The 1,063,530-nt window shown below is 41.7% G+C and overlaps 10 protein-coding genes and 3 long non-coding RNA genes across 85 annotated transcripts; 5 read left to right on the top strand and 8 right to left on the bottom strand.

The window, feature by feature from the left end:
* Positions 1-8,294: 8,294 nt before the first annotated feature.
* On the top strand, positions 8,295-19,397 carry LOC120374417. Of its 2 annotated transcripts, XR_005586079.1 has the most exons (6): positions 8,298-8,420; positions 10,392-10,446; positions 11,566-11,665; positions 12,873-13,016; positions 18,875-19,052; positions 19,170-19,397. It is a non-coding gene; the product is annotated as an uncharacterized LOC120374417 (long non-coding RNA). The 2 variants fall into 2 exon arrangements; XR_005586078.1 differs by lacking the exon at positions 10,392-10,446 and having other exon boundaries at positions 8,295-8,420.
* An 18,281-nt stretch (positions 19,398-37,678) lies between these two features.
* LOC120374418 lies at positions 37,679-49,400 on the bottom strand. Of its 2 annotated transcripts, none has more exons than XR_005586080.1 (3): positions 49,298-49,400; positions 39,034-39,197; positions 37,679-38,597 (listed from the first exon to the last, which is right to left on the bottom strand). It is a non-coding gene; the product is annotated as an uncharacterized LOC120374418 (long non-coding RNA). The 2 variants fall into 2 exon arrangements; XR_005586081.1 differs by lacking the exon at positions 49,298-49,400 and adding an exon at positions 49,142-49,285.
* A 1,205-nt stretch (positions 49,401-50,605) lies between these two features.
* Positions 50,606-65,455, top strand: DAPL1 (death associated protein like 1). Its single transcript, XM_039494074.1, has 4 exons — positions 50,606-50,733; positions 56,865-56,952; positions 63,321-63,384; positions 65,168-65,455. Exons 1-4 carry the CDS (start codon positions 50,676-50,678, stop codon positions 65,285-65,287), a joined length of 330 nt encoding a protein of 109 aa, XP_039350008.1. The 5' UTR covers positions 50,606-50,675; the 3' UTR covers positions 65,288-65,455.
* Positions 65,456-93,786: 28,331 nt separating this feature from the next.
* Positions 93,787-292,234, top strand: TANC1 (tetratricopeptide repeat, ankyrin repeat and coiled-coil containing 1). Of its 10 annotated transcripts, none has more exons than XM_039494552.1 (27): positions 93,787-93,992; positions 149,795-149,868; positions 170,377-170,580; positions 186,803-186,907; positions 195,084-195,214; positions 196,077-196,266; positions 215,894-216,154; positions 222,680-222,805; positions 224,439-224,720; positions 225,688-225,839; positions 230,462-230,693; positions 233,203-233,369; positions 234,510-234,680; positions 234,753-235,117; positions 236,614-236,722; positions 236,951-237,073; positions 241,071-241,307; positions 245,685-245,870; positions 251,817-251,895; positions 269,829-269,962; positions 270,473-270,596; positions 270,900-271,075; positions 280,485-280,617; positions 283,834-283,925; positions 286,105-286,251; positions 287,075-287,175; positions 289,420-292,234. In XM_039494552.1, exons 1-27 carry the CDS (start codon positions 93,877-93,879, stop codon positions 290,852-290,854), a joined length of 5,652 nt encoding a protein of 1,883 aa, XP_039350486.1. In that variant the 5' UTR covers positions 93,787-93,876; the 3' UTR covers positions 290,855-292,234. The 10 variants fall into 10 exon arrangements, with proteins under 10 accessions (XP_039350486.1, XP_039350483.1, XP_039350482.1 ...); XM_039494551.1 differs by adding an exon at positions 101,058-101,104 and having other exon boundaries at positions 93,891-93,992; positions 234,510-235,117; XM_039494556.1 differs by adding an exon at positions 138,662-139,194 and having other exon boundaries at positions 93,911-93,992; positions 170,380-170,580; positions 234,510-235,117.
* Positions 292,235-303,625: 11,391 nt separating this feature from the next.
* WDSUB1 (WD repeat, sterile alpha motif and U-box domain containing 1) lies at positions 303,626-364,246 on the bottom strand. Of its 7 annotated transcripts, none has more exons than XM_039495374.1 (12): positions 364,070-364,246; positions 359,740-360,161; positions 351,319-351,503; positions 351,117-351,185; positions 337,090-337,182; positions 335,798-335,891; positions 334,123-334,156; positions 332,007-332,047; positions 331,812-331,918; positions 331,036-331,215; positions 311,007-311,147; positions 303,626-304,292 (listed from the first exon to the last, which is right to left on the bottom strand). In XM_039495374.1, the coding sequence occupies exons 2-12, from the start codon at positions 360,135-360,137 to the stop codon at positions 304,120-304,122; spliced, it is 1,515 nt and encodes a 504-aa protein (XP_039351308.1). In that variant the 5' UTR covers positions 360,138-360,161; positions 364,070-364,246; the 3' UTR covers positions 303,626-304,119. The 7 variants fall into 7 exon arrangements, with proteins under 7 accessions (XP_039351308.1, XP_039351311.1, XP_039351307.1 ...); XM_039495377.1 differs by having other exon boundaries at positions 363,975-364,244; XM_039495373.1 differs by having other exon boundaries at positions 363,971-364,080.
* Positions 364,247-374,586: 10,340 nt separating this feature from the next.
* Positions 374,587-718,076, bottom strand: BAZ2B (bromodomain adjacent to zinc finger domain 2B). Of its 34 annotated transcripts, none has more exons than XM_039493566.1 (43): positions 717,903-718,076; positions 686,324-686,535; positions 648,815-649,151; positions 592,891-592,933; positions 588,924-589,018; positions 580,634-580,721; positions 579,244-579,385; positions 533,387-533,542; positions 515,867-516,055; positions 504,124-504,288; positions 500,703-500,896; positions 484,082-484,291; positions 476,571-476,969; positions 472,999-473,617; positions 472,401-472,694; positions 470,692-470,752; positions 470,048-470,156; positions 469,674-469,775; positions 460,366-460,576; positions 457,350-457,442; positions 457,168-457,229; positions 448,926-448,991; positions 447,698-447,763; positions 446,973-447,017; positions 446,696-446,722; positions 445,298-445,363; positions 425,923-426,063; positions 424,740-424,994; positions 423,711-423,925; positions 422,670-422,744; positions 417,571-417,814; positions 414,770-414,832; positions 411,535-411,679; positions 406,844-407,511; positions 405,988-406,264; positions 405,665-405,820; positions 403,873-404,033; positions 401,654-401,964; positions 401,135-401,270; positions 396,100-396,246; positions 384,980-385,242; positions 384,029-384,172; positions 374,587-376,061 (listed from the first exon to the last, which is right to left on the bottom strand). In XM_039493566.1, exons 8-43 carry the CDS (start codon positions 533,538-533,540, stop codon positions 375,908-375,910), a joined length of 6,687 nt encoding a protein of 2,228 aa, XP_039349500.1. In that variant the 5' UTR covers positions 533,541-533,542; positions 579,244-579,385; positions 580,634-580,721; positions 588,924-589,018; positions 592,891-592,933; positions 648,815-649,151; positions 686,324-686,535; positions 717,903-718,076; the 3' UTR covers positions 374,587-375,907. The 34 variants fall into 34 exon arrangements, with proteins under 34 accessions (XP_039349500.1, XP_039349494.1, XP_039349492.1 ...); XM_039493560.1 differs by lacking the exons at positions 648,815-649,151; positions 686,324-686,535; positions 717,903-718,076 and adding exons at positions 624,269-624,379; positions 628,650-628,692; positions 632,200-632,323; XM_039493558.1 differs by lacking the exons at positions 588,924-589,018; positions 648,815-649,151; positions 686,324-686,535; positions 717,903-718,076 and adding exons at positions 624,269-624,379; positions 628,650-628,692; positions 632,200-632,323.
* On the top strand, positions 558,355-572,459 carry LOC120374254. Its single transcript, XR_005585960.1, has 3 exons — positions 558,355-558,431; positions 571,073-571,152; positions 572,335-572,459. It is a non-coding gene; the product is annotated as an uncharacterized LOC120374254 (long non-coding RNA).
* Positions 614,301-614,612, bottom strand: LOC120374253 (histone H4-like). The gene has a single exon (XM_039493610.1). It carries the CDS (start codon positions 614,610-614,612, stop codon positions 614,301-614,303), a length of 312 nt encoding a protein of 103 aa, XP_039349544.1.
* Positions 718,077-718,083: 7 nt separating the features above from the next.
* MARCHF7 (membrane associated ring-CH-type finger 7) lies at positions 718,084-755,162 on the top strand. 15 transcript variants are annotated; one of them, XM_039493591.1, is made up of 12 exons: positions 718,918-719,065; positions 727,069-727,237; positions 736,020-736,172; positions 738,784-738,955; positions 741,270-741,437; positions 744,205-745,315; positions 745,590-745,759; positions 747,562-747,671; positions 749,474-749,587; positions 751,494-751,542; positions 752,580-752,640; positions 754,262-754,402. In XM_039493591.1, the coding sequence occupies exons 1-12, from the start codon at positions 719,025-719,027 to the stop codon at positions 754,272-754,274; spliced, it is 2,331 nt and encodes a 776-aa protein (XP_039349525.1). In that variant the 5' UTR covers positions 718,918-719,024; the 3' UTR covers positions 754,275-754,402. The 15 variants fall into 15 exon arrangements, with proteins under 15 accessions (XP_039349538.1, XP_039349525.1, XP_039349524.1 ...); XM_039493590.1 differs by having other exon boundaries at positions 754,220-754,402; XM_039493592.1 differs by lacking the exon at positions 752,580-752,640 and having other exon boundaries at positions 754,262-754,668.
* Positions 755,163-755,885: 723 nt separating this feature from the next.
* On the bottom strand, positions 755,886-793,437 carry CD302 (CD302 molecule). 4 transcript variants are annotated; one of them, XM_039493606.1, is made up of 7 exons: positions 792,961-793,183; positions 774,433-774,546; positions 771,898-772,020; positions 769,096-769,269; positions 763,418-763,444; positions 759,819-760,015; positions 755,888-756,346 (listed from the first exon to the last, which is right to left on the bottom strand). In XM_039493606.1, exons 1-6 carry the CDS (start codon positions 793,025-793,027, stop codon positions 759,822-759,824), a joined length of 699 nt encoding a protein of 232 aa, XP_039349540.1. In that variant the 5' UTR covers positions 793,028-793,183; the 3' UTR covers positions 755,888-756,346; positions 759,819-759,821. The 4 variants fall into 4 exon arrangements, with proteins under 4 accessions (XP_039349539.1, XP_039349542.1, XP_039349540.1 ...); XM_039493605.1 differs by having other exon boundaries at positions 755,886-760,015; positions 792,961-793,179; XM_039493607.1 differs by lacking the exons at positions 755,888-756,346; positions 759,819-760,015 and adding an exon at positions 762,663-762,853 and having other exon boundaries at positions 792,961-793,437.
* Positions 793,438-794,903: 1,466 nt separating this feature from the next.
* On the bottom strand, positions 794,904-868,399 carry LY75 (lymphocyte antigen 75). Its single transcript, XM_039493587.1, has 35 exons — positions 868,131-868,399; positions 863,875-864,246; positions 859,852-860,025; positions 859,387-859,551; positions 858,565-858,675; positions 854,855-854,998; positions 852,726-852,914; positions 851,825-851,982; positions 850,230-850,337; positions 848,766-848,854; positions 847,882-848,054; positions 847,527-847,723; positions 845,891-846,033; positions 839,485-839,566; positions 837,134-837,205; positions 835,800-835,923; positions 833,696-833,731; positions 833,250-833,425; positions 830,285-830,349; positions 828,503-828,579; positions 827,944-828,080; positions 826,961-827,066; positions 824,556-824,716; positions 823,763-823,892; positions 820,852-821,078; positions 818,569-818,737; positions 816,206-816,370; positions 815,315-815,437; positions 813,568-813,762; positions 812,946-813,166; positions 811,827-812,001; positions 810,346-810,513; positions 808,886-809,008; positions 807,389-807,556; positions 794,904-798,485 (listed from the first exon to the last, which is right to left on the bottom strand). The coding sequence occupies exons 1-35, from the start codon at positions 868,330-868,332 to the stop codon at positions 798,301-798,303; spliced, it is 5,310 nt and encodes a 1,769-aa protein (XP_039349521.1). The 5' UTR covers positions 868,333-868,399; the 3' UTR covers positions 794,904-798,300.
* Positions 868,400-896,230: 27,831 nt separating this feature from the next.
* PLA2R1 (phospholipase A2 receptor 1) lies at positions 896,231-967,774 on the bottom strand. Of its 3 annotated transcripts, none has more exons than XM_039494467.1 (30): positions 967,360-967,774; positions 961,755-962,138; positions 958,430-958,597; positions 956,326-956,490; positions 942,890-943,003; positions 942,198-942,341; positions 941,741-941,929; positions 939,211-939,368; positions 937,614-937,721; positions 927,915-928,027; positions 924,306-924,475; positions 923,361-923,563; positions 922,852-922,997; positions 921,759-921,843; positions 920,877-921,009; positions 920,179-920,214; positions 919,167-919,324; positions 913,738-913,802; positions 913,103-913,206; positions 909,900-910,042; positions 908,693-908,810; positions 907,547-907,677; positions 906,793-906,937; positions 904,401-904,639; positions 903,296-903,464; positions 901,158-901,298; positions 899,653-899,766; positions 898,753-898,929; positions 896,632-896,661; positions 896,231-896,500 (listed from the first exon to the last, which is right to left on the bottom strand). In XM_039494467.1, the coding sequence occupies exons 1-30, from the start codon at positions 967,466-967,468 to the stop codon at positions 896,283-896,285; spliced, it is 4,377 nt and encodes a 1,458-aa protein (XP_039350401.1). In that variant the 5' UTR covers positions 967,469-967,774; the 3' UTR covers positions 896,231-896,282. The 3 variants fall into 3 exon arrangements, with proteins under 3 accessions (XP_039350401.1, XP_039350403.1, XP_039350402.1); XM_039494469.1 differs by having other exon boundaries at positions 907,583-907,677; XM_039494468.1 differs by lacking the exon at positions 896,632-896,661.
* A 15,892-nt stretch (positions 967,775-983,666) lies between these two features.
* ITGB6 (integrin subunit beta 6) lies at positions 983,667-1,031,580 on the bottom strand. Of its 4 annotated transcripts, XM_039495858.1 has the most exons (17): positions 1,031,456-1,031,580; positions 1,026,916-1,026,980; positions 1,026,341-1,026,417; positions 1,025,540-1,025,619; positions 1,022,729-1,022,933; positions 1,021,156-1,021,402; positions 1,019,976-1,020,141; positions 1,019,156-1,019,317; positions 1,018,182-1,018,277; positions 1,009,228-1,009,317; positions 1,004,624-1,004,758; positions 1,003,971-1,004,388; positions 1,002,655-1,002,877; positions 999,969-1,000,066; positions 994,312-994,431; positions 989,460-989,626; positions 983,667-985,361 (listed from the first exon to the last, which is right to left on the bottom strand). In XM_039495858.1, the coding sequence occupies exons 3-17, from the start codon at positions 1,026,399-1,026,401 to the stop codon at positions 985,260-985,262; spliced, it is 2,370 nt and encodes a 789-aa protein (XP_039351792.1). In that variant the 5' UTR covers positions 1,026,402-1,026,417; positions 1,026,916-1,026,980; positions 1,031,456-1,031,580; the 3' UTR covers positions 983,667-985,259. The 4 variants fall into 4 exon arrangements, with proteins under 4 accessions (XP_039351792.1, XP_039351793.1, XP_039351795.1 ...); XM_039495859.1 differs by lacking the exons at positions 1,026,916-1,026,980; positions 1,031,456-1,031,580 and adding an exon at positions 1,026,529-1,026,583; XM_039495860.1 differs by lacking the exons at positions 983,667-985,361; positions 989,460-989,626; positions 994,312-994,431 and adding an exon at positions 999,047-999,176.
* Between the last annotated feature and the right edge of the window lie 31,950 nt (positions 1,031,581-1,063,530).

Raw genomic sequence — 1,063,530 nt, 5'->3', positions numbered from 1 at the left:
ACTTCCAAAGGACGTTTTAAAACTAAGGACATGTTTCAGTAATTAATAATAAATCTTTCATTGACTTTGCATTTCTGTTTCTTGGTTGAAACATGGAAGCATTCTGTGCTGGGTAAGGTGTGCACTGATGTACAGACCGCTTGTCCAAAAGAGGACGGACAGCCTCCTGCTCCTACATAGGTCTGTGGGGTGGGGGACGGTTTATGGTGGTTGTGCATGTCGGGGGAGGGTTGCAGGAATGGGTGGGTTTGCAGGAAGGGGCGAGGGGTGCCGTCTTTGGATAGGGGTTTACATGACGGCTGTGGGTTTGGGCGTTGGAAGGGGTGAGGGGTGTGGGGGAAGGGTGAGTATCTGCCCCTGGATGAGGGCTCTTTTTGGGGCTCAGGGCACCGGGGAGGATCGTGGCTACGGTCGAAGTGCATGTGAAGGGAAGCCTGCCTTTACATTCGGGGATGGCAGGCACCAGGACCCTGGACAAGCATACACATCAAGGAAAGACCCGGGGCAGCATACACCACACAGACTGTCCCTGGTGCCTGGTGACTGCAGTCTGTGTGTGCCCTGCAGTTGACCCTGCACCCAAGTCTGTACCATGGCACTGTGGGCTATGCACTGCAATTACAATTCCCCCCCCACACACACACCCACAGAAAGTCTTCTGACACGAGAACCGTGACGGAAACAGTGAGTAACACCAAACCGCTTTTAATAATGTAGTACACAGTGGGGGGTTTAAACTTGGAGTTGGGACTGGTTGATGCTGTAAGGAAACAACTTGTACAAATTTACAGCGCGAGAGTTGTCTCGAACATTATCGGTCTGCTGCGGTGCAGGGACAGTTCTCACGGCCCCTACCGCCCCTCCTTCTTGTAACTTTGGGTGAGGGGGGGACAGGACTTCTTGGCGTTGGAGGGCGGTTGCAGATGCACTGCAGGGGGGCTCTCTCCTCCTGCCTGCGGTCTTGCAGAACATCTACAAGGCGCCTGAGCGTGTCCGTTTGCTCCCTCATTAGACCAAGCAGCGTTTGAGTCGCCTGCTGGTCTTCCTGCCGCCACCTATCCTCCCGTTCCAGGTGTGTGCGATGCTGCTGACACAGGGTCTCCCTCCACTGTCTCTGCTCTGCCGCCTCCACTCTGGAGCAGGCCATCAGTTCCTGGAACATGTCGTCCCTAGTCTTTTCTTTCGCGCCTAATCTGAGCCAGCCTCTGCGTGGGATGCCGGGGCAGTCCGGGAAAGAGCCGAAGCTGTGTGATGAGAAAAAGTAGGTGATTTCCTTGAACACATACATGTTTGCCAACAGTAAACACAGTCTAGTCAGTTTCAGTTAACAAGACCAAAGAGGGAACCAAGTCTCAGGAGATCTCAGAACTAGTCCAAGATTTCGGAATACGCTCTCATTGGCGGCGCCATTGCACTGGAGAGCGCACAAGCGAGGAAAGACAGCTGCATCCCTCTTGCACAAAGTCCTGGTAAGCCTTACAGTACATACTGCTTATCAGTTAGTGGTTAGCTGTGCTCTCCTGCTAAAGGCAATGTGCAAAGCAGAAAGGATGAGCCTTTTGCAGCCCCTCCCGCCAGTGCACGGGAAAGATCACTGTATGCTTTTCCTCTGTGGCCTCCAACACGTGGCTGTTAAGCGAGGGTCATTCTTATGCAAAGTAAAAATCTACCATTCACAATAGTAACAGTACACTAATTGCCCTACTTAGATGCAGTATTTGCAGAACGAGATCACCCTGAGGCGGGTCACTCGTGCCCAGAAAGACCGCATGTTACGGGACGCACTGCACAGACCAGGACCATATGCAGCAATGCTAGTCGAGGCAATGGTTCCACTCTATATTCGGATGTCCTGGCGTGGAAGAGTCTGCTTCCACGGAGCGCCCAACAAGGCACCTCTTCCGACGAACCTCATGCGGAGGCTTTGCGAGGAACTGAATGACACCTTCGTAGAAATGTCGCGAGAGGACTATTTTTCTATCCTCATTTGTGTGGACCTTCTGTTCATATAGTTTAATATATATTATAGTTTAATATTTAGAATGTTTTAAATTGTAAATATTTAGAATTTTTTAAAGTCCATTTGTGTGGACCTTCTCTTCATATAGTTTAATATATATTATAGTTTAATATTTAGAATTTTGTAAATACTGTTTCTATTTTTTCTATAACAATGTTATAAAAAATAAATGTTTATACGTGTGTTGCACTTACCGCCTGATCCTTCCCCTGATTCCGAGTCCGGGTTAACGGGCGGGGATGGTTGGTAGGGGATCTCTGTGAGGGTGATGAAGAGATCCTGGCTGTCAGGGAAAGCGGGAGTGGGTTCGCTGTCGCCTGCGCCGTCCTCAAAAGACCCTTCCTCATCTTTCCCATCGGCGAACATCGAGGAGGAACTGTCCCGGTACACTATTCCGTCCTCGGAGTCCACCGTCACTGGTGGGGCAGTTGTGGCAGACCCACCTAGAATGGCATGCAGTGGCTCGTAGAAGCGGCATGTCTGGGGCTGGGCTCCGGAGCGTCCGTTTGCCGCTTTGACTTTTTGATACCCTTGTCTTAGGTCCTTCACTTTCACGCGGCACTGCATCGCATCCCGGCTGTATCCTTTCTCTTTCATGGCTTTCGAGACCTTCTCGAAGGTCTTCGCGTTCCGCTTGCTGGAGCGCAGCTCCGAGAGCACAGACTCCTTGCCCCACACAGCGATCAGATCCATGACTTCCCTGTCAGTCCATGCTGGGGACCTCTTTCTATTCTGGGATTGCCCGGACTCCTCTGCTGGAGAGCTCTGCATCGTTGCAGGTGCTGCGGAGCTCGCCCCGATGTGCAACCAGAACGTCAGATTCAAACCGCCCAGACAGGAAAATTTTCCCGGGTCATTTCCTGTGTGGCTGGCCAGAGAATCCAAGCTCGGACTGCTGTCCAGAGCGTCAACAGAGTGGTGCAATGTGGGATAGCTCCCGGAGCTACTAAGTTCGATTAGCATCCACACCAAGCCTAATTCGAGCTAGCCATGTCGAATTTAGCGTTAGTCCACCTGCCGGGGTGGAGTACCAAATTCGAACTAAAGAGCCCTCTAGTTCGAATTAAATGGCTTCCTGGTGTGGACGGTTGAGCGGTTAGTTTGAATTAACGCTGATAAATTCGAATTAAAGTCCTAGTGTAGACCAGGCCTTAGCCAGTCAGGTAAGCGCTATGTTTTCTACACCAGGTTGCGCAGTGTGTGTGTTTAAAACAAACAATGAAGCATCCATTGGAGGGATGTTGTGTTTGTTTTTTTGTTTGTAACAAGTGAGGTTGTATTATTATTAAGCATAATTGCACAAAGCTAAGCTTTGGGGCTAGAGTTCACAAAAAAGAATTGCATTCCTATGTGATATTAACTGTTCTTAATTTGAACCTTTAAAAGCAACAAAGAATCCTGTGGCACCTTATAGACTAACAGACGTTTTGCAGCATGAGCTTTCGTGGGTGAATACCCACTTCTTCAGATGCAAGTGGTGGAAATTTCCAGGGGCAGGTTTATATATGCAAGCAGAAGCAAGCTAGAGATAACGAGGTTAGTTCAATCAGGAGGATGAGGCCCTGTTCTAGCAGTTGAGGTGTGAAAAAGGGAGGAGAAACTGGTTCTGTAATTGGCAAGCCATTCACAGTCTTTGTTTAATCCTGAGCTGATGGTGTCAAATTTGCAGATGAACTGGAGCTCAGCAGTTTCTCTTTGAAGTCTGGTCCTGAAGTTTTTTTGCTGCAGGATGGCCACCTTAAGATCTGCTATTGTGTGGCCAGGGAGGTTGAAGTGTTCTCCTACAGGTTTTTGTATATTGCCATTCCTAATATCTGATTTGTGTCCATTTATCCTTTTCCTTAGAGGCTGTCCAGTTTGGCGATGTACATAGCAGAGGGCATTGCTGGCATATGATGGCATATATTAAATTGGTGGGCGTGCAGGTGAATGAACCGGTGATGGTGTGGCTGATCTGGTTAGGTCCTGTGATGGTGTTGCTGGTGTAGATATGTGGGCAGAGTTGGCATCGAGGTTTGTTGCATGGGTTGGTTCCTGAGCTAGAGTTACTATGGTGCGGTGTGCAGTTACTGGTGAGAATATGCTTCAGGTTGGCAAGGTGTCTGTGGGCGAGGACTGGCCTGCCACCCAAGGCCTGTGAAAGTGTGGGATCATTTTCCAGGATGGGTTGTAGATCATCATCGCATCATCAGGGATCTACAACCCATCCTGGAAAATGATCCCACACTTTCACAGGCCTTGGGTGGCAGGCCAGTCCTCGCCCACAGACAAACTGCCAACCTGAAGCATATTCTCACCAGTAACTGCACACCGCACCATAGTAACTCTAGCTCAGGAACCAACCCATGCAACAAACCTCGATGCCAACTCTGCCCACATATCTACACCAGCAACACCATCACAGGACCTAACCAGATCAGCCACACCATCACCGGTTCATTCACCTGCACGTCCACCAATGTAATATATGCCATCATATGCCAGCAATGCCCCTCTGCTATGTACATCGGCCAAACTGGACAGTCTCTAAGGAAAAGGATAAATGGACACAAATCAGATATTAGGAATGGCAATATACAAAAACCTGTAGGAGAACACTTCAACCTCCCTGGCCACACAATAGCAGATCTTAAGGTGGCCATCCTGCAGCAAAAAAACTTCAGGACCAGACTTCAAAGAGAAACTGCTGAGCTCCAGTTCATCTGCAAATTTGACACCATCAGCTCAGGATTAAACAAAGACTGTGAATGGCTTGCCAATTACAGAACCAGTTTCTCCTCCCTTGGTTTTCACACCTCAACTGCTAGAACAGGGCCTCATCCTCCTTGATTGAACTAACCTCGTTATCTCTAGCTTGCTTCTTGCTTGCATATATAAACCTGCCCCTGGAAATTTCCACCACTTGCATCTGAAGAAGTGGGTATTCACCCACGAAAGCTCATGCTGCAAAACGTCTGTTAGTCTATAAGGTGCCACAGAATTCTTTGTTGCTTTTACAGATCCAGACTAACACGGCTACCCCTCTGATAATTTGAACCTTGCCATTCTCAGCTGGGGTGATCATGGAAATGTTTTATTCTAAATTATTTCCATCTCCCACCAGTCCCTGAAGTGATTTGTTAATGGATCTCACATGAATTGTACATCTAAAACAATGGTCTGCTTTTCACTAAAACCTGAATTTTAGAAGTTTATTACGGAACAAATTTGCTTCCAGTCTAAGTACAGTTCTTTGGTTAATTTTTTTTCTTACATTCAGGTTGTTATTTAAAGCTTTTACTCAACACTGGGTAATCATTTATGCTTCAAGAAAACAGTGGGGCTTAAAGGTGGTGCAGAGAAAATGATAGCTGTGTGTCCTTCTGTTGTGTAGGGCACTCAGGTTTAAAAGCAACCATAAGATTCCCACTCCCCAAGCTCCTGAACAATATTCCAAAAGTGAAATGCACGTCTAGAATGCTGATTCCAACTGCATCACTGTAGGAGCACCCTAGCTGCTGGATCTACATTAATAATATCTTACACTGACACGGAAACTTTCATCCCAAAGGATCCCAAAGCACTTTGCAAAGAATGGGACAAATTCTGAATAACATTAATTTCCAGCATCCCTCATTGACTCCAATAGTAGTTGCTGGTGGGCAGAAGCTCTATAGATTTGGTCATATGTCTATCAACACACGGAAATGTATCTCTATGAATCACTTAATTACTTTATGCCACCACCTCTGGGATGATGGGAAGCAGCCATTAAACAACATTCTGCACAAGTGTGTGTTGAGGAATTCTGCTTAAGGGAACAGAGTGCCCTTTTTAAGAACAGTGTAGTGAAACTGTTAATGTGTAGGCTGAGCAGAGAGTCCCTCCATTTTTAAGACTTGTGCTAGCACCATCCTCCAAAAGACAGATTCCAAACCTAATCCAGACTGATAAACGATCCTATGCTGCAAACAACAGCCTGAGAGAAGCTGCTGCCTCCACCTAACAGGTTTGAGGACAGTGCCCTAAGCCTATCAGCTATCAGGTGACCAGCGCAAGGAAGAATACTAGTAGTCTCCAGAATGAGAAGAGGAGACATGCTGCTGAAAAAGGGACAATTAAAGGAAAGCAGCAGAAAGTCAGGCCAATCTGGGAGACTTAACCTGTTTTCTACAAGGACATTAGTGTCTTAGGTTACTTGTTGCAAACTAGACCAGAATTAAACTCCAACCATTAAAAAGCTGCATTCTCAAAGGCATAATAAAGTGGAAATATGTGAACCAGGGAATAAATCAAGTTGACTCCTCTCCCAGCAACCAAAAAAGGCAGATGAGAGGAGATTTATTGAGAACTTCAGGCTCTTGACAGGGCTATAATTATGGATTCTATAGCTATTAATCAGGTATTTGCAGAGTACTTTGGATATATCTTCACTTCTAACAATCCTCATTCGCTAATGGATATAAACAACTATTTAATTCAAACATATCTGAGCAGGTTGTTAGAAGCAAGGTCTAGATAAAGGTGTCTCCACCAAATATGTCAAAAAAGGATTTTGATTAATTTTTCTATGTAATTTCTTTTGATGGTGTCATTTTTCAGTAATTTCAAGGACTTCATTAAGTCCCAGGCAGAGTTTCTAGGATATGGACAACTTGTCAGCTCTGATAATGATCACAATGTTCATAAAAGGGCTTTTTTTAATGTTCCTTTGCTCATATGCAGGAATGGTTTGCCTTGACCAGTAAGCAATTCAGTGAGCAATTGCAGTTTTCAGGCATTCAAGTAGTTAATTATATGCTACCAAGCAGGTACTGTAATATATCTTGTTATCAGGGCCGGCTCCAGGCACCAGCGAACGAAGCAGGTGCTTGTGGTGACCAGTGGGAAGGGGCGGCAGGTCCAGGTCTTCGGGTCCCTCAGTCCCTCTTGGACCGAAGGACTCGCCGCCGAATTGCCGCCAAGGAATGAAGCGGCACGGTTGAAGTGCCGCCGATTGCGGCTTTTTTCTTTTTTCTTTTTCTCCTTCACCACTTAGGGTGGCAAAAAAGCCTGAGCCGGCCCTGCTTGTTCTAAAGCCATAGTCCAATAAAAAATTTAAAAAGTTGATGCAGGTCGGTACAGTGACAGCTACATACGACAGGGCTATTGAACAGGTGCATTCTGACTGGGTTTCATCAGGCTTGTTTGCTGCTTCAGCCAGCAAGAGGCAGAATGGCCTGCTGGATTAACAGGAGGTGAAGGGGAAGCTCTTGAGTGTCAATCCTGATTCTGCTATTGATTCTCTTTCTTTCTCCATAAGTAAAATGATCATTGTAATACTGACTTTTTTACCTCATTGGAGTGCTCTGAGGACTAATCAATTTATGCCTGTGCAGGGCCTTTAAGATGTAAAGTGTTTTGTTATCAGACACTAGTTTATACTTTTAAGTGTATGTTTTGAGTGCACATATGAATAATTTGATTTTTTTTTGTTTTAACTTTTATCAACCAGTAGTGCTGAAGCATTAGGAAATTTTAATTAGCTCTCACCAAATAAACATCCTATGTTTAAAAATACTTAGCCCTTTAAAACTTTCAGGGCCACTCTTGACTCAACGAGTTTTATCGTTGATTGCAATGGCAATATTCAACATAAGTAAAGGCAGCAGAATTCAGCCCTAACTGATTAATCCTCACATTTTCACTGATGTAGATAAGTGTGTCGCAATTATTATTAACCTCATTTTGCAGTTCGGTAAACTGAGAGCAGAAAGGCTACATGACTTGCCAGGGTCAGAGAGGAAGTTGTTGTCAGAGCCAAGACCAGAACTGACTTGTTTCAGGTTCTTAGTCTTGTTTTCAGAACATTAGACTGCACCAAGCTCAGGCAAAGACATATCTTTGAACTGGAACATAGGTGTCCCAGTCTAAAAGCAGAAAATATGGTCTCTTATTAATTTTCTTTCATCTGCTGGTATTTCACTGGATTTATATGAATATGAGCTATCTCTGAGATAACATATAGAACCATCACTGTGACAGGATTACTAATGCCTATGAAACCAGAAGTCAAAAAGAACCCAAAAGTGACATTACTTTTAAACTTTGATTTTTAAGTTAAGCTCATGATTTTCGAATGCCTGAGGTTGGCAATACTGTGACTCCCTAGCATCCTCTGTTCTAGTCAATTATATACTCTATGAGGAAGGTATAATCCTCTCTCAATGGATGAGGGTATATTATACCAGTGTGCTGCAACTTGCACGGGCCCTTTCTAAGATCCATTTCTAAAGATCTGTTTCTGATTTACAGAGCTCTGAATGGGATACGCCCATGTTATCACAGAGGTACCCTCTGGAACCCACTAGAGCAGCTGTGCTTGTCTGCAAGAAAAGAACAAAAAAAGCCAAGATATAAATTTGAGCGTCCAGGAAGTAAGGTATTTTCTACAGCCATATTCAGCATATGGACCATCTTCCCAAAAGAAATCAGGAATAATCTGACCATTGGACCTTCAGTACTTCCTATACAACCTATCTTTTCACCACACATTTCACAGAGAACTAAATTAGAAGAAAATATGGTGGAGTACTCAGACAGCATGACTAAATCCAAAGCAGATATGATAGCCGTTTTCTCTTCTTTATATGCAAGAGTCTAAGACACAATGTCAAATTCTGCCCTTTAATAATACTTAGCATTTATATAGCACTTTGCAGCCATAGATCCTAACATTTTACAGATGGGAAAAGTGGGACACAGAAGTTAAGTGACTTTGAAGTGGCCCCCCAGTTGATTTTTCTTTTCTATTCAGTGTCAGACCAATAAACCACCTAAAAAAAGGCATCATGTCCATATGTGACTGATTCAGAAGACCTAGGTTAGCTCTGCCATTGGCTTATTGTATGTGACCGTGGGATTTAGAAGACAATCTGCTGCTTTTTCCAATAGATGCTGCTGCCTCCAGCATGTATCTATTGAAATCAGTGGGAGCTCCAGCCATGCCTGTAAGGACAGAATTGCACCCAACGTTTCTAAAGTGACTGACAGCAGGTCATGTTGAACCAGATACTGTATCTTGGGACTAGCAAAGCAGATTGAGGTTCCTAGTGATCTGTTTTAGTGGTTAGCATGAAACAACTACCAATAATGGGATGGGTTGCTTTTTTCTGAATGATTTATTGGTCTGTATGAACTAATCCATTGTTTAGCTAGAATCACTAGATGTATTCTTTCTTGTGCTACTCCTAGTCACACTAAGAACAACAAAGGGAAACCAGAATCAAAATCCTAGTTGGACCAGACTATAACACCAAAGCCTGGGACCAGCTTATCTATCTTTATCAAACAAAACGCTAGAGATCCCCATTTCATTTAAAAAAAAAAAGAAGAAAAATCCAGTGGGAAGCCGCTTTTTGTGTTTCCAACATAAGCTTGTAAAAATTGAAAAAACTAACAACCCTGTTTCTGTGGTCAGCCAATAGGAAACAGCAAACATTTTAATTTCCTGATATTTGATGGGGTTTGGAGGTTGTTTTTCAGCTCAGGGCTAGCTTATCAAGGTCACCCTAAGCAGCAGAACTTGACTTGAGCTCTGACTGTTTGAGAAGGGTTGTCCTGGGTCTGGTCTGGTTAAGGCTCACATCGAGATTTTCTGTGCCTGACACACCAGCACCTCACAGTTTGTGTAACCATTTACACACAGGCTAAGCGACCATAAAATGCCACAGTTCTAATCTTGGGAGTGTTTTACACCCACTGAGCAGGGATGTAAATGACTGCACAAGACACAAGACAATGGTGAATGAGGCATTCTTTGGTTAGCTATAAAGGGTAACATGGAACACACAGGTCTGTTTACTTTTGAAGGACAAGGCTAATAGATGATCTCATAGTATTTGTCTAAGGATGGCATAGCTGAAAATAGTGTGTGAGTAGTGTAATACACTGACTTAGTGCATGTGAGCAAGTTGAGCTTTTAGTGACTAAGACAGCCTCAAAGACTTTCTTTTTATCCCAAGTGCTAGAGGCCTGAGAGCTAGGTGATGACAAGCCCAGGTTCTGTGTCCTCTGAGACTGTGGCAAGGTGCCTATAAATGTGTGTAGCCACGGCTCGTTTAAAATAAAGGCACCCCAGATGGGATTTGGACTCCTTTGGACCACAGATGCTTGGGAAGGGCTTGTCTAACACTGGCTTAGTATATATGATCACATGTCCCTCTAATATGTATTTTGTCTGGGTTGTTACACTAAGATTTCAGCTACACTGCTTTGATCATGTAATTTGTCTGTCTATATCACTGCATGTGCTAATATGCTGTGTAGGAAAGTAAATCATTAAACTAGGTCTAGGTTGTTTTAAAGCTAGTAACTGAAATCCTCTTTTTGTGGTTCTCTCGCTCATCAATAGCTTTTCACATCTTTTCACTAACCTTCAGAAGGGAAGAAGATGATAAAGACAAACAGTATGTTTCTCGGTGTTTATATTAATGATATAAAGTGGAAATGTTGGGTGACTAGAGAGCAGGGAAATTTGAAAATCAAGGAAAGAATAAAACAAATCTGTGAGATCTTTATTAAGATTTAATTTTTTATATAAAACACTTTGAGTTTAGAGAATCATTAAGCAGAGTGAAGATAATTATTGAAATTCCCACAGTGGGAAGGGCATTATGATTAAGTGTGTGGAACTTTAATGTAAATCTCTTTCTCATATTCTTGTATTATTTTGATCATTATTGTTCACAAGACTATTTGCTTATGAGAAAGCATCCAGCACAACAGTCAGCTTTATTATCATTATGAAAGAGCTGGCACATAAATACTTCCAATATATCTCTTTGGAGAGAGATTTGCTTAGCTTTTGAGCTGGGTATGTGTTACGTGTTTTGGGGGTGTGGTTATGTTGTGTTTCGCGAAGTTTTTCATTTGCTTTAGCCATAGGGACAAATAATAGGTTTGTGAATGTTTTCCCCCTACTTTCTAAAAGCCTGAGGATTAGTATTTCTGCAACGTTCAGATGCCTTCTAACTCAAAGGAACAGTTTACGAGACAAGTATATTAAATGTGCTATGAACTTCCTGACATAAACCTTCAGAAATGGTCTCCTGAGGAACAAAATAATAATAATGGGGAACTAATTGAGTTGGAAGTATCTATTGTTTTTGTCATGATGAATTCTCTACTGTGAATAGAGAAAAGACCATTAAACTTGTATTTCATTAAAGATTTCAGAGCTGATTTTTAAACCAAAATAGATTGCTTATTTTGAATGCCTATACAAATAAACTCTCTTATTTAACAAAGACCTGTTCTTAAGCAGACACAAGAATATCCAACAGTGATTATTTGTTTTAAGGTAAGCTAAAACTTGGCCATGTCTTTCCCCGTGGGAATTGCAATATTATGTAAAGGGATATGGTTAGCACAGCATGATTAGATAAATACATATGTTCATTGGCTCGATGTGCCAGTTTAAATCTGAGGAGGAGGGAAGGGAGATGTCTGCTCCACAGTTTGAGCTGAATAGAATGTGTATTCTTTAGAGCTGTGTGAAGAACATGCCTGTTTTCATCTTTCTGCAGATGGAAAAAGCATTAAGTACTTGCTGGTCTTAATAGCACCCGTGAATGGAGTTGCAGTGGAGATGCCTGCTTCGTATGGAGTGACTATTTCTTGAAAGGGGTGAGTTCTTAACAGTACATGGGATATGACAAATGTCTTATTTTCTTATTTTGAACCCTTAGAGTGTTGACAATAGTCCATACTGCCAGCCAAATTAGTGTTTGAGGTTATCCTATATGTTTGAGAGATACTTGCTTCTAGAAAGCCCTTTTTCCAATGAAAATATTCTGTTCAGATGATCAACTGAGATTTACTGACTAACTACGGTAGCCTTCAAACAACAGAGCTGATCATCTGAACCAAGTATTTCCATTAAAAAGGCCTTTTCCTAGAGCCAGATAGAGAACAGAAGAATATGCAAATACACTACAGATCATTTTCTTTCCCCATTTTTGTTCTCCACAAGAGACAGATTCACCTCCTGCCAGTGCAGAACTCACCTTTTTTTGGCATCAGTGCCTTGGCCTGAGAGACTGGGAGCTGGGGCCATATGTTCCTTATAGTCTCTCGTATGTTCTCTCTGTTCCTCCACTCCCTATGCTTATGAATCCAGGATATCTCCCATCTTCTCTATTTTTCTTTTAAATATTTTATTAAATATTCACTGCATAAAATGATACCAATCCTGTATGTTCAGTCATATGATATATCCAGGATTTCAATTTGTTAACATACTCAGAAACTGGGCAGGGGGGAGTGGAGGGCTTGGGAGGAAACCAAAACATTGTCACTTTCGCTGCATATACCTGCTGTTAATGATGTCTGGCTGATACTCAAACTATTGCTAGTTTACTGTTTTCGGTGCACACACATTTTCTTGCTAACACTCCTCCCTTTTATCTGTTGCACCATTCCAAAAACCAGGCATAGTGTACAGTACCCTTTTTAATGTCCACAAGTACACGGTGACCCGGGAAAGTGAGGGCAATACAGTGTCATTTTAGGACGCTTCTCAAAATTGCTCTGCATGTCCCAAACCAGTGAACCGGGTTACCTGGCTTGAAATGCTTCTCAGCTTGTGGGGAAGTAAAGACTGGCAGATATTAAATGTATCTTATTTAGAGTATAAAATAATAATCCGTGAACTAAATAGGATTATAGGCCACAGGTTCTGCATGGTATGTTTCAGCAGAGCCCCTGAATTGGCATCTGAAAACTTACATCCCAAGTCTAGCTTCATTTCACTTTAGCTGAGCTAGCCAATATATTTATTTCTAGGGTGCAAAATCCAGCTATGGTTTATCTTTCTTCTTCCCATCTTTCCTAGGGAGGCAGCCCATTCCATTTGCTAGAGTAGAGAATTAAGAGTTAGAAGACCTGGGTTCTCTTCCTGCTCTGCCAATGACTTATTGTGGAATACCTGAGCAAATGGCTTAAACTCTGTACCCCAACTTCCTCATTTTAAAAAAAGGTAATAACAATACTCACTTGCCTTTGTAAAAGGACATGAGATCCTCCAGTGAAAAAATATAAGCACATTATTATAACCTAGGGGTAATTGGGTCATAGTGTTGGGAGGGTGTGTAACAAAGGAGCAAAATTACCACAGCACAACAACTTTCTAAGAAGAGGCCCCTAAAACCATGGTCCCTGCACTTGTGCATGTCCTAATACAACAGGCAAGTTAGGCTGGCTCCCATGAGAGGGGAGAACAATATTTTGGAGACATCTGCCTTATGTGATTCAAACTGCATCTCCCAGGGAAGCTTCCTTAATTAGTATCATTATTATTCATTCCGTACGGTAAGTATTCCTGGCTCGGTACTGACATATCAGTATGTGTTTCTTCCCTGCCCAGAAAAGCTTATAATCATCTTAAACTTTGCACCACATTATATTTCTATAAGAGAAATCTTCAAACTAACCTGATAGGGAGCAAATTCCAGTTCTTCATCATGTGACCTAACCCAAAAAGGCTACCTCAACAAACTCATGAGTTTTGCCACCCTGTGGCAAAGACAAATTAAGAACATCCATATTTACACAGTCTTTGCTGGCCATTCCTGTTCATCCTATTGCAAAGTTATCTATCTAAGTTTGTCATTGGCATAGTGATAATTTTTAGAATTGGCTGCAAATTGATGTATCAAACAACTTGCAACCAAAGCCCAATACCTGCAAAAATAAGAACTCACTTCTCCATGACAACTGGCACCTGCACTCCCACTTCGCATACTATGGCTCTCAGTACGGAACTACAAACTTCCTGCTCTCTGATTGGTTGTCAGTAGGTGAGCCAGCCAAGAGACAACCAGTACGTGATAATTACTGTAGCTGGAAACTGATGCAGTCTGCCATCTGCAAGGGAATGTGTGAGCATGGCAGCTGCCTGCCTGTTGTTTGCAGAAAGAAGGACTCACTAGAACTGGCAGCTTTTCATCAATCTAGAGCAAGAATGAAAGGTTTGATGCTTTTTAAAATACTTTTTCACAGGGATCTGATGCAGAGTCTTACTTAGGCAGATGCCTCAGAGTCTGTTGTGGAAAATGAGGGCTTGGCATCTGTCATATGAACGTCTTATCTAACAGGTGGTACTGCAGCATTTGCCAAAGCCAAAACACAGGCATACTCTTCCCTTCATAACAAACTGAGTACAGTGTATATACAGAACGCTGATGCTTGTACTGTTGGACTTGCATTAAAATTAGCCCAAATTCACTGGAGTTCCATATCTGCACAAAAACATGTCAGTTTTTTATTAGATGGTCAGTGACAGACATGGGCTGGAAGCAAGACCTCTACAAATTTCAGGGAAATTCTAATCTGAATTCCATTGCTGGCCACTCTGGGATCTGAACATTGGGGGAGTCTGAATCCAGAGCTAAAGTTTGCAGCCCCGTCCCATTTCTGATCAGTAAGATTCATTTGAAATAGTGGCCAGTCACTGAAAGTAGCAAATACAATGTGAGGAAAACACCACGAATGATATGAAGCTGAATCTCCACCCCCCCATCTTCCAGTATCCAGAAGTCCAGTTTCTCTCCTACGCACTAAGTCCTGGAGTGTGCAGGCTGAAAAAAATCTTCATCAGTTCATCTGTTCATGAAAGGCACTGGATTGGCAGCTTTATTATTATTATTATTAATTATTGGCAGCTCTCTCCCACTCACATAGAGCAGCTACACAGGAAACCTTACAGCAGCGCAGCTGCAGCAGTACAGCTATGCCCCTGTAAGGCCTGTAGTGTAGACATTGTTCTAACTTCTGTTTAACATATTTCTTCAGTATATTCTTAACTGTGCCAAGGAGCTTCTGCTTCTATTTAAGGCAATCAGAACTGGAAGGGGATGCTGCTAAATTGGGTCGCTTGTTCTTGGGTAGAAGGAGCTTGAACTGTGACCTCAGCGTAGCCTAAATCAGGAGTGAGGTAATTGTCTAAGCACAGAGTCGAAGATGAAGAAGTTGCATTTCCCCTTGCGCTTGACAATACAAGAAAAGGATGTCAGAAGCAGGGCTGGCTCCATGTTTTCTGCCACTCCAAGTAGCGAAAAAAAACCCCAAAAAAACAGCAGCACGGCGGCAGGAGCTCAATCATGCCACTCCATTCTTTGGCGGCAGTTCAACGGCGTGTCCTTCAGTCTCTCCCTTCCTCTTCGGCAGCACTTCGGCAGCAGCTCAAAGAGGAAGAGAGGGACTGAGGGACCCGTCGCCAAATTCCCTCCAAAGACCCAGACGTGCCACCCCAATAGCGGACCGAGTGCCGCCCCTTTGTATTGGCCACTCCAAGCACCTGCTTCCTTAGCTGGTGCCTGGGCAGAAGAATCCAGTGTAGGCTCAGGGGGAGGCAAATGAACAGCAGGGTGATTGGTATGATCATAATATCACAATGACACTTTATCAGTCATCTTATCCAGCAGGCAGGGGCGGCTCTAGAAATCAGGCCGCCCCAGGCAGCGCAGAGCGCTGCGCTGCCCTTCCTCTCCCTCCCGCGGCCCGGCGGCCGTCCTCAGGTCCGGGGGGGTCAGCGGAGTGGACCTGCGCGAGCATGGCATGACAGCATGACACCGGAGCGCGGGAGCAGCCAGCGGGAACACGGCGGGCTCCCGCGGCGGTTCGCGGCGGGCGGCCGGGCCGCTGCGGCGCCGCAGTCATGCGCCTCAGTCTCCGTCGCGCGGCGCAGGCGGTCCCGGGCAGGCATGACTGCGGCAGGTCCACCACAGGTCCGCCCGCCCAGCCTGCCGCCCCCCCCCCCGCCTGCCGCCTCCGCCAGTGCCCTGCTGCCAGCAGGTGATACTATATTACGTGAGATTCTGTAAGCCCATGTTTAAAAGTTAAGCATACTAAAGGGCTTTGGGATAAACCTTGCTAAAACATCTGACTGGGTTTTGTGAGTGAGGTGCAGGAGAGCCAAAAATCATACTATTTGATGTGATGTTATAACCAACTCCAAAGCAGTGCAAAAAGTAAACAAACAGCATTTAGAAAGAGTAAAAAGTAAATTTGACTATTGATATTGCTTGGAGTTTTGATTGTGCAAGGTGTTACTGATTAACACAGATAAGGATGGTTGTTTTTTTAAAGCATCTGAATTTTATATGGATGAGTGTCCCTGCCAGCATTTTGTAGAAAGCATCTGACTCTTAACACTACTTTTCATTTTTGTGTTTAATATTACACACTAGCATAGTGACTAATAGACTTGCTCAGTTAGGAAACATGACATTCCACTCTCTGCCCCCCACCCCCCAACTCCACCACAGCATCTAAAACTATGTTGCTATACAGTGTGTAAGTAAAACAGAATTAACCCATGGGGTTAGAGATGGTACTTCTTGCTCAATTAGCTGCCATAGCAATTTGCTTTGTTACAGTTCATTCTTTGCCTCACTGTAGGATTTCATTTGTATCAATATTAACTGTTTGCCTTGGTAAAGGTTGCACAACAGCATCTGCAATTTATTATTCCACTGGCCCTACCACAGTAATAAAATCCTAAATACCATCTTCTTCTCACTTCAGGGACATGGTGAGAAGTACAACAGAGATGCTTAACTGAGATTAATTCACTGGAGCTTCCATTTGCTGAGATGGTGATTTCAATTACTGCAGTGTTTTACAAAAAATACACAAAACTAAAAAAAAAAAAAAAGAACACACACACACCCATCTTAGTTCTGCCTCTTAGATTATTACCATTTGTAAATAAATACGCATAAAGACTTTTGCTATCAGCCAGTTTGGCAGCTCAGGTGTATGTGCTACAGTGAAGCAAAGGCCAATGTAATTTGCTGATGAAAGCGCCTCAATGCATGCCTCTTCCATCTGTCTTTATTATGGCCCGTATGCCACCTAGAGGCAAATGACTGGAAAACAGAAATCAGGTTCCAGTTATACTTCTTAAAAGGAGAACTTGCTCATTTCTAAGAACAGACAAATGGCTGGAAAAAAATGAGCATCAATTTTGATGTCCTGGCGTTTAGAGCAGGAAGTATACTGGTAATCATGGCAAGTCATTTCACTTAAGCATCAGCATGTGAACTACTTAGGCACTGATATTAAGTCTGTATATATTACAGTTAGGCACAAAAGGCTTTGGCTGTTAGTAGTGGCGGATGGACTTACATGCAGTGGAACTGCATGTTAACTGACAGCACTATAGCAGGGCTTAAACAATAGATGCACTTAGACCTTTCAGTTACACTAAGAGAAAATAGTGGCATAGTTCTTGCTAGTCTAGGGAGGATTCACATGTCTCTGTTGTTATTGGGATTTATTTTGAGACTAAACCTGAGATGGTTGGAGTAAAAACCCTGAGTAATATATTACAGGATGCTATGGTTATGCAGAATATTCCAAAGGCATGGATGCTAGGATAGATCTCATCTTACTTAGGCCATGTCTACACTACCAATTTGTGTTGACAAAAGTGATTTTGACACCCAAAGGTCGACATAATAAAAATCACAATTTCATATTCACACTTGCTCTGTCTGTTGGCACATTGCGACCATTACATTAATGGTAAATTCTCAGAATGGAGAGGGGTAACTAGTGGTGTTCCCAAGGGTCAGTCCTAGGACCAATCCTATTCAATTTATTCATAAATGATCTGGAGAAAGGGGTAAACAGTGAGGTGGCAAAGTTTGCAGATGATACTAAACTACTCAAGATAGTTAAGACCAAAGCAGATTGTGAAGAACTTCAAAAAGATCTCACAAAACTAAGTGATTGGGCAACAAAATGGCAAATGAAATTTAATGTGGATAAATGTAAAGTAATGCACATTGGAAAAAATAACCCCAACTATACATACAACATGATGGGGGCTAATTTAGCTACAACGAGTCAGGAAAAAGATCTTGGAGTCATCGTGGATAGTTCTCTGAAGATGTCCATGCAGTGTGCAGAGGCGGTCAAAAAAGCAAACAGGATGTTAGGAATCATTAAAAAGGGGATAGAGAATAAGACTGAGAATATATTATTGCCCTTATATAAATCCATGGTACGCCCACATCTCGAATACTGTGTACAGATGTGGTCTCCTCACCTCAAAAAAGATATTCTAGCACTAGAAAAGGTTCAGAAAAGAGCAACTAAAATGATTAGGGGTTTAGAGAGGGTCCCATATGAGGAAAGATTAAAGAGGCTAGGACTCTTCAGTTTGGAAAAGAGAAGACTAAGGGGGGACATGATAGAGGTATATAAAATCATGAGTGATGTTGAGAAAGTGGATAAGGAAAAGTTATTTACTTATTCCCATAATACAAGAACTAGGGGTCACCAAATGAAATTAATAGGCAGCAGGTTTAAAACAAATAAAAGGAAGTTCTTCTTCACACAGCGCACAGTCAACTTGTGGAACTCCTTACCTGAGGAGGTTGTGAAGGCTAGGACTATAACAATGTTTAAAAGGGGACTGGATAAATTCATGGTGGTTAAGTCCATAAATGGCTATTAGCCAGGATGGGTAAGAATGGTGTCCCTAGCCTCTGTTCGTCAGAGGATGGAGATGGATGGCAGGAGAGAGATCACTTGATCATTGCCTGTTAGGTTCACTCCCTCAGGGGCACCTGGCATTGGCCACTGTCGGTAGACAGATACTGGGCTAGATGGACCTTTGGTCTGACCCGGTACGGCCTTTCTTATGTTCTTATGTTCTTATGTCCTCAGTGGGGGCTCCATCATCAACAGTGTGAACAATGCACTGTGGGTACCTATCACATAGTCCTTCTGTCACTAGGTGTTGTGGGACGATGGAGTGGATCACGGCACATCTTGGGACAGTGCTAAATGTCCCGTGACGCATTGCTTTCTGTCCCACCACTCCAGGGGCTTCCAGCTTTCTTTCATGGCATTTTTTCAATGGCCCTTCTTTGCTATGCACCGTGGCATCTTTGTGAGAAGGATGGATCCCGCACTGCTCTCCTACGCTCTGTTAACTGTCATGAAGACATCGCGGATGGCAGTGCGGCTACTCATGACGTTCCTAACTGAAGAAGACTCACAGGTGATATGGATAGGAGCAATTTTAGATTGCTTTTGGCATTCACAGAGCAGATGCATAGGGTAGACCTTTTCAGCTCATGAAACAAGCACTGAATGGTGGGATCATATTGTCATGCAGGTGTGGGATGACAAGCAGTGGCTACAGAACTTTCAGATGCAGAAAGCCACTTTCCTGGAACTGTGCGCAGAGCTCGCCCCAGACCTGCGGTGTAAGGACACTAGAATGAGAGCTGCCCTCTCAGTAGAGAAGCATGTGGCAATTGCTGTGTGGCAGCTGGCAACTCCAGACTGCTACTGGTCGGTCATGAATCAATTTGGAGTGATACAAAGTCGACTGTTGGGACTGTGTTAATGCAAGTGAGCAGGGCAATAAATTGCATCCTGATATGAACGACTATGACTCTCAGAAATGTACATGAAATAGTGGATGGCTTTGCAGAAACGGGTTTCCTTAGCTGTGGAGGGGTGATAGATGGCACACACATTCCAATTTTGGCACCAGACCACCTTGCAACAGAGTACATCAATAGGAAGGGGTACCTCTTCATGGTGTTGCAGGCGCTTATGGATCACCGTGGGCGTTTCACTGACATCAATGCAGGGTGGTCTGGGAAGGTACATGACACGCTCATCTTCAGGAACACCAGCCTGTACATATAGCTGCAAGCAGGGACCTATGCATCCGATGAAGTGGGTTGCATCCAATGAAGTGGGGTTTAGCCCACGAAAGCTTATGCTCAGATAAATTTGTTAGTCTCTAAGGTGCCACAAGTACTCCTGTTCTTTTTGCAGATACAGACTAACATGGCTGCTACTCTGAAACCTGTCATCTATTTACAAGCACCCTATGCTATAGCAAATCTCTGCTTCACAGATTGCTCCACATGCTGATGGTGCCACTCATTTCATATGTCCTCTGCACACCCTCTCCCCTGGTGAGGCACTGTGGAATGGTGGCTTAGATTGCCCTAATACAAACACAGTTAGGCCGCATACTACGCATGGATGCCCAAACTCAACCACCTGATACGTGACTGTGTTGTGAAAAAAATATGTGGTGGGCAGAACTTAACTGTATTTGTTATAACTGGGCCAGATGAGTGTGTCCCGAACTGGTCACAAAAACACTGTTGTACTTATAGTGCTATTTAGGTTCTTATATGGCATCTGAGTGTCTTCCAGAGTTAAAAAAATATCAGAAGACTAACAGCTGCCAAATGGGTTTCCTCCCCGGTTCCTTTCATGGGGGCAGAGTGGATGGCATGTGTAGGTATTTGTTGTTGTTTTGTATATGTTAAAGTGCATGAGGAAGGCAAATCTGCAGAAATTTGCCTTGCTTTTGAGCTGGAGCATAGTGAGATTTGTGGGAGGTTTCAGACCTTAGGAGAGAGAGCTCTAGCCACTAAGAAAGCCCTTTCTCTTGCTTCACCTTTGTGGTTGGACACCAATTCCATTTTCCCTGAGCAGTGCAGGTGTCAAGGATAACTGAGATCCCTGAGGATGAGCCAGTGTTTTAGGCCTCTGGCATGGACCCTGACCATTAGCACTTTGAACATAAGAACCAAGACCTTAAAATGACTGTTGTGCTGTACAGGGAGCCAGAGCAGAGCACTGGGAAGACATGCTCTTGATAATGTGAACAGGTGGCTGCAGCATTCAGCTCCAGTTGCAGTTTTCTCAGTTTATGCTCACAAACCCAAATAAATTGCTTTGCCATAATCCAAGTGATAGGAAGCAAACACAAGTATTATCATGGCCAGGTCTGTTGCAGATGGGACAGTCTTTTAGTTGTGCCCTCTGTCTCCTTACACACATGACCCCATTCTTTTTTTCATGCTACCCCCTACCCCTGGAACAGCCTCTCTCTTTCTCCCTTCACAGCCCTTTTCAGATCTTGTTTCTTTTGGCTTGGTTCCCTCTGGTTACTGATCTCAGCTCCACTCTGTCTCCTCTCTCATGCCTGATAAGATTGAACATAGAAATAAAACCAATAACCTGAATTCTCTGTAAATACTATCCAGGAAAGAAAGCAAGAATCAGAGGGCCTCAGTGTGTGGGAGTTGGACTGAGGGTAGAAATAAAACACTGTTCTTGTGAGTGTGACTCAAGCAATTGCTTCTGTGATGTAGACTTCAGAAGCCTGTGGTATTTGCATTCTGCTTTGCTTCACTGTCACGCACCCTTGCCCACTGCATTAGTGTGTGTGTTGAGAAGCAAACTGGCTTGTTTCTAGAAGATAAACACCTCTGTCAATGGAGAACTGCAAAAATGAGGAATTTGGGAATCATATTGAAATGAATGTACCACATACCCAGGAATATGTACCATGAGAGTAGAAAGAGCATATTGGACAAGGTTCAGAGTGGTTCTGTTCCAATCTGTTCTTATCCCTTTTGATTTCATTTACATAGTATTATTTAGTGGGTGGTACTTTCCACTCAAGTAAGAAAATAACTCGTCTGTCCAGAAAAGCGTATAGTTTAAAATAGACAAGTATCGTAACAAACTATGACAACAGACTACAGTGAACATAGCTCTTATAGTGAAGGAATGAGGACGAATCATAGAAACAGTGGAAAGAGAGACCAGCTCCTTAGGGTGCATGTCGGTTTGGGAGAGCCCACTTCACCTCTCTTATTCCAGTATCCTGTCTGAGGGTATTCTCCATTTTTCCATTAACAATACAGTCACAGGGAAAGATTTTCAAAAATGCCTACAGCTGTTAGGAGCACAAATCCTATTAAAAGACAATGGAACTTGTGCTCCTAACTGCTTAGGCACTTTTAAAAATCCCACCTGCAGATCTTTCAGGAAGGACCTTAATTCTTTCAGTCTAACCTGCATCTCAAATGTAATCTTACAAAACCATGTAAGGATGTTATAAATCAGAGTGTTCCTGGTATGGACTATAAAATGCAAAAGTTTATCCAGATTTACACTAAAATGAAACCTGCACCTGCCTGTGAAACACTTTGAGACAGAGTGATCATTTTGCAGTTGTTTCTGAAGATAAGCAGGGATCTAGCTAGTAAGCACTGTGAAATCTATATGCACACTGGCTGATCCACAGAGTATCATAAACTCCTGTGGTAGACCTTTACTATTACACCCAATCTGATTGCTAACATTGTGTGTGTGGTCAGACATAGAGATCTAACAGTGTGTTAATAAAAGGCCTTATGAAGCACAATGTAAACCTGCTAGTCACAAGTAGAATTGTTGCCTCAGGAAATTAAACAGCAGACACTCATAGTTCTGTCAATGAAGAGAGGAGAAAACAAAACATTTGTTCTTCCACTAGGAAGTTCTGTAACTGTAAATATTTTTAAATTGGTTCTTTACCCATAGCAAAGAGATTTAATCATTGTAAGAATGATGATCATCATAATCCATCCTCAGAAACATTCCCAAGGAGAATACTAAGAATATGGGCAACACTTTACCTTGAAAGACTTGTTGGCTCATGCAACCCAAGCCAATATGAAAACAACTCCTGCTGTCTGTGGGATCCAGTGAGCTTAACAAAACGGTGTAGAATTGAGCTGAGGGAGTGGGCAGGGGAATTTTTCACCTCTATAGGGAAGCTCCAGCAATAGCCAGTAGTGGATGTGATGATGTGAAAAATTATCAAACGGGGGTAGCACTTCATAAAGGTGCCACAAGCGAAGAAATAAATAGCTCATTTAAAGATACTGCTGTGCTGAAATACCAGTTGTCTTCTAGACATTATTTATAGGCGTGAGGAGTGACGCAACAGAGTAGACGGGGAGACAAATTAATGTGGGTGGATACAAAATTTCAGTTGCTGGCTACGCCCTTTCTGAACACAGGCCAGTCCAAGGAATCAGGCCACATATCTGCAAAGGGCCTCCCATAACCATCACATGACTAACCCTCAGCTCTACTCCCCAGTACCCAGAACAATACCATACCCTCCCCATGAGCACCATAGCTCTGACTCCAAGATGCCAAAATCTGAAGCCTGATCAAGCTAATATTAAAGAATGGTTAACCAATAGGCTATCATTTATGATATGACCCTCTCTTCCACTGCTCCCTTCAGAATTGGGGCCTTGCATTTGTTTGAGATCTGGGCCCATTTAAAACTTACCCTGAGCCTGAACTGAATACTGGAGGCAGCTGCATCTAGCCCTTCCCTGCTGGAGACATGGTGGAAAACTTGCAGGACTTTTGAGGGTGTCAGAGTGCAAATTAGAGTTCCTGGTGAGAGCAGTCCCCAGTGTAGGCCAATCCTTAGGCATCACAGCATCCTGTCTGCTATAACTATTCCTTTGTACATCCCTAGTATTGGGAATCATCCTTACGTGTAAGTTTCTCTGTTGGTAATAAGCATTTTTTTTATTTATTTATTTTGCTACTTGTTCTTCACTGTATTGCTTTACAAAGTGAATCATTACACAGGTTTTCTGACATTTTAATTGGTTAATTTCTTTTTCCAAGTTATTTGCTCAAGGTAGGTGTGGGTTCATTTTTCTCAACTTTGAAGAGTGTGAAATGAACTGTCCCCTTACATATTCCCATACAGCAATCCCACACCACCAGAGGGGTTTGATCTCCATTAGAGTTAAGTGCAAAAGACATCTGGCTCATTATAAAAAGCTTATAATCAGGTTGCTGGAGTGTAGCACAATTCATTGATCATCTACTGAAATGATTCAGATTGTCAAGTAACACTAGAATCAGCCAGCTCGTCCCCTGTGTGGTCAGAGAGATGGATAGGACTGAAATCACTATCTACCATGAAAGGCTAAATTACTTTTGACACCAGGAAAAAAAAAAAGACTCATGAGTGGTTGACATGGGAACAAAATGTATAGTCCTTTTTATTTGACTGTAAATCCCCCCTCACATTCCTATTGATCCAGATCCTATTTAAAGCTGTCAGTCACTCTCAGAGATGTTAATGTGTTGATTTAGCGGAAGAGGATTCATCTAATTCCAAATTTTGCACACACTTATAATCCATTATAATGAAATAAGGATCAGGCCATTCAGCAACTGTCAAAAATGCAGTTAGACTGATTTGGGGATTTCAGAAACTCAGTCAGAGGTTAGGGGTCTATTTCAGGAGTGAGTGGGTGAGTTCCTATGGCCTGCAATGTGCAGGAGGTCAGACTAGATGATCACGATGGTCCTTTCTAACCTTAAAGGCTTGTCTATTTTGTCGGTATCATTAGGCCCATAGACATTGGAAGTAGTGCATGAGCATTTATTAACAGCTACAGACATGTTAATTGTAGTGGGCTCTGGTCATGCTGGCAATACTAAAGGTTGCAAAGCAAGTTCCATTATATTCCCCATGCCCACTTTTCATACCCCCATAACATTCTGCAACACTCCCCCTTTGGGATGAAGTGTTCTACTCTGATTCTTTGTCTGAAGGTGAGTTTTCTATAAAAGATTGAGGAAAATTATCTGAGCCATTTTTTGAGTTTGGGACAGTGGAGGGGAAAGGTAAATAAATTCTAACCACACTTGGTTGAACTGGGCTAAAAATGGCTGAAGTTTGAAACTTAAAATTGACTACATGGATAACAGCCCTCGCTGAACCCTAATGACTTGACTAGATTTGATAGAGGAAAAAGTTATTCACAATTGAAACATCACATTTGAGCACGCTCATTGGGCATCTGCTAATATTTTAGTGGGTGTAGCGGGGTGGTCACTCCGCTTCTGCCCTGCAGGGCTTAAAAAAGCCCTGGGAGAGGGCTGAGACAGCGAGAGGGCTGCTGCTACAAAAGCAGCAAGCCTCGGCGGATTGGGGAAAGAGCCACAGCTGCGGCCACACCCCAGTCAGGCCACAGCTGGCCTGTATAAAAAGGCAGGTGGGCCAGAAGCGCAGAGTCTCTCCCTCTGCCTTTAGAGGGAGAAGGGCCAGGCTGCTGGGGAGTGGGTAGTTAAGGTGGAGCAGGGCTGGGGGAAGGCCAGAGGAGCTGGGGAGCTCCATCCTGGAAACCCACCCCCAGGCTGCAGGCCTAGTGGAAGGACAACTGGGTACTGGGGTTGCAGGGGGAAGCCCACGGGTAGACAGAGGCAACAGGTCCAAACCCCCCTTGCCTGTGATGAGTGGCTTATACTGCTGTCTGCCCCAGGGAGTGGGGGCTAGTTGGTGACTGGCAGTAGCCTACGACTGAGATAAGGTGGGGATGGCGGGTGGGGATTCCCCAGGTTGGGGAGACCCTGAGAGTGAGGGTTACTGCCAGGGGGCAGCACCCCAGATAACAAGACACCAGAGTCCAGGGAGGGATGCGGGGGCCCAGTGGCAGTGGGACATTGGCCTGCAGGAGGGGTGTACGGAGGCTGTACGAGCTAATTCCCAAGATGACCAGCAGGGGGCGACGCACCAGTGAGTCTCACACACACCTTTACAGTGGGGCTCACTGGTGCCTTGGAATTCACTGTACTTTTTCCTAACTCCTGGAACAACCTCCATGAGGGAGATTTTAACTGTCCCCCGATACACACATGGGGCTAGATTGTGCAGTTTGCATTCAGACCTGTGTGTTAAGAGCTGATATAAAGAGTTGCACAAAGAAAGCCAGTTAGAGTGCACTACACATTTTATAGTTCTAGAAAACCATGAGCAATGCTATGTATTCTTGAGCACCCCACCCTACTGGCCCCTTATCTATTAACTATTTGTCCATGTATATATATATATATATGGACAAATATATATATATATATATGTCTATATATATATATATATATATATAGACACAGAGCACTCTCAGAACACTACGTGGAGGCAGTTTTGGGGCACCGTCTGGAGTAACCAGTCCTCAGGAGACATAATATCTCCCAAGGCTGCTGGCTGTACATGCTGTATCACATATTGGGATAGTGAAGATGGCTTCTCCCAGTGTGCTGACCCTGCTCTGTGCACAGTGTGGAAGCTGGTAGTGGGGTTCCTATTTCCCTGTCTCCTTTCCACCTTTTTCCAGGTGATAAGTTCCTCAAAGATATAAGGACTGAGCAATCCCCATTCACGAGGGCTGCTTTCATGGTTTGCCTTTGTACAAGCTGCATAAAGGGGAGGTTTCTTGCTCACTTCCCCCACCCTGACCCACACACTTGAAAAAGGATAGATTGTGATCTAGCCCACAGAAAAAAATTCTCCCAGAATCTGCCATAATGTCAGGAATAGGAGTACGGCAGGACAAAATTCCTAATTAATCAATTTTAGGATCTTTCCACAGTTGGAATAGAATTCTGAACACTGCCAATTCTAACCTTTACTTTTTAAAAGATTATTTTTCTCTCTTCTTTCATTGTGTCACAATATAACTCCATGCCACTGCACTGCTAGCCGAGCCTCATTCAAAACTCTGTCCAGCCAAACATGAGCAGCAGTAATTCAACTTTTTCCCTCTCAATTCACATCAATGAGGTAGAATTTCAAAGTCTAACTTAGACAATGTAAGTAGTAACATTATTAAACACGAGTCATTTTTGTTTTGTTAAACCTGGGAAATGAACTGCAAACAACATTAAGTTTGCACAATTACAATAAAAATGTCTAGAAACACACAAATTAATGTTCTGGAAGCTGTACTAATTCCTCTGTGTTGTGTGTGTGTGTGTATATATATATATATATATATATAATTTCTGTCTTTCTTGTTACATGTGTTGTTAAAATATAATAGTTTATGTCATAAAATTCACAAAATGTCCAGTGTGGCCAAGTTAACATTGTTAGAACCTTAATATTTTTTTCAGAGTAGCCACCGTGTTAGTCTGTATCCGCAAAAAGAACAGGAGTACTTGTGGCACCTTAAAGACTAACAAATTTATTTTAGCATGAGCTTTCGTGAGCTACAGCTCACTTCTTCGGATACATAGACTTTTCCTGTTGTCATGCATACTTCCACCTTTTCATGTTCTCTGTATGTATAAATATAAATATCTCCTGTCTGTATGTTCCATTCTATGCATCCGAAGAAGTGAGCTGTAGCTCACGAAAGCTCATGCTTAAATAAATTTGTTAGTCTTTAAGGTGCCACAAGTACTCCTGTTCTTAATATTTTTTGTGATTTATAACTGTGTAGCTCTAATGCTCATTAACTGTTTGTAGCAATGGAGGTGGGACTATCTGTGCCGGGGAGAGGACATCTGATGAGTCACAGAGGATGGAAGCAAAGTGGAAGTAATGTCTTATCTTCCTCCACTGCATACAATTCAATAGTTATAGTGAAAAGTGCCAATAACTTTTCAGCATTTGGTTTATTTACAAATTATACCATTGTCCCTTCCATGTTGTTATGTGTAGGGAGAACACTGGGTTAAATATAAAGTTTTCAAGTTTTAATGTTATATTATATAGTCACAAAAAAGTTATACATTTCCTACAAATATCACAAAGAAATGATTTTCAGTCTTTTAGATTCCTACAAAGGATGTTCCACAGGCAGTTACAAGTTAATAGAAAATTCAGGTTCATCATCCAAGTTGAAATAATTTGTATTTGACAGTCATTCTATACATTTTCTACTTTTATTAAGGACTCCACATATCACTATAAGTGTAAAGCAAAATACAACTTTAACTATGAAACCCCTAAGGCAACTCCATAATGCCTTATGTAATGGTACATACATACAGAACACTGACTTACAGATGTATAACTTACACCACCTCTTAATTGGATCTTGTGCATGCATATATGGAAAACAAAGTGCTACTGGCTCATAAAACTATTAATTGTTTTGAATAGTCTATTCACTGCTTACAATATCTATGACCTAATAATATTGACACCTTAGATAGACCAAGTTCAAATGTATTTCTGACCCTCACTGAATGGTGTAATCCTTATAATATATATAAACACGTACTTGCTCTTAAAGCATTAATTTATCTGACAGTTTGGGCAATGCCAGTAATATAAGGGTCCAATCCTGCTAACAGATACTTGACTAACTCTAGGGATAAAGTTACTAAAGTGTGTAAATGTTTGCAGGATCAGCTCTTTAGCATTAATGGTCCAAGAAATACCTGTATCGTGTGCTGTTGCCTGAGAATTTGAGTCTACTTATATATTGCCCACCATGAAGGATATCAATCATGTGTGAGTTCTTTTTATACAAGACCCATTAGGAAATCAAGGTAAGCAATTCTAGAACATTATCATTGAATTATTGAATGTCACATGCCCTCTAGTGGCAAACAATACTTATGAAAATTTACTCTTTTGTGATATTTCTTAAGAGAAAATAGAAGAGAGATGAAGGGGAAAGATATGCAGCATTGCCAACCCCAAATATTCAAAAATCATAAGATGGGCATAAAAAATCACAAGATTTAAAAAAACACATGTTGGGTGCTTTTTATTTGCCTTTTGGTAGTATAGGCTTTACGGTTTCTCAAGCTTTTTTTTCTATAGTCATGAAGGCTGGAAACTCTGAGATTCTCACATAATCAAATGAATCCAAAAGCTGGGACTTTCAGAAATGCACCAAATATTGGGAGAACTGACAGTTGTGGTTTTGATAATCCAGCAGCAACTATGGAACCCGTGCAGCAGTTTGCATAGAGCTAAGAGCGTCTGTCACAGATGGGCCATTTAGATTTGGTTCTCTTACTCTCCCCAATATGTTGATGTTACACAGGCTACTCAGGTTAGATCAAACAAGTTGAGCCCCGTATGACATAAAGAGGTCTCTGTCTGGTCATTCTGTGATAGCAGCCACAATCCATGGTCAAAACTAATAAAAGTAGATCCTCTGTTTACACAAAGAACAGAGTTTGCTCTGACCAAGGCAACAGCATAGTCAGGGCCGGCTCCAGGCACCAGCACAGCAAGCAGGTGCTTGGGGCGGCCAATGGAAAGAGGCGGCACGTCTGGCTTTTCGGTGGCAATTCAGGGGCGGGTCCTTCAGTCCCTTTGGAGCTTTCCCCACCACCACCACCACTTGGCAAAAACGCTGGAGCCGGCCCTGAGCATAGTGCCTAGGCTTGTCACAAAATTTGGATCCAGATCTAAATCTGGTTCTGAACTTCTCACAGTTCAGGAGCGGTAGTTGAGCCCCTTGCAGAGATATGGGTTACCTAAAAAAGTATAGATATGCAGCCAACACACATAGATATTTGTGGAATGTGAAATAGGATATATACATGAGTTGTTTGCAGTGTTGTTGTAGCTGTATTGGTCCCAGGATACTACAGAGACAAGGGGAGAGGTGAGGTAATGTCTCTTATTGGACCAATTTCTGTTGGTGAAAAAAACAAGCTTTTGAACTACACAGAGCTCTCCTTCAAGTCTGGGAAAGGAATTTGGAGTGTCATGGCTAAATACAAGGTGGAACAGATATGGTAAGAGATCATTGAAGATGAAGTGGCCAGTTAACACCTCTACAATCATAGGACAAAAAGTAGAGGTTAGTGGGTTACAGATTGTTCTAATGATCCATAAGTCCAGTGTCTTTATTAAGACCATGATTTTTAGTCTCTAGCTAAGTTATGAATTTAAATTCATCTTTAGAAGGCATTGTGTGGGTTTCCTTTGAGAACAAGGACTGAGAGGTCAGATATGGAGTGACTGTTTTGTGAAAAGTGTTCACTTACAGGTGATATGGTGTTTTTGTCTTTTATCATTTTTTGTGTGAGTTCATTGGAGAGCAGAGTGATTGTCTGGTTTTACCCCCAGGATTGTTATTATTATTATGCATTTAGTGCAGGGGTAGGCAACCTATGGCACGAGTGCCGAAGGTGGCACACGAGATGATTTTCAGCGGCACTCACACTGCCTGGGTCCTGGCCACTTGTCTGGGGGGCTCTGCATTTTAATTTAATTTTAAATGAAGCTTCTTAAACATTTTAAAAACCTTATTTACTTTACATACAACCATAGTTTAGTTATATATTATAGAATTATAGAAAGAGCCCTTCTACAAACATTAAAATGTATTGCTGGCACGCAAAACCTTAAATTAGAGTGAATAAATGAAGACTCGGCACACCACTTCTGAAAGGGCGGCAGGTGCATTTCTGCAGCGGCGGCAATTCGGCGGCAGCTTCTGTTTAGCTGAAGCCACCCCGGACAGCTAAACATAGAAGCTGCTGCTACCGAATTGCCGCCGCTGCAGAAATGCGCGTGCCACCCTAAGGGCACACGGACTGCCCCCGCCACCCGCGGTGGCAATTCGGCGCGCTGCTTGGGGGCAAAACAACAGGGACTGCCGCCCCTTGCAGAATGCCGCCCCAAGCACCAGCTTGGAATGCTGGTGCCTGGAGCCGGCCCTAGTTTGAAGGCCAGAAGAGGGGGACTTGGGGAAGACTTTTTTCAGGATGTGGTCCCCATCAAGTATGGCTTGTCATTTTTTAATGATATCCTGTATGGGTTCCAGTGTAGGGTGGTAAATGAAAAGTAAGGGTGTGTGGTCAGAGGGTTTTTTTCCATATTGAAGTATATTTTCTGGGTATTTGCGTGGCTCATTCCATAATAAGATCTATTTTTCTGGTTGAATGTCCTTGTTTGGTGAAAGCAGTTTTAAGTGTAGTAAGTTATGTATCCCAAGCTTTCTCCTTGGAGCATGTTCTGTGGTATCTGAGTACCTGGCTGTAGATAATAGATTTCTTGGTGTCTTTGGGGTAGTTACTGGATCTGTGAAATAAGCGTGGCGATCCATGAGTTTCTTGTACATAGTTGTCTGTAGGGTTCCATTGTTGAAGTTGATGCTGGTGTGGGAGTGCTCTAGAGAGAGTTTGATGTATGGGTGGTGGTGGCTGACGTTGTCTTGGAAATCTAAGAGGAAGTTTAGATCCTCTGTCCAGAGGATGTAAATATCATCAATGTATCTCAGATATATCGCTGGTTTCATAGTGCATTTGTCCAGAAATTCTCCCTCAAGGCAATCCATGAAGAGGTTACCATATTGGGGAGCCATCCTAGTACTCATGGCTGTTCCCATGGTTTGGACAAAATGTTTGCTGTTGAATGTAACATAGTTATGGGTGAGGATGAAATTGATGAGTTTGACAATGTGTCAGCAATGCCATCATTATAAGGAATGTTGGCATACAGGAAAGTGACATAAATTGTGGCCAGATGTTCTTCTGTGGGAGATTGTTAATGTTGTGGAGTTTCTGGAGGAAGTTAGTTGTGTCCTGGAGGAAGCTGGCCCTTTGTGGTGAGTGGTTTGAGGATGGTTCTATGCGTTCTGATTTTCCTTTATTAATAGTGCCATGGCCAGATATGATGAGTCAGCATCATAGGAGGTCACTTGAGTGGGTTTGTGAGAGATGAGGTTGTCGAGTTTCTCTTGGAATAGTTTGGGGAAATATCTAATTAGGTCCTTAAATTCCTGGTTGAATTGTGCTGTGGGTTCTCTTTGAGTTCTTTATAGTAGGTAGTGTCAGAAAGTTGTTGGTTGGCCTAATTAACATAGTCCTCATGGTCGAGAATTACTATGGCACCCCCTATGTCTGCTGGTTTGTTCACTAGCTGGTAATCGGATTTCAGGGACTGTGTAACTGTCCTCTTGGTAGTGGAGAGATTGTGGTGGATGTGATGTTTGTTATGGATTTCATAGTCAATTTTTTTTCCTAAAGCAAACAATGTAATGATCAAGTGGGCTGTCCACTGTGGGGTGTGCAGGCAAATGATTCTTTTTTCTTATGACTGTCTGTAGGGACATGATAGTTGTGGGTGATGTCATCATTGTGAAATAATTCTTTCAGGCAGAGTCGGTGAAAAAATTCTTCTAGTTCACATTAGTATGGTATCAGGTTCCTTGATGGGGCAGACGTTCAGTCTCTTGGAGACTGCAGATACTTCAGCTCTGGTTAGGGATAGTTTTGATAAATTGATGATGTTGGGGTGTCGTGTAATGTCCACGTGGTGGGTCCTAGTGCCATGGTTTCTCCCAGAGATGGTATTCTGTGGGTTGTGGAGTTGTTGTAGTCAGGGGCGGCTCCAGGCACCAGCACGCCAAGCGCGTGCTTGGGGCGGCAAGCCACTGGGGGCGCTCTGCCGGTCGCTGCGAGGGCGGCAGGCAGGCTGCCTTCGGTGGCTTGCCTGCGGAGGGTCCGCTGGTCCCGCGGCTTCGGCGGACCTCCCGCAGGCGTGCCTGCGGAGGGTCTGCTGGTCCCGCGGCAGGCAAGCCGCCGAAGGCAGCCTGCCTGCCGTGCTTGGGGCGGCAAAATGTCTAGAGCCACCCCTGGTTGTAGTCGTTCCACTGTTTGATTTTCTATTGGATGACTGTCATGAGGGGGTTTTTAAAGTTGGTTTGGGTTTTTTGCATTATCTCCAGGTAGGTTTACTGATTTTTTCCTTCCAGTGTGTGGCAGGAATGTTCTCAAATGAACTCACACGGAAAAATTATAAAAGACAAAAACACCATATCACTCGTAGGCGAACATTTTTCACAGAATAATCACTCCATATATAACCTCCCAGTCCTTATCCTCAAAGGAAATCTGCACCACACCTTCTAAAAATTACCCTGGGAGCTTAAATTCATAGCTTTGTTAGACACTACAAAATCATGATCTTAATAAAAACACTGGATTTATGGTTTATTATGACAATCTGTAACCCACTTTTTTGTCCTATGACTGCAGAGATGTTAACTGGCCACTTCATCTTGAATATCTGTTAACTATTTATGCTAAACAATCTGTTCCACCTTGTATCTTTCCCAAACCTGAAGAAGAGCTCTGTATAGCTCAGAAATTTGTCTCTTTCACCAACAGAAATTTGACCAATAAAAGATATTTGCTCTCTAGCTTGTCTCTCTAACATATATATGTGAACATTTATCTAAGTATTTATATGAGCTATGAGTCTTCTGAAAATGTATCCACCCTCCTTTACTTGTTTTTTTCCATGCTTTTAAGTTTCTTAACTGTAATGTTGCTTAGAATGCATATGGTTCAACTTTATTATTAACTACAATGATGACAGGCACCTAAAAACCTAAGACATGGAGCAACTTTAACTTAAAGGTAACAAACTTTGTTTATCTATTAATCAAAAATGAGTCATGTTAGTGCAGCATAATGCTTTTTAGTCTCCATTGTGCTCCTGCCACATAGATAAATGGCTGAACAGACTCCATTAAGAGATACATTGCCTGTCACTGCCAGAGCTTAAGGAAAAAACTAATAAGATTTCACATTTCCGATGTCACACACAGGCATGAGCAGGCTCAATTTACCAGAGAGAGGCCAAAGATTAGTAATTCTGGAGTCTGAAAAGCCATGATCCCAAAGAAAATGTAGATGAGAGAAACTGCTGTAATGTCATGCAGGAAGGATGTGAGCAAATGATATTTTTTAAATGAGAGCACTGAATTCTGAAATTAATCAGTGTGTAGAAAGATCTGGCATAGTTTTAAAAAGATAACCATGTTTATGATAAACATGCTAAACTACATGTTTGAAACCCAGGAATCTACTTGGTATGATTGTTCTGGATAGCTTTTAGCCAAGTTAGATTATATTTCCAACAGACTGAATGACAGGCTGACTCTTGATTTTGCCAAGTGATTTTTTTAAATCTTTTGCAGTCAGGAAAGAACTTCCCTGTAATATTCTATGCTATATTATGCTATACTATACCAACTAAACATGGTTCTTATACCATGCTCATCACTGTAGTGTCTGAGCACCTTCCAGTAATATATTAAGCAACATGTTTATATAGCTGTCATGTGTTGTTTATTCTCTCAACATTTCGCTAAGGGGAGAATTGTGTGCAATGGAGTATTTTGTTTTGGGTATGGTGTATGTGACAGGGTCAGGCCAGAAGGCTACAAGAGACTGATAGAAGGTAGATACATTAGCCCCAGATTAAGTAGGTCCCTTTTCCCTGAGTAAGATAATAGGCTGTTCCAGAACAATCAGGAAGTCGCTGGAACCAATTATGGCAGGCAGGCTAATTAGGACACCTGGAGCCAATTAAGAAGCTACTAGAATCAATTAGGACAGGCAGGCTAATCAGGGCTCCAGGTTTAAAAAGGACCTCACTTCAGTTAGTGAGGTGCATGCGAGAAGCTGGGAGCAAGAGGCGCGCAAGGAGCTGAGAGTGAGAAGGCGTACTGCTGGAGGACTGAGGAGTACAAGCATCATCAGGAGGATTAAGAAGGTGTTGGGAGGAGGCCACAGGGAAGTAGCCTAGGGAGTTGTAGCTGTCATGCAACTGTTACGGAAACACTATAGACAGCTGCGATACACACAATTGACCTCATGTACCATTATTTCAGTGTCTTTTAGCCTTTAATTCTGCAGAGTGGCCCTAGGTAGGGAGGGGCATTCTTCAACTCTGTTAATATTCACATAAACCATCCATCTATTGGCAGAGAAATGAAGGAAAATCAACAACTGCACAGCATCCGCAGACTGCTCACTAAGTGCATACATTATATTTATCTGCTGATGATATGCTAGTCTGTTTTCCAGGACTGGCACTTCTATTCCCACTGTGCAACTGAAACAATTTCTGTTTGTAAGGCTAACATATTAAAGAGGCCAGAACAAAAAATTCAGTGTTCAATAAATGTAATGGACAGTAATTATATCTGAGGTACAATTCAAATGTGCATAGCTTTCACTCGCACACTTGGAAGTGGAGACTCCTATTGTGATGACTAGGACTCACTGTTTAATTTACAAGCCACCAGTCAAACATATTTGAAAGGGTCCAAATAAAAGAGCAGAGATTCCAGTGTCCATGTTACGATTGCCTGCATTTGGATAATAATAAAAACAAGTGCATTTTTCAAACTTTCACTCATTGGTCACGTGTATCACAAAGGAAAACAAGAATAAGTGGAATTATTTAATAAGAGCAGGGCAGCAGACCTTCCCTGTACTTTTGGCTATCCTCAGCACTTTACAGAAAAACCTTTGTCTGATATTCAAAACGATGAAAGACCTTTCTTGGTTCTTCAGTATTATGCATTAAGCTGATTAAAGCAGAATGGAAGGAGAAGACTGTATGATTCATATAATGAGAATAGTGAAGCTAATGTCAGGAGGATTGAGGTGAAATGTTAGCATATTGTTTCCTGCAAGTGTGGGAAAACCAGCAGGATTTCTTTGACTTAAACTAGAAGGTCTCAGTTTTGGTCTGAGGGGGTATCACATTTTCAAATCCTACCAACAATACTTACTTGTTCTTATTGACAAGTAAACTATCCAATCATTAGTAGGCTGCATGATGTGCCAGAAATACTACGGTAATGTTCAGTTTGTAAGAAAATATAAAGCCTAAGCAATTAATAGGGAAGCTAACATATAGCATATCTGGTTAAATTAGCAAAGCAACTAGATCTAAACAGCCTGACACTGAAATAGAAATAAAATCTTCAGAGCAGAGCTCGAGTAGCAAATAATGTCTGGGTGGGACATTTCTATGATAGCTGAGTGTATATAGTTATTCCAAGTTAATGTGGCATGTCTAATCTGTGTATAATGTACTTTCTAAAAAATGTCCCAGATATAGCAAGAAAAAAATTGATACTTTTTGTATACAATTGCAGTTAATCCCTAACTATACATATTTAAAGTGGAAAAAGCTTTTCACTTTATTGGGTTGATAAGGCACATTGAAGTTGCCACAGTGGATTTAACTTAAAGGAAACTGTTTTTATTATTAACAGTATAAAAATGATTCTTTAGTAAACTCCCCAGTAATCTATTCTGTTCTATTTATACTCTTATACCACGCTCATCCATCAGTAGTATCTGAGTGCTTTTCACGTTTGCATGAAGTAAGAGTAGATGGTGCTGTTGCTGCTGAGACTGAAATATTTGCATAAGCCAATATGCAGATCAGTTCCAGGAAAGGGAAATTTTGTCATCTTAATTTTTTACCTTGGCAACTTTTTTAAAATGCCTTTTTTAGAAACCAGAAATCATTCCGACAATGTAACTTAACAAAATCAGTTAATTGTGCTCTTTTATAATTAAAACCTTTGGCCTATATATTTAAACTCTTGCACCATGCTTTCACTCAGGGCCAGCTCCAGGGTTTCTGCCGCCCTAAGCGGCGGAAAAAAAAAAGCCGTGATCGCGATCGGCGGCAGCTCCACCGCGCCGCTTTCTTCTTCGGTGGCACTTCGGTGGCACTTCGGTGGCAGGACCTTCCCTCGGAGAGTGACCGAGGGACCCACCCCTTGGCCACACCAAGCACCTGCTTGCTGAGCTGGTGCCTGGAGCCAGCCCTACTTTCACTACTTTGGGTGAATTACTCTTTTTTTTTTTTTTTGGCTAGTTCAGATGCTAAGCCAGTTGTACCACCTTGTGATGGGGTTCACAAACACCACACTGGTGAGCAAGGGGTTAAAAAGTAGGTCTGGGCCCAGGCGGCCCCATCCAGTCACACCTGCAGGGCCTGTACAAACTGGAGGCAGGGCTTTAAAGAGGGGAACAGAGCAGCTCAGAGGGAGGCAGGAGTGGAAGGGAACAGACAACTGCCCTGAACCCTCAGGGGAAAATACTATCCAGGAGCGCCTTGCCTGAGGCCTCAATACACAGACCAGTGAAGAACCTACAAAAGAAAGTTAAGTGACTGAGCGAGCAAGTCAGAGATTGGAGAAAAGTTACTTACTCTGGTACAACTAAAAAGATGGGTAAAAAATGGTCCAGAGAGAGTGGAGGTTTAGCACCCCAAAGGGCCAAGTGTAGCTGCCCACCGTTGGGCCCTGGACTGGAGCTTGGTGGAGAGGGTGGACTCAGATTCCCCTACCCCTCCCACAAGACCGTGTAACACCAGGGGCCTTCACCTAGGTCAGAGGCCTGCTGGAATAGGCTTTGACTACGCCAAGCCCCAGCCCCTGCTACCTCTGTGCAGGAGGGGAGGACCGGAAAACCTTGAGGCAGGGCCATCGAAGGGCAGGACTGAATTTCTAACAGGAAGGTGACCTATCAATCCCTGCCTAACCACTAGGTGATACTATGGGTGGTGGTGCACCTTCTACACACCTATTTCAGAGTTAGTTCAGACATTTAGGCTATGTCTACTCTATGTGCTTAAGGGCATGATTCCCAGCTTGTGTAGACATACTCGTGCTAACTCTCATCTGATCTAGCATGCTAAAAACAGTAGTGCATCCATGGTAGCACAAGCAGCTGCAGCAGCGGCACATGCTAGCCACCCTATAAGGTTCAGGTAGGACTGTACTTGGTGCAGCTAGCATGACGTTGCTGCTGCCACTGCCTGTGCTCCCCAGTTACATTACTGTTTTTAACATGCTAGCTCAGATGAGACCTAGCACCAGTATGTCTACACAAGCTGGCAATCACACCCCTAGTTCATAGTGTAGACATAGCCTAAGTGTAAAGGTAGTTGACAATTATTAGAATGAAAAGGTTTTTTGTATTAATTTTGTACTCGTATTAAAACAATAAATTTCCGGACAAATCTATTGAGTTTTTTTTAATTGTATTTTTATGTGAATTTTCTATGATTTTTAAAATATTTTATCAATTTATATTATAATATTTTATCAAACTATTTTCAAAATGTCCATACGTTTTAGTAACATTTTTTATACAAAAAATTTGCTAAATTTTGAAAAAAAAATAGTCTCTTTTTAACGCTTCATATTGGAAACAACTTTGAAATTTTTAAAAGTGTAATTTTTCTGAAAGCTCCTCTTTTACAATCTCAACTATTAGATGGGCTGTACATTATTGATAGTGAAGTCACAATGCTCTACTTGTTTCTACAGGGTCCTTATAAAGGTTCCCACTCTTTCCCCATGCCTCTGCATCGTTGGATAAATGCACACCTGTTCATTCATAGGATTTAATGCTGATCAGGTTTTTTTAAGCATTATGCATGAGATTATGTGTTGTGCCTCTTAGAAGCACAGCACAAAACTCAGAGCCCAGGGGTGTGCGGGGCTAAGGTCACAGCTGCCTCCCCGAACTGCTCTATGGGCGGTGGCATTGTCCAGAATCAATACATGCTTTGTACTGTGACCTTGCCCCAAAACACCTCTCTGGCCCCTAACACCACCCCTACACAAGGGTTTCTGATAGTGTCCTGAGAGGAATTCTCTCTGGCCAGATCTGGGGCTTTTAGAACTTCTTAGGCAACTTCAGCCTTTTGCCCAGCATAAATGGATCAGAACAAGGGAAAGAATCTCACTCTATGAACCTCACTTCATGTGCCAGTATATTTATGCCTGTATTTGTAATTTTCACTCTATGCATCTGAAGGAGTGGGGGGGGGTTTACCCACAAAACTCACTCACTCACTCATGCCCGTCACCCCAATCGGGGTATGGGCCGCCAACCACAGATCTCCAGAGTCCTCTATCCTGCGCTCTAGCTGGTTCCAGGTATAGCCCATTTTTTTGCTATCAGCCTGAAGGTTGCGTCACCAGGTGTTTCTTGGACAGCCTCTTTTCCGCTTGACTTGGGGGGTTCCACCGCAGTGCCTGTCTAGTGATGTTAGTTGGTCTCGCTAATGCCTAGTAGGGTCAGGTTGTTGCTCCTCATCTCTGCTGCAGCCTGCGCCGTCTTTCCTGACTCATAAATGGTCCTCACGTTCCATGGGCCGATGGTAATCCTCCTGGTAGCAAGAAGGGTAATCGGCTTAGTGGCTTCCTTGTGGCTTTCACCACCCAGTGTCATGCGTCTTCGAGTTGAAGACCCTTCTTTTTCCAGGCTAAAAGTCCCTGTTATCTCTATTGTTGGCATTTCTGTAGCAAGTTGATTTTTTACGGGGTGGAGTTGCTAGCCCCACGCCCAACCCTCCTCCTTTACCCTGACTTGGGACAGGCAGATGGCCCCAAAGGACCTCTCTGGTGGAGTTTTACCCACAAAAGCTTATGCCCAAATAAATTTGTTAGTCTTTAAGGTGCCATCGGACTCCTCATTGTTTTTGTAGATACAGACTAACTCTGATACTCTATGTCATAGTTAATTCTGTCTCATTCCTTAGCAAAAACAAATAATTTATAAATGTTTTCAGTCTCAGTCTCTGTAGTATAAATGAATGAACTAACCTGTACTTATTCACTCTCTGTGTTAAGCTCCACTGTGGTTCAGAATCTGTTGAAGTGCTCCTTCCACTCACGCCATTCTCAAGACTTATCATAATGGAACTCAGGACATTTTCTTTTGTCCTATTCATACTGGTTCAAAATTAGTCATCTTCTGACAACATGTTCTGTAGAAATGGGGAAAAAACACAGAAAAAATATTTTCTTCTAATTCTGGACAAGATGCTTTATGAATAAGGAAAACAATATTATCCCTGAAGCTACTCCTTCTCTTTCTCTATTTCACTAACAAGATGCTACCTAGAACCTTCCCCAACCCACTTCCTCCTGTCTGGGTTCCTGCTACAGTTTTAAAGAAATAGCACAAACATCCTCCCATCATGTAGTTCAGAATTTTTATGGAAGCTTGCCCTAAAGTAATGTACCTCAGGCAAAGGCTTTTGGGACATTGAAAAATTAAAAATCATATTTTAAGACACAAATATCCTTCCTTATGAATAAAATGTTAAATTATTAAAAGTAAAATATATATTTTTTAAATTTTCATTAATGCTCATGTTTGTTTACCTTTTGCATGTCTCTTCACATGCACAATAAATATAGTCAGGTCAGTTTTACTTTGTAGCCAGTTTCTAAGGTTTTGGATGTTCTTTGAAATTCTATTGAATTTTTTTTTAATTCCTGAAGTATTTAATTTTTGTAAGTTTATTTTACAAAATCTAAATTTTGGGGCAAATTTGACTTTATAGTCTCTTTCAAAGTACCTATAGTGTCCCTTTACTGGACTGGTCTGAACTACATTAATTAGCGCAGAAAGTGTGCACCATAGGGTGATAGCTTTCAGAAGACAATATTTTACTAGCATTTTTATTTGAAACTTAGTGTAACTTAAAGTGTAAAAAAAATTATATCCAATAAATAAAACTTCAAGATTAGATTTATCTGCTTGCTGTCTTTACAGTTCATTGTAAGATTATTATGATAATCCGACATCTACCTTGGACAATTTAATTTCTGCATAGGATGAAATGGATTAACTAGTGGGACTATAGCATTATAAGGATGAAATAGGATTAACTAGTGGGACTATAGGATTATAAGAATTAAAAATGGGGTTCAGAGAGCCTTACTGCATATACTTATTTTCAGTTAATTGTAGTTATGTTAGTGTTAGGTTAGCAATCCTGCAAAAAGGTTCCATATGGGTTACGCTCGTGAACATCACTTTTGCAAAACCAGACTTTGTTATTTCCAGCAACCTACTTAATTTGAACTGTTGATGAGATATTTCAATAGCCATGGTACCTTGATGTTGAACTGAGACCATAAGTAAAACAGCCTTATTTTTCAAAAATAGGGTAGAATTTAGACATCTTCATTGACACCAATTGTGTTTCAGTTGTATGTAATATTCAGTTGTGTGATATTCTCATTAATACGTTGTACCTAGCTTGCTGGATTTATATTTAAACAGGAAAAAAAACCCTGATGAAATAAAACCAGGAGAATATTGTTTCTAAATGTCACAAATGTAGAAATTGCTTGTGCCCCTCATTGCTGGAAAATGTTGACCGAAATCCATTATTGCTGATTTTACATATTCATATGTTAAATTATGCTGGGGACAGCTAGTTGTTCTTGGCCTACTGTTGCCTTGATTTACATTTTGAGAGAAGAGATCAGAACGGAAGGCTGTGTTCAAGTTGATAGTAGATACGTGGCATGGTTTCCTATTTCTACAGGAGTTCAGCTAGGCTGCGTCCTGTCACCATCATTGTTCAATATCGGTATTGATTGGTCAGTGGATAAGCTTAAGAAGGCAGCTGTTGGCAGCATGGTGCTGAACACTATTTTGCTTTGAGACCCTCTAATACACAGAGGATGTTGCCCTGCTAGTTCAGTTTGGTGAATCACTGCAGCTGATGGCCAGTCTGGGCAGGTAAAAAGCAGTATGCATTGTTTTGGTTATTAATCCAGATAAAACAAAGTCCCTTGCCATTATCATCAGGCAGCCTCCAATACTAGATTACAACTAGCTCAGTATTAACCTATCTCAATGGGATATTGAGCAGGTGGCACTGTCAAATGGTTGGGAAGTGTCATACAGTGATACAGTCAGCAAGGTCAGAGGGAATGCACAAAACAGGGCAATGTAATGAGAATTTATCTCCAGTCATCCCGTCCCATATTCTGGCCGTCAGAGGTTTAGGGACATCCAAAGCATGGGATTGTGTGCCTGACCATGTTGACTAATAGCCACTGATGGACCTATCCTCCATGAACTTATCTAATTCTCTTATGAACCAGTTATAGTTTTGGCCTTCATAGCGTCCCCTGGCAATGAATTCCACATTTTGACTGTGTGTTGTGTGAGGAAGCACTTCCTTATATTTGTTTTAAACCTGCTGCCTATTAATTTCATTGGGTGACCCCTAGTTCTTGTGGTTTTTAAAGGGGGTAAATAATACTTCCCTATTCACTTTCTCCACACCATTCATAATTTTATAGCCCTGTCATATCGCCTGGTACTCATCTCTTTTTTAAACTGAACAGTCCTAGTCTTTTTAATCTCTCCTTATATGGAAGCTGTTCCATACCCTAGGTCAACAATGAAGCAGGTCAAAGGTATAAGTTTGAAGTTCCCATCTGATAAGTTGCTTTTAAGATTCAGTTTTATCACAAAAGCAATTGTGTATGTTTGTGTAGATTGGTCCTTGCCAGTCCATTGAAAGTGCTATTCCAAATGGACAGTTTTATTTTTTCCCTATAAAACACCATTTTTCTTCTTCATTTTACAAAATGAAAAATGCACTGTATGAAGATTTGCATGTCATGTGCCTAGCATACCCATATTGTTCAGATTGTGTATACTGTCACATTTCCTGGTTGTTTGGGGATACAGAAACTCAAAAATCAATGTGTGTAACAGGTTTCAATGATTGGAAGAATATGCTAAAGTCCATGTCTGTTCATGGGAGGAGGAAGCAACATCTACAGTCACATAAGGCAGCTATACAGTTTGTGAAGTGTTGTAATAACAATGCATGTTTTGATAAACAAGCATCTGAAAATATTAGGAAATGGCAAGAAGTACTAAAAATATTGCTTTACACTATCAAAACTTTAGCTCTCCCCTTCCAGGGCCACTGCAAAGTGTTAGAGAACAACAGTTGTAATATTTACTTAAGCCTCATTAAGCTACTTGCCAGACATAATACAACTTTTGCCCAGCATAAGAGTGAAACCAAGAGAATCAAATACTTGACCAAAACAATTACTGATGAACTTATAAGTCTTTTTGCATCAGTTACCAGGAGGCTCATATTTAATAGCTAAAAAGAAGCTAAGTTTGTTCCTGTTATTGCAGATGCAATCATGGATATTAGTCATGTTGGTCAAATGGTCATTTTGCTTTGCTAATATTGATCATACTGAAGGAAAGGTACATATAAAAGAGCATTTTGTAAGTATTGTGGCAGTAAGGGAGGCAGATGTTGCATCATTGTGTGACCAGTTAACTAATGTTTTATTCTGCAAGTATGGATTAGACTCCAAACACATTTTCTGGACAGAGACATGATGGGGACAGTGTTATGGCAGAGCTCATGGAATATTTCAAGCAAAAGTGAAAGAATACCTTTCAGGCAAGGGAGACAAAATATATGCACTATACATCCTTTGCCCAGCACATCAAATTACCCTAGTTTTGGTGCATGCTGCTGAAGATAAGGCCAGTCCAGACCTGAAGATTTTCTTCACAACTTTGCAGGAAATATATAAATATTTCACAGACTCTTATTATCAATGGGAAGAACTAATGATCGAGTCAAAAAATATTCTTTATCTTCAAACTCTTGCTGAAGAGAGTACAATTTTGCAATGAGAAGGGGAAACTGATGATGCACTTCAGGCCCCTGAAGCAGTTGACAGGATTGATGCAGCAGGTGACATTGAATAGGCTTTGGAAGAATAAAGGAGACCTTTATATCTAAAGGCACTCTGCAAGACTAGATAGGCAGCTTGAATGAAAGCCACTGAGACAATGATAGTAAATTTTCAGACTATAATTGAATGTCTAGAAGATGAAACTAGCTGAACACAGGGGTAGTGAGAACATACACTGAGCAAAAAGCAACCTGTCTTTGATGGATTGGATATTCTACCTCAATCTGTCATGGTGGCATAGGAGCTTAGTTGTCATGACTCCAGCATTTGGAGTCCTTTAGTCAAAGAAAATTGATCTGTTCCAAGTCCTCTGGATATTTGAGACCATAGTGAATGAGCTTAGCAAACCCAGATCTGAAGAAAAGTATGAGGAAATTGTAAAAGAATCTCAGAACAGGTGGGAAGCAATGGGCTTTGAAAATGTAAACTATTCAAGCCATAGGAAGATACGTGTATGCCACATGGATGATGAATTTGCACATGATTCTGTCTTAGAAGCAAAAGATAACCATTGAAGGAATATTTTGACGTTTTAGACAATGTCATGACGTAACTAAGATCTCCACGTGATTGTTTTCAAGAGGTAGCCACTCTATCTGGTTTCTTCCATCTCAGGGGACTTCAGAGTATAACTTCAGAAGAATCAAAGGAAAACATTCTGAAATTCACAGCAAAATACTTATATTTTTCTTTAGACTTGATTCATGAGATTGCCTTTCAAGATGTATTATTTTACAAAAACACAGTGTTAAGTTTGTCACTTAGAGTGCAGAGCGACTTGAATTTCATAGTGTCAAGTTCTCTTGATGATGTTTTACCAGAATATGCAATGAGCATAGTAAGACATTGTTGCGTCGCATGGCGGACCTGGACAAAGCTCAACAATCAGTTTGATTGGTAACAGAGTCATTTATTTCTCTCCAGCATACATCTTTATACTCTTGAAGCAAGCAAGCAAGCAGTTGCTAATTGGTTAACAAAATACACACAAGCACTGCTATAACTTCATACATAACACATCATCCTAGAGACAGCTCTAATTTATTATATGCCTGCTAAGCTAAAGAGAGAAGTTAGCCACTTCTCCAAAAAAACAACTCACAACAATTAACCCAACCTGAAACAAAAACATCTTTCTTCACCTTCCACTAAAAACCTAAAAAAACCTAAACATCACAACTACACACACCCAAGCTAGCAAAATATTCCCAACAAGACATGCCCAAAACTACGTGTTCAACACTATCACAGACACAGCTGAGTGACCTTGAGCTCCTTCCTCTTGAGAAAGACCAGATAGCAAATTTGGAGCTGGATTGCATCACAGAACAATTTGCTAAGGAAAAGTGTCACCTTGGTGCTAGTTTCCGATAATTGGAAATACGCAAGCCTACACAATTTGGGTGAGATTTCCCCTTTGGTTTAGGCTTGTGATTTGTTTTATTTATTTATTTTTACCTTTTATGTTTAAAAAAGCTTAAAGTGACATGACCATTGGGCCCAAGGCTTCTTGTTTGGTGACCATGTTCTGACCCTTAAATGTACCACTGGTTATAGACAGTGTTGGAGGATGTTTTAAAGATATGGCTGCTTGTATAGCAGCAGCTGCCATTCTGTTCCAGGCCCTTCAGTAGCGGAAATGTTGTGACATCAAGCATACCACAAATCTGCAGATCAATAGAACTATGGTTATAACAACTCAGTTGTATGGTAGTGAATTCTGGTTGCAAAGGAAGGCTGAAGAGTGGTGGATTGACATTTTGATTCTCATTGTCTTCATCAGCTGCTTCATATTAAGGGTCAGGACAAGATCACCAGTGAGGATATTCGTACCTGAGCCCAGTAACTTCCTCGATCAGCATTGGTTCGCTTTCAGCGCTTTTCTTGGTATGGAAATAATTTGGCTGAAATTACAAAGCGTGTTATCAAGGAATGCAGCTACATAGTCAGTGATCACATGGTTGCCATAAGCTTCAGTGACACAATAAGATCACCAATGATGAACACAGACTGAACATCCATCCAGACAGCCCATTATAAGGACCTAGCCAGAGACTGATTCCAGGTGACACTCAATCTGTAAGGTGGCTACGTTCCTATGGGATTTACCTTGATGATAATATATAATTTTGTATTTGGAGTGTTTATTAATATTATCTCTCTTTTTAAAAAATACCATACTCTTTTGTGTACTTTTTTGTAAGTACCATACTCACAATAATTTCCAAAATACTGGAAAATAGATAGTGGTGAAATTCTGGCCCCATTTAGCATGAGCAGAAGAATGAATGAATTTCAACCTGCATGACAGACTAAAATTACATGGCTACATAGTCAACTTTCAGCTGAAATTTTCTTGAATAATTGAAACTTTATGACTGATGCCACAAAGAATCAGTTGGGTTTTTATAAATGTTGTGCACTATTTATTAAAATGCTAATACCATTGGAATACCTAATGTCTGGTATTTTTCACCATACTGTCACACTGTCTGGAGTGGCTCACGACCATGAGTGCCTACCTCAGGACAGACTGTCAGAAAACAAAGCAGACACCCCAAACTGGTAATATGTTCTATAATTAGATTTCACCAAGCAGGTAACAAATGTGAACTCCTAGATCACTATACCAGTCTCATGGAGTCACAGACAGACTGGAGAGTCTAAGGGAACTATCTTGCCACCCAGACAAACTAGACTTTATGATAAAAGGTCACTTAAACCAAAAATCACATCACATCAGGTTGCTCCCAATCCCAAGAGACTAGTCACTTACCCCAGATCATTTGATACTCTAGATCTTACACCAAAGACAACGGTGGTAGCCAATTCTATAGTAAACTAACTAATGATTTATTAGCCAAGAAAAGGAAGTGAGAGTTATTGAGAGGTTAAAGCAGGTAAAATGTAAGTACAGGTGAGTCACAGTCGATAATTCCAAACTCTGGCAGTGATGTAATAAACTGCCAATTTCCCAAAAGCCTCTCAGGGCTACTCAGAATAACTTTGTGGATCTCAGTCTTCTTGTTCAGTTATTCCACCCTGTTAGAATCCAAATAGTCCAGAGATGAAGGGTGTTTCCTTTAATTTAGTCTTATAGCTTCTTCTCACAGAAAACAAGCTGACAGCGTCACTACCCATGTAGGCTTTTCCTTTGGTGATGGAGAGTGAGAAATGCATTTTGAGTCTTTGACCTCCAATTATCATACACAATGACCACTTGCTTTGAAATTAGCACTTTTCTGTTAAAAGTTCTTAATTTGCTTTTCACAAGACTTCTTTCTCCTTTGATGAGTTTATATAGTTACAAGTGTAAATGTTTGCTACTCCATTATAACAGGATACAGATAAGTAAAAACAATGCATGTAAAATTCCATTAGTTTTCATGGAGTTTTAACACCAAATACACTCTTATACATTTAAAAATAATTTTGATCTATACTAATACACAAGTGAATTGACCTGGGGCTTTGGCATGCGCTAGCACCTGGTCTGCCAGCATCATGCATACATTATTGTTTCCCAAATGGGAGCTACAAATTTTAGAGTTTATCATTCAGAAAATAAAATAAATTAATTAATTTTGCTCTCTTTTATGCCCTCCCCCCTCAAAGCACAAGGGTTTTTTCCCTACAGATATGGTACAGAGCCCAATTCATCCTTCTCCATTGAAGTCACTGCCTCCCCTTACACCTGTGCTGAATTTGGCTCAATGTCTGAAATTTACATTAGGTCATGGAATGAAAACTTTGAAGCTTTACATTGTAACTCGTGACAAGTAGCAACCACTCAAGGCCAAGAATGTAACATCTGCCCAGATGGATTCAAAAGTAGATGAAGCACCCCTCTGGTGCGCTACAGATGTCTAATATGTTACAATATTTTGAAAATATTTGAGTTTCTAATGGACTCTATCTTGCACTTTAAGAATAACTTTTATATGAGTACCGCCATTCCCTTTTGTACTGTTGTTTTTATACCTGAATTTTACTATTTTTTTTCTTTAAGCACATAAGCTAATTGTAAATACTTAAGGAGGTTTAGTACCTTGAAATGCAACTGCTTCTTGCTAAATTAGCTTGTAATCTTTGCAGTTGATGGCTAAAACCCTCACTAATTTAGATCAGTATTTAGGTTTTTAAAAGCAAACAGAGATTTGTAGATTAGAATAATAAAAGTAGATGAATAAAAGGCTTATAATACTTATATTAAATTATCATTATTTATTTTTTGGCTAAAAAAAAAAGTCTTCATCCATGTACTATGTTTGCTGAACTTCACCATTAAAAGGATTTAGCAAAAAAATTGAGACAAATCTGTCAATAACCGGATATTAATTCAAAGAAATAATAAAAACCTAATTTAATATGTCTATGTCTTTTCATACATGGTGAACAACTGATAGGCTATTACTAACTTGTCTCCAGCTTAATCTTGGGATTTTAATTTTATATTAACAATATTGGATTTGTGAAATGTCTTGCTCAAACTGAGAATTTTCAGACTCACTCCCTCTAGGAGGTTTGGAAAATCTAGTCACAATCAGAAGACAATCTCTTAAAATGTTGTAGCTTCTCCCATCAACGTTGTTGCTATACTTCATTAGTACTGCTGCCCTCACTACTCCTGCTGCTTTTCTCTCTGTTTATGACAGGACAGTGGATTCAAGGTGGAAGTGATTATGTGAGAATAGTGAATAATTGGAAAACTTAAGTGGGGAATAAGCAGCAGGAACAGACACTTAAAACAAAAATCTTCCTTTAAAGTAAATATGTGTATATTACAAATTATAACATAGAGGCAGGACTGTCCTTAAATGCATTTTTCAGTTTTCAATACGTTATCTGCAGGTCTTTAATGGAAAATTGCATAGCTTTAATTCAGCAGGGTCACTTTGGCGAATGCCATGGAGAATATTTTAAGAGCAAGTCAGACAGGGGTTTACAAAGCTAGCACAAAGACATGGCCAGCATTCATAGGGAACTGCAAAGAAAAAAAGCCCACTGCTTTTGTCCTTTACTGCCTCTTTATAAAGACTGTCTCAAAGTCTGTCAGGCTGGTCAGAAAAGCAAATACACATTCTTTGTTTAAGGCAGACTGTGCTTATTCATTGCTTGTCAAACACATTTTAAGAATATAATTCTAGCATATATTTATAACCCTTGGTACACATCCCATACATACATCGTACTAGAATATTAATGATCAGTGAGTTATTAAGTTCTCCAGTCATATATTACATGCCACCTTTTGGGTATATATCATGACATTGTGTTAGGTGTAGTGAGTATGTCAGGCCTGACAAGAGTTGCTGACACAGGGTACTGAACCACCCATGAGCCTCAGTGTCACACCGCTGCTTTGACCATATCACTCCTCTTTTTGCATTCCTCCTCTGACTCCCCCTTCTCTATTGCATCAAACATAAGTTGCTCTATTCACTTTCAAGGCCCTTCGCAGTCAATCTGCACACCACTTATTTCTCATTCACTATTGAGCTGTCGGTGCTAATCTCCACCCAGCCCATGATGTCAGCTTCTGTTTGCCCACATGTTTGGGAGATGCTACCTCATTATTAAGGCACTGTGTTTTCAGTTTTTAATTTGTTTTAAATTTCCTGGGAATCCATCAATGTTTATTACAAACATTTAAAATGGATGAAAATGAGTGCAAAAAATTAACTTCACAGTTTTCTGGATAAATATCAGGGTTAATATTGGAGAATGGGAGGATAGAAAAAAGCAAGAGAGAAAAGTAAGAGTATTAAAAGTAAAAGCAGTTTATTTCATGAACTGTATATAATATGGACACATATGCATCCACATGCTTGTGTATATATCTTCCACTACCTCGCCTTACTTTAATAGACAGCCTCACATTTAGACTAATTTATTAATAACATAAAACACATCTAACCAATATAATGTATTGGATTTTCTTAACATAATCAATATTTTCATGTACTTGAGTAGTCTAAAATTCAGGTGAAAAATTAGTGAAAACTGGTAGCTATTTTAAAACCCAGAAATTATTTTACTAAAAATCAGTAAAAATTGAAAATTAAAGGTCTATTAATAATCTACTTTCAACAGGGCCAGTTCTGGGGTAGGCAAGCCAGGCAGTTGCCCATGGGCACCAACTTCCAGGGGATGCCATGCTGCTCACTTTTTTTTTCTTTTTTTTTCTCCACTGCTGATTGATTGGATAGCCATTTTTGCTCCTGTGATGAGCCAGCTGTTTGTGTGTTTGCTTGCTTGGCAGCTGAGGAAGTAGGAGTGGAGCTCTGAAAACAGCCTCCACTCTGGCCAACAAAAAGCTTACCACCACTCCTGACCTTCGGATCCCTCCTCAAAACTCTCCTTTGCCCAAAAAACTTGACAGGGGGTTGGCTGCTGGTGTGAAATGCCTATCATGTTGACCATTGTTGCCTCTTTGTCTCCGTGTACTCCGCCATTTATCTGTATCCTCTCAGACCCCCTCTGTACCCATCCAGCCCCTACACCGCACAGCCCCTTCCTCTCGTACCCCCACTGTACCCGTCCAACCCCTACGCCGCACAGCCCCTTCCTCTGCTGCCCCCCACTGTACCTATCCAGCCCCTACACCGCACAGCCCCTTCCTCTCATACCCCCACTGTACCTATCCAGCCCCTACGCCGCACAGCCCCTTCCTCTCCTACCCCCTCTGTACCCATCCAGCCCCTACACCGCACAGCCCCTTCCTCTCATACCCCCTCTGTACCCATCCAGCCCCTACACTGCACAGCCCCTTCCTCTCATACCCCCTCTGTACCCATCCAGCCCCGACACTGCCCCGCCCCTTCCTCTCCCACTGTACCTATCCAGCCCCTACACCGCACCGCCCCTTCCTCTCCTACCCCCTCTGTACCCATCCAGCCCCTACACCGCACAGCCCCTTCCTCTCGTACCCCCACTGTACCCATCCAGCCCCTACACCGCACAGCCCCTTCCTCTCCTACCCCCCACTGTCCCCATCCAGCCCCTACACCGCACAGCCCCTTCCTCTCATACCCCCTCTGTACCCGTCCAGCCCCTACACCGCACAGCCCCTTCCTCTCATACCCCCCACTGTACCTATCCAGCCCCTACACCGCACAGCCCCTTCCTCTCAGACCCCTCTGTACCCATCCAGCCCCTACACAGCCCCTACACCGCACAGCCCCTTCCTCTCAGACCCCCTCTGTACCCATCCAGCCCCTACACCGCACAGCCCCTTCCTCTCCTACCCCCCACTGTACCTATCCAGCCCCGACACCGCACAGCCCCTTCCTCTCATACCCCCCAACACAACACCCCCACCCAGGGGCGGCTCTAGAAATGACGCCCCCCCCTGCGGCGCGCGGCGCGCCCGCGCGCCCCGTCCCCTGTCCCGGGTCCGGTCCTCCGCGGCTCCCTCCGCTGCAGGTCCGCAGGCATGACTGCGCAGCGGAGCCCGGAGCGCCGACGGCAGATCTCCCGCCAGCAGGCCTCGTCAGGTCGCCCAGCCCCGGCTCCCGCCCCCCCCCCGGCGCGGCCCAGCCCCCTTCATTTTGCCTGGCCAGCAGGCACCACTGGTGCTGGTGCCCGCCCCTGCCCCCCCCCGCCCCGCCCCTGCCCGCCCCCCCCCGCCTGCTCCTAGCTGGGACTCGCCTCTGCACGCTCGCGACTGGCTGCCGCCTGTCCACTTACCCACCCCTGCCATGGCGAAGGAAGCGTCAGCTCCGCCGTCCCCCCTGAAAGGCGGGCGCCCTCCGGCAGGTAGGCGCCCCTGCTGAGCAGGGAAGCTGCTTGGTGTCCTCTGGTGGCTGCTCCGCGCGGTTGTGGTTGGGTTAGAGGGGACGGGGAGACACAAACGCGCGCGCCTGGTTGTGTAATATGCTCCGGGGGGAGGGGTCTCACACACTCTACCTACCTGCCTCACTGTGTAATGTGTTCCCGTAGTCGCCTGTGAGAGCCCCTCCCCGTCGTGCAGGGTCGGGGTCCGGGGGTGCCGCCAGGGGTGAGACTCCAGCACCCCTCCCTCCTCTTGGCCTTTGCGCAGACCTGACTGACGTTCAGACTCTGCCTGGCCGGGCAATTCTCCCTGCCCTTCGGAGCCCCTCGGGAGAATCTGGCCCCATGACCAGCTCTGAGGGGCTGGTTCCTTTGGGGCCGCTGCTGCAGCTCCCCAGAGGGAGAGGGGTGAAATCCAGCCAGTGTGAGCACCAGTCATCGCTGAAACTCTGTCGTGATCCCCACTCGCACCTGGAAAGAGCCCACGCTCCCACTTCCTCCGCACCATGTGTTCACGCGAGTGTGCTGCTATCCTGGGGTTTCTCCTGATGATGTTAACAACTAGATTCGACTTCTACAGTACTTTCTATTTAAGAATCCCAAAGTGCATTACAAGTCGGAGTGGACTTGCTCCTGTGAGGATGGAAGGAAATATTTTTGCCAGTTTTTACCAGGGAGTTCAGCAGATATTTTTGGAAGTGATTGGGTTATTTTGGGTCCCTGTTTCGAAAAGCAGGTTGTGGTGTGGGCTTCCAAAACCAGCAGCTGTTTTTAAAAACTTGGGTGTCAAGATTGCATACCAAGTATCAAGCAGAGCTGGGAATAGCCTCAGTCCTGAGTCCCTGACTCTGGTGTGTTAACAAGAGCTTTCATCCCTTTTGAGTCCTGATCTGCTGGTTTGCATTTTCCTTTAGAGAATAACTAAGCTTTTAAAAATAAAAAGGCGAAAAACAATTCACATTGATGAAGGGAGTGCGTAGAGAGGCTGAAAGGTATACCTATGTCTTAGAATTTCCAAATTTGACAATGTCCCTTCAAGGAATTACAGCCACTTTCTGGATTACTTTACAAAATTATAACCCAGATTTTACAGCGCCAGAGCTCTCACTAAAGTCCATGGGCATGTGCCTGAGCTACATCTACAGAATTGGGCCCTTAACATTTTATCAACACCCCTTTCTAGCTGTAGTAGCCTCTTCTACTGCCATTATTGCATTTTAGGCCTGGATCCTGCAGTCTAGTCTGGACAAGTGGATACCTGTACCTATGCAACACCTCAGTGATTTCAGTGGAGCCTATTGCAGGGATAAGAATCCATCTGTGACATTCAGGTTTCAGGATTGCAGTATTGGATTGCAAACTTGCTGTGACAGGCAATGCATTCCACTCCTTGTTTGAAGGGTATTATACTTTTATAGCTGCGGTATAAATTTTGAGTAATGATTGTCTGTAGATGAAAGCTGTTTCTTTTCTCATTTATCTCCTCCTGTTTATCAGGTGAAATCACATGTGAGTGTTTGTTTGGGACTTCATAATCAGTTCCATAGTCCTGAATTGAAACAAACACTGGATTGTGGCAACTCTGAGAGGAGGAGAAGGGTGATAATCTTACTCAGGAATGTGCTATAAAGGAGTAACAAAAATGTGATTGGTGCATTTAAATAACTATGAATTTAAGTCTTCTTTGTCATCATATAACAGGAAACAAGTACTCTGAGATGTTATGTTAGATGGTGCCTTTGTTCACATAACCTGAAGATCATTAATGTGGTACTATAACTGCTCCTTTCAAGCAGTTATGATTTGTCGTAATAATAGTTGGCATTTATTTGGTGCTTTAAATATTCAGAGTTGTACAAACATTAACTAATCCCTATGTACACTAGCTAATTGTGTGAAGACCTACTGTACTTCGGAAAAGTTCATTCTGATTACTATTCTATAGCTGCCCACGTGCACTAATTCGACATACTAAAAATTCTGCAGTTTTTGGTGAAATATAAAGTTATGTTCAAGAGCTTCTTTTCTAAATCCACTAAGATTTCCTTCTCCTAATTAGTCAGTTAAGGCACATTAAACACTAATAATTTACTAAACTTCATTTTTAAAATGCAAAATAATTTTAGTCTTTAAAAGCATATTCATTCTGAATGGTATCTATTTTTAGCCTTGCAACTTAAAATTGTACACAAGCAGATGTGTTTTATTATTTTTTAAATGCCCTGGTGCCTTGGGGTCCCTCCCTGTATTCCTTTAGCCTCCTCTTTCATGCAGTGGGCAGCTTTGTACGATATGTACATGCCTTACCTCTCACTATTAAAACTTCAATGAAAATTATGTATCCTACTGTCAAAATAGTTACAAATGCTTATTGTATATTTCTAGAAATGGGTGCAAGCCACATAATTTAGATCTAGGTTCAGATCTGATTTTGGACACCTCCAGTAATTTGGGTGTGTACTGAACAGGGGCAGGGCCCATTATTAAAAGGCACTAAATGTCACCTTCTAATTAAGGGTTCAGCTCACTATAGCCCTAATCTTGAAATCTGAATCTATGATTTGGAAATTCCGGTACAAAAATTCAGGGCATTTTGGTCCTAGGGTTCCAATTAAAGTCCTGATTTAGTCTAACTTAAACTTAACATCAGATGTATCCAAAAGATGTCTGCTCTCTCTGAGGACTAAGTCTGGAGCAAATTAAATTTTAACTATAAACTATATTATCAGTTAGTAGAGGGGGGGAAAAAAATTATCTGAAATCTCTTAATGCCAAAACCTCTTCTCTCGCCAAAACTGCCAAAGTTGTGAGACCCTCAGATCTCTCCCCGCAAAGTTCACCTTGTGGCTAAGAATGATCATAAGAGACTTCAGCTTAAAAGGCAACTTAAAAAAAAGTTCCAAATGCCTCCTCAGTTATAACTATAGCTGTTGTTCCTGCAATGCTATAGACAGAGCAAAAGACCTCAAGCTGCATTTTCAGTAGCTAACATTCAGTTTTCACAAAAACAAAATAGCTGTTAAGGAAACTTACAAAAAATAAATCAAATGATGAGCAACCACATACAGGAACTCCTCAGTTAGTCATCCCGGTTAATGTTTCGATGTTAAGTTGCTGATCAATTAGGGAACATGCTCATTTAAAGTTGTGAAATGCTCCCTTCTAGCATTGTTTGGCAACCGCCTGTTTTGTCCACTGCTTGCAGGAAGAGCAGCCCGTTGCAACTAGCTGGTGGGTGGTTGGAACCAGGGTGGACCAGCAGCCCCCCATCAGCTCCCCACTCCCCTAAGTTCCCTGTGCAGCAGCTGTCTCGCCTCCCATTACCATGTGCTGCTCCTGCCCTCTGCTTGCTGTACGGGGGGAGGGAGGAAGGGGGGGATATAATGTCAGGGTGTCTCCCCCTACCCGCGCTCCTGCACCCCGCTTACCCCATCTTCCATAGAGCAGGGCAGGGCCGCCCAGGGGACTCAGGGAGCCTGGGGCAAAGCAGGGGAGCGGACATAAAAAAGGTGCCACCCGCTGCAGCGCTTGTACTCACCGGGTGATGCTTTGAGTCTTCGGTGGCAGCGGGTCCTTAACTCGCTCCGCGTCTTCAGCAGCAGGCCCTTCAGTGCTGCCGAAGTGCCACCGAAGACCCAGACCACCGCCAGGTGAGTAAAAATTAAAAAGGCACCTCTAGCCAGGGAAGGGATTCTCGGCCAGGGCTCATGGGGCCTGGGGCAAATTGCCCGACTTGCCCCCACCTCAGGGTGGCCCTGGAGCAGGGGGGACACACAGTCGAGGGAGGGAGCTTCTGGGCAGTAGCTGCTGTCTCAGGTCTCAGCAACCTGATTTAATTAACAAGGCAGTGTACTTAAGCCTGGGGTCAGCTACTTAAAGGGGATATGCACTTTTTTTTTTCTCTCACACACAGGGTGTGTATCTCTGTCTGCCCTCCCTCCTTTCCTGCTGCCTTGTAGAGTGTTGTGAGAGTTAACCTTTGAGGGCTCAGTCAATTGCTAGTTCATTTAGCAGTAAGGCATTCCCTGGGAAATATCCCACCTTCTGACTCCTCCACTTCAACCAAGCTTCACAATCATCATCACTGTGTACCAGTATTAAATTGTGTGTTTAAAACTTATACGTGTGTGTGTGTGTGTGTGTGATAAATAAAAAAATATAATAGTCTTTGGTGAAAAAAATTTCCCTGGAACCTAATCCCCTCATTTACATTAATTCTTATGGGGAAATTGGATTCGCTTAACATCATTTTGCTTAAAGTTGCATTTTTCAGGAACATAACTACAATGTTAAGTGAGGAGTTCCTGTTCCTAACACAGCAGAATTCTGAGCATTCTCAACTCCAATTAATTTTAATGGGAATTAAGGGAACTCTATACCTTACAGAATCAGGCCCTTAAACTTTGGATTCTTTTTATTAGTAGCTTGTCAATAATTGATTTCTTTATAGAGAAGATTTTCAAAGCCACAAAGGGGAGTTAGGTGCCCAAAAGAATTTTGGTGGGAAGTGGGTATCCAATTGCCCTTTGTGGCTTTGAAAATCTCCTCCTCCATTTATAACATGTCTGGTAACAATCCAAAGCACATTTACAATAAAAACAAACTATTGTTGAAGTTGCAATATTAAATCAATAATTTTCCCTCCATGCTATAAAATAACTACCTATGTTTTTCCTATTTATGTTGTATACATTTGTTATCATAACATGTAATCCTATTAAGGCCAGGTGGACCAGTGATGAGCACAAGGATGACTCTTGGTGCTAGTCTGGAGGGGAAATGTATATAAACTTGTATATAGCCCCCTAAATATGCAACTTTAGTGGAAAATGGATGCATTTTGTGTCACATTCATCAGACATTCATTTCTGCAATAAACATGTAAATACATTTAGAGCTGGTCTTGATGAACATAATACTACACTTCTACCCCGATATAATACGAATTCAGATATAACACGATAAAGCAGCGCTCCGGGGGGGGTGGGGCTGCGCGCTCCGGCCGATCAAAGCAAGTTCAGTATAACACAGTTTCACCTATAATGCAGTAAGATTTTTTTGGCTCCCGTGGACAGCATTACATTGAGGTAGAAGTGTACTTATTTGGAATTCTGCAACCTGTTTGAAGTACTTTTAAAAACAATTTTCCTTTCCTGCTTGTGCCATCCCCAAAAAACACTAGATCTGACAGAAACGCTTGTCTTGGCTGTTTAAACACAGACTAGGAACCTTGCCATAAGATGAAACAACTAGATTAAATTAACCAAAAATCTGTTCAGCTTGTTCTTATTTACTTTGACAGTTATAAAATTTACAAATATTCTTGTGCACAGGAAGAAGGTATTTGCTTTGACAAGTCATCTGAAATATCTTTACATGCCCCTTTAAAAAGTTGGATTTATCTGACATTGCTCACCACTTAAATTGTCATTGTTAGGTCATCTGTAGCTTAATTAGTACTAATTAGTTTTGTGATTGGCAGGCATTTTAATAAATTATAATTAAGCTTGAAAGAACACTAGTGCATGATAAATATGCAGCTTATTCCTATCTGCATTATAACTTGTATTATGCATACAATTTTATTCTGGGGTATCTTGAGTAAATCATGTAAACAACCTTCCTGCTATTACTTGTATGCTGTGTTGATAACTGATGTAGAAGGACTCGACTTTATTTATTTATTTTTAAATCTATAAACAATTACATCTAAGGTCTCTGGGAAGGAATGCATGAGAGCAGCCAAATTTTAGAACCAGTATAGTTTCTATTCCTAAGGATACGACTTTTTAGATTGCAATAGCTTGAATTTACTCTGGTCATGCTGTAGTCCAAAAGTTTTTAAAGATAGTCTTGGGTGGTTCTCTGGGGCTCATTTTGGTTTTCAACTTCCACCCACACTGCAGAATAACCACAACAAAGATTAACTCTCAAGAGAGTTATTTTGAACTCTTCTATCTTACGAATTTTTCTTGTATTACCAGTTTTCCTGAGTATATGTTGTGCAGGGTTTTTCGGGTTGTTGTTTTTTTGTTTGTTTTTAAATCAACCTTGTGATGAACAGTTGTGTAGCTGTTTAAGCTATTCACACAGTATAAATTGTTGTCTTCTAACAGTCAAATCTGGAGGTAGGAGAGTTTCCAAAAAGCAAGAAAATGGAGCTGTTGAGAAAAATTCCAAGAACCCTGGAAAAGAGAAGACAAGGTATTTCATCTGCAGTCATGCCTTGATGTTTAAGGGTAAAATTTAACAGCAAGTTGCATCAGGTTTCCAGAAAGAATAAAGCTTTGCGGTTTTGAACAGTGCAATTAGTAAGCACTAAACTCTGCTGCAGTATACAAATGAAAGGCAGATTTGAAGGTAATCTGAAAAGAAAAATAATTGGCTTGTACTCTTTTTTTGCTTCTTTATATTTTCCTTTTAAAAAGCTTTTGTTTATTTTAAATGATTAGGGGGCTGGAGAAAATCTCTGCCTTCAAATGAGAGAGAGAGAGAGAGACCTCAATCTCTTTAGTTTAACAAAAAGAAGAGAGGTGAGTTGATTATGATGCATAAGTACCTTCACAGGGAGTTCTTGGAAGGCAGTCTTACAAATGTCCTCCACTGTGACAGCACAGGAAGAATCTACCACAGCTGGGTACCACCCCCAAGTCCAAGACCAAGCCCACACAACCCCCTGGAAAGCTAGGCCAGACTGCTGCCAGTGCAGCAACATCCACACTGCTATTTTTAGCTTGCTAGCTCAAACTGAGCTAGTGTGAGTCTGCCCACCCATACTGGGAATCACACCTTCCAGCTGCAGTGTAGAGGTGCTCTAAGTCTCCGTGTAGACAAGCCCAGAATGACTTGTCCAAGGTCACATAGGAAGTCTGTCGCTGACCTGGCAATTAAACCCAAGTTTTGGCACTAAATCTGATCTCTTTTTAAAATGCTATAATTTGCTGGAAATCCTCTACATTACAGATTTTTTTACTTATTTATTTATTTTTCTCAAAGCTGAGAAACAAATTGCTGCTAATTGTTTTGGCAGACCCACGGAAATCAGCACTGCACTTCCCTTGCTGGCTCTGAAGACCTTGAACTAAAACACTATTCCTGGAACTAGGCTCAGGTGACAGCATTGATTCTGGCACACAAAACTAGTAAACAAAGAGCTAATTATAAAATCCATTAGAAACTGGAAAGAAAGAAATATTTACTGGAGTATATTTTATGCAGGGGATAGTGAACTTTATTTTCAAGATGTAATTATGTAAAAGCTACAAATGAGGTCTCATTTTTTTAACAAAAGAATTTTTTAAAGTAATGCATGCATGTTAACTTGTTCAGGAAACTTAAGCGTCATGATAAATGGAGCAAAGACTGTCCTTCATTCACAGAAAATAATCCAGTGATTTAGGGAAACAGGACAGTGTGGCTTGGAGGGCTGATAATGTCTTGGGGAGTCTTTACCCTCTAGATCACTGATTCAAATGTGGCTCAGGTTGGTGGTAATGTAAATCACTTCCATCTGACACCTGTAAAGTGGCCTGTATGAAATGAGTTGATGTCCTGAGTCTGGACTCACAACAGGTGTCTCATCATAGTGGGCACTCTGGTTGGCAGCCTTAGCCAAGAGACTGAGGATTGAGGAGGCTTGGAGATGGGATTGTTCATGCTAGAGGTCAGGGTTTGGCACAGTTGTGGGGCAACAGCATCTGTGATATACGTGTCCTGTTAAAAGAGGATTTCAAATGTCCAACACCTTTCATGAGAAATACATTCATGCAGTTTCCCTAAATCTTACCACTTGAAATCTATCCAGAGAATGAATACTTTAAATATCTTTGGTAGGTCAAAGTTTAAAAAGTTTAATGGCAGATAACTATGGGGCCTACTAGTACAACTTTGTACTGTGATTAGTCTCCTTGGAATTTGCGGTCACTGAGGGCATGGCTACACTTGCAGATGTAGAGCGCTTTGAGTTAAACCAGCCTTTGCAGCACTTTCCTTACTGCACTCTCCAGTCTGTCAACACTGACAGCTGCAAGCGCACTGGCGTGTCCACATTTGCGGCATTGGGAGCAGTGCATTATGGGCGGCTATCCCACACAGCACCTTTTCCCAATCTGGCGCTGTAGCCTGTGGGAAGGGGGTAGGGGGTGCGGGGCATTCTGGGTCCTGTCCCAACACCCTGTGATGCATTGGTTCGCATCCCAGCAATCCCTGTGCTTCCATCCACATTTGGCACAATCTTTCAATGTTTTTTGTACTGCATGCTCTGTCTTCCCTTTTGGTCTGTGGGAATGGAGCCCGAATTGCTGAAGAATATGCTGGTGAGACTCACCAGCATGTCACATTTGGCAGTCGAGTTACTCCTTAAGCTCCAAACTGACAGTGAGGACTCCGACGATGATATCAACTCGAGTAACAAATACAACACGAGATTGCTTTTGGCATTCACGGACATGCTTGCTACCGTGGAACGCTGCTTTTGGGCTCAGGAAATAACACTGAGTGGTGGATCACATTGTCATGCAAGTCTGGGATGACGAGCAGTGGCTGCAGAACTTTCGGATGAGAAAAGCCACTTTCATGGAACTGTGATGAGCTCACCCCCACCCTGCAGCGCACAGACACAAGATTGAGAGCTGCCCTGACGGTGGAAAAGCGGGTGGCTATTGCAATCTGGAAGCTAGCAACTCCAGACAGCTACCGATCGGTCGCTAACAAGTTTGGACTGGGAAGGTCGACCGTTGGAATCGTGTTGATGCAAGTTTGCAGGGCCATTAATCGCATCCTGCTCAGAAGAACCGTGACTCTGGGTAACGTGCATGACATTGTGGCTGGCTTTGCACAAATGGGTTTCCCTAACTGCGGAGGGGTGATAGATGGGAAGCATATTCCAGTTCTGGCACGAGCCCACCTAGCCTCTGAGTACGTTAATCGGAATGGGTATTTCTTTATGGTTCTCCAGGTGCTTGTGGATCACCGTGGGCGTTTCATTGACATTAACGCAGACTGGCCCGGAAAGGTGCATGATGCATGCATCTTTCGGAACACTGGCCTGTTCAGGAAGCTGCAAGCCGGGACTCTTTTTCAAAGATCAGCAGATCACAGTAGAAGTCGAAATGTCCATTGTGATCCTTGGAGACCCTGCTTACCCTTTAATGTCGTGGCTCATGGAAACCGTACACGCAGAGCCTTGCCAGCAGCAAGGACCAGTTCAACAGGCTGAGCCAGTGCAGAATGACTGGAGTGTGCTTTTGGCTGTTTAAAGGGCCGCTGGTGCTCTCTGTATGGGAAGCTGGACCTGGCCAGTGAAAGTATCCCTGCAGTTATATCCACTTGTATAACATTTGTGAAGGGAAGGGTGAAAGCTTCACTCAGGCATGGAACTCAGAGGTTCAACACCTGGAGGCTGAATTTGAACAGCTAGAGAGAAGGGCTATTAGAGGGGCCCAGCACAGGGCTGCAAGGATTAGGGATGCCTTGAGGGAGCAATTTGAGGCTGAAAACCACCAGTAATGTTTGGTGCCCTGCCTGGGAGTGAAGTGCTGTGGTTCCAGTGTTAATAGGAATCTGTTAGACACGCTGACTTGCAATGCCTGTTGCTGTCCTGGGCTAAAGCATCTTTTACTTTATGCAATAATAAAGAATTATTTTCAAAGCCAAAAAATCCATTTATTGAAAAGAAACATAACTGCTTGGGAAACAGAAGCGGAAAGAGGGTGGGGTGGGGAACAGTACAATCACAGATTTGCGTATGTCCTGTTATCATACTCAGCCTTCCTGCCTGGAGCGCTGTGCAATGAGTGCTGTGCTTCAGGATGGCTATACTGCATGGTGATGGAGGTGGAGTGCAGTGGGTAAGGGTCGTAGTTTTCAAGGCTGGGTGGTGAAGCTACAGGTGTTGGAGGCAGCTGGTGGCGATAAGAACCTGGATGTTGGGAAACGTGGGTTGGAGGTGACATGGGGCACAAGGGAAAGGTTTGGGACAAGAGCCGCAGAGGGGCGGGGGTGGGCACGGTAGTCCTCTGCCTGCATGGCTATGAGTGCCTGGATCAAGTCCGCTTGGTGCTCCATGATGCTTATCAGACACTCTGTGCTTTGCTGCTGGAGCTCCGCGCTTTTGTGCCGGTGCTCCTCATTCTGCTAGCAGATCCTCCTTTCACTCTCCCTTCACTCCTGCACTTTTAGATTCTCGTTAAGGGACTGCTGCATGACTTCATGCAGCATATCTTCTTTGCTTCTACATGGCCTCTTCCTAATTCTTTGGAGTCTTTCGGCCGGTGATAACACGGATGGCTAAGATCTCAAGGTTGCATTTGTAAAGGCAAAATACAACACTTAACAGAGGCAGTATTGTTCACACCAAACAGAGCAATGATTGCCCCATACTTAAGGGCAAGCACAGTCTACACAATAGCATAATTTGCCCATCCCAAGTGAGCAGACATAACCCACGGGAGCCCCAAATGGCGAGTAAGCACATGGTCAAGGAGGGCTGATTGTTTCATGGCCATACTGTCTTCTAGGTTTCTGTGCCTTGGGGAGAGCCAACAGCTGCAGGGGGCCCCTATACTGAACATTGTCCCCACATCTTCCACAGGAGTTCATCCTGGAAGATATCTCGCTGCTGAGGGTGACCTGGGAAGCAAGGGAGGGTCTTCTACTACAATGTGGCTTCTGCCCTGGCCCATATGCAGCTTGCCTGTGTGCAGCAATGGTCCCTCCGCCCCTCACGGCACAGTGGTACAGACATGTTAGCCTGACTGGGACGAGGACCACAGTGGCTCTCCCAAGAAACCTGCACAAGCGCATTGCCCAAGTTCTGGATGAGACCTTTGAAGAGATCACTGAGGCAGATTTAGCTAGGATGGGTAAGAATGGTGTCCCTAGCCTCTGTTCGTCAGAGGATGGAGATGGATGGCAGGAGAGAGATCACTTGATCATTGTTAGGTTCACTCCCTCTGGGGCACCTGGCATTGGCCACTGTTGATAGACAGATACTGGGCTAGATGGACCTTTGGTCTGACCCTGTACGGCTGTTCTTATGTTCTTATACCATGATGAGAAAGCACATCAACGCCCTATTCCACATGTGGGCATGCATGTAACCCTAATCTTCCTTGCCTCAAGAGCCTGCACCAAATAACTTCCTTCCCAAAATAAGCCGCTTACCAGGCACCACCTCTGGTGTTTGTCCTTCCTCAGGCACCGGCTGCTGTGACTGGTTACCTTCCTCCTGGCTTGAACAGCTCCTAGCTGCATGCATCTAGGGATTCCGGGATGTCTTCCTCCTCCTCAGCACCCTTGCTTCTGCTTTCCTCCTCCTCCTGCCTTGTTGAACTGGGCTCTGAAGTGTCCATGGTGGTACTCTGAGTGGAGGTGGGGTCACCCCCAACCAGCACATCCAGCTCACTATAGAAACGGCAGGTTGCGAGGGCAGCACCGGAGTGGCGGTTTGCCTCACAGACTTTGCAGTAGGCATTCCACAGGTCCTTCACTTTAACCCTGCACTGCAGTGTGTCCCGGTCATGGCATCTTTCCATTATGTCCCTTGATATCTGCCCGAGGGTATCGTAATTCCTACGGCTGGAGCGCAGCTGGGACTGGACAGTTGCCTCCCCCAAACACTGAGGTCCAGCACCTCACCATTGCTCCATACTGGGGATCACCTAGCACGTGGAGACATGGTCACCTGGAAAGATTGGCTGAGAGCACTCCATGCCTGGCTGAGCAAACAGGAAGGGGATTTTCAAAATTCCCAGAGATTTTAAAGGGCGGGTCTGATGGTTGGTCGTCTCAGGGCGGGGCAGTAGAGTTCAAAGTGATGTCCAGAGTGGCTAGAACAGGCATTGTGGGACACTTCTGGAGGCCGATCAGAGTGCATTAACAGACCAAGGCGTCCACACTGGTGCCGTGGCATTTCAGTGGGGGCACATCGAACATTATTCCACTCGCTGAGGTAGATTACCAGCAGCACTCTAGCTGCGGAGTCAGAGCACTCTATGTGCCATGCCAGTGTGGACACATCATGAGAGAGAGCGCACGGGGCTGCTTTAATGTGCTCTAAATCGCAAGTGTAGCCATGCCCTTAGGGTGCTAGGGCCTGGTTCTTGGTTGGTATGTCTGTTTGTTGAAGTATTTTAAATTCACCATTGGGAAGTTCATTTGTTACTGCAGCTCAAGCCCCCCAAGCCTGAGCCAGCTGACCTGGGCCAGCCCTGGCCATGCCATGTGTCTTTTATTGCAGTGTAGACTTTGTGACTTCATGAAACATTTGCCAGCAACATACAAAGAAACTATTACTTATCAAAGAGGCCTTCTGGAGGATCAGGCACCATGGACAAGTATTATCTTGTTTCTAGTTTCCTGTTACATAGTTTTTTCTCTCCATTTGTACTTGGTATCTGGCAACTGTAGGGAGATGATCTTAAACTCTATGATTGGGGGGGGGGGGGGAAATAGAGTTTAAGTTATAGCTGAATCACAAAGGCTGTGTTGTTTATATCTACTTTTCTTCTCAAGGTTTCTTTTAAGTCATCTGTGGAGACAAAAATCCTGAAAAAAATTCTTTTGCTTTGCAGCTCAATTGTTAGTGTTACAAAAATGCAAAATATGGGTGTCTTACTAGCTGATGCACTGGAGAAAGTAAGTATATGTAGTGGAATAGGGCACACATGCCTGTTTAGTCTTATAAAGAGATGCTGATAAGGTGTTGTAACATAAAATTGATTTCCCTTAACTGCTGTAATCTGATGGATGTGAGGCTATGTACTGCTATTTAACTAACTAACTAACAACTAGCTATTTAAAAATTATTCTACAAATCAATTGCTGAGTTTTTGTTTTTCTGTGGAGGCTGTGATATTTCTAAGATGTAACTTTGAACTGTCTTCTGTACTCCACTGTGACTGTTAAAGATCGGCATGTATTTGTGTTCTGTTGGGTATAACATGGCCTTTTTAAAAACTATACAATGTCTTATTAATTTCAGATTTATTAAAAACTTGGGAAAAATAACTGAGACTGGCACTGAGTCAATGGCAGAGCTGGGAATAAAATCCAGATCTTCTGGATTCTAGTCCTGTGCCTTAACCGCAAGATTTAATTTAACTCAGATAAGTAGGCAACCCACACAAGCAAGGAGATCACCTCAATGAAGCAGCTGAGGGAAGTTCACAACAGTATAAGGACAGGTGCCCATCAGCCCTGATAAGTTTCAAACAAAGCTACAGCAAAATAGACACCAGGAAAGCAAGACAGAGTCAGCAAAACAGCCACAAGTGATCCTCTTGGGCATCACACACAGCATACATCAGAAGTAGCCCCAGCACTGTCCAGTAGCCCATGCCACCATCATGGTTGAGGACTGATGTGAGACTTTGGAGATTCCAGTGCTGTTTCCTGACCTCTGCCTTTGCAGATACTCCCATGGTACTGCAGTTCTCTGTCAGACTGCTATGAATGGGGCATCTTTCCTGTCAGTTTTGGGTGCAATCCACAGCAACATCCAGTGCATTTCATGGTGGTCCACTGTAGAACTCCACTTGCAGTTTAAATATTTGCGAGAACCTGTTTTACAAGCTGCTTCTTAACTTGCACTCCTCTTGCATATGATTTTAAAGATTCTGCCTATATTACACAAACATGATGTCATTAAAGTCCTAAGCCTTAGACAATTCTGTTCTTAGTTTTGCCTAGTGCTTACTGAAGCCTCAATTAAATACATTTTCAGCATATAAATATTGTATGTAACATTAACTCATTGGATCAAATCCCTGGTGTGTGACAAGATCAGCAAAGTCACATCAGAGATTAAATTAGCTCAGACTTTATTTCCTTCTCTTTAGAACTAGCAGTATACATGGCTCTTTCTTCTTTCTCCTCCCCTCTCCCCCCATCTCCTAACTCCTCTGTTCTAACTTAGCATTCCTTCCACTCTCTCTGACCTCCCTGATTCTTCAAACATGCCGTTTTCTCTGGGATTGGGAAGAGGTTCTCAGATATCACAGTGGGCTACTGTTGTTAAAACTGAAACTTGGAAAGACTGAGAGTGACTTTAACAGCAGCTGGAATGCTAATTGGCTCTGCTTGGCACCCCTTGTAGTAGTAGTAGTGGGGGCTGTGGGTGTGTGTGTGTGTGTGTCTCATTTATTCACATGTTAACCACGCTGAAGTAACTTTGACACAGGTATGTATGCAGTGTGTTAGTGACAACCAGGTGCGAGTCTTTCACTGCTAGTCAAACACGTGGAGCTGCTATGTCTAAGATATATACTGTTCGTTTTAGTGGCAGACACTTAAGATTGGTCTGCTAAAATATAAAAGCTTTTTAAAAAAAAAAAAAAAACTTTGTCAAGACAAAATTCAGCAGAGAAATAGCACCAAAAAAGTGTTTTTCTGTTGTGACTTTTTTCTTTTAATCTTTCAGATCAGCCACAAATTTCCTGCAGCAGCAGCACAGATGGCTCATCAAAAGCCACGACCAGCCCTGGAGAAGAGTATATGGCCCAAAAGAATTTACATTATCCAACAACCTCGGAAATGTTAAGATATAAAGCAAATAATCATGTCTGCTTGACAGTGAGCTAGTCTAACCACAATCTGCTATTAAATGCTATTTGCAAAAGGACAAAAACATAGGGAAATAGTTTGCTGGCTGAACTGTATTGTATTTTTCTTTCATTTCTGGCAATAAAACACTTCATAAGTATACTAATTTCTTGTTATGGCTTCATCCACCTGACTTTGTAGAATCTTCTATCTGTTCATAAAATCTTCAGAGAATCATATCACAGAAATCTGAGTTGGAAAAGAAATGTTGTTTTTTTTTTATCTAGTCCATCCCCCACACTGGGAAAGAATTGTTCCCTGCATTGTAGGGCTAACTCATGTGTTGATAACAAGTCCTGTGTCAAGGATAATGGGTTGTGCTGCTCCAGGAGCAGACTCCGAGGCACAGTTCCCAGCCCCTATCTGGTGCCAGGGTGGGTAGTGAAGAAGTAATTTGTCCCAGATATAGGCTTGGTTCAAATTACTTCCCCAGCACAGCTCTTCTCACTCCCAGCCAACCTGGAAGGGAGGGGAAGTAGTAGTCCTATAGAAGCTGCTTTTCTTTACGCCCAGCATTGCACCCCATAATGTGGGTAGAAAGCACAGGAGAGTGAGCACCTTGTACCTCCTTACTTCCATGCATGGGAGTGTTGGGCCACAGTATGTTCCAATGTTCTTAGATGTGTGCTTCATGTTTCTGTAAAAGTCTCCTCATAGTAGTCATATGAGGAGAGGAACTGCAGGAACATGGCTCTAACTATGTTGTTGTCATTGATTTATTAAGAAGTTGTCTTTGAAACTACACCTCTACCCTGATATAACGCTGTCCTCGGGAGCCAAAAAATCTTACCTCATTATAGGTGAAACCACGTTATATTGAACTTGCTTTGATCCGCCGGAGTGCGCAGCCCCCTCCCCCCCAGAGCGCTGCTTTACCGTGTTATATCTGAATTTGTGTTATATCGGGTCGCATTATATCGGGGTAGAGGTGTAGTTTTAATCAATGTAGTTATGCCACCTGTTGCCTAGTTTACAACTTCTGTGGGTGAGACACAAGCTTTCGAGCTTAAGTAGGTGACTTGGAAAAGAGCTCTGTGTAAGCTCAAAAGTTGATCGAATAAAAGACACTACCTCACCCACCTTGTCTGTTTAATATCCTGGGACCAAAATGGCTACAACAACATGAGTTAGCAACAAGATGTTTCCCTTAAGATTTCCCACCCTTGCAACGCTGGGGTATTTTTCTGCTTCTGGTAGCAATGATGGTAGTGTAGATTGGCCACTGGTGTCTTTACCACCATGTCATCTAGATTTGCTCTGAGCAGATGACCAGGTGGCTTAAAAAAACAGAAGGTTGCCAACTCCTTCTCTACCCTACGGTTCTCATGGTTGCTAAGATCAGTAGAACCAATGTTGGGAAGTTTTAGAGGAAAACGGTTCAGTGTAGACACTGACAGGACATAACTTTGTATTAAATAATTAGACATTTAAAAATGTGACTACCTGACCTCCCGAATATATATTATAGATGGCACAGGCAGTGAGTGACTCTACTGAGGGTTGTCCTACACTTTCTACTTTCCACTAGCCTGTTTTCAGTTGCTTATAACTTTGCTGGACTTCAGCAATTTAGGCAGAAATCTTCCATCCTGGGTGTCTGCCTTAGGCTAAATTATATATATTTTAATTTCAGCAAAAATTATTCAACCATTTTTCAGAACAAGGTTAGGAGGAAATTTGTTGTAAGAACTTTCTTATTACATGAGCAAAACAATGGTTTCATTGAAAACTTTAGTACCTCTGTGCTTTGGAGCAAGGACTTTGAAATTTGGCTAAGGGTGGAGAAGTTGTCCTGGTGTCCCTGTGAAAATCTGCCCAAATTTGACCAAGCTTGGAGCATCTGAAAATCTCTGTTCATACCATTCCTGAACAACCTTCTGATTGTTGTATTAATCCCCAAGCTGCCAAACAGCAACAGCAGTAACCAGCTTGCACTCTGCTTCCCATGACTGGCTGTGGAAACAGACCATAGGAAGTTCAGCCTCAAGGATTTGACAGACAGCAGGCTCATGGCTCCTGATTGGCTCTCTGCCTATGTAAAGTGTCTAGACAACCAGCATGGGCAAGGTGGGCTACCGCCCAGGCTGCTATGATCATGGGGAGTCTCAATGCCCATAGGACCCGTGTGTCTGGGTCTGCGTCTGCACTGAAGGCTTCTGTAGCAAAGTATGTACGGGGACCAGGGTGGGGGGTAGAGCAATGCTTAATTTGTTCCGGGGCTTGCCAGGGCTGAGTCCCAGCACCTCTAGGCTTGGCAGTTCATAGTCACAGTACCTCTGGGCTCCTGATGAGTAGCTGCCACTCAGCTCTGAAGGCAGCGCTGCTGCCAATAGCAGTGCAGAAGTAAGGGTGGCAATACCATAGCATGCCACTCTTGCATCTGTGCGGCTGCTGGTGGCAGCACTGCCTTCACAGCTGGCTGCTGCCTGGCCAGCAGCTGCCACTCTACAGCCACCCAGCAAGTGCATAAGTTGTGACAGGGCTTCTTTCATTACAAATGAAGCATGTCGGGTTGGGGTGGGGAAGGGGTTCTATGGGTAATGGAGCCACCTCGGGGCAGGGTCTGGGTCTCTTGTGTGTGGTACACCTGCAGGGAGTGGATTCGGGGTGGCTGTGGCTGGTGCAGGTGGCTCGTGTGCTCATTTCAGCCAAGCCCCAGCTGAGCTGGGAATGGGGCCCGCTCAGTCCCTTCCCTGCCCTCCTCAGCCCAGAGCTCACAGACTGCAGAGGGAGCCATAGTAGACTGATATGCCAACTGCTCTCAGCTTCCCAGAGCCCCCAGACCTGACTCTATATTTGAAAATATAGAAAACCCCAAAAATATTTAAATAAATGGTATTCCAATCTTCTTTAACAGTTGTCGAAGAAAAACTCAGTTCTCGCTTTTTGTTTGGGTGCAGCAAAATCAAATACTTTATTATTTCTCCAGTAATTACAATGGAGGGAGAGAGTGCCATAGGACACAGAGTCGCCCCAGTCCTGGACAGGTCTCTCAACTGGTAAACAATCACAGCAAGCCTTTATACCTTTGTTACAGACAATTTCTAGCAATAATACAGACAGTAAAAAGCAACAACTACATTTTGTTTATACATAGCAGAAAGGCTTATCTTATTTGTCTCAGTCCTAAGAAAAAGCAAGCCTGCATTTTGGTTAGTGATTGCAAGGTCGTAATAACTTAGTGCGAGGCGACAGGACAAGAACTGTGTACAATCTTTGCTCCTACAAGTCTCACGTCATTAGGGTTACAGTATGGCCTGACTCTTGCTAACTGACTAACATGCATTAAAATCCCCTTCAAATCCTTATTGAAGCTTTCCCTGCTTCCACACAGTGCAATTAAAACTGCAATTTTTTTTAATTGCTTGACAGCCCTAGAGAGAGAGAGTGAGTGTGTGTGTGTGTGTGTGTGTGTGTGTAATATATAGTGTCTGTCTGTATATTCACATGAAAGAATTTTTAGGCTGCAAAGTTAAGCACTCAGATGTCAGGAAATGCCAGAATTAAGGTTGTTTGTGCAACCTTAAATTGGTTCCTTTGTGCATATGTATTATGATTAGGTTTGGCAGAAATCACTTTTTATTTTTTTTAAACTTTATTGTAATCTGTTTTTGAGTATTTTTTTCAATTTTATTGATTTAAATTTTCACAGCTGTAGGATACTGGGGGTGGGGGGCCAGACAATTATTTGGTGACAGTAGATGTTGAGATTTATAAACATTAAAACAGAAATTGTGAACATCACATGTCAAAAAATACAAAGTGAATATCCTTAAGTCAAACTAAAGCAATACTTTTCTTAAGAACATAAGAACAACCATACTGGATCAGTCCAATCGTCCATCCAGCTCAGTATCCTGTCTTCTGACAGCGGCCAATGCCAGATCCTTCAGAGGGAATGAATAGAACAGAACTTTGCCTATCTGCAAACTTTAGTTTTTATTGATAGAAATATTTTTTGTCAATTTATGGTGGTACTGTGAAATTGACATTTATTGATACTTACCCATAAAAACCTAAAATCTACAAGCCTAATTATGATACAGTCTTTAATTACATTATCACAACTTCTCCCCCCTGCCCCCACACTGTCTTATTCAATACTCAGGATGGCTGATATTCTGAAAATTTAAACTGCTGGTAATGAAGCTATTTTCTGCAAGATCCTGGCCTCACAAACACAATAGGTGTCAATGAGAGCTCAGCTGTGAATATATAAAATGCTAATTCTCTGAAAAATTGGATCCTAGATTTTTCAAATGGGGCACTCAAAATTAGTGTACTCTTTAGACATAAATATCTGAGCCTCATTTCCTCAGCTGTAAAATGGGGATAACAAACTACCTTATACAGGGATGTTGTGAAGATAAATTAATTTAACAGTTGTTAAGCACTCATATGATTAGTGGAGGAAATCAGTAATTCTGAATTCAATGCAAGGTTTGACTAGCATGCAGTAAATGAGGCATAGGGCCACACCTTGAATAATGAGGGTAAAATAAAATAGTGAATAGCTGCTCAGTGAGCAGCAACCATCCTGTGCACTGAACGAGGCTGGATCGGAGGGAGGAGGGAGAAATAGTGTGAGATCATATGCACAGGCAACCTTAATTCTGACACTTTCTAAGTTTTGAGTGCTTGACCTTAACACCTTAACATTATTTTAATGTAGTCTTTATACATAATATATAGAATTTATAAGCATTTTAACAAAGGTACATTCTGTCCTCACTAGTCCAGCCCACATTTTGAAGGGCCATTTTTTCCAGTTTCCACGTAACTTTTAAAAGTAAGGTAGATCTGTCATTTTAGGAAGAGTTCTGTATTTATAATTTTATTGGCTTCTGTCTTGTCCCCCTAAGTAACATTTTTGTTTCCTTAATATGCGCCAGGTATTACTGATTATAAACAGTTGAAATGTGTTGTGTGACCTCACAGTCTCTTTTTTGGTGGGTGAGCATAAGCAGGCAGAGATCATGGAATGATGATGACAGAGGCAGGAGCTCAGTAACGGCAGAGCATGTATTTATTACTGGAAGAGGGTGCAGATACGCAGCTCTCCAACTGCTGCTGCTGACTCCAAAACAACCCTTTCATTTCACTTTACACATGCAGGAACCACCCCTTTACCTGACCTGTCATTCAGGTTACTTCCTCAGTCAAAGTCCTTCCCCTTCCCTGCCCCTGAGAAACCACACCCTTTAGGGGCTGTCTGTGGATATGCCCCACCCACAGACCCGCCAGCACAGTATCTTGGTTAGTTACACACACAACTCTGTAAGCAGCTATCCTGTCAGGTGAGTCAGAAGCTTTTAATTTACTTTATATGTACTTCAGTGTTAGTTATTGAGCTTATGGAGTAGCTACGGTACTTTGATCACATCAGGTACAGTTCTTGTGCTCTGTAGTCTGTGACTGATGAGTGGAAGTCTGTTTTACTGACAAGACCAGGGATGGGCACACTATGGCCCACAGGCCGGATCTGGCCCACCAGCCATTTTAATCTGACCCTTGAGCTCCCATTGGGGAGCGGGGTCTGGGGCTTGCCCCGTTCCAGTGCTCCAGCCAGAGAGCAGGGTCGGGGGCCGCTCCACACACCTCCCAGAGGCAGCGGCATGGCCCCACTCTGGCTTCTATGCCTAAGGGCAGCCAGGGGACTCTACTCTGCACACAGCCTCCACCCCAAGCTCCGCCACGACAGCTCCCATTAGCCAGGAACCACAGCCAATGGGAGCTGCAGGGGCAGTGTCTGTGGACAGGCAGCATGCAGAGCCGTCTGGCCATGCCTCCGCATAGGAGCTGGGAAAGGGACATGCTGCTGCTTCCAGGAGCCGCTTGAAGTAAGCACCGCCCAGAGCCTATAGCCCTGAGCCTTTCCCCGTGCCCCAGCCCTTATCCCCCTCCCACTCTCCAAACCCCTCCAACCCAGCCCAGAGCACCCTCCTACACTCCAACGCCTCATCCCAAACCCCACCCCAGAACCTTCACCCCCAACTGGAGCCTGCAACCCTTCCCGCACCACAACCTCCTGCCCCAGCCCTGATCCTCCTCCCACCCTCCAAAGCCCTCGGTCCAAACCCAGAGCACCCTCCTACATCCCAAATTCCTCATCCCTAGCCCCACTCCAGAGCCTGCCCCCCCCAGAGCCTGCCCCCCCCCTCACTCTCTGCAACCCCACTCCCCTGCCACAGCCTGCAGCCTCCTCCTGCACCCTGAACTCACCATTTCTGGCCCCACCCCAGAGCCCACACCCCCAACCAGAGCCCTCAGCCCTCTCCTACACTCCAACCCCAATTTTGTGAGCATTCACTGCCCACCATACAATTTCTATTCCCAGATGTGGCCCTTGGGCCAAAAAGTTTGCCCACCCCTGGACTAGAGCCAAGTCCAAAACAGCATACAAATTAATTAAAACGTTCTCAGACGGGTGAAATGATTCCATTAACACTGCAACAAAGCTAAAAATAGCCATAGTGGATTTGGTGTAAAGTCAATGGAAAATATGGGATATCTACTGAAATAAAATGTCAATAAGATTTTGAGGCTATTTAAAATGCTGTTTTCACCCTTCCTGATTCTGAGGGCAAATAATGGCTGAAGGGCTATTAAAGGGCCTCATGTTGAGAGGTGCTGAGCACTTGTAATTCCTACTGAAGTCAATGGGAGAAGCACCTCTAGAATCAGGCCCATAATGGGCTACTTGCATTCTGGCTCAAGGATATCCTACCACGGATGTGCGGGAGAGGAATGTCTTCTCTTGCTTTGAGTGCCCCTCTCTCTTCCACCATAGGGAACAATTTTCCTTTGGAAAGAAGAGCAAATGATGAAGCCTCTAGTTCAGGCCTATTTTCAGCAGGCCCAAGCGGGAGGCAGTCCAAGATGGCTTTTACTTCTGGGGGAATTCTGTGCCACTGTGTATATGCAGAATTAATGTACTGTGAAGAATTTTTTTTTCTCAGTAGAAAATACATTCTGCCCAGAAGTGATGCAGTTACGCCTTTCACTCACCGGGAGCTGTTGTGGTGCCAGAACAGAGAGCAGCTGCTCCTGGTCAGAAGCAGCCCCAACTGCGGATAGGGAAGAGAAGAGGCCCTGTTCCTCACATCACCCTGCCCATGGGGCCAGGTCAGGAGGCATAGGTTATGCAGAGGCAGTCACCATAGGGCATATGGGGCTGTTGGGATGGGGTCACAGATTGGGGTTCAGAAGGGCTAGTGATGGGGGACAGACTGGGGTGGGGGCTGAGTGGGGGTGCAGGGACACATGGGGATGGAGGAGGAGGGGTGCAGGTTCACATGGGGATGGAGAGGAGGGAGGAGTGCAGGGACACATGGGGTGGGGGTGGGGATGCAGGGACACAGGGTACAGGGGAAGGTGTGCCTGACTGAATGAGAGAGGCTAGGGGTCAGCCACGGTCTGTATGGGGAAGGCTCCTTAACAATTCCCCCCCCCCCCAAAAAAAAACCCCAACCCTGGTCCATACTTCTCCCACCCACACCCAACAACCCTCCAAGTTCACATCCAGGCTCCTTCCCAAAAATTACTTCTGTCTCCCTCAGTTCCCTCGTTACCCCTGATTCCCCCAAGCCTTTGCACTGCTTCTGAGGGGTGTGGAAAATATATATCTGTATTGTAATTTTATGCCTAGTAAGGAATCTATTTGTCAAAAACATTTCCTGAATCTTTTTCATTGTCTGTATTTTACAGACCTACTTGCCAACAGCTATTTTGAAATAAATTACCAAAATAATTGAAACTGGCATGATTATATTGTTTTGACAAATAAAATATGCATAATTTTTCAGAATTTTAAAATATTGTGTGCAGAATTTTTAAATGTTGGGCACCGAATTTTAATTTTTTTGGCACAGAATTCCCCTAGGATCATGCTTTACAGATTTCCTCTTCCTGGTGCCAACCTGGGAGCCAGTTCACTCCTGGCACAATTTAGAGCCTATGCTAAATTGCACCCAGTTATCAGTGGTCCCAAGGATCCTTTCCAGTATGTAAGGATCACCTAGAGGTACCTTGGTCCTCTTACTTTCCTCTGGGAATGTCTCCTGTACCAGGAACCGGGATGGCTCTGAGCTACCCCAGATATCCCTCTGTCTTGAGGGACTTTCCCAGTAATTAATCCCTCTCTGCAGCCCTCGTTCATTGCTGAAGTGGCATAAATTTCTGTTTTTAATCCCTTCGCCCCCCAGAAGCTAATGTCACGTCCAAAAGGTGCTGATTATGGACTTTCACATGCAAAAATAAAGGAGCTAGTGCTGCTTCTAATTTTTTCTATTTTTATAAGTATAATCCACACGCTTTGGTAGAGTTAATCCTGATTTAAATTATTTTAAATTCAAGAGGAGACTAAAACCCAAAACTATGTTCTGGGATTAGAGTAGTGGTGAAGAGAATGTATAAAAAAGGAGGCTATGGCTACACCACAGCTTAGGTCAATATAATTTATGTTGTTTAGGAGTGTGAATAAACTGCCACCCCCCCAAGCAACGTAAGTTACACTGACCTAAGCGCCAGTGTGGGATGGGAGAGCTTCTCCCGCAAATATATCTACTGCTGCTCTTTGGGGGTGGATTAATTAAATTTACTGGAGAGCTCCCTCCTGTCAGTTTAGAGCATCTGCACTAGCAGTGTTACAGAGGGCAGATAAAGCTGCACTGCTGTAAACTCTCTAGTGTAGCCATAGTCTCACTTTACAGAAAGCAGACACAGTCATACCTCCATTACTGTGATGTAAAACTTGTAATTCTGCTCAGTCAAGAAATTGTATCTTCAAGATTTATCTTAACTGCCATTACCTATTGTCTAGCATAGACATATTCTCTGCTGTTTAATTTGTATCTGCTTTTTGTTCTCCCTCTTTCTAATTTCCATAAATAAACTTTGATTTATTTATAAGTGGAGTTAATGGCTGTTTTGGGGAACAATCGGGGGAGCCAAAGCAACGGTCTGTGCAGGAGAGAGGGAGTGGAGGGTACCAAAGAGCTGGTAAGGCTCCCTTATTCTGAGCGCTGGCTAGCCCCAATGCAATTTTTAGTTGCTGCTAGGTTGTTCTAAGTTGCACACTGATTTAGGGTCTTGAATGGACCCTATGCCTGTAGAGGAATGATACAGTGAAGCTCTGCGCTGCTACACTCTCTCCCTGCTCCCAACATACCCCTTCCTCCCCTTGCTCTCTATATTGGAGGAGGAGGGGACCACAAGCAAAGGAGCTAGCTGCATGCAATCATACATAGCAAGGAATTCCCCTTCAGAAGGGGAATTACCTGCTGGGCATTTGTGGCCAGATTATGTTCACCATGTGCACCCCAAGAAGTACAAAGGGGCTGTAATGCAGTAGAGATCCTGACAGCCTCCAAACTAGCCCCCACCCCGCAAAGAGGGGCTGAGATGGGATAGAAGTTTCAGTCAAAGGAACTGCCTGATATTCTTTAATCATCTTGAAAGTTGGAATAACAGCAATATAGTATAGTTTAATTCTTATAGTGCTTTTTCATCTCTAAACCTCAAAACATTTACAAAAATGGGTAAGACCTCAAGCCAAGTGCCAATGAATTCTATGGAAAAACCTCCATGGGAATTCAATAGATACTGAGTAGTTTACTGAAGGTGAAATTTACCTCTGTACAGAGAGGGTCTGCTCAATTCCCTCATTACTCCTGTTTGAAGGCTTTAAGTGATGCATAAGCCTTGTGCAGGCATGAATTTTACCCTTTACAAGGCAATGTCTCAGTCTCTAAGCTCAGGGAATTCATAGTTTAGGCAGATGGAGATAGGATGGAGTATGGCAGCAACCATAAAACTGTGCTTTTAGTAGTATTGGAATAAGTCTTTGATTCATATGTAATATTGTAATTTAAGTGTATGGATTCACTGAAGACTTATCCAAGAATAGACAACAATTTGACATTCTCCCATAGATGGAACAAGAAAAAAAATGTAATTTAAGTCATGAAACTATTAATAAACAAATATAAACAGCTTTACATAAGAACCTATCCCCTTGAGTCTGTCAAGCTCATGCTTCCAACCTTGAAAAAATGAACACCAAGGTACAAAACCATTCCCAGCATATGAACCTTCCCCCAATATTAAAAATATATACAGATCAAGATATACTGTAAAGTGTGTGTTACATCATCGTCTAGTGACTGGTCCACATATAAGATAAGGGAACTGTTATAACTCCCAACTAAGCTCTCCTTTAGATGAAGTGGCAGAGGTCTGTGTTTTTGGGTCTCAATCAGGGTTCTAATTCCAGTTTCTTCTGTGTAATTTATATTGTAATTGTTTCTCTTGTTACATACTCCCATAAAAAGTTCACAAACAGGCAAATATGCTTTGAGAGCCCAATAATGCATTCTTGCAAAAATGTCTGTCCTCCCTGGTTGTCACTCCTTGGGGTCCATTGGTGCTGCTCCTTATTTTCCCTTTCTGCAGCTCCTAGACTACCCTTTCCTGTCCTTTTTGATATTTACAGGATGAGTGTTGGTCTAGCAGATTTATCACGGGCCATTTCTGCATTGCCATGATACATAGTTTTTCTGGTGTACGGTGTGTATGGTGGGATCTTTCACATGCTCTCAATGATCTATCAGTCTTCCCTCTGGTCTATCTGGCTTTCCAGGACATCAAGCTTTCTGGATAAAGAGAGAGCTGCCAAGTCAGTGTTCTATAGAAGACTTTATTATACTAGGCAGGTACTTGGTATCCATTTTCACAGTCATCTGCAGCTACTGAGACAAAGAAATTATAGTCTTCCTTTTACTCAATGGCTGGTTTCCTCTTATGCAATGGACACATGCTGAGTTCGATGGATTCAGCTCTCTGAAAGCCCTGTTTATTATTGATGGTACTGGATACACACTGTTAACTGACTCCATATCTCACTGTCATATCTTACATGATCTTGAGAGGTCTAGCTTCATATTCAGTATTTAATAAATACTCTGGTGTTCATCACTAGTTTGGGGAAATGGAAAATATATATTCTGACTATACAACAATACAATTTACTCTTCACTGGAACATAAATGTTTCATTAAACAATTTATTTTGCCTTCATATATTAGGGCAATTTCTATATCTTATTGTGTTTGTCATGGAAAATTACTCGTGGGAGGTTCAGTCTAGTGCTCCAGAAGCCTTTGTGATCAAGAGATTGGAAAATGGAAGGACAGTCTTTTTGTTCTGCGTTTGTACAGTGTCTACCACAACAGGGTCCCGGTTTGTGACTAGGGCCCTCAGGTGCTACATTAGTAAAGTGGATTGAGGGGAAGGAAGGGAAGAGGAAAGGAGACTAAGAAAGGAGGAGAGGCTAAGATTCTGAAGTTTTTGTGAACACTTCAAACTCTAGCAGAGGCTAATTTAAACTTGTTTTTCTTTGCTGAGAGTTAAGTGGACATTATTCAAAGTACATGTTAATGACTCACAGTCATGTCTAGAAAAATCTTTTGATAAAAGATTAGAGAAACAAGGCGGGTGAGGTAATATCTTTCACTGGATCAACAAAATATATGATCTCACCCACATTGTCTCTTTAATGTCCTAGAACCCACATGGCTATAACTGCACTTGAGGAAAGATTAACATTAGCTGTTAATTATACCTGCCTTTTTATGCCACAAGATGTTGCTGTTCACCTACAATTTATACAGCCTCCACACCAGTTGAGCTGTCCAGTGATGACATTATAGTATCCTCCCATCACTGAGCCATTCTTTTTAATCCACACACAAATTTTACTGCAACAATTTGAAAGAGCAAGCATTAAAAGCAAAGATGTATTTCTTTCAGTATCATGCTAGGGTTTGCACAAACCACAGAGGACTTGACCCAAAAAATGAATTATAAACCTATATAGTACATCATTTATAGGGGGGGAAGGAAAGGGGGAAATCACATTTCTTACCATTTCTAGTATCGACGCACACATACTAACTTCATATTTGAACAAGTTAACTACAAATGAAATATAATCAAAATAAATTAGTGGCAAACATATTACCGTACATTGGCACTGAATTCAGAGGAGTAGATTACAGAATCTTGCCATTTTGCAGATCCTGTGTATTATAAATTTCTAACAGAACAATCTCAACATCAAACTATCTGAATATACTACAGGTATTTTGAAGGAAAATGTAGGCAGTGAGATTTTAGGAGATTTATGAAAATGCAAAATAAAATGTTTGTATGCAGTGTTGTGGTAGCAGTGTTGGTCCCAGGATATTAGAAACAACAGGATGAGGTAATATCTTTTATTGGACCAACTTCTGTTAGTGAGATAGACAAGCTATTGAGCTGGCACAGAGCTCTTCTGTGGGTCTCTCTCACCAACATAGGTTGGTCCAATAAAAGATATTACTTCACACACTTTGTCTCTATAATAAATATGTACATTTTATAAGGCAAAATGATTTCTCAGCAGCACTTCTTCATGGTCTGCTCTAGTCACTATCAGAGTTAACATAGACTGGTGCATGTAGATCTATTGAAAGTTGGATATAGTGGTTCAAAGTGAACACTGATGTAAACAGACACAACTTCATTGACTGCACCCATTTGCACCAGGTCTGAGTTTGGCCCAGTTTCTCCTCTGCCTTTAATTTATTTCTAACTGTTGTTTCAGAAGTTCTTTTTTGTAACACCATAGTACACTTATAAAGTTTGTGGAAGATACAAAGCTGGGAGGGGTTGCAAGTGCTTTAGAGGATAGGATTAAAATTCAAAATTATCTGGACAAATTGGAGAAATGGTCTGAAATAACTAGGATTAAATTAAATAAGGATGAATGCAAAGTACTCCACTTAGAAGGGAACAATCAGTTGCACACATACAAAATGGGAAATGACTGCCTAGGAAGGAATACTGCAGAAAGTGATCTTGGGGTCATAGTGGATCACAAGCGAAATATGAGTCAACGGTGTAACACTTGCAAAAAAAAAGCAAACATCATTCTGGGATGTATTAGCGGGAGTGTTATAAGCCAGACACAAGTAGTAATTCTTCTGCTCTACTCCACGCTGATTAGGCCTCAGCTGGAGTATTGTGTCCAGTTGTGGGAGCCACATTTTAGGAAAGATGTGGACAAATTGGAGAAAGTCTGGAGAAGAGAAACAAAAATGATTAAAGGTCTAGAAAACATAACCTCTGAGGGAAGATTGAAAAAAAAGGGTTTGTTTAGTCTGGAGAAGAGAAGACTGAGTGGAGACATGATAACAGTTTTCAAGTACATAAAAGGTTGTTACAAGGAGGAGGGAGAAAAATTGTTCTCCTTAAACTCTGAGGATAGGACAAGAAGCAATGGCCTTAAATTGCAGCAAGAGCAGTTTAGGTTGACCATTAGGAAAAACTTTCAGGGTAATTAAGCACCACAATAAATTGCCTAGGGAGGTTGTAGAATCTCCATCATTGAAGATTTTTAAAAGCAGGTTAGACAAACTCCTGTCAGGAATGGTCTAGATTATACTTAGTCCTGCCATGAGTGCAGCGAACAGAACTAGATGACCTCTTGACGTCCCTTTCAGTCCTATGATTCTATGCATTTGCATGGTACATTTTCAGTCTGACTGCATTCAGGAGGTTGGGCTTGAGGATGGTTGTGTTCAAGGGAGGCCTTTAACTTCAGAAACTACATAGATCTGACATTATCAGCTGTACAGGACCGAAGATGCCCTCTGGTTAAGGGATTTAGAAGCCTCATTGGCAAAACTGGAATTTATGTTTTCTAAAGTTAATAGGTCAAAATTGGCTTGTTTACACTACACAGCTTTTAGCAACACGGCTGTGTCGTTATAGCCATGCTGCTAAAAATTGGGCAGTGTAGCTGCTGTTTGTCGGCTCTATATGGCACTTTCCTTTCCCATTTCCTGGCTGCATTTATCTTGTCTTTCTTATTTAAATTTGGTACTAAAAAAAGCACTGAAACAGAATGTGCGAGCAACCGGGCAATAACTAGACTCACAGTAACCACCCTACACCATTAATACTGGAACACAAATCAAACGAATTCTCCCGGAAAGTAGCATAGAATAATCAAATAGAAATAACTGTCAAGAATGATGGCTTGCAGCTGCACCTGCCCAGTCTCTAGGCAGCCTATGAGCACAGATGAGCCACAGCAGGGCTGTCTCATTGGCTGCTGAAGTCAGCAAACCCACTTTTAAGCCCAACAGCAACAAACAATCTCTGGCTGCTTAATGCACAGGCCTGCAGTTGTGGTCTCTTCTGTGTTTGTCTTGTTTCAGCTCTGATCCTACCTTGTTGTCAGTCTTGTTCTGGCCCTGCCCAGCCCAGCCCAGCCTTGTCCATTCCACTCCAGCCCTGATTCCCGGTTCCTGACTTTGACATTTGGTGCTGTTCCAGGCTGCTGACTCCAGCTCTGACTAGTAGGCAAGACTGCCTATGTCTTGGTTTGTGACAGTAACAACTAATCTCAGCCAGCAGACAACAGAAAGGAAAACTCAAGAAAAAACTTTCACCCCCGAATCTTACCCAGGAACATCCCCTCATCCATCTTTAAGAATGCAGTTTTTGGTCCTGTCTACTGAGATCCTGGTGGTGTCTATTGCTGTTAAACATAGTCTAGAGGACTGTGTGTGACTGCGCTGGGGGCATGCCTATGACTTTGCTTCCACTGTGACCAGTTGTGTCAAACTGTACTGGGAGGAGAGAATCCTACACATTTTCTGAAGGAGCAGCAGGGATCATTGCTGTGTGCACTTTCCTCAACTCACTGGAAGGCTTTCTTTTGCCCCACATAGAAATCATGCCTCCAGCCACCACCAAAAGGGCATTAAACTTTCTCTTCCCCATGTGGCTTATGCCCTGGGATCCTTAATTTGTGCCTAAAATAAAAAACAAATATAAAAAAAACAAAGTATTTGTAACAAATCTTTGAAAGAAAACTCCCCACCCCTCATTTATTTCCAGTATGGCTTTCTGAGGAACATAATCACTTGCAGGGAGGAAGGATCATAGTAGCAATGAATTTCTCAGCTCCACACTGATAGAAAAGACGGTTACTCACCTGTAGTAACTGTTGTTCTTCGAGATGTGTTGCTCCTATCCATTCTAGTTAGGTGTGCGCGCCGCGCGTGCACGGCATCTCGGAACTTTTTTATCCTAGCAACACCGGTGGGCCGGCTGGCGCCCCCTGGAGTGGCACCGCTATGGCGCTAGTTATATACCCCAGCCAGCCCGTCCGCTCCTCAGTTCCTTCTTGCCGGCTACTCCGACAGTGGGGAAGGAGGGCGGGTCTGGAATGGATAGGAGCAACACATCTCGAAGAACAACAGTTACTACAGGTGAGTAACCGTCTTTTCTTCTTCGAGTGATTGCTCCTATGCATTCCAGTTAGGTGATTCCCAAGCCTTACCTAGGCGGTGGGGTCGGAGTGAGACGTGGCGGAGTATAACACCGCGGAGCCGAAGGCTGCGTCGTCTTGAGACTGCTGCACCAACGCGTAATGGGAGGCGAAGGTGTGGACCGAAGACCAGGTGGCCGCTCGACAGATGTCCTGGATCGGAACGTTGGCCAGGAAGGCAACCGATGAGGCGTGCGCCCTCGTCGAGTGTGCAGTGACGCGGCCTGGTGGTACGCGAGCCAGCTCATAGCAGGTCCTGATACACGCAGTGACCCAGGAGGAAATCCATTGGGAGGATATCGGCTCTCCCTTCATGCGGTCGGCAACTGCTACAAACAGCTGGGGTGAACGCCGTAAGGGCTTTGTCTGCTCGATGTAGAAAGCGAGCGCTCTGTGGACGTCGAGGGTATGCAGCTGCTGCTCCTCTCCTCCTCGGGAAGAACACGGGGAGGAAGATCTCCTGGTTGAGATGGAAAGCTGTCACTACCTTCAGGAGGAAGGCCGGATGAGGGCGAAGCTGCACCTTGACCCCATGGAAGACCGTGTATGGCGGGTCGACCGTCAAAGCGCGAAGCTCAGAGACTCGTCTCGCTGATGTAATGGCGACGAGGAAGGCCGTCTTCCAAGAGAGGTAGAGCAGGGAGCACGTGGCTAAGGGCTCGAACGGAGGACCCATTAGTTTGGCCAAGACGAGATTCAAATCCCAGGTCGGGGCCGGGCGCTGCACCGGCGGGTACAAGCGGTCCAGGCCCTTGAGGAAGCGGGAAACCATCTGGTTCGAGAAGATGGACCGACCTTCCACAGAGGGAAGGAAGGCTGATACCGCTGCCAGATGAACTCTCAAGAAGGAGACCGCCAGACCTTGCTCCTTAAGGTGCCAGAGGTAGTCCAGGATGGTAGGGACCGGGACCAGGAATGGATTAAGACCTCGATGATCACACCAGAGTGCAAACCTCTTCCACTTCGCTAGGTAAGTGGAGCGAGTGGAAGGCTTTCTGCTCTCGAGCAGGACCTGTTGAACCGCTGCAGAACAGCCCCTTTCCGCGTGGGTCAGCCACTCAGGTACCAAGCTGTAAGATGGAGGGACTGCAGGTTCGGATGGTGGAGCCTGCCGAAATCCTGAGTGATGAGGTCCAGCCACAACGGGAGGAGGATGGGCTCCCGAACAGAGAGCTCGAGCAGCAGGGTGTACCAGTGCTGCCTCGGCCAGGCCGGCGCGATTAGAATGATGTGGGCTCTGTCCCTCTGAAGTTTCAGGAGCACTCGGTGCACGAGCGGGAATGGAGGGAAGGCGTAGAGGAGGCGATCAGTCCAGGGATACAGGAAGGCGTCCGACAGGGAGCCCGGCGAGCGACCCTGGAACGAGCAAAACAGGTGGCACTTCCTGCTCTCTTTGGAGGCGAATAGGTCTACTTGGGGAAACCCCCACCTCCAGAAGATTGTGTGGACGACGTCTGGACGGAGGGACCACTCGTGGGAGAGGAACGACCTGCTGAGATGGTCGGCCAGTGTGTTCTGCACTCCCGGAAGAAAGGATGCTTCCAGGTGAATTGAGTGGGTCACGCAGAAGTCCCACAGGAGCATCGCTTCCTTGCACAGGGGGGAGGAGCGGGCTCCGCCCTGCTTGTTCACGTAGAACATCGCGGTGGTGTTGTCCGTGAACACTGTCGCACAACGGCCTTGCAGGTGGGTGCAGAAGGTACGACAGGCCAGGCGGATGGCGCGTAGCTCGTGAACATTGATGTGCAGAGCGAGCTCCTGGGCCGACCACTGGCCCTGCGTGTGGAGATCGCCCAGGTGAGCCCCCCAACCGAGTGCTGAGGCGTCCGTGGTCAGAGTGACGGACGGGCGAGGAGGGTGGAACGGAACTCCGGCACACACGACCTCTGGGTTGAGCCACCAGTTGAGGGACTCGAGGGTCGTCCTGGTGACCGTGACCACCATGTCGATGGGGTCTCGATGTGGCCAATACACCGACGCGAGCCACGACTGGAACGGACGAAGGTGGAGCCGCGCATACTCGGTGACATACGTGCACGAAGCCATGTGGCCCAGGAGACGGAGGCAAGAGCGCACCGTCGTGGTAGGGAAGGCGGCGAGGTCCCGGATGATGGAGACCATCGTCTGGTGCCGAGCGCGAGGGAGGCAGGCTCTGGCCACTGTGGAGTCGAGAACAGCTCCGATGAACTCCACCCGCTGTGTCGGAAACAAAGTGGACTTCTCGGTGTTGATGAGAAGACCGAGCCGACGAAAGAGAGACATGATTTCTGATATCTGGTCCGTCACAAGTTGCCAGGACTGACCTCGAACCAGCCAGTCGTCGAGATACGGGTAAACGTGCATCTGACGACGTCGGAGGGCTGCGGCGACTACCGCCATGCATTTGGTAAACACCCTCGGGGCGGTGGACAGTCCGAACGGCAACACGGCGAACTGGTAGTGAGTGTCGTTGACCACAAACCGAAGGTAACGACGATGGGGAGGATAAATTGCGACATGGAAGTACGCGTCCTTCATGTCGAGGGCGGCAAACCAGTCTCCCAGATCCAGAGAGGGAATGATGGTCCCCAGTGTGACCATGCGAAACTTGGGCTTGAGCAGGTACTTGTTCAGCTCGCGAAGGTCCAGGATAGGACGCAGCCCGCCTTTCGTCTTGGGGATGAGAAAATAACGGGAGTAGAATCCCCTGCCCTGTCTGTCCTGAGGCACTGCCTCTATGGCACCCACGCTCAACAGAGTCTGGACCTCTTGTAAGAGGACTTGCTCGTGAGAGGGGTCCCTGAAGAGGGACAGGGAGGGTGGGTGGGAAGGTGGGGGCGAAACAAATTGCAGGCGGTATCCCGACTGGACTGTTCGGAGCACCCAGTTGTCTGATGTTAATTGGGACCACGCCGAAAAGAAATGGGAAAGGCGGTTGTAAAATAAAGGGGAAGGATCCGGTGGGGAGAGTGATGGGCCGTCCTCGAGCGTCCCATCAAAAGGCCTGCTTGGCCCCCTGAGGGGCCTTGGAAGCGGCCTGGCCCTGGTTCCGGCGGTATAACTATATACAAGAAGAGATGTGAACGCTAGGGTCGTGGAGAACGAAGAGCACTCCACAGTTCCAACTGGCCGTCACGGGCGGTAAGAAGGAACTGAGGAGCGGACGGGCCGGCTGGGGTATATAACTAGCGCCATAGCGGCGCCACTCCAGGGGGCGCCAGCCGGCCCGCCGGTGTTGCTAGGGTAAAAAAGTTCCGAGATGCCGTGCACACGCGGCGCGCACACCTAACTGGAATGCATAGGAGCAATCACTCGAAGAAGAACTAAATTTACATAACCATAAGAATGGATTATCATTTGTTCCATCTGAAAAACTCTAGAGGGTCCCCTTTGAGACCTTCTTTCTCTAGAGACTCTTAGAAATCTAAATGAACACATCTACCTGCCCATCTGTATGTTGGACCCATGCCACAGATGTGGCTAATTCCTGAATGGCAAAAAGTTAAATTGTAGGAATTATAAAACACCATTGTTCATAAGCATGGTTGTCCTTATTAACAGTTTTACTGACTATATTTTTATCAGTTAAATGTTTCCAGTGCTTCTAATTTTTCAAGGAGTCTCAAATATTTGTTACATCTGGGGAATTTCCTCAGGATAAGGATTAATTTTCTACTAATCAAAATCATTTTGCACTACTGAAAATAAATTTGAAGCAGAGTTTTCCACTTATTAATTGATTTCCAGACATACAACTGGTGCTTCTTCAAATTGAAAACATTTGCCTTTCTGTTACTTCTGATGTTTATCCACCATTCTTCACTATTGTTCGAGTACTTGTAAAAATGTCACATACAGTAAATTTGTGATAAGCTTTGGGTTCAAAACTTCCTCCCTTTTGGAGCATAACTTTCTTCTAAACTCTGTACCATGGATGTTCTTCTGTAATCTGCTCATCTCTTGCTTATGTGTGTTTGGTATGTCCCAAAGCAGAACCTTTGAGCTAGTACTACTGATTCTCTTCACTAAGGCCTCAGTTTAACAACGCACTTAAGCACCTGCTTAAGGTTAAGCACATTTTAAGTCTATCTCTATTCAGCAAAGCATTTAAGCACGTGCTTCAGAGTATTGCTGAATTGGGGCCAATGCTAAGTAAATGCACTGCTTTTGCTGTGTATGTACCATCCATAAGCAATGAAATTCTGCAAGTCACAGGATCTTATAAATCTCTTATTTCCTCCTTAGATATCAATCATTCCTTGTGAAATTAGATTAATAAGTGAGAGACTCCCAAGATAAAATATAGGGCAAAGCTGATCTAATAATTTCTGTCTCCTGATCAAGATTCTAGATATAATCAGTTTTTGATACTGAGAAGAGGATAAGGAATGGAAAGGAGAGGAAGGGAGCTAAGCAAAGCATTAAATCTGGATGACTCCAGTCGATTGGCTTGATAATGTTCTTGAGATCTTGTTATAGCCTTCTTTTGTAATAACTTTGCTGCCACTAATTGTGTCCTTATATTGCTTTTTCTTCTGGTAGCCCTTCCAAAGCGATGGGAACTCTAGAGTGGCAAAAGGCAATAGATTAACTACTCTAGCAGGAATAGGGAAATCCATGCAATCACTGGAGGATAAAAGGACTTTAGAATCAGCGAGCCATACCCGGTCCTCAGATAATCACCTACAGTTCTCAATGATTTCAGTGAGAGTTGCAGATGCAAATTTGAAAGCAAAATTTAACCCACTGAGTCCTTTAGGAATCTGAGCATCCAGATCAGCCCTTACTGACTGAATACTGCGAAGATGTAGCTTAAGACTCATGGATTCAGTGATTTTCACATTTTTAAATATTTATTAATGGTTTTTACCGCTTAAAGACTCTTGCATCTAGGCAAGTAGATATAACAGTATCAGGTGATCCGTTTGATGAGGCAGATGAGGGCTGTCAAGTTAAAACCTGAGCTGCATGGAAAAACTAAAAGTAAATAGGAAATCTCACAAATCTAATGATTTGTCACAGGGGCTCATGTATTCTGAGCAGGAAGCTACTGGTGGTACATTCCTCAACAGGCAGCTGCCATGAGTTACATGCAATTAAGTACATCTCAACAATTTAATTTTCCAATAAAAAGAGATTTTAATTAAAATAATGGTATCTGTGAATGTTAGTATTTTTTACAATAAATGTGTTACTTTTGTCTTTTTCCATAACAGACTAACTTATATAAATTGCCATCACAAACCACTCCCCCTACTCAGATGTTATTTTGTCCCACTGCAGAAAGTGAGCAAGAACTCCTGTAATTAACTAGCTTTTTTGCACTCCCTCTACTGGATGGAAAGTGGGAAACTAACTTGTTCAAGTGTTTACAGTGTGATACATTGATGACCACCTAGGAATTTAGGGTTGTGGTCATTATGCTGCAAACCATGGCCTCTTGGAGCTTCACCCTGGCAGCAGGAATAGAACCCACATCCCACTTGCTCTGAAAGTACAGGTCCTGCTACTTTAACTAACGTGTCAGCAGTATGTAGGACATGTGACCATTGATTCTTACTCCATCCAATAGTGGGTAGTGGAGTACAGATACAATCTAGCCAGTTCATTATATGTTCCCAGTGTGAACAGCTAAATTAGAGGACTTACTCTAGCCTATTGCAGTAGACCCCTATAATATCTGGAACCCAAGATCATGGGTTCTGTTCCTCACACTTCATGTGTGTAGTTGGCTGTTTCTTGTCCGAAATTGATTCGGGTTCGATAAGCTTTATATTGGGAGAGGAAAATCAGGCAGGACCAGAATAAGGTGCAAAGCCAAGTGGCTGCATTTATTTGGGGGAAAGTTACAACTTGGGCCAAGGGAGAGAGGCAATTTTTAGCTGGGATGTTGTTAGGCAATATAAACAACCCAAAAATCATTAACAGTACAATTCTATACTGCTCACTGCACCACACTGGATAGGCAGACACACCAATCACACAAGATGGGAATCAGGTTCGTCAGGGCGGTGCCCGGTGCAACACAGAAAAAGAGACCCACAGGCCACTGCCTCAACCGCCCTTGCTTTCACACTAAGGGATTTACCCAGAGTGTGGTGCGGCTGCGATTGGGCAGATTCCACTTACACAGACTGCGGGGACAGGAACCCCTTGGTCAGCTAATCCCCAGGTGGAGACAGCACCTAGCACCAAGCACTCCAGACAAAGACAGAGCAGTAACTCACACACTTAAAACAGTTTACAATAAACAATTTATTAAAACCTTAGAACAACTATACACCTAGGCAATTGTGCAATTATGAGCTCAATACTTTAATCCTTAACACTGTGTACACACTTGGTACTGGGTTAGGGAGGGGAAAAATAGGAGGCTAGATAAGCAAACTGCCAGAAATTAGAAAACAAATACCGCACTCCAGGCGCAGCTGACCAGCAGAGCAGACACCAGAAGCATGATGAGGTGCCAGGAACAGGTCCAAGGCGACAACGAAGACGACACAACACGAGCTAGCTATACCGGGAGGAGACCCTGGCCGAAAGGTTGATCAGGTCCTTCAGCTGACACGCGGATACTCCACACAGATTTTGGGGGGGAAACCTTGTTTTATAGAAAGGGTCTCACTCACTCGTGTCACCATCTGATTGGTCCCTGGTTCCCCCTCCCTCCAGGCTTCGAGCTGTTGCCCCCCACGCCGGCAGGATTTGCACACGGCACACTGGGGTATCTGGGCAGAATTAGGGCTCTGTATACAGTACTCTGGAGTTGCTGGGCAGAACTAGCCTGACCTCCAGACGACCGGGCCCAAAAAGAGCGGGAAAATGCATACTACAGAGTTGCTGGGCAGAATCAGGTCTTTGCACACTGCACTAGCCTGACCTTTAGACGGCCCAACAGAAAAAAAAACAGGAAAGTACACACAGCACTTTAGTGTTGCTGGGCAGGATTAGGTCTCTGCCCTTTCCTATGCAACAAGAACCTGGTCCAAGATGGAGGCTGCCTTGTCCTTTTAACAGGACAAGATGGCCGTGGACTGACAATTGGCCATACAGAGCCATAACTGTGTATCAGGTTGCGGCATTTCTGACCAGAATGTCTCTGGCTGTATGTGTTCATGGATTCTTACACTTGCATGAACTGACTTAATTTCTTTTTTCTTTTTTTTCCAGAGAAGTTTAGTACCCATTTCTTCTTTTCCCTTTCATAAGAGCAACAACAACAACAAAAACCACTGTCTCCCCCCCAGCCTACAAAAATTAAATAAAGAATTAATATTAATTTGCAATTGACTCATAAAAAAGAAAAAGAGAATCTGATGGGCCACTTAAATCTCATCCTGCAGTACAGCATCTCTGACTTTACTTTGCTTTAAGCTGCCATAGTCATTGTCAGCTTTTGTTCTGGAGCATTATATGAGATTTTCAGTTTTCTTAGTTTCTTTTCGAGCACTGACTGTTCCAGTGTGATCATTGATGTTGACCCTAGCTCAAGATGAGTTTTTAAATAGGAAAATTTAAGAACTTGGGTGTAGGCAGGCATACGCACCCACAAAATACAGGGTTTTTTTTCCCCCTAAGGGCAACAATTCCTGTGGTGTAATCTTTCTTCTGTATGCCTTGCAGAAATGAAGTGCTGGCAGACTGGCAGTAAAGCAAAATTTACTAGCACCCTGTTCTCTGAAGTGCTGTATGCCAGGCTAGGCCTTGCACAGAGGTCAAGTTTCTGGTAAATTTCACTTTGCTGCCAACCTGCACACAGAGCAAACAGAACAGAGAACTGGAGAGGGTTGGGAAAGAGTAGACATAACAGGAGTGAGGGTTAGGAGAGGCAACAAAGGTATCAGAACTGGAAAAGAGAGGAGGGAAGAAAGTGTAGGGAACAAATTATTAATTGAAAAAAATTATCAAACATCATAGAGTTTTTTTAGTTAATGTTTATTATTTTTATTATTTATACAGTGCCATAGGTTTGCATGGTATGCTAAAGCCAAAAAAGATACATTCTGCCTCAAGGAGCTTAAAATTTGCTTCCTGTTCCTGCAAACACTTACTCATATACATAATTATTTGTGTGGATTCCATATAGAGAAAGTGTTGCAGGAGATTAACTGCAATTCTGCAAATACTTGTGCATATGAATCACATGATACCTGTGATGGTACCACTAGGGTGACCAGAAAATAAGTGTAAAAAATCGGGACAGGGAGTGGGGGGTAATATAAAAAAAGCCCCAAATATCGGGACTGTCCCTATAAAATCAGGACATCTAGTCACCCTAGGTACCATTGAAGTCACTGGGACTCTGCACAGGGATCTAGTCACGCAGAAGAGTTTGCAGGATTGGAGTTAGAGTATCTACCAATCATAAAGTAGTTTAACAAAGATATTATTTGTAATTGATTTTATGTTTTATTTTCATTTTTGTGTTTTTCTCTTGTAAAGTCAATAAAATATATTCAGTAAATCAACAATCTTCTAACAAAAAGTACATAGACAAAGCAAAGAAATCAGATTTCTTAGCTCCTTGGGTCCCAACGTTGCTGGTCACTCTGCTGCAGTATTTATCATCTCAGGATGAGGCTCTCGGTGCTCAGAACAGCTCTCTAAAAACCTTGAGGGCTTGGATAATAAATGTGAGGATATAAGGGGAGCCATAACCTCTGTGAAACAAAGCTGGAAAATCTGTTGGCTGGGACAAATTATCTGAACAACTAAGTTGAAGGGGCAGACAGGGGAATAGTGCAAGTGGAAAAACAGCTGTCGACTCAACTCCTCCCATGAGGAAGCTACTGATGAAAGGAAAGATTTTTTTTTGTGATCAAATGTATTACTGTACTGAGAGACAAGTAAAGAACCTTCACAATCAAGCTACAGCTAAAAATATCTGGATCTTGAGCTTCCCTGTGGAACAGCAGGACCTAAATCCAATTGACTTTATTCTTAATCGTATCCCAAAGCTCCTTGACTTAGATACAGAGGACTAACACATTATTCAGCGATACCTTAGGATCCTGACCAGGAACACATCACAGAACACTGGACTTGTAAGTCACCTGGTTTCTTATTTCAGACACAAAGAATCATAAAGGCTGCCAGATCCAAGAAAGACATCTCCTTTGAGGGACAGAAAATCTCCTTTTTTCCAGAGATAGGCCCAATCACACACAAGCAAAAAGGAGGGAATGGAAAGGATTCTCTACAGGAAGGAAGAGAAGCTAATGTACTATATCCAGCCATACGGTGAGTTGTGCACAACAATCTGTCCTTCTTTTGGGATAAGTTTTCAGCTCCTAAGCTGTTAGAAAAAGTCAAAATGAAAACACAAGCAGCAGATCAAATTTAACTGCATCACGGTTAGGACACGAACACTCCTTGTTTCTATTTTGTTTTGTTTTTCTGTTACCACTTATGGTATTAATGTTTAAATATTCTGTTAGGATGTAACTTTTGTGTATAATCCTATGACATGTTTATCAGTTCATCCAGGGGCTCTATCCTATACCTCTTACTGGCATCTGTGTACACTGTGGCAAACTGGATGTTTTGGCACTCTAATGATTATTCAGCAGCTTCATTAAGATTCAAAACATAGGCTTTAATAAATTAAATAAGAAAATAAATAACTCAGTCTGCAAAGGAATCCCCTATTTTTTATATTAAATTACGTTTATTTTACTCTGTCCCCATATTTTCAGTGTGTTGCAAAATGTTTTATTGATAATGAATAATAGCATAATAATAGTAGAAATTGCATGGGGTGAAATTGGTATCTAGGCAGAGGATAGTTGGGGTTTGTGGTACCTGCGGAGATGTAGGAGGCAGTTTGGGATTGTAGGATTAGAACATTAGATGGATGTTTCTGCTAAACTATGAAATAGCTAATGATGACATTTAAATTGACATCACTAACATTATGTCTTCGCTGCACAAAAAGGATGTTTTACATCAAGATCTAACTCGAGATAGCTATCCTGATGTAAAATCCTAGTGCACTGTAGTGTTTATCTTGTTTAAAGTAACCCACAGATGGGCGTATGGAGTTGGCCTCTACTTGTTACATAGAGGTAAAAGCTACCTGTGCCTTGTTTACACAAGGATTTTACATCAAAATAGTTATCTCGAGTTAGATATCTCAATGTAAAAACACACCTATTTTTGCAGCAAAATGTTTGCAGCTTATGTTTCAGAGTTAAAATCCCACTAGAATGATTGTGGCAATTCATGCACTGGGCTCAGACAGTTTTAGGCTGTCCTCAGATACATCTGTGTAGCAGTATGTTCAGAATAGTACTCCCCTTGACCTCAGTTGCAGTTGGGAGGGCTCAGTACTTCTGCAAATCAGACCAGGAGTCTCAAGTTGGGCATTCAGAAAATGAGGAACACACCATTAGTGGCCATTTGTGGAATGTCTGCTTCAAGCAACTTGCTCAGCAGCACACAGGAACTTTGCGGCAGAGGCAAGGATAGAATCCAATTCTCCAGCATGGCATTAAACTTTCACACACACATTCCCAGCCCCGCTAACTCTCTACAAATCCACTCTCTGGATCATCCTTTCTCTTCCTTCAGCTCTCTGTCTTATTTGCCGAACACCTTCCAACTTCTGCAACAAATGAGGCAAGGGGTGTACAGATAACAGCCTCATAACTACATGACCCCAGTTCATTCCGTGACCACCGTCCATTCTGTGCAGTGAAAAGAAATTGTTGGGCAATCTTAGCTATACGTCAGGGGTCGGCAACCTTTCAGAAGTGGTGTGCCGAGTCTTCATTTATTCACTCTAATTTAAGGTTTTGCGTGCCAATAATACATTTAAACCTTTTTAGAAGGTCTCTTTCTATAAGTCTATAATATATAACTAAACTATAGTTGTATGCCGGGGCGGCTCGAGGCATTTTGCCGCCCCAAGCACGGCAGGCAGGCTGCCTTCGGCGGCTTGCCTGCGGAGGGTCCACTGGTCCCACGGCTTCGGTGGACCTCCCGCAGGCATGGACTAGCGGACCCTCCACAGGCACGCCTGCGGGAGGTCTGCTGAAGCCGCGGGACCAGCGGACCCTCCGCAGGCAAGCCGCTGAAGGCAACCTGCCTGCCGCCCTCGCGACGACCGGCAGAGCGCCCCCAGTGGCTCGCCACCCCAAGCACGCGCTTGGCGTGCTGCCTGGAGCCGCCCCTGGTTGTATGTAAAGTAAATAAGGTTTCAGAATGTTTAAGACGCTTCATTTAAAATTAAATTAAAATGCAGAGCCCCCTGGACTGGTGACCAGGACCCGGGCAGTGTGAGTGCCACTGAAAATCAGCTTGTGTGCTGCCTTCGGCACCTGTGCCATAGGTTGCCTACCCCTGCTATATGTCATCACTACCTCTGCGAACTATAATAGCTACATGGTCGGTCAAACCCACCTTCTTCAATGTTCAGTGTAACACAAGTTCCCAAAATGTGGGTTGTGACCCCAAATGGTGCTGCACCATCAGCAGATGATCCTTAGTGTGTAGAGAATGCCATTTCGCTCTGCACAGTGTGACCTCTCCTGTGTGGTGCATGTGAGGCCATGATCTGTGGAAGACACCATTTTCATTTACCAAATGGCATCCTCTACACAGCTTGACTTCACATGCACCTTACATATGAGGTCATGCTATGCGGAGAATGCCATTTTGCAGAGGAAAATGGTGTCCTACATGAGGTGTCACCTCACACATATAGTGCATGCAAGGTCATGCTGTGCAGCGGATGCCATGTTGTTCTTCAAAATGGTGTCCTCTCTGGTGTCTAGGGTCCCAGGAGGAAATAATTAATTAAAATGGGGTCAGGCCAACAAAAAGTTTGGGAACCTCTGCTCTAACCTTCCCACTTGCTTTCAATCAAACAAAAGTAAAAATGAGAGAAAACAGATTATAGAATAAAGTATTAAGACATTATGAAAGGTGATACAAATATATTTGAATTGAAACACAAACAAACAGCATGGGCCTGTGAAGACTCAGAGATTTGGAGATACCATCACATTTGGTTTCAGAGTAGCAGCCGTGTTAGTCTGTATCCGCAAAAAAAACAGGAGTACTTGTGGCACCTTAAAGACTAACAAATTTATTTTAGCATGAGCTTTCGTGAGCTAAAGCTCACTTCTTCGGATGCATAGAATGGAACACACAGACAGGAGATATTTATACATACAGAGAACATGAAAAGGTGGAAGTATGCATACCAACAGGCAGAGTCTAATCAATTGAGATGAGCTATCGTTAGCAGGAGGAAAAAAAACTTTTTGAAGTGATAATTAAGATGGCCCATAGAAGGTGTGATTTGGGTTGATTTTAAAGCAGTTTTTGAAGTTTCATCCTCTAATAATGAAGAATTTTTGCACTGTATTTCATTGAGACATTAAAAATCTTCCCTTTTTTTGTAATCTGCACTATCCAAATTATCTGGGTATTGTGTAGTACTTTATAGCACTGATAATGTGTGACATATGACAGCAGTGAACACCAGGGCACACACACCAGTTAGAACACACATACAACATACACCTTAACAAGCACAGGCAGTGCAGAAAAGTTAAGAACGCACAATTACAACAAGCATCATACACAAGTTCATAACTTGGAACACTTAGAGAAGATAACAACAACATGATAACTCACAAATTAACAGCAGCGGGCAACCCACAAGTCCGTATGGAAATTATTTTCCCCCCCCCGTGCGACCCCCTCGGCTTGCCTTATTAATTTTAAATTTGCATTTGGCTTCTGTTTTGCGTTGTTGATGTTAAGGGTAGGAGGACGAGCAAGAGAAACCCTGCCTGGGACCCCTCGCTACAGCAAAAGCAGCCTGGCTGAGTCCCCCTCTCCTCCCGCTAGCGCTGCTAATCGCTCCCTTACGGGGCGCCGCTTTCCAAGCGGTAGTAACTTCGGGCCGTGAGGGCAGGACTCTGCTTGCAGACGGAGCCCCGCAGAGGGCATGAGGGGCTGCTCAGGGAGCTCACGGGCCCGGCCCAGCCCCGGCCCGGACGTGGGAGGCTGCAAGGCAGAGCATCGGGCGTACTTGGCGTAAGCTGGGTGCTATTCAGGAGCTCGCTCCCCTCCCCCAGCAGGAGTCTGTCCGTTCGGGGGAGGGAGGCGGCCGTAGGGAGAATGCGTAAGGCGGCGGCTGTTGTTGCCGCCTGCTTCCAATGAGCTCATCCCGCTGGCTGCCTGCGGAGGAGCCCGGCTCGGGACGCGCCGAGGGCCAGGCAGAGGCGCCCGGAGCGGGAGAGGGGCTGAGGAGCCGGCCCCGCGGGGAAGGGCGGTAAGTGCCGGCCCCGCCGCTCGAGCGGTGCCCCTCGCCGCGGCGGGGTTTGCGGGGGCTGGGTGGGGCTGGGAAGTGTGTGTGAAAGTTTCAGGCTGGGAATGTGCACGGGCATGTCCGTGCCGCTGGGAGCCCGGCTCCGCCGCTTCCTGCGCCGCCGCCGCGGCCCCGGCCTGGGGCGGGGGAGGAGCTGCGAGGAGGAAGCCGGAGGGGGCCGCTGGGGCTTTGCCGCTGGGCGCTCGGCTAACAGGTAACTTGGGGTGGAGGTGCTGAGCTCAGGCTCTGCTGAGCTGTAATGCCGGGCGCGGGCCTGGGGCGCTGGGCTGGGGCTGGCGCTGGCATTGGGGGCGCTGGGCTGGGGCTGGCGCCTGGGCGCTGGCATTGGGGGCGCTGGGCTGGGCGCTGGCATTGGGGGCGCTGGGCTGGGGCTGGCGCCTGGGGGCTGGCATTGGGGGCGCTGGGCTGGGGCTGGCATTGGGGCGCTGGGCTGGGGCTGGCATTGGGGCGCTGGGCTGGGGCTGGCATTGGGGCGCTGGGCTGGGGCTGGCGCCTGGGCACTGGCATTGGGGGCTGGGCTGGGGCTGGCATTGGGGCTGGGCTGGGGCTGGCGCCTGGGCGCGCTGGCATTGGGGGCACTGGGCTGGGGCTGGCGCCTGGGGGCTGGGCTGGGGCTGGCGCCTGGGGGCTGGCACCTGGGGGCGCTGGGCTGGGGCTGGCGCCTGGGGCTGGGCTGGGGCTGGCGCCTGGGGCTGGCACCTGGGGGCGCTGGGCTGGGGCTGGCACCTGGGGGCGCTGGGCTGGGGCTGGCACCTGGGGGCGCTGGGCTGGGGCTGCCACCTGGGGCGCTGGGGCTGGCACCGGGGGGCGCTGGGCTGGGGCTGGCACCTGGGGGCGCTGGGCTGGGGCTGGCACCTGGGGGCGCTGGGCTGGGGCTGGCACCTGGGGGCGCTGGGCTGGGGCTGGCACCTGGGGGCGCTGGGCTGGGGCTGGCACCTGGGGGCGCTGGGCTGGGGCTGGCGCCTGGGGCTGGGCTGGGGCTGGCGCCTGGGGCTGGCGCCTGGGGCGCTGGGCTGGGGCTGGCGCCTGGGCGCTGGCATTGGGGGCGCGGGGCTGGGGCCTGGGGGCTGGGCTGGGGCTGGCGCCTGGGCACTGGCATTGAAGGGGCTGGGCTGGGGCTGGCGCCGGGGGGGGCGGGGCTGGCCCCTGGGGGCTGGCATTGGGGGCGCGGGGCTGGGGCTGGCCCCTGGGGGCGCTGGGCTGGGGCTGGCACCTGGGGGCGCTGGGCTGGGGCTGGCGCCTGGGGGCTGGCGCCTGGGGCGCTGGGCTGGGGCTGGCGCCTGGGGCGCTGGGCTGGGGCTGGCGCCTGGGGCGCTGGGCTGGGGCTGGCGCCTGGGGCGCTGGGCTGGGGCTGGCGCCTGGGCGCTGGCATTGGGGGCACTGGGCTGGGGATGGCGCCTGGGGGCTGGGCTGGGGCTGGCACCTGGGCACTGGCAATGGGGGTGCTGGGCTGGGGCTGGCGCCTGGGGGTGCTGGGCAGGGGCTGGCGCCTGGGGGCGCTGGGCTGGGGCTGGCGCCTCGGCATGGTATTGGAAGGAAGATTGTGGGCAGTGGCTGGCACCTGCACTTGGGATGGGTCATACTGCGCTGGAGTTGGCATGTGGACATGGTATCCAAGGTGGGAGGTGGGCTGGCGGGCAGGCCTGGGCTCAGACTGGTGGGTGGACATAGTATGGGGGGGAGGTGTTCAGGCTGGCACATGAACAAAGTATCACTGCAGAGGATAGGTTGGCGCAGATCCCTGGACGTAGTACTGGTGGGAAGCTGGGGCTGGTACCTTTACCGTGGTTTTTTCTTTTTTGGGGAGGAGCCTGAGTTGGGGCTGACATGGGCACAGTTTGGGGGTTGGGGAAGGTCTGAGCTCTGCCTGGCATTTTGGCATAGGTGAGATATGGGAAAGGGAAAAGGACGGCCATTGATGGAAATGGCCTTGCCTTTGCTCAGGCATTGTTGAGTGAGAAGGGAGGGCGGGGGGGCAAAAAGCAGGTGTTGGTTGTAGCTTGGATTTGCATCTGGTGCAATGGAACAGTGATGTTAGGCAGCCCTGTCTCTTTCCAGACTGAAAGCTGGAGGCTCCTATTAATGCAGATTTTATAGAATCATCGTGTCCATGGATTTTACACACAAGGACATGGCCTACCCCTGTCTTTTAGTTCAGGATTTTTCTGATGTTTCTAGGAGTGGAGGATTCCATGAGAACAAATAACATCTACTTTCTGCTTAGCCTGGGAACTACTCTGAAATCAAGAAATCTTGATCTGATAATGCTTGCGCTGTTTTTAATTGATATTTGAGGGAGGGGTAGTTAAGAAGCTTACAAAATTACTTTGCATTTGTTTCATCAAGTATATACAGCAACATAGAAGGAATGGGCATATGCCACCATGTCATGTGACATGCTGCTGTCTTGCCTTATTGTCAAAAGATAAACTGAACTACCCAAAGGAGGATATGAAGCATTTCAGGTAGCATGGGGGAGAAGGCAGGACTTTCAGTTATTCACTTTTTGTGCATTAAGAGATGGTACTATCAGAGGTGGCTTTGTTGCCTGCATTTGTAAATCCAGGTCTCATCATCTCCTCCTAACTAAAAAGAATAAAAAGACATGTTAGCTGATGAGTTACTGTGCATTTGCGGCTCTCAACATAATCTGCCGTGAACTGAACGGCATGGCATGAAACCAAAACAATAGAAATCATAGTGGATTTGTTTCTTTGACGTGTACTTCAAATAATTTTCTGTACCCTCATTGTAATGACTTAACACTTTTGATGTCAGTAACTGGCATAGAAAGAGTGAAATAATTCTCTGTGTGTGGTGGATGGAGAGAAATCTTTTTTTGTGTGAATAAGTGTACTTGGAAATAGAACACAGCTGAAAGGTATACTTCTTTGGGGAAGGGGCTAGGAAGAAGAGAGTCTGGATCATCTAATTTTTTTTATACTGATTTTGTTCCTGTCATGTGGCATCTGCCAAAGTGGCACTTCTGTAGTTTGCTTTGGAAGCTAACTATCCTGGTTGGCAAAGCAAGTGTGCTACTGCTTTACTACTGGAAAAGCTGAGATTTCTTTTTACAGAAAACTTGTATGGTTGGTAGGAGTGAAAGAATTTGCAAGTGACAGGAAGGTGCTCATTTATAGTATTTGAGTCCTTTACTCATCAAGACTATTTAAAGAGTCTTAAACTGGGTAATCACGTTGCATGTCAATTGTTTTTAAAGTTCCTATGTCAGCCAAAATTTTTAGTGGCTATTCTCTTTAAATATATCATGATGGCTTTAATTTTAAAAGTATGTGGAAGTAAGGGAAATAAATGTGGTATCTTACATCCTTCAGAATTTCCTCCCAGTGTAGATTCTGATATATGACTGCCAAAAATGAACCTATTCAGAGATTTCCTAATTGTTGTGATTTGACAATAGGTGATGGGGAAATAGTGCCATTATTACATTATGCTAGGAAAGCAAGTGAATAAATGTGAATAAGCTTTGGGTTAGCAGTGTAAACATACAGGTATGGCAATGTATATGAGGTTTGTTCATCTGCATGCTATGATGTGCGAGCTGTCCAGCTTTCTTGGTTTAGCTAACCACTGGAATGTCCGAATGATAAATTACCGGGTATGTCCACTCTAGAGCCAAAACATATTTGGTTCATAGCCAAGCTTGCTCAGCTTCCCATAACAGCCTTTATAAAGAGACATTTTGTCTCTCCAACCACAGTCTTGTAGTTGGTGCCATGGCAACTTTGTGATCTGAGGGTATTATTTTAAAGACATCTGAGCAATCTTAACTGAACTGTTCACTTTTTCTTTAATTGAATTTCATATCAGGATTAATACTTTCCTTGGCAACAAAATATTAATCAACAACTCTTCAGACTCGCATCTCTATAAGAATATGATCATGACCTGTTATTGTGACACCTATTAACACTGCTGGATGTTAAAGTTTATGCCAATGGTAGTATTCTAAACACCTAATTTTGCTCTAAAGGTTTTCTTTTGGCTAAAAGATGGTATTCAGAGCCTCTGTCTGACACTGATTTTTCTTTTATCTTCTAGAAAATGTGAGGAAAAGTCAGTTCAAATGTTAATTACGTGAGCATGCCCCTCCCAAAAAAACAAAATAGATAATGGATGGATTGGTTGTTTGGGGTGGTGGTGTTGGTTTTTTTTTGGGTATTGCTCTGAGTTCCTTTGCCTTAACATGAAGGTTGGCAAGCTATTTATCCTGCACACTATAGTAATTGGGTATACAAATACACATATATAGACTTTTACCTAACAAATGTCTAACTTTTTATATTTAAAGAAGTGTGCAGATACAGGAGGCATTGTCATGCTTCAGATTGTAGGCACTCCAAAGTAGTCATTGGGGCGTAGTATACCGCTAGTGTGTGGATGAAGAAAAGGGATGATGTGAAACAAGGACTAAACCACACCAACAGGTGGATGATTCTCAGAGACCATTTCATTTTTTATTTAACTACTCTTTTTGAAATAGCAGATTTAAAAAACTATCTGGGTACAGGAATTGTAAACTCTGATCTCGCCTCATGCCCTCTCCTAAAGAAGGGAGGTAGATAGAGGCATCAGTTTCCTAATACGCTCAAAAATCAACACATTCTGTCACACTGCCCAATTAACTTTAGGGTGCCTACTCTTTATTCTATTGCTTTTATTGCTCTTTCATTATTCTTTTTTAACGTGATTGATCAAGCTTTTTATCACTGTAAATCAGAGAAATTTTGTAAGGAGACACTCCAACACTTGTACCTGGTTATAATATAATTCATGCTTGTATAGTGCTGAAACATACATCCAAGGATCTCAAAATGCTCTGTCAACATCAATAATTTAAGTCTCGCAGCACCTCTTTTAGATATCTCTAATTTACATTGGATGAAACCAAGGGACATAGGCTAAGTGACTTGCCCAAGGTCACACAGTCTGGCAGAATCTAAAGTAGAACCCAGATTATCTTGACTCAAATTATTCATCAAAATACCATCTTTTCCCCTTGATCTCTACATCTTTGAATTTTATTGCGACACCTAAACTAACATCCTGCCTCTTGCTTTTCTGTCTAATGGCTGATCCTGAAAAATCTGCTTTTAATGTATTTCAGGTTTTTCCACTGATCAAATGATACACATATTGGGGGCTTTTTAACTTGGTTTTTAAAAATTCCTTTTCATTGGACTAACACAGTTGCCATTTCTACATCTTAAACTGGGAAATGTATCCAACTTATCTTAGTGTACATTTATACAACTTGATTTGATGGTATGCCATCAGCACTTTTTTACACTATCAGTATAAAATAAAATTCTGATATGGTTTAGCTAGCCAAATGCTGTACATTTCCACAAGGTAACTCTTTGTTTATTCAACTTTTAAAATATATGCTTGATAGTTAAAGTATTTTGGAAGTATGACACCAGTGTAGGTATATAAAATTATGAGTGATTTGGAGAAAGTGGATAAGGAAAAGTTATTTACTTATTCCCATAATACAAGAACTAGGGGTCACCAAATGAAATTAATAGGCAACAGGTTTAAAACAAATAAAAGGAAGTTCTTCTTCACACAGCGCACAGTCAACTTGTGGAACTCCTTACCTGAGGAGGTTGTGAAGGCTAGGACTATAACAGCATTTAAAAGAGAACTGGATACATTCATGGAGGTTAAGTCCATTAATGGCTATTAGCCACGATGGGTAAGGAATGCTGACCCTAGACTCTGTTTGTCAGAGGGTGGAAATGGATGGCAGGAGAGAGATCACTTGATCATTACCTGTTAGGTTCACTCCCTCTGGGGCACCTGGCTTGACCACTGTTGGTAGACAGGATACTGGGCTAGATGGACCTTTGGTCTGACCCAGTACGGCCGTTCTTATGTTCCTTAACTTCAAGTTGTGTGTGTGTGCGCGCACGTGTGCATGTGTGTTGTTATGGTTTCCTTGATTGTGCGTATGGCATTATGATAGATCTCTAAAAGTCACAATTTTGAAATGGGGGAGGAGAATGACTTATAAGGAATGTTGCCATTTACTTTAAAATAGGCTTTTATGGAAAGCAGCAGCATTAAACTAATAGTGTGGGAAAATACATCAGCATTTAAAAATTCTAAGTGAAAGTATAACAAAATCTGAAGACCTTGTAAGGAGGGTTCCCGTCTCCCCCTCCCTCCCTCCCTCCCTCCGGCTTAAGTAAGTGGATCTACTCTTGTAGTTCAGTTGGTAGAGTACTTTTGTGCATGTAGTGGTGACTCAGGTTTTGCTTGCACCTCTGACTTCCTTCTGCAAAGTTAATTCATTCATTCTTTACATGTCTAATTAAACAAAGTGAACGCTGGTACGAGCTGCACATACTGGTATATAAAATACAACATCAGACAACATTGGGTGGTGATGGGGTAATCTTGCTATTTACTGCATCTCTTCAGGGACGTAAATCTAATAAATTGCAAAGGAGAAAACAGGGTAGCCAGTAAGATGGATGTTTGTGTTGCTGTGTCTTGGTTAAATTTAGATCTTAAAGGAGAGAAGCTGGAACTTGTTAGTAACACAGGAAACGCCCTGAAAGAAAGTTTGTTTGTTTAGTGTGTGAATGTAAACTCTTCAGTTTTATGGCTGAAGGCAGACTATAGGGAGCCCTGATTACTTTAGCAAAGTTTTGAAACTTCTTGTGTTGTATTGGCTTCTAGTATTTAATATTTAATGCACTTAATTTAGTTTTAACAAACCATAGGTATTACATAAATTAAAACACTGACAGCTAATAGTTTTGAATTTGACTTAGCACTTAAACTGCAGAAGTCTTTAATTGCTGGAAAATCTGGAGACTGAGAGTTTGTCAGAATTACTTTAATTTTGCTTCATTTGGAAGAATTCTTTACAATGTGAACTAATCTAAAGACTTTGAATTGTGCCCTTACCTATTTCATTCACTTACAATAAGACAAATTTGTTTTTTATTGTAAGTGTGTTTTCTTTTTTGCTTTTAGGAGATGGGTCTGAAACAAAACTGTGAACACCTCCAAACTTCTGAGAAGTTAAGATCTGAATGATGCTTGAGCCCATCACTAGTTTCTACATATTCACAGGTGTTTGTTTTTTTTTGTTTTTTTTTTTAAGTTGCTTGGAGAAGTTGATATGTAGAGCTGGCTGAAACTTGGAATTCCCAGTTTGCAGTAGATTTTGAAATTTGGTTTTATTATGATTTGGGCTCAAGCTGGGTTCCCTCGGGCTTTCAGGTTCCTTGCTGTGGAGCTGGGACCCTGTCCCTGGGCAGTCTGCATTGCAGAGTTACCCCAGTCCCCAGCAGTCTGTCAGGTGAGCTGGCAGGAAACCAGTCAGGGTTCTGTCGGAAACCTGCTTGTGGTTCATTGGAAGTTCGTTGAATCCATTCTCTCTATCTCTGTGACAGTTTCTAGTTTGAGAAATCAATGTTTTCCAGTGAAACCCTGGTTCATCAGAAAGTTCCCAACCAGTGCTAGTGATAAATCCAATGTTTTCTGACTATTTTAAATTAAAATGGAAAAGGGATTATTGGAAACAGTTTGACACTTTGTGAAGAGTCACTCCATATGCACAGAACATTCTAAATGTGAAATTTGAAGAGGTGATGCTTTTTTTGTGGTTTGCACCAGAAATATCTATGTGATGAATCTCTCTAGTCTTGGAGCACCATTTCACACACGGGCTAAACTCACTTTGAAGTCATTGTGGGAGTTTTTTCTTAGTAAGGACTGAGTTCCTGGACTCTTCTAAAACTTTAGCCAGCAATTAACATAAAATAAATATTAAAAAGTAAACGGGGGTGAGGGGAGAAACCACAACAGTTCAAACTGTTGATAATTTCTAATCAACTTTTATTACTATAAAGTAAGAAAGGAAATTCTCAATATCTCCTTCCTGTTCTGTAAAGTCCTTGCAAACATGAAAGAATTAGCTTTAAAAGTTGTATGTAAGGAGCAGTGAAAAGAAATTGGGGAAGGGCTTTTCTTTGGGCTGTACTGTAATTGTAGTTTGCAAAAATAAAACATGGAGACCGAGTAGAATTATATACCTTTTTGCTCTAAAGCATAAATCATAACCACAAATGACAAAAATGGACTAATTTCATAACATTGGCATACATTAAGTATATAGTTTGGGAATATTGAGCTTAGGTTGTCCTTTCTTCTCTTCTCGTCTCTTCTCTTGTCCTTGTGGAGTGTAAACTACTGCCTGTGTTGCTATCACTGGACAGAACCTCTTATGTAATTTTGGCTACTTCTTCTTCTTCCTCTTATTCACTCCCAGTGGAGCATAAGGCGTCAACCATTCTCCTCCATTCATTTCGTTCTTGAGCGAGGCAGCAAATTTCATCCCACTTCATTCCCATGCCTTTCATTTCCTCTTCAGTGGTCCTTCGCCATGTCCCCAACGGTCTACCTCTCCTCCTTCTTCCTTGTGGTGTCCATTGTAGGGCAATATGAGGGTGTCTATCAGCACCCATTCTCAACACATGCCCCAACCATCTCCATCTTCGTTGTTTGGCTTCATCCACTATGTTGTTAATGCCCGTTAATCGGCTCACTTCAACATTGGTGATACGCTGCGGCCAGTGTACGTTAAGAATTCGCCTAAGACACCTTCCTTCAAAACCCCGAAGCCGACTTTCTATCTTCTTGTTGGTCCTCCATGTTTCCACCGCATAAAGCAACACAGAGCGGACGTTCGACCTGTAGATCTCTACCTTGGTTTTCATTTGCAAGATGGCCGACCTCCAAATGTTCTGAAGTCTATAGAATGCAGTTGCTGCAAGACCGATTCTGGTAGATATCTCCTTCTGAATATTACCATCAGCCGATATGTAACTACCAAGATATTTAAAATCGTTCACCTCCTCCAATTCTACGTCACATACTACTGTCGTTGTCGAGCTGGCTGTTTTTACTTTCATTGTTTTGCTCTTACCGGCGTGGATATTAAGTCCCACGCACCTTGCTGCTCTACCTACTCTATCAGTCTTCTCTTGGAGGTCTATCTGAGAGCTTGAAATCAGGGCGATGTCATCCGCAAAGTCACAATCTTCAATATGACCAGAGGGTCCCCATGCGATCCCTCTTGGCCTATCTTCGGTGGCTTTCCGCATCACCCAGTCTATAACCACAAGAAATAGGATGGGCGAAATAACACATCCTTGTCTAACTCCCATTCTCACATGGAACCACTCGCTCCGCTGTCCTTCATGGCGAACACAACACTTATTATCGGCATACATATCTTTGAGGATGTTAATAACTTTCGGAGGGAATCCATATGTTTTTAGGATATTCCAGAGAGATGGATGGTGGACGCTATCAAATGCCTTCTCGAAATCAAGGTAGTTAATGAACAGTGGCGAGTTCCATTCAAGGGATTGTTCCATTATCATACGTAATACAAATATCTGATCAACGCATCCTCTCCCACTCCTAAATTCTGTTTGTTCTTCCCTCAGGACCTCTTCTACTGCTTGTCTTATTCTCTGTAACAGGACTCTGCAGAAAACCTTCCTGAGCACTGATAACAGGTTTATACCTCTCCAATTATCACACACAGACAAATCACCCTTCTTTGGTAATTTCACAATGATACCTTTCTTCCATGCTTCAGGTACTTTCTCTTCTTCCCATGTCTTGTTGAATAGCTCCTCTAGAATCCCGGCACTCATATTCAGGTCGGCTTTTAGCATTTCTGCGGTTATTCTATCTTCACCTGGTGCCCTATTTTCTTTTGTCTGTCTAATGGCCTCTTCTGTCTCTCGCTCTGTGATAGGCCCTTGTTCTACCTCCATCTGAAAACTCGTTTCCTCTATTTCAACTACCTCTTCAGGATTTGGTCTATTTAGAGTCTCTCTAAAATGCTCTGCCCATCGATTAATTTGGTCTTTCTCTTCTATCAATATTCTCCCATCCTTTCCTCTAACCGCTGTTGACCTATTGCTGAACCCTCCTGTCAAAGTCCTCGTGATTCTATACACAGTTCTTGTGTCGCCCCGCACGGCTGCTGACTCTGCCTCTCTTGACAGACTGGATATATAGTCCCTTTTATCTTTTCGAACACTTCTCTTCACAGCCTTGTTTTTCTCCCTGTATTCTTCATTCGCAGCTTTCTGTTGTTCACCACTTCCAGTCAGCATACGTAATTTTGCTATCTTCCTCTCCTCAATGAGTTTGTATGTATGATCTGAAATCCATACTTTCCGCTCTCTTCTCTTATAGCCAAGCACTGTCTTGCTGGTCTCCACATATACCTCCACAAATAGTGTTTATATTACCAGTTCGCAAATCATTTAGAAGTTGAAACTTTTTCGAGAGCTCCAGTATTAACTGTGCCTTTACCGACGGTTCTTTCAACTTCCTTGAGTCGAAAATTTGTTGCCCATAAACTTTCTTCGTCTTTCTCAGTTTTATCTGAAGCTTACTCAATACAAGGTGATGATCGCCACCTACATCTGCACTTCTTGATACTCTAGTGTCCAACAACGACCTTCTCCACTTTCGATTGATCGCAATGTGATCAATTTGGTTCCTGGTTTTCCCATCCGGTGATATCCACGTCAACTTGTGTATTGTCTTGTGTTGGAAAATTGTTCCACCTATCACCAGTCCATTCTCAAGACATAAATCTACAAATCGTTGACCATTATCATTTCTCTCTCCAACTCCCTCCCGCCCCATACATGCTTCATACCCGTCGTTATTGGAACCGACTTTAGCGTTGAAGTCGCCCATCAAAATCAGGATGTCGTGGCATGGGGTCTTAAGTATCTCTTCCTGAAGTCTGATATAGAACAAGTCTTTTTCCTCTTCCTCGGCTTGTTCAGTAGGTGCATAACATTGGATGATGGTGGTCTTCGCATATCTGGAGAAGAATCTCGCTCTTATTATTCTGGAGGTAACAGGACTCCATCCTAACAAACTCTTTCTCGTCTGTTTGTCGACAAGGATGCCCACCCCTTCATGGTGATATCCATCTGTGCGTCCTGAATAAAAAATTGTCTCACCAGAGTCCAGAGTTAACATACCAGTGTCCGTCCACCTCATCTCACTGATCCCAAGGATGTTAATACCATATTTTCTCATTTCCTTTGTTACTAATGCTGTTCTCCCTGTTTCATACATTGTTCGAACATTCCATATCGCTATCTTTATTTGTTTTTTGGGTTTAACCAGAGACTCCATCGAAACAGGGACTTCCTTTCGGCTTTGATCCCTGTTTGTCATATTTGGCATCTCTGGCTGGCTACCCACGATTTTGTGAATTTCTGGAGATTTGATTGACGTTTCTGTGGCACTTGTTTTTTTTTTTTTTTTTTTTTACATGGTAGGTTGCCAACCCAACGCACAACCCTCCTCCTTTCACATCTTGGGCTTGGGACCAAGCAACGGCGGAGTTAATTTTGGCTACTAGTATAAGTGTTAATACCCATTAATGAGTAGCTAGAGCTCTTAAAGTGTTTTAGGTTTGGTCAGAGGAACTTGTCATATTTTGATTGTTAGAAGGAAGAAAATAAAAATTATGCACAAAGCCATGGCCGTAACTATATTGTGAGGCACACTTCAAGGCACAGATTCTGTGTTGTGCCTCCAGGAGGCACAGCACAACAGAAAGGGGGACAAAGGTGGCTTTAAAGTAAGCCACCTTTTTGTGCCAACTTGTTTCTGGGCAGTTGCAGGAACTCAGAATCTTCATAGCAGCTTGCACCATGGAAATGCTCCAACACACTCCTCCTGCTAGACTTCGCAAGAGGAGGCAGTGTAGAGATTATGGTGGCCCTGAGCTGTGCCTACACTGGGGAAATTCTTCTCTTATCCCCTTGTAGTGCCTTTTCCGTTCCGTCTACTCCTGGAGTGGCACATGGGATTGAAACAGGGGAAAGAGTCTTCTTGGGGGAGACTTTGTTTTATTAATTGGGTGCTCTTCTCTGGTTCTTCTCAGCAGTTTCATTTTCCATAACAGCTTCTGGCAGGTAGGTATATGATAAATCTAAAGACTGCATCTTTCTGTCTGGCAGAAATGACAAGGAGCTCTTTCTTCATCTTGTTGGTGGAAGTGGGAAGAGGGGATGCTTTCTCATATCTTGCCTGCTATGGCAGCTTTTTTGCGGGCAAGCCCCTGCTTCATTTAATAGCTTTACCTAGGAGCAGAATTAAATAGATGTGATTTGTGTCAGCTTCTCTGTTACCCAGAGGGTTCTGAATAGTAAGGAAACTAACCAGAATCTTGTTAATTTCACTCTGATGCTGCATCTCTTCCTTTTATAAATTACTGAATGCTCAATTTACATTGGTCACTAAAATGAGGCAGCACATTTGACACATCCTATAGGAATCTGATAGATTTCCCCCCCCCCACCCCAGCCCCCAATATACAGTTGACTAGACGTGTTCTGGGTTATTTTCCCTACCTCTAAGGATCAGGGATGGCCAGGGCTGGAGACGAGACATTGCATGGGGAAGACCCCTGCTCTGAGGCAGTAAAAAAAAAAAAATATATATATATATATATATCTCTCAGGTGTTTGGCTGGCGTGTCTTGATCCTATGCTCAGGATCAAACTGATCACCAAATTTGGTGTCAAGATGGAATTTTTCTCCCAGATCAAACTGGCAGGGATGTTGGGGGTTTTTCACCTTCCTCTTCAGCATGAGGAGTAAATTACTAGATAGGATCAAGTGGAGATATCTTGCCTTCTCAATTCCTTGCCATTGCAGGAGCCTCAGGCATTCATGGCACCTTGGTCTCTTCTCTTCTGTGCCTGTGGCACACAACTCAGGGTATGTCTATGCTAGTGCTGGAAGGTGTAAATGTATCTGAAGGAGACATATCCACACAAACTCTAAATGAGTTAGCGTGCTAAAAATAGAAGTGTAGCTACTGTGGTGTGAACAGTGGGAGGGGCTGCCACTCAAGTACAGTCCCATCGGAGTCCATAGGGTGGCTAGTTCCTCCTGCTGCTTGTGCCAACATCACCACATTTCTATTTTTAGCACACTAGCTGAATCAGAGCAGAGTCTTGAACTGGACGTCCAGGTCTAATGTAGACATACCCTCAGACGCCTGAGGGCTGAAATTCTTTAGGCCGTGTCTATACTATGCTGTTTATGTTGGCATAGCTATGCCAGCATAGCCCCCTAGTGTAGATGATGTGTATGCTGACAGAAAGCGTTCTTCTGCTGACATAGTTATACCACCTCCCTAAATGTCATTAGCTAAGATGACAAGCACTCTTCGGATGGTTCTGCCTACACAACTATGTCGCCTAAGGGGTATGAATTTTTTACATTCCTTCTTGACATAGTTATGCCAGCGCAACTTTGTAGTGTAGACCAGTCCTTAGTCTAATCCAAATTATTCTACTTAATGTACTCCAATTTAATGGCCTGTGATATACAGGAGGTCAGACTGTCATCAGGGGTGCCCAACCTATGCTCACGGGCTGTACACAGCCCACCAGAGTGTTTCATAAGGCCCGCAGCCTGCTTAGTTACAATATACTAAAGGCCAGTTCATTCGCATTTTGACACTGTATTTGCATTATTTTAGTTTATGCAAGTGTGTAAATAGGTTGTTTCTATGTACAGTACCATCTGTCTAAATACATATGAAACAAACTGAACTTAAAATATAAATCAATACAGGTGACTTTAAATCTTTTTAAAATATGTGGAATCAGTTTGGCTCACATAAGATTGTGCTTAGGTTATATGTCCTTTCTGTGTAATAAAGTTGGTCACCACTGATTTTTATCCAATGATCCCTTCTGGCTTAAACTCTATAAAATCTGGCTTGCAGACATTGATTTCAAGGGGTTGATAGTCCATCATCCACTGAAAGTTGCTGGACAAATCTAAAACTTAGATAAAAAGTGGGCTTGCCAGATATTCCATTTTCTTTTATGTACATGTTAGTTTTTCTCCTCAAGCTGTTTCTGGACATTACACTTATATTTATGTCACCAATTTCAAATATGTTATTCATGTCCTGCAGGAGAGGAAAAATAATTGAAACACATGTATAGCTTTACTAATGTGAGTAATTTCACTGACTTCACTTGCTCACTTACGGAAATAGTGTTCCATACTTAAAAGTTGCAGCTCAGAGGTTGGATTTTAAGATCTTTGGGGCTTATACTGTGTCTTTCTAAGTGTTTGTACAGTGCTTAGTATAGTATAATATGGCCTCTGAATGCTACCTCATTATAAATTATTAAATAATTACAGTGAAGAGAGCTGGAAGTCAAATGGACTAGGAAGAACAGTATATTAGAACTTTCCTTCTTAAATTACACTATTGAGGTGGATATTTAAGTCTCTCCCAAAATATAAAATCAGACTATTTTGCCCCTTCCCACCTCTTCACTATTGTAAAAGGTACTTAATAACATATAATTAGAACAATAAATCAGTAACAAATATGTATGCACTGTATCTGAAATATTATTGCTCACAAAAAACTTTGTTAAAGTAGAATTAAGCAGTACCCATTGCTTCCCATACCCTTCTAGAATGTGTAACTACAAATTCAAATATTAAAAACCCAGGAAATGCCAAGTTAAGGTCTCTGTGCATCTCCTCAAAGGATGATAATGATTAAAAAAAAAATCACATGTTTAGGAAGTGAATAACAGATGCTTTTGCAAACACTTTACAAACTTTTGAGTTCAGTGGAACTGTGCTTATTTGCTTATGTACGCTGGTGGAGGATCTAGCCCAGTGTGTTTGAGCACTTCATTGCCTCTTACTCCCTGGTTTTATGGCCAGTTGAGTTACAATTTTCCCTTTTTAGCATCTGTTGCGAATAGATCCATTTAGGCAATTGCGTTTTGTGAAGGTAATAGTTCTAGCCATGTTCCATTTCTAATGTAAATTCTGGAATTTGGTTGTATGCTTCTATATTAATCATAAGAACCTGAATGAGTGTGAGTAGTTTTGCCTTGATGACTTTTGTAGTTGATATCTTATATTCTCAATTATTGGAGGCAGGATGGGGGTGTAAATCTTATCCTAATCAGGTGTCTAAGAATATTTGAATCAGTGTGTTTGAATTACGAGAACCAGGTTATATTTTTGAAAGCCAAATTTAAAATCAACTTAAGTATTTAACAAAAAATGTATATGATGTTTTGTTTCTAGGAATTAGAAGTAGGAAGAGCTTATGCAATACACTTTTAATGGCGCTTGACAAGGGCCAATGTAATTCCATATTGGCACTTTTAGTTAGCATGCTTCTACACTGGGTTCCAGCAAGTGCAACAGCAGGCTTGCTGCTTAACGGATACAAAAGGGCTATCCTATGACTGCTTGGAAAATAGGCCAACTCCAAGATCAAGTTATGGAGTAGATTGGTGCCAGCTGAAGAATTTCTACCCATAAAACTCATTGAGCAAAGATGACTAGAATGGAAGATAGATTGGAGGCAGATAATTGTGAACAGTCATAGGAAGAAATTGAAGATAATCATGGGAACTGGGAGCCTAGATGAAGAACAGAAACTCAAATCTAGGAAAGATTGAAATGGTGCTAAATGAAAAATGTAAATGCTTTGAGATGCTTGCGGCCATCATCGTTTTAGCCTCAGTCAAGGTTATATGCTTGACAATAATTGAGATGCTGTGTAGCCTTACCAGATCCATCACTGATCCTGAAAAATCAAATAGCAATGATCACAAAAAAGCCACCTTCCATCTCCAGATTCCTTTCACATGAGGCTCTGGCCACAGTACTTCCAGAACTTTATCACCACTTATGGTGGGTTTCTGCAACTCTCAGGCTAGACTGCAGTAGCCTGTCTAAGGAGGTGAAACTGAAGGGACTATAACATGCTAGTGTTCCATAACCTGTATTTCCTTCCTCTGCAGATTCAGTTTAGAGTTGTGGTACCATTTTAAAATCCCTCAATGGGGTAGTTCTACATTATTTCAAAGATTTTTTTCTCCTTCGGGGACCCACCATGGCAACTGTGGTCATCTGGCTTGCTGTTTGTTTAGATCCAGACTCACCTATGGAGTTCCAGGACTCCCATGTCTGAAGACTCCTCCCCCAGCCTAAGGGGAGGAGTGACTGAACCCAGGGCCCATATGATTTTGGGGGACAATTAATAACAAAACAGGGACAGGAGTGAGGTCATAGAGCCATAAGCAGGGAACCAGAGGGGGACACCAAGCAGAGAACCCTGGACAATGTCCACTGCTCCTCAAAGGTATCTAAGGAGCCAGCAGACACGGCCCAGAGGAACTCTGACTGGATGTGTGATTGAAAGGAGGAACAGAAATGGTCCCACAGTCGCAGAGCACCATCCCTGTCCAGTATCCTGGTTTTATAGATGGCCAATGCCAGGAGGAGGTTGATGAGGAGGTCTCACGATTTTGTGGGGCCACAGGGTGTGCGTAGATCAGGAGGTGCTGGGGAAAGTGCAGCCAGAACGTTAGGAGAAGGTTCTGGAGGAGCCGGAATAGAGGCTGCCACCTGGCGCACTGCAGGTAAATGTGTGCCAAGGTCTCCCTGAGGCCACAGAAGGGGCAGGTATCGGGGAGAGGGATGAACTGTGCCAAATACATTACTGTGCTCATGGCTCCATGAAGGAGCCGCCAGCTGATATCCCCAGTGGGCTGTGACACCCATGTGGAATACAGACTGGCCCACTGGGGTCCCTCACCCTCAACGCATGGTAGAAGGGCCTGCTACTTGGTGTCAGGGCGGGACATGAGACTCAAGCGAGAAAATAGTAGAGTCTTCTCAACTGCATACTTCTGGAACAGACTACTGTTGTTGTCTTCAGGACATACTGTAAGACTCATCATCTTGTCATAGCATTCCTCAAAGAGTCAAAGGACAAGAAAATCTGTCATAGTGCTAAGTAACAGTTCATGAATAAAAATGGAAGCAGGACAGAAATGACTTGCTCCAGGTTAACTCCCTATGGTTACTTGTAGAGCAGGACACAACCTGCTGTGCTTTTATAGTTCTGCATAGGGGTTTGAAACTGCAGTGCTAACCACTTTAGAAATAAAGAAATGCAAGGAAGAAAAAAATACACACTTTAGAAATGGAAAATTCTATTGTATTTCCGTCTCAGAAAGGGGTGAACTGAAAAAAGAGATATTGAGTGTCCAATTCAGTCTCCGCCTTCTGTGTTGACTGAGGAGTGCCGTGGGTTGATGACTTGAGACAGATTATGCATGGTGCATACCAGCAGTCTACTAAATACAGCACAGTTTTTATTTCTGGAAAATGATTTCTTCACATGTACACTTCCCCATTCCCCCCCCTTTTTTATGCAAAGAATCAGTTTAGGTTTATTTTAAAGTCCTGTTTAGGAAGCATGAAAATCAGAATGAAGGGAACATCCATTTTTAGAGGACTAGACATTATTCTAGTAAATTGACAGAGCTACACGGAAAGGATGTGTTTGGTACGTTTGAAGTTAGTTAATGTGCTTTTCTTAGTGTTTTATTATTGCACTTTATACAAGTGAAAGCATTTCTCGTGTGTTTGTCTTATTGTTTTTCCTTTACTTGCAGTTCTTCTTGCTTATTGTTTTCTGTCATCTGTCTAAGTTAAATTGATCAGGATCAAAGAAAAATCTACTGCAATTTTTCCTTTAATCTTCTATATCTACTAATCAGGAACCCTCTTCTATCCAATGATTTGTCTTGATTTGGTATCACAAGGTTTTTCAGCGTATGAAGGAAGATTTTAGAAGAACAGCCGCTACATGTATTGCGCGGCATCTTGGAATACAGCTATGTTTCCTGTACTAGATTGGCAGAAGGACTATCAAGCTGTCAAACTGACTACAGTAGATGCACAAGGCAGTGGTTTCTATTAGGGCTCTCAAGCGATTTAAACAATTTAATTGCACTGTTAATAACAAATACCATTTATAGAAATATTTTTGATGTTTGTCACATTTTCAAATATATTGATTTCAATTATAACACAGAATACCTAATATACAGTGCTCACTTTATATTTGTTTTTTATTCTAAATAATTGCACTGTAAAAATAAAAGAAATAGTATTTTTCAATTCGCTTAATACAAGTACTGTAGTGCAGTCTCTTTATCATGAAAGTTGAACTTACAAATGCAGAATTATGTACAAAAAATAACTATTCAAAAATAAAACAATGTAAAACGCTAGAGCCTACAAGTCCACTCAGTCCTATTTCTTGTTTAGCCAGTCACGCAAACAAGTTTGTTTACATTTGTAGGAGATAATGCGGTCCGCTTCTTGTTTAAAATGTCACCTGAAAGTGAGAACAGTTGTTCACATGGCTCTGTTGTAGCCAGCATCACAAGATATTTACATGCCAGATGCACTAAAGATTTGTATGTCCCTTCATCTTTCATTCACCATTTGAGGACATGCATCCATGCTGATCATGGATTCTGCTTGATAACGATCCAAAGCAGTTCAGACCGATGAATGTTCATTTTCATTTTTTCAGTCAAATGCCGCCAGCAGAAGGTTGATTTTCTTTTTTGGTGGTTTAGGTTCTGTAGTTTCCGCATCGGAGTGTTGCTCTTTAAAGAGTTCTGACAGCATGCTCCACACTCCGTCCCTCTCAGATTTTGGAAGGCATTTCAGATTCTTAAACCTTGGGTTGAGTGCTGTAGATATCTTTAGAAATCTCACATTGGTACCTTGCATTTTGTCAAATCTGCAGTGAAAGTGTTCTTAAACAACATGTGCTGGGTCATCATCCGAGACTGCTATAACATGAAATATATGGCAGAATGTGGGTAAAACACCAAGCAGGAGACATACAATTCTCCCCACAAATTTAATTAACGTATTATTTTTTTAGTGAGTGTCATCAGCATGGAAGCATGTTCCTCTGGAATGGTGGCTGAAGCATGAAGGGGCATATGAATGTTAGCATATCTGGCACGTAATGCTGGCTACAAAAATGCCGCGTTAACATTTGTTCTGACTTTCAGGTGACATTGTAAATAAATAGTGGGCAGCATTATCTCCTGTAAATGTAATTAAACTTGTTTCTCTTAGTAATTGGTTGAACAAGAAATAGGGCTGAGTGGACTTGTAGGCTCTCAAGTTTTACATTGTTTTGTTTTTGAGTGTAGTTATGTAACAAAATAAACCTTTATTTGTAAGTTGCACTTTCGCGATAGAGATTGCACTGCGGTATTGATATGAGGTGAATTGAAAAATACTGTTTCTTTTGTTTATCATTTTTACAGTTCAAATATGTAATGTAGAGTGTAATAAAATAATATAAAGTGAGCACTGTACACTTTATGTTCTGTGTTGTAATTGAAATCAATATATTTGAAAATGTAGAAAAACATCCAAATATTTAATAAATGTCAGTAGGTATTCTATTGTTTAACAGTGTGATTAAAACTGCAATTAATTGTGATTACTTTTTTTTGAGTTAATCGCGTGAGTTAACTGCGATTAACTGACAGCCCTAATTTTTATATATATGAAAACATCCCTTTTTAATGATGCTGCAGACAGTCATGCACACTGTTTGTCTTGTCTGGAGATAAAGTAATGTCATTTTGAGATGCAGCCAAGATGTGGTGAGTTTTTAAAAAATTTTTAAATCTAGAGTCTCATAATTTCTCTTTTGCTCTGTTTATTTTTGCTTTGCTGGGCTGTTATATGTATCTTACTACATCTGTAGATGGAAAATGGATTTAACATTTCTTTAGAAGTCTCTGTGGGCCTCTGTGGTTTATCATGTACAGATGGGTTCTGTTGCACTAAACCATTTTGGAAAGTGTTAAAAATAGCGGGGGGGGGAGAAAGAGTTGAAAGCAAGACTGTCTAGAATACTCATCTGGCAGAGTTACCAAGGTGCTGTAGCAGAATTCTCAGGATGCTGTGTCACAGATTCCAAGGGCAGAAGGGACTATTGTTATAATCTAGTTGGACCTCTTGTATAACACAGACTATAGAACTCCCCCAAAATATTTCCTAGAGCATATCTTTTAAAAAAAACATCCAATCTTGATTTAAAAGCTGCCCGTGATGTACAGTCCATTGTGACACTTGATAAATTGTTTCAATGGTTACTTACAGTCAATATAAAAAATGTATGCCTTATTTCCAGTTTTAATTTGTGTAGCTTCAATTTCCAGCCATTGAGTTGTGTTATACCTTTCTCTGAAGATATTTAATCAAATATTTAATTGTTCCCCATGTAGATACTTATAAACTGTAATCAAGTCTTGCCGTAACCTCTGTACGTTAAATAGATGGAGCTCTTTGAGTCTGCCACCATAAGGCATGTTTTATAATCCTTTAATCATTCTCTCCAGTTTATCAATATCCTTCTTGAATTGTGGGCATCTGAGTTGGACACAGTATTCCAGCAGCAGTCGTACCAGAGTTAAATACAGAGGTAAAATAACCTCTCTACTCCTATTTAAGATTCCTCTCTTTATGCATCCAAGGATTGCTTATGGTGTTTTGGCCACAGCATTACACTAGGAGCTCATGTTAGGGTGATTATTCACCATGACCCCCAAATCTTTTTCAGTCATGGCTTTCCATGCTCGAGTCCTGTTATTTTGGTCAATATATAAATATAATATATTATATATATAATATAATATATTATATTGTCATCTCAGAATGTGCAGAAGCCTGCCTTTTATGTAATTATGGTATAAGTTTGGCCAGTGTGAGCTTCCATTAAGAGGAATAAAAAACTTTGCAGTTTAAAAGAAATTAACAGCCTAATTTTCAAATGTGTACCTTAATCAGGTGATCAGACTCCATATTTTGACACCTAGATGTGTAAATTATATTTTATATCTCATAAATCCTGAAAGCATTTTAAAAAAGAAATTAAGTAATTTTAGCCAGATAGATAAGGCTGCAGGCAAATAACAGGTGTTTTGTGATGTTAACTCTTCATTTAGGGTAAATAACTTTGTCTGGGCTGTTTAACACAGGGGTTCTCAACCTTTTTATTTATGAGGCCCTCCCAACATGCTATTAAAAACTCCAGGGCCCAGCCAGGGAGGGTGGCGTGGGGCTCAGGGCTTCTGGCCCGCGGGTTGCCAGGGCTCGGGGCTTCTGCTCTGCGTATGGTTACCGTGTTTCAGGTTCCCCAAAAGAGGACACTGGCAGAGGGGGAAGGGGAGCCAGGAAAGGAGGAGTTGGAGGGGGGGTTCCCGTAACCCCTCCAGCACCCCCTCCTCCCCTAACCCCTGCACTCCTTCCACCCACCCCCCAGGCGCTTGGTGCAGCCTATCTCTTACCTCCAGCAGCTGCACATAGCTCCTCCTGGGGAAACAGCTGCGCAGCCCATCTTCCTCCTCTCCGTCCCACCAGGCCTGCAGCATGGCGATCAGCTCCCCCACTGCGAAGCGCAGCCCCAAACCAGAGCCACTTCTAGCATGATGAAAAAAGAGCAAATGAACACGTGTCCCTGCAATATCAAAGCAAACTGTATACTTACCAGAGGTTCCTTCCCCTGCATCAGGCTCACCTGTGCTGGTCTGGAGGGACTGGCTTGACAGCTCTGGAGTCAAAATAGGTCCTGGCTCACTGTTCCCCATACTGTCCGCCTTTTCCTTGTCCAACAGCCTCTCCTCACAGTTTACTCCGGGGGCCTATGACTACAGCTCCCCCAAAGTATCCACAGGGCTCTTGTCGGTGGTGGTGGTGGTGTCTCTGCCCGGGATGGCATGCAGCTGTTTGTAAAAGTGGCACGTCTGCGACTCTCCACCAGACCAACTGTTAGCCTCCCTTGCCTTCTGATACACCTGCCCCAGGTTCTCTGCTTTCACACGGCACTGCTGCGGGTCCCTCTTTGAGCCCCTCTCCCCCGAGCAATCTGCTCATAGATATTTGTTTCTGTTGCTCTATCAAAGCTGTTCCTGCACAGCCTCTTCATCCCACAGATTCAGGGGATCCACAACCTCCTGTGTACTCCAGGCAGGAGTGTGTCTGCAGCATGGAGCCAGCATGGTCAGATGGGCGGTTGCAAGGTGAGCTCTCGGAGGCGAGCAAACAGAAAATGGAATTTCAAAAATTAATGGGGCTTTAAAAGGGGAAGGGCATGTACCCTGAACCTGGCTTCCAGGCAGTGGAGTTCAGAGCAATTATGGTGGGGGATTATGGGACACCTCCTGGAGGCCACTAAAGTCGACATAAGTCATGCAGTATCTATGATGACACTTATGGAGGTGGAGTTATTACAGTAACTCCTAACTTAAAGTTGTTTGTTTCATTGTTACATTGCTAATCAATTAGGGAACGTGCTCATTTAAAGTTGTGCAATGCTCTACTCTTAGATTGTTTGGCTGCCTGCTTTCTCCACAGCAGGCAGCCTCCCTATGCCCCTCCCCCAGCGCCTCCTGCCTGCCAGCAGACCCTGCAGATCAGCGCCTTCCCCCACTTCCCCCCGCCTCTTGCCTGCGGCAATCAGCTGGCTTGGGGCGTTTTGGAGGCAGGAAGGATGGGGGAGGAGTTAGGACTCAGTGCGCAGGCTCCCCCCGCCTCCCGAATGCCACATGCCAGCTGATTGCCCCAGGCAGGAGGGAGGAGCGAGGACTTGGCGCATCTCCCCCCTCCCTCCCCTGCCTCCTGAATGCGACAATCAGCTGGCTTGCGGCGTTTAGAAGGGAGGAGAGGGAGTGGGGAGGAGCTAGGACACAGTGTGCAAAGTAAAAGGGGAGGAGGGGGGGAGAAGAGGCGGGTCAAGAGTGGGGGTTTGGGGGAGGGGTGGAGTGGGCAGGCTGAGGGTTGAGCCCCCGTCCCTGGTGCTTGCAGAGTAGGGGAAGCTGCCCTGAATCTACCTCCCCTTCTATTTACATTAATTCTCATGGGGAAATTGGATTTGCTTAACATTGTTTCACTTAGTCGCATTTTTCAGGAACATAACTACAACATTAAGTGAGGAGTTACTGTAAGTCAGTATAGCGGGCAAGTTACAACATTTTAATGTGGATGCTTAGAGAGTTAGGTCGATGTAAGCTGCCTTGCATCGACTTAACGCCGTAGCAATCAGAAGCTGAGGGGATGGGGCACGCCCATGCAGCTCCAAAACTGCGATAGGCTCCATGAGCTGTAGAGAGCAGCCCAGATGTCAAGATTTGTGGGAGATGCTGCTAGTGGAAAGGAAATTATCCATAAGAATTTTTCTGTTCCTTCTCTTGTCCCCTCATTTCCCAGTCCGACCAGCTGTTAAACTCCTTTGTGTGTCCTACAGCAGGTCGTCCTCACTCCTTTTCTAAAGGGCTTTTGGTGGGAGCGTAGAGGAGAAGCAGAACAGTACTGGTGATGGTTTTAATGTGATTTTAGGTTAGAGTAGGCTGATGTGAACTTGCTGAAGATCCCAGACTGGAAAAGAGAATAGCTCCATCCATCTATGCCATGGAAAATGTTGTCAACTGATAAGCAGATTAATGACTGGAGGAGACTAATTAGCTACAGGGATGACAGGAGGAGTTAGCCTTGTCCAGAAACCTGGCTGACTGGAGTTTCTGTTGAATGAAAAATTCCCTTGCATCATTCCATAAGAGAGGATCAAAATATGAACCTACAGAAATGAGCTAGTGGCTTCATGCAACAGCATAGAACCATCATAAGTGGCCTGCAACCCCTCATCCCCACTCCGCAGTGTGAAATCAGGGTCCATAGCTGGGTCACTGTCAAGAGATCTATTTAATAATAGTATAGATGAATATTACTAGATTGGGAGTTATATTACTTGACCTTCCAGTTAGAGCATCTTAATTCCACTCATTTTTATCCTGGCACTGAGGTTCCATTAAATGGATTTCATGCTCAGCCATCTTATTCAAAATGTCTTCATACAACTTGGTATTTCAGTTCTTGCTCCCTAAACTGTGGATCCTGGAAGCATCACACCAAAGATCCAGCAGTACCTTGATGCTGCCTCTGGTCAAATGTCAGCACATTGAAATTATATCTTGTTGAAGGCTATCCAAAAAAAGCCAGAGGTGTAGTTGCTGTTATTAATGCTGTGTGCAAAAGGAGGTGGGAAATTCTGAGCAGGCCTATCTGCAGTAATTGGTGACTTCCAGTTAGGAAACAAAATAGGTAGATGGCAAGAAAAGAGCATGGGGGTCCTTGTGTTTTGTATGACTAGCAGCCCTTTTTTCTGGATGCAGGCTAGCACTACAAGTCTGCCGTATATCCCAGTTATGTGAACCAACTTGTTACTATACTGCTACCACCGCTACACGCAACTGATGGGTTTTTGTGTGTGGATAGGGGTTGAGCAGAGGATGGGACTGAGAGTGCCTGAGAAATTGTGGACATTGACGACAAGGAGATATATATCATGCTCATGGCGGCAATCCTTGTGAACGCATGCCAAAGTGGGTAGTCCACAATAGGGTAAAATAGCAGCAGAGTAGAAAACTGGGTTACTGGTAGATAAAAGAAATATATAAAATCTGGGAAACCAAATCTAAAACCAAGCTGGTAGAAAAAGTGCTGTTGCAGTGCTTTCTTCTAGCTAACATGAGACTGAGAGGCAGGTTTTTCTCAGGATTTCTCATCTTTTTCCCCTCTTCCATTGTATTTTAATACTGTATCAGGGTCTAAATCTCCTTCTCAGTAGCTGTAGAGGGATATTGGAAGCGTCTGTCTTTCTAAGTCTGAAGTCAGAAATCTGCTATTGAATTGAGGCATAGCTTTCATGTATCAGTGAAGTGCTGGGAAGGTGGCATAGCTCATCACAAGATTAATGCAGTTAGGTTGTTGAGTGAACAAAATCACAGAATGCCAGCATGGGATGTAATTTTAGTGTCTGTGTAAGTATCAGTCTTAGTATCTGTTTTTGAGAAACATCTGCAACATGTAAATATTTGACTGTACGAATGTGTTTATTTGTAGTTTCATAAGAGGTCATTTTTTCTTAGTTACTATTACCCATTTTACAGCAGTGGGTTTGTTTTGGTTTTGGCAGAATGCAGCCTGTCATTCAGTTATAGAAGTGTAGTAGATGTTTCTGATTTTTAGTGCGTGAAGCTTTTTTTCTGCGTGTCTGTAGCAGTTTTTGTTCATTAAATGAGGAATAAAGGATACAGCTCATCAGATCATGTGGTGCATTTTTTTTTAAATGAAAAACTTTTTGTGAGTAACCCATTTGTTCCTGGAAGATTGACAGCTCTAGAAACAGGTCCTCTGTTTATCTATCATATATCAAAAGATTATGGCAACTTGACGCCTAATCAATTTCAAAAAGTGAATTTCAGGTACTACAACTACCCCTGACTGCCTTGGCCAGTTATGGATTTTTATTTTTATTTTTAAAATGTTTTTCTCTTCCCTCTTGCTGTGTGAAAGACATAGCGAAGTAGGGGAAACTCACTTGAAGCTATGAAACTGACTACACATAAGGAATGAAATACTGGTCTTGTTGAAGTCAGTTGGAGTTGTCACTGACTTCAGTGAGGCTAGGATTTTGCCCAAATGCTTTGTAGTTCTATCGCTGTGCCTTAACCAGACTATCAGTATCTCTGCTTCATTATCTTATGTGACATTTTAAAACGTTACTGAAATGTGTTACAAAGCTTTGATATTTCTCATGACCGTATAGAACTTAAAGTAGTTCTGTTACTTGCTGGCTTCTGCTGGTATTTTTAGACTTGGGAAATCTCTCAAACTGTTGAAATGAAGGGAGTGAGAGTGGGAGAGTCTTCTGATGTCAAACTTTCCATTGCTTCTGTCTGAGTTCTGGCTATAGTTTTTCTGTTTAAACAAAAACAGTATAAAAATGTAGTGGGCCAGCCACATTAGTCTAGGAGACTTACAAAAGTTGTATGATCGTTTGACCATTGCTTGAAAACATATTTTTTATCTAATCCAATGCTGCTTATTTAGATATTGGGCATGGGGGAAAAATAGGGACGTCCCTTTTAAAATATAGGACAGATGGGGTGCCCCTGAACCTTCAATTCTAAAGATATTTGATTGTGTTAAGTGCTCTGTTGCCACCGGGTACGTCTACACTACGGGACTATTCCGAATTTGCATAAACCGGTTTTGTAAAACAGATTTTATAAAATCGAGTGCGCGCGGCCACACTAAACACATTAAATCGGTGGTGTGCGTCCATGGTCCGAGGATAGCGTCGATTTCTGGAGCGTTGCACTGTGGGTAGCTATGCCGTAGCTATCCCATAGTTCCCGCAGCCTCCCCCGCCCCTTAGCATTTCCGGGTTGAGATCCCAGTGCCTGATGGGGCAATAATCATTGTCGCGGGTGGTTCTGGGTAAATGTCGTCAGTCACTCCTTCCTCTGGGAAAGCAACGGCAGACAAGCATTTCGCGGCTTTTTTCCCTGGATTGCCCTGGCAGATGCCATAGCATGGCAATCATGGAGCCTGTTTTGCCTTTTGTGACTGTCACCGTACGTGTACTAGATGCCGCTGACAGAGGCGATTCAGCAGCGCTACACAGCAGCATGCTTTTGCTTTTGCATGATAGCAGAGATGGTTATCAGCCATACTGTACCATCTACCATACCATAAATTGGTAATAAGATGGGCATGGCTACCAGTCCTTTTGCACTGTTCCATTTGCTGCTGTCATAAGTGCCCCTGGCTGCTCTTAGCCAGGGGCGCAAAAGCCAAAATTGGGAATGACTCCCTGAGTCAATCCCTCCTTTTTGGTATCTAAAAATAGAATCAGTCCTGCCTAGAATATGGGCAAGTGTACTAGAGAACCACTGTATCAGAGAACCAGAGAGCACAGCTGCTCTGTGTCAGATCCTGCAGAAATTATGAGCTGTATGCTATTCACAGGGGGTGCTCCTGCAACAACCCCACCTGTTCATTTCATTCTTCCCCCAGCCTTCATGGGCTACCGTAGCATTGTCCCCCCACTTGTGTGATGAAGTAATAAAGAATGCAGGAATAAGACACAAAGAATCCTGTGGCACCTTATAGACTAACAGACGTTCTGCAGCATGAGCTTTCGTGGGTGAATACCCACTTCTTCAGATGCAAGTGGTGGAAATTTCCACCACTTGCATCTGAAGAAGTGGGTATTCACCCACGAAAGCTCATGCTGCAGAACGTCTGTTAGTCTATAAGGTGCCACAGGATTCTTTGTTGCTTTTACAGATCCAGACTAACACGGCTACCCCTCTGATACTGGAATAAGACACAGTGACTTGTTAGTGAAGGCAGCCTCCAGCTGCTATGATAGTCCAGACAGGACAGTAAGGAGTGTGTAGGAGAGGAGCCCAGCATCCCTCTGCTAGTTCAGGGGCACTTGAATCTTTTCTTTACACATGAAGGGTGGGGGCTGATGGAGCTCAGCCCCCTGTTGCTATGACAACGATGGTTATCAGCCATACTGTACCATCTACCAGGAAAAATTAGGACCAGGCGCCCTTGATCGACCTAACAGATGCTGGTCATCATGGTTGCCAGTCCTTTTGCACTGCCCCATGTGCCAATAGGCTGATGACGAGGACGGGTACCAGTCATTTTGTACCATCAACCAGCCATAGCGTGGGGGGAGCAAGGATGTTGGTGTTGAGTGCTGCAGCATCGCGTCTATCTGCAGCATTCAGTAAAGATAGGGTGACATGTAAAAGAGTCAAGAGAGGATTGTTTTCCCTTTCACTTCTAGGGGTGGAGGGGGTGCGTAAATTGCCGAGCTATGCCCTGACCCACCGCGGACACTGTTTTTGACCCTAGAAGCATTTGGAGCTCAGCCAAGAATGCAAATGCTTTTCAGAGACTGCAGGAACTGTGGGATAGCTTGAGTCCTCCAGTCCATGAGCGTCCATTTGATTCTTTGGCTTTCCGTTACGCTTGTCACGCAGCAGTGCGCTGAGTCCCTGCTATGGCATCTGTCTGGAGATATTTAAAAAATGATTTTGAATGTCGTCTTCTGTACCGGAGCGCTGATAGAACAGATTTGCCTGCCCTTACAGCGATCACGTCCGCATCATCCATGCGGGAGCTCTTTCTTTATTTTGATTTTTAACTGCATCACCACCCGTGCTGATCAGAGCTCCACGCTGGGCAAACAGGAAATATTCAAAAGTTCGCGGGGCTTTTCCTGTCTACCTGGCCACTGCATCCGAGTTCAGAATGCTGTCCAGAGCGGTCACTGGTGCACTGTGGGATACCGCCCGGAGGCCAATACCATCTATCAGCGGCCACACTAACCCTAATCCGATATGGTAATACCGATACTAGCGTTACTCCTCTCGTTAGGGAGGAGTACAGAAACCGGTTTAAGTAGCCATTAAAATCGATATAAGGTGCCTCCTAGTGTGGACGGTTGTGGCGTTAAATCGGTTTTATGCTCCTAAAACCGGTTTAAACGCGTAGTGTAGACCAGGGCTAAGAGGGATATTCAGCATATGCCTTCTTTCCAAAGTAAAATCAGTTATTTACAAATTGCTTTTAATGATTTAGGAATGGAGAGGAGTTTAAAGTAGTAGAGCTTGAAGCTAGCTAAATCCAGGAGGAAGCATAGTACTTTCGTGAAAGGGGGATTTGCTAGTCAGTGAAATAGAATATTTGTGAGAAATTGGGCATGTTGTAAAGCCATTAATTATGGAGCCACGATAGTGACTTCATAGGTGAGATTGTAGCTAGCTTTTTGTTATAAATCAATGTGATTTTATTTATTTATTTATGTTGGATTCCCATCAACAACCTCAAAAAGAAAAAGCTGCTGCTTTTCTCTTGAAATTTCTCATACATGTTCTTTAGGGTAAATCTACACTGCACCTGGGATTGTGATAGATGATCAGATGTTTGAGAATGAGCTAGTAACAGGAGTAGGATATGGACTCCTTGTCCCAATACTTATAGAATATTAAATGAAAATTGAGATACAAAGTACATATACAAATATTGCTTATATCAGAATCTTATACTTGCCTACTCGTAGAAAGATGATGAATAAGTGGTATAAGGTAATGGAAGACACACAGTTAAGTTACAGTGGCATTTGGAGTGGGGAAGGCAGGTGCAGAGAGAAAATTATTTTTCTGAAGTTGGATTACAAAAAATATATATGCTAACATCTAAAGGCCTCTAACTTTGTAAACTTTCATGGGATATCTGATTTTTAAGAATACTTAGTGAGTCTCTAAATCATAAGGGAAAATGAACATTGTGTGTGAAGGTAGTATGTGCCATTACTCCATTAGATAAAAATACTATAGGACTGAATTACTTGGATGAATACAAAGGTAATCAAAACTTTTTGATATGTGAAAATGTTTAATAATTACACAAATTTAAGAAGTGTTAACATGTTAAATATAGTAGAGTATATGGTGCAGTAATAAATCACAAAGTCTATTAATATAAAAAGAAAGTTAGACAGTGGGTTACTAAAGGAGATGAGTGGGCTGTAGTGACTGAATAATAATCTCAAGAGCTTGAATGATTGCTTCGCCTCAGTATTCACCAGGGAAGCTGCATATTGTTACATCAAAAGTGGAGAGGAGGGCCAACAAATACAATTATACAAAGGAAACTAAAACTCCAAATTTGGTTATTGCAATTCAGGCTAGCTAATTTAAACTTAGCTTGTAGAGAATGTGATTTTAAAGCTACAGTTGTAAGTGTAGCAAAGTACAGACCAATTCAGGGAGAGGAGAGAGAATTTTTTTGTGCAATGTTTATAATTTTTTCTGTTCCATATTAGTTTTTAGTGCATTTATATAGTGTGTTAAAGTAACTTATATTAAATTGGCTTGAGGGAAGGGGCGAATACAGAGATTTGGCTCATGCATTTTTTGGTAAAGGATGATATGACTAAAGTATAACATGGAAGGCATATTAAAGTAGGACAAAGTTCTGGCTGTTTAAATGTTTTAGCAATAGCCAATTCTGAAAGACTTGGATTGAAAGTGACAGAGGAGGGGAAAAGGCACATAGTGTACAAGTATTGTAGACTGAATTTTTTTAACACAGGGTTACTGAAATAATCCATTTGCTAAAGGCATCAGTGGAAGCAAGTAGCTTGATGAAGAAATGTCCAGTATAGTCTTTGTACTGAAGAATACTTATTTTGTTGGATTAAAGTGGTAACAGCTCCTGGTCTCCTGGGCTAAATGTAGTCCATGATAAATTGCATTATCTTGGGCTGTCTCTTAAATGTTCTTGTATTTGTATTTTAACACTATTGTAAACCCTATGGAAATAAAGAAATTTAGAGTGTGGAGTAGGAAGCGTTGCCTCAGGCCTGGTCTACACTGGAAACTCTTGGTAGTATAGCAGTGTCAGTTGGGGTGTGGCATTTTTGTTTTTTGTTACATTCTGTACTGATAAAAATTGTAATGTAGATGCAATTATAGTGGCATAAAAGTGCTTTTTCAGTTATAGCTTATTTCTCTAGGGGAACTAGTATAAGTTATACAAGCAAACCCTTTTTAGTGTAAGAGCTTCCTTAAAATAAGAGCAGGGGATGGAGTCAGGAGACTGAGATTATGTCTACACTGCATTTAAATACCTGTGACTGATCCATATCTACTGACTTGGGCTCAAGTTACTGGTATGTAAAATTGTAGTGTAGATGTTCAGGCTTGGGCTCGTGGGGTCCTAGAGCTTGGACTTCAGCCGGACCCTTGTGAGATTCCAGAGCTTGGATTCCAGCCGGAGCCCAAACTACTACACTACAGTTTTACAACCCTGTAGTTCGAGCACCATGAGCTTGAGTCAGCTGACATGGGCCAGCCATGTATGTTTAATTGCAGTGTAGACAGTGGTGTTGGAACAATTTTTATAGCGAGGGTGCTGAAAGTTATTGAACAAAACTGTAAATTGTGTGTATGATGGAAACCACTTCAAGCCGAGAGGTGCTGCCACACCCCTAGTTCCAGCATCTTTGAGTATACACATATCTCAAGGATCTTCCCACCTCTGTTGCTGGCTTTGTGTGAATTGGTTGGGGCTGTCACTAAACATCTCTGTTTCTATTCCCTTTCTGTAAAGTGGAAATTACACCTTCCCTACTCAGAGCTTAGATGTAAATCACAAACCAATTAATGCTATGTTTCATATATCTAGTGCTCTTCATCCTCTTTGAAATGTTGTTGCCTACCTTTGTGCGAATATTTTTGTGAGAAGAACCTGCCATGATTGAATGGTTAAGAGAACTAATCAGGAGTGGATATTAGTCTGGCATTTCAGCTTTCAGCTACAGCATATAATACAATTTTAACTATTTAACAGGGCTCGGGAGGCTATGATCAGCCACAGGGTTTTCAGAGGGAAACCCATGGCTGCTGGGTTCCCAGAAAGCAACTGGGAAAGAGAGAATAGTATCTATGTGAGGTAAGTTTTGAAGCAAGCTCAGGAAGTGTGCTGCCTTCTGATTGGCTGGCATTTTTATAGGTCTGTTAAAAACTTGGGGGCAGACCAAGCCAGCTGAGGGAAAGACTGTCCGAGAGAGAGTGATATGAGTTCCTGGACTGCAGGCCTGATTTATGTTGCCAGACTACCATTAAAGAGAAGTGGAACCTCATTGCTAAAGGTGACATTTACCAGGAAGCTGGCCAAAAGAAGCCTTGGCTCTTAAGACCCACATTTATATCTGGAAATAGTTGTTTTCTGTTTTATGTGATCTTTGTGCAACAATATATTACTTCTGCAAATAAAACAGCTTACCTGAAGGACTCTGTCAAACCAAGACTCTCAAACTTCTTTGAGTGGGGTAAGGGGAGAGAGACATTCTGAAGATTATTTTATGTGGACACTGCAAAACTTGTGGTGCAAGGAGGGTTTCATAGAGAGATGCTGAGTATCTCAACTGGGAAAACAATAGGTGTCATTCTTAGTGATTGTTTCTATAAGCGGATGCAAAATTTTAGAATTGATGTTTTACATGAAAGGAGGTGATGATGTGTGTGAGGAGACTAGAGAATATGCAAAATATAAATCTGTACATTCAGCTTGTCTGTAAACTAACTCTAGTGTTCTGTGACAACAGCGAAAGAAATTCCACCAGCTGGATTAAAGATGCTGTTTCAAACTTTGGTAGAACTAGAGCATAATTTCTAGTACTTAAAACTTAAGTTTTTAAGCTCTTTATGTAAAAAAATGATATGCAGGTTAAAACTTTATCATTCACCAAATACAACGAAACCATTTTCAATTAATGTTTGTTATGATTCATGTTTTTTGTTAGTTTTTAATGAAAGGGGGAAATTTTGAACATGTGTGACTGGTTAGAGGTGGGTGACTGTATGTTTTGGGTAACCCATTGTTAACTCCTGAATGTAAATCTTTGGATTAAGTGTTATTTCATCTTAAAATCTGTGTCCTTGTTGATTTCTCAACACTCGTGAAAATGGTTATTATTCAGTTTATATAATACTGTAACTTTGCATGGTGGTTTATAGCAGTGATTCTCAAATTTTTGTACTGGTGACCCCTTTCACACAGCCTGTCTCTGAGTGTGACCTCCCTTATAAATTAAAAACACTTTAACACCATTATAAATACTGGAGGCAAAGCAGGGTTTGGGGTGGAGGTTGACAGCTTGCGACCCCCCACATAATAACCTCACAACCCCATGAGGGATCCCAACCCCCAGTTTGAGAACCCCTGCTTTATAAGATGAAAATAGACATTGTCCTTGCCTTGAAGATCTCACATTGTAAATTAACAGTCAGAAGAAAGAAGATGGGGCAGGGAAGGTGAGGATAAATCCAGGATGAATTTGATTTAAATCAAACTGAATGCTCGCCGAAGCATGAAGGGACATACGAATCTTTAGCGCATCTGGTATGTAAATATCTTGCGACGCCGGCTACAACAGTGCCATGCAAATGCCTGTTCTTACTTTCAGGTGACATTGTAAACAAGAACTGGGCAGTATTATCTCCTGCACATGTAAACAAACTTGTTTGAGCGATTGGCTGAACAAGAAGTAGGACTGAGTGGACTTGTAGGCTCTAAAGTTTTACACTGTTTTGTTTTTTAGTTCAGTTATGTAACAAAAAAAATCTACATTTGTAAGTTGCACTTTCATGATAAAGAGATCACACTACAGTACTTGTATGAGGTGAATTGAAAAATACTATTTCTTGTTTTTACAGTGCAAATATTTGTAATAAAAATAATATAAAGCGAGCACTGTACATTTTGTACTGTTTCATAACTGAAATCAATGTATTTAAAATGCAGAAAAACATCCAAAAATATTTAATAAATTTTAATTTATATTCTACTGTTTAACAATGCAATTAAAACTGTGATTAAATCACAAGTAATTTTTTTTAGTTAATTATATGAATTTGTGATTAATCGACAACCCTAGTTAAAATAGATCTCCACACTGTTGTCCTGCGCAACTAAGTATGGGGAGGAGGTGAGCAGCCTTCAGTGGTGAAAGAATAGGTTAAGGACTATTTAGAAAAGCTGAACATGCACAAGTCCATGGGTCCAGATCTAATGCATCTGAAGGTGCTGAGGGAATTGGCTGATGTGATTGCATAGCCATTGGCCATTAACTTTGAAAACTTGTGGCAATTGGGGGAGGTCCTGGACGATTGGAAAAAGACAAATATAGTGCCCATCTTTAAAAAAGGGAAGAAGGAGAACCTGGGGAACTACAGACCTGTCAGCCTCACCTATGTCCCTGGAAAAATCATGGATCAGGTCCTCAAGGAAACCATTTTAAAGCACTTGGAGAGGAAGGCGATCAGGAACAGTTAATTTGGATTCACCAAGGGCAAGTCATGCCTGACCAACCTGATTGCCTTCTATGATGAGATAACTGGCTGTGGATATGGGGAAAGTGGTGGATGTGATATATCTTGACTTTAGCAAAGCTTTTTATAGGGTCTCCCACAGTATTCTTGTCAGCAAGTTTTAAAAAGTATGGATTGGATGAATGGACTATGAAGTGGATAGAAAGCTGGCTAAATTGTCCGTCTCAACGGGTAGTGATCAATGGCTTGATGTCTAGTTGGTAGCCGGTATCAAGCGGAGTGCCCCAGGGTTTGGTCCTGGGGCTGGTTTTGTCAACATCGTTATTAATTATCTGGATGATGGGATAGATTGCACCGTCATCAAGTTCGTGGATGGCACTAAGCTGGAGGGAGAGGTAGATACGCTGGAGGATAGGGATAGGGTCCAGAGTGACCTAGACAAAGGAAATCTGATGAGGTTCAACAAGGACAAGTGCAGAGCCTGCATTTAGGATGGAAGAATCCCATGCACTGCTACAGGCTGGGAACCAACTGACTAAGCAGCAGTTCTGCAGAAGACCTGGGGATTACAGTGGATGAGAAGCTGGATATGAGTCAGCTGTGTGCCCTTGTTGCCAAGAAGGCTAACGGCATATTGGCCTGCATTAGTAGGAACATTGCCAGCAGATCGAGGGAAGTGATTATTCCCCTCTATGTGGCACTGGTGAGGCCACATCTGGAGTACTGCATCCAGTTTTGGGCCCTCCACTACAGAAAGGATGTGTACAAATTGGAGAGAGTCCAGCGGAGGGCAACAAAAATGATCAGGGGGCTGGGGCACATGACTTACGAGGAGAGGCTGAGGAAACTGGGCTTGTTCAGTCTGCAGAAGAGAAGAGTGAGAGGGGATTTAATAGCAGTCTTCAACTACCTGAAGGGGAATTCCAAAGAGGATGGTGCTTGGCTGTTCTCAGTGGTGGCAGATGACAGAACAAGAAGCAATGGTCTCAAGTTGCAGTGGGGGAGGTCTAGGTTGGATATTAGGAAACACTATTTCACTAGGAGAAGCACTGGAATGGGTTACCTAGGGAGGTGGTGGAATCTCCATCCTTAGAGGTTTTTAAGGCCCGGCTTGACAAAGCCCTGGCTGGGATGATTTAGTTGGGAATTGGTCCTGCTTTGAGCAGGGGGTTGGATTAGATGACCTCCTGAGGTCCCTTCCAGCCCTAATCTTCTATGATTATCACTTGTCATTTTAGTGGGGACAGGAAGGGAAATGGACAGTATTGCTAAGTCTCTGTATAGTCTGAAGTTATGGATTACTGGGTACTCTATGGGTATTATCTGAATAGCATTGCCCTCGTCTTCCAACCAGGAACAGGAAGCTAGCATTTGTCCTTGTGGATCTTTTTATCGTACGGGTAGAATGGGCCTTGATTTTTTGAAATAAAGATTGGGTAAACACAGAGGTGGGAAACTCAAAACAGAATTATGCAAAGTTTTGCTGATTTAATGCCACATTGCCCCTCACCTCTATCTTCTCAAGGAAGTGGAGCATATTCTTATCTCTGTCATAGACATGTCAGATGTAAAGGTTTAGAATTTGTTTTGTATTGATAGCTCAGGATTGTATAATAACTTCAGATTCCAGCTAAGTATCGAGCTTCTGTATTCATGGAAATAGAAATTGTACACATGGCACACTCCTGAAGTAAAAAGTGAATTAAACAGAGTATGCAACTCTTTCTGTTCTTTCACAGTGTCACCAGCTTGGTTTTGTCATTCACAATATTGCTGTCAGATTTAATGAGACTATATTTTGTGGTTAGGTAATGCAGGTTTTCTACAATAGTTTTTTTCTTCCAGCCAAGTTATTTAAAACAATCCCGTGAAAACCAAAAGAGCTTCACTTTTTTGTTTTTTTTTTAACAGATTGTGAAATAGGCATTTTATTCTTGTTGCTATAGCTTATGAGGCTATCCTATAGTTTGTAAGCAAAAATGCTCTAGTTCTTTATTTCTACCTTTTTTCATTGGAATATGATACTGACTCTTAAATACTTAGCATAGTATTTGGAGTCTTAAAAAAATTAAAAATGGGGGATGGGTGGCATGTATATGTCACTAGAGTACAAATAGTTGCTGTAGTGTTTCTATTCTAGTCTGTCCCTTAAGGTATTTTCCCCTGCTTCTGCCAATGGGACACAGACATTCTCTTCTCTCCCCAAGCCCTTAGTTATTTTCTATCTTCATTAAGAATCAGACCCAAAGAGAGACTGCTTGGACACAAGAAACAATTTACATCACATTTGAACCAAAATAAGAGCCAGGCTCAGCATCAGCTATGACGATTGGTCAGTTTTTCCATGTAAAATACATTCAAAGGGCCTTTCTTTTCTTTTCAGTATGTGTGCAGCACATTGTCCCTTCTACCAGTAATGAATATGAATAGATTGGGGGAAAGGTGCCTTTTTGAATCAGAAAAATCTCTTAGATTCAAACACTCCTTCTCTTTCAAAGGATCTTCTCCACTTGTCTAGTCTTCCAAGGAGTCAACTGATAAAAGAAGGAAGACAATGACTTCTGACATTTGCAGGGTTAGAAAAGAAGTAGGAAATGCCACCCCACTCTACTTTTTGAGAGGTGAGAAAAGCGTTTAGTGCTGCTACCTATGCATTAAGCAGCAAAAAGAAGACACGCACACTTCCTCTTTCATCCATGTCATTGTTTAATTAAACATTGAGTGCAGGATATCTTTGAAATGATATCCTATTTATCACCTCTTACTGTAGTGGCTATAGGCCCTGTGATTGGGGACCTCAGTATAACTATCTGTTGGTAAGAGGCCATCCCTGCCCCCAGAAGCTTATCATCTACATAGACAAGACCTACAAAAGGCAGTTTTGTTAACTCAATTCTATTGAGGCACAGAAAGAGTAAGTGATTTGCCTAAGATCACATAAGCAGTCTGTGGCAGAGCTGGGAATTTAACCTGGATATCCTGAGTCCCAATCGAGTGCCAATGCACAATATTTTGTCTTTTGTTTTGTTTTAAAAGTTAGCACCAGAGGACTTTTTTAAAATTTGAAATTGTTCCTTTCTTTGCTGCTTTATGGTGTGTGAAGCAAGCCTGGCAGTTTGTCTGTCTGTGTGTGGGGGTTTATTCATTTGATTGTTTTTTCTCGGCTCGCTGTTTATCATAGAAATATCAGGTCTGGTTTTACTTGAAAACCTCTTGTTTGTTGTGAGTTCTAACATTTTAATTGAGGGATTGGGAGTACTGAATCTCGAACAAAGATATCCTGTATCCAAACAGTTGTTTAGTGTGAAGGTAAAACAGTTGCTAACAAAAGCAAATGAGTTTGAAACTAAAAATCCCTTCCCCTTCCAATTGTTCAACTTTCATTCTTGACTCGTGGTATGATGAAATCACTGCTTCTCTAGTCTTTATTAGGGGATGTCTCTTGTAGGGAACACTTTTTGTTATATTACTTATTCAGCCTCACTATGCTTAGTAATGTTGTGAACCTTATGTAGCTAGGATGCTCACTGTTACAAGCATTCTCTGACATAGGAGTTAAAATATCTGCAGTAGTTGGTGACCTGTCCATACAAGGTCCCAAAATTGCTGACACAGCTGGAGCAGAAAGCATTGGCAATGATGGGGAAACTTTTGAAAAATTTGTTAGTGGAAACATTCCTGAAGCGTCTTCTAAAACTGACAGTACCTGAATTTCTAATGTTTAGAAAGAAGTAGAAAAATAATCTTTTGAAAGTAGTCATTCAGGTCTACTATATAAAGAAGCAAAAAAGGACAAAAATCCAGATTTTTGTATTTGTAGATCATCTTGAAAAGACTTCTATCATGTCCCTACTGAGTCAGGATTCAGAATAGGCTCCTTCAGTCTGAACTCTGAACAAAGCCAGGAAAAGTCTAAAAGTCCACCCTGCAATTCAGAAACTAATAATTTTAAGTAGTGGGCATGACCAGATTAATGCTTTCTTTCCCCAAACTTAATCCTTTATCAGAACTACTAGCTATCAAATAGAAACTTTGTTGTTGAGTCTCTGTCCCCAGTGTAAATGCTGTCATTTCTGAACTGCTTTGGGGCTATTGGTTTGGAGAAGGGTTTGGACTGGAATTTGTGTGCTTAAATACATGTTACTTCTGTGCTGTCCATAAAAGCTGAGTTAAGCAAAGGATGTCAGCAAAATTTTCAGTGTTCTTATGAGTTCTGTTTTTATTGCTTTCTTCAGTGCCCAACTTTCTCCTCATTTATAAGCCTATTCTTAGTGGCCAGCTGTTCGGTCAAGTGTGTCTCACTAAGCTGCTGGGCTCTCTGCTTTATTGTAGGTCTTGCCAGACCATGTATCAGGGTGGAATCAAGCTTTGAGCTTTAAATTCCTACTGTTTTTCCACAATTGGGAAATTATATTTTACTTCATTATATCCTAGATATCACACCCTTCTGCCTTGAACCAAGATGCATTTCTTGAATGTTAATAGAACAATAAAGACTTGGCTACTTATATAAAATACTGGGGCCACATTTTCATAAGTGAATAATGATTTTGGATGCCCAAATCGAGATGCTTTAAAGGACCCTGATTTTTAAGAAACTGGTGAACCCCTATCTTCTGAAAATCAGGCCTTTTGAACATGCCTCCACTTAGGCACACAAAATCACTAGTCACTTCTGAAAACTTGGACTTAGGACTTCAGGAACTTGGGGCATGGCTACATTTGCAGATATCGAGTGCTTTGAGTTAAACCTGCCTTCGTAGAGCGCAGTAGGGAAAGCGCTGCAATCTGTCCACACTGACAGCTGTAAGCGCACTGGGGTGGCCACATTAGCAGCTCTTACAACAGCCACAGAGAGCAGTGCATTGTGCAAGTGGCTGCAGTGTGCTGTTCAAATGAGGGGGGTGGGGTGGAGTGTGACAGGGAGTATGGTGTCTGTATGTGGGGGGGGGGAGAGTGTGTTTTTGGGGGGCTGAGAGCATGTCAGCATGCTGTCTTGTAAGTTCAGACAGCAACAGACCACCTACCTCCTCCCCCACACCTCCCTCTCTCACACACAGCATTCCAAAGTAATGGTTGCTTTGTCTCGGAGCAAATAAGCATGCCGGATGTCAGAAACGGAGCTTTCAAAGGGCATATTGGCATGCCTGCAGTGATTCCAAAACAATGACAAGAGTGACCACTTGACTTAAGGGGATTATGAGACGTTTCTGGAGGCTGATCAGAGCGCAGTAATGCAACACCTCGTTCACACTGACGCCCGGGCATTTCGTCCAATGCGCACCAAGTGTTAATCTTCTTGGCGAGGTGGAGTTCCAGGAGTGCTCTAGCCCTGGAGTCAGAGCTCTCTACGTGCCTTGCCAGTGTGGATGGGTAGTGAGCTAGGGCACCCGGGGCTGCTTTAATGCGCTCTAACAAGTGTATCCAAGCCCTTGGAGAGATACTCAGGGCGTGTGAGATGGTTTGCTGCCTCCACCCCTCTTCCTGAATAAGGGTACAATTTTCAAAAACACTTAGCATTGGTCTAGCTCTGCATTGACTTCAGAAGGAGCCGAATTAGGCACAGCAATATCCTGGGTGCTCCCGCATAGATTTATAAATCATATGAGCAAGTGACATTCAGTAGACACAGAATTTATCAGAGTCCCACATTTAATTACTGGTGTATTTTTCTCATACTAAAATGTTAGTCTAGGTTTTTAAGACTCCCCCAGAATGTGGAAGGTACAATCTATCTATTTTTTGTATTAGTTGATATACCATTTTAGACCAGCCCTCCCTCAAAAACAAACAAATGTCTTTTGTGTATATTGATATACCTTTATTTTAGAAAGGGAGCTCCTCATGTTTAGAAAAATAGATGATCTATAGTAACTTTCTATATGGGTTTTATTTCTAATATTCTTCTGTGGAATAGATATCAACTGGTGCAATGGGACCATCTTTTTCTACGTGCTTGAGAGTAGTTTCTACATGCTGAATATTCAAAATAATGTATAAGCTAGCATACTTGAAAATGTTCCTATAAACATTGTCATTGTCAAGAAGCTCTAGTCCTTTATTGGCATTTTACATAACTTTAAGAATTAATGGTGACCTGCAAAGGATTTTTTTTAAAATGTAGTTGGGGTATACTTTTTTGAAAAATTTGCAGCTTCACAATGAATAAAGAAGACATGAAAGGGTAAAGGGTTGGGTTACTTTTTTTTTAAAAAAAGATTAAAACCCATTAATTGACCATAACCAGAAGCATCACATAAGTGTTTAATTAAAACACTCTCATTAAACAATTCCTTACCATCACAGTATATGAATCTTTACTCTCTCAGCTTTTGTGGTGGTATCTTCTCACTAGTTCTTTTTTTCCCTTTTCTTTCAGTCATCATACAGTCTTCCAGGCTAGATAGGATGTGAATTTGTAATATTAGCGCCTCCTCCCGCCCCCCCCCCCCCCCAAAAAAAAAGGCAGTTTGTAATAGGCTCAGATAATGCAGAACTTCTTTACAATTGACTTTTCATCTAAGGAACCTTGTTATCAGACTCCCTAACATTAGCCTGTCGTTCCATCCACCTCAATACCTCCATTGTGCCATAGTGGAGTTGGAGCAATTTTGTGCTATGTCTTGCAATAATTAATCTAATATGTGGACAAAGTTGAAACTTCAACTCAGAATATCCTGGTTTAAACTAGAAGCTGTCCAGAACCAAAGCCCTGGATCCAAGCAGTCCTGATCTTTGTGGTTCAGGCCAGTTTACACTGACTGAGCTAATCTGGAGGAGGAGAGCATTTTTGCAAAATATCACTTAGGTGTGTACTCTTATGAGGTGCTGGAAGAGAAAATAGATGCTCCATTCAGGATGCTACTGTCTAAGAATGTGAGAAAGTTCTATTAAAAATGTGTTTGTGAACTGGCAGACTCTCATTAAGCAGCTCTCCAGTACTTCTCGATGTAAAGGGAATGTTTTCTTTCCTGAAAAATGATATTGATTCATATTCTTGTTCACAAGATGGCGTGATTCTGTTGGGAATCCCCAAATGCTAAGCTGACTTTGGCTAAATGTTGGAAAGACTTAAAAGGTAACCACAGAGGATAATTCCTTGTGGTTGAAACTCCCAAGGCTTCACTTCACAGTTACAGCCTGTGCTAAATTCTCCTCTCATCCCCTGGACTCCAGTGTCTTGCCTAAAGATTTATTAGACCACAAAAATAAGTAAAATCTGAGGCACAAAAATAAGTTAGTGACCACTTAGCTTGCCATGAATGCTAGCTACTTTTACATTTTTCTAGAGTGGCTTAAGCCTGGAAGGGGAAAATTCAGGCAGATGAAATAGCATGTGCTCCATTACCCAGATAAATCATAATTTTCCCCCCACCTCTTATTAATCTTTGTCATAATGGTAGCAGCAATCAGAGCAAAGATCTCTAGTCTCCTACTTAAGATAACTGGCTTGTCCAGTCTCTATGAGCTGTGATCACCAAAGAAGAACTTCAGAGGTTCCGTGCCTGAAACAGATTCAGTCCACAGAGGGGAGAGGGTAACCAACTCTGATGGGTGAAGTACTTGATTCCATGGAACAGATAACAGGATATTAACTGTTCACATGGAATTCAAACAAGGACTAAATCATCCACCTAAACTAGGGATGCACTTAAACATCCCCTAGGGTACTACACTACCCCCCCCCCCAAAAAAAAACCAACACCCCCCCCTGATCTGCTCCCCTACCCCCTAAAAACACCTCACCATGTGGTAGTCAGTTTGAACCCAGTTGAAGCTCAACCCTGGAGACAACAGTGAATCTCAGAGCCTGGGCTCCAGCCTGAGCAGGAACATCTGCATTGCTGTCTTTCGCCCTGTGACCTGAGTCAGTTGACTCAGGCTCTGAGACTCGCTGTTGTGTGGTGTTTTTGTTTTGCAGTGTAGACATACCCCAGTATCTTTCCAAGACCTAGTTCATTAGACTTTGGCATGACCCCTATCCCACAATCCTTGGAGATAAAACTATCAGATCTGTGAACTGACTGGAAGTCTTAATCTTGCAACAGCCAAGCAGGTGAAATCCCTTGAATGTACTATGGGATCTGGGAAGAATGCATCAAACTCCAAATGCTAGCTGGAGAGTTCACAGGGTCACCTGCATAGCGCAGATGATATGGTGTTGCAGGAAGAACTGACACACAAACGTGTTATAGAGGGTGGTGATGCTAGCTGTCTTTAGCATGGCATGTGACTGCCAGAAACCAACACCTTTGTGTTGAACAGTTGCGGCTTCTGTAAATAGTGGCACACAAAGAAAAGAATGGTCCTGTCCTTTTAGGTGGGCAGAAAGAAGTCTAAACTCTACATCAGTGATAGTCAATTAGATCGACCTGTGGGTTGATTTGAGAATTTTATGACATGAGGTGGGCCATTTGCATAGAAGGCTGACAAGACAAGACAAAAAAAAAAGTCAGCTGCCAATAAAGACCTTTATTGCAATGTAAGTATTAGTGTTTGTCTTTTAACCAAGTTTATAAATCAACATTATTACCTGTATTTGTGACAATATCTAATGGGGGAGGTGACATTGATGATTTCTGGCAAGTTTTTTGAAGAGTGATTTGTAAGAGGTCAGGGCAAGGCACATACACAGACAGGTGTGAAGATGCTCATCTGTCAGGTGATAGCAGTATTGTTTTTGTTGTTGTTTTGTTTTATAATGTTCATGGTAGAAAACCCAGATTCTCAGAGAGACATTGATCCAAATATCGTTAAAAGATAGATGGCTAGATTCTGGCTATTCTGAAACTGGTCAGCATATTGAGTCCAGAAAACACACAGTCCCACTTCTCTGAATTTTGCCTTCAAGGCATCTGAGCTCTGGAGCCTTATAATTTTCTAAGTGAAAGGACCTTCATCAATTGAATAAAAAATGTCCTTTGCTTCAGAAGGGCAAAGTCCATCAGCAGAGACAGCAAACGGATCACGAACAAACAAAAGTGAATCCTTTGGAATTTTAAAATTCTCAAATCGCATTTTAGAATTTTTGATCAGATTGTTTAGGAATTCTTGCTTCGTTTTCATAGAAGTTTAATGTGTAACGACAACACGTGGTGTGGGAAAGTGCAACATCTTTCCTGTTAAGTCTGTCTGAAAGATTTCAAGATTCCTTTGAAAGGCATGCACTTTTTCAAACAGATCCACAACGTTGCTTGCACGGCCTGGGAGCTGTAAGTTGAGGGAATTCAAGTGACCAGTAATTGCACAGAAAAGCTACCTGTGACATAGACGGGATATCATTAATAAATTCCAGGAACTCGCAAGCCTTATTGGTCTTTCGGTTTGAAAGAAATTCTATTATTTCTTTTAGAAGCATGCACAACCTCTATAACACACGCCCCCTACTTAACCAGCGAATGTCACTGTGCTGCAAGAGTTCACTGTTTTTGGTTGAAATGTCTTGTAAAAGAGCTTTAAAAAGACGAAGTTGCGATCTAGAAGTTAAGCGTTCACTAATCTCATCACAGTACCCATTGTTAGTCCCCAGACAATTTACCACACAAGACAGTCTGGTGAATGATGCAGTGATATATATTGAATGAAGGGTGTATTGCTGCCAAACAGGAAGCAAAGCTCTCAATCATGGATGGATCTCTGTCTGTAACAAGCAAGTTTACTTTCTGCAGATCTAAACCTTTTTTTTCTTTTTCAAAAAAGCCTTTTAACTTTTCAAAAATGATCTCTCCTTTTTTTTTTTAATGGTATTAAGCCCAAAAATTCTTCCTTGAAAAATTTCACCATCATAAAATCTAACAAACAGTGATAGCTGGGTAGTGTCGCTTAAATCACTTTATTTGTCCACTGCAAGAGACATGTATTTAGCATTTTTCAAATAAAAAAGCAGTGCTGATAAACAATCCTCGTAAATTACCTCCAAACTTTGCACTGCTATCGAATCAGATGGAAACTTGCTTCGCACGGTTCACAGTGTCATCTTTGTTTTTCATCTCTGGCAAAAAGCTCCTCCAGCATTTCCAACTTGCACTCCTTCACAAGCTTGGCATCCAGGAAAGGCTATTTCTTTTTAGCTAGTACCAACAGTATCCAAAGAGAAGCAGCTGTTGCTTTTTCCTATACAGTTGCTGATGTTGTGAGAATGACATTTTGAGTTTTGATATGAAAACTTCAGATTTTCAGTTTTGTCACGTCTTGCAACACTGCCAGGATGATAGGCCGCGTTAAAGTTACTCTGCTTTGATTCAAAGTGTTGCCTCACATTGACGACCTTACAGACGGATACCTTAAACACAAAGGTGTTGCATTTAAATGAGGTGGCATAATAAGAAAATCTGCTGTCCAGTTTGGGTTTAAAGCTTCGTTTTTGCTGTTGACTTTGCAATGTTTAGTCCCATTCACATTAATTTTTGGCTCAATTTCCATCGCAGATGAACAAATGGGTGATGTCCTAGCTCAATCATAGCCAATGCTATCACGAGGACTTAAGATCCAGTAAGCAGTGCTTAATTTGTGCCAGAGCTTGCTGGGGCTGAGCTCTTGCACCTCTAGGCTTGAAAGTTCATAGCCCTGGCACCTCTGGGCTCCCAGCCAGCAGCTGCCGATCTCTGGCTGCCCAACTCTGAAAGCAGTGCCGCTGCCAGCAGCAGTGCAGAAGTAAGGGTGGTAGTACACCATACCATGCCACCCTTACATCTTCACTGCTGCTGGTGGCAGCTCTGTCTTCAGAGCTGGGCACCTAGCCAGGAGCTGCTGCTCTCCGGCTGCCCAGCCAGTGCTTAATTTGAGCCAGGGCTTGCTGGGGCTGAGCACTGGCACCTCTTTCATTACAAATTAAGCACTGCCATTAAGTTACTTACTAAGGAAGTAATTAAAAATGATCCGCAGCACTTCACTGTTCATGAATTTAATTATAAACTTTTTTTTAAGGTGAGCTGGTGGACCACACAGGAAGACTTGGCAGGCCACATTTGACTTGAGAGAGAGAGGATGCTTTTCGTCTGTTACAGGGCAGGATGCCTACTCCCAATCCCAGATGTGATATAGTTAAAAGGATGCAAGTGTCAAGCAAGTCCTTTTGAATTAGGTCTCACTCTTCTTGGGGCATCAGTACACCTGCCTGCACTAGGATTTTGTTGCTCTCTGAAATAATGGCAACAAAGGTTTTGTCCTGCCTATGTGAGCGCTTACACCATTTTAAATACTGGTTCAAAGGAACTAGTTATTAACAGTGCAAGCAGGTCCCTGTGGTAGTCTAGTTTTCATATTAATTGTTCAAATGTGGAAGTCATCATCTGGAGAGGGGCTGCTGGGAAATGCTTGAAGGACACACAGGTGTGAAATTACTGATCCTTCACTGACTGAGTGGCTTGATGTCCTCTGGCCTGCATTGGCACAACTGGATCACAGAAAACAACTAACAGGCGAGAGTTTCACTGTGGTTGCCAGCAGAGGCATTACAGGTGAGGGTATATATGGGAGAAACTGTCTATATACTTTTGTATTGTGTGTGTATGAATAATAATGACAGAAGAAAGGAGCTGCCACCCTATGGAAATTGACTAGATGAATTTTTAGTAATTTTTTTAGTGTTTTAAAAGTTAAAACCAGGATAACACCTGAGATGGCTTTGAGGAATCTGCAATATAACAAAACTTGAAATGACGGAGAGAACCCTAATGACCTATATTTATACAGTATTGCTTCTGAGAAGTGCTATAAATATCCTCTTTAAAGAAACAAAAGGAAACATCTCTCAGCATATTTGTATTCTAATCTAAAATACCACACAGTGAGTTATTCATTAGTGTCTGATGAAAGAGAGGAGAGAAATGTACCTCTATCCTGATATAATGTGACCCGATATAACACGAATTCGTGCAAAAGCAGTGCTCCGGGGGGGCGGGGCTGCGTGCTCTGGTGGATCAAAGCAAGTTCGATATAATGCGGTTTCTCCTATAACACGGTAAGATTTTTTTGACTCCTGAGGACAGCGTTATATCGGGGTAGAGGTGTAGTTCCAAAACTATGTATAACATTCAGTACAAAAGATGGAATATGGTGCATTTTGATGAAATTTTCTAAACTATAATTATTCATGAGTATGAATTCAACAATTTTCAATTTATCCAACATACAAGGGATTATTATTATTCTACTAGCACTAGATAACTAGATTGCCTATAGTATAAAACTCTGTATTCTATGTGGATGAGCTACATGATATCTTGTCTTTTAGAAAACACTTGCCTTGTAGCAGATGTTCCTTAGTTAGGAATTTGTGGAAGTATGTATAACCAGTTTAACCAGTTTGTGCTGCACTCTTTCCAAATGCCATAATCTATATTGTTACACTATTATATACATTTTTTTAAATGTATAATTATCCAAAATATTTTTCTTATTTTTTTTTAGCATGCGTCCTTTTATAGAAATCTTAAGATGACATTACAAGGCAACACATGAAAACTTTTATGAGAGTTTTGGCTTTGGAGTCTTGGATTTGTGTGAAATCTAGGTAGGGATATATGCCAGGAGTACAAGGAAAGAAATAGAGCTGTGTTTATGTAGTACTAAAACATACACTTAATTTGTAGAATTTACACATGTTAATGGCAGCACATGAACAAAGTGTTTTTGTAACTCAAAAATGTGAATTTTATTCTGTTTCAGGAAGAGGAAAAGGATACGTGTTTGTATTCTAATCTAAAATACCACACAGTGAGTTATTCATTAGTGTAGATTCCAACATTGTCTCTGATGAAAGAGAGGAGAGAAATGTACCTCTATCCTGATATAACGTGACCCGATATAACACGAATTCGTGCAAAAGCAGTGTTTCTTAGAAACAGAAACCCAAGTTTTGAAGCTGCTTCTGCCTAGGGTGAGCTGTCAGTGTAGAAGCCTGATATTTGTTGTTTTATTGTTTACCTCCTTTTCTGCCCCCCTCCCCCCGGTTATCATAAATCTGAACCTACATCAGGTCTCCAGTAGATTTGTCTAACTTCTTAACAAAAAAGTTCCCCTCTCCTAAATTTATCTACTTTTAGGAATTGCTGCCTCCTGATGTTTCCTATCTTTAGAAACATTGTCCAGAAAACAAGATGACTTCTATAGCAAGAAATCAGTTTAATATATTGCATTTGTGCAGTGTTCTGTGAGCATTTGATGTACAATTTCTTTTCCTAAACATATATAGTCATACAAAGTTTAAAATGCTAGACATCATGCATGTATCCATATAGCAGAACTCTGCAAATTATTCAACCTTTTAAAATAAACTTCCATTTCCAAGTATTGTTGAATGATTTTTCCCCACCCCCAGCAAAGGAGATTCCTATTAGGGGATCACATCTCCTATAAGTGCTGGTGGTACTTGTGCTGTAACATTTCAAAATTACTGCCGTAGGCATACACCACTGGGAATTTAACTTACATCTTTGGTTTTACAAATAAATTGAGCTGTCTCAAGATTAAAGTGTACAAATAAAACTAGCCTCTAATGCAGGGCTGAAAAAATGTGCCAGACATTTACTAATCAAAGGTCCATAGGTAATTCGTTGGAGGGGCATGAAGAGTCGAGTGCCCCCCTGCAGCCAGCCCAGGTGGGGAGTGGAGGGGGCGGAGCCAGAGCCTGAAGAGAAGGGGCGGGGCCAAGTCCTCTTCTAGCCATGCTGTCTGGTGCAGCGCAGCGGCTGACGGAGAGGTTTCAGGCTTCACTCACCTTTTCCTCTGAAGCTCAAGACATCTCTCTCTACTTTGGGCCTGCACAACCTTCTGGTTATTTGTTTGTCACGTTCAGAATTAGGATACTGCATAGAAGGCAGATTAATTGTTCACCATTTGTCAAACTTTTACAGTTTTTTGTTTTTTACAGTGCAAATATTTGTAATAAAAATAAATATAAAGTGAGCACTGTACATTTTGTATTCTGTGTTGTAATTGAAATCAATATACAAGTATTTGAAAATGTGGCAAACATCCAAAAATATTTATATAAATGGTATTCTGTTATTGTTTAACAGCGTGATTAACTTGTTTCACAGCGTGATTAATCACGATTAATTTGTTTAATCGCTTGACAGCCCTAATTAAAACATATTGGCTAAAATGTATACTTTTTAAAGTACCTTTTTTCCTTCACGAGGCCTAAGATGCATCCCAATTTCCTGATTTGTTGGCACTGGTCTCACAATCTGTTGAGTAACTTCTGTGTTTAATGTCTTCACTTAAAATGAACACCTTACTATGTTCATCTTGTGATGGTGGTAATGTATTCTTTTCTGAGGGAAGAAAATACAAATGGTCAAGTATATTGAATCTAATGTAGGTGGGTTTTTATATATACCGTGAAGTAAGCTTTTTACGATAGTAGGTTTATAGTCCAAAATCTAAGTAGTTCTTTGACATATTTAATGCAAAGTCATGGCTCTTCCTTTCTCCTTTACAGCTACATACTTGATTGATGAGTGCTGTCTTTTCCTGAAGTTGCACCCATTCCACATTTCCTGGGGGCGGGGGCGGGGGGAGGATGGTTGTATCACCTCTACACTATTTCCCTTCCTTCTTCCCCAGTTTCATGCTGTCTTCTCCGTGCTTCCACTCTCATCCTTCCTCCTCCTCTTAGCAATAATTTCCCAGAAGTTTGGGGCTGTGAGGAGCTGCTGCTACTATCACTCATTTCTGAGGTTTCTGCAGAGAAGATCATCTTCTCTTCTGCTCCGTTGTACAGGTGGAAGAACTGAGAAAGGAGGAGGTTATGGATGGAGAATTGAATTGTTACTGCTGCAGCACTATGTGGTGACTGGAGTCGGGCACTGTAATTACTCTGTTTAGGTGTTCCCTAGCACTATCTCCTGTAGCGTCTGTTTAAGTACAAAGCCTATAAGGACCACACAGGAGGATGGCAGTTGAGCCCCAGTTTCAGTCTTGTAATTTTTTTCCTAGTGCACTACCTCCATTTCCCAGAAAAAGCGTCTGTGCTGTAGGAGTTCCTTCAGTTTTGCTAGATATAGAACTGATGCAGGCACAGAATTTTAATCTGAAGACTAGTTTTTTAACCATTTTAATATTTCTTGCCTATAATTGTAGGGGTCAAGTCTGGGGAGAATATAACACTTCTGGTTTGTTTGTTTACAAAATTGTGTCTCAGTCATATGAGAGGGAGTTACAAACGTATTTCTCCCAATCTGGCCTTCTCTACACAGACAGATGTGTTGAGTGCTCAGGATAAAGAGGGGTCTGTCTCTGTTTAAAACCAATGGTATAAAACTTTATATATAATTTTATAACAGCTTCCCCCTGCTTCCCGTATCGAAATCCAAAATCCTGATATAGCTGCAACATTGTTAGTTTTCAAGAAGTTCTAGACTTCTTTCAACAATATTTAAAATCCATTCTAGTTCTTATTAGTGGTCTTCTCTTTGCCATTTGAATTTCAGCTGAGTCCAGTTTTTCCCTCAATTTTATTTATGTCGGACTTGTAAAAGGCCAGTGAAGTTCTTCTTTGAGTAGATGCAGCTGTATATTCAACTTAACTGTTTGCATATCCAGTGGACCAGAGCCAGAGAATTTTGTCTAGCAGTATCTATAGAGGTGTAGTGCTTGTGCCTTGTGGCTGTAGCCCCTCACCTGGCTATATGAGGTGATGCTGCCCCGACCCCCCTCAGTTCTTTCTTATCACCTGTGGCTGGAGCTCTGTGGTTCTTAACCTAACAGTTCCTCAGAATCCTTGGACTTTGTTGTTCTAGTTGAATATAGTTAGTAATACCCTAGTATTCGTGTTAGTTAGTTTTCCCTTGGTGATGCCCTCACCAGGGTTCAAATGTTGTCTGTCAGGTGGGAGGCGATCCTCAACGATGACTCTCTCACAAGGTGTTGGATCTGCTTAGACGAGGCTCACATCAAAGAGTGGTGTTTGATCTGTGAATCATTCACAAAATTGACTCAGGTGGCTAGAGACCTTCGCCATGAGGCCTGCTTCGTTACCAAGGCCTACTTCGGTCATAGGTTGCCCTTGATCTCGGTGAGTGGTGCTGCCTGAAAGAAATTGCTCTCCTTTGAGTGTGCCGAAGAAAAGGTCTCATAAAACCGCTCCAGTCCTTGTGGAGTCTTTTATTCCTCCTCCAGGAAGAGTACAGCTGCTGCTGGCATGTGGGATGAAGCATGTCCTTCCAACTGCTCCCTGATACCATGTAGGGATGTGAGAGGCTCTGTACCGTCAACTCAGGCTGTGGCCTTGGAGTGTCTGTTGGATCTGGTACTGACAAAGGTGATGCCAGCACCAACTGTGTCCATGTTGACAGCATATCATGTGGCGGCAGACTTCCAGAGGTCTCCTTTGGTCCAGGACTTCGCCAGGGCTATGGCATCCACAACCTTGCTGCCTGGACAGGCCACTGAACCTTTGGGTCTGGTGGCACTGCAGCTCGCTGTTCCTTTACTGCAGACCATGCAAGTGAGTCTGGTGCTGGGTTTGGCACAAGGGACCTCCTTGGCACTGGGAAACTCCTCAGCATCACTGCATTCCACTCTGCTGATGTTACCATGGCAGCATTACCTGCTCCCCACCTCGGTACTGTTGGCTGTTTCGGTACTGCCACTAGCTTTAGTACCAACACCAGTTCTAGCACTGGAGACAGTTGAGGGCTACCCTGGGCCAGATGAGGGTAGCCCTGTTTCAGCAGTTAACACCGATCTCTCCCTTGCTTTGGATGATGGATGAGTCTGACTGGTTGCTTGCACCATCGAGGCTGGCTCCACCTTTATCCCCAGAATCTCAAGACTTCTTGGCATCCAGGGCAGCATCATTCTCCCACTCTCCATTTCCTGGCCTACACCTGGGACTTTTCCTGGAGCAGCATGGGTACCGAGATCTGCAGTCATCCTGCAGTAAGGATGGGGGCCTGTGGCCTGGTGCCTACTGACCACCAAGGCCTTACCCTTATGTCCAGCTGCCCCCATGGAACTTATGAGATACTCCTTGATTGCAGAGGTCGTACTTATTCAACTCTAAGACAAGATAACCAGTCATATCAGTGGCTGGGGCTGTTAGCCTGCCACAATTTCAGGTGCCAGTTGTTCCCCCTCCTCACCTCGGGAAGCCTTTAGAATTGCCCCGTCCATGTCTGCCTGTTCAGGAAGGGGACCCATCATTGCCACAGTTAACTGCCTCTTCCTCATCCCCGGGCGACTCGGGTGTGTCTCGCTCTTCCTCCCCTTTTGTGCCTGAGGACTTCAAGGCCTACCAGGACCTTTTGCAGTGCATGGCTGCTTCCCTGGACATCCAGATGGAGCTCCTGCAGGAGAATACCCATAAGTTGTTGGACATCCTGCAGCCATCTTCGCTCAGGAGAGTGGCCTCTCCTCCTCAGTGAGGCATTCCTGGAGTCTGCAAAGGTTAATTGGAGCACACCGGCTTCAGTGCCACCCATGACAAAGTGTTTGGAGAAATACTACTTTGTCCTGATGAAGCGATCTGAGGGGTTCCACCTAGCTCCTAATTCACTCATCTTAACTGCCATAAATGACAGAGCTTGACAGGGCAGATTGAAGTCCACTCCTAAGGAAAAGACCTCTTAAAGGATGGACTTAATGGGTAGAAAGATTTGTACCACCTCTTACCTGCAAATGGGGATTGCAAACCAGCAGGCACTGTTGTCCAAATACGATTTTGTAAATTAGACGTCTGTCTAAATTTACAGACCAGCTGCCTGAAACCTCCAGGGAGGAATTTCAATCATTTATTGCCAAAGGCTCCTGGGTGGCTATGCTAGACATAACACGTGCTTCAACCAGAATGATGGCCTTGGTGGTGACCATGAGCAGGGCATCCTGGCTGCAAAATTCAGGCATTGCTCCCTATAGAGGACATGCCCTTTGATAGTTGGATCCTCTTTTTGGACAAAACCAACAAAAAGGGCCTTGGGGGTGTACGCTGGCAGTGCAAAGATGCCAGAGGTCAGCTGCAGCAATACTGCCTGCAATGCCCCTTTGGGCAATTGTTCCCTCCTCAGAGACAGCGGGACTACCCCAGGAAGGGGTATAGGTTCCAGAGGTGGAAGCATTCAGGTTGTGGGTTTGGCCAGTCAACACACCGTCTTCCAATGCCATAAAGTGTCTGTTTTTGACTTGTTTGTCAGGGCAGCAGTCCAGTTGTGACTTCCATTATCCTGTTTCTCTTCTCTCTTTCCTCCACCCTCCCCCCCCATTTGGAGACAGGCTAGCTTGCTTTCTAAATGTTTGGTGCTCAGTTACTATCAACAGCACTGTCAAATTGGGTTATGCTATCCAGTTCTTCCTCAACGTCCCTGCATCTCACGATGTGGCTGCTCTGTGGTTGAATGAGGACGAAGAGTAATGTTTGGCGGCTGTTCAACAGGTTCTACTTACTAATAGGAAACCCTCTATCTGGATGGTGTATTTTGCAAAATAGGCCCAGTTTTCAATCTGGTCATTGGCCTACGGAGTTCAGCCAATGCTGGCTTGTAACCAGGAGTATTCACCGCATCTTCAGTTGTTGTGCCTTATGCTTAGCTTGTTGAGGGCATATCTAGTGGTGATCTCAACCTTTCATTCCCCATGAAATATTTAAAAAAAAACAAAACCCAAAATTAAATTGACTATGTCAGTCAGGTCAACATGAGACACTTGATGTCTTTGGTAGGAAGGCGTATTCCTTTGCCACCTTACAATTTTGAATTGCCAACTATTAGGTGCTCACGGCAAAGTACAGCTATACAAATTATAATAAATTACACTACTTTATTGATAAGCTGCCAGAGATCTCTCAGGATTCCTTCAAGGCCATCATCCAGGAGGAGCAACTGGTGGCAAAAACATCTTTGCAGTTGGCCCTTGATGCCACTGACACAGCTGCCAGGACCATCTCCATGGCTGTGGTGATGAGATGGGCATCGTGGCTGCATCTCTCGGGTTTCCTGAAGGAGGTGCAGACCATGGTGGAGGACCTTCCCTTTGAGGGTGTGAAGCTCTTTTCCGAGAAGACCGACATCTCTCTCCATTCCTTGAAGGATTTCAGGGCCACTATCAAGTCACTGGGAATCTATACACTGGGGCAAAAGAGATGTTTTAGCCCTCAACACCAACAGAGTCCTTATTTGTCCCAGTTTCTGTCACAATGGAACGATTGGCCCCAGCGGAAAAAGGGAAAGCCTTTCAGCTCCCAGTCCTTGACTCAATAACCTGGCCCTAAACACTGCTTTTGATGGGCAGGTTAAGGTACCGTGAGACCACTCCCCACTACTATCTGTGACCATGCACCCATTTGGCCACCATACAGCAGCGTTCCGCAGTACCTGGGAGTGCTAACCTTGGACAGATGGGTCCTAGAGATCATCAGATCTGGGTATTCCATCCACTTCACCTTCATACCCCCTCCACAACACCTTTCCCTGTCCTTCGGGGACTCTTCTCACAAGAGTCTACTATGGTGTGAGATAGACTGCCTCCTGTAGTGAAGAGCCAAAGAACCAGTACCTCAACATCTACGAGTCAAGGGGTTCTACTTTCGTTATTTCCTAATACCCAAAAGGAAGGGAGGTTGAACACCCATCCTGGACCTCAGAGCTCTCAAGTTCATCCAAGCTCAGAAGTTCAGGATGGTCACCTTATCAATGATCATTCCGTCACTGGAACAGGGAGACTGGTTTTTGGCCCTCGACTTACAAGATGGCTTCTTTCCCATTTCAGTACTACCGACTTACAGACGTTTCCTCAGGTTCACCCTGGTGCACGGCTATTACTAACGCAGTCTTTCCCTTCGGACTTTCATTGGCCTCGAGAGTATCATCTTTGACTAACCTGACTCTGAAGTCCCAGCCCTCCCAAGAGGGTACTGCTCAGGAGCACCAATAGGGACACTACTCGAAGGAGAAGTTACTCACCATGTGCAGTAATGATGATTCTTCGAGATGTGTATCCTTACGGGTGCTTCATTACCCTCCTTCCTCCCCTTTACTTCGGAGTTCTCGCTATGATTCTGCAGTAGAGAAGGAATTGAGGTGGGTTAGTCTGTGTGCGCTGGCTAGCCTTATGGCACAGCATGAGGAGAGACAGCGCATTTGCGGACCCAATGGACCAAAGTTCTACCAAAGTTCTCTGATCAGCAGAGCATGGATGCAGGCACATCTACAGTGGAGCACCCACAGGGATGCCCATCTTGGGGAACATTGTTACTGCACAAGGTGAATAAATTCTTACAGTACATACTAGTAATTACTTTATTTTGTGTTGTTGCATGCTGTATGCTTGTTTGACGCTTAAAAGAAAAGAGAGAGAAAAAACAAAACCTGTAGAATTGTGTTTTTCCAATAGAAGATCCTTAAGCTAAAATGAGGTTGAGGACTCTGATACTTCAGGAAGTTTAGTGAAAAAGTTATGTTTAGGGACCATTCTTCTTAGAGTAATACCCTTGTGCTCTCTTTCATTCATTGTTTCATATTCATTTCCATGAGAACTAGAACATTTGTTTAGAAATTTCTCTTTCAAATGTTTCTTCTCTTCTCTTAGGGCTTGGCTACACTTGAAAGTTGCAGCGCTGGGAGTTACAGCGCTGGTCGTGCAGCTGTGCAGGAACAGCGCTGGTCTGTGGCCACACTCACAGCTACCAGCGCTGGTGTGTGGCCACATTTGCAGCATTTGCAGCGCTGTTGGGAGTGATGCATTATGGGCAGCTATCCCAGCGTTCAAGTGGCAGCAACATGCTTTTCAAAAGAGGGGGGTGGAGTGGGGTCTAGTGTGACAGGGAGCGGGGGGCGAGAGAGAGTGGATTTTTGGAGCCAACACTGTGTATTTAGCTTCCTGCCTTGAAAAAATCAGAAAATGTTTCTAACCCCTTAGACTTAACTCTTAATTGCAAACAGCCTGCATCCAACACGACTCCCCGCTGTTTCACTCACTCCCTGCCTGCCTCTCATTTGATTGTTTACAGCCAGGTACAGATTGATCACAGCAAACAGGAGCTCTGTTTGTTTTTTAGATAAGCAGCACCCGGCAACGGAGCTCCGCGCAGAGCTCGTTCACAACAAAACAAAGAGAGGCTGCATAACAAAACAAAGAGAGTAATTTAGTTAAAAGCATTCTGGGATATCTCCTAATACCCTGGAGGCCATTTAAAGCGCTGGTGTGTGGCCACACTTGACGAGCAGCGCTGGATCACCAGCGCTGCAATGCTTATTCCCCAGGCAGACCAGGTGTTCAGCCAGCGCTGCAACCAGGGAGTTGCAGCGCTGGATGTGCCTTGCAGGTGTGGACAGTTACTAATTGCAGCGCTGGAAAGCCTCCACCAGCGCTGTAACTTGCAAGTGTAGCCAAGCCCTTAGTCTGTAACTTTCTGAAACTAATTAGCTGCTGCAGAAGTTGATGATACAGAAAATTAGGTTTTTTAGACTGTGGAATGGGAGATAAGGAACAGAAACTGGAATTTTATTTTTAATACAAAATGTCTTGGTAGTGATGACTCAGGATTGTGGGGCAAAACAAATAAATTGGCTTCTTAGTGGCATGAGTTGTGGGGGATTAAGTTAGTAAAAATATTTGCTCCATATAGAAGTTCTATTGTACTTATCTACTCTATATCAGCATTTGAAGGTGCTGATAAGTTTTACTGTCAACAGTGTTTTTTTGCCACCTTCACTCGACCTCAAGTAGGTATTGTTTTGTCTAAATTTATTTTCCTCCTCCTTGATGAACTCTGGTCAGAAGCAGACATTCTTTTGCTAGAGTGTCTTACAGTAACTTATCCAGGTTTAGCCTCATAACCTTAATTATATGTGGAATGTGGAGAATGCTGTATGTTGTTTTTGCTTTATAACAAGATAGTGAACCCTTAATCACTTGGTTCAAGTATTAAAACATTCCTTGCAGCTTCAGTATTTGGTTTGACCAATGTAACTTGGTTATAGAAAACTAATGTAAACCATCAACATGTTTCAAATGAATACCTCCGTGTTTAGTTTTATCTTCCTACCGTCTGTTGCAATTTTCTTTTTGGGTGAACTTTCATAATTAATGATGTATTTAAATTTTTTTTCCTTCCTTCAGGAGCAGTATTAAAATGTTAAAAGCGGTATTAAAAAAGAGCCGAGAAGGTGCAAAAGGAAGCAAGAAAGAATCAGGTATGAATATTGCTATACTGTAGATCTAATAATAACTCATGAATTCAGCATTTAACATTTTCGTAAGTGGATATTTTAATTTTAATATTTTCTTAAGGAAATTACAATTCTTCAAGTATATTTAAACAGAGTTTAATTATTTTAAGAGTCAAGACAAATTAATGATAAAAAAAATTACTTAGATTCTTTTAGATAAAAATTATTGATAAATACCTGTGGTTTACAGACATTCGCTCTAAGTAACTCAATATTGTTTGAGATATTATGTCCCAAATGTGTACTTTGATATAATCCATAAAAAAGGCTTTATTTTATTTTTTGTAAATTATAGCCGATGCCATAAACCCACTAATTCTCTAGTTGTCCATAGTTAAGGCTAGGATTTAGTCATGGGTATTTTTAGTAAAAGTCATGGACAGTAAACAAAAATTAACAGCCCGTGACCAGTCCACGACGTGTACTATAAATACCCTTGACTAAATCTTAGCTGCGGGGCTGGGGTGTGTGTGTGCTGTTCTGGGGAGGGCCGGGGTGTGAGTGCGGTGCTTCGTGGGGGGACGACCCAGGGGCCAGTGGCACCAGCTGCTGGGGGCCACTGAGGCTAGCAGCACCAGCTGACGGGGGCCACTGAGCAATGGCTGCTCCCGCCGCCCCTGGAACCACTGCTCAGGCAGCCTACGGGGCCAGCCACACTGGCTGCTGCTCAGGTGGTCCCTGGGGCCAGCTGCCCGGGGCTGCCTGAGCAGCAACCAGTGCAGCTAGCCCCAGGGACCCTTCGGGGCACTGGTGCGGCTGGCCCCGGGGCTGCCCAAGTGGCTGGCTGTGAAGCTGCTCCAACAACAGCCGATGTGGCTGGCCTCAGGGCCAGCTGCTTGGGCAGCCATACTGGCTGCTGCAGAAGTCACGGAGCTTGTGGAGAGTCATGGAATACATAGGGTTGCCAAATTTCTGTTTGCAGAAAACCCAACACCCCTTCCCAAGGCCCCTCCCCTTCTCCGAAGCCCTACCCCCTGCCCACTCCATCCCCCCTCCCTCTGTTGCTCGCTATCCCTCACCCTCCTCACTTGCTCCTTTTCAACGGGCTGGAGCATGGGATTGGGGTGTGGGAGGGGGTGAGGGCTCTGGTTGGGGGTACAGACTCTGGGGATGGGCCAGGGATGAGGGGTTTGGGGTGCATGAGTGGGTGCAGGCTCTGGGGTGGGGCCGGAGATGAGGGGTTTGAGGTGCAGGAGGGGGCTCTGGAATGGGGCCGAGGGGTTCGGTGCATGGGAGGAGGCTCCAGGCTGGGGCAGGGGCCTGGAGTGTGGGAGGGGGTGAGGACTCTAGCTGGGGGGGCAGGCTCCGGGATGGGGCCGAGGGGTTTGGAGTGTGGGAGGGAGAGAGGGGTGCGGACTCTGGGAGGGAGTTGGGGTACAGGAGGTGGTGGCTCAGGGTGTGGGACGGGCTACGGGTGGCGCTTACCTGAGGCAGCTCCTGGAAGCGGCGACATTTCTTCTGGCCCCTGGGTGCAGGGGCAGCCAGGGAGGCTCCGCATGCTGCTCTCACCTGCAGGCACTGCCTCGGTAGTTCCCATTGGCCGTGGTTCCCGGCCAGTGGGAGCTGCGGAGCCAGCGCTTGGGGCAGGGACAGCATGTGGAGCCTCTCTGGCCGCCTCTGCACCTAGGGGCTTCAAGGATGTCGCCACTTCTTGTGTGTCGCTCAGAGCCAGAGCAGACAGGGAGCCTGCCTGAGGCCCGCTGTGATGCTGACTGGACTTCTAACGGACCGGTGCTGACTGGAGCCGCCAGGGTCCCCTTTCGACCAGGTGTTCTGGTTGAAAACTGGATGCCTGGCAACCCTAGGAATCTGTGACTTCTGCAACCTCTGTGACAGACACAGAGCCCTATCCGTAATATCTCCCAGAAAAAATAGGGTAGGTGACCTACATTCTAAGCCATGTCTATATGGGACATTCAGGAAAGTAGTTAATTCCCTGTAAAAGGTGTGAAATCAATGTGTGTAAATTGAAGCATGTTAAAGCCCTTTCGGATGCTCTTGTTCAGGAATAAAGTGGCTTTAACTCACTGTAACATCCTCTGGAGAATATAATTTACGCTCGTTTTTAGTTGATTTGCCTTAACTTTCCCAAGTGTCATGTGTAGACAAACCCTAAGTTTCATTAAAAAAATAGAAAACAGAGAAAACACCCAAAATGATTCATTCTGGCTGCCGTCAGGTCTCGGGAAGAAGAAAAGGGCATCATCTTTGTGCCTTAGCAGATGGTGGGGATAAGCAGGCTTCACTTCAGACTGCAAGCTGCCTGAAAGTGTATTACATGCTTCCAAATACCGTAGGCCCCTTACTACATGTCTGTCAACCAAAAGAAAAACCCACCATGTTACTAGAACATTATTAAGGTTGCAAAGTCAAGCACTCAAAAGTTAGGAAGTGCCAGAATTAAGGTTGTCTGTGCAACCCTAATTTGTTCTCCTTGTGCATATGCATTATAATACAGTCTTTAATTATATGATCGTGTACTACATTTTCCCACATGGACTACTTCGTCATACAGGGCAGGATGGACCTGCTCTGGGGATGAATCAGGGTTGTGTACTGAAGATGACACTTGTCCGCAGCACCTCTGCTTCATTTGTTGTAGAAGTTGGAAGGTGTGTAATGAATGAAGCAGAGGACTTCAGGAAGAGAATTGATGGTTTCATGGTTTAAAATAGTTGAATGGGGAATGGATCTACCCTGATTGTGCCACAAAATTCCTATGTGATGCTAAGCAAGACACTTAAATCAAATTTTTCAGCTGGTCACTAATTGTGTGATCCTCATTTTCTAGGTGCTTGACTTATGATTTGCAGAAGTGCTGAGCACTCACGACTGCAACTGAAGTTTATTGGAACTGTGCTTTATATTTCAAATTTCTATATAATGCTAAGTATTCTGGAAAAATGACATCCTAGGTGTGTCAAATTGGGCACTCAAAATTACTGTATACTTGGGACCTTAATTTCTCTGTGCCTCACTTCACTATCAGTAAAATAAGAATATTATCCCTTCATTTCACAGGGATGTTTTTAAATAAACTAATTAGTGTTTGTGAAGCATTCAGATACTTTAGTGATGAGCGCCATAGAAAGCCCATAAGGAAATTAATAATTCTGTCAACAGAGCAGAGTTTGAAGTAGCAGGGTGTCCAGTAAATAAGGCATGGGGCCACACATCGAACAAGAATAAAACAAAATATTGAATACTTACACCGCAAGCGAGCACCATCCATCCTGCACTGTCAATGAGGCAAGGATCCTGTGGGGAAAAAATAGTAGTATGTAAGCATGTAATTGGACTGTTATCACAATGCATACGTACAGGGGGACAAAATTAAAGTGGCTTGGACAACCTTAATTCTGGCATTCTTCTTTGAGTGCTTGCCATGTGTATTCCACAGTAGATGTCTGTGCTCGCCATGTGCACTGGTGCCTCAGTAGTACCTGTAGGGAGAATGCTGCTGTGACCCCTGGAGTGGCGCCGCTATAGCAGCACCATAAGGGGACCCACACACTCCCCCCACCCTCAGTTCCTTCTTGCCGCCAGTGACGGTGCATCGGAACTACTCGTTTCAGCTTTGCTGCAGCTCATCTCAAATCTCATTGGTTGTTCAGTAGTACCTCTATCAGTTACTTAGTAAAAGTTCTAGTTTAGTTAGTTATTCTTCAGGCCAGGGCATGCCCCGGGCCCCAGGGTTTAAATTGTGAGAGTCTTGCAGGCGTTCGATGCCCAGGAGTGACCCGCACACCGACTGTCTCCGCTGCCTGGTTGAATCCCACATCAGTGACTGCTGTAAAATCTGCAGGTCCATCAAACCCAGGTCAAAAAAAGAGAGAGACATTAGACTTTGGGCCCTTCTCATGGAGTCGGCACTGGGTACTTTGTCTTCGGTGCATGGCGATCCCCCGGCACCTTCCGTTGGCCGGCACCGCTCTCCGTCGAAAAAGCAGAGGAAGGCTTTGTCATCTCAGAAGCATAGAGAGAAGGTGTGGGGAGAGGCTAGATCCACGTCAGGTTGAGCGGAGCAGCCCGGTTACGTTGACTCAGACCTCTCTGGCTGAAGTCTGCATGCCTTCGACACAGGTGGCCCTGAAGGCGGCCAAAAATATTATGACCCTGCAGGTGCCCGGGGCACCGCTGGCACCCAGACCCTGCTCTAGAGGCAAACCGCCACTGAGGTCTCGTCAGCCGACGCTGACCCGACCCGACACAGATCCTGGTCAGGAGACTGCTCTCGGGACCGTTCGTCACCCAGTGTCCTGTCAGGGCACAGCCTCCAGCCTCCCCTCTCTTCGCCCTCCAGGTTGTCTGGTAGGGTGCTGCTGGAGCGCAGTTCTAGGCACCGCTCCACGCCGAGTACAGAATATCAGCGGGACGCTCTCGGTGCAGCTACTGGACCCGCTCCCGGCATGGACACCGTCGCCGGTCACACTCCAGCTCTCGCACGTCGAGGCACTGCACCCACCACTCCTGGCGGGGATCGCCAGCTCTGCGTTGTCGCAGATCTAGGCATCGAAGCGTCTCGAGGAGTAGCAGCTTGAGGCAGTACTGTTCCTCGACATTGGAGTCCCAGTCCTGTGGGAGATGCCATTCTCGGTACCACTGCGCGTACCGCTTGCACAGCACCGACAGGTCATTGGTAACCCAGACCTCGACCCACATGCAGTGCCCTATGCTCCAGCCAGGCCAACCCGACCAGCTGGTGCCACCGGTGCCGCACCAGAGCCAATGGCAGGGACCCCCATGGCAGAGCCAGTGGTGCCAGTGGACCCGCTGGCCCCCCCTGCATGCCCAGCAAGGCCCTCGGTTGATAGCAGGAGCATCGGAGGCTCCGTCAGTTGCGCTATCCAGACCTCTGAGGGATAGATCGGTGGGTCACAGCTCCTCGGCAATGCACGAGGAATCAGATCAAGGGGTGGACCCTGTAGCATCGGCCGATGTGCAGAGCCCGGTACTGGCTTCCTTCCCTGCACCAGATGATAAGATCGCAGCTCCGCCCCCCTCCGTACCGCAGGAGGACTTCAGGGCCCATCAGGAGCTGCTAAAGCGAGTAGCATCCACTCTCCATCTCCAAGCTGAGGAAATGGAGGGACCTTCGGACTCACTGTTTAACATTCTTTCATCCTCGGCACCAGGCAGAGTGGCCCTCCCGCTCCATGAAGGGGTGGCCAACATCTCCAGTGCCCTCTGGCAAACACCGGCCTTCGTGGCCCCAATATCAAAAAAGGCGGAGCACAAATACTTCGTGCCCACGAAGGGGCATGAGTACCTCTATAATCACCTGGCCCCCAACTACCTACTGGTGGAATATGTGAACCACAGGGAAAGACAAGGCCAACCAGGACCCGCACCCAAGAATAAAGACTCCAAAAGACTGGACTTGTTTGGCAGAAAACTTCATTCGTATGAAGCCCCTCCAGCTCTGGTTGGCCTCAGAGTTCTCCCAGGCCAGGGACAAACTGTACAAAGTCCTCTCTGCACCAGTGCGGGTGATCGCCACTCTACAATGGGGGTCCTGCCCGACCAATATGCTCCAGGGAATTCCCTTCCGGGACCCGACCCCGTTGCTCGACCTAGTGTCCGACGTGTTGTACTTGGGCTTGGGGGCATACATAGGGACCTCACAGACGCAAGGTTTGTGGTCCACCGGAGAGCTATCCCTTCACATAAATGTCAGGGAACTCAGGGCGATACGTTTAGCTTGCATGACGTTCAGCTCGCAGCTACGCTGCAAGGTGGTCAGAGTACTCACGGACAAAACTGCTGCGATGTTTTACATCAACAGGCAAGGCGGGGTGGGGTCCTCGGCCCTCTGCCAGGAAGCCCTCGACCTCTGGGAGTATTGTATAGCCCACGACATGTCCCTGAAGGCTTTCCACCTGCCAGGCACCAACAACATGCAGGCTGATTGCTTGAGCAGGGTTTTCTCCTCCTAACATGAGTGATCACTTCACCTGGAGGTCACTCATCAACTCTTCCGAGAGTGGGGCACTCCCCAAGTAGACCTGTTTGCGACTCGACAGAACCACTGTTGCCACGGGTTCTGCTCCAGGGGTGGGGTGGGGTGGGAGGCGGGGAGAGCCCAGGGCTGGGGCAGCAGGGGGTGTGGGTGGAGGGGGCAGAGCCCAGGGCTGGGGTGGTAGGGGGTGTATGAGTGGGGGGGCACTGGTGAGGGGGGAGCCCAGAGCTGGAGCAGCATGGGATGTGGGGGGGTGGGAGTCCAGGGCTGGGGCGGCAGGGGGGGTGCGGGTCGAGGGGGGGGGAGAGTCCAGGGCTGGGACGGCAGGGGGGTGCGGGTCGAAGGAAGGGAGAGTCCAGGGCTGGGGTGGCAGGGAGGGTGTGGGGGGGAGAGTCCAGGGCTGGGGTGAGGGCAATCAATTTTTTTTTTGCTTGGGGCAGCAAAAAAACGTAGAGCCGGCCCTGTACCTAAGGCCTTTTGTCCCTTCTCTAAGGGTTTTTTCCTTTGTGGGTTTTTTTAAAAAGGCAAAACAAAATAGGCCCCAGTCCTGCTTCAGGAATCATCTGACCTCTGGTATTCTTTGCTTTCCTTGGGCTTAGCAGCTCTTTAGTCCTTGGTGGCAGGAGTCTGCATTTACCCTCTCCAGATGGTGCAGCTAAGGTACAGGGCAGAGGTCCCCAATCTGTGGAGCGTGCCTCCCTAGGGGGAGCGTAGAGGATTATTTGGGGGGTTCTGGCCAGCCTCCCTGGAGGGCAGAGAAGGAGCACCACCCAGCTCCGCTCCTAGCCCTGGTCGTTGGTTCTAGCTGCTGGCTCTGGCCACCGGCCCCATCCCTGGGGCTCTGCTCCTGGCATGGCCCCGCATCCCCAGTGCTCTGGTCCCGGCCCCAGCCTTGGCCCTCTTACCCCGTCCATTCTCCCCCTGGAGCTGTGGCTGGTGGGGCATGACAAGGGAGGTGTGGGGTAAAAAGTTTGGGGACCACTGGTGTAGGGGAACCTGGTGCCTGTCTCTAACCTAGGCTTCAGTCCCAGACTCTACACACTGGAGTGCCATCCATTCTGACTGAAAGGTTCCAATCCGCCCATCTTGAGGACTACTTCCTTCTTTGTCTCCATGGTCCTTTCCATCATCCCTCCTGGGCTGAATGCTTCCCCACTTCTCTCCTCAGGCCTCTTTAGGCTAAATTCCACTTCCCTGTCTCCATTTCCATGCTTCCTCTTTAACCACTGTAGAGAGCCTCGAACACAGTTGGCATGAATCAAGAGCTTTTTTTTATATAGCTTCAGTAGGCGGTCACATGACCCTTCTGCCACATGCTCTGGCGGTGACTGTAACTGTCTAAACTCAGTCCTTAAATGGGGCTGCCTCTCTAGAAGAGACATGCTGGCTATGCCCATGCTTACACGACCAGCACACTGTTACATACTTAATGTTCAGAGATTTAAGCAAAAATAAACATTTAATTATGGAAACTGATATTTTTATAGAGTTTTAGATATTAAGTTTATTTAAAAGTTATTTAAAAATATTACAGCTATCCGTTGGTGTTTCCTTTTGGTCTCCTATACTGCCTTCTCTTCATTAGTATATGTTTGTTTTGTTTTGTTTTCCCTTAAACATGCTACACTATTGTTCCATGTAAGGAATAGGCTATATTTAGGAAAACTCAGTTTTTGAATATAATTATCCAAATAAATAATAGCACTGGATGCAAAATATAGTTATATTGAACTGACGCTTGACCAGTTGGTCAGAAGAAAGGTGACTTCTTTTAAAAACTTCACATATAGACCAGTCAGTTATTTGAGTTAGTTTTTCAGTAACATGAGCAGTGATGTTCTGTTGACCCCCATATCAGGCCTGAAGGAACAAGAATAATGGAAGTATTGTGCTTAGTGTGCACTGTTCTTCCTGCAGAAAATCTCATCAAAGTTTCATATCAAATGTAGCACAAAGCATGCATGAAAACTGCATTGATTTTAGTGAAAATTGGTGTAATTTGTGGGTTTTTTGTTTTTTGCATTTAATTTTTCTTTGTCATTTTATATTGTGTCCAAAGCAACCAAGATATGCCACAGAGAGGTTATTACAGTGTGTTTTCTAATAAATTTCACAAAGGTATAAATCTGAGGAAAACAAGAATCAGACTGAAGTTTTTGGCTGTTTGTGAATGAACATCATAATGTTTATTGGACACGCAGTAAATCTAGTGATTTGAATCTTTTATTTTTTTACAACTGTTCTGTATCTGTTAAATCTATCAAAGGTTCTTCTTAGTTTAAGTTTTTACCTTCTTAGTTTTCAGTTTCGCTTACCTTGTTATTTATCATCCTAGTCTCTTTATATGAACATCTTTGACTTAAATGTATAATATAATATAGAATAAGTGTTTGAGTGTGCAGAATCTAATGATTAACGTTTTTACTTTTAGTAGTAAGTTCTGTTGTGCTTGAAATATTCAAACACCTTTTTGATATATTCTGAAGGATAAATCAGGTAAAAAGTGTGTTTTGTCAAAAATAATCATACTTGTGTTGAGCAAATGTTATGTGAGGTTGGAAAGTAGATTTTAATTAAAAAAAACTTGGACATTGCTCTCATTTTAATACCTTTTTTTGAAAAAAAAATTCAGTGACTGTTGTGCTTTTTGGGCATTTGCTCTGGAGACTTTAGTTTTGATTGCTAAAATAATGTCCAGTCATATTGTTTTGCTTTTCCTCCTCCATTTAGGATTATTTTAGTCTAGGCCACAATTAAAAGCGTGGCCTACAGTACAGGCACAGCACTTGAATACCAAATACAAATGCACCTAAATTTGCTGATGTGATAATTTTGTTTAATAGTTGTAGCTAAATTGCCACTTTCATTTATAATAAAGCAAAACGGAGTTGTTTTGGCAAGCAAAGAATTATTTATTAGGCCACCTACTTAGTCCTTTAAAAATAAAAGTTGCACCTTTTTTAGAAGACTTCTCTGTAACAGTAAGGATTTGTGTCTCAGCTGAAGCTGTTTATTTAGAATGTGTATTTGACCCTCACCTTCCCTACGTGATCTCTTATTAAACATCAGTGTTTGATTAACACTTGTAACTAAGCCAACAGTAAGTAGGGCTTCAGATACCCTTTCATCAAATTCAGGGTTTGCAAAATCATTAAATAAAATATGTTTGCATTTTAAAACTAAATACGCAAATCCAGTTTGCTTTTGGTATGTAAGCCCTGTATGATAGGCTTTGAATTTTAAGTGAAAAGGGTCTTTCTTGTGCATGCAGTTTTGATACCATTAGTGGAATGTTGAACTTGTGCTGGAATCCTTTCAAGTTTTAGTGTGACTTTTGGTCAGTCTTCTAAAAATGTCTCACAACAGAAGATGCTTTGTTTCATGCTAAAATATGGAGCTGTTTTTGATTATTCTGCAATGCTTTGCCCATTTTCTGTGGCTGTTGGCTATTATTTAAGAGTTTAGTACAGTGCCTTTTTTTTGCTGAGCAAGTAGGTATTTTGTGTGGTGAAGCAATTCTTTTTTCCAGAAACTAACTCCAAAGAGATCTTCTAAGTATCAAAACTAGCTTTGATATTTGGGTATTCACAAGCAATAATTATTTCAAATGCCCTAATTTCTATTTCTCACTTTAATTTCTTTTAAAAATAGTTGTCTTTTTTTTAAAGGAAACAATTTTTGCTAATGCAAAAACCTCAGTTAGGGCTGGTCCACACTAAGAAGCGGGGTCGAACTAGGGTACGCAAATTCAGCTACGTGAATAGCGTAGCTGAATTCGAAGTACCCTAGTTCGAACTACTCACCTGTCCAGACGCCGCGGAATCGAAGTCCGCGGCTCCAAGGTCGACTCCGCCACCGCTGTTTGCAGTGGTGGAGTACCGGAGTCGACCGCAGCGCTTCTGGAGTTCGAACTATCGTGTCCAGATTAGACGCGATAGTTCGAACTCCGAGAAGTCGAACTCACCGCGTCGACCCGGCTGGTAAGTGTAGACTAGCCCTTACTGTTAGTGGTTCAGATTTGGGGCTGTTGGAGAATTAATCAGTGGGCGGGAAGTAGATATTGAGGATGAACAAATGGGTTCAGATAAAAACAGACTGGTACAGATTTTCATCCAGCCATTGAATTTCTTGTTTTAAGGTTTGCCCTGGGCTGGTTCTGATTTAATACACTTTTACTGCAGTCCAGGTGCCTAACTCCTGATGAGTCTCTTCTCCTCACAGGCTAGGTCCTTCCTTTGTCTTGTCCTTCCATACTTGGTGTGACAGGAAAACACATAGTTGAATGATTTCCCCACCTCACCCCTCAGAGGTGTCTCTTAAGTAACAGAAGTTAGTTTTCTTTTCCCAGGGCCAGGGCCTCATGCCTTGGGCAATGAGTTAGGGGTAACTTCTCCAATTCCCCAGTGTTGATGATAATGTTGGTGGGAGTGGGTCTCTGGTTCCCAAGGGTGGGGACCTGATGCTCTGGTGCCTCAAAATCTTTAGGTAGTGCTCTGGAAGCAAATTCTCCTCCCCATTCCCTAACCGTGGGTTTGGGGTGAGTCTCTTGGTCCTGGGGACAAAGGCCTGATAGCCTGTCCTCTCCTGTCCCAGGCAACATTCTTACCTGCTTTGAGTTGCCTGGTTTTAATTTAAAAAAGATGAAATCTCTGTAAGAGACAACTGAAGCTTTGTTATCAGCATTTAGTGATTAAAAAAATAGGTGTGTAGAAAACAGATGGACCATGCCGCCCTACCCCATATACCAGGGGTTCCCAAACTGGGGGTCGGGACCCCTCAGGGGGTCACAAGGTTATTATACGGGGGGTTGCGAGCTGTCAGCCTCCACCCCAAACCCCGCTTTGCCTCGAGCATTTATAATGGTGTTAAATATGTAAAAAAATATTTTTAATTTATATGGGGGATCACTCTCAGAGGCTTGCTATGTGAAAGGTGTCACCAATACAAAAGTTTGAGAACCATTGCCATATATTGTCACCTGTTCATTCCCATGAAGAAAAATATCAGGATGGGGGTGAAATGTGAAGCAAATTGGGTTTAAAAAATCATATTTGAACCTTCAGTAATCTTTCTGGCACCTGGAATTTAGAGATTGTGATGGCACACTCTGGGGTTTGAAATAGCATCTGACAGTGGCATGTTATGAGGGAAACCAAATCTTTTTTCTTCAGCACTCAGAGTTCCCCACTAATCTGTGGAATCTCTTTTCTCCTCTGTGTGCACCCATTAGTGGGAGTTTATATGTATGTATATATTCTTATGTATATATCATGAATAATCTCATTCAGCTGCATGAGACTGTTTTTAGCAAAGTAGAAAGTACTTCAGAATGTTGGATAATCCTGTCTGCTTAGGTAGTATTGATCAATGGTATCGTATGGGCACACAACCTGTTAATTTGTAGGTTTCTGGGAAGTCTCTTCACTGCTCACTTAGAACTTTTACAGAGATGTCATTGAACTGTTGGTGGCAAGAGAATAGGAACCATATGCAAAGAAGGCTAAATAAACTGTTACTGGTTTTTATGATGTTCACAATCATGCTCTCTCCCGCTCTCCCAAATATAATTTTTGTCCTGTCTTAACCAAAATCATATATTAGTGCTTCCTTCCAGCCAACAAAGTAATTACTGTAATGATAATCTGGGAGAGAGAGAGGTGGGGTTTCAGACTATAGTATCTCCTCCGTGGGTTATACTGTAAAATAACTTGAGAAAATATATCTTAAAAAATAGACTACAGTGATTATCTGTGGATACCAAAACTCCAGCAAAAATTGCAGCCAGAGTTCCCTTGCTTCCTAAAGGCTGGGGAAAAGGTATAGGTCTTGCATGTGCTGTGAAGGCTAATAAAACTTATGCTCAGTCAGTAAAGCCACAATTGTGAGGTCTAAAGGTCTGGAATCATGACAGAGTTCCAGGTTATTTAGGATATTATAAGTCAACATCTTAAAATCAACCCAGAAGGCAATAAACAACCATTGTGGATGATAGAACACAGGTTTAATGTGCTTGTGAAAAGAAATGCCACTTACCATGAAAAAGATACAGTATCAGAGAAAAAGCAGACCTTGCCACCTTGCTTGTTCCAATGCTCTTCAATACTCCTGAGGGCATTATTAAAACATTAAAAATTCTGCACACAATATTTTAAAATTCAGCAAATTTTATTTGTCAAATAAACGTGGAGGCTCCAGCATGGCATTGGGGAGCACAGGTCACTGGCTGCACAAAGCTGGGAGATCACTGTCCAGCTCCCGCCCCCCCTCCCTCCTGGGACGCATACTCAGCAGTGAGGCTGCACTCAACCCTGACACAGCACAAGGACTGGGCCGGCCCCAGAAACACCCCAGATCCCTGCCACACTGTGCTGGGTGCACCAGGTGTGGGCAGGCAGGCTCAGCAAGGCAGGATCCAAGTGTGGGGGAATCCAGGTGTTGGTTGAGAGGATTCTGTGTGGGGGCAATCTGGGTGTAGGTGGCTCAGTGGAGGATCCTTGTGTGTGTGGGGGGGAAATCTGGATACACAGGAGTTTGTTGGGGGGTTCTGGGTGCAATGGTAATAGGACTCTGCAGGGGTGTCTGTGTGTGGAGGGTCCAGATGCTGGGGGAGGGGGACTCAGTGGGGTGGGGATTCAGGTGCAGCTGGTTGGGGCTTGGTGAGATGGGGATCCGGGTGCGGGTGGCTCGTTAGGGTGGTGCAGGGGGAGTGGGGCTCGGTGGGAGGGCCTGCGCATGAGGGGGTCTGGATGCTCGAGGGTTGGGCGGATGGGGGGAGTAGCTCACTCTACAGGGATTCCTCCCCCTGTGACTGAGGAGCAATGGGTGCAGGAAGTGGTGGTAGTGGGGAGTTTTGCAGAGCTTTCTGCATCCAAGGGAGAAATCTGCGAGTGGGTCTGACCTGGTCCTGGATACCATGTAGGGGAAGAGGAAGTCCCGTCCTCCCCAGCCCAGCCTAGCCAGGACTAGCAGCTGAACACAGCACAGAGTAGGAGCCACCAGCTAGGTCTTCCCCAGTCCCATCCCCTGCCCCACAGTGATTTACCTCTGGGCTGGGTGCCCTGGGCACCCAAAACATACTGCTCGGGAAGGTCGCATGACTAGTCTGTGGCTTCCCTTTGCTTCCTCACAGAGAAGTCATTTTTCTGTGGGGAAGCAAACAAATCTGTGGGGGAACATAAATTCTGCACATGTGCAGTAGTTCAGGTTTCTCCCAGGAGTAAATAATGGACTTGACATCATCTATAGCATGAACTCACAAATAAAGAAAATGATAGGTTCCTGCTGCAAAGATCTTATAACATAAGGCAAAAACTATGGGAAAAACCATTTTCTACCATGAGTTGTCCCATTGCCCTGTGCCTTGTATTAGTGTTTGCAGGATTAGCTCCTAAACTACCTTTAACACGATAAGGGATTGGAAATAAAGGAAGGGGGATATGGGAAGTTGAGGGTTTCAACTGTGAATAACAGAAGAGATCGAAGTGTGATTTTTTTTTCCCTAGCTTACTTGGAGCATTTAGCATGTTAAGGCAGGTATGTTCATAATCTGGTTTTTAAATGTACCTGTCATATTTAAGATAAAAAGATTGTTCTTTATTGAACATCATCTTAGATCAAAAGAGTTTTACAGGAAAGATCTATAATTGGCTTGGTAGAATGCACGCTACAAGGAGGACTGTTAACTGCAATTTTGAAGGTTTGCATAGTTTCTCCCCCCAATCCCTTGGGATATTTTTTTGTGGGTGCACTGTGGTTTATTTTATTTTATTTTATTTTTTTCAAACATTTGCTTTGTCTCCTAACAAGAGACTATCACACTGTGCATTAGAAAGGTGATATATATAAATAAAGTGGGGGGGGGCACAGAATTTCTGCTGTTATGGCCTATTTTTACATCCTTTCCATATGGCAAGAAGATTGTTTTTGTTTTTTTCTTATGTGGCCTGTGAGCCTGTCTCAATTCAGCAGATGTGGCAGCAGATGTGGCTGATTTTTATTAACTTAATCTTTGGTGTTTGAAACTAGGATCCTCTTCTTGAATGTTATAATAATTAGAATTCCAAAGTCTCTTCCACACTATATAGCTTGTATATAGAATGGGGAAAATAAAATGGTTTTATTATGCTTAATCTTGAAATACATACCAAAAAAGCCTGTAAAGGTTTTCATTCCTGTTATCCTCTGTTTTCAATAGGATTAGATAAAGCATTTAGTTGTAAGTCTGTTAAAATTCAAGTTCTTCATTAAGTATAATAGAAGTCTTACATAATCATTACATTGTAGTCAGTTATCCTCATCTTTTTTATTTTTTAATTGTTTTGGTCTCTTAAAATTGTTAATCTTATTAAACCTTTTAGTTGCATCCCAATATGTCAATAGGATTTGAGTTTAATTTTCAAGCCATCTAACCCCACCCATTTTTTTTTTAAATTTTTGGCAGTTTCCATGGTTACTTTGGCCACTGAATAGGACCTCCTAGTTCCTTGTGATTCATGCCCATGGAACTATGTTGGCCAGAGACACATTGGCAGTGGAAATGTGTACAAATAAAAGGTTTATAAAATAGAGAATGTGATTCCACAGAACTACTTGTCTTTGTTTAGTTTGACATTATTAGAAAACTTGTAGGCTGTCACCTTCCTGTTATTCCAGGGCTGATGTGTAGACACTGGGCTGGAGAAGTAAAATATAAAAATATCTAATACTGTGAAAACATGAAGCTAAAATTATTTTAATTATTTTTAAAATGGTGGGTGAGTAATTGTAGCTTTTAATATGTATCAGTTTATGGCAACTGGTTACATCCTGGGATACATGTGCAAACTGGTGTTTTGGCAGTGATTATTTATGCATTTCTAAAGTGCTCATCTTTCTAACATGTAGGTGCTTTCTAGAAAGCAGTAAAGTATTATCTCTCCCCCCCTATGAGGTCATTAATTTCGGTTCTGTACTATCACCAGTCTATACATCCATCTCTGAAGACTGCTAGTGGAGTTGGGAGAAACTAAACCAGGGGTCTCAAACTCCCGGCCCATGGGCCATCTGCAGCCCAAGAACCTCCCCAATGTGGCCAGAAGGGCTCCAGCAATTTTGGGGCTGGGTCTCTCCCTTGGCCCTGCTGCCAGCCCCGGGTGATCCCCCCACCTGTGCGTCGCCCGGGGCTCCGCCCACCACCAGCAGCGCAGTGGAGCTGAGTGGCTTCCTGCGCGCTCGCTTCAGTGGCTGCCAGCCCCTCCCTGTGGCCCCGGGGCAGGGCTGTGCCTCCGCATGCTGCCCCTGCCCCAAGTGCCCCTGCGGCCAATGGGAAGCTGCGGGGGCAGTGCCTGTGTGCAGCAGTGCATGGAGGCCCCCTGGTCCTCCCTGCCTTGGAGCCCCAGGTAAGCGCCTCACCCCTTGACCCCCTCCCAGAGCCTGCACCACCCCTCACACCCCCCAGGCCCCAAACTCCCTCAGAGACCTTGCACCCCCTCCCCACAGACCCCCTCCTGCCTTCAAACTGCCTCCCGGAGCTTGCACCCCCTTCCCATACACTACCTCCCAGAGCCTGCACCTCCTGCTCCCAGAGCCTGCACCTCAAACTCCCTCAGAGACCCTGCACCCCCTCCCCACATACCCTCTCCTGCCTTCAAACTCCCTCCCGGAGCCTGCACCCCAAACTCCCTCAGAGACCCTGTCTCCTGCCTTCAAACTCCTCCTGCCCAGAGCCTGCACCTAGACTTCCTCACAGAGCCTGCACTCCCTCCCTTTCCCCACATACCGCCTCCAAACTCCCTCCCAGAGTCTGCACCCCAATCCCCTACCCCAGACCTCCTCCCCGACCCATATTCCCTCCCAGAGCCTTAGGCAGGTGAGGATTATTGGCACACTGGGAGGATTTGAGGACTGGCACTTGCCCTAACGTAAATTGAGTTTGAGACCCCTGAACTAAACAATTTACTGCTTCAGAATAGTGTATTTATTTTTCTTTGGCATTAATACTGTGCATCATTTCAGATCTGACTGTAGTGCCAGTTTATAACAAATATATAAATATCATCAGTGAAACATGCGACATTCACTGAGAATATTGCCTTTATTTGAAACACTGAAAATGTTAATTTATTTTCTGCGGGCAAATTGCATTCTGAATTACTTTGGTATTTGTTGTACTGCAATTTGGAATACCTAATTTGGTTTGCTTGTCTGTATTTCAAATACTACTTGTGTTGGTGTTAAAGACCACTAAACTAAATAGTGCTGTCTCTTTCCTACCTCGCCCCAGGCAGGGCGTATTCCTGAACAATCTGCCCAGCACATTTTTGTTGTCCTTTCTTTTGCAAGTGTCTAGCCGTTATAGTTATTGCATATAAACTGGCAAATTGAAGTGGCATTGGTGCCAGGGCACCGTGACTCTTGTTGTTCCACAAGGAAACCGCTTTAAGATGGTATGTAGATTGGCATGGGGCAATTGTTTAAGAACGATCAAACAGCTAGAATGCATTGTATATGACAGGGGTTGGCAACCTTTCAGAAGTGGTGTTTAGAAGGTCTTTTTCTATAAGTCTATAATATATAACTAAACTATTGTATGTAAAGTAAATAAGGTTTTTTAAATGTTTAAGGAGCTTCATTTAAAATTGAATTAAAATGCAGAGCCCCCTGGACGGGTGGCCAGGACCCAGGCAGTGGGAGTGCCACTGAAAATCAGCTCGCGTGCCGCCTTCAGCACACGTGCCATAGGTTGCCTACCCCTGGTATATGACATTTGGTAGAAATGAATAAAATGCCTCAGAACTGATTCTTATAGCTGTTTTAACTTTTCACTGTCGTCAGAATTGGTTAATGAGGTGCTAGCAGATAGCAGCCAATCTGGAAGCAGGATTTTCACACCCAGTTCTTTGTCTTTCTCCCCTTTGGTGTCAACTATGCCAATTATTTGAAAATACTATATGAAAGTTGTACCTTTCCTGAAACTAACCATTCCACAGGTCCAGTCCCTGCTTGTACTGTTTGAAGGGCTTTACACGGGGTACAAGGCATTCAGAAATGTCATTTCCCCAGTGGATTAGAGGCCCTTATAAGCCTCCGTCACCTCAGAGGCACTTTGGGTGTGCTCTAGCCAAGCCATGTCTATGGCCTGGGGCAGAGTTCAGGAGGCCTCAATTGATGAGATCTGTTGGGCTGCCTTTGCTAGGTTCATACCTTTTTGAGAAACTACTAGCTGAATTGCTTGCATTAGGGAATGCAGCCTTTCATCAGTGGGTTTTTGGAAGGGTCCTTCAGGAGCAGCCAGAGGGCTGATTCTTTCCTGGGGTATTTTGCTCCCCTCTGACTGTGCTCCTTCCCCATTGTTCCTAATGGTCTCCCCTTTTAGCTTAGCCTGTCCTAGTTTCTCAAGGGCTGTTTTCCCTCCTGGGTACTAAAACTTGCTAATCAAACCCATTTATCCATAGTGGTGGCAGTGACATAGAGTGAGGTAAGATAAATTAGTTTTGTTTTCCTATTCCCCCCCCTAAAATGTAACTCTTGTTTCATTATGGCAACAATGCACTCAGTGTTTTAGTGAGCAAGGATCTGTGAATGAACATAAGTGAGAGCTTGCTGTCAAGTTGGGAGAGCTTGAGTGCGGGTAGAAGGGTTTCTGTGTTTTAATTTTGTGTTGCTCTTGAAATCCAAGTAATGGAAATCTGGTCTGTGCTGCTATCCCAACAGACATGGTCATAGGTGTAATCAAAGTAAATAGCAGCAGCATGCTGCTATAATAAAAATTGCTGAGACAGAATGGTTTTATGTACAAATGTAACATTTTTTTGTAAAGTTACTGTTGTAGCCAAATTTATTTATCACATAATTTGATTGAAGATAGTCCTAGTGATCAAATGTTTTCCTGTTTTTTTGTTTTGTTATTTTCTGCAGGAGGAAAAACTTTTTGTTCCTTTTTCTGTATGTGTTGTCTTTTTTTGCACTCTGTCACCCCCATCACAACTGCAATGCTTGCACAATTTCCAAATTGCAGCCTCTGTAACATGTCTAGTGAAAACCTTAGCAACAATGTCAATATTTTCAAATTGCAGTTAGCTATATTTGCATTTTGCTTGCTTGCTCACTCACTTTTTTCCTTTATCCAAAGACATAAATGGAATGTGAGCTCCTGCTTCTCTATGTATCCTACATCCACCTAGTCCAAGAAACCACTAATTTTATATTCACTGGTTTTGTCTTTAAGGTTATAAATGAGCCTGTCACATCTAATCTAAATCTGTATTTAGAGTACCAGTCACCAAGGTTGATGTGCAATAGGTGCAGAGTTGATACTAAAAGTGTGGGTTGGATTTTCAAAAGTGCTTAAGGGAGTTAGCTACCTAGCTTCCATTCAAAGTCAGTGGAAATTAATTGCATAGTTCCTTTAGGGGCTTTTGAAAATCTCACCCTGTGAAGTTATAAATCTGTAAATTAAAATCACTAGTGTTTAGTTTCATTATTTCTTTGGAAATATCTTTTTTACACACAGTGTGTTGCAACTTGCTACACACTGAAGTGTCTCTTCTAGTTCACAGGGGGGGGTTGAGCCAGTAGCGAAGCTTCAACAATAGTAATGAAAGGCACTTTAGATAAATATAATTGTATATTTTCCTTGGTTTTTACAATTTCTATTCTTCATTGTGATTGAACTAAAACTCAATCCCTAAAAAGTGTACTAGCAGTTTTAGCTTTGTTGGGATAGAAAATTAAGAGAGGTGCTGAAGATAAACTCAGCATTAGGAAGATGGTATGTTAGGCTGCTATTGTGTTTTTAATTGTGTTTTAGGACTTACAACTCAGTGAGAGAACTTTGAAATCCAGAGTGAAGTTCTGGCAGTTCACTTATCCTACAAAGAGAGAGCATATCTCACTGTGTAATTCCTAGAGGTAAAGTTTGAGAACAGGGTAAGATCTGTATGAACCAGACTTCTTGAGATGCACTCATTTTTGGAAATAGGAAACCACTGTGGATTTAGAACTTTTTGCCTGTTAAATGATTGTGTCGAAGAGCAGTTATCTCTAATGTCCATGTGTACTGTTTCAAAGCTTGCTAGTTGAATTTACAAAAATATCCCATTTTTTCCCTCCAAATCTAGGAAGATTACATACTCTCTGCAGTTTTGTAATTAAAAATGGTAAGAGGTTTTCTTGTGGTACAGTATGGAAATACAACAAGATGCTCTAAAGATAGTATTAATAGACTGTATCTGATGGAAAGTGCTGAGGAACAGCTGTTTAAAAGGTTATAGGTCTTGATGGCTACAAAATGAACAGGAAACTTGACCAAACAAGGTCTGAATCTAATTGAAATATTACCTTATTGTAAGTAAATAAACTTGATATGAGGAATTGGTAATTCAAAAGAAGCATCTGTTTTCTCCATAATGCTAATTTATCAGGTTCTTTTATGGCAACCATCCTTGTGGTAGCAATGTGCCTTGACTATGGTAGCTGAGCATATAGGCCAAACTTTACTCTGGACTTTTCTTTCTCCCTCATTTGTCAGGATATATATAATATTTTTGCTTTACTTTTTATTTTTGCGAGACTGGTTCACTTTTAACTATATTTTTGAGTTTAAAATTATCAATTTTTTATTTACAATTTCAATAATTCATAATGTCTTCATTAGGAAATAAAATATCAGATGCATTTTGGTATAAAGCTTTGTTTTTGAGTTTTATTGATTTCTATTTGAGACACTGAGGCCTGCATTACTAATATGGCCATACACATCTGGCTTGTCTGCCTTGCCTTCTGTTTTCCTTGCTTCATTGTTGTGAGCAGTCAGGCTTTTGAAATGTATAGCAATCCGGTCTGCTATTGGACTAAAATCTTTTTTCTTGATAGGTTTCCCCTCTATTAGAGATGCACACTAATTTGCCATTGTGTTGTGAACCAACATTTTTTTTTATTATTTCTTAAATAAAAAAAACCATTTATTTATCAAAGCCCATGTCTTGGATTTCACAGATATAAGCAGAAAAAAAGGCAGATCAAATTTGGATTTGCCAAATTTGAGTGTCCCTTCCTGTAGACCTTTTTTCATAAGGTTATTCATGTCATAGGTTGAAAACTCTTTCAGATTTCCACTGTAGTTGTGATTTTACAGACAAGCATGGCTTTCAGGGCATCACAGCAGTTGTAAAATACCTTTTCGGCTGTAGAAATGTTTGTGTATTGTGGTAATGTGGTTTTGCCTCAAAGGGTAAAATCTAAACGATAGTAATCTTATCTAAAAGCTTGTTTTATGAATGATGTTAGAAACAAAATTCTGCTTACTTGCTCTACTTTCTGTGTATTTGCGAGGCTTTTTGTTGATGCCTAGGTATGATAGTGATAGGAATATTATAGAGAGGTGGTCTTTTTCCCACCATGGTAAGAGTGGTCTAGTAGACTTTTGTTTGTGGATGGTGCATGTTCGTACCAATGTTGTAGGCTATATTTCAGTGTAATTGTCTCACGTTTATTTCAGTGCATTTGGTAAATCACAAACAACATTTTATTTTCAGCAGGTGACTCCTGCCCAGAGAATGCACTGCACATTATTGCGACATCTGGCTACAGTGCAGATTCTCCCATTGGTAATCAGCCTGTACCTGAGGATATGTATAAACTAAACTTGACTAAAGGAGTCTCAATGTCTTTGCCATCATCACCTTTGCTGCCACGCCAGTCTTACTTGATGCAAACAAGATCAAACAAAAAATCCCCAGGTAAAACTTAATTGATAAACTAAAATATATTTGTAACATTTCATATCAAGAGCATTATAAAGTTTTTTTCCCTATTTAAAATGGTGTTGTTAAAGCTACTCTAATGAAACCAGGAGAAATTGATGTGTGTTTGTATGGGCCTATGGAAAGACATAAACAACTTGTGTTCAAATGGAATATTTTCTTCCTTTCAAAAGCACAGAATTGTTCTAGCTGGTTAAAGTTTAATACAAAATCTATTTGCCTTGAAATGTCGTCTGAATATGTTTAAAAATTTAATTGTTAGAGTATGAGTTTGTACTTCAGATATGTAGAGGTAAAAAAAAATCTGTATTCTATTTTTGCTTGATTTTTAAGTGTGGTAGTGACTATATAGTGTCATTGTGACATGCATTTAGTGATGGCTGTAGATGCGTGCTTAATTTGAGAATGATCTTCACAGTTTGTAGCTACTATTTATTTTCCTAAATAAATGGATGTAAAATTTTAAGCTGTTGAAATCATGGCAACTAATTTGTTATTACTAAAAATACAAATTTTGAGAAGTAATGCGCATGTATATGTCTCTTACTACATTAGGTATACTCTCTAGTTTCCTTTTTATCTGCATTCTGTGCATTTCAATCATTCCAACACACTAGCATCACTTGAGTTCGGACGGCTTGAGCATCAGATGAAGCTTTCCAAACTGCTGGTATCTAGGGAGATAGGGAATGGTTTTGAAGTTCTGTTGTCTTAGTATTTGTATCTGTGGACTTGAGTATCATGACAAAAAATTGTTAGGTTGTCAGTACAATAGATGCTTCTTGGCAACAAGCCATGATATGTAAAAATGAAAGAGTAACATTTGTTTAAAAGGTTATCAGACAAGTATTCCAAAATACTATTAGGGTTTTTAACAAATATTCTTAGAGGATTTACTTACATTATCTAAAAATCTTTACCATCCCAATCCTTCTTGTAACCTCTTTCTTTTTGGCACTTGATGTTTAAAGTACCATGTTAGCTTTAAAATTCAGGTAAAATTACTGAACCAGCAAATAGCATATTTCAGTTCTGTATGATTTTACAAATGATTGTATATTGACTTAAAGACCTTAGGTAAAACCTTGGCCCCACTGAAGTCCGTGGGAGTTTTGCCATCAACTTCAGTGGGGCCAGAATTTTGACCCCTAGTTTTTAACTGTTGGGAAAAGTTAACTGTATTTTGGAAAGATCCAGTGTTTTTAAGGTATCTCAAAATTGCGTGATCTAATGCAAAGTGACTGCAATTATTATGGTTAGTGTAATAGACTACTTATCAAGGTGGATAAAAATCAGTGATTTAAAAAAAAATCCGATTTTTTATTTAAATCGGATTTTTTTATAAAATACTTTTTGAGGGAAAAACCTATCTAAAGATAGTTTTAATTAAGATCCATGATATCTTTGAGCTATAATGTAATAGAGATTTTAAATTCTAATTCAATAGTATGAGTCAATATATTCATGTAATGTTTAAGAAAAGTTTTGTAAATGAGTTCCAATAGTTCATGGATTAGGGACCCAATTTTATGGGTTTCCAGGGGCTTATGTATAGATTATTTAGATTCATCTTTCTATCTACTTAATGGGACTCAGTGCTCAGTCTAGAAGATGCCATCAGAGATGCTTAGGCCCCATCTACACTGGCAAATTTCTGCACAGTAAAGTGGGTTTCTGCGCTGTAACTCCTGAGGTGTGCACACTGCCAAGCCTCTTAGTGCACAGAAACTGCGCAGTGTCGTGCTCTAAAAAACCCACCCCGACGAGAGGCATAGAGATTTCTGCACTGGGGCTACAGCGCTGCGATGCCAGTGTAGACACTGTGGTGACTACAGTGCTGCTATTGGCCTCCAGGAGGCGTCCCACAATGCCTGTTCTCACCTCTCTGGTCATCGGTTTGAACTCTACTGCCCTGCCCTCAGGTGACCGTCCATCATCCTCACCCCGTACATTCCTTTGCAAATTTGAAAGTCTGCTTCCTGTTTGCTCAGTGATGTGTGCAGTGGTCTCAGCACATCTTTCCAGGTGGCTATGCCTGCTCCACGCACCAGGTGATTCCCCCACTTGGAGCAATGCTGAGCTGCTGGACCTCATCAGCATTTGGGGAGAAGCAGCTGTGCAGTCCCAGCTGCGCTCCAGCCATAGGGATTATGACAACTACGGACAGATTTCACAATGCAGGATAGAAAGGGGCCATGGCTGGGACACGTTGCAGTGTAGGGTAAAAGTGAAGGAGCTGCAGAACACCTACCACAAGGCGAAGGAGGCAAACCGCCGCTCCAGTGCTGCACCCATGAACTGCTGGTTCTACACAGAGATTGATGCAATGCTCGGTGGTGACCCTACCTCCACTGCGCAGGCCCCTGTGGATACTTTGTTGGCTCTTGTGCCAGTTGAGAGTGGACCGAGCCAGGAGGAGGAAATCTTGGACAAAAAGGGGGAGGGGAACCCAGAGGCAGAGGATGGCTTGGATGCCCCGCGACCCACCAGGATGCCCTGCGACCCCCTTCGCCTTCCCATAAGTCTTAGTGGCAAAAGAGAAAGAGGTGCTCTGTGGGATTGCTGCCCAGGGTGCACCGCTCCAAATAGCACTGCAAGTGCCACAAGTGTGATCACGCTATTGCGCAGGCAGCTGTCAGTGTGAACACACAACAGCAGTTTGCCTTCTGCACTCTCTGAGTGGCACTGTAACTGCCGGCGCTGTATTTTGACAGTGTAGACGTGCCCTTAGTTTTACAGTTCTCAAATTGTGGATTTGTGTCTCCAGAGATAACATGCTTGTTAACAGCAAAAAATTTTTAAAAATAAATAATATATAGAGGTGAGAAATAACAGACCTCAACCCGATTGTCCCTCTGCAAATTTGTGTACACAGAGTCAATCCCTTACCTCTCTATAAAAGTGCAAAGTTTCAAAAAGGTCAATGATTAGAAGATTGTTGGGGGCAGAATAGATCTGGACAAGGAGAAGAAGTCTGGAGATAAATGTAAGAAGGGAAGGACAGGCAGTAGAAACAAAAGTGAAACTGTTTGAGCAGCATATTCCAGAAGTCTTGAGGTCTTTCTGAGTGTAGCCTTCATTGATTTGAGATCTGCCACACCATTCTCTCACTAGAAAGGAAAACCTATAATGGCAGCAGGCTGTAAAAGAGAGCCAGCTTGGGAATAAGAACCATTCAAGAAATATATGTTTGCTGATGATGTTTTAAAGAAAGTCACGCCAGGGAACTGGAAGAAGTCACTTAAGCACTTGAATTCAGAGACTGTTGAAGTTATAATCTCATTTTTAACAGCAGTAGCTTCTTCTGCTGGCGTAGAAAGAATATTTTCTTCCGTTGCACTAATTCATTTTAAATTGAGAAGTAGTTTGGGACCTGAAAAAGCAAGAAAACTTGTTCTTTTCCAGATTATGAACAAACAGGAAAATGAAGATGAAGACGACTGAGTTAGAAGCAAAAGCCTATATTTTGACTTCTCATGTTGACCTGACTGACAGTCAATTTAATTTTTGTTTTTTTTAACTATTTCATTTAACTATTTTAGTTAAAAACAATTTTAACAAAAACAAACCAGATCTTAAAAAACTTGAATGTTGAGTAAATGCAAAAATTCATATGCTTGTTTTGTTAAAATGTTACGTTTGCTGTTGAAGAAAAAAATGCAGACTACGTAACATTATTATTTTAGTTAAATAAAACAATTTAAATGTCTGTCTGGTGATGTTCTTCTCCTAATACAGCATGGCAAGAAAATCCTACAAATATTAATGAATAACCTCTTGAATTGGAGAGAGTTCACCTCCCAGTGACTTCATAAATACCTGCTTCAGTTACCTTTGGTAAATGAAATAACCAAACAATCATTCATTTTCTGATATAGCTGTAAAACTAATCTGAAAAGTTTTCAAAATAAATAACTTTAAAAAATGTATAGTGTGTACCTTCTAAAAATGAAACCTACATCTATCTGAGTTGTGAAGAATATGTACTAAGGTTATAACAACCAACAAGAATGCACTTTTTATGTAGAAATCCATGATTAAATCGAGTTTTTCTGACTAGTCATTTTAATCAATTTGATTTAAATCAAATCCACCTTGCTACTTATTGTTTTGTTTACCCTGTGACTTTCACACAGAAATGTTAACTCATTCCAAACGTAGAAATCTCAAGAAATCCTCTTGTCTTGTTCTTTTGTTTGAGTGTATCCCAGTGGAGTGATTTTGAAGTTGTTAGGAATACTGCCTGTCATTTAAAAGCTAGCAGCTGTTAAAATATTTTTCATTAGTGGATACCGCTGCATTGTTCCATAGGAATATACCAGACATATACATTATCCTGTGGGTATTGGAGACCTGGTATACTATTCCTTTTGAATGTTGGAGAATTTGAACTGGCAAAGGAGGAAGATTTTGTATAAATGATCTGTCATCTGGGATGGGGTAGTAAGAGATGAAGAGGATTCCAGCAGTATGGCTTTCACAGCTTTTTCAGTGTTGTTGTATCAGCAGTGTATGTAGTAGCATGGTGATATTCCCATCTCAGAATGTGGTTGACTGAAAAGGGAGATAGAAGTGAGGAGTGCACAGAAGAAAGTGTTTTTTTTTGTTTTGTTTTTTGTTTTTAAAAAAGAACAACAACAAACCATAGTTCAATATAATCAAATGTTGGGGGAGATGGCGGAAGCAAATTTTAACGAAATAAAGTGATACCTATCCCACTTTACTGGGAGACAAGTATGTCAGAACTGCCAAATGGTTTGTTTATTTTGTCTGTGATTTTATTATCAAATGTAAGACATGGCACTGTACTGCTATAATTGGTCATGTGTCTTAGGACTGCTTTTCTAAACTAGCTAGGGCTTATATGTGGATTTCTTAAATTGAAACTCCATTCAATGTCTGGCTAAATAACATATTATCTGAGTCTTCAAAAAAAGAACAGGAGTACTTGTGGCACCTTAGAGACTAACAAATTTATTTCAGCATAAGCTTTCGTGAGCTACAACTCACTTCTTTGGATGCATAGAATGGAACACACAGACAAGAGATATTTATACATACAGAAAACATGAAAAGGTGGAGGTATGCATACCAACAGGAAGAGTCTAATCAATTGAGATGAGCTGCTATCAGCAGAAGGAAAAAAAACCTTTAGTCTCTAAGGTGCCACAAGTACTCCTGTTCTTTTTGCAGATACAGACTAACACAGCTGCTACTCTGATATCTGAATCTTGAAACTCTTAATTTACATTAGTCTGTTTTAGGAATAGAACAGCTGTATTGTAGCCAGCATTTTATGGACTGACTTTCTTACCTTGTACCATGTCTGTATACATTAATAACATGAAACCCACAGGGTAAAAATGTAAATTTGAGTTGTCCAGGATGTAAAACAGACTTGTCTTATTTTTTATGTACTCTTGCCATCACACTGTTATAAATCACAATTTAAAACTTTCAACAATATTGGTAACTTTCCCTTCCTGTGTAGGAACATTTGGTTGGCACTTATGTTCAAGAAAATGACAGTGTTTTTGTCCCTTTTTATTTAAAGTAAATTTGCACACTTTATTTTAGCATATGTTTATGTGTACTTTATTACAGTCTTTTTCCAGTCCCATTGCTGTATTTACTGATAAAATAACATTTAGTTTGCTGGTTAAGTACACTAAAGAAATTTTTATACATAAAAGTATTTGCATAGATAAATAGTTTTAAAATAATTTGTGGAGACCCAATCTGACCTAGAATGTTTTCTATAAAGTAATGATACATTTTTGTGTCATTTAAATTGTTTTTCAGTTAAAATTCAGTCACAGAACGAGACTACAGTTTGAGACGTCTGAAACAAAGAAAAGTTCAGTGTAAAATAGTTTGGCAGCAGCTGTCTCCTTCCTTCCCAGTCTCTCATCTCTTTCCCTTTCCCTCCCATCTCCTTTCTGTCTTGGCTTTTCTGGATGTTTCCCAACACCTGTTATATAATGGTGACTCCAGACCTTCTTGATAGTGCACGCAATGCTGGAGTCAGCCATCTGTCTGAATAGACACTGCATCAGCATCCTGTGTTCAAAACCTCAGCACTTTGAGTGGAGATGGAGTGACCATTTCTTTCCTACTGTCTTCTTTCTCCCCCATGATAGTCCTAAATTGTGTGGGAAAACTGGGGTCTCAGTTGTTATAGTTTGACTGAGTGTTATCTAATTAAACAGGAATAAATTAAGTTTAAATTTGGGGTGGAGGGAGAGAGAAAGAAAGGCAGGACAGTAATGTGGACTCATAGTTCAGAGGGAACCACTGTGATCATCTAGTCTGACCTGCACATTGCAAGCCACAGAACCTCACCCAAGCGCTCCTGAAATAGATGCCTAACCACTTGGCTGAGTTACTGAAGTTATCAAATCATGGTTTAATCACTTCAAGTTACAGAGAATTCACCATTTACACTAGTTTAAACCCGCAAGTGACCCATGCCCCATTCTGAAGAGGAAGGTGAAAAACTCCCAGGGTCTCTGTCAATCTGACCCAGGGGAAAATTCCTTCCTCACCACAAATACGGCAATCAATTAGACCCTGAGCATGTTGCAAGACCCATTAGGTAGATACCTGGAAAAGTATTCTCTGTAGTAACTCAGAGCCCTCCACATCTAGTGTCCTGCCTCCAACTGTTGGAGATTTTTTGCTACTGGCAGTCACTGGTGGGCCACATGCCATCCCCTCGATAAACTTATCAAGCTCAGTCTTCAAGCCAGTTAGGTTTTTTGCCCCCACTGCTCCCCTTGGAAGGCTGTTCCGAACTTTGCTTCTCTTCTGGTTAGAAACTTTCACCTAATTTCAAGCCTAAACTTGTTGATGGTCAGGTTATATCCATTTGTTCTTGTGTCCACATTGGCGCTTAACTTAAATAACTTCTTTCCCTCCCTTGTATTTTTCTCTCTGATGTATTTATAGAGAGCAATCATATCTCTCCTCAGCTGTACCTGGCCACCTAGCATAGCTGCCCCAGTCAGAATGGGCCTGATGTGGTTTAATGTTCCTGCTTCTTCAAGGAACTGGAAGGCTGGGAGCCTGTGATGACCCCATTGATGAGCACAGAAAACACTCATCTTGTTGGGCTTTTCTCTCCCTCCGTAAGAACCCAGTTGACCTGACACTGCAGGAGTTCCTGAAGCTGGACAAGGAACGAATGAGAAACATGATTAAAAATCAAATCTCTCAGAAAGTGACGGAATTTAAAGAAGAATCAAAGTGTTCATGTTTTGATATTGAGGTCTCCTAGGCCCCTGAGATTTGCCTGTGTGTGGCATCTGACTTGTGTATACACTTTCTGGAGCTGCTAGTAGTTCAGGTCCCTTTCATGCAACGCTCAAAGGGATGTATACTTATAAACAAAGGGGGAGATTTTCGGAATCACATTAAGGGATTTTAGGACCACAATTACCATTAACTTGGAATGCTTCACCTTGGCTTTCAATGAGGTTTGTGTTCCTAAATCTGTTACATGACTCTGAAAACCTCCTTTTGAAATGATTTTCTGTCTCATGTTGACACACATCTCCTCTCAGCCTTCTTTTGGTTAGGCTAAATTAGCCAAGCTCTTTGAGTCTCCTCTCATAAAGTAGGTTTTCCATTCCTCAGATCATCCTAATGTCCCTTCTCTAAGGGCCTAACTTAAATAGGGTGACCAGATGTCCCGATTTTATAGGGACAGTCCCGATATTTGGGGCTTTTTCTAATATAGGTGCCAATTACACCATCCCGATTTTTCACACTTGCTATCTGGTCACCCTAAACTTAAACCTAAAGAAAGAAGGCACTTTAGAGAAAGCTAGCATTTGACTATCCTGTTGTGTAAAAGATACTGCAAAAGTGTCAAAGCTGAGTGACTTCAGGTAATCGGCTGTCATATAGAGTTATAGCACAACACTTGAAAGCGACATGGTCATGACCAAAATTTAGGTTTTATTTTCAAAATTATATATAGGGAACTATATAAATCCGAACAAAATATTTTAGTTGAAATTAACACATTCATGGAAAGAAGTGTACCTATTTTTTCCACGTGGCATGTATTATCCCTACTACCCTGAACACTTTCCTAATTCATATGGGATATTTAGCTTCAAGGTTGTTCTGTTTTCTTGTAATTTATCTAGACTTTATTGAATTTACTTGCTCCCCTGTACTAACCTAAACGACATTTTGGTGGTGCCAATCTCTTTCAGTCCATGTATTCCTCTGTGCAGTACTGTACTACGTACGGCATTATAAAGAGACAAGCTTAATCTCTCCAGGGTGGAAAGATTAATTAAAGATGTAGTTATAGTGTGTGAAGTATGTGTTACTTCAAAGAATTAAAGGATTCCATTCCATCATATGTATAGTTTTGATGCCTATAATGTTGTAATTAACAATTCTGTTTTTTGACCAAACTGTGCTGGGGAGGGGAATGAGAGAAACGTGACAGATGTTAGTATGTTGTTTAATGTAGTACTGGAAGATACTTGAATACCATTGTGACGAAGGCGGAATAAAAACCTATACAGAAAGTACTGGCCTTTAAAGCTGTATTTGCCAGCAAGTATTTAGACTGCAGCTCCAACTAAATGAGATGTAGGTCTACGAATCAGGCTAAACAATGTTGAAAGAGTGTTCAGGTATATGCAGGGGCTGTTTAAAAACACCCACACTGAAAAATACCCTGGTTCCTTAGCACTGTTGGAGCCCCAGTATACACGGGCTTCGTGGGGTGAGGCAAAGGAAATGTGTTTTTTTAACAAGTTCACTTCTAAGGTTTGTATATACAGAAACAAGCCGCCACACACACACACACACTCTCTCTCTCTCTGTTTATTTAATATCAGACACTGTTATAAAACACATAGTGTATCAAGCAGCTACGTACATGATGTTTTGTTTTTTTGTTTGCTTCACTGTGGAAGACTATATTTATTATCTTTTTGATGGGCATGTGGAAATCCTATTAGTGTTAAGCATACATCAAGAGGAGGCTATATACTGACATCTATTAGTGAAACAGTATGCCTGTCTTTGGTGTGCTTTTCTAATCTTGGTATTAGATTTGATTTGTGTGTACTTTGGGGTTACACTAAGGTCACTAGTACAGTAGCTACAACAGGGTTTTTAGTTGTTTTTGTTTTAATATTGGTGGGTATGAACTTAGAGCTTGTGAAAGATTCTGCATTGAGAACCATGGAGGTAAAGACCTCTTCTCTTCCCCACCCCCAAAAAGGCAGAGCACAGGACATGGCAGGGTAAGTTTCTTACTACTGTGCCTCATCCCTAATTTGCATGTTTGAAATTGCATTAGTACCAATTATGTCCTTTTGTAATGAGATGACATGCTGGGAACTGTATTGAGATCAAAGTCATTTCACCTAAGGCACGAAATAGTCAGCAGGTAATAATGTTCATTCACTAGACTTGGGCAGGAACTTGGATATGAAAAACTAATTTCCATAGTTTAGAAAGTGCATTGTTAGGGGACCAGCATGTTTCCTCCACAATGGGGAAGTCTTCCACTGTATGGAGAACACTAAGTCAGTGTTTCTTAAGCTGTAGTCTACAAACCACCAGTGGTCCACTGAGCACTTGTGGATCACGTGGGGCTGGCAGCTGTACTCCTCTCTTACATCTGCTGCTTTAAATATGTTAGTCTATAAGATGCCACAGAACTCTTTGCCGCTTTTACAGATCTAGACTAACACGGCTACCCCTCTGATACTTTAAATATCCAGACTCACTGACCTATGTGGTATTCTCCTACCTATGAAATGAGTATGATCTCAATAAAAAGCCTGGACTCCTGCTGCTTCTATAGGAGGACCAAGTGTAGCAGCATCCTCTGGGGAACACTGTAGCCAGGGCTAAGATTGAACCAGTACATGGCCTTTATGGCATACCAGTATCTCTCTGAAACTACTGTATTTTTCTTCAAAATCTCAGTTTTTATTTTTGAAAAAGTGGCTGTTATGCTTGCAAAGAAACCTGAAAAATATGAACAGTGTGTACTTGATGCAGAGATGTGTATTGGTCAAGGCGCACAGCTCTGAAATGTATGTCGTCATTCATCTTAATGAGATGTTAACTCAGATTCCCAGGCATGACGACTTAAATACTAACACCGTTAACTATTTTATTCCTCGTGTAAGAAAGGAAAGGCTTGATTACAGATCTTCACTATTTGCTGTGTCTGAGGTCTTGTTTTGGTGTCACAAGTGGATGGTGTATGGAGATAGCTCCACGTATTATTTTTTTTTGTCCCTCAGTCAAGAAAGCCAAGCCTACGGAGCTTCATAGAGTCCATGAGCATATCCAAGAACTGTCAAAGAGAAGCCAGTGTGGCTCAGAAAGCTTGCAGAATCATATTTTGAATATCTATAAAAAAAAATATTGCGATAGGCATCTCATTTTGGTTAATCACATAGCTTGACTGTAGTTAGTGAGCAGAGCCTGGTGAACATCACCACCTTTTTTCCTTCCTCCCTCCCAATTCAACCCCAGATTGCAGTCATAAGAGGAGGGGACGGAGAACCCATAGCTTAAGTGGGAAAAGAGCCAAGAATTGCTGGTGAAACTGAAGTTCCTGGTTCATTTTGGTTCATGCAGTACTTGAGAGAGGAGGTTGGCAAAAGATCGGAGGGAGCAAGGGCAGGGAGGAGCCTGGGTGAGGAAGTGAAATGATAAAAGATGGTGAGGTGAATCTATTTTGTAAAGGAAGTTTAACATTAACGACATAAACATTAAATTATGTGCAGGTATACAAAGTAATATAATCGTCAAAGGGATGATATGGAATTATGTATTGAATAATAATTGGGAAGGGAAATAGGAACTCAAGTGCATTTTGATTGGATGAGTAGATTACTGGAGGGGTTATCGGACTTCGCTATAGAGCGGATCAGAATGGTAAATGGGCCATCACTGATATCTTGGACTTTTCTTTGGCCAGTTCCTCATACTGCCGTGATGATAGTGCTCCACGCTTGAACTAGGGAAAAGCCAAATAATGTCTTTAAAGACATTAAACAAATGCAGTTCACCTTTCAGGGGGAGCAAATCTCCTCCTGTCACCCCATTACAAGTGTAAAAAGAAAATTTTGTTTGAGCAGTAGGTGCTGAAAGTTGTAACAAAGAAGACTAAGAGGACCGTTTCACACACTTCAGAGGTGAGCTATCTGTTTTAGGGCCCAGTCCTGTATGTATTTCCTCATGTGTTTAACTTTACACATGGGAGCAGTCCCTTCTGGTTACAAGGGGCTGTGGTGTGTTTGCAGGACGTTGGGACTTTTCATAGATTATATTAATTTTTCTTAAAGGCTGGAAAGAACTGGTGATGGTCTTCTAGTCTGATCTCATTCATGACACAATCCATAGACCCTCCCCCAGTAATTTCGGCATTAAGCCCATAACTTTTCTTTTAGATATTGCATCTTTTAGAGAGAGATCCAGGCCTTCCCTGGGATTTGAGCTCAAGATCTTTGGCACTGTGAGAGAGCACAAGATCTGTACAGATCACCAGACTACCTCTGTTGTTAAATCCAAAGAAGACTTGCTGATTTTGGGCTGCTGAGATTCCCCACCGGGTATCTTTTAGCGTCAGCGTAACCTGGGAAAATCTGGTGGGTTGGAAAATGGAGCTCACAACAAGGGTGGAGGGGTCAGTATTTTATGTATCTCCAGCTTTCAAAGTAAGAAGCTCTGAAAACTCTTATAATTGGCATGTATGCAGCATTAAATGATGCATTCTGGAACATCACAGCTAAGTGGAGCTGGCCAGTCGGGAATTTGCAGAATGTTTGTTACATCTTAGTGTGCCCAATACTTTTCTTATCATGATTGGTTGCAATATTCAACACAATACTAGAGTAAACAGAATTTTCATTTTACATTTACGATTCACTTTTGAATGGTTTATCTTTGAGCCACAGTTAAACTCTGCTAATGTGTCCCTTTCTAGAGTAGTGTACTAAAGTTTATTACCATTTGCCGTTCTTCCCTGTATTAATTCAGTGTATCTGTTCGGGGCTGTAAGCATTGCTAGTCAGTTTAAATTGGCTAAAGAAAAAAGTTATTTCAACAAGGAGTCCCAACTGCTCCGCAGCTGAAAAGTGAGATCAAGATGTTAAAATATACTCTGAGGATATTTCAATTCTGAATTGTCACTTGACAGGCTCTTGCTTATTAATCTGGTTCTGATTAGAATGTTTGCTCATTGTTTTTCTGCTTTGCTCTATCTAATTATAGTGCTATTTGCAGTTGAGAGTTGAATTACTGTCTTCCGAAAGGAAGTGGTTATGTTTCTGAGGAATGCATTTTGAGTTGCTTCCATATCACAATTTTTAAAGTGTTGAAATAACACCCTCTGGTGGTAATTTATAACTAAACATTTTATTTATTTTTTTTTATTTATAAAATTTACTCTCATACTCCTTGGGCACAAACAGATTTATTTTTAATTACTAAATTAATTTTCCAATCCATAAACTCCTGGAGCGCAGATTAGGATGTAGATATATTCAACAATCTCTACCCTGAGTGGAAGTCTGAAAGAAGAGGCCATATCATGAAAGTCTGCAGGACAGTGTGTGCAGTTGTGGAATGAAACGCTCCTTCCAGAGCATCCAGTTTTCAGGCCATAATCACTGAAATCAGATGGGAAGTCTAGATCTCAATTGTTGCATCATAGACAGAAAGATGGTCTCTCCCTGGGCCAGTACTCAAATGGTAAAGGGTTTGTGTTTCTTTAAGACAGGTTTCAGAGTAGCAACCATGTTAGTCTGTATCAGCAAAAAGAACAGGAGTACTAGTGGCACCTTAGAGACTAACAAATTTATTTGAGCATAAACTTTCGTGGGCTACAAGTACTCCTGTTCTTTTTGTTTCTTTAAGAGCAGTTTCAAAACCTTGAATTACACCTGGAAATCAAAAAGAAGTCAACATAATCTTCAGGGAATTGGTGTAATATGGTCTGATGCTGATGCTGCCATGCAGGTGAGCAGGATCATTCTGCATAAAATGCAGATTGAGTGGCCTTCCATGGCAGCCCCATTGATTACATTACAATAACCAAAGCAGAAGGTCACAAAGGCATAAATAACTGGCAAAGTCCATATCCAAGAGCAATGATTACATTTGGCTTTTCAGATATGCATTAAAAATATAGGTGCCCCCTGAGAACTGAGGAGTAGTTGGGGACCTACAAGCATTCCTAAATTGTGTGCCTCTTTGGCTAAGGGTGGGCAGAGAACTAGACAGCGCATGCACCACTCCTGCAAACTCTTGTTCTGATTAGGCTCGTTTGTCATCAGAGTAGCATCTCCCACCACAGTAAAAGGAGTCAAGAGACTGGAAAACTTGAAATACAATCTAAGTTAAACGAAAACAGATTTTACTCTGAAAGAAACTACCAAAATTATCAGTATTGTGTGGCGTTTAATCACCCTTCAATACAAATACTCATCAACTTTCATCCAAGCATTTCACAGCACATTACGAGCATGAATTAAGCCCTATCAAGGTAGGTGAATAATTATCCCTATTTCACAAATAGGGGAACTGGCGCAGAGAGAGGACAAGGTGTGTCAGCAAGGCAATGGCAGAATCTAAGCATGCTGCCTGGGTTGTGGTGTGGTTTTTTTGTTCATTTGTGTTTTATTCAGGTCACAAGACATTATGGCCTAGTTTAAATTTAAAGGGACACTTTCAAGGACTGAGGATCTATAGGATTTTTTTTTAATACAACTCAATAGCAGAAATGTTTTCCTTTTTTTAAAAACAAACGTTTTTTTAAAATTTAAACATTTCCTTGCAGTGCCCCTAAATTATACATTGCAGCATTTTAATTGTACCTGAGAACTAAAAAGTGAAACTGACCAGTGTGCTTATTTCACTTTAAATAGTCTTCTCAGTGGGGGAGGGAGGCGAGGGGGAGAGGAACAGTAAAAATTGTGAATGAAAACTCATCATTAAAACTAAAAAAAAGTAAATTAATCTAAACTAGTGGTAACACTGTAGGTAGAGTTAAAAATCAGTTTTCCCTTTTCTTCTGGGAAATATCTTGAGAATTTTTAAAGGAGCAGGTCCCCCTGTCTGCTTACTCTCTTCTCCTCTCCCTCCCCAAGGTTCCCCCCACCCAGAAACTCTAGATATTGTAAAGTTTATGTCCATGGGAGAAAAGGAAAACCAGTCTGATATGGAAGACAGACAGCCTGTCTGTCTGTCTATCAATAGTGATCATTTAGAAAACAGGGGAAGAAAAATAACATGTATGTCCGTAATAGTTTCTTACAGGGTAGGATGTGAAAACAGATCAGAAAATGCTTATATTGGTAAGAGACAGAGCAAAAGAGTGGTAATGACATGATTTCATTTAGCCTGTTGACTGGGTTAACTGATTTTAAATCATTGAAGAAGGGTCTAGTGTTAAGGAAAGTCATCGTTCCAGTAGATACTCTGAGAAACCAACAGATAAAAAACGATTCATAGTCATGTCTTAAAAGGTAAAAGTAATGCAGTTCCTGACAGTGCAGGGTAACAGTTTTAGATCTAGGCTGGACGAAACCCTAGAAAAATTCAAAGTAATGAGGTTTCCATCATGTCCCATGGGAGTTATTCCACAGCTTACATTTTCCTTATCTTGATTTCATGTCATTACTCCTGAGTAAACCCCATATATCCTCTCCACTCATAGGGTCTCTATTCTTCAGTCATTCTGGCTGTACCTGTGCAGGTGGGTGGAGTAGTTACAGGCAGTTTGCACTTTTTGTGCATCTGCACAATGCACAGCCAGAATCCTGTTGGTTGAACTCAGAGTGCAAGATGTATTTGGTAAGTCTTGTTAGCAATGACGCTAGATAAGCCAAAGGTACAAGAATGTGTCCATGGCCTCACCTCCACACCACACAATGCATGCTATGTTAGCTTTGAATTTTGTCCTATTGTAGGTGTAGGTCAAATTTGCTAAATTTTTGCTACAAAATTAATAATTTTAATAGTTCTAATCTGCCTGTCATTCTTAATGAATAGAAAATAGAAGTTAAATCATTCACTGTAAAATTAGAGTGCTAAGCATTATAATTACAATAAATGTAAAATACATTAATCTGGAACAATTTTCTTCACAGAAGATCAAATTTATTTTAACTAATGAAAACTCAGAATAGATATTTTTATAATGGTGTTTTCTGTACAAGTGCACATAAACTTAAAATGTTAAGGGCTAAATAGATGGAGTTAATTTATGTTGGTTTAATATATTACTATTATTCTACTTTTAGTCAACCCTTAGATGGCAGCATTGTTCTCATTGTGTTGATATTTTTCTGACCAGAAAGTCTGTTGTTCATCTAATGTTTCCTGTAATTGTTAAACCTCATTTAGCAAAGTATACTCTCATTAATAATTTAAGAAAGAAAACATAAAGCATTCTCACTTAGTTTGAGTTTTAGGTATCAATTTAATTCAAAAATTTTGTTCTGTTTTACTATTATTTTTTTTTTTTTTAAAAGGTAGCTTAAAAATACCTGGTACAGATTGACTTAATTTTTAAACATGAGCTGGGAAAGCTGATGTCTTTATAAATGAGAAACAGTTGGTTGACAAGAAGGTATTTTTCTCCCTCAATCTCACCTTCCCCTTGCAATCAGACTGTGCAGCTTTGATTGGATAAAATACACAGTAATATAAAGTTGCTGGACAAAAGTATTCTGAGTGTTAGTGTTGCAAGTTGTCTGCTTGTAATCCTTGTCTCCTAGCTTCAGAGATATTAGAGTTATCTTTATACTGAGTTGGAAAATCTAAGTTCTGAATAGAGGAATTCAACTAACAGCTGTCTGGATTCGAATATGTCTAAGTCACCTTCTTTTTACATACACTGGGCACTGCTTCAGGAGCGTCACAGCAAGCAAATTGCTTTTGTTTTCCACCAGAGTTTACATTCCAAAAAGTGAGCGTAACTCAAGTTTTTCTTTCTTACAACGGACTGTAAGAGAGGAAGTGCAGAAGTTCACTGGTCTTTATTGTAGTAGCTGTGTGTGTGTGTGTGTGTGTGTGTGTGTGTGTGTGTGTAGTAGGTCGTCCTTTAGGTTTATTTAGATCTCTAAGGGTACACACTGTTCATTTTGAAAACGTGCTTTCCATCTGGAAAAAATTAGACGCACTAAATTTTTTCCCGCTGCAGGTCCGATCAGGAAGCCCAAGTACGTGGAAAGTCCCAGACTGCCAGGAGATGCAGTTGTTGTACCATCGAGAAAAGTATCAGAGCCAACAGAACCCAATCAAAATGGTAAGAATGTACTTTCAGTGCTCTTTTATTTTATTTAATGGCTAGCTTTTCATTTCAAAGGGAGCTGGGCTATGCAATCATGGGACTTGAGTCTGTCTTGTAAGAATCTTTTGCACAATTAAATGCATTTGTAATAGGGAGGAAGAGGTTTCCTGAGAAGATTGTGATCTTTCTAAAGTCTAAACTCTTGGAGCTATGTACCCTGTGAAGACAAAATTTGATTGAGGATTGTGGGTCACTTCTTATGCTAGAGGACTGCTTGAATTTTTCTGATTTTTTTTTTCAAAAAAATTGATTCAAAGGGTGTAGTTTTATATTGAATACAATACTGCTGTTAAAAAGTTCAATGAAAGCTTGCTAAACAGTAGGGTAATATCAACAGATTTCTGTGCTGGCAAAGCTGGTAACAACTACCCCCCTCAAGTTAATTGGTATTCCTGAAAAGTTTCAAGTTCATTAAATTTGACCAGCACATAACAAAGTGTAGTTTCGATGAATGTCATAGAGCAAAATGACACTCAAGTCAGTATTTAAGTATATGTACTGTAATGAGCATTTCATATCCATTGTTACATTTTACATCAGTTTACAGCTTAACTGACCTCATTAAGGTCATTGCATATAATCAATCCAGTACAGTTGATCAAATCTGTTTTTCTTGTGCTTCAATTTAAAAGGCATTCTTAGGTTTGAAAAAGAATAATTTATTTTTAAAATAATGTTACTAATCTTTATTACATTTTTATTCAGTGAAAATAGACTGGTTGGTTATAGTTAGTTTTGCTTTTTGGTTCCATTTCTTATTATTCCAATGCTGCAATGGTTGAGGTTGCTAAAACTTCAAAGAAAGTGCTTAAAAACAAGTGCAAAAAAAAATTAGTGAAACTAAGGTAAAATGTTTTGGTCATTTGTGTGTTTTTTGTTGTAAACCTACTTTAAAAAAAAATCTTAGTTTTAGTCCCCAAATATAGCATTTTCTCTCTCAACATTAAAAACCAAAAACTCTCTGAATAATTCACCTTTTAACCTATTTATATTTCCAATTTAAATGCACCAGCAAAATCTGTACTGTAATATTTTACTTGTAGTTAAGAATGAAAAAATTGGACACCTTTTTAATGGGCAGGATATCTGAGTAAATTGGCTTTTGGTTTCAGGTTTTCTTTTTTCTTTTCAATCAGCTACTGTGATCAGTCATCAAGCCATCTGACTGATTGACCAGCATATATCTTATTTGGTATAACACAGATAGGTAGTCTGGAAACACCTTGCCCTTTCCTTAGCAGCCCCGTTAATAGATCCATAGAATAGATTATTCTCCCTCATTTCAAGTGCCACATCTAACAGTGACCCTCCACCTAGCAGAGTAGACCCACGTTCTCTGAGCGTTAGAAACCTGACTAAAGATTAATGCTAAGCTCCCCACCGTCTATGATTGAGTAGTATTTGCTGGGCTGAGGAGTTTAGACTCACTCTTATCTGAGGTAAAGCAGCAAATATCACTACTGCTTGACCGCAAGCCTGGAACAAAATACTATTTTTTAAAATAATCATGACTCACAGAAGGCAAAGGAACCAGAAGCTCATTATTAGACGCTCTGTGACTGTTCTAATTGTTCTGGGGAAAAATTAAGGCTCTCAGGGCACTTGCTGTAAGGCCAATGGAAATTTAACAAAAAGGAATCAGTGTAAATGTGGATTAGTTGTGGTCCAACACAATTAAATGTTAAATGACAATTGATAATAGCCAATGCATTTTGAAATCCATATAGTATCTTTGAAGTTTCTGTGGGGTTCATTAATTCTGCTTTGTATAAGCCAAGTATCTACTGTAAATCTGACAAAGGTAGAAATAATTGGAACAGATATAATAATAAATTTGTGTTTAACACAAGTGGAAAAGCAGAATGAAGAAGTTGATTAACAAGAGAACCATTTCTTCTTTTTGTTTGTGTGGTTCTACTCCGTAAAATGACTTGAAAAGTATTTGGAGGTTACATGTTTCTCTCAGAGAAATGGCTATTCCAACTACCAGAGCTGAAAATTTAATCTGAAGGCTGGCTTCTTTCCTGTCAGTCATCAACACCTATTGCAAAAGTTCTGGAGGCAAAAACCTGCTCTTCTACACCATGGCTTTCAATTCTATTTGAAGAACAAAAAAGAATAGCTTTCGACTCACCCTCCCAGGGCTAACTTCTGTTTGTCACTAAAGCAGCAGCAAATATGACTGAATACACACAGAGAACAGTTCTTTTTAACATAGTCATTTTTCGTAGTAGAACTTTGCTTAAAATAACTGCAAAAATCACTTTAAACATCAAACTTAAAACATAGCCATTTATATACATTGTATTGAGATTTACTTGTAAATACAGTAACAGGGCCCATTCTGCTATTCTAAGGGTTTTCGCCTAGCTGTGACATTTTCCAAAGTGGTTAGTGACCAAACCCAGGGAACATCCCCAGAGCACCTCTCCTTTGTTGGCAGACATCCATTTAAAATTGTGTGTGCGCATCCATGCACCTCCACATCCACCAAATTTTATACATCAATTCACTACTCAGGTACACTTTTATGCCAGCTTTTTCTTAGCTCTTTCGCAGATCTCCCAGCAAAGTTCTTGACCATAAATACTAAATAGCGCTGCCGTGTTCTGTTGTTGTAATTTAGAGAACAGAAACTGTAGGAATTTTAAGGAACCTGGAACCCAAAAACCTGCACTGTCCCAAATCTCAGTTGTAATTGCCAAACAGGACCAACAAGGCCACACCACAACTGAAGTCTTGTACTCAGTTATATAAAACCAGTCCCTATCAGAACCTCATCTGTAATTACAACATGCAAATTAGCAGAATATAACTGTCTTGAGTTCCTTTTGGTGAATGCAAGATTGACTACAAAAAAAACAAACCAACCAACCAGCACCATCCATGAACTGATTTTGGACAAGGCACATGACCTCTTTTGCAAGGATGTGGTTTAATGCCAGCACCGGCTCTGTTTACACAGGTTAATAAATGCAACACAAACCAAGAAGGGTTTCAGAAGAAGCCAAAAGGGCAAGAGAATGGGGTAGGGTAGTAGTTTTGTCCCTTTATAACCTCCTATGCAGCAAAACCCCAACCCAGAAACAAAGTCTATTTGTATGTATTCACATGGGTGTGAAGTGAAAGAGAAGAAGAATTTAGGGCTCCTAGTGGTTTACAGGCCTCTAGGTGAAGACTCCTGCCAGTTTCCTAGAGGAACTATTAGCCTGCAATATATCATTGGAAACCCCAGATTCGGCTTCTTGGCAACATACACACAAATGTATTTAGAGTATTCTTGCTGTTAATCTTCTTGTCCCCCATAGAAACGATGTATTTCATACAAGAGACACCCCACCCTCCCCGGCCTGAAATCCAGTGTGGGGCAAAGCCTCAGGGTCCAGCTGGACTGTTTGCTAATCTTGTATGACAGATAGCAACAGTATCAATTCTTTGAGTCCTTTATTCTAAAATGAGGATCTCGTAACAGAGATCCGTGCAGTTGTCACCCCAGACTGAATTACAGCAATTCACGTGTTTGGGGCTCAGCTCACTTTTCTTGCCAATTCAAGGCCCTGATCCTGATTTCGTTTCATAGCTATCTCTTGGCCAGGGCACAACTGCCTGAGCAAGCTCATCTCCATCTGTTGTCCCAAGAAAACAGGAATGATGCAGCTACAAAACCAAGCACAAAGGTGTGAGAGCTGAAGTTAGAGGGGTGTGTGTGTGGCGGGGTATTTAGAATGAGCTTCCAGATGAGAGTATTTTGGCTACTTTTAGGGCAAACTTTCCTTTAAAATAAAACTTTGATAACAATCAATACAGGGCTTTATATTAAAAGAAACCAAAATCAAACACTCAGAAAAATACCCCCAAAAGATTTTCCTGAAACCTGGAAAGGTGAAGAACAGAAGTCCTACCATGGACCCAACAATGCAGATGTAATTTACCTGTGTAGCTTTTAGATATGCTGAAGGTCATGGGTCCTATAGAAACTAGAAATGGTCAAAAAAGGGCCCCTCGCTCCCTGGAAAGCTTACAACAAAACTAATTCCCTGTTTTTATTGAAACTTTCCATGAAAAATGTCAACTTTTTGGTGAAATATCAAAAACCAAAATGTTTCAAACTAATTTTTTTTTGCATTTCAAGCCTTTGGATTTTTTTAAACAAAATATCAAAAATTTCTACAGAAAGCAGACACTTTTCATGAATACATTTGTTTAGCCAGATTTCTGTTTAAAACCGAACATTTTTTAATGGAAAATTTTCAACCAGCCCTAACAGAAACTCAAAGATGCACTGCTTGCATCTGAAGAAGTGGGTATTCACCCACGAAAGCTCATGCTGCAAAACGTCTGTTAGTCTATAAGGTGCCACAGGATTCTTTGCTGCTTCTACAGAACCAGACTAACATGGCTACCCCTCTGATACTCAAAGATTTCAATTCCTGGCTGCTCTCAGCAGATAAGAAAGCTGCCAGTTGTTGTGGTCATTTGTGGTGTATTATGGGCACATGTTTGTTGGGAAAGGGACAGAAACTGCAACCCCTTTGAAAAAACAAACAAACTACTTCTACTATTTCTGTTACTTTGTGTTGCCTCCCTAAATGTAATAGTGTATATGAAACGAAAAATACTCATTTTTAGAATGGATTTGTTGCGGTTTATGCATTAGAGGGTTGTAATACTGAAAATAGCTCGACAGTGTTCACCTAATGCCTTCTGTTAGTTGGCATGGTTAAAGTTAATTTACCTTTTTAATTGTAACTTGGCTTTCCTGTCAGAAATGTCATTACTGTATAATATTCAACAGCTATAAATTTGAGAGGAAATCACTGCTTATACTCCAGCTGCATACAGAATAGAAATGAAATTGAAAAAATTCTACATTTTGCCATTCAAATCATACTAAACACATATATGTGAAAATACGAAGAATAATGTGTGATGACAACTCTTGCTGTTATTTTAGTTACAGAAAAATGGTACCCTAATGGTGTTCACCTTACAGACATCCTCTTCCCAATATCATTAGGGGAGTGTTAAATACTTTTAAAATACTTAGGTAATTTGTCATGAAGCTTTAAATGAACTGAAACAACTACAAGAAATACATACATTAGAAACAGGTGTGTAATCAGTTGAAGGTTGTTAGACTGGTAAAGTACTGCTGTTGGGCTGCATTGAACCATCCAGTCCCCCAAGACAAACAAAGTAAAATGTTGTTATTGCCTTCTGGACAAACTGCTGAGCTGCACTTAATGTTGTTGGGTGTTTTGACTGGTGCATCTAATTTGAAGGTGGAAATCAAAACTAACTTTGTGCTATTTCCCTGTAAATGCCACCGAAAGTCAGGTATGTCTTATACTGCAATTTGAGAAGTGTATGCACTCTTCTCAAAGAGCACATTGAGGTGCAATTGGTGGTGTTAAACTAGAGGAAGAAGATTACAAAGTAGGTCTGGTACCCAAATAATCCATTTCTTCCTTTTGGTAATGTACAAGGCTCAGAAATGAGGCTTGTCTTTATTTCTGCCTCATTTGGGATACATCAGTCAGTCAGAGCACCAGGGCTTTGAAGTACAGTTCAGCAACTTTGTCCTGTCTCGAGAGATGGCAATATAACAGTTTAAATTTAAAATAATACATTTTGGCTTCAAAAACTATCAGATAAACAGGTCTTGTGATTTGTATTTGCATAAGTTGATGTATTTGTGCATTCGTGTTGAAGGTCTTTGAGCATCTGATTGTCCTCCATAAGTTGAAGTGCAGAGGGCAGCCTGCCTTCTTATAAGAATCCTTTAACTGTCTCCAGATCCTCCCTAGTGTGGTTCACCAGCTAGAAGGGATCCTTACTTTATTAATCTGTGCAATTCACTTTTATTCTTTCTGTTTTTCCATCTGTAAACTTGGGTATAATGATGCTTACGTAGAGCCAGCCAAGTACCCTGAGAAACTCAGCTAAAGAAGTGTGGGTTTTTACACAGTCCTTCTGTGACACTATTGTTGGAAGATTGAGGCTGGAGGCCCCGTCCTCTGATTTGATCAAATCTTCTCTCCAAAAAAAGATAAAAAGATATTGTAGCATGGAACAGCTGGCACCCTCACTGCATGTAATCCAGAACAAGCAGGCTGCATAATCCGAACAGTTTAGTTGGATAGTTCTTTGTCTTCATGATGAAGAAACCAGAGAAAATCTTAGCCTCCACCACTGCATGTGTGCCCCCCACTAATGCATTTGAGCAGTAGCCTGGATCATTAACTCTCACATCCTTGATAAATTGAGTTTTTGCACCTGAGCGGTTGGATGCCATAGATTTTTGAATTGATAATAGAGAACTGTATTGTGTATGATGTTGGTTTGAGGAGGGGAGTTTTTATAGTTGGGTGGGTGACAGGGATGTTAGCAGCTGAGAAGATATGGGGAAATCGTTTGAGTGTGATTAGCACATTAGCTAGATATTTTTCCTTATCAGCAGTGAAATAATTAACAATTTGGACATTTTAAAAATGCCATTTTTAGATTTTGGCATTTACACCCTGTTTAGATGGAAGCTACCAGTATTAGAGCTTATTGTTCTTTGGAAGACAAGACTGCACTGATTACATTCAACTATTTTAAAAGTTTTCTTTGCAGTTATAAAGTCTAGAAACTTTAAAATGTAAGGTAAGATTCTGGAGCACAATTACACAATAAGAGAGAGATTCTGCAACAAATTGTGCATGCACTGAATGCAATAAGGCACCACAAAAATGTATGTTGTTTTTGCTATATCTACAGTTAAGATTGCAAAACGGTTTCATTATTAACCTCTGTTTTTATACACATAACTTTCCAGAATACTGCTATTAAAAATTATTGGAATGGAGTCATAATCTTACATGAATGTTCACAAACACAAAGTTTAACTATACTTGGAAATGATGTTGAATTTTATCTTGTGTTTACTAACACAATGTCAAACACATTAGGCCAGGGGTGGGAAAACTTTTTGGCCAGAAGGCCACATCTAGGATGGGAAATTGTATGCAGGGCTGGGGCAGGGGATTGGGGTGCGGGATGTGGCAGGGAGTGCTGTGTGCAGGAAGGGGCTCAGGGCAAGAGGTTGGGGCAGAGGAGGGGTGCAGGGTGTATGAGGGGGGCTTGGAAGGGGATTGGGGTGCAGGGAGGGGTGTGGAGTGTGGCAGGGGGCTCAGGGCAGGGGATTGGGGTGCAGGAGGGGTGTGGGGTGCAGCAGGGGGCTCAGGGCAGGGGATGCAGGGTGTGGCAGGGGGCTTAGGGGAGGGGATTTTGGTGCAGGAAGGGTGTGAAGTGTGTCAGGAGGCTCAGGGCAGGGAATTGGGGTGCAGGGTGCAGGAGAGGTTTGGGGTGCGGGCTCCAGCCCGGCGCCACTTACCTAGAGCAGCTCCAGGGTGGCAGCAGCGTGCACCGGGACCAGGGCAGGCTCCTTGCCTGCCTGCCTGCCCTGGCCCCATGCCACGCCACGCCAGGAAGCGGCCGGCACCACGTCCCTGCAGCCCCTGGGGGAGGGTGGGGCGGAGGGCTCTGTGCGCTGCCCTTGCTGCTCCTCCAAGTACCTCCCCTGAAGCTCCCATTGGCCATGGTTCCCTGTTCCCGGACAGTGGGAGCTGTGGGGGGTGGTGCCTGGAGGTGAGGGCAACACATGGAGCCCTCTGTGCCGCTCCCCCGCCCCCCAACACACACACACACCAGAGACCGCAGGGATGTGGTGCCGGCCGCTTCAGAGAGCGGTGCAGGGCTCGCGGTGCCACGGGCGGGGGGTGGGGGGGAGGACGTAGTTTGCCCACCCCTGCATTAGACAGTAGACATGAACTGTTGTGTTTAAAATGCTCTCAGCTAGTTGAGAATAACACTAGCTTATTGATTACTGAACATATCTTACAAGTCAGACAAAAATGCAAATGAACCTAAGACAAATCTACCTTTTAAAGCTTATTAGACAAAAAAGTAAGACGTTTTGTAATGTGCCTATTACATTCAATTAACTAAAACCTTGCACATAGAAAAATCAGTGTTGAGATTTGATTGCAGTCTCTTAATTTTTTATTTATTTTTTTACCTCTAGCAACAGTTTCCAAGTATAATACTGTAATTCTTCATCAAAGTTCAATCTTTTATTTTGGTACAGAAGGAAAGTCTGATAAAGAATCAAACTGTTCACCTGCAGCACAAGAACTGATGACAAGATTGGGATTTTTACTGGGAGAAGGGATCCCAACCGCTGGACACATAACTGTAGAAGAAAAAAATGAAACCATGGTATGATAAAAGAACATACCTTAACTCTCATTCTAGCTCTGAGATAAGAACCATTTTCCGAAGAGTTAATTGCAGTCATTTGATATTTAACAAAACACTTTTGACTGTATTCATAAAAACGCATGTCATGGAACTTGTAGATGAACCAGAACTGTAGAGGTTTTTTCATTGTGAAATGATCTCAACTCCTTCCCCTAAGAATAAAGGGCAGTGAGATTTTTAAAAATAATTGGCTTATACAGTCTGTTTTAGAATGATTTATTAGGGGAAAATGTTAGTAATGGTTAAAATAGCTGATCTTGTGAGGGGCACACTTCCCCCCCGTTGAGCCCTGTTTCACTTCTGCTCTGTGATTTCTGTGTTTGGAAGCAGTGAGGGGAGAGGAATGAGAGGCTGATGTCCTATCTCTATACAAAAATGTCATGTGTTGATTGAGATCCCTCAATAGCCATCAGTCTTTATACTTATCCCAGGCCTCCTAAATCTTATAACATCAATTTAGGTTTCAGTGGTGGTTAAGTGTGAGCAAGATAACAATCCCAGAGTTTAAATGGAGAGAATGAATAAAGCATTTGTTTTCAGCAAAATGTCTAAAAGAAAGGAAATCTGTCTAGCAGCAAATTTTTCCTCGAACAATGTTTCTCTCCTTTATTTCTTCAAAATCATCACTTTTGAAAGAGTATTTCAGGAACATGCCTCTGAATCTCCCAAATCACTGAGAATAAATGTAGGAATTAAAGATCTGCACAGAAGTGGGTTCTTCAGGTTTTGACATTCTTCTATTTCATCTCAGTAATTCTAATGTTCAAGAAATGATGTGCTGTCGTCTGTGCAGTAATTGTTTGTTTCATTCATGTTGTAGTGCACAGTAACCAGTCAAGGAGTCAGCCCCTGCTCTACACTAACAAGCAGCACTACGTCACCCAGCACTGATAGTCCCTGCTCAACTCTGAATAGCTGTATTGGCAAAACAGCAGCTAATAAAAGTAGTCCCTGTGGGACCATTAGCAGCCCTAGCTCCACACTGGAAAGCAAGGACAGTGGAATTATAGGTAAGTAACCAAATTCTTAGTAATGTAAATACTTAACAGGTATCTTCTCTTGTTGTTTAGAGAAGGACCAGATCACAAGATGTTCTCCTGTCTAATTCTACTTAATAATTTGGCTCTAGTTCCTATGCTTGAGAGGATTTAAAAGTGCTGCTCTTTCTCTAACAGCATTGTGGTTTCAGGTGCCTTCAAAGCTGGAAAACTGAGACTGGAGGCTGCTCGCCAGGAGCCCAGCTCTGAAAGTAGAGCCACTGCCAGCAGCCGCACAGAAGGAAAGATGGCATGGTATGGTATTGCCACCCTTACTTCTGCACTGCTGCCTCCAGAGCTGGGCCCTCAGTCAGCAGCCACCACTCTCCGGCTGCCCAGCTCTGAAGGCAGCGCAGAAGTAAGGGTGGCAATATGACGATCCCCGCCATCCCCCAAAATAACCATGAAACACCCCCTCTCCTCCCCCCGCAACTCCCTTTTGGTTCAGAACCCCCAATTTGAGAAACGCTGGTCTCCCCCATGAAATCGGTATAGTATAGGGTAAAAGCACACAAAAGACACGATTTCATGGTCTGTGGTGTGTTTTTCATGGCCATGAATTTGGTAGGGCCCTACTTATATAGCACTGAGCATGCTGATGCTTGACAGAAACACATAATGCAAACAGTCTTGAGAAATATTTGTCATGATTTCAGTACCTCCATTTAGAGAACTGGCTGGTGAATCCCTGAGTGCAAGCTGCTGTCTTAGGTCTGGTCTACACTACGGGGGTGTGTGTGTGTGTGTGTGTGTCGAACTAAAGTACGCGACTTCAGCTACGCGAATAGCGTAGCTGAAGTCGAATTACCTTAGTTTGACTGAGTTACCCGTCCAGACGTGGCGGGGTCGAACTCCGCGGCTCCAAGGTCGACTCCACCACCGCCGTTCGCGGTGGTGGAGTTCCGGAGTCGACCGGAGCGCGTGGGGAGTTCGAACTATCGCGTCTTGATTAGACGCGATAGTTCGAACTCCGAGAAGTCGAACTCACCGTGTCGACCCGCACGGTAAGTGTGGACCTACCCTTAGTGTTACTTCCCAGCAGAGGTTTGTTTCTTATGTTAGTTAGTAGTTAAACCATCTGTTAATTCATTAACTAATTAAGCCCTTTTAAAATTATTAATTTCTATCATGACTGTTAACTTTACCTACAATAAGAAAACAAACATAAAATATTCTCTTAATTTGAAGCTACAAGGCTTTCCCTGTTCCAGTGCCTTCTAACTGGAAAAGTGACCTTTCAGTTCTACTTAAAATCAGTCAGTTGTCAAAATGGCAGCTTCTTATTTGACTTGTATAAGGCACTAAACATTTTTAGTAATCTCTGTATATATAGATTAGAATATAGAGATTAGAACATTTTGCTATAATGAAGGTGTGATGCTGGCAGACCAGGTGCCAGGCTAATTCACTTGTGTATATGTTCTTCGGAGTAATTGTTAAATGTATAGGAGTGTATTTGGTGTTTAAACTTCATGAAAACTAGTGGGATGTTACTCACATTGTTTTCATTTATCTGTTTCCTGTTATAATGTAGTAGCAAACATTTACATTGTGTGTACCCTTGTAACTTAATAATCCATCAAACAAAGCATCAAACGAGAAAAGTGTTGGGGAATGCAAATAAAGAACTTTAACAGAAAATTGCTAATTTCAAGGCAAGTGGTCAGGTGGTCAAAGACTCAAAATGCATCCTCACTCTCCATCATCAAAGGAAAAACTCATGTGGGTAGTGGCCCTGTCAGCTTGTTTTCTGTGAGAAGAAGCTATAAATATGGATTCAAGGAAAGATCCTTCATCTCTGGACTGTTTGGACTCCTAGAGGGAAGAGTACCAGATGCAAAGCAGGGATTCCCCAGAGACAATCTGGGAACCCTGAAAAGACTTTTGAGAAACTGGCAGTTTATTACATCACTGCCACTATTTGGAATTACAAACTGTGACTCACCTGTGCTTATGTTTTACCTGCTTTAACCTCTCAATAATGCTAATTACTTTTATTAGCTAATAAACTTTTAGTTTTCTATAGATTTGGCTACCAGTGTTGTCTTTGGAGTAAGATCTAGAGTACCAATTGATCTGGGGTAAGTGACTGGATGCTTAGGATTGGGAGCAATCTGATGTGTGATTTTTGGCTTAAGTGACCTTTTATCACAAAGTCTAGTTTTCTGGGTGGCAAGATAGACTGGAGAGTCTAAGCAGACTGTCTGTGACTCTATGATAAAACTGGTATAATGATCAAGAAGTTAACATTTGTTACTAGCTTCGTGAAATCTAATTCTAGAACACACCACCAGTTTGGGATATCTGCCCTGTTTTCTGACAGTCTGCCCTGAGGTAGGCACTCACAGTCATGAGCCACTCCAGACAGCATGACAGATTGGTCTAGTCGTATCAAGATTCACATACCACAGATCAGTTAACCTTAAAGATCATAACCCAACACTGTTAAAAGTTAAAACTCTCAATATCAAATTTAAAGGGTTAAAGTTTAGTTACAATGAATGGATCACAGTCATATTAGGGTCTTGACACAAAAGACCTTTTTAAAAAAATATGTAAAAGTATGGGACTATCCCATAAAAAGAGACTCAGACCAGAAACTGAAAGCTTTGCTCATACAGTTTGACCAGAGAGCAGGGCCTGAGCATCCCCATACTCTAGATGCCACAGAGACCGCTGCAGCAGAACTGGTTTGGCTGAGGCACTTGGAAACCGAGAAAGAACGTGAGCATGAAATAAGGATGAGGGAACTCTGGATCAAAGAGACAGTAGAAACGGAGGAAGCTGAGGAGAGAGCCTACTAAAGATGCAAAGCTGATGCTGACATTGAGATGGAAGCCCACCAAAGACACATGGAGCAGCTAGCAGCTGAGAACGAAGCTCATGCCCTGCATTTCAGAGTTCTGGAGCAACAAAAGGAGCAGCCTCAGACTGTGAGTACATTCTCTCACAACAGCAGGGAGTAGGAGAAAGCCTGCCTGATTTATCAAGAGACTGACTGCATTGGGCAGTTCCTATCCACCTTCGAGAGACTGTGGGATCCATAAGATTCCAGAGGATGAATGGATGCCTGTCCTCTTAACCCAGTTGACTGGGTAAGCCAGATAAGGTTTTAATTATATGGAGAAGACTGATGCTAAGGTGTATAAGAAATTTTGAACAAATGTATTGAAGAGGTCCTCAGCTCTAAGTCTTATTAGTTCAAGCAAATAATTTAAATATTCCAAGATCTACAGTTAGTCAGAAAGTCCCCACACTACAAGAAGGATGTGGAAAAATTGGAAAGAGTCCAGCGGAGGGCAACAAAAATGATTGGGGGCTGGAGCACGTGACTTATGAGGAGAGGCTGAAAGAACTGGGATTATTTAGTCTGCAGAAGAGAAGAATGAGTGAGGATTTGATAGCTGCTTTCAACTAACTGAACGGGGTTCCAAAGAGGATGGATCTAGACTGTTCTCAGTGGTACCAGATGACAGAACAAGGAATAATGATCTCAAGTTGCAGTGGGGGAGGTTTAGGTTGGATATTAGGAAAAACTTTTTCACTAGGAGGGTGGTGAAGCACTGGAATGGGTTACCTAGGGAGGTGGTGGAATCTCCTTCCTTAGAGGTTTTTAAGGTCAGGCTTGACAAAGCCCTGGCTGGGATGATTTAGTTGGGAATTGGTCCTGCTTTGAGCAGGGGTTGGACTAGATGACCTCCAGAGGTCCCTTCCAGCCCTGATATTCTATGATTCTATCTGTTAAACTGAATCAGAGAGGTTGTCACTAGCCTAAGGTCATACATCAAGTCATTAGCAGAGCTGAAGGTATGACCCAAAGTCGTAGGGTTTGTCCATAATTAAAAGTTTTGCCATTTTAACTATACTGGTGTAGCTAGAGCAGCAAAACAAAAAACAGACCAAAACCCCCCAACCCCCCATACTGTGCAGGTAGTTTTGTCAATATAAAAACACTTATAGCAATATCCCTAGTTCAGGAAATGATGTAAGCTACACCAGTATAAGACATCTTTATACTGGTGTATCTATTTTGGTTTAAAAACAAAACAAAACAAAAAAAAACCCCCACACTTCCCGACTTGATAAAGCTTGACTGGTAAAACAGTAAAGTGTTGACCAAGTCTTGGGCTCTTCTGGTAGACACTCCTTGCCAAAGTCTGAAAATTTTTATAGCTTCTGTAAGATAGTGGTAAATAACCAGTTTTTAAAAAGTTAGTCATTTTGACTTTAAATTTTCAAATAAATGATTGCTCTGCTCACTGAATGCTCCGCATTTTAGATGTATTTTGTTGAAAAAAAAATTGATTTTGCCAATTGTTTAAGGCTATGCGCTATATTAATTCACTAATAATTTAAGTGCTATTTAAGTTAATGAGAGTGACATTCTTTTGAGGGCAAAATTTGGCCCTAACAATAGACTTAAAGTACACATTTTGTGCCAGCACGAGCTCTTAATTCCCCCCCGCCCCCACTGAAATGACAAGTCTAGATTTTAGAAAACCAGACAACTGCTCACTCTGGCTACTGAGATGGGGGTTTCCCCTCTCAACTCACGTTTCATGCCTTGGCATAATTTCCTTTCTTTTAAGAGGAGCCTCTTCCAGTTATAACTCATTTCTTTAAAGCAATTGTTTCTTCTTTGAGTTAGGGAACACATCTCAAATGGAAGTTTTGAGACCACTTCCTATAAACATTTTAAAGAGATATTATAGAGTTCTATTTAAATCTCTTATGGATTCCACTATAATTAAATTTTATGCTGTCAAAATTATCTTAATTATACCCTCACCTACATCATTTTTTTCTGTTTATTGTGGCTTTACAGTTATTTGCTTGAAAAATGGGGTTCTCCTTTCTTGCTTGTAACATACTTTTCGCATTGCAGTATTCCTACATACATCTCTGCAATCTAGTAGTAGTCTATGTACATACTGTATGTATGCATGCAGCTTTATTTTTAAATTGTTGAGCACTTACAATACAATATGTGCTCAGTGTTGTGAATAATATAAACGTTAACTCAAACTAGGTTATTTTTAGTTTGCACTAGTGATGAGAGGTCTTGTTGAATAATTAAATATGGGTTTGGGGAGTGGAGTGGAGGGGAAGAGCAGCGTTTGAATTTAGGAGCAGCATGAAATGATCCAGTTGGAGTGTTGAAAGGAGTGTAGGAGGAAATTGGAGCAGACATAGGTAGGGCAGTATTGTATAGTGTCTTGAATTTTGTGTGTGGTTCCTGACCCTGACACCCTCATAGAAATGATTTGCTACAGTTCATGATGGATATATTCTACTGAGCTTAATGATTAAAATATAGCCTTCCATCTCTCACATCTTCTCCCAAATCCATGGAAAACAAACAGCCTACCCTTTCATTTGGAGACTGTTTAAGATCTGTATGGCCCAGACCTGCTCCATAGATGAAGTAGGCAGAAAAATGGGGAGTGTAAATTACTCCTCCAAAAAGTTCTTAATCTCCATTACCAGCCTATGCATCTGTGTGGAAGGGTATTATTAAGACACCTTTGATACATAAACTTTATTTTGGTTTTGTATAAAAAATGTGTGTAGTTGTGCATTCAGATTGGTTAATGGCATTAAATGTACATTTTGAATAGAGTTTAGCAAGTATATCTTTTGTAACATTTTCAGCCCAGTTCACCCAACTATGAAAATAGCTTGTTCTTCCATGCTACTTAAGAAGGCTTCCATTGTATTTCCATTCCCACTTGGTTATTCTGGGCCAGCAGGCCCTTTGATGGGAAAGCTTCCCTCTCTTCCCCCTACTGCTGGCTCAAGCTTCTTTTAGTCTTCTAATGCTTTACTGACATCGTCTCTGCTTCCATTGAGTTTGACATAATGGAGGTGGAGGCAGGTTTTCATTTTTAGCAGTGAGCTAAATAGGAGAAAAGCCTGGGCGACTTGCCAAAACATAAGCTTTCCTGGAAACAGCCTACCCTTTCAGTATGGAAAGCTTGAGTGGAGCTCTTCCCTGGCTTTATTTTTTAAATCCAAGGGGAATCCTCATTTATAATACAGTATTTCAGAAAGGGCCAAGTTGTTCAGACACAAGAATAAAAATGCAATAACTCTGTCATACAGAAATATGAAGAGGGATGAGGATTACTGAATGCTTTATAAAAGCCTTAGCTTTGACAGTCCATAATTGTTATGCCAAATTGTTGGTATTTCTTTAAATAAGGTCCTATTTTAAAATATGTCACTTACAGATCCCTTTAAATGTAATACTCAAGCCTGGTTTACACCTAAAATGTAGGACAACCTAGCTCCATTTCTCAGGGCTGGGAAGAGTATCACCCCCTGTGCGATGTAGTTGGGTCAACTTAGTTGTGTTGTCTTAATTACCATCTCTAGAGAAACTGATTTACCTTATACACAGCATGAGTTATGAACATCATCTAATATTTTTATCTAAAGCAGAACTAATTATTTTTAAATGTGTTGATTTTATAAACATCACTGAAAATAACAAACTTTATAAGCCCCCAAGATCATGAGTGACTAAGCTAGCATCTTAGTTTGGTAATCAGCACACCTATACATAATCTTAGGGCTTTGTCTGCACAGTGCGTTAGTGCACACCAGCGTGTTGTGTGCAGTACTTCCTGACTACATCAGCATGCACTAGGAAACTTTTACTGTTTGCCAGCAGAGTCCGCACAGACAGTGCGTGACATATTGGTGTACACTCGAATTTACACCCTAGCTGGTGTGCACTAACAGACCGTGTAGACAAGCCCTTTGAGATCGACCTAAGTGCACTTGCTTTGGTAGTTGCGCAGTCCATGGAGGCTCTGTGAGCCTCCTGGGTTACATATTCTGAGGAATCACTTCTCTCTTACCTTCCATTACCCCCACTCTCTTGGATGAGGAGACACAGTGCCAGTTTTAGTCTTACATTGATGCTTACATGATTCCTAATCTCATTTATCCCCTATGGAGGATGGAGAGACTAGGATCTGGAATTGGGAGCAAGGGTGCTCATGTGTAGAAAGGGAACAGTGTATTTGCACGGTTTTATGGTGACCTTTGCATACCATACAAACCTATTCTCTGACTCGGATGCCCCACTCTAGAGCCACTATAAATCTTCTTTTTGGGCATACACACCCCCAGAAGATCCCAAAAATCGTGAGGTTGGGTGGGACAACAAATTCAGACACACACATTTTTGGGCTAACCCTGTTCCTCTTCTCCTTACCCCTTCTTTGTTCTTTTCTAATGATCCTGTCACCCCTCCTTTTTTTTTTTATACTCCATCTTTTATTACTTGAGTTAGACTGGTAGTTTTAGACAAAATCTTTCTCTGGGAAAAATCTTAAGGATTAAAAATGCCTGGGACTACATAACCTTAGTGTGTCTTTAGCTGGTGCCTGAGTTTATAACAGTGTTTCATTTTCTTTCCTGTTTGGTAATTTTTTTTAAACTTAAGCTTTTTTAAATGAAGCAATTATGGCTTGTCATAAACAGATAGTTAAGGGTTAATGTCTCTTTTTACCTGTAAAGGGTTAAGAAACTCAGTAAACCTGGCTGACACCTGACCAGAGGACAAATAGGGGAACAAGATACTTTCAAATCTTGGTGGAGGGAGTTCTTTGTGTTCTTTGTTTTGGGTTCGTTCGCTCTCGGGACTGAGAGGGACAGGACATCAATCCAGGCTCTCCAATTCTTTCTGAATCAGTCTCTCATGTTTCAAACTTGTAAGTAACTAGCCAGGCAAGGCGTGTTAGTCTTATTTTTGTTTTCTCAACCTATAAATGCTTCTTTTGCTGGAAGGATTTTTACCTCTGTTTGCTGTAACTTTGAACCTGAGACTAGAGGGGGTTTCCTCTGAGCTATATAAATCTAAGTACCCTGTAAAGCATTTTCCATCCTGATTTTACAGAGATAATTTTTACCTTTTCTTCCTTTAATTAAAAGCTTTCTTTTTTAAGAACCTGATTGATTTTTCCTTGTTTTAAGATCCACTGGGATTGGGTCTGAACTCACCAGGGATTGGTTAGGGGGGATGGTTAATTTCTCCTTGTTTTAAGATCCAAGGGGTTTGGATCTGTGTTCCCCAGGGAAGGTTTTGGGGGGACAGAAAGTGTGCCAGACACTGATTTCTGGCTGGTGGCAGCGTTACCAGATCTAAGCTAGTAATTAAGCTTAGAAGTGTTCATGCAGGTCCCCACATTTGTACTCTAAAGTTCAAAGTGGGGGAGGAAACCTTGACATGGCTGTTTGCTTTTTCTTACAGTTATTTGTTCTAGATGTTTCAATATAGTTTTGTATTCTTAGATTATGTATTAGATGGAAATGCTGTTGAAGTTAGTTGTAAATTTAGAAACGTCATGTGTCTAAAACATATTGCATGTCCCTGGTTTTCGTCAACTGTTAAATAACACTTGAATAAATATTCTGAAACGTAGATGGGGTTTCAAATAAAATTTTATTTCACTTTGATTATAAAATATATCCTACTTTGTAGTTACATCATGCTTTTCATCAAAAGACATTAGTGTTTTGCCAAATACTAATTTTACAAAATAAGCTTTGAGACACATTTTGAGGCAAGAAAGAAAACAGTGCACAGCAATACTAGAGAACAAGTTAGGAGGAGGCAGGGATCTTGTGTTTGCGTCTGTCTTTGGGGTGCTTGTGTCTCTCTCTGTGGGGCAGACTGCTGAGCCCTGATTAGGGGCGGAGCTAGCGGAGGAGGGGGGGGGGCGGCCGCCCAGCCAGCCAGGCAGGCACACAGCTGGATCGCAGCGCCCCCGGCCCCCACAGCGGCCGGCAGCAGAGAGTTTGAGTGGGAGTGGAGTGGGGAGGTATCTATCTTGTGCGTCTTGTCTTGTGTTGCTTGTGTCTCTCTCTCTCTCTGGGGGGCACTGCTGAGAGCCCTGATTAGGGGCTAGCTAGGCGGAGGAGGGGGCTAGGGCGCCCCCCCAGCCAGCCAGGGCAGCAGCCAGCTGACAGCTGCGGCCCCAGGCCCGGCGCCAACACAGGGGAGTTTTGGAGTGAGTGGTGGTCCATTGAGGAGCCCAGGTTCTGTTTGTTTCGTTCTGTGGTCTGGTCTCTCTCTCCTCTGTCTCTCAGACTGCTGGACCTGATTAGGGGCGGAGCTGGCGGAGAGGGGGAGCTATAGCGGCCGCGGCCAGCCAGCCAGGCAGCGGCACAGCAGCGGCCAGGGCCCGGCCACAGGAGGCGGCTAAGGGGGCGCAGGGAGGGTTAGAGTTGGAGTTTGGAGCTGGGGAGTTCTGGGTGTTTCTGTTGTGCTGTGGTGCTTGTCTGTCTCTCTGGCGGCAGTGTGCCTGATTGGAGCGGAGGGGGCAGAGAGGCGCGCCTATACAGCGGCCGCCCAGCCAGGCCCCAGGCTGGCCAGGCAGCGGCACAGCCAGGGGCAGCACAGCTGGAGAGCGCCAGGAGATTTGAGGGGGAGAGAGGATTGGAGAGGTTTTGGAGAGCCAGTTTTGCGTCTGTCTTTGGGTATCTTGTGTGCGGGCTTTGGGGCAGACTGCTGGGGGCTGGAGCGGGCGGAGCAGGAGGAGGGGCCCTAGGAGGCGGCCAGCTGAGCAGCGGCACAGCTGATCGCAGCGGCAGCACCCAGAGCAACAGCGTGCAGAGGAGGAGCTGTGAGGGGCGGCCAAGAGGGGAGTCGCCAGTGATAGGGAGGTGGGGAGTGTTTTGAGGCTGAGAGGTAGTGCTGTGCTGTGTCTGAGTCCCTGTGAGGGGGGGCCCTGGCGGAGGCGGGGCTGGAGCCAAGGAGGGAGGGGAGGAGGCGGAGGGGGCGGCCGGCAGAGCTGCAGCAGCCAGGAGGCGCAGCGGAAAAGAGCCACAAACCCAGGAGCCTGAGCAGGGGGGGGATCTTGCAGGTTGCGAGTGTGGGGAGGGAGGAGGCAGGTAGCTTGTGTGCTTGTGTGGCTCTTGTGAATGGGCGGGGGAGTGCGGCTCTCTGGGGCCTGCGAGGGTTGCTGAGAGATGCCAAGGGGCGGCTTAGGGGCGAGGAGGGGCCTGCGGCAGGGCCCGGGCCCAGCCAGGCAGCGCGGCTGACAGGGCAGCGGAGAGGGGGGGGCTTGAAGGTGAGGAGAGCTTTGTTGGGGGAGTGGGAGTCTCTCTCTGTGGAGCTAGGGAACTGCAAGGTTTAGGGAGGGCTTGGGGGGGGGGGTGTCTCTCTGAGCGGAAGGAGGGGCTGAGGGCGGGAGAGGCCGGCACAGCGATGTAGAGGAGGGGGGCCAGGAAAGCGAAGCCGGGTCAGCGGTGCACACAGGAAGAGTTTTGGGGATTGGAGGAGCCCAAACCTGATATCTACGTCTGGTTTTTGGGTGGGAGTGTCTCTATGTCAGGGGCTAGAGTGGAGCTCTGAGCCAGGCTGGAAGAAGGTGAGAGGGGGGAGGAGGGTGGGGCCTGCTGCAGGCCGGGCCTGGGAGGAGCGCTAGACGGGGGAGCCGACAGGGAGGCCAGGTGCAGGCAGGCAGGAGTGGGGATTGGGAGTGAGGGAGGAAAACTGGGAGAGGAGGGATCTGGAGGGCTTTTTTGATGTGGAGTTGTGGGAGGAGGGCTTAGAGATGGATGGGAGGCTGGAAATGTGCTGAAGGCGGATGCCTGGCCGGGGAGGCACGCAGCTGATAATAGGTCCGGAGGGATGTTTGAGTGGGGCACACAAAGGAGCCGCAGGTATTTTCCCATTGGAAGCTGTTGGAGAGGTGCAATGATCGTGAAGGAGCCAGGCCTTTGCTGTGGTTGTGAGGGACTGGGTGTTTGGGAGGGAGGTGTGTCTGGGGAGGGCTGTGTTGAGGGGGAGCGGCGGCCCAAGGGCCAGGCCAGACACAGGAGGAATTAGGGCGCCCAAGAGAGCATGGGGGGCGGCTACTCGAAAGTTGAGTGGGAGTTCCCATTGGAGGAGCCAGGTATCTTGTGTTTTGCGTCTGTCTTTGGGGGAGTTTGCTCTGGAAGGGGGGGACTGCTGGAGGGGGTGCTTGTGTTGAGCCTATGAGAGGGGGGGAGCTGCACTGTTGCAGGGAAAACTGCAGGACAGCTGGGGCTTAACATCAGGAGCGGCCAAAGCCAGGGCTAGGAGATGGGCGAGTGGGAGTTCCCATTGGAGGACCAGGTAGGCCGGAGCTTGCAAGTTTTGAGGGGGAGTTCCTTCAGGGAGTCGTTGGTCTGGGTTGCTGAGCTTGAGGGAGGAGCACTGTGTTTTTCGGGGCCTATTGGATGGTTGGCCTTTGATCTAGGGTGCAGCTGAGGCCGGAGGCGTGCTGTATACTAAAGGAGGCTTAGGGCAGGTGTGGCTCAATAAGGGGCGGAGCAGTGTGTAGGCCGGGTGTCTAAGGGGGGATTTTGGGCGTGTTGTCTGCGACTGAATAAGACTTGTGGAGCTGGAAAACTAGGGCGATGAGCCAGGGGGGGTGCGGGACATCCTGTCTTTTGGCAAGTAAGATGAGAGTGATCAGGCAGCGGGGCAGGAAAACGAAAGCGCTTCTGAGAAGGGCTGGAGGAGGGCGAAGGAGCCCGACAAGTAAGTGGGGTTTATATCTTAGGTGGGAGCTAGTGGCTAGTGGAGGTCTGACTTTTGGAGGGATGATCTTGGAGGAATAGCTTTCTTTGGCCTGGGGGAGTCTCGCGGCGGGGCAGCGGACAGCGGCCTTGATGGATCGAGCCCAGCCACCAGAGGGGGCTTGCTGTGTTTTGAGCGGGAGTTCCCATTGGAGAAGAGGGCGAGCATTAGAAGAATGAGTGGAGCTGGCATTGCAGGAGCTCTCTGGGGGGGAGTACTGAGAGCCCTTATTGGCTGTAGTAGGGCAGAGGAGCTGTGTAAGGGAAGCGCGAGTGAAGGCGGAAGCTGGGGATAGCGGCCCAGGATAGAGCCAGGTAGCCAGGATGAGGAGAAAATGGTAGTAGGTGGAGGCGGGAACTTGAACTCCAAGGGGTTTAAAATCGAGGAGGTGAAGGAGGGGTAACAGATCTGGAGCTGGGGCAAGCTGAGGGGGGCAGAGGGAGCTAGAAGGTGAGGGGTGAAAAGAAGGAAGAGCCAGGCAGGGAGCAGAGCGGAGCAGCGGTGATATGAAGGATAGGAGGCGGCTAGGTAAGGGAGCTAAGTGAAGTGCGAGGGGGAGGCCAAGGGGAAAGTTTGGCAGCATCTTGTGTTTTGTGGAAGAAACTCTAGTGAGGAAGTGAAGCCAGTGAGTTGGCAGAGTAGGGAAATTGTAGGTGGAGCTTAGGGGATGAGGATGGCCCAGCCAGGTGATTCAGTCAGGGTGCTTGGAATGCCAGGAGCCGGCCGCCAGGCTAACAGAACCCAGGGTTGTAACAGGAGTCGTATGAGAAGGAAAGAGGACTGATAGGTGGAGGGGGAAGTGCGAGTTTGTCTCTCCTTAAGGGGATCAGCCAGTGGGTCTGATAAAGGCATTGCCGTGGTATTATGGGGAGGACGAGGAAGGTAGCCAGGAAGCGAAGCTGTGAGGTGCAGCTGCAGGAGCGGGATCTTGACTAATGACTGAGCTAGGAAACTGGGTTAGAATTTCCCATTGAAGAGAAGGATGGGATCCTGATTTCTAAGGCGAGGAAGGGAAATTGTGAATCTGTGCAGGTTGGTTGGACTAATTAAAAGAGAGAGGGGAGGAGCTTTGAAGGAGTTCCAATAGGAGCAGTAAGAGGCAGGGATTAGGCAGGGGCTTGGGGAGGATAGGCGAGAAGAGGTTATCAGGAAGCAGTAGAGGGAGTTTACTGGGGCCAGGAGGGGGGCCAGTGAGGGCAAATTGCATCTAGGGAAGAGGATAATGGAGGGGGAGAGGAGGAGAAGAACAGAGCCTTGTAAGAGGAGAGTGGGTCGCAGGAGGAAACAAGAGGAGTCAGGTCCTGAGGAAAGAAAGACTCAGGATTGGTAAATAAGGGGCTGGAGGCCAGTTAGAAGGAGGGAGACGTAAAGTGGGGAGGGGAAGGATAGGAGGAAGGAGGTAGGGTCAGGCTGTACAGCTGGAGAATGAGAGGAGGAGCTGTTGAAAGTGGGGCGCAAGCAAGTGGAGTTGGGGCCAGAGGCGCGAGAAGGGAGGACATACTAAGAATTAGGAGGACCTGAAGATGGGGGAGGGGTGAGAACAAGATTGTGGAGGAATAGGAAGGGGCCAAGGTCTCCAGGAGAAAGAGGATGAAGCTAAGGGGAGGAGGATAATAAGCCAGGGAGAGGATGTAATGACACAGGTGGATTCTGCGAGGAAATGTCAATGAGACTGCTGTGGCTATGAAGTGAAGAATATCATATCTAGCTAAAAATTTAGGGAGAATCCAGGAAAATTGACTGTAATTACTAGAGGTGGAATTTAACCAAAGATGCTGAAGTTTAATACCTCTGCTTTTTCAAGTATTGTTATGAGATCTGTAATAACAATTAGTGATCAGGAGTTGACTTTGCTAGTATTGTCTAAATGACAGCCCCTGCAGCAGTACAGTGCACACTAGCACCATACTGGGCACTGATTCATTATTGATTGGACCATTCAGCACAATAAGAGCTACCCCTTTCTCTGTCACCACATCCAGAAACACTAGTATGTTCTTTGGTGCATGGAAGAAGCCCAGTCTGGTTCTACCATGCTTTTTTTATGACACCTGATAGGGTCACAACACACAGTGCAGTGGCATAGGAACCAGCAAACAGGAGTTTGAGTGGAAATCTGTTGGAGGAGAAGAAAGGCAGTGAGAATTTAGGAGGGAAGGCTATGACAGCTACAGAGACAGTAGTGATGGTGACCCGAGGAATGGAAGAGACCATGAAGATGACCAGATGTAGAAGGTGTGTGATGTACATTCAGGAGAGGGTACTTGAAAAGTGTGTCATTTGTATGAATTGCCCCCTGATTGATCTGGTGGAAGAGAAGATCGGAGGTTTGGAGATACAGCTAAAAATTATGGTTGAGTTTCAAAGGGGATTTGAGCAGATGATGGAGGGAAGGAGAGAGGTGACTAAAGGGAAACCTCAAGACTTGCAGATGAATGATGGACCAGAGAATTGTGAGGGTACACTGCTGGATGAAGAAAGTGGCCAGTGGAAGGGTGTAAATTCCAGACTAAGAGAGAGGAAAAAGCGAAGGAGAAATAGAACTGAGTAACAGGTTCACTGAGTTGGAAAATGAAGGGGAGAGGCAGGCAGAAGCCAAAGATGGGAAGGCAGATAAGATGAGAAGTCCTACAAGAAGAGGGAAAGAGACAATAGAAATAGCCAGAGTTTGGAGCCACAGGAGGATAGAGGATGACTTGCAGAAGGTTGCAAGTGAGAACAAAAGACCAGAAAAAATAGAAGAGGGAAGACTGGAGAATCTCACCAACACCAGAAAGAGGCAGATCTATGTGACTGGGGAATTCCCTACTAAGAAGAACAGACAGGACTGTCACCAGAGCTAATTTGGAGAAGAGAAGTGGTGCTCTCTGTCGGGAGAGATGTGGGATGTGGACCTGAGGCTGAAGAGAATCCTAATGGGAATAGGAAAGAATCCATGGATTGTCCTTCATGTCGAACAAATGATACTGCTAGGTTCTCATTGAAATGCATCAAGGAAGACTACAGCAGAAGAGGCTTGAAGAAATGGAGGCTTAGTGATCTTCAGTGGGAACCTGTCCCTCAAGGAGGAGACAAATGTAAGACAAATTTATGATGATCAACAGATGGGTTAGGCAGTGGTGTTATAAGGAGGGTTTGGGGATGTTCAGCCACTGGGAGGCATTTATGGATAGAGAATTGTTATCATGGGATGGACTCCAGCTGAGTAGAGAGGAAAATAGACTTCTGGGATGGAGGTTGTTGCAGCTAATTAAAAGAGCTTTTAATGAGGAATTCAGGGAAGACAGTTGGGAGATGCTTATGTAATTTGCATGCCTGACTCTAATATTGAGTGGGAGGAAAATCAAGAAGGAGAGGATACAGCAATGGAGAAAAGAGCAGCAGAAGGTCAGAAAATGCATCCGAAGAAGTGGGTATTCACCCACGAAAGCTCATGCTGCAAAACGTCTGTTAGTCTATAAGGTGCCACAGGATTCTTTGTTGCTTTTACAGAAAATGGGCAGTGAGAGGAAAGATACTGTCAGTGGTACTGGCACTAACAGTCAGGGGATACTGGCAGTAAAATGACTGTACATAATTGAGCGAAGAATCTTGGTGAAGCCAAGTAGAAACAACTAAGATGTCATCTGTACACCAGTGCAAGGAGCCTGAATAATAAAATGGAGGAAGTAGAACTACTGGTGCAGGAAGTGAAATTATATATATTATAGGATAACAAAACATGGTGGAGTAGTAGTCATGCCTGGAATGCAGGTATTGAAGGATATGTGCTGTTCAGGAAAGACAGAAATAAAAGGTAAATGTGGTAGAGTAACACTGTATATAAATGATGAGGTAGACTGTAAAGAAATTAGAAGTGATGGAATGGATAAAATGGAATCACTTTGGGAAAGAAAGGTAACAGATGCTCCACTGGGATATTGTTTGGGATCTGCGACAGAAGCCTGGGATCCAATTTGAATATGTATGAGACCTCTTTAATATTTTTAATTAAATAAATACTTCTGGAAATTGTGTGATTATGGGATGTAGGTTGAAGGACAAGTGCTACTAATAATAGTAGGGCCCAGATATTCCTGGATGTGAGAGCTGGCACATTTTTTTAATCAAACAGTCACCAAACCAACAAGAGGTGATTGATGCCCCATTAGACTTAGTATTGGTAAGTAGCAAGAATCTAATAGAAGAAGTGGTTGTAGAGGACAATATTGGCTTGAGTGACCATGAAGTTAATTCAGTTTAAACTAAATGGAAGGATAAAATAAAAATAGGTTTGCAGCTAGGGTCCTTGATTTCAAAAGGACAGATTTTATAAAAATTAATGGAATTAGTTATGGAAGTGGACTGAATTGAGGAACTCAAGGATCTGAATGTGTAGGAGGCTTGGAATTACTTTGTCAAAGTTACAGAAACTATCTGAAGCCTGCATCCCAAGCAACTGGAAAAAATTCATAGGGAAGGGTTGCAGACCAAACTGGATGAACAAGCATCTCAGAGAGGTTAAGAGAAAGCAGAAAGTCTACAAGGGCTGGAAGATGGCATGTATCAGCAAGGAAAGCCACTTCTTGGAGGTCAGAAATCATAGGTAAAAAGTGAGAACTGTCAAACACCAAGCAGAGTTGGACCTTGCAAAGGAAATTACAGTCAACAGTGACAGATTCTTTAGCCATATAAATAGAAAACAAGGAAAGAAGAAGTGGGACAACTAAGCACTGAGGGTGGGGTTGAGATTAAAGTTAATCTAGGTATGGTCCAGCCTGGACCCAGGCCCATCGTGTCCCGTCCCAACCCCAGGCGTGGCCTGGGCCCGGATCCAGCACGGCCAGGGCAACCTTTTCCCACCCTTAACCCAGCCCCGGACAGGACCTGCTGAGGCCAGGGAAGAGGCTCATATCCTGCAGTCTCAGCTTCAGAGCTGTCACAGCGGGCAGAGGCACCTCTTCCCCCCAAGCCCAGGTGCTGCTGCAGGGACAGAGAGCTGTGGGGAGTCCTCTCTCCCCACGTTAGCCCCAGAGCATCCTCTGCACTCCAAACCCCTCATTCCCAGCCCCACCCCAGAGCCCTCACCTCCACCCGGAGCCCCCTCACCTCTGTACCCAACCCTTTGGCCCAGCCCTGAGCCCCGGCCCCACCCCAGAGCCCGGACCCCCACCCGGAGCTCTCACACCCCTGCACCCCAACATTCTGCCCCAGCCCTGAGCCCCTCATCCCCGGTACAAGCTGGGGAATGTGTCAGCTGGAAGAGACCGACAAGGAGAAAAACCTTGGTTAGTCACATAGAATCCTAGAACTATGGGGTTAAACGGGACCGCAAGGATCATCTCGTCTAACCCCCTGTCAAGTTGCAGAATTTGTCACAGGATGATCATGAGTCGCTAATGTGATGTGACTGTGCAAAAGGCTAATGTAATCCTAGGACACATCAGGTGAGATATTTCCAGTAGAAAAGAGGGGAAATATTACCATTATGCAAGACACTGGTGAGATCTTATTATGTGCAGTTCCGATCTCCCATGTTTAAGAGAGATGAATTCAAACTGGAGCAAGTGCAGAGAAGGGCGACTAGAATGATCAGAGAAATGGCGAATCTACCTTACGAAAGGGGTGTGGGCTGTGGGAGGCAGTTTGGGTGTAGGAGTGGGCTCCAGACTGGGGCAGAGTGTTTGGGTGTGGGAGGGGGCATGGGGTGCTGGTTCCGGGAGGGGGCTCAGAGCTGGGGCAGAGGGTTGGGGTGCAGGAGGGAGTATGGGGTGCTGGTTCCGGGAGGGGGCTCAGAGCTGGGGCAGAGGGATGGGGTGCTGTCTCTGGGAGGGGGCTCAAGGCTGGGGGTTGGGATGCATTCTCCAGCTGAACAGCACTTACCTCGGGCAGCTCCCGGTTGACGGCGCAGCGGGGCTAAGGCAGGCTCCCTGCCTGCTCCGGCCCCATGCCGCTCCCAGAAGTGGCCAGCACGCTCTGGTGGTTCGGGGAGGGCAGGGGGACGTGACTCCCGCATGCTGCTCCTGCCTGCAATCACTGCCTCCGCATCTCCCATTGGCCGCAGTTCCCTGTTCCTGGCCAATGGGAGCTGCAGGGGTGGTGCTTGAATGCAGGAGCAGTGCAGTGACAGACTTTTAGGAGCTGGAGATCACGATCAACTGGTTGGTGACCACTGGTCTAGGGTATACTTTCATGCCATAAAAGTCTATTTTGTATGGGAAATTATTTGTTGTTGCTTTCCTGTTTTGCATTAAAAAACAACACAAAATTATAATTGATCCCTGGTGTTAACTGCATTCTGTACAGATTGAAATGCTTCTGAAATTGGTAAACCAATAATTTCGGGGTGTTTTAATCTAAATTTCATTTACGGATACATCAACATTCTTTGCACCAGGATTTTTAAAAGATAATTAGGGAAATATTCCTTCAGATATCTTGAGTTGAGATCCTTCATTGTTACTTCATAATAAGCATATTGAAATAGCAGCTGTTTTTTTCATACTTGTAGTGAATTGTCAGGCAGCTTGTTTACTGAACAAAAACTGATTAGAAAAGGAAGTGGGTAGTGCAGTTTGCTATTGTATGTTTGTAGACAGCGAAGTTATAATCTGTGGAATTGTTACAAAGCTAGCCATGGGAAAGATATATTCCAAACTTTAAAGTTTGGAATATATCAAAACCACTGTATTAAACATTTCCTCTTCTGTGAATGGGGGCAGATTATATTATTACTGTATGGATTTTTTGTTTTTGTTGTTGTCACTCATTCTGTAATTTCTGATGAGCAGAGGAGCCTTAGGATAGGATAGATCAGGGGTGGGCAAACTATGGACCAGGGGCCGCATCTGCCCCTTCAGATGTTTTAATCTGGCCCTCAAGCTCCTGCCAGGGAGTGGGGTCCAGGGCTTGCCCCACTCCACATGTGCTGTGGCTCCATGTGGGTCCCGGAAACAGCAGCATGTCCCCCCTCCAGGAGCTAGAGCATTATTATTCTAAATTTCCTCTAACTCTAACGTAAGGATTGTCCTTTTTCACTTTATGATTTCACACGTACTTCAGTATGACATATTCTGTGTTGTTAGCCTGTGAAAGAGCTATGCTAAATCCCCAGCATGCTGTTTTATGTGTGCTTTGCTATAGATTGCAGCATGCCTAGGAAAGTTGTGTATATACATAAATTCACACGGTATTCACAAAAACTTATTATTTTGCAAACAAACTTATTGAAACAGCTTGTATGGGGGAGGAACTGTCTGAATATTCTGGCACACTTAGCTAGGTCAACATTTTAGCTTCCAAGCTTGGATCGACAGAAAGCAGGTCAAGAATGTGTCCTGTCCTAAAGTTTCACTGTTATTCAGAAAGTACAGAATGGTGGCTTTAGTAGAACTGTCCCAGCCTACTCTGGAGTTGAATTGACCCTTTTGTAAAAAGTATATTTTTGGAAAAGTGACTTATCAAGAATATATTGAAATTCTTGATTCTTATTTCAAAAATGCTTTCTTGGTTTATGTTTTTCCATTAGATTTTATTAGTTAATCAAAAAATTCTTGTAGTTTGTTATATTATTAAATTTAATATTCAAAGGAATTTGAGATTTATTCTTTAAAGAGTAGTTCCCTCATTGAAAAGAACTGGATAAATTATCTCCCACAAATTACGTGGATTTACAGTAGCTTCCAAACTGCCTTTTCATTATCTGTTTTATCAGACTTTCTGTTTTCCTGTAGTCATAGAGTTTAAGGCCAGAAGAGACCACCCGATCATCTAGTCTGACTTCCTGTGTCTCACAGGCCGCCAACACCATTCAGCACTGCACTCTAAACCCAGCCACCAAAATTAGACCAAAGTATTACAGCCCCCCATAAGAGGGATTGAGCAATTTGTTTTCATTGACAAGGAGCATTCTTCTAATTTAACAGAATACATTGTGTGGAATTTTCTTGGATGTTACCTGTGTAAACTAAAATGCCATTTGAATAGTAAATGTATCATGCCACTGAAGTGCCATTGTAGTACTTCGTCCTCCCTAAGTTTTTAGGATTTTTGTTTCTTCAGCAACCATAACAAGTTCATCTGAAAATGATGATCGCAGCGGATCCAGTTTGGAGTGGAGTAAGGATGGGAGTCTCAGGGCTGGTGTACATCAAGGAATTATTCACGATCGAAGGGCAGATAATTGTTCACCGGTTGCAGAAGAGGAGACAGTTGGGTCTGCAGAGAGTTTGTCTAAAGAGGAAGTGTGCACTGGAGATGGGCCTGTTCCCTATACACCAAATTCTAGCTCTTTAATAATGCCTCGTCCCAACTCTGTGGCAGGTAAGGAAGAACTGAACTAGAGGAGGAAGAATTTTTTTGTGATCTAATTGTACAAAATGAGGTTTTGTATTCAAGTTACAACATTGATAGTAAGATATTTCTTTGTAGGAAAAAGGCATTGACTGCAGTGAATTGAATACATGCTTATTACTTTAAATTGTTTTCAAGTCTGAACATCGATGTTATTGTTGAGACACTTATAGTATATAGTGTCATCCATAGGAATATGTTTTTCTTATACTCTGTGGGGTTTTTAATCCGAATATGTGCTCATTTACTGGGTTTTCTAAATGTAGCATTACTATTTTAAATTGTTTCTGATGAGGGAGGCTTACTTCAGTGTTGTTTTTTACTACTCCCGTCTGTTAGCAATGCACAGTCAATACAGCTCTGGAAGAGGTGAGGTAGATTAAGTTATGGTTCGAGCATTGTTGATAGAATTAACTAAATTCCAGTTGCAGTGCCATATTTTCCCCTCACTTATACCTGTGCAAGCCCATTGACAACTTAGTGTGATACAAACTTTCCAGAAGTGGCAAGTGAAACAAATATAATGACAGTAAACTCAATTAAAACAAATGAAAACTAAAGTTTATAAAATCCAGAAAATGTCGACTGAAGGAGCCCCCCCTAACATAACCAGGCTTTGCCAGGAGTTAATGATTTCTGGAGGGGAAAAATATTATGCTTGACTTGGAGCTGAATATAGTCAGCATTCCACAGTAAAATAAAAAAGGGAGCTGTAGTTTGAGATGTGAAATAAAAAATTGCTGACTGATATTAGGGGTCATAGTTTAAAGTTTTAACTCTGACATTTTCTGAGCCTTTTTCTCTAGGGAAACATTTTTTGTGGTGAGTGGGAAGTTACTTCTGTTACCACTGGGATTTCCAGTTGCACTGCTCTGATGCAGAATATATTAGCGGTGCTGGTGTGAGCTTAAAGGTATAGCAGGACCACCACTCTATTGCTCAGTAATTTACAGTGATAACCTGTGATAAGAGTATCATGTTTTGCTGTGTTTTTAAATTTGAAGCAGCAAATAAGTGGGGCCCTACTGGAAAAACACTGGGATACATTCTTCAATTGATTTTTAAAGGAAGTGTAATGTGGCCCTATTCCAGAAAGGATGTCCAACAAACTGCAATAAGTTGGAACTGACATTGAAAAATACGCTAGTATACGGCATAGTGAACATTATCAAGAACTCAGGATTTGTCAGCAAGGTACTGGATGGGAGGTTTTTTTGTCTTTTAGGATTATATTTTGCTTATTTATTATAACTAGATTGAATGATTCAGTTGTATTGAGAAATTCAGTAACTCATTTGAAGCCCACAGAAAGCACAGTCTTGATGTGTATAGTCTGACTGAGCATTTAAAATGCCTTGAAAATCATTAGTACATTAATTTTAAACAGTGAAAGCACCACTGTTAAGTGAAGGATTACATTACTTCTGAATGGTATATTGTGAAGGGTCTTTCTGTTAAAGTCTATGGAGGGAGAGAGTTAAGTTTTTCCAGTAGACTGCTGTGATTACAGAGCATAACTTTCCAGTTTTCTGCTATACTTGCTCATTAGCTTCATCCTATTCACTCAGTTAGACCTCCTGTGGAATGAAAATTTTAGTCTTAGACTGTGCAGTGGCAAAGAACCCTAATAAATTTGCATGAATTTTCCATTATCCAAAGACGAGTGAAAAAGAGCAGATTGATGCAGCAGACTCTTTTGGTACTGGATCCAGTACCGAAAACTGCACTGAGTGAGCAAGTGTCGAACTGCCATCAGCACCAAGGTGTCCATTGATACCAAGAAAAGCCCCAGCACCATGGGAACCATACCCATCAGCATCACCTATAGAGGAGATATACTCCTCGTCACCATCCTTGGGGCATAGCACATCACCAGCATCCCAAGTCTTGAGGAAACATTCCCCTCTTTTAGAAAAAGAAGATATCCCTCTCCCATAGCATTATTGGCAAGACCACAGAATACCAGAAGGAGTGGGATCCACAGGCACAAACCTATCAGTGTCCAGTGTTTCCCCCTAAAAACATCCTCTCCTTATCATTGGACAAGGCAATTGCCTCAGCACCAATCCTGACTCTGGATGATTTCAGGGTATTCCAAGAATTCCTGCAGTGGATTGCAGACACACTGGAAATTGAGACTGTTCAGATTTAACTCACAAATGATTGGAAGTTCTTTGGTCTGAATCTTGCCAGAGCCCCTCTCCCTATCAATGAAGGATTACGAGTTCCAGCCAGAGTTTTGTGGCCACATACCACCACTGGCGAAATGTATTGAGAAGAGGTCAGATGCCACCTTCCAGGTTCAAATACATTTACTTGCACTCCAACTCCAGATCTCTAGTAATCTCGGCCATCCAAGAGAAATCACACTCTGGCAAGAATGCACGAAAGGAGGACGATCCAAAATGACAGTTTGGGAGAAAGTCTTACTGCTCTGCCTATCTCCTGCTGTGAGTGGCTAACTACCAAGCTCTGCTAGCCAAATATGATTTTCTACATGGGACAGAGTGATGCCATTTGTCAACAAGCTCCCTTATGAGACTGGAGAAGACCCTAAGGACATTGTAAAAGGAGGACACTAGTGGCAAAGATGTGCCTACAATGGATACAGCTGATACTGTGGCTAGGTCCATGGTCACCACTGGCTCTTGGCTTGGGCATTCCTCGCCAAGTGCAAGCCACAATCAAAGGTTTGCCATTTGAGGGATCAAAACTATTTACTAAGAAAACAGAAAGTGCCTTCCACTCTCAAGAACTTTAAGGCAACCTGTAGTCCCTGGGAAACTACAGATCTCTATTGTACTGCAAAATGTATTGCCCTCAACAGCAACATCAGCAGAGACAGCGGATACCTTCATACCACAGGCAGCTGGATTGTCAGTCAAAAAAGGAGATGAGATATGATAGAGGATGTCAATCCTCTTCAACTCCAGCCATGTGTAAAGTTCTATCCACATAGCAGCAAATTTGATAGGTCAGTCAATAGCTGTATCAAAATCAGTCATATGAGCACCTGTAGTAGAAGCTGCCTTGCCTCATTCCTCCAGACATGGTCGACCATCTCCACTGACAAATTCTCACTATACGTCACTTCCCTTCCACATCCCTCTTGAGGGACTCTTCTGACAGGAGAAGAGTTTACCAATATTGGGTTCTTCCGTTTGGACTCTCCACGGCACTGAGAATATTCACCGCTAACCTTTAAACGCCTACCCACCTTCATCAGATATAGCTTGGAGTCACCTACTGTGGAATACACATGAGAAGAAGAAGAAAGGATAGTTACCTGTTCCGTAACTGGCGTTCTTCGAGATGTGTTGCTCAGATGTTTTCCACATCCTGCCCTCCTTCCCCTCTGTCGGAGTTGTCTGGCAAGAAGGAACTGAGGGTGAGGGGAGTGCGCAGCTCCCCTTATAGCGTGACATCTCGAAGAACGCCAGTTACGGAACAGGTAACTGTCCTTTCTGAAACAGTCAGGACTGGCACCTGGTGCAATACCAGCATACCATCCACCATTTCAGTCATGTTCTGTTTTCTCTCCTCTCACAATGTTGAGATGCACAGGTGACCTCATCGGCCTGATTCAGAAATGTGCCAGTTTCAGAAAGTTGTAAGGCAGCCATGTGGAGTAAAGCAGCCACCCTTCATTAACGTTACGGACTTGACCTGGCAGCCAGGACAGATGCAAAGTTTGGAAGAGCAGTACATACCCACCATCCAGACTGATTGCAAGTCACGGACAGTGGAATCCACATTGAAACCTACTCAAAGAAGAAAATAAGGTTATTTAACCTGCAGTATTTGTAGTTCTTTGAGATGTGATAGTTGGTGCATATCCCACAACCTGCCCTCCATTCCTGTTTTTGCAGTCCTTAGCTGCCCAAGCTTTGAATTGGAAGAGAACTGAAGAAGGGTCTGCCCTTCGTGCCAGAGCATGAGGAGCCTCAGGGTGCATGGGCAGGCCTGATGGATGTTGCTAGCAGAAAGAAACTGGTCTTGTGCCCATGAGGTATATGTGTACTTACAGTGGAATCGTCACAGATTACATCATCTCAAAGAACTGCAGTTACTGTAGGGAAGTAAATGTATTATTTCACTGTACATATGAAGCACAGCATTGTAAAAGTTGCTTTAACTGGGAATAGCCTGATGACTTGGATCTTTGTAATGCTAAAAACCCTCCTTCTTTTTGTTAACTTGGGTTTATTAATGCGCATACAACACTGGACTAAATTGGTTGATGTTGTTACTGACAATGCACTAGGCACTGTCCACATGTACAGCAAGGCACAGTCTCTGCTCCAGAAATACTCTAATGAAGGCCACCATGTTATGAGTGTGTAATTAAGATGGCGTACCTATGACACCTCTGAAAAAATGTTCCATATAAAACCACAGCTTCAGCACGGTGTCTGTCGATACACATGTGGAATAAAAATGCTGTGATTTTAAACAGCACTATTATAAAAATGTTACCTTATTACAATTTTTAGATGTGCTAATCCATAATGTAGTACATTAATAAGTTGCATTTACGACACAGGAATAAGATTCTAAATTTTTTGTACTAGTATTAAATGATAAAATGACGAATATTATTTCACAGGTCAGTTGGTAAGCAAACCAAACACAATTCTAAATATATGGGCACCAAGGAACCACAAAATATATGCTATTCATTTATATTGTCAGTTGTTGCTTTAGTAACATAGTAAATATGCTATACTGGTATAAGTTTGGTTGGCCGGATATGGAGGAGCTGGCCCTACATTGTTCAGTCTTTACTGAGATGTGGAATAAGACTGCTGTGCACGTGTGAAAATTATCATCTGTGCAGATGTATGGTTCCTATTATAAATAATAATTTTCAATTTTATCTAGATTATGAGAAATACTTGTCCTTGTAAACAACTGTTTTACGGGGCATGGAAGGAATAAGTGTGAAGAACCAGGCTTTGTACAGGGTCAGCTTACAAGGGTCTGGGAAATCCTTCCCTGCCCCAACTGCAGAGCAGCTATTATTACAGCAGCTCCCACTTTCTCCTTCATAGAGAGAATGGCTGGCAAGTCTGCATAGCTGTTGATCCACTGTTCCTGGCCTGCCTTGCTTCTGTTACTCAGGGCTACACAAACCTTAGCTGAGCTCCTTTATATCCTTATGCTCCTGGTAGCAGAACTACACCAGTCTGGCTGTGTACAGGGCCCACCATTACTCTTTTGTGAGGAAGTGCAAGAGGGGGAAAAGAGTGCAGGATCTACAAATGTGAGATGTTGCTTTTGAAGACCCTGCTAGGAGATTTAGGCTCAGAATGTGCCCCCCTCTAATATAACTGTGCGGTAAGTCCTCTGGGTCTTTAACAATTTTTTTTTTTAATTTTTGTCCCTCTTCATAAAATGTTTAAGGGAAAAATTACACATCATTTTGCTGGACCGAGGGTCAATTGCATATATGAGCTCTCTACAGATATTGCAAGCAGCAGTTTACCAATGTACCCTGTTCCTAAAGCTCTACTGACATTATTGATAGTGGTCTCAAACAGCAAAGTAAAGAAAAAGCCATATTAATATTGGTTTTGTTTGAAACACAAGGGGGAGAAAGGGGAAATGAATGCCTGCCAAATGGAAAAAGACCTAAATGGTGATAGGGAAAGAAATGTAATCTTCCACTTTAGTGCATTTGATCCCAGAGCATACTACAGTATGTTTATATTACTTTTCTCAGACCTAGGAAGAATTGGTAGTGTGCCAATACATTGTGAAATTATCGATACATTTTAATCCCATTAATGCAGAGTGTGATCAATTGCTGTTGCAGAAGATTTCTTTTCCAATCAAAACTTGTATAGTTAAGAAAGCTCTGCAAAGGAATATGAAGAGTCAGACAGTTAATGGGGTGATTGTTAATGTTCTGGATGCGGTGAAATAGTTCACACAATGTCTGCTTGTCTAATTGCAAGATTTGGATTGCCAGCAACTATGAATGAAATCACTGGGGCAGAAGATTTATCTAGCTACCTTGCTGTGTTTCTGCTTGGAAGTATTGAAGCTTTACTAAATAATTTTTGACTGCCCAGACTTGTCATAAAAATTCAGTGTAAAGCTTCTCTTCTCTCCCCCCCCCCCCCCCCCGTTAGCTTCTCACTAGGAATTTTAACATTGTTTTAAATTCTGGTAATATTTCGTATTAAAAATATAAAATAAATAAAAGCATATATAATAAAAATGACTTTTTTTTTAAACTGGACAGTTCATGGTATTGGTAGGATATCTAAAATCTTTTTGCTATCAAAGACTTATATTTACAGAGGAAAATGGCTGTGCTCATCAAAAATGTTACCTAGAATTTGAGGGTATAACTGCAGGAAAATTAATCTATGAATTCCATGTTGAAAGCATAAATATAATCATTATTAATAATTCATGTTGATATATAGTTTAGTTTTGTGTAATTATTTATTCAAATAAAAAAATAAACTTCAGTTCTTAATATCCTAGCAACAAGTTCAACCAAGTTAGAAGATTTAAGCTATTTGGATGGACAAAGGAATACTCCATTACGCACCTCAATTCGCTTGCCTTGGCATAACACTGCAGGAGGAAGAGTACAACAAGAAATTAAAGGTATTTATACATTTGTGATTATCTTAGAATAGATACACAGTAGTAGTTTTTGTAATACGGTAAAGCTGCAAAAGCCTTCGCAAAAGGATTTTTAAGTGTAATCCTATGTAAGCACAGATGCTGGGGCTCCTCGTGTTCAGCTGAAGCCAGAGCGTCTCCATGCAAGCATTCAGTTCTGCACTAGTAGATTCTATTACAGGTTTTGGGACAACATTATTGATCATAAAAAAGTGCTTGCTCACACTTCTTTCAGTATGGCATATATCAGAAATGGAATGATTTATTTAAAAAAACCATATATTTATATAATTCAGTAAAACCTGGATTATCTGAACCTCACATATCCATAACTGAATCATGTGCCTCCAATGTTTATATTGAAGATTCCTTTGATCAGCTAAGTGAGACTTCAGATAAACTAGTTCAGTATCCTCCATGGCATTCAAATAATCATGATGGTACTGTATTTTAAAAAACAGATTTATATGCAGTCTCAAGGATATCCCTCCACCTGAATTTTGTTTATGGAAGAAAAGTAATTAATTCATTAAGAATTGGTGTAGTGGTACATAAATAATCCAGTATGGGATGCCCTTTGCAAATATAGTGGCATTTTTTTCCTTGCGGATTGTGTGCAATTTTTATTTTCTCATCTTAACTTTATCTTGGCCACTTGCTGCTTTTGTTCAGATTACCATTACAAATAGAAAAGTGTAAGCAATCAAACCTCCATATTGTTGCTCTTCAGTGAGTCTCTGTGTAGATGTTATGCTGCCTTCATTCATATTCACTTTATCTTTGTGAGCTAATTGCTGAAAAAACAGTTATGAAACAAAACTTTTCTTGAGAAATCATGTAATAATTGTGTATGATTTTTAAAAAAAAGTATGCATAGTTAAAGTAATCTTTCCAATCAAAACCAGATTCATTAGCCCTATAGCTCTTGCATTATCTGTTTGAGAATATAAATGAGAACAAGAAGATATATGCTAGATATTTCAGAGGTGTTGAGCACCTGCTACTCCTGTTGACTTTAAAAGGACTGTATGAACTCATCAGCTGCTGACAATCAGTTCAGTAATGTCTCATTTACATGGTTGACTGATTTTGGAAGTCAAATCAAACTTTTTCATGCTTCTCAGTATTTCTTTACATTTCTCTATACATGTAGTTGCTGCTTCTAAGGACCTAACCAAGTGAAGTGCTTAGCACCCACAACTCCCTCTGACTCTAAATATTTCACAGGGCCAGGCCCTCAATTAGAAACATGCATTGTGCATTTTCAAATATATAGAAAAAAATTGTTCTTCATTAAATGTAAAGTTATCACAGTTCTACAACATTTTAAATATAAAGGCTGAACCCCTGTCGAAAAAGAACATCCCAACAATCATTTGCATTTTATCATGAAGTGGTTTTAATCCACACTGAAGCTGCTATTTTATAGACAGTTTCCATAAGTCATTTGTCATTGTTTTTATGGTAAAAGTGCTGAAAAGAAATCCTCTCAGATTGTAAATGTACCCACCAAAAGTTATTAAAATTGTCTTCTTAAATACTGCTGCCAATAAATAGGTTTTCATTGAATAACAAGATTTTCTTCTAATAAACTTTTTTCCTTTCCACTTCTCAGCACGTTTTGCCCCCTATAAGCCTCAAGACATTTTGCTAAAGCCACTATTGTTTGAAGTGCCAAGCATAACAACAGACTCTGTGTTTGTCGGAAGAGACTGGCTGTTTCAAATGATCGAAGAAACCTTGAAGAATCCGGAGCTGGAAGAAAACAGGGGAGCAGTTATTATTGGAAATGTGGGATTTGGAAAGACTGCTATTATTTCAAAGCTGGTGGCACTTAGCTGCCATGGAAGTCGCATGAGGCAAATTGCTTCAAACTGCCCTAATTCATCCCCCAAAAGTATGTTTCTCTTCTAAATAATTGTTTGGGTTATTATACTATACAAAGACATAAGTAATTACTGGCCTTATTGTCCCCTGCATGAAAAGCTTCCCTCAGGGGTAAAAGAAGTTCCATCAACATGGCATGCTTTGACAATAATCTCCAACAGAATAGACCAGGGGTTCAACTTCTTAAACACACATGCACCCACCCACAGCAAAAAAAAAACAACCCACCCCCCAGGTATCTATGGAAACACTGAATCTCCATATGGCATCCCAGCACTCCAAACTCACTTGGCAACATGGCTCTAATGAACTGTGCTGCCTAGATTCCCCCATTAGTCCCCCCATAGCTATTGTTGGTTTGTGGAGGGAGGATGGTGCTTTAGTATAATCATACCCTGTATTGTGCAGCCCAGATTTTTCAAAGGCTTCACAGAATCTGAGATGAAGGGGAAGATGATGCTAGGAAGGTGACACTTATCCCTTCCGTGCCCCTCTACTGCCGTTGCATTCCCTCAGTTTATCAGAGGTGAGAGGATGATATAGTTCTGTGTATTTACTCAGAGTACTTCCAATGCTGACGCTTTTCAAATTTGCCATATTGATGATGTGAAGAAAAGGCTATTATGATACCATAATTAGTACTTTCCACATCAGTTGAGCTCTGGTACATTATATGATTTAATGAGGTCTTGGATTTAGAATTGTACTTATTTTTACACCCCTGAATTTATTTTCAGTATTTGCTATTTCTTCAGCTCAGAGGTCAATTATATCACATAGAGAGTATAAAGATGAAACCACGTACATGCATGTCATATTGTAACTCTACTTTGAAGATGATATATTGTATGTTTAAAAATCCTGTATCTTAATAGTAAATTTTACCCAAGGCTTTAAGAAGTTTCATTATCACGTATGTATTTTACCCCAAAGTAGTAGTCTGTAATCATAACTTTGGTCTGTGCACTTTTTTATAGGCAGTGACCCCTGTCAAGAGATTCCTCTCACTAAATTACCACCACCTGCTCCTCCCACAAATGGTAACAATACAATGAAGATTCTGAGTTGTCCTGGTACTCCTGAACATCAAAATCAAATGGACAAATCTGTGAGATGTCTTGCTTCAAAGGTAAGCTTTCACCATTCAGTAGGCTTCTAACACACTAAAAAACTTTAAGCTCCCAGACACAGTGCTTTGCAGAGCTCCCTGGTTGTGGTGGGGGGGAGAAGAGAGAATGTTTTGGGACACACTCATATAAGGGTGTACCACATGCATACATCCTGCACAGTTAGCCAGGTCTTTCTCCTTTCATGTGAGTTGCAACCTGGTAGCAGCCCCATTGCTCACTTAAGCAAAGGGGCTGTGATTACAGGGAGTCCTTGCATAGCCTGTGCAATGGAGTCTGTGTAATACTGGACTCCTGCCTCTGCTGTTGCTGTTTCTTGTCCTCTGTGTAATCTAGGCTAAGAGAAGGTAGAAATGTGAGAAAGTTATTTCTGTTCAATGTCAGTCATTGGCATCCCTAATTCCTTAGATGTCTATTGCTCCCACCAGAAAATTACTCCATGTAGCTTCTTACAGTGCAATTTTGCATGAAATAAGGAAAGATAGATGTTTTGCTCAAGGTTATTTGCAATGCACTCATTGCTATTGTGTTTGGGCAAGGGTTACAGAAATTAAGATTAACAGGAAATTGTATCTTGGATGGGACTGTATTCTTTGGATTCTCTTTCCCTGGTGAATGTTGCCAGGTCTTTCTGATGCAGTTGTTATTGTGGAAAACCTTTGCAAAGTGAGCAGAGGCCTGCAACATGCCTTAACCATAGCAGAATTTGGCCTCATCTCTATCTCCTGTGAACGAGAGTTCCAGAGCAGTGAGTTCTCCATCAGAAATGCTCTATCCTTGGCTCCCAAGAGCCCTTAAGGCTGTCAGTTGTTGAGTCCTGGTTCACTATAGCTTCTAAATTGTGTCATGGGGGGATGAGGTGTATGTAAGAGAAAGGTAGTATGTAAAATAACTTGAAGAAAGTCCTTATAGGGTTTTAAAGATTAGGATCAATACCTTGAAACCAATTTGGAGTTGAATGGAGAGCCTGTGCAGGTTGTGGAACACAGTCTTTGATCTCTTCCATTTACAAGACAAGCCATTGCATGATTGACTGGTGACAGTTTGTATGTGGTCTGTGGTATATCAAGGTAAGCACATTTTTCAGTAATCCAGCCTGAATTTCAAAAAGTATGGATCATTTGGGCTAGAGCTTTCAAAGATAAAAAGGAAAAGTTTTTAATCGCCAAAGATGAAAAAAGATGTTTCCACTAATGGTCGTGTTCTCAACAAAGAGACCTTTCCAATCCTAAATCCTCTTTCTGAAAAAGTATATTCATTACTCTCCGAGCCTCAGTGAGGTGGCCTTATCTAGCTCGTGCTTTTTATAATATATATAAAATAATAATGAATTTGTGAAATTTATTTTCCAGTATTGCCTAGAGATCCATCCAACATCATGGCTCCATTGTGTTAGGTACTATGCAACACACAGTAAGAGATGTTCACTGCCTTGAAGAGTCTACAGTCTAAAAACAGACAAAACTGACAGTGTGAATTAATAACTATTTCTCCATACATTTCCCAATTATTCGTTAGAAATGTTACATACAAGGGGGAGAAAAGTGTGATCATTAATAAAATATGGTTCAAACCAAACCCTTTGCTTGTGAAAATCCTAGAGCTTTGGGGATGACCAGTACTTAGGCCCATCTAGTGCCAGATACTCCTATGCTTTGACATTTTATGGATAGATCTATTGCTGATCTCTAGTTGTAACGTTTCCCTGACACCGACTATTGCAGATCAGTTTTGTTAAAGTATGGAAAATCATTACCAGTAATAAGAGCTTCAGCTCTTCTAAACATCAGAGATATGATATTGAACAAAGGAGCTGGGATGTGATCCTATTCCATAGTTACAATAAGGAGATTTTTGGCTGGTAATGTAGGCATGGTATCATGTAGACATCATCCAAAGTTGTCCAAGGCTTCCTTCAAGAAATCCAGAGCAAAGACTCAATCTCAGGGCTTGGCTACACTTGCGAGTTACAGCGTATTAAAGGAGCCCTAGGTGCACGAGCTCACTACCCATCCACACTGGCAAGGCACGTAGAGCGCTCTGGCTCCACGGCTAGAGCGATCCTGGTACTCTACCTTGGTGAGTAGAATAATGTTTGATGTGCCCCTGCTGAAGCTCCCCAGCGTCAGTGTGAACGAGGTGTTGCATTACTGTGCTCTGATCAACCTCCGAAAACTTCCCGTAATCCTCTTAAGTCAAGTGGCCACTCTTGTCATTGTTTTGGATATGCCCTTTGAAAGCTCCATTTGGCAGCCGGCTGCTTATCTGCTCCGAGACAAAGCAACCGTTACTGTGGAATGCTGAGAGAGAGAGAGAGGTGGGGGAGGGAGGGTCTATTGCTGTCTGAACTTACAAGACAGCATGCTGACATGCTCTCAGTCCCCCAAAAACCCACTCTCTCTCCTCCCACATACACACAACACACACCCTGTCACACTCCACCCCACCTCCATTTGAAAAGCACGTTGCAGCCACTTGCATGCTGGGATAGCTACCAGAATGCACTGCTCTCTGTTGCCGTTGCAAAGAGCTGCTAATGTGGCCACGCCAGTGTGCTGCCAGCTGTCAGTGTGGACAGACTACAGCGCTTTCCCTACTGTGCTTTGAGAAGGCTGGTTTAACTCAAAGCGCTCTACATCTGCAAGTGTAGCCATGCCCTCAGTCTTGAGAGCAAAGAACGTGCTGACTAATGTCCTCATGATTCTCCTCAGTTCAAATAGGTTTAAAGCTCTGCCGCAGAGGCAGAAGAGTGTACTTGAACAGGATGTAAATATATAGGGAATCTTGTGCTCATATTATAATATGTTCTGTCTAGAAAAATGTGTCTTGTCCTTGAGAACTAAAACAAGCCACTGTCCCCTGAGACTGAAACTACTTCACACCTTAGATTAAGGGTATGGCTACACTTGCAGGTGTGCAGCGCTGGGAGTTACAGCTGTCTTCATACAGCTGTGTAGGGAAAGCACTGGTGTGTGGCCACACTCACAGCTACCAGCGCTGCAGTGTGGCCACATTTGCAGCATTTACAGCACTGTTGGGAGTGATGCATTATGGGCAGCTATCCCAGCGTTCAAGTGCTTTTCAAAAGAGGGGGGTGGGGTGGAGTGTGACAGGGAGCGGGGGAGAGAGAGAGAGAGTGGATTTTTGGAGCCGACACTGTGTATCAGCTCCCTGCCTTGCAAAATCTCATTTACTCTTAACTGCAAACAGCCTGCAGACCAGATAAGCAGCCGCTCCAACGGACTCCCTCTCTCCCCCCCACCTCCGCTGTTTCTCTCCTCAAGCAAACACTCATCCCCCTGCCTGCCTCATTCACAGCAAGGTAGTGGGTTATCTCAATTGATTGTTCACAGTCAGTTACAGATTGATCACAGCAAACAGGAGCTGTGTTTGTTTTTTAGATAAGCAGCTCCCGGAGCCCCGAGTTCACAACAAAACAAAGAGAGGCATCATAACAAAACAAAGAGAGTAATTTAGTTAAAAGCATTCTGGGATATCTCCTAATATCCTGGAGGCCAATAACAGCGCTGGTGTGTGGCCACACTTTATGAGCAGCGCTGCAATCGTTATACCCCAAGCAGACCCAGGTGTACAGCCAGCGCTGCAGCCAGGGAGTTGCAGCACTGGATGTGCCCTGCAGGTGTGGACAGTTACTAATTGCAGCGCTGGAAAGCCTCCACCAGCGCTGCAACTCTCAAGTGTAGCCATACCCTAACTCTTTTCTCAATCTGAAAGAAGTTTTAAAAGCTATTACTGTAGTTTAGACTATATGCAGCACATGCTGATGATAATCTGTGACTATCTAGAGTATTTGATTACAACTGACTTCCGCATTAGATTATATTATGCTGAGAAACTGATTTTACCTAAAGGATAAAAATATTCTACATCAGAGTTGCGCTTATTTAATAAAGTAGTTTCCTCCATCATTTTCACAATTTTGTATTAAAGGGGTGTTTTAAAATATCTACTTGCATCCAGTGGGAAAGGTGCTAAAGAGTTTCAAGCCATGAAAACCACTGAATGACACATTTGTGTGAACTGTAAGCCTTGCTTTTCATTGTGATGGGTTGATTTTCACAGAAATAATCAGAAGCCTGAACCATGACTCCTCACTTTAAGGAGCATTGTCCTCTTTTTCTGCAGCAGTCAGCTGCCTACAGCGGCACTGTAACGATCAGCTTGCTCAGATAGAGCTTTCGCAGATCTTCAGGTTTTGTTCTGGAAGTTTTTCTTGTGCTATAGCAGGGGCCTCAAGTTCTGCCTTGCCTGCTGAACTCCCGTCATATACAAATGCCAAGGAGACTCTTGCCAAAAGGCAGAGATTCAAATTAGTGGTTTATTTATTATGTCCAAAGTGGATGTTTGGATTTCTGTGTCTCCTCTTTCCACCCTCTGCTGTAGTAACACTGTTTCCCTGTTGTTGTTTTTTTCTTGTGCCATGACTCCATTGGGCTCATCTTGCACACACTATGAATCAGGATAACTTTTCTAAAATTGAACATACCTTGGGGGCTGCCATTCAGCAAAATAAATTAGCTTAATTTTTTTGTCTTAACTAAAAGAAACTGTGTTTCCACAATGTCATCCATAAAAATGTGGTAACCTGACTTTCTTTGTTTAGGTTGTTGCCTACCACTATTGCCAGGCTGACAACACATATACGTGTCTTGTCCCAGAATTTGTGCACAGTATTGCAGCTTTACTTTGCCGGTCACATCAGTTAACAGCATATAGAGATCTTCTGATAAAAGAGCCTCATCTACAAAGTATGCTTAGCCTTAGGTCCTGTGTCCAGGATCCAGTAGCAGCTTTTAAAAGAGGAGTTTTGGAACCACTTGCAAACCTCAGGAAAGGTATGCCAAGTAGCAGGTTACTCAGAAACTGTCTCTAAACTTTGTAAATGACCAAAAAACCCTTAAGTAATCTGATATATGTATTTAATGATCTGAGGGAGATGATTAAATGTATAGGAATGACTTCACTAGCAGGAATGTTTTTCTTTAATCTCTTTCAGTTATAATCATTTTTGATGTTACTAGTAAGAACAGTAGACAATTTTCAGACAGAAGTATTTCAGTTTTAAAATAATGTCCTCCAATATCCAATATTAAAAGTATTGGATGACTGTCTTTAAAACGTCAGTGGTCACACTTATTGTTAAGGATACATTTATCACCCATTAAGGTTGCCCAGCACTTCCCATTATAAGACCCAGTTTTCATCTGTGTATAACTTTGCCCTACTTTAACTGTCTGGGCTGAAATTCTCCATACTGGGTGTCTGCCTCAAGTTGAATTTGGAAAACATCAGCTAAAGCAATTTGGTGTTTCTGAATACAAAGCTGAAAGAAAACAATATGTTTGCCCATGTTACAAAATTCTGGTATCCTTTCTTTGAAAAGCTGTAGCACTCCCATGCTGTGGAGCAGGAACTTGAAATTTGCAGGAGAGTGGCATATGTGTGAGGGATCTGTCTTTTGTTGTTCTCATGAAAATCCACTGAAATTTGGCAAATTGTAAGTCTTCGAAAAATTACAATTCATGCATGCTCAGTAGAAACGTCTTAGATTTTAGCAGCTAAATTCCCCAGGATTCCATCTGTACGGTCTACTCCGGTCCAGCGCTGAGCAAGACTCTCCCTGTAATTGCTGCACAAGGATACTACGTGCCAAGCCAGGGCTGGGTCTGAGCACTTGAGCTGAGAGCAGGAAGTCTGTCTCCCCCATGCTCCTGATGACCCTCCAGCTGGGCCCAGGCAGCATGCAGGAGGAAGCTGCCCAATTCAAATACAGAGGAGACAAAAGCCAGACCTCCAGGGGGATGTGGGGAGAGTAGATTGGGACAAGGAACCTGGGTGTCGTGGGAACTGGAGGCTGCTAGGGGCAGGGGAAGAGGAAAAGGGAAAGTGGGACTGGGAGTTGGATGAGGAGTCAGAGGAGAGATTGTAATTGAGAAACAGTGACTTAAGGGGAGGGAAAAGTTAAGATGGGAGAAAAGACATATGATGAGCCAGGTTGGGGGAAGAACTGAGACTGGGACAAGAAGCTGGGGGTTGGGGAGGATGGGAAGTGTGGGATAGACTGTTGTGCTGTGTTGAAAGGGGTGAGGCTAGGACTTATTGGAACTTGGATGAGAAGCCTGAATGTAGTGGAGCCTGGGACTAAGTAGGTGAGGACAATGGGGCTGGGATGAGGATTTGTGGTGGGGAAGGGACAGGTTGGAGCAGGTGAGGAAGAAGGGATCCCCTCTCTAAAGAGTCTTGGCCTGCTAGGGCATGCTATCGTCCAGAGCTTGGAATGGAGCCCAGGATTCCCGAGTCTCACCATTCTTTTGTTGTCAGCAAATAATGGTGAACTCCACTGGCAAAGTATGTCTCATCCCTCTTTAGTGCTGGTTCGCATAGAGGGTGATAACACACTACTGATATCAGTTACACCATAACTGAAGTGGCAGAGTGTGCTTTCTTAAAAAAACTTAGGAAATTACATACTATGTTAAAGGAACATTATTAAAATTGAAAAGTCAAGTGGCCAAAATTAGGAAATGTTATAATTAAGATTGCCCGTGGAACCTTAATTCAGCCCCTTTGTGCATATGTATTATGATACTTTCCTTAATTCTGTGGTCACATACTGTTTTTCCCCACGGGATCCTTACCTCATATGATGCACAGAATGGACAATGCTCACTTAATGAGCAGATATATTTTGTTTTCTCTTTTTTCAATATGTTGCCCCAGGTCTTATTTACATAGGTGTTTTGTCTTATAATGGTTTGTAAAAGTTTAATACATGATTAATAAAAGTTCTAATAAATGGTGATTCATTAGAATCAAAGGGTCAGTAAGTGCTTGTAATTACATATGGGACCTTCTATTGATGTACTTATAACGATCTATAACACCTACTACTCATGTCTTTAACATGCTTGTAACATCTATTAATCAATTAACCTTTTCAGTATACCATTTACAAAATGGAGATTAAATATAAAGTGTGACTGAAAACACAGTTGGAAATGTGTAGACGTTCCCCTGCAGTTTTTGTAACCCAGACCTTGCAGCATAGTGCTAGTCATAAGATCTAGAAAATGAAACTATGAACTATTTTAATTGACTAAAGAGAGTAAAGTGCCAAAAAGCAAGCAAACAGCATAAATAGTAAATTAGATTTTAAAAATTCAGTTTTAATCTAAAGTGAGATTAGTGATGGTGGTGATTTTTGGTTGGATATTCTGACTTGCAAAATTTCTCCAGGTGTGTATAAAGTTACCTGTACTGCCATGATTTTCAAAATTGTGCATAAAAATGAGTCTGTGAGGAAAATGTGCAATCTCCTGGGGTTTTTTTACTTTTATTATGCAGAGCAGAGAATTCCAGAGGAAGAATACATCATTTTGATAGATGGTTTAAATGAGGCTGAATTCCATAAACCTGATTATGGTGACACACTTTCTTCATTTATCACAAACATTATCTCTAAATTTCCTTCCTGGTTGAAGCTGATTGTGACTGTAAGAACTAACTTTCAGGTAAAAATCATATTTTTTGTTTAGCTTCTTTTTCTCTTAAAAGTGACTTTTTACACTGCTACAAGGATGTTACCTTGAAAGAATGCTCTTTTAGGTGAATTCAGAGACAAAAATAAAAATTGTGCCATATGTTCTTTATGGTGGATAAATAGGTTTGTTTTTCCCCTTGTTTTCTGAAGTATGCCAGTGAGATAAGTGACAAAACATGAGCTACATTTTTCTTAGCCCTCAGGTGAGATGAGAATTGGATATTGAATCAATAGAAGTTAGGAGTTCTCAACATCTTACAGAATGTGAGGTGGTTAGTTCCCAACTAAAGGTTGACTTATTTGGGATTTCTCGTGAAAGGATCACCTATTTAGAATAAGTCTTTCTCTAATACATAGTCCATGAAACAACTATCTGGGTTCTGGGCCAATGTCAGTGCCCCCAGACTGAAAGTTCAGATTATTTATCCATTTATCTGTTTTTAATTACATAAGAAATGCATTGTATTATAATGGAGCTCATTTATACTAAAGGTGTTTGAAAAGTTTTCTAGACTATGCAAATATGTATTGCTCTGCCTGAAAAGCAGTTGTATATCTATCATCTGAATTACTGTTTTTTATACACCATAAATGTGTGTTCAGGTAAAACCACCATACCTAGATCACCCGTTCTGTAACTGTCAGTTCTCCCTAACTAAATAGTCATGCTCAGTCAGTACTTGGATGGGAGACCTCCAAGGAACACCTGCTGCAGGAAATGGTGGTGATGGTCCTCTTCTCTCTGAGTCATTACTGAACTATTTGTAGGCAAAGGGATGTAAAACAGTTTCCTGGCCGAATTCCATTTCTGGTAACTTTGCATTCTGCTGCCCTAAATTTGAAATGACCACTATATATCCTTCATCTACCCTTCAGGGTTTGTTAATAAAGTGTTCTGAGATTCTCAGAAGAAAGATGATGTAGTGTAAAAATATAAAATGTGTTACCTGTTTTCAGGTTACTATATTTACAAGAGCATAATAGAGCTAATAGATCTTTCTTATCTCTATCTAATGCCTCTCACAAAAGAAAAATATAGTGAAGCTAGACTGTGAATTTTCAATTCTGAAATGCTATAATGTGTGCATGTGTGTGTGTTGTTTTGTTACAGGAAAATACAAGTTCACTACCTTTTTTCAAAATATCCCTGGATGACTTCCCAGATAACAAAGAAATTCATGGTGACTTGAATTCATATATTCAGTACAGGATCAATAGCAGTCAGGAAATTATAAACAATATATCTTTAAATGGGAAAGCTGATGCAGCCATAATTGGGAAAGTGAGTAACCACCTGATCATGAAGAGCTTGGGATCTTATCTCTATTTGAAACTGACACTGGATCTTTTTCAGAAAGGTCACTTGGTGATAAAAAGTGCAAGCTACAAGGTAGTTCCTGTGTCTCTATCAGAACTTTATTTGCTACAGTGCAACATGAAGTTCATGACCAACTCTGCTTTTGAGAGAGCGCTGCCAGTGTTAAATGTGGCACTAGCATCCCTTCATCCCATGACAGATGACCAGATTTTCCAAGCTATTAATGCTGGTCAAGTAAATGGTGAACAGGACTGGGAAGACTTCCAACAGAGGATGGAGGCCCTTTCGTGCTTTCTGATAAAAAGGCGTGACAAAACACGAATGTTCTGCCATCCTTCCTTCAGGGAATGGCTTGTTTGGAGAGCGGATGGTGAAAATACAAACTTCTTATGTGAGCCAAGGTAAATTAAGGCTGCAGTAAGCTGTAATATGTACAGATAGCTGCTGTTACAGATTTTAATTATCACTTTTGATCACTGATGGGAGGAGAGAATAATGTTAAACAGATGCATCTTTTTCAAAGGAAGAGCTGTGCATGTTTAAAGCCAAGTTTTGTCTTCTAATGCCTAGATGTAACTCCTCATGGAGTCAATGAGAACTGGGCCTATCCATCTGAGAGCAGAATGTACCTTTAGTAGATTAATTAAGCTGTGTGATTTCACTATCTTGGTGAAGAAGTGTAATTTATGAGAAGTCTCCTATTTTTATCTCCTTGGCAAAATCTGCAATAGGAAAATACTGTAAGGTTTCTTACAAACTCAGACTTTGAAAGCTACCTTTTCTGTTAGGAAATAAGGCAATAGATCATTTTGTCTCATCTTATTATTTTTTTTTTAAATTACTCAGACATTCCCAGTCTCATTATTTCAATTTGACCCTACTCCCCTTTCTTCGGTTGTATAGTATGCATCATGTAAGTCAGAGCCACTGAAAAACACTGTGCGTGCATATTTTGGTAGCCTGCATAGTCCATTTTGCCAGCCTGCATTTTCTGTTTTGCCACACTAGTCGGGGGTTGGAGTTTAGTCCTTTAAAAAACATTTTAAAATGAGTTAGGGCCATCACACATACATAAAGTAGATTTTGGTGATAATTCTAAACATGGATTTACCAGTATTGCACCCAGCTACCTCAGAATTTTAATAATTCAGTTCTCCTGAGTTTTACAAAACCATGGGTTTTACATGATAAAACTGATCTAATAACAATTGAATTTAATTATGTAAAATTCACCACTCTGTGTTTGCTTCATATAACAATGCCCAGAATTATATCAGAAGCTGTAGATTTTCTGAAAAGGTGACTGCTGTAGTATGTTAGGCATATGTTTCAAGCTGATGGTGGTTTTTATGTCTGTCTGTGTGTGTGTTCATTTTATTATGAAAAGAAAATGATGCTCTGTCATTTTTTTAAGGGCTTGAAGGTTTTAACAGAATTTCATATCTTATTAGAGGTATGGAAAAATGCAACAGTCAGATTTAGCAGAACATTGCAATATCTATTTAGGGTGTCTTGTTGACTTGACCCCTTCCATCTCCAGTCAGTGGGGATTCTGATCTGGTGCTTAAGACCTGAACACTTTTCATGAGGCGACTCTTTAGATTTCCCATGACCCTGTTCAATTCAGATGTATTCTTTTAGAAGTGAATTCACTTTACTTAGAGACAGAGCTCTGTAGTCCCCTCTTCTAACGTAAAAACTTATGAACTCAGGACAAGTATTAAAAAGTTTTCTCTCTTGTGACATTTGAAAATGTTTGTATTTAAATCGACACATGGAGATATTTGAAAAGTTTAACGAGGTGAAACAAAAAACATTGACGTTTGCATGACATAAATGTAACTAAATCTTTACTAAATAAATGTGTGCTACTCTCTCATTTCCTTCCTTTTGCTAGGAATGGGCATGCTCTACTGGCGTTCATGTTTTCTCGGCAAGAGGGAAAATTAAACCGTCAGCAAACGATGGAACTTGGTCATCACATTCTTAAAGCACACATTTTCAAGGTAAAATCCACATATTTTAAAAACACAGTTGTATGATATCAGTATAAATGCACAAATGTCTGAGATGATTCCAGACTGGGGGCTTTAATAGTTACAAACCACCTCTATAAACACCTAATATTCTTACAAATAATTCTTACAAATTATGCCTCATCCATATAAAGAAATGTAAATTATCTCTGCAATCCTATTTCTAAAAGTATCTCTTTATTTTATCATTTCTCCTAGGGTCTCAGCAAAAAAACTGGAATTTCTTCCAGTCACCTTCAAGCCCTGTGGCTTGGATATAGCACAGATGGATTGTCAGCTGCCCTTGCTTCTCTGAGAAACCTCTATACACCTAATGTGAAGGTAAGAAAATAAGAATTATGTACTGAGGATGCCACCTGAATCACAAATGGATCTGATCTTGCATGAAATCAATGGGAGTTTTTCCACTGACTTCAGTGAGGACAGGTTTACCTAATGTGAAAATATCATACATAATTAAAATACCAGTGATAACTAGATGTCATCCAGAGATGGTCTGTGAATAATATTTAAGTGCTATAAAGTCAGCAAAGAGGGAAGTAAAGGTTTGCTTTTCTAGGGCCAACTTATAAATTGCAATGAATATCTTAAGATTTTGTTTGCCCAGAGAGTCAGTGTATTTTTAAAATAGACACTGAGAATATGGAGGACATTACTCATCAAATCATAAACATTTTTATGAGATTAAATTTCAGACCAAATTTATGGGAAGGTACATTTGTGGCCCTGCAGCTGAATGAATGCTATCTGTGTTGTGCCCTTCTTTAGCTTTTGTGTTTTATTGGGGAATTTGACTTCTGTGACTATCAGAAATAGTCTGTTCTTCACTCTGTTGCATTTTATCTCATTTTGGATTATTCCTAAATCTTAATCCAAATGGGTATTTAATACATGAATCAATTTAAACAAAACCGAAACACATCTCTACCCCAAGCAGAGATTTTACTCCAGAATAGAAATGCCAGAGACTCCATGAAGTCTACTAGGAATTTTGCTGTTGCGATCAAATGTACAAAGAATTAATACAAGAACTAGGGGTCACCAAATGAAATTAATAGGCAGCAGGTTTAAAACAAATAAAAGGAAGTTCTTCTTCACACAGCGCACAGTCAACTTGTGGAACTCCTTACCTGAGGAGGTTGTGAAGGCTAGGACTATAACAATGTTTAAAAGGGGACTGGATAAATTCATGGTGGCTAAGTCCATAAATGGCTATTAGCCAGGATGGGTAAAGAATGTGTCCCTAGCCTCTGTTAGGCAGAGGATGGAGATGGATGGCAGGAGAGAGATCACTTGATCATTGCCTGTTAGGTTCACTCCCTCTGGGGCACCTGGCATTGGCCACTGTCGGTAGACAGATACTGGGCTAGATGGACCTTTGGTCTGACCCGGTACGGCCATTCTTATGTTCTTATGTTCTAAAGAAGGCATTTGGATTAGTATGGTGAAGGGCAGCAGTTTAAAACCCTGACATAAAGAGAGAGAGAGAGACAGCATAAAACATGCTGAGCTTAAACGTTAAACTGAGAAGATCTGAATTTCAACAGATTGCATGGACGCATAGTCAAGTATGAGGACTCCTGAGTTCCACACCTGTTTCTATTTTTTACTTTGGGACAGGTCACTTAATGCCTCAGTTTGCCCGTTTGTAAAATGGGTGTGGTGCTTAGTTGTTTGTAAAGTAATTTGAGATGCTCTGTTAAAAGTTAAGTGTTATTTTATCACAAATGATTCCTTGTGGGAGGAATTAAAAACAAAACCCACCCATCTAACAAGTATTGTGGGGTAGCCCAATATATATTGGGTTCTTAGTTGTTATTTATATAACTTAAATTTAATCTCATTTAGTCTTGACTCTTCTGAAACCTTTGCTGAAACAGCTAACGTGGGATCATTTTAAAGACTGCGTGTTTTTAATAGGTATTGTGAAATATCTGTTTTTGCAGAAAACTGTGTACCTTATTTGTAGCACCATGCTGTTTTAATGGTATTGGTTTGCTTTATACATCCACTGTCTTTTAAAATAGAACTTGCAAAAATTATGCATGTAATTAAAAGAATTTTCAGAATAATAATGGTGAATGAATACTATCCAGAAGAATTGTAGGTAGAGTTTGTTGAGGGGTATTTCTGTAAAAAGCCACTTTAATTCATATTTGTATGAATCCTTTACTGATGGATTTTCATTTCAGCAGAGAGCTGCTAATGTTATAGATTCATAGATGCCAACATTTAATGCCTAAAAAAAGTGTCGTTTAAAGGAAAATATTTTTAATATAGAATTTAAAGCAAGTCATAAATTTACTGGAGAAAATCCATATATTGGAAAATGAGTTGAAAATATGCCCTTGCCAGTAAGGTTAAGTATAGCTCTTATGACTATAATTTCACAACCCTGCCATGTGGAGATTTTATGTGGTAAATGCACAAAACCTTGTTTTTTAAAAATCTGACACAAATGTGCAGGAAGTTCAGTTACGGATTCTTTTTCTGTTTAAAATCTTACTATTGATTGTGTCTTGGAGACTGATCCAGTTCTCATTAAAGTCAGTGGAGTTTTTCCCCTCGATTTTGACTGCTCACATTTATATCTGAGTGAGCACTATATTGACAAGTTATCAGGAGCCCAAGGACCACACCCAGTTTACTACTTTAGAGCAGAATTTAGTCTCCTCATTTTAAATATGATGAAGTGTAGTACTGAAGATTAGTTTCTAGCATGTGGTGACCTATTTTAAACTATACAATCCAGCATGCAGGACGTCCTCTCCTGAGGTTCAGTATACTCCTCCCTCTTCCTCCTATGAAAGCTAATGCAGGGGAGTGTGACATGGCCGTGTCCATCTTTACCCCAGTTGCAGTAGACTGCCCCAAGGGGTGCAGAGAGAGGCCAGGCAAACATAAGGGAGAAGGAAACTCCTTATATCACTGTTCTCACTGTGCACATATTAAGAGCTGTCTACAATCTGGCTGTTGATTAAAACAGAAAAAAATTGCTAGCCATTTAGCTGTCATTTACCCACATAGTCAGACCTTGGTTGTGGTTTAATTGTAATATTAAAAAGAAGCAACTTGAGGTCATATATGCCTGTTTCAAATATTTTCAAATATGCCTGTAAAACCCTACAATACAAATGAATAGGAGGAACAATGAGGCATTGAGCCACAGTGATGTCAACTAGAGGTAATAATAGGTTTCATAGTGGACCATTTTAGGGACCTATCCTACAAAAACATATGCATGTGAGTAACTGTATTTGCAGGACTAAGCCTTTAGATTGCCCTTCTTTTGTGTGTTATCTGGATTTTCATAATTTTAGCACGTTTCTTTGATGACTGTGTTTTAGGGTTAGAGAAGAATTTAACAGTAACTTCAAGCCCAAATTCAGCCTACCCTAAAATTATTATGTTCTGCTGGAAGATGTCATTAATAGCAATTTAAAAATGGGGGGGGATATCCTTCCATTTCCAAGACAGTAAATTAATCTAGTCAATGTTTTTGTGGACCTGAAACACGTTTTCTGTTCTTGTACTTTCTTGCTGATTCTTCAGCAGATTTAGTTGCAGTTGGTCCTGCTTTGAGCAGGGAGTTGGACTAGATGACCTCCTGGGGTCTCTTCCAACCCTAATCTTCTATGATTCTATGAAACTAACGCTGGGCCCAGCCTTGTGCTCATATTGGTGATGTGGTAATGCAAGTAAGGGAACAAGGCTATGCACACAGAAACATGCTAATTTCAAGCACCATTGGAGATCAAGGAACACAATCTGTGTTTTGCTAAATGGAAAAAGTCATGATCTGCAGGGAAATAGTTGTTGTTTTCTGATAGGGAGCAACAAACATACCATGGGGAACTTTAAAGGTGAAAGAGGTAAAATTGGGGAAAATGGGAAGTGTAGGCTCCATTATTGGAATTGCCAATGTGGGGAGGGGGAGAAGGTTGCAATTTTGGCCAACTGCTAAGTGTTGTCGCAAGCAAATTATAGAGCTCCAGCGTAACAATATATGTTGTGCCGTGGTAACAGATGAAAACATAGTGGTGAAGAGGTTATAGAGATTTTAAACATAATAATATTGTGGATTTATAGCTTGAATTTAGAGCTAATAAACCAAAGAGATATAACTGCTAGCCAATGGCTTTAAAACTTTTTTTTACTTCACATTAATATCAATATGTAATACATTCAGTTTCCATGTATAATTTTAATACCAAAATCAGAAATGAAAATGAGATACTTCTGCAGCCTCTCTAACTAAGGTGAGGATATGCTATGATAAATGTGGAGAAAAAAATAGCTTGTTTAAATTCTCCTTCAGGTGAGTCGTCTGCTGATCTTGGGGGGAGCAAATGTGAATTACAGGACTGAAGTTCTAAATAATGCTCCAATACTGTGTGTTGAGTCTCACCTTGGACATGAAGAAATGGTCACTCTTCTGGTGGAATTTGGAGCTGCTCTTGATGGGACATCTGAAAATGGAATGACCCCACTTAGCTATGCAGCCGCTGCAGGTCACATGAACTTGGTTTCACTGCTCTGCAAAAAGGGTGCAAGGGTAAGCTATGACACCAAAGGATGATTTTAACTACAGTATTCATGACTAGGAAAATATTGTATAGGCATATTTTAGAGCAATATTATTTATTAGCAATTTATATAGAGCACTGTGTACATACCATTTTTGGGAAAAAAAAACCAAAAAACCAAAAAAACACATTACCAAAGGAGTATAAATTCTTACATAGATCCTTGCCCTGAAGAGCTTGCAATAGAAAGCCATAATTCTACAAAGATTTATGTATGTGCTTATCTTTACATTTGTGAGTTGTCCCATTGAATTTAATGGAACTATTTACATTATAAACCTCGCCAGGATTGTGGCCGAAGAGCTGAAGCTGATTGGTGATGTCCTGGGGAAGGCCCCAAGTTTGTGATGAGCAATCAGTGTCATGGCAATGGGGGAGGGAAATAAGAGTGGAATTGCAATAATGGGAGAGGAAACATGTTCATGGGAGAGCATATTTGTTTATTTCCTACTTGGAATCATTTGAATCATCTCATTTCATAGTTGTTGTTTCTCCATTTCATTGTATTCCTTTCTCATTTGGGGTAGATAGATCCCAACCCTTCCTAATTTTCCGTAATCCTCCCAATTTTTGCATGTAATTACAAAACTACAAATTCAGGCTTAAAACTACTACTCTTGCAAGCACACACATTTTATACATATATAAATTACGTGTATGTGAGAGACTTACCACCACTCAGGTCCAATGAACAGAGCAAATATTGCTGTGACCTTAGGGGGCGTTCTTTTCCACTTATGGCACATGCACAGATTGCACAGTGAGGGTCTGATCGGAGGCAAGCTGCAATGATTTTGAATGGGTTGAGGCATTGCTCGATTTACTGCCCAAGCCACAGGCTGTGTATTGCTCTCTAACTGCCCTGTGTGGACCCTGATGGTGAGCTTTAGGACCTAGAGCATGCCAGCAGGGTCTACACAGAGCAGATAAAGTTCAACATGTGGCTTGAGTGGTGACTCCTGCACCCCAAACCCCACTGACAGTCGCCGTGGCTTGCCTTCTGTGAGACCCTCACTGCACAGTCTGTGGCAGAGGATAAGCTATAGGGGCAGGAGGAGGAGGAAAGAAAATATGACTGAGGAGGGAGAAGAGTATCATACCGGGAAGGAGGTTGAGCCATGGGACTGGCTGAGGTAATTAAGGGCCTTCCTAGGTGGCATAGGAGGGTAGATTTCCTAGGGCTGATTCTCCCCTTCTTCCTGTCCAGGAGTAGGAGCCGAGGCTCCCTCCCTTATCCATAGACAGGGAGGGTGGGGGAGAGATGTCCCATTTTCTGTGAGGGGAGAGGGATGGGTGAGGGAGAGCCAGAGGTCCCAGTCTGGGGGAAGAGAGATCTAAGCAGCCTCCCTGATTCCTCACCACAGTTGTTTTCATAAACGTCTGTAAAAGTCTCAGAGCAAGATTACCGTCTCTGGCCAAGTGCAAATACAAAACACTCAACTGGAAATTAGTGCAGGGGAGATCACCAACCTCTCTTATTTTGGCTGAGGGATTTGAAGGAGGGGAGTTACAATTACTTGGTGTGCAGGAGCACAGAAATTGTTTCAGGCATATGTAAGGACATGTATGTGGGGGAGAGAAGACATGGAGTGGAAGAAGGAAGTAAATAGAGAATGCAAATATAAGTGGAACTAGTTGAGTACAAAAGGATATGAGAATGAGGGAACAAAGGCTGAGATGTAGGTATGGTACAGAGCTCTGGAGAACATTGAAGGGGAGGAATGTTGATTGATTGATCAACATTTTCCTGAGATGTGTTTATATGGTGATTTATTAGGGTTTCATTTGTTTCTCCTGTGTCAAATTATGAGTAAAAAAAGTGCCGAATGAACAAAATCCTGTTGTTGTTCTTTTCCCCCCACAGATTAAACACTAAATATTTGGCAGAGAAATTGGCTAGTTAGTATTTGCCACATGTATAAAATGCTCATTAACGGATACTTATTCCTGTTACTTGGATTGTAAGCTCTTTGGGACAGGGACCAGCTCTTTGTTATGACTTTATATACTGCCTAACACAATGGGGCTCTGATCCATGACTGGGATTCCTAAGCACATAATACAAGGAATAATAATATGCACCCAGAACGCAGAGACTTAAAGGCCAGAAGGACAGACTCTTGTGATCATCTAGTCTGACCCTCTGCTTAACATAAGCTATTGGACTTCCCTGAATTAATTCCTGCTTCAAATCCAATAGCAGTGGTTGCACTGTAATAATGGAGAGGCCTCTAAATGGGGCCATGCATTATTTAGTTCCTAAATTGCTTGCTGATGGCAGAGATGTTGCTCCACGTGTCCTCTTCATTTGTCTCATGTTTTGTGGCTATATATAATCACTTTCCATACCTAATGGAGCTGTATGAGAGACCAAAGGTAGAAAAAAATAAATCAAATGCTTTCTATCCAAATTCTTGTTGCTGTTATAAAAAATATAACCCAATAGCAAATTTAAAAAAAAATCCCCGAAAAACCCACAATGCAATTGCTATGCCAGGTCTAGTGGATTAGTTTTACTTCTCACATTGAAAAATAGAAAAGCTCACAATCTAAGATGGAAACAGACAAAATAACTAGATACTGGAGAAGTCAAAATGTGGTGGAAAGTTCCTGTTCTTTGTTTGTACTGACCATCACTTTCAACATGCAGATGAGTAATTAGACAGGCTTGATCTTTTAGTGTTTTGGGGGAGGTTTTTTTAACTTAGCAGCCCTAGACTGACCCTCTTGGCTACTTTTTTACAAACTGATAATCTGTCTACCTGCCCAGATAGCACTCTTGCAGCATTAGCAAGAGGATGGACAAGCTGGAGAATCATTGACAGCTTTGAGGGGTGCGGCATAGGGCCTCCTTCCAACCCCACCTGCTTTCTCCTCCCCAGTGGGGTCAGATGCAATGTTCCTCACTTAAACTGTACCAGTTCCTTTGTGGGGGGATGAGAGTGCTGTCCTCCTCTGTTCTTGTTTGGCTGATGTAACCTCTTCAGGCAGTCGCTGCTGCCCCAGCTGACACTACCCTCACTGTTGATGCAAGAGTCTGAGAGTAATGATGGGTTTTCAGCATGCAGAAGAAAAAAAGAAAGAAATGGTCAGTCAGAAGCCTCTCTAAATGTAAAATATACCTTAAAAAAAAAAAAGTCCAAGGTTGGCCATTTACTCACCCTGACTTTAATGAAATCCATATCTATCATATAGGGCTACAGGGGTAGAGCTGGAGGTGCAACAGAGATAAATTAGAGTACTCATATTTCTGTGAGAGTAAAGACTAAGATTGTGTGTGGCCACTATACATAGGTAAAGGCAGTGACGATGCTTCTTGCACACTCCAGAGGGTCTAGGCATAATCAAGAGGGGTGTGTGCGTGTGGTTTAAGTCCCATAGCAAGAAATGGAGGGAACCCACAAACACATGGTCTCTTCTGGTAATTATCTTTTTATTTGAAGTTATTCAGTAGGAAAGCTGTTTTTATTTTTTTATGTTTAAGCTTCTCCTTGTGTTTCTTTAATTTTACATGAACAAGAGAATTGTCACATAGTATCATAGAAAAGTAGGACTGGAAGAGACCTCAATTGGTCATCTAGTCCAGTCCCCGGCACTGAGGCAGGTCTAAGTTTTATCTAGACCATCCATGACAGGTGTTTGTCTAACCTGTTCTTAAAAACCTCCAGTGATGGAGATTCCACAACCTCCCTAGGTAATTTGTTCCAGTACTTAACTATCCTGACAGGAAGTTTTTCCTAAAGTCTCACCTAAATCTCCCTTATAGTAATTTAAGCCCATTACTACTTGTCCTGTCCTCAGTGGATAAAAAGAACAATTTATCACCCTTCTCCTTAGAACAACCCCTTATATACTTGAAGACTATCATATCTCCCTTCAGTCTTCTTGTCTCCAGACTAAACAAACCCAGTTTTTTCAAACTTTCTTCGTAGATTGTTTCCTAAACCTTTAATCATTTTTGTTGCTTTCTTCAGTTTGTCTGCATCATTCCTGAGGTGTGGTGCCCAGAACTGGACACAGTACTCCAGATGAGACCTTGTCAGTGCTAAGTAGAGTGGAAGAACTACTTCTCATATCTTGCCTATAACATTCCTGCTAATGTTCCCTCCCTCTACATTCCAGCTCTGCTTTGAACCATAATTCCAAAAATATCACTTATAAATTAAAAGAAAAAATATTTGCATAAAAATGATTTATGTAGTACATAGTGTTCTGAAAGTATGTGAGTCATGAAACTTCACATGAGATTATTATCAATTGCTTTGAGCTGAGCTTTGTTGTTGTTAGATCTGTTATGAGAGCTCTGAGATTACTTATAACATTCAAGTTTTTGTTCTTTCATACAGGCTAACTACCTGGACAAAAAAGGCCAATGTGCTTTGGTCCATAGTGCATTAAGAGGACACTGTGATATCCTTGATTATTTGCTTAACAGTGACTGGACAGCTCCTTCCCATGAACAAATTTCACTAAAAAAATGTCATGCACTTCAGCAGGCATTGACAGCAGCTTCCAGTATGGGACACAGTCAGGTAGGTTAGTGGTTGGAATGTTTCAAAACTAATTTGAACTATCAAAATGGTTTAAATCATGCTTTAAAATAATAAATACAAAAAGGAAAACTATTGCAGCTTCAAATGACTTTAATTGGATTTCATCTTAGGTCTTAACTGTATAGAGTCTGCAGGGTTATTTAACCAAATAGACCTTTGTGTCTTGTTTTTGTTGATATGTAATTGTCAAATTACTTTTTCTTCACTATTCTTAAAACTGCTATATAGAATTCCTAATTGTGGTTACTGTTAATGCCTACAAATGAATCACTTCCTCCTGTAATCAAAGGCTTATTCTACCTAGGATGGATTTTTTTAAATTTTCTTTCAAAAACCCAAGAAAATGCTGTACAGAAAACTACAGTAAAGGAGCATTAGATTGCTTCACCTTGCAACTGTCGTAGAAAGTACTAAAGTTAAGGTTGTATATGTAACCGTAACTCTGCACCCTTGTTGCATAAGCTCTGAGATACAGGGCTAGATCAGGGAGCCACATCCAGCCCACCAGATCATTTTATTTGGCCTGCCACAGCCCAGTTCTGGGCAGGTGATCTACCTGTGCCAAGGGCAGGTGATCTACCTGTGCCAAGGCCAGGAAGGGAGCAGGGTGTCACAGGAAGAGGGCCCCGCCTGTGCCTGGATGCATGCATCACATAATGCTGTGGCAAGAGTCAGTGGGCTGGAGTGGGGAGACATGCACAGCCCTGCGGGACAGGAGCTGCTGCTATGGGGTGAATATGGGTTGGGCTTGCATGCCAACTCTCCCTCCCTCCACAGCCTCTTGCCCCTTGGGGGCAGGATCTGACCCCTTTCGCCTCCCCCTCACCCCCAGTAACCCATGACACACACTTTAGCCCACCAAAGGGTTTTAGTGGATTCTGTGGCCCTTTGCTATGTTAAAGTTGTCCATTCCTGGGCTTGGTCCTCAAAACGCAGTTGGACCAGCTTTGTCTGATACCCCAGTATGGCTGAAAAGGTGGTTTTAGTCCACCTTTTACAGCTTCCTAATCCTGTGGCCAACTGGAGGCTGTTTCAGTTTTGACAAGACTTAGAGCAGTCTTGAGACTGCTCTAAGTTGCACCCAGGCACAAAGAGCTGATGATAAAAAGAACTCAGCAGTACTCTGTTCATACCTCCTTCCCTACACACATCTCTAAAATGCCTCCATCTCCAGAGGCTGCAAAGAAAAATGTAAGACTGGCTATGGTGGCTGCACACTGCTGGAGGATTCCACTTCCATTAGGAAAATCTTCAGCTGGCCATTTAGGCTAACTTTAAGGCCTCCTTCACATGGCTGCACTGGTTTAACTCAAATTGTTTTATAAACTGTTTGTTAGTTAAGCTGATACAAAACCCCTGTGTGGACACAGTTAAACTGACTTTAAACTTGGTTTATATTGTTTTAGCTTAGGTAGTTTCTTTACTGAACTAAGCCAAATCAATATAAAGCAGATTGAAATTAAGATTGTCGACCCAGCAGTTTGCACTGGCTTAAATGATTTATTAAAAAATACTTGTAGTTAAAATAATATACATTGCACTGCCTTCCAAATCTGCCTTAAATAAGGATATACACCTCTAGCCCGATATAACGCGACCTGATATAACACAAATTTGGATATAACACGGTAAAGCAGCGCTCTGGCGGGGCGGGGCTGTGTGCACCAGCGGATCAAAGCAAGTTCGATATAATGCGGTTTCATCTATAATTTTTTGGCTCCCAAGGACAGCGTTATATCGGGGTAGAGGCATATATTCTTTCACTATAGGCTTTTCTAAAGCGGTGAGCATCATAGAATCTGAGTGCCACACAAGCACTAATGAATTTATCCTTACAACCCTGTTGTGAGGTAGATAAGTATTATGCTCCCCTTTTTGTAGATGGGACCTGAGGCAGAGAGTGAATTGTTGGAGGTCATACTACAGGTCATTGGAAAAGCCAGGGTGGAACATAGATCTCCAAAGCCTCAGTCTCTAGAGCCTTAACTAGAGGACAGTTCTATCTGTGATCCCCTGCTTTGTTTACTGAATGCTGTCCAGCTTCTACAATAAAGGAGCCTGGGATACTTGGGGTGAATTGGGGTTCCTGTTGAAAAGGTAGGATGTAATCATATTAAATTGTTTATAGTAATGCATATGCACAAGGCAGCAAAATTTAAGGCTGCATAGACAACATTGGTTCCCAAATGATGCACTCAAAATTTAGAAAATAATAAAATTAATGTTCTTTAAGTTAGGGTTTTAAGTGTGTTTTTGTTTATAGAAATAAAAGTAAACATATGATCCATCAATACTACTGTAACAGGCACACTATAAATGAATATAAATAGAATGTCCAAATATCTTATTCCTATTAAACTGTGGATACATGTGTTGTGTTCGTTGAGAAAACAGATTAATATATTTCTCTTGAGAACAGAATCTAGACAGTAACTTAAGATACAATTAGAAAGCTCAGATGGGGAAGATTCAGCTTCTGTGTATGTGTCTGATATGTGATGCAACAAAATGACACAGGAAACTCTTAATATCATAGAAATTATGTTTATGTTGTAGGAAAAGTTTTTCCTATTGTTTTAGGACTCTGCTCTTTTAAAGTGGTTTACACTAATAAAACTGACAGCTAAACACTCTTACTGTGAGACGTAGAATGGACTTTTCAGTTTACTCTAACACTCTTTCTTTGAGAATCAATATGCATGAAGTATTTGAAAATCCACTTTACCTTCCAACAAGTATTTGGCCCATTCCTGAATTAATTTGTTTCTGAAGATAACATTACTATTGTGAGGGGAGTGTTAACTTCAACAGATATGAGGCCACTCATGGAAGAAGGTGCCATGGCATACACTACCTAGTGAAGATTATCTCCACTGCTGCATCTTAAAGATGAAGTGAAATGCTTTTTAAATTAAACAAATCCAAAAGTCTCTTAAGATCATAAATCACTAAACAGATTTTAATATAAATGTATTTTAAAACTAAATAGTTGAAAGTCATTTCCTCCCTTACCTGACAAGACCCGAGTTCAGAATTCTGTTTCTCTTGCCTGTGTGATTAGATCAGTAACACCTAACATTGCATAAGGAGCCTATTTAGTAGCCGTTGGTGTTATCCAGTCTGGCAGGTATAATATCCATGAACTTGCATTTTGGCAGGTGAAAACACCATCTTGATTAAACTTTTCAAAATTTTACATATTTGTAATTTTCAGGTTCTATGAATATTCAGATAAGATAGTTTTATTTTTTTAAGCATTTAGTTCCCAATCTAAGATTTGCCACATTATACAATCAGCAGTGACGTGAGAAAACTAGACTTAGAGAAAAAACATTGTGCTTAAAGCATTTAGTAATTTTTCAACAATTAGAGATATTCTGTATGTACTAGGGCTGGGATTTTTCCAAGAGTCCTTAGGAAGTTAAGCACCGAAAACCCATTGTTAGGTATCCTAAATCCCTTAGGCCTCTTTGGAAAATCCCACCTTAAATTGACGTTTATATATCAGTAGGGCCCTACCAAATTCACACCCATAAAAACATGTAACGGACTGTGAAATCTGGTCTTCCCTGTGAAATCTGTTTTTTTGTGTGCTTTTACCCTATACTATTCAGATGTCATGGGGGAGACCAGCGTTTCACAAATTGGGGGTCCTGACCCAAAAGGGAGTTGCAGGAGGGGTCCCAATGTTATTTTAGGGGGGTATTGCCACCCTTACTTCGGCGCTGCCTTCATAGCTGGGTGGCCAGAGAGTGGCAGCTGTTGGCCTCGCACTGAGCTCTGAAGACAGCACCACCAGCAGCAGCACAGAAGTAAGCATAGCCACTCTTACTTTTGCACTGCTGCCTTCAGAGCTGGGCGGCTGGAGAGCGGTGGCTGCTAACTGAGGGCCCAGCTCTGCAGGCAGCAGCACAGAAGTAAAGGTGGCAATACCATACCCTGCCATCCTTCCTTATGCGCTGCTGTTGATGGCGGCTCTGCCTTCAGAGCTGGGCTCCCAGCCAGCAGCTGCTGATCTCCAGCTGCCCAGCTCTAAAGGCAGTGCCACTGCCAGTAGCAATGCAAAACTAAGGATAGCAGTACCACAACCACCCTACAATAACCTTATCACCCCACTCCCCACCCTTCCACAACTCCTTTTTGGGTCAGGACCCCTACAGTTACAACACCATGAAATTTCAGATTTAAATAGTTGAAACCATGAAATTTACGATCCATGAAATGGACCAAAATGGACCGTGAATTTGATAGGGCCTTATATATCAGGAAACATAGTTCACAAAAAGTGTATTCAAACAACTTTATTTTCTATAGTGTCTTTCATATAATCTATATCAGTGGGTAGAGTAAGATAGTACATGTGAGCTGTCTCCATTTATCTTAATGGTGTATTAACTCTTAATGCTTGCCTTTAAATTAGGTTAAGTATCTCACTGATGATCATTTCTGCAGAAAAATCCATAATTTTTGGAGTTCTTTGTTGGAGTTTGACTAGAATATCATTATTTTTCACTAATCCGATATCTCTGTTCCCTAGTCTGACTGTATTCCAGAATGCTTTAAAGAATTAAGGTTACCAAATAATAGAATTAATATGTATCATTAAGGGAGAAGAGGTCTTACATCTTTGTGAAATATGACGGAGAATCCATGCGAATGGGAAATACAAGAAGGATATTCCAGATGGCAGAAACTGAACAGAACACTCTCCCAGCAATGTTGCGAAAGTTGAAGGGAGAGTGTGGAGGCAACTGCTAAAAATGTGAAGGGAGAGGAATAGAGATATTTAATATCTGTTGTAGATGTTTATAAAAGCAAGAGTGTGATTTCTAAACTGTGTTGTGGAATGTTGAGTCAGTAGAATTGTTCTAGTTAGGGCTGATATGGTTGTTTTTGTTCATGTGTACGTTTAAAAAAAAAAGTGAACAGCAGCTTGTTGTGCATGCTGGCACCTTGCAAGGTGATAGGACAGAGTGATTATGCTATTCAATACATTTTCTTTAAATATTAGGGGTTGAGAATGAAATCCCAGATGTGTATTGCAATCATAGTTTTATTTTAGTCATGGCTGCTTATCTCAGTTTCATTCTACACTTAACATATGGTTTTCAAACTTATTTTGCAACATTTTCTATCTCATTAATTTCCTTAGGTAGGTATGGATCCAGTATTTTACACTGTTAGGAAACTGATTTAAGGAAGCCACTTAATGCTATTGGTACTTGCTAGTGCTAAGAGGGCATAACTTTATTAAAATGCTTTTTAAACAAACCATTGCAAGAGAGGTCTTGAGTGTTCTTTAAAAAAAACAAAAAAACCCACCCTGTACTTGGAACAAAGTTATGCTGTGTCCGCACTGAGCAGCATAACTCTCTAAAGTGGAAAAAGATTTTAAAGGCTGGAACTAAAAATTGTGGTGTAAAGTGAGCATAGAAGGGGCATGGGAGTCTACATTATTCAAGATGGGTCTAAAAACATACTTTTTTTATTATTATAACTGGAGTGGAAAGCATTGTATTCCTTGTGGGAAAACATGGTATTAACCAAGCCTTACCGGATTTAGGCCAAACTGGCTCTCCTTTTTTTGTATTGTCTGTCCTTGCTTATGCTGGCATATTGAGGAGCTCATTAAAATCATTAACATGTAAAACACCCTAAGATGATTAATAGAAATAAACTAGGTTTCTTTTTTAATGATTTTTAATGATTTTATAGAGTAGAAAATTAATCATAAAATGAAGTTGTACCCCAAATAATACTGAACTTACTCTAATGGTTTATGCACATATTAACTTTTGCTTGGTCCATATGTGCTAGGAGAGAAGCAATTTCATTGCTGAAACCTTTCCTTATTTGGTGTACACAGCAAAATGACAACGTAATGTTTTTTTCTAACTCTTTAATTTCTTTAACTGTTTTTGACAGGTGGTTCGTTACCTCTTTGGGGTTGAAAAGGAACATGAAATAGACATTAATAACACTGATGCATTGTGGGGAGAAACAGGTATTTTATTTATTTTTCCTAATGAGAGTTGCTCACATAAGATTATTGGAAGAGATTTTAATTTGATTTAAACTGCTTTGTATATTAATCACAGGAAATTCACAATAAATCAGAATACAAAAGATTTTGTAGTGACAATGCCAAACTTAATAAAAAGCCCAATCATTTTTTTATAAATGGAGTAGGAGATAAAATTTATACACAGTATATAAATGAGTAACTTCTTAATGAAACTACAGATTTTTCTCTGAGGTCAACAGTGGACAAAGAGATGCTTTCATTACAGCATTCAATTTGATTGTTAAAATAATGCCTTGACTTTATAAACTAGTCTTTGTATTAAAAAATAAATAAAAATTTGGGAAGTTGCCTAGTCAATTCAAGCTAGGTAACAGGTGCAAAATGTGCACATTTTCATGGTCAGCAAATAGATTTTTAAACTATTCAGTGAACAAGGCATATGTAAGAATATGGCTGTAAGAATAGCCATATTAATTTAAGTAGTTGAGATGTGCATAGTGTGGCTTGCAGTCTAATTTTATGATTCCCAGCAGTCTCTTTGCAGATGAGAGGGAGAGAGGTGTTTTTCATCTCTGTGTACTACACAAAAACTTCATTTTTATTCTTCCTTGCTAATATAAAATCAGATAACACTTCCCAATAAAACACAATTTTTTAAATAGATCACAAACTGCATCCTTAGGTAATGTTGGATTTCGGGTTTTTCGGCTGTGATTTTGTTGAATGAAGACTTTTGCTTGGTGCCTCTGAATTTTTTGCTGACTTGATATAGACATAAAATGGATGCATTAACACTTATGAGAGTAAACTACAATGCTACAATCTATAACCTTATGAGCTTGACTTTAGTTGATTAAAACTCTTCATGTACCTGTGTTGCAGTGTTTCTGCTCCATTACAGGGCTCTGAAGCTAATTCTTGCACAAACCTTGGAAACTGGAACAAGGCTGCTTTATGTGCATTGTGTCTCTCTCAATGTCCCTTGTCTTGCAAGGGGAGAGCGGTTCAGGAGGGGTTTAATCACTGGGTGAGCAAAGGGAAATGTTAAGCTTTGTAAGCCCCTCAACACTTGATTTATTTCTCATCAGTATATCCAAATGGAACATGGGGTTGGGGAGGAGAAATGAATATAGATTATTAGCAGAAAATCCTCAGTCAACTCTTTCCCCTTTTTTTCTCAGTCAGAGATCAGATTAATCCTGAGTTTGACCACTTTCAGAACATACTGCAAGATCCTCTTCTTTGACAAGGCATTTCAAGCATAATAAGAATGCTGATATGCAAATAGGTGCTCATGCACAAACCACACACACACACATCCTCCATCTTCCTGTAAAAAGTTTAATAGAAAGCTTCACCATTCAAATGTCCTTCCTTTCCCAGTGGCCTTCACATTGTTGCTCTGCCTGTCTTCATCATCGTGTCTAATGTGAATGTGGCTAGCTATAGGAGGCAGAGTGTGAAGTCCACACAGGTCTTGCAGTTAAGAGTCTCTGAAGGACCCAATTATGGACAGATAGGGATGAAGATAAAAGTTTAGTACTTGGGAGTTCCTGCCTTTCAGCCTTATTACTCAGTCCATTGGAGCATGTTTGCCATTAGAGAATTGCTGGGAGAGGAGGAGCTATGGTAGGACTCCACCCACCCCAAAAAAACATTCACTATTTGTGGGAGTGAAGAGTGCATGCAAGTTCAGGAAGGGCTTTATTAAAGCAGAGGACAGAGAGGAAACAGAGCATAAAGGAATTGTAATTAAACAGGAAAAGGAAAATACACTAATGAAGAAAACTGTTGAAAAGACAATGGGGAGGAGGAATTGAGAAAAAAATTGACAGGATGGAGCTAGAGCTGGGGTTCCCAAACTGTACTCTGTGGAGAACTGACTGGTTGCAGGGTGCTGGCTCCTTCTCCTTCTTTCTAGCTGCTAAATTGATTTAAAAGAAATTTATAAATACACCAGTATTTTCCTGTTGACTTCTCCATGTAAGCAAGAGCAGTTATTGGTACAAAGATATGATGACGATTGTGAAAGGAAGGGGAGAATGGGCTGGGAATGGGGCTTATGAGGAGATCTGTCAATAAGAAACCTGTGAGCTGTAGCCCATGCTTTGGGAGCTTGAGAACCCCTGAGCTAGAGGACTGGATTTCCTGGTTCCATAAGGCCACTGTGTAAGCAGCATACAAGATCTGGAGAAGGCCAGTGTTGAATTAATTCTGTTCAGGGGAATTCTCTGCTGGTGTAAATCCATTTTGTACCAGTCACTTGGTGTAAGGGAAACCGGGGGGGGGGCGGGGAGGGAGACAGGCAGAGGATGTTCTGGGGATGAAATACAAGTGGGAGAGAGGAGAGGAGGCAAGATGGAGCCTAATCCTCCATTGGCGTATGGTCCCTGAGGGACCTTATGCCAGTGGGGTGAGTTAGGGCCATCCCTGTGCAATCCTAATTTATGCCAGGGTCGAATGGCCTTGAATCAGGGAACCTCCCTGAGGCACCCCTACCTCCACTTTTTCTGAGAACAAGCCCAGAAAGAATTAAGCAGCAATTTTAAAATGGGATGTTTTAGAAATATTATATTTAAGAAAAACATGGAGGAAAATAAGGGACTGTAATAGACAAGACACTTTTAAAAAATTATTGGATCTCATCAGATTAATATGGCTTGTGAAAAGATATGCTAATTTATGCACTCTGGAAACTTCACACATTTTCAGTGTGCCTATGTGAACTGATATTTGTGCTGCACACTCTAACTAGAGCTGGACAAAAAAATCTCGGTGGATAAGGCACTCACATAGGGATGAGAGAGACTCAAGGTCACGTCTCTGCTCCAGTGACTACTGCCAGCGAACTAAAAAAAACTCCATAATTTGCCCAACTCTGCTCTTAACACTTCAGTTTAAAAATGTATCATGCTAATATATCTTGCCCAGGAATTTCTGAAAGGTGACAAGCCTTTGTAGCACAGTTGAGAGAGAGGTTGGTGAAGTAGGTGGTTGGAAGGTGTCAAAGATAGGAAGGGCTGGACGAGGGAGTAAAGAGTGGCCAAGGGAAACTGTGTTTTGTGTGTGCTTGTTTTAAAAAGAAAAATTGCATAAATGTTAAAAACATGGAAAAATAACAGGAATAAACAGTGGAAGGATGATGACATGCCTATGAGGTACCGGATAGTGTATTTGTAACACTGCCTTCTACTGGATGGAATGTGAGACCTGCTCTGTCATCCTTTATTGGCTGATCTGCAGAGGTTAAAAACTTTGCTGTTTAGTGGTTGCTGAAGTTTTCCTGTAGTTCAAGTGGTAGAAACCTGTGATGATTTTTTCTTTTTGTTTGGGGGGCAGGGGGAGGTAGCATGAGAAGGGGAAGAGACAGGCTGTTAGAGGTCACTTTTTCTATCAGTAATATCACATGTCTATGGTGTAGCTGATGACCATGCTGTCGATGTTTATTTGGAACACAGATTCACCAAAAGAAAGAGCAAGCTTGGTGGTAATTTAGGGCTGTAGGAGGATGTGATGAAGCATAGTAGTAAATGGGGTTAAAGGCTGAGGTGGGAGATATGAGAGAAGAGTTCTTTGAGTGATTTCATATGTCCATTCCACTGTATGTGTATGCGTGTCCCGAGCATAGCTGCTGGAAATTATCCCATCAGTAGTACCCGGTGGGTCGGCTCTGGCGCTCTCTGGTGCTGCACGTTTATAGCGCCGGTATAAAGGGCCCAGCTGACTCTGCACCCCCTCAGTTTGTTCTTACCGTCCAGACGGTCACTGGAACTGCTGTCCTTGCTACAGGGAGATTTTCTCAGAGGTCTTTGTTTTCTTAATAGTTGTATATCATTAGTGTTTAAATAGTTTTTAGTCTTAGTTAGTATAATTAGTTTTTTCCTCTGTTAGCGGAGTTTCATCCATTCCCAGTGCCGAGGCATGTCTTAGTCACTGGGCTTCAAGCCCTGTGTCTCCTGCAGCAAGGCTATGCCTTTGAGCAACCTGCACTCTGATTGCCTAAAGTGCTTGGGTGAAGCTCACGTCAGGGATAGCTGTCAGATCTGCTGCAGTTTTAAACACGATATGAGAAAGGACTGGGAGGCTAGGCTAAAGTTCCTGCTGTTGGAGGTGGCGCTGATACCTTCCTCCAAGCTGTGCTAGTCAGACTTGACATCAAGCACCTCAGCATTGGTGAGGAGCACTCCTCCCACCATGCAGGAGTCCCAGCACCATTTGCCTTCGCCAGTGCCTAGGCAAAAGCACAGGAAGCTGTCAGCTGAGAGGGGACATTCCCCAACTCTGAAGAAGGCCAGGCATGGGAAGCAGAGCGGATTGTGACCTAAGTCAGGCCGCCACTCTGCCTTGGCATTGCAGTCAACACCTTTGGCTTTGGCCCTTACACTGGCACTGTTGAGTCTGGTACCAGAGAAACCATCAGCGCCAGAGGGACGGTGTGGCACCAGTACCATTGCAGCCATCCAAGCCAGAGACATGTGCTGTCACTAGAAACCTGCTAGCACTCTCGGTACTGCCATTGCCGGTAGTACAGGAGTCGGTGGCATCGGTACCGGGGCAGGAGGGATCACATAGTCCCCAGTGGCTGCTTGGTTCCAGGCCACGTAGTACCGTCTAGAGGGAAACTGACTATACTGGCCCCAATGAAAGCTTCTGTGCCTCAGCACCAATCTCTAGCACTGGTGGCAACGACAACTCCATGGCCACCAGAGGAGACTTGTCATTGGAATTGGAGGTTGGGTCATATTCCTTTCAGCTGAGGAGTATGGCCTCCCCCCCCATGTAGTCCTGTGCTGTAGTCCCTACCCTACCATGGACTACAGCACAGGAGTGTCATCAAGTGCTTGGCCTAGTGGTCACTGGATTGATAAGAACATCATTGGGAGGCCTACTACAGAGGTATTTGAACAGCCTCACAGGTTTCAAAAAGCATCTCTGTATGAAGAAAGATAGATATGTAGGGGGTTTGGAAGATGCAGGCTGAAACATTACCCACTTTGTAGAAAGACTGATCAAAAGCCTGTAATTTGTGGCAGCTGTGGCAAACATTTCAGTTACATATGCTGCAGTTCAATCTGAATTGTCTGAGTGCATTGTCTTCAGCATACAATAACTTGTAGATGAGCACTTCAAGAGGTAGTTAATTCTCTTGATTAGAGGAAAATAATTTCTTGTAACTCAGTGAAGGGGAGATAAATATTTTAGTTCTTACTTTATTTTTTGTTATGCTTATGTGCCAAATCTAAGAATGCATCCATACACTTGCTCCATGGTCATTGATAGCAAGAGAACTCGGGACTTTCAGTACTAAAAACACAAACCTGTATACCGATCACTAAAGGGGAGACATGTTCATATACACTTAGCCAGTGTTATTACAATATGCTTATTCAACTTAAGTGTACTTTTCTTTTTCATTAAATGTAGTTTGTATATTTTGAATCCGTTTAAAATGGTTTAATTTGTCTTAGAATAATTAACATATGTAAGATCCACTTCTTTGAAGGCCTGCTGCACTAGCACTAGGGCTAATCACCTCCTAATTTTTTTTGTTTATTTAAGAAATATTAATTAAAATGGTATCTTGCTCAAAATGGGAATCCAGTCAGCTGATGGGTGTGTGGGGATCTGATGGAGTGGGAGGTGGGGTGGAATGGCAGTGAGGGGAAGCTAAGTGGGAGCATCTCCTAGGTTTTTCCTCTCAATTCCTCTTTTCCTCGCCTTGAAAAAGGTAAAGGGCCCTTTCATGCTGTTGCTCTGTCTTCCCAGTCTCTCTTCTGTCCACACTCTTTCCCTTTGGGCCTCACATCTGTCTCTTTATCCTGTATTTATACGTTTGCAATCTCTTCCCCTCTACTTTTCTCTTTCAACCTTCTGGAAACTCTCTACAAGCATGTATGTACTCTGTATCGTCTGACTTCCCCAGCTGATATCTCTGCCTCTTTTTCTTTGCATTGCAGTTTAGTATCTTAAACCACCTGATATGTCTAAAAGTGGCAACCTGAGAATCTTATTACAATATTGTCCAGTTTGTATTTTGTGATGGACTAGGCATTTTAAGCTTGTCATATTGCGGTAGTTCTGTTTAACACTGTAGACGTATACAGTTTTTTAAAAGTCTGCAAAATATGTAAAACAGAAAACCCAGTTCATGCCCTGAAGAGTTTACAGTCTAAGCACATAAGATTTCTTAGTGTCAAATCAATAAATTATCATCTATATATGTTTAGTGCCCTAAAGCATTAGGAACTGTGCACATATCAGTTCTTACATTTCAAAATGGTTTAGCCTCTTAGAACATTTTGATCGTGTCATCCTTTGATTTAGTTAGTTAATTCTCCTATACCTACAATGCAAGGAATTTATGAATAGTTTAGTGACAAACCAGTTGGGAGTTAATCAACTGAATAAAACTATTGGGTGGCTGTGTAAGCAGTCTGGATTTGAAGGATTTTATACTAATCACAGCTAAAGAGCTACAGCTGCTACGTATCTTTATAATAATAGAGTTAAATAGCAGTTAATTTTGTAAGAACCCTGGGCACAGTTTGTGTAATGCAGTTCATGAGCGTCTAAGAAACGGTCCTGACCTTTGCAACTGAAACTCAAAAAAGTTACTCCTGGAGCTTTGTCTAGTTGACATAGTTGATGCTGGACTACGAATGAAGAATTAAAGACAAATAGTGTGTCATCTTCAAGCTCCAGTGACATTAACCAATCAGTGTTTACCAGATAAAGAAGAATAAAACTTATAAGGTAAGATATGATACTGCTTAGGAGTATCTGAAACAGTGGAGAATGAAAATACATGATTTTCAAACATTATATCACTTTGCTTTTTAAATTGTGTTGTAAGACTATATTTAACAGCTGTGTTAAAAACTCTTGGAAGGAATTAATGTTGAAGTGTTGTAATGCTTCTTTTAATGGGGTGTTTGAAATTGAAAGCGTTTTTAAAACAGTGCCATAAATTTAAATGTACTGTGGGGAACAAACAAGACTAGCAGGGAGTTGGAATTAGATGGGTCTTCTCCATATCCAAAGTCTATGTTCTGTTGGTGCCCCACTGCAAAATCTGCCACCTTCTGTATGAATTTCAGGATTCCCTTTATTTTCAGCAGAAGGCTGGCAAATTGGAGGTAAAACTTTATGATCCTTCAGTATTGCAAAAAGCCCCCCCCCCGCCCGCCCCTTTTTAAAGGGATCTGAGCATAGTGGCTGATACACTTGCATATAATATCTCTCTCTCTCTGTCTCTGTGCATCTGCATGCAGTATGATTTAGTTAGAGATCTATATTTAACACTGTTTAGATTTAAACACTCAGTAAAAAAAGACGGTTACTCACCGTAGTAACTGTTGTTCTTCGAGATGTGTTGCTCCTATCCATTCCAGTTAGGTGTGCGCGCCGTGCATGCACGGCTCTTCGGAACATTTTTATCCTAGCAACTCCGGCGGGCCGGCTGGGCGCCCCCTGGAGTGGCACCGCTATGGTGCCGAATATATACCCCAGCCGGCCCGTCCGCTCCTCAGTTCCTTCTTGCCGGCTACTCCAACAGTGGGGAAGGAGGGCGGGTCTGGAATGGATAGGAGCAACACATCTCGAAGAACAACAGTTACTACGGTGAGTAACCGTCTTTTCTTCTTCGAGTGATTGCTCCTATGCATTCCAGTTAGGTGATTCCCAAGCCTTACCTAGGCGGTGGGGTCGGAGTGAGACGTGGCAGAATGTAAGACTGCTGAGCTGAAGACTGCATCGTCTCTGGGTTGCTGCACCAACGCGTAGTGGGAAGCGAAGGTGTGGACAGAAGACCAGGTGGCCACTCTACAGATGTCCTGGATGGGGATATGGGCCAGGAAGGCGGCCGACGAGGCTTGCGCCCTCGTCGAGTGAGCGGTGAAGCGGCATGGTGGCACGCGAGCAAGCTCGTAGCATGTCCGGATACACGCCGTTACCCAGGAGGAAATCCGCTGTGAGGAGACTGGCTCGCCTTTCATGCGATCGGCAACCGCTACAAACAGCTGGATCGAACACCGGAAGGGCTTCGTCCGCTCGATATAAAAAGCGAGGGCCCTGCAGACGTCCAGGGTGTGAAGCTGTTGCTCCCGAGGTGAGGCATGCGGCTTCGGGTAGAAGACCGGGAGGAAGATCTCCTGATTGACATGGAAGGCCAAGACGACTTTCGGGAGGAAGGCCGGGTGCGGGCGAAGCTGTACCTTGTCTGCATGGAAGACGGTATAAGGTGGACCAACCGATAGGGCACGAAGCTCGGACACTAGTCTCGCTGAAGTTATAGCGACGAGGAAGGCTGTTTTCCATGACAGGTAGAGGAGGGAGCACGTGGCCAATGGCTCGAAGGGGGCTCCCATAAGCTTGGCCAGAACCAGGTTTAAATCCCAGGTCGGGGTAGGACGCCTTGTTGGCGGATACAACCGGTCCAGGCCCTTCAGGAAGCGGGAAACCATATGGCTCGAGAAGATGGATCGGCCTTCTATGGGTGGGCGAAAGGCGGACACAGCTGCCAGGTGTACCTTCAAGGAGGAGACCGCGAGACCTTGCTCCTTAAGGTACCAGAGGTAGTCCAGGATTGTAGAAAGAGGGACTACGAAGGGATTGAGGCCTCGTTGATCACACCAGAGGGCAAAGCGCTTCCACTTCGCGAGGTAAGTGGAGCGGGTGGAAGGCTTTCTGCTTTCAAGCAGGACTCGCTGTACTGCCGTGGAACAGTCTCTCTCCGTGTGGGTCAGCCACGCAGGTACCAAGCTGTGAGATGGAGGTACTGCAGGTCCGGGTGGCGGAGTCTGCCGAAGTCCTGCGTGATGAGGTCCGGCCACAATGGGAGGGGAATGGGCTCCTGAGCGGAGAGCTCGAGCAGCACGGTGTACCAATGCTGCCTCGGCCAGGCCGGAGCAACGAGTATTAGGCAGGCTCGGTCCCTCCGAAGTTTGAGCAGCACCCGATGGATGAGCGGGAACGGAGGGAAGGCATAAAGGAGGTGATCCGTCCAGGAGTACAGGAAGGCGTCCGACAGGGAGCCCGGAGAGCGACCCTGGTAGGAACAGAACTGGTGGCACTTCCTGTTCTCCTTGGAGGCAAACAGGTCTACCTGGGGAAAGCCCCACTGTTGGAAAATCATGTGTACCACGTCCGGTCGAAGGGACCACTCGTGGGCGCGGAAAGACCTGCTGAGGTGGTCCGCTAGCGTGTTCTGCACTCCTGGGAGAAAGGACGCTTCTAGGTGAATCGAGTGGGTCACGCAAAAGTCCCACAGGAGCATCGCTTCCTTGCAGAGGAGAGAGGAGCGGGCTCCGCCCTGCTTGTTCACGTAGAACATTGCCGTTGTGTTGTCCGTGAGCACTGCGACGCAGCGGCCTTGCAGGCGGGTGTGGAAGGTGTGACACGCCAAACGGATCGCTCGCAGCTTCCGGATGTTGATGTGAAGAGCGAGCTCTTGGGGCAACCAAAGACCTTGGGTGTGAAGGTCGCCCAGGTGAGCCCCCCACCCCAGCGCTGAGGCATCCGTGGTCAGAGTGACGGATGGGCAAGTAGGGTGGAACGGGACTCCTGCACACACTACCTCTGGGTCTAACCACCAACTGAGTGACTCGAGGGTGGGCTTCGTGACCGTGACCACCATGTTGATGGGGTCGCGATGTGGGCAGTACACCGATGCTAGCCAGGACTGGAACGGGCGAAGATGGAGTCTCGCGTACGCGGTGACAAACGTACAGGACGCCATGTGGCCCAGGAGGCGGAGGCAGGACCGAACCGTTGTCGTGGGAAAGGTGAGGAGGTCTCGGATGATGGAGACCATCGTCTGGTGCCGAGACCGCGGGAGGCAGGCTCTGGCCAAATTGGAGTCGAGAACCGCTCCAATGAACACCACCCGATGCGACAGAGTTAAGGTGGACTTCTCGGCATTGATAAGAAGACCGAGATGTCGAAATAGAGACAGGATTTCTGTCATCTGGTCCGTTACCAGACGTTCCGCGAACCAGCCAATCGTCGAGATACGGGTAAACGTGTATATGACGACGGCGGAGAGCTGCGGCAACCACTGCCATGCACTTGGTAAAAACCCTCGGCGCGGTGGATAGGCCGAATGGCAGGACTGCGAACTGGTAGTGCGCGTTGTTGACTACGAAACGCAGGTAGCGTCGATGGGGAGGGTAAATCGCGACATGGAAGTACGCGTCCTTCATGTCGAGGGCGGCAAACCAGTCTCCCGGATCCAGGGAGGGAATGATGGTCCCCAGGGTGACCATGCGAAACTTGAGCTTGAGCAGGTACCTGTTGAGCTCCCGGAGGTCCAGTATTGGACGTAGATCTCCTTTCGCCTTGGGGATGAGAAAGTATCGGGAATAGAATCCCCTGCCCCTCCTGTTGGGAGGCACCTCCTCTATGGCTCCCAAGCTCAACAGAGTCCCGACCTCTTGTAGGAGGAACTGCTCGTGAGAGGGGTCCCTGAAGAGGGATGGGGTAGGTGGGTGCGAAGGGGTGGGGGGGAAACAAATTGAAGGCGGTAACCAGACTGGATTGTTTGAAGCACCCAGTTGTCCGTTGTTATTTGGGACCACGCCGAAAAGAAATGGGAAAGGCGGTTGTAAAATAAACGGGTAGGATCCGGTACAGAGACTGATGGGCCGTCCTCGGGCGTCCCATCAAAACGCCTGTTTGGGGCCCTGTGGGGCCTTGGAAGGCGGATGGGTTTGGTTGCGCCGGTTGCCCGATGGTCTACGGCGATTCAGGCCGGGCCGTCAGCTGTTATAGGGACGGGACCTGGGCTGATTAAAAGGCCGGTAGGGTTGTTGTCTGAACGACCTTCGCTGGGTTGCAGGTGTATGCATCCCCAGGGTTCGGATGGCTATGCGACCATCCTTGAGGGTCTGGATTCTGGAATCAGTTTTTTCAGAAAACAGACCCTGAGTATCGAAGGGCAGGTCCTGCAGAGTGTACTGCACCTCGGGCGGCAGTGTGGAAGACTGTAACCAGGAGATGCACCTCATCGTCACTCCTGAGGCCAGGGTTCTTGCACCCGAGTCTGCGGAATCGAGAGCGGCTTGGATGGAGGACCTGGACGACTTTTTCCCTTCTTCCAACAACGCCGAGAACTCTTGGCGGGAGGCTGTTGGGATCAGCTCTGCGAACTTTACCACGGACACCATGATGTCAAAGGTGTACCTGGCGAGGAGGGCCATCTGATTGGCGATCCGAAGCTGGAGACCGCCTGCAGAATAGACCTTGTGGCCCAACAGATCCATACGCCTCGCCTCTCTGGACTTCGGCGCCGGGGCGGGCTGGCCATGCCTCTCCCTGTTGTTGACCGACTGGACGACCAACGAGTCTGGGGCAGGATGAGTGAACAAGTACTCATACCCTGTAGGGGGGACAGAGTACTTCCTTTCGATCCCGCGGGCGGTGGGAGGGATGGACGCCGGTGACTGCCAGATGGTAGTGGCGTTTTTCTGAATGGTGCGGATGAACGGCAAGGCCACCCGCACTGGAGCCTCCGCTCCAATCACATTCGTCACCGGGTCTTCGTCTTCCGTGACCTCCGCCACGGGGAGGTCGATAGCCTTCGCCACCCGGCGAAGAAGGTCCTGGTGGGCCCGCAAGTCAATCGGTGGAGGGTCAGTCGCAGATGCCCCGGCCACCGCCTCGTCTGTGATGACGACGAGGATAGTCCTTGAACCACAGCCTCCGCGGGTGGTTCTTCTAAGGGGTGGGCGGCTGAGTCGGGCCGAGGATGCCTCTGGGGATTAGGTGGTAAGTGAGCCGAACCTGGTGGTGAAGGCGGCGGTCTGCTTATTGTGCCTCCGGTACCCTGCGTTCAGAGGCGGGGGCCCTCGGAGGGAAAGACATCCCTTGAGTCTCGTAGTGGGCCCAGGGGACCCAGAAGCCCCACTGCTGCGCACCCTGGGCTTGACCCTGCAGGGCAGCCGGAAGATGACCCTCGCTGCCAGCCCCTGAAGCGACCGACGAGTGCCGAGATGGCCACGGGGGTGCGGAGGCGCTGATGGACTGCGCCGTCGAGGGTGGCAATTTGTCCCCGGACGGTGCCGAGGATCGGTGCCGGTCGTCGCGGTACCGAGATGGCGAACGAGACCATCGACCGCCGCGGTGCCAGGAGCTCGACCGGGAGCTCGACCGGCGGTGCCGGGAGCAGCTCCGGGAGTCACGGTGCCTGGAACGGTGCCGGGAATCGGACCTTCGTCGGTGCCGACGGGAAGGCGATCGGGACCGGGAGTGCGACCGGTACTGCGATGTTGAGCGGTACCGGGACTGCGACCGGCGTCGAGAAGGCAACTGGTATCGCGATGGTGAGCGGTGCCGGGACCTTGAGCGGCGCGACGGTCACCGTCTTCGGGAGCGAGACCGGGACCTGGAGCGCCGCCTATTCCGTCCGTCCGGGGCAGGGGGCCACATCATAGCCGGCTTACCCGCTGACACGACGGCCCGCACCGGTGGTGCCGGGGGCCGGAGGCTCGGTGCCTCTGTGAGCTCTATGAGCTCCCTCGCCATCGAGAAGTCTCGGGCGTGGATGGCGCTGCAGCTCGACCGCGGTCGGCACCGGGGAGCAGGGTGGTACCGGACTCAACGGCCCTTGCGGCGCCGGAGTCAACGGCACGGTGCACGGCCTGTGCACGGCCACAGCCGGTACCGGAGGTGGAGGTGGTGGTGGCTGGGCTACGTGACCCTGAGGATGGGTCTGTGCAGCTGCCTTCGCCGGCTTACGCTTCCTCGATGGTGAGAGGGAACGGTGCTGGGTCACCGGTGCCGCTTGCGGAGGTCGAGAAGCCCCGGTGCCGGAGTGGCTCGGGGCCGCCGGTGCGCTGCGCGCCGATGAAGACTTCGGTGCCGACGCGGTCGGTGCTGGGGGCTGGAGCGTTGCCTCCATGAGGAGCTGTTTCAAGCGAGTGTCCCGCTCCTTTCGTGTTCGGGGCTTAAAGGCCGCGCAGATAGGGCACTTATCTGTATGGTGAGTCTCCCCGAGGCAGAGCAGGCAGGAGTCGTGCGGATCTCTGACCGGCATGTGCCGCTGGCAGGATGCGCAGGGCTTAAAGCCCGGTGCCTTGGGCATGAGCCCGCACCGGTTGCGGAAAAAGAGGGGTAAACCCCCCTTATTTCCTTATCCTACACTATACTAACTAACTTATTCAACTATCTACACTAAGTAATCAAACAACTATATACATACAAAAGAGGTGAACGCTAGGGTTGTGGAGGACAGAGAGCACTCCACAGTTCCAACTGGCCGTCACGGGCGGTAAGAAGGAACTGAGGAGCGGACGGGCCGGCTGGGGTATATATTCGGCGCCATAGCGGCGCCACTCCAGGGGGCGCCCAGCCGGCCCGCCGGAGTTGCTAGGGTAAAAATGTTCCGAAGAGCCCTGCACGCGCGGCGCGCACACCTAACTGGAATGCATAGGAGCAATCACTCGAAGAAGAACAGAAGATTTAGATTTGAAGCTGAAAATGTTTTTACTCTTAACAAAATTCACATCTTTTTGCAAAATGTCAACCCAGATTTTGAACCATAGTGCAAAATGTCATTGCTTTTTGGTGTTTGTCCTTTAACATAAAAGTATTCAGCCAAAGTTTTTAGTATTGTGTAAATATTTGTGTTTTTCATATAAATCATTGTGCCATTAAGGTAATTTTATCCTATCTTCATTTTTTTATTGTATCTTAAAACCAGAAAGGATACCCATAATGCCAATCTGAGTTTCTAAGTAAAATTCATGCTGTGGGGATTTTTCTGTAGTATGTTTAATCACCAGCTCTGTTTCATTCCGCCCTTTGCACGTGTAGTAGTAGATAGAGCTTTTTTCTGTCAGAACTAAATAGGATTTGGTTAGGATAGAAATTTTCCGCATCACATAAATCCACTATAACTGCCATCCTCATCTCAGAAAAGTGCTAAGGATTGAATATGTATTGGCACTAAATTATTCATTTCTTCTTAGAGGTCAGGCGAGGGGTGTCTCTGGTCTGTAGTTGAGTCATATCGGGGAGTGCATGTGTTTTGTGGCTAGATGACAACCTTAGAAAGTGAAGGCCTCCAACCTGGCACCTTTCACATCAGCACTATAAGAAGATTTTGAAATGCATTATAAATACGTATTAGTAATATACTTGCATCATCAGCTGGATCAAACTTAATTCTAATTGCTTACTTGAAATTTAAATAGCAAAATTATTTTTTTTCAACTTTTGGGAGGGAGAAGAGTATGTGATGAAGCAAATTAGTAAATATTTATATTACTATAGCATACAGGGGCCTGGTTATTGTTGGGTTTCACTGTGTTTGTACCAATACAAAGACAGACATGCACCAAAGAAGCCTTGTTAAAGAAGACAAGCAACATATAAAGGATGGTGGGAGAGGGAGGCCTTCAACTATATAATTTTTAATAACAAAATAATATATTTGTATAGTTTTTAATTAATTATTGACTTTCCTGGAGGCCCCTCAGCTTAGGCAATATACAGTGGCTGATTTTTAAAACTTTTTTATATATCAGGGGTCGGCAACTTTTCAGAAGCGGTGTGCCAAGTCTTCATTTATTCACTCTAATGTATGGTTTTGTGTGCCTGTAATACATTTTAACCTTTTTAGAAGGTCTTTTTCTATGTCTATAATATATAACTAAACTATTGTTGTATGTAAAGTAAATAAGGTTTCAAAATGTTTAAGAAGCTTCATTTAAAATTAAATTAAAATGCAGAGCTCCCCAGAGCAGTGGCCAGGACCTGGACAGTGTGAGTGCCACTGAAAATCAGCTCGGTGCCGCCTTCAGCTCACGTGCCATAGGTTGCCTACCCCTGTTATATATAGTCATCATGGCAGAAGTGGGTCTTAAGGAAGGAATCTGAAGAGTGAAAAGAATATTAGCAATCCAAATCAGTTTGGGATGGGGCAGGGATATTTCCCGTACACAAAGCTGGCATCACTGGCAAAGCAGAAGGATGGGGAGGGTCAGGGGCAACACACGAGATAAAAATGGATTCTTAAGAGTGGTGTAGTTTGAATGAATGGCTTAAAGTTAGGAGACGAGGTTTTAATTGGACACTGTGGAAGAGGAGGAGATAGTGGAGGGGTTCAGAGAGACTGATCATGTGGTGAAAGTAATGTGCAAGGACATGTCAGCCTAAAGCAGATTCTTGGTCAAGATATAAACCTCTGAAAATGAATGTACAAAGGAAATACAAGAAAGCCACTTACAAGTGTCATTAAAGCTGAGGTAATGAAACATATTGAAAAACAGTCCTAGTGTTGAAAACTAGATATTTTTATGCATATACTTACATAGAAAAATTCATTTAGGAAACAGTTTTATGTAGGCTCTGGAAGTGTGCATTTACCCATTACGATGATTAAAACAAATCATGCTCTCAAGACAAATGGTGATCTTTATAGGGTAAGATTCCAGAGTCAAAGTCCAACACACAACTGTGTGCTCCAGTAGGTATTATTGGCATCTTATAGAAATTTGAACAACCATGAAATACAATATTAAATGTTTTTTGTATCATACATGTTGGATATTGCACCTGGTGGCAGACATTTATAATTATGTTTTCATATAGATTTCCAAACTTTGTGTCTGTCTTGTTTCAGATAAAATAAAATAAAACTCCTTTTTTCCATCCCAATTACTATTTCCCTCTAACATTGTTGGCTGCACACCAAAGATCTGCCAGATTATTAGTTTTCCTTCAGCCTAATGGGCTGCTCACATATTTTCCATTCTGCATCAGTTGCTTGTTTAGCTGCTCATTTAAATTCTTTCCTTTTTTATTAAGGCAGATTGGGTTGAGCTTTTGCAGAGTACATTAGGCAGATCAGAGGTGGTCTTTTCAGTAGAATAGTCGGAATTCCTGAACATAGTTTTGCCATTATATTGTTTGTTTTAGCTTGCTGTAGTGCTATTCTTTGGTCTTGCTTGTGGCCGAATATGGTATGCTTTAGTCATGTTGTTGCTATAACTTCAGAGTTACACCCTGAACTCAAGAGCTGGAAGTGACAGTGAGATAAATGTGAAGTCTGTCTTTAAAAAGGTGGTTTTGTTTGCTTTTTTAGTTACTCAACGGTTCTACCTGTACATTGAGGATCTTCAAGAAGCACTGTCCAATTGTTTAGACCAAAACATTTGGTCTAATTTTTAAATAGGTGTCTGTAAACTGGAGGGGTGGGTATGTAGCTCAGATGTTATTTAAAAAATTTAAAAACAGAGTTACTACATCCTGCAGTGATTTTACTTTTATTACTTTTCGGCACATCTGTGCAAGTTTTTAAATACTGTATTTAAATATTTTCTAATTGAAAACTATTTTTTAAAAAGGAAAAGAAATGCACTATTCTTTCACTGAGCAACTGAAGAAAGTGTGCATTAACTCTTTATGATGGATTTAGACAGCACTATGTGTAGTGGTGAACCATTTACTGGTTTTAGATGAAGTTAGCTAAGAAGCATTATTTCCAGAACAGTGCTGACATCACTGGTGATTCTGGTACAAAGAATTCAACAACAACAAAACCTGTTAATTTCAAGCTCCATTTAAAAAACACAAAAAAGCTGATATGTGCCAAATGGAAGAGAACAAAATCAGGACAGGAAAATATTTTATTTTCAAGCTTCAAAGAGTGTCGCAGTGGAAGTGAAAAAGCATAATAAACCATGGGAAAAGATGATTGAGTTGTTTAAATGATAGCCTAACTGCAAAACTATTATTTTTAAAGTCATGATGCTGAAAGGGATTTCAGACTGTATAGCTCCCTATAGTAGGAATTGTCTGCCCCAATATAAAGGTCCTAGCAACAGTTTTATAATTATGCTGTTTGTACTCACATGCTACCATGTTGTGTTAGGATGATCAGTCACAAAGGCACATGCATGAGCCCACAGAATTTTAATCCAGTACCAAATTGCTGTTCAGTGCACCCGTTTATTTGGGTTCTGTGCATGGACCAGCCAATGTTCTAATGATCTATCACACCAATATCAGTCCAAAGTTGCAAGGAGGTTGCAATCTAGTAGAAATCAAGAGTCAAAAATATTGTAATCTTTTGTACTATTCTAAAATATTTTTAACAAGAGACTAGCTACAATGTTAACATCACTCATGCACTGGCAAAAGCCATTTGAAGCCTAAAACAAATATGGTCAAGTTAAGAATCAAAACCCTTTATTAGAGAGCTAGTGTAATTTTTCCCATGCAATCTGCTGCAAAAATAGGCAAAACAGCTTTAACTCCTCCATCAGGAAGAAACCCAGGTACATGAAACACACAAACTTCCTGGGAAGTGTTGAATATCTGCTGCTTAGTGGTTGTAATAAGCTGCTGTCAGTCAATAAATAAGCAGCATTCTGAGAAGCTGTGATAGTTCTGGGATTCACTAACAGGACCATCAGATCTATAAACCTCTGAGAGAAGCATAGTCCAATAGGTTTCAGCTCACCTATCTTGATAAAATGATTAACCTAAAATGAAATATAATGGACTTATCAAATTGGTTGATCTAACTGTTTTGTTCTGTCCATAAACACTCTTCTTACATGCAAGCTATGTACATGATTTAATCAGTGTGTTTGAGACTTAGCTTTTCCTCAGTCACAGTATACTTTGGTGCTTTAACCTCCCATCTTAGTTCTGCTCTTCCTGATGCTCTGTAGAGAACACCAAGTTGCCTTTATAAATGGGGGGAGGGGTTTTAAAAAAAAACAAACAAAAAAAAGTCTCTGAAAAAGTCTAAATAATTGAATCTAGAGACAATTTGATCAGAATGCTGTGACTACTGCACAGAGGTATTTTTAGTTGAAAAAAATTGTTCTTTTTTCCTCCATAAGAGGCTGTGTTTACCATAGCTAAAACAAGTTTAATGAGAAATATTTTTTTTTTACTTTCTTTAGCCCTGACAGCTGCTGCAGGAAGAGGGAAATTGGAAGTATGCGAGTTACTGCTTGAACATGGAGCTGTTGTGACAAGAGCCAACAGGAGGGGAATCCCTCCACTTTTCTGTGCAGTGCGGCAGGGACATTGGCAGGTATGACAAATGCTCATGGATAAAATGAATGATTATGGGAGATGTTTCCTGAATTTTAAAATTGTTCCTCCATCTTTATGCATGTAATAAATGGTGCAAGTGTTCAGACATACTTAATTCCCAAGGAAAACCTCACCACTTGAGTAATTTAAGATGGGACAAAGCACTTGAAATTACCGCATCTTTCAGAACTAGAAAATTGTGCTTCCTAAACTGGGAGCAGAGGCAGCATGGGAGCTGTTACGCTGGCACTGTACTAATGGAAGATCAACCTGTTATTGGGGGATTCTTCCCGATCTGCTACCCTTGGTGGTGTGCTGCAGCATGGCACAAAGCGGCCCTAGCAGAGTGGAAAATCCTAGACTTAGAACTGCAAATTGTTGAAGTTTTAAATTCATCATGAATTATCAGACTGAATATAAGTAACACGTTATACATCCCATTCCTAAAAGGCCATTAGTGCATTTCTAAAAATTAAACTACTTATCTAAATTTAAATTGTATTTTCAGATTGCTAAACTTCTGTTAGAGCATGGATCTGATGTGAATGTAAGTGACAAGCAAGGCAGGACACCACTTATGGTGGCTTCTTGTGAAGGACACTTGAGCACTGTGGAATTTCTACTTTCCAAAGGTAAAATCAATAATTGTACAATTGCACAAGGGATTTTTCTGTACATTTAATTACTGGTACACAAGCTAGATAATTTTTCAGCATCAGGTACTTTCGATAGTTTTCAGTCATATCTTATTTGCAAACGGTATGCCGGACTATACAATAAGGTTTATTTTATTGTAGCTTTTGATGGAGATTAGAGGAAGTGAAAGGATTTTTTTATTACTCATATTTTGAAGTTCACTTCAAATTTTGGTTTTACTTTTAAAAGTTAAACATGGAACTTTAATTTTTAAAAAACCCATTTGGGTTTTATTTCAGGTGCAGCCATTTCATCCCTGGATAAAGAGGGGCTGACAGCACTGAGCTGGGCCTGCCTAAAGGGCCATAGGGGAGTGGTTCAATATTTGGTTGAAAAAGGTGCAACAATAGATCAGATGGACAAGAATGGACGAACACCCTTGGATCTGGCAGCTTTTTATGGAGATTCTGATATTGTAAGTAAGGTTAATTTGTAGAAAATCCTCTAAGCCCACTTTAAACTTTCACAGTCTGAACTGGAATCTGTTGATCAAAATGTTAATGAAGGAAGTGTAGGCACATAGTTAAGTGGCTTAACTTCCTTCTTTACTTACATCACTTAGACCTGGACACCAGTGCAGGTGTTTATGCAGAAAAAGCATTTTCCAACAGATTTTTAGTACCTAGATAATTGTACTAGAAGTCCAGTGTTCTTCAAGTAGTGTCCCTTTAGATGCGCCACTTCAGGTGCACATGCACATCATGAGCCCTTGGTCAGAGATTTTCTGTTACATCCCTCCTCGTGCCACACATCAAGGCAACATAAGGCTGCATGGGTGAAACGTTCTCAGTTCCTTCTCAACTGTCTCAGCCTGAGATGGAGTCTTAGCATGTCCACCTGGAGCATGTGTCAGCTATCTTGTATACAGTTTATATTGAAGTTTGTTTAGTATTAGTTATAGTTAGAGATAAGTAACAAGAGGATTATTTTGTTATTCTCTCTCTCCCTGAGCGAGCCTTATTCTGCTGACAGGGGTCCCTCTCCTGACGAGAGACTGTATCTGTTAGCGACGGCCACTCTGTGTCCGTTGCTTGAGGAACAGAACTGCAGGTCTCCCAGAAGTGCAAGTTTTGTCTGGCCCTCAAATCCAGAGCAAGGAAGAACAGGGAGATTAAGCTGAGACTGCTAATGGTGGAATGCTCCCTTTGGCCAACTTCTGAGGGTACATCTACAATTAAAATGCTACACTGGCACAGCTGTAGTTGTGCTGCTGTAGCACTACAGTATAGACACTCACTACAGTGATGGAGGGTCTGACCTGTTGTTGTATTTAATCCACCTCATTGAGAAGCAGTAGGTAGGTTGACGGAAGAGTTCTTCTGCTGACCTGGCACTGTCTATACTGGGAGTTAGATCAGCAGAGATACGTCTGTCAGGGTATGGGTTTTTTTTACATCCATGAGAGATGTAGCTATGTCAATGTACGTTTTCAGTGTAGATGATCCCTGAATCAGGTCAGGAAACCCACCCCCACCTGTACCCCTGTCTCTGGATATATCTAGTGCTCTTTAGACCTTAGTTGCAGGCTTCCTCTAAGAAAGGGAGGCTTTCGGAGACTTTTGGTAAGGTTCCAGAAAGAGGACTCTCATCTTAAGGAGCCAGCTCCTAAAAGACCCAGGGCCCCTGTGAGATGTATGGTCTTGGAAACCTCTACCTCTTGGTTCAGTACAGCACAGGCAAAGGACTCCTCCTCTGGGACTGGCAAGGCTGGAAAGTCCCACAGCTCGAAGGAGAGAGATGGCTCTGACGGGGCCTCTGTACCATCTTCAAGGGACAAGGCGAGCAATCATGCTGTGTGTCTGTCACCGATTCCGTGACCTCTGTGACTTTTTCAACGGCCGGTGCGGCTGACTCCAGGGCTTACCGTGGGGGTGTCCCTGCAGTTCCTAGGCAGAGGGGTCATGGGGCTCTGTGTGCTGCCCCTGCCTGCAGACACAGCCCCTGCAGCTCCCACTGGCTGCAGTTCCAGGCCAATGGGAGCTGCGGAGATGGCACTTGTGGCGGGAGCAGCGTGCAGAGCCCCCCTGGCCTTCCCTCCCCCTAGGAGCTGCAGGGACGTGCTGCCGATCCGGGGAGCTGCACAGAGCTGGGCTGGGAGTTTGCCAGCCCTGCCAACCCTCCCTGCCCCCCAGCACCAGGGAGGGTCCCAGGCCGCGTATCGCCACCTGCCTCCCCCCCCAGCACCAGCGGGGGTCCTGGGCAACCCCCACCCCAGCCCCCCGTTGTGCCCCTGGACTTCTTCCCCCAGAGCACTCCTGGACCAAGTTTTAGTTAGGGGTATATAGTAGAAATCATGGACAGGTCACAGGCTGTGAATTTTTGTTTACTGCCCGTGTCCTGTCTATGACTTCTACTAAAATACCCATGACTAAAATGTAGCCGTAATCCATAAGCACTCCAGTCTGGCACCCTCTGGCATAGCCTTGCTGTCAGTACCTATCCATTCAGCATCCTTGATACTGAGCAAGCAAGGGTGCCACACACACCAGCACCTGCACTGGTACAGCCCCAATCAGCAATACAGTCTGCTTCGGCTACTGCGTCAATACCCTTACTTGGTACCACAAGGAATCTGATACGCTAAGGCCCTGTCTGTAACTGACTAAATGAAGTCCCTGCTCCTCATGGGTACTGAGTATCTCTTGGTACTGACACCCTGATCTCCAGATCACCATTGTCCTCTGGTACTCGAGGAATCTTGACCTTTTCTGTGTGCTCCCCCATTGGAGGATATTGAAAAGGATGAAGACTTCCAGTCAGTCTCTTCTATTTCTGTATAAGGTTCTCTGACATAGCCTTATAGGAACCCATTCTTTGACCATCATAAGGAAGATCATCATGCTTGGCAACAAGGATGGTGGAACCAACCTGGCATGCCACCGGCACTTCCGTATGTCCCCACTCCCCATGGCTACATTGAGACCCTGGGTTGCTTATTGGCAGCAATTCACAACAAGTGCTGTCTCATAGGGAAGCGAAATCTGTACAGTCCTCTCCTCCCCAACAAACCCCTCTCCCCAACAAGAAGAGACATCTGAGGAGCAGGAGGCCACTTCTCAAACACCTATTTCATCCTTGTCTCTAGACAAGATGATTATTGCCCCCACCACATTCAATGGCTGACAGTTTCCATCAGTTTCATGACCTTATAATGAGAGTAGCTGACACTCTTCAGATTCCATTCATAGTACAAGCTGCTGGATATCCTGGAGTCACCAACACCCTCCAGGGTGGTGTTACCCATTAAAAAGGTGCTCTGGATCCAGCTAAGACTGTGTGCCAGACACCTGCTACCATTCCGCCAAGGTGTAAACAGGCAGGTAAGAAATATTATGTTCCCTTAATTACTCTGATTTTTTTTGTTCTCCCGCATCCCCCTCCCATCCCCCCAAACTCCCTAGTGGTGGATGCGATAAATGAGCATGGTAAATAACACTTCTGGAAAGTCTACTTCATATGACAAGGACCAAAAGAGACTGGGCCTTTTTGGATAGAAGTTCTATTCATCCGCAACCCTGCAATTTAAGATCATGAACTATCAGGCAATCATGGCCAAATATAATTTTACAAACTATAATAGATTTACAGCCTTTATTGAACATCTGCTGCAGAAACATAGGGAACAATTCCAGTCCATCATTTCACAGGGCCAGAAATCTCTCTTCAAACAGCCTTGAATGCTGTGGACACTACTGCCAGGAACATCTTCATGGCAGTTGTTATGCTCGGCATTTTGGCTCCAACTCTCGGGGATTCTGAGAGAAGTTCAGAAAACTGTTGAGGACCTCCTCTTCAACGGTCATAAGCTTTTTTCGGAGACTGTGGATGAATCCTTGTACACACTAAAGGACTCTAGGGCTACTTTACGATCACTGGTCATGTACAAATAAGAGAAGATTTACTAGGTTACAGACTGCCCAGAGATGGTGTCCTGCTCAGTTCTCTGGAATCCGTAGATCCACTTAATTCCACAGAGAGAGTGCTGTTCACTTGCATTCCATCAGCACTCAGTCATCTTCAAAGGAATAGTTCCAACGGGTCAGTCAAGGGGTTGAATCCTTGCATGCCTCTGGTTTTACAGCTGCATCCATTTGCCCACCTCCCCCCCGCTTTTAGAGACCTCCTTTCCCATTTCCAACATGCTTGAAGGTGGATCACTACAGAGAAGTAAGTCATAGAGGTCATAACATTGGGCTATGCCATCATTTTACATCCCTCTCTCCCTTCTTCTCTTCCCATTTCCCCATCCCTTTTTGGGGACCCCCCTCACTGGTTTTATTGAGACAAGAAATGAACTTTGTCCTTCAATAAGGAGCAATAGAGACAGTTCCACCTCCTCATAAGGACAAAGGGTTTTACTCAAAGTATTTCCTTTTGCCAAAGAAGGATGGAGGATTGAGACTGATCTTGGATCTAAGACTTTTAAACAAATTTGTAAAGTCTCAGAAGTTCAGAATGGTGACTGGCAGCTATAATTCCTTCACTAGAGGAAGGGGATTGGTTTTTGGCCCTCGACCTACAAGATGCCTATTTCCATATAATGATACTTCCATCACACAGGAAATACCTATTTGTCACTTTAGTCCAGGATCATTTCCAGTACAGAGTTCTTCCCTTCAGCTTTTCTTCAGCTCCAATGGTGTTCTCAAAAGTCCTGGCAGCAGTGGCTGCTTACCTCAGATGAGAAGCAATCCTTGTCTTCCTGTACCTCAACAAATGATTATTCAAGCTTGTTCCTACAAAGCAGTGCTATCTTCCATCCAGACATCCCATGTTCTTTTCCAGGAATTGTGTCTCCAGTTGAATGTAAAAAAAAAAAAAAAAACCATGTTAATCCCTGTACAGAAGATAGTTATAGGCACATCCTTGGACTGATTGATAGTCAGGATTCATAAGTTTGTTGGGTCTGATAGGCAAAGGTCAGGGGAGCCCTCGACGCATGATAAGGAGCTGTCTATAGTTCTTGTGACACATGGTAGTTTGCACCTCCATGACTGATTGCTTAAGGCTATGCGTCTGCTGCTTGCAGGGTTGGCTCAGAGTGACTTGTTTTCCAGCCAGAGACACCTTACAGGCATGTGACGGTTCCTCTTCAAGTGAGCAACTCCTTGGACTGGTAGAAAGACCAACTCAACGTCTGTGCAGTCATTCCCTTCTGTCACCCAGATCCATCAGTAACTATGACAATAGATGCACTGTTGGGATGGGAAGCTCACCTCAGTGCTCTGATGACCCAGGGCAGATGGACATCTAAGGAAACCAGTCTCCATATAATTCTGTTGGAACTCAGGGCAGTCAGGAATGCTTGCTTTCATTTCTTATCCCATACTGGGGCAAATCAATCTCAGGCATGATGGGCAACGTATCCTGCATGTATATCAACACGCAGGGAGGAGCAAGATCCCCCTCCCTGCGCGCTGAAACCATGAAACTATGGCACTGGTGTATAGCCCATCAGATCCAAATTTCAGCTGTCTACCTGCCACGTAGTCAGAACACCACAGCCAATATTCTCAGCAGATGCTTCTCCTAAGGACTAAGAATGGGAGCTACACTCTCAAATTTTTCACAGCTATTCTGAAGATGGGGTCTTCCAAACATGGATCTCTTTGCCACCTCCAGGAATAAGAAGTGGGGGTGTAGGGCACCACTCTGTGGGAGACTCCTTTCTTCTATCTAACTGGGGAACTAGAGGTGTGGGGGGAGGGAGTGCTACAGCACCCCCACGTTTTATGCAGGGCTTCGCTGCCGGCCCCCAACCTGCCGCCATGGTCCCAGGCTCCGGCTAGCAGTGGAGTTTAATTGTAAACCGATAAGTCTGATGCTTATTGGTTAACCCGTTAAACTTTTACATCCCTACTTGTTATGATGCATCTGTTGTTCATCCCCTGCAAAGGGTGAGAGTACATTCTGCCAAATCAGCAGCAACATCCACAGCATTACTCAAGAATGTGCCAGTATCTGAGTTATGTAGGGCTATTACAAAGGCTTCAGTACGTACATTTTCTAAACTTGGTACTACAGTACTGTCTTCGATTCTAGACTCAGTTCTGAAGCTCCCTCTGCTCATAAGCAACCTGAAGTGGAGCACCCAAAGGGACACTACTTAAAGAAGAAGAGATTACTCACCGTGTGTAGTAACTGTGGTTCCTCCAGATGTGTGTCCCTGCGGGTGCTCCACTACTCACCCTCCTTCCCCTCTGCTTCAGACTGTTCTCTAGGGGATGTTCAAGTGGAGAAGGAACTGAGGACAGTTTCCCATACATTGCTATATAGCCTTGGTGTGTGGGCACATGCTTGGGCCAAATGGACACGACTAGCAGAAAATCTCTGAACAAGATTCAAGAGATGCATGCATACTTGAAGTGAAGCACCTGTAGGGACATATATCTTGAAGAACTTCAATTACTCACTTTGTGCAGTAACCTCTTCTGATGCCCTTGTGCTTTACAGTATTTCATAACGGGTATCTTAAATCTCCATAAGAAAAACACCAAGTTTGTACGTCTGATCTACTGGAATTAAAAGAAAAAGAAAGAAAACAAAACAAAAAAGTCTGCTAGACCGTGGAAAATATCCTTTCTCTTTGTCTCTGTGTAACTCTTCTTAAAATAGCCTTCCAATGCCCACATTGGGTAACAATGTTGAGCAAAGACCCTAAATGAAAGGGACATATAAAGAAAATAATGGTGCATGAAGGCTGAAATTGAGTGGTTCATTTCTGTATCATAAAGAGCACTTTCTCTAATCCTAGTGTAGATATCCTGCATTCTTGATGTGGTAGTGTTTATGATTATGATAATAATACCACATAGTGTTTGTTAAGCTTTTTTTCTGTAAATCTCACAACATTCTGTAAAGGTGGCTAAACATTATTATCCAGTCTTTATAAGTGCAGAAAACTAAGGTGTTGAGGTAAATTTGCAGCATGAACTAAGGCAAATCAGACACTTCAGTGCTGAGACTACACCTTAGGTCTCCACTTCCAGTCTTGTACCCTATCCACTGCACTCCACTGCTTCCTTAGTTTATATTATAAGTATTACAGGTGGAGCAGTGATTAATTTGAAACTGAAATAAGATATGTCTATAACTGTTACAGCCAATATATGGTAACTTCAGAGTCCATGATTTAAACTTTTCAAATTTGCATTCATGAGGTGAGGCTCTCAGCAATAAAACATAATTAAGCCAAACTGGCAGAAGTTAAGCTTCTAGGAGTTAACTGGTAGGATAGGTAATGTACTTCTTACCTGCAAGGAGATGATTCACTTCAGGTTTGAAGATCATGTCAGAACACTAGTGGGAAGGACATGCACTATACCAAATCCAGCAATTAAATGGGGAACCTAGAGCCTGAGCTTTCAACCTCTTACTCATATGGAGGTAGCCTTTACTCAGGCCTAGAGCATGTCTACCCATGCAGTTGCTTCAGAATAGCTATTTAGGAAGAGTCAAACCTCTAAAGGTCCACATGTGGAGTTACTCAGAAATAGCTATTGTACTTTAAATTCACACTCCACCTTAACCTGAATTAATTTACACAAGTCTGTAGTTGATTTTGAGCGAGTGGTTGTTAATGGATTTTGGAAGGCACTATGCTCAGCCTCCTCATGAGTGTATTTCTAACAGGCAGAAGGAATCCTCAGGCCTCCTAGTAGGATTTGGGGTGTATCCCCTCTGTTCAGTCGGGAGCCTTTTTGGGAGTACTGTAGTTAACATACTATATTAGCCACTGTGTAATCAAAACATTGGTGTTTCAGTATTTGCACATATACTTCTGAGTGAATAGTGGCTTATGAAATGACATTAACAAAAATTATATATGAAGTAAATATTTCCAACCAGCACATGTTGTGTGGGAACATAGCTGTTAGATTGTTTAAAAATAAATCTGTTTTTTCCTCTAACTGGTGTCTCTCTTGCATGTTCAAGTTCCAATATTGCTACTTTTTACTGACTATATATTTTTGGAGGGTGGGGGTGTTGGATGCACTGTCTATATTCATGAAAAACACTTAGTCCATATGTGCTGAAAACAGTGTGATGAAGCTCAGAAACACATAATTTACTTGGAACAGTTTTCCTGCTTAAATGACTTCAGAATCCTAGGAATTTCCAGTAGTAGCAAAGTAGTAGTAGCAGCACTTTGCCAGGAGGAGGACATTGACCAGAGTTTCCATTCCTGGCCCCTACACGTACCTCACCTCAGATCCAGAATCCCCATCCATCAGCAACAAGAGGAAGAGAGAACCAGTCTTTAGACTCCCCAGCCTGGATGGTGACATTACATCTTGTATGTGACTTAACATCTCCTGTGCTACCAAAGGTCCTTACTGTTATTTCTGGGATGAGATTGGTCACCAGCCGGAGCAGCTCAAACTGCCAGTCAATCTAGCAGACAGTTGCACTAGGAGTTACCATCTTCTTTCACCTTGTATGTCTGGGCAGCTTGATCTCTGGGCCAGGGTGGCAGCCAACAGCATAGACTGTTGGAGGTAGTGGAAAGGCTCATCCAGCAAACCAGCAGCACCAGGACCTGGGGGCTGTGAATGACAAGGATACTTAATGTCTAACTTCAGGTTAAATCATTATCAGCCATAGAAAGCAATTGTTAGGCTCCTTATTCAAGGAACTATTGCTGGCCATTAACCACCTTGCTATTACTGTCATTTCTTGTACTTCCCACTTCAAGAATAGTTATTGAGAAGTTAATGATGGGCCAATTCCAGCTACTCTTGGGTATCACAAGTTTCTGATGCATTTATTTTATTCAGCATTGGACATCTTTTTTACTTTTTACATTTCTGTTTTTACCACTTTGTGTTTTAGTTTATGTCTATACTGCATTTTAAAACTTGCGGTCCCAAGTCTCAGAGCTCAGATCGAGCACTACAGAACCAAAAATAACAGTGTAGATGTTTGGGTTCAGGCTGGAGCTTGAGTTCTGAAACTCTCTCTCCTCCTGGGACTTCAGAGCCCCAGCTCCTGCTGCTGCGTATATATAGCTGCTTATTTTAAGCCTGAGTTTGTAGACTCTGAGACTTGCTAATGTGGGCTTTAGAATGCAGTGTAGACATGCCCTTAATTTCTTAACTGCAACATCAAACTGCTCCACTGATAAGTGGTGTAGAAATTAATAAATATTACTGCTTTAGTTTTCTTCTTGCATTCAAAAAGCCAATGTCTGTTATCACAAAAAATTGAAGCATATAATTAAACTTGGGCATTTTAAATAATCCATGTTTAAGTGAATGTTACTTAAAAATAGCCTGTACATTCTTCTTTATTGTATTTGTATGCCATTCTTCCCCAAACACATCAGAACAAATTTGGTACTGTAGTTTCACACTTGTCATTTTAATGTCACAACATACTGTGACATGCTATCAAAACCTCTGTTAATTATCCTGAAGCCCATATGGTCTGTGCAGGGCTCCTCTATATTTTCATCCCAGTTTTATAATCTTGGACACTAGCAGCCATACCAGTATGTTGAAGCTCATGATGAGAACAAATGGGAGAGTGAACATGTAGTGTTGGCCTTATAGTGTCTTGTATATATTTTCTACTGACATGAAGACAGAAAAAGATTATTATTTATCACTGAAGTTAATGCAGTAAAATTAGGAATGTGGCTATTGCCTTCTTCCCTTCCCTTCCCTTCCCTTCTGGGGTAAAAAGACAAAAGAGGATTTAACTTATTTTAGAGACTGACTTTATTTAATGGGGTCTCCAAGTAGGATTAAGAAGTGGCTTCACTATTCTGCCTCTCATGTTGAAAGTTTTGAAAGGTTTTATCCAGTCTCCTTCCTTTTTCCCAGGTGCAGTATTTAGTAGAGAAGGGTGCAGTGATTGAACACGTAGACTACAGTGGAATGCGTCCATTAGACAGAGCAATTGGATGTCGAAATACGTCGGTAGTGGTCACACTACTTAGAAAAGGCGCCAAATTAGGTTAGTAAGCCCATCCTATATCATCAAAGCACAATTTTTGTTTGTGTTTGTTTGTTTTTGTTTAGAAGGGAAAGAATTAAATGTGTGCTATAGTGCAATAATTGTCATTTTTCTAAAACAGAGTTTTAGAAAGTCTGTCACGTTCCTTTTGAATGGAAGTCTATAAAACATATTACATACAAAAACCGACTTTCAAAGAACTCTAAGTAAAGCACTCCAAAGTTAGAAAATGCCAGTTTTATGGTTACCCATGCAACCATAATTGTCTCCCCTTGTGCATTGAATGCTGAACATAGTGAGCATTTAATTTAAAAGACTGAATCAAAATTCTTATGCACAAGGGCAGGGGCTGAATTACTGTTATGCGGGCAACCCTAATTCTGGTATTTCCAAAATTTTGAGTGCATGACTTTGCAACCTTAAGAATGTTCATTTAATGTAGATTTTTGTATGGAACTTTCTAGAGTTTTTTTAAAAGGAAAAAGGTAAACAAAAATTCTGTGGCATCCAGCTGTAACAACTGACCCATTATCATCAAGTGTCAAACCCTGAACCCTCAACACTGCAAGCCAGATTGCTGCCTCTTGAACTTCAGGATCTAAATATTTTAGCACGCACATGCTCTCTGCCTTGCTTCCTTTGCCTCTTTCTCTGGAATTGGAGGGAGCTCTGTCCCCATGTGATGCCCCTTGAGACGAGCTGTGAGGGAGAATGAGCCACTGGGGCTAGCTACGGGGTCTGGGGGCAGTTCATGGTGGGGAGGAGGCCGGGACTGGTTTGCTCTCTCCTTCTGCCACATGATGTTGCTACAGGGGCATGGGCTATGAACTAGGTCCCACTAACTACATGTGCTCTGTCAGCTCCTGGGAATTCCCAGTGCAGTGTGTGCTACTGGTGATGCTGATTTGACAGCAGTATTGCCAGTCCAGGCTTAGAATTTTTATATTCAGTTGTTATTTTGGTGTGCTGCATTTTCCTCGGGAATGCAAACAAGAGAAGGAAATGGTGAATTTTTTATCAGTTTATATCTCAGCAAAAGGTGAATGGAATTTTATGGGAAAAAGAAAAAGGCATTTATGTAGTCTCAGGGCATTCCTGCTACCAAAATAATGCTGCAAACAAGGGAGGTGAGAGCTTCTCAAAGAAAATGTCTCAAGAATAGTTTGTAATGGAAGCTATTAGGCAACCTAAATATAGGGGTTGTTACTAGAGCCTGCCTAAAAAGGGAATTTTCTGCCCCAGGGAAAATTTCAGAGTTTTTTGGAGGGTGGGAAGGGGTGGAAGGTAAATATCTAAATTTTTCACTGGACAGAAATTCTCAACAATTCTGTTTTGGGTGAACCAAACAATTCTGTTTTGGGTGAACCAAACAATTCTGTTTTGGGTGAATCAAAACAGGCAGTTGGCTTGCTAACTGCCTTCCTGGAAGTTTGTCAATTTTACTCTCTCCCTGCAGGCAGAAAGTGAAATTGAGCTTTCCAGGCAGGCAGCTGGGGGGCTGTCATTTTGATTTTTTTCCTAGCAGAAAACAGAAATTTTTGCATGGGAAAATTTCTAATTGTGCAAAAGGGGATTTTTCATTTGGAAATCATCTTCAGCCAGCCCTAGTTGCTTCTAGCTTTTCTTCATGTTTTGGTTCTAATAAAAAATTTCACTTCCATAACTTTTGGGGCTTCCATTAATTTAAATACACCTCTACCCCGATATAACACGGTCCGACATAACATGAATTCCGATATAACGCGGTAAAGCAATGCTCCGGGGGGGCAGGGCTGCGCACTCTGGCGGATCAAAGCAAGTTTGTTATAACGCAGTTTCACCTAAAACACAGTAAGATTTTTTGGCTCCTAAGGACAGTGTTATATCAGGGTAGAGGTGTAGTTGTATAATAGGTATTTAGCGTATGAAATTCTTTTCCAGACATTAATTCAGTGCATAGCTCAAGAGCTAGGTGATCAGAGCACTTTGGACACTTTTTTTCACGTGATAGCCACATGTTTTAAAGCCAATGAATCTGTACCAGCCTTGCTCGTCCAGTTGTATGAAATATATGTAGTGTATTAAGCAAACAATCATTTTTTTTTGTTCCCACTTCTGTATTTCCCATCTTAACACTTTGAACCTTGACTATAGCAGGAGGCTGTGGAGCCTCAAGAAAGCAAACTGGTACTAATGCTCAAGAAGGGGCTTTTCCCTTTAATACATAGAGAATACATGATGGTATGGTAAAGAATTTATCCACATTTATTTGGAGTAGGGCCATTACATGCTAGTGGCTAGACATGAATTATGAAGTCATCCCAAAAGGGTACCGATAAAGCTGTTTATACCATGCCATAGGATGTTGTTCTGAAAAACCATTTTCGAACTTTCAGAGGTTATTTAAAATTGTATTGATATTATTTTTAATCTTCCATCTGTGAAACCAGGTGTCTTAGTTAGCAGGACTCTGCAGTTATGATTCGGCGAATAGAAATAATTTGTAGAGGTTTCTAAAATAGCTTTTCTGTACACACTACTGTTCTGATTTTAAGATCTCATATCTCACTATCTACTAGGATGGGCTAGAATAAAAAACCTTATATCACTGTTATAGGGAGAGGTGAGAATACTGGGCTTCTAATGACATAAAGGCTCTGTTTTTAGCCCTCATGGACTTAATCCATGGATTCCAGCATGAAATCCGGGACTGATAATATTCAATCCTTGACCCATGAGATGTTTATCTTTTCTGAGGAGAAATTCCACGTTTGGGTTTTGTGTTACATTGCAGCTGTTTGAAAATGCTCAAAGATTTGGAATATTAACAGTCCTGGGGGCAACGGATTAGAGGGCGGGTGAGGTTGTCAGTTGCCTGAGGAATGCAATTAATTAATGGCTCTAGTTTATCCTGTGGTTCAGCAGTTAATTATGTGGCTATTACTACTGTGTGTTTGTGTATGTGATTGCTACTGAGTCTGGTAACCTTTAAACCACAGTTCAGGAAAGCATCCTTGTTTAGGACTGCACTTAAACACATGCTTCGGGACCTAAAGCAAGGCAAACACACTTGAACCATTAATACCAGGCTGCTGAATGTATAAGCATTTCTACAATCATTCATCACTTGAATATCCACTGAAGTTTTGAGTGTGAAACTATGTTGGAAACAAGCCTAGTTTTTTTTAGTAATATCAGAAATTTATTTTGAAAAATATTTAATATTTTAACTTGCAGGAAATGCAGCGTGGGCAATGGCAACTTCTAAACCTGATATTCTGATTATTCTACTACAGAAGTTGATGGAAGAAGGAAACATAATGTACAAAGTAGGTAGATTCTTATTTTCATTGCTAACTGAATGTTGTAAGTGTGCTATTACTCAAAAGTAGGTAATGATTGTTAAAACACCTGCTTTGTCTTTAAGAAAGTATTGATAATAAGGTATATGCAACCTCCTTCCCTCATGTTGTGGGGTATGGGAACCAAGGAGCTTTGACAGAAAATATCCTTCCCCTGTAAGAGAGAAATTGATTGGGAACACTCAGATCTTGGAAAAATGGATAAAAGGATTTGACCTGGATTTTCTTTACTATGCTTCAAGTTGTTCATTGAAATATTGGTAATATTTAGTTATTCCTTAAAATGGCAGAAAGCTAATTTGCACATATCCTATTGAATTAGGTATGAACAAAATACATAAAGCATATCCTTTTGTTAAGATACTTCTCTGCATATCATTTGTTTAAATATGAATTGAGCAAACTTTAGCATGCCTGATAAATGCTTTTCTCTGGTGAGAGATTGCTTCACAAGAAGTGAATTGGAAATGTCTTAAGTTGTGTGACATTCTTTCTGTATTTCGTTAGTGTAACATGCCCATGTAATACCCATGGAAGCTATCATTCAAAGGCCATTTTAGCCATGGGATTTGAAATCCAGGGGGTCACCCCTTGGAAGGACTGCAAAGGTCTGCCTCTACATCTTTATTGCTACTTCTGACCTGCATCTGCAAAAAAAACAAAAAAATGCGAAAGAGAGGCTCCTTAGGACCTAAATAAGTGTATTTCAAACCCATTTTATTTTTATCTCTTTTCAGGGGTTATTATTTTAAAGGTGTAACATTCTAGGGGAAGGGCTGATCTTGTGATTTTTAATTTTTGTATTTTTAAATTTTGTATTCGTTTTACTGTGATGGTTTTGGGGCACCCAACTTGAGGCATCTTAAAAGAGCTTGGTTTTCAGAAAGAATTGAGCACACAGTCTCTGAAAATCAGGTCCCTATCAAGTATCTCAAGTTGGGTGCCTAAAAATTGATGTACCCAGAATAACTACAAAAAAAACAGGAGTACTTGTGGCACCTTAAAGACTAACACATTTATTTTAGCATGAGCTTTCGTGAGCTGCAGCTCACTTCTTCGGATGCATAGAATGGATTCCATTCTATGCATCCGAAGAAGTGAGCTGCAGCTCACAAAAGCTCATGCTAAAATAAATGTGTTAGTCTTTAAGGTGCCACAAGTACTTCTGTTTTTTTTGCGGATACAGACTAACACGGCTGCTACTCTGAAACCAGAATAACTAGTCACTTTTGAAAATGTAGGCCTATTTTTATAAAGAGAGATACCATGAGACAACTTATAACACAAGTTTATTATTTAGGCTAACACAAATTACAAAGCAAAGCAATTATTAAAACAAGAAATTAACTACAAAATATTTTAAAAAAAGAAAAATATTTCAGTTTTATTAATTAAAACCCTTGCTAGTCCTTATCTAAATTCTGCTTCTGTAAGAAGCATTAGCAACATCTTCTCAGGGACATTTATCTAACCACAGAGATGTTCTCTGAATGTCTTTTGGATTCTTTTAGAATTTCCAGTACTTTTTGGTAGTCGCTGGAGAAGGTTAGCTTCAGTTTTCAATCTCTCTTAAGCAAGTCAAGATGTCCCTGCTTCCTTCCCCCCTGCAATTCCTTCCCTCCACCCCCCAGCAAATCACACAGCAGCAAGACACCTTCATTGTTTCAATTCCAGCTCCTAAATGAATTTGGGAGGTGTTGGAATCTACATTTGTATGTTGCTCTGGATATAGACTGTCCTTCCTCTGCGTTTATCCTGAGATTTTATAGGTAGGCACCACCCCCAATAAAAGGTGTGGCTTAAAGGCATCATCTGGCCTGTAGAGTTTTGCTGTTTAGACTTTTAAGCCAATTGTTCAATTATCCTCTGTAAAACTGTTCCACATCAAATACCAGATCAAGAAGTTGTGTTATCAACAAGACCTTACATGTTTGAAGAACTGTGCTTTGGCACCAGTGCTACAAATTTAAATATAAATATTTGAATAACTATCCCTGTTTTTGAAGGGAAAAAAATTATAAATACAAAATCTATAAAAATAGATTCTATTTGAAGAGCATCTGTTTAGCAAATGTCAAATTGGAATGATTAATATTGAGAAATTTACAAATCCAACTTCTAAAGCTCTTGTGTTCTAAAACTATAGAAAGGGAAGATGAAAGAAGCAGCTCAGCGATATCAGTATGCCTTAAGGAAGTTTCCTCGGGAAGGGTTTGGAGAAGAAATGAAAGCTTTCAATGAACTAAGAGTTTCCCTGTATTTAAACCTGTCACGGTGTCGCAGAAAAACAAATGTAAGTTCTTATTGTTGCTCTGTTGCTCATGTACTTGGAGTACTAGAAACCTCAGTGAAGCTCACACCCCATAAATGTATAAAGGGCTAGCTAGTATGCTGTCCTTGCACCATGATGCTCTTGTGATTCTTGCTCTTCCTGCTGAGCTAAAGGAGGGGCAGGCAAAGCTACCACTGGGAGGATGTACAGAATACCCCTGTGGTACTAGCATGAAGTGAGGGGCAAGGGGAGAGGGACAAACCATACAGGTGGGCAGATTACCTGTTACTCCAGAAGTGATTGCTACTTTCATGGCTCACTGCACATGTAAGTGCTGGGACCCCTTCCTTCCCAACCTATAGTACTAGTAAACTCCTTATCCACTGTTATTTCAGCCATCATCTACTGATTTTGAGCCCTATGTTACCACAACCAATGGGACTCCTCATAAAAGTAAAGTAGTACTCAGGGCTTGTCTACATGGGTGAAATTGACCAGCATAGCTATTCCAGAATAACTGCCCTGCTTTTATTCTGGAATAGAGTGTTGACACAGGGGGCTATAACAGAATAGTTATTCTGGAATAGGTATGCTGGACAACTTCCCTGTGTAGATAAGCCTTAGGGGTGGCAGCATAAGGTCCATCCCGATTCCCCCCCCCCCTTTTTTTTTTTAAACCCTCCAACTTTACTTTTGCCAATTTAAATAGTACTGTCTGAAGTGGGTAGGCTATGAGAGCTCTCAAGATTGTTTCTGGTAGTATCTGCAACTTACGTGCATGTAACATTTTAAAAATATTTAAATGTCACTGTATACATTGAAAATATAATTGCTATTAAATTAGGACTTTGGCATGGCAGAAGAGTTTGCTACCAAGGCACTTGATCTGAAACCCAAATCCTATGAAGCCTATTATGCTAGAGCAAGAGCCAAGAGAAACAGCAGGTACTGTCTGTGACTGTGTCTATAACATTTTTAAACAGCTAATTCGCAGGTAAAATTAAGGTGCTTTAGAGATACTTGCAAATTCTTTGTCCCCTTTTCTTCTTTTCCATTTGTGTTTATTAATTTTGTTGGGAGTTAAGTGAATTTAATGCAAGTGAAAGGTGCCAGGTAGGCAGGATATTAAAGAGTTGTTTCTGGAATTCCTCATGACACTTGTTTAAATAATGATGGTCAGAGTGAGTAAATGCCCAGTTTTGGTATCTACCTTTTTATAAATGACTGTAAATTAAGCTATATTCCCTTTTATCCTAGCCTTTTCCATAGGCCAAAAGCCTTCTTTGGGGTTTGTCTTGGTGTTGACAAGCCAATCACCTGGACTGAGCCAGCAGTAATCCATCAGCATTCCTTGCAGGGTACCAAAACTAGCTAACTGGATGGGTCAGCAGTAAAAACCCTGGAACTATTATAGATGACAGAATGCCAAAGGACAAGAAGCTGTTGAATGAGCAGCAGTCCAAGATGTAGGCAAGAGTGGGGCAGGGAAGAGTAGTTGTCAGCTCTTGGTAGTACTCCTGAGGACATTCTGCACACACACAAAAATTTAAAATTCTGTGCACGATATTTTAAAATTCTGCAAATGTTGTTTGTCAAATAAATGTGGAGGCTCCAGCATGGCATTGGGGAGCACAGGCCAGTGGCTGCACAGAGGTGGGAGATCACTGTGCAGTTCCCCCTGGTACATGGACTTGAGGTTGAGGCTGCACCCGAGGCTGACACAGCGCAAGGACTGGGCCTGCCCCAGAAACACTGCAGGGCCCTGCCCCTCCGTGCCAGGTGCACCAGGTGTGGGCAGGCAGGCTGAGCAAGGCAGGATCCAAGTGTGGAGGGGCTTAGTGTGGGGGTATCCGGATGGGGGTTGAGAGGATTCTGTGAGGGGCAATCTGGGTGCGGGGAGATCTGGATGCACAGGGGCTTGTTGGGGGTTCTGGGTGCAATGGTAATAGACTCTGCAGGGGGGGGTGTCCATGTGAAGGTGGTTGGGGCTTAGCGAGGGGGTCTGGGTGCAGGGGGGCTAGAGTTTGACAGGGGAGTCTGGGTGTGCAGAGGTCAGTGGGGGGGTCCAGCTGGGGGAGTGGGGCTCAGTGGGGTGGGGATCCAGATGTGGGTGGCTCATCTAGGTACTTCAGGTGCAGAGGGAGGGGGGTTTTGAGTGTGGAGGGGTGAAGCTCAGTGGGATATGAGGTATGGGGAGGGGGTCTGGATCCATGGGGGTTGGACAGATGGGGGAGCAGCTCCCTGTACAGTGATTCCTCCCCCTGCAGCTGAGCAGCAATGGGTGCAGGAAAAGCGGGGAGGAGGGAGTTTGCATAGCTTCCTACAGCTACGGGTAGGTCTGACACAGCCCTGGATGCCGTGCAGGGGAAGAGGAAGTCCCATCCTCCCCAGCCCAGCCGGGACTAGGAGCTGAGCCCAGCACAGTGTACAAGCCACCTCAGTCTTCCTCAGTCCCACCCTCTGCCCCACAGTGATTTACCTCTCTGCTGGCTGCTCTAGGCACCTGAAACATACTGCTGGGGAGGGTCATGTGACCGCTGTTGTGTGGCTTCCCTTTGCTTCCCCATCAGAAATTCATTTTTCTGCAGGGAAGCAAAGAAATCTGCAGGCAACATAAATTCTGCACATGTGCAGTATTCCCCCAGGTGTATGGTGGGAACCTAACCCTCCAAAGACTCTGGTCCCAGCAAGAGGTACCTTTTCCCTTCTTCTCCTGCAGCCAGAGAGAGAGGGGTGCACTTATTCTGGGGTATGGAACATTACAAAGGAACTCAGTGTGCCAGTTAAAGTGAAGCACCTTTTGTGCTGAATTCCTTATCCCCTCCTGCTGCTCTGTCCAGTGCTGCCAGCTAACTCATTGCTTTTGCCTTCTTGAAGGGCTTCTGATCCTCCAATGTGATGGAGTGGGAATGATATGGGATTTCTTTGTCTCTTTTCTCCTCATTCCTAAAGTGCCCTTTGAGTTTTGAGAATTCTCTAATTTCCTACCACCACATTAAGTAGCAGATATTGTTAAAAGACAATAGATCAAAGGGCTGCCTTGATGGGTTATAAAGAGCACAGCCAGTACACAATGGTGGAAGTTTAATTGCCCAAAGTTGTAATAATTTTTTTTAATTTTAGAGGGACAAGGTGGGTGAGGGGTTCTTTTGGAACAGTTTACTTTTATTTATTTTTTCCTTTACACAGACAGTTTCTTACAGCTCTTGCTGACCTACGTGAAGCCATAAAATTGTGCCCCAGTAATCAAGAAATCAAAAGGCTCCTAGCTAGAGTAGAAGAGGAGTGTAAACAGTTTCAGAGAACACAGCAACAAAAGCAACAGTCTCCACAGCCAGCACAGCAGAATGACTCTGACAATGAGGAGGTTCTTGTCCAAGGAGTGAATGATCATTTCAATCTTGAAGAAAGAGAAGAAGAATTTCCACACCATGATGACCCCTTTCCATCTTCACAGAGGCTGCAGCGTTCCCAGACAGCTTCTCCCTACAGCAGAACCCTTCAAGACGGCCTTCAGCAGAAAGCCAGACCCATGTCCCCTCAGAAAAAAAATGGGAGTAAATATCTGAAAGAACCAGGGTTGATCATGCAACCTACAAAGCAAGCACAGATTGTGAAAACTAATCAGCATTTGAATTCCATTCAGCCTGGATCAAGAACTGGAGCTACACTGTGTAGTGCAAAGACACCGTCTCCTTTTCAGCATCTTCCCACAAATGCTATGCCTGTCCGACACCCTGGAAATCTAACCAATAAAAGTCAGCATTTAGATGGGCCAAATGCTTTATCATCTGGAAGCATTCCCACAGGTTTCAGCTCTGGACTGTACAATGAAAAGTTAGCATCCAGCCAGAGTCCCCATTTACAGCATAGTGAGAGTGTCTCTTCTCACTCTTTCACAAGCAAGGCCAAAACCACTGATAGGCTTACTGTCCTTGCACCTTCAGTCATGGAGAAAGCAGCTCCAATTCAAGGAATTCAAATGAACTGCAGTGAAGCAAGGCAGCAAGCCTCTGTAACTAATGTCATCTCTTCTGGCTCTCCATCTAGCAGCATGATTGTTTCCAGCTCAACCAGTAGTTTAACTTCAAGCAGCAGCTTTTCAGATAGCATGAAAGGGTTAGGGCCAGATGTTCGAATCAAGGAAAATAAAGTTAGTCAAGTTCAGAGTGGTACGACTGAACTCAGACCTCGGAATACACCGTTTATGGGGATCATGGATAAGACAGCAAGGTTCCAGCAGCAGAGTAATCAATCTAATCGCACTTGGCATTGTCAGGCATCTGAAGGGTTAATAAAAGATGCTTCTGGTGGGTTTGTTCAATCTGTAAACTGTGAGCAATTCTCTGCCAGACAGACAGGTGGATACAGTAATCAGACTAAAACTTCCTCTCCTGCTATTGCCCCGGGAGAAAATATCCAAAATGGAATGCAGCCTAAAGAACTTGAAGAGCTCATGCGCCAAAAGCCTGCCCACTGTCAAGATACCAGGATGTCTAAAACTGTTCCTCATTTGTATCCAGATGCTATATCTGAACAGCAGTCTCATGTTAATAAGGAAGGTCATCTAAGTCCTGTCACTTCTGCAAAACCAAAGCGATCTTTCATAGAGTCTAATGTATGAATATATCATTTTATATAATAATAAACTGTTTGTAAAACTTAGCACATAACAGCATATTGATTACTTATGTTAATCACTACTATAGGGCTGTTTCATCATAGAATATTGTTTCTGCATAACATATTGATTATTATCTGGCCACTTTTCTAATTATGAATAGGTTTTCCATGTTGGCCAGTATTATTCATAGAAATATGGGATACAACCACTTCCTTAAGAAGCTATACGTACCACCATGGAACAAGAATATTAACTGGAATGTCAAATTTAACTAGAAATGCATTTACATGGTTAGCTAAGATTGTGAATGCACTGAATTGGGACCGTGAAAGAGGGGAAAAAATTACTTTTCATTATATTCCATCCTTATTGTAAGACTTATAACATTTTCCTCTTATATAGGGCTTTAATCTTGGCTTTTGATTGTATTAAAAGTCATCACTTGCATAATAATCATAACTATGCCTCTTTCTAGTACTTAAAATGCTTGATTCCAACAAAGTTATGAGGGTAAAATACATAGTATGTAACATCCAGATCTGCAAATGACTGTTTTCTTATCAAAAAGATATAGTATTATTTCATTAGTTTGCTAGGGGGATTTAATTGGGATGCATGATGTAAATTTAGGAACTTTAAGTCACTTGTATATGAGTAAACTTTAAGTAGCTATGTTTTGACATGTAAATATTATATTTTTAATTACTACAAGAAACCAAGTAAATCCAGTAAATTACAGCAACAGATTTGCATGCATTTTTTAAAAAAGCTTCAACCATACTGGTTATTGCACTGAATATTATTATATTATGGCATGTTAACAGTATACCAGTAACCGCACTTTATATAGTTTACCTAAAATACCTTTGAGGTGCTACCTTAATACAAAATGATGTATTGTACATTCACAAAGAAGAGGTACAGGAATGAAATACTTTATAGAAACAGTTTTATAGGAAGCCAGATGTATTATTTTGAGAATATAAAGATAAAAATTTGAGGAAAGGGGTAGGTGCGCATTTGCTTTGTAGGATGAAGTTAAATTTTTTTTTCAGAGCTTGAGAGGAAAAAGGTTCTATATTTGCAAGAATGTTTTCAAAATGACTAGTTGTAATGACATTCCTGTGTGTAATAAAGGTTTGTGTTGTACAAGTTGGAATTTTCAACTTTTATTCCCATGTACAGTATGTATGTACGTTGTAAAAACAACCTTACACGTTTTTACAAATTCCTTAGGAGTTTGCATTATTACACCCTAGCTTATTTATTGTTTACTGTTTCTTTGATATTTGTACAAGTCTTGTTCTCTTCTTCAGTAGTTCTCTTTTTGCACTGCTACTGTATTTTTTTCCTTATGAAATAAAGACTATTAATATAGTGGATTGAGAGGTGCACTCTTATTTTGTGTATTGTGTATAAAACCACGAACAGATGCACACAAATTAAATCAATGATGTGTATGTAGTACAGTTATAGAAAAGGGTCTGCTTGTAACTGCATTATATGATTCTCCTAACCTCCCATTTTTCCTGATGAGGCCCATATAGCTTCACCAGTATCTTCTGAGGGTAAACACTGATGACTGAGGTCTGGAGAATATGCAGGGTGATGTTTTGAAGGTGAAAGACGTGTCTTGATTGCCATCAGCTTCTCCAGTACAGTAGAACCTCAAAGATATGAACACCAGAGTTACAGACTGATGGTCAACCAGATGCCATGGGGATCCGGAAATAAGCTATCAGGCAGCAGCGGAGACGACAAACCCCCTAACGAATAGCGTGCTGTACTGTGCCTATATTGCATCTTAAAGGTAGGCACATCTGGGCTTTCTGTTGCCACCCCACCTCCATGCATGGGGCAGCCACTTACTGGTAGGAGGTGGTGAATGCTGTTTTCCCCTCTTCCTCCCCGCTAGCTGGGAGGGGGCAAGCTTTCAAACTTAGATCCCAGGAAAGAAACTTCCCAAGCTGCTACTGAAACCTGGCCTGGAGTGTAAGCTGCTGGAGCTGGAGCTCCTGCCTGCAAACTGCGCTATGGATGAGCAGCTCAGTTTTAAAGGGTCTGCACCATGCACCCACTGACACTGCAGTGTCCCAAGGTGCCTCACTCATCACCCTTGCAGCCAGGGGGTTAGAACCAGTTGCCTGTATCCACCCCCATTGCAAGTGATTAGCTGCAGTTGTGGAGCCAAGCATGCCTTCTTGGAGTCACTGCAGAAGCAAGTGAACTGGCTGCTCCATCAGAGAGATCAAGAGATGCTCTCAAGGCATGCTTAGAGTGTTCCTAGCTCTCCAACTAGATAGAGGAATTGCTCTTTATTTTCCAGAATATATTCGGCCCTGGAGGTTACCGTGGACAATGAGTAGGAGTATCTGGTTAAACCGCTAATATTTTTATCTGCTGCAAGGACTTGTCTGCACAGAGAAATTATAATGATGTATAAGATCAGGGGTGAATTTAAAGTGTTGTAACTACATCAGTAAAAATCAGTGTATGAACACTCCTATTTTGATATGGGTGTTTTTTTCCAGTTTACCTTATGTTGTTTCAGAAGCAGTTTAAGCTAAACTGCAAAAGGTCGGTCTTAATCCAGAGTAAGGGTATGTCTACGCTACCCACGTTACAGCGCGGCTGCAGCAGTGCTGTGACATGGGCAGTGTAGACATGCTTTATCGCTGGGGGAGAGCTCTCCTGGCAATAAAAAAAAAAAAAAAAAATCCCTAATGAGCAGTGGTAGCTTTATCCTGGCGATAAAGTGCTGTCTATACTGCCGCTTTTCAGAGCTAAAACTTTAGTTGTTCAGGGGTGTTTTTTACACCCCTGAAGGACAAAAGTTTTAGCGCTGAAAGTGGCAGTGTAGACAAGGTCGACGAGACAGGGGGGAAGCCAGTACAAATTACCGGGGCCCGGCGTTCTGGAAGGGGGCCCGGGGCCTGGCTTCGTCAGTCCTGTTTAGCCAGTCCACCCTTGCTGGTGGGCCCGGAAAAAAAATTTTCATCAGGGCCCGAACCTGCACTAGGCGGCTCTGAGTGTAGACACAGCTTAAGAGCCTTCATATAGGGGTGTTATACCCGCATAGTTTAACTTTAAGCGCTGTAGTTATACTGATATAATTTTCCTTGAAAAATCTCCTTTGTAGGCAAGCCCTAAATAAGAAAAGATTTTTCAGTCCAAAGCATCAAACTGCCTGGATTATTTATCTCCTAGAACTAAGGTTTGACTGAACTGAATTTACTTCTGTCAGCCAAAACCAGTGAGTGAGCCAGATGCCAGGTGCTGATAAAAATAAGTCAAACCACCCTTTGAGACCTGATAAAAATGATAGCAGCCTTCAACTACCTGAAGTGAGGTTCCAAAGAGGATGGAGTTCTGCTGTTCTTAGTGGTGGCAGATGACAGAACAAGGAGCAATGGTCTCAAGTTGCAGTGGGGTAGGTCTAGATTGGATAGTAGGAAAAACTATTTCACTAGGAGGGTGGTGAAGCACTGGAATAGGTTACCTAGGGAGGTGGTGGAATCTCCTTCCTTAGAGGTTTTTAAGGCCCAGCTTGACACAGCCCTGGCTGGGATGATTTAGTTGGGGTTGGTCCTACTTTGAGCAGGAGGTTGGACTAGATGACCACCTGAGGTCTCTTCCAACCCTAATCTTCTATGATTCTATTAATCAGATTTACAAAAGCAGGGCCACTCAGACCTTCCTCAGCTGTCGCAGCTCAACAACCATTGTTAAAGTGGGCTGCTATTTCCTTTCCTTGAAGATGTCAGAATGTTCAGACTTTCCTTGACAAAGATACCAAAGAAATGTGTAATACTGCCATCGTCCTGCTGTCAGATGCTAGGGGGTTCTGGGGTCACTCAGAGGGGAAGAGGAGGCAATAATGCATTCTTATACAGAAGTGACAGTGGTACACTTCCAATGTTCATCTTCTCTACCTTTGTCAGAGTCAGGAAGTATTGCTGAACATGGGAAATTGGGTGACGAGGGTCTAGCCAATATTGCAGGAGCAGTTTTAGGAGAAGACTTCCTATGAGATTAAGGGTATCTTGTTCTTCATCCCATTGCTCTTGCTGAAGATGTAGTGGAAAAGCAGATAAGGGTTGGGAGTAATCCCTCAAAAACCCCAGGATGTGTAAAAAGAACAAAGATTAAATCCTTAGGGAGCCCAGATGACTGTTCTTGGAGGTCTGTTGATGGGTCTGACTGAGACTATGGCCTGGTCTACACTACGCGTTTATACCGAATTTAGCAGTGTTAAACCGAATTAACCCTGCACCCGTCCACACAATGAAGCCCTTATATTGATATAAAGGGCTCTTAATACCGGTATTTGTAATCCTCCCCGACGAAGGGAGTAGTGCTGAAATCGGTATTGCCATGTCGGATTAGAGTTAGTGTGGCCGCAAATCGACGGTATTGGCCTCCGGGCGCTATCCCACAGTGCACCATTGTGACCCCTCTGGACATCAATCTGAACTCGGATGCACTGGCCAGATAGATAGGAAAAGCCCCGCGAACTTTTGAATTTCATTTCCTGTTTGCTCAGCGTGGAGCGCTGATCAGCACGGGTGACCATGCAGTCCCAGAATCCAAAAAGAGCTCCACCATGGACCGTACAGGAGATACTGGATCTGATCGCTGTATGGGGAGACAAATCTGTTCTATCAGAGCTCCGTTCCAAAAGATGAAATGCCAAAGCATTTGAAAAAATCTCCAAGGCTATGATAGACAGAGGCCAGAGCAGGGACTCAGCACAGTGCTGCGTGACAAGCATAACGGAAAGCCAAAGAATCAAATGGACACTCAAGGAGGGAGGGAGGGGGGACCGAGGATTCGAGCTATCCCACAGTCCCTGCAGTCTCCGAAAACCATTTGCATTCTTGGCTGAGCTCCCAGTGCCTGAAGGGTCAAAAACATTGTCGCGGGTAGTTCAGGGTATATGTCGTCAATTTCCTCCCCTCCTCCGCCTGTGAAAGAAAAGGGAAAAAAATCGTTTCTCGCCTTTTTTCAATGTCACCGTATGTCTACTGGATGCTGCTGGTAGACGTGGTGCTGCAGCGCTGAACAGCAGCATCTCCTCCCCTCCTGATGGCAGATGGTGCAATAGGCTTGGTAACTGTCCTCATCATCCCGTGAGTGCTCCTGGCTGGCCTCAGTGATTCCCTTCTTTAAGCTTTGTCTCCTGGAGATTCAGTCCTGCCTGGAATATCAGAGCAGCTGGAGGCTGCCTCCCCCTCATTTTATCTCAATAAAGTCAGTGTTTCTTATTCATGCATTCTTTATTATTTCATCACATAAATGGAGGGATAACTGCCACAGTAGCCCAGGAGGGGTGGGGGAGGAGGGAAGCAAGAGGTGGGGTTGTTGCAGGGGCACCCCGTAGAATGGCATGCAGCTCATCATTTCTACGGGATCTCTGGGGCTCTGACCCGGAGCGGCTGTGCGCTCTGGTTCTTTAGCAGGCTTGCTCCATATTCTAGGCAGGACTGACTCTACTTTTAGACAAAACGTAAAGAAGGGAATGATCTGGGGAGTCATTCCCATTTTTGTCCATGTGCCCCCGGCTGACCTCAGCGAGGCCAGCCAGGAGCACCCATGATAGCAGCAGACGGTACAATAGGACTGGTAACCGTCATTAACAATTTCCAAAGCAGCGGACAGTGCAATAGGGCTGGTAACAGTCTCTGCTACCTTGCAAAGGCAAATGAATGCTGCTGTGTAGCAGTGCAGTACTGCGTCTGTCAGCAGCATCCAGTACACAAACGGTGAGAGTGAAAAAAGGCTAAATGGGCTCCATGGTTGCCATGCTATCTGCCAGGGCAATCCAGGGAAAAAGGGCACGTAATGATTGTCTGCCATTGCTTTCATGAAGGACTGAGTGACTACATTTACCCAGAATCACCTGTGACAGTGTGTTTGCCCCATCATGCATTGGGATCTCAACCCAGAATTCCAATGGGTGGGGGAGACTGCGGGAACTATGGGATAGCTACCCACAGGGCAATGCGCCGGAAATTGACGCTAGCCTCAGTACATGGATGCACACTGCCGAATTAATGTGCTTAGTGTGGCTGCGTGCACTTGACTTTATATAATCTGTTTCCAAATACTGGTTTCTCTAAATTTGGAATAATCCTGTAGTGTCGTCATACCCTATGCTGTGGACTGAGGAGGACTGAGCCCATTGATTGGGACCTACCCTCTTCATTTGCAAAAAGGGAGCAGATGTGGGCTGAGGTACATTTGGCAGCACTGCTACATGAGCTGTGTGTCATTTTTCCAGAGCCCTTCTCTAGTGTCTTGCTCAACAGTGCCTCCTGCATAAGGAGACTTCTTTCGTGGCAAGTATCTACATCCCATACAAGTTTTAGCAGAATAACATCTTAGGCAGTAGAAAGACGCAGCAACCCATCAGAAGGAAATGTACAGGGGTAAGAAATACACATTTTCTCTGCAGGATTAGCTGTAGGGGTGGAGCAGAACTACCCTACTCTAACCTAACTAATCAAAAGATTTTTATTTTAATAATACATCATCTCTCCATCACTAGAATTAACTATGTATTTAAAAAGGGGGGCAACTCCTTAAAGGTGAACTGTTTCATAACATTTTAATAGATTACAGAGTTACTATTTTTAAACCCTATCTCGTTTGAAAGGTTATGGGGTTGCACACTGAGACGTGTAACTCTCCTACAGGATGACGGTGGAGGGGACTGATTCTCCTCCAATTCATAGCAATTTAAATAAATACTTGCAATGAAATTACACTCTTAATTTACACTAGAGGACAGAGATATTTTTTGAATCAGGGTTACAGTTTATAATGCATTTGCTAGGGAAGGTGGCAGAGAAGCTTGTGAGGCAACCCTAACTTCGGTAGGTCCTGATATTTGAGTCCTGCATGATGGTTGCTTTCTTGTGTCATTCATATTTAGTAGAATAGCATTACTCCCATTCATAGGCTGACATACTGCACCTGAAAAATGGGTGGAATTTTTCAAAGGTACATTAAAAAAACATGAAGAGGCAATGTGGGGCTAGACTGTGCCCCGTAGATCCAGAAACATCACATTACTAACCTTGCAGTATGGAAATTAGGTCAACTATCTCCCTGGGCCCCTGGCTGCTGCAGAATGCTCCTCAGTGAGTAACTAACTAGACAAGGATGTGAAAGAAGCTGATGGAGAAAGCGATGAGGCAGTGAAAAGTTATGGTGGAGGGAGTGAGCGAGAGCCTAGTTGGAACAGGATGCCACTTTCTTCACGTACCAGAGCAGCAATAACTTTCCTTCCACCCTTTTTTCAATATGAGGCAGCTGTGTACTAGCCTTCGGCTCTTGGCCAAGGTGAGGTTAGAGCATCAAGGACCTTGACGTGTAATAAATTCAAAATTCCTGGTTTAGGAATCGCAGAAGCTGGGGTCAGACTGTGTCTTGAAGCCACAACTACAAAGGATTAATTTAATTGGGGGGGGGGGAAGAACCATGCTCTACTGCAGCAGTTCGCAAGCAGAGGTCCACCAGGGCCGGCTTTAGGCCTATTCCCCCGAATCGGCCGGTGCCTAAGAGGGCCCCATGCCCAGTGAGAATCCCTTCCCTGGCTAGAGGCGCCTTTTTAATTTTTACTCACCTGGCGGTGATCCAGGTCTCCAGCTGCACTTCAGCGGCAGGTCCTTGCTCTGGATCTTTGGCGGCACTTCGGCAGTGAGTCCTTCAGTGCTGTGGAAGACCTGGAGCGAGTGAAAGACCTGCTGCCGAAGTGCCGCCAAAGACCAGCAGCACCACCCGGTGAGTACAAGCCCCATGTGTTTTTTGTGTTTTTTTTACATGTGGTGTGTTTTTATTTTAGTCATCCCAGCCGGGGCCCCATCGAAACTGTTCAAATTGGGCCCCGCACTTCCTAAAGCCAGCCCTGAGGTCCACCGATGTGGTTTTTGGGGGCCGGAGCCACAGTGCAGTGTGGGACAGAAGCGCCGAGGCCCCCCGTGGCTGACTCCAGCAGCCTGCAGGCGCAGCGCCGCCTGACCGACACCCCAACCCCACACCCTGTTCCTTCCCGCGAGTGTTTATAGCGCGGCGGGTTGCGAGCCCCGCGCTACTGCAGGGCTCAGAGACTAGCGCAGGAGGTGCCCGCCAGCAACCACCCGCCCGTCCCGTGCCCCGTAACTCGGCCGGCGGTGGCAGCGCTAACCTGCCCAGCGCCTCGGGACAGGCACACCCGGGTAACAGGCCAGCGGCACCGCCCCGTTGCAGACTTTTGTTTCCCCCCCCCATGTAAACTGCCCGCCCGTTTGTCGTTTTCATCCCTCCCCCCCCCCCCCCGCGCAAGCTCCCAGCGCGCGGCCGGTGTAGCACGTTAATACACGAGCCCGGCAGCGGCCCCCCCGCCTCAGCCAGCAGCGCGCCCATAACATTTTGGGGGGGGGGGGGCGGACTCTAGCTGCGCGGCAGCCGCGGTTGTGACGGGCGCTCCCCGCTGTGGGGAAACCCGGCCCGGCGGCTCGGTTGTCCCCTCGCCCACCCCAAGCGGCTGGGCCCAGGCGCCTGGCTGCTGCTCAGCGCCTCCGGCTGCGCCCCACAGACGCGGTGCCACCGCCGAGCACCGCCCCTGAGGCCCCGCAGCATGAGGGCTGCGGCGGCCGCCTGGTGTAAATTTACCATCGTTCAGGGGGCCGGAAAGAGGCCATGGGGGGCGGGGGGGGGTACTCACTGGCGTGGGGGGGGGCCGTGTCCGCTGGCCCAAGCCCGAGGCGCAACCTCAGCCGCCGCGGGCGGGACCTGGCGAGCAACCGGGGTCTTCCTGAGCAGCAGCTCGGTCGGTGCGCTGCAGCCCCCCCCCCCCCCCCCGGCCCGGGCTAGCAATTAAAAACCCCGCCCAGACCCGGCTTGTACACGGCCGCCTGACCCCCCCCCCTCCCCGCGGGGGCCAGGGCCAGCTGCCGGGGGCGTGGAGGGGACAAGTCCGTCGTGGTTGGGGCACAGTGCGGGGCGGCATTGGAAAGGGCCGGGGAGCGGAGAAGCTAGGAGCTGTGTGCAAGCGGCCGCCGGGGCCGAAGCGGGTGCAGGGAAGGAGTTGGTGGAGCTGGCGGGGGAGGGGGGTGCTGTGTTCCAAGGGCAACAATTGGGGAAAGTTGGAGACGGAGAATGAAAACTGGGCACAGGGCAATTTGGGGAGTGGAGCGCAGGCAAGGGAAGGTGGGGGTGGGACAAGTAAGGAATTGTCAGTGGCAAAGTGTGAGAATTGTGTGGAGAGAGAGACTTTGTGGTGTGTTGTTTTTTTTTTTTAAAGGATTAGGAAATGGTGTGTGTGTGTACGATACTAGGCATTTTTTTTTTGCATCTGTATATCGAAATGCATATGCAGTGTGTAACAAAGGTAGTTCCAGAATATTAGAAAGACAAGGTGACACCTTTTATTGGCCTCACTTCTGTTAGAAGCATTTGAGCTTACAGGGAGCTCTTCATGTCTGGGAAATAATAGGAGGTTGAATAGATGTTTAACAAAAGTAGTTAGATTACAGATTGCTGTAATAAACCATATACCCACTGTTTCTGTCAGTCCATGCTTTTTCACATCTAGCAAAGTTTTGAATTTAAGGTCCAGGCTCCTCTTTTGGAGTACACAGTTTCCTTTGAGAATGAGGACTGAGACATCAGTGATCACTGCGGGAAAAGTGTTTACCTACCCCAATACAATATTTTTGTCTTTTAGTTATTTGGAAACATAATGATCGTCACCGCCATAGTTGCTTTAGTACACTGCATACAGTGTTCTGTTGGACCCATGGATCTTGAAAGGTGGGTTGTGGAAGGTGGTGATCATCATAGCCATGGAGATGTGGCTATAGGTTTTGCATTTGTTGTTTTCGCAGTGGTCCCGCTTTAATTTAGTGTGTTCTTGTCCATAGGGAGCTTGCTTCAGCTGATGATCTTGGAGAGATGGGGGGTTATTTCACGATGTGGTCCCCATCATGTATGGGTTGTAATTGATATTCCAGCTGGGTTCCAATGTGGAGTGGTAGGTGACAACTAGGGGTTTATGGTCAGAGAGAGTTTTATTTCTGTACTGAAGCAGATTCTCCCAGGGTATCTGAGTGGCCCATTCCATGCTGTGATCTATTTCTCTGGTGGAGTGTCCTTGTTTGGTGAAGGCAGTTTTGTGTGTGTTACAGTATAGGTTTTCTCTTCTGAGCATATTTTCTAGTATCTGAGTGCCTGGCTATTATCTAATAGTTTTCTTGATATGGCTGGAGTGGTTACTGGATCTTTGACGGTAGGTGTGGTGATTTATTGGTTTCTTGTATATAGTTGTCTGTAAGACTCCATTGTTGAAGCTGATTATGGAATCCAGGAAGTGGATGCTTGCATGGGAGTGTTCTAGAGCAGCAAGTGGCTCTTTAATTTGTCTCTTATGGCTCTTTGCAGCACACAATATTAAAACACTGTGTGACTGAATTATTAACCACTCTAAGTTAGTAAAAGCATCCTGATTGGTTAATATGTTATTAACCAATTAAGTTGTCAACTGGTATTAAGTTATTTATTTGCTGTGAGAATCACTATATATAGTTCTATAGTAAATGAAACGATGAAGTCACACTACTGTGGCTCTTATGGGTAACGTTGATTGCTAATTTGGTTCTTGAGCCACTGAGGTCTGAGTATCACTTTTCTAGGGAGAGTTTAAAAGATGGGGAGTGGTTGTTGAAGTTTTGTTTGAAATGTATCAATTAGTTTACGTCATCTGTCCAGAGGATGAAAATATCACCCATGTATCTCAGGTATACCACTGGTTTCGTGGTACAGTTGTCCAGAAATTCTTCTTCAAGGTGGCCCATGAAGAGGTTGGTATATTAGGGAGCCATCCTAATACCCGTAGCAATTCCCATGGTTTGGACAAAGTGTTTGTTGTTGAATGTAAAATTTTTATGGGTGAAATTAAATGAACAATTTTGGTGGTGTGTTTGGAGTGGATATCTGTCCATTATCTTGTAAATATTTCAGGCAGACAGCGCCATTGTGAGGGAAGTTGATGTATAGGGAGGTGACGTTCATGGTGGCAAGGATAGTGTTAATGTTGCAGTGTTTGGAGGAGGTCAGTCATATCCTGAAGGAAGTTGGCTTTTTGTGTGGTGAGTGATTTGAGGACAGTTTCTATGAGTCGCAATATCCTTCAGTAAGAGCGCTGTGGCCAGATATGGGTCTTCCCTGGTATGTCAGGTGGTGGAGCAGTGGGAAATGGGGGAAGAGGGCAGGCAGGAAAGGAGGGGAGCAGTGGGGGCAGGGAAGTGTACGTGTGTATGGGAGGGTTCAGAACAGTGCAAGAGGAGCTCAGTATCTAGTAGCTCAGTATCTCAAAGCACAAAGCCCTAAGGTGGGGAGAAGGCAGGCACCATTCCCAGTCCTGCAGGAGCATACACAGAACACAAAGTTTAAGGCCAGAAAGGATCACAAGATCATCTAGTTTGACCTGTTTATCAGTGGCCCCCAACACCACCCAGCCCCCATACACTAAACCCAGCAATGGAAATGAAACCAAAGAGAAGACTATCATGTGCCATAGGCAGCAAATAAGAAGGAGCACGGTGCACCAGTGCTTGAGGCCCCTGCAATGGCAGGGAAATTATTAAATGAGATATACCCAGATAATCCTGGCAAGTGATCCCCACCCACAAACTGCAGATGAAGGCAAAACCCCCAAAGGTCCTGTCAGTCTGACCTGGGGGGAAATTCCTCCCTGACCCCACATAGGATGATCAGCTACACACTGAGCATGTGGGCAAGAACCAAACAGCCAATCACCTAAGAAAATGTTGGTGCAACCTCAGAGCCCTGGCCCACCCTGCCCAATATCTCATCTCCAGCCATGTCATCCCTGATGCTCCAGGGGAAAAAGGCAAAAACACCTGAGAATGCATAGGGGGATGGGAACAGGGAGGGAATCCTTTCCTGACCCCAGCAGCTGACCAGCGGAAACCCTGAAGCATGAACTTTAGGAACAGAAGACAAACTAGAAATTAAACACATGGTTGTTGAGCTGCACCCCTTGCCCTATTACAAGCAACCACATCACACAATCCTACTCATAAATTTGTCCAGCTCTTTAAAAAGCTAATTAAGTTGTCTGCCCTCACAACTTGTACTGGAAGAATGTTCCAGGACCTCACTCCTCTGACGGGTAGAAACAAATAGGGATGCATTCACTGAATGAGTCAAAAATAGTTTGTATTCATGTAATTTAAGACTATATCATTCACATATGCACAAAGGGGCTGAATAAAGATTTCATAGGCAGCCTTAATATTGGCAATTCCTAACTTTCAAGTGGTTGACTTTGCAACCTTAACATTCTTATTTTGTTTGCACTGGTTAAATATACCAGATATTTTGAGAGACACTCAAAAACAGACATTACAGTATTGCCACTTGTAACAGACAACTTTATTTTTTCAAGCTTACACATATTTAGGCTTGGAAAGATTAGATTTTTTTTTAAATTAATAAATGTCTGTAAACATCAATTTCATCGTACACACACAAATGAAAATATTTCTATTGATAATTGAAAATGGTGCTAGAGAATGTATTAGATTTTGATTTAAGGATATTCACTTTGACTATTTTGGAGGGAGGGATAGCTCAGTGGTTTGAGCATTGATCTGCGAAACCCAGGATTGAGAGCTCAATCCTTGAGGGGGCCATTTAGGAATCTGGGGCAAAAGTCTGTCAAGGAGAGTACTTGGTCCTGCTGTGAAGGCAGGGGACAGGACTTGATGACCTTTCAAGGTCCTTTCCAGTTTTATGAGATAGGTGACATGTGATGTTGACAATTTGTGTTTTAACAGTTATAAAGCTTTAACTTTTTGAATCTCAACATCAACTGTCATTAAATAATTCTTGTCTAACCCACCAAAATTGATAAACTTGAAAAAAAAAAGCATTATCCAATGAAATTATAAAAGAATAAAAAAATCAAATTCTGCCAAGCCTACATATTTTCAATTAGCATTTGAACTTTCTTATACAAAAATATTGTAATTAAAGCTCAAATATTAAAAAGAAACTCTAATAATTTATTAGGCACCAAAATCATTTTTTGGTTTAAAGTTCTGCATTTAATGGACTCTGTGTGAGTTACAGACTGAAGACATAATGGACAGAAGCTTACCTTTTCCCTTTCCAGTGTTTTAAGATTTCTGATAGTTATTTCCTGCCACTACCTACAATTCATTGCAATTAATTTGACAGAACAATTGGTGTATTCAAGACTAAGTTGTTTCATTATATTTCTGCTGAGTCTCTAGCCAGCGATTGAGGGCCATTTTCAGAGTCCTATTTGGTGTAAGTATAAGAGATTGGAGAGGGAGATTTGTCATGGGACTAGACCGTCTCTTTTTCCTGATCCAGTTTTCCATTGCCTCTTTTTCATAGGAATAGCCATCTATAAAGAGAAAAATACAATTAAAATGTTAAAATTGCACTAACATAGGAATGTCCATCCAAGGCTCTTAATGTACTTTAGATACTAAAGATTAAGCTTCAACAATACCCCCTCGGATTCAGGGAAGCATTATTTCCAGATGGGAAAACTGGGACACAGAGGTTAAGGGACTTGCCAGATTGTATGGGATCACATGGAAATCAAAAGATCATCTTTTTATTCACAACACTCCATGTTCTGTACAGAATGGATATATGGTTCTATATGATCATCTGAGCCTTTATTTCTGCAGCAAAGGTGCAGTTTTTTCATGAAAATGAATAAGTATTCCAGTTTAGATTTTTAACTACAGTGAATAAAGTACACCACCAGCATAATTCTGTCATGTCCTACTGTACTGGTAGATCAACACCAAATATAACTGCAGCAGATTACTTTTAAAATGATGTCAACTGCAGTTAGACACTACGTATCTTAACATTGTTTTCTATAATTAATTTAAGCCTATTTGAAGCTCGAGTGCAGTTATAAAAAAAATTCTTGCAAATTTCACAAAAGGCTACAGTTATGGCAAAGCCTGTTCACTGATGCCAGTATTAAAGCCCATGTGTATTAAATGAACCCGTCTTAAGAGAGAATCTCATGGTAGCGCCAATGTGACCAAAGGCTGCCCCAAAATAATTCAAGTTCTGCTGAATCTGTTTCTCATGAGATCAGAGGAAACACTTTAGACTTCAATGCCCAATGTAGCATCCCATGTGATACAGAAAGACAGACAGGATTTAGGCCAGGTCTGAATTTGGAAGGCCTTGCCGGGATAACTTTACTGGCATACTATACGGGCAAAGTACTCCTAGTGCAGATGCAGCTTACACTAACAAAACTGCGCTTTTGCTTACTCAAGTCGCCTGTGTCTCCATACCTACCCCCCCTCCCCACATATGAAATAAGTTATACTGGCAAAAGCACAGTCTACGGTAGAGGCTTTTGTTGGCACAGCTATGTCAGTCACAAATCACACTACATCACACCCCTGGCTGATTTATCAAAATAGAAATATTTCTAGCATAGACCTGGATTAATTGTGATGAATATAAACAGAATTCTTTCTTGAGGCTCCAGGACACCGACATCTTGAACTAAGGCTTAGTCTACATGTAAAAGTTTTACTGACATAGTTAGACTGATTGGGGTGTGGTTTTTTACTGACGTGGCTATGCTGGTAAAAGCCCTAGCATACACATAGTTATATCAGTATAACTGCTTATACTAGTATAGCTTATGCCATTTGGAGGGAACCATTATAAGCTATATCAGTAAAAGCATTTTTATACTGATATTACTGCACCTATGCTAGACAGTTTTTCTAGTATATCTATACCAGCATCATTTTATCAACAGAACCCTCCTATTGTAGACAAGGTCTAACTAAATACAGTCTAATGTAAGCACACAAATTCTTCCTAAATCCTTCGCTGGGCTAAGTAGTCATGGAAGGGACTGCAACTGCATTATTCATAAATTCAAAGATTACACCCATCAAGTACAGTACATCATCTGTGCAGGGGAAACTCTGTTCTCTGTGTATTGCTTTAAATTTTTATACTAGAACACCAAATAGGAATTAAATATAATAATCATTATGTGTGAAATCCTGGCCCACTGAAGTCAATGGCAAAACTCCCACTCACTTCAATGGGGCCAAGATTTCACCCTACACTTTTATGTTACCTCTGTCTAGGGATTACCACCAGACAGATCAATATTTAGCTACCAGTGTCCATTTATGCATCAAAAAATTGCTTTTATTAAGTATCTGTATTCCAAATATTTTACAAAAACGTGTTTGTAAAATGCTTTCTAAACAATGACACATTTTAGTAGCAAGTAAATTTGATTTAATCTTTTACTGGATTCCCTTCAACCCATCAAATAAATGTTCTCAGCCTCCTTTATGAGAGGCTGTCTTACTTAGAAGACCACATTTTATCTGTTCTTTGATTAGTGATTTAATCAGGTTTTACTATACACAAGGCATCTCCTATAGAAATAGCATATTCTCCTTACCCGTTCTGGATAGCTAAACTCCCAACATGTAAATAGTTATAGAAAACACTAAAAATTGTTCCCAGCAGGGATGCAACAAAATGTAGTTAGCCATCCAGGATAAAAAGCTTCTCTCAATGGTCGTTTTTAAATTTTAATATTGACTTTCCCTCCTTCTCCCACATAATAGGAAATACAAAAGCAGAGCCCAACATAATTTTCCCATTGGTAGCAAAGCGACTGCTAAGCATTGTTATCACTGACTATTACTGGTCTGAATTTACTTTCTCTGTGATTGATCTACAGTTAAACCATCAATCATTTTGCTTGCTCGTAAAACTAGTATTATTGTTTTTAAACTTTTCACCTAGTCTAAAATGCTATGTAGAATTAATACATACATGAAATCTCAATGTGAGCAACTCTCTGAAATAAAATGTTACGTGAAACCAAGTTCAGAAAGGATTAATTTTATTCTTAGTATTTCTCTTGAGAATTTTTTTAAAATAAGCAATCAGCTTTCCATGGAATTAAAAATATTATACTAAAACAAAGTGATTCTGTGGAAGAATTAACGTTATTGTCTATTGGTGAACAAATATGTCCCCTTGAGCTTTTGTTAAGTGAAGAAAGCAGGGATTCTCAGCAGATCTATTCTATCACTAATTACATTTCAATACAGGCTTTAAAATTGTTTTGCAAAGTTCATCACAAAGCTGTCAAAGGAATCATCAGAGCTGCTAGGCAAAGTCCCCTGTGCCCATAGCCTTTCACGTATAAATAAGAAGCACTGAAACAGTGACGTGACTAGCTAGTAAATTGCAATTGACAATCTGCATTTTAACAACAGTGCTCACTCAGCTCCTTTTAAAAATTCATGTATGCATTGACAGTTTACTGCAAATGCAGTTGCTTAGCTATGTTTAAGTCAAACACATTTTCCTCAAAAGTAAACACTGACAATAAAACATTTTAGAGAAAATATAAGGCATTATACTGAGCCTCAATAAGCATTTGCAACTAATTTTGTTTACAATCGACCTCTAAGTTAGAAATGCAGCAAAATATTTGTATTTAGCATACTCTATGTTATTGATTCTGAGGTCAGAGAGAAAAACTATAAAGGGGTTCTGAAATATTAATCACACATCAACTGTAACAAAATTGATGCATCCCACAAAATATTATTTCAGTGCATCAGTTACAAGTGAACTTCTGACTAAACTAAAGCAGAATAGGAAGTCAGAGCCATGCTTTACCAGATTGCATAAAAGGGGTATCATTATTTTTAAAACCCACCATTTTATTGTAACAAGATAGATTTTGTGAAATACAAATATCAGATTTAATAATATTTTAAAATCTCTTAAATTAACAGTTAATGTAGTTTAGTCCAAAACTTAATTTATCTTAACAAATATTAATATTATTTTTATTTATTAACACACACTTCTTATTTTAAACATTCCCCTCCAGCACTGGAAATACAAACAGAACAGCACTAAAAGACATCATAAAAACTAGAACCTGAAAAATGACTATAAACAGATCAGGCTTGTTTCATTTTCAATCTCAGTGAAATGCACAGAGTAACAACTAGCATAAATTATATTCATTTTGAAAGTTTCCCCCCCATTTTTAACAATATAAAGCAAGTGTGGGGTAAAATTTTCAATAGGCTCCTAAATTACTTAGGTGCTAAAAGACAGATTTTTCAAGGGATTTAGGTGCCTAAGGATGCAGATAGAGATTTTCAGAATGCCTAGAAATCAGGAGTTAGGTATCTAAATACCTTTCAAAAGCTAGTCCAAAGTGCCTAAGTCACTTTTGAAAATGGAAATTAGACTCCTAAGTAATTTAAACACTTTGAAAATTATTACCCACAGGGATATAATTATTTTGATACTGTCTCTTCAAAAAAAAAATTAGTAAAATGCATAGTTATTATTAGTTTCTAAGCTCTCTGAGGCAAGCATTCTCTTTTCCATAAAGCATCTAGTACTGGGCATTACCAAAATAAAAATGATGATAATTCTAACACAGTCCTCATTTTACTACAGCACTAAAAGCAGCAGGGATTTTAAATTCTTAAATTCAGTAAAGGCAAAATGTTTTATCATGCAACAGAAGTAATGTCTGACAAACCGATTAAAATAAAAAAAGTCCATCTAGTGTTTCTTGAAATGAACTGAAGTATTATTGCTGTTTAGCATTTCCTAGCTTGGTGTTCCACTGCTTGATCTGCACAATATATTTTTCTGTCACCTTTCATTGAAAATCATTGGTTTGGGTTTTTTTCTATATAAAAATATAGAGAGACACAATAACATGAACACAGATCAAACATACAGTGAATACTTCCAAAGTGTAAAACATCTCACGGAATCCACAAGCGCTACCAAAAAAAAAAAAAAAAGAGCCACATCCTCAAATCCACCATTGCTGTTTGCAATGCTCTGGCGAGGCAAATCAACCTTACGTTCACCCCAACTCCCTCTGTGTAGGGAAATACTATGGTGATGTGGCATCCTCTGAGTGCCACTCTCTCCTTGTTCCTCAGTGCCTTGGGAGTAGGAAGGGCATCTCTACACTTCAACCATCAGCAGCTGTCTTACCAGCAGCTTGCGTAATATAAATCAGCCTTCAAGAAGTTCTACATTATGCTGGGGACTGGACCAGCACCCCAGAATCAGCAAGAGCACAGGAAACTTTCACATGTTTCAAGGCCAGAAGTGACCACTATGCTTATGTGGTCTGACCTCCTGTTTAATCTAGGCCATAGAACTTCTCCAAAATAATTCCTATAGCATATCTTTTAGAGAAAACATCCAATCTTGATTTAAAAATTGTCAGTGATGGAGAATCCACCATGAGCCTTGGTAAACTGTTCCAATGTCTAGTTAGCCTAATTGTTAAAAAAAAAAAAAGTCTTATTTACAGTCTCATTTTGTCTAGCCTCAACTTCCAGCCACTGGGTTGTATTATACCTTTGTCGGCTATACTAAAGAGCTCATTTTCAAATATTTTTCCCCATGTAGGTACTTAGACACAGTGATCAAGCCCTCCCTTTAAAGTTACCTGCATAACCATCAGTCTTGTGATGCATGAGGAGCACAAAAGTTGGATTGAGCTTTATATATAAAATTTACACATAAAAACTAAGATTGCAGAACCAAGCACTCAAACGTTAGGAAATGCCAGAATTGAGATTGCTCCTGTAACCTTAACTTGGCCCCCTTGTGCATATGCATTATGATACAGCCTTTAATTCCATGATCACATATTATTTTTCCACAGGACCCCTGCTTCATTTAGTGCATAGGATGGAGAGTGCTCACTTAATGAGCAGCTAACTATTTATTTTTATCTTCATTGTTCCATGTGTAACCCTAGGTCTTATTTACTGACCATTAATCAAGTCCAGTTGTGGAGACAAAATTAATTTCCTCGTGGACTTTTTTCTGGCACTCATCATTGCAATATCTGAGTGCCTCACAAATAATAAATTAATTTATTTTCACAACACCCTCTAAGATGAGGGGGGGTTATATGGGAGGATTGAGGCAGAGAGAGATTAAGGTCAAAAGAATCCACTAATTTTGGGTCCCTAATTTGAGACGCCTAGGATCTGATTTTTCAGAATGCTTAGCATTATACAGCACTTTATACAGTCAAAGCACAGTTTCCGTTGACTTCAGTTGCAGCTATAAATGCTCAATGCTTCTGTAAATCAGAACCAGGGTCTCAAGTCAGGCACACAGGAAATGAGGAGCACACAAATCAGTGAAAAGTTTGGTTTAAGTGATTTGCCTAGCATCACACAGGAACTCTGTGTCAAAGATAGGGACAGAACCAATTCCCCAGGGCAGGATTCAACTGTTTTAACCATACTATCCTTCTCTTTCTGTAGTCTCCTGTCTTATTCACTACACACCTTCCAACTTCTGCAACAAATGAAGAAGTGGTGCTACAGATAAGACTTATCTTCAGCACACAATCCTGACTCATCCCCACAGCAGGTCTATCCTGTGCACTGTATGAGACAGGAGTCCTATGGAAAAAACAGCATGTGATCTTGGAAATAAAAGACTATCATTATGGCTGAGTTACAGTTGCAAAGGCAACAGATGTATGAGTTCTTCCCCATCTGGGTACTTAGAGCCTAATCCCATAAACGTTTATTAACAGATGCAGCACATCTGATATCCAGGATCTCCTTGAATTGCAGTGAGATTTGGGGTTCTAGTTCCATCCAAGCTTTTTAGGTGACACAATATATTTCATATATCATCTCTATTTTTACTGATAGACATACAGTGCCAGGTTTTTAAAGGGGTTTGCTCTTGTATGTGCACATTTCCTGCATTTGTGCAAAACAACTGCGTAATTAGTCTTGTAATTACACAGTTTGCATAGGCACAAAATAGATGCCATTTACAAAATTGTATGTATCTCAATATCAGAAGCATGATTTCACAAGCCAAATATTCAAAAGAGCAGAAACAAATTTAATTTTTACCTTGATGGAATTTGAATACACTTAAGGATACAGGAATTCAGAATGCACGTACTTAGCATTCTTTAAGATATATATTAATAGTTCCCCAGTATTCATCTTTACACCTGAACAATTTGTTTTAATAAACTTGAAGTAGCTCATAGACATACCTGCTGCAATGACAGGCTCCTTCATAAGCTCCCTAGTTATAGGACATAAGAATTCATCAGGAATACCAAGAGAAACAGAATCCACGTTGCTCCTCAGCTCCTCAATCTTCCGGAAAACTTTACTGCGTAAACCTAGAGATTCTGAAAAGGGATGGTAGATTACAATCCCTGGAACATATTTCAAGAGCATTAACCTCTGAAACACAAACACATTATCAGGCAGAGAGATTGCTTCTGGTGCAATCTGGAAGACATTTCAGGAGCTTTGTAAATACATTGTTTCTAACTTTTTCCTCATGGTTGACAGAGACCAATTAACATGTTTTTTAAGGCATAAAAGGCTATCTACACTATATACTAAGCAGTGTTCAAAAATACATTGAACAAAACTTGTCTCCCAGAGTATTTTAAAACGTCATCTATTTTCCTAATCTAGACAGAGTATTCGGTTAACCTTGACCAGAGTGCTACGTCATGTTTAACATGATTCTAGTGTAGACAAGCCCAGGGCTGAAGTCATGCACTGGACTGCATTACGGCTATGTCTACACTGCAGCTGGGAGCAAGCCTCCCTGCGAGGGTAGACAGACTTGCACTAGTGCACTAAAAACAGCAGTGTAGACATTGTGGCTCAGAAAGCAACTCAGGTTCTCAAACCCAGCTAACCCTCTGGATCTGAGCTATCCTGTATATTCACTGGAGCTGCAAGATCCACAGTGCTATTTTTAGTGAACTAGCTTGAGCTGAGGCTAGTGCAAGTCTGCCTACTTGGAAGGAACCTCTGACAGTTTGACAGGAGCTGGCTCTTTGCTAGTCCCTGTCAGGATAAAGGAGTGCTTCTCTCCTATGATTCCCATAATGACCATCTGTATGATTATTGTAGGAGGAATCCTTTGAACTAGACCCTCAACTGTTTTCTATGGAGTTTAACACATACATATCATTAACAGATTTGCCATAATAGCCTCATTTTCAGGTTGTTTCATCTTTTCTGACAGAAGGCAAATTCACAGACATCTGCAACGGCACCAAAACGGGATATCCCCCAAATCAGAACAAGACAAATTAATTAAATACTCTAGGTTTAAGTATTGTTGCATAAATATAGCATTTTCTTCTCAGGATTTCACATACTGTCATTTCCAAAATCCACTTTATTCCCATTCAGGCCTTTATAAAGCCTTTTTCTCCTTTAATCATTTCCTCTCAGGAAACAGAGAGTGGCCACTTTGACTCCTGCCATGTGTGATTTACCATTGTGGAGTCTGCTAGGTGAAGCAGTATGACCAACCTTGCTCCTCCTGGTCTAAGATGATATCTGTTACTGTCAAAACTAGGGCTGTCAATTAATCGCAGTTAACTCATGCAATTAACTTAAAAAATTAATCGTGATTAAAAAAATTAATACCAATTAAAATTTGTTATAAAATTTTGGATGTTTTTCAAATATATTGATTTCAATTACAACACCAAATACAAAGTGTACATTGCTCACTTTATATTATTTTTTATTACAAATATTTGCATTGTAAACATGATAAACAAAAGAAATAGTATTTTTCAATTCACCTCATACAGGTTGTAGTGCAATCTCTTTATCATGAAAGTACAACTTACAAATGTAGATTTTGTTTTTTACACATAACTGCATTCAAAAATAAAACAAGGCAAAACTTCAGAACCTACAAGTCCACTCAGTCCTACTTCTCATTCAGCCAATCGCTAAGGCAAACAAGTTTGTTTACCTTTACAGGAGATAGTGCTGCCCACTTCTTATTTAAAATGTCACCAGAAAGTGAGAACAGGAGTTTGCATGGGACTTCTGTAGCCAGCATTGCAAAGTCTTTACGTGCCAGATATACTAAATATTCATATGCCTCGTCATGCTTTGGCCACCATTCCAGAGGACAAGCTTCTATGCCGATGACGCTTGTTAAAAAAAAAGATGTTTTAACTAAATTTGTGACTGAACTCCTTGGGGGAGAATTTTATGTCTCTGGTTCTATTTTACCCGCATTTTGCCACATATTTCATGTTATGGTAATCTCGGATGATGACTCAGCACATGTTCATTTTAAGAACACTTTCACAGCAGATCTGACAAAACACAAGGAAGGTACCGATATGAGATTTCTAAAGATAGCTACAGCACTCGACCCAAGATTTAAGAATCTGAAGTGCCTTCCAAAATCTGAGAGAGATGAGGTGTGGAGCATGCTTTCAGAGGTCTTAAAAGAGCAACATTCAGATGCGGAAACTATAGAACTCAAACTAAGAAAAAAGAAAATCAACCTTCTGCTGGTGGCATCTGACTCAGGTAATGAAAACTGACATGCGTCGGGCCGCACTGCTTTGGATGGTTATTGAGTAGAACCCATCATCAGCATGGACGCATGTCCTCTGGAATAGTGGCTGAAACATGAAGGGACATATGAATCTTTAGCGCATTTGGCATGTAAATATCTTGCGACACTGGCTACAACAGTGCCATACGAACACCTGTTCTCACTTTCAGGTGACACTGTGAACAAGAAGTTGGCAGCATTATCTCCTGCAAATGTAAACAAATGTGTTTGTCTGACCAATTGGCTGAACAAGAAATAGAACTGAGTGGACTTGTAGGCTGTAAAGTTTTACATTGTTCTATTTTTGAATGCAGTTTTTTTTTTTTTACATAATTTTACATTTGTAAGTTCAATTTTCATGATAAAGAGATTAAACTACAGTATTTGTATTAGGTGAATTGAAAAATGCTACTACTTTTTTTTTTTTTTTTTACAGTGCAAGTATTTTTGTAATAAAAATAAATATAAATATAAATGTGTTGTAATTGAAATCAATACATTTGAAAATGTAGAAAACATCCAAAAATATTTAAATAAATGGTATTCTATTATTGTTTAACAGTGTGATTAATCGCACGATTAATTTTTTAAAATTACTTGACAGCATTAGTCACAACTTTTTCAGACTCAGTTTCCACAGCTGTACTCTCAGTTTCTGGGGTTGGCCATGATGATATTCTGTCTCCCTTAGATGATCTCTATGGATAACTTTGGTCTTTGTCCTGGGATACAACTAAATTCTATAATCCACATCATTTATTTGTGTAAGAATTGTATGGGACTCATCCCAAGGTTTATCCAGCTTAGGACAAGAGAAGTTAGGCTGGGAGTTAGGCACTTTAGAAAATCTTACTAGGCACCTATATACCTGGGAAACCCTTAGCTGAAGTCATCTGCCCTGGAGCGCATATGATAAGTTAGGTGGACTTAGTCATTAGCTTTTCTTTTGTCCAGCAGCTCTTCAACACAAAGTTCAATATCTTCATCAATGACTTAGATGTTGGCATAGAAAGTACGCTTATTAAGTTTGCAGATGATACCAAACTGGGAGGGACTGCAACTGCTTTGGAGGACAGGGTCATAATTCAAAATGATCTGGACAAATTGGAGAAATGGTCTGAGGTAAACCGGATGAAGTTTAATAAAGACAAATGCAAAGTGCTCCACTTAGGAAGGAACAGTCAGTTTCACACATACAAAATGAGAAGAGACTGTCTAGGAAGGAGTAAGGCAGAAAGGGATCTAGGGGTTATAGTGTATCACAATCTAAATATGAGTCAACAGTGTGATGCTGTTACAAAAAAAGCAAACGTGATTCTGGGATGCATTAACAGGTGTGTAGTGAGCAAGATTCGAGAAGTCTTTCTTCCGCTCTAGTCTGCGCTGGTTAGGCCTCAGCTGGAGTATTGTGTCCAGTTCTGGGCACCGCATTTCAAGAAAGATGTGGAGAAATTGGAGAGGGTCCAGAGAAGAATGATTAAAGGTCTTGAGAACATGACCTATGAAGGAAGGCTGAAAGAATTGGGTTTGTTTAGTTTGGAAAAGAGAAGACAGAGGGGACATGATAGCAGTTTTCAGGTATCTAAAAGGGTATCATCAGGAGGAGGGAGAAAACTTGTTCACCTTAGCCTCTAATGATAGAACAAGAAGCAATGGGCTTAAACTGCAGCAAGGGAAATTTAGGTTGGACATTAGGAAAAAGTTCCTAACTGTCAGGGTGGTTAAACACTGGAATAAATTGCCTAGAGAGGTTGTGGAATCTCCATCTCTGGAGATATTTAAGAGTAGGTTAAATAAATGTCTATCAGGGATGGTCTAGACAGTATTTGGTCCTGCCATGAGGGCAGGGGACTGGACTCGATGACCTCTCGAGGTCCCTTCCAGTCCTAGAGTCTATGAATCTATGAACCACAGACAGTGCCACCTCTTCTGCTGGCCTCTCCTTGGACAAAGAAGAGAGCTTAATCCCGTTAATAACCATGCAGGTAGAGTCACTGTATGAGGTTCTTAAAACTAGCCCCCTTCCCCCCGCCATGGTTAACTCTTTTTATAGAGATTCATATTGAGTGTGTATACAGCAATTCATGTGATGTATTTCATTAACACCTAAGATTTTCTATTAGTAGTAGTAGTACTATTGTAAAGTCTAGGAGCCCCAGTCATGAACAAGGGCCCATTGTGCTAGGTACTGTACAAACAGAACAAAAAGACAGTCCCTACTCTGAGGAGATTACAATCTAAATATAAGACAAGAGACAACAGATGGATACAGTCTGTCAGGGAAGTACAAGGAAACAATGAGAATACTAGCCAGCATGATAGGCAATGGTTTCAGCACACCAGCGGCCTAAGCATTGTCAAAAAAAATTTGTAGACCTCACAAAAAAGTTTTAAGGAGGGTTTTGACTGAGGATATTGAGTACGTTTTGCTGATATTTATGGAGAGCTTCTCCCAAGTGTGAGGGGCAGCATGGAAGAAAGCACAAAGGAACCTATTTGAACATTTTACAAATGGGCGATGGCATCCTGGGCCAGCTTGTGGTGGGAGTCAACCTGTACTACAGATGCTAAACAACAGGAACCAAGCATTAAATATAAAAAAGAGATAATACAGGAAAGTAGAAACAATTGTATTAATTTTCATGTTTGGCTGAGAGTCAGTTTATTCTCCTTCTGATTTACAAGGAAAGAAAACTAATATAGTGATCTGGGTATTTGCAAACTAGCACAGAACTGCAGTATTGTTATTATACTATATAAAGTACTACATTAAAATTGCATACACTTAGTCCCACTACCAGAACAAAACAGGCTTCATGTAGAAACCTTAGTGAATGAACCAGGAGTATCAAATATATGTTTGATTTAAACCAAAGAAAAGTAGTATCCACAAGGAAAATAATTCTGACAGTATACATGCAGCCTCCTTCCACAGACCTAACACCATTTTATATGAAAAAATAAAGCACTATTCAGACAATTAACTCTTTTTTCATAAATGTATGATCAAAATGTATACTCGTTTAGTCATAGTTGTCCTTTTCTAGTCAAGCACAGTTACAAACTTTGACAGATAATTAGTGCCTGCAATTGGGATTTCTAAGTTACATGAATACATTACTGCAAATTCTCTGCCTGGTTCATATACTGCTTGCTCCACTAAGACTGAAGGTAGATCAGCTCACCGGAGGCAACTGCAAAATCTAACGCTCCCCACAAAAAATCCCCCCCTCCCCATAAATAACTGCTATCCACCACTATGGGAGAGTACTGAATATAGCAAATGATAGTTCTTAGCCTGATATAATTTTCAATCTTTGTTACTGGAGTAAAGGTTTGCTATGCAAACTGTTCAGTCTAACTACTGTACTTTATCTGTAGACTGTCATGCAAAACTATCATGATCTGCCAACATGCTTTTAACACACCAGTGCTTCCTGCTTTACTGTACAATTAATCAACTGTCTCAGACAATGTATGCTAGAGGCTTCAAACTCAGTCACACTGTTGTGGGAGTCATTTTAATCAGAAATGACAGCAGATGCCAGAGAGTAAGAAAAATTAGAAGCAAAATTGCCCCACATTTCTTTAATAAGGTTTATATGACATGTAACACAAGGATGGAAATATGATGATAAACTCCTGTTTATTCTTAGAGGGTCTTTTGCATGTTAATATTGCAATAAGCCTGAAGGTGAATTGGGAATTGACTGAGGAAAAACAACAACAAAGCAAAGCAAAGCAAAACAGTGTTTGTTTGTTTTTTTTACTTCCATACCTGTAAATCAGATTTTTTATAACCATCTTTGTCCAATCTAGAACACACAGACAGGTTTTCCTAAATTCCAGTCATGCAGGATTATGTCATCCCAGTTGCCTCCTCAAAAGCCCTCTCCTAGTTAAGCTCCAATCAAAAAACTTATTGAGCTACCCAAAACATTATTTCTGAAAAACTAGGTTCATAAAAGCCACATTTTCAAGCAGGTATTTGGGATAGATTTCTGTTGAGCTATTCCCAGCCCAGAACCACAGCATTACCATTTGGAATAAATGGTGTATGCGCAACAATTCCCCAAATTTTCAACAGGGGGGGCAAGCTGGAGAAGGACTCAGCCATCCTGGATCCCAAGCACTCAGGATTCATCTTTGGAAAGTCACATTCAAGGAGGCACTAAAATCTACTCTACAGAGCCTGATAAACATATGATGGAGACAGAAGGATGATATTATGGAGACGATTTTGCCACAGTAAAATTACGCAAAATTCACAGAACAGTCAGGAAAATGTACAAAATGAGGGTATGGTCATGGCGGGGCTGATACCGAAGCCTGAGTCCCGCCCAGCCCGGGGCTCAAGCTGAAGAAGTCATGGAGATCTGTTAAAGTCTCTGTAACCAAATCATATCCTTAATTATCCTTAGGTCATTAAATCACTATGCCTCCAACTGAATGAGTTCCAAAAGACTTAGTTGCTATGGACACTTCGTTTACAATGTAAACTTCCTTCATTTTATTTATGAATCAAAAACTACATTAGAAGAACATTAAGGTTGCAAAGTCGAGCACTTAAAAATTAGAAAATGCCAGAATTAAGTTTGTCTGTGCAACCTTCATTTGGTCTCCTTATGTATTTGCATTATATTAGTCTATGATTATATTGTCACAAACTGTTTCTTTCCATAGGATGTAAGTTTTTTGATGTAATTTTCCTAGTTTTTTTAAAAAAAAGGAAACTGAAAAAACTAATTTCATCATGTGATGACATACTCCCATGAATCATAGTGGAATAACTGATAGCAGTAGTAGGCTGTCTTTGTCTACATGGACCAGCAGTAGAGAGAAATGAGATACATACTTTGCAATGGGTTTCACAGATACTTGATAACAGCAGATGAATGTTGAGACTGAGGAATCGTGCTTTCCATTCCAGGCTCTGAAAGGCATGTGCTCTAGAGGCTATGGACCTTTCGGCCCCCCTTCACCTCAAACCTGACCCCTTTCTGCCCCATCCCCTCCCACTTACCCTGTGTGCCAGCCTGTCTCCTCCCCACTCCTGCCCCACAGCTCTTTGGTCTAGTCCCTGTCTCATCGCTTAACTAATCCCAGTCTACCAACCTAACTACCCACCCACCCACACTCGCCCCAGCTCCTCATACCATTCTTCCTTTATGGGCTCCCTGACTTCACTTTCCCTCCACCCCAGTTTCTCATTCTAATCTCTCCCCCCAGGCTCCTCATCTCAATTCTCCACTCTGGCTCCATGTCACAGTCTCCTTGCCTAGAGAGTCACAGTCTCCTTCTCATCCTGTCTCCCAATGCCCCCCAAAACTCCTTGCCTAGCCAGTCCAAGTTTCATTGCTGGATTCCTTATCTCAATATACTCTCTCCATCCCCAGCCCTTCCAGGGTCAGCTCTTACCTACCCCAAATGCAGAGGGGAGAGATAGCTCAGGGGCTTGAGCATTGGCCTGCTAAACCCAGGGTTGTGAGTTCAATCCTAGAAGGGGCCACCTAGGGATCTGGGGCAAAATCAGTACTTGGTCCTGCTAGTGAAGGCAGCGGGCTGTACTTGATGACCTTTCAGGGTCCCTTCCAGCTCTATGAGATAGGGATAGTCCTCCTCCACACTGTCTAGGAACCAGCAATGGAACACTGAGAGCTCAGGAGAGACGACTGAGATCCACAGTGCCATAGCAGCCCACCGTAACTGGAAGCAGCAACTGCAACAAAAGTCCAGCTCAGACCCCTGAAATCCTGGGCTGCAGCATGCTCACTGAGGATGAAATTTTTATAGAATTTACCTGCCATGCACTAACAAGTCTCTGCTGAGCATATGCAAATTTATTTTTTTGAGATAACTTGGCCAAATTTGGGCAATTTTTCATGGGATCACCCATAGGCGTACTCCTGAAACTGAATCAACCCTCCTGCCCAATTTCAAGTCATTGCTTCAAAGCATGGAGGTGCTAGAACAGTGGTTCTCAAACTTTTGTACTGGTGACCCCTTTCACACAGCAAGTCTCGGAGTGCGACTCCCCTTATAAATTAAAAACACTTTTAAAATCTATTTAACACCATTATAAATGCTGGAGGCAAAGCACGGCTTGGGGTGGAGGCTGTAATAACCTCGCGACCCCCTGAGGGGTACCGACCCCCAGGTTGAGAATCCCTGTGCTAAAGTTTCTAAATGGAATGGTTATGAGAAATATTTTAACATGGGCAAAGTATTTTTCCTTAATTGCATTTTTTAGAAATGGCTGAACCATTTTTGCTGAAACTTGGCATGGAAAATTTCAGCCTGAATGATTAAAGTTTGGCAGAGTAATATAAAACTGAAAACAGGTTCTTATGACTGGAAGTGTCAGACAACTTTAAATATATGGTGGCACTATCAACTCTGTCCTATTGACTAACCTAAATTCCTGGGTGCCAGTAATATAAAATGCTGACCAAGTCTGGCATGTGCCAAAGATTAACTGTGCCCAAGGATGGATTCTGGTAAAAGGAGAAAAGGTAAATGTTCTGGTCCTCATGGAACATGGAAAGAATCACTCATCACACCCATTATCACTTTTCCTGGCACCTCAGTGATGAAGGATCAAGTAAGACAGGTATACTCCAAGTGTTCTATCCACAAAATGGAAAAATCCCTGTTTTCCAGACCCTTACTTCCTTTAACTGATTGCAACATTTCTTGAGCTTGCTTCCCCATTGCAAATAGATCCATACTGAAAGAACTCCAAGTCTTGAAAACACAATGAAGAATCCTGGGGTTCAACAATCACTATTGTAGGAGAAAATTCTGGTGACTGGGCCAGTCCACTTTGCTGCTGTTCTCCTGCTAGATGGGTAACACTGGTGGATGAAAAGTCCTTTTTTTTTTTTTTTTAAACCCAGTAAGTAATTTTCATGCCACAGATGCACTTTTGATGCTCCTTATTTTTCCTGCTCAAGATACAAAAACTCCTTTACTGGTTGATATAATGTACCATTCAGGCATAGAAGACATCATCAAGGATTCTTGATCTCAACTGGATGCAAAATCTGTTACCTCAAAACAATCCACAAATTGTACCAACTGGCCAAGGAATGCTACAGTCTAGGAGGCTGAACCCTCAGAGATTTCCTCTGTTTTGAGTTCCAATACCTATAACACCTCTCTGAAGAGGTATTCCAAGTCCTATGAAGGGAAAAGTCTTGGCTGTGCTGGTGGGGGAGGTGTCATCTGAAGCCCTTTTATACTACTTTTCATCAAGATTCACCAGGTTGCTTTTTTCAGCAAAGCAGAACTTGTCTAAACTCTTGGAAAACTGGAGAGAGATAAGGGACTCTGAGGGAAACCATGGCACCAGCACACTTGATTGACCTGTCTACTGGGTGAAACAGCTCTTCTATTCTGGGCTGGTGATGTGAGAAGAATATACTCTTATTCCTGCTATCTTTTTTCTAAGCTTGTCATCATATAGCTGCAATGAACAGGCAACTATGTTTGCAAAAAATTCAATTTTTCTGCACCTTGTTTGAGTATGAGACTATATTTTACTAGAAAACATGTCTGTGATGGTCAGTATCTTGCTGTCCAAAAACTTGTGAAATCTATCACTGTGTTCTTTATATTAGGTTAGATGACAATTAGTCTGGGAACAGAGGCTAGTTCTATTTGCATGGTAATGAAGCACTCTTTCAAAGAGGTGTCAGAAACAATCAGAGGGGCTAATGAAATGTTATGTGAACCTCTGCTGGTTGCCTTCTCTTCGATTAAACGCCTTTGCAGGGAAGCGAAGAAACCCTTTTTATTAAATGCAAATCAGTACTCAAGTAAAGACTAAAGATGTAATAAAGTAACAGAAAACAATATAAGGAAAAATAGCTATATTATATATAGGTTATCCGAATCTGGTAAATGCTGCATTTACAGATCAAAGGGAAGTGGATACCAAGGAGTGGAAAAGGAGACACCCAGCCAACTTGAGATAGGATACACACAGATTTCTAGAGACATGCTTAAACTGTAAATCGGACAGGCTAGGAGAAGTCCTAAAAGCTTTTAGGCTGAGAGAAACTTTCTTTATTTACAATCTATGCAACACTTTTATACTTTGCAATCCAAGTTGTGAGCCTATTGCAGATAAGAAAGAAGAGGTACTTTTATTGTAATTCTGGTTAGATAAAATAAAAAATAAGTAATTATGAATAAATTTTATTTTCTATCCTATGCTAAGTAAATGTGTGGCCTAATGTTCAGAAGTGATGTCAACAGGACTTGTGAGCATACAGCATTTTGGAACATCGAGCCACTGACTCTTATTTAAAGGGATACTATCAACCTGAATTATTTTAAAATTGGCTCATTTTGGAATCATTGGAATTCAAGGACATTGACATGAAGGATCACTTTGTGTTCCAGCCATAATGCTTGGGTTCACAAACCCTCCCGGGACACATTGGTAAAAATCTGGCCCTTTGTGTTCAGAGTTTAATAAAAAAAGCATTAACGTACTCACTGGAATAAAAAATGAGGCATACAGGTGCAAGCCCAGGGAAACACAGGCTAGTGGTTTGAACACTGAATATCTCCTTGGAATGGCAGTGGAATTGAATCTACTGCATAGAGGCTACTGCAGCCCAAAGACACAATCCTAATGCATCCTGCTGTAAGGAGAAGACAGAAAGATCCATGAAGCAGCAGATCTTCTGGCTGTGTCTTCCATGCACTGTCACATACAGAGCTGCTCATAGAGCTCGGCTCCATGCCCACTATCCAAATGTCTCTTTGTATCACTGGTTCTGCTGTTAAGGGGACCTCCACTATTGCAGAGATTGGGGTTGTATTTGCTCCATAAAGTATCACAGACATTTGCAAACAAATAAGAAAATCACTGCGCTTGTCAAAATTTGGGTTTACCAACCTTGAAAGTGTGGCTCAGATATGTGCCTGCATGTTTTAACAGCTCTCTTTGGGGTGCAGTGCTTGTAATATTAAAAAATGACTTTTTTTTTTTTAGGGTCAATGCCTGATTATTCTAACTCAGATATTTAGAATCAATACATTGTTTTTTCTCTGCATCCTATAACCAATCCTTATCACAGGTTCTGCCAAATCAGATTTCATTTTTGTTATTTGTAGATTGTAATAGTTCTCAATGGTGTCATTATAAATCTTAATACTTTCCACAGAGTGTGATGTGTACAGTGGGGCAGTCCTCCTGGAGACTATCATCAATCCCACAGGTTTCAAAATTCACATAACCCTATAGTCAGCATTATCTGATTAGTCTCAGCTGATGAGCACCACAGCACAGTTTTAGGCCATCTCCAACATCTAATAAAATTTATACAGAAATTGATCTTATCTTTTGTTTTTCAGAAACGGTCTTCCATGGGAGAACGGTCTTTTATGGATACCTACTCTCAGAACTTCAAGAGCTAACTGATGACTTCTAGAACCCAATGAGGCAGTTCATGCAATAATGCCTCCTGTGATCTGACATATACTAGTACCTCATTGTAAAATATTTGTTGTGACCTTGTCTATTAGTGTGACACAGTGTACCTCAAAATAATACCCTGTATCTCCGTCTTCACCACTTGTATATGGTTATGATCTATTTGTACAAAGCATGTCTTGTGTGGTATCATTGGAAAAGTTATGGTCTTTTGAACATCACTGTCCTGTTAAAATGTGTGTATCATCACTGTATATGAAGTCCTGAAATTTTGTTGTATGTTTGCTACTGAAACGTGAGTCTGGGCAATGTCCACAGACTGGCTCTTCAGTGGCAACAAAGGGATGACCAACACTCAGCCAGGTGTAAAGCAACCATCACTGACCATTCACTAGCAGTGGAGTTGTTAACAAGAGATTTACAATTCACATGAAAGACAGTTGCTTGAGTACATAAACCATGGAACTGCCTGACCCCATGATGCAGCAAGGACTTTTCCAGTAAAAAGGGTCAAGATATTAAAAGGGGGAACATAGGTCCCTGACCACCTCTCCTTCCCCACCTATTCTGAAGGCAACAAGATTATCAGGAATAAAAAAAAAAAATTGGACTGGGGGGAGTGGTCCTAACTGGAAAAGCTTTCCAGTTAGCATAGACTTCTGTAGGCAATTGGGTAAGAGAAACCTTGTTACTTCACACTTGACTTAGCTTGATAAAGTTGAGGAATTAGACTGCAATTTTACCTTTTATTTCCTTTTGTAACCAATTCTATACCACTTATCGCTTAAAATATATTTTTTCTGTGTTAATATACTTATTTTAATGTTTTCTCTAAGCCAGTGTGCTTTTGACTTAAGTTTGGGGAATCTATTCCGGTTACAAAGGCTGGTGCATATTCATACCCTTTGATGGAATGACAAATTAATGAGCTTACTCTGATCAACGAGGTCTTGAGCAGTGTAAGACGCACATTTCTGGGGTGCCGTGCAAGGCTGGGGCTGAGGGATGGAGGTATGTACATATAGCGCCTTATATGTAATTCAAGAGTGGCCATAGTGCTCTGTTAGTTGTCTGGGTGTGACCTGCATGTTAGAGGCAGGGGTGAATGGGCCAGGTGGCAGCTCACACTGCAAAGCGGGGCATAGGACACACCAGACTGGAGAGTTAAGGGGGCACAATGATTCAACAGTCCAAACTGTACCCTGGGGCATCTCACAATCAGTATATGTATGTAAGAACTTGCAGGGCTAGAATTGGAGACCATGGGGGTTCTGGGCTGCTGACGCCTCCGTGTTGCCATTAGAGGTAGGTGTGCATAGGAGTACCCTGCAAAGCAAGGCCACTCCCAGGTCACTGACTGGCCAATACCAGTATATAAATTAGGAAGCCATGAGGGGGAGCTGTCTGAGCAACAACAAGGCTGCCTACCTGCTTATTTCTGCGACAGACCCTGTTTGCAACAGACCCTAGACTTCAGCCTCTGACCCTGATCTGTCCTTGACTTCGCTATTAGATTGTTGTCTGTAACCTGGCACCCAACCCTGACTTCCTGGTATCCTGACCTGCCTCGACTCTGACCTGCTAGTCCCCAACCCTGACTTCCCAGCTTTCTGACCTTGCATGCCCTGCTATTGTCCCCAATCACAACTCAGCAGCTGACCGGGCACGCCAGACATCCACAGCCCAGGACTGATAGTATGGTACTTCCTCTGGGCAGACTTCTGCAATATAGTTCCCAACTTTATTGGCATAAATCTGTAGGACTGTATACCATGTGCCCTTCTGATTAATAGTTGTAAAAAGTACTTGTACCAAGCAAGCTTCTTCTAATCCCTACTAACAAACTTTAAAAACTAATTTAACATCTATGGCTAAGGGAAAAAATCTAGCAAAAAGCACATTTTTATTTACATTTCTTTCAATTACAGTATTTTTCACCCAAAAAAATTCACAACTAAATCCAGGGGTGCTGACCTCTACATGTTTCAAACACACACAGATTCCCTAGACTGACAGGAAAAAAACAACAAAAATACAGTTCACTGCCTATATTAGCCAGAATCATTGACTACAGTGTGTACATGTCAAGGCCGAATCCCCACTCTGTCTCTGAGTACAAAATCCCCGCAAGGATTTTAAAAATTAATACTGGCCAATCCAGGCTTGTATTAAACTCCCAAGGTTACAGCTTTTCTCTGACCTTCGCTTGGTAAATGCTGCCACCACCCAAATGCAAAATATCCCCTTGGACTCAGGAAGGAGCACTTGGGAATTCCTCCCTATGAGGTACCCTCAAGCCCTCTCATCCCCACTCCGGGGAAGAGCTGAAGAAGAAAACAAAGGGTACGTCTACAGTACGAAATTAATTCGAACTTATTCTATTTGAATTTTCAGAAGCGATTTTATACATTCAGTGTTGTGGCCCCCCCACTAAAGCGCGTGAATTCGGTGGAGTGCATCCACAGTACCGAGGCTAGCATCGAATGTCGGAGCGGTGCACTGTGGGAAGCTATCCCACAGTTCCTGCAGTCCCCGCTGCCCATTGGAATTGTGGGTTAAGCTCCCAGTGCATCATGGGGCAAAAACATTCTCGCAGGTGTTTCTGGGTGTGTGCCGTCACTTGCTCCTCCCTCCGTGAAAGCTACGGCAGACACCATACTGCCAGCAGACGGTGCAATACGTTTCCTGGTACGTTTCCTGGTACTATGAATCCACCTCGCATGTCCTCTCGTCTTTCTATCTACTCTTTTATCTAACCATTTCCCGCCTTTTTTCGGCTACTGTGAACCGAGCAGCACAGCTTCCGCCGCAAACTCTGCTCTCCTGCTCTTGCATCGCTAGCTAGTTTTTCCATGTTGTCTGTCCTGGGCTCGCATGCAAGCTACAGAAGGCAACAATCCCCCGCTGTTTTTCAGCTATTGTGACCTCAGCCGCACAGCTTCCGTTGCTTTTTCTATGTTGTCGGTCCTGGGCTCCCATGGAAGCTACAGATGGCAACAATTCCCCGACGTTTTTCGGCCATCGTGACCTGAGCCGCAGAGTTTCCGCCGCAAACTCTGCTCTCCCGCTCTTGCAGCTCTAGCGAGCTTCCTGACTCTGTGAAAGCTACAGAAGACAACTATTTACCGCCTTTTATCAGCCATCTTGAACCGAACAGGCCTCCTACATTTCACGCCCTTTTTCCAGGATTACTTGTGCAGGTGCCATAGCTCGCCAATCATGAAGCCTGCTCAGATCTCCGCTGCAGTTTTGACCATTGTAAATACCTCACACATTATCCTGCAGTACGTGCAGTACCTACAAAACCGGGCGAGGAAGCGACGACTGCGCGATTACTATACTGATGAGGACATGGACACAGATGTTCCTAGAAGCACGGCATGTGGCGATTGGGAGATCATGGTGGCATTGGACCAGGTTCATGCCGTGGAACGCCGATTCTGGGCCCGGGAAACAAGCACAGACTGATGGGACCACATAGTGTTGCAGGTCTGGATGATTCCCAGTGGCTGCGAAACTTTTGTATGCACAGGGCCACTTTCATGGAACTTTGTGACTTGCTGTCCCCTGCCCTGACGTGCAAAGACACCAAAATGAGAGCAGCCCTCACAGTTGAGAAGCGAGTGGCCATAGCACTGTGGAAGCTTGCAATGCCCGACAGCTACTGGTCAGTCGGGAATCAGTTTGGAGTGGGCAAATCTACTGTGGGGGCTGCTGTGCTGCAAGTAGCCAATGCAATCATTGACCTATCAAGGGTAATGACTTTGGGAAATGTGCAGACCATTGTGGATGGCTTTAATGCGCTGGGGTTCCCTAACTGCGGCAGGGCGATAGATGAAACACACATCCCTATCTTGGCCCCAGCACACCGAGTTATATACTCAACTCGGTGTGCTAGTACATACACCGAGGCGGCTAGTACATACACCACAAGGGGTACTTTTCCATGGTGCTGCAAGCACTGGTGGATCACAAAGGACGTTTCACCGACATCAACGTGAGATGGCAGGGAACGGTGCATGACAGTCACATCTTCAGGAACTCTCGTCTGTTTGAACAGCTGCAGGAAGGGACTTACTTCCCAGACTAGAAAATTACTGTTGGGGACTTTGAAATGCCTATAGTTATCCTTGGGGACCCAGCCTACCTCTTAATGCCATGGCTCATGAAGCCATACACAGGCACCCTGGACAGTAGTAAGGAGCAGTTCAACTATAGGCTGAGCAAGAGCAGAATGGTAGTAGAATGTGCTTTTGGACATTTGAAAGCGCGCTGGCGCAGTTTACTGACTCGGTTAGATCTCAGCACAACCAATATTCCAATTGTAATTACTGCTTGTTGTGTGCTCCACAATATCTGAGAGTAAGGGGGAGACATTTATGGTAGGGTGGGAGGTTGAGGCAACTCGCCTGGCAGCCAATTTTGCACAGCCAGACAACAGGGCGATTAGAAGAGCGCAGCAGGGCGTACTGCACATCAGAGAAGCTTTGAAAGCCAGTTTCATGACTGGCCAGGGTACGGTATGACAGCTGTGTTTGTTTCTCTTGAAGTTACCTGCCCCCTATATATATATATATATATATGAGAAAGGCAATAAAGTCAAAATTGTTTAAAAACATGTTCTTTATTATTTGTTGCACAAACATTGAGAGAAATTTGAAGGTAGACCGAGGAGGAGGGGGTATTGGGTTAGGGAGGTGGAGGAGGAGGAAAGGACAAGTCCAGAAACCAAATCAAAAGTTCGCATATGCCAACTTTTTGCTGCTTGGGCGATCCTCTGGGGTTAAGTGTGTTGGTACCCGTAGCCTCTCCCCTCCTGTTCTTGGGCGTTTGGGTGAGGAGGCTATGGAACTTGGGGAGGAGGGAGGATGGTTATACAGGGGCTGCCGCGGCAGTTTGCGGTCTTGCTGCCTTTCCCACATTAGATCCACCATACAGTGGAGCATGTCAGTTTGCTCCCCCATGAGCTTGACCATAGCGTCCTGCCTGCTCTCATCACGCGCATTCCTCCTCTCTTCGTGTTCCTGTAATGCTTTACGGGACTCCACAATTGTTTGCCTCCATGAATTCAGCTGGGCCCTATCGGTGCTGGAGGACTGCATGAGCTCAGTGAACATGTCGTCCCGAGTTCGTTTTTTCCACCTTCTAATCTGGACCAGCCTCTGGGACGGAGTAGATAGGGGCCGCATTGAAACATTTGCACCTGCGGGAGGAGAAAAAGGGAGGGCAGTATTTTAAAAGATACATTTCAGAGAACAAAGGGGGCACTTTGGTGTGAGTAAGCCATCACACACGGCCGGGGAATAGAATTCAGCCTAGTGACATGTGAGGTTCTGCTTCTTCTACATTCATTTCAATACTTTCAAAGTGCTGGGCCCCCTTTCCCATAGCAAGCAATACCTGGTGGGTTTGCCATATAAAAGGAGGGCCTGTGGACGCTCTCGGACGATCATTTTACACAATACCCACCCCACCCCCCACACCCACTGCGTGGCTCCGATGAGGCTCTGAGCAGGGATGAGCCCTTTAAACTAAACGTGAACAGCCCAGCGCGGCTGGGTTCCCCCACCCCACCCCCACTGCGTGGCTCCGATCAGGCTCTCACTCACCAGAAGTACCTTTTCCAGGGTCATGGTCCAGAAGCCCTCCTTGGGAGTTGAGGGAGGCTATTGGTTCCAGCATTAAGAATAGTTCCTGGCTAGAAGGGAAAACATATTCCCCACTTGCCACCTGTGCACTGTACTCCTCCTCCTCTTCGGCCTCGCTCTGTGCAACTCCCCACTGGCAGGTGTCCACGGACAGTGGTGGGGTAGGGGTGGCGTCACCCCCCATAATTGCATGCAGCTCACGGTAGAAGCGGAATGTATGGGGCTGTGACCCAGAGCGCCCATTCGCCTCCCTGGCTTTTTGGTATGCTTGCCTGAGCTCCATGATTTTTGTATGACACTACTCTGTGCCCCTGGAGTAGTCTCTTTCCATCCATGGCCCTGGAGACTTTAGCGTATGTATTTGCGCTCCTTTTTTTGGAATGTAGTTCTGCCATAACAGACTCGTCTCCCCAACATGTGATGAGATCCAGTACCTCCCGTTCGGACCATGCTGGAGCTCGTCTGCGAATCTGGGACTGCGTGATCTCCTGTGATAGTGGACTGTGCTGATGGTCACCTATGCTGATGGTGACCGAACAGGAAATAAAATTCAAAAGTTCCCGGGGCTTTTCCTGCCCACCTGGCTAGTGCATTGGAATTGAGAGTGTTGTCCAGAGCGGTCACAAGGGAGTATTCTGGGATAGCTCCCAGAGGCCAATAATGTCGAATTGCATCCACAATACCTTTAACCCGGGATTGAGATCTCGATTTAAGCACTACTCCACTTGCCGAGGTGGAGTACAGAAATCAGATTAAAGAGCCCTTTAAATTGAAAAAAACAGTTTGGTCGCATGGACGGAATAGGTTTTTTTTTTAAATTAATTTGGCTAATTCTGAAACAACAGACTAGTGTAGACCAGGTCAAAGGAAATTAGTTGTTGCTACCAGCTAATAAAACAACATGCACAAACCTCTTAGGACACCAAAAATTCAATCCTGTTCTTAAAAAAGGTAAAATTTATTAAAAACAAAACAAAAAAAATTACAAAAATTAAGCATCAAGATATCTCTCTTGAGGTTCAGCTTAAAGGTGACAAGCAAAACAAAAGCATCTGGGGTTAGCCCAGAGAAGATCCACTAGCCAAAATAAAGAAATAAACCTAATCGCGTCTATTTAAACATGCCCTGTTCAATGATTTCTTCTAGGTATGGAAGATTATTTTTTATACCTGGTTCAGCCTTACACAGCATTCCTGCATATAGCATTGCTGCTCCGTATCGCCTTCTCCGGAGAACGACAGACAAAGGGAAAGTTTCTTTCCCAATTTAAAAAAGTTCTAGCCTTCCCATTGGCTCTTTTGGTTAGGTGCCCATTTTTAATTTTTTTTTTTAAACCTGGGGGACTATTTAACCCTTTGCACAGTAGAGAACAGCTACCACAAGGGATTTTACAGCTAACTGGCTGGCTGGGTGTCCATCAAAGGGAGCTACCCCCCACCCCCTTCATTTATCACAACATCTATGTGTGTAAGGAAACTGAAATTACTTTCTTCCACCTTATAGATATCAGAGCTGAAAATTATAGAACAGGAAACTTAGTCCACTCCCTGCAAATGCAAGATTGTTGTACCTTTCTTGTCTTTAGAGATGGGAAAACTTCAAAAAAACAAGTATTTTGGATGAACAGAGTATCAATAGTATTTGGCTATGTACTGTATTTAACAGGAAAAAAAAATAGAGTGGCAGAATAACTGTAAACTTAAAGGAAAGTGTAGTAAGAGGAGGGCCTGAGATATAAACCTTGGTATCAGAGGCCCAGTATGGGGCCTAAGGCCTAAACTAAAGTAATGGTCAAGACTTTGCTAACATAAAGCAAAGTTGAGCTGTGAGCCAGAGGCAGGCCCTGCTCACAGAAGCTGGCAAGGAAAGGGCTGATGCTGCAAAAAGAGACATACCTCAAAGGTACTAGACACCAGATATCAGAACATTTGCATACTTGTACATTCCACATGGATAACAAGGTACAGGCTGACCCATCCCAATGACAGGGCCAAAAGGGTAATATGATGGATAGAGTTGTTTTGTTTGAACCAACATGTACAAGGTGAGAGGCGGCACCTTGCTATGTAGTGGAGTTGTACCTTGCTACGTAGAAGGGTTGCACCTCAATACATCAGGAGTGATGTGTAACTTGTTTGTACCTGTGTATAAGAATGCATCCGTGCGGCCGTGTCTTTGTCTGGCCTAGGGAGCAGTGGAAAGTCCCGCCACTAACTGAGCTGGTCCATTGTCAGGGAGCACAAAAGTACTAGCTGGCAGCACCTTGGACTTCTATGCCTAGGAGCTGGAGATTGTGCTTCTCTTCGACAGTAAACCTGGCCTGGGTGCCTTCGTACCTTACTAGAGTCTGTGGTCATTGGGGATTCTCTCGGGGTCTGCTGGGTCAGCTATCTGCGCAGAGCTGGGGCAGCACACAGAGGGAACACACACAAGCGGCCGAATGATATCAACATTGACTAGAACAGAGCACCACACCAGGAGCGTCTGACGACAGAGAGGGTATACCTACATGGAATTTCTGACCTTCTTCCACCCTAAAGTTCCTAAATTCCTATCAAAGGTTACAATTTTACTTGCCTTTACATTCTTACCAATTTTTAAGTCGTTAGACAGACTGTGTTTTGTAAGACTCAGCAGCTCTTTGCCATCAATGTTATTCATCTTGAAAATCCCAACAAGGTCTTTTAAACCTTGTGCACAAAGCCAAACTGAGACCTCTTCCTCTGACCAGTTCTCAATAGACATCTTAGGTTCATCTTCCAGGCCACTTCCTTGGGAAACAAGTAGAGAAGGGAAATTTCAGATAAGAAATAAGAAAAACAGAACTGCTTTTGTGCACTGAAAGTTGCTCTTGGTATACCTTTGTAACATAGCTTTTATGGGCTAGAATGTTTATTTCCTGACTTATTTTTGTCTATACTAATTAGCAAATAATTTTTTGTTCCTATCGACAACTATGCTTGCAATTAACTTGTATTTTCTGTTTCTCATATTATTTGTGTACAAGTGGCATTGGCAAAGTCTGTGCTGCTCTGGGAATATTATTTGTCAGTTAAGTGCTGCCCAGAGAGTAAGAAAAAGGGATGCAAGAGAACACACTCCTTTTGTTTAGGTGTAAAATTTCCTTAAAGAAGGAGTGGTACATTTAAAAGATTTTTTTTCCTTCTTTCTTTTCCAACATACGGGACATTTCCCAATAGTAAATAACAATTTTAAGGAAGGTCAAATGTTGGGCCTATATTATTTAAGATTACACAATGAGCACATACTAGGGTAAAGCAGTCTGTATAGCTTCTCCCAATGGGTTTACAACTATATTATACTGGAAGTATAAAAAGAGTGGGTTAAAAAAAATGCATGTATTTACCTGCAAAATGTTGCTTTGGATCAAATTGCCAGATATTCACAGTTTTATCCATTGAACCTGTTGCAAGTAATGGAATATCTGGTGCAAAGGCACAAGTTGTAACATATCTAGAAACAAAAACAATTCAATAATTGAAATTTAAAATCACACATTAAATACTTCCTTGGTTAATATAGGATTATGCTGATTTCACACCTGGTATGCTGAGTTAAAGTGTGCAGGATGCTCCCAGTTTTCTGCAAACAAAAAGTATTGCATTTGTTAGGTCAAACAGAAATAATAATCACAATTAATCATTGTTATTTATATTGCAATTTTTAATTCAAAGCACTTTACAAAGGTCGAGAAGCATAATGATTTCAGTTCTGAAGATGGTGTAACTGAGGCACAAAGAGGGTAAATAATGTGCCAAAAGTCACATAGCAAGTCAGCATCAGACCTGAGAATAAAACTCAAATCTCCTGACTTGCAGCCCCATGTTCAATCCAACAGACCACACAGCTGTCACTCAATGTACCTGGCAGACAGAAAAATAATATATTCAACTGACAGTTCTAAAATTCCGCATGGGCTGATTACTCATCTGGATAAAAAAAAAATTTCTTCCAAAATACTAGAATTAAGAACGTATCAGAGTGAACTGGTAACTGAATCTCAAATAGAATTCAAGTGCGACCTTTAAATAAAAAAACAGGGCCTGTAACATCACAAGGATTACGCAAGTGCGGTTTGCATATGTGGCCACTAGATGCTGCCATTCACAAAAACAAATCTTAACTATTCCAATCCTTTAAAATAATGTTTAAGAGTTTCTCTTTAGTGTAGCACATGATTCCTTTGACAGACATTGTCAGAATTAAAAACACAAGTTATTCTAATTGACCTGTCAACTTTCCTGTTTTTCCTCTCATACTTCTGAACTGTCCCTCATGAGGGATATGTCCCTTATGTTAAACTGAAATTTATCTCCATCTGATCCAGACCTATTGTTCTTTCACTGATATTACTATAAAGTAGATCAGAATTATTTCCCATAATGTTTAAACAAGAACCCAAGGTTACAAAAAATGTTCTGTCAAATAATTTCTTCCCTGTCACGTTCAGTATTAAACTTCATGCATTACTATTTTTTGTATCCCTCATTTTGTTATTGTCTCATATTTGTATGCAGAAGATTGAGGGGCTGTTTTTCTATATGCCTCTTAACTATGTTTCCATAAACTCAGAAGATTCTGAGAACATGAAAGCAGCAAAATAGTCTCATGGTTGTGCCACTGGTATTCACCTTTATTCAGCTCTCACAATTTAGCTGAGAATTATCTCCCAATTAACATTATAGGACTAAACAGAACAGTGGAACAAATAATTTATTTCTTGACGTAGTCAGCAATCGTGCTTTTTTTAAAAAATATATATAAAGTGTAACTTAAAGAAAGCAATGAATGTTTTTAAACCTCACTATAAATCAATATTGACACTGATGAAGAAAAAGAAAATCCAATCCATCCCAGCCTGGTTACCCCAATTTATCCAATGAGGCCAAGGTCAGCTGGGACATCTCCTTGCAGAGGTCTCATGAGGCAAATGCCAAGAGCTCTTCTCCTCCCTAAACCAAGTATGGCTCAATTTTATACAGGCTATATGACTGGTTGGACACACTCTCTGACTCTGATTTGCTGGGAGGCTGGAGATGCCTTCCTCATCACCTTTAGGCTGCTGTCACAGTAAGCATAGAGTCCAAAAAGTATTTCAGCAGCAGTCAGTGCCCAGAGAAGGCCTGGCATGATCCAGCCCCAGAGGCATAGTGATTTGTCAACCATCACATAGGAAGTCTAAGAACCAGAACTCGCATCTCCCAGTGGTGACCTCTACTCCGATATAACGCTGTCCTCGGGAGCCTAAACATCTTACCGCGTTATAGGTGAAACCGTGTTATATCGAACTCGCTTTGATCTGCCGGAGTGCGCAGCCCCACTCCCCCGGAGCACGGCTTTACTGCATTATATCCACATTCATGTTATATCGGGTCACATTATATTGGGGTAGAGGTGTACACACATATACAGTCGTGTGATTCTGTTGTACAGTACCAAGATAAGAAAAGAATAAAGTGTAGAAAAAGGTGGCGAGAGAGTGTCTCTGTACTTTGATATGGACGAACTCCTTCCTTGCTCCTACTCCAAAAAAATACACACTAAAGATTTCAGGTCATATTTGCTACTCTTCTATCTTGAGAAGACAACATTTCAGGTGAAAGGATACAAACTAAAAAAAAATTCAGTAAAACAATCTTGAATTATGCAATACTTACAGTGTCATGTATTATGATGGATTTGTCCACAGATCTTTTAAAAAAACACATTAAATTAAATGATGGCATGGAAAGAGATGAGAAAACGAACTGTTATAATTAAAAGCTATGGAGCAAATCTTGTTTGTTTAGACTTTCCTTGTGGACAAAAATGTTGACGTAGCAACCCTCTTCACTGAAATCTAGAGGTAGGGCCTGAACACCTCTACAGCAGCTTGAGGTATAGCCTAGCAGGAAGAGTAGTGGCTGAAGCCCACAGCTCCTCTAATTCCAATAGGTTTCTGAGGCAGTGCATCTGTGTAGTACATAAATCCACTGGCCATGCTATCACCACACCGGCAGCTCATTCACATTTGTCCCCTCAATGCTCCAGTACAGGGAATAGCTGCAAAGGTGGGCTCAGCCATGTGTGGACACTGTGAAAACTGACTGAGTGGGCGCTCCTACCCAGGAGTACTGGAACAATTTTTGTAGTGGGGGTGCTGAGAGCCACTGAATCAAACTGTGATGGATATATGATTTATATGATGGAAACCGCCTCAAGTCAGGGGGGGCAGCGGCACTCCCAGCATCCTTAGTTCCAGCACCTATGCTCCTATCCTCCAAGTATTTCTGCTTCAATGAATATCTGCAAAGCAGACTAGAGGAAGTGGCTCAATACAGAATGTAAAATACTCCATAGTTAAAATATCATTATTTTTAATAAGATAATCCAAATACAAAGAGTTACATGTTTATTTTCAGCAACTACAGTTCTTCCTGAAATATGTATGGAGTACAGACTGGATGCCAACCTCAAGAGATCAAAAATCATGAATCAGACCCTCAAAAATCATGCAACTGGCCCAAAACCTGGCCCAAAAAAATTACAACATTTTTTTTTTAAATCATATCAACTCCTACGTGTTAGTCTGTCTTCTGACTTTCCCCTCTATTCCACTGTCAGTGTGTGTGTGTGATAATTTCTGGTTGAAAAGTCAGTCTTTAAGGCATACAAAAATGTCTGCCTGAAATATTTATAAGCACATACATTTTTTAAAATTGCAAATAGATTTGTGCATGGAACACTAGCATTTGTACATACAAACTGTGGATTTGTACATGTATCTACAAGTTTTATACATATATAATAAATTAGAGTTTTTGTGATGTGTCCATAAATATTAGTGGTAAATTTTTGGAAAAGTACAGAAATCTGGCACCAGAAATAAACACTTTGCATGTGTTCCCCCCCACCCCAAAATAAGAGAGTGAATTCCTTTGGGTAGTTAAATGTTACACATCTTATTCCAACAGATTCTAGAACATCATTAAAATACATACAACACTTTCAAACTGTGTGTGCATGTGTAGGTATATACATTTTACAAAGTCAATATTTTAAAACAGTGATTGTTTTTTTAAAGTTCTAAGCCACTGTTTATATTATCTTCATGTAATAATGTAGATAAGTGTCCAGAAAAGCTTTTCATACACCAAAGCTGAAATTGAGTTCTCCCCACTCCAACACTCTCATCCTATTCCTTAGTAATTTTTCAATTAACTGAGAATTAACTTCAGTGCTTAAAAACAAAACCAACTCTATTTCCACTTCAGAAGGGGGAGATAAATGTTTACCTAAGCACAGCCATCTTCTGTAAAATTTAAACAACTAAAATAAAATGAAACTGCTTACCCTGAGACTAGCATCTGCCCATCATAGGAAAATGCGCAAGCCAGGACTGGGGCAGAGTGTCCATTCAATGTGCATTCATATTTTAATTCACAACCTACAAATACAATTAGCAAAAAGCAGAACATGATTTTTCTAAACTTGTTAACCAATCAATGTTTTGATTTATTACTTTAAAAGGACTGAAAACTTGGGAGCTTGATATAGTGTAATCAAGTGAGGCCAGATGTCAATAGCATAAAAGACAGCAGTGATTAATGGGGCATAGGGACACCCCCCAACCACACCCTCTGTTCTTTGGCCAGGCCCCTTGTGCCATAGTGTGCAAGAAGGGTTGACATAGAAGCAAGTATTATGGCTCTACTCTGCTTAGAATTCCTGGATAAACTGGCTTTGTGGCTGTTTTGTGCCACCAAAGCAGGCTCATGGATCTGGCCTCATACCATAATGTATGCACAGAAGGGGTAATTAGGATTGCATGGGCAACCTTATCTTTAGTATTTCCTCACTTCTGCTGCTTCACTTTGAAATCTTAACATTCTTTTAAAATAGGTTTTTGTATGGAATATATAATTATATTCCTATACAGTTAAATATCTACACATACATACAGCCCACATATGTACAGAACACACAAAGAAAAGAGGAGGGAAGGTTTTTTCCCCCCTTTATTGAAAATGGTTTTGAAGCTTTCAGTCCCACTTCTACTGCACTGGTACCTAAATCACAAAGCCACCCCCCATAGCAGAAATATTTGTTGCAGTTTTAGCAGATGTCACAGATTTAATGGACAAATGAGTCACTCCTAGTTATGGTCAACTTTAGCTCAAGCCTGGGGTAATTTTAATACCATCACCGTCTGCACTGTACCTCTTTGGGAGGGATAAAGAGAGGACTCTGGTCTCCAAGCATGTCAACCGAGCACCTTTCAACAGTTCTACACTCAAACAAATTATTGGTAGCTTCCAACAAATAAAAAATACTCTCACATAATAAAATGTGTAACATAATAATGTACCAACGATTCTGTGGATTTGTAACATACTGTAACTGATTACTGTACGTCAGTTAAAAACTTTAATAAATAAAGAAGTTAAGCAAAGCTTGATCCTGCACAGTGCTGAACCCTCTGACTCCACTCTAGCAAAGCACTTAAGCAGCTTCACTTTAAAAGCATGTGATTAGTCTCACTAACTTTGTATCTATAACCTTGATAGATATTAGCTCATTAGCACTAAATTGTAACTAAATAGTTATTAATTTTGAGTAAAAAAGAAAAGTATTGCTATACATACCTAAGAGATCAGCAAGTGAAATAAGCCAAAGCTTGATCTGGTTATCCTGACCACAAGATGCCATTCGGAAGTATCTAGATCCTTGTTCTCCCCCTGATAAAATGAAAATGTTTTAAAGGGGATCAGAAGCACTGAAAAAAATGTGACAGACCAGTACGTTAGGTTACAATTCTAACATTTCAATTTGAAAATTAGCTTCCACATTCCTAATACCTTTTTAAAGTGTTGATAAAATACTTATACAAATTAATGGTATGATTTTGCAATCCAGTTAAATCGTATAGCAGATATCACATTCAAATTTTGTTTAATGAATCGTATAGGTGGAAGAAATCTAAAACTAAGCAGTTGTGACAATAAAAATGAGATAGCAGTCAAAGCTAAAGACTTACCACCAGCCATACAAGATAGTTTAATTTCTCCCCTCTCCACCTCCCATGCTAAGTGGAGCTACAGTGCAGGAAAGCATCTGGCCAATTATTTAAAGTTTTTTAAAAAGTCTATTTTGTGGTGTTATGACAACAACAAAAAGATGGCTTTGATGTATATTTGGCCTGATTTATTTACAAAGTATTTAACAGCCCTACAGAAAATATATATATATTTTCCTCCCTTGGTTTTCACACCTCAACTGCTAGAACAGGGCCTCATTCTCCCTGATTGAACTAACCTCGTTATCTCTAGCTTGCTTCTTGCTTGCATATATAAACCTGCCCCTGGAAATTTCCACCACTTGCATCTGAAGAAGTGGGTATTCACCCACGAAAGCTCATGCTGCAGAACGTCTGTTAGTCTATAAGGTGCCACAGGATTCTTTGTTGCTTTTATATATATATATTATTTCATTTACAGTAGACCCAAATTTGTAATTCACACACTAAAAACAATTTCAGTTCCAATTTTACAGCAAAGACTTAAGTGCAGAATGCTGTTTGCTAGATCCCTTTTCTAAGACTTAGTAACTTTTACAATATATGCTACATATAAACTAAAAAAATATATTGTTATAAGATAAATACTATGAGGTATAATCATAATTAAATCTAAAATACACTCATCAAATAAATGACTAAAGCACCTTTGGTAATGCATTTTCTAGAATGGTCAGGCTAAACTCTCTCATATAGAGAGATTAGGGCACTGGACCAGATGGCCGTTTGAGGTCCCTTTCAGTTCTACACTTCTATGATAATCTAAGTAAAATATCTACTAAGAAGGATACCATATAACAAGGGGACCATGAAGAGCATGGTCCTTAAAGATAGAAATGTAGATTTTCAAATTAAATGTACAGTGAATACAAAGAAGTAAAAACATTAAACAAATCTTGCATTTTTTCTAGTGTGCTTATTCACAAAATTCAGTAATTCACAAAGGGCCTACCAGTCATTAGTACAAAATAGCAGGGTTCTGCTGTATTTGAAAAATGTGATTTATACAGAAGTTAGAGGTCTAAAAACAGATTCTACTGTCAATTTACTGTGATGATATAATTTTATGACAAACCTGGCAATACAAAACTGTGGAGTTGTTTTTTGTTTTGCAAAAGATACTCTGTACAGTCATAGTTGCCAGTCTTGTTTTCCTTAGTTTTTGTTTTTCCTTCCTCCTACTACTCAAATTATTGACTACTTGAAGGTGGGTTGATCAAAATGGATAATAAAGGTTGTTTCTTTTTTGTGTTGGATGAAGCGGGAGAGCCTTTAAACATGGTTGTATGCATGTTCTCTCCAGGTCAGCAGTTCTCAAACTTTAAAACCTAACGTACACCATGTAAAATTCAAGAGTACTTCACATATTTTCGTAACTGTAATCAGTTTAGTTATAATGTGTTCATATTCTGATAAATGAACCCATGAACCTGACTGCAAAACCAGTACCAGTTTCAGAAAAGCTGTTCTAGTCATTACAGATAAGAGACAATTAAAACAATGCACATGAAAGAAGTTTGCCTGTTTAAAATACAATGCCAATCAGTGCATACCACTGCTGAGTAGTGTGTGAGGCAGTTGTAACAGTATAATAAAATTGCTCCTAAATACTAAGAAGTGATCAGCACGGACTGAGGGCTAGGTAGCAAATTTGTTTTAAAATACTGTATATAACTGCTATTCTGTACATTAAAAAATAATGGGCCAAATTCATCACTAGTGTTTGAATAGGTAACTTCAACAATATAAGTGGGAGCTATATCTGAGGATGGAACTCTGCCATTAGCTAGTTAATTTGTTTACTGAAGGACCTGAATGCAGTCCAGCTTGGATGGTTGAGAAATCTAAAAAAAGGTCACGCTCCTTTACTGACTTTGAAAATACATGTCTCCTTGGCAACTGTTTTCTTGATTTGTGTTATTTTAATCATCTAAAACTTTGTGCCTCATTTAAGATTATGTCTCGCTTTTTCATTAATTTTAATTTTGTATAAATCTTTCACACACAATTTGTCATAAATCTTGACATTTCAAAACCAATCTGTATGCAATGGGTTTTGGGAGTAAAAACCTACATTTGAAAATCCAAAAATTCAAGAGAAGGAAATTTGAAGCATATGTTTATAACTTTTAAATGGTACCGAGCCTAAGGGCTTTCTCCTGCCCTTATGCAAGCCTTTTTTAATTTGGATTTTCATGTGATATTAATTAAAAATGGCACTTTAACTGGATAGTTAATGATGCAATGATGGCATGCATGTCTCCAAAATTTGGCCTGTTTTCCCAGGAGAACTGGGTACAGCTCTGGGGAGGCGTTAAGGAGTGGTACCTGTGTATACATATAAGACTGGAGAATGTAGAAAAATCAGAGAAGTGGCCCCAGATGACCAAATTACATTTATTCTTTTGCCCAACTTGTTTTACATTTTGGAAAAACTAGGTGAAAGTTTCTCCTATGGAGCCTTAATATGTATTCCCATGACCTACACAGCAGCTAAACTCCTGAATTAAACCCAACTCAGACCAATCAACTTCAATAGAGTTATGTGGGGAAGTAAATCAGCAAAATTTAATCCTAGTTCTCCATAATCATGGAACCATTTCTAGGGTAATCTGTCACACAGAAAAAGATATTTTTGACCAGTTCTCATTAGAACTGGGTCCAAATCAAAACCTCAAATCCAAAATCCATGAACTGTGCATAAACTCAGATGAAGTTTTGAACTTTGCAGCTTTCCTCTATCTGTACAATGGGCTGACCCAAAGCCTTGGATCCAAACATCTCGGAACTAGAGACAAGTTTTGCATAGGATCTGATCTTTGCAGTTTGGGCCTAGGATTTTTCCCTTATTAGGTACAATCAGACAATGGCCAGATCCTCAATTTGGTTTATGGCTCCTTTACTCCACTTCGATGGCATAAATGGGCTGCAAATATCTAGCAGAGAATTCCTCCATTGATGGGTATTCCCTGCTTGGTGCTGCAGTTGGGTCTTGCTACCTCCATCCTCTTTGCCTCAGTTATCCTACATCAGCACAGAATCTTTTAAGTGCCCTGTGACAGAGGCATAATACATTGCTACCCACCAGATGTTCTAAGCATGGTCAGGATCAGGGCTGGCCCTGGGAACCACAAACCCGGAACAGGGCTCTCTGAGGCCTCCCGCCTCAACCGCCTGTGCTGTGTGACGATACTGTGCAGGAAAGAATCTGCCAGTTATTTTAACCATTATTGCTTCTCTCTCTTCTGTGCCTTACTAATATCCAAGGGCTCGAACCTGCAACGTGTTAAGTACTCTGGCTCTGATCCAGCAAAGAATGTACTTAAGTCATTTGCTGGATTGGGGCCAGAGCATACTTGGAAGGCTCAAACCCTAATGCAGGGGCACTTATTGAGGAGAGAAACATTCATAATGGACAGTGACTTGCCCTCCCCAAATATCAAGAAATCCAGTCAGGGAAACACCACATCAGAAACCCAATAACTGTGCAAACGACAATTGCTGATGTGGGGAAGGGAGTGGTCACCATCGCATTTCCCTCAATGGCAGTCATAGACAAGTGCCTTATACAATGCTTGCAGAAGCCTTATCCTCACTAGGTAAAAAAGGTGTGTTCTTTACCTTGTCTTAGCTAACATGAGTTAAGCCCAAGTAAACAAAAGGCAGGTTGAGGGATTTTAGGCTCCCCCTCGGTCTTTAACTCGAAATGCTAATTTGTGTTAATGTTACAAACTGCCTTTTCTTCACTAGAATTTTACCTCAGGTTAGTAACCTCATGTTAGCTAACATGATAAGAACACATTTCTTTTCCTAGATTAAGTCTTCACTGTCAAAACAGGTGTAGGGGTTTTTGTTTTGTTTACAGTAATATAACTAATATAGATTAGCTATCATTTAAGAAACCCACATTTGGGGGGCAGTGAAGACATCCCAGCAAAGACAAGGCCATAGTAAACTCTGACTTGAGGTGAAGGAGTGGCCCACAATTTTATATGAAGTCACAGCCTTATAAAAGAGAGATTAAGTTTTGTTTGTCAAGCACTTTGGGATTCCCTGGAATATGAAAGGAGTTGTGAAAAACAACTCTATTCTATCAAATCCCCAGGGAAATAACACCTTTATTCTCCATCAATTAATTATAACGAAAAGAAAGCACTTAAAATTAGAATGTATAGAACAAATTATGCACATTTTACAGATCAGTAACAATATTGCTACTAACTCTGTTTTCAGCATGTTTTTCTGGTAGCTTTTGGGATTCATTTGCAGTATTTCCTTTTTCACTACTGAGATTGTAAAAGCTAGGATGGTTGACTTTAAATAGAAACAAAAACATACAGTTCTCTATCCTGCAATTGCAGGTTAACCACACAATTCTTACCATGATGAGAAGCAAGAGCTATTTATAAAGTGGATTCAATTCTAAGAAGCCAATTAGTAAACAACCACAGGGAAGTGAGATGATTTGATGTACTTGGCAGGATGGAAACAGAAGAATGGCTTTTAGTAGTTTTCCCAAATGAGAAGAAAACCATCTACAGTGCATCACTGTCAGAATGAAAAGAAAGAAACTACAATGATAACACATATGTCACAGAAATAGATGAATCAGAAAAAAATAAAAATGAAATCTATATCAACAGAAATAAAGATTCAACACAAGATTCTAGAGGACAAAAGAGAAGTGTTGAATTGTGGAAATCCTAAACCACAATGTAAGCTATTAAACCATATATTTTATACACTAGCTTGTGGAAAAAACAACCTCCCACTTAACACAAAAGAAGTGGAATTTGTCAAATCAAACCTTATTTTTTCCAGAGCAATTAAAATCTATATCTTCTGGGAAAAGAAGTGTTAAGATTCTAATTAACCATAACTAAATCCAATTTAAAGAAAATAGCAGAGTCATCTGCTATGAATAGCCTAATGCATAAAGAATAATCAGAAACTTTGGTTTCATGGGCTGTTCTTTGAATTAGGAAGGTGAAGAAACTCAGTTTAAAACAAGATTTTCTTTTCATTATACTGGTTAGCACTGCTTTCATGCTCTTTGTTACCTTTTAAAGGCTGCCAGTAATACTGAAAGTTTCAACTATTAGCAATAAAACTGAGAAAAAATATAAGATTCCAATAACATTTCATTCAAAAAAATTACAATCAGTTTTCAAACTACACCATTGGGATCAGCCAAAAAAGCCAATCTGTACTCTCATGCAGGGAAATGCACATTTTCTTGTCAATTTCTCCCTTATAAGGCAGAACTGGCAGGAGGTAGCATTACTGGTGGCACAATTTTTAAATCTACAAAGTAATCTTTGGAATATTTTCTTTCTAAAACTATGATCCGCTTTAGGGGAAAGGAAATCACAGGGAGCACAGGTGTAATGCTTAGTTCATAACTGAATTTTCTGGGAGTCTTTCCCCTATTTAGAGATTTTATTTAAACATCAAACCCCCTTCCTATATCATGACAGAATAATTCAGTGCTGTCCCTCACAACTTGGAAATTATTCCCCTTATTACTGCGCACTTTTCAGTGGACACACACTTGATAGATTTGGTATTATCAATCGCTAACTTTTGATTCAGTAGCATATGATCACTTTCTGCTTTCTCAACTTTTCCCTGTCTCTTTGCAGCAGATGATAGTTAAAGCTTTCTGTAATATATTAGTCTTAAGTGTAACCAATGCTGTTTGGTAGTATGAAACATGCTTACTATGTAATTATCGTTCTTTGGCATTTTTAAAAATTCCAATTGATACTTCACTAAAACAGTGCCTGGCATATTTGTGAACTTTGAAAATAGAATTTTATTTACCACTTCATGAAAGATCACAAAAAACCTATGAACCTTGGCTTCATAAACAGATCTAGAAAGCAGAAATAAATGATGAGATTATTAAGGCAGGTTACATGCTAATAACTTATTGCCACTGAAACCAAGGCTCCTGTTTCATGCTATGGTCTCCCACAAAATCAAGTTATTATTTATGGGGTTTTCTAGCTCTTTATGAAATATGTTAGCCTTTCAACCTGCCAGACACTTTTGAACTTAAGGGCTTCACACCTGTGTCATTCTTCTGGATTCTCCTTCATTTCTATTTGTGTATTTCTGCTGGTTAGGTAACTACTGTTATCTCTGCTGTACAAGTTCAATGCTTACACAACTACACCACACATCTCTTCACAGCCATCCCTCATAAATTCCGCAATGAATCCTGGTTTGATGTAGGATATGAAAAATCTACTTGCTTAAGGCAAATACAAACTTTCCCTGCCAAGTGTAGAAGCCAAAGATATAAATTTCTGTAGAATTTAAATTTCCATTTATAAATACAAGTTAAATTTCTAGCTACTGCCATTCCAAAGATAACCTTCCAAATGTGAACGGAATGAAGATCAGTGTAGTGTTGTCTTTCTCAGGGCTGGACCAAGGCACAGGCAGTGTAGGCCCATGCCCAGGGCAACAGCTCCTGCAATTATCTCAGATTTCATTTTTTTTAAAAGTGGTGTAGTGGTGTCCTCCTAAGTCTGTAGATAGCCTGACATAATAGCGCTAAGAAGTTTGAACGGCTCCATATATTTCAATGGGGTTTTAACTATAGGACTCGTTATGCCACTGACAATACCCCAGTAAAGAAATGTGTGTGTGGCAGGAGTAGTTGTCTTAGCCTATTCACCACTCCAATGGATGCATCCTGGCTGCAGGAATAAGCAGTGAGGAGGGACCTGCCAGCTGCCACCTCTGCCTCTCTTTAAATGGAGATGAGGACCACTGTTACTTAAAGTAGAGAGTCGGGCCACATTGCCCCCCCCATTGTGTTGTGTCTATGGCCCTGGAATGACTTAATACAGTTCTGCTCTGACTCTGCAGACAGACATTTCCACATGCCTCTTCTGTAGCTCATGGTTTTGCCAAGCAACAGCAGAGTGAAAACAAGAAGACTGGTCAATATCACTGCTGTTATTCATAACCTTGGAGAAAGCAAAGAAACTGTCAAGAATGAGGGGGCAGGACTGACATAGGAGAGACGGACTTAAAAGCCAGGTGTTAAGTGACCAAGAGGAGCTAGCGAACAAAGGGCAGCAAACAGAGGAGTTTGAGAGGGAGTTTGTAAGAGGGAGAAAGAATAAAATCAGCATGATTTAGAAAGGCCACCTCACTAATCCCAACACTGCTCCTGGCTCCTCCACCTGCATCTATATCGAGACAGAGACTCTGACCATACCCAGGTCCTAGTGTGGATTCACAGAGATTGCGGGCTGCATTTCCCTATCGCGGAAAGCCAGGCTGGAAAGACCATCCTGCATGAGAGGTGCCTATTGGTAGAATCTCTCAGGGAGCTGGTGGTAGAGCTACAGGAGGAGGTGGCTAGGCTTAGGAGCATCCACAAAAATGAAGAATTCATTGAAAACATGCATATGGAGACCTCAAGGTTGAGGAACCCATCCAGCTGGAAAGGACTGCAGACAAACCACCAAGGGAGGAGGAAACAGCTCCTTCAAAGGGAGGAAGCTGGCTGCTGATTACTTCTGGCAGTAGACAGTGCACCTCCCCTGCTCCAAACCCATTGTCAATAACGATGAAAAACTGGTATGGTGCCCTGGCCCTGAGGGATGAGGAATCTCCCTCAAAGGTGGTGGTGGTGGTGAAGTCATGCACCCCCATGGCTGGGAGGATCGCAGCCATCGCTCCCAAGAGAAAATGAAAGGTGATGGTGGTCGGTGACTCTCTTCTAAGGGGGATGGAGACATCCATCTGCCTGCTTGACCTGGCATCCTAGGAGGTGTGCTGCCTGCCAGGGCCCTGTATCTGAGACATTGTGGAAGGACTGCCAAGGATCATCCGACCCAGTGACTACAATCCCATGCTGCTCATCCATGTGGGCACTAACGAAACTGCGAGGTATAACCCTGAGCAAATCAGAAGTGACTACAGGGCTCTGGGAGTGAGGGTGAAGGAACTGGGGGCACAAGTGGTGTTCTCATCAATCCTTCAAGTCAAGGGTAGGGGCCCAGGCAGAGAGAGACACTGTGGAGTTGAATACATGTCTGCACAGATGGTGGTGCCTGGAGGGCTTTGGCTTCCTTGACCACAGGATGTTATTCCGAGACAAGGGACTGCTGAGCAGAGATAGGGTCCACCTATCAAAGAAGGGGAAGAGTATCTTCCGATACAGACCAGCTAACCCATTGAGGTGAGCTTTAAACTAGGTTGGACAGGAAACAAAAACCCACAGTTAAGTCCAAAACATGGCGACCTGGGTAAAGGTCTGGGGGCAACATGGGCAATCATGACAGGGTCAAAGGAGATACAAGAGGGAATATAGAGGGGAAATCTAATGAACATCTTAGATCTCTGTATACTGATGCAAGTAGTATGGGGAACAAACAGGAAAAACTAGAAATACTAGTGAATAACCACAATTATGACATAACGGGCATCACAGAAACTTGGTGGGATAATTCACGATATGAACATCAGTACAGAAGGGTACAGCTTGTTCAGGAAGGACAGGCAGGGAAAAGAGGGAGGCGTAGTACACACTAGCACTGAGGTTGAGACAGAAGCGGTAGGCAGACTTGTTGAAAATCTCCAGGTAAGGATAAAGCGGGCAAAAAAGCCAAAAGCGATGTCATGGTAGGAGTTTACTTTAAACCTCTTCATCAGAAAGAAGAGGTGAATGAAGCTTTTTAAAAAAAACAAAACATACAAACAAACAAAAAACTAACAAAATCATCCAAAACTGGACTTGGTGGTGATTGGGGACTTCAACTAACCAGACATCTGTTTGGAAGTAATACAGCAGAGCACAGATTATCCAGCACTGGAGACAACTTTTATATTACAGAAAGTGGGAGAAAGCAACTAGTGAAAAGGCTATTCTAGATTTGATTCTGAAAAACAAGGAGGAACTAGCTGAAGGTGGAAGGCATCTTGGATGAAAGTGATAATGAAAGAATAAGAACTTATGGATGACAGGAGTGATCCCAGAGGACTGGAAAAGGGCAAATATAATACCTATTTATAAAAAAAGGGAATAAGGGCAACCCTGACCAGGCAGCTTAACTTTGGTACCCAGAAAGATAATGGAGCAAATAATCAAACAAACAATTTGTCAGCACCTTGAAGAAAATAGGGTGACAAGTAACAGTCAACATGGATTTGTTAAGAACAAATCAAGCCAAAGCATGCCAAACTAATATTGTTCTTTGACAGGGTAACAAGCCTTGTAGCTATGGGGGAAGCAGTAGACGTGATTATCTCGTGTTTAATAAGGCTTTTGACACTGTCTCATGTGATCTCACATAAACAAAACAAAGAAAAATGGCCTAGATTAACCTACTATAAAGTGTCAAGTATCAGAGGGGTAGCCGTGTTAGTCTGGATCTGTAAAAGCAACAAAGAATCCTGTGGCACCTTATAGACTAACAGACGTTCTGCAGCATGAGCTTTCGTGGGTGAATACCCACTTCTTCAGATGCAAGTGGTGGAAATTTCCAGGGGCAGGTTTATATATGCAAGCAAGAAGCAAGCTAGAGATAACGAGGTTAGTTCAATCAGGGAGGATGAGGCCCTGTTCTAGCAGTTGAGATGTGAAAACCAAGGGAGGAGAAACTGGTTCTGTAATTGGCAAGCCATTCACAGTCTTTGTTTAATCCTGAGCTGATGGTGTCAAATTTGCAGATGAACTGGAGCTCAGCAGTTTCTCTTTGAAGTCTGGTCCTGAAGTTTTTTTGCTGCAGGATGGCCACCTTAAGATCTGCTATTGTGTGGCCAGGGAGGTTGAAGTGTTCTCCTACAGGTTTTTGTATATTGCCATTCCTAATATCTGATTTGTGTCCATTTATCCTTTTCCTTAGAGACTGTCCAGTTTGGCCGATGTACATAGCAGAGGGGCATTGCTGGCATATGATGGCATATATTACATTGGTGGACGTGCAGGTGAATGAACCGGTGATGGTGTGGCTGATCTGGTTAGGTCCTGTGATGGTGTTGCTGGTGTAGATATGTGGGCAGAGTTGGCATCGAGGTTTGTTGCATGGGTTGGTTCCTGAGCTAGAGTTACTATGGTGCGGTGTGCAGTTACTGGTGAGAATATGCTTCAGGTTGGCAGGTTGTCTGTGGGCGAGGACTGGCCTGCCACCCAAGGCCTGTGAAAGTGTGGGATCATTCTCCAGGATGGGTTGTAGATCCCTGATGATGCGCTGGAGGGGTTTTAGCTGGGGACTGTATGTGATGGCCAGTGGAGTCCTGTTGGTTTCTTTCTTGGGTTTGTCTTGCAGTAGGAGGCTTCTGGGTACACGTCTGGCTCTGTTGATCTGTCTCCTTATTTCCTCGTGCGGGTACTGTAGTTTTGAGAATGCTTGGTGGAGATTTTGTAGGTGTTGGTCTCTGTCTGTGGGGTTAGAGCAGATGCGGTTGTACCTCAGTGCTTGGCTGTAGACAATGGATCTTGTGGTGTGCCCGGGATGGAAGCTGGAGGCATGAAGGTAGGCATAGCGGTCGGTAGGTTTTCGGTATAGGGTGGTGTAAATGTGTCCATCAATTATTTGCACCGTAGTGTCTAGGAAGTGGACCTCCCGTGTAGATTGGTCCAGGCTGAGGTTGATGGTGGGGTGGAAGCTGTTGAAATCGTGGTGGAATTTTTCCAGAGTCTCTTTCCCATGGGTCCAGATGATGAAGATGTCATCAATGTAGCGTAGGTAGAGAAGGGGCGTGAGTGGACAGGAGCTGAGGAAGCGTTGTTCCAGGTCAGCCATAAAAATATTGGCATATTGTGGGGCCATGCGGGTGCCCATAGCTATAAAGTGGTGCACAAATGGCTGGAAAAGCATACTCAGAGGGTAATTATCAATGGTTCACAATGAAGTTGGAAGAACATATTGACTGGGGTACTGCAGGGATCTGTCCAGTTCAATTCAGTATCTTTATAAATGATTTGGATGAATGGCATAGAGAGTACACTTATAAAGTTTGCAAATGATACGATGTTGGGATGGATTGCAAGTGCTTTGGAGGACAGAATTAGAATTCAAAATAATCTTGAGGAAATGGACTGAAACAGGATAATATTCAGTACGGACAAATGCAAAGTACTACACTTAGGAAGGAATAATCAATTGCACATATATAACATGGGAAATAACTGCCTAGGAAGGAGTGTTCCTGAAAAGGATCAGGGCTTATAGTAAATCATAAACTAAATGAGTCAACAATGTAATACTGTTGCAAAAAACCACAAACATTATGGGATGCATTAGCAGGAGTGTTGTAAGCAAGACACAAGTAATCATTCCACTCTACTCAGCACTGTTAAGGCCTCAACTGGAATATTGTGCCCAGTTCTGGGCACTGCACTTCAGGAAAGATGTAGACAAACTTGAGAAAGTCCTGAGGAGAGCAAAAAATGATTAAATGTTGAGAAAACATGACCTATTAGGAAAGAGTGAAAAACCTGGGTTTGTTTAGTTTGCAGAAGAGAAGATTGAAGGGGGATATGATAACAGTCTTCAAGTACGTAAAAGATTGTTATACAGAGGAGGAGGATAAATTGTTCTCCTTATCCACGAAGGACAGGACAAGAAGTAATGGGCTTAGACTGCAGCAAGGGAGATTTAAGTAAGATATTAGGAAAAACTTCCTAACAATAAGAGTAGTCAAGCACTGGGACAAATTACCTTGGGTGGTTATGGAATCTCCATCACTGGAGATTTTAAGGAACAGGTTAGACAAGCACTTGTCAGGAATGGTCTAGATAATCCTTAGTCCTGCCTCAATGCAGAAGACTGGACTAGATGTCCTATAGTGGTTGTGTCTAGTCCTACACTATGATTCTATAGTGATATCACTTTCAAGGTGCTGTTACTGTTGCTTAAAGAAAAACCAAAATGGAGCAAGGACGATGGGGTTAGAGTAGCAGAAACCCCTTCTCCCTCCCTTTCTCACAGTAGCTAGGAAGGTAACGGAGGGGTAGAATAGCAGAGACATTCCCCGTTTGACAGTGCAGTCTCTAGGGAATAGGAAGGATAGCAAAGATTCTCCTCCCTCAGAGCAGCCAGGATACTCTGGTCCTTATTCAAGAAAATAATAAATGGGAAATCAATGTGACTTAAGCATCTGATTAAGTGCTTTCTTCAATCAGGGCCTCTGTAGGGTAGAGGACACAGAAAGGGCCATCTTCCCCACCCTTCCTCTGCAGCTAGAGGGCAGAGGAGCTTCAAATGTATTAGACACCTGCTAACTAGAAGCTGATATGAAAGAGGGAACCCCTTTATGGGTTCAAGGAGAATATTCTGGTTCAAAATTCCAGTAATCTGCTTTTTGGACCCAGCTCTGCCCAACTATCATACCTACCTGTGCTTGGCAGGTTTAATTATCCAGCTAGTGGAGGTCTATTAATATGGACCCTAACTTAATATGGACCCAACTTCCACATCAGCAACTGAATGATTTTATAAATATGCTGGACTGCTTATTGGCTGAGCTTGCAAAGGCCTTACACTCAATTTGACAGCATTTTTCTGTTAGCCTGTCAGTATATCCATCTGTCTGTAACATGATTATCTTTGAATGCCCCATCCAATCAATTACAAAGTTTCAGATAATGTTCTAGGCATTGATGGCCTGAACCCTACTGATTTTGGGGAAAATTGGAAAACCAAAATGGGGGGAACATGAAGCCCCTCTTGAGCACAGCTACAGACTCAAGCACCTTAACAACTGTCTATAGATCAAACAACTGGTTGATGGCACCCATTACTGCCTTCCAACATAATATCCATCTCATCTCTGCTCATCCTCCCAATAGAGTTGAACATGTTAGCTTGTGAATGAATTCACTCCCAGACACAAAGAAGAATAGTGGGGCAGGAGAATGTATGGGATGCCACGGGAGAAAGGGGCATGCACACAACCCTTGGCATGCAGGGGTCGAGGAAATAAGGCACACAGTCTTTGGCATGGGGGTGAGGGGGAAGTAGGAGGCAGAGCCCTTGGAATGGTGGTGAAGAGTTAAATGGGGGAAAGGAAGTAATGAGGATTCAGAGTCCCTGCCATGGGGGAGAAGAGGAGAGACTGCTATAGGGGGAGAGGGAAATGGGGTAACACACAAAACCCCTGCCATTGAGAAGGGGAATGGGGGAGCCTGGCATGGGAGGAGGGAGATCCACAGAGCCCCTGCCATGAGGGGGGGAGGTGAGAGTGGGAAGAAGAGGGAATGAAGCACACAGAACCCTGATAGGGACAGATTGTGGGTACCTGGTATGGCGGGGCACATACAGCCCCAGATCTGGGGACAAGGAAGGGGGAACGGAGCACACGAGGGGGTGGTGAGAACAGCGGTGTACTCAGAACTACTAGTATGGGAGGTGAGAATGTGGGACCCTGCTATGGGAAGATGAGGGACACACAATCCCTCGCAGGAGAGAATCTGGGGGCAGCTGCAGGAAATTCCTTAAAAAAGGCGGGGATGGGAGGGTGGCACACAGGGAGCTTGTGTGGGTGTGCAGGAAACAGAGGAATTCAAAGAACCCCTGGTGTGTGCAATAAGCTTGGTCTACACAAGCTATGAAGTGTACAACCACCTACTTAGATTCCTATAACATTTCTTCATCATCAACTCCAGCACAAGGGCAAATGAGGGGCACCGGGAGTAGTCTGAAACATCAAGAACACTTTCAGTTGCTATTCAGTCCTGAGCACTGATGATAAAAAAGTTATGAATAAAAGCAAGAGCTGGAGGAAAAAATAATATGAAAAAGGAATTATTTAAAATATTAAAGTAACTAACCAGAAACTGCCTGTGAAGAAAAATCACAGCAGGTGATACCAAGATCATGTCCTTTTTCATTATACAAGCACCTCATTTTATCATCCCAAATGGTTAAATCTCCACATGATGATCCAGTGACAAAGAGATTTCCATTAGGAGAAAACGCACATGCCACCAAGGAACCATCCTTAACACTCCCAGATCTGAAAAGCAAGAGAATAAAGGACTGAGTTTAGGAAATGTAATACTCTGAAATTTTGATCACTAACTGCCGTATGATATAGAAAAAATAGTGAAAAACTGAACTGTTTCTAAATATGGAGCTTAAAAAGCATAATAAAAAGGGACAAAAGATGACAAACTGTGGAAACAGATGTGAAATAAGCACATATATAACATGTGCACAGGGATTTGATTTCTGACCACAGAAGGAGAATGGGAGATGTTACCCCAAGGCAATATTCTGATTCAGTAATAAAATGAGCCCTGAACTAAAGCCCACCCTCATGGATTTAGTATTCCCAAGAGCAGGATACTGAGCAAATTACAACTCAGACAGTCATCTAAATCAAAGATTAACATGCAACCATCACAACAGAGACTTAAATATACATAAACAGAAAATCACATTTATGAACTACAGACGTTTCAATGTGTCAGATCTGGGTTTTACTCCCCCAAAAACTCAAGCATAGATCCATATTATATGTCTAAGAGACTAATATTTTCCAGTTTAGGACATGGGGCTATTTCTGAACAACAGAAATAAAGAAGAAAATGTTGTCTGAAAGAACTGATTTCTATTTTTTTAATCTCTTTTAAAAAGTCAGTCTGAAGGGTTTTTTTTATTATTTTTTTAAATTATTCTCAGAGGTTTTGTATGCCAAGTTTTAGTTAGGAACGAACGTGTACAACTTGCTTAAAAAAAATCTCTCTAGCCAAATAGGAGTTTATAGTGGATATGCAGGTTTGTTTTGCCTTTTTTCTAATGTCCAGCCATTAGCTCACATTTAAATTAGCAGTGTCTCCCATCCACTGGCTGCACTCAGTGGGCCTACCTGATCCAAAAGCCCAATGAAGTCAACGGAAAGTCTCCAATTGGCTTCAATGCTCTCTAGATCAGGCTCCAAGTGGGAAAATGGTGGACCACAAGCAACAATTCTATCCCATGAGTCAAAATTCAGTTTATCCATCTATTCTGTATGGATTATTGTATTGTGGGATAGTTGATGGTTTTCTTTTGTGGATAGCAGTTTTAGTTATTTTCAGAAGTACCAAGAGAGTTAGGCATCTATTGTGGTTTTACAAATATAAATTAATCAATGAAATGGTGCTTCCCTCTCTAAACACAGACATAAGAGCTACACTAAGCTACGTTTACCTGGAAGCAACACTTTTTCCATAGTATCAGAGGGGTAGCCGACGAAATGGGTATTCAGCCACAAAAGCTTATGCTCCAATATGTCTGTTAGTCTATAAAGTGCCATAGGACTCTTTGTCACTTTTTCCATATTATATCCTAACCGTAGCATCATGAATACTAACACAAGTACACTTTTTTCCCCACCTTTTTACAACTGCCATTCACTTTCTTCAATGCCAGATAAAACTGAGACACCTCTCCTTCCTCCAGGAAAAGATCTAGTGAACTGTTTCTTTGCAAATACTTATGTCACTTACTGGATCTTTTCTGAGGAACAGTAATGTAGCCACCACAATGGATACAAATCAGTTACACACAGCATTCAAAGAGTGGTAATTTAAAGGTAAAGCAAAACAGTTGATAAAAGACAGTTACCTTTTTCGTAACTGGTGTTCTTCAAGATGTGTTGCTCATATCCATTCTCGTTAGGTGTGTGTGCTTGCGACATGCACTGTACCGGAAGTTTTTCCCTCAGCAGTATCCCGTAGTGGAGCAGCTCTGGCGTCCTCTGGAGTGGCGCCCACATGGCGCGGTATAAGAAGCACCGCCAGCTCCTTCCACCCTCAATTCCTTCTTGCTGAGAACTCCGACCATTGGGAACGAGGGTGGTCGTGGAATGGACATGAGCAACACATCTCCAAGAACACCAGATACGAAAAAGGTAACTGCATGCTCATGTTCATTCACGTTAGGTGACTCCCAAGCAGTACCACAGGAGGCGGGTAGGAGTTCATGGACATAAAGACTGTAACACAGCTCTGCCAAACCCAGCACCGTCTCTGGCCTGCTGGGAAATGGTGTAGTGTGCCGTAAACGTATGCACTGAAGACCACGTTGCGGCCCTGCAAATGTCCTGGATAGGAACGTGTGCCAGGAAGGCTGCTGAGGACGCTTGAGCTCTTGTCGAGTGGGCCTTCACAATAGGTGGCGGTTGGACCCGTGCCTGTTCATAACAGGTCTGGATGCAGGAGGTAATCCAGTTGAAGATCTTCTGAGAGGACACCGGCAGGCCCTTAATCCTATCTGTTGTTGCGATGAAGAGCTGGGTTGACCCGTGGAAGAGTTTGGTATGTTCCAGGTAGAACACCAAGGTGCACCAAACATCCAGGGTGTGCAGCCGCCTCTCCTCAGCAGATGAGCACAGCTTAGGACAGAACACTGGGAGAAAGATGTCCTGATTGACGTGTAAAGAGGACATCACCTTTGGCAGGAAGGCCGGATGGGGTCACAGATGAACTTTGTCCTTGAAGAATACCGTATATGGTGGCTCCGAGGTCAGGGCTTTCAACTCTGACACTCGTCTGGCCAATGTAATTGCTACAAGGAAAGCAACTTTCCACGACAGGTAGGAGAGGGGACAAGAGTCCATAGGCTCAAAGGATGGGCTTGTAAGCCTGGCAAGGACCACACTGAGGTCCCATTAAGGGACCATGTTCCAAACTGGTGGAAAGAGCCTCTCGACGTCTTTTAGGAACCTGAACAACATTTCATTCAAGAACACTGATTTCCCCTGTACCCGTGGGTGAAAAGCCGAGATGGCCGCTGGATGCACTTTAAGAGAAGATAGGACTAGGCCCTGGTTCTTTAGGTGGAGCAGGTAGTCTAGGATAGACTGCAAGGGTGAATGCATCGGGGAGATACTCCGTCATGATGCCCAGTGGGAGAACCTCGTCCACTTCGCAAGGTAAGTCGCTCTAGTGGAAGGCTTTCTACTCTCCGGGAGGTCTGTTCCTCTGGATTCAGCCACATAGCATCCATTCTGCGAGGTGGAAGGAGGCAAGGCTTGGGTGCAGTAGACGGGCCATGATCCTGCGCCGGGGGCAGCTACTGCCAGATCCATCAGTGTGCTGAACCAGTGCTGACGCGGCCACACTGGGGTGATCATGATGACCCGTGCTCTGTCCCTCTTGATCTTTGACAGGATCCTACTGATTAGTGAAATCGGTAGGAATGTGTACATCAGGTCCACCGACCACGACAGGAGAAAAGCGTTGGAGAGGGCACCTTTGCCAAGGCTATGCAAGGAGCAGACCTGATGACACTTCCTGCTCCATCTGGTGGCGAATAAGTCCACTCGAGGAGTACCCCACCTCTGGAAGAGCATCTGGACCACCTCTAGATGGAGCGACCACTCGTAGTGTGAGAAGAAGGACCTGCTAAGGCGATTCATCAGCGTATTCTTCATGCCAGGGAGGTGGTAGGCCTCCAGGTGGATAGCATGCTGGATGCAGAAGTCCCACAGACAGAGCGCCTCTTGGCAGAGAGCTGACGAGCACACTCCCCCTTGCCTACAAACACCGCATTGAGGCTGTACCACTTTGCCCGTCAGATGCGGCAGGAAGACCCTAGAGGCCAATCAGACTGCCCATGTCCCTTGGGTCCGCATCTTGCCGAGGTGTGCCCCCCAGCTAAGGTTGGAGGCATCGGAAATCTGGGAGACCAAGGGGCATGGATTGTCTAATAGTACTCCGTGTAAGACCGCACTCGGTCAATCAACCACTGCAGAGAGGTAAGTTCCCTTGGTGGAATTGTGATGACCTTGTCTAGGTGATCTCTGGATGGGGAATAGATGGTGGGCCAATACTGGAGGGGCCACAGCCTGAGCCTCGCGTGGCAAACAACTTAAGTGCATGCTGCCATGTGGCCTAGTAGCTGGAGGCAGACCCGGGCCACGGTGAGAGGGAACACGGAGAATCTGGCAAGGAGATGCACCTCATGCCGGAACCTGTCTTGCGGCAGGAAGGCTCTTGCACAGATGGAGTCAATTACTGCTCTGATTAATTCTATCCTCTGTACTGGAACTAATGCTGATTTTTTCCTTGTTTATCAACAGGCCCAGGGCATGGCACGTGGCTTGCAGTACTGTGACACTGGACTGGACCTGGAGTGGCCCTTGACCAGCCAGTAGTCGAGGTATGGATAAACCCGAATACCTTGATGTCTGAGGTAAGCCGCCACCACTGACATACACTTGGTAAATGCCCTCGATGCCATCACCAGCCCAAATGAGAGCACCACAAACTGGTTGTGAGCGAAGCCTACCATGAAATGGATAAAGCGTCTGTGCCTGTGAAATATTGCTATGGGGAAATATTCATTCTTCAAATCGAGAGCGGTGTACATCTTCTGGATCCTGGGAAGGGATGATGCAGGCCAGGGAGACCATGTGGAACTTCAACTTCTTGAGATATCTGTTGAGGTCTCGCAGGTCCAGAATGGGTCTTGGACCCCCTTAGGCCTTTGGAATCAGAAAGTAAGGGGAGTAAACCCCTTGCCCCTGTGGTGTAGAGGGACTTCCTCCACAGCTCCCACCTGAAAAAGGTTGTAACTCTTGCCAAAGCAAGTTCTCGTGAGAGGGGTCCCTGAAGAGAGACAGCGGGGGCGGGTTTAGAAATAAACTGGAGGACATAACCTTGAGCCACAGTACTTAGGACCCAGTGGTCCATAGTTATAGAGGCCCAGGCAGGGAGGAAATGAGACAGGCGGTTGAAGAAACAGTGGGAAGTAGATCTGGACAAAGAGGTTTACCAAAGCAAGGAATGTTCCATCACCGTCACTGGCGGTAAGAAAGAACTGAAGGTGGGGGGAGCCGGCAGTGCCCCTTATACCATGGCATATGCACGTCACTCCAGAGGGTGCCAGAGCTGGTCCCCTATGGATACAACTAAGGGAAAAACTTCCGGCACCAGTGCATGTGGCAAGCACACACATCTAACATGAATGGACATGAGCAAGCACTTGAAGAAGAATTAAGGCTATCAAAAGGCGTAAGAAAACTGCATTTGATATGGAAGTTTAAGAATAAAATAATAATGAATAATACTTTGCACTCTAACAGCATCTTCATAAGACTTTGTGAAGTTAAGTATACCAAAGACAAACTAAAAGGTAATCCATTCACACACACAGACTTGACTAAGATTTTTCTGTTTCCCTTGTAGCAGTTAATGACATGACACCTAAAACTGTGTGGGAGGGGCATTCTTTTCTCTACTCTCCTTTAAATATTAGTAATACCATCAAATGCTGCAGGAGAAACAAAGGACCATAGACCTTGTGTCTGGCAGGTAATTAAAGGATGAAATTATTTTCAACTATTTTTCTCTAGGCTGTATTTCTTTGTAATTTTAACTGCACATATTAGGCCACATTTTTATAAAGGTTTGAGATCAATACACATTTTTGTGCACGCAACCATGCATGCCAGTACCAAATTTGAGAATGCAACTGCACACACAAAGCAGCTGCAGTAAAAGTCACACAAGCAGTTGGCCCTCCAGGCCTTAATGTTGAATCTGCAAAGGCAAAAAAGGGGGTTTTTGTTCTTTTTTGCTTCTTTACAAAAGCAGCCTACAAAGGAGTTTTTTTGTTTGACTTTAAATTGTTCAGATTGCTTTTTATATTATAAATTCAGCCTGGAAGACACTGATGACTGGAGAAAGTACAATGGTAACATCACATACGCTAAGACTATGCAAGTAATTGAGAAGGGAAAGGATTTTAGTGATAATGGTTTAACTGGTTTTGTTAACATCCACTTTAACTTCTGAATAAACTAAACTTTTATTAAAAATTCAATGCTTCAAGAGGTCACAATAAACATGCTCTGAGACCTCTCACTGGTCCTCTGAGAAAAGTGAGATTTGATATTCCTAATTTTTCTAAGGCCTCGTCTACACTCGGGGGGCGGGGAAAAGGGGGGTGTCGAACTAAGGTACGCAACTTCAGCTACGTGAATAGCGTAGCTGAAGTCGAACTACCTTAGTTCGAACTACTTACCCATCCTCACGGCGCGGGATCGACGTCCGCGGCTCCCCTGTCGACTCCGCCACCGCCGTTCGCAGTGGTGGAGTTCCAGAGTCGACGGGAGCGCGTTCGGAGTTCGATATATCGCATCTAGATGAGACGCGATATATCGAACTCCGAGAAGTCGATTGCTACCCGCAGATCCGGGCGGGTAGTATGGACGTACCCTAAGTTATAGACAATTTAAAAAAAACAAAAAAACACACTCTTCAAGCCTTCTGTATCATAAAGAAGGAAGAAATGGGTAAAGACCACTTAAAAAAAATGTATGTCAATCTTTAAATGTATAGGATTTCAGACATTTAAAAAATATTCAGTTTTGTAAAGATTTCCAATTCACCTCTAAGTCATTAAGACGAAGGCAACAGGAAGCTCATCCACTCATGCAGGAACACTTCTACAACAGGTAAAAGACAGGTTTGGCCTACACAAGCTGCTATTCACTCATCTTGCTGTCCAGAAGCAGAAGAATGTTAATTAAATGTTCTCCAGGTACCCTTCTTTTCACATATCAAGTATCAGAGAGGTAGCCGTGTTAGTCTGGTTCTGTAAAAGCAGCAAAGAATCCTGTGGCACCTTATAGACTAACAGACGTTTTGCAGCATGAGCTTTCGTGGGTGGATGCATCCGAAGAAGTGGGCATTCACCCACGAAAGCTCATGCTGCAAAACGTCTGTTAGTCTATAAGGTGTCACAGGATTCTTTGCTGCTTCTTTTCACACAAAGTCCTAAGAAATTTGCTAAAGCCACAGGGCTTTTTAGTGCAAAAACAAGAAGAACTATTCAGGACAATGAAGAAATGAAGCCTTTATTAAATTTCTAACTCCAGGGTCAAAACTTGCAATCCCTCTCTAAATTCAAATAACATTTTCCCCGAAGTAGACTACAGGATTTGGCCCAGAGAGCTAATTATCAATGTCTATGGACAAACTAGATAAATCCTCAAAAAAATCTTTTTAAAAAAAATTTACATTTCACTGTAAACAGAATCATTGAAAAAAGGGCATTTCCCATCCTTATTTTTGTAAATAATTATTTGCTACTGAATAGCAGGCCGAATCCTGTCCCCATATCCCTTACTAACTTCAGTGAGACTTTTAGATGTGCAAAAAAAGAAGGATCAGGTCTGCTATTTGTACCATTCAATCAAAGTATACCTTCTACAAGCAGCAATTGGGAGGTATAGCCATCCTTTGATGGCCAAAAATCTGGGGTTTCACCTCTGAAAAGGAATATAACCCTTCAACCCTAGATTAAAAAAAGCCAACATCAATCCACAAGAAATAAATTGGAACACTATTCTACAAGCAAAAGATAGAGGGTGGGGGAAGGAGATAAATAGTGGACATTTTAAACATATTGCTTACAAATTAACCTTTTCCAGCTTCATTTCTGTAATAAACTATAATATAATATAACATACTATTATACTATGTATATTTAGAACTAGATTTTAATCTGAATTATGCAGTACAATACAAAAGGGGTAATACACAAGCATACATTTCCTAAAGCGTATGCTACTCTGGCAAGTAAAAAGGTATGAAAAGTGTATAAGTAAACTACTAACTTATGACAATACACTAATGTATAAACGAAAGAAATTTGATTATTATTTTTAAAATAAATTTAAGATGTGGACTCATTAATCAAATCTGACACAGCCCCAATTTGTAATCTCATTGTCCCTTATTCCCAGTTGCCATAAATCAATTCTACTGAAGGAGTATGATTTATGCAATAAATGACAAGCCCTGATCACAAAGGAATCAGGATTTGGCCCTAGAAGAGCTGGGCTAAAACAACAGTTAAATCAAATACTGTATCTCCAGGATGCTCTAATTTTTCATACTAACAAAATACAGCTGTTGGATAAAATCTCAGCACTTCAAATGCATTTTAGTGCCTTCTTCCATACCTCTATAGGCCCAATTTCCTCTTTTCTGTGTTGGACAATGTGGTGGTAAAAATGCACTATCCATGTCTACAGTACAATTTCCACCATAAATATACTACCAGTGGAGTAGTACACTGGTGAATTATATTTTTGCTAGTGTAAACAAGGCCTAAAGACTTGATCCTGAGAGGTGATAACAACTACAGCTCTCAGTGAAGTCAGTAGAAGCTCAGCACCTCTTATGATCAGGCCATAAGAATATTATATTTCCAAAATGCTTTCTTAGTTATTATCAGTAAAACTTGGTATTTACCTGTACAATTTCAATGACTGCACATTCCAAAGAACGATACTACCATCAGCTGCACCGGAAACTAGGTAAGCGGAGTCAGGGGAAAATCGGCAGACTCTTACAGGGCTGCCTCGGGGCTGCTTCAGCACTGCCAGCGTCTGACCATTATGAGTATTCCACAGCATCGTGGTACCATCTGTCGAACATGAAGCTAAAATGTGTCCAGAAGGAGAAAAGCAGCAGCAGTGGACAGCATAAGTGTGACCTTTTAATGGTGAGTAGGGAAGTTCAGTAAAGTTGTTTAAAGAATAGAGGCGGATTGTTTTGTCCAGGGAGCAAGTAGCCAAGCAGGAAGAGGAGAAGGCACAGTAGTTGACATCATCACTGTGATCAGCTAAGGTGTGAATTAGTTTCACCATTTTATCTGCTTTAAACCAAGTTACCTGAAATTAAAAAAAAAGTTAATACAGTTAATACATTTATCTTAGTTCTTCTACTTTAAAAGTGGCATATAGATTGTTTCCATTCAACTAGCTACCTAACCAATAAATAAATAAATGTCCATTTCAAGAGGCAGTTTATTTTCGTTCAAGGTTCATTTTTACCTCCACTAAAGTCAATGGGAGCTATGCCGCTGACTTCAACAAGAACATGATCAGGTCTTTATAAGTTAATTACAGGGTGAAAATTTAAACTTGTGCAGTAAAAACTACATTTTGGAATAAATACAACAGCTGAGCCCAGTCTTTTTTAAAAGGAAAGGAGAGGAAATTAGTTTGAGACTACCCCAAAACTTGTCTTAACATAATTAATACACAGAGTGGTTTCATTCTTTGCTGACATTCACCTCCTCGCTGTTACTGAAACTGCTGCAAACTGGTTTAATAGGGCAAATGGGCATTGTAAAAGAAGCTGATGAATCTAATGATTTACCACACATCTGGCATGTTGAGAAGAAACAGTTTTTACTTTTTGGAATGAGGTCTAAGTTTAAAATCAAGAGACCTTAATTAGGACTACCTCTGGAGTGGGTCAATTTATTTTCCTGCACTACTTTTAAATGAAAGAGTGGATTAAAATTTATTTTCCATCACAGTACGGTAGGCCAAATTGCACCAGGTCTGATATTAAATCATTTTCTCTAATTTGGAACTCTGTCTTATTCCATACTTCCACAGATGTCTATCATGAAAAGTTGTCCAAAAAAGCCAAATATGGCTCTTTGTTGCACCAGTCAAACTACAGTTCCAGTAAGGTTCCATTTTATGTAATAGAGAGCAAAATCTGACCTGACATCTTATCACAATAGTTTATTATCCTGAGTAAATTTATTACTGTACTTTCTTTATTAATCTGCCTGAAAAAGAGCATAAAAGTCCTGCAGGCTGTACTGTGTTAACCTTTTTTAGTTTTTCTTATTTGTATACACTAGTGCCTACAGCAGCAGTGGGCAACCTGCGGCCTGCCAAGGTAATCCACTGTTGGGCCGCCAGACTGTTTGTTTACATTTGCACGGCCACCTGCAGCTCCCAATGGCCACGGTTCACCGTTCCCGGCCATTGGGAGCTGCGGGCAGCTGTACAAATGTAAACAAATGGTCTGGCAGCCTGCCAGTGGATTACTCTGATGGGCCACAGGTTGCCCACCACTGGCCTAGAGGCCCCAATTAGGATTAGGGCCTCATTGTGCTAGGTAGTATATAAACAGAGTAAAAGTCAGTCTCTATCCCAAATAATTTACAAACTCACTTAAAGGGAAACAGTAATAAGATCATGAATTTAATTGGCCCATTATATGTAGAAATAAATGGTTTTGAGGATATTGAGGGAGAGGGTGTTTTTAATATAAATAAGATAAATATAAGAAGCCAACTAATATATTAAGTTTTCTTAGTTCATTGAAAAGATCACATTATGGCCAATTTTTCAAAAGTGACTAGTGATTTTTAGCACCTCAGTTCTTCTGTTCCCAACTTGGGAGCCTTAAATGAGCCTGATTTTCAGTCACTTTTAAAAATCTTGGTGATATTAATACTGGTGAATCGGATACCTGTTTCGGATCACATTTACTGAAGTCAATGATTGTACTGCAGGGTAAATGAGATCAGATTCAGGCCTAGTATGTCCAGAATGTTTTGTAATAAAATGTGAATGAAACATTAGGGGAGTAATAAAACAGATAATGGTTATAAATTCTCAGAATCCATACACTCTTTTTATCCACTATGAACTCAATCACATGAGATGCTCAGCTACCTCAACTCCCACTGACCTCCACTAGAGTGGAGATTAGTCATCATATGAAGGATCAGAACCAATGCTGCAGCTGTATCAATATCCTCTTAGGCTTTGGCTACACTTGCATTTCAAAGCGCTGCCGCGGCAGCGCTTTGAAGCGCTAAGTGTAGTCAAAGCGCCAACGCTGGGAGAAAACTCTCCCAGCGCTGTCCGTACTCCACATCCCTGTGGGGAATAACGGACAGCGCTGGGAGCACGGCTCCCAGCGCTGGGGCTTTGACTACACTGGCGCTTTGTAGCGCCGCAATTTGCAGCGCTGCAGAGGGTGTGTTTTCACACCCTGCTGCAGCGCTGTAAATTTGTATGTGTAGCCAAGCCCTTAGAAAGTGTTTTCTATCATACATCAACCTCATCTTAGTGGTTAAAACAGTCTTTTTTTAAAAAACTAGACTAACACATCCTATCTGGTTTCTCCATACCACCTTTTTTAGTCTTCTAAAGGGTTAGTTTTAAAATGAACAGTGAGTAAAGCTCATTAGGAAGCAGGTATCAAGCCACCTATTGGAAACTGCTCTGAGCTTGGAAAAAAATGCATTATTCCAGCAATAAATTATATCTTGCAAGTCATATAGCATTTATAACTATATAGCCCATTGAAAAATAGTAGCAAAGTCTTGGGTCTTTAAATCAGTGCACTTACATCTCTCCAGTAAAATATACTGCATTGTTTGGATGTTATATTTAGTTCTGTTATCCAAAAGAACCAACTTAGGTTGAGCAGAGTCAGGTGAGAGTAAGAACCTCTCGCCTACACAACACTTGCCAACACCAAAGCTCCTGAGGATGCGGGAGCAAAAAGCCAGAGATGGCTTTATAGCTCCCAGGCTTCTTGTGTTGTGCACATTCCAGGCGGAAGGGCCCCATACTGTTGCCCTTTTGTTCTGGTTTAACCAGCTCAAAGGAACGTAGGGCAGGGCTTTGGAGCTGTGCTCTGGCTCCGCTCCAGCTTCAGGCAAAAACCTGCAGCTCCACTGCTCCAGAGCTGCTCCACGCTCCAGCTCCGGGCTCCACTCCAAAGCACTGACTTACGGGTAACCATGATTTGGGCCATTTGTCTGTGAAGTGGTTTGCAAATCTCAAATGTTCTCAGACATCCTCAGGTCAGATGCATGAACTGAGAAAGCACTAGACTATGCAAAATCTAAACAGTGGCAAGCTCACCAGAAAATGCTAGACTAGCAAAAAACACACCAGGGCTATAATGGGAAATGTAAACAGAGACAGTGGGAATAATGAAGGCAGAAGAAATTGGTACAGGAAAAGGGCTGATTTATTTTAGTAGATCTAAACATTCAAAACAGTTTGGTTTGCATTTTGTGCAGGTGGGGGTGTCAGATCCTCTATGCCAGGGGTTCTCAAACTGGGGGTCAGGACCCCTCAGGGGGCCACAAGGTTATTACACGGGGAGTCATGAGCTGTCAGCCTCCACCCCAAACCCTGCTTTGCCTCCAGCATTTATAATGAGGTTAAATATATAAAAAAGTGTTTTTAATTTATTGGGGGGGTCGCACTCTCAGAGGTTTGCTTTTTGAAGAGGGTCCCCAGTACAGAAGTTTGAGACCCACCACAGGGCTACACTGGGGCAAAAGGAGAACCGCCGCCACCGGGCTGTCTCCGGCACCTCCAGCTCCCACGGGGTGGGCGCTCCGCTTCCAAGGCCGGGCTGACACCGGCCCCCACCAGAGCTGCCCCAGCGCCGAGGGGTTTCCACGCGCGTCACCCCAGCCCCGCGGCCAGCGGAGGCGGTGCAGAGGAGCCGGGCCCCGCCACGGGACAGCACCCGGCGCAGGGCCTCAGGAAGGCCCCGGCATTAGCCCCACGGGGGGGGGGGGACGCCCCGCCCCAGGCCGGCTGCGCGAGAAGCCCGGGCCCCGAACGACCCCAGAGCCCCGCCCCCTGCGCGCGGGACCCTCCCCCGGCTGGACCGGAGCGGGGCGCTGCGACCCCTCCCTCACCTGCCTCAGCCGGCCGGGCGCCTCCGCTGCAAGTCACGTGACACGGCGCCGCCCTCCAGGTGTGACTCTGGGGGCGGCAGAGGCCAGTTCCCGACTCACCTGCGCCCACGTGACCCCGCCGCCGTGACCGAGCCAATGCCCCCGCCCCGCGCTGACCACGTGGGCGGAGTCCGTCCTCTCCCCGCTGATTAGCTGCCGAGGTCCCGGGCCTGAGGCGGCGGCCTGTCCCCAGCCCGGGGGCGCCCTCCTCGGAGCGGGCCCCGCCGGCGGCGCTGAACCGGAACAGCCCCGCGCCAAGAGCCGCCCCCTCGCTAGCGCGGCGGGTCGGTGCCCGCGGGGGGGGTCTACGCCCGGGTCATGGGGCGGCGCCTGCGGCCTGTCAGTCCGGTCACCTGGCCGGGAGACGCCCGCTGGTGGCGAGGTGGGCGAGGTAACAGCGGTCACTGGCCCGGCTGCTGCGGGAGCGCGAGAAGGGCCGTGGGGCGCTGGAAAGCTCTTCTCCCTCGCCCCCTGCAGGTGGCCCAGTAACAGCTTATCCCCTCACCCACCTTGTCTCTCTCATGGCCTGGGATCAACATGGCTACAAGCGCAGGGTGCGTGCCCTGTCACATCACAGTGTTCAGTCACAGCCGGTCGGGGGCAGCGTATTAAAGTGCTGCCGGTAGCAGTGACCCATACCTAATGGACTGGAAGAAACTGCTAGGGTAGTAAACTGGTACCTGAGGTAGCAGGTGCCTAGATAGCATTTTTTGCATTACAGTGTATGCAAGATTGCTACGTGTAGAAACGTGCTACCTGTAGCAGTTATTTATATGCATGCTCAGTTTGTGTGACCATACAAAACAAGCCTCTCGGTCCCCAAACTATTTTGCATGCACGGCTGTCTGCGTCCCAGTGGGGTAACTGCTACCCCCCCCCCCCCCCCCCGTCCCTGCTTCTGCCAGGGTTTTTCTTTCTGACATACTCTGCTGGTGCCTCAGGCCTGGGCTTAACTCTGCCTCCCCCTCCCCCCTTCCTGATTTTGCCCTTTAGCCCCTTTCCTAATGCTACCCCCAGCTGCTTGACCCCACCTGGCCAGTAAATTTTCACCCCCTGCTCAGAACATGGCCACCCCCCTCCTCTGATTTGCCCCCTTTTGCCACTTTTTAACCTGTCAAAAGCAGTCCCCACAATCTTAGGGCTAATAAGGGTAGGGGCTTCAGTAGGTGTATTGAGCATGCTCCGTACACCCTAAGTAGCGCTCACTACAGAGAGCACTTTAATACACTACACCTACCATAAGCCTCATAATGATCATATGGCCAGATCCCTTACCTAACAGGTGGGGTACACGGGGGTAGGGGGACGACTGCTAGTTCCTGGGTCAAGTCACCTAAGTTGTTTGAATTAGACTATATCATTCAGAAAGACATCCCATCTCTCACTCCTCTTGATAAACTCTTCCAGTAGTTAGTTATTGGCACAGTTTAAAAATTCATTTCCAGGTTGGATTGTTGTAGCTTGATTGGCTCTTGCTATGCCATTGCCTGCTAGATTAAAGAGTTGATTTATAGACTCATCAATTCACTCTTTAACCTTCTTTTTGGTAGCTTACCTCTATCAATTAAAGGCATGTTTTCCAGACCCTGAATCATAACTGTCTCTCTTTTCTGAACTCTTCCAATATCTTTGTTAAAGTGTGGATACTAGTGCCCCTGGGCACAATAGAGCAACCTTCTTAGGTCTGTACTATATTCCCATTAGTATCAAAGCATTGCACAAGAATCTCATGTTCAGTTAATTATTTCCCATGACCCCATACATCCTGTTCAGGACAGTCTCTTACATCACATTCTTTATTACTTGCTGCATTTGACTTTGTTAAAATGCATGTTTGATTACACCCATTTTAATCAAACAATCCAGATAGTGCTAAATGATTTGCCCTTATTTATCATTCCAGCTACCTTTGTGTCATCTGCAAACTTTACCAGTGGCAGAGTAGGATTAAAGTTATGAGGGGCCTAAGGCTAATGGGAGGGAAGGCCTCAGTATGAATTACATATTGAAAAAAATTACAAAGTCATCAAATATTTATCTGCATACATATTTATGTAAAATTAAGTTTCTTCTACTCTCACTATGCTCAATGTTTTTCTTTGTTTAGCTGTGGCAAAGTCATAAATTATGTCATCGTAATTCAAAGACCTGATGATTTCATCCTCAATGCTCAAGAGGGACAAAGCACTGAGATGCTCTTGAGTCATGGTGGATTGGAGGACATTTTTTAACCTTGTTAGAAGAGAGAAGGAACCTTCTCCACTACAGTTGGTGATCATTAGTGACAAATGCTATAATGCAGTTTCAACATTTGGGAAACAAACATTCTATCACATTTAATTGCAGTACTTGCAAATAGATTTGCTTTCATCATCTTTTCTCTCTATAGCTGAGTGACGTGAATTCAACAGTTGAAGAAACTCTTTAGTAAAATCTACTGGGACATCGTCTGGGTACTTCTGATACAGACGTTTGATACCTTCCCTGACTTTGGAACTTGAAATGTTAGGCAAAAAATTTGTCAGTACACTAAAGGTTTTGTCAATATTTTCCTAAGCCTCGATCCGATGTTCTAGTGAACTCTTCAGTTTGTCGATGATTGTGATGAAGGTATTCACTCCAAAGGCCTCCTTGTCATTGAATGAGTGGTCAGTTGCATCGTCATGTCTTCTGTCTTTTGCAGCATTTGGCTGACATACTCATGGTTAGCAGTCCTTGCAGCCCCCTGAATTTCATACTCATCAAAAAGAACAGGAGTACTTGTGGCACCTTAGAGACTAACAAATTTATTTGAGCCATAACCTTTCGTGGGCTACAGCCCACTTTATCAGATGTATAGAATGGAACATATAGTAAGAAGATATATATACATACAGAGAACATGAAAAGGTGGAAGTTGCCATACCAACTCTAAGAGGCTAATTAAGATGAGCTATTATCAGCAGGAGAAAAAAAAAATTTGTAGTGATAACACGGCTGCTACTGTGAATACTCATCAAAACTATCCCACATTTGTTGAAGAACAGTTCCAAGACTCCTCATTAGGTTTACAGCAGTGGAAAGGTCAATTTGAGCATTTTGCAAGCTTAGACCTCACCTGCTGAATGGCTGAAGTATATGATTCCAGATGCATTGCATCACTCAGGATATTCATATCTTTTCTTGATGATGACTTTTGAGATTCATCATCCTTGATGCCCTCTAGTGCTTCAAGGATGTTGGGGTATCCCAGAACAAACACACTCACAGCTTCAGTGTTGGCACTCCACTGTGTCCCTGAGTGATTTGGGCACTGGGCATCCCTTTGGTAGTGAATCTCTAAGAATCGTCCAATGACTGGTTGATGCAGAGAAAAAAAAATGTACAATCCTTGGACAAATCCAAAAAAAGAAACTGCTTCAACACAACAGTCCACAGCAATCTGGCCAACAAGCTTGAGTGAGTGTGCAGCACATGGTATGTAATCAACCAAAGCATTGTGCTCATTTATCTTTGCCTGTATCCCTGAATATTTGCCACTCATATTACTTGCATTGTCATAGCTTTGGCCATGACAACGGCTGATGTCAATCCCACTTTCGGTGAGGAAATCAAGTAGGTATGAGGCAAGTTTATCCCTTGTGGCTGGTGATGTTTATGAAGGTCATGAAATGCTCAACTGGTCAGCTGGGTAGCACATAACGCAAGATGACAGTCAGCTGATCTACATGTGACACCTCCGGTGCTGAGTCAATGTACACTGAAAAAAATATCCCAAATCTTTGAGCTCATCTACAATGGCTGATAGCGTCTTCTTTGCCAGCAATGAATTAATCACAAATAGTCTTTGATAGATATGATGTATGGCTTTTTCCATGATTTGCGTGTTCATTGAGATGCTCAGCTAAGAAAAGATCAAGCTTAGTGATTAGCTCTAGAACACCAGGGTAACTACCACTGTGTTTTGATCCAACAGTCTTATCTGAGCCACAGAATGGCAGACCACGCTCAGCAAGCAAAACTATAGTTTCAGCTACGTATCAGAATTTTTTTCCAAAAAGCACGAGCTTCCAAAAACTGGTTTTCCATTTGGGTATCAATTCTGCCACTAACTTTCTTTCGGGCATGGTAGCTGCTAACTGAAAATGCATGCTGCTCACTCACTGCATGATTGGTCATATATGCAGCATTCTTCCAATCACTGAAGCCTTCGCAGAACATTCCCCACTTTTTGGTATCAGAAAACAGGCAATAATAAAAACAGCACACTTTCTTCTTAGAAGGCGAATAGATGAGCCATTCTCTCTTGCCAATCTGTTTGTTAGGCTTCACATGTTCAAACATTGATTTGGTCAGATAACGATTCTGATTGGTGTACTCTTGCTTTATCAATGAAAAGTCAGCATCTAGATATTGGCATTTCTATGGGTCCTTCTCAGTCCAATATGCAATGAGAAGTCACATCCCACTCGCCTGGATCATTGGAGAAGGATATTTTTATATTACTATCACTAGGAAAGTCTTCAGAGGAGTGGGGTCAGACTGCTGCTAGAGAAGTCACAGGAGGCTGCTTCTTTTCATCAGGCGCAGGAGCAGCAGGTTTACTTGGGCTGGTATTCGCCTGGACTTCCGCACCACCAGACTTAGTAGGAGGAAAAAACATTAGGAGAGAAGGAGTACCTTTCAGCACTACATCTTTCTTTGCCCGCCTTCAATTTCTGCCATCCTCCTTTCTTCGACAGTTTCTATTTTCCAGTGTAGGCCTTCTGTGTACAAAGTTCAATATTGCATGGGCCCACAAACACTTACTTAGCCCAAAAAGACAAAATCACAACCACCATAAAATGAATTCACAATCTTGATGGATTAATTGTACAACACAATATCTAATGAGACAAATTTCTGATGGCCCCGCTGCTGTCACTCAGCTGTTACTTCGATATGGAATGGAAGGCCTACAATAGGGCCTAAAAAATAGGGCCTAAAGTAGGACCTAAAAATAGGAGGGCCTAAGGCTACAGCCTTATTAACCTATGGGTTAATCCAGAGCTGACTTTATATTTTCTTCCAGATCACTGACCAAGATATTGCAAAACACTGGGCCAAGAACAGTTCTCTGGCACTCCACTAGAAACAGCCCTATTTGATGCTGACTATACATTAACAATTATGTACTGAGTTCTATCAGTTAAGTGCTTTTATAGTTGCCTTGCTCTACCAAATCTATAGTTGAATCAAAAAACATTGTTTGCTTTTCAGTAAACATATTTTTAGTAAAACGAAGTGGACTGTCATTACTGATGCTAGCAACCTTTAATTCTTTGATTAAATCCTGTATTAGCTGTTCCATGATTTTGCCTAGGATTGATGTCAGGCTAACTGAACTAAGCTTAGCTGGGTCATCCCACTTACCTTTTTAAAAAACATATTAGCAACATATTAGCAAAATATTAGCTTTTTTCCCCTGCAGTCTTCTGGAACTTCCAAGATTTATTGAAAATAGACATAAATGACAAATTTCCTCAGCCAATTTGTTTAAAATGCTTGGGAACAAATTTAGCCCTGCCTATTTAAACATTTAAACTTTAACAGATGCTTTTTTTTTACCTCATTCCTAGTTACAGTGGGAATAGAAAGCATTTCATCGTTGCTGTAGTATGTGAATACATAATCCACACTTTCCAAATATTAAATATTTATTGAACTTTTCTGCATATTAAGACAATTTTATCTAAAAGTAATAACAGCCGGACATCATTGTTATATTTCTTTTGTTTCCGATATCTTAAAAAATTCCCTTATATCCTTTACCCAAAAGATCACAGATTTTTCACCGATACCTTTAGCTTCCCCTTATTAACTGTCTACACATTTAATAACTTCTAATTAATACCTATTGATATCAACTTTCCCTTTTTAATTGCTGCTTTCACATCTCTTCTTAACCAGGATGTTTTCTTAAGCCAAAGCAGCCTTTGTTCATGATTGCAGAATTGTGGCTTTTGTGGCATCTCGTAAAATGTTCTTAAATCCCAATTACTCACATTTTTCTGTTTAAATTTTCCTTCCAATGTTGTTCAATTGTTTTCTGTTTGGGGAAACTGGCCATTTTACAGCATTTATGTGTTTTACTAATTGGGTTTGCATTCTTTTTTCACACATGTAGCCAGGTTGTGATCACTTGTACCTAGACAACCATTGCCCAAACCACAATGCTTACACTGTTTTTAGCACTGGACTCTTGAGTCTCACTGCCATAGGTTTTAAAACAGTGTAAACATAACCTTACAAAACTTTAGAAGGCTGTCTGTCATACATACACATATACACCTTTTTGCTGTGTGTTTGCACAGTGATCAGCACAACAGGGTCCTGCTCCTGCTCCTATCATAGAAGATTAGGGTTGGAAGAGACCTCAGGAGGTCATCTAGTCCAATCCCCTGCTCAAGGCAGGACCAGGACCAACACCAACTAAATCATCCCAGGCAGGGCTTTGTCAAGCCGGGCCTTAAAAACCGCGAAGGATGGAGATTCTACCACCTCCCTAGGTAACCCATTCCAGTGCTTCACCACCCTCCTAGTGAAATAGTGTGTCCTAATATCCAACCTAGATCTCCCCCACTGCAACTTGAGACCATTGCTCCTTGTTCTGTCATCCGCCACTACTGAGAACAGCCGAACTCCATCCTCTTTGGAACCCCGCTTCAGGTAATTGAAGGCTGCTATCTAATCCCCTGTCACTCTTCTCTTCTGCCCAGTTTCCTCAGGCTCTCCTCGTAAGTCATGTGCAACTGCAATACAAATATCTCACACACACGATTCCATAACCTACTATTTTACCATTTTAAAAAGATTTTTCTAACATTAATTCTTACTGTATAATCTCTATAACTCTGTTCCAAATTTAACAGTCTGGCAGCTAGTAGGTTACTCTCCATCTACACCCATTCCTTCTTAATAATTTTATTTGGCTAGACTCTGCCCAAGATAGAGTGAATCATCTTTACTCCCACCATCTTTATGACAGTAGAAATGTGCCATACATCATGACATCAATCTAATTGTCTTGGACACTTTTGAAACATGCTAAAGACTCATCCTGTTGACCCTTGGCAGTCCCACAGCTAACCAAATTTCATAGGCAAGTCATTTAAGAAGTGCCATTTTTTGAGAGAGCAATGCCGTAAGTGAAATATAATTTTTTGGTACTTAAATTACATCCTCTCATCTGTTTTTTTAATATATTAAATATATTGATGATTTCCTTGACAGCATTAATTTGAATAGACTACATGGAGTTTGATAAGCATGCATTAAACTCTGCCCATATTCAGTGTATATCACTGGTCTATAACTGCTTAAAGCTTTGCAGTGTTTTTCTTTCACTTTACAAACATTTAAGCTTCACACCACTTGTGCAAAGTAGGTAAGTGTTATACGGAGGAGTAAAATGTGACAGAGGTTCAGTAAATTGTCTAAGGTCATCTAGTCAATGATAACATTAGAACGATAACACTAGAACAAGAACAGAACCCAAACATGCCGAGTCAATTCCTCAGCTCCTATCTCCCTTCAGAGCACTAAATAGGACTGTGGGAAGAAAAATCATGTTTTAAAATCAACCATATATTGCATGAATTCCATTTGGGGTAATTATATTTCATATGGAGGCAGCTTATCCTACATCTGCCTACTGTGGACTAGCCTGCACTTCCTGTGCAGCATGTGGTGCTAGCCACTATCAAACACAAGATACCAGACGAGACAGACCACAGATGTGATTCAATATAGCAATTCATATGTTCCTATTATGGCTAGCTAATGTACCTCCTCAGTCTCAATTGCAGAATTATTTCTTCAGCTCCTCTCCTAAAAACAGTCATGTTGTATTGTTGGCATGTTCCACGACAGAGATAGTGGCACATAAGTAGTGCATCCCAGTTCTGTTTCCTATACAACACCATGATAATGATCTTACACTTTCCTCTGCAATGTATTGTGAATTTATGTCATTATTTTGTTTTATTAATAACTTAACATTTTGCAGAGAGCACTATCTGCATATTTTAGTAATGAGGTTGCTAAACATGCACAAACATTGATAAGTAGAACAAATCTTTTTATAAGCTCTATATAGTAGAGATACAGTACTGATTTCTGATGTGGATAAAAGCAGAACTAAATCCTGCTAAATAACTTATTAAAACTGCTCCCTGTTCAAATGTATTTTGGATGCTGTTGCTGTCTCAGTTTAGGTATGCTGCTTATCCACTACAACATAGGCAACACCTCTAAAAAGTGACCTTAGATAAAAATGTCATACCTTTAAAGACCACTGTCTTGGGACTTTTCAGGACTTGAAATAGGTGCTGCATTTTATTGGTCACTATTGGGAATCTCCCTTTTGCAGTGGTAGAAAGCTCTTATATCTAGCCCTGAGATATCAGACCTTAAAACTGTCACAGAAATAAGGACTGAATTATGTCTGTCCCATGTGTAGGCCAGTGCAATTTTTTTTGAGAAATATCTCATATAGGTTAGAGAAACAAACATTTTTGTGGCTCGTTGATTTCAAATGAACAGCATTGCTTTGCAGTTGCCCAGAGGTTTGGAAGTAGCAGCTATTCCAGTGAAGATGGATAGTGTGCGGGATACTTCCAGATGATCAATAGAAGTTTGTGTAATAAATAAGGGTGTTCTCATACAGGTTTCACAATGTGTACACGTGTACTTTATTAATTTATTTTGAAACTATTCTGATTGGGCACAGAGGGTTTGTGTGACTAAAAATGGTATAATTTTTAACTCCAGACGGATACAATGGGACAGTAGTCTCATGGACAGAAGGCAACATCCTCCATCTGTAGTTATCACATATATTATGCAGTGACTGACTCCATCATTAATCCTTAGTTTTCTGGCAAAAACATTTTATTAAACCAAAATATATAAGCAGGGGGATTGAAGGAAAAAGATCCCCTGGGCCAGCAGCTCTGCACATTATGAAAAGAACTGACTGCTTCTTCACGGCATGGTTGTCCCACAGATGTCTTTCCTATTCGCAACTGCACAGAACACCCCACCCTCTAATAACTGTGGCAACTACTGTAATCACATAAAAAAAGAATTAGGAAAATACTTATGCATATTTGTACTATATTTAATGTGATGCATTTTGCCTAATTAGGCTGGTTGATCCTCCTTGTTTCCAGCTGCTTCTATAGGCATCCAGACTCTTTGCAAAGAAGTGGTACCTATAGAAGCAGCTGGAAAAAAGGAAACAAAATCACCCTGTGCCCGGACAATGCTCTAGTGCCAATCAGTAATTGGTCCTCAGACAACAGTTTGGGAATTGCTGCCACTAGGAATTCTCCCAACTACTCCAGGGAAAAAAAAACAACAAAAACCCAAAATTAAATTCAGGCTAAACAGGCCTAGAGATTTTCTTTGCACTCCTGTCCTTCCCTTTGTTCAAAAGAAAAGCAAGCACTCACTAAAATCTCTCCCCTAAATAATAATGTATTTTTAAAAGGGAGACATTTGAAGTTAGCAGGCAAAAAAGAAAAAAAAACTAGTTGTGTTTTTGGTAGCAGGAAAGCATGCTTACCTTTAACCTTACTTGTCATACCTGGCTGCCCTGCTTTGTTCTATGCAGACCTTACAGTGACATTTACAAGAGTCCTGCTCTCTTCAGATATAAGGATTCTTGTCAATTTCACTTCACTGCCATCATAACAAGAATAGAGTGGCAGACACAGTGGTGAAAGGTTTTTTGGAGCACCTGAGATTAGATGGGAAAATGGCAGCCTGGTCTGTTACTTGTTTCATAGCAAATAAGTGTGTTGGAACTCTATTTATTTAAAGGACATTACCAGGACAATGTGACTTGATAAGAATACGTCTTTAAGGGAGGTAAAATTGTTGGCAGACTGTACTAACCTTAGAAGAGTCTCTTCAGCTTTTTCAGTGTAGGCCTTGTAGCATATGAAGCAAATTATGACAAAGACAACGGAAAATATCAAAAAAAATTTTTTTACTACTATAAAATTATGAGAGAGACGTATCAAGTATCTCACTAGACTGATGAATCAATGAAACAGATTTTAGCTAGTTAAATTAAAGCTTAGCTTTTCTGTAGTGCCTTGTCATATTTGTTTTCTCTCCTTACCCCCCAAAAAATTGAGTTTTATTTCATGTTTGGGTCCTAGCACAGCTAAATACAACTAAATTATTTTTCCACTAACTTTTTGAAAAACAAATATTTGATCTGATTTATAGAACAAGTATGAATCAGAACTAAATTTAAGCAGAAAGACATGCTTTTCCAACTTGTAATAAAACATATGTAATAATAATACCTACCTGTCACACAGATAGTGAGAAAAACTGTGTGTGTAAATATATATTTACACACAGTTTTTATCAGTATATCATATATTTTATCATCACACTTAACATATAAAACATTTTAATATATAAATATACAAACATTAATCAATCAATCTTAATACTCCTAAGAGGTAGATGGGTAAGATTATCCCCATTTTTCAATATTTCTTTTGTACATATATCTTGAGTACTAAATAACCAAGAAAAACTGGTTTGCAAAACAGTCTTTTATTGTATCCGTGCCACACATACTAGTGAAAAATAACACTCCTATAAAAAGAAAAAAAGAAAAAAGAATGCTACCTTTTCCACAACGTTTTTGTTTTAAATAAAGCTTCAAGTACTCTTACATACGTACAAAAAAAAATTTCTGATCTATCTGCCTCCAACAGGCCACCACAACACACAGTAGATAAAACACAGTGGTTACAAATGTTTTTTGTTATTTCTGTGGCAAGGCAAATGGAGGGAAATGTTTCTATGAAAAAATACTGTGTGCGTAAGAAATTGTCACAATTTTATTTCACATGGATACAAATGATTATACTTAAATCTGAGGCCCTGGTGGCTTGAAATTATATAACAAAATAGAAAAATGGAAAACTAATATCCCCTACACCCTGTTTTAAAGGCAGGCACTACCAAGATTAAGGAGACTCCACAGTGTTGGTAGAGGATAATTACTGTACAAGCCGCATAGCTATAATTACCTTAAGACTAAAATAAAATGCTACAGTCCTTCTAAGGCATAAACAATAATGTCTGCAAATAATATGTACACATCATACATATTTAAAACAAGACGTAATATAAACAATAATGAACAGTATATACATATGTCTCAAATTTTCTTCACTGTCTTCAAATACAATTTTACTACACAAGTGATGCAGCAACATATATATATAAATGTACTTGTAACTCTACAGTAAAGTTTTAACTTTTAGTGCTTTTATAGCACATCAGTGTAAACAGTTTTACTTGGCTTTGTTTTATATTTTAAAACATTCCTTGTTGTATTTTCAAGATTTAAAGCAATTTTTCTAATTCTTCCTTTTCACAGAAAACGAAGATTCTGGATGCTGTTTAATCATAAATAATTCATAAAATTAAATACATTCACTAAAAAATAAACTACAAAGTAAAAAAATGAAAAATAGATATTTATTGAAAAGGGGAAAAGAGAACCATTTCCCCAAGTAGAGCTCTGGTGGTTGAATATTCAGTGCGTTTTGATATATTTTAAATTGCTATTGCACTATAACACCCCTTTCTTTGAAATTCTTTGGGTGTGCTTCCCTGTTCTACCTAAATTAGTTTGATAAAACACACAAACCAATAACCAAGGGCCATGGTTGCTGTAGGAGTGAAGCCTTTAGAATTAGTATCACTCTTCTGCGATACTTCTCTTTAAGGAAAAAAAAAACAGTCATTAGTTATGCGTGTGCCTTGCACTTTTTATGTAAATACAGTTCACATTGCTGGTCTCATTTGTCCTTGTTTAAGGAAAAAAACTGAGTTCTGATAAATTCAGCTCACTTTGAAAATCTCTGTCCATTTCTTTTCAAAATATTTCCTCATGTTGTGGCCAGCCCTGCCTATGTCAGAATCATCTTCATTAAAGGTTTCACAGTTGTCAAAAACAAGCCTGATGTCTAGAGAAAATGCTTCAGGATTAGGGTACCTGAAAGAACAGAGAGGGTAAGGTTTTTTTGGAACACAGAATCCCAGGGAAAAAAATAAAACCTACATACATCAGAAGGGAATGTAAAAATACAAATTAATGTACAGGTGACCATGAAATCTTCAGTATATGCTGTACATCTCAGTTATAATTTTAACATTTCTAGTTTTAATATGAACTAATTCAAAGAAAATAGTCTTTAGAGCAAAGAAGATAATTTCTATTTTTGTTTTTGATGTTTGCACAAAGTACAGTCTAGAAGGGAGAATTCCAGGTCTATACTAGAACCAACACCAATTTTCAACCAACACTCTTCCCTCAATAGTTTTCTGGTTAAAATAATAAGGAATTATTCCCATTTTACTCCTGCCTTATTTGGCTGCATCACTGACTTTTAAATGGACTAAAGAGTTCCCTTAACTTTTCTTGTGATAGCAATCTGTACAGCATATGGACCCATATGTGTATGTCTCCATATCAAAGAAAAACCCACAGCTGGCCTGTGCCAGCCAACTGGGGCTCCTGGGCCTCAAGCTGCAGGATGGAAGGGTCCCAGAGTTCGGCGGAGTCCCCAGTGATCGCTTAATGTTCTGCAAAGATGTGGACTGACACTCATGTCGCCGCTCTACAGATCTCTGAGATGGGGACATTCTTGAAAAAGACAACGGATGACATAGACCTTGTGGAGAGTGTATGAATAGTATCCGAATGGGTCATACTGCAAACTTGGTAACGGTGTCTGATACAGTTTGAGCTCACTTGGAGCTCTTTGGGCTGATACTGCTGAGCCTGTGGCTCTTTCCACAATGGAGAGGAAAAGCCAGGGGACTTCCTGAAAATCTTCGTCCTGTCCAGGTAGAAGGCTAGTGCTCTCCTGACATCTAGTGTGTGTAATATAACCTCCCTGTTGTCTCGGTGAGGCTTGGAAGATGAATTAACTGGTTCATGTGAAATGGGGTGGTTACTTTGGGAATGAATTTCAGATGTGGCCTGAGAGTAAGCTTGTCTGAAAAGAATACTGTGTATGAGGGATGTGCCATCAGAGCCACTATTTCTCCTATTCTCCTAGCAGAGGTGATGGCTATCAGGAAGGCCATGTTCACCGAGAGGTACATAAGCGAATAGGTGGCCAGGGGTTTGAAGGGAGGCCTAGTCAGTCCTTTCAGTACCAGGTTTAGGTCCCATGTGGAAGCAGGAAGTTGAGGTTGTGGGAAGAGGTTTACTATACCCTAGAGGAACCTTTCACTCGTTGGGTGTGACAACACCAAGCATCCCTCTACTGCAGGCCTGCACAACTCGTAAAGCGGCGAGGGCCACATTACTCCAAAGAAAACAGCTGAGGGCCGAAACCCCCCGGCCCTGCGGAAACACCTCCCCGCCCCCAGCACCTCCGGGCCCCGCGGAAACACCCTGCCCCAGCGCCGCCCCACCAAAACAGCTGTGGGCCAAAAAGGAAGGTTGGGGGTGGGGAGGGGATACTTTATTTTAAATCAACCAGGGGCTCCCAGCTGAAGAGGTGGCTGGGAGCCCTCAGGGGCAAATTAAAGGGCCCGGGTCTCCGGCGGCCGGGGGAACCGGAGCTTTGCAGGGCTGGGACAGGGATTTAAAGGGCCCAGAGCTCCTGCCGCTGAGGGGAGCCCGAGCCCTTTAAATCCCAGCCCCAGCCCGGCCGCCGGAGCCGGGGTGAGATTCAAAGGGCTCTGGGCTGCCTACAGCCACGGGGAGCTCTGAGCCCTTTAAATCCCAGCCAGGGCCAGGATTCAAAGGGCTCTGGGCTACTGGCAGCCCGGGGAGCCCTGAGCCCTTTAAATCCCAGCCGCTGCCAGAATTCAAAGGGTTCTGGGCTGCCTGCAGCGGCGGGGAGCCCTGAGCCCTTTAAATCTCAGCCGCGGTCAGGATTCAAAGGGCTCTGGGCTGCCCTCAGCGGCGGGGAGCCCAGAGCCCTTTAAATCTCAGCCGCAGTCGGGATTTAGAATCCCCCCACGGGCCGCACAGTTAACCTCCGCGAGTCGCATGCGGCCTGCGGGCCGTATGTTGTGCAGGCCTGCTCTACTGGTTGATGTAAGGTTGTTATAGCCATTAGGTGGACTCTGAGAGAAGTGAGAGATAGCCCCAATTTTTTTTTAGTGCAGTCTAAAGTACATGGAAGAGCCAAGGATGTCAGGGAGATTTGCTGGGAAGCACACCAAATCCGAAACCTGGACCATTTTTGCAGGTAGGTACGTTGTGTCGAGGACTTTCTACTGTGTAATAATACCTCTTGCACCTCTTTGAACAGGGGCTTTCTAGGTGTTTGAACTAAGAAAGAGCCATGCCTTGAAGTGGAGAACCCCCAAGTTGGGATGCAGGTTACATTCTCTGTCCTGGGAGAGAAGGCTCGGAGTGACTGGGAGAGAGATCAGCAGGCACATTGTGAACTGTGACAGGTAAGGGTACCAGGTCTGTCTCAGCCAAGTAGGAACGATCAGAATGACATGTGCGCCATCCCTTTTTATTTTCAGCAGGACCTTCAATAGTAGGGGAAAAGGAGGAAAGGTGTAAAGGAAGTCCCCATCCCAGGGGAGGAGGACAGCATTGCCCAAGGTGTGTTTTCCTATTCCCGCTCTGGGGCAGTAGCATGGACATTTTTTATTCAGGTAAGTGGCAAACAAGTCTGTAGTCAGCACCCCGCACTGCCTGAATAGAGTGTGAAATACTACTAGGTCTAGCTCCCACTTGTGGTCATGTGGGAATTTGTGACAGGCTGTCCACTATGGAATGCTGTCTGCCCGGAAGGTAGGCTGCTGACAGTGTGACATCATGGGAGATAAACCAGTTCATAGTCTCATCGCTTCCATAGAAAGGGAGGGTGACTTGCCCCCCCCTTGTTGATTTATGTAGTGTATGCAGGCTACGTTGTCTGTTAGAACTCTTGTGTGTTGCGAGAAAGGAATCCCTCTGCAAACATTAGCTGGGTTTTTCCACCAGTCTAAGGAGTTTTTGATCCCGGAGAGTAGTGACTGGGGTTTCTCTAACCTGTCCCTGTTAGAGCTGAGCTGAACCCCATCTGAAGGCATCACATGTGAAGCCTGGCATGTGGTATTACCGCTGTGCTCACTGCCATATGCTCCGAGAGTTGGAGGTAGTGTCTTATATTTGTGGGCTTCTTTGTACGTCTCTATGAGCATGACCAAGGAGAGAAATCTGTGTTGAGGTAGCAGAGCTCTGGCCTGTAGCGAGTCACAGTCTGTGCCTATGAATTCCAAGCACAGTACTGGAATGAGGATTGACTTCTCAGCGTTGATCTGTAGACCCAATTCTGTAAACAGGCATAATGTAGTTTTGGTGAGAGTCTCTAGGAAAGATGGGGCGCTGAGAAGACAATCGTCCAGATAAGGGTAAATCCTGATCCCTTGGGAGTGTAAGTGCATGAATACTACTGAGAGAACCTTGAAAAATACTCTCATGGCTGATGATAGTCCAAAGGGGAGCACTGTATATTGGTAAGTGGTTTTGTCCTAGAGTGAATTTGAGAAATCGTCTGAGAGATATGAAAGTAGGAGTCCAGAAGATCGATGGCTGAAAACCAGTCTCCCTGTTCCAACGCTGGAATGACTGTTGCTGGAGTGACATCTTGAATTTTTGAGCTTTGACAAACTTGTTGAGAGCTCTGAGGTCTAGTATGGGTCTCCAGCCTCCCTTCTTCTTGGGTATTAGGAAATACCGAGAATAGAACCCTTTGCTTCATAGATGTGGAGGTACCAGTTCTATGGCTCCTAACAGGAGGAGGCGATTGATCTTTTGTAGTAATAAACTCTCGTGAGAAGGGTCCCCGAAGATGGATGGGGAAGGATGCTGTGGAGTGGGTAGGGAAGTAAAATGGATAGAGCACCCAGTGGGAATGATCTCTAAGACCCATTTGTCCAATGTTATGTGTTCCCAAGCACTGCAAAATGATGCTAATTGGTGGCTCAATGGGTGTAAAAGCATTGGGCAGCTATAGTAGTTGGGGGGCATGGTCTATCGACACTGAAACTAGCCTGTCAAAATTGGTATTTGGATGTAGACAGCTGGGAATAGGACGATTGTGACCCAAATGTTTTATGCCTAGAAAATTAACTTTTCTTTCTCTGAGGTTTGTACGGGCATTGAGCCGGATATTGGGATGTGCGTACTCTGTACAGGGCACCACCTCCATGTCCCTCCATGATGTCTTTTGGAGATGCTGAAGCTGCAGATGTTGCACTGAGGGGATGTGCCTCAAGGATTCTCAGGTGATGCTCAAAGCTTGAGAGGCATGCTGGTGATATGCTGCCCAAGGGTCCTAATATGGCCACTGGGGTGGAGATGGCATAGAGCCCAGTGGTGGTGCCCATGGATGGCCATTCTAAGATGGTGATGGTGGGGCCATCTGAGGGTTTAACTCTAGAGCCCTGCTGATGTTGGGAACCATACAGAGCCTGAGAGGAATACTGTGACGCCTCCTCCTCTGGCTCACTGTCTGACCCTTCACTAAAGAGCGGGGGAGCATGGCATGGCAGCGGAGATAATTCCCATGCTAGGCGGAAGCTCGGTGCAGAGGTCCCGATACTAAGAAGGGGGTCTCTGGAGTGGTGGAATTCCACCGGTACCAACGGCGGTACTGGGGGAGATGGAGATCTTGCCTGTACTGGTCACTCCGGTGCCAGGTGCGGTGTTGATGATGGTACTGATACTTACTCGTGTACCGAGAGTGCCTAGTCCTGTCCCTCAGTGCCGATGACTCGGTGCCTGTACCCATTAGGTCCATGGGCATGTTAATGGTACCAGCTGCTGTTGTTTCTGTGAGCTGTGGGTACCAGACTGAGAAGGTCTCAGTGCTGACCATACCAAAGATACCGAGCGTGATGGGGATTGGTTACAGCTATCTCGGGGCTCACTATGGGGGCTTCCTGCCTTCTTCTTTGATGATGTGTGGGAAGGGTCAGCAGCTTGCTTCTTCGACCCACAGCCTTTAGATGTAGAGGGTTGTGGGAAAAACTCATGTCTGCCAGGTGACTTGTGGTGTGAATCCTGAGAAGATCTGAGAGTCGCCTCCATGAAGATAATCTTCTGTCGGAGCGCTCTGTCCTTATGTGAAAATGGCCTGAGCTACTGGCAGAGACCACATGTCTGCTGGATGTGGCCTTCCCCAAGGCAGGGAATGCACTGGGAATGCTTGTCTGCAATAGGAATTGCCTCCTTGCAAGTAAGGCACTTCTTGAAGCCCGGTGAACCAGGCATACCCCATAGGGGAAAGGTCCCCAAGAAGGAAGAAAAGCACGTGGGTGGGGTGTTAAAGAATAATTAAAATTAAAAATATTTTATTTTATTTTAAGAGAATAATGGGGTCTAGAAAAAGCTACAATTATACTAAGAGACAGATTAACTAACTACAGAAATGAAAATAGAAAGTAATGTTCCTAATGAACTGCGAATAGCTCCATCTCTAACCAGGGACAGTTGAGAAGGAACTGAGGCAGGGTTAGCCTGTGCATGCTGACTAGCTTCATTGTGCAGCACGAGTAGAGACAGTGCATGTGCGGGCATAGTGGATGCTGATACTGAAGTTCTCTTATCAGCAGCTCAGGGATGCAAACACAACTACAGTGGGGCACCCACAGTGACACGACTTGAAGAAGAATGTTGCATTTCCATTGCACTGGTACCCCAAGCAATAAGGAAAGTGCCCAAGCATCTCTGCACCTCTATATTTGTATATCCTGTGGATCTGACCTCGCTAGCAGGGGACAATCCTGCACCAGAAAAGTCAGTGACAAAGCTCCAATTAACTTTCAGCGGTACAGGCCCAGACCTCCACAAATCACTAGCCCTCTTCCAGATCAAGTAGCTACTAGTAGGCCACTTGCAGATATTCTAGCTTGTAACATCGATATGCTGAAGATTTTGTTCCTCAGCCTTATGCCACTGGAGCACATTTTCCCTCTGAGCTCGACTGTACTCCCACTTTATGATTTGGTCCACTATTTGAAATTTAGTCCTAGATCCTTATCACATGGAGAATATTGATACATTGCGACAGTGCGTGACTCCGCAAACAAAGGAGAATTTTACCATTCAAAAGTGGATTTTATCAATGTACTATATTATGTATTGCCTATACACAATATCCATTTATCAGCTTGCACATTGAAATTATAGTTGCAAGCTAAACCAATATAAACCAGGGTTTAAACCAACATTATAATCTCAACACACAAAAGCTGCAATAGTTTAATTATGGACATGTCTAAACTACAGCTGTAGCGCCATAGCTGTGCCACTGTAGCGCCATAGTGTAGATGCTTCCTACATCGATGGAAGGGGTTTTTCCATTAATGTAACAAATCCACCTCTTGAAGAGGTGGTAGCTAGGCTGATAGAAGAATTCTTCTATCAGTTTAACTGCATCTACATTGTGGGTTAGGTTGACCTAACTACAGCATTTTGGACGTGAAAATTTTCACACCCTGAGCAACATAGCTAAGTCGATCTAATTTTTTAAGTGCAGACCAGGCCTAAAGCAGTTTAAAAATCACACCTTTAGTTAAACTGGTACAACTTAGTGTGTAGACCAGGCCTGAAGGGCTGTCATTCAGCACTGCCTTGTACTCTGATATTTACACCAGCGTAAAATGGGCACAAGATGTTACCTTCTTAGAATTCTACACTCATATTGTTGGGTGCATTTTACAACTATTTAAGGGCCTGATACTGTAAATTAGTGTGCTTTCCTGTGTGATCACCTATGCATAACTGTATTTTCTTAATATTTTATTGAACTTCACAAATACCTACAGTATAGTACAAGCAAAACATTTTACTTCTGAATTTGTGTTGGTTGCAGTGATGACTCTATGACATCCTTGGGAATTTCAGGCTATATTTCCATCAACATCTATTGGGTGGCAAGTGTAGTAGCATTAACAGGCAGAATCAAATTTTCTGTTTCTTTGGTATTCTTTGCATTGCCTATCCTGACCCAGTGACTCTACAGCATGCCAGACCTATAGTACTACTATAAGGTATTACCTATAGTAGTCATTGATTATTCAGAGGAATGGTTGAGAAGAAATGCTTATAGTTGTACATTTTAATATGAGAGAGAGAGAGAGAGAGTGTGTGTGCATGTGTGTGTGTGTGCGTGCATGTGTAAATCTGTCATAGGATCAAATTCAGCTAAATGTGGGAGAGTGCCTTGCATTGCCCTAGCAAACCCTCCATAGCCTGTTCTGAATGGAGCTAATGGACTCTGAAGTGAGTCCATCTCTTCTTCCTTGGCTGAAAGTTGCTTCATTGTTGGTTCTTAAGATTGCAGCGATGCAAACCGGAAAGAAATGACAGCTGAGATCTTTCCATGTGAATTGAAAAAGGGTCAGGGGAAGGGGTAAATAATTGTTCCCGTTATTTATTTTAATTTTCTCTAACGAAAGATGCAGTTTTAATTTCAGGACTATGAAATAATTAACCACCATTTGTTGTAATGTTTCATGCTTCCCTCTAGTACGTAGCTTTGGAATGAATTATAACCAATGTACAGTAATACTTAAAGAGATGTCAACTTAAAAATCACATTCCTGTCTTGAAATTAAAAAACAAAAACACACAAGTAACTCAAAAGACTACAACAACTGAAATAAATAAATCATTGATTTTTCAGTGGTTTTTTGGGGCATTTGAGAGCACTTTGTGAACAGTCAGTTTTACTGTTTTCTCTCTAAAGTTTGTTTCTCAGCTTCCCTTGATGTTTGAAAGGGTATTTCACATAGGAACAGGGAAGAGAGAAATATTTATAAAACATGAAATTGTGAAGAACCATAAAAATTAGCAGGGGAACTCCAGGGCATAAACAGCATCTGAAATTACTTTGAATTCCTTGTTTTTAAAATGACTAGATTTCAAGTTGATTGTGTCATTTTAATTTTTTTTGCTGAACGTTCACAAATGTAATGTACAGTATGTTTACTTACTGTCCACTGCTTAGCTTCTCTCTGATGGTGGAAAAGTCCATAGGTTTTTTAATAACCTTCTTATAACCAGGAACAAGTTTCAAGTTTACAGGAAGTAGAAAAGGCCATGCATCTTCATGAGTTTCCAATTCAGACAGGATCATGCTGAATAAAACAAGGTTTTAAATCAATACCTTCAGCTCTTGGCTCATTTGCACAGATGTTCACTGTTATGTACATTCACAATGTGTTGTCACTCTGTTAACTTTACTAGGGATAGCATACTATTGTCATGTATAGAGCATAACGCACTCAATAAGTAATGTTTCTCATTAATGCTCAGTTTGTCATTTATAGCTCTTTAAAGCTAGTTCCCCAGGAAGAAATTCAAATTATTTTTTTTAAACAGAATATAATGTATCCATGTACATTTTCCACAGGGTGATCTTTAACATAACTTATTTACTTCTACGCAAATCAAACAAGTGCTACTAATTTTCTAAAACAGTCTAAAGGCTTAATTATGCCACTTGCCAGTGAGAGCCAACCAGCAAGGGAAAAAGGTGCACCACAGGAATGGCGGGGCCCTTTGTGGGGCAGAATGCTTCTTTGACATGTGCTGGGCATCTGGATTTCCTACACCTTTAGAAAGTTGTAGACAACACTTCTCTCCTCAGTCTCCACCTGCCAGCTCTTTTTAGCACACAGGAGAAAAGGGGGTAGGATTTCATAGCCACACCCCACCTTGCTATGCTCTCAGGAGAAGAAGTGTTGCAACAGGTAGCTTTAGCTGGGTACTCCTATTACACACACTTGCAGTCCCCCAATGGCTGCAGTCAAATTATTGCTGCCACCTGTGTGGGGCACCACATGGCTCTGCGCTCTCTCTACTACAAGCACACTAACAGAGCAGCAGGCACTATCTGGCTTCAAACAAATGTATCGCTCTCACAAAAGACAGGCAGACAGTACCTGCATATAGCCAGGTCCTTGGATTCATCTCTTTTAGGTTTCTTTGTAGGAGTGAAGCTTTCTTGTTTCAATTGGTTAGAAATATTTTCATCGATTTTTCTTTTTTTGGGGTCTGTTTTTCCTCTTTTTAAAGAGCTGCTTGTAGTTGCAGAGTCTTCATCCTCCGTATCTCCTGTTAAAGACAATTTCCTGCCTCTCTTTTGTTCATTACTTTTTTTCCCCTTGATCTGAAGTTTTTTTATTTTTAGGGTTTGACCACTTGCCTACAATAGAGAGAATCCAAGTATGTAACAAAACATAACCAGATTACACAGAAGTATGTATTATTTGTAAACAGAAAACCCATGAAGGTCTGACACACTAAACAGTATCAAAACACAATCGCTGCATTTAACATGACATACAAAGAACAGGTAGATCACTTAATTCTTCTTGATCTCTAAAGGTCATAGACTGTACAGATTCATAAGCCAATATTTTCAGAAGTGATTAGGAATTCTGGGTCCTCAATTTAGAACACTATAAAAGGCACCTGATTTCCAGAAGATATTGAACCGTGCTCTAATAACCAGGCCACTTTATGGCATCTTAAAGTTGAGGCAAACAAAAATCAGTAGTCTCTTAGGAAAAATCTTGGCTATAGTCTTAATTCAAAAGTCCACTGGAATTCTTTAAAGCTCTAGAAATTTCTGGACAGTCCCCCTCTCCCAGTCCTCTCAACCTCATAACATTAATTCTAGATCGATCGATAGAATTGAGAAAGCAGTTATAGTCCTGGGGGAAAGGTAGAACCACTGTGAGTTGTCATGACGGTTGTAAACGGCAACATATCAAGATGGCAAGGTAGGGAAGTATATTAGGATGGATCCTGTTTTAAGAACTTCACTTTTGATACTGAAGAGGGATTAACCAGCACACACACAAAATTTTACAGCTAAAACTAAATTGTGAGGAGCTGAAAATCCCAGTATGAACAGAATAAAAATATAAAAGGAGACAGAGATTAGAAACATGGGCTGAAAAAAAATCCATGAGATTCAATTTGAGAAAATGAAAAATCTGGATACATTTGGATTACAATAATCTAGATACATATATCCTGTGGAAATAAGAAACCTAGAGAGCAATAATGCTGAAAAAGACATAAGGGTAATAATGGGCAACAAATTATAAACATATTTACGGTGTAATATTGCTGGTAAAAAAATATAATTTCAGACTACATATTCAAAAAGATTAAAAGGCTGGTGAAGTAATGGTCTTCCTCTAAATGGCTTTGGTACAACCACACCTGGAATACTGCATTTGTTTCTGACCAGTACTACTGGTAAGACAGTGATGATTGTAGAAGATTAAGATTTTTATTTAAAGGTCAGTAAACAAGGAATTCATTGCTTTATGCAGAAAGATTAGAAGAGTTAAATATGTATAGTGTGGCTAAGACAACTAAGGGAGAACACGAAAGAAGTCTACAAATACATGAATGGTATAAATAATATGGAGGGAAGGAAAACACACACACACACACACACCCCCCCCAAGAAAGTGAACATGGTAGGCTAAAAAGCAGTGAAAGCTTCCTGACAGCAAGATATATGAGGCTTTGGAAAAATGTGCTAAAAGAGGTGGCAGCCCTACCACTGGACTTTTAAAACTAGACTGGACAAAACACTAGATTTTGCATTAACAGATACTATAAAAATATCTAAATATAGAAAGGAACTAGAAGGGAAAGGACTGAATGATTGAATAGGTCTTTTCCATCTTTACCGTCTAATTCTAATAGCTCCTTTCTTGATTAAAGATTCTGAAAGCCCTAGTCTTAATATCAGGATGCAGGAGGTCTAGAAAACAGACTAACAATTTAGTAGATTAATTACAGTGAAATTCCACAACTAGACAAAGGGATTCATTCAGAGGACCATATGGTCATCATGCAAAGTGAAAGGGATGATAAACAGGATGTAAAAACCAGCCCACATCTGAATAGGGGAGGACAGATATGCAAAAGCCTAAAAAGGAGCCATAGCAGGTTGAGAAAACTGTCCAGCAAGCCTATGCTGAAAGGGGAACATCAACAGATTTATAGGTTGCATTCATGAAGTTCCATTTAGCTGCCTATGGGACGATAATGAACTCCAAAATGTCCCTTACTTGATAAAAGGAGGAGAGAGGATCCAAGGATGTCTCTAAGTGAAAAATCTCAACTAAACATTATACAGATATTTCCTGATGAGTCTGTAAACAGGGTTTGGGTATTGACAGCACCAAAAAAACCCCATTACATCTGAATTCACATTCTAATCTTAACAGGGATTTCCTAAATCTAGAAGTCAACCACCTAAAGCTACTGAATAGAGTACATTGAAGTTTTCCTAAACTCATCCAACCAACTATTCTCCAGCCAATATGTTATAAAATTAACATAATATAAATGAATAAAAAAAGGCACCCCGTCAAAATAAAAACTATGTATTAAAAATGGTTGTGTTACACACATTTTAGATAATTTACACAATTTTAAAAATCACATTTAATTTCATAATATTTGTTTATTGACTTATTTATTGATTTATTTATACTTCATTCATCTTCATTTAGAAAATTTTACTTCTTGATTCTCAAGCACTAGCAAAATGCTGCTATATTCTGGGGGCAAATACTAAGAAAATGTTTAAATACACCCAAAACCAATTTCACTGACACTCTAAAACACAATTTTCTAACATTTGTGTTAGGTTTTGTAAAATGCTATTTTATTTTTTCAATCCACTTGTGCTCTAGTGTTCACATCTGACTGTGTTGTATTTATTACCAGGATACAAGCAATAATGATGCTGGAGGCCTTTTTAGATATCTGGGTTCTCTATTTAGTTATCTAAAGAACTATGTGTTACACATTTTTTCAAAGTATGATTATGCAGAATTCATTGCTTACTGTAAATAGTTATATCATTTCCCTATCTATGGCATAAATGTTTAACACATTGCGTAAGCATTTTGGTCCTGATGAAGCTGGAAGGGCTGAAATTTTTGCACCATTTGTGTAAGATGCAGAGAATATGAATGAATTATACGAGGAGAAAAAACTGGGGGCAGAATTCCTTAGCTTTAAAAACAGAATACTGCAAAGGTTTATAAATGACTATGAATTTTCTATACTATTACCACACAGTGGTTTCTATTTTTTCTTGTTTTAAATATAGGGAAGTACTCTATTATCATTCACGCATACCTTTGTGTGGCAATTGTTGCAAAATGCTGACTTAATGGTGACCCCACTGGAGGGTCCTTCAGATGACAAGTCAATTGAAGAGTCATGGGAATGGACCAAATGTCCTCACTCAAGGCCTGAATATGTGAAGTGCTGTTTACCCTCAACTTGCAATTAAATTAATGGGAGCTTCTTTGTCACCTTCTTTGTCACTTGCCACCTCACAGGCTCAGGCCTTGAGTAAAGTTAATGGCAGTTTTGCCTGAGTAAGCCCTATCTGAACTTGGTCAAACTGATACCCCTTAAACACTTATTTTATCTGGAATTAATCTACAGAGGTAGCAAGTCAATGTCAACATTTGCCATTAGTTGCCACACACAAGTATCCTAGATAAAAGTGTTTCCCTATACTTACAATACAAAATAAATGTGGTATTACCATTACAAATGGTGACGTTAAGTTTGTAAATGAATTGTAGGCATGCATCTTTATAAAACTTGTTGGCTGAATATTCATAAGAAAGCAGATGTTTTATAACAAAACATGCAATTAGTGGAAAATTGCTCAGTTTCGGTTTTTGTTACATGAAGTTTGTTTATGAAGTTTTCCGCAAATCTGTGTTGAGCTTTAACCTAAACTGCCTGGATTGATTTACAGTTTAAGGTAGACATCATGATAAATTTGGTGGGTTTACAGAATTCTAGACCCAAATGCAGCAAATCTGAGAGTTTTCTCTGAGTTTCACCTTTAGTTTCTGGCTTCCTTTATCCCCAAATGATTCAGTAATTTGGGAAGGAGGAAGGAAACCCATGATAAAAGATACAGGATGCTTTATACAGCATAATGCTGTCTATAGCAAAGCACAATTTAAGGGACACTATTAAAAGGAAAAGACAGTTACCTTTTCGTAACTGGTGTTCTTCAAGATGTGTTGCTCATGTCTATTCTACAATAGGTTTGCGTGCTCGTCACATGCACCAGTGCCAGAAGTTTTTCCCCTAGCTGTACCCATGGAGGGGAGGAGTGGGGGAGGAAGTGCCCCCCATGATCCCTAGAGTGGTGCCTGCCTGGCACGGTATAAGGGGACCTGCGCGCTCCCCTCACCCTCAGTTCCTTCTTGCCAGACAACTCCGGCAGAGGGGAAGGAGGGTGGGATGTGGAATAGACATGAGTAACACATCTCGAAGAACATCAGTTATGAAAAGGTAACTGTCTTTTCTTCTTCGAGTGATTACTCATGTGTATTCCTCAATAGGTGATTCCAAGCTATACCTTCTGAAGGTGGGTAGGAGTTCACAAGTTCTCTGGACGGAGTACCGCTCTGCTGAACCCGGCGTCATCCCTGGTTTGGGAGACTATCACATAGTGCGAGGTGAACGTGTGAACTGAAGACCACATGGCGGCACTATAAATGTCCTGTATAGGGACATGGGCCACGAAGGCAACCGACGAGGCCTGCACCCGAGTCGAGTGTGCCCTCACAATGGGCGGTGGGGGGACACCTGCCAGCTCATAACAGGAGCAGATGCATGAAGTGATCCAATTGGAAAACCACTGGGTGGAAATTGTCTGGCCTCTCGCGTGCACAGCCAAGGCGATGAACAGTTGCGAGGACTTTCTGAATGGCTTGGTCCACTCAAGGTAGAAAGCCAGATCCCGCCTTACATCAAGCATGTGGAGGCGGCACTCCTCACTAGTCACATGAGGCTTGAGGCAGAGGACTGGTAGAAAAATGTCCTGACCCATGTAGTAGGTGGAGACCAACTTCGGGAGGAACGCAGGGCGTGGGCAGAGCTGGACCTTGTCCTTATGAAAGACCATACATGGCGGCTCAGAGGTCAGGTCCCTGAGCTCCGAGACCTGCCTGGCCAACGTGATAGCAACTAGGAAGGCCACCTTGCATGAGAGGTGAGACCAGGAACGTGTGGCCAACGGTTCAAACGGGGGCCCCTTAACACGAGCCAGCACCAGATTCAGGTTCCATTGTGGGACCAGGGGCTTAGAATATGGGTAAAGCCGGTCCAAACCCTTAAGGAACCGGCCAGACATAGCATGGGAGAACACAGTGTGTCCTTGCACCGGGGGATGGAAGGCCAATATGGCCGCCAGGTGCACCCTGACTGACGAGGGTGCCAGGCCCTGGGCCCTCAGGTAGAGGAGGTAATCAAGGATAAGCTGGATTGGGGTGGCCATTGGGGACATCCCTTGGTCCGCCACCCACCTAGAAAACCGAGACCACTTCGCCATGTAGGAGCAGCGAATGGAGTGCCGTCTACTTTCGAGAAGGACATGCTGAACCTGTTCTGAGCATATCCTTTCCTCGCCACCTAGCCACTGAGCAGCCACGCCATGAGGTGAAGAGCTGCCAGACTGGGGTGGAGGAGGTGGCCCTGGTCCTGAGAGAGCAGGTCCAGGTGGAGCGGCAACAGCCATGGCGGAGCCACCACCAGGCCCAAGAGGGTCCTGTACCAGTGCTGAGTGGGCTACGCCAGGGCAATGAGGACGACCCTGGCTTTGTTTATCTTTTATTTTCTCCAGGACCCTGTCGATCAGAGGGAACGGGGGAAGGCGTAGAGAAGCTGGCCTGACCAGGATAGGATAAAGGCATCGGCGATAGCACGCTTCCTTAGGGCCCCCCAGAGAAGAGCCGGGGGCATCGTTGGTTCTGCTGGGTTGCGAATAGGTCCACCTGGGGAATTCCCCACCTTCAGAAGAGCTGGTGGGCCACTTCTGGGTGTAGAGACCACTCATGCTGAGAGGAAAAGTCTCTGCTCGAGCGATCCGCCCTCACGTTCTGGGCACCCGGCAGGTGAAAGGCTTTTAGCTGGATGTCGTGGGCTATACAGAAGTCCCACAGACTGAGGGCTTCGTGGCAGAGGGCAGAGGATCAGGCCCCACCTTGCCTGTTGATATAGAACATTGAGGCCATGTTGTCCGTGAGGACTCTGACTACCTTGCCCTTCAGGTGCGAGTGGAAGGCCATACACGCCCGTCGCACCACCCTGAGTTCCTTGACGTTTATATGAAGAGTCAGGTCTTGCAGAGACCACAGGCCTTGGGTCTGAAAATTCCCCACATGGGTCCCCTAGCCCAGGTCTGATGCATCGGACACCAGCTCCAACGATGGGGCCCTGTCCCTGAACGGGCCCCCTTGGAGCATGTTGCTTGGGGAGGACCACCACCGCAGGGAGGTCATTACCAAGTTCGGCACGGTGAGGACCTTGTCCATTCTGTCCATGGCCTGGGAGAACTTCGAGACCAGCCAGAGCTGGAGGGGGGTCTCATCCTGAGTCTTGTGTGGCAGACCACTTACGTGCACCCTGACATGTGACCTAGCAGCTGCAGGCAAGCCCTGGCTGTCGTCACCGGAACCTTGTGACCGAATCAATGAGCCCTTTCAGTGTCTCGAACCTGTTTTGGGGGAGAGGCCCTGGCCGACATTGCGTCCAGATAAACTCTATGCGTTGGACCGGGACTAACTTGGACTTGGTGTTGTTTACCAACAGGCCCAGGACAGTGCATGTGGACAAGACAAGTGACACATGATCCCTCACCTGCAATCAGGAGGTGCCCTTGACCAGGCAGTCGTCCAGATACGGGAATATCTGGACACGCTGGCGCCTAAGGTAGGCCACTACCACAGACATGCACTTTGTAAAGACCCTGGGGGCAGTGGACAGACCAAACGGGAGGACCGTGAATTGGTAGTGATTCTGTCCCACCACAAAACGGAGGAAGCGCCTGTGCCCTTCGAATATGTGGATGTGGAAGTACGCGTCCTGGAGATCGAGGGCAGCGTACCAGTCCCCGGGATCCAGGGAGAGGATGATGGAGGCCAGGGAAACCATGCGGAACTCGAGTTTCACCATGTACTGGTTCAGACCTCAGAGGACCAGAATGGGCCTGAGCCCCCCTTTGGCCTTTAGGATAAGGAAATAACGGGAGTAATACCCCTTGCCCAGGAACTCCTTGGGCACCGCCTCTATCACTCCTAGTTTCAGGAGCCGCCCGACCTCCTGCTCGAGCAGAGCCTCGTGTGATGGGTCCCACAAGAGGGACGGGGATGGGTGGGCAGGGAGGAGGTAAACTGAAGGGTGTACCCTCGGGAGATGGTGTTGAGGACCCACCAGTCCAAGGTCCACCGCAACCATTCCGTGAGGAACGTACACAATCGATTGGAAAAAAGGGTGTGGATCCCTACTGAGAACTGGCGGAGTACCCCCGAGCATCCTGGCAAAAACGCCTTTTACCCGCCTGCTTGCCCTTAGAGGACCCAGGTGGTGGGCAGGCTCAGACTGCCTTTGCGGGCGTTTTCTATAGTTCCACTGCTTCTTATGGACGGCCTCGTACTTCAGGAGGGCAGCCTGGGTGGGAGCCTGCTGCGGCTTGAACTTGGGTTTTGCTGGAGCAGGGACATAGAGGCCCACAGTCTGGAGAATCATGCAGGAGTCTTTTCATGCCGTGCAGCCTTGTGTCTGTTTCCTCAGCAGACAGAGCCTTCCCATCGAAAGGGAGATCCTGCATTGACGACTGCACTTTGCTGGATAGCCCAGAGAGCAGGAGCCATGATGCCCGTCTCATGGACACAGCCGAGGCCATGGACTGTGCGGCCATGTCCGCTGCATCCAAAGTGGCCTGCAAGGACACCCTAAGCAGCCACTGTCCCTTCCTCCACGAGTGCCTTAAATTCCTTTTTATTGTGCTCCTGGAGGGAGTCCTTGAACTTGGGGAGGGATCCCCAGAGATTAAACTCGTAGCGACCCAAGAGAGCCTGATGGTTTGCTACTCTTAGCTGGAAGCTTGTCGACGAATAAACTTTTCTCCCGAAAGCATCCAGCCTCCAAGAGTCTTTGTTCTTAGGGGTCGGGGCTGGCTCACCCTGCCGCTCCCTGTGGTTGACTGACTCAACACCAAGGAGTTGGGCGCCGGGTGGGTATACAAATACTCATGCCCCTTAGTGGGTACAAAGTACTTGCGTTCCGCCTTCTTAGAGATGCGAGCCAACGAGGCCGGTGTTTGCCACAGGGCATTTGAAATTCTTGCCACCCCTTCATGGAGCGGCCAGGCCACCCTGCCCGGTGCCAAGGGGGAAGCACATTTAACAAGGAGCCCGAGGGCTCCTCCATCTCCTCTGCCTGGAAGTGGAGGCTCACTGCCACCCTTTTTAAGACGTCTTGGTGGGCCTGGTAGTCCTCCTGTGGGACGGAGGGGGCGGGGCCACAATCAGCTTCTCTGGACAGGGCGAGGAGGCCAGTAGGGTGCTTTGGGTGTCATCCAGCACCGGAGGATCCACCCCCTGGTCAGACTCCAGGCACAGTGCTGAGGACACGGGTCCCACCAACTCCTTTCTTGGCGGTCTAGGGATGGAGGCCGACGGTACTTTCAAGTCCCCAGCCACGGAGCGAGTCCCCACCAGGGGCTGCGCTGGAGGCCACAGTGCCCACCGGTACCACTGGCCCAGCCACGACGCTCGGTGCCACTGCACTTGCTCAGGCACCGGCAGGGCCGGCTGTTCGGGCTCGCTAGCCTGGCCTGTAGACAGACAGCTGTGAGCAGAGGCCAGGCTGGCGTACGACCCTCTGCTGCCTCTGGACCAGGAGTAGCGGCAGTGCCTGGATTCGCGTTGGCCACGGGACCGCGATCTCGAGGCGGAAGAACGGCACCAACAGGAGTAGCTGCTCCACGAACAGCGTCGACGGGTAAACCCACGACGGCGAGACGACGGCAATCTATGCTCGGGGCTACAGTGCCTTGGCAGAGACTTGGCGTGGGAGTCCGAGATGAGGTCCGTTGGCAAAGTCCACCACGGTCCTGTTGATATTCGCTCCATGAAGACAAGCGGTGCTGGGAGTCCCGGTCGGACGGCACCCATCCAGACAGTCTGGCCAGCGCCGAGGACGATCCACATGGACTGAGCCCTGAACAGTCGCTCGGTGGTGAGCAGTGCTGGGAACATTCCCAAGACGAGTACTGGGCCGACAGCGACTGCGGTGATCCCAGCAGCGGCTTGCCCCTAGAGCATGGGGCCGACATCGGCGGAGCTCTGGGCACCGGCATGGACATGATGTTCCTGGCTGCCTGGAGGGCTTTGGGCGTAGATGGCATCCAGACATCCGGAGAGGTCTGCTCCGAAGGGGCCGGGCTACTCCACTCAATGTGAGTCGGAGGCCTATGGCCCGGTAGGGATCGAGGGCTACCTGACATGGGCCTAGCCTCTGTCCCAGACTTCCCTCGGTGCCATTGCGAAGAGGGAGTCTTTCCAGTCCTCTTGGTGTGCCCCATGGAAGGGGAGCAGTGCCAACTGGTCGATGGTGCCGGAGGGTCTCCGCATACCAATGCTGCGGTGCCGGGTACCAGTTCGGAGCAGCGTGCCAGAGTTGGGGCCAGTGCTGACTCCATCGGGATGTCCTGGAGCCTAATGTCGCTTTCCTTTTTGGTCCGGGGCTTGAACGACTTGCAGATCTTGCACCTTTCGCTGGTATGGGTTTCTCCCAAGCAGTGCAGACAGTTCACGTGCGGGTCACTCCTTGGCACAGAATGCCTACAAGACCCGCACGACTTAAATCCCGGGGTGCGGGGCATGCCCCAGCCTGGGCTCACTAACTAACTAAACAGCTAACTGACTACAGGTACTAATTAATGAACAAACAGTTCTCGGGACAAGCTGCAGCAAAGCTGGAGCTGAGCAGCTCCGACGCACCTTCACTGGCGGCCAGAAGGAACTGAAGGTGGGGGGAGCGTGCAGCTCCCCTTATACCGCACCAGGCAGGTGCCACTCCAGGAGTCACAGGGGGGTGCTCCCCCCCACAGGTACTGCTAGGGGAAAAACTTCCGGCATCGGTGCACGTGGCGAGCACGCACACCTATTGTGGAATACACATGAGCAATCATTCGAAGAAGAATTGGAGGATTCTCCATCAATTCACCTCTTCAATTCAAGACTGCATGCCTTTCTGGAAGATATGCTTTAGTCAAACAAGTTTCTGGGCTGAATTCTGGGGGAAGAGTGAAATTTAAAAGGCTGTGATATACAGGAGGTCAAACTAGCTGATCTAATGGTCCCTTCTGGTCTTATTCACTATGAAACTATTACATTAAAATAAACTCAGTTTTAAAAAATGAGTTAAAAGTATCTTCAAGTACTACAATTGTCCTGAAATTCCACCCCCCCCCTTTCCCTTTATTGCCAATTTTTGTGGTTTTATGTTTCCATTTTCCTTTTTTCAAAAAGATAGGGTTTCTCTCCCTTACTGCTGTGTGAAACACCCATGGAAACTAAAACGCAAACTGACTGAATATAGTGAGAGAAAGAGCCAAACTGATTGTTAACAAAGTGTTATGAAATACACATACAGAGAAACATTATAGCAACCTTAGGTGTTACTTGTAACAACAGCAGGTAAAAGATTTGTCTGAGAGAAGTATAATCTTTGATTAACACTGTATGAGAATGATGGAAGTGACACACTAACAACATAAAACTACTACATTTATTTTCATACTGCATATATGTATGAAACATTTGTCTGTCAACAGTTATATCAACTTTGTTTTAAAGGTGAATGAAAAACATTTTAAAATAGAGAAAATATCTCTATTTTCTATATTTAGGATATCAAATTTGTAGCAGCCTATGTTTAAATGCAAAATTACTGAGAAGTACAATTAAAAACAAAGTAGCTGAAAGTCATATCCTTTGCCAACACCTGTATTAAGACTCTATTCTTCTCTTGCAACACTTGATGACATCCTTAACAGTTACCCAAGCCAGTATAAGGCATGCAGATTGCTGCTCTACTTTAGATGTTTGTCAAGTTGTCAGCAATTGCTGGAGAAGCACAGAACTCTGAACTCAGGTACTGGAGGGTCAAAAACATTTCAATTCATCTTTAAGATTAATATTACCTTTGCTATGCAGGCAGGACAAAACCAGTCACCCTCTGGTATAGTAGTGATCTTGGGTCTATGGCAGTATGTATGACAGCCTTTGTCACAGCCATCACAAAGAAGCAGAAGTTCCTCGTTATCTCCCTTTCGACATATTTGGCAGTACTACAATACATGAAATATCGCTTTAATTCAACAAGCCTCCCTTAAAAAATGTTCCTGAAATGTAGTAATATATAACATATATTCAGCACTGAAAGATATTTTCCATATTATCTTGCATACGTACAGTAGCCACAGCTATACATGTGTATACATCTATGTATTTCTATAATTCTCTCTCTCATGTATATGGACAACTATGTAACAGGTTGTGGTTGCAGCACTGGGATATCTGCATGGCTCGTGTACAGTGTGAGGAATTAAGCCAAAGGAGAAATGCTTATACACTTGAAAAACACATCTACATTTAACACTGATGTCAAAGCATACAAAGCAATGAATACCTTTTACATTTGCTTAAATGCTGAAGTGAAGCAGAGCTATTGGATAACCACAAAAACCACTGATAGCACATATGCTATCTCAGGGACTCTCTCTCCACTTATGCCCTATGGCAGAAGTCACAATCAATTAGAATGCTCTTGTCTGTCCCCAGGGTTGAAATCCTAGGGCTAGAAAGCAGGGCATTCTTAGATCCCTCTGTTCTCTTATAATCTGCCAATGACAAGATTGGCAGCCTTTAAAATGCAGCAAGACACATCTATTTAGTCTCACTTTGGGTTTTTCATCTGGTTCAATAGCTGGTAGGGCATTCACTGTCTGCAGATAGGGCACAGCACTGATGGGCACTGACTAGGCATTGGTTAATAATTGTTGGTTTTTCATTATGTAGGAAATTTAATCAATTTTAATTTTGTATAAAAACAAGTTCACATGTAACAAAAGACATGACCAAAATTATTAAATAAAATGCCATCATGAACATTATTACTATTATGCAAAAAGGAAGAGTGATGCAAAATCATAATGAAAATCATATTTTCCTCTGCAAATGCTGTATGATACCCTTTTCTGACTTTAGGTTGGCCTTACACTGGGCATATGGCTAGGAGTATGTAAGTAGAGCTTTATTTAAGACATGAATAAATTTAAAAGTAGGTCAATAATATGACAATTATTTGATGGAATGAGAAAGAAAAGAATGAGACACCGCATCCCTAAGGTTTGTGGGGCAAAACAGTTTGTGGGGGAAATGTTTCTTTTGCATATGTTAATTGCAAGATCTAGTATGTTATATGGTTTATAGAACTGTATCAAGTAATTACATTTTAAAATTAGTACAATATTTTAGGAAAATAATCAGAAAGGGCCTGATTCAAATCCCATGGAAATCAATGGGAAAAATGTAACAGGCTTTGGATGAGCTCCTATTTTAACTTAATACTAGCACTAAAATAATTCCAATTCATTATTAATTTTCCCACAGACTCCAGGAAATAATTATGCCTTTACATCTCTGCAGTTGTTTCTCATTACAACTTTTTGTTTTGTTTTGTTAAAGTCTTAGTAAGTTTCAAAAAGGCACACAAGCAACAACTGGATACAGAATTTACACTAAAGGTACGGCATTAAGATAGAATAATGGCATGTTTTAGTGGTTGGTTAGTACAAGTCTAAGATGCATGTAGCTTTGTGCCTTCAGCTGCACATGGTGTGAATAAATGGAAAAATTAAACACAACTAGACATTTGACTTACATTTTAAAAATAGAAAATTTAGTATTTTTATTTTCTGTGGCAGGTACATTTCTTCTCTGAGTCTCCTGATGTGGAGTGGGTCTTTAAAGTGAGTGCAGTGCCCCGCCAAGGTGACGGGAGGGACAATAGTCCATGGTCCTTGTACAGATCAGACCATGTAAATGACTCCTCGCTTTCTCAACTGGACCCAACAAGACATGTCCACACCAATACAAAGTAACCTGCAATTAAGGGATTCTGATTTCATGGACAGTCGTATTTGAACTCTTTCTAGACTGCTATAAAATTGAAGGTCATACTGTAGAGTGGTCAACCTGAAGAACTTGCTTATTTTGTATTGGCCAGATAGATACAATACCTCAGTATTTGCTATACAGCAGGGGTGGCCAAACTGTGACTCGGGAGCAACATGCGGCTCTTTTACAGTTGAAGTGTGGCTTCCGGAGCCCCCCCCACTCCTCCGCCATTCTCCACCACCCAGACTTGGGGTTGGGGGAGTTCAGGACATCTGCCTTGCAGCAAGGTGTTGAAATAGGAGCTTCTACCCAGCGGGGAGATGGGTCTCAGGGCTTCAGCCCTGTGGAGCACACCTGCTGGGGTTTGGGGCTTCAGAGGGGTGGGACGGAAGCCCCAAGCCCTGGCCGGTGCCTCCCATGGGGCAGAAGCCCTGAGCCCCAGCAGGCATGCCTGGGCTCTTGAATTTCTGAAGATTGTTGTATGTTGCTCGGAAGGTCAGTAAGTTTGGCTAACACTGCTATAGGGAATACTTGGGAAATAATGCAAATAATGAAGTAAGTATTTAGCTAAAACAAAACTGGCAGGTTCTTAAGTGTGACTACTGTATATTATTCAAATGTAATTTTTATTTAGACCTGTGACCTCAGTGTCATGGGGTATTAATATTCTTCACAGACCTGTTGTACAGGCAAACAGACAATTTGTGTAGCTTTGCTGGAAATGTATTAAATTAAGTCCTGGAAGTCATGGCACATGTCAGTCAAAATCCATTGCAAATGAAAAATCTAGGCATTGAAAAGGAGCTGCTTAATAGAGAGTTAAAATACATTATTGTTACTTTCAAAATACTGCAAATGGAGAGCTGTTATAATAAGCCTATGTATTTTTAAAAATATTTTCTAAATTATTATTAAATACAATCCATTTTAAATTAAACAAGTTACAGTTTGATAACTTTTGGATAGACTATGCAGACATTGCTTAGAGAAAATTCTGTGACTTCAGGATCAGAGCCAGATGTGTTAATAACTATTTTATAAATATTTAAGAAGAAAAAGGCAATGGATCAACTGGAGACAAAGCCAACTGTTCGAGTGCCTGATATAGCCATGTTGACCTCTCTGAAGTCATCATACTTTTAAAGTAGGAAAAACTTCATTATGTAGTATCTTCCATAACATATATTATATATTTCATTTTATATTTTTACATTAATGTATATTTTAAATTAATTTGATACATTAATACTTATTTACAATTTACATTTTTAGAAAACTATATATCATTTAAATTTATGTAAGCTGACAGTCCACAACTGAACTACACAAGTGAGTTTTACATGCAATCATATTAGAGCACAAACATATTTTTGATCAGACATCTATTTGTGGAGAAACGGGAGAAGAAATGAGTAGCCAGCAGCATAGGAAATGGAACTCCTACTAACTTCAGTGGCTAGTTGCCACTTCCAAATTCATTAACAGATACTGTTTTGGTGAATACAGGGGAAAGACTTTAAGATGACGACTGTTTTAGACTATTCATTTGCCTTGTTTTCTCTAGTCCAAAGTCTGTAACTATAAAAATATGAGTGGAAAACATGAAAAAAGTGCAATTTAAAAAAGGAAGAGGAAATTCTGAATTTTAAAAATTGTCCTTATGCAATTAAAATTATTATTATTATTATTTTGGTAAAAGTAATAATACCTTTCAGGACTGAGCCCTTCTACTAAATACCCAAATTCCCTGTGTAGTTCAATGCATAAACCTAATTCAGAAAAAAACTGTGAATTAAACTATACTTCACTCTCAAAGTCCCAAATTACACTTTAAGCCATTTCCGTGGTCTTTTGGCTACTCTAGTAGTATCTATAATTCTTTGATAGGAGCATAAAACCTTATAATCATAGTTTGTATCTGTAAATTGTCCTTCAATTATCTATCTAGAAATACAAAGCATACCTAATGGACGGAAGTGGGATATTACTTCTATTCTTGCTGGTTCAAAAATGAGGGGAGGGGCTAATAACTAAAAAAAATGCTTTCGACAGTGCCCACCATATTACACTGACAATACTGGAGCACAATATTGCTCATGAAGCAATTTTGAGCTAGTTCAATAACTGAATGAAGATGTTTACAAGTTAATATTTCAACATTAAATACTTAACTGTAAAAGTTCTCTCTTTGATGAATGTTTTAGCAGTCTTAAAACTTAATTTTCAGAAATTTGAGGTTCAAAGCTTCATGCAAATTTTTACACATGCATTTGCATGCCTTTTTTGTATGTGCAATTAACACAGCTCTACTTGTTAAATGGGCATGTGTATGAGGAGATGGACACTACAACCCACTTGCTTATATATTTGCCCAGTTTGCATGTTCAGTCATGATAAGTCGGCATGCAAAGAAGCTACACACATTCTGGAGCATCTCAACTTTCTGAAAAATCAAGCCTTTAATTGCAGTATGTGACAATCAATCAGTCTTCATGAAACTAACATCATGGATGAATAATTTTCAGTAATATGGTGTTCTCCATCAAAGAGGCATGGAAATGCCTATTTTATACCTACATGTTAATTTCAAAGAGTAATTGACACCTTAAAAATAAAGCAACCAGTGGAAGAGCTTTCTATTATAGGAAGTTTCACAATGCTGAACTCGGCAGAAGTGAAATCTGTACAATTTATGCTCATAAGAGCACTATGTACAGTTTAACTGTAAAAGCAGCAAAGAGTCTTGTGGCACCTTATAGACTAACAGATGTTTTGGAGCATGAGCTTTCATGGGTGAATACCCACTTCGTCGGATGCATGCAAGTGGGTATTCACCCATGAAAGCTCATGCTCCAAAATGTCTGTTAGTCTATAAGGTGCCACAAGACTCTTTGCTGCTTTTACAGATCCAGACTAACATGGCTACCCCTCTGATAGTTTAACTGTAGTAGGTTTTAGAAGTGGTAAGACATACATTATTAATCACAGTATCTTAGAGTGGGGAAATAGGATACAGGAAAGTTTAGTTAGAGTATTTCTTAAATGAAAAACACTTACAACTTTCATAATAGATTTTTCCCACGCTATTGATTTCTGTAACTGCTGAATGCACAGCGCTACCTGTGCAGCACTGCGAGCTTCTGACAATGCCCTTCGCCATACCCTTAGCCCTGGAGCAATATCCTCTTCAATTCTGCATTGAAATACAGAGAAATTAAGTAGGTCACATCCATGTTTGCTGATTTCTGAACGTGGAACAATCATTATCACATTGAAAGCCAAGCAATGACAAAACGTACACAGCCAATAAGTATAAGGTTTAAGCAACTAAATTTGATGTAGTGCACAGACTTTGGCTACGTGCCTCAAAGCTCAGTCACAACCAGTTAAATGTAAGATAACTTTGCAGGATTATCAACATACATAACAAAAAATATTTACAAAGCACCATGCAGAATAACATGATCCATATGGATCACAGACATACAAGAAGATACATAGATAACAGGCAATAGAAAATAGGCTCCAATTAGCAAAGAAGCACAATAATTTTTCAAGTTAATCTCAATAACCTACCCGTCACCATCACCACTAATGGATGGTGCAGGAGCAGGGACAGTAACTGTGCCCACATTATCCAGTTTGATCTGAATGGTGGTACTTAAGGGGCTCTTCAGATACCTTCGCTCTATGTTCCGCTCCAAGTCAGCAAGCCTGGTTACAGCTATATCTAGAGGGTTGTCACTCTTCCGCTCTAGAGCACTGGTATTGCCGCCTTCTCCTCCAGCACATTCTCCATCATGCTTCTTATACAATTTAGTAAATGACTTATGTTCATAATATATCAGGTCTTCCCTCTCCGATGCAGGCTCGGGACATATCCAGCCCTATATTTAGTAGAAAGGTTTACACACATTGTTTGATGCTGTAACTGGATAAGTGTGGGAATAATGCAGAGGTGGGCAAACTACGGCCCACGGGACCCTATCCAGCCCACGGGACCCTCCTGCCTGGCCCCATAGCTCCTGGCCCGAGAGGCTAGCCCCCAGCCCCTTCCCTGCTGTTCCCCATCCCCCGCAGCCTCAGCTCACCCCACCACTGGCGCAATGTTCTGGGCGGTGGGCTGTGAGCTCCTGGGGAGGCACTGCTGCAGAGCCCGGCCTGACCCGGAGCTCTGTGCTGTGCATGGCTGTAGCACCGCCAGCCACCAGTGCTCCAGGCAGCGTGATAAGGGAGCAGGGGGGTTGGATAGAGGGCAAGGGCGTTTGGGGTGGTGGTAAGGGGTGTGGATGGGGTTGGGGCAGTCAGAGGGCAGGAAACAGGAGGGTGAATGGGGGCAGAGGGGGGGAAGTCAGGAAGGAGGGGGCTTGGATGAGGTGGCAGGGGGCAGTCAGGGGCAGGAGTTCTGGGGGCAGTCAGAGGACAGGGAAAATGGGGTGGTAGGATGGGGCAAGGGCCTGGGGGGGCAGTTAGGAAGGAGGGGTGGGTTGGATGGGGCGGCGGGAGGCAGTCAGGGGCAAGGGTTCCGGGGGCAGTCAGGGGACAGGGAGCAGGGGTGTGTGTGTGGATGGGGCAGGGGTCCCGAGGGGCCATCAGGGAACGGGGGGCTTGGATGGGACACGAGTCCTGGGGGTGGGCCTTCAGGGGGTGAGAAGCGGGGGGCGGGGGCGCGTAACCACGCCTCACTCCCCTAATCAGCCCTCCATACAATTTCCAAAACCCAGTGTGGCCCTCAGGCCAAAAAGTTTGCCCGCCCCTGGAATAATGGAATTTTGTATTTTTTTATTAACCTAAAAAAAAATCAGGTACTGTTTTCAGCTGATGTCAGTAGTTAGTAATCAGCTTTTTACCCTGTCTTTCCCAAACTACTCAGATAATTAAAATTATGAATCCCAAAATATAAGCATAATCAAACCATTAGCAGAGTGGTCTCTCAGCAATAGCATTCTCTCTCAGAGCCCTCTGGAAGCATCAAGTTCCATTAGTCTCTGATAGCAGACCACCACAACAGATTTCTGATTCTGACAGGAAGGACCCTGCCAGGTCCAAGACCTCAAACCACAGGAGACAATGTGCAACCCATGACATGGAAATAACATCCAACTCTCAACTCTACTCCAGCCCAAACATCAGATCCAGATTGCAGCCAGACATATGAGCTGGGCCTACAATCATCTTGCATAACACCATGATTCTAAGCGTGACTAGAAAGTCCTGAGCTTCTTCAGACTCACAATCCATGTGGTATGTAGCTCCTCATATGCATGGGTGTATTCCATTATTCCACCAAAACAAAGAAGTTGAAATGCTCTTTTATTTATTTTAAAGAACAACAACAAACTACACACAGACATACAATGGCGGCACAAAGTGCTATAGCTAAATGGCTAGGCAAGCCCATACCTATCAAATCTTTGCAGTTAAAAACAGGTCATCACCCAAAATGGCATTATTCCCACAACAATGAAAGGCATAGGGCTCTGGGTGCTATAAGGGAATATTCTGGGGGCTGCCACTCTGAGGATCTTTATCCAAAGATTTAACTGTAATAAAAATAATACTATAATCTACTTTTCCTTCTATGTTTGAAATAGGAAGAGAAAGGGAGAAAATATTCCAGCTTCTCTGATACAAATATAGTGAAATTATATTGGATTTGTTCCATTTGTGGACTATAAAATTAATGAGAAGGCAGTTATCCCCAACTGCAAAAGAACTGCAAATATTGGTTTTCAATTCTTATTACTTTAATAATAACATTTTTGAAGAGGGATTTTACTGAAAGGCAGTTTTACCTTAACTTGCAAACTAGCTGATACAACTCTCCTTTCTAGGTCTTCCACCTGGTGAAGAATAGCCAGATCCATCTCCATTGCTTGCTCTTCTACTGACCAGTTTTCCACAATGTCTCGAGTTACCTGGTTTTCCTCGTTTTCATTTATTTCAATAATTGCAACTGTATTTGGGAGTCAAAATTATATTATTTTATTTTAATAAACTTTGTAACTGATTTTTGCAAACTCAAACCTGTTACTTAAAAAAGTGTTTAATGGTCGTTAGATGAACTTATTCTTAATACACCCAATGTGAACGCTTAATTTTGTATTGATCTTGTCACATATGCTTAAAGAATTGCAATATCTAGGGTGTTGGCACATTGAGTATGCACTGCAGAATGTAGTACTGTGAAGGTTCCGGGCAGGCTGAAAAGACTGGTGTAACCCAGTCAGGTCCCCAAGGCAAGGGTGACCAGATAGCAACTGTGAAAAAACGGGACAGGGGGTGGGGAGTAATATATTCCTATATAAAAAAACTCCCAAATAATTGGACTGTCCCTATGAAAACCGGAGGCTCCATGCCTCTGTGAGCTCGATGAGCTCTCTCGCCGTCGAGAATGTCTCGGGCGTGGACGGGAGATGCAGCTTGACCGCGGTTGGCACCGGGGAGCAGGGAGGCACCGGACGCGACGGCTCTTGAGGTGCCGGAGTCAACGGAACCGTGCACGGCTTGTGCACTACCACATCCGGTGCCGGAGGTGCCGGTGAAGGCTGGGTAAGCTGTCTCGAAGCAGGAGGCTTAGAAGCCGAGTGCGCCGTCTTCCGCTTCCTCGGTGGAGAGAGGGAACGATGGCGGGACGTCGGTGCCGTCTGCGAAGAACTAGCAGCGTCGGTACCGGGGCGGCTCGGTGCGCTGCGCGCCGAGGACGATTTCGGTGCCGCCGGGGACGGCGCGGGAGGCTGAAGTGCCGCCTCCGTAAGGCGCTGCTTGAGGCGAGAGTCCCGCTCCTTTCTGGTGCGCGGCTTAAACGCCGTGCAGATCGGGCACTTATCTGTGCTGTGAGATTCCCCGAGGCAGCGCAGGCAGGAGTCGTGCGGGTCGCCAACGGGCATGTGTCGCTGGCAAGCCGCACAGGGCTTAAACCCCGGTGCCTTGGGCATGAGCCCGCACCGGTTGTGGAAGAAGAGGGGCTAACCCCTCTAATTCCCTTACTATACTATAACTAACTAAACTTATTCAACTAATCTAACAACTAAACTAAGTTAACCAACTATGTACACTGAAGAAATGGAGAAACGCTAGGGCTGTGGAGGTAAGAGAGCACTCCACTGTTCCAACTGGCCGTCACGGGCGGTAAGAAGGAACTGAGGAGCGGACGGGCTGGCTGGGGTATATATTCAGCGCCACAGTGGCGCCACTCCAGGGGGCGCCCAGCCGGCCCGCCGGAGTTGCTAGGGTAAAAATGTTCCGAAGAGCCATGCACGCGCGGCACGCAAACCTAACTGGAATGCACAGGAGCAATTACTCGAAGAAGAACTACCCAGTATCAAGAGGCTACAAAGGTGTTTTAAAGACACTTTAGACCCCCTCCTCTCTGGCTGCAAGTTCTGTGTTGAAGCCAATATCCTTTTTTCATTAAAAGAAACATACTTAGTTAAGTGAACTAATTATTAGATATTGGCCTGAACCAAAAGCTCAGATCTGGACAAGCCGAGCATTTGAGAACCTCTAATCTGGATCCAAATGTACCTCAGATTCATCTCTACTTATTATCCTTATGCCAATCAAACATTCATATCAGTTACATACCATCTTTGTTCTTGATGCAGGCCAAAGTAATGTAATCCATGTGTTTCTGTATTTGCTTCTGTAAGGCCTTCTCTCTTATTCCCCTGAGATGTAGTACTTTAAGCAAAGCTTTTAGGTCCTCTGGATCAATAATTCTCCACCAACCAAACTGCATTTCTGAATCAAGACAAGTTTGCAAATCTTTTACAAGCATTTTAAACATGAAGCACTATTACGATCAGATTTATTTCAAGAAATCATGCAAACAAATGTTCTGATAGTGTGGCAGCATTAGAGGAACTCAACATTTAGACAGTTCTGGCACATTACTGCATTATGCTTACCTTCTGGTATGGGTTTTGGGCTAGGATAATCTACTGGCTTGGCTACTTCAACTCCTGTAGAGGGAGCAGAAGCTGTTTTTTCAGTTTGTGGTACCGGTGATTCACTTTTACTTGTAGGAACACTGGGCGTCAAAAATGAATTACCATTTCCTTCTGACAATCCTAACCCTGATCCAACACTAGGTAAGGGAGATGAAAATGGAAGGTTTGAAGTAAGAACTCCTGTAGGCCATCCACAAAATTGAAGTCCCATTATAGGTAATCCAGTCTTCATCTGCTGTATCAAAAATATTTTTAAAACATTACTATTAATTTTATTACTAGTGTGGAGCTCCTAGAAACCTGGATTAGGATTACTCAACCCTTGTGCTACGCATAATAAAAACACAAAAGAGGCCTTGATCTCTGCCTTAAAGAGTTTAAAAAGCTAAGATGCCAAATCATACAAACAGCTAGTAACCCTATATGGTGAATGTTTAGAAAACTGTTGCTTCTGATGACCACAGCTCTGAAAATTACTATTTGTAGTTATCTTTTTTTCATTCAATTTCCAACTACCAATTGCCAACTTCTTTATACAAATACAAATGATTTGAAACAGTACACACAAAATCACACAAATTGTTAATTTAAACATCCCTGTTTGCCTACTAATCTACCAATCTAAATCTTTTTAGCAAATAGTACTCGGCAGCATAAAAAAAACATTTCTAAGAATGAGTTACATTTTACAATAGTTTTAAAAAAATACAAGGAACAAAGGTACAATTTCAATGGTATGATCAGCTCTCAGAGGGAATTTCGCCTGAGTAAGGACTGCTAGATCAGACATCTTAGATTGTAATTAAGTACCAACCTGAAGTGATGATAATGCAAAAGGACTTATTCCCATAGGACTCTGTACAGAGGTTGAAGTGATATGAGGAGATGGGACTGGTGAAGGTGATTTTGAGGGAGGATTTGAATGCAGAGTTAGCGAAGAAGAAGCAGATGGTGTATCTGAATGGATAACTGATGCATCATCACATGGTATTCTTGGTAAAAGGCTGAACCACTGTCTGCTCTTTTCTGTAAGAGTCTTTAACAACTGGTCATTTGGAATTAATGGAGAATTGTAAAACTTCCCTGGTCCACTTGCAATGGGATTAAAAAGATTATTAGAATCTGACTTTTCAGAGCTGCTTTGTGATATGGTGGGCTGAAGGCTGCAGAGGGAGTTTTTAGAGTTATTTTGATAAGATAGTGTGCATCCATTTGCTGCACTGCCATTGGGTTTTTGTGACATAATGTCAGATTCAGGAGGCATCTTTGCTACCTCCAACAGTTTGCTTAGCTTTGAAAAAGAGCCAGGCTTCTGTAGAAACAAATTAGTGTTATCCTTTTCCTTAAGATCCTCTTTCTGCTCACAGTGACTTGTATTTATACAGTTTACTTTTTCCTCTGAGGTCTCAAACATCTCTTCTTTGATATGTATACTTTCTGCTTTTTTTAACTTCTCTTTTTCTTTTGCAATTTCTTCTAGACCTGCAAAATTGAAACAACTGTAAACTTAAAATATCAAAGGAGAACCATCTAACTTAGACCATTCCTGTAATCAGGTTTTATATAAAGAAAAACTTCAGTCACTTCCACGTGCTCTAGACCACCATGTACTCTATGAAATTGCCTTCAAGCTCTGAAAAATATTTTGTAAAAGGACAAACACAACACTCAAATACACTTTACACTGTACCTCCATGTGGACGAAATTTCACAGCCAACTCAAAACAGTTTGAAAAGAGGTTTATAACAAAAATGCTCACAGACCCTTCTCATAGTGTTGTCAATTGTATTGTGTTTTTTTCCCCTCACCAAATCTAAAACAGATTTAAACTTTGCTGTGTATCAGAGATGAAAAACTGGATGCACTGAATTTAGTAAAAAAACTCCTATTGAGTTCAACAAGGCCAGGATTTTGCCCCAGAAATTGCTAAGAGATTCACTTAACTTGCATACAGAACACCAATGGAATTCTGGAGCAGTTTGTCAGTTCTAATTTCTTTGGAAGGGGCAACATTTTTATAGCTTTGTGCTTGTAAAAGTTACCATTGACTACAGAATTACCAAAAAGTTTCATGTTCACACCAAGAGAGAAGGATATTTTCTTTTAAATTTATAGGCTATTTCTGTAAACTGTCAGCCCTCCAGCTGGGGGAGAAATAAGAATGAAGACGCCAAAAAAAAAATTCTATTTCACAGATTGGATGTCTCCCAAAGATAGAAATAGGACATTAAAATTCACAATCCACCCAATTAATTTTTTTAATTAAAAGAAAGCGGGGAATTTAATTACCAAATACTAAAGGCTACTTTTACCTGTTTTACTCGTTATCTGAAATAAATTATTTGAAGAACCTACACAATATAATGATTGGGATCTACAGATAGCTAAGTAGATAGATGAATAGAATAGTTTAAATAGCTAAACAATTTACAATACAAAATGCTGAGGTTCAGAGTCCATGTCAGCTCGAATATCTTTGAGGTGGGGAAGGACCAGTTTATAAATGGGGAAAAAAATTGTTCTGTTCTCTCTTCTCTCCTGTTTTCCCGTCAATCCTCTGTCTTCCTCTGCCCTTATTAACATATGTCAACAAGCATTAATAAGAATCTTCAAAAAGAACAAAAGAGGGGGAAATGGCAGAGAGCAGGGCGGAAAGAGAAGGGAAAGCGCTCAGCATGGCAGCCATTTGTTTGCTTAGTTTCTGCATCAGTTAGTGCAGCTGCATAATTACAGATAAACAGGGCCCCTATTTATCATCTATGGCTGGTAACACCTGCAGGGGTTATTTGCACATTCTGCAAAACCAGAATAATTTCAACAAGGAAAAAAGCACAATAGCAAGGAAAATGTACTGCTATAATTTTGCATCTCTCTTTCTGAATTTTTAATGCACCCACCACTCTAGTAACGTATCTGGGTACTAATAATGTTGAATTTACCAAGAGATCCCAAATGGGCCTGACAGAAAGAAACAATTTTGGGAACTGTACAGGTAAAAGCTTTAGAGGGAGGTACTTTTGATAACTGGACAGATGGCTCAGTGTTTTATGCATCGAGTTTCCAGTTACCTACACCCAGGAACCATAAGTTTCAAAACTCAGCAGGGCCAACTCAGACTTTCATCCTTCCGAGGTAATAAACTAACTACTATGCAATTTACTGAAAAGGGGATGAAGTGGGCAGGGAGACATCTTGCAGATGAGATCTTAAAAAAAAAGAAGTCCCATTGATCTGCATGGACCTTAAGAATCCCTCTAGACTAATTTAGAAGAATATGGGTTTGTTCTGGTGTTTTTGGCCAAAATTTCTGTGCAGTTTCATTAGCACCTCCAGAGAGGAAGCTCTAGTTCAGTGGTTCTCTGTGCATATAGTTTGTAAAGCTCTTTAGGATTCTCTAGGCTAAAATACACTATGTGAAATATTATTACAGTACAAAAGATAAGACACTTTGGAAAATAGGAAAAGGAACACAAGCACTACAGCATTTGATAGTCAACTTCTTTTTCCATACAACTTTTGGTGTTTTCACACCAGTTTCTAATTCAGAGCATAATATAATCAGGGGATGGTGAAAGAGAGGGCCTACAGAGCACACACAATATTAGGAAACTACTTTTGGGATCATGATTAGGTTTACGTACGACTTTGAGATTCAGGTTTGAGGTCAAATCAGGGCTCAGGTTTCACTTAGACAGTACTGAAAATATTGGGGATAGGTGTGAGAGATACCTAGAATGCATCTTCTGAGGAGTTTTTGGAGAGATTTTTGCAATCTTGGGCCAAAATCTTGTGAAAATGGCGGTTTTGGCTGCAACCAAACCAGAACTGAAAAATGGATCTGTTCTGGAACCAAAATCATGGGTTGGGTCTATATCCAGGAATTCTAATGAGTGAATTCTAAAATTGACATGTATCTAGACTTGAGGTAAATTAAAAAAAAAAGTTTGTAGAATAGGTATATATTAACTATCAAAATCAGCCAACTCCATTTAAATTTTAGTAAAATAGACTTTAATGTCTCCTGGAGGGAAATTCACTCAGAAAAAAAGAGGAGCATAAAACCATATTATGGGTTGATAAAGAAATTATTGTTTTAGCAGAGAACTGAAGAGAGTATCTTATTGTATAACAATCATGTTCCATTTTATTTTACATCATATATGTAATCTCTAAACACAAAACATTCTGAATATCTGCATAAATCCTGAGAAAATTAAAATAGACAAAAATAAATGCTTCTTCATACATTCTGTGGTGAACCTGCAGAATTCATTGGCAAGGAAAATATAGAGAAATAGTTTAGCAACTGTCAAGGCTGATTTCCCACTAAGGTGGGGGCCCGCAAGGGTTCTAAAAATTAATACTGGCCACTCCAGGCTGGTATTAAACTCCCAAGGTCACAGCTTCTCTCTGACCTGGGATGGGTAGATTCTGCCACCACTCAAATGCAAAAAACCCCTTGGAACCCAGAAAGGCTCACTTGGGAATTCCTTCCTGTGGGGTACCCTCAAGCCCTTTCACCCCCCACCCCCCCGCGAAGAGCTGAGAAAGAAAAACACAGAAAGCAGCTGTTGCCAGCAGCTAACTAAAAAACATGTGCACAGACCTCTTAAGACACAAAAATCCAAATCCTGTTCTTAAAAAAGATAAATTTTATTAAAAACAAAAAGAAAGAAAATATATCTGAAAACTCAGGCTATTGCTAGATTTTTAGAAGAGCAATTCCAAAAATTAAGCACCCAAAATAGTTTCTGGGGGTTCAGTTTAAAGGTTACAAGCAACAAAAATATCTGGGGTTAGCACAGAGGAATATACAAGCCATAAGAAATAAACAAAATAAACCTAATTGTGTCTTTCTACACATTTTCTGATCTACTTACATATCTGGGCTCCAAATAAGCAATTCTAGGTCTGACTTTGATGATTTTCATACCTGGCCTTCAGCTTCTCACAGCATAACTGCTGCCCTGTTCCCCTCTTCTCCAGAGAGCAACAACAGACACACAGACAAAGGGAAGGTCTTCCCCAATTTTAAACAGTTCTAGCCCTCCCATTGGCTCTTTTGGTCAGGTGCCCACTCCCTTCTTTTTACCTATGGCTTTTTTAACCCTTTATAGGTAAAGCAAGTAAAGAACAGCTACCAAGAGGTATTTTATAGCTAGCTGGCTGGCTGGGTATCCATAAAAGGAAGCTCCCTCCCTCCCCCTTCATTTATCACAGCAAAATTAAAGGATTTCATATGCAGTTACACTAGCTAAATCAAAAATTAACAAAAGGATATTAATTCTCTGTTTCAAGGGATAAATTAACCAACTAAAAATCAGAAAAATTCCCCTTAGCCTCATCAAACAGCACTGCACAAATAACTAGGGCTATCACAGGTTAGTTTTTAGCCTTCTCCTGAAGGTAACAGGCCATTTTTGAAGACACAGATAACAGACTAGATGCACAGGCAGTATACTTTTGTATGGCAATTTCTACGATTACTCCTTTGTGGTACTTACCTTCACCACTTTCCATGCCTTCCACAAAAATACCCCCACACTGGGGTAGAATCCAATACCGGCGTCTGTAACGATCCTGACCAAACATCATTGAGCGTAAAGAGTGAGAGGCTTCAAATAATTTCCTTCTGTATTGGCTTTGTTGCTGTTTTAAAAAAAGGGGGATGGAGGGTGGAGGATTATAATTCAGTGGGGAAAAAAATCAGTTGTTACAGTATAAAATATCTGTTCGGGCAAGGCCAAATGACAGCTCAGTGGCCACATGAGCATTTACTTGGGATATTTCACACAAGTGTTTTATCTAAAAAGCCAAATTGTCTTTAAATAATCAGCTCGGGCACTCTTTGATATATCCTAAATTTATCAGCTTCACTGTCAGGATGCTCGGCTCTCTGAGCTAAGAGGTGAAAACATTATCTAAAAGTTGTATCTGTTCTGTATTTTAATACCAACATTCAGAGAACAATAGAATCCATGATTTCATTGCACTGGAACAGCCAAAATCCTATCAATTATGCAATACAGTAAATGGTGTTCAGAGTGCTGAAGTTATCCAGCGCAGCGTGAGATTCTGTAGCTCCTGATGACAAACTAATGAATATTTCAATTGGCTTAGAGAAATTAGTTCAGTAATATCTGAACATAAAGCCTTTATTCAAACACAGAAAGTACTTTTTGGGAGGAGTGGAGGAATCTAACAGGAATTTCAGTTAGTCTACCCACTCCTTCCTCTGCTAAACTGGCACTCTTGGAAGCAGTGTAGTATTCCCAGAACTGGGTGTTTATTGCAGCTGGGAGCAGTAGACAAACCAATGACAAAGCCTGGAAGGATGAACTCTCTTTAAATAAATAAAATAGGTACACTATAGTATCCCAATTCGTCAAATTTTCCCCATTCTATTCTCCTTATCTACTAACCTGTTTCCCTTCCTATACCAACTGCCATTATCTAAACACCTGATTCTACTGTGCTACTCAAAAACATATACAACTCTTCAGAAACTGAATAAGCAACTATTCAAGTCTATGCCGTTTTGGGCCATACTCTAGGCACCTGGCTATTTTAGAATTCAGGAATGGTCTTCACCATTGCAAGGTTCAGAACAAATTTGACTTGTCTTCCTTACCAAAAAGTAGCCTATAAATCCTACAAATTTATAGAGGGACCGATATTGTGGAGGTTTCTTGCAAATTTCTTCGTGCTATTATCTTAAGTATATGTCACCTCTAGTCTATTCTTCTTTGTTTTCATCTTTCCTTTCCCTATAACATCACAGTGCTTTTAATATCCCATAGTATTTCTATGGCCAATGGCAGCGCTCACTCCAGAAATCCTACAGAAGAATATTCACATTTAACGCTAATTATATTGCCTCCATCCTCTGGAAAACATAAAGCTATTAATACTAGAGCTGACCCTTTAACTGGTGGTGTCAAGTGCACTTAGCACCCCATGTTTAATTTAAAAGCAAAGAGTCGAGTTAACTGGTCTCCCCTCTACAATGCCTGGGAACTAGGTTCTGAAGGTCAACCAATAGCAGGAGAGAGCGGGTAATTACAGATCACAATTGAAAGGGAAAACCACATACAGGACATTTCAGGAGAGCGGGTCTCTTTGTATTAATTTAGATGGAATACATGGGCTAAAGTTGTTAACGTGACGCTGACTGTCCAACATTAAGCACTTTTAAATAAAGTTCGGGTTTTATCCTGGTTAGTACATGGCAATCACACTATTAAAAATACCTTTCATTAAAGATACAGAAAATAAGGGAAAACAGTTACAGCATTTAAAATGTAAAGCATTAAATAAGACTTTCATTTTAACAACATCCCTTGTTCCCTCTCTCTTTAGCTGAAGAGAGTTTTCAGAAGGAAAAAACAGTCTTTTAAATGGTATCAAGGAGGGTAACAACTGTTGGGGGAAAGGTGACGTTAGTTAGCTGAGATGGGCTAGAGCTGTTACTGTTGCGGTTGTTAAAGTCCGATTTCCTGAGACAGCAAACACGCAAAAGGAGAGAGAACAGAATATCAAAGATAGAAAATGCACCTTCTGTCTCTGGTGTTGACTTTCACTTGCAATCTCAGTACTGGAAAAACAGCCATGGCACATGGTCTTATGAGCCACTCCAAGACCTGGCAAACGTGTACAACCATTGGCCTATTTCAGTACTGTTTTAGTTGTCACTTTCTGGTCACAAGCTTACAGCAGTGTTGCAAGATATACAGTCTTGGTTGGCTAAGCCAGACTCTTATTAAAAAAAGAGGCAAAAGGAGACAGGAAAGAAAAGAAATAAGGTGGGGAAGGAAAAGAACACACAGGGGATGGGTGGAGGTGGCAAAGTCACACATCCCAGCTGGCGTTTTGGATTTAGCTGGAGCTGGCAGAGATAGCAATGTCATCTGAGTAGGTCTCTCTGTTCTAGTCTGGCCAGGACATCTCTCAGGATCAAGATGATGAAGGCCTGGGGTCCCACAATATGGCGGAGGTGGCAGCCATGATGGCGAAGCTTGCTCCAATGGCCAATTTTTCTCCTTAAAGTCTCTTTCTCTCCAAAAACGGGGTTGTGGGTACAATAGCCTGTCGCCTCATTATTTTGTCCACACAATTGCACTTAAATTTCCAACACACCAATTCTGGTTCCCTGATCTCTGGTTCCACACTTTCCTTGTTTAGCAAGCATTATTTTAATACAGTCCTTGAGTTGTATCAGTAGGCCTTTTGTTTCCCCTAATTCTGTCTTGCATTGGCAACTTTTCTATCAACATTTGTAGTTATAGGTTATTGTGATACTTTATGAACTTCTACTCAGTTTTCACAGTTGAGCTCACAATTAGGATAAATTTGTAGGTCCCAGTATCGCAAAAGGCCCCACTATCAAGGGATGGGTTCTGGACAGCACTCACCAAAGACTGAGGAAAAAAAGACACCTAAAGAAGGGTGGCTGGTAAACTGATATCCTGTGAGAGTGAAAGTAAAAACATAAGCAGTAGGTACGTTGGGAGCTGATTAACTGGAAGTAAAAGCACTTATTTCCTCAACTCCCTAACCTACTAACATGTGAGGGTTGGGGATCAACCACAAGTGCATGGAGAATGGGAAGAAAAGTAACAATGGGAAGATGAGCTGGGATCTGTGTCTCCTTCTGCCCTGTGAAAGAAACCCATGCAGAGAAAGTGTTAGAGGCAGAAAAAACAGATAAGACAGACACTAAAATTGATGGAAATCTCTTACCTTGGTGAGTTTTTCAATCTGTTTCTCTAACTCTTCAACACTTGCTGCCTGGTCCCCATCATCCTACACCCAATAAATACACAGTCATGATAGTTTATTTCAGGATAATGTAATGCTACTACATCCTACTAATGCTACAGTACAAGATCTTCATGTAACAAATACGTCATGTCGAATCTGTGGGACAAATTCTACCCTAAGACATGGATGCAACTCCCATTGACTTCAGAGGGAGTTGTGTGCAGAAGTTGGAACTATTTGTCTGTGGAATATACGTGACTATGCCAAATATATTTTTACTTTTACAAAAGTATTATAAATCTTCCTTCCCAGATGTATATGTATAGGGAGAGTGGGTGGACAGTCGATTTTGTTGAGACTTTGTCCTTTTACAGGAAAAAAATAATTCACCTTGCAGATACACACTTAAAACTATAATTTAGTTTATTACGTTTCATAAAGTTGTGTCTTCTTTTACATTCATTTTTGAGTGATTTTCTCACATTAAATAATGGAATAATGTCAGAATCTGATCAATCAATCTTTGGAGAGAGAGAATTTGGAGTCTTCTTTCAATATTCACAAGAAAATGCAAAGCCACTTTAAATGACAAAAATTTGTATGGGAAATACTAGTACGGCTATTATTGATTTTTAAAGAGAGACCTTCTATCACTGAAAACTGTAAGCTTTAAATTCTCCTTGATGAAATTACAGCTAGAAATAAGGATAATTTCCATAAGAATTTTAATTCAATTCAGTGAGCCCTTGGCGAACTACAGTACGGTTCCAAGAGAGTTCTATAACTTTCCTGGGAAGTCTCAATTACTCCTCACCCTGAAGCAGAAGATAGTAGCCTCCCCTATGTGATTCTTTGTGCGAACAGCTGAAATTATACCTCAGATACTTTAAAGGTGAACTGAAAAGCAAAAATGGAACTGGAATTAAACCCAAAATTTGTGTGTTAAATTCCAACAATAACCATGATGGCGTGGTATGAGGAAGGGAGGCATTCCACACAGAAATAAGATTTCATTAACCTTTGCAAAATCGTTCTAACTTTTGTGAAATTCTTTTTGTGCTTCTTGGCTCACAAATGCAACATTGTGAAACATCACACATAACGTGGGTTGCAGTGGGACTTTCTGTATTTATCACAGATATCACATTCTGGGATATTTTAAGTGAACCAGAAAGCACCCAGACTTTTTCACACAGTTAAAAATAATTAGAGAAGGTTAATTAAAGGTGTTGAATGTCCCCAACTCCTGGTACCCAGCCTGGTCACTGTGGTATTTAACATAGTTTTAGGGAAAACTCTCAAATTTCATTTTTGCATTTAATAACATCAGAAGTCTGTAGAATTGATTGATATGGCTGTGAGTTAAAGAAGACACAGGTCCATGGAGTCTTCCAATCTTCACAGATAAGACTTTATGAAGTAAGTCTTCCTGCTGAAACATTATTGTCTACTGTCCTTTTTTTGCACACTATCCATATTTTGTATTTTCAAGGGGATTGCATTTCTAAAGGTTCACTCTTTTTGCTTATGGGACCATTCACACACAAAGATTTTCTGGCAGTATCTCCTATATTTACTCACAAGGACAGAAAGACAGCAGGAAGGGATTACTGTAATTCCATACAGAATCCAGAATGGTGGCCAAAAGGAGAGTTCCTACAGCTGATGCTTAGTTTTTAATCGAAGGTATTTGTATGGATTTGAGTGTAACAACTAGTTTGCATATAAAGCACTGTGCAAACATTAATCAGTCTCACAACACAACTGTGAGGCACTGTAGGTAAAGAAATATGACTACCTTATTTTACAGACTGGTAAAATGACAGAAAGAAAGGTGATGTGACTTGCTGGAGGCCATATAGCAAACTAGAGCAAATGACAGGATTCAAATTTAGCATTTTTGTGGCTCCTTTCCCAGGCTTCTTCCACCAGACCACACTGGACTTGTGTGATGTTGTTTGAGATCCTGTGGAATTTCTATAAAAAGCTCAGTTTGACTATAACAAAGGCAGTTCAGTTTAAAAAGCTAATAAATATTCGTAATGACCCGCCTTGTGTCTTATAAGGATGTTGGGTATTAAAATATTGGAGCTGGTGATCAAGTACTGTGGAACTGCAAAAGACCATTCCTCTCACCCTCATCAACCTGGAGAAGTTGTAAAGACTCAAAGGTCATATTTGCCAACAAATTTCAATTATCCTTTAACTTTAAAAATATACACACATACATGGTTCAGCTTAAGCTCCCAAACAACCCTTCCCTTCTTTCAGCTTGTAGTCACACCGGATACCTCAGTTTCATAGTGGATATTATTTATTATAATTTCTCTCTGTACCAATGACTAAACTGAAGCTATCCTGATAATTAACACATCCCCTTCTCCACTCTCCGGAAAGCTACTTTTATGCTTATTTGCTAGAAAACATTTGGTTCCCTGGATCTGATTTAGCCTTTTCCTCTTTGAAGAGTCTACGTAAAATGGTAGGAAGGCAGTCCTCAGAGAAATGAAAATCTAGATTAGGCTAAAACAAGCAAACAAAAAACAAACAAAAGACACCTGGCTAAAGAATAAAGAAAGGAAAAGTCTACCAAAGAACTTAAAATACCAAACAATTAAAAACAAATCTAACACATACTCTCACGTATTATGATTTTTTCCTTTTTATAAGATTTTCGACAAATGTTGTCTTCAAATCTATCATATAAAGGAGTGGAAAGAAAATTCCATTCTTTTATGTTTAAAAAAAAAGTTATCATTTGTTAAATTAATATTCCCTACCTCATCTTCACAGACTTCTGCCTTCTTTCCCTTTTTGTCATCTTTGTCCTCTTCATCCTCATCATCTTCATCTGCTTGATCATCACTATCATCGTCGTCATCATCATCATAATCACTGTCTCCTCCCTTCCGTCTCCGTTTGCGGCCTGGAGTGGATGTACCCAATGAATGCTGTTCTTCTCCTATATCACCACCCACTGTAGTGTCTCTCTTGCCGGTTTTCTTGGCATGAATGATTCTAAGCCTTTAAACACATAATATGCAAGTGGTCTTATTGACTGTAGTTGTAGCATACACATACTCTACTCTGTACTTCATTCCAAGGTGCATCACTCATTTTAAACTCAAATTTACTTCTGTCCTACAACAACCTTCTGCTATCTCACTGTTTGTTATCAGAGATTGACATAATAAATTCACATTGTAGAACACTTCATACAGAATTCTGACCCATAAAAATTTATTCAGTTCTGCACTGGATTTCCTGCCTTCAGGGTAATTTCTTCTGAGTAACACTGAATTCCTATATAAAAGGCATGCAGGACCAGAGGAATTTTAAATAGCAGCCCTGTAAGCTAAAGAGAAATGCCCATTCCAATCTTCCTCCTCTATTAATTTTTCCCTTTTTCTTTTGCACTGCACATGCTGAAATCTGCATTTTACCCACCCATTTTAAAAGGCCACTATTAAACATGCGTGTCTGGGAAAGCTGAGAACGGATGATAGTAAAACAAAGAACATCATTTTGCTGAAGTGATCTTGGCGCTAGCAAGGTGATAGTAAACTTGACCCGTGATCCTGTATTTTTTTTAAAATAGAACTTTCTTAGGTGTATTTGGTCTATTTTACATGTTTCTATTTGTCTTTATGCTTTGGCTGCTCTTTTCACATTCCCGACACAACACTCTCTCTAAGAAATTGTAACCAGCTAAAGTAACTCAGAGGTTAACAGATGTATTAATTTTAAGAAATAAAAGAGAAACTTACATACCAGTATTTATGATTGTTGTAGACTTTCCTCTTCTACAAAATCCTACAAAAAAAGATTCCATACAGCAAATGTTATAGTTCTACCTATCAGGAAGCTAGCAGGCAAACACACTGAATCATAGAAGATATATATAACCAGGCTCAAATAGTCATTTAAAGACCAGGCCAAAAACATAACTGATCTAGAGCAGATATAAAAAAGCGTGTAGAAAAGGCAAATGTTTTGTAAGAGAAGAGGGGAGGGACGAAGGATGGGAAACGTGATAGGATTACGACAAACACAATTACCAGCAAGTAATTTTTCCTTGTCGTACTTCCCCACTTCTCCCATCCTACGAAACAACATTCCATACAGCAAGTGGCTAGCTATAATGAGAAGTGTGAAAGTAGGTGGCTTCTCAAACAGCAGCCTAGAGAGAGAGAACTGACAAAAATGTCAGCTCTCTAGAATGCTGATGTATCTAGCCAGTAATGAAGGTGAAAGACTGAAGTGAGGACTGTGCAGTATTCCTACACAGAGTAGATCATTATCATTGCCTCAGTTCTCACTGCTCAAGGGATAATAGTGTCTTTAGAAGATTAAGGCTATGTCTACACTACAACTTATGTTGGCATAACTTATGACGCACAGGGTAGTGAATAAGTTACACTGACATAAGCACCAGTATGGACAGTGCTATGTTGTCTGAAGAGCTTCTCACACTGACATGGCTATTGCCACTTGCGGGGGCTGGAGTAGTTAAGCCAATGGGACAGCTCTCTCTCGTCGGCTTAGAGTGGCTACACTAGAGACCTTACAGCAGTGCAGCTGCATTGCCGTAAACTCTCTAGTGTAGCCATGCCCTGGCAGTGAGAAATTACCTACCTCCTGGTAGGACATATTTAAAAATATCTTTAATCCACTTGAAGATTTAGAAGATGTAGAAGATCTTAGACCCTTCTTTTGCTCATGGAAACAGATTTTTAGACTTACTAATATACTTTGGATACAATTTTCAAAAGTAGTTATGTGACAAGTACCTAAGTCCCATTTTCAAAAATGACATTTTCAAAAGGCTCATAAGCCTCACTGAACATCAGTGCCTAAGTCACTTTTGAAAATGGGACTTAACAGCCTAAGTCACTTAAGCACTTTAGAAAATTTTATCCTTTTTCTAAGGGTACGTCCAGACTACCCACCGAATCGGCGGGTAGCGATCGATTTTGCAGGGATTGATATATCGCGTCTCATCTAGAAGCGATATATCGATCCCCGAACGCGCTCCTGTCGACTCCGGAACTCCACCGGAGTGAGTGGCGGTAGCGGAGTCGACGGGGGAGCCGCGGACGTCTATCCTGAGTGGTGAGGATGGGAGGTAAGTCAGGATAAGATACTTCGACTTCAGCTACGGTATTCCCGTAGCTGAAGTTGCGTATCTTACCTCGACACTGCCCCCCAGTGTGGACCAGGCCTTTGAGAAGTAAAATTTTCCAGCCTTCACCACCAGTCTGGAAAGTTTTCTGTGCACAAGAGTTAACATATCAGGCAAAAGCATAGGTGAATGAATAGCTGACTAACATAAAATTCAAAACTTTAGGTATAAAAATCCAGAGATAACCTGAAGGACAACTTTTTCCAGAAACATCAGCTGATAAAGAAGTTCAATAACAAGTGAATGAAATTCTCAAATGCACCTAAAAGAGAAGAGGGCATGTAAAAAGACCACTTCAGTGGAAAGCAAATTAACAGATACGACTCTGAAGGACATAAACCGAGGCTTGCATAACATTGAAAATGAAAAGTAGACACCTAAAGGCAGCATTCTGCACTCTAAGGCCCTGGTGAACCCTGGTAAATGCAGTCACTATGTCGTAAGGAGCAAGTGACCAATGAGAACTCTTCCCGAGAGCACAACTTAACAAAAATGCACCAAATAGGACAGGAGGTGACAAAGGTGGAACATTTCCTGATTGTGTCCGGCCACTTAGCCCAATCAGGGGAGAAAGCCCTGTCTCAGAAAGCTGTCTCTTTAATCCTCTTCACTTCCAGACACATACAAAAGGTGGTGTTTGAAGGGAATGAACTCCTGCATAATCTGACCTCAGCATGAACCTAATGAAAGGTCTTACTGGGGCTGGAAACCAAAGATATGGGGCCAAAGAAAATGACATGAATCCAATCTGAGCTAACCTTTGCAACATTCCTGGAATCAGGCAAGGGAAAAGAATAGGTATCCATGGCCTAACTTTTCAAACAGGCCTTAAATTCTGGATGTCCACCCTGAGATACCTCAAGGTTTTTAGAAGTACAGAGCACACATGCCCTCTAAAAGATGCTTCAAGTTGGGCACCTGAAAATGGAGACACCGAAAATCACTAGTCAGTTTTGAAAATGTTGGCCTTCATTCCTTCCCTCAGTCCCAAAAGAAGACAACAATGTGCTTGATCTGTGGTTATGGTTTACAACCACGCACGCTTGGGGCGGCGTCCCAGCGGGAGGGCGGCAGGCGGCTCCGGCGGACCTCCCGCAGGCATGCCTGCGGAAGGTCCACTGGGACCGCGGCTCCGGTAGACCTCCCACAGATGTGCCTGCGGAGGGGTCGCTGGTCCCATGGCTCCGGTGGAGCATCCGCAGGCATGCCTGCGGGAGGTCCACGGGAGCCGCGGGGCCAGCGGACCCTCCACAGGCACATCTGCGGGAGGTCTACCGGAGTCGCGGGACCGGCGACAGTTAGAGCGCCCCCCACGGCGCGCCGCCCTGCTTGGGGCGGCGGAAATCCTAGAGCCGCCCCTGTTTACAACTGAGGTGGTTCCTCTGAGAGAAGGGAAACCAATCTACTGTGGGTGTCCCACAGCAACACCAAATCTGAAGGATTTGATTGAGACCCCTGCCTGAGGTACTTCAGTGTTCTGCCCAGAAGGATGAACTCATTGGTTCTGCAGGCAGCCACATGCTCTTCGTCGCCCTTTGCCCACTGATATAAGTGACAGTTTGATGGAGGGAGAGAGATAAGAACGAATCCCTGAGGAGATAAAGACGGCTAAGATTTCTTGACTACATCAGAGCTTCAGCAGCACTGTTTCAACTACATACCCACAGGAGAGGACTGGCCTGTTAGGATCCAGATGAGATGGGAGAATGATTGGGCTTGCCCCAAGAGATAAAGCCATTATACCTATGTAGTCTGGGAACCTGCAGTATTAGCAGAGGTCCACAGCTACATTTTTTCCCCATATTTTTTTTAAATGGTCAGTTTTTTTCCTCTACCTCCCTCTTGTCCTTCTTCTTTACTTCTTCTTTCTTCCTTCTGAGACACATTAAAGGGAAAAAAGGGAGAAATAGGATTAGAAACATAAAGTACCTGAAGAAAAGGACCGAGAAAGGATTCAATGCTTCCTGGATAGGAGGCAAAGATGACAAACGGAATGGGAGCGGAGCCTGGCTTTGTATACCTCGTGATTCACAGTTTCTTTGCCTTCTAACCTCCTTGTAGATGGAGCTATTATGCTTGCTGTATGGAATTTTGTTTTGTACGATGGGAGAATAGGGGACATCAAGTGATTACCCTTGAAAATTTGCCAATTTTTCCTGAGGTAAATAGATGAGATTACCTCAGTATTTGCATTATTCCCAACACTTACTATAGGAACACTGAGGATGTACTGCAAATAGTGAGGTAGCATTATTTAGTTATCAAAGTAACTGGCAATTTTTTAAGGGTGTCCATTGTAACAACAATCAAGTCCTTTATAAGCATATTTAAAATGAAAATTGAGAAGTGTGGCAGGTCCAATCAGTTTCTTAACATCAATAACAATTTGACAGCTAAAGTAACCTTTGAATAAGAAATGGTTTACTTCTTTCAAAGAATGCAAAATGGATTTGATTTTCTTCCAATTTTGAGGCATAGTAACCCACTGAATCTCACACATCTTTAAACGATTGTAAAATACTGGCCTTGGGACAAGTTAAATTAATATCCTTTATTAAGACAGTATTGCAGTTTTTTTTGTTTTGTTTTGTTTTTTTTTAAAAACACAACTTAGCTGATTTTTGTCTTTGGAACAAATCTTTATAGTAGAAATTTAAACAAACACACAAAAGAAATATTTAAGGAAATATAACTTACTTCCGCAATTTGCCTTCAACCATCCATTTATCTCTTCTTAAATTTGACATATAATCAATGTTCTTATCAATTTCACTGTCAAACACAAAAAAACCCAAAAGTTTTAGGTAGTTTATGAAATATCACCAAGCAAGAATATGCATATATCTGAGAAACACACACACACACAATAAATATATATTACATATATAAAAATTACATCCAAAAATACTTCATTAAAAGAACAGGAAGATTGCAAGGGTAAGCATTCAAAAGTTAGGAAATACCAGAATTCAGGTTGCAAGTGCAACTTGGACTGCACACACAGTGGATATTCTTTTAAAAACTTTGAGCAACATCTCTGCAGCTGTTTTTGAGTTTGGAGAAGGAGTTGGTTTTAAAGAAATGAGAGAATAAGTAGTTATTCAATATTTCTTTTTATAATACTCAGTGGCCTAAGGCCTTATTTGCCACAGACTATTCAAACCCAGTACCAAACACAAAGTTATTAACATCCTCTGGGCATTTCTATGGTGCTCTAATCATGGTGTCTAAGTCATTCACAAATATTAATGAATTTATCTTCAAAACACTCTTAAGAGAATAGGTAGTATTATCCCCATTTTACAGATGGGACACAAACACAGAGACATTAAGGCCAAAATTGTCAAAAGTGTCCACTCATTTTGGATACCCAACCTGAGAAACCTAGGCCCTAATTTTCTAAAATAATTAGCATTTTTATAGAGCATTATATGTTGAAAGCACAGCTCTAATCACTTTTAGTTGCAGTCGTGAGCAATCAGAACCTTGATTTTGCTCAAAGTCTTGAGAAGAACATTCCCTCTGGGCATAAACCAAGTATGGAAAATTTAAAATTTCCCAAGGTCTTTCTTTTGAAAAGTTGTGAGTATATGAAAATAGGGAACTATAACAGAAATCAGCTCTCACCCTTAGCTACAACAGGGACTAACAGAACTCTACTATAACAAAATATGATGTACACATTATGCATTATATGGTGTATTTGTACAGCATGGATAAAGGTTTAGAAAATCTTACCTCACTACACTTTTACTGCATGCTAACTCATTAATAAGGAAAGCAAGTACCGATGCTTTCTGAGCTGGAGTATGTGCCTGGAAAGCTTTGGTCTTTAGACTTTCGGTAAGCTCAGTTTGCCCACAGTGAGCTTCCATAAAAATCTGTAGAATCTCAGAAACATTGTCACGGTTGACACCAACATTCAACAAATGTTCCCCAAGAGTTGTTTTGGCCTAAAAAATAAGTTTTTCAGTCAATCACATAAGAACAATAAAATACTATAACAGACCCAATAATACATTATGGTTAAAAATAACACTTTTGTCTGTTTGTTTGTTTTGGGAGTCCAATCCCAAAGTTAAAGTTGAGTCCAGACAGCACAGTGCAACAAAATGCATGCATCCATTGTATGTTTCAAAAAACTGAAATAACACTAATGTACGTTAAATAGGTTAAGTAAAAGCAGACCAACATGCCAAGTGGTATTTGTCAGAAAATGATAGATATTGGCTAGCACAATTCAGAATGTTTAGAAAGGGCTTCAGTAAAAGGTTACATTAGTCCAAGAAAAAAAATAAATAAATAAAAATAAAAAGGCAGAGAATCATGGTGTCAATCAGGGTTTTGACAATGGTGTTAGAGGGGAAGGAGCAGATTTTGAAGGAAGAAGCAACGAGATTTGCCGAGAACCTGGAGGTGAGGGTAGAAGGAACAGGAGGAATCAAAGACGTGCCCATAGAGGTGATGGTAGATCATGGGAGAAGGTGTGTATGGGGGAGAGGGGGAATGTAAGGATCAAAGACACATCTCTGGGAAACAATGACAAAAGGGTGAGAGTGAGGAGGAAGAAGAGTCACTGAAGGTAACACAGAAAGAGTGGTCAGCAAGATAGGAGAACAACCAGAAAAGTATAGTTATTGGAGTCCAAGGAAGAGAGAGTATCAAGGAAAAGTGGGTGATTTTAATGGTTACTATTAATAATTTATTTATTAATATTATTTGTTTACCATTGTAAGGTGTTTAGGACTTTTTTTTTTTTTTTTTTACCTTGTATCCTGTGATTAGTCCTGGATCACAAACAGCAGCTGAGAGGAGCCTTACAAGTAAGTCTTGTACTTCTCCCATGCTGTCCCCTATGTTTAACAAGCCCTCCTGAAGAACACTTAGATTAGGGACATCCATATTCACATCAAAACCAAGAACTTTACCAAAGTTGCGCAAGAACTGCACCACCATGAGACAGTCTGAAAATGTGCTTCCAGAGAGAACAAGGCCTGGAATGCGAGGCAACTCTGGCAAAGGCTGAAAATCAAAGAGAAAAACAATGAGAGATTCAGTAGGATCTTCCAAGATCACTATAACTTGCAAGACTTGATGTTAATAATAAGCTACAAAAGGTTGGGGTCTGAAGGGTGAAATAATTCCACTATTTTCACAGGTTATTTACTACTGACACGCTGGGCTAGATGTGGCACTCAGACTCCACACCTTTGTCGTGCTTTATAGTTCAGAGTATAGTGCGCACGGGGGGGAATCTTATAAAATGAGAAAGTAGCTTTCTGTACACAGTGTTGTCACTGTGTCAGTCCCATGATATTAGAGAGAGAAGGTTGGTGAGGTAATATCTTTTGTTGGACCAACTCCTGTTGGTGTAAGCTCTAAAGCGTCTCTCTCTTACCAACAGAAGTTGGTCCAACAAAAGATACTACCTTACCCAGTATGTCTCTCCAAAGCAGCTCTCTGGTAGACAGGACTGAGAGCTGAGACAGACTGGTCCTGAGGGAACCATAGGAACACTCAAGCTCAGGAGAAGGATTACATTGGGGAAAGGAGCCCCAGGAGAAGCCGTGTCTACAGGGAAGGCTCCAGCTGGGTTCATGTAGTGAGAGAGACTTTTACAGTAATAATCATGAAGGTTACTTTAATATTTTGAAGTAGGAAAGCATGTGAATTTTTGGCGGCCTCAAAAGTAGGTCAGCCTCAAAAGTAATTTCATTAGATAACTAAAACAATATTGCCTCAGTATTTGTAGTATCCTTTAGTTAATGCTTACATTTAGTATATAGATAATACTGCAAATACAGTTATCTAAGGCAAAATTGGAATGTTTTTAGGGGCAGCTGCAGTAAGAAGAATTAATTATTGACACAATGGCAAGAGACAGAGACGAAAGAAACAGGATTAAAAAGGGGCAAGAAAATAAAAAGTAAATTTACATTATTATGATTACCTTCTGGTCTGCTAAGCACATATCTTCATTAGGCTTCTTTAGCTCCTTAGCCATTTCTAATTCCAATCTTCGCTGTTCCAGTTTACGCTCTTTATTTAATCTTTTTTCATCGCGTTTCTCTTGCTTTAACCGCTCTTTCTCCTTAAATAGAACAGAATGGAAAGAAAATTAAACCCATGCATTATACTTACAATGGAACAATTTAAGAATTTGAAAAGCACTAGTTACGTAATCATAATAATCACCACAGCAATTAAAGCATTTGGATTAAAAGGCGGCAAGGGGAGAAGCTGCCCTCCCCAGCACTGTAAATAGAGTTAAATTATCCTGTCCATGAGCAGATCCGAGATCTGTGGCAGAAATGATTTCTTATATTGCTTTACATGTGCCAGCAATGGACATTTAATGGAGATGGCCATGCGCCAAATCGGTCTCTAAAGTAGACATCAGTGCACTCTTTCTGAAAGAGTGGGGATGGCTTGGCCAAAATGGAGTCATTCTGCCTCAGCACATCAGAAAAAAGATTCTTCAGGAGCAAAAGATTCTTCTGAGTACTAATGACTGATAGGCAATTGCTCCAAATGCGAGGCTATCAAGTCAGAAGGATGTGCATATATATCCTAACACACATCTGCAAAGAAAGGGTCACTGCAGACTGCAGCAGTCCAGAACACCATGCCATTAATAAATCTTCCCTGAAGATGTATAGTTGCCAACAACCCCACAGCAAGGGAAACTGTATGACAAGATATAAATTGACACCGTGCAGCCACTCAGTAATAGCCTTTTTTTTTTAAAACAGAAACATCACGGTTCTCCTGTAGTTTTTTACTGTCCAAAACACACAGCAAAAGATTCTTCTGAGTACTAATGACTGGCTCATAATCTCACCAGCAGAGACAAAGTAGCCACATCCAGAACTCCCTACACATCCTGTACTAGCTGTTGCAGCCTGACCATACCAGCACCCTGATCAGTTGAAGATTCCATCCCTCAGCCCTGTGACTCTTCACAGAACAGAGCACTTTTACTTATGCTTTGCTCCATTTACCAGAACACGGCTCAGTGTCTAGAAAGCCAAAATACATTAAAGCTGCATACAAAAATCCATGCCCTTACCGCTATTAAATAATGGAAAATGCTCTCAGAGCAAAGCATATCTGGGAATTAATGACTGGTTCTGGTTAAATGCCCCTCTGCTTCACCTTGGGCCTCCAGTACCCCAAAACTGGTTGGTATTTCCCAGAAAATATCAAGTATCAGAGGGAATATTTCCCAGAAAATATCCTATACCTTGGCTATTATTATTTACATATTTTTGACAATTAGCAAAATGCTATGGACAGTTACAAAAGGCATGGGAAGGGTAAGCTTTAAATAACACTTTCTGTACAGTTATGATCAAAAAGGCAATGTTATAAAAATGGTACATTGTTACTCAACAGATCTGCTCCCTGGGTATATTAAGAGTAGTCAGTTTATTTTATTGATTAAAATAAACATTTACTACCCTTTACTTTTGTTAGTAATATTAGCTAAATATAACTGTAGGAGAGTGAGCGAAATTCTTCTTCTGCTCCTCCTCCATCAGAAGACTTAAGTGAGTTTCACAAGGAGAACCGTTATTATTGGTGATAATGCATACAGTTGAAAGAACACAGCTCGATCCTCAGTTCTTAGGCTGAATCTGCAAGGCTGGCAGATAGAATAGCTTTTTTTTAATTCTTGTAAATGGAGCAAATTTGACACACAAACCATTGAAACACACATAGAACCCATGACCCCGTTTGTTAAGTCACATTTCAGAGAACAGCACACTTCAATAATTTTGCATGAAAATCACTATTTAAATGGACAGATAAATCCCTCTTGCTTTGAACTGAATCACAAAAATACAAAACCGAAACACAGAAAAAAATTCAACTTCTAAGACCCTGACTTTTTCCAACATTTGCATTCAGTATAGCTTTGAGTTAAGATATTTAGCCTTATTCTTAGAGGTATGTTGGGAGAAAGGCATGGTCCTGTGGTCTGATCATTATAGCTCTAATCCTGGATCAGACAGAGACTCCCCCCTTATTTAACCTTTCCATATTAGTTAATAATGCTTACTGTACCGACACCTCACAGGGTATTGTGAGGTTTAATCAGTTAATGTTTGCAAAGTGCTTTGAAGATGAATCTCATTATATAAAATGTTAAATTATTATTAAGTTCAAACTCAGACTTTTAATAAAACTGGTTCATGGGAGGTAGAGACTATTCAGATTAAAGAATCAAAGTTTTCCTGCCACTTGGAAATATTTGGACAGAAAATCTAAATACAAATGTTTCACATTAGTCACTTGAAAAGGACAGTTTGTAGAAATAGATTAATACCTTTTTTTCAGAAAGCTAGGATTTACAGTGACGAATACAGGATAAAATAATTGTTTTGGGCCAACAATACTGTGAAAAAATAAATTTAGTACAGAAGAATGTAAGGTGGCTTTGACCAATTGTTACAAAACTTTATAACATATGGGACTGTTAAGCCTGTGTATTGAAGCATTTGCCATATAATCCACTGAAATGGTCTACCCCTTTGCATTTTATGATTCTTTTGGGTCCTTTACATTTTTGTTCTGGGCATAATTAAAAGTGAGAATATGTTTCTTCTGACAGCAACTTGTACTCAAATTTAAAAGGCATAAATAAAATTTAATATATAAGGGAATACTGTAGGTTACATGGAGAATAAAAATGAGATTAATAAAACAGAGGTCATAGAAGGCAGATATAAAAACAAAAACCGCAAATAATGTTGTTGGGGTTTGCATTAATCATAAGATGAAAATGTAAGTTCGTCTATATCAATTAATGTTATAAAAAATCTAAAGAAGTATTTCAGTGTAAGCATTTCTATTTACTATGGTAGTAATAAATGTTCATCCTTTTAGTAACATTTTAGATTTATAATGTATTATTTAGAGTGATTTTAGGGACAATAATATGTACAAAATATGGAATCAATGAGTTTTTTGCAGCAACAGTTTATTATGTTTTAATTAAAATTTTACCCCACCTAAAAGATACAGAAAGATGTGCTGATATAAAACAGCTGTATTAAATTATATATATTATTCATTCCCTGTTGCTACAGAAAAATCACCTCCATGATCTTTATCCCTTTGTATCTTGCACAAACATCAAATTAATTAGATATTCTTGGCTGCTACACTTAGTTTATAGGTAACTATCCAGTTTTAAATGGTCAACTTGTATATGGGACGTTTAAAACAGAAAGGTTGGTTTAGTTAAGAAAAACTGACAATTCCACATGGTATTTTCACTAAGCATATATTTATGGTATAAATCCTCATTGATGCACTATGTGCATCACTATTAGAATCACTAGGGTGCTGTGAATTCCATTCTACTTTCAAACTGCTTATTAGACAACTTCTGAAACCTGAGCTACTCCCATATCATAGCGATGTCTACAAAACTGCTGACAGAGTCCTTTAGCAATAAATGCATGTTTAACAACCTTTTGTTGTTTACTGATCCCTGAGGAATTATAGGGAAAAAGCCTCTGGTACAATTAAGTTTGTTATCCAGTTTACATAAGTAAAATGATTACAAGTTTGTGTGTGCTATTGTTTGAAATGTAATTGCTAAATGGAGGAACTCAGGAGAGTCCTGACTAAATATCTATTTGATACTACACCCTGCATTCTACACCCTCTGATTTTCTTGTGCTTTTTAATGCTGGTAATAGAGCATTACTGCTAGGTGAAATCATGAACTCCATAGTCAGTCAAAACTTCCATTAAATTCTGTAGAAAATGGGAGATTTGCATGAGTATGGAACATAGAGTTTGTTCCCATAATAGCTACTAATACCTCTGCTAACTCATTTTTCTAAATACATGATGCTACTGTACTGAGCTCATAGTACTAGTTTTAAGAAAAACACTTTAATGTGTTGATATGCTCCTTAATTTTTGCAAACAACAACAAATAATTTTCAACCACTAGTAAATAATTTTTTTTTAAATCAAGAAATTATAAAAATTAAATGTCTATCACAGCAGTTTTCATTTGGCACCATTTCAGAGACCACTCTGCTTTCAGGATAGAGTTTTTTCCATCAGATTTTTTAGTGAGATATTTCCTGTTTAGATAGTTTTTTTTAAAGGAAATTATATCAAGGAAAAATACATCACTAGGTTTTTTTTTTCCCAGCTAAATTGTGGGCATGAGAAAATAATGTTATTTTATGGGACACTGCAGCTGCTTACAAACTATTAGAAAAGAATGTAATCCAACTTTTCAATACATAAGAGCGGATAGATAGCCTTCCACTTCCCAACTGTTAGGGATTATTTTGATGTTAAACTCAGAATTAAGCTGCTAGAATTAATTTTGTTTAAATTTATAAACAGTTAATTGAGCCAAAGCTGCTTATTAAGTTTAATGGAAGTCTACTCTTGCTACTAGTCATGATTTCAATATTCCTTTTACCTTTAATTCTTTTAATTGTCTGTGATTTGTATTTGATTATTTATTTTGCTACTTCTTGGTTTACCAAGAGCTTTAACATTTTTACAGTTAGATATTAATATAAAAATAAATAAATTATACTATAGAAACAAAAGGCAAGGTTAGCAATGTTTTAGCCTTGAAGCTCTCTGAAGATAACATCATGGTTAAATCTGAAGATACCATCAGACTGAAATATGAGATGTAAATTAGTCCATCATGGCCTAACAAAAGTTTAATCAATAATTTTGTATATTGCCTCTGGTTTTATTATCTATGCTATTCCAGCATGTAATCTTATTAACTCCTTTTTATTTTTGCGGTGTACGCTCTGTTGCAATACAAGGTATGGTATGATTTGACATCTGGTATGATTTGACACTGGAGCGGCAAATGTTGATTGAAGTGTTTTATCCAATAAATCTCTAATTATTACAGTCTAAGTTGAATAAGCTGAATAGAGTACTCCTGAAAAAAACAGCTTTTTCTTGAGTTACTTAAGTTATTGAACATAAGCAGTTTTGTTTAATGTTGTTCAATCTCAAGTCAATTCTAAGGACCTTTTTCAATTTATTTCTCTGACCTTCTTGGCCAGAGTTATTTACGTTATGTGCTAGTGCTATGTACATAAGTCAATTATTCCCTTACAGGAGGCTCATGTATTTTGTTCTGAAATGGTAAGGGATTTAAAAAATAAATTCTCATAATTACACAAAAAATATTTTGATATAGCATGAGTTACATATGAAAGAAAGAATGCTTGTTAGTTAAATATGTGTAAATAGAAGTGTCCACCCTCTACTTTGGACAACTTTATGCTTTGCTTTTCTATGGAATTTCATGACCATGGATTTTTATTGCACAGAATGTGAAAGTCCAAAAACCTACTTGTCCATGGACAGGGTGATCAGATGTCCTGTTTTTAAAGGGACAGTGCCATGTTGGGGGACTTTTTCTTATATAGGCGCCTGTTTTTAAAGGGACAGTGCCATTTTGGGAGACACTTTCTTATATAGGCGCCTGTTACCCCATCCCACACCCTGTCCTGTTTTTTCACAGTTGCTATCTGGTCACCCTATTCAATCCCCTTCGTGAATGGGAAGGGCCACCCTAGCAGGGGCTGTGGAGGAAAAGACATCACATAGGGAGTCCGCTTGCTCCTCCAACTCCTCTGCCTGCAGGCCAAGGTTAGACACGACCCTCTGCAACAGTTCCTGGTGCGCCTTAGCATCACCCAGAGGAACCGCGTTAGGGGCTCTGTGATGGTCTCATCCATACAAGGTGGAGGCCGTTACTGTGGGTTCCACGACACCCATTGGTAGTCCAGCAGGCTGTTCCCCTTGGTCCACATGGACTTGTGGGGTCTTATCCCCCTGGGCCTCAGGCACTGGAAGGAGTTGGGTCGATGCCACTGGCCTGTCCGAACTCCTGACGCCCAGCAGGCAGGCTGGGAGGGCCGGGTGAATCCCCACGAGTTCCAGGGGTACCATGGGCCCAGCCACTGGCCCTGGGGTCATGGGGCAGGTTTTGGTACTGATGATTCAGGCAGTACCGAGGGCCTAGGAGGCTGCCCCGCCGATGTGGAGCCTTGCTCCATACCGGCACCACATCCGGAGTGATTCCTGCCCGGTCACCCAGATTTGCTGGAGTGGCGACCCTGTGCCTTGTGATAATCATGGTCACATCTGGAGGAGGACCAGTCCGAGCAGGACGTGTGCATCTGTGGGGACCTCAGTGACCGGCGGCGCTCGGTGGATCGGCAACAGGAGACTGGCAATTGACGCCTCACACTTCGAGACCAGTACTGGGATGAGGAGTGGGACCTGGAGGTATGGCGGGCCGGGCGGGATCTGTCTTGGGGATCGTTGGCAGGGCCCATGGCTGTGGTCCTCCAATCATTCCCGGGATCTGTAGCGGCATTCCAGTGATGTGAAAGGCCAGTCCCAATGTTCCTGCCAGGGAGCACGTGTCTCCATGGGTCTGAGCCAGGTAACCAGTGAAGTGAGCCTCGAATCCCACTGCCGGTGCCCAAGGTCCGGTGACCGTAGAGAGCGTCTGCCTCCCTAACTCCGAGGCATGACGGCTTCGAGCGGGTGGATGATGATGGGACGTCCCCCATGATGGGGAGCGGCACTGTTGAGGCGAGGGTGGATGGAAAGGTCCCAAGGCGGGCTTACCCTGAAGTCTGGGCACCGGGAGCGTCAGGATCTCCTGCACAGCCAGAAGCACTTCAGGCATCGATGGCACCTGAAGCAGATGAAGGCCTGCCTCCGCATCCAGGCAAGGAATGGGGTGGGATGCATTGCTTGATGTGAGCTGAGGCACGACTTCCCAACAGGGAAGAAGAGCTGCCCAGCGCAGGTCTTAGCTCACCCCCAGCCCTGTCCTTCCCCTTGCAGGGAGCAGGAGACCGTCCCCTACTGGCCTTCTTCGACTTCTTGGCTGGGGCCGTGGACAGGGATCGGTGCCGGCTTGTCGACGGCGGGGCACTACGCACCAATGCAGCGGTGCTGGGTGCCAAGCTGGACCTTTGCTCTGGGGCCAGAGTGAGCGCCGACTCCATAAGGAGCACTTTGAGTCTGATCTCACGCTCTTTCTTGGTCCTAGGTTTAAAGGACTTGCAGATTCGACACTTATCACTTATGTGCCCTTCACTGAGACACCTGAGACAGCTACTCTGTGGATCGCTCACGGGCATGGGCCATTTGCAGCCATCTCAGGGCTTAAAGCCTGGGGACAAGGGTATGCTCCGTCCCCCGGCTAAGTCCCTGATGGGACTAACAAAACTCTAACTACTACTAAGGGCTAACTAACTCAATTACTAATTATGTACACTAACTTTACAAGAACTCTAAGCCTAAGCAATGCAAGTAAGAGCAGCGAACATTCTGTGCACCCTCACTGGCGGCAAGAAGGAACTGAAGGTGGGGGGGAGCCAGCAGTGCCCCTTATGGGCCCAGGTGGGAGCCACTCCAGAGGGCGCGAGAGCCACCCCCCTCCAGATACAGCTGAGGGAAAAACTTCCGGCACCAGTGCATATGGTGAGCATACATACCTAATGTGAAATGGACATGAGCAAGCACTCGAAGAAGAATTAGTGTTTTATACAACCATTACTTTTGTGTGACCGTGGGCCTGGATTAGGTCATTAATCAGAAATTAGCTTTCTCTGATCCATACCACACCACTGATTTAGTGTAAAACTGCAGATAGAAACTGCTCAATTGTCATCAAATTTAGGAAAAATAAGTAAACCATCTGAAGATGGAAGTCTTCATAGATCCATAGTTTGGGATTATTTCCTTAACTTTGAAAGATAACATTATAAATTATATTTTTATATGTATAACACACTCTTTATTCTGAAAAATCTCAGAGCACTTTGACAAACTTAATTAATATACAAATTATACACAAGGATCACTTCACTAAACACTCAAGCGCAGCCATCTCTAGAGTGGAACTTGGCAAACGTATGACAATACAAACTCTACATAAATGTTTTGCAGAGGAAGCAATACCTTCTGTAACTGAACTGAAGGGGAAAATTTGGTAGACAAAGTGCCATTACATGAGCTTCAGTTTGGCTAGGGCATAAGAATTAAACATTTTTGGTTTTTGAAGTACTACAAATGGAACCTGATTTCTACATCTCATCCAAAAGATAACACTCCCAACACTATGCTGGGGCATTGGTTCAGTACTGTCTCAGAGCAAGTAGTGCCACCTGCTGACTCAAAAAATAAACAGATTTATATATGAGGGTTCAGTGTGCACAATATAACTTAATTTAATGGTTCATTTGAGTGAAAATATACAAGGAAGGGAGGGTGGCTATCCACTGATCTAAGAAAACTACCATACCTCAGAAAAAAATGTAAGTCTTTTCCCTTCCGCCCAATAGGAAATGCACTTCAAAGACTCTATGCAAATAATTATTCAGAACAGAAGTGTTTATCATAGTGGTATAAAACCTTTAATTATGAGATGCTGGAATAGATGTTCTTTCTTGACAGTACCACAAATTTCAAACACTTTCTGAGATACAGCATGCTAAAAGTGCTTACAGCTTGAATTTGCTCCCTATTCTTCAGCTTTCAGCAGTAACCATACTATAAAAACAGATAGGGTGAGAGATGCTCCAATTCTGTGCCTTTGTTGTCATTCAGGAAAACTGAACACTCAGGACACTATCCTTGCTGCACCGATAACCCAAATCTCGACTCCTTTCACAGCATTATGTCAACACTGTTTTGTAACTGTATGACAAGGACTTCCCAGTTGCAGCTTTTCAAACCTTCCCTAGTAAAAATTATGTTCATCATTAACAGTGTTGCCAACTTTAATGTGTTCCTCAAATTTCAATCCCACTAGAGTATAGCAATAAAAAAAATACAAGCAAGGAAGCACTAGAAATGCTTTTTACACAATGCACTAAACTAATGTGTTAATTTTTATTTTAAAAAGGACATTAAATACTGGATGGACTTAAAGGGTTTGTTGCAACCAGAAAGCAAAACAGCTCAACAGCCAGCTTGTAAAACAATTCCACAAGATCGGTATGAAGAAAGACAAAGAGGTTGGCAGAAAAATGGCCAGGTTACTACAGAACTGAACATCTCCTTAAAAATAAACCCCATAAGAATATGAATAAATACTTTGTCTTCAAGCCTCTTGATTCCAAAAAGTCACTGACCATTGTGGCAAAGTACCTGCTTCTCCTCAGCTGGCTCAGTCCCTTTTTGCCTTGGAGACACAGGCTTGGGCAAAGTAAAAGCCTTCCCAGTCACCCATGGTCTGGCTGATCCTCCTCTCAGTCAGCCCCTTGCTGTTTTACTCCCCTTCTGGGGACAGAGTGCAGTCTTCCTTGCTGGAAGAGGGCAGAGCCTTGCTGCACCTATTTGCTGGCTGGCTGCTTCTCTGCTTCTCTCACTCCCCCCGTTTCCCTGCCAGGGAGGGTTTAAAAAGGTCACCAGCAATTGGGGCCAGCTGAACCAAATTAGTTCCCTGATAACCCCTGTTCCAGCTGAACCTAATTTCTCACAGCTGTCTCTCCTCAATGGATAGGGAGAAGCCTTTTAATCCCCCTGGGACTAATTCCTACCCCCCCACTTTTGTAGCCATTTGGCCTGGGTTTGCCACATATTCCCCCCTCCCCGCTCAACACTACGGGGTTGGGCTACTTGGGTCGGAAAGCAGTGCACCCTCGACAGGCCATCTGCATTGCCATGTTGGGTTCCAGACCTATGTCGTACTTTGAAGTGGAAGGGTTGAAGCGACAGAAACCATCTTGTTACCCTCGCATTTTTGTCCTTGTTTTGGTGCATCCACTGCAAAGGGGCATGGTCCTTCACCAGGGTAAACCGCCACCCAAGTAGATAGTAGCGGAGGCTTTCTATGGCCCACTTTACTGCCAGGCATTCCTTCTCCACTATGGCGTATTTCCGTTCCCTAGGTAGGAGCTTCCTACTGAGGAAGAGGATGGGGTGTTCGTCATCTCCAACCATTTGTGAAAGCACCACCCCCGGCCCTACTTCAGAGGCATCCGTTTGTAGGATAAACTCCTTCCCCCAGTCCGGAGCTACTAGTATGGGGTCTGTGCAAAGGGCCGTCCTCAGATCGGCAAAAGCGGCTTCCGCTGCAGCAGACCATTTTACTATGTCTGGGCCTCGAGCTTTGGTTAGGTCTGTTAATGGGCATGCTCTGGTGGCGAAGTGGGGAATGAACCGTCTATAGTACCCCACTAGTCCCAGGAATGCTCTGACCTGTTTTTTCCGGAGTGGTCGGGGCCACTTCTGTATAGCTTCTAACTTGTTGAGTTGGGGCTTCACCACGCCCCTCCCCACTATATACCCAAGGTACTTGGCCTCAGCTAACCCGATTGAACATTTGGACGGATTTGCAGTCAGTCCTGCCTTCCTCAAGGTGTCCAGGACTGCTTCTACTCCACGTGCGTCTCCCAGTCGGGGCTATAGATAATGACGTCGTCGAGATAGGCTGCCATGTACTTTCCATGGGGTCGTAACAGTTTGTCCATTAGCTGTTGGAAGGTAGCGGGAGCCCCATGCAACCCAAAGGGGAGAACAGTGTACTGATATAGTCCTTCTGGAGTTGCAAAGGCCGTCTTCTCCTTGTCGGCCTTGGCCAGGGGGATCTGTCAATAGCCCTTGGTAAGGTCAAGGGTAGACATAAACCGTGCCTTTCCCAATCGGTCAATCAGCTCATCTATCCTGGGTATAGGGTATGCATCGAATCGGGACACCTCATTCAGCTTGCAGAAGTCATTGCAGAACCTCGTACTGCCGTCTGGCTTAGGCACTAAAACCACGGGACTGGACCATTGACTATGAGATTCTTTGATGACTCCTAAGGCCAGCATCTTCCTGACCTCTCTCCTAATCTCTTCTCTTTTGGCCTCCAGGATCCGGTATGGCTTGATGTTCACCTTCACTCCGGGCTCTGTGAAGATGTGATGGTGAACCTCAGTCGTCCTGCCTGGTTTTTCCGAGAACACGTCCTGGTTGCGTTCTATCAGGCTGATCACTTCTGACCGTTGTTCCGGAGTTAACTCCGAGGATATTCCCACCAGGTCGGGCTGGTTGCTTGTAGGGGATGGTGCCCCCAGCGCAACCACTGGAGCTTCTCTATCCTGCCACGGTTTCAACAGATTTACATGGTAGATCTGCTCCAGCTTCCGGCGACCTGGCTGTCGGACCTTATAGTCGACTTCTCCTATAGCTTCTATTACCTCATATGGCCCCTGCCACCTGGCCAGGAGCTTGCTCTCTGCTGTGGGTATGAGCACCATCACCCGGTCCCCTACCTGGAACTTCCGGGTCCTCGCTTGACGATTGTAGTACGTCCGTTGTGCCCCTTGGGCCTTCTCCATGTGTTCGCGCACAAGGGGAGCGACTCGGGCTATTCTGTCTTTCATCTCCAGCACATGTTCCACAACGTTTCTCCCCAGGTTCGGCTGTTCTTCCCAGTCTTCTTTAGCCAGGTCCAGTATGCCCCTGGGGTGGCGACCATATAACAGCTCGAAGGGGGAGAATCCAGTGGAAGCCTGAGGAATCTCCCATACAGCGAACAGTACATAAGGCAGCAGGGCGTCCCAGTCTTTCCCGTCACGACTAATCACTTTCCGTAACATGTTTTTCAATGTCCTATTAAAACGTTCAACAAGGCCGTCGGTCTGGGGATGATAGACCGACGTTCTAAGGGTTCGTATATGGAGCATGGTACACAGGTCCTTCATCAGTTTAGACACAAAGGGGGTCCCTTGGTCCGTCAGGATCTCCTTAGGTATTCCTACTCTGGAAAAAATTTGGACCAATTCTTTGGCTATGGTCTTGGACATGGTATTCCATAGGGGTACGGCCTCGGGGTACCGGGTCGCATAATCTAGCACTACCAGAATGTACTGATGGCCCCAGGCTGACTTTTCCAATGGCCCTACAATGTCCATAGCTATTCGCTCAAATGGAACCTCGATAATTGGCAGAGGTAACAGAGGGGCCCTTAAGTATGGTCGGGGCCCATGTATTTGGCATTCCGGACAGGAGGTACAATATCGCCGGACGGCCGCATAAATGCCAGGCCAAAAAAAACCTCTGTAGGAGCCGATCAAGGGTCTTATCTACCCCAGATGGGCCCCGAACAAATGACTGTGGGCCAGATCCATTACCGCTCTCTGATGCTTTCGGGGGACCAAGAGTTGTTCTATAACTTGCTCTTGGACCCGGACTACTCTATATAGCAGATCTTTCTTAATCACGTAATATGGCCCGGGGCCCTTAACTCTCCCCTCCACTGGGACCCCATTTACCTCGACTACTTCCTTATGAATATTGTGGTATATGGGATCATTGGCCTGATCCTGACCAAAATTCCCGCGTGCGGTCCCCATTTGACCAAATTCTGGGGGGGTCTACCTCCGTCTCCCCTTCGGGGACAGCCCCTGGGGAACCAGGCCCAACGATAGGGTTGTTGATGGCCGACCCAGTCCCGCTGTCAGCCGAGCCTCTTCTTTCCCCGGCCAGCGTAGACTTCTGGTACTGGGTCAGGATCCTCGTCCCCCTCCTTTTATCCGCCCTCCGTTCCCTCCGAGTCTTCCTGGGCTTCCCCGGTGGGGAGAACAAATCCTGGCTAAACTCATGGAAGGTTTGGAAAGGGTCATCTATCTGGACCACACCTTGGGTCCTAGGGTCATTATTTTCTTCTACATCGTCCCCGGGGAGTAGGCCATCAAACCCCAGGAAATCTCGTCCGATAAGGACAGGGTAAGGGAGTTTCGGAACTACTCCCACCGTCAACTTAGTGGGGTTTCCGAGAACTTCTATGCTTACGGGGATGGTTGGATAATAGTTGACATCCCCATGCACACAGGATATTCCCGAGCGTTTGGCCCGGGATAGTTGGTCCTGCCTGACCAGCTTCCCCGAGACTAATGTGACTGCACTTCCCGAGTCAATTAATGCGGTGGTCTCTATACCGTTCATCTTAACGGGTCTAGTGTATCTATGCGGAACCATCGCAACCCCAACCAGACTTATTAGATCACATAGTCCCCCTATATCTCCCAGTTCACATTGCATAGGCTCTCCTAGATTTGGGCATTGGGCAGCAATATGCCCCAATTCGCCACAGGCATAGCATCGGTACCCCGCTTGGGGCAGCCCCCTATTTTTCGGGCTGCTGGGATTTATCCCCCGAGTCTTTCTCCCCCAGTCCTCCAGCCCCTCCGGGACTGCCGGCTGCTCTCCCGCCTCCTTCCTCCTCTCCATTGTCCGGCCTGGCGTTAGGGCAAACCGGGGCCTCGGCGCAGAGACTGGTCTCCGGTTCTGGCGCCTCCCTTCCTCGGTGGTCCGAGAAAGTTCTTGGGCTGCCAAGTGTCTCTCTACGAGAGCAACTAGTTCATCACAAGAGGAGGGATCATTTTGGCAGACCCACCCTCGTATGTCTGGCGGCAACCCCCTCATGTACCTGTCCAATACCAGGATTTCCACTACCTTCTCCGGCCCATGGGTCTCAGGGCGAAGCCACTTCTGGGCGAGGTGTATCAAGTCAAATAACTGGGACCTTGGTGCTTTGTCATCCTGGTATTTCCACTCATGGAAGCGCTGGGCCCTTATGGCCGGCGTCACGCCTGTCCTCACCAGGATTTCCGCCTTCAGCTGGGGGTAATCCATAGCTGCGTCTGCGGTCAAGTCAAAGTAGGCCTTCTGGGCCTCCCCACACAGGAATGGGGCCAGGAGTCCTGCCAACTGGTCTTGGGGCCAGGCCTCCCGCAGTGCCGTCCTCTCGAATGCGAGGAGATATGCCTCTATATCGTCATCTGTAGTCATCTTCTGTAAATAGTTGCTAGCCCGTAGCAGCCGGGTCCCCTGGGCCCCGTGCATCAGCGTGGCCACGGCTTTCAGCTGGTTCACTACTAAATTCAGGGTGGCTCGATCTTGGGCCGCCTGATTCATCAGCAGCTGGTTGGTCTCCTGTTGGACACGTACTGACTCTTGCTGGGCCGCCGCCTGTACCCTGGTAGCCTCTTGCTGGGCCGCAGTGGCCTGTAACAGCGCCTTCACTACATCCTCCATTTTTTATTTATTTATTTTTTTGTGATTTACCTTGCCCTGAGGTGGCTTGCCACAGAGCCACACTCGCTATCACATCCCACCCCTGACACCACGTGTGGCAAAGTACCTGCTTCTTCTCAGCTGGCTCAGTCCCTTTTTGCCTTGGAGACACAGGCTTGGGCAAAGTAAAAGCCTTCCCAGTCACCCAGGGTCTGGCTGATCCTCCTCTCAGTCAGTCCCTTGCTGTTTTACTCCCCTTCTGAGGACAGAGTGCAGTCTTCCTTGCTGGAAGAGGGCAGAGCCTTGCTGCACCTATTTGCTGGCTGCTTCTCTCACTCCCCCCCGTTTCCTTGCCAGGGAGGGTTTAAAAAGCTCACCAGCAATTGGGGCCACCTGAACCAAATTAGTTCCCTGATAACCCCTGTTCCAGCTGAACCTAATTTCTCACAGCTGTCTCTCCTCAATGGACAGGGAGAAGCCTTTTAATCCCCCTGGGACTAATTCCTACCCCCCTTTTGTAGCCATTTGGCCTGGGTTTGCCACACCATCTGAAATGGAATCTGCCATATAAAATACTTGAGCTCACTAATTCAGAGAGTCTCACAAAGGGGTTTAAAGATCTGTGAAGCATTCACTTACATCCTATAACTCCATGGGGTTTTGATGGTTTTAAGACCATTGTATCCTTGATATATCAACTACTAGATACCAGAGGCTGGTCTGTAATTGGTTTATCTTCTACAGAGTAATGAAAAGTTGAAATTGAAGCTAAGGTAGGTGAAGTCCAGATTCTGACAAACACAGGAAGTATAGGTCATAAATCCCCCCAAAAAACTTCTTGTGTAAAAATTATGCTGTAATTGTTTGACCTACTATCAGACAGCAAACCTTTTTCACTTAAAGTTATAAGCTTTCTAGTGAAAGAAAGAATTCATGGCGAATAGTAATAACCGCACTTTGGACTTACATAGTGCTTTTCATCCACAGATCTCAAAGTGCTTCACAAAAGTGACCTGTTTTATAAAGAAGATTGACCTGCTTCTGGTGTTCAGATTGGATGTTAAGAAATTTGGGAATTCTAGTCAGACTAGTCAGAACTGTAAGATTGACTTGAACTTCCACGAAGCTATTGACTCAAATGAGGTCTTGTTAAACAAATACATTGAGACTTAGTGTAGCTTAAGATCACTGAGACCTCAATGTTCTTTGAAGATTCTCCCACACTGAGGTAAATCATGGCCACAGGGGAGGCTGGCCAGCCACTTAAAGGCCTGATCAGTGCCCATTGAAGTCCATGGGAATATTCTCACTGACTTCAACAGACTTTGCATCAGAACCTAGAAGTAGTGACTGCCAGTATCTGCTGAATCTATTTTAGTCTATCCAGTAAAACCACAGCATCTTGAGTTCCTTCAATCACAAAAAAGATTTTCATTTGAGTTACGGGTAATAAAAAATATAGATTCTGCAGTTGCTTAGAGAGAGTATGCTGGGGTTTAGATAATTAGAGAATTAAAGAGATTCTAGCATCAATATAAATTGGAGTAGTAATTAACAAACAGAAACAATTATTCTGTAACAGTAAAAGAGGAACAGTGTTCAAGTGGCTAGGGTACTACAGTTGGACTCAGGAGACCCAAGCTCAAATACCACTTCCATCACAGACTCTCTGTGTCACCTTGGGCACTTCATCCTATTCTACACTTAAAATTTAGAGCAACCTAGCTATGCTGCTGAGGGGTGTGAAAAACACTGCAGTTAAGCTGACCTATCGCTCCACATGGACGTGCAAGGTCAATGAAATTCCTCTTCTGTTGGCCTAGCTACCATCACTGAGGGAGGCAGATTACCTACATCAGTGGAAAACACCTTCCTGTTGATGTAGAAAGCATCTACACTATAGCGGCATAGCTGCAGCTGTGCCACTGTAGCCCCCATTGCATAGACATGTCCTGAATCTCTCTGTGCCTCTTCCCCCTTTGTAAAATGAGGAAAATAATACTTCACGACCAGTACTCAGATGTGTCTGATGGGGCCATAGATTTACATAGGCTTGGAAGGATTCGATTTTTATCAGTAAATGTTGGAAAATGTCAATTTCACCTACATACACAAACCGATGAAAAGCCATTTCCACCAATGATCATCTAAATTTACAATTAGGCAAAGTAAGAAAAATGCTGCTTGAGAATTTAGAGTGTGATTTAAGGATATTTACTTTGTACATTTTGACTTGTGATGCTGATAGTTTGTGTTTTAATGATTTTAAAGCTTTAACTTTAGAATCTCAACATCTATTATCATTAAATATTTATTCTCTGTCCCCCCTTAACTTCTCACAAATGTGAAAATTTTAAATCAATAAAAATAGAAAAAATGCTTAAAACCCATAATTTTACCCAACTATGACAATTTAAAATTGATTAAAAAAATTAAAAATGAACATTGATATTATCCATCAAAATTATAAAAAAATAAAATTGAATTCTGCTTAGTTTAGACAGATAGATGTGTTATTTAAAAAAAACCGTAATTCTTTCAGTTTTGGGTTGTTAATACAATCTAACACACACGGCCAAATACTACTTTCAACAGCATTGGCATAAATATTGAGTACTTTCATTCAAATAATCTGAGTTGCTTTGGATTTAAAAAACTGGTATTGCAGAGAATACAATTTCTCCTTTTAATATTTAGCAAAAGTTAATGATAAGTGTTTGCTTTTTATTTACCTTATAGAATAAGAAACTGAACTGATTTGAATTTTGCTGAATTGTACTAATAAAATGCTTCATAAAAAATGTACCAGTAATATTAATTTAAAATGCATTTTGTAAAGTATAGCGAAGTGAAAAACGTTTTAAATATATGTAGACATTACTTCATTTTAGGTTGGTGTGACAGGGTGTACTCACCCTGAACTGGACAGGAAGGGATTAACTCTTCCTTGGTGGCTAAGGAAGCCATGCCCCCACGACCCTACTGGGCATGCTCCAGGTGCAGTGGCTGTATAAAGGCAGGCAACCCAGCTCACTCAGGGCTGAACACCAGAGGGGAAGGACGCAGCATACAGGATCTCGACAGGGAGCAGCTATCAACCCACCCCACGGAAGCTCAAAGTGCTGAGGCCCCAGCTGACACCCAGGTGCCTGCTGATACCCAGGAGGGGGCGGAGACAACCAACCCAAAGACACCTCAACTACTGCCACCAGACCCACGGCAAAAAGTAGCCATGGGGATCTAACCAAAGTCCCAGACATAGGCAGCATGTTCCGGTTGGATCCCTGCTGACCTCGGTGGTGAAATCCTCTGCCACTACTAGGGCCCTGGGCTGGGACCCGGTGGAATAGGGAGGACCTGGGTCCCCTACCCTAGTGTGTTAAATTGTTTACAGTGTAAATTACTGTAAGGTGAATGCACAACTGGTTGAAAGACTGTATTCAGTGGTTCCTCGTGGGAGAGCGTACCTAGAAAAGTCCCAAAGGGGTCAGTCCCGCGTCTGGTACTAGTCGATATTTTTTTTTAATGATTTGGATTATGGGGTGGAGAGTATGCTTATAAAATCTGAAGCGCACACCAAACTGGGAGGTGATTAGGATTAGAATTCTAAACAACCGTGACAAATTAGGCAATTGGTCTGAAAACAACAAGTTGAAATTCAATAAATGCGAGTCCAAGGTAGTACTCAGAAAAATCAAATGCTCGACTACAAAATGAGGAATAATTGGCCAGGTGGTAGTACTGTTGAAAAGGACCTGGGGGTTATAGCGAATCACAAATTGGATACGAGTGATGCAGTGGTTAAAAGGGCTAATATCATTCTAGGACGTATTAATAGGCATGTCAGATGTAAGATACAGGAAGTAATTGTTCCACTATTCAGCTCCAGAGGAGAGCAACAAAAATGATAAAAGGTTTAGGAAACCTGATCTAAGAGGCAAGATTTAAAAAACGCTGCATGTTTAATCTTGAGAAAGGAAGACAGAGGACCTGATAACAGTATTCAAAATATGGTAAGGGCTGTTATAAAGAGGACTGTGATCAATTGTTCTTGTCCACCGAAGGTAGAACAAGTAGTAATGGGCTTAATCTGCAGCAAGGAAGATTTAGGTTAGACATTAGGAAAAAATTTCTAACTATAAAGGTAGTTAAGCTCTGGAATAGGCTTTTAAGAGAGATTGTGGAATCCCCAACATTGGAGGTTTTTAAGAATAGGTGGGACAAACATCTGTCAGGGATGGTCTAAGTTTACTTGATCCTGGCTCAGTACAGGGGACTGAAATGGATGACCTCTCAAGGTCCATTCCAGCCCTGCATTTCTATGAAGCCAACATATTTGGGACTATTTGCCTGTTTGGGGCTATTCTCAGTGCTGGTATTTTATCTTCACATGTTTTCAGTAATTTTTGAGAATGAAAACTGCCTTTTCTACCAGTTAATTATGCTTTCCACTTGCTGAATAAGTTGCAAACCTAAAGTTTAGTGAGGCTGCAGCATTAGCATTGTGTGCTTGTAGCACACAATTGTGTACCAGACTGACTATAGCGGTTGATGCTTTGAGACCCGGCCCCTCCCCACCCCTTAAAAGCCCAACATTCAAAAACCTACAGAATAGTCAAGGACAGACTTGTTGGATATTGTGAAAACTATTACTCATTGCAGAAAGTTAAAAAAGTTGAGGGTAGCATAGTTTTCAGCAGAAACGTTTGTAATTTTTGTTTTCACAAAATTTTCAGCTCTACTCCACCTCACAAAAACACCATATAATTTGGCATAATCAGCAATCTTCAACGTTTCATCTATACTAGAAGGAAGAGTTGTGTTAGCTAATATATTTTAATTATCACACTGTTAAACACCACTTAACATCTAGGACAAGCAGTGTGTTAATTAAAACATGTGAGTTTATGTGTTTTCTAATACAACTCATTTTCCAAGTATAGATAAAAGCCCGAGAAGTCCATGACTGGAATAAGAATGGTATTTTTACATTTGAACAGTTGTCTGGGGAAATCTATGCAGCATATGTCCAACCTTCTGCCTTGCTCTGGACAGTACAATTAGTGTCACATTTGCTAGGAGATACTCTGAAGTCTGAAATGACTGACACAAAAATATTCTGTGATTCAAAAGTACTTTCTGACTCTCAAGTCAGCTGCTTGCTTAACATATTTGTTTATAGAAGTTCTGTGTCACTGTTCTGTTCTATGAATGCAGATAGATAGCAGTCAAACTGTTAAGAAAGAAACTGCACACTTTTTCAGAGCTGAATGAATACTTACTTCTGCTTTTTTACGTGCTTCAATGGCTTTCATAAGCATCATATGCTGTCTTCTCCTCTCTCGTTCCTGTTAAAGCAGATAAAATTAGAACAAGACTCAACCACAGTTACAAAAGTGTCTTTTTTATTTTACAAACTCAGTACAACAAGCTTAGCATTAATAGACAAGTCACAATAAATACTATATATAGGACAAGAATGGCTAAGTCTGTGCATGTTTTAGTTCAGGTTTAGAAAGCAAATACAAGAACAATCAAAAGCAAAAAGGTAAAGCAATGAACATGGAGACAGTGTAAAACAGAAAGCATACAGCTTTACTTATGGTCAGTTGTGATGCTCCTTCATAAGCTGGCAGAACAAAAAGCATAATGGTTGGCTGGAACAGGTCAGTTACCTTACATCTGCTATTAGAAAGCTCGCAATTACTAAATGAATTGCCAATTGAACAGAAGGCTGTATTTCTAATAATTTAAAAATATAGTAAAAGGCTGAGTTTTAAAATAATTTTAACTTCATGTTTACTCTCAGAAAAATCTTGCTGGAATCCAATATGCCACCAACAAATAAGTATGCTGAATTTTTCTGTGTTGAGACCAGTTTTACTTAAACTAGCTATGGTTCATACACAAACATGAATAAAATAGGATATTCCTATTTACTGATGCCTGTTCCTCAATGCAAAGTCAAAAAAGCTGCACCATAGATTATGTTAATAAATTTAAATGGAACATGAATTATAGTACTATAGAAAAAACTAGATAAGTTCCTTCAACTTTAAAGTTCTGAGGTAAAATCCTGGCCTCACTGAAGTTAATAGGAGTTTGTTGTTTACTTCTATGAGGCCAGGATTTCATCCCTAGTTTCATTTTCAGATTAAAATATTATGCGTTTACTATTTATTGAAAGCTAGTGTGCTCGGCACCGTACAAATCTGGGGGAAGACATGGTCCCAATTCGTACAGTAATTCTAATCCAATTTGTAGTGTTCTAATCCAAAATTATATTAAAAGCTTTATACCGAATTCCAACAAATGGGATAAGACTTGCAAAATTTGTACAGTGATTTTCTATTAAAGGTAAAATGCTAATTTTGCATAAATTCATCACTGATTTTACATAATGGTCCAACTCATGTCGTGACATCAGTAATGTAGATTTCCAGTCAACAGCCTCATATATGGATCGCAGAATTCAATTTATAACACGTCTGAGACAAGTCATACTTTTTTTCTTTAATAGACAAGACAAGCAGATGTATGCAATGCACTGTGCTGTAAAGCCATGCAGCAGTATGTAATATGACAGCAGCCAGTGCTACATTTTATGCATTGCTATGACAACCATATCACAACCAAATCACAATGCGGTGTTAGATGTACAAAAATAAACATACCCATACCATATCTAGTCTATGCCTCTCCAACTCCTGGTAGAAAGAGTTGGCACAACATTATGAAACAGAAATCACAAAGTCATAAAACCACTTTATAACCCCCACAGAGACCCCAATACCAAAGCAAGTCAATAAACCATAAAATGAAAGAAAAACTTATGCAGGAATCAAAATCAGAAATTTATACCAAAAATATTTTGAAGACTTTTTTTCCCCCAAATAGCTTAAGCAGAAGTTAAAAATTAGCATTTGCTACTGTTCTGATAACTGTATGCATACTAACCTGATGTTTCAGAAGAACAGCCTGCTGCCTTCGCATCTCTTTTTCCTTAAACATAAGAACAAAAAGGTGCTTCAAATACCTGACAATTATTATTTAGCAGTAAGATGCAATTTTTTGAGCCATGCTAAAATAGGAAGAATCTGCATTCTCTCTCTCTCTTCACTCATTTATTTTCAAACACTTTACATAATATAGGAACAGTTTATGCTATAAAATCTACAGAACGGAGCATCAGGAGATGCCAATAACATTTGGCTACACTGAGAGTGCATGATTTTCAAATACAGAAAGTAAGTTTTTCAGCACTGATAGGAATAAATGGGATATTTGACCACAACGTTACACAAGTAGCAACAGAGTTTTTCATTATACTCAACATAAAACAGAAGAGACACTGTATGCAATGCTATTACGTAAGGGTTTGGTGAGTATGTCAAAAGCTGCTCAAGCCAAGCATAAGGTACAGATAACCCTAGTATTGACACTTCTATTTATTATTATTATATATATGCATGCATATGCATGTATATATGTAAATGCACACACGCACAGACACGCACACACATATGCACAGTACTTACTCTACATTTCTATTACAAATGTAATACCTTATCAAAAAAGATTCTGCCATACCTACAGTTCTCATATTAGTTCACAATTATTATGCACAATCACACAGTTTTTATTTTTGGAAAATAAAAACTCTGATGCTCATCTAAACTAACCTTTATTCGTTTCTCAGCCTCCAATAATTTGGCATTTGCCGCTTCTTCCTTCTTTTTCTTTTTAGCCTGTGCATGCAAAACAGGTCTCAAGGTCATGCAACAACACCACTAAAACTTGAAAATAATCTCAGACTAAATAAAACTACATGCCTCACAAGGTGCAAAACAATACCACATATTATGTGTACATTATAACAGATTTCTTCCCCAGTACACTTTGCATTATCAGTAAGTTCACGATTATTTTATTTTTTTTAAAGTCAAGCCAGAATTATGAAGTCACATTCAAGATTTATTTTACTTGGATATTTGTAACCAAGATACATAGCATATCAGAAAATAGTTATTTTTTAAGTGTGGTTGGAAAGAGATTAAAATTCTAATCATTATATAAAACAGTGGGTTAAAAACTTTAGCAATCAATGGTTTACCACTTTTTTCCGTTTTAAATACATATTTAATGTAATTGAAAATGTTCAGTTGAAGCCAATATACGGACTGCTCATCAACACATTTTGGGAATAATATTTCCATCCATTTAATTTGTATCAATATTAGTTCTAGTATAAGACAACTGAAACCAAAAAGAAATCTGTTGTCAGACAGATCAGAAATGGAGATCTGAAACAGAAATCTTAAATTCAAATTCCTTTAATTTAGTTGTATGTGACATGGTTACATTATATGAAGCAACCATCTGCAATATGGAAGCTTATGTCTTTTAAAAATAGATCATGCACATTTTTGAAGATCAGAATCATGCTGTTCAAATATCAACTTCACAGACAAATGTTAAATATTTTCCTTCTTTGATACTGTAATTTAACTTTTAAAACAAAGTTTTAAATCCATTCCACAGTCAGGAACTAAATTCCATATAAAGTAGATTGCAATACTATTTTACTCCCTGATTCTGCAAATACGTATTTGCGTAACTGTAAGCATGAGTACTCCTTTTGTCGTTGATGAGACAATTGTTGTGTTTAAAGTTAAGCATATGTGTAAGCAACTGCAGGATTCGGACCATAGTTTAAATTAAGGATCAGTATTCTTAGAATTTCTGAAATAGTGAGACAGTTAACAATTTGAATCAAGACTGTGGAATTCCTGAAGCAGACCTTACTTTAATCCAGTTGCGACAAACATGCAGTTAAGACTTTTTTCTTAATTATAATCTTGAAACGTATGAACACATTTTAAAAAGTTATACTTAGTTTATTGTTTCTACCTCTAAAATTTGCTGAGCCCGAAGTTCTTTTTCCATTCTGATTTGTTGAATTCTCTTAATTTTTTCCTGCAAGGGGGGAAAAACATCTTTTAACCCTTTTAAACAACAACAAAAAGTACATAATTTTTTTTTACATGAATGAAAAAAAAAGTGAGAAAAGAGCCATAATAATTTTTAAAGAAATGAGTACTTGTTGAATCTTACACACATTCCAGTTGATTATTTTGAACGACAATTGTCTGTGTTTGGTGTTCTACATTAACATTAGCAAATATTTCATGAAAGCACTGAAAATGGAATCTATGCCTGTGGGTTTATGTTTAGGCAGTGACAACTTTATTTCTTTTATACTAACTTAGGCCTGGTCTACACTACGCGTTTAAACCGAATTTAGCAGCGTTATACCGATTTAACCCTGCACCCGTCCACACAATGAGGCCCTTTATATCGATATAAAGGGCTCTTTAAACCGGTTTCTGTACTCCTCCCCGACGAGAGCAGTAGCGCTGAAATCGGTATTGCCATGTCGGATTAGGGTTAGTGTGGCTGCAAATCGACGGTATTGGCCTCTGGGAGCTATCCCACAGTGCACCATTGTGACCGCTCTGGAAAGCCATCTGAACTCAGATGCACTGGCCAGGTAGACAGGAAAAGCCCCGCGAACTTTTGAATTTAATTTCCTGTTTCCCCAGCGTGGAGCTCTGATCAGCACGGATGGCGATGCAGTCCCAAATCCAAAAAGAGCTCCAGCATGGACTATACGGGAGATACTGGATCTGATCGCTGTATGGGGAGAGAAATCTGTTCTATTAGAGCTCCGTTACAGAAGATGAAATGACAAAGCATTTGAAAAAATCTCCAGGCTATGATAGACAGAGGCCACAGTGCTGCGTGAGAAGCATAACGGAAAGCCAAAGAATCAAATGGACGCTCATGGAGGGAGGGAGGGAGGACTGAGGACTCCAGCTATCCCACAGTCCCCGCAGTCTCCGAAAAGCATTTGCATTCTTGGCTGGGCTCCAAGTGCCCGAAGGGTCAAAAACATTTCCCGGGTGCTTCAGGGTGTATGTCGTCAATTTACACCCTTCCCCCCCCCCCCCGAAAGAAAAGGGAAAAAAATAGTTTCTCACCTTTTTTCAATGTCACCCTATGTCTACTGCATGCTGCTGGTAGACGGGGTGCTGGAACGCTAAACAGCAGCATCCTCTTCTCTCCCCTCCCTGGTGGCAGACGGTACAGTGCAGAAGGACTGGTATCCGTCCTCGTCATCAGCCCGTGAGTGCTCCTGGCTGGCCTCGGTGAGGTCAGCCGGGGGCACCTGGGTAAAAATAGGAATGACTCCTGGTCATTCCCAGCAGATGGTACAGAATGGCTGGTAACCATCCTCATCATAGCAACTGGGGGCTGAGCTCTATCAGTCCCCCCTGTCATGTCTAAAGAAAAGATTCTGTACTGCCTGGACTATCATAGCAGCGGAAGGCTGGTCTCCTCTCCCCCACTACCCTTTAATGTCCTGCCTGGACTATCATAGCAGCTGGAGGCTTCCTCCCCCTCATTTTATCTCACTAAAAAGTCTGTGTTTCTTATTCCTGCATTCTTTATTACTTCATCACTCAAATGATGGGGACACTGTCACGGTAGCCCAGGAGGGTTGGGGGAGGAGGGAAGCAACGGGTGGGATTGTTGCAGGGGCACCCCCTAGAATGGCATGCAGCTCATCATTTCTGCGGGATCTCTGGGGCTCTGTCACAGAGCGGCTGTGCTCTCTGGTTCTCTAGTACACTTGCCCCATATTCTAGGCTGGACTGACTATTTTTAGACAAAACATAGGAAGGGAATGACCCAGGCAGTCATTCCCATTTTTGCCTATGCGCCCCTGGCCGACCTCAGCGAGGCCAGCCAGGAGCACCCATGATAGCAGCAGACGGTACAGAATGACTGATAACCGTCATCTCATTGCCAATTTACAATGGCAGACGGTGCAATATGACTGGTAACCATCTCTGCTATCTTGCAAAGGCAAATGAATGCTGCTGTGTAGCAGTGCAGTACCACGTCTGTCAGCAGAATCCAGTACACATATGGTGACAGTGACAAAAGGCAAAACGGGCTCCATGATTGCCATGCTATGGCGTCTGCCAGGGAAATCCAGGGAAAAAGGGCGCAAAATGATTGTCTGCCGTTGCTTTCCCGGAGGAAGGATTGAGTGATGACATTTACCCAGAATCACCCGCGACACTGTTTTTGCATTGGGATCTCAACCCAGAATTCCATGGGCAGGGGAGACTGCGGGAACTATGGGATAGCTACCCACAGTGCAACGCTCCGGAAATCGACACTAGCCTCGGTACATGGACGCACACCACTGAATTAATGTGCTTAGTGTGGCCGCGTGCACTCAACTTTATACAATCTGTTTTACAAAACCGGTTTATGTAAAATCGGAATAATCCCGTAGTGTAGACATACCCTTAGAGAAAGGAAGCACCCTGATGACAGTACAAAATATACAGTGTAGGCCAAATCCTGGCTTGCAATGGTAGAGAGGTGTAGGGATGGGTAGAAATAGGGGCTGGAGTGCTCTGACGCAGTCTGCTTATGCAGGGAATGCTGGGGGCTATGAAATTCTCATTGCTCCCTGCTATCTGTTGCTTAACTCTTGCAGACATCCGGGGGCTGGGAGCATAGCCATTCTTGAACCTCCACTGATCTTGCTACCTGGGACCACACAGTACCTCTGAGCATATTGCATAGCCCAAAGTACCTACCCAGCAGCAGCCAATATTTAGCCACATCATATCTGGATGAAGTATGCACAATTAAGTGCTGTATACTTTTATTTCCACTGGAAACTAAGCTATCAAGATGGATAGTCTGAGTTTGGACAACCTTACTTATTTCTCAGAGGGGTGTGTGAAGTTATGCACTATAGAGTAAAAGTAAATAAATAAGTCCAGAAAACAGCGGCCACAACACTTTCAGTCAAGGTCATTCCCAGAGACGTCAGCATGCCTGTGAGCTCCTGAGGCATGGGGGGAGCCTAATGCAGTCACTGGACAGTTTTATTCTACATGTCCCGTGTTGTATACTTTGTGATTTGTAAACAGAGATAGTATGTGCTGCAACTGAAAACCTTATAGCATCCTATTTAAGGGATTATTGTCTCAGAACAGCTGCTTGAGGCACATCAATTAAAAGAGCAGAGCATTTCTATGGATGTAGGTGTTTCCATTCTGTCATTTGGACAGACAGGAGAAAATCTGAACCACAGAACTCAGGGCATAGCAAAACCCTTAACTTATTCCAAGGGATGTCAAAGAAGCTTGCATCAGGCTGTGTCATACAGACAAGCGTTCAAATGGACATAGTATCAAGGCACCTGGAAGAGAAAAGTCTGAGTATGATATGAGCCATCAATTCTCTATTCTGTGTGTTGGAAATTACATCACCACTGTAGTTTCTGGAGTCTCCAGAGAATAAATATGTCATGAAGAGGAGTCAACTTCATCTCGTCTCAGGGGCACAGTGACGGTTCCTGCACAATACCAGAAGCAGGACCACTATGGTTGGAACAGGTTACTAAAAACAATATTCTGCCACCTCTGTGTTCTCTATTACAACTTTCTGAATTTTAAACTGTTTAAAACATGTTAAAAGTCACTACATTTTCTGTGCCGGAGGCTAAACACATGCCAAAAAAGCCTAATGTTTGTGGTGGTGGTGGGGAAATCCCCTCTTAACCATACCCTGACCTCCCAGGAAAAAGAAGTGTGAAAAGCACAAAATTAATCATCTAGAGTGACCCACAGTTTTATTACCATAAGTATATTTAATTAGATTTCTTTAAAATGTGGCTATCCAAAGTTCAAACATCTCAGCTACCTGCAAATGTCACTATACCACCCAGGGACAGAGGCAGTGAGCCCAGATCAAAGAGCTTAGTTACAGAGAACCCTGTGGATGAAACTCTGTTCTATGGCAGGTAGGTAGTTGCATTCTGCCCTAGCTGCAGTTTCCAAATAATATTTAAGGTGTAGCCCCAGTGTACAGTGCAAAATGGCAATCAACCTATCTCTTAATACTACTGACTGCACCATCTCAACTGGAAAATCATTCCACCAATTCACCAATCGCTCTAAAAAATGCCTCTTACCTGCTATATGCCAAAGTCATACTATGTCCCCTCATTGTAATCTAACAACTTTGAGTAGATCAAGTTGAATGAAATACCATATAAACTCTAGTTTAGGGACAATAGCACTTCAAATCTTAAAAATTACCATTTTGTTGCTCTCATATGCAAGCCCTCTCCATTCCATTTATTATTTTGGGATCCTACCCTTATTTTCGCCATTTTAACAAAATTTTTCTTCAACTAACGTGACCTACACTGCATATTTCACAAATGTGGTACCAATATAGTCAGTGTTTTTTATAAGTTAGCTAACATAATATCCTCTAGATACAAGCCAACATCCTCTTACCCTTTTACTGTGCTGCAGAGTGGACTAAAATTTTATATGTTGAGTTTCTCAATTCAAATCCTTTTTCTCTCCTTTCTTTACTAATTCAATTCTATTTTGACTATACTTAGCCTGGGCATTACACATAAAAACAGGACACTGTGTTGTACATGTTAGATGAAACAGTCCTTTACCATGTAAAAATTTCTAAATGCAATTATCTGAATAAACTGATTAAGTTAACTCAGACTGAAGAGGTTTACTCTCATGCACACAATTGCCAGTATCTTCAAGTGCTATTTTAATAGGCAATCTCTTTCTATTAACTTATTTTTTTGTATTCATCATGTTTACTAAGATAGTGAGGCCAAGATTCTGATACTACTACTCATAGTGATTGAGTAGCACCTTACTCTGAGAGTGGTCCCAACTGATTCCATGTATTACACAAAGAATAAAGTACTACCCAGCATTAGCAGGGATGTTAAAATCTGTTCCACGGTTCACTAAACACTACTGCCCTAATCAGACCTGCTCAACTGCATATCATAGACCATATACTGCTAAGTCAGCGGAGACTCTAGGTGACGTGGTAGAGTCCTATGTTTTTGGAGCAAGAGGCTTAAGTCCTTTTTCCTCTGTTGCCGTGACCCTTCCTGGGCCCTTAAACTATCCTCTGTCTCCCCAGTGCCCCAACTACAGCCGCTTGACAGTCTCTATTTAAACCAGGGAAGCCCCAGTCCAAACAGGGCTGCACTATGGCAAACTTTTGGAAGTCTGTTAGACAGGGACAGTATCTCCTTAGGAGTGAGCAGTACCATTTCTCAGTTAGCTATCACCTGTAAATCTTTCATTCTCCTTGACCCTTTGCCCAATTTCCTATTCACTTGGCAGCAACAGGGCAATCACTGAGGACATGTAGAAAGAAAGATACATAGATAGTTATCTGAAAAGTTCCTCCTGTGAACCTTATTAGGTCCAGGACTTACTGGAGAATCTAGCGTGGATTTGCAGAAAAAGGCAGATGGGGGTGTTGAGGGAAAGGTGGCAGCGCGTGTGGAGGAGAATGAGTGCCCAGGGAAAGGGTCTTTCTTTACGCTAAACTTTAGTTAGTAAAATGTTTCAACATGGGTAAAAGGTTTCCCTTACATTACATCCCCATAACAATATCTCACTAAGCTATCATTCCCAGCCTCCCTAATGTACAGAGACATTCAAAGGTATGAATAAGTGGAGTCCCACTGCAGTGAGCAACTTTGCTATGGTATGCTTTGTTCTGTCTGTCACAGTAGAGCTGCTTTCCCACAGTCTTTACACATCAGGTGCATTAAAAAAAAACACATGGAAATCCCTATCCAAAGCTGTGTTAAGTTATAGTTAAGGATATTCAAGAGTATATTTTCTATCTATCTAACGAAATCACTACAAATCAAGGAAATCACCACTTACGGCAATATTAACATTCACACCACAGCTTACCACCCAAAAATTACAATGTCCACAAAAATTAATTCAGATTCCTCATGTCTACATAAAACGAACTTTCACTTCCAGCATTCGAACACCAACAATGTACCCTAGCAAGATTCTCTGTAATCTCATTCAACTGCATAACCTTAACTCTGACCTCTTTTTTCCCCTTTTTTTTTAGGTAGAGAAAAAACAGGACACAGTTCTTCATTACAACTTGGTGGCATGTATTTGTTACTAAGATCAGAATTAATGCTGCTTGTAGAGAAATAACTATTAGAATTCTCAAAGTTTTGAAGTTGAAGTGTGCTTCAACAGCAGAAGGATTGTGTTGTTACTACACAGGACCCAGATCGTACCATGCGAGGACTAAAGTTGGGCAATTTTTTAATTTGTGTCAATTTTGCTAAAATGTTCATTTAGGAAAGAAAAATAGAAAACGTATAAAGATATTTCAGCATTTTCAAAATGAAACCTTTTGATTGTTTTGTTTGAATGTTATTAGTTTAAAAATTTCCTTAATTTTTTTTAAACGTCAAGTATATTTAAAAATGGTCAAAAGTTTTATTTAACCCAAATTATTATTACACTTTTTGATTCCCTCAAAATTTCAAAAATGTTGGTTTTCAGTTGAAACACTTTTTGAAATTGCCAACAAACCGAAAAATATGTTACTCAGCCAGCTCTAGTCAAGACTGACTTGTAATCATTTCTAGATGGTGAGATGATGAAAGCACACATTATTTCATCCCCATTAATGACTCCCCAAAGCAAAAAAAAAAAAAGATCTGGGTTTACTTGTTTCCTGTGGAACCACATTCCTATTACATGGAAGATTCTATAAATAATATAGATAAACCTCACTTAAATTAGGGTTGAGCTACAGGCACATTTTCAGTATGCTGAGCAATACTCTAACACAAGCGCCTTTTTTTAAATAACTCAGCTACAAAACAATTACTCGGCAATACGCTATTATAAGTAAGTTCCCTGGGGCAGGGAAAATCCTTTTGTCCTGTTTCTACAGCACATAGCACAGTTGGGTCCTGGTCCATGACTGGGGCTTCAAGGCACCACTGCAATGTAAATAATAATAAAATCCACAGCAGAAATTGACCAGAAAGGCAGACATTTATACCAGTGTTCACTCTCACGGGTTACAATCAAGAGATGGTATCAAGAATGTGATAACAAATCCCTCCTTACACAGACATCTGGTGAAGCCTGTTTAAAAAGTGCAAGGTATTTCATCTTGAATATTTTCCACTAGCTCCATGGTTGGGTTTTATTATTGGATTAAAATGGAAATCTCGAGTAAACACTGATTCTCTTTCCACACACAGATTAATTAAGGTACTTTTGTGTTTCATTTTCTTACAAGGACAGTCAAAGAAATACTCATCAGGATATCCTTACAATCTTAATAAAGTTCTCTCTAAAAAAATCAGAATGCCTAGGTTTTAACCATAAACACACACAATTTAAGCTTCTACACAAACAGTGGTTTCTATATCGATATGAATACAGAACTTAAAATAGCGCAAAACACAATTTAAATACTTTCTGCAAAAACACAATGCGCATCACACGCTATTTCAGAAGTTAATGTGTCCAGTTCACTGCAGGGAATAGAATTAATGCAAAGAAACCTAGTAAAATAATTGTTTTTAGAATGTCAGGCTTCAAAAGCATTCATTTAATACTTCATTTATTGGGATATTTGTTCAAATGATGAAAAACCTGCTTCCACAAGTAGCTTAATTTATTAATGGCTAAATATGAAAAATCTTCTTGCTGTTGAAAGTATTACATATGGTTAAGAGCCTTGATATAACAATATTTAACAATAATTTTATATTTAAAAAGCAAGCAATGTATAATTTAATTCATCACTATGCTTAGATATAATTGTTCTTAAGCAATCCAAAATCACTGGCAGTTTTCTCTCTAGCTGCTTTGGCTGAGCTATTTCAATGTTTACATAAGCAGCTATATCGCTATTTCTTTTTATAGAGCCGTAGAGTAGTTGAGCATGTAACTAACTGGAGGGCCAGCTGCGCAACCCTTAGTCACATGCGTAGTGCCATTGAAGTCAAAATGATCACACAAAGAACAGATTCACCAACATGAGTAAGGGCTGCACTATCTAGTCTTTCAAAATAAAATACAACATATGTTCTTTATAATTAGATAACTAACAACTTCAAATTTTAACAAGTACACTGTATAACCTATCAAATATATTGAAAGCATGAGTTTAAGTAAATAAATAAAATATAGAGCTTATTTAATGAACACACAACATTTACCTGCTGTTTCATTATCTTTATCTGTTCTTTTTGCTTCCGCTTTTCTTCAGCAGCCATAATAGCTACAAGTAAAACAAAAAATGTAACATCAGCAGAAAATGACTGCAGAACAGTAACCTAATATCGACAACTCTAAAGCTCATCTGCAAATATGCACAATCTTTTAGAGGTTTACTACTTACCTTGCTGTTTTTTTGCTTCTTTGGCAGCTCGAGCCTGTTCCTGCTTCTGAAGTTTTCTCAAAAGCTTTATTTGTGCTGCTTGCCTAGCTATTTCTGTAAAACAACGAGGAAATATTAACATATGACATAGTCATAGCACTGTCTCACAAAAGAGATCTAACTTATGTGTTCAGACATTTTCACATAAAGAAAGAGGAGACGAAGAAAATAGTGAGTTTATCTTGCACAAATTTATCCCGAAAATGTTTAAATATAGAATTCTTATACCAGGATCTCTTTTATAAACAAATACCTATAACAGCTTCTCAAATGAACATGGATGCTCTCTGTTATCTACACAAAAATTATGTGTAATTCTGAAAAATGAAAATGATTTACTTTCAATCAAAAAATACCGACCCACCTCTTTGTCTCTTTAGAAGTTTATATAGTTTATAATCCTTTTTGAACAATCCCATGAGAGAGTTCAGATAGCACATACTACATAGTACACTCTCATAAGGCTAGATTTTGCCACTCTTTCTCATGTTGATTAGTAAATCTTACTCTTTGAATAGTTCCATTGATTTTAGTGAGATTATTTGTGAAGTAAGGTGGTACTGAAGTGAGTTAAATTTTCAACCTGAGTCAGACACATTACTTTTTTTCATTCTTGTTATTTTCCCTTAATCTAAAAGATAAGTAATTTAGACTAGAAGTATATGGCTGCTCTCTGTATATGAAAAAATGTAATAAAATTTCAGGGTACAATATGAGGATGTAAAACAGCAGAGCTGAAAATGAGTGACATAACAGTGAAGAGGTCTACTGGTTAAAAAAAGAAAAAAGAAAAAGTTAAAATGACAGTTTATGGACAGTTTATCGTGTAACCAAAAAGAGGAATATTTTAAGTATATTTTAAGAGAATACATCACTATTTCATGTAAAAGCTATTGAAAACTGAAAAAAAAATCAGATCCTGAATTACAGAAGAGTGATATCTGAAATGCCTGAAAAACTTATGTTTTCCCACAGAAATAAGAGAGATGAAGTATAAGGATTTAAAGATGCAGTACAGACCAAAATAAATTGTTAGCGGGTACTCTATATACAGGGTGGGATTTTCAAACACATTCAGGACTGATGTAACTCTGCTTCCACCGAACTCAGTGCTTAAACTCCAGTTGACTTCAGTGGGAACAGACTTAGGCCAAAACTAAGTGCATTTTCATATAGCCATCATAGAATCATGGGGGTGAAGGACAAAACAAAACCAAATTCTAAGGAATATTTACACAACCTATAAAAAGTTACCATCTACCCATCCAGGTATTTATAACACACACTGTATAGGCATCTCTCTGCAGAATATGAATGCCTTACAAATTCTTCACGTAAGTAAATGTATTGCCAGTTCAAAGAATTAGAATGTGCTTAAGAAAAACTCTGGATGCCACCCATGAAATGAGCCTGGAGGCCCCCCCCCATTAAAAACACTTTTTTTTCTTTGAAATACATTGACATATCCAAATACATGGAGACAAAGAACAGTTGATAGGAAGAATGACAAAATGCCTCTGATTGGACTAGCAGTTCCTAGTCTATACCATTATTAATTAGTAAAAAGATTCTGAAAGACTGAGATCACAAAACATCAGGTCGAAATCAATTTTACTCTCAATGCTTGAGAACCTGAGTGGGGAAAAGGAAGCCAAGGTGGACATTAACAGGTATAATAGGTCCAATAGTACATATAAAGAACCTCCTGTAGCCATGGGCTATGAGAATCATCTGTCCTTGAAGAATGGAGAAAAGCAGACAAGAGAGTGCCTTCAAATACCTATCTGCTTACATGGCCTCTTTCAATGTAGTATCTGGACACCTCTATGAAATCTCAAACAACAGGAAAATTTGCAAACAGGGCACAGGGAGGGGTGTCTTTTAGTACTACATTAAAGTCACTAGTGAGGAAATAGTCACTACTGAGGAAATGTATGCCAATTTGCTCTCACCCTGCTACTGTAGGAAGAGGGCTGAAAAAGGAGGCATTGTGGTTTAGTGGTCGGAGTGCAAATCAGGAGATCTGGATTAATTCTGGCTTTGAATGGGCAAGACACAACCTCTCTAGCATCTGTTTTTGCATTTGTAAAATGAAGCGGATATCTACCTTCACAGGGGTGTCATGAGGCTTAAGCTGTTAATATTTGTAAATTGCTTTGAGATTATCAGATTGAAAGCAATATACAAGCAACAAGTACTATGGTGCTTAGTGGCCTCTAATGAGACAGAAAATGATCTAGCTACCTTACCTGATATCCAGCCCCAAGCCAAAAATACTACCTACAACAGGTATCTTTAAAAATGCATCCTTCCTGTTTGTTCAGGCAGAATGTTTCAATCATCTCCAATGACTGGTTCTTTGTTGTGTAATGCTCTTTGCAGGCACAGAGAAAAAAGGCACAATGAATCTCTCAAAGAGGTAGTAAAGGCTTAGATATTTTAAGTATGAATCTTGTGCAGCACCGCAACAGACAGCATATGTCCACTTTCACTATCTAGGCCAGATCAATCATGAAACTCAAGAGGAAAAATAACCCTGAACCTTAAGAAAATTTTGTAGAAATATTAACTTCTTTTAGCAAAATGTGATGCAATTTTGAAGAACAGCGCTGGGATGAAGGTTACATGCTTGATGCTTATATTTAGGATCAGATTCTCATATCCTTATGTATTTTTTAAAAAATTGTCAGTAGTACCCAGATTTCCGCTCTTATTACATTGTATAAATCTAAATAAAGTTAATATTACCCAAGCTTATTCATTTATTACATACACACATACACCCCCTCCTCACCTCTCTTTAAAGCACGTTTATATCTACTTGGCTTTAAACTGAAGGTCAAGGTCACACTTTTGACAAGATTTCTAAAAGCAACTTGCAAGGGCGTACAGTAGCAGAAATACACGGTAATACTTGCCTTCAGGAAAATCGAACATCGTTACTTTCAGATTGTAGAAACTATAACAAATTTCTTACCTTGAGCTTGCAACTTCCTTAAGAGCTTTGCATCAGTGTTGTCTAAAAATTCAGTGCTACCAACATTTGGAGGTCGGCCTTTGCGACGCCTCATTCTTGATTCTTCTCTAGCACGCTGTCTATCTGGATTTGGTGGTCGTCCTCTACGACCTTCCATAGCTCTGATACGGGGAATGACTTCCTCTTCTTTCAGGAGACACCACTGCATACCCTTTTAATTAACATATTTCATAGCCATTATAAATAAAAGTGAAAAGAAAACAAAAACACACATTCACAGATCTGGTCAGACATGCAAAAATGCATATGTCTATATATGTAAATATATTTACACAAAAACATGAAAGTCAGTATTAGAATGACCGTGGTGACACAGAGCAATTGCATAGATATTGTGGGATTTATCAAAAGCATTTCCACAATTTACCACTACAACTTACAAGATCTCAAAGCTAATTTACTCAGCAAAACACCATTTGTTATTATATATGTGCCACTACTATATTGCTTCTAGATCTCTCTTGCCTAAATAGCCCAATGCTCAAATTATTAGGTTAGGCAGAATAACAGATTTTCCATTAGCCTATAAACTTCAAATTTAACTACTACACCTGCACTTATCCATTAATCAATGTGATGTTTAAAAATCTGACAGGCTAAATGTAAAGACCATTGTTTTCCTGAAATTTATAGAATATAAGGAAAACAGTAAAAGCAGGAGAACTGATTGTGATTTTTACTTGTTACTTTTGAAGGGTTGGATAGTTCAGTTTTATAATAAATAAATTGAAAAACCACAAACTCATTTCTACCGTGCGATTTTATTTAGTACACTTTAGTTTTCACCTACTGTGAAAATTAATTTGTCAGTCAACTAAAATTAAAAAACTAATCAAAAGTTTTCAAGTAGTTATAATCTGCTCTATGACCTTAATTCAAAGCTCTGGAAATTGTAGCCTCTTGAACAAGTTAAGAAGCACTAAATTCAACCCTTTTTAATTTCTCATGGCACCTATCCTCATCCTAAATTCCTGTTGCTATAATACCAAGAGGTTAGTTTTTAGATAGCTTTCATTTCATTGACACAAGGGGGAACCTCATATTGTGTCTATTAATTAAAACAGTTGCTTGATCTATTTGATCTTGCTTGATTGATTGAGCTTGATCTATTTGGAACTGTGGTATCTCTCACTGCTTTTCCAATTTTTTTGGAATGATAGGAAGAAATGATAGCTAAGAATACTTCTGGGAGCATGTCATTATTTACTTAATGAAAGCTTGTCAAGGACTCTGAAAATGTCTGCCAAAGCAACTATGAAGCCAGTCACATCTACTTTTTAAAAAAATACAGTTGATTCGCAATACTGAATTTGTGAATTAATAAGCGCACAAACAATAAAATCAAGTATGATTAACCACAAAATGTGCTTTATTTATTTTGTCAATTATGTTTTAATTATTTATGCTAATCTTTCATAATATGTTAAGAAATGTTTCATAGAACATTCTGTAAAAGGAACATTTTAATAACATGAGAGCCTCACATCCAAAAGCAGCTACTAATAGAAGCTGCACTGATATTTTTCAAATCTCAAACCACTATGAAGTAAGATATCACAAGAATCCATACTGTACTTAGCATGCAGCTCTTCCAAGAGGCATACATTAACTGATATCCAGCACCAAGTGCAGAATCCATCTTTGTTAAAAACTGACTGAAGACTTCTCAATCCAAAATCAGTATCTGTACCACTCGAGCCAAAGAAGTACCTTAAATATCTGTCAGCAGGAGTACCATTTATAATATATATAGTATATTCTTTTTCAGGTGTCTAATATCTCAGGGATCTCCCCCTGTAGTTTATCACAGACCATTTGTCTTTTTGAGCCATGTAAACAAGACTAAATATTGTCTCTCTTTATTGTCCATACCAACCAGCAACCTAGCAGACAACTTCTCATATGCTTATTCATGAGTGAGAAAAAAAATGCACAACAAGATTCAGAAACAGAAGAAAAAAAATCAATCATGGTTCCAGGGTAGTCCAGACTGTGCTGTACTGGTGTTTCCTCTCCTTTCGTACTGTTTCCAATAAAGGACACCACAAACTGAGGGACACTACATTCAAATACATTAAGGAAAGCCATATGGATTCTGCCTTTCCATGCCACATTTGAATCTATGGACAGGATTTTTCCACTGGTGTAAATCAACATATTACCATAACAAAAGGAATGTTGATTTACATCAGATGATACTCTGCTCCTGTATCTATTTTATCCAGTTTTTTAGAATGCAGGACAGGAGATATTTGCAGGACATGACATTGTTTTAAAACAAGAGTCTAAAGGAACTCTCTCTTTCTGGTCTCCTTGAAGTATCGAAGAATGTTGGATGAGGAAACACAAACTGGGAAAAAGCCGGCTGAAATCTCATTGTAAATTACAATCATTTTAGAAGTTGTTGAATTCTGGGAACCATTGTTTATTCAAAAACAGGAATCTGACTATTCCATTTAGACTCCTATGTAGTTTAGTACCAACTTTCAGTTTCACTAAGATTTTACATTAAGATAGCTAAATCAATGTAAAAGCACACTTTTTTTTGCAGTGGAGACATAGCTATGGTCCATGTTAGAACAGCCTCAAGGCTACTCTAACTTATTTTAAGTAATCTACTCTTAGGGCTGTTATATAGCTGAAGATTGCTGAAGTGCAAATCATTCTACCCATCACTCCTACCAGCCTTGACACTACTCATATGCAAGAGTAACCCCCTATGTCTTGTGATGCTCTAACACACCTGTGTATCCGGACCAGAGTTCCTAGGACCCAGTCTTGCATTCAGATCACTAGCCAGCACATATATATCTATAGACATACTTCTCTTTTTTGTTTTTAAACAGACATACAGAAGACCTATTCCCAGGCAGTGGATAAAAGTAATCTGAATGATATCATCAAAGTACGTATTTCACAGCTATAACACAACATAAGAGGTTTTAGGAACCAGAAAATGAGGTTACTTACGTTTACAGTAACAAATGTTCTTCAAGGTGTGTAATCTGTACATGCATTCCACAGTTGGTGAGTGCATGTCCAGCGTACACACGTTGGAGAATTTTCTTATCAGCAGTACCCCTAAAGGTAGTGCATGTGCCATTCCACCAGGGCATAATGGGTAAGAATCCATGGTCTCAGAGCTCTAAAGTAGCAGCCACAGAGATAAGTAGTGGAATATGTAACTCGGAGAACACCAGTTACCATAAAGGTGTGTACCCTCGTTTTCTTCTTAAGAGTGCTAGCCTGTATGCATATTTGTGACTCCCAAGCAGTTTCCTATCACTCGAGTCACCTAAGAGACATCAGAGTATGGACTGCATCACAGATCATGTGAATCTTGCATTGTCCCTAGCAGCCTGCACCAACATACTGCGTTTTGTGAACATGTCAGTCCACCTTCATCCTGGGTCCTTTGCACTGAGGCCACTGGGTGGCCCAGGGGATGCAGCAGCGATAGGTCTAGCCTCAGGTGCGTGGGTGACAGTCTTAACCTGCAGATTCGGATAGTACGACGATCCCCATGGGGCCACCTGCTCTACATTCCAAAATGAAAACCATGAGACACACCGGTGCCTAGAACCGGCGATCCTCATACTGCATCATAGCCGTATCCGGCTCTCCCCTTAGTCATGGGGACACACCTTTTGACTCCTTGGGAGACATCAAGACTGCTGAGTCCTGGGATCAGGCTGGGGACAGCTGTTGGCTGTCTTGAGTCAGAGGACAGGACAGCAGTCCTCTGGAAAAGATTGTGCCCGTCCCTTGAGTGCAAGGGGGACATGACTGGGTGCTGGAAACATAGAGGCCACTGGGTCCAGGAATCTGGAAAGCATCAGGAATTAGTGTGACATAAGTGCAGGCCCCAGAGATGAGGCCCTGAGTGGTGGAGCCCCAGCAGGTTGGTATGGCAGTGACTGCGCAGATACCTGAAAGCATGCTGAAAGTATCAGGATGGCCAGTACCAAAATCAAACTTTTACCAGTTACTGAAGTAGCCAGTGACCACTCTGACTTCTTGGTACCAAGAAGGCTTACACAGCTGTGGCAACTCGGGGTGAAGGGTGCAGCTCTGGTGCTCACGGAATGTTTTCTAAGTTTTGAGGCACCCTTGGTGTCTGACAGGCTGTTAGTTTTATGTGGTCTTTACTTTGGATCAGGGGAGGGTGATCTCAGACTCTTCTTCCTCAAAGGCTTCCAGTCCAAGTCTGCCCTGTATCTGACGCACTCGCCTAGCAGAGTCCTAGATCCTGGGCTCCAACCCAAGCCCAGACACCTACACAGCAATGAAACAGTCATGGAGCCCAAGTCAGCTAGCAGGAGCCAGCCACTGGTGTCTAGTTGCTGTGTAGATTTATCCTGTATGTCTTCCAGACAAGGCAGCTTCAGACAGTTTTAAAGTCTACACTGGGGCTGATTTCAACAACCTTTGTTCCCCTGCGGGCCTATATGCCTGGAATCTGGAGTTGGAGACCCACCTCACTGCCTGCTCCATGAGAAAAGCCTCAGGCATGAAGTGCTGGGTCCACTTCAAGAAAGACCTGCAGATTTCACAGTACCCCCAGGTATGTCCTTCTTGAGACAAAAACAGACACCTCATGTGTCAGTCATTCAGAAACACAACTGCTTCGCACGATGGGCAGTTCTTAAAGCCCAGGGAATTGCTGTGCTTGAGCATAGTGTCCCACACCACCTGCATCCTTGGGGAAGGGCCTCTCTCTCCACGTGGCTTCCATGTGCACCTATCTGATTAAACTCACAACACTAACTAGCCAAAGCAGAGGTAAATTTGAGGAGAGTTGCTCCGACATATACTATGAGCAGTAGAAAAGGAACTGAGGCATGGCAATACATGGAAAGAAAGGTCCTATGTGTCACACACCCCCAGAGAATTGTCTGATCGGCAATATCTAACACATATACATGAGATGTGCGCTCACCAACTATGGAGTATGTATCTATACTAGCACTCGAAGAAAAAGTTCTTCCAACCCAACAAGTTTACATTTTAAAAACAAATCTTAATCCCACTTTTTTGCTACCCCTCCCTTCTTTTTCCATAGAAAAACATACAGGCATTTTTAATTCCTTAATTATGGCAAGAAGGTAGAGATTCCACAGATAAGGATGAATGATGGTTTCTATCCTTAATATTATATACTTCAGTTATTTACCTCTATAACTTATTCCATGTATCTATTAATACTTTCATGAAGTATCTTGGCTCAAGTCCCTGTTAATCTTAAACTAGAAAACTAGGAGTTATGTACCCCTTTTTTTAGAAAATTGGTACCAGTCTAAAATGTACTGTAAATGACAACTATTATCAGTTCCTTTCATAATATAGAAATCCTTCATTATGTACCTAAAATATTCTTTGTTTTCAATTAGGAAAAAAATCTCTGATTGAGCTAAAAGAAACTTTAGGAGATTACCATGCTTTCAAATTCTTTTTTTAAATTCACTGTACTGAAAAGCATTAAGAAATGCCATTGTCAATATAGTAGGAAAATATAGGTGGATTTCAACCTGGAAAATTTAGATTGGAATGTTCTACTGTCTACAGCACATCAAACCACGTTCTGAATTTTATAGTACAGTTACCTGAAGTTATCATTTATTCCAAATTTGCTATTGATATGGTGCTTCTGGATTTTATTAAAAAATGACAGAGCCTAAAAATACCTCCAAATCACCTTGTAAAACTAAAATTATTTTTCATATCAAGAAAAACTTCAGAAAAATCTATCACACTGAAGTCACTGGCAAGGATTCTGCTGATTTCAGTGAGTGCAGGATCAAAACCATAAATAGTTTTCCATGCATCTTTTTCCATCTTTCCATTTGAATTTTGCAATGCTCACAATCAGATGAGACTGATATAATAACCTGGATTATGATATGCCAGAGAACTCAAAGAAAGGCAGAGAGAAGAACATGAAAAGTAGCAGTAAAGGGCCAAAAACTGTAGAAAGTGGAGGAATCAGCAGATGAGCAAATTCCTGGAATAAAACTGATAATTTTTTATACCAATAAAGATATAGATGAAGTATTGGCACTTTCATTATTACAACAGGACAATAAATTTCAGTAATCTACGTACAGATACCATTTTCATTAAGTACTAGTTTAATTTTTTGTTTGAATTACTGTAAGAGGTATGTTAGCTGTTATCAGTTTAGTTCAAATGTTTACATGATAATCTAATGAATTAAAATCTGATACATGAAGTATAAATATAATTTTAGAGCTTCTTAATCATACTAGGCCTTTAGGCAATATATTCTCTTTAATTCCATATTTTAAAAAAATATGTATGGATTAGAATAGAAAAACAAAAATATAAACACTAAAAATTACCTGATTCAAAAGCTGGACTGATGCCACATGTAATAAAAATGCTAATGAGGAATGCTAAAGTTTATTTTTGTCATTAAAAAATAGATGTAAAAACAAATCTGCTAAATCTAGTGGGTTGATATTAAGAGACAACCTAAGCCTCTAGTTAAAAAAAAAATCTAGACTTACTATTTAAAATGTTTGCAGTTTTAATAGTATTTCAGATAAAAATCAAGAAAAAACATAAATATAAGATTCACATGCCAGTTATGTCTGGAAAGTGCAAATGCTCATGACCTCAGTTTGAAATGGATCAAATTAGTCTGTGGTATCCAATGCTGATTGGCATACTTTAAAGTTAAGTAACATAACACTCACAAGTTACCTTCAACACAGATAAATTATAAGAAAAATGTTCGTAATGACACAGAATAGACATTCTGTAATCACATTGCACACCGAATATATTAGTCTCATGCTTTGTAAGTACCAATAGGTATAGAATAAAATTAAAAGTAGGATCTGGGCTTGTAAGCATAAACATATATAGACATATATAAGACAACATACATATAGTGTACACACACACACACACACACAGAGTAAGAATTTGAAAATATACAATAACTTGTATGATTATGTATGACAATTTACCTACTGTGAACAAATAACATTACTCTCACCAAAGATGTTATCCCAAGAACACCTATGTTACAATAAAAAAAGTGTCTCCCTAGTGACTAAAGGATAAAATTACTTACCTATAATTATTGTTCTCCAAAGACAAACATCCTGTTCAGATCCACTATAAGTCTAATATCTCCAGAAGGCAGATATTGCTAGGGCTTTCCAAGATTCTGAAATGGCTCCCTCCTCCATCCAAGATGAAGATAGCAGCTTTGAGTTTCAATCTGAGGAATCTGCAAATTCTTTCTGTTTGCTTGTCAGGATTTGGTCTTTGACTAAGTCAATGTGCATTATCTAGTTACATATCAAGCATCACAGTTTAGCTTCTACACTGGAAGCAAGGGGTTGAGGGGGAAGGAGCAATGCTTTAGTAGTGCACTTTAGAAAGAAATCTGGATGAACTAGCCACAACTTCTCTTGAAGTTCCTGAGGCATGCACATTGCAGAGCCTGTTCTGCCACTCTCCCATGTGGTACAGTGTGTGCTCCTTCCCAGCACCCTATCAGTTCTGCTATAAGGTATGGAGGAAAGATAAGGCCAGGTCCCAGTTCTTCTAGACCAACCAGCAGTGGAGCTAGGAGAGAGCAGTGTTTGCATACCCAATAATATTTAGCATTTTACCTGTATGGTTGCACAAGGCAGGAGGCCTCTTGTGCCCCCATCCCCTTGCCCACCTGTTATACGCTGGGGACAATCCAGCCATAAGAATGTACATGTGGAATCTGAGACCACTGGAAATCTCAATGTCTTTTAACAATGTATCATGGGGAGGTGTGATCTGGGTGTGATAATAGTGCTGAGGCCATCTATACCACCATCCTGAACAGAGTAGTGTTTGCTAATACCTACTTGTTCTGTTTTAGCCTCCCCTTTCATGATATTTTTCTCTCTCTTAGTAAAACTGCTCTGACCTGAGCAGAGTAAAAATTGGAATTCTTGAATGATATTTAGAAGAGGTTTGGGATAATTCATTACCCAGCCTTGTGACTGAACTGTGGCCCTTCCTCAGTTCCTCCTTTCTGAAGCTTTGCAGTCCCAAAGGAGGGCAGGGAGTGCAGTACATCCCACTAGATAGAAGGTAAGAGGTGTGGAAAGAAGTAACTAAGGGTGGAGACATGTGAGATGGGAAGAATATAACAGATAAAGAAAAAGAAAAAGAGGGGTTGACCTGATGTCCAGGAAACTAATAGGTACTTAAATCAAAGTACTGAGGTTCAATAGCAAGGTACATACCTACATGATTTATTGATCTTGACTTATTCAATGGTGGGTTTACAGTGGCTGATGTACAAGGGGCCTACAACATTAGCTTCCTCAATGGGCCAGAAGTTAGCCAACGCCACCCCAAAGTGAGCGATCTGGCATGGCTTCAGTTTTATTACAAACGTTTTTGCATGTTTTGTAGACGATGTATAATCCTACAGGGACTCAACTGCCTCAGCAAGGTGTTTTGAAATTCCAGGAATTGTAGAGCGCATTTTCCTGATGTCTGTCCACATTCATGTGGTGATATCCAAGGAAGAGTTATTTTTAACAATAAGTAAATATATTCACTGACATGAGATCACAAGAAAAAATGAAAGTCCCTAAACTGGACAAAATAGATGGTGGTGTCACACAGTTCAATCATAATTTATTCTTCTGTGAAGTGGCTACTTTATCCACATAAAGCAAAGCAGAGTTCTGCCACACTCAGGTAGAATGTTTGTTCATACAACTGTGCATAAAAACTGGATCCTTCAGAAAAGCTAATACTGTAGTCTCTACATAGTAAATACCAGGGTTTTAAGTATGTATTTTAGATACCCTCAATGGATAAAAATATGAAAAGAAACATGATACACACATACACAGAATTTCTACAGCTATGGAGTTTGTATAACATAAGAAAAAATTTCTACTCTAAGTACTATCTGAACGTGTCCTCTTATAAAATATTTAGCTCAAAGCTCCTTCTTACTAGACAACTATAATTTCAGAGCTGATCTTGGGATATACTGAGCACCTACAACCTCCTGCTGAAGTCAATGAGAGATATAGATTTTCAGCACCTCCCAGGATCAGACCCTCAACTCTCAACAAAAGCTACTGTAAAGTACTATGTATGACTATAAGAATGAATTCACTAACAGGCAGTGCTCCAGCGTGTAGTAAAAATTATTTCACCTAGGTTTATGTTACTATTCCTCGGATCAAAGACTTTACTTTTTAAAAAGTGGATACCTGCGGTCCATCTCTGGCTTCATAGAAGTCACCCACTCCTATTTTTGCACTGAAGCTGAAATTGTCCCTTGAGATATCCATTATTCCATTTCTGCTGAGATACTGAAAAAATCACATATTTTTCCACTTCAGGTTTTAAATAATTACAACCCAGCTTTGATGTACAGCTAACGTCAGGAGTCAAATGTTTTGCACATTCTATCAAGGGGATATGCCTCTATAGGAGGTCAATTTAGAAACAGGTTAAGGTACATTAGCCTCACATCACAAGACATTTTGTATCAAGGAACTTTATTTGAGGAAGAAGTGCATTTTTTTATTGTACACATGCTTAATGGTACCAGAATGCATACAAATTGAAAAAAAGTATGTACCTTTACCACTTCAGGATACTGTCTCAGTTTCTTTCCACATGGTGCATAATATGCTACTTCTCCTTGAAGGCGACCACCAAAATTCCTTATTCGTGTTTCTCTTTGCCAGCTGTAGTAATAGTAAATATAGGTGTGTGTTAACACTCATTTTTTGAACTAATTTATAAACATTAATTTATTAATTTTACATTAAAGTCAAGAGACAAATATACAAAGTGATTAAGGCAGAAATATGACTAGGCAAAAATGGCATTGTATTAGGATACTTTAGCAAAAAAATTATACATTTTAACATTGTAATGCACACACAATTCTGGGAAAGTGAGCAGGTTCTGGCTCATGAATCATTAACAGAACTACTACTGAATTTTCAGTTGCAAAACAATTAAGCAACACATCTTTACATTTGCAACTAAGCAAATTTGTTTTGGAAGTAATTGAGAGACAATACATATGAAGGCTGGAATTTTCAAAGGGAACAGCAAGTGTCACTGAAAGTCAAAGGAGTGCTTAAGTCCATGAGTCCCTTTGAAAATTCTATGTCAAATTCTACAATGCCATTTTTAACACAAATGACCGTTCACTTTATGAAACACTATATGCAATCACTTTCCAAATGCTCTTCAAGTAAATATAAAACATACCCATACTCTAAAGGAATACGCAACTCTCGTTCATCTGTTACTCTTCGCCTTTTTGAAGTACCTTAAATAGAGTTTAATTGATTAACATTGGAAAGCAATGAGATGACAGAGAATCAGTTTACTGAAAACATGTATTCCATCACTCAGATCCACAAACCAGAAGAGCAAATACATTTTATCAGTCATGTATACGACCACACCAACTGATTTGTACCCGCTACTTTTTCCACTAGGCTCTCTCCAGTCTTATTTACATTTATTTCGTATGTCCTTTCTCACTGAGTACCAGCTTTGGGCAAAAAAATAAATACATGGACACTGCTTTCTAAGAGTGTGCACTTTTGATGCAAGTAAACTAAAGACAGAGAAGCAGTGGAGATTGGATACAGGAAAGTAAGGCGAAACAAATCTTTTTAGGTGATTGACTAATGATATGATGGACAAAAAATAACCTTTGATTCCAGATTGGTGGATCTGAGTAGGCAGAAAGTCTTATACCATATACTAAAGAAAACATTTAACATAAAACGTACATCAGCGCCATATATAAACAAAATACAGACAAACATGGGCATGCCAATTTTTTGCACGGTGTGTAAACTTATGTTATTAAATAAAACAAGTGCCAGCCAATCAGAATGCTGAAGAGCAATATAACCTGAATTCTGAGCCTCTGAAGTTTATTGGTAAGATACAGTAAATCTTTATAAACTGTAAAACCAATGAGCTTGCATCTAACAGAAAGAGCCAGTCTGGATACTAGCAAACAACTTTTTGTTAATGGTTAAGCAAGCAACTCTTATTTCACTGCACTCTAAATATTAGGATAAACTGGTTTCTGATTCAATGTCCCTATTTAAAAAAACATTTATTTTCATGAGAAGTAGCACTTCGCTAATTAGCAGCCAAGAGACTCATTTTGATAATTACTGAATATTATGAATTAGCAAGTAAGGGTATGACCATTTACGCAAAAAAAAGTTAAAGATAATACATCACCAAGTGTACTTAAAATTTGCTTATTTAAAAGTGTGTCATAAATGTATTAATAAATGGTCTATTGTGAATGTTGCAAAAATAATGAAACTTGCAATACAACAACTCACTACGGTCAATACTCTCGTGAAGAGTGGGTGAGATGGGCAGTTTTTGGTGCAGTTTATAGTACGTAGATTGGCAAGGTTCTATTGTAACCAGAATAGAAAAATACTACTACCTAGGTCTTGTACCGTAGATCTCAAAGTACTTTAGAAAGGAGGTCAGTATCATTATTTCCATTCTACAGATGGAGAATGTGAGGCACAGGGAGATGAAGTGATTTGTCCGAAGTCCAGAACAGAACCTAGACATCCTGAGCCCCAGTCTGGTGCTCTATCCACCAGTTGTCACATTGCCTCCCAGAATGCTGAGAGAGAGTAACCATCACCCCAGATGATTTGAATATAAATGCCATATAAAGGTCATATACATTGACCTTAGCATTCAGGTCCTGGTCCTAAAAGGTGCTGAGTATCCACAACTCTGTTTGACTTCAGTGGAGTTGCAGGTGATCAGTACCTCTATGGATCAGGCAAAGGAGAGGAAGGTCAGTATCCAATTGCAACATGGTACATTACGGACACTATTATCTTGATTACACTTTTTGAAATACATTTATGAGACACATTTCTCAGACACTACACTTTGTTATATAAAAGACAATAAGATACCACAATGTGTACTTGGAGTAAGTGTGGAAGAAGGCGTCCCAAGAAAAACTGGTGACTGGGATTCAGGACATAAGGCAGCAGGAGCAGAGCTTGGAGTCTTTACTACTTGGAGACTAAGTGGTGTAGAGTGAGCTGTGAGACTGATGGAAGAGCTTTTCACAGAGGAAGTTGTTTTATTCAGTTTCAGTGGCGTTTTCTCTCCCTCAGTATCAGTATCAGATTCATCTTGATCTTTGTCATCCTCATCATCATCTTCAGACCCTTCTGTATCTGACTCTGAATTACTATCAGACTCTGTGGGAAAACAGTAACAAGTACAGGTTACAACCGGACAACGAACAGCACACTGAGAATTGTTCATTGTAGCTCTTTGTCATTCTAGCATTCCTCAAGTCTGTGGGTGCATTAATTAAGAAATCTTTTAAAAGGATGCCTTTTAGTATCATTCCAAGATCATCGTGAATTTACCCAGGCTTTGACATGACTGAAACCAATACAGAACAAAGTAACTCAAGGAGTTGTGGGATATGTGTTTCTTCATACAAAATTTAGAACAAAATCTTTAATTTTTTTTATACAGAAAAAATCAAATAATAACCTGATTGACTATCATCAGAATCCTCATCATCTTCATCTTCATCGTCGTCTTCATCATCATCATCGTCATCATCATCCTCTTCATTTGAGTCATCAGAGTCTTTACTACTAGGAATGTCTGAATCTGTTCCTCTAAATTGTTCCACTAAAGATTTTGAAGAATGAAGGCGGTGCTGTGGTTTTACTGCTGTTATTGCATTATTGCTGACTGCTTTTTCCTTTCCCAGACCAGGTAACACAGGAGAGGTAGAGGGCATAACAGGTGTCCGGTTACCAGATGTTTTTTTCCCACATGTACTTACATTTCCTAGTGAAGAAAAGGGGGCACTGCTAGAAGTAGCTATGTTTTCATTTATCTTGGGCTGGGATTTAGATTTGGTTGTAAGTGCCAGAGGTGCTTCCTGGATGACACTCTGAATAACTCCATTGGGTTGGTGATTACTTAAGAGTGCATTTGTCAAGAATGGATTAGAATGGTTGTTTTCTTGAGATGTGTGTTTTTGATGAGCTGGTAAACTACAGGTTGGTTTTGGACTTGACAAAGCTGTGATAATCTTCTTCAGGTTCTTAGATGATTCTTGTTTCTTTAATTGTGCTGGGAATGTCTGTTTATACTGTTCCTGTAGAAACAGAGAGGCAAAAAATAAAATAAAAAAAGACTGCATCTCACAGGGAAATTTATATTTGTTTAGTCCCCACCATTTGCATTCCACAAAAAGCATTTTTAGTAGGTGGTAGGGAGGGTAGGTAGCTCGAGAGCTGGATAGATGACCAGGTATCAAGACATCTAGACTCTCCCTAGATTTTTCATGATAAATCAAAGAAAGATGGTTGACCCAGGGACTCAAGATATTAAGCTGATGGGAACAATGGGGCAAGCTTTTGAAGCTTCTACTTCAGTCTGGAGAGCTATTTTCACTCTTATCACCTGCTACAGTTATAACTGGAAACTGAGAGTTTACCTCTTATGAAAACAAGTCAATAGGAAAAAAATTACATGAAACAGGACATGCCCAGTGTAGCGTTTATAAGATTTCCATAGCAATTAAAGTAAAAATTCTCGTTTTCTTACTGACAGAGTAAAAGTCATACAACTGGATGCAAATCAAATTGTTAGACAATTCATAAATCTTAATAAATATAACACAGAATACAAAATAATAATGGCTACTAAAAATAACAGGAGATTAAGGGGATGGCTGGAATAGGAAAATTTGACACAGGAATCAATGAGAATATGTTGAACCACTGGGATCATTCCAAAAACTGTTATGCTAGAACACCAGGTTGTTGTTATAGAGACCAGCAGTGGCTGAAAATGCTCAAAGGCAGCATAATTATCCCTTAATTAGGGAAACAGACACTCTTGAAGTCACTCAACAACAACCCTTTTGGAGTGCATGGAGCAGGACTGACAGGCTCCAAAGGGAATCCCATTCCATCCATTTTAACCAGAATTAAATCCTTATCAGGGTTCCTCAGAGGTTCACTGTAGACCTTACATTGTATTTATTTTCATGGCTCTGTTAAGGGCAATAAGAATACCTCACCTTCCCTAGGGGAAAATAATCAATGAACATATATAAGCAATATTCATACACTAATTAGAAGCCATGATTACACACTAGACATAGGAAGTGTTAAAACTACATTAACAATCTGACTGAAATCACGAGACACAAAGAAAAAATCCTCAGGCCTGACTGTCCCATAGGAGTACATTTTCAGTGTGGTACATTGATTTTTAGCCACTCAACTCCTTAATAGGAGCTGCATGACAAAATCCCTTTCTTTCTTTCTTTCTTTGTCAGCATGTAATGCAACAAATCGGGAAGTTTATAACCTTCATAATCCAGCAAGCTGAAGCCCTTCCAGATGCACTTACACTGTCTTTAGCATCTCCTTTTTTTTTTTTTTTAATATTATAAGATATTATAGTATTTCAGATTCGTCCGAATTCTGATGCCAAGATAGAAGATATGAAAAAAAAATTCCCTTATTTTTCTTAGGCCTGGTCTATACGACAGACCTATATTGGCATAACTACATTGCTCAGGGGCGTGAAAAATCCACATCCCTGAGTGATTTAGTTATACCAACCTAACCCTCTATGTAGACGGTTCTTTGTTGGTGGGAGAGCTTCTCCCGCCAACACAGATACTGACTCTCGGGGAGGTGGATTAACTATGCTGACAGGAGAGCTCTCTCCCGTCGGCATAGAGCATCTTCATTAAAGCGCTGCAACTGTGCCAGTGCAGCATTTTAAATGTAGACTTGCCCTTAGTGTATGTCAAACCTTAAACATCACCTTAAAACATGAGCTTCTATTGTTTTATTATTAGTATTACGGTCCTTCCCCCCCACCCCACCCCATAGGTCAGTGTTTGAAAGCCCTGCTGGAGCTTGAAGAATCTCCCAAGTTTTTGCCTTTGCTAATTTTTCATGGGTCCTCCAATGCAAAAATCCAACCCAATGATTAAGGACTGGAGACTGCTCAAGAGAGCCAAACAGTTCATGGGCTGCCTTCAGAAAATATCCATGTCATAGCCCCCATTAGTTTAGGACAATGATTTCAGGTGAGACTCACGCTCCTAATGCTAAACACACTACATTATGCTTGTATTGCTGTAGTGCTAGGTTATGGCTCCCCCCATTACACTGGTGAGCATTCACACAAATAGTCTCACTGGAGTCAATGGCTACATGTGGAACTAATGGCCAGATTTTTAAAGGTATTCAGGACCTAAACATACAGATAAGTAACTAGTGGGATTTTTAAAGTGCCGTAGCCACTAACTTCTATGGATATCAATGGGGCTTGACATTTGTTAAAGCTACTAGACATCTAACTCCCACTGATATCTATAGAAGTTAGCTGCCTTTATGCTTTAAAAATCCCACTCGGCACACATCTACATTTCTAGGCACCCAAATATCTTTAAAAATCTGGCCCTAAGAGTTTACCAGCATGAGCACTGGTTGCACAGTATGGGCCATAGTGACTTACTGTAAACCTTGTGTGGCACTTTCATTGGCATTCTACTGACATTCAATGGACTTGTAAGAGACTGGTCAGCAGAGTATGAGACTAATCAACCTTGAAACCAAGTATGTTCTGAGAAGCAACTACTGTGGATACTTCATGAACATGTTAGAATATGAGTTGATTTTTCCAAGATATTGTTTCAGAATACTAAAAGGCACTGCTAATTTACACTACACATTCAGCAAATAAATAAAATAAATAAATAAATTAATAAAACCTTTTACCTAAGGCTTAAGATAAACTGTTCTAAAAGGCAACCAGATAGCTTTAAAGGTATTGTTAGTGCTCAACCACAAACATAACCTTCACCAATTAACGTAATTCAAAAATCCATATAGATTTTTTTAAAAATATGCCAAGATTAAGTCCTGTGTAATTTAAAATAACCAATATAATTCTCCCCCAAAACCCGGATTTTAAAAGGGCTTGAGAAACATAATGCTATCATATGTTAAGAAGGACATGCTTATAGACACTATAGTTGTAGAACAAAGTCAAGTATTGCTAAGCCAGTAATTTCTACTCACCCGTTTTGATCTTACATCACTGTTTAAAGGGCTAGATTCTTCGGAGGTATTTTTATTCCCTGCTTTCAGTAGATCAGGAGAAGGGACTATAAGTTTTAAATAAGTTTCCTTTTTGGCTTGATTTACCAAAGACAAAGGTTTCACGCTGGGCACCAATCCCGTAGACTGTATTACACTTGTGTGTTTGTTCACAGATTCCTCCTTTGCCTGAGAGCTTTGGAAAATAAAGGGAAGCTGCTGTGACAAAACCTGAGGCTGCTTCTGCTGGGATTGGAATGACGAGGGAGTCTGGGAATCAGACACAAGAGGTATCTGCTGGTGTGTTCTCTTTTCCTGGGACTTTTCATGTGTTTTTTGTCCATCTGCTTTCATGTCTGTTACACTACTATGCATTAGCACCTGTAAAATATATTTTACAAAATTATATAGATTACACTAGCCCATTAAATATTTAAGATGACAAACAAAATGTTATATAATTAATCTCCATAAAGCAATTACAATTTCCTCAAAACAAGGTAACTAATTTATTTTAAAATAATCTTACAATGTATTTGATTGCTTGATCTTTTCCCCATAGGAAGTCACTGTTTAACATAAAAACAAGGCCAAAAAAAATCAATTGTTTTGAAATGTATTCTTGATTAAAAACCTAATGGAATGGTAAATTTCTTACCTGTTCATTTCCTTTCTCCTACCAACTTCCCCCCAATTCTGATATGTATGAGCTATTCTCCTTCTGTCTGCAGTTTCCCGAGGCAGTTCAAAACTGTGACAGTCTCTGTGCTAGCCATACCCCCTTCTCCGACCTGCTGCCAGATGATTTATTCCAAAAACGAGTAAAAACTTCACAGAATAAGATTAGTAAGAATAACTTCAAAGACAACCAATAAACTATGTACAGTAGGCTATGGCCTACAGGCATAACTACCAAAATTAAACATTGTCCCTTGGCTTGGAAGCCAGCCAGGGATGGTAGTACTGTGGGATACATTGTAGCAGAAAGGAAATCATCCAGTAAGAAATTTACCATTCCGCAAGCCCAGCGTATACTGATATAGATAAGAAGCAGTGAACAGCCAACAGACGTAGAGAGGGATAGGAAATACAGAATGAGATAAGGAAGAGCCCCTGGAATTAACTGGCAATGCTATTACTGAATCCTTGCATGCAAAACCTTACTGCCAAGGGAGGCTTCTGCAGAAGACATGAAGTCCACTTTGTAGTGTCTAATAAAGATGCTAACTGGTGAAGACCACTTTACTACCCTGCAGATCTCTTGTGGCAGAAGCACAAGCTCCTTCCGCCACAAAGTCACCACCGATCTTGTGGAGTGTGCCTTCATTAAGTCTGGAACAGGAGCACCTGACGCACTGTATGCCTTTATGATGCATACCTTGATCCATCTAGCTAGTAATAATTTAGATACGTGAGCCCTTGGCACTTCAGATGAAAAGTGACAAACAAGGAGCCTGATCTTCTTGTCAATTAGGTGCGCTTAATATAGCTCTTCAGTGCTCATATAGAAGAGGTAATAGTGGTAGCGCCACACTAGCCAAATAGACATGGTTTTCTAATCTGATAGCACTGCAATTGGAACCCCCACTTCAGCTACCAGTGAGACCAGGCATCGTTTACCCAGGCCCATTTCTTCATCCAGACCATTTACAACTCGCAGCATGGTTATTGAAAGGAAAGTGTTAGCTTGCACTGAGGTGATCTTCCAAAGCGATTGGAACTGTACTCTCCTCCAGTCAAGCTTCAACACTAAAGGCCTACTCCTCTGTCTGGACTAGGTTTAGCTCATTGTGTCAAGAATACAACAAAAATCCCAAGGATCCTGGTATCCCAGTTATCCTGGACTTGCTTTATGAAGATGTAGACAAGGGATTTCAGCCCACCACAAGGGTGCCAGGTGTCAACATAGTGTCATATTCACAAGATCCTCTGGTTCCCTGACAGAGAACCCTCAGATATCCAGATTTCTCAGAACAGTCACACTGGCTAAACCAGGGGCAGGCAAACTTTTTGGCCTGAGGGCCACATTGGCTTTCCAAAATTGTATGGAGGGCTGGTTAGGGGAGTATGTGCCTTCCCAAATGGCCAGGCGTGGCCCAGCCCCCTATCTGACCCCCCCTGCTTCTCACCCCCTGACGGCCCCCCTGGGACTCCTGCCCCATCCAACCCCCCCGTTCCCTGCCCCCTGATGCCCCATCTGCTCCTCCATGTCCCCTGACCGCCCCCGGATTCCCTGCCCCTGACTGCCCCACCCCATCCAACCCCTCCTCTCATTCCTGACTGCCCCCCCCGGGACCCCTGCCCCATCCAACCACCCCTTCTGCCTGTCCCCTGACCGCCCCCGGAACTCCTGCCCCTGACTGCCCCCCCGCCACCCCATCCAACCCACCCTCCTTCCTGATTGTCCCCCCAAACCCCTGCTCCCATTCAACCCCCCTGTTCCCCGCCCTCTGACCACCCTGACCCATATCCACACCCCCGCCCCCTGCCCACCACCCTGAACTCCCCTGCCCTCCATCCAACCCCGCCGCTCCCTGCCCCCTTACCGCGCTGCCTAGAGCGCCGGTGGCTGGCAGCACTACAGCTGCACTGCCCAGAGCACTAGGACAGGCAGCTGCCATGGCGCAGCACAGAACACCAAGTCAGGCCCCGTCTTTGCAGCTGCACTGCCCAGCAAGAGCTCACAGTCCGCCGCCCAGAGCACTGAGCTGAGGTGTGGGGGAGGGGGAATAGCAGGAGAGAGGCCAGGGGCTAGCCTCCCAGGCCAGGAGCTCAGGGGCCAAGCAGGACGATCCTGCGGGCCGGATGTGGCCCACGGGCCGTAGTTTGCCCACCTCTGGGCTAAACCAATATTTCTTAAGTGGAACCTACCACTGGCGTTAAATGCCGTACCCACACATTTTTTGAGCACTGACATCAATATCTCCATTTTACCTATCCATCAAAATCTGTTTTCTGGTCACTATTATATCTGCTAGATGAGTTTCTGAACCTGGCAGCTTTATCCCCACTGTGTGTTCCATGACAACAAAAAAGTGGTGCTAAGAATCTCAGAATCATTCTTGCCTAAGGTGAATCCATCTTTCCATGCCTCCATTCTGACCAAAGCCACAGCACCCAACTGAAAAGCTGTTGCACTCTTGAAATAAGACTCTCTCACCTTATCTTCTGGATCACCTTTCTTAGAAATGGAAAAAGTGGGATTGCATATTGCAGGTCTTCTGGCCATCTGTGTGAAAGAGCATTCATTGCCAGGGAGGATTTGGGATTTGTTTCCCTTGTGAAGTTCTTGGACTGCCTTGTGTTCTTGTGACTGGTGAATAGGTTAATTGCCAGAAGGCTGAACTTCTGAAAATCAGAGTGAGGATTTCCTGATTCAGGCACCATTCTGAGTTCTTGACTGCATCTCCTGTGCTGAGTCCTCTCTACTCATTTCATTATCTCCATCACTTCTGCATGTAGAGTTAACACTCCCTCTTCCCTGTTAGTTACTGATATATGCCACAGTGGTCATGTTGCCCAACTGGACCAGAACATGTTTGCCCTCTACATAGTTCAGGAACTTCCATAGAGCTAGCTTGACCGCTCTGAGGTCAAATAAATTGATTCGCTTGTTCCTTTCCTTGAAGTTTCAGGTACCTTGCACTGTCCTGTGCCCCAGATGCGTTTTCCCCCCCGCAACAAGCTGGTATTCATTGTGAGTACCTGTGGGTCTGGAAGACATATGGGAAGACCCTTGTGGATGTACCATGAGATTGTTCACTATCTGGTAGTGTTCAGCACCTAGCGTGGTACCCATACCAGATCTTGCATGCGTTCTGGTGAATGCTTCCATACTTTCAGAAGAAAAGCCTGAAGGCAGCTGATACGGGACCTTCCCCATAAGGTGGCTCATATACAAGAAATCAAGAGGCCCAGTTGCTGTGGACACTGAGCTATGGTTAGCCTTGCTTACTCTATCAACATGGATAACAGGTTTTGGATCTTGGGGAATTTGTCCAGCGATGGGTAAAGCTTTGCCACAGAAGTGTCTATTTCCATTGCCTGGTGAACGCTCTGTGTGGAACGAGTCAAGGAGCTCGTCTCACTGTTTATCACAAATCTGTGTGCTTGAAGCAGTTCCAGCATCCAAATTGTGGCACTGTGCGCTACTGTTTGGGTCACAGCCCTGATCAACATGTCGTCTAGGAAGGGATACAAGTGAGTGCCCGGAGACCTGAGTATGGCTATTACTACCTCCAACATCTTGGTAAAGACCTTAGGGGACAATAAGAGGCTGAATGGGAGCATTTGGTACTGGTAGCAGGGTATGAAAATCTCAGCAGTCTACAGTGGCATGGTCATATGGGAACATCTGCTAGATGTTACTTGCTAGGGTGGAATCTCATTTTCTTCATCCACCTGTTGAGCTGCTTGAGATCCAGAACAGCTGTGAATCCCACCCACACCCATTTCTCCCCTCCATCCCAATGCTCTTCTGGACAATGAAGAAAATGAAGTAGTCCTAAGAATCTTTCTTCTGAGAAAACCCTATTGGTCCTATGGCCAGGAGATTTGAGATTTCATTTGACACCGGCTTACATTTGACAACGTTGCTCAAAATGGGGGATTGGCTGAAGATGGGATGAGGTGGGGATCTTAAGGTTGAGGGAGTATCTTTGATTCAATACATCTTTGTTCCTACACTTGTAGTCCCATCTCAGAGCACTAAGTGGGATGGAAAAGGATTGTTTGAGTTTGGCAGTGCTTTCTGCCACTATTTTGTCTAGCTTTCCCCCAAAGAGGAGAGAACCTGTGACTTCAGATGAACCCAGAATTTGTTTAGAATGAGCACCAACCTTCCATGAGCCTCTAGCTGCTGAGCTGGATGCCATGGCTTGGCTTAAAATCTCACTGTATCCATTGTGGCATCTGCCACAAAGGCTGCTGCCAGGGAAATCTTCTTAAGTGTGCACTGGAATTCAATATTTCTCCACCCAGTGTTCTCAGAGAGGAAAGTGTGGCAAAACTCATGCTGAAATTGTGTGATATACCACATCTACCATTAATTAAAGACTTGCCTAATCCAACACCTGATCGTCTGCCCTCATGGCGCCCACTGTGGATAAGTTTACCAGGTGAGGTATTTATGGTAGAGCTTCACAGTCTGCAGAGAAATTGACAAATAATTATCTTGTCTCAGACCCCACTCAACATCAACCTAGGTATTTGATTTACTGTGACAGCAATGGAGCCTTCTGAACCAGTTTCGTACCAGACATGGAATCTGTACTGCAGCGGAATTTCAGTTGCGTTTTAGACACAGTCCACTATGTCAATGTGGGCAGTCATAAACCATGAGACACGATGAGGACTTCAAAATGACTTAATTACCTGCAAAAAAAACAGGAGTACTTGTGGCACCTTAAAGACTAACAAATTTATTTAAGCATGAGCTTTCGTGAGCTACAGCTCACTTCTTCGGATGCGGTTTTCAGATCTTGAACATCACTGATAAGGATTCTGTGGTTTGGCTTGACCGGATTGCATACACCAAATAAATAAATAAATACTGGAATTCAGGATGGTCTCTGTTCTTCATGACCTTAAGGTCCTCCAGCCAGGACACTGTGGTTCCTGTAAAGCATGTAGCTGCCACGGATGCTCTAAGTATGACCAACAAAGCTTCAAAGTACCTTTTGAGGATGGCTTCCATCTTTCTATTAGTTGGATCTTTGGGGAAGAAATCCCCTGCAGATGGGATTACTCTTATCTTTTGCTAAAGATGCCACAGCAGCATTGGCCTGTGGTATATCTGTAATGGCATTTTTTGGTTCTTGCACTTTGTAATACCTAAGTGAATGCCTGCTAGTGCATTTACCCTTATCAGGGGTTTCCCATTCCTCTTTGATCACATTCTAGAAGGATGTCTCAGGTTATGATTTAGAAGGCAGGTACTGTATTTGCCTTTAGGACTGCCCTCTAGCACCTGCTCAGGTTGGATCTGGATCATGCCTGCAACCTTTCTGCACACAGTTTCAAACATTTTATGAGGAAAAAGCCTCTCTTGTATTTTTACCATGTCCTCCTCAGAGCCTGAATCTGAGCGCTCCCCTTCCTCAGTAGAGACTGAGACGTCTGAGTCAGAGGACAAATACCTCTTAGTTTTTGGGTTTGGGTTTTTTTTAAACCCTTTCTCCTTTCTTTTTTGCTCTTTTTGAAATGTTTAGCCTTTTGGCCCTCTTTGCAGATGTTGCCATTCAGCTGTGGCTAGGGCTGACCTTCTGTGGCTTGCTTTATGCAGTGCCTTGAGCCCTCCAGATAAATCTTTCTCAATGCCCTCCCACTCAGGGTCCCACTCTCCCAGCCGGGGAAATGGGTTTTCATTGCCAGAGTTCCCTGATTCTAGCTCTGAGTACAAGCACTGCTTCTCTCCCTAGGGAGTTTAGAGGGAGACCTGGAGCCCTTTACAGGTTTTTTCTTTCTGGTCCTGTTCTGCCCCAGGACTTCCCCCCTGGACTGGCTGCTTGAAGTCCTCCTAGCCATTGGAGTCTCTCCCTGCTCTGCTTTTTGTCTACAAATTAGGCTTTTCTGTGTTGGAGCGGTGCTTTCTTGGAGTATGGGGGGCACCTGAAGTGCCTATCCAAATCACAGCCTATGCGCTTGCAGTAAAAGGGCTGGCTGGCACAGAACTGGCAGGGCACAATTCGACTTCTGAAGAGCCTGTAAAAGCTGCCTTGCAGACCACCACTTGGATTTAGCTTGGTGTTAGCATGACAGCTCTGCCATGCCAGGGGCAGAAGAATCCCACTGGGAGATGCTGAAGTGCCAGCTCTGGGTGGCTGAGACCATCCCAAGGCTCAACGCTTGATCCAGAGAAGGGAAAAGAAAGACAGGCTGCTTATTTTTGCTACTGTCTGGAAAAAAAAATAACCTGTCAAAGAAAATCTGGGAGCAAAGTGAACCTCCACTTGACTGCTGCCACAGAGGCAGAAGATCAGGCAGTAGGCTAGAGAAGGGGATCTGGCTAACATGAAGCTGTGCTACAGCTTTGAATTGCCTCTGGAACCTGCAGACAAGAGGAGAATAGCCCATATGCATCAGAATTGTGGGAACAGAATATTGAGATTCCCATCCTGCTTTACTGGGTCTGGATAGGGTAAAGGGTACACTAAGAAAAGAGCAGCTATGAACAGAATGCAGTATCCATGCTGACATACAGTTCAACTAAACTTTACAACACAAAGTACTTAATTTGTCTTTACATATATTATATATTTTCCAGTTTATAACAAAAATTACCTCCAGGTCAGGCATTTCCTAGAAGTTAACCACCAGCTGAGTTAAGGGTGCTTTTTACCCTGAGCAAGCCATTAACTGCCAGGAAATGCCCTTTCCTGCCAGGTATTACTTCTTAAACAATGCCTCAGCTATACAAATCTGAGCTTCATTTTTCAAGAGTAACTTTCAGTAACAAGATTGCTAGCCATACAATCACTATACAGCTATCATACCTTGTTCTTGTTTTTATGTTGTGCTTCATTCTCTGAATCAGAATCATCATCTTCACTTTCTTCAATGCTTTGATCTTCCTCCTCCTCCTCCTCATCTTCCTCTAGATCATCTGAGTCACTACTACTAATGCCCTCACTTGAGGTGTCTGAAGAGGAGCCTGAATCACTATCACTATTGCTGGAGCTTTCTACTGCTTTCTTTCTTGGTTTCTAGAGAGAAGATAAAAACTTTATTAATGGGTAATCTTTAATTTGTTATATCATCCATCTCTTCTTGACATGGTCTTGACTAATATTATCAGCAATTCTCTAATGCACCTTATTCTCCTGATGTTCTTCAGAAAGAAGAAAGGGGAACTAGAAAATGAATAAATTAACCACATCTGTCAAGGATACATCATTGATATTTTAGAGACCTGTATCCCACTGAATGCGAGAACACGTAATGTCATCAATTTTAAGGACGATATGAGAGATTCTTTGTGTAACAGCCAAATTCAGGCCTAGATAGTTGGGTGACCACACAGAGAACGTGTGTTCTAACAAGCCTGAAAACAATAAAACCTACAGTAAGCTCCATCAAGGTATTTCAATAATCATGCTGTGACAATTTGGTTAATCTGTTTTTGTACATCATATTAATTTTGTTTGATACTGTCGCCCCTCTAGGTTTGTCTGTGTCAGACTGCAAACTCTATTTTGAACGAGGAGCTGGTTGCCTTCTCACTTCCATGTTGGACTTAAAATGCCATGGGGTGCTGAGGGAAGGGGTGGGGGAAAGGGCATGGAATGGAGCCTACAAGTCTGTCTTTGAAAGGGACAGTAGTTAACGGCTATTAACTGGTATAGTGTTTCTATTGCTTAGTACTATAAAGTTGCATGGCATTTCCAGGAAGGAAGAGATGGCCTCTGCATCAGAGCACTTACAATCTGTAATAGGCAAGAACAGGAAACAGAAAAGAGAAGGTAGCAACAAGGTGACAAAAATACAGGAGAAGATGTGAAATATATATTGAAACTTCAAAGAACAGATTTTCAAATGTGATAGATGAGGCTTTGAAAGCTAGCCAAACAAGTGTATTTGCTTTAAGGAGGGACTCTAAGTATGAGGACTCTTGGAAAAAACGGTTACTTACCTTTGTAACTGTTGTTCTTCGAGATGTGTTGCTCATATCCATTCCAGTTAGGTGTGCGCGCGCCGCGTGCACATTCGTCGGAAGATTTTTACCCTAGCAACCCCAGTGGGTCGGCTGAGCGCCCCCTGGCATGGCGCCATAACGGCACCGGATATATACCTCAGCCGACCCACCTGACCCTCAGTTCCTTCTTGCCGGCTACTCTGACAGTGGGGAAGGAGGGTGGGTGTGGAATGGATATGAGCAACACATCTCGAAGAACAACAGTTACAAAGGTAAGTAACCGTTTTTTCTTCTTCGAGTGCTTGCTCATATCCATTCCAGTTAGGTGATTGCCAAGCCTTAACTAGGCGGTGGGGTCGGAGAGAGATGTGGCGGAATGCAGGACCGCGGAGCCAAAGGCTGCATCATCTCTAGATTGCTGGACCAGAGCATAGTGAGAGGCGAAGGTATGAACTGATGACCAGGTTGCCGCACGACATATTTCTTGTATTGGAACGTGCGCCAGAAAGGCGGCGGATGAAGCCTGGGCTCTGGTAGAGTGGGCGGTGAGATGGCCCAAGGGAACATGTGCTAAGTCATAGCAGGTGTGTATGCACGCTGTTAGCCACGAGGAGATCCGCTGTGATGAAACGGGAAGACCTCGCAACTGCAACTGCAACTGTTGGCAACTGCAACAAACAGTTGAGGGGATTTACGGAACGGTCTCGTCCGATCTATATAGAAGGCCAGCGCCCTACGAACATCGAGGGAGTGAAGCTGTTGCTCGCGTGAGGATGCATGCGGCTTTGGAAAGAAAACCGGAAGGAAGATGTCTTGATTGTTGTGGAACGCTGATACCACTTTCGGGAGGAAAGCTGGATGCGGATGCAGCTGTACCTTGTCCTTATGAAACACAGTATAGGGCGGGTCTACTGTGAGCGCACGGAGCTCAGAGACTCGCCTAGCCGATGTGATGGCTACCAAAAAGACCGTCTTCCAGGACAGGTACAGCAGCGAACAGGTAGCCAGCAGCTCAAAGGGCGGAGACATGAGCCTGTTGAGGACCAGGTTTAGGTCCCAGGTAGGAGTCGGGTGACGTACTTGAGGGTAGAGACGCTCAAGGCCCTTCCGGAATCTAGCAGTCAAAGGATGAGAGAAAACCGTATGTCCACCCTCTCCTGGGTGGAAAGCGGATATGGCCGCTAAGTGTACCTTTAGCGAGGATAATGCTAGGCCCTGCTGTTTCAGGGACCAGAGGTAGTCGAGGACAACTGGGATAGGGAGCTTCGAGGGGTCAGCATTGCGCGCCTGAGCCCAGTAAGCGAAGCACGTCCATTTGGCTAGGTAGGTAGAGCGAGTGGATGGCTTTCTGCTGCTCAACAGGACATGCTGCACCGGAGCAGAGCAGCGCAATTCCGACTCGTCTAGCCACACAGGAGCCACACCGTGAGGTGGAGGGCCGTCAAGTCTGGGTGACGGAGAGTGCCGTGATCTTGGGTTATAAGATCCAGGTGAAGTGGCAGAGGAATTGGGCTGGCTAAGGAGAGACGGAGCAGCGTGGTGTACCAGTGCTGCCTGGGCCACGCTGGCGCAATCAAGATGAGATGTGTTCTGTCTTGTCGGAGCTTCAGCAGGACCCTGTGGACTAGGGGGAATGGGGGAAATGCGTAGAGCAGATGATGAGTCCAGGGAAGGAGAAAAGCATCCGACAGGGACCCGGTGACAGGCCTTGAAAGGAGCAAAAGTCCTGGCATTTGCAGTTCGCTCGAGATGCGAACAGGTCTATGCGGGGAAACCCCCACTGTTGGAAAATTGTGTGGACGACATCCGGTCTCAGCGACCATTCGTGGCAGAGAAAAGATCTGCTGAGGCAATCTGCTAAGGAGTTGTTCACGCCTGGGAGGAAAAACGCCACTAGGTCTATTGAGTGGGCTATGCAGAACTCCCACAGTTGTGTCGTCTTGTGGCAGAGTGGGGAAGAGCGAGTTCCCCCTTGCTTGTTGATATAATACATGGCCGTTGTGTTGTCCGTAAAGACGGAGACACAACGGCCGCTGAGTTGAATTTGGAACGTCTGGCACGCGAGGCGTACTGCGCGTAGCTCCCTGACGTTGACGTGCAGGTTCAGTTCCTGCAATGACCAGAGCCCCCACGTACGAAGGTGGCCGAGGTGAGCCCCCCATCCGAGGGACGAGGCGTCCGTCGTCAGGGAAAGTGAAGGCTGAGGCGGATGGAATGGGACCCCTGCACACACTTGGGATGGGGTCAGCCACCAGTCCAGGGAGCAAAGGACGCTCGTTGGAACGGTGAGCAGGGTGTCCAGAGGGTCTCTGTGCGGGCGATACACCGAGTTGAGCCTCAGCTGAAGGGGGCGAAGGCGGAGCCTGGCATGCTTGGTTACGTAGGTGCAAGCCGCCATGTGACCCAGGAGGCGGAGGCAAGTACGGGCCGAAGTCATGCGAGAGGTCTGAAGCCCTTGAATGATCTGTGTGAGGGCCTGGAATCGAGGCTGAGGAAGGTAGGCCCTGGCTAGAGAAGAGTTCAGGGTCACTCCGATGAAGTCCAGCCTCTGGGTGGGTATTAAGATGGACTTCTCCACATTGAGTACCAGGCCCAGGCGCGTGAACAAGTCTCTGATCACTGCTACATGCTGCTGTACTTGGGTCCGCGAACTCCCCCTGATGAGCCAGTCGTCTAGGTAGGGAAAAACGCAGATGCCGTGCCGACGGAGGTAGGCGGCGACGACGGCCAAGCACTTGGTAAATACCCTTGGGGCTGTGGATAGGCCAAAGGGGAGGACCGCAAACTGGAAGTGAAGGTGATTGAGGGTAAATCGTAGAAAACGCCTGTGCGGTGGAGAGATAGCGATGTGAAAATACGCGTCCTTCATATCGAGGGTGGCATACCAGTTTCCGGGATCCGGGGTAGGATCCAAGGAGACCATGCGGAACTTCAACTTTAGCATGTATTTGTTGAGGTCTCGCAGGTCTAGGATGGGCCGGAGGCCCCCTTTGGACTTGGGGATCAAGAAATAACGGGAATAAAACCCCTTGCCTCTTTCTCTCTCTGGAACCTCCTCTATCGCTCTGGTAGCGAGGAGCGTCTGCACTTCTTGTAAGAGGAGTTGCTCGTGAGAGGGGTCCCTGAAGAGGGACCGGGAAGGAGGATGGGAAGGTGGGGGTGAAATGAATTGGAGGTGGTATCCACGTTCCACTGTGCGGAGGACCCAGGCATCGGAGGTCAGCCAGGACCACGCCGGGAGGAAGTAGGAAAGGCGGTTGGAAAAGGGAGGGAAAGGATCCTGGATAAGAGCTGGTAGGCCGTCCCCGGGCGCATCTTCAAAATGACGACTTCGGCCCCGCCGGAGGCTTAGGTGCGGCCCAACCTTGGGACGGTTGTGGGCCAGGCTGTCGTCGACGTCCCCCTCGACCGCGACGTCTACCCGAGTCTTGCCTGTACTGGGGCATAAAATAAGGCCGGTTAAGCTGGGGACGGAACGGACATCTTTGGGTTACAGGAGTGTGCATCCCCAAAGTACGGATAATAATCCTATTATCCTTCAGGCTTTGGAGCCTGGAGTCCGTCTTCTCAGAGAACAATCCCTTGCCGTCAAAGGGAAGGTCCTGGACAGTATATTGTAATTCGGGGGGAAGATTCAAACTCTGCAGCCAAGAGATGCGTCACATGGTAATGCCCGGCGGCTAGAGTCCGGGCTCCTGAATCGGCAGCATCCAAGGAGGCTTGCAACGATGTCCGAGCCACCTTTTTACCTTCCTCTACGAAGGCTGAAAATTCTTGGCACGAGTCCTGAGGAAGCAGTTCTTTATACTTTTCCACCTCAACCCATGTATCATGCCCGTAGCGGCTCAATAAGGCCTGCTGGTTAGCCACTCGTAGCTGTAGGGCCCCCGCAGAGTAGACCTTGCGGCCTAGCAAGTCCATTCTCCTTGCGTCCTTAGACTTAGGCGCTGGGGCTTGTTGACCGTGGCGCTCCCTGTCATTGACGGATTGGACCACTAACGACGAGGGTGGAGGGTGGACATACAAATACTCATATCCCTTGGAGGGAACCATATACTTGCGTTCCACCCCTTTGGCTGTGGGAGTAGTAGAGGCCGGTGTTTGCCAAAGGCTGTCAGCATTCGCTTGGATAGTCTTAATGAATGGCAGGGCCACCCTGGTTGGGGCGTCTGCCGACAAAATAGTGACCACCGGGTCGTCCACCTCCGACACCTCCTCTGCTTGGAGATCCATGCGTAACGCCACCCGTTGCAGAAGATCTTGGTGTGCCCTCAAGTCAATCGTGGGGGAGGGGGGGCCCTGAGGACGAAGACCCCGCTACCGTTTCATCCGGGGAGGCGGAAGAAGATACCCCCGGGACGATGGTGTCCTGCCCAGCCTCTGGGTCCTGGGAAAGTTCCTGGTCGAGAGGCTCCTGAGCAGGCTGGAGGGGTGGTGGTACGTCCATCTGAGTTTGGGGGCAGCTTATAGTAGCCTCTGGGATGCGCGCTTCTGATGATACTGCACGGGTGGTAGGCAGAGGAGCACCTTGGGCCTGGTGGTAAGCCCAAGGAGTCCAAAAACCCCATTGACGAGGGTCTTGGTCTGTGTATTGGGCCTCTTGGAAGATTCCCAAGGGCACCTGAGGGTCCTGCTCGACCACATAATAGCTGTCAGCCTGTGATGATGCCGACGCGTGCCTAGAGGGCCATGGAGGGGCGGAGAAGCCTTGCGCCGAGGTGCCGACTGATCGTGTTCCTCTGTGCTCTGGTGACCGGTGTCGGGAGACAGAGTAACCTCGAGAGCAAGTACGGGACCTACGACCGGCACGGTGCCAGGAGGTCGACCGTGACCTCCACTCTCGGTGACGAGAAGGGCTTCGAGAGGCACGGCGTCCGTATCGGCACCGAGATCTGGATCGGTGCCGCGAGTGACGAGTCGGAGAGCGGGAGAAAGACCGGTGCCGCGAGTCTGACAGGCGCCGCGTGGCAGAGCGGTGCCGGGACTGCGAGCAGCGTTGCGATCGATGCCGAGAATGAGATCTGCGGCGGGACCGGGAATGCTTGTGAGACCTGGATCGGGAGCGGTGCCGATCCGACTCGGTGCCGGGAGGTGGTCTGAGCAGCGCCGGCTTGCCGATAGATCGGGGCACCTGCACCGTCGGCGCTGGGGGTGGAGGCGGTGCCGGGTCCGTTAGAGCAATGAGGTCCTTTGCCGCTGTGAAGGTCTCAGGAGTGGACGGCAATGTGAGCTCTACCACGGCCAGTGCCGGGGAGGACACAGGATCCGGACTCGACGGCCTCTGCGGGGCCGGAGTCGACGGTACTGGCAGAGTTGCCGGTGCCGGAGCTGTCGGTGCCGCGGCAGGCTTCGGTGCCGGGCGGTCCGGTCGCGGCGCACTCTGCAGCCTCAAAGCGGGTGGTGCCGAGGTGGCGGCGACCTTCGCTTTTTTCACCTTTGGCGAGAGAGAGCGTCTTGGGGTCGATTTCGGTGCCGATGGTGCTCTCTGTTTGGGCAGAGAAGAGTGGCCCTGTGCCGAGGAAGTAGTGCGAGAGTCTGAAGGCGGTGCCGAAGCCGGAGGGGTTAAGGCTGCCTCCATTAGGAGCTGTTTGAGTCTGATGTCTCTCTCCCTCTTGGTGCATGGCTTGAAAGCCTTGCAAATTGGGCACTTAGAAGATAAGTGCGACTCTCCCAGGCACTTTAAACAGGAGCTATGTGGATCTCCTGTAGGCATATGCCTGCGGCAGACTGAGCACGGCTTGAAGCCCGGGGAGCCGGGCATGCGCTCCGGTCCCGGGCGCGGGAAGGGGCTAATCCCCTAACCCGCTAACTAATATAACTTTAGACTGACGAAAACTATTAAAACAAGAAAAAACTAAAACTAAGATAATAACTATGTACAATTTTACAATAGAATAACTATGAGGAAGCTAGGGAAGCGGAGGTCAGGCAAGCTGCACTCCACTGTTCCAATGACCGACACGGGCGGTAAGACGGAACTGAGGGTCGGGTGGGTCGGCTGAGGTATATATCCGGTGCCGTTATGGCGCCACGCCAGGGGGCGCTCAGCTGACCCACTGGGGTTGCTAGGGTAAAAATCTTCCGACGAACGTGCACGCGGCGCGCACACACCTAACTGGAATGGATATGAGCAAGCACTCGAAGAAGAACATTAAGACAGGGATGTCATGTCAGATGTAAGGGGCAATGTGAAAAAAAAAGGCATGAAGCATAAAGGCAAATATTAGCAGAGTGCAAGATATAAAGGTAGAGGGTAGGGAGAAACAAGGTTTAAGATGTAGGCAGGGACAGAGAAGTTGAACAGCACCTTGAAAGCAAGGATGAGATGTGGGTAAACTAGATAGATACTGATACATGGAGCACTGAAGATGTCATAGAGAGAATGAGATAGTGTCAGACCAGTAGGAAAGGAAAATAATTTACACTGCAATATGCAGACATGTTGAAGAGCAGAGCATCAGGGTGTCTGGAGAGAACAAAGTGACAATACTTTTAAGTTACAGTAGTAATGGGAATATCTAAGAAAGCATCTTTAGAAAAGTTTTTTTCTTTACTTACCTTTTAAAAGGAATATATCAGAGGTTTGGTATAGTTAAGTAGCTTTTTATCATGGCTACTGAACAATAATCATATTACTGAAACAATAGGAGCCTGAAAAGAACTGAGATTTCTATGCTGAAATCTCAAAACTTGTTGTTTTAAGGGGATTTATTGGAATTAATTGTACGGACTGCTAACCATACTTGTGATACACCTGGGCTGAATTTACACGAGGGTGGAGCTATTTGCCATTTGCGATAGTTATTAAACACAGCATTTAGAACAAATGAAGTTTTAATTATTGGTCAATCACAGTGTTTGAATTTCTATTATGGGCTTGTCGAGACTGGTCTGACTGCTTCAGTAGCTGTAGGGCTTTTGCCACGTCTTTACCCTATATGCAACACTGTGACTCATGATACTTACAACACTATAAAATAGGTACTTATATCCTGTGCAACTAGTTTCAGTGGAGCTGCTTCTACTTACTCAAGGTCAGAATCTGGTCCTAGATATTTAGTGATTTAAATATGATATAAAGAGGAACAATGTTTTTATCTTCCTTTCAAATACTAGGCACAGAAGTAGGATATGTCTTCATGAAGGTTAAGGTCTTAAAATGAAACAGAATACCATGATTTGCAAGCAGTAAAATGAGCAGAACTTCCTGAGATCAGATATATAGGACAGTATTTAAAATGGGTGTTTACTGTGTTTACAATACCTCTGTCAGTAGAATAAGAATCACCCAAAAGAGTGCAATACATTTAACTATTACAAATAGTAAATACTCAGCTTTTAATGACACCCACTGGATGTATGTTTATAATATCAGCTTCTTGAGCAACCAGAGATACAGCAGGATGATGTTGACAATCAACTTGAATGCATATAGCAGTGACACTAACGTAGTCTCCCAGGCCTGGTCTACACTGGGTTGGAGGGGGAATCGATCTAAGATACGCAACTTCAGCTATGAGAATAGCGTAGCTGAAGCTGACGTATCTTAGATAGACTTAGAATCACTTACCCGTATTTTTCCGTGTATAAGACGCCCCCATGTATAAGACGACCCCCACTTTTCAAACCCAAAATTCAGAAATCAATATTTTAAACATAAAACAGAACACATTTTTTTTTATTTAGTAATTAGGCAACATTTACATACCAGTACTATGATATTATGCATCACACTTAGCTTTGAGCAAATCACTTTATTCAGCCTCTATTGCATCACTGCTTTCTTCTTCATCACTTTTAGTTTCGAACATATCAGTTTCTTCAACTTCTATTGCATCACTGCTGTCTACTGAGTCACTGTCTATATATATATATGAGATCATCCTCAGTTCTGTCCATGGCATTGCTGATTCCACATTTCTTGAAGGACTTCACAATCACCTTTTGTTTGACGCCATACCATGAGTTTAGAACCCAATTGCTAACCTAGGGCGGCATGGTCGCTTTTTTGTTTGTTTGTTTTGCTGCTCTGGCTGCCCTGTAGGGGATGGAGGAAGGGAGCGCCCTGCAGCAAACTCCGCAGGGCAGCCCACGTCCTTCCCTCCCTGCCAACTGGAGCAGCGCGGAGCCCTCCCGCAGGCGTCGCGGCGATGGGGCCGCGGGGTGAGCGCCCCGCTGAAGCGCTGGCCGCCCCCCTTCTGTCTCTCCCCCTCCGCTCCCTCCCCTTCCCCCACACTAGACCAGGCGCGCACTCTGCAGCACAGGGAATCCCCTGGCTCCTGCCGCCCTGAAGGGTTTTTTGTTTTGTTTTTTTCCTGCTTTGCCAGCCGCGCCATATCCCCACCCCCCCACTTTGCCGCTACGGCCGCGCTATGTTTTTGTTTTGTTTTGTTCTCCCCCCCTCCCCCCCGGCTTTGCTGTGCTGCAGGGTTTTTTTTTCCCCCCACCTGCTTTGCCGCTCCAGCCGTGCTGGGTTTTTTTGTCCTCTCCCCCCCACCCCCTCGCTTTACTGCTCCGGCTGTGCTGCAGGGTTTTTTTTCCCCTGCTTTGCCTTTTTTTGTTTCCCTTACCCTGCTTTGCCGCTCTGGCTGCACCGTGTTTTTTATTGTTGTTGTTGTTTCCCCCCCTCCCACTTTGCATTTCCAGCCACCGTTTTTTTGTTCCCCCACCCTGCTTTGCCGCTCTGGCCACGCTGTGTGTTGTTTGGTTTTTTTCTCTGCTTTGCCGCTCCAGCGCGCCCCCCCACTTTTTTTTTTTTTTTTTTTGCTTGGGGCGGCAAAAAAGCCGGAGCCGGCCCTGGATTGGAGGAAGCCTGTTTGCAGAGACAAGCTATCGGCAGTTTCGCTCGTGATTGGAGGTTAGTGATTGGAAGAAGCCTGTTTGCAGAGACAAGGTATGGGCAGTTTCGCAACCGCACGGTTCTCTCCTTGGCTTACTTCCGTGTATAAGATGACCCTCAATTTTTAGTCTAACGATTTTAGGAGAAAGTATGGTCTTATACACGGAAAATACGGTACTTTGCGTCCTCGCGGCGCGGGATCGACGGCTGCCACTCCCCCATCGACTTTGCTTTCGCCTCTCGCAGAGCTGGAGTTCAGCAGTCGACGGGAGAGTGATCAGGGATTGATTTATCACGTCTACATTACACATGCTAAATCGATTCCTGATATATCGATCGCTACCCGCCAATCCGGCGGGTGATGTAGACGTACCCCCCAGACCTGAAGAAGAGCTCTGTGTAAGCTCGAAATCTTGTCTCTCTCACCAACAGAAATTGGTCCAATAAAATATATTAGCTCACCCACATTGTCATGCCACAGTCAAGAGAAAAGAGTTTGTGAGTGGGTCCACCTCAACTTGCTAGGGTAAACATGTAAAAACTACAACTTGCTCTGTGTGCACCCGAGTTCTAAAACATATTAGCTACCTCATTTTTAGAAGCACACCTTTTCATACTGTAGACAAGGCGTGGCAGGGTAGGGATAAGACCCCCTTTTAAGCCCTGCCAAAATGCTGGCTGCAGCCTGGTTTTTTGGCCAGGAGGCCAGCTGTAGAGATGCAGGTACTCAGCAGGGAGCCCAGCTTCAAGCCCTAAGGAAGGCTGGCTCAGAGAAACATACTGAGCTAAGTAGTGACAGCTGGGCCGGAGCAGGAGAAGGCTATAAAAGCCCTGGGCAAACCTCAGTGAGGAGGCTAGCCTGAGAGGAGACAGGAGGGCAGTATCTCTGTCTCCTTGCCAACAAGGAAGCCTCAAGGACCAGGAGATCTTGCGGAGGGCCTATGGGGCACTAACTGTTGGGGGATCAGGGAACTGCACAAGCACTGTAAATAAAGACACTGGGGTGATTCAAAAAAAAGAGGCATGGAAGACTCTTTATAATACCAGCCTAAACACAGGGTGCAGGCCCAAAAGTGGGAGAGCCTGCATGGGACCCTGTGACACAAGGCCATAGGGAAAGTGATCACCCTAAGAAGAGGGGTCTGGCATACTCTTAGGGACAATACAACAGCAAGTTCTTGCAGACGGATGTGATAGAAGCATGACTGACAAGGGAAGATAATTAAACATGCTCAGTTCTTCTTTCTGAGGGTTTGAGTGTGATAAGCACAATAGGTGAAAGTAAAGGAGAAGCATGGAGTATATTCCATGTATAAAAAAGCAGACTCTCCAGTAAGAAAAGAGGTAGCTGCTTTTGGCATACAACTCCATATTCTGCCACCAAATGTCTAGGGACAAATTGGGAACCTCACTGCATTGTGCATTACTGTTGCAGTCATAAGAGTCTCAGCTTGTAGGCTATTCAGGCCCCTTCTGTAATAGGTAAAAGCCAATAATGGTTGGACTGGTCACATTTCTACACAAGGGGCACCAATTTAGTATAAAAAAAGAGAAACAGCATTGTATGTTTATAGGATGTGTGTGGGGAAGAGGGGGGTATAAGTGCATTTAGAGGGTCAGAAAAGGGTAGGCTTGACCAAGGAGTTTCTGCAAATGACAGCATAAAAGATAAAACAGCTAAAATATGCAGACAAGTGGACAGCGAAGAAATAAAAAAACAAACAGAAAGAGAGAGAGGAAATTGTAGGAGAAAAATAATCTGTAAAAGGGAAATTTAAAACAAACACTCATGGGGTCGTCTCTAAAATATTTGCTGACAAGAAAAGAAAAGCAAGACACTATAGAAGAAAGAAGTACATCCATACAATAGTGATTTTTGCACCATTGTCTTATCTGAAATATATAAGAGAAGACTGCAAAGAGATTTAAATTTGCCAAGATATTGGTCAGAACAGCTACTTTCTTAAGGAATATGCAGAAGAAGATTTAGAAGTAGGTAATAACAGTTTTTTTCAGGGAATACCGAAGATACAAAATAATAAGTATATGAAATTAAACAGCCAAATTCTACTCTGACTAGCAATCCCATTGAGTTCAATAAGGTTCTAAAGGGTAACCTTGGGCAGAATCTGGCCCCAAGTAAACAAGCTATGTTATTTGAATTAGCCTAGATTGGCTGTGTTAACAGAACATTTCAATTGCTCAGCAAAATACCATCTAGATTGAATGGAATGAATAAATCCAACAAGCAGCTTTTTGCCCCGCAAGATAATGCTTGGTGAGGTGATGCCAGAAAGTAGTTTCAATACTTGACATTAAGTGGTATTGAAATTTATGAATCAAATACAGCTGAAAAGCCCAAAAGTGAACATTACAGCTCTAGAGGGTAAGGGATGTAGTGGAAATGTATTAAGCCACCTTTGCAAATCCTGAATCCTTTGACCAGCAAGACACAACCTGACCTGGCACAAGGCCATAGAGTTGTTCTTTCTCACACCAGCTGCCATTGGACCCAAGGGACTTCAAACTGAAGATGAAGTAGCAACTCCCTGATTCTGCCTTCTTTTCCTCATCCACCCTTCCTATACCAGGTTGGGAAAACTGGGGTGCATGCCAGCCCTACCTTGCCCAACCCAATAAAAAAATTCCTGTACGCCCTGGGAACCCTGAAATAGATTGTTCACCAGTTTTAAATGTTGTGTGTTGCTGGAGCAGCACAGCAGGCTGATGAATCTGGTCCTGAATTTATACTATGTAGTCTATTTCTTATACTCAGTTAAAGGTGGAGGAAGTCTGAAGGGAAGCGAATTAAAGTATACTGAGCTGCCACCTTTTAATGCTTTGGAGCAGAACATTAGAGTTATGATCATACAGTAGTATGAAACTGTTTACTTACACAGTGGGAAACTAGAAAAGGAGCAATTTTAGCCTTAGTGATGAGTAATTCTGAGATCATCTGAGATAAAGATGTGGGAGGGGAGTTAGCTCGCCATCACCATTATGTTATGTTTATATTTCAGAGCCTAACAAGACCAAAACAAGAGAACAAAGAGATATACATTTTCAGTAGAGGAAATTCTATAAGAATGCACATAGGACTGTAAGAAACAAAGGGTATGTTTACAATGCAAAACCAAAAACCCTGCGGCGGCAAGTTTCAGAGCCCGGTTCCACTGATTTGGACTCACTCTATGGGACTAAAAATAGCAGCGTAGATGTTCCTGCTCAGACTAGAGTTCAGGTTTTGAGACCCTTCCCCCCCACACCAAATTTCAGAGCCAAGTCTCCAGCCCAATTGAAAACATCTACAGTGCTGCTCTTAGTCTAGTAGCGTGAGCCCCATGAGCCTGAGTCAGTTGACCCAGTCTCTGAGACTTGCTGTTGCAGGGTTTTTTTGCAGTGTAGATGTACCCAAAGCCAGAGAGCCAACAAAATAGGGAACTGAAAACTGCTCTAAAGAATGAAAATGTAATGACTTAGTGTTATCCTTGTTACCTACCAATAGAGTGACCAGATGCCCTGATTTTATAGGGACAGTCCCAATTTTTGGGTCTTTTTTTTATATAGGCTCCTATTACCCCCCACTCCCAGTACTGATTTTTCACATTTGCTGTTTGGTCACCCTACCTATCGATAACACATAAGGAGACAAAAAACCTAGTGTAGATGAACAAGAAAGTGCAAATACATTATTTAAGAACATATGCATAAATTAAAATGTCAGTTACAGAAGAAGACTATAACCAAAGAATGAAGTTTAAGAAATGGGGAAACAATATAAAAATTAAAAACAAAAAGATTTTGAAAGACAATAACAGAGATGTAGGTAAATAAGTTGTTTTAAAATAAATGAATAGGGAGTATAGTCTCTTACAGACAGTAAGAAAATTTAAAAAGCGAGGTAGACAATGTTATAAATTAAATGGCACCTTATGTTTCAAAGCATAGAAATAGGAAACAGCATTTCTAAGAGGAGCAACAAAATACTGAAGTTGACTAAATTTATGTCTGAAAAATTCATACCCTTATTATTTACCTCAACTCTTGTCCTGTTCTGACCTTACTAGAAGTGTAAGCTGTTCACAGCACAGAGCTTTAACAGGGCTATATAGAGAATCGTCACCCTTAAATCCTGACATATTTTCATTAACTTAATAGATATGTTTACCTCAGTATCTGAAGTATTATCTGAACTTCCTTACTATAGGGAATACTACATTTACAGATACACAGTTACTACAAATATAAAGGTAAAGTTATTTAGTTATCTAAGGCAACTGGCAAGTATTTAAGTGTCCAAATTCCATGGACATATTTGAAAATATCAGCCTATGTCTCTCAATGTATCTCTGCACTTCTTCTTGATTCCACTTTGCTGCTGAACTAAGAAAAAATGACCATCTTCACACTTAATCCTTTTATCTTCAGACAAGGCACCAACACCAAAAACACTGAAGTACTCCTTTGCACTGAAGGTCTGATGCTGTCTTTACTTTTGCCCATTTATTTTCCTCCAACGATCTTCCATGTCCCCAACAGATCACTCAAAATCCCACCCTAATCCCTTCCCCCTTTTTTAACTTCAGTTCAACTACGCAACCTTTGAGTTTCTATTTAAAATGCCAAACACAAAAGTGAGTAAGTGACACAAATGTAACAATGGCTCCAGGTACAGAAACAGGTGAGGAAAAGAATTTAACAGAAGAGGGGATTTCTGAGTTCTTGTTTATAGCTTTGTTTATAGCTCTGTATATCTTGACACCAGTGGCTTGAAACCCAATTGAAATCTTCTATTGATAAAGGGCTATCAGGTCCATGGTACTGACCCAAGCATGGGTCTTGTAGAGAAGAGCTCAGGATGGAGAACACTAACTGGGGCAGAATTAGAAAGTTCTGATTTAAAGAAAGTCAGTATCATTTACAAAAAGAGATGAGAACCAACAAATATAGGTTACATTATGAGGGAAATGACAATAAAAATTTTTTGACAGACAAAAGCTCTGGACATTCTGTAATTTACCCAGCTTTGGAATCAACAGTGAAAACAATCACATTTTGTAAGTTATCTGAATGGATAAAGAACTGTCTTGGTTTTAAAGCCAAGTGATACTTGGTGAACTGAAACAATAGAGGTGGAAGGTGGAAAGTAAAAGCAGTAACAGAACAAAATCTACCGATGATTCAGAACTGATAGTTAAAGGAAACAGACAATACAAAGAAGAGGGGAGGAGGGACAGTGACAATCAGAATGATTTCTACAGACTAAAATTAAAGGCTGATAATTGGCTTATCCAGCTCAGTTTGGAGACTGAGGCTTAGGTCCAAAAAATGAAATTTGAATGATTTCTACTGTTTCATGGTTATGCCACAAACTACTCTGCAGGAAGAGAAAACTGGAGGTAGAGAGAGTTAACATTCTAATACCTTCGGCACTGTGCTTAAGGTCAGTAAAAAGCAAGCAAACACCTGGAATACATAAAGAGAGATATTATTAAAGATACTGTGTCCTGGGAAATTCCCTACTTGTGTATGAGGCAGAAATGCGAACACATTTGCACGCAAATCTTATGAACTGATACAAAATTATTCTTCAACTGCTCCATTTCTAAATTTAATAAACAAATCTGGAGAATCTAAAAAGCATAATAAGATTCCGACACGCATAGCAAAACATACCAATGCATCTGAAGGTTGTTAGAGGGTGCATGTTTAAACAGTATTCTGAGGTAAAATGTACTTTATACTTTTGGTGGGACAGATTTTGTAAAAAGACTCCCTAGATAAGCTTGTCATCAAGGTAAAAGAGAGTAAGTAAGTTATCCAAGCCTGCATCTTAAAACACCTAAAAATCTTAGATCTTTAGATGTTTTGCACGTCCCAAGCCACACAAAAAATAAAATTAAAAACATATGGTGCTTGAGAATGTAGCGTGGAACAGCAACAATCAGACTATTGCAATGAGAAGGGGCAAGAAGGTTATGGTATCAAGTGACTGCCACAAAAAGTATCAGAATTAATGCACTTCTATCCTTTGACATTTAATCTAGTTATTGGCAGCTGGTACTGTCCAAGTCCCTTTCTTTCTAACCACAAGGAGACTGAATTCTAGCCTCCAGTTTCTATTGCTTGGACATAAGTAACTTGGGACTCAGTGAAGCAAAGTACTTAAACAGGTGCCTAACTAAGCATGTGAGTAATCCTACTGCAATGAAAATACTTGTGCTTAAAGTTAGGCAAATGCTTAAGTACTTTGCTGAATTGAGGCCACTAATAATACTTCCATTACCTCATAGATAGGAAATCCCACTTAGGAAGATATGTGAATCTTTTCTCAAAGTGCCAAAATGTTCTTTTTACTATGAAATTCAATGCTATCTTCCCAAGCATGCCCAAGTATGACTAATCTATTCAGGTTAGTGGAACCTACACATAAAGCTCTAATGCTGGCTTTTAGTTAATGGGCATAATCAACTGGTGCAAGGTGAGAAATCCTGCATTAGAGAAAAAGGAAATCCCAAGACATTGGCAAAGAGGATAAAACACTTTATATTATAATCTTAATTGCAGACAACTGAGTTTTAAAGGCCAATACTATAATCTTGCATCTTTAGCCATGAATCAGCAGCTTTTTTAGGTTATTTACCTTATCTTTGATTTTGTCAGCTCTGGTATCCAAAAGCTGGGTTTTGTTTTGTTCCTGGTTACATTTGCGACCTCCCCCTCCTGAGGTTATAGCCTTTGCTTGTCCTGCAGAGCTTGCAGTGGTAGTGAGCAATATGGATGTGTTGACCCCAGATACTGATGTTGTACTGTTCCCATTTACTGATCCATTCACACCTTAAAAAAATTAAAAACTGTGGTTTACAGAATTGCAGACATTAAGCAGTCACTTCCATAATGAGTTATGGTCATATTAGCCTATATTAAGGGTACCTGTAGCAAGGGGTCAGAACCATCAGATAAAGACATTTAAATCTTACAATATACTGTCCTATAAAACACAACTACCCCAAGAAAAGGAGTAATTTGGAGGGGGGGGACTGTTGTTGTTTTTAAGGAAAACATGACAATATCAATAAGGAGACATAGAAGACTGGATTGAATAATTTGTAATTTACTGTCAGAAATCAAGAATTGTCTATTTTCAACAATACACTCAAAGTTTAGTCAGTAAAGATACAATTTACTCTGTTGCAAAATAAACAGCTTAAAAACATACACTGTGCTAAGCCTCTGCTAGGAGGAATCTCTTCTTATCTTAAAGGCAAAGAGAGAAGTGTGTGTAGGAAGCTGCATCTGCAGCTTGTTATTGTACAAGGCCTGTTGGGGAGTGGAGAGATATCAATGAAGAAAAAGTGAGAAACTTGAAAGAATTTCATTTGAAATCAGACAAGTTTTAGTTTTACAAATTAGGTTTCAAAAACTAAGTTTTTCAAGAGGTAATCCTTGACACACACATAATTTCCCATTCTGGGGTTCTGGAATCTTGAGCACGTGGACTTGGGAGCATGGACGAGGATGCCAAAAATTTCCTGACTACTGCCCATCCATCAAGATCTCAGTTAAATTATATAAATTATAATTTATACTACATAGAGAGAGGATATGTGATGGCACTGGATAAAGGTTTTATTGGTGTGAATTTGGAATAATTGCAGTAAGAAATCTGAAGGCCATGTCCAATTGATGCACCGTCATTTTTTTTAAAAAGACGGCACTTAGAGGCTTGCATGACTAAGGCACAAGTCCTGAACTCAGCATCTGGCCCAAATACCTTGGCTTAATGACACACAGGGTGTGGGTGTGTGCAGGGAGAGGGGCCCTCTCTCACTACCACCCCCCAAAATCTCCTGGGGAAGTGAGCTGAAAAACAGGAACATCTGTAAAATTATGATATCCCATGGCTCTTCCCCGCCTTTCCCTGCATACTGCTACCTGGGTGTACAGTCCCCCCCAGCCCCCCCCCCCAATGGATGATGACAACTATATTATATTGCTTGGTGAGATGATATACTATATCATATCAACCTAATCCTAAAAAAACAAACAAACTGTGTGTGTGGTATGCAATGGCCTAGATATATAATCACAGAAAAACAAGAAATCAAAAATATATGTCCTAGAAGAGGTATTCAGTGATTGAAAGCCCACACTGCCAAAATAAACTCATACTAAATTGTTTAGATATGGCAATGATGATGATGATTGATGATGATTTCAAAGTAAAACTCATGCACACTACCAGAAAATAGATTATATAGGCCAGGGGTCGGCAACCTACAGCACGCGTGACACCTTTGGCACACGAGCCCATTTTGCCTGGCACGCGGCTGCCAGCCGGGGTCCCGGCCGCCGGCCCCACTCAGCCCGCTGCTGGCTGAGTGAACGGAACCTCAGGCCGGCAGGAGGCTGAGCAGGGCCGGCGGCCGGGACCCCAGACCAGCAGCAGGTGCACACCCCCAAGCTCCCTCCTCACCGCACTCGGGTTCTGCGGCTCCCGGGAGTGTGAGCTGCCGGGGCGCAGGACCCTGAGCCTGCTGCGGGAGGGGTGGCAGCAGCGGCTCACACTCCTGGGAGCTGCAGAGCCCGAGCACGGCGAGGGGGGAGCTGGGGAGAGCATGGGGACCGCCGTCCACATGTATCTGCTGCAGGAGGCCCCCCTCCGGGGGGAGCAGTGGTCCGCAGCCCGGGCCGGCGCGCCCCCTGGCTCGCCCCTCACCACGCTCGGGTTCTGCGGCTCCCGGAAGTGTGAGCCGCCACTGCCCCTCCTGCAGCTCCCCCCTTCCCGCTGCCTCAGCACACCATGTGGAGTTTTGCCTCCATGTGGAGCCAGCGTCTGACCAGCATGGGCCTGGTAAGGGGAGTCCCGGGGGACAGTTAGGGAGCAGGGGGAGGGTTGGATGGGTCAGGAGTTCTGGGGGTCCTGTCCGGGGTGGGGAGTGGTTGGATGGGGTGTGGGAGTCCCCAGGGGACTGTCTGGGGGCGGGGGTGTGGATAAGGGTTGGGGCAGTCAGGGGACAAGGAGCAGGGAGGCTTAGGTAGGGGGTGGGGTTCTGGGGGGCAGTTAGGGGCAGGGGTCCCAGGAGGAGGCAGTCAGGGGACAAGGAGCGGGGGGGCGGGGGTGGGGGTTCTGACCGGGGCAATCGGGGTGGGAAGTGGGAGCGAGTGGATGGGGGTGGGGTTAGGGCAGGGCTCTCCCCTCTTTTTTGATTGTTGAAATATGGTAACCCTAGGTGAGGGGAGAGCCGAGGGGCGTATGGGGGCTGGCGCCCACATATATCCACTGCAGCCTGCAGGAGCCCCCGGGGGGCGCTGGACTGCAGCCTGGGCAGGAGGAGTGGGGGGGCGCAGCTGCTCCCCGCTAGCAGCACCGCTGCCCTCCTGCACTGTGCCAGCTCCTCCATGGCTGGGGCTAGCTGCTGCCGTAAGCAGGATGCTCTGGCTCTCCGGTGCCTCCGGAAGGCGGCTCCTCCCTGCCGAGCTGCTGCAGAGGCCCAAGCCCGGCAAAGCCAGTGAGTGTACTTGGGGCGGAGGCCACCTGGGAGGGGAGGGGAGGGCTCACGGGGGGACTGTGCACCCTCCAGGGGAGTTCAGGGGGCGGGGAGGGGGGAACCTGGTCTGGGGAGCAGCCCTGGGCACGGCTGGCCCCTGGGGTCTATAAAGGCTCGTTGGGATTTGCCCCTTAATGAACTGATGTGCAAGGGTGGGGGCCCAAGGTGGAAGTTTTGCCTAGGGCGCAAAATATCCTTGCTCCGGCCCTGCCCCAGGGGGTACGTGCACCCCAGGTTAATAACCACTGCACTAAACTGATAAATTCTGCATTTTAATTTAATTTAAAATGAAGCTTCTTAAACATTTTAAAAAACTTGTTTACTTTACATACAACAATAGTTTATAGACTTATGGAAAGAGAGACCTTCTAAAAACGTTAAAATGTATTACCAGCACGCGAAACCTTAAATCAGAGTGAATAAATGAAGACTCAGCACACCACTTCTGAAAAGTTGCCGACCCCTGATATAGGCTCAGGCTTGTTTTATTCATGTTACAACTTCAGCTGTTACCTTTTTCTAAACCACCTCGACTATTTTTTCCTGTAGTTCTTGAATGGAATGAACTGGAATCATGATTCTGGGCAGGAGGAGCAAATAGTGGTGGAATTCCCAGAAGAGGTGGGAAAAAAGCAGCCCCTGTACGAGTGTGCACATCTGTTCGCCACCATTCTGTACCTCAAAGAAGAAGAAAAAGGAAAAAACCCAAACATTAGTTATCTCACTCAATTTATTTTTTTAAATCTTCATCTAATGAAGCTTCTGTGTGCAATTTACAGCAGATCCACAAAATAAATTCTGCCTATTTTGAAGTGACTTAGAAGTACAAGCGTCACTGACTTTCTCTGGCACTTACACTCTGAAGCTATTTAAGAGCTTGTGAAAATTACACCCTAAATTTTTATTTATTCCCATTTTGAAAACAAGCATACAAAAAAAAACCCTCATCAGTTGCAATACTGAGGTGACCACAACAAAATTACATTGGTGCTCGAGAATACCATCAGGAAACACAGGTCACTTTTGCATGCTTATCATCCGTCATGTGAAAAGTGAGAGTGAGTCCATGCTGTGCCTCTTCAAAGGTGCAGCCCAGAACTCCGAGGTCAGGGAGACCAGGTGCTAAGGTACCTTTATATCAGGTGAACCCTCCCAATTTTTATCTACTCTGGGTTCTCTATCGTAACTTGAACATCCCTGTAGACCTCTCCAAATTGAGATAGCCTGGGACTGCCCTGTGGTACACAGTGATGCCAGGAACCTGTACAGCTCTGCCCCAGACATGACCACTGTGCCCCCAGCCCTGCCTCAGTTTGTCCCCTACACCAACGCTTGAAAAAAGGGTCCTTAAAAGGCAATCTTTTAATAGTAGTAGGTTTTTTGTTTTGTTTTGTTTTACAGAGCATGGGCGGGGGGGGGAATCCTCCCACAGCCAGAAAGTGCTGTCAGGGCTCCTTTATGCCACTCCTGCACTTCTACACAACATAAAGAGGCCTGAGTAGGGGATGAGAATCTCAGTTTGAAAACGTTGAAAAAAACTGATAATGTGTTTTACTAACAAAACAGAAAACCAGTTTTAGTCTTGAATAATTCACGAAATCTCCTTTTTTCAGGCAGATCAAATATACAACCATTTGACATGGTCCCTTAAGTAATCAAAATAATTGAATTTTAAACAGAGCAGCATCTTAGAATTTTTGTGGCATCTTTCACCTGGCAAGTCCCCAAAATACTATATATTAAATATTGTACATAAAACAGAGACATGATGGGTCAGGTAATATCTTTTATTGGACCAACTTCTGTTGTGAAAGAGAGAAACTTTTGAGCTTACAGAGCACTCAAGCTAGACCAATAAGAGACATTACCCCCTCTCTAGTATACTAGGACCACCATGGCTACAACAACACTGCAATTATACTGTACATATGGCACCTCAGACACACAGACATCTCTGATGCAGAGATTAGTAGTGAGGTAGACAACCTGTGCAACATTCACTGCCCAACAGTGCTGATGCCTGAGCTTGTACGGGGATCCATGATGGCATACGAATCTGCCCAAGACAACTGTTTTGCAGTATCAGGGCCATAGTTTGTAATAGCTGCTGAAGTTACTGCAGTGGAGCCAACTTAAAAACACTTGTTAGAATGAACACATTTATTCAGCAACAAACCAAAACACACAGCATAATCCAGAAAAGAACTTTTACATCACTTCTAAAGGAATAAAAAACTGTTAAAAGAACAAGCTCCTTTGCTTAAATAAAAAAAACTGGTAAAACAACTGGTTCATGTTTTGGCAAGGGGAAGACCTTTTTGAAACTTCTTTTAAATAAAAGGGGGGCGGGGAGTGGGGGGCGCGGGTCATGATCTTATACTACCTGTAACAAGAGAGTGTCAGAAATAAGATCCGTAAATGCAAATATGACATAAGTACAAAAAAAGTTTGGACTTAATAAAACAAAGCAGTTAAGCAAGTGTGTACTGTTACATAAAATACTGTAACTTCTGAAAGAGAAAGGGAACTTACAGTTCCCTTCATGGCTTGCCACACTGTTTTTGTTTGTTTTGTTTTGTTTTTTTAAATGGTAGTAGCAGCTCTTTTGATTGTGTTGTTCAACAGTAAGGAAAGAAATTGTCATAACGTATTATACTATTTTACACAACAACAACAAAAAACCAAATAACCTCTCTCAGTGTTGCTGATCAGGCCAATGGAGCATAAGATTATGGAGTAAGCTTCCAAGGGAAAAAATGGAATTCCTATTACTAATATGATTAAAAGTATAGACTGACAGAGCACTAGAAAATACATGGTACGGAACAATCTGCACAAGTAACAGGATAGACTAGATGACAAATAGGCCTTTTATATCTAACTCATGTCATTTTTTGAATTAGTGTCCTCCTCTTGGAAATTGCTGCTTTAAGGGTTCCTCTGTGCAATTATGCTTTTAAAAAAACAAAACCAAATATACTTTAAAAAAGCAGCAAGCACATGCATCAGCTTTGAGTAAGTTCCATGTGATCAAGTTGAGAACCTGAAGAATCCATTGCTCTGCTCCACAGGAATGCTTCATTTTTAAAGAGATGGTACCAACTTCAATACAGTATGAAGATGGAAATTGTACCAACAGGAGGCAAAATTCTGCTGTTATTTACACTGATGTCAATTTCTCTAGTGAAGTTAATAAAGTTACACCTGATTTACACCAGTGTAGTTGAGAGTAGAATTTAGCCTTTTATTTTAAAACAGTCATTTAGAATTACTATTTAAGAAGAGAATTTGGAAAGGATGGTTAGATTACGTGTCATGTTTTACATTCATTGGCTGACACTATTAATGGTTATGAAAACTGGATTGTGAACAATGCCGGTGACAAATACACTGATCTTATAACCTGCTATGGTGTCACTCAATATGAAGTATGTAAACTAAACAAAGAGCAATGAATTCACAGTAAAATGTGGTGGAAGGTGATTACTGCTCAGAAAAAGGTAAAAATATTTGAGATGTATCAAGATGTGGAGACTACCTGAGAAGGAGAATACACTACCATGTGCTAAGAAGGGAACACAAAGAGAATGGTGACAGGGCAGCACAAAGGATGGAATAACACAAATACCAAGCAAGAAAATTGCTTGTCCCTGGTGTGATGTGCCACCTTCAAAGATTCAAATGACACAGAATGGCTATGTACAGTTATATAGCTATGTATAGTTATGTAAACTTTCTATATTGTCTGATATTATACCAAATGGGATGTATGAACTCAAGACAGTCTTTTAGCAGGACAGCAAAGCAAAATTCTCTGAGAAAACGTAACACTAAAACTCTCTCTATATACAATCTTAGTCATAAAAAAACTGTACCTTTATAGATAAGATGCTTCCGGGTTAACTGAAGCACCCAAGAGGTCTCTTTTCCAAGACCATCACTGAAAAGCAGATAAGTAATGATTTAGGGCCTGATCCTAAGGGATGCTGAGGAAATGCAACTCTCATTGAAGTAAAATAAACAATTTTCTTAAACACAAAGGATTGACATCTATGGTAAATGTGGATGTTCAACATCTCTCAGAATAAGGCTTAGAGTAAGTAACTGTCATTCTATTGCACCAACATCAAGTAGATAAAATGGTTACAGCTGCATGAATCATTCAGCGTAACAGAGACAAATCACTGAACTACAATATTGTCCCAGGATTAAGGTCTCCTGCTCTGAATATAATTTTAACCTTCTAGACTTCACCTCAACATGCATTTCCTCTAAATGCCTTGCCTCTGTCTAGTTGTGAACCTTTATCTAGTGACAACATTCTACTTCTGTTCTATTCACATGATCTCTAAAATATAACTAGGTCATTTTGGCAAACAAAGAAGACGGTTACTCACCGTTGTAACTGTTGTTCTTCGAGATGTGTTGCTCATATCCATTCCAGTTAGGTGTGCGTGCGCCGCGTGCACGTTCGTTGGAAGATTTTTACCCTAGCAACATTCGGTGGGTCGGCTGGGCGCCCCCTGGAGTGGCGCCGCTATGGCGCCGGATATATACCCCTGCCGACCCATCTGCTCCTCAGTTCCTTCTTGCCGGCTACTCCGACAGTGGGGAAGGAGGGCGGGTCTGGAATGGATATGAGCAACACATCTCGAAGAACAACAGTTACAACGGTAGAAGCAGCAAAGAATCCTGTGGCACCTTATAGACTAACAGAAGTTTTGCAGCATGAGCTTTCGTGGGTGAATACCACTCACTGATGTGTGCCTGCGCATCCGAGAAGTGGGTATTCACACAAACTAAAAACTCAAAAGCAAAAACTGTCTTCTATCTTCTTTGTGCTGCTGCTACTACAGAGACTAACTAGAGACCCACTGATACAGTTACAACGGTGAGTAACCATCTTTTCTTCTTCGAGTGATTGCTCATATGCATTCCAGCTAGGTGATTCCCAAGCCTTACGTAGGCAGTGGGGTCGGAGTGAGATGTTGCAGAATGCAAAACTGCTGAGCCAAAGGCTGCATCATCTCTGGACTCTTGGACCAATGAGGCAAAGGTGTGGACCGAGGACCAGGTAGTTGCATGACATATCCCCTGGAAGGGTATGTGAGCCAGGAAGGCAGCAGAGAAGCCTGAGCCCTGGTGGAATGTGCAGTAAGGTGGCTCGATGGAACATGGGCCAAATCACAGGAGGTGCGGATGCACGATGTCATCCAAGATGAAATCCTCTAGGAGGAGACAGGTATGCCCTTCGTCCGGTATGCCAGTACGACAAAGATTTGGGGGCGTTACGAAAGGGCTTTGTCCGCTCGATATAGATTGCGAGCGCCCTACGGATGTCTAGGGAGGGCAATTGTTGCTCCCTTCGCGATGAGTGTGGCTTCGGAAAGAAGACCGGAAGGAAGATATCCTGGTTGATATGAAAGGCCGACACCACCTTAGGGAGGAAGGCCGGACGTGGTCACAACTGCCCTTGTCCTTGAGAAACACAGTATACCGTGGGTCCATCGTGAGAGCCTGAAGCTCGGAGACTCGTCTGGACGATGGAAAGGCTACAAGGAAAAACTGTCTTCCAGGACAGGTATATCAGCAAGCATGTTGTCAGTGGCTCGAATGGGGCAGTCATAAAACTGGTTAAAACCAGGTTGAAGACCCAGGTTTTGGTGGGGCCAACTGCGGGGTATAAACGCTCCAAGCCCTTGAGGAACCTAGAAGCCACAAGGTGTAAGAATACGGAGCGGCCACTCTCCGCTGGGTGGAAGGTAGAGATGGCTGCCAAGTGTACCCTTAATGATGACCGCGCCAGGCGCTGCTGTTTGAGAGACCAGAGGTAGTCCAAGATGGAATGGATCGGAACCTTGGTGGGAGAAACATTGTGCGTTTTGTAGCAGCAGGAGAAATGTTTCCACTTGGCCAGATACATTAACTGAGTAGAAGGTTTCCTACCACCCAGGAGAATCCTGTAGAACCGAGGCAGAACAACGTAACTCGGATCGGTTTAGCCACGCAGCAGCCATGCTGTGAGGTGCAGGGATTGCAAGTCTGGGTGGTGAAGCTTGCCGTGATCCTGCGTTATGAGGTCTGGGCAAAGAGGCAGGGGAATAGGGTTGGCTACCGACAGGTGTAGCAACCTGGTGTACCACTGCTGCCTGGGTCACGCTGGAGCGATCACGATCAGGTGCGCTCTGTCCCTGCGGAGTTTTAGCAGGACCCTGTGAACCAGCGGGAACGGTGGAAAAGCATACAGCAGATGGCTCATCCACGGCATCAGAAAAGCATCCAAGATGGAGCCCGGGAAGAGGCCTTGGAATGAGGAGAACTTCTCTCTCTTTGTGTTCTTGCGAGAGCGAAGAGGGCTATGCGGGGAAAGCCCCACTTCCGGAAAACGGAATGGATAACGTCCGGAGGAATCGACCACTTGTGAGACAGGAAGGATCTGCTGAGGTGATCCGGCAGAATGTTCCGGACCCCTGGGAGAAAGGACGCTACCAGGTCTATCGAGTGGGCTGTGCAGGAGTCCCAGAGCTGGATAGCTCTCTGCAAAGAGGGGAGGACCGTGCTCCTCCGTACTTGTTTATGTAATACATGGCCGTTGTGTTGTCCGTGAACACCGAGACACAACGGCCTTGCAAGTGCTGCTGAAACGCCTGGTACACAAGGCAGACTGCTCTCAGCTCTCGGACATTGATGTGCAAGGCCAGCTCTTGAGTCGACCGAAGGCCGTGAGTGCGAAACTGACCCAGGTGAGCAGCCCAGCCGAGAGATGGGGTGTCCGTCATGAGGGACCCCGAGGGGTGAGGTGGATGGAACAGCATCCCTGGATACACCACGGAGGGCGTCGACTCCCAGTTGAGGGAGCCTAGGATGCTCAGGGGGAACGAGGACGACCATGAGTATGCTATCTCTGCCTGGGTGGTACACCGAGGTGAGCCACGATTGAAGTGGACGGAGGCGAAGCCTGGCATGTTTGGTTACAAACGTGCAGGCAGCCATGTGACTCAGGAAACCTAGGCAAGTGCGAGCCAAAGTTGTCGGGAAGGTCCGTAGACCTTGTATAATTGTTACCATCGCCTGAAACCGAGGCTGAGGTAAGCAGGCTCTGGCGATACTGGAGTTCAGGATGGCCCCAATGAATTCTATTCCCTGTGTGGGAATCAGAGTGGATTTTTCTATATTGATCATCAGGCCTAGACGCAAGAATAGGTCCGTGTCGATGCCCACATGACTGGTAACTTGGGCCCCGGTGGTCCCTCGAATGAGCCAATCGTCTAGATACGGAGAACATGTATCCGACGGTGGCGGAGAGAGGCGGCGACTACAGCCATGCACTTTGAATACACTTGGGCTGTATAGAGGCCAACCGGGAGGACCGTAAACTGGAAATGGCCACAAACCGGGGGTACCTTCTGTGTGGAGGAGAAATGGCGACGTGAAAATACGCGCCCTTCATATCGAGGGCGGCATACCAGTCTTCGGGATCCAAGGATGGGATGACGGTCCCCATAGATACCATACAGAACTTCAGCTGTACCATGAACTTGAGTTCCCGCAGGTCTAGGATAGGTCTGAGACCTCCCTCCGCCTAGGGGATTAGGAATTAGTGGGAGTAGAACCCTTTGCCCCTTTCGTCCTTAGGTACCTCCTCTCTAGCTCCGATGGAGAGGAGCGTCCGCAGCTCTTGCAAGAGGAATCGCTCGTGAGAGGGGTCCCTAAGAGGGACAAGGATGGGTAGGCTTTTGCCCCATTGATGGTTAGAAGGACCCTAATTTTGGCTCCTTTGGGGTCCCGATTGACGCCTACAACCGCCTAAGCCACACCCGCTGGCAAAGCCCTGTCTTTGTCTAGGCGCAGGGTAAGAGCAGTGAGGTTGGGGACGGAAAGGTCGGCGCTGAAGCACCGGCGTGTGCATGCCGAGAGAGAGCGCAAAGTGACCCTGCTGCCCTTTAGGCTTTGCAGCCTAGGGCCAGTTTTTTCAGAGAACAGGCCTTTGCCATTGAAGGGCAAGTCCTGTATAGTGTGCAGCAGCTGCAAGGGAAGGCTCGATAATTGGAGCCATGAAATGCGCCTCGTGGCAACACCCGAGGCCAGAGTCGTGGCAGCGGAGTCAGCTGCATCCAACGAGGCCTGGAGGGAAGCTCTTGCCAGCTTCTTCCTTTCTTCCAGGAGGGCATCGAACTCTTGACGGGAGTTCTGAGGAACCGACTCTGTAAATTTGCCCACCACCGTCCATAGTAGCGGCTAAGCAGGGCTTGCTGGTTTGCTACGCGAAGTTGCAGGGCCCCTGCCGAGTACATCTTACGGCCCAGTAAGACCATTCGCCTAGCCTCCTTGGATTTAGGGGCTGGCCATGGCGTTCCGTCTCATTGACGGACTGGACGACAAGGGAGCAGGGGGGACGATGTACATATAGGTACCTGTAGCCCCTAGAGGATACCATGTACATGCATTCGACTGCCCTGCCCGCGGGTGGGATAGTGGCTGGAGACTGCCAGATGGTATTCTGATTGGCCTTGACTGCGGAATGAACAGTAGGGCCACTCTAGTGGGGGCAACAGCCGACAGAATGTCTACAACCGGATCCTGTATCTCCGAGACTTCCGCCACTTGGAGATTCATATTGAGTGCCACCCGTCTCAGGAGGTCCTGATGGGCCCCCAAGTCGATTAGAGGAGGGCCCGAGGAGTACGCTCCTGCCACCGCCCCATCTGGGGAGGAGGAAGAAGAAAGGCCAGGGACAAGCGGGTCCTGTGTGGGCTCGTGGCCCTGGACGACCTCCTGATCCTTGGGGACTGGGAGTCCGGTGGCTGAACCGGGCCTTCCTCCATACCGGTCGGAGGGGGATGACTAACTATTGCCTCTGGTACCCAGTGCTCTGACGGAACAGAGTGCGATGGGATCACAGGTACGCCTTTGGCCTGATGGCACGCCCAAGATGTACAGGGTGACCACTGATGGGGGTCAGGGTCCTGGGGCTGGGGCACCTGGAAGACTCTGGTGTGCACATCCGAATCACAGTCCTGCGCGTATGCAGTCCTGCATGTTTGGATGGCCATGGAGGAGCTGAAAAGCCCTGGCAGAGTCTCCCTCTCTAGCTGACGTCGCTCGACGCGGCACTGGGTATCGGTACCGGGAGGCATACCGGTACCGGGAGCGAGAACAGGACCTGCGACCGGAGCGGTGCCGGGAGGTCGACCGAGATCTCGAGGCTCGATGTCGGGAGTGGCTACGGGAGTCTAGTGCCTGGAGCGGTGCTGGGAGCCGGATCAGTGCCGAGTGTACCGGGCCGGCGAACGGGATGCTGATCTGTGCCGCGAGTAAGACCGGTACCGAAGTGGAGAACGGTACCAGGACTGCGAGCAGCGTGGGCACCTGGATTGGCGACGGGACCGAGAACATCTGCGGGACCGCGATCGTGAACGGTGCCGCTCTGCGGTGCCAACGTGGGGTGGTCTGATCAAGGCAGGCTTGCCGATCGACTATATAATCCGCACTGGCGGAGCCGGGGATTGAGGCAGCGCAGGCGCTGTCATTGCAATCAACTCCCTCGACGTGGAAAATGTCTCTGGTGTGGAGGGAATAGTGAGCTCAACCACGGTTCGCACCGGGGAGCGTTCAGGCACCAGACTCGATGGCTCTTGCGTGGCCGGAGTCGACGGTGCCAATATTATCAGTGCCGCGGCAGGTATCAGAGCCGGGCAGTCCGACTTAGTATAGCGCTCGGACTGCGGAGCAGGCGGCTCTGACACAGCTTAATAGTGAGCTCAACCACAGCTCGTACCGGGGAGCTTTCAGGCACCGGACTCGACGGCTCTTGCATGGCCAGAGGCGACGGTGCCGATATTGCCAGTGCCGCGGCAGGTATCGGAGCTGGCGGTCCGACATAGTAAGGCGCTCGGGCTGCGGAGCGGGCGGCTCTGACGCAGCTTAATAGTGAGCTCAGCTACGGCTCGTACCGGGGAGCTTTCAGGCACCGGACTCGACGGCTCTGGCGTGGCCGGAGGCGACGGTGCCGATATTGTCGGTGCCACGGCAGGTATCAGTGCCGGGCGGTCCGACTTAGTACAGCACTCGGGCTGCGGAGCAGGCGGCTCGGACGCAGCAGGAGTCTTGTGCCTCTTCATCCTCCAGGAGAGGGATCCGTGCCGAGCGGATGTCGGTGCCGGCGACGGCCGGTGCCGAGAGGCCTTGGCGGTACCGGCGATCCGGTGCCGAGGGAGCGGTTCTTGAAGACTGACCAGCGCTCGATGCCGAGGGCGGAGGAGTAAGAGCTGCCTCTCTTAGGAGCTGCTTGAGATGAAAGTCCCGCTCCCCTTTTGTTCTCGGCTTAAAGGCCTTACAAATGCGGCACTTATCTGTTAGGTGAGATCCCTCGAGGCACTTAAGAAAGGATCTCTTGTCGGCATCGACTTATGGCCGGCCGAGCACGGTTTGAAACCCTGTGAACCGGGCATAGTACCCTGCACTGGGTGCAAGGAAGGGGATAATCCCCGAACCCCTGTGAACTATACACTAACTATACTACAAACGAATAAAGTTAACTACCACTATATAAATCTGAACTATATATACAGAATTAACGAGAGAAACTACGAGTAGCTAGGGAAGTGGAGGTCAGCTAAGCCGCACTCCACTGTTCCAACGACCGACACGGGCGGTAAGAAGGAACTGAGGAGCAGATGGGTCGGCAGGGGTATATATCCGGCGCCATAGTGGCGCCACTCCAGGGGGCGCCCAGCTGACCCACCGAGTGTTGCTAGGGTAAAAATCTTCCGACGAACGTGCACGCGGCGCGCACACACCTAACTGGAATGCATATGAGCAATCACTCGAAGAAGAATAAAAGATTACAAGGAATTACAAGGTTTGCTCAGGGTTTTTATCAAGAGAGGATGAGTAAGCCAAGTGGCATTTTGGAGGTAGAATTCTATTCTTACAAATTCTATTTAAAAATATATATATATGGTCTTTACACATAGTTCAGTTCCTAGAAAGGAAAATCCCGTTCTCGTGAAAAAATATTCTGTTGCAATCTACAGAAGACTGAGTTACGAAAACACTTCGCTTCATCAGGAGACAAATTTTGACACCCACACTTCTCTAGGATGCTCAATGTGTATTAATATATGAGGTTTTGTTTCCTCAGACAGGGGATTAAAGAGTTCTAAATACTAGCAGAATTAGGACGTGGGAAAATACTAGCAGAATATCTGACACCTTAAAATGAAGTCAGATGCTACCGGGGCACATAATTTTGTACATGCAAAAAAACCGATCTCCCACAGAATTCTGCAATTTTGTTTAGGATAGGGCTTATTAGAGCTTACTGTAAAATTTTACAAGACACCACCATGAATAAAAATTTATTACCAGTAACAACAGTTATATAAGGGTATATAATCATTACCCTAAAGCAGTGTCTATAGTATTTCCATACTTTGGGACCCTACGGAGTTGCTACAACTTGACAATTTTTAGGTACCTATTCACCTGGGGTAAAATTTTCAAAACTAGCTACAGAACCCAGGTTCTAAGTCTCATTTACAAAAGCGACAGGCACTTAGAATCCTAAGTCCCATTGACTTTCAATGAGACATGGGCACCCTAAGTCATTAAAGTGCTTTTGAAAATTTTAACCATTGTCCTTGACCCCCAAAGTGAAGAAAAAATTCATGGTTCTTATCAATCAATCACAGCTTGAGCTGACAAAGAACAACTAAAATCAACATTATCTCTTGAGCTTGATTAGAACTTTCACCATTACAGGTGTCGGACAGAAAACACAATTGAAAAAAAGTTACCCCAAAAAACAGAGAATAGATCCATTACCCTTGCATCTTTTCTCAATATTAAATAAATACCTTCCAATGTTATTGTTTGTGATGAACACATACACCTAATAGAAACAAAGGCATGTTAAGATGGAAAAAAAAAAGTGTCTGGCTGGTTAAACCTCACTATTGGCAAGAACACCTATTACTTCTGTTACACACTACAGTGGTTCTTCGAGGACCACTCCTGAGAGGCTATTAGTGATAATCTCGGCCAATCCGCAATGTTTTCCTTTCCTCACATTGTAAATTACACTCAGGAATTTCCTGGACCTTGCCCAGCCCCAGATCTTGAGGTCTTTGACACAGGAAAGTTGAACCTCTTCTACCTTGCTTGTTGATGTAAAATAAATCACTGTCTATTTGAATTAGGACAGTTCATTGTTTCTTCTTCAGAAGCTTGAATATTCTTTGTAACAGATGTTTACCTGGAAAAGGTGCTAGTTGGGGATGTGCTGCTAAGGCTGTGGGAGTACCAAGTGTTCCCAAGCCACCAAACTCTGAATGCCCTGAGCTGGCTGTATGTAGACCAAAGACTGGGTGGCTGACCATTGGGAAGGCACTCGACACTGTGGACAGGTTACACGGTTGATCCCCAGCTGTTCTGAATAAATGTCCTGAGGGGAAAAAACAACACTTGAAATTGTACTATCAAAAACAGATGCTAATCATGTGAAGCCCAACCCTCATGCTTATAGAAAGTTTATAAAAAACCTTTATCATTTTTTAAAGAACGGTTGTGTAGTTTTACATGTAGTATCCTTTGTTATTGCCATTCACTTCCTATAAAATACAGATATTATCTGGAAACATTAACAATCCTAATAAAAAGTTTGAAATATAAAAGATGGTAAAAAGATATAGTATTTATCTCTGTAATTATTTTAGTAGTCGAATGTTTTTCTATTCCCTTTAGATAGTGGTGCAGGATCAGAGATAACCCACTGGCCCTGCATGACCAAAACTGACAACAACACTACCATGTCTATCCTTTTTATATATATAAATATATTTTGCTGTATTCTGCAGTCTTGACTCAAGCAAACTCCCATTTTACTTCAATAGGAGGACGTGCAAATCGGGCACTCATTCAGGATTCTGATCATCCTTACAGTAGATTTGAGAATGAATGAAAACAGACACTGTTGAATCTCCTCATTGAAAGCTAAGATTCCAGGATAAATGAGCACTTTTATTTTCCTTTTCAGCAGTCTTCAGGCTTCCTTTTTTTGCAAGTTTTCAGACAGTAAAAATAAGTGCACAAATATTTACTAAAATACATATATTTTAAATCTGGCATATTTACCTTTTAGAACTAAATTTTTATAAACACTTTTGGTTTTTGAAATGTTTGCCAATTGTGCTCTCATTAAATGTGAAATGTCACCTTTCCTCTTCTAATAAATCTTTTCTTTGGAATCTGATTTAAATAGTTAGCTTCCTAATCATGTATTTGAACTAATATCTTAGCTCACTTTTCTCTTCAAAAAATAAACAAAATTCCTCTGTTCTCATTTTCCTAAATAAAGATTTTCTTTCTAAATCTCTTGTATGCATATAAGTGGTGGCAAGAGTAAAGGGAGTGCTTGACATTGCAGAAATATGGTATTAGTGTTGACGAGAAATAATTACAGTATACAAATTCTTTAGTATCAAAATAGTATGTATAGTATTTTAAAGATGCAAAATGTGATATTCTTCTCTGTTTGTACTGCATCCAGCACAACGGTCCAGGTCCTGGACTAGGGCTCATACGCATTATGGTAATACAAATAATAATCACTATCACCACGGTCCTATTCCACTACCAGGTCTTCTAGTTCACCTACTTCAAAGTTTTTGCTATTAAAGCTCTCATCCTTGCACCATTTCATCTCTTTCTTCTATTGGTTCTATCTTGTCATAATTTCAGATTATGAGCTCTCTGGAGCAGGGACCGTCTTTTTTTAATTGTTTATATAGTATCTAGCACAATGTGGCCCTGATTGGGTAATGTAGGTACCACTGCAATGCAATTGCATCCTCACTTCCTTTTTCACCTCCACATGGGTATATAGTTTTTCATTTTTTACCTTTGCCTATATTTATCTCCTTTATCTGACACCTTGTTATTTTTCAGGCATTTATGTCAGCCATACAGAGATTCATTTGTTTTAATGAAATACCCAGCAGATATTGTTGTCTGACTTGAGTTTTTCCTTAGTGCCTGTTGATTTCCCCCTAGTGTCTAGTTTAAATAATTCTCACAAACCTTGTCACAGCTTTCTGTGACAGACATCTGATTCCATTGCAATTAACACGGAGCCCACCCCTTCTGCCTAGGCTCTCCTTTCACCCGCAGTGCTTAACAAATGTAATGAAATGCTGCTTCTTCGCACAATGTTCTCATTCACACCTTGAGACCCTGAAGTTTCTATAGTCTGTCTGACCCTGGGAGTGCACCTGGAAACATTTCAGAAAAATGACCATAGATGCTTAAGACCCATCTTGATAATTTAAATTTAGCTGCCTAGCTATATATCAGAATGGTAATTGCATCCCCTTGATGGACCTCTTTGGTGCATGAAGAACATTCAGTCTCCTCTGTATTTATTAGGAGTGTCCCAACTAAGACAGTTTGTCCTTTTGTCCCTACATGAAAATTGTACCAATAAAAATTTTAATAAATTCAAACATTTATTCTGGTGCCCCGTAGTACAGATGCAGTTTGGGTCTGATGGGAGGGCAGCAACAAGTCTTAACACCTTTCAGCCACTAATGTTTCATTTTCCTGATGTATAATAGAGAAATGACCACAGAGAATGAAGGGTGTCTGTAGTCATCTTTGCCTTCTGCAGAACCACCTACACCTGGTTGCTCAACACAGTCAGGGCCGGTGCTTCCATTAGGCGACCCTAGGCGGTCGCCAGGATTTGGGGGGCAGCATTTTGTGCGCTCCCCATGGGGCGCGCGGGAGCTTCCAGTTCCGCTCCCATCGCACCACCGAAGAAGGACTTTGTACCGACGAGACGCAGAAAAAAGCGGCAGGCAATTGAGCAGCTCAATGACTGCTGCTGTCGCCTGCGGCATTTCAGCGGAGGGTCCTTCTTTGGCGGCGCGATGGGAGTGGAACCGGAAGCTCCTGCGCGCCCCATGGGGAGCGCACAAAATGCTGCCCCCCCGAATTCTGCCTAGGGCGCCAAAAACTCTGGCGCCACTCCTGAACACAGTACTGCTGAATGTCCCACACCATTTTCCGGCCTCCAAAGGGGAGAGAGAATCAATCTAAGATCTTGTAGCTGAAGTTGCGTATCTCAGATCGACTTAGAATCACTTACTTCACGTCCTCGCGGCGCGGGACCGACGGCCGCCACTCCCCTGTCAACTTTGCTTCCATCTCTCACCGAGCTGGAGTTCAGCAGTCGACAGGAGAGCAATCAGGGATCGATTTATCGTGTCTACACTACACGCGATAAATCGATCCCCGATATATCGATTGCTACCCGCCGATCTGGCGGGTAGTGTAGACATACCCAAAGAGACATCACACAAAAAAACCAGTACCAACATCAAAGCTGTGATCCAGGACACAATGCTGGGAATTCAGCTGGTCCTTCCGCTGACCAGAGCCACCTGAACAACCAATCTTTCACATTGGAGTGTACTGGTGGAAGACATCACTGGCACTGTCTCTGGATCAGACATACTTTTTCTCCATCTACTGCAGCAAAGAGAAAATGAGAGGTGTGGTGTCCACCATGCCTTATACACCAGTTCATTAAGAACAGAAAGCACGGCATGGCATGGCAATTCTATTTGTAAGGGGAGCCTGATCCAAGTACCTTATCAATCTTGCAGATGAACTGGAGCTCAGCAGTTTCTCTTTGAAGTCTGGTTCTAAAGTTTTTTTGCTGCAGGATGGCCACCTTAAGATCTGCTATTGTGTGGCCAGGGAGGTTGAAGTGTTCTCCTACAGGTTTTTGTATATTGCCATTCCTAATGTCTGATTTGTGTCCATTTATCCTTTTCCTTAGAGACTGTCCAGTTTGGCCGATGTACATAGCAGAGGGGCATTGCTGGCATATGATGGCGTATATTACATTGGTGGACGTGCAGGTGAATGAACCGGTGATGGTGTGGCTGATCTGGTTAGGTCCTGTGATGGTGTTGCTGGTGTATATATGTGGGCAGAGTTGGCATCGAGGTTTGTTGCATGGGTTGGTTCCTGAGATAGAGTTACTATGGTGCGGTGTGCAGTTGCTGGTGAGAATATGCTTCAGGTTGGCAGGTTGTCTGTGGGCGAGGACTGGCCTGCCACCCAAGGCCTGTGAAAGTGTGGGATCATTGTCCAGGATGGGTTGTAGATCCCTGATGATGCGTTGGAGGGGTTTGAGCTGGGGACTGTGTGTGATGGCCAGTGGAGTCTGTTGGTTTCTTTCTTGGGTTTGTCTTGCAGTAGGAGGCTTCTGGGTACACATCTGGCTCTGTTGATCTGTTTCCTTATTTCCTCGTGTGGGTACTGTAGTCTTGAGAATGCTTGGTGGAGATTTTCTAGGTTTTGGTCTCTGTCTGCGGGGTTAGAGCAGATACGGTTGTACCTCAGTGCTTGGCTGTAGACAATGGATCTTGTGGTGTGTCCGGGATGAAAGCTGGAGGCATGAAGGTAGGCATAGCGGTCGGTAGGTTTTCGGTATAGGGTGGTGTTAATGTAACAATCACTTATTTGCACCGTGGTGTCTAGGAAGTGGACCTCCCGTGTAGACTGGTCCATGCCTACCTTCATGCCTCCACACAGTCACTGTATTATTCTCCCCTCTGTGGATATGTAGTTAGCAGCTCACTAATCTGCTAAAATCCAAACAGCACTCATCTCTAGGCCCATCTCACAATAGTAGCACAAAAAGAGCCAGTGGTGCCAAAATGGGTATAAACATTGGCTTCAGTGCAGGTAAGCATTACCAAGAAAATGTCTCTGCCAGTATATCCAAGCTCCAGAGCACAAACATCTATTTCAGTGCAGAAAGGGCTTCCCCAGAACCTCTTCCAGATTCTCTGTTTGATGCAAAGACTAGTGGTACTGTCATTCACATATATGATCATGTTATCCATGTGATAAATTGCAAAGGCAGGTGATCATGAATGTTCTTCACACAAAAGGGTGGAAGGATCAGGAATAGTGTGACAAAAAAACCTGTTTCCTCTATCTTTTTCAATACTCAATTATATACTTTAAAATACTACAGAAAACAAGGGCTCATTTGAATTAATTTTTTTAAACAAAAAAAAAGTTGCATGGGGACTTCTTACTAGAAAACAGGTATATATGAAATAATATATGTTTTACATAAAAATTTAGTAGGGCATAACCCTGTAGAAATATATGAAATAAGAATGACACTGTGCAATAGGGTAAAGAAATCACAATTTTTTAAGGTTACTGAATTGGAAAAGATGAAGAACACAATGAGAATAAGACTTCTGAGATAATTAAACCTTTACTCAATACTTACTCCTGTGAGTAATTCCATTCGTTTCAATGGAACTAGATCATTCTAGTGAGTAAGTTATGTAGGATCAATCTTATTTTTTTAAAAACCTTTTGAATATGATAGATTTCATCCTATAAGCAAAACACAATTTACAAATATTAATTAAACCTCACTAGCTTTTGAGCTTACTTTACCAATGGCTAAAGAGAACTAACTGTTCAGAAAGGTTAAGTGACTTACCCACAGTTACATACACACACAGTTAGTGACAGAGTTAGGCATAAAACAGAGTCCCAATTTCCAGTTCCCTACTCTAACCATTAGGCAGCATTCCAATGCAATTAAATGTTAATCAGAAACAAAAGTAAGTGTTGAGGTGCTATGAAATTCTGAACAACACAGAAACGTTGGATGTCAAACTACTTGAAAGGTAAGAAATCGACAAAAAAAGGATGCAGACTTAAGATGAGTGTGCATTCTGGACAAATTTCTTCACAAGGGGATAATTAATGCATTGAATAGTGTACCAATAGAAGTAATAGAAGCTGAAGCCTTACCTATCAGTGTATGTAAACATATGTTTTTGTATGTGCGTTTTTTATTTCTTCATTTTTAAAGAAAGCCAGACAAGCAGTAAAGGAATGGAGGAAAGCCTCAAGTAGGGAGGCAGACTGATGTAAAACAGAAGCACAGTTGACTAAAAAATGTTTAGTTTTACAGTGCTACAGTTGCAACTGGTACATGTTTTTTCTGAATATGAGGGGGGAGAAACAATAGGAGTCATGAGTTTACCTGAGGATTAAAAACACCGCTGAAGATCATGAGCTCAGCAGGTAAAATTAAAGAGTTTATGAAGGTCATAGAAACTACTGGCAATTCAATAAATTATGAATAAAAAGAAAACTAATTGCAACATATCTACATGCACAAACATATTCACATTAAACTCCTTGTACGTCTTGTCAGCACTAAATGTTGCGTCAGGGAAATCCATCGCTAAGCATTAGACAGTTTACAGATATTATCTGCTGTGCCTTCTGGCTCCACCATAGCAGGCTCCTATTCTTGCTGGAGGAGCCTCCTCCTTCTCCTACTGTTACAGAAGAATTTTCATTAATACAGCATCTTCACCTGACACCCTAGAAGAACCTGATTTAATACTATTCTTTCTTATTTGTCATTTTCCTTTAAGACATTTTCTTCTTTTCTTATTCTTGTTTTTTCAGTTTCCCCACAGTCCTCTCTCTCCCTCTCTTTATAATAATTAAGAGTTATAGAGTAACAAATTTGCATGGGGGTTTTCCAAAAAGAGAGAATCCCTGCCATGAAAAGATTGCAGTCTAGAAGCCAGATACTGACACCCTTTCTCATGCTGGGTAGTTCCTTACTCTGCAAGCAGTCCTACTTAGGTACAGAGCTCAGCCAGGTGAAAGTAGAGTAGCAGTATCTGGCCTTGTATCAGAAAAATAAAGGAAATGAAGACAAAATAAGAGGGGGCAGGGAAGGGAGAGATGAGGGTTAAAACAAAGTTAATGTGAACTGTAATCTATTCATAGATTCCAAGGCCAGAAGAGTTCATTGGGATCATCTAGGCTGATTCCTGTATAACACAAGCAATAAAACTTCCCCCAAAGAATTACTAGAGCTTTTTAAAATTTTAAAATTGGCTGTGATAGAGAATCCACCAGGAATTGGTTAATTACTCTCACTGTTAAACATTTAAGCCTTATTTCCAGTCTGAATTTGTCTAGATTCAACTTCCAGCCACTGGATCATGTTACACCTTTCTCTGCTAGATTGAAGAGCCTATTATTAAATAGTTGTTCCCCATGTAGATACTTAGACTAATCAAGTCACTCCTTAAGCTTTTCTTTGTTAAAAGAAACAGATTGAGATTGAGGATGAAGCTGGTAAATCCATTTATTTAGTTTAAATTGTGAATAAGGTGGGGAAAGAGGGAAGGAACAGACAGAGCAGGAGCAGAGATCTGCAGTGGAAGACAAGGTTCAAGTGTTTTTTAAGCAAGACTTCAAAGATCAACAAAGAGATGATTGGAACACTGGAAGTGAGCAAAGGGGCAAGTGTAGCTGCCAGCCTTGAATGCCCATTTGTCTGCTTCTCCCACATATGTATTTGAGCTTTCTTAACAACTGCCTATTATAACTGGAACTTCCTCCCTGAATTTACCCATAAGGCAGCTACCCTCTCCTACTTCATGACCCACTTCTGCTGTGATGCGTACAAGAATTCTGTCATGATGAGGTTAGGCAGTAGTCAGGCTGGTTGGATTTCTCCCTCTCAAAATTTTTCAAATGATCTAGAACCTCAAGTTGTACAACAGCCAACCTGCATACCCATGTGATCATACCAAGGGAAACCACTAGAGCACTTTGCAAATTACAAAAGGAGGAAGGTGTTCCAGCCACCATTACGGGCAGTAAGAAGGAACTGAGAGGGCACAGGGCTGGCGGCGCCTCATATACCGGAGCATGAGCTCTGCGGGAACAGGATTCCGGATACCACTAAGAGAAAAATCTCTGGCAGCCATGCACATGGGCATGCACACACCTAACATAGAATTGACATGAGCAAGCACTCAAAGGAGAATGTTTTTATAATATAACTCACTTAACATAAACAAAGGCAAAACATGTGAGAGTTTCAAATAGGGCCTTTTGAAAAAAAATTACTATGTGGTAACTGAGCCATTCTTTAATGTGCCTAGAAAACAGAAGCTATCAATTTTTAAATATGTATTTAAAAAATATGTTCAAATTGGAACTGTCCTTCCATTTGTCCTCAAAGCAAAGTTCTCTTACAACAAACTGTATTATAACAACATTTTCCTTCCAAAATAATCATTATCTTTCTTTTCTAAGATACTTTAAGATTCTGATTGTAGATGAATAGTTTTTTTTATTTTTGTCCCTATTTAAGTTGCTGGCTTACTGTGTGCAGGTTTTGCATAATGAAATTTAATACAAAACTGTATTGCTTAAGACTCTTGACTTACATTTTAATAGGTTGAATATTTTTGAGCAGAGCTTTTGAAATTCTACTAGCCAGTACACAGATAAATGATTGAAAGCATTACCCCAAAGGCCAGCATCCGTTTCTACAATGCTGGTGTCTTAGTAACAAGGAATGATAACTGCAAATGCCTTTATTAATATTAATGAACTTCATGCTGGAATAGAACAATGCTTTTCAAAAGAATTAAAAAGGGATAAATACTTAACTAATGCCTTAAATATAAAGCATCAGTGAACAAAATCATTCACCTATCAGTAGAAGTACAAAAATGATTAGCTAGACATTTTTGGAAACAAAATTTAAAATACTAGCGATGCCAAGACATTCTATCTTATGGAGAATCCAGGAGACCACTTACTGTGACAGAAATGAATGTATGTTATTTTCTCTGTTTTTCAAAGTTCTTTAATCTTTACACTGCAATAAAATCTTGTTGCAACATGTCTTCCAACATTAGGCTCTAGCTCTTTCAAATTGTATGCATAATTTCACAGCATTGGTGATTGTGCCTGCAGTGTAACAAGCTGAAAACTGTGGCTAATCAACAGAAAAGGTTGTATTCCCAAGTAAAGGTCACATACTTTAATTAACATTTGTAAAAATGGAGTGAAACAAACAAAGTGAACTGCATCTAAAATGTTTGTAAATTAAACTGAGCCTTAAAATGCAGCTCAAAAAACTGGCTAAAGTATTAAAATATTTACACACAAAATATTTACATACAAAAGCTTGCATAGTATTATAGTTAAGAATCAAAATTTAAATTTTCACACACACTCTCATTATGGAATCACAGAAGATCATGATTAAGTTACAAAGATAAAATCCATTTCTAAATCTCAATTTTTAACTACCCCTTATAATTGGGGGGGGGGAAAAGGGGGTCTTAAATTTTTGGCTTAATTGGCAAAATTGAGTGCCTAAAGTTAAGCTCCTACCGCCAGATCCTATATCAAGTGAAGTTAGTGGAAAGGCTATCATGTTTCAGCAGATAATTAAGGCCCAAATCCTTATGCACATGCTTAACTTCAAGTGCAATGGGTAGCAAATGGAACTCCTCGTGAATAAAGTTAAGCACGTTCATAAGCGTATATAGAACTGTAGCCTAAATGGCCAGATTTTTAAGAGTGCTGAGTATACAGCCGTTCCTAATAAAGTCCATGGGAACTGCTGAGTGCTCAACACTTATGAAAAAAAATTGACTTATTATTTAGGAATATGAATATGAATTTAGGAACCTACCTATAGGGTCCTGAAAATCCTGATATTTATTTTCTTTAAATATAGATTTTATTGAAGACATATCTATATAAAATCAGACTAAAATTACACATTTCCAGAATACACTCAAACCCATGCAGTAATTTTTATACTTTGCATGTTTAATCTTAGTCTACAGACGTTTTTTTTTCTTTTTTATCAGAGGGGTAGCCGTGTTAGTCTGGATCTGTAAAAGCAGCAGAGTCCTGTGGCACCTTATAGACTAACAGACGTTTTGGAGCATGAGCTTTCGTGGGTGAATACCCACTTCGTCGGATGCATGTAGTTGCATCCGACGAAGTGGGTATTCACCCATGAAAGCTCATGCTCCAAAACGTCTGTTAGTCTATAAGGTGCCACAGGACTCTTTGCTGCTTTTACAGACTTTTTTTTTAAAGTCTGAAGAATGTAAGTCAAATATTTTAAGTTATATGACTCTGATTTTTTGCTATATTTGCTTTCATGTTACTCAAAAATTACCTTTAAAAGTTAGAACCTGTTGTGAACATAGTATATGTAACATGTTTATTACGATTACTAATTATGTATATTTCTGTAGCATGCTGTACTGGCACTGTAGGCACATAGATTTGAACAGTCCTGTTCCAAAAAAATTTACAGTTTAAAAGACAAGACTGAAGCCTGAATGAGGTAGGGGCCCTGTGGGGAAAAAAATAGCATGTGATCATGTAACTGAAGACTATCATACAGGCTATGCACAAACAGGGCAAATTAAGATTGCACAAGCAACCTTAATTCTGGCATTTCCTAACTTCTAAACACCTAACTTTGCAATGTTAACCTTTTTAATGCATTTTTTGGATGTACTACATTACTCTCCTCTAGTATTATGCAAAACATTTAAAGTATCAAGTCTTGTCAGTGTCACAGGTGGAAAAAACATTCAGGGCCTCTAACTCACAGCTGTGCTTTTATGAGATTACTACCACAAACTCCACCCACCTCTCTCAAAATTCACATTTAATGGGGGGGAAAAAGGCTTTTCAATGTTTTTAAAACACCTAAAGAGTGGTGTTTCGCACAAAATGTAGATCCTGTAGCCACTCAGCATATAGAACTATTAATAAATTCATGGGAGTCTGTGCAAAGGACCGCAGGCTGAAGCCCAAATGTTTGGTAAAAATGAGTTGACAAAAGCACTGAAGTCAAAGGCAATGGAGTTACACAGTTTACATTTTATTTACCAAATCTGCTCTTACTCAACATTGCAGCTGCTAAAGGATAATTTGGAATTGAGGTGGAGGGACATGAAAATAGTTGGAACTTAACTTCACAAATTCTTTGTTGCTATAATTTTAGCTATGTAAATTGGAAATCATCTAACTCTTCAATTAAAGCTATCCTCTTAGTTTGGGAATCTATATTCACCGTCCCATGATTCAATTTGGGAGAAATCCTGAACTCCGAGAAGATTAATGAATCTGACCTTGGCAGAAGCTCTTGGTTTAATAAAGAATTATTTACATTGATGTTTTATAAGAAGTTAATGAACTTCCTTTATTTAATTCCTCAAAGAGGTCAGACTGTTTAACCAGGATTTTTCTGAAGTTTCTTTACTACCGATATCACCAAAATATTAAGGGAATTGCTCATCTTTCATTAGTTTTGCTTTGGGTCCAGTCCTGCAACATTCACAAAAGTTTAACCACTGAATTACAGAAAGGATTATTCATGTAAGTAAGCACTTGCAAAAGTGCTGACATCTCACCAAGGTGCAAAAATTTATTTTCCTTTACAGTGTTCTTTATTATTTTTCACCAATAGATGATGAGATAAAAAGGCATCAAACAATCTACTCCATTGCTTTTTTTCATATTCAGTGATTAAAAACATAGTAGCAAATAAAACCACCATAAACTTTTGCATCACTATTATTGTACTCCACCTAAATTGCATACATAGGACTGTTGTATTTTTCTCTATATAGTCTCACACATACTTTTCCCATTTGAACTGGGAGAACCCAAAAATAACTTATTTGTCATATAATTTTTTAGCACTGCATATAGAATTCCAGTCTTGTATTTTAGGGATTTGTATGATATGGGTACTGAAGTTTATTACACAGACTGCAGTAGTCAATAGTCTGGTAAGTAAAGGAAATAATTATACTGAACTGGAGGAAATGTGAACCTCCCTAATTGTGCCTCTCAAATTGTATGCACAGATTAAAGTGTTTTTGACTTCATGCCCTTGAAAACAATAATTGCTTATGCTGAAGAAACCTGAGCAATTATTAGACCTGGGAGAACTATATTGGTAAAAGATGTAATATAATTAACACAATGGAACTGATGAACCCACAATCGGTGCTTTTTAAGAAGTTATATGTATGAATGAGATCTGAGGTTGGAAACTGAAACAAAAGGTGAATATTTTATTTCATCTTCTCCACTTAGAATTTGTTGCAAATTAAATGTAGGAGTGATTTAATGAAACCATGATACTAACTGTATGTGTATTGTGGCAAAAAAATAAAATAATGAATAAAATAAGTACAAGCTTTGTTGCTTTGGCTGCAGTTTAGAAACAGAGCTAAATATTTTTGGGGAAATTTCTCTAGAACACAGCAACTCTTAAGTAAAAACTTGAGGTACCCTTCCAAATGTAAACTGTAATATATGTTATGCCACTGAGACTGAAGGATGAATCACCTATAAAGTTTATGGGGGAGAAAAAGGTTACAGCAAATCAGATTCCAGGCTGTTTGTAAGATTACAACATGCCTATAGGAAAAAATACACTTTTATGACTGGGGGTAAACAAAAAGTCTGCACTCAAACCAAACAGAATGAACTATTCATGGTATACTGGAGTTTCTGACGCTCTCCACTACCATGATCTGTGAGACAGGAGGATAAAAACTGATGATTTAAAAAAAGAAAAAAAAAAGTATTTTATTTAAATTGGATTTTTATTTAAAACTAAACAAGTTTATAAACCCAATTAAAATTAAATTTGAAATTGACAACCTGTGTTAAAGCCAAAGCATCTTATAATTTATTAAAATCATTTAAATTAAATATAAAAAATATTATTAAGCAGTACATGTTTGCTGCTAGGCTTTAAAGGAAGTCAAACCACTGAACTGGTGAAAGTGATTGCCAAAGCACCTTGAATCCAAGTGCTAAACAAGCTTTTGACAGCACTAGCCTCTTCTGCTGAAGCAGAGAGAATATTTTCTTCATTTCAGTTTATTCAACTATATCAGTTCAATGACTAGTTAATTTCAAAGTTTAGTTCATTCAGAGTTGAGTAACCAGTTGGGAGCTGAAAAGACAGGAAAGCTTGTTTTCCTCTCCCAATCTATGAACAAAAACCAGATGAGAGACAATTCTCTACTAGTTCTAAAATCTTGAAGGAGACAGTGGCCAGAAACAATCTGTTCAATTCCCTACCTATAGATTATATTTCCTCTGTTCAATAAAATCAATTTTAAATGCAAAACATATTTTGATGAACTTTTTTTTTTAATTTATCCAGCACATTAAAGGTAGTTTTACTTAACAGAAAAATTAAATTAAGTTTTTGCACATTTTTTAATTATTTAAATTTCCATTCAAATAGAGTTTGACACAAATCACAAATAAAAATCATCTAGTAAATAAGAACTGCATTATTCACCACTTCCTATTTAAAAAAAAGTTAAAAAAATCAAGAATCTGAATAACTAAACTACCTAATCACTTAAATAAATGTAAATAGATATAGTGTGTCTTTGTTAGCAAAAAGAAACACCAATTTAGGCTAACCTTAGTTGCAAATCAACATGTTTTAATGGTTACCAACCAATGTGAAGTAAAAAAAAAATGGTTACTAACCTGTTCTATAACTGTTTTTCTTTGAGACACGATGCACATGTCCATTTCACTTCAGGTGTGTGCGTGCACAGTGCACAGAAACCAGAAATGTTTTTCCCATAGCAATACTCGTTGGGGTGGCATATGCGTCCTGTGCACGCTCATGCTGCTAGCCAATGGTATAAAGTGATCAGAGCCACCCCAAACCTCCATCAGTTCCTTCGTACTGGATATTAGGAAGTTAGATGGTGATACAGAGGGAAAGAAGGTGGGACATGGAATGGACACGTACAACACATCTTGAAGAACAACAGTTACACAATTTGTTAGTAACTATTTTTCCTTCTTTGAGTGATTCCACATGTCCATTCCACTCCAGGTGATTCACAAGTTGTTCAGCCAGGAGGTGAGGTTCGGAATCTACTTTAACAGAGACTAACACTGCTCGTCCAAATTTGGCATCATCTCTTGACTTTTGAGATATAGTGAAAAGTTTATGAAGTTAGGCACCAACAACCAGGTTACTGCTTTGCAAATGTCCCCTATAGATACATGACCCAGAAATGTAGCTGAAGCCCCATGAGCTCTTGGAGAGTAGCATGGGGCCTCTGAAAATGACATCAGGATACGTATGATCTCACCTCTGACTCCAAAGAAGAGCCAAATAACCCGACAGCCATGGTGGTACAATACCATGCAGTGCAGGTGATTCAGATCTGACCCGACCTGGTTAGTACCAGGGAAAGCATTCTTGGTTTACGCTAAGAGGATACCAGATAGCTAGGCCGCAACTCTGTAGAAGACTTGCTTGCCATCAGTACCAAGGTCTGTTGCACCAAAACTGAAGTGGAGTGGAACAACACTGCTGATGAAGTAGGTACTAGAGCTTGTGAAGTAGATGGTGCCAATAACTACATCCAACACAATCAGAGAATCCAGTACCAAGAGGCTGCATCTGCCTCTTGCATTGTCAGTACCAAGAGACCAGTATAAGCAGATGTCTGCTGCATAGATAAAGTAGAAAGTGTAGTCAATAGAATCAATCTCAATGGTCCTCAGGTTGGAGTTGAAGTCATCACCTCTGCCTGATGGGTCAAGGAAGCATGAAATACTGGGGAGCGCCTAGCCAGAGCTGGTGCTCTACCTCTGGTATCCACACTCCTGCTTGAGAGTCCCACCAGAAACCTTGGGCTTGTCTACATGGTACTACAGCCCAGACTTCTGGGGTGTGATCTGTACAGTGTTCTAATGCATTGCACTCCAACTGCCCTGTGTAGACCCTGCTGGAGCAAACTCCTGGTTCCCATGAATGCGGTCCTCTTTTAAACAGGGTTAATGCAAACTAGGTACCTTTTAGTTTGTGCCAGTAGGATCTACACAGCTAGAGCACTCTACAAATCACACACTCCCAGTCTGGACTGTGGCACTGAGCAGACAAGCCCTTAGATCCCCTAGAAGAAAAAGTGGCCTTCTAGCTCTATAGGCACATAAGTCATCCATCTTCATCTCCTTACACAGTACCAGGGAAGGAAAAAAATGGCTTTTCTCCCTTCTGAAAATCTCTGGTGAGGAGACACTGCAATGTCCAGAGGAGAGCTCTCAGGTGGAATGGAGCCTCTCAATGCATGTATCAAGCAACTTGGTTCTGAAAGAGGATGCTGGCAGCTTACATTAGATTAGAATGTGAGAAAGCCTCACCTTCCTATCTTTCTTAGTCCGAGGCTTAAGCCTGCTGCAAAAAAGGCATCCATTCTGAACATGACCCTCAAGTACACACTTAGGCACCGAGAGTAAGGGTTAACAACTACCATGAACTTCTTACAGCTATCATAGGGTTTTTGAGGCCAGAGACCTAGGCATGCCCTGATACCAAGTGTCCATGCAGAGAAAAACGTCTGATGCTCTTCAGTCAAAACACACTCCACCCCAGCTTCCGGAAAACTAAACTAAATTAATGAGTACCACAATAAAACTAACTATGGAACTAACTACTGACCCTGTTTACTAAGTTTAATAAACTTTCTCTAGAGGAGAGAGAGAGAGAGAGAGATTGTATAGATAAGCATAGACACTCAGAATTCTGGCCACAGGCAGTGAAAAGCAACTGAGGGAGAGTCAGGGTAGCTCCTTTACCAGTATGAGTGTTAGGAGGGCAAACACATTGCCCTGATGGGTACTGCTATGAGAAGACATCTCCAACTTCGGTGCACTGGACACACACACACACACACGACATTTGCAATCACTCAAAGAACTTTTCTTCAGACAAATAACTAAAATGTACAAATGCAAAACATTATTAAAATAGATTTAAATCAAATGTTTCCTGCTTGCTTATTTGAATCATAATCAAAAATGCGGATTTAAATTGCTTTGATTTAAATCAATCTACACTGCTCTCGGACAAAAAGGAAACAATGGTCTCATATAAAGTATAAAGTCAACAGTCAGAAGAAAAGCTAGTGAAACATCTACATGCTGACTCAAAAGTTATGCAAAGGACTATTGAATTTTCTAATGAAGACAAAATAAACTTAGATATTGTACTATCCTAAACGTAAAAACTACCACTTTATTCTCGCCTTAAAAAGATCTTTATTGTACTTATTAAATTGTGAGCAAGTTACCAAAATACTTCTAAAAATATACTATACTACAGGAGACACACACAGAAAACATAAATAGGGTAAACAGAGAAGAAAACTCTGGTAAATCCTCAATGTGGCCTAAGAGATTTTAGTCACATGCAAATTAACTCCTACTGTATGTTAGGAAACCACCATATAACCAAAACCTTACAATTGCAAGTGGCGGAGGCCAATGAGGATGGACACACACATCTGGATTTTTTGGAACAGTGTGGAAAAAGAAGAGACCCTCATCAGCTTAGCTGGTCCATTTAAAGTGAGACGCTCCTCTAGTGGCTTCTTTTCGAGCAATTTCAAAGAAATATTGTTGAGATACTGCCTCAGATACAGCAGACTACTTTATTTTTTATATTCTCCAGCGCAAAGCTGAGAGTGAGTGGTACTAGGCTGGGACAGAAAGAACACACTGGTTTTAAGTGATCAGGACAGGAGAGTTCTTCAGTTTGATGGAATAGGTTTCAGCCAATTCCACTAGAAGGAACTACATTTGCTTTGGACTATGGTCAGCTACTTGCATCATAAGGTCCTATCTACAGACGTTTTCATTTGCTGTGCTTTATTAGGACCTTCAATATTAATAAAGCTAACAGACTTTACATGAACTTTCCCTAGAAAGAAAGGAGAAAGCATTGCAAGTTTCTATTATACAGCTGACTGACATCTTCATATTCTAGATCAGAGGTCAGCAACCTTTCAGAAGTGGTGTGCCGAGTCTTCATTTATTCACTCTAATTTAAGGTTTTGAGTGCCAGTAATACATTTTAATGTTTTTAGAAGGTCTCTTTCTATAAGTCTATAATATATAACTAAGCTATTGTTGTATGTAAGTAAATAAGGTTTTAAAAATGTTTAAGAAGCTTAATTTAAAATTAAATTAAAATGAAGAGCCCCCCGGACTAGTGGCCAGGACCTGGGCAGTGTGAGTGCCACTGAAAATCAGCTTGCATGCCGCCTTCGGCACGTGTGCCATAGGTTGCCTACCCATGTTCTAGATCTTCCCTGGGTAGGGAGATCCTGAAAGGTTGGTTTATTCATGAGTTGTTATTCCAGAGATAGAGATAAAATGACACTTGCACTCCTACGTCCAGTTGAGATCTCCCCCATATGGCTTTCCCAGCTGAGTCTGGATGGCCAGAACACAGTAATTTCAGACAGTGATGTTTGAAAATCCAAAAACTTGACCAGGAGGTCCATAAGAGAAAGCCTTTCTCCTGCCTCATCAGAGGACACAGAATTAGGGTAGTGACTGGGCTTAACTCTAAGAGATGTACATTCAGGAACCTGAACTTTAGTTTTATCAGGTCTATCCCTAAAAATTCTATCCCTGTGTACAATATATGTACACTTGGGATCGGCTGCACTGATTTTTCATGTTCATCTTTTCTGCGATACTAGTGAGGTTGCTTTATAAATTAAACAGTCTTTTAGAGTTAGCAAAGCATCATTTTCAATCTTTTGGAGGTAATGGTTTCTTCTTGAGGGTCATGTTCAGAATGGATGCCTTTTTTGCAGGGGGCTAAAACACAAACAACTTCAGCCTGATATGCAGTTTACTCTGTATCTTTGTCTTAAAAGATTTGCATTTGATGTACCAGTTTTACCTTATTATTATGCTTAATCCTGTAATACATGCAGCATTCTGAAATTGCCTAAAATATGCTACATACATGTAAATCATACTGCAAATTAATAAAGTATAATTAATTAAGAATATTTACCGCATGTGTTGATTGTGGAGCTAAGTGATGCAGCTCCAGTGGAAAGGCCACCTTTTGAAACCGCTGATGCTACAGAAGGTGTAGAAGATGCAGGAGAGGAAGTAGCTGTAGTAGAGGAGGCTGATGATGATGTTAGTCGCTCTCCTGACTCCATATCTGTAAGAAACAGAACATAAGAAAGAGAACAAATATTTTTCTACTCATTAAGGAAATGAATGACAGGTGAATTGTAGGGAAACCACCCACCAAAATACAAATATACATGGAACTACACCTAAGATGTTTAAAGACAGTTAGCGAAGGAATAAATTAAAAGAACAAATTTATAATCCATCAAAAAGTTAAACAAAAAAACCCAGGAAATTATCTTCTGCAAAGATTAAAAGGACAGTGCAAAGTTTTTAGATAATTCCGTTATACGAGAATGATTTATTTAAATTCTGCTTTTTCTGGGTCTTATTTTATTTAATGACTTTCTTCTGTATTTGTAACTGCACAGGCATTAGCTGTTCCCAGTACATTTTAAGAAAAAGTAACTGAAGTTAATATAATTTGTACATTGTAAAATGTTTAATATTAAAAAAAAGTTTACTAAAATGAGAATTGTAGCTGCTTTAAAGAAGCTAGTTATTTCCTTTCCACATAAGATCCTTATCCAGCATCTTCCCTGATAGCTAGAGCAGGTGTAATGCACTATATATGTGCACTAAATGGTCTGGCACCTACTTATCCAAAAGATAGCTTCTTTTCCTGTGTCATACCGGGGGCATGGCTCAGCCTTCACGTCGCACTCCCTCTCAGTACCCAGCCCACGCCAGGAAAGCTAATAATCCAATCAGTGGACAAAATTTGGTGATGAATCCTGGTCACATGCCACCTGAGGCATGCTGCCCATATGCTAAGATGACGACTGCGACATTTGCAATTAGCAGAAACACCCCAATTCGGTGAGAAAGCGTTGGGTCAGCCAGCAGTGTGTTCTCTAGGACAGCCCCTAAGCTTTGGAACTTGCTCCCTCCTAGATTTGAAACAATGTCCAGGGCACGCTGCAAGGATCATCTGTTCTCCCAAGAGGTGAGAGATTGTGAGGGTTCTGGTGGGAAACTAACTGTAAAGATCTTTAAAAGTTTCTTGTGCTGAGTTTTTATATGTTTATATATTATATACAGCATTTTAAATGTGTTGTGGAGAGTCTAGAGCAAAGGGTAAGGGCCCCCTTTTTAATTAGTGTACAGATGAAAATAAATAAAATGTATTATCAAAAATAATACCAACAAAATATTAAAACCTGTTGGAAAATTAATTTCTCAGATATATTTATAACAGTTACATTCAGACAAATGAAAGAATAAACATAATGACAAACACATGGAAAACTGCACCAAATGGCCATTTGAGCCAGTCTGTCAAGTCTGCAGGAGATTCAGGATAGAGTTGAAGTGGGGATCACAGTGTCCCCAAACCCATGATGTTGATCTATTATTACAACTACAGGGAGACCCCAGAGTCCATTTCAATAGTTCTGGGGTCTCCTGTAAATCTGCATTAAGAATGTTGATACCTTTTAGTTTTAAAAACAGTTAGACCTATCCCTTTGTGCAACAACCCCATCATCATGGAAACCCCTCCAGCCTCAGAGTTGATAGCCTGGTTCAACCAGCCCTGGGCTGGGCTGACAACTGGATGGGGATCCCAGGTCTCCAAGTACAGGAATTCTGACCTCAACAACAGCTCAGACACACACTCTCACCCTTAAGCTTTTTAGAACAAGGATTTCCTTTACTGTGCATATTGTACAGGGCAGACACATTGTCAGTTCCAAACAACCAATTAAGTGAACAGTAATAATTTCTTAACTGTAAAAGTACAGTTACTCCCGATCTGGTGGTGGAGTGAGTAACTGATGAATTCCCAAATGACTATTTGGAAGGCCAGCATACAGAGCACCTCCACTTGGACCTCGACTCACTCCCCCTCCTCCACAAATACACAATTTCTTGTGCTATTCGGGCAGTAGAAGGTAAGGATTAAGGAGAAAACAAAACAGGTAAGTGACCTACTACCAGCTGTGGAGTGTTCACTGCTGGAAATTATGCTACAGGGAATACACAGGACCCAGGCGATATACAGACAGTACGTCCTGCATAATATTTTGCAGGATTTGGCCCAGAAGTATGGCTCTTAGACTAGTTGGGTTTAATTAAATGCTAACTATATTTAACACATTTTAAAATTATAAAGTGTCAGTGTAAATAATTGAAGTTCAACTATAAGTATTTCTGTGTCCAAGACTAGATCCTACTTTTTCAAAGTCCATAGAATTCTTTTTATTCTTTCTTGACTTTTTTGAATAAAGATAAATGATTCAGTGCTGTTTTTCATTAAAAAAATAAAGCACAACACTTGCAGCCCAGCATTCATAAGTAAATGCTATATTAACAAGCTCACATGTGTGCACCAGTGCATAACGTTCAGACGAGTGCTAAAGAAGCCTGCTTGAGTTCCTAATGGCTTAAATACACACAAAGAGGCAAAAACTGCTTAATTCAAAGGGAAAGGAAGATGGACTTGTGTGTAACCAGAATTCTCCAGATATGGGTCTCTCTAAGAGTTATGTGCTATTCAACTCAATCAGCAGTTCTTAAGGCAGTTTCATCATTAGTGGGCTCATACACACTGACTTATGAATGTGATGTCCCAGAGTTATAAAAATGCCATCTTTCCCTGACCCTGCTCAGTTCCTCTGTTTCTTGTAAACAGAATACTCCAAAGACGCATGGGAAAAGAGAGAATCAACATGGGTCTGTATATACAATGTACTTGGAACATATTGGTACCAAGTAAGTAATCCACGTTTCTCCTTCATGAAATTGCCTCTGAACAAGTTGCAGCCTTACAACCTTATTAATTTCAGTGAAAGTAGTGTGACTAAACCAGGGTTGGCAACCTTTGGTACGCGGCCTGGCAGGGTAAGCCCCCTAGCGGGCCGGGCCAGTTTGTTTACCTACCACGTCTGCAGGTTCGGCCGATCGCAGCTCCCACTGGCCGTGGTTCGCCACTCCAGGCCCATGGGGGCTGCGGGATGTGTGGGCTGAGGCTGAGCAGCCAGCACATCCCTCAGCCCGCACTACTTCCCGCAGACCCCATTGGCCTGGAGCGGCGAACTGCGGCCATGGGAGCTGCAATCGGTCAAACCTGCGGATGCGGCAGGTAAACAAACCAACCTGGCCTGCCAGGGGCCTTACCCTGGCAGGCTGTGTGCCAAAGGTTGCTGATCCCTGGACTAAACCCAGTAGTTGGCTTTGAAAACCTCCCCAAAGTCTTTCTGTTGTTAAAACTCTTCACTGCTTAATAAGCCATCTGGATAATCTCTAGGCAAAGAGAGTTCAATGTTTAGAGTTTCTCTCAAGGCTACAAACAAATGGGATGATCTCAAAAAGAGTTTGGTCCTTTGTAAGTAATACAAGGGTCCACTGGCAGATAATTTAGGCTACCAAGCTCCTCATGCATGCTATCAGGCATTGAGGAAAACACTGAAACAAAACAGGATTTGATTTAATTGAAACTTTGCTTTCACCTTAGGCAGAAACTCTAGATGGGGACACAGCACTATTTTATCTTTGCAATCACTTCTTAAGAAGAGTCCACCATTAAAGTTTGAATTTCGTACACCTTTTAGGCACACCTGATAGCCTCCAAAAAGGAAATTTTAATGAACAAACTATAATGGCCAATACCCCCAATGGCTCAAAGGGAACAGGGCAGGAACCTACTAAAAACCAAGTTCATCTCCTGAGAACTATCATGCTGATAAATTTGAAGGAAGGCATTAGAGGTGTAAAATACCTGGCAAAAATACTTCAGATCCCTAAGGGGTAAAAACTGCACTCTTTTAAACTACACTAATAATGATAAATCTGTAACCTCTTGTATACAAATTAAACCAAGACCTTCAAAACCAAGATGATATTATTAACTATTACCTATTTTTTACGGAGTCAACCTGATATGAGTGACCTTCCTTATTGCCTTCCCTGAGTGTTGTACCTCCTACAAGTCATCCCAATAGTTCTACCCATAAAGAACAAAAAGGAATTACACAGAATATATAGCAATTTTATAGGGCATGGAAACAGAATTTATGGATCCATGGTTAGCTGATAGAAAACAAAACAAGACATTAACTTTCCCAAATGGAAATTCTGTAACTGAGAAACTAATTTAATATAGTGGGAACTAGTTTCATTTTATAGAAACTCAAAACAGCAGCCCCACACAGCCAACCACTGAACCAGCTTATTGGTTTTATTCTTTACAACCTAATTTATTACATAGAAACTTTGCTCCCTCAGGAGATCAGACAACATTGAATCTGCAAATATAGAAACATGCTATCAGATAGCTCAATATAGCGCCAAAATTCTCAATAACCTCTTGGCTACATAGGCTACAAAAGCTCTTCCTACAGGACAGGAGCAAGCTAACTTTACACGATGCAGGAGATGAAAATGCCAGATAACTCCTGACCTTAGACATTTCACCCAGGCATGACATGATTAAAGTAAGAAGCTCAGATTTTAAACTCAATCTATCTGCTCAGGATTTCTAATAATTAGACATTTCCTACAGTTACTAAAGGAGACACTCCACAATTGAGAAATAAGTGTCTGGTTTTTGACCAGAACACCTGGTTGAAAAAGTACCCTGGCGGCTCCTATCAGCAGTGCTGACTGGGCTGTTAAAAGTCTGGTAGGCAGCGCAGTGACTGGCAGGTTTCGTGCCTAGGCAGGGGCAGCAGGAGGCTTTGCGCACTGCCACTGCCCATAGGCTCCGCCCCGAGCACCGCCTTCACAGCTCCCATTGGCTGGGAACAACACCCAATGGGAGCTGCGAAGGTGGCACCTGTGGGCAGGGGACAGCACATAGAGCCCCCTGGCTGCGCCTCCGCCTAGAAGCCAGAGGACCACGTCACTGCTTCCTGGGAGCCACCTGAAGTCAATGCTGCCCACAGACCACATCCCAATCCCCTGTCCCTGCCCAGAGCCCTCTCCCACATCCTGAACCCCTCATTTCTGGCCCCACCCCCAAACCCGCATCCACAGCCCATACCCCCTCCGATACCCCAACTCCCTGCCTCAGCCTGGAGTTCCCTCCAACACTCTGAACCCCTTGGCCCCACACCCCAGCCCAGAGCCCCCTCCTGCACCACAAACCCCTCATCCTCAGCCCCACCCTAGAGCCCACACCCCCAGTTAGAGCCCTCACCCCCTCCCACACCCCAACTCCCCAGCCCAGCCTGGAAACCCCTCCTACACTCCAAACCCCTCAGCCCCTCACCCCCAGCCTGCTCCTGCCCTCCAAACCCCTCATCCCTGGCCCCAACCCAAAGTCTGCACCCCAGCTGGAGCCCTCACCTCCTCCTGCACCTCAACAGGCTGCCCCAGCCCCGTGAAAATGAGTGAATGAGCAAGGATGGGGGAGAGCGAGCGAGTGACAGAGGGAGGGAATGAGCAGGGGCAGGGTGTCAGAGAAGGGGCATGGCAGGGGTGGGGTCTCGGAGAAGGGAGTGGGGCAGTGCAAGGGTGTCTAGTTTTCTACAATTAGAAAGTTGGCAACCCTAGAACTTAGGGATGGATGTTCTTAACTCTATTGTAAATCATCATCGGGAAACACTTGCAAATGTATACCACAAGTTCTTTACCCTGGACTTGAAATACTTGAATATCCCTTTAAAGTTTCCATCTGCCACACATGCGATCAAACGCAGTATTCCATGTTGCAAATAATTTAGTATTTTCATTTGATTTTGAACAAATCCAGAATATATATTGGATGCTTTAAATATGATTCCAATCATGCTCACTCTTCCTTCCTGCATGGTGGGGTAATTCACTCTAAAGGGATGTGATTTCTAAAGCATACTAATGTGTTGCACATTATTTGGTTCATGTAGAACCTAATAGTGTCCTTTAACATAGTATTGTTTCAAACAGCACTACATTGTAGACCTTGCTGGTGTGCTTTAATGTAGTGCTGTTTGAAACAGTACTAAGTCAAAGGACACCAGCAGGTTCTACACGAACCAAATACCTGCAACACAGTAAGTTTTACAAATCATGCCCTCTTAGCGCACATTACCCCACTGCCTTTAGTGTTTAATCCTTTATGATATCCTCTGGGAACTGCCCCATGGGACTAGCTCGCTGGTATGGATTTAAATATACAGTACACAGATATCTATACCGGGAAAAAAGTTTATACAAGGTCTACTGTCTTCCAACAAAGCCCACATTACAGATAGGGTAACGTGAATCTTAACATACACAAATATCACATCAATTCAATAACAGCTAAAGAAAGATTCTATAAACTACTGGAGCAGATATGTAAAGATATTTATTAAATGATAAAAAAAATTGCCTCTCTAGATAAATTCAAGTTATAGTCAAACAAATGCATTGCCAAGATATTAGCACATTTGATTTTTAGATGTCTAATTACTATTAGATGTATGTAAGGGAAATTGTATTTAGAATTTTCATTACTATATTAATATTAACTTGCAAAAGGAAAGAAAACTAAGCATTCATGTCTACATCATGTTTTAATACAGTTTCCCTTTTATTTCTATCTGATAAAACATTCATACTCTTTCTTTACAAAATTGTTCCTCTTTCTGTTTATATTGAATGCAATAAAAACAACATTAAAATACTGCTTCCTCAAACTAACCAATTGTACAAGTAGTGCTTTTTTAAAAAAACTACCGGTAAGCCATCCAAAGTTTATGATACATTACATTATACACTGTACTGGAGAAGATATCCTCAATAAAATACTGTAAGGTTTGAAATGCTACTTACAGAATTGTTTTCCATATCTATTTTTATTAAGATTTTTACTAAAACAAATTCTCTGATAGTATCAGTAATTTAGCACAATATGTCATGTATATTCTTATAGATATTGCTGTTTTAATAACTAACAAATAACATTGAAACAATAATCTGACTTACAAAAATTGCCCTTTAAAAGCAACAACAAAATTAATGTAATGTGGCATTTCATTCAGGTTTTTTTAAACTCGGAGCAGTACAACATTGACATTTCTGACAGGATTTAGAACCTAGAAAATATTGCTCTGGTTCCTAGAGACATAGCTTTGCTTTTAAGGCAAAACCTTAATTGTGTTTAGTTAGTGTATTATTCTAAACCACAACAGATGGTTGACACTGTAAAAGATAATCCCTGAAAGACTCATTAATGAGGATCTGCAATAATTAGATGATAGACTTCATGTCTTCTGTAACTAACAAGTCTATGGACAACAACAAAACATTTACAGAAAGCCACTGCTCTCTTTGAAAAGTTCAGCAAGTATATATTAATCCTTTGTTGATCTACAATATATGTTGCCAACTAATATTTAGATCTGTTACAACTTATTAAAAATTACACATTTTATACAATATAACTTCAACCAAAGAAGTTAAATCGAGAACACAATTACTTCTGTTTCCCAAGTGTACGCTAGCAGTTTGTGCCAGTTTCCCTAAACTCTTTGCCATAAGTGCAAATTTATCTTCCTGGCTGCTTACTAATTAACTATATTTTCTGAAGTAGATGAATAACAATTTGTGAATGCACACTGAATCAAATGTAGAGGAAAACAAACTGAACTAGGTGCATCTTTTTATAAGCAAGCATTAGTCTTTTCCTTTTACATGCAAAAAACTGTTTAAATGCTGCCTAGCAACCATGAGCAATAATAGAAAATACAAAAATATTCCAAGTCCAATTGAAAAGAAATATATTCACATCAGTAAATGAACAACCAATTTTATAAGGTAAATGTTCCAGTAATTAAAACTCCATATAATTTAGTTAAAACTATACTGAAGATCGATGGTCAAATCGCCAATCAAATTAAGACTTCATAATATACACATTTACACTTCATAAACACTTGTTTGTATTTAATAACTATATTTTTCTTTCATGTATTTAAATAAAAAGCTTAGTTGTGATCAGATACTGACAAATGATTCTTTTTCAAGGAGGAATCAATATGTATAGCAACCAGAAGATCAGTATATGGTAGGATGTTTGAATACCATGCAGCTATGCAGAAACAAAATTAACATTAACCCAACAGAGACAAGAAGTCCAGAATGCAAAAATTAATACTGATACACAATACACTTTTTGGGGGGGCCAAAATTTATCAAATTTCTAACAAGCAGCTACTGGGCTTTGATCCTGCAAGGTGCTGAGCCTCTCGCCCCATCCAGCAAAACATTTAAGCATATTGTGTAAATATAAGAAATTGATTATTCCACTGAAGTCAATGAAACTGTTCACATACTTAAAGTTACACACTTAAGTGCTTTGCTAGATTAGGCCAGAGTGCCCAGTCCCTCATAGGATGGTGCCTCGAAGGTACAGTGCTACCCTCAATACATTTGGTAGCAATAAATATCTGGGAAGGTTTAATGATAACGTTTGATATAAATACTGAATGAATCATGTCAAACACTTGGAGCTTAGGCTCATTTTACAAAATACAATCCACATTTTGCTCCCGCTCTCTCCATGGGGTGTATGCCCGAAAAGACAGGGGGGCACATGTGAGTGGCTGCAGAGGGTCAGCCGCAAATAGGGACTCCAGTCTGATGTGGTATACAGAGGTTTGGCAGATGAAGTAGGGAAAGAACAGCGACGCTGCCAGTGGATCCATTACAATATGCACTGGCCAACTTCCACACAGTCACAGAACCATTTCCACTGATGCTCCACAGCCCTGGGCATGAGGCAGAATACCATTTTACCAACTCTGGCTGAGTACCACTGTGCAAATCCTGTTTCTAGACCTTCATACCAATGAGAGATTTTCTTTTTCTGCATAAAGAGATTTTTTTTAAACTCAGTAGGAGTGTTGCCGTTGTTAATAAGCCTTAATGATTAATGTTGGTATAGTGCTTCAAAAATATAAGTACCATATAAGCGCTACATATTATTACTGTTAAAGGCAATATTTGTAGTAATATCACCTTTCAGAACTTACGTAGCATCAGCACTTCCTTTAAAAACTCCTCTTTAGGACAAACACATATCACACCTTGGCAAGCTTGAAAGATGAAATGGTTTAGCAAAACTCAATTAAATAATTCCTGTTGATTTTCTGCATTTCCTTTCCCATTATGCCAATTACCAAGGTACTTGGGTCAAGGAATAAAATTAATTACCTATAATTCTTGTTCTCAAAAGGCAGCAGCATGAACCCGAGAGTCAGGATCTATTGTGCAAGAGCAAAGGTGTACTGTGACACTTAGCTCATATTTCTCTAGAGGTTTCACCTTTCTAACCATTCTGCCTGATTCATTCAGTGATGAAACAATTCACTGTTTGTTGCATCACAATTCATAACCATGGAAGCAGCCATGATATCACAAACACTAAGGTCTGATTCAGCAAACCCTTAAATGAGTAGTCTTTACCCACATTAACAGACCCACTCAAGTCACATGAGAACTGTAGAATGAGTTCCTAAATTTGGCATCGCTAAATAAGCCTGGCAGAGGGAGAAGGCTACTTAAAAAGATATCACTTTGCTAAAAGATAATGATGGGAGCCATTTCAATGGAATCAGGATAAAATATGGAATTTTTAGAAGGCTCTCAGTAAAAATGTGTCTCTTTTAGGGGGTCAGAATATGGTCATAGAAATTTACCATGGGATATTTGGCAAATGAAATCAACTCAAAACATTTGTTTTATATGGACAAAAAAACCCTGATTTTCCTCTTTGTATATCTGGCTGAGCTATTTTAATATCTTTCAGTATCTAACTAGAAATCAACCTACGTTTCAGATATTTGTGCATCCATTTTTTTAAAATAATTTATGCTTACATGTTATGCTCTTAAGTGATGGAAGCCAAGTATAAGCCAGTTTGGACAGCTGTTGAGAAAGTTTCTCCACAATCTTCTTCCAGCAAATCTCATTCAGAGCCTACAAACCATCCCTAGTGCTAGTCTTAGATTTTATCTGAGACTTTCTTGCTACATAAAATTATGCCAAATTGTGAAATGGCCTTGTAATTAATTGAAATATTCACTAAGGACTAGGGCCCTGGTCCTGCTCTCATAGAAGTCAATGGTAGAATTCCTATTGACCTCAGTGATCCAGAACTAGATTCCAGATTTAGACATCCAAACTCTATATACTAGTGACCGACACAAAAAAATAACTCTAAAGGTTCCAGATGTGAAAGACCAGTGTTTTTGAGATGCGCCCATTATTCTACCTAATCCTTGTAATTCCAAATAATGATTAAAAGTCCACAAGCTAAGTCATCTTTCCTTCTTTGAGTTGTGTCCTTATGAGTGCTCCACTTCAGGGGATATTGCTCATGAGTCACCTGAAGAAGGATAGAGCTTAGGAGCTGGATCCAATAATAAAGAAAGGACTGCCATGACAACAATAGGGTCTGATCTAGAGGCATGTACCAAGGCATACCATTTGGAAAAAGCACTGATGCCGAGGTTTTGGAAATTTCGGTATGTCGGTATATTTTTTAATACTGCAATGGAGTTAGCTTAGGATCTTGTAGAATGGGAAATTATTCTCGAAGGAGGCTAAACATTAGAAGCCTGGTAACAAACAAGAGTACAACTAGAAACCCACTCTGAAAGTCTTTTGGTGAAGATTGTGGATCCTTTAGATCTGTCTACAACTGAAATAAACAGTTTAGGAAGCTTTCAGAGTGGTTTGGTTCTTTCCAAATAGACAGCTAACACCCTTCTAATATCCAAGGTATGGAGGACAGTTTCCTCTCTCATTTGCTGTGGCTTTGGGAAAAGCACAGGAAGGGATAACTTAACTAATGTGGAAATCAGAGGATATTTTAGGTACAAACTAGAGATATGAGCATAACAATACCTTATCCTGAAAGAAAACAGTGAAAGGGGAAAGTGGAGGAATCAGCCATCAATGCTCATAATTCCTCAACTCTGCGAACAGAAGTGATACCTGCTAAGAACACTTTCATGGACTAATGCAGCAGAGAACACTTAGCTAGCGAATCAAAGGGAGGTTTCAAAAGACAATTAGGATACGTCGACACAGCCCTCAGCAGTAAGTCTTCCTGCCCAGGTTGACAGACTCAAGTTTGCGGGACTCACACTAGTGCTCTAAAAATAGCTATATAGACAGTGCTTTGAAGTCATGGCATGGGCTGCAGCTCTACCTCTGAAATCCACCCCCGCCCTTGTCTTCAGAGCCTGAGCTCCAGCCCAAGCTGCAACATCTACACTGTTATTTTTAGCATGATAGTGCAAGCCTGAGTCTGGCTAGGAGGCTCGTTGCCATGGGCTTTGTATATGTACTCTTAAGAACCAAGTTTCGATCCCATATAGAAGCAGGCTCTCTGATTTGTGGGAAAAAGTCAACCAACTCCTTTATGAATCTTGCCATTTGTGGGATGAGGAAAGATTGAGGCTATGTCTACACTACAATTTATGTCAGCATAATTTATGTAGTTCAGGAGGGTGAATAAATCATCCCCCAAGCAACATAAATTACACTGACATAAGCACCGGTATGGACAGTACTATGCTGGCAGGAGAGCATCTCCCACCGACATAGCTACTGCCACTCATGGGGGCTGGAGTAGTTAAGCAGATGAGAGAGTTCTCTCCCATCAGCTTAGAGTGGCTACATTAGAGAGCTTATGACGGAGCAGCTGTGTTGGGGCAGCTGGGCAGCTGTAAACTCTCTAGTGTAGCTATGCCCTTACAATCCCTCCGCAAAGGAATGAAAGGCTGTAATAGCTGTCAAATGAACTCTGATGGAACTAATGGAAAAACCTCAGACTTTAAGGTCAAAAGGGATCACAGGAATCATCTAATCTGACCTCCTGCACATTGCAGGCCACAGAACCTCACTTACCCATCCCTGTAATAGACCTCTAACCTCTGGCTGAGTTACTGAAGACCTTAAATCATGGTTTAAAGACTTCAAGGTACAGAGAATTCACCATTTACACTAGTTTAAACCAGCAAGTGACCCATGCCTCTTGTCATAAGTCATAAGCGAGAACTCCGAAGTAGAGGGGAGGAGAGCAGCTAGTGGATCACCAATAGGGACACACATCTTGAAGAACCCAATGTTATAACCTCCATGACCCATTTGAGAAATGTAATTTGCTCCCATGAAGGTCAAAAATGGGAAACACTGTCTCCAAAAGGAGGGGAGATGGGTAGTATGATGCAGCTAAAGATATCCAAGGAGGGGATGGTCCGGAGCCTCGACCAAGCCCTCAAAATTGATGTTTTGATGAGGAGGGCTGGAGTGGTGGTAGTGGTCACCATGGGAGGCCTCCTCTTTTGATATCATGGTTTCCTCTTAGGTGGTTCAGCTAGTCTATGAAAGCCAGAAAATAGGACCAGATGGGATCTCTCACCATTTGGGATCTGTTAAATTTTCTTTTATTTGCATGTGTATATATATCTCAACAGACTTGAATCCTTCCAGATGCACAAGGATTCATTGATGGACTCACTGAGAAGTTTCAGTCCGTCAAAAAGAAGGCTTCTATGGTACTCTGAACCTCCCTAGAAAATCGCAATAGATGCAACCAAGATGTTCGATACATGATGACAGCAGTAGAGATGGAACGAGTTGCAGTGCTGGCTGCATCTAGGGGGACTTGCAACATTGCGGTTGCCTAGATCTGACCCTCTGCTATGATGACCTATGATGTTCCTGATGTTCCGGTGGAAAATAATCAATAAAAAAAGTGTTGAGTTTACTGCAACTAGCGTGATCATACTTTGCCAACAGACCCTCATAATTCACTATTCTATACTGGAGGGTTACAGAAGAGTAGATTTTACACTGGAAGCCTGAGAAAACACCTGGGCACTATTGTGAACAGTTAATGTAGACATCTGCTTAATGTGCAGCTGCAGTCAGAAAAAAAAACCAACCAACAACAAAATGTTAGGAGATGAATGGGATGGAAAACATTACAATGCCATTCTATAAATCAATGGCATGCTTTCACCTGGAATACTGTGTTCAGTTCAGGTCACCCCATCTCAAAGGACATAGCAGAAATGAAGAACATTCAGGGTTGGGCAATGAAAATAATTAAGTAACCCCATCATTGGAAGTTTTTAAGAACAGGTTGGACAAACACCTGGCAGGAATGGTCTAAGTTTACTTGGTCCTGACTCAGTGCAGAGGGCTGTACCTGATGACCTCTCAAGATCCCATCCAGACCAACACTTCCACGAGTCTATGAAAGTCATTTCACGAATGCGTAAAGAATAATCAAAACAAAATATAGTCCTTATAAAGAGAATCAAATGAAGACTTCTCAAAGTCTTCTGCATTTACTTGATACGGTTACTTTATCAATATATTTGATTTATCTAGCACAATAAAGTTAACCTGACTAAGCAGTTTTAATTTCTTGAAGTTCCATATGTTCTCCTGAGAAAGATTACTAGCATTCATTCTCCATTAATGCACAAAGGGGTGCACTTTTGACCCTACTTGGTGCCACCTGCAAGGCTGCCCCACAGATCTGTGGATTTGCAGGATCGAACCAGATCTGGGAGCTTCACTACACAATGCCTGCTGCAATTACATCAACCATGATTACTCTGGAGGGTGCAACGGTCCTAAGTGGACTACACATTTTTGATGATGATTTTATATTTGACTTCTTAAGACAAATAACTTAGTAAAAATTGTCAATATTTTATTTCACAACCACACAAAATAATTTTCATCTGACAGTCCTCATGCATGAACACAGCAGCTGTCAAAGGACTCAGACATTAAAGCAATTGTATTGCCCTTCAGAGTGAAGCACTTTCATTAAGTCTTGACATTTTGGCAGAATAAACTATTTTTTAAATAAATATAGCATTGTGTGCTAGAGGCCATACACATAATCCTGAAGGTTATTTAAATTCGTAAGACTGAAGGAGAAATACAAATTTTCTTGCTTAATGAACACGTGAGTATTTAAGGTAGCAATGCTCACATTACACAGTTGATCTGTTCTGTTAGTCTGGTGTTCTGGTTTTTCATGTATTAATTGTGATTTTGGCATGGCAAAAGTTTAAAACCCTGTTTCTCTGTGTTTATAATAAGCATATTCATTGAAACCAGCAGACTAAATTATTATTGGTTAATCCAGAAAATTTAACTTAATGCACAATAGAAACTAAATACTAAATATTTAGCTACTAAGGTCAATAGAGTAGATATAAGACAATGCACAATTTAATCATTTTAGGGAAGTTAAGGTCGATTTCTTAAATTAAGCAAGTTTAGAGTAATTACAACTGCAATAATTTGGAAAGTCCATTACACTAATTAAAGTAGTTACACTAACGATATTTTATCTTTATACCATAGTGAAGAATTAGTTGATTTCCCCACAACTAATATTTTTAAAACATTCTGTCTTTACTAGCACCAAGTTTGGCAACAAGAACAGAAAACTCACTATCACCTTAAAAAAGAAAAGTACATGACAATCTTTCACTTTCTCTGCAGAGTCAAAGTCCTCAAATCTGAAAACAATCAGATGCCTAAAATCTTCAAAATATTTGAACCTTTGTCCCAGTCCACATAATGAAATTCTAAAAACATTGAATTACCAATCCATCTCCATCCCTCCAACTATATTAACACATAACAGTCACCAAGGAAGTTCAATATATCTACAAACATCTCAATACCAACACATTCAATTCGCATCAATATAGTTCATGTTCCACCTTATTCAACCAGTACTATCATGATTCATTTTACATATTATACTCATTCAACTCTGGACAAGAAGTTATTATATACCATCTTTCTTGATTTGTAAAAAGCATTTGATACAGTTCGCAACATTGGCACACAGCACAGTAAATTATCTGTAGTATTCACCTGTCACCAGTGGATTCCAAGAGCATCAAGATGTGGGAGTAAAGAAATGTAAATCACACTTGGAAAAAATGCTTCAATACTAAGGAGCTGGGGCTGTTCAAAAAGTAGAACAGTACGAGACAAAACATGTCTGTTTTCATACTATCAAACAAACTAAAGTTTGGGCCAGTAACCTTTTAGACTCTGACTCCAAAGAGGATTCTAGATGTCAAAGTGTATGTACAGAATGTTTCAAGATCAATATATTTTCTTAAATATATCATACAAAATCAACATTCTGAATAAACTTGAAGCAGAGTAAAGTTCACGTACAAATAAAAAATTGACACCACTAGTTCTAACAAGAAATGAAAAAAACTTGGGATTTTCAGTTACGTAGAATTATATGGTTCTAAGAAGTGCTCCTTAGCAACGGATCAATAGAAAAAAACAAAACGACAACTTTGTCTCAGTAATGTAACGTTCATGTGCAAAAGCAAGACAGGTAAAGCAGTTTACAGAGCCTAGAGTTCAATCTGGCCACTAAATCAAGACAATAATTAATTTCCTGTGTCTTGTGAATGTAAATCTGACCTTTAACTTCATTTTGTGTTACATTTTAGAATCGTAGAATCATAGGACTGGAAGGGACCTTGAGAGGTCATCTAGTCCAATCTCCCTGCACTCATGGCAGGACTAAGGCCTTGGCTACACTTGAGAGTTACAGCGCTGTTGGTGGCTTTATAGAGCTGTAACTCAGGCCTGGTCTACACTACGCGTTTAAACCGGTTTTAGGAGCGTAAAACCGATTTAACGCCACAACCGTCCACACTAAGAGGCCCTGTATATCTGTATAAAGGGCTCTTTAAACTTTCTGTACTCCTCCCTAACGAGAGAGTAGGGCTGTATTACCATATCGGATTGGGGTTAGTGTGGCCGCAGATCGACGGTATTGGCCTCCGGGCGGTATCCCACAGTGCACCACTGACCGCTCTGGACAGCAATCTGAACTCGGATGCAGTGGCCAGGTAGACAGGAAAAGCCCTGCGAACTTTTGAATATTTCCTGTTTGCCCAGCGTGGAGCTCTGATCAGCACGGGTGGTGATGCAGTTAAAAATCAAAATAAAGAAAGAGCTCCCACATGGACGATGCGGACGTGATCGCTGTAAGGGCAGGTAAATCTGTTCTATCAGCGCTCCGTTACAGAAGACGAAATTCAAAATCATTTTTTAAATATCTCCAGACAGATGCCATAGCAGGGACTCAGCGCACTGCTGCGTGACAAGCGTAACGGAAAGCCAAAGAATCAAATGGACGCTCATGGACTGGAGGACTCAAGCTATCCCACAGTTCCTGCAGTCTCTGAAAAGCATTTGCATTCTTGGCTGAGCTCCAAATGCTTCTAGGGTCAAAAACAGTGTCCGCGGTGGGTCAGGGCATAGCTCAGCAATTTACGCACCCCCCCCCACCCACCCCCAGAAGTGAAAGGGAAAACAATCCTCTCTTGACTCTTTTACATGTCACCCTATCTTTACTGAATGCTGCAGATAGACCCGATGCTGCAGCACTGAACCCCAACATCCTTGCTTCCCCCCGCCATGGGTGGCTGATGGTGCAATACGACTGGTATCCGTCCTCGTCATCAGCCTATTGGCACATGGGGCAGTGCAAAAGGACTGGTAACCATGAAGACGAGCATCGGTGAGGTCTATCAAGGGTGCCTGACCCTAATTTTTCCTGGTAGATGGTGCAGTACGGCTGATAACCATCATCGTCATAGCAACAGGGGGCTGAGCTTCATCAGCACCCACCCTTCATGTGTAAAAAAAAGATTCAATTGCCCCTGGACTAGCAGAGGGATGCTGGGCTCCTCTGCTCCACACTACTTAATGTCCTGTCTGGACTATCATAGCAGCTGGAGGCTGCCTTCCACTCATTTCTCACTAACAAGTCAGTGTGTCTTATTCCTGCTTTCTTTATTACTTCATCACACAAGTGGGGGGACAAAGTATCCCAGGAAGGCTGGGGGAAGAACGGAATCAACAGGTGGGGTTGTTGCAGGAGTACCCCCTGTGAATAGCCTACAGCTCATAATTTCTGCAGGATCTGACACAGAGCAGCTGTGCTCTCTGATACAGTGGTTCTCTAGTACACTTGCCCATATTCTAGGCAGGACTGATTCTATTTTTAGATACCAAAAAGGAGGGATTGACTCTGGGAGTCATTCCCAATTTTGGCTAAGAGCAGCCAGGTGCACTTATGACAGCAGCAAATGGTGCAATACGACTGGTAGCCATGCTCATCTTTTTACCAATGTATGGATTGGTAGATGGTGCAGTATGGCTGGTAACCATCTCTGCTGTCATGCAAAAGCAAAAGCATGCTGCTGTGTAGCGCTGCTGAATCGCCTCTGTCAGCGGCATCTAGTACACATACGGTGACAGTCACAAAAGGCAAAACAGGCTCCATGATTGCCATGCTATGGCATCTGCCAGGGCAATCCAGGGAAAAAAGGCGCGAAATGCTTGTCTGCCGTTGCTTTCCCAGAGGAAGGAGTGACTGACGACATTTACCCAGAACCACCCGCGACAATGATTTTTGCCCCATCAGGCACTGAGATCTCAACCCGGAAATTCCAAGGGGCGGGGGAGGCTGCGGGAACTATGGGATAGCTACGGAATAGCTACCCACAGTGCAACGCTCCAGAAGTCGATGCTAGCCTCGGACCGTGGACGCACACCACCGATTTAATGTGTTTAGTGTGGCCGCGTGCACTCGATTTTATACAATCTGTTTAACAAAACCGGTTTATGCAAATTCGGAATAGTCCCGTAGTGTAGACGTACCCTTACTCCCCATCCACACTGGCAAGGCACATACTGCGCTGTATCTCCGTGGCTACAGGACTGTTTGTACTCCACGTCCCCAAGAGGAATAAAGAGTATAGCGCTGCTGCTGCTGCGCCACCAGCGTAAACAGGGAATAATCTTAGTACGCTGTGACTTACCTCCGGAACCTTCCCATAATCCTTTTAAGTGAAGGTCCCGCTCTTTGTTTTGTTGTGATGCCTTTCTTTGTTTTGTTGTCAACTCCGGGCTCCCGGAGATGCTTATCAAAAAAACAAACACAGCTACTGTTTGCTGTGAATGCGCAGAGGCAGGGGGCTCCCTTTGGAACGCCCACAGCTAGTGTTTGCTTGAAGAGAGGGGGAGGGAGGGGGCTTGAGGAGAGAAGCAGTGCAGCGGGCGGGAGGGTGGAGGGGGGTCCATTTCAGTGAGGCTACTTATCTGGTCTGTGAGGAACCGAACAGCTGCTGTTTGCTTTCAGTGAGTGAGAGAGGGGTCGGGGAGGGGGTCAGAACTCGCAAGGCAGGGAGTTGACACAGTGTCAGCTCCAAAAATCCACTCTCTCTCTCCCCCACGCTCCCTGTCACACTCCACCCCACCCCACCCCTTTTGAAAAGCACGTTGCAGCCACTTGAACGCTGGGATAGCTGCCCATAATGCACCACTCCCAATGCTGCTGCAGATGCTGCAAATGTGGCCACGACAGTGCGCTGGTAGCTGTCAGTGTGGACAGACTGCAGAGCTTTCCCTGCTTGGCTGTACGAAGACAGGTTTAACTCCCAGCGCTGTACAGCTGCAAGTGTAGCCATACCCTAAGTATTATCTAGACCATTCCTGACAGGTTTTTGTCTAACCTGCTCTTAAAAATCTCTAATGATGGAGATTCTTCAACCTCCCAACCTTACTTTTGTAAGCATATGGGATAATATGAATGTTACAGTACTTAGTTACTTTCACTGTCATGCGTTTTCCATGTTTTCTTTAACCATTTCTATAGTCCTCTCTTCATGAGCCTACAACCCCCAAGGGCAACAGCTATCATATGGAGCTTTTACTACAAAGTTTTCTTGTGAATACTCAGATATGACTGTTTTGAACTTTTTGAAATGTATCTTCATTTTCAAAAACTTCTATTAAGATATAAAAATCTCTTTTCCATTAAATATGTATATTTATTTTAGTAAAAGTAGGAACTCAAACAGCTGCTGTATTCCTAAATAAATACTATGTTAATCTTTCTCAATGGCTTCAGAAGTAAGCTAGCCACTGACGGAAAACAAAATTCTATGATGTGTAGCTGCTGGTAGAAAGGCATGTAATTCCCACAGTGATTTAAAAATCTCTGAAATGCCTCAGGAACTAGTTGAAAAGTATTTCTTGTGAATTTTTTTAATGTACTTAACTCATTAGCAGTCACTACAGGGCAAAATCTTGTCATTAAAAGAGGTTACATTTTGTCTCTTTACCATACTTACAAGTAAATTTAGTTCTTACAATATTGCTCCTCAAGTTATAACAACATTCAGGATCTTGCTTCTTAAAATTCCAAGAAACACTGAATACTTGCTTCAGCAAGAAACTATTTTCAGAACTACTAAAATACACTACCTCCAAGGTACTTTAAGCGTACGTAAAGAAAATAGATGGTCCTAGAATGAATACAAGATTTATTTGGGGCACTCTGCTGATGTTAAAAGACAGACAAATGCCGATTCAGGTCCATCATTGGCAAGAATGGCAACCGATTTTGGTTGCTATAGTTTTTGGCACCTATCTCAAAACACTTTGGGTTTGGTTTTCAGAGCACAGATCACTTGCAGCTTCTACTGACTTATCTAACTGGGCACTAATCTGGTTATGAAAGTCGCAGAATTAATTGCAAGAATCAATTTAGCCAGTTACTCTTGGATTATTTTTATGTATGAAATATACTTATACAACCATCAAAAATTTAGCAGTTCAAGCTTAATGATTTATCTTTTTAATGATTAACAATTAAGCTTTCCCTGTGAGTAAACAGAAAGGGAAAGGTAGAGTTCCATCATTTCCCTCTGATGACTCCTCTCCAAAAGGCAATAATTCACAGGTTTCTGCACTTTTGCCTCTGGCAGGCAGACTCCAATATGTATACTATTTTCTCCAGAAATCTTTGAATCTATTCACATAGGAGACTATACTATTCCAAGTCTTAAGAATGCAGTATTAATTCTATATCAGACTATGGGCCTAATCCTACAAACATGCACCATACTTTCATGAATAAAGTGCATATTTAAGCATTTGTAGGATCAGACTCCATGGACATTTTCTTAATACTTTTAGGGTGAAATCCTGGAATTTTACCATTAATTTCCATGAGTTCAGGATTTCACCCTTAGACTCTAGCGCTTATAATAAAGTCAAAATATATAATGGGAACAGGGCCAGTCTCCAGGATGACCCACTTGGCATGAGCAAGAAGGTGTTCTATGGCAGCGTAGAGTTGCATGCTGCTGGTGTGGGGTCAAAAGCTGCTCCTGGAGAGTGCTGCGTGGGGGGGCGCCCAGCTTTCTCCTTGTTTTCTCCCAGCAGAGGAACATGAGAAGAGGGGCGAGTGGTGAAACACAGATAGAGCTCACCCGCCCCGCCCCCCCGCCAACATTCCTCAGTGCCCCTCCTAGGGAGTTGCGAGAGGGGAGGGAGGAGTGAGGAGCAACACCAAGTGCTCGGTCATGCAGGTCACTTTCCCCATCTGGATTGTGCTGTGAGGTGAGCATGAGAAGCTGCTGCTGTCTGCCCTCCCCTTACGCAGCCCAGTTGGGAAAAGTGACCTGGATGCAGGGAGCCCTGATGTAATTCCTCGCCTCCCCTCTCACAGACCCCTAGGGGTGCATGGAGGGGCAACGTTGCAGGGGGAAGTGAGCAGCAATGCAGCTGCTCCATACATCCAAGTCAGTTTCCCCACATGGGCTCAGGAAGGGAGTGCAGGGGTTAAATGTGAAGGGGCACAGTGAAGGGGTTAGGGTGCAGGAGGGGAATGCAGGGGTTAGGGCACAGGGGGGCAGGAGTTAGGGGTGAAGGGGGAGTGCAGGGACTGGGATGAAGAGTGCACAGAGCAGGGTTTGCGCATGGGGGCCAGGGGCACCAAAGTACAAGTTTGCCCAGGGCACCATTTTCCCTAAAGCCAGCCCTGGAGAAAAACAGTGAGTGCTGAGATGGCAAAAGAAAAAAAATAAGACAATTATACACTGCATTCTAGCTGCTTTTTAATTCTTATACCATTCTGTTTACTGAATGGTTTATAACACAAATCATATTTTTTAAAAGTACTTTACACAAAAGTAATAAACATCATAACAAAATATTCATTAGCACCATTCACACATGCAAGTGCATCCCACAAGCTATGTGGCCTACAATGTTGACATGTTTTAAGATATTCTAAACAACTAGTATTGTATGAAAGAGAATTTACAAGAAGGATTTCTCAGAGAAAATATGATGGCAGCATGAAGCATCTATAACATGCAAAAGACATTAAATGAACATTATTACGGTTTCAAAGTCAGGCACTCACGAGTTAGGAAATGCCAAAATTAAAGTTGCCTGGGCAGCCGTAATTTGCCCCCCCCTGCATTATAATACAATCTTTAATTTAGGGATGTAAAGTGTTAACCAGTTAACCAGTAAAGCATTAGTCTTACCAGTTAACCCGCCTTATCCGTTAGCCCCAGGGCCACCTGGCCAGCCCCAATGGCCCCGCACCGGCCGGAGTGGCCCCAGCTGCAGCAGCCCCAGCCCGTAGCTGGCACTTTAATTGATTAACCATTAAATTAAATATTTTAATCATTTAAATGGTTAACTTTTAAAACTTTATTTACATCCCTACTTTAATTACTAGGGCTGTCGATTAATCGCAGTTAACTCACACAAACAACAAAAAAATGAATCGTATTTAAAAAATTAATCACAATGAATCAGTTTTAAATCGCACTGTTACACAATACCAACTGAAATTTATTAAATATTTTGGATGTTTTTCTACATTTTCAAATATATTTATTTCAATTACAATACAAAATATGAAGTGTACAGTGCTCACTTTATATTATTTTTATTACAAATATTTGCACTGTAAAAATGATGATAGAAATATTTTTCAATTCACCTCATACAAGTACTGTGACTAAACTCCTTGGGGGAGAATTTTATGTCTCCTGCTCTGTTTTGCCTGCATTCTCCCATGGATTTCATGTTATAGCAGTCTTGGATGATGATCCAGCACATTTTGTTTGTTTTAAGAACACTCACTGCAAATTTGACAAAATGCAAAGAAAGTACCAATTGGAGATTTCTAAAGCTAGCTACAGCACTCAAGGTTTAAGAATCTGAAGTGCCTTTCAAAATCTGAGGGACATGCTTTCAGAAGCATGCTTTCTTAAAAGAGCAACACTCTGATGCGGAAACTACAGAACCCAAACCAACTTCTGCTGGTGGCATCTGACTCAGATGATGAAAATGAACATGCATTGGTCCCCACTGCTTTGGATCATTATCGAGCAGAACCCATCATCAGCATGGACACATGTCCTCTGGAATGTTGGTTGAAGCATGAAGGGACATGTGAATCTTTAGCACATCTGGCACATAAATATCTTGCGACGCCAGCTACAACAGTTACATGCAAATGCCTGTTCTTACTTTCAGGTGACATTTTAAACAAGAAGCGGGCAAATTCTCCTGCAAATTCTAACCATACTTGTTTGTCTGAGTGATTGGCTGAAGTAGGACTTAGTGGACTTGTAGGTTCCAAAGTTTTCCATTGTTTTATTTTTGAATGCAGGTTTTTTTGTTGTTTTTTTAAACACAATTCTACATCTGTAAGTTCAACTTTCACATAAAGAGATTACACTACAGTACTTGTATTAGGTGAATTGAAAAACACTTTCTTTTGGTTTTTACAGTGCAAATATTTGTAATAAAAAATATAAAATGAGCACTGTACACTTTGTATTCTGTGTTGCAACTGAAATCAATATATTTGAAAATGTAGAAAACATCCAATAAATGTTATTCTATTATTAAGAGCGTGATTAATCACGCGATTAAAAAAATTAATCGCTTGACAGCCCTATTAATTACATGATCATACATTATTTATCCCCCAGACCCTCTGCCTCAGTCAGTGCACAGGATGGACCTACACTGGGTTGTGTAGTGAAGACAACTTGTCAGTAAAACTCCTGCTTCATTTGTTACCCAAGGTGTGTAGTGAATGAGGCAGAGGACTGCAGGAAGAGAAAGTAAGGTCTCCAGATTAAGGCATTTGAATGTTGTGCTCAGCTCCATGCCTGGTACAGATGGATTCCTCAGGAAATTTAGTTGCTAAAATCCAAGAAGTCTCTACTGAGTACCTACAAACTGCAATTTTTCAAAGGCGCAGATCTTGGCCGGATTTTGACAAGGATGGCAAGAGGTACACATTGCTGACACAGAGGTCAACTCGAGACAATTTCAAGTCCCTGCTCCAGAGCATGGGGGCCCTAGAGCTTATCAAAGAAATGGTCACCAGAATGTTTGGTTTTTTTTTACTATGTGCAAAATGACTTATTTTCCCTAACCTCTGAACTGCTTTAACTGACATTTTCCAAAAAATATTCAGCATGAGGGATATAGCCAGCATAGAAAGTTACAAACTAAACAAAAACAGTTGGGCCAAGTTATAAGCAACTGAAAACACAGTCTTAAAATGAGACGTGTTGGGTAACCTTAACAATAGGAAGCATACTAGCTCAATTTATGAGAGAGAGAGAGAGAGAGAGAGAGAGGCAGACAGAAAGAAGACAGTCACAGTATGTCCAGGCCTTCTTGAACTAGTAGAAGTTTTAAAGAACAAAAGACACTAGCAGAGCCTCATTACATGTAGCATGCTAGCTGTAGTATACCACAATGCTTGCCATAACAGCAGTTTGATTCTCAGCGTTGACAGTCAGAACAAAAATTGACAAGCTTGTCGTTTCATATATTGTCTAGAGCCTCACTACATTAGACAGGGTGGGAGAAGTCACTTCCCTTGATGTTGGGGAAAAAATGCTCTTATACCAAGTAGTGCACATAAATCTACAAGGTATGCTTGCTGGTGCATACCAAATTTTGGTTTCATAACACGAAGATGCCAAATTTAAAGGAATATCTGCAGCTGTATTCATTCTTGTCATAGAATAATTATTGAACCAAGAGTACTTTCCTTCATTGTTAGACATTTATATATAAGGAAATATCCAGCTGAATGGCAAGGTAATAATATAGGTAACAAGGTAATAATATCTTTACTATGCCCAATTTACTTCTGTTTTTCTTTTTTAGTGGGCTTCAGACTAAAGTTAATTATTTTGTACTTTGAGGCATCTCAGATATAACAGAAAAGGGTCTGTGTTCAAAGAATGTGAATATGTATACAGGGATGTTCTAACACTCTTAATTAGATAAACAAACAATGTGTTTCTTTCATGAAGGAATATTGTTTTCGGTAAGTATGTTTAGTAAAAAAAAAAATTCCAATAAAAAGTCAACACATTCTAGGTCAGTTTAACTGTAACTGAAATTGCGAAATATATTAACAAAATATGATGTGCCAACACCTCAGTTCTGTTTTCCTTTTCCTTCCAATTTAGCTTCCTGTGGTAAAAAGAAAGATATCAAACCACTCATACTACAAGTTTCAGCTACTTTCCCCAAGACAGAAAATATGCAGCCAACATGCTTGATGTCTCCCATATATTGCAAGTATAAAACGTTTTTAAATAGATGCACCTTAAAAAAGAACGATCATTTGTATTTCTATCATATTAGGCCCAAGATCAGGTCGTCTGCTGGAACAACTCATAAGAGAGCTAAAAGTTAGACAGAAGACTCCACACCCCCTAAAATCAAGGGAATGCTACTGCACAATGTGGTGAATGTGTGCAGATTTTTGAAACACACAGACAGCAGGGGGTGCAGCCTATAGGTCTTAGATACAGAGGACATGAGGAAGGTTGTAGATAATCTGAGCAAACCCAGCAGCACAATTCCATCTAGAACAGTGCTGACGGCTGAAATCTAGCCCTCTGATGTAAGAGGGTTTGAATGTGCAGAGGGGCAACCCATATGAAATAAGACAACTTGGGTCAGTATTAATCCAGGAGCTATTTTTTGTGACTTTGACAGGGTGTGACGCTGCAGAGAGTGTCTCCCTAAACTCATGGAGAACCAAAACACATGGCAAATCTTCCACGGGGTTAGAGGTAAGGATGATCCTAGATTTGACTCCCTTCAACAGGTCTTGGTCTGTGTAATCTAATTTTCTAATATAGTCATGCCTTCCATCCCAAAATTCACAAAGGATGATTCTTCCCCAAAACAATTAACAGAGAAATATCAATCCATGTACCCTGACCGGAAACAGCAAGTCACTCAGACCTTTCAACTAAAAGTCTTAGCAGGGTACTTTAGGAGAGGTTGATAGGCAAAGGTTCTACATTTACACTTAAAGCGGCCATTACTACCCCAGCTTTTAGAGTAGGTTCTGTTTTGAGAAGCACAGAGTAGTTCGAGTAATGGCATTGAAAATTTTAACATCAGTCCAATTTACACTATAACAAAAGAACAAAGTAAAATTTCTTAGTAATTTATTCAGTTCTCCTATACAAGTCAAGAAAATGAATTTTCTCTCTTCTTGTCCATCAGGTGAAGACAAAATTAATTGGTCCATTAGCATCAGCTTGTCTAGTAGGTCGTTCCACCTCCTAGATATTGGCACCCTGTTTAATTTAGTTCAACATTCAGAAATAAATTTTGGACTTTGCAAGCACCTCTTGCTAGCAGGTAGCAGGAATCTCCAGGTTTCTACACAAACACCTTAATTCAGCTACACTTCTCCAGTTGCCTTGTGAGACATCAAAGCCCTAGGCAATTTTATTCTGTTTCCCCCCTGTGGCCAACTGAAGGATTTAGGTAAATGGATGCTTAGCTTTTTCAAAAGTGCCCTCGTCAGGTGGCTGTATGGAAATCTACGACCAGTGCCAGAGGTGAGCACTCTGCCCCATCACGATTTCAGCACTTCATGCTTCCAGATGAAGCACCCAAACACCCAACCCCACACCTCAGTAACAGGTTTCCCAATTTTGTACCTTAAAAACCTGGTCACCATACACAGAAGTAGCAGTAATATCTACTGCAGGGTCACTGGAGTGTGGAGGAGAAAAATCAACTGTCCCCAGCTGAAGTGGAAGATATCTCCTGTTCTACCCCCTGCACAGTGTTTCCTCCATGGCACAGCAAGAATAAGGAATTAAACTCACCATGATCACATCAGTTTCATTCTGATGTTCCTGCATAAGAAGAAGAGGTTAGAAAGGAAACAGAAAACTAAAAGATCTTACAGGGGAAGTTTGTCTCCACCTGCTGGATGGAACAAAAGCAGTAAACTGGGGGGAGGGATAGCTCAGTGGTTTGAGCATTGGCCCACTAAACCCAGGGTTATGAGTTCAATCCTTGAGGAGGCCACTTAGGGATCTGGGGCAAAAATTGGTCCTGCTAGTGAAGGCAGGGGGCTGGACTCAATGACCTTTCAAGGTCCCTTCCAGTTCTAGGAGATTGGTATATCTCCAATTATTACCTTATTACCTAAACTATCCATTTGTAGAAGGTACAAGAACAAATTGACTTCAGAACTTGCAACTACATTTCAAACACTGTACAGCCATGTAATGTTCAATATAAATTTCTCTAGAATCTAGACTACTGAAATATGACTATATAGAATACGACAGATTTTGTTTAAAAATTAGTGGTTATTTTCTTGGTGCCAGAGTTTAATAATGAAAACAGTAAATAATGCCACCAAGCACTTACATAATGCCTTTCCTTAGAGGATCTCACAGCACTTTGCAAAACTGGGTGATCACCATTAACCTCATTTTATAATGGGTTACATGACTCCTCTCCCCAAGAGGCAGACATTGCACAGGCACTAGAAGATAAAGCTTACTCACTCTGCCACACTGTTTTTCACCAAAAGGAGACCACTTAATGGTCAAATGGCAATCTAGTTTATCCTAAGGATTACTGTGGAATGAGTGCCAGCAAATGTTCCCATTTAATCCCAACACAATTAGGCCAAGAAGTGCTAAATGCAAAAGAGGAGTTTTCTTATGTTGGCAACCTCAGGTTGGTCAGACATGCCATCTACTTTACATGTTCCTTAATATAAACAATTTAACCCTAACTAATGTTTATGCACACACTCTCCAGAAACTATTAATCATGTTTACTAAGGAGAATTCCATTAATTAGTTGTCAACCTATCTTGCACCGATTACTTCTTTTTCTGGCATTTTTAAATGGAATTCTTTATAATTTTTTATTCCAAATAACTTAGTATCATATTTAATACCAGCACTTTAAGACATCCATATTGATTTTACTTAAAAAGTCCGCTCCAGCATGTTCTTATAATATACTTAACTGCCTACTGTAGAGGAATTGATGCCAAATATTCATTATGGCAGCAAAGAACACTGGTGCAATCCCATTCTAATATCCTCACCTATTTTTGGACCCTGATTTGTCAACTTTCCTGCCCACTGTGAAACAACTGAGAAAAATGGTCCATTGTATATGGTATACAGCCTCAGTAATGTTATCAGAGTATATAGCACCCTCCTTGCACAAATTATACTTCCAGTTACAAGTGTGTAACGATCAACTTCAGAGAATTCTTCTGTATTTATGTAGTGAGTAGAATTTGACCCTCAGTCGCCTGGAACCCCATCTTCTTGTGGTATTAAATCTCAAAATGAAGTTTTTAGGGTAATATAAAAATGGGTCCAGGCACAGAACAGCAGGAGTTACACCTGCTGCTCTCTACCATAAGACTGCCAATTGTGCAGTTATCTGGCAGAAAAATAGCTAAGTTAAACTATCATGAGTACGGAAATAGAGATCTAAATAAATAAAATCTAATGAAGAAATTCCAGATAGTACTTTATTCCAAAACTGATAGACCTATGCTAGATGTAAAATAGATGATACAGGATAAATAGACTACAAATTATCAGTGTTTATTCAACAGTATTGAAAAATACTTTAGCTATATTGTTTGTAATATCAGAGTTATTCCTTTGAACATTTACCAGAATCGTAATTAAGAATAGTTGAGAGATTTGCAGCTAAATAGATTTCAAATGTTAAAAACTCAGCATCTAAATGTATTTCAGACAAGTTTGTATTAAAACATTTTTCAAAGGAGTATTAAAAAACGCTAAGTAACTTTCTTAGTTCAAAAAACAAAACAAAAAAGATAATCCTGGAAATTAAAATAATTGAAAAGTCCCTCTAACTGTAGGCTCTCACTTCAACCCATATTTATAAACATTTTAAACTGAGACTTCTCTGGAAAAAAGCAGAAAACAAAAAAGAACACTTGTCTTTAGAGGAGAATAGATATATAACATTAACAGCTTACTGTGGATAGTGGTTTAATCAGGAAGTAGCCATTATCCTTTCGCTACAGAGCAGTGACAGCACTCCAAAACAACAAGCCGTGATATCTTTTTCTCAGTTAAGAGGACTGAAAGAACACATACTATTTTGCTCCAGCTTTGCTGACCCCAAAGGTCACCAGATGTCTGTTATCAAAAGCTATCATGAAAACATAATCCAAGCAAGTATTTACAATGCTAGATTTGTGGAAACATCTAAAATCTGTCTAACACAACCTCTCTCTGTGTGTATTACTCACAAAACATGGCTGTCTTATTCAGAGATTAGCAATTATTGTAATGAGATACTGTCGGAGAGGGTCAAATAGTACTTCCTGCAGTTTACACATCTTGATTTCCTGGTAAACAAACTGAAAGGCAGGTGGAGCACTTAGATCACTGGTAAACAAGTATGCTCACATGACCAAAACCAACCCAGGTGAACTAATTAGTTGCAAATACAATGTATAATTGTTCCAACTTAACTGCATCAGAAATAAAAATAACTAAGCAAAATGCAGATTTTTTTCTCTAACATTGGATAAATGGCAATTCTGTACTGCATGATGTTTTTTAAGCATGGCTAAATATAAAAGAATCTTAAGTTAACTGAAGTTCATATATACACATGCAATAAACTGCTGCTGAAGTTCTATTAGAATGAGGAATCAGTACACGTCTTATGATAAAAACTCAATCACAAAAGTTATTCTTGGAAAAATCTGAAATCTGAGAAACAATAGCTAACAGCTGTATTTGAAGGTTTATAATTTTCACCCTCTTTTCAGAAGAGAAAGGAAATAAACAATAGAACTTTCTAAAAAGATATTATATATTATTTAAAAGCAACCAAAATAACTCTAAAGTGCAATTTAAAAGAAAAATAAAACAATGGTTGGATAAAGATGTCAGTTGCAGGCTCCTTCACAGCACAGAGCAAGAGGCTACTTGGTTTGATAGCTTGACACAAATCAAAATTGTCACAGATATTAGCTTGGAAGGCTGTGATGTTATTTAAGTGTCTAGAATCCCCCCTCCCTCCGCTGCCTGCTGAAAAGGGGGTGCGAGATCCTCTGGTAGAGAAGAATTTGATCAATAAAAATAATCCTCTACTCCAGATATTCAAAAAAAATCTAATGTGCAAGAAGCAAGAGAATCTACACTTAATTTCTCTAAAATACTTTTTTGTTGTAACTGAAAGCAATAGACTAATGTCCAACCCAAAACTATCTCAACTCCTTCATACTTCAACTGGATACACTTCCCTCCCCCTCTCCAACGGATACAGTGGTCATGCCTTTGACTGCCTAAGACTGTTTTCCTCCCAAAAATCTTAAGTCACAGAGGGGACTGACATCAGCAGGAGAAGGCTATTGCTTCCCTATTTAACTGACAGAATCCACGAACGAAGAAGAGTTAAGCAGGTCCAGTTTACATTCAGGCTCTCCCTGATGGACCTTCTTCAGGAGTTGACGGGGGCCATGACACTATAAAGAGTAAAACTCCATGAAAACAGTAACCAATGGGAAAGGAAGCCTCTTACCCTCAAGAGTAACATGGGGAGCAAACAAAAGGGGCATCAACTTTCCTCTCTGAGAAACAGTTCAGCATGCAGCCACAGGAAAGCAGCGAACTGACAAATCTGGAGAATGAAATCCAGGTACAGAATGCGCATTGGCAATGCAAAGTTCCACTAACTATACCGTCAATGTACCCTGACCCTATCTCAAAATCACCTCTAGGAACAAGGACCTGATCCAAAACCTACAGAAGTAAATGGAAAGAATCCTATTCACTTCAGGGAGGGTTGGATCAAGCCTAGAGAGCATATCCTAGGATGAGGCCTTGTCTACACTAGAAAGGTTTTCTGGTACAGCTGTATTGGCAAACCTTTCTAGTGGAGAGACAGCTTATACTGGAAAAAGAGTTCTTTTGCTAATACAGCTAATACCAGTTCCATAAATAAATAAGTAGTATCGTCAAAAGGACATTTTTGCCAGCACAACTGCGTCTACACTACAGCTTTTATCAGCCTAGCTATGTCTGTTAGAGAGAGTGGTTTTTTCGCATTCCTAGCTGACATAGCTATGCTAGCAAAGCTTTAAAGTATAGACCAGGCTTGAGTGCACATTTAGTTATTGGTGTTTCTACAAAGACTGTCCACAATGGTACCATCTCACTGCTAAAAGTATGATGGTGGTTTGAGTAGGACACCTGTCCACCAATAAACCAGGCCCCATGATTAAATGTAGTTTGTAAATTAAAAACATTCCAAAAACTATGCTGATAATATCAGCAAAAATAGTAATGAGGATTCTTCTTATATAAATATTTTATTTTATACTGTTGATTTAAAACATTATCTTGAGATTGTTAAATGTAATAAAAGATTATTTCATGAATTAGCATGGCCATAATTGTCGTAACAAAATGCAGAGAAACATCTCATTCCCTTTAAAAAAAAATTCAAAACATCAAAATTGTATAGCTAGAATCTGTTGGGTTGTTTGTTTTTTTTTCCCTTTCTTACGAAAAGTGATTCTTGTAAAAAGAGATGGTTAAAAAATACAAATCTTCAAGCAGAAATAGAGCCTTGTGCTTACAGAAAAATCTCAGCGAAGCTCTCTTTACAATAGTTGAAAAAATACCTTTCCATAAACAGTACACAGTTCATAGTGAAATCAATGGGAATTTGCCTCTGACTTCACGAGAAGAGATAGTGAGTTAGGGGCTGACGTTAGAAACTTTTCATCCAAAAAATCCTTACTCACAAAAATAGTCCCAATGAATTTAATAAGTCATACACGATTTAGGGTTTTTATGGGATGGGACATGTGTACTAGAGTCATTATTCAGATATTAGCTATTGAGGTGAACAATTCTTCTCAGATCATTTCAATACACATTACCTAATAATTACGTTTTGAAGTGTGGGTAAAGTATCTTTGCTACAGTATATGAAATGAAGGAGGACACACACACACACACGATATTGGCAACAACAAAATAGGATACTTCTTTAGTAAATGTTCCCAGATAACCCACAATTCCAAGCCAGATACCAGCGTTAACAAGATTACATGCAATAAGGGTTATTTTCTGCCCCTTCCAACCACCAGAGGCTCTCCAGGGACTCATCTCACCTCACACTTGTCAGTCACTAGCTTAATCGTATAATGCCCAAGTCTCATGAGGCCCCAAAACTGCTAAAATATTGGAAAGTTTAAAAAGAGATCTGACAAGGTAAGGAAACTGTTTCTGTGCTTGCTTCATTTAAATTAAGATGATTAAAAGCAGCATTTTTCTTCTGCATAGTAAAGTTTCAAAACTGTATTAAGTCAATTTCCAGCTGTAAACTTTTGAAAGAACAACCATAATGTTTTGTTCAGAGTTACAAACAACCTCCATTTCCGAGGTGTTTGTAACTTTGAGGTTCTACTGTAGGCATATTTTTACTCTTATCTGTACTTTCAGAAGGCAAGCAGTTCTGCGCTAACAAGAACATTCAGGTTGATCTTCAGAGGCGGCTCTGAGTAGAGTACATTGCAGTAGAGAAGGGTAGAAGTGGACTGTTGGATTTCTGTTGTGCAGTCCACATTAGAGAGGAAGGGCTACAGTCTCCAAGTAAACGGCAAATAGTGAAAGGCACTATGGCCAGGGCTTTGCATTTTACATTATTCCTTAGCCACCAAATTTGCTGCAGAATCCACGTGTCACTCCAGAATATAAAACTTTCCTTTAAAACAAAACAAATAACTGTGAACATAACCTCCTGAATATGAACTGAATGAAACTGAAAAAGCAGCAAAGAGTCCTGTGGCATAGACTACAGACGTATTGAAGCATGAGCTTTCGTGGGTGAATATCCACTTCGTCGGATGCATGTGAATGAAACTTATGCAGTCATCTAAGTATACAAACAGAAAACACAAAAAATGGCTCTGAACAGTGTGAACTTCCCCCATTCATCTCCATGATGTGTTAAATCTGAAACTTAATGCTGATGGTTTCACATCAGTGTGGTTAAATCTTTCACTGCTAATGATCTGAGCAAGAATACCCAGCTAACATGTATATCCATTTATGTTAGCTACACAGACAGATATTCATGGGCAAGGAGAGACAAGTAGGCCAGCTGAATACTATCAGAATTTGCTGGGGTGAAACACCAGCAATTCAAACCATTCCTACGTTCCCTGACCCCTAAAATCTCAAGTTACTTCCAACTCTGCCCACCAGAAGAAGAGAAACTAGAGATGCAGATTCTTCTCCTCTACCAAAAGTCTCAACCACCTCTTCCAAAAAACCCAAATGCATCTCACTTCTTTGTAAGTGACAAATCTTTCAGCTATTCCCTTTCCGATGAAGTGCAATTCCCACCTCCCAAGCAATCTGGAACGAGTGAGAAGTCTTACTCATTGGGCCAGATTCTAACACGCTTAACACATCTGAGTACTACTTTATTTCATGAGTGGTCCCACCACGAAGCCATTCATAGAGTACGCTAATATTTAATATTCAATATGGGGGGGAGGGATAGCTCAGTGGTTTGAGCATTGGCCTGCTAAACCCAGGGTTGTGAGCTCAATCCTTGAGAGGGCCATCTGGGGCAAAAATCAATACTTGGTCCTGCTAGTGAAGGCAGGGGGCTGGACTCAATGACCTTTCAAGGTCCCTTCCAGTTCTAGGAGATTGGTATATCTCCAATTATTATTTTATTTATATTTATTTAACTTGAGTAAAGAGTATCAGAACCTGGCCCTATATTTGGAAAAGACATTGCTTTAAAAACATGAAGCAAACAAATCTCCTTTCTCCATAGTGTTTCAAACAGCTCATGCCAGTTCAGAAGGAGCCTCTTAAGGCTGCTCAGAAATTGTGCAGCAGCTGAATTCCCCCTACCTGTCTTAGTCCTAGCCCTACCAGGGCATAGGGTGGAGCAGGGGTTCCTGCAAGGGCAGGAAGGAGATACAGCATCCTCCTCTGAAGCAGCATAGGCAGTGTATTGTGGCCACAGGGCCTGGTGCTATTACTCTGATTTCTTTGGTTTTAGTTTACAGATTCCTTCCCCATCACCAACCCCAATTTTAAACTGAATGCTTCAACATGTGACATATTAATTAGATCCTAAGGTAATATCTTGAATCAAAAAATTCAAGTGAAATATTGCAAGTACTGATTAGCAAGAGCCACTAAAAATTATATACTTATTGCCCACTATGTCTACAAATTGTCCTCAAAGTCTTTTCTTTGTAAATTGAATTAATTCTGCGCTTACTAAAAGGTACCAGAATGAGTGTTCAGGAGGCTGAATTTCTTTGTTTTTTTCCATCAGGTAGTAACAGTGCAAACTCCTGTGTACGCCAAGCAGGCGTGTGCACACTAGAACCAGACACTTTTGCCTAGCAGTACCTGTAGACGGGTGGCACTCAGGCCTCATGCCTGTAGCCCTACCTCAGGCTACATGAGGTGGTGCCGGCCAAATTCCCCTCAGTTCTTTTGCACCAAACGTCCATGGGAAGACTCTGATGCAGAGGAGACAGGGTGGGTCGTGGAATACACATCTGCATCACATCTTGAAGAACCACAGTTACAGTAAGTAACTGTTCTTTCTTCAAGTATACGCAAATGTGTGTATTCCAAACATGTGACTAGTGAGCAGTAGCCCATATCTGGTGAGGAGGCACAGCCAATGTTATATCATACTCAGTCTTGATGCAAGACGTTATCCATCTAGAGATGGTCTGCGCAGAGACCACCTATCCTTCATGAGGTCTGCATATGATATGAACAGGCAAGGCGAAGCACAAAACTGTTCAGTTCTGTTCAGATAAAAGGTTAGACAGCATCTAATATAAGGAGGCATTGTTCTTATGGGGAGGAATGCAGATAAGGGAAAAATATTGGCAAATACACTGCCTGGTTCAAATCAAACTGAGAGACCATTTTGGATACAAGGTGTGGCCGGAGCATAATCTTGTCCCTGGAGTACTGGTGTAAGGAGGCCCAGTTATCAGGGCCTGCAACTCACACACCCTCCTAGCAGAAATAAAGGCCTACAAAAAATACAGTCTTTTGAGATGGAAGGGTGTGACAGGACCCCAGAGCATAACCTGGAACCTTGGGATTGCTGTGCCCCCTTAACTTTCCAGCCTGGACAATCTCTCACAATGCTTTGCTAGTGACAAGCAGCAAACCCCTCCAGGCGCTGTTATCACAGCCACCAACCCAGCTAAGTTGCATAAGTTGGACTCAATGGATGCCTAGAGACCGGGACCGGAGTCGATGGTATATGATGCCTAGAGACCGGGACCGGAGTCAGGCTATATGAGGTGGTGCCGGCCAAATTCCCCTCAGTTCTTTTGCACCAAACATCCATGGGAAGACTCTGATGCAGAGGAGACAGGGTGGGTCATGGAATACACATCTGCATTACATCTTGAAGTACCACAGTTACAGTAAGTAACTCTCTCTATCCTGTACTGAGAGAGGGTCAGAGGCACCTGCACCATCCCGCATGCCAGAGCCAGCCTAGTGCTGGTCTCCATTCTTCTTAGGGGAGGCAGAAGAGTCGCCTCAGGACCTGGAGCACTCGCAATTGGTCTTCTGAGACCTCATTTTTGGCGCCGAAGATGGAGAACTACTCCTGCATCTCTTTGGAGAAGCCCCTGCCCCAGAATGGGAGGCAGTAGCATTTTCCAAGCTGGAGGGGCATCTGTGGCCCGAGGAAGGCCTCAGTACCAGGTCAGGCCTGATGGCCTGTTCAAGCAGGTGCTGCTTGAGGCAAAGGGCCCGTGCCACTGGAGTCCTCTTCTTGAACAATCTTTAGATGGAATAGCTCTCTTTAAGGGGGGCTTCGCCAAGACAGAGCAAGAACCTCATGTGGGGGTTACTATTGGGAATCGCCACTCCACACAAAGGACAATGCTTGAACCCTGGTGAGGGCATCACTGGGGAGCACTACCACTATACTATTACTCTAATACTAACTAAACTATTAACTATGCACACTAAAACTAGGCTAAGATGATGAACTGAGAGATTATGAAATGACAACCACACAGAGCTCCGACTTCAGCTGATGGGCAGTGAGAACGAACTGACGTGGAGTCAGGGCAGTGTTGCCTCATATAGCCAGGGAAGGAGTTACAGACATGAGGTGTGAGCGCCGCCTCTCTATGGGTACAGCTAGGCAAAAGTCTCTGGTTCCAACACACACACCCCTGCTTGGAATATACATCTGCATCTACTCAAAGAAAAAATAATATTACATTAAAGGAATAAATCCCATAGCATTTTAACTTTCTTACATGAATAATTTGTGTCCTCCTCATTTGGGGTCTTTGCCCATCAAAACTTTCCATCACTACCAGACATGGGCTGGATTTGAAATGGCGATATAGAGACAACAGAAACTATACACATCAGTCCCTTAAGCCACTGAGCCTCCAACTGTCTTACATTTCTGAATTTAGCATTTTATGAATAAACTCAAGTCACATTAGAAAAAACTATTTACTATCTGGATTTTCAATTAAACATTTTCCAGTATTTTCTCACTTATTAGAGCTTGAAAACGATTCAAACATGTCTATGTACACACTTATTTTGGGATTTTTTTTTTTTATTTTTTTTTTACTAGCTAGTGGGAAACAACACTACTGAACCAGCTATATAAAGTATTTTTTTTTGTAGATACTTTAACAGCCTAGCATTCGCTTTTTATAATATAGTTTAACAATAAACATGATTTATTTTCTCAAACTGATGGCCTTCAGAAGGTTTGCAATCTACATTTTCTTTCCAGAACACAGGAAAGGGGTTTATTTAATAAATTAGATCTCTCACTATAAAAACTAGGAGAACATTTTATAGATATTTTGTATAAACAAGATACCTTTAATATACAACTCTAGATATACCTTGAAAGGCTTAAGAACAAAAAAGAAACGTTGAAGGCCGTGCGTATTTTTTAGAAAAGATACAAAAGACTGAAAAAAGCTATAAATGTATATCCTTTCATTTATCTATCAACATAAAATAGACACACACACACACACACACAGAGCCTGTGAGAATACAATATTCATTTTGCTGCAGAAGGACAGACATTGCATAACAATGAGATTTGCTAATGAAATCAGCCATCAACCTGGAATACATATGTATTAAACCAAGACCTCAGTGTCATTTTCTTTTTGCATCGTTTGTTCTCTCTCTCATTTTTCTCGACCTTTCAATATTTTGTCCTCCTTCAGGTTTCATTGCTTCAAGTACAGCAATATTGTACAATATTGTATTAACACTATAGATGCAGCACTTTTCATTTTATCACATTTATTTTTGTTAAATGTAGAAGCTAATTGCACCGGTTCCATCAGCATTGTTAATGTATCTTTGAAAGAAAAATCAGTGGTGCTAAGGAGACAAAGGAGGTTGTTTCTATTGAAAATTGAAGTAACATCTAATAAAAATTGAATATTACTTGGTACATAAACCATGTAGAAACTTTTACAACTAGACCACTGTTTACCTACCTGTTAATGCAGAGATTTTATATATAAAATATATATTACCCTTGTATTTAATAGTTAAATGTGGCCATCGTTTAAAACTATGACGTGAATGAAATAATTGCTTTACTAACTCCCCAAATCACCATAATTTTAATATATTTAAATAAGCCATCACATTTAGTAACAACATAGATAACATATATTCTACACATTGATTTGAAATACACACACTTTTACCTGAGAAGTAGAATTCTTAAAAAAAATAATCAAGATTATTTACGGTTTATGCATGGAATGATGCACTTTGCAGCTGTTCACTACACAAGATCAATGAATTACAAAAGTCTGTAAGATGCTATTCAGCTCACCGAACACAATGATCCATATTTTACTTTTCTGAGATATATTTGGCTCCATATTGTTTTGTGAAGATGCCATATTTAAATGTTAAAAGCTTTCTACCTACACCATTTGCTGCCAGACCAGATTACTCAAACTGGGTTTTGAGCAACTATAAAAATTAATGGCATAATCTACTGTGGAATGTAATTGTTCTTAATCTATGGTACTCATAATTTTAAGATAGTTGGTAGTACTTCAGCTAATATTCCACTGTTAACATAATATCTGTATCAAGTTAGCATGCTTTATTTTCAATGCACCCTATTGCCTAGCTCCAAGTAGTGCACTGCATACTAACAAAAGCAGCAGAAATCACAAAGACACTTAAAAAGTAAACAAACATTCTCTAGAACACCTGAAATCTTTGTAGACTGTCGCTTATAAAAATCAGCTTTTCACTACAGTGGAGTTATAGACCTAATTGTATTGGTTTTGGGGCATAAGGAAGAATCTATGTAATTCATAAAGTAATTTCTGTTTTCAAAGAAAAAGCTATTCATCCTGCCACCTGACACTTCCCTGTCCACTCAGAATTGGCTCTTCAGAGACAAGAGAAAAATCAGAAGGTAATTGTACCATAAATTAAGGTGAATGTTTGGGAAGGTCTGGAAAAATATTAAGAAAATTTCAGAATCTGATTACCTTAATCAAAGGAGGATAGGATGAATGGACTATAAGGTGGATAGAAAGCTGGCTAGATTGCCAGGCTCAACGGGAGTGATCAACGGCTCGATGTCTAGTTGGCAGCCAGTATCAAGTGGAGTGCCCCAGGGGTCGGTCCTGGGGCCGGTTTTGTTCCAACATCTTTATTAATGATCTTGATGATGGGATTAATTGCACCCTCAGCAAGTCTGCAGATGACACTAAGCTGGGAGGAGAGGCAGATACACTGGAGGGGAGGGATAGGGTCCAGAGTGACCTAGACAAATTGGAGGATTTGGCCAAAAGAAATCTGATGAGATTCAACAAGGACAAGTGCAGAGTCCTGCATTTAGGAAGGAAGAATCCTATGCACCGCTACAGGCTGGGGACTGACTGGCTAAGCAGCAGTTCTGCAGAAAAGGACCTGGGGATTACAGTGGAAGAGAAGCTGGATATGAGTCAGCAGTGTGCCCTCGTTGCCAAGAAGGCCAACGGCATATTGGGCCGTATTAGTAGGAGCATTGCCAGCAGATCGAGGGAAGTGATTATTCCCCTCTATTCAACACTGGTGAGGCCACACCTGGAGTACTGCGTCCAGTTTTGGTCCCCCCATTACAGAAGGGATGTGGACAAATTGGAGAGAGTCCAGCGGAGAACAACGAAAATTATAAGGGGGCTGGGGCACATGACTTACGAGGAGAGGCTGATGGAACTAAGGTTATTTAGTCTGCAGAAGACTAGAGTGAGGGGGGATTTGATAACAGCTTTCAATTTCCTGAGGGGGTTGCCAAAGAGGATGGAGCTAGGCTGTTCTCAGTGGTGGCAAATGACAGAACAAGAAGCAATAGTCACAAGCTGAAGTGGGGGAGGTGTAGGTTGGATATTAGGAAACACTATTTCACTAGGAGGGTGGAGAAGCACTGGAATGGGTTACCTAGCGAGGTGGTGGAATCTCCATCCTTAGAGGTTTTTAAGGCCCGGCTTGACAAAGCCCTGCCTGGGATGATTTAGTTGGTGTTGGTCCTTCTTTGAGCAGGGGATTGGACTAGATGACCTCCTGAGGTCTCTTCTAACCCTAATATTCTATGATTCTATACCTTCACCAGGGCCATCAAATGTACTACTGTATTTGCCAAGGAAGAACCCCATCAAAATATCAGACAAAAGAACAACCAAGATACCACAGTGAAATAAAGTATAATAAAAAAAATATTCTTCACGCATACACAAGCGCATGACACAGCCAATCTTGCATTTTTATGCAACCAATGCTTCCACTGGAGTCACTGAAAGTTTTGGGTGTTCACAGGATATATCATTTAGGCTCCATTCTATCCTTCCCCTCTTCCTTTTACACACCCAAAGTATGCAGCAACTTATAAGAAACTTCCAAGCGTCTCTATTTCAAAGGCTTAGTGTTAATTTTAAAATTCAAGAGATTTTGAATATAAAAGATGTAGAAGATTGTTCAGAGTCACAATCTCGCAAAAATATTTTAAAACTCACTTCTAAGTATTTGTCTTTCTCCAGAAATCAGTATACATTACATTTTCAAGATGAATGCAATTGAACTGGTACAGGCACAGTTAATTCCACTGGGCGCACCTTCTGGAGCAAAGACTACAACAACCTTGTGATGAACAGTGATTGCTTTCTGTAATTTTAACAATTGTCAAGTGGTTTAAAGAGTAGCACTGGCAGGTTATAGTTGTGAAATGCTTATACTTTTAATTTTAACAGTGACAGCAATATAGGTCAACTGTCCAATTCAACATCCTGTACATGAGGTTATACACTCTTGGAGCCATATATTGCTCTCACTGACATCAACAGTTCCACCAGGGAGCACAGGTAAAGTATGGCCCATTGTAGACGGGCCGGACTCACCCCTGCGGCACCTCCTACTGGTCTCTCAGGGAATTAACTCATTCCGGCATCCGGAGCACCCTCTGCAGGCCGGTGATCCGCCTTCCAGGTACTGGCCCCCGTGTCCCTCCCAGGACCCCAGTGCCCCTTTAACTGGGTCTCCCCCTCCCAGGGGAACCCCCACCCTACTATCCCCACTTTGCCTCAGTATTGGCTACTGCCCAGTCTCCATCTAGCCCCTGTTCACTGGGGCAGACTGCAGTATCAGCCACTCATCAGCAGCGAAGGGGTTTGGACCTGCTGCCTCGGCCTACCCCTGGGCTGCCCCCTGCAACCCCCAGTACCGCTTGGCCTAATGCTAGGCCGCAGCCTGGGGCTTTCTAGGCAGGAGCTCCCCAGCTCCTCTGCCTTTCCCCAGCCCTGCTCCACTCTGGGTACCTTGTCTAGCTCCCTGCAGCCAGGCCCTTCTCCCTCTACAGGCAGAGGGAGAGTCTGGGCTCCTGGCTCACTGCCTCTTATAGGGGCCAGCTGGGCCTGATTGGGACTTGGCCACAGCTGAACCTGCTTTCTCCCAATCAGCCCAGGCTTCTTGCCCCAGCTACAGCCCTCTCCTGGGCTGTTTTAAGCCCCAGAGGGCAGGAGCGGGTAACCACCCCGCTACACCCTTAAAATATACAATACTAATTCAAGAGATTAACTGAAGAAAGGATGTTTCTGTATTGTCCAGTTATACAGTACATATAACTTCTCCGGCTCTAGTTTACACAAATATCCGAAGGATTAAGCAGCCATGGACATACCTTAAATATACTATACCGACCTTTAACAAATCCATGAGATAGTCTTATGGTGATGTGAAAAAATATTAAATGGGGTGAGAATATAAAACAGTTTCTTTCCAGCTACAATAAATGTGAACCCTACTTTTATGAATAAGGACTCAGTCCTACAAACTGAAGTTAATAGGAGTTGAAAGGCGCTTAGTGCCCCCATAGCAGGTGCTCAGGACCGGATGCCACCAGATGCTAACTGCTCTGTACAATTTTATCAACACAACAGAGCATGTTACAGTATTTTTGGGTCACAAACCACTGCCAGTAAGAAAAAAAAATGCAAAAATACAAATAACTGAATTTATATTATGTATTCTTGTTTTCCAGATTAGTGAGAAAAAGTTTCAGAAATATACAATATATCTTGGCATTCTATCCTTTTACTTGGATTAATTAGCCAGCTACAGTACAAACAATTTAAAAATTAACACACTGTCCAAAAATATATTGTATCCTTTTATTTCTGTAGTTTCGTGTAGTTTAGAAGTGACACTAGTTCTAGGGAACTAGAAAAGAATATAAAAAGTTCAGGGTGAAGGGCGGGTGCCTTTTAATTTTAGTAACAAGCATATCAAGTTAAAAATACTTCTGGTACTTACCTTGCTCAGAAATACAAGCTTACTTAAAAGCTTACTTCTTACAAATCTGGATAATAAAACATGTTTACTTTCTTTATAATGAAACACCTCAATTTGTACTGAAGTATGATGACTACTATTTATCTACTTTAGGGAATAAAAGCAGAGGACAATTTATTAAAGCACAAGAGAAACTCCTGAACACTACAAGGTCACAGCCTGTGAGCTGAGCTGCTAGCAAAAACATCTATGATGCTCCAAAGCTGCCATTTTTCTTCCTTGACAAAGACTCCATCTGCCACAGAGCCATTTACAGCCTCAGAGTCAGAATATCAATGATTTCCAACCATTTTGCAAGTCTGCTTTCACCTTGACATCACCTCTGTAATACATCTAAAACAGATGAAACATATATTCCCTCTACAAGCTCTGAGCCCATGCTTTATTCAGCTGATAGGCATTTAAGTTGTCCTCTAAAGTACCATTTTTTATTCTCACTGAATTGTGTAAGAAGAATTTTAAAACTGCAAATTCCCTGTAATTTCTGCTGTTTTGCCTATCTTAAAATAAGGTTCATTTGTACAACTTCAAAATAAGGGAAAAATATATTATGTACTTTCAAATACTGACTAAATTAAAAAAATTACAAAATTATATGTATACATTTTAAAGTGTGTTATATTAAAACGGTTAACTACACACATGCACACAAACTTGAAATAAATACTGTTTTTATTTTTCAATTTTTTTTTAAAGTTCCTCACTATGGCCAGATCTTCAGACTGAGTAAACTGGTATAACTTCACTGAAACCAACAGAGCTACATCTGTCTACACCAGCTGAGGATCAGCTCTACATCTCTGGACCCACATAGAAATTCAAAAGCTTATCCTCAAATTCTTATTTAGACTAAAAACGCTCACTCATATGAAAGGGAGTTCTGATTGCTGAAGTAAGGCTTCCAAGAACTGTCCACAGATAAACAGCAATATAATAAAAAACTAAATAGAAATAGACTTCCCATCTCTTTAGACATAAGAACAAACATACCCTTACCATACCCTTCTGGCAAAGGCCTGAGTGAACATATTCCTTGCAAGCATTACACTATGAAACCCAATATTCAGCCAGGTGTCAACCTTGCCTCTAGTTTTGCAGGTGCAATTTTTTTATCCTGTAAATAGTCACGATTTTGGACTTCCAATGACTTATAGATGCAAGAGCAGCAATTATATGTCTGAGTGCATGAATCTAGTAGTTAGATGTCCAGCTGTTGCCATTTGAACCCTCAGTTTGTTACTCATGCTGGTGCAAGTATTTGAGGATAGCTACAGAATGACACACAAATTCTGACAATTCAGGTCTTTATCTCTACAAAACACACATACCTCATTTTACAGGCACAATTCTGTGGGTACTAATACACGCCCATCCAAAAGGCAAATGAGATGCAATGATAGCCATTTGATAAACAGCAACTATCCTAACTAGCATTGCCAGGCATCCAGTTTTCAACTGAAACACCTGCTCAAAAAGGGACCTTGATGGCTCTGGTCAGCAACACTGATTGGGCTGTTAAAAGTCTGGTCGGCAGCACAGCGGAGCTAAGACAGGGTCCCTGCATGCTCTGACTCCACACAGTTCCTGGAAGCACCCAGAATGTCCCTGCAGGCCCTAGGTGCAGGGATGGCCAGGGAGGCTCCACGTGCTGTCCCTGCCCCGAGTGCCAGGTCCGCAGCTCCCATTAACTGGGAACTGCAGCCAATGGGAGCTGCGGGGGTGGCGCCAATGGGTGAGGGCAATGCACCGAGCCCCCTGTCTGCCCCTGTGCCTAGGGGCTATAGGGGCATACCAGCCACTTCTGGGAGCTGCCTAAGGTAAGTGCTGCCTGGAGCCCACACAGGTTAATATTCCAAACCTGTGTGTGATTTCAAACAGCTTCAGATTTTTCTTTTTTAAAGCCATCAGGAGAGGTTTCCTTCTTCCCCACTCAAATGTAGAGTTTTCCCTGAAAAATGCCTAAACTAAACTGGCAGGCTGAAGCATCCCATTCAATATCTTTCTAAATGCCTTCATGACACTGAGCAAGAGATACACACAAACACAGTATATTTTCAGGTGTAGAAGAATGTCATATATTCAACACATCTCTTATTCTACAAAAATATCGTATTCCTTTCTCCAACCCCAAATAATCCCAATATCTATTCCATTTGTCTCTCTTCTTTCACGCCCAATACCAATGCCACCCCTCCTCCCCCCAGCCATTTCATCATTGCTGTCCAGTCATATGCTTGTCCTGGTGGTAGGGAAGAGGGGCATGCAGGCGACACAAGATCAGAAGGCTCACCGGTATGGGTAGTGGTTTATAAATTGATGCCAAGCTGGTAGTAAATTGAGCAGCTATCATCCAGCACTATGTTGCTTACTCCCCCTTGCTGGGCCACAGGGTGCATGCTGAGGCTCCATGCTCTGCCCTGTTTCTAAGAAGGCTCATGAAGACGTTATTGCACTAGTTTAAATTTGGAAGTTTACCTTCACAACCAGAGGGCTAGAATTATATTTTTAATCTAAAAACTTAAATTATGGAGGAGAAAGTTGCTTATTTACCAAAACGTAACCAAAAAGCTTCTCACTCCACTAACTGGGAAAAATAATTTTAAAGATCAGTTATAATATATCTATAAATATAGTTACACCCATTTCCTTAAAAAAACCCACTGATTACAGACACAGTTGTGTTTTGAAAGATCTTTGAACTTTAGACTTTGCAAGTAAACATAACTAATATGAATTCTCCTTTTTTTTCTTCTTTTTTTGCAAACCTATTACTGCTATTAAACAGATAAAACCAGCTGGTCTTAACAATAAAGTGATATTACAGAAAATTCAATTTACATCTGAACCCTTCCAGTTGCCATCTGTACAGTAAAGCTTAATAAACCACTTATTCCTCCTAACAGATGCTAATCATGGACTGACAATACACAATCAAAATCTGTTCTTTAACTCTTTTAGGCAAATGGCCATTATTAAGTCTGGTTATCAACAGCAATATCAACATAGTTGGGAATAATTATTCTTGTTCATCTAAAGCAATATTTATGTTACTACTGCTTTAAAATAGTTTGCCCACCTATCTTGAACACAAGACAAAAATGATGTACCTAACTGTAAAAGTAGATCAGAGCAGAGCTAAGCAAGTAGCTTTTAAAAGCCATTTAGACTTTATATTTTCCTTGAAAGAAACCATAAGAAACATGAAAATATTTCTGCAGCTTCTTTCCACGCTGCTATTTTCCCTATCAAGCAAATTTGCATTCATCAGTAACAAAATATATATATTATTTATTTTTATTGCTGTAATTCAAAAACATTTGCTGACAAATCAACACAAAGAAACATTGTATTCACTGGCAATAAACTACTTTTATTTTAAAGTAAAGCAGTTTTACTACACACAATTGTGTAAATAAGGGGGAGAAATCTTAATTTTTAAAAGGTGTAATTTCCTCTGCCTTCTATTTAAAACAGGTATGCTTATTACAAACACTTAAAACTGTGTTAAAAGAGCTTATTATTCTTAGTTTCTCAGTAAATTATAATTATTGTTATTATGCTTAAGTAAAGATGTAATTAAATCTGCAGGTGCTGCACCATGTACGAAGCGGTTAATTCTTATGCACCTTTTGGGATGTGTTATTTTGGAACATCTAATTTTTTGTCTCCAGCGTTTCTTGTTTTTAAAGCAAAATGCATGTTTTCTTGCTGCAAAAACAGCTTGATATAACTTTACAGAAGAATCAATGCCACTCCTTTCAGCAGTGGGAGGGGAAGTGCATGATTTGAGGAGCTTACAAAGATTACTAAGGATATTTGGGGGGAGGGATAGCTCAGTGGTTTGAGCATTGGCTTGCTAAACCCAGGGTTGTGAGTTCAATCCTTGAGGAGGCTACTTAGGGATCTGGGGCAAAAATTGGTCCTGCTAGTGAAGGCAGGGGGCTGGACTAGATGACCTTTCAAGGTCCCTTCCAGTTCTAGGAGATTGGTATATCTCCCTTTTATTACCCTTATGTCTACATTGCAATTAAACACCTGCAGCTGGCCCGTGTCACAGCTAACTCAAGCTCACAGGGCTGTTTCATTGTGGTATAGACGCTCTAGCAGGAGCCTGCCTTCCCCACTCTCCCCTCCCAGAGCCCAGGCTATAGCCTGAACATCTACACTGCAATGAAACCCTGTGAGCCTGAGAAGCTGAGATGGGCCAGCCATGAGTGTTAACTGCAGTGTAGACATATCCTTACACAACACTAAGCACAACTCTGTGAGATCCCCTGTGAGTAAGGTGTTTAGATCAGTGGCTCTCAACCTTTCCAAACTACTGCACCCCTTTCAAGAGTCTGATTTGTCTTGCATACCCCCAAATTTCACCTCACTTAAAAACTTGCTTACAAAATCAGACCTAACAATACAAAAGTGCCACAGCAGACTATTACTGAAAAATTGCTTACTTTCTCATTTTTACCATATAATTATAAAATAAATCAACTGGAATATAAATATTGTACCTACATTTCAATGTACAGTATATAGAGAGCAGTATAAACAAATCATTGTCTGTATGAAATTTTAGTTTGTACTGACTTCGCTAATGTCACCTGTTGTAAAACTAGGCAAATATCAAGATGAATTGATGTATGTCCTGGAAGACCTGTACATACCCCTCATGGAGACTCACTTGTTTAGAGGATGAACAGGGCCGGTGAAGCAGCATAATTGCAGATATATTGGCTATTCTCCAAGAAGGAAGAGCGTGCAGTAGGCAGGAAGCCCGACATTACACTGAAGCTGCAGAAGCAGCAACAGGACATCCTGGCAACCTGAGAGTGGCAACATACAGTTCATTTACTCCCCCCTTTATCAATAATTTCTCCTTAAAAGTTTCTGGTTCTCAGCCTGTATTCTAATCCAACTGCTAAATTCAGATTTAATCTGTACTTAGACCACCATATTTATTTTGTTCAGATTAGCGGATGGAATGCTGACAAGCCATACTAACTGGTTGTAGAATAATACTGAGATGTTCACGTAACTCCCTTAAATGTAAACCTGATGCTCTTCAGCTCACTAATTTACTAGCTTACAAATTCACACAAAGCAATACCTTCCCTGTAAATAAATAAATTAGTTTCCTTGGTAATTCACTTCTGGCTTTCAGAGCCATCAATCCAAACATTGGGGACCTCTCCAAACATGACATTCAGAGCTACCAATGGCTACAGAGCTTTGTTTTTAAAAACAGTCCCAGTCTCTTCTCTCCAGAGAGAAGTCTTTCATATGTCTAGGCATTAATACATGTGCCCAACTCTCCCTTAACTTTTTTTTGATCTATGACTCTGATTTGCAAGAAAAGTTCTTGAATGGTGGCTCTGAAAACTAGAAAGAAAACTATGTAACTTTCACCTCTAATTACTCTAAGACAGTGGTCCCCAACCGTGGCGTAAACTCTGGGAAAAGGTATAAATGGGACTCCAATTTGGGGTCAAATTCTAAAGTTAAAGCCTCTTCTCACTCACCCCAATTAGCCACTATCTCTTTGGTAAAACATTCGCCAAATATTATACCACCTTCTGCTTGGTTGGTCTTTCAAATTTAGGCTGCTATTTGTTTAGCTAAAACCTTATAGGAAGCTTGTTAGAGCAGAGGATGATCTAGCCCAGTATCTGTCTACCGACAGTGGCCAATGCCAGGTGCCCCAGAGGGAGTGAACCTAACAGGCAATGATCAAGTGAGCTCTCTCCTGCCATCCATCTCCATCCTCTGACGAACAGAGGCTAGTTCTCAATAAAGCAGCCTAAATTTTAAGTAGCTGAGCTAGCACACATACTCAACTGCCTTTGGAATGTTAAGACTTCCCCGGTTTCTAACATTTTTTTTTTTTTGTTATGCCATTTGAATTTTGCATGTATTTGTATTTTGTATGTGCTCTTCAGTTTATCTAGCTCACCTGTTCCTGACTGCCCCTCTGGGACTCCTGGCACTGGTGGCTGGCAGTGCTCCAGGAGCTATGGGGCAGGGCAGGAGGGTCCTGCGGGTCAGATATGGCCCATGGGCCATAGTTTACCCACCTCTGATCTAGCTGAATTCTGGTAAGGATTCTGGCAAGGCAATCACAAAGGGTTCCTTCTTTTCAAAGAGCTTGTACACTGGTGGTGCCTGAAGACGGAATTAAGGAAATGTTTTCTTTTGCATTTGGGTGCTACAAAATATCCTGAGTAGGTTACCTACTTTTCAGGCATTGGACTAATTGGATCTGCATTTTGGAAGTGGGCAACAGTTTACACTGCCTTTCTGAGGGCTCTTTAAGTAGATTTTGAGGTTGTATGGTTCTCAGTATAATATCCTGAGAATATTACAGTAAGTAATAAAAAAAGAGACCTGTACAGGCATTCAGGAACCGTGTCAATTCTTATTATTTCTGATCCGTGTCAATTCTTATTATTTCTAGTACGCATAATTAGAAGCTCTCAAGTGGCCTTTCCTCTGCAGCTTGAGTACACGAGAATGAGTCCTGGGTGAAGATGGTAAGAGATGATGAACCTTGTTATGTAAAGCCTCCGCTCAAATGCAATTGTAAGATCTGTAACTTGTATCATTAAGTTCTGCAACCTTTTTGCAGACTTTGTAACTTCAGTTAACTGGGCGGAGGAACTGCAAGGAGACAAGAGCCAGGTGTGTCTGATATAATCTGAAGTGCTGAAAAGAAAAGAAGAACCTGGTATGCATGAAAGGAACTGGTCTGGGAATGCTTCTCAGTGATGGACACAGCAGTTCCAAAATAAGAGGAAGAAGGCATGCACACAAGCCCCTGCTTCTTGACCCTCTCAGCAGTCTGGATACGTGACCGCAGATAGACACACCAGATCTACCATGCTTCGGCTTCTCGGCCTCCATGCTGTCTCCGGTAACTCTCTGCCTGTGTAAGTGTGTGGGTGCATAAGGATATGAATGCAGTGAATGTGTGCGTGTATGAATAAGCTCCATCTCTTTTCTATCTGACCTAACAGCGGCATTGTAATAAAACTAATATAAGTGTGACCCTGGGTTGGTTTTTAGGGGAACCTAGGTAACAAACCTAAATTCCCTTTTACTCCAAAAGTGTCCTGATTTGGCAGGACTAAGATGGGAGTAAGATTTTATTGTCTGCCATTTTTCTTGGGTGGTGTTCTTCTTACTACATTGCTTTCCAGCAGAGCACATGTGAGTTTCATAAGAATAGGTTGTGCCTACAAGAATGCAACTCCTGACTTAGAGTATGGTTTTCCCTAGATTTAATTCTTTTCTTTCTTTACCAAGGTATCCAGGAATCCCATGGTGACCATAACTATATATGCAGAATAAACAGGTAAACTGAGTTAGCACATGACCAGCATGCAAAATAACCTTGTAGCTAAAGACCCGCACTGAGCACAAGCAAGCCTCCTCTGGCTATTTTCTCACAGATTTCTTTTAAATGCTTAAGAGAAAATTGCTCAAAGCCACAAACCTATAAAAAATGGTTACTACCTTTCCGTAACTGTTATTCGAGATACGTTGCACATATCAATTCCAATCTAGGTGTGTGCGCTCACCCTGAGCACAACTACCGGAAAATTTTCCCTCAGTGGTATCCATCAAGTTGACTCTCATGCCCCCTGGAGTCGCATGCTCACAGTTCTGGTATAAAGGGTCCTGCTGACCCCCAGTCCCCGCAGTTCCTTTTTGCCAGCTAATTCAGACAGATAGGTAGGAGGGAGAGTCTTGGAATGGTCACGTGCAACACATCTCAAACAACAGTAATGGAAAGGTTAGTAACTGTTTTTTCTTCTTCGAGTGCTTGCACACATCTATTCCAATGTAGGTGACTCCCAAGCAGTTGTGCAGGCAGAGGGTTCGGAGTTCATCAATATGCTGATTGCAACACCACTCTGCCAAATCCAGCATCAACTGTAGCCTGTTGGGTGGTGGTATAATGAGACGCGAAAGTGTGAACTAAGGACCACACACACTGCTGCTCTACAAATGTCCTGGACAGGAACTTGTGCTACGAATGCTGTCGAAGATGCTTGGGCCCTCATGGTATGTGCTGTCAGGGCAGGTGGGGCAGGAACCTTTGCCAGGTCATAGCATGTGCGGATGCAGGATGTGATCCATGACGAAAATTCTCTGGGCTAAGACAGGAAGACCTTTTATGCTGGCTGCAACACCTATGAATAGTTGAGTAATTTTCCAAACCGTCTTAGTCCTTTCTATGTAGAAGGCCAGTGCATGTCTGATGTCTAGTGAACGGAACCTCTACTCTTCCCCGTTGACATGTTGTGGTTAGAAAAAAAAAACAGGAAGATATGGTTACTACTATGGAAAAAAAACCACCTTTTTGGAAGGAAAGATGGGGGATGATGCTGATCTTTGTCCTTGAAGAAGAAAACTGTGTGTATGGTAGTTCTGAAGTGAGGGCCCAGATCTCTGAGATCCTTCTGGCAGAAGTAATGGTCACTTCCAGGGCAGGTAGAGCAGAGAGCACATTGCCAGCGGCTCAAATAGGGGTCCTGTCAGTTTTGATAATACCGGGTTGAGGTTCCAATGAGAGATTGGGTGACATACCTGGGGGTATAATCTCTCAAACCCCTTAAGAAACTGATTAAAGATGCTGTTTGTTTCACCCATGGATGAAAATAATTGGAGATATACCAATCTCCTAGAACTGGAAGGGACCTTGAAAGGTCATTGAGTCCAGACCCCTGCCTTCACTAGCAGGACCAATTTTCCCCCCGGATCCCTAAGTGGCCCCCTCAAGGATTGAACTCATAACCCTGGGTTTAGCAGGCCAATGCTCAAACCACCAAGCTATCCCTCCCCCTAAAGCTGAGCTTGAGGCCAGATGGACCGTAACAGATGACAGGGTTAGACCTTGTTGCTTCAGGTATAGTAAGTTGTCCAGAATGAATGGTATTGATGATTGCATAGGTGAGACACCCTTCTGCGTGAACCACTGGTTCCCAAACTTCAACAACCTGTGAACACCTTTCACTAAAGTGTCCAGTCTCGCGAACCCCCTTCTAAAAATGAATATGTGCAGGGATTTTATCCTTTATCTGAGTATAAATTATAAAAGCAGTGATCTGGGAAATATAAAATTTGTTTTTATGACATGCATATTACACACTATTTATTATTATTTATTATTACAGTATTATTACATTATGAAAATGGCAAACACCGTCTGTTATAAGACAAGGCTCCTATGTTTCATCAAGGAGTATCAGAAGTGAAACACCATGAAGGTATTTAAGAAGCCAACTCAAAGAGTTCTTCCTACACAAGCATTCAGGTCATGAGCAGTCCAGGCAAACAATGTGCATTACAACAAAGCTTAAACTTGTTCTTCATAATAATTTTAAAAAACAATACTAGCTGCCTATTTAATTTTAAAAACAACAAAAAATATCCACCTCCCTTTCCATTTCTTATAAGGAGTCTTGAAGTGTAAACCTCCTCAGTGTGATAGATATGCTTGCTTTGATCTGCTTAGCTCTTGGAAGTCCAGGGGCTCCAGGCTGCTGGCCCCGTGCTGCCTAGGATCTCTAGGGACAGCTCTCTCCGCCATAATGGAATTTTTTCCCAAGAACCCCCTGTAACATTTCACGAACCCCAGTTTGGGAACCACTGGCATAAACCAAATCAAGAACCTCTTCCACTTTTCCAGGTACATAGCTCTAGTGGACAGCTTCCTCGCAGACCTGCTCCGAGCATGCTAGTTTCCAGGCTGTCAGATGAAGGGATTCGAAATTCGAGTGACGCAGGCAGCCATTGCCCTGAGAGATCAGGTCTGGATACAAAAGGTAGAAGGACTGGCGTCCGAGATATCTAGGAAAGTGGCGAATCACTGCTGGCATGGCTAGGCAGAGGCTATCAGGATGACTCACAATCCGCCCCTTCTGATCCTCAACAAGTATCAGAGGAATGGGAGGAAATGCGTAGACGATATGACCCACCCAAGGGAGGAGAAAGGCTTCTGTGAGAGATCCAGAGCTGTGACCCAGGAGGGAGCAGAATTAGAGACACTTCTTCTTGTGCATCGTCATGAACAGATCTATCTGGGGAGATCCCCACCTCTGGAAAATGGTGTTCAAGACATCTGGATGAATGGATCACTTCTGGTTGACTGGAAAAGAATCTTCTGAGGTGATCCGCTAGCTCATTCTGTGATCCCTGCAGATAGGAGGCCTCAAGATAGATCGAGTGAGCTATGCAAAACTCCCATAAGCGAAGTGCTTCCTGGCACAGGTGACACTCCTCCTGGCCTGTTGAAATAAAACTCTGTGGTCATGTTGTCTGTGACAACAGACATGTTCTTGTCCACGTCATGAGGTCCCTGAAGTTGATGTGCAGCAAGAGCTCTTCCAGAGACCAGAGACCCTGGGTTTTAAGGGAACCCAAGTGAGCACCCCAAGCTATCTCTGAAGTGTCCGTAACGAGATACAAGGATGGCTGGAATCCTGAGGATAGGATTCCTATGCACACCACCAATGGGTCTAATCACCAGTTGAGAGAGGCGATCGCCAGTGGAGGACCTGTGATAACTATGTCCAAATGATGTTGGTTTGGTAAGTATACAGACACCAGCCATGCCTGGAGATGTCTGAGTTCAAGTCTCACATGCTGCAACAAATAGGTGCATGAGGCCATGTGGCCCCGGAGCTTCAAGCAGTTCCTTGCTGTCGTGATGGGGTGATCTCTGAGGCTCTCTATAAGCATCACTATTGCTTGGAACCATGCTTTGGGGAGCAAGGCTCTGGCTTGGACAGAATTGAGGATCACCCTGATAAAACTGTATCCTTTGAACTGGGGAGAAGGTAGACTTCTGCGCATTTATCAGTAGACCTAAGTCCTGGAATTTTGACTGGATTAACTTTATATCTGACTTCACCTGGACCTCGGTCCAACCTCTGACCAGCCAGTTGCCGAGGTAAGGATAGACCTGAACCTCTTGTCTCCTCAGGAAGGTTGCAACGATTGCCATGCAATTTATGAACACTAAAAGGGCCGCAGACAGGCCAAAAGGGAGAACCTCAGCCCCTGAACCCCAGTGGAATCTCTTCCACAGCTCCCACCCTTAGGAGCAACTGCACCTCTTGGGCTAGAAGTTGCTCATGAGAAGGGTCCCTGAAGAGAAACGAGGAGGGAGGTGGGAAGAACTGAACTGAAGGATATACCCAACTGCTATCATGCTTAGTACCCAGTGATCTGTTATAATACGGGCCCACATCTGATAGAAATGCGATAAATGGTCCGCAAATACTGGGGAGGTTGGATCCACGTTCTATCTTGGTACATTATTCCCGAGTGCCCCATCAAAAGGCCTACTTGGACTCACCAGAATGTCTGGGGGGAGCAGGCATGGATGCGGACAAGGACTGGGGAGGAGGTATTCTCCTAAAGCCCAAGCTCCTCCCCCTGTGAGAGTCCTGCCAGGCAGGTGATGGGAAGAATGAAGAGGCCGGCTGAGGCTTATGTTTTCTCATGTGTGCCGGTGTATAAAGTCCTAAGGACTTCCAGATAGCCCTGGAGTCCTTCAGGCTGCGCAGCTTGTAGTCCATCTGCTCAGAAAAGAGCAACATGCCCTCAAAAGGAAGTTCCTGCAAAGTCTGTTGGACCTCATGCGTCAGGCCTGAGGATTGAAGCCATGAGCTTCTGGCATCGCCACCAATCAGGCCATCGAGCAGGCTGCAGAGTCAGCCACATCCAAGGCTATTTGAAGGGACGCCTTCACCACAGACTTACTTTCTTCCACGAGAGATGGAAACTCACATCTGGACTCCTGGAGTAACAACTCCTTAAATTTCAGCACGGAGCCCCAGGAATTAAAGTTGTATCTGCTCAAGAGCACTTGCTGGTTCATGATCCTGAGCTGAAGGCCCTCTGTTGAATAGACCTTTCTGCCAAAATGGTCTAATTTTTTGTCATCCTTGGTCTTAGGGGTTGGTCCTTGTTAGCCCCTGTCACTCCCACTCATCAGCTGCTGACACAACCAAACAGTCTGGTGGGGGGCATGTATGTAAGAATTCATAACCCTTAGCCGGGCCAAAGTATTTCTTTTCAGTCTTCTTTGCCATCAGATGAAGGTACACTGCGGTCTGCCATAATGCCTTAATGGGGTCCATAATGGCCTCCTTAAGGGGCAATACCACTCTTGATGTCGCCGGTGACGTTAGAATGTCCACCAAGGCTTGGGAAGACTCCCTGACCTCCTCTACCTGAATACCCAGGTTTTGGGCCAATCTCTTAAGGAGCTGATGATGAGTCCTACAGTCACCCTGAGAGGGCACTATATCTGTTCCTGTCACACCTCATCAGGAGAAGAGGAGAAGGAAGCCTGCACCGGTAGGGAGCACTGTTCTTCACCCTCAGCACCGGATAGGTCTGGAGGTGCTGATTCTTGGTATCAGAGCTTGGATCTGGCTCTGAGCAAAGCAGTGATACAGCTCTGGGCTGAGATGCCACCGAGTAGGACCTTCTGGATTGGGGACGCTGCATTGATGGGAAAGCCCAGGGATTCCAGAAGGGCCATTGTTCTGGGATCTGCCACCGCCCCGGGGGCCACACCATGGATGGGATGCGTTGGCCCGGGACCATGGCAGGATAGTGCCCACTGGGTTGACTGTGCTGGTTCTTGCAAGAGGTGTATGACTCTGACTCCAAGTCCGACTCCAAAGACTCCATTCCTGGAGACCTGGGAGGAGCGGTGCTGACCAGTGCTGGCGACCAGTGCAGAGAGGAAGGAAATCAGGGTTCAGCCATCATGGCTGGTTTCCCTTTGGAAGGCAACTGGGGCCTCAGTGCCGCAGACGTCCTTCCTGTCAGTGCCACTAGTGTCTGCTCCTGCATAGCCGGGGATGTCAGTACCAGCAGTGAGAGTAAGTCTCTCGCTGCAGCAAATGCCTCTGGCATAGATGGTACCACCAAGACACTGGAACTCTAGTGGTTCTCCTGTGTTGGCGAGCCCATCAGTGTCGGACTCAATGGTACCCACTTGGGGGCTGGAGTCAGCAATGCCACAGGGGTTGTTGGAGCTACGGAGTGGACCATCCTCTATCAGTCTTCTTGTGTTTCTTCCTCGGCACCAGGGATAGTGAATGATGCTGAGGTTCTCTCACTGGAGCGTTTTTCTTTGGCACCGTCCACCCTCTCCAGTGCCAAGGCTCTTGAGAGGTGGAACAAGCGTCTCTTTTCATCACCGGTGCTGAGGAATGGCATCAAAGGTCTGAAACAGCAGCCAGAGCAGTCCTTACTGAGGCTGAAGTGCTCTGTGTCAAATCTGAGTGACCTGGTTCCAAAGGACATCTTAGTGCTGCCTCCAGGAGGCTAGATTTCAGTCTGGTGTCCTTACAGTGCTCCCATACGTGAGTTTCCCTCTAGGCACTTAAGGTAGCTGGAATGGGGATTGCTCACAGCCATAGGTTTGTGGCACCAGGCACTGGCTTAAAGCCTGGAGACCAAGGCATGCCCCAGAACCAGACAGACCCTAACTCCGCTAAACAGAGTTCCGCTGACCTATCTATCTATTAACAAAAACGTAACTACTATGAACAAGAGATAACTATATATCATAAAAAGTTCACTGAGAATGTACTTCCATATTGTAAGGACGAAGTAGTTCCAGCAACCGTCATGGGCAGTAAGAAAGAACTGAGAGGGCTGCAGGTCAGCAGGACCCTTTATACCCGCATTATGAGCGGATGACTCCAGAGTCAACCCAATGGATACCACCGAGGGAACATTTTCTGGTGGCTGTGCTCATGGTGCGCATGCACACCAACAATAAAATGGACATGTGCAAACACTTAAAGAACACTTCTCTGTTCTCATCCAAGTGTATGCTTAATAGGAGACAGATTTATGTCTGTCATCTTAACCATTTATTTATATTTGAGTCTCATCCTATTGTGGCCAGCGATCAAACTGGGTGCCCAACATAGCAACAGCTCAGCAGCAGACAGTCTGCTGCAAAGGCGTTAGCAGTAGCTCAAATACCATGAGCAGAAAGCTTGGGTGACACGGTTCCTCATAGCCACAAACTGGTCTAGGGGTAAGTGACCCCCAAGCTGGAGAGGCACAGGATCACAAATAACCCTTGAGTCGTAGAAGTCAGAGACAAATTTTCAACCCTAGTAATGATTTTATTATTTTCAAGGCTATCTTTGCAAGGAAAAAGAGTCTAGAAAACTTTTTTCTTCAAATGAAAGCTGAGCTTAGCTCTGGCATTTATAGGCCCCACAAATCAGGAGGCCCAGCAGCTGTGGGCTTCGAGCAGCCAGCTTTGAGCATCTGAAAGACACAAGCAATTTTGTGAGGGTCCATAACTGAAGTTCCCTCTACCTGAAGAAAGCAAGCATAGGAAGGGGGGAGAGGGGGAGTTATGGCCTTTCACTTGAGATTCTTCATCTTGAGTTTCTAGCAGTTCCAAACATTTCCTAGGGAAAAAGTTGTAAGCTTTAATTGAAAGCCTGTTCAAGAAAGGAGTTCTTTTGTCAAAACCATTAAACCTCTAAGTAGCAGGGGCATTGCCCTCCTATAGTCTAGTAAGTTTCATAATGTCTGCTGCCTGCCGTAAAACTACCAGTATATTTTCTTACTGGAAACTAGACACAATCTTCCTCCTTCCTTATGTCTGAATTTATTATTGCAATCCTGCTTGCTGACTTGCCCAGTTTTATGTTTTGCAATTGCTTTAGATTGCTGCTTCCCACTTACTTTCATGTAGTAGGTTACCTTATCTCCCTCCCTACTGGTGGTCTTACCAGTCCTAAATATGGTTTGAAATCACATGTATAGTCTTTCATAGCTTCATTTTCTGCTTTGGAACACATTGCCAGTTTAATGAAGAAAATGCTTTCAACTACTGGGACTTTAAATTCTAAGATTTCTATTAGTCAGCATTCTTAAAATGATTGTTTTAGCAATTTTTTGTCCTACCAGAGCTAATTTTAACATTACTGATTGTAGAGCACCTCTGGGACGTAGGCATGAAGGTCACTAGTGAATTACAAGATTGCTTTGTATTGTAAAATATTCAGTCTGGGCACTAAGAGAGGCTCTTGTTAGTCAACATAATATCGTCTGACACACACAGAGTTAAAATATTTCTGTACAGAATAAATGTCTGTCTTTATCTTCACATACTGGAGACAGAAAATGAACTGATGGCTAATCTGAAGGGTACTAAAATTAAATTATAAAGTCATTTCAAATCTCTGTCTGAAAGTAATTCTCTACTCCTGACAGGTAGGAAGTGAAGATAAAAAACTGTTTGAAACTATCTATAGACAAACTGACTTTGCTTATTCTCCCATTCTATTTCAATGCACAATAATTATTTAGTCTAGTAGTAAACTATTAAAGTAAGATGTAAGCAGTTTTTAAAAGTATGGTCAGGCTATCCTTGAAATAGATGGCGCTCAACTGAGTGCAAAATACTTGACTTCCTATTAGGAATATTACAATAAACTGCCTATATTAATACAGGAAAACATATGACCAGTAAGCTACAAAATATCACAACTTGTGTAATCACACCATTGTTCTATCAGTATTCATTATTCAAATATAAATTTCAAAGTGATTAAAATTGATTTAGCAGTTAACATATTACTTGGATATCTTACTATATTTGAAAATAGCCTCTGTCTGTACTGAATAACACATCAAAACCACCGTAAGACAATTGAAAAATCATAAAATACTGTAATACGATATAAATGTACATTATAATTCAGACTTATGTATGGTAAGGCCACCATTCACTGGGATGTTGCTAGTACAGGCTAACTGTTTTAGTCTCTATTTTTAAAAAATGTGTAAAAAGTTAGAACCACATCCTCCAAGTTAACAATATGAGTAGTTCTTACTAATGTGTGTATTCCCACTGAAGTAAATGAAATTACTTGCATTAGTGAGGACTACTAAGGCCTAGGGTGACCAGACGTCCTGTTTTTAAAGGGACAGTCCTGTATTTAAGCCCTCCTGCAGGTGTCCCGACTTTTTCTTAAAAACGGGCAAATTGTCCTGTATTTTCTGTCCCCACCCCATCAGTACTGGCAGGTCCTGCTGCTGGCCGGATCCCTGCTCATGTGCTGCCCGCCCACTATCGATGAGTGGGGAGGGGGTTCCAGTGGCCAAGATGGAGGTGGGTGTGCAGGGCTGGTGGCGGGGCAATGATACAGCATGCAAGGCAGGCTGCTCCCCCTGCTGGTCCGTTAGCGCAGCCCCAATTGTGTGCCGGCTCTTGGCCAGAAGCGCCCTGCCCCCCATCCCATTTCCAGCCAGTGCTGGCTATGCGCTGCGAGCTGCAGTGGTTAGTGAGTACAGGCAGGTGCCAGGCGGCAGCCAGTTATGTGTCACCTCTGCTGCCCATCCATTGGCACTTTACGTGCTCCCTCTCCCTGCTTTGCCTGCTCTCCCCCCGCAACCCCGCTGCTCCACCATATTCCCCTGGGCAGGGCGCATCCCCCTCCCAGTGCTATGGGGAGAACCGGCCCCCGATCGGAGTGCTCAGCTCACCAACAGCCTGGCCACCAGGCTCTTTCCTTTCCGCACTGCCTCTGGCTGGGCTGGCACCCTGGGAAAGCCCAAGACCCTCCAGCCCAGGGCGGTGGCCAAGAGGAGCTGAGCCCCACATGTGCCAAAGCCCAGCACACGGAATCCTCTCCACCCCTCAGCTAAGTTCTAGAGTGGGGGGGTGGGGGTGGGAAAGTGATTGCCAGCCTGTTCACACTCCGAACCTGCAGGCTCCACAGCAGCCCCATCACCCCCCAGGTCCACCCCCAGGGCACCCTGCTCTGCTGAGCCACCTCTCTGGCTGGGTCACTGAAGCCCCTGCAGTCAGCTTCCCTGGGGCCTGGTGCACAATGCATCCTTAGTGCTTAACCCCTTCATGCCCATGCTGTAGCCAGAGGTGCCTGGATTATGCAGGTGATGAAGGTCATCACTACATCATCTCTCTCCCTCCCCCATCCTTCCCTCCCACAAAGTGCTGAAAGGCTGCTGCTGGCCATATTCTGGTGTGAATCCTGGCAGAAATCTGGGGAACAGGGCATGTGACTCTGCATGCCCCTCCCCATGTTTTGCCTCGGGAAGACACGGCACCAGGTACCAGGAGAGACAGGTCTGTCTTGGGGGCCCAGCCAGATATGGAGGGCGGAGAGGGTCAGTTCAGTCGGTCACCCTCCCACCACGTGTATGTCACATCTCCCCATGTGTGGGGAGGAGGGTAAGGGGGTGTGTGTCTCCCCTCCCAGTGTGAACCCTAAAGCCTTAAAGATGAGAAGGTAAATAAAAAGAAATACTATGTAGTTGGATTCTTTTTAACAGGTGCTCAGTCAACCTCATGTTAATTTGAATGTTTGTACTGCATAGTTCTGATTGATTGCCATTGAACTCACTTGAATACGAGTAATTTTACCAGGTGTCCCATATTTAGCATAGGGAAATATGGTCATCTTATTAAGGCCCAGATTTGTAGAGGTATTTAGGCAGTGCTGTGCTCAACACTGCAACTCCTGGCTGATATAGGAGCCTAAGTCTCATTTTCAAAAAAGAATTTGGGCAATTAGGAGTCAAAGGCTTAGGGCACTGCTACTCTGACCACAGTAATGCTTAAGTACCTTTAAAAATCTAGATCTAAGTCACAGAAGTAATGATTAGCAAGACTGGACCCTTGAGTTTTAGGCACATCCTCTAGCTCAATAAATAAGAAGTCTTTAGCAAAAACAAATACAGTCAGTCATTTGAATTAAATAATAATGAAAGTATATTGCTAATTTATACTACTGACTATGAGACCCAATGTGATTTAATGAATTTTGTGAACAGCAAATACAGCAAGTGAACCATAATAATACAAAATCTGAAAATAGCTTTCAGTGTACAGCTTTGCTGGGAAATAACAGGAGGCCATAATTTTTATATGCAAAGGAAGAGGCGTGAGAAATAGTTGCAGTGAGTTCTACTGTGCAGTTCAGATTTTATTGTAGGCTTGAATGATAATGGAAAATTATCTTAGCCAAATTCTTTCAGTTTCAGTGTAATGGAGTTACTCAACATTTAGGACTCTGTTCAGCAAAGTACCACATGCCTACCCTTAAGCCCTTTAGACTTTTAGCCCTATTGATATGTTCAAGTACCTTGCTGATGCGGGGCTTATGAGCAGAATTTAGCCCTATGTTCAGATGATTATACAACCATCAGCTCTAAAGTAGATAAACTGTAAACAATATTATCCCAGTTCTCTGTATGATTCATGTTTCTCAGAACATTATAAGAAAGATAATTGCTGTTGCACACTTACTGTGATGAATGTGGTCAGTTCTGGGACATCACTGATTAACAAGCTGCAACAGAAAATATCGTTAATGAATCATCCTCTCATATCAAATAATTTTATAAAAACTAAATAAAACATTTAAATAGAACAAGAACAACGAGGAGTCCTTGTGAAATATTTTAAAATTCTCAAAAACAATCTTAGGGAATATTTACAATGAACTGAAAATACAGATAATCTCTCAAAGAACCTGATATGCAACAACAGTCATTTAAATAAAAATGTTACACAACTGCAGTTTAAATTCATTTTGTTTGCAGTCAAACACACCTAAGGTTCACCTGTGCTCAATTCTAAAGCACATAGAGCAATCATTTTATTTTTGATGTAGTCTCATTAAAGGGAAGACTTCTGTTAAAAACCATGGGTGAAATTCTTGCCCCACTTAAGTCACTGGGCCAGGATTTCACCCCATATTTTCAAACATCTTTATCTTTGGTACTAACATCTTAGGGTTCTGCTCATACAATGAGAAGTCAGTGCAGCTCCCTATGGGCACAAGTGTCCATCCACATGGATCTCATTGTAGGATCAGGACCTAAAATTATAAAACGGTGGAGAGGGGGAGGAATTAAAACATAACTGAATTTTCACTATTCATGCTGTTTACTTTCTGCATTTTTACAACGTGGATAACGAAAATAGACTAGATCACGTTTTCTTTAGCTAATGTTCAAATTCTAGTCAATTTCACTTTCAAATTCTCATAGGCTGGCACAACAGATACATTTGGGTTGCAAACATTACATGGAGATACTTGTTAAAGCAGCACAACTTTCCACTTACCTTTTTATTCAATGGAAACAATTTTATTGGTTTCAGGTTTTATTAATTTTTACATTTATAAAATCTAAATGTGGAGCCAAATTTAACCTAACTGCATCCTTTTAACATGGCAAAAACATTATACATTTAATACTGACTGCAGAAAGATAAAAGAATGCCTTTCAAAAGACATCCATGGATAATTTTAATTCACAAAATGTACATAATTACATTATATAGGTGTCACAACTGCTCCTCTGAGCATGAGTAACAGAAAGAAGACCGAACAGGGAACAAGGAAGAGAAACAGAAAAGTGGGGAAATGAAGTGTGCAGAAAAAAAACAGACTACATTGGAGAATACAACCCTGGCCCAGTGACTTAAGGATTTCTCCTTTGTAGCCTGCTTTGATTCTCTAGTCTACTCAATTTTATCTTCACAGTCTTGGCACTTATGCTCATAGTATCTGTTCCTGTGGCACCATTAAATGTCATCTGAATTTGGTAGAGACAAGGTGGGTGAGGTAATATATTTTATTGGACTAACTTCTGTTGGTGGAAGACACAATCTTTCAAGCTTCACAGAGCTCTTCTTCAAATCTGGAAAAAGGTAACTGGCATATCATTGCTAAACATTACAGTCTGCTCCTACCTTATAAGGGGTTGGCAGCAGTCTTGAGGGCCTAAGATATCCCACAGAAGTCTGGATCTCAGGCCAAACGTTTGAGGCTAGACAGATATAGGGGGTGGCAAGAGGAGAATAGCCCTGCAATCCCACTGTTTAAAACAAACAAGAACAAGCCCCATCTTGCCATGTGCTAGAGACAACATCTATATATATCAACTATTAACAAAGCACTACAGTGCGCTGCATTGTACTAGCCTCACCCTGACACACTGCAGAGAGGGAGAATCAGTTTCCATGCACAGAGATTATCCAGAGGTCGAAAGACCCAAACTGAACTGAGGAGTAACCTAACAAGTCCCCCAGGGCAACAGGGACTGCAAAGGGAACCAACAGCTTAAGGAGACAAAGGCTGACGGGAAGACAAAATGGCTGCCTCAGCCTGATCTTGCTGGAGACCCTGCCCCCCCATGCCAACTCAGCCAGCTACAGCTTCCTCCTGCATACTTTCCCCTGCCCTGGCTGGGCACTGGGATGGGGAGCAGAAATGTAAAGGAGAAGAGAGACTCCCTGCTATCAGTACCAAGACCACAACAGCCTCTGGTAGTTGGGAGGAGTAGCTGTAAGGGTACCCCTGTTAAATCCATACTGCCCTGCTGGATGCATAGGACAAAGTGAGCTGGAGCAGGCACTCTGAAAATCCCATTCAGAGATTAATATTTTCTTCTTTTCAAGATTACAAATAAAGGCAGACAATAGTTTCATGCCCAACCCAGATCAGCCGGCTCTACAGCCTGCTTATAACATACTGGTTTGCATAACCAAACCTTATTATCAGAGCCAAAAACTTCAACTGAAGGCACGCACATACAACTGAGTACTGATTTTGCTGAAGACTAGAGATACTGCTAACATTCCCGCAAAGAACTTTGGAGTAGACGTTGATTTGCTAGCCTCACACTGCACTGATAAATGTAAAAAACAAAAAGTCTGCAAAAGAGTAACAAGTCTCAAATGTTAAGGCAAACATTTTTGGTCATATTCAGTCCTGGATAAGCAGGCACAAGTCCACTGACTTCAATCTTGTCAGATACTTTGTGTAGACCTAGTGAACAGGTTCCAAACAGTGGGGAAATGATACTATCAAGCCAGGCAGCTCAAAGCAGTAGTGAATTGCAGGTGATCTAAGCCAGCCAATATTGAACAAGAAAATTGTGATGGTATATATATTGCTAGGTTACTATGGATTCATTTAAAAAAAAAAAAAGCCCTCCAGAAATTTATATACAATTTTTGACAAAGGGTATTTTGTGGGTCTGGGATAAAACTAGAGTTTAAATTATTTTCCCTTTATAACAATACCCATTGCAAATCATCCAGATTTTAAGCAAAACCACTAACAGAGTTTTGAAGACTGGGAAACCCATATAACACATACAGTTAGCCAGCTGGTCAAAGAAACTTTTCTAACTTGTTTAGAAATCATAACTAATTTTAACCAGCCCACTCTATCATGGTACCAGTATCTTCAAGGTCAGCATTATGTTTATCAACTTTCTCAGAATGTTGTATATAGAAAGCTAACTTTAATGGCAGAGATTGCTTCTGGTTGATTAGAAAACAAACAAACAAAACACAAACAAACAAAACCCTACATTTATATCAATCTTTGCAGCCAACTTTCTTAACACAGAATGTACATGTATGACATGGTGTAAAAAGGATTTGGACAATAAGTTACTCCAAAGCAATAGGCTTTGATCTGAGGGGCGGGGGGGGGGGGGGGAAAGAAGACCAGCAACCTCAATTTGCAGTGTGATACAACAACATTTCTTTAAGACACTTTTTAAGTGGCACTTCACACAAGTCAGGTTAAAAAAAATATACACAGACTGACTAGGAGCAAGCACTGCAGAAACTGTGCAGAGAGAAGATTTTATACATATATGGTGGATATTTCCACTCAGACAATATTGGGATCCAATTCATAACAAATATCACAACTTTTTTATATTTATTACCATATAATTCTTTGGTAATCCTTCTGAGAATTCCTAGCACAAATGATCATACTCAAAGAAATGAACAATTAATCTCATCTGCTGGTAGTCGCTAAACTACTGATAATCTTAGTGGATAAAGAAAAATATTCCAAATCTTGAGGAATGGTTCCAAAAATACACCTCCACCTCGATATAACGCTGTCCTCGGGAGCCAAAAAAATCTTACCGCGTTATAAGCGAAACCGCGTTATATCGAACTTGATTTGATCTGCCAGAGTGTGCAGCCCCACCCCACCCCTGGAGCGCTGCTTTACCGCGTTATATCCAAATTTGTGTTATATCGGGTGGCGTTATTATGGGGTAGAGGTGTATGGGCATTTGTTATTAATGAAAAATTAATATATCAGTCATGTACCTTGAAAAACAGACACTGTACTTACATATTTGGTTACCATTAATTCACTTTTCAAACAAAGTACATTCATCTGTAAAAACAAAGTACATCTCTCTAATTTTTTTTAATGTTGATCCTTTTTATAGATACACCTGGTTTGATAAATATGAGTAGAGTCAGCAGTTTCACTCATTTAATAAAACCATGTTCTGAATGGTGTAATGAGACTAATTCTATAGTATGGTAACACCCTGTTAAATAGTGAGATTTGATTATTATTACTATATAATGTTACTCTGAACAAATAAATAAGCTCACCGTTATAATAATTATTGTCTTGTTTCTAATATTTATATGGATTGACTTGTAAACTTATTTAAGATTTCCTAAATAGCTACAAAACACCACAAAAACTCCTGATTTCCTTTAATGGTGGTAAACTTATAGCGGTAAGTTTGTATCTATGATTTACTTCACTACAAGTGTAGTACAACACTCCTCTCATCACAACGGTATGAAGCATCATCTCTGTACTTTACAGGTTAGGAATGTTAAGCTATTTGAATTAGAAACTGAAAACAAATAAGATCACTGAAGCAGTTTTATACATCTTCTTTTGATATCCAGACTCCACCACAAAACTGCCTGAGAAGCATCCTATGCTCCAGATGACATTCTTAAGAGAGGAGAAGCAACCATATTTAACTACTGTAAACATGACTAAGTTAAGATTAGGTGACGGGGTATACGTGTAAGTGTGCAGGCCAAATCCTGAGGTCCTTAATCGTGTGAACTCACATTCATATCCTTTGAGTAAGGACCACAGAACATTATACACTCCTTAGGCACTCTCTTTAATATGCCAAACATATCTGCAATAACATGTTATCAAGTCAGTCTAAATCGTTGTCCATTCTTCATCTACAAAGGAGAGCAGATCTAATTAACAGTCTCTCATTACTGGGATTTGTTATTCTCTTTCCAGAGACTATATGTTTTGTTGTTCACAGGTCTATTTTGTTGCTGCAGAGTTTTCCCTCAATATATTGTTAATCCTAGCCAAGGGCATTTAATACATGGCCCCCCACCTCTAAAGAGACACATGTCTATATTTTCCTTTTTGAAGAAACTATTCAACTATGTGAGATAGAAAATGTTGAAAAATTACTCTTGAAAATGTTTTCTAAAGAAGTTAAGACATACATTTCTTCCTGCAATTAGCTGAAAGCTCATGCTTTCACATTATTCCAAAAATATATTTAAAAAAAAAAAAGAGGAAATTCAACATTTTTAGACAAGAAATGATGGCAGGGAAGGAACTGAAACAAGCTAAGATTCCAAATGACTGAAAAAGGATTAGTTATATATATTTTGACATCGCTTATGAAAAGTAAAGAAATTTAACTATTTCAGCTTATTGCTACTTGCAGACCCCTTATATATTCGCTACATTTCATTTTTGCTTCAACAACAATTATTTATTTAAACAATGTAAACTGAGAATTTTAGGAGGTGGATAATGGAATTAAGTATCTAATTTATATTAAATTTCAATGGGATTTGGATGCCTTAGTCTCCTTTGAGGAACCAAACCATGTTCTGTACAACTGAGCGTGTCAAATTTCACCTCTTTGCAATATCAACATTTTAATACAAAAATAAATCAAGATTTACCCCCACTACTAGACTGTATAAGGTACATCTCAATGGAGATGCACAGCTATATAGTATGTATCATCTGCATTAGCTAGACTTTACACTAGAAATGGCATGTAGATTACACAGGTAGAAGTGATATCGCATCCATAATTACCCATACTTTCAATACACCAGAGTGTCTATGGGCTGCCAGAAGAGCAAAAAGATATCAGAGGTGGATGTCAGTGGCAAAACCCAGTATTATACATTTCATTGGAAAAACGTGATGCAATTTACCCATTTTTCTTTAAGAAAATTATTGTAGCCTCAGAACAGGAATGAATGCAGCTCTGCATTTCCCTGTGATGGGGAACAGGAGATATAAAGTCATATTTACAATTACTAGGTTAGCATTCCAAATGCTCACAAGTCAAGGAAATATAACTAGAAATCAGATTTGGGGGGAGAAGGGGAAGGAATCTAAATACTGAACACGCTATAAGTAGTTGCATGTTAGCATTTGGAATACTATATAGCTAATGTACATGTACTACTCTTAGATGATGGCAAAATTGAGCAGGCATAAAACACACCCAGAGACTCGGTTGACAGCTTTTTTCATAAAGGCATTTTACCTATATTACTACAGAAATTAAAGATGGGAAAGATCTATGTCTAACCCATTCTCTCTGCTAGCATATGATTCTCCCACATGGTCCATTTTATGGTGCTTTGTCCATGTCTCCAGGGAATGGAGATTTTCTTTTAGAAGATTATCCCTTGGCCTAATAAAATGTAAATTATTGGGAATAAATATTGGACATTCAGCCCAAATTTTCCATTTCATCCCATTACTTCTGCTAATATCCCTTTGTACTGTGCTAAAGAATTCCCTTCCTTGCTCTTAACTATAAAAGCCAAAGGGCAATAAAATCCACTTGCTTTTTCAGTGCCTTTGAATATACAGACTTCATTCTCAAAAGGGGTTGTACACACAGCTGCAGAAGATGCATGACAGCAAAGCCAGCTGTAACCATGAAAGGTCAGCCCATTCAATTAGGACCCACAAAAGGAAAATTATATGCTATTGCAGCATCTCTGCCACAATTCTCTCAGCAAGGAGGTGAGTAGAGACAAGTAATAAAGAATACAAGTTTACTTTGCACTACAATTAGGGTAAAAGAGAAAGAACTCTGAAGGTCAGAAACTAGAGGGAGGATGTGTGTCACTCTTTAGGTAGGTGATCTGAATGAGACAAAATATTATACTATAAGAAAGCATCTGGCTATTTTTACACTTAGAATGCTATAGCAGCACAGCTGCAGCTATGCTGCTGTAGTGCTTCAGTATAGACACTCACTACAGTGACAAGAGGACTTCTCCTATCGCTGTAAGTGATCCACTTCCCCAAGACGCGGTAGCTAGGTCAACAGAAGAGTTCGTCCATCGACCTAGCGCCATATGCCAGGGATTAGATTGGCTTACCTCCATCTCTCAGGGATTTGGATGTTTCGCACCTCTGCGAGAGCAGCTATGCCAGTGTAACTTTTCAGTGCAGATCAGATCTCAGGGTATACTACACATGTCTTCCTGACAGTTTTGCCCTACCTTTATAACTTCTTACCCTTCCATTTTGCCAGTCTGCCTGTTGCCTATGCTGATACTTTTATAACTCCTGTACAATTCCACTGACAACATGCATCAGTTAATAACTGAAATAGCCACCACCTATGGTTCCAAATGCAACTGCTATTTCCTTCAGAGTCCATCTGTTCACTCTTGATATTACTCTTCTCAAGGTGTCTCATCTTGATGGTACCCCTTCTAGATAAAGTTGTAATTTTTATGGGTTGGCTTATTATGGTTCACACAACTGCTATAACCAATAAAAGCCAGGATTTTTATGCAAAGGAAGGTGACTATATTTACTGAGGGTTGTGATTACAAAATAAACCATAAGAGCAAAGGCATGAGTAGCTGGTACATGCCATGAAGAACAAAGACACACAGCCTTATGTTTATGTCATGAACTGCAGAAAATGACAAAAAAATGTAACCAAATTGTTTCACACTTTACAAAGCACACATTCCTTGTTGAGTATATTTATGTGTCAAGTCTGAAGTTTTAGATTCACTACATGTTTTTTAAAAGAATGAAATACACCCCTCATACACTTCTATTCTCAATAATACAAAAATGGCCAAATTGGATTGAATTCACACAATCACCTTTGCTGTAAGAACAAGCATACCACTGTTTTAACTCCTAAAACTTTATGAAGAGATCTCAAGTCTGAGGAAACTCTTGTGCACAAGCTAGTTTTTAAGAAAGATAAAATGAACTTAGTTGCAAGTATTATTGATCATTACTGTTTCTTTTTACTCCATGGAAGCAGACAGATAAGAAAAATATATATCAAAAGCCAATGTCTACAGTTTTACACACCAAAACAGTGACACTTAATATTGGATGTCAGCTCTTTTGAGGAAGTCAAAAAAGTGCATGGCTAGAACAATCAAGGAGCCAGCTTACTCAAGTTTTATATAAAAGCCACACATGAGCAATGTATATTGAAAGAGTCTATAATATTCCTGGGGGAATTCTGCGCCACTGCACATGTGCAGAATTCACATCCCCCACTGATTTCTTTGCTTCCCCACAGAAAAATGACTGACAAGGAAGTAAAGGGAAGCTACAAGAGCAGTCACACCCCACTCCCTAGCTGCACAGGTACATTGTTTCAGGCACCTGGAGCAGCCAGCAGAGAGAAATCACCACAGGGCTGGGAACACCCCAGCCAGTGGCTCCTGCCCTGAGCTGGGATCAGCTGCTAGTCCCAGATGGGCTGGAGGCAGGAGAGGACAGGACTTCCTCTTCCTCTGTTAAGGAGTGACTGCGGCTCTGTCAGACCCACCTCTAGAAACCTCCCCCAGCTGCAGGAAGCTCAGCATCCTCCCCTGCTTCCTTCCCCCATCGCTCCTCAGCTGCAGTGGAAGGGGTCACTGTATGGGGAGCTGCTCCCTCATCTGCCCAACTCCCATGCATCTGGATCTCCCATACCCAGACACCCCTACAAAGCCTGACCCTCACCCAGAACCTCCTAGCCCTCCATACCCAAACCCCATCCCATTGAACCTCAACTCCTTCATCTGGAGGCCCCCTGCACCCAGATCCCCTGCCTCTAGACCCCCACCCCTGCACCTAGAGCACCTCCCACCTGAGCTCCCTGCACTCAAACCCCCACCCTGATGAGCCTGAGCCCCCACATCCAGCCCCCCAACTAGCTGCACCAGACCCCCGCCCCACCAACCCCCCCTCCCAGCACCCAGCCCCCCCTTGCTGAGACCCCCACACCCAGACCCCTCCATTGAGCCCCAACCACTTTCACCTGGAAGCCCCCGCAGAGTCCCATTGCCCCTGCACATGGAACCCCTCCAACAAACCTCTGTGCATCCAGATCCCCTCACACTGAGACTCCTCACTAAGCTACCTGCATCCAGATTGTCCCACACAGAATCCTCTCACCCCACACCTGGTTCCCCCCCACAATGAGCCCCTCCACACTTGGATCCTGCCTGGTATAGCGTGCCTGCCCCACACCTGGTGCAGAGCCCCAGGGTGTTTCTGGGGCAGGCCCAGGCCTTGTGCTGTGTCAGGGTCAGTTGCAGCCTCACCACTGAGTCCGTGCCCCAGGGGTGGGGAGGCTACAGGGTGATCTCCCATCTTCATACAGCCAGTGGCCTATGCTCCTCACTGCTATGCTGAAGCCTCTGCATTTATTTATTGACAAATAAAACTTGCAGAATTTTAAAATATTGTGTGCAGAATTTTTAATTTTTTGGTGCAGAATGCCCTCAGGAGTGCTATAATATGGTTTAAAGGTCAGAGTAAAAGTTGTATGGAAATGGGTAAGGTGAAATTTTACATAAGTATTGTGTGAACTGTAAGGGTAACAGAAAATTTTAAGTTATCTTAATTTGCCATGTTATTTTCATACTTTAAAATATATTTTAAATAAAATATGATATAAGGTTAGATTATTTTCGCAACCTTCACTTTTAAACTAAGGTAAGCTTTTTGCATCAGAGTACTAATAAAAGTGAGGTAACAGGATCCAAAATTCTGCTCATTTAACTAAGTAGTCCCAACAATATTGATAAATTTTGGTCTACAATAGAAAATATTTCTCTTTTTTAAAAAATAGACAATTGAGAGATACACATGAACACAATGGAAGAAGAAAGGCTAGCAGGTGGTATGGAATACTTCTGTTTGAAACTCCAAGGGACTGTCATCAGTAATCAAATAAAAACATTAAATATTAAATATATTGAACTTTAAAAGTGTCTTTTTAATGTCAAAGCTGACCACATCCTTAGTCCCTAAAACAAAACACTGATGAAATGATAATTTAAAACACACAGTAAACTACATTTAAGAATCTCCCTTGAACAAGCTTAGCAACAAGAATAATGCTCAACCTTGCTTTTTCTTAATCATTGTGAAGGAAAATTACATGAGCCTAGATTGATTCTGGTCCAAATATTCAACGCACAGATTAAAACAGTGCCTTCAGTAGGCAGATTTTAGAGCAAGTGGAGACTATTGAAACTCAACAATGAATATGTGATCTGGCATGCACTTGAGGAAGTTACACAATGCCAACATGTTTATGCAATGAAAATATTAGTAAGAGGCAAAGAAAGCCTTTTCAGATTAAATACGGTTTTCCCTCAAAATGACTATTACACATACACATTTAAATGGGAAAAGCAGTCATTATTTATAAATCAGTCATGCAATAATATGCATCCCTGTAACAAGTTTCCCCGCAACCTGCATTTTTGTTATGGCTCCTCATTTAAAGGATGTCTTGCTATTTATTTTAGGTCTCACTAATATGAAGTATAAAGTACATATACTGTTAAATGCAAAAAAATTCATTAATGCAAGATAACACTGCACTGTTAAAAGTCACAAGGAGTCAGAAAGTGAAATAATTGAACTTCCACACATTTTAGAAGTGGGAAAGGAGAGTTAATTTTAAGACAGACCAAAAATATTATTTAATCTTTTTTAAAAAAATCTGGTGACTCATGAATTTTTTTTAGGGGTTGGCAATACTGAGAATCTAAATATTGCATTGCAGGCTCAGCTATACTTAAGCCACATATTTAATAAGAAAAACAAACAAGAATTACAATGCATGTTAAGAAACAGACTTTAACCCTGATTTTATATTCAGATTCTTAGTATAGGTACTGTGATCTGTGCTAGAGTCCCATTAATTTCAATGGGGTTCTGCAGTTAGAAGGCTATGCAAATAACTGATTTAATTGCAGAACTTATGCAGTTAACAGGGTGGTTAGAATCTTCATTTTTGCATTTCCTGATTTTATAATTAACTGTGCAACCTTAAAGTTGCACAAACAGGCTTTAAAAAACAACAAAAAACCCCACATTTGATTTCCTTGTTTTCTCCCTAAAGTACAGAATGAAAAAAAGAAATTTCCTGTGCTTAATATTACCATTTAAATAGTCCTAGTTAAGCTTTGAAGTTGAATAGAAAGATAGGATGAGGTTGTTTCCCACCTTTGTTGCTGCTATCATTTGGCTTGATGTTTTTTGTTTTGGTTTCATGTTTTTTTGTGAAAACCTGGGTTAACTGGTTTACACTGACCGCTGCATCATCTATATTAAATAAAAAGTTAGACACTGTAGAACCCCGGAAAAACTGTAGTTTCCGAAAGTTGTGAGGTCAGCAATTTTCTTTTCATGATTGAGGTTTGCTCAAGTCAAGGATGCATACAATGACCTGAAAAGGATTTGTTTTTCTAAACAATTGGGTTTATGCTCTTTATTGTTTGTTAATTATGTATAAATAATCTACTTGCATCCCACGAAGTGGGTATTCACCCACGAAAGCTCATGCTGCAAAACGCCTGTTAGTCTATAAGGTGCCACAGGATTCTTTGCTGCTTTTATAAATAATCTGTTTTTTTTAAAGTTATGTTCTTGGTTTTCACATTAGTAATTCAGGACTTGTATACCTTGGAAGATTATGGTGACAGGAGAACTAGTGAAGTTATGAAAGATTAAAAACTGAGCAACTGAGAAGAGTAATTATTAGCCAGACAGTTTAAAACATTTTTTGTTAACATCGGTAACTCTAGTGTCTATTCAACACTTGGTATAAAGGACATTTTGGTTAACATTTCAATGCCCTTGTCCCATAAAATATGAGAACTCACAAACATTTCTTAGACCATAAATAAGTCATCCAAGCAAAACCAGACTTGTTGACATTATTGATAATTATGAAAAAAGGAGAATAATTAAATTAATAAACAATTAGTTAACCCTCATTCTGGATTACTTACATGCCAGATCTGAGGTTTTCAAAGTAAGCCATGTAGGGTACATCTACAAAGCAGCTAGGAAGTGAGAGTCCCAGCTTGGGTAGATGTATATGCACTAGCTGTGCTTGCTATTGCCTAAAAATAGCAGTGTAACCTCAGTGGCATAGGTGGCAGCTCAGGCTAGCCACCTAAATACATACCTGGGGATCAGGGCAGGATTGCACTCAGGTGATTAGTTCCAAGCTGTTCCCCATGCCACCACAGCCATGTGGCTACTTTTAGGGGCTAGCTCGAGTATCTCTACCCAAGCTGGGAACTGCATCTCCCAACTGCTGTATAGCCTGCTCTTGGGACTTGTTTGAGGGAGAGAAGGGAAAGCTACCACTGCCAAACACACAACTTTAAAAAAAAAAATCAAACAACTGAATAACTAAACAAACAAAACAAAAAACCCCACTCTTTTGGGCTGACCCAACATTTCAGAAATTTTAGCCTAAGAAGTAATTTGAGATAAGTTATTAAAAGTTACAGTTTAACATAGAAGAGTGAGCCAGGAAATTGCTGCTGTGATGCCAGAAACAACAACAATAAAAGCCAACCACTTTATGATAGTTTACAAGAGAAGAGTTCCATAATAGGTTATTAAAACTGTATCTCCCAGTTCATCTTTTGCCGGCATCTGGAAACCACAAGGGACTTTTTAGTAGGTAGACAAAAGACTGGCCCAGGCTACTGAAGATAATGGTCTCTCTTGAACTGTTAATATAATACAAGAAAACTACAGTATGATATGAAGGGCAACAGAGAATAGTAAACTGTGAAGGAGAAATTAGTATGGATGATGAAGAGGAACGTGGGTATGGTAAGATGTTAAGTGCAATTTAGCAGATGTAAATGAATTCAGCTCAGCACGGAACAAAAGAGCCTTGCATGATAGACTACCAGGGGCGGCGACACGCCTGCAGGCGGTCCGCTGGTCACACGGATTCAGCAGCGCGCCTGCGGGAAGTCCAACGGTGCCGTGCCATCGGCATCCCCACCTGAAGTCGCGGGACCGGCGGGCCTCCTGCAGGCGCACTGACGAAAGCCGCCTGCCTGCCGCCCTCACAGCGACAGGCAAGCTGCCCCCCGCGGCTTGCCACCCCAGGCATGCGCTTGCTGTGCTGGTGCCTGGAGCTGCCCCTGTAGACTACCATAACAGCTCTTGGATCCCTTTTTTCTTAACAGTGAATGCAGGTATACAAATAGAGGACACCAACACCAAAAATCCCACCATCTCCTCTGCCCCTGAAAACAGATTACTAAACAGGAGTTCAACAGCATATTTTAGACTCACAACTGAAGACTTCACCAAGAAGCATAACATGGGCAGGTGCAGAATTCCACAGGTCTGAACAATCTTGAAATTCTGCAGAGTATCAGTCTTTAAAATTTAGATTTTTGTTTCGGTTGCTAATAAATCCTTCATTCTATAAATCAGTGCATTACTGTCTTGTGCATTTATTAATAATGTAGCTCAAGAGGGGTAAACATCCCCCATTCATCTCAGTTAAGTGTTCAGTTCTAAGATTAGTTCCCCTAAAGAATATGAAAAACACACACACACACCCCTCTTCACCTCTAGACTCCCAAGTAGATGCTGCATCAGCAAAGCAGAGATGTAGCACTGATAGGCACATTGTGCTGGCATGTAGTGTCACCTATCATCAGTAAGTCCTTAAAGATTCTGCCATACCTTCCAAGAAGGTGTCACTACTGGAAGTGAACAAATGCTAAAATGCCAAGGTCATCCCCACTAACAGATTTAAAGGAGTTTCTCATTTTTAAATCAGGACCAAAAGTTTCGTGATTACCATCACCACTTCCATTTCCTTTGCTTTTCTGGAATTTCACATCTCAGAGGCCATCAGGTGACAGGCACAAACTTTTTTCCCCCCACCAAATACTGACTTACTTCAGACAATAGGTTAATTCTTCTCTTGTTGTAAGAACCAAGGGTTACTTGGCTATATGAGATAAAAGCTAGAGATGGGTAGCCAGTCAGCTTTGGGATTTACAAAACCATTAGCAGCTCAGATCAGTGTTCCACTTCAGCTGAATCCCAGAAATTCAGAAGGAGGGGGAGGATACATTAGATAATTACACACACAATTTCAAAATATCTTTATATGTTAATTGAAATTAGCATAGATTGGTTTGTATTACTTTCCAGTTTAGTAAGAGAAAAAACAGAATAATGAAATCTAGGTTATCTCTGGAACTGGGCTTGAAAAGGAAAGATGGAAGGAGATCATTCAGGAGAGAGAGTTAGAGGGATTATTCTGGTTAATGTAACTACTGTAATCTGGATTTTTTAAAACACAGGCAATGCTGCTTTTAAGAAAAAGTACTGAAGGGGGAAGCTGCACTACATGTTATTTAATGTGGTGTACGTGTTATAAAAACAAAATGAAAAAGCATAACTTTTTTAATTACATACCTACAAAAGTCACTGATGTTCATCAGCAGGCTTTGTGACAAAGCACCAGAAGAAAGCTTTTTTTTTTCTTTTTGAATTAACTATGGAGCCACTGACTGATGTAAAACTTATCGTATTTTAATTTCGATAAATCTGGGTTTGAAATGCTTATTGGGCTAGTATCAGAGAGGTAGCCGTGTTAGTCTGGATCTGTAAAAGCAGCAAAGAGTCCTGTGGCACCTTGTAGACTAACAGAGGTATTGGAGCATGAGCTTTCATGGGTGAATACCCACTTCGTCGGACAGCCGACAAAGTGGGTATTCACCCACGAAAGCTCATGCTCCAATATATCTGTTAGTCTATAAGGTGCCACAGGACTTATTGGGCTAGGTTCTTCAGGACAGATACTATTTGAGCAAAACACCCATATCCCACTGCACCCCCAAGCACTTGTTTTATAGGGGGTCCTAACTCAGTAGGTAATCTGCTATTTTCAGACCACCAAACAAAAAAGGGGGGGAGCAAGAGACAGAATATCAAAAGAAGAAAAAAAACAGCAAGAAACAAGGAAACAGAGGACAGAAACCAAGAAGAAAAACAAAAAAGGTATAGCGAAAGCGAGCAAAGGCAAATCAAGGAAAGACATGACAAAGGTTGGGCCGGTTTTGTGGCTGGCTGCTCTGCACAGCCGATAATCTTCAGCCAAAAGTGGGAGTTAGGGCATGTCTTCACTAGCTTTCTAATGCTTGCAAGTTACTCATGACACAAATTAGGATAACAATTTCATTCTACTAGCTAAACCTCCAATAATTTTAATACTTCAGTCCTTTAAACAATCACATTCTGGTACTTTTTTAACATATAAGATTTATAATTAGGGCTGTCAAGCTATTAAAAAAATAATCTCGATTAATCACAATTGGGGCAGATTCTCCCAGCCTCACTTATGATTAGGGCTGTCAAGCGATTAAAAAAATTAATCATGATTAATCACGCTGGTAAACAACAATAGAATACCATTTATTTATATATTTGTGGATGTTTTCTACATTTTCAAATATATTAATTTCAATTACATCACAGAATACAAAGTGTACAATGCTCACTTTATACTTATTTTTTATTACAAATATTTGCACTGTAAAAAACAAAAGAAATAGTATTTTCAATTCACCTAATACAAGTACTGTGGTGCAATCTCTATCATCAAAGTTGAACTTACAAATGTAAAATTATGTACAAAAAAATAACTGCATTCAAAAATAAAACAATGTAAAACTTTAGAGCCTACAAGTCCACTCAGTCCTACTTCTTGTTCAGCCAATCACTCAGACAAACAATTTTGGTGACAATTTGCAGGAGATAATGCTGCCTGCTTCTTGTTTACAATGTCACCTGAAAGTGAGAACAGGCGTTCGCATGACACTTTTGTAGCTGGCATTGCAAGGTATTTGTGTGCCAGATGTGCTAAAGAATGGGTAGGCAACCTATTGCACGCGTGCCGAAGGCAGCACGCAAGCTGATTTTCAGTGACACTCACACTGCCTGGGTCCTGGCCACCAGTCCAGGGGGCTCTGCATTTTAATTTAATTTTAAATGAAGCTTCTTAAATGTTTTAAAAACCTTAAAAAGAACAGGAGTACTTGTGGCACCTTAGAGACTAACAAATTTATTTGAGCATAAAGCTTTCTTGGGCTACAGCCCACTTCATCAGATGCATGTAGTGGAAAATACAGTAGGAAGATATATACACAGAGAACATGAAACTATGGGTGTTACCATACACACTATAAGTAGAGTGATCAGTTAAGGTGAGCTATTATCAACAGGAGAGAAAAAGAACTGTTTGTAGTGGTAATGAAAATATCCCATTTCCAGCAATTGACAAGGAGATGTGAGGAACTGTGGGGGGGGGAGGGGAAGCATGGGGAAATACTTTTACTTTGTGTAATGGGCCATCCAATCCCAGTCTTTATTCAAGCCTAATTTGATGGTGTCCAATTTGCAATTTTATTCCAATTCAGCAGACTCTCGTTGGAGTCTCGTTTTGAAGTTTTTTTGTTGTAATATTGCAACTTTTAGGTCTGTAATCGAGTGGCCAGGGAGATTGAAGTGTTCTCCAACTGGTTTTTGAATATTATAATTCTTGAGGTCTGATTTGTGTCCATTTATTCTTTTATGTAGAGACTGTCCGGTTTGGCCAATGTACATGGCAGAGGGGCATTGCTGGCACATGATGGCATATATTACATTGCAGGTGTACAGGTGAATAAGCCCCTGATGGCGTGGCTGACGTGATTAGGTCCTATGATGGTATCCCCTGAATAGATATGTGGACAGAGTTGGCAATGGGCTTTGTTGCAAGGATAGGTTCCTGGGTTAGTGGTTTTTGTTGTGTGGTGCATGGTTGCTGGTGAGTATTTCCTTCAGGTTTGGGGGCTGTCTGTAAGCGTGGACTGGCCTGTCTCCCAAGATCTGTGAGAGTGATGGATCGTCCTTCAGGCTAGGTTGTAGATCCTTGATGATGCGCTGGAGAGGTTTTAGCTGTGGGCTGAAGTGATGGCTAGTGGCGTTCTGTTACTTTCTTTGTTGGGCCTGTCCTGTAGTAGGTGACTTCTGGGTATTCTTCTGGCTCTGCCAATCTGTTTCTTCACTTCAGCAGGTGGCTACTGTAGTTGTAAGAACGCTTGATAGAGATCTTGTAGGTGTTTGTCTCTGTCTGAGGGGTTGGAGCGATTGTATGTAGGTAAGTATAGTGATCAGTAGGTTTCCGGTATAGGGTGGTGTTTATGTGGCCATCATTTATTAGTACTGTAGTGTCCAGGAAGTGGATCTCTTGTGTGAACTGGTCCAGGCTGAGGTTGATGGTGCGGTGGAAATTGTTGAAATCATGATGCAATTCCTCAAGGGCTTCTTTTCCATGGGTCCAGGAGATGAAGATGTCATCAATGTAGCGCAAGTAGAGTAGAGGTATTAGGGGACGAGAGCTGAGGAAGCGTTGTTCTAAGTCAGCCATAAAAATGTTGGCATACTGTGGGGCCATGTGGGTACCCATAGCAATGCCACTGACTTGAAGGTACGCATTGTCCCCAAATGTGAAATAGTTATAGGTGAGGACAAAGTTACAAAGTTCAGCCACCAGGTTTGCCGTGACATTATCGGGGATACTGTTCCTGACGGCTCGTAGTCCATCTTTGTGTGGAATGTTGGTATAGAGGGCTTCTACATCCATAGTGGCTAGGATGGTGTTTTCAGGAAAATCACTAATGGATTGTAGTTTCTTCAGGAAGTCAGTGGTGTCTCGAAGATAGCTAGGAGTGCTGGTAGCATAGGGCCTGACGCTATGTAGACTATGTAGCCAGGCTATGTAGACTTCCTTCTCAGGCTCTACGTTACCAGCATTCCTAGCTATCTTCGAGACACCACTGACTTCCTTTTTGCAGATACAGACTAACATGGCTGCTACTCTGAAACCTACTTAAAAACCTTATTTACTTTATATACCACAATAGTTTAGTTATATATTATAGACTTATAAAAAGAGACCTTCTAAAAACGTTAAAATGTATTACTGACACGCAAAACCTTAAACGAGAGTGAATAAATGAAGACTCAGCACCCCACTTCTGAAAGGTTGCCGACCCCTGCACTAAAGATTCATATGTCCCTTCATGTTTCAACCACCATTCCAGAGGACATGCGTCCATGATGATGATGGGTTCTGCTCAATAATAATCCAAAGCAGAGCGGACCGATGCATGTTCATTTTCATCATCTGTGTCAGATGCCACCTTTTTTGGTGGCTCGGGTTCTGTGGTTTCCACATCTGAGTGTTGCTCTTTTAAGACTTCTGAAAGCATGCTCCATACCTCGTCCCTCTCAGATTCTGGACGGCGCTTCAGATTCTTAAACCTTGGGTCAAGTGCCGTAGCTATTTTTAGAAATCTCACATTGGTACCTTTGTGTTTTGTCAAATCTGCTGTGAAACTGTTCTTAAAACGAACATGTGCTGGGTCATCATCCAAGACTGCTATAATGTGAAATATATGGCAGAATATGGGTAAAACAGAGCTGGAGACACATAATTCTCCTCCAAGAAATTAGGCCACAAATTAATTAACACATTTTTTTAATGAGCATCATCAGCACGGAAGCATGTCCTCTGGAATGGTGGACGAAGCATGAAGGTACATACGAACGTTTAGCCTTATCAGGCATGTAAATACCTTGCAATACAGGCTACAAAAGTGCCATGCGAATGCCTGTTCTCACTTTCAGGTGACCTTGCAAATAACAAGCAGGCAGCCGTATCTTTCGTAAATGTAAACAAACTTGTTTGTCTTAACGACTGACTGAACAAGTAGTAAGATTGAGTGGACTTGTAGGCTCTAAAGTTTTACTTTTTTTGTTTTTGAGTGCAGTTATGTAAAAAAAAAATCTACATTTGTAAGTTACACTTTTCTGATAAAGAGATTGCACTACAGTACTGGTATGAGGTGAATTGAAAAATACTATTTCTTTTATTTATAATTTTTACAGTGCAAATATTTGTAATAAAAATAATATAAAGTGAGCACTGTATACTTTGTATTCTGTGTTGTAACAGAAATCAATATATGTGAAAATGCAGAAAACCATCCAAAAATATTTAATACATTTCAATTGGTATTCTATTGTTTAACAGTGCAATTAATCATGATTCATTTTTTTGAATTAATCGTCTGCGTTAACTGCAATGGACAGCTCTATTTATAATATATATTTTAAACATTCTTTGAAAAATATATTCATATTAATAGACTTTATGGTCAGAAGGGACCATTATGATCATCTAGTCTGACCTCCTGCACAACGCAGGCTACAGAATCTCACCCACCCACTTCTGTATCAAACCTGTTTCTGAGCCATTGAAGTCCTCAAATCATGAACTAAGTGAGGCAAGAACTGTGTCTTGCTGTGTGCTTGTACAGTTTACAGCATAATGGGGCCAATAACTTCATTGGCTCTTGTGCACTACTGCAATACAAATAATAAGTAAAGGGAAACCCTCGTAATACATGGGAAAAATTTGACCCCAAGTCCTAAAAGCTGTTGTCTGTATAGCTCAAAATTTCTTCCAGAATGAGGTGAAATATTTTCAGTTAAAACACACACATACACAAAAGTGTCTAATGTGTCGTGTTCAATACTACAAAATATCTACACTGGCAGTTCTGGAATCAACAACCTGAAGAAACATCTAGTGTCGCTGCAAAATATGTCAGTGGTGTAGTATCATTACCTTTCCAGTGAAACAGAAATGCTTTTTAAAATCCAGCTCAACAATCATTCAGTGAAAAAGTTACAAATGCCGAAGTGTTGCTACTATTCACTTTGCTGACCATTTCACAAAGCTTGACAAGACAACATTCTCAGACTCAGCTACCAGAAAAGAATTTCCCTGTGGAAGAACAAAAAGCTGTGTGCATCATCAAAGTTCTGTCAGCACATCTGACACAGTCAAGCCATGAACCTTGCAAAATCAGGACCTTTCACTGTTATGATGGATGAAAGTAATGATGTCAGCAATGAAAAGAAGGTCTACATCATGATTAGCTATTTTGATTAGGATTCAAGACTTGTGAAAAATGATCTTTTGGGAAAGCTTGTCTGCAAATGCTGAAAGCTTTTTTGCATCAATGAATTCAGTTTTCACTGACTTCAACATTCCAGGGACATGATAGAATTTCTATCTGACTCAGCATGTGGGGACTTGGCAAGCACAGTCTGTACAGAGTAAAAGAAATGTCATCCTCTCTGTGCAGCCTTCCATACATGTCACTTGTGTACACTTGATAGATAAGAAGCATACTGTCACAGCCATCTCCAAAACAGTGAAAGACATGTTGATTAACTATTACTGCAATTGCTATACAAAATGAAAGGAAGAATACTATCAATACCAATAATGCTGCAGTACAGATGACCTAGCTAGCCTCCTACCACCACCATGTTTAATGCAGGATAAGACTTCAACAAGCTTTTACTTTAGGTGTCCCTAAACCACTGTCTGTCAGAAGCTGGGACTGAGCAATGGGCTGGATCACTCAATAACTGCCCTGTTCTACTGATTCCCTCTGAAGCATCTGGCACCAGTCACGGACAGACAACAGAATACTGGGCTAGATGGACCACTATTGCCATTCTTAATATGCCACTTCATCGTTATTGTAAAATCTAATCTGGGATCAAAAAGCAAAGCAAAGTGTTCCATGTGTTACTGCTTAAGAGACTACTTAGTGGTCCAATTATTTTTAATTACTTTTTTTTTTTTTTTTTTTTTAAGATAAAGGGGATCTAGGGCTACCAGGAGATCACAAACACATCTGTACGATTTCTGGCTCATCTGATCTAGAAGTTGGAAGGTGCGTAAAGAATGAGGCAGGGAATTACAAGAAGAGAAAGGCTACTCTTTTGGTGAAGGCAGGTGAATGCTACCCAGAAAAGCTCTGTTCTATTCCTGGCTCTGCAACAGACATATTATATGACACTGAACAAGTCAGTTAAACCAAAATTTTCAGTTAGGCTTTGTCTCTTCACTAGCCTACCAGGTTAGTGAATACATGGTAGGTAACACAAGGTAAAAGCCTAACGTGCCACTTCACCTGGGTAGAATATTCACACCCCTGAACGAAGCAAGTTATACCAAAGTAATATGTAGTACAGACATAGCCCGAGTATGTTTCCCAGACCTGAAGAATTGCTTTGTGTAAGCGCAAAAGCTTGTCTCTCACCAACAGAAATTGGTCCAATAAAAGACATCACCCTGTCTCTGTAATGAAGACACAGCAATTTGTAGTTTTCACATGTTAGCAGGTCAAAATTAATCCTAAATTCCCCGCCCCTATTCAAGCTTATATTACAAGAGGTGTGGAGAACACAACTTTTGCTCCAATCATATTCTTGTTTGGGTAATGGAAGTTGGACCTTTGTACAGGCCAGCATGAAGACCCTATGAACAGTGTGAAATTCTGACATAAAGAGGTCTGATCACCTCATTCAGTCACACTGGCAGAGAGAAGTAACGTTGAGGGCTGATCTACACTACCATTTAAGTTTGGTTTTAAAGGTACCGGTAAGTCAAAATAAAGGCTTAGCCCCCGAATCCATACAGAGTACGACCCTGGCATTTTAGAGCGTAAACCACATCCATGGCTGTCACAGTCTTCCGCTTCGCATGTTCAGTGTAAGTAACAGCATCGCGGATCACGTTTTCAAGAAAAACTTTGAACACGGCACAGGTCTCTTCATAGATCAACCCAGAAATATGCTTGACACCACCACCACGAGCCAAACGACGAATAGCCGGTTTGGTAATACCTTGAATGTCATCTAGAAGTACCTTCCGACGGCGCTTAGCAGTCCCATTTCCAAGTCCTTTGCCACCTTTGCCCTGACCAGACATGTTGCTACCATCAAGTTGATGTAACTCATGTTGCTCAGAGGCATGAAAACAACACCCCCTGAGCAACGTAAGTTACATCAAAACACTCTCCTGCCGACACAGCTTCTGTCTCCTGCGTAGCTGGAGTAATAATGCCAACAGGAGAGCGCTTTCCCATCTGTGGAGCACGTCTTCACCAGACGCGCTGCAGCAGTACAGCTGCATCTGTACCAATGTAGCGCAGTAGTGTAGTCTTGCTCTAAGGCCAAGCAGGATAAAGGGAAAATGTGGGCGTGCAGGGGTGGAGGGTAGGGGGGAGAACAAGCAGAAAAAGCCAGGTAATAAACAGACAAGCCATCTCTTTGGTGGACCTGTGTGAGGAATTTGCACTGCTGTGGCCTGTGTTGTGGGTAGATGGAGAGCAAAGTCCTCTAGTACTTTTTTGCAAGTGCTACAATTCACTTTTGCATCTTAAAAAAAAAGTAAAGTGTCCAGGAAGAAAGAGATGGATGGACTGGAATGAGTTATATTTTGGTGAAGGAACTTAAATGTTTTCTAAGGCAGAAACACCCTTCAATTTCAACAATCTCCAGTGGTATAAATCTTCGTGAGATAACTTTCTTTTCCTTATATACAGCCTTTGAAATGTATTTTCAGTGTTTCTGATGTGACCATCACCATAGTATTTGTGTACCAATGTGTAGTGGATATCATGGCTTATAACTATATAAAGACAAATGTATGCTATTGTACTGTACCATAACAGTATTTTTCTGAGGGCTATTCCGAAAGCCTGTTCTCTTGGGTTCTCATACACTTTTGGCAAGGCTGCAAAATCCTTTTCCCCCCTCCCTCGGACCTGTTATTTAAGTCTCTGCTTCTTAGCTTTGTTTGTACTATGTACTTCGTAATGCAGTTCATATCCTTGAACTAGCAAACAATATTTTATGGGGAGTATGGTTAGATCTACTTATGTAAAATACCACTAGTACAAGTCACTTTTTTAGTTCTGGCATTATAGAACAGCCCTGGCAGGAGGACTGTCTACATGGACTCTTCAGGCATTCAACAGTCCATAGTATGTGATGACATTTTTTTTACAGAACATCTCAAACTCTTAGTGACTGGTGGCTGTGTAAACAGTGTCTGGGACACTTCTTTGGAACACCAGGCAGTTTTACAGAAAGGCCAAGCAAGAGTACATGTGTTTCTGCTGTCTTTCACTTTGACTGGTTAACTTTTAAGAAACCAGAGATGTAATTTCACAAGCACTTTTAAATAGTTTGTTTACCAACAGAGAGTAAACAAATTTGTTTTTGTACTTCGTCGGTGATGTGGGTATGGGTAGAAATATGGTCAGACATAAAGCGGATTTAAACGTACTTATATTTCTATTAACACTTATTACATTTATTAACCAATTCACTTACAATATCACTATGGTTAAGTAGGTGCCCTCCCTGACAATTTGTAGGTGTGGTTAGTTGAGATACAGGTGATTACTCCAAATTTTTTTGAGAGTTGCAGCTAGATTTATAACTTTTAGTGGACTAGGGACTGAAGTAATTTGTCTTTGGAACAGACCTGAAAGTGGTGCCTCTGTGGAGATAGATAACTGTTCACTAGTAAGGCTATTAATCTAGCTGAAATCTAACTTAACTTAAAGATACATGGTAGAAGTCTATGATAGAAGGGTAGAGGTACACTAACTGTTTCCCCAATAAGAGGAAAATATCCTTTTTGTGGCAGAAGACAACTGTGCTGTTTCTGCAGCACTTAGGACACTGTCATTTACAGTTATGATTGGCTGAAGTCATGGGAAACATCTAATGGTTAAGAGACTGAAGAGGGATATAGAGATGATTCATAAAATGCTTCCATCTCCATTTCAGTTTGACTTGGTTATATGGAAGCTTTGACCATTATGTTCAGTGAAGTCTTGTGTACATCTGAAGAAGCTTTGGCCATTGTGTTCAGTGAAATTCAGAACCAGTATCCTGAAGAGCATAGGCTGAAAGATTTTTTTTTAAAAATTAAAACAAAAAAATTCACTAACTCTCTTCTCACTTGCACCAGTTTTGCATTATTGGCTTCAATGGAGTCACTTCTGAAGAGAATACATGCTCTTCTTGCCTTTAGCTGCATCATGTCAGGGAACAACACTTTTGCTCTCAGACCAGGCAACAGGATTAGCTTGTCATATGTTGAAGGCCTAGTTTCCCTTATGATGTAGGAAGCACTCAAAAAGATTTGTCTGCAAGTTACTAAGACTCTCTGTCTTGGAATTCTCCCACAACAGAAGATAAACTGCGGTAGAGGAAGTCTTTCCACACCTGCAAATTTTCTTAATTCAAAGGTTTATTCTGTCCCTATCTTCTTGTGATACAGTGCATTACAACAGGGTTGCCTGTAGGAACTAACACAAATTAACTGGATTACAGATTTCTGAACAACTTTCTGAAGTTCTCTATATTAGTCATCTCTCGGACACTGTATAGCACAGACTTTTGGACAGAACAAGTTTACCAGTGGTAAAATGACTCTGGATGATTTCCAACATCCAATCTGGAAGCATATTTGATCAAAATAATTTTAGCTGTGGATGGATCACCCTTTGGTTGTATTGGAGTTTAATTTTCATCTGTTCCAGTGCATAAGGAAGTTAGAAAAATCCAGCTCTATACAATATGTAATTTCAAACTCTTTCCAAGTTGTATTTAATTCACCAATATCATAGGTAAAAATTGCACATCTGCAGGCAAGTGCAAGTCAGTGTTAGTATGATACAGTAAGAGAGTCAAAACCTTCATTAAAACAATATGAGATAAAGCACTCCAAAAACAAACTAGTCTGAACAAAAAGCATTATGTGTCTCAGACAGATTTCACTTTTCCCCTGTAAAACAGATGCCTGTTTATATTTATTTCTAATATAGTGTTGTTTAATTTTGCTAATGGGTGAAGGGTTATGCTAGTAACTAATTCAAAACAATATGAGCAGCACACACAAATTTTTCACATGGTATTGGGAGAACTGACTCTACAATATTATTACCAAACAAAATTATTGGCAATATCATGGCAGCCAGGTAACAGAGTATAAAACGTCTCTGGAAATTGAAGTTAGAAAATAAATAAGGGACTTCAGCTCCTCTAGCCAGCAGACAGAGAATTTGGCAGAAACAATGCTCTCAGATGCCAGGTTAGACATTGTTTTTGTATCCCCTCCTCTTTCCCTAGGAGCTAATTCTTGAAGCACTGATGATGTAAGTCTTGGCCATAAACTATATAGCTATATTGTCTGCCTAGTAAATGGGAGGAGAAAAAGGGGTAAATTACATGAACAAAAGTATAAAAACAAAGGACTAAAATGAAGCAAATAGTGATAACCATGAAATTTTACCTCAGACTGCTCACATTTTTAACCTATTGCCTGAGCAAGATGACAAAGGCCCTACCATATGCCTTTGATTATGGTTGTGAGTGAATAGGAATTTGTGTTACAGTGAGCCTGCAGATTTTATTAGTGGCTATTTATTAAAAGAAACTTCTACTCTGTTTTTTGGGAGGTTGTAACGTTTATTTTGTGATGCACTCCTCCCCCGGTGGCTGTCCAGGTTCAGGATGCAAGCACAGGCTTGACCCAAGCATTTGCTAAGACAAAGGCTGACTGGTGAACCTGTAACTGTCAAAAATGAATTTGCTCTGGGTTTAAGAGGAAAAAAATTTCTTGAGAGAAGAGAGAGCACATTGAAAAAACAGATGGGAGGTAATACAGAACTCACAGGGGGATGGAGAGGGAATCAGGGCCAAAACCTAGAGTTTGCACCTAGCCTGAACCTAGAATCTGTGTTTAGTGTTTCTTGCTAAAATCCTTTCCCCTGCATTTCTCAAACTGGTGACTGAGATAAAAAATGGAATTTTCTAAAGTGCTTGGTGATGAACTAGCTCTTCTCTCAATGAAGTCAAGGGGAGTTTTACCATTGCCTTCAATGGGAATAGATTTAGCTCAATATTAAGCACTTCTGAAAGTTTAACCTTAAATGTCTATTCAAACCTGAAAACTTCATGCAGGAAAGCTGTAACCGCAGAAAGATCTGCTAAGGTACAATATACCATTTATTTTGTAAACAAATGAAGAGGAAGCTACAATCTTTTGGTTTCCTAAAAATAGAGTTCCATCAACAACTTAACTTCTATTCAGGGAGAAAAGCAGGTGGGGACTTAATGACTGACACCTACTCCGAAAGGCAGGGGGAAAAAAAAAACTCGGAAGCAAACAGGATCATGGATGTCACATACATCTGTTCTGAAACCAGCTAACAGAGAAATGATAGCAATGCCAGAAGCTTCTGTAAGATGAAACCACATCTCTGGAAGTTTTCCCTAACGTGACTATGGATGTAGTCTGTGAAGGAGAACATAGGAGCAGGAATTCAAGGAAAGGATAAGCCCATAGGCCAGTAACTAGAAAGGCATACAGTGTGGAACTCAAGGACTTGGTAGAAAAAAACAGGAGTACTTGTGGCACCTTAAAGACTAACAAATGTATTTTTTAGCATGAGCTTTTGTGAGCTGCAGCTCACTTCTTCGGATGCATAGAATGGAACACACAGACAGGGGATATTCATACATACAGAGAACATGAAAAGGTGGAAGTATGCATACCAACAGGCAGAGTCTAATCAATTGAGATGAGCTATCGTTAGCAGGAGGAAAAAAAACTTTTTGAAGTGATAATTAAGATGGCCCATAGAAGGTGTGAGGACTTGGTAGGCATCCCCACAGAGTTTGAAGCCCCTTTAAAACTATTTCTTGTGAGGAGATTAAAATAGTTTTTATTTGCCAATTTCATGAATTTTGTAAATTTCAATACACACTATTATGAACGTCCTATTTACTCAAATATAGTATCCTGACATTTGTATTCACAGTATTTTACATTTCTACAGCACTTTCCACATGAGGTCCCCCAGGACACTTTAGAAACACTAGTGAATTAACCCACAGGACATGCCTATAGAGATATATCTATTAAAATAATATCTATTTTACATAAGCGTGCATACCATGTTTAAATGAAAATTGCACACATTAGTTGTCTTGATCTAACTACTTAGGGAAAATACTAATCGTATCTTAAATTGATTAAATACAACATGTTGGATAAAACATATTGGATACATACAAAGTGCTGCTTTAGAACAAGTTGTTACCATTATCTTCCTAATTTGAACCAAGATGAACTAAACAGTAGTTGAGGCTTCACGGGACTTGTCTAGACTAAGTTACACTGGAAGGTAAAGCCACATTTGCTTGTGAGTAAGGGATGTGGTTATTACATGACTTTGGAGAAGAAAAATATGGGAACTCATTATCTTAGAAAGTATTACTATTTATTTGCTATTCTGCAACTCCACATGAATAGTGAAGCAAATACTCATCAGCAACTACACACCACACAACATGAACACCAACCCAGGAACCAAACCCTGCAACAAACTCCGGTGCCAACTCTGTCCACATATCTATTCAAGAGACACCATCACAGGACCTCACCACATCAGCCACACCATCAGGGGCTCATTCACCTGCACGTCTACCAATATGACATATGACATCACATGCTAGTAATGCCCCTCTGCCATGTACATTGGCCAAACTGGACAGTCTCTATGCAAAAGAACAAACAGACACAAATCTGACATCAGGAATTATAACATTAAAAAACCAGTAGGAGAACACTTCAATCTCCCTGGTCACTCACTAACAGACCTAAAAGTGGCAATTCTTCAACAACAAAACCTCAAAAACAGACTCCAACGTGAAACTGCAGAACTGGAATTAATTTGCAAACTGGACACCATCAAATTAGGCCTGAATAAAAACTGGGAGTGGTTGGGTCATTACAAAACCTAATTTCCCCCATACTAATTTCCCCCTACTGTTACTCACACCTTCTTGTCAACTGTTTGAAATGGGCCACTCTCATTACCACTACAAACGTGATTTTTCCTCCCTTGGTATCCTACTGTTAATTGAATTGTCTCGTTAGACTGACCTCCCACTTGGTAAGGCAAATCACATCTTTTCATGTGCTGTGTATTTATACCTGCTACTGTATTTTCCACTCCATGCATCTGATGAAGTGGGTTATAGCCCACGAAAGCTTATGCTCAAATAAATTTGTTAGTCTCTACAATGCCACAAGGGCTCCTCGTTGTTTTTACTGATACAGACTAATACAGCTACCCCTCTTAAACCTGTGAATTTAGGGTTAAATATCTCATGAATGTTTTAATCAGCAATGGAGTGGTGTATGACTCCTTTCCAAATGATAGCAAAAGTTGGTTAGCTCAAGCATCTATTAATAATATGATTTAAATGACAATAAAGCATCAGTTGGTAAAGATTTGTTTAAATCTGTCAAACAAGTCTGAATTTCAGTAATCTAGTTTACAGTTTAAAAGATGAAAGTGAGTAAAGTAAAATCCATTGTATCATTGAATCCAGCCAAAAAATCACTTGTATTAAAATGAATGGCTGTTAAAGGGAAGACTTTTAAAAATATATGGTTTTAGTTTGAATTAAGAGTGACTGATTCAAATTTTAAAAAACTACTTTTATTAGTGAAATCACAATCAGCTGTGCATATGGCAACCATGCACAAAACCAGTTTTACAAGGCATACCTGAACAAACACAGATTTTTGTTCTGAAGTCTTAAACTAAAATGAAATCTCTGGAAAAGTACATACTGTGTTTGCTCATTTCATAAAGTGAGGCTGGCTCCTCACATCAATGCAAGCGTTTTATTCTTTAATGTTATCCTGGAGGAGTAGCAGTAGCAATGGCAACTTGTGATTTAGTTAGGTCTGTGCACATGCGTCTGATTATATATATATATATATATATATATATATATATATATATATATATATATATACACACACACACACACACACACACACACGTTACAGTTTGGAAATTATTCTATGATGTTTCCACTACAGGAAACTTTACCTATATATTACTTAGAGCTAAATGTGTAATTAACTTTTTACTAATAACATGTCAATTAGGTAACTTCAGTTATGGTTTCTTTTAAACCATCAAAGTTAAGTTTACTGTATTTTGAAGGGAAAGGAGGAAACAGAAACAATTTAAGCTCTAAAGATCAATCTTGAGCATCCAATACTTGCATTCTCTATTCTACATAAAAATACACATTAAAAAGGTTTTAATACACAAAATAAAGAAGAGAGGAAGATAACAGTTAAAAACAAGATTTCTGACATTTGTACTGTTTTGGAATGGCAAAGTAGTAAAGAATAGAATAAAAACAGCATATACTCATAACTTAAGGGCCAAATGCCATGATCTGAGCCATATAACCTGACATTCCGATTGGAGTATCTGATAACTACTGAATTTACTGGCTCTCTCTCAATTTCATCAGAGATGTTTTGTGTTAAATAAAAAACTGGCATTCAATTTCTGTTTTAAAAAATACAATGAATAAACGGTATTTAATATTATCAGGGAGGCTTCAGCCATCAGACAAATGCATATTTAAGGAGATTTTAAAATACATGTTATCTGGTAGAAGCAATATGACCTCTTGTGTATTTAGTTTTAAAAATAGGGCCACTCCATATGTCCAAAGTATTTTTAATGGCGATTGATTCACATCCTTAATAGGCATACTATGAATACTGGGTATACATATCTTACTCCTGAGGGCATTCTGCACACAATATTTTAAAATTCTGCAGATTTTATTTGTTAAATGTGAAGGTTCCAGCATGGCATTGGGGAGCACAGGCCACTGGCTGCACAGAGGTGGGAGATCACTGTGCAGTTCCCCCTGGTACATGGACTTGATGGTGAGGCTGCACCCAAGGCTGACACAGCGCAAGGACTGGGCCTGCCCCAGAAACACTCCAGGGCCCTGCCCCTCTGTGACAGGTTTACCAGGTGTGGGCAGGCAGGCTGAGCGAGGCAGGATCCAAGTATGGAGGGGCTTAGTGTGGGGGTATCCGGGTGTGGGTTGAGAGGGTTTTATAAGGGGCAATATGGGTGGGGCGGCTCAGTGGGGGATCCGGGTGTGGGGGGAATCTCGATGCACAGGGGCTTGTTGGGGAGTTCTGGGTGCAATGGTAATGGGACTCTGCAAGGGGGTCCAGGTGAATGTGGTTGGGGATCAGCAGGGGGGTCTGGGTGCAGGGGGGCTAGAGTCCCACAGGGGAGTCTGGGTGTGCGGGGGTCAGTGGGGGTCCAGATGCTGGGGGAGTGGGGCGGGATCCAGGTGCAACTGATTGGGGCTTAGTGGGGTATGGGTGGCTCCTCAGGGTGCTTCAGGTGCAGAGTGGGTGGGGCTCATCATGGGGGTTCTGAGTGCGGGGGAGTAAGGCTCATTGAGAGAGTCTGGGCATGAGGGGGCCTGGATGCATAAGGTTTGGGTGGATGGGGGAAACAGCTCCCTTCACAGGGATCCCTCCCCCTGCAGCTGAGGAGCGATGGATGCAGGAAGCGGGGCGAGGGGAGTTTGCACATCTTCCGGCCGCTGGGGGAAAAATCTGGGGGTGCCACGCAACGGAAGAGGAAGTCCCATCCTCCCCACCAGCCGGGTCTTCCCCAGTCCTGCCTCCTGCCCCACAGTGATTTACCTCTCTGAGGGCTGCCCTGGGTACCCAAAACATACAGCTGGGGAGGATCGCGTGACCACTCTTGTGGCTTCCCTTTGCTTCCCCATGAGAAAGTCATTTTTCAGTGGGGAAGCAAGTAAATCCACAGGGGACATAAATTCTATGTATGCACAGTGGCACAGAATTCCCCCAGGAGTAAAGCAGTAAGTATCACACAGTCCAGTCACAATTGGCTTAGTATCAAGTGATGGTGGCTGCCCATTTTCATCACCTGATAACTTTCTGGAAAAAATATTTTTTGTGTTGAAATGTTCATGCTTTGACTCTAGCCAGAGATGAATCTTTGTGGAAAGTCTGAACAAAATGCCTTCACACTGCTTTAGTTCTGTGAGGGCAAGGAAAGACACACTTTTTCCATATTTAACAAAACAAAAACTACACACACCTCAATCTTTTCTCCTGCAACACATCATTAAAACATGGCTGAAATCTGTTCGTAAGTAGTTTTCACTGAGGTACACAACCACATTTGAAAACCAAAATTGTGTGACTAGTACTGAAGTGATCAATGACTGAAAATAGGCTACTGCACATGCACAACAGAAAATGTCATTAAGTCTGAAGCTTCACATGCACAGTTCATTTTTCCAATGGACAATGAGACTGCACCTACACTGGAAGCTAGGCGTGTGATTCCCAGCTCATCTCATAAGAACGGCCACAGTGGGTCAGACCAAAGGTCTATCCAGCCCAGTATCCTGTCTACCAAAAGTGGTCAATACCAGGTGCCTCAGAGGGAGTGAACCTAACAGGTAATGATCAAGTGATCTCTCTCCTGCCATCCATCTCCACCCTCTGACAAACAGAGGCTAGGGACACCATTCCTTACCCATCCTGGCTAAGAGCCATCAATGGACTTGACCTCCATGAACCTCCTCTCGCTTAACCTCCTCTCACTAAAAATAGTAGCACAGCCACTGTAGCGCAAGCAGCAGCAGCAATGGCACAGGCTAGCCATCTCAAGTACATACCTGCAGGGTTGTCTATGGCAGTGGCTATCAACCTTTCCAGATTACTGCATCTCTTTCAAGAGTCTCATTTGTCTTGAATGCCCCATGTTTCACCTCACTTAAAAAAATGTGCTTACAAAATAAGACAAAGATACAAAAGTGTCACAGCACAATCTTACTGAAAAATTTCTCACTTTCGCCATATAATTACAAAATAAATGAATCTGAATAAAAATATTGTACTTAAGTGTATAGTGGAGTGGCCAAACCTACTGACCCTCTGAGACACATAATCTTCAGAAGTTCGAGAGCTGGGGCACACCTGACAGGGCTCAGGGCTTCACCCCCACAGGAGGTTTCTGCCAGGGCTCAGGACTTCAGCCCCGCTCCTGCTGAAGCCCCTAGGCCCTGCAGGTGTGCCCCGCAGGGCTGAAGCCCCAAGGTCCCCTGCCCCACTGGGCAGAAGCACCTACCCCACCACCCCACTGCAAGGCAGAGATCCCGAGCTCCCCCCACCACAGGTCTAGTAGGTGGAGAATGGGGAGGGCTGGCTCCATGAGCTGCACTTTAATGGAAAAAGAACTGCATGTGGCTAATGAGCCATAGTCTGGCCACCCACGCTGTATAGTACACAGATCAGTGTAAACAAGTTGTCTGTATGGAATTTTAGTTTGTACAGACTTCGCTAGGGCTTTTTATGAAGTCTGTTGTAAAAGTAGGCAAATATCTAGATAAGTTGATGTACCCCCTGGAAGACCTCTGAGTACTCCCACGGGTATATGTACCCCTGGTTGAGAACAACTGGTCTATGGCACTATAGGTATGCATTTTCCTTCAAAAGTGTACATTTAATCTGTTAATAACATGATAACCCATCTTCACCTAAGTCATTTCTACTAATATGACTAATCCAATGTAAAGCCCTGATCCTGCCAATATTTCCACACACTTAGCTCCTTTGGAGTCAATGGCACTTCTCCTGTACATGAAATTAAGCATGTGTGTGAGTCTTTGCAGAATCATGGCTTAAGATATTGGACATACTTATGTTAGGGCTACACTACTTAGCTTATTCGCCTCTTGCAGTGGTATCACATAAGGCTTACGCACTGCTTTAAATTCCACTTCAGCAGAAACAGGCCCCAATTCAGCCCACACACAAGTATGTGCTTAACTTTAACCAACTGCTTAAATCCAACGGACTTCAGTAGGATTTAAGCATAGGTTTAAATGCTCTGTTGAATAGTGGCTTTAAGCGATACTTACATGATGCATAGGTCTTATGTGGTCACTCTGTTCAAGGGTCAGTTTCACTTTATTTGTATTGGTGGCTTTCAGATTTTAAAGAACCCTAATGAGGGCTTTCCACTTTTTTAGATTTATGTAAAGAACTGGGAAAGTTAAGGCCCCCGCAGATCAATATAATCAAGCATGAGCAATCTGTATTGAAGTCTTTGGGATTACTCAGGTGCCTAGAATTAGACACATGCTTTAGTAATTCAGGCCTAATATGTTCTTTACAGTAACTCCTCACTTAAAGTCGTCTCGGTTAATGTTGTTTTGTTGTTATGTTGCTGATCAATTAGGGAACACGCTCGTTTAAAGTTGTGCAATGCTCCCTTCTAACGTTGTTTGGCAGCTGCCTGCTTTGTCCACTGCTTGCAGGAAGAGCAGCCCGTTGCAGCTAGCTGGTGGGGGCTTGGAACCAGGGTGGACCAGCAGCCCCCCTATCAGCTCCCCACTCCCCTAAGTTCCCTGTGCTGCAGCCGCCCAGCAGGCTATCAAGGCAGTTCAGCTGTCCCTCCCTCACTGCCAAGTGCTGCTCCTGCCCTATGCCTTGGAGCTGCTCCCAAAGACTCCTGCTTGCTGTGCGGGGAGGGGGCTGTAAGGGTGTCCCCCTCCCCCCTGCATCCTGCTTACCCCTTCTCCATATAGAGCAGGGAGGGAACATGGATGGAGAGAGACAGAGAAATCTTGGGGCACCAGCTGCTGTCTCAACTTTCTGATCCACTTAAAAAGACAATGCACTTAAGAGTGGGTCAGCTTACTTAAAGGGGCAGTGTGCATCTATAGCTCTCTCTCTCACACACGCAAAGTGTGTGTGTGTCTGTCTCCGTCTGCTATGCTGTCTCCCCTCCCTCCTGTTCGTGCTGCCTTGTGTGAGAGGCTACATTAACAACAATGTGTTAATCCTTGAGGGCTCAGCCAAGTGCTAGCTCTTCATTTAGCAGCAATGCATTCCCTGGGAAATATCCCTCCCTCTTCCACCCTCTCTAACTTCACCACCTCAACCAAGCTTCACAATCATCATAGCTGTGAACAATATTAAATTGTTTGTTTAAAACATATACTGTGTGTATATCGATATAATATATAGTTTTTTGTCTGGTGAAAAAAATTTCCCTGGAACCTAATCCCCCTATTTACATTAATTCTTATGGGGAAATTGGATTCGCTTAACATCGTTTTGCTTAAAGTCGCATTTTTCAGGAACATAACTACAACGTTAACCGAGGAGTTACTGTATTTTATATATGTTAAATGCATTATTGAAGTTGAAATATTTTTAAAAGTCATGCAATGCAAAAAAGAAAAAAAGTCATGCTATGACCCTGATTCTGAGTGTATTGTGACAGGAAAGCACAAAATGTGTTAAAACACTAGTGGGAGACGGACAGACAGATCCACAGACTTTCATATATGTAACATTCTCTGTTCCCAGTATTCTTGTAATAAACATATGGCAACAAATACTAGAGATATAAAACATGACCAAAATTAACTATTCTATAGAAGCAATACCATTTTCCATTTCCTGAGCAATCTAGTGTCTTTTCAGACAACTTTTAAAATTAAAATTGTTTTTTAAGAGTACAACTCAGTATAGAAGTGGCTCCATCATTGTACTGTATCTGTTTCAACTCGAGTGTATTTTGTTTTAGGCAAGATCTACCCTATAAACTTACAGCAGTATAACTACCCCTGAGCAATGTAGTTGTACTGATCTAGCCCCCGATGTAGACAATACTGTCGACAGGAATAGGAGCCTCTTCACTGAAACGCAGCAGCTGTGCCGATGCAGCATTTTAAGTGTAGACCAGTGGTTCTCAACCTATTTATAATTGTGAGGCACAGATTGAGAACCACAGGCCCTTATGCCCAGCGCCCCCTGCCCAGAGACCCCTCCTCAGAGCGGGGCCAAGAGCGGAGCCCCAGGTCCAGGCAGCCGGAACCCAGACCCAACCACATGCGGGGCTGGGCAGCCAGAGCCGGGACCCGGGACCCTGCCGGACACTGGGCCGGCAGCCAGGATCTGGGGTTTTTTTAGCACATAACTGGGCCACAGCTGTGTACTAACTGGGCCACATGCAGGCTGCAGATTGAAAACTACTGGTATAGTCGTACCCTTAACCAATCAACTAAAAAAAAGTAACATTTTTATATTAAGTATCATGATTTTTCTTCTGGTGAAGTTCTACACTATTAATCCAAGTTCTGTTTCATCTCCATTCACATAGTATCCAATACAAGAGTCAAGACAGACCCCTGCATATGTCAGGTGGTCCTTTTTAACCCTCCTTTTAAGTGATCATGACCACAGGCCTTTCTTCAATCCAGATTTCAATATTACTCTATGACGTGGCCATCAGAAGGCACACAGGTAATAAACAGCTGCAGCATTATTATGTAATGACTTGACCAAATATGTTTCCACCCTCAGTTTTAATTATTACTAATTTCTAGCATCCTGTAAGCAATTTAGGGCAAGAACTATCTTAAAAAAAAAAAACCACAAGCCACACCTGTGCTTATCACAATGAGGTCTTGGTCCATGACAGAGGTTTCTCGGCGCAACCACAATACAAACAGCAAGATAACCAGTACCTTTCAGTAACAAACTTGTTTTTCTGAAGAACTACTAGAATTATTTTCCAGTGAAATCAAATATTAGTCCATCTAGTTAACTATTGCCGGCACAACTCTATCAGGTTTTTTTTTCTTTGTTTGTTTTTAGGTGTGTTATGTAATGTAAGACACTTTTTTTTTTTTAAAGCTAGATGCCTTTTCTAAACTAAACTAAATCTAAACTTTATAACAAAATAACCCGAACTCCTACACCAGTAAAAGAATATATCTTTAGATTTAAAAAATGTAAATGCATTTTTGTAACAAAGGCAGAACAAGGTCCTGCCAAGTTGTGAGTTCAGAATTCTTTTCTCCTTGCAACATTTCATTCCTGCATCCCTTGCATTGTTTTCAGATGGTTGTGACTTCAAGTGTTGCAAAGCAAACACAGAATCCTAAATTCAGGATGTGTCAAGGAAGTATAGAAGTATATTAGTTATTGCTAAGTCTAAACAGACTAACTTTTTTAGGATTGCAAACAGATTAAATTTTTTACCTTTATGATTCAACTTTGCTTTCTGAGTTTGTTTTAAATAGCCCTAAAGAAAAAAAATTAAAAAAAAGATCAGCTCCTGCTGTGAAAGGAAAACATTTAAATACTACGATAACCATTTAGATACAGCTTCCATCATAAAAAAAAGTCTAGAATTACAATATTCTGGTTTTTTAACCTACTAAAATATGTTTTTAAGTGGTGCCTTAGATTTAGAAAAACAAGCAGAGAGTTATGAATAATAAATAACTTTCCAAGTTAAAGGAAATTTCTTCAGGCAAATATTTTTCCATTTCAACCCACAGCTGTAAAACATTACCATGCTTCTGCATTTCCTCATCTACAAAAAGAAACATTTAAGTCTGCCAACTTCATTGTGAAATGAATCACAAATATGTCCAAGAGTGTGCAATATTTTACATTATTCACACACAAAAAGCAAAGCTATTTGTCTGAAGAATGGATATATATTTAGTGGAAATAAGTTAATTTTAGAAACAGAGCTCAGCTGATAAAATTTTATTAATTTACCTTTCAAAGGTAAACTATAAGTTATACTTTTCCCTGTACATAACCTGCAGTGGAGCTCATCTATACCAGTGGTTTTCAAACTGCAGGTCGCTACCCAGTACTGGGCCGTGGAACGTAAGGCACCGGGTCATGGCAGCTCTGGTCAGCACCGCCAACCGGGCTGTTAAAAGTCCCATCAACAGTGCTGCCCAGTTAAGGCAGGCTAGACCCTACCTGTTCTGACACCATTCTGTGCTCTGGAAGTGGCCAGCAGCAGGTCCGGCTTCCAGGTGGGGGAACACAGGGCTCCACGCGCTGCCCCTGCCCTGAACACCGGCTCCGCACTCCCATTGGCCAGGAACCGCCCAACAGGAGCTGGGGGGGGGTGCCTGCGGGTGAGATCATCCTCCACCTAGGAGCCGGACCTGCTGCTGGCCGCTTCCAGGGTGCGGCACAGTCCGCGGTGCCAGGACAGGCAGAAAGCCTGTCTTAGCATCCCTGCTGCACCGCTGACCGAGATAAGCCCGTGCCCCAAATCCCTGCCCCAGCCCTGAGGTCCCCCATACCTAGAGCCCCCTCCTGCACCTCAAACCCCTCATCCCTAGCCCCACCCCAGAGCCTGTACCCCCAGCCCAGAGCCCTGACACCCTCTTGCACCCCAACTCCTGCCCCAGCCAAGAGCCCCCTCCCACACTCTGAATCCCTCCTTCCTGGCCCCACTCGGCAGCCCTCAAAAAACAGTTTGAAAACTATACCATTTGTCAGTGAAGTGACATGGCAAGTCCAAATCAGAAAAATAACATTGTGTAAAGAATGGAGGAAGTTCAGGTCAACTATCTGTACATTCAGATGGAGACTCAATGCAAAATAATTATGCAAATGTGATGGTTACAAATTAAACATGCTGAAGTCAGGAAATTCACAAAAATCTGTACTAGTGCTTAAAGCAGGGGTTCTCAAACTGGGGGTCAGGACCCCTCAGGGGGTTGCGAGGTGATTACATGGGGGGTTGCGAGCTGTCAACCTTCACTCCAAACCCCGCTTTGCCTCCAGCATTTATAATGGTATTAAATATATAGAAAAGTGTTTTTAATTTATACGGGGAGGCGGGGTCGCACTCAGAGGCTTGCTATGTGAAAGGGGTCACCAGTAAAAAAGTTTGAGAGCCACTGGCTTAAAGTAACTGTGGACTAGTACTGTTGTTATAAGAGCCACAGTTGTGTGTCCAGCTGAAGAGTCCACCCCTCAATGCATGCATTTCACAGAGCTGCACAAGTACGGTAGTATGAAATATGCATTTCTCAGAGTACATTTCATCTGGAAGTTTAAGCCCACCGATTCACCTTTTGAACCCACCCTACGGGACAAACTAATCAGGACAATTAACTTGCATCAACTGTGAGGTGAGAACTAATCCTCTCAATGTTCGAGATTAAGCTATTGTCATTTGTGAGGGAGCTTGTATTGCCTAGGCTAGTCTGGTTTCTTGTGCTAGACTCAGGTTAGGATGACACTAGAAACTTTTGCTAGTATAAAACATCGAGTAGGGTGTGGGTTTTTTTTTTAACATTATATACATTTCTATATTGGCAAATGCCCTAGTGAAGACACAGTTATACCAGCAAAAGGTGTGTTTGCCAATGTAATTTGTTTTAGGAATCTTAAGTTATATCCACAAAAACACTCTTGTACCAACAGAAGTTGTGTCGGTATTAGGAGGATTTACCAAAACCAGAAAATGTTTTTTAAATGTAGATGATTAGGCCTCAGAGTAGCTTAACCAAAAAGCAACTGAGCCAGCAGCTGAACCAGGGGTAGGCAACCTATGGCACGTGAGCTGATTTTCAGTGGCACTCACACTGCCCAGGTCCTGGCCACCGGTCTGGGGGCTCTGCATTTTAATTTAATTTTAAATGAAGCTTCTTAAACATTTTAAAAACCTTATTTACTTTACATACAACAATAGTTTCGTTATATAGTATAGACTTATAGAAAGAGACCTTCTAAAAATGTTAAAATTTATTACTGGCACGCAAAACCTTAAATTACAGTGAATAAATGAAGACTCGGCACAGCACTTCTGAAAGATTGCCGACCCCTGAGCTGAACACAGGGAGGAGGAAACAGTCAGGAAACCACAGTGGGACCAACTGCACTTGGGAGCCAACTCTACAAAACAGCAAGAGAGAAACCCAGGACAAGAAACAGCTTTGTTCAGGTAATAGAGGCAAAGAAGGAAGTCAGAGTTTGTTCTTTTCATGCCAGGAATGTGGCATTCAGCTAGCCCTGGTGGTAGGTATGTTGCGGTGGGATCTTGAAGGGCACCGTATGGTATAAGAACCTATACAGAATAGAATGGTCAGTGCCATTAGATAGTTAAAATGAGACCTAGGGATTACCCAGTGGTCCAGGACCAGAGAGATCCAGCCACATTGCCCCAATATTTGCTTATATTAAGCTTTAACAAGAATTCTTTCATTGGTGTGTCATCTGTTTTAATAAACTTTTTATGCAGCTAAAACTAGTACCACTATTTCTTGTTTGCCAGAGACCCATGTTTGTTGGACATGCCATCTCTAGTTTGGATGAAGAAACCTGCCTCTAACTGGACTTCACATGCAGTCTAATGAAGAGTTTATAATATTACACACTGCTCAACTATCATCCATGTGGTTACCAACACTTCATGAGAACCGACAAATCCATGTGTTGTGATTCAAATTAATTTAAAATGCCAATTTTTAGTCTTTAATGGGAAGTACACAGTGTTTTTTAAAACAATAGCTATTTTTATATATCACATCACACAACTTTCTCTCTAGATTTTAACGTACTATGTAGATTTCAGGAGCCTTTTGATTCCTGAAGAGCATAGGAGGTTTTCGGCCAACTGGCACTTGCAAACTCTCTATTCACAGCCAGTTGCTGAAATCCATACCAAAAGACTCCCAAAACCACCACACACATTCAGCTGCTTTTTGGAGGTCAGAACAGCATGATGCAGGGAAGTGAAAGTTTTCAAAATTGTTTTTTAAATCTTTACCTTATTTTCCCTGATAAGTCATCCGTTTCCATGGGAAGAGAGGCAGAAACAGGTTGAACAGCCAGAAGTGTGTCAATTTCAGTTGCTGGCTGCTGGTTCCCCAGTTCCGCTCCTGTTTCCATGGCAACTTATGTAGCAACAGGGAAAACAAACGTAAAGGATATACAGCAACTAGAGGCAGAAAACACCATTTGCAAAAAAAAAAAAAAAATTAGCTGAATACTTAAAAATGTTAATAAACTTAAGTTACAAGATTAGAGACCTGGTCCTAGAAATCAAACAAGCTGTCCTTGACTTCACTGGGAATACTCCCATAAGTATGGCTTGATAAATTAAGGTCCCAATTTACAGGAAAAACAGCTGAGATCTTCAAAGCACGAAGAACTGTCATCAGCCATTAAGATGCTTTTTTCATAATTTCTTACACACACACTTCAAAGGTATACATGTGTTTCTGCACACATGCACTTATCTATGTACTCAAGTGACTCCTACCACCACAATAGTTGAGTACTTCCCAGACATTTAAAGATAGAAACAACAAAAACAACTTCTCCCTCTCTGTTTCTTCCCAGCACATTTGCAATTGGGTTTCCAAATGCAATCTGTTGAGATGAAATGTAAGAGTTCTGCACTATGTGCTACTCAGTCATAGTTAAATACAAACTATTGAGCAGCTAGCCATTAGCTCAAGACAAATCAACAACAGGCTGCTGGCTGGTTGAAACAAGGTCACTTTAATCATGTCTTTGCCAGTAGAGTATTCTAAGACATGGGGCATATCCCCTGCCCATGCACTATTCTTTACCATTCCCTTCTCTGTGAAGTTCTTGCTCCTCGACTCTCTGGAAGTCTTCCAGCAAGTTTGTCTGTCTACACTCAGAATAGGCAGCAGGTGCCTTTACTGTTCAGGTGCACAACAGCATCCTTTCTGCTGCATGTCACAGCTGCTCAAGGCCATACTGCACTGGATTCTGTGAAGCATCTGAGCAGTGAAGGCATTATCTGCTACTATCTCACTAGGACTCTCTCTGTCAGCTGTCCTATAATTCCTTGTTCTTGGAAAGTATCTTGAGCTCAGCCATGACAGCTGGCACCGTTGGGTCTCAGGATCCTGGGGATTCTCTTTCTGACAGCTGCTTTCTGTGCTCTCTAGAAAGAGAGAATAAAGGATACTGGTACATTCAAGACTAAATGGTCTTTGGTTACATTCAGCTCACTATTACGTGTGCGGAGAAATCAGATCAGTTTCCCAAGACAACCAAGAATCTCTTACAGGTATTGAAACATCAAGTGCAAAAATCTCAGGACTCAATAACAGAAGGAAGACAATTAAGTTGATGACAGTGAGCAAGAAATTGTTCAGAAGAAGAAGGAGCTTGGGGAAGAAGTGTTACTGCTTTATTACTTCCTAAATAGTAAATTTGGAAGCAAACTCCAGTTTATATTGAAAGTGACTGACAATGGGGGGGTTAGAGCATCCCAAATCCAGGCTCTGAAAGGAACTCATCACCATGAGACATGATTTTTTCCCCCAGCCTGACACGTGATTTAGACAAACTACATTTAACAGTAACACTAACATTCAATTAATTGAAGACCACTAATTACAAATAGAACATTACTTTACTTAAGGAATTAAGTTTACATTCATACCAGGCCTGTTGTCCCCTTCAAAAAATAAAAACACTGCAGTGTAAAACAAAGCAAGATTTTGCTTGAGGATACTAGGACTTATTTGGTCTGCTAATTTCAGCAGCACCGTTTTGAGCAAATCAGTCAAAACAGAGATTTAAAAGAGCCTCAGAATTTTTTCTCTAGACTTGGACAGGATGAGGAAGTTGTAGAAACAATATTCAACTCTAGGAAAGATACAATACACATATTACCTAACGGTTTCAGGCACAATATACCTGTGACTTACATACTATCATATGAGGGAAACAGAATTTAAATTTGGAGTTTGGTATTTTGGACTACCATTTTGTAGAGAAAAACTGAATACTAACATCGTATCAGTAGGGAAAAAGTGTAGTAAGGACCACTAATGAAACAGAGACAGAAGAATGACCATCTGGGTATGACTGCAAACCAAAGATGATTGTTCTTCTATCTCTTATGGAAGATGATGCAAATACATCTTCCCATACTTGGTGTCCAGCTTTTAATTTCTGCTCCACTTCACTGGAGTGATGTATTACTTTTACACCCTGATAGACAGATAGTATTCATTCTGTGATGTGAGACATTTATACTAACATAAATATTGTGCTGTATCTGCCCCTTTTATTAAAATGCTTATAAAACAGTAGGGCAAAACTTTCATCCTATGGTTAACAGAAAGCATGCTGATGATATCCTTTAAAGCAGAGGTTCTCAACAATGGGTCTGGGGGCCCCTGCGGGGGGGCACAAGTAGGTTTCAGGGGGCCTCCAAAATAAACCAGCATTAGACTCACAGGAGCCCAGGGCAGAAAGCCGAAGCCTGCATCTCGCCATGCGAGGCTGAAGCCAAAGCCCGAGCAACTTCACTTTGCAGGGCCCCCTGTGGTTTGGGGCCCTGGGCAATTGCCCTGTTTGCTACTCCCTAATGCCGGCCCTGGCTTTTAATCTACTGGATGTGTAGAAAAATAGTTGCTGTGGCATAGGAGGGCTGTGGAGTTTTTATTCCATTGGGGATGGGGGGGCGGGGAATGGCCTGAGAAAGAAAAAGGTTGATAACCCCAGCTTTAAAGTACATGAAGCCTACCTTAGTATGCAGATGGACATAAAAAATAAAACCCACCAAAATTCAGACCCCATCAGTCATACAAACAGCCAACTCAAATCTGAAGGAATTTTTCAAAAAAAACACCTTGAGACCTGTGAATTCTGAAAAACTGTAAACACTTTCCAAAAAGGCCTAACTATTTTTGGATTCCTTGATAATTTCCCAGCCCACATTTGACTGCTGTTTTGTAACATCAACTGAAGAGCCACATGACAGTGTCATAAACAAATCCTTTATCAGAAGGCTATTAAATCAAACTCTATAATGTATTCAGTAAATTCATGTTGAAAATGTAATTTCCTTTCTTATATAAGTGGACATATGGGTGAAATAACCTCAGACACTGTTACAATGGTGTCATGCGTAATATCAAATCTCCTTCCTATTCATGAGGCTACCAGTTTTTGAGTCAACTTTGTACCTTTTGTCCTCAGTGGCTTTCATGCTTACTGGTATTTAGCTTGCAAAACAAATGTTCAAGAGCCAAAGAATATATTTATTTTAATTATAATAGGAGTTTTGTTGTTGTCAGATAATTTCTCTCCAAGTCCAATACCACCATGTTTGGCACTAGAAGATATCATACATGAACCAATCTGAGTTCTAGGTCAAACCCTATATCCTTTCTTACCAAACCAGTGTAGCCTGGCTCCTTCCAGAATAATCCCCAAAATGAAAACATCCACAGATATGCACACGCTTCATGAGCATCTGATCTCAGGAAAACAAAAGAAAGCATGAATGACTTTACCTATTCTTCCTTATTCTGATTAAAGGAAGACTATATACAATTTATCAGACTGCTACCTGGCAGTCTGTCTAACCTTATAATTCAGCAAGCCCAACTGTGCCTCTGTAGGCTGATCAAATCCCAGTAAAATAATCTATAACCTGTTTCTATATATCAAAAATGCTGCTACTTAAAAAATTATTCATATTCAATTTTGAAAACCTGAATTTAGTCTTCATCCATTAGGGCAAGATGCTTTTTATGACCACTACAGTTAATGCTAAAAATTACTGGATTGCAACCTACTGGCTCTTTTTTTAGCAAGTCATATAATTTACTACAACTTCTGGCGTTACATTTTCCACGATTGGTCTATCAAAAATTTGAGAAAATGGCTCATCCAGTTTTGAGTGAGAAGAAAATGTGGATGGGGAAGGCAATGGGGTTTCTCTCCATCACATATATAAAAAAAAGTTATTGTGGCTTTTAAACAAAAAAACATGAAACTTGAAATCCGGAACTGAAATAGCCCTCTTTAAAGAGTAGTGCAAGACTTTTACTAGAGACAACTAGGCATTAACCAAGTTATGACCATCTGGGAGAAAAAAAAAATCGCATACCAAGTATATGCACAGGTTGGCTTTGTTTTTTGGTTGTTGTTTTGGGTTTTTTTGTTTTGGTTATTTCCACTCTGCTTCTTTGGGTGTGCACATGCAAGAACATGAAGCTGCATATGCACAGCTAAATTAAATTAGCAGTCTTTTCATCTATGTTGCTGAAGGTGACCATAAGAGACCAGTGTTCTTCTCTCAGCCTCTCGGGGGAGGGGGGAAAAGGGGTTTGTAAGATGCCCATGATAGCACAGTGGTTTCAGCGTTGGCCTCCTAAACTGAAGGTTGTGAGTTCAATCCTTGAGGGGGCCACTTAGGGATCTGGGGTACTTGGTCCTGCTAGCGAAGGCAGGGCTCCATGACTCTCCCAGCTCTATGAGATAGGTATATCTCCATATATTATCCATTCCTGCATGCATTGAGTGTAGGACTCCCACAGCCTAACAAAGACTTTTAGGAGGAAATCCCCCTCAAATGCATTTTATAAACTCAAACAACTGCACCCCAGGCTGCAGACCTCCTATGATGTGCAGGAAAGGTGCTCCTTCCTAGCTGTCTGCCTCCTAAAATAATTGTGTGGGACATTCTGGTGTCACTCCAGAATATGGATTTCTCATGCCTTGTTAAAAATTATTTTACAAGTTACCAAACTACAACTACATAAATAGAACATTACACTTGAGCACTCAGGAGGTCAGAAAGTACCAAAAGATATGGTTGTACAAACAACCATACATCTGTCCCCTTCTATGCATGCATTACAATACAGTCTTTATATGATCACATACCATTTCCCCAAATACGTCATATTATCTTCTGTGACCTAAGACAGATAGTACCACAAGGCTACACTTCAATGCCAGGTCTATAAAAATCATTTATGAGAAGTACACAGTAAACTGTACTTACATTACATATTAAGTGCAACACTGAGTAATAGTGAACATATATTGGCATCTATAGGCTACCTATATTTGCAGCTAACTTTGTTGCATATTTAACAGCCTCATCTTCTGAATTGTGCCTTATAAAGTCTGTACAGCTGGTTGAACAGTGATGATAGTAGAAGTGCTGACTATATATATATATATATATATATATATAATTTCTTGCTCATGTAAATAAAAAAAAATCTGTCGCTAAAAACTACTACTATGCCAATGAAGTAAAAGGAAAAAAAATATTCCAAGATGCTACAAGAATAGCTAACGTCACAGGAAGACATTGATGATGTAGTGCTTTCCTTAGAGCCAGGCTAAAAGGTTATGTTTCCGCAAGTGCATTTTGGATGCTGCTAAGCATTAGCTATAACAAAAAGCTCACATCAATCTGTGACATGATTCCTTTCTCCCATCCCAGGCCTACGTTTAATCTACTGTATGAATACATATGTTCACCTGTCTAAAGTATTACATCAAAGATTATACTCCAAAACTAAAGGCCTAGACTTATCAAAATTGTGGGAGTTACCATATATACTCGATCATAAGCCAGTTCGTTTATAAGCTGACCCCCCCGAAGATGGATATGTAAAAATGGAAAAATTTTATGACCCGTTCATAAGCTGACTCTATAATTCAGAGGTCAGCAAACTTTGGCTCCTGGGCCATCAGGAGAAGCCGCTGGTGGGCTGAGATGGTTTGTTTACCTCAAGCGTCCGCAGGCATGGAGGTAAACCTAAGTAAACAAAGTGTCCCGGCGTGCCAGCTGCTTACCCTGACGGGCCGGGACAGCAACTGGTGGGGAAAATTTTTTGTGAGGAGAAGCTGGGAGTCAGGGGAGTAACCCTTGTGACCACCCCTGACATGACCCTACCCCTAGCCCGGGACCCTTACACTCTCCCCATCCCAGCCCTTCCCATCTTATCTGGGGAGGGCCAGGGGAGAATGTCTCTGGCCTGGCTGGAGCTGCTCCGGCAGGCTGGGCAGCGCGGCCACAGCCTGTTCAGGCAGGCCAGACCAGGTGGCGAGGCTGTAGCATGTTCCAGCGGGTTGGGCTGGGCGGCATGGCTGAAGATTGCTCCGGCAGGCCAGGCAGCGCAGCCACAGCCTGCTCTGGGGGGCAGGGCCGAGTGCCACGGCTACAGCCTGCCAGCCCCGGAGCTGCAGCTGCTTCGGAGGCTGGGGGGAGAGCAGCGTGGCCAGAAGCGGAGAGACTCTGGTCCCGCCTCTTCCCTTCTGGCTCTGCTGGCTGTGCTGTCTCTCCTTGCCCCCTCTGTTGTGTCCCACCTCTCCCTCTCTATACCCGTTCATAAGCCGACCCCCAGCTCTGATGTTTCCCTTTTTTACTAAAAAAATCTGGCTTATGAACGAGTATATACGGGGTGTGTGTGTGTGTGTGTATATATATATATATATATTTTTCAAATTAGTAAATGTAACAACTCCCTGATGCATCTTCTTCACTCTACCCAACACATCCTGCAATTTTTTTCCATTAAGGGTGGGGAAAACCATGAGATAAAGAGACAAATGCCACCTGACTACTACAAAAACTACTGAAGACTACGCCAATAAACAAATGAAAGACATAGAATTTGACTGCCAACATCACATATGGCAAAGTGCAATAGTCTACTTTGGTTTAGGAAGGCATTCCCTTTTTGTACCTTTTCTTGTTTTCATAAGTTTACTCGCCAGTACTCTCCTATTTTCAATGAAGCAGCACAAAATTGTATATATTTTCCAAAACTAAATCTTTTCTTTAGTAATTTTTGGCAAGCGTATGTAAAGCTCTAGCCAAGCACAAGACAGCTCTTGACCCCTTCTAATATGCCAACCAAGGGCTTTACTGATCATGGCACCTCTAGTTCATGGGTCAACTATCTACTGCCCATCCCTACATTTTACACTCCTGTTCTCTGACACACTCCAGGTAAGGTTGTAGGGAAGGGTACTTTCTGCACCAGTGCTAGGCAATTACTATATCGTTCCAACAATGTAAAGTAGTCATTATACCAGTAGTTATATGGTAGTCATACCACTTAATCCCTTTCAATGCTATCAATAAAATCATTACACCAGGCAACAGAACTAGAATCTACTGCTGTTAATCATGCCTTTTAAAAAAAAAAATCTAAAATAGGCCTGTTTCTGCTTTATTCCTGATACAGTCCTGTTTCAATGATGACATAATCCTCAACCACACAGTAGCCCTTCAGCATGATCTGTCTTGAAAAGAAGGTAACAAGGTTTGACTCACTGTCTGATGAAGCATCAACAATTCAATTGCTACAGCTGAACATTCTATTCCAATTTAACTAAACACAAAAAGAGAAGGAAACACCCATTTACTTCCTTCCAGTCCCACTTAGGGTAGCTTCCTTGAGGGAGCCAAGATGACTTCCTATTGTTTCTAACATCCACCAAGAGAGTTTAGAAAATAAAACAATTCTCTTTGCATTGAAGGCGCTAGGGCTGTGCTAGTATGGTTTCTTATGGATACTGTAGAAAAATAATCTACAAACTATTTTACCACACAGCACTTTTCCCTCTTGCATCCTTAACCTCCTGAGCCAAACAGGTTTGTACCAAACTGCTACTTCCCCTCACCATGTCTCCTAGTTGCTCCTTCATCACCTCAAAATGAAGCACTTGGAAGCTCAGTGGTAACATAAGAAGTTATCAGAACTCCCACAGGAAAAATACTACTTAGCACTTCTTATAGGCTTAACCTTTTAAAAAGTGCTGTAACTAATTAACACATTAAACTATCTTCATGTGCAAGACATGCCAGCTTTCACAATCTCCATGCATTGGGCAAGAATTTATGTGACATGTCTTTTCAAAAATCTCATCTGCCTGCGACACCAGATCATGAGCTTTTAACTAATTTCATAATGGACCTAAACCTGTAAGATATTGAGCACCCTCTGCTCCCTTTTATTTCAATAGGAGCTGAGAATGCTCAATACCTCAAAGAACTGGGCTCTTCATTTCCCTCAAAAAAATAATCATTTCTCTAGGCGTTCCAGCCACTAGCCATTAAGGCAAGGAAAGATGAGAAAAAGTTGCCAATAGCAATAAAATCCAATAATAGCAGCCACTTTATTCCTGTGCATGGAAAAAAAAAATCAAGGTCTTTTACATTTCTTAAAACAGAACTTCACATTTACTAACACAGCCCATATATACCACTGGCGGCTGTTATTAACAAGCATATGTTCTGTGATGTTACAAAAAACATACCTATCCATTTTAGAGCCATGAAAAGATTAAAGCAATTTCTAACCTATTAAATTTTGCTTTGTGATACTTGTCAAGACTGTTATAGATCCAAGGTATTAAATAATATTCTAACAAAACTATTTCTTTAATACATTTTATATTTTTGGAGTTTCCCCCCTCCAAAGCCATGCATGGACAAAGCATGAAAATCATGCATTTTAATAACTTTGGTTTTGAAAACTTAACCTTGGCTAAATTTAGCAAAGATTTCTTATTCAAAAGAACACAACAATCAAAGGACTACAAAGGTTGCATGATGTATTTTTTAGGCTGCTTTACAAAAACAAGATTTTGCATTTAAGATTTGTGTCACTGCTGATCCTTGCAGTTTATTTCTTCAAACCCCATACTTTATCATTTTATTCAGTATTTAGTTAAAATTAAATATTTAAAATTGAAGTTGTTCTATGCTGCAAGCGCAGCTAAAATGAAAATCCTCTCTGGCAGCAGTGACTAGATTTTAAATGCAGGTAGATCAATAAAAAGAAAGGAGCACAAGCTCCATGTGTGAGTGGAATGGTTTATAATAGCTTGCAAATGACTATGTGCTTGCTGTAACCAGCTGTTCTTAAATTATGAATATGCAACCAATTCATGTTAAAGCCAAATCCCACCACTATTTCTACAGAGAAATCCCAGTAGTTTTTGCTTGTTCTACATGTGAGCTCTGTTAAGGATACAAATAGCAGTAAGCTTCAGGACAAATAGGACCAAACTATTGGCATTTCATGCACTAGGTCCATTATCACAGCAGGGGATGTCAATCACTGGAACATTCCTATAACAGCTCAGGCAATATGACAATGATCTCCCAGAAAAAAAAAATCAAAATCTCTACTGCACACTCAAAGTCCCTCTGCCAACCTAATGCTTTTTTGCTTCAGCCAATCAGATTGTCAGCCCTGACCTAGAAGACTTGCATCAAGCTTCAAACATTTAAAAACATCAATCATAAAAACAAAGACAGGACATTGAATTATACAGTATTAACCTCCAGGGTTTGCATACAAAGACCTTAGATTTATTTATGTCCCAGCGCGTTAAGAGCTTCAGTACACCGTTCTTTACACCAAACCGGCTGCCAATTTGATGAACCTCTCTGCCCTCAGCAGGAGTGCAGCATCTTTGATTAATGAGTGCATGCTTGTGGAAAAGTGTAAGAACAGAAAACAGGGTTTAAAAAAACAAAAAACACACAATTGTGTCTCTATACATCCGATGGACCAATGCAATAATTATCTTCAAGATGGATTTCTTTTACAGAGAAAGAATGAGACACTTTTAATACTGCGTATGTTCACTTAAAACTCACACTGCAGTTATTTTAATCTCTTAAAATACTTTATAAAATGCAAATGTTATCTTTCACAAAGCACATTCATCTACTGCAAAAACTTAAAATTCATCAGATCAACAAAGCCACTACTAAATAAGGTCACTACTTCTGACTGAATGTGTGCTTAAGAAAGTGCTTTAAATCATCAAAGCAGTAATTATTTTTTTAACATTTTTTTTTAAACTTTTAAATTCCCATCTAACAGTCTAACAATTCAAAAGCTCAAACCAACTGAACTGGTGTATTTGTCCTCTTTCTAAACATTAATATATAAGTACAGTATTGATTTAAAAAGTTCCAAATCAAATCAGATACAAAATATAATTCCTTATTTAATTTTAATAAAGGCACATTTTACAGAGAACATTCCATTTTTCCAATGTTTTAAAATGTTTTATTGTGACTTGCAACAAATTAGATAACAATAAGGACAGAAATAAGTTCTGCCTATACAGACCCAGGGAAAAAAAAAACAGATATGTCTGTCTGATGGAGAGGTGACCACATTATTTTTGACCACCACTTCATTTTAGAAGAATTAGTTTAACTCCTTTTAGACCAAATACATTTTATTAAAAACACACCAAGAATTTGATCCTGCAAATGATAACAGGCATATTGCCTAGTAATACTAAAAGCAGTCTCACAATGAAACTATTTACAATGGTAAGCACTACTGCACCTGATAGTATTTGCAGGATTGAGCCCAAGCATTCTGAAGGTGTCATCACCTTTTTTTCTGCATACGCCCATCACAGAGGTTAGAAACATCTTTACCTATGGCTCTAAACTACCAAGGTTTAACTCATTCAACTCCTTACCTACATCAAATGCAAAGATAGTCATATGGTCCCCTCCACATATAGGAAATCATAACACCTGAAGTGTGCAAGGAAGCAGGTGACAGTATGGGTTACACATTAAGAGACTAGAATCTCCTTTCTATGAAAATTGGAGGGACACTGTCAATTTCAGATCTAGAATTGTGGGGTGGAGGGGGATTAAGTGTTAGAAGTAGTTTCAGAAACGACATCTTCCTGGGAGTCCCTTGGCCAATTTCTAAGAGTTAAATACATACAAAACTGTTTTCTATTTTTTAAAAATATTTATTCTTTTTTCTATTGCTGTTTGAAAAAACCCACACAAACAAAAGGATAAACTAACAAAAGTGCTGTCAAATGCACAAAATAAACAATCTGAATTCAAAAGAGAAAAAACATTCCTTCCTCTAATCTCTATTACTTGCAGCAACATTAGCGAAAACCTACAGACAGATGTGGGATTTTTACATTGACAGGGTTGCTTTAAACTGTCAGTCTTGTTACTTACTAATATGATCAGAAAACGTCACAATTTAAAAATTTTGCTCATAAAATTAAAATAAAACCAAAGATACGACAGTAGCAGCGAAAGCTATTCTTTGCTTTCTCTACAATAAAGTTTCAGAGGAAACTGTTGTACATGACTTAAAGACTATGTTAAAGAAGTGTTTTCATACTACTCGAAGGAATTCCTTTGGGTAGATCAAAGGCAGTATATAACCCTAAACAAGAAATAACAGGAGGTTTTAAAAAAATTGTCTAGTTATTTCATATCTTAGATAAAAATTAAAAAAGACTCAGATTAGTGAAAATAGTCCTCATATTTGACACTCTACAGGCTGAACATAGACTATGAGCCCAAACCGACAAAGGCTTATGCACATGCTTAACTTTACACATGAATGTAATCAGAAGTCTCTGCAGGATCAGGGTCAAAGGTTTTCATTTCTGGAGTTACAGACCTGGTAGTTACAGTACTGATTCAGTGTAGTGCCAGTGCTAGGCAAAAGCAGATGAAGCAATTGCTTAGGGCCATGAGCAGCTCAAGGGGGCCCCCTATTAACTTTTTTAGTATGTGTTGGAGGGGGGGGAGGCAAAAATATTCCTGCTTAGGGCCCACAAAGGGCTAGTACTGCCTCTGATTCAGTCAGGTGATCTTGGTTCTGTTCCCAACACTGCCATTGACTTGCTGTGTTGCCATGGGTAAGTCACTTCACTTCTCTGTACTGTATAGGGAAACTAGTAGTTAGCTACCTTTATGAAGCTCTGAAAAGCTCGGCTGAAATAAAAGTGCAACTACTAATGTTTGACGTACCATAGGATTATTTTTCTTATGCAGTGCTTTGGTGACTCATTTGTTGTTTCTGAATGTATAGCACAATTAGAAAACTTATACCTTTTTAAAGTTGATCTTATTAATATAATACTATTGTTTCCATTACTCATCCCTAAAGAGTAAACATAAAAGAACTCCAAACCCCTTAGTATGTACTCACTTAGATAATGACACTAAAGCAGTGCTTCCATTATAACTACAACTACAACAGCATTAACAATAGAACAGATCATATGTAAGGAAAAAATATTGGTGCAACTAAAACTTTACAAAAACAGAAACATCATTGCTGCTTATCTTAATGTTTCTTACTCACTTGGGCTTTTTTGGCACAGATTGAGGGGGACATAGGTACAGAAGACATTTAAAACTATTTTAGCATTCCGTATTTTCCTCCATACATTTCTTTAAAGCATACAATTTACCCGTTACATTGTTTTGTCAGTGTTCAACCAGACTGTTCCAGTCTACACAATTCTGAAATACACTGTTGTCTCTCTTCTCATTAAAATTTGTCAGTGTTTCTCTTGACTGCTCTTTAGTAGCATTTAAAAAAGGACACAGACTAGTTGATAAAAGTATTTTAATAACGTAGACCAAAACAAACAATAGTAGAGGACAAGGAAATTTGAAGGGGTTACCTTAAATTTGGGGGGGAAACCCTGATGGCCTTAGGCAAGTCATTCCCATCAATGGCCAACGCACCTGAGTGAAGCAAGCCCTATTTGGCCCTTCATCGGGTCTCTGTTATAAAAACCATCTTCCATTTTTTTTCCCTTTAAAAAAAATTGATCATACTATACTATTACCTTTTAAAGCTGAAATCTCTATTCAAATCAATTGAAGGATATGGCCCTACATTTATATTTTAAAAAAGGGGAAAAAATAAAACCTGGTTTTGAAGATTTTTAAATATAAATTACTAAAGGGAAATTTAAAAACCCTCTAAGGAATCTAGTATACTAAGAATAAATCTTGGTGAAATAATTTCAATTCTGGGGCAGCACTATCTTAGTTTCTTTGTAGTAAGATGCATTTCTAGTTGATCTAGACTTGGCAAAACCACTTGGATCTTCTAGTGCCGAATATGCCATAATAAGAATACTGTGAATCTAAAAGCAATCAAGCACTAAACACATTCTTTCATTAATTCAGAGGGATCAGACAGAAAGCATGAACTTTCTTGCAACTGTGATATTCCACATCTTGTGTAGGAACACAAAAGTAGCAACAAAGACATTAACAATTGCAGTTCAAGCTGGGAGTGACTGTTCTGTTTCAATTCAATGACACCACTAATGGCTTCTTAGCAGCTCCATGAAATCAACCAGCTGTCAAGTCGATGCATCAGAAGGAACAGTTATGCACTCCCATAAGAAAAAGCAACACATCAGGATGTTTGGCAAAACATCTGCTCCTTTACACTTCAATTCTATAATAAACATGCAAACAAAGAAATAAGGAAAAAAAGACAATAGAAACTTAAAATTCTAAATATTTCATTTCTTTTTTATTTGTATTTTAAATAATTTTCTTGCAAAAAAATCAGTCATGGAGCATCTTATCTACAAAGTTAGTATTAATGCTTAATATATTTACAATACTCAACCAGTGTTTACTCCCTGTGTAATACAAAAAAATAATTGTTCTTGTTTCTGTTAAGCAGTATCCAAGCATCTTACCAGGAAGGGAAAATTAAAAAAACACTTATTTCCCCAAAAATTACACAACATATTTAGTAAATTTTATCATAAAACAGTGTTCCAAACTAATTTTACCATATGAACGACGACCCTTAACATGAGTTTTCAAATAAATCTTATTTTGTTGAACAGGCAAGTGTAAGTAACTCAAAATACTAGAATTATTTAAATAAATTCATAAGATGAGAATTTAGTGTGGCAATTCTACTGTTTATTATGTCAATACATAGTACTCTCAGAAAGCTTATTTACATGATTCTTTCAAAATAGCAGTAAGTCAATAATAGGAAGAAACTATTAGCTACTCCTCCAAAGATAATTTTTTCTTCTAAGACATCATTAAAATACCACAAAAATATATTCACATATAAATTTATCAATGTTTGATTTTATATGCTATAGTTTTTAAAGAATCAGTAAGCTAAAAAAAAGCTTCCGGTTTGCCAAATTGGACTTAAAATAACTTGAACACCAAAGATATCCCTCTTAAATACTTAAGGTTCCTAACTTCTCGATATATCCAATACAGAAAATTGTTTCAACTACAATTTTCTTTATGCTGTCTGGCTTATTGATTATGCAGCATTGTGTCAAAAATGTGTAGTTTACAATAGGTGCGAGAGACATCAAATATACTTAACTACCATTTTCTTAAACTGCTTTATCCTCTGTTGCTCACCATTTATAATCTGCCAAATCTTCTAGGCCTTTGTTGCATGTATAATTTAGAACCATCTGTTCTATGGGCTTTTAACTATTTAAACATTTTCATCTACCAACAATTCACATAACTGGCAGACATTCAATTAATCGAGGTTTTCTAAAGCATTTTTTAAAAGAACATAGTAAGGTAAATATCTGACTTTTGTTAACAAAAAAGCATACTTCCTATACAACCATAAAGACATGTTTAATGTATCATTCAATTTTGAGTATGTGAGAAAAAAAGAAATCTCTTGATGTACTAAGCCCTGTTCCTATTAGTTTCTAAGTTAATTGTAACCAATGTTTTTCCCAATCCTGAAGACAAAGGGAATGCAAATTAAATACAGACAGTTTCATGTTCTTGTTAGTGTGAATATAAATATGCAGAAAGTAAAATGAATGTAGGAAACAGAATGGAAAATTAGAATTCTATTTATAGTACCTATTATTTATGAAGTGTTCCCTGTTTCATTAAGTTTTGCCATGTGACCAGGAGAACTTTTATTAGATGAAAAGACTATCATTGACAAATAAATTGAAGGAACACTGTATTTTACTGTTTTCCTTTTCACAGTGGCTGATAGAAGAGTTTATAACCAGAGGTAAAGTGATTCAGAATTGTGGCTGGTTTTTTTTTTTTAATTTAGCATACTAACTACATTCTGCCAACTGCAGAATACAGCATCGGGAACATAATCCAAAATACATAATGGCTACAGGTACTTTCCAAAAGAACTGTTTTAACAGTATCATATGTATGTAATAAACTGTTTGTAATCTATCATTTTTAAAAAATAACTAAATTTCCCTAACCCCCTTCACCTTCAGCTCTACACTCCTTCAGAGAAGATTCTGGACCAAGTTGTCTCATGTAAATTCACGAAATAACTATTTGCTGTAAATACAAATAATGCTAACACACAAATGAAATAATGTTTCATATGACAACTTTGGATTTTTTAAATAAAGAGTTAAATATATATTTATATTTGAAATAGTACAAGGCCAGAACATAAAAATTAGAGTAATTCTAAAGAATATCTATTTCTCCACCTGTTACAAAAATACCAGAAAAGAAGTGCATAGTTTTTAAAATTATATGCATTCTAGCAGGATAAACTACACATCTCTCACTTTAAAGTGCAGCTTACAACACGTTAGATCAGAAATCCCAAGGGGGGAAACACACACACTTGGAAAATTTCCCCTTAAACTTTACATGACGTCACTGTCTGTCCCTGTTACATTTCCTAAACTTTGAGCCTTATCCAGCAGGACTTTCAGGATTTCCACCCACCCAACCACCCCTAAAAGAGAGAGACAGACTTGGGAATAAAAATTTGCCCAAGATGGCGAAAGCCTTGTTGTTTAGAGGGCAGAAAAATGGAGGATATTGTAATATACACAAAGGGATAAATTTCAACAACTCGGCCAAGGGCTGCAGCTGCTTCCCTCTCTTTATAAGGAAGCAACACACACAAAAGATAAAGGGCGAGAGAAAGAGAAGAAAGCAGCAAAGCTCTCAACACAGGCAGACTCCCTGGTCTCTCCCAAGCCCACTCCACTCGCCCGCCGCCCTTTTCAACGCCCAAAGCGGAGTTTGGAGCAACTCTACAATGCCACATTTTGAAATAAAAGGATATAAAAGACTCCGGGGGGGGGGGAGAAGGGGGAGGCCAAGCGGGAGGGGGGAGTTTGCCGCGGCTCAGCGGGAGACAGAGCCGCTGCTGTATCGAGCCGGGCGGGCTCCTCTTACCTTGTGCGCACTCCGAGCTCCCGGGGGCCCCCTCGCTGCACGCTGCGAACCCCACTGGGCACCGGCAGGGGAGGCAGAGGGGAAGGAGTTGCCCCTGCGGCTGCAGCTGGCTGACATGCCCAAAGCGGCGGCAGCCGGAGCGAGCCGGGAGCGCAGAGACACAAAGAGGCGCTCCCAGCCCAGGCGGCGGCGGAGCAGCCCCGGCCCCCGCAGGCAGCGGCGGAGCCGGGCCACCCGGCCCAGGGACACCCACTGGAAGCCATGAATAAAGTTTAAACTCGCTCGGGACCGGGACCCTGACCTCGCCCCCCCCTTCCCAGGACTCGCACTGTAGCAGCCTCTCTCCTCCCCACCCCCAAACCCGAGTGGACAAGGTCAGCCCCTTTCCGATGGGACACACAACCCCAAAGGCACAACCAACCCACCGCAACAAAGGGATGATACAAACCAGCGGCTGCAGAACACCGACACCTCAACTCCGGCAGCAGCTTTGCCCATCCGAGCACGATCTCCCCGTCCCTCCTTCCTTGTCCTGAAATCTAGCGAACATTTCACATTTCCACCTTAACAGAAAATCCCTCCCTCCTATCCGGGGAGAGCAGGCAGAGAGGTTTTAACTCACCTTTCTAGTTTGGAAGCGATCTCCCCTTTCTCGGGTTGCTGGAGGTTAGGATAGGTGTGTGTGTGTCAGGAACGTTTCCCTGTCCAACACCCTCAAGAAGGGTGTAAAGAAACACTAAGGAGGGGTGGGGAAATTTGGGAGAGTGTAACCCTCTCTGCGTGTATCTCTTTCTCTGTCTGTCTCTGGCTGTCTCTCCCTGGTTAGTTCCTTACAGCGGGAGCAGATTGAAGCAGATTCTCTTCTCAAGGTTTATTCAGCTTCACTTCCAGGCGAAGCCTTCATGAACCAAAAGTGACGTCAACCAACAAGGCTCTTCTCTCTCCAACAATGAAAGTTGCTGTTAACAAGGGGGAAAAGAGAGAGAATTGTTTATCTCATTTCAGCCCCAGTAATAAATGACCTATCAGCAACGAAAAGGAGCAAGGAAAAGAGTGCATTTCTGTTTCCCAAGTGCACACTCTCTCGCACACACACACTGTCCAGTATTCCCCGGACTAGGAAAAGTTATCGAAAAGTTTAGGTCTTATAAAAGGGAAAAAATAATAAATCCACATTTGGTGATTATTAAATAACTAATGAACAGATTGGGAGGGAAATGCATTAGTCCTTCATAGCTGTCTAAAGTAGTTTTTAAATTTATGTTCAGGTTAAAGATTAAAATGCATCTAATTTATAATTACAAGAATGATTTTAGGGGGAGCAAATGATGACCTGCTACAAAAAAAAAAAAAAACAACCATCACAAAATCTGACACTTTTTGAACCAGCCCAGTACATCAGCAAGTCATGCTGGATGTAATGTACAAGTCTTATGATGATGTGACAGAAACAAAGTGAAATCCAAACAAATCCAAGTAAAACAGACAAACAGGATCAGAAACTGTAAGGTGTTTTAACATGGGGGTGTTAAAATAGTTCAACTGTTACTATGGATATTTTTAAAAATACTTTCCAGAATGTCTATAAAATATGAGCATTTTATTTTGACTACTGGAGGCTCTGGTTGGCTAAAACAATTGAATTAATAGGTTATTTTGTGAAAGAAGAGCAAAAACTGGCCCCTCCCTACTCTAACCCTTTAAATTATACACGTGGTTTCTCTCTCCCTCTTTTTTTTTTTTTGGCAAATAGTCAAGCTAGGCCAGGTTTAAAGTACACTAAAAACCAAAGCACTGCTCCGTATGAACTATAAAAATAAAGATTTAAAGCTATATTAAAATATAATCAAGAACATACTTCAATAAATGTAAAGTTATTTCATTATGTATCTTACAAAACATTTTCTTGCATTCTGAAAATGTAATATTTAACTTGATCACCTTATTTAGCACTATATAGAATTTAAACATTTATTTTAAAACTACAGCTAAACAAAGCTGATCTCAACATAAAATAATATGTATATTTAGAGAGATGCCATTGTTTTGTGTTTCCCCTTCAGCCACTGGCTGTGATTTTAATTGTGCTGGAGGATCTTCATTAGTATTAACACATGGGGAGATTTCACAAAGCTGCTTCATTAGGAAAAAAAAAAAAAAAAAAAAAAGCTTGGCAGACTAGGTCTTTTTGCATGCAATGAGAATGTCAGCCTTACCTCGGTCATTTGTAACATAATAAGTGCAAGCACAGTGATTGCAATGCAGGAACACTGGGGGAAGGGCAAAAATACTGCCTGTCTAACAGGAATATGTGAAAAGAAAGCTCCTCATTACACAGTAAAATGTATGCTAAAAATTAGTGAAGATGATGTCTCAAGAGACTGATGCTAAATAAATTAATGTGCTGATATGTTTTTAATTATTATTTTTGTACTAGTTTATTTCATTCCCCGGATTCACATCCAGCAGCAAAGCTTTGCTAGCATTTATTGATTTTTTCACTGCCACATTCCCGGAATACAGATTTTAATCATTTCACTACACCACATTCAGTAATTTCATTAAAAACTGGAACCTTCCATCCCCAGAAAAGCATTTAATTTCAATGACACACAATTTCTCTTAGCAGCAAACTGTCTCAACAGTAAAAGCTGGCCTAAGGTTCAAATGCATAATTTAATCCTGAGTTCTCCATGCTCTGCATTCCTTTGAAGCTATAATTTGACTAACTACCTAATAACTGTAATAAGGACAATGATTTCCTTATAATATGTTATTAACCCATATTTAATTAACTCAGAGGCCAAGATCTGTACATGTTTGATTGGGTCAGTACTTCTCTAACCTCAAAATTTACAAATAATGTTCTTGTAGAAAAATGTGGGATAAGAGTATAAGTATGGAAATAATAAAATAGATATTTTTCTCAGAATGTTATGCATCAAAAGCTCATACATTTTCTAACACAACAGTATTGTGCTCAAGAGATAATAGGATTTTAAAATACGTGGACAAACAATGGATTTAGATAATTCACTATACAATGCATTGGCTGTTATGCAGATATATTAAATATCTCTGCCATTAATATTTGAAAGAAATCCTAATATTAATTATTACTAGCACTATTGTAAAGAACAGACAATTTTTTAAAATAGTTAGTAAGCCAAACCAACCCATGTTCTCAAGATAAATAACAAAGTTACTGTTATATAATCTATTTAGTTTTCTATAGTGCCCATCATCACTATAGAATTGAAGCACTTAAAATACAAAATCAAAATAAAGTTTAGAGAAGTATTCTAATTTAAGCCACTAGGAATGCATTTTGTTGTTGAAAATTTAAACGCTACACTTCTCACTGGAAAGCTAAATATTGATTTTGGCTTCATTTGGCAATTGAAAATATTATTGAATTTGTAGATAGCACTTTGTATTCTACAGTAAAATGTGTTTAATAAAGAAATGATGACTCTGGCACCTGATTGTAAGAATAGCCACAAACAAACCAGTTTTACTAGTGCAAACTTAACAAGGTTCATAAATGTATTAAAAAAATTTTTGTTTTAATATGCTTATTCAACAGAAGCTGTTGTTACAGGATCCTATTGATGCATTTAAAGTGATTAACTATTACATCAAAAAGGTTCACAGCTTCAAATTTTGGCTGGCTTCTCTTAGGCAGTATTAAAGTTGTAGTCCTTGATAAAAAATATGCAAATTAAAACTGCAGCATGTATACAATAAAAATAGGACTCTTGTTTCTTCGTATGTTTGAGTAATTAATTTAAAAAATGCAGGAGCCTGGACACTCTAGGTTTCCAATGTAAGTGCTCTTTAAATAAAACCAGCACAACATCTCACCCTTTGCCTCTTCTACTACTCATTATTTTGATCATAAAGAATTCATTAGATGGTTCCACCCCCAAATTTAGGCAATATTCAGAAGTGTCACAAACTGCATGGAAGACGACCTGGGGAAAAAAAGAAATAGAGCAAAGTAAGACGCCAGGCCTGTGAACACTTACACACATGTACTTTACACATGTGAGTAATCCTATTGAAGTCAATAGGTCTATTAACATGCTTAAAGTTAAGTGCATGGATAAATATTTGAAGGATGAGAGTTATACACTTCAGTAGGGGCTACTCACATGAGTAGACTTATAACCATACTTAAGCATCTGCTGGATTGGGACTTCAGACCTTGATCCTACAATGAACTCTGCATGGGCAGACCCTTGTGTCCCCATAGAGCTGCACTAAACTCAATGGTTTCAATGAGACTCTGTGTCGGTGTAATGGTCTGTCCACACAGAATTTATTACATAGGTCAGGGTCTAATATTGTACATTTTTAATAGCAGTTGGCTTACTTGTAATGTTAACAGTGGTGTTTGCAAAGCACATATGTTTATTACCATAAAGAGAGAGTCAAACATATTTGAGACACAAGAAACAATAAACTTTCAGCAGGATTGATATTATTGTTCATGCCACTGATAAGGGATAGACGCATAAGCATGGAGGTTGATTTAATAAAAAACTAAATATTTCATTCAACTATGATGTGCAGTCTATGCTTTAAAACATCATGTTTAAAAGTAATAGCACAGTAGAAACCAGTTAAAAGCATAACCTTCCTGCTCAGAAAATTTACTCTGGGTTTAAGAGGTTTATTCTTATCATAGATACTTGTTGGCAGAGCACAGCTTATGCTATCACTCTCTAAGGGCTATTTATACAGTTTAATGTGTCTAAAGTACTACTGGCTTTATGCTGTTACACCCCTATTTTATGATGTCATCCTAGAGTAGTCCGATGAATGAAGATCTACTTCATCCCACTATAATCAAAAAGTTTAGAAGAACACAGAGCCAGGGAATTTTTAAAAAATACAATGCAATATATATATGGTATAAAACAACTTTAATGGCTTTGCAGCTGGACTAATCTGTTGATCATTATTTGTGAGTTGCTTGCTTTGAGGAATTCTGATTTCACTGACAGGGTTCAATCTGTTGTAGACTCTCTTCTGAAGCAAGTGATGTAGGAGCGCAGAGGGTAAGAGAATCCCAGATGAATGGCCCTAATAGCTTATGGGTATCCTGAGCTGCCATGTGGAAGGATAGGACCAAGTGCCAAGACAGGAATCCCCAAAGAATCAGAAGGGATCTGGACTGAAACATCATGTATAGGGTCAAAGCCTAGAAAGATTGCCCCCAAAAATGGTATCTGCAGTGTCCTAGATTACTGGGAGCCTCATGAATTAACACACTAAGGGTATGTTTAAACTTCCAGCCCAGGTAGACATATTCTTGATAGCTTGGCTTGAGCTGGCATGCTAAAAATAGCACTGTGGATATTTAAGACTCCAGGGGAGACCCAGACTAGCCACCTGAGCTCAGATCCAGTGGGAGAGTGGACTTGAGAGATCAGGCTACCACCCCGACCAACAATGTCCATGTGGCTATTTTTAGTGCTTTAACTCAAGCTGAATTAGCAGAGTCTGTCTATTGGCACTGGGAGGCTCACTCTCAGATGCAGTATAGACATACCCTGAATGGCTTCACCATAACTTGCAATGAATAAGACTATGGTGATGGGTGCAGTTCTCAGCTGTGCTGAGATCATGAACATGACTGAGTAGGGAAGGGAGACAAAAGGTAGCTGTAAATCATATTTATGCTTCTCTGATCCTGGTCTGGCTGGGCAACCATGCCAACTCCTACTGTAAAACAGAGCAGCTCCTCCAAGCATTCTGCCAGCCATGTTACAGCGGAATGCATTGTGCTCCAGCCTTGCATTCTTGCCCTCCCCCTCCATCACAATTCCTCTCCCATCTTGAAACTCTCTGACATGACTGGGAGTTGGGGGGTCAGAAAGGGTTGGCATAAAATCCACCATGCCAGCTTCACTCTAGCCCACAATTCCACCATACTGAAAGAATCCTCATCAGACCCTTTAGGGCTCAGTTAAAGTCCCTTTGCACTGATCTAGCAATACAAAAGGACCTTAGCAGGGGCAAGGACCTGGCCCTAAGACCAGTATAGTATTACAATAACTAGCAGGTGTACTGTGTATTAATCAGCACTACACCAAACAAGCAGTAGTTAACCCCCACCTCCCACAAGTTCTGTTTCAGGTTGCTCTAGGAAACCTGGATGGATTCTTTGGGATGGTCTCTTTCTCAGCTGTTCCAGTATTCTTATCAGTAATGTGAAGATGATATCTCTGGGGCATTGAAGAGGCTACAACCGCAGGACCAAACTACTTTCTACTACAAGTAACTCTGTGGAATAGCACAACAGAGACTTTTCTCGCTGTCAGCGCATGCATGCAGGCACACACACACACACACACAAAACTTTAGTACAATTTTTATCATGAATATTTATTTTTTATTAAGCTCTTTCTGCTCCTTATTTGTTTTTTAAAAAGTCTATGTATATACTGTAATATATATAAAATGGTTTTGTGTGTCAGTACTATTGCTCTTCCAAAAATAAAATAAATAAATAAGAGCAGAAAAAAACAATCCTTTTACCAAACAATAAATATTAAAATAGGCCTGTGATGGGGTCTAGCAGGCCTTCTCTGCCTCCTGCTCGAGGCATCAGTGACCCAACACTCCCCAAGGAAAATCCACGGACACTGGGCAACCAACAAGTCAATTCTCCAGAGGCCTAAAAGGTCCAGGAGGAAATAGTGACCAAACAAGAATGATAAAGCCAGGTAAGATAGCTTGACTGCTTTTTTCTATAGTCTCAGGCAGAGCTGGGTAAGCCTGGGACAGAGGAGGAGCACCTCAGGAATAACTGAGAACCCAGGTGCAGGTCAGGGCCTTCCCCTAAGTGCTGCAACTAATTGCTAGCATTTGAAGGGGTTTTTCCCCCTCTTTCATAAAAGTGAAGACAGCTGAATCCTGAGCTGCTGGTTTGTTACTTAGTTGTGCAGAGACTGATGCCAAGCTAATGACAAAGGGTGTCCTGCCCAACACAGGCAGTCAAACCATGCGGACTAAAGTGGGAGCACCTGCAGAACCACCGGTAGCCCTGAAAGGGGCACTACAGAGTAGCACTGCCTCTCGCAACTTGTTTCCAACAGTGGAATTGACTCCCCCTTTTTCCGTAAGGTTGGGGGAGGTGTACCATGGATGAGATCATACAACAACTAACTCAGCAGCAGCAGCAGATCCAGGCAGAGGCCCAGTAGCTTTTCCTGGAAGGGCAGCAGGAGGCTTGGAGAGCCACCCAGCAGCAGCAAGCTGTGTTCTTCAAGCTATGGCAGCAGCAGTTTCAGGCAGTGATGCTTGAGCAGGTCACTCGGAAGTGACTTCTTAGGCAACAAGTATAGTCCTTTCCAAATTGGGACCCGCTTATGACCCTGAGATATATCTTGATACATTTGCATGGGTATCGCATGCTGCTCAGTGGGTGAAAACCATCTGGGTCACATGACTAGCTCTTTTTCTGACTGCAAAAGCCCATGTTGTGTGCCAGGCCTTAGATGATGAAGCTGCAAAGGATTAGGTACCCTGAAAGCCCTCTTCCTTGACCAACTAGAGGTATCACCTAAGCATACTAGCACCAATTCTAGATAGGACATTTCCCACTGGGGGCATGACCTCAGGCTGTGGCATCGCAGCTAAGGGACTGGGGTACTCACTGGCTGCAACTGGCATCCTATTGTCCAGTCAAGATTCTGGGGTCGGTGATACTCTAACAGTACCTAGATATTTTGCTGACCGCCATTCAAACCTGGCTATGCCCACAGAACCCCAGCATGTTGACAGATACTGTTAAACTCACTGAGAATTTTATGGCATGTTGGTTGAACGGCCTGGATCTGGTGAATCCCAGCCCCTATCTCCTGAGGAGTCAACTCAGGGTACCAGAAAATAGCTGTCTCCCTGAGAAATCCCAGAATGAGGGGTACCCCCTCAGTGGAACTCCAACGTTGCCTTGCAACACCACCTCAAGAACCATCAGAGAGATAGCGTATGGAGTCCCACCCAGGAGCAGGCCAAGGAGCCTCCCCTAACTGGCCAGTCATTTGATTCCCGCTGTGGGAAGCCGGGACATGTCAGCTGCTCATGCCCCCTCATGGGTTGTGACTTCATGGAGTGTGGCTTTGTAGAAATGCTGTTGCCAGGAATTTGTAGCTCCAGTCGCACTCAGGAGGGAAAGGGGGGCGAATGGTGACAGGACTAATAGATTCCCAGTGCTCCCAGATTCTATTCCAGGAGAACCTGCTGGATCTGGAAGAGTTGTGAGAGGATGAGCCAGTGCACGTGATGTGTGTCCATGGGTACATTCATACCTATTCCATGACCTGGGTGCATTTGAACATTTCGATTTGGGATAATTACTTCCCATGGCAAGTTAAAAGTTATCGGAAAGGACTGCCAACACTTCTCACTGCTACCGCATGGTTTGGAGAACCCAGATGTGATCCCAGTCTGATTGTCTGACATCTTTCCAATTGCTATATCTGACTTTTGGGATGGCCCATCACCACCTAGGAAGACTCAGAACAGCAACAACTAGCCAGGAAGGCTTGGTTGTGAATAGTCTTGGCAATTCAACAGAATTAGGTCGGGACAGCCCTCTTCCCAGCACTGACTCAACTGGCAAGGATTTGGTTCAGGAACAGGAGAAGACATCCTTAGAGAGGTATACACTTGGCTTGTGGTGGTTAATGGAACCAGCGTGCAGAAGGCTCAGGCCTCCCAATTTCGCCACTTTGAACTACAAAATTATATACTTTTACCATGTGGAGAACTCTTGGACAGATGAGATACATCACCAGCTCCTGGTGCCCTAAAGCGTTTTAAAAGAAGTATTACAACTAGCACACCCCATCCCCTTTGCTGGTCACTTTGGCAGAGATAAAACCCTAGAAAGGATGCTAGCCAGATTCTTTTGGCCATGGGTCCACAAGAAAGTGGTGAACTCTTGTGCATCCTGCCCAGAATGCCAACAAGTAGTGCCTAAGGGACACCTCTGGGCTCCCTTGGTCCTCTTACCACTCATGAAAACACCCTTTGAACAGATAGAGATGGACATAGTGGGGCCATTAGAAAAAAGAGCAAGGGGCAGCAGTGTAGTGGGTTCTGTAATCCACTACCTGGAGACAGTTCCCTTCTGCCTAATAACAGCCAAGGCCATAGCGAGGAAATTAATCCTGCTTTTTGCACAAGTAGGATTACCTACCAAAGTCCTCACAGTTATGGGAGTAATTTTTGCCTCCTGCCTAATGCAGGAGGTATGGCAGCCTCTTAAGATTAGACCCCTCCAAATTTCAGTGTACCATCCCAGACCAATGGCCTGGTGGAAAGGTTTAATCAGATTCTTAAATGCTGAAGAAATTTGTGATGATGGACCCCATGGGATCAGTGACTTCCCTATCTCTTCTTTGCCATATAAGATGTGTCTCAAGGCTCAACAGACTTCTTACCTGGTGAACTGTGATATGGCCAAAAGCCTCGAGGACTTCTGGACCTCCTTAAAGGGGCCTTGGAAGAGCAGCAATTGCACTCAAAACATGTTACAGAACATCCTACAGATGCACAAGTGGTTCAAACAGGTAGGACAATTTGTAAAGAAGACTCTTGCAAGCCCAGCAAACCCAGGCTCAACATTATAATAAAGGAGCTTGGGAAAAGGTATGATGCCATTTCTCCCCAACTAGGAAATCAAGCTCCTGGCCAAACAGCAAGGACTCTATGAGGTTCTCCAGCAAGCTGGAAAAGTTCATTATGAAATTCACTGTCTAGACCAGGGGTCGGCAACCTTTCAGAAGTGGTGTGCCCAGTCTTCATTTATTCACTCTAATTTAAGGTTTTGCATGCCAGTAATACATTTTAACGTTCTTAGAAGGTCTCTTTCTATAAGTCTATAATATATAACTAAACTATTGTTGTATGTAAAGTAAATAAGGTTTTTAAAATGTTTAAGAAGCTTAATTTAAAATTAAATTAAAATGCAGAGCCCCCTGGACCGGTGGCCAGGAGCCGGGCAGTGTGAGTGCCACTGAAAATCAGCTCGCATGCTGCCTTCAGCACGCATGCCATAGGTTGCCTACCCCTGGTCTAGACAAAATGATGAAACACCAGATCTTCCACATAAATGTGTTAAAACATGGATGGGCTCAGGAAATCTTGTTCATAGATCCCAGGGATCTCCCTGTGAATCTGACCCCCAGATACAAGAGCTGGCAGGTGTTGAAGATGTGCTGATAGCAGAAAAATCTTACTCCTTGCTTACACTGGCAAGCTACTCATTACAGCACCATGTTCTCACCCAGCCAGTGCAAACACATTTTATGGAATACCAAATCCAAATCAGCCCAGAGGTAAACATGAGACTTATTGCATTCCTGAGCAGCTCCACAAACCATGGAGCAAGAGGTCAGGCCACGTTAGACCTTCGTGTCATTAAGGAGTCCAAGAGCCCGTGGTGTAACCTGGTGGTTTTGGTTCTCAAACCCAATGGGACCACTTGATTTTGTGTGGACTTCAGGAGGAATTCAGTATCACAATTTGATGCCTCCTGATGCCTCATGTCAATGGACTCCTTGACCACCTTGGGGAAGGCTAAATATATGATGACACTTGATTTACAAAAAGAGTACTGGCAAATAACCTGGGCCCCATATTCCAAAGAAAAGATGGCATTTGCCACACATCTTGGGATTTTTCAGTTTATTTTGACAATGCCCTTTGGACTGCATGGGGCCCTGGCCACATTCCAGAGGCTTATGGACCAAGTCCTATGTCACCGCATCCAGTTAGTACCAGCCTATTTGGACAATGTAGTTATATTTAGTACAACTTGGCATTCACATCTGGTATATGTGGCTTCTGCATTACATTAACTGAAGAAGGTGGTCCCATCAGTAATCTGAACAAAGTAAGTGTGGGATGCAGGAAACCGTCTATCTCGGGTATTTTTTAGGGAAGGGCTGGGTTCAAACCTGGAAAGATAATGGCAAATGAAGTATAAAAATATAATTAGAAAGACCAAAAAAGAATTTGAAGAACAGCTAGCCAAAGACTCCAGAAGTAATAGCAAAAACATTTTTAAATACATCAGAAGTAGAAAGCCTGCTAAACAACCAGTGGGGCCACTGGATGATCGAGATGCTAAAGGAGCACTCAAAGACAATAAGGCCATTACGGAGAAACTAAACGAATTCTTTGCATTGGTCTTCACTGCTGATGATGTGAGGGAGATTCCCAAACCCGAGCCATTCTTTTTGGGGGACAGATCTGAGGAACTGTCCCAAATTGAGGTGTCATTAGAGGAGGTTTTGGAACAAATTGATAAAATAAACAATAATAAGTCTCCAGGCCAGTAAGCCTCACTTCAGTACTGGGCAAATTGATTGAAACTATCATAAAGAACAAAATTGTCAGACACACAGATGAACATAATTTGTTGGGAAATCATGCCTCAGCTAGAATTCTTTGAGGGGGTCAACAAGCATGTGGACAAAGGAGATCCAGTGGATATAGTGTATTTAGATTTTCAGAAAGCTTTTGACAAGGTCCCTCAACAAAGGCTCTTAAGGAAAATAAGCAGTCATGGGATAAGAGGGAAGGTTCTCTCATGGATTGGTAACTGGTTAAAAGATAGGAAACAAAGGGTAGGAATAAATGATCTGTTTTCAGAATGGAGAGAGGTAAATAGTGGTGTCCCCCAGGGATCTATACTGGGCCCAGTCCTATTTAACATATTCATAAACGATCCGGAAAAAGGTGTAAACAGTGAGGTGGCAAAATTTGCAGATGATACAAAACTACTCAAGATAGTTAAGTCCCAGGCAGACTGCGAAGAGCTACAAAAGGATCTCACAAAACTGGGAGACTGGGCAACAAAACGGCAGATGAAATTTAATGTAGATATATGCAAAGTAATGCACACTGGAAAACATAATCCTAACTATACATATCAAATGAGGGGGTCTAAATTAGCTGTTACCACTCAAGCAAGAGATCTTGGAGTCATTGTGGATAGTTCTCTGAAATCATCCACTCAATGTGCAGCAGCAGTCAAAAAAAGCAAACAGAATGTTGGGAATCATCAAAAAAGGAACAGATAATAAGACAGAAAATATCATACTGCCTCTATATAAATCCGTGGTACGCCCACACCTTGAATACTGCATGCAGATATAGTCGCCCCACCTCAAAAAAGATATATTGGAATTGGAAAAGGTTCAGAAAAGGGCAACAAAAATTATTAGGGGTATAGAACGGCTTCCGTGTGAGGCGAGATTATTAAGTCTGGGACTTTTCAGCTTTGAAAAGAGGCGCCTATGGGGGGATATGATAGAGATTTATAAAATAAGTAAGTGTTATTTACTCCTTCTCATAATACAAGAACAAAGGGGCACCAAATAAAATTAATAGGTAGCAGGTTTAAAACAAACACAAGAAAGTATTTTTTCATGCAACGCACTGTCAACCTCTGGAACTCCTTGCCAGAGGGTGTTGTGAAGGCCAATACTATAACGGGGTTTAAAAGGGAGCTAGATAGATTTATGGAAGATAGGTCCATCAATGGTTCTTAGCCAGGATGATCAGGAATGGTGTCCCTACCCTCTGTTTACCAGAAGCTGGGATTGGGTGACAGGGCATGGATCACTTGATGATAACCTGTCTGTTCATTCCCTTTGGGGCACCTGCCATTGGCCACTGTCAGAGGACAGGATACTGGGCTTGATGGACCTTTGGTATGGCCATTCTTATGTTCCTGGGACATATGAGGATAGGCCAAAGTAGGTGGTCGTCAGAGCACAGTACGCTGCAGAAATACCTAGTTGGCAGAAATACCCAGTTACTGAAACACTGCTGCTCTACCTTATGCTGGGCTCTGAACCACCCCCATCTAGTCCTGAAATCAAGGGAGCTACCTCTTTCCCTTTCCTTTGGTCTTGTGCAGAATGGAGTTTGGTCAGGTCAAGGGATTTGTCCCAAAGAATAAAGATAGTTTTTGACTAAATAGTTCCTTGTTGTGCTATGGTCAGCACTCAGGATTTTCCAAGTGGGTACAATGTCAGTCAGTAAGGAGAATATTATTCAGTAAAAACATAGAGAGGAAGTAAATATCCAGATGACTTTCGTAATCTATTCCACTGTATACCATTGGAAGAAAATCAGTTTGCAGTTCTTGCCCAGTATACTTCTTATGTGAGCACCAAAATACAAAATTATTTCATCTGAATTGTTTAGTAGACCTTGTGGAAAATATTGGTATGAGCCAAGGTAAGGTTCAAGGTCTTAGACTAGGAGCACAGCCTTTTGTACACTGTGAGTTGGAAAGTTTATACTCAGTGAGGTCAGAAATTTCAATGTTTCCTTAATAAACATGTTTCCTTAAGAAATGTCCTGTGAAGGAAGAGATGAACTCTTGAGGACTGGTTTACTGATACGCTGCAACTGTAACCACAGGAATTCCATGCTAGCAACTCTCCCTGCTGCTAGCTAGATCTCTTGATAGCAGAACTGCAGTTGCCAGCATGGTTGGCCTCTGCACTCCCATCTGTGACTTTCCTTGATCTTTTTTCCCCACTCTCAGCTACATCTAGGGTTTTCCTGGCTGCCTCCCTACTGTGTACTTGCATATGTGTATGGGGAATCAAGTCCTTTGAGCCTGATCTATAGTAGGAAAAATACCTGTTGTTGTCCTTACTTTAGAACATCGTTCAGCACTGGTTCAGCTGCACCTGCTGCTGACATTCATTGCTAACAACAGGTAATCTTTTAATGACATATATAATGTATTCTCTGTTCTCTACCATGGAAGATATTCTATTGAATCTTCACATTTGTACCATGATGGGGAGAACCCATCCTCTCCCTTTCTATCTGCCCTCCTGTGTGTATCAGAAGGGGTCGATGGAAAGTCTTCAGCCCTACTAAAAAAATACATAAAGTAGAAACTGAACCCCCAGGTCAGTAGTGTATATATTATTATTTATTTTGTGTATTGTGTTAGTGCCTAGGAGCCCCAGTCATGGACCAGAACTCTGTTGTATAGGCACTGTGCAGACAAATAACAAAAAGACAATTCCCACTCCAAAGAGCTTGCAATCTACATTGGCCTCCCAGCTTTCCCAGATACACCATCACTTCCCACACCAAAACCCCTTTAGAATGGTGAGCGGCAGGGGCAGAGTTCCTGCTAGTGACTGCAGTGCTGATATCACAAAAGTTCACTGCTAGTAGTAGGGCAATTGGGTTTTCTCCAAGAGTAGAGAGAAATGAGTTGATACGGATATAGGAAACTGTATCCTCAGTCTCGCTTATTGATAAGTCTGTACAATCTTTAACAGGCCCAATCATATGATATAACCAAAGTCCATCTTATGTCATATGTGTAGCACCGCTTTCAGGAATCCAGCAAAACTGTATTCATGTTCCCCATCCAAACTTTTTTCTCCCATCAGTCTGCTTCAACTGCTGTGTGTCTCTGTGTTTTTATCCATTCCAAACACATTCAAACCTTTATATTAAAGATGAAATTCAAGTCACCTCTGCACACTCTAGCCAACTTCTGTGTGTCACCCAAATGCATTCCTGTCTCTGATGTCTATACATGAGGTTTAGACAAAATGGTGTAAACGAGAACTTATATTAAAAAGAATCTCTGCCTATGAGTCCACAGTGAGACGATGTAACATCTATGCAATTCCCCACTCAAGTGGGCCTGGTTCTAGTCTCACTTAAATTCACTATGCACTAATATAACTCCATTGACATTGGAGTTACTTCTGAGTTACACTAGTGCAGTGGTCACCAACTGGTAGATCACGATCAACTGATCAATCATGGAGCCTCTGAAAGTCGATCTCAGTCTCAGTCACTGAGCCTGAGATCCATTGTCAGAGGCTCCACAATCAACCAATCAGTCATGATAGAGTTGCCAACCCTCCTGCAGCCAAACTGGGAGATTGGCTGCTTAACAGTCCAGCGGCGCAGCAGGGCTAAGGCAGGCTCCCTGCCTGCCCTGACCCCGCACCGCTCCCGGAAGTGGCTGGCATGTCCGGCAGCAACTCCTGGGGGGGGAAGGGGCAGGGGGTCTCTGCACGCTGCCCTCGCTGCAGGCACCCTCCCCCCCGCAGCTCCCATTGGCCGGTAACAGGGAACCATGGCCAATGGGAGCTGCAGGGGCAGTGCCTGCAGGCGAGGGCAGTGCCAGAGCCACCTGCCTCTCCCCCGCACCAGAAGCCTCTGCTGGACATGCCGGCTGCTTCTGGGAGCAGCGCGGAGCCAGGACAGGCAGGGAGCCTGCCTTAGCTCCACTGTGCCACCACCCAGGAGCTGCCTGAGATAAGCGGCGCCTGGCCAGAGCCCACACCCCGAACTCCTCCCACACCCCAACCACCTGCCGCAGCCCTGAACCCCCTCCTACACCCCAACCCGCAGCTCTGAGCCCCCTCCCGCACCCTGCACCCCATCCTGCACCCCAACTCCCTGCCCTGCCCCCTCCCAGAGCCCGCACCCTGCACCCCAACATGTTGCCTGAGCCCTGAGCTGCCTCCCAGAGCCAGCACCCCACACCTTCTCCTGCACCCCAACCTTCTGCCCCAGTCCTGAGCCCCCTCCTGCACCCAAACTCCCTCTCAGAGCCTGCACCATGAGTCCCCTCCTGCACCCCAACCCCCTGCCTCAGGCTCAGCCCAGAGCCCCTCCAACACTCAGAACCCCTCAGCCCCAGCCCAGAGCCCACACACCCCCTGCACCCCAAGTTCCTGTCCCAGCCCAATGAAAGTGAGTAAGGGCAGGGGAGAGCAAGCAATGGAGGGAGAGGGGATAGAGTGAGCAGGGCGGGGCCTCAGAGAAGTGGGGGAGCAGAGGCATAGCCTCAGGGAAGGAGCAGGGCAAGGGTGTTCGGGTTTGTGTGATTACTTGTCATTTCTACATTTTCTCAGAGGTAGATCTTGGATTGCACTTAAATTCAATAAGTGATCTTGTGCTTAAAACGCTGGAGACCACTGACCTAGTGTATCTAAGATAGGGTTGCCAACTTTCTAATTTCTGAAAACCGAATACCCTTGCCCTACCCCCGCTCCCCTGAGGACCTGCCCCTGAGACTGCCCTGCCTCTTCCCCGAGGCCCCACTCACGCTCACTCCTCTCCCCTCTCCCTCTGTCACTCACTCTCCAGCCCCAGGACTCACCTGCTGCCTGCAGAGACAGGCTGAGAGGAGCTGATACAGAGCCTGCTTGACTGCCCAATCTGGGCACAGCGGGATGGGGGTGGGTGGGTCCCTGGAGTGAGGGGGCCAGGGTGCAGTGGGACATGGCAGGGTTCAGTCCCCACAGCAAGGGGGCATGGCCAGGGCAGAAGGGGGGTGGCGGCACCTACTTCTTGGAGCCTGGTCTGGAAACCTGCCACTGCTCTCTGTCAGGTGTCAGCAGCTGAGCAGAGAGCAGCTCCTCCATGTGGCTCCAGCTACAGCTGCTGCTCTTCCCGCCTCCCAGTGGTAGAGGCTGGTTACTGCGGCCAACCAGCCACTGCCAAGTTCCCTTTTCAACTGGACGTTCCGGTTGAAAACCAGATACCTGGCACCCCTAATCTGAGATCAGAATTGGATCCAATTAGCTTTAAGCACCTGAGGCCTGATCAATCAATGGGAACAGGCTATCTGGTCAATTGGAGCAGGAGCAGGCCCTGAGTTGTTAAGCCAACTAATTAGGATATTGGGAAGGTCTCCTGTAACAGCGTTTTAAGTGTAACCCTCATCTCAAACATTTATTTAAATAAAATTATTGGTTTCACATTCCCCCACCATCCTTTCTTACAATATCTTTATTTTTTTCACAGGCTTGCTGTTCTGAATTAAAGGGGATTGGGCTGGAGGGCCAAAGTGTCCACTCTTCCTATAGTTATAGCAAAGAATTGGCCTATGTTGGGTCTGTAGTAAGGCTATTGTCTCTAGTAAGTAATTTGTACAAGTTATACCAGTTGCAAACTACGTCTTATATGCTGTTCTCACTCAGTTTCTCATCAGTGCTGCATTTTGTTTTGTTTATGTTAGTAAGGCTTCCATCTTGTAAAGCTGATTTCCCTTAAATTCTCCCCTCTCTTCCTCCACCCCACTGGGTACCTGAAGAATATATCTTATAAAGCGATTCCATAGACCAAACTATTCTTCCATTTGCAGTTTTTATATTAGCTTTTAATAGGCCAAATTTGGGCTCACGTGTATGTAGGAAAAGAAGTAGCCAGTCACGGAACAAATGCTGCTTCTTGATATGGGAGGTGCTGTTCTAGCAAGAGGACATGTAGACACTTCTTGATGGTCTACCTTTCAAGAATAATCTTAGTAGGGTCACAAGGCTTATAGTACTGCTGTTTCCCCCCGCCCCCAATGTTTATGTACACTCCTCTGCAACTAGAAACAAAATAGGGCCTGAGTTTGCTCCAAGGCCTATAAATCTGATAAAATCAGAGCAAGGTGCCAAGTGCAGAAATTATCCACAGTTAGTGCTTTCCTTTCCTTTCTTTTATTTGTGTCTAAGACTGCAATGTTTTGTATTTAAAAAAGCATTTGCATACTACAATAATGGGCATTATACAAACCTTAGTAGACAAAAAGAGGGGAGGAATCATAAAAAAATGCCTAAAAATAGTCATAATGTAAAAGTTAAAATTAATCCTCCAAATACCCCTCTTAATTTATATTTGCTATGTCAGATTCAATATTGAATTAAAAACCTAGACTTTGGAATCAATGCATGACCTTTTTCCTTTTCATAACAATTTCCTCTCATTATTTGAATGAATAATGACATCATAGACATTAAACAAATCCTAATGGGTTCCCTTCTCCCCTTTTAATTAAAATGTGATCTAAAAGTTTACTTTTTTTAGGAGCTAAAATTTGAATTGGCACACACAATTTCAGGACAATACCTATTATAGTCATAAAAAAGTTCAACCATGATATAATGTTTCCCACTTGCAAGTATTCCTATGATTTCACAGAACCACAAATTAGTTGTTATTCCATGCCAGAAAATGCTTTAGGCAAGGTTTTGTCACAAAGCCTTGCCAAAAGCTCTCTATAGGGGATAGTAATGAATTTATGCAGTTTAAAAAACAACTTGCAACCAAGGATGTTAATTAAAATAGATTTTGTTGCATGGGTGGGGAGAAAAGGCATGTGAACAGGCCAGTACTGTGAATGTTTTTTTATTGATATGTATATTTCAGTTCTTCAAGTGATTGCTCATGTCTATTCCACAATAGGTGTGCATGCTTGCCACGTGCACCGGTGCCAGAAGTTTTTCCCCTAGGAGTACCCGTAGGGGAGCACCCTAGTGACTCCTGGAGTGGTGCCTCCATGGTGCAGTATAAGGGGCGCTGCACGCTCCCCCCACCCTCAGTTCCTTCTTGTCACCAGTGAAGGTTGAAAAATATGTGCAGCTCTAAGTATTATTATTATTTTAATTAATTTTGATTCCAGTCCTCTTGTTCTCTAGATATGGCAAATCGACTGCTAGAACAAAACACAGTACATTGATTGGTTTATTCTATTATGCTGAAAGTTAGACCTATGTCCTCCTGTCTCCGTTGAGTGTAATGGTATTTCTGATTAAGAAGGAAGCACATTGTACTCAAATGGTTGAGCACTTTGACACACATGGGCCTGCTACTTTTTCTTAAGTTAACTGCCCAGTTTTATTCCTAGTTGTTGTTGCTATCACATTTAATGTAGTTTATGATGTTTGCACAGGATTGATGAAGGCATTGTGGTGCAAAGATTAAGATGTATGACTTTCTGAGATGGGCTGAGTTAATTGATATGAGTTTTGGCTGAATTATGTGAGGAGCTAATTTGGTCATACCTGATTTGTACATCAAGTTGGGTTTTTTTCTTTTAAAATCATGGGTCAGACAATTCTCCCCGATGAAGTCATCCTTCTTACTCCAAGTTGCATATTTTCTACCCCAGTAGTTCTCAACCAGGAGTCCATGTACCCTTGGGGATATATGCAGATGTCTTAAGGCAGAGGTGGCCAACCTGTGGCTCTAGAGCCACACGTGGCTCTTCAGAAGTTAATATGCAGCTCCTTGTATAGACACCGACTCCGGGGCTGGAGCTACAGGTGCCAACTTTCCAGTGTGCTGGGAGGTGCTCACTGCTCAATCCCTGGCTCTGCCCCCCCTCCACCGCTTCCCATCCCCTCCCCTGAGCCTGCCATGCCCTTGCTCCTCCCCCTTCCTCTCCCCAGAGCTTCCTGCATGCCACAAAACAGCTGATTGGGAGGTGCATGGAGGGAGGGGAAGGCGTGGATCAGCAGGGCTGCCAGTGGGCTGGAGGCACTGGGAGCGGGGGAGCTGATGTGGGGGCTGCTGATGTATTACTGTGGCTCTTTGGCAATGTACATTGGTTAATTCTGGCTCCTTCTCAGGCTCAGGTTGGCCATCCCTGTCTTAGGGAGATACATCAACTCATCTAGATATTTGCCTAGTTTTACAACAGGCTACGTAAAAAGCATTAGCAATGTCAGAGCAAACTAAAATTTCATGCAGACAATGACTTGTTTATACTGCTCTATATATTATATGCTGAAATGTAAGTTTATGTTTCATTTATGTTATTTATGTTCCAATTGATTTATTTAATAATTATGTGGTAAAAATGAGAAAGTAAGCAATCTTTCAGTACTAGTTTGCTGTGATTCTTTTGTATTTTTATGTCTGATATTTTAAGCAAGTAGTTTTTAAGTGAAGTGAAACTTTGGGGTATGCAAGACAAATGAGATACCTGAAAGGGGTACAGTAGTCTGGAAAGGTTGAGAGCCACTGTTTTACCCTAAAGAATAATCTATAATATAAAGAGAGGGGCAAGTTTTCAAAATGCAAAGTTTCATAACCTACGTTTTTGGGCATGAAAAAACTTGATCTTGTGAACACAAATTCTGCTTGCACACACAAACATAATAGCTAGAAGTTTAACTACATGAACTCCATCCAGAAATAGTTTATGATACAAATTCAAAAGTTTTGTAGACACCAAAACCTTTCATTAAAATAAGTTGGTTTCAAATAACTTAGATGCAGAAAATTAAAAGGTGCAGTTTTAGAAGCACTCTCATAAAAATGTGTCTGTAGAGACAGTCTATCTCCAGCGTACCTTAATTGGGAGTATTTAAGAAGAAAATAAAATACTTCATACTGTTTTAATATACTAGAAGATTTGCTAAAAATATATATTTTGTTTCTCCATAGCTTTAAAGGTAGCCAGCTCTACAGTATACTTATGAATAAAGCTATTCAGAGTGCATTGACACAAAATACAATAGCCCAGGTGCATCTTTAATATGTATATGCTAATAGAATGTTTTCATTTTAATGTCATTCAGTGTGTACTGCACTATACCTGCAGTAATTTTTCTTTGTGTGTTGAAACCAAGATTTCTGCCCATTGGAGGTCATCAAAGAGCCTGCTGAACTTTCTGCAAGAGTAGGTTGTTAATCCTGCTGACCTGGCCAAATTCCAATTTGGCTAAGTACTATTATTTACCCTATAGATTTAATTTCATAAAGTATTCTCTTCACTTCCTGTCCTAAATTGTTGTGTAGGCTTATTATGTGCTGTACAACAGCTGTTGCACTCCACCCCTGAAGTGGCTACATATCAGTTATAGAGGGCATTTACTACAGAGTAAGGGCCACATTAAGTTTGCAACTAGGCTTCCATTAAAAGCCTTGTATGATAAAAGAACAACAAAAACCAAACAAAACCCACTACTTTTGTTTACAAATATCTTAGTCTCAGGCCAGAAGAGAATTCTTTTGGAAAGTCTAAAGCAAGTCAGCCATGCCATTTAATAAGGCATTTTACAGAGCAGTGAAAATGTAACATGTCTAAGTAGCAAAACGTGTCTAGCCATTTTTGGGAATATAGAAATGAAAAATTACTTGGATTTATGAGTTAATACTTCCCCTATTCTTATTTCTTCTCAAGAACTGTTGCATACGTTAGATTAGGACACATTTCATCTACAAATTGAAAATGCTATTGAGGTTTTTTTGTTTTTGTTTTCCCCCTCCCCAGTTTACTAGTTCTGCGAGAGCTGCCAGGTAGTGAAAGAATTTGTCAGTGACTTAGCTGCTTACCTATTATTATTATTTAACAGAACCTAAAAGTGAGCAGGGTGCTTTACAAGCAAAATAGAATGATAAGTGGCCTAATTCACCTTTAATTTAAACCAGTTTTACTTTTGTAACTCCATTTACTTTAAATTACATTTCTACCTCGATAACACACTGTCCTCGGGAGCCAAAAAATCTTAATGCATTATAGGTGAAACCGCGTTATACTGAACTTGATTTGATCCTCTAGAGTACGCAGCCCCGCCCCTTCCCCCCCCAGAGCGCTGCTTTACCGCGTTATATCTGAATTCGTGTTATATCGGGTGGCGTTATATCAGGGTAGAGGTGTAGTTATTTCTGAATAATACCAGTGCTCAGAATCAGGCCTAAGGTCCCTAGAACCCTGATGCTGCATTGAGAACCACACAGGTATAGTGATTCTCAATGCAAGACTGAGGCCTAATATTTAGACATAATATGAGGAGTGGGAATAACAAACAGGGAAACGATAGGGTGAGGAAGGATGAAGGTCACATTTAATATTTAAAAGTTAATAGTTGAGCATGAAAATACATTACTATGCATTACTCTTTAAATAGTTCTATCAATTCAAATAATAGTGCTCAGCACAACAATAAATACATCAGTATTTCCCCAATAACTTTAATATGCTTATTGACCCTGATTCTCTAGTTTGGCCAAGCTGCACTTGATACAGGATCCAAGGGTGGCTTTGTTACCTTTGCAACAACACAGTACAGTAATAGACTTGGTGTAAGTTATAGTAACACCACAACCTACACCCATCTAACTAGCACGCTAGGGGGCCATTCGGCTGTGGCAATAGCTGGAACCTTACAATCCATCCGACAGATTCTGTGTATGGGACTGTAGTGAGTCGGTGTGGCTCCCCTCCTGCCCGGCAGAGGGAGCTGCCCTGCCAACACCTCAGTGGGCGGAACTTAAGTCAAGGGCGGGGCAGGCGCATGCCCAAGCTCAGTCAACACCCAGCCGTGCCTGCGGGAGCCTCGGCCCAAGGTAACTGCCCTGCCTGGTGGGAGGAGCCCCAGGATTGCCGCCTGCTGTTACCCAGAGGAGCCGCCCGAGCAGTCCTGGCCCAACTTCCCAGAGGAGCTACCGGACCTGCCGCCTGCAGACCGACTGGCCTGAACCGGGTGCGACGGACGAGGTAGGCCTTGAGGGAGATGGAGTGTAGCCCGGGGTAGCCGACTCTTGTCGGCTGAGGGCACTGATGTGCCCATGTCAGTGTGTTGCGGCCAGGATCCCCACTGACTGCAGCGGGTCCACGCCGCTGCTAGGGCCCCGGGCTGGGACACAGTGGAGTGGGTGGGCCTGTGTCCCCCCTGCCACCCCACTCACGGGTGGCAGTCTCCCCCCTCAACCCAGCGCTCTGGCATAGCAGCTTGCACTTGGCTGTTGCTGCTCAGCCCCTGCCTGAGGGTCTGAGCTAGAGCTGCTGTTTTGCTGCCCCGCCCTGACTGAGGGCTTGGGCTTTATGGACTTGAACTGCTGCTCAGCCCTGCCAGAGGGCCTGAGCTCTGCCTCTTCCAGAGGGCCCAGGCTATACCTGCCCCAGAGGGCCAGGGCTTATTGAACTGCTGTTGCCCCGCCCTGCCCCAGAGGGCCAGGGCTTATTGAACTGCTGTTGCCCCGCCCTGCCCCAGAGGGCCAGGGCTTATTGAACTGCTATTGCCCGCCCTGCTCCAAAGGGCCAGGGCTTATTGAACTGCTATTGCCCCGCCCTGCTCCAAAGGGCCAGGGCTTATTGAACTGCTATTGCCCGCCCTGCTCCAAAGGGCCAGGGCTTATTGAACTGCTATTGCCCCGCCCTGCTCCAGAGGGCCAGGGCCTATCTGAACTATTGTTGCCCTACCCTGCTCCAAAGGGCCAGGGCTTATTGAACTGCTGTTGCCCTGCCCTACTCCAGAGGGCCTGGGCCTATTTGAACTGCTGTTGGCCGGCCCCTGCACCAGAGGGCCCGGCGATCTAACGTTGTTCCCCGTGACTCCTAATAGCTAGCAGGCGAACAGAAGTGAGTCGGTGCGGCTCCCCTCCTGCCCGCTGGAGGGTCGAGCCCCGACCGACCGATTACAGGGACAAATGCAAGAAAACATGGAGACTTCATTAATAAAAAGAATATTGGACAGATACCCCCCAACTGGTGGGGGGAAGAAGAGGAGTCATGGCCTGGTAAAGACCAGGGCTAGAGTATGGTCCCTCCACACTGTTATAGCATAGTTTGCTTCCATTCACATAAACAAGACAAGGCCAGGTCTACACTTACAAGCTTATAACAGCATAGGTGTACCGGATATACAGCTGTGCTGCTATAAGGTCACTTGTGTAGCTGTGTTATGCTGATGGGAGAGAACTCTCCTGTTGACATAATAAAACCAGCTCAACAAGAAGCAGTAGCTTTGTAGGCCTCCCACCAACATAGTGCTGTGCACACCAGTGCTTATGCTGGCAAAACTTATGTCAGTGAGGGGGGTGTTTTTTCATACCCCTGAGTGACAAAAGTTTTGCTGACTTAAGTGCAAAGACATGGCCTAAATAATGTTGCAACACAATTTTGCTATGGCTATTGTTCTCATGGTGTTCAAACAAAGTAGATCTTTGTCATGTAAATGTGGCCTAAATTTCTGATAGATAGTGGACACAGTGGTCCACAGAGCTTGGCATAACAAAACTTAGTTCGCCATGTCCTTTTTAAGAATGAGAGGGTGATTTAATGTTGAGCTTCTTGGGGTAGGGACAATATCTTGTTATAAGTTTGTACATTTCCTACCTTCTATAATATAAGTGATAATATTGATTTTATTTACAATGAAAAACCATCAAAGGTATAGAATCAATACGATTACAGTAATTTGATTGTGCTTTATGGTATGGCTCCAATACAGTAAAGCACTTAAATATGTGCTTAAAAAGCATGTGAGTAGTCCCAGTAATCACAGTTACCAACTTTTACGTGGTAAATAAGCACTCTGACTTTCACAATAAGGCAAAAATCAAGCTAATCCCATTTCAAAACAAGGCCAAAACAAGCCAATCCCTAAGAACCCCAACACTCTATGTGACTAGATCCCCTTGGCGTGCAGTCTGGGACTGTGGTGGGCCCACTGTGCACCCCTGACTCTTCTCCCTGCCTTTCTCCTGCTTGCCAGGAGCCAATAAAAAAAAAACGAAACAACAAGCTAAAAACTAAAGAAGCCCAATTTCTGCATTTTTTCTTGGGTTTGGCATGTCTGTCAGTAACTTCAGTGGAACTTCTTTTGGGCTTAAAATTAACTGTTTGCAGGATTGGGGTTTTGTGGGTGGTGAGGCTGTCACAAAGCCTTGCCAAAAGCTCTCTATAGGGGATAGTAATGAATTTATGCAGTTTAAAAAACAACTTGCAACCAAGGATGTTAATTAAAATAGATTTTGTTGCATGGGTGGGGAGAAAAGGCATGTGAACAGGCCAGTACTGTGAATGTTTTTTTATTGATATGTATATTTCAGTTCTTCAAGTGATTGCTCATGTCTATTCCACAATAGGTGTGCATGCTTGCCACGTGCACCGGTGCCAGAAGTTTTTCCCCTAGGAGTACCCGTAGGGGAGCACCCTAGTGACTCCTGGAGTGGTGCCTCCATGGTGCAGTATAAGGGGCGCTGCACGCTCCCCCCACCCTCAGTTCCTTCTTGTCACCAGTGAAGGTTGAAAAATATGTGCAGCTCTAAGTATTATTATTATTTTAATTAATTTTGATTCCAGTCCTCTTGTTCTCTAGATATGGCAAATCGACTGCTAGAACAAAACACAGTACATTGATTGGTTTATTCTATTATGCTGAAAGTTAGACCTATGTCCTCCTGTCTCCGTTGAGTGTAATGGTATTTCTGATTAAGAAGGAAGCACATTGTACTCAAATGGTTGAGCACTTTGACACACATGGGCCTGCTACTTTTTCTTAAGTTAACTGCCCAGTTTTATTCCTAGTTGTTGTTGCTATCACATTTAATGTAGTTTATGATGTTTGCACAGGATTGATGAAGGCATTGTGGTGCAAAGATTAAGATGTATGACTTTCTGAGATGGGCTGAGTTAATTGATATGAGTTTTGGCTGAATTATGTGAGGAGCTAATTTGGTCATACCTGATTTGTACATCAAGTTGGGTTTTTTTCTTTTAAAATCATGGGTCAGACAATTCTCCCCGATGAAGTCATCCTTCTTACTCCAAGTTGCATATTTTCTACCCCAGTAGTTCTCAACCAGGAGAACATGTACCCTTGGGGATATATGCAGATGTCTTAAGGCAGAGGTGGCCAACCTGTGGCTCTAGAGCCACACGTGGCTTTTCAGAAGTTAATATGCAGCTCCTTGTATAGACATCGACTCCGGGGCTGGAGCTACAGGTGCCAACTTTCCAGTGTGCTGGGAGGTGCTCACTGCTCAATCCCTGGCTCTGCCCCCCCTCCACCGCTTCCCATCCCCTCCCCTGAGCCTGCCATGCCCTTGCTCCTCCCCCTTCCTCTCCCCAGAGCTTCCTGCATGCCACAAAACAGCTGATTGGGAGGTGCATGGAGGGAGGGGAAGGCGTGGATCAGCAGGGCTGCCAGTGGGCTGGAGGCACTGGGAGCGGGGGAGCTGATGTGGGGGCTGCTGATGTATTACTGTGGCTCTTTGGCAATGTACATTGGTTAATTCTGGCTCCTTCTCAGGCTCAGGTTGGCCATCCCTGTCTTAGGGAGATACATCAACTCATCTAGATATTTGCCTAGTTTTACAACAGGCTACGTAAAAAGCATTAGCAAAGTCAGAGCAAACTAAAATTTCATGCAGACAATGACTTGTTTATACTGCTCTATATATTATATGCTGAAATGTAAGTTTATGTTTCATTTATGTTATTTATGTTCCAATTGATTTATTTAATAATTATGTGGTAAAAATGAGAAAGTAAGCAATCTTTCAGTAATAGTTTGCTGTGATACTTTTGTATTTTTATGTCTGATATTTTAAGCAAGTAGTTTTTAAGTGAAGTGAAACTTTGGGGTATGCAAGACAAATGAGATACCTGAAAGGGGTACAGTAGTCTGGAAAGGTTGAGAGCCACTGTTTTACCCTAAAGAATAATCTATAATATAAAGAGAGGGGCAAGTTTTCAAAATGCAAAGTTTCATAACCTACGTTTTTGGGCATGAAAAAACTTGATCTTGTGAACACAAATTCTGCTTGCACACACAAACATAATAGCTAGAAGTTTAACTACATGAACTCCATCCAGAAATAGTTTATGATACAAATTCAAAAGTTTTGTAGACACCAAAACCTTTCATTAAAATAAGTTGGTTTCAAATAACTTAGATGCAGAAAATTAAAAGGTGCAGTTTTAGAAGCACTCTCATAAAAATGTGTCTGTAGAGACAGTCTATCTCCAGCGTACCTTAATTGGGAGTATTTAAGAAGAAAATAAAATACTTCATACTGTTTTAATATACTAGAAGATTTGCTAAAAATATATATTTTGTTTCTCCATAGCTTTAAAGGTAGCCAGCTCTACAGTATACTTATGAATAAAGCTATTCAGAGTGCATTGACACAAAATACAATAGCCCAGGTGCATCTTTAATATGTATATGCTAATAGAATGTTTTCATTTTAATGTCATTCAGTGTGTACTGCACTATACCTGCAGTAATTTTTCTTTGTGCGTTGAAACCAAGATTTCTGCCCATTGGAGGTCATCAAAGAGCCTGCTGAACTTTCTGCAAGAGTGGGGTTGTTAATCCTGCTGACCTGGCCAAATTCCAATTTGGCTAAGTACTATTATTTACCCTATAGATTTAATTTCATAAAGTATTCTCTTCACTTCCTGTCCTAAATTGTTGTGTAGGCTTATTATGTGCTGTACAACAGCTGTTGCACTCCACCCCTGAAGTGGCTACATATCGGTTATAGAGGGCATTTACTACAGAGTAAGGGCCACATTAAGTTTGCAACTAGGCTTCCATTAAAAGCCTTGTATGATAAAAGAACAACAAAAAACAAACAAAACCCACTACTTTTGTTTACAAATATCTTAGTCTCAGGCCAGAAGAGAATTCTTTTGGAAAGTCTAAAGCAAGTCAGCCATGCCATTTAATAAGGCATTTTACAGAGCAGTGAAAATGTAACATGTCTAAGTAGCAAAACGTGTCTAGCCATTTTTGGGAATATAGAAATGAAAAATTACTTGGATTTATGAGTTAATACTTCCCCTGTTCTTATTTCTTCTCAAGAACTGTTGCATATGTTAGATTAGGACACATTTCATCTGCAAATTGAAAATGCTATTGAGGTTTTTTTGTTTTTGTTTTCCCCCTCCCCAGTTTACTAGTTCTGCGAGAGCTGCCAGGTAGTGAAAGAATTTGTCAGTGACTTAGCTGCTTACCTATTATTATTATTTAACAGAACCTAAAAGTGAGCAGGGTGCTTTACAAGCAAAATAGAATGATAAGTGGCCTAATTCACCTTTAATTTAAACCAGTTTTACTTTTGTAACTCCATTTACTTTAAATTACACCTCTACCTCGATATAACACTGTCCTCGGGAGCCAAAAAATCTTAATGCATTATAGGTGAAACCACGTTATATTGAACTTGATTTGATCCTCCAGAGTACGCAGCCCCGCCCCTTCCCCCCCAGAGCGCTGCTTTACCGCGTTATATCTGAATTCGTGTTATATCGGGTGGCGTTATATCAGGGTAGAGGTGTAGTTATTTCTGAATAATACCAGTGCTCAGAATCAGGCCTAAGGTCCCTAGAACCCTGATGCTGCATTGAGAACCACACAGGTATAGTGGTTCTCAATGCAAGACTGAGGCCTAATATTTAGACATAATATGAGGAGTGGGAATAACAAACAGGGAAACGATAGGGTGAGGAAGGATGAAGGTCACATTTAATATTTAAAAGTTAATAGTTGAGCATGAAAATACATTACTATGCATTACTCTTTAAATAGTTCTATCAATTCAAATAATAGTGCTCAGCACAACAATACATACATCAGTATTTCCCCAATAACTTTAATATGCTTATTGACCCTGATTCTCTAGTTTGGCCAAGCTGCACTTGATACAGGATCCAAGGGTGGCTTTGTTACCTTTGCAACAACACAGTACAGTAATAGACTTGGTGTAAGTTATAGTAACACCACAACCTACACCCATCTAACTAGCACGCTAGGGGGCCATTCGGCTGTGGCAATAGCTGGAACCTTACAATCCATCCGACAGATTCTGTGTATGGGACTGTAGTGAGTCGGTGTGGCTCCCCTCCTGCCCGGCAGAGGGAGCTGCCCTGCCAACACCTCAGTGGGCGGAACTTAGTCAAGGGCGGGCAGGAAGTAGAAAAGGCGCATGCCCAAGCTCAGTCAACACCCAGCCGGGAGCCCTCCTCGGCCCAAGGTAACTGCCCTGCCTGGCCGAGCTTCCTCGCCCACTACCCAGAGGAGCCCGCGGAGCCTACCCGAGCCCGGAGGAGCCCCAGGATTGCCGGAGGAGCCCCTAGGCCCTGCTGTTACCCAGAGGAGCCGCCCGAGCAGTCCTGGCCCAACTTCCCAGAGGAGCTACCGGACCTGCCGCCAAGCCCTCCACCGGAGCCGATGCAGACCGACTGGCCTGAACCGGACGAGGTAGGCCTTGAGGGGGAGATGGAGGGCTGAGGGCACTGATGTGCCCATGTCAGTGTGTTGCGGCCAGGATCCCCACTGACTGCAGCGGGTCCACGCCGCTGCTAGGGCCCCGGGCTGGGACACAGTGGAGTGGGTGGGCCTGTGTCCCCTGCCACCCCACTCACGGGTGGCAGTCTCCACCCTCAACCCAGCGCTCTGGCATAGCAGCTTGCACTTGGCTGTTGCTGCTCAGCCCCTGCCTGAGGGTCTGAGCTAGAGCTGCTGTTTTGCTGCCCCGCCCTGACTGAGGGCTTGGGCTTTATGGACTTGAACTGCTGCTCAGCCCTGCCAGAGGGCCTGAGCTCTGCCTCGTTGCCCGCCCTGCTCCAGAGGGCCAGGGCTTATTGAACTGTTGTTGCCTGCCCCAGAGGGCCAGGGCTTATTGAACTGCCTGCCCCAGAGGCCAGGGCTTATTGAACTGTTGTTGCCCTCCGCCCCTGAGTTGTTGGCCAGGGCTTATTGAACTGCTATTGCCCCGCCCTGCTCCAAAGGGCCTGGGCTTATTTAACTGCTATGGCCCGCCCTGCTCCACAGGGCCAGGGCTTATTGAACTGCTATTGCCCCGCCCTGCTCCAGAGGGCCAGGGCCTATCTGAACTATTGTTGCCCTACCCTGCTCCAAAGGGCCAGGGCTTATTGAACTGCTGTTGCCCTGCCCTACTCCAGAGGGCCTGGGCCTATTTGAACTGCTGTTGGCCGGCCCCTGCACCAGAGGGCCCGGCGATCTAACGTTGTTCCCCGTGACTCCTAATAGCTAGCAGGCGAACAGAAGTGAGTCCTCCTGCCTGGAGGTACAGGGACAAATGCAAGAAAACATGGAGACTTCATTAATAAAAAGAATATTGGACAGATACCCCCCAACTGGTGGGGGGAAGAAGAGGAGTCATGGCCTGGTAAAGACCAGGGCTAGAGTATGGTCCCTCCACACTGTTATAGCATAGTTTGCTTCCATTCACATAAACAAGACAAGGCCAGGTCTACACTTACAAGCTTATAACAGCATAGGTGTACCGGATATACAGCTGTGCTGCTATAAGGTCACTTGTGTAGCTGTGTTATGCTGATGGGAGAGAACTCTCCTGTTGACATAATAAAACCAGCTCAACAAGAAGCAGTAGCTTTGTAGGCGGGCGAGCGTCTCCCACCAACATAGTGCTGTGCACACCAGTGCTTATGCTGGCAAAACTTATGTCAGTGAGGGGGGTGTTTTTTCATACCCCTGAGTGACAAAAGTTTTGCTGACTTAAGTGCTAGTGTAGACATGGCCTAAATAATGTTGCAACACAATTTTGCTATGGCTATTGTTCTCATGGTGTTCAAACAAAGTAGATCTTTGTCATGTAAATGTGGCCTAAATTTCTGATAGATAGTGGACACAGTGGTCCACAGAGCTTGGCATAACAAAACTTAGTTCGCCATGTCCTTTTTAAGAATGAGAGGGTGATTTAATGTTGAGCTTCTTAGGGTAGGGACAATAGCTTGTTATAAGTTTGTACATTTCCTACCTTCTATAATATAAGTGATAATATTGATTTTATTTACAATGAAAAACCATCAAAGGTATAGAATCAATACGATTACAGTAATTTGATTGTGCTTTATGGTATGGCTCCAATACAGTAAAGCACTTAAATATGTGCTTAAAAAGCATGTGAGTAGTCCCAGTAATCACAGTTACCAACTTTTACGTGGTAAATAAGCACTCTGACTTTCACAATAAGGCAAAAATCAAGCTAATCCCATTTCAAAACAAGGCCAAAACAAGCCAATCCCTAAGAACCCCAACACTCTATGTGACTAGATCCCCTTGGCGTGCAGTCTGGGACTGTGGTGGGCCCACTGTGCACCCCTGACTCTTCTCCCTGCCTTTCTCCTGCTTGCCAGGAGCCAATAAAAAAAAAACGAAACAACAAGCTAAAAACTAAAGAAGCCCAATTTCTGCATTTTTTCTTGGGTTTGGCATGTCTGTCAGTAACTTCAGTGGAACTTCTTGTGGGCTTAAAATTAACTGTTTGCAGGATTGGGGTTTTGTGGGTGGTGAGGCTGCTCTGTAGTGCCCCTTCAGGGCCAAACATGGTACTGCAGGCACATCCCACCTTAGTCTGCAAGGCCACTGGCTTGGGGCAGGGTAGCCTGTGCCCTAAGCTTGTCAGTCTCTAAACAACCAAGTAACAAAATAGCAACTTAGGATTCAGCTGTCTGCTCCATTAAACAAAGACACACACACAAAAAAACCTCAACCTATAAAATGCAAGCATTTAGTTGCAGTGTTTAGGGCAAGGCCTTGATCTGGGCCTCGGTACTGGGTTAGCCGTGAGGAGCTCCTTTTCTGTCCCAGTCTCATCCACCTCTATCTCTGAGCAAAAGCAGGCAAGCCTTCTTAACTGGCCCGCTGGTTCTTGCTTGATCAGTATTTCCTCCTAGCCCGCCTAGGCCCCTGAAGGATTTTCTTGTTCGTTGCCCAGTCTGACTGATTTTCCTTGTGTGGGGAATGTCAGCTGCTGATGCCTCCAGCTGGGAGCAAAGAGGGCCTGATAAACCCCATCACACACTTCCCCATGCAACATGGGCCCCAGGACCTGATTTCCCCCGTCCATAATAACATAACCGTCTCAAAAAGAAGTCCACATTCTAGTGCTGTGAACCTGGCTGGTATTGTACACGAAAAGCATAGAGTTGCAATGGCAGATATCACTGAGTAATGCAAGAGTGAGTGTCCTACAACTATTTAAGTGGTGCATGGTCTGTTAGTAAGTCAAAGGGAGCCCCTAAAAGATAGCAGCATAGTACACCCAACAACCCATTTGATGGTGGCCTCTCTCAATGGTGGCATATCTGGTTTCCTGTGGCTGCGGTTTCCAGCTTAGGTATGGTATTGGATGTTCCACACCCTGAAATTTTTGTGACAGCACTGCATCAAATACAAACTGATGCTTCCACAGCTGAAGTATAAAACAGTAGTGAGAAATCCAGACACTGTAGCACAGGCTGTTACATTCAGTTATCCCCTGGACTGCTCGAGTGTATTGGCCTTTGTAAAGTCTGCCAGTGGTGCCACAAGTGTTGCGATGCAGGGCATGAACCTCAATAATAGCTGGCTAGACTCAGGAAAGCCTGCACTTGTTTCTTGGTAGTGGGAAATGGAGCCTCCTGTAGGGCCTCTGTCTTATAACATAAGAACGGCCATACTCGGTGAGACCAAAGGTCCATCAAGCCCAGTATCCTGTCCTCTAACAGTGGCCAGTGGCAGGTGCCCCAAAGGGAATGAACAGACAGGTTATCATCAAGTGATCCATGCCCTGTCACCCAATCCCAGCTTCTGGCAAACAGAGGGTAGGGACACCATTCCTGACCATCCTGGCTAATAGCCATTGATGGACCTATCTTCCATGAATCTATCTAGCTCCCTTTTGAACCCCATTATAGTATTGGCTTTCACAACACCCTCTGGCAAGGAGTTCCAGAAGCTGACAGTGCGTTGCATGAAAAAATACTTTCTTGTGTTTGTTTTAAACCTGCGACCTATTAATTTTATTTGGTGCCCCCTTGTTCTTGTATTATGGGAAGGAGTAAACAACACTTCCTTATTTACTTTCTCTATACCACTCATGATTTTATAGATCTCTATCATATCCCCCCATAGGCGCCTCTTTTCAAAGCTGAAAAGTCCCAGTCTTATTAATCTCTCCTCATATGGAAGCTGTTCTATAACCCTAATAATTTTTATTGCCCTTTTCTGAACCTTTTCCAATTCCAATATATCTTTTTTGAGGTGGGGTGACCATATCTGCATGCAGTATTCAAGGTGTGGGCATACCATGGATTTATATAGAGGCAGTATGATATTTTCTGTCTTATTATCTGTCCGTTTTTGATGATTCCCAACATTCTGTTTGCTTTTTTTGACTGACGCTGCACATTGAGTGGATGATTTCAGAGAACTATCCACAATGACTCCAAGATCTCTTCCTTGAGTGGTAACAGCTAATTTAGACCCCATCATTGTATATGTATAGTTAGGATTATGTTTTCCAATGTGCATTACTTTGCATTTATCTACCATTTATTCCTACCCTTTGTTTCCTATCTTTTAACCAGTTTCCAATCCATAAGAGAACCTTCCCTCTTATCCCATGACTGCTTAGTTTGCTTAAGAGCCTTTGGTGAGGGACCTTGTTAAAGGCTTTCTGAAAATCTAAATACACTATATCCACTGGATCTCCTTTGTCTGCATACTTGTTGACCCCCTCAAAGAATTCTAGTAGATTGGTGAGGCATGATTTCCCTTTACAAAAACCATGTTGACTATTTCCCAACAAATTATGTTCTTCTATGTGTCTGACAATTTTGTTCTTTACGATAGTTTCAATCAATTTGCCCAGTACTGAAGTGAGGCTTACTGGCCTGTAGTTGCCAGGGTCAACTCTGGAGCCTTTTTTAAAAATTGGCCTCATATCAGCTATCCTTCAGTCATTTGGTACAGAAACTGATTTAAATGATAGGTTACAGATGACAGTTAGTAGTCCTGCAATTTCACATTTGAGTTCCTTCAGAACACTTGGGTGAATACCATCAGGTCCTGGAGACCAAAACCTCCTCTAATGACACCTCAATTTGGGACAGTTCCTCAGATCTGTCACCCAAAAAGAATGGCTCGGGTTTGGGAATCTCCCTCACATCCTCAACAGTGAAGACCAATGCAAAGAATTAATTTAGTTTCTCCGCAATGACCTTATTGTCTTTGAGGGCTCCTTTAGCATCTTGATCGTCCAGTGGCACCACTGGTTGTTTAGGAGGCTTTCTGCTTCTGATGTATTTAAAAAAAATTTTGCTATTACTTTTGGAGTCTTTGGCTAGCTGTTCTTCTAATTATATTTTTACACTTCATTTGCCAGAGTTCATGCTCTTTAGGATTTATCTTCCACTTTTTAAAGGATGTCTTTTTGCCTCTCATTTCTTCTTTTACTTTGTTGTTTAACCACAGTGGCTCTTTTTTGGTTCTCTTACTATGTTTTTTAAATTGGGGTATACATTTAAGTTGAGCCTCTATTATGGTGTAGAACAGTTAGTGTAGAAACAGCTGAGCTGGCTCTATGCCACACAGGGAATCCCGACATCTACATTCCCCTAGCTATCTATATTTTGGATTTATACATAATAAAAAAAGCACTTAACCATCTGCTCCAAGTGCCCTTGACATAAAAAAGTACAACTATCAAAAACTCACTCCATTATGAAGCCTTGCGGTCTGCCCCAAAGGTCATTATTGGAGTGACTCAGATGCACCAACTTAGGGTGGCTGAGAGGGTGGGATAATAATGCCGTGTGCCAGGGCAGATGTGTCTGGGTTCCTCAATCCCTGCGATGGCAAGCATCAGGGGACAAGGCAAGAAGAGATTCTGTTTGCTAACTGGAATTGAGGTGTTTCATTTCTATTCCATTGATTTCACCTCTCTCACTAAGTTGGTTGCCAGGTGTCTGGTTTTCGACCGGAATGCCCAGTCAAAAAGGGATCCTGGTGGCTCCAGTCAGCACCACCGACCTGACCGTTAAAAGTCCGGTTGGCGGTGCTATGGGGCTAAGGCAGGCTAGTTCCTACCTGACCTGGCACCGCGCTGCGCCCTGGAAGCAGGCAGCAGGTCCGGCTCCTAAGTGGGGGGCGGCCACAGAGCGCCACACGCTTTTCCCGCCCAGAGCACCAGCTCCACACTCCCATATGCCAGGAACCACAGCCAATAGGAGCTCGAGGGCAGTGCCTGCGGGTGAGAGCAGTGTGCGGAGCCTCCTGGCCTCCCTGCCTAGGAGCCAGACCTGCTGGCTGCTTCCGGGGAGCAGTGCAGTGCCAGGACAGGTAAGGAGTTTGCCTTAGCCCTGCTGCACTGCTGACCCAGAGCTGCCCGAGGTAACCTCACGCCCCAACCCCCAACCCCAGCCTTGAGCCCCTCCCAAACCTAGGTCCCCTCCTGCATCCCAAACCCTTCATCCCCAGCCCCACCCCAGAGCCTGCACCCCCAGCCCAGAGCCCGTACCACCTCCTGCACTCCAACCCCTTGCCTCAACCCGCAGCCTCCTCTCGCACTCTGAATCCCTAGGCTTCACCCCCCAGCCTGGAGCCACCTCCTGCACCCCAAGCCCATCATCCCCAGCCCCACCCCAGAGCCCGCATCCGCAGCCAGAGCCCTCACCCACTCCTGCATCCCAACTCCCTACCCCAGCCCAGAGCCCCCTCCTGCATTCTGAATCCCTCATTTCTGGCCCCACCCTGGAGCCCACACCCCAGTTAGAGCCCTTATCCCCTTTCACACCCCAACCTCCTTCCCCAGCCCAGTGAAAGAGAGTGAGGGTAGGGGAGAGCAAGCCACTGAGGGAAGGGGAATGTAGTAAGTGGTGGGAGGGGCCTTGGGGAAGGGGTGGGGCTTGAGGAAGTGGGGAGGCTTGGTTTTGTGCATTTAGAAAGTTGGCAACTGTAGATCCTGGTCTTAGCTTCATGATAGAGAATATATCAAGGCTATTGATTCATAAAATATCAACCATATGAACTGATCAGGGATGAGGCCACAACTTTCATTTATCATATAATAAATGTAATTAGATAAACCAAGACTTTATCAACTAGGCCAGTGGTTCCCAAACTTGTTCCGCCGCTTGTGCAGGGAAGGCCCCTGGCAGGCCGGGCTGGTTTGCGTACCTGCCGCGCCCACAGTTTGGCCGATCGCGGCTCCCAGTGGCCGTGGTTCGCTGCTCCAGGCCAATGGGAGCTGCTGGAAGCGGCAGCCAGTACGTCACTCAGCCCGTGCCACTTCCAGCAGCTCCCATTGGCCTGGAGCAGTGAACCGCAGCCACTGGGAGCCTCGATCGGCCAAACATGCGGACGCAGCAGGTAAACAAACCGGCCCGGCCCGCCAGGGGCTTTCCCTGCACAAGCAGAAGAACAAGTTTGGGAGCCACTGAACTAGGCTATACGCTGCCTATATTAGGATTGGGACTCAAGAGACATGGGTTCAATTCCTGGCTTTGTCACTGGTTTGCTTGGTAACCTTGCCACATTACTTACCTAACTATGCCTTAATTTTTCCATCTGTAAAATGGGGATAATGATACTACGCTCCTTTGTAAAGTGCTTTGAGACCCATCGATGACAAGGGATATATAAGAGCTAGGTATTATTATAGGTGGAGTTGGTAGTGCTGCCAATTATTAAAGTTGTCTGACACTTCATGTTATAAGATCCTGTTTTCAGTTGCTTATAAAACTTTGCCAAACTTTAATAGTCTGACCTGAAATTTTCCATGCTGGGTGTCTCAGACAAAATTTTCTTGGAAAAAACAGTCCAGCCATTTCTGAGAACAGGGCTAGGCAATAATACATTATTTTACCCATATTAAAACATTCTTCTTTGTTTTGAACAGCTCTAAGACCCCCAGGCTATGGATCAGGGACTTGACATTTGGTGAGGGGAAGATAGCCTTTGTGTCAGAGATGTGCCCTTTGCCATCTCTGTGAAAATCTAGCATGTCAGGGTGGGAGCCGGAAGCAAGAAGAACATATGCAAGTCTATGTGCTTCCATAGCACATTAAAGTTTCTGAAGAATTTTAAGTCTAATATGCAAAATGATTTCTATGTTGGACTCAATACGTTTAACAATAGCTAACTTGACCTCTAGCTGCCTTTTAAGAACATTGTAAGCATATAAAGTATCACTTAAAATATCCCCCTGTAAACTGATGTGTACTGCCATTCCTGAAATTATAGTGTTGTAGCAGCAATTTGGGATTTATGGCTGGAGAAATACTTCTCTGCTTTTAGCTTGTTGGCATTTTTGAGTGGATGATATTTCTCATGCTTCTCAATCCCAAGGTTATTTTTGTTTTGTTTCATAAATTTAGTAAACGTCAACAAAAAATATTTTTAAATATCTCAGTATGGAAAAAGGTGGGTTTTATGTTTTAAATTTGTGTTCAGAAACTTCAAATCCTATTATTTTTTACATTCAATTAATAAACAGCATATTTAAACACTTTCAACACTTCAGTTTGCCATGAAATTAGTTCCCAATTAAGAGAAGTGCCTTTGACCTATAGATTAAGTAATAACCAAGTCTGGAAATTGTGTACTAAGTCATGCTGACTATGCACTATATGCTCTCTTCCATTAACCGTGGTGTGTGTATTGAAGAGGGAATATGTCTGCAGAAAAAGCCATGATGGGACCCTATGAAAAGGGAAGAGACTAACTAGGATACTCCCCTCACCTCTGCTTTTCCAGCTTTTTATTCTTCATATTCTTTAGTCTTCACCTCTGCTTTTCCAGATTTCCGTTCTTCATATCTGCATGGCTACTTGGCTTTACAGAAGAAGTGGTGGGACCAGGGATTGGGAGAAGGAGCCAGGGAGGTAGTGTGCTCTCACAGGCTGCAGGTGAAGTTGTGGGAAAGTTAATGTTGCCCAGCTCTGTTCTGCACACTTTGTGATTCCTTGCTACAGAGTCACAGCACACAGCAGGGAAGAGTGAGCCTTTGGCAGCACAACTCATGGTCTTACCCATTCGCTTGCCGTGGGGTTTCATACTTGAGTTCATTGGGGATATTTCAATGAAGTGGGGTTTTTTTGGAAAATCAATTTGTCAAAATGGAAATGGTTTGTGGAAATGTATCTGTTTTGGTGATATTTTTACTGGGAAGTTTTCTCAGGCCCAGGATGGAATTTCTGGTCAAAATGAGACAGCTTGCCCTCCCCAGAATAGTCGATAGCCCAGTGGTTAGGATGCTCAACCGGGCTGTGAGAGATGACCTTTGTTTGCTGTAACAAAACCATGACTTTACTTTTGTTTTATGATAACAATCAGTTTTACTAATGAGTCCTGGATTTACTGGCTCTGATGGGAAAATTCTGTTTTGTAATCTACCTCTTACCCTGTGTGCAAAGGAAGTCATAAAAGACAGCTGTTCATGTTCAACTATCAAAAAACAAGGAGCAAAAATGAATGGTCAGACAAGACTAATGTTAAAATAGTTTGGTATAAAGCTCTCCCACTTCATACTCTGAGAACCTGCAGACCAATCAATAACGTACACAACATTGGAGAAAAAAGGAACACAACAGAATAAAAAACTCCAACCTCTAGAAAGGAGGTGGACTAGAATTAGGATGGAGTAAGAAGCAGACTATCACTAACTGTGATAGTCTGTGCTGGTAACTAACTTCCTTTTTTCAGACGTGACCTCTTCCCCCATCAATCAAAGAAAATCCTGACAGTGAACATCATAAGCATTAGCTTATGGGCAATGGGCTTACCTCACTTTGCAGGCTTCTCCTTCCAAAAGCTGTTATCAGCTGGTGTTCCCAGTCTTAGTATGTAATGACAGATGAAGGTGAGCACTGAGGACCAAGCTGCAGCTTTGCAGATCTCTCTCACTAGTGTCTCAGCCCAAGAGGTAGCCATCTCTTTGGTGGAAGGACACTACAGTACAATAGCTTTTTGCAGTCCCACATTCTAGTCTTTGGACCTAGGTAACAAACAGTGTTCCCAATTATTCTGAAACTCTTGATACAGTACAAGCAAAATTAAAGAGCGTGCTTAATTTAAAACTTCAGATAAAATTTTCAAAAGCACCTAAGTCAATTTTCAAAAGGGACTTAGGCACTTAGATTCCTAAGTCTCTTTGAAAAATCAGTGGGATTTAGTCCCAGATTTGTCAAGGTATTTAAAAGCACCTAGTGCCTAACTCCCACGGAAATCAATAGGAGTTTGATGCACTTTAGCCAATTCCATTAGGTGCCTATCTGTATCTTTAGGCACCTAAATATCTTCAAAAATCTGTCCCCAAATGACTACAATGACAATAAAAATTTATTCTCTTTGACTTTTTTTAAAAGTAACTATTTCTGGATAAGGCCCAAGGCAAAGTTAATTAACCAAACATCAAATATATGTTAAGATTGTTCATGATAAAAATAAGCTTTGCACTTAACTGTTTATTTTATTGCTAAATGCAGCTAATTTTTTTTTATTTTAAAAAAGAAGCAATGCATTTATAGTCACCTCTGATTTTAGTTCACTTACAGAACATAGTGCTAGGTGAGTATCATTGAGTTCTTTCTTTTTCCCTATCTTATCTTCTTCCCAAGAAAATACCAAACAGTCATACTTGTTTATTAACATAATTCCAAGAACCCATGACTCCAGTCCCAAATAAAATGTATTAAATGATTATATCTAGTGCGGGAATGTAGCTAAAATAGTAAACACACAATATTGATCATCACATTCATACTTTAATACTGACAATAATGAAAAGAACCTATACCACACCTTCTGATCAACATGCATTTTAAATTGAAATGGAAAACATGCTAATATAATAACATGAACCTATTTTAGCATATGAATTTTATTAGTTCTTACATTAAATGGAAATACACTGAAATATGTTATATACTTAATTAAGATATAAGTTTCTGTTGTCTTAAACTATTATATTGCTCCTTCTGAGCTAGATTTGATCCATGGTCCTAAATTTTACAGATAAGCAATAATCCACAATTCAATCCAGTCATCCTCAAACACAAAATATTTGTCTCACTAGGTAACACATTATTCAAAATCCAGCCAAATATTACTTGTTCAGCAGTATGCTAAACCCTTTTATTATAGCCTGAGTCAAGAAAGACTGATGATCTTGAGGATAAAGCAGTGGACAATGGAAAAACCTGTGACGGATTTCGAAGCCAGCCAATGCTTAATTTATCGAGACCCAGAAGGCAAAAACAAAATAAATTCAACTATTATGATTGTTACTGGATAGAAAGTCTGTACTGCACTCTAAAGCGAATCTTCAACATTGATAATGACACAAACAATTAAACTGGTGTATTTGCCAGCAGCTATATGGATAGAAGTTTCATTTGCAAGACAAGCAAAGAAAAAAAAATCTAGATTTATTAAAAGATACAAGCCAGGACACTCTCAAGAACTAAGAGAGAGTATCTTAACCCCAGAATATACACTCAATCATTCCAGTGATGTAAAAAGTGACCTTGTCCTTCTCACATTACATTAAAAAAGAATACATAAATTACACAACACAGCAGTATAATGTTTTGCAACAAAGCAATTTCTTAAGAAGGTATTAAAAAGCAGCTCCAGAGTATTAAAATTGGCTTGGTGCACTTTGTCTTGCTGTGGTCTTGCCAGATCTTTGTACTGTGTGAAATACTGTAAATATGACATAAAAAACAGATATAAAATTGGTTAGCTATCTGGGTATGCAAAGCAAAGGATCACTCAGTTGACTCCTTTTCTGATAGTAGGAACTAAAAAAACAAAACAAAAACAGGAGGAGTAAATCAAAATGAATTTTAACTGCCAGATTAGGTTTCTGATTTTGCTATTCTGTATTACTGTGTGAATTGTTGCTAATAAATTACTACAACAAAGAGGAAATGCCATAACAATGAGGAAAATGGATATTGAGGGACAAAAAGAAAAAAATCTAAATGGTATTGTGTGGTTTCACAATAGGCTCATTGAGCACAGAATTCTTTATTTTTAACTGTTAACTTAAATTTTCCTATCTCTATAAAAACATCAGTATTTGAAAGTACAAAAATATTTCTGATGAAAGCCGTATTTCTGTTTTTGTGATGTACTATTGTTTTCTCTTTTCTGAGAACTACATTTTTGGCAGTATATAGTTTCAGCAAAGCATTAAGAATTACAACAGATACTATATTATTTACAACCCCACCTAGTGGTCTTGAGTTTCAAATCTTCCCACTAGATATAGTTGACAGTCTGTATTTTAGCATGAGCATCCTGATTAAGGATCTCTAATGTAACAAAAAATATTTTTCATTTATCTAGTACTTTTCATCCTGAAGGATCCCAAAGCATTTTATAAAATTAACAGGCTGATTCACAAACTGGAGCCAGGAATCCCAACATCCAACACAGAAATGTATCCACCTTTGGAGTGGAACTCAATAACTGCTTAACAATACATAGCAATGCAACATTTAGGACAGGAGATTAAGGATCTAACAGTCTGGCTGATAACATACTTGAAGATTGTTAAGAGGATGGTGATCAATTGTCCTCCATGTCCACTGAAGGTAGGACAAGAAGTAATGGGCTTAATCTGAAGCAAGGGAGATTTAGGGATATTAAGAAAAACTCTCTAACTAGAAGGGTAGTTAAGGACTGGAATAGGCTTCACAAGGAGGTTGTGGAACCATCACTGAAGGTTTTTAAGAACAAGTTAGATAAACTCCTGTCAGGTATGGTCTAGGTTTATTTGGGTCCTGCCTCAGCCCAGGGGACTGGACTATGGATGACCCAAATAAACAAATGATTCTATGAATATTTTTTCCATCTGAAATTAAGAAGGAAGATGAAACTACCCTGATGGGATATGATCAATACATTGGGATTAATACCCTCTCTCTCAAAAGGAACGACCTGGTATATTTAATCACAAGGGGTCAGGATCTTGATTTTATGATCTTGATTTTATGTCTAATCTGAAAGAAAACACTGTCCTCTAAAACAATGCCAGGCATTTGTTCAGTAGTGAGTCAGAGGAAAGAGTGCCATCTGCTGAATCATCACCATATATAAAGAATTCATTTTAGAAAATAAATAGATTAAGAGAATGTTAAGGTTACAAAGTGAAGTATTCAAAGTCAGGAAATGCCAAAGTTAAGGCTGCATGCACAACCTTGACTGCTTCCCCATGCACAGGTTTCATGATGCAGTCTTTAATTACATGGTTATATATATTATTACAGAAGCCCCGAGCCCCCATTCCTCCAGGGCAGAAGCTGCTATCTCCACAACTCTGCCACAGGGCAGAAGCCCCAAGCTCCCCTCACCAAGTCTAGTAGTTGGATAATGCTGGGGGTGCCTCTGTGAGCCACACTCTCTACATGAGGCTCGGAAGCCTTGGCTTGGCCACACCTGTATTATTATTTCCACAGGATCCTTGCCTCATTAAGGCAAATTCCAGTGACATATAAATTCTCAGAAAAAGGAGAAAACAATTAATCAACAAAAGAAAACTATGGCTTTTGCAAGAAGCATATTTACTTCAGTGGGTTTTGGGTCAGGCTCTCTGTACATGGGTTGGGTGGTACAAAGTGAACAAAGCAGGTATGGGACTGATCACTCAAACACTTAGGCATGTGAACAAATTTAGTCAGATCAGTATTCCCAACTGGCCCTTCATTTGAAAATAACTTATTATAACAGAAGAGAAAAGCTATAAATCTCATCATAATTGTCTGTTATTCCAGAATAAAGAATAATTTATTTTCTTCATGGGAATTAAATTACTGTACATATTCATTAGCCCATTTGTTTATAAGCTGACCCCCCAAAAATGGATAGGTAAAAATAGCAAAAACTGTATGACCCTTTCATAAGCCAGCCATATATTCCAGGGGTTGGAAAACTTTGGCTACCGGCCCGCCAGGATAAGCACCCTGGCTGGGAACGGTGAACTGCAGCCACAGGGAGCTGAGGGGCTCCATGCCTGCAGATGCTCGAGTTAAACAAAACTACAATGTATTAGATCAGGGATTGGCAACCTTTGGCATACAGCCCGCCAGGGTAAGCACCCTGGCGGGCCGGGCCTGTTTGTTTACCTGCCGCGTCCATCATGGGAGCTGCACCACGGGGCTGGCAATCCCACGGGCTGCACTGAAATCCCTGATGGGCCAGATCTGTCCCACAGGCTGTAGTTTGCCCTTCCCTCTGTTGGGCTCCTTATATAGTCAGGGTACCCAATGAGAATGCTGTCTTTCCAGCCAATGAAGGGGGCTGGGGCCTGGCTGCTATGGGTCTGTAGGCCTTTAGCACTAAGGCTGTTGGTCAGGGGCAGTGGCTTATGGCACAGCAGCTAAGAATGCTGTCTAGGAACCTGGTAGACCTAGGTTCAATACTAGGGTCATGACATCACTCTTCTCCCTTGGGGTACTGAAGGACCAGGCTTATCTGGATGGGCTCTGTGGAATGTTCTGACCTTTTCAGGAGCATGTACATAATGGGCTGGTTCCCAGGACCAGTCCTCCAGCCCATACACTTCCCAGTCAAGGAGGTATCATATCTTTCCTCTTCGTACATTGCAGTTTAGGATCTTGTGGACAAGACCTTGGCCTTGTACTGGTGGAGCAGGGATTATTTTCATTCAGAGAAGGGTTTAAGAAGAGAGACATGGAATCATGGAATACAGGGTGCACCTTAAGGTAGTAGGGAAGTTGAAGTTTGAAGGTTACTGGGTTACTTTGCCTGAGATTCTGTTAGGGTGCTAGGTACTGGTGGTCCAGTTTACTTATGGGTCTGCCTGTCTTGAGGTGTTTGCGGTAGGACAAAATTATGGCTATTGACCAAACATACGGCCTCTCTACCAGTGGCAATCAGCATGATGTTTGTATGCGGTTGTGGCTGCATCTAGGTTTTGTTTCAACTCCTTCTTTGTTGAAACTCTTCCTTCCGGATCTGAGGCTGCAGGAAGTGGGGTACTATGAGAAGTGCAGGGTGAAAACAGGAGTGAAAGATGTAATTTTCAAAAAACAGTCTCACCTTGGACAAGGCACAGTCTGTGTTGTATGCGGATTCCGTGTATGGCATCAGTGAGGCTCAGTCATTTTGGTGGCAGTTTGTGAAGCATCACAGGTATTGTTCTAATAACTGGTTTATTCTTTTTGATTGGTAATTGGTTTGTGGATGGTAGGCAGTTGATGCATGGAGACTCACTAGTAGGCAAAACACCTCCTGCCAAAACTGAGATATGAACTGGGACCCCCAATCTGAGGTACCCTTGATGTGGTCTGGGAGGCTGTGGAGGTGACAAATGTATGCAACGAGGGGGACAAATGGTATTCTTGGTGATGGGAAGATGTGCATAAGGAATGAAGTGCGCCATCTTTGTCAGTTGATCTACTATCATTAGTATGGTATGGCATCCCTCAGACTGTGGTAATTTGACAATGAAGTCCATTATAATATTAGCCTAAGGCCTCCAGGGGATCTCAGCGGATATTAACATCCCAAAAGATTTTATTTAGGGGACTTTTGTATAGCCAGACGTATTACAAGATCTGATTTAGACCTGAAACCTCCCCAAACAAAGTTAGCTGTCAACATAGCTGTGGCTACACTGTGGGTTTTGTTGACATAACTATGCTACTGGGGGGGTATATGATGGTATAAGTTTTAAATGTAGACCAAGCCTAAATTGGAGCAGCTCACTCCTCCCATTCCTAATCCCACTGAGGTATCATTAGTGGGGGAGTTGTTTCTCACTAACATTTTGCTACCTGTTGATGTCTCTCTTAGTGCAGCTGTATGATTCATTCATTCTCATTCCTTATCTCCACAACTCTTTTTTAAACCATACTATAGCTAATATAAAACAAGCAACAACTTGCAACTATGTTGTAACGAGCCAGCACACAATTCTGTGGTAATTGGGTCACCTTATTTGGCTGCAGTTGAGCTGTGGATGGGCCCTAATGCATGTCAGAAACAGTACAACAAACTAGATGAACCACTGGCCTGGCCTAGTATAGCATGCCTATGCTGCTAGCCATCTGCATTTGGCCTGTTCTTCATTGTCTTGTATGATATGTAGTCATTTACATCAATGCAAAGTAGGTGTAAAACTACTAGAACAGAATGGCAGCAATAATACCTACCATGCACTTACTTTACACTAGTGTAAATGAACTGTGCAAATAGCAAGGCAGTGGTGAATCAGGCCCATTGATTTTTCTGCCATAAACCCGAGGCATGTATGCTGGGAATGTATAGCAGACCCTCCAGATAAGAGTGGCAAACACCATAGGGCATGAGCTCTATTATTGAATGGACCGGAAGGAAAAGAATTAAAACTCTGGGAAACAATTTTCAGCCATGTAAACTCCTAGTCTGGGAACCAGTGACCTGGTATCAGGAGGAGGACCGAGGTTATAAAGAGCCAAAGAAAGAGGGTATCGAAGAAGTCTGAAGGTAACAAACATGCTGAACACACAGCTGCTATTAAGAGTTAGGCTCAAAAACAAGGGATTTTTCTACATTTTGGGGAAGGGTAAGGAGATATATGCATGAGAGGCGTCTGACTAGAGACTCATCAGCCGCAGAGTAGCTTGGAATTTGCTAATGGACAGATAGGCCTGTAGCATTAATTTATTTGTCCATATTGTGTTGTCTACAAGCACTGCTTTTGGGGAACAGTGACACTCAGTATACTGAGTGCTCCTTACACAACGAAGAGAAAAGATGGATATATGTTCAACAGTACTGGCTCTTAATTGTTGTCCAGAGGAAACCATCCAGTAGCAGTAGCACAACTGCCAACGTATGCCTTAGCTGTTTCTTCCTTTATACATTATCGTGCTACTGTGATAACCACAAGTGTGAGATTATCTATTACTGATTTCTTGTAAAAGAAAGAACAAGATCTCTCATTTACCCTTTGTCTTTAATCTGTCTTCTTTAATGTCAGCTACTACTTCTTCACAGGTAAGACCTTTTAACCTTAACTTGTCCTCTTTACATTCTTCCACTGTTTTACTCCATCTGGTATTGCAATCGTCTCTGTGCAGTAACCACAGGTATTACCAATTGAATTAAAATTCTTCACTGCATTACTGCAAAGACCACATGCTGTAACTTCACATCATAATTCAGAACCCTGAATATTATAGTTGTGGCTAGGTACTTGCTAGCATGGTTTCTTTAATTGATAAGGACAATGATTTTTTGTCCTTGACAATATTGCTAGCCAAATTGTGCTACAGACTATATGGTTTTATAGTAATGCTATAACAGTTTTTAGGGGGAAATATCCCTGGTCACATGAGTCTGGGAAGCCATGCTGGAACCTTGAAAGCAACAAGTGAGTTTAAACAGGATAGTGACTAGCCCCGCCATTGGCCCGGAGCAGCGATCCACGGCCAGTGGGAGCCGCGATCGGACAAACCTGCGGATGGGGCAGGTAAACACACCGGCCTGACCCCCCAGGGACTTTTCCTACACAAGCGGCGACCCCTGTTTGAGAAACCCTGCAATAGCTGGTGCCCTTTTTCTTTTGTTTGGGCATCTTGGGCTATTCAATAAAGCAGGTCTTTTCCCAACCCAATAAGGGGGTAGGTTGAAGCTTGTTGCTCTCGGAGGATCTCCCCATTTACTATAGCCAGTTGGTGATAAGGCTCTTGTCCACTCATTGCTCAACCACTACATCACATGAGTCTGACAAAACATCGGGGCCTAGGTGAGGTGGATCCTCTGTGTCCACCAGCCCATTGTGAATCAACATATTCTGACCAACAAAGGTACCTTCCTCCAGGTCCTCTTCGGGTGTAACACTCCCTTGAGTTTGATTTAACTATGCCCCAAGTCGTCCAGCCTCCCATCTCGGCTGTTGAGATTTCATGGCCTCCATGAGGTCTGAGTTTACATGGGGGAATATGCATGTGAGGTTACCTGCAGAGTTTTCTCCCTTTTCCCCAGATTGTGCTGTGGTGGAGGCACTAAGCAGGCTCTGGAAATGATTCCAGTCCTGTCCTTTTATTATAGGCCAGGGCAAATTTTTGATACCTCTATCTGGATTGGCTCCTCATGCTTCTCAACTCACGTCATGATGGCAGCAGGAGGGTAGGGTTTTACATCCCTGTGGATGAAGAAAATAACCACCGGAGTTCTGCAGCCACTTCTCCAGAACTGGGTCTCCCTGGGTCAACATCTGGGCTGAATACGAGTCAACCAGGCCAGAGGTGGTTCGTCCATTAGTGTGGACCAGGAGCAAAATTACCAGTCCAGATGGAAATTTTCTGAAGTTCTCAAGCCCTTTGCAAATCTCTCTTCTATTTGCCCAAGGAAGGACATACTTTCCCACCAGAGTAGGGATTCACTCTCTGTTGCCCCCCTTTTCTTCCCTAGTGGGTAGGGGATCAGAGCCTGCCAAATTTGCCAATTTGTAGCAGGGTTGCTATTTGACAAGCTCCCCCTTCTGGCCAGAGGTGTTTCCATGGGGCCCAGGCTCTCTTCCTTCTCTTCAGGGACCCCTTGGAGTGGTGTATAGTCTCTCTCAGGGCTATCACCAGTCCTGCCCTAAAACTGGGTCCATACCCAAAGCAATTCAAAGTCATTCTCAGGGTCCCACATGCAAGGTCCATCATAGTAGGTTCAGAGTTCATACTCATCTCCATTGCTTCTCTCACCTACAGAGACCTTATTCTGCTCAGGAGAAGTTTAGCCTTCCTCTGTCTGGCTCCCTCCATTCTCCCTACAGATTCTTGATGCCTTTTATGTTGGCCTCGCTGGATTCCTCTCAGATGAATCTCACTTGTAATCAGGGCTGGATTAGTCTCAGGCTCTCCTCTCCCTGGATAAACCACCATGTTACCCTCATGACTCCTTTAGTCCACTCCTTCAGGAGTCTCTCTAATGGCTAGATCCTCAGAGCAGTGCTTGTTTCCAGGCCTGGTAAGTCCTTGGCTGACCTGTTGTACTCTAGTGCCTGCTTTCTCTGACTGTTGGCCATTTCTCAGCATGTCCCATCCCTCTAATACTTAGTCCTGCCATGAGTGCAGGGGACTGGACTAGATGACCTCTTGAGGTCCCTTCCAGTTCTACAATTCTATGATTCTGGCTGCAACAGGTCTCATCTTATTGGTAGCTGGGTTAGGTTCTTTGTTCCATCCATGCCTGCACTGGACTGCTTTGGCACCCCTGTGATGGGGCATTCCTATATGCCAAAAATGCTAACAAGGGATCAGAACCAGAAAAAACAGCCTCATGTAACAGTCTCTTAGCTGTTCACAGCTGATTCCACCTTACTGTTACTCTGTGCATATGTTGGGAAGGAGATGTGATGGTCAAACTCCCATTTGTATCCAAATTCCTTAAATTCTTCCCAGGCAAATTGGAATCTGTTGTCTATGAGTACAGTGTCTGGAATGCCATATTTTGCAAAGTGGCCCTTCAATTTGCCAATCAGTGACTTGCATCTTGTATTAGGCAGAGCATCAACCTCCCAAATATTTCAATAGCAGTGCACTGTAATCAAGTACTGCTTTTCCTTGAAGGTGAATAAATCTGCTTCCACCTTTTCCCATGGTCAGCTCATGTGGTAACAGTGTCTCTTTGTGCTGACAATTATCACACCCTTCTATCAAGGAGTGGAGTTGTATGTTCATTCCTGACCAGTGAACACATTCATGGGCCTGTCTAAAACAGCTGTCAATGTCCAGGTATTTTTGTGCACAAGATCCTGACATAATGAGGCAGCTCTCTGTCATCAATATATAGTTCCATCCTGGACACTCAACTCATCTTTAATTTTAAAATATAGTTCTGCTCCTATCAGTACTTAGCTTTTGTCTTTTGGCCATCCTGCTAGTATCACTCTCTTGAATACCTGCAGCTGATGTTCTTTCCCATAGCCTCTTTGGTTTCCATCAACTGTTCAGATTGGGAGACAGTGCAGAGTATTAATTGATTCAATGTCCTTATCCCCTTCCCTGAGCTTGCCGATGCTGGGTATATATGCCCTGCGCAAGGTGTGAGCCAGCATCAATAACTGTCCTGGATAATACTGGATCCCTGGCTGGTGGAACTGGAGGCACTTCAATATGCAATCTCTTTGGAGCACTAAGAAGAGGCTTGACCATGATTGTCTCTAAGGGATTGTGGTATGTTTGCTCTTTACTGGGTGGCCATAGGTGTAGTGATGGAATCGCTGCACTCCAAATACAACAGCCGGAAACTAGTTTTCTATTGGGCCTACCCTGGTTCAGTCTCTGATAGGGTTCTGCTGGCATAAGTGAGAGGCTGCTTCTGCAAAAGAGTGATGCCCAATCCTTTCTCTGGTGCATCACACCAGAGTGTCAGTGGCTCTCCTCACTGGTAGTACATCAGGACAGGGGCATTCATTATGCATAGGAAAGGTAGGAAGTATGGCAAGAGACCACCCTGGCTTAACCAGGAGATCTTCAATTATCTGAAACGTAAAAAAGAGCCTTACAAAAAGTAGAAACTAGGTCAAATTACAAAGGATGAGTATAAACAAGTAACATAAGTATATATAAAAAGGGCCAAGGCACAAAAGGAGATTAAACTAGCTAGAGACATAAAGGGTAACAAGAAAACATCCTACAAATACATTAGAAGCAAGGGGAAAACCAAGGACTGGGGAGGCCTGTTACTCAATGAGGGGCTGGGGAACAATAACAGAAAATGTGGAGATGGCAGAAGTGCTAAATGACTTTTTTTTGTTTCAGTTTTCACCAAAAAGGTTATTAGCAATTGAATGTCTAACATAGTGAATGCCAGTGAAAATGAGGTAGGATCCGAGACTAAAATAGGGAAAGAACAAGTTAAAAATTACTTAGATTCTGGGTTTGGAAAGTTCTGGTGAGATATCAATTGTGGGCAGTGGATAGTGGCATCTTTCCAGTGGTCAGTTCAGTAGCTTTGGATCCATGCAGATGCATAATTTGCCTAGTGGTTTCTTACCACCAGCAGGCTGCTTACCTAAGCTGTACTGACCTCAATAGGTGGTGCGATACTCCTGCACCACAGACTTTCAAACTCCTCGTGTGCTGGGTTATGTACTACCACTGGAATTTTCCTTCATGGTAAATACACAGGGTTCCACTGTGGGGTCTACTTCAAGTTGTAGCTTTCCTTTAAAGCTCCCATCACTTTTGAAAACATCCTTATATGCTTTTTAAAATTGTCTCCATTGTCCAAGGGACTCCCCCTTTTGCTTCTTGCAGTGCATCTATAAAATTCTGATGCTGCACCATACTCAGATTCCTGGGTTGTCTGACTGTATTCCCCAAGAGGTGCTTACTGTCCACCACCACATACGTCAGTTGGTACCGTCTGTTATTTTTTGGGTTAGTCACTATGAAGTCACATTTTCCTATGGGCTGCATTATACTGTCATTGTACATTATTTGATTGTGCCTGCTTTTTGCAATGAGTGTGTTTGAGTCCAATTAAACCTGAGGAATCACATTGCAGGAGGTCCTACTATCCAGCTGAAATCACATAGGGTGTTTCCCTGTTAACATTGTTGCACACTTGGGGGGCCGGTCTTATCCCTTGTTGTTTTCTTGTCCTGACCGCTCAAACCTGATATGCTGTTGGAGTTAAGGGGAGAATCATGATGTCATCCCCGCTGTCTGATGTGCCGTCCCCCTCTTGTACAAGACTGACTGAATCTTTCTGAGATCTTCCTCTGCTCCTGCACACATCACTAAAATGGTTCAACTTGCCACATTCCTTGCACAGCTGTCCTAGTGCAAGGCACTACTCCTTTACCCACTCATGCTGTCTCCCAGAGTAAATGCATCTCATGTAGGTATGCAACTCTGTCAACCTGCTCTTCTTTGTTTATGTTTCACTGCATGTATTTTGAGGGTATTGTTCCTCCTAGGGCTTTCATCCTTTCTCTTGAAGCTTCCACTATAAACCCCATATCTAAGCATCTGTTTAATGTAAGAACACCTCCCCAGAGAAGCCACTCCTGCAGATAGTGATCCCAAATGCCACAATAGACTTCCTAATTCAGGACAGGATAGCCTAAGTCCCCACATTGCAAGTAGCAGGCAAGGTGCATAAGGCAGTAACACTAGTTTTCTCTAGTGAAAAATCTGTCTCTCTCCAGAATTTACTGGAAGAGTAGGTCCCCAGGGCTCCTAGGACTGCTGTGAGGCTTTAGGCAATGGTGAACTTCAGAGCGGTGCAGATCTCTCCACCCTGTTCCCAAAAAAAGTAAAACAACAGTTTTACATTCCAGCTATTGTCCTCCTGCATGGTCAGATCTGGTACAATTTAAACTTCCATTGGGTCTATTGCTGGGCTAGGTTTGTGTCTGCAAAATCCAGGGCTTCAATGGGCTTTAGACTGAGTTCCACGGCTCATGCTGCCAGATGCTGCACTGCAGAGAACTCACAGCTCAGAAACTGCCACCATGTTTCATTCACAGAGAGATGCTGAATGCGGGGGTGCCTGCTCCATAATGCCCACTGGCAGAAGGCCCACTGTATTGTAACTCATACCAAGCCTACCGTACTCACTACCCTCAAGACACTGTTGTCATAACATCTATCCAAAAACTATCTTGTAAACTGGTGATGCACTGGTCAGGAATATTATTGTGATATATGTATGGGTTGTGTATAAACAGCTGTGTATCTGTGCTGGAAAGATCTTCTTAAATGTGTTTGGAGGAAATGCATAAATCGAGCCTGATCCACTCCAGCCCTAGTCCCTGTGTTGGGATATACATTGCATATTGCCTGATTTTTTTTGCTTTTATTAAGGTTTTTATTGTTTTTAATGTATTTTTAAATTAAAGGACCAGTTTACATTTTTTGGTTTTTAAACAATTTTTTTTAAATAGAGGACCTTGGTAAATAATTTTATTAATAATGATCTTTGTTACATTACATTTGCATGACTTAATTGGGCCTTTTTTTGTTATGCTTTTTTAAAAATACATATTTTTTAGTGGTTAACACACAAATACACCCATTGCCTAAATTAAACACTTTTGTGCCAGAAAAGGCTAAATATTGCATGGTACACTTTTGCTTGAATGGTTTAAATTACATTTTTTTAGGGACCAAGTTAGTTGTGGGCCCACCCATTTGCTTTGTCCCCACTTTTTACAATGTTTTGTTAATTTTACTAATTTATGTATTTTTTAATTAAGAGTGTTTCACTTATTTTTATTTGCCATAACTTTTTATTAATAATTTTTGGCAACACCCAGGCCATTGCTGATTTTTTTTGCTTTCCTGTGTTGTGTAACAGCATACCTCTGAACTTCTGATTCCTGGCTCTGACTACTGTCTTACTTCCTGACCACGCCTTCAGTTATGCCCTCTGATTCTTCCCTGACCACTAGGCCAGACTTCTGCTCAGACCACTAAGTCTCACAGCCTACACCTTGGTGTGTGACGCTAGGGAACATGGACTCCAGTATCACTGATCGTGATACAGTTGTGTATGTAGTGAGCATTGGAGAAAGATGTGGGGACTCTGTTCACTGTGATATTTTAATTTCAGTTCCATATTTTTAATTCTGGTTTGGTTCCAGTTTATAGCTTGACACATGATATATGTATTGCAGCAGATAACCCTTGGAGCCATGTCATTGCTACTTTGCACCTAGATTTGGCAAACATTTCACTTGTGAACATTCACCACCATATTCAAGATTATATTTATATGCAAGTTCAAGGCCGTCCACATAAATGGCTTAATTATCCTTTCAGTTATGCTGAAACAAATTTGGAAGCAACTCCATTGAAATCAACAGGTTTGAGGATGGGATCAAGTCAAAACTGTTTAAATACATTATCACACCTGATATTCTTGCCCAATGGAAAAAAAAACTGTGAATTTCCATGGGACGAACAATAAATATACCTTCCCATGTAAACTGGTAGCAAAACTGGAGTCTGGGTTACCAAGAGATTTGCCAAGGTGATAGTGGAAGATTGAAGAAAGGTCAAATCCAGGATAAAGTCTTATCTACCTTAAATATCAGTTCTGATTGATTGCACCCATTCACAGAAAGCACTTCAGTGCACTGATTAGTTTGGCTAGTATTTGGACCACACATGTAGTGCTGAGTTTCTGATGTAGGCAGAAGTTGATTGCAGAAGCAATAGTTTGTGACTGAGAGTGGGGTTTAATGACAAGGAAAAGTTGCATAGCACTGTGGAAATGTCAAGTCAGTTAAAAATGGGAGTTGGAAGACAAGATAAACCACTTCATCTGCCATGGACTGAACTGCCCATCTGCCCTGGTGCAAAAGTATGCTAGAGACATCCATTCTTCACATACCCAAAATTAAGACTAGCCTCCAAGGTAAATTCAATACAAAGGATGTGATTTTCCACTTTGTTAAAACAGTTTTATATTGCTATAATTCAATTAAAATCAAGGGAGTTCCACAGGCATAAAACTGGTGTTATGGAAAGCGAATCTGGTCTGTGTGTGTCTATATTTTGCTTCCAACAGCCTCTGAAAGCACACTGTGCTGCAGCTGCAGAGAGTGTTTCAACTCAAGGAAAACTCAAAACTGGACTTTGGACTAGATGAGGCTAAAGAATATTATAGCTGGATTTCCAGTGTACTAAACCTCATTACAAAGCACCTATATCTATTCAACATGGGTTTAAACTGCAATTTTGTCTGCACTGGAATCCAAAATAAAGTATTATAATTTTGTTATCACTAAATGGAATTGGCTTGATATATTAAGTTATAAACTTGCTGTATGCTCTACAGTTTGGGAGAGATAAAACAGGAATCTGTTTGTGCGGGAGCATTTATGTGTGCCCATGCATAAAGTTTTCAAGTTCTTTTTATGTATCTTTATGCTTTAAAATAATGGATTTAAATTACCATTACAATCATGAGTTAATCCTATGCAGTTTACCTCTCTTCAGATAAATGCTTCTTTGAAAAGCCTCCAAGACAGCATAGTATCATTAGCTATATTTTTATATCCTACATATGTTAAAATATATGCTAATTAGAGCTAAACTTTGGCAGTTTTACACATGAACTTTGAAAAATCCGTGTGTGCGTCTATGTTAAAGAAATTAAACTATTTTCTAACATTGTACAGTTCTCCTGGGACACAAGTCATTAAAAATAGACTGTTCAATATTTTAAACATAGAAAAGAATTAGTTATGTAAAGTAACAACTCAATTATTTTTCATAATCTAATTCCTTCAAAACATTAGTGGCCTGATTTTCAGAAGTTCTGAGAACTCAAAAATCTCACTGTAGTTAGTAAGTGAAAAAATTTGCTAGATTTCCAAACTTGATATGACATAAAACAGTTTCAAAGGCATATTTTAGTTAAAAGAAATGATGAAATATACTTTCTAAATGTGACAAAATGGTGCAAGCCCATTCCTGTCCTCCTAAAGGCCATATGTTGAAGACAAATATGACCCACCCTTACATACAACTAAAACATAGTAAACAGGATTAGAGCCCCAGTATGGCTGACCAACTACAGTATACCTGTCATTCATAAACTCTTTATAGAATGCTGCAATACAAACTAGTTATGTCTGGGTTTGTGATGATGAATGTTACAGGGTGTATTGTTTACTCTTGTACATGTTTACAGAGAATATATTCGGTTGCCAATTAGTCAAGTATATAGTTTTGAGAGTTAAGATCAACAGTGAAAAGAGTGGCCTAATTGTCACTTCATATAAACTCAAGGAGAATTAGGCAAATGATAAATGTGGGTGAAAAATCTGCAACTTTCTTATTCACATGAAAGTTCTAATAGGACTAATTTCTTTCGTTAGGCTTACTCACTTGAGTGAAAGTGGCAGGATCAATCCCAATACCAGCAATCATTCCAGCCTCAAACACTGTATATAATACTAGATTTTCACTGAAAATTGAAGAGTATATGTAGGATAGCAATAGCTGCATTTGAAAACTAGAAAAAATGTAAACAGTTCTGTAATTCATGTCGGGGTATATGCAGCTATACAGTTAGCATATACATCTTACAGAAAACAATTAATATGTGCACTTTTAATATAGTCTGGTAAATATGTAATTGTATTGCCACTCACTCTGTTTTGCTGCTGATTTAGATAAGAAATGCCTACATACATTTTCTGAGACATAATAGGAGTTAATGGGACAGGTCTGTTAACATGTAGAAAGCATAGGGTCTGTAACATTACTTAGGTCTGTGTGTGGTTTTGATTAACCAGACTGTTTACACACTCTAAACATGAACTGATGAGAAAAAGCTGCAGCAGCAGCGAGAAAGAAACTTCCTAAATAAAAATGACAGATTATATCCCTTTCACTAACAGCAAGTTGACGTAAAATGAATACTATTCTGGGATTCTTTTCCAACAGTTGTCTGTGTCTGAGTTTCAAACACATTTGTATGCTGCTCTTTGTTAACAGCAGTAAATACCTCATGGTTGCCAGGAATACCTTATTTTGCATTGATTCTGCCTAGTTTTAGCACTGCACATTCCTTCTGTGGATAAAGGAAGTTAAAAATATTGCAAATGACGGTTTGTGGAGATCCTGCTCTTTGACCTTTATCTGCATTTAACAACAGCTTAAATTCCACATTTTGTTCAGCATAGTAATCACACAAAAGTCTTCTAAATAGGCCCCTAGAAGCTGCTATTGAATGTCTGAGAGTTGCTCCTATTATAGGAGCATTTTCTCCCACATTTGGTTGGTTTAGGAGTAAAGTGTTACTACGTTTTTAGGTTTAGTCTATAGATTTTTTTTTCCTTTTAAATCTTTTAATGAGGAGTAGAAATGCTAATACTCTGTTGTATATTTTCATTCTATGGCTTTCTGCCAATTATAGATAAGTCAACAGTCAAAACAATAACAAGTTTTTATGTTAATAATGATAATTTGAATAGTAGCTTGAAAAATGTGAGTGTTTCTGTAACATTGTAGTAAATCTCTTCTTATCTGTCCAACAAACATTTATATAGAAAGCAGCTATTTCTAGCTATGTTCATGTCTTATTTACATAGCTTGTATCCATACCCTTTCCTTGATTATATTTGGAAGTAATACATTTGTTAATAATGTTAAACACTGAACTTATGGTTTAATAAGCAGATAAAATGAGCTAAATAAGGAGACTATCAAAATTTTATTATACAATTAGTTTTGTTCCTTATTAAACTAGTGTTATGTATGAGTTATATTCACTATTTAGATTGTGTAGAAAGATTCAGAGATTCAGCTAGGAATCTTCAGCGATATGTAAATAATTTTACATTATGTAAATAGAAGTATTGTAATATGTAGTTTACTATATGAAAATATAAACAATACTGAAAATATTAGGTAATACTAGACAGCAAAACAATTTAATTAAAGATAATTTGATATTTTGAATTATTTTTTGTAATTTGGAAATCAAATTTTAAATCTAATATAAAGAAATACTTGAAACAAAAGAACCTATCAATTCTTTTTTCATAAATGAAAAGGCCTGACCCTCCATAGGAAAGGGTTCTTAGCATTATCCTGTAGACCACTGGGTAAATAACTTCAAAATGGAAGCACAATAAGGACTGGAGTGATCTCAGTAAGCACTGTTCTCAAAGAGCTGGGGTGAAAATCCAGGACAGATTTTCTTTCATCGGGCACAGCCCCCCAGTTTCCTGGTGCACCAAGACATCACAAGTACTACTGCCGCCCCTTCACTGTCTACATCTCTTCAATGTAGACAAGAGGGGGAAGGCCTGTTGTGACTATTGGGCCTACAAAGTGTACATCTATTGTGAGCTCAAATGTATAGTGTATGTATGTAAAAGTTCATAAGATGTTACAACAACCATGAAAAATAGGCCAAATAATTTACAACACTGAATGTCTAACAAGTGCAAGAGAAACAGGCAAAGAAGCTGGATTAGTCTAAATCAAAAAGGCCATGTTGATATAATCCAAGTACTGTTGGAATTATGCGTGGTGAAAACAGATTTTAAAGTTAAAAGATCAAAATTGATGTGACAGATATTAGGCCTAGTTGGTGAACAAAAGAGTGAGGGGGGTGAACTATGGCACCCACTTTTTCCCTTTTGGGGTTTCCTAAAAAGAGACTTTGAAAAAAAATCAGTTCAGTTCAGCTCTCCCTTTCATCCCATTTTACATCCCAGCTCATCCCCCAACCTACCAACACTGCAACTCATCTTGACTTACCTAAATGACTTTCTTCCTGAGAGGAAGGCTCTCTGGCCTTGCTCTTGTTTAAGGAACTTTGTTTTCACCTGTGATTGCTGAAAGTCATCACATTATCATGACATCCAGTCCTCAGTCCAGCAGCGGGGATATCTAATTAGCAGCACCTCAAAGGCATGTAAGATCTGGTACTGTATTTCCTTCCCTTGTTGTGTTATTTTCTGCCCCACTGTTTCTTTCCTCCTATCCTATCTCACTCTCATGGCTTTTCATTGACATTTCCTCAGACACCTTAAAACCATTAAAGTCAAGGTTCCTGATGTGTGGCTCCCAGTTTAGCTGTATCTTTCTCCACCAAGCATCTATACTATCTCATTGAGAGACAGCACTGCATCCTCCTAAGAAGCTATCTGATTTGGAAATTATCTAAAGTTATTACTCCTTTGGGCACTCTCTGAAAGAAAGAAACAGAACCATTAAAAGGCCAGGTGCTAGTCTGTCATCCCTTCTGATCAATATATGCCTGGGACCATTAGGGGAATGTGAAGAGATGACTTCCCCAATATATTTTAAAAGACAGTCTACATGCTGTGTGGAGTCACATCTCACTCCCATTCTGTGATCTGGTTTTATTAACAAAGAGATAACATAGTTTATCTCAAGCCATCTCCCTATGCTTGGCTGCATCTAGGATCCTTATCTCAGGACTACTGACACCAGAATCTAGAGCTTCTTTGCCTCAAATTCTAGCTCCCTCATATAAGTATCTCCCAGCAGGATCAATACCTACTTTCAAGGACAAATCTACTAGAGTATTTCCCATCCCTCTTAAAAAGGGCTAGTGAGACAACATGGGCTGCAATATGCAGATAAAATACAGCTTTATAACATCATCTTTTCTGACCAGCTGGTGTAATTGAGTGACTTAGCTAGTATCTAATAGCTTTGGAGGAGTGTATGCAGGCTAACACTGACTGAAAGGGTATACCTGCTGTTTGTTACACAGGCTCGCAACCTAAGGATTTTTGTTGGCTGTCCAAGTAGCAGTGTTTCTCAATAATGCTTTTTATTGTTTCCTCTTGGCAAAAAGGTTGTGACCTTTCATTTTAGATACAGATCTTCCTAGGGTCATCCATGCCATTTTCATCTTAAAGTTGGATTACTGCAATGTGCTGTAGAAGAGGCTACATCTTAAAACAATCCAGAAATTAGCTAATGCAGATCGTGATTACCCATTTATTAATCAGCACTGCATTACTCCTGTACGCTGGCTACTGACTGATTTACAGGTGGATTATAAGGCATTGGTTCTAACCTGTAAATCCTTAAGTGAAATTGACTCTACCTACCTGTGTCATTGCCTTTCTCCTTACATGATTCTGCAGCAGTGTGAACAGCCAAGATCCAAGCAGTAGTTGTTCTTGATGTGGGGCCCTTGACTCTGAATTTCACTTTCCCATATAGTTTGCTTGAGTCCAGATTTGATGACCTTCAGAGTATGCTGCAAGACTTTACCCAGATTTTACTGGGGAGGGGAGCAGGTGCAGAAATGTATTTTAGAACTGATGTCTAAAATTGTTCTTTGTTGGCATTGAGACAATTTGTACATTATTTACTTATTATTTTAAGTTTTGCACATGCACCGAACAATCTGTGGTTGGCAGATTTTAAAAAGCGGCCTAAATAATTTGTCTCCCCAATACTAACAAAGACCTAATATTTCAGCCCACCAGTATTTTTCCTTTCCATCAGTCACAATCCATCAGGCACTTCTCTCCAGAACAAATGGTGATGAACAAACATGGCAATACCCTTGGATAACATGAATACTCCTTGCAGAATTCTAAGTGTTTCTTTATTAGAAATAGTGTAAGACTGCCTCGTGTGTACTTTGCAGTGTGGTAGTACTGGAAAAACTGCAAGAATGGCAAGCCTCAGTTTTTACTATCCAGTTATGCTCAGCTTGCGATTTACACAGAGGCAATGATCTACATTCTTTGGCCCACTCTGCTTTCTTTGCATGGTTCTAGAGGTAGATGAACCTTCAAGATCACTCCAGGTGGAAATACTCCCAGTATAAGGGATTCCCAGCAGATATAGAGCCATTGGAGCCTTCTACATTTTCACCCTGCAGATCTTGCTATAGTGGGTGTATCGGAGGCATGGAGAGGCCTGCCAATTGAGGTGGAGTGGAAAGCACTTCATGAGATCAAAGACAGCTGGTGCAGTTTGGAACAGCCACAAGCATTCTAAATTGTGCAGAGAATAAGAGAGTTGTAACCAATTCCTCGATAATCTCTCCTTTCTCTGCTGCACTCAGTATAAAATGGATACAGAAGAGAATCTGGTCAATTGGCTAGTGAGTGCAGAGCTGGGATACAGGAATCACTGAGTTGAAGTTCCAATTTTGACACTCCTCTGTGGCCTGGGACATCTCTCTCTGGCTCAGTTTTCCATTTGTACAATGGGACAATAATGAAACCCCTACAAAGCCAAAAGGAGTTTAAGAGTGTGCAAATTAGTGCAGAATTTGGCCCTAACATGAGAAACATACTACATATAATCACAAAAGCCCAGATTTTAAAGATATTTTGGCATTGCTGAGCTCAGCATTGTCACACCTAATTGATTTAGGAGCCTAACTCTCATTTACTGTAAATGGGATTTATGCTTCTAAAAGCCTATATCCCTTTTGAAAATTAGATTTAGGAGTTACAATACTGAGCATAGCAATTATTAAAAACCTTTAAAAATTTGGGCCAAAGGGACCAGCTACAACTGTGGGAGAACAAGATACTTACATTCCTGAATTTTTAATTTAAATTAACAATTTACCTTAATATGGCCATGTCTGCACTGCACAGAGCAACATAGCAAGTGGCCCATAAACGGGTTAAATGATTTGCCCAATGACATAAAATAACTTTATGATATAGTTATGGCTAGAAGTCAAGAGTGGCTTCCGAGTCCTGTGTCCAATCTACTAGACCATGCTGCCTCCCTCAGTGTTTGATTTCTTAGGTGCTTTATGTGCAAAAAGGAAGGAAACACTTAGTTCTTTTAATTTTTAAAAACAGTTTACTTTAAAAAGTTTACTTTACCTTTTTCTTATTTGGGCTTCTAGCCAGGGACATTTATCTTTTGAATGGTAGGGGGAAAGAGGCAGGGGAAGGTAAGATTTGTATCAGTTGTTGGAAACAGCTGTTTATTGTAATTTTAGCACTGTGTGTCAAGATATCTAGATGATGGACAAACTATAACTGAAGGAAATAAAAAACAAAGCATTAATTTTCCTGCAGAACTATCAGTATTTCAATTACAGAAAAGCCACAGTAACTCTCTCTGTGCTACTTACAATTTGGGAGCCTCACTCCTCCCACTTCCTCATCTCCTTAGCACCCAAACTCTCAAGCTTTAACTACAAATACAATAACAATAATTACCCTGTCCTTGGACACTATGACAACATGCTGATGAGATTGGGGAGGGAGAATACTCCTCACCTATTTACATAATGCTGTAAATTGCAGGGCTTGAATGGACTTTGCTAAAAATCTTAGTACCTATTGAGCAAGTCCAGAAATTATTTGTTTACAAACATATAACTATATATATATATTTTTTTCATATGTAACTAAGAGACTTCCTCATGGATATCAAGTTAAAAATGTTTTTGTGCAGTTGTTTTTGTTCCATCTAACTTAGACATAACAAAGTTGAACAGATTTTCTTAGGCTTCCAACAATAGAACAATAACTTCCTGACTGAAAGCAAACAGGGACATTTTCAGTTCCAAAAGAGAACTTTTCACTGCTCTTGTGAGTATCAGATAATAGAACTTGACTGCCACATGGGCCTTTCTTCACCTGCAGCTGAGATCACTGCAACCTTATTGAGGATATTACAAGCAAAAGAGGGTTTCATAAAGGACTCTGCTGTAACAGCACTGTTCCCTGAACTGCTCTCCAAATATGTCTGGGAGCACTGTCATCCTATTGAGGCTATCAACAGGGAGAGATGCTTTAAACAAAAGACTGCTATGTGAACAAGCCTGTATTTTCTTTTTGATGCTTATAATTTTCAGTTGTTAGCTTTATTTGTATATAATGCCTATCTTATAAATCTTAACTATTTTGTCCTCTTTAATGAAATGTAAAGATGTTCCATAATTTGTAGATTTAACATTTGCTATAGTTATCTATGAAAGCTATTTTTAAGGAAGGATCGAGGTTTCCTATTTTGTAATGTGACATTATTGGAGTCCCAGTGATTTTTTGTTTTTTATGTTTGTGCATTGTGTAACTTCATCTGTGTTTTTTATATTTACTTTGTAATTGCAAGGGAGACTGGTTATCTTGGCAAAAATGAGTCAGAGAAAACATAAGTCATCTGAGAAGATAAAGCAACAGAAGCAGCTTGGTCAAAATATTAAATTGAAAATTAGCAGTGAAGATAAAGATTCCTCAGTGACTAATTTATTGTCACCATATGCAGATCTAGCCTTCGTACAGGTTTAGGCTCTGAGGCTTCTAGGAAAGTGGACATAAAATGAAGGACTTCACAACCAGCTTTTAAAAATGATGAATAAAAAAACTACCCGTTGTATTCCCAAGAATTAAAAAACCTGGAAATACTAAAAGAACCACTGAAAAGGGACCAATTATCCTATTAAAGAACAAGACCAAATTAAGATGTATTTGAATAGCTCTAAAATATTAGCAGGCACATTAAGCTAATACTTTATTACCTCAGAGGTTGAGCCTCTGGAGAATATATCAAGAGTCTCCAACCATCATGTTTTAGAATTAAAAAAAAGCAGAGGGTTATGATCCTTCTGTTCCTTTACCTGAAGATTATTGGGGGAGCAGCTTAATCCACTATTAAGTATACAACATGCTTTTGAATGACTTCCTCTTCCTTGCACGCTTGTGAAGCAAAAAGGGCTCAGGGAAGAAAAGAACACTTTCTGGTTGCTTTTAACATGTAGCAGATTGAAATAAACATTTATAATGTCTTAAAATAAGATTATTTATCAAGAAACACTGAGTTATAATGTTTTCAGATAGTGAAAAAGAAACAAGTCATAAGCAGAACACATTTATAAAATAGGCACACATATTGCAATATTTTATCCTACAAGACTGAGATACTTCTGGGACTAACCTATGTCATCTTGATTTTGACAAGATGACATAGGTTTGAAAAGTTTTTGTTTCAAAGCATCCTATATCAATTTTAGTTGAGGCAAAATCTTTGGAAGCAGTAACTTTGACCTTACTAAAAATCCTTATTTTCCTGATTCTTCAGCAGCAAAATCCTAGATATAAAATAAAGTTTGGACATATGTTTTTAATAAATAGAATTTTTTTTCCCATTGGAATTATGCAACATGCCTTACTAACCGCACCATAATAGTTTATTTAACTATTAACAGATGCACTGTAAATTATTTTGTCTTTGTGATAGTTCTAATTTTTTTAGTATTATTACTAGTGACAGTGAAGAAGACTATTTTATAGCATTTTTTTTTAAATTGATAAAATGAAGAGAGGAATACAAGAGTCACATGTAACCTTAGCATTCATATACCATGCAACAATAAAAGGGATGATTTCAGACTCCACTAATCTATGACTCAGCAAGATTTGAGGCATCCCCCCAAATCTTCAACCTACTACTTCTCTGCACCCCCTCTTCTGCTGCCACACACACAGAGCTGGCAGTGTGTGCTCTGCACCATGGCTGAATCAGTCAAATATTGAAAGACTGAAGGAATAGCACTATGGACCTAAGATGCATCCCCTTAGCCGTAAGCTACATTGTCTCCTGCTCATTAAGGTCCTGTTCCGACATGTGCTTAACTTTACACACATGAATTGTGCCACCAAAGTCAATGGGACTACTCACATATAAAGTTAAGTATGTGCATAATTGTTTTCAAGATTGGGGCCTACATTGCTAATGTTACTCACTGAAACCAGAGGTTCCAGATTGTAAGAATTAAATCCTACCTTAAATAATCTAAAATTATTTAAAATATTTAATAAGCATCTAAATTTCTTTTGGATGAACAATCCATCTATATTGCATAAAAAGGAGGGAGCTCAGTGCCCTCTACACAAAACATGGTCATAGCTTGGCCTGGAGATGTGACAGACAGAAGCACTTTGGAAATTGGCTCCACCAGATGTTTATCAGAAGTGAATTTGTATTATTACTACTGTGTTTATTGCAGTAGTGCTTACAGACCAACCAAGATGGGGACTGTGACGATGTATCCCATAATGCTTTATGAGAATATGACATAACTGGAGTATGTTTTATGCTACATGTGCCATGTAACTTATCTCTGTAAAGGTTATGGTCTACTGAATCTATTCATCTTATTTGTACACATATATCATTTTTGTACTTGAAGTTATGAATATTGACTGTATACTTGCTTGATTTCTAAGTAAGCCATTTGGTCAGCTTCTTTGGAAAGGAATTTGCAATGTTAAGAGAAGGGGTGGGGAAGAGGCGTGGCCTCAGGGCAGGGGTGGGGCAAGGGTGATTGGGTTTGTGTAATTACTATTATTTCTACATTTTCTTTGAGGTAGATCCTCAGTTGCACTTAAATTCAAAAAGTGATTTTGTGCTTAAAAAGGTTGGACACCACTGACCTAGACCATCTCTGACGGGTGTTTGTCTAATTTGTTCTTAAAAACCTCTAATGACAGGGATTTCACAACCTCCCTTGGAAGCCTAGTGCAGTACTTAACTGTCCCTATAGTTGGAAAATTTTCCCCAATATCTAACCTAAATTTTCCTTGCTGCAGATAAAGCTGATTACTTCTTGTCCTACCTTCAGTGCTCATGGAGAACAACTTATCACCATCCTTTCTATAATAACTTTTACATATCTGAAGACTGTTTTCAGGTCCCTCATCAGTCTTTTTTCTTAAGACTAAACATGCCCAGTTTCTTTAATCATTCCCCATAGATCAGGTTTTCTAAACTTTTTATCATTTTTGTTGCTGTCCTCTGGACTCTCTCCAATTTGTCCATATCTTTCTTAAAGTGTGGCACTCAAAACTGGACACAGTACTCCAGCTATGGCCTCACCTTTATACAGTGGAACAATTAACTCCCATGCCTTGCATATGACACTCATGTTAATATACCCCAGAAAGATATTAGCCTTTTTCGCAACTGCATAACATTGTTGACTTATATTCAATTTATGATCCATTATAACCCCCAGATCCTTTCTCCAGTACTACTGCATAGCCACTTATTCCCTGTCTTGCCTTTGTGCATTTCATTTTCCTTCCTATGTGGAGTACTTTGCATTTTATTTTGTTCACTTCAGACCAATTCCCCAATTTGTCAAGGTCATTTTAAATTCTAAAAGTGTCCTCCAAAGTGCTTGCAACCGCCTTCCCAGCTTGGTGTCATCCACAAATTTTATATGCATACTCTCCACTCCATTATTCAAATCATTAATAAAAATAGTGATTAGACTCAGGCCTGACCCCTGCGGGATCTCCAGGAGAAACATCCTCTCAGTTTGACAATGAACCATTGATAACTACTCTGAGTATGGTTGTACAACCAGTTCTGCATCCACCTTACAATACTTTAAGACCACATGTCCCCAGTTTGCTTGGAAGAATGTCATGTGGGACTGTGTCAAAAACCTTATTAAAATCAAGATATCACAACTACTGCTTCGCTCCATCCACTAGGCCAGTAACCCTGTCAAAGAAAGAAATTAGGTTGGTCTGGCATGATCTGTTCTTGAAAAATAAGTGTTGGCTATTACTTATCACCCTGTTATCCTCTAGGTGCCTACAAATAGGTTATTTAATAATTTTTCCAGGTATTGAAGTTCAGATGACTGGTCTATAATTCCCCAGGTCTTTTTTGTTCCCCTTTTTAAAGATAGGTATTATGTTTGTCCTTCTCCAGTCATCTGGGACTCATCCATCCTCCATGAATTCTCAAAGATAATTGCTAATGATTAAGGCTACGATTATGTCATGGAAGTCATGGAATCTGTGACTTCCATTGACCTCTGTGACATTTCTGCCCTGGGGCTGGAGCTCCCAGCCAACCCTGCCCTCACAGTTCCCAACCTGGTGCGGGGACCATGCAGCTGCCCAGCCATGGCAGGTGGCTGGTGGACCCTGCAGCTGCTCAGCTGTGGCAGGCAGCTGGAGGGACCCAGCAAAGCTACACAGCCGCGGTGGGCGGCTGGACCCCCAGCAGCTGCCCAGCTGTGGTGGGCAGTTGGCGGGACCTGGCGTAGCTGCCCAGCCCTGGAGGGCGGGAGGGGGGAACCCCGTACAGCTGCCCAGGCATGGCAGGTGGCCGACAGGACTCCCTACAGCTGCCCAGCTCCAGCTAGCAGGCCCTGCAACTACCAGCTGCCCAGGGTGAGGGGACCCCGCAGCAGCCCAGCCTCAGGGTATGGGGACGCCGGAGCTCCCAGGCACTGCAGCAGTGAGGGACCCGGGAACCCCAGCAGCAGTGGGTGCTGAACCCACCTACCCCTTTTGTCAGGGATCTTTTCAGTGAAAGTCAGGGACAGGTCAGGGGCTGCCATGAATTTTTGTTTATTGCCCGTGACCTGTCCAGGACTTTTACTAAAAATAGTGACAAAAACTTAGCCTTACTAATGATTCTGACAGGTATCAGGGGGTAGCCGTGTTAGTCTGTATCCACAAAAATAATGTTTTAATGATTCTGAGATTGCTTCAGCTAGTTCCTTAAGTACACTGGGGTGAATTTCATCAGACCCCATTGACTTGAATTAATCTAAATTATCTAAATATTATTTTACCTGTTCTTTCCCTATTCTGGCTAGTGTTCCTTCCCCCTTGTTGTTAATATTAATTGTATTAAGCGTCTAGTCACAATTAACCTTTTTTGTGAAGACTGATGCAAAATGGTCTTAAATACCTCAGCCTTCTTGTTGTCAACTGTTATCTGCTCCCCTTCCCCACTAGGCAATTTACTTGCACTTTCCTTCTTTCCCTTAATCCAAATGTATTTATAGAACCTCTTCTTATTGCCTCATGTCCCTTTCTAGATGTAACTCATTTTATGCCTTAGCCTTTCTGATTTTGTCCCTACATGCTTTGAGAAACTGTCAGCTCGCCTTAATTCCTTTTCCCCTTAGATATTCTTCCCCATGGACCCTACCTACCAGTTCTCTGATTCTCTGAGTTTATTAAAGTCTGCTTTTTTTGAAGTCCATTGTCCTTATTCTGGTACTCTCACTCCTTTCTTTCCTTAGAATCACGAAATCTACCATTTCATGATCATGTTCACACAAATTGCTTTCAACCTTCAGATCTGCAACCAATTCCTTCCTGTTAGTCGCCGCCTCCTCCTGATTTGGTGGTCTACTGTAGAACCCTACCATGATGTCACTCTTGATTTTTTCCCTTTTATCTTCACTCAGAAACTTTCAGCTGGTCTGTCTCTCACTTTCTTCTGAAATTCAGAACAAGTGAATACATTCTTGGTGTATAATGCAACACCTCCTCCCTTTTTTCCCTGCTGGTCCTTCCTGAACAAACTACAGCTCTCTATACCAGTGTTTTTCAACCTGTGGTCCATGGACCCCTGGGGGTCCACAGACTATGTCTAAGGGGTCCACAAAAGGATGTCGTTACCATAGAACAGTGTTTTTCAACCTGTGATTTGTGGACTCCTGGGGGTCTGCAGACTATGTCTAAGATTTCCAAAGGGGTCCACACCTCCATTTGAAATGTTCACAAATGAAAAAAAGGTTGAAAACCACTACTCTATACCAATATTCCAGTCATGAGATGTATCTCACCATGTCTCAGTGATGTCAATTAAGTAATAATTTAGGTTATGTACTAAGACCTTCAGCTCTTCCTGTTTGTTCCCTCTACTCCTTGCATTTGTGTTTAGACATCTAAGATGTTGAGCAAATGCTCCCCCCACTTGTTGCTCCTATGACTCTATTGTATTTTACCATTTCCCCTCCAACTTCCAGCACTCTGTCAAGGTCACCTTTTTTAAATCCTTCCTGTGTTTTTTTGTCACCTACTCCCTTTAAACCTAATTTAAAGTCCTCCCTCCTCACTAGGTTGGTGAGGCAGTGTCCAAAGATGCTCTTCCTCTTCTAGGTCAGGTGGATGCCATCTCTACTTCCTTCATGGAACAGCACCGCATGGTCAAGGAAGCCAAACCTCTCCTTTTGACACCATCTGCGCAGCCATGTATTCATCTCCAGGATGTGCGTGTCCCTGCCTAGGCTGTTACTCTCAACTGGAAGGATGAATGAAAACAGTACCTGCACTGCTGACTCCTTCACCTTTCCTCCCAGTCAAAACTTTACAAAAGTGTAGGTGGGACATAATACTGACTGGTCTGGGCTGTTATTTCCCTGTTAGCAGGCATACAAAATGGAGTGTCAGTTTCCTTACTGCAACATGGACAGTGAGACAAGTGTTTAGAGCTTAGTAAATCGATCAACACTTAATAAAAACCTCTGTGGTGAATTTCCTTCCTCTTGTTTCAAAGACTTTTAAAGAATGCAAAGGCATTGAAGTTCCCTCAACCTGTCACCTAACCACCTGTACACACACTGCTACTTTAGGCTTTCTGATTAGCACTGGAGACCATCCCAGTATTTCTGGTGTAGTTCTTGGGTCAGATTCTAAATTAGATCAATTGTGGTGCGATGTGGTGATATTGTAATAGAATATCATTATGTCTTTTCCTCCCTCGTGCTATCTTGAGGTTTATATTGTGATGCGTTGGCATGTCTTGATTAAGCTAATGTAGTTGAGCTACATAACATTATAAGGGAGGAGTATGATCCACTGGACAAACTTCTAAAAGTTGCAATGCTAGTAGCTGTAGACACATTCTCTCTAATGTAATGGTAAATTCTCTGTTGGTTGTGGTACAATGTGTCTACAGCTACTAGCATTGCAACTTTTAGAAGTTTGTCCAGTGGATCATACTCCTCCCTTATAAATGTTATGTTGCTCAACTACATTAGCTTAAATCAGACATGCCAACGCATCACAATATAAACCTCAAGATAGCACGAGGGAGGAAAAGACATATTCATGGGATGCTTCAAATTGCAGTCTTGTGACTTTAATAGTGATGGTAAGACTGAGTTTCTGAGAAGCCCTTAGATCTGTGCCAGGCCAACCATATATGTTAACTTTTCAAAAAAGGAAAAGAATTGTGATCTACTATATTCAAAGGGGTTTTGAGTCTTGAGAAGAATGAATTATCTCTTTGTTCAAACTTGGAACATTTTTCAGATTTTTGGTGCTGCTAAAAACTTCCAAATTACATTTAATCAATAGATTCAAAATTTTGTATGCTATGATCTGTAACTAATTTTTAAAAATAAGTCACTACATTCCCCTTTTCCTCCCTCTTCCTAATCATCTTGTATGCCTCCATGTATCTCTCCTTGTTTCTTTCAATGCCCATTTCCCTCAGCAAATTTTCCTATATATTTTTCATCCCATTGAAATGTTTCATTTGATATATTTTCTCTAAAATCCTCCATTTTATTCAAGTTTTTCTTTTCTAGTTTATCCCTTTCCACTGTAACTTTTCTTGCATTCAGTATTGTCCTTCTCTCTTTCTTTGTGCCAACCTCTCTCTACCACTATTTTTTTCTTCCATTTCTACACCCTTAGTCCTCTTCTCTCTGTTTCTCTGAGAAGGAAAGTCAGAAAACAGACCCTGTCACAGTCCAAATGCAGGTGAAGATTGCACTTAGGAGGGTGAATGGGTTACAGAGTGAAGTGATTTGATAGACATGGGTGCGTCACTACCATTGCTCATCCTTTATTCTATCTGTGTGAGGGTGGAGTCCAGAGTACTGGAAATGTAGTGTTTTGGGAAAGTGCTGAGCTAGAGAGGTGGCAAAGATAGAGTCTGGGGCAGAAGCAATGCCGGAGCTTGAAATAGTGGTGAAACAGAGTGACAGAGATTAGGGCTCATGACAATGGCACAACTGAAGGTCAAGGCAGTGCTGAGCTATTGCAGAGGTTGTGACTCACAAGTAGGGATGCCAGCTTTCCAATTTCTTAAAACCGGACACGACACCCTCCCACCCCATTGTTCGATCGCCCCCTCTCCAACCCCGGCCAGTCACTGTCTCCCCGCTCTCTCAGGACTCACCTGTAGGGTTGCCAACTTTCTACTCACAAAAAAATGAACACCCTTGCCATGCCCTCCTCTGAGGCCCTGCCCCCCACTCACTCTATCCCCCCTCCCTCTGTTGCTCGCTCTCCCACCCTCACTAACTCGCTCATTTTCACTGGGCTTGGACTGGGGGTTGGAGTGCAGGGAGGTGAGGGCTCTGGTTGAGGGGTTCGGAGTGTGGGAGGGGGCTCTGGGCTGGGGCAGAGCTTGGGAGTGTGTGGGGGGTGTGAGGGCTCTGGCTGGGGCTGCGGGTTCTGGGGTGAGGCTTGGGATGAGGGGTTTGGGGTGCAGGAGGGGGCTCCAGGCTGGGGCTGAGGGATTCAGAAGGCAGGAGGGGTATCAGGGCTGGGGCAGGGGGTTGGGGTGAGGGAGCGGGTGCAGGCTCCAGGTGGTTCTTACCTCAAGCAGCTCCTGGAAGCAATGGCATGTCCCCACTCCGGCTACTATGCGGCAGCACAGCCAGGCAGCTCTGCATGCTGCCCTGTTCACAATTCCTGGACAATCGGAGCTGCAGAGGGGCACTGGGGGCCAGGGCAGTGCGCAGAGCCTTCCTGGCTGTCCCTAAGCCTAGGAGCCGGGGGGAGGGATGTGCCGCTGCTTCCAGGAGCCCTGCAGAACCACGGCACGCAGGGAGCCTGCCTTCACCCTGCTGTGCCGCTGACCGGACTTTTAACGGCCCAGTCAGCACTGCTGACCGGAGCTGCCAGGGTCCCCTTTCCACCAGGCATTCCGGTCGAAAACCAGGGAGTGGTCTTCTTTGGTGTGGTGATACTAAGAATGGGGGGAAGTGCAAAGCTGCCAGCTCTCTCAATATTATCCCAAGGACCATCATGATTTTATGCTTCACAGCTTCTCGGTCTGACGATTTGACAAATCTTGTGAACTTTTCCTCTTAATCAAAATGGCTGCCATCTCCTCTTACTTTTTAGTAGGAAATACTACAAACCGAAAGTCTCCGCCGTCAGTTAAAACGACAGCCGTTTCCATGCAGCTTTGCGGAATGAAGTGAGGCTGCGTGTAGGCTGCCATCTCCTCTTGTTCCTGGGGACGGAAGCTAAGCTGCCTGCAGGGAACACTGCCACCCTCCGGGCTCTCTGGTTAGGACTCTAGGCGGTAGGGCTGCTGATAAACTGAACAAACGTTGTGAAATTTGTTTTTGGTCAGTTCTGAATTTCAAAAATATTTGCCCAGCTCTGTTGGGCAGGAAGAGACTGAGGAGATGTAATGTGCTGAAGAAGCAGAGTCAATATGAGGGGCAGGAGCTGGTAAGAGGAAAGGGAAAATATGGGGAGCAAGTAAATGTGGAGGAGCAGGAAGAGGACGTGTAAGTGGGGCTGGGGAGTAGATGGGACAGGGAGGGAAACAGGGACGGGCTAGGAGGAGGGAGAGGGAGGCGGGTTGAGGTAAGGGGGGGATGAAGAAGGGCAGAGAGTGAGAGAACTTCCCTACACTGCAGGCCATGGAGGCCCACATTTGTGTGGTTTTAAGATTGAATTTTGAACCTGAAATAAATCACCCCCCTCCAAGGGCTTTGGATGTCTTGACCCTAACGTCTCAGGGCGGAGAAAGTGGGTTTGTTTTTAATTCCGTGGTTTTTGAGGCTGTTATAATGGCGTGGTGTTTGAGTCATGACTTTTGAACCCCAGGGACAGCAGCACTCAGGGTGCTGGGAGACAGGAAGCAGAGTAAAGTCGGGACTGTTCCTGTTGAGCGTTCATCACGCGTGCCCTGGGGCGGGAGGAAGAGGCATTTGGACTCATCTCTTGGAGCAGTAGCGCAGGGGGCTAGAGGGGGTCGATCGGAAACCCCACCCCACCCCCCGAGTGTGGTAGCGGGCCAAGGGGGGGTCGGCGCCGGGGACTCTCCTCCTCTCCCGAGTGGCTCAGGGCTCCCAGATGCGGCGAGGGGACAGGGCCCAGAAGAGAGACAGCGGAGGAAGCGGCCTCTCCCGCCCGTTCTCGCGAGAGCCGGAGAAGGGGTGGGGCGTCAGCGGGGCTATAACTGGCGACTCGGAGGTGTCGCCATTGTGAGTTGTGCAGGCGGAGGCGGCTGGGCCGCCCGCAGCGGGATGTCTGGGACGGGACCAGAGGAGACGCGACGCAGGCTCGGGTGAGTAGGGGACAGGCGTGGCTCGGGGCGGGGGTCCCCCTGCCTGGCCGCGGCGCGGGGGGACCCTGACGGAGATTGAGGCCCACAATATCCATCTTGTCTCTGGGCTGTAGCGGCAGCAGCCTCCCCGCCGCCACAGTCTAAGGAGCAGGCCCGGCCTGGCCGCAGAGCAGCCGGGTCTCTACCTGGCCTGGCGAGACTCCGTCCCCCGCTGTTTCTCCCCCTCCCCCGGCCAGGCTTGGGGTGCGGCACGAGCCACCAGCCCCCGCCGCCCCCTGCTGTGGCTCTTCAACCTCCTCTGTCCCCAGCTCACCCCCAGGATCAGCCCTACCCGTGCCACCCTCAGAACCAGCCTCAGCCTGTGCCCCCAACCCCAGACCACCCCTGCTCGGGCCTGCTGAGCAGCGCAGACTCGCTCCCGGCCTGACCCCTCCCCTTTCCCTCCACTGGGCCTAGGGAGTTGCCCTGTTCCCTCTCCTGACAGGGCTGGGGGAGTAGCCCCACCTTCCTGAGTGAGTCTGGGGAAGGAACTTGACCCTGATGGAATGAGTAGTCTGGGTGGGCTCAGAGTTAATCAATCGTATATCTATGCAGAAATCCCAATTATCCCTTCTTCTACCCATTACCACCACTAAGATAGAAGACTTGGGGAGGTGGGAATCGCTATTGAAGGGGAATTGATCATTGCCTTGTTGTAGGTCCCACCATGCCAGAACTAATCACCGAAGGGAACTTTAGGAAGGGGGGGGGGGGGGAAGATAACTCAGTGGTTTGAGCATTGGCCTACTAAATCCAGGGTTGTGAGCTCAATCCTTGAGGGGGCTTTTTAGGGATCTGGGGCAAAAATCTGTCTGGGGATTGGTCCTGCTTTGAGCAGGGGGTTGGACTAGATGACCTCCTGAGGTCCCTTCCAATCCTGATATTCTATGTGCCTGAGGAAAGGGAACAAATGGTCCATAAGAGACACTTCTTCCTCCCTTCTCTCCCACTCCCCAAACTCCTGAGGCAGAGGCCTTCCTAACAGGCAGAGAGGCAGGAATGTTGGCTCTATGCACCCCCTCCACATGAAGTATTCTGGGATGGCAGAAGGGGCATAAGCACACTTCTATTGTTTGGTGCTGCATTGGCCCACTGAGGCCCTTTCAGAACTAGTGTAAGTTAAGATGACCACTCAAGCCTTCCCTATCTGCAGAATGGTTGAATTGGCCTCTGTCAGCTGTAAGACAGGTAAATGCATTGTCTTCACCCCCTCAGCCTGATTCTGATTAAAAACAGCACCTGATCTTAGCACCCTGGGGTGAACCAGCATCAACTCTGATCCTTTTCAGTACTTCAAAGTCCAAGTGTTCAAAAGCTATTATTAGTAAGGTCCTCCTAAAATCCCAATAGCTTTAGAAATTTCTTTGCCTTCTGTTTTTTTAAATCTTTAGGGTATGCTTGGATCAGGATTTTTTTTCTAGCTGTCATGGTTCCAGAAAAGTTACTTGAATGTTCTGTTACTTAAAATCTGAGGTGGTCCCCCTTATCACATTGCCTCCAAGCTAAAATTACAGGACCCATAAGCATTGCTTCTTTTCTTGGCCCCCAACCCCCACTTCTCCCTGTGGTGGATCAGAAAGATTGTTCTTGGAATGCCAAGCTGAAGTGTTCATTTTCTCCTTCCCTTCCCAGAGCTGATGACTCTGGAGAGGCTCCAAGTCAGTGCCAGCCCCTATCATCTCTTCTCTGTGATGAACTGGTAGACTCTTAAACCTGGTTCTCCTTTTTTACTGTACCTAGTGGCACTGATGGATTGTGAGAAGGGTAAGACAGTGGCTTCTTGGCTTGCCAGTACTATAGTTGAAGGAGAAACAAGGCTATCTTTTACCCCTTTGGTACACCTAAGGGTACGTCTACACTACGGGATTATTCCGAATTTACATAAACCGGTTTTGCAAAACAGATTGTATAAAATCGAGTGCGCATGGCCACACTAAACACATTAAATCGGTGGTGTGCGTCCATGGTCCGAGGCTAGCGTCGATTTCTGGAGTGTTGCACTGTGGGTAGCTATCCTGTAGCTATCCCATAGTTCCTGCAGCCTCCCCCGCCCCTTGGCATTTCTGGGTTGAGATCCCAGTGCCTGATGGGGCAAAAATCATTGTCGCGGGTGGTTCTGGGTAAACGTCGTCAGTCACTCCTTCCTCTGTGAAAGCAACGGCAGACAAGCATTTCGCGCCTTTTTTCCCTGGATTGCCCTGGCAGATGCCATAGCATGGCAATCATGGAGCCTGTTTTGCCTTTTGTGACTGTCACCGTATGTGTACTAGATGCCGCTCACAGAGGCGATTCAGCAGCGCTACACAGCAGCATGCTTTTGCATGACAGCAGAGATGGTTATCAGCCATACTGTACCATCTACCAATCCATAAATTGGTAAAAAGATGAGCATGGTTACCAGTCGTTTTGCACCATTTGCTGCTGTCATAAGTGCCCCTGGCTGCTCTTAGCCAGGGGCGCAAAAGCTAAAATTGGGAATGACTCCCAGAGTCAGTCCCTCCTTTTTGGTATCTAAAAATAGAATCAGTCCTGGCTATAATATGGGCAAGTGTACTAGAGAACCACTGTATCAGAGAGCGCAGCTGCTCTGTGTCAGATCCTGCAGAGATTATGAGCTGTATGCTATTCACAGGGGGTGCTCCTGCAACAACCCCACCTGTTGATTCGGTTCTTCCCCCAGCCTTCCTGGGCTACTGTAGCATTGTCCCCCCACTTGTGTGATGAAGTAAAAAAGAATGCAGGAATAAGACACACTGACTTGTTAGGGAGAAATGAGTGGAAGGCAGCCTCCAGATGCTATGATAGTCCAGACAGGACAGTAAGGAGTGTGGAGCAGAGGAGCCCAGCATCCCTCTGCTAGTCCAGGGGCAATTGAATCTTTTTTTTTTTTTTTTACACATGAAGGGTGGGGGCTGACAGAGCTCAGCCCCCTGTTGCTATGATGACGATGGTTATCAGCCATACTGTACCATCTACCAGGAAAAAATTAGGGCCAGGCACCCTTGATAGACCTCACCGATGCTAGTCAGCATGGTTACCAGTCCTTTTGCACTGCCCCATGTGCCAATACGCTGATGACGAGGACGGATACCAGTCGTATTGCACCATCAGCCACCCATGGCGGGGGGGGGGGGGAGCAAGGATGTTGGTGTTGAGTGCTGCAGCATCGGGTCTATCTGCAGCATTCAGTAAAGATAGGGTGACATGTAAAAGAGTCAAGAGAGGATTGTTTTCCCTTTCACTTCTGGGGGTGGGTGGGGGGGTGCGTAAATTGCCGAGCTATGCCCTGACCCACCGTAGACACTGTGTTTGACCCTAGAAGCATTTGGAGCTCAGCCAAGAATGCAAATACTTTTCGGAGACTGCAGGAACTGTGGGATAGCTTGAGTCCTCCAGTCCATGAGCGTCCATTTGATTCTTGGGCTTTCTGTTACGTTTGTCACGGAGCAGTGCGCTTAGCCCCTGCTATGGCGTCTGTCTGGAGATTTTTTTTTAAAAATGATTTTGAATTTCGTCTTCTGTAACGGAGCGCTGATAGAACAGATTTGCCTGCCCTTACAGCGATCACGTCCGCATCGTCCATGCGGGAGCTCTTTCTTTATTTTGATTTTTAACTGCATCACCACAGTGCTGATCGGAGCTCCACGCTGGGCAAACAGGAAATATTCAAAAGTTTGCAGGGCTTTTCCTGTCTACCTGGCCACTGCATACGAGTTCAGATTGCTGTCCAGAGCGGTCAGTGGTGCACTGTGGGATACCGCCCGGAGGCCAATACCGTCGATCTGCGGCCACACTAACCCTAATCCGATATGGTAATTCCGATATTAGCGCTACTCCTCTCGTTAGGGAGGAGTACAGAAACCGGTTTAAAGAGCCCTTTATACCGATATAAAGGGCCTCTTAGTGTGGACGGGTGTGGCATTAAATCGGTTTTACGCTCCTAAAACCAGTTTAAACGCCTAGTGTAGACCAGGCTTAAGTGTTTAGGAGGCAATGAGATTTAGAGAAGCTTCAGCCCCTCTCAAACTTACCACTGTCATAAGAAAGTGGTAAGAGATCTTAAGGGTTACTTCTAATACTGAAGGTACTTTATTATATTAAGGAAAACAGTTATCCATGAAAATCTTCTTTTCATGTCCATTCAGTTAGGGATGTACCCCATATTTTTCAGAACTGGACATCATAAGGGCACACCATGCTGCCAGGTCAGTAGTAGATTCTTGCCCTATTTATCTAGTTTCTCATTTCTTTTAATATGCAGTGATTGTTTTTTGGATTGTGCTGAGTACATCATATGTCCCTCTCAGTAAAATCTGCAGCAGCTCTAATGCAGAGCTGGCTGAACACGGTCACTACTTCCGTGCATCTTATGAGGCTCATCCCAATGGCTGTGGTTTGGCCTGGGAGTTTACTTGTAGTGACAAAAGTATCAAATGCTCCATGCCTTTTTGACTGGGGTGGATTTTGAACTGATCTGGGCAACAGTCAGTCTTCCTGGGGATTAAGTGCTAAGCACTTCCTCAGAGACCAGTCTATGGGCTTCTAAAACAAAGTTCTGGAGAGCTAAAACTTAAATCGGGGTAGGCGAGCTGAATTTCAGCAGCACTCACACTGCCCGGGTCCTGGCCACCGGTCCGGGGAGCTCTGCATTTTAACTTAATTTTAAATGAAGCTTCTTAAACATTTTAAAAAGCTTGTTTACTTTACATACAACAATAGTTTAGTTCTATATTATAAACATATAGAAAGACACCTTCTAAAAACATTAATGTATTACTGGCACGCAACACCTTAAATTAGAGTGAATAAATGAAAATTCGGCACACCGCTTCTGAAAGGTTGCCAACCCCTGACTTAAATTTTGTTGCCTAGCCAGTTGCTAGCGTTTAACATACACTCTACCAAGTTATTAATTGGCTGAACACTTTATAAAAAAAACTTGTAAAATTTTAGTTAACTGTTTTCAGTACCACAAATCTACTTTAAATGTTTTCAGTGTAACTGTCTAATCCTTAAGTGTCTAAATGGATTTTAGAACTTGCAAAAGTGTGCTACTTTGAATCCTACTGAATCAGTGTTCACTCATTTCTGCCACAGTTGAGATCAGAGTTGGGTACGTCCCAGTGCCCCTCTCAGAGTAAAAATCCAAAATGGTTTCAGTTGAGGTTTCCTTTTCAGTGTAATTTGTCAAGTGAACAGACAGTGCTGTGTACTTGTGTAATTTGCAGGTATTGCTGTAGCTAGTAAAATGCTGTAGTGAGGGTGTCAGGGAAGAGGAATGTTGTCAGTCAAGGAAGCCTATGTAAGTTAAGTATGGTCAAACCCAGTAATTATACACACAGCTGTCAAATGAATATATTTTAGCACTGGTAAGACAACCAGTATATTTTCTCTACACTGTTTGTGGAACACAATTATGTAACATTGTAATGCAATGGTAATTTGAATATCTAAAGTTACATTTATCACTTACATTAAGTCCCCTTGGACACAGTTTTGCAGTGGGTTCCTCCCCCCCCACATGTAAAATTGTGCTCAGATTCCTGGTACTAACGCTACTAATTTTTGTTGGGTTTAAAACAATCCTTAAGTCATGTCTTTACCTTTAAGGTAGTTAAATTGTACTGGTTAATATGAGAATACTCAAGGGCTCATCTGCACATGAGGCATTTGGGAAAAGCTATACAGAAAAAATTAAGAATAACTCAGTGTCTGAAATAAAAGCATGTCTACACAATGTCTACACTACAGGATGTGATTTCTAAAGTGCATCAATATGTCACACACTTAACTGGTGCACATAAACCCTGCTGGTATGTACTAACAGTTCCCCAGTGTGCTTTAACATGGTACTATTTGAAACAGTACTTATTCTGGAATAAGTCCATGTGAAGACAGTCTAGAATAGCTATTCTGTTTTAAATCAACACTCTTATTCCTGCATTTATGTGTAGACAAGACCTAAAGTGCTAGAACTGGAAAATGAAATGATTCCATGTAGGAATTTAATTTTTTCTAAGTGTCTTAAGTTAACATTCAAAATATTTAGCACAATCTAGGGAGCCACTGAGTCTGACAGATTTTTGTGAAACTTTTATTGTGACAAATACAGTATAGTTTGCAGGATTTCCATGTAACTTCTTCCCTTGGTGGATGTAAAATGTTATCAAATCAGAATAAGTTTCAAGTCATGCATGCCAGGAAAAGCTTTAAAACATGAACTGAAGCCATGTCTATCCTCTGGGTACTATAGCAGCATAGTTATGCCAGGATAATCCTGTAGTGTAGATACAGCCTATGGCAGTAGAAGAGCTTTTTCCATTGCTGTAGGAACACTATGGCTTCATCTACATTAGCACTTTTGTTGGTCTGGGGTGTGAAAACCCCCACCCCTGACCGACAAAAAAGTTTGACAAAAGCTTGGTTGTGGACAGCGTTATGTTGGCAGGACACACTCTTCTGCTGACATATACCGCTGCTTGTTAGGGGTGGCTTAATTATTCTGGCAGGAGAGCTCTCACCCGCTGGCATAGAGCAGCTACACAGGAGACCTTACAGCAGCACAGCTGCACTGCTGTAAAGTCTGTAGTTTAGACAAAACATACCTTCCCGAGTGACGGTAGCTAGCTCAATGGAAGCATTCTTCCATCAACCTAACTGCATTTCCGCTAGGGGTTTTATCGGCATAGCTGCATTTCTTAGGGGTGTAGCTTTTTCATACCCCTGAATGCTGTAGCTATGTTGATGTAAATTTTAAGCATAGACCAGGCCTGAGTGCCCAATGTCTGTCTGAAGCTGCAAAGGGCATGAACAATAGCTAAGAGGTGTGAACTGCCCAGTCATCTGAATTCAGAAGCATGCTGCTACCTAAGGAGGGTGGTATTATGGCAGGATCATTATTTGGGAGAGGGGTGATAGTGGGTCGTCTTGTGGATTAGTACCCTAGGCACAGATTTCCTTAATTTAACCCTGATGTGAGTGCAGGTGGTAGTACAGAATGAGGCCCTTCTATCTTCCCCTTTCTCTGCACACCTAAGTAGCGTGTTTGTGTCCTTGTTCCTTGCACACATTCCTGGGATAAAGAAACTGACAAAGCTCATGCCACTTTCATGCTGCTGCTTAGAAAGCACTACAAGGATACCATCCAGAATAGAGGTAGGAAGAGAACTGAAGGAGACTTGCAAAAGGAAGAGAGCAGCAGCAGTGCAGTAGCAATGTAATTACTTTGAGAGTTTCTCAACCCACTTTTTGGACCTGCAGGGAGTGGGATGGAACACTGATAGTACCTTTAGTCCCTTGGCTAGACTCTCTTCAGTCAGGTGTCTGGCCAACTGAAGTAGAAGTGCTGATGCTGTAGGAGTAATGCATGGCTCTGACACAGGAAAGTATAGAGGAAGGAAGTTTAAAAAAACCTATTTGCCTTCCTGCCAAAGGAAAGTCTGCGGCTAGATGGACCGGGGGGGGGGGGGGGGGGAAGACCTCTAAGTGGTGGGGGAAATGTTAAACCGGGGTAGATCTGGTGGAAAAATGTGAAAAACCAAAAGGTAATTTAGCCAAGACCTAGCAGAGAAAAACAATTTTTTTGCGTGAGGGAGATTTGTCTGTATTAGTAATCTGCCTCAGTATGCCATAGGTAACTAATGCTTTACACTTGGCATCTCTTATCAAAGGATCACCAAATAACTTATAAACAGGTGGTAGTGAAGTATTATCCTTATTTTACAATAGGAAAGCCAAGGTAAAACATGATGCAGTTTGCCATTAACTTGCTATATGACCATAAGGTAATTCTAGAATTAAAAGATAGGTCTCCTTGTTCCCAGGCCTGTGCTTTAAAAATTGCTATATAAAGCATGCATGCAGTAAGTATTGATGACAAACTTAACATACCTATCTGTTGTTGCATTCTATACTACCAACAACAACAAAGGTGGGGAAGGGAAAATAACTTTTGTCTCATGTAGAACACTGAGAATGGAGTCTAAACCTTCAAGGATTCCTCGAAGGATATCAGTTCAACCCTCCAGTTCCTCCTCTTTAAGTGCCAGAACACTGTCTGGAAGCAGAGGAAGCAGTTTAACTGATGCATATCATACAAGAGAATCTTCACTGAGACTGGATTCTGGATGTCAGGTAAGACCCTTTATATTTGCTTTTAGAAGTAACACCTATATCTACCAATTTTGTGCAGGATTCTTAAGATTAATTTCAAGGGCACTATAAGGAGGAATTTCAACATGTTTTTTCATACAAAAAAGATAAATACAAATATTTGGCCTTGTAGTGGTAGTGCTTTGCACTGCCATGAAATGGCCTAGAGTCACTTTGTTTTACCATCTTTCCCCACCACTGTTGGTATGTAGCATTTTAAATCAGTGCCTGAATAAGGAACACAATTAAATGAGTCCTATGCATATCCTTTGTCTATCGGGATGGTGATTATAGGATCTTGGAGGGAAATCTGTTTAAGTAAAATTGGGATCTTCTGGCCTTACAGGGAAGTGTGGACCGTAAGTTTTAGTATTGCCAGAGCACAGCATTTCTTATAGATAAGTGTAAAATGTCTCAACTCTAAAAATGACAGCACAATTAATAGGCTATACCTGATCTGTTGTATTTAACTGTTTGTTCTATCTGAAGGTTATATGGCATGAATGAGGATATAAAGGAGTGAGAAGGCTTTCAGGCTTCAAGTCATTCTGCCAGCATGCTAGCAGAACTAGAGATGAAAGCATAAGGGGTGCTAACTAGAACATTCTCTGTGAAGGCTGAGTTATGTCTAGAATGGGGTGCTTCAACATGGTATACTAACAGCTGATTCATTAGCCCTTTGTCATGTTTCTCATGTTAGTTTACACAAGTGTGTAAACAGAATACTGTACATAAGTTATTTCTATCTAAATACATATGAAACAAGCTGAATTTAAAGGCACCTGTATTGATTTATATTTTAAGTTGTATTAAAATATGTAGAATCTGTTTGGCCCACACAATTGTGCTTAGGTTTGTGTCCCTCCTGTGTAATAAGGTATAGCACCACTGTCTTGAACAAGACTGTTCAGTAAACTAGAGAACACTTTAAGGATTAACCTGTATATAAGTAGATTTTGGGGGAAGTCTTAGATGCAAGATATTGGCCAGTGAGTTCTTTCATGTTACACTTCAGTTAATGATTTGACACTTGGATTTTAATAAAACTCCTCCTATGCTATTCAGAAAAGAGATTTTTCTAAATTCCTCTTAGAAAAGAAATCTTGCAAGTGTAAATGTGTACCAAGATGTGTGTTAATGCTTAGTACTCATAACTCATTCACACAAAGTGCTTTACAAAGGTGGGGAAACACTTTTTTTTTTAGATGTGGAAACTGACTTTCTTGGTGTGTAACATCAGGTATGGCAGAACAGAGAATAGATCCCAAGTCTAATTCCCAACCGGATGACCTGTATATTGGACCACACTGCCTTGGCTCACCTAGTAATCATGGACCAACTTTCTGTGGAAGTGCACTTTTGGGACTATGACTTGGCTTACATAGGAGTAGTCTTTTTTCCTTATTATCAGGGAATTTTTTACAACACTTGCTTGGCTTCACTTCTGTTTATTCCTCATTGTCTTGTCTAATAGTTGTTTCAGTGATTAACTCAAATGAGGAACACATCAGTGCTATCCTTCTAGAAAAGGAAATGTGGAGGTATACAGCTGATGTAACCTTCCTTCAGTTGGTAAAGAAAATGCTAGCTGTGACTGACTGTGAAAGTGTGTGTCCTATCTGCTCATCTGATAAATAATGAGGCATACATCCCTGTTATCTAAAACCAGATGGCTAAATGGTGTGAAACTTTTCACAGGATTGCTTTTTTGATGCCCTCTTAATTTTTTGTGTAGTTCTTCATACATTTTTAAATAAGAATGTTCTGAATTGGGGCTCTGAATGCTTTTCCTTAAACTCAAACATTACCAAACTTTATGTAGAGAGGCAGGTGGATCTGATGCGAAGGATAGGGTTTTTTTTAGAAACTTTATTTAGGGTCATTTGATTTAGCCATTCATGTTATAACAGAATTTGTGCTGTATACACAAGGTTGGTTGATGGGGTTGCTGAAAGAGCCTGATGCACATAAAACTTGAACTAGCAGCTACACTTCGATTTCTGCCCCCCCCAGCACAGAAGGGAAAAAGGTTGATGTGCTGATAGTGTGCCATGATGAACACTTAGCACTCCCACTGCTTCTAGATAAGCAGGTCCACTTCCCCTCCCAAATTAAGCACTAAAAACCTGGGAAATTAATATACAAAATCTGTGAAATACATAGCGTTACTGCACACACAGAATATTTGACACAAACCCACAAAAGCAAGGAAGTTAAAAGTTAAGCCACTTAACAGTACATACCCTCTATTCCACTCATAAGCACACACCTAACCATTACCAAAAGTACCATATGATACACTAGCTCTGCTTCCCTGCCTAGGGATGCCAGCCTATCATCCCCTCCCTCTACCCACAACCCTTTACCAAACTCCTCTCTCCAAACACAGCCAACTACACCATCAAACATCCACAACTGCTGTTGATGGGGAGAAATAATTGGGTGAAAGGGCTTGTGCAGAAAGTTTAAAGGTAAGCAGAATTAGGGTTTTGGTAGGTGGTCAGTGGCATATATTAGTTGTGGTGATGGTAAGATGTGCACCTTTGGGTGAAACAGTAGTTCTGTTGAATGGCTTAACTCTTTTTTGTGTTCAGTAGTCAGGGTTGCAATACGCACGCACCAAACAACTCAGTAGGTATTTTTAATTATACTGTAGCATTTGGAATCCCTAAGGCTTGGGTCTTTGTTGTGCTAGGCCATGTACAGGTGACTAAGAAACAGACCTCTTACCACAGGAGCAGCCCATAAAAAACATGTAGACTGAGGTTTTTATTTATTTTTCTACCTTCCTCTCCTCATCCACCTCACCCTGAAGTCTTCAAAGTACTCATTTCAGACAATTCTGACCTTTCCTTTGAGGGTCCACAGAAGTTACAGCCCTCCTCTACTCATCTCTATTAAACTGTCCCCAAAGCTTAGTTTGTAGTACAATGTGTGTCCTAGCACTGCTCTTAAGACATTTTGGTTTACATTGAAATGGAGGCAGTGTCTTACACAGTGGAAACTATAGAAGGAGACGAAAGTGTGGTTTGTTATGCTTCATCTTAACTTTTTGGTAATTTAGCAGCATTAAGACTCTATAAATAGAAGCACTCTGAAACTACTTTTAGTTAGTCTCTCTTGCTCTGAAAGACGACATATACAAGAAGGAGCTGGAAGGATTCAGGGCTGTACATTCTTTCCTAATTTGCAGTAATTTATTTGTGATGGATGCATTTTGCAGAAACTATATAGGAATACATCTAAGGTAGAGGGTTAGCACTGAAATTTTTTTACACAAATTTCTTAAGCAAATTGCTTGGAGGAAGCAATGCTTAATTTATTAAACAAATTAAATCCTGCAGGCCATGATTTGTGGTGTTAAAAGTAGCACAGTTGGTGGAGATTAAATCCCTTAACATGTTTACACCTAAGAAAGTTTAACAAGAGAACAGATGCTTATTCAAGGCTAGCTGGCTCAGTTTGTCCTGGTCACTTGGGATCTGAACCCCTAAGCAACAACACTTTGCTCCATGAGTAACTGGGTCACATAAGTCTGAGTCTGCTCCAACAGTCAAACTAAGAAAGCAGGCCTTTTAACATAGGCTCAAGCTCCAGAAGTCAGATGTTCAGTCCCTTCTGACTGTCCGTCCAGGAGCATTGTGTTACATAAGCCATTTCTTGGATTTAGTTTTCTGAGTACTAGATCATTCAAGTTACCATGTATAGCTCAGTAGGTATATAGCCATGTATCTTGCCTACATTCCTGTGTCTTGTATACAGGACTTTCCAGGCATATTGGATGCAAAGTATGGCTTATGCATAGCTAGAACATTTTCAACATGTTCACTCAGAGTAAGGCTAGAACTCCTGAGCTCTGCTGCTAGCTATACCACTGATTCATTACATAGCCATGGATCAGTCACTTGCCTCCCTTCCCCTTAAAATAGGGATGATGCATATGTCTCTACATGTAGAACCATTTTATCAGTATTCATATGGTGCTGTAAAAATGTTAAGTTTAATATGTTTTGACAGGTTATTTCTAAACAAATTAGACAATTTTAGCGATGACCTATTCAATTTTTGCCCTTTTCTTGGTTAAATTGGAATACCATTCTTGATCTCATCGTAACACTCTAAGGTCTAGAATCCAGGGGCAAAGTCTACATTGTATGAATTTTGCACTGAGTGTCAATGAAACTTACTGCAGACTTCATGTGTTGGTACTTGGATACCTCTACCCCGATATAATGTGACCTGATGTAACAGTAATTCAGCTATAACGCGGTAAAGTAGTGCTCTGGGGTGTGTGTGTGTGTCTGCGCACTCCGGTGGATCAAAGCAAGTTCGATATAACAGTTATAATGCAGTAAGATTTTTTTGGCTCCCGAGGACAGCATTATATCGAGGTAGAGGTGTATAGAGCCAAACTTTCTCATGTGACCTCAGCTGTCAAAGGAATTTTAGGAGCAGATTCCAGTGTTGCTACAAGTACAGATTTCAAGGGACCAGGTAAACTGAGTAAGATCATCCTATTTGGCTACATTTTATTACTACTAATTCAGGAACAGAACTGACAGGTCACTTCACGATTGAGTCTGAAACCTGACTCAAAATTATTACTAAGAGCTGCTGCAGCTGCATAATAATTACCTTCAAAATGGGGTGCAGTGGTTTTTCTTTTTTTAACAATTGGATACCAGGTAATGATCTTGGAATAGAATGGAAAAAAGTTATACCCACATACAAAATCTTCTTAAAACCAAAGAGCATTCATAATTGAAAAGCTTACCTCATAATAGGAAAATTAACTTTGAGGCAGAACAAATCAGAAATGTATAAGTTGGTATAGTATAAATTTTAATGGAAGTAGCCAATAATTTAAGACCATCCATCTAGGTACTGTAGTTTTCCCAAGATTTCAAATAGATTTTACACGTGGAACTAAATAGGATGTTAACGGCCTATAGGCATGACATGGTTAACAGGCTAAAAGTCAGGCCAAACAAAGATGCACTTGTATCCTCCAGCTGTCTGAGGAAGAGTGGAAATAATTTGACAGTAGTAAATGATCTCTGTGTAGTCTAACTGTCACAGAGTCACCGGGCCAGTGCTCTGGAACTACTCCATACAAAGCCAATCAGTACTCTGGTGTAGCGTGCCTCCTCTCTGAACATATTATTACCACGGAAGAAGCTTCCTGGGTCTGACCTTGGAGCATTCATCATCCCTTTCCTCCCTGTGTGCTTCTTGCAATAAGTCCGCCCAGGCAGGGCTCCTGGGGAAGCCAGAGGGCCATGCACCACAACTCCTGCGGTCAGCCAGCATGTAGAACAGAAGAGTTTAGTTGACAGGAACACAGCGTAGAACAGAGCTTGCTGTCACAGGTGTCAGTGACTTTCAGCCAAGTCCATGGTGAGTCCTGGGCCAGACAGCCTGGACTCCCCCTCTTCTAGTCTCCACAAGCAGACTGCCAAGCTACCAGTGATCTGACCTCCAACATACCTTTTGCCCTGGAAGCAGGACAGAGGAGGAGCAGCAATGGGTATCACCTGGTCACACACCCCTCCTGGGTCTCGGGTTACAAAGGACACTGGCCATAGCATACACAGCTAGGCAGCCTCACCTGCCCTGAAGGCCTCTGCAAAAGTTGCACCCATTTCCCCCCTCCAAAATATTGGCACAGTACACAGGGAAACAGAGGTACACACAGTATTAGTATAGGACAGTAAGACACTCCTGCAACATAAGATGAATAAAACTCCACTTTGTCACAGTAAGTGTCAGAAGTCAGTTTACATGATTTACAGGTTTAAAAGTAAGAGCATTATAAACACAAGTTTGGTTTGTTATACAAACCTTTCATAAGTTTTTTGTGAAACTTGCTAGCAAAAAATCTTAAATCACTTTCCTTTCCTACAAATAAGTGGTGTGTGGTGTTTTTTTTTAATTAAAGTGGGAGTTTCTGGGAGCAGCTTTTTTTTTGACAAAGACACTGATTTTTGTGCTGCTTTTTAGGGCCTACTAAAAAGCTCACTTCCTTTGTTTAAGGAAAGGAATTCTAACTCCCACCCCCACCTTTTAATGTAGTGTTCCTGCTTTAATTACTCACATTCAGTTTGTTTGGACTGCATAGTATTTGTGTGAAACTCTAGGGTAGGACTGTTTGTTCAGCACCATAAAATAAGTGGTGTATGTCATTTACACCAGCACTTCATAAACTTAAGTGGGAACATAAGAGAAACTGCAACTTCTGATTTTGGTAATGCAACAAATTTGATTTTTATAAAACACTAAAATTCCAGCATCTCTCCTACTATACTGAGGAAAAAACCCTTTAACAGGAGCTCTTAAAATTAGGAAAAAATAAACGTAGACTTAAAGAACCCTTAAACACACACTCCAATCTTGGAGAACGTTTTCTAAGATTTAGCCTTGAGATTGTGGTTAAACAGTTGCAAAAAAGAAAGCAGAATACCCCTTTACAAAACCATAAACACTAGAAGTCTCTACCTTTTGGGCAGAGACCAAGTGTGGACAATTTCAGACCCAAATGTAGTATTGCCACCCTCCAGTGCTGAAAATGTCATGAGCGGAATCTCAAAGTGGCTTTAAAGTTATGAGATTTAAAAAACAGAACTTTCCCATTAGATTCTGGTTTCTGAGCCATTCTGGTGCACTGGGGTCATATTTTCATTGTGTGAAGCATGGGGACTAGAAGTCTTTTTTAACATGAAAGCTGAAATTGTCAGGTTTTCATTAGCTGGAGAATAAAAAGAAAAATATTGCAAGACTTGGCAAGCGGCAAGTGACATGCCTCAGTAGAAGTTATGAACACATGTAACTGACTTTTTACAAAACAAAAGCACAGCTGTTTCTTAAAGTTGGATAACTTTTGAATTTCCCAGTTATGAGAATAGTTTAAGATTTTAAAAACTTAATTTCAAAATTAAGTTATTTTAGAAAGTGATTCCAGAAGCTCATCACAAAAGGAGTACTTAAAAGATTAAGCTTCCCATAGCCCTTTGAAATTATTTAAAGTGGAGCTTAAAGGAAAGCTAATAAACTTTGTAATGTTTTACATATGGGAATAAACATTATGGATATCTTTTAGAAGGAGTAACTTAATAAAAAGACATGATTTACTCCCTTGAGGAAAAAAGGCTGTCTTTTTATTTAAATAGATTGTCAGGTGTCATTAGAAATGGCATTTGATTTTACTTCTACTGAATTTATTGGAAGTTGCCTCTAAGTGATGCTGATATGCAACCTCAAGAATGTTAACATTGTTAAAACCTTCTCTGTACTAATTGATCAGAGTGCCTAGAAATACAAAGATAGTAATTTTTGTATATATTCAGCTTTTCTCCAGAGTGTGATGTTCCAATCCTATTACTGTTAACTTCCCTATTTGTCCAGAATATGGACTGCAGCCTTTGGATGTGTTGGGAGGCTGGAAAGACAAAAGTCAAATTAGTTGCAGCTACTGCCATACACTAAACTTTTCCAGCAATTTGAAGAACATTTTGTACAGAAGTTATTCAGCCAGCAGTGTTTTGCAAAGCTCCCATACAGAACTGTCTTCAATATGCATGCCAAAATAGCTGTTTATAATTTCAGTCCTGTTGCACAATGTCTGGTGAGTCAGCTACATAGATCCCAACTACTAAATTTTTTTTCTCATAAAGTAAACCCCCCCACCCCCCAATGGTGATTGCTATGTTTTGCTTCCAAATGTCCCTGTAGGCCTTCTTTGGTAGGGCTCCATATAATTATGTTAGGTAGCAAACCTATGAAGTGAAACTTCTCTAATGTACTCCCTGAGCAAGGGGATGGAGAGTCAGGATGCTATCCTTTACTCCTCTGTAGAATATATTTTTGAGGAAATATCAGAGAGAAGTAAGGGGAAGAGAGGCAGCAGAATAGGAGGGAAATGGTTGTGGCCTGTAAAGAAACAAGAACAAAGCGAATTTCATGTAGATGTTATGTGAAGTATTCTTACAGTAACAGCATTGGTTTACTTCGCTAATAAGCCACATTACCATTTTAGTTGACAAACTGCCCTCCCTTGTTTCATCTGTTTTGTTAGGATAGGATTTCTTTTAATCAGCGTGCTATTCTGTTAGCTCTTGAGGGTGGCAAAAAAATGTAATTCATCATCCTGTTCGGTGTTAAGGTGAACCGAACAAATGTAGTTTCGTCCTCTACTACTGCTTTGGTGTAGAAAGATGGTCTGTCTTTTGTTTTAAAAAAACAAAAGTGTTTCTGCAGAATAGGAATAGTGGTATCACACCACAGGAAACATGAACTTAAAAGTTCCTCTTTCCTACCCTCAAATGATAGGAGAGGGCGTGTAGAGACTTCAGCTTCCTTAAACTGACAGTTCTGCAGTTTGGGTTACAGCTGCATGTGTGACAACTATTCAGATCTTCCAGCAAAAGGATTGGGTCCTTGCTTCTCTCAGTACAAAAATCCATTAATTAACTTAATGTCAGGGAGGAATCTGAGGCAGCAGAAAAGAGAAACTAATTCTCTACCTCCTTTCCCCTCCCCCTTCCAAAAATTACTAACAAAACAAAGCCCACAAACCTTTGCTTAGCAATTCTTCATAGATCGATCATCTATAGCTTAAGTCCAACACACTTAAAGATGGAGTGCCTGCTTTAATTTTGAAGTTTCCTGACTCTTGGTGCCACCATCTTAATATGTACTCAGTCTTCACAGAGCATGACTAAAAAGGCCATTTTTATTTAAAGTTACATGTAATATGCATGTTCTCTAGGAATCCAATCTATTGCATAGTTCCAGTAGAGACTGGGGAATTGGAGAAGCTCATGAAACTCCTTGGAAGCTTACTAGTTCCTCTCCAACTCACTACTCGGGGACACTTGATCGTCCATGGTCTGGAAGATTTTTGGGAAGCAGAAGCAGATTGGTGAGATTTGATAATATATAAAATATATGGGAACAGAAGTTTTAACTTACAAATCTTCCAGGTCAAAAAACCCGCTAGTAGGAATCTGCTGCTATGATGCTTAAAATAAGTTTGGTAGACTTAATCAAGTTAAGAGTGAGGGGGGAGGACGGGAAATAAGAGGACTGGAGTTGTTAACAGACATTTATACAGCAATTATAAAGAATGACTTGAATTAGATTTGTTGTAGATTAGTTTACAAATAGTTAAGGCTAAGATTTTCATGGGCAACAAACAATCACAGAAGCTGTGACCTGTCTGACTTTTGCTGCTGCAGCTCTATGGTTTCTCCTGCCACTATGGTGGCTGGGAGCTGCAGGGTCCCACATCGCTGCATGTGAGGCTGTCATCTGTCACTGGAACCCTGAGGAGGCTGTCACCTGTTGCAGGAACCCACAGGGGGACCCTGAGGAGACTGTTGCCTTGTTGCTGGAACCCTGCTGGCTGCCAGCTTCAGTCCCAGAGACCTCTGAGACACTTTTTGCTTCAGCCTCTGGGGCTGTGGAAGTCATGGATTCTGTGACCTCTTTGACAAACTAGATACATATATTTAACTAGTTGTAAGTATTTATAAATTTTGAAGGGGACATGCTCTGCAAATCCTCCATTTTAAAATTATAAGAGTTGTATGCATAATGGGGGTTATGACTAGACTCTTAAATGTGTATTGTGGCCTAACACTATGGCACTCCCATGGCTCCATTCCTCCTTGGAGTGAGGCAATAGTTTTCAGAGTTAAGATGAATATGGGGAACTCTTGTTTTAGGCTGCTTGCTGATTCAGACAGCCACCTATTACACCCTGATCATGTTTTCCAGTTACTATGACCCTCATGGTTGCATACTTTTAAAATGGAAGCTGAAATTTAATCTGTGACTCCAGGAACTGGGGCCTGAAGTGTCTGCCTTCATCTGGGCCTGGTCCCCACACTGAATTGACGCTTGCTATTTATGACATTTTATGCACAATACTGAAGTCAAACATTTTTAAAAAGTTAGTAGTAAGACAGGACATTGGACAAGCCATAGAAAGGTCTGTGGCCTCTTAAAATAGGGAGATGTTTGGAAACTTTGCCAAGAGAGAACAAGTTTAAACAGGGTTTCTTACACCAATTTAAAAGGTGAAGGTAGTCAGAGTGGGTGAGAAAACAAATGTGGGGCTGCCAATCTTCAAGAGAAATAATGGTGAGAGACTGTGCATGTAGTCAAAGTGCAAACTGCCTGTGCTTATAAAAGGCCTGTCCCTGTAGTTAGTAGGCACTGCAGGCTTTTCAGACTGGTATTTTTTTCCTTAAAATTTATTTTTTTTCCCCCCTAAAGTGACTTTTGAGCTGCAGTGCAAAGGAATGTTGCACCACACAGTACTTTCTGAAATTGTTGCTTTTAGATTAGCTTCATTGAGCAATGTGTGTGATTCAGTCTGATTGCTAAACAGGGTTATGAATCCTGTTTTGTATTTGGTTTGGGAAGCTAGTTTCTAATTTTTTTTAAAATGACAGGGAGGAGAAATGTCTAGTACAACTCCCAGTCATAAAAAGTAAAAGCAGGTGCTTTGCATAGGCTTATTTTTTATATAAGGTTTTTCCTTAACTCTCTTCAAATACATTTGCATTGTGATTTATAGGGAGGATCTCCAGTAATTAGGACAGGAAGGTGAAGTATCAAGGCAAATTGTAACTGGCTGACACATAAAGTTGTTATGATGTTCTGGTTACACAAATCTTAGTAAAACTATACATGTATACCTCATTTTCTCAGTGCTAATTTTATAATTCTGCCTCTTAACTTGTATTAGTGACTAGCAGTCAATTGTGGTCTACTGCTGAATGTATAACTTGTGGTTCAGTGTTATGACTAAATTATAATCATTTTATCCATGCTCTCAGTCTTCAGAAGCAAGAGATTTAACTGCTAGCCCAAACCTATAACTTTAGGTTGCTAAAAACAGATATTTTTCCCAAATTAAAAACAATAAAATGAGTTAAAAGATGGAATTGAGCCATTAAAGCTATTAACTGTAAAGGCTATTATGATCTTTACTGTCTTTTTTTAAAAAATGTAGACAATATGAAGTCACTTTGCTGTGACACCTTCATGTATTCAAACATGGCTTAGTGACAGTGTTCTGCATATCGGAGGGAAATGCTTTTCAGTGTTACAAAACAGGTAGTGTAATGGGGAACAGAGTTCTTAAGAAAAATTGATTAAACCCTGGGGTTGGAAGGAGAGGTTGGCAGGGGGGAAAAGAAGGAGCTAATCAAGGCTACTGGCATAAGTCCTAAAATACAGCTAAAGGACTATTTTTACTAAATCCTTTTAACTGTTTAACCAAGTCATATGCTTACTCTGAGGTAAATTAGCAGCTTCTCTATAGCACTCAAAGTATCTGTGCACCTTTTCTACATTATTTTTATAAGCAAATTAGTCAATGCAAATTGTCTTGCTGACTTTACCACGCTGGTTCTAGCCATATATAGATACATATTTTAAAGCTGGCTTTTACAGGTAAAAAGCTTAAGTGAAACTACTTTCATAAGTTTTTTTTTTTTAATTTTTTTTTTTTAAACAAATAGTCTACATCCTCCTCCTCTCCTCTTTCATCTACTTGGTATGGTGAATCTGAGAGAACTCAGGGAGCATACTCAAGACTACATAACCAGCAGCGGGATAGTGATTCAAAGAGACCTAAGCTTTCCTATACATCTACCTCTTCTGTGAGAAGTAATGGCTTAAATACAGTTTCAGGTAAGAGATGCATTACTGGTGCTAAATAATATGTATAAAATGTAGTTCTGAACATCAAGCTGTAAATATCCACTGATAAATATTGAGGCTTTAAATACTTAGATTCAAAATTAACTTTAAACAGTTGAAACAAAGTGTTTTCACAATTTTGGTATCTTCAGTCTCTAGGAAAATATTAACTTAGTGTTTTGAAGAGACCACTGTATTAAAATCATTTTAGTAGAAAACATCCTATTTAAAGGTGAATGGAGTGACTAAGATAACCAAAATGTCAGAGTCCTAAGGAAGAGAGTCTGCAGCTGTTTACAGATGCAGTTTGGCACTAAAATTTAACAGGTACACAAGAGCAGTAGGGCATGTGGGAGCAAATTCTTCCCTGTATCCTAGCTCTACCTTTCACACAACCCTAAATACCCCAGCTGGCCAAAGTACTATGGGCAGAGGTGGAGCTAGAAGCAGAATCATCTTCTTTTAGCATGGGCTAAAGGTGGCTATCTTTACAACAGAGCTTTCAAGCCAGTATTAGACAACATTGAGCTGATATGATTTTAGATTCTTAAGAGTGCTTAATCTAACTACCGCTCGAGTTAAGGTTGTAAATATGTATCTAGAATATGTCTGTGGGGTGTGCATAGAATTTAATACTCAGTTTAAGTATAGCAGCTAAAACTAAAGTTGAAGGTAAATTTAAAAAAATTAAAGTTATGAAAATACCAAACAACCTTAAGTATGACCTTGTTACCCTATCCTCTCTACTCAATATTTGCATATCTTCAGAACAGATTATGAATTGCATGCCACACAGCATCCTATCAGACATTAATAAGCTTACCCTCTAATCCTAGTACACGTATGCCACTGACTCTTCTATTTACTCTGCTTTGAGAAGACCAAGAGTTCTCCTCTTATTCTTCATATAAACTAGATTTCACTTTAGCCTTTCTCATCTTCCCAATATACTTCTGTCAAGTCAGATATGGAGTCATTTTAAAACCATGTATATTCCCTGTTGCTGTCTTCAGTGCTTTGGTTCCCAGCAGCTATAGAAACATTAGCTTGTGCCTACATCCAAGGTTATACAACTTAACCGAAGATGGATGTGATTTAAGGTGGCTTCAGCCAAAAGTGAGACGCGATAGTGTGGATTTTAAGAAGGTCACAGAAACCAGGGATCCTGGCCAAACCACCAAGGTATCAGAGGTTTGATGTATCACGCTTACCTTACATAGGAGAGAATAATGGGGCAGAGTTAAACTGGCTTGGGGTACTTGGGTTGTTTTGCCATACTTCACAGTATTTTAGAATTGTGGGTCTGGGTAGGGTTGTTATAAGCTTATAACATTAAGAAAAATCCAGTGTTAAACACAATGAAAGTGTTCTGTTAAGACTTCCTTCTTGTATACACCACCTTATATCCAGCTAAACACTCTTCAAAAATCTGAGAACACTGGCAATTTAACAAATGATTGGATTCTACTACCTTCCGCTCCACCTCCACTTTGATAATACATTGTATATTCAGTACAACTCATGGCATCATTGACCATCTCTGCTTTTTGCGGTCAGGTGGGAACCACAAGAAACCATAAGTGATTACAGATTCTGATCTTACAAACCCCTTTGCATGTAGAAATGTCCATTGTAATCTGGAGTTTTGACCACAGGATTGAGACTAATACTACACTGACTTGCTTTCAGATGAATGGGCTGGTGACAAAAAACACAAAATGGAGAAGGCTAAGGCTCCCTTTTGTATAGTATTGATGCTTTGCAGCACATATGTTTGTAATGCAGCTTCAGAACAGTATTTGGTGTAAATAGTGAAAGAGCTACTCATAATAAAGCAACATTAAAGGTCTAAGGAATATTTGATCCTTGCTTTTTTGGATTTGGCTGGTCCTCAGATTGAAGTAATGTGTGTTATTAAACTGTATTTCATTCAAAAATAGTATAACCAATGTTTAAAAGAGCCACTGAAGAGCACATTTGTTCTTACCAAATCTGAAATACCTATCTCCTGCTTAGATGCTGAAGCTGTTACAAAAAAATAAAATTGAAAAACTTGCCATTTTAAAAACAAAAACAGAACTTTTTTGTACTGTGAGCAAGAGCAGTTCAATATTTTTTCAATTTACTCACAGGCTGAGAATGTGTTCTGGGAAAACAAGTTTTAAGAAGCCCCTTTAGTATCCATGCAATTATATTGTAATACACCAAAGCAAATCAGCTGTTTGAGTAAAACTGGTATTGATATTTGTGATACTTAAATTTTTAAACTATCTGTAAAATTTATACAGACTTCTCTTGTTTTTAGATTCCTCATGGAAGTATAATCAAGTTCCTAGATCTTCGTCAGTGGTACTCAGTTCTCTGGGAACTGAGCTAGTGAGAGAGAGGAGAGAGCTAGAAAGGAGAACAGATCCATCTGTTAGTAGTCTTGTGGATTATAGTCACAGGAGTGGTGACTTTACATCTTCAGCATGTATGTATTATGCAGCTGAAAGCTTGCAAATGCATAGGTTGTGTGTTTAACTTTAAAGGAATAACAATGTTTCATGTCACATGTAAAAATCTAACAAATCTATTTTAATTTATAGCCTGTTGGTCCTCTTATCCATATGTTTGACCAGTTGAGTTAAGAGTTGAACTTACTGTCTAATTGCTGAACAGTTCTATCTCGATCCTGGTTTGAAAATGCCTTGTATGCATTTAAGTGTAGATATAGTGGCAAACTATTTATTTACACAAAGCTGCAGGGATTTGTTGAACTGAGCTCTGTGTGAAACATTATATTGCCTTGATGTGAATTTTCAGCAAACCTCCCTGCTCCCTCAACTTCTCAGCCTTTTCCAATGAGAAGTTTGTTTAACTTCATAAGTGTTCCCCAGTGGATGGAGAATAAGTATAAACGAGGTTATTTGACTAATAGATAGCTCTACACAGTGTCCCTCTTTCCTAACTGGTCTCTTGCCTGAGAGTGGATCAGCTCAGATCTCTCACATGTAGCCCATTTACCTGCCCAGAGGCTTCTACCATGAATCTTTGCAAGAGTAGAATGTGTTGAGAACAGGCGCAGAACTAAAATTACAAGTGAATAGCTGTTGGCAAATGGAGTGCACACACAATCAGCTTGAGAGACTTGCCTATAAGCACAGAGTTTTATAAAAAACTTAACACAGACTAATATGACTTTGGGGTTCAAAGCAATCTTTGGACTTGAATATTAAGTAGAGAGTATTTTAACAGAACCACATAATCCTTATGCCAGGCTTTCTGGTTTGCCTTTCACACTTGCTTCCTATTTAAGCTGTTTTGGCCTTGTAGAGCTACCCTACCTATCCAAGGAAAGACTCCTCACATATCCTTCTTACCCAATTCACCAGTGCTTTAATGGCATCTTCATGCAAAACTCTGCAGAATCCCCATTCTCATGGGTAAGGGAAAAGGAAAGATATAGGCCCCGATTCTGCATTGTGATCTGGGTAGTCAGTCTGCTGTGCCTGCATGAGACTCTTTCAAGTCAGTGGGGCTTCCTGCATGTACAGATCACAATGTAAGATGGGTGCCTTAGTGCCCAAGGAAAGGAGTTCTGTTTCCCTGCCAGTGGTAGCCTAGCATAGAAAGCTTGCTATGGCCACAGTTGTGCAAGAAGAGCTATTCAGAAGGATTCTTGCACCTGTGCAGAACTACTTACTTCAAAGGGGTTCTGCCTGTGCAGTTCTCCTTCCAGTTTCAGAGACCGTGTATCAGGAGTTCAGAAATATCATGCAGTGGATCAAAATGCTATACTATACAGGGAAACATTTGACTCCAGTTAATAAATTCCATTTTTTAAAAAACAAGGAAGCAAAATAGTTTTTCCTTACCTGGTTGCTTCTCTGTTCCTCCTTTTTTAAAAAGATTGACTTTCTCCCAATCTTTTTTCCCCCTAAGGAAGGAGGCTATCTGTCTTCAGCTGTGGCTGCTGGTCTTTTGGGTCTCAGACATAATACAGGAGCCCTGGTTCAGCTGCTGTAATGTCAAAGGAGTTGCCCTGGGAGTTAAATCCTTGTTGTGGCTGCACTCTGAAGACAAGCTGCAGGATATGAAGAAATCATGCATCCAAAGAAGCAGCAGATGGATAAAAGGGGGAGGATTTAAGGAGAACATTTTAATTGGCTGGCTGGATCACATGATTCTGTTGAACCAATTGACATCTGGATAGCAAACTGAGCAACTGGAGCAATAATACTAAATGATTAGTCATATGACCCTGTCTGAGCCAATTGGATGGTTGAGCCATTGAACAGTGTAATAGATTTTGAAGAGTCAGAGTTGTTAATGAGTCAGTGTTAGTAATATACTTCCTAGTTAACAGTTACTCTTAGTATAACTAATTTTTTTAGTGAGGGATTATTGAAATTGTGGGTTGTTTTTTAACTGTATTGGAGATATTTGAGCATTTTGTTAAACAAGATGCTCTCTTTTCACTGCATCTGATTATCATTCATATTGAAGTTGTAGTACATTTTAAGATCTGACTGAAGCTGCTACTACTACTAAACTTAGTCAGTAGCGGCCACATAACCTTTGAGTAGTTTTTGAAACTACAGTTTTTGTTGTCTCTTGTTTTCAGGTGTAATTGGGATTAAGTATTCTACAAAGCGGTTATACTCCTTTTTAATACTGTAACTATATATCAGAATGCCTTTATTTTGAGAGGAGAAAATATGCTTCATCTAGAAATTCTGCATTCTAGACATATTTTAATGACTGTTATATTTGTCACTGAAATTATTAGACTGGGCCTTTTGACGTAAACATTCAGATCAAACTGGTTGGAGATTTAAGAACAGGTATTGAATAGAATACTGTTTAAATATGCAGTTTGCTATTAAATAAGTATTGTGCTTACATAATGTCGGTTGACATATTATTTTTAATATTCATTAACTTGATCTGTCCATACAAAGAATGCTGAATCATAAGGTGGTAGTTTGAATAAAATACCCCACAATCCTCATCTGTATGTGCATCCGTTATTGACTTAATAAACTGGTTTCAGTTTATTAAGTCAATCTGGAATCCACTTAATAATGTAATCCTGTTTACTGAGAACAGTACTCAATTTAGACTGTCCACAACCTATCTTGCCAACTTTTAAAGTCTTTAAAAGTGAGTACAACATAACCCTAGACTGACTGTAATTCAGTTGGATAACTTTTAAATGACACTGTACATTTTGTCTTTCTCCAATTCTTCCATTGTAGATCTTCAGGATAGACCTGCCTCTTCATATGCACAGGGAGCAAGACCAAAAGATAATTCATTGAGCACTTTGAGGCTGAATACATCCATGAACCGCCAGTTGCCTTCTGAACATGACTCATCTTTATTCTCTGGAGTCTCTAGCAGGAGCTCTTCAAGATCTAACTATTCTACAAGGGAAATGGAATCTTCCCAAAGGAATATACAGCCAGAGTTTACCCACATTGCCATTAGAGATGAAATTCCCTCCACAAGCAGCACTGAAAGGGTTGCGTCTCAAAGGTCACTCAGTGAGCCTCCAGCAGATACTGAAGGAAGGCGTACAACTAGACAATTACTATCTCGTTTAGCTTCTAGTATGTCATCTACATTTTTCTCACGGAGATCTAGCCAAGACTCATTAAATGCAAGATCATCAGATTCTGAAGATTCAGGTGTAGTCCCAAGAGTTCAAACTTCTACCCAATCTAGCAGTAATGCAACTGCACGTCCTGAAGTTCCAGGCATTCAGACACCTGAAGCTTCTCAGGGATTTAGCTTTCTTAGACGAAGATGGGGCTTATCAGGTGTTTCACAGAATCATAGTTCTGATTCAGATGCTGAAAGTTACAGACAAGAGCCTGAAAGTAGAAATACAGGATCCTGGTTATCGTCATCCCTAAGAAATAGATGTACACCTCTCTTCTCCAGAAGAAGGCGAGAAGGAAGAGATGAATCTGCAAGAACCTCTACCTCTGAAACACCTGCTAGATCACTACACCTCTTTAGGAGAAGAGAGTCTAGTGAAGAGACTCCTCTTGAAGCACAGAGCAGCTCCCCTGGGGCTGCTGCCAACAGACCACCAACACCAGCAGTATCTAGCAGTCCTACAACTACTGCTTCCACATCAGATGCATCTCACAGTAGAAGAAGTTCTGGAATATCAGGAATTCTTCCTGGCTCTTTATTCCGGTTTGCAGTGCCCCCAGCATTAGGGAGCAGCATTTCTGACAATGTTATGATAACAGTAGATATTATTCCCTCAGGTTGGAATCAGCCTGATGGAGAAGAAAGTGACAAGTCTAAAATATTACCTTCAAGAGATCCTGAAAGACTCCAGAAAATTAAAGAGAGGTAAATCAATATATTTCCAGTCAATAAAAATAGCTGAATGGGTTAATAGACTTAATGAGACTTTTCTTTTTAAATTTTTTTTTAAAGGGGCCTCTTATTTTGAGAGAGTTGCAGTTCAATTCTTTGGCACCTATGTCACTTATCTTCAAACTTGTTTTAAACTCCTTTTTCAGGTTTGAGAACTATTTGTCAAAGGGCTTAAAGTTTGGGAAAAAATGCCATGTACATGTAGCTTTCACCTCCTATTTGAAAAAATTGCTTTCTTCCTACTCAGCCTCCTGTTAGAGGACACTGAAGAGGAGGAAGGTGATTTATGTAGAATCTGCCAGATGTCATCTGCATCTTCTACCAACCTCTTAATAGAGCCATGCAAATGCACTGGAAGTCTGCGATATGTTCATCAGGAATGCATGAAAAAATGGCTGCAGTCCAAGATTAATTCTGGTAAGGTAGACCTTTTTAGAACAAGTTCTTTTCTTGATTAAATGAAAGATGTGTTGCTGGAATGACTGACTATTGCAGTAAAAAATCATACAATCTTGGGAAGTCATCTGATTTGTTAAATGTGCAAAACAGTTGGAGACAAACCAAGAGAAGCATGGAAATTCTGAAAGGTATACCTGGCAATCCTAATTTGTCTTTTATACATGTAATTTTCAAAGTATCCCAAAATGCTTGGGGATTTGATTCTGTTTCTGGTGTTGCTTGGATTTACTAGTAAGATGGTATAACTACTCTACAATGTGTTATTTTTTTTTTGTTAAAATACCTTACATTTTGATCCTTTCTTCAGTAGTATGGGGGGAAGAGGTAGATACACTAGAGGGTAGGGATACGGTCCAGAGTGACCTAGACAAAGTGGAGGATTGGGCAAAAATAAATCTGAGGTTCAACAAGGACAGGTACAGAGTCTTGCACTTTGGATGGAAGACTCCAATGCACTGCTACAGGCTGGGGACTGACTGGTTTAAGCAGCAGTTCTACGGAAAAGGACCTGGGGATTACAGTGGATGAGAAGCTAGATATGAGTCAACTGTGTGCCCTTGTTGCCAAGAAGGCTAATGGCATATTGGGCTGCATTAGTAGGAGTGTTGTCAACAGATAGAGAGATGATTATTCCCCTCTGCTCAGCACTGGTGAGGCCACATCTGGAGTAGTGTGTCCAGTTTTGGGCCCCACATTACAGAAAGGATGTGGACAAATTGGAGAGACTCCAGCAGAGGGGCAACAAAAACAATTAGAGGGGTGGGGCACATGACTTATGACGAGGCTGAGGGAACTGGGTTATTTAGTCTGCAGAAGAGTGAGGGGGGGGATTTGGTAGCAGCCTTCAACTACCTGAAGGGGGGGTTCCATAGAGGTTGGGGCTAGGCTGTTCTCAGTGGTGGCAGATGACAGAACAAGGAGCAATGGTCTCAGGTTGCAGTGTGGGGAGGTCTAGGTTGGATATTAGGAAACACTATTTCACTAGAAGGGTGGTGAAGCATGGAATAGGTTACCTAGGGAGGTGGTGGAATCTCCATCCTTAGAGGTTTTAAAGCCTGGCTTTACAAAACCCTGGCTGGGGTGATTTAGTTGGGGTTGGTTCTGCTTTGAGCAGGGGGGTTGAACTAGATGACCTCCTGAAGTCTCTTCCAACCCTAATCTTCCATGATTCTATAACTTTTTAATTATAATGACTTTATAACAAGGCACAGTATCGCAGAGTTATAAGTATTGTGGAACCCTAGCATTCCTTAGTGATATCAAATCTGGTCAAATGAATGCCTTGTTTTAAGGAATACTAACAATGTTCAGAATAGCCATAACTTTAAACTAATTGTTTAGCTGCAGAGCACATGAAAGTGGAAAATTTGGGAAATCTCTCAGAAAATGGGAATGTCCACATCTTTAAAAGCTGGTATTGCAGTCCAGAAAAATCTGTTCATTAAAAAACTTCAGCACTTAACAGTTTTATGCTGAATTTAGGTATTGTCCTATATATGTGGACGGCATTGAGATTAAAATTGGTTTGGGGGTTTTGCTGAGCCATCATAAGAGGCATACAAGAATAAACCAAGTAAACTTTGACAAAAGAAAAAAGTCTGGACCATAACCCTGTAACAGATATTCCCTACAGTGACTCCAACAGTATTGCTGTCATACTTCCTTTTTGTTTAATCTTGCTATGTAAAATTGAGTCAGTCACTTAGACCATAACATCTAGCCTTGAATATATGATCTGACTCTTGTTTTGTTTCCATAAGGTTCTTCTTTGGAAGCAGTAACTACCTGTGAGCTGTGTAAAGAGAAGTTGCATCTTAATCTTGAGGATTTTGATATTCATGAACTCTATAGGGCACATGCAAATGAACAAGTTAGTATATTTTGCCTAATTTGGTAAGTGTCAGTCTAGTGCTGGAAGTACAGGGTTCTTTTCTTTTTTTTAAAAGAAATATTGGTCGGATACCATGCACAGAATATAAATTTATTTAGGCTATATTCTGTCTCCTGTCTAAGTGGAATAAAATAAATGAGAATTGGCTGCAGATTCTCAACATAGTCCCTAGTAGGTATAGACTCAATATAGATTCCACCTTGTAGTCTGTTTTTTTTTAGCAGTTACTCTGCTTGATGTCTCTGAAATAAGATTATATGAACATAGAAATACTGGTATGAACCTAGGATCAAATTCCAGATGGATTCAAGGTGGTAGCTAGCTTTCTGCATACTTAAACATCCACATTGCATGCATGATAAAAATGCTTTACAACTCCACAATCTCTAATTAGATTTGTAGACACAGTGGAAAAATTTCCCCCTAAAATTTGCTATTCTGCTGCTTGCCCCACCTAGACAAACAAAAATGGGGCCCTGAAATAGTCACTCACTGCTTAAGATATCAGCATACTTAAAAAGGAACACTAACCCACTTTGGGTGTGCATATAGTGTGTTTTTTTTATTACTAGACACAAGTATCATACAGATGGCTACTAAGAAAGTACAAAGTTTTTGTTCAAAGTATTTTCCTACACTTTTTGCTTGGTACTTTACCTTTGTGAATATAGTACAACCTCAGTTATGTGAATAATTTCCAATAATCTGGAAATTTAATAATTGTTGAATAAGGAGGACATGACCCAATTTATGCATAGTAAGTAAGAAAATTGAAAGCTGAGGTTTGCATTATGTGTACTCTGAATCGGATCTCAACCCAGATACCTATGTGGATGTCCAAGAGGAAAAATCACTTACTTTTAAGTAACTATAAGAATCCAGTCACTTGAGGCCAGATCACGAACGTACTATTTGCATTGGTTAGCAGATACACTCACAGGACTAGTCTAATTGAAATCAGTGGGACTATACCTGGAGTAATTGCTTGCTGGTGGGAGTAAGGGATTTGCAATTTGTTCCTAAGGAACTGACTTTTTTTTTTTTTTTAAACTATTGTAACACTAGTCTATGCAGTGTAGTTATAGACTTTTCAGTCCCAGGAGATTAGAGACACAATAGGTGAGGTTATATCACCCCACCTATTGGACCAACTTCTGTTGGTGAGAGAGACAAAGCTTTCAAGCTTGTCTTTCTAACCAACAGAAGTTGGGCCAGTAATTGCTACAATAGTCATTTCAAGTTCTTTTGTATTACCCTACTTTAAAACTTTATTTTCTCTGCCATTAATCATTAACTATTGAAAGTTAGTTTTCCCCTCCCCCCCCTTTACTAGATGAAGTTGCATACATTTTTCCTGTTATCTTTCAATGGCTCTCTCCAGTTGGGAAAAGAGGTTAGAGGGCATTTTTGCTTTCTGCTATTCAGCACTGAAGTGAGCTAATAGTTTTGGGATCTATGAAAAGAACTGCTTAAACCATAAAAAGCCCTGATCCTCAAATCTTTGCTCACAGACTACTCCCCATTGACTTCAGTGGAAGCTCTTGTGTGAGTAAAATCTGTTTGCATGAATAAGTCTTGAGATCAGGCCTAAGCAGTTTTTAGTTATGATTTCATAATTACTTGGAGCACTAAGATCAGAAATGTAGTAGGAGATATTTTAAAGCCTCTGCATCTGTTATCCTCCCTCAGTATACTACCATTAAAACTTGGCACTGATATGCTTTTCATATTGCTTATACAAAAAAGTTTGATTGTTGAATTTTTCTTCTATCCCCTTCAAGGCAGACTATGAATTTATCAGCTCTGGTCTCTACCTTGTAGTGTTGTTACACTTGTGTGAACAACGCTTTTCTGATATGCTGGGAACTGCAAGTGAGGCCAGCACACGTGTCAGGGTGAGTCTCATTTTGTGGGTGGCATTGCTTGTATAAACATTCAGGTTATTTGGTGAGTTCTTACCTTGCTATGCTCATACACTTACAGCTCATTTCCTGTGCACTTTATTTTGTAACCTCTAAAATGTGGTTGTACAGTCTAGCATAATGGGGCCATGATTTTAATTGGGGCTTCTAGGTGCTACTATAGTACAAGTAGTAATGATAAAATCCTAGTTCCTGTCTTTGTGAGAATTGCATCATGCAGTATTAAAATAAAAGTATTTTGCTGACAAGACTATTAGTGTTTAAAATAAACAGGGCATTGAATATTTTAGTGGTCTGGTATGATAATGAAAACAGATATATTCAAAATTTAATTTCACAGAAGTCTTAGAGGAGAAGTCTTAACTGGAAAAAATCTGATTACAAAATCTCCAGTTGTACAAGATGTACAATTCCAAATATCAAAATCAGATGTACTCAACCAGTCTTAAAGATACCACACGACACTAATCTCCCTTTATAGTACTAGGGTCTGAACCGGTAATAAACACCCATCTGCAGGATTTGGCCCTCAGTTTGCACTTCTTTATTACATTATAGCTTGTCAATTTAGAGTGCAAGTCAAGAAATAACTAGAGGAAACTCTTACTAGTCATATGATTGGATATTTATCCTAAAAATTTTCTTGATCATTTAAGAGTATAATAAATGATGTACTAGTAATTCAGTATCATGGGAAATCTTTCTTTGACCGGAGTCTGATGCAGCAACCTAGTTGTTATATAGCTAGAAGCTCTTTGGTATCCTATAATGGAAAAAAGCTCTTTAGCAAATTAGCTATTGAAAAGCTAGTCCTTGTAACAAGAAGCAAAACTGTAGAAAGTGTGAACTTGTTCCATGAAACCTTCAAATTATCAACACCTGGCCATGTCTATTTTTGGTTTGTTTCAGATAGTATGCCTAGACTTAAGCATTTGGGGTAGGGAACTTTGTTGGCTCTAATCTCCTACTGCGCAGGGTCATGTACATTTATGGTGCTACACGTATAAAGTATATTATCACCACAACTTTCAATTTATGGTGTATTGAATATGGTTCTGAAAGCAGCTTTAACTATAATAATTAGTAAATTTTAATTGCTAAAAATCTAGGTTCAGATTTTCAGTGATGCCACGGGATTTGTATACCCCATTTACATGAAAGTTAATGGGAAACTGGGCATCCAACTCCCTCAGAGCTTTGAAAATCTCCACCCTAATCTTTTAAAGCATTAAAGTTGTAATTAGTGACTTATTTTATTGTATTTTAAGCCTTCTATTTACTAGAGTTTGCATAGGTTCTTTAGTGTAGATTCTGACCATCTAGTCAAGTGCGTTCTACTTCCCCATAAAATCCTACTATATTCAGATTAACGTAGATGGAAACTAGTTCACGTAATGAAGTCATTACTCATTAGATCAATTTATATACTGAGTTGCATTTAGTTTATCTATTCTAAAAATTACATTTTGTAACACTAGGAACCAAATAGCATTTATTAAAGTTTTTCCCATTTCCATAACTGACTGACTGTATATTTGACTCTTAAATTAGACATGTTTTCCAGAATTTAGAGCATGCACATGACACCATTGACTTCACTGTCAGGATCCTTTGACACAGTGGAGATTCACACTTCCAATTGGTATTACACAAATAGTCTGATACAATGTGCCTTATTTTTTAATAACTTAATCTTTGTATTGATGGCTTATGCTGATAAGGGCATAGAGTGACTCCCTTGGAAAGGGCTTTGGGGTAAAGGCATAAAATGCATTTTTTTTTCTTAAAGAAGAAAGCAAACCTCTGTGCTAATTTGTTGCAAATTTTTGCATATTATTTTTGCAACATTTAAATTACTTTCTCTTTACCTTGTTTCTAGTTTATTAACCTTGCAAGAACTCTTCAGGCACATATGGAAGATATTGAAAGTAGGTGGCTTTTCCTTTCCAGATGCGTTCAGTTTCACTTCAGGTTAAACCAACATAGGGCAACTAAACTGAAAATAATCCTGCTCAATATAAAACCAAACATAAGTGCTGAAGCTGGCTTGTGAGTTTATATGTCAGTGGCTATTTCATCATGTAACACTGGAAGGGTGTTGGGAGTGAATTGGCATCTAGATTAAGGGCTCAGATTAGCTTTCCTAAATGTTTATAGTCTGTTGGGGAGTGGATTTATTTTTTTGAGACCAGTAAGACTATCCTCTGTAATTGAAGCCTGTGCATAACAGTACCAAGATTCTTTAATTATTCAGATTAACTTATCTTCATTTATTGGAGTAATTAGTTCCCAAACTGTAGTTTGTGGTCACTTGGTGATGACCTGCAGACTGTTCCTTTTTTAATAGCAGTTTTATTAGGGGAAGGCAGCTTAAATTGCATTTGAGACTGCTCAGGTGATGCACATCTCTCCCTCTGGCTCCCCTAACCTGAACCATTTTGGCTATGCCTCTGTCAGCACCTGCTTTTGTGATACACACTGGTCAGTTGCAAGACTTCTAGCAGAGTGAAAGTATAATGACTGGGTAAACTTTTCACTACCTTGTTCCTGTACCCTGGGCTATGCTGGCAGAAGCCTGCGTAGCCTAGTGCTTAAACTTGCATGGATCTAAATGTTGTCTTTTGCTTGTTTGCTATGTGTAGACATTGGAAAGCTATTGATGACTGCTTTGATTTGTCAACCTCAGTGTATGGATGACTCTCTTTATAGAAAAATGGAATACAGGTCATAAGGCATGAATATGATTTGCATCCATGAGATGAAGTGTTCAAAGTACTGTAGGGATAGTTCTTTTGCTTGTGCTGCAGGAAACAAATTATGATTTAGTTTCATGAGCCTGAATGCATGACTTCATATGGTAATGGTCTAGTTGTTAGCTAGCTAGTATTTTTCTAAAACAAAGGTGACCAGAATTTTTTATAAAATAACTTATTCCTCATTTAGGTAACTGTGTTCCTTTTTATAGAACAAATGAATTCTGGAATGAGCCTTTTCTCCTTGAGTTTGATCTGCAGAGAATTTGACAGGTGATTTATCAATTGGCATAAACATTGAGTTTGGGAGTCGGAAATTGTGCATTAATGCACAATTAGTGCAATAAATTATGCTCTCCCTCACAAGTCTTTACAAAAGAATTTAGTTTTTGAGGGGAAGGGGAGAATTGAGGCCAGGCTTCCCTTTTAACTTATACTTAGGCTTGGCACAATTGAATTTAAATTGGTAGTCATCAGTAAATGTTGAATTTACCTGACACAGAAATCAATGGGAAAAAATGTCAATCAATAATAGCAGTCTGTGAGTGCAGGTTTCCCACACATTACACCCACAGGGATGTGGCATCATTGATGTGCAGAAAGCCCTCTGCAGCCCCACTGTAGTGGCCCTGTTCACTCACTCACTCGACATATGAGAGTTGTCACCAGAAAGGAGGTGTGTTCAGCAGTGGGTGACCTCCCCCACTCTTGGGGGCTTGTCTTCCTCCCTGTAGTCCTGGCCAGAAATGTCTGCTCAGTCCCACCAGCCACCATAGCCTTCCCTGCACCCTTGGCTTCCAGGGATCCAGTTTCCCCAACAATGCAGGGAATCATCTATAACCCTGCTGTGAAAAATGTATTAAACTGATAAAAGGAGGGAAGGTTAAAAATACTGATTGCATTTACAACAAAAAAAGAAATTGAATCTGCCACAGCTACTTATATTGCAGCTATTCAGGAACAAGTTGTTCCTGAATGCAAGTAGGTTTATTCAAGATGGTTCAAAAGTTCTTATACTGACAGCTTAGGATCATCTATATGGAAAACTATCATCTCCCACTTTAGTATGAAAAAAAGAATTTCAGCAAGTATGTCTTAACATAGCACTAAGCAGTTTAGGGCACTTAACAGTAAAGGAAAAGTAGTTATAGAATTGCATTGCTCACCCAAAAGGTGGTTGTACTTCTGTGGTGGTGGAAGATTCCTGTGTACACAAACATCTTAGAGCACATTAGGATGAGTGTTGCATATATATACACATTACTATTTTTTTTTCAATTTGCAAATGTGTATTCTTTCCTCTGTCCCTCTCATGCAGCCCTATATAAATTTCTACCACGATTTTCTATAGCACATAGTACTAGAGAATCTCTGAAAACTAGGAAAATTGTTACTTTGAAACAAAAATAAGTGACTCAGCCTGGCTGACAGCTTCATAAAACAATCAGTTTTCTAAAGTATCCTCTCTGTCTGGGATAATGAATCTTTTTAGATATTTTAGAAATACCTGAATATACTTTGTTCGCTTTGACTTTTCACCCCCACAACCACCACTGCTATGGTGTTTCCCTGCCATAGCTACTGGTGTTAGTCACCATAAAGAAGGGCCAGTTTATACTCAGGCTTAAGCAGGTACAGGTGTTTGGGTTGTATGTTTTTTGTTTTTTTTTAGCCAATGGCAGCTGCATGTAATGTTTGATGCATTTTTCTAGGAGCTTGCATTCAAACTTGGAAAATCTTGCATTTGAATGGTCTGATTCTTATGATAGAAAATTCTGAATTTTGGTATTATAAATTAAATCTCTTCTATTCACATTTAAACTAAAAACCATTTTAATTCTACATTTTACAGACCTTTAAGAAGGCTTTTGATTGTACTATATTGTTCCAACAGCTTCAGAGGATGAGTCTGAAGACAGTGATGCTGGCAGAAGTTTTGACACTGCTTAATGCTGCAAGAGCCAAACAGAAGTGCTGCAAAGATGCTGAACTAGCAAGAAAGTACCATCAATATGCATTTATTTTTTGCTCTTTAGTAGAAAGCGCATTGAATATTTACTATAGTTTAACGCATTACTGAACTCATCTGTTGCTGCATACCAGAACACAAACAATGAATCTGAAAACTATTCCGCAAGGTGTGCAAGAGTTAGATATACAATGCTGTATCCCCTTTGAGATGGGATCTTATGCCTTGTTTTGAAAAAGTAGATCTTAAATATTTAAGGAAGTCATATCTCCCTTTCTATTAACGTCTTACTGTAGTCAGTTAGATTGCTGGATTGGTCTATCAAGTTTTTCTCCTATATTGGTAATTGTGTTTTGGGGTGGCGGGACCCATGTACTTATAGCATAAATTTTCCTTTTAAAAATGCTTAAGTTGTAGTTTCTTATAATCACTTGCTTCCAGTGTTAACATAGGATGAATGGGTACTGTAAAACTACAGTGTTGAGTTTCCAAATTTTATTTGAAGAGTGTTAAACTCAACAGCAATAAGAACTTGCAAGGGGCTTCTATTATTAAAGTGTTAATGATGGCTTTTTTATGTACTGATTTGGAAATTTGAGATTATATTTGATATTATGTGGATATTCCATTAAGGAAATATTGCAGCTGTAAACTCCTGCATTTTGGCATTCCTGGCAGAAATGCAACTTGATAGGATTTAAAATCTTAATTGACCTGTTTAGTTTAAAAACCTTTTTTAGATCCCACATTCACTGTTAAAGCACTGGTTATATCAATGTGTTTTCTAGTGTTGTCACTTCTTTATAAATAAAGATGATGCATAGAACCGTGCTGGAATGTTCCTTTTTTAAAACATGGGTAACTGTAGAATGGTCTCCCTAAATTTAACATGGTAGCAAGATCTACACATCTCACCTTGTAAGTCTGGTAACATATAGACTGTCTTAATGTTCTCTGTATAACCTGGGGAACAATTTACTAGTGTAAAAACTACCACCACTCTGGGAAGAAGTTAAGAATGTATATTCAACCTGTCATGTAGAGAAGAGCCTTTCTGTAGGATACTTAAAATTATCTGGGGTCAGACCTCTACCTATCTTTTTTTTTTTTTTACAGCTGCATTTGGTTAGAGACCTCTGTAAGGGAGTAGATGACTAGTGACAACTTTTTCAAGGGAAACAGATACATAACATGGTCAAGGAGAATCCCTCTATTCCAACTAAATCGCTTGTTCTATACCATTATAAATAGTATTCTTCCTTCAAACTCAATTTGTAATATGCATAAGCACTCTAGAATCTACCAATTCTGAGATTAAAAGTTGCCCTATTGGATTATCTAGGAAGTTCACTGCCAACACAGGCCAGTTCTTGACAGTGTATAGCTGAAACAAGTTTTAAGTGACTAGTAACATGGCTTCTACTACTTCCTGCCATGGAGAAGGTGTGGCCACTTAAAACTCCCCTACTAGGCCTAAGCAACATTTTGCTGGGCCCAAGACAAATTCATAACACAGGCTCCTATCCCATCCTAGACAGACAGACACTAATGAAAGAAAAAATTATATTTTATTTTTGAAAGGGCACACACAGGCCTTAATCACTTTACAACTTTAGTTCGGCCTTTTTCATAGCAAAATCACAAACTATCTTACTACATTTTTTTTTCTTGAGGTCACACACAGACAAAACAACAACATGACGTAAGTGTTACCTGTGCCATAGTAGATAATCTACAGTTTTGAGTGCTAGCTTGCTGAAACTTTTTTCAGCTTCTGCTTATCACCGGCAGTGTACAAAAAATTCGTAGACTATGTATGCTTCACTGAAAATTACTTGTATTTTTGTTAATCTCCTTAAGTAATGGCTTCCTTCCCAAAAGTAGATTTTTTTTTTTTTGCGCTAGTCCTTGCAGAATCTTTTTTTTCTCTTGTATGAAGTCTTGCATTTGAGGAAAAAATTCAGGAAAACTAGGGCCATCCACATCTTTTGGTCTTGATTTCTGGAGCTTCTGAATTTTGAAGAAATGCAGTACACCAAATAAAAAAAAAATTTACAATCTAATGTGTTTAGCCACAATCCTGAGTCTTAAAAGATGGAAAAAAAACAAAACCCCAACATGCATCAGTAAGGAATGCAGTACTACATTCTCTTGTTTGTTGAAAACTTGAGTCTGATGGTACTGTTACCATGATTACCTTTGGCAGTCATTAGATTGGAATCACTATTCATCTGGCTGCTGTCCTTTAATTTCCACAGTCTCTATACTGAAAACACCACAATTTGTTTTTCTTCATCCGGTTTCCCAGTTTGTGCGTTGCGTGAACCAGGCTGAGGCCTTATCTGACTAGAAAAATTAGACCCTTGACATACTTCAGCTTCTTTTCCTTAAACTCTTGGAGTTTCTGGCTGTCTGATTTGTATTTATAGCCAGACATGGCAATATTAATGATACACCAGTGACCAATGCCCTCTATGCAGTCTGAAGGTACTGTTATGTGTCTCAACCCTTTTAGGCATCCCAGAGGACTAGCTCACTGTTCAGAATTTTGCTTCTGTTCAAATCCCATATCTGATTGGCTCAGGTAGATTGCAAGATCTAGATGCTACATAGATCCACAGGTACAATCAAACATACTGAGGTAATGTTTAGTCAAACTCAAACATCTAAATTTTAGCCTAAATTTTTCTCATGGTGATGGATGAGCTTGTGGCCCTCTGCCTGGACCCCCTGGTGGATCAGGCCCCCATAATGTATACCCATTTTACCTCACTTTACTTGAGGCCTGCTTAACAAAATTAAAAAAAATCTAGCTCTGTTACCACTGAAGCTTACACATACATACATTTTTTTGTAGTGCACTCTGAACAGACTAGTTTTCCTCTAGTGAGGTTTACTACTTAAGTTTGCATAAGTGAGCACGATTACTGCTGTCATGTCTGTGGGTATGTATGTCTACACTTAAAACAAACAACTTGGGTTTAGATAGCAGTGTAGACATGCCCACTGAGCTTTTAATTCAAGTTAGCAGCTCAAATTCAACCCCACACTCACCTATAGGCTTTAACAAGTTCCTAACCCAAGTTAATAGAGTTATCATCTCCATTACTGTTTAACTCTGGTTCACTAACCCATGTTAATCTTTTTTGCAAAAGTGGATAAACGCCCATCTATACTTCACAGGAATATGAACACTTAATACAATCCTCCTACTCTGTCTATGGAATCTGAGAATGATGTTTCTCTTGTTCAGTGACTTGACAATCCACAGACTGGAGTACTGCCTTCAGTGCGTGCGTGCTTGCTTGCTCTAGTTTGTATAGCTGAGAATGCTGCCAAGGGGGATCACTTGATCCAGAACTTCTGTACATAAACCATGAAAGCTCTTAGCTTTGCTACAACATTTTGGCTATAACTATAAACTTAGATCTAGCTGTCTCAACTCTGCACCAGCATGCAGGAGTAGCTTATACTGCTGTAAACTCAGAGAAGAGCTACCATTCAATTACTTAGTGCACTTTGTTCATGATTAGTATCTTTAACACTAGGTGCTGTCCTTTTAAAGGCTAGGCTCAGGCAAACTTGAATGGCACCTTGAGAATTTTCCCTGGTCCCTCTACAGGAATGAATACAGCTGACTACCTCAACAAACATTCTATTCAGCCCTTAGACAACATACACCCTAGTGCCATTCACATGAAATGTTTTAAACATTCCTATATCTTTTTAGCAGACAAAAGGATTAGAGCAGCAAAAGTCCCTTCAGGGAAAATCTCCAACAGGTGAATAAAGAGCAATAGGCACGAAGCTTTCTCATGTTTGAACCATTTAGATTTTGTAGAAAGATTTGATGAGGAAGAGATGAGTGCCTATAAAACCTGAGCTCATATCACCTAAGAAGGCGAGGAACTGCAAAAAAGGAAGACTGCTAAATTTCCTACTGCTCCTATTATCTATAGAGAATAAGGTCAGCCTCCATTTCTTTGCAGTTCCAATCCAGTTTCTGCTCAAGAAATACAACGAGGAGTCTGGTGGCACCTTAAAGACTAACAGCTTTACCCATGAAAGCTTGTGCCCAAATAAATCTGTTAGTCTTTCTTTAAGGTGCCACTGGACTCCTTGTTGTTTTTGTGAATACAGGCTAACACAGCTACCTCTCTGCTACTTGCTCAAGAAATTAAGATTTAATTTCATTAAGTTCTGAAGGAAGCATACTGTATACATATAAATATTCTGTTCCTTATCATGCTATTAACATCATTTACTGACTATTGATTGGTGTGTATCAAATCTACCTTCTCTAATACCAATTCCTTTGCTTCACAGAGATGTGGACCTCCCTTGAGAATCTTCACTCAAGGTTTTGGTCTTTTTGCAGTCTCACTGGGTAAAATGCAACATTTTAAAGCGCAGAAAAGAAAATTTGTGGCAACAGAGTACACATGCACACAGCAGTCTTTCGGTTTTGTTTTATATATTAAAACAGTTGCAAGTTAGCCAGATGAACTCTTGGCAGTTTGCCCACTAGTTTCCCCCTTAAAAAAAATAGGATGACTACATATTGCAGGGTATAGAAAGCTAATTTTGCAATCAAATAAGCATAGCTATAAATGATAGCTGCTAAACCCTGATCAGTGGAGGCAGACCCCTGTTCCTGTGCACAGGCCAAATGATTTCTATGCAACTTAAAGGGTCTGCACAACTGGGACCAAGACTTGACATCTTAATCCTGCAGCTACAATGAGCTGCAAATACAAAATTAGAGTTTGTGAACATTTGAACTCTAATCCTAATTTGAACTGGGCAAATAATTTGAGGAATTTCACCTCCCTCTTTTAAATTGTTTGCAGATAATTTGCTTAGTTTTGTCTCAAATTACTCATTTTGGGTAATAGTTTTTTTTGTTTTTTTTAAACCAGTTTCATGAGTCTGAATGGTTTGAAGTTCAGACTGTTTTGACTGGATGCAGATCACGTGGCTCATTTTCTGTGCATTGACTGGAAGTTCTTTGAATTAAGGTTTCAGTGCAAACACATCCAAATTTTCCTTCTATACTATTTGTTTAAAATGAGCTAGTCTTTCAAACTTTTATTTGCTAAAATATTCACAGGAATGAAAACCAATCATGAACACAGATGAAACAAATGAATTTAAAACCTGTTATGGAAATCTGCAGAATTTTTGAAATCTTAACATTTGTTTAAATGCTTGCTCTTTTCAGAATGATACTTCACTGAGACAGACCAACTCATACTCCAGGTATTTCCAGGTGCCCTAAATACATTTGGAGAGAATTTTGAATATGAGCTCTGACAGCCCAATGGGAAATACTTTTGACTATTTTTAGTCTGTCTTCTCTATCTGTGTCCTAACAACTAGCACATTATTATGTGAGTAAAGTTATGCATGTGCTTACAGGACTGAAGCCTAAATATGGGTAAGATGTCACTTTTGGCATAAAAATAAAATTGTATAATTTTACATTTTAAGCAGTATACTCATTTTCTTCATCTATTAGAACAGTTTCATCACTGTATGGCATTTCAGCTGTTGAATGGTGTGTTATACATAAAGCTCCAGAAGACACATTTCTTTTGTACAGGAACCAAAATAATGCTGCAGAAACTGTCACAACTATGGTAAAAATTATGACCAAGGTGGTAGTCAAAGCAGTTTTATCTGAAACAAAAGAAGATAATCTTGTAAATAACCATTCACACACTAGGTATCTATACTAAAGGGGATATAAACATTAAGTGCACAGTTATCAAGTTTATTTTTTAATTAATTGCATTCATACTGTTTGTTCAGTGGCAGCACATGGAAACCTTGGGATTATCTGGCAAACATCCTAAACCATTAGCTCTTCCTTTCCTGTCGTCTTAGCTGACGTTTTTTGTCATTTAATTGCTTAGAAGAATTCCAGTTGTTGGGACTTCTTTTCAAATCCCAGTTTCTACTCTTCATTTTCCAGAATTCTTTAACCAAATAAATATTCTGAAGTTAAAAAGAAATGAACTGCTCTAGGCATCACACTTTACACATCACTAAAATAATGAATTAACTTCGTTTTGGCAGAAGTATTTTATAGCTGTGTCTTTCCAAGGGATTAATTTAATCGCAAGAGTGGATCAAACATAATGGAAGACCAAGTTACCATTCAGTTTGTGGTATTTTTCTGATCCCTCAGGGGGAAATTACTTGCCAAAATTGTACATTTACAGGTGTCAGGGAATTCAATTTAGAATGTCCTGCTTAGTGCTCATTATAGGAAAACCTGCTCCTCATGTACAGTGTGGGTGTGGGGTTAAAAAAAAAATTATACTAGCACCCACTGATCCTATGCCTTTCTTGACAAACAGAAAGAATCTGCAGTAGTCAAGAGCAAATTCTATTCTCATACCTTAAGTGTCACAAATACTGTGAAAATACAAGAAAAATGGAGCTGTTGCCTAAAGGTGATCATTCTCTCTTTTCAGTCCCCTTATTGCCTACTCAGGGCTTAAGTGGCTCCAAGAGCCTGCCACGGAAGGAGTATCTGCACAAGCTCTGAATAGACCAGCTGACAAGGGGAATTTAGACGCATGATTACATAGATCCATATTAAACCCTCACCTCAGTGTAAATCAAGAGTAACTCCACCCAGGTCAATGGAAGCTACTCCAGATTTACAAAGGTGTAAGGAGAGGATATGGCAGTGGTCACGTTCAACGACAAAGGAACTACTGTCTAAACCCACCCGTGTGAATTCTATTCCCCACAAAAATAGCTACACAAAGCCTGATTATTAGAACTTGCAGCTGAGAAAGTGGGGATGACTTCCATCCTTTGGGCTCAGGAAAAACTAGTACCTTTGATTATTTAAAAATTTAAACTAGTTCAGAAAGTTGTTTGTATCTGATTACAGCCATGGTTTGGTTCAATTGAAATGAGCAGTGACCCAGACATTTTTGAGCAAAACTACTCATTCAATAGGAAGGTTCTATTGGTTTCAGAAGAAAATATCCTGAATCAATCCAGATGCTTCAGAAATACTCCATTCAAGCTTATGTTAACCATTTAGTTCAACCCTCCACAGATAAGAGGGTTTCTGTTCTGTATAAAGTGATAAGCTATTCAGGTTTAAAGGAAGGAAAAAGTAGCTTATTTTAAAAAAATGTTAATTTAATTCTAGTTTTGATTAACTATTATGAACCTTATGCTATTTTGTTAAAATGGGACATTAACTGCCACCAGGTAACAGTGGGTTAACATTTGGCAGACAAGAAAACTTACATAGACATGAGGCAATTTATCTTCTAAGGCAGTCACTTTCTCCATTTTCTTTAATTGTTGTACAGGCCTCCTGACTCAATATTGATCCAATTAGCAAATATTTCATTGAGATAAATATAAAGAAAACTGAATTTCTTTTGAAGAAAATGAACTCAGTGTCCTGGGGATTATGTGATAAAAGTAATGCTGATTCCTGACTTGAAGAGGTTACTATGAGCTCAGATAGGGATGCCCTCTCTTGTATTGCACTACTGAAAATCTTACTCTGCTAAAATGGTAAAATAATTGAAGTCAAGCAAAGTAACATATTTATAAACTGGTTCTGAATATGTATCTTTATGACTAGTTAAGTTACATACTAGTTACTCTTACACGTAGTAGAGCTAGCCCCAGCAAGGGACATTTGTTCCTGACCCCCTAATTTAAGGCTTGTCTCAGTACATAGGATGCCATGTTGCGTTTTTTAAAATGTTTCCTGTTACAAAAATAGTTTTAGCTCACACCTATTTGTACCACACATGGATGAAGGATAATTTTGAAGTGTTTCTTTTTAAAATGTTGTTAACCTGTTGGGGCCTATTCATAGTGGTGACACAACCATGTTAGCTGAAGTCATTTTTATGACAGTTTAAAAACAGTTTCCAAACACAATCCATTTTGAAGTGGAGGTGGGGCCTAAAAAGCACCTTAATTATCCATGCACACGTACAGCCAACAACCCTAGAGATCTGCTTCCCTCATCCTCTGGTCTGAAGACCATCCGTATGTTTTAGGTTGAATAATTTTAGTACATTCTGAATTCTCAGATGATTTAGCAAATGGAGGAGGTAGGTAGAAACTAGGCAGAGGCCAGGATGAGAGTTGTGTCTAGGAAAGGAGAGGGATAAAGCGCCACTTTTTACTTTAAACAAACCCTTTAGGGGTTAGTCATAACCGCTGCAGGTTTGATAAAGAAAAAGGGGATTCCTATCAGTTTAGGGTTACCGTATTTCAGGTTCCCAAAAAAGAGGACACTGTCAAAGGTGGGAGGAGGAGGAGGAGCTGGAGGGGTATGTACACTAGGAAGGGTACCTGGGGGAAGCTGGAGGGGGTACCTGCAGCCTCACTCTCAAGGTAGGGGGCAGCGTCGCTCCCTCTCAGCATGCTGATGCAGGCCCAGGATAGAGTCAGCTGCCTTTGGACCTCTCCCCCTCCCCAGGGATGGGTGCTGGGGCCTAGCTGGGTGGGATCTAACAGCTGTGGCTGCAGGGAAGAGACCAATCAGGGCGTGAAGACAGCTCTTTCTGAGCTGCAATGTCTGCCCGCAAAAATCCCAGACACTGCCTCTTATTTGAAAAAGAATTTTAAAAAAAAAAAAAAAGGTTGTGTCCAGGAAAACCCAGACATATGGTAACCCTATATCAGTTTATTCCTTTATCTATTTTACATCCAAGAGATAAACACGACTAACCATCCAAAGCGCGCTGGAAAATGTCAATCTGTGCAACCCTGAACGACCTCTCTTCTAGCAGTGGGAATTTTACTAACCTCTTGCCTTTTGAAGTTCTAATATAAAGTAATAAAGCTCTTTCCCTTCCTTGTGAAAGCTTAGTCTAATATTATAACAGAATATCAGCTGACATAATATGTATGCACATCACCCAAGATAAGGTAATAGACAAATAAATCAAGATGTGTAGTTCTATAACCAGGAGAAATACAGGGTCTCCTTTTTTGGAAATGGGAGTTGGGAAGCAAGTGAGTGGGGCAGTGAATAACATCCATAAAATGCCTGTAAACTTCAAGCAAAGGTATGCAAACACTCACCTGGTAAGTACTTCTTTTCATATGCAACTATAAGAAAAAAAAGATTTAAAATTAGGTGGTTAGCTTGTTTATTCCATACAAACATGAAACTACTATTTTCAAAGAAAGTTAATTTTCATCACAGTTTTTGATGTGTAAGCAATTGAGGGAAGAATGCATTCTCCGAGGAAAAAGTTTACTTAACTGTATTAATAAAAAACGATGGTCCCACCACTCATGCAGATGTCCATGAAGTTAACAGAAAATGCAGAATAAGGTAACGTAAGTGTGGATGAGGAGAGATATCATTTAAGTGTGAAACTAGGAGCCAGACTCTAATATCACTTCTATGACTGGCTCCTCTATGTCCTCAGTCAAGTCACTTTGGCTCCCATCTACGCCACAGGCCTTATTCTTCTCATTCGTCAGAGTAAGTGTCTTGCCTTCAACAGTTACTCCTAATCTGCACTGGTAAGAGAAGAGGACTAGGATCCTGTAAGTACAACTTTGTTTTTATAACCAGGTTGTGACATGCTCATCTGACTTGGTTGCAACAAACATAGCTGCCAAGTGTCAACACTGAACTTTTTTTTTTTCCCCACAACACACTGATGCATCTACATGGTTCCACATCCACATCACTTATGTTTCTAAAACTAACTGCAGCATAATGTATTATCATTGTAGTAGATTAGAGGCTATTGTAATTCCTGTTAATATATGGTTCTTCAATAAGGATTTTGAGACAGTAACACAGCAAACTCATGTTTTTAGATATATTGTGTTGTCTTCTAGAAAACTGAACTACTATACAAAAAAGGATCACCCACAACCAGACATCCTGACAGTAATGGTAGGGTAAGGCTACAGAGAGATCTCTAACGTAAGCATGAACACTCCTTCTCTGTGGCTTCCCTTAGACTGAAATTATATGCACAGTCATGTGATTAGATAAATTCTCTCTGCAAGCTATTCAAGGGGTCAATAATTCAGATAATTATCAGTAAATCAGAAAAACAATAGCTTTTATAGTCCACAAGACTTGTGGCTTGTCTTCATTTAAAATGCTACAGCTGTACTGATGCAGCTGCACCGCTGTAGCACTTCAGTGTAGACACTGTCTACACTGATGGGAGAGATTCTCCTGTCGGCATAGGTAAGGGGCGGTAGCTAGGTCAGTGGAAGAATACTTCTGTCCACTTGTCTATACAGGGATGTAGGTTGGCTTAACTACACCTCTTGGGGGCGTGGATTTTTCCACACCCCTAACCAATGTAACTAAATGGAACTAATTTTTTATTGTAGATCAGGCCTTGGCCAAAGCAGAGTGCTGGAAAACAACCCATAACCAGCCCAAAGGAGAGAGAGGAATAGGGTTCCTGGAAGAATTGTTTATATTATAGTACCATTAAAGTCTATTTTTAAGCATATTGTGAAATCTAGTCTATTAATTGTTAAAGACCAAACACACAGTGAAACAAAATTATTAAAAACATAGTTATGGGGATGTGGCTAAGGCAGCAAACAAGATAGTGGCTTAATCCAGCTCTCTGCAATAAACGGCAGTGGGGGAATAAATGAAAGTTATATAAACGGAACCCTGAACCCACAGCTCCATGCCTTACATTTGAGTAACCATCAGTGGAGCAAGCTTTGAAAAGCAGGGGGGGGGGGGGGAAGGGTGAAGAGAGCTGACAGATCCCAGTCCCACAGAGCAGCATTGGTGGGAGAAAAATTGAGCAACTGAATCCAGTGCCATCAGCTTGCAGAACATATTTAAAAATGACTCTGCAAGCCCAGAGATACTGAACTGGACCCTCATTACCCTGTAAAGAGACAGGGGTGAGTGCAGCAAAATTTAAAAAAATCAAAATAACTTGTACTATTGTGGCTGGGAAAGGAAGCGTGGCAGAGGCCATTCTGGAAAGAGCAGGCAAATAGAAGTGTGGCAAGAGGCATCTTGAGAGAGAAGCAACTAGTAAGAAGGAAAGACAAGAAGATCTAGATGTCTGTGAAAGGAAAGATCTTCCAATAGAAAGATCTGTTCCCCCCAAAACAAAGACATGGCTACTAAAGAGAGTAAATTCCCCTCTAGCAAATTATGAAGGCAGGTGGAGAAAGACCAGTCACTATCTAACCTGAAGGACCTGCTCTTAAAAACAAAAAAGGATGAATATGGAGATGAGGGAAGAGTTCCAGGCTTACAAGAAAGAAATAAAAAATGAAGTTAATGATATGAATGGGAAAATATCAGATGTGGAAACAGGATTAATCAAGCAATTGGACAGCACTACTAACCTAAATGAAAGAAATAACTGAGAGGAGGAAAGAGAAGAAAAGAAAAAAAACAGAATTAAAGATGGAGGACATGGAAAATACAGAACACAGGAAGAAAGCAAGGCTTAACAGTATTCCAGAGGAGACTGAAGGGAGAAATCTGGTCACACTGGATGATATTTTCCACGACATATTAAAATCAGCAAATAAAGTATGATACATTGCAGGGGAATGAGATTCCTTATTTGTGGAAAGATACAACAATTGTGGCATTCCTAAAAAAGGAAAAGATCTTACCAATTGCGCATCATAACACCTATTTATTTAATTAATGAGGATGCTAAAAGTAAAGAAGGTGTTAGCAAACAGATACTGGGTATGTCTGCAGCTGGCCTAGGTGAGCTGATTTGGGCTCATGGGGCTTTAGCCCTGAAGCCCAAGACTGCTATGTAGACCTTTTTTTGGGGGGGGGGGGCAGGGGGAAGGAGTGAGGGGGAAGGGGTCCCAGACCTTGGGCTCCACCCAAGCCTGAACATCTACACAGCAATTTTTATAGCCCCGCAGCCCAAGACCTGAGAGCCCAAGACAGCTGACCCAGATCAGCCATGGGTGTTTAATTGCTGTGCAGTCATACCCTGAGTGTCATCTTGCCCAAATATGTTCTGCTGGACCAGTGTGGATTTGTTGTTCAAAGGAATATCTGATATCAGAACTCTGAATTGAACTATAATGTTTATTCCAGTAATTCTTCCCGTGTGCTACTTTCTTTGGATGTTGAGAAAGCCTTCGACTGTCTGGAACGGGAGCACCTCAGACAGATTTTCGAAATCAGTGTTATAGGGGCATGTCGGCACTAAATACTCATCCTCGAGCATCTGCTTTGGTTAATGGTCATCAATCCCCTCCTTTTAATTTGTTCAGGGATATGAGTCAGGACTGCCTGTTATCCCCCCGTTGTTTTCTTTGGCAATGGAGCCATTTGCAATAAAGCAGAGGTCTCAAAGTCCCAGCCAGAGAACCTCCCCACTGCGGCCGGGGAGGAAAGACACATGCAGCCACAATGCCGGCAATGTCTGCTGTAGGCACCGCCCCCCACAGCTCCCATTGGCTGGGGGAGAGGGACAGAAATACCATCACTAGTCACCGGGCAGAGGCAGCCATGGAGGCAGCATCATTAGTTGCCAGGCAGAGTCAGCCATGGAGGCAGCATCATTTTTTCCCCCACAATGAACATAAACAAGTCAAAATACCAAACACAACTATCTGATGCACACCTTGCTGAAATCCTGAAGGTTTTAACTGCTCAGTCACTGAGGCCAAACATCAAAAAACTGACAGAACTGAAGCGTTGCCAGGTGTCTGGCAAGCGAAGAATTGTATAAAGGTGTATGACAGTTTTATTATTTCTAAGAAATTCAAAATTAAAAAAATATATATAAAAATTTTCTTTTCTGAACACCATCTTCAGTGACATTATTGGCCTGCTGGTAGGATTTGAGGACTGGCACTGGCCCTAAGGTATACTGAGTTTGAGAGCCCTGCAACAAAGGTAAGAAGTACCCCCCGGGTAAAGGGCATCAAAACATCTTCTGGATTAGAACACAAAATAGCTCTGCACATGGACAATGTCTTGTTATATTTGCAGGAGTCAGAAGCCTTGTTAAAAGTTACATAACAATTGACTTTGGAACTTAGGTAGGTATCAGGCTTCAAAATAAACTACAATAAATCTGAAATTTTAGGAATTAATATTCCCAAAAAGCTCAAAACAAACTGTGGTGAGCTACATAAATTTAAATTGATAAAGGAATCTTTAAAACGTGTAGGTGTAAATATTGTGGAGAAACATAAAAAAAATCTCTTTAAGTGAAATTAGCCTCCAGTGTGGAATAATATAATAAACCTCTTGGAGGAATGGAACAAACAAAATTTCTTGGCTACTCAGGATAGCCTCAATAAAAATGAATGTCCTTCAAAAATTATTTTTGTTTCAGCGCATCCCTGTTGGTATCCCTGATATTACATTAGGGACATGGCAGGATATTCTATTAAAATGCACAAGGAAACATAAAAGACAAAGGGTGATTTCAAAAAGTTCTGTATAAACCTACAAAGCGGGATGGACTAGCTTCCCTAATTTGGCATGTTATTGTTATACATCACAGTTAAAAGATGTGATCAAGTAGATTAACAATAAACATCAAAACAGTGCATAAAACTCAAACAAGAATGGAGCCCAAATACAGCTATTCATAGTAGTTGGTGACTCAGAAAGAAATTTAAATAACCAAAAATAAAAAGTCACCCATTCTTCCAGGCCACCATAGCGCTTTTGGATAAATTTTCTAATTTCTTGTTGCCAAGGCGCTCGCTCTCAGCTGTTTCCATTATCAATCAGAAATTTATCCCAAAGAAATATCAAAGTGTCTATTAATTGTGGATAAGAACTGACATTACTGAATTCAGAGTTCTGTTCCTGAGTCCTGATTTGAAATCATATCAATGGTATGTAATATAGAAAATAACATAACAATCCCATATTTTCAGTATTTACAAGTCAAACATTGTATTGTTAAATCAGGATACAAGGCAGCTCTAACTAGAGCGCCTCAACTACAGTTGAGGAGCTGACCCAGGAGGAAGCTGGAACAAAAGGTTTAATTTCTAAGATATATACAATTTTGATGGAAAAAGATGTAGATAAGAAAACAACCCAGATGAAAAGTTAGGAGAAAGATTTGGACAAAAATCAATCTGGATGTATACATGGGAAAGGTGATAAACATCTTTAATTTGGGTAGCTCATTAAGAAAATTTGTATCAATTATTGTATAGATGGCATTTGACTCCAGTTAAGAGCCATCTACTAGGGAGATGCTATTAGAGGGGTTTTCTGTGGGAGGGGCTGTTTTGGGAAAGTGGAACATAGTTGCACATGTAGTGGTTGTGTCTAGGAATGATATGATTTTGGGAGGAATTTAAAGAGATTCATTTTATGACAAATTGCCAGCTTTCTGGAGATCCCCTGTCGTGCTTACTGAATGCTCCTGTAGAGGATCTGCATTTTAAAAAAAGGACAAATTATTTATTTTCTATTGTTAGCAACTAGACTCTGTATTGTGCACTACTGGAAAAATATGACCTCTTCACACCAAGTATGTACCAAAGAGAAGTGCCGAAAAGAGAACAGAAATTTGGTCATATTTTCTAGTGTACTCAGAGGAGGAGGGCTCTCAAGCTAGCAAGCCAAAATGCCACGTTCTTTGAATATTAACCTGATCCTGAACAAGTAATGTACAGTGTAATATGTTAACGTTTTATTGTAACTTTGCCATAATCAAAAGTTTAAAATGTGTTTGTGTGTCTGTCTGTACAGAGAAAGAAGGAGAGAGTCTTGTGATGTAGACCCACATTGTACTTACAGGCTGTTTTACAAAGGATCCCTGTCAGAGGAAGATCTTCACAACTGATTTTTTTCCATTCCCCAGACTTAGTGTACATAGAAGCACATGTGTTCAGGAGATCCTCATTGCTCTCCTCTTCAATCCAATTGGTAAATTTCATTTCCGATTTGTCAAACCATTTAAAAGCATCATCTGTGATTGAAGGAATTATACATTGTCATTCATGCAAAAACAGTTTTTATACTTACAAATCAAATGGAATAATTGAATTTAAAAGAAAACTGAACATTTTGAAGTTATTGATACTTTTAACAGGCTGCATCCTGGCAACATGCGTCAAATCCAGTGCAGTGAGAGATGCAGTTCATGTCCAACATATGCTCTCAAGACCTTCTTGGACAAGAGAAATTCTGCCAACATACACCAGGCTGTCATTTGGACCAGATCACGCTTCAGGACACTTGTTACTGCTCCTTTCTCAAAGAATATACTCATTGCTTCCATCCTTTTGCATGCCATAGTAAGATTATAATTTCTACACAAATTGCTTACACTGCTGCTTACATATTAGCTTTGAAGCTTTTCCTGTCTTCCTCTTTGTGAACATGGGAAAGATTTTATGTCAGGACCAGGAGCTCTTTAATATACACTATTCTCCAGATCACAAGCTCAGTCTTTAGCCTGTCCTCAGCCCGCTGGTAATTTACAAAACTCCTAAAACCAGTAGAATGATTCTTTAGGACTAGGGACATCAAAATGATCATTAATCTAAATAAACTAATAATGTCAAACTCTCCTTGATGTAGGAAATGGACTTGATAATCCACACGATGGAGCCTGTAGATTTTATCATGAACAGAAGTCACACACCAGTGTCCCAGCCCAGAGAGATTTTTGAGGTTTGTAGTATCTTCATGGAAGCTTCCACCAAAGAAAATAAGCACAGCAAAGGAGGAGATAAAAAGAATCCTGACAAAAATGAATATTTTCCATGCAGGGACACAGTGAGAATCCTGGTATTAGGAAGTCCAGAGGAGGAAGGCTGGTCTCATGGTTAAGGTGCCAAACTTTGGCTCAGGCATCTGGGTTACATTCCCTGCCAGACTTAATGTGTGACATTGGGGGCATGTCACATTTTCTCCCTGTTATTCAATTTCCCATCTGTATAATTGGAATAATAAATCCAGCAATATTGTTACTTCTGAACTCCGCTTTAAACAAGTATGTAATAATGAGCCTCGGATTCTGACATAAAACTGATTTTCTTAGATATGCAGAAGAAAAATAAATCAGGATTTTATTAAAAAGACACAGACACGTTTTATATCCCTACTTCGCTCCCCTAATGAAAGTAACTTTGGGCTCTTAGGGTACAGTGCTTGGGACCCAAGAAAGAGGGATCTAAATGATCATAATCTGTAATTTAATAAATATTAGTCATCCCTCAGCAAGCAGTTCAAGGCCACATCAAGAAAGAGGCACATCATAAGGAGATGGCCACACATATAGGCTAGAACAGAACACAACTTATGTAATAGAAAAACATATTACGCAAAGTAGTAGAAAACTTAAAAAGAATTAACCTTATCTTTTGCTGTTGTTCTGGGGCAAGGACAACATTCCCCATGCTTAATAAAAGCCAAGATTTTTCCATGCTGATTAGGCCTCAACTGGAGTATCGTGTCCAGTTTTGGGTGCCACATTTCAGGAAAGATGTGAACAAATTGGAGAAAGTCCAGAGAAGAGCAACAAAAATGATTAAAGGTCTAGAAAACATGACCTATGAGAGAAGATTGAAAATACTGGGTTTGTTTAGTCTGGAGAAGAGAAGACTGAGAGGGGACATGATAACTATTTTCAAGTACATAAAAGGTTGTTACAAGGAGGAAAGGATAAAAATTGTTCTCTTTAACCTCTGAAGATAGGACAAGAAGCAATGGGCTTAAATTGCAGCAAGGTCAGTTTAGGTTGTACATTAGGAAAAACTTCCTAGTGGTTGGGTGGTTAAGATCTGGAATAAATTGTCTAGGGAGGTTGTGGAATCTCCATCACTGGAGATTTTTAAGAGAAGGTTAGACAAATATCGGTAAGGGATGGTCTAGATAATGCTTAGTCCTGCTGTGAGTGCAGAGGACTGCACTCGATGATCACTTGAGGTCCCCTCCAGTCCTACAATTCTATGATTCAAGATCTCTAGCAAAATCATGTTCCTCTCTCTGGGCTAAATTCTGTTCTCAGATATGTAAAGTCAAAATAATCCATTAATTTCAATGTTGTTACTCCAGATTTACATAGTGTATCTGAAGTTAGTACGTATATACAAAGAGACAAATTTTATTTACAGTTTTTTTAGCTATTGATGTGAATGGAGAAAAGCAAGCAAGAGTGTTTCTATAACTACGCAAACACCACATAAAGATGTTTGTAACCATTATCTGTGAAAGTGAATATTGGTCTTGTCAAAATTGTCAGACTGAAAGACCTGGAAATAATCCTATATTTATCCTCCACACAGGTATAGCACAGATAGCAGCAATATACAACCTTCCACGTAGTTCTCTACTGACACGTCTCAACCCTGATTTGGAGGGACTATCTAGGGCTGAGAGATTAGTTACGTGTCTGTTCTCATTCAATCCCAGATATTGTCAACAACAGTTCTGATTAGCATGGCAATTGTTTTTTTGGATGTGGACACCTTTTCAATAAGAACTGAACTGAGACTGCCATATAATTTAATAATTCCACCACAAAGACCTGCATTTTCTGCAGTTAATAGAGACAAAGTATTAGGATATCAACAAGGTAGTTCTCGCTTACCGTCTGTGTCAAAGAACATGCCCAGTGAAATATAATCAGGGCCTTGCCAGTGATTTTTGAATGTTTCTTGTATAAAGGTATTCTCCTCTTTATTTTTTATACTAATAATGTCTGCTCCAGAAGCTGTATTTGAAAAAAAAAATCCCCCTATAAATCTAAGTTTGAAAGCACGTTTCATGCAACAGAAGTGAAACAACTATAAATACTATATTAAAAGCATCTTAACATACTGACCCACCCAGTAACCAATCAATTGTGTACATACATTAACCACATCTCAGCAGTGCAATGACAGACTGACAGGATATACAATGCATTCACATAGTGTCATATAAATGCCATTTATGATGTTAGCGAACGCACAGGTATTTAGACATTTAAGTATGTAATCTTGAAAAAAAAATCTAAACAATTTAGATAATTTAATTAGATCAAAGAGTTGATTTATAGTCTTTTTCCCTTGATATGTCTCAGATTTTGTACTCAATTTGAATACACTGACTACCAGTGGATCATTCAAAAGAAACACAAAATTTAGGCTCTTTTGTTATTTACACTATCATCATATCATTTACATGCTGTTTGCAATACAAATCTCTTTAAAATACTAATGAGCTATGGGAAAAGATCTTCACATACACATAAGTAAGCCCAACCCTTTTGGTTTAATACATAAATACTACTCTGAAATAGCTAAAAGTTGGAACTGTATTCTGCTTCAGAAATTCCTTGTCAGTGCTCAGCTGATTTTTCCTTTGTAAGATAAGACTTAATATAAAATAAAATGAAGAATAGTAAATTGAATGTTAAAAAAAATGTTGAATAGCTGATTATATTTAAGGCTACCAGAATGTCACAGAGGTCATGGATTCTGTGACCTCCGTGACATTGGGGCCCCGCAGAAGCCCAGCTGCCACGGCAGTGGGGGACCCCCCAGAGCTCTCAGCTGCAGCAGTGGGGAGCCCCCTCAGCTCCTAGCCCCATGGTCGGGGTGCCTTCCAGGCATGGGGCAGGAGTGGGGGGCCACAGCTCCCTGCCGCTGCATTCAGTGGGGAAGGGTGATGGACCTTCCTCCCTCCCCATTTTGTCAGGGATGTTTTTAGTAAAAGTCAGGGACTAGTCATGGCTTCTGTGAATTTTGGTTATTGCCTGTGACCTGTCCATGAGTTTTACTAAAAATATCCATAACAAAATCATAACCTTAATCATGTTCCATTTGAAGCCACTGGGAATTTTCCCATTCCCATTATCAAGTATATGACTGAACCAAAAATGGCAAGAAAACCAAAGTAATCTTCCATTTAAAACAAAAAAATAATAAACTATGTCCCTACGGAAAAAGTGATATAATATGCAAGCAATTACGGACAGTCTCTTTAATCATATATTCCAGGTTACAATGGTGGAGATGTCAGTTCAGTTTATATTGTTTTTACTTTCACTACCATTGAAAGAAAATGATGGTATTCTAGAGGAAGGAACTATTATTAGTTTGTGGCTTTAAGTCCTCGCCCTGTGGCAAGGAGAGGATGTGGACATGCACTGTTCTGGCAACAATACATGAGGCAGGCACAATGCTTCTGGGAATGCTGCAGAGGAAAGCCCACTACACCATGTTACAGAGTGCAGCATGAGCTCGGCTTAGCTGGCAGGGTAATGGTTTCTTTTTCCCTCCCCACAGGAGAATCGAACAACACCTGTGTCTTCATTAGACTCTGCTGGTCTTCCTGTCCTAAGAGCAGTACCATGAATTTGCCTAGCTGTGAATGGGGGCTGGGATGGGGCGGGACAGGGGATTAGGGAAGACTCCTTGCACCTCCTCTGCCGTGCATCCCAGAATGGCTAAAAGAAGAATATAGACTGAAATTTTAAAGGTATGTCTATGATTTTTTACTGTGAGGGAAAAGCAGTAATGAAAAAATGAGAGAATGATAGTCACTTCCAGACTTTACAGAGAATACTGAGGCAAGGACTCGGGTCCAGGGTGACCTGGTGAGATACTATATATGTTTAACAGCAAAAATTGTGGTAATCTCTTGTCTAACAAGGATATGGAAGTGTTTCCAGAGTATCTAACTGCCACTGCAGCCTCCATTCTCAGATAAACACCAGTACAACTTGAAGAACATTTGGAAGCTCATCCACTGAGGTGAAGTTTTAAAAAAGTAGTTGCTCTACTACCATATTTTGACTATTGAGAAAGTCCTGGGTGACAGTAAAAACTCTGCTGAAGTCAGCTTAAATCACCAGAAACACAGGATTGGCTGTATTGGATTAGACCAGACCAGTAACTAGTACTTGGTGCTTCAAAGAAAGACAAAAAATGCATTTAGCCAAATGTACAACGTTCTGCCATACAAGGGAAATTTCTTTCCTGATCCCCTTGGGTTCTCCAAAATGATGTTTGTTTACCTTTATTATTTTAGCTTGTTTAATAACAATAATGTCTTAAAATAATACAGTTATTCATTAAATGCAACCACAGTACATATCTCTTAATAATGCATCAGAAATAAAAGAGATGGATTACAGTACCATTGTTTTTACAGAGATTTCTGGCTTCATCAATATTGTCCAATTCCTCTAATGTGCCTTGAAGAAAAATATAGCAGCTATTTCTAAATGGAATCCAAGTAGAGGAAGGGCACTCTACACAGAGAAGAACAAATATCATTATTCTAAACACTAAATAGTAGTATGGTGGTTGTTATGAAGAATTTGTTTCAAATGGTGATTTAGATGAAAAGAAAAATAATACAGTTTATCTTTCTGGATTGTATGCATCTCTGATGGAGCATGAAAACAATTAAATATTAATAAATATCTGGAGTAAAAATAAATACAATATTCTTAAGACTCTAATTTAACAGGTCAGATGAAGAACAAATACAGGACATGAGGATGTGTGATATAGCAGAGAAATCAGACACACAAAAGATTCATTAGATCACTTACCCATCCTCTAGCTAGTATTCTGCTTTTTAGAGTTTATTCTCCAGTAATTTGGCCAATATAATTGTTAAGGTCTCCAGTAGAAGGAAGGCCTTCCACCATTCCCTTGGGATATTCTGGACATATCTCACAGATATCACTGCGAAGGGCTATCTTTTTGTTCTGTTTGTACAACACCAGCACAATAGGGTCCTGGTCCACAATTAGGGCTCCCAGGTGTTACAGTAATACAAATAAACACTAACAGTTAGGAGATTTCCCTTATATTCAGTTTAATTTGTCCTTTGCTTTTTTCTAGGTATTTATAAAGAGCCCATCACCATGATATTTATTTATCCCATTACTCTGAACTAGATAACCTTGGACCACTCTAAACGATTCATCTTGCTCACTTGTGTTTACACCCTTTGAATACTAGGTGGTAGCAAAATATTTGCCCTTTTACTCATCTGAACAAGTTATATGTATTAATTTACTCTTTCATCACAAGTCAATTCCTTCATCCTTTTAGCTATTTTTATTGCATTTTCTGGAATTTCCTCCACTTTATCATCTTCTTTCAGGTAGTGAGGTACCTAAAACTCAGAGTAATCTGGGAGTGATTTCATCAGTACCAAACAGAGAACAACTCTCACCTCCCAGTTAAGTGATTCCTCTGTCTGTGCAGCACAAAGTTGTAGTGACTCTGTTTTTTGTCAACACTTTTGTTTTTGGAACACTATATGCTCTTTTACTACCCACTCTTGCCCTTTACCTCTCTTACAGCATTTCAGCTTACCAGTTATTTTCCATAAGAGCGCAGGAAAAGAGAAATAAATTCAGTAAGAAAATATGTAGTTGGGGGACACACTATATAACTCCTACTTGACGGCTCAATGAGCAGGAAGGAGAAAAGAAAAGACAGACTTGACAACTAACCAGAACAATATATTTTCATTCTGAAAGTAGTTTCTTCCGCTAGTCTGTGCCTCCTCTCACTAGTGTTTCCAAACCCATCTAACTTAATCATGTCCCTTTAGTAATTACAAAAAGATGTGTGATTCTGAAGAATCAAAGCCAGCATTCCTGTTTATTACCTTCTATGAACCTATTTTGGTCTGTCTACCTAGCAACACAGACCATCAGGAATTATTAACCGAGCACTCTGCTCTCTGCATTGAATAGGGAATTCAATTCAAGGATGCATCCTCATATTCAAAGTCCTCTATTGGAATGGCCTTAGCTACCAGAGAGATCACTTATCCCTCCATGACAATGACCTCCAATGACAGGAACATTCCAATGAAATTGTTGACCAAAACGGTGAGGCTTGTGAAAGCAGAAGGTAGAGTTTCACAGGAGCTGGACCTAGAACATGGAACTTATTCCCGCATGTGGCAAATTGGCTGAAAATACAGTAAAGAACAAAATTATCAGACACACAGATCAACAGAATATGTTGGAGAAGAGTCAGCATAACTTTTGTAAAGAGAAGTGATCCCTCACCAATCTATTAGAATTCTTTAAGGGATTTCACAAACATGTGGACAAGGATGATCCAGAGGATATAGTGTACTTGGACTTTCAAAAAGTCTTTGACAAAGTCCCTCACCAAAGGCTCTTAAGCAAACTAAGCAGTTATGGGGTAGGAGACCAGGTCCCTGCTTGATCTGTAACTGGTTAAAAGATAGGAAACAAAGTAAACGGTCAGTTTTCACAATTGATAAATTGATAGATAGCAGGGTCTTGGGATCTGTGCTGTTCAACATGCTCATAAATTATCTCGGAAGGGGAGTGAACAGTGAGGTGGTAAAGTTTGCAGACAATACAAATTACTCAAGATATTTAAGTCCAAAGATGACCGAGAAGAGTTACAAAGGGATCTCACAAAACTGGGTTACTAGGGGACATTTTGGTAGATTAAATTCAATACTGATAAGTGCAAAATAATGCACATTGGAAAAAAATCATCGCAACATCCGCTCAATATGCAGTGGCAGACAAAAAAGCCAACAGTGTTAGGAATCATTAAGAAAGGAATAGATAAAACAGGAAATAGAGTGGAACTATATATCCATGATATGCCCACACTTAGCATGCTGTGTGCAGTTCTGGTCACCCTATCTCAAGAAAGATTAGAATTTGAAAAGGTACAAAGAAAGACAACAAAAACTCTTAGGTGCACATACACCCATAGAAAAGAGACAACTAAGGGGTGATATTATAGAGGTCCATAAAATCATGAATGGTATGGAGAAAGAGAATAGGAAAGTGCTATTTGCCTGCTTCATATGACACAAGAACTAGGGGTCACCCAATGAAATTAATAAGCAACTGGTTTAAAACAAACATAAGGAAATACGTCTTCACAAAATGTAAAGTCAGCCTATGGATATTGCAATGGGATATTGTAAAGGGTAAAAGTGTAACTGGGGCTGAAAAGGAATTAGATAAGTTCCTGAAAGATAGGTCCATCAATGTCTATTAGCCAAGCTGGTCAGGACACAACCCCATGCTCTGGGTATCCCTATTCCTCAAATGGTGAGAAGGTGGGAATGGATGACAGGAGATGGATCACTTGAAACTGCCCTGTTCTGTTAATTCCCTGTGAAGCATCTGGCACTGGCCACTGTGAGAGACAGACTACTGGGCTAGACAGACCTTTGGTCTAACCCAGTATGGCCATTCTTCTATTCTTATGTCATATGAATGACCACAGATCTCACCACTTTTCAAATGAAGAACCTGATCTAAAACGCCACTGAAGTCCATGGGAGTCCTTCTATTTGCATTCAGTCTCATAGACTTTAAGGTCAGAAAGGACCATCATGATCATCTAGTCCAAGTGTAGGCAACCTATGGCATGTGTGCAGAAGGCAGCACGCAAGCTCATTTTCAGTGGCACTCACACTGCCTGGGTCCTAGCCACCGGTCTGGGAGGCTTTGCATTTTAATTTTAAATGAAGCTTCTTAAACATTTTAAAAACTTTATTTACTTTACATACAACAATAGCTTAGTTATATATTATAGACTTATAGAAAGAGATCTTCTAAAAAGGTTAAAATGTATGACTGGCACGCAAAATCTTAAATTAAAGTGAATAAATGAAGACTCGGCACAGCACTTCTGAAAGGTTGCCAACCCCTGAACTAGTCTGACCTCCTGCACACTGCAGGTCACAGAACTTCACCCACCCACTCCTGTAATAGATCCCTAACCTCTCTGGCTGAGTTACTGACGTACTCAAAGCATGATTTAAAGACTTCAAGTTACGGAGAATCCACCATTTATAATACTTCAAATCTGCAAGTGACCCATGTCCCATGCTGCACAGGAAGGTGAAATATAAAAATATATCCTCAAAATATAAAAAGGGGCTATTGTCTTAGCAGACTGCATCACCCGGTCCTACAAATGCAGATCCAAAAGAGTTCATTCAATTTAATAAAAATCACTAGTGATGAGACGTCATGGCTTGTGTAATGAAACTCACTCTGTAATACAGTGACACCCTGTTAAAGAGAGAGATCAGATTACTATATTCCTGTATAATCTCTAAACAAAAGCTCACTGTTGTAATGATTATTATTTTGTCTCTGATATTTACATGGCAAGGATATGTAAGCTTGTTAACACTTCCTAAATAAACTGTTAAAAAAAATACAAATGCAGATCTCTTACTTTTTATTTGGTCATTACATTTTATTTATCCTGAGGTTCCAGGCTACTCTAATACAACACAAAAGCTACAAGACACTGATAGCACATACCATTTAAAATGACCAAAAACTAATACATTCATACACTTGAAGGAATTAACTCCACACCTTCCAGCACTGAAACATACTGTGTAAGCAAGATCAGATACTGCACTTTTACCTGATAAATGCAAAATGTTTAAATTATATTGGAAACACCTAATTTTTTGCAATAGTAATTATAGACTGATGACAGAAAACCCTAGTAGAAACAATACTTTTCTAAATAGTTTCCAATTAAAAATGTCAAAATCCAGTGGCTTTTAAGTAGAGTAGAGAATGTAAGAGAGCATCAGAAGAATGTAGTCAAGATTTTCTGGAGTGACGAGTGATTTTGAGAACCTCCATTTTTGGGTGCCTAATTTAAGACATGTTTAAGGGGCCCAATTTTAAAACCGGCCCTAAATGCAAAATTGATCTCTCTTCAATGTAGTTTAACTTCAGTAAGTTACACTGCCCACACCTACTACCTCTCACACAAACAAAAATATAAACTAAAAGCAAGTTATTTCTCCTGTAGGCTGGAAAGGGATATTACACATTATTTATATTTTTTAAATACTTCGGAGGTGCTCATATACTAATTAAGGGCCTTAAACTAAGTAGTCTTCATCCTCAGAAGGACTGAATAATGCCACAAAACAATGCCAAAAAAGGAAGAAATTATTTGAACTTTGACCTGAGTGTTCAGACAGAGCCACGATACATGATAGGAGTGACTCCTATCAAGGGGTGAGGACAAACCTTTTTAGAAGTGGTTATTTTAGATCTGATGTTTCCTTCTAGACTTTCCAATGCTCTTGCAACACCACTTTATACTATAGGTGGCTGGTGAAAATATTTGTGTGTGTGTGTGTGGTGGGGGGATGAGACTACCCTGCATCACCCCACAATGGCAGCTCCTGTCCCATGGGGCTCAGACTGGCTCCCCATTCTAGCCCGTTGGGTCTTGCGGGGCTGCTACATGCAGATACGGAGAAGTCCGCTCCAGTGTCACTTGATGCACATACATGCAGGTGGGGCCCTCCCACAGCAACATCCCCCCATTCCCTTCCTGGGTACAGGGCCTCAGGATTTCTCTCTTCCCCAGGACTCCCACCCCCACCTCCTCAAGATTCTTCTTTCCCCCAGGACTTCTCTCCCCACTATCCCCACAAGATCCTTCCTTCCCTCAGAGCTCTCACCCTGTCCCAGTGAACCTCATCCCAACCCCCCAGTGCAGGGATTCTACTCCCCAATCTCTGCAAGCCATATCTTCGTCTCTCAGGAATCCACCAGGATCTCCACTCAGAGAGGTCTCCCCGGACACCATAGCTCCTCCTCCCCCATACTCTACACCAGATGTGGCTCCTGAGCCTCCCTGCCTGTTGGAGCCTCCAACAACTGACACTTCACAAACTTCAACCTTTCCGGGAAGTGCCACTCAGGAACCAGAAGCCCGCATCCCCTGCTGGGACCGAAATCTAGCTCCATCTGCCAGGAATCCAATGTGCAAGCAGGGCCCTCACCCACAATGTCCTGCCCACTTTCTGGCCTTGGCACCACCAGATGCGGGGCTTCACTTGCTGAGCTGGGCATACATGCAGGCAGTGGGGTGGCTCACAAAATGACCAAGCAGAGAGAAATTTTGGGGCTGAACCTTCTCTAGCTCTAGCTACCCGCCATTTTGCTGTACACCTCCCACTTACATACTGCCTCTAACCATTTCATTTGCTTCAAATGAACCAAGGAACAGCTAGGTCACATTCCACCTGGGTTGAACAAGCACATACAACACTTTATGGGGGAAGGAGGGGAAATTTTTGTTTCATTCTTTTCATTCACTGTTATCTTTTTAAACCTTTCATTTAACTTTGAATTAAGCAAAAGGTTTCTAAAAATGCTATAATTTAAAAAAAAAAACAGCATTACTTCATTGTTTATTTAGCAGGAGCCTCATAACGCAGCACATTTGCAACTTGAAGTCATTTTAGATATATTTCCTTCTGCATTTTTTAAATAGAAGGTTTAAACATTTTTCATTTATCCACTCTTTAGTTTAATGGCCTCACTATATATCTGAGCAGAGAGCAAGTGAGCACGCCACACACACAGTGTGAGAGTTTTGAAAACGCCTAAACATCTTAGGAGCTCAAGTCTAATTGATTTTCACTCAGGTACTTTTGAAAAATCACACCCATCACAAGTTAGCTTTTAACTATAATTGCAGAAAAGGTTCTTGACTGCCAATGCAGGGAAACGTGGTTAATGCTGATAGTTTAGGCCCCATCACTTTGGCTGCATAATGCAAAATTAAATTGGAATACTTGCTGAGCCACAGGAGAGCAAGTGGGGAACCCTTAGCCAACTGAATGAAAAAAAGTTAAAAAGCCACTCAAACATCAAAGATGTATTGCAGGGGAAATACTGGTGAAAGACTCAGTAATTGGGTATGTCTGCACTGCAATCAGAGGTATGATTGATGCACAGATGTAGACATTTGATCTAGCTGGCACAAGTACCAATAGCAATGAAGCTGCTTCAGTGCAAGCTATATAAGCCTGCCCAAGACTGGGCTATTTACTTGTGTGGCTAGCCTGTGCTGCCGCAGCTTCACTGCTATTGGTATTCCCATTAGCTAGATCAGGGGTCGGCAACCTTTCCAGAGTGATGATTTATTTCTTTTTTTTTATTTATTTTAATTTTTTTTTTTGTGCCAGTTTTTTAACATTCTAGTAGTCTATAATATATAACTAAACTATTGTTGTATGTAAAGTAAATAAGGTTTTTAAAATGTTTAAGAAGCTTCATTTAAAATTCAATTAAAATGCAGAGCCCCCCGGACCAGTGGCCAGGACCCGGGCAGTGTGAGTGCCACTGAAAATCAGCTCGCGTGCCGCCTTCGGCACGCGTACCATAGGTTGTCTACCCCTAAAACAGATTAAAGCTAGTTTGAGTACATCTTCCTGTGCTGCAATCACACTTCCAAATGCAGAGTAGACATACCCAGAGACCCTTTGGAATGGGGAGGTTCTCAGAAGGAAAGGGATAACAAAGGACAGAAACAGGAAGACATGGTCAACCTGTTTTTTCTAATCTCTTACAACGATTTCTCATTGTAAAAACAATTTAAGTATTGACAACTCACTGTTGTCTTCTGTTTGAGATGGTTTGTCCTGCACGATTTTTTTTTGCATACTATTAAATTATGCTGGTGTATTACCATTTTGGGACCATAAGACTGTTGTCCCTCACAGGATCCTCACAAAATTAGATAAAAGAACAGGAGTACTTGTGGCACCTTAGAGACTAACAAATTTATTTGAGCATAAGCTTTCGTGGACTACAGCCCACTTCATCGGATGCACGTAGTGGAAAATACACCCCCACACACCCACACACACAGAAACATGAAACAATGGGTGTTACCATACACACTCTAATGAGAGTGATCAGTTAAGGTGAGCTATTATCAGCAGGAGAGAAAAAGAACTATTTGTAGTGGTAATGAAAATGGCCCATTTCCAGCAATTGCGATCCAGAGCCTCAGAAACAACTCTGACATCATAATCAAAAAGGCTGACAAAGGAGGTGCTGTTGTCATCACGAATAGGTCGGAATATAACCAAGAGGCTGCTAGGCAGCTCTCCAACACCACATTCTACAAGCCATTACCCTCTGATCCCACTGACTGTTACCAAAAGAAACTACACCATCTACTCAAGAAATGCCCTGAAAAAAGCACAAGAGCAAATCCGCACAGACACACCCCTAGAATACTCCTGCTCGGAGTTCTATCTGCTACCCAAGATCCATAAACCTTGAAATCCTGGAAGCCCCCTTCATCTCAGGCATTGGCACCCCGACAGCAGGATTGTCTGGCTATGTAGCCGCCGAAATGCCGCCAAAGACCCCCGGAGCAGGGCCCCCTTAGCCGTGGGGCCCTCTTCGGCGTGGGGCCTGATTCCGGGGAATCGGGTGAATTAGCTTAAAGCCGGCCCTGCCTCATGCCCTATGCTACCAGCACTCCTAGCTATCTTCGAGACACCACTGACTTTCTGAGGAAACTACAATCCATTAGTGATCTTCCTGAAAACACCATCCTAGCTACTATGGATGTAGAAGCCCTCTATACCAACATTCCACACAAAGATGGACTACAAGCCGTCAGGAACAGTATCCCCGATAACGTCACGGCAAACCTGGTGGCTGAACTTTGTCCTCACCCATAACTATTTCACATTTGGGGACAATGAGTACCTTCAAATCAGCGGCCCTGCTATGGGTACTCGCATGGCCCCACAGTATGCCAACATTTTTATGGCTGACTTAGAACAACGCTTCCTCAGCTGTCGTTCCCTAACACCCCATCTCTACTTGCACTACATTGGATGACATCATCATCTGGACCCATGGAAAAGAAGCCCTTGAGGAATTCCATCATGATTTCAACAATTTTCACCCCACCATCAACCTCAGCCTGGACCAGTCCACACAAGAAATCCATTTCCTGGACACTACAGTACTAATAAATGATGGCCACATAAACACCACCCTATTCCGGAAACCTACTGACCGCTATACTTACCTACGTGCCTCAAGTTTTCATCCAGACCACACCACTCGATCCATTGTCTACAGCCAAGCTCTACGATACAATCGCATTTGCTCCAACCCCTCAGACTGAGACAAACATCTACAAGATCTCTATCAAGCGTTCTTACAACTACAATAGCCACCTGCTGAAGTGAAGAAACAGACTGACAGAACCAGAAGAGTACCCACAAGTCACCTACTACAGGACAGGCCCAACAAAGAAAGTAACAGAACGCCACTAGCCATCACCTTCAGCCCCCAACTAAAACCTCTCCAGCACATCATCAAGGATCTACAACCTAGCCTGAGGGACGATCCATCACTCTCACAGACCTTGGGAGACAGGCCAGTCCTTGCTTACAGACAACCCCCAAACCTGAAGCAAATACTCACCAGCAACCACACAACAAAAAACACTAATCCAGGAACCTATTCTTGCAACAAAGCCCATTGCCAACTCTGACCACATATCTATTCAGGGGATACCATCATAGGACCTAATCACATCAGCCACACTATCAGAGGCTCGTTCACCTCCACATCTACCAATGTGATATATGCCATCATGTGCCAGCAATGCCCCTCTGCCATGTACACTGGCCAAACCGGACAGTCTCTATGTAAACGAATAAATGGACACAAATCAGACCTCAAGAATTATAACATTCAAAAACTAGTTGGAGAACACTGCAATCTCCCTGGCCAGTCGATTACAGACATAAAAGTTGTAATATTACAACAAAAAAACTTCAAAAACAGACTCCAAAGAGAGACTGCTGAATTGGAATTAATTTGCAAATTGGACACCATCAAATTAGGCTTGAATAAAGACTGGGAGTGGATGGGCTATTACACAAAGTAAAACTATTTCCCCATGCTTATTTCCCCCCCAGTTCCTCACATCTCCTTGTCAATTGCTGGAAACCGGCCATTTTCATTACCACTACAAACAGTACTTTTTCTCTCCTGCTGATAATAGCTCACCTTAACTGATCACTCTCGTTAGAGTGTGTAGGGTAACACCCATTGTTTCAGGTTCTCTGTGTGTATATCTATCTATCTACTGTATTTTCCACTACATGCATCCAATGAAGTGGGCTGTAGCCCACGAAAGCTTATGCTCAAATAAATTTGTTAGTCTCTAAAGTGCCACAAGTACTCCTGTTCTTTTTGCGGATACAGAGTAACATGGCTGCTACTCAAACAAAATTAGATGTGTACATCAAGAAGCTCTCTCAGCAAGCAAAGCTTTAAAATTAAATATATAACAGAGCAAAAGAGGACAGAGGCAAAATGAAAAGCAGAAAATGATGAAGTTTGGCCTCAGAATCTCAGATACATGTGTGCAACACCCACTGACTTCAATAGGAGCTGTGTGTATCTATCTGAAAGTAGAATTTGCCTCAAAACAGGGAAAAGGAACAGGATCAGAGCATCAGGAGGCATCATAGGAGAATAGGCAGAACACAGTTAATAGTCACAAAAGTTTTACAGAGCAGCATAATAAAATGGTTTTAGAAGTTTTGATAAATTTAAATATCCCACTCTAAAGTGTTACAAATGATTTACAAGTGGGCTACCAGCTGCGCCACATAGATAGATTTTGCAGAACTAAATACTGGTTTACTCTGAAGTTTTTAGTGCCAGTGTGTATGCAGACTTGTTGAAATGCTTCAATTATTATTCTCACTTCCTCTCTTCTCGCCTTTTACCAAAGTCAGAGCAGATATTGGAAAAGGACTTTTCCACATGATAAGATCTGATTGTGTTTGAACACAATTCTGAAGAACCACGTTACTGATACAATGCTGGCCAGCACAGACCAAGGCACACTGTGGTGTCTGCTAAAGAAATTAGACCCTGTTGTGACCAGCATGCCGTCACAAGGCCATGTCTACACTTGCGAGATTACAGTGACACTGCTGTACCAATACTGCTGTACCAATACAGCTGTGCCGCTGTAAGATCGCTTGTGTAGCCGCTCTATGCCAATGGGAGAGTCATCGTGGACAGTTTTCTGAAGATGTCCACACAGTGTGCAGAGGTGGTCAAAAAAGCAAACAGGATGTTAGGAATCATTAAAAAGGGGATAGAGAATAAGACTGAGAATATATTATTGCCCTTATATAAATCCATGGTACGCGCACATCTCGAATACTGTGTACAGATGTGGTCTCCTCACCTCAAAATAGATATATTAGCACTAGAAAAGGTTCAGAAAAGGGCAACTAAAATGATTAGGGGTTTGGAGAGGGTCCCATATAAGGAAAGATTAAAGAGGCTAGGACTCTTCAGCTTGGAAAAGAGGAGACTAAGGGGGGATATGATAGAGGTATATAAAATCATGAGTGATGTGGAGAAAGTGGATAAGGAAAAGTTATTTACTTGTTCCCATAATACAAGAACTAGGGGTCACCAAATGAAATTAATAGGCAGCAGGTTTAAAACAAATAAAAGGAAGTTCTTCTTCACACAGCGCACAGTCAACTTGTGGAACTCCTTACCTGAGGAGGTTGTGAAGGCTAGGACTATAACAGCGTTTAAAAGAGAACTGGATAAATTCATGGTGGTTAAGTCCATAAATGGCTATTAGCCACGATGGGTAAGGAATGCTGTCCCTAGCCTCTGTTTGTCAGAGGATGGAGATGGATGGCAGGAGAGAGATCACTTGATCATTGCCTGTTAGGTTCACTCCCTTTGGGGTACCTGGCATTGGCCACTGTCGGTAGACAGATACTGGGCTAGATGGACCTTTGGTCTGATCCAGTACGGCCGTTCTTATGTTCCCGTCGACATAATAAAACCACCTCCACAAGTGGCAGTAACTAGGTCGGCAGGAGAAACTCTCCTGCTGACACAGCGCTGTCCATACTGGCACTTCTGTCAGTGAAACTCATGTCGCTTAAGGGTGTGTTTTTTCACACCCTTGAGTGACATAAATTATACCGACAAAAATGGGAGTATAGACATGGCCATAGTTAGCTTATAAGACACTGAACACAGTTTGCCCTGATTTACACTGACTGCTTAGTTGTGGTCAGCAAACAAGTGCATTTAGAATGGAATCTGTCAGAACACCCTAAAGGAAACTTTACTACAACTAAATTCACTTTAAATACCTTCCAATGCATACACTGGGTGAGAGCCTTACACCAGCGAAGGGATGAAGCAGTATAACCGGGCCCTAAAAACCCTGGTTCTATCCAGGAGAGGGTTCCTCCAGCACAGGTATTGTGGAGACAGGTGCAGCCCTGGATTGGACAGGGTCAAAGATGGCTTAAGGCAAACACCCTGCCCCCTACCTCCTTGGGCTGCAAGCTCTCTTCTACTCTACTTAGAAGAAAAAGCACATCATCTCAACAGTTTCTTTTACTTTTACACTGTCAGGAACAGAACCAGTTCCTGTGCTTTGCTCTGATCAATACACAATATCTCAAAAAGAGGCATCTGATGAATCAGACTATCTCAAAAGATTCGCAGCTCTGGAGTGAATTCCTCATAGAACTGCTTGTTCTTCTTCTAAACCACAGAAACTCTAGATGGGGAAGTGAGTACGTTTTTCTCTTCTAACTTGCCTTGGGACATTTTGCAAAACTTCCTACTAATACTAAAATCAGTTACATTTTACTGGTGGTAGCAAAATTGAGAGTCCTAATGTATAAGGGCTGTCAGCTGCCTCCAACATTTTAAGTACTGTATCAATTAGATTCTCTAGTGTAGGCCAGGCTCAGGTGTGTTTATATGACAAATCAAAATTACATTTCCAGTTGGGCAAGTCTTTCATAGGCTTGCTAATGGCCAAGAGTTTTAAGGTGCATCTGTTTGCTTTGAAATACATGATCTATGCATATGTGGTATTTATCGCATTGGTATTTCAATTATTTGCATTGGCACTCCCACTCCCATTATTATAGCTCACAGCAGCCTGGGATGGCTATTTTCACCGCTGTGGGATCCCCAATTTCTTTGTTATTGGGGCAGGAGGAATGAAATGTCACCCTGATTGGGTAAATGGGGAACTACAAAATTGTCTTGTGATGGGGGGTTTCATTGTCAGCTGGATAGCGCTTGCTAGATGGGGCACATGGGTTCCAAAACCCATTGAAAAGAGAGAGGCTAGGGACAGATGTCTGTACTTGGTGGTGCAGGCTCCTTGTGTGAGCCAGAAGCACCAGTTCCACCTATGCCTCTCTCTTTTCAATGGGTTTTGGAACCCATGTGCCCCATCTAGCAAGCGCTATCCAGCTGACAATGAAACCCCCCATCACAAGACAATTTTGTAGTTCCCCATTTACCCAATCAGGGTGACAACATTTCATTCCTCCTGCCCCAACAACAAAGAAATTGGGGATCCCACAGCGGTGAAAATAGCCATCCCAGGCTGCTGTGAGCTATAATAATGGGAGTGGGAGTGCCAATGCAAATAATTGAAATACCAATGCGAATACATGAAACTTCTTTCTGCACGCCCCATAATTTACCACCAGATGTCAGGGTAGAGCTCATCCTGACTCTGCTTACATACAGTTAATAATATTAATACAATTTGAATTAACTCTAGTAGGAATTATGTGCATTACAGTAATGCCCAGAGGCCTCAGTCAGGATCAGGGCCACCTTGTGCTAGGACATGTACAAGCACATTAACAATATGCTTCCCATCCCTGATCAGATTAAAAATCTAAGATGACAAGTGACATACAGAAGGAAGAGGAAAATATTGGTTTCTAATATTATAATACAAACTTTTCATATACTTTTGTTTTAAATAAAAACACCTCATTATACCATCTATACCTCATTCTATCCTTTCTTGCAGGCTATGGGGCAGTAACGTATAATTGAGGTGATTTTTACTCACATTTAAAAAAAATTAAAAAGTATATGTTAATTATATATTGTACAGGGAGGACACATGATCTGGTGGTTAAAGCATAGGTATATGCGGGTCTGGGTTTTACTCAGTTCTGCCACAGATTTCCTGGGCAATTCCATTTGCACTTGAAAAATTGGCAATTTGTTTTACAGTAACAGCTAGCAATGGGGCTAAGCCACTAGCGTGGTTGTGACTCAAACACACAAGTTTTCATGCACAGTGATAAAAACATCCAAAACCTAGCTAATCTAATAGTTTAGCCCAGGTACACCCGCAGTCCTGGGGGGGGGGCAGAGGCAGATAGGAGGAGGGGGCCGGGCCACGATCCCCTCCCCTAACCAGCCCTCCATACAATTTATGAAACCCAACGCAGCCCTCAGGCCAAAAAGTTTGCCCACCCCTGGTTTAGTTATTAAGAGTTTCACATACTTATTAAGAACAGAATAGACTTTTCTAACCATAAAAATCTGAGAACTTCATATAATACTATTAAAAAAAAGACAGCACTGCAGAAATGGCAACAATGCAGCCACTTAAACTCATGTAAATCACAATCCATTTTAAAAATCTCAATACTTGTCTTTTGTTTGTTTACAGCCATAAAGCCATAGAATCACTCACTAGCCACAGAATTTATTTCACTCTTTCAATTTTTTTAAAATGTGTAGCATATGTCCAGGGCAATGAACAGATGGTACATTTGATTAAAAAAGAAAGAAATAGAACCACCACAAACTCTTAAGCCCTATATTTTGCATACACAATTACATGTAGTTATTTTCGACAACAGAAAAGAGAAACTAAAATAATGCCAAGGCAAAAAAAAAAATCAATAAATGATTGACAGTTACGATACAAATTTACTGTAAATTGTGAAATGTACCATACATTCTTCAACACTCAGGCCCTACCTACACTTCAAAACCAACCATTTGTATCATGCCTGTAGTAGACCAATGGCTCTCAACCTTTCCAGACTACTGTACCCATTTCAGGAGTCTGATTTGTCTTGTGTACCCTCAAGTGTCACCTCACTTAAAAACTACTTGCTTACAAAATCCTACATAAAAATACAAAAGTGCCACAGCACACTAGTACTGAAAAATTGCTTACTTCCTCATTTTTACTATATAATTATAAAATATATCTATTGGAATATAAATATTGTACTTACATTTCAGTGTACAGTACATATACAGAGCAGTATAAACAAGTCATTGTCTGTATGAAATTTTAATTTGTACTGACTTTGCTAGTGGTTTTTATGTAGCCTGTTGTAAAACTAGGCAAACATCTAGATGAGTTGATGTACCCCCCGGTAGACCTCTGTGTACCCCCAGAGGTACACGTACTCCTGGATGAGAACCACTGTTGTAGGCTAAGGGTACTATGCTGACTGAGAGGGCATCGATGGGTCTGGAGGGGAGGATGTATGTATCAAAAAGAGCAACTGCAGGCCAGAAAGGAATGGGAAGGCACAGAATCTACATCCAGATGGTCCTGTGCTTCCAGAGACCAAATCCCTTTCCCGGTGGAAGGGTAAAAGAGAGAATTTCCATCCCACCCCACAGAACAATATGGGAAAAAAGTCAGCAAGGGGAACTGCATGGAATTATCATCCCTGCACCACTCTCCTCTCATGGGATTTTCTACAGGCGGGGACAATCTTTCCCAAAGTAAGAAGGCCAGCATACATGGAATGGGGATTACTTGGCCCGACTGCCACACCCTTGTGCCTAGTTGCCATCTCACATATCAGCACAACCACCTAAACAACAGCACAACCAGCAAGTCCAAATACAGATAGCCCCTCACCCCAGCACATACCCCTTATCTGCCACCAACACAAACCAACCAAAATCTCCCAGCACAACACAACCCAGGCACAAATCAACACAGCTTCCCATCACAATACACATTTGTCCACCCTCACTCATACTTACCATAAACTTAAGTGGCAAGTCTTTTGCTAGTAAGCATATATTGGGCTACTGTGATAATGCAATAAAAGTCAGTAGAAAAACCACTGTAAGATGCTATACAATTTAAGGGCGTAGAAAAAAAGGTATAAATTATATGAGAAACAGTATGTGACCCTGTAATTAAAAGATTACATGATAACAGTCTCAAAGGGGCAGAGAAAAAGTTGTGTGTGCAACCCTAATTTTGGCATGTGTGCTTAACTGTGCAGTCTTAATATTCTCTTCGTGTAGGTTTTTGTATGGAATGTGGTATGATTTGCAAGCTACACTGAGATTGGTTTTGTCTGAGGATATCAAACCTAATATTGATGCTCTGGTTGATGCAAAACGTTGCCAGCTAAGTGGCCAAAAAATGAAATGACTGTCAAAATTAGCACTGACTTTTTGCATTACAGTTTTTAAAAAGTTAATTCATTGACTTTAAATAGCATACTATAGTCTTCATTTTTTTCATTTTTGACTATACTTTTGTATCGTTGTGTGAAAAGGTGTCAGTGATGCGGCCCTTGGGCCAATGTACTAATCCTCATGTGGCCCTCGTGGTGATTTGAGTTTGAGATCCCTGGTGTAGAGTCTGTAGACAAATCTATAGTGCTACTTGTATCCTGGTCCAAACTCTAGGGTTTTGTCCAAGAGGCAGAGTGCGCTAGTGGATAAGGCAGTGGGCTGGGACTCAGGCAGCTTGTGTTATCTTCCTAGTTCTGCTATTGACCTGCTTTGTGACTTTGGACAAGTCACTTCACCTCTCTATGCTTTGATTCTCTCCCCACCCCCCTTTAATTATTTTGTCTATTTAGATTGCAAGCTCTTCAGGGCAGACTCTCTCTTACGATGGGCTTGTACACACTACCACTTATGTCACTATAACTTATGTCACTCAGGGGTGTGAATAAGCCACTCTCCTGAGTGATGACATAAGTTACACCAACCTAAGGCTGGTGTGGACAGCACTATGTCAGTGGGAGAGATTCTCCTGACATCATAGCTACTGCCTCTCATGGAGGTGGTTTTATTAAGCTCTCTCTTGTCAACACAGAGCGTCTTCACCAGACGCACTACAGCAGCGCAGCTGTATCACTTCTAGTGAAGACTAGCCCTATGTGTTTGAGCAGTGACTAATGCAATGGGGTCCTGATCTCACTTCGGCTATGTCTACACTACAGACCATAGAGCGCCACAGATGTACCGCTACAGATGCATCACTGTAAGGTCTCCAGGGTAGCCTAGCCGCTCTATGCCAATGGGAGAGAGCTTTCCCATCCACATAATTAAACCACTCCCTACAAGCGGTGGTAGCTATGTCAGCAGGAGAGCATCTCCCGCCGACAGCGCTGTCCACACAAGCGCTCCTGCCAGTGAAATTTATGTCGGTCAGAGGTGTTTTTCATACCCCTGACTGAGAAAAGTTTTACCAACAAAAGTGCTAGCGTAGACTGGGGTCACAATGTATGAACAAGCATGCAAGTAATTAGAAACTTTTACCATAACAATTAAAACATTTTTTTAAATTAAATGAAAACATATTTTTTGTTTAAATTTAAACATTTCCCTATACAATTTGTAACCTAAACATGGCAGCATTGTGCTGGTGCATTAATGAGTAACACTGATCAGTTTACTTACTTTTCCACTTCACATGACTAATAAATAGCATTATCTAGGAAAAGTGCAGAAATGTTGAAAACTTCAAAAGGAGAAAACTCTCTTAATTTCTTTGAAAGTGCTTTGAAAAATCAAAACCACTTAATCATACAACTTATGACTGTGCAGCAATTCTTTTATAAATTGCAAGACTAACATGATTTTTTTCTATGCCATAATGCTGATATACATGTTGATAATGTGCACTCACTTTCTTTACCAGAATTATGTAGGATCATAGTCCTACTATATAACTAGATATAGAAAAAGCTCTATTTAAAGCCTACCCTGGGTAAGGGAAAAATATAGTTCCCAGGCATTAGGCATTTAACTGACAGGAACACACCACGTGTGTCATTTTCCCTAGTTTAACTGGTTCTTTCCTTTGCTACTATTCATTTCACAGTTAGGTCCCAAGCCTTCAAATATTTATGCACATGCTTAAATTTACTCACTCAAACTGTCCGGGTGAAATAAAATTAATGGCACTATTCACATGCTTAGAGTTGAACATATGTGTAAATTTTTGCAGGACTGGGTCATTAGTTTTGATAAGAAAGCATGAGAAGGCACTCGCTCCAGACTATATTATGTTTTTTTTAATGTTCCATGTCTGAAGGGGTGTTTGCTTTCCACTGTTTCTCAATAGCTGTACATTAGCCAAATGGACTTTCCAGAAAATGAAACTTCTCAGCACACAACACAAAGTCTCCTCTCCCCTCATGAGGAACAGGAAATGAATTTGCCTCTCATCTGATTTTATATAAGGAGCAAGACTAAAAACATAACGGGACTGTGGCCCTGTCTGGATCTGGAAATAGGTTGTGTTTCGAAATGTTTGCTGGTTGTGGCTAACGCTAGACTCCCTTAAAGGCTGACCACGGCCGGGGAACAGGTTTTTAACCACGACTGACAGTATCTGCTGCAATGGTCGGGCTAGTTAACATGTTTTCGCTCACACGTTTCAAACCCTGGCCTACGTTTCTAGCGCAGACAATAGCTATGTTCATGGCAGGCCAAGAGTGTCCCAGAGCAGCTACCGCAGGGGCCTGCAGTGCCCAACGCAGCCCCCCCCGCCGCGGCAGGGTGAACTCCACCCCTCTATAGACTTACAGTGCACCGGGGTGGGGGGCCGCCCCTCCCCCGCAAACCCAGCAGCGTGGGCAGCGCTGCGCTGCCTCCCGCGGGGGGTGTCACACCCCGGCCGCCCGCCCTGAGCGGGACAGCGGCCGGGCTCGAAGCGGCCCCGCAGGCCGAGGGAGGCGGGGGGCTGACAGGCGCAGGAGGGCAGCACCTTACCGGCTGCTCCGGAGGCGGTGGCGAGGAGGCCGAGCAGGCAGAGCAGCGCGGGGAAAGGGGGCTCCATAGCCCCGGCTCACTCCACTGCGCGCCGGCTCTCGGAAGGCTGCGCCCGCAGGGGGGAGCAGCGCCCTGGCCGGCCGGACACCACCCACTGCGGGGGCAGCCCGGGGCCGGGAGCGCGGCCCCCGCAGGCTGCCCAGCCCCTGCAGGCTGGGCTGGGCCGGGCTAACGCGCCGCTCCCAACAGGGCTAGCTCCGGCGCGGGCCCCACGCGACATCTGCTGGGCATGACCGGGGCCAGGCGTCTGGGGGTGCAGGCGAGTCGGGCCGTGGAAACTCGCCCAGCCCCAGGTGAGTGGGCTGTCCAGGGCCAGCTCTGCCTTCAGCAGTGGGGGAGCGAGCGCGCCCGGCCTCCCGACCGGTTCGTATTGGCCACCAGAAACCCTGCAGCGCACGATGCAAATATACTAACAGGAGAAATCTCCCCTCACCCCACTAGTGTAAGACGTGCTGTCCTCCACCTTCCCCCCTCGCTTTTAGATGGCGCCTCTAAACTCCTGGGCTCAGCACTTCTGTCAGCGCCTCTCCACGTGGAGCTAGCTTGGAATAGGCTCTGAGTACAAAAGTTTGAAAACAGTTGAAATAAGTTTGAAATCTCAAGAGTATTCGATTGTGCTGGTAACTTGCCTGTGAACTGCAATGGAGAAGCCTGGCCTAGCTGTCTGTGTTTATCAATTGGCTCTATTCAGTGGTGGTGGTTACCTTTGGGTTATATTGGTTGCATTTTATTTTCAAAACTAGAAAAACAGGCACCACAGGTGTGGGGAGGGAAGCAATAACAGTAGCCACTGAAGTCAGTAGGCTACTGCCTTCTGCCAGGTGACACAGATCTAGAAACACTAGTAGTCTTGACCCATGTCATGTGACGGAAGCTGGGTAACAAAGATCAATCTTTTACACACACTCCTGTCTCACCTTTTATTACACATGATACTGCACAAACACAGAAGATGTAGCCCCTCCCCAAGGAATTTAAACTACACTTGACACTAATAATATAGATGCATATAATATTTTGAGGCCTATGACTGAGCTCCCAGTGTGAGGTGAAGTACATGGGCTTTTTAAAAAGCCCATTTTCTCATGCTTGTTCTTTAGCATTTTAGAATAAGTTAACATTTATAATATACCCAGTGAACTTCACCCACAAATACTATTACATTAAGATAAAATAACCTCATCTCAATTCTTAAGCACCAGTGAAGAAGATCTGCCCTGCATTTAATCAGGCTCCACCATTATAGGACCTTTTGTCTCCTTTGCTAACAAACAAACAAACAAAATCTGCAGTCCTTAGGTAAAAGCTCTTGCTAGAGTCAATGGGAGATTTATATCAGTATGAACTGCAGAATTTGGCCCAGAAACATTTAAGAGGTCATTTTAGGCAGGAGAGAATTCATAGTAAATCTTAAAAAGGCAAGATGGTATGTAAATTTTATAACTGATGTGTCTCATTATACATCAGACCAAAAGTATCTTGAGGCTGGAAGATAGATGACTACACCTGATGGGTACTTCCCCTATTTTCAGGGGAATTCCCTTGGGGGCTGTTACTGCAACTTTAGAGGTTCGTTACATGGGCAGAAAGGAGCCCTGGGACACCAGTGAATCAGACCTTAACATCCATTAAATGCTTAAATTGGCCACATTTCTCTTTAATTATTGCCAGCTCCTTGCCGCAGAAGCCTGGTAGTCATTAGGAGTCTTCTTGTATTCCACAGCAACATGTTTTTCTCCATTATAAAAGAATTCAACACCACCAATACTAACCCCCCTTAACATTAGTTACTACTTTATTGTAGAAACACCATTGTGTTAAGTGTTGTACAGACATTCAGCGCTGTTAATTTTTCCCCACAGAAACAAACAGAAAAATTAGGCTGATTTTTTATAAATTTTATTCTTTCAAGAGTTAAGAGCATGTTTGCATATTATCCTCACTGTACACTTCAATCCAGAAAGTGGGCTGTTCATTTATGCTAAGACAAGTTGTGCTCACTGAAATAAAAGCTACCCAAGATTCCATTTACTAGTATAGTGTAAAAAACATTGGAAGTGCGCCTTACAAAATTATTTACATAATTCACAACAATACACAAACACTTTATAAAAACACTATCCTTTTATTGTATATTCATGTGTCTTGAAATCATAATTTAGTTATCTTGGTAATAACATTAAAAATATACTTTCTATCTGTAAATTCACATCCAGGCAAGCCCATAAGTGCAAATAGTTAAAAAACTAGCAAGGCTGAACACACATGTATCTAATTTATATTTGTACAAAAATACCCCGACCTCCACTTTTGTTAGAAAAGGACACAACCATATACAACTTTATTTAATACAGTACAAAACTTATCTAAATCTACTAATTTAGACCCCATCCAGCAAAACATTTAAGTATTTATGTTAACTTAAAATTATGCACGTTTAAGTGCTTTGCTGGATCATGGCCATGCTCCCTATTGCTTTATTGATAATATTTTTATCACATTAGTTGGAAATTAGTCATTAAATACACAGTAGAGGCAAGAACTGTGTTCTCATGTGTTTGTACAACACTTACCATAGTAAGACCCCACTCTGCTTGGTGCTACTGTAATATAAATGTTTCATAATTATAATAAAATAAAGGATCACAAGAACCAGACTGTTGTAAAAGCAATATGTGAAGCACAGCAACAAGGTTAAATAGTCTCACATTTTACCTAAAATTTACTCCAAGGTATTGCAACCAATTTCAATAGTTTTTTGCATAAATTGCAACAAGGCCAATTTCTTTCTTACTCTTGTTTCTTAGTTATGGCCAGGTATTAAAAGGACAATGTGCTTACTTTTTCTCCAGTCAGAGAACTAATACAGAACTATTTTCTTTAGTGTGTTTGATACCTATTCTTCTTTATGGGTGCTAAAACCATCTACAAGAATCTTGCTCGAAAGATACTGTACTGTCCAAGTATCATTTTAAAAGACTGCATATCCAGAATAGTGCAAACAAGCACAAAGGGGAGTGTTTCATCAGCAACAAAAAGAGAGAGGCTCACAGGTCTGGCCTGCCACCCTTAAAAGTATCTGTTAAAAAAAAAACAAAAGTATTCTCAGCATTCTCAGCATATTTGGCCAAATATACTCCTGATGGAATACCACTCAATGGAATTACCCCAGGAATGAATTTGGTCTTGTGTACAATATTTTTTTTTACTTAAATAGTATATATTCCTTCAAAATGGTAAACAGGTCTGATCTGAAAAAGGACAGTGTGCATTAAGAAACATTTTTCTTACAAATTATTATTCCACTTTCACACAGTGACTTACTATAATGGTTTAATCAAGTAATATATATTTTAAAAAACCCTTCACTCTAGTAGCCTTTTTGGAGTCCATAGGAAAGGCAACTGACACAGCATGTAAAAAAAAATCAAGTTTAACTTGCTTGTAAATAGATCAAGAATTTGTAGCACGTATGCACACAACTTGAGTTGCGAAACATTCTCTCCCACTCACTACCTAGGACATATTTTATCTCATCTCTCAAACTGATTATAGAGGAAATACCTTATTTGTTATCAAGTTGTAAGTTTAATCATAGCATAGGTGAGTTAGGATACTATTCAGACCAAATATAGTGTTTATCCTTTTGTATTATGTGATCAGAACAGCTGTGCTAGATCATCACCTTGTATTTTAAGTCTAAACTTTCCCCCATTACTCCAGAGTCCCTGTCACAGCACCCTCTGCTGCCCTGACTTTTCTCCCACTTTACACACCACCCACTCCAAATAATATATCATTCCAACTATCCTTGAACAACAAGCATTTGCATAGGAAGTAGTCAATGAGGCTCCTTAAATTGGCTGGCAGGACTGTGGTTCATCAACTGTATGGATTTCCTCATTCAGAGCCAGTATTCCTGGTTCTGTAAACACTCCTGTAGCCCTGCAACGCAGTGCAACAGACTAGAAAATGAACTGTGAGTCTTTTCCATGTGTTAGTGCAGGACACCATCATTCAGATCTAATTCTATACCAACTTTAAAAACATAGGATGGATTTTGGAAGATTTAAAGGTTATTCTCTAAATACTAGTTTAAAGACTAGTCTTCCTTTTCTATTGCCTCCTCATTCCCAGAAACTGATTTTCAACATGCCTGCTATGGGGTACTTGCAGCACCACATATAAGAGCCTATGAAAAGATGACCGAAAATTCTTGCTTAAAAGGGACAGTCTCCTTACAGTGAAAAATACACCATTCATTGAACTGCTTTTAGATGGTCACAGAGTGTTTTCATAAGGTTTGAATTTTGCTCATGTTTGTATTTGGCCCTTAATCCCAGTTGTGCTGAGATCAGTAGCATCTTGGGAGGTCATGGCTATTCATGTATGAGCCTGCAATAGGCTCAGACTTAAAATGTTACCTGTTTTTTTTAATAGGAATATTTCCTTATTGATAGAATCCCAGAGTGAAAGAGCATACTCTGTCATGATTCTAGCTCTGAAGGGCACCTGAACAATAATTATATGATAGGAAAGAGTGATGATGGCTTGTTGGTGACCTCTGAGATAAAACAAACAACAACAACAATGTTCAGATATAATTTTTCTCTCTCTTGCACTCAATGGACCATAATAAGCATACCAAATGTTAAGATTCTACCTCAATGAGAACAGAAACTGTCAGTGGTTACAAGCCCCTCTGTATTATATCACAGTTGATAATTAATGAGTTATTACAAAAGTGGTTATTCCAAATATCATTTATCTGGTATTTATCATCATATTTTGTGCTAGTTGTTGCAGGATGACCCAATGCTAGGAACAGGGAATGTACTGTACCTCAAAACATACATCTTTTGACACCAATGGTTTAATCAATAATTGCCTGTAAAATGCTAGATATTTAATTTAAAGTTTGTTTGGTTTGCGGTTTTTAAAGGTCTATGCCTCACCCGCAACCCCCCAAAAACACTTTACCAAAAGAAAACAAAAAGATAATGTAGGTAAAGCTTTTAGAGGCAGTACCCAGATTTAATATGGAATCAAAGAGCTATAGAGTCTCAGGGAACTTCTACCTTGTGCAAGATTTACAGCTAAGGCCAAATTCAGTTAACTCCCACTGACTTAAAATTGCACACATTAGAGGGCAGAATTTAGCCACTAGTTAATAATCTTTTTACTCGTTTTTCAGAAGGAGCTAATAAAGTGTCAAGTAGCCCATTCCCCATAGCTTCACACAGTAGAATCTGTAATAAAACAATTAGCAAGAACAGTTTCTCAGTAACCATCTTTGGTAAACATGCTATCAGTCTCATCTTCATTCATCCCTCGTTCGTAGCGTACTGCAAAGAAGCCACCCCACTGAAGCCGTTTCTTTTTGTAGAGATACCAAATTAATCCAGCAATCAAGACTAGGATAATTAACAGAGCAAATGTTATAGCCACTCCAGTATGATTAGTGCCTGTAAAAGAGAAATGAAAATAGTTAATCAGTGTTTTTGACTGAAAAATATTTGTTATACAGTAAAGTTTTATACTAATATGTATACATTTACTATAAAGTCATTTTACTGAAGTTCAGGAACTCTATTTTAAGTCTTACAGACACACACACAAATATTTTCCACACCATCAATTCAAAAGCTAGTTTCCTATAAGTGCCAAATATTATAGCTGAGCACAAGCTCCACTATGATTAAGGTTAAGAAGCCCTGTCTGTTTAAAGCTGGACTGTTCTGATTGTGCTACAATCCGTCTGGTTACTTGGATTGCCTTGATATTTGGTTTGCTTCATGGAGATTCAGAATAGGGTCAGTGATCTATATTTGGGATACAGCTCCCCAGAAAACCAAAACAAAAAAACCACCCCAAACAGCTTTTCTTAAATTAAAGGTGACCTATTCTGGCAATACTTTTTTGCATAAACTTGGGAAGTGACTGTTGAATTTCACAAGTGTGGTAGTCTATCAGGAGAGTATGTTAAGTGTTTGAGTGCAGGGCAGGTACAGATTGTCTTTTCACTGTAAAGGAAAGGAGCTGAGTATGTGTAGTATGGGTGTTTTGGGGGCACTGCTCAAAGAGGCCAGAGTTAAGGTTATATGTGGGTGTAACTTAACTCTGTATTTCCTGGTTTTCTGAAGTCTGAACTTGACATTCTGGAAGGGCACAAGCTATTGCTGGACAATATTAACTCTGAATTAACAAAGTTTTCTGCTATTTAATCTAGTAGCTAATTTTGAATCACTTTGCTGATATTTCTTAATCTATTAAGAAATTATTTGCATTTAAATCAATGTGGAATTGCACTCAATATAACTGAGTGTACTTTGGGTCACCTGACATGAACATTTTTTGAAAAATAGAAGTAGCAAATTTTGAAGTGGAGACACACTTTAAGGTCTCCACTGAAGCATAAAAATGGTGACAAAGTTCCGAGCCTGTAGTGGTGGGTTCTGTGCTTCCGGGCGGATTTAGTGGCCTCCGAAGCTCGCTAAGGCCCTCAATGTGACCTCCCTTTCTTTGTGTAGTGGCAAAGGTCACAGCTTTATTGAGCTACTTTCATCACAGGCCAGTACAGAAGGTCGGAATGGGGAATACCCCCCAGTCTTTGTTGCTCCTCAGAGCTCAGTAGGTGCAATCCTGCCTCCTGCCTAGACCTAGGCCTGCTTCCCCCTCAGGGGGTGCTACAGAGCAAGGGGATGGGTGGGGGAACCCAGGCCCACCCTCTACTCTGGGTTCCAGCCCAAGGACCCTAATAGGAGCAGCTGTTGGCAGCTTCCCCTTCGCCACTGGTGCTGTTCTGATTCCCTGGGCCACTTCCCCATGGTCTCTTTTTCCTAGCTGCACCCTTACCTTAGGATTCAGCAATACTTCCTCTCCTCTAGCTTCTTCCACCTGGGCTCTCTTGAGAGAACTGGAAGAAGAGCTTTCAAGCACTATGAGTGGGACCTTGATTAGTTTCAGCTGTCTCCATTAGCCTAACAGCCTTAACTGACCCTTTGCTAGTTAACTGGAGTCAGGTGCCTGCATTAGCCTAACCATAGGTGCCAACGCCGTGGGTGCTCCAGCCCTGGAGCACCCACAGGGAAAAATCGGTGGGTGCTCAGCTCCCCGACCCACCCCCCCTACCCCAGCTCACCTCTGCTTCCACTTCACCTCCTCCCCTGAGCACACTGCATGCTTGCTTTTTCCCCCTAGCTCCCAGCGCTTGCACTGCAAAAGGGAGGAGGGAGAACGTGGCACACTCAGGGAAGAGGTGAGTCTGGGGGAGGATTTGGAGAAGGGGTCCAATAGGGGCAGGAAGGGTGCAGAGTTGGGGTGAGGACTTTGGGGAAGGGGTTGGAATAGGGGTGGGGAAAGGGCCGGAGGTGGGGTATGAGCACCCACTGGTGCCGGGGAAAGTTGGTGTCTATGAGCCTAACTACCTTAATTGGTTAATTGGCATCAGGTGTCTTGATTGTCCTGGAGTAGCCTTTGTTGGCTACCCAGGGAACAGGGACCTGCTCATCCTGAGGCTGATATATTTGCCTTCTGCTACTCTTTTATAGCCTTCTGGTCTGAATCCGTCATAAAACCTATCATCGTTAATGTTGGTTTTCCTCACTGTTTAAATGTACTTTGTGCCTCAGTGTATACTTAATTCTGTCCCTGAGCTTCCTAGAAGCAGGAGGAAACCCATTTCTGAGGCAGGGTCAGAGAAGATCTTGTAGCTCTCTTCCTTAACAACATGAACAGGAACATTAGCTTCCCATTGCTCCTCCCTCTCAACTTCCATCGAGGTGTAGGAAAAATCTGAAAGATCCCACTGCTTCCAAGGACCCTTTCTAACCCAAGTAACTGATTTCTATTCTGGAAGGAGTGAAATGTGAAGTAGCAGTATGGGAACTGGATCCTTTCCCCAGCCACCAGGCAGGTAAAGTTATACCAGCAAACCTTTAAGAGTAAACAAGACCTTAATCTAGTGTAGCTTGTCTGCTTGCAAGAATGGATAAACCTGCACATGGGACTCATAGCAAGAATTACTTTAGCTCCTCAATGGAAAAAGCGTAGTGCTGCATCCTATACAGAAATAGCTAGAAAAGACAGTAAGGGGGAAACTTGCTGCTATGAAGAAAACTTACAGAGATTATTCTATGGCCTGGTCTACACTAGGACTTTCAACTGTCCACACCAGGAAGGGCCATTTAGTTCATGGCTATCTCGCTAGGTGTGGATGCAAATCGAACTTAGTAGCTCGGGAGCTCCCACAGTGCACCACTCTGTTGACGCTCTGGACAGCAGTCCAAGCTTGGATTCTCTGACCAGCCACACAGGAAACGACCCGGGAAAATTTGAATTCCTTTTCCTGTCTGGCCAGTTTGAATCTCAATTCCTGGTTGGACATCGGGGCGAGCTCAGCAGCACCTGCAACGATGCAGAGCTCTCCAGCAGAGGAGTCCATGCAATCCCAGAATAGAAAGAGGTCCCCAGCATGGACAGATCGTGAAGTCCTGGATCTCATCGCTGTGTGGGGCGATGGGAATGCAAAGACCTGAAGGTCTCCAAAGCCATGGCACTCAGAGGATACAGCCGGGATACAAAGCAGTGCGTGAAAATCAAGGACCTGAGACAAGGCTACCAAAAGTCAGAGCGGCAAATGGCCACCGACATGCCGCTTCTACAAGGCACTGCATGCCATTCTAGGTGGGTCTGCCACCACTGCCCCACCAGTGACCGTGGACTCTGAGGATGGCATAGTGTCGGGAAGATGAGGAAGGGTTTGTGGAGGATACCGCTTTCCCGACAGCCAGGATCTCTTCATCACCCTCACAGAGATACGGACTCAGAATCAGGGGAAGGATCAGTCGGTAAGTGTTATAAACATGGAAACATTTATTTCTTAAAATATTTCTTATTTCTCAGCACCAGCGCTCACACATCGAACGGGAGGACAGGTGGCGGCAGGAAGACCAGCAGGCGACTCAAACGCTGCTTGGGCTAATGAGGGAGCAAACGGACACGCTCCGGGGCGCCTTGTAGATGTTCTGCAGGACTGCAGGCAGGAGGAGAGAGCCCCCCTGCACTGTATCTGCAACCGCAATCCCCCGCCACAAAGTCCTGTCCCCCCCTCACCCAAAATAACAAGAAGGAGGGGCGCTAGGGGCCGTGAAAACTGTCACTGCACCCCAGCAGAGCGCTCATGTACCACACAGCTCTGATGCCATAAATTTTGAGAAGTGCTTCCCTTCCTGGATCACCCAGTCCCAAATCCAAGTTTCATCCCCCCACTGTGTAGTTGAGTATTAAAAGTAGTTTGTTGTTATTCACTGTTTCCGTCCCGTTTTTCTTGTCAGAAGACTTTGTGTGAAGGGGGGGAGGGTTTTTTTAATTGCATAGGACAGCCTCCATTACCAGGGTACAGACTTGGGGGCAGGATCAACAGCAGGACACACACAGACTGCAGTCACTAGGCACCAGGGTCAGTCTGGTTGGTGTATGCTGCCCTGGTCAGTCTGTGAGGTGTATGCTGCCCCAGGGTCCTAGCGCCTGCCATCCACAAATGGCAAGGCAGGCTGCCCTTACCATGCCCTTCCACCTAGCCACGAGCCTCTCCGATGCCCTGAGCCCCAGCAAGAGCCCTCATCCACGGACACATACTCACCCTTCCCACACACCCTCACCCCTTCCTACGCCCCAACCCCAGCCCAGAGCCTGCATCCAAACTCCGTCCCAAAGACGGCACCCCTCACCCACACCCACCCAGAGACCGCTGTAGGAGCAGGAGCCTGTCATTCCTCTAGTGTAGAAGCGGTCTGTACATCAGTGCACAACCACAGTCTGCGTCCATGTTTCAACCCTAGAACAGGAATTCATAATTAAAGAAAACTTTGTTAATAATCAGTGTTCCATTAACTTTATTTTAAAACGTGTGTTGGAAGGAAACCTGGAGTATGTAAGTCAACAGTCACTGAAACAGGCTCAGGTTCAGCTTCTCTGTAAGTCAAGTGGACAGTCATAGGTTACCCTGCTCTCCGAGGAACCTAGCTTTCAAAGCCTCCTGGATGCCGCTGGGATCTTCTATCGGCACGGCTGTCTGGCTGAGCGTAATCAGCAGCCCGGCGATTTGCCTCATCCTCCCATCCCGCCCTTAAGGTCTCCCCCTTGCTCTCACAGCGATTGTGGCGCACACAGCAAGCTGGGATATTTTTTTCGCTGAGGTCCGGTGAGTAAGCTCCGCCATCTCCCTTGAGAGCACACTCCACCACCATTCTGCACTTGCTCAGCCAGTAGTTGAAGAGTTCCTTCTCACTGTCCAAGGCGCCTGTATAGGGCTTCATGAGCCAGGGCATTAGCGGGTAGGTTGGGTCCCCGAGGATCACTGTAGGCATCTGCACATCCCCAACCGTTATTTTGTGGTCCGGGAAGAAACTACCTGCCTGGAGGCGTCTAAACAGACCAGAGTTCCTGAACACGATGTTGGTCCTATGGTCCACCAGTGCTTGCAGCACCATAGAACAGTAGCCCTTTTGATTAATGTACTGGCGGGCCTGGTGGGCTGGTCCCAGGATAGGGATGTGAGTCCCATCTATAGCCCCACCGCAGTTTGGGAATCCCATCGCGGCGAAGCCATCTCTGGAGTCACTACCTTTGAGAGCAGTTGCTCAACGATTGCGTGGGCTACTTGAATCACAGCAAGCCCTACGGTAGATTTGCCCACGCCAAAGTGGTTCGCTACTGACAGGTAGCTGTCTGGCGAGTTTCCAGAGGGCTATGGCCACTGCACAGTCAGGGCTGCTCGCATCCGGGTGTCCTGGCGCTTCAGGGCAGGGGCCAGCAAGTCACAGAGTTCAAGGAAAGTGCCCTTACACATCCTGAAGTTTCGCAGCCACTGTGATTCATCCCAGACCTGCAGCACTATGCGGTCCCACCAGTCCGTGCTTGTTTCCCGGGCCCAGACTCGCAGCTCATGAACTTGACCCATTGCCACCATGATCTCCACTGCGCGGCGCCCTGCTTTGTGAGAGGTCTGCGCCACTCTCCTCACGCCTCCTCGCCCGATTTCTCAGCAGCTGACTGTGGAAGAGGTGGACGATAAGGTGCGAGGAGTTGACAACGGCCATAAGTGCAGCGATGATCGCAGCGGGCTCCATGCTCGCAGTGCTGTGGCGTCCGCGCTGTAACCGACCAGAGAAGGGCGCGAACAGATTTCGCGCTTTCAGGGAGGGAGGCGTGATTGACGGTTCAATGGCGACAGTTACCCAAAACCACCCTCGACACATTTTTTCCCCAGCAGGCATTGGGGCTCTACCCAGCATTCCAATGGGCAGCGGGGAGAACTGTGGGATAGCTTCCCACAGTGCAACGCTTCCAAAGTCGACGCTGGCCCCGTTAGTGTGGACTCACAAAGTCGAATTAGTGTCCTTAGTGTGGATACACAAATTCGACTTCATAAGGCCGATTCCACAAATTCGAGTTAAGTAGATTCGAAATAGTCTTGTAGTGTAGACGTACCCTATGACATGGACACACATTCTAGATTTTGCTGAAATCTGTGCAGCTGTCATGGTAACACTGCATACACAGATGAAGCCACTAAGACGCTAGTGCTCCAAACTGATCTCTCAGTGACCAGGTGGTGACACCCTCAACTTTTCCCTGGCATGCTACATACATGCACCTGCTGCCCATAGGACCAGCCCCAGTACTAAAACCATAAATTCCTGCCTCTCCATGTGAGGTCCACTGGTGGGGCAGGAAAGAAGACAAACACTTGTATACTGTAGCCCCCATATTTATTTCTGTTGTAGCTGTTAACAAACTTGGGAAAACACACTTCTGTCCTACAGCAGACTGGATATTAGGGAATGTAGACTGATAGTACACACTTGGTACATGCCAGCAGAAGAATTCTGGAACTAGCAAATTTTGGAATTTTGCAACTAGGAAAAGACTCAAAAACTAACAGCAATTTTTTTGTAAATACACCAGAAGCAGGAAGCTTGCCAAGCAATCAGTGGGGCCACTGGACTATGGAGGTTCAAAGGAGCATTCAAGGAAGATAAGGTCATTGTGAAGAAGCTAAATGAATTATTTGCATTGTTCCTCACTGCAGAGGATGTGAGGGACACCTGAGCCATTCTTTTTGGTGACAAATTTGAGGAACTGTCCCAGACTGAGGTGTCAATAGAGGAGATTTTAGAACTGATTGGTAAATTAAACAGTAATAAGTCACCAGGACCAGATGGTATTCACCCAAGAGTTCTGAAGGAACTCAAATATGAAATTGCAGAACTATTAAGTGTGGTATGTAACCTATCACTTAACTCAGCTTCTGTATCAGATGACTGGAGGATAGTTAATGTGACACCAATTTTTAAAAAAGGCTCCAGAGGCGATCCTGGCAATTACAGGTCAGTAAACCTAACTTCAGTACCAGAAAAACTGGTTAAAACTGTAGTAAATAACAGAAATATGAGACACATAGATGAACTCGATTTGCTGTGGAGGAACCAGCATGGCTTTTTTAAAGGGAAATCATGCCTCACCAATCTATTAGAATTCTCTGAGGGGGTCAACAAACATGTGGACAAGTGTGATCCAGAGGATATAGTGTACTTGGACTTTCAGAAAGCCTTTGACAAGGTCCCTGACCAAAGGGTCTAAAGCAAAGTAAGCAGTCATGGGATAAGAGGGAAGGTCCTTTCATGAATCAGTAGCTGGTTAAAAGACAGAAAACAAAAGGTAGGAATAAGTGGTCAATTTTCAGAATAGAGAGAGGTAAACAGCAGGATCCCTAAGGGATCTGGACTGGGACCAGTGCTGTTCAACATAGTCCATAAATGATGGAAAAAGAGGTAAATAGTGAGGAGGCAAAATTTGCGGACGATACAAAGTTACTCAGGATAGTTAAGGCCAAAGCAGATTGCAAGGAGTTACAAAAGAATCTCACAAAGCTGGGTGACTGGGCAACAAAATGGCAGACGAAATGTTGATAAGTGCAAAGTAATGCACAATGGAAAACATAATCCCCATTGTACATACAAAATGATGGGATCTAAATTGATTGTTATTATTCAAGAAAGAGAATTTGGAGTCATTGTGGAAAGTGCAGCAGCAGTAAAAAAAGCTAACAAAATGTTAGGAACAGGATAGATAATAAAACAGTGAATATCATAATGCTACTGTATAAATCCATTGAACGCCTACACCTTGAATACTGTGTGTAGTTCTGGTTGCCCCATCTCAAAAAAGATATATTAGAACTGGAAAAGATACAGAGAAGGGCAACAAAAATGATTAAGGGTGTGGAACAGCTTCCATATGAGAAGAGATTAAAAAGACTGGGATTGTTCAGCTTGGAGAATAGATGACCAAGGGGCGATATGACAGAGGTCTAGAAAATCATGAACAGTGTGGAGAAAGTGAATAAGGAATTATTATTCCTTCAAATAACAGAAGAACCAGGGGTCACTCAATGAAATTAATAGGCAGCAGATTTAAAACAAACAAAAGGAAGTTCTTCACATAATGCACAGTCAACCTGTGGAACTCATTGCCAGGGGGATGTTGTGAAGGCCAAAACTATAACTGGATTAAAAAAAGAATTAGATAAATTCATGGAGGATAGGTCCATCATTGGCTATTAGTCAAGATGGTCAGGGATGCAGCCCCATGCTCTGGCTGTCCCTAGTCTCTCACTGCCGAACAGATGATAGGATGGATCACTTGACAGTTGCCCTGTTCTGTTCATTCCCTTTGAAAGCATTTGGCAGTAGCGACTGTCAGAAGATGAGATACTGGGCTAGATGAACCATTGGTCCGACTCAGTATGGCCATTCTTATAATGAAGGCCTCTAACTATTTATTGAAAGCGACAAAGAGTCCTGTGGCACCTTATAGACTAACAGATGTATTGGAGTATAAGCTTTCCTGGGTGAATACTCACTTTGTCAGATGCAGTATTCACCCATGAAAGCTCATGCTCCAATACGTCTATTAGTCTATAAAGTGCCACAGGACTCTTTGTCGCTTTTTACAGATCCAGACTAACATGGCTACCCCTCTGATACTTAACTATTTATTAATATCTATCTATGCATTTCTAGTGTGCCCATCAACACGACATATCCCATGCATAGAAATGCAACAACCAGGTACGGAACATACAAAGATTAAAGCAGAAATTAGCTGCTTTACAAAAACAAAAGCAGCCTAAAAATAAACAGGATAAATGAATCTATGCACCATTTAAGTTCCACTTAAGCCACAGGTCTTTTGGAGTGAATTTCATCTGAGTGATCTGTACACAGACCTTGCCTGACATAAAAATCCTTTAGTGCAACAATAAAAAAATGTAAATTGTATATTAAACACAAGAAAGACATACCTAGAGGAGCTTTACAAACAACTCTGCCTTTACTATGACTGCAGTCAACTTCAGACCATGTTCCATTTGTGGATAGGATAACACTGCATTTACCATTGTCTTTTGAAGTTCCATTTGCCCAATTGGCATATTTAACTGCTGAACCATCAAGCCAGTTCAAGGACTTAGCTGTAGGGAAAGATCACAAATACTGCTTTGATAAATCACCATAAAAATTTGCAATATTGCAACATAACGTGAAAATTGCAATTTATTTATTTCATCTCATTTCTAAAAATCAACTGTAGGTGCCCATCCAGTCAGCTGGGTGCCTATTGCATAAATAACAAATGACAACATAAACTGCCCATAAAGATAAATATATATCCATCTCAGTGCATCCTTCCTGAGAGAGAGAGGCTTTGCAGCATGCCCAGGTTAACAAATCTGGGATCTGGCAGACCAAGAGTTGGGAGTGAAGTAAGTTCAATTACTGAGCAACCTGCATAGAAAATGCCCTGTCAGCACCTCAGTCTCATCTATATTGAAGGAGTTCCAGCTCAAGTGCCTCTGCTCATCCTAAATGTGGCACAGGGAGAGATGATACCTCAGGTAACCAGGTCTCAAATCATTTAGGGCTTAAAATCCACCTAGAATCTTATTGGAACCCAGTGTAGATCATGGTGTACTGGGCTAATGTGCTCCCAATGTGCGACTCCACTTAATAAGAGCACTACAGCATTCCAGCAGTAGATTCAGCTTCTAAATAGTCCCTATGTGTAGCCCCATGTAGGGCGCATTACAGTAATCTAGTCTTGAGGTGATAAAAGCATGGATAATTCTGACAAGGTTCGCATTGGAGAGAAAGGTTTATATTTGTCTTGCCAGGCGCAGATGGAAAATACTCTGTCGCAGCTGCTACCTGGGCACCTAGGACTGGCCCAGAATCTAAAACCATCTCCAATTTTCATACTGTTTTCAAATGGTAGTTACATGCCCATATAAGTTCCACTTACTTTTCTGCCTGCTTCCACCAACCCACCATTATCTCAGTCTTGCCTGGATTAAATCACAGCCAACTAGTTCTCATCAAAACCCCAAACTCTTGTACAATGTCCCTTTGTTGATTATCTAATTTTCATTCCAAAACCACAAAAATAGAAGTGATTCTGTGAAACTCGTAAAATAAATATTTCAGAATAATTTAAAAAAGCCAACAAAAAACACCTCTCCCCATATACCTTTTCTAACTCATGTGTCTTAATCTAGCAGCTAAATGTTTGAATTTAACCCACTGAATATATGAGAAAATAATTCTAAATCACAAATCAAGAAACATTAGGAACTGACACAAACTGGGAAGAGGTAGAAGTTACTATACTATATAAATTAATGCTAACAAATTGCATAGCAAGGGCAGTTAACTTTTCAAATTCTAAGTATTTTTATATTATTTTCATTCATTTTTATTTACCATATAAGATATATACACACACATAGTTGGTAGTTACTTCTTACCCTTGAAGTTCTGAGACAATCCAAGCCACACTCTTCTGGTGATGAGGTAATTTTGCCTTATGTGCTTGCTGACAAATGTATTCTCTTCGGCATCCTTTATAGTCAATAGTGTTGCAGAAGGATCTAAAGGAAGAGTTTAGTGGTCAGTACAGAAATAAATTTTAGAGGTTTCCCTCATAGTCTTTTTAAATTAAATGGATTTTCTAAAAATTCAAAAGGGATCATTTAAGGCTCAGAAATGAGAAAGAACATTTGCTAATTTGGACTCCTAAAATTTTGCAATATGTAATCTGCAGAGGAAAAACACAGATTAGGCGAACAGTGCAATGTCATGAGCAGCCTCAGATCAAAGTTAACTTCTTGTTTTATCATCTGGGCAGGTGATGCAAAATAAAATAAAGACAATTCTCCCGCAAGTCTGGAAAGATATTAAATGATACTATATGGAAACACAAGCATTGATCCTGCCAGGTGCTAAGCATCTTCTGTAAACCCCCTTGATTCCTATTAACCTAAATAGAGGCTCAGCACCTTGAATCAGGGCAATTTTCTGTATCTAAATAACAATCATATATTGATATACAATGTCACTGCACTTAAGGTGCAATGGCAAGGAGGGGGTGCACTGGGGGCGGGGAGAGCAGGAGGCGTGCTTCAATGCACCGGATCCTCTGCTGGCATAAAGGACTTTCTGCCAACAGCATAAGTTAAAGAAGGACTACTCTTGTTCTAACACACACTGGGTCCAAGTGGCCCTGAACTGGGTGTCACACCTGGTAATGGGAATACCTGCTTCTTTTATTTCAGTTTATTTTACACAGTTTAATTAACCTTTAATTGTAAAACAAATGACAGAGCTAAAATTATGACAATTCAAACATCCTAAAATTGTGAAGGGAGCAAAGGATTCTGTACATGAGGAATTACATGCTGCTTATATTATCTGTCACAAAACAATCCCCATTATTTACTAAAGGAAAAAAAAAAAGCTCTTCTTTTAGCACAAAAATTGGCCTTTCAGCTTCTGTGTGCATCATTAAGTTTAAAGTGTGAAGTGTCTACTTTCAAATCCTTGGTGGGATTTCTCTGCATTCATCCTATAACCAGGGCTATAATAAGAATGACTTTGTAACAAAACAGGCTTTAATTTGTATAAAGTGGTTTGTGTAAAATAAAAAGGTTTTCCCTTGGAAATCAGCCTTGATCTTCTGAATCCTTTATCAATGGTTACATATGAGGTATCACTTTATGTACATTCATGTTCCAGATAAGTAAATCAGAACACTGCACAACTTTACCAAAAATATTAATCAAATGCTCCAGAAATCACCAGCCATTAGACATATTCCCCAATCAAAGAAACATAAAAGCATAAGTTTTGCCAGTGTGTTTTTTCTAATCCTCCCTTAATGACGAGCTAGTTACAAGATATAACACATTATAAATAAAACCAAACATACCCAGCTTCTGGCAGACTCTTTTAGCCTCTTCTGCAGTATATACTGAAAAATTGTATAATGCCATGTCAAATGCATAGCAATGATCTTTATACTGCAACCACTGCGATGTTCTAGTACCCTGTGGACACCTGGAGGAGCCTCTGGCTTGCTGTGGCTGTAGTCGTCTCTCTGTAAAAATATAAAAAAAACTTTGTATTATGCAAATTAAAAGAGGCTCTGCAAAGTCAAATCACTCGGGGGTAGGGACACTATATACAAAAATACACACACTTGCTGGAAACGATCTGACTAACCAACAAAATTAATGTATATCCCATTTCGCTTGCTTCTTGAAATATAGTAGATTCATTCATTATCAGCCAATGATTATAGGAAAAGTTCCAGATATTCTGGGACTTTGACCTTCCCATTAGTGGGGGAACTGCTCATTCTTACTGGATTTCAAGCATTCAAATGGCCTTGAAATACGGTATGCTCATTCACTGTGCACCTCTGATTTAAGAGCTGACATTTATACCATAGGTCACAAAGAGGTAATCAGTCTAACAATTTATAAAAATTATATTAATTTATATTTATATTAATTTAATTATATTAATTTATTCCATGAAACATTGGGTCATGTTGAAAGTGATCCCTCTAATTTGAAGAAACTAAAATAATCTGAGGTCACCAGTTTTATTTATCAGATTTTGCCAAGGTAATTGTCTAAAATGAGGGAGTATGAAACAGATATAGATGGTGACAGTTTCATGTTCCCACTACTCAAACTAAGATTCATAAATTAATATGGTAATTTCCACAGCACCTTCCACACAAGGATCTCAAAGTGCTTTATTGCTTTATAAAGGGAGGATATGTATTTCCCATTTTATAAGTGGAGAAACTAAGGCACAGAAAGGTTGTCATTTGCCCAAGGCCCAAAGCTAATCTTGGCATAGTTGAGAATAAAACTCAGGAGTATTGACTACGAGTCTCCTGTTCTACCTACTACTCAACAGTGCCCTCCACTAATGTGTTACACCCTGCTCAGCTCAGTTTAACGTTTCATTCCATTGATGGGCATGGGAAAGAAATGTCCCAGGCAGTTATCAAAATCTTAAAACAGAAATCCAGTGACAGCACATGACTTTGACAGAGTTGGTATTTCATGGAAGCCGAGCCAACAAAACTCTGCACTGAAAACATTTTGGGCATAAAGAAACCCTCTCGCATTAGGCTGTTTAACAAGCAGTATCTATTTTTAATGCCTGTTTAGGTATTTGGCCACCACTGTTATCAAATACCAAAGTATGATGCCACAAAGCTTACAAGATATACAGACGAGTACTTTGCCACTCCTTCTAAACAATAAGTCTTAAAGAACAAAATGTCTCATTTAGTCTAAATCACATTTCTTTCAGTCTTCATTTTCTGTTCATAATACAGCATGTAAAATAGAGTATGTGTTAAATTACATGAAAAAAGGAAATCAGGCTTACTGTCTGAAGAAGTATAGCAAATGGCACCATCAACAACATCTGTGCACCTTTTACGTTTCCAAAATCCTTTAGTATCCAGAAAAACGCAGCTCCCAATAGATGTAGAGTTTTCTAGTTCCCAGGGACGGTAATCAAATTCACTTCCATCCGACCATTCTAAATTAGATTCACTTCCCTGATTAAAGAATAATAATTTTTATACCACGGCATTCAGGTCTTAATTACTCAAATATAAACACAGATAACGTACAGAGAGTGATGCACTAAAGAGTCAAAAACCCATTTCCTCCAAGTCAGTACTGAACCAATGCCCAACATGGTTAGCAGCTTCTATCTTCCAGGTAATACTTAAAATTGAGGCCCCGGCCACCTATGATCATTGAGGAGTCTGTGGTACTCTAAGAGTAGGGTTGTGGCCAGGCCAAATCCCAACCTGGTAACATTATGCCTCCCTAATTATCCCCTATGATTTCAATTACATAAGGCATTCTTTACTTCCTGTCCTAACAAATCTATTACTTAGTCATGCTGTGAGCTGTGAAACCACAGGGGTGGGAGCAATATGTAAAGTTTATCAGTTTTTGATGAAAGCTACTAAGCTAGATTCACTTGGAAGTGTAGGCTGGTGGAAACCATGGCAGTGGAAAGTATGCGATGGGAGGTGAAGGGATTAGTGGAGCCCAAAAGATGGGTAGGGTGGTGGACAGATGCACTGAATTGATGTTTCCCTGAGCACTATTTGCTGGTGGGCCCCAAGGGGAGCTTAAAGCTACCCTCCCCTTTGAATACCCTGAGGAAAAATGGTGGTATAATGGGCAAGGTGGAGCAGGCTGCATGCTGTACTTCCCTACGCTTGTGGGGTGAATTTGGCCCGTCATGTAAGTATGAAATCAGATGCTTATTCTAAAATACATTTCTAATCCCCTAATATCTAAGTGTAATAACATGTAGGAAAAGTTAACATATATTATTAGTGGTAGGGGGAAAAGAAAGCTAACAATCTTCTAGCATGAAATTCAAGCCTCTAAAAGAGCCTGGAAAGATCATAACAATTTTGGGAATCAACCGCAGAAAATTACTGCAGAAAAAGAAACAATGGTCATGACAGTAGAAACTTACATCAAGGCTTGATAGCCCAAGCCACAGTGGATATCCATCACGCTTTACAATATCTTCCAAAAACACCTGATGGGATTCACTGTGTATGCTGACTAAATCACTTCCATTCTGTTTGCATTCTCTTAATGCTTCATACCAGGTTATTTTTTTCTGAAGGACCTTGTATGTGCTATTTCCATGTAATATATACTCAGGCAAAGGAGGCTTGTTCTCTCTGGGCCCTATTTCAAGATTAAGATCATAGTTAATTCTATACACTTCATTCATGTTATTAGAAATATGTGGAAATCCATCAGTCTATAACAACTCAATTCAAGCACTGAAGTGTTCAATATAAATTACTTATGGGATACACATTATCTTTTTTTATATTAAATGATGGGAGAAAGATGGAGGCACACAGCCAACATCCATCCTGAGCAGAGTACTAGAATACTGACAGACAGCTTCATCCTGCAAATTGAAATCCATGACAGTTTTGCCAATGAGTTCAATGGGAGCAGATGCAGGGTCTTCATTGGGAGTCATGTTCATGGAGGGCTTGCAGGACTAAGCCTTAAAATAAACTTTACCTCCCCAGCCCCCAAAACTTTGGGTGTAATTGTTTCTGGATATTACTTACCCATTTCCATTTTACAGGCAAGAATACTGTGTTGATTAAATTGGAGAGCTTGCCAATTTTGCGTAAGGTTGTAAATATCCCAAAACCCATCACGGTTCACTCCAGCAAAAAACTGATTCTTCTTTACGTTAGGTCTTCCCTGTTTCCAGTTATTGTAAGACACATAAGTTTCATCATACCATTTTAGGGAATTATCTGTGGAAAATATGAAAAAGTTTCTATATTTAGCCTTGAGCAAAGCATTGATTTTTTAAGAAATGTGAAATTCATCTACAACTGAAGATGGTGTGCTCCTGACCAGTATTAATAAACACTCACTTTAGATCAGAAGTTATTATCTGTTTTTTGAAGTTGCTAGAGTTTCCTCTAAGCCCTCACCAAAATTCTAAGTGTCACGAGAAAATGTTCTCTGGAGATTACCCAAATTAGAATTGTGAAAATTCAGATTACAAAAACCAAACCAAACCACACAAACAGTTGCCTTGCAAGTACCCAGTACTATTTTCTGAAGAAGAGTGGTCTGGTGGATAATAGCTATAACTAGGAATTAGGAACTCCTGAATTCTATACTGGCTATGATGCACACTCCCTCGGTAGCTTAATGTGACTAATGTCTCTGCCTTGTTTTCACATTTTGTAAAATGGAGATTGCCATGACCCTGTGTGTTCTGCAATTCCTTAGCCATACAATTTGCCAGAATATCCATCACTCTGCAATAAGATGCTCTGGAATCTAAGATTTCTTCTTTCTTTTTTTTAAAATGATGTTTCCTGCCCATGAAGATTACTTTTAAAACAAGAACTGAATGTAATTGATGCAGTGTTGTATTTCTGAGTCTGCAAACAGTCTGAAATAATAGTTCTGAGAAGTGTGAACTACCCCATTCATCACAATGAGTTCAGTATTTGAAACCTAAAGATGAAAATTTAAGGCTCCAATACTAAAATCAGATCTTTGCATCTGCATGGAATCCCTTAAGTTCCAATACTGCTAACTACTCTACAGTTTATTGTTTAAATAGAAACGTCCAGTTCATGCACTTGCCCCACAATCCAAAACTACCTCCTGCTCCACCTCTCCAAGGGCTCCAGATTGCAACAGAATTCAGACACCCTGCTTCAGAATCTACATTCAGAATGAAGCAGAGTACATGGACTCTTGGGGATCATGAAAAAATTACTGATCTACATCACTGAGATGTTATTCATTCATCTTTGTAAAGTGCTTTGAAGATGAAAAGCACTATTATTCTAACAGAAAAACTGCAGAAAACTTACTGCACATAATAGAGAATGCAGGGTTGGTCACAAGCTGCAGCTGTAGGAGCTTTAGTAGTTTGCTACTCAGTCTGGGCTTGAAATTCCAAAGTAGTGAGCACCCAAACTGTCTCTAACTTCACTGGGAGTTGTGGGTGTTCAGTATCTCTGTAAGTCAGGCCGATGTATATTGCTAAAAATGTCAGCACATATCATTATGCTCTTTTTAAATCCTGCCTTTTGGTAAAATCAATAACCTGAATTAAGCAGACTGTGCAGGATCTAAATATCACTAGAACAGACAAAAGATATCCAATTATTTCCCTCTAAAAATATAAATGAAAATATAGGCAGTTGTAAGCATTAGTATAGGCAGTTGTAAGCATTTATTTTTATGGTATCTTGGATTGCTCTACCATATGTAGTATGTAAGAAATGTATCAGTTTAATGATAGTAAATTAACAAATTTTATTAAGAAAAAAATCTTACCGCTGTCATCATAAATTACACCCAACCATACCCATGTAGCTAGGCCACTGAAAGAATGTAGCTGCTCAACAACAAAGTTATTTTCTTCCTCATCTCTAATATTCAAGACAAATGCATCTGGATCTGTTGAAACAATTTTTAAAATAATAGTTAGTTTATTCCAAGTTTATCTATCATCTACAAAACAAATTAAGTTTTGATCGCCAATGTTTAGTCATTACTACACACACACACACACACACACACACACACACACACACATTCTAAAAGGACAGACAACACATCAGCCAACAAAAATATTAGGACAAATTACCATTTTTCAAAAGGCAATGTCAACACTACCTGTTCTGTGAGTATTTTGTAGACAAGGGGAGGATTTCAGCTTCTAGCACTGTCAGCTATACTTTTCAGGAGCACTTCATACACTTAAAAACAAGTATCCTTTGGATATATCTATACAGTAAGGAAAAACCCATCGCTGGCCCATGCCAGCTGATTCAGGCTTGTGGGTCTTAGGCTACGAAGCTGTTTCATTGCTGTGTAGACTTTGGGGCTTGGGCTGGGGCCATGTTCTAGGACTTTGTGGGGAGGGAGAGTCCCAGAACTCAGGCTCCAGCCCAAGCCCAGAAGACTACACAGCAATGAAACAGCCCCACAACCCGAGCCCTGCGAGACCGAGTCAGCTGGCATGGGCCAGCCACAGACTTTTCTTTGCTCTGTAGGACCCTTTATGCATTAAAAATTGACCCTCTGATTTTAAAAAAATGGACCACAATATTTGCTATCTTTCACACTCCACCTAGGCTTCACCTCCCTAGTTTTTCAGTTTCTGTACAATCAGCGTAAAACACACTGTCAATTTGAAATCTAGTAATTAAAAGAAGTACTTACTTATTTTCTTGCATAAATGGTGGGCTTCTTGTGATTTCATTTCTTGCCATCTATCTTTTGTTATCATGAAAGTGTAACAACTATTTTGAAATGATATCCATGGTGTATTTTTAAACTTATGTGGACATTTAATATGTTCAACAACTTGTTCTTTTTCAGTCTCATCTGTAAATAAAAAGAAGACTCTCTTAGGTCATGCACAATTTTAAAATAAGACAGCTCATTCCTCACAACAAATTCCAGTGTGATATGAAAATCTGTTACAAAACATAAATTCAGCATAAAATGTAACATTGTTCCCAGTCTTCTCAGAACAGTGATATTTCCATAAACTTAAAGATAGTAAGAAGCAATGATTTTATGAAATGGGATATGCAAATACTTTAAAAAAGCTTTTCATAGGAACTATTTTAGGTTAAGTAGTTTTAGGAACAAATACATATAATAAAACCAGAACAAATATTATCCAGTAACTTAGCTTTTGCAGTGATTCTTGTGCAGGCACAGACTACCTGTTACATTTGTACATAGCAAACCTGAAAGGGTAAAACATTCCAATCTTGGGGCACCATGTAATTCCCATTGAAGTCCCCAACTAAAACCTCTCCAGAACATCGTCAAGGATCTACAACCTAGCTTGAAGGATGATCCCTCACTCCCACAGACCTTGGGAGACAGGCCAGTCCTCGCTTACAGACAGCCCCTCAACCTGAAGCAAATACTCACCAGCAACTACATACCACACAACAAAAACACTAACCCAGGAACCTATCCCTGCAAAAAACCCCATTGCCAACTCTGTCCAGATATCTGGACACCATCATGGGACCTAACCACAACAGCCACACCATCAGGGGCTCGTTCACCTGCACATCTACCAATGTGATATATGCCATCATGTGCCAGCAATGCCACTCTGCCATGTACATTGTCCGGTTTGGCCAGTCTCTACACAAAAGAATAAATGGACACAAATCAGATGTCAAGAATTATAACATTCAAAAACCAGTTGGAGAACACTTCAACCTCCCTGGACACTCAATAACAGACTTAAAAGTGGCAATTCTTCAACAAAAAAACTTCAAAAACAGACTCCAATGAGAAACCGCAGAGCTGGAATTAATTTGCAAACTGGACACCATCAAATTAGGCCTGAATAAAGATGGGTCACTACAAGAACTAAAAAAAACTAATTTCCCCATGCTAATTTGCCCCTACTGTTACTCACACCTTCTTGTTAACTGTTTGAAATGAGCCACCCTGATTACCACTAGAAAACTGATTTTTCATCCTGTTGATAATAGCCCACTTTAATTGATTTGTCTCGACCCCCCACTTGGTAAGGCAATTTCCATCTTTTCATGTACTGCTATATATATCTTCCTACTGTATTTTCCACTCCATGCATCTGATGAAGTGGGTTTTAGCACACGAAAGCTTATGCCCAAATAAATTTGTTAGTCTATAAGGTGCCACAAGTACTCGTTGTTGTTCCCATTGAAGTTAATGAGACTACTCCTCTAGTAATTCAGACTGCAAGAATCAACTTAATTATACCATAATCACAAGGAATTTCTGGTTGCAATTTTGTATTTAAAGCAATAGTCCATATCATGCCCTTCCACAGAAAAACCTACAAGAGTGGTCTCATGAGGAAGAAATTTCTGTGAAGATCTCCTCAGAGGGATCCCCTCACATCATCCTTTTCTTTTCTGTTTTTTTTGTTTGGTTTTTGAGGGGGGAATTGTTGTCCTCCCGCACTGTCCTTGGCCAAACCTAGAAGATCCCAAGGGACCTCTCTCTAGGGAGCATTATTTTATTTGGAACAATTTCTATGGAGTTGGCGAAGGATCAATTTGCACCTCCCGACTTGATCTCCACCTGCTACTCCTTCCACCTACCCAGTCACCAATCTCCCCCCGCAGCCTGGACTCCAGACTGTATAAAGAGGCCTCCACAGGGCCCAGATGGGGCCCAGATGGTGCAGGGGAGATGGCTAAGTCCTCCTTCCACATGGAGGTGAGGGAGATCCATGTGCAGAGGGTGTCCTCAGTGGGCAGATCTAGAGGGCACAATCTGGGTCAACACAGCAATCCTGAATGTTATTAAATAATTACACAGTGCTTGGGTAACTTGCTCAGGTGTGTACATGGCCCATTTCCAAGGCACCAGCGGGTTTTTTGGTACACAAACAACTAAACAAGCCTGTTCTAGAAAGTAGTCTATGTTTAGTGTATATAAATGGAACATTTTTATTTTAAAATAATTATAAAACATCTTTGTTACTGAGTTTTACTATGTATACTACTTATGAAAGATGTTTTTTTAAAAATAATGAGAATGTATTTTCTCAGAATACATACTTCTTGGCAAGTAGCAAATAGCACCTGGATTTTCAGAGGAACATGCAGAAGTTTTCCAGAATCCATCAATATCCAAAAACACACATTCTTCACTTGTTTCTTCGTCTTCTTCAGACCAGCGACTAAAATCAATGCGCTTTCCATCTGCCCAGCCATAATGTTTTCCATCCTAGCATCATACCAATAAAAGATGAGCGCTTACACACTTAAAAAAAAGTCTAGGTACATCAAATGACATGATACTATATTTCTACCGGGTGAAATCCTGTGTTCAGCAAGAGTTGCAGGTGCTCAGCAGCTTTTAGGATTTGGTCTCTTGTTAAAATAATAAATGAAGTCTGTCACTTTCAGTTTTGCTGCTGAAAAAAACTACATTGACTATTGTGAATGGCAAATGATAACACATAGATGTTAGAGAGACAAGGTGGGTTGGGTAATATCTTTTATTGGACCAACTTCTGTTGATGAGAGAGACAAGCTTTCAACCTTACACAGAGGTTACCTGAAGAACTACTCTGTAAGCTTGAAAGTTTGTCTCTTTCACCAACAGAAGTTGGTCCAATAAAAAATATTACCGCACCCACCTCGTCTCTCTAACATTCTGGGATCAACATGGCTACAACAACAGTGCAGAACTTAGATGTCTAACTATTATGCTTGATTTGCAGGCAAAGCCAGGTAGTTTGATTTCTAAATGGTATCATTTGCACCTGCAATTAACTGTGGGCACAATTATTAGTGCATGGAAATTAGAAGAAATTTCTAAGAGTCAGTCCTGTTGTTTCCCCATGTTAGATCAAATGTAACATTTAATATTAATTACTTCTAGAATTTATAATTAGACATATTCCTGCCCTGAAGATGACAACAATAAATAAGAATAATAAAATATAATAATAATTAATCGTATTAAAACACAAGAAAAGTAAGTGGATCTATGCTTTAGGAAAGTTAAATTTAAAAGTTTTCTTCTGTATTTAAGACCACTCTTATATTAGGAATTGATACCAGCTGTGCTAATCTTTTTTTTTAACTGAATATCTCTTCCTGGTATGTTCAGTGCTAGAACTGCAGGCTCTCCTGGCACTGTCTCATTGCCTACAGGCATGAGCTACTGTGTAGGCAGTACCCCTCTACATGTTTCAGAGCTTTAGTGCCATTTGCAACAGGATGAGGCATTTGATCCCCACTTAAAGGTCACCTACAAAGGGAGGAGAGGTTGTCTTCTTTTTTGCTTCTTTGTGAAGTACAGATAAGACATGAAAAGTCTGTTTTCTTTAAAAATTCCCTGTATGTTTTATACATTCAAAATACCAGGTTTTTCTTCTCTGTTGTTCCTGGAAAACTCTATGGACAGCTGCAGAAGTAGGAGAATTATGACATCATAGATACATGACTATGAAAACAATTTTTATTCAGGCTATTTAAAACTTTGTGTTTTGCTTGGTTTTGGTAATACTTATTTAACTCAAACATCCATAAATGGTCAGAAGAAAAGATGTTTGTTAAAGATTCAACACTCACTCACACACCCATGCCCCAAGCTCTTTAATTAACAGATGAGAAAGCTCCCAATCCACACTGGGAATTTCCAAGAAGTCCTCCAACAAACACAGAAGAAAGAAGGCTTGACACTATTGATATTTTTAAGATAAAAAAGCATAATTTTTATAAAAATACCCTTTCACAACTTTTCTCCATTATTAAGAAGCAATAAAGCATACAAACCCTACCTGAAAAAATCCACTCCAAGTTCTAAGACAAGATTTTACAATATATTTCAAACAGTTTTTTGCAGTTGCTTTTGGATTTCATTTGCTATCTTTCAGATTTTCTCTTTTTAAAACATTTTGGTTGGCCTTCCTTGACCCTGCCCCAGAATTTCAAATGACAGCAGCAATTACAGAACCACTGACAACGGAGGGGCAAAGACAATGCAATGATATAGTTTGTTGCTATTATAAAACATTTTCCTCCATCTTAAAACCTGAAGGACATAGTCTCCTTTCAATCAGTCCATCAATAGGAGTTCCACACTTGAATGTGCACCTCAGAGAACTGAAAATCTAGTATATAACCCTGAGCATCAGGACTGGTTGACCTCCTGGTAGACCTCTAGCTTCAAGATGGTTCTCTGCAACTGAAAATAGATGTCAATGGAAACATCTATTTAAAAATAACCCAGTAATTTTCAGTTTCATTGTTTCCCCAGTCATTCCTTTACTATTCCACCCTACTCTAAAAAATGGTTCTAAGGAGGGACGGGGAGGAGATAAAACTTACATCTTTGCTGAAGAGTCCAATCCACAGAGGGTAATTGCGAACAGCAGCCTGCACAGTAAGAAAAGCCTGTTGGTACTGATCTGTGATGCTAACGAGCTGCATGTTTTTCTGTTTGCACTCCCGCAGTGCATCATACCAGGACAAATTCTTCAGAATTACTGTGTAATGGACATTTTGATAGGTCAGTGTTTCACTAAGGACTTGCTGTGTCTGGTTGTCAGCAGCCCCTGTAAATAATCAACAAACAGAAGCATTAAGTAGGATAAACACGGCAAAACATTTTAGTTCTCAGTTTCTTTTGTAACAACAGCAGCAAAACTCATTCAAATTTCTTTTGGGAATAACCATCAAAAGAATAAGAATCAACCATCAAAAGAATCAACCATCAAAAGATTTATAGACTGTTGTAGACTACAATTTTACTATATCAGAATCGATAGAGAGTGTATCTATGGAAAAATGTAAAGCTCTTTTTAAATGTAAATATGTAAGTCCCTGTATAAAAGCTTCGTAGAAAGGCAGTAACAGAACTACTGGGCTTTGTGGCTTTCCAGATTCATTCAATTTAACTCAAAAGATTTCAAGTTATTAGGGGAAAAACATACTCTCTGGGTGAAATTAACGTGAAACTGTGGTAGCCTTCTGCAGAACTGCGCACAGATGTTGTGACAATCAACAGGGGCCATGCATCTCCGAACAGTCTGACAGAGAGAGGAATGAGTCAAGTAAAGAGCCATCAGATTCATTCTTATGTAAATCTAATGGGCAGTAAACCTGGTACAGGTAGCTCTTCCAGCAGTACATTGCAAGAGCAGGCAGAGAGGTAATAGTTTGGCTCCATAGCATGTGCTCAGTTTCTTGCACAAAGCCACCTGACCTGTGTATTGTGCTGGAAGTGGTGAAATTTACCATTTGGGTTCTAATCATCCAATATTATCACAATGAGCTGCATTAATTTCATCCAACCAAGTGATGCATGCAACTATAAAAAATGCAAACTTTACATGGATGGGGAATTAGAGCATGTGGATCTAATGATTCCAAGAAGTTTATGGGCTGACACCAGAGCTAAATTTGGCCCTAGAATTTTGTAAAATGTGCATTGGCATCTAACACAGAGGTGTCTCAGGAATACAAAGGCTTGTCAAGGGAAAAAATTACTCTGTATAAATAAGAGCATTCAAGTGACTGATGAATAGGCTGACAGACCAATACCCAAACAACAAAGCCATAATATTAATTTTATGCTTATACACAATTTGCAGCTGTCAGTGAATTAGAGAGGTGACATGAAAGAAACAGAATGTCTGAACTAGTTCGTGGCTGCTGTCAAGTGCTTCTATGTAGTAAACAGCTTCAAAAGAGAACTGTGAGACCAACAGAGACCTCACACACTTAAAGGTTAATAGTAAAGAGTTAGGGGAAAATATATAAATTTCCCAAAGATGAAAAAAGAATATTGCTGATGTTTACAAGCACAATTATCACAACATTTTGAGATAATCATTAAGTGTCTCAGATGCCAAGGAATCCGAGCTGCTGACTCACTTGCTTCTGTGACAAAAGTGACATGAAAACCATAGGGCCAGATTGTACTTGGCCAAGGATGCCATGGCAGAATGGAAAAAGTCTCCCCTGCTGCAGCATCCTGAGCTGTGGCCAGGTACAACTGCAGTTTCTGCAAGAGCCGACTGAGCGCTCCTTCCCTGCATGCCTGGGTGTTTAGAGGCTTAGCAACCCAAGAATAATGGGGACCATATTGCAGCAATCACTGCACTTTCCCTGAATGTCATTTTCCTTTTCTGGAGAGAAATATATTTATCAATAGCAGCTGCAATCTTTTATTGGAGTCTTACAAGCATTTTTAATGTTCAGAGCCTGTGCAGTTCACCTTTTCTTTTTTTAAAAATAAAAAAAATCCCCTTCAGATTTTTCAGACTGAATCATTGTCCTTCCCTCCTTCAAATTTATAAATAGTTATTTAAAAAGATTTATACATAGCAGAACATAACCCAAAGATGGGTGTACCGCATATTAAACCCTGGGCAGTTAAACAGTAACTAAGGCTTTGTTCAGATTGGGTAATTGCCCTGATTCGAGTAATCAGTGGGCAGCCACCAATATAGCTGCACTGGTGCAGCGCCCCTCCTCAATCCTGAGTATAAACAGGAAAGCCACACTGTATCAGTGGAGGTGACCCCTGCTTAAAGCCAGGGCAAGCTGCAACAATGCAAATTGTGTCTCTCCTTGTCTACACCTGGGGTTTGCACTAAGGTAGCTAAACAAGTGGTCTGAAATCAAGGCTAATTCCAAGTGTAGATGAGGCCTCATATTATCCCTTCAGTGTTAAAACTCACAGGAGTTGGTTAAGTGGGATTAAACTCTGTGTGGTTCTCCTCACAGAGTTTTGCCCACGTTGTTCTGGGGGAGAGGAGTCATTTGCTCCATTCCTCACTGAATGAAACAAAGTCCATCCCCAACCCCTGTAGGTCCCCAAAGTGTCCAAAGAAGATCAGAGCCATTCACTTACAGGCCTTGTACTCCTTGCCAACTATTGGGCCCTGCCCCCCCCCCTTTCACTCTCAGGCAGCGTAACTCCACAGGAACTTCACTATCAGGGCCTCCACTGCCCATGGCTTTCCCCAAACACCTCTTAAAAGGGGTTTCACACTATGGATGGTGTCATGGAAAATGTAGGCATGGGAAATTTTTCAGGAGGGATGAGGTTTGTCCTCATGGCCCCACCATTGGATGCCCAGTATGGGCCTGCTCAGTTGCCAGAAGGATCCTGCCACCAGGGAACACCCTTCTTGAGGTGCTGTGTAGAGGGAGATTGTGCCTCAGGAAGGGTGATATTCATGCATGAAGGGGTTTCTTGGCAGGTGGATATTAGGGGCACAGTCAGTCTTACCTGCTGACTTCTGGCAGATACCCAAAAAATGCTCCTCAGCACAAGGCAAGAAATTCCACGTTCCAACATACAAAGATTTGGGGTTGTTGAGCATTATACCACACTGATTGTTTAGCTCCTCATCAAACATCTGAAAACCAGAAAACTCATCAAGTTCATGTATGATACAAGCATTCTTGTGTGGAGAGAGCGAATGAAGATCAAGTTAGGATAATATACTTCTCTTAGTTAGTATGTGCAGAGCAGTAGTACAACACACAGCTAGTTTATTTTGCAATATTACCTAGTTGCTGGATTATTTGTGAAAAAAATTACCTGGACCCACTATACTCTTTAAAAATTCTTGTTAATCAGTGGCATTCCATTATGTTTCTTATGCTTCTCAATGAACAGTGCAGCCAGGAAAACAATATGTATAATGGTTTATGGATGTATTCTGCAAATAACTGAACCAAAAACTTTATAGTAACATCCCTCTGCTACCTACATTTTTATGGAATGTGGCATCTCAGCTACATATTAGATATGCAAAGAGACTGAAGAGATTCCAATTTTTACATCCCTTTCCATTTTAATAATTAGTGTTCAAAACATATCATCCGAATAAAGATACAAAGAGCTCAGTCATTACTGGTCACCATGTCTGCCAATTAAGAATACAATTTCTTGGTTTGGGACCTTTACATGTTTTTTCTCTTTTGTTATTTTGATACAGTTACCAATACACCAACATTCTATACTTTTTATAGGACAAAACATCAGCCGGATTTGTATATTCAAACAGATAACTTACATCAAACGGAATCTTCCTTAGCCTTCCTCTCAGCAATGGGTGAAAGTTACTGTACAGCAGTCTACTGCCATCTACCCATTTGTTTTCCCTTATGTTGAAAAAAAACTTCAAACCAATCCAAATGTTTTCTTCCAAACCAGGAAGCAAGGATGTTAAAAAATCTGTTGGGCAGAAAAATAAAAATTTACATGCTATAATTTAGACAACCACAGTAAACATTTGGAAAACAGCTTGCATAAATAAGATAGTACAACCCCCATCTACATTAACTTAATTTCCCACCCTAGTCTTTGAAAATGAAATAAGCCATTTTAATAGAGTATTAAGTGTTTTGCAATGTTATCATTCCAAACTTTCCATATCCGACAAGGACATTATTTAAACAAATCATTTGAGAGGATTAGCCTTTTAACAAGCTAAGGTCTAATTGAGAGCCAAGAGATGAGTTTAACTTGTTTCTGTCTCTCTCCTCCTCTCCCTCCCTGACATCAACCTTGTCTCCTTGTGTCTCCACCCAAATTTCAGAAGGTGCCTCCCTATTGCTCTGTAAGACCTTCTACTGACTTCCCACAGAAGCATTAAAAGCGGGCTCCATGTCCTCTTTGAGGGCATGGAGAGTTTCACTTGCTTCCCACACACCTCGCTCTCCGACTGCTGGGCATGCCTCTAAAACAGGACCACTTGCTGAATAAGTGTCTGATTTACTCAACCAAGAAACAGAGAAAGTCAGGATAGAGGGAAGGGATCAGTTTCAACCAAGACAGACTCAGGAATCCCAAGACAGCCACTCTTTGTTCTCTGTGGCAACGCCCACTATTGGGTGAGGCTACGAATACTTAATGTGTGTCAGGGCTTGCCAGGGCTTAGCCTCAGCACCCCTAGGCTTGACAGTTCATAGCCCTGGGACCTCTAGGCTTGCTGCATCAGTTATGAATGTAAAATAATTGCTTCAGCCCCAGCACCTCTTTCATTACAAATTAAGCACTGAATGTTCGTTAAGACATTTAGAACTAGCTACCTGCCATATGTTAGCTAGCTCCAGGCTAGTCCCAAGCTCTTTTCCTAAACTAGACAAACCCATTAAAGGTTAAAACCTCTCAGGAGTAGTCACTATCTGATAGCCAGCTACAGAAAGGGCCACAGTACATGAGGGATGGAGGGAAGGCTGGCAGGAAGAGGTGGTTACCTAAGTTGTGGCAGAGCTGTCTTTCTCCACCACAGCTTTGCCATTGCACCGACTTGCCTGGCAGACAGGGCCGGCTCCAGACACCAGCGCAGGAAGCAGGTGCTTGGGGCGGCCAAAGGAAAGGGGCGGCACATCCGGGTCTTCAGGGGCAATTCGGTGGCAGGTCCCTCAGTCTCTCTTGGAGCAAAGGACCCGCCGCCGAAGAATGCCGCCGATCGCGGCTTTTTTTTTTCCTTCTTCGCCGCTTGGGGCGGCAAAAAAGCCTGAGCCAGCCCTGCTGGCAGAAATCTGTCACCAGGACTAATTTATTATGCTAAATATCCTTCAATCAATTGAAATGAACTTCCATTTACACAATCATGCTAAGAAATGTTTGGAGCAGAATATGCTTTTCTAGGGTTAAAAGAGTTCTGAATTGCTCTAGTCTCAGCCACTTGAGTTCCAGTGTGGGTCCATCTCAATGCTGTGATAGAGCAGCAGACTGCTCTTCCACTGTGCACTGTTAACTACTGAAGTGGCCTGCCTGGTCTATTTTCTATATTCCACTGCATTGAACTGACTTGGCTGGAGGTCACTTACCTATACAAATAATGCTACACATAATATGGAGCTCTGTTGTGAGCTACATCTTCAGACATATCTGTAGGCAACTACCTGCCCACTACAGAAATACAAACGTATTAACAGATGTCTCTCTCAACAGATAGGTAGTCAGACACATCTGTAGACAGCTATTTGCAGCAAATATCTTCTCTTCATTGCATTCACCTCAATGAGGTTTTAACTTCTGAAGTAAAGCTTGGAAACTGCTTTAGACACGGTCCCTCTACTCTTCATAAATCTCTGGTAGTCTTTGAAATTTCTAATTCCCTTCATACACCAGGGTATGAAGAAAAACTGGTCTTTGAACTGGTTCTTTTCCTTTTTCCACGGTTTGCCCATTGTGTGTGCATTTCCCATTCTGTGACAGGCAGAATTCCTCTGACAGTGCAAATAAGGCATTAGTTATAGGTTTTTATTTTATTGTGAATTTTTAGAATTATTTCAGTAAGACTCAAAGTAATTGAATGATTTTACAATCAGATAACACTGCCACATAATTCCCAGTCTGCTGCATGATCCTGTGCAGTTATGCTGCATAGACTGGGGAAGGGGCTTGACATATTATTTTGGTCTAAAGTTCTGTATAGTATAAAGAGCCTTGAATTTACCATCATACCTTGTTCAGCTTGGCTTGAGATTGATGGAAGAGTGCCTCCAAAAGTTTCACATACTTCATTGGCTTCTTTAAATGTTAAAAATCTGTGTTCTATCTTTAGAAAACACTGCAAAATAAAAATGGTAAAAGCTTATGCAATGTAGCACGAGTTCACTTTCTCTTTAAGATTTATTGTATCTTAGATGTAATTCATAAATCAATGACCCTAAAACCCTCACACCTCACTTATCTTGCTTTCTGTGAGAAACTATTAGAAGTGCAATTATAGATAAATGCATACAGGCTCTGATACAGCAAGGTGTCTTTAACAGGGTGACTGTCCCGTTAAGGATAGTAGGGACTAAGGGACACTAAACCCTGTTTTTCTTTAAGATTCCTGGGACTTTTGGAGCAGATGAAGACCTACAGACGGGCAGAGGCAGGTGTTGGGAGAGAGGAAGATGGTCCCAGAGACATAGTTAATGCTTGGGGGAAACCAAGGCTACTGTTTCTTTAAAGGACCAGAAGCCTTGTAGTGCAGGGTGGGACAAGGCTCCCCTCTCTCCCAGCTAAGTGGGAGGAGCCTGGAGAAGGAGGGCAGCATATAGCTGCCTCCTTTTTCACAAGAGGGCAAGGATTGCCATCTGCTAATCTCTCTCAGCCCAGAGAGGAAAAGGGCTGAACTACAAAGTGGTGGAGGCAGCTGATAAAGAAGCTGGTTTTAAGGCATCAGCTACTCTGAATTAATACAGATCGCAAGGTGGCGGCTTTTGGACCGATGAGCCCAGGAGAAGGAACTTGATGGAACTGATGCAAAAACATTGAGAAGGAGAGCTGTGGGACACCTGAAAGAAGAACAGGGGTTGGGGCTGAGGGCTACCGGGTCCTCTGCAAAGGAGGGATCTGGTTTAAACACTCTGGCCTGAAAGTGAGGCTTGGTCTACACTACAAAGTTAGGTTGACGTAATGCAACTAATGATGATTGTCCTATATTCCCCCTTTACCTTGTTCTGAAACAGAATCCATTCTTTAGGGCATCCTCCTTTACGGGGGTGATACTCTGGCTCATGTTTCTCCAGTAAGGATGCATTAGATTTTTCACATATGAAGGGCAGTTTCAGATTGCAGTTTATTGGATAGTCTGTAGGAAATATAAATAAAGTTATCATCTGTATTATGATAATGACTATGATGTGCTAGGTGCTACCTACACTTGTGGGAAGAGACAGTCCTATGTAACTATAACATACAGCTGCAAATTATGCAAAGTAAAGTATTTTAAAATGACAGTAGAATAAAGCATAAAAAATTAAATGTATGAGAAAATATTGTATTGATAAGAAAGGACCAGATTTGATAACCTTACTCACTTTCAGTAGCTACTTGCTCTACAAGTGGTATCACTGACTTCAGTGGAGAAATGTGGAATAAAGTCCTATACATGGTAAGTGTGAGTTTCAGAATCTGTCTCACAGCGCAAAAAGTCATTTGCTCCTGGATCTTGTATTCAATATTGCATTCTGGACAGAGCTAATATTTTTTATATTAAGGAAACAACCTTACCTCTATACCAGCCCTTCGAAGAAATATACCAACAATCCCTCCAGAATCGATCATGGAAACGTGGAAATAACTGTAAACTAGATACAAACATTTCAGAGTCAATCTCTGACAAAAGATTCTCTTTTAGGGGCAAATCCCGGGCATGGCAGCAGAACTAGCGTGCCTCTGCTGCTTGGGAGAGAGAAAATGTCAAGGGCGTACACATATAAAGGGGTTGCCTGTGCCCTAACGTGCCAGAGGTTTAGGGAGAGGGCAAATGTCGGGGAAAGTGGGCGGTAGGGTCAGCAGATCTGTAGTGATTAGTGTAGTCATGGATATACTGACCAAATCAACCCTACAGAGAAGTACACAACAGCCTAGCTACTTAGACTGTACACTAAGGAGCTGTCTAATTGTCTGTCCCTACTGCAACCCCTCCTACATTATCATGCACCGTGAGGATAATAAAATATAGATTCTACATTCTTCTGTTCTAAATTATTCTTTTTTAAAATGTAGCATTTTGCTACTTATGCATCCTAAGATTTTCTTGGACAGGGAAGGCCCTGTTCCTTAGCTGCAGCTGAGGACCACACAGTGCAACTCAGGAGGGTTGTATAAAGGTTGCTGTAAGACATCTCTGCATTTCCCTGATCCTGGATCAACACTGTGCCAGACTATGTCGTAAACTAGAAGCAGCCTGAAGGCTGCTCTAAATTACACTGCCTGCCAATGGCACCAAGGACCAGTGATCCCCAGGGCACAAAGAAGCCCTGGATAACTCTCAAGCCAGGCACGGGGAGGAGTGGTGGTGTAGGAGCCTTATCCTGATTTTACAACACCAAAGGATTCCCTAACCTAGGGTAATCTTCCTGTGGCTGGGCATGGCAGAAAGCAGAGACGAGGACAGAAGATGACTTATCCAATTTCATATGCTCTATATGTAAATATTTTGTTCATGGTTTTTAACTTACAAGATGAACTGAAAATTTTTGGTTTTGTTGTTTTCTTAAATGGAAGAGTAAAATAATGTAAAAACCTCCAATCCTGTTTCAGAACTCAAGTAATTAATGGGCTACATGGGCAGGCTTAAAATCACAAATAAAAACATTTGAAATAGGAACCAGAAAGGGTTAACTGTTAGGACCAGGGTTCAAGCTTTCAGGGCTTCTAATGATACCACTAATGTATTAAGTCCCTGGCCATGCAAAGACTTATGCCTGTGCAGAAGTCTTTGGGGACAATGTCTGAAAAGCACTTTGAAGACATGAAGCCTCATATAAGAACTAAGTGTTATTATTACTGATTTAGGTGTTAGAAATGTTGCTAACCTTTGTAGTGGGAACAGCACTCTGCAAACATTCCTGCTTGAATTAGCTGCTAAGTCCTTAGTTCAAGTATTAAGTCTACACATATATTCTGTTGATTATTTATTATACTCAAAATCCCCAGTGTCCTAAACTCCTCACCAAAAGAAATAAAGACTCAGTCGGTGCTCCAGAGACCTTACACTTTAAATTTGACGTGGCAAGGAAAAGTGCAGGCCATATGCAGAAAAAAAAGGGGGAAGGCAAGAGAAAGGAAAAGAGTCACAATTATCAGATAATGTGGTTTTGTTAACAAGGTTTTTCAAATAATTATTTTATGCTTTTTGTAGCTGACCTGTCAGAAGTGAGCTTTGTTAACAATTTGGGATTATTCAATAGTCATTTTAAAAAACCCACTTATTTTACTAAATTTTTCCCCATACAAGAAATGTCAACAAAAGTTTATAATAATGTTGCCTGCAAATAGAGTACATACGGTGAATGATGGCTAGCTCCATGATCCATGTATTTCAGCCACCACTTCTGCTCTGCACCTGACAACTGCAAAAATAAACAAACAACTAGATTTTACCACCATGTATAATATAATATCACAAGATAGACCACTGGTCTTCATCCACCCTTGTGGCAAAATTCCTTTTGATGTAAATGGTTTAACAGAAGCAGGACTGGAACTTACAAGTAATATTCTTGTAAATGATTCAAAAATTCAAGTGACTAACTTCTTGGTCTTGGCTATAGACTATGCACGGGGAATTTGCAAATTCTAGTTCATAAAGGGGCATTGTCAGGTCAGATATTTTAAAATCTCAAATCTGTTTCTAGTAGTTCTTTATTATTAAAACCAATACTACATTCAAATACACCTCTCCCCCAATATAACGTGACCCGATATAACATGAATTCGGATATAACACAGTAAAGCAGCGCTCTGGGGGGGCAGGGCTGCACGCTCCGGCGGATCAAAGCAAGTTCAATATAACGTGTTTTCACCTATAATGCGGTAAGATTTTTTGGCTCCTGAGGACAGCATTATATCAGGGTAGAGGTGTATATTTTCCCACTGCTTACTATATTTTGAATGTTTACATTTCACTCAGTTGGGATCATAAAATCGGGCTAGTCAGTTTCAATGTTGGGTTCCCATGTGCTAATACACAAGGGTTCTCCATTTTTTTTCATGGTAGGTCACATCTTAATAGTGATCTTAATGACATCTTCACATCTTGTGCACCCTATTCTTCATAAAAGCATGTATGATCTACTCTCCCATTCAAGATCATATAATATCTTTGTGGCAACTACAGCAATTACTTAGATGGAAAGGTAATACAAGGACAGATTTTGTGTATCTGTAGCTGTTTTTAGTGCAATAAGTTTCTTGACCTTTTTGAACAGAGATAATCTTACTGCCTTACATACTTCATTTTGGGATGGATCCTCTGGCCCAGCCAAGTAGCTTTCAGTGTGGAATGAGGGGGGAGGAATAAAGGGTGGTTTTAAGACACCTTTGCTGAGAACAGGAGTGGGAAAAAGCGGTGCAATGAGCCTGAGAATCCAGCCCTTAATCTTTTCCTCCTTCTACACTGTTTCTCTCACCTGTAAACAAGGGTGAGAGCTAGCTCTCTGTGGACCAATAGAAAGTGCTCTTTGGACCATCAAAATCCCCTTGACCAGTATGGGGACCTCTGTGCCAGCACAATGAAGTAATATTTGTTTGCAAAGAGCATGGAGGAACATTTAAAATAAAGAATAAAATGGTTGTAATTGAAATGAAAGTACAGTACTATAATAAAAACTTTCTTAGGGGCCAGATCACACCCTTAGGATACATGCAGTGATGGGACACCTCTGAGCATAGAGCCATCCCTACACATAGAAGGTAAAGAGAACAGCTGTCTCTGTGGCAATATAGCCCTTTCACCCAGGCTGTGAGGAAGCCTTTCGTTAGGTTGGGGGGGGTGGGGGGGGATGAGGCAGGCTGGATTGATGTGCCTCTTCTCCCACCACTGCACAGAGAAACAGAGCCCCCTCTGCTATGGGGAACATCTTAAAGAGGGGTTCCGGGCACTTGCTCCAGGATCCCTAACAACTCCAGTGGAGTCACGCTGTCGGGCAGAGATGATGCATAACTCCTGATGGTGGGGGGGAGGGCACAATTTAAAGGTGTGGGGGGGCATGTAACTCTTGAAAGTGCTGGGGCACGTGACCACCCCTTGTGTCGCCTTTGGGCTGAGGAGCAGCGACAGAGCCAGGAGCACTAGAGTAATTGCAAGCGAGCACCTCAGAGAGCATCTCATGGCAGCCGGGCTCTGCAGACAGGGGCCAGCTCCAAGGGGCATTGCCAGTGGCACCAGGCTCCTTCGGGTGCAGCTCAGGCTGTGCTGCCCGCCCTGCCTGGGGGGCGCCCAGCTGTGCAGAGGCGGCAGAGGTTGCCTGGTGGAGGTGGCCAGTGTGGAGAGCCAGGCGCCCGAGTGGGCCAGGCGACTCCCACCAGCTTCTGATCTGCCAGCTCCTGGCAGGAGGACAGTTTTCAAACTGTGGGGTGCACACACAGAGTTTGAAACGCTCTGTGCTAAATGGAAGGCAGAAATGGGGGGGTGGGGACAGGACACCCCTAAACCACCACCCCCCACCATCCCCTCTGCTGCCAGACAACCAGAGCACAGTTGCAAGATACCCAAAGTTGGTGTGAAGTCATAGAACCTTCTTGTGGATGACCCTGTGTGTCCTCCAAAACCATGTAGGATCTGCAAAATTGGAGGGTTGGACTCATGAGTTTTTCTTCCTGGGGGCAAACCCCATCTTAATCCTAATGGAACAATTCTAAGGAAACTCCATGAGGGGACCCTGTTAACTTCCCACCTCCAATAAATAAAGAGTGATGTCTCAATGACACTGAAAAAAGGCAGTAACTGAGATATGGCACTCTGAAGTCTTTTTTTTTTTAAATGATTCCCACAGAGCAGCTGATTTCCTGATTACATAAACTATACGCTCTGCCCTACAAGGACTGATCACATCTGTCTATTACTGGTTTCTAATATAGTCCTCTTATTCAGATAATGGTGTGATGTCCCCATGTTGGAACACACATATACAAAATGACTATACAGTGTTACAGCTCTGGCTGAATCCACGAACAATGGAATGTTTATGGTAATCTTGTCACAACATCTCCTTGCTGTTTGGAGCTTGTGTTCTGTTATTAAAATTATTTTAACAGGCTGTTTTAAAATTTAAATATTTAAATGCAGATTTAAAGGAGATTAAAACAAAATTGATTATTTCCTCTTTCAACTAAGCCTCTCCTTTTACAGGCGTTTTAAAAACTATTATGGGTTATATGTCAGTGAAAAATTAAAAGAAAAACATTAACATTCGTATACTGGAAACACTTGCAACAAAGACAATTCCTGATGAACAATGTATTTCATTACCTTTTCTATTTTGGTTAGGAGTGCCCTTAGTTTTGTATAAGAGTCCACTGATGCTAAGTCACTATCATTGTTTGCACAGTAGAGAGCAGCTTCTTGGTAGGTCAGGTTTTTATCTGGCACAAACCAAAATTCAGCTCCATCAATAACAAGTGGCGGTCCATGAATTCCATCTACATCTGGGGAAGAAAAGCACACATACACACATGGCATTAATCCTGGAAAATGATTACACTCAGAAAAGGAAAGGGCTGGACAATCTGGGCCTGATGCTGAGAGGAGCTGTATTTACATCTCCCATTGAAATCAATGAGAGCTGAGAGTGTTGACCTATCTCTGAATCAGGCTTCTGTGTGTCAGCATGATCTTCACTAACATCAGAAAGGATATATAGTGAGAAACACTAGACACAAGTACCTGAAACATATGTAAAAACTAAATCTGTTTACCTGGTGTATACCACTCTGGTGTCTTTGGGGTACTACCTGTTCAGGAGAGAAAGAAACAATCACTGATCTTGCATTCCTGATACACATACTTCCACTGAAGTCAATGGGAGCTTTGCACGCATCAGACTTAAAGTTATGTTTTTCTCCTTATTAGAGATGTGTAAGCACCAAAGCTCACACTAATAATAATGCCAATTCTCCACACACATAGGCACTAAGATTTGGCATTTTCACTGCAAATTTCCAACAAGTCAAGGAAAGTTTTATGTCCCCAAAAGCTATTTTTCTGACCAACTAGAATAATTAGAAGAAGCCAAGATTACTAGATGCTAAAACTCCTAACTCCTCACAAAAACAAGTGCATCTGTGCAGAACCCTCATGCCATCCTTTCTCCACCCTCACCAGAGAAACCCTTTTCTGTGTATTTTGCTACTCTGGAGACCCAAATCATAAATTTTACAAGACGATTACAGGACAAATTCAAGTCTGGAGGAATTAGCTGTCCAAGCTGTCCAGGAGATTTTCTTTTGTTTATAAATACTGCTTATACATTTTAAATAAAGCACATAAATGCTGGAACGCCATGATCTGTATCTCTCCACCACACTAAGGTATCTACATTCCCTGTGGCACATTTCTCACTCCACGGGAACTTAAGGGGTAGAAGCAAGGTTGGACCCTAGAGAACTGATACAAGGTCCTTCCCCCAGTAATAGTTTATTTGTGAGTGTTTTGTATGTTTATATTTCTATGAACAGGAGCCTATGAGACATGCAAGGGATTTCAGGCCCTTGCCTCGTGTACTGTTATTGCCAGTTGGTTAGAGGATGTGGTAAAGTACTGGTTGCCAAATTTATTACGCTCATATCCTTTTCCCCCAACTAGAAAAAAAAAAGATGCCCAACAACCAAAAACTGTGAATTTCACACAACTTTAGAGAATATAACCCAGCTGTTACTCATACTTCAACCTTACACTTCCTAAATCAAGCACCCTTTCACGTTGATAATAAACAGCATTGAAAGTGTGACAGTCTCTCTCTTCTTATTTATTTAAAATACACAAAGTTCAAGTCTCGCTCTCACATTCTAAGGACTCTAGGTCTCAAGATTATTTTAATGCCTTCTGAGATGTTTTAAAGTCAGAGATCCTGGGTTTACTGTTAATGATGACAAAGTGAAAGAAGTAATTAAAGACATTCTAAACAAAAAACAGATGAGAGTTTCAGGGCCGCCCAGAGGGGGGGCAAGAGGGGCAATTTGCCCCAGGCCCCGGGCCCCACAGGCGCCCCCCACAAGAGTTTTTCGGGGCCCCTGGAGCGGGGTCCTTCACTCGCTCCGGAGGGGCCGGAAAACTCTTGCGGGGCCGGGCCCAGGAGCTTCTTCCGCTCCTGGTCTTCGCCGGCGGGGGGTCCTTCCGCCCCCCCCCGGCGGCGAATTACCGCCGAAGTGGGACCCGCTGCCGAAGTTCAGCTCGGTCTTCGGCAGTAATTCGGTGGCGGGGGGGCCCTTCCGTTCCGGGACCCGCCGCCGAAGTGCCCCGAAGACCCGCAGTGGGGGCCCCCGCCGCCGAATTACCACCGGGGACCCGGCTGCACTTCGGCGGCGGGTCCCGCTTCAGCGGTAATTCGGCGGCGGGGAGGCCCCCGCCGCGGGTCTTCGGGGCACTTCGGCGGCGGGTCCCGGAATGGAATGGCCCCCCGCCGCCGAAGACCCCAGGCCCCCGGAATCCTCTGGGCAGCCCTGGAGAGTTTAGATCAGGGGTCGGCAACCTTTCAGAAATGGTGTGCCGAGTCTTCATTTATTCACTCTGATTTAAGGTTTTGCGTGCCTGTAATGTATTTTAATGTTTTTAGAAGGTCTCTTTCTATAAGTCTATAATATATAAGTTACCAATTGTTGTATGTAAAGTAAATAAGGTTTTAAAAATGTTTAAGCAACTTCACTTAAAATTAAATTAAAATGCAGAGCCCCCTGGACCGATGGCCAGGAGCCAGGCAGCCTGAGTGCCACTGAAAATCAGCTCGCGTGCCGCCTTCGGCACGCATGCCATAGGTTGCCTACCCCTGGTATAGATGAATAAATGGATGTAAATGCAGCTTACCTTTTGTTATCTGGCAAACCCATTCAAGTCTAGCATCACACAGGAAAGGTTTTAAGTAAAAATCCAATTGTCTGTCGTCATAGAAATGAAGTCTCCAAAAATACCTCCGTGATATTCGAGTGGTCTGCATAAAAGTAGGGGGTGGGAAACTGTGTTGGTATACTAGATACAAACTTCTGGAGCAATAAAACTGTTTATAAGATACCTTAGATATCCTTGATGATAGACGTAATCTACCCTGTTGCCAACCCTTTGCAATTTTAACTGAATTTTTAACATGATAAAATATAGGTACAGCTTCAAAAATAGTCTCTGAACAACTAGAAATTATGAAGCAATCAGTTTAAAATGTATCCATTCACAGAAATCTCTTCTTGCAGCTCACTACAACACTGTGTGTTTGGGTTTTTTTTGTAATCCACAAATTTGTTTTTATCATGGAGTAATAGTCACTGCCCCTTAAAGGATTCTCGTATCTGTCCCGAAGGGACAATCGTCTGAATTGGCCCAGAAACAGGATTCTTCTTAGTATAATCAAAATAAAAAAAGCTCGATGCCACCTCTTGGTTTCTACAATAAAGATAATGTTGGTTCCTTTAGTTTGACAACACAGGATCAGACTCTTGTAATTGTGAAAACAGTGGTTACAAAAGCCACAATGCCCACTTCACACTTGTTTAGGGATAGTCTTCTTAACATCCAAAAATTTATTAGTCTAATATTTTAGATGAGAGGTTCTCTAAGGGCCATGGCTCCAGGGGGTTTCAGGGGCAAGAGGGTAGTGACCACCACCCTCTTCAATGAATACTAAATGAGAGAGGGTTCTGGATAAATGGGAGGGAACATCCCAGCATGATCCCAATACGGGAAACCAGGTAATTGTATGGAAAAGGTTGCGAAGTACTGTTTTAGCAGTCATACCATAAGGTTAGAGTTACATAGTAATGAGGCATTTATGAATATAAGAGAACCACACCAGACTGGATTAATGACTTGTAGGATCATAATTACAGTATTTTTCTAAATTGCTCTGTATGCGACATATTATTACAGTAGTATTTTAATAGAAGTAAAGAAGTGTTGATGAAAAGTCCTCGCTATATGTTGTTAGTAAATATTTACTCAGCAGTGGAAGTAAAACTGCTGTTTTTTGTGAAAATTAGCAGGTTTGTGAATTAACAAAAAGAAAAGTAGCATCTTTCTAATGTATATAGTTATAAATTTACAGCAGCAGTCTAAGTTTAATGTACAAAAACTTAAAAGTACAAAGTAAATATACTGTAAATAAAAATTTAATAAGAATATATTCATATTATTAAAATCTTGAAACATACCTTTAAAGCAGCACAGTCTCTAATGTCATAGACATCTCTTTGGAAATCGTGTGACATAACAACAGTGGTTTCCTACAGAGAGGGGAGGGATGGCAGAATTGTGACTTATTATTATTTGTGTCGAAGTACTGTCTAGGGACCCCGGTCATGATTCGGTCCCTTTGTGCTGGGCACTGTTGTAACACAGAATAAAAGGCTGTACCTGTCTCAAACAGCTTTCAATCTATGGCCCTGATTCTGCAAAGACATGTGTACATACAGTACTTAACTTATACTAGGGTGCTGATTAATCACAGTTAACTCTCACGATTAACTCAAAAAAATTAAACATGATTAAAAAATTAATCATGATTAATCACAGTTTTAATTGCATTGTTAAATGATAGAATACTAATTGAAATTTACTAAATATTTTTGGACATTTTTCTACATTTTCAAAAATATTGATTTCAAATACAACACAGAATACAAAGTGTACACTGCTCACTTTATATTATTTTTATTACAAATATTTGCACTGTAAAAATGATAAACATAAGAAATAGTATTTTGCAATTCACCTAATACAAGTACTGTAGTGTGAGCTCTTTATTGTGAAAGTGAAACTTACAAATGTAGATTTTTTTTGTTACATGACTGCACTCAAAACAATGCAAAACTTTAGAGCCTACAAGTCCACTCAGTCCTATGTCTTGTTCAGCCAATCGCTAAGACAAAAAAGTTTGTTTATATTTATGGGAGATAATGCTGCTGACTTCTTATTTACAATGTCACCAGAAAGTGAGAACAGGCATTCGCATGGCACTTTTGTAGCCAGCATTGCAAGGTATTTATGTGCCAGATACGCTAAACATTCGTATGCCCCTTCATACTTCGGCCACCATTCCAGTGGACATGTTTCCATGCTGATGATGCTTGTTAAAAAAATAACGTGTCACTTAAATTTGTGACTGTACTCCCTGGGGGGAAGAATTGTATATTTCCTGCTATGTTTTACCCGCTTTCTGCATATATTTCATGTTATAGCAGTCTCGGATGATGATCCAGCAATGATCGTTTTAAGAACACTTTCACAGCAGATTTGACAAAACGCAAAGAAGATACCAATGTGAGATTTCTAAAGATAGCTACAGCACTCAACCCAAGGTTTAAGAATCTGAAGTGCTGTCCAATATATGAGAGGGACAAGGTGTGGAGCATGCTTTCAGAAGACTTAAAAGCAACACTCTGATATGAAAACTACAGAACCCAACCCACCAAAAAAGAAAATCAGCTTTCTGCTAGTGGCATCTGACTCAGATGATGAAAATGAACATGCATTGGTCTGTACTGCTTTGGATTGTTATTGAGCAGAACCCATCATCAGCATGGATGCATGTCCTCTGGAATGGTGGTTGAAGCATGAAGGAATATATGAATCTTTAGCACATCTGGCATGTATATATCTTGCAATGCTATCTACAACATTGCCATGACAACACCTGTTCTCACTTTCAGGTGACATTTTGAATAAGACGTGGGCAGCATTATCTTCTGCAAATGCAAACAAACAATCTTGTTTGCCTGAGCAATTGGCTGAACAAGAAATAGGACTGAGTGGACTTGTAGGCTCTAAAGTTTGATATTGTTTTATTTTTGAATGCAGTTTTTTTGTATATAATTCTACATTTGTAAGTTCAACTTTCATGATAAAGAGATTGCACTACAGTACTTGTATTAGGTGAACTGAAAAATACGATTTCTTTTGTTTTTTACAGTGCAAATATTTGTAATAAAAATAAATATAAACTGAGCACTGTACACTTTGCATTCTGTGTTGTGATTTAAATCAATATATTTGAAAATGTAGAAAACATCAAAAATATTTAAATAAACGGTATTCTATTATTGTTTAACAGTGCTATTAACCGCAATTAATTTTTTTAATCACACGATTAATAATTAATTATTTTAATTGCTTGACAGCCCTACTTTATACATATAAACCAGCTTGAAAGTGAGATAGACATTTTCTGGAGAAGTCTAGACAAACCAAGGATATGGGGTTGAGAAGCTGAAGTACATCTTGGGATATAAAGACACCTTGTTCTGTCCAGCAGCATTTGGATCCTTATTACATTTAAATATTTTGACAGCAATACAGTATAAAGGCAGATTATTATTTATGAGATTATTTTTAATTGAGAAAGTCTCATAAGTGCAAAGTTTTACATAAGTGTTTTTCTATATTCTTCATGTGCCACAGAACAAGATTAATCTAAAATATCAGTAACTTGATTACATTTTCAATCCAATCTAAATTCAAACAAATGTTAATATGTATTTTCTGGATAAAGATTAATGTAACTTACCGGATTGTTATCACTCCACTGCCAGGTTCCTAGAGAATCTGGATTCCTCTTATTGAGTCCCACCCAGACCCATCGGTCATTACTGTAAATATATATTTAAAAGAAAAACCTCAGCATGAGTGTATGTTCATTCTAGCACATTAAATAAAAAGATTAATGAGTCATTTTAAAAGCCTTCCTTTAAATACCAAACTTTTGAGACAAGTACAAAAATACAAGTATAGCGTCTAATTCTGCAAACCCTTCGCTTTGTCCACGAAGCCCAGTATGAATTACTAGTATTGTATCTCAGTTTAAACAGCCTCTGATAGCACGTATTAATTAAAGAAGCCAATATTAATTTGGAGTCCCATTGCCTGGGATATTTAAAACAAAAGTAGCATAGATGAAACAAGCTAAGACAAAGGGGTTTGTGTTTTCTCTCTTCTCTTAGGTTCTGATTCAGCAAAGCACTTAGGCACATGTTTATTCCCCAGTAACTTCAATGAATTTACAAATGCAGGGCTGTCTTTTTTATTTTCGTTTTTCATTTTTTAGGAGTGGGGTAATTACCACTTAAAATTCTCAGTTCCATTCCAGGAGAAAGGTTGTCACTATAAAAGGGGATTTCAATATATTCAAAACTGCAGTAATACCACAGGTCTCCTTACTATTGATTGGGACTTTAAGGGCATTGTGACAGAGTGGGATATATCTGGGTCAGACCGTGAACTCCATTTGTATTGTAAGCTTCATTTTGGTTTAGGACGTCCACTTTGTTCTATGTGCTGAACGCATGTCCAGCCTTGCCAAAGCAAGGTTATGAAGTGTTCTAGTCAGTTACGCTGCCTAGGAAACAGTGCTGGTAACTTGATGACTTCTCAGAGATCATCCTTCAAAAAGACAACAATCTAGTGCCACCGACTCTGATTGTCTCTAAACTACCAGTCCATTCCCATGGAAAAATGGATGTTTTACACAGGATCCTGGAGGGGGAAAAGGGAAAAGCATCACAGTAGAGCACATGGCAAAAAGGAAGAGAGACTGTATTTAAGGATCGCTTTTCTGGCAAAGGATCTGTTCATCACCACATGCAAAAAGACTGGGTTGGAGAGAGAGAGGAGGCAGGAGGGACTCTGCCTAACCTGAAATGCTGACCAGACCATGGACTCAAAGAAGAGATGAGTTCAAACTAGGCAAGGGAGCATCTCAGGACTTTTTAAAAAAATTATTTCCAAAGATCTGTATCTCTTGAATGCTTTTTAAGAGGAAAGTGATTGTGACTAAAATTATTTTGCTAAGCCTGTGTTCCTTGCCTTACTGGCCTTGAAGGGGTTAATGTAGAAGCCAGAGTGCCCACAGCCTAGGTGGAACTCTCAGGGAGCAGAAGTAAACAGCTGGGGGTTGGGAGATCTGAGGCACTGACTCCAGGGTCTGGGATGGCTGGACTGCTGAGTCCCATGTCCCAAGGAAGGGCTCAGACAAGAGGTATGAGTCTGAGAGTGTGCCCTAGAGACCCAGAGCTAGAAGCAGTGACTCAGCTCAGAAACATGTGGGACGTAGGCTAGAATTTGAGTCCGTTTAAAATAGACTGGTGCCTGTCTAGAAACGAAGTGGGACAGGCTGCAAGAGGCATAACTAATTTGAATATAGTAAAGATACTAATTTCCAAGACCATCCATTTCTATTTGTCCTCCGATTCTTTTTACGGAAATTCTTGGTCATCTTTTTATTTAATTTGCAGACATACACCAAATACTGCATTGACTTACAATGTATGTAGCCTACTGAAGTCAGTGAGGTCACTTTGGGTGTTAAACCATCACAGAGTCTGGCCTATAGATGCAGATATTGTACATAACTAAAGATTTTACAATTCTACATTCTAGATCATCATTTGGGGCCAAAAATTGGCTCTTACTCCAGTAACCAGATCTGCTGGGTTTAAGTCTGCTTTGTCCTAGGGGAAATGGCACTTAATGCACTGGAGAATGACAGCCAGCAATTCCACATACATAGGGCTGATCCAAAATTCTCTGAAGTCAGTTGACTTCAGATCCAAAAAAGGCATTATTCATTTTGTTTACTCGGATTTTGATTAGTAGGATAGATGTTTTACTTAAAAAATAATCTTTGTGGCAAATATTTTGCCTTGCTCTAACATTAACTGTCTTCATATACCAGTGGGATATAAACTTACCATGTTCAATATTTTCTGCTCTTCTATAGTGATAGGACTTAAATGTGTACAAGTGTAGACTCTAAAGAACTTAGAATGCTCTATGTCACTCCCCAGCAAACCACTCAGAAACAGGTATTTACATTTATCTAACAGCTGAATTGCTTCTGACATTCTTCTTTTAGGATTTTACTCTTCTACAATTGTCCATCCCTGCACAGTTAATCAAGCACTGCTTAACTCCCTCTCTCTCTGAGACACATCCCAAAGCTTAGAGTGGCACAAGGAATCACCACAGACACACATACTGACTAATGACCCTAAAACACTTATTTCAGAAGACTTTGCAATAATTACTTGAGGGAACAGAGCAATTTTCAAAATCTTTGAACTTTGATACTCCCACCTATTTCTTAACCAGATGTCAAGTCAAGAGTTTCCCCAATTTATTTCCCAATTTGTAATAATTAACCTGATTATGTAATAAGACATTTCAGCTGATGTGGCACTTATAATATCAATTCATAGTTTGGCTTCTTTGTGAGAGCTCAAACATAATTATGAAACTTATTCAGCAACTGATCCACTATTTTTGATAGCACTCCAGCTCAAGTCAAGTCTTTTAGTACCCTAAGTTGAGTGCACTATCACTTCACCATGAAGTAAATTTAGAAGGCATCCCAGGCCAAAGTAATGCTAGAATACAGCTGTTAATTAAGATTCCATCTGCACTGCAACTATGATGGCATCAGGGAACCTTGTTACACCACTGTTGTCCCCTGCCCCAGTTACAACATGGTTAAAAGTTGTATTGTAGATTGCACCTAAATATGTTCTAGTTTAAAACCTTAAGTAGTCTAGGTTTTGGGGTGGTTACAGTTAGATCATGATATAGTGTTGTAGCACAGATGGAACCTAAAATGGATTCAATCTATGCTTTACCATGGACTCAAATATGATTGAGTTTAAAGGATTGTAAGTCTCCATCATCTGCTGCTTCTGTGCTGAAGGCTTTCCATTCAGATGAGGAGTACTCACACAGAATTAGAACTTGGTAAATGCTACCAAGTGTGGTATGGTCTTTTTTACTACTTGATGTAAATACTATATGGATCACTGACAATACTGCAACAGAGAGGTAGGTATGTTGCACTTTTCAATGATTGTTCTAAAAGAAAAAAAATAGTAACTCAGGAAATAAAAGTTCTAAATGCTCTACATAATTAAAAAAATGCAAAGCACAGCATAAACTAATAGCACCGTGTAAATGTATTTAAAGAATAATAATTTTAATGTGCCAGTCTCCGGACGCAATATTAACCATGTAACATCTCTTTAGTGGAAGTTAATGATCTCAAGACATAAGTGATTCACTCCTGCAACATTCTCTCCATGTTTTGGGCTATTGTTGTGTGCATTCTGTTATTGCTGCTCTCTTTGATTATACAGTCAGTTTATACTGTGCTTACTGTATTAGGGTCAATTTAAATTGCACTGTGGTTAAGTAAAAGATCCTAAATGACTTCAAGTGGGATATCCAAGTCAGGAGTAATCGAATGCCTTAAATCACGAAAGAGGATTATAACCAGTGTTGTACCATTGGATACAACAGCTGGCAAGGCATGACTGGGGTTAAGGAATGAAAGACTACGTGCAGTCAGATGCACTGAAATAGATCTGGAACCCCACGAGGACCTTCCCGGAAGGGCCGATAAAGACTGGTCAATGTGGCGATGCCTGAACCGCCTGTGCATACAAACTGGCAGGTCAAACACTAATATGATCAAATGGGGCTACTCTAATTACATGAGGTGAGGTGCAGACCATGGAGCACCTGCTCATTTGCCAACTCTTTGGGAAGATCTGTATGAAGGAGGACCTTGCTGCAGTGATGGTTCTCGAAAAACATCTAGTTTGTGACAAGGATACGAGGGGGAGGAGGAGGAGAAGAGGAGGAGGGAAATGGATCCAACCCTTACTCTATCAAGCAAAGTTTGAGGTTCCTTACATATGACATGTACAATATCTCACATTATAACATTGCCAGAATCTTTAGAAATTGTAAATCTTCATCTCCTGACTCCTAACAAAATAAACATGGCCATTAGTTGTAATTAATATTGGATAGGTATTGGCAAGCTGTAAAGCTGTGCCACCTACCTCTGTTCAGTGGGGAAACAAAATATAATGATTCCTTAAACATATTTCATAGTGAATTGGGTACAGAGAAACAAAACTTATACTTGCAACATGACAGAGTAAAATTAGAATAGATTTACTACATCTACATACAACAAAGTTGTATAGTATATTTTATTTGAGGGACATTAGTAAGTCACTTTAATAAAGAAGTTACAAGTGCCTTTTTCTGGGCTGTTCCATCTATGTATAGAGTATGTGGGTTTGTTGTTGTTTTGTATTAGTGCAAATAATGGCTGGGTCCTTTTCATAATTGGTGGATTTCCAAACAAAACAAATTGGATATTCAGCCACTGACTTTCAGTTTTTAAAACGTATTACAAGAGACTGTACCATTGGGAGCTATTAAATGCTTTTGCTTTAGTTTGTGAATAAAAATTAAAAAAGTTAAGTGAGGCTGGTTGCAACAACAAATTTAAGCTGGCAAGGGTTCTGCAAGGCTAAACTGTCAATCAAAAACTTTATTACACATGGATCTGACGACATACCCATGCATAACAAGGCTTTTCAGAGACAGCTTCTTTGACAAAAATCCAAGACTCACTGTTTATGTAGCATTTAAATTTCTTGATACCAGAGAACTCAACATACTCATCTAATGTCTGTACAGTGTTATCCCAGTTATGCCAAATAGAATCTGTGCCAACCATATTGCTAGATAGTACATTATTCATTGATTTAATTAATTAAAAAACAGAACTTTTATTTAGGCAGAGAGCATCTTGTGCACAAAAATAAAGCTCACTTTAAAAAATTTAATAATCAGCCATTCCTAGAGTAAGTTTTTTCTTCAAGTCAACCGGAATACAACAGTCGAGAACAGAGAGTAACTGTCACTATACCAAAATTCAGCAGAAAGAAGCAATCGTTTTACTGTAACAATGTAGGTTTAAAGTCATTGTAAAGAGAAGATGGAAAAAAACATCTCTGCTTTGCCTCTTTATTCCTGTCAAGAAAACTTTGGCCAACTTGTGTTCCCTTTAACACTATCCAGAGAAGTGGTATTATGTTCAGGAGATTGACTGTCATGGGCTCTTCTTAGAGTAGTTAATAATTGCCTAAACTGCCTCTGAGATGTTTCTAATGGTCAAGCCCCTGGACTTGAGTCCAATGAAGTTTTGGATCTATACTTACTACAGTACTACCCATGTACTGGGGACATAAAGAGACACAAAGGGTGAAATCCTGATCCTACTGAAGTCAATCGGTGTTTTGCCCTTGACTTCAATGGGAGCAGGATTTCACCCAAAATCTTGTCACCAATACGACAACGAAAATGATGATAATGAAAACATATTACTGCTTCGTTTTTAAAAAAAAGTCGCCCATTCCATTCTAGTGGGAAAGCAGAATTTTACAAGGTTGATTTAACTAACAGAATCTCTACTGCTTTGCAATAAGAAGTAAATACATGGGTGCTGAGACAGATGAACTATTATGCAAAGAAGAGGCAATCAAATATGCTACAGAACAATTAAGGCTATTGATATTATACAACAAACATATACAGGAAAAATACAATTTTCTACTTCATTAAGAGCTTTTCAAAGTCCTGCACTGTCTCCTTCTTGACACTCTAGTGATATACACTTTAGGGACATGTCTAAGATGAATGGTGTAAGTGATCCAGGACAGTCCTAAAAAGTAATTAATTCTTCATTGGAATGACTTATTTGGAAAAAAAAGATGTATAACTGTCATAAAACTAACGTCATCTGGAATCAAGCCTGTTTCTTTTAAGCCTAAATCTGGCTAATTGTTAGAGCTTTCAATTTCATTTCTGAGAAGACTTTGACTAGTTGAAGATTTTCTCTTGATGAATAATCTGGGTTGAAACATAGCCCAAAACAAAATCAGATTTCACATACTAAATCAGAAATTTCAGGATTCTCATTTACAAAAGTAAAAACTTCAACATCCATCACAGTTATTCAAATGACAAATACACAAAACATGCAGCGTTTCTCAGATGTAACACCAGGTTAGACTCCAATCTCAGCAGTGTGTAACTGAAATCACCATATCATCATGGCATTTCTAGATTGTTACCTGATAATGTCTCTTAGTATATAATGGAGATTCTTCATTTCTGCAACATCACTGAAACTAGGAAGATGACCTCCTAGTGCTTCACAGAATCGTTCTGCCTCTTCCCATGTCCTGGTTCTCAGCAATCTTTCACTATGAAAGAACTTCAAAAAAACCAAAGTGACAGCATGACTCAGTGACAGCATTGTTTAGTCACTGTTATTCTACTCAAATGTGGGCATTATTTGTTGGAACAAATTATTTCTTTCCAGGGGACGAAAGTGGAGAGCTTGATTTTAAACTTTTTTTTTTTTAAATCATTCTTTTCCCCCAGTTTTATTTGAGGTAATGGCTGGATTCTCTGGATTTTTAGCCCAATTTTTGTTGGTCTACACTCAGCTTGATGGTATTTCTCCTCTTGTCTGTATGTACCACAATAATTTTTGAAAACAGCATCTGGTAAATTCCAAAATGCCAAGGAATGTTCTATGTATGGAAAGACAGAACTGTATGGATTTTGGTGAAAATCTGAAAAGCCTAATTTTCACTAAAATCAGGCCAACAGAATGCCCATTTTGTGCGACAGGCAGAGGAAGCTCTCAGACACCCTCTACTGCCATCTACACATATCACAGGAAGCAACTCATCAGAGCATTGCACATTTCCTTTTTTACGTAAGCCAACCTATATTCCCAACTTCATCCCTGACCCCCACCACTATAGCCAGCCCACTCCCACTTAGGCACTCAGCCCCACTCTGGTCAGCTGGGCTCCTCCCCTGCTCCCCACTCTCACCAACCCCTCCTTCCAGTTCTATCCAACCTCCCAGCAGGGACTCCATTCGCACTTAAAAAGTTGTATACCCAAAGTTCAGCCTACTTGAGCAACAAAATGTGATGTCGAGTTTACTATTTGTCTAGTCTAAAGTTTGTACTGCATCCCAAACACTGAATCCAGAAATTAGGAGGTATAAATCAAATAGGCCATTCATTTTAATGGGATTTGATTCTAAGCATTTCCATTAGGACTTTTAAATGGAAAAAAAAAGTGTGCTTCTAAATTCAAGATCAATGAAGCCATTCCAGCCAACAGCTAATTGACTCAGAAAGCTATCTTAAAACAGCAAATACAACTTCAAAATTTGGCTATACTCTTTAGTGGATGAGATCGACATATTTCTGTAGCTATCCAGAATGAAAAAAGTCAAATGTCCCCATTCATGGCCTCTGACGGTATACAAGGGGATGTGAGAGGAAAGAAGCTGCAAGGTGCCAAGTGCCTTCTTTGTGCCTCTGTACAACAGTCAGGCTGGAGGGAAGACACTCCTTGTTAGTGCAGCCAACAGCACTAGCCTCCTGAAAGGAGGCAAGGTGATGGCAGAGCTGTGCCTCAACCTTCCTTGCACTGGTCAGCAGTGCTGGCCTGGCATGGAGGGGAGTGCATGCTGCACCTTTCAAAGGATGGTAGAGTTGCTGCTCCAGTGTGCACTGCCTAGAGCCTTTGGAGGAATTTTCCTTGGGCTCCTGGTGCAGTATGGCCTCTCTGAAACTCCCTGCAGCACAGCTTAAAGCCACAAACTGGCCATTAACATGTATATACAGACGGCTGCAAGAGAGTGCCAGAATAAATAAGGCATTTAATAAGAAAAATGTATTACCTTATAGCAGGCAAGGCCTGATCCATTTTGCCATCCAGGAGGACATGGGTCAGTTGGCTTAGGAAGTACTTCTGGCTGCCTGGGAGGCCCAGTATAGTTCTTGCAGATAGATAAGGCTGTAAAGGTTTTACAGTCCTTGGCCTCCCATTTTCCAAGAGATTTCCCACTTGACATTGCTACACATCCTCCAGGAAATGCTAAGATTTTAATAAACAAAGACAACTTTTAAAATCTCCTTGCTGGTTTTCAGAAAATCCATAGGTTTTTGAATTACAGTTGTGCCATTCTTTTGAGACTATAAATGCACTTTATCACAATTATTTATTTTAGTTTTCTTAACTGTTAAAGATTTTACCTGGCTGTAAGGAATTCCAGTTTGTATACATCACAGCTTCATTTTTTCTCCCATCTGATTCACCCCAAGTATACTTTCCTGACCGGTTGATATCTTGCAAGCCTATCCAGAAATATTTTTCTTTGCCTTTACTGTATTTTCCAATCAAACTGTTTATAAATTCTTGCTCAAACCTGTAATAGTCACAGTTTATTTAAAAAAAGATATTAAAAGGACATTTGTAACTATCAAATCAATTTGAAAATGAAGGGATATTCTCTTCTCTATGCAGATGGGTAAGTCCAAATGGTTATAAGAGGCGGTTGATGCATTCTGTACATTAAGAGAATTTAATTTCTAAATATGCAAGTTTGAATTGCCTACAAAATACTAACAGCTGATAATGGACAGGCAGGTGGTAAGCTGAGACTACTGCCTACCATGCATATCATTCTTGTTTAAATGTTACCTCATCCTCCCACCACCAACTGTTGTTGTGTCATATAAACCTAGCTTATGAGATCTTTGGGGTAGGGATTGTCTTCTTATTACTTGTCTATACTGCGCTTACCACCACAGCCCTTGATTGGAGCCTCTAGGACAGCGGTTCTCAAACTTTAGTACTGGTGACCCCTTTCATATAACAAGCCTCTGAGTGCGACCCCCCTTATAAATTAAAAACACTTTTTTATATATTTAACCCCATTATAAATGCTGGAGGCAAAACGGGGTTTAGGGTGGAGGCTGACAGCTCGCAACCCCCCATGTAATAACCTCGCAACCCCCTGAGGGGTCCCAACCCCCAGTTTGAGAACCCCTGCTCTAGGATCTACTGTAGTACAAATTAATAAATAATAAATAATAATAATAATAATAACAATACTAAAAAAGATACAGGGCTGTACCTGTTCATTATTGTAAGATTGCACTGAGCTCCAAATGATACTTTATTGTTATGAATCTTGTAACAGAAGTCTCCATGTCTCTTCCATCCCTAAAAGTTTAGAGAATGAAACATTTATATTTTTATAGGCAAGTTCTGACAGTATAGTCCAACCTACTTCCCAAAAAGAAAGCATTACACCATTGTTTGGTGTCCAGGCACAGATATGCTACTACGTATAAGACCCAAGATCAGGGTATTACAGAATTTTCACCCTCTCAGCCAAGGAAGAAAGAACATGTAAAGGAGTGACACACCATGGGCTCTATCCGACACCAAATATCCTTTGAGTAAGGGCCACAGGATCAAGCCCTAGACCTATAGTGTTTGTGGAAACAAGGCAAAAGAAAATACAACACTATGTGTGCAAAACTGTGCAGGAAGAGCACTGTGATTGTTGCTTGTCAAAAGTCAATACTAGAGTGAAATTCTGGCCCCACTGAAGTAAATGGCAGTTTTGCCACTGACTTTAATGAGCTCAAGATTTAAAAAAAAATTATTTTAAAAATGCAATTAATAATATCAGTTTAGGAACATGACTGGAATAGTGATTTAGAGGCGAATAGCCTGTTCAGGAACATAGGTGGGGAAAAAGGAGAAGAGGTGTTGCATTATGCATCAAGAATGTATTCACTTGTTCTGAGATCCGGAAGGAGCTGGGAGGCGCACCATTTGAAAGTCTCAGGGTGAAAATGGTTTTAATTGAATTAAACAAACCCAAAGGGAATTAATGAAAACACATCTATTAAAATGGTGAGGATAAAGAAGGTGTTGGGAGGAGGCCATGGGGAAGTAGCCCATGACTTGTAGCTGTCACGCAGATGTTCCAGGAGGCACTCTAGACAGCTGCAGTCCACAGGGCCCTGGGCTGGAACCTGGAGTAGAGGGCAGGCCTGGGTTCCCCCCAAACCTCCCAATTCCCAATCAGACACAGGAGGAATTGACCTGGACTGTGGGTTCTACCAGAGGGGAAGGTCTCTGGGCTGTTCCCTGACCCGCATGGTGAATCTCTGAAGCGAACAAATACGCCAATAAGCGCAGGACCCATCAAGACATAGGAGGAACTTTGTCACAGTTTGTAAAATCTATTTTTTTAAATAAAGTAATACAATATTACAGCTTACATATTGGGAATAAACTGCTTGCCAGCATCCCAGTATACTTCTCACTAAACAGAGGAGTATGACTTTTAAAAGACAATCTCTACCAAGTGAAGAGAATTTTAAATTAAGTCAACTTTTGGGTCAAATCTACTTGGATGTATCTTTATAAAGCTAGGACAATCCAATGTTTGATACATTCTTTTAAAAATTAGAACTCCAAAAATAGAGGAAATAAAAGTAATTTTATGTAGGAAGCATTTTTACACAGAAGTAAGATAAAAGAATCACACATTTTTTAAATAATTGGCATTATGAATTATTACCTCTTTCGGGAAACAATGTTTATCAGATGTTTCATTCAAAACCTCTCCTTTTTTCATGCACACATATTTCAGTTTCTCTTCACAAGATTTGACTCTCCACCGACCCAACTATTAGAAAGGAGGAAAAAAATGGGATTTAAAAACCCCTCAAAACTTTCAAATTTGAAAGTATTTCCATCTATACTTTAGTATAAAATCATTGCTGTGATGTAGACATAAGCCAATTTAAGTTGTGGGGACTCCTCCAGGCTGAATCAGCCTTTCCTGGCTCTTGCTCTTTAAGGATTAATGATTCTCCTGGCTACTGGCCCTATAAAAAGCCTGATTAATTATGCCTGCTTAAGGGACCTTTGTCTGCAGGGTGTCCTGCTATCTCCTGCCAGTGCCGTCTCTTGCTCTCCTTTACCAAAGCATTACATGGACACCACATTTTCTTCTTAACTGATCAGGGCCTGCGATGACCCTCTTGAAGACACCAACATACGGTCACAGCATTACTTAATAGCTCCCCCAGGTTCACCAGATCGTTCCCTCCAAATACAAACCCAAACTGCCCTAAATTGCACTTTTAACATGCACTGTGTTGTTACATCAACAGACAATGATGTTTCATCATGATGCAATACTGCCCAAACATACAAGATCACATAAAATCCCACTGTCATCATTTAAAAAGTACATATAAAAGCCTTAATGGAGAAACCCCAAAGTTCAGAGTTTGCTGAAACAACTTGTTCAGCTATGTATGCAGAAATCCAGATGCTATCAAAATCAGTGATACCTCCAGCCAAGCCCTGAAGCCCTCCTCCATACTACCTCTCTCTTCCCAAAACATTCCATTGCTCCCCCTCATATGTCTCCTTGGGGAAGGCTCACTACCCTCTTCTGAGTATTTGCAGAATAGCTAGTAAGTCTTTTCCAGGGGAATGGCTATGGCCAGCTCCCGACTCTGGCATCTCTGTGGTGTTATCAAGATCTCTCTCTCCTCCAGTCCCCTTTACTACCCTCCAAGAGCCAGGGTCTCTCTCCTTCACTCCACACTCCAGGTGTCTCATTACCCCTTCTCAGAAGGGAGGGACTAAATTGCTCATAGTGCCTCAAGCCTCTAGGGTTTGATTCAGGCTGGCTCCTCATCTCTATAGCTCTGCCCGCATCCCTCTTGGCTCTCTGTCACCTAGACATACCAAGGAGCTGGTAAGTGGCAACTCAGAAGGCAGAGCAGGATTGGAAAGAACAACATGGAGCAACAGGAGAAACAACTAGCTGCCCCTCAACAGCAGCCAAAGCAGCAGCTGCTAGTGGCAGAATTTGAGAACTGCAAACAATTTTTTTCATTCCCTTGAAGCCCATCATACACACAGGGAAACCAGCATACACAGTATGCAAACTTTGGATAAATAATTTCAAGCAATTTCTTTTTTTAAAATAGTGTCAAATAGTTATTTCTGAAACAAAGAGATTTGCTTTCATTATCTCTATATTTCTTTATATATCTAAGATGATTCAGTAGTATTTGGGGTTTTTTGCTCTCAGCCTTCACACATACACCACATAACACTGAATCTACTATGACTGAAAGAGCGTTGGGTTCTTACCTTTCCTGAATAGGACACACAGTTAGGAGTGCTGTTAAAAGGAATTTTTGGTTCATTCTGATCCCAGTAAGTGAAAACCACTTTGGACCCATCTGACCACTTAAACAAAGCTGGAGTATTCTCATTCATGAAACCCATCCATATTTCCTCTTTAGTTTCTAAAGTTAAAATGGGGATGAGAATATAACTTTAGTTTAGTAAGTAAGATAATTACAAATGAAAATGAAACCAACAAATTTAAGATTTAACAGCATGCAAAATACTATAGAAGCCTCCCAAAACTTGCCACATCTCAGAATGCACTGCATTATTCTCAAATACCCATTCTCACAATGTGATCTGAGACTAGTACAAAACATTTTTTACCATGCAGTTTTTTTTATTATTATGTATGAATATACGTAACTGCTTTTTTTTGGTGATGCTCACATGTACCAGCAAAATTACCACTAATCCAAAAAGAGAAAGCAGCAATGGAGAATACACAGACAAGTTCAATGACCAATAGTCAAGTAATAACTCAAGTAACTGTATAGATTTGAATGAAGAACTATCACCATTCTGTTTATAACATAATACAATAAAACACAAAGTAAAATAAAAATAAACATAACCCTACCAATATAAAACAGAGTAAACAACCCTAAAAACTTTGGCAAAAAAAAAAAAATAGTTTCCTCAAGAGAGGTTGATCTTCTTGGGTCAGTCCCTCAACTAACGTGAATTAGTTTACTACACTGAAATCGATGTAATAATACTACTGAAGTCAATGGAGGTACACTGATGTAGACATGCTGAGGATCTAGCCTGGTATCTCTCTATCTAAACTGCTGATTCATTAATTTCTGGCCTCAGGGAGCTATTGTTAATTTTGTTAATATTGTTAACTATCCAAACTTACCATTATGAAGCTTTGTAACAACCAGCTCAACACCTGCTAAAGAATGTATGCTGATCAGGTCACTTTTATTTTCTCTGCATGACTGACTTGCCATATTCCAGGAAGCCTGGTTATTCATTAGCATATAACAAAAACCACTGTATGGCAGCCAGCCTGAATCACATTGAGTCTCCAAGTACCTCCAAACATCTGAGAATGAACAGAACGTGGATTACATGCCATGTGAGTTACACAAATTATTGTATAAACTGAAAGTTTGTTAAACGTTTTCTTGCAGAATCTTGAAGCTTCCAAAACAGAGCAATTATAATGTATTCACTCAGCAGGAAACTGTTAGTATTGCACCTTTCTCTGGCTCCGATCTCAATGTCCCACATTGTACCCTCCGATTCAGTGAGAAGAGGGGACCATTTTAAAAAGTACCCCAACTATGTCAAATGGAAGGAGAATTCTACATCCGTGATACTGTTCAAGTTATCTTCCCAAAGTACAGAAATCGCTCTAACAGGAAGTGCACAGAAAATGCTTCAGTCTCTACCAGCATTCCTGTATGTCTCTCACTTGTTATAAACATCATTGACTTAAAGTAAAATGGAGAGAGGTAATGTTAATAAAAACAAGTAACATGGCTCTTACAACGTTGGAACCTAAGCCAAGGGTCAAAGAGAAACATGTGGGGCTTGCATCTATCCAGCTAGTTTAGGAGGGGAGAAACTAATAACAGTGATTAGTAATATTTACGGGTGGTAGGGAAGGGGCAAAGAAAATGCAGCTAGTTGCAGTGGAAAGTAATAGTTATCCATCACCCTAACTGTGATGTAAGTGAAAGGTATTTGTCAGAAAAACGACCACTGCGCCACATCTTCCCTTGAAACTGCGTTAGAACACACCGCCAAGCAGCTAAAAAACAAAGCTACTTCATTGTTAGCGGCCAGTATATCACTCCCTCAGCTTCAGCAGCTTGATTTAGAAGGAATTATGCATGTCAAGTATATAATATTATTTACATGTATTGTGGTATCACTGAATGGCCTCATTCAAGATTAATGCTGTGAAAACACACAAAAATTCCCAGTCTCAGCCCTGAAGAACCTACTATCTTTTTCTCCCAAGTAGGTTTCCTGTAAATAGTCTCAAACTCCAATGAGGTTCAGCCTTACTGATTTAAAACACAGCACAAAACATAAATACATTTGAAGTAATCACAAGTTGTATGGTGGAGTGTTACAGTAGGCAAACTTACTATTTCATACAGCCTGTCAGACCTTTCCTAGAAGCTTACTGAATGTTTACAACACTACACAAATTATTTTATAAAACAGAAGAGAAGACACAGACCGTGCCTCAAAGAGCTTATATGCTAACTCATACAAAACCAAACAAGGAGACACAGCTCCCATACCTGAAGTGTGAGGACACCACTGGTAATGAGGTCAGTGTCGGAATAACACTGAGCTCTTCCCTAGTTTAAATCATCAAAACATTGTACAAACATTAACTACCTCTCAGCACATCCCTCTGCAGAAGGTATCAGAGAGGTAAAGATTATACAGTGGGTCAGACACCAACTCAGGCTTCCAATTCTGGGCTTGATATAAAGCCAATGGAGTCAATGAAAAGATTCCCATTGAGTTGAATGGGCTTTGAATCAGGTTCCCTGTGCTTAATCCACCTAAAACACACGTCTTGTTAATACAGGCAAGCTTTGTGAGGGAAATGGGTTTTCAGAAGAATTTGAATGAGCAAGGCTGCCTAGAAGATAGGAACTTCCAAACGTTGGGTACAGCATGAAAGAAGCCACAAGCTGAAAATAGGAAAATATGATAAAGAAAGCAGCATGGAGGAGGCAACTGGGAAGCATTCAGGGAATGTTTGAGAAAGTAGGAGGAAATGGGAGATGAGGGTGAGGGAAGATCCTGCACTGTTTTGAAATGGGAGGCAAAAAGTTTGAGCTTGATGTAGGAAAAGAAGGGACTCAGTGCAAACAGATTTTGGGGACGGAGGCTGATGTGGTCAGAGTGGGGAGAGGACCATTACTTTAACACTGGCAAGTGACTATAGCAGCAGTGGATATTACCCTCATATCGCTATATATTGACCAGAAACGCAGATGCATAGAGGTGGATTACCTGGTAATTCTGATTTTGTATTGTTAAGTGGCTTCTTGCAGACATATGGAAGTGCAGTCCCACAGTGGTAACTCTGCCATTGACCTGAGGCAGCATTCATCGCCACACAACTTGACCCATCCAAAGGCGACACATTTTGCATGTCTTTGGGAGAGAAAGAACTATATGTAAGAGTGCAGATTTATATAAAATGAAGGTGATTATTGCTTCTTTTGTCTCACACTTTTTGATGCAATAATAATACTTGTTGCATCTGTAGTTTCTTCCATTTGAGGATCATAATGCACTTTACAACCTTTGGTCTAAGGAACTTGTTTTACAGTAGGTCACACAGGAAGCCTTCTGAAAGAACCAGGAATAGAGCCAAGGAATCCTCATTCCTAGTCCTGTACTTTAACCACCTAGCAGATCTAGCAGAATATTCTATCTAAACTACAATTAACACAAGGAAAATTTAAGCTATGACATAAACCAGCAGATACAATTCATTTCCTTTTAAGTAAAAGTCAACTTTTAAATGTCCTTGTGTATGTTTAGAGGTAGCTCAGTTACAAATACCTGCTCTTAAGATCATAGGAGTTTCAAATGGAAACTACCAATATACTGTTTACCAAAACAGAAAGTCTGTATTAATACAGTAAGCACAGTAAAAGGAAAATGAAAGAATAGTGATTACATTTGCCACAGAAATCATTTAGTAATAGGCACTGCTTTATGTTTTATCAAGTTTTTCTGTCTTTATAATGAGTGAGGCAACAAGTATTTCAATACATGGTCCCTCCTGGTCACTTCTCTCTGTTGTTTGGAAACTGGTGCCAAAATAATAATTTGGTTTCTTGATTAAGAGCTCAATCCTGCACACTTGGAAATTATTGTGAGTTTTGCCATGGATTTAAAGAGGAAGTGGAGCAGGTTGTAATTTATTGGGCTTTTCCATCTACCACTTAAAAGTTTTATTTTTTGAGCTACGTGGTTTGGATTGTCAGACAACTGGGGGCAGATTCTGCCACCCTTACTTATGATTAGGGCTCTCAAGCAATTAAAACATTTAGTCACAATTAATTGCGTTGGTAAATAACAATAGAATACCATTTATTTTAAATATTTTTGGATGTTTACTACATTTTCAAATATATTGATTTCAATTACAACACAGAATACAAAGTGTACAATGCTCACTTTATATTTATTTTTGATTAAATATTTGCACTGTAAAAAACAAAAAAATTATATTTTTCAGTTCACTTAATACAAGTACTATAGTGTAATCTCACAAAAGTTGAACTTACAAATGTAGAATTATGTACCAAAAAAAATTGCATTCAAAAATAAAAGTATGTAAAACTTTAGAGCTACAAGTCTACTCAGTCCTACTTCTTGGTCAGCCAATCACTCAGACAAACAAGCTTGGTTACAATTTGCAGAAAATAATGCTATCTGCTTCTTGTTTACAATGTCACCTGAAAGTTAGAACAGGCGTTCACATGGCACTGTTTTAGCTGGCGTTGCAAGATATTTATGTGCCAGATGTGCTAAAGATTCATATGACCCTTCATGCTTCAACCACCATTCCAGAGGACATGTTTCCATGTTGATGATGGGTTCTGCTTGATAATGAGTCAAAGCAGCGCGGACTGATGCATGTTCATTTTCATCATCTGAGTCAGAAGCCACCAGCTGTTGATTTTCTTTGTTGGTGGTTTGAGTTCTGTAGTTTCCGCATCAGAGTGTTGCTCTTTTGAGACTTCTAAAAGCATACCCCACACCTCATCTCTCTCATATTTTGGACAGCACTTCAGATTCTTAAACCTTGGGTCGAGTGCTATAGCTATTTTTAGAAATCTCACATTGGTACCATCTTTGCGTTTTGTCAAATCTGCTGTGAAAAGTGTTCTTAAAACGAACATTGCTGGGTCATCATCCGAGACTGCGATAAACACAAAATATATGCAGAAAGCGTGTAAAACAGAGCAGGAAACATACAATTCTTCCCCCCAGGGAGTACAGTCACAAATTTAATTGATGCATTATTTTTTTAAGAAGCATCATCAGCATGGAGGCATGTCCTCTGGAATGGTGTCTGAAGCATGAAGGGGCATACGAATGTTTAGTATATCTGGCATATAAATACACTGCAATGCTGGCTACAAAATTGCCATGCGAATGTCTGTTCTGACTTTCAAGTGACATTGTAAGTAAGAAGCAGGCAGCAGTATCTCCCGTCAATGTAAACAAACTTGTTTGTCTTAGCGATTGGCAGAATAAGAAGTAGGACTGACTGGACTTGTAGGCTCTAAAGTTTTACACTGTTTTGTTTTTGAGTGCAGTTATGTAACCAAAAAAAATCTGCATTTGTAAGTTACACTTTTGCGAGAAAGAGATTGCACTTCAGTACTTGTATGAGGTGAACTGAAAAATACTATTTCTTTTGTTTATCATTTTTACAGTGTATATTTTTGTAAGCAAAAATAATAATAGAAAGTGAACACTATGCAGTTTGTATTCTGTTTTGTAATTGAAGTCAACATTGAAAATGTAGAAAAACATCCAAAAATATTTAATAAATTTCAATTGGTATTCTATTGTTATAAGTGCAATTAATCATGATTAATTTTTTTGATTGCGATTAATTTTTTTGAGTTAATCACGTGAGTTATCTGCGATTGACAGCCCTACTTATGATGAATAGAGCCCTGCTTTGCAAATTGTTCCACTGAAATCACAAATAAGGTGTGACTCGTGTAAAAGTGGCAAAGCTGGGTCCTTAGACTTTGAAGAGATGATAAAAGAAATGCTTCATGTGGCAAAGCTTATAAAAAGCTCTACTTAGCAAACTTATCCAAAAATAATAAACTCTCACAAAAGCCACATCTTATCTCTCTTCTCACTTGCTTCCTCAAATGGCCACCATTTGATGGAACAAGAAGCTATTCAATAAGCTGGAAAAAGAGAGAGTTCAGTTCCAAAAAGACCAGACAGACTTACTTTGGGGAGGGGCAGGAGCCTTAGTATTAATGTTCAGTTATACAGCAAAGATTCTCATAAATACCCACAACAAATGAAACCAGATTTCAAATGCAAGGCTTCAAATTCTAAGATACTTAATGAGCAAAACTCTCATTGATTTCAATGGAACTCTGAGCAATTAAAATAAGTTTACCAAAATTTGTCTTTCTATCTCACCTCCTAAGACGCCACAAGTTAATGTAACCTTAAAGTTAAGAATTTAACTGCACAAGTCAGGCTGCTATTTCAATTTATCCCAGGTCCCTGGCACATATGTGTTATTTTATATGCTGTTAAATGTATGCCTTCATATAGCAGTATAATGTGGTGATTACAGTCATTATGATAATCATATCTTTGAAGTCCACAATTTGTGTATAAAATCTCATCCATTTTGCCAGTGGCAAGAAGAAATTGTCAAAGAACCCTGGAGCTGCACCAAATATGCAGACAATCTCAAACTGAAGGTGTTTTTAAAAGTTGTCTTTTTTACTAGGGGTTTATTAACCTTAATCTTCCATAATTTGAAACTTGTTTAAATAGTAGGATTCACCTTTTAAGAAAAATGTTTATGGATGTTTTTCAACTTTTTACAGCAATGGAACAATAATGTTCTCTTTGGTAAAGTGCAATAAAAGAAGATGAAAAGTAAAGTTCCAGTGTGTGTTATGAATATACGTTCATTCAATTGAAAAGGTCGTTACCTGGATTCCAGTTAAGAAAGTTCAAGGGTGTGTGGTCTGACCACTGCCAGCCTCCAGAAATGTCCAGTTGGTTTAAGCCAATCCAAAACACCTCTGCAATGCCATCTTTAGCTGGAATTAATAATTAAAAGTGGTTAACTAAATCTACGTTCATCCATTAAACAGTTGTTTTTAAATTAAGGAGCTAACTGAAAACATGTCCAATAGAGAAACATTTTGCATTGAATATGGATGTGCAACTTCTACTGAAGTAAGAAGTTAAGGTCCCTGGGCAAAATTTGGCCCTTAATATGTTACAGAATTCTGTTTCTTCCTCCTGTTCCCTCCAGAAGCTGATTGTTTTATTCCCCCATACTCAAAGACACAATGACACCTCCTGCAGTCCAAGCCTGAATTAAGCCCTGTATGGCTGCACAGGTGATTACATGACAATGGCACAAAACACCCTCTTCCTCAAGGGATGAGTGCACTGCTAGAATGGATATAACTAATTTGATTTCCAGATCCAAGCCTGGATCCTGTGCACTGCACTGACACTAAGCTGTCATGCTGACCCATTCTGCATTTTGTGTGTGGACACTGGCAGTTTACTTCTGTTTACATTCACAAACACTATAATACAATCAGATAAGCTATATGAGAAAATCTCAGGTTAGATTAGTAATTCATTCCTATTATACAAGTTACAGCACCTATTATACAATCTTACATGCCAGAGAATTTTAATGCTACCTTGAAGTTACTCTACTTGTCAGGGTTTCCTGATATTTTGCTGCCAACATACTCCTCTCATCCATTTATTACAGACAGTTTTATACCTACCTTGTATATAACTTAATTCACTTGTATTTGTGATGCTCAGTAAATCTCCCCCTTGTGTTTGACATGAAATATAGGCTTCTTTCCAAGAAAGAGCAGACTGTGTGTTTAACTGGTAGCAACTTTCAGATCCTGGATCGTGTTCCCAGGTATCACGACAACCATCCTCTGTTTAATGCAAACACATGATACTGGTGACTATAGCAAAACAATAACGGCATTTGGGTTTTTTCAAACATGTTAGTGAACATTATTGTAATGCAGAGGAAAATGCAAGGAAGTGTTTTAGTTGTATGTTAAAATCACTCATATTACAGAGTATATTTGTGTTGTTATATCAATGTTCCAATATCAGTGAGACCTAATTTAAAAAGAGTTTAGTGTGCAGATATTGTACCATAAAATGGAGCTGCACACACATGAAATTGCAGAACTCTGTTAGAACATCTTTTTAGAAAAACTACGTGCCTGGTTTTAAGCAGATTCCCCATTTGGCATCCTGATTGTAACTGGAGGTTGTGGCACACCAGTCACCATCTGTGTGTGTTTCATCCCGAATGCAGTCATGATACCATGTCTTATTAACTAGGAAGGGGAACTCACAGGGCCTTCCATAGGAATTACCATCCCTCGTATAGATCTCTGTAGGAAAAGCAACAAAACAGCAGATTTAGTATTTGAAAGAGAAATCTGAACACACCTGAAAGCATTATAATGAATAATCTAAAACTCCCCTCTCACAAGTTTGTTGAGGAAGAAAAGAGTAGCAAATAAAAGCTACTACTTACGTGGAGAATGTTAATTTAAAAAATACCAAATCACACTACTATCTAGGAATACTGTACTCTATTGTTACAAATAACACATAATAATACTATAACTAGAAGTGATTAAAGAAAAATACGTTTTTCTGTTCCTCCCCACTCCCCAGGCATTACTTTATGTATTAGCCAGTTTCACCATGCTTCCTGTATGCTCAATTAGATCCCAATCCTGTGAACACACTTGTGTTGAACTTCATGCATTTCAGTAATCCTACTGAGTTCAATAAGACTCTTTACACATGTAACACTAAGCATGCATTTGCAGGATCATCATCTTAGTTAGTTTCCCCTTTTGTTCCTGTGAATCCTTCCCACAAGGAGTCGGGGCCCCCTAGCCACAAAGCACCACCAAGAGCTCTGAGGACACAAGTGAGCCACATCCCAATATGGGACCCCTGGATTCGATTTCAAGTTGATGGTGTCCCTTTAAACAAACACGAAAATGCTGTATATTACTGTTAACTGCTATTACTTTCTGCCCAGTCTAATGGAAATTGTAAAATGTATTATACCACCCATAAAGGGCTCTTACAAAATACTTTACCTAGCCCAAATTTGACTCCATGCCTGCTAGACTACAGAGGCACTGCACAAACTACTCCCTTCTCAGAAGCAATGAATACAACACAGCTCCCAGAGTCAGAGATACAGAGTGCACAAAGTTTGACCGCCATGTAAATGTGCTAATTTGAGTCATCATGGCTATAGTGTTAGGGGGATACATTAAACACATTCAAAGCACCCCCTTCCTCCTCATGCAGAGGCAGGTTATTCTCTGTATGACAGACTGTTAGTTGACTAAGGAAGAAATGCTAAAGGAACATTATGGCCTGCAGCAACGTTTCCCCCAAGGCTAGGTCTACACTAGGAGCAATTTGCTGCTATAGCTATTCTCTCTCAGCAAGGACACTGCGAAACTACATCTACACTAGAGCTTTTACCAGCACACCTATGTCCATCAGGGATCACACCACATGACATGCCTGACCAATACAACTATGCTAGCAAAAGTCTGAAGTGTACACATGGCCTAAGTGACAGCTCCCTCTGTTAGAGGGCGAGGCGTCATATGATCTTCAGGACTCCCCTGAGATTCCTCTTAACCTAAACAAAAATCAAGGATCTGGGATTCCCCCAGTAGATCTCTGATAGGGGAATCTCTTGGAGGGGAGGAAGAATGGTCTACTAGATAGGGCACTGGACTGAGATGCCAGAGACCATTGTTCAGTTCCTGGCTTAGCCACAGACTTCCTGTGTGACCTTGGGCAAGTTACTTGGGGCCAAATTGACAAAGGTATTTCAATGTCTAAAGATGCAGACAGGTGCCCAACTTCCTTAGGTACTTCTGTAAATCACACTAGGGCCCAGATCTTCAAAAGGTATTTAAGGCACCTAAGTGAGTCACACACCTAAATAACTTTGAAGATCTGGGCCTCGGTGTTTATCTGTATTTTTAGGCACTTAAATTCCTCTGTCTTTCAATGTCTCATTCCCCATCTGTAAAATGGGGATAATAATACTCCCCTACCTAAGAGGGGTGTTGTGAGTATAAAATCCACTGATGATTGTGAGGTGCTTATTTACTATCATGACCATGGTTGTAAAAACAGTGCTGGAAGCTGTCACTGTGGGCACAGGTTCCCTTCAACTTCCAAATAGCTAAAGGAAGCTGATCCTCTTCCTACTGTGGCAAACACATGTGAGTTGCAGGGTAAGTATGCATGACCAGAACTCCCTGTAAAAATCCATGAAGCTGACACATTGTTCTCCTTTAAATCCCTCCTAAAAATTCACTTCTGCCATGTTGCCTACAGAACACTTGACAATAGCAAAGCAGCTGGTGTGTTTTAACCACTGCTTCTTATGCTAAACATAAAAGTCTCATTGTCACTGTGCACTCCCCCATGTGTCTTTTATATCCATCTGTTGTCTCTTGTCATATAAAAGCTTGTATAGGCTTTTGGGGGCAGTACTATCCTTTTCATCATATGTCTGTACAGCACCTTGCACAATGCAGCCCCAATCCCTGACTTGAGCGACTACTGCAACGCAAAATAAATAAATAAATAAATAATAATAAAGTAATAACAATACATAGGGCTTCTGTTTTACAGGGTATATTAATTTCGGTTGGGGGGTTATTTTTGTAATTGTTGAGTTTGATACAGATGGGATTTTCAGGGTTTTCTTTTACATATACTGTATGAATAATGTATATTATATACTGTCATGAGTAATCTCTTTGTAATGTTCCCTGGTGCTATTTAATATAGTACTGTTTCAAACAACACTATGTTAAAGTGCACTAGGGACCTTTTAATGTGAACCAGAAGGGTCAATATGGACCAATTAATGCATAACACAGTAGAGCACTTTAGAAATCACACCCTCATAGTTCATCTTACTGCTCCATGTACACAAGCCCTTAGATACAAGTAATAATTTCTGTTTTTTCTGGTGTTTATTGGATAAACACCAATTTCTTTTTCCTTTTCTGTATGAGGAATGTTTTACTGGTGTTTATTGGATAAAACTGAAAACCAGAAGCCCTATAATAAGTTACTCTAGCTATGGCAGTAGCAGTAATTATGGAAAGCTGCATGGCACCAAGAAGGAGAAGAGTGAAGCAGATCCTGGGATCCTGGAAAGAAAGGCAGGGGCTGTCTTTATTTGTGTGTATCATCAATGCAAAGTATTTTAATAATTAATAAAATAAATAAAATAATAGTTAATAACAGAGAGTTTTGGAGCATGTTGTATGAGATCATCTTCCAATCAGCTCAGCAGCAGTCTGGTATTGAACTATTACTGTTTTTGGCTTTGCACAGTGTGCAGACTATTCTCCTTTACCTAGAAAGCAGAGAATAAACTATTAAAGCCAAAAACTGTCTCTCTGTTCCTTCTTCGCATACTCCAGAGGCAGCTATTTCCTGCCTTTTATACAGGGCTTGTGGCAAAGATACAATGCAGGCCTATTTTTTTCAAACGAAGCAGTTAATGGTTTGTTATTAAGGGCCTGACTTTTTAATAGCATAAAAAGTCAGGCCCTTAACAGCATAAAATAATGCTGTTATGGGGAAAATAGCTCAATCTACACTTTCTCCATGAAAAAACTATTTACTTGTGAACTTTCGCACAGTAGCCAGTGATCCACCAATTATTGTGGTTAAAATATTTATTTAAATGCAAAAAATATTGCAGATAACCAGTTACACAGTTTTCAGATCACCACTCCTACTAATCAGTGTCAAGAACACATTTAGAGTGGTAGAGAAAGAAAAAACCCTGAAATCCTGGTCTGAATGAAGTTAATGTCAAAACTTCTACTGAATTAAACAGGAACAGGAAAAGGCCTATCAACTACAGTCTTGCTAAAAGGTGGCTAGTGTTTCATATATGAAAGGGATGCTATCAAAAGAATGGTAGGTGTACATGTACAAAACTAGCCTTTTACTTGACACCACTTCTCTGTGATTAATCAATCAATCAACACCACGCTACAAATTTGCAGGACCTGAACATCACTCTCTCTCTGTGGCAAACTTTTCCTTCCTTTATCAGTCTTTCAAACGCTTAGCAAACATTGGCATACTCCCACATATTGTTAGTGAAAATCATCACCATATCTCCTACTTCTTCCAGAACAAAATCAAAACCACAGACTTACCACGGTAAGGGTATTCACAGATATCATCGGAAGAGTTACTTCTTCTCCAGGCATCTGACGAATTTATACTTGCAGTGACAACATTGTCTTTTAAAGTCAGCTTGTACTGGGATGCACCAAATACGGAAGCATCAACACATCGCCACCATAGCATAAGTTGTGAATCACAATTAACCATTTTCAACGGAGATGCTGGTTTGGCTATATTTAATCCAAGGCACTGTCGGGATCCCAAGTGGAAAAGGCGATTTTGGGAAACCCATTTCCACAAAGTTTCATTTGTCTCCTTGCAGTCTGCTGCCATGATCTGTGAGTTTTTAACTTGTAGGCACTTGCTGGTTTTTTCATGGCGAATGGTAAATGCACCATTACCTATATATAAATACACGTGTGATTTACATGCAAAATTTTGTTTTTAAAACTAAGACAAGTTTTGATATGGTCTACCAGAAAGGACTAGCAATTGCAGTACATATACGACTCCTTAACACTAAGGCTAAGATTTCGTCATGGATATTTTTAGTAAAAGTCACGGACCGGTCAAGGGCAAAAAAAGAAAAATATCCATGACAAAATGGGAAACCTCTGGGCAGCTGCGGGGCTGGATAGGAGCTCTGGGCCCCCCACCACTCATGGGGGCTTGGAGCGCCAGGGTCCCGCCCCCCCAGGCTGGGAGCTGCAGGGGTCCCCCCATGCTCTGCGGCACGGCTTAGCTGTGGTGATCCCCTTGCCACCCACAACAGTGGAGGGCTGCGGGGGTCTCCCTGCCGTGGTGGGAAGCTGCAGGGATAATGCCATGGGTGACTGGGGGCTGCAGGGATCCCCCTGCTGCTACGAAGGCGGGAGCTGTGGTGGTCCCCCTGCTGCCCACGGCGGCCAGAGCTGCCGGGGGGGTCCCCCTGCTGCCGCAGGGATAACTTGCCACCAATGGCAGCTAGGGGTTGCAGGGATCAACCTGCCACCCATGATGGGGAGCTGCTGGGGTCCCCCTGCCACTGCAGCAGCCGGGGGCTGAGGGCGGCTGGGAGCTGCCGGATATCCCTGTCGCCTGCAGCAGACAGTGGCTTCGGGGATCCCCCTGCCACCCATGGCGGTGGATGGCTGCAGGGTCCCTCTGCCACTGCTCCCAGCCACAGCAGGCTGAAGTCCTGGAGGGTTTCCAGCAGCTCCCAGCCACTGCAGGCTGAAGTCCTGGAGGTCTCTGGAAGTCACAGCTTCTGTGACTTCCCTGACCTCTGTGACAAAATCACAGTCTTACTTACCACTGGCACAACTTACATAAACCCTAGTGTTAGTAGCACATTTAATTTCATCTTCCTTAGTGAAAAATTTGTTAATAAAACAAAAATAATTCTTTCTAAATGCGCATAAAATGAGTTTACAATGTAAGGCCTGATCCTAAGCCCAGTGAGGTCAATGGGAGTCTTTCTATTGACTTCAGTGCACACTGGATCAAATGTTGGATTAATGTGAAAACTGTCTGGGTCTGGGACCTTGTTTTCATGCCTGCGGTAAATCAACCAGCACGCTGTAGTTGATACACAAGCAATAATAAATAATGATCATCCTCATCTTTATCTACTAATCAGCAGGAACTGTCTCTGAATGTGTGTTTGTATGGTGTCCAGCTCATTGGAATCCCCATCCAGACAGGGGTTCCTGGTTGCTACCATAATATAATAATGGACAATTATCCCACTTTGGAAATGTGCATACAACCATAAAACCATACAATTAACCAGGGCTTAAAATAATTACCCAACACTTACCAGCCTTAGGACTAAGGTAACATTTTCAGAAGCATTAGGGGCCTATGTCCCTTCAAGAGTGACTTAGATTTTTGTCTATATGGGAAAGTTTTTTCAGGTATAACCGAAGGTGTGGATTTAAAAGGATATAGTTACACTAGTATAACTTCCCATGTGGATACTGACTGTCCCTTTTTCAATATATCTTATGTCAGCTGGGAAGGATTTGAGGCTAAACTGAAAAAACAAACAAACAATTCTTATACCTGAATAAGAGTGTTCACAGGGTTATACCAGTTTAACTATATCAGTATTATGGTAAAACTGTCCTGTAGGCAAGGCCTACACAATAAAGTTATGTTCACCTATGCTATGTCAACTAGGAGTGTGAAAAAATTCAAACACCCCAGCTGATACAGCTCTGGCAGCAAAATCCCCGTGTAGTCGCAACTATGCTGGCAGAGGAGTACGTACCTCCTCCATTTCCAGTGGTAAAGTGGGATGGGTCCTGCTCCTGGGGGTGTGAGAGGCTCAGGGGAAGGGGGGGGCGGGGTTGCACAGCAAGTCTGCCCCCTACACACCCCACAGCAGCAGCTCCTGTTCCACAGGGCTGATTGGGCTCGGTTTCCTACTCCAGGTATTGTGGCCTGGCTGGTGTCACAGGTCCACTCAGGTTTGGCCTGGCCATATCTGCTTAGGGTCCTTTCCAGCCCTAAATAGCTATGATTCTTAAATGGTAAGATTCAAGATTGTACTTCCACTAGAAGTGCAGAACAGAGAAACACCAAGGAATCATAGCTTATGTATGCACTTGAGTTGTATCCACTTCTCAGGATCTGACTATTTTGGAACATCTGCAGAGATTGGGAATTACAACGGAGACGTAATCAGCAATTTAGATACTGTTCTGATAGGCACCTTAGTAGTACCTGATGAGATAAGGAAAGAGAAAAAGATCTATTGTGCATTTTGGTCGTCTCTTGGGCATGTGAAAAGCAGCATCCTTTGTCCTGCAGCTATGGCAAGTTTTCCCAGGCTGGAAGGCAATGTGATTTTTCCAAGCCATTTGGATAGTACAGGGTACAGATAGGGATAGTGGATTTTTTAAAAAAAATCTTTTGTAAGTGAATTTAGAAAAGCTTCCCACACTATTTCAACCAACATGCCTCTGCTCTCCGTCTACAGGGACCTTCTCTATTCAATCTCTGGCTTCTCTTCTGAGTCTGCCAACAGGAATACCTGGAATGGCTTTGGTGATGTGGACCTTTTTTCAGTAGAGTTACAAATGAATCCAAAGTCCTTTTTATGAACATCAGATGACAACATTCATCAGATTGTAACAACTGTCAATTGTTCAACCAACCTGTGTATGAATAAAACTGGTAATCAGATCCTGAGAAATCAGCCTTAGACTATTTTAAATTTTAGAGCCCCTGGAGAGCTAATCTGTCCCACCAAATATTTAATATTCTAAAATATCCCCATTTGGATGAACAAATCAGCAGCTGATCTGCCTAGGATCCACCCTGACTGCCAGAAGAATTTGTCCAGCACCTGAGAGTGGGACCACACACTGGAAGAACTCCCTAGTGCCCCAGTCCTAAACACATCAGCACCAGCACTTTTCTAGCAGCAGGGTCACCTCCAGAGTGAAACAGACTAGGAATTAAGCAGGCCGCAATTCTTTGGACTTTGCTATCTATCCTACTTGCCTGTCCTGCTTTTAATACATTGGTTTGCCCTTGTCACATTATATCGAAACTAAACTTCTTTCATTTCCTTGGCCCTAGCAGGAGCGTTTGCTTTGCCTCGCCTAGCAGTGAACAAACACAAACGCACGAGCTGAAATTCCCCGGCTGCACAGGGCTGCGCCACTTCCTTATACTGCGGACCCGAACTCTCATCTCTCGGAGCTGGGATTCCCTGGGTGTTTCGGTTCCAGGTCCTGAGGCCAAGACATGGCCCGTCTGGGGCTGTGTTAATTCTGGAGACGCAAAGGGGACGATTACACGGTGGAAGAGGCGGAGGGGACTCGCCGCAAATGTGAAGGGAATGAAGTAAAAGTGAATTAGCGACGCGTTTAAGCTGAGCCCTGCCCCGCCGCCTTCGTGCTCACTCCTACGGCGGGGTCCTCTCGCCTGTCCTTGGGGCGGTCCCTCCCCCCAGTGGGCACCCCTGCCCCTCTCCACGGGGCGCACATCCCTTCCCACTAGGGGACCCTTCCCCTCGCCACGGGCGCCCGCTCCTCCCAGCTAGTCACAGGCGTTTGTCCGCCCGCTCCCCCAAGTGTCCTGAAGTTGCAACTAAATGCGCCACCAAAGCGCAGACGGGAGAGCGCAGCCCCCGGCAGAGACTCTTCCCTCCCGCAGCTGCCGAGTCTTGCCCGCTGCCCAGCTGCCTGGGCGGGGCGGGGCTCGGGCTCCCCGGGGCGGCGGCCCCGCTGCGCCGGGGACCTGGCCCGGGGCGTGCCTGGAAGCAGGTAAAGGTAAAAGTCCCGCTGTGCGTTACCTGCGGCTGCCCCGCGCGCCAAGCAGCAGGCTGCGAGCAGAGCCACCCAGCCTGTGGCCAGCGAGCGCCCGGGCGCCCCCCTCATCCTCTCACAGGGCGAGCGCGGAGCACGACAGGCAGCTGGCCCGAGCCCGGAGCGATCCCCGAGCGCTTCCCCGCTCAGTGACACTCCCCAGTCCCACGGGCACTCGCGGCGACCCATTGGAGGAGGCTGGGGCCAATCAGAGCGTTCTCCTTGACTCCAGGCTGGGCGGGTAAGTTGTTGCCGGGCGAAAGCAGATCCTAGGAGTTTACTCTGCTATTTTCACCGCGGACCTTACGCAAGATCGCACCTCTCAGGGCATTCAGGCCCCTGGTGGGGGTGCAAAGGGGAACAACAAGGGCCTCACTGAGACACACATAAAAGGAACAGTGGGAGAAGCTTTACAAGCACAGGATTTATTTCTACCCCCCATCCGTTCAGCTCCAGCTCCTCTCAGCCCCCATGTCACCTCCCCATCAGTTCAGCTCCAGCCCCCCAGTAGTCACCTCCTCTCAGCCCTCATCACTTCAGCTGCAGCCTAGCCAATAGTCACAACCCCTATCAGTTCAGCTCCAGCCCACACATCAGTCAATTTAACCCTTTTCTGGGCTTGGAGTGCATCTTCAGCTGCTCTTTTAGGGATGCCAAGTTTGGTTGGACATATTCCTTGAGGTTCCATCACATGACAATCCTCAATTAAAGATAATAATCTTTCATTCCTGGAGACTCCAAGGCAATACTGTAGGATTGGCAACCCTACTTCACCCTCTCTACCCTTTCCCAGGCCCAGGAGGGAGGAGAAGAGGCCTGTCCAGCTGTTCACAAGAAGGAAGAGGGAGCTTCTGGGGTCCTGTGAGAATGGCTTGGTGTTGCTAAGAGAGACAGAGAGAGTACACTCTTCCTATAGCAGCTCTGATTGATTGATTGCTCTTCCCCAGGTGGTGGGTAAGTGGGGCAGGCAGCCAATCAGAGGGGGTTCTGCCAAAGGACTGGAGATGGGGACTAGCACCAGCCCTAAATGTCATTTGCAACAAAACTCACAGGAGCTGGCAACCAATAGTGTTTGAGTCGGCATTATTGATGCTCTTATAATACTAAGTTCAGAGCCTGAACCAGAGCTAGCTCTGGAATTTCCTGCTGATGTTCGAATCCAGAGCTTTGGTAGCAGCCTATGTTTATAATGTAAATGTTTGGAGTAAGGATTGGTCTAATACTGGGTCTTGTATACAGCCCGGACCCTCGAGGTGATTAACAAATAATACATAATAATGATGGGCCAGGTTTTCCACTGTGTAAATCTGTTTAGCCCCATTGATGTCACTGGAACTATTCTAATTTACACAGACTGAGTATCTGGAGCATGGTTGGTAATAATTAAAGAGAAATACAAGATCCTTATGGGATGGGGGCAAAATTGGGTCTTAGTGAAGAGGCACTACAGAGAGGTAAGCTTAAGACAATAATGTTAAAAAGGGAAAGAAAAACATGGGGATATATATGTCCTATGGTACTGCAACATGCCAAATAGATCATGTCTGTTCTCAGAAAAGAAAAACAAAAACCTTCAGGGGGAGAGAAGACCAAGGGAGAGAATGGGAGAGGGAAGAAGAAGCCCAGGGTGAGAATGTAGTGAGGTGGGGAGTGAGGACTAAGGAGGAGAAGGTGGGATAAGGAGAAATGATGGAAGAAATAAGCTCAAGGGGGAGAGTTTGGTTATTGACTTCACTAGAAGCTGGATCAGGCCTCAGCTCCTTAGTACAGTTTTAAGGCTTTCTGAGTCCAGCCTGAGCTGCCTTTGTATCTCGCTGGTGTTTCTTGGCTGAATTACTTCAGTTCAATAAGGGAAATTACAGCCTTTGACATCAATGTGGCTTTGCTTCACAATCTAATAAGCAGCCACATGACACTATCAAACACACAGAAAGCCTTTTCATTTAATTTTATTTTTTTAATCTGTGGGGAAAATTCTTGACCCAACATACAGTCCTAAGAATTGGGCTGTGCCTGGGTTTCTCAATTGGGGCACTCTCTCCTGAGGCTGCAGCATGACAATGAAACTGCTCTGTGGCACTGTTACGTCCTGAGGGCTGTAATAGCCTCTGCTGCTGGTGCTCTCCCCTTACAGAGGAGAACAGCCAGTGTACAAGGAATGTACACAGAGAAGACCTCTATGCACATGCAAAGGTGTGGAATCCCCATGTGAAGATCCCAAATTCTTCCCTCATCCTTTCTGCAACAGATCTGCATTTGCTTCATCAAGGCCCTCTGTGTTTGTTGAGGAGGGGCTGGATTTGTGCTATATAATCTATGTACATTATTAACATACGAGAGTTTAAAAAAATCATTTAACTCCACTTGAGTGATAGCATTTTGCTGCTGCTCCATCCAAAACAAATTACTTCAGAGCCATTACTCACATGAGCAAGACCATCAAAAGTTGGCTCTAAAAGGTTTTACCAAGTGCAGGTTGGGGAAATGAGTGGTATTCCTTCGGATTGTAATGGAAAGCTAGTTGCCAAAGAACCATATCAAAACATAAAGAAGAAAGAACACAAAGTGGGCTAGACACAATCCACAGGAATAAACAGATGCCTTCTTCCCACAGATGATGATGAGGAGAAAGGTCAGTCTGTGAAGGAACTGGTAGGGGAGTTAACTGTCAGATTATAAAATTCAGGTGTCTGTGGCCTCTCTGATTTGAAACAACTGCAGCTAAGAAAATGAGCATATGGGATAAGTGAGTCACAGATACTAAAAAATAAGACTTTTTTTTAGGGGAAAAAAATTCAAAGCCTTCCCAAAAAGGCATGTGAAATAAAATATAATCAGTTTATGAAGAGATATACTGTGTATATGGTGATCCAGGGATATCTATATAGGCAGGGCCCCAGCTAGGAAACAAATTCCCTCACTCAAAATTTGCATTAAAAATATTGGGGGAATCTATTATAATTAAATTTAGAAGACAAAACCATTCAAGGGGAGTAAGTCAGATTTCCATCACGGTGGAAGGTGCAACACTGAATCTATTTTGTTAGCCAATACCATATATTTTAGAAGGTTTATGCTAAGCTATATAACTATGAACCAAACTTGTAGTATACCTTGTTAGGTATGCTAAGCTTTACAATAGAATTGTATTAACCAGAAAAATTTTTATAACCTCAATTTCTTGTACATGCAGGAACTGTCAGAAATTAGATGCGTGTTTTGTTAAGGTTTGCCAACTCATAATTAGTGTGCTGGGCACAAATATCAGGAATATTTGGGCTAGGATGCCAGGATAATTGGTGCTGGCCTTAGAAATATTTGGGGTAGGTGTCTCTCTGTAGCCTGAAAAACAGGTGGTACAAACTAGAGAAGAAACAGAAGAAAGGTCTGATAATTAGGGTATTTTCTATTTGATGTAAGTAGATAAGATATAAATACAGATCAAAATGAGCTCACACCTTTGGAACAGATTCGAGCTGCAAAGCCATTTCCCAGGGACTGGTATGTATTTGCTTCTCTGTTTGTGCTGATCTATTTTTGACTAATAAACACCAACTGAGCTGAGCTATTTGACATATCATTGATCAGTAATCTAAATCAACCCCACTTACAATGTTACACATTTCTAACATACCCAGTCACTTTAAAATCTGGACACCCATCTGAGAATGTAGGTAGGCTGAATATAATGCTGTCAGGTGTAACTGTCAGAAAGGAGGGATACAAACAAAACTGAGTAATGTACATATCCAACTGTGAGGGAGCAAAAATTATGTTTTTCCTGAAACTCAGCAATGAGCCCTGAGTCAGGAAGCAGGTGTTTCCAGAGATGATTTTAAAAAAAAATGTTTCAAACGGGGGGAAGAGGGTTCTCTGTAAGTTGCCTTAAAATTAAGACTGCTCTATTAGAATAAGATATACATTTTCTGGAACACTAGAGCTGTAAATAAACAGTTAACCCAGAGTGAGGGAGAGCACAGTTCTCACTGGAAATTCTGATACACAAGTAGGAGATTAAAACTAAAATAAAAAATATATTCAGACATTATGTGATGTCTCTCTCTTCATACAATATCATAACAATAATCACTAGCACAGATACCTGTACCCATGAGTGTGAGTTTTTTAACTGTTTTCCTCCAACTTTATAACGGTCTGTTTCCAGTCTGGGTGAGGAGGGGGAACATAGTTTTAAGTTTGTAGCAAATGCAATGTGGTGCATATTTACTGCACTTACACTAACAATGATGTATATGAAGTTAAGAAAAGAAGTTAAAATCTACTGAAATCTAAACTGTGCAAAGAATTATGTTTGGCTCCCCTAAAATACAGTTCCAGCTGGTGGTCTCTTTTCATATAGACATTTCTACAAGACATCACACCAGGGACAAAATCATTGGTATCACAGGCCTTGCTCCTTCATGTCTCAAGATAAAAGAACATTTTAGGAGTGCTAAAGATGAATGTTTGTACAGTTTATTATGTTTCAGCAATGACTTTTTTTATACTTAATATATTGAAATCTTGAGATAAGCGCAGTAGACATGCAGCCTGCAGATGTTCAGTTGCCAGTTAAAACACATTCTGTCTCCCCCCACCACACACAAACCCAGACTGGGGACAGACAGTTATAAAGTCAGGAAAAAAAATAGTTAAAGAACTCACACCTGTTGTTGCTCGGGTAAACTGCTTTGTTGCTCAGTGTACAAACATGGGAACAAGCATTTTGATGATGAAAGTTGCTAAAAGACGCACTTGTTATTATAACATACAAAAGCACAATGTATATTAATTTATATACCTAGGTTTCATGCCCTTTAATGTTTGTATATTTTAAAAGTTTTCAAAAACAATTTTAAATGAATAATGACTATTTATGAAGTGCAAGCTCATTTCTATTCTGAAGGTAAAGATTGTGTGGGCAAGGACAGTAATTAAGTCACCAAGAAAAAGCCAGGATGCCAATTTGGATAGAAGGAATGATCACCAGGAGAGATATGGAGAAAGCTATTATAGCTGATAATACAAAAAAGGAAGTACAGTATCTTGTTTTGTTTCCATGGAATATAAACACAAAATTTAAATAAAAGTAGGAGACACAGGGAAGGTGGGGTGCCCTGGGTAAGACAGAGGTGGAAACTGAAAGCAGATAGAGGAATGCAACCAGGGGCGGCTCCAAGCCCCAGCACGCCAAGCACATGCTTGGGGCGGCATGCCGCGGGGGGCGCTCTGCCGGCTCCGGTGGACCTCCCGCAGGCATGCCTGCGGAGGGTCCGCTGGTCCCGCGGCTTCGGTGGAGCATCCGCAGGCACGCCTGCGGGAGGTTCACCGGAGCCGCGGGACCAGCGGACCCTCCGCAGGCACGTCTGCGGGAGGTCCACTGGAGCCATGGGACCGGCGACCGGCAGAGTGCCCCCTTCTGCGTGCCGCCGTGCTTGGGGCGGCGAAATGGCTAGAGCCGCCCCTGAATGCAACCACAAGGAAGACTAAAAACTAGGAAGAACAGAAGGGAAGCACATATTTAAAACTGATATTTGCTTCTGACAGAAGAGGCCCAGATGAGGTCAGCACCCCCAAACAGTGAATGGTAGGCACGAGCACTGAAATTGAGCCACTGGAGAGAGGGGCAAATTATCTTGTTTAGTGACTCTATAATGAGGAACATAATGGGCCTATTATTCATTTACACTACAGTCATTTTATACAACTCTGGCATTAAAATGGGTGGAAAATACCCACCTTTATGGCACCTTTAAACTGCCAGAGCAGTGTAAAAGGGCCTTAGTAGAAATGAGAATCAAACCTGGAACCTGTAGCCAAACAAAGAAAAGATGCTGGCTCCTGAGAGCCATGACAAAGATATCACAGTAAGGGCTCCAGATTTCTGTAAAATGTTGGGCAACTCTTACTGATCATAATTCATATGGGGACACCTGGCACATGTAAAAGAAGTTTTTAGGTAACAGAGAATGACCTCAGAGGTCTGGAAAAGCATCTTCCCCCTAGCTGATGACAAGCACAAGTGGAGAAGGAAGACTGATAATGGAAGCCTCCAGCTCACTCAACAGTGATGGGGAGAGGATTTTGGATTTCTGAAGCTCTGGAATTACATCTGCCATGAGACAAGATTATATGCAATTAAGGACATGGGGGTGCCAACCTTCTGGATTCAAAATGGACAGGGCTTGTTAGGTGAGCTTTGAACTAGGTTTCTGGAGGAGGAGAGTTTTTGGTTAACTCGCATGATCTGGTATGTGCCTCCAGCAAAAAAAGACTAACAATGGAGTTGTTCTGAAACAAGACGAAGAGTATGAGCATACTAATGTGTCTATATGCATACAAGGAGTATTGAGAAACAAACAAGAAGAACCAGAAACACTTCTAAATTTTAGAGATTTTGATCTAATAGGCAAACTGTAATTAAAACCTGCTAGGATAATTCTCATAACTAGAATGTGGATATAGGTGGGTGTAATCTGCATGGCAGAGGTGTGAGAAGAAAGGGTATTATAGGTCAAAAGTGCTTACACTGCAGTAAGCTATGAGTTTGGAATAAAGACTCAGATGGTAAAATTTTTGATGAAAGTAACAAGAACTGAAAAACAAAAACCAAATAACAGCGAGCATCTCCTCTGGACCAGAGGAACTGGTCAAAATCAAGCAATCTGACAATAAATGCAGACTTATTAGTTATAATTGGATAATAGTTGGTTTCCATGTAATGGCTATCTCCAAAGGTGGAGCATCGAAGCCCTTAGTTTGGTTTGTCTTTTGCTGAAGTTATGAGCAAAGAGAGGTTCTATCTACTGCCTGTAAAATGTTAGGGAGTTGTCCAGATCTTCAATCCGTCAGAAATCATCAATAACTGTATTTTATAAAGCATCTGCTAACACCATTCTCACTAAAAATGCAAAATGAAAGTGGAGTTCTGAAGCACAACTTAGGGGGATTCTTTAGAAGCATGGTTGGATTATCAAATTTAATACAAATGACTTTCTTTTTATGGCTGTTTGGCTGTGTGTATTTTTTGGCATTGTTGGGACATGTACATTCTGCAAAATGATAAATTTGGGTGCATTTGAAATATTCATGCAAAATTAAATGCATTCCTCGAAAATAGCATTTTCAACTTTTGTTACAAACATGAAAATGGTCCTTTTTCTGATTTTTTTTTTAATAAAAAAGAATCTCTGCTGAGTGAAAACATATTTGCAATGAAAACATGCAGAGATTCATATTTTATCACTTACCTGAAATACTAAAAGTCATTTAATTGTTATTTCACATATAGAGAAGTTTGGTCTGAGTAACACTGCACATATTTTCACACAAAACTTTCCAAAACAGGATTAAGTTTGCACTTGTCTGGCTTGGAGTCAATACTGTTTTTTATTATTGCAGAAATTAGTATGGTAAATAAGGGTACAAAGAATGTGATAATAGCAACTTTCATCTTAACTATGACTGAATGCCAAATGAATGTCTTTGGAGGGATGAATGAGTTTGGCTGACCCACCCCTGTTGGTGACCATATAACCAGTTTTGGTGGCATTCAGGGGTAAGTGACACACAGCCAGCAGCTGGTTAGAAGTTAAAAGAGATGACATCAAAGATCTTTAATCTCTAAATATGATCTTCTTCTAGATTCTTATTCAATTTGTTGGCTTATTTTGTAACCAAACATTGTATGCGTAAGACTTATTTTTAAATGTTAAAGAGTATTTAGAGTTTTTTAATAAAAAAGGAAAATAGGTTTGTTGTTGTTTAGACTTCCCATTCCAGCAGCAACAGCACAGTCTTTGAAGGCATTACGAAATCATTGTGTTGCATAACTTCAGCAAAGTAACTGAGAAGTAAGGCCTGGTCTACACTAGGAGTTTATGTCGAATTTAGCAGCGTTAATTCGATTTAACCGTGCAACCGTCCACACCAGGAAGCTAATTAGTTCGACCTAGAGGGCTCTTTAGTTCGAATTCGGTACTCCACCCCAACGAGGGGAGTAGCGCTAAATTCAACATGGCTATGTCGAGTTAGCCTATGTGTGGACGGAAATCGACCTTAGTAGCTCCGGGAGCTATCCCACAGTGCACCACTGTGTTGACGCTCTGGACAGCAGTCCGAGCTCAGATGTTCTGATCAGCCATACAGGAAAAGCCCCGGGAAAATTTGAATTCCTTTTCCTGTCTGGCCAGTTTGAATCTCAGTTCCTGGTTGGACATCGGGGCGAGCTCAGCAGCACTGGCAGCGATGCAGAGCTCTCCAGCAGAGGAGTCCATGCAATCTCAGAGTAGAAAGAGGGCCCCAGCATGGACTGACCGGGAAGTCTTGGATCTGATCGCTGTGTGGGGCGATGAGTCTGTGCTTTCGGAGCTGCGCTCCAAAAAACGGAATGCAAAGACCTACGAGAAGGTCTCCAAAGCCATGGCACTCAGAGGATACAGCCGGGATACAACGCAGTGCCGCGTGAAAATCAAGGACCTGATACAAGGCTACCAAAAAATCAAAGCGGCAAACGGACGCTCCGGAGCCCAGCCCCAGACATGCCGCTTCTACGAGGCACTGCATGCCATTCTCGGTGGGTCTGCCACCACTGCCCCACCAGTGACCGTGGACTCTGAGGATGGGATAGTGTCGACGGGCAGTTTCTCGGCGATGTTCGCGGATGGGGAAGATGAGGAAGGGTTTGTGGAGGACGAGGCAGGCGACAGTGCTTACAATACTGCTTTCCCCGACAGCCAGGATCTCTTCATCAGCCTCACAGAGATCCCCTACCAACCCTCCCCGGCCATTAACCCGGACTCTGAATCAGGGGAAGGATCAGTCGGTAAGTGCTATAAACATGTAAACATTTATTTTTTAAAAAAACAGGAATAAAAACTATATGAAAAGAAGGTCAATACATATAGGGATAGAACAGAAATCCTCCTGGGAGAGTTCCACGAAGCTCTCGTAGAGGTACTCGAAAAGCCTCCGCAGGAGGTTCCTGGGGAGAGGTGCCTTATTGGGTGCTCCGTGGAAGCACACTCTTCCGCGCCAGACCATCCTCAGGTACAGTGGGAGCATTGCCTCGACCAGCATGGCAGCATAGGGCCCTGGTCTGTGCAGGGATTCACGCAGCATGCGCTCTCTGTCTCTCCTAGTGACCCGCCTCAGGGTGATCTCGCTCGGCGACTGCTGCATCTAATTAGGGGAATTACTGTAATGTTACTATTGTGAATGCTTGACTTTTCCTTTGCATAACAATGACCATCGTTTAACAGCCACGTGGTGGAGGCTGCAGAGGGAAAGCATACAGGGATCTTTCCCGGGGACAGCTGCGAGGGGCTGGAACAGGGTCAGACTTTATGCTTTCCAGATTGCCTGCAGCAGGAGGGCACTGCTATCCATTAACTGTTAAGCAGCCTAAAGTTTACGGCTTACCAGGCCTGGCTGCTACACGGATTCTGCTGTCCTGCCCCGCTTGTCTGATCTCCAGTGCAAGACCCCAGGCAATGAAAGTGAATGCCGAAAATTCAAACTTGTCCTGAGAGCACATGAGATAGGTGCCCTGTATGGTCTTGTTCACAGAAACAGACTAGACTGTGTTCAGTGTTCGCAAACATGTATCTTTGCAAGGAAATCACTTCCTTTTTCCCGAACTGCCCCGGCATCCCCCTCACAGAGGCTGGCGCACATTAGGTGGCGAAAGAAAAAGACTCGGGACGAGATGTTCGCTGAACTGATGGCCTGCTCCTGAGCTGAGGCGGCCCAGCAGAGCCAGTGGAGGGAGACCCTCTCTCAGCAGCAGCGCTCACACAGCGAACGGGAGGACAGGTGGCGGCAGGAAGACCAGCAGGCGACTCAAACGCTGCTTGGACTAATGAGGGAGCAAACGGACACGCTCCGGCGCCTTGTGGATGTTCTGCAGGACCGCAGGCAGGAGCAGAGAGCCCCCCTGAACTGTATCTGCAACCACCCTCCCCCGCCACAAAGTCCTGTCCCCCCATCACCCAAAATCACAAGAAGGAGGGGTGCTAGGGGCCGTGAAAACTGTCACTCCACCCCAGCAGAGCGCTCATGTACCAAACAGCTCTCATTCCCTAAAGTATGAGAATTGCTTCCCTTCCTGGCTCACCCAATCCAAAATCCCAGTTTCATCCCCCAACTGTGTAGTTGAGTATTAAAAATAGTTTGCTGTTCATTACTGTTTCCGTCATGTTTCTTTGCAGAAGATTTTTTGTGAAGGGGAGATAGGGGTTTGTTAATTGCATAGGACAGCCACCATTACCAGGGTACAGACATGGGGGCAGGATCAACAGCAGGTCACACACAGAGTGCAGTCACTAGGCACCCGGGTCACTCTGGGAGGTGTCTGCTGCCCCAGGTCAGTCTAGGAGGTGTATGCTGCCCCAGGGTCCGAGCGCCTGGCATCCACAAATGGCAAGGCAGGCTGCCCTTACCATGCCCTTCCACCCTAGCCATGAACCTCTCCGATGCCCTGAGCCACAGCCAGAGCCATCATCCCCCTACACCTACTCACCCTTCCCACACACCCCTCACCCCTTCCTGCAAACCCACCCCTTCCTGCACACCCTCCTGTAACCGTCCTCCCCCCCGAGACCGCTGTAGGAGCAGGAGCCTGTCAGTCCTCGAGTGTAGAAGCGGTCTGTACATCACTGCACACCGTATCCACCACAGTCTGCGTCCCTGTTTGAACCCTTTAACGTGAATTCGTTAGTAAAGAAAACTTTGTTAATTAAAAATGTTCCAATAACTTTATTTTTAAACGTCTGTTGGAAGGGGGGAAACCTGGTGAACGGGGTATGTAACCGCTGAAAAAAGTCAATAGTAACTGAAACAGGGGCAGGTTCAGCTTCTCTGTAAAGAGACTGGACAGTCATAGGTTACCCTGCTCTCTGAGGAACCTAGCTTTCAAAGCCTCCCGGATGCACAGCGCTTCCCGCTGGGCTCTTCTAATCGCACGGGTGTCTGGCTGAGCGTAATCAGCAGCCAGGTGATTTGCCTCAACCTCCCATCCCGCCATAAAGGTCTCCCCCTTGCTCTCACAGAGATTGTGGAGCACACAGCAAGCTGCAATAACAATGGGGATATTGGTTTCGCTGAGATCCGAGTGAGTCAGTAAGCTCCTCCATCTCCCCTTGAGACGTCCGAAAGCACACTCCACCACCATTCTGCACTTGCTCAGCCGGTAGTTGAAGAGCTCCTTGTCACTGTCCAGGGCCCCTGTATAGGGCTTCATGAGCCAGGGCATTAGCGGGTAGGCTGGGTCCCCGAGGATCACTGTAGGCATCTCCACATCCCCAACACTTATTTTGTGGTCCGGGAAGAAACTACCTTCCTGCAGGCATCTAAACAGACAAGAGTTCCTGAAAACACGCGCGTCATGAACCTTGCCCGGCCACCCGACGTAGATGTTGGTAAAACATCCCCTATGGTCCACCAGTGCTTGCAGCTCCATAGAAAAGTAGCCCTTTCGGTTAATATACTGGCTGGCCTGGTGGGCCGGTCCCAGGATAGGGATGTGAGTCCCATCTATAGCCCCACCGCAGTTTGGGAATCCCATCGCGGCGAAGCCATCTATGACGACCTGGACGTTTCCCAGGGTCACTACCTTTGAGAGCAGTTGCTCAACGATTGCGTGGGCTACTTGAATCACAGCAAGCCCTACGGTAGATTTGCCCACGCCAAAGTGGTTCGCTACTGGCAGGTAGCTGTCTGGCGTTGCAAGTTTCCAGAGGGCTATGGCCACTCGCTTCTGCACAGTCAGGGCTGCTCGCATCCGGGTGTCCTGGCGCTTCAGGGCAGGGGCCAGCAAGTCACACAGTTCAAGGAAAGTGCCCTTACGCATCCTGAAGTTTCGCAGCCACTGTGATTCATCCCAGACCTGCAGCACTATGCGGTCCCACCAGTCCGTGCTTGTTTCCCGGGCCCAGAATCGCCGTCCCATAGCATGAACATGACTCATTGCCACCATGATCTCCGCGGCGCGGGATCCCGTGCTTTGTGAGAGGTCTGTGCCACTCTGACACTTCATGTCCTCACCGCGCTGCCGGAGCCTCCTCACCTGATTTCTCAGCAGCTGACTGTGGAAGAGGTGGACGATAAGGTGCGAGGAGTTGACAACGGCCATAAGTGCAGCGATGATCGCAGCGGGCTCCAGGCTCGCAGTGCTGTGGCATCCGCGCTGTCACTGACCAGAAAAGTGCGGTAACGGATTTCCCGCCGGCGCTTTCAGGGACGGAGGGCGGGAGTGACGGTTGAATGACGACAGTTACCCAAAACCACCCTCGACACATTTTTCCCCCAGCAGGCATTGGGGGCTCTACCCAGCATTCCAATGGGAAGCGGGGACTGCGGGAACTGTGGGATAGCTGCCCAGAATGCACCGCTTCCAATGTCGACGCTTGCCCCGTTAGTGTGGACTCACAAAGTCGAATTAGTGTCCTTAGTGTGGATACACAAATTCGAATTCATAAGGTCGAATCCACAAATTCGACCTAAGTTAAATCGAACTACTCTTGTAGTGTAGACATACCCTAAGAGATCTAATTTTTCAACTAGATTTTTTTTATAGATTTCTGATAATTCTTCTACAATTTTCACAGAATTCCTTAGGACAAACTTCAGGGTTTTTGTTTTACATAGTATCTGGCTCAGACTGCTGATTCTTATTTACATTGGCATAAGTGAGGTGAGAATAAGGTGAATGGTCACTGTTCTGAAGAATGTTAAAGGAAAGGGGTAATATCAGTAAAATAGGTCCTGATCAAGCTCCTTTGACATGGGTGTCCATTTTCTGCTTATACGGATCAGGCTCATAATGAGGTAGCTCACTGAGGGCTAATGTTCAGCGTGGTGCAGTGAAGCTTTTTTTAATGGTATAAAAAATGTCTTAGTTAGCTAGTTTCTTGTAGGCTTTATAGAAGAGGGTCTTCACGAGGGGGTTTAAATGTAGAGAAGGTAGTAGCCTTGTAGGCCAGCTCAGTAGCATGTTCCATTCATAGAAATTTTTGATCTTGAACCTATTTTTCTTTCTCCCTTTGAAGCTGGGGAATTTCCTGGCAAGTATTTCTCTGCATTCTTGTACTGCAACAGATGCAGTGACATGGTAGAAAGTTGGCCCATCGGTTGAGGAAGTCTCTTGTTGTCTCTGACTGATTGCAGCATATAGAGTTTGTAAAATCATATGATATGTGGGAAGCTAGGAAGATTTCTTCACTTCCACCAGAATGTCTGCAAAAACTTGCACAGTGAACTGTTGACAGCCAGTGGTGAATCTTTGCAATTTCTACGTAATTGCTGATTTTAGTTGTTCTCATTGTGAAGAGTTGCCATATTACTTTGCAGATAAAATTGCTGAGATTCAGACTGAGATATCTGCTGCTGCAGAAACAAAACCACATAGGACAGGGGTTCTCAAACTGGGGGTCGGGACCCCTCAGGGGGTCACAAGGTTATTATATGGGGGGGTCGCGGGCTGTCAATCTCCACCCCAAACCCTGCTTTGCCTTCAGCATTTATAATGGTGTTAAATAGATTTTAAAAGTGTTTTTAAATGTATGGGGGGGGGTCGCACTCAGAGACTTGCTATGTGAAAGGGGTCACCAGTAAAAAGGTTTGAGAGCCACTGATGTAGGACAAACATTATGTCTTTCTCTGTGTCACAGTCAATATTAGTTGCTAAGGTCATAGAGGTGCTGAGGCAGCTTCATTCCACAACTTGCACAGTGGAGCCTGGCTTTCCTAGATGGTGAAGGCCAGAGGGAAGTACAGGCTCCACTGCTGGTTGAGATTGCTAGTGTTTCCCTATCAGAGAGAGGCAGCATTCTTGCCTCCCTTAAAGAAGCTACTGTGCGACCCATGGTCAAGAAACCAACTCTTGATGTTGACAAATCTGGCTAACTTCCCAGTGAGATGGCTGTGACAAGGTAATGGTGGCTGTTTCTTCATGCCTCAGACTTCCAGTCAGTCTCATTATAAGCTTGGATGGGATTAAAACTGCACTTTCTGAGTTAGTTGCTGACCTCCTCCTAGCACTGGATGAAGATTAAAGTGCCCATGCTGACTCTTTCAGACCTGTCAGCAGCCTTTGACACCACTGAGCACAAGACATTGTTGAGTTGTTTGTGAACACTAGTATAGGTGGCTGGAGCTGCTCAAGAAGGTTCCATTCTTATCTTTCTGAGAATACTGTTCCACTGCCTCAAGGGATCTCTCTAGTGGCCAAAGGTTGATACTGTCAGCTTTTTTGTTCAGTATGAATAGAAGGCCACTTGGAGGGTTAGTGCGGAGACAAGGGCCGCAGAGCATTTTGTAATGTTGATGACTTCCAACTCTACATCTCTGCCATGTCTGATCCAGCAGGAGTAACCAGTGCCTAAATTAACTTCACCTATGTTGCCTACAGGCCTGGCATTGGTCTGTTTACTCACCAGATGGAGACCACATAAACACCAGAGTAACAATTCCCTTCAAGGTCATGGCTTCTCTCTCCTGGTAGATGAACCTGAAACAAGAGTCCCTTTCATCACACCCTTGATGCTGAGTATCTTGGACCTCCTCAAATGGAATCTGGAGATCATTTGCTGCTCTCTGCAGGAGCTCTTGATATTGCCTGGGGTCATCAGGCGGAGATGGGGAAGATGGAACAATTGCCTCATCTGGAGAGGAAGATGAAACATCTGTGGTACCTGTGGATCAAATTTGATTTTCTCTCCCTCATGTTCCAATGGAGCTGACTGATGTAATGTAGGAGAGGGTCAGTGGGACTCATGAAAGGATCAGAGGTGTCTAGCATAGGGATTCCATGGACCCCAACAGGGCCAATATGAAGAGTTGACTGGTTGGGGGACCCCTTGGCATAGGGTACCATTGGTTCCTTGAATAGTTGTATCTGGGTGAATGACAGATCCCAGATCTCCTTGAGTCTCTGTCTTAACTCACCCTCTACTTGGGGATGATGAGTCATCTGGATTTTCATCAGAAAAGAAAACGGGCTCTCATTCAACCTATAGAGTGGTAGGTACTAATGGGTGAAAACTCTTGCCTACACACAGGAGAGAAGAGCATCCCTGTCTCCTCAAGGTTGATTCCTCTTCTGGTGTCAGAATGTCTCTCATAAAGGTTGGACCTGAAAGAAGAAGAAGAGATTGAGGGTAGGGAAGGATGTTGTCCTCCAGAGAAATGTAGGTTTTGGTTTGCCCTGTAGTACATGATGCTCTGGTAGTTGGGCCTGATGGATCCAGCGGGTCCATGGTCATGGTGGATAGTGAGTTGGGGATGGGTTGGTACTGACAGTCTAACTGGGAACTCTTAAGGTATGTATACAGTGGAATAAAACACCAATGGCTGGCCTGTGTCAGTTGACTTGGGCTCACAGGGCTTGGGCTATAGATCTATCAAATGGCAGTGTAGATATTTGGGCTTGGGCTGGAGCCCAGGCTCTGGGACCCTTTCCCGTTGTGGAATCCCAGATCCTGGGCTCCAGCCTGATCTTGAATGTCTACACTGCAATTGTATAGCTCTGCAGCCTAAGCCCTGTGAGCCCGAGTCAGCTGACACAAGCCAGCCATAGGTGTTTTCTTGCAGTGTAGATATACTCTTTGATGGTGTTGGTGGGTGCTGATCAGTAAGCTTATGTACATTGTCAGTACCAGCAGATCCTTTCTCCTTTGTGCTTTACCCTCGTGTTTGGAGGTTTTATACAAGTCTAAGCCCTTAGGACATTAGACTTTAGACGCAGGCCTGGCAGGGTCTCTCTCCTTGTGCTTGTGAGAGTGTCCCTTACTCTCATGAGAAGCCCTAGTTGATGACTCTTTGGGCTTAGCAGCTCTAGCTTCTGCTCCTGAGCTCATGCTCAAAGGGCACTGCTCGTAGGTTGAAGCTGATATACATGAGCGTCTCCCTGACCAGAATCTGACTGAGGTCTTATGGACTTCTCCATAAAGTGCTTCCCAGTCATATTGACCTTTAGTGCCTTGAAGTTTCATGGGGGAAAGGAGCGGGAGAAGCTGCACTTAGCAGAGATATGAGCTTCTCCCAGACAATGCTGGTGTTCATCACTCAAGGAGAAGGAGCAGAGGCAGGAGATATAGTTCTTAAACCCCAGGACTCTGAGATTAGTTTCTCCCAAAACTCTAACAATACTAAAAACTAGGCATAATATCTTAACAGGTTCCGAAGAAGAAACACGGAGAAATCTGTGAACACATATGATTCTGACTAAGGCTACATGGCCATAAGAAGGAACTGGAGAGGCATTGGTCCACACTGCCCAAGTAATACCCTAGGTTTGGAACACAAAGATGGCAACTGTGCAGACCAATGAACATTAGTTGCTAGAAATCTATCACAGGCATACGGTGCACATGCATATCACATGTGGAATACACATAGGGATAAGGGCTTGAAAAAGGCTACACATACACTAGCCCTGTCTGCAAAGCCCAGTAATTGTAATCTGTGTACATTAAATCTGTAACTGATGTGCACAATTCAAGAGCATCAATCATGATACATTTACTCTGCAATGGCAACATTTCACTCTATAAATTCCACACTTTATGTTCACGTGCATTTTACAGTGCTATCCAGCGTGCGCACATGGAATACTTGGTTTCTAACATTTATACAGCTCTTAAAATAGAAAGTGCTAAAAATGTGTCAGAATTATCTTTACCACATACTAACCCTAACCCACCTTAACTCAGGCACAAACACTGACAATACTTTTAATCTTAACCTTAAAACAAACACAAGCCTTACCAGTAACCCAAGCTGTAAGTGAAATCCTAACTCCAATCATAACTACAAACCAAGCACTTATCTTTAACCTTTACGCCTACAAACTTTTATGGTCAGACACACTGTAAGACAAGGCATGACAGAACATTGTAAGGTGGGAACAAGCTAGAGTGAAGCCAAGAGTCTTGCTTGGCTTCAAAAGCCAAAGCATGAGCAGAGACTCAGTCATCTGACAAAACATGCCTAAACCCAAACATTGGACACAAAAAAGAAGCATGGAGGAAACACAAATTTAGTGTCTGACATTGATTTAAATAGAAGAGATGTCTTACTCTAGTTTCTTTTTATACATTATGCCACAGTTTCAGAAGACTGTTACTAACACATATTCCAGCATTAACAAGTTTTTGGTTGGCAGTACTGTGCCACTTTTTTTACGCACAACATCAACGAAAAGAACAGTTGTTTGTGCATCTTTTTTATGCTGAAATTGGTAGTCGTTCATTACACTGGTGTTAGCATAGATTGGTTTTAGAATTAACTCTACTCCAAATTTGGTTTTAAAATAAAACTTAGAAAACGTAGTTCTGCATTCAAATTTTCCAGATAATGGTCTTCTCCCATATCCTGTGAAGCACTATAAGGATGAGGTATAAATAGGATACTTCAAACTGTTGCTAAAGGGGTCAGGAAGGATTTCCCCACTGTTAATAGATAAATAATTCTTTTGACTCACATAGCACTTTTCAGCCATTGATCCCAGAATGCTTCACATTGGTGGAAACAATGAGGCATCCTTGTGGCACCTTAGAGACTAACAAATTTATTTGGGCATAAGCTTTCGTGGGCTAAAACCCACTTCATCAGATGCATTGAGTGGAAATACAGTAGGGAGGTATAAATACACAGCATATGAAAAGATGAGAGTTGTCTTACCAAGTGGTGGGGTCAGTGCTAATGAGCCAATTCAATTAAGGTGGAAGTGGGCTATTCTCAACAGTTGACAAGGGGTGGAAATCACTTTTGTAGTGGTAATGAGGCCAATGTAATCAAGGTGGCCCATTTCAAACAGTTGACAAGAAGGTGTGAGTATCAGCAGGGGGAAATTAGTTTTTGTAGTGACCCATCCACTCCCAGTCTTTATTCAGGCCTAATTTGATGGTGTCCAGTTTGCAAATTAATTCCAGTTCTGCAGTTTCTCGTTGGAGTCTGTTTCTGAAGTTTTTTTTGTTGAAGAATTGCCACTTTTAAGTCTGTTATTGAGTGTCCAGGGAAACTGAAGTGTTCTCCTACTGCTTTTTTAATGTTATAATTCTTGACGTCAGATTTGTGTCCATTTATTCTTTTGCGTAGAGACTGTCTGGTTTGGCCAATGTTTCTGGCAGAGGGGCATTGCTGGCACATGATCTCATACCAGTGTGATATATACCACTCTGAAACCTGTCACACTGGTGAGTAAATATCCTTATCCCCATTTTACAGATGGGGTAACTAAGACAGAGAAAGTGATTGAGTTCACTAAGGTCACATGAGTCAACACCAAAGTTGGGAAGAGAACCCAGGTGTGGCATCTCATTAATGCCAGCCTTGTGCTCAATCCACTAATCCTGCACCTGTCCCCAAATAGCACAGCATTAAATTACATAACTGTCTACTTTTTTTCTTTTGCTAATCTTCCTCTGAACCACAAATGATTGGCTGGTTATTGCCTTGTGGACTGTCTGGTGGGTCAATCTGGAATCTTTTGCTATTAAGATAATGTTTGCTTTATCAAAGGTACAATAGTAAATACCAACAATTATTGGATATCCATCCTATTTTTTTTTTTACAAGTGAAGGCCTAAAACAAACTGGAGGGTTTGGGCCCACAATCCAAAACAGCTGTGACATTTTGTGGCACCTTCACCTTCTTGAAAGAGGAGTTGGGTCCTTTGTTTATGCATAGCCCTTCCCCCAGTGTTGAGACTTCCCCACTACTACAGAAATGTGTGATCATATTTGGATATTCACATTCTTGATCAGTCTGGGGCTCATTTAAACTTAATCAATCGCCGTCAACAATATTATGAATATTCACTGTACCTTATGTGTTGCAATTTAACTCATCAGCCCAGGGAGGGATGGAAGACAATTTCAGCATTCTTGAACTGGCTCAGATGGTAATTGCTTTTGTGCATCATCTCCGTAGCTCTCAGTATTTGCTACACATAAGCACTAGCGGACAACTAAGACTAAAGAAAGAGAGAAGGACAGAGGTGGGAAGAGATTAAAAGAACCTGAAAGTAAATTTTCTACATTATGGTAGTTTAGCAATACAGTATTAGCAGAACTTGTAATGTCACTTAAAATATTAAAACAAAAATAAAAAATATGCACACCACCAGTATTAATTTCATTGCCAACCAATTCAGCTGAAAAATCACTAGGTACTAAATAATAGGGGTACAAAAACTCAAGTCAGTATCTCAGGCGATCTGTTTGTTTAAAACAATAATACATTCAGTTAAATCAGTGCTGGCACTTGGCTTGATAACAGCAGATGTCTCTGTTTTGCAACTGTATCAAATAGCAAAATAATTCTAGCATGTTAAACAAATGGTACAAATCATTTATTCATTCCTAAATTTAATTTCTTTGCCTTTCTTTTTTTTTAAACTACCGGTAGGTATTATTTAATGCATTTATACTCTCTTTTCCCTAACCATGGCATATATTTTAATTATAGCGAGCCAAACGCTGACTTGAATGAGCCAGACTCTGGTTCAATACCCACCCTGAAAAACCTCCTTTCCCTCTCCTGCCCCTCAATATACCAGCAATTGGGAAAAAAGTATCTGTATACTACACAATACTATCTATTTGCTAGGGATACAGGGGAAGAATGAGGACTTTTAAGTGGAGTGGGATGGGAATATGCTGCTGTGGTGTCTACTATCCACTGACCAGTCTGTTCTTTTTATTGCTTGATACAGCTGAATAGTTGTGATTGTAAATGTAGATGGAATTTTTCAAAGGCACAAAGAGCAGATAGGTGCCCAAATCCCATTTGTGCCCTTGAAAAAAATCTCCCCCTTCATTATTGTCAGAGTGCCTACAATCCGTGAATAGGCATTCTTCTCTCTATATTTTATATCAGAATAAATATATAACTTCAACTCTTCCCATAGAGCCTTTCATTAAGATTAGGCCTTATTTTAGACTTAAGGTTGCTGAACAGTGTGGAAAAAAAATCATGGAGAAAATGAGGCTGACTGAATTTTTTTTCCATATTCAGTTTGGGAACTTACTAGTACCTCAAATAATAAAATACACCTCATTTTTCTCTTTCATTACTGGTAACTATGTATACATGTAAGTGTTACTTTTCAAAAGAGATCTGAATTACTTTGGATGCTTTCCTGGGATGTTTTTTATACACACTTCAAATTCAATCTTTTCCATAGAGGGCTAATGAACAATTAACAAACTTGATCCTCCAGCTGTTTTTGGAGTCTAACTACCATCCTCCTCCTGAATTCAATCAAGATCCACCAGAAATAAAAAGTATTAAACAAATCACAGTGTGCTGCAGGACTCTCTTACAAAGTTTTGGTCTGTGCTCAACAAGTTTTGTTATTTTCCATGTAAGCTTTTTTTCATTCCACATGTGGTAGTTTTATGTGAAACAATAGGACCTTTGCTTTAAAAAGCACTAATGTTACTAATAATATGTAACACTTTATAGCATCAACATGCTTACAAACGTATACTGATTACTTAATCATCGCCTCTCCCAAAGTGATTAAATGTTAATACACCTATGAAGTAGTTTTAGCCCTCTGTGGTTGCAGTTCTTCCCCCTTTGAGTTCACTATTATTATTAGTCCCATTTTACAGTTTGGGTAATTGAGGCAGCAGGATTAAGTGAGTTTTCTTAAGGCCAAAGAGGAAATCAGTGCCAGAGCAGGGATGAAAAAGCAGAATTCTCTGTCTTGTAGTCTGGTACCTAGCAGTTCTGTGATTGTCTCAAGTTGAATGTTGCTTTAGCTGGGTGGTATAGATGCCTAGCCCCAAACAAAGCCCTCTCGGACCTCATCTCAGTATCCTTAATGAAGGGAAGTGCTATTATTCTCCATAGTGGGCCTGGTGTGCCCCAGGTTATAGGACCCAGGAGAATTTCTCTCTCAGGTGTGGAGAGAATGTGGATCCCTGTAGACTGCACTTCAGCAAGGGGCCTTCAAAGTGGGGGCAGCCACCACATGTAGGAGATTGGCAGGGGAACTGGTCACCATTTTTCCAGGAGTGCAAAGAATCTGCTTAGGCTCACCCTGGATAGTGAGCTCAGGCATGGTCTGTGATTTGGTTCATCTGGATATCTTGGCTAGAAACATTGTGAGGGCATCTGAGCCAGAATTATTTTTCTTGTGGTGATATCCAAAGCAACAAACAACATCTCTTTAAAGAAAAAGCATCTTTTGCTTTAGTGCTTTAGAGGAGTCTGGTGCTTTGGGGTAGGGCCTATCCACTCCCTTCCATGGATTTGTTGCATCATGTACAATACAGATATTTTCAAGTTACTAACATGATGAAATGACTATCAAGTCTCCAATTGCAAGTTTGTTTATGGCTTCTCTGTAAAAAAATATAATGAAGAATAGACATCATTTCTTCTTGACTCACTATCTCACCTTTCATGAGGCTTCTGTGTTGATTCCTAGTCTTCCTTAGCAATTTGCATTTCTCTTATATCTTTTGAATGTTCTGTTTATTGTTCATTTGCCTGTTTTTTGGCAGCTGTGGTGGGGATTGTGAAGGTTTTGTTGTCTATATACTTCCTTCCTGGCTTTCATTCTGGCCCCTTTCATGGTACATTGGAGATGTTTCCTGAATACCATTTTGGAGGACTTAGGGTCTTGGAATACCAAGTTTGTGTTTGTAGAATACTTGTGGGGAATGATGGCTGGTGGGGAGAGAGCAAGATGGGAATAGTGCTTCATCAATAGAGAAAATATGTTGTGATTTCTTATACAGGATCAACTGCAAGGGACATCCAGTGGGGTTTCTAGTCTGTTTCCCTGCAACGTTGCTGGAGTGATTTGATCATCCCGATACCATGGGTATTCAATATAATTGCATATTTCTACTGAGGGTAATTCTACAATTTATTTTGGCGGCTTGTCCTGCTGTCTGACTGTTCCTATGGTTATAAAGATTTCCCTGCTGCTTTTTCAGTCAATTACTTCTTGTTTTGGTCTTCTTGACTAATAAGTATAATTGATCGCTGTTGTCTTTATAACACTGCTTTAGATCGTGATCTTAATTTTTCTTGGTTTTTGCTTTTAGCATTCTTGGCATTGTGCTACCTAGGAACAGGTAGCTGAACACCCCATAAGGCCAACAGAAACCTATCTGACTTCACTGTGTATTTTTTTATACTAAAAAAGGATGAAGCAACTTTGTTACTGACCATAGCAAGAAGAGTGATGAGTTGGGAACTCATGTCTTAATAGCAATAGTTAAAATCCAAATTATTAACTAAATCTACTTATGGGACTAGATTTTGGCTGCTTATGTGTGGACACATGGACCGGGGTAGAGGGCACATGAAATAGTTTCTTCCCTTTTCTATATGCTCCTATAGCCAGAATCTTGGTGCTTGCATTCAATAATTTCAGAAGGTAGGTGAGTGTAGATACTAAACACCCCAAAGAAGGCAAGGCCTTTAGGGCTGGGGCTCATCTCCATTCCCGGCTGGAGGCCAGCGGTGGAGAGTGCTCAGTGGACTCAGGAGTTAATGCCCATGTAGGTATTCTATTTGTCTCTATTCGTCACAGGCAGAAAGTTTCCAGAAGCCACTGCTGATTTGTTGCACCTTCATCCCCCCTTTTAAAGCCACAGTGTAATCCCTCCCCCCATGTAAACTCAAACCTTGCAAATACATTTGCATTTAAAGTAATTTCATCTGTCCTTACCGTGAAATCACTTGGAAAGTGTTATCAGTCCACAGCCTGGCCCATTTGTCCTATGTGGCAGCAGCCATGTTAGATTCTTGCCCTTGAAGAAAGAATCCTTCCGGTCACACTGAATTTTAGATACTCAGGAAGTACACCGATGGGACCAAGTAAATAACTAGCTAACTAATTGACTATAGATGGGTAAGTTCATTGGTGACAGTGGGAGATCTCTCGAAGGATTGCGGTGTAGGCACTGCCAGTGGAACTATTAATGGCAGTAAAGGTTGTATGCTTGAGCCCATACCTAATTAAGCCTCAGAATTATTTATTTATTTGTATAGATATGTTCAGAGCTATTTGTAAAGTTTACATACTCCATCCAGTTGGCAGCAACTGAAGTTAGGATTTCTGCATAAGTGGCTGATCAAGCCTTAAAGCATCAAGCTTTTTGACGCAATGCTGAAACAAATGTTAATGAAGCCTTTATGTCTGAAGCTACTGACTAGCTGGACTCCACCTTTCCTTCAGTTTACAAATCATTATCTTTGTGCTGGCTTGCTCCCTACAGATCTGCAGCCAGAGGGGGTTTTCCACGTGTATATCTCCTACTTTCTGCCTGGAAGGGGTAAGGGAATCCCTTATCTTGCCCCATGAGTGGGGGGTGGGGGGGAGGAAGAGGGGAGAAGGAATGTTGGGCTATGGAAAAGGGTTATGTCTTTCTTTGACTATGTTGCTAGTAACTGCCAGATGGCAGAATGAGAGGCACTCTACTGGGCCCACTTCCAGTGGAGCCTTTCCAAGTTGCTGCCTCAGAGCTGGGATCTGAAGAAACATGCTCAGGAGACAGTTTTGAAATGGTAATTTTTAATAGTCATTTCAAAAGCCCCACCACATATGGTTTTTGGGGTAGTGGAGGGGATTTTCTCAGCTGCTCCTGAAGAAAATCTGTATAAAAAGGAAACCAATTACATGAGTGAATTTGACTCAAAGATGACTGCTATGTGTTGATACAATATAGTTCATTTTAGGCACAGCTGTGAGACTCCATCAGTTGTCCTAATCATTGTGGAGGAGCTTGAAGTGTCATTGCCTAAATGGCTGGACACCACTATTTGTGTGCTGGCCTGCCTTGCAGACACTAGTTTTGTTAATTAGGCCTGATTTTCCTCTCCTTTAAAATGCTGTATGTCACTGAAGTTAAAGGACTTATACTAGTGCAACTATAAGAAGAATCAAGCCTAAAATTTTACAGGCTTAGGCATTCCAGTGTAACCTCAACTCAAAAATGGCTGCTACATGTTGATACAATATAGGTGCCATGGTGGTAGCAATGTCACACACAAAAGGAGAAGCCAGGGCTCCATTTAAGCTCTGTCCCTCTTTACCCACTAAGAAAGGTTGGGAGAGTATTAGGCATGCAGCCACCATTCTTTTTCCAAAGAAAGAAGATCCAGGACATTCCAACATGATTGTATCAGGAGTAGGTGACGGGGGTGAAGAGAGACCTTATTCTTCTGTGCAACCATCCATGAGCAGGGCACAGTCTAACCATCATGAATTTGAAGATTTGTCGTATTTACAATTTAATTTTTGTTCCAATGGGAGCTATTTAGAAAACAGTTTATTTTATTTGTTAAAATTAGAGACCTATTCAGTAGGTTGAAAGGTTGCTTTTTTTTTTTTAAAGAGCTTGTTAAAATTAGCAGCTGCCTAACAAAAAATAACATGCTTTATTAACCCAAATACAAAGTAGTAGTAAAGGAGGGATTTTTGCTTCTATCTACTTGGGCCTTCCTGGAAATGTATATATGTTAGAATGCATATTACAGAAATAAGACATGATCACTTCTATGCAATCCAGTCTGATGGAATGCTTACTTTTCCTTAATCATTACCACTAGTTACTCCATTACAGAAGCATCAGAAAGTTACAGAAGAGTTAAGACACAGGAAAAAATTCCAAAAATATCAAAAGTGAGTCTCTAATTTAAAGTGAGGTAATACTCTAGAGTATCTCAACTCCCTTCCTCTTTTTAATTAAGTATTTAGGATCTGAATCTAGGCTGACATCAATTTCTGCTTAAAGTCAGTGGAAACTGAGGGTGTTCAGCGTATCCAAGGCTCAGCTCCTTATGAATAAGCCCTGAGGAAGGATAAAATCTGCCTTCACTAGTGAAACAGATCTGAAACAAACAGTAGATGATAAAAATTGCTTTTGCATTTTTCATTTCATACATAAAGCCTTGATAAAGAAGATACTGTGTGAGAGTCAACAAGTAAAAGAAAGAGGAATGTGTACATATCTTAAAACAAATGCCATTATAATAAATAGAGCTTGTTGGAACACTTTTGACAAAACAAAATCTGCTGTTTCATCAAAGCTAAAACATTTCACAGAGGTGTAAAGATTTTGATGTAGCTTTTGACAGCAAAATTTTTGAGGTTGAAGGTGGATGTTCCAATCAATACCAGAGAGAGGGGAATCTAAAATCTGACCTTTTCAATCCCAAATGGACATTCTGACAAAATTTTGCTTCTCAATATTTTCAAATGATTTTGTTTTCATTCCAGTTTCGAACAAAAACAAAATCTGAAACCTTGGAAGTTGTGGCAAAATGAAATTGTCATCCTCCCACTGATTCTAATTATAAATTAAATTGATATATGTGCAAACATCATCCTAAGGGTTCAATCTTGCACCCATTAAAATCAGTGGCAACACTTGCATTAACTTCAAAAGAAGTAAGAGCTGACCCTGTACAATTCCTTATAGGTAGTACCCTATCTGTTTAACTTCTAAGACCAGTTAACTTTAAATGAGTTGGCTGCTCTTATGTATACCACTGCCATCTACTGGCTAGAGTAAGACCTGCCTATGCGTTTGTAATCATGGTTAGATTACGATTTCAGTTTTACAATGAGATTACTCCTGGTTTATAGTGATGTAAAGGAGGTCAGAATCAGGCCATAAGTTTCATGGGGCTGGCCTATAAAATTAGTTATACTGCCCCCCATACTACTAACAGCTAACAGAGGTTTCACTGTAGCTCAGGAAGAGACCTATGTTTTTGGACCAGAAGGTTGAGAGTCTTGTTGCTGAATGTGCAGAGTGTAGCCGGACAATCATTATGTCAGTATGTGAGTGTGTGGGTGTGCTGTGGATTTTATTAACATGGATTTATAAGACTGTCATGGACAGGAAGGAAAAAAAATCATCTAAGGGCTAAATTCAGCCTAGGTTTGTGCTGGCAGAGCTTTAGAGGTGGAAAATCCAACTGTGAGAGGCCGGGGGAAGAGAGAACTAGCACCGGAGTGAAGAGCAACCCCAGCTTCCCCTCTGGTTGACGTCCCATTGACATACAGCTCATGTCAAGAAAGAGATGTGGCCAGGGTGGTTAGAGATGCACGGCTGCTGTGCATTGGAGGCCCCAAAGGAATTAAGTCTGCCTTCAGTCAGTGGAAAAAGTCTAAAAACAACACGGTAGAAGAAAATCGCCTGCTCTCTTTCCCTCCAAGGGGATGGGCTGGCAGAGCAAAGTGCGATGTATACCTCCCTGCACCAGCTCTGGTGAATCCACACAAGCACAAGGAATGAATTCGCGGCTGGTGAAATAGGTGTGATTTAATTGGCTCAAACACAATTTTAATATGAGAAAGATTAAGGAGGAAAAAATTACAGAAGAGCATTATTTTTTTGTGCACTGTTTTAACTTTCCAACTGAAATAACAGTGAAACAAAATGTAAATATCGGTATGAATCAGAATGAAAATGTGTTCACGAAATTTTCAGATTAGGAATAATACAAAATGCCTGTGATCCAAGAAAAGCAAGTTAGAGGAATGGAAACAGAAGTTCAATACAAGGAAGAACAGAAAACACAATCAACGCTTATAGTCCTGGGCTAGTGCTAATTGTAATTATGAGAATTAGGTGGTGTCACAGTAATTCCTTATGTAAGAGAAAAGTAAAGGAAGTTCTTACCATAGCTTGAGTGAAACTGATCATAATCAGTTTCTTCATATAGACACTGACTAAAAAAAAAATCAGATCAAAGAAAGGTGCTTAGTTTGTTGCAGAAACCCCCCACCCCGCCCCCATCAAGTATGTTATCTCAAAGTTTAATCTTTAACAGGTAACTTGGAGTAACTCCTGTTATTATACTAACAATGTGAAGAAGTCAAAGTCTGTACAGCATGGCAAGTTTTAAGTATTTCAATTTAACAATAAGATAGGAATGGTGGACTGAATTGGTCAATTCTGACACTCCCAATTTCCTCCCCCCCCATAATTTTATATTTGCAAAACAAACAAATTAAACCAAATTAAAAAAACTAACCCCAGCCCAACCAAACCAAAAAAACCCTAAACAAAACAGGCAAGCAAAACAACCAGGAATGGCTCTACTTCACATGCTGGAAATCTACATGGGGTAGTCCTATGTCTGAAAAATGATACTAATGTCATTCTCTTTGCACAAAACTGGGTATTGAGCAAAAGATTCTTGTAGTAATTTGATTATGTTTTAAGTTTCCTGAAATCAGGGCAAAAATTTAATGTTAATTATCGCCAGATTTTGCCTCTTGTGTAAAATAAAATGCAACAAACAACCAGAAAATACACAGAAGGAACAAAGCTAAGTGAAAAATCTCTACTGTCTTCAGGCCATAGAGTTTCTGTTGAATTGTCCCATGTAGTATGAGAGGTTTTGCAGGTCCTGAGATCTGTGGGCCTATCCTGAGGATCTTCAGGCAACTGGAGAATTCTAGGTTCTCTCACAAGGGAAAGACTCACTGTGATTCTCCTACGGCTGGTCACTTAAACTGTATTGAATCAAAATCAAATTAGAACAGGTTTCCATCCCAGGGCTTGCTCCGTACCACTGAAGTCAATGGGAGATTTACTATTGACTTCAGTGGGAGCAGGATTGAGCCCTGTGTACTTGAATCTGTACAAACAGAAGAGGCAAACATCCTGGTTTTTGCATCATCACAGAGAATGATAATCCTTGAACAATCCATCCCCTAGCAGAGCTTCAAAGGAAACCTGTTCTTAATCAGCAAACCCATTTTCCACAGGGGTTTCCAGGAATGGAGTGCAAACCTACCCAAGTTAATGCTGATGGGCTGATGCTGCGAATACCATGTGTTTCCTGGTTCTAACCCCTCTCTGCCCATGTGTGCTCCCTAAAAATCTGCAGATGACTTATTGCAGAGAATTCACACAGAGAAGCTACCACGGGAGCAGAGGGAGGGGACATACAACTGCTACTTAGGTTTCACTCCCCTTCTTTTTGACAGATATTTGCTCCTTTGAATGGTTTTTCCACTCTTCATTTTGTCCATTGCAAAAAACTGAGGTGTGATATGGTCCTAGGTAGTAACTAGTTCATAAAATGAACTATTCTGTAGAGTTTCTTTGCAATATCTGTATTAAATGCAATTATTTTAGTCCTTCCTGCACCATTAATTTTCACTAGTTCTCTCAAGATCAGAAATGAGGATGCTTTCTTCCACAGCTAGATCTTCAGAGTTCATTTGTGAATAATCTGGAGTTTTGAACCATCGTACTCTGTTGAAGAGACGGTTGTTCTGTTTGTACAGGCACCACAGAAATGTAGAAATAGCAGCCACCATCACAAGTGTCACCATTACAGCTAGAGCTACGATACCACTGTGTGATGCTAAAAGGAAAGAAGAAGAAGAAAAGTTCTATAACAATGAAAGAAAGTAATGTCATAAAAATAGATGCAGAAAACATTTTAGTTTCAGTATTACATTTATATTTTTATCAGAATCACATAGTAGAATTTACCTTTTACAGTTTGCACTGTTGCAAAGATATCTGAAACAGAATTTAGAGTTAGCATGAAAATTATTCAGACAACTTATACAAGTTAACATACATGCTTTATTGTAAAGTTGCTACTTGTGGGGGAAGGGACATACTTTATAACAATAATGGGCCATCCCTGATTTAACTTTATTGATGTCAATGGGAGTTACAACAGACTGTGATAAATATGGCCTGATGCGTCATTTGAAATTCCTTCACTTACCAAAGTGCATGTGAGATAAGCAAGGTCTGAATATGAAGGAGCTAAAGTTCAGAAATGCTCAGCTATGGTTTGATCTGCTTCTGCAGAAGTCACTGGATTTTTGCCATGGATTTCAATGGAGGCAGGACTGGGCCTCTACTAGGTGAGAGTTGTCAAGCTCTAATACTTTGAAGTCTTTTCTATTCGTACAGTGGTCTTTTGGTTAAGGAATCAGCCTGGGAATAAGAAGATCTGAATTCTATTCCTAGTTCTCCCACAAATTTCCTGGGTGACTGTGGCCAAGTCCTTCTCTATAGGGGCGAAATAACATTTACATACCTCTAGGGGAATTGTGAGGCTAATTTCATTAATATTTGTGAGGCACATACTATACTACTGAATTATATAGAAAAGTCTATGCATAAATACTTGGATACAACTTTCAGTCAACCACTGGATCTATATAAGAACTGTAGCAGCGTGGAAATCAAATATCTAATTTTTCTATCTGCCACTTGTCTTATGAGCCACTTGTTTCATGAGGAGAAAACTTAGAAGATTCTACTGCTTTTCCCAAAATATATTAGGTACAATTTAACATTGGGACTCTTTTTTTTTGGCACAAGAGAACCTTGCAAAATTATCACAGAACTTTACCATTCCCATCACAGCAGCCTTGGTGATTATGAAAAAGGTAGTGATATTTACTCAAAAAAAAAAAAAAAAAGAAATTCTCACAGTGGACAAGTAGGGGAGCATCATTACACAGGCCTGGTTTAAGATTAACTAGCAGGGCTAATGCCGATTTTAGTGTTTTTAGGTGGGCCTGCAAAATAATTTGTTTAATCCGCAAAATGTAATGATTCCTGTCCCCTGTGACTATAGACTAGCACTATGTGTCAGGCAGACTTGGTACTTTGGGGAGGGTCAGTCAGATAATTCTTTAGGATGCTCTATATTTAATTTCCTGTATAAAAGGAGAGGGAGAATTTCTTATTGTACAAATGGTGACTATTGTCTGTGAAGTTTCCAACACTCTATAGTGTTTCAAAGAACAATTATATGACTAAGCTAAGAGTTTGGGGGGTACTGGAGGCTTTTGTGCACACTCTGGTGAACTTTAGCACGTATATAGTAGCACTTTATGCCACTTCTTTAGTAGATTGTTAAGTAAGTAAGTAATTATTAAATATCTCCATTTTACAGGGGGGAAGACAGGTTGAGTGACTTGATTATGGCCATACTGGGAGTCAGAACTAGGATTAGAATCAGGGAGCTGGCTTCTGTTCAGTCCACTATCCTAGGCTGCCTGTCACATTATTTAGCAAGCTGCCCTTGTGGCTGTCGGCCACATAGTCTGCTCAGCAGAGGAGCTGACTCAGCAGCCAGGAAAGCAGCTACAGCAGCTCTAGCACCATCAGTAGCAGTGCCCATTGTCCCGCAACTACAAACTGGTCTGCATCCCCGTCAAAATAAGGTGACCACAACTAAGGATTTTATGGGTCCTACAGGCCAATTCTGAATGGCATTAGGGAGGACCAGAAATAAAGAATCCTCTTTAGGAAAAAAACATCAGTGATAAAATTGCAACCTTTGAAGTTAGTTCACTTCTTCAAAGCTATATCCATGAATAAAAAGGGGGAAAAAAATCTATAAAAACGAAATATCCATTATATACTACCAAAATCAAGTGAGACATGTGACTACAGGCTTCATGGATGCAAAGTCCAGTTGTGAAGAGGACTGCAGATATATGGGAAACTGAAGGTACAATGGCATTAAAGGCCCTTAACTGAACACCATTTCAGAGGAAGGCTAAAGTAAGGAAAAGGGGAAACCAGGGGCATATAAAACAATGTTATAAGGAGATGGTTACTTTCTTTCACATAAACACATACCTGTATCCATTTTACATACAAATCCCTTTTTCTCGCTGCAGGGAGATAATTGCCATACTCCATCTGTGGTCCTCAAAGCAACACAAAAATTCCCTTTGAGATGATCTAAGTCAGGCTCCCTGATGCCCCAGTTTGAATAATTTAAGTGAGAGCCATCAATCCATGTTACTGTGTCATCTAAGGGCAAAAATATTTAAGCACCGTGAGGACTGTGTAATTTGTGTTTAAATACTTGCTGAACAGGAAAGAATGAGGAGAGGACAACTAAATAGGGGGATTCTGAAGAGCCCACTCCCCAAAAATATGGGCAAAATTATCTTCTCTGATATGCACTGCTGGAGCTTCTTTTGTTCCCTCCATCTCCAATTCAGGAAAGCATTCCTATTCAGGAAACCACTTGCGTGTCTCCTGAATATGGATGGATGTTAGCATGTTCGTGTGTGTTTTCCTAGATCAGAGCCTCAGAGAGGTAGCCTACCTGCCAGGAGCAGACTGCATATGGTCCCAGCATTGAGAAACCTGTCTCTCACAGCAAAAACAGTGTCATCCATTATGAGCAGTTAAGGTGTGGGCAATGAAACTGGGTGTCTCTCTGCACTGTGAAGTAGAGTGGTTGGGGATGTGAAGCAGGAGGGAATCTGCTCTGCAGTGACCACCCATCCTGCCCCGGCAAGGAATAAGGGTGTTATCCTTCCTGTGAGCCAGCCATTATAGTGGGTCACAAGCCAGAATGTTCCAACCAAACTGTCATAGCTACAGAAATAGAACTCTGTATTTCCAGTACATCCTAAACTGACAAAGACAGCTGATATAAACAAGTTGAGTGTTCTGGTATGTGGTTGTCAACACTAAAATAAGAAATGTAACTGTACCATCATATTAATGTATTCCATTACTTACTGTCCACAACAAACTTGTTCAACCAAATCCTTTGGACAGAAGAACCAAAATGGTGCAGTTCTTCCAGAACAAAAGCATTTTCATCTTCCTCTTTAATAGTTAAAATATTAGATCCTGTAGATGAAACATATATACCAAGTTTCTTCATTGTTGATCATGTTCAGAACATAATTAAACTCTATTCATCTAGCCTTACAGAGTAGGAAATCATCTCCTCCCGCTGTAATCGCAATTCACTCTTCACAAGATAACTACATGCAACCCCATGCTCAGGATGTCCCTAAACCTCCGACTGCCAGAAGCTGGGACTGGACTACAGGGGATGGATCACTCGATAATTGCCCTGTTCTGTTCATTCCCTCTGAAGCATCTGGCATTGGTCATTGTTGGAAGACAGGATACTGGACTAGATGGATCATTGGTCTGACCCAGTATGGCCCTTCTTACTGTATATACACTCGTTCATAAGCCGAATATTTTTGGTAAAAAAGTGACGCATCAAAGAGCAGGGGTTGGCTTATAAATGGGTCCACACCAAAATTTGATGATTTTAAGGAATGGAATAATTGAATTGGATATCTAATACACTGTCATTTTGTTTACCTGGAACGTCTGCAGGCATGGAGCCCCTCAGCTCCCTGTGGCTGCGGTTCGCCGTTCTCAGCCAATGGGAGCTGTGGGAATTGGCGCGCTGGGAATGGCAAACCGTGGACACTGGGAGCTGAGGGGCTCCGTGCCTGTGAACGCTCCAGGTAAACAAAACATCCAGGCCTGCTAGCAGCTTACCCTAACAGGCCGAGAGCCAAAGTTTGCCAACCCCTGAAATATAGGGTCGGCTCATGAAAGGGTCATACAGTTTTTGCTATTTTCATCTAACCATCTTGGGGGATTGGCTTATAAACAAACGGGCTCATGAATGAGTATATACGGTATTTTTCAGTGGAGCCTTAGGAAGTTAGTTTTCCAACACTCAAAGCAATTCAGTAGGAGTTGGGCACCTAACTCTCTTAGGCACTTTTGAAAATTCCAGCCTCTCTCTTTAAACAAAATATTTTTGTTTCATTCTTACACACCACATGGAAGTTACATTTCCCACTCATGGGCTTTTGCTACAGAAGAAATAACACCTGTTGCATGGTGTCAAAACTTAATATTGCACTTCAAAAGTTCAACATTATACATAGTTATCTTAGAGATTTTAAATTATGGTTACACTATATAACTTCTAAATTTACAATGCAGGTATAAATCTGAAACTGTCAGACTGTTGTGAAACTGTGATCACAGGATCTTTACAATAATCTGAAGAGAAAACCATTGAATTTTATACAAATGCAAAGAAAACTTATATCCTGATGTATTTTAGAACATTTGTTAGTTGTTTTAGTTAGTTACAATATCATCTTCTCTCCCATATAAAACAGGCCACTATTTAAATAATTTATTTAAAATGTTCAGAAGAATACATGACATTTATTGCTGTAAGATAACTAATAACAGATTACCTTGCTTTTTGCAAAATTCATATGCTGTATCAAAACTTGTACTCTCGAAAACTGTGGAAAACCCATAGCAATTGCTTCTAAATTTTATCCAGGTGACATTTTTTTCTGAGCATAAGCCTTTGTATTCAATTAGTTTCTTTTCTGTGATAGAAATAACATTGTATGTTTAATGGAGTAACGCAATATATTAATAAACATCCCACAAATCATTTTAGAATAATACTAGCAATAATTTTACACTTGAGAAGCATACATGTAAACTGGTAATCTTTTTACTGTATTATGGCATGGAAAATCTTTATTTATTGTAAAAATTATAAAGAAAAATGGAAACTTGACTCACTGACAGTTAAGATCTATTTTTTGTTTTTGGCAGGAATAAGCTAAATTGAAGTAAGCTATTCCTAAACCCAAATAAGATACAATTAAGGGATACAGCCACATAATAAATACAATCATTGTGACTGATCCTGCTGCCCTTCCTCACCCTAGATGCCGTCTGGTGAGAAATTAGCTCAATATATATATTTTTAAATGGACAATAGATCTCACGCTACACCCATTGAAGCCAATAGGAGTCAATGGCAGGGTAATGGTATTGGATAGGGTAATGTGGTCCTGTGTTGAAGGAATATTTAATGGACACTGCTTAGTACTGCAAAAGACTCGGCAGAGACAGTCACTTTAATTAAATTAAAAACTGTTAGTTACTTTTGATGCATCATTTTAAGTAGATCATCAGTGTTGTTAAATATGTCCTTCTTTCCTAGGCAGTGCAATATCATTTATGATTAAAGTAAGAGAATGAAAACAGGATCTCGGGTTTTGGTCTTATTCAAAAACCCTCTCACACAGTAAATTGCCTGGAACTCTATTTATCTCAGGGCTAAGATATCCATGAAAGGATTTTAAACTGTGGTTTGGATCCAGGAAATCTAGACAAGAGTCTACTCATTTCTAACTGATGACCACCAAATCATCCATGCTCAGTGAATTTTATTAAAGTGTATTATACTTCATGCTAAATCTAGTCTTAATCTAAGAGATCTAACATTTCTCATTAGTTTTTTCCAGTTACAAGAAGGTGTTTTCCTCCCTCCCATTGGCCTGAACCCAAAGTCCTTTTTTTTTTTTTAAAATTAGCTTTACACCAACTTTTAGGCACCTAAAAATCACTAGGATTCACAAAGCCTGAGTTAAGCCTCTATATGGGGAGAAACTGGCAGCTAAGAGTGGGATTCAAAAAAAGCCAACATACTAGGCGGCTACTCATCTCAGCTAGCCAATGGGTGCCAAGGTGTGCTAAGCTCTGCCCCTCTAATGGAGTTAGGTGCCTAAGTGTGGGCTGCAGGGAGGTGCCTCCACCTGCTTCATATTCTCAGTCATGGGGCCAGACAGATGCGAGTATGAGAAAGACTCTGTGACCTGGTAGTTAGAGCACTCACTTGGGAGGTGGGAGACCCATAACTCAGTCCCCTTGAGCCACAATGGAACAGCGTCAACAGGAGAGACTGGGAACACCACATCAGAATATCCAATAGCTTAATGCTAAGAAAAAGCTCCCAAAAGATAGGACATCACTGTTCAAATCCCTCCGCCTCAGGGGGTCTCCCACATCCCAAGTGAGTATGATATCAATGGTAATGAGGTGTAGGCTGCTGCTGCTCATTTTGTGTGAGCTGGCCTATGGCGGCTTGAGCTGATAGATGAGCTCTGAGCACGCTGACTAGATCGGGCCTGCAGGTAAGTTAGGCATAGGAACACATATCTTCCTCCACTTAGTGCATGACTCTGGGGCTTAGGCATCTGGGACATCTGACATGGGCTGACGTGCACATGCGCAGAGGCAGAAGAGTAGGTGCCTAGGGAACTTTTACTGCTGTAATTTAAGCACAGAGTTTGGTGGCACCTGAACAGTTTTGGGAATCCCACTGGGGCCTGATTCTGGGATTTAGTCACCTAAAGCAGTTTATGTCCTTTTGTGACTCTAGCCCTAAATACTTATATATTTTATAATATTATAATAATCAGTATTTAACTGTGAACCAACATACTTCTGTTCACATGCTTCCATAGCCAATGTGTAAAACTAAATTAGTTGCTGCAGAAATTTAATATAAAACTAAACAATGACTTACCAGTTGGCACATGACAAACTGCTCCTTGTAGAAGTCTTTCACAGTTAGCACTTTTCCACTGCCCATTAATATCAATATAAACACAGCTGCCCAGTGACTGTGACTCCTCGTCTCCCCAAAAGGTAAACAAAGACTTGGTACCATCTGACCACTCAAAGTTAAGCCCATTCTGCCAAAATAAATTTAGGATTATTTCTCTTTATGTGTTACTGTAACATAAGTGGCTTCTTCTTTTGTGTTGATATCCTTTCCGTGGGCTGGCAAATCTGGCTTTTCCTCCTCCCAGGCAGCTTCCTAACTAAACCATGCAGACACATTCCCAAGGACCATTACTATGTAATTCTGCAAGAGCCTCATAAAATACGTGGGAGCTGCAGAGACAGCACTCTGGGTGGGGGCAGTGTGCAGAGCCGCCTAGCTGTGCTTCCACCTAGAAACAGCAGGGACAGGTTGCCGCATGTGGGAAACCTTTCCCACTCCCCAATCCCCTGCCCCAAGCCCCCTCCCATATCCAAACTCCCTCCCAGAGCCTGCGCCCCAACTCCCTCCTTCTTAGTTAACTGGAATTATTCACTTACCAGCACCTCCCATTTCCCCAACATGGTGGGTAAAAAAGCTTTTACTGTACTAAAGGAACCATTGTGGCAGCTGACCATAAATAAAGTAGTTATCTGGAGCATAAGTGTACCAAGAATGAAGCCAAAGCCACTTCAGTGGTCAGCTTACAAAAGGCTTTTTGCCTGTGAATATTCTTCTTTCTGCCTTTAAGCTTCCTTTCAGTGCTGGGACTTTCGCATCATACCGGCATCACATCATGCAGTGGTGACACCACACTGATTACAATTTACTTTAATGAAGCTTATATGTTGTGTTACAACTATAGATAAGCCCAAGATGCATAGTTGGGTTTTGCTTCAGGATCCGAACTTCTCCCAAGTACAGGGGTATTCAGCTTGAGGTTTTTGCTGCAAGCTCATCTCCATTTACAAATCCACCAATTTCAGGTGAATATGCATTTCCTTTTTTTTTTTAAAACAGCTTATTACCTTGTTACTGTAAAAATGAATCTACAATATCATTCATATGCACAGACTCCATTACGTACATCTGAGGTAGAGAGTCCAATCCAGTGGGCGTATCCTAGTCTGTTTACAATGACAGTGAGGAAGGCTTGGTGATAATGGTCCGTAACGCTGACCAATTCAGTTCCATTTGCCATGCAGGTTTTTAAAGCAGCAAACCAAGTCATATTCCCATGTATTAGTTTATATGTTCTGTTTCCATATTCTAAAGTATCTGGTACTGGATACATCTCAGATGCATCTATGGCATGTTTGGACATATCTGCAACAAACAGAAAGAAAAAGACTAAATGTCCAGTATTGTCAGTATCAAATATTTTCCTTTAACAGACAATGTTTAATAAAATAACAGTTCTCAGAGCAGAATGACTATCCTTAAAAACAAATGTAAAAATCCCAAATCTGTTAGTTCTTCTAGGAACATCCCTGAGACCATGTCAACACAGCAAACACACACACACGACTCTTGTTTGAAATCACAGCAAGGCCAAAGATTGAATTTGTGTGGAAAACGAATTGATTCAGTACACAGAGAGGAAGGCCCTCTCCCAACTCTCAAACTTTGAATTTCAACAAGAATTCAAAGGGGAACTAATGCCAGTGGGCCTCAAGCCCAGGGTAAGTACCCATAAAGCACTATATATACAGAAACATGCACCAGCTCAGTGATGCTGTTTTACAGTGATGTTTTGAGTGTAACCTTAGAGGGTCTCATTACACACCTGTTTACTGTGGATCTCCTTGATCTCCCACTGGACTGAGGAGCTGGAGTAATCCAAAGGTTTGCTTATCTGCTTATCATGCTAATAAGAGCCTGGTCTTGAATTGTAAAAAAATACATATTTTGCACAGTGAGTAATGTACATATCCAACTGTGAGGTCTGTCTTTTCAAGGGGAGAAAATTGTGCATGAGTCTCAGAGTCAAAGATGAATGCAAACAGTACAAAGGCTATGGGATGACTTCAGAAATTAGCTGTAAAGAGCATCACATATCCTATGCAGTATCTCACTGATTCTGGCAAATGGACAGAACAGTAACAGAATCAGATGAGAGGGAGAAAAAAAGATCAATTGCACAAAGCTGAAAACACTTCTGATCCAAATCAGTTGGGAGGAAGAATTTAAAATCAGAAAAATGTGAATGATAATTGGGAATTATTCAAGAACTCTTTATTGGATACCCACAATCAAAGAAGAAGGCCCTACTGGTAGAAAAATACCAACATGTTTAGAGGGGAAGTGAAGGCAGCTATAAAAATAGTGAAAATGTTATAACTTGCCAAGTATGATCATCTTGTTTATATTTTTGTATCACCTTTGTATGGTGAGGTATAACTGTACAATGAACCCATTGAAAGGAACCTGGGAATACACTTCATGAGTCAGCAAGGCATTTGGTATCCTTATGGACAGAATACTAAGTCTTTTCCATGCCGTGTGCTGGGCAGCTTGTGTTTGGGACAAAGGAAGTACAAGCCACATGGCAAAAGAATATAAAGGGCAGCTGCATCATCTCCATTTTGTCTTCATTCCTGCTTCTTCCCTCTGGAGTAACTTTTCTACAAACGAAGCTCTGAACAAATGACTAAATGACCCATTCCAAGTGAGAAAAGCTCTGTGTAGCTCTAAAGTTTGTCTCTTTCAACAAGGGAAGTTGGTTCAATAAGATATTACCTCAGTCACCTTGTCTCTATAATAAAAATAACATGGGACACATTAAATGGATTAAAAGCTGGCTAAATTATAGGACTCAAAAAGTAATTGTAAATGGGGAATCAAACAGCAGTGTTTCTAATGGGGGTCCCAATTTTTAAATCAAGATGGGATGGTTTTCTAAAAGATACACTCTAGGAATTATTTTGCAGAAGTTCTATGCCTGCGTTATACAGAAGGTCAGACTAGAAGATTACAATGGTTCCTGCTGGCCTTGGAATCCATGGAAAAAACCCAACTATATTAGGTCTTCTAGTCTATCTTCCTGTCTGTGTGGATTGTTCTCTACAGTAGTTTTTCCTAAAGTTTTCTATAATCCAGTTTTACAGGTCTCATACTGAATCTCATTGTCAGTAGTTTTTTCTGATAGTTAGTCTAAATTTCATACCATTACTCCAAGTTATGCATCACCCTAAATACCTGTTCTCCTCCATGATCTAAGATATGCATTGTGTAGCCAGAAGAAAAAACCAAAGATAATACTCTTGGTATTGCTCATGTAGCAATGTTGATTTATCCAAAATGCTACAGATAATTTGTAGTTTTAGGCTGTTGACATGAAACCATGTAAGAGGTAATTTACATTCCAGGGTTTATAAAGAATTTATACAACATACCACAGCTGAAAGAGAAGAAAGTGAGTAAGTTAATTAACAATGGACAGGGCTGAGGGTGAGAGTAAAACAGAAACAAATCCTTACCTTGAGTCTTTTGGCAGATAAAACCATAATTTTTCTGACAGCTTTCTAAGTACCATTTTCCCGTAAAATGAAAATTAGGGTTATTTGATACCAAGGTACACAACGGAACTTGTTCTTGAATATTAGCACTGTTATATCGCTGACCCTGTAATAAACATATATCATGATAATGAATAAACACTGCCTAAAAACCAGCTCTTAACTGATTAAAATAAAAATCATTACAAGAGAAGGCACGCTGAAGATTAACCAGCTGACAGTCACTAAACATGAACAGTGCAATGTACAACATCATAATTAAAAATTGAAACATCATAATGAAAATTTTGCATAATTCAGTTGAAAGAATGTGAAATCAGAACTAACTAAATATTTCTCTATGCATAAAGCAATACACTGCACAGTACACTTCATGATAATTTTGATTCCCCAGTCTCTTTGGAGCAGATTTTAAAAACTCATTACCACTTGTTATGCCCCCAATTTTGTGCCTGTAAACAGCTGTAGGAGTAAATGATTCAATACGTGTGTCTATCCCATTGGAGGTGTAAATCAAATAGCTAGATGTCTACAGAGAATCATTTTTGCCCACATTTAATTGGACCTATGAAACTGTAGTCCGCATTATTAGGACGTGCAAAAGTAAGCCCAGGTTGAGCCCCTGTCAAAAATCAGGCCCTATCCTTTTAAAAAAATCATTGATTACTATGTACAACACAACACCTCCCCACAAAACACATTTCATAAAACTTACATGAACTACTTCAACTGGAGACCAATTGGAATATACCTTCGGATGTTCATTCACCCATTTTCCATAATCATCACTCTGCAGACCTATCCAAACACTAGTCCTCCCTCCAAACAGATTCATTGTTATGAAAGCTGCAAAAGGAAAGAATGAATTTTAACACACACAGTATTGTAAGCCATTTGGGCAACTCTCTCTTTATAGCCACAATTAGCACATTAAAACAAAGGATAAACTTAATTATCAGCCAATGCCATTTCATTGGTATTGTCCTTATAAGAAAGAAAGAGCACTAGCTGCATTTCATTTTCATCTAATCTTAAATTTACTGGTACTGATTGACTTCAGTGAGGTCAGGATCTAGACCATTATCTAATTAGGGTTGAAGAGGTTCCCATAGCTGTTTGAACAATTTTAGTTTTTTGATGTGACTGTTTCACTGAACATGCATTTCTCCATGGTAGTTAAAAATTAGACTGTAACAGAGCTTGAAGGCTAGATTTTTAGTTCAACTAAAAAAACCAACCAACCAACAAAAAAACCCAAAAACTTTACACACACAACAAATTTTAACCTGGGACTTTTTTGAACAGGGAACATAAAAAGTGCCAAGTGCACAGGTGTTTGTCACTCTGACCAGTTCAAACTAGAGTCTATAAAAAACCAATCTAATATAGTACAGATAAGACCCAATGCTCTACATTCATGTAACAAGGATACTAGCGTTTCATCATTATTACCATTATTTTTAATTAGGTAGATTTTATAATATTATAATGTTGTTTTCCTAATATAGGAATTTTATAAAGCAATCTTTAAAAATGTATCCCTCTATCTTTGGCATTTCTAATTCATGCATCACCTTTGTATGTAAACACAAAGTGTTGTGCAAACAATAACTAATCCTCAAAATACACTTTTGAGGAACATAACGAAATATTATCCCTGTTCCATAGTTTGAGAAACTGAGGAATGGAGATTTTAAAGAGATTGTTCAAAGTCACTTGAGAGAGTTAGTAGCATAGCCAGGATTGGAATGTGAGTATTCTTAATTCCCAGTCTTGTAATTAAGATTATGCTTTACTTCTTAATAAAATAAATAAAATGTCATCTTTATTATAATACAATACAGTATTATCAGTAAAGTACCTTGTTCTACTTCATTTTCAATAGAAGCTAGTGACCCATCCTGTTCACTGCAGAAAGACTGGGCAGAATACCAGTTCGTCAGATGGTCTGGATCCTTTGGAATTTGTATCAAAAAGCACTATTCCCAAAAGCAAAAAATGTTTACTTTTTTACATTTTGAAATGAGTTTGGTGATTGTTGAAGGTGCTGTATTGACAGCCCTGAAGACTATAGTCTTCTGATTACCCACAGAATAGGTACAACAAAGGCAATGGCCTGCCATTGTGTTTGAACCCTAAGCAAGAATGACAATTATTTCAAAGGGAGGCAGGGCAGGGCACTGTCCATGCTCTTTCAGTATCTAGGCCTCTCTGCCAAGACTGTCAACAAGAGTGAAAAATCAAGATCAGCTGGGTCATGAATATTGTGATGTGGACAACTGTCCAACAGGAACTGGGCTGAAGCCATCAAATCAGTTCAAACAGGTCACTGAAAAGTAAACATTTATTTACATAAACATCTCTTCTACATTCTTGGTATTAATTTTCAGTCACAAGCGATCAGGGCTGCATTCAAACCAGTTTAAAGGTGAAATGTTCCTTGGGCCAAATTTACCCCTGAAGCCAGTGGAGTTTAACCAGGGATGAGTCTGGCTACCTGTCTGTGCCGGGGTTACAGAATACACAGGTTTAATATAAACCGAAAGAAAATTTTATCACTGCAACTCTAGTGTGTGAATAGACTTAGGTTTATAATCTTTTCTGAACATTATTGTAACAATATGAATAGGAATGTGACAATTTCTGAAGGAAAAATACAGGGCTCCATTTAGCACAGTCTTCTTGTCATATTTGAATCACATTCCTAGGCAAGAAAAGCCTTCTTAGTGCATATGTTTTAATTCAGCCATGGGGTATGGAACAGGCTAAGGCCCCAATCCTGCAGACACTAAATATATGTGACACAAAAACACAAGTAACTTCGCACACAAGCACTTGCATTTTACTCAACAAAGTCAAAACATTCTGTAACTTAAATGGGACTACTTGTGTACAGAAGTACTGGTCAGCATAATCATTTGCAGAATTGGGGCCTATATTTATATGCCTAAAAAGCCTGTTGTCAAAAGGGAAAACAGTATCTTCAATAATCTGTAATATCCTCAAATATCCTTAAAACTCATCATCATAAATTTGTAATGGGTTTTGAATAAACAATATATTTTTACCTTGAATCCAAAGTACAGCCATCCTTTGGGACATTCTCCTTGCTGGTTCTGGTCTTTTAGAATTTCTCTCTCTATTGTCCATACAGTTTTACGCTTACAAATAGAAGGAAGAGAAATGGTACAGTTTTCATCACCCCAGAGTCCTGTGAAAAATAATTATAGAAATGTTAATACATTCATGTTAGAAAAGTTGCTATGTACATCAATTTGTTGACTAAATATTACTGTTTCTCAGATGTTATTGTTAATATTGCTATACATTTATTGGCCAAATGACACAAGGCCCTACATTCAACTTAATGGTATTTCTCTGTATGTCTTTCTATAATAGAGGTGGCCAAGAACTGGAATTTACATTCCGCTGGAAATACTGATATTTTCAATTTTGTTTTCATTCTGAATTGGAACGAAAAGCTGAAATTTTGAGATTTGCTGTGAAATGAAAATTCAGAAAAAAATTGATTTGGGACCATTTTGAAATATTTTATTTTGATAGAAACAAAACACTTCAGCTCTATCATTTTAATTCATTTATTTTTTATATTATATTAAATATTAAACGTGTTAATATTAAATATACTATTTAAATATTTTAATATAATATGAACAACTAAACAAAAAGAATCAAAACAAAAATATTTCAGCACTCTCGAAGTGAAACATTTTGACTTATTTCTGTTGAAAAATTTTGTCAGAATCAACATGTTTCTGCTAACCATTTCAATTTCAACAAAACTGTCAATGGAAATTTTTTAACCAGTTCAAATCTGTATAACACAACAACTTTTGAAAACTGCATCTGGTCAATTCCCAAATTTCAAAACTGGAAATCCAGAAAAGTTTGATTTTCACTAAAAACAGACCCACAGACTGCCCATTTGGTGCTGGAGGTAGAGGAAACTCCCTGTCACTCTCTGCTGCTGTCTACAAACATCACAGACAGAAGCTTACTTGAGGGCTACACATTTCCCTGCTTATGTAGATTGAGCTGTACACTCCCCCGCCCCTCCAAATCTGGCCAGCCAGCCCCCACCTCCAGGCAGGCAAATTGCTCCTTTCACCCCCCTGCTATGCCCTTCCCCCCCACAAGCTCCTTGCTGACTCTCTGGCCCGGCCCCTTCACCCTCACCTACATTTACACGTAAGTTGGATAACACACAACTTGAATTACATGAGCAATGACGTGTGCAACCCTCTAGTGGCAATTTATTGCTGAGAATTATACAACATAGAGTGACACATGCTCAGAGGGGATGAGCATCAGCAGCTCCCTGGGGAGTAGCAGGAGTGGAGCACCAGCTCAATTCAGCTACTATGCTCTAAAATCTTCCTGATTGTGTTGGTAAACTGTGATGACCCATATTAGAAAATAAAAAAGAGTAAATAATTTCAAACTCAGCCGAAGAGTCTCGTTTTGTCTGATTTCATCTGTTCTCTTTCTTGCAAGTTCTACTAAACATCTTCACTTTTGGCCATGAGGATAGCCATGCTCTCTCTCAAAACACAGCAGTACCTTGGTTACTCCATGATGGAGCAGTGGCTACTACCACAGTTGATGCAATCCATGTGCCCCTCTGATAAACAGTAACACCACTTGCCTACATATTTCATCTTTGGCTGCCTCCATCGTCACTTCAAAACACTGCTTCTTACAAGGTAACAAAACTACACAACTTTGCCACTCAGCCTACTCTCAACACTGAATCTATTTTGAGAAACAGCAAACATCCTTTTGGTTGACACCTGGAACTTACAGTATTGCCAACCCCCAAAAGTAAGGTCCCAAAAAATCATGAGATTATTAAAAATAATACATTTTAGGTTCTTTTTAAAATTTGACTGCTGCTTTTTGAGCCTAGGGTGCACCTAGTTACATTTTTTAGCTTTTCTCCACTACCACATGGGCTAGAAAGTTAATTGAATTTAATAAAAAAATCCCCAAAGCTGTGACTCTTAAGTTACCAAATGACATCAGGAGCTGGGGCATTAAGAAAAACATCCAATATCACAAGATTCATGATAAAATTGTTAGTTGGCAACACTATAATTTTGATAACAGTAGCAAAAATATAGATCCAGCCAATGATGTAAGGAGCTGACAAGGGAATAACAAAACATTGTACCAACAATCCTTAAGCAAATTGGCTAAAGAACCAAAACCATGCTAGAGCAGTGAGTTAGTAAAGTTTTGTGTTGGAATAAATACAGTTTACAAAAGTATTAAAAACCATTACTAAATCAATCCAGCTCATTTGGGATGAACAACTGGCTGAAAACTGGTAGTGCATTAGCTTTATTGTTGTGCAAGAAAAATTTCTAATATGCACTGAGGATTCATTGTATAATTGGATTATTTATAATTTTGATATTAAAAATTTGGAACTTTAAATATTTGTTTTAGATGCTTTGAGTCAGTCTCTGGGAATATTTTCAGGTTATTTTGCTATTGCTTTGTTCCAAATAAGAGTGTCACTATCTAGAGCAGGGATGGGCAAACTTTTTGGCCCACACCTGGGTGGGAAAATTGTATGCAGGGCCATGAATGTAGGGCTGGAGCAGGGGACTGGGGTGCAGGAGGGAGTGCAGGATATGGGAGGGGATGCAGTGTGCAGGAAGGGGCTCAGGGAGAGGTTGGAGTGCAGGAGGGGGTGCGGTGTTTAGGAGTGGGCTCAGGGCAGGGTGTTGGGGTGCAGGAGGGGTATGGCAGAGGGCTCAACATAGGGGGCTAGGGGGCTCAGGCCTGTGGCTACCACCCCCAAAGTTCCCATTGGCTTCCCATTCCCAGCCAATGGGAGCTGCGGGGGGCGGTGTCTGTCGGTGAGTGCAGCACATGGAGCCCTCTGCCCTGCCCCCCACCGCCCTGCAGGGGCCACAAGGATGTGATGCCGGCTGCTTCTGGGAGTGGCGTGGGGTCATGGCAGGCAAGGAGGTGGCCTTAGCCTCGCTGCGCCACAGGGCTGGCAATCCTGCGGCCTGGACTGAAAACCCTGATGGGCTGGATCTGGCCTGTGGGCTGTAGTTTGCCCTCCCCGATCTAGAGTTCACTTACTGAAAAAAAAAAAAATTAGATTGTGGGTTATTTTGCATGTTCTAGAGAAATATAAACCTCAATCTAATTTAGCAATAAAATGTGCAATAACCCCTTCAGGCCCATAAAATGATTAGTTTTGGATTAATGCAACAAAGGGAAATGTAATATTGACCTGTCTGTGATGAAATGAAGCCACACCTTTCACCTTGTGTGCGCACAGATCTTTCTTTTCCTTCATTCCAGTTCTCATATACTAATGGTGACCCATCTCTCCACCTGCATAGAAACATTAAACATTTAGTCCGTATAAAACGCCTGCATCTGTAATTTTCACTCCATGCATCTGAAGAAGTGGGTTATTTACCCAAGAAAGCTTATGCCCAAATAAATCTGTTAGTCTTTAAGGGGTCACTGGACTCCTTGTTGTTTTTATTAAACATTTAGTGACATTCTCTTCTTTTTTCCACCCCTCAAATTGCCACTACATTAATAAATGCCACCAAACAGATAGGGGATAGAAAATGTCCCTTAATTAGCTCACAAAAACCCCTATTCACATTGTTGTGTTATATCCATTATAGCCCTGTCAGTAGAAATACTGTTAAAATGGGAGAAAAAACAGTAATAAATTCTGAATTACAGCCCACCCCCAATGACCTAAGTGGATCCTTGACACCCCATGCAGTCATAAAACAGGGTCTTATTTTGACAAACTGAAGGGCAACTTGTAAACAAGATCTTTCAATTAAAAAAAAAAAAGACAAAACAAAATTAAAATCCCAAGCACACACTTAAGTACATTCTTACCGAAATCCATCACTAGATACTTCAGAGTGCAATCCAATCCACCAGCGTATGTCACTTTTTGATAGCTGTAAGAATTTTTTTTTTACCAGTGTTTAATTACATATAGTTCTCCTAGTAAAGCAGAAACAAACACCTAAGGCCCAGTCCTGCTCCCACCAAGGTCAACGGGAGCAACATCAAGTCCAAATACTGTTTGCCTTAATTTTTGTGAGTGGGCCCATTGACTTCACTGAGACTGTTCATGCAAGGGCAGCAAGATTTGGCCCTGAGTTTGCATTTGGATCTCCGATTTACAGAGGATAAGTTGCCAATTTTAGGGGTTTATAGCTTGTCTGTAAAACTGTGCTGTGGCCTGAAATTGCTATGCGGGTAATTTATTTAACTTATAAAATGCAAACATTCCCTTTGAGTATTAAAATAATGTTAAACAGTCATTAAAGTTTGTAAATTGGTTATGTCACATTTTAATGGCTTTATTATTACTAATATTATTACAGCGCTACATTACAGATTTCAGCATGAGTGAGGTGTTCCTTTTAATCCAGAGAACAGATACAATACACACAGCAACAATGTAAGCTTCTACTCACTGCCCTGCCAACATGTCTCTCCCCGAACTGTGGGTGGGGACCACTTCTGGGATGACATGATTGTCGAGTGTTTATAGATAAGGCTACATTTTAGTCACAGGTATTTTTAGTAAAAGTCATGGACAGGTCATGGGCAGTAAACAAAAATTCACAGCCTGTGACCTGTCCATGACTTGTACTATATATCCCTAACTAAAAGTTTCTCATGCCTGATTGTGATCAGTGGAAGGACCACATTAAATCCATTCAAACGTTTTACAATTTTAATGATAGTTGCCCATGCTCCTGCTACCACTAAGTCAATGGCAAAACTTCCAAATGACTCCGAAGAGAACAGGATTAAGTCCTGTGTTTCATGTAGAAGCTACTATAGCTCAAGAACACTTGGCTATACTGGGCTTTAAAAGTAGTTGGAGCTCCAGTGTAGACAAGACTCTGATGGCCAGAACGGTTTTTATAACTGAGGTGTAACTAAACCAGTTACAGGAATAGTTCTGCTGCCTGGAGCCTTGTCCACACTGCAGCTCCAGCTGGTTTTAACAATTTGATGTTTCCCCAGTGCAGACAAGGCCTGATTGGCAATTACTACCTGATCCTCCAAGGAGCTGAGTGCCTCTTGTGAGATGCTGAGCAATCTTGACTCCTGCTTAAGTAAATATGAACTGAGGGCACTCAATACCACATGGGATCATGCTCATAATCTGACATAAAACCAGTGAATTAAATTGAGTTACTCTAGATTATTTATATACATTAAATTTACATGAATAATTTAATTAGACTTGAGAGCAGAATCTGCCTTTTTTTGTAAACACAAAATTGCAAATCTCTTTTTACCTAGATCCTTGAAGGATATACTGGTAAAGTCAGTATGACATGCAACATGACTTTAAAACTTGTCTTATTCTTTTGACAAACCATTAATAAATATCCACTATTTGTTTTTAAAATGAAAAAAAATGTTATTTTTAAAAATGGTTAAGTAAATGCCTCTTCATATAATCATTTTGATTTACTATTTTCAAAATGATTTTAAGTCAGGAAAATATTTTGCGTTATATATACTTCATGAACAAAATATATATTTTAAATAAAACCAAGTTATAATCTCAACAGAGCATAAACTATAATAAGAAGCACTAGATCTGGTGATTGAAGCATCTGCTGTACAGTGTGTACAAGGATAAGATGTTCTTTCATTACAACCTATCCCTATTTAAATCCATTTTCAATATATTTTGCGTGAAAATTCTCACTGTCTACTACAGATGAAAACAGGCTAGTAAGTCCTATCCTATCGCATTAAGAAACAAACAATCTGCTTAGGTTTTTGTTTTACTTTTTAAGGTAAAAGCAGAGAGGACTTTACACGCTGAAAGTAAAAGTAGACAGTTAACAATTACAGCTTGATATCTTTTTGGCTCAGCAGTGGTTGGTGATCTTTTAAATTAGTGCTGCAGAGTGTAGTATTGCTCTTATTAAGGCATCAGAATCATAGCTATTATGTGTTTTTCTTTATTTTTCTTCCTTCATTCTTTATTACTAACGACATTTAAATGAAAACAGGCTGTTTGTTTCTTGGGAATTCATCTGTTTCTGCAGCTATGTCCTCCATTTAAAATAATAATAATCTGCTTATTACATCACAACGATTGCTATGGAGATTCTGATTTCATATACAAATGAGAATTATGATAATTTAGAAGCAAAAATCCGGTTTTCATACAAGTTACCTTAGTAACAAAGTACTCTAATTCAGAAGAAATCGTATGCAGCATTCTAAAGAATGGGAATTGGGAGTGACACCCTGGAAGGTCTATTCAGAGGAAAAGTTGATCTGTTGTGCAAGGTCTAAAGCAGCCAGCTCTGGATCTGCTTAATGAGTGGGAAGCTTGTGCATTACCGATTCCTGCTCAGTACTGCTGAGAAGTAACTACAGCCCTTCAATTACCTCTTTAGAGATGTATGCTTAAGAAGAGGACTTCAAAGCATTCAGCAGAAATTTCTTACCTGATAATTTCCTTTCTGCTAGCAGCATCTCCCACAATCCTTATACATATGAGTTATTGCCCTGCTGTCTGCAGTTTCTGGGTGAAGTTCAATGCTGCTATAACAACCTCAGCTGGTCAGGTCTCCTTCTCCAGCTTGCCACCACATGATTCATTCCAAGCTGTATAAAAGCCTCATAGAATACAATTAACAACAATAGCTCCAATGCCAACCAGTAAACCATGTATAGGAGGCTAACAGGCCTACAAATTGTAGATATAAAAATTAAATTTCGCTCCTTGGGTAAGCAGCCATCCAGGGAAGGTAGACTTGTGGAAGATGCTGTTATCAGAAAGGAAATTATCAAGTATGAAATTGCCCATTCTGCAGCCCAGTGTTTCTCATGAGATGTATGAGAAATAACAAGCAGTGAACAGAAGTAGGGAGGAATAATAAAGTCAAATGAGATATGGAAAACACCTCCCAAAATTAATTGCCAAAGTGGCATGTAGCACCTTCTGGCCAAAGGAGGCCTCTGAAGAGGACAGAAAATCCACCTTGTAGTATCCAATAGAGGTGTTAACAGAGAACCATGTTGCTGCCCTGTAGATCTCTGCAACGAAAACACAGATTCTTTCTGCTCATGCAGTCATCATAAACCTCAAGAAAGGTGCTTGACTCCACCAGCAACAGATGAACCTGATGTCTTCTATGCCTCTACAATGCATAACCTGATCCATCTGTCCAGGGATCGTTTTAATAGCAAGAGCCCTTGGCACTTTGGATGAAAGGACTTGAACAAGAAGCCCAGTCTTCTTGTTGATTCATTACATTTGATATAGATTCTTAGTGCTTTATGAACCATCCATATTCCCCCACAGCTTTTCTGTAGGAGGCTATGGCGTTGGACAGAATGATGGATCATCTCCTGTGAGACATGAGAAGATGAGTTCACCTTTGGCAAGAAAGATTCTGGGGCCCTTATCAGCACCTTCTCAAAATGGAACACACAATTAGGTTCCTGTTAAAGTTGCCAACTCATCTAGCAGACAGGATAGTGACTGTGTGGGGAGGAGAGAGATGGTTTTGGTTTGGAAGCACCGACCGCCACACTCCAATTTTCCCACAAACAGGGGAGCACCTGTGAATTTGGATGAGCACAAGATTTGTTTGGAGTGACTGTCTTGCGGGGTGTAGCCAAATGTGGCACCGGGCCTGGGAGATGAGGTCTCATTGCTAGAGTCCTTGGATTTGCTGTTGGGAAGAAGGGGAGCTGTGTAGGAGCCTGCCTCTTTCCCCAAGGAGCTTAGGACGCACTTCGTTATCTGGGGGTCAGGGGTGTGTGTGAGAAGGCGGGAATGACATGGTGCCCCTTAAGGGTTTTTTTCTTATGGCTCAGGTCTGTGCTGGGACTTGCCTCCAGAGCTGGCTGACTGGCATTCCCCTTGTCTTGGATTCTCTCCCTGACATGTTCTGCGTATGCACATTGGGCTTTTCTGCATTGGAGTCGCAGCTCCTCAGGGCGGGGAACCCAACATGCCAGTCCAACTCTAAGGCCCTGTGCCCTGGCAGAGCGAGGGTTGGCTGGCTGTGAACAGGTAGGTCATAATTCACCCTCTGGAGAACCTATAAATGCTGCCTCACATATGGGAATACCACTTTGATTAGCCTGGTGAGTTCTGGGCAACTCTGACATGCCTGAAAAGGAGCAGAAAAGTCTAGTAGGGAGGCTGGATCCAGCTGTGACTGAGACCACAACATTGCTCATGGGAATGGGAGGAAGGGAGAGTAAAGGTTGCTCATTACTTCCCAAAAAAATCAATTAAAATTAAAGCTGGAAAAGAAATGCTTGGGAGCAAAGTGAACCACCACTGAACTGCTGAGACAGAAGATATGGATGCAATCCAGAGTAAGGAACGTAACCAGCAAGGACTGTATTACAGAATTGAAATGCCCCCAAAACTGCAGACAGGAGAATAGCCCATACATACCAGAACTGAGAGAGATGCTGAGCTGCAGAAAGTTATATCCATCCCACATTAATGCTGCACATTAATCGGTCCATGTAAATTCTGCTGGTGCACTTTAAAGTAGTGCTGTTTGAAACAGTACTACATTAAAACATATCAGAGAACCTTTAGGGAGCACCAGCAGTCTCTATCAATTAATGTAAAATACCTTAATGCACTTTAGAAGTCACTCCTCCATACAGTGCATTCCCTCACCGTGTAGATAAGCCCTCAATATGTTCTCTAGTATCATTACCCAAAGGCCAGCTACAATTTACTATATGACAAGAGAGCATTGTTGTGCAACTGTATAAGACTAAATCTGGCCTTATGCAACTGCATCCATAGCCCACCTCTGTGAGTGAGCTAGGAACCATGATGGCAAATTTGGACTCAACGAAGCTGCAACAACTCCTATGGCCTGCACAGACACAGAGGGATGAGTGGAACAAAGAGGGAGAAGCTTATGATAAAATAGGTACAGTGCATGCAGTGTGGGAAGCTCCTTTACATGAACTCAGCACTTCCCAAGCACTTCCACAACTTTGGAGTAAGGAGCTGTTTTTTGTTTCTCTTGACACTTACGCAGCAAACTGACCTGGCTCAGACCACTGCAACTACCACTGCTCCCCCGCCCCCCCGCTCAAAAGGTTACTAACATACAGCAGGATGATCCTTTATAATGATAAAGTAAGAGGTAAAGATAATAGTAATAATATAAGCAGAATTGTTTCTAAAATAATATGACTTTCAACTTTTTATAAAAGGCAACTGAAAACCAGAAATTCCAAGAGATGTTATTGGTATTGAAATTTAATTTTGCAAAGGTTTGTCTTGTTACCTGTTTTATTCTACTGTGAATAAATTCTTGTTCACTAGAGGATTGTATTGTGACTATTTCACCACGAAGCCAACCACAGATGAACTCAAAGATGGTCCACTCTGAGGCACTAATATGAAAGAGGTATTCTGCTCCTTGATAGTAAGACCATGGTGGTTCTAAAATAGAAGCAAAAAATTGAAATGTGTAGCACAAGGTTTAAGACTTCCTTTGGATTCTTACATGGAAAATTCTTTGCAATTAACAAAACATATATCTGAATATACTATATATCACAAGACGAAGATTCCATTATAAAAAACCCTCTCATTAACTTTGATCTATCATATATTACCAACTGACAGAGATACTAAGTCAAATTCTGGCCTGAATCATACCCCATGCAACTCCAATGACATTACAGGGGCTGCATGGCATATAAGCAAAGGCAGAATTTGGCACATTGATTTTAATGAGTCTCAGAGGATACCAAATTCCTGCACCATCTGCTCTTGGCTAGATTCTGATATCTTTAGTTGAGTAGTATCTTACTTGAGTACTCCCACTATGAGTTGGGGCTTGTGTTCACTATGGGGGTAAGTTGACCTAAGCTATGCTACTCCAGCTATGTGAATAACATAGCTGGAGTCGACATAGCTTAGGTCGACTTACCCCAGTGTCTTCACTGCGCTACATCGATGGGAGACACTCTCTTGTCGACTTCCTTTACTCTTCACAGAGAGCTGGCATACCGGGGTTGACTGGAGAGCACTCTGCCGTTGATTTAGCAGGTCTAGTGAAGACCCGCTAACTCGATGCCTGCTGCATCAACTGCAGCAGTGCTGATCTCCCTGAGTGAAGATCAGCCCTAAGAGTGGCAAAATTGGGCCTTATAGAAGCAATGAGATCAATAATTCTTACAACGTTACTTAATGGGAGTTTAACATATTAATTATTTTAACTCAGAGCTTAAATATATAATTCCACATAATAGCTTTTCAAGATGTGAAAACTAAAATGTCCTTTTTCATACCATTTATGTACCACTGTGGACTCTTTGGCTTAACACCTGTAAAGAAATAATAATTAAGAAACAATAATTTCACACACCAATCATACAGTAAAATTTAACAAAAAAAATTATATTACTTCTTTTGTTGGTCAGGTAGAAAATTCAAGAGGGAATAAAATAAATATTGGGCACATAGTTTTTAAACTAACATGACACTTTTCAGCAACAAGGTAAGGCACTTGTTCTAGATTTTCAGCTGAACATTCATCACCACATACTGCTCATCAGTATAGGTCATTTCTAAACTATGTGCACATTGAAGGCCATTCAGCAAATGGAACACCAATCTCAATCCAAAATCTAAGGGTACTACAGTCCTGCTTTCATTCTATGCAGCAGAACACCCATCGACATCAACACAGTTCTGGCATGGAATAAGAGAATTCTATAACCCATAACATTTCCCCTGTCTCTTCAGGGAGAAGGGATAGCTCAGTGGTTTGAGCATTGGCCTGCTAAACCCAGGGTTGTGAGTTTAATCCTTGAGGGGGCCATTTAGGGATCTGGAGCAAAAATCTGTCTGGGGATTGGTCCTGCTTTGAGCAGGGGATTAGACTAGATGACCTCCTGAGGTCCCTTTCAACTCTGATATTCTATGATTCATAATGACTAATTATAAGTAGCATACATAAATTAAAATATAGCTTAATGACTCTTACCTTTTGGTATTTTGCATATCCATTCACGCTTCCCATTGCAATGCAATGGCAGGATTGTTCTATTTACTTTGTATGCAGCACAATTTCTTGAATCATCTTCAACATATATGCTCTGTAAAAATGCAGATACAACCTGCAAAAGACCAATGCTTTCCTCAGCCCTTACTGAGATTCCCAGATAAGATGTTTAAAAGTTTTAATACAAAATTAAATGTAAGTGTTTTGAAACGTATACGTTGCACCATTAGAAAACTAATAAACTTGGGGTACCTGAAGTATGGTGAAGAACTCTTAAAATGGGGTCCACAGTTACTCTCTTCCTTGGCCCTATTCAGTACTCCTTGCTCATTTTCAAACCCTTTTTCATATAGCTAACTGAGTAGCATTAAACAGTAACTTTTTGCCATTCCTGACAGGGGCTGCCTCATGTCTAATGTCATTTTTCCTCTGTGTTCAAAGTATTGCATAATTTGCATTTTGTATTTATGTTCTGCACTTATTTTCATCGTTAGTATAGAGAGTGCTTTTGCTGTAGTATGTTTCTGGATACAATTCTAATGATTATATTTTTTACTGGGAGTCTCTTCATGCCCTTGAAACACTTTAGTACTTTTGAATGCCATGGAGCATTTCAAATAATATTCCCCCACTGTGTACGCCAAAGTCAAAACTTGCCACCATTTAAGATGTGGCACAAGAGATGTGACTAGATCTGTTAATTCAAAAGCAGATTACGGTTAGTGAAGTGGATGCGTGTGAAGGAAGAGTCTGTTTTGTCCGGCCACACAGTTTGGCTATTTGGAAGGTTTATTTTTAAATTGTGGTCTCATGCTCAGAAATAATTTAATAGGTCCTTAGAATATATAGCAAATGAGTATTTACAGGAGTTCCATCAGACCATTCCCATGTTCCTCCAGACAAAGGGTTTCTTTTATTAAATCCAATCCAGAATTGTCTTTCTTCAGCCCTGTGACAGACAAAAAAGAAAACAGCTGAAGAACATTGCTGATATGTTTGTCTTGTCTAGCTTCATAAAGCATTTTAAAATGTATAAATAGCCTGCAAATAGCAAATTCTGGTAATTGAGATATGTCAAACTGTGATGTATTTATTAGAGTTCTTAGGAATGTTCTGCAGAGTTGCTGGCATCAATAAAATAATTTCTGTTTCTCTGATTAAAAAAATACTAAGTGACCTATTTAAAAAATGGCAATGTAAAAAATATTGGGTCAGATGGCGAAGTCCCTTTTCCCACTGGTGAGAAGTTACTCATGTGGTTACAATGACTTTAATGAATATTCACAGAGTAAACTATTGATAAGGATCTGGGCCACACGGGGCACATCTTGACATAAAAAATATAGCAAATTGTCAGGACTTTCACCATCAAAATGCACAATCTCTAGCCACTTACGATAGAGGAGTAACTCATTTGGTTTAATAGGCTGTTTCAGTAGCTGGGAGCTAGCAACAACAGAAAGACACAATCACATGCATTAAGATTATTAGGAAAACACTGAGTAAAATCTCCTGGGTATGCATTGCTCAATAAAATGCCATCTGACCACATCTTATGCTTTTTCAATGTATTTTGTTATTGAAAGATTCCAAATCTAGGGCCTGCTCTTACTCTCATTCAAATCAATGGATGTCAATGGGAGCAGCAACAGACCCTTTAAAAATCATTAGGATTAATAAACAGACCACCTTATCATGAGCATGATGAAAAATAGTGGACTATGGTAAGACTTGTTCCAGCCCTACCACAAATAAAGCTGGTCTTTAAAAGGAATTACATTAGAATGTTGCTATTGTGCTTCTTTTGGAAGAACAAATTCATTTGCAACTTCACTTCAGTCAGCGAGGGAGATTTAAGTCAATTATTGGCCACTGTTGATGAGGATGTAGACGCACAGAGAGTACTGTTTGTTAAAAAAATCTTTGGTGATATTAAATTTTATAAATACATGTTTACCGATCAAACATTTTGTTTAAAAACGTGTTCAAAAAATCCTCTTCATACACATGGGTAAAGCTGGCAAGATGTGCTCCAAGATCTTGGCATAATGCTTCTGCTTCATCCCATGTTCTTTTCATCAGGACTTTCTCATTGTGAAATACCTGCATATAAAATAAGAACCACCACACATTTAAGAACAAAACTGATTTTGGGTGGCTTTGTATATATATATTTATTTTAAGGAAGTGCAATTTGCCCTTGCAATAAAAGTCATTTTGCCCGGTCTGTTTCTGACACTAACCTTACCTTGGCTTTCACTAACTGAAATGCTGTATAAAATGGTACTGATAAGTTTGCAGTCCCAGTCCAATGGAGAAAAGATCAAGTGCAACAAGGAGTCTTGGATTCTTTTAGAAAATTTAGAATTTTAAGTTTAAATGAAGAATTTTCTTTTAAACAATGTTGTTTGGAACAATAGGTAAAATCCTGAAACAAATCAAGAGATTTAGGGAACCCTTTTTTACCTTGTAGCAGTTGAGCAGGTTAGATTCTGATTCCCATCCAGGATAACATACATCCAAAGGTTCTTCAAAATTAGGTTCATTTTCTTCATATGATTCAATTTTTTGCTTACACAATGACATAGCTTTGAAGCTTTTACAGTTTTTCACCTCCCAGTAACCAATAGGCTGCCCTCTGCGAACAACAACACACCCTCCAAAATGGCCTAAGGCAAGGAAAACAAGAGTATTCAGCATCAGAACAAAACATTCGGTGCCCAACCAGGACATAGTTTTATGAATTAGTAATGGCCATCTTTCTATGAGGTGCCGAAAGGTATCAAATTAAATAGATTTAAACCATTTTTCCTAATAAACTCAACCTTTAGTGAGACAAGGTGGCTGAGGTAAAATCTTTTATTGGACCGTCCATTAAACGATCACACAACTGTAGATTTTACTCTTCGATCAACGATATGATAGCACTGAGAACTCATTCTGGAATGAGTATGATTTGTGCCATGCCTGAGACTCCATGGATTGGTTGAGACTGGAAATAAGGGGCTACATTATTATAGCCTTTACTCAATCACACAGGGGAGTGGGAAGCCTAATACTGCTGGCTGTGAGGAAATGGGCTGGGAGGAAGCCGACTGTAGGAGGTCCTTTGGCTGTACCTCCCCCCCAAACCTTCATAGCTGGACAGATTACCTGGCTGGGTGCACAGTGGGGAGTATATTGCTCATGGGGATGTGCTGTTATGTGCCATCCCTTCCTCAGGGCAGATTGTAAAATTACAGTCTGATCCAAAGTGAGCCTAATGCTACACATGTCTTGGGCAGAGTGAAGGAAGAAAAGTGATGTTGGCTACGTAAAAGGGTGGCAAAAGTAATTCTGGCTCAAGAATATAGTGGGAGATATTAGAATTTAACGAGAAGTTGTCATTTATCACTACAATATATTACTCACTTGGCTGATGCTTGTTCCAGTTTGTATAGCTCACAGGCTGATTCTTCTCCTCTGTAGTTAGCCAGAAGTATTCTCCTGTATTGTTAAGGTCTTGTAGGGCTATCCAAAAATAGGTGTTATCAGTTTCCACCATGCTACGAATCATACTGTTGATAAACGCTTGTTCAAATCTTTAAAAAGGTCAAGATCAAAATCTTGTCAGAATAAGATACCCTAATTCACATTTCAGTGAATAATTCTCATGAAATATTTTGAATAATGCAAAAAAGAGAGAAATATCCAAAGCCATCTACACTTCCTAATAAATGTCAGTCATGTATTTGCAATACAGGCAGAATTTGGCTATTATCGCATATGCCCAAATGCTATACAAAACAATCGTTTAAGCTATCTAATTTGCATATAAAGCAATAACCTCAATGCTTATGGTACAATATATGGAAAGAAAATATAACACTCAGAAGGCATTATTGATAAATAACGCAGAGCTCAACAATGAGACTCTTCATATGCATGATGAGGGAGGAGTGGTGCAGAGAAGTTCAAAGGGAGTTACAGAGAGAATATTGAGGGGAAAAAAAGAAAAGACTTGTCACAACAATGTTTTTTCAGGATTTGATTTGGACACTCCAGTGGCACTGAGTAACTAGTGGCACTACACCAATAGCTCTGACACTTGCAGATGAAGATGTTCTGTGGCTGAAGAAGCTTTTTTATATTAATAAATGGTATATTTAATCCTGCTTTTACTACATAAATATAATTTATTGGTATAGCATTATACAAATAAATGCCTTAACTTATCAACATTTAATCAGCTTCCTATAAAATTACATACAGTGCATTAAGGACCCAATCCTGCAGAGACTTACATACTCTTAACTTTAGGCACTGAGAGAACTATTGACTTCCATGGGAATGGTCAGAGTGTAAAGTTAAACGTGCATACATCTTAGTAGGATTTGGGCCTATGTAGCTACTATTCATTAATTTTTTTATTTATGACTTTTTGCTTTTCCTCCATCCCCACAATCCTCCTTCTTAGTAATATGCTCTTTATTGCCAGAGATTATGATAATTTAGGATCTTCCAAGTATCATTAATTCTGGAGAAATGTGTTTGTAGTTGTCACATCAGGACCAAGAACCTAAACAATAAATAAAATGCCATGTTTACTACTATTTTCTCAGCTAGTGCAATATGGCAACTGGAAACCAGTGTCTGAAACAATGATAATGTGGAAGTGATGAACAGTTATCACACCTGTGCAGTGTGGTGAGAGTGTCCCCCAATTTCTTTTTGATGCTAATGAGAGATGCATGCAGCAGCAGCAGGCAGGATCTTTTTCTCTTCACACACATCATTATTTGTCTACTACTAAAATAATAATTATTTATAGAAAAAACAATGTCACTGTCAGAAGAAGAGAAGAATCCACTGTCTTCTGTCATTTTTTCAACTGAACGGGTTTCTCCTACTTTATTTCTCTATGCCACTAACGTTGGGGGAATCTATTCTTTTCCAAAAGTGAGCAAGCACATATCTGGCTGCTAGAAGTAACTGTGTTATAAATGTGTCTTACTTCCCACCCCATTCAATCATCTCCTTTAGACTGTAACCTACTAGAACAACTATGGATTCTGTGGGTAGCCTAACTTTAGTTATATTGAAAAATTCTATTTATTATTTTTCTACAAAATATTATTATGGTAAGACATTCCCACCATATATGCAGACAGGTCCCTATTCCTCCACATCCAGGATCAAATAGGTTTTATCATTTCTAGTTAACATTTTTCAATTTTGAAAAGATAAATGGACAGTTGAGAAAAGGTTCACCAAACACGAAGAGGTCTCTTAATGGTAACAAATGCAGGATATGAGTACGCTTTGTTAATATTTGTACAGAAAGTTCATGTGTGTAAATAATGATCAAATAAAAAGGTTAAAAATAAAGTATTTCCTTATATTTTATGCATATTTGAACATTACTTATTTAGAGCTTGATCCAGCCAGGTGCTGAGGACTCCAGCCCCAATCCAGCAAAGAACTGAAAAATGTGCTTAATTTTAAGCAAGAGTAGTTCTACTAAAGTCAAGCATGTAGTTTATTGGTTTGCTGAAGTGAGGCCAGAGTGCTCAGGATCAAGGCTTTACAGTCGTATCCTGCAAAGTAAACTCAATTTCCACTAAACCAGGCATCTGTCCCTGTGTAATTTACTACCATAGAGTGGTAGCAATTTCATAAAGGGAGCAAAAAAAGGAGACACAATAGCAGTGACTGGTGACCCACATTTCCAAGAATTCTATGAAACCAGGGCGGGGCGAGTGGGGAACCACCCATGGCGCAAAGCTGCAGGGTCGGAAAAATGGGGCAGAAATGGAGGTGACATGTAAAGGGGCTCAGGGAGGGAGTTCCACCTCCAATCTGACTCACCTCAGTGGGCTACCCAGCCAGTCTGGGGAGCAACCAGGGGGGATGTGACCCAACGTGCCCTCCCCACATTGCCTCTAGGAGGAAAAATTATGATAAAAATGGTAAAAGACACAATTACGTTTGCTGTCCCCGGCTGCTAAAATGCCTAGTTATGGTTCTGTATGAATCAATTCCATGGGTCAAGTTTAGAGGTCAGTTACCCAATTGTATCTTTTGACAGCCTAATAAACTCCTATGTAACTGATCATTTGTATTGCTCTTACAGTAACAGAAAAGAATTGGATACAGGGTTAGAACACGTATGCTGTAAAAGGGTTTCTCCTCAAGCCATTTGTCCTCAGACACCCTAAATGTTTCCTTGGAGCAAAGGTGCTCACAAGCCTTGTTAGCACTGGCAGTTTTTTTCCAACTTTTCCACACAACTAATTCTGGAGAGAATCAAAACTAATGTGTTTGTGGTAAAATAAATCTTGACAAGCTAGGAACCCCCTTACAACATTTACACCTATGTATCATTGACCAGTAGTGTATCTACACTAATATACTTTATAATTGACTGAAGAGTATCAACTTTTTTTTCCCCAGCTCTCACCACTGGCTATATAGAAAGTGGAGCTGATAGAAAATTTTCACAGAAATCAGATTTTGTTTTTGGAAAAAAAAACTGTTTAAATGAAAATGCAATCTTCCACTTCAATGGAAATTTTTCTCTTTTATTTGTCAAAAAATGAATTCTAAAACCCAAAATGCTTTCAGTTTAAAATGCTGCCCTAGTGCCTCATAGGAGTCTGATCAAGGAGTCCAGCCTATAGAGGAGTATGAGAACTTGAGGGACCTGAAGTATTAACCCCCCACCCCCACCCTGCAGAGTGAAGCACTATGGTGGCATTTCAGAATGGAAGTATTTTGGATTTTGATTTTTTTTCAAAAAAACTTGAAATTTTCTGTAGGAACCTGCCCCCACCCACACACAGTCCACCAGGTCAGTAATTGCACTCTAACAAACTTAATCCCGACTTGGGAAGGAAACAATGACAAAATGAACATTTGATTTTAGTCAGTCATTAATCTATGTAGTATTATTTATAAATAGTAACATTTCCTCTATGGTTTTTTTAAGTTAGAATAACATTTGTTACAAATATCTTTACACTGTCTAATAGGATTAACTACCTGTTTGTTACTGTTACAAGTGAAGGAGGACAGTAATAGCCACTGGAAGCATGGTCAAAACTTCGAGGGGTATTGTCGATTTTGTAACAAAATCCACCATGTCTCTCCCATCCCTTAAAAAAAAAAGGGTTATTTATATATCATATATATAATATATATGCACAATTGGTTTGGTTGTTAAGCAAGTGATCTCTCTTTGTACTTTCTATGTAATCATCATTAATTATGTTATCATATGTGCCCGTTTCCTTTTCGCTCTGGTGGGGTCCTTGTGACCATACTTGACTGACAGTCTGATGAGCCGGGCTTTCAGTAGCCCTCTGGTTCCTGCTATCATGTGATGAGCTACTCCGTTCATAAACCGGAGTTGTTTTTGATCTACTTTTAAATGAATACAAATATAATACAAGAAAGAAAAGGATTACTGAATACATATTGAAATATGGCTGGTGTCACTGACTTTGCTTTGTAAAAACAAGAAGCTAATATTAAGTTAAATACCACTATTCTTTTTTTAAAAAAAGAATGTTGTATCTCAGAGAGGTAGGTAAGAAGATGTATCCCAATTTTACAGAATCAAAAACTGAGAGTTTCAATCCATTAAACATGAAAAATATTTCATAAAAAGTTTATTTAATGATCTGTGATTTGTAGCCTGTAGGTATAAGTACACCTCTACCTCAATATAACGTGATCCAATAGAACACGAATTTGGATATAATGCAGTAAAGCAGTGCTCCGGGGGGGCAGGGCTGTGCACTCCGGTGGATCAAAGCAAGTTCACTATAATGCGGTTTCACCTATAATGCGGTAAGATTTTTTGGCTCCCGAGGACAGCGTTATATTGAGGTAGAGGTGTATTTGCTAGGTAAGGCATAGGTATAAATTAAAGCATTAACACAGTGAACCTACAAGCTGCAAGGACTGTAAAATAATATATTAGCTAAACTAATCAAGGTCTAAGTCCAAAAAATCCTTATCATAAACAGCTAACCTGGTGTAACCCTAGACCATAAGATATCACAAGACAGAATGCTGTAATAAGTAAGTAACACTGAACTGAAGACAGCTAACCACAAGATGCCTGATTATGCCAGCTTCAGATAATTTAAGTTAGGAACATCAGCAGATATCCAACAACAAGAATGCCATGGCAGCTAACTGATGTACAAATGAGCTTGAGGTAAAAGGCCGAGTAACCTAAAAGGGAGAAGGGCACCCCTACATTCCTCACCTTAGGGTGAGGAAATACAGATAAGGAAAAGGGGCTGAAACCCCTACTGAATATGCATTAGGCAAAGTGGACATCAGTGTAACATATTATAAAAGCTGTATCTTGGCCAGTGGCGGATTAGCCACTGGGCCAACAGGGCCAATGCCCAGGGGCCCTGGCTACTTGGTGGGCCCTGGAAAAATGGGCACCCCTGCACTCCGACCCACTCTGCCTGCCTGACGCTCCTGCTGGGGAGCAGGGTCAGGGTGCTGGGGCTTGCTCCTGCTGGAGAGTGGAGTTGGGGAATGGGCAGCTTTACACACTCAACTTGCCTGCCCAGCATTCCTACCAGGGAGCAGGGCAAGCCCTCACACCCCAACTCTGCTCCCCCACCCAGCAAAAGCACTGGGCAGGCGGGGAAAGCCCCTGTGCCCAACCCTGCTCCCCGGCAGGAGCACCGGGGGAGGAGGGGACTGCAGATGGAAGGGGTCGGGGGGCACTTGCTCTGGCCCAGGGCCCCACAAAACCATAATCCACCTCTGATCCTGGCCTGCATACCTTGGGAGATGCCATGATGACCACCAATGGTGGGGACAGTGAGGATGATGACTAACGCTTAGGGTTTTTCTGCAGAGAGTGGTGAGAATATATGGATGCTCATATGTGGGATGTTTTGACCATCTTATATTATTTTTCTGCTTTGCTGGGTTGGAGTGTTTGTGATTTTGCTAACTGTGCTAATAAAAATATTAAAAAGACAGAACATCTTTCTGAAATGTAACCAACTGTTTCCTTCGGGCACATGAGATTCCTTGTAATAGCCTTAATATTTCTGGATCTGATCATGAGGCAGAACCTTGTCAAACCACAGAATACTAACTGGGAATTAATACATAATGAACAGATCAGGCAACATAGTCAATACAGGGTAATGAGTTTACTTACTGAATCTTGGGGGTACACGCCAGGACATTTAGAGATGTCATTTTGGGATGAAGTGTTTAATTGTGCTTGTTAGTTTATAGTTGTGATAACTCATTACTGATGTAGAATATAAAAAATGTAAGAAACATTGCATGTTGATTCAACTGAGCTGGTATTTATGACCATCTGTACCCCTATGTTTATCCCTTTTATAAGATTATGATATTTTTTGTGCAAAGTATGTCTTATGAGGTATCATTTGAAAACTCATAATTTGCTGATCATTATTGTCCTGGTAAGATGTGTGTGGCAACATTGTATGTAAAGTTATAATATTCTACTGTATGATATTACTAAGACATGTTCCAAGTCTGGAGAGCAGTCACAAACCTGTTTCCCAGAGACAAAAGGCTAGCTAGTGCCTCAGAGAGGTGTCAACAAAATCAAATGGACCAGCACCTGGTTAAGTGGCCATTCTTTGGCAGGAAAGAGGATGTGGGCAAAAAATTACATCTAGACAAAGAAACAACTGGGGGTTTCCTGTCCACATATCCTTTCTGTCTCCTGAACCTTAGCTGGAGATGATTCTCAATGAAAGGAAAGAACTATAAGAAGAGAGAGCAGACACCCTAAATGATCTCTCCCTTTCTCTCTACCCCTGGCATTGACAACACTTGAAGAACAAAGGAATCAGCACTGGACTGGGGGAAGGATCCTGACTGAAAGAAATTCAGCAAGTAATATTGTTGAAACATGTGGTCAGAGAGATCCTTGCTTTGAATTGACTTAGTTTATTAAACTGGGCATTAGCTGTGTTTTACTTTTATTTTCGTATAATCAATTGAGACTTTTATTCATTATGTGTAGTCACTTAAAATCTTTCTGTAGTTAATAAAATTGTTTTATTGTTCTAAACCATTAGCTTCTTGTTTTTACAAAGCAGTACAAGACATATTTCTGGGAGAAAGTCTGGGACTGGGACTGCAGGTGTTGTACTGCAGTGTAATTCAAGGGTGGCTTGCTATAGCACTCATACAATATAACGGGGGGTAACTTACATGCTGGAAGCTGTGTGAGAGCAGACCAGGAGTGGTAGCTGTCACAGAGAAACAGTGTAAAAGGCACCTCAGCTTGGAGAATTGAGGGAACACAGCTATTCATCAGTCCAGATTGTACCCTGTCACAGTATTATATGTTACAGCTGTATGATTTTTGTTTTAAACTGAAAATGGAATGTTTACTTAATACTAAAAGTGGCCTCAATGCTGACCTTTGATAAGGCAAATCATCCTTCTTGTTATTTACTTCGTATTATTTTCCTGCTCTGTTTTCAAATACAGTAATACTTTTAATTGTCTTCAATTTTTTTTAAATGCCAATACCGCAGGATAAAATAAATGAAGCACATTATAGCTATTACACAGCTCTAATTTTTTTCATCCCAAGATGTTCACATTGGGGAAGAGTTGACAGAGCTTTTGTAAAGGGAAGTCATGCCCCGCCAATCTATTAAAATGCTTTGGGGTCTCAACAAGCACATGGACAAGGATGATCCAGTCAATATAGTGTAGTTGGACTTTCAGAAAGCTTCTGACAAGGTCTCACACCAAAAGCTCTTAAACAAAGTAAGCAGTCATGGGATAAGAGGGAAGGTCCTGTCATGGATTAGTAAGTGGGTAAAAGATATAGAACAAGGGTAAGAATAAAGGGTCAGCTTTCACAAATGGAGAGAGGTAAATAGCAGGACCCCCAAGGATCTGAACTGGGACCTGTGCAGTTCAACATATTCATAAGAGATCTGGAAAAGGGGATAAATAGTGAAGTGGCAGAGTTTGCCGACAGCAAAATATTACTCAAGATTGCTAAGTCCAAACCTGACTGTAACAAGTTACAAAGGGATCTCACAAAAACTGGGTGATTAAGCAACCAAATGGCAGTAGAAATTCAATGTTGACAAGTGCAAAGTAGTGAACCTTGGGAAACATAATCCCAGTTATACATACCAAATGATCGGGTCTAAATTTGCTGTTACCACTCAAGAAAGATCTTGGAGTCATCGTGGACAGTTTTCTGAAAACATCCACTGAGTGTTCAATGGAAGTCAAAAAAGCTAACAAATTGTTGGGAGCCATTAGGAAAGGGATAGATAAAAAGACAGAAAATATCACAATGACACTGCATATATCCATTGTACACCACAACTTGAATACTGCATGCAGTTCTGGTTTCTCCATCTCAAAAAAGATTTATTAGAATCGGAAAAAGTACAGAGAAGGGAAACAAAAATGATTAGGGGTATGGAATTGCTTCCATATGAGGCACATTTTTGTAGTGTTTTGCAGATTTCCTTAGAGAATGAGGACTGAAGTTCAGATATAGAGTGAACGTTTTGTGAGAAGTATTCACCCACAGATGAACAATCCTTGGAGCTTAAATTCATAACTTTGCTAGACACTAAAAATCGTGGCTCATTACAACAATCTATAACCCACTAACAATCCCCCGCACCAGCTTCCAGGTTGTTAACAGGTCACTTCACCTTGAAGAGTCCCCTGAAATATGTGCTCATTACTTATGCTCAACAATGTGTTCCATCTTGTATTTAGCTGTGACACACTGAGTACATTTCCCCAGACCTGAAGAGCTCTGTGTAAGCTGGAAAGCTTGTCTCTCTCACCAACACAAATTGGTCCAATAAAAGACATTACCTCACCCACCTTGTCTCTATTTCATTTTTGTTCATCAATTGTACTTGGCATTTCACTCCTTAAATGCACCTCCTTCTTTCCTATCTTATTTTCGGCAGGCATGGTAACATTAATAGTATCAGTATTGGGAGATGGGCCCTTTTTACCACAAGTGACAAGCAGTAAATAAGAGAAATGCCCGTTTTAGTGCTATGGTAGCTTTGAACATGTCAGTTAAATTACTGAGACCATAACTGCCCACTGATATATGTGTATGCAGTGTTGTTGTAGCTGTGTTAGCCCCAGGATATTAGAGAGATAAGGTGGGTGAAATAATATCTTTTATTGGACCAACTTCTCAAAAGCTTGTCTCTCTCACCAATAGAAGTTGGTCCAATAAAATATATTACCTCACTCACCTTGTCTCTCACTTCTCTCTCTGTTATCAAGTAACTGACAGCCCCAGAACTCCTACCAGAAGAGGGTTTAAGGGAAGTTCTTAAAATCATTGTTTTTGGACAGATTGCCATAGAGAAGCTGACCTTTGTTACAAGACATTTGCTCCCTGTTAACAGATAACAGGTTAAACAAATAGTTGAATTAGTAAATAAATAAAAGTTTAAGAAGAGCCAAATAGCTCATGATGAGTTCAGAGAAGAGGAAAAATAGTGATTTCTGCAATTATTGCATCAGCTGATCAGATGCACAAGAGATTTTTAATGCTAATCAGTCTGAGATAAATCAACAGAAGATAAAAACCTCAGTAAAATAGATAAGACTAGAAAGCTTTGTAAAGACAAACAAACATGCCTGGGCTAAGAATCCTTGAGAGAAAAATAAGAGGCATAATAAATTAAAAATCAGATGTGAGACAAGCTACCAGAATTTACCTATAGTTAGTTAATGTACATCAACAATGACAAAGAAAAGGAAGAATAAGTAAACCTGGAAGAGCCCATAGAATGAAACCAAGAATAAAGTTAACTTTCTTACTAGTAATGCATTATTTTCTATGATGTGATGGCAGCTATGCTAATACAGAAAACTACAGTTTGGGAATGCAACATCTATTTAATCAACGCACAAAGTAGATGGAAAGAGAAAACTAATCAGCAAGATAAAGAGTCCAAAATAAAAATGTAACTTACTGACTACTTTTGATCAAATGCACACAACTGCTTCTATCAAGTTAAAAATTAACAGACCCAAAGAAATCAAGGAATTATACCAAGCTTGAGCATGTTTTACAGGATGAAAAATAACAGAGAGCAAAGAGACGACTCCCACAGTACATTCCACTATTTATGACCTATGAGTCAGACATGTGAGTTCTGATCCTGGGAGGTGCTTCACTGCCTTTTGCAATGGTTGAATGCCTTCAAATCACACTCAAATCACTCAGTGTCTCTCATTCACGGCTTGGTCTAATGAAACTGGCTCTGTTCACCCCAATGAGGGGCAAAGGAGAGAGGGAACAAAATTAAGAATACCTTTCTGAAGAAAAATGTGAGCATGATGGGGTATATAAACTCAACACTGGGATAGAAGGAGCAGTTCTGGGTCTATGTAGCCTCACCCTATTGCACCTGCAGAACCTGCTCCAGCTGGAGGAGGAGTTTAAAATAGAGCTAGACAGCTCAGAAAGGGGAGGAGAAAAGATAGGATAGAATAGGAGACAGACTGGTAGGCTCTCAAGTCTGCTGTGAGGGTGGTATAAACCCCTCCCTCCTTGTGATAAGGGGATTAAAGACATTGTAAGCCCTGAAGTAATGATGTGAGGCCTTTGGGGGCCCTCAGTTGGGCTGGAAACTCCTTTTTGGGGGTCAGGGGGTCTTTGGACTTCTATACTTTGTTGGACTCAATCCCAGAAAGGGATGATTTCATGGGTGACCTGGCTAGAGGGCTGAGTTACACTCTGTGATGCTGGACAACCAGGTCAGATCAGGACCCCAGGCAATTCACTTGTGTATTAGTACAGATCAAAGTAATGTGTAAGTGTGTATTGAGATGTTTAAATGTTATGAAAACTAGTGGAATGTTATGTATTGTTTTCACTTATTTGTTCCTATTATAATATAATAGCAAACATTTACTTTGTGTCTACCCCTGTAACTAAATAATCCAAAGAAATCTTGTGAAATACTAATGAAGGACTTAAAGACTTTAACAGAAAATGTTAATTTCAAAGCAAGTGGCCATTATGTGATGGTTGGAGATTAGAGGCTATGTGCATTCCTCACTCATCAAAGGAAAAGTCCATCTGGGTAGCGACATTGTCAGCTTGTTTTCTGTGTGAAGATACTATAAATATGGATTAAAAGAAAGACCCTTTATCTCTGCACAGTTTGGATTCTAACAGGGCAGAATAACTAAATGAGAAGACGGAAATACCCAGAGTTATTCCTGATAGCCCTGAGAGACCTTTAAGAAACTGGCAGATTATTATATTTTGCTACCATTTGGAATTATAGACTATGGTTCTCTTGTACATATATTTTACCTGCTTTAACCTCCCAACAACTCATTGTTTTTCTTAGCTAATAAACCTTTAGTTAATTTACTATAGAATTGGCTGCCAGCATTGTCTTTGGTGTAAGATCTAGAGTACCAATTATTATGGGTAAGTGACTGGTCTCTTGGGAGAAACCTGATGTGGTGTGATTTTAGGTTTAATTGAACTTTTATCACAAAGTTCAGTTTGTCTCAGTGGCAAGACTGGAGAGTCTAAGGGGACTGTCTGTGACTCCACAGTAAGACTGGTATAGTGATCCAGGAGTTCACATTTGTTACTGGCTTGGTGAAATCTAATTATAGAACATACCACCAGTTTGGGGTGTCTGCCCTGTTTTCTGACAGTCTGCCCAGAGGTAGGCACTCACAGTCATGAGCCACTCCAGACAGTGTGGCAGTATCTACTCGAAGAGAGATTGCCAACATGCTGGAGCGACCACTGGCAGGCAATACTAGAGATGGGGGAGAGTTGAGTCCCAGGGACCTAACCACTTGCCAGTACCACTTGTAATCAACAGCCCCGTCACAATGAGGAATTTTTTTTTAATAGAATAGCTGTTTATGTGAAATATTCAAATGGAACGAAAAAGAGCTTAGTGACTGATGGGTCAAAGAAATTATAAATGTGCACAACCTGCAGGTAGATGGAAAGACCTAAATACAACAAAACTCTTGATACTTGAATGTTAATCCAAGTTCTTCATTTAGCAGTGCACTATTGAATGATAATCAAAGGTCGTGCTACTTCTAATTAATAATGAGAACCACCTTTACCTAAAGATGATGGATGCGGTCACAAGGCCAAATTGCACATTCCTTTCCCAAGCAAACTCCCATTCACTTCTCTCTACTTTAATCTAACCTAAATATTTATATCAGCCTCATCACCAGCTATTTGAATGCTTTACTAATTTGTTAAAGCATACACATGAAAGCTTACACATACACTAGCATGGGGGAGAAAAGTTGCCCACTCTTGATTTTGATGAGGTCTTTCCTGTGCTCGCAGCTATATAAATTATAAAAAATGACATGTTCTTACTAAACTGCAAGAATCTTAACAGCCTGTGGCCAAGAGCTGAGATGAAGGAGTAGGGTCTTTGAAAGAAAAAGACATCTGTAACAATTCTGTCAGTTCAATGGTTTTAAATAATTAACTCCTGCTAACGATATCATCATAATACCATTTTTTACTTTTAAACACAAGAAGGAAACAAGATTCAGTGAACTCAGTACCTGTTCTGTGATCAGATTTTTAAACTTCATTTTTAAGAGTACTCATAGCACAACACACCTTAGAATGACAAAACATCTGAGAATAATATAGTATATTTTTACTTGATATACCTCAAAATAGAGATTGGCTCAAGTGAAATGCCTTTATGCAAGCACCCTAACTTTGGGGAATTTTCTATTTGGCTCCAGATGTGGATACAAATATCACAGAAAGTCTCTAGCTCCATAATGGCCTGAACAGAAATCTAAGTTCTTAACAGACTTGAATTTGGGGGAAAATTGGATCTAGGTCCTAACTTTTTAGCTTGGTCCCTTGTCCAATTTAAATTGAATCTGTCATGTTTCTTGACCTCTGGCACATAGCTTTGTTAATCAAATATCGAACGGGAATGACAAAAATAAATTAAAAAAAAGTGAGGGGGGATGGGGGAGGAAACTATTACATTGGGCAGAAATACTCCTTCACAACCAAAGAAAGGATAAATATTTCTATTGAAAAAGCTTTTATAAAACTTCTCTATAAATTTTTTAGCAATTTTCAAGGACACCAAAACCCATCAATCCCAGAATGTTTCTTTATATTGTGTCTGTTGAACAAACTGGTAGCAAAAACAAAAAAAAGTTTTACCACTGGACTACATAGTTTAAAAACCTTGAATTCCTATTATTTTCTCTCTTTTAGATAGCTTCATGCCTTTCCATTTGCTTTACAAAAGTGAAAGGAAAGTCAAATTGAGTGTAAAAGTTCATTCTCCATATTAAAAAAAACCTGATTATTTTTCACCCTGACATTCCACTTGAAACTATGAAAACCATGTGAGAGGTGGGGCATCATGTATCAGTCATTATTTGCACAGATGGTCTGCAAGAGTATTTTGACTTTTGATCTAGAAAGAAGCAGGAACTTGGGTCATAACTTCAGACAAGGCAGTGATCCATAAAAGGAGCCCTTGCAAATCTTACATTAATCTTTGATTTATACATTTTTAAAGCCAACAATAGGATTGAGATTTTTCCTAGGAAAACTCAAGTATATTTTTTAATGTGAAAAAACAAACAGTTATATACAAATATGTAAAGCTTTCCTATCACATTTTATGAAGTAAAAAAAGCACTATGCAAACTCACCTCTGGACAGTCTGATTCCTCCTTGGACGTGTAATTTTCAAGCTGTCCTGCTATTTTACAAATGTAAAAATATCTATCCTCACAATTTTTAACTTGCCAGTGTCCTGCCTAACAAAAAAAAAAAACCAAATAAAAAACCAAATCAAACGCACACACGATTACGTAGTTTCTTTTCTTATTTGACAGACCTTTTTGGATGAGAGAATAAACAGTCACATTCTCCTCACTTGATTCCTGTGTTTAGTCTTCCCACTGACTTCTGCAAAAACCTTCAATGATACTATTTGTGTGAGTAAGGCAAGACGGATTTGTCTCTCTGAATATTAAAATGAAATGCCCTTTAACTGACTGAAGCCAATGAGAACTGCTGTTGCTAGCCCTCTCAGAATCATGTCTTAGATGTTTCTTAGCTACCACTGGGCCTGACACGATTAATCCTTTTTTGCTGCATGGTCTTTACTCAAGCAAGTAAAGGTTTGTGGGTCTGGGCCCCTAGGCATTTTTAAACTATTTGACATGCACAAAATGAATGCTTTAAAAGTTAAATTTTGTGCCTTGGTCTCTGCTACGTTGCACGTTCTATAGTCATTTACACCTGTGCAAAATGGGTGAAAAATAATGTGTATCTAAGACATTAGGCCTGATCTTCCAGTTCTTAGTTATTAAGAGTAATCCTTGGTTTCTGTGGGACTACTCCCATGAGTAAGAATTAAATCACATGAGGAAGGGTTTGCAGGACTGGGCCAATTATTAGGGACTAGATAGAATTTCTGATAATTGCGCAGAATAGTGGATTCTTTGGCAAAAATGTATTTTACTATAAAACCTGAAAATGGTGTCACATGGCATTAAGGAAAGAGTTTATTAGTGGGTTTGAGCATTACTAAATTATCCTTTGGTCAGATAAAATATTGGTGAATGTTTTTAGACATCCTTGTTTGGCTAGTAGGAACTGTAATTTACTTTTTTTTTTTTTTTAAAGGATGCATTTTGCTCCCAGTCTCAAAATCTCTGGCAGATTTAGAGTTCAATCCTGCTGCCATTAAAAACCAATGGCAAAACTTCCAATGACTTGGAGTGAGATTAGACAGTATATGCTGCTCCTTGGTGTATATTTTTACAAGATGTTCCATAAACTGCTATAAATGCTGAGAACTGAGAGTAAGATGAAACCGGCATACTTTATCAAAAAAATTCATTTGGAGCTTTCAAGTTAATAACCTAAATGCAATAAGTTAAGATGCACTCTATATGGATTTTAAATTATTTTCTCTTCACTGAAACAAAAACTACCTGCCCACTAATTTTTGTCTTCTTCCATTCGGCACGCATCGCATTATTCCATTTCTTATTGAGAATGAGGCCCAATGGTTATGACTCATTCTTTGTTTTGTTTGTGCATCAGCACAGTCCTAAGACTGATTTTTAAGGCTAGATCATACTTTTCAAGACTCAGAGTCATTAAGCATCAACAGGCAATGTTGTAATGTGGTCAGGGATGGAAAAATATATGCATATTAAAAAGCCCAACAGTGATCATGACCAGAATTGACTAACCTAACTTTATTTTTAAAGGAAAGGAGGAAAGAAAACTTACAGATCCTTGTGCTGAAACACAAAGTTGACTTGTTCTCTGAAAGATATTAGGCTCTTGTTTGTGCCAGTTAGTGTAGGTTACTGAGGAGCCATCAGACCATTGAAAAATAACTGGGGTTTTATTACTGTTCAAGCCAATCCATGTTTCGGTTACATTTTCTGTAAAAGAGATTTTAAATTTCGATGAAGGAGAAATAAATGCCAATTATTTCCATAGGATTAACAGCACCTTTAAAAAAAATGCAGAATTTCAGTCAGTTTCACCTTTTTTTTAGAAAAATAAATTACACAAAATTTCTGAAAATTTACAGAGATATGTTTCTGCTTTACTTTATAAAAAATGGCTTCAAAAGTAAACCAATGTATGTGATGTTATGATCTGTAAATGCCCACAGGGGGAAAAGAAATTAGGAGCATATGCATGCAAGGGGGACAAAACATGGTATCGAAGACAAAGTTGGCTATGGAGTGGTATCCTTTTTAGGGCTATCAAGCAATTGAAAAAATGAATTGTGTGATTAAAAAAATTAATCACCATTAATTGCACAATAATAGAATACCATTTATTTAAATATTTTTGGATATTTTCTACATTTTCAAATATATTGATTTCAATTACAACACAGAATACAAAGTGTACAGTGCTCACTTTATATTTTTATTACAAATACTTGCACTGTAAAAAACAAGAAATTGTATTTTTCAAAGAACCTAATACAAGTGCTGTACAAATACACTGTAGAAAAACATCCAAAAATATTGAAGAAATTTCGATTGGTATTCTATTGTTTAACAGTGTGGCTAATTGCAATTAATTTTTTAAATCGTGATTAATTTTTTTTAGTTAACTGCAATTAAATTGACAGCCCTAATCCTTTTCCACCCAGCCTCTGTGGCTGGGAACTAATGGGTGCTCTGCTCTACGTGGCTGGGGAGACATGACATCTTGGAAGAGAAGATTCCCTACTCAGGGCAACTTAAGTTGCAAAGAAAAAGGTATTATATACATTGCTGCTTTGAGCAGTAGTAGTTCTTGCTCCATAGCTTTTGCACAGGGAGTATTATTGAATTAAGTAAAAGTCCATGCTGTCATACAGGTGTAATTTGTAAAGTGTAAAAAAAAAAATGCAACGGACCACGAATTCCAGTGATGATTGAACCTGGTGATACTGTAAACCCAGTGAGCACTCAGCCAGTCTGAAAGGATAGAAACAGCTACAAGCATGACTCAGACATTCTAGGCTTCAGAGTGACAATCCTGGAGTTTTACTATATAGATCAGGGGTAGGCAACCTACGGCACGTGTGATTTTCAGTGGCACTCACACTGCCCGGGTCCTGGCCACAGGTTCGGGGGGCTCTGCATTTTAATTTAATTTCAATGAAGCTTCTTAAACATTCTAAAAACCTTATTTACTTTACATGCAATAATAATTTAGTTATATATTATAGACTTGTAGAAAGAGAACTTCTAAAAACATTAAAATGTATTACTGGCACGTGAAACCTTAAATTGGAGTGAATAAATGAAGACTCGGCACACCACTTCTGAAAGGTTGCCAACCCCTGATATAGATGCTTGGGAGCAGTTTGTAGGGGCACAACAAATAATAAAATGAAAAGGATAAGAATCAGACTGCAAAGGGCTTACTCAGGACTTGCTCAGAAGCTAGAATATGCCAAGATCTATGGTAAGAGACACTTGTCCATTAGACTCTTGATGCTAGTCCCACCTCCTAGAGGGAGCAGTGTTTTCTGGAGCCTTACAAAAGGGCGTTGAACTGCATGGGCTATTGCTCTTCTTTTGCATGAAGGGGAGAATATGGTGGGGAGCGGGGTCAGAGGCCTTCCCACTCTGTGCAGCTCTCGGAAACAGTGGCATGTCCGCTCTCCAGCTCCTATGCATAGGGGCAGCCAGGGGGCTCCACATGCTGCCCCCGCCTAAGTGCTACCCCCACAGCTCCCATTGGCCGGGAACCACGGCCAATGGGAAGTGCAGGGGCGGCACCTGCAGACAGGGCAGCACTCAGAGCCACCTGGCTGCGCCTCCGTGTAGGAGCCAGAGTGGGGACATGCTGCTGCTTCTGGGAGCTACTTGAGGTAAACGCCGCCCAGAGCCTGCACCCCTGACCTCCTCCTGTGACCCAACCCCCTGCCCCAGTCCTGATCCCCCTCCCACCCTCCAAATCCTTTGGTCCCAGCCTGGAACATTCTCCCGCACCCTGAACTTCTCATTTCTGGCCCCACCCCAGAGCCCTCACCGCCCCCCACACCCCAGTCCCAAATTTTGTGAGCATTCATGGCCCGCCATACAATTTCCATATCCAGATGTGGCCCTCAGGCCAAAAAGTTTGCCCACCCCTGTCCTAAAAGGAGCAGGCATCATAAGTTCTTATTCTATCTTATGTCTGTACAAAACAAATAATATCATGCCTGAGTCATGTGGAAACCCATCATTAAAAGAACTTAATGAATAAAAAAGAATTCAGTTATTAAAAGTAACACAGTTTAAACTAACTCTCCAGCACTCACCATCTTCAAGAAGGTTAATAAGTAACTCCACATCTGCCAAGGAAGTTATACTAATGAGATTGCTATTATCAGTCTTGCAAGACAGTAAAGCCTCATTCCAGCTCTTTTCCTCTTTATGAAGCTTGTAGCAGTTGCGGTTGTAGGGATACCAGCCAGTGTTACAGCGGGTAGGATGATACTTCCATATATCTTAGTTAAACAATAAAAGATAATATATTACACAAAATTAATTTCAGGCTATGCTCTATTGTTTTCATAATACAGTCATAGCTTATTTATTTATTTATTTACAAAAGTAGAAATATAAAACCATCCAAAACTACTAGGTAAAGACAGAACATATCCACATATGAACATGCAGTATCATGTATCAAAATACAAATGCTAAATATAGATGATACTTTATTGTAAAAAACAAAAAACCCACCAAAGGAAATATTACCATTGAGAGACTTACCAAATGTTTCATATTCTGTACTATTTCCATCTTTTTTGCATACATAAGGCAATCCAGATTCACATTTATAACTTTGCCAGTCATACTGTGCCTTTGAATTAAACACCACACAGTGATTTTCTCCAAGTATGCTATTGGTGAGATCTACAACCAATTTTAAAAAACGTAAAATTAACCACAATTTACTTTTGAATTGCAAAACAGGTTTATAATCTTCTATGGGTGTTAGCATATTGATACACAAACCACAAGCCCTCAGTAAAGTAAAACAAGTTTTACTGCTCAGCACTGGGTAATGCAAAGGAACTGATTGAATTCACAGAAATTGGATGGTTGAACATCACACTCTATATTTGTTGGTACGTGTTTGCTCACTGAGTGCTATCCCATGAAATACCTGAAAAGTTCCAGTGTCCATTTTCTGTGGAAATGAATGGCCTTGAAATATGGGACAAGGGATGTCATAACGCTTATCATATTAACGTGAGACTAATCAGTTAAAATTCCCAATATAAAATATCTTTAAAATACACTTTAAAAAGTCCAATTAATGAAACCCTGATCTATGTCCCTGGAATTTTGAATATCCCTCTAAACAAAAACACAAAAAGGGCCAATACTCTTATAAATTTCAGTTATAGAGAGCATACAATTACAATGCAATAATTCAGAGCAAGAGGAACATCAAGTACTTGATCTCCAGTTCACAAATGCCAGTGGTGCTCCATCGGACCACTGCCAGCCAGAAGATTCATCCAGTCTATTTAGCCCTGTCCACAGCAGAATTCCTTTGGTGCTTAACTTCTCTGAAATATAAAAATAAAGCAAAGCATGCTGAACATTTCAGATATACTGTTCTGATCTCTCATGGTGATGATAAAGCAAAGCTTAAAACAAGTCTCCAGAAGGCTTAGGAATGCCATTGGCATTTAATCTTTGCTCTTGAAAATGTTCTATTCCATTACTAATCAGTATTATACTGAAAGACAACTAACTTAGCCAGTCACTGTGCAGGAATAACGTATGTCCGCAACATTATCTCTTCACCTTCCATCTTGTTTCAGCTTTTCTTGGTCATTATGAATGAAATATGATTTTAAGGTCAATTATAGTAAACAAAATTGTCAGACACTTAAATGAACATAATTTGTTGGAGAAGAGTCAACATGTTTTTTGTAAAGGGAAATCATGCCTCACCAATCTACTAGAATTCTTTGAGGGGGTCAACAAGCATGTGGACAAGGGGGATCCAGTGGATACAGTGTACTTAGATTTTCAGAAAGCCTTTGACAAGGTCCCTCACCTACAGCTGTTAAGCAAAGTAAGCTGTCATGGGATAAAAGGGAAGATTCTCTCATGGATTGGTAACTGGTTAAAAGATAGGAAACAAAGGGTAGGAATAAATGGTCAATTTTCGGAATGGAGAGAGGTAAAGAGTGGTGTCCCCTACGGGTCTGTACTGGGACCAGCCCTATTCAACATATTCATATATGATCTGGAAAAAGGTTAAACAGTGAGGTGAAAACATTTGCAGATGATACAAAACTACTCAAGATAGTTAAATCCCAGGCAGACTGTGAAGAGCAACAAAAGGATCTCTCAAAATTAGTGACTGGGCAACAAAATGGCAGATGAAATTCAATGCTGATAAATGCAAAGTAATACACATTGGAAAATGTAATCCCAACAATACATATAAAATGATGGGGTCTAAATTAGCTGTTACCACTCAAGAAAGATCTTGGCGTTCTTGTGGATAGTTCTCTGAAAACATCCACTCATTGTGTAGCGGCAGTCAAAGAAGCAAACAGAATGTTGGGCATCATTAGGAAAGGGATAGATAATAAGACAGAAAATATCATATTGCCTCTATATAAATCCATGGAACGCCCATATCTTGAATACTGTGCACAGATGTGGTCACCCCATCTCAAAAAAGATATATTGGAATTGGAAAAGGTTCAGAAAAGGGCAACAAAAATGACTAGGGGTATGGAACGGCTTCCATATGAGGAGAGATTAATAAGACTGGGATTTTTCAGCTTGGAAAAGAGATGACTATGGGGGGATATGATTGAGGTCTATAAAATCATGACTGGTATGGAGAAAGTAAATAAGGAAATGTTATTTACTCCTCATAACACAAGAGCTAGGGGTCACCAAACTAAATTAATAAGCAGCAGGTTTAAAACAAGCAAAAGGAAGTATTTCTTCACACAATGCACAGTCAACCTGTGGAACTCTTTGCCAGAGGACGTTGTGAAGGCCAAGTCTATAACAGGGTTAAAAAAATAACTAGATAAATTCATGGAGGATAGGTCCATCAATGGCTATTAGCCAGGATGGGCAGGGAGGGTGTCCCTAGCCTCTGTTTGCCAGAACGTGGGAATGAGCAACAAGGAATGGATCACTTGATGATTATCTGTTCTGTTCATTCCCTCTAGGGCACCTGGCATTGGCCACTGTCGGAAGACAGGATACTGGGCTAGATGGAACTTTGGTCTGACCCAGTATGGCCATTCTTATGTACACAGATATTTAGTGCCTTCACCTGCAAACTAGACATTTCAAATCCTAGTGTAATAGGAATTTCAGAGTTTCCTGTTAGCCACATCCTATTATTGAAAGTAATAATTGTTGGGATTCCCTCCAAGACCTCTTTCCACTTGGCTTCCCAAGAATTCAGTTTGACTCCAGACTTTGTCACTCAGGTATCTTAATTTGACATACCGCAATGCTACACTGAGTTGATCAGGCTCAAACGCAGTGGGAATGGATGAAGGGTACAGAATAGCTCCAAAATTACACAGAAACTCTCTCCCTTTATATACATATCTCATTGCATTTACTATACATTGCATCACACATTTTTGATTGGCTTGGTTACTTTGAGCTGTCCATGCATTGTCCATCCTGACCTCCTCTTTACATTCCTTCCTTATCTTGTTTGCAGTAAATGGTTCCCTGGTTGTCCACCCTCTGATCCTGGCTGGCCCAGACATTCTGTCTTTTTAGCCTAATGATCTGTTTACCTCCAAAGTCTATCTTCAAGAAATGGAGCCTCCTTCCATGTGTTAATCACTCATGTCAGGCCAGTTCTCAGCTACATTCCTCTGCTTCTGTCTTTCTGTTTTATATTAGCATTCATATTAATCATATTTCTGCCTTTCTGTGCCCTCTTTTTTAAGTTCATTATTCAGCAACACATGCCTAAGACCGCAGTAGTTGTAATTATTTGAACTACCATCAATATTAGACTTAAAGTAGGAACCAGGGGATGCAAGTTCATCTCTTCTGGTACAGCCCACCATGGTGTTTCCACTGCCTGAACAATAGCATCCCAATGATGACAAATATCATTGCTCGGCTATTAGTTGGGTAATGGTCATGAATTGCTCTATTTTCCTTTGTATCAAATTAATGATGTTAATGGACAAGGAATTAACGGGTGCAAAGAGATTGGTCACCAGTGATTCCCATTGGGTGTTGTCTGTCATGACCTCTGTCACATTCTCCTTCATCTTCACACTTGGCCATAGGTCATGGGTCCCAATCTGAGTCAGAGAGGTGAGGTTCAGACAAAATCCATCCAGTGTCCCATCATGGTTTTGTCTCCACTGAAAAGTTGTGGTATCCCAGAGCACATACTGTGTCCCCAAGTCGTACCACCTCCTTCACTCTCTTTAATGATTAGTTGAGCCCAAACTCCCTTGCTTGTGGGAGGTTCATTTGGGCTGAGCACTCACAGAACTGTCTGTGCTTGATTTGTTTACAGCAGGCTGTGTTTATTTCATCTTCACACTGGGATAATGTTGTTTATAGGTCCCATTCTCTATTGTACTGTTAACTGTTAACATATACCATACAGACTGTTAACATATACCAATCTTTTAGGATTCCTGGCCTGTCCATCTAGGAATAGCAATCACAATTGTCACAGCTGAATTATTAATTTCATGTGGTGCCCAAGATACAGAACCTTTTAGCCTCGCAAATTGCAAATTTTCCTTCCTGATATTCTTAATTCCCGTATCCATTAGTGTGGTTCAGATAAGTGTGCTGCTTAACATTCACCCGGTTTTATTTCTTCTATTCCCTCCATTAGATGCATACGGTATCATATATGCAGCATGCAATATTCAATGATTCAATCACAGTATTCACAGATATATTAATCCATTTTAAAGTTTGTGCAATGGAGTGCATTAACAGTTAATGCCTCCTGCTGCAAGGTTAAAGTACTAATCCCCTTTTAATGGCTCAACCTAAACTATCAGTTAGCAAGTTAATTTTAAGGTTCAATTCCTTTATATCTGCATAATTCCACAGAGAGACCCCCCAACTCCAGTGCTACACATATGGCGCCTCTGTGTCCCTTTTGGCTCTACAATTTTTGTGTACTTCTTGGAATTGTGTGCCTCCCCCCAGATCCTCCAATAATCAAATGTGTGCCCTGATATTATTGGTAAACTTTTTTTTTTAAAACATGGTGCTGGGCAGGTTCCAGTCAACCTGTGTTTTGTACAGTCTAAAATATACCTACTACTACTATTTCATGAGTGAGGTATATAAAAATACCATTTTCTAGCTATGGAGCAGTGATTGGATAAAATAGAGGGGGGATGTTGAGCCCTGTGGAGGGAGAACAGTGCGGATATGCACAGGAGGCTGTGGAACCATAGGCTCACTGTTTCAAACCACCCTCCACCAAACCAGTGAAAAAGAAGTGATAATGTCAACTATTCACCTGGGTCAGTGCCAGTACAATTAGTGTATATAAGTACACCCATAGTTCTGAAATTCTAGTGCATCCCATAGTTCCCTAAATCCATATCAACCACCTGGACTTCATTAGCCATCTTGACGTTCCGGACCCACAAGAACTGGAGTCATAGAGTCCCGACAGCTGCAGGTTTTTATCAGTCACAGAACATAATTCGTATGCCCTGTAGGTAGCCGGATAGCAGGCCCCCTGACACCTACACATGGCAAGGTAAATCACCTCTCGTCACTATGATCTTAAGCACGGTGCCAGAGGGGTTTACCACAAGACCCGATGAACATTCATCTTCTGAGGCTCGTCAGCATCTTTGGCTTTCTACTTGGATACGAGGAGTGATCTGAACAGCTGTAAAAATTCACCACACAACTAATACCACACCAAACCACAAGAGTGTGCCCAATGTTGGAAGCTACCACTACTACATGGATGCAGATCTGCAAGACAAAAAGGGAAGAAACCATTTCTAGATTCTCTCTTTTATTAAACTTTGTGAATTTTGAGCTGGCTTGCATGAACTCAACTCTGCCCTTTACTTCCCAGGTCTACCAAGTATACAGAGGGACCAAACTGATCCAATATCACACATGGAACATCAGGTAGGATCTAAATTCATGATCCACGATTTAGCTCCCTACTACACTTTCCCAAAGGCAAAGAGGTCCATGCATATTAGGCTTCCGTAGATTCCACCACTGAAGGAGGCGATCTGCTAGTTCACTCAGTCCTCCTTTGGGAAGAACTTCATATTAAACAAACACCTCTGCTTGAGCTGATCTTAAATTGTAAAGCACCCATGCCAACTGTGCCCCTAAAACTGAATCCTCTAGGGTATGCTCTATGATCCCTGTCCACAAACTTCCCCAAGATTTCTGCAATACCGTCTCCCAATTCTGCATAGGTAAGTGGTTCATATCTTTCAAGGCCAGTCCTTTAAAAAACACTGAGTATACCTATTCCAATCATCCCTCTACTGCACAAGCATGTCCCATAGCTACACTGCAAATTGGGAAAACCCTGCTGGGTCCCATCTCCCATCATGCTGGCACTGCCACAACTAGTCTTGTAAATTTGCTACTTGTTTCATGAGCTGGTCTTGTTCCTCCTTAATGCCTCACAGCTTTCATTCTTCTCCAAACATGTCTTGGTGGATTGTATTGCATGTACCTTGTATATTTATTTCCTTTTCCAATTTGTGGACCTGAATTTTTAAGTCCTTCAGTTGTTTATCCAAGGCTCAGATTCCCAATATTAAGCCTTGTAACAGCCTTGTCTGTTTTACATTTCTTATCCAGCACTAGGTGTTGGAGTTCCTTCTCCACCCAGTTCCAGTCTCCCCAAAACACATCTCTGCGGAGTCCATAGGGGCCTCTTTTGGATACAACCCACCCCTTCAGTGCCCTGGCAACTTCTTCAAATTTAAACCCTTCTAATGTCATTGCAAACCTTGACACGTATAATAAACTATACATTACCTGCTCCAGACGAATGGATCCAGGTCGAGGCATGGCACCACTGTGTTGGGATTCCCTCCGACACCTCTTTCCATTTGGCCAAGAATTCTGTTTGACTCCAGCCTGTGTCACTCAGGTATCTTTACTTGGCATACAGCAACACTACACTACATTTGAATCTGATCAATTCAGCGGGGATGGATGCAGGATACATAACAGCTCCAAGGTTACACAGAAAGCCTCTCTCTTTATATGCATTACATATCTCATGGCATTTACTATACATTGCATCACACATTTTTGGATTGACTTGGTTACTTTGCAAGAACCAATTGCTGTGCAGCATATACTCCATGTGTGATCTCCTCTTTACCACCTCTCTACACTCCTACCTTATCTTGTTCATCATTATTTTGCTTGTAGTAAATTGTTCCCTGAGTGTCCTCCCTCTTATCTTGGCTGGTCCAGACATTCTGTCTTTTTAGCCTAATGATCTGTTTACCTCTAAAGTCTATCTTCAAGAAATGGGGCCTCCTTCCATGTGTTAATCACTCATGTCAGGCCAAGCCTCAGCTACAACAACAGGAAAAAACTGATATTTGTAGAGAGGGGAAGTATCAGGATTCAGAGCAGTCTTTAGAGCACAAAACTAGAAGCCCAATTCTGTAACCCTTTACCTATACTTATATTCTTTAGTCAAACTAGAAATCCCACTGACTTCAAGGGTTTCAGGATCAGGCTCTAAGGGAAGATCACAAACAAAGGCTTATTTAAGAGACCCGTTCCATAAGCAGGTAAACAAATATATCAAAGACGAAGAAGTGTTTTCTGTTTATGATATTTACTTAAAGCCTGCAAAACCTTCTGGTCAGCCCAATCCAGTTAGTACACGTACCGCAGAAGAAATAGATTTTGACACAGGGAAGAAGGTAGTTATAGCTTGCTATTAAAAGGCTCTCGCATTGTATTTGTGAAATTCTCCAGGGAAAATGAACACACCTGTAACTTCCTGTAATGGGGGCACTCATCTCTTGAGTGCTGGGTGTGAAACTGCAGTCCTTTTCTCACTCCAGGCACCCCCTGAAGACCTGCCAAGGTTGGCTGGCAGACTGCAGCAGCTTGTCCCTCTGGTCAAGTCATTAAATCTAAATTAAGCCCTTCTGCAGTACCAAAGTGTACAATAACTAACAGTCTATTTGCTCTCACTAGGGTCTTGAGCCCCAGCTCTGGGCCCATTAAATTTGGCCCTTTGTTCTGGAGCCAAAACAAGGCCTCTCTCTTTTTTGGGATTTACACCACTTTACCTGTGGCTCTTAGGGGAACCTAGGCTCATCCATGACTCTGGGTTCTAACACAAGAATCCTATAAACAGCAGCCATGTACTACTTACTCCAATCTGTGGCTGCTATTTTCCTGGGTCTCTTCCTAGTACCGGGCCTCTTTTATCTCCAGCCCTATTTCAGGGCCAGCATCCTCTGGTTTGCTCTCTCTTCTTCACTCGGTTGGTCCCAACTAGGAACTGACGTGTTAAGGCTCTGCAGTGTCTTTTTTTCTAAGCCTGCTGGGCTCTGATTAGCTACTTCTGTGAGGTTTCTCTAGACAGGCCTGGAAGACCCACCTTTGATGTTCCTTTTCTGTTACTTCACTGCTTCCTGGGGTGGCATGTAGTAGGACTGTGGGGTCTCCCTTAGCGAGCTGCAGAGGCCAGATACACCCCGCCACATACCTTCCCCTGCAGAAAGGAGTTGGGGTGCTGGTTCAGTCTGAGGGTAACATTCCCTCTTTTCCAGGCTTTGCCTTGCTTCCTCAGGGTCTTCTCTCCCAGACCTCTCTGCCTGGAAAGCTTTTGCAATTTAGGCTCCCTGGGAGTTCCCCCGCTCTGGAGCCAATATGCATCAAAAGGTGGGTTTGACCAAAGTAACCCTTTAACTATGTTCTCTAGCCAGGGACACTTTTTGTTTAGCTATTACAAGGAAGTCAGCCAGGTTCTTGGCAATACCCTTATCTTCCTCAGAGAAATATGAAGTGACAAAAGCCTGGAGTTCCCCCATTATAGGTACCTCATACAGTGCACATGGCATGCTGTAATTTATGATGTGCCGAGTGTTCAGCTGGTTGAAGCCCTTTTTCATCTCTAGAATGGTTAACAGAATTGGGATTTCACTAGAAAGAAACTTTTCTGCTGTGGCCTCCTGAGCTGGAGAGGAATCTCCCTGGGTGCACTTGCATGTACAACCTTCAGAGATAAGGCTCTCGCAAGCTACATTTAGATCACTTTCAGAGTTTCCAAAAACCAGGGATTGCACTGTTTTGCTCACTGCTTGTAGCATCTTGCTTAGGAATACCTGCTTTTGTTCTTTCTGTACCAATACTATTTTATGGATGAAATTCAGTATATCGGGATCACCTTTATCTTCCTTTTCCCTCTGGCTATAGCTCTTCTTTTTAGCAAGGGTCCAGTTGTGGCTTTAGCTTGCAGCTTCATTGTGATCTTACATTATTAGGTCTATAGCATGGCAGCTCTTAATTACAACTAGCTCATGTCCCTCTGGGCTCAATCCATCTTCCTGTTGTAGTGGCTGCACCCTGCACGATTCCAACTCTTTTCAAAGGATGGGCTACCTCAGCCTTTCCCACTCTTTATCTTTAACCTGCTAGACTTCAACCCTGACTGGACCTAAAGCAACTTCTGCAGCTAAGTCAGCAACTTCTGCAGCGAACACTGCTGTTCCCCAGTCTCTTTTTCAATTATGAGATGAGTCCTGTTCCCACTGCACTGCTTGGGCTAAGATCTGTTCCCCCTAGGAGAACATCTCTTTGAGTTCCTACAAGGCCTTGACCTTTTGGACCTGTAGGACATTGAATTGAGACACGACTTCCTGTTTGACCCTATCACCTGCAGTGACCCTATCTTCTACTTTTCTCCACTCCAGAAGGGGTTGGGTAGCTGTAAAGGCTACTGATATTGTTGGAGCTTCTACAGTCAACAGCAGCTTGGTACTGGCAGCTGTTGATACCAAGTCCTTCACTGAGCGATGAATCCATATCCTCACACCATTTTCCCAGCTGCTCAAATCCTTACCCTGTTCCTTGTGGGGATGTAAGCTTCCTGGCCAACTATCACCCTGCTTTCCACTTCAAGTCCATACTTGTGTGTTTAATCACACCTCTCTGCCTTCTCCTGGACCATCATCCTCTATCCTCTCAATTCCTCAAATTTGTTTCAGAAAGTGGTTGCTGGCTCAGATGGATTCTCATAGCTGAGCGCTGAAGTCATCCCATTGGCCTATGAGCATCTCCTTCTTGCTCTGTTGTTGCTGAAGCTTGCAGCACTAAATTCTGATCTTGCAGACTCCTCTGATGTGCTTCCAAGATCTGGATCTGGTCCCAGAGGGCTTGTAGAACTATCTTGTGTTCTTTACGGTGGCTCTGTATCTGGTCCTACATCTCAAGGATATTCTGCAAAACTCTCTGTAAATCCTGATGTAACTTCATGTTACAAAGCTGCACAGATGTCAGCACCAAATCTTTGCTCTTCCAGATCGCCTCCATCTTGGCCCCGCTGTCAATTTAAAGAATTCTTCTCCATCTGTAGTTGCCTGCAACTCTTTTGATTCTCCTTTAACTCCTCGGTGAGCTTGTCTAGCTGTTCTTGGAGCTGGGAGGTCTTAGTCTGCTTCACTACCTGCAGACTTTGCAGTTGCTCCTTTAGCAGCCTCTTTTCTTCATCTCCCATTTTAGACCCATCTCCATGAGTAGCTGCTTGACTGAGGAGGGGCTGGTGTCTGGATCCTGACATTGGGCTCGATCTCTCAGTCACTTCTAAAGCTTGTTTGCTCTCTTCTATTCCAGCTGCAGCAGTTGCTTCAAATTCTTTTGCATGGTACTGTATTGTCCATCCACAGAGTCTTGGCTGATTGATGGCTTCTGTCATCTAGTTCCCTGTTCCCCTTAGCTGTCTGGTGGCCATCAGCCTGGCATTTCTTGGACTCTGAATCCCATAGCTGTTTTAGCAGCACTACCTTCGCCTCTAAAGCAGCGAGGGAAGATCTGATTTGAACACCATCATACCTCCTTTCTGCCTAGACTGTATAATTGTCCTAAACGGATCATCCCAAGTTGTGCTATGGCTTTGACCATCTTCAATTCGAACTATCCCAATCTTGGAGCTCTGTTTTCCTTCTAAAATAGGGGTTCCCTGGCCTTGTGTTCCCCCACCATGATTGGTCCCTCCTGGTAAGGCTGTATTGGGCCCTTGTCACCTTTTTCAGGTGTCCTGTTAAATGACTGGAGTATTTTAAACATCTGTCTACACACCCTTAACTGTTGGCTTCTTGAGAGCTACCCTATGCTTTCTGCTGAGGAAGACCCTGTTAATACATACTGGGTCAGACAAAGGTCCATTTAGCCCAGCATCCTGTCTTTCGACCAGTGGCCAGTGCCAGATGCTTCAGAGGTAATGAATGGATCAGGTAACCATCAAGTGATCCATCCCCCATCCCAAGCTTCTGGCAAACCAAGGCTAGGGACACTTCAGAGCATGGGATTATATCCCTGACCATGTTGGCTAACAGCCATTGATGGATCTATCCTCCATGAGCTTATCTAATTCTTTTTTGAAACCAGTTATGCTTCTGGCATTCACAACATCCCCTGGCAATGTGTTCCACAGGCTGACCTTGCATTGTGTGAAGAAGTACTTAGGTTTGTTTTAAACCTGTTGCCTATTAATTTCAGTGGGTGACCCATGGCTCTTGTGTTATGTGAAGGCGTAAATAACACTCCTCTATTTACTTTCTCCACACAATTCATGATTTCATAGACCTCCACCATATCCCACCTTTGTTGTCCCTTTTCTAAAATGAGCAGTCCCAGTCTTTTTAATCTCTCTTCATATGGAGATTGTTCCATGCCCTTCTCTGTACTTTTTCCAATTCCAATATATCTTGTTTGCGATGGGGCAACCTGAACTGTATGCAGTATTCACTATGCGGGCATACAATGGATTACTATAGTGGCATTATGGTATTTTCTGTCTTATTATCTATCCCAGGGGTAGGCAACCTATGGCACGGGTGCCGAAGGCGGCACGCGAGCTGATTTTCAGTGGCACTCACACTGCCTGGGTCCTGGCCACTGGTCCGGGGAGGCTCTGCATTTTATTTAATTTCTTAAACATTTTAAAAACCTTATTTTCATTACATACAACAATAGTTTAGTTATATATTATAGACTTATAGAAAGAGCCCTTCTAAGAACGTTAAAATGTGTTACTGGCACGCGAAACCTTAAATCAGAGTGAATAAATGAAGACTCGGCACACCACTTCTGAAAGGTTGCCGACCCCTGATCTATCCCTTTCCTAATGGCTCAAAAAGCGTTAGCTTTTTGACTGCCACTACACATTGAGCAGATGTTTTCAGATAATTATTCACGATCACACCAAGATCTTTCTTGAGTGGTGACAATTTAGAGCCCATCCTTTGTGCGTACAGTTGGGATTACGTTTTCCAGTGTGCGTTACTTTGCATTTATCAACATTGAATTTAATCTGTCAATGTGTTGCCCCTTACCCAGTTTTGTGAGATCCCTTTGTAACTCTTCACAGTCAGCTTTGGACTTAACTATCCCGAGTAATCCTGTACTGTCTGCAAATTTTGCCACTTCCTCTATTTATCCTTGTCCAGATCATTTATGAATATGTTGAACTGCACAGGTCCCAGTACAGATCCTTGGGGGACCCCACTATTTACCTCCCTCCTCTGTGAAAAATGACCATTAATTCATACCCATGTTTCCTATCCTTTACCCAGTTACTGATCCATGAGAAGAAGACCTTCCCTCTTATCTCATGACTGCTTACTTTGCTTAAGAGCCTTTGGTGTAGGACTTTATAAAAGGTTTTCTGAAAGTCCAAGCACACTATCTCAACTGGATCACCCTTATACACATAGAATTCTTTGAGGGGTTCGATAACTAATAGCTTAGTGAGACATGATTTCCCTTCACAAAAGCCATGCTGGCTCTTTCCCAACAAATCATGTCCATCTATGTGTCTGATAATTCTATTCTTTAATATACTTTCAACCAACTTATTTCCCTGGTACTGAAGTTAGGTTTACTGGCCTGAAATTGCCAGGATCGCCTCAGGAACCTTTTTAAAAAAATGGTGTCACATTAGCAATCCTCCAGTCATCTGGTACAGAAGCTGATTTTAAGTGATAGGTTACATACCACATGTTGTAGTTCTGCAATTTCATATTTGAGCTCTTTCAGAACTCTTGGGGGAAACTCCATTTGGTTCTCATGACTTATTACACTTTATGAATTTGTTTCAAAACCTCCTCTACTGACACCCTCAATGTGGGACAGTTCCTCAAATTTGTCATTTAAAAAGAATGATGCAAGTGTGGGAATCTCCCTCATGTCTTCTGCAGTGAAGACCATCTACAGATCTGGGATATTGGACATTTCATACCTGATGCAGTTAAATGCTTACCCCTGTCTCTTCATCCTACCTTGATGGGATAGGGATTTGAATCCCACTTCTAGCACAAAGTTGTAACCAGGGCATTCACTGCCTGATCACCTCCTAGTAGCTAGGTGTGGTAATGCAGTCCTTTTCTCACCTCTGGCACCCCCTGAAGGCTACAGTTGACTTTGGCAGGTCTTCAGGGGCTTGGCCCTCCAGCCAGGTCACAAAGTCCAAAGAAGCCCTTTCTGGGGTACTAAAGAATCCAATAACAAACAGTCTGTTTGCCCTCACTAGGGTCTTCAGCCCTGGCTCTGGGTGCTATAAATTCAGCCCTTTGTTTGGGTTCCAAAACAAGGCCGGTCCTCTACTTGGGGTTTACACCACTTTACCTGTGGCTGTTAGGGGAACCTGGGCTCACCTACTACTCAGGGTTCCAACTCAGGGACCTGATGAACAGAAGGCACGTACTACTTACTCCAATCTGTCGCTGGCATTTCCCTGGGCCTCTTCCTACTGGGCCCCTTTTATCTTCAACCTTATCTCAGGCCCAGTTCCCTCAGGTTCTTCTCTACCTCCAGGCAAGAGAGGAGCACCTTTTTTAACTCCTCTGGTCTCAGCCAGGAACTGACCTGCTAACCTCCTGCAGCTTCTTTTAGTTAAGGCTACCGGGTTCTGATTCACTGCTTCCATGAGGTTTCTCTAGGTAGTCCTGGAGGACCCACCTTTACTGTTCCTTTCCTGTCACTTCACTGATTCCTGGGTAGGGATATATAGGACTTCAGGGCTACCCACATGGAGCTGCAAAGGCCAGATTCACCTCAGCACACTTCCAAAAAGGCTTCAATTTCAAGAATGGAATAATAAGCCTTATGGTAAACCATTTGGAAGGGGAAAGAATTAATAAAATAACTACATCCTGGAGTAACATACACATAAACATTGGACTTTGTTTGCTAAGCCCATATCTTACTTGCACTCAGATTTTAAATTTTTTTTTTACTGGAACAAATGGTGTGGAAAGGCCCTGAAAACAGAAGTGGGTAAGAAAAGAGATGTATATGCTAGATATTGGTGGCTATGTTGCAGCATCTCTTTGCAAATCTATAGAAACCCTTCTGCATGAATACACTGGTTGGGGCTCCACAGATCTAAGTAATGAATAGCCACTCTATACAGCCTGCTCCTCAGGCAACCTGGCTGAAATATCCCAAAGCTGTAAAGTTTTGATCTAGACTTGGGTCTGAACTTCTCCATAGTCTGGGGATGTTTGGGTCCAGTTTTTGGTTGGGGCCCATTTCTACTAAAGAGCAGTATTTGACACATGGGATGAAATCCTGGCCCTTCTGAAATGAATAGAACTGCCCAACTAAAGAAGCAAAATATATATTTAAGTTTTAACATAACTTCACATCTACTCACCGCTTATATACTTCTGTTCTGCCATATCTGTGATACTCAGCAAATCTCCTCCTTGTGTCTGACATGCAACACGTGCCTCATTCCAAGAAAGAATAGAAAAAAGATTGAACTGATAGGAAATTTGGGTGTCAGGGTTCTTCTCCCAAAAAATATCACTACCAGGCTCTGTGTGAAAATCAGTTAAAAACATGATGCAACAAAACAATTACAGAGAACATTATAATATAACAATCTAGTTAATGTTGAACACAAAGTGGAAATGCTATTGAAGCATGAGTCTGAACTCATTTTCAATGTTTAGTGTTAAAAGCATACAAGGAAATAGGATGCTATATGAATTTTAAAAGTTTAAAAATTTTCACCAATGTAAATGAACTGTTCAGCTTTTCACAAAGTTAGTGAGTACTAGCGGGAAAGTCTTCACCTGGTATAAATTGTCATAGCTTCACTGCAGTCAGAGCTATGACAATTTGCACCAGCTCCTAGAAGCTTAATGGTGAAACTAACTCACAGTGAATTTTGAAGGAACAGGGCGAACCCCGATCCCCACAGCCAGAGGGGAAAGGCAATTACACCTCCCCTTACCCAGTGCCCAAGAGGACACTCTGTTAAGGGATGAACACATTATGAACAATTAATGAAGGCAAGGCTGCTTATTAAGATTTCCTGACATTTCCCCATTATAAAACCCTGTTTTTAGTTGCTTATAACTTTGCTGAACTCTAACCATTTGGCTGCAATTTTCCACCTTGCTTGTCTGTCTCAGGCAGAATTTGGGGGGGGGGGGGGAAATTTGCCCAAAATAGCTCAGCTGTTTCCGAGAACATAGGTAGGGGAAAATATGTTGATCTACCAATGTTAAGAAATTCTGGAAACCTTTTCCTTCAAAACGCTATAGTGTCCCCATGCTTTGGAGAAGGGATCTGAAATTTGGCAGTGGGTGGTCTTGGGTGTCATGATGTGTCTTTTGCTGTCTGTGATGGGGCAGTTGCCCCACACTATCAGAAAGGGGGTTAAAAGCAGCCCTAGGGAGGCTGCGCCAGAGGCAGCCAATTAGAAAAGGTCTGAGGGGAGCAGCCAGTCATGGCCTGGCAGGCTCATAGAAGAAGGGTTGCAGAGCAGAACAGAAGGAGTCACTCCCTGGAGCTTGAGGAGGGAGGTAGACTAGCTGCCTTGCAGGCTGAGGGCAGCAAGCACCCTGGACATAGCAGTGCTGGAGGCTGAGGCCCTGAGGCTAGGGCAAAGAGGGTGCTGGGGCCATGGGGAAGTGGCCCAGGGAGATCCACAGAGGAGTCGGAGAGGATGCAGTAATTGGCCGCTATCTATAGGATCCCTGGGCCAGGACCCAGAGTCAGCGGAGGCTCCAGGCACCAGCACGCCAAGCACGTGCCTGGGGCAGCAAGCCATGGGGCGGGGAGGTCCTGCTGATCCCTGCGAGGGCGACAGCCAGGCAGCCTTCGGTGGTACACCTGCGGGAGGTCCGCCGGTCCCATGGATTTGGCGGCAATTTGGCGGTGGGTACGTGGAAGCCATGGGACCAGCGGACCTCCCGCAGGCAAGCCGCCGAATCGGCGGGCCTGGATTCCTCCCACCCTGCTCCTCGCCACTGGGAAGTGGCTAAACAGTAGACTGCACTTGCCACGGAAGGAAGTGGCTGGACAGTGGATTGCAGCTCCCCCGGAAGGGGGGAGAACCAAGTGCCAAATACTGAGCCTGTTAAAGGCAGTGTGTGACCAAAAGCAGCTTAAAAAGGCGTGCTGTAGTCAAAAACAGTAGAGGCCCTGTACAGAATGAATCATCATTCACCTGCATGCTGTGGATAAAGTCTCCATAGATCATCTGGATGGGTGGGCTGGTAGAAAGGCAAGGGTACAGTCAGGGGAGGTCAGTGGACAAATCCTGTATTCATATTTTGCTCTAGGGATCTGGGTCTCAGAGATAAGCATAAAGAATTATAGTAATGGCTATAATTTTTTGAAGAAACATCCATACTAACAGAATGGCAATAATCTTGCAATTAATAAAACAGCCTGCTCTCCTTGAACTAGTGTATGACATCAGACAAACTTTTATTTACAAAACAGAGAAGAAAGGCAGTACATACCAGCATTTGGGCAAAACCCCCATTTTTCATCTTGTTCATACTGACTTGTTGTGGCACACCAGTAAAATTCCCTGCTCTCTCTGGTGCATTCGTAGTACCATTTGTTCTTATATTTAAATGGAAAAATACAAGGTAAACCAAGAGAATTTCCCAGCAGAGTATAGGTTTCTACAATAAATAAAATAAAAGGAAATAGAAAAATCTGTATCAGTCAAATACTAGTTTCTTTTCTACTTTTTTTTTTAAACTTTATATCACAGCAATGCTGTTTTTAAGACTACAGCAGCATACCCTACATCAGCAGAAGTTTATTTTTTAAAAATTCCAGTCAACCTAAGACTTTCAGGCAATTTTTCAAAACTGTGACCCTGATTTACTATGGATTTGGCGGCAAATCCATAGTATATGGATGTATATGCAAAAATGTATATGCAAAAAGTAATTATGCATACAAAATCTGCATTTGCAACTAATTGTACATAGAAATGTCCATGCAATTGCCTGGTCTGGATGCACAAATCCTTTTAGATACATTTTCAAGAGCAGGGCTTTGAACATCATATCCTTATTTGTACATATTCAATGACAAACAAACCCCGAGAATTTTATGGATTTCTACTGTTCTTGAATTTTCCCTGTTTATTCCTCTCTTCTATAGTTCCTTGACACTAGAATTTTAATAAGTGTATTTTACCAAACGAAAAAAATATTTTACAGTGTGAACGGTAACAATCTGACTTTGGGGAAGAGTAACCAATGCTATTTGAATTCACTATATTTTTCGTTAATGCCTTTACAAAACAAACAAACAATCTAGATATTTTCCTACTATATTTTCATTAACAAAATATGGAAAAAATTAAGTACATCTGAAACCTGCAAAGAAGCTTTACCTCACTAAATAATTTATTAACTTCATAGTATTTCCCTTCAGTGTAGGGGCATTTTTAAAGCACGATACTTGTTTTTAGCATGAAACTAATATTTGTGAAAGGTGTTGGACTGATAGCCTGGAGATCAAAGTCCTCTGTCTACAGCTCAGGCACAGCATACACAGTTTTAGTTTCCCAGAGCTGATGGCAGTCTGTCTCAATAAGGGTGGGAGAGTAGTTTATTCACTATGAATCTCGTTTAAAGCCCAACAATGTTAATGGACAGTGTGAGACACATGAGAGATAGCTGTATGATTTTTATATTATACATACCTCATTCTATTCGATTGCTATCATGCTATGAGTACTGAGTGATTTTTTGCACATCAGCAGGAACCCAAAATCAATGGCTGTAAGTAGCCAATCGCTGGTATTTAAACAATATAGGTGCAAATACCTTTGAAGATTTAGCCTCACCATGCTCTGATCATCAGGCTGGCTTAGCAACCCCAAGAGGGTGGGGGAAAATGAAGCAAAGGATTTAGGATGGTTTAAGCCTCAGCCCTGAACCTCAGAGGGACACAGAAGGAGGTAGTGATTGCTGAGAAGACACTGATCCTCCTCTCCCAGATGTTGGGAGTACAGGGATGAGTCAGGCCTACCTAAATCTTGAGAGAAATGCTAAGCTTAAGTAAGATAATGTTTGTTTAGGCCTTTTTGTTGTTTTAAACCTTTTCTCTCTGATTGCCATGTTTCTATAGGTGAATAAATACTATTTTGTTTTAATGAAGCTGTTCTAACTCACTGCATTTTTATGCTGCTTACAGCTCCCAACAGGAAGTCTATCTCAGGGGCCAAACCTAGTTGGATTTTCTGAGCAAACATGGTTGGCAAAGTGGGATGCTGTAATCTGGAGAATCAGCCTAACATTGGGGTGAATTGCAGGAGAGAAGTGCAGGTGCTGGCCCTGTTACTTGAAAGAGGTCCTCATGGAGAGACCGAGTGAGGGGTCAAATGTACAGCTCGTGCTGGAAATGTGACCGTGACAATTTTATTGCTGTATCTTCATTTCTTTTTTATGAATGTTAACATATTTGGATGCTTGTATTGTCTGTAAATATGGAAACCTATACTCTTTAGTTTATATGCAACACCCACCACTTAGCCAAAACACCAGATCAAAATACCCCTAAACTTTAAGTGTTTGAAATCTGAGCCTGGATCCTGAAATTTGCTCTTGGTCCCTTTCTCTATAATAGGATAAACCAAAATACTGATCTCCATACCCCAGTGTTTCAGGTGTTCAAAATCCAGACCTTGAGGTTGCCAGTCCTCATATTGCTACACTGTATTGTGACCTCTGGTCGATGTTGTATCTTACAGACAGGAGCTATACCTTCACTAACTTGCTCTCATTGCACTGGGGAGGTGAGGCCACACTGCTGAGCTTGGTGGGAGCAATGGGGTGACTCTACTGTTCTATTCGGGGGGTCTTCCCTACTCAGAACAAAGAGGCACCTGGAAACTGCAGACAGCTGCTAGAGCTTCCACATGCTCACAAATGTTCCTGTGCTGCCAGCAGTTCCCACTTTGGTAGCTGTGCTATAGAAGAGTGAAACTACAGGCTCAGGGGAGAACAGGGATGGAGGATGGAGATGGGAGGACAGCTGATGGAGCCTGAAAGGTAGGAGGAATAGGGTCTCCGGCTGGTTGGAGGAGGGCACTGGAATCTGCAGGGGTGATGAAGGCTGCTGGAGCCTTCAGGGGTTGGGGAGGAAACATGTGGCAGCTTGCTTGGAAGAAGGAAGAAGGAGCTTCGGGAGACTGCCAAGGAGCAACGGGGTGCTACTGGAATTACCAAGAAGAGGGCAGACTGCAATTTACACAGGGAAAGGAAAGAAACTGGGAAAGGGAGTGCTGAGTGCTTAGGAAAGGTGAACAGGGGGGTCAGAGAAGGAGAGAATGCTGGCCCAGGGATTAAGAGAGGGAAATATGGAGTCCATGTCAGGGGGAAGATAGAGAAATTCCCTCCTGATATTTGTGCACACACATTTTGTGTTTGAGCTTGACTTTTTCCTCTTGCATGCACTGAAATGGAGGGTGAGGGAAGGAATGATGGGATCTGTGAAGAATTTGAAAGTCAGCACCACACTCAAAGTACTTCATGCTTTTTTAAAAATCAAATCTCATGAATATTTGTAGTTTACCTGAGGATTTTTAAAAATCCTCAGGTTTGTAATACTGGGATCCTGATCCAACTTGTGATGCTTTATAATACTGTAAAAAACACACACACACACACACACACACACACACAAACACACACCCTTATTTAAAGACTCAGCATGATGCAGGTCAGGAATGATAATGCAACTGATAAGTTATGTCTCACCTTGCTTCAGAGAAACTGTACAAAAATTCTAATGGCAATGTGGATGGAGACTTATTTTTACCTTGAAATGGATGTTCACAAAGATCTTCATCATAGGACATGTACTGCTTCCACTGGTGATTAGTGATTCTTTTTGCCACAATGTGTTTGCCATTTTCAGCTGCTAGTTTGTATTGTGATGCACCAACCAACAGCTTTCCATTACAGTTCCACCATAATGAATGCTGAGCAGAATCACATTCTAACAGGCTTAATGGTTGCTCTTCATTACTGATGTTCAGTCCTAGACAAGTGCTTCTGCCTATGTTGAAAAGATGACGTTTCGATACCCATTTCCACAACATATATTTGGAAAGTTGATTGCAGTCTTCAAGAACAAGTCCAAATGTATCTGCTTTAATGCACAGGTTGAGATGTTCACTTTGGATGATAAACATCCCTTTGTCTGGGGAAAAAAGAAGTTTCAGTTCATGATACTTTTTTGCAGATTATTATACATTATACAGGACCAGGGCCTTAGTTTTGACCATTTGAATTAAAACATGCTTAGCTTTTACAAAGAACTTTGAAATTATCTTTCAAATTACATGTAAAATATTAAAAACAACTGGTACTCCAAAGACAAGAAGACTGTTCCAAGTTGGTGGTGGCATAAAAAAAAATGCATTAAGTTCTCAGCAATCCTTCATAGCCCAATGCAAAAAAATCCCACCCTTTTATTTAAGGCTAGTACTTCTGAACTCACTCTTTCTTGTTTTTGTTTAAGTATCCAGCATTGTGACACCTATTTTATGTTATATAAAATGTTAAATACATAGGACGAGACTTTCATGAGCAATCAGTAATTTTTATGCTCAGTTGAGACATGCTCAGCACTTTCTAAAAATCAGGCCTGTTCAATATAGCTCAAGCTGGCCACCCAAATAATGAGGCACACAAAATCATTAGTCACAAAATCTTGGCCACAGAACATGGGTCGGCAACCTTTCAGAAGTGGTGTGCCGAATCTTCATTTATTCACTCCGATTTAAGGTTTCGTGTGCCAATAATAGATTTTAACGTTTTTAGAAGGTCTCTTTCTAGAAGTCTATAATTTATAACTAAACTATTGTATGTAAAGTAAATAAGGTTTTTAAAATGTTTAAGAAGCTTCATTTAAAATTAAATTAAAATGCAGAGCCCCCTGGACAGGTGGCCAGGACCCGGGCAGTGTGAGTGCCACTGAAAATCAGCTCATGTGCCGCCTTCGGCACGTGTGCCATAGGTTGCCTACCCCTGCCATAGAGAATTCATAGAATCATGGAAATGTAGAGCTAGAAGGGACTTGGAGAGGTCATGTAATCCATCGCCCCCTGCGCTGAGGCTGGACCAAGTAAACCTAGACCAGGGGTAGGCAACCTATGGCACGTGTGCCAAAGGCGGCATGTGAGCTGATTTTCAGTGGCACTCATACTGCCAGGATTCTGGCCACCAGTCCGGGGGGCTCTGCATTTTAATTTAATTTTAAATGAAGCTTCTTAAACATTTTAAAAACCTTATTTACTTTACATTCAACAATAGTTTGTTTATATATTACAGACTTATAGAAAGAGATCTTCTAAAAACGTTTAAATGTATTACTGGCAAGTGAAACATTAAATTAGAGTGAATAAATGAAGACGTGGCACACCACTTCTGAAAGGTTGCTGACCCCTGACCTAGACCATCCCTGATAGGTGTTTGTACAACCTGTTCTTAAAAACCTCTAATGATGGGGATTCCACAACCTCCCTTGGAAGCCTGTTCAACTATAACCATAGTTAAGCTCTGGAAAGATTTTCCTAAAATCTAACCTAAATCTCCTTTGTTGTAGATTAAGCCCATTATTTCTTGTGTTCCCTTCAGCGAACATGGACAACAAAGAACAGTTAGAGGTTCTGCAAGTTTGCAAGCGTCAATGAGAAGAGTCAAATCATAGGACTGGAAGAAACCTTGAGAAGTCTTATGGCAGGACTAAGTATTATCTAGTCCATCCCTGACAGATGCTTGTCTAACCTACTCTTAAAAATCTCCAGTGATGGAGATTCCACAACTTCCCTAGGGCAATTTGTTTCAGTGCTTAACCACCCTGACAGGAAGTTTTTCCTAATGTCCACCTAAACTGCCCTCGTTGCAATTTAAGCCCATTGCTTTTTGTCCTATCCTCAGAGGTTAAGGAGAACAATTTTTCTCCCTCATCCTTGTAACAGTTTTCAAGTACATAAAAGGCTATGTCCCCTCTCCAGGGGTGGCAGAGTCTTCCCAAAAGTAAGGGGAGCAGGGGCCCCCACACCTGCCCCTCCTCTTCCCCCCAAGGCCCCACCCCCAGTCAAGCTGAAAGCTGGAGCGGGGCCAGGAAGCCCGGGCCCTCTGCTTGACAGGCGGGGGGAGTGGGGCAAGAGTACCCCCAGCCATGTCCCTGTCCCCCAAACACCCTACCCAGGGCAGGTGGAGGGTCTGCAGCTCCCCAGAGGTGCCCACACGGCTCTTATCCCGACCTGGCTCCGGCTTTGGGGGGGGGGCGGGGCCTCAGAGCCACAGCTTGGCCATGGTAGAGCCGCCTGGGCATCTGTGGGGAGCCGTGAAACCTCCATCTGGCCTGGGAGCAGGGACACAGGCCAAAGCTGCTCTTGGGCCCCGCCCTTCCCCCGGGAAAGTTGGAAGGTGGGCTCCCCACAGCTGCCACTGGTCACTGCTTCCAGGTGGGGTGGAGCCTCAGGGGGAAGAGGCAGGGCAGGGGTGGGACCATGGCAAAAAGTGGGAGGGCCATAGTCCCTTGCCCCGCCCCTGTTCTGGTGCCTCTACCCCTTTGGTCTTCTCTTTTCCAGACTAAACAAACCCAATTTTTCCAATCTTCTCTCAGAGGTCATGTTTTCTAGACTTTTAATCATTTTTGTTGCTCTTCTCTGGACTTTCTCCAATGTATCCACATCTTTTCCTGAAATGTGTCACTCAGAACCAGACATAAGACTCCAGTTGAGGCTTAATCAGCACGCAGTAAAGTGCATGTGTAATGCTGATAGCCCCAGGTCGTCAGTAGGCAGAATTGAACTGGGGACCTCTGGAGCTTAGTGCAGGAGCCTCTACTGCATGAGCTAAATGCTAACTTGCTGTTAGCTAATGCTGTAGAGCAGACTCATTTTTTTTCTCTCTCTCTAAGTGGTCTTGGTGCCTCTAGATGGGACAGAACACCCCCCCCCAGAAGGTGTGTGGGTTACACAAGAATTACTTTTATCTTGCTTACAACACTCCTGCTAATACGTCTCAGAATGATGTTTGCTTGTTTTGCAACAGAGTTACACTGCTAACTCCCAGATCTCTTTCCGCAGTACTCCTTCCTAGGCAGTCATTTCCCATTTTGTAAGTGTGCAACTGATTGTTTTGTCCTAAGTGAAGTGCTGTGCATTTGTCCTTATTGAATTTCATCCTATTTACTTCAGACCATTTCTGCAGTTTGTCATGTTCATTTTGAATTTTAATCCTATCCTCCAAAGAACTTGCAACCCCTCCCAGCTTAGTATCATCTGCAAACTTTATAAGTGTACTCTCTATGCCATTATCTAAATCATTGATAAAGATATTGAACAGAACCGGACCCAGAACTAATCCCTGTGGGACCCCACTTGATATGCCCTTCAAACATAAACGTCAACCGCTTTAGAATTGCTGGCTTTTCTCCATCCAATATAGGGAGATGGGCAAGCCTAGTACAAGAAAAACATACTGTGAATAGAACAATATGCTTAGGTCATCATTCTATGCAAAAAAAAAAAAAAGTCAGACTTCAAGGGGTAAAAGGCCAACAGCTGATCAGCACTCTCAGTTCCTGTTTACTATGTTCAACACTGCAAGAGGGAACCTTCACTTCCCACAAAAGGCAGTGGGAAACTTCTCATAGTGGTAATGAGAGTGTTTTACTCCCCTCAGCAGCAGCAGATGGGAGAGTAGTAGGGAGTTGCTCAGAATAGGGAGAACTTCACTGTCCTCTGACAAGACACTGGGAAGGAGAGCAATGGTGAAAACCTGATGGGATGCCTACAGTCTGTTCTCCCAGGATAAAAGGAAAAAAGGCAGACACTGAGGTGGGAGAGGGGATCTTTGTTTTCCTCCCACCAAGGGTCCGTCTTCACTGCAGAATTAACCAGGGCTCTTATTTGGGAGTTGTCTCTAACCCCCTTCCTGTCCACACACAAAACTTTTATCTCCGTGTGATGGTACTTTCAACCCAGGCAAGCTGGCCTATCCTGGAGGTGTAGCTAAAGCCAGAATGTGAGGCTTTCACTCAGGCTGGTAACACACTCACTCTTGCAGTGAGGACACAGGCTAGATCACTTAGTTCTCTATTCCCTTCCCACAATTCCCCTATGTGCCCAGGAAGCCAGACGAGTTCTCCCACAATTCACTGGGAAAGAATCATACAGCAGCTCAGGGCCGCCCAGAGGATTCAGGGGGCCTGGGGTCTTCGGCAGCAGGGGGCCCCCACCGCGGAAGGACCCCCCCGCTGCGGGTCTTCGGGGCACTTCGGCGGCAGGTCCCGGGGCAGAAGGACCCCCGCCGCGGGTCTTCGGGGCACTTTGGAGGCGGGTCCCGGAGCGGAAAGACCCCCTGCTGCTGAATTGCCGCCAAAGACCTGGAACGGAAGAAGCTCTGGGGGCCCAGGCCCCGCAAGAGTTTTCCGGGGCCCCTGGAGCAAGTGAAGGACCCTGCTCCAGGGCCCCCAAAAAACTCTCGTGGGGGCCCCTGCAGGGCCCGGGGCAAATTGCCCCACTTGCCTACCCCCCCGGGCGGCCCTGCAGCAGCTCAGTTTACTGCAGCACAGAGAACCATGGGATTTGCCCCCCAAAGTCCTAGTGCCGCACTCGTCAGGCTCTGTAGTGTGGCTGCTCACATCTCAGGTAGGTTGACCCTGGTGTGAACACCCGAACACTTAACTCTGCAGTAAAGACATGTCCAAAGACAGAGAAGAGAGGCCGGGAAGCTATCAGAAGGGTAAATAGAGATGTGCATTCCCCTCCCAAAAAGCAGAGGAAAGAAGGGCAGATCTTCACCCCTCTGCCTTCTGGCAGGTAGGAGAACCTAGCATGGAGGAATCCTTATGCTTCTCACCAAACATGTAATTGCTGGGGTGGGGAAAGGAACATCTTCACACCCCTCCCTAAAGTTCAGTACGGAGCCCTGAGGAGAGTGGGCTTCTCTCAGGGGAATGGGGACAGCACCACTATCCTCCCCTAAGACAGAGTACAGAGGACATGGGGGAAGCTGGCACAGTGGCAGTGGGGGTGATGAAACTTTTCTCCAGAACAGGAAGGAAGAAGCAGAGAGAACTCACTAGAAGAGGAGAGGGGTCTGGTTTGAAAAACGGAGAGTGACCTGGTGATTATGTTCACTTTCCAAACGAAAGCCAGAATCCCATGCTGCTGCCAAAGAGCTGCACATGTAAACATGCTGTCAGTGTGAACACATCCCCCAAACAGCCCGAGTGCAGTCTACAATTGCAGGACAGAACAGGAGGAAAGCAAAAAAGAAAAGGAAAACTGCAGGACAGAACAGGAGTTACAAAAGGAAAAAGCAACAACATTAAGCTCAGGGCAATTAAGAGCAGCTGCCTTTCGCACTAGTTGCTCAACATGGCTCATTGCTTCACTTACTCAAAAAGTCGGGCACTTGGTCCTGACTCAAAGCTGCATCGTCTTCAGCCAAACTGTAGCAAACTAGCAGCATGGACCAAACCAGGAATTGGATCTGCACACACAGCATTTCTGCAGAATAACAGCTCCTGGCAAACACTTTCCTATGGACTCAGTCGATGGAAGAATACCACAATTTTCAGGGAGAGCGAGAGCCTGGATATGCAGCTGTTCCCCGGACCACCACAGCTACTCTGACTCCTCCTGGATTGATGAAGGGGGTGGGACATGCAAACCCCCACCTCCACTAAAAGCAACTGCTTTCTGAACAAGGGGGAGGGACATGTCCCGCCAGCCCCTGTCTAAGGAAGGAAAATGCAGCAACCCGACGCTGCTAATTTGTTTCTGCCTAGAGGAGGGACATGCAGCGCCGACTCCCTCCAACTCCTGCTTTGGGGAAGTGACATGTAACTTCCTCCAGTCGCACCCACTCTGCCCAGCAGTCCAAGGGAGGAAAGGGCAGGGACCTTCTGCACCCTCCGCGTCACTCCCACATGCAGCCAGAGGGAGGGGAAGTGAAGTGCACGCACACTTCTCTCCTGGCCCCAGAAAATCCCAAGTGAGGTACAGGCAGTTCCCCTGCTCACCCCACCCCTCCCGCTGGCCTGAGGAAGGAGAAGTGCCATGCAGTTTTCCCCAAGGCAGCTGTATCTTCATTCCCCCAGCGCCACCCCAGCTTCAGGGCAAACTTGTTGGAACTTGAGTGACGTTCTGGGGAGCTGATAGGGAAAGAGGTCTCTGTTTAAGGAAAGAGGGACATGCTAAAGTTAACAGCTGGTACAAATACACTTCTAATCTTAATGGTATCAATACATTTCTAATTAAGAGGTCAGGACAATGTTTTTAGTATGAAATGGTGTGCGGAGCACTATACAAGACTGCATCTGTGACTGATTGGGGGTTAGCCAGCAGTGGGCTCAGACTGACTATAGAGCAAAGTCTGGCATGGGCTCCCTGACTGGTGAATGGCTCAAGAGACACAACTAAGACATGCCAAATTAGAAGACATGGATTTACTTGAAATCTGAAAAGTACAAACTCTTTTCCCTGTGCCCCTGTCCTGTACCCAATTGCAAGTATCCTGAAAAAGAGCAGGAAAATTACAGGAAGACACTAGGTGGAAACAGGTGATGCAGCAATTCCTGGCTGTGTCCAGTCAGATGTACTGACCGAACACTAAAAATCCAGTTACTGCAGGCAGCGCAGGGGGGAGTGGCAGCCTGTTGTCTAGCCCTTAAGTGACACTTACCATGGCAGCATACATGAACCAGCGTGGGCTGCCTCTTTGAGGAGCATGGTTTGCAGGGCTGCAGTGGAGGACAGGCATGGCAAGGGGGTAAGGAGCTCCCAGCAGGCATGGAATGTTCCCTGGGACAGAAGGAACACGAACTGCTCTACCAGCCGGTGTTTCCCCTGCCTGCACTCTCAGGCAGCTCCAGGGTGGGGAGGGCCCGCACGGGTGGTGATGAGGGTTGCTGGGCAGCAATGCACAGGGAGGCAGGAGGGCCGCATCCTAGTTCGCAAGCAGGGTGGCCTGGCTGCTCCCATGCAGCCGCAGTGCTCTTCTGAGCTGCTCTCCCAGGCAGCCTGCTGAAGCTGGGGTTTGCAAGTCCCTTGGGGCTGCTCATGCTGGAGTTGAGGGGGGAGAGCAGTGAGCGATGATGCCTGGGGAAAGGTGTGGGGCTGTTTTTCAGACATTAGAAAGTTGGCCACCCTAGTTACCAATTTAGTCATTTTCCAACCCTTTCCAAAATTCGAACACCCCCTCTAATTTCAATTCCTGGGGAAAGTACTGGGACAGAACACAGATGGGTGGAATTAATATGAAGGTACAGTTTTAATCTGGGCAAGCTCTTCCCTCTCTGGCTCTGCTACTAATGAGAAGAGATAACAAAAGTCCATGTGTGTGTTCAGAGCATAGCTGAAATCCCTGCTTGATTTCCAGCTATTGTTGTGGTCTTGTCATCTTGTTTCTTTTTCTCCTTCTTCCCCCCTTTATCATCAGGCAACCCTCGCCAGTGCCCTATGGGTGTATAAGCTTCCATTCCTTCACAAAGTAGCCCTCCACCTTCACAAGAGACCCTCCGCGCGCGCCCGTGCACACACACACGCACACACACACACGCACTCCATACTCGTGCTAGGGCCCCCCCTCTCTCACACACTAGCAGCAGTCCATATTCCCAAGGCCCAGTGGAGAATAGACGTGCCACATGTTTAGCTGAACTGTAATTGAGATGGCAACTAAACAGCCTCTATTTTGCTGTTCTATTTAATGAGCTGATTTGTAAATAATTTGCATTAAACATTGCACATGTTGCTTCACAGAACTTGGCAGTTATGTACTAGCTCCCACAGGGAGGGCCCCACTGTCACATACTCTAGCAATAGTGCCAAGAACAAACAGGCTCCCCAAAGTATGAGATCTTTTGAAAAATATGTAATTTTTAAAAATTGACAATAGTTTTTGATCATTTAGGTTTCACTTTCCAAGCATTTCTCTACATCAAAGAGGGCTAGAAAAAATTCATTTTTTAAAATGAAAACATTTCCAGCATAAGAATAGCATTCAACTCTGACACCTCCTTCTGCCACTAACCCCCCCCAAAGAAAAAGCCCCCAAACTTACCACAAGCAGAGTTTTTATCCCAAGAAGGGAGAAATGCCAGAGCGTCCATGAAGTCTAGTGGAGCTTTGGTATTAAGAAAACACATCAAGTATTGCAAGACTTGCATCACAAGGTTCACTCACCCCTAGGGGAGCCTCTTCCTGGCTCTGCTCAAGTCCAACGCCCCCTTCTATAGATCATTCATGCTCTCTCTTCATGACTTGGCCCTCCTGCCGGGTCACCATACGCCTCCCCTTTTGGGATACCAAAGTCCCACTGGATGACTGCCCTAGTGTCTTTGCTCCACTGCCCGGTCTGTGCCTCTTCCCCAGCAGCTCGTAGGGAAACCCAGGCCCACCAATAACTCTGGGGTCCAGGCCAGGGACCCTGCAACCAGAAGCCAAAGTCTGCACAGTCCCAAACCTTGCTACTGTTTCCTTGAGCTGCTCCTACTTCATCTCTATCAGGCTCTTTCTCTACCTTCCTCTGGGTATGCCCTTCCCTCAGGGCCAGGCCCCAGCACTTTGATTCTCCCCTGATTGCCTCCTTTCCCTCTCTACAGCTAGGGAGTGACTGTAGGGCTCCACACTGCATACCCCTTTCTGCTGCCAGCTCCCTGACTTTATCATAGAGCCGCCTGTCCCTTCTCAGCTGGGCTCTACTCCCAATCAGGGGCCGCTCGTCCAGCCTAACTCCTCTCTAGTGTGACCTATCAAGTTAATTGGCCCCCTTTCTGAGCCTCATTAACCTTTGCAGGGCTCGTGTGGAGGTGAACACCCCATCGCAACTTGCAATAAAATTGTGAGAGTTAGCAACAGTGCACTGGCCTCCTCACACGCTATCCCACCCCTCACTAGATCCCCTGTACACACACACTACATCACGTAATTCAGCTTCTGCCCTTCAGCCTCATCCACACATACACTAGCTTCCCCTCACTAGCTCCCTTTGCACAGTAACCCTCCCATCTACGTAACTCTACAACCCACCACATACAGTGAGATAATAATATCTCACTCCCTTGAGCTCTACTCACACGTAAACTTGCCTCCCTTTTCCTCACACATGGTTGGTTTCAGGGTCTGCCTACCAGCTACTTTACCCTGTACATACACACAGCTAGTTTGTGTCTCCCCTATCCCTAGCAGGGCCGGCTCCAGGCAACAGCGAATGAAGCAGGTGTTTGAGGCGGCCAATAGAAAGGGACATCTGGGTCTTCGGCGACGGGTCCCTCAGTCCCTCTCGGAGCAAAGGGACCCACCACTGAATTGCCACCGAAGTATGAAGTGGTGTGGTTGAGCTGCGACCGAAGTGCCGCCGATCATGGTTTTATTTTTTTTTAATTTTTTTTTGCCTCTTGGGGCGGCAAAAAACCTGGAGCCGACCCTGACCCCTAGACTCATACATACATTAGCACCTCGCCTCTTATAAACACAGTTGTAAACTGTGGGAGTCTCCTTCCTCCCCTACTTGCAGCCTATCCTCCTCTCAGGACTGGGGGCTACAATGTGTTGACTGAAAGGAGGGAAACAGAAACAGGCAGCTGTGTACAGACTCCCCAGCATGCCATTAGCATCTCTGCAAGGGGAGAGGAAGAAGCACAGAAGCAGCTGCAGCTCCTCCTCCCCTGCTGCCACATCCCCATGAGAAAAGAAAGGCTGCACTGCAGAGGGGCTATAGCTAGGGATATTTTGTATTGTTTTCATCTGTCCTGCTCTAGCCAAGGATTTGGGAGCAGCAATAGAGGGAAATAAACTTTGTGGGGATCTGTCTCTTCACCCTCCCCATAAAATCATGCATTTGTTACAATGACTGTAGTTGGAACAGAATGGTAACAACAAAGTACTAACAAAAACTAATCAAGTTGACACAGTAAGAAGGAGCCTTACATACAAACTAGATATTTATAGTGCAACTTCATTTCTATCATTAGACCCAAGCAACTTTCCCCTGAACCTGCTTCCAGCTCACCAGTGTCTTTTAACTGTAAGGCCTTGTCTACACTATTGATATTTTGCAAAATTTCTCCTCTTTGTTAACCACCAGAGCTAACAAAGTTGAGAGCCCTAGTGTAGATAGCTGACCAGCTGCTACCAGCATTTTAAGCACTAGGTCATGTAACCCTACTCAATATGTAACTGATATAGGCCAAGATCCAGCAAAGAATTTAACCATGTATTTAACTTTAAACATGTAAATAAGACCATTAAAGTCATGGGACAACTGATTTGTTTAAGTTCTTTGCTAAATTGGAGTCATGGTGCTTAAAATTCAGGTGGCTTCAGGTTAGCTATATACAGTAGGGATCTCAATGTTGCTAACACCAGTGGGGTGGAACCAGTGTTAGTAAACTGTTAGAAATTGGCAAAGTTTCTCTAAGAAGATATGACTTAAAGGAGGTTAATATTGCTTGTAGATACACAGAATCATAGAATATCAGGGTTGGAAGGGACCTCAGGAGGTCATCAATTTCAACCCCCTGCTCAAAACAGGACCAATCCCCAACTAAATCATCCCAGCCAGGGATTTGTCAAGCCTGACCTTAAAAATCTCTAAGGATGGAGATTCCACCACCTCCCTAGGTAACCCATTCCATTCCAGTGCTTCACCACTCTCCTAGTGAAAAAGTTTTCCCTAATATCCAACCTAAACTTCCCCCACTGCAACTTGAGACCATTACTCCTTGTTCTGTCATCTGGTACCACTGAGAACAGTCTACATCCATCCTCTTTGGAACCCCCTTTCAGGTAGTTGAAAGCAGCTATCAAATCCCCCCTCATTCTTCTCTTCTGCAGACTAAACAATCCCAGTTCCCTCAGCCTCTCCTCATAAGTCATGTGCTCCAGACCCCCTAATCATTTTTGTTGCCCTCTGTTGGACTCTTTCCAATTTTTCCACATCCTTCTTTTAGTGTGGGGCCCAAAACTGGACACAGTACTCCAGATGAGGCCTCACCAATGCAGAATAGAGGGGAATGATCACATCCCTCAATCTGCTGGCAATGCCCCTATTTATACAGCCCAAAATGCAGTTAGCCTTCTTGGCAACAAGGGCACACTGCTGACTCATATCCAGCTTCTCGTCCACTGTAACCCCTAGGTCCTTTTCTACAGAACTGTTGCCTAGCCATTCGGTCCCTAGTCTGTAGCAGTGCATGGGATTCTTCCGTTCTAAGTGCAGGACTCTGCACTTGTCCTGTTGAACCTCATCAGATTTCTTTTGGCCCAATCCTCTAATTTGTCTAGGTCCCTCTGTATCCTATCTTTACTCTCCAGCATATCTGCCACTTCTCCCAGTTTAGTGTCATCTGCAAACTTGCTGAGGGTGCAGTCCACGCCATCCTCCAGATCATTAATGAAGATATTGAACAAAACTGGCCCCAGGACCAACCCTTGGGGCACTCTGCTTGATACCAGCTGCCAACTAGACATGGAGCCATTGATCACTACCCATTGAGCCCAACAATTTAGCCGGCTTTCTATCCACCTTATAGTCCATTCCTCCAGCCCATACTTCTTTAACTTGCTGGCAAGAATACTGTGGGAGACCGTATCAAAAGCTTTGCTAAAGTCAAGGAAAAACATGTCCACTGCTTTCCCTTCATCCACAGAGCCAGTTATCTCATCATAGAAGGCAATTAGGTTAGTCAGGCATGACTTGCCCTTGGTGAATCCATGCTGACTGTTCCTGATCATTTTCCTCTCCTCTAAGTGCTTCAGAATTGATTCCATGATTTTTCCAGAGACTGCGGTGAGGCTGACTGGCCTGTAGTTCCCTGGATCCTCTTTCTTCCCTTTTTTAAAGATGGGCACTACATTAGCCTTTTTCCAGTCATCCCCCGATCGCCATGAGTTTTCAAAGATAATGGCCAATGGCTCTGCAATCACATCCACCAACTCCTTTAGCATCCTTGGATGCAGCACATCCATTTCCATGGACTTGTGCTCATCCAGCTTTTCTAAATAGTCCTGAACCACTTCTTTCTCCACAGAGGGCTGGTCACCTCCTCCCCATGCTGTGCTGCCCAGTGCAGCAGTCTGGGAGCTGACCTTGTTCGTGAAAAAAGAGGCAAAAAAAGGATTGAGTACATTAGCTTTTTCCACATCCTCTGTCACTAGGTTGCCTCCCTCATTCAGTAAGGGGCCCACACTTTCCTTGACTTTCTTCTTGTTGCTAACATACTTGAAGAAACCCTTCTTGTTACACTTAACATTTCTGCTACCCGCAACTCCAAGTGTGATTTGGCCTTCCTGATTTCACTCAGCAATATTTTTATTCTCCTCCCTGGTCATTTGTCCAATCTTCCACTTCTTGTAACCTTTTTTGTGTTTAAGATCAGCAAGGATTTCACTGTTAAGCCAAGCTGGTTGCCTGCCATATTTACTATTCTTTCTACACATCAGGATGGTTTGTTCCTGCAACCTCAACAAGGTTATCAATTATCAATACCATTGCATTTACTCATGTACTAACACATAATTATGACTTTTTTAGAATCAAAAATAGTATTTACTTAATGTGCAGCTGCAAAAAAATATTTAACATTTGCAAAAATTATCACATAATTGCATGCAAAAAGTTGAGTAAAAATAATGTTGTTTTGAGTTCTAAGAATGAATGAAATGATCTGTACCTCACAAAAATAAACATTACCACAATTACATTACAAATTGCAGAAGCTTGGCTTTAGTTATCTGGTTCTTGCTATGTATACACGGAGAGAGAGAGAGAAATAGATTTAATTTCTCCAAATAGCTTTGTCACATTTAAAAGAGAAGCAAAATAGGTTTGACAGAGGACAATGGAATTTTGATTTCAGTTCATGTGGCAAAAAGAAAGACACAAGACTATTTTTGAATAAAGCTGGTCAAATAATGAAAAGAAAAACTTTCAAATAATTTACATGAAAGATATTTTTAAATTTGCTGAAATTTTATTGTATAATAATATTATGATTTACTTTTAGACCAGCTCTTATGATTTATATTGTTTGATTACAACATTACACCTGTACCTCCCTAGACCCAGATGTGTGACTCCTATTGACATCTGTATCTGAAATGTGTTATGACTTGTATGCAAAATATATTGTTATGGGCATTATTTTTTCTAAACAAGATCAATTTGATTTGGATAATGCTGTTATTCATTTGGTAAATGTTCTGCAGAAGGATGACAGAATGAGAAACCGCAGACAAATAAAACATACTTAACTGTAGCCCCAGATGTGGGAACTAAATATTAGTTGACCATTAATCATAAGTTTTGATCTACAATTCACTTCCATAGCGAAATCTACACATTGAGATAAGTTTTATTTAAGAAAATAACTGGTAAAAGTTGCAAAATTCTGAGTCCCCATGAAGCTCTGACAAAAACCAGAAGTTTTAGCTCAAGGATCTTCCAGATGGAATAATTTTGCTTTACGTATCTTATTTTGCATTCAGTAGAATTAAATACAAACATATTCTGTGTTCTCTTTGATATTTTCTTTTGATATAAATTCGATACATATTTTCCAAAGGGAAAAGATTATGGTCCCACATTTGATGTAATTACATGAATTTATACAAACTATGAGTCCAATCCTGTTCCCAGAAGAAGTCAGTGGAAGAACTTCCATTGACTTCAATAAGAGAAGGATCAGTCTTCATGTTTGGATAATTCAAATTCTTTTTGTCATTGCTGATAACACAGTCTCTGGCCTCAGGTAATTGTTGGCAGCACAGAACCACTTTTGATACCATTTTTTCCCTAAGTCCTACATTTTGAATCATGGATATTTACATTATTCAGAGATTGAAAGGATGTGGAAACATTCAATTTTTCTGTGGATGAACATTTGTAGAGACATAATAGGGATTACATTTGATTCACAAAATACAATCACCTGCTACCATTGATTATGGCAGCATGGAGGAAATCAGCAGTTCTCAATGTACTAGGTGACTTTGTTATGAAGGAAGATGGATGTGTTCCTGAGAATAGCATCAGTTGACTGAGCAACTAGCATCAGGCCAAGAATGTCATCAAATGTAAACGCACAGGCAATAAAAAGAAACACATTTATTGTAAATAATAGGTCAGATGCTCTGAACATAGTACACTAAACTTAGCCAAAATCTTTAATATCAATGAGAATTATTTATTGGCACCAAAGCCATTAGATCAGTAAATCCAGATATGTGGAACTGCAAATCTTTGGTCCTTGGGATGGAGAGAAAGCTAGACAAGCTCTCCTCAAGTACTTTTTACAGGTACCTTTGTGAATTTTCTGCTGCCAGCTTTTTTCCTTCTTAGGGCTTGTCTACATAGGGACCTGGCCTACATTACAAAGTTTTGCCACCATAACTATTTCGGATAGGAGTGTGAAAAAATTACGCCCCTAACCAACAAAGCTAGAATGGCAAAAACCCTTAGTGCTGACACAATTATACTAGCAAAAGTGTCCTTCTGCCAGCATAATTTATGTAATACAGGGGTGTGGTTTAACTTTGCCTCAATACAAACAATGTCTCCACTATGGGGCTTTGCTAGAGTAGCTATACTCATATAGGTATGCTCAGAAGAGTTTGTAGTGTAGACCAGGCCTCAGGAGACTTCATCTGAATCAACTCATGGCGTGAATTTAAAATGCATAAATTAAAGTGCTTTAAATCCCTGCATGGATATTCAGCTTCAGAAGTGGCCTTTAAGGAGGATCAAGCTACAGTGAACTAAGGCCATTTTACTTCTGAATCAGAGCATCCACAGAGGGGTTTAATGCTATTTAATTTATGTGCATTTACTTCACAGCTTCCACTGATTTGTCTTAACTTTCCTGAGTACTCTCATGTAGACAAGCCCTCAATGTCAGTCTTCCAACTGCTTCTTGTAGAGGTGAAAAATATATTCCGGGGGGAAAAAACACTCCACCTGTACAAAGCCCCTATAATCAAGCTCAATATAGCTGGAGTTGGAGAGGCTAGGACAGGGGTAGGCAACTTATGGCACGTGTGCCGAAGGCGACACGCAAGCTGATTTTCAGCGGCACTCTCATTGCCCGGGTCCTGGCCACTGGTCTGGGGGGGCTCTGCATTTTAATTTAATTTTAAATGAAGCTTTTAAACATTTTAAAAACCTTATTTACTTTACATACAACAATAGTTTAGTTATGTATTACAGACTTATAGAAAGAGACCTTTTGGAAACGTTAAAATGTATTACTGGCACGCGAAACCTTAAATTAGAGTGAATAAATGAAGAGTCAGCACACCACTGCTGAAAGGTTGCCGACCTCTGGGCTAGGAAGTGGAATCCAACCCCACAACCCACAGGCAGTGAATGGAGCTGCTGTGCAGTCTCCTTGAGGCTGCTCTTCCAGCTGGCCTGGAACAGTAACCACAATCCCTGCAGGTCAACTGTGATAGATATTGGGGCCACTGGATCTCTGGCACTTCTCCAGTTACAGCCTTCTGTGCTGGCCTGTGTGGCCTTGGTGCAGAGACCCTCTGTACAGCCCAGAGTGGGTGCTCATGCACCTTTGCACAGACCAGGGGCGGCTCCAGGCCCCAGTATGCCAAGCGCGTGCTTGGGGTGGCAAGCTGCAGAGGGCGCTCTGCTGGTGTCACGAGGGCGGCAGGCAGGCTTCCCTCGGCGGCTTGCCTCCAGACAGTCTGCTGGTCCCGCGGCTTCGGTGGACCTCCCGCAGGTGTGCCTGTGGGAGGTCCACCGAAGCCGCGGGACCATCGGACCGTCCGCAGGCAAGCCACGGAAGGCAGCCTGCCTGCAATGCTTGGGGTGGCAAAATTCCTAGAGCCACCCCTGGCACAGACACTATGTAATGCCAACAGACCCCATTTTTGTGGCTGGCAGGATCAAACCTGGGACCTCTGAAGCTAAATGCGTGAGTCTGTACTGCATGAGCTAAAAGCCACATGGCTCTAATCCAAGGTTGTAGCAGACTCATCAGTCTCTAGGTGGTCTAGGTGCCACTGGAGGGGGACAGAGCACCACACTCAGCCGGCCTGGGTTACAACTGCATGGATTCAAAGATTTTTAAGGACAGAAGGGATCATTAGATCATCTAATCTGACCCTGGTGAATAGGGTGACCAGATGTCCTGATAAAATCTGGACCGTCCTGATATTCAGTCGTCTGTTCCACGTCCCAATGGATGTATGGTCGGGATGCCATTTGTCCCGACATTCTGGCTCTTTTTTGTTTTGTTTTTTGTTTTGTTTTGTTTTGCTTTGGTGGAGCTCTGGCTCAGCTTTTTTTCTTGCTTCAGCGGCGCTCTGGATCTGCCCCCCCCATGTGTCCCAATATTTTGTTCATGTAATCTGGTCACCCTACTGCTGTATAACATGGAAATAAAACCATCATAACAGTCACTTCTGGCCTTAAAACCTATGAACCTATATGCTCTATGAGGCTATGTAATGGGTGAACCGAGGTAGCACCAGTATAGACAGACCTGTGAGGGAGAGTTTAACAAACAAAAGGGCATATAGAGGAGTCTGTATAGACGTTAGAGAAGAAAACAATGTTGCTAAATGGTACAGAAAATAGAGAAAATAAGTATAGCATGAAAGTCCTTAAATAACGCTATTTTTACTGAAAGGCTTTCTCCCACTTAATTCCAACTGTTCCTTGACTGCCTCTCTATCTTTTCAGACTCCTTTATTTTATTTTTTCCTGGGAATTTAATGGTTATACTATGTTCACTTGACCTGGGAATGGTTGGATGAGCCTCCTACAGCTTGAAATAGAATCTCTTGGGGTTCATTATATAGAAATTTTGACCCTGACACTGAAGTCATTTGGGCCTAGTCTTGAAGTCAGTGAGCGTTTTAGTAGGAGTAAGATCGGACCTACACATGTAACTTTGATCTAATGGAGATCAGCATGAAGGCACCATTTTCCTTAAGATGAGCTATTAGCTTTGAGATTTAAAATTGGTGGTACAGTCTCTTCCCCAGAAACATGTAAAGCCCAACTGCCTTTAACATTTCGATTAGTATGTGCCACTTCTCTCTGCATTTAGCCCTCAGGTTTATTTAATGCCTTACTTTGTCCAAATTTGGAAGCTGTTATTAAGAAAGCTATTGCTGAGAAAAGTTACTTTGCAGACAAGTAGCTTGTAGAAAAAATATCAAGCCACACACTTTTTCTATCTGAAAATGACATTTCTTGCCATAGTTTGTAAATTACCCAGTTTTATTAGAAATGCAAACTTGAATTCATCTATTTTATAAATAATTCTCCAAAAAGTTAAAGGTTGCAGAGAAAATTAATTCCTGGTTCATATCTGCTCTCCTGAATTCTTATTGATAAAAGTTCAGATTGGGGCAAACGTTAAAAGAAAAAGTTCTCAACTTCCTAGAATCTCTGGCAAGTTCATGCCTTTTTACCATGCTAGACATGTGTCATTTTTGTCCTTTTCTTGATAATCTCTCAATCTTTGCCAATATGAACCACAATGAAAAGACAGAAGAAAAGTTTCAAAGTATGGACCATTCTGGGAATCAAGAAAATAAAGATGTATAGAGCGTTGGTGTAGGTTGAATCTGCTGTAAATTATGCACCATAGATACATGCTATAGAATCAAATTAATTTCAACTTTCACATCCCACTGTGAAATATGAGAGGACATTTTCTCATTTTGCACCGGGGAAATATGATAAACTGGCAATATAGTTCTATCAGGGATATAGAACAATGCTCTCTTCCTCATAGCAGGATATTAACAAACAAGACAACAATATATATGAATTTTCATTAGAACAGAAAAAGGAGAAGTACTCTACAGATAAAATAGAAAATATGAACTTTGCCCTATAGCTTCAAAGAGAAGTAAAACAGTTATTATAATGGAAAACCCTTAGCTGTAAGCATGTTGTGCACTTTAGGAATCACTATATAACCCTCTCATACATAATCACATCATATTTTGGAAAAACAGGTTGAGTATAAAGCTTATTCATTTACTTAAGAGCCTCTTGAAAAGTAAATAGATCACAAACAGGAGACCATCCAGTCATATTACACTTCATAAAGAAAGCAACATCATAAACTATAGGGCAAACAAAGATGTTAAATAAAAACAATGAATTTCAGCAGAACAAATTATGGAAGCATGAGGGAATTGCTAGGAATAATCAAATGATATGAAGCAACAGATAAGGACAGGCTGACACATAAAATATTTAGAGAAAAAATAATTTACTGTAAATACACTTGAACCAACAAATAAATAACAAAAAAAAGATACAAGTTTGCAGTCTTTACTCAAGATTAAATAATTCCCTCCTTTCGGAAGGAGAATTCAGTGGAAATTACTATACCCTGCAGAGGAATGGAGGAACAAATGGATTCCTTCAGGTTTTACTCATGTAGCTTCTGTGTGATCATTCCACTTGGACAATGTTCCTCTTCCACCTACTGTAAAACAAACTGGGAAGTTCAGGTTCAAAAGTCTTGACCGACATACAGGAAGTGTGGCTTTATACTCAGAACTCGGGGCAAACATGCAGAGCTGTGCAGCATTAAGGAAAAAAGTTCACCTAGGACTCCACTTTTTGGATCACATTGTGTGGCTGACTCCAAAAGCAGGTTTCTCATCACAGAGGATGTTTCTATGTAAGATAAGGGTTGGTGTTATCTTATGAGATAAATCTCTATGGGTTTTGAGGAGGAGGATGCTTTGTAGAACAGCTACTCCTCCCAGCTTCATCCATCCACGCTGTCCCACCATTCCCTCTGAAACCAGGGAGCTGTAAGTCTGTGAGGGACTTCAGGGAGAGGCAGACAGTGCTGTTTCTGCACATCTCCTCCCAGTTTGTGGATATTTGCAGATACTTCAGCTCCTTGATGCTTGGTCTCAAGTTAGGGTGACCAGATGTCCTGATTTTATAGGGACAGTCCCAATTTTTGGGTCTTTTTCTTATATAGGCTCCTATTACCCCCCACCCTGCCCCTATTTTTCACATTTGCTGTCTGGTGACTGTATCTCTAGTCCTATATCAAGTCTCATTGGTATCAATGTGAGATTTGCCTCTAGGAACATATGATGAATATCATGGATTTTTAGCAGGTAAAACTCATAGCCCAATTCCTGGAACTAGCTTACAGTCCGAGTAGCCTGGCTGTACACTGGGTATTTCATCAGGGTGTTGGACGGCAGGAATCCTCTCACTCAAAGCCAGAGAGCCCACCACAACTGCAACTACAATCTCAAGACTACAGCAGCCCAGACTGCCATTGGGCTCCCTTACCGTCCTCCCTTATATAGTGGAAAATGGTTGACTGGATCTATATACTTGTGGATCCATTGGCCTTCTCCTGATTTATTCTGCATGCTGGGAGTAAGTGACATATAGTGGAATACAGCTCCATAGCCTGTAGGAAGTGTGGACCCTCTGTATCTCCAAATCCTGCCCTCCTTTTCTCCTCTGAGAGAACTGGTCTGACTTAGGTGAGTCAGGGCACTCCATAGCCAGAGAGGAAGAGGCAGGATTAGGCCCTCTGCATTACTATATACAATACACAGAGAACTGCCCTGATATTCGACTCCTGGATTCATTACCTATTTTCTGTAATATATTGTTTCCTGAAATTGAAAAAGCCGTACACGGGAAATGCAATCTGGACACACAGTACATAGATACATTTTTGTAAATCAAAATGAAAATTATCCATGCAAGTCAAATTACTTAAATTACATTTTTAATGTATGTCAGATACACAAATACAAAAAAAAATGTTATGAACATTCTTTTATTTACTTAGTTTAACTCTTCAGTGAACAGAAGTACATGTATTAATAATGTTTTGCCCTTTCTCCAGGTCCAGCCTTAGGTCAAAACATCACCCATGACAATAGCAAAAAAAGACTTTTCCATCCTCTCCGCTGCCCCTCCTCCTTCCCCACCACATGGACACTCAGAGTTTGAAAAAGGAAAAAAGGGTTGTAAAAGTTTGCTAAAAGTATCTACAAGATAACAAATATTACCATCCAACTAAAAGGATAAACCCCACTCCTGGAGTTGGGGGAAAATGCCACTGGTCTCTGATCAACATTTTATAATATGCTGTATGACCTCTGGGAAGCTTGCAGCACATATTTTAATTAAAAATAGCTTTCAGCATGATCTGTATTTGAGAGGTCTCCTACAGAATGTAAGCTCTTCAGGGCAGGGACTCTCATATAGTGACTTGCACAATGGGGCCCATTAATTATAACAGTAAATAATCCGTGAGATTGGGTATTTTCTCTGTTCTGATGAATTCTTACTATAAAAAGTAGTTGATTGATTTTCATTCTGGCAAAAAGTGCCTGACTGAGAGCCCTGAAAACCTCTATGCACAGAACTAGTACAGCACAAGCAGCCTTCTTCACCACACTGCCTTGCCAACGTGCCTCTGGCCTGCCAGGGCTCCCTGCCAGGGGATGAATGAGTTCTGTAGTTCAGTCTGTGCATTAGGAGACACTGAACAGTGTTCACAGGGTAACAACATTCAAACACTACAGAGCTGTTCTATATATAAACTGGTGACCTAAAGATGAAAGGCTCTTCTTGCTATTACTGATCCATTGAGTCAGCCATTCTGAAATAGACCTTAAAAAGTGTTTAATAAAACAATAGGCATTTGGTTACTTTCGAGCTACCAAATGGAAGATGCTTTTTAATCTTTTAAAAATGATTCTGATTTTATACTTTTACTTTAAAACCAAACACAGAAGTAATATCTATTTTACCTTTACATTCTTTCCATGGTCCAAATTCTGCTATCCTTACTTGTGCAATAATCCTACTGAAGTCAGTGGGTAAAATCCTGGCTCCATTGAAGTCAATGGCAAAACTCCCAGTGACTTCAATGGAGCCAGGATTTTGCTCAGTGGGACTATTCATGTGGTTAAGGAAGCAGGATTTCATGCTATATGTAACTTTCACTGACTTCAGTATGAGTTAAGTGAATGGAAGGACTGCAGATCTGGGCCCTCTGCATATGCGTAGCTTCCACTATGAGTTGTGAAAGAATAGTGAAAAGTACAGATGCCTAATAAACTTATTCCAGTGATTAGATTTACAGTAAGCCTTTCACACTGCCATTATTTCATATGCTGTTATATTGTCTCATCTTATTTCTAAAGATGTTTTAAAAGTCTCTTTGAACACAAATATACATCATAGGTCTCAATCCATTAATGAATAGTGTTAATCAGCTTCTATCTGAACAAACAAACAAAACTTCCATTAACTAATAGCCAAGGTTCCATTGTAACTATTTTGGGGAAAGAGCTGAGATTTTAACAAATAAAATAAAATATATGTGCTGTAAGTTTCAGAGCAATATATACATCATTCTGGTGTGTTGGAATTTAGTCTGAAGTCTGGTTACTGAGGTAGAACAACTTGAACTGATTTCAAGCTGTTTAAAAGATATTCTGCAATTCAAATAGAGAGAGGTGACGACCGCAGAGCAATGGACATCTGTTTTTATGTCTCTCCGGACATTAAGGGCTCATCCATCCTTACCAATTGACTTCAGTAGACTTTGGATCAGGCCCAGAAAAACAGTTTTGAGTCAGAGCTACGTGATAAATCAATTCACACCAAATCCTGTATTTGCAATGTATGGACATAAAAGCTTGAAGTTGCACATGCTGTTGGAATAAATATTTATTTCAAAATGGCCACCTACAAGGATTTTTAGATCAAAATTTTGGTTTATTGAAGAGAAAAATATAGTTTTTGTTAGCCTGTCAATAGGTTAACATATTTTTTAAAAAATATTTTCAGATGGCATATGTGTCTGTCGTAAAAATAGTCTGCACTCTGAATCTCTTTACCATGGATTCCAGAAGGTTAAAACATTTCAGAAGAAACTAATACCTAGGTCAATACAGTATTTTTTTCTCTCTAAAAAAAATCTTGATAGTGTCATTAACATGTTATCACATCAGCTATTTTTTTTCAGTACTGTGCATGCCATCAGCATTTTTGACTAAGGGTCTATGGCAAGTAGTTAGCAACTCTAGTTAAAAACTGAGTTTTTAAGGTCCTTATTAAAGTCACCGCCATGAATACCAAGTGGAATTAGTAATTATTAACTGCTTATTTTGAAAAACTGTCTAAAAAGGCCAAATATATTCTCTTGTACTAGAATAAATGGACTTGCAGGTTAGAATACGCTGCTGCTATGGACACCTAAGAATCTCATTATTTGTATATGTGGTATCCACAAAACAATGCTATTATAGGTATGATAATTACAAATGTGCCTTATGTATTAAATTCTCTTCTATGCAAAGTGCTTGCACAATAGCCTGTGCAGCTCCTAGGCATATCCTGAAACCTAATTAGGATTAAGTGTTGTATAGGCCTTGTGTGGGATCTCTGCACAGGAGGTAGATTTTTCAGAACCCTCAGGGTCATCTTCAGGTTTAAAGCTGCTCTATTGAGTTTTCTGAACTATGACAAACATTTCTGTTTTGTACAAGAACCTCTCCACTAGAACTCAGAGGAAAGAGGAGGAAGTGATCTGACTGTGTTTAAACAGGATTCACTTTTGGCAGTGCCTTAGAATGGGTCCTTAAAGAAAAAGGTAGAACACCAAAGGGAGAAGAGTCAGGGGCAGGGAAGGAGACAGGCAAAGAAAGAGGGAAAGGCAAAGAGGTTGAGGAGATATTTTTGTAAGCTTTGGATCCATGTAAGCTAGGCTATATATTCAGTTGTTTCTGATTAAATCACTGTCCAGGCCCATAGTTTGGCATCAGGACCCTCTAGCCCTGCTTGCATTAGTCTTGTCATTCATAAATTCCTATCTTTTATTTTATGTAAGCCAACAGCGTAGACTGATTGTGTTTGGGCATGCACCATATGTGTGGCATTGTAGTGTGAACAACGTAAAGTCAAATTCACCATAAATAGCAAATACAAGTTAGACTCACCAAAATGTGCTTATTGATGGTGAATTTTTATTCTATTTGTGGAGCAAATTCCACAGAAATCTTCAGTGCTTTCTTCTTTAAGACTAATTTGTGGGTCTGAATGTTAAGTGTGTTTCTTTGTAATGTTCCTGTTAACTGCTGTATGACTAAAAATTATCTACAGTACCTTCAATACACACAAAATATATTTGCTCTAGCTGAATTATATCACTAAGATGTGCTAATAAACATCCATGTCATCAGTTATAAAGAAATAGCAACGAAATAGTGCTTTTATATATCTTGTCAGTAAAACTAATTTTCCAGTGTCTGAAGTGCTAATAGAAATCTGCAGTAATGTCCACTTTTTGCTTTTCTTGTTGCTTGTAAGTTACATTTTTAAATGTAGTTGTTGAGCCTCTGTACAGGGGATTTGTTCCCTAAAAACAACAAACAAACAAAAACAAAAAAAGAAAAATGCTAGTAAGTTAAATATAATTTTTCTTAAATCTGCCATTTGACCATTGACTCATTTGTACATGTGTGTAGATGCAACCCATTAACTTTAATGCTACCTTTTCAGCTTTAGAGCAGTGTGGGTCACCATCATGTAAATGATTCCTGACCTGATTCTGTCTGGTAATGCAAACCACACACAAACTCAGTAGTATCTTTTATTCCTTATATGTGGAAGTAATGTGCTTATTACTGCACTACAGAATATAGCACAGTAAATTTGTCATGTGAAGATCCACTGAAGATCGTAATATGGCATAACTATGATCAGTCTACACAGAGCATAACAAATCAATCCAGAACTAGGAAAAATGTAACAACAAACAAACTTGTTTCCCAGGTTAAAAAAAACAAATCTAGTCAAACAGTATGTTGCCAAAGATGTAGTTAATCATGTGTCTTACATTATTTTCATGCAGAGCATCATGACTGGATCATTCTAAAAGGAAAAGACTATACAAAGTGTTTTCTATAAAGGGTCATTTAAATTGTTTATGATGCCACCATTCCCCTACTTGATCTCTGCAGGCTACTCTTGATAGCAGATGTAACAGAGTGGCAGATCAGTCTAAAACTTCCCAGTTGTAATCACATATAACTATGAATAATCAATCAAATGACAGATTTATTATTTCTGGCACTCAGAACTATGGGCCAAGTAAAAGCAGCAAAAGATGTGTTTTAAAATGATAGTCAGAACACCATGTACACTTATTACAGAATGAAACACTTTATATACAGTAGAAGTCATGCATCAATACCCCTTCAGGCAAGTGTGCTTTGCTGGCCTGCACCTGTGGAATAAGATCCCTTCCAGTGGTATCAGCGGTTTTGTGCTATCTGAAACTACAGATATCCTTATTCTTGCCTTGAGGATTACAAAGCTGTCCAAATTCTTAACACACAGTCATTTACCACCCACAATGAGCTAGAGCACTCCTTCTCCCCTTGAGGCCAGTCCCTCACTGAACCACCTTCCTTACGTAGGCACCTAAAAGTTGCCTTCAGATGGCATTTCTGCTTTCAACATTGACACTGAAATGTGACTCCTCAATGTTCTCCATCACATTGCGGAATCCTTCAACTGTCTAATTACACAGATGGTATAATTATATTTTGCAGTACAGTTTCCTGAATTATTTTTGGGGGATTTTTAGGCAAATTCTCTCCATTCTTTTTCCACTTTTCCCTCATTCTTACAATCTTCGGGTGAATCCCCGATGCCCACTCTAGACCCACAGAAGCTGATTTCAGCTTTCTCAGCAGCTTGTCAATGTTATTATGACTTGAACTCTGGTCAGATGCAGCTACTTGGAGGTGAGGTGTCCTGGCTCTCATACTGATTCCCTCTGTGGTCTTAACTACCTCAGTTGTCTGTGTGCAAAATGACACTAATAATACTTTCCTACCTGAGGATTAGTTAGATGATGATGGAGAAGTGCTTTGAAAATGAAAGGTGCTAGATAAGTATTATTAGGTAATGCATATCCGTTCTGGCTTTAATTAATTACCAACCCATGTAACTTCTCAACATGTTATTTTCTGTTTTAGACTTTTTTTTTAAAAAAGAATCACAAAGTTTACACCTTAATTTCAATTATGTGCTAATCCTAGATAAAATGTTCTGTAGTCACTTTGGAGGGGAGGGAGGAATGATTCACCATTAAACTGCTCAGTTAATTATAAAGATAGTACTCATTTGTCAAGCCTGTTTTTTTCTATAAAAACACAAATTTGTGCCAATTAGTATATGTAATGTATATTAACATGATTTTTTTCATAGCTTCTTTTAATCACGTTTAAACAAAGCTGCAGCAACTCACTAATCTGCAGTTGATATTGCATGTCTTTTCAGGTCTGCTGGTTAACCCATTTTTACTGTTACCAACACACTGAAATGTTATGTAACAGTTTTCTATTTGAATAAAAATGTTCTCGCAAAATGCTGCTTTTATTCTTTTATATGCAAGTAGTAATAATGAGGCAGCTAAAGTGTTTGTTGACATTACCATTGACATTACCGTTATTTGGCCATGCAGAGAACTAAGGGGGAGTAGAGCTGTACAGAGTGTGGCTCTGGGGGAGATCAGAGAATGCTCAATCAGGACTCTCCACTGTAAGCAAGTGGTGTGTGGGGGGAAGATAGGGGATGGATGGGGCAGAGAGTGGGAACCTTGGGTCCCACCACACTACTCACCAGTCAGAATAGCTGGCTGAGTTCACAGGGTGGGGGAGCAAAGATGAAGTAACTTACTCCCCATCAGAGCAAAGGGAGAACTGGAGTGGAATTGTAATTCTGAGACATAATTCTTTGCCTGACCTTCTCTTGGAATGGCACAGTTGCACACTGTCCCTTGCTCTGGGCTAAGCTTAATGGCTCAATCTAGCTCAAAGTGCTTTCCAAACTATGCTCTGAGCTGCTGAGGGCCTTCAGTCTTCACAGTCAATGGAAGTTGAGGATGCTCAACTCGTCACAAGACCAGGCTCTCTGATTTTGCTTACTCATGTAGTACAGGCATTTCTGAGGTGAAATGCATCAGCTATTTAAGAGATGAGCCTAAACCTTGGAACAAAGTTCACAGCTTACACCTAGCTCCATAGCATAAGAACAGCCATATTAGGTCAGACCAATGGTCCATCTAGCCCAGCATCCTGTCTTCCAATAGTGGCCAATGTCAGGTGCTTCAGAGGGAAAGAACAGAACAAGTAATCATCAAGTGATCCAGCCTCTGTTGCCCATTCCAAGTTCTAGGCGGCTCACTTCACCCCTACTCTTGTAGAAGGTTCCCTGGGATTTTTAATATAACAATATGGCAACTCCAAAGCTATGCACTCCTTTCAGAACAAAACCTGAAGCAAGCAGAAAACCTCTGTGGTTCCAGGCTTTGGATGAAAATGAGGCTTCTTTATCTTTTACACAAACTTTTAGCCGAGGTTCAGGATCCTGAGCCTGAGATGCATGTAAACCTCAGAATGCTCAGATGGCCTCCCAATTCCCCAAGAGGTCTCCTCCCACCACAGGCCTGTGATCTTTCATTTATCTGTTGTCAGTCTTCTTGGGGCATGGCAGTGGCTTCCCATCTCCTACCAGTGTCACTATGGGCAGCTGACAGGCCTTGGAAATACCTTCTCTCCCACTTTCAGCAAGAGTGGTGGAAGACATATGCTGTCAGAATTTTATTCAGCTCTACTGTAGTCAGCCACTTCAGACTGCACCACATGGTTAATTAGGGAAACCCCAGGGATTTTCAGGGCTAACACAAGGTATGTTAATGCTGGTTTCCAGTGCCCTTTGTCTGGCCTCACTGATTTTCCCTTCAGAAGTTTATTTATTTTCTCTCCTGATGGCTCTTCTATTCCTTCACCTCCCTCTTACCAGCCTTGGCTAACCAAAGGCATTGTGGAAACATTCTTGGAGTTAAGCTGTACCTATTTTTCTTTCTCAGATGCTGGAGAATATGTAGAGACTGGTCCTGCTGAAGTGTGTCAATCATGATGCTACTCTGCTCTGTGTAGCTTTGCCTTAGTCAATGAATCACTATTTAATACATCATAATACATTAAAATCCCTTCCACTCTTCTCTAGAAAAGCTTACTGAACATATGGTTCCCAGCCCTTTTCATTTAAAGACTTTTGCAAAAGAGCAAAAGTTCCAGGCAGAAGGAACAGGGAAAAAGGAACGTGATATTTATGGGAACAGGATTGTGCCTCTAATCTTAATCAAATTATTTACTAACAATTGCATATAAAATTATTCATTAGATGCCCAGTTGTTCGTTAAAAAACCAACATCTCAGTGCATCATATTTGTGTGTGGAAGAAATAAAATGAAGAATATTAAAATCCATCTATTTTTCATTCATTCCTAAAAACTCATTACAATTTTAATTTATAGCATGCTATATAGTGAAAATCTACTGACACAAAAGCATGGTTTGGGAAATCTGTCCAATTCCTTTATTATTTGAGAGCCATTGAGCCAAATCATAGAGATTTGTATAAAATTAATGCAAGTACATACCGTTTGCCATTTGGCCTTTGATCTTTCTGCTTCAAACTTGGCAACCTCTTTTCGGTCTTGAAAAGAAACTAGCAATTTCCATATACAAAGTAGAACAATGCCAATCAGAAGGATAGCAAGAGAAACACCCAACATTATCATCGGAATGTTTGGAGGTTGTGGGCAATCTGTAGAAACAAAGCAAGCTATGAGTGTTATTTACAAGTATAGCTAACTGAAAACAGCTCAGAAGAACCTTCTGGTTTTCCTTGCTGGGTGTTGCATGTGCCTTTTCTTTCAAGTTCATGTACCTTTCCAGTCCCTGAATACAAACCCAAGAATTCAAAGTGAAACTCATTTGAAATAGTTTTAGCTGAAGCCACCATTTAGCTCAGGTTTCCATGAAATTCAAACCAGGCTTATGAAAAGGTTTGAGAAACTGGCCCAGAAGGATTATACTGCAAGGGTAAAAAGTATTCACTACGGAGGTTTCCCATTGCTCTAATACAAAATTAACTAGATACAGATTCTCTGGAGTTAAATTTGGAACACCAAAAATAAAAATCTAAAAGTGATTTTTCCAAAAGAAATGAGAAAAGTGATTGGCTTAGTGGTAGCATGAAGTCTCACAATAGTTTCACTTCTTGGATTTACGGCACTCAGGCATATTGCAGAGGGAAAGATGCTGACTAGATTGTTGGCAGTTTAGTGGATGACTACTAACACAAGGAAATAGCATCGGTGAAATGGAGAAGCTAGGGGGAAATGGCATCTCAAAAATAAAGAAAAGCAAGAAAACCCAAGATTTCTCTTGAAATGCCTCAGATGTGGGACTGGGATTTGACTCAAATAAATAAGATTAGACTTGTTTGGAAAAAGTTACAACAGAACCATTTTCCATCAGAGAATGCAGTTGTCGAAAATAAAAATGCTGGGAAATCATGTCAATTTTGCAGAAAGTTCATTTTAAAATTCAGCATGATTTCTTTATATTACAATATGTAATGTAACATTTTAAAAAAGTTATAATATCAATGAAACATTTTGATTTTGTCCAAACAAAATGTTCTGATTGATCCAAAATTATTATTTTTCTGGAATTTTCTTTCATGGAGAATTTTGAAATGTTCAGGTTTGTTCTGATTCAGAGTGAAGCCAAATTTTGAAATATCAAAATTCTGTGCAAAACAGAATTTAAATTCTTCACACAGGTCTAAATGAGATATAGAAAGACTTCCACTGTTTTCCAATGTTCACTGCCATAATGTAAACAGTATTGCTAACCTAGCTCCCACTAGAATCCATGACAAAACTCTCATTGACTTCTGTGGAGCAGGATCAGACCCCTAGAAACTACACTGAAGGTGCTTTGTCTTGGGCTTCATTGATTTGAATATACTCATAAAAATACAGACATGGTCTTGCCCACGTGAATCCAGTCAGTTCTGAGTTCTGAACAGATGTCACTTTCAGCCCTATCTTAAATGGTCATGTCCTTTCCATTCAGTGACCAAACCTCATGAATAAAGATGGAGTGAAGGTAAGCTGAAGTATTGGATAAGGAGATACTGCATCAAATCAGACACCCAGTTTTCAAACAAAAGCACCTAAGTAGGACTCGGAATAACACACTTGATTGCTCAGTTTGGCACTTCAGTGCATAAATGTTCATTATACACATCTGGGTGCTAATTACAACGGTCCAGGTGTAGGATATGTAAAGTTAGGGTACCTGTGTTTAAAAACAGGTAATAACATCTTTGAACCAGACAGAAATATTCTAGACACCTCAGTTTTGGAAATGTTTCACTTTTATTTCCATGGTGAATATAAGGTGTTACCATGCTACAGGTTCAATACTACTTTTTAAATGGCTTAAATTTTTTATTAATTTATGTTTTTGGTTCTATAAATGCTAGCTAGCAACCCTAGGTCGAATATAGACATTTTAGAATAGAAAATCAGTATTATTCTGGGATAGATTTTTTTTCTAGAATTCAACATAGGCTTGTAAAGCCCAGAGGGCATGTTCTTTTTGTCAGCTCTCAATTAAAGAATCATTTTAATATTAACCAGTATTACTCATAAAAGTCAATGAAGGTTACTATTTTATGAAATTTGCTGCTGAACCATGGTCTGATGACATTTAGAATTTGTTTCAGTTTGGCATAATTTACACAGATTTTATTTTGCATGACTATTTTGACTGATGTCATTATGCAACTCATTTTGAGAGGTCTAGTTTGAATAGTGGATGAACACATTAGCTGTTCATGCAGACTGAATTTCAGATCCATAAGTGAAAATGAGCTTTTGAGCATTCATGGTGTTCTCATCTTAGTTCACATTTGCATACATCACAAAACCACAGCATAATTGTTCCTCTGCTTCAGACAGGCCCAGAAGTGGAACTGCAGATTAAAATTTAGGTTTGTCATCAGAATTGCGTGGGGAATGCTGCAAAGCATTTGCATGCAGCATGCCTGTGATAAGCTATTTCTATCAATCCTTATCTTTAAAGAAACACAGTAAATATATTTAATAAAGAAACTATCATACAGCTATGAAAATATTTTATGATCTTGAATCTGGGGAATGCAGTTTACATGTGTATACCTTCTATCCTTATTGTAAAGCTTTGCTTCAACTAGGGTGACCACACAGCAAGTGTGAAAAATTGGGATGGGGCGGAGTGATAGGAGCCTATATAAGAAAAAGCCCCAAATATCGGGACTGTCCCTATAAAATCGGGACATCTGATCACCCTAGCTTCAACATTCTTTGGTATAAAGCTACTGTATATAATGGCACACTACTATTATTAAACAATAATATTCTTACAGGAATAGCTGATTATTTCCAGTGCAATCACTTTAATTCCTGACCCAGATACTGCAGAAACACTGCACACAGAATTAATAAAGAAGATGAGTGGCTGGAGAAATTTTCCAAACCTCAAGTTATACTGCCAGAAGGAAAGAAAGCATGTGCAGTGCTTTCCTTAATGATGTAACTAACTTTTAGAAGTGTGACACTGGGTATGTCTAGGGTTGGCATGCATCCGGTTTTCGACTGGAATGCCCAGTTGAAATGGGACCCTGGCAGCTCTGGTCAGCACCACTGACTGGGCTGTTAAAAATCTGGTTGGCGGCACAGCGGGGGCCCAGAGCTAAGGCAGGCTCCCTGCCTGCCCTAGCTCCACGCAGCTCCCAGAAGCAGCCACCAGGTCCTTGCATTCGCTGGTGCATGGGTGGCCAGGGAGGCTCTGCGTGCTGCTCCCACCCCGAGTGCTGGCTCTGCAGCTCCCAGCTGACTGGGAACCATGACCAATGGGAGCTGCAGGACCAGTGCCTGCGGGTGCAAAGGCAGCGCAAGGAGCCTCCCTGGCCACCCATGTGCCTAGGGGTCTCAGGGACCTGGTGGCCGCTTCCTGGAAGCTGCAGTAAGTGCTGCCAGGACCCCGCACCGCAACCCCCTGCCCGGAGTCCCCTTCCACGCCCAAACTCCCTCGCAGAGCCCACACCCTGCATCCCTTCCAACACTCCAACTCCCTGCCCCAGCCTGAGCCCCCTCCTGCACTTCAAACCCCTCATCCCCGGCCCAACTCCAGAGCCTGCACCCCCAGCCAGAATCTGCACCCGACCCCATACTCCAAACACCTGCCCCAGCCTGGACCTCTCTCCTGTACCCTGAACCCCACATTTCTGGCCTTACCCCCAGCCCAGAGCCCATACCCCACCCCACCCCAATCCCCTACCCCAGTCTGGAGCCCTCTCCTGCACCCCAAACCCTTAATCCCCACCCCCACCCAGAGCCCGCACTCCCAGCCGAAGCCCTCACCCCCACTCCTGCCCCAGCCTGGTGAAAGTGAGAGAGGGTGGGAGAGAGTGAATAACAGAGGGAGGTGTGGGGCCTCTGAGAAGGGGCAGGGCCTCAGGGAAGGGACAGGGAAGCGGTGTTCGGTTTTGTGCTATTAGAAAGTTGGCAACCCTAGGTGTGTCCAAACATTTATTTGACTGCCTGGAAATGTGCTATCTAATAACTGAGAAGAGGAGTGTGTTCTCTCATGTCCCACATGATTAGGATCTTTACATGAAAGATAAGCAAAGACAAATAACACAATGAATAAAGAAATATTTTAAAATGAAAGAACATACCTTAGTAAAAATGACTGAATATCTAGGGTAACTTTGTGAAAATCATTCAAAACTTGGTAATAGTGCTGTGTTAAATGTAATTACAATATGTGGACTGGGCATGATTTTAAAAATATTTGCACAAAATATAAAATATTTACTTCATCAAGTCTAGTGTAACTATTATGGATTCTTGTTAATCTATTAAATTTTTTTGTATCTATATGAATAAGATTTTACAGGTAATTTGTCATGTAATGTGATGGTATTTGGTATCATCATCATCATCTTCATAATGTTTAGTACTCCCATAGTACTTTTGAAAAACTAACTAATTAATCCTCACATGACTTCTGTGTTGTAGAGAATGAAATGTTATCCAAACTCTACAGATGAGGAAACTGAAACAGAGATAGAGTGAGTTGTCTCAAGGCCACAGAGGGAGTCAGAGCTGGATTTAGATCAGCAATGTCTCGCTCCTAGCCTTGTGCTCAGTTCACTATTCCATACTGCCTGTATTGCAAAAACGGTCATATTTCATTTCACCATCACATGAAAGAAATATTTTAGGTGGTGCTTTTCTTTGGTTAGGTAGAGAAAACTATTAACACAAGAAAATACAGTACTGTACGTAACATCTCAGTTTGCTTATCTTCCAATATGTATGGCTCGATTCTCCCATCTGTACTTTTAATTCACAATGTGCATATATTAAAAAGGTGATATTAACAACTCACCTTTCTGCTTTATGCTGTGAATGATTGTCCTTCCCTGTTCATCTGTAGCCATTAGAAATGTAGTAACACATTCATTTTCCCCTTGTAAAGAGCAGGGAATAGATTTATCCTTTGAGAAATCTGTGGAAAAAGAAGCCACCCAGTAGGTCAAATGCAATTTAACATGTAATAAAAACAGAGACTATGGATTAATGTGTGTCATGGCCTTTTCAACATATAGTAAAGTCAGGAAGAGAACTGCAGAAATATCCTAAGAATGTCCACTATATTTAACAACTTTTTCTTCCACTCTAAATGGCTTTTTGTTTTTGTTTTAGATTTTCCACTTATGTTTCAGAAGAGTACGTCCAGGTGTTGTCAATCTGCACTGACCATCAAGTGCACCTATCAATCTGCTGTAGTGTGAATTTCAATGAATTGCAAATACTTCTAAGACACTTTCCACCAGTTGTCTAGGGAATATAATAGCCCTGATTCTAGTACAAAGTAAACAATATGTTCTCTTTGGCTTAAAGCTACTGGTAGTATGTCTAGATTACGTTTCAGAAGTAGATAGTCACATATCAAACAGATACTGATACCTTTAAAAGGACTACCATTTATTCCTTCCACAATGCTGTTCCTAAAGAATACTGTGGCATGTATCGTTACAATAATAAAATATAAACTAATAACAGAAGTAGTCGTGGGATCATTGTAATGTGATTCAGCAGAAGGCAGATACAAAAATAATCCATTATGACAATCTGTCCAGTTTTACTTGCCCCTTCACTTAAAACTTTACAGGAAAACTTAATCCAGTTTTTTTTTCAAACCTTTCAGAAGTAGGGAACCTTTCATGTTGGGTTCATTCAAGAGGTAGGGAGTGGGAATGAATAGTTGTGGCAGACAGTAAATAAGAAGCAAAATGATTGGAATCTGAGAGTATATATCCAATTCCAGAAGTGCCACAATTCCAGTTCTAACATTATATAATATCTTTATGTTAAGAAAATATCCTTCATTTTTAGCAATGCCTGCTAACACATCTGTAGCTGAACATCTTTTGTTGCTTCTATTATAAACTATGGTTTCAACTATGGTTTTATGGTATAAACTATGGTTTTATACACTAACTCAGCTCTAAAAATTAGCTTTTCCTTTTAATGGATTTTTTAAAAAGCCTGTCGGTCTTTGTTATTTTTAGATAGATGTGAGAAAACTAGAAGTTTGTCAAATGGATTTTTAAAAATGAAATGTTATTGGCATTTAACGCTCTATTCACCACTCCTTCAGACAAAACTCTATGGGAGTTTGGCTGAGTAAGGAGTGCCAAATAGCGCAACCTAAACCTTTCAAACATCCAAATCACAAAAAAAGGAAACAAACAAACAAAGAAATAACTTGGCTACAATAATGGAATTTTAAAGGAAGCTATTGTACATACACAATGTCAACTTTTATTTACTATCACATACTTTCATATAATTTGGCCTTTATTTATATCATACATAGGGATGCAATGTGGCCATGTAGTCAAGTGATTATAAGAGAATCTCAGTTTTCATTTAAAAAAAATTAAGTTTCTAGCTCTCAGTACGGTAGAGAAAAGCTTGAAAAATGGGACCCAAGTGCATTCAAAAGGCTCAAGAATCAGAAGGCAAATAAAAGGAACCCCAAATTTATTACTTTTTAAAAATGCCATGACTTATACTAATCTCAGGATTTTTCAGGGCTTGACTCCAGATTTTTGATAACACTGCTTTAATTTCTTAAATTTAATTTACACTGAATATATTCATTAATCCTCCAAGGTGTCCCACTGTTTAAGTATATGAGGTCCTGGAAGAGTAAGGATAAAAAAATGTACACAGCAGTTCAGGGGTGCTGGAACTAGGGATGCTGTGGGTGTGGCTGCACTCCCTGGCTTGAAGTGGTTTCCATCATATACAGGTCTTACAGTTTTGTTCAATGGCTTTCAGCACCCCACTATTAAAACTGTTCCAACTGCACCAGTTTGATTCCTTCTGAAGTGTTTCAGCATTGTACTGGGTCAGATAGCATGCAAGGTTCATCCTAGGCAGCAGGACAGCAGGATTAGTGCCTGAGGTTTACGTTGCACTGAGATGGGACGCTGGCAGCTTTAAAGGGGTGCCTCCACTTAAATGTTCTGAATTATGCCAAAGTGGAACAAAATCACTTTTGTCAAATATATCTGCTGCTTATGCTCCTTTTAGTTCTTTCCTAATCATACTGTCCTGGGCTTTTAGAATTGCTTTATTGTGACTCATACAAACACTAAGGGAACATGTATAGACCTGATAGGATGTGTGTGCGGATCAGAGCTGGGGGAGGAGTATGGGAACACACTGAAACCTGGCTCTGCATATGCCTCAGGGATGCAGCTCAAAGCAGGCCCTGATCCTCTCCTCTGCTGGCTCTATAAGCTGGTTGAGTATGTTCCGCCTAACCCAGCTCCCTGGCTTGTAGCTCCAGACCTAGCTACATGGAGGGACAGATGCCTCCTTGACCTTTCCTCAGTTTCCTTCTGTAGCTTCTGTAGGACATATAGATTTTTGCGGCTATCTCAGCATTTTTAGAATTTTTCAATTTTTAATACTTAACATTAATTTGACAATTTCTCTTCATCCATGAAAAACAGTAACATAAAGTAGCACCTATATAAACTCAGAAACTCCAGCACCTCCACAGCTGTGTTATATTGAAACCCCGTTGGAGTGTAGGGACAAGAACATTCAAGTGAGCTTCCTGCAGAGCACTTATACATGTGATGCTAGCACTTAAAAAGTGGGAAGTGAAACTGACTTTGCACAGTGCACTGCCAAGTGCACAAAGTAGGCAATCTGAAGAAACAGAAAAAAAAGTGTATGTGTTTTTTTGTGTATTTTGGGTGTTTGTGTTTAACTGTTTCTCAATTGTAATCAGCTCAGGTTTTACCTGTAACAATTGTTAGTAAAGGAATCTTTCAGACAAAATCTATTCAGAAATTTTTAATATTCCATATAAAAATATGTTTTAAAAATATTCAGATTTCACAATGAAGCGCTCAAAAAATCAGGAAATACCCAAGCTGAGGTTGCAACCTTGCCCAGTAGCAGGACTCCTAAAATGCAACAGAACAGGGATCCCTTTGTGAATCTTACAAAATAGGCAACCCTTCTTAACTTCTTTGCCACTAACAAGGTCTGTGGGAAAAGAGTGAAGGGATTCTCAAAACCCGCTTCACTGTACTTGCCACTATGCACCTATGTTAGCCATGCATAGTGCAGTCTACCTTAGCTGCATTCTTTGGATTTGACCAAACTCCTATTGAAGTCAATGGAAGCTTTTATATTGACTTTAATGAGATTTGGATCAAACTTTTCAGAGACTAACAAACACTCCTCGCACAGATACGTACACACTATATATAATTTCAAAGGGCTAGAACTTGTTAAGTTAAAGCCAACAAGTATGATTATTTATCACAGTAGCACCTAGATGCCTCAGTCAGGATTGAGGCCCCATAGTACTAACCACTGTACAAACAGATTAAAAGATGGTCCCTGCCTCAAAGATCTTACAGTCTAAATATAGGATGAAATGCGACAAATATGTATAACTAACAATGAATAAGAAGCTGGGGGAGGAAGAACAAGGGTAACAGTGACAAGATTATGCAGTTACATAGGGCAAGTAATGCACAACTGGATGAATTCTCATTGCATTGCTGATCTTCTGTTGTTGTTGGAACCTCTGATTATTTTTTTCTTTTAAGTATTAATTTTCTCCAGACCACTTAAAGTCACTCCTCATTGAGGGCTATTTCCATGCCCAAATCAATCACTCCACCCACCACTCTGAACCATTTTGGATCAGGCATAGAGCTGTTCAAATAAAGTTTGCAATAATTATTTTATTTGTGGAAACTATCATGCAGTTTTTTCTACAGCAGTTGATACTACTGTTATGAACAAAATTAAAGTCTACAGTAGCTGAAGATTATGGTCAGGGAAGGGAAGAATTTGAAAGAGGCTCAAGTGGAAAACACACAAATATACAGACAATGCAATGGGCTAGTCCCAGTTTTCAGTAGTATTGTGGATACCTTAAATAGAATGCTCTATGTATCCTTGGCTACAAAGATCTGCCATTCAATGATAGCTTTTTGAAAATTTGTACTAAGAATACGATACCAAAAACTGTATGGAAGGTACTCAGATACCAAATAACCATGCTACCCACCGTCTTCTAAATAACTATCCAAACAAACGTGTTCTTTCAATTTATTATTTTTACTTGTATGTTTTTTGAGAATTTTTGCCATAAATATATACTACTTATTGTACTTTTATCATTTATTTTTTTTATTTATAATTGGAGATATACCAATCTCCTAGAACTGGAAGGGACCTTGAAAGATCATTGAGTCCAGCCCCCTGCCTTTACTAGCAGGACCAATTTTTGCTCCCAGACCCCTAAAAGCGGCCTCCTTGAGGATTGAACCTACAACCGTGGGTTTAGCAGGCCAATGCTCAAACCACTGAGCTATTTCTCCCCCCTATAAACTATAGGAACTTATTTGGATTTATAGATTAGTATCACCCAAAGAAATTTATCATTTGAACAATGATTAATTGCTTTTATGAACTTATTTTCAGTTTATAGAATTCCATATGTTCATGAATATATACCATGTATATTAATCATTGTAACTTATTGTTAAGTTCTGGAATACAATGTTGCCATCACTGCCCCCAAAGATAAATTCTTACAATTTTTGTACGTTGTATTTGATATCTGTAACAGAAACCACAAAATACAACTGTGCTGAAGCTCTTCTCACAAAGGATGCAAATATCACTGGATTGCTGCTATTTGTGATCCTGTGGATAAATTCCCAGTGGTTTAGTGCAAACAATCGCAAGATGTGCATACAGCATTCAGCATTGTTGTCCTAATTATTATATTTGCCTGATCTAGAGGTGAAGTCATATCTGTGATATGTTTACAGCGTAGTGATTGTGCTGCCTTGCCTCAGAATTACAATATTTCATCGTATTAGCTGCCACTGGAAGTAATTACAGATTGTCTACATAACTATATGCAGGCCCCTCCCTTTTTTTCTGTTTATAAAAAGCAATGATATTGCTTAGCGGTCTTGTTTAAAGTTTTATTTCTTTGTCTATGAGGGTAATATTTTATTCAAGGTCAATTTCTGTCTTGGAAGTTCTCATGGACTTCAAAGGGGTCACTGCATGTGCATCTGAGGGCAGCAATCATAATGAAACTTATGGGCTGGGTGTAATTTTACACCCAGATGCTTTTGTTAGGATACTGCTTTCATTGGGAGTTTGTATTAGTGCACGTAAGACTAAAATTCAGCCATAGGTGGATTATAGTTTTCAAAAGTTGGTTAGGAAACTAGGTGTATAGTGGTGAGTTAATTAACCTGAAGGAATAAAAAGGATGTTTCTCAGTGCAGTACTGTATATGTAGATAGATAGTGATTGGGTCAAATAACCAGTATAATTTTTAAGCCAATCCCATGGGGACATAATGATGTATGTACTTCAGTAATTTTCAGATATTTTATACACTTTTATGTAAAACTAATGAAAAATGAAGCTATGAATAAGGCAGACAGCAAAAGGCAGTTAAATAAAAGATGTACAAACCTTCTGCACTGTTGACAGTTGCGTCAACTAATCTACATTTTTCATTGCATTCTGCCTGTGACTGGACATCAGAAGCCAAGTGACATTCTATGCAACTCCTGTGAAAAATAATTCAAAAGCTCATCAATCTCTGTCTGTTACAAAGCACAAATATAAAGGAGAATATATATGCTGTCTACTTTTTAAAAAGAAGCCAACAAAAGGTCTTGTGCTATAGATACAGTAGTTCTCAGAAATGTGATATGTATTGCCTCAAAAAAACCCTGAATAAAGGTACTGTAGTTAAGTACTCTTTTGCCCTCTTTCTCTCTAAGCTCTTGTTAGTTACCAGACAGAACCCCAGGCAACATTATTCATGTATGTCTGATAAAGAAATGGGTTACTCATACATAGCATTCATTTTTATAGATAAAGGTTCTGAATTAAGCCTATACTAAATACTTGTCAGAATAATGGCTACCAAATGGACTAATATTTGATACTGACTTCAGTGTGAGGAGGCTGAGAATCTAATATAAATCTCCCTGTGTTTAAAATCTCTTAAATAGTGTGTTATATTTACAAAGTGACTAAAAACATGCTCAGGTATCTTAACAGATGTCTCTCAAATATGATTCACTTGTCTCAGGAGCAACTAACACAGATGCTAATTAAGCTGATGCAAGTTATTGGCAAAGTAACTTCAAAATATCTTATTTACTTTATTTTATTTACTTGTACAATTACTGGAATATTTAAAAACAAACTCGGGGTCTGATCCAACTCCCACTGAAGTCAATAGAAAGTCTCCCAGTGATTCAATGGGAGCTGGAGCGGGTCTAGAGTCTGCTAGTGGAATAAAGAAAATACATAAATGAAGTTCACATAAGAAAATTGTTGTTGCAAAGTATATTGGAACAATTCTAGGTTTAAAGCATTGACTGGATTCAGAGGCTGAGACTCTGAGAAGAATAACTCTGTAGGACTGACTGACTGTTTAAAAAGAAACTGGCCATCACAGTTGTTGCATTGAATTACATCCCTCTATGTGAATAATGCTGAGGGTACTGTGATTGTTTTCATGAGATGAGGGTGACCTTATCATTCACAAGTGAAGCAGTGAATAGAATACATGAGTGGGTAATGGGATAGTCCCTATCAAATGTAGATACATTCAGTGTTGATGGTGTTTTTGTCATATTTGCCATGTTTCTCAAACTACTGCCCTCACTTTCTCAGCTGCCTACCCATGTCTCTCAGTCCCCTCTGACCTGGTCTCTTAACTTAGCCATGTCCTCCAATCTTCTCTCTCTTGGCTTTTCCAGCCATATGTTTCAGCTGTTATGGCAGTGACAAAGAAAGAGGCGAGATGGAAAAGGTCTGACAAATGGATGATGTGGAATATATTTTTAATATGCTAACTCAATGCTCATCAGATAACTAAATATCTCCTATTAGTCTGCTGAATTAGTCAGAGTATAAACAGATCAATATATTTACTGCATAATGTACTTATACTCAAGCGCTACGTTTACTCAAAATATTATGCACTTAGCCTATGCATGTGAGTCTTGAGCAAACTGTATTGGCCTTTTGGGACCTGATCCACTAGTTGTACAGAGCCATGGTAGTATAAATTACACATCATGGAACTGGTTCCTTTCTCATTTACAATGCTATATTGAGAATAAGGCAACGGAATTCCAAAGGGGTAAAGACAGTGTGGGAGAAGAAGCAAGCCTCAGGTATAAATCAATATAAGTAGCAGAGTAGAGATACTTTAACATACCTTGCACTGATTCAGCATTCTGTGAACATGCAAATGTACTTTGCACCAATTCGGTATTCAATGGAGAGCAATTCAAGCACCTTGCCTACTTGGGCAGTTGTGTCTACTTATATCAAGGCTGAATTTATCCTCGGATGATTTGGTGATAGTGCACGCATACAAATGTGTGTGTTTAGAGGATCTGCTTTTCTTACCCTCTTTTAAAATGCTTTTACTGGTATACCCTCGCATGCAAGCTTCACTTCTTTTACATATCTCAATGAAGGTGAAATCAGTGCCTCTTTGCCACCTATGATCAGTCTCAGATCAGCTTATACCTGATGCATAACTTACTCCACTGCTTTTATCTCCACTGACCTCACCCAGACATTCCTATGACAACTGCACCTGCTTAATCCATGCTCCATTTAGCTGAATTTGGTATTTGAGTTGCTGTATGTGTGTAAATCTGGTGTAGCTTCTGAAAGCAGAACTTGGCCTTATGAATCCGTAGCCATAAATAAACTAACAGTCACGTTGCAAACTTTATTATATGTTCCTTCCCTATCTGTTTTTCTTTCTGTGACATTGGTGGTGTTGTTCTGTTCCATGAACAGATATCAGTATTGCTCAGCTGAATTCATTGTAGGGCTTCTTTGTACAACCAAGTGGCAGAAGTGGAAATGTGACATGGTGCTCTGTGCCAGCTGAAACTAGGGGAAGTATTTTCCCTCAAGTTCATTTTGAGATCTAGCGGATCAATGCTGGAAATGTTTGGTTTCTGCATGATTAGATCGCATAGAAGAAGCAGATAAGCCCTTAGGTTCTAGGACCAACACTCAGGAAAAATGTGTCAGGAATAGCACCCCAGATCTATTACTATACTGCACACATCTGAATGAAGCAGAAAATACAAACATGGTAAAAACAATACCTTACCGTTTGGAATTACAAGGATCACCACATGTAGGGCATCTTTCACATGTGCTACCAGAGGCCCCGGGATTTGTGCAAACACATGTTCCACAAATGCATTCACCTCTTCCACTGCACAGTATTCCATCCTCAGAAACACAGGAGTTAGTGTCAGTTGTGCAGTTACAATATTCACCAGTCCATCCCCTGTGGCATACACATTCACCACAGTCACAATCACCATTACCTAGAAAAGTAATGGTTATCTTGCCAGGTTAGTGTTTTCATTTGAAAGTGACAGAAGAAGTCATTACAAGCATTCTATTTCAGAATGCACATTTTCATTACTACCAGCACCTCTCATATTTTAAAAAAAACCACCCTTTTCAATGTATAGTTAAACATAAAGGGCCTGATTCTCATCTCACTTAAACTAGTGAAATTCTATTTCCTTTAATAGAGTCACTCCTGATATATGTGGGTGGGAGATAAGACTCGATCCTCATGGGCCAAATTGTCTTTTCATTGACACTGGGATAACTCCAACCTACCTGATTCACTACTGTGCTCCTCCAGAGAGATGTCAGTTGAACTCTATTCCCATTGTTTTTAATGGACTTGCTCTGGATTTACAGCAGAATTTAGTCCAGAAGACGAAAATAAATATAAAGGGCCTGATTCTTACTTCACTGACACTGGTGTAAATCAAGAGCAATTCCACTTATATCATTGGCGTTACTGGTATAAAACCAGCGTGAGATCTGAATCAGGCTCAAAGTGATTAAATACTTGGATAATGGGCATACTTGAATAATTATAAAACAGAGAAATGGTACAGTTTTGGGGACAGATCTGGAAATGACAAAATGAGAGACACGCAGCCTGGTGGTTAAGGCATTCACCTGAGATGTGGGAGAGACAGGAACTTGTCCTAACCACTGGGGTACAGTCCCTCATTCTCTCTGGTCCAGTTAATATTTAATTATTTATTTGTAGAAAATGGAATAGCTCCAACAGGAAAGATTGAGACACTGCTGCTATAGCATCGCAATTAGGGCACTCACCTAGCATGTGGGAGACCCACAAGCTGGGACTCTCACATGCCAGGTGAGTGTCCTAACCACTGGGCTATGGGGTATTCTGGGGCAGGAAGGGATCTCTCTCTCTCTTTCATTTTTTTCAGAAATTTTTGAAAGGTTCTGGTTTCATGCCAACGTGGAATGAAAATAAATGTCAAAACCTTGAAATTAACTCACATCTGGGAATACACCTATAATGAAGGTTACATCTACATAAAGGGTTATAATATAGATTTTAAAAATAGTTTAAGGTGGACATACCTCCACATTGCAATCCTTTAAATCTCACGCAAGAGAAATTGTCACATTCACAGTATGGCCCATAAATATTTCCGTACACTGAGAAATGGCAAATACACTGGCCACAGTAACAGTCGCCTCTCCCGCTGCAGGAGCTCTGCTCTGGAGACCTTTTACAGGAATTTGTGCTCAGGGAATTTTCATTACATTCACAATAAGGACCCATGTAGCCAGGGTTGCAGGCACACACACCACACTCAAAAGAGCCCTTTCCTTTGCTGCATTTGGAACTGTTCATCTCAGCCTCTTTCTGACAGTTACAGCTGCATTCCAGCTGAATATCAATTTCCAGGGCATCACTCAGGCCCACAGGCTTTATTACAATCTGCCTCCGCCTTTTCTCACAGGTAGGTAGGCTTACTGTCATGTTGAAAGAGACCTGGAAAAGAAAATATATTAACCATTCATGGCTGCAGCACACGAAATGCAACGAATATTCTGGAAATATAACGCACAGCCAAGAGCAAGAATTTATTAGGTATTGCCTAATAACTCTCAATTTGTTTGGAAGAGATTTACTAAATAAAGGAAGCAAGATTTCTGCCTTGGTGTTCTAAAAATCTCTCTCAGTTTTACAGGAATTAATGTCATTTGAGAATCTGTTATCTACTTACTGTCTCTCCTACTTTTATATGGGAACATTTCCTCTGGTGCGGAAAAATGGTACCATTGTTACAGATTGCCGTGAAAGAGAGATTGAGTCCTTCTGTGTCTCCTAACACCTCCAGCTCCACTTCAGATCGTAGCTCCTTAAAGAAAAGGAACACGATGGATGGGATGGTTGCTAATGCTCCACATCTTTGTGACATATATTGGAAAAACTCAACCTTATCTATGCAGTAAAGAATTCTGAATTTTGATACATACTTCTTTCTTGCAAGAAAAATGGAAGATGAACAAAGTATTGCTTTTTAGGCTAACATCAACAGCCTTATCAGTGGAATATCTGATACCAGAGCGACCATATCCTGCACTTGTAGGGGAATGTACTTAATGCTTTAATAAGTCTTCTTTCATTTCTAAGTACTCCGCTCCCTTCTGTAGGTTTTAATTTAGCCATGGCCTTACTGAGGAATTTATATGATCACTTTGCTAACACTGTAGCTTTCCTTGTTTAACATGTAACCTTACAGTCTTTGCTCAGGCATGACACCCATTGACTTCAGTTTTGTCTGAGAATGGCCAGAGAAAAGACTCCAGGATTTGGCATTATCTTTCCAGTATCAGAGCCAGCCCTAATCCTCTGGCTCTCGCTCACTCCATTGTGTAAATCTAAGTCTCTTCTTCTTCCTGTTTTCTTCTGTTCTCCAGATGGAAACTCTTTCAGTTTATGAGCTTTTGCTTGGATTTCAAAACGGGTTCAGTAATGCCAGAAATCATGCTATTATTGCTTAAGGAAGAGATACTCTTCATGTTGCTGCCTGCACTCCCTCACACTCTGCTTTCTGAGTTTCATTCTTAAATGTTTTTGTATTACACTTTTGACAATATACTGAGACTTGATCTAAAGCTCACTGAAGACTGCGGCAAGATGGACTCCTGTGGACTTTAATGGGCTAATTCAATCAATAGTGTGCATCAGGCTAAACCTCAGATACATAATCCGTTTGATGGGAAATTATGCTTAAGGGATTTAGGAGCACAAGTCCCACTGACTTCCAATGGGATTTGTGTTTCTAAGTACCTTAGATGCTTTTGAAAATGTCCATTTTTTCTTAATTTCCTTGGAGATTCTTAGGTGAGTCATCCCAATGAATGGGACCACTCACTTGAGTAAAGATTTGCAGGACTAGGTGCAATGGGCATTAGCTGAAACTGCAAGTGGAATATGTATAAACTTGCATAACTGTCTCATTTGTATAAGCTTTGGATTCTCTACATGATCTGTTTGTCTACTTCATTTTAATTGTGTCTTTCCATCTGAAAAACCTCACTGAAGTATTATTTTAATAAGATAAAGGATAGCAGCCCAGCAAGATGTTTAAATAGTCATTTAGCTCCAAATCCACTCTACAGCACACAGTTTGAGCAACAAGGCTGTGCAGTGAGGATCAAGTTGGGGAGCTGGATGGGATGCAATCTCTCCCTCCTCGCTGCTACGCCAGCCACAGGCTGAAGTAGCCTCTCTGCTGCCTGAATCTCCCTCTGAAGAGGGAAGATGGGCACTTCCTCTGGCTCTGCTGTTCCCCAGCCTTCTCTGTTTGGAAGTAAAAAGGAACCTCCTTAGAGAGCTCTAATTCAGATGGCAGGGTCTGTGCAATCCGTGTGTGGCAACCCCAAATCCTGCCCCCTCTCCAGGCAGTGAACGATATAGTTTCTGCTGCCACCAAGGTCTTGTGTGCCCATATAGGGAGGGGACAGGGATTTACCCCTTAGTGAAAGTGACATTATTGCCAGCCCCAGAAAATCATGAGATTTGCTTAAAAATCATGAGACTAAAAATTGTGTTCTTTTGATTTGCCATCTGGTGTGGGGCTGTTTAGGGTCACATGGTCAAGCTTTTCTCCGCAGCCATGAAGGCAAGAAAATTCCTTAAAAAAAAAAAAGCAGAGGTTCTCACACAGTAATTGATTCCAGCAGCTGGGGGGTCTAACAAAAGCATCAGCTACCATGAGAATGATGCTAAAATAAGGAGAGTTGGCAATGCAGACTTTATAAGATGTACCACACAATAGTCTGGTTTTCAACTCCTCACTCCATCAGCTGGATTGGAGGTCCAGGGCTGGAATTGAGGTGCAGCACTGCAAAACTATTTAAAAGTGAAATTGTAATAGTAAGTACAAATTAAATGCTGCTGTGCATAAGCCCATCATCCTTTTGGTCAGATGGATGGGATAGATCTTTATCACCACGTCTCCATTTTCTATTTGTGAAATGTTTTTTTTAAATTAAAAATATGTATCACCTTCAGCTGGAAATGAATGGAAATCCAGGGTCAAACTCCACCCTGTTTTCGCTTCCATGACTTCAAGAAGACGACTCAAATCTAGTGGGTTACGTGGGCATAACTGGAAGCAGAATCTGGCTCCCAAGTACATTAAACGTTCCTGCAGAAGCACTTTTAACTCAAAGATTTCCTGAATGAAACAGGCATCAGCAGTGTTACAAACTTGAGCCTTTGCCAGCAGCTCCCCCGATCAAAACTGGTACCTGATCTGTTTAAAATATTATTCCTTCAATCTTTATTACCCTGTAAGCCAAAAGGGACTTGGCTGCTGGAGAGAATGGAATTCTTTGTATTTTTAAGAATGCTGGAATAACTTGGGAATCAACAGGCTTGATTTCAGATATAATGCAACTTGAATGAGTGCTTTGAAGATACAAAGCTAATACAGAATTTAACCTTTGTCAAAGCAAGTCGCGGCATGCTTACTGGAGACTATGAATCACACTGTGGAGGGGGGCACGGGGAAATATGAGAACATTTTACAACAAATATTTTGACAGCTCATAGTTTCCTAATTTGCTTACTCCCACTGAAGATTTTAGAGGCCAATACATCTGTGAGTTATATTAATAATAACTTGAGTTTCTATAGTGCAAGTCATATAAAGAACATAAAGCATTTTAGAAACATTCAACATTTAACCTAACACTATCCTTCTGAGGTAGGTAATTATTATTATTCCTAGTTTACAGATGGGGAAACTGAGGCAGAGAGGGACAATGCAAGGTGACACAAAAGTGTGGCAGAGCTGGAACTAGAACCTAGAATTCCTAAGTCCGAATCATGTGATTTTTAACAAGTCCACCTTTATTCCCACCACAATTTCAGCTTTTCTACACTCCCACCAAATATAAGGAAATGATATTTCATTCAGTGAGGCATCACTTCATTTTTATTTAAAATATTCTACAAAATAAATATTACCCTCAAGGAGGTGGGAAGGAGGATTTTCTTAGTGTTTGTATTAACTTGCTTTTTGTGCTTAAAAGAGTTTCAGACACGAACTAATGGAATAATTAACCTTTAACATTAATAAAATGGGCATGAATAAATTCTGAAAGTCTCTCAGCCAGGGGGCGTTGATTCATATGTGGCACCGTAGGTATCTACATGAAGCTCTCCTTGGCACTCCTCTCACTCTCTGCCCTGTACTTTTCAAACTAGCCAAACTATTTGTGGAGTGCTGAGCAATGTGTGGGAGCAGCCAGGATCCATTTCCCAGCTTCACCTCTCTTGCAGATAGTAAGTAAAAGTGGCTTTTAATCCATTAAAGGTGGAGTAACAGTAGCTATGTCCTAAAATTCCATCCTCAATTAACCCTAACAGAAGGCATTTAACCTTAGTCCTATGTTAAAATCCAGAGGTGGAATCCTGGCTCCACTGGAAGTTTTACCATTGACCTCAATGGGGCCAGGATTTCACCCCAGGTCTATTACAATAGTAGTCCCTTGATTGATTGATTTTAAAGTGCATTGTCATATTTATTTTTTTACTTTATAGAAAATCTGTTGGTGTTTATTAGAAAACCCATAGTATAAAAAGCTATTACAATTAATTATAAAAGATTAATATTTGCATTATAAAAGATTTCACAATTTGTGTTTTTTTTTCTTTTTTTGTTGAACATATTAGAGATATGATATAAATAAAGGATGTGAGAATAAAAAAGCATGGGAAATGATCATTACAAAGAGGGTTTTTTTAAAATGTAGTAATTGCTAGAGTACATGCTTGTAATAAAGAAAAGTGAAGTAAAGAAAAAAAACCCAGGGACTAGGACCCTCAATATATTACTGTAAATGTACTAGAGAGATTCCCCTAACCTCCAAGAGCAAGGCAACCAGGATCTATTTTATAAACAAGGCTCTGAAAGGCAGCACCAGGTTTATGTCCCTATTTGTATTTCCCCCACATAATCTTAAACACATTCAAATCTTTTTTTCCTGCCTATATTTTGTCCTTTAAAAACATTAGAACAACCTCACAGCGGCACCACCACCTAGCTAAAGCAGAGAATAGCATTCTTAGTGCATTGCTTTCCAATATTACTGCAAAACAGTGTGATGAATATGCTCAAACAACATTTGAACTTGCATGTTCTTTTTTTCAGGAGCGACGGAAAGTTTCTATAATGCGGGGCATCTGTGCACAACTGATGTGCTTATTGTAAACAATGCAAAAACAAAGCCAAAGGCATTTGTTTTCACCAAATCACAATTTAATATCTGAGAATAGCAGACATGCAAAAGGAGAAGTATATTATAAATATACCTTATATGCATCAATGATTAATTGGAGAATATTTCCAGAATCTTTCTGAAGTTGTCCAACAGTAGCTCCAGGAATAAGTTTGGCATAATTCTGGAAAGAACAAGTATAAAATATAGACTTGAGCTGTTAACAATAATTTGAAAGCATAATTGGTAATAGGTGGTATGGTCCATCTTACTGGCAACCTCCTCCACCACCCAAGCCCATAACTACCAATCTAAAGAATTATGAGTAGGATTTTCAAAAGCACTTAAGTGACTTCAGAGCAAGCACAAGTCCTGTTGGAAGTCAGTGGAGGAGCACAAGTCACTTAGGAGTTTTTGAAAATCTCACCCTATAGTGTTCTCCAATTAAATTGAAAATATACTCTCAACAGTTCTATTTGTTTTTAATAAAAATAATCAGAGCCTGATTCTGCTATTCTTACTACTATTGTAATGTTGTTCCCATGGGCCCTATATGCATTTGTTTAAGAAACTGTATTTTTCTGAGGCAGGAACATGTTAACTAGCATATAGTGTACTATGCACTAGGGGTCAGCAATGAAGGGGCCATAAGGCCTCAATAAGAATGAGACTGGTGAGCCTGGAACATAGGCTCTGAACTATTTGCTGCTGTTTTTTGACTGGAATAGAAATACCACACGTTAATCAATGGTTAGTTATAATTCAGGAAGGATGCCTGACTAGTGCCATGACTATATGCTGGTTTTGTGTAAACAAAATTGTGGTCATTTAATGTCCAGTCTCACCTTCGTGCTGTCATTGTAGCATGACACTCAGCAGCTAGTTGTTAGAACTAGTAGCTAATATTAATCTCAGCTGGTGGTTACTACAGTGTATTTAGGGCTTGAACCAATGCCTATTGAAGTCATTAGAGATAATGAAATGGGCAGTTAAAAGAGAAAATTGGTAACATGATAAACTCTGCAGAAGAAAGCTGCTGTTATAATGCTGATTTTTTAAACATTAAAAACATTTGAAAAAATCAATGAAGATGGACAATTTGATTCCCTTAAATCCCTCTTATACTTTGCACTTCCATCAGTATTATGCTTACTTGAAATATTATGTATGAAATACCTACCATTCATTACATTACTAAAGTGCTATTTTAAATCAGCAGGATTAAACACATTTTATGTTACAACAGGCGATTTGGCATGCCTGACTCCTGGGAATTATAGCACTCCGTCTTTGAAAGATTGTTCTTAGAATGTAGAACTGCATTTTGTAAACATGGGCGTTATGCAGGCTGATTATAAATGAGAGTTGGAGAGTTTGGAATCTAAAATATCACTGCCTTTTATCTGGGGCATGCAAAACAAACTGCAGGAACATACTGGGCTTAGGGCCACATTCTACCTTTCCTCTTTGCATAAAAATGCCATGGATGACAATGTGAGTTCCACGGAAGGCACAGGTGCAGACTATGGATTGATTTTAAGAAAGTTTCCATCTTTGAGCATATGTTTTAATGTTTTTTCCATATAAAGTTTCCGAGCCGATTTACCAGTGTGGTGTGATTGCTTTGAATCTCATGGTTAATATTGTTAACCAGTTTTGGCAGGTGGTCTTTTTAGTGCTAGTGTGACACAAATAGACCTTCTAACTTTTTAGCATGCATTTACTAAATAGTTGATTTATTTTATTTACAGATATATTTGCAAAATTCTGCTCTGACTCATTCTCAGTGGAGTTAATTTGAAATTGCTCCACTGAGGTCAGTGGAGTTGCACATGATTTGCACCAGTGTAAATGAGAACAGAACTTGTGACATGATCCAGGGTGGAAGAGTACTATGTCAAATTTAGAAGAACCACATGACATTTTTTGAACAGATCTTAAGCCTAGAGAGCTTCTGGTGCCATTTGGCTATGTTGAAATGAGAGTTTTGAGCAGCTCATTTTTAAACTATATTCTCTTTGTCTGGAAGCAAAAGAAGAATTGCTTCAAAAGAATAATCTTTTTGTTTGCATGGCACAGGATTCCATTTAGCTAGAAATACATTTTTGTTGTTTTTAACTCAGCTTAAATTACAATGATTTTTAACATAATTTTCCTTGAAAATACATTTCAATTAAGGAAAAACTGTTTTGAAAACCTCCAAAAAAATTCCAAGAAACCCAAAGCTTTAGACAAAATTAGCAGTTTCATGAAAACCTAAAACACCAGTGGATTCCCCTACCCTAAATGTGGTACACATAGTCTGTTAAACTTTCACTGTCATCACAATACTCATAAAAATAATTTTCAAATTAACAGCTTTTAAAAAGAAATTAATTTCTTACTCTGTTATCAACAGCTTTCAGCTAAGAATAATGATATATTATTTGGTCAGCCATATGTGAATATATTCCAGAGGAAGGTCTTTTTTGTTTGTTTTCCTGACCTTTTCTTTTTTATAAACTATTTTAAACCGACATGTCTCATTTGTAAACAACTTCCTTCCCCCTCACGGGCCCATGCCGCTTGGTTTTTAGTTTTTGAGTAATCTTGGCAAATGTTTAATTTAAAACCACTAGTTCAATGCTACTTTAAAAGCATCTGTGGTCATGCAATACTTTGCTGTTTTAGTTCTGATTCTCCCATGCAATGTGACAACTGCTATTTTAAAATTAGGGGAACAGTTTGGTGTTTGGTGACATAAAATACATGTATTAGTTGCCTGGGTATACCGCAAGGAGGACAGGAGACTTGTTATGGGTTTTAATCAGGCAGCAACTTTAATATATAGATGTCTGGGACTACCCGGCAGATAAAGTGTACAGTGCAGGCAAATCCATGCTTATTTAAATCAATTCTCCAGGGCTTTCACAAGCCCGCCTTTGTTTAATCCATGCTTATTCAACTCAGTTTTCCAGGGCTTTCACCAGCCCCTCTTTGTTTCCATCCAGGTCCCCCAGCCAACTCATGGCTTGGACCTTACCATCCACCAGCCTCGTGAGAGGGTTTAGGAGGGCTATGAGAATGGAGGGGGTTGGCTCCCTGCCGTGCCAGTCAGAGGAGTCCCCGAACCCCTTCCCCGTTCTGTCCTTTTATCCAGGACCTCCTTTTAAGTCCTTTATCAGGCCATTTATCTGGTCACTGGCTGCCCTCCCTATGGAGTACCTGCACTGAACATCCACCCAATATTACAAAATAAGTTGTGACATATGGCCTACCACCTTTTCTACTGACCAGAAAAGGTCCATCCTCACACCTGCTGTGAGGAAGGCAAAAAAAAAAACACACTCCACCAAAGCCAATTCTGGTGGTGCGAGAAAAATTCCTTCCCAGCCCCACTTTAAAAGGGGCGACTAGCGTAATGCCCACAGCAAATCCTAACCCAGCCTGCCAGTCGCCTCCGCTAGGGGAGGGAGGGTGGGTCTTGGCTTCCTTGCTGCTTGGACATAGAGACTTGTCCCTCCCAGGTTTCGTACCTTTATGCACACTTTATGCACACTTCCTTAGCCTACTCTTGTTTCTGGAACCAAAATCATCCATTTTCCTCAAAATAGTTTATATTCCTTCTTTAGTTTTCTCCTCCCACCTCCTGCTCCTTCCATACAACAATGGAACGCATACATTTCCCAACACATACAATTACCTTGCACAACTTATATAAAAAATGATCTCATGAAAAAAATCATGGTTAGTTTTTTGACTCTTGGATTTCAGTTCATCCTTGGTCAATAATAAATAATACATCACCCGTGCAAAGACTAAGAGATTATGCATTTTAAAGTCTCATTGACTTCAATGGGACTTAAGCACTTGCTTAAAGTTAAGAACATACTTAAGTGCTTTCCTGAAGTGGAGCCAAAATGCACCCTTGCAGCTTGATCCTGCTCCTAGTGAAGTCAATGATAAAATTCCAATGGACTTCGGTGAACCAGGATCGAGTCCTTAAGCAAGTCACTGTCCTCCCTTGTCTCCTAGCACTCTGCCCTCTTCTTATTCCCCTAGTCCCCTTCTAATTGCTCCTTCATCATATCCTTTGGAGGATCTTCCTTATTTCCCCCCCATACATACCAGGTGTCTGTGGGGATTTCACAGGGCTCTGTCCTTCGTCCCCTTATTTTCTCCTTCTATACCTCATCTCTGGGTTATCCTATCTGCAAACACAAGTTCAACTACCATCTCTATGCTGAGGACTCACAGATCTCTCTCTTTCTCTCTCCACTCCAGACTTCTCTCCTTCTATCCAAATTAAAATCTTGGCCTGTCTCTCTGACAACCCCTTCCTGAATGTCTAGCCATTAGCTCAAGTTCAACATGGTTAAAACAGGGCTTTAAACATTCACCTCAGTCCCTCTTGCTTGCATCCTTTCTTGGTCACTCTGGGTGACACTGCCATCCTGTCTGTCCTGGCTGTCATCTTTGATTCAGACGTCTCTCTAGGTCCTCACGTCCCAGCTATCTAAACCTTGCTATTCTTTCCCTATAATACCTGTAAGGTGTGGTCTATGCTGCAATCACAGGGTGTGACGGCATCTTACATAGACACACCTATGCTAGCTTTAATCTAGCTAGCTTGGGTATTGGAGCGAGGCTGCAGCAGCATGGGTTTCAGTGCAGACTTCTCAAGCCTGTTTGGAACCCTGACCCTGGGTGGCTAGCCCACGCAGACACCTGTGTGGGATAGCTAGGTTAAAGCTAGCTCAGGTATGCTGCCTGCTGAACTGGCCTCTGACTACACCCAGGGTTAAGGGGGAAAGTGGAAGCTAGTTTTGCTCCCATTGCTTTAGTGCACTAACCCACTAAGGACTGCTCTGGTGTACATGAGGAGTAAGCCCCAGGTTGTGGCTGCAGAAACAGATATTTAAAGCAAAAAAAAATTAAAATCAAAATACAAGTTTTTAAGGTGAGTCCAATCTCCATGCTCAGGGGAAATAGTGCACTCTGAGTTCAACAGATAAGGAACTAGTAGACGTCACTCAAGTATAATCACACTGCAACATATAGTTACATAATCAAAGGGTGTAACTAGCTAAATATTTATGGCATCCACAGAGCAGGTATTAAAATTCTATCACCTAAGGTTTGCTGGCTGGGGGCCTGATCCTATGGCCAATGCAATCTTTCCACTGACTTTAATGGGTGCTGGATTAAGTGCTACGCCTAAATTTGGAGCTATGCAGCTCCTCTTAATCTACTGTTTTATTGCACCAAAAAGATCCATCCCTCACTGAGTGCATGAAGGTTTCCTTTGGAATTTTCCAGTGGTCTGCACTGTTCTTATCAAAGGTTTTATGTTTCAGTATCTCTGTGTCAGTTTTATACCAGTATTAAAATTATCAAGTGGCATGCTTTGTTCACTGGGAACTCTATACTAAAATTTACAACTAACAAAAAATGTGAGCCATTGTTAATCCATCTATTACTTTTTGTTCTCTACTTTCTTTGTCAGAAAAATAAAGTGCCATCATTTTCTGTCTTGTATAGAATATAGCAATTCTTTTAAACATATTCTATCTACTGCTTTCATCTTTTGCATGTGGCACTCTGTCACTTAACTGAGTATCTGCTGTTATTGTTCCTTGCGCACAGCCTCACTAACCTGTGGGTTAAATGGATAGTTAGTCAAAGCAAATATAAAATAATAAAAAATAATAATAATAATAATAATCTGACTTATATGGCTATCTTTCACAAACATCAAAGGGCATATCTAAAACTATGGGACGGTATTGTCACATTCCCCACCTGTGTCAATCAAACTAAGAATATTAACCTAGAAGTCTGATTTGCCCATGCTTATGATTATAAAGAAAATGTAATATGACAATATAAATCAAGATTATAAGTCTGCAAACACTGAATTCTGATCTAGGATTTATTTTTAAGACACTACAGATTTCTTCACAACAGCTTGACTGGGCAAAAATATACATAATAAAGTAAGATGGATACTGGCAGTTCTCTTAATGGGGGCATTGTGCCTATCCACTGCACAGCTCAGAGTGAAAGAGAAGAGAGGAAAAGGCCCCTTATGTGTGGGAATTGCTCCCTGTAAAAATCCCCAAAGACATTACACTTCCAACTCTCTCCTTAACCCACCTGCGCTGTGACTTCACTTCTAACCCAGTTCAGGGAGAGTTGGCTGGAGGACACAGGGAAAAAGGCGAAAAATAGCATGGCTCATCAGAGAGACGTGTTGCCAGGGAGGCTGAAACCAGGGACTGTATGGATGGTTAGGTCTTCATGTGTAATCTGGGATAGGTGAGACTACAGCCGGTCTTTTCTATAGATCCTCCAGATCCAGTGTTATAAGGCTATGGGTACAATTTTCAAAAGTGTTTTCAATGGAACATAGGTCCCTTAGCCATTTAAAGTTTTAGAAGATTTTTACCACCTCCCCTCTACATCATGAGTGGTGCGCATAATAGGCCAGGGGAGGCTTGGCTTCCCCTAGTGTAGCCGCTGCTGCTGGACCCTGGTTGCAGGTTTGACAGGGGAAACTTGCTTTTTATTATTCTCCATGCAGGTGCCAGGGCAGCTGAGGAGGTGGCATGTGCTACTCAGCTTCCTGGGATCATCAGTAATCTCCCTGGAATCCAGAGAAATTACTAATGAACCCAGGAAGTTGAGTAAGACATACTGCCTCCTCAGTCACCCTGGAACCTGTATGGTGCATATCAAAAGCTCAGGTTCCTCTTCCAGAAGAGAGAAGAAGAGAAGAACTTTTGAATTTTCCTTAGGGGCAGCATAGGGTCTGCAGTGGCTCTGGCTGACCTGGGGCTCCTCCAAGCAGGTTGGGGCGGGGAGAGGGCTTGGGGCTCTGGCTGTCCCAGGGCTCCTCTGGCATGGGAGAGGGGTGCAGAGGGTCTTGGGACTCCAGAAGGGGGGCAGGCAGAAGGGGTGAGCCGGGGCTAGCCTCCCTGAAGTGGGGCTCCACCTGCCGCCTATGCTCCACAATGACACAGACACCTCATAATGGAGGGGAAGGGGCTTATCAAGCACAGAATTGTCAGATTACTTTTCTGTGGTTTTACTGCAGATGGGAAACAGGCTTTTTTCTCACCCATCTTCTACTTATTTTTACTCATCATTTTAAACAGGAACTTTAAGTGTTGTGGGCCCACTCCAGGGATGTCCTATCACCCCATACACTGGTTCTGCTGGTACAGGTCACTGGGAAATTCCCCAGCTATAGGAGAATCCCCAAGTATATTCAGTCTAGGGGACAAACTGGGGGTACCTGGGGAAAATGTGCATGCTGACACAAATTATGGCTGCTTTAGTTTTGCTGAGGGATGGAACTGCCTCTGGCCAAACCCTGAATAGATGCACAACGGTGGTGCAAAGTATCTTTTCCTCTCCTTGCCCCAGTCCCATTTGCAATAAAATGTCTACTCTCCTCTCCACCCTCTCTGCTCCCATTGCCAGGCAATGACTTTTTAAACAAAAGAGTCTTCATGTAACTGAGACTTGTATTCTTCACGTCAAACAATGCTAAGTATCTTTTCTCCCTTCAATGCATACAGGCAGTTAGATGTCAGGGGGAGGGGAGAAGTTCTCCCTTCTATTTTGCCATTTTGTACTTTATATTTCCTGCTACCTTCCAACTTATCTCACTGAAAAGAAGTTTCAAACTGAACAGCAGGAAGAAAACTCTCAGATCACATGAAAACACATTATCTGAGAGATGAACAAAAGTTCACGCGGACATTTTGTTTCAAGGGATATCCCTGTCTCACAGGAGAAAAAGCAGGCTCAAGTGTTAGTACCCAGCATCTTAAGATATAACTGTCTAATGCTAGTGATTATGCTGAACAGTTTAGATAAGCTTCAGGGTAGAACATCCTTATCTACTGAGACTTAAAAAGTAGGTATTTCACAGTGTGATTCAACATAAAACCCAATTTACAATTACATAAAGAACCATAAAATCAGTACATGATGAGGTGCTTTCAAAGTAACTGAGTTTTTAGATGTTCTAAATCAGGTATCTAATTTTCTAGCTATATTTTTAATTAAATATGCACCTTGCAGGGTTGAATCCTCAATGCTAGTCTTCTCAAGTGGTACTATATAAATAGGGCCCTTCATTTTCAATTTTTATTGGGAATTTATCAAACAAACAAACAAACAAACAACAAAATCAGGTAAAAATCAGTGCAAAAATCTATTAATAATTTTTCTGGGTAAATATCAGGGTTTATTTTGGTGGATGGAAAGACAGAGGAAAAATGTATTCAGTAGATTAATGCTTTGAATTCCGTTCATCAATGTGGTTTGCTGCAGAACTAAAACAGAACTCAAAAAACAATGCCACCTCAGAGTTTAAGAAAACAGTATATCTCTAATCCCCAGATCAAACTTTTCATTTGAATAAAAAGTTTACTGTTGTAGACTTAGAACTATTAGACTATGAACATTTACATTTAATAATTGGGCCACACCATTTGCAGTGCATAATGTCATCGTCCTTTTCTCCTATTTTTGCTTTTTTTAAACTTTTGAATAGTTCCCTGTGTTCTGAAACATATTCTGATACAGATTTTCATTTTCTTCCCATTTTAGTGTTAAATCTTTAAAGCATTATCTGCTAACAGCTTGAAATGCGGATGTGGTGGCATGAGATTCATCAGTGTGTTCAGATGCACACACAATTCCGAGCTTGCATGCATGCCTGTTTATTGTGTGTATCTTCTAATCTAGACTAATACATAGCCTTACTTCAACAGGCAGCTTTGCATATACACACAGACTAATATATTATCATAATATATATCTCATGCAATGTATTGTATTTTCCTGAAAAAAAAAACAGTTATTTTTTATATATTGGAATGAAGGGTGAAAAGTAGGGTGAAAATTGGAAATAAACTGAATAATACTTTTTGTAAAACCCTGGAAATTTTCGGTAAAAATCAGTTTAAACTGAAAAAGAAAGGGCTTATGTATAAACATTATCAAAAGGAACATTAAAGCAAAACACTGGAGAGTTACACATTTTAGTTACCTCACCTCATATAAGTAAACTTGTTCCTTTGTTACAGCAAAAATTAGTAAAACGTTATTTTGCACAAGCTTGTCTGTTAGTTGTCCAATTGTTGGATACTCCTGAAAACAAATATAGAGAGCCAAATCAATCCCTGTTTTACAAAAGGACCAAGGAGTTAAAAATAGTGATGAAAAACATTGCATGTTATCTTTAATGAACATACATTCATACCATGCTCAGTGTAATATAAACATGTAATTACACACTACATGTGTACAGAGTAAGTGTGTATGTGCACATAGAGCCTTTCCTTCTGGTGCTCACATTACCCCGAAGAGACTGAGTGCTCCACCTGTATGTCATGCTTTGGTGCCTGGGGTCAGGAGGTTTTAGTCCACACTGGAACACAGGCCTTTGGAATCTTCTTTAAATCTCTTAGTTCTTGAATTTAGACTCTAAGAAGGTGAGAAAACTAACTCTTGGAGGCAAGGACACTACTTACCTAGCACAGTATGGCCCACATCCTAACAGGGGCCTTTAAATATCACCATAATAGAACTATTAAATAACAGCATTAGTTTCAGCACTTGACTCTTAGTTTGAAATGTTTTTCTGACCTCATCAATGTCCTACACATTCCTGAACCACTCCTTAATTTACTTCCTTTAAGACAAGTGATGAAAGCATATTTTTGCTCCTCTCTCAAGGCGAGGATGCCAATAGGTTCTGTTCCACATGTTACCCATGGTGGCAGTTATTGGGAATAAGAGGTATCACTTTTTCTAATCATAACATGTTCTGAGATCACTTAGGTCAATATGCTGTGTCCTTAGTTTTGATTTTATGAAAATATGTGATTAAAATTAAAATGGATGACATCAAATGACTTGATTTCCCAACTCCTACTGCATATCACTGAACACTATCATTAATATTCCAATTCATCTTTCCTGTACTTTAAAATTCCACAATGAAAGAATTGTACAAAGCACGTTACCAAAACTGTTGACATGGAATATTCATTATTGTGGTCCAAGTGACAATGCCCATCATTTGGAATAACAATCCCTGCCAGTTTACTGTCCATCCCAAAATGGGAATCAGCATCACTCACAAACACCAGCAGATGTAGAGAGTCATTTCTCCACCCAATCTTTTCCTGTAATTAAAATGTAACGGTTTAGTATAGACTTTGATTATATTGATAGAAATAATACAGGATGATGGGGTAGAACACAGAAGAAGAGGTCTTTCAAAGAGATCTTTAAAAGGTAATGTCCTCTCTGCTTTAAGCAGACATCAAAAGACACCATGACAATTATTTAACAGAGTTCACCCCATTGCCTCTGACCAACATATCTCCTCTTCCCACTGTTGTGTTGAGTGAAGTATGTATAGCTGCTTGTCATCTATATAAAATATTGTTAATCATTAAAATATTTAAAGAGAAAAAATTGAAGAAACTATTATGATTATGTGGTAATTTTATTGCTTTTCATTTCCCATAGACACCCGATTATTACATGATCAGTACTTTTATAGCTGGAAACTACAAAACTATCATTTTTCAATGTGCGTATTTAACTTCATTATATACACTTTTCTAATGAAAAAAGAGATCATTTGAATATACCTTTACAGTCTGACCAAATACCCACTGAACTCAGTGGGGGTCCTTCCATTGATTTTAGTGGAGTCAGATCAGGGTCAGAGTCTACATTTTGAGAAAACAAGAGCTTATTTTTTTTTAAATACCATTAAAATCTATTAATATTAAAATGTGGAGTAATAAATATTACACCTAGAGGTTTCATTACCTTGCAAACAGCTGCCTGCATAATTGCATCAAATCCTCCCTCTGGAGTATCTATATTAGCTGAGATTTTTTGTTCTTTCACAATTTCATTGAATCTTTCAGCGTCATTCGTTAATGGCAAAACATGTTTGTATCCAAAGGTGGGTAAGCAATCACGTGGAACACTTCTATAAAATAAATGATATATCTATGTCTATATCTTACAGCCAAAGCAGAGACAGAATGCACACACGGTAGTTTCTTTGTAACTCTATCTAGCTTAGTTTTCAGGTGAACATCTCTTCTGTGTAACTTGTTTTATTAATATCATTGCTGAAAGTAGTACCTTTATAGTTCAGTGAAACAGACCAAGTGAAAAAACTTCAAGGTTAAAACATAACATGACACTCAGTTAATTTTAATGAGAAACTGTGCGTTTAGATAAGCTGTGGCTAAAAAGTGGTGTGAAAACGGCACTTCCCCAGGAATAGCCCTGGGAGGCATTGTGCCCCAGTGATACCCCGCAGTGGCATACTCTTCCTATGCTCCTCTTGTAATCTGTTCCAGCCCTTTACAGGGCACATTATACTCCCACCATCACATCGCATCCCCACTTGCTCTGAGGAGGAGAAGAGTATCAGGCATGCAGCCCCTACTCCCCCCAAGCACCCCAGAGTTATGATCTGGGCAGGACTAATGCAGCATGGGGCTCAGGGGACTGTTCCTGGTTCTTTAAAACAAATAAATAATAAGAACATTAATAAATATACTGAACTATTGTTGTTTGGTATTTTTAAGTACCCAAAAGTATGGTGAGCCTTTACAGCTGTAACATGAATAATCCAGGATTTAAATAAATAATATATATTTCAAGCAAATTCAAGAGATATATAACGAGTATCAATGTGCTAATCAGTCAAACACACCTGTAACTAGCAGGAAAATCTAAACAGCAAGCAAAAAGGCAAGCCTCTTCCCCCCTAAACTCCCCCTCCCCCCAACAACCCAATGGGGTATAGAAAATGACCAGAGTATGAACCAAGAGCCAAGTCCCATTTGCTTTATTCGCTCAACAGCAAGTGAGTCAGGTGGAAAGGCTCCAGTGAGGGCAGTGAGCAGGATTTTGCCCCCCGTGTTCCATCTTATCTGTGTTCCTCTATTAAATAATAAGACATACTTTGCCTTCTGCTTTCTTTGCCTACCTGCAAGGGTTGTTTATTTCTTCAGCTGTGGTTTTGATGAATGGTGAAACTGGTTTTTCAACAAAAGACCCAAAGCCCAGTCTAAAGTTGCTTGTTAGTTTTGACATTTCTTTGGAAAGAGTTGAGCCTAATTCCTTTATTGTATTCAGATCATCATCCATGGAAGCGGAAAGGTCCATGAGGTAATAGAGATCAACTGGATAATCTTCAGTCTGGCGAACTTTAATCTCTATTGTTTCTTCATTTCCTAGTAAAGCCATAGGGGAAATGGAGAATAAATTAACACATTTAACTTTAGACAATGTTACAGTCAATATAACAATGACTCTGTCTGTTTATTCTTAATGCTACCTTATGTGCCATTGGTGGAATTAACAGAAATGTATAAAATTATCAATGAAAATTCCAAATAGAAAATCTGAAAGGCCTTAAGTAGGTATTACGTGACTGGTACAGTAAAAATTAAGTACTAACTTCAGGATTAGGACTATTTGATTCCTGTAGATCTAGTGTGTTAGAAAAAACAAATGGCAGAGTGCAGCTTTAAAACCTTCAAATATGAATCTATAACGAAACAGAAGTTAGCACTTGTAGGAGAGAGTGCAAGGGTTAGTGGTCTGAGCATGGGACTGGGAGAGTGGATTACAAGTGCATCTGAGTTCTCTTCCTGTTTCTAATACAAACATACTGTGTGTTATTTAAACCTCTCTGCGCCTCATTTTCCCTAGGACAAATTCTGATCTATGTTATATTGGTGTAAATCCACAGTAACGCCATAGACCTCAAGAGATCTTGCAAATCATGTTGATATCCTCAGAGAAAAACACTATACGACAGATTCTCTGCTGCAGCTGAGATTTTCTCAGGTTTCCCAATTCTCTCCTCATCTCTGCCATGGCCTGGGTGCAGGTTAGAAAAGCCTCCAGAATAGGTGCTGCTGGGACCTGGCGGTGTTGCTGCCATGCCCCCTGGCCTGAAATGGATTCCATTATATATATGGTTTACAGTTTGGTTCGGTGGCTCTTAGCAAACCCACTATAAAAACTGTTCCAGCATCCCTGGCCTTCAGACTCCTCTAACCGAAACCATCTGGCCACATCCCATGTGATAGCTCGCCTACTGTGCTATGACCACGGCCCCTTCATTTCCACCCTCAATACACCTCCTGTGTCAAGGGCACAAGAGGAACGGTAAGGAACTAGCTCTTCCAGCTCTACACCCACGGGGGGAATTCCCAGCCCCATTGATGTGTGACATTTCCATTCCCTTTGTGCTGCCCCGGGCCATGAAGAGAATAGAGCATGGAAATTAATCTCCTTTTACATAAATGCAAAGTACTTTGGGGGGAATTTAAATAGTGTACATTTTACATCTATCCATCAGAGTAACACATGATAAATATTCACTAGGTCTTATATGATTACAACTAATGCTTAATTTTGAATTTGTTAATACATTTTATTTAAATACAGTAAATACATTCTGTTTTTTAGATCATTAACCATTTAGTCTGAGAAACCTGGAAAGATAGCATCAGCAGGAAAGAATCACAGTAATGAACTGAATAACTTACCTGGTCGCAGTCTAAAAGTTAACTTTTGAGGGGAAATCTGTGTGACATCAGAGTTATTCTTCTGGATTCCTATGCTAAGGGGCTTATTTTTGTGAATTTCTACTTTAGAAATGGGAAATTCAATAAAGTTCAACTGACATCCTTTTGACAAAAGATTTTCTGGAGTATCACACCTTCCGTGAATTCCAGATGAGTCTGTATAATTCTGAAACAATCAGCAGAAAGAATGGAAGAGCTAAATTTATTATTGAACAATGGTAAATAAATTATTTTCTGACCATCTTACACCTGATGTTTAACTAATACCATATTTTCATGACCATGAATTTAGCCCAGAAATACATGTGGCACTTGTATTCACTTCCTTGAATTCAGCCCTGTGTGCTGTTTGGCCTTCTCCTGCACTTAGGACCTGATCAATCTAAAGCCCATTGAAGTCAACAGGAGACTTTCCACTGACTTCAATAGTCTTTGGATCAGGCCCCAGCATTCCTACTCAAGCAAAACTCTCACCAACTGGAATGGGAGTTTTATGATTATATATTACTCTTCCTCTTCAAAGCACTAAACTCACATTAATTTCCACAACATTGTTGTAAGGTATTATCATCATTGCTGTGTGAAAACTTTGTCAGAGAGGCTAAGTGATTTGACCAAGGCCACAGAAAACTCCATGTCAAAGCTGGGATTAAAATTTGGATATTCCTGGTTTCCAATCCTGTGCTCATATCACTGGTCCATTCTCTTGTGCCTATATAAGGAATTTAAACTTTGCCCTTAAACTGCAAATGTCCCCTGAATTTTGTCACTGAGAAACACTCTGTTAAAGTTACATCAAAATTACTTTAAATCCACAAAAGCCCAGAAATTCAGAGTTAATGCTAAGACTCTGCTCTTCACTTCCCACTGGGAGTCAAATTCTGTTCATGGATATGTGTGTGCCTCATTGATTTCAGTGGAAACATAGGAGGGAAAAATTTGCCTCTCTGTACTTGGGCCACTTCTCATATCTACTCAGACAAAACACCCATTGACTACAGGATCAAACCCAGTGTATGTAAAAATCACCTATTATTATGAAACCCTTGGAAAGCAAAGCATACCGTCTGCAGTAGCTAACACTGAATTTTCTGGCTTCTCAAAACTATCAGGTAAACACATGGTTCAGGGCTAGTTAGAATGTGTATTTTTATCCAATAGACTATGATGGCTGCTTTTATTGAGTCTAGCCTGACACTAAAATAAATATGAAGTTCTTAAATATGCAGATTTTTTGCCTGCCCCACATCACCTGAGTGCAGCAAATAAATCCATGGGCAAACATTATATTTATTCCACTGACATTTCCAATAAATGCACATGATCTATACATGGTACTTCCAAACTCAAGAACTTAGTGGTTTTCTTTTTGTGTTTTATGAAAACACCCAATGGCAATTGGCCTAATTATGATCCTAATAGCTTGGAAAATTTCATATTATGAAATCCTGTGTTTTGAGTTGTACAGGAACTATTTTTTTAAAAAGCATAGAAAAGCCACTTTTGGGGGGGAGTGGAGGGGAACATTCTTAGTGTTATATCTTTCAAATTGCTAAATTGCTTTTAGTAAAAACTGGATTAAAAAAAGAACGGTATTTCAGTTTCATCCAAGATGGTATTTTTACTGTTCTACTAAAACCCCCTAAGGAAAGTGTTTATAAATTATTTAAAGAGTCCCTTAGAAGAGAGCTGTAGAGGTAGGAACAGTAAACCACCACAATAAGGTATTAACACACATTCTGTTTCTCTCTCATATCTGATCTATGTATTGTGTTTATATATTTATTATGTGCTTTGGACCTGATCCTTTGAAATGCTTAGCACTCTCACTTGCCACTGAAATCAATGGCTATGACGGGTGCTCAGCAGGACAAAAGTATCAAACACAATCCACTTTACTAAGACATTATTTTAAGAAATTTTGCAGTTCACAGCTATCTGATCAATAATTCAAAAACTAACCAGCAATTGACTGGCTAGCTGTTGGCTGAAACAGATTCACAAAACCCTGTGTTTGTCTATCTGTATTTATAAGAGCCAAGATTTCCAAAATCTAAAGTTAGGCTTCTAAAAATCATATCTAGGCTCCTGAATAAGCAGCCGTCTTTTCAACAGTGCTGAGCACCTAATTGTTCACCGTCTGCTTTAGAAGGGATAGGGATGTGTGGCTCTCATTTGAACCCTGCTTATTTTATTATTTACAGCCATGTCTATTGAGCTTTAATCGCAGAAGCCAACTGCTTCACAAACACTAACAAACTGAGGCTCAGAACACCTGCTGTGAGGCCAGGACGTATTCCTATTCCTATTTTACACATTAAGAACTGAGCCACAGATAAGTTAAATGACTTGCCTGGGGTCACACAGGAAGTCAGTGACATATCTGGGAACCAAATCCATATCTGTTTCCCAGCCCCATACTTTAGCCATAAGACCTCCATATCTTGGGCGCTCTATCCAGTATCACAGGAGCTGTATAATCCCACCATATTCACTTCCAAAATGATGAGGGCAGCTCCTCTGATAGGTAGAAACAAAGGTGCTAAAAGCTGGGGATCATTTTTTAAAGAAATAGAGAACAATAAAGCATAATTTCCAGATGTACCACTTTTGATTTCCAGAGAAAATTACACAGGCAATTTTCCCCCTCTAAATTCTTCATGCATTACAAAAGCACCGGCTGACCCAATTAATTCAATAATTCCATCACTCATAGCCACTGCAAACACTCAGATTGTATGGCTTTGAAATTTTTAAAATAATTTACTTTACCTCTTGAGAACACCAAGCACACTGTGGTCCAGAAAACAAACAATCTTCACAAGTCACTGCACTCCCTGGAGAACAATTTCCTATATTTAAACCCAGGAAGGTAAGAGATTAATAATGGGTTTAATTATTCTTTTTATAAAATGTCCCATTTTGTTAAAAATATTGGAGATAAAAAATAGTAACACATTAGGACATACTTAATATTATTGACAAAATTCCATCATTAAAATATTTATATTAGTTTAGTATTTAACTTGATCAATAATTACACTATTACTGGTAATTAATAAAAATGTGAGCACCTAAAGGTCACTCATCTATGCACGCTATGCATACCATTATTTGTTTTCTGAAATGCATTTCATAATTGTTACGTTTGTTTAATCATAACTAGAATTTTTAACAAAATCGATCTGTGTACATTGTACACATTACAGTTGTTTCATTCTGCTTTCCAATGTATTTGCTCTGGAAGTTAAAATTATGCCAGGTTCCATAGATACACCACCAGAGTCACAGATGTAGTGTGAAATTTAATGATGGATCAAACTCTGATTTGTTTAATTAAAATGGCTCAAAAGTCTGTGTGTTTGGTGCAGGTAGTTCTATATTATGAACAGATGTACTCTAAATACATTTATTGGCTATGTAGTCATACTACACTCTGTCAAAAACATTCATTAAGTGGAAAGGAATGATTGAACAGACAACATGGGAAGCTAGTTAATATAAAGTTGTTAAACAGAAAACAATGTAAAATATGCTTTTAAAGAAGCAGAGTTCACTAATTGTACGCCTTACCTTGTACATTGCTATTTCTTAGCAGAAATAGAAAAAACAGGAAAAGCAATACAATCCCCATTCGTTTTCAGTTCTGGCTGTGTGAATTAAAAGTATAAAAGAATAATTACCTTCAGGGTAAAATGATTAATGTGGAATGTTGTAAAAGTCATAGATTCCTGAAGTATGTATTCTAAGATGATACTTACACTGGTTTGAAGAGAAACTTCCAAAATACCAGGACAGAACATTAATACAAAGAAAACAAAAGCTACCTGAATAGGTAAAGACGACAGGCTGTGCATAAAAGCAACTTCAACATGGTTATGGAACTTAACACTGCTCTTTATCTTACTTCCTTATTTTCCTTATAAGGAAAACAGGTACACAATCATAAGAAGGTGGGGGAATTCATTCAGGTACTGATTTTTTTTTTTTTTTGGTCAACACTCGCAGTCTTTCTGGGTCCTAGAGAAATCAGTCCAGGAGATTTTTTATCAAGTGTACAATAACTCTAAAGTACTGGTATTCCTTTGACTGTTTTCTGACTGAGTTCAATATGCTGGCAAGTCATACAAATAGTGACGTGACTATACCTGGAGAGATGTATAAATCCCATTTTTTCAGGTTTCATGTTGTGGAATGAACCTTCTAAAACCAACTGTGAAAAGAAAAAAAATCACCATAACTTATTATAACACTATAATAGAAAGCCATTTTAGGAACACAAAATGTCTTTTGTTTTACTGTGTAGAGTTTATATATACGTATTTTATTAGCATTATAAAGTGAAAAAGAAATAAATCAAACCTACATTATTGTGAAATGCAATTACTATTGTATAGGTGTGGTCATCTGCATGTTACTACCCCAATAGAGAATCTGTCTTCTGTGATGGAATTCAAGGTAATTTCCCCTGCAGCTATTAATACATTCAGGTAACCATGACTAGAAAGAGGTTTTCATTGCATTTCAAAGCATGTGGGGAACAAAAAACCTCACCCAACCTTCACAGCAGTGAAGCAACAGTAGAGAGTACAAGATGAAAGGAAAGGAAGTATGGTTAGAGAAGGGGAATGGTGGCTTGAACACCAGGCTTCAATTCCCAACTCTGCCACTGACTCACGGTATAGCCTTGGGAAAGTCACAATGTTGTGAGGTGGTTTTTAAGACACATTTAACTCCTTGGAGGAAAGGTTAAATATAAGTTCATACTATTATTATGAAAGGAAAATTAAAAATAACAAAACCCCATGTTTATCTGTTGTTTTATTTCCCCCCACCTTTTATCCTTTTGTCCTTTTTAGCATATAAGTTGTTTGGGACAGGGACTCTCTCTTCATAATGTGTTTGTAACAGCACATGTCAAACATTAGACTCTACTGTATAAATTATAAGTAAAGTTAATAATACCTGTGTACCAAAATAAAACTTACAAATACATATGTCATTCCTCTTCGATCATTTCAGTATGTCTGAGCCAGTTCATTACACTAGGAGTTACAGGGACCCAAAGTTATCCCTGACGTTAGAGCTCACAAGTCTTGCTGATTTATTTTAACTAAAATTTGCCCTTTCTACAGCTAATGTATTTGCTGTTCATAAGTATTCACCAAATAGTTTATGTGAACAAATATGCTATTGTTTTTGTCCCTTGGATGGATGATGTTTAAAACAAAACAGACTAAAAGTTACAGCATACTTACAAACTAAAGAAAAATTCACATGCACTAGTCATACAGCCTTTGACCTTAAGATCATAAAAAAGGCCATATTAGGTCAGACTAAAGGTCCATCCAGACCAGTATTCTGTCTATTGACAGTGGCCAATGCCAGGTGCCCCAGAGGGAGTGAATCTAACAGGCAATGATCAAGTGATCTCTCTCCTGCCATCCATCTCCACCCTCTGACAAACAGAGGCTAGGGACACCATTCCTTACCCATCCGGGCTAATAGCCATTAATGGACTTAACCTCCATGTATTTATCTAGTTCTCTTTTAAACCCTGTTATAGTCCTAGCCTTCACAACCTCCTCAGGCAAGGAGTTCCACAGGTTGAATCGGCGCTGTGTGAAGAGCTCCCTTTTATTTGTTTTAAACCTGCAGCCCATTAATTTCATTTGGTGGCCCCTAGTTCTTATATTATGGGAACAAGGAAATAACTTTTCCTTGTTCACTTCCTCCACACCACTCATGATTTTATATACATCTATCATATCCCCCCTTTGGGTCTGGCTACACTTGTGAGTTACAGTGCAATAAAGGAGTCCTGGGCACACTAGCGCACTACCCCTCCACACTGGCAAGGCAGGTAGAGCAGTGCTGCTGGTACTCCACTGACTGCAGTGCTGCTGGTACGCCACCTCGGCGAGTGGAATAACGTTTGATGCACCCCTGCTGGAGCACCGTGGCACCATTGTGAACGAGGTGTTGCATTATTGCGCTGTGATAAACCTTTGGAAACTTCCCATAATCCCCTTAAGTCAAGTGCCCACTCTTGTCATTGTTTTGAACTTGCTGTAGGAATGCAGATATGCCCTTTCAAAGCTCCATTTCTGACAGCTGGCTGCTTATCTGCTTCGGGACAAAGGAACCATTACTGAGGAATGCTGCTTGCTTTGAGTGAGTGAGAGAGAGGCGGGGTGGAGGGGAGGTCTGCTGCTGTCTGAACTTCCAAGACAACATGCTGGCATGCTCTCAGCCCCCCCAAAACCCATTCTCCCTCCCTCCACATACACACAACACACTCCCTGTCACACTCAACCCCACCCCTCACATTTGAAAAGCATGTTGCAGCCACATTCATACTGGGATAACTATCACAATGCATTGCTCTTTGTGGCATTGCAAGAGCTGCTAATGTGGCCATGCCAGCGCGCTTCCAGCTGAGAGTGTAAAGCATTTTCCCTACTGTGGTAACTCCCAGCGCTCTACAACTGCAAGTGTAGCCATACCCTAGTCTCCTCTTTTCTAAGCTGCAAAGTCCTAGCCTCTTTAATCTCTCCTCATATAGGACTGTTCCAAATCCCTAATCATTTTAGTTGCCCTTCTCTGAACCTTTTCTAATGCCAGTATATCACTTTTGAGATGAGGAGACCACATCTGTACGCAGTATTCAAGATGTGGGCGTACCATGGATTTATATAAGGGCAATAAGATATTCTTTGTCTTATTGTCTATCCCTTTTTTAATGATTCCTAACATCCTGCTTGCTTTTTTAACTGCTGCTGCACACTGCGTGGACATCTTCAGAGATCTATCCACAAACTATCTCTTTCCTGATTAGTAGTAGATAAATTAGCCCCCAGTGGTCCCCAACCTTTTTCGTCTGGTGGGCACCAGATGACGAGCCACGGAGGACCATGGCGGCAGCCGAGCATCCACTGATATTTTGCCAACAAGCGGCAACGTCAATAGGCGTCGCTGCCGAAATGCCGCCGACAAGTAGTGTCATCTAGAGGCGTCGCCGCCGAAATAACGCCAAAAATCCCTTTGGTGAGGGACCTTGTTAAGGCTTTCTGGAAATCTAAGCACACAACATATCTTCTAAGGTTGGATCGTTCAAACGTATATACATATCTTTCTAAGGATGAGCTGTCCACTTCCTGAAAACCATTTCCTTTTCTCCTCCCCAAACACTGCACATCTTTCACTGATCATAATGACCCCATTTTTCTGTCGGTACCTGCAAACTCGCTCCTTAGAGTAGATCTGTTGTTTCCAGGACCAATTCCTTCTCTCCCTGTTTACCCTTTCATCCATCTTTTTTCATGGCCACTTTGGAGCATCAGCACTCAGAACACTGTTATATTGATTTCTATCAGCTCTGGGCCCCTTGCATATTCCTATTAGGCCAAATTCTGCTCTCAGTTACACTAATGCAACACAGTAGAATTTGGCTCATTATTTTAAAAGATTGGCAACACTAAAAATATAATCTTTTTCTGATCATGGAACCTGGGACATTTCAAAAGATTCCACTCTGTGAATAAGATTTCTGTGGTCTCAGAGTGTATGTGCAGTCTTTTTCTTATTCCTACCCTTTCTAGTATATCAAAGATAGCACAAAAAGACATTTTATCTGCCTGCTGAAAAAACTCAGAAGTCTGGTAGTGAAAAAGCTTTGAAAAAGGTACAAAACCAGGGAAGATGCATCTTAGGCACATATGAAGCCAAACTAAAATTTATCCTAAGGAATGTTACCAAAAAAAAAAAAAGTATTTTCTCTCTACAGCTAATGTGTAGCTTTCCTGACAAGCTAGATCTTGTTTCACTCACTGAGCCAAATCCAAATGGAAGGGTGGTGGCCAGAAATAAAGATTGTGTAAAGATTCTAAAACAGAAAATGTTTGCATACAAAAGAATGCCTAATAGTTCATGCATCTTTATCTGAATAAACAAACACTCTCCCTTTGAAAAAAGCCAAGCTCTGCAGCTGGTAAGTTAGGAATTGATGTATTAGATATGACAGTTACACTTTAGGAACCCAGTCCTGGACAAAACATCTATGGGTTCTTTCCAAACTAGGCAAGTTCTGGAAAAGAGGAGATGCTGGCTCCACAGAAGACTGAGCTACCCAGGAAAAAGGTCAGTAGGACACACACATGCCTGAAGGCAAGGAAAAACCCGTCTCAATAACTGGGAATTGGAGAGCTACCCACTAAGAAGAAAAGTTCATGCACATGATCTCTCAACTTCATATGCTACACAACTTCTGATTCTTGGGACTGCTTACTACCCCCACTCGCATAAAGCCATGCAGCATGTGGGATTTATTACAGCTGAAAAGTTATAGTAATTCTCTTGAATGGTCATTGTTGGGGAATTCAAGGGCTTGGTGTCTACAGGCAGAGAGTGTTTTAAATACTCCCCTGTTGTTGGAGAATGGTGTGGCAAGTGGACACAGTGGGCCAGCTTCTCAGTTGCCCTGCAACTTAGTCATTTACACCTCTGCAAAGTGGGTGTAAAATGTGTAATCAGAATAGTAATGATTTAGAACCCCTGTGCACTCAGGGCTGAAGGGAGGTGGCTTTACATTTGGGTCACATGTTTAGTTCTTCCTTTCCCCATCTGGCCTCCAGAACAGATCTGCCAGCCAAGGAATTCCCAAGAAAAACCTCTTAAAAGATTTCCTACCTGACTGTCAATCATTCCCAAGAATCTACTTGCAGAGTACGGCAATTGGGAGGGTGGAGTTGCAAACTCTGTGCCTGCCAGTAGTCAGCAGTGCTTGGTCACTTAATAAAGATGTTCTAAATAAGATGTTACCTTTGTAGCTGCCAAGCCAAGAAGATTGAGGCTTTCTGTAGGACAGCAGACATGTAGACTCATTTTCTCTGGATTGGGTGACTGCCCAGAAAGATATTCCTGTCAACTGGAAACACCTGGTTCCAAAGACCATCTATAACAGAGATTCTTCAAAGGCTGCATATCAACTACCCAAATAAGGTTCCCTGAAAAAAGGTCTAAAACCTCAGTGCTTTTTACACTAGCCCTTCTGGACTATTGCTGATTCAAGTAACCCCATGGAGATTTGAATACTTGTAAACATGGGATGGTCAGATATAGATAAAACAACTACCCACAGCAACAGTGTTTTGATGTAGAAGACAGTGTCATGCGCCTGTCCGCTACAGCATCATTCCTGGCTGTACAGGGAGATACAGTTGGCAGTAGTACCTCAATGCCTGTTCAAAGATGTAATGCCTCTGGCAATTTTATATAATAGGGAAACTCATAATACACAGCCAGGTGGGATTTTTAATTTTTTTAAATTTTTGTGTGTATGGTATTTAATTATGTCACCGAATGGAGCACTTCACAAAATAAATAAAACTAGTCTGAACTCATATGCTTTAATGTTGCTTGCTGCCTCTTGCTCCCTTTGTTCATTAGCACAGCTGGAGATAGATGATATCATTGCAACAGAAAATGTCCCAGATACAAAGAAACAGCTGTAAACACTCAGGGCTAGCTTGTCAGCCCTTAGTTGACTATAGAGGGAGTAAGGAGCAGTAATACCCCACTGCTCAGACTGTGACTGCAGGCACATTGAGCTGCTTGCCCAGTGCTCCCCCATGAGAGAAACAGACAAAATGGGAGGAGCTTTGGCATCACGTCCCTTGTTGCTTAGTCACTATAATTAGCCGGTTACACAGAGGGAAGTTATTTCCTCACCCACCCACCCTGAGCAAAGTGAAATGGAGGCCTGGGGGGTGTTGAAGAACTGTGACTCAGTGAGTTATGATTCATTCTCCAGTCTGCCCTGAACTCAGGTGGAGACAATCTAGCTCTAGAGCAGATCTGCAGAGAAAGAGCAAGAGCCAAAATGCTTACAAATGCTGAAATGAAAAGTAAACAGTTCACTAAGAGTAGTTTTTCAATTTATATGTACCTCAGCCAGAAGTCAGGACTTGGTGGCTTCAGTTCAGGGTGTCTGTTTGTGCGCATGTGTGTTCTAAATTTGCTTTGCATGGGTGAGCACTCCTACAGATTTGTTTGATTTTCAGATTTGGACAAACTCTCACACTCAAAGCAAAATAAACCTGCCAAACTTCTCCTGGACTCAGGTGGAAACACTGCAACGCAATGAGGCTTCTGTCCCTGACTGCAAGCCAGCTCAACACTGTTCAAAGGTGGCCCAGCTTGCCAGAGAGCCAGGCAGCTGCATGACTCCTGCCTGAGTTTGGATTTTACCGTCTTGGTTACATTGTAAAAAATTTCCCCACTTCTAGGGAGGTCACTTTACTGTATGGTACAGCTTAGTACCATTTTGGCTCCTCTTCGGGTCCATGGGGAAACCTCTCTGCCTGGCTACCTTTCAATATCTCACAGCTTCAAGTGCTGAGGGGCTTCCTTCTCCCTCAAACACATGGAGGACACAGAGGTCCTGCCCATGTCCCCACTTTTAAAGGGCCAGGAGCACTCCTGAAACACCTAGCCCTTTGCTCCACAGCTAGTTCAGCATCCCCTCCTCTCTGACCCCAGAGCAACCCCCTACTCCTTCGAGGGATGAAGAAGCTCCCCTCCTGCCTTATAGAGAGGTGAGGGATTCCCAGCTGAGCCCCGTCAGGGCAGCACCGAGAGGCATGAGGAAGCGCAGTGCTAAGGGGGCGGGGGTGAGAGGATAGGGACCAGTGGCCATGTCTGCAGAGGTGTGTCTGGGGTATAATGGGGGTTGGGCTTGTGGAGAGGGGCAGGTTAGTTCATTTGCGGGGCTAGGCCCTATTCTGTTTAAACTTCCAGAAGCTGTCAGGAACTCCCCCAGCAAGCCCTGTCCAGGCATCCTCAGCCAAGGAAGGTGCCATGATACAGGACCTGGAGCATGGAAAGGGGGCTTCTCACTTAGCCAGCCCTCTGCTATGTCAGATCCACATTTGTCATTGGCTTTTCCCCTCTCTGCCTCTCCTTACCTCAGCTCTCAAGCACAATGTGAACCAGTTCATGTATAAAGTTCAGACAGTCCTACCTCTAAAAAAGGGAAAATGGATTTGCCCACCCTGTGTGATTCTCTTTTGCCACCAGTCAGTTTCTCACCACGAACAGGTAACATTTAAAGGCTCCAGTGGGAGCAATCCTTTCACCAGTGCGCACCAAGGATTCCTCCTGAGGACTGTCGTCATAGTTCCTATTAGAACTATAAACATCTTGCTGAAGTTACATATATGGCAGGCTGATTCTTTGCTGAAATACAGCTTGAATAGGGAGAGTCACTGCAACTGGTAACTATATTCTGGTCATGCCAAATGGCTTATCAGACCTGAGAGAGTGGGTTCAAGCAACAAACAAAACACACTAGAATGGGAAGGTTCCCATATGTCATTTTGAATCGTGACTACATTGGCTCCTTTTACAGTAACATGTTCAAACCCTTTAGACCTGTGAATGGATTCACTCACATCTGTTATTTCAAGGGAAAGTCTCATACTTGGGTTTTCAAAAGCTCTTCACAGAAAGTGCTGCCATCTTCTGGGACTTTACTGTTCTGTGCTCGAGAAACAGCGTTGTCTCTATAGTGGGACTTTATAGTGGGAGTTTATACACAGTGCAGGTACTGCTTTACCTCTCTGCCTCTAGCAATGTTCAACCAAACTATGTGTTTAAGAACCTTACATAATATTGATTCAGCTTCTTTGCTGAATATTTCTCAGATGATTAATGTTAATATGTTTTTTCAAACTCAGCCTGTAAAATCCTTGCCTCTTTCTAACAGAATAAATGGAACATTCCTTCTATCATTTTTAGTATGTGCTCAGTGAGATACATGTTTCTAAAACTAAAGCAAACTGTTTCTAATGTTTTGATCAGTGAATTGTATTTTACATATGTTGCCATTGCTGTTACACAATACAGTCTCATGAAAATGGTAGAAAAGGAATTAAAAGGGACACTGTCAACTTACGTTTAACCTAAAATTTAAATGTTGTAAAACAACTTTTATAAAAAAGATAAGACCATTGTTGCCATAATACTTAAATTTGAGTAAAAATACATAAACATTTCCAAGCAGTGTTTGAAACTCAAACACTGCAGCACGAAGAACCTGAAATTGAAACAGTCTGTACACAAAAATGAAACTGGTTTAATTGATTTGAATTGTCCTTGTTGTGTTATACAAAGAAAATACAGACAAATAAATTTGATTTTAAAAATTGTCACTTTTAATAATTTAAGATGTTGTTACTAACAAAAGTAAAGAAATGTGGGTGGTTGTTTTTTTTTAACAATTTGTCATTTTTCAGTTACCAGTGTTCCTTTTTGGACTGAAATTGGTGAGTATTTCTTACTGTTGCTAACTGTGATAATGCAATGCATGCTGCCATGTTGGTTATGTAGAAAATAATGTTGGCAGATATTTCTTAAATGTATGCAATTTGTTCAGAATGATTCATCGCATAACATCCATGAATATAGTTCTTTCTGTAGCTCGTTGCAAGTAATTGGAGTTAGAAATTATTAACAGCATTGCTTAGACATCCAGCTCATAAGGGTTCTTTCTGTTTTCTGATTAGATTACAATAACTCTTAGGAGTTAGGTTTCTGTTGCAAATATACACTAAAACTGTTTTCCATGAATATTCTCTAGTACTCAGTGAACATTTATTGGTTTTGCAGACATTCCTGGCAATCTTGTTTACTAGAGTTTTCATGAACAGTGAACAAAAAAGGGTTTTGAATGCAATCAAAGACGATCTAAAATTCAAACTAGTATTCATAGCAAGCTTTCTGAAGAATTCACCCAGCGGTAATGGAAAGTCTGATTTATTGTAATCTTGTTATATTCTGATAGGGAATACTGTAACTTTTTGTGCTTGTTACATTCACTCTGTTGCCTTTGAAAAAGTAAAGCCAGACCTTTGCCTCCTCTAACAATCACCCAAAAGGCAAATATTGCATGGAAAATAAAGTTTTAACATGCATGTGCAAATGAATGATTTATGTATGTGACATAATTCTTCAATTTACATCTGTATCATGAACATGATAATGTTTAAGGTTTGTGTTTTTTATACATCATTGTACACCTCTGCTTGGTGTCAGTGTCAGTGACTAAACATTAACAAATTCATGATAGAGTACCTCATTTACTTATTTTAAGATCATAATATCTAGAGACTGTGCAGTCATAAATCCATCCCCCTGCTAGGGCTGGTTTGATAACAGCATAGAGATTTTTTAAACTCCTATGCTGCAGCTGTCATGGAGATAAAAGAAGATTCGCTGTACCACCCTGTCTGTGTCTCAGAAGTTCTGCCCACTGGAATTTTTTAAAATCCTGGTTTCCTTTGCTTGGAAATAATTAGATTTTTTTCAGTGTGTAGAATTTCCCATCTACTTGTGGACAAGTTTGATCAAATTCAGGTTGAGTGGGCTGATGTTGTGATCATGAAATATACAGTAAAAGGAGTGAGACCTTTAGGAAGTTGGTAGAAAACACAACAAAGGGCTGGGACAGGAAGAAAACTTACCTGTAGGCTCAATGCAATGGGTACTAGAGATGGCAGTCAGTAAAATGCCTGGTCAGGATAAATCTTCTGGAGAGTTAAGTCTAGTATTCCAAGCAAACATTAATGATACTGGGGATCACAGAGAGAACTATCTTGGGAAAATCCAGTGGTACTTTTCACAAGAGGAGAAGAGTTAGCCATAGTATCTTGCCTAATTCGCCCTTTATTTTCATACTGTATTCTTCTTCACTTCCTGTCCTTATGCAGTTTTCCTACAATATATACCGTTAAACATCTGCTATGTCCCACCCAAGAGATGGCTGCAGTTCTATGGTTGTTGAAATGACTTCTGTTTATGTATATTATGCATAGATTACACAAACTCATTCACACTTTATATACATGTAGCTAGTGAATAGAATCCTTTTGGATAATGGAAATATATAATGAAGATGCTGACTTTATAAGACATGGGACAACTTTAAAATTAAATAGTTCTCGAGTTTTATGAAGAAATATTTTTGAATGGAAGAAGAGCTATGGGAACAACTTGACTATACTTTTGAACCTAACTATTTGTCAAATGTCTCAACACTTCTCCTGAAGGTATTTTAATCTGTTACAGTTAATCATTACCTGAAACTATGTGAAAACTCTATCCAGAACCAGTGGACAGTACATTGTTGTTTTGCTAGACAGGAAAGAAATGTAGACAGTTGAGTCATAGCTATCATTACACTTAAATTTAGTCAACAACTATAGGATTTTCCAACACAATTCCCACTTTTGATATATAGTGTTACTAATCTCCTAGGATAAGCTCCTCTAAAAGAGGGCAGAATCCTACTTCTCCCATTTAACAAGGCTAATTGCTTTATGGTGGGAAGAACAGGGAGTCCAGAGGCCATACACAAGGGGCTTCACAACCCTCTGTTTGCTGTGGATCATGTCTCTCTAAAGAAGCATTGAGGCAGAGTTCAGGGGTGGGTCAGGGAAATGGTGGAGCTATGGAGAAGAGTTCTGCCAACTGCACAGAATCACTAGCTGGGAGCCCTGCTGTAGCAGCAGCCATGGACTGGTTGTGAAGATGCGCTGCATCCTGGACACAGGTGATGGGCAGGGAAAGATTCCATTCTTCGAGCCATGTGAAGCCTGTTTACTTGGGTTTTGTGCCAGTCATATGAATTTCACCTAAGGTGAGAAATCTAAAGAAACATGTTGGAAGTACCCTCTATGCACAAGCCATGCTGGAGTAAAGGTGGGTGGTAAAGAATACAGATGAGCATTTACTAATTTCCACTCTTGCAGAGTATGTAGCTCATGAGCCACAATCATGGATGTGATTTCAATTAGGGTCCTTTAAGACACAGTAGCAGCAATGGAGTGCGATTGCTAATGATCTCTTATACCAGTTAAGTATTTATTATAATTTGCTGAAATTTTTAAACTACATTTTTATTTCTTGTTTCTTAAAAATATTCAACATTTATCACTCTTAAAGGATAATGTGAAAAAAGCAGATATACAATTTTATAACCCTCTATTCAAACTGCTGCAGCTTTTGAAATCCACCAAGATCTAACTTCTGAAAAATGCCTGCATAAAGCAGCATTCCTGATATAATATTTGCTTTCACCAGAGTTCCCTCACCATGAGTTTGCCCGCTCTGAATAATAAAACTTATTTTCACCTCCAAGTACTGAACTGAGTTTATATCGTCACTTTCTTCCAGCTCTTTTATTCCTACTACTTTTTGTATGATTTTCAGGGGATTTTTTTGCTGGCTTTTCAGAAGACCCCATTTCTTTGGTTTGCTTTGTTTTTGGAATGAACTTAGTAGCCTGATTTTTGCCAGTGCTTTGAAAATTATCCGTAATGAACCTTCAGAGACTTAGCTTTTTACCTGCATTCTTCTTTCATCTATTTGTAATCTTCATGGAGATTACTCAAAGGATGCATTTTTGCTTCATTAGTTGTTATGGTGATGTGCTAGAGGAAGACATTATAATTATTGTTTCCTTGAAAGAAGCACCTGTGCTTCAAGAAGTAGGTTTCACTAGAATCAGCTCAGGCTTAGGCACAGACACAGAATCACTAGCATTTGCTTGAGTGGCCTTCATGGCTTAAGAACTTTCTTAGTGCATTCTTGTGAGAAACTTTTATGTCTGCTCTTCTTTTGATTTTTATTTTCCCTGTTTACATTCTGCTTAACAACCCAGGCACCATCATGGGCTTGGTTCATTCCACTTACATACTGAGGGGCAAACTGTACTTTCCTGTGCGAACAGGGGTCACTGCTTGCAAGTAAGTATTCATGCCTGAGGAGGGCAGATGGTATTTTCACCTCCACACTTTTGAGGGCCTCACCAGGAGAGGATAGCTTTAATCTCCACTGGGCAGTCATAGGAGCCATGTTTTCAGAAGTTGCTTGGGGACTGTACTGAATCAATGCATTTCCTGGTGCTTCAGTAGTATCTTATCTCTACTCCACACCTTTTGCCTTCTGTCCAGTTCAGATCATGGCTTTTCTTTCTGACATCCTGTCATGGATGTCTAGCTGTGAGCTCAAGCTCAACAAGGCTTAAACAGAGCTTTTAATGCCCTCCCCATTCGTGGCTCCCCACTACCTCATTCTTGACCTCTGTGGGTGACACCACCATCCTGCTTGTCTCTTAGACCCTTAACCTGAGTGTACTCGCACCTCTCTTTAGGTCCTCCCATCCAGCCTATGCCCAAGTCTTGTTGATTGTTTCTGCATAATGTCTCTAAGATAAAGCCTTTCCCCTACCCATCCACACTGCTAAAACTCTCATCCTGGCTGTCAGCATCTCACATCTCAATTACTGCAATACACGTGTGCCTGGCCTTGACAAATACAACATTGTCCTGCTCACATCCATTCAGAATACTGCTGCAAAGAGCATTCTCCTAGCTTTTCACTCTCACCACACTTCGCTCTGTTGGCTCCCCATTCTCTATCACATCAATTAAAAGTTTCACATTCAAGGCATTTCATGGCCTATCCCCACCCTACCTACCATTTCTCATTCAATGTCAAGATGCTGACTTCCTCCTGTGCTTGTCCCTTAGTGCCAGCCTCCACTGCATACTGTTACCTTTTCAAACAAGCACCTTTGTGCTTTCTCCCATGCTGCCCTCAGGCATGGAAAGAGCCCCCAATACACATCTGCAAAGGGCTTCCTTGTTATCCTCTTTTAGATTTCTCCATAAAGCTCTGCTTTTTTGTGATGCTTTTCTGACATCACACCGTGCCCCAGCAAACACATAGGAGTTTTTGCAGGAGAAATCCTGCTCAGTTCTTTGATTCATGAGAACTGCTTTAGCTGGAACTGGAACACACACACAGGAAAATCCCAGCTACTGATTTGCATTTTCTTATTAGTTGTTTGTGATACTGAATTTAAGAGAAGAGTTTCAGATTCCACCCAGACAGACACGGTCCAAGCCACTCAGTGGTTTGACAGACCCTCACTTCAGTGACACATACTTATCTCAATGAACTTCTAAAAATGAAATCTTGATAATCACAGGACATTCATCTGATCAGAGATCCCAAAATCCAGTCACTCTTACATTTTTTAACAATCAATGGGCACTTTCTTGTACCTAGAACCTTGGGGAGGAACACTCCATCAGTTTCCTTTCATTGCAAGCTTCAGTGAGCTGATGGAGTCTGCCAGGTTGATGAGCTGCACGTACATTGTAAAAGACACCATGAATCTTGGCTGAGCCTATAGAAGTGCTTCTTAGATTATCATGTTCTTTGATTTAAAATTTCAGTGTAGCTGATGAATCACTCATACTTATCACAATGTTTATTCTAAAAGGAGCAGTCATCCAGAAATAAATGTAACATGACATGAAAAGTCTGAATAGCCAATGTGGACAAATAGCAATCCTAAGCATTGCTTTTGTTTATTCTACAAAAAGAGGATTAGACAAATGAATCAGTGTCCATATGAGAGAAATATAGTTTTACCTGGGCTTGTATACAAAGGGTGCAGACATTAGATCATGATTTAAGTTTGTAGACATATGCATTTCAATGATTCTAAGGCCATTCTTATTTCAATCAATCAAGGTACCATCATGGCTTTTGGGGGATGGATGATTATTTTTCTATTGGGACAAAATTTGCTTGGTACCTGAAGTTAGGCAATTATCTATTGTTAGGCACCTTAATAAAGGGCCAGATTTTCAGACATGCTGAGCACCACATCTCCCAATCAAGTCTGTGGGACTTGCACCAGCTGAGGATGGTCTCTTAGGGACCATATACCAGTTATGGATATCTAAAGTGCTCAACTGAATGAGACAAGAGTCCTGTGGGGAAAAAAATAGTATAAGATCATGAAATTGTGCCCAAAGAAGCACAATTAAGATTGCACAGACAATCTTAATTCTGGCACTTTCTAACTGCTGAGTGCTTGGCTTTGCAACCATAATATTCTTTTAATGTAATTTATTTGTATAGAATTCCCACTCACACGTGTATCTATTATCTACAAGGAATATAATAATGTACCATAATAAAATAGCATCAAATATTTGTTTCACATCTGAATTTTGACAACCAATACTTTTTATAGCTCATTTCGTTTACTTGCTTTGCCCATAAAGAACCCTGAAAGATTCAAGGCTTTTTAGATCTAGATTCAAGTTACATCTTTCCTACCTGTGGATGTTGGGAAAAATGCACAAGCACCAGCTCCTAAATACTGGAAACTTTTCAACTGGTTTGTTAAAAGGCCAAGGTAGGGATGTAAAAGGGTGTGTCAAAAATGTGCATATGACACCATAATTGAATATCATCATATTGAGTGACTGGTGGTTTGTTTCTGGGGTCTTTTTAAAGAGACATTTAACACAGCAGGGGAGTGAAATGGAGAGTGGATTTTTAAAGTGAGAAAATATAAACATCCATTTTGGATCTGTGTGCTGTTGTGTAAGGAATAAAGATAAGGAATACAAAATAAGAACTTATATCCATAAGTTCATCATGCACGAGAAGGGAATCTCTGTTCACTTACAAGAAGGAAGACCAAAATAATCTGACCGTATGTGTCATCAACACAAAGAAAAATTATACCATAATTATATTCATCTGGATTATCACAACCAATTTTCTTTTGCAGGGATGTGCATATTCAGTTTAGAGAAGAGCTATTTAATTGATTAAAGGTACGGATTGCTTTTAGCTATGATGGCAGAAGCATTTAGGCCAATTTTTAATGTTGCCAACTATCATGATTTTTGTCCAGAGTCCTGTGATATTTGATATTTTTCTTAGAGCCCCAGCTGATGGAATCAAGAGATTGCATGACAATCTCAGCTTTCATTAAAAACAACAGACACTCATAGCACCTCAGAATGCACAATACTTAAGCTACAGGTATTTTCTCTCACAGTAGGATTAAATTTAACACCAGTTTAGTTCAGGAAGAAATTTTCCACTACCACATGTTAGCATTGCATATTTTTACCTTCCTCTGAACTGAGCAGGCATCATATGTTAGGGTCACATATGCTTGTCCCATGTGATTGGTTTTCTTGCAGTTGAGAGGACAGCATTCATGTATCTTGGTCCTTTCCGTCTTCTATTTCAATGCTAATGCTAAAAATATAAAATTCCAAAATAACTTTTCAGTATAGAATCCTCTGAGGTCAAATAAAACTTCGTACCAAACTGAATAGCTTAGTTCACTCCCAATGAATATCACATTGGAAAACAAAATAGGAGATTAGCTGAATTCCTGTGTAGTCAGGCCAACTGACCTCTCCACCCTCTTTCTTTTTTTCCTCCTGCTGATGATAGCTCATCTCAATTGATTGGCCTCTTACAGTTGGCATGGCTACTTCCACCTTTTCATGTATAAATATCTTCTTGCTGTGTGTTCCATTCTATGCATCCGAAGACGTGAGCTGTAGCCCACGAAAACTTATGCTGAAATAAATTTGTTAGTCTCTAAGGTGCCACAAGTATGCCTGTTCTGTTTGCGGATACAGACTAACATGGCTGCTACTCTGAAACCTTTCTTTGAGGAGGGATCCATGAATGGTTTTCCAGGCTCCAGAAAATTACTCTGAAAGGCATCTTGGGTAAAAGGACACTTCTGGATGCTGCCTTTTCAGTAGTTTTATTTCTCTTTAGTACACCTCTACCTTGATATAACGCTGTCCTCGGGAGCCAAAAAAATCTTACTGCGTTATAGGTGAAACCGCGTTATATTGAACTTGATTTGATCCGCCGGAGTGAGCAGCCCCACCCCCCCGGAGCGCTGCTTTACCACGTTATATCCGAATTCGTGTTATATTGGGTGGCCTTATAACGGGGTAAAGGTGTACTTGACGTGATCAATAGAGCCTTCAATTGCAGTCCATGCTTAGATATCACAGTGTTGGAATCTCATGGCTTTTCTACAGGGGTGAGCGCTATCTAGTGTGCATTAATGTAGCCTGTGTGAAACCATAGGTGCTGGAACTAGGGGTGCTGCCGCACCCCTGGGCTTGAAGTGGTTTCCATGATATAGAGTTTACAGTTTGGTTCAATAGCTCTCAGCACCCCCACTATACAAATTGTTCAAGCACCTGTGTGTGACACGGACGGGACTATATCAAGATGGGAACTAGGCACCTTTTAGTTTGTGCCAGCAAGATCTACACAGGGCAGATAAAGCGCTCTATGGTTTAATCCCCTGTAGGGTGCACTGAAGCACTGTGTAGACAAGCCCTTAATATAAGTGATGCCCTCTGAGAAGTTTGAAAACAAACTTTCTAGCCTGCAAATTTATTCCTATTAAAATCTGCATGTTTGTCAAGCTCTTCTTTCAAGCTCTGTTGTACATTTTTAGTTTGACCAATAAAGACTGAGCTATAGTTGGTAGTGACCTTGTTGATTACATCTTGCCTATGTTCTAAGGGAACAGGCTCCTTAATTGGACATCAATAAATATTGAGCAAGTTCCAAGCTTTTAAAGCACAGAGTTTATTATGCAGGTTGCACAACTCTGCTGTATTAATTCTCAGATTACTGGTGTTTGAGACAGGGTAATTCTAAATACTTTAGCCCTTTCTCTGTTTACTAGATAGAGTTTGAAACACCACCAATAAGCTATTTTGTTAACCATGATGGATAACTACAGCTGGCGAGACAGGCAATAAACCAGCATCTGCTTTTGTATTTTCTGTAAATCAGGCTGCAAATAATTAAACTTCAGATTTCTGGAATCTACCCAATTAATGGGAAAAAAGCCTGCTGCGTTCAGTGCCCTGGAATGTTCTTTTACCATGAAGTCATAACTGATATTGTACTAGATGAAGAGTATTCTGCTCATCTCCTTATAAAGCTTTATAATTTAGACCCAGCTATTAGCAGGCTTAATTAATGTCTGCTGACGATGGTCTGGGGTCAAAGGAATATTGTTCTTCTTGAGGCATTAAACACTCCATCACAGGATACAGTCCTGAAAACACCTATAGATTACTCACTCTAATGCTACTACCTTGAGTAGTCATATTAAAAATCAATGGATGACAGTAAAACCTAGTAATGACAGTAAACATTTGCAGCTCTATAACATTCTATACTTCAGGCAATATTCTATAATTATTCATCCTTTTTCTCTTTGTCTATATTTATGTGTCTGTAGACCCAATCACTGCTATAAAAGTAAAAGATTTGACATAACTACACATGAAAATTCATCTGGACAAACCAATGGTGTATAGTCTGATACTCTCCATCAGCTCTTAACACAGTCGCCTTAAAACAGTAATGGGAAAAGCTCAAACAATTCAGGGCAGGAACTCCTCCCAAAAGAGAAAGAGCAGAAAGGGAGACACACAATAATAAGGTAGCACTGGGAGCAAGGAAACATACAGTAAAAGGAGTGAGACCTTTAGGAATTTGGTAGAAAACACAGCAAAGGGCTGGGACAGGACGGGAACTCAGACTGGGATGTGCAGAGGTAGTTACTGGTTCTGCCTTGTACAAAAATATATTGTGGTGTTTCATTGTGAAAACAGTCATCTCACAGAAACATGGTTTGACTCAATTTCTCACTCTTGGCCAGTGAGCCAGGAAGTGCTATAGAGGAACTTAGCAAAGGGGAAGGTGGGGCTTCTTATGACCCACAGCAACAACTCTGTCTGAGAACTCATAACAAGTCCCTTCCAGCTACAAGAATCATAGCTGTGATGGGGGGGTGGGGCGCACTTCAAGACTGATGATGTAAATAGCTATAAAAAGGAAAGTAGGGAAGGTAACAGAGAAGATAGATGTATTTCAGCACTTTGGTTACACCTGATGATTCAAGTGATCAAGTGCTAACAATGCACTGAACTCAGTGCATTAAACGGTGGGGGTTATGGGAGAGCAAACTCACCAATGCACTTCAGCATTATGTCCAAATATCTAAATACCAATCCTTTTTCGTGCCTGGTGTTTTTTCACTTCAGAAGCATATCCTTACTTGTGTTTTCAGTACTTGGTTCCAGCCTGCTTGGGACCAATTAGTATAAGGCAGTTTGCATAGTATTCAGCATGGTTTATAACTATGATCTGGCTTTAAAAAAAACAAGAGTGGCTATTAATAAAGGTAAGTTTCTGATAGATAAACATACTTTTGAGCCTGTGTAATGCTGTCTTCTCTTGGAGACAAATCCTGCAATTCCTGCTCATTCTAAACTCCAGTAGACTTCAATAGGAGTTTAGCCTGAATAAAGACTGCAGGACTCGCCCTTTGTTTGAAGAGAAGATATATAGACAGAACAACCACCTAATATTTTATGAAACCTCAAGAAGAACCTGAGTAAACTGGTGGCACACTAAGATAAACTGGGCTTGTGTTGTGCTGCGGGCATTGGCCGTTTAAGAAAATATTTAACTCGTGGCTTGCACTTGTATTATGCAGATGAAATACGTTAGAAACAATCTTGGAAAAGTTCTTCTGCAGGCGACATGGTCTGCAGTAGTCTGCCACGAGCTTCAGATCATCATTCAGGACCCTGTCAATTTCTGAGAAGGACTGAGCTTGATAGTTGCAGCAGATGTCGTCGGCATAGATAAACTTGCAGGAAAGTGTTGCTGGCAAGTTGTCGATGTACACATTGTACAGTACTGGTGAAAGAACTGAATCTTGAAGAAGACTGTTAATCTGACACTTCCAGGAACTGCAATGGTCGCCCATGTGTATTCTGAACTGCCTATTTTGGAGGAAGAGCTCTACTACTTCACCCAAAGTGAGGCAACTTGAGAGAGTTTACATGGAAGGCCTCTCTGCAAACCATGTCATAAGCAGCAGTCCAGGAAGATGGCTCCTGTCTTTGGTTTTCAACAAAATCTATTTTTGATAAAGGTTGTCAAGGCCAAGACTTGATCACAGGTGCTACGTTCTTTCCTGAACCCTGCCTGCTCAACCTGCAAAACATTGTCCAACCCCAGAGCAATTTGTTGGAAGATCAAGCACTCAGATACCTTAAGACACCTTAAGACACACTGACAGCAAACCATGTTGTGAGGATCCTTGCCCAGCATGAGCATGGCAATAATCTTTGCTTGATGCCGAGTACATGGCAGCTTCTTTTCATTAATGACTCATATATAGAAATTAATGAGCCACTGTGATGCCTTTGGTCCAAGGTGCTTAAGGAATTCTGGCAAGATGTTATCATAACTCCATCAAACCAGGTACAGCGGCAGGGTAAGGGCCTTATCTAGCTCATCAACCGTAATTTACTTTGGTTGACTCCTGCCTACATTCTAATGTTGACGTTGACACCATTCATCATGTCTTTATGTTTAATCATTTGTCCAGCAGAACCTGTGCTATCTGCAGTAGATGGCTTGCAACCTCACTGGGTGATTTTGGCCTGGTGATCACTGAACAACATCCAGCCAATAAATCAGATTCTACCACTTCTGGCTGGAATAAGTGAAGTCAAACTTCCCCATAAATTCCTTCCACCAAGCGGTATCCGGAGACTAATCAGATGGTCTGCAATGTCTAGGTCACCAGATAATTCAAATTTCCGGAGCAAGGCTTGGTAATCGGCACCCAGGCAGAGAGTTTAAATTGATTGACGACAGCCTCATGGTATAGCTGAACATGCAGCTTTGTAAATGGCTCCTTGGAATCAGCATAGGCTTCATTGACTGGGGTACAGTCTGATAGAATGGTAACCACACTACCAGTTCCAGAGCATTGCAGAACTTTTCCCAATTTGCCTTATGAAAATTCCACCAACACTTGATTGAACTTCAAATGGTGGGTAGCTGGAGCCCAATGTGGGCATCTGCTAATTTGTTACTAATTAAAATTAGTTAATCTCTCAAGTGCAACTCTCCCTGTCCTTTCTTCATTGAAGTGTTTCTAGTCAACTTCACGACCAGGTACAATAAATGTCTTTTTAAAACAAAAAAAAATAGATGATTTGATGGTAGGATGTGTATTAATGGTCCATCCTTCCAAGATGCTGAATCCATCCTGAGAAGAGCAGAACACCCTTGTGACAGGGCAGGATCCTGTTCCTGTGTCTTTTCAAGCAACAAACCTCTCCGAGACCTTCTTCTGGTCAAACATCTCTTGGTTTACTTCACAGTGTTCTCCCCACCACTTCTATAAACTCATGCAGCTCTGTATGTACAAGATCATAAAACCCTTGGCTCACTCTGCCAGTGAGGAGGGACACATAAGGTATTTTCCCCCTGAGAGCACTCTGGCAAGCCTGCAGATCTCTCTCTCCCCCCGAGTACGTCCTTTATGTGCCTTTTCTACCTCTTGGGTAATGGGCTAATTAGCCGTTTAGGCTCTTCTCAGCCAAACCCAATCCACATATTAGGCACAGCTCTTCTTAATCAGGGCTAATTGAGAGCAACTACGTGTAGTGGCAGTGACCAGAGTGCTGCATCTGTTGCTGTTTCCCAGCACTTTGTCACAACCCTCAACTCCTATTAATTTCTATTGGGCCTTAACTCAGACAGCTCAGGGTTATAATAAGGTGCTTTGCTCTTAGACTTTCTGCACCTACTTTCTACTGAGTCTTACAAATAAGAAATTATGAATCTTTACTTATAACTCTAATAGCTAAAACTCCCTCCTCTTTAAAGAAGCATTGAATACGTGACATCCCCCATCCACCCAAATGAAGCAAGACAGCGTCAAACATTGATATGGGAGGCAGCAGTGTAGCAGGAATGGCTGGACTAAGATTAAGAAAGGAATGGACATTAAGAGTTCATGCAGTTATTAGCTCCAGGGAGCAATTAGTGTGGGGAACAGAATCCCTAGCAGCAGCTGAAGCTGCATTTAGAAATATTTGGAAGAATACAAAGACTAATTGGGGCAGTGGACACTGAGGACCTGATCTTATTTTCACTAGAGTTGATAGTTTTGCCACTGACTTCAGTGGAGTAGGACTGAGTCCTAAAGGGCTAAGATGAAATTCTGTCCTCAGATATGTAACATAGGCATACCTCCCTCTGAAGTACATTGGAGTTTGTACTGAGCTAAATACAATGTGTGGGCTCAGTACTGTAAATTATCATTTCATTTACATCAGTGAATCAAAAATCAATTTCCATTTAAATCACAAGTTCTGCAGCCAAGTTCATTCCTGTGTAACTCCAATAGCTTCCACTCCATTTGGCCCCTCATGTCTCAGGAGTAAAGAAGTATGGAACCCTCATAGGAAAAAAAATGTAAATTAAATACAAACACATGCACTTTAGTCCTTAAAGCCATTCAGTGCTTTCTCTGAGTAAAATACCAAAAATCCTGTGTTCAGAACAAACAGTTAATGGTGAAGCAAGGTGTCCCGAAAGAGACTTCACTTCCAGCTATGAGAACAGCAAAGTAAAACACATTATCTAACAAGTCACAAGGTGTTACCTAGTGTTTCTGTGCACAGAAACACAAGAGGACCAAATTCTGCCCTCAGTCATGACTGTACACCCCCATTTGACCATAATGAACCTACATGGGTGTAGCTGAGAGTAGAATCAGCACCATATTGTGGCCTAAAAGCCTAACAGACTTGCAATTAAGAACTTCCCTAAAGCTGATGGATGAGCTGGTGAGCAACTTCCTATAGTGCAATCCATTCCCTAAAACTAACAAAATGTAAAACCCTCAAGAAGCTACCTAGCACATCTTCAGGAGCAAAAGCCTTGCAATATGTATTTATTCAAGATAACTTTTATGGGTGTTTAAAGTTAGGCCTCTCCATCTGTATTTAGGACCCTAAGTCAAACTGACCCAAGGACTTTCAGCTGCTATTAATACCTAGGGCTTATAGACCTTTCCATCAATAGTTCTCAAAGTGCTTTACAAAGGAGGTTAGTATCATTATCCCCATTTCAGGCATAAGAGGGGAAATGACTTGCCCAAGTGGCCGGCTGGCTGAGCCAGGATTAAAGCCCAGCTCTCCTGAGTCCTGCTCTAGTGGTCTGTCCATTAGAACCACACTGCTGTCTGTGTATTTTTATGTCATGGGCAATTTCTGCCACACACCCAGTCTGTGGATGCAGAAAGTCTTAAATATGGTGGAACCAATTTAATTATTACTTGTCTTACAGTAGTGACTAGAGTCCTCAGTCAGAATCACAGCTGCATTGTACAAACACATAATAAGACAACTCCTGCCCCCAAACAACTTGTAATCACCCAGATGGCGTATGGGAGGTCAGGATTTGGGGTTCACCCCTTTCTTGTTGTTAGTGGGGCTTTCAACAATTATGTTGAGAAAGAGGGGTTTGGAGAGTGGGGATGGGCTGAAAGAATGATGGGACCATCAGCCATTGTCTCCTTCCACTGCTGAATAGGGGTAGAGTAGAGGGTTCACTGTGCTGGTGGAAATGGGGCAGTTTCATTTCTGCCCTGTGGCCTTCATGGGCCTTTCCCAATGGGATTCCTTGAGAGGGTTTACTCTTTCCGTGCGTGTGTGCAATAACGGCTATGATGCCATGGATGATTGCTAAAGATAGAACATACCAGTAAATGAGCGTAGCTTTATCTTTTCTGTTGTAAAGTGAGTGACATGTTCAGTCACTGTGTTAATATTTTTAATTAATAATTAAAATAATTAATATAATTATTTTTTACATATTTTTCATTTGATCTGGATCCGTCAAAGAAAAGCTCTTATTTTCATTATGATAAATAAGTTAACAGTGGTAGAGTACATGGAAGTCGTAAAGGATTACAAACGGGGCGGCTCCAGGCATCAGCACGCCCAGTGCTTGCCTGGGGCCACAAGCCACGGGGGGGGGGGGGGGGCGCTCTTCTGGTCACCGGGAGGGCGGCAGGCAGGGTGCCTTTGGCGGCATGCCTGCGGAGGGTCCGCTGGTCCCGCAGCTTCGACGGACCTCCCGCAGGCTGCCACCTAATCCGTGGGACCGGGGACCTCCCGCAGGCAAGCCGCCGAAGGCAGCCTACCTGCCGTGCTTGGGGCGGCAAAATACCTAGAACCACCCCGGATTACAAACCATGTATTGTGTGGAACTGGATTCTTGGCAGACTTCTCTGATTATTCTAATACATGTTTATAACCACATTGATATATTTTAGACCTCTTAATGCAGTAAAATGTTTGAAAATACCAAAATGTGTTTTAACCTACATTGAAGGACTAATCACCTTCACCATTTCATGTTTACTACAAAAGAAATCAAGACAGTGCTTAGGTCATAGCAACTCTTACAAAACATCTAAAACTGGTAAATGAAAAGAGTGAATATTCAGAGCCAAAAGTGAAAGGAAATGCTAGCAGATCCTTAAATTTTAACTGCACAAGCTGCTACTCAATATCAAGAGAAACTAAATGAGACATTCACTAATATATCTACTTTTCAGTATATTTCCGAATGAAACATGTCCTCTTTAGCAATCAGCATTAGTATCTCTTAAAAAACCCTGTTGTATGAACTATAATAAACCAAAATGTGATTACTTTTAAATACATTTATGAGTTCATCATAGATGTGTATTTCCTCTATGCCCAGTTGCAACTTAAAACAACAAGAATATAGATCTAGAATTTGTGTAGCAAGTTTTTTAGCCATGCATTATAGTGAGATTTTTAGCCATGCATATACCACTTACCTTTCAGGGCAGGCCTTTAATTTCGGAAAGTGCTGAAAGGCATTACCATACTCATTATCAAAAATCTTTTCTAGACATATCATTTATCTTTGTTGTGGTAATAAACAGATTCCCAGTGTTCTGGTATTAACAATCCAGAAGTAACATATTAGCTTTAATTTTCCTTCCACAAGTTAAATGATTATTTTGGGTAAAGCACATGGTTTTAGAAGACTATGAAGATACAGCCCTAGTAAAAGACAGAATGGCTGGTTGATTTACATGAAATACCAAGTGCTTGTGAGAGAAAAGGTTAAAATTAGATTGACGAGCAAATGTGTTACCAGACTGCTGGCTGACAAATGGCAAAGCTATGCCAATGCATTACTTATACTGGAGATGTACTAAAAGTAAGCAGGAGGATAAAAACTATGTGCTAGAATACATTCAAACTTAGCATAAACAAAGAATGCTGGGGTGGCCACAACAGAGGCATGCCAGGGATTTACATATTTTGTGGCAATAAAATACAGCATGGGTACAATTTAACAATTAGATATGGAGATCCAGACGCCTGTTTTGTGAACAAGTCAAGAGGGGCTGCTTTGATGGTATACAAATTCGTTTATTATGATATTCCTGTTGGATGACTATACATCCATTTTCTGATAAACTTCTTTCACTGACCATGGTGACTAAATGCCCCTACTTCCTACACTCTCTCTCAGTTAGGCGAGACAATGCAAATAGGAATTAATCATATAACACAGTCGTTCCCATCTTGACCAAGGTCTGATCTGTTCTTGGTGGTCAGTGAAGAGCAGTCTGGTCACATGGCACTGGCCCTTGTTTTTCCCCAGATATTTCTACAGTGATACAGGTTTTAGCCAGATTATAACTATTTAGGACAAAAATTTCAGAAGTGTCCATTAAGTCTACATGCCTCGCCTGAGACACCAGGGGCTTAATATTTGGAGATGCTGGGAACTGACAACTCACATTGGCGTCAACTAGAGTTGTGGGTGCTCGGCCCATCTGAAAATCAGGTCCTAGATGAGTTAAGTTGGACACCCAAATACTGAAGCACCAAAAACTTAGTAGACACTTTAAAAAATATTGGCCGTAATGACTTATCAGCTAAGTAGATAGGTAGTCTGATGTGTGTGTGATGTTTCTACAAAATGTAGATGCAATATTTAAATAGACAGAAACAAAATTATAAATGTTTCAGGCTGCTACTCCATAATCACAACCTCATCATGCTGCTATATGTGTATTTTCAATGGTAACTGTTAACAAAATTTAGCTAGCTTGCAGGACCCTTACTCATGATGAATATAATCCATATGTCTACAACAACCCTCTATGGGCTCCATACAGTATACCATTTTGTTTATCAAACAACACGTAGCATGTTCCCTTTGAAGTTAATGGGAATTCGACTTCAATGAGATTAGAATTTGGCCATAGCATGAACTTTACAACACTTAAGAATTGACTAAATGGGAGTAGACTTCATGGACCATATCCTGCTCTCCAATGGGTCAGTTTTGTACAACTCTGCTAGTGTGGAATTGCCCTGAAACCGGCTTACCAAGTCCTAGAACCAGTTTGCCTCGCTCCCCCTGAAGGACCTCCCCCTGTTCATGTCATATGGCCAACACAGGGGGCATGGCCACGAGGGGTCAGCCATCCCTTTGCCCCAGCAGTCGGTTGGTGCATCAGCCTGTTGGAGCTGCTGCAAGCTGGTGAAAGTTAGAGCAATCTTCGGGCTTCTCAGACTTCTGGACGACTGGCCTAGTTCAAAGCAGCTCCAGTACTTGGGGACTTGAAATGTGGCTTAAAGTTACCTTTGTACCCACCTGCTCCTCAGCAACAGCTGTGGATCTGACCCAGTGTATTATGCTGAGCCTCTAATATGTCTGACTTATTTTTCCCTCATTACTGTGAAGTAACGGAAGAAGGAAAATAATTTAACATTCCCATAATGCCACAAAAATAAACTGGTGTTGAGATTCCAGTGGTTTGCCAAGATATCGCAGGTGTGATGGTGTAAGCAGAATGTATGTGCTGCAATATCCAGGAACAATAAAGGGATGTTATTAAATATTGTGTGAAAAACATTACTTTCACCAAAACAGAAGTTTAAAATAATCAATGTGTCATTTTTACAACTGAAAATCTACCACTTTAATGAGACACTTTGAAGGGAGAGGCCCTGCTTCATAAATCAGGTGGCATGATTGAGATCAATATGCTGCATAGCACAAAAAGCCTTTATTGTGCCTACCTAGGAGTCAAATTAACTGTACTACAAATATTAGAGAACATGTGGAAAGGACCACAAATAACTAGAGATTGGCTGAACAAAATATCCAGGTCTGAACTGTGCTGTTAGCCAGTATCTTTGCAACAAATAGTGATGATAATAAATAAAAAATGCAGATCCTCCCCAAACATTTGGCTCTGGATCTGTACAAAGAACAAATGCTGCTGCTATTAAACCAGCAATTGCACGTGTACTTTCTGCCCACCCCTGAGGAAGTCTGGCATGCAGTGAGTGCGTGCTAAACCCCAAAAACCTGCTGGGTCCCATGAGCCAAGTATAATCTGAATAGCTCTTTTCATTGCAATAGTAAAGGAATAAGAATGAGAACTATTATGTTTTGGCTCAAAGATCAAATGGCAAAAACAGATTGTGCTTGACTGATTGAAAACCAGGCAATCAGACATTTTAACAGGTATTCTTAAACCGTAAGATTACAAAATGGGTGTTTTTAGACACTGGTAAGGTTCTTCTTTCTCTTATTGACGCTCCAAACCAACTCCTTAAGGTAACCAAGGACTAAACCAGGGGTTCTCAGACTTTTGTACTGGGGACCCCTTTCACATAGCAAGCCTCTGAGTGCGACCCCCCCTTATACATTAAAAACACTTTTTTATATATTTAACACCATTATAAATGCTGGAGGCACAGCGGGGTTTGGGGTGGAGCCTGACAGCTCACAACCCCCCATGTAATAACCTCACGACCCTATGAGGGGTCTCAACCCCCAGTTTGAGAACCTCTGGACTAAACCGTGCAACTGCACAGGTTCTCTCCTATTGACGTCTATGAAACAGAGGAGATTGGGCCCTAAAGGGCAGACCCCGCACTCCTTAGGTAGAGAGAACCTCAATTCCATGGCAGGATCAAGCCCTACATATCTGTTTTCAGCTACCAAATCCAGGATTAATCACTTAACCTTGCTTTTCAATAGAGAGGTGAGGCTGCTACAGCTCAGGCTTAACTTACTATATGTGCCTGGAGGTTATTTTACATTGGGAGACTGCTGAAATCCAGTGACGGTGGTTCCTTCTGTGGCTTGCACTACTTTCAATGTACACTTGTCTGCACAGCCCTATACACTTCAATGACACTTTATCGCTAACTAAAAACATTTGTGGCACCATCAGGATGAATTAAAAATACGTGAGAATCTCATTCCTTTCCTTTCTCTACACCAGACTGTTAATGTTACTGTCAACATAACTTACTAAAGCAATATCGGATTTTGTGCAACTAGCATAGATAGCAATATAACAAAAAGCAGCCCATAGTCCCGAAATTCTAACTGTGCACTGACTTATATGAATGGATTAATGTAAAATTTACTTTGCACTAAACAGCCTGAGCTCAGGGGTGTATGCAAAATCATAGCTTTAAATTTCAGGCTTTACAATATTTTATATTTGCTATTCAAGAGGGGGCATACACTGACCGGCTTGCTCAAGTTGTTCTCTGTCTGTACCCTGCAATTTGAACAGGCCCAGAAGCGAGTCACTTAGTTGCTTGCAAGCAAGAAGAAACTTGGCAGAAATTTCCAGGATGGTTTTGGTATTCCAGGTCCAAGAATAGGACTATGTGGGTGAAAAAAGGATGTTGGTCTTACCTTGCGCTTTCCCCATACAAGCGACAAAGAGTTCTGTGGCACCCTATAGACTAATAGATGTATTGGAGCATGAGCTTTTGTGGGTGAATACCCACTTTGTCAGACGCATGTGGTGTCCACCACATGTGTCTGACGAAGTGGGTATTGTGGCAGAGCTCTGACCTTGCTCCTGTGGGTCCTGCGCTTCTAGGCGGTTTATGCTTAGCCTCAGTGGCTCACTGTGACCCTCCACATAGCCCTTCTCTCTCTGGGCCAGGGTTACAGTCTACTGAACCCCTTTTTATCATAGGCTGCAAGGAGGTTGGTGAGAGAACTCCCACAGTCTCTGTTCAGCCTCCTGTCCTGACAGGGACCTGACTTCCCCTTCCAGGAGCTGTTCCTGTAGTTGTGGGTTGGGGGGAACCCAGGCCCGCTCTCTACTCCGGGTTCCAGCCCAGGGACCCTAATGGTAGCAGTTGTTGGCAGCCAACCTTTCACTGCCAGAGTTGCTACATTTCCCTGGGCCACTTCCCCACAGATCTCCTGCTTCTCTCTTCTTCACCCTTACCTTAGGGCTCCTTTAATGATGTTTTAGGGTGTCTTCAGTAACCAGCCCTTCAGCCGCACTTCCACTCCTCTGCCTGACTGGAGTGAGCCCTTTTTATAGTAACAGCAGGGCCTTAATTAGAGTCAGGTGGTCACATTAACTGAATGGCCTCACCTGACTCTTTACAGGTTAATTAGAGTCAGGTGTTCTCATTAGCCTGGAGCAGCCCCTGCTCTGGTCAGTCAGGGAACAGAAAACTGTTAATCCAGTGGCCAGTATATCTGCCTTCAGCTATTCTGCTGTACCCAACTGGCCTGAGTCTATCACAGTATTCACCCACGAAAGCTCATGCTCCAATACATCTGTTAGTCTATAAGGTGTCACAGGACTCTCTGTTGCTTTTTACAGCTCCAGACTAACACAGCTACCCCTCTGATACTTTTCCCCATACAGTATATTTTATTGTTGGACATTCCACAGTGTACACAGCCATACAAAACTCTCTTCAATGTTTATGGATTAAATTCTGAAATCTTTACCACAGGTCAATTTCCATTGGTCCCATGGGGGTTTGGCCTGCATAAGGACTTCAGGATCTGAACACATAATAGCCTGTGCTGCTGCTTGTTCATTGGTTCAACTGCCTTGTCTTAAATCATATGCAATATGACGAGACAAAACATTTTTCCCCATTAAAAATTTGGAGAGAAATACCAGATCTTATTTTGATAGCCACTAGAGGATGGTTTGTTGAGGTGGGTTTGCAGAGAAGAGCAGGTGTTTGACACACAACCAGAAACCAGGCAAAATTTGCCTGATTTAAATTTTCAGTACATCCTCTTCACTCCTTCTGTGGGTACTGAAACATTCAGAGCATCTGAATGACCCACGTGCTTGTTCCCTGACAACATGAAACATGGGGGTTTTGACTGAGCTACACCTCAAGTGTTTTGGGTACTTGAAACTATAAACTCAAAGCAAAACCAAGAGCTGCCTGTCCCCAAGAGTGAAAACCAGAGATAAGATACGCAGACCCTGTGGGCTGAAATGGCTGACTTTCACAGCTCTCTCATGGAGCTGAAAGAACCGGCTAGATCCGGTGTGAGTTAAATCCTTTGTGATTGTTGGGGTTCCCTTCAATTTGAGATTATTTTAAGAAGCCAATGCTGCCAAATTGTCTCTTATGTGCCCAGAACACCCTGAAATGAGAAGCTAGTTTAGTATTTCTCCCCCTCTGCCCATCCCCACCTTTGAGCAGCTTTGCTTTTTTTTTCTAGTTACTCTAATCAGCTTCCTCTCCCCATTCCCATGATGGGCACCCATTATAAGAAGAGTGTCCAGTTGGAATGTATATAAGCTGGCTTTGTGTATTTCACTTCTCAAATCAAAATGATAAAGGTTTCTTCTCTTTCAAGACAAACTTGTTTTTCTTTGTGATGGAAAAATCATAGTCTTGGGAGTGTGAAAGGTTATGGTGTGTTTTGCAGGGGCTGGATTATTAAAAGTTATTCTTTTAATGACAATCCTATAAATATATAATATCCCAGGCACATATAGAGAATGGGATTCAACTACCGGTTATTAATAAAATGAAGATGCCCTCTAGTGGTTGAATGAAATAAAGCCCTGCACTCTCTTTTGTTCAAGGGAATTACCCTCACTTGTTTTTCTTTTCTCAAAACTGCTGTGAGCAAGTTTCTACACCATTCTTACACTCCCTTCCCCCGAATGCTTGGGTACAGAGGATCATTTGAAATGGTCGTGTTTAGTCCTGCAAGGCATCAAACAAGCTTAGTAAATTCACTACAGTTTCTATAAGGGCCATATCTGAACACAGTAGGGCTGGTCACATGATCACCATCTGGAATAGATGAGACTCATATAACTTACAGTGGTGTGTTCTTTTTGTAGCCAACTGTTTTCTCAGACACGACTGGTGACTTTCACCTGCAAAATATTTTCAGGAAAAGAATTGCTGGAACTATTCAAATCATTTTTGTAACTGAATGATGAATTTTCACCAGCATTTCAGTACTGTGAGGTGAAGCCTCAGTGCTACATTTCTTCCAGTGAAAGGCATGGTGTAATCTCACTCTTAAGTCAGAGTTGTGATCTTACCACTTCCTTTTTATAAGGCTATCCTTGGAAAAAAGAGTAGCGCAAATGTTAGGGAGGTGCATTGTAAAAGAAAAGGGAAGCTTAAAACCACATTTTTGGACATAGAGGCTTTAGAAACTCAGGCAGCCCAAGATTTAAAACGAAACAAAACACCACTATATGCCTTATAAGAATAGACTCAAGGAACTCAACCTATTTAGTTTAATGAAGAGAAGGTTAAGGGGTGCCTTGATTACAGTATACAAGCACCTACATTGGGAACAAATATTTAATAACTGGCTCTTTAGTTTAGCAGAGAAAAGTGGAACATGATCCAAGGGCTGGAAGTTGAAGCAAGACAAATTCAGACTGAAAAGAAGGTGTAAAATTTTATCAGTGGAACAATTTACCAAGGGTCTTGGTGGATTCTCCATCACTGACAATTTTTAAACCAAGATTGTTCCCCTTTCCACACCTCCCCCTGCCCCCGAATAGATATGCTCTAGGAGTAATTTTTAGGGGATGTGCTGTGGCCTGTGTTATACAAGAGGACAGATTAGATTATCACAATGGTCCCTTCTAGTCTTGGAATCTAAGATGATTTGGTCTCACATGTGGTTCAAGATGCCATCTGGTTCTTCTCTGAAAAGTGATGATACAAGTTGCATTGTGGCACTCTACATCTGTTATACCACACGGCTTCCATCTCATTGACAAGCTGCCTCCCACCCAGTCACATGTGAAAGCTACTCCTACTGACAGCTGGAGTCATTTTTGCATGTTGAAATATTCCATATGAGGCTGGGATGTTGAAGGGAGGTGTGGAATTCAGACCAGCACCCAGATGATGACAGTTGATAATCTTTTCTTTTGGTTTATACTCTTCCAGGACAGGCTGGCTTTTCTAAGGCATGTTTGAAATTAATTCACTCTGTTTAAGGGACGAGTGAAATTTTGTTCTCTGAAAACATACTCCTACAATTCCACTTGAATAATAGTCTTACTGCATTGCCATGCATGGAATATTAATAAATACATAGAAATCTAGATAAAATTAGCCAAGTCTATTTTTTCTATAAGCAGTTCCTAAGGAAAGCTTTAAATAACAAGGGACAAAGTCATTTGCCACTGCTGACCTCAAATAGTTAGAATATGCAATGTGGGACAACTTGATCCACTTGCTAAATGATCCTGTTTGGGTACCCTCTATTTCTAGTTCCCTTTCTCTAAACCAGTGTTTAATGCCATTCATGTCAAACCCTTTCTAGATGTAGCTTAGGGATATATGCAACCCAAAAGTGTATCACAATTTCAATATAACCAGTAGATGAACAAGTTGGTCAAGTAAATCTGGTGTGATTCCCAGGAGTGCAGTAAAGTTGCACCAGCACAAGTGCAGAGTAAATGGGAGCAAGAGTTAGTCTGTTGTTTCAGATTCTATTTCCCCCCTGATCACACCTGTAAAACAACGAGGCTACTTGGAATAAGGTGTTGTTCAGAGTAAGCTAGGGGAATCTGAATGTGGCCCACTGTGCTTATTAGGGGTGGGCTGTAATTACGGAAGTTGTTAAGGAATTAATGTATTTGTTCCCTAAGTCTGTGACAGTCTCACAGTAAATTAGTTGGAGGAATGAATTGTTAATTGGCTGAAGGCAGGTTAATGAACTATAGCAGAATTCAGAATGATTTGTTAACTGTGGTTCTAATATATTAAGTAAATTAATGCTGCTGAAAGGGGCAGGATTGATAGCTTGAACTGTGCCTCAGTCTTGTTCCGAAAACATCACCTTCAGTCTCCTACTCCAGTCACCAATTCTCTTTTCCGCTGAGACTGGGCGAAAAAGATCCAAATATAATGGTGATTTTTGTGATGTGGCCACTCATTTGCTAGGAAATGGACTCTTTGTATAAGCCACTGCCAGGGGCGGCTCCAGGCACCAGCACCCCAAGCGCGTGCCTGGGGTGGCAAGCCACAGGGGGGCACTCTGCCAGTCGCCGCGAGGGCGGCAGGCAGGTTGCCTTTGGTGGCTTGCCTGCAGAGGGTCCGCTGGTCCCGTGGCTTCAGCAGACCTCCCGCAGGCTGCCGCCAAATCCGTGGGACCAGGGACCTCCCGCAGGCAAGCCGCCAAAGGCAGCCTGCCTGCCGTGCTTGGGGCAGCAAAATACCTAGAGCTGCCCCTGGCCACTGCACTGCACGGCTAGCAGCTGGCAATGACTTTCAGCTACTACTGAGGCGGGTTAGATGTGAACTTGTCACCTGAAAGGTAAAGACTCCTAGTTCTACCACTAGACCCTTCAGCCATCCATGCCCCTAAATCTTTGATATTCTGACATAGTTCATTTTCTTAGCAGCTGCAAAAGAAGTTACCAGACAGATTTGTTTTTGTATATTCTAGCCATATTTTGGGCAGAATTAAATGGTCAAGTGAGAAAGCCAAGAAGCTCAGCCTTGTTTGGTGTTAATCAATGCCAGGATCCATTGGCTAGGAAACTGACGCTTTCCCACTTGAAAGGAGTATGCCAGTTTTGCAAGCTCTCTTAGTTTATTTGGGAGGTAATTGCATGTATGGCTTAAAAGACCATCAAAGTAACATGCGAGCTTGTTCACATTAAGACATTGTTGGACAGCAGCGGATTGGCTGTTGTATCCCAATGCACTAGAAGGTTTGCAAATAATTCCAGAGTGGCTGTCAAGAGGAGAATGGACAAGCGTAGTGAATGTATGTGGGGCATACAGCTACATACAGTGCCATTGCTTGCGGGTGGGATCCATTTGTCAGATGTTGGATATTTTTCAGTTAGCTATTGTCAAGGTTTTTGGAGGAGGCGAGGTCATGGCTTTGGTTTACTAGTAAGTACAGAATTACTGCTAATGTCTTATGGTGGATCTACCTCAGCACAAATCAACTCTCCTTTTTGTGCGAGAGCTCCGAGCTGGAAGGGGAAAGGAGGCAGGATCAGGGCTAGTGTTCAGAAAAGCTGACAGAGACACCCTCCACAGGCACCACAACAAAGAGGATGCTAGAATATAGCTAGGACTGCCCCACTCATTTGTCTCCAAGTGAGGCATCTGATTGTGAGATCCTCATCTGCAACTTGTTCAAAGGAATTTTCTGATATAGTCTGTAGCAACGGGAATGGCAGATTGTGTCTTCACCAAAGATGCTAACATGTCCTGGCCAGTATGTTAGATATACATACATCAAACTCAGATGTAGTTGGAGAGGTGGCCTACTGATTAGGTAGAAGTAGTGGACAGCGTTGGAATTGTCTCATTTATTATTTGGTTCTTGTAAAGTTAATTACACAAATAGCATTTTTATCTGAACAAGATTCAATTTATTTGTATCCACATTTGTTTGTCTTAACTTTATACAAAGCAAGTATACAAAAAACACTGAAGAAATATATTCACAGTATTATTTGTTGTAAAACCCCACTTATTTCTAAATTAATATTAGCAAAACCAACAAACAAAATACCCTTCCAAAAAACAGACACTCAACCAAGCAACAAAAACACACAGAGAGGACAAACCACATATACATGAAAAGCACCACTTGTTTCTGTGATTGAAGACTAAGCAGTAAATTAGCCATAAGAGACATCATACAAACAGGAAAACTAAAAAAGGAAGAATTAACAAAACAAATCCCCTTCTCAAAAGTGTAGCAGTTACATTCCCAAGAGTACACAACATACTGTAGATGTCCTGAAGATGAATCACAAAGTAGTGGCCAGATCTTTTCAAAGTGATATTTAGTTTAACCATTTATTTATTCACGATTCTCATATTTACTTTTGTTTCCATTGCTTTTATCAAGGAGTAAGGGGTTTTTCCTATCCCATTAGCATTTATATTTTTGGGCAAATGAGTAACTTTTGGAAACTGTGGTTAAAGCTTTCAGAAACACCTAAGTCATGTAGGAGCTCACAGAAAGCCAATAGAACGAAGACATTTTTGAAAACTTCACCTTTCTTGAAATGACTTTTTAAAGACGTTCAGGAGATAAGCCAACTGTAATACTAACTTGAGATCCAGATTCATTCAAGAGAAGATGTACAACCAAAATGGCTTAACTCTTGGCCAGGCCCTAATAAGTGAACTTCAGAAACCTGCTGAACATCATGCAATTCATTCTTAAGCATATTATTTGGATTGGTATTCCAGTTACTTTGCTTTTCACATCAAATTTATAAATCTTTTTAAACTCAAATGGGAAGCCCAGGTCAGAATTGAGAAAGACCTTGTCTAGCGACACTAGGCAACACAATCTAATTAGTTTTGGAAACAGAGCTAAATGGTCTTGGTCCAACATTCTCAGTAATAGGATTCCTTTCCTATTAATTTACCACCACGAGATATTATCAAGGTGTTATCCAGTGAGCAAGTCTCACATGTGATTATAGTTGCATAAAACTGTAGTTTTACAGAACTTTCATAACTAATACTAAATTAGCTAACAATAGAGAACATGTTTTTATTAACAGCATCTTGGCAAATAAGCTACAAAATAACAAAGCAAAATTGTGTTCAATGGTCAGTTAAGTCAATTTTTGAACAAGAGACCTGTTACGCTTTGGTGAAAGACCAGTTTTGAACTACACAGAGCTCTTCTTCAGTAATCTTGTGATTTATAATAATATATATAATTGTGAGATATACACTGAGTTTTAGGTGTGTATTTAAAATATATTGCATACAGAGCATGGGCAACAGGACTGGAAGAGTTGGGGGGGCAAAGCCCCCCCCCCCCAACAGCCCAACCCTCCTGGAGCCTGAGTCCCCCCTCCCCACACCTTACTAGAGCTCCTGCCCCTCCTACCAGGTCCATCCTCCCACCCCACTCTCCTTACCTTACTCTCTCTGCTGACCAGCCCAAAGCCCTTTGGTGACAGGTCTTTCCTGCTTCCCAGACCTCGAGGGTCCCCGGCACCTTTCTGCTGTAGTTTTGCTAGCCAACAGGTGGCAGTTGCTGGCATGTGGTTCAATGTGGAGTGGGACCCAGGTGCTGGCCAACTGGGTCAGATCACAGTGCGCTCCCTCCCAGTCAGGTTTTAAGGGGTGAGGGACAATGGCCCTTTACGTGCCAGAACCTTGGTAGAAGTGCGTATGGTGGTGGTGATGGACATGGCTAAAGCGACAGATGAATTAATACTTAAATAGCCCGCAAAGTGCGTATGTTTCTTTTGTTAAGAATTGTGTGTGAGGGGGTATGGCACTCTGGCCTCCCCAGTGCCGGTGATACAGAGATCTGTATTATTGAAGAGTGGGTGATATATTGCGTGGCATATTCACCAGCCAGCCAGAAACCACTGATCTCAGAGTATTGATTCTTTTCAAATAAATCTGATTGTATAATAAAGAGCTAAAGTGCATCATAGTGCTAATAAGAAAAGCTAGTAAGATGCCATATAAAATTGGTAATAAAACAGAACATTCGTATTTGAATACATGCATACTACTTATTCATTCCAATTAATTTAAGAACGACAGAAAAGAGGAACATGGTCCCTCACAGATGTGTGTAAATCTTCATGCTGGTTTAATTTTAGATGGGTGAATTGTTGAGCCACAGTTTAGATGAACAGCTTGACAAAGCCGTAAATACAGTATACATTCACTTACGGATCTCTCTAAGTTTTATTTATCCTTAATTAGTATGCAGTATAGTCCAGTCTTTTCATTTATGCAAGAGGAATTGGTACTTACGAATGTTATTTTATTACGTACGTCTAAAATAACAAAATCATCTCCCCCTGGAGACAAACCGGAACTCAAAGCTCCTTTGATCAGCTCCAAGAGAGAAAAATCGTGCTGTCAGCATCCTGGCTGTCACTACATCTGTATGTATGTATATATATAAAAGCGATTTTTTGTTATTTTCCCTTTCCTTGGAAACAGCCCTAATTTTATTTATTTATATATAAAATAAATAAATAATTATTAGAAAAATTATTATTATATATATAAATATATATTTATATATAATTTTATATATATAAATAAATAAAATTAGGGCTGTTTCCAAGGAAAGGAAATTAACAAAAATGGCTAGAGCGTAGTGAGTCTGCTTCACACCATATCTACAACATCCCAGAAACAGCGATATTTTAGCTATTTGGCTATTTAATGCTTGGTTGGGGGAACCAGTTAATATTTTGTAGTAAGTTATTTGGTTTAGAAGCCTTAATTCCGGGGCAGGACAACACACACGCCATATGGAACAGCATCTCTGGCTACAGATAGCACAACTGGAGGGAAATCTCTTTAGAACATCAATATGTTTGTGTCCTTTTTCTTTTTCACTTCTCTTTCAGACTGAGGCTGAAGGTGACCAATTAACATCATACAATTGCACTGAAGTGACGCTAATGCTCTGAGTAAAATTCACTGGGATTGTACATCCTCATCCAATTTAATTCACAGCAGCTGGCACTGGCAAAGCACTTTAATGCAGCAGTGTGATGTTAGTGACTGTAACGGTTAAATCCCATGTTGCTTGCAGACGTTTTATGGAGAAAGCTAGGCCTGAATTTACCATTACATGCGTAGGCCTGGATTGAGGCAAAGAAGGGCATAGCTCTTGCATTAAAATCAGATATTTGA

The sequence above is a fragment of the Mauremys reevesii genome, linkage group 11, assembly GCF_016161935.1.
Source record: "Mauremys reevesii isolate NIE-2019 linkage group 11, ASM1616193v1, whole genome shotgun sequence".
NCBI classification, from domain to species: domain Eukaryota; kingdom Metazoa; phylum Chordata; order Testudines; family Geoemydidae; genus Mauremys; species Mauremys reevesii.
Note: the sequence above shows the minus strand (reverse complement) of the source record. Positions and strands in the feature narration are given on the sequence as shown.

What these genes read in the sequence shown, in the direction of transcription:
- DAPL1 (XM_039494074.1), top strand. Translation starts at nt 50,676, where the DNA reads ATGGCGAAGGAAGCGTCAGCTCCGCCGTCCCCCCTGAAAGGCGGGCGC. An exon ending in AGGCGGGCGCCCTCCGGCAG is followed by an intron (nt 50,734 to 56,864) that starts GTAGGCGCCCCT and finishes GTCTTCTAACAG; the next exon opens with TCAAATCTGGAGGTAGGAGA. An exon ending in CCTGGAAAAGAGAAGACAAG is followed by an intron (nt 56,953 to 63,320) that starts GTATTTCATCTG and finishes TTTGCTTTGCAG; the next exon opens with CTCAATTGTTAGTGTTACAA.
- TANC1 (XM_039494548.1), top strand. Translation starts at nt 93,877, where the DNA reads ATGAGCTCATCCCGCTGGCTGCCTGCGGAGGAGCCCGGCTCGGGACGC. An exon ending in TCTGCAAAAAGGGTGCAAGG is followed by an intron (nt 241,308 to 245,684) that starts GTAAGCTATGAC and finishes TCTTTCATACAG; the next exon opens with GCTAACTACCTGGACAAAAA. An exon ending in AGAGCCAAGAGAAACAGCAG is followed by an intron (nt 287,176 to 289,419) that starts GTACTGTCTGTG and finishes TCCTTTACACAG; the next exon opens with ACAGTTTCTTACAGCTCTTG.
- WDSUB1 (XM_039495374.1), bottom strand. Translation starts at nt 360,137, where the DNA reads ATGGTGAAACTAATTCACACCTTAGCTGATCACAGTGATGATGTCAAC. An exon ending in CAGTCATTGAAATTGTACAG is followed by an intron (nt 351,504 to 359,739) that starts GTAAATACCAAG and finishes CTTGCTTTTCAG; the next exon opens with ATCTGGGAGTGTTAAGGATG. An exon ending in GGGCAGATGCTAGTCTCAGG is followed by an intron (nt 334,157 to 335,797) that starts GTAAGCAGTTTC and finishes TTTTTTTAAAAG; the next exon opens with ATCTGTGGACAAATCCATCA.
- BAZ2B (XM_039493566.1), bottom strand. Translation starts at nt 533,540, where the DNA reads ATGGAGTCAGGAGAGCGACTAACATCATCATCAGCCTCCTCTACTACA. An exon ending in GTTGAAGGCAAATTGCGGAA is followed by an intron (nt 417,815 to 422,669) that starts GTAAGTTATATT and finishes ATGTGTTTAAAG; the next exon opens with GCTTAGAATCATTCATGCCA. An exon ending in CTGCATCAAGAACAAAGATG is followed by an intron (nt 404,034 to 405,664) that starts GTATGTAACTGA and finishes TCCCAAATACAG; the next exon opens with TTGCAATTATTGAAATAAAT.
- LOC120374253 (XM_039493610.1), bottom strand. Translation starts at nt 614,612, where the DNA reads ATGTCTGGTCAGGGCAAAGGTGGCAAAGGACTTGGAAATGGGACTGCT.
- MARCHF7 (XM_039493589.1), top strand. Translation starts at nt 719,025, where the DNA reads ATGTCTGGGACGGGACCAGAGGAGACGCGACGCAGGCTCGG. An exon ending in TGACTTTACATCTTCAGCAT is followed by an intron (nt 741,438 to 744,204) that starts GTATGTATTATG and finishes CTTCCATTGTAG; the next exon opens with ATCTTCAGGATAGACCTGCC. An exon ending in GCAGTCCAAGATTAATTCTG is followed by an intron (nt 745,760 to 747,561) that starts GTAAGGTAGACC and finishes TGTTTCCATAAG; the next exon opens with GTTCTTCTTTGGAAGCAGTA.
- CD302 (XM_039493606.1), bottom strand. Translation starts at nt 793,027, where the DNA reads ATGGAGCCCCCTTTCCCCGCGCTGCTCTGCCTGCTCGGCCTCCTCGCC. An exon ending in CACCGCCTCCGGAGCAGCCG is followed by an intron (nt 774,547 to 792,960) that starts GTAAGGTGCTGC and finishes TTCTCTGTGTAG; the next exon opens with AGTGCCCTTCCTCTACTTGG. An exon ending in TGAAAAGAAGTACTTACCAG is followed by an intron (nt 760,016 to 763,417) that starts GTGAGTGTTTGC and finishes CTTTTGTTTCAG; the next exon opens with ATAAAACTGCTTTGACTACC.
- LY75 (XM_039493587.1), bottom strand. Translation starts at nt 868,332, where the DNA reads ATGGGTCGCCGCGAGTGCCCGTGGGACTGGGGAGTGTCACTGAGCGGG. An exon ending in TTGCTATACTTCTTCAGACA is followed by an intron (nt 810,514 to 811,826) that starts GTAAGCCTGATT and finishes ATATTTTTACAG; the next exon opens with AGAGACGACTACAGCCACAG. An exon ending in ATTGTCTCAGAACTTCAAGG is followed by an intron (nt 807,557 to 808,885) that starts GTAAGAAGTAAC and finishes CTTTCCCTACAG; the next exon opens with CTAAGTCCTTGAACTGGCTT.
- PLA2R1 (XM_039494467.1), bottom strand. Translation starts at nt 967,468, where the DNA reads ATGCTGTGTGTGCAGATCCAATTCCTGGTTTGGTCCATGCTGCTAGTT. An exon ending in TATTAACCTTCTTGAAGATG is followed by an intron (nt 939,369 to 941,740) that starts GTGAGTGCTGGA and finishes TCTCTTTTACAG; the next exon opens with AAAATGTAACCGAAACATGG. An exon ending in GGCTGTACTTTGGATTCAAG is followed by an intron (nt 908,811 to 909,899) that starts GTAAAAATATAT and finishes TTTTGGGAATAG; the next exon opens with TGCTTTTTGATACAAATTCC.
- ITGB6 (XM_039495858.1), bottom strand. Translation starts at nt 1,026,401, where the DNA reads ATGGGGATTGTATTGCTTTTCCTGTTTTTTCTATTTCTGCTAAGAAAT. An exon ending in TAATCATTGATGCATATAAG is followed by an intron (nt 1,004,759 to 1,009,227) that starts GTATATTTATAA and finishes CTTTTCTTTAAG; the next exon opens with GAGCTACGATCTGAAGTGGA. An exon ending in AACTGTCAACAGTGCAGAAG is followed by an intron (nt 994,432 to 999,968) that starts GTTTGTACATCT and finishes CTTTTTCCACAG; the next exon opens with ATTTCTCAAAGGATAAATCT.